Source organism: Cyrtonyx montezumae, unplaced genomic scaffold (genome assembly GCF_038088225.1).
Source record: "Cyrtonyx montezumae isolate F1298 unplaced genomic scaffold, pur_monq_1.0 scaffold_12, whole genome shotgun sequence".
In the NCBI taxonomy this organism is placed as follows: Eukaryota; Metazoa; Chordata; class Aves; order Galliformes; family Odontophoridae; genus Cyrtonyx; species Cyrtonyx montezumae.
Genome location: NW_027071848.1, coordinates 9,302,411 through 10,309,530, shown reverse-complemented (window position 1 = coordinate 10,309,530; position 1,007,120 = coordinate 9,302,411). Strand labels below are relative to the sequence as shown.

Here is a 1,007,120-nt window from a genome sequence, read left to right as displayed (position 1 = left end):
CAGCTGAAGCTAGAATTCTACAGGAATACATTTAACTCAAAGTGTCGTGATGTATTTCATAGATTTTTTTTTAATTAAAATTCACGACTCAATGTCTCATGTCTGTTTTTATAGCAGGTTTTTCCTTTTTTAAAAAATAAAGAGTTATGAGTAATATTTTTAATCAGACTTCAAAATGTACATGCACATATTTTGTAATATTTTAATTTATATATAGTGTACTTTACTAACAATTCTCATAAATGTAAATTAAAACAGGATTTCCATCCCAATGGAAATATATGTCACCCTTCAGCTTTGCTTCTGTACTTTTTATAAAATAAGATAAAAAGTAGCAGCCTTTGTTATAGAGGAGAAAATAGGAAGTTTGTATTGTGTCCTGACCCCCAAATAGACCTTAATATTGTTTTAATATTGAAGAAATCAAATAGTGTTATGAATATCTTTGCTAAGGGTATTCCTATACGACCCCAGTAAGGTTATGTTATTGTTTAGCTCTTGTTTTTGTCCTGTCTCTAGTTACCTAATCCAGACTCTTCATCAGCTTTGTTACCCTTCTCTGGGTATAAATGAAGGATGCTATAACAATACTAAAAGGTCAGGCAGTGCCTCTTGACACCCCTGAGAAACCCAGTGAGCCAGGAGCTGTTGTGTTTCTTTGATGTAAATAGAATAAAAGGCCAGTGTTAAATACCATGTTTTGTAATTTCTACATTTTTCTGGGAATGAAACCATGTTCATTTAGAGTATATGGACAGATTTCAAAATAAGTGATCATATTACAGTTTATAGTATACTGTACTAGTTTCATAACATAATATAGTCTGGCCTCCAAATTACTGCAGTCCCAATCTCAAAAAAAAAATCACTTAATCACATTTTCTGCACCATGTTCTGAAATGACTTTTTCCTTTTCCTTCCTGGTTTCCCTGAAAATGCAAACGGCTCCTTTTCTAATTACTTGCAGTTTGAAAAAAAAAAAGGACTGTAGTTAACAGCATATTTCCCAGAGAAACTTATAATTGCGTATATGACAAATGTTAAGTTTCTCTTTCCATATTTATAACACAGTGATTGGCAAGGAATGTTGCAGTCATAGCAGTGAATTTACCTTGTACTTCTGCTAGAAAAACTAAGCATTCTAGGAAAAAGTCATGCTGAAGAAAGTGCCAGATTAATATTAAATTGTACCTTTGTCTCTCTAAATTGTTTAAGAAAAAAGTCAAAATGTTTCTGTGTCATGATAGGCTATAAATAAATATGTGGAATAGAAAAGAGTGTTGTCTTTTTAGTAGTCTCTTTAATCTTTAAACTGGAAGTCTAACAAAATCCCACAGCTGGAAGTTGGTTTCAGACAAATCCTGACTTGAACTGAGGTATCCATTTAAACAGTATAGATGGTTAATCGTTGAAATACCTAGGGATGAGGGATTGCTCTGTCATTTGTAATCTTCAGATCAATGTTGGATATCTTTCTAAATCAACTGCTTGAGTTCAGTTGAAAACAGCAGGAAACCCTGTAGTGGTCATGTTACATTGTATGCTCTCTTTTCCTTCACTTTTATTAATTGAAAAGATGAAATCAAAGACAAGTGTGTGATTGTCTTCTTGGGCATAGGTGTGAAGTGTAAATGTTTGGTTCTTCTGGATGAAGGCTTGTTCTGGTATGGACAGATAGTTGTCTTTATTCTGTTGTACAATTGCCAACCTTTCAAATCATATATTGACTACTACCACTAGTACTCTAATGAGTTTTTTCTTAGGTTGGAAATAAGGAAAAATTTATTCTCAGGAAGAGTGGAGAGGCACTGAAAAAGGTTGCCCCAGAAGTTGGTGGAGTCAATGCCCCTGGAAGTTTTCAACAAAAGGCTAGATGTGGAATTGAGTCACCTGGTTTAGTGGGCATGATGGTAATGAGTTGATGATTGGACTAGATGATCTTAGTGGTCATTTCCAATCTTAATGATTCTATGATCCTTGTCTTTATAACCTGTGTTGTTTTGCTTCTCAGACATCGATATTGTAGCTGTAACTAGAACATTTATTACAAAAGAACCAAGTTTAGATATGATTTAAGTAAAGCTTATCAGCACAATTTTTCTGCTTTTTACAAAATTGTTTACTAAAATATTTTATCATTTTGTTTGAAATGATATACTGAGCACAATTCATAAAGATCTATTAGACAGTGAGTAACAAACAAGCACTGGATATTTGCTATGAAAACATTTTAATTCTCAATACTCCATGCTTTTGATTTGCATCAGATCAACTGTTTTGTTTGTCTCCTTTTAACACAAATAGCACAATATGTTGTCTCCGTATTGGAATTCATTGTTATTCTTCACAAACTGTTAACAAAACCCACAAAGTTAGGGTTTTCTTATCCTTTTAGCCAATGTCACCTGTTTCAAAGTCATTAATATTGCTATTCATGCATTGCAAGACAGGAACTGTTCTATGTGTGAGGTTTGGAAAGAAGGAATGCTATTTCACTGTAATGCTTTTATGATAAAACTGAATGGTGAATGAAGAAAGAAGTAATGGAAGATACTAAGAAACAGTCATAAAAAGGAGAGAAACAGAGTTTGGGAAGAAAGAAAAGAAACAAGACACTGACAACAAAATTGAATGGTAAATGAGACACTTTGAAATGGAAAACCCCTACCAAGACATGTCAGTTAATTCTTATGCTTGGAATGTGATATTTTTCTGAACATGTACCTTAATATCTTCTCCAATATAATGTTAAACATAAAATTACACTATCATCTTAGAATGTATCTGAACGTTGCATTCTGAACATACATGTCATTTTATTCCATTTAATGCCCTGCATGATATATATACACTTTCATAATAGAACTTGTATTGCAGTTCTTTGCACCTCTAAGTCAACATGAAGTCAAAAGATAAAATAATCCAAGGTGCCTACTACAGTTGCACTGAACTTGGTATGGTCCAGTGAGATAGACGATGCTATGTTTTGAAATGAGCTCTGTTTCTGTGTATGCTTACCTGTTCCTCATTTGTTAAATGAAGTAACACTATTGTCTGAGCTCACAAAGTAAGCATCGGTACATGAAAAATGTTAAATGCTCAGATTTAACAATAATGAGAGGAGATGGTTGGGCAGCATACTTGCACTGGTATGGCGAGTGAAGATGCATGGTATGCTGGTGACTTTAATGGGATGTGCCTGAGTGCATGGCTGCCTTTGGACATCAGGTCTGAGCCCATCCTTGTGACAGCCTGATGACAGAATTCATGCACTAAAATACTCCAGGGGGAAACAAGCTGCTTTGAATGATCTCTATAGACAGTCAGCCCGTTTTCTGTTTCTTATTCTGATTTTCTAGTGATAAAGCTGAGGAGAAAATAAATCTAATTTAGTTTATCTCATAACAAACAATTCCATTTTAAGAATGTTCACATATTACTACCCAGAACATCACTATAGATAGCACAAAACAGAAAGTCTTTCCCCTGAAGCAAAAAGGATTATCCCTGAGCTCAAAAGCAGTTTGTTTGAGCAGTTTGTTCGATCAAATTCAGAAACTGTAACATGACATATTATTCTGTAAGTTTGGCAAAAGATTCATGATATTCTCAAGTCATTTAAAATTATTTGAGAATCTGAAAGGATTTTTCACTCAATTTACCTATGAAAACCGCAAAGCATTTCTTGAAACTTGGAATACTCAAGCTCAGTGTTAGTAATTCATCATTCGTACATGACCCAAGGAACAAGGCTAATTTTCTGGGAGTGAGCACTGGCATGGCCCATTTATTTCAGCTGTAGTAACTCTTAAACTGAGGGCAAAGTTCTGCTAACATACATTAGCTTCCATTAGGAAGCTGTGCTGTACATTCCTGGTGCTCTGATTTTATCTGAATGTCAAACACCAGATCTCAACCTCTTTTTGCCTTTAACTCCTTTTGTTATTTAATCATGAATCTTTCATTCATTTCCTTGTAGAGGAAATACTATTATCACTCTTGTGAAGTATACTTTAAACAAATGGGTTAGAGCAAGCTTGCTTTCAAAAACCTTTCCTCTAAAACCAAAGATACTGTTTTTGGAAGAAAAATCATGAAGTGGTGTTCATAGCACTGCGCTCAACACGTGCATGTATGCACCTAAAGTCTCTACATTTGATTCTGAATTAGTTGTCTAGACATTTTTATACTCAAACAAAAACTATAAGCGTCTTCAAAGTTGGTCTTTATAGATGATAATATTGTTTGATAGTGTCATATAACTACAAACATGAATATCTTCAGTTGCTTGCTATCTTGTTAAATGTTATTGTGTACTAGGTTTAGTAGCTTCTCTTCACTTAAGTACTGCTAGTTCTCAGATATGCCTTTGCTTCTTTTACTGAGTGATGTGGGAATCAAGAGCTTATGAAGGTAGAGTGAAGAACAGTAAGTATGCTATTTTTTAGAATAATAAGAAAGAAAGAAGCATAGTGTCTGGGCTGTACACCAGAGAAGAGCAGAAGTGCAAGGATGAATGAATGTCAGAAAGGGAATGTTATGGACTGGCCACAACTCTCCATCTCATCAGCCCTTTGTTGCTAGAGTTTGAGGGTGTTCAGAAATTGGGAAGGTTGGAAGAAGTGACCTTGAAACTGGGAAAAGGTGCTTTTTTTTTTTCTTTCTCATTCGTTTTCACACTCGTGTCAATTTTAATTGGTGATAAACTATATTAATTTGCACCAAGTTAGAACTGTTTTGCCTGTGGTAGTAAATGAGCTTTTTCATCCCACTCTTTCCCATGTCCTTTGAAGCTGGGGAGTAGTGAGTGAGCAGCTGCGTGGAAAGTTGTCTCTTAGCCAAAACTCATCTACCAGAAAGAAAGTATGACTCTCTCTTTGTAAATGACATAATAGTTAAAAAGTAAAGATTTTGTGTGTAAGCCAAAGGAAGAAATTCTTTGGTGTAAATGAAAGTTGAAGTTCAGATTACATTTTAAGAGTAGGAGACACAGAACCTGTATTAAGGATTTAGTGTGTTTAAAATTCTACAAGTTATTTTGTGAAAAGATGAGATACTTCATAGGAAGTTGTGGCATACAATAAAGGAGGAAAATACACAACCATTGAAAACCCAAAGTATAAAACAGCATTGAATTTAACCCTGCTTCTTTTAAATATTATATTATGCTTTAAATCAGTTTATTTCATAAAAAATCTGCAACAATTTGTTTGTATCACAGAATCTGCTGAGCATGAACTGCAGTTTTAACCAGTCCTGTCCATCCTCTAAGCTATAGATATTGGCTTATTCCTGAGAGTCTACCACAGAAAGTTTATGATTGTTTGCCATCCTTCACAATGTCTTTTTCTTCCACTGATTTGAAATCAGCTTGGCATTTGACATACTGATTCATACGATGTCAAATCTATGGCCAAAAACAACAAAAAAACAAAACCAACATTTTAATTTTCTCCTTCTAATCAGTGAACTGGCAAGAGGTTGTTCAGCTTGTTTTCTTATTTTCTGTTAGTCATCTGTCTTCACTTCCAGAAGAACTGCTGTAAGTCTCCTGAGACACTTAATCTCAAATCATTCCTAAGGCTGTACCATTGCTTCCTTAAATCTACCATATACTCTGTACATTTCAACAAAATTTATAGATCACGAGCATGATTTATACATATCAGTTTTGGACTTTGGTTATTCTTGAGTATTACAATTAAAGGAAAGAACAACCTACTGTGCTTACCTCTCTTGTGTGTAAAATACAAAGATGCGGAGAAAGAAAAGTGTCTATAACTGTGTGTGCGTATATTTATATGTGTGTGAGAAAACTATGCCATGCATTCATTTGTGAAAGTTAGATATCTACTTTGTGGGCTGCAGCAGTCTAGATTTTCTTAAAGGTCATAACTTGAAAAGATCCGAAAAACCTTACTGCTCAGCGGCATTGCTAGCTATTATTCTAAGAGCAATCTTAAGTTTTGTAGTTTCATGACATTTATCAGTTTATTTCTTTTATTAGTCATCAGAGGACAATGAATAGTGAAATTATCCTATGTATATAATACACCGTAAATATAATGTAAAGGATCATTCCAATTGTTTATGTGAAACAATAAAATGTAACCACATGAACTTCTGATAAAAAGCTCATTTTGATGTCCTGCAGTCCTTCAGACCAAATGACAATGTTATTTTAGTAAGCTGCTGTCTAGGAACTGGCCTGGATGCCTTAAAAGATAAGTCATCATTACTTGTTTTTTAATGACATGTATGGTATGACTGATAATATCCAGGCCAACAAGTAAGAACCTATTAATAGATGTTACTTAAAATATGATCCAGGACCTTTCCTTGGGTTAGCATTTCTATCATGGTTTCATGATTCTCGTTATCAGTATTCCACATCATAACATCATGTAGTGCATTGGGAGTTAAAGAGTTAATGCTGCAGTTCCATGGATTGTTGACAGTCCCTAATTCCAGAATTGAAGAATGTACTACAGCTCCCAAGACTTGACAGAATCACAGAATGTCAGGGATTGGAAAGAATCTCAAAAGATCATGTAGTCCAATCCCCCTGAGAGAGCAGGAACACCTAGATTAGGTCACTCAGGAAGATTTCATCATTTCATTTTCATTTTCTGTTTAGAGAGAAAGATAAGACTGACTGGGAGTCACAGAAATATTTCATTCTTTCTCCTCATCTTTGCTGTGTGTGTTCCCTTGCTGCCTTTACGTACAGCATCAAAGTAAGACTTTTGGGTTTTGGACACTCTCTCATTTACTATATTTATTTGCTTCAGTTTCAATTATATCATATTATATTGTGTTATCTTGCATTCCACTTTCATATTTAGTAAACTGCTTTTTCTCCTTTAGTTGCTGCTGCATTTTTTTTATTTTATTTTTTTGTCTAGACCTGTCTCCCTATCTTCCCTCCTCTCCCTTTCCCGTGGTCTGTGGGTCTCTCCTCCCCACTAGTCATGGATCTAGGCTTAACTGGGCCAGGACTGCATCAGTTTCAGACTCTCATCTTTTCAATTTGATGCGTTCCCACACATTTGTGACTGAAGCACAGGATATCAAGCACTCTGGGTGTTCTGATAGACAGCAGGTTTGCCATGAGCCATCAGTGTGCCCCTGTGGCCAGAAGGTCAATGGTATCCTGGGGTGCATTAATAAGAGTGTGGTCAGCAGGTCGAAGGAGGTGATCCCCCCTTAACTCTGCCCCGGTGAGTCCACATTTAGAATTCTGTGGTCAGTCCTTGGCTCCCTAGTTCAAATAAGACAGGGATCTTGTAGAAGGGAGTGGACTACAGAGAATGGCCACAAAGAAGAGGGTCACAAAGGTAAGTGCTTTGGATAATCTCCACTATGAAGAGAGGCTGAGTAACCTGGTTCTGTTCAGCCTGAGGAAAAGACTGAGACAGGATCAGATAAATGTTTATAAACATCTATAGGGAGGTGGAAGGCAAATGGATGACGCCATGCTCTTCTCAGTAATGTGTAGCAATAGGAGGAGTAATGGCCTAAAACTTAAACATAGGAGGTTCCGTATTAACATGTGGAAGAACTTCTTTATGAAGGTGACAGAGCACTTGGAACAGGTTGCCCAGAGAAGTCACTGAGTCTTCTATGGAGATATTCAAGACCCAGCTGCTCGCTATGCAACCTATTGTAGGGCACCTGCTTTAGCTGAGGATTTGAACTCAATGATCTCTTGAGGTCCCTTCCAACCCCTGCAGTTCTGGGATTCTGTGATTTAAGAAAGTAACAGTATTTCTGATAACTGATCTTGAACAAATATTGTTGTGATGATTTAAGATATTATCACTCCAGTTAGCCAACTTGCCTTTCTGCCAGAGGAAACTATCTACCCAGCAGGGCAGCAGACTGGATGGGTTCATCTCTTCCAGTTCACAGTCAGGATCTGAATACAAACCAGCTTAATCTGCTGAAATCTTCTGGAACTTGCCAGTCAGGCTACAAGTTCCTTTCCTCAAATGCCTCAAATCTGTGAAGCAGCTGTGTAGGATTCTTGGCAGATATAGCTTCAGCAGAGATGTAGCAGACATAAATTTGGTACTCCAGGATTAGTTTTGCATTTAAGATGTTAAAATATGAGCATTTGTATTTTGAGTACCTAAGTTCTACTAAACACTGTAATTGAGCTACCTTAGTTTGGCAAAAAGTCTCACTGTAAAACCATCATTTATAGTACAGTGTATAATTATTAATAGTATAGTATATAAATGTTATCTTAGGTTTCATGCAATAATTTAGCTATGCCTATGATGAACTTTAAAAATCTTACAAATAGTGAGCTACTAATCCTTGCTGTTTCTGGGAGATAAAATCAAGATAAATGCATTGATTTCCTTTTACTAATCTTGTGTGCCTCCAAAATCAAAATAGAAAAATTATTTTTAATTTTATATCTAAGTATATGTTGGATACTCTAATTTTTTTATATGCCACGATTGATTCACAACACTTAAAACACTCAGATATAAAATTATCTGTCTTTCTGAGACCATTACCCTCTGGGCCAACCTGCAACAGGTTATACACTGGTATGTGTAGGCTTTTAGGCAGGACTACATCATTTCTATATGTTTGCTTTTGTGTCTGCATTAGAAGCTGTATTCACTGGGAGATAACTGTTGTCATTTTTAACTAATCAGTCTCTTTTCCTGAAACAAGGAGATTTCCTGAAACAAGGAGAAGGTCATTTCTGTGGTCTCCATGATACCCGTGCTTGGGATTTGTCAGGTCTCTAATTCTCTTTTCTGTGGTATCTTGAGGTATTTGCAAAGAACAGAAGTTTTGAAGGATGCAGATTATATTTTTGAAACTACAGGAGACTAATCTTATGTAGATAAACAGTGAGAGTCTGTTTTATCTGGAACGTTACACAGGGCTCCAGAAGAACTGTGTAAGGAAGAAATAAGTTGGTACGTCTATGAAAAAACTTTTTGTTTAAGACTACGAGATTTTGATACATAAGAAAGGAAGAGACACAGGAATCAAGATACTGAATAAGTCTCAATTTAATTAGGTGGCTATAAGTTGGCTATCTCCAATTGCATCTTTAAGTACTGTTTCTTTGGAATTTTTTATACTTAATATTAACTCATACATCCCATTCTCATATTTACACAACTTAACCTCACCTTTCTTTTTAACCCTAGTAGTAAAAAATATAAAAATATATCTCGCTACTTATTTCTTTGTATTTTTTCAGTGATAGAATACATTGTTGGTTTGTACAAGTTTGAGGTCTACAGGCAAGGGAGAGTATGAATTAAATTAATTTCACGTTTTATACATATTGAACTTGACTGCTCTGCTATTTAAAGTCACGGGTTTAACTTACAACTCAGTGATTGCTAGGAAATTTGTTGCTAGAAATTTGATTTGCTAGGAACAAGTTTTGAACTACAATAGATTTACATTGTGAAATTTTTACTTTAATAGAAAGTTATATTTGAAAATATCAGATTAATATGATTTTCCTATTCTGAGATGCCTTCTGTCATGTGGCAGATGACTCACTGTGGTTTGTGGAGCCTTACAAAGATACACACAGTAATTAGGATTGTTGGGAATCTAGTAAACTAATCTAGAAGAAAATGGAACTCTAGCAAAACCACATAATGTTCAAATGTTAAACTAATGTAAAGCATGACGACATTTTCAAATCATTAGGTTTCATTTCATCTGGGAAAGCCTGTGACCTGTCATGCCTAAAGGCTGTTCCCTGATATACAAAATTTAATTGCAATCAGGAAGAGAAAATATTATTACTTTCTCACTTTTTGATTTCAACAGCAGAGAAACTTCTACAGGAAATAAAATGTGCTCAGCTGCAGGGTATACTTCATTATTCTTTCTTTACTGATATTTATATTTCTCACCCAGAATAAAAAATGCAGTGCCTGCCGGGTTTTGCTTTCCTTTGTGAGCACTTGTGCCCTACACAGCATCATGAAAAAGATTCCGTGCTCCTTGGAGCCTATCAGAACCCAACCATCTTTATGCAGAAAACATCTTGCCTCATTGTTTCATTGTATTTCAATGAAACAGGAAAAGGAACAAAATCTTTCTTTTGACCTTTACAAAAGTATGCAGTTGGGTAATGCTCACACAGGTAGGTATATTTCTTTACAAACTGCAATCTGCATGTCTGTGAGAATGTCAGTTATGAAGCGTTAATACCAGATTTTATTTAGAAATCTGTGGGCTGATTCTCCCTGTATAATTCTGTGCAGCCCTTATAAAAATAACAACTTATTTTTTGGCAATGACTTTTCCTCCATAAAAGTTGTTTTGCAGTTGATGACAATGTATTAATGTATATCACTGAGACTGAGATGATTGCCTGAATGTATATCTGGGTGTGACACATAGATGATATGATTTGTACTTGCACACTTTTGTGGATGGAGATCTCATGGAAGAACCTAATGCAATCCCCTGTCTCTGTTCAGCAGGTGGAGAAAATTATTCCCTTTTTGTATCAGGAGACAGAAAACCTTGGAGGCATAGGTGCCCATGGAGAATATCAGAGATCATTTCTTCCTCTTTTGCAAACAGGTTTCAAGAAAAAGGCTACTCCTCTGAAATGTAAAAACTTCTGAATTCTGATGCAATAGAGATTTGCTGAGCCTTAATACAGGTTGCTGCCTAAAGACCACGTTATTATTTTAAACATAAAGAAGCTGATTTTTGCTTGTTTAGTTTTCAAAACACTGAAACAAACTCACCTTAGTGTTAGCAGGAGAAAGAAGGGAGAGCTTCAGGCATTTTTATCTAAGTCAAATTTAGCTTCTCAAAATATATTCAGAGGAGCACAGTAGACATGAATTTCTTGTGCTTCCCTGACTTTCCCTGTTGTTACTCAGAAAGTCTTTCTTGTCTGAAAGTGGCCCTGAGAAATCCTCATACAGTGAGAAATATATCACATTTATAATTCACAATTCATTCTGCTCTCTAAATATCCATCAGCTGTTTCAGGCCTTAGAGAAGCCATTGTTAGAAATTCTTTAAAAGAAATGGAAATTATTTCCACCAAGATTATAAGAAATACTAAGAAAATGGAAGCAGGTGAGTATAAGCAAATCTGAAATGCTAAAGACGTGATTGAAATTGGAGCATCAGTCTCACTGACAACTTGCTAGGATTTGCATTTCGAAGGACTTCAGCTTTTCAACTATATTTAGTGGGATGTAACTATTTGGAGGCAGTCTGTACACTATTTGCAATGTGTAAATTTACTTTTTATAGAAAATCAGAAAACTGAAGTTTAAAGTGAGATGCAGAAGGGATTAAGGAAACTATTTTAAGTCAGTGTAATGGATAGGAGGTATTGTAATCTAAACAAAGTCAATAAAAAGAAAGCTGAGGACAAAGGTATGTCACCACTTCCCTGTTCTCATTTCAGCTACCTGCTGCAGTGCTCTTTGTCTGCCTTTCCCATCTACTGTGGGAGTCAGTGCTCAGTAACTTTGCAGTAACTCACATCATATAGCAAATTGTGATTCAGGTACTTTCCTTTCAAAACCTAATTTGGATCTCTAATAATCTGTGTTAATAATTTGTGGGGAAAATGGTGGAAATTTTCATTTCCATCAGTGAAACTGCTGTGCTTTTCTTCCATCCTGGCAATAATCTGGTCTCAAAGCTGCAGACTTATGCTCCCTCATTATGTTTCTCTGGACGTAATGAGTCTTCACCTCTTCTGCAGAACTGAGTCACAAACACAGATGGATTCACAGTATCAACTTTATGCATTCAGCTTTATATATTTAATTTAGGAACATAATCTGTTTGTACAGATCCTCTAGAGATTCCAGAATAGGAGTCTGTTCTATATCTTGATGGAGTAGATGGCAGAAAACTGAGGAAAACAAATTCTGCCTCAGAGACACTAAGGGACTTTACAATGCGTTTTTTTTTTAATTATTATTTTTTTTTTTTTATAGCAGAATTTCAGAACCTGTGAAAATTTTGAGCCCTAATCATAGAATTCTTATATCACAAACTGAGCATGTATTTTAAATAAAAATAAAACATTTATGATTTTTTGTACCTTTTTTTTGTACTGCTTTAGCGATTTCATAAAATTTTATCAGATAAAAAACTAAGATGCACAAGATATTTTTTATTATATACCTCTCCAAATGTAAAGTGTATCAGTCCCTTAATATTTTATTGTTGTGAAATTATGACTGTTAATGTCTTTAATGGCTAATTGTCATTTTTCTGGAGTCTCACTTGCTCAGATTTATTTCTCTGTCCATAATTTAAACTGCCAGTTACTTACATCAAGCACTGTGAGACATGAAAGTGTGTGATCTACTGCTCAGCTGATGAAAGAGATTTTCCTGGTCATAAATGAGAAATAGGAAATTTTGCTGCTGTTGTAAGTGACCATATAAAAGTTGTGGGAATAGTGGGAATATATAAATTTAATTTTCTAAATGGTTATGAAGAATAATCAGGAAAAAGTTTAATTCTTTTTGCATGTGCACAAATGTTTAGTGGAACAGGAACATAGAAATGTGTGAAAGGAACATATTTATAACATTTATATGCTATAAAATAAATATTCTATTGGGGGTGGTAACATCTTTGCATTTATTGCTGGGCTTTAGTTATTGGTGGTTATATCTCAAATGATGTAGTGTCTATATGCTTCTGCACGGGGGAAGGAGGGAGAAGTATTTAGATGAATGAATTAGAGGTTATCTACTCATCCTTCATGGTGATTGGAATCAATTTGGGAATTCCTATTTGATATGAATGCTCATGTCAGATCACTGTGGGCTTTCTAACCTACCAGGTATATGCTTCTATCTGTCTATATATATGTAGATTTTTTTTTTCTAGCACTAATGATAAAAAAAGCTACAACCTCTAAAATTTAGGCTACAGAAGGAAGCTATTATAAGGTACATGTCATAGTTTTATGATTTTTGTTATTGGTATTCCACATCATAACATCATGTAGTGCATTGGGAGTTAAAGAGTTAATGCTTCAGCTCCATGGATCATCAACAGTTATGGTTATACCTGTCTCAGAAGAGAAGAACTATGTACCCCAGAAGACTTTGCATTGCTTTGCGTTATTTTTTTTTAATTTCTACTTTAAGTATAATTAGATTAGGCACTCTGTTAAAAGTATGACAAAGACTTGAATGTCTTTCCATTTTTCCCATCCTTGACAATGCTGAAGGGGTAATTGTCACCTAAATGTGTTACAAAACTCTATGAAAAAATGTTGCTGCATGTATTGCTACCTTTGACATCTTGAACAACTGATTAAATCTGTTATTTCACACTGAGTTTGAAGACACAATTGTTCTATTCACAAACAGATGAAACATTCATATGATAGTTTTTAATTAGAACTGAAATTAGGCCTCCAATTATGAAAGCACAGATTAAAGAACTGAAGTAATGAGCCAACTTATCTGTGAGATGGTCATAAACCACAGGGATCGTGCTTTCAAAGAAAACATATCAGGGCACCAAAAACATTGAAATGTCTTAAGAACATTCTCGTAAAAAAAAAAAAAAGAAACAATAGTGGATTTTTTTTGTTTGTCTGTGTAGATATTTATAAAAATATGCATATATAGACACATGAATATTTTCAGTATCACTTATTTATCTTGGTTCATCTGAGCTGTTCCAATTCTTTGGTGTTTCATCCATATAAGGCTGCAGCGCATACATCTACAAGGGAGATGCCTTTTCTGATACCTTCTGTCAGAGCCTGCCAAGTCAATGTCTTTCATTTCACACTCTTGGTGGCTAGCTTATTCCCTTGGATATCTCACTATGCCCTTTTGACTTTATTTTAGATTTTACTGTTTCAGCTCTTATTTAATATAGTGTTTGTTTTTTTTTTTCCTGCTCCACAGGAATGCTTGGTTTCTTTTTTCTCTCTCTGTCTTTCTAGTTTAGTTCTTCTGGCATTTGCTACATCTGATAAGGCATTATTTCCGTGAAGTTATTTTACCAGATTTAGAAATGTATTATCACGAAGTATAGAAATGAAGCTGAATGTTTCATGCCAAAGTCAATGTCAAAGAAAATAAGTTTCTTCTCATGTTTTAATGGAACTTCCTGTGTTCCAGTTCATATCCATTGTCCCTTGTTCTGTTGCTGGGCACTGCTGAAAATAGGCTGCCCCCATCCACGTAGCTACCACCCTTTAGATATTTATAAGTGTTGATGAGATTCCCTTCTCAGTCTTCTCTACACCAAGCTAACCCATCCCTGGATTCTCAGCCTTTCCTTATTGAGTAAAATGCTCCAGATCCTTAATCATCTTTGTGACCCTCCTCTGGACTCTCTTTACAAGTTCCCTGACTTTCTTGAACTGAGACAGATCAAGGCAGATCCCTGGGGGACACCACTAGTCAGCGGTGAGTACATAGTTAGATAAAGATATGGTGGGGGACCATGTTAAAAGCTTTATAGAGATGCAGATGCCATCAGTCGCCTCCTTTTGTCCACCAGTTCTGTCACTCCTTCCTGGAAGACCAACCGGATTGGTCAGGCATGACTTTCCTTTGGTGAAGCCATACTGGCTGTCTCAAATTTTCTACTTGTCCCTCATGTACTTTAGCATGTCTTCCAGGAGGGTCTGTTCCATATTCTCCCAAACATAGAGGCAAGGCTCACTGGCCTGTAGTTCCCTGGGTCCTCCTTCTTCCCTTTCTTATAAACGAGGTGATGTTTCCCTGTTCCCAGTCACCAGGGACTTCACATGACAGCTGTGACTTTTCAAATACAACAGAGAGCAGCTCGACAACCACATCAGTCAGCTCCCTCAGGACCCTGGGATGTTTGTCATCTGGCCCTGTAGACTCGTGCACATTCATCCTCATGAAGTAGCCTCAGACTTGCTCTGCCCTTACAGTGGGGGGGGGGGGGGGATTTTGGTCCCACAGTTCCTGCTGAGATTTGTGAGATTTTATTTCATACCAGTGGCTATTTGTTTTATGTACTAGGTTGTATATTATGCTTAAGGTACAGGTGGCCTAGATCTAAAGATATGCCTTTGTCTTAGCCTTGATACTAAGAAGCAGAATAGCATTCTAATACCAAAAGAAGCTACAGAACAACTGAAATGTCAACTATAAATAATAACAGTAAAATAATTTTGATATAAATTATTTAAATTATTGTATAAATAAATTTCATAGTGCAAAAAATAGAATACTTATTCCATGTAGCAATTCAGATATCAGTATGTGATGCCTGAAGAACTGAAATTGGCGTTTTCAGTCTTTCTTATAGTGAAAAATGACACACCTCTCAAAGAACATCAATACAAATGAAGCAGTAATGAAGACACTTCTGAGAGCTTAACGCAGGAGTAGATCTGAATAGTAAGGAAGTCTCAAATTTCCTAAATTATAGAAAATTTCAAATTTAATTCCCTTTTAACATCATCCATTTGTTCTGTTCATATTTTTTTACCTAGCAGGGAATTAACTTAATGAACTATTTTATTATTATTTTTAATTCACTATTTTCTATTTGTGTACATGAAAAATATATCTGAGGAACCCACTTATAACCACTAAATCAATTGTAAAGTACCAGTGTTTTTACAAGAGCAACACATAATGCAGTAAAATGTGAAGGATACATATTTGTCATTTTACAGAAATACTCCCTAGGGACTGTATCTCACTGACATCAGAAACATCAACACTGTCAAATGTAACTATATAAAGCACTTTCATGTCCATGTTTGACATTATTGGTGTTTAAATATGATTTCTATGAGGAAGGTATAATTTATATTTGTAATTTTTCTTATTTTTCCTTTCTTGTTTGTTCACTCTTAGTTACTGCAGGGGTCATACTTGTTTTCTATGGGTGATTGAAGAAGATTCTCTGCTTAAAAAGTAGATCTATTTAATTTCTGACACCAAAGACAATTACAGAGGATAGAAAAAGTTGAACACAAATAGATCACAGATTACTCTTTAGGTCAAGAATGATGTATTACCCAAGCCAGGAATGAATGCTGTGAAACGGTTATATTATATTGTCATTTTTTAGTCCTTTGCTTGAAGTTTTGTGCTACATACTCAACTTTGCTGAACAATGGGGAGGAAACCATATATCCAATGAGCAAAACAAAAGATTGTAGAACTTTTAGAGTAACAGCACTTGACTGTAATTTAGACAGGAATAATAATATGATGTAGAACTGGAAACAGACATAGACACATTGACAATAGACAAAGAGAAATCTTTTTTCAAACTTAAAGAGGGAAGACTTAGGTTGGATAAAAGGAACAAGTATCTTACAGTGAGTGTAGTGAGGCACTGAAACAGGTTGCACATAGAGGTGAATGCCCTGTCCCTGTAGATCATCAAGGCCAGGCTGGACCAGGCTTTGAACAACCTGATCTAGCTGTGGTTGTCCCTCTTCATTGCAGAGGAGTTGGACTAGATGCCTTTTAAAGTTCCCTTCCAACTCTAAAGATTCTATGACTCTATGAACTTTCTCTTAGCTGTCATATTCATACAGAATTATATTTAATAAATAGGCATCAAATCCTTCTTTAGTAAACTCTGCAATAATTTTTCATATTTAAAGATAGATGTAATAATAACAGAATCATAGAATGGTTTGGGATGGACTGGACCTTAAAAACCATCAAATTCCTACCTCCTGCCATGGGCTGTTTGACCACGAGATCAGCTTCCTAGGGTCCCATCCAGGACAGACTTGAAGATGGGGGACCACAGCTCTCTGGGCAGGCTGTGCTAGTGCTTCACTACTCTGAGTAAAGAATTCCTTCCTAACATCTAATCTAGATCTCATATTTTCTTATTTTAACATTTTACCCCATTGCCTATAATACCTCTTTATTAATAATTTTCATCATTTTTTCATGTTTTCAAATTATTATTTGTATGTATATATATTATGTGCATGGAATCAATATGCTTAATCTCTTATCTTTGAAAGGAAACTACTTTAAAAGAAAAAAGGCATTTTTGTAGATATAAATAAGAGAATTGATGCCAAATACAGTGTCATAATAAGGGATCTTAGAATTGCTTATCAAATACCTAAATTATACATTGGGTTGTGGTGCATGATTTGACTTCCACTACAAATAAACTCCCTGGGGTGCTGTTGTGTAGTTATTCTAAACTCAGTAAGACAATAAAAGTTTGTCATATATATGTATACATACATATTTATTTCATTTATTTATATCTATTTTTTTTTTGTAGACTTAACTCTTGAAGAGCAGCATTCTGGTTCTGCTAGCACTTGAAATAAATGAAGGCTGTTCCCTTAGCAACTGTCAGCTGAACAATCTTTAAATGCAATATAAATAAATAGAGTAATTAATATTTCCAGTATTTTTGAAATATTCCTTTTCATAAATCAAGTAATGGGCTTCTATTGAATAAAGAGTGGATTTTAAAATGACCTGTATTATTTTGATGCTCTGTGTAATTTGTTTACTTGTACTGAAATATCCTCTCAGTTTGCAGCTGAGTACACTGAGAAAAATTCTGGAAACTGAGTTTATTTTTTTCTATTTGTTTGTTCATTTGTTTGTTTGTTTATTCAAACAGCTCCTTATAGTCAAAGCCATTTTTTTTTTGAGCTAGCTGTTTATGTTACATATACTATCTTAATTCCATTTCCTTGTTTTCCTCTTTTATTTTTTATTTTTTTACATGAAATTGGTATTCACATAACTTGGATGCCAGATCCAAATGAAAACACCTCCATATTTTGAAAAATTTTAACTGGAATTGTGAACTGTTTTGACTTTCATACTCTTTGGAAATGTAATCCTTACTTTGTTATTTGCACAAAGACTTCATAAAATGGAACCTTGCTCTTCTTTGATACTTGAAAATAAAAATAAATATTTATGAAACAGAGCAAAATTTATGGTCATCTGATTGTTGCTTGGCTTTCTGTTTTGAATCACGGAATTGAATTAGATTGAATCCACAGACTTATTAAAACTAGGCCTCATAGCTTGAGCAAACAGGTAACTTTAGGAAGAAATACAGGGACCAAAAAAATGTGAGGACCATTGAAAATAAGTGAAGTAGAGCTGCTGTTTGAAATTCAGTACTGGGGTGATCCCATTAAGATAAGAACAACACAATGGTGGGTAGGGTGGCTGCTTAGAGCACAATGGACAGTCCAAAGAAGATAAGTGGAGTTACTGTTTGCAACTCAGTGGCAGAGCCCTGGAAGATAAGGAGGCAGAGTTGCTGTTGTGACATAATGCAAACCCCTTAACAGTTGGAAATTTACAGCAAAAATGACTTAGTTTTAATCCCACGACCACCAGAGATGTCAATCACTTTTTTTTCTGTCCATGTTCTTGGAATGTGATGAATATGTATGTGTTTTGCCTTTAGATGTGTAGTCGTTTCTCTCTTTGATGTGCATGTTTGGTGGAGCAATCCCCATGTACCCAGAGCTGTAATAAAGGGAATACCTGCTTGACACAACTCGTTGGTGTGTCAAGTTACTTTGTCAGATTCCTTGGCTTCAGTTTCTTGGAAGAGAAATATGAAGTCCCTGCGTTGCCACATTGCATTTAAACACAGCCAAGGCAATATATGACATGTTTATTCCTCTGTCACAAAATAATGGTAAATTTTCACAGAAGGGAAAAAAAAATGATAAGAATATCATAATGCAGATTAGCAACTTCCACTAATTAACAGTCAGTATTAACAGTCAGTCTTTACCAAATGGGTGCAAGCAGCAAAATGCTTAAGAAACATAATGGAATGAACTTTCAGAATCTTTCCTAGACAGATGAAAGATTATTGTAAAGGCAATTACTACTTTGCTATAAAACCAATGGCAGTAGTTATTACTCATCAGGATGTCACACTCCCTCTGTATAGAATAAGAGAAAAAAATATGGTGTGCTGATACTTTAGATTGGTAATTGTCACTACATATCAAAGTGCCCTGAGTTTATCCTAATGAAAGCAGTACAATTAGAACTGTGGCGATGAAGTAATCGATGTTCTATGTTCTATGTTCTTAGAAATTTAGTATGTCAGTCTCAAGCAATGATTTCTGTTCTTATGAAAGTGTATTTTCATCCTGAGAAATAAGACTTGACTAATAACGTTTTTCTCAGAAACATTGGATAACTTTTATTTTTTAAATGAATATAAATATGTTCATGCAGACAGTGGACCATGGTGATCAATCATCTTGAAAGAAAAGATAAAAAATAGAAGTAAACATGATATTCAAGAAAAATATGAAGTATAAACTGTATTAATAACTCAGATGTATTCTTCAAAAGGTTAAGCCTATGTATATTTCTTTACTGAAATCTAGATGTAATATTACAAAGCCAAGTCCAGGATGAGACAGTGGCTCCCAGCCAGGTTAGAATGGAAATTTCTGTGTGTGTGTGAGGTTATCTTCTGGCAAAGAAAGCTAATATTCTGATGGGTCTAGATTTTCATCAGTGATATTAAAAGAGTTTCTCAACAATAAATACTAGTCTTATTTAACTGTTAAATCAGAGTTACATGTTCTGAATGTAATCATTTTACAAAAACAAGCAAAATATTGTTCATATATTATACTCTGACCAAGTTTTTTCTCAGAATTCAAAATCCATTTTCAGTTAGAATAATTTTCAATTATTAAATGAAAAAGCAGAAAACGTTGGTCTAATTGAATGACAAAACTGAAAAGCAAGAGTAATACTCTCTTGTTAAGTGTTGCTACTGAATACGAACAAATGAACTGTGTCCATAACAATCACCTGCATTACTGATCATTAACTTCACAATGAGAAACAGGGCTGATTTATTTAATGAACCTGTAGGTAATTGTTGTTTCTTTTACTAATTACATCAGGGAAATGAGACCTGTTAGCACTGAAATGACTTGAAATGCTTAAGCAAACCTTTCTGAATGGTAAAATGCCTTGCTATTTTTTTCCTACTTCATGCCATGAGACAAGAGTTTTGCTATTCTCCTGTGATTTTAATTAGTGAGAAATCTCTTTTTCATCTGTTTAATAGTAAACCTTGGACTTACAATATGCTTCAGTATTCTGGGGAATTTCCAGAAATAATTAGAACATACTGCTTATGAAAACTAGAACACTTCTATGATATTTACAAGGTAAAATTGTATGGCAAACCATTTTAGGTAAGTTTTAAGTGCTGGAATTATATTTTGAAAAACTTGGCATGGCCCAGTACAGCTCAGCTATTCCTGCTATTGGGGCAGGTCTACAGGTAGGCCTACTGGGCTATTCCCTCACCTCACAGCTCTTGACATGAAAATAAGGATCTTGCAGCTTTTATCAGGTTGTGTAGATGATGGGTTTTCATAACAAATGAGAATACCATGGCCAGTAAATCTTAATTTTTTGATAATTAATTAATTAATTTCTGACTGTACCTGAATACCTGTTGGTAGACTTCTAAGCCATGAGATGAGTCCTTGAGGCAATGATTGTTCTAGTGTTTATTCTGTTAGAAATTATGTCTTTGCTCATTTTATCTAATATTATGTATTACATTGCTTCTTGTTAATTTTAATTTGCATTAAAATACTAATGAGGATACAACTAATTTCTACCTCATCCCTGCTAAGGTATAACTTACTATGAGTTCAGATTCATTTTATTTTTTTTCCCCACATTATAGAGATTATGCCAAAAAATTCATTTTGTTAAACAGATCTTACCTAATTGCCAAAGAGTGGAAATGATTGTCTGAGATATCCGTTTCGACTCTAGCAGTAACAAAAATTTGATTTAGTTGTATGCTATTGGCAGGGACTTATATCAGGACTTTATTCTTACCATCTGAGGTATGGGCATTTTTAAACTCGAAGGCTGATTATGAGCTGCATCTGTTAACTCCCCTCAGAAGAAGAAGAAGTCAGAAATCAACAGTCTGGATTTTTAGAAGATATCTGACCTGACTGCTATCAATGTTAAGGCAAGTCCTGCTTTCCAAAGAAGTATCATGTGATAGACGGAGAGCCATTTTTTCCACTGTGTTCTCTGATAACATCGCACCAGAGTTCTGAAGCTGAACAACAATAAAATGTCAAAAAAGTTATTTTACAGCTGTGAAATAACTGATAGAAGAGAGAAGAATAAAAATCTTCCTGAGACAGAATTTAGTTATGCAAGGAGATATTCCATTACATAATGAGAACCATCCCTTGGAATGAGAATGCTGAGCACAAATCTCTCTGCAACCTGCTGCTGGTATTATAATTGAAATAGAGCAATCTTCTTTTCCACATTAGTGATAACTTGCTTTTGAAGGACAGAATGGTCTTGCTTTTTTAGTTGAATAAACAGGTTACCACTTTCATTTGTCTCCAGTTGCCTTTTCATGCCCTGAAAAAAGCAATTGTTTTAATTGAGTTGTTGGCTCTCATGTCTCTGCTTATCCCAACTTTACATTCAGTCACTACACCTATCCTGCCTTGCTTTAAAACCAAAATGTATCTTTGCATTTTATTACATTAGGTGTTTGGAATGCAAATTAACTTAAAAATAAGATGATTACTGTATCTAGTTTACACTGAGCTGTGAACTGAATTAACTGTAAGTTTTAAATAATTATGCTTTTTGAAAAATCTTGTCTCTGTTTAAATTAAGAAAAATTTTCCACCTTGCAAAGTAATTACAACAAGAATGAAGTAATTTAAATAAACATAAAGATATGGAATTTGAATATGAAAAAGTATCTATTTGGCTACAGAAATAAATTAAACAGTATTATGAGACTGACACATGAAGATTTCAAGGCATCTAATATCTAATGAGTATAAGTTTTTGAGCTGAATGTTAACAACCTGACTATACTCATGAGAATGAATAAATGCATATTATACCGTTACTCTAGAACTCCCAAATTGTGTTAGAAATACATTTCCTCTTTTGCAGAACTCATACACCGATAAATATATGTATATATTTTAAAGTGTGCTATCATTTAATCAATCAGTGTTGTCTCTGGTATTCCTAAAAATGGATTGTAAACCTGAAAATGTACAAGGTAAAATACCTGTAAAATACCTGAGTAACAACAAAGGAAAATATCTGTCTTTTATCCAGCTTATATTATAATCAGTTTTGCCTTGTTCCTAGGTAAGATGCTATTCTGCATCTGCCCCCTTGCCCCTTCAGGTCTCCACCTCTTTTTCACCACAGAATTTTGGACTATTATTTTCACATTCTGTTGTAATTTACTACAGATATTTCCATCTATTTATTTATTTACTTTAATTTTGTGTGTGTGCTTGTGTGAGGAATGTTACTGCAGCAATTCCATCTTCATGTATGAAAATGGCTGAACACATGCTCGTCTGACTCTTAATGTTGAGCTAGTGACTACACCCAAGTGAAAGAAGAAAGCTCTTCCTGATGCTGGCTTAAAAATAGAGCTAAACCAATTAAGGACATTCCACCATTATTTTATCATAAATCTATTATTTATTAAGATTTATACAGTATGTATGATTTCTGTACCCTATTCTCCATATGCTTCCAAACATTGATGTTACTGAAAGCTACATGATAAAGGAGTGGTGGAGGGGTATAAAAAGCTTAGCAAACAAATCCCTGTTGAATTTCCTGGAAGAATCAGTTTTTCTTGTGTCATCATCTCCTTTCTTAAATCTCCCAACTGGAAAAGAAAACAGTAGAGCTTGAATAATTAGAAATGTAATTATATTTATTTATTTTTTTAACATGGAAATAAACCTTATTGTGGTATATAAAATCTTGAAATGTAAGGCCAGAATATGTTCTCTTGAATACATTCTGTGTGATACAAATGTGTTTGCTGTTACCTATACTGCAGAAATCTTTGCATCTACTTACAAGTTCCCAGCAAAGCTGGTATGAAAGATGCTCTAAGCATAAAAAAGAATTTACAATTTCTTTCCTTGTGAAAAATCTCCTTTGCCTGAAATGGGTTATTTGTTACTTTGAATCAAGCCTTTCTTAAAAACTTCATGGTGCTCACTGACATTTCTTTTGAAGTTAGAACTATTTTTCAAGTTAATAACACAATGCACTTATGTACAAATCAAAAGTTACTTTACATATCTTCTTGAATATTTCACTTTTCCAGTAGAATTGTCTTTCTATACCTGAAATGAAATTATAGTGGATATTCTTATAAATGACTCTGAATATATTGCCTTATAAATTTTGTCACGTGCAGCAAAATCATTAATATTTTACAGGGACAATATCATTAAAATCATGCTTTCATGGAATGAAAGTGGTATGAAAATGAAATGTCACATACTATGATTTTGCCTTAAAGATACATACGGTGACATAGTTATTTGCACAGCACTCTAGAATGGTAGTATGAAGAAAAGAACAGTCTTTCTTTTTGATCAGTTTCATTCAGTGCCTTCATATTTCATGTAGCCCTTTACAGTTAGATGTCACCTGAAAAACATCATCATGTAGCCAAGTTACTAATTGTTTAATTAGGCGCTGGAATACCATGCATTAAGTAATACCATTTTAAAAAAATGCAAAGAATTTGATGGACATGGAATTATTTGAGTTTGAAGGGACCTTTAAAGGTCATCTAATTCAATCCCCTTGTAATGGAGAGGGATATCTACAGATAGATGAGGTTCCTCAGGGCCCTGCCCAGTGTGACTGAATGTCTGCAGGGATGGGTCATCCACTAAACATCCACTGATCTTTATTATATGTAGCACATACATGTATGTATGCTACGTTTTGTTTGGAAACAAAAGTGAATTGTGTATACAGCTATACTTCACAGAGAAAGAATTATAAAACGCCTTTTAGCATCTTTTGCAAGCAAAATTTGTCCACAGTAGCATCTAGGGAAAACAGCTGTTCTTAAAAACAGTCACTACATAATTAAGTGGAAAAAATTTATCTATAATTTCTTCAGCTTTTAAGTAAAGAACACAACAGCAAATGTGCCCAGATTGAACTTTATTATCAGCGTGAGCCTTAAGGTTTGAAATATCTCACCATTATTCAGTACTGGAGCAAGTAAACAATTTCAGTCAAATGTTCCATATCAACTTTTGTAAATCCTACAGGTTAATACAAGCTATGAACCAAAAGAGGGCACAGTCATTTCAGATTCAATTCTGTAATATCAGCTTGGAAACTTTTTGGACCTGGAACATGACAATATTCCTTGAAAGTTTGAAGATAAACAGCCTTTTCCTTTCCTTTCCTTTCCTTTCTTTTTTTTTTTTTTTTTTTTTTTTTTTTTGTCAGTGGAAAAATATGTTTCTTTGGACTTTGTTTTACTTTTATTCTCTTTTTAATCTATTGGGCACCTGTGTAGTCCAACAACTGTCAGGGTTATGTAATGCTGCAATGCTGTGAATTTTTTAGTTTAATTTCAAATTATTACTGGCATTGGAGGGCCACTTCAGGTTACTGCTTTATGTCTAATTGATCTAATTATCAGAAGGAGTGTTCTGATATTTACACATTTTCATAGCTTCTTAGCGTATTAACTTTTCCTTCCCATATTCAACTTGTGCATTCTTTTATTCTCCAGGTATAATTAAGCTTTTTCTATAAGCACTTCTGCTGTTTCTCTTGGAATTTTCAAGTCCAGAAGTCACCATTTCAATGAAGGAGTAAAATTTTAGAATCTGTTTTAAAATTAAACTTGAACTGAAACCTCTCAATGCCTCTGCTGAGCATTGGTGAGGCTGCAGATGAAGTCCTGTGCCCATTTCTGGGCCTTGAAGTGTAAGAGAGACCTAGAAATACTGTAAAAAAGTCCAACAGAGGACCTTCAAAGTGATGAAGGTACTGGAGCACCTTTCCTTTGAGGAGAGGCTGAGACAGCTTCGACTGCTTATCCTGGAATAAAGGAGGCTCAGGGGAACCTCATCAGTGTCCATAAATATCTGAAAGGAAGGTGTGAAGAAGACAGAGTCAGGCTCTTGTCAGTGGTGTCCAGTGCCAGAACAAGAGGTAATGGGTATAAACCATTACATGGGAGGTTCCTTCTGAACACCAGAAGCTGTGCTTTGCGGGTGACAAAGCGGTGGCACAGGCCGCCCAGAGACTGTGGGGTCTCCTCCTTGGAGATCTTCCAAAGCTGCCTGAATGTGGTCCAGGGCATCCTGTACTGGGTGTCCTTGCTGGAGTTGGAGTTGGGCCAGAGGGAGCCTTTGAATCCTATCTCCATGGTTTACTTTAGTTCACTGTGGGCAAAAGCAAAGCGGGTCTTGCAAGTACATTCAGGAGCTATAAATCTAAAATGCTAAAATGAAAGAGCTCTTCAGCATCAGCTTGGGTGAGTACTGTTACTGAGGACCAGAATGAATGTCAGGGTTCTATCTTCAGTCAGTCCAGTACTACTTGTGGATGAAGAAATCTTCAACCTACAGATATGAAAAAGGCCTCTGAATTGAATTCCTTTTATGATCAGTAATTTAGAGTGGGATATAAAGGCAACAAGGTGGTAAACAGGATCCCATAGGAATCCTACATGCCATCCATTAACATTTAACAATGAAAAAGTAGCCTAGTTAAGTTTCAAATTCACCAGAAATGAAATTTAAGATATTTCTTTCTTTAGTTGAACTCTTTTTTTTTTCCCTAGCTAGCATTACACATTTTCTGAGCTCAAAAATTATGTCCTTTGGAATGCATGGTATGTTCATAAGTTCATAAGTTCATAAGGTTGGAAAGGACCTATAAGATCATCTAGTCCAACCATCCTCCTATCACTATCTCAACCCAACTACTAAATTAAATCCTTTAGCACCTCATCTAAACGCTTCTTGAACAGCGCTAGGGATGGTGCCTCAACCACCTCCCTAGGCAGGCCATTCCAGTGCCTGACCACTCTTTCAGAGAAAAAATGTTGCCTCAAATCTAATCTAAATCTTCCCTGGCACAACTTGTGGCCATTCCTTCTCGTCCTGTTGTTATTTATCAGGGAGAAGAGGCCCACCCCCTCCTCACCACAACCCCCCTTCAGGAAGTGGTAGAGTGCAATAAGGCCTCCTCTTCTCCACACTAAACAATCCCAGCTCCCTCAGCCGCTCCTCATAAGACTTGTGCTCCAGACCCCTCACCAGTTTTGTTGCCCTTCTCTGAACACGCTCCAGGGCCTCAATGTCCTTCTTGTAGTGAGGGGCCCAAAACTGAACACAGTACTCGAGGTGCGGCCGTACCAGAGCTGAGTACAGGGGGATGATCACCTCCCTGCTCCTGCTGGCTACACTATTTCTAATAGGGGCCAGGATGCTGTTGGCCTTCTTGGCCACCTGGGCACACTGCCGGCTCATGTTGAGCCGAGCATCAACCAACACCCCCAGGTCCTTTTCCTCTCTACATTCTTCAAGCCATTCTGCCCCAAGCCTATAGCATTGCATGGGGTTATTGTGGCCAAAGTGCAGGACCCGGCACTTGGTCTTATTGAACCTCATCCCATTGAGCTCAGCCCAGCTGTTCAGCCTATCCAGATCCCTCTGTAGGGCCTCCCTACCCTCAGGCAGTTTGACACATCCTCCCAACTTGGTGTCATCTGCAAACTTACTGAGGGTACACTCAATTCCCTCGTCTAGGTCATCAATAAAGATATTAAACAAGATGGGCCCCAAAACTGACCCTTGGGGGACACCTGTTGTCCCCCAAACAGCTACATGTTTTTTTTCTCTCATTTTGTTTTGCTTTAACTATTTATTTAACTCGTCTTTCTTACATTTATTTTCCACTCTTGTTTCCAAGATTTATAATCGGTGAGATCCCAGTTTCCTCTCTGAGTTCCTTGAACTGAAAATTTGCATTTACATTTAAGTGTTGCTGGGAGAGAGATTAGCTTTTGAAGACACTGAATGCAATTCATTTATTTTTATACAGAATTTCCTAAAAATCATATCTCAGGGCCTGTATTTAGGAACTCAGAGGGCAGTTCAATTTTTTTTCCCCTCTTACGTCTATGCTAGTTTGAGAGATGATTTTTCTCTCTGCTGTTTTTCACGATTCCTCTCTAGAAGCTCTGAATCCCTTAAAATTACAGGGCAAGTTGAACATATGAGTAACTTGTTTTTCATAATCAGTTAATTCAAGATTTTCATATTAACTTGCAAATAGACTTTCTTTGCACCGTGACTCATATTGGTTTAATTGAAATCATACAGAAAAAATATCTTATATATCTCTATCCACAGATGATGCAATCGGAGATGGTTACCCAAGATCCCACAATCTAGCAGGAGCTGTGCTCATAGTTCAGCCAATTGTATACAAGGCAGGGCAACCTTCTCCAAAGTCTACTATGTTTATTTGCCTTATGTGAAGTGGATTTTGTTTGATGTAAAAAGAATTAATATATTAAAAATAGGGATCAATATATTAAAACACGAGCCTTCTTGTAAGTGAAACTAAGAAACTAGAAAAAAGTATCTGAATTGCCCAGTTTTCAAATGTAGATATTTTATACTCTCTATTGGTAGCATTTCAAATCACTTCAGGCGTATTAATAATATAGGTGATCATCTGAATTATTTAAATTCTGTATGTTTCTAGAGAAACTGTACCTGAAATATAAATAGACTCTAAAAGCTTCCAGACTAGAGCACACAACCTCCAAAGTCACTAGGTAGCTTAGCTGTGAATCATCAACAGCTTTACTGAGACTATTTGAACTTATCTATAATGTTTAGAGCATTTGGGACTGCTAAAAATAAATTTGATTTGTTATGGAGTGAACCAAACATAAATTTTATTTGAGAACACCCTCGGTAGTTTGAAAAATATGCTTCATTATCTCATAACCAGAAACATAATGTTTCAAAACGAAAATGTCAGTCATCAGAGCTAGGAAGTTCTCTTACTACTTAAATAAGCTGCAAACCCAATGCAAAACACATCAAGACTTATATCAATACTTTAAAAGTGCTAGTGAGAGCTGAATGCCAAATAGCTTCCCATAAGGCATGTTATGCTAATCACGATGGCAATCAGTTATTTGTCATTCTTGCAGACATGTATTTTCTATTTACGCTAACAGGGTGGTTGATTGGATTTTGTTCATTAAATGGGCAGAGACAAAGCTGGTCTTATAAACTGCTGTTCAAGTTAATTAGTAAGTATGTGTGTACTCAGAAGCAGAAAACGAAGTTTTACATTTATAACATATCAATTATGCCAGAAATTGTTCCACTCAGTGTATTCCGCATAAAAGAAAGTAAAAATGCTGCATTTTCATTTTCCCCATTCTGTGATAGTCTCAGTAAATGTGATATTCTTACTTACAAAAGACTTCAGATGAGGTACTTAGTTTTCCATCTACTTTTTTTCTAAATGTCTGCTGTGCTCTGTATCTAACATAAAAGAGGGTGCAAGGAGAGTAAGATCTATAGTGTATCTTGGTTTTTCTTTATTAACTGTCTCTATTTGAATTGATTTTAACAGGTAACAAAAATGGCCAACCATTAGAATAGAATCTTTACCATAGAATTAGAATCTTGCTGAAAAGTTAGCAGTAAGGATTCAAAAGCACTCAGTGGTGGAAATAATGGAGTTTGATTCCAGAAATCCAGCTTCTGCTCCTACATTTTAGATATGTGTGGGTGGGCTGGTTTTATAATCCTGATTACCTTCACAGTTTTCCCATGCGTAGAGTGTCCCTTTGTAAAACATAAGCAAATGTGTTTTTTAGTTCCATCTAGAATAAATGATCTAAAGATTCACCCAAGGATTTCAGAGATCTCAAACACCTTTCCTTTTTCACTTGTGTTACCCATCTGAGAGTAGATTTGATTACTCTGGCTATGGAAATAGGGGATATTGTGAAGCACTACCTTTTCAATATTAGAGCTTTCCATGTCAAATAATTTATTATTCAATGGACAGATGATGTAAAATCTCTAACTCTGAATTTGAAGGACTTTGGTTCATTTCCAAAGAGGAGGTTTGACAGTCTTTCACAGAATTTGAGTGTGCTTTGTCCATTGCACAGGAGAAAAATAATAGATAGTTAAGGGGCAATATTTTCTTTTCTATTGCCCACTTATTTCCTAACTCAGGAGTCATTCGTTCTAACTTCTCCCCAAGGAGAAAGATATTCCAGGTAATCTCCTTGGCCATTTTCATTGTCTTCACAATCTCTAGGTTCATTATGTCTTCCTTCTTATGTCTCCTTATCATATCTATAATGTGATAAAACTTAAACTTTGTTCAGAAAAAAATGCTTGTTTCCTCTTATTCTCAATAAAATTCTTGTTAATGAACAATATTTACTGCTATATTGTGAATCATCAGTTTCTGATTTCCTTTTAGATAAGCACAGTTTAGATTTTCTTCTCCTCACATTTATTGACATTGAAATACACTTTCTGCCTTTTTCCTTCCTTATTCCATTTTGGCATGCTTCAACATTATGTAACATTTTATTACCTACATGGGTTTAGTATCATCATAATTTTGAAAATTAAGTGTCCAAAGAAGATACAAGATGATGATAACTCCAACCACAAACTACACAGAAGCTTGTTGGTCTCTTTTAAAGAAATGGTTGACATTCTTCCTTTACAGCTTCTTACATTTGTGAAGAGTTGTTATGGCAGATCCTACACTACTGACATTTTAATAACAAAAGTACACATATATGTGTGAGGGAATCCCATCTGCTGTATCATCTTGATCATAAATTCATAGAATCCTTAGACTTGGAAGGGACCTCTGAAGGCCATCTAGTCCAACTCTTTGTAATGAGTAGAGACAGGATGGCTATATCAGATTACCCAGGTCCTCATCTAGCCTTGCCTCAAAAGTCTCCAGGGGTGGGGCATCATTCACAACCCTAGGTAACCTGCTGATGGAGAAGAGCATGTGGGTCACAGTTTCATTTTTGCTTTGGCTTGTTTGCTGGTCTACATAAGAAACCTTGTTGGCTTGTGAGGCTTTTTTGCCCTATATTTACAATATTATTCTCACCCTTTTAAAGATGTTTACAGTGTCTTAAAAACTGTACTCTTTGACTGGAAGTAAGAAAGACTTCAGTAGCCATTTAAGAACAGAAATTTCTCGTGACCTCACTGTATTACATAAAGGCAAATAATTTATTGGTGAAGGAAAGGGTTGGAGGTGTAGTTATTCCCTGAGAAAGCAGAGCATACTTGTCAGTATGTTGTCACACAAGTTATTAAGGTGCTGCAGATCTCTTGTTCTGAAAGACTTTCAGAGTCATAGCTCACACTAAATGAGTAACCTAGCTGAGTTTTTGGAAAATATATTGCAGCCACTTTCAGATGGAGGAAGATATTTTCACTTATGTATGTTTGGAGGGGAAGAGATGACGGCAATCACTGCTAGATCAAGATGCTGAGTGAACTCCAGTCTACCCTCAGGGGTAATTATGGTTGCTTTTTTCTCTCCTCCCTGCCTCATATACAAATGTACACTTCTGCACTTTATCACAAGATGGGGCAGAGGAAGAAAGAAGAGGCTGCCTATGGCCCAATAGAGCAGGATGAAGTGTTACTTTAAAATCTCTGTAGTGGAGCAGGAGGGGCACTCAATGTGCCTTAGATGATTTTGGGTAGGATAAAAAGGAAGTGCTAAAAATGAGAAAAATTTAGTCACCCACAGATGCGGTAGACAGTGGTGCTATTGAAAGAACTTAAATGAAATTTGTGAATGAGTGAAATTATAAAATTACAAAAAATATGTTTAGTGCATGGTTGACTATTATTATTTCCTGAATAAAAACAACAAACACCTTCCTGTATTATTCATCCTATATCTAGACATTTACTCCCACTAAAAATTATCCAAACTGCCAAAATATATTTCAGAATGATGTTACTCCAAAATATATTTCAGAATGATGGGAACTTCTGAAAACTCCCTCTCCTATGAATAATTCTCAGCTACCGAGCCAACTGTTTTTTTGTTTTTTTTTTATGGGAATGAAATCAAATTGGACTGATATATCCAAGCTTTGATGTGACCTCACTCTCACAATGAATTGCATGGTTGCTTTATTCTTCTTCACAGCAGCTAACATAATGGCTGTAGTATACTATATCCTAGTGGGAATCATCCCACAGTTTGGTGTAATGCTACCTGGAATTCTGATCTTGTTCATTATCGATAAAATTTTATTCAGTCTTGCTATTTATGTTTAACATAGAATGACTCTTCAAAATAATTATAGATTTGGGTGCATATATTGCACAAAAATAAGGGATTGAGTTATAGAAAAATAAACAATTTCAGTCTTGGTTTCTGCATCAGCCACTGCACATGCTAAAGTTCTAAAGGAGTATAATAGGGAATACCCTGTTCAATTATGCAGTCCTAAGAAGTACCTTTTGTTTAAGATATGTGGGTATAGAATAAAATTATACTTGCTAAAGCTTTGACCCAAATATGCTTCAAATACTTTCAATTTCTTTTTATTCATAGTTTCTTTTACTTAAAGGAAATAGCATCAATTTCCTATCTTATTTTCTCCATGAAAATGTGCTGATTTTTGATTAACACATATATGACTTTGCTATTTGGTTCGTTAGTTTGCATCTTGTGTCTTTTAGGAAGACTCTCATGTTATTATTTTATTATTCTTAGAAATAACAAGCAACCTAAAATTGGAGAGGAAAAAAATTAAAGTTTTTCTGCGGCCAAACAGTTATATTTCTCATTGTCATAATAATAAAAGATAAACCAAGAGGTGTTTTATTTATGAGCATCTTCTGAAGAATAGGTAGAATTAATACGCAATCTGGGCTGCTAAGTTAATAACTGTGGAAAAGAGGTACAAGAAGGAATAATAGCTGCACAGCTGCACATCTGTGCCAGTTTGCTCAAGCAGTTAACATCTGTACTAAGAAAATACTGAAATTGCCCATATATAATTTCTTACTGAGTTTTCTCCTTGGCTTATGCATCTTTAATACATGCATTCATTCATTATCTTGTTTAAAGTATCAAAAAAAAGTTTACCATAGTAAAGACAAAGTTAATGTTCAGGTCTATATTCACTGGAATTGAGAGAGAAGTCTTAGAGGCTTAGTTTCATGGTCTGTATTATTTTAAGCAGTCTGTGAGTAAACGTGCTAAGGGAAGCTCTTTGTATGACCCTAAAGCTGACTAACTTATTGTAAGTGCTGTTCATTTTGTCACTGACACTGTTTTACTTCAAAACACAGGAAGTAAGTCGGAAGGAAAATGTGTTTTAACTTCAGAGGAAGTTAATGGGATAATTGCTATAAGAGGTAAGAGTGGTTTGTGGTCTGATTGAAGTTCTGATAGATATGGATTTTCTATATGCACATTTCTGCATGTCAGCAAAAACAGGTCATTACACTTTTCTGTGACATTCCTAACTAATTTAATGGAAGTCCTGATATAATATGCTATTTAAGCCATACCGATTTTGAAATTGAAGTCTCAGTTTTAGTGGTGGCCAGGGCAATCTATTTCTATTTCCAAAATGGGCTTTTTGACTTCTTACTATACTGCAAAGTCACTTACCCCTGTAAATATGCATTTCATAAAAAACTGATTAGGGATTATTAAAATGTCAAATGAAACTCCAAAAAGGAAAATATTGACTATAATTGAGTAATCCTATATTATATTTTTCCCCAAAATGTTAAGTATCTTTTTGGGAGCATTTTTTTCTTGTGATTTTTTTACACACATTTTTTCAATATTAAGACAAAGAGACAGTACTTTTCAGTAGAACTTGAAATGGTCATGATGTACTTTTATGCCTACATGGCTATGGGTTGCTAATGACACCTGAAAGAATATCACATGTTCCAGAAGAATCCCTGAAAATACTTCACTGTAGTGAATTGTCCTTGGTGGCTTTCTTATAAAGCACTTTTCAAGATCTTTTAATATTCCAGAGAGCTTTTACCTCTGAAGTTAATTTGCAGTCTTATTTAGCAATGTTTGTTAATTATAGTTTCATGTTAAAAGTTCCAGTCTCATTGTAGCTTTCAGTTATTCAATTATGAAAGTAATAACTACCCAGGAAAAACAAAATAGAACAGAAATTAGAAAGATGTAAAAAATTGATTTTACACATTCACTGTTTTAGATTCATTGTCTTTTTTTTTGAAAATCATGTAAATAGAAGATAGTTGCTGTTGCAATCCAAAAAAGTCTGTATCACCCTGTACTCTACAAATACAATTCAGGAGCTGACAGGAGATAGATAAAAGTCAATAAAAAGAGAATTATTTATTAAAAAGATCTAATGTTACAAGAACAGTACACAGGAACTATTATATTACTGTGTCTTCCACGTGTTATATACCATTATATATAGAATATATACAGATTGTATACAATATATCTAACATTTTTATATGGGTTATGATGGTATCTTCCTTTTGGTCTGCAAAACAAACTTTCTTAACAACTGTTATTTTCCAGATAGATAGTGTGTCATTCTACAAAAATACAGTCTCAGTGATGCTAGACTGCATTATTACAAACTTTTACATGAAAAAGGAAAGAGCTCTTCAATGAAACTAAAAAGTATGTTATGAAAAGGAAAGATTCTACTTCAGAGTAACAAATGTTTAATATGTAAGTACTGAAACATTTAAAATATGTATTTTGCATTTAAATATATTAATAAACATATTTTGTTCATGTTGAATACAAAACATATTTCTGTTTTTTTTCCCTGCATTACAAATGCATAACCTGATGGTACGTCAGTATTTCTATCTGTATTTTATACTAGAGATTGAGATATAGCTGGATGTATCTCTTATCTCCTTATTGGACTTCCATTCTTCTTCTAATACACAGCCATTTATTGTATTCAGAAAGTTAACTAAACCGTTACCAGCAGTGACACTAGCCTTTTTGAATACTCTGAAACAAACTGCATTGGCAAACAACTGTATAAAAAATAGATGAAATTATACTTAGCAAATTTTATAAAATAGGCGTTTTATTTTTTGGTTCATCTCTTCATTCTTGTTTTTAACCTTTTGAATAGTGATGGTTTACTAGAGCAAGTTCTCTGCATAGTAGGAATGCAAACCACAACCGGTAGTTATTTTCTTTGAGTTCATTCTCAGGTGCATGTCACCTTCTTGACTTTCACCTCCTAGGCTTTCCTACAAGTAGGGGTGGATACAAGCAGGTCTCCTGTTTGTGACTATACAGATCTCTGCTCATTATCCTGCCCTTGTTTACCCAGTAATATTATAACTAAGTACATTTGAAGCTTATACCTTCACAAATTGATTTAAAATAATTCTGGGTGTCATAGAGTGATAGAATCATTGACTACATTATGTTGGAAGGGACTCACTAGGGTCTTCAAATCCAACTCTGCTTCACTCAAAGCTACCTGAAAACTAAGCCATATTTTGAGAGCATTATCTGAATGTTTCTGGAACTCTGTCAGCCTTGACTTCATGACCACTGCTCTGGAAAACCTGCTCCACTCTCTTCATGAAGAATCTTCTCCTGATATCCTATATAATTCTTCCACCACAAATAAATTAGTAAAGAATCAAGTTTAATCATCTCTGAAAAATTCTAGTGTTAAGTATTCAAAAGGAATGTAGTCATCAGTCAGATTTTTACCCAGCAAGCATTGCAAGTTGGCTGCTGTTTCTCCTAAGAAAGGATATAATTGTAGTATACTATCTAAATGCCAAGTACTATTTTTCTAGTGAGCTGGCAGAATAATAGTACTTTTGTCACAGAACTTGTGAACCAAAACAGATTTGCATCAAAAATTTTAGAAGGATGGGCAGCTAGAACAAATATGCTATTAAAATTTGCCTCTTAAACTCCTCCCAGATTAAGCGTGTTCATTCTAGTCACAGTTCCTTGACATGTAATGGTAAAACAGCATCCCTTATTACAGTATATGTACCTTCACTGTACAAACACGCACATCTTATATAATGTAGATCATTTTGATTTAGGTGCCAATATATGGAAATGCCTTCACATGTAGAAAAACTGTCCAAATTTTGTATTGAGTAAAAAAAAGTTTTTGGCCAACAAAAGCAGGGATTAGAAGTGATAGAACTGTTCCTATCAGAATAAGTTTATATAGTGAGCTATAGAAGTAGTTCCAGACAACAAAATAATTGGAATGATGCTCACTGGTACTTATACAAGCATGTTTTTTCAAACACATTATTCTCCAAGATTTATCCTACTGGAGTATGTATGTGTGAACAACTACATTCCAAAATGTTGATGTTCTTTCTGTTATATGCCTTAATATATGCTTTAACTGGATTACCAAATATACGAAGTATAGAATGTTATCTAAAAAAATGCGCCCAGAGGAAAAAAACAAAGAAGGATGCTGTTGGAAAAAGTAAGTTTATCTACTTAAATTGCTTCATTTGTCCACTTAGCTGCCCAGCATATATCATGTTTAAATCCTCAGTGGAGATTTCATTGCCAAATGTATTAGGAAATCTTTTCTTATTGAAAATAAATATTTGACTACTTTGACATCAAATCACACAGTATTTGGTGAAAAACAGTGGTAGTTGTTTCTTTTAAAGTTTATATTATTTTCAGTTTACCTCAAAATAAAATAAATGGCTTATTTTCAAATCAATTTTTCCAATTTTTGAATGTTCCGTCTAGTATTGTCTATATAGCTTTTCTATTTTCATATATATTTATGCATTTTAATAACAATTTTTCTTTATTTTTGCAGTGCATACATATATCAATTGCCCTTTCATTGCACTCTTGTCAATAGGAATAGCCAACCATGTAGAATGCAAGAAGTGTTAGATAAAGTTGTATCAAATATTGTTCTCTAAAGAATGTTGTTCATTTTTTTTTTAAACCAAACAGATGTACTGTACTAGACATCACTGCTAAAACACCTAATGATACATAACAGGGGTCACCAAAATTGAACATATTAAAAAAGTAAAGTACATTTGACAGAAATTACATTTGCTTACAAAAGTTTATTACATACAATCTGCATATTTTTTGGGCAAAGAAATGTCCCCTCCTCCAGAGGACCTTTACAAAAACTTAAGAGAAAAAAACCTGATGAACTTTTGACTGTGTCTCCAACACACCTCTAAGTGCACCACAGGTATTTCTATGGGTCTTTAAGCATTAGCTTGGGTTTCCTGTTGCTCCACAGACATAAAACTCCATCCCTTGTTGTCATCAAGCTAAAGCAAATAAATAACAACAACAACAAAGTCTGCAGTCTTCACCATGAAGTTGAAGGAACCATCAGTACCAAAAGCAAAGTTACAGAGGATGAGGAAGTAGAGAACATATGTAAGGTGGACTGAGCACTTGTTACTTTCCCTCCTGAAATTGAAAGGAAAGTAATTAAAGAAGTGATATAATAAACAAATCTTAGTACATTAAGAAACTAAATTTTACTAAATTTTTTTTTTCTTTAATGATGAACAAAAGTCTAACTTTTGGGCAGAGTAAATCCAAATTAGTTTCCCTACACTTGCATAATAAAATGTGGTTTTAAGATTATTTCTAAAGAATCCCACATTCTGAATTCTCACATTCGCTCTGCAAATTAATAGAAAAATCATAGAAAATAGGTAAGTTTTATACCTTAATATTCATAAAGAATTAGGTTGCAGAAGGTGCCCTGAGTCACAAATATAAACACTCTTTTTGGTAGAAAAAATGAAAGCTTGTGATTGATACTGATATTTGTCCAGGTCTTTTGCCCTGTAGACCAGTGATGTTTTAAGATCATACTGGACTCCCTTAATTACAGTTGAAATTTTAAGTATAGATTGAATTTTCAAGCCTTGACACTTTATAGTACTCCTGAAGGACTAACAAGCAGTGCTTAATAGAATATGTTAGAATATAGAATGTTTAACAGTAAATGTTATTAAAAAGGTAGAATTAAAATGCCATATTTTCTTTGACAAAAGACAATGTTATTTATTTATTTTCTTCTCACTAATCCTTACACTTTTTTCTTAACTGTAATACTGTTATAGTTTATATTCTTCAGTTACATCACAATAATTACACTGATACTGCAATTGTCATATCTAATCAAAAGAATCAGCTGACCTCACAGAGAAACACAGCTTATTTTCTGACACAGGTAAGCAGAGGATTCAAGTACCTAAATTAAAATACTTGATTACATTTCAGCAGTGTTAGATGTTCCTCCTCCTTCACAATGATGCATTGTATGTATCCTCTAAATCGTGTATCATATCTACAAGCTCTGACTAAAAGTTAGAGATATCTTAAAACATCTCAGTTGCCTTTTAATATCAAATTGTGACAAAACATTTAAATTCTCCCTGTAAGATCAGCTGAATCTTAATCAGCTTAAGTCTAGGCTTAACTACTGGTCTCTATGAATTATTTCTCCAGTAACTATACTGAAATCTGAGACACCTATTTCCCACCTAGACATCCATAACTTGTTTAGTTTTCTAGATATAACCTTAAAAAGGCACAGATTTCTTGTATATTTGGGATTTTGTTCATTAGCTCCACTTGGATGCCTAAGACACTCTTGAGAATCTCAAATGGTGTTAGATACACATGTTGTAGCGTAGGAAATAAATATTGCAATCCATAACTTTTTACAAATGCTAGGGACAATTTTTTTTCAGGAAGAGTATAATAGAGTTTTCTTTGCTTTTTAATGATCATTGTTATAATTGTCATAACTTCCATTCCACCAAGTATAAATGTGACCTTACCTGCATTAGATGGAACTCTAATCTGAGGACTAGAAGTCCCATCACCTCCTTCACTGACTGCACAGACTTCAATAATGTAGACACCAACATCAGGAAGAATTACCACTGCAGAAGTTTTCTGTGTTTCTATAACTTGACTGGTGCTTTGGCCTTCTTGCCTAAGTAACACCTATAGCCAATAAAGTAGATAGTAATAGTGGAGATCATTCAAGTTACATATCAGACATTTTGTGTGTATAGTACAACCACTGAAATGTTAGGTGTTTCATGATTTTGTTAAGGAGAGCAGTTATCTGCTTTTACATCTCCCTTCATTGCCCCCTTCTTCTCCCGTACCAAATGGCTTCCAAATAGTAACAGCCAAGTATATTAGCAATTAATGAATGTGAAAAGACACTGGATAGGATCCGAAGTGAAGATACAGGACTTGCCTTCTCCCCTGTTAGGTAGTTATCTGCTTTTACATCTCCCTTCATTGCCCCCTTCTTAAGCAGTTATCTGCTTTTACATCTCCCTTCATTGCCCCCTTCCTCTCCCGTACCAAATGGCTTCCAAATAGTAACAGCCAAGTATATTAGCAATTAATGAATGTGAAAAGACACTGGATAGGATCCGAAGTGAAGATACAGGACTTGCCTTCTCCCCTGTTAGGTATTACACATTATTTTTCGAAGTGCCAACATTCCTTAAGATGCATTTTGGGTTTCATTTGATTAAATTCTTATTCCCAAATTCATATGGATATTCAAAATTTTGATGAATTCAAGCATAAGAAAATGCCCTAAATAAAGTCCTTACTGTGTTTACCTTAGCTGGCTAAGTCAATGCCAAATAGCTCAGATGTATCCCTGAGTCTCTTTTGAAACTCATTACATGCTTCTGTGAATTAGGAGAAATGCTGGAGCTGCCTTTTTGATATTTCAGCATAAGAATTTGTGTTTACAGACAAAACTGAAAAGGTCTAAGAGGTGTAAAAAGGAAAAGCACCCACTCAAAGTTTTTTAGAATCTCAGCAATGCTGATAAAGGTCAAAAAACTTCCTGGCTTACTGAATCAATTTACATTCTCATTGTGACATTTCTTCTTGTATTTAATGGAATACCAGATTGTAGTCTAGAGAAATGGTCGTATGTCTGCTTCAGATTACCCCAAAAATTCTCACTACGAACACAGATATTTTTTCTTTTAAATTTTAAATTTAAATGAATTCTGCATCTGTTTATAATTTGTCATTTAAATGTTAATCAGAATTTTGCTGGTTTGAACTTCATAATTTTAAATGCCAGATGATTGTTGATTATCAATACCATAATAATAAAAAAAAACCCATACATAAACATTTTTGATTTTGTTTCATAAAAATAGTAATTCTAATCTCATGGTAAGGTGTCTCATTGTTCTGCATTTCTTTAGATCCTACTGTAAACACAGTTAAATTGAAGTGTTAATAGGAAATTAATTGTACTAGCCTTATTGATAGCTAGTTTTCAGCCAAGTATGATGAAGTGATACACTCATATAGAGCTTACTCAGTGTATAATCACCATTTGAAAGTCTTAACACAGAAAATATTGGGACATTTAGCACTTTTCAATTTTATTTATTGCTTTTTATGGTGAAAACTGATTTCAGATAATCTGTACAGTATACTTACACAAGAAAACTGTAAAGAAAAAAAAATAAAAGAAAATAGGGAATAGGAATAATTGTTTAAAAGAAAGTTTATGAAGAAGGGGAGCCACTGACCTTGTATCCCATTACCTCAGATTCATTAGCTAGAGGTCTGACTGGCTCCCATCCAAGAGACACATGAGAACCATCCTGTATCCACATAACATTACTTGGTGCTTGGCTGGGAGCTGAGAAGAAAAAATAACAGCATAAACAGAAATATATTTTTAGAAAGTTCCTTTAAAATCAAAACAGAATTACGTCAATCTTCTACTATAATTGCAACTAGAAGTGTTAACAGGCTCCCAGCTGTAGCAGGAGTTTTGCTATTACTCTTTTTCCCACTATTTTCCATTATAATTTTTCCAAAAATTAGCATTTAGATTGGTCCAACTCAACCCATAGATTTTTCAGAACTTACAAACTGGAACTGTTTTATCTCTATAAAAAATACATTATATATTAGGAAAATAATCTTTGTTACGAAGGTAAAAAACATATGAATTCACATCTATGCATAGAAGCAAAGCCACTTGTCAGAACTATACGTGATTCCTGGTTGTTATATTATCTTACTAAAGGGAGATTGAAGAGGGCAGTTTGCTTCCTTACTGCTTCTTCCTTTGAGCCAAGTTACTGAAATCACTTACGGGACTTCTTGGTTGCTACACGCACAGCTGTGCTAGGTGGTCCATACCCTGCAGCGTTGTATGCCCGCACAGTTAGATGATATAATGTGTTTCCTTCTAACCCTGTCAGAAGGAGAGACGACTCATTTCCTGCAGTTTTCACCTTTTCTGCTGCTTCTTCCTGTTCCATGTCTTTCCAGTAACCAATCTGCCAACAAATGATCAAAGAAAAGATTAATGCACGCATTTGGGATGCTCAAGATTTGCATATTTTCCTGTGGTACGTTTATTTGCCAGTTCTGCCTACTGTCTGATCTTTTTTTTTTTTTGTCTAAAGTGGTGAGAATCAGATCATGGAATTATCTAAAGCATGTTGAATTTCTGTGCACTGACGGAAGATATGACTAGCAAGATCAAAGATTAGAAGATGAATGCTGGAAGGAAATCAAAAGTATTTCAGGGAATTCAAGAGGAGCTCAATCATTTTTAAGTTACAAGAAGTATCTATCTTCAGCCCAGAACACTCAGATCATATCAGTTCAAAGATGGAATGAGCAATATTCACTTCCTAGTTCTGGAGCTCAGAGCTGCAAGGTTTTTTATCAATGTAATGATCAGGAAATGACAAAATACCAGAGGAAATCTTACACTGAACTGGAAAATCTTATCTGAATAAAAAGAAGGAAATGTATTCAGTTTTAGTTCTTGGATATAGACAAGTTTCTTTAAATGTAGTTTTGATATTTGATATATCTGTCCTTTTGTCAACATTTTATGCACTGGTTCAGTCTGGTTCTGTCACTAATGCAGCTGGGGAAACACAGATCCACACCCCAGGAAAAGGGAGAGTGGGGAGGAAAGGGGAAGTGTAGGGAGATGGACCTGTAAACAAAACAGCAGCAATGATCTGAGGAGGAAAACTAATTTACTAAATAAGATATCGGAATACAAAATAACACAATATAATACAGTATAATTAGAATTGAAGCAATTAAATCAAATAAAGTGATAGAGTGTGTCCAAACACCGAAGGCCTTACTCTAAAGCTGAAGGCGAGACAATTAAGGAACCTCCACTGCTGAGATGATCAGCAAAAGGGTGAGTCTCAGAATTTGTGTGTGGTTTTATCTTTCCCTCTGAATGGAAAAGGGGAATGCAAAGTCCTCTGGGGTGTGTATTTCTTCTTCTCTTCTGAGAACCAGTTACCTGGAAATTCAGCAGACCATGGAGCTGGAGCATTAACTCTTTAACTCCCAGTGCCTCACATGATGTTATGATGTGGAATACTGATAATGAAATCATAAATTGATGACATCTTTCTTTTCAGTCATAACAAACTTAATTTGGTAGTTTGTGGTCCATAATTCTGGTGTTTGTGTTGAATATATTATAATTTCAAAGGTCTAATATTGAGCTATGAATTTGTCAAGTCTCTTTCCTCAGAGACAGATATTTGCAAGGCTTAACTGGAAAAAAACATATTAATGTCTTTTGCTAATGCATCTAGGTGACCTCCACTAGTAAGGTAGTTCTCACAGGGCACTATTTTCCCTAACAGAAGATGTCACTAATGTACCATTCAAGCAGCTATATTCAGCTTACCATTTTTCATGATGAGACCTACTTGCACTTATTCCACACTTTGACCTTTTCTTTGAAATCTGTTGTTTCATAATAAGTTATTCATATTATATCTGGATAAATTTTCCTCTGAGAAAAAGGTCATGGGAAATACAACACTTTTGAGAATATATCCCAGAAAATAATGAAGTAAAATCTCAAGAGATTCACAGAAAAAATAAGACCAATGAGTATAATATTGATCTTTTATAACTGTGCTATGGCAGTCATCAAAAAATGTACAAATATCCAGAAAGACCTGAGGTCTTTTGAGGTCATATCTTCACTGGAGTAAACTGGCTGTGTTCCCTTTGATGGAGCATGTAGCACAATCATCAACTTCTTTAATTGTAAAATTTATGTACAAATTGCATTAATTCATACTTTGACTACAGATAAGATAGCAAATCTAGCTATGTTCAACAGTTGTTGAAATACATGTGATTCTGAAATACACAGGTATTTCACAACCTGAATGCTTAAGTAATACTGATAGTATTTGTAGCAGCACCTACTCACATCTTTCTTTGAGGGAAAAAAGAATTAACAACCACTCATTTACATGGTAGAACTTAACATCTAGTTATTATCTGCTTGGCAGTTATATGCATTAATTTTACTTCTAATGCATCTTTACAGACACAGCACTATAATACTGAGAGTCGCGTAATATTAATCAATGTATGAATGGATACTGAGAGAGCTGTTGTCCTGGAGATGGTATTATCCAGTTAGTCAACTCTGCCAAAGATCTAAAAGAGAAATTATCAGAAAGGAAAAGTGGCTTGCCCAAGATTACACAAGTGAGTGGACAGTGAGTGGCAGGGGTGGAAATGCAACAGACAGTGAAATTCTTACACTAAGAAAGCAAGGAAAAAGAACTGAAGTTGCTCAGTATGTATCACTGTGGTAGCTAATTCAGAGCACAGCATGTCCCAGTGTACAAGACAGTAGACCAAGCCCAGGTTTTGTACTGCTGCTTAGTTTTGTTGTGAAAACATGATTTTCCAGATATTGCTGTTCTCCATCGCAGCTTATATGGTACTGAAGCTAATTTTATTTCTGTATGTTAACACTGCAAAAATAATCATGGCATACTCCCTTACTACTGCTATACCACATGACAAAGGATTTGTTCCTTGGCATAGGGCTGTATTTTGGGGAATTAATATATATATACATTATTAACCAGCAAAAACATGAAACACAAGTGGCAATGCTTCTATTTCACTAACTCCTGTACTTCAAAGCCTTTCAAATTTGAGCCAAGCCTTGTCCGTGCATTTCAAATTCTCCTTCTCCCTTAAAGCTTTACCGAGTGAGTCTGGGCTTTGATCTCAAAATAGGTTTCTGTCTTTCTCTCTATGAACGCAACTGTTTGTTAACAGCTGAAGGAGCTCAAGGAAAAAATGATTAAAAAAAACCTCAAATGAATTTCAACAGGTGGGAAAACTTACATTGGTTTGTACCAGGATGAAGATACTGCTGATCTTAAAAATTGTTGGACAGGTTTCTTAAAACAGAGGATTTGTTTATCTATAGTTATATGTGCCATTAAAAAAAAATAAAAAAAATTACCCTTGCTATTTTCCATAGCCTTTGTTGGTCAAAATGGATTTACCAGGTGTTGTTTTTTTTTTTTTTAAGATAACTTTGAATATTAGTATAACATACAGCATAAACTGCAGAATCACAGAATCGCAGGGTTTGGAATGGACTTCAAGAGATTACTGAATGCAACTCCACTGTTAAAGCAGGTACCCTATAATAGTCACACAGGTAGGTGACCAGACAGGTCTTCAATATCACCACAGAAGGGGACTTCACAACCTCTGTAGGCAACCTATTCCAGAGGTTCCAAATCACCTATTCCAAAATACCTTGTTCCAAATCACAAATGTTTAGTTCATATTTTAGAAAAGGTAAGAAAAAGAAAAAACAGTGAAGGAAAAACCATTTGGTTTGTTCGATACATTACTGCTTGTGAGGTTTTAAAATTTTGCTGTTCTTTTGCTTTCACCTAGAGAAAGTTTTCATATCTGGTTCCTATGAAACAGATCTTTGTAATGGAGAGAAGGAAATAATAATTGAACAACTGAGGAGATGCAGGAACACATTGTCTTTTGCTTTGTCCTGACAGTTTATTAAAAACTCCTGGAAAGTAATTTATCACAATATAGATATTTCTATCTTAACAGTTTTGAAACTCTAATGCTCATAGAAAACTTGCTTAAAGTCTTAGATTTATAGATATCTTAAATAACAGTCTTCTCCCCAACTTGTTTATATGACGTTCATGATAGCACTTCAGTATAACTTCATCAGAACTAACTGCAGGTACTCTTTTCTAAATTCAGTACAGTAAGAGTTACAGTCTGGATATTCTTTCTGTTGACCAAAGTTTCAAATAAAGCATCCCAAATAAGGGCTTAAAGTAGGTAGGATGAATAGAGAGATTTCTTGCAGGCTGTATAAAACACAGAAAATTTCCTGGTCTATCTGATTCATCAACACCTGTTCCAGTGTAACGGAAAATGACCTTGGAGAGATATGAAAGTACAAAAAATGCTGGGAAGAAGGAAAGAAAAGTGAGCTGAAAGAACTGCTGCTAGTCCTGAAAAAGAGAAACCAAGATTCAGATTTCATAAAACTTGGTCTTATCATTTGCAGAAAATCTTTTGGCTCCTTGAGCTGATGCACTGTGCAGTCCTGCTAATAGTTCCAGCACAAAAGCAGCAGTAAAACCAAGCACTTAGAACAGGAAAAGTGTATCATCTACTGCAGCTTTCTGCATCACCTCAAAATATTGGTGTATTTTTGGAACAAGATGATGTTCCTCAAAAATGATAATTAACCTCAGTTGCTTGCCTATCATCATAATGATTGCTGACTGAAAAGGAGAAAGAAAACAATGTTCAGTAAGCTCAGGCTTTGGGTCTTCCCCAGAATACCTTGTATCCTCTTTTTTCAGACACTCATCTCCCACATATTCCTGCATGCACCTAAGATGAAGACTCATATACCAGAACATTGAGAAATATCATTAAATATCTAGTCAAATTATGAAAAATCAATAAATTTTTAGGCTCCTGATTCTGGGTAATAGAAAACAGCAGTTGTAGGAAATTATTCATGACACAGACACTGTAAAAAGCATGGATCTCCTAAGGCCCTCGTGAGAGATCTAGAGTGTGATCTGTATCTTAAGAACTTGAAAAGCTGTTGGAATGCTGTGAGAAATGTTTATAGGCTTCAGGATTTTAGAGGGATTTGAGTAATTTTATAAGCTAAATTGATATATTTAAAGCTTCCCAGTTGTTTATTGCTTGTTCGGGAAAATTCATTCATTCCAAAAGCAAAGCCTTGTAAATTGGTATTCAGGCTGATAAAACTCTAATTCCTCCTTTTTTGTCTTGCCTTACTAGCCTTTGGTAAAAACACTGATATAACCTTTCTAATCTACCTTGAATAATACCTGAGTAAATTAAAATATATATATATTTCCAAAACAGTGTAGATGTTATTTTCTGAATAAATATATATAATTATCTGCATAAACAAAGGACATCTAAGAAACAGCAAAAAACTCTTGGATATTTCTCTTTCAAAGGACAACATATGATACGAACAAGCTTGTAAATGAAGAAACCCTCTCTGAAAATGAGGTTCAAGATTTTCTGTTTTTTATCCATTTTGATTGCAAGATACTCTTTTGATTAACTTAGTCAAGATCCATCCAGAACTGGGGGAATTCAAATGGCAAAGATGTGAGATTTAAGTTCTATACTTAATATTATCTGGTAAAGAATAAATAAAATATAAAATATGTTATTCTAGACAGTACTTCTTTCCCTTTCCCTTTCCTATCAGTGAGTGACAAAGAAAATATTGCCTAAGGCTGAAATAGGTTTTATAACCTTCAGGTTATGGATTTGAAACAGTAAGTATTAACCACACACTGTATTTTTCTACCCTTCTGACAAAGTTTTCAAGCTACTTCTACTTCATCAGAGTGCAGCTGGCACATATTTAGTAAGGTTGAGCGGACAGCTGACAAATCTGTACTGAAGTCAGGAATAATATGTGCTTTGGAAGATGCAAATGAGCACTGCAAACCTTGCATAAAACTCATGTGACATAACAGTTTATGCAGCGGATGCCTTTCAGGGATGACAATGTGCAATTGCACAAGTTACTGTGCCTTTCATTACTCCTTAGTACAAAGTGCAAACAGGGCTGCAGTGAAACTGGGTCACTTCAAACTTGTCTGTACGTAGTAAATACTCTGTCACTTTTGTTGATTAGAGCTCAAGCATTCAACCACTAGAAAAATAACACCTCCCCCTTTTATAATACTACTGCTAAAAGGCCAGGAAATTTGAAGAGTGTGTAGGTGGTTGTCTCTGCCGAGGTGACCACAGGCAGAATACAAATTGAGACATGAGTACAGACTGGCTAGAGACATTATTTTGCATAGGATGCTGTGACCCCTGCTTTAGTGATCACAGTCCACAATAATTCTATACTAGGGGAAAACTGTTAACAAAAAAGAAATCATTCATCTTTTTATCAAAGTAACTGTTTTTTTTTTGTTTGTTTGTTTTTGTTTGGAGTTACAGGCTGTGTTCTGCACTGTCCTACGTATGATAAAACCTTAAAAAACAATTTTTAGCTTAAAATACTGTTCACCAAAGCTGAAGAAAGTGAATCATGATGGGAAGAAGATTTTTCTGCTATACAGGATCCTTCCTTTTGCACCAAAGGAGTGGTTTAAATAGATACTGTCAGTATGTAAGCAAAATTGGTCTGATACAGTGGACTTAGAGTTCCAAAATGGATTCTGTAATGCACTGACTCACTATACCGATCCTTTCCGCTATTATCTCCTTTCTGATGAAATCTTTTCCCACAATAGAACTGAAAACTCTAGCAATATCATCCTTGGATTGTGTTCTGTCCTGCTGACTCATTCAGGGGAGCACTATCTACTCTTCTGTTTATTGAGTAAAGGTGGCTGTGAACATCATTGTTTCTGGGAATGGGAGTGAGAAGAGCAAATACTATTCCCTGAACTATCACTCTGTCAGAAAGCAAGCAAAGAAATTCTGACTAAAATGACCATGAACAAAGAGGGCAAAAAAGGTTATCCCTATTTTCAAATAAAAGTAGCAGCCTCAGAAGAAGGCTCTAATTCCTTCATGGAGAAGCAGGGACATATTTTTATATTTCATATTTGTGTTGTGTAAACTACAGATCCTTTGCTTTAAATATTTACACTGTAATCTTCACACTAGAATCCTGAAACTAGTGTACAGCAGTGAAAAGCTGAAATGTTAATAAAGTTCAATGTTAATGACTACAATATCAATAACAACCTTCATATTCATTCCTAAGAAGTCAGTGAGGGCAGTAAAGCAATTAAGTGCTACCATTGGTATTGGAAAATGCTGCACACCGTGGGTCTAAATACTTTCAAACACAGGAAGATCACCTCTGAACTGAAGAGTCCACTGTTCTGTCTGTCAGAGCCAACTATTACTAGGACTCGTCAGTAGAGCTAAGGGAACTGATTTGAGGCAAGTAATTATGAAAGCAAAATACATTCAAGTTATTAAAGAATAAATTTCTAGAGAAAACATTTTCATCTGAAAAAAATATATCTGTTTTATTGTAAAATGATGTAAGAAAAAGCTCAAAGAACATTTTGAGAATCAATGTGATCGATGGAATGAGGATAAGGGTAGAAATAGTAGGTGTAATTTAAAGACGTCAAAATACCTGAGAGGGAGATAAAAAAAAAAATCATCTTTTTAAAGAGAAAAAGACAAGGTGCAGTGAATAAGTTATACCAGAGGATAAAAGCCTGGCCTGGAAATTGAAGACAGAGGTTAGTAACAAGCACAACACTTCAGCGTGGACAGAGACAATACGTATAAAGTGAAAATATCGGATATAATTTTATTCTCCTTATACATAGAAGTTCTTAAGGTAAGTAGTCAGGTATCAATTTTGCTTCATGAAGCAAGCTATATGCAAAGGAGTAAAAATACTTCTAACATAAAAGAACAGGGCTGAAGAAAAGTGAGTGTGAACTGACAGAGTTTGCAGAGTTCATCATGAAAGTGTATGTAGGGAAGAAATTCAGGCAACTGAGAGTCCTGTGGGGGTTTTTGTCATGGTCACAGCCTGCACAAACTGTAATAATGGAATATCTAAGTAGCAAGAATCTACAGAAAATCATGTAGAAAAAAAGAGTAAAGTAACTGTGTTTAAACTGTGCAGTAAATGTGCTCTACTAGACATGGTTGTCCATGGCTGTCCAATATGGTAGCTCTGGTGGAGCACTTGTTTTTACTCTCAAAGGCCATTGGTGTTGGTTGTCTGATCCCACCTCTTGACCAGACATGCTGTTGAGGGTACACACTGTGATAGTGTGCTGTTGGATCACAAGACTAAAACATAGCTCGGCAGACTGTTACAACTAAAATATAGAGACTGAACTGTAGAGGAGGCTGTGATTTCTGGAGATGGAAGCATGCTTCCCTGCCAGGAGTCTCTTAGTGGTTATCTGAAAAGGTCTGAGGAGGGTGAGGGTGGCACTGCTCTCTAAGGAGAAGTATAGCAGGATCAAATGGTATCATCATGACTCAGAGTAACATTGGGACCTCCTAGGAATGGGCTAAGTCTGATCTGATCTATGGATTGGTAACCAATTAGGGTTACCTAATAGAACCAAAACCATTAGGATTACACAATAGAAACAAGAGTTTGATGATCTTTAAGATCCCTTTCAACCTAAGCCATTCTATGATTCTATGAAGTCTCTTTGCAGCATGACAGGATCCTTTTAAGGTCTGGAGAGCAAATCTGCCCCAGTTCTTCACTGGCCAACAGAATATAAGGTGACAGTCAGTTTCTCTTTTGAGTATTTAAGTCCAAAATTGTTGCAGGAGTTGTATACTTAACGATAGGACTATAACAGTTCTGCAGGTAAATTGTCTGGGGACTGAATATAATAGTTTTGGATCATGGCTTATATGATGAGGACTCAAAGAGTCACTGAAGAAGATGTGAGAAATTAGTACTTGTTACTGAAACCAGATGCCCATTCCTCATTCAAAAATCTTCTAATTCAATTACTTAATTCATACTTGATCTGGACAAAGGAAATGAAGTAATATACTGTAAAGCTATTTTAATGTATAATGGTCTCAGAGGCTATTTTTCCTCACAATTTAAAATACCATATATATAATCTGGAAGGACAAATAAAAGTTTTGAATTATTTTTTTCAGAATATTTGAAATGGGGACATCCTTTGAATGTAAGACAGAGATGAAGACAAATCTGTATTTCTTAGTGAATATTAGAGCTATTACGGTTTTTCCAAATGTTAATAACAAGAACATGAAGGATATAAAAAGTTATAGCTCAGAGTGTTCCTTGCTAATAATTTTTTAAGGACTTTCTGGAGGAAAATATATATTTTTTCAAGATTTAACATAAAAATAAACACTACACAGGAGCTGAGTTTAAGAGCTATATTAAATTCTGACAGCTTGTGATACAAAATATTCAGGATGCATGCACTTTGAGAGTAAAAATATTATTCAATGATATTAATAATGCTAATTGCTGTACTGTAACTTATATTTGGTTTCAACTTGTCAGTCTTCAAGTATCCATTACATTGATATCTGCCTCAGATCTACTTGTTTATTGTCTTTTCTTTGTTATTGCATACAAGAAGGAAAAGGTCAGCACTCTCAAAATGACTAAAACTGGTTAGATAACCTGCACTGCCAAATCAGTAAATTGAGTCTAGGTGGGTTATTTCTTGAGCAGCAGCGTAAGCTGAATCACAAGGTTAGAATGAATCACAGTAGCCCCAACAGACGGATTTATTCCTAGATTCAGTATATTCCTTGAGATTTGGAATGTAAACTGGGTCTGAAGATACAATTGGATGCAAAGGATTGAGATGATCCAACGCCACCAGTTTCAAGTCCCAGGTCACAGAGGGCTGTCTCCAAGCCCTCCCTTTGTTTATGGACAGTGCTGCTACTGCTTCCCATCCTGCCATCCGACCTTTTGTGATCTGCCCAGCAGATGTCCCCCGGCTGCTGCTGGATGAGAGCACAGGGATTTCAAAGGCTGCTTTTTTGTATCTTGGTTGCTCTCAGTAAATAACAAATTTGAACTGGTCACTGGGAGCTGGAAACAGTCAATACCTAATCTTCCCCAGCCTGTGAACGTGGCATGCTGGGTCACTTGTGGTTCTTTCAGCTCTTTTTGAAGTGTCAAAGAGATGCTATGGGAACTGGTGTTGAACAGTTTTTAAGCACAAATAAATAAAAGATGTGCCAGTGCTACAGCTGTGACTGTTGTTCTACAGCTAGTTATGTGTATGCTAAAATGAGTATATTTTCTGTTGAAGTTAAACTACTTCACACGTTAACAGAATGCATTGCTAGCAAAATCAACAAGACTTCTCATTATGATATTCTGTGTTCATACCTCAAATCCCTGTGGTCTTCCTAGACTTTCTTTAATATGTTTCCACGCAACAAGAATCTCTGATACAGACAAACTCGTAGCTTTGACATCGATAGGAGCAGCAGTGGGTTCTGTATTAAGAAAAATTGAAACAATAAACCTCCACTGTAACAACTTGTATTTATCAAAAACACTCCATCTGAAACTGTCATTTGCTTCCCTTATTCTACCTTAATACTCACAAAAAGGTATGACACTTATGGGGAACATGAAAAACTGAACAAGATTAAGAGATTATTATTGTTGTACTTCTTTATTTGTGTCATGCTACATCAATGTCTTATCTCTGATGATGGGTGCAGGAAACTGTGACAGGATCCCTTATGATTTTTTTTTTAAATCTTTTATGTTTCTAAATGACCTCCTCCCTCCTCCCACTTTTCATCCTCCTTGATCAGCTTTGCTTCAGAAATAAATAGTGTGTTCATTCTCTTCCTTGCTTTTGAGTGCCTTTTTTCCAGCTCAGATTGAATGATACCTAACCAGTGTGCTCAGTCAATCTTATGAAGTATTTACTGTTTGAGGTACTAGAATTCTCTCTCTCTTTATCTGTGTCGTTACCATTGGCCCTATGTCTGTGTTTCTATCTCCATGCAACTCATAGCATGCTATGTAGCCCTGACCTTTTGATGATCTCAACCAGAGAACCTGTAGTGTAGGGCGGTCCTCCCTGCCCTCTCTCTGGGGTGGGCATCCTTTAATGAAGCAGGGGAATGGAAAAGGTTCACACCACTGGCTTAGGGCTGCTCAGTTTTGTTGCCATAGTCAAGTTCTATTTTGCATTTTGAAATAAGTGAGCACTTCATAGATGTCCAGCATCCTTTGGTGGCTGGATATTTATCTGGGTAAATACATAGATTTGCTGAGGTATGTTGTTGAACCACAGTAAACAATTGTATTCTCACTTAGTGCATTGGGAAAGGGTCACAAAATTTTCATGTATCAAACTAAGACTTGAGCTAAGGAAATCCTCTGGATTTTCCACTTTACTATCTAAATACTATTGAAAAGTTCCCCAAGACAAGATATAGAGATAGGCTTGAATGCAATAATAGCATCTGTCCACCTTTCTGGTGTAGTTCACTTGCTCAGTAAAAAGGTGAGCTCGGATGGTAGAATTTCTTCCTTGGCCTAATGATCCTCATTGCATTTCTAAAGTGTTGATCTGATCTTGAAGAACAGGCTAAGGTCCTATCTTTTATATATATGTAATTTATATATATGTAATGGGGAAGCATATCAAATAACTTTGTAAAAAATATGTTTTGGTGGCTCACCTAACAGGGCTACAAAAAAGAAATTTCCTTATGGAACTGTCTGTATTAAAATGATACATTTTTCTCAGTGAACACACTGCATCAGTAAGATATTTAGCTACTCTCCTTTCTCTGATCATGTTACAGGGATTGTTCTGGCACTGCTGCCCTATACATTTTCTGTGATGTGGACTGTACATTTTTCATCCTCTTTGATGTCAGTTTTTTAATGTTTGCAGCTCTTTTTGATCTTCTTTTTTATTTACTTCTAAAGAAAATAAGCATTTCTGATGTGATTCAAAACGGTATTCATCTAGAATGAGACATTCTAATGAATATGATATACATATATGAAACTTTTCAGGTAAAAAGAAGAGCAAAAGAATAAAAAAAGAAGAGAAAAAGAAGAAAAAAAGAAAAGAAGTGTAAAAAAAATCTATGGATAAATGAAATGTTCTTCTGAATCCAATACTGAAAGAAATGTGCTATGAGGAAATGTATTTCCTATAAAATCATTTTCTGTTCCACAGTTACACCCTACTTTCTGTTTTATGTACTATTAAGATTTGTGCAGCAAAAGCTATTTTCTAGTTTTTGTATTATTGAAGCAATTACCTTGTTGTCAGAAAAGATTGCAGTGGGATACATAATTTGTGATGTACACAAAATGTTGGTTGGCAGCCTTTACATTTTCTATAAATGTTGAAACCATTTCCTCTTCATAGTGTTCACTAAGGGTGGTTATATATTGCTCAGAATAGAAAGGCTAAGTATTTCCTGATAATTTTAAAAATTGTTTTCAACAAATGGAGTAGAGATAGGTATTTTTTTAATACGAAGAAAATATATTTCTTACCTATCCTGAAATTATTCACTGTAGTTTTACTGATATTAGATATTAAGAATGTAAGTGTTCTGCAAAAAAATAATAATAATAACAAAAATAAAACCCACGAAGTTATGTATTTAGGAAAAAGGTATGTTATGACTGTTTGAAAGTTTATGGAGATGAAATAACGTTTTATATGGATTCAGATAGGATGAGGATCATATAATTTGTGGTCATATAATACATTCTGTGGTTCAGTCCAATGTCATGCTTTATTCTGTGTGTCTTAAACTAATGATAAGTTTGATAGGTTCATTAGTTTCCCCATAATGGTCACTGATGCTATGATCTTATTCTGTTCTTAATATCTTGTCATTATATTGAATCTATTGGTATCTTCCTGAGATCATGCTGACAGAAGAAAAAAGGAAAACATCTTAAATGATTCCTATAATATCCCTTAATCAAAGTAAAGATGAAGCATTGTAACTTCTCAAAATGCTGTGTGCAGTGTCCAAAATATATTGCCTTTCCCTGTGCTATAATCATGCTGTAAGGAAACATTTAATCTGCTGCACTTTGGGATGACAATAATAAAGCAAGGAATTACAGTAATTGAATTGATCTGACATTCAGAGAGGGAATCTTGAATTTCAATATAGGATAGGAAAATGAATAGTTAGTAACTGGGTCTCTATTTCTCAACAGAACCAGTCCATTTTTTTTCTGAAATATTCAGCCTTGAAGATTTCCATGTGATCTAACACAAACAAATATACAAAAAAGCAAAACCATAAGCAAGTTTGAGAAACATTTATATTTTCCTGCTTTAATTCCTTTGCTGGATGTGTCCTCAGTCAGGACCTCTTGGTCAGTCACATAATAAGCATTTACTTCTTATTTTGACTCTAGAAGAGAGTTTTACTCACTTCCCTAAATTCAGTACATGAGCTTTCATTTTAAGTTAAGAATATCAGCATGAATAATTGAATATAGTTAAGATTTTAGGAATTCAGCAAAGAGCCATGACAGATAATTCCTTTCTGTGGGAAAAAAAACAACTACAACAACAACCAACCAACAAAATAAACAGAAAAAAAAAGAAAACACGCAGAAGAAATATATCAAAAGGAAAATGACAAGGAATCCTTCTTGCATCATCCTGTAGGTAAAGAAAGTGGAATTGTTTTCCATAAGATCTTCCAAATCAAAGCACCTCCAGCTTTCATTCCTGAGAAAAGCCAAGAGACATTAGGCTCAGTTCCATCCCTCAGACTGATGGATGCATGTCCCTAGATGGGATACTTCACCAGATCTGTGATGGCATCTGCCTGCAGGTTAGCACAGCATCCAGCATCCTGTGCTAGAAAGGGAAAAATGTCAGAAGAGGAAACACAAAACCAGAGCCTTGAGTCTACAAAGCTGATGACCAAAACAACAAAAAGCAGATTAATGTTCTTGTCTCTTGGACTTCTCACTTTTTCTTTTGCCTTATATACACAAGCGAAGCTGTGATCAGGCCTGCAGTTGTGAGCTCTGGCCTGGCCCTCCTATATTCAGTAGCAGAGAAGAACCCATGTTTGTTCAACAGACCTTCTGAAGACCATTCCTGTAACACTACTCTCACATGAACGTTGTTCCCAGTATCCTTATTCCTGTTATTCTCCTTCTCTGTGGAATACCATAAGGAGTGAATGAGTTTAGAGCATTGCTTGTATACCAATAACATTAATCAAATAAATTTTAATAAACTTTTACATATTGTGATGAGAAATTCATCTTCAACATATCAGTGAAGGCAGCTCAAACTGAATTTCTCAGGATCTAATTCAGATGGACCAGCTGACAGGAGCAGAAAATAATTTTCTGAAATGTTCAAGTAATATTACAACTTATTAATTTTTCAGGTTAACCTAAACTCCAAGGTGCTCAGCTTTCATTATGAAATGATCAACAGGACTTCATGAGTGTAAGGATGTATTTTAGAGAGTATAATTACCTATTATTTCTTCTAAATGAAGAAATAAAAGTAATATTTAAGGACTCAGGATTAAAAACAAGGGGGGGGGGTGGATCTAATCAGAACAAAACTTATGTGTCTGATTCAATATCACATTATTCACTGTCTGGCCTGATGAAAAGCTCTGTCAAGATATGAAGGTACAAAACTGCAAGGGGTGCCATGTGGCCCTTTGTCGTTCAGGTAACTGAGCAGCTTAGTTATCCATTGGCTCAGTGATGTAGTACAAACACATACAAAGCATGAGCAAAAACTCCCTGTAGTATCACTGTTATCTTGTATTACAAAATTGCATCTGGTTTCCCTCAGGAGTTTTTACACAAACACAGCAAGACTCGGGGTCTTCAAGCTTTATCTTGCATAGCTCAAGGCTCTCTTTTTCATATCTAGAAGTTTATTAGCAGTATTCACTACAATATTTACAAGAACTATGAAACTTTCCTGTTTTTGAAGATGAAGAGGTTTTTTTTTGAAGAGTTTTTGAAGATTTCTTCAGGTGCCCAAAGGAATAGATAGGTACTGAAGCTAACTGAACTTGTTCTATATCTCCCATTGTGGCAAACATGCTAAAACTACCTTTATAAAAGACCTATCTCATTTTTAAGCCCACTAGGTTTCCTAGTTCTCCCAGAAGTCTTTTTCTATGTCCTTGTATATTTTCACAGATTTCTATACTACATGTATTCTATTATTCTTGTGCTGGTAGTTTACATCTATACTTGTAAGCTAACTAGGCACAGGGAGACAAGTCATGTCCTAACATGAACTAAAACATTTGACCTTGCATTTAGTAAAGGTTTCAATTATTAGATTTTCATTTTGTAATGGAAAGGCTTGTTTCTTTTTTCATTATATACATTTGAATCATTTGTGTTCCTTTTACCTATGTTCTCCAATTCACATTTTTCCTCTGTATTATTCAGATCCTTCCTTGTAATAACAGCAGTATCATAAGCATACTCTTCTGCTACCATTCTGAATACTAAATATATATGGTCTGAGACTGAACTTTAAGAAATTCTGCCAGTTGCCTTCCAACTCTATATTTTCCTTTCAGTACTTTTGTCTATCATCATATTCCTAAACAGTTTCTTACTATATTTACAGCTTTTGTACCATGTTATGTCTTTTTCAACCTAAATCAAGAACTATTTCACATCATATCAATGTTTCTACTGAAATTCAGATAATGTGAAATCCAAAATTTTATTAAAATTAATACATCATTTGTGTTTCACATGATCTTTCTATTTTATACCATAATGTATACAATTTTCCATTCATATACATTTTTAATTTTCTCTTATGTCTTGATTTGATGTGAAGCTTATGATATATTGTGGTTATGCTTTTTGCAAACATCATGGTAAAGGTACTTTTTAATGTGCATATACAGAAATCATTTTCTTGATAATAATTCATTTTAGGCACTTTATTTTGGGATGAAAAAGATCTTCTCCCATGGCTTTGAGCATATTAAAAAGTATGACTTTCACCACCAATGGCAGTCATAAATAGAAAACTGGATTAAATTTAATTATTCGTACATGTAGTTGTTAAAATCGGAACTATTTAAATAATAAAAGTCTGAGTTTCTAAATAATTGACAATACCAAAGTTTTTCACTACAGATAGAAAAATTGGTATATTTCCACATTTTTTTATCCATTCTACTTATATTATTTATGCAAAGTGAATGGTACAGTCTATTCCTTGATTATCTTTAATATTAATATATTATTTACTTTTTTTTCTAAATTATTAAATAAAAAAAAAATTTCACCTCACATTTTGGCAAAGCTTATGTTGTTCTTATCTCTTCCATTACTTATATTTCACTGTAGTGAAAATGAGTTCATCAAGTCCAGCAGACTAGCACCACTAAGTCCACCACTACAGTGCAAGCATAATATATATTTTTTACTTACTTTAAATATCTTCCAGTGGGCACACCTCTAAATCCTCTGATGTAGTATATTGCCGTATAAATGTAAACTTTCTTGCTGGATTAATTTCAGGTAGATTTTACACTTTTGACATAGAGACATTCCAAAACACTTTAATTTGCACTCTTGTTTTTATAGCTACAGCTTATTGACTAGCTTCCTGCTATTTAATGACTAGAGCCATTTCTATTTGTTAAGATTACCTTTTCTGAAGTATCTTAATTATTTACCAAAACAAGGGTATAGTAACATTATTTCTTCTTATTAGAGTCAGTAAATAGTCTACTAATTGTCACAGACAGAATAAGGTCTTTAGTGATATTTACTATCCAAAATACTCTGTGCTGTTAAACTTTCTCATAAATAACAGTGTCATGTAAAGTTTATCTAAAATTAGAAAGGCACAATTTGAAGCCAATATGTAGTTTTGCTTTTTTTTTCTTTTTAATGGTTCTCTTTTTATTGAACATTCTGATTAGAATATGAAATCGTTAAATAACACAATAATCACTATCAGTTCCACAGTATCATTTACCACTGAGAAAAAAAAGGAAGTAAAATGTAAGAATGTTATGGATATGCTAGGCAAATGTAACATTTTAAAATGTAATTGTTTTTGTAATAATATCAATATGTGATACTACAGATTCAAACTGTGGGAATAGAACTTTGGAACTGTTTTTAGCAACATCAACAGCAAAAACAGTAATCCCAACCTCTATAATAACTGTGAGTGAATAGTAGTTCCTAATCACTCCGATACAACTCTCTTCTTCAACATTACATATTTATTATGGGCTATTATGGAATAATCATAGAATTGTAGAAACCTAAGAGTCGGAAGGGACTTCAAAAAGTCATCTAGTTCATCTTTCCTTCAGTGAACAGGGACTTCCACAGCTAGATCAGGTTGTTCAGTCTAGTCTAGCCTGGTCTTGAATGTTTCCAGGGTCTGGGCAACCACCACATCTCTTGCGCAACTTGTGCCAGTGCCTCACCACCCTTACTATAAAAGTCAGTTTCCTTAATATCTAAACTATCCAACCTATTTAAGTTTGAAATAATTTCCCATTGTTCTATCAGTGCAGACCCTGCTAAAAAAACTGTCCTCTTCTTTCCTGTAGGTCCCCTTAAGATACCAAAAGGCCACTCTCAGGTTTCCCTGGAGCCTTCTCTTCTCCAGGCTGAATGGCCACAGATCAGTCAGCCTGTTCACACAGGAGAAGTGTTCCATCTCTTGGATCATTTTTGAGGCCCTCCTCTGGAGAAGCTCTAACAGGTCCATGGCTCTGCTGTACTGAGGACTCCACTTCTGGATGCATTACGCTAGGTGAGGCCTCACCAGCTCAGAGAAGAGGGGCAGGATCACCTCCTTAAACCTGCTGGCCTTGCTTCTTTTGATGTAGCCCAGGATACAGTCAGATTTCTGGGTTGCAAGGCTGCATTGCTGGCTCTTTCCTGCTCACCATCTACCAGCATCCCCAGGTTCTTTTCAGCAAGGCTGTGCTCAATCCTTTTGTCCCCTAGCTTGTATTGGTAGTGGATGCTGCCTCTACCTAGGTGCAAGACCTTGCACTTGGATTTTATGAATCTCATGAGGCTCTACAGGGCACACTGCTCCAACCTAGCTGTCTAGTTCCCTCTGTATGGCACTCTGTTGACCACACCCCACAGTTTGGTGCCACCGCCAAACTTGCTGATGGTACACTTGACCCCATTGTCAGCATAATTGATGGAGATATTGAAGAGTATTGACACTAGCAATGAAGCCTGGGGGACACTAATTGTCACTGATCTCCATTCAGACATTGTGCCATTGACCATCACTCTCTGGAGTAGAGCCTGCAGCCAGTTCTTCATCCATCGAACAGTTCACCCATCAAATTCGTATCTTTCCAATTGGATAGAAGGATGTTGTAGGGTACTGTATCAAAGGCCTTACTGAAATTTGGATGGATGACATCAGTGGCTCTTTTCCACTAATGCAGTTAAACATAATGTTTAGCACTTTTCTTCACATGGAAAGCCGTTATCTTGACACTATGGCTTTTTAGTGATAGCATGAAAATCCTCCAGTCTCCACTAGTACCTTACAAATCTTATTCTCATAACAGTAGACATTGGGATAACTCTTAAAGATAGAATTACTGAAGAAAAGCAGAATATGACTTCCAGCAATAGAGCTTCTCACAGTATTTCCATGGAAAACATTTGCTTATCTTCTGTGTGAATGAACATTTGCATATGCTGGTTCTTATCAGTACAGAACAACTTTTTTAACTATCACAAACAAGTCTTTTCTCAGAGAATATTTTGAGAGTTATATCCAGTTTACCTTATAGCAATTTTTCTGAAATCTTTTCCATTATTTCTTCTGAAGAATTCATATAATTCTCATTGAATATTTAGACATTAAGAAAGATGCATAATTATTTATACTATGAATGCGATAAAGATAGAGAAGAGTAGAAAAATAAAATAAAAATAAGAGTAAATTTGCATTTTGTGTACCTCTAGCATCCATGTAGGAAATGAACATACACAGGTGAAGTTGTTTAGTCTTTTGAACAGTTGTCCAATTAGAAAATCAAAAGGTATTGCAACCTGCGCATAGACTAGAAAGTATCAGCCTTTCTTTAGAGCAAACCAGCTTTAAGTTAAGAATATAGACATCATACTAGGGATGAAGCTTCATTAAAACAAACTTATATGTTTCTGTTAGGACTGATGTGGATTCGTAAGATTTGCCTCTTTGTTTCTGGATAATATTGGCAAGTTAGTTCACCTGTTTCTCTGCAAAACATGATTAATACTACTTTACACTTTTACACATAATTTTGAAATATATTACTGAAAAAGCATAAGAATATTAGAACACAGTATATAAAAATAGCTTGAAATAGATAAAAATATACAATTTTATCTTACTGCATATTGAACTGACCTCCTTCAGCTGAGCAGATGACCACAATTGGGCTGAAGGGACCATCACCTTTGTTATTGTAAACACCAACTTTCACCTCAAAAGGAGTGAGAGGTGGAACACTTTCATCTCTATAGATAAACTTTGAGGCATCTGAAGATGTCACCATTTTTTCCTTCCATCCACGTGTTCCATTGGGTCTGAATGCTACAATATATCCGAATCCTTCTCCATTCTGAAACTCTTCTGATACTGGCTAAAAGATAAAATTCAGATAATGATTAGATGTGGTTTTACTAGTTTAGAAAGCAACCACTTGTGTCAAGGTGGTCTCTTACAATTTCATTATAGAATTTTAATTATCATGCCTGAATTTACGATAAATTACAAAGCAGAAGTCTGTAAGAGAGTTTCTTTACTCAAAGGCTTGTGGGCTCAGAAAGATATTTCTTTTATAAGATACACTGTCTGAATAATGCTTTAACCATTGGTATATTAATGGAATAGTTCCTTCAAGTGGTCTTGTTAGAAGTGTAGACCAACATAGTTTTGTCACGACTTTCTTTGGCACTATATGCCAACTTGTTTAATTTATATATCCAAATGGGGTGTCAAATAAGCAATTTAATTCTATTGTTAAATTAGAGGCTTAAGATACAGTGTAATAAACCTAGTAGTTCTAACTCTCAGACTTGAAAAAAAAATCTCATTTGCTTTTCTTATTTCAGAGGATCTGTGAAATTAACCACTTAAATTGGGACACACCTGCCATAAGCAAACAGTTGGGAAAGAAATTTATCTGTTGAGAAACTGAGCACTGCAAAATCTAAATCTTAAGTGTCCAATTCAAAAAACGGATTTTTTCATACTAACTTACCTCCTACATTTGATGTAAAGTCAATTGACTATGTTAGGCATTAGATTATGTTTAACAGATGTCAGCATATTAATGTTTCAGTTACTAGGTTGCCTAAAATTTCACATCTTCAAGGCCCACCTTAGATTTGGATGAACACATAAATCAAAGCAGAGACACAGGAGGCACAGAGTCCTCTTCCAACCACATTGCATATGAATGTCTCATCACTAGGCAACTCACCTGCAGAACCCATTTTCTTTTCAGCATTTTGAGACTGTGCACTGCTCATCCAAGCAAAATACAAAATAAATAAATACAGTGATAAGATCAAAGATAGGGGAGGCAAAAATAAGATAGACTTTGTAATCTAGTGAGTTGGAAAGGAGGAACCTTGGAGATCTTCACAGTATTTATGGATTTGCCAGCAGTTTATCACTATAGAAAACCAATTCAAATCAAACCAAATCCCTCAAAAAGCAGAAATACAAGAGAAAAAGCAGAACCTATGAATTTAATTGCAAATGCTAAATACATACTACGCGAATTAAAGTAGGGGGATTTGAACCTTCTGAGTACAATCTAGTAGTTGTTGATACTACTCAGAGTCTTATCCATTGCAAAAAGGTTAATTCTTATTTCTCATTGCAGTATTTTGTGTTTTGTTCTTTTTTATCATTTGTTGAAGAAATTGAATGACTACCATTAGAATATCATAGAATCTTAGAATTGATTGAGTTGGAAGGGACTTTTATAAAAGTAATCTAGTCCGAATTAGAAAAGTTACAAGTTTTTCAAACTATTAAAACATGTATATGTGCTCACTTCATGATTTATGATTGACACACTTGAAATGTCATTTCATTATCTTAATTTGATTAATGATTTTATACTGTTGAAGAGATATGTGAAACAATAGCGTGCTGAAATTATCAGGATTAGGAAGAACACTAAGAGTTGATGGAAACAACAACTTCATTATAAACATTGCAGAAGAACTGACGCCTTCTGCCCTACTGGCAATTCTCATCCCTTAGCTATAAAAGGATGTTCCTTCTCTTGACACTTAAGAAACACCATAAACACAGTTTCCAATAATATTACATGCTAATATGTAATGTAAGGGATTTCAGTTAGGCTAGTTTACAATGGATACAGTTCCAGACACCTGAGGTTTTAGTTTGGGATTCTGCATACTTCTGGTTGGAGAGATACTGCTGTTAGCAGTCTGAAAATTGTAACCAAACTGAAATTAGTATTGTCTCAGAAGCCTCAGGTAGCTGGTGCTGGGGAAGACAGATGTAACAGAGGACATATCCCCAAATCTCTCACTTTAAGTAGTCTGTCAGAATTCTATGTATCTCTTATGATCTGGATCACTTCTAAAGTAGTACGGCTTCATTTTTTTTTCACTGAAACTCCTTATCTTTATTTGATGATTTATTTATTTTTTAATAATATAAAAGAAACACATATACATATTTACTCTGGATCTCTTTGTGATGAATCCAATTTTGAAAACACCTCAACAAAAGTTCCTGCTCTATTGCGTTATTTATGATCAGCAGAGAAAGCAACTTCCACTCCTATTACCCTTTCTCGTAGTCATAAATCTGTGCTGTATCTTACATCATAAATTTCTTCTCAAAAATAAAAGCCAGCTTCAGGTCTTTAGATTTTATTTATACAAAATACTTCAAAAGTGTATCCTTAATTTAAAATTAAATTTAAACATTGTTACGAGGGATTCCTTTTCTTCATTCATCTATAATTTCATCTATGTAGCATTCACTTATGATAACAAAAAAAAAAACAAAAAAATAATAATAATAATAATAAAATTCAATTCTACCTAAGCATCTGGAAGAAAAAACTGATGAATTAGGGCAATTTTGAAGCTGCCACTAAGGGAAGAATATTCACCGCAGTATCCTCAAACAATATTAAAATGCAATTTAATTTAGAAATTTTAGAATAAACACTATTTTGTGTTAGTTTCTTGTTATTTACTCTAAGGAAACCCCAAATCAGTACTGTCTATCTGTTTCCAAAGAAGTAAAGATGAAAGAAGATCTTTAAACAGAAAAGTCCCTTACCTCCCATGCTATTACTAATTCATGACGCCTTCCACTTCTGCCACTTACGTTAGCTGGAGGTGTCTTTGGAACTGTGAGCAAAAAAGAAAAAAATCAGAATATCCAAATTATTTAAGTTTTCCCTATAGCAATAAATTGCTGAAGAAGACATGAGGCTGTTAAATCAGAACAGAAAAATATAAACTCTGTAGTAATTTGATTCATTACATTTCATGGAATTCCACAATCAATTGAGTGATTATGAACTCAAATAAAACATAAACGCAGAAGAAATTTATACTGAAATAAAAACTTAAGCTCTGTTTCTTCTGCAGTTAGTAAAAAATTCAGTGTTTGTATATAACCTGAGAGATAAAATAAAATTTATCTTATTAGCGTTTGTACTTTTTTAAAAAAGTTTTCGAAAATCAAATATTTCAGAATTCAGTTAAAAATTTAGGAATTAATTAAGATATGTTTGTTACATTCCAGGTATTTAATTTTGGTTCTTTAAAATATATATTATTAGGCCTTGTCAAGGAGTGAATTTTCAGTTATTTTAATTAGCTTCCTTAAATAGCCCTTATCCTTTCTTTCAAAACACTGGAAACAATACTGTTCATAGCTCTTTAAAAATTAAGGCCAGCTATAGATCACCAGAGTCTATAAATCTTCAGAAATTTTAGTTATTCTATTGGAATTATATATTTTTTCTCTTATTTAGTATATCTAATGAAGCTCCAAAAATGACAAAGTTCCCGAGTTTATTTATTGTGAACATGTAGTGCTTGCATTTTCTTTTTAATTAAGTACGACATAAGATATAACCTTCCTATTTTCTTCCTTACAGTAGTATATAGATCATGGGTAGAACTGTTAAGGCTTTATTGTGCACTATTGAGCTTATTTACTGAGTAACAAAGTACCTTTGAACTATACAAAGAAAAATAGATTTAAACGAATGTACCCCACGCTCTGTATTTCCCACATTGAACAAGTTCAATGAAAGACTAGTTGTTACTAGATCACATTAAACTTCACAATTAAAGTGAATTTTTTTTTTAACTATGATCTCCCCTTTAATGAACATAAGTTCTGTTCTGTTTCTTTCTTTTCTTTTTTGTTTTCCTTTTTCTTTTTTCGCATAAATAATGCAACAATGCAAAGTTTATGAATTGCTTCTGATTCACACCGATGGAAATGTGGTAGAAGGGAGAAACTGTTTACACATACATTTCCAATATTATTTTTTTGCCCCAGCCCAAGCAAGAAGTCCAGGGGCCACCTCCAGAGAATGCAGAGCTTTGAGATGATCCATCCTTCCTAAGATAGCTGTCTAAGCAATTGCAAGGATTTATCTCATTATACTGACCAGAGACATGAACAAGGTTAAACTAAAAATCAGTCTTTATGTATCTTAATAACATTTTCCCTATAGAAATAGTATTATAAAGTATTGAATTGTGAGGAATTTCTCTATGGCAAAATGATAATAATTTTAATAAAAATGAATAAAAACTGTGCTTTATTTTGATGATCATTCCATAGAAAAGATGTAGAACAATAATCTATCCATTAAATAGAATCTATACAATCTCTAATGAAAAATATTAAACCACATTTAGCATCCATTTTCTCTTCCCTTTAAGTTGTTTTTATTGGTTGTCATAAGGATGAATATGTTTATATTGATGACATATTATTAGTAAGAGAAAATGCTGTATTCCTTCCAAGCATCTAACATGCTGGAATTATGTAAAAAGTATTTTCCTCTTTCTAGAGTTTTCCTGTTAAAGGCACTTCAGACTGAAGCCCTATTTAAACAAATAAATATTAAAAGAATAAAACTGTCAAAACGACGGATTTCCTTTGCACCAAAATAAAATGTACATTTGGGCAGCAAAACTCTAAAATGAATAACCATTAAAAGAATAAATGTGTCAAAGGAATAAATTTCCTCTGCACTGCACCAAAGCAGATTATTTACAGTTAGAGGAAAACATTTTGAAATCAGTGAAGAAAAGTATTGAAAGAAACCATTTATTCCAGACCTTGAGGATGTCTATCATCAACCCTTTCAGCAACATTACTTTTATATCAGTTTTATATCTGAATTTTCTCATTCAGAACCTGTTTACTGCCAGGCAACTAGTGACTTCCAAATCTTTACACTGTTAATTCTTGGCAATGACACACATGGAGAAACCACCAGAAAAAAAGATGTGATTTCTGGACTTCTGGATTTAAAGCTTTCTCATTAGTCCCTGTGTTGATCACCTAGTATTGATTTTCTTCTCTTTTACTCTTAAACAGAAAGACCTGTTGAAGCAACTCAACTTTTTTTTTTTTTTAATGTAAAAGCTATTCGTATGTTTTAACATACTGATACAGTTTGAAAAACAAATATTAGATGTGGGAAAGGTATGGAGGGGGGGAAGGGAGAGGAGGGGAGGAGGTAAAAAGTTTTATTGCCAGCTTGACAGAGCTTTCTAATGTGAAGACCAAAGCAATAACACATTTTTCTTTTCAGTTGTTTTCCTTTCTATGCATATGTATATATATATGCATATATCCTTCAGTGCACACCTGGGAAACAGAGAAACAGAGAGATGTTAAATGAAAACTCCTTTCATGTGTGAAAGACCAACCCTCAAGATCTCACACAACCAGGAAAACATTTCATATCTCATCTGGTCAGGAGTGAGATGTAAAATGAGCCAGCATCTCTGTAGCAGATGACAAACTGCATTTTGTTATTGGAAAACATCCCAATTGGTCTCAAGATCTGCATTTCTTCTGTTAACATTTTCCTCTGTATTTTTAATGCTTGTAACTTAGAGGAGTCAGGATTTAAGTAGTTTAATACAGTCAACCATGGCTGCAGGTTTCACTCCAGATTACCACCCACAGATATGAAATCTCAAATACTGTGTCATATATGCCATCCTTCCTGTTATTTTTTTCTAACAACTCTTCTGTTTGGACTCTTTATCAATAGGTTGTAGATTAATATGGGTCTTCAATATTACATGTGAGTAGTCTGTTGGTTTCAAATATAAACATGCAGTCAACAATTACTGTCTACTTTATTTTCTTCATATTTTTTTTCCCTGGGGAGCCCTGAAACTACTTCAGTTACCCATAAAATAATGTCCTAATGTTACAAACAGAGCAAAAATAATTAACCTTTTGGTAAAAGTTGAAACTTATTTTGCACAGGTCTCTAAAAGAAAGGCCCAAAACCCAACCACCAGCAGCAAGAAAAATCCCTCAAAACAAAACCTGTCTAAAACATGTTATCACGAAAAATTCTCCTTGTTACAACATGAAGAAATATTAGCTGAGAATCAGTGTGGCTTAATGAAATAAATATAAGGACTTATTAAAAATAAATCCTCTGCACAATCTGGTACTAATTGAGTGCATTATATTGTTACCTCATAAAATCAAGTCTTCATGTCTGATTAGCAGGTTAAACTTTGATTCTACTCAATTTCCCTCTCTCCATGTTTCCCCATGAATAGATAATGTAATTGATGCTTTGCCCCCAGGCTTCAAATGCCTGAGTGCCATAGTGGAATGCCAGACATATCTAAATTCATGTTACTGGCTCTTTTCACCTTGTGGACCTGTAAAATATGTATCAAGGCTACAAGTGACAGAAATGCAGCAGCTGGCTATACGTTAGATGTGCCATAAAATTGCGGTATTATCCCTTTCAATGAAAGTAGATATGAAAAGCAATCATGTTAACTAAATGTGAACTAAGTAACAAGATTAAGGTTTAATTAAAATATTAAAGCAAGTGAAAACCTGTTTATTATTCTGATGATTTCCTAGCACTATCCCAAGAATTGCTTCCATGGGTATTTTTAGATAATGAGCTGGTATAAAATATTGTTACTGCCTTGGGGAAGAAGTAATAAAGTAAGTGAGGTGTGGGGAGAGAAAAAGATTGTAGTCTCCAGACAAATTAGCAAATGACATTAAATTAAAGATGCCAATTTCCATTTAAGTATAAAATAATGGCAGCAGACTCACACATTTGCTACCTCTGAGGGTTGTCTACACAGCTATCATTCACCTCTGTGGACCACAGCTCTCTTTTGAGCATGAGCCACACTCATCTTCCCTACTGAGAGACTGATATTTCTGGAGACTTTCCAGTGCATCCTGCCTTTTTTACATGTAGAGCACATCTAACATCACTGCAAAGGCCCAGGTTAGTCTGCTAGGTCATGAGATGAAGGTTGATACCATATTCCTTCTAAAAGATAATGTCCTTACACATGCACTATATTAAAGTTTCAGATCTGTGATGCTGGAACTGAAGCCCACGTTAGTAAAAGTTTTACCTTGAAGCTTTCAGATAAAAAGCTGAGGAATAGAGATATTCTGAAAAAGAATACATAATTGAGTAGTACACAAACATATTAACAACCTAATTTGGAAAACCTTATATGAAATCCGATGAAAACTGACATAAACTTTCCTGCCTCTTTAACTTTAGTATTTGAAAACAGCCACAAAGATGACAGTTCATATTCACAGAACTGTCTCAGAGAATTCTCTGAGAACAGAGACAGACAAGATTTAAGATCCAAGGCATCTCTCAGACTTCAGGAATAGCTAGAAACCAGAAAAAAGCAGGTTCCTGATTGAAGCAAATCATGACATCTCTGGCATTTCAAGAATGCCATTAAGATTTATAAACAGCATGCCATTTGGTGAAGCATGACAAATAGATTTTTTTTACATGGTTTTGTTTGCTGTTGTCTTCCTTGCTCTTGTTTTAAAGCAGTGTCAATTATGTCATTGTCACACCTTACAACTCTCTATAGTTTCCAACAAATTGGGAAATTATATCTAATTAGTTATGAACAGTGTCTTCTCACTACCTCTGTGGAATAAAAGTGAGAAATCATCTTAATATATATATGTGTATTAAAAAAATAAAACAAAGAAGAAAAAAAAAACCACTCCAAAACAAACAACCAAACAACCTCCCCCTCTCCCCAACCTCCCAAAGAAGCACCACCACCAACAACAAAAAAACCCAACAAGAAAACAAAACAAAAACAGTTCATAAGTGACATGGAAACGAAAATGAAAGGGTTTCATTAAGTAAAGGTCTTCTAAGATTGAGGTGATGTCAACTATCTTCTGTTGTATGACACAATGCTAAACAGACACACCAAAGAACCTGAATTTCAATTTCTCTGACAGCTTTTAAGTTGTTTTACTGGCATCTGTCTGGAATTCAATGTCACACTACAGAATGCTTCCTTCTAACGTGACACTTCTGCAGCTGTAACTCTGGTAATAAAAAAAAATCTTTCTAACTGGAAAGCAAAAAGTGCAGATAAACATTGAGTGTGGTCTTTTCCTATTTGAAGTAATGTGTTACTGACCTTTCATTTGAGAAGACCTGAATTATTATCAGTCATAGGTCTGTTTGTCAGGAGTCTTGTGTACTTGAATATAAATCATTGCTACATTTGTTAAAGACTTTTTCTCCAGATGGCAACAATAGCAGAGCACTACCCTGAAAAGAGTATTAATCACTGCGCAAAAAATACACTGCACAATGCATGCTTATCCCCCAATTTTTTCCTGACCATAAGCATGATTTATTAATAAATTTTCATAGATGGAAAGCTGTAATTATTGTCCAAAGGGGTACTGAAAATGTATGTGCATGAAGACCTTCACTAGAGTTGCTGAAATATGTTTTAGCAAATGCAGACTTTGATAAAAACAGGGAAAGAAGAACAAGGAACCTAAAAACATGGTAGCTGGATAAAAATAAGTCATTTTCTAACTTGTTTGTGAAAAAAACATTCACTCGCATTTTATATACACCTACTGGATTGAAATCCTGAACTATCCTTTAAAAATCAGGGAAATATTCATAAATTTGAAGGAACAAAACCAGCTGTGCAACCCAGTGCAGGAGAAGCCTTTTCCAGAGTGGCTGTATCCTCTCTGATATGTACTACCTGAATAAACACAGTAGCTTGAAGGTTTGAGTCCAACAGAATTTTCACTGTCACTGCTGCATATGGTTCAAAATCATGGAAAGAGTAATGGTGGACAAATAAGGAATTTTTATTTTTATTTTTTTGGAAACTCGTTTGACATGAAAGTAGCTTGTCTTTTTTTTTTTTTTAATTTGTTTTAAATTTCTTTTTTTTTTTTCTTCATTTTCTCCTAACAAATCATACAGTATTTGAAGGTTATGCTATAAAGGTACATCTTGTAAAGATATTAAGTTTCACAATGTAAAAACTTGCGGAAAAAGGGGGGGAGAGAAAAAGAGAAATTCCCAGTGAGATTAATGAGGTGCAGGTTGCCCAGAGAGCATAAGCAGTCTCCATTCTTGGAAGTTTCAAAGACTTAATTGGACATAGTTCTGAGCAATTGATCAGAAACAAGATTTATTCAGATTTGAAGAGGAGTCTGGATTAGACTTCCTAAGATACTTTCTGGACTTAGTTGTTTCTGTGGTCCTGCCTAAGAAATGAGTGAATACTCTGTTGTGACTGTTTATGGGTCGTTATACAAAGATCTGTGAACTATGCAGCTGAGGTAACAAGATTAACCTATTTTAAAAATTTTGGATTTTTATTTTGGACTAAGAGAGTTGGACACATTTTATCATTGCTACTTCTAATTTTTAAAACTCTCTGAATGAGAAGACAGAATAAAGTACAACACAACTGCCTTATTCATTTACAGAATTTTGTAACTATAAAATTGCTTATACTTCTAATAAAGATGGAATATTTGAATTTGGCAGTCATCTTTTATGTATGATTAATAAACTACTGACAAATTATTCAGCTGAAAAATAATCAAAGCAAAATCAAACTTCTTGAAAGTCCTCCAAATAACCGTGAGAAATACAACTAGCAATGGAGAATATTGAGAAAGTGACCAGTGATGGAGTTCTGTTCTGAGGCTTTGTTCAAATCCTGCCTCCATTTCTTTCAGCATTTCAGAATGTGTATCTCTTTATCTACCTAGTGATTTTTCTGTTTCCCAGTATTTCAGAAACCACTTGTTCATTCTGCTTCATTTTCTGTCAGTGATTCCAGGCTTTCAGAGACCATTGCAATTTTCAAGAGACTCAAACAGGATACATTTTCCCAGGCTTTCATCTACCATCTCAGACAGAAATTTAGTGAAATTTCTCCAAGTTTACTAACAATTCGTGGTAGCATATGCATGACAAAGTAGTACAAAGTATTTCAAATTAAGCAGCTTCCCATGGCTTTGTAAGAGACTATTATTTTATACCATTGCCTCAACGTTTGCTGATGGACATGTCCAAACATGTCCAAGCAAGTCCTGGGCAAGGGTTGTGAAATCCTTTGTCTAAAGGACAAGCAGATAGGAATGTCCTGGGGCAGCTCAATGGCTGCTGAACACTCTTTTATGTGGTACTCATCTCCGTGGGGAGATAGCCATCTCAGGAGATGCTTGCCTGGCACGCTAGCATGGGATTTGTCACATAGACAAGAGAAATGGAGGATAAAAGAGGGATCGACCACCATGAGATTGGTGGGTGTTCATCCATCGGAAACCTCATGAGCTGATCCCTGCTGCTGAACTCTTTCCTGGGCCTGCTGCCTGAGACATGCTGCTTTCTCCTGGACCTCACCGCTCCTTCGAGGTGTTCTACCATCTGAACCCTCACGAGCTGATCACTGTTCGCTGCTTCTCCGGTGCTGACTGACGCTGTTCCTGGACTTTCTCCATGCTGTTTCTCCCGTGCTGACCCGGTGTCGCTTCTCCAGGACAGCTGCTTGCTGCTCAGGGCTGCCCGTCGCTGCTGCTGTTCTCCCCGCTTCTGCCGCCCCTGCTCTTCTGCCTCGGACCGTCGGAGCCGCTTGCAACCGGACCGCCCCTGGGATCCTGGCTGGTGACTTTCCCTGCCCTGTACAAACCCTTGCTTCTTTCCTATCTTTCCTAACGCATGCCTTCCCTTCCCTATCACCCTTAAGTGTCCGCCTTCCCCATCTCTCTGGTCAATATTGATAATAAACTGGTCGGACCAACATTTGAACCGTTGTTTCTTAATCTCACGCTGGGTATATACATAATCTAAGAACCTTGTCTCCCTCTTTTATATTGGAGCATGACAGGCTTCCCTTCCTGGCTGAAAAAAGGTTTCAATGTGTCTTCAAAGAGAGAAGCTATGAGGGGTAGTGGAGAAGAGGCTGCTTGAGAGCAGCGTATGAAGGGACTGAAAAGGACCCTGCAATTGATGATCAGTGGAAGTATGTCAGAAGGTAGGCAGCAAAGGCTTAAAAGAGAAGGATGAAGTGTCAGGTAGAATCATAGAATCACAGAATGACCAAGGTTGGAAAAGCTTCTAAGAGGATCTGCTCCATAATCTTTCCCAGCACATAAGCGAGACTGATAATAAATTTCATTAAAGATATCATTAAAAATATTAAATAGAACAGGTCCTAGTACTGACCCCAAGGGAACAGCACTCATGATTGTCATGTCAGCACTACCAGCCAATCTGGTGTCATCTGCAAACTTACTGAGGGTGCACTCAATGCCCTCATCCAGGTCATCAATAAAGATATTGAAGAGCACAGGTCTCAGTACCAACCCCTGGGGAGCACCACTTGTGATCAGCTGCCAGCTGGATTTAATTCCATTCACCACCACCCACTGGGCCCAGCCCTCCAGACAGTACCCAGCAAAGGGTGTACCTGTCCAAGCTGTGGGCTGCCAGCTTCCCCTGGAGAATTCTGGGAGATGGTGTTGAAGTCTTTGCTGAAGACTAGGTAGACCGCATTGGCAGCCTTTCCTTCATCCACCAGATGGGCCACTTGATCATATAAAGAGATCAGACTAGTTAAGCAGGATCTGCCTGCCATGAATCTATGAAGATGTCCTGTAATGTCACTCAGGATGATCTGCTTCATAACCATGATCAGAACCATTGATGGTAGAAAGCAGTTTGGCAATCACCTCTGCCAAGCTCCTGAGGCACCCTCAGGTAGATCTCATCTGACCCCATGGACCAGGAGGAGCAGAAGTTCTCTAACTGTTTCCACTTGAATCGTGGGAGCTTTATTCCCGATCATAGATACAGTACCCTGAGGATAAGTTGTCTGAATTTTAAAGACAGATGTGAAGAACCTTATCCATAGAGACCCTTACTCACAGAAACGCAACCTTATCATATCCAGCCCTGAGCTCAACAGCATCAAAACACACTCTAATACAGATAGCCATGCCTCTGCCCCTCCTTCCTTGCCTATCCCTTCTGAAGAGCTTATAGTCATCCATTGCAACACTCCAGTTGTGGGAGTGATCCCACCATATTTCAGCAATGGCAGTTAAGCCATGTCCTGCCTTGTCACATCTTACATAATGGCTTCTAGCTCCCCCTGCTTGTTGCCTACGCTACATGCACTGGTGTAGATGCACTTAGCTGAGACGTTCACCTCACCCTCAAACACATAATTGTTTTCCTACGTTCATCTCTACCAAGCCTTTCTTCACCCTTCATAACTAGTTTAGCATAACTAGTTTAGGTTAACCCTGTCAACCAGCCCCACCAGCTGCTGGGCTAGGATCCATTTCTGTCTTTGAGATAGGTGAGACCCATCTGCAGCTATCAGGCCAGGAGCCAAGTAAACCAGTCAGTGGCTGAAAAAAAAGCCATAAAATTCCTGCAATTACACCAGCCTCTCTACCACGTATTTATGAGATGGATTTTCCTGGTCCTCCCAGTATCCCTCACCACCACTAATGGGATAGAGGAAAACACCACTTGTACACCTGCTTCATCAACTAAGCACCACAATGCCCTGAACTCCCTTTTGATAGACTTGATGCTTCTCTCAGCAATTATACCACTTCCAGCTTGAACTATCAGTTAAGTAATCAGAGGGGTGAACTAGACTAGGATGTTTTTTCGTAAGATCCCTGACCTGGGCCCCAGGGAGGCAGCACACTTCTCTACAGGTAGGGTCTGGTCAGTCAACATATTGGGCCCTCCATTACCCTCAGAAGGGAGTTTACAATAACTACCTTTATTATTTTCTTGGCAAAGGCAGTCTTGAGGTGTGGAGTAGACCACCTCACCCTAGACAATCTCCTGTGTGGATCTTCCACCGCATCCTCACTTCCCTGTCCCTTAAGTTCCAGAGTCTCAAACATATGATGGACAGATTAATGAGGAAGCTAGGAAGATAGAGTGAGGATATCTGTGATGACAAACTGGGACCTGTTTCCACACTTCCCCTTTCTTAGGTCTCCTCCCTTCGCCAGATGTTGGAAAAGTATGGGGTCCACAATATTTGGGGTATCACTCCTGTACCTTTCTCACAGGTATGGCAGTGAGTCACTCCATCAGCCTCCCTCCCCATTCATAGTCCCTGAAGTTCCTTAACTTCTCTACCTCCTCCTTGAATTGTGCGATCTTGAGCAGATCATCCACCTGCTTACACCTCATGCAGGTGGTATCCCCGCTTCCCTTGCCATTAGCAACAGGCACAGGCACTCCCTGCATCCTGAGACCTGAACAATAATATTTTGGGGCAAGTACTCCACCCAAATTGCCACATTATTTTTGGTAAGAGCTTTCTGCCTAGTGGAATTCATGGCCACATTTGCTGTGTAGGAGGCAGCCAATAAGTGAGCCAAAATAATATACTATATTGAAAAGAGACTAGTAATATCAGTACTGTAGTATATTATACTATTAGTATATTAAAACAGTTCTTGTTCCTGGTAGTCCTGGAAAATTAATCCTTTTATCTCTTACCTGCTTCATTGGTTCTGACCATGCGAGATGGTGCACTTGGATCTCCAGTCCCAATTTTGTTGGTTGCTACAACTCTAAACTCATACTCCACCCAAGGGTTCAGTTCAACAGCCATAGCAGACTCCATGTCTCCACTTATTACATCAGGAACTACAGACAGTGAAGAAATGTATAGGTCACTCAGAAAGCTGAAGCTCACATGCGATATTTCAATGGCAAATGTGTATGACCATTAGATATGACAGATATTAAGGATCTAATATGCTAGAATTCAGAGGTTTTTTGACAGTGTGGTACTCCTGAAAAGGCAAAGATTAAAATGTAGAAGGGAGAGATTTTTCCTTATTCACAGCTGCATCGAGCAGGAGTCTCTGTGTTGTCTTTTTATAGATGTTGCTAAGTAACATGAAAGCAATAATAATAATTAAAACAAAAAACAACAAGAAAAAAACAGTGCTTTTAATTTATCATTGTTATTTCAAGAGTGTCTGCAGTTGCTGCTGGTTATTATTGTCATGGAGCAGTAGTTCTGAAGAGCCTGCTTGTGGTATTTTGAAGTTCTTCTCACCTGTTTTTACTGTTTGCCAGCCAAGAGAAAATGGACTGCGTGCTTGCAGGTTGTAGAGGGAGATCGGGCTGTGATTGTCTGCCCCAGGACTCCAGGAGAGTGTTGCTGTGGTGTCTGTAATTTCTTCCACTATTACAACCCCTGGAGGGCCAGGAGGACCTAGAAATAAATTGGAATAATCAAACAAAGCACACCATCATTGCTGCTGAACAGTAATAATGCAGGAGAGTTATTCTGTAGGGAGTTCAATACCCATGAAATACAGGAGTTAAAATGCACACTACTGCATCATGGTGATAACTTATATAGAAAATCTACTGGCAAACTGTGCTTGCTTCTGCTCCTTAAATGTTATGTAGGTAAGAAGCAATTAATCTGTCAGAAAGACAGCAGAAGAACTAGGAACAGAAACAGTTTTCTATAAAATCCTGTTATAATTGTTCTGAATGTAAAATTGAAGGAAAAAAGAGACTTTAAGAAGGATACAGGCTAGTGTGAACAGTCACAATCACATCTCTTTGTGTGAGAATCCTCAGCAGGAGCTTTAAGTATCAAAATGAAGCAAGGTTGGATGCATTTCATAAAGAGAATACTAATAATGCTAATAACTGAATTAAGAATACAACATATATCCTTTTATCAAAATCACTTATTCAATGAAATGATTTGGACTAATGTTCTTTTGAAAGTCTATTAATTGACCAAAATCTATTCTAAACAGAATGCAAACCAAAGACTTTTAAGGCTGATATTTACTGTGATTCATTTAAAAACAAACAAAATCACTGAACAAGTTCTCAGTTAAGAAATTATACTATTATTATTATTTATATAATATTCATAACACTTATTATTATTTATTAATATTAAATATTATTATTTATTCTACTTTACTATACTTAATAAGGAAATAACATTTATTAGTTTGTTAAGCCATGTGTGTGTTCCAAATCATGAAGCTTATTATAACAAATACAAATTTGCAATGAAAACTGGCCTATAACTTCCTCCCTACCCCTAGTTTTCTCCTTTAATTTTGCCTAATATTGGTCTTAATGGTGTTTTAAAACGTTGTTCATTTGCACTTGCCAAACCAAATTGGAAGCAAGTTTTCCCTGGTTAAGGATCCTGTTTTGCAGCTGATGGATCTAAACAGGTACATCTCGATCATGGGCAAATGAATGAACACAGAATTACAGAACTGTAGGGGTTGGAAGGGACCTCTAGAGATCATCAAGTCCAACTCCCTAACAAAGCAGGCTCCCTAGACCAGGCAGCACAGGTAGGTACCCAGGCAGGTCTTGGATGTATCCAAAGGACACTCCACAACCTCTCTGGTCACCCTGTTCAAGTGCTACGTCACCCTCACTGTGAAGGATAAAAATCTCTCTTGTGATTTCCTAGTCTTAAACATTTATACAAATCCAGAACAGGACTCAATACTTCTAATGCTACTTAATTAAAATATTGATGTTATTAATAGCTATGATTAATTATGAAAAATCTGAATATTCTTGGCAACCAATTCTTTCCCAGGCTCCTCTTGTTGGAGGCTGAAGTTCTGCTGCACAGATGGAAATCTGTGGAATCAGAAATGCGCTGTTGATTTTCTTCAAAAATGAACATGCAGGAAGGGTAACAATGAATACATTTCTATTAATAAAAAGAAATTGTGACTGCATTTCTGGGGAAGCCCAGTGATCTTTATATATATCAGACTTTCTTTTAAAATATGTTGTAACACATCCTTTGGACACTCTCCATTTCTTTCCATCTTAACTAATTATTATGAGTAGCGAGGTCCCAGCAGAGCTCAGTAACTATGGATAATAGAGGTAGAGGTAGATATTCAGGCGTGATTTCAACATTTGACATTGCAGTTGTAGTCAGGATTTCTACATTTCTAAACTCACCATTTTCATTTCCTTCCTTCCTTACCTCCCTCCCTCCCCTCTTCCCGTCCTCCCTCCCCTCTTCCCTTCTTCCCTCCCCTCCTCCCTTCCTCCCTCCCTTCCTCCCTTCCTCCCTTCTTCCTCCCTTCCTCCCTCCCTCCCTTCCTCTTTCACTCCCTCCCTTCCTCCCTTCCTCCCTCCCTCCCTTCCTCTTTCACTCCCTCCCTCCCTTCCTCCCTTCCTCCCTTCCTCCCTCCCTCCCTCCCTCCCTCCCTCCCTCCCTCCCTCCCTCCCTCCCTCCCTCCCTCCCTCCCTCCCTCCCTTCCTCCCTTCCTCCCTTCCTCCCTTCCTCCCTTCCTCCCTTCCTCCCTTCCTCCCTTCCTCCCTTCCTCCCTTCCTCCCTTCCTCCCTTCCTCCCTTCCTCCCTTCCTCCCTTCCTCCCTTCCTCCCTTCCTCCCTTCCTCCCTTCCTCCCTTCCTTCCTTCCTTCCTTCCTTCCTTCCTTCCTTCCTTCCTTCCTTCCTTCCTTCCTTCCTTCCTTCCTTCCTTCCTTCCTTCCTTCCTTCCTTCCTTCCTTCCTTCCTTCCTTCCTTCCTTCCTTCCTTCCTTCCTTCCTTCCTTCCTTCCTTCCTTCCTTCCTTCCTTCCTTCCTTCCTTCCTTCCTTCCTTCCTTCCTTCCTTCCTTCCTTCCTTCCTTCCTTCCTTCCTTCCTTCCTTCCTTCCTTCCTTCCTTCCTTCCTTCCTTCCTTCCTTCCTTCCTTCCTTCCTTCCTTCCTTCCTTCCTTCCTTCCTTCCTTCCTTCCTTCCTTCTTTAATCTTTCTGTCTGTCTGTCTGTCTGTCTATCTATCTATCTATCTATCTATCTATCTATCTATCTATCTATCTATCTATCTATCATCTATCTATCTATCTAATCTACCTACCTACCTACCTATCTATATATTTATTTATCAGTTTGGCTATTTTATGCAAACAAACAAATCTTTTCCTGTCTAGAATCCTTTAAGTAAAAACAATTTTATGTGAATATCAAAAGAGTGTTTACATGAACTATGACAAAATTTTGTTCTGAATTTTGTAATAATTCAACTCTATAGTCTTAGAGTGGAAGAGACATTATATTAACTAATAAAGCAAGTTATACTTTTCACTTTCCTCTGTTCGCTTGGTAATGATGTACAAACAATTAATGAACATTAAAATATTGATAATGTAGCATTTATAAGAATAACAGCAACAAAATAGGCAGATAATTCTCTTTTATTTTTATTTTATTCATTTATTTATTTATTTTCAATTCATTGAAGTTTCATTGAAACTTTCAATTGATTCAAAATTCATTTAAATTTTAAAGGAAAGCTGGGATTCTGATACCATCATATGCTTTTACTGAGTTGAAGCCCTAGGCCGAGAATTATATCATGGTCCCAAGCACAAATAAAATTAAAAGAAAATATTTTAGTACTTTTCCTCTACAACAATATTTCTTCCACACTGAATATTACTGAAGAGTTTCTAGCCACGGTACTTTTATATACAAACAAGTTTCTTATATAAAAATACATAAAATATATTTATGCGGATGTCTCTTGCTAAATTCTAAATATATTTTGTTGTTGGAGTTCTCTCATGTTTTTTAAACCTTTTAAATACATTCCTAGTCATGACAATGTGTCATTATGCTTTCTGAAATGCATGCTTTTATGCAGTCTGCAGGATGACTGCTAAAAAGCATTTCCATTTTCCAACAGCAGGCACTCTTGAAAGCGGATTAATAAGGGACAAAAGCCTCTGTGATAACAAATGTATGACAGTTAGCCAGGACCTGAGTGCTATGCAGATGTCACTCATTTTTATAGAAATCTCATTAAATTTTATGCTCGGGTGTTATCACTCATGGTGTCAGCTGGATGGCTAATGCAGAGAAGCTTTTCTCCCAAGGGCTCTGTTATTGTTCAGGATCTCTAATACAATTCTTTAGTTGAGAATAGCCAATTGGGGAAAAAATTCACTGTCTGCTCAAATGCTTCTCTGCAAACTACACAGAAAATCACTGGTCGTAAGTGCAGTACAATCCTGTTGACCTTCATAGAGAAGATATTTGAGGCTGTGATAGACTCTTATGCAGCTCTAGGAACACTGGAAATCCAGCATAATGATATTAGTCAGTTATCTTCTTCCAGAGCAGTTCCATAGATGGATACTTCATTTCAGGACATGCATGTATGCATTTTGGCAAACTTATTTTATGTGTTTTTTATTGCTGGGATTATCATCCTGAGAGGTCCTTTAGATTACTTGCCATGATTCAGTGTTAACATGAGAGTTCTTTAAAGACTATTTCCAGCAATAACTCTAGTAATTCAGAGAGGCAGTGCCCTTTCCTGTGAATCCCAGGATGTTCATTGATATGCTCCACTGCACTCTGACCAAGATAATCCTTACTTTTACCAAACTACTAAAAAGCCTGATATGTAACACTTCATAAATACAGAATTCTTGACCTGAAGATTTTACTTTCTGAATGACAAATTGTAATTGCTTGTCATCAAGAAGACAATAGTTTAAGAAAAAGCAGAAGAGAAAGGGGTGGTAATTACAGGATAATAGAAAAAGTACATGACAAAACAGGAGCTGGACTGTATATTGTAGAACAAGAGGATGGAGTGGAAGTGTGATCAGTAGTGAACGCAATGGGCAGTATGGCTTAGGAGGCTACATTCTCTCCTCTGTTTCTATAAATGTGGTGTATTCAAGTAGTAAGACAGCTACATAAAGCCCTGAGAGGATGAATGCCTTTTCTTGGGCACAATAAATGATTTACTGTGAGCTGGTGCAGATGAACAGGTAGTTTGTGGTACCTATCCTCTTTGAGAAAGAGTACAGGATTAAGAATGTAACTGTTTGGATGAAAAGTCCTGTACCCATGGACTTCAGAGAGCATTTTACTATTAAGGCCATATCAGTGTGCCCAATGGATGGGGCCAGTACTTAGGTCATTTCTGTGGCCTTTCCTACAGCTCATATGCAATTTCAAGGACCAGAAAGAATTTTCTGACCTTGTTTACATTCTATGCAATATTGCTGTAGCTGATGGCCTTTAAACCCAAGTGCTTGTCTTTAAGTTTTATTGGCAATATCACAGCTCAAAAGAGCTATGTGGTCAATCTAACCAGCAGTTCCTGAATTATATTTGATCCAGGTCAGTGGAGTTCAGAGGAGACATTACATCTCTAAAAATATAACATGAGGAGAACAGATTTCTTAGATAGGTAGATTTGCCAGTCTACAAGATGAATAGGTTTAAATTTTTGTTAATATACATTTTTATTTTTAGATCACAAACTATGTACTTTTAAACCACATTTTGTAGTCACAGAAGCTTTCATCCCTTCACACTACAAGATTGCTCTCCGCTCCATTTCAAAGTTTTACAGCTTCCAGGTAACTGTTTGATCTTAAAACTCATTTTCCTTATGGTAGAAAAGCTCAGTGCACTTGGTTAGCTTTCTGTGCACTGTCTTACAATACATACTGTTCATTGTAAGAGAAAGATACTTTCCAGTTCATTTTAAAGCAATCTTCCTGACATGAATGGAGTACTAACATTTATATAGTAAGGATTCTAATTATTTTTATATGTTCTAACAAATTTCCGAGGGCATACAGAATTAATACAGAGTATTAAGAAGGCTGGATATTATTTTTTCTTCCTCTGGAGAAACACAATTTCTATCAACATCCATAGTTTGACAAGAATAAGTGAAATGGATAATAAAAATAAACAATAGTAAAGCGACTATAGCTCAAATACTCAGAAAATGTCTGGCATCTAAATCTTGTGAAATCTTTATGTATAGACCAAAGAGATAGTATCATAAGCAAAGTTAACTATTAAATCTTAGAGAGCACAGGTCTATTTGTAACAGAACTGTGAGGCTAATAATATAATCTATTTCTGAGCTGTTCCTAAACTATACTTTAGTATTTTACAGCATATAATAGATCGTTTTTCAAATATTATAAATAGAAATATGTAAATTATTACATATGCTGAAACAATCTTTTATCTGATCACTGATGAATACAAGGAAGCATGTAGAAACAATTCTTCTATTTTATTTATTTGAGCTCTTTCTAAAAAAAAATAATAATAAAAATGCAGGCTATTGCATTACTGTAACTCTCCTGGTGTGGTTTTTTCCTCACTAAGCACTTTTAGGCATAGCTACTTCATCATTTCCAGTATTACTACAGGTTGCATCTTATACTATTTACATTTCAGAAAGTCAAACACTGAGTCAGTAGTTTGTAGAACTTGTTCTCTCTGCTTCTTTGTAAAGCCAGGCTTGGACTTTACTTTGTCTGCAATGCTTAAGGGAAATAATCTGAAAGAAAATTTGTTAATCTGGAGGAGAGATGACTGGTCATTGAAGCATTTTAAGGCAGTTTGTAATATACACCATACAACATCTGGCTGAGTAGTTTTCAGTTAACACTAACTAGCTTGGGTGTAACATACTGCAAAAGAGCTTTGCAAGAATAAATTACAAATACATTTTAAGTGACAGAATTTTTTTGATGAAGTTACCAAATCAATAACATATTATAATATATATATTTTAATATACATTTAATTAATGAATCATGATTCATTAATTAAATATATATTAACATATTGGAGACTTGATACATTTGATTAGGCACTAAAGCTTTCATAGATTTAAAAAAAATAATTATTTAACAGTCTTATATTCCTAAGTTTATCATGATGAGCCTTGAAAATAAGGCAAGAAAAAGATAAGTGTGGAAAATAACCCACATCACTCACTTTGAACAGTTTGAAGCACTATTCTGATTCACATCAGATTACAGTGCCATACAATTGAACCTCTTCTATGCAGGAAACTCCCTGGTGTTCTCTGAAGCCACTGCTGCAGCAGAAGTGTCTCACACTTCAGTGGGATCTCTGCTCTTAAAAGACTACAGAAAACTCCATACTGAACTTTGTAGAAGTTACAGACTGCTGAGTGACATCCTCAACTCCCACTACACAGCTGAACTGTACAGCTGAACTATACAGTTGCTTTTCTAAGCCAATCATCCAGGACAAGGATCCTCTAAGCCAAGCCAAACTTGCAGAATAAGGAGCAAGGAATATACCATAATGAGTTTGGATGGCACAACCTTTACTCAAATTTTTCTTTCTTACAGCCTATGTCAAAACAGCCCATCAATGAATTCTTTAGGAACTGTATTTCAGGAGCAAAGTGATCTTTTGTGCTCAAACTGAACACACAAAGTAGTCTTCTGCTGCTAATTTTGCTCTAAAACCTCCTCATCTGTAAGTAAAAGATTTTGTACCGCTAACTTAAATACTCACAAAATGAAAACCACTGTTCAGTTTCTTTAATGCAGTTGATTGGACCATTGTAAGGTACTAAAAGGTCAGCTCCTCCAGGGTGTCACTCTTTATGACAGAAGTGTTTGGTGTTTTATATCTCCCTGTACTGAACCATGATGGAAGCACGGGATTCTGAGGATATCCCTTGTCACAAATATACAAATGCACAGATTGCTTCACATTTCTTTCACATACAATGTCCTGAGGAAGCCTGACACATTGCTGGCTACAAGATCACCTGAGATATCTGAGATATAAGCCTCCTGGTTGGTACTCTGTGATCACATCACTAATGTCTGAACTTAACATGCATATTTATCCTGTATGAATGCAGAGATGGTTCAAATACTGGGGTGTGAGTGGGAGGTGGAAATCCAACCTGAAACATTTTGTTACTGTGCTTCTTTGCTAGACAGCATTCACTGAAAATTGAAGATATGAGTGAATAAATAAAAGCTAGTAACCAGAAAAGCTTGTAATGTTGGAGAACTATTTTTGGACTGAAGTCAAGAATGGGACTGACATTCACAAAAATTGTTAATCACTTCTGCTTCTTAAATGGCTGATGGCTTCAAGTGCTGGTGAAATTTTTCTTTTATTTTGTAGGCAATATCTAGATTCTTCTGTAAACAACTTCGTTTGCATAAAAAATAGCTATTCTAAATACATTTTCCTCAAGCAAGCAATTTACACATAAATGAAATGGAATCAAGTGGAGACTTGTATCAGTGGTGTAAGTCCAGTGATATAATTTTTGTTGCACTAATTCACTCCAGGAAAACAGCTTCTTTTCCCACCAGACATATACAATACCTCTTACAGAATTCCTCTGAAGTAGCACATCTGTGCATGCCTAGTGCCAGAATAGTTGCTTACTGCTTTATATGAAAAGATGCTTTCTCTTCTGGATGCCCTTGAGTTAAATCAGTCTACCCTATATGCCTCCTGCTGCTGCTACAGGCTCTGATGATTGCTTTTCAGAAATTTTTGCAGTGGCATCTAAGTCTTTTCTCTCTTATTCATCTGCTGGAGGGGAAACCTGATGTATTTCTTTTATTTAGCTTTCCCAATTCAGTATATTGGCTTAATATGTTGACAATGGCTGTGTTCTTCTTTTGGGCACTGGATGGCTCAGTGAAAGAATCAAACATCTTTGTTACTGGAAGGAACCCTAAAGTCTACATTAAAAAGCCAGTCCTTCATTTATTTTTCTCCTGCCTTCTGTTTTTCTGGCTATTTTGCCTCAAAAAGGGTATAGTGTGTCTTGATCCCACTTAAACCACTGCCTGTAGATACAACATCCTCTTGAGAAGAAGATTATGAATCAGGATCTGAGCAAACCCAGAAGTGATATTGTTCCTTGTAGCTAAGCACTGAAGTTACTGAACTTGGTGGTAAGTGATGAGCATCACATCTTCTGCATTGAATCAATGGCCCACAGCTCTTGGGCTTTCATCTGAATCCTGTCTCATCCTCCTCATATTCAGAGGGTTAAAGACCACTGTAAGGAATTCCAGAGTTAAAGTATGCATCTAGAGAGCATGGTAGACCTCAGATGGATGACACTACTCAGTTGAGGAGCTACTGTATATGCATAGAAGCCTAAATATTTAAAACTCAGACACTTGGTGGAAAAGTGACAGCGCTGTGGCTGTTCAAAAGTCTCCAGGGTGTTTGAATACCAAAATGAGAACTTGGTACATAACCTTCTTGGGTTTAGGTGCCAGAGTCAGTGAAACACATCTTGCTATAAATCGTAAAACAAAATTAAAGTCAAGTTAATATGCTATCAATAAAAGACTGACATATTTATTTATGCTAATAATAATTAAAGCAGCTTGTGATGATGAATACCAGGTAATTTCATAGAAGTCTATTTTGAATAAAGAAATATTTTTGCCAAGTTATGTTTTTATGATTTTTGTTATTGGTGTTCCACATCATAACATCATGTAAAACACTGGGTGTTAAAGAATTAATGCTCCAGTACTGTGAACTGACAAATTACTGGGTACTTGGTTTTCAGGAGAGAACTACATACCCCAGAGGACTTTGCGTTCCCATTTTCCACTCAGAGGGAAAGATAAAACTGCAGACAATTCCTGAGCCTCTCCTTATTTTCCTGCTCATCTGCAGTGTGATCTTCCTAGCTGTCCTGCCTTCAGCTTTTGGGCACTATCTCATTTTATTTGCCTTCAGTTTTGGACACAATCTCATTTTATTTGCTTTATTAACATACATTCCAATTATATTGTATTATATTGTTATTTTGTATTCCAATTTTGAATTTAGTAAATTAGTTTTCCTCCTCAGATCATTGCAGATGTTTTGCTTTTAGGCCCATCTCCCTACCTGCCTCCCTTATACTCCTTCCTCTATCCCAGGGCATGGATCCTTAGGTCCCTTGCCCCATTAGTTGCAGTACAAGGCCAAACCAGCCCATTAACTGCTGACAGGAGTAATCTTTTTGAACACAAACAGATCATACCAAGTATGTCAGGACAGCAGTCTTCTGAAGGTCATTGTTAACTGGCATGAGAGTGGCATGAAATACTTGTCATTCATAACCCATATCAAGATTAAAATGCAAGACACTTAAGCTGGAAAGCTAATGTACTGCCTGACAGGTCCAGCTGTCAACAAAACATCTCTTCTTAATGACACCTGCTTTCTTGGTAACTGTAGAAAAATGAAACAAAAGGGGAGAAGTAGATAACGGGCTCAGAAAACAATATTTTGAGAACAGAAAAATGACTCGAAATAACAAAAAAGTTGTTTCTTACTTTAGTATGCAGAATTTAATCATGATTTTAAAGCACTTAAGAACGTATTTAGATTTTAATTTGAGTAGTAAGTAGCTGAAGAGATTTGAATATTTTGTCCAAACATGGTCTAACACATCTTTTCATATCTAATTTTGAAGTGTTCCTGAAAGCCATTCACTAGATGAAAATAATTACAAAAATAATATTTAATGTACTTCATTGCAGCTTACCTAAAATCAAGAAATATAAGGTAGTGATTTTGAAAATGATTTTAAAATGCTTTTGAATGTCTATAACCCATAGTAAAAAGATGAAGAATAATAACTTACTGCTCTCATTTTTTTTTCAGCTCAAAAACATACATTGCAAATTCAGAAACATTGCACCATTACCCCATGTAAGTAATTAAACTAAAAACAAAAACAAAAGAAGTTATTTACTTGATGGTATTTGTCTCTGTTCTTAACACTGTTTTTCACTTGGAATCTTGGAATTTACCTTCTGCTTTATAGAGCAGGGCGAGGAAGAATTGCTGTGCAATGATAAAAATACCATCAGGATTTGTTCCCTGGGTATATTCATGGCACCTTCCAGTAGAACAACTCACAAGTAAGGTAGCACAAAAATATATATGTGTTTTTTTGAGGATATGTATGCTGGTATACTATCAGTGGTATCAATACTTATTTTCAAGGATATGCTGGAACTTTACTTCTGTTGGCACTTCCCAGAGTTCACAACAGTGTTTCTGATATCTTTCTTTTACCATGGGTTGTAAAATTTAAAGCAGGAAAATATACTATGAATAGAACAAAATAATTTTACTGAAAACTATACTGGGAATAAAGAATAATATGGCTTTGTACTTCACTGACTTTATTGTGTGGTGGCAGTGGTTGTTTTTTTTCATAGATGATATTTTCCTTTGTGAGGTGGAATTCTTCTGTTTGCTGGGATGTTATTGAAAACTAAAAGAAGTTTGAAAGGTGCTGCAATTTGGGATCATCACAGAGTGTCAAATTGCAGGCTACAGGGTGCCTCATTAAACTGAGATGGATGAATAGAAAAAAATACTGAAATCAAAATGAAATTCTTCTAACACTATAAGGAAAGGTGGATTACATTCTCCTAAACATTTTGGATTTTTGGATGTTTATGAAGAGTAATCATTAGTGACTGCAATGTTCTTTAATCATTTGCTGCAATACAAAATAAAATCCCTATATTTTTAGTGAAAGAAATACTGACACAATAGGAATTTATTTTATTTATTGTGCATAAATTTTATAGATGTCTTAAGATTAACTACTTCAGCAAACCAACCATACCCTATATTTTCATGGAAGATTAACTTTACATCAAGAAAAAAGCAGTCACACAGAGTAAAGCAGTTTGTGTCAGAGATATAAACTTTTATAAGTGTATCCTATAATTATTAAGAAATTATTAAGAAATAAGGAAGGAACAGTTTAAGCAAAGTATATTCCAATTTAAATTCTATTATAAAGCTTTATTATTTGAGTTATTTTAGTTTCATCAGCAAGATGGTATGGATATGTGGCACTTGAATGCATACATTGTGATACTTCTTATAATATACTTTTTTACATTTATCTCAAACCTCTTCCTCAGATAAATATTTATTTTCTATTTCAAATTCAAGAAACCCATTTATATAACAAGTATTCTTAAAAAACAATTTTGTATCTGGTCTGCAATGTCCTAGATAGTAGTAAGGCAAGAGACTTATATCACTTAATAGATTCCATAGCATTAAAGTTGACATCGCCTTGCCTACCCATGGAGTCTCCAGCTCTTGTCTGCGGGAGGTAAAAGTAACATAAGTCTTGCATAACCCACAAGGTTGACTCAGATTTCATAAGGCGGCTAAAATGGCATTATGTGCCTATGTTGAGAAAACTGAATGCCACCATCCCAGTAGTGCCATAGCTCATACAAAGTTGATGGTTTTCAAAATGACTTTATGGAAATATTTAGCAGCTACTCTCATCAAAATGTGAAGAGCTCTGCACTCAACCAGAAACATTCTTTATCACTTCTAGTGTATATTCATCCTAAAAGTGATGGATATGAAAACATGAAATATAAAGAAGTGATGAAATGTGATAAATATTTTTGAAAAATCATCATCTCTATATATAATTCTGATTTATTTTTAAACTGAAGTTCATTTTTTTTTATCAGTGATAATAAAATATCACTCTCAATTTATTCTTCCAAAAGCCATGTATTTCACAGTGAGATTGTCCAGCCCTGCTACCCTGCAGGGATGTGTGCATTTTGGCACTGCAGCATTCTCCAGATATATTACTGGAAAGTGGACTGCAAGACCTCAGCTCCTGTTGTGGTCTGAGCATAGAAACACACACACAGAGCACAACATGCTCTGCATAAGGGAGTGTACATATGGCACTAAACCTTGGCTTTATTGCAGGCAAAGTGGTGTCCTAGTTCTGGTTTTAGATCTGGCTGAACACTGACTGCATGTTACTGCACAAAATCAGAAGTGTTAAATGGAAGATAGAACAACTCAACGGATTACCAAACTGGGCCTAAATTTGCTGTCAAAATTTGGTGAGCAGTTCCATGCTAGAAAAAAAATAAAAATCCTGTCTTATTAAGGAACTTCTGCTTCACTGTTTTGTACCTTTCATTTTGCAAAATGATTTACGGTCCCTCTTCTTGGGTAAATATTTCTAAACCTTTAAACCTTGGAGAATGCCTTGACTATAAGGAGAAATGCAAAGAATCACACAAGAAGCATAGAACGCATCATACTTATCTCCATACAGACTTACATTTGTACAATTAGTTAAGATTTTTTTTACATTCTCTGTTGCATTGAGAGGGTGCCTTGAGGCCACTCACCCCTAACGAGCAGCTCCGTCTCATCTGACACGGTGTCTGCTGCAGTCTGGACCCTGCAGCCATATCTCCCGGCATGCATCAGCAGGATGTTCCTGATCATCAGGTCTGCCGAGGACGCTTGCTGAAACAGGCATGAAAAACTCATTTAAAATAAAGTAAATCTGTGTGTTCAAGGTAGCTCATAGGGTGTTTTGAGCAGCATGAGGAATTCCCATCAGCAGCTTTCATCTTACAACGTTTGTGTTCCCTAATATCCCCTTTTGAGGATTATCAGCAGATAATCAGCACACTGCATTTATACAATTATTAATAAGGACTAAAGAAGAGGATTTGAGGTCTTTAATAACTTTGATTTTGCTTAAAACATTCCACAGATATTTGCATGCTCAAAGAAAACGAATCCAAGCTAACACAAAGAAATTAATTAAAGAGCAAAACACAAATATTTGATATAATCCTTGGCACTAGAAATGTACTCTTAGAAATGAAAAGTGTCTTCCTTCCTTCTCCTGTTCTGTACAATTTAGTGATATTTGGAATATGTATCTTTAATGAAATCAACATCATTTAAAAAATAATGTTAATTTTTATTGACAAAGGAGAAATTAATATTAAATAAGATAAAGAAAATATAAACGGATTCTAATTTTCCCTGCTGGAACCTACATATTTTCAAATCTGAAACATGCAATCCCTGGATATGCATGCACAGAAAGTTATTTATTTATTTATTTATTTGTTTGTTTATTCAGTATTCCAGGCAAGAAGTAAATACAGCCCCCCAAAATTATAAGCAGAAAATCGGAATGTACAACAGTAATTTTTTTGGAAAATGGATGGCAATTTTTTTAGAAATATATGTATTATTTCCTTAATTGAAATGATAGTTCTAGATTTTACATGTGCAAAATCAGCTTTATCCAAAACATACTCGAGTCAGTTTCGTCTTATTTCATTGTGTATATATAAAAGGAAATTATTCTGTTATATTTAGGAAGCCCATGTCCACAGATAAGGTGTCATATTACTTAGTTCAGGAAAGATCAAAAAAGAGTGAATGAAGGCCAGCTTGAGTGTATGGTATAGGAATTACAGTTTACGTTCTCAGTCATAATCTATTATAATCTATACTAAAAGTATTTTATATTATACACAACTATACATATTATAATCTATTACACAAACTGCTATTATATTAGAACAATTCATTTGAAAGGAATATTAAGAGTTCATCTAGTCCAACCACCTGACTGCTTCTAGGCTAATGAATCTTCTCTTAATTTTCATAACCAAGGCAAAATTTCTACCAAAACATATTCACATCTAAAGACAGAAAAGAGAGGTGGGAGGTCAAGGCCATTTAGCTTAATTGCTCAGAAACAGTTAAATATCCTGGCTGCCATTCTCACTTCCAGGGGGCTTATAACTTTATCCATCATACTATTTAGAAAAAAAAAAATATATATATATATATAAAAATATAAATATACATATATTTAATATCTACATACTGGCATAGCTAGGCAGACAGGCAGACTTTACAAGAATCATTTCTAAGTTTTCATTTTCATCATCTCTAAGTGGAGAGCAGTGCAGCAAAAAGATATGCATGAAACACCTGGATTTAATACAATGTGCAGCTGGGATTGGCTATTAGTGGAAAGAAATAATGTGATATGTTTAATATAGGTGGATATGTGTTTAGACAGTAGCTTTATTATTATGTATAATGATATTTCAGATTCCATTTAGATTACTAGGAGCTATGCTTGATCAGGACCTCTAAAAAAGACTGTTATTTGTTGTTCAGTGACATCAAATGTCTTCACTAAATCTGGGGTCTTTACACCATTATGTAAGATAAAAATTTCAGAAACAATTTTTATATAGTAGGAGTTTGGTAATGTCTAACTTTGCAAATAAAATGCTGCTGAATTTCTAGATTTCATCCTACTTTTGTACAAAGTTATATAACATGGAAAAAATAAGCAAAGGCTTCATTAAGTGATGCAAGTGGGTTTTTTTATGCTCATACTCATCCACTAGAATGTGAGGACTATTTCATGCTGATCCTAAGGTGATCCTCACTATCGGGAATGAAAGGATTCCTTTATGTAGGAAAGGTATTGGAAGATGTAGTAATGAGCCATAACAGAATCTTTGTTATGTGGAAACTCCCCCTTACCCTGTTCACTCTTTAAGCTACTGTCAATGCAGTAGTGTCTGGATTGTCATCCCATATATCTTTGCTTAAAATTAGCTTTGTCTCTGAATTTCTGTAGTATTGGAACAAATTCAGGGAAGGAGAGGCTGAGGCCAAACACTTAATCCATGTAGGAATGAGCTAGAGTTTTAGATTGGATTAAAAACAATGAGAATTTGTAAGTAAAGACACTACAGCATCAATGATTCAAGATTCATGCCCCAACATTGGTACTCCCCTGCCTTTCTTTTTTCCTGTTCTTAGGTTTGTTTTTTATTAATGTAAATCTTGGAATATGATTACTTTTGTAATAGGAGGTTCAAGACTACAATAAGTTCTGATGGCGTAACTGATGTGCTGGCTGCCTATATCTTAAGCCAGTCTCCATAACATGTCACTGCAGCTGCTCATTTAAAATTTAGATTTCATTTTTTAAAAATCTGCTAGGAAGGAATGCAGCAGAGACTCCATTAAGAAAAATGTCCAGGATCAGAAAGTTTGCCTTCTATTTTTATTTTATTTTTATTTTTTGTCTTCTCTCAGTGGAGAAAGACACTTCAATAAAAGTATTCTTTCCCCTCCAGGCAGGACAGAGAACAGGTGAAAAGATTGCAAGAAGTATAAAAGGGCTCACATCTTGTATGTCTGACTCCTGACAGCCTGAGGTAGCAGATACTATGTGGTTCTAATGTAAATGAAAGTCAAAACTAATGGTGTCTAATTTTTGTCTAAATTTTATTTTCAGTTTATTAAGTGTACATTTCTGAAAGCTTCATTTTACTCCATTAATTTGATGTTCCTCTTAAACAAACCACATTTTGTAGTACCCTCACCAGCACATGCTTGAGGGGCCTCTTCCTGCTGACCATCCTTCTTTTGATGCAGCCCAGGATACACCAAGCTTCCTGGGCTGTAAAAGCATTTTGCTGACTTCTGTCCAGCTTGCATTCCACCACTACCCCCAGGTCTTTTTTAGCAGAGTTGTGATCTATCCTTCCATCCCTTAGCTTATATTGTCACTGGGGGTTCCTGCAATCCAGGTGTAAGACCTTGCACTTAGTAAGTATATTCATTGTTATTCAGAATAACATTTATAACACGTTTAGCCAGGTATATAAATACTTGTATTCATTCAGTATAAGCATCTATTGTGCAGACAGTAACTTGTACTTAAATAAGGGAAGGCAGATTTATCAATCAACTTCTAATGGCTGTAAAGAGAGGTAAAATTAAACTTCAAAGCCAACAGTTATGAACCTACTGTAACACAGAACACAATCCCAGTCTTCATTAACCAGCAGAAAAATAATAACACAGCTACTAATACTATCTGTCATGACTAATGGTTCTTTCTAGGGCAACAAATTATTGTGCCATTTATATTATTCTCCAGAATATCCCATTAATCAGGTTCTACATGGCTCCAGTGATCAATGCTGTGAGCACTGTAAGCATGTGAAGAATCTAATGTTCTTTCTGCTCCAGCATGATATATAGTATGTTATTGGAGGTCACAATTGTGTTTTCAATGTACCTAATTAAATTTACCAGTAATGTACTCCTTGAACTAATTTTTCACAAGAGCTAATCCCACTTATATATAAATTTACTTTTAATATAAAGATATTTCCCCAAACTCAAAAAGGTTTCAAGGAGCACGTAATATTCATAGTTTGCTCAGAGAACATCATCCTGTTGGATTGTTTTTTGCATCCATTGCCTCAATGCTAGTGATTTGCAGAGAAGACATAAAACCAGAAAGAAATGTAGCAGTTAACACTTTTTATCCATCTCACATTCTTACTGAGAGGAATCTGTACGAGGATTTTTCCTGTCTGATTCATAAATCCTAAGATGTGAACTGCTTTGCTGTGAAGCAACTTCTACACACGGTTCTTAAAGTGCAAAGAATTATGCTTATTCTTCCTGTGTGACTGAGTTCATTACCTTGAGCCAGTTGCTAGGAAACCTCCCTGTTAATCTGTCCATTCATTTTATGAGTTTTTATCTCCAAATCAAGGAGGCTCATTCAGTATCCTACCTTTTCATTTAAAGGCTTTGCACAAGAACTATATATAAGCTTCTTTCACTTGAAAAGAAGCTCACAGTTACAATGCAGAGCCCTCTCAGAATCCATTAAGTCTGTTGTTTACTTCCTCCCTATCACTTCCATGGAATAATTGAACATTGGTTTGGTTGTTGCACAGCTTATCACACCTGGTCAAACTGAAGAATCATGCATGAAAACAGGAAAACATACATGAAACTTAGAAACCTTACATCATTCTCTCCTTACGTTGCCATTCATTTCACCTGCATTCACACCACCTGTTTCTAATGCCTGTCATTTTCCACATTGTTCATAATACTACCTTTTCACACTCCAGCTGCAGTTCAATGAATGTAGCTCTGTTTTATCTTGTCAAGAGGAACAAAAAGAAAAGGCAGTTCAAATCCTGGGTGATCAATAGAGATGATTTTACACTGCAGGAACCTGGGCTCTAGCAAGTTTGCGTACTGTGTCAAGGACTGGGGATGGGAACTCCATCTGTCAACCATGAAGTAAAAACTGTTTCCCTGCTTAGAGGAACATAAATAGAAGGGAAGTAAGAGTGTTGTAATGAATCAGGGGACCAAAAAAAAAAAAAAAAAGGGTTAAATCAAAAGGGAAAGGAATGGACATTTTCTGCCATTGCAGGGAAACTTTTATGATAAAGGACAAACCGGTGTTCGAGTCAGTTTTTTTTTTCATTGCAGCTGTAGGGGTTCTCTGCAGCTGGCTCTCATCTTACTTGAGAGTCAGGTTGCTTTCCTGCAAAAGGAGTTTCTATACAGAAGAGAATGGTTGATAGGTACTAAAGGATTGAAAAGATTTTGTGAATTCACCCTCTGTATAAACTGAGAAGAGTAGAACTATGATCTGTAATTAAATAAACAATAATTTGATCCTAAACAAGAAAGATCACAGCCATTAATGCAACCTTGTTCAGTTTAAGTAATTATTTAGAATATAAACGGGTTTTCTCAGCTAGAACACAGGTGAATTCCGGACTCAGACATTATTGGATTTAGCAGAATAGTCTTTATTAATTAAATTCAGTCAAGCTGAATTGAAAAACTATTTCACAGCTGAATCTTGTTTGTTAGACATATTTGATTACCAATGAAGTTTTTTTGGTAAAATTTATATGGAGTAAAATAATGATATTACAAAATAACCTCATGGCAATGTTAGCTTTGTACCATTAACATAAGTGAAACATAACAATACAATAGAGCACTTTTGAGCTATCCTGACAATTTATATATATGTTATGAGGGATTGTTGGCTTTAAGTCAACCTCTGTTTGTAATATATTTAGGCTGACGTAAATGCCATTTCATGCAAATTCTCAGCTTTAGCACATCAACTACTTGTCCATTTGATACTTGTGCTGTTTACTAATAGCAAATATTTATTTTTTTTTCTTTAAAACAGATCTTTGTGTTGATATAAGGATCATGGAAAATTATATCCTCCCTTCTATCTATAAACCATATAAAAATTTGGATCAAAGATTAATTTACCATTATTGTTTGTTGTGATTAGTGGTATATAATAGAATAATAACCACATAATAGTATCCTGGCTGGTACCAGTTGGCTGAGGACCATCTAATTATATGTATTTCACTTTCTCCCTGACTATAAGAAATTGTAAAAGAGATGGTTCTCAAAGTTTCAGATCTGTGGAACCCATAAAATCTTCCAGTGGGTATGTGGACCCTTCAATAGGCAGTGTTACTGAGTACTTTACACTGTGATAACAGGAATAATGAAAAACTTCAATATTAGGTGAGAAATACAGGATGGAAACAGATGTAAGAATGTTGGAGGGTTGAAGCAAACAGAATGGACATTAATGTGGAGCCTGATTTTCTGGAAATGAATCTGACTCATTGTATTGGGAAAAGGTAGAAGAAGATGGAGCTAAATGACTATTGGGAATTAATGTCTCAATTTTTTTTACGCTTTCATTTTGTGGGGGAAAACAAAAACAAAAACATAGATCAAGTTTTTATTGAAAATTGAAACTAATAATGATAATAAATTTTAAAAAGGCCTAAGAGATGAAACAACAAGACTGAATGATACATATGATACCTGCACTCTATTTGAAGATGTAGAAAGAGGGGAAAAATTATTTGAATGTAAGAGTGGTGGTGGCAACAGATGAAGATATCAGAAATTAAAGTAAAACCCAGTGGTAAGAATTGTGTTATTTAAGAAGACACCAGAAAAGGAAGCATGAATAGCTGATGTGACTGGGGTTGCATTAGCATGAAACACAAAGGAGACTGTGACTGAAGAGAGAGGAGAGGAAAGGAAAAAGAAAAGGGAATATTCTTTGTGTTGGCCAGCTAGAGAGAGTTCTCCTCTCAGAGTTCACTCTAGTGCAGAAGAATATCAATGGGTGGCCAGCAGGAGAGGGAGGAGATTGTCCCCCTCCACTCAGTTCCTGTGAGGCCTCATCTGGAGTACTGTGTTCAGGCCTGGGACTCCCAGCACAAGAAAGACGCAGAGCTCTTGGAATGGGTCCAGAGGAGGGCCACTAAAATGATCAGAGGACTGAACACCTCTCCTATGAGGAAAGGTTGAGGGAACTGGGCTTATTTATCTTGGAGAAGAAAAGGTTGCATGGAGACCTCACTGTGGCCTTCTAGTCCATGAAGGGAGAGTGTAAAGAGGGAGGGGGAGCGACTGTTTACACTAGTTGATAGTGACAGGACAAGGGGGGAATGGTTGCAAACTAAGATGGGAAATTCAGGTTAGATGCTAGGAGAAAATTTTTCACTCAGAGTGTTAACACACTGGAACAAGTTGCTTGCTCCACCCCGGGAGGCATTCAAGGCAAGGCTGGTTAGGTCAGCCTAGACTAGTTGTTGGCGACCCTACTGATGGCAGGGGGTTTGAAACTAGATGATCTTTGAGGTCCTTTTTTCAACCCAGGCCATTCTATGATTCTATGACTCTATGTCCAATCTATTGACGAGTGTAGATTGGAATATGTTAATTAAAGGCATATACTGCACACTGAGAAATTGTTAAGTTTCTGAGGACGTATTAGATACTACTTTTAAAGTCTTTTTTTAATTGTTATTTACTTTGTTGCAAACTGTGCTTTGTTTCACTTGAACATTATTCAAAATCTACAAAATGAGGAACAAAGAAAGGAGGCAGGAAGTCCAAGTGATTTTCAGGCCATTGGGAACTTCCCATAAAACTGCAATAGGAACACAACTGAGATTTACAGTTCTAAGGCTATAAGATCAGAAACAGAAGAGCAGCAGCGTAAGAAGTGCAAGGGAGAAATACTGCCAGAGATGATCAGGGACAACACCTTGGGAGCAAGAGTCCAGAACTGTATGTGAAAGACATGCTATACAGAAGTCTTAGCATTAGGCCTTATTAATCAGTGCCCAGAACACCCGTGGTGCTGTTACAGCCCAGATTAACATGGAGACAAGCAGTTAAATGGCCCAATGGCTGCAAGAAAATAGGAAAGAATAAAGAATGGCCTGTTGTGAAATATCTCGTATATATCCCAGGATTTTTTATTTTTATAATATCTTTCTTTTAAATAGGAAAATGTAAAAAAAAAAATACTGTGAAGAAATCAGGATTCAGGGTGTTATGAGACTCCCATTGTCCAAAACACACAGTTATCTCCCTGCTCCAAAGTAAAATGAAGTAGCAAACATGGTGTTTATCACCTTCTCTCACTTTTTACTCATAGCCAAAACCATGAATATTTGGGAAGACCAGTTTACACACTTGTGTGATTCTGGGAAATGTTCACTGGTCTGCTCTAATATGGTTTGTGGATATGTCTGAAAATGTAAGGTGTTAACTGGGGCTTTATATAACATGGAATTAGTTAATAGTAGAAGGTTTTATTAGTCCATGTCCTTCATTAGATTCAGATTTCAGTTTGTAACTATCAGTCATAAAAAAAACTTTTGACAATAAATCCTTAATCCAGTTTGTCCCCATCTCAATACACAAGAAATTAATATTACTGCAGGAAATACTTTGAAAGACCGGGTATAATTTCATTTGGAAACTGCTTCAGATCTTTCAAGTATTTAATTGCTGTAGTGTGACAAATAGACAAAATGTGGAAATGCAAATTGCAAATAGGGCTGAAATATCTAGAACGAGTTTTTTTTTTTTTTTTCTTTCCCAACCACTGGGCAACTACTGTGGCTAATATGGAAACAAATTCTTTGCAATGAATTGGATATCACAGCATTAGCCTGCAAGAGGATAATCTACTCTGCACAGAGCATGTCTCTTCTACAACACTTTATGCCAACTATTGTTTTTCACTGGGGTTGGTGTTAAAGTCGAGCCCTAGTTAATTAGTCTTGTTTGTTTTATGTCAAATAAAGACCAAAGACATTACTAATAGCCTGCTGTTCTAATTGATTCCACACAGTGTAGAACTTAACGGTGCCTATTTAGAAAATGATGATGAAATATTAGTCTTAACTGAAATGTGGTTGTTGTACTAAAAAATAAACTGAGGAAAGAAAGGAAAATGTAGGGAAAGATGCAAAATTATGCTCTCCCATAGTTTATAGGTTATTAGATTGAGGTCTTTAGCACTAGACAGTGCCTAATGTACTGTCTGCCCCTCTATGGCCATTTCTAAGTGAAAGAGTAGATTTTAACTCACTTATGTGTGAATAAATGACCATTGTAAAATATGATGTGATAGTTTATGTTTATTGATTCCCATGGATGCTGTTTCAATTTAAGATGAAAGACCAAGAAAATCATGAAACTAAAACACTTTCCTCAGTCAGTGACTGAAAGACACTCATGGAGGTCAAGGTGAGAGACACAGAGAAATGTTGCTGCTTACTAGTATGTGGATGACCACAATAAATCATTGTGCTTAGCTAGCATAAAAACAGCATAAACTTTCAAACACAACTTTGGAATGGAGATATCCGAAAGAAAATCTACAAACAAAATCAAATTTTAACCTAGAAAAGAGATACCTCCTGTAGAAAATTAAGATCAATTAATTTAATTGAAGAACTTAAAAAGAAAATTCTGAATAGGATTTTGAATGGGATTTCTAGACTTCACAAAAAAGAGTAGGATAGAGAATCACGGCTACCTTAACAGAAGCAAGAAAGTTTATGTTTTCTGCATCCAAGTGCTCACTGGTGTTGCCAGCAGGAAATCTTGTCAGCTCACTCTTCTATGCAACATAATTTCTTTTAATTATAGGGATTACTGTCCACAGACCCTGAAATTTTAACACTTCTTTTGATAGATCAAATATGATTTTTATGATGTTGAACGATCTTGAATATTTGTATCTCTTTGTGTGATAGTTCTTCTACCAAATGTATTGCATGTTGATACATGCAAAAGATTTGGCATGTCTTCCTGCCTTTGAGTGCAGTCTGCTGCAATCACCCCAGCAGATTTTGGTCTCTTCCCCTTGATATTCTCTTCATGCACAGCTTTGTTCAACTTGACAACTGCAATGTTTATCTTCCTGCCAGACATGTCCCTGAAGTATCTACATTGTCATAGGTATAAAATAGGTATAGAATAGGTATAAAATCTTTTGTATCTACATAGATAACAAGAACTTTTAATTTGTATAAAAATTAATTCTCAATCTGGAAAATGATAACTTTTTTTTTTTTTTTAATAAAGCTTTATGTAAGTTGCTCCAAAAGTAATGCTTCCTATTTAGTTATGGAAACTAAAAAACAATTACATCACTATTTGATAAATTCTCAAAATACCTAAAAAATAATATTTTTCAACACAATCACCATCATTAGGTGTGCATTTTCCACCAATGATGAACAAGAGCCTACATGTCCTGCTAGTAAACATCTTCACAATCATCTGGAATTTGGCTCCTCTGTGGCACTGTTGCCACTGCTGAAACACACCATCCACCACTTTGCTGTGTTCATATCCATTATTTGGTCATCATAAATGCTCAGCTACCATCCATGAATGTCAATGGGTGCCATTTTTTCCACATGAGGGAATTCAGTGACACACCTTTGTTTCATATATGCTTCCATGTGAGATGCCATTTTGTCAGACTGCCCCTCTGCTGCCATCTGTCACGTGGCAACAAAATGGAATGGAACATTGGTGGGAAGGTTCAACCCCTACTACCTTAGACCATCTGCCTCTGACATCGTGGACCAATATAACAAAATTAGAGACATTACTTTCAGAGCAGCCCTCATAATATAAAGGCAAGCAAAACAAAATGTATTAAGATAACTTTTCCAATTAGTTGTAATTACTAGGAACACACAATTATACCAAGTGGAAATTTATCTCTGACCCAAAAAAATGTTATTTGGATGATAGCTTTTATAATACTGCATTAAACATCAGTATGTTTGTTATACTTAATACCTGGAGCTGCCACGCTGAAAGTGCATACAGTGCAACCAGTATTGAGAAGCTGACGGTAATTTCATTACTAACAAAGTCCATTCAGATAATATTCAGTTTTTCAGGCTTTCAATCAAACAGACAGAACCCAAGCAAGCTTGAGCATTTTTCATCTGGTGAAAAATCAGTGTGTGCAACACAAAACAGGCATATAACTATAGAATGTCATGCACACAAAGAATATATTTTTCTTAGATGTACTGAAATGAAAAGCAAATTTTACATGATGAACTCATGCAATATAAAAGTATTTTAAAAAGAAAACAAAGGATATAAATTGAATTATATTTCAAGAGTTCTTCAAGTTCCTTTTCACTGCATCCTTAATATGGTGATTTTAATGTGTATATCTCTCTGAGAATGGATGGATTAAAGATTACTTGATAGGATAAGCTGAAGAGGTTTATTTTGTTTTTCTTTCCTCTAATACCTCGTCATATCCTAGGTTTAAAATAAATAAATATATTTTCATCCTCTTGGCTGATTTACCGTACAAATATCATTAACAGACATGTAAATGAGACTCTGTAAGTGAATATCTATAGGAATTATTATTGGATATTCTTCCTAAAATGGCTGTCACAGAGTCATACACAGAAAATGTACTTATATTTGCACAGTTACTATTGTGAAGTCATCTACAATTCAACTTGATTTTGGGACAACATAGGTGTAAAGATATGCCTTTTGGTAAGCAGCTCTTTGCAAAGGCTTCTACTACTGCTTGCAAAGAGGGAGATGATAGTTTCAACAGCATATAAAGAATTTTGTGAGGACTGTCCTAATATGGTTACGACTTGGTATCTTTGTATTGAAAATGATTATTTCTCCTGTTCCACTCCTCTCTGTCAGCATGTATCATCAGCCCTTTCTAGTTCATCCAAGCCTGCACTTCTGTTCTAAAAAAACAGAAAATAAATGCCTTGACTTATAGTGATTTAGGAACACAAGTATGACAAGCCAAATTAAAAGACGAGAAAAATCACTAACAACAGAAAAAAAACATAACTATATTTATATATAAAACCAAAAACCAACACACACATAAAATGAATATAATACCACTTATTTAAAACTTTGTGGAATAAATGAATTGCAGCTGACAAGATATATAATGTGGAGTTAACTTTTCTTAATTGTGCTTAAATTTGAAACATTAATTCAAAACAAAAGGTTTGCACTATTTTATCATTCTATTTGACCATATCAATCTGCTTTAATCATGGGATAATGTATGATTTGTGTGCATATATTTCCAAATTATTTTTGTTGATTTTAACAACAGTTGTACAGCTAGTATACTTTGTGCAGGGAGAGTTTGATTTAAATTGCTTTCTGTTCCCTCAGAAAGATTATCAGATGCCTCATTAATAGCATGCAGGCTTAACTCTTGTGATCTGAAGTCTGCACCTTCTCTACATTTCTTTTCAACTTTATTGAAACATGTTATCTTATATAACATGTAAAAGCATGCGAATTCTTATCACTCTGCAGTGTACAAAATATACATGCTCACTTACTGCCTTGATGCTTTCAAAGTGTCCATCTTCTTTATCAAAATCAATTGGCTGCCCATTAAGTGTCCAATAGAATGTGACATCTAGCGTGCTATCATGGAGGGCTTTGCAACTGAGGACGATACTTTCTCCAACTGTTAACTCTATCTTCTTAGGAGTCAGCTCTATTCTTGTAGGTTCTTGAAATATAGAAGGATTAAGAACATATAGTTGGAGGTCTAGTTATAGAAGACATCAATATAATATCTTGGGGTATGGGCTGAGTGAGTTCACAAAACTAATGCATGTTAAAAGGGGTATTGATTTTTAATTTACCTGTTTTCTCCTGTTTTATTTATGGAATTATTTATAATCCAGTTGATCTAATAGTTACAGAAAGTCTGCTGAAACACAGCTAAAATATAACAGCTGAAGTGTACAATTTCATGCAGTGTTTGATAAACAGAGGTTAACCTGCTTTTGTTTAAATGGTCTCTTATTATGTTTGTACAGTGCTGTTGTATACTTGGTTGGAAATAGTGCAGTGATAATGAAAAATTAACAATGGGAAATTATCAATAACATCAGAGTATTTCTTCATACCTTTAACAGACACTGATGCAACAATTTCTGCAGACCCAAATACATTTACACCTTGGCATGAATATCGTCCTTCATCAGACTTGGAAGCATTCAGAATTTGCAAGCTTCCTTGTGGAAGAATAGTTATCCTGAAAAGGAAAAAAAATATAAATACAAATGCAGTCCAAGCTAACGAATTCCATGGTGGTATATTTTAGAGTTAATAAACAGAATTAAGGACTGCTACTTCTGTAGCTATGGATGATGAAGATAGTAATGTAATTCTCCTCTATTTCAGAAGAGATGCAATTAATCCATTTTACACCTTGATCCTTAATTCAAAAAGTTACAGGGAAGCATCAGTGGTTTAGTATCCTCTGACACTTATCAGTGGTGAGTTTTAACGAACCTTTTGTCTTTAATGTTTCTTTACAATATTATTGTCAAATCAATTTTCAATATAAAAATGAGCTATTTCATTCAGGAAAAAAAATGACCTTAAAAGTAAAATCTGACATAAGCGAGAAGAAAAATGAAAAAGGGAACAGGGAAAAATACTTTCAGTCATCAATGGATGAGTTGGAATGCTTCCTTCTCCTGTATTTTGAAAGTTAGTATGTATTTTAGAAAGTATGTATAGAGGTGGGTGACCCTTCCCAGCCATGCTTAGATTTTCAGATATAGCTCACTAGAGAAGGCTTTCTGTCTGTTAAAAAACTCTTTCTGCTGGGAATACTGAATTGAGGCTAATGGTCAGGTATTGTGGAGAGTACAATGTAATAGTTTATTTTTGGTTTCAACAGCAGTAAGGAAGAATTACCATCCCTATTAACAATTCTGAGTTGATCTCTTCAGCAGCCAAAAAAAGAAAATAATTCCCTTTGTAGGCTGGACATCTTTAAGTGCAAAAATGATTTAACTTTTGTTTAAATTGAAAGTGATTGTATAAATAATATTCAATAATATATTCAAACCAAATTATCAATATAAGACAGTGTATCTTCATTTTGTTAGAAAAAAAATTAAAATCACCCTATTATCTGACTGTGATAAATGGTGTTTGATTATATAAAATTTATAGAAATAGTAATGGAAAGAAGAGAATTCCATTCTAATGAAAAATATACTTCATTTCAGATGTAAAACCAGCCGCTACTCTCAGCAGAGAGATGGAAGAAAATAATAGCTTACTAGATTCAAAGATGAATGGGACAGAGGAAGGACATGTCAACAACCAAATTTCTTACTGTAATATAATGATATATCTCCCCTCTTGCTCTAAACAAACATATATCAGTATTTGAATCATTTTTTTTTCTAAGGGTAATTTTAAACAAAGTGTAATTATGTTAAGGTTTTTTTTTTTTTTTTTTTTAATCAGGGTTTTGAGCTTCATATATTTTCTACATTATGAAAGCCTGAAATTTTGTTGGAATATCTTATCTCTGACTGGTTTTACATCTGAAGTAAAAAGGAGTTCATGTTTCACTAGAATAAAATTTTATTTGGGAAATGATTGGGATGCAATCTTCCTTCATATTTGTTCCTGAAGTAAGTAGGCTTTTGTGTATTTCTTCTCAAGATATTCTGTGATCAGTACTCTGAAGACATTATATTACTAGGATGATGATAGCATTTGGAGAATAGTAATTGTTTTCTTCTGTATACTATCAGTATCAAACAAATGAAATGGCACTTTCATAATGTTTACAAATTATATAATGTTATACTAAGCATAAGTCCTGATATGAGACTTTTTCTTCCTGATCTTGGAGGAAAACAAAGTTAAATGATAATAGAAAATTATCTAACAAGCCTTATATGTACTATCAGTTAGATTTCTATTTAGCTAAAAAGCTCTTGCCATCTGTGAGGAAAAGAGTAATCACTCAGTCAAAGGAACTGCAAACATATATCCTGGTGAATTGTTTGACACAGAATTTTACTTTCCTTAAAATGCTTAGCATTAATTTGCACTCCATCTTTTGTTCTGTGTTTGGGAAAAAGCCAGAGGCTTGTTATGATGGAAAGTGAAATGCTTTCTTTATTCACGTAACACTTTCGACACACAGCGGGATCACAGGCTTTTCCTCCTTCCCTGCCAATACTTCTGTCATGGAGAGACCACCTGCGGAGTGTGTCGACATATTTTAATAAGAAAATTCCATAGTGAAAGGCTTTTTAGTATCATAAATAAAAGAGTAACAATGATAGAAGAATTGAAGTTGGGGTAAAGTTAACTATAATTGAACAATTATTGAAAAAAACTAAATTATTGACTTACTAGAAACTAAGAAAAAGATTATGAATATAGATGAAGATACAGAGAATGGATGGATGAGAGATAAAGGTAATAGTCCTGAGATTATGGTATTTAAATTTAAGCAAAACTTATCATCACCATTTAAAGGAGATAGATGTTGTCCATCCAAGGACTCTGAAAAAATTAGCTCATGAGCTTACTGTAAAAACGAGCTTTTGTATACCTAATTGCAGGGAGAAAAACAGAAAAAAAAAAAAGTTGAAGTTTTAGAATCAATAATTAAGTTGGTTTAACATAGCAACTAAGACTTTTAGCAGGAATATTGGTAAAATGTAGAACAACTATAATAAAAATATGACAGCAAATGAACAGGAGATAAAATTCAACAGAACTAGACCAATGTCCCCTTGGTAGTACTCAGTGGCTATAATGTTGAATAAATAAAATATTTTATAGAGAAAATAAATGCAGGTTTCATCTTTCAAGGATTCAAAGATGGGAAATTCATGTTTCAACAGAACTAAGATGGTTAAGGAACTGGCTGAACACTGACTAAACTTAGATATTTCAACCTGGAACTGAATCTCACCCTCAAATCTGTCAAACCCTGAAAAAACAGCTCAAAGGTATTCAAGTCTCCATCACTGGTGTGAAAGGGCAAACCTTGACAATGTCCCGAGAGACAGTTAAGCCAAAGGAGAAACCATGTGTCTCTTCCCTTAATTTGACTGCTTCCCTTAATTTTCCTGGAATGGAGGTTCCTGTCCAGAGTGATGTCAAAGCAACAGTTAAATTATGGGAGGGGGTCTGGTGCTCCCTTCATTGTAGTAGCTGGTGTCTCCATTGTCTCAGACAGTTCCAAATAGGAGCTAAGTAGGGATTGACGCTTCCCTTTTTGCACTCACCTTCTTTCCCTTCATAGGCAGGATGTGACAATTGGCTGATGAATGCCATGCAACACCTGTGAGAGGACTTAATCGCTTACAGCACAAATATAGAGGCTTATGTGTGTGTGTCCTTTTGTGGTCTGGATGTGTGCAAAAGTACTGATGAAACTCTCAAATGTCAGTAGGATTTTGGGGCAGGGAGGGGTGGGGAAGAAGCTGACTCAAGCCCATAGTACTATGTTGGAGGCAGTCTGAAGAATTAAGGGATATAAGTTGTGATGCTGTTGGAGGTACTGCTGAGCGCCAAATGTGATAATGGTCTTTGAAATTCTGCTCTCTCAGAAATCAATTAAACACACGCTTCACTGTTTACTCTATACCTATGAATCAAAAATATTTGATAGATAATGAAGAGTTAAATTCAATCTGAATTTCAAAATGTACTTGCTATCTGTGTATATTATACTTTTCCACTGTCATTTTATTTGAAGTACTGCAACTGTTTGGTGTAAGCTTGCAATGCCTGTTGTTTCCTTGTGTAGAATATCAGCAAGTTAGGAAGTATATGTTAGTCGCATTTCTATGAAGTCAGCTTTGTTAATTACAGCTTAACCCAGTAAACTAGGTTGGGAAATGTTACAAAACCATAAGAAACTGTAATTTTTTTCTTTAAAGCTTCAGGATTGGACTTAGATTGACACTACAAGGCTGGAAAATGCTCAGTAATTATAGTTTTCAGACCATAATTCCAATTCAGTATTTTCACTCTAAAAATATATGCAATCTATTCAGAATTTTCTCCAGCAGTCATGTCTAAGATTGGAAACATTTTTAGTACATTAAACAAACAAACAAAAAAAAACATTACCTTGCACAGATCAGCCCTTTCATCAATTTTACTCTTCTTTTAACAATAAAGTATATAGCAGGAAAAGTAAGAGCATTGATTAAGTTGTGCTGCTTTGTCTGGAAGGTTCATACCATTTGCATATGGGCATATGTGAAATTTATTTTCTCTGGTGTCTAGAAAGATATTTTCTGAGAAGAGTCTGCTAGAAAGCTTGAGAATAGAAATCACACTCATACAAAATGCTGTTGTTTCCTTGTAGATGTTGTTTGAAAATCTTTCATTTTTCAACCAGAAATTCCTTCCGTTTGTTGACTGACAGAGGTAGAGAAAACTGATGATGGGACTAACAGAGAGGGAGGGCTGCACAAATGTGAATGTCAGTGTTCAGGTTCCTACTGGCTTGGTGAGATTTAGAGTAGAGAATCAAGTAGAATACAATACTTAAGAGTGGTTCATAAGCTAAGTACTGTTGTGACATAAAGAAATATACTTTGGAGTATTTTGATTAAATAAGTGTCATGTTTCTTCCTTCCCAGTGTTTCATGCACAGAGATATTGTGAGAGTTTCTGTAATCTTTTGTCTTATTTTGAGGGAAAGGAGAAACTAGGAGGATATGCACTCATCATTGTTTTGGTATAAAACAGGGAGGTCTATTATGCCTGTCATATTGCTGATAATCATTTTCTCTTCAATTAGTTCATATGGATAAATGAAATGTAGTAATAGACCATATTCTCTTATTTCTCTGCTGTGTTACAGACAATACATTCTTTTCAACAATATCTGTTACAATTCAGTAAAGAAGTTCTCAGATATTATCTACAACCAATAGAGGACATACTGATTTATAGGACTGAAAATCTCATCACTCTTTATCAACAGAGATTGTTTTACCTTGACCCATCATTGTCAGTATGTGCATTTGTTCTTCCTATCACATATGAAATCAGCAAGCAGAGAATTCCAACAAGATTAAGATAATGAGAAGTGTAAACTGATTTTCATTCCGTTTTATCATTTGTTACAGATTCTCACAAGATGTACTGACACTATGGCTATGTTTTGTTTTAAATTCTGTGGTGAACACTGGGATCCATATGCTGAAGGAGCTGAGATGCTGAATAGAGTTACAGTTGCTACACATCCATCAAAATCTTACTGGGATGTAATAGAAGAGAGACTGCTAGATATGAAAGCCAGACAGCTTTCAAATATTTGGAGATATTTGTTTTTTGAAAAAAGAAATACAATATAAAAAAGCCCACAAAAAAGCCAACTATGTAAGCATGTTTTGAGAGGACAAAGAATTAGCAACAATTAGTTTGATTAAGCTATGCTTTTTTACCTTTCTATTAGTGTGTGTGTGTGTGTGTGTGCGCGCGCGTGTGTGTGTGTGTGTGTGTTTGACCTTTACATGCTAAAGTTATTTGTATAGGGCTAATAGTAATCAACACAATCAGGGGAAGATTAATGAGAAGAGTTGCTCAAAAGCTCTGCAAACTTTAACACGTCGAAGCTTGGTAAAAGAAAATTGTAAGTCATTATTTATTTCCTTGTATTTCTCATCGGCTTCTAAAAACAGGAGTATAAATTTGGTTTGTGTGCATATTGGAAAGAACCTTTAAGATGCAAATGTAGAGAAGCTGCTCTGACTCACTTAGCCTGTGGCCCTTCACAGTGTTCAGATCTGAGCAATCTTTCATTTCACATTAGCTTGGATATGGGACCTGTCAGTATTTTCTAATGTAGATTACAAGGAATCAGGACAAGTATTTGTAAATAGCTGAAACCTTTATTTCTCCTTGAATGACTGTGAGCTCTCTCATTTCTCCGTGCTTTCTCTCAGTCTTCCATAATAGATGTACAAGTCTCTACATCTCACAGGAAATGGATATGAGTTATTGCTATAGTAAAAACACGTAAATAACAAGAACGTCACTACTTAAATTTTATATTATCACAGTAGATAGAGACTTTTGTTTAAATATTTTTGACCTAATTAGAAAAGAAGATGATGCTTTGCCCAGTCTCTTGGCACAACACAGAATAAATTGAATATTCTTTCAAACATTTATAATGCTGGAATTTCTGTGTATGATGTCGTAAGTCATGAGAATATGCTAAGACTTATCCCTAATGTGCTATAAACTACTTCCAGTTCTATTTAATCTAATCTATGCAAACTGCCTTACGGCAAATTTTTTCAAAGGAGACACATCTGCCCCTCTCATTTTGTCCATGACGATTGCTTACAGAAATATTTGTACATGAAAAAAGGAAATGGTGTCTATGTGTACACATTAGTTAAATTGACTGGCAAGAAAATGTAGTCTCTGAAGAACAGGGAGTAAATACAATTTCTGAAGTGTTTTTGAGCAGTAAAGGCTGGAAACCACTGATATGGCAGAATTAACATGGTCTCTTAAAGTACTTTTTCTCTTTGTACAAGTGTACCAGTCATTATTAGCTTTAACAGTGCTAATAGGTCTTCTATTCAGATCAGTACTTCAGCATAGTTATATTTCTAAAATGTGAATGTCAGTTATGACATTAAAGTCTTAAAACTGGGGCACTGCTTAAGGTACTGAATGCAGGGACTAATTGTAAATGGAGAACAGATTCAAATATGTGATAGACTTCATTGTTTACTTAAAAAGTAAACAAATCTGTAAACTTTTTAATTATTCTAGTTTTCACTAGTGCCCTTAGGTAAAAGAGATCAGTTGGTACATATCAAATCTATAGCATTACTTTGATGATACCTGGGAATTCTGCGCTTATAAGTTGCCTCAACGTGTTTTGTCTTGCAAGAATAGGAGAAACAGGAAGAATTTCTCAAAATTTATCTCAGAAAGAAGGAAGGGGATTTAAAGTCTTTCTGCTCTTTATTCTAACCTAAAATTTCTTTTGAATCCTTTTTTTATAAAATATCTTGAGCTTAAGACAAAAAACATTTTGAATACAAAAAACATTTTGGAATGACTGAAAAAAGGTTGAAATAAATATCTTCCTGATTTTTATTTTATTTTTTTTAAATCATAATGTATTTCTGCTGCACTTAAAATTAAAAAAAATCAATATTTTAATAACTTTGTTTACTTCTTTTTTTTTACAGAATGTCTCAATATCAGAAATATTCAGCTACTTAGAAAAAGTTTCTGCTTTTCAAGAAAAATGTTTTATTGTAATATTTTTTTAAGTTTCTAAGTTGCAGCAATGAACTATTAACTTATTCTATTTTTTTTCCATAAGCTTTAAAAATAATAAAGATCTTGTAGAACTTCATAATTATCTCATGAAAAAATAATAAAAATATTTATGAAGATATTTAGAGCATATATTTAGATATTTTATTTAGTTTAAGATATTTACATTTTTCAATCATTAAAAACACAACTTGAGAGGCTGTCTATGCAAGTAGACAGAATAAGTACCCAAGGGGACAGATATTTAGTCACTGGAAAATGAAATAGTTTCATTCAACCACAAGGATCTACTTTGATTTATACTGGGTGAAGACACAGTTTGAAACAGCCCAACTATACAATACTTGAAGTGATAAATTCAGCAATATAATATGAACAGCTGAAATATTTCCATATTATCCTGCACTACAAGAACATTAATTTCATTGAAATGTGATTCTTGAAAATTTTAAGAGAGTTAATTAGATGTTTAAGTTGGAAATTTTCATATGCTCAGAGCAGGATTCATCTAGCTAAATTATTATTTTAAGCTTTGTATTAATGTCCAGTCAGATGGAACCTGTTTTCCAACACCAGTTCATGTTCTACAAAAACACTACTAGAATAACAATGGGAATTTGTATCTCCGAGAAACTCAGAAATGAAAGTTAGTCTTTCCTACCTGCTTGAACAATTATTCTGTTAAGAGATACTGTTTCTTTTCCCATCTGAGTAGTAGAGATTTGTAGTGGAGAACTGACAACCTTTCTGTTAGATTTCATATTTCCAGGAAAATAACAGAGAGGAAAGAAGTGTAGCTGACAATTACTTAATACACATTGTATAAGCACAGACCCCTCTCCCTTGCTTACCTGGGCACTCAATTATTTCCATTAATTGGGAGCAAAATGCCATCATCCCAAACAAGGTAGCCAAATACCAGTACCAGCTGCTGACTACCTTCAAGGGTAGCTATCGGATGAGAATCAGATTAGCAAAAGGGCTGTGAATCCACCTATGTAGCCGAAGGAGAGGGGCTGAAAAGGAATAGGATTTGAACATATGATCTAAATGCCCCTTCAATGAATATTGAAAGAACTCCAAAGTATGCATCTGATTTTGTGTCATTTCTTCTAGAAATAAACGCCAGGTTGAAATGAGTATGTTCACAGTATGTGAGGACTGAGATCACTGTAAGTATCTACAGATCCATGTAGTTAATGCATCATTCCATTAATTTCTCATTTAGCAGCTTTGAGTTTGAATCTGTTTTACACTAGTCTGGTTTCAACAATGTCATATGTGTAATCTCACTGTAATCTCTGTGCAGTATTAAAGTGCTTTCCTACATTAAAAGCTTTCTTGCATTTAATGAAAAAAAAAAGCAAAAAACAGTCTGATCTGCAGATGTATACACCTTGAGGGAAGAAGAGGTCATCAGTTCAGCGGTCATATAGTTTAACAGCATCAGACTAGCACAAAGCCACTTCAAGACTGTGGGAATTGTAAGTGGGATGTTGTCATAATGGACAAATCTTATTGTTGTTAGCAGATTTCACTTAGTATTCTGGAAGACAATCTTGTACTGTGACTGGTGAAATAAAACCTTTTTTTTTCCCTCTTGTATGATAAGGTGAAATATGTCCTTTTAACTAGAGAAAGGCAGTTAAAAAGACGTATGTTTCCTTCAGAGACCTGTACTGTCACTAATATTAATGTAGAAAATGATAGAATTTTCTTACTGACAATCAGATTCATTTGAACTTAAAAGCTTCACTTTACTTTGGAATACCTTACATTTTAGCCATGATTCAAAAGATTTCAATTATGCGTTGATATAACAATTCAGGTGGAATTGCTTCTTTTTAAAGGTGACATATCTATCTACAACATGTATTACTGTGCATGAAAGAGAGCAGATGGAATTACTCTGTTGACATAAGTTTTGAGCAATAGGGCATAGGTAATAATAATAATGATACAATGAAATACTTTCAGTGACTTCATCTGTGCTACTCTGCCAGGCTGCTTCCACAGAAAATTCTTTTAAGGTGTTTTAGTGTGGAGTGTCTTGCTACATAGAGTGACATGTCACAGACCTCTTTGAGAAACACACTCAGGTTAAGTGCCCCATGATCTCAGGCTTATCCGATTTTACTTCATGCACAAACCCTCTACACATAGCCTCTACCTCCTGTCTTTCAGTGCCTGTATTGCTTTTGCAATGATGTTGTGTTGCAGTAGTCACATACTCCAGAGAGGACTGGAGAAGCACGCAGGGAGAATATGCAATTGCTAATGCTACAATGCCATGTAATAGAATCATAGAATTGAGTTGGAAGGGACATTAAATGTTGCCTAGTTCCAACCTCCTGCTACAAACAGTATTGCCACTTACTAAATCAGGCTGCTCACGGCCCAACGCAGACTGACTTTGGAGTCTGGCGGCTGGACATGCTCCATCATCTCCATATATTTCTTATGCTAGGGAACCCTGCCCTTATTGAAGTACTTCAGGTGGGGCCTCACAATCACCTCCCTCACCTGTCTTTCAATGCAGCCTAGGTTACAGTTGATCTTCTGGGCTGAAAGCATGCACTCATGTCCAGCTTTTCATCCACCAGGAATCCCAATTCTTTCTCCTTAATGTATTCTTCTCCCAGTCTTATTTCAATGACTTATATTGCTCTTGCTGCTGTTTAAGCCACAAGCACTTTGGCACAAGAAATGTAGTATCCCTGGATTACAGTCCATTGGTGGGACTATTCTGATGCAGCTGCTCCATTGCTAATTTTGATATATAAACTCTATTGTAGCAGTGCTATGTCATCAGTTGACAGTGGGCATTCGAAAAGCTCCAGCTTTGGTCTAGAGGCAGTAGCTTTGTAATGCCTAGAGACTGGTGGCACAATTGAGCACAATCACAATATATCTGCTGTTGTAATTCTAATGGAAAACTCTAACACTTAGATGTGGCTCATGTTTACTTTTTGAGGTAGTCAAAATACCATTAAGGCATTCACTGTGTGTCCCTGTGGCATTGTCATATAATTGTACAGATAAGTACTCACCAGATAAACTCAATTTACAAATTCATGTAAGTGTAGCTAGATCCCTGCCAAGGATGCTAGAGAGGAGTACCAAGCCAGCAGAGAACTCTCTGCTCATTATACAGCTATCCTAAAGCCACTGTTTAGCTGCAGTATTGCCCACAGACACATTCTGTATGTAAAGGTAATCTGTTCCTTTTAATTACTGTATTTGTTTATTCTGAGTCATTCCATAAAAACAGCTAACTAATTCACAGGGACATGGCAAGGCTAAGATAAATATCTGAAGCTAGAAGTGTGAATGTGTCCTTAAAAACAGATAGCAGCAGATGGCATCAGTTTTGTCTGTCAATGTGTAGTTCACTGTCTCAGCATCTCCCTTTTCCACTCCTCTGAAGTCTGGGAACAGACACGGTCAGAGATCAGAGGTGATGAAAATAAAGATATTTTTCCAAGAGACCCAGAGAGGGCTAAGTACAGAGCTTCTTGAAACCTGATTAAAGATTGCTGAACTAAGGGCACACCTGAAGGGAAGGATGATTCTTTCAAGGACACAGTGGATGCAAATAATCTGTTTATAGGTTCACTTTTTCCAAGTTTGCTTCATTTTTAAAATGCATCTTGATTTTATTTCATTTCTAAGAAAAACATAGCTCCTCTGGTTCAGAAACATAGGTCCTGTGGTTCAAAGAGTTTTGGTGCCTTGAGTGGTGCTCACTTTATTGAAAAGTTGCAGAAAAATCCTTAAAACTTGTCCTGACTCATGACCCTGTCAGGTTTATGTGCATTCCTGCTGAACTGAGATTATATCTGTAGCCTCATTCATTTTTTCCCCTAATATTTGAGTAAAATTTTAACATTTGCTGTGCTTTTCACACGGTATCTTGGATACAATTGCATAATTATTTGCAAGAATATAATGAATAAAGTGTACTTTATTTTAATTTAAGATTTCATAGCCAAGAGCATTCAGCAGAAATTAAAACTCATTTTATAAGATTATTTTATTTACTGTTGTTCATTAAAGCAGAAACTTAAGATTCTAGTGAGCAACAAGTAACTGGAAGAAAAAAATACAACAGTCTTTGCTAGAGGCATCAGGTAAAAACAGTCCTTTGAGAATTTAAGTTAACTTATTGAGGGACAAAGGGTGTGAGATTGACAATGTCAAGCATGGCATTGCCTGGATATCTCCATATTCAAGGTGTTACTCAGATTTCAAGATCATGCACAGACTTTATAAACAGACATTTATAAACACTCTGATCTCTAGACTTAACTATATTGTTGAAGTAGCTTGTTTATTAACTTTAGATGTTGAATATCATAGGGATTCCTACTCAAACACAAGTTGATAGTAAGAATTGCGAGGTATTTGAGATAACTTAAACTGGCAGCTTTAGTATCTTATCATAGAATCATAGAATCCTTAGAGGTGGAAGTGACTTCTGGAGGCCACCTAGCTCAACTCCTCGTAATGAACAGGGACATCCCCAGCTAGATCAGGTTGCCCAGGGCCTTATCCAGCCTCCCCTTGAAAGTCAACAGTGCCAGGGCATCAACCACATCACTGGGCAACCTGGTTAACATCCACATTATAGAAATCTTTTTCCTTATATCTAACCTAAATCTACCCTCAATGAGCTTGAAGCCACTTCCACTTGTCCTATCAGCACACACGCTGCAAAGGAGACTATCCCCTCCTTTATCACAGCCCCCATTTAGATTCTGAAAGGCCACTATCAGGTCACCTCACAGCCTTTTCTTCTCCAGGCTAAACAGCCCCAGCTCTCTCACCCTGTTCTGATAGGAGAGGTGTTCCATTCCATGGATCATTTCTGTTGCCCTTCTCAGGACGCACTCCAACAGGTCCATGTCCATCCTGTACTGAGGGCTCCACATCTGGATGCAGTACTCCAGGTGATGCCTCACCAGCTCAGAGTAGAGCAGCAGTAAAACCTCCCTTTCCCAGCTGGCAGAGCTTCTTTTGATGCAGCTCAGGATATAGTTGCCTTTCTGGGCTGCAAGGGTACGTTGCTGGCTCCTGTCCAGCTTTCCATCCATCAGTACCCTGAGGTCAATTTTGGCAGGGGCTTATAGTTCTGTAACATTATCACTAATATTTCACAGCTATCTGTTGCTCTCAGAAAATAGATACTGTCTTATGGCAGTTCAGTGGAAAATAGCACAAGAAATTTAAGTTGAAGTATGTGAAGCGTGAGTTTTGCCTCCTACAAAGCTAGCTACAGTGAATTCAGAATCAATGCTCAGCAACTGGGATGTCATTACTTGTATAATTTAGCCAAGGGAGACACCCTATACCTGAAGTCTTTTGCAAATAGACAGCTTGTCTCACCAGTTGCTCTGCAGTGATTCAGGCAGTAGATAAATCAGTTTGTTAATCAGTTGGTGCTACTGTCAAACATAAAATAAGTATGAATTTGCAGTTACTATCTATGCCAAGAGGATCACTATAACTGTATGAAGAGCAAAGAGACTCTGAGTCATTTACAAACTATGGTTTGTTGACTGCACTTACACAGAACACTTTTTCTTCATAATTGGGATTTGCATCTAAAAGCTTTTCTTGGTCAAGCTTGAATTAGTTGCATTTATACTTTGCCTGTCCACATTTTGTATTTATTTAATCAAGAAAGTAATGACTGTCTAAATTGCTAAGCATGTTTTACCTCAAGGTTCATGACTGTTAAATAAAAAAAATCATTAAGAGACTATAGCCATTCTTCCAAAGATATGCAAATAACTTGTACAGGTATATTCATAATCTTGTAGTCAGTTGTTACTAGTAAAGTTTGTAGGGAGAATGTAAGACATCAGAGTAACTTGAGGACATCTTGAATGGAGAAAGTGACAGAAGCTCTTTTGCAACCTGTGATTCCTCAGAAACAATTCCAACTGTTATCTGAAGTAATACAAGATGTGGCACAATGTTCAAAATTTTCTATTTAATTGTAAATTAGGAAGAATATCAGTGATGAAATGTTTAAATTATCGAAGGAAAGGTATTACAGATTAGAATCCTTGGGCTATGTTATCAAAAGACCACCAAAAAAAGAAAAAAACCCACTACAGAAGAAAACTCCTTCCCCTTCACCACACACATAAAAAACAATCGAATGAAAGATTAGTCCTCACTTTCAGTATAAGGAAACCTCACACTAGCAATATAAAAATACCATCTTTTACTAGTATTTTTATCTTAAAGTGCAGATGTTTTTACTGTTAGTGTTACACATCATGATAAACCCAAAGCCCAACATTCACTGGAATGCAAAGATTTTTAAACTGAGATCTAGATTTAATCCTATTTAAAAATATATTTTTATTCAAATTTAAAATTGTGAAGACATAGCATTTATTTAGTCTCAGCTGTCATTTAACTTATGCAACTGTGTGATCGCTAAAGTTTTTTTCTATTTTGTACTTTGTTTTTTAATTTATTTTAAGGTTAAATATAACAGTTCTAGTTTTTCCTTTAAAGATGAAATCACTGAAACATAAAATAATTACAGGTGCAAATCTTTACTGGTACACATACTAATAGCAAAGATTTTGCTCCTACTTTGACTACAGAAATCTAGGCTACCTGCAGGCAGCACAGAAACTTAGCAGAACACTACAGCCATTCTTTTCATGATGGGTATATTATGAGGAAATTTTTAGATAAACATTTTTCTCATGCTCCACCTGGATTTCTAAGTCAATTAGAATTCAGTAGCCCAAGACTTGCTTTCTCATGATTTGAAGCATTAAGAAAAACACCACTTTGTATAATATTCTTAGATGTGATGGAACAAATGTGTATTTAAAATATGAATCATTTACTTTCCTTATATTTGCTAAGAATTTCCACAACAGAAAAAGACAGTATAATTTCTGGTCATATTCTAGTACTAAAATTTCTGGTCATATTTTCATATTCCAAATGTAATTATCTATTAAATAGTAACTAACTCAGTAGAACTGTCCATGGCTGTGGAATGTTTATATTTGGTGCATGATTATTTATTTTATCTTTTACTTTTCCAGATTTCCAGAATTCCACGGGTTTTGACAAATTTTGAGTATATTTCTAAGAAAATATGTCAATAAACAGTTTTGATATTCAACTTGACTCAACATTAAACATATATAAAATGTTAAAAATCTATATTCTGGAAAACTCTAAAACCAAAATCACAGCTTGGCATTCAATTTATGTGCTCACTAATCAGTTCCATGGCAAATAATAGAATAAATTTTGTAATCAATGACAGAGTCCTTGAAAACAAATCTGACAGGTTTTACTTGACTAATCCAAAAAATCAACTTCCAAATAAAGAATGCCAAACTTTACCTCCTCCTCTTTAAAACTAATTTTACAGATCAATAGTTTTATGTATGGAAATTTATTTAAATACTGCAGAGTTTTTGAAACATAAATACTTCAGGGTTATTGAAGAATAATTTCAATGAGCAGACTCATTTGTTAGGCAAAATATTAACATATTCCTAAAGAAATATTGAATATTAGACATTTAAAGAATTCCATTTAGATTAAGTATGTGTTCAGGGAGATGCACAGATAGATTACTGTTCAATTCATGGCAATATGCCTCTCCCTAATTACTTTATTATAGAATTTGCACTGTCATTTTTGTAAATGCCAAGTGAATTAATTATGTCTAAACAATGACTATACTGGTAATTAAATAATGTCTCTTACTGTACGTTGTTACATTAGGTTTTGGTTTTCATGTTCGGACGTTAGCCATAAGATTTAATTTCATTTGTTTTCATTAATAGGAAATTGCTAAAATAAAATTCACAAATACATAAATTAAATTTAAAAGTCCATACACATGAAAGAAGAAAGCTAATACATTGATAATGGACTACACTTGCAAACAGATCTACTTAATATGGAAATGATGACTTGTTAAAAATATTTCATTCAAATTTACTGCTGTCTGCTCTGGAACATGTAGAGGAAGATGGAGCAACTATTTCTATTCTCAGTGTTACTGAAATTTATTCTGTATTATTCTACAATTATTCTGAATCTTTCCCACCACAAATCTGAGCCAGAGGAGGAATGGCCATTTTCATTCATTTAGCCCAAACTCAATATTGAATCTAGGACAGTCTGAAGTTTTTATTGACTTTCCAATAACACAGGAAGACAGACTATTTAATTCACATAAAATCTAGTGAGATATTTTTATTTATTTGTTTGTTTGTTTATTTAGCAATCCAGAACAAGGAAATTGCTTATGCGCTGTTATCAGTCATTCCTTATGTGGCTTCCATGTTTGCTTTCTGAACAATCTATTTAAGAATTTATTTTCTTTCTTGTGAGTCAAACACAGGAAGAGCTTCTGCAGAACAACTGAATTTTACCAGTATGTGATGCTGATCACTCCATGAAAACTACAGAAAACTCTTGGGAAATGTATTATATCTCTAGTTTGGTGAAGCAAGATGCATGGCCTCCTTGCTTCTCTTTAATAGTCTTGATATAAGTCTGAACTCTGCACATATGCCATGGAAAAAAATACACTGGTAGAAAACCATTATGTTCTTCATGTACTTTACTTTCTACCAAACATAGAATCCTTTGTAATCCATCATGGAATAAGTATGTTTAATTCTGATTCTATTTAAACATGGCTTTTTGCAGTATCTATTAATATGAAAAAAATTATTATTGTGCAGTAACTTTGAATTTGGAAGACACTGACAAATCTCTTGCAGTAGATGAATTTAGTTTTAAAAATCCTGACAAAAGCAATCCCAAAAGACCTTACCTAATTTTTTTTTCAACTTTGTTGAACAGAAATTCTTTTCCTTTCCTTTGACTTATTTTTCTCCATGGATATTCATGGTACAGTGGTTCCAAATCATGAACTCATTCACACAAAAACTAAGAATGTCCCACAATAGTTTCACAACTACTTGTTAAAAAGCACGTTACTTTTGCTGGTTTTCTTTTTATTAACATTTTATAGGTAAAAATACAAAGCCATTCATTTTAACATTTAGACAAATATTTCTCCATGTTCTTTATTATATAGAGAAGGAAAGTAAACATATTTTTTACTGTCAGTCTTAGTTTTAAAATGTTGTGAATAATGCAGATTTGTGGTATAATCAGAAATAAATTTCAACATTTATTAGCTGTATATTTTTACCTCTATTAAGGACTGAAGCATTTTGATTCCAAAGTATCTATTTCAAGATTAAAATAAGAGAAAAATTCTCTAGAATTTCAGTCTCTTCAATGTACAGATGAATAAGAATTGTACTCCTGCATATGAAATTTAAAAATGCCACTGTTAGAAACTGATGAAATATATTCTCAAATGTGAAAATAGGAGAGTTGTCCTTATTTACTATTTGAATAAAAAAGAAGCACAATTCAAAGACTAAACATCTCCATTCAAATTCCTGTCAATGGTGTATAGATAATTTTGATACAGTTTAGGAGACTGAATAAATAATTCCTATAAAGTTAACTTAATAACAGAGAAATCTATAATTATAGAATAGTTTGTTTACAAATTATACTGGCTTTATGATTTTTGTTAACAATATTCCACATCATAACTTCATGTGAAGGACTGTGAGCTAATGCTCTAAGTCTGTGGACTGCTGAATTTCTGGGTACCTGTTTCTCGGAGGAGAACTACATACCCCAGATGACTTTGCATTCCTGTTTTCCAACCAGAGGGAAAGATAAAGCTGAACACAAGTCTTGGAGACTTCCTCTTTTGCTGCTTATCTCAGTAATGGAGTTTCCCTTGCTGTCTCGCCTTCAACTTTAGCATAAGGCCTTCAGTTTCGGACACTCTCTCTTTTTATTTGATTTATTAGTTTCAATTTAGATTGTATCGTGTTATTTTGCATTCTAATCTCTTATTTAGTAAATTAGTTTTCCTCCTCAGATTGTTGCCACTGTTTTGTTTTTAGGTCCATCTCCCCACCCTCTCCCATTTCACCCTTCTCTTTTGCTGAGGCATGGGTCCTGGATCCCCAGCCCTATTAGTCACAGAACTGGGCCAAACAGGACTGTAAAGTGTTTACACAACTGTACAGATAATGCTGACAAATAAGTCACAAACTGAAACCAAGTAAATCACAAGTGTTGTAGTGAACAAGGAACTTAATCCCATAGCACATTAAGGAATACACCGAATAAAGTGAATGAGATGCTGTAATGCTGAACATAACTGAATAGAGCCCAAAATAATGATGGTAAATACAAGTGGTGAAAGTTAATAATGTGCCGCAAAAAACAGAAGTTGCAGAAATATCAGGAAAAGTTATCTATTACTTCTCAATTTGATCTTTATAAAACATTCATTAACAACTATGAACTGTTCTCTTCCTCTCTTTTTGTGCTTCATAAAATTAGACTTATTTAAGTACCAGAGAGCTCTTAGAATAGAATAACTCTGAAAATTTAACAGTTGTGAAAGTTCATTATCAAAAACCAAGAATCAAAGCCATGTTTTTGACTCGTAATATTATAAAAGAAAACCTTCATTTCTATTTGTTCTGAAGTCTCATAAATTAGAACATGTATATTAAAAATTGTAAATTAAATCCCTTTTTATGCAAGAAGTTGAATCCTGCTCTGCTGAAAGTGTTTATTTTTTATTTTTTATATTTTATTTTGTTTCTAATAGCTATTGTGAAACCACGTTTAAAATAAAAAGCAATTTTTTCAAGAGCAGACTGAGATTTTTATACATATATCGCCGAAAACAGTGCTCCATGTATGACTAATTCTACACTAATTCTTAGAGTAATTCAGTACGTTCACTAAATCTCACTATAACTGTCTTCAAATGTGATTCAACTATTTTTTGTCTTCCAAACATACCAATTCATTTTGGAATTCCTGGCGAGCTCCTTCTTTTCTATAGCATATTAATATTGTTTAAGTCTGTGCTTTGGTGTATAAATACATGATCCTTTCTGGGAAGATCTGCTTTGCATCTAGTCTGACATTATCAGCACTCTGTCAGCCATTTTTGACCCATATTTATTCTGTCATATTAGTAAGGCACTAAACAAAGCTCAGTTTTCAAAGGGTGTGCATGTTGTGCAAAGCATGGCTTCATTTACTATACAAATGAATGCTTGCTTGTGATTCTTTTGGCCGTATCAACTTGACTACTTGCAAACTTTAGTGCTTCTGAAAACCTCATACAGAGCTTGCTTTTCTCCTAGCATTTTTTAGTTTTATAAAAGCTTTCTTCTGAGACTGTTAAAAACAAATCTCAGTTCATTTTAGACTGCTTTTCTCCCACACTCACAAGTATTTTATTCTGAGAACATTTTTTTATTTGCTTATCTAATTGCTTCCCTCAGTTCATTTAATAGTGGTTACAATTTAGACTTTTAAATGTATTCCATTAAATAAAACAATCTTTTATCATACACTGTAGTTTTTGACCCTACTCTCTCAGGTATGTTGGTTCTTCCAATGAAGAATATAGTAATTATCTTCATCTGAATTTATACATTAATGCCTGACAATTTATTCTCGTTCAATTAAGGCAAATGATTATATTTGACATTAAAACACTATGCTATTACATTAAATCTGTAATTTTTTCATGAAAACATATTTCTGTGTATCCTATCTTGAGGTCTTGGATTTATTATTTATGAATTTGATTCCTTCATCAACATAAAATTTTAAAAACACTTCTATAAGGAACTAAGGAAAAATATTTATTTTAATCTAAGGTATATATAAGGGGTGCTAAAAAAGTAATGCTAACTGTTTCATTATGTTGGCCAACAACATTAGAGGCAAATATTGGTGGTATGGCAGTAGAGGTTGAACCTTCCCACCAATATGGCATTACATTTTCTTTCTATACGACTGATGGCAACAGAGAAAATCTGACTATATTATGCCTGATATGGGAATGTGTATGAAGAAGCAAAGATATGGAACTGAATTCCTTCGTATGGTAAAAAATGGAAGACATTGATATACACTGAAGCTTGCTGAAAGTTTATGAAGACCAAACAGTGGGTAATGGATTTCAGCATCAGATATTTACAAACATGTCATGAAGGCTATGCTTCATTGCTGATGAAAATACATAGCTAATTGTGGAGAATGTTGAAAACTAGTGCTTTATAGCTGAGAATTTCTTCTTTCCAACAGTGCTGTTGTACTCTTTGTATCTTTTAGTTTCCATGAAAACAAATAGGAGGCATTACTTCCATAGTGACTTACGTACAAAAAGACAAAAAAAAAAAAACCCTCAAAACATTAAATAGTGGAAAAATATACTTTTAGCTATGAAATTTGAAACCATTCTTTATTTCAGAATCATAGAATCATAGAATCACTAAGGTTGGAAAAGACCTACAAGATCATCCAGTCCAAGCATCCACCTATCACCAATAGTTCCCACTAAACCATGTCCACAACGTCTAAATGTTCCTTAAACACCTCCAGAGTCAGGGACTCAACCACTTCCCTGGGCACCCCATTCCAGCTCCTTACCACTCTTTTGGAGTAGCAGTATTTCCTAGTGTCCATCCTAATCTCCACTTGAGCAACTTGAAGCCATTGCCTCCAGTCCTACCACTAGTTACACGTGAAAAGAGGCCGACTCCCAGCTCACTACAACCTCCCTTCAGGTAGAGAGCAACAAGGCGTCCCCTGAGCCTCCTCTTCTCCAGACCGAACAGTGCCAGCTCTCTCAGACACTCCCCATATAGTCTGCTCCAGACTCCTCAACAGCTGTGCTGCCCTTCTCTGGACACACTCCCTTCCTTGCAGTGAGGGGCCCAAAACACAATACTCAAGGTGCGACCTCACCAATGCTTAGTACAGGGGGACAATTACTTCCCTGCTCCTGCTAGCAACACTATTTCTGATACAAGACAGGATTAAGCCAGGATGTTGCTCAGCAATAACATTGAAAATAAACAGTTTTATCTAGCCACTAAATTATTAAATTTCTGAAGCATACTGACAGCTGAAAGCAACATCTTTCAAGGTTTTTCTGTTTTCCCACTTCTGCTATCAAGGTCACAGAATGGCTCTTGCTGCTGTTTTGTCATGCTTCAGAAAGCAGAGATTGCCTGATGAAAAAAATCAGAAGAATGACAGGTGCAGGAAGCTGGACCTTCAGAAAGGCATCTATACTTCATTTACTAAGGATATCAGCTACTCCAATGACTCAGATGATTGCAGTGGAATTCATCTTTGATCCAAAGAAAATAATTGAGGGGTCTTAAAAGCAGCATGTTTCAATGCTGCCCTGCTGTCTGAAGCTGCCACTCTCCTCTAGCTCTTCCACATTCACACTGACTGACAACGATTGTCCTACATTTGGCTAGTATCTCCCTTTCAGCCCACAAAGAAAATTTAACACTGCTTTCAGCAAAATAACTGTTGATAAAAAGTAAAGCACACTACAGGAAAAGAAGCTTAGAGTCTTTTGTCATCTGTGCTATGTGTCTAGCAGCTCCATTTTCTTTATAAAAAAAAATAATAATTCATATGCTGATAGAGGTACAAAGGAGCAAACCTTGTAAAAAGATTAACATAATTGTATTCAGATGGAACTCAATTATAGTCTTTGGCATTTATGACCAAGTAAGCTCAAGGAAAACAAAGAACATGAGACTGGAGATGGTAGCACTAGGCAGTATCTTTCACCTCTGTCAGGAACACTATATGTTATTTCTTATAGATTATTGTTCAGTTGGTCTCAGTGTCAAACAATATCCACCATGCCCATACCAGCAGCATGAACTCAGTCAGACTGTATGACACCGAGCTGCAAGAGTCTCATGTGTTGTGGCTTCAGAACTAATTGTGACAGTTCTGATAATAAATGCCTCTTATGTACCTTCAAATAAATTTAAAATTAATTCCATAAATTTCCCTACATAAGGAAGCAGTCAGAGCAGGAAGAACAAAGAGGATCCTGCCTTAGCTTGACCTCCTGGTCTGCAGATTCTTTGGGTACCCCATAAGCATCTGCTTATCTGCACCCTGTAAAAGGGCTATAAATTTAAACAATATCCATTATGTAAAAATAAAAAAAATTGCACTTGTATACAAGAGATGTAAGAAAAGAATGGCAATTAGAAAAAAACTTATAGCAATTTGATTATCTATCACTATAATAGATTTATTAGTATAAATCAGTTTAAGTATAAATTTTGCTTTTACCCTAAATTTCCTCAGTCATGGAAATGAGTGATTAAATTTCCCTGACATATTTAAAGGCAAAATTTCACCTTTTAAAACACATTTGATTACTCATTGCTTAAAATTTCCTTTCAGAAGCATTTAAATAAAGTGTTTATATTACTATGATTTCCTTTGCACTCATAAATCACTGGGACACAATGGATCTGTGAAAATATCTAATACTAAATATGTTACAATCTCTCTTCAGAAGAATAAATTACTAGGACTGTTTCTTTTTTTCATTGGATCATCTCTTATAATGAATCTCTGAAAAGACAGAAACAAGCTGTTTTATCTAGAGTTCCTCTATTACTGTCTGGTAATTTTGAAAGTGATATAATATGACATTATTGTGATTAATACATGCATTTTGTAAACAAAACAATTGAAAATAAAGTTGAGTATTAGTTAAAATTCATGTTAATTGCAAACCTGCATTAACTCTGCACAGCTGAGGATGTTAGATAAAAGTTTTAAGAACCTGTTCTTGAATCAATCTATTGAATTTATAAAGAGTAATTTATTACCAACTCACAAAATAGTTTAGAGTGTCCTTAAATCACTTAAAATTTTAATCTGTGCTCTTTTCCTTAGAGTATCCTGTTAAATGTAAGAAAGGAAGAGGTACTAGCTGCTGAGAGGTGCTATATTTCAGTGGTGAGAGAGAAAACTGAAAAGGTTGTTATCCCTAAGAAAGCTCATAACTTCAAAACAGCAGCAATCTTATTGCCACACTACTTTAGCATAATGAAAACTGGCAGAGCAGCATCTGTTGTATTTAAGAGTCTGAGTGGAGGAATTTTTCAGCCACCTTCAACATATACTAGAAATCCATCACCCAGTACAGAGGCCCAGCAAGGCTCATGTATTTTATCTATATCTTATTCCATCATTATCTGACAAGAGCTAGGACAGAAGTGGTACAAAATATGAAAGTATGTCTGTGTTCTAGGAGGTTTCGTGTTCATATGTTTGTTAGATCTAATTTAAGAAAATAATAATAAAATAGGTCTGTTAAATTATGTTGAATGGACCATATACCCCTAGCCTATTGCTAACACCCACCAGTGCATGGTCTTCTCTCCTCCACCATATGACAAGGTACACCTTGTCCCTTCATTCTTGCTAGCACATCACAGGAGCGTCATATTACAAACCTCAAGGAATAGCTAGGAATCAGCTAGTGGTCTTGGAAGTACAATCATTTACCAATCTTGAACTGGGTAAGTACAGATTTGGATTGTACTGCTGCTGGATCAAGCCAACCCTCTCCAAAATAATAACTAGTTTTTCTGTCTGAATTTCACTAACTAATATGATTTATAAGTACAGAAAGGAGAGAATAGTGATTCTACTTTGCTACCTTATACCTGAGACTGACACTGAAATGCTGCAAAATATTTGTTTCTGCAAGGACAGGGCCAAAAGTAATGCCTCCTATTTCATGAAGTTGGCCCATGATGTCAGAGGCAGATGTTGGTGGTATGGCAGTAGAGATCGAACCTTCCCAGAAACATGCTGATATTCCATGTCAGACATGGAAGCACATACGAAACAAAGATGTGGGATTGAATACCTCCACATGGTAAAAAATTACACACAATGACGTTCATTTATGCTTACTGAATATAGATACCAAATACTGGATGTGATCACAGTGAGTGTTTTGTCATGTTTTAGAAATGTAGTTATTACCTCATTGAAGAATGTGATCCTGGTGTGCATTAAAAAGACTGTGGCCAGCAGGTCAAGAGAGGTGAGGCCCTGGTGAGGCCTCACCTGGACTATTGTGTCTAGTTCTAGTCTCCCTGGTACAAAAAAGACTGGGATATCCTAGAAAGAGTGCAGTGGAGGGCTACAAAGATGATAAAGGGCGTGGAACACTTCCCTTATGAGAAAAGGATGAGTGATCTGGATCTGTTCAGGCTTGAACAAAGAAGACTCAGAGGAGATCTGGTCCACATCTACAAATACCTAGGGAGTGTGAGGCAAAGGGATGAGGCTACACTCTTCTCTGCATGGTGTGATGATAGGACGAGGGAAAATGGCCACAAACTAATGCATAGGAAATTCTGCACAAATTTGCATAGGAACTTCTTCACAATGAGAGTGATAGAGCACTGGCACAGGCTGCACAGAGAGGATGTGGAGACTCCTCCTCTGGAGATGTTCAAGACCTACCTGGACGCCTACCTGTGCAACCTGGGCTAGGGAGCTGCTGTGGCAGGGGGGTTGGACTAGATGATCTCTGGAAGTCCCTTCCAACCCCTACAGTTCTGTGATTCTGTTAGATGTTAGACATATTTCAAACATCTAACAACTCTTGCTGCACTCTAATTTGTAATATATGACAAGACCTATTTACTATACAGGTAGATAGCTACTATTGGATTCAAAGAATTATGATTTGTGCTGCATCTATACACGTTCTACAACAGTTTGATATGTTCAGTGCTGCAAATCCAGTGTTGGTAGAGAGTGATTTTCTGCATTCACAGGAGTAAAATGAAGCAACTTGTCTTTTCATACATTAATTAATCTTCAGGGAATGAGCACGGATGAATTTCAGACAAGAAAATACAGTGTTAAAATGCCTTTTAACAGTATTTGGTAATTTCTTCTGTTTTAGAATTTTTTGCTAGGTGTAGCGTAACTTTTAAGACAATTGAGCACATGCTCCTTAGTCAGTGCTTTTTTTGGAAAAGTCAAAAAAAGAGCCTGACAATTGAATTTTTCTTAGTTTTAGAGAGGTTAGAACTGTAACAGACAACTAGATAAGCATGACTGAAGTACTTTACAGCTCAGATACTCCTAGTGCCCTTTACTCTGTAAAATACTGCTCGACTGTAGTGTCTTCTTCAAGAAAGAATCTTAGATTTAATACAAATACATAAAATGTGGGGAATCACATTGAGAAGGGACTTATTACTGTAGCAACAGGACAAGAGGAAATGGCTTTAAACTGGAAGAGGGTTGGTTTAAACTAGATAGTAGGAAGAAATTCTTTACTGTGAGAGTGGTGAGACGCTGGAACAGGTTGCCCAGAGAGAATGTGGATGCCTCCATGCTAGAGGGATTTGAGGCCAGGCTGGACACAGATTGGAACAACCTAGTGTCCAATAGGAGGTGTCCCTACTTATAGCAGGGTTGTTGGAACTAGATGACCTTAAATGCCCTTTCCAACCCAAACCATTGTATGATTGTATGATTCTTTGATTCTACAAACAGCTCCTACCTTAGTAGATATATATATTATTTTCTTCTAATTTTGATGGTAACTTCCCGCTATTTATGTTTTAATTCCTTTCTCTACTATGTTATGAAGTATTTGGGACCTAGCATTCTCTCACCGTAAATAGATTTCTGAAAGAGGTACTTTTAAGCTAACCACACAGATGAAACAAATGTTTTCATTACACAGTGCTTTCCCTAGATCTTCACTCATTTCACTTTTTTTTAATCAGAATCCTTTCATAAAAATTCTTTTTACAAAAAAATGTATGTAGGTTGCTCAGAAAGTAGTGTTTCCATGGAAAATACAACAGATACAAAGAACACAATAACAGTATTCAATGTTAATCAACTTCTCAGCTACAAAACTCTATTTTCAGTGTAGTTACCAACATTAGCCGTGCACTTTTACTGTGAACAAGAGCATGCTTGCCATGCTTGTAAAAATCTGCACCAGTGGAGGTGATCATTGTGTAGATGCCTGATTGAATGTCTGGCTTCATGTACCTATCATTCTTCTGATTTTATTAATCACAGAATCACAGAACTGTAGGACCTATAGAGATCTGTGCAGCCTGTGCCAGTGCTCCATCACTCTCACTGTGAAGAAGTTCCTATGCAAATTTGTGCAGAATTTCCTATGCATTAGTTTGTGGCCATTTTCCCTCGTCCTATCATCACACCATACAGAGAAGAGTGTAGCCTCATCCCTTTGCCTGACGCTCCCAAAATATTTATAGATGTGGATCAGATCCCCTCTGAGTCTTCTTTGTTCAAGCCTGAACAGATCCAGATCACTCATCCTTTTCTCATAAGGGAGGTGTTCCATGCTCTTTATCATCTTTGTAGCCCTCCACTGCACTCTTTCTAGGATATCCCAGTCTTTTTGTATCTTTCTCTGTGTTCTCTCTCTGTCATATCATAAAACCATGACACACTAGTTGACTTGAAAATAACTTTAGAAGTTAAAGCTTCTTTTTTTTCCCTTTTTTTTCTTTTGTTTTTTTTTAAAGACATATAAATTATGTAAGTTTCTAGCATTTACAGTAAACCTACTTAAGATGATATTTACCTTAGCATCCATTCACATCATGTTCTGTCTATAACCATGATCAGCTACATTTTATTTTAAATTTACTAGGGATCAGTACCTATGTGAAGCAGACAATGCATTCTGTTCTTGCCATGCTAGTAACAACAATTTTAAGAATGTATTGCCCTTATGCCATGTTTGCTTCCGCATCTTGAGAGTAGGAGTACCATTCACACATGTACCATTTTCTCTTGACCACACATGATGGACCACGATGACTTCAGAGGACACTGAGCATTCTATTTATTCTGCATAATGTCACATTACTGTGCAATTCTAGAGCAAGGGTGTGAGGTATTTTTCTTCATGCTTGAAAGATTTCTTTTTTCTGTTGAAGGTTAAAAAGACATCCTTACACTGTAAGAAAGAGATAAAGTTCACAGACAGACTTGACTTTTCACTCCATAAACTGAAGTTTTGCATCAAATTCATGAGGATGAGTGCAGTTTTCAGTGTTTGTATGAGTAAGAACTGCCCACAGGCTCGCCACACAAGGGAATCCCTTGTCAGTCAAAGGCAACAGAAGAGATAATGAACCATAAGGAAACCATCCAGATAAAGCTTATGACTTAACTTGCTTCCTTACCCTGGGAAATTTGCTTCAGGGGCACAAGTGCACTAATCTGGAACTTGGTGTGCAGTGGCCCTTGTTAATGGGGTCAGAGGACAAACAAGGTATTTTAGTCATATTATTCCAGACTAGAAAATACAAGAAAAGACAATCAGTACACAACATAAACTTTTAACCATAGCAAAATATGACTTGAAAAGTAATGCCTTTGGTTTGTCAAAAATATAAGAAACGTAAAACATAAGGATTAATAAGTGCTGTACATCAAAGCACTGTCAGACTGCTCTGACTCAGTGATTAGGACTACTGACCTTCCAAAGTCCCTTTCAAGTGATGATCTGATTCTGTGAACAATTAATGATCAGTCTCTGCACAGTAAATTTCTAATTTAATATTCCAAGTAATCCAAAAAGTTACTTCACAAAATAGGAGTCTTTGCCAAAGTCAGATTTCCATCCACAGAGCTTCGCTCTGCTTATACAGAGACAGGGGCACAAACTGATCCCTTAAGAATTTTTTATATAATAGTCAAAGAAATTGTGAATGTTTCAGGTCACACATTGAAAAAAAAAAAAAAAGAAAATCTTGTTGACATTCACCAAATAACCACAAGTACCTCTGTTATAGTAGCAAGAAATAGTTACATGAATTGATGCATATAATAATTTAAGCATATACAAAATAATTGTGTATATAGATCATTATTTTAAAGGTTTTTTAATATAAATATATTTTGGAAACATACATACGTATTTTCATATATGTAATGTAAGAAAAGATTCTCTGTAGTTTAAGGGATAAGTTCCTTAGATGAGAGTTTTATGGTCCTTCCAATTAGTTCTATAGTTTTGGTCATTCTCCTGAGTGCTGTTGGCAGAGGTATTGTACAATTTTGGCAATGTGCTCCTTCAGTAATTGCTGAAGTCAGTGATCTTACAGAGACCTTATCCTCATTACTCCAAATGGAAGTCACATTACTGATTTTCTACACGAAAGATCAGTATTGTATATTTCAACATGTTAGAAATATCCCCATCTTATTTTATTAGAAAATTGCAGGAATTAAATGTATCAAGTCTGAATCTGGTAACCTGGGTGGGAACTTGAAGATCATTGGCAGAAGGGAACAGTGTTACCAATAAATTCTCATTTTAACAACAGCCAATTAAAATAAAAATTATTGAAATTTGAAAGATATTTCAGCAGCCTTTGATTCTTTGTACATGAACTTAGCTTGATGTCTACAAGGGAAGCAATCTCCAAGTTAGAATAAAGGTATTCTGATCCCTAAATATCTCCACTGCGTAATTCTCTGGAAAGTCAATTCACAGTTGATAAACTTAGAGATTTTTATCACCATTTTAATTTGTGATTATATGTAGTTCTTAGCTTTAACAAAAGAGATATAAAAACAAAAATCTGGAAAAAAAATGAACCAGCAAACAAAACCCATTAATTCTATAGTACATGTCTCCATATCTGAAGAAGTAGTTAAACATGATTGAAGGCAGTTTAGTAGCTGGATTGGAGTCAGGAAATTTATATCAGTGCCAAATCAATTACAGGTTGCAGGTGTCCAGAATTAATTAAAATAAATTGCTATAAATCAGGCAGTAGCTATCTGATATGAGTAGAGAAAAAAAGGGAATTATGTCAAACAGAAACGAAGTATTTTGTTTATATTCCTTTAAGGTGAAGAGTAACAGAAAATAAATGTCAGAAAAGAATTAGCATATAATTAGGAAGAGTGTCAATTTTAAATCTGCTTGAAGGTGTCTTCTCACATTACATGTGCTTTCTTTTTAGAAAGGAGTTTACACCAAAAGCCAACATGCAATCTAAAATCTGTTTTTCCTATACAAGAGCTTCAGTGGAAGTAAACAAATACTGATTTACAGTTAAAAATGCATTGGAAAAAAGATCTTGTCAAAACAAATATTGAAGGATTCTCTGTTAGAGACTGAAAATTTATAAGCCTTCTTCCTTTTTTTTTTTTTTTCATCATTAAAAATGATTGATTTTTGGAATCATACAAAACGGACAGTTCAAAGTTCAGAAGAAATTGCTGGTCCATAAAGATCCCTACAAAACCACAGAAATTCAGTGACTAAAATGTAACAGGGGATGTTTTTCAAAATATTAGAAACAGGATAAAACAAACTCATGTCTTTCATCCACAAAGTTTCAACAACTACAAAGTTGCACAGACATGGCACAAATCACACTGATGTTCCTTGGGAGACTTCCCAAGTTTTTGGCAAAATATATCAACTGCCAGTATTCAAAAATCTATCTGAGTATCTAACACATCAGGCCTTTGCTTTCCCTGAAGGTAAATTAAAATTTAAGCTGTAAGTAAAAAGATAAAAGAAGAACAGATAAAATTCCTGGAAGTTTTTTGATAGGTATTCTGGGCTTAGTGCTGCACTTAGATCACCTCTTCCTTCACTGGTAACTAGTTAGAAAAAATAAAAGGTTTGCTAAGGCCTGGTGTGACTCAAAACTCTGTCTTCACCAAGAAAATAAAAATAGCTTTGTACAAAGTAGAACTATGATGCAATGCAACAATCAAACACAGCACTTCCTATGCTGACAAAATCACAACAGCAGAGATGTGGTGACCACTAAACTCACACGTCAAAGGCCTAGCTATTGAACCGGTCTCTTGAGTGTCTTTACCTAAAAGCACATACACCTGTAAAACAAGAGTATGATAACTGAAAATGTATGCAATCAGAAAAAGGCTTGAGGAAGGGAAGATTAACATCTCAACACTATTGAGCACCAGCTTAAAGGTAGTCTCACTAGATCAGTTATGTGGAGATACAAGATGACATACATCTTGAGACCGGAACTTTTGTACTGTAAATCATCTATGACCTTTGTCTCCTTTCAGGTTTTGGGTTTGAAGGAGAAAATGTTATGTGGCTCCACCACTGGGTACCACAGTCAGAACTGCGGCCTCACTTTTTGGCTAGCATGTTTCACAGATCTTCCATTCACACATCTGTTTTTCTAGGCTTGTCCTCAGTCCTTCACTAAATTAAAGTTTCTTATTTTCTAGAGTTAACAGACACAAAGATAATAAACCTGCATCATTATTACAACCTGCACCTGATGATTTTTAATAAAATGTCACAGACTAAAATGACTGTTCTCATACATCATCATTAACATTGTAAATGGCTCGCATGACCCTTTCCCTTTCTATAAATCACAAACTATGATGATATACCAGGATGATGAGATTAGTCAGTGGACATTTAATTAAGTGCACAGCTTTTCAAGTTTCAATTTATAAACAAGCAGAAGTAATTTTTCTCCTACAGGAGAAAATCAGAGTTGAGTTGAAGGTTCAAAAAATAGACAAAGTTATACATCGTTTGGATTTTGTGTTTAACAAATCAGATTTTCTTAGGCTATTTCTTCAAGAAATGCCTTACATTGTCTCACAGAAAATGTGTATGTCAAATCCCACAGTCTTTTACAGGCAGGGGTTAGGATTTAAAGAGGATCTGATGAGAGTGTTAGCATGTGTCAGAAAAAATATTAGTATTGGTTTCATGTGCCATATTGAACATCAATCTCATTAGTATTACTCATAATACTTCAAAGTCCTTTTTGATATGCTGTGTTTGTGTCTCATGACAAGCAGTGCATCCTGGTGTCTACACAGAAAACACAAGTTTTTCATCTTGACTTTTGGAGTTCAAATAGTCAATTGCTCTTCTTCCACAAAAAAGGAAACCCATTTAAATAACACCATTTACCGCAGCAACTTGAATCCTCTTCTGGGAACTGGGGGGCCTGAGCATTGTCTAGCACAGCAGATTAAGGCAGTGCTTGTATCAAGCATATTATTTGAACATTTTCTATGCAAAAGAACAAATGTGATTTGATTTGGTCCTTTCCTTTCAATTTTCTGCCTCTGTTTAGCTTATGAAGTAGCCTTGTATGAAATTGTTGATCTCTATACTGATGTTACTAGGTAAAGGACTGTAAATAAATTGTTCAGGTAATGTTTGGTTACCCTCTGGCTTAATTGTAATGAACTCATGAAATGACAAGCAAGACATCTGTTCAGCATTGGTGATCCTCCGATTTTACCTGAATTCAATTTTTCAACTTCTTTGATCTTATGATTTCAAATCATTTGCATTCTTTGAAATACATTATTTTTTTCACTGCTGAAAATCATTATTTCTAGTCCAGGGATAGAAATACCCTGAGTTACTTTTAAATGCTAAAAATAATCAGCATGGATAATATTCAGTTGGTTAAGTTTCTTCATCATATTTTAGGCTCAGCTTCTGAATTTTTTAATGGGAAATGTAATATTTCCCGTGAAATGAAAAAGCTGCCAGTTTGCAATATTTTAACTGATGTTCATTTTGTCCTTCTTTGATGGCAGTTCTTTGCTCACAGTCAGTTTACTACTGAGAATGTGACAAGAGCAGCAGCCTGCAATCCATCAAGACTCCTTGAAACTTCTTTTAGTTGCTTCAGTGAGTTTAATGCCTTTCCACAAAGTCCCTCATGTAGAATTCTTGCTATTGATCAACATCCTCCACTTACTAAGTGCAAAATCCAACCTAACAGTACACAGATAGTAGTATTGGAGAGCAATCTACTTCAGAGCTCATGAGAGTGCTGTTAACAACCCGTGTCATCAATACTCATCCTTCAATCACCCTGCTGTGAGGATGACAGCAGCTGCAGAGGCATTCCTGAACTACCAGAATGTGCATTAGAGGTGCAGCAGGTGTTTCATTTCTCCTAGAAAGGTTTCAAGATCACACTAAAGAACATTAAGCTGCAGTCTAGAATAAGTTGTTCTTATTCTTAGCATTTTAGGAGAAAAGAAACTGAATTCTTCTGATGCCCAGAATCAAGAGCATTAAAGCAGCATATATTTTCCTATCTTTTTGCACTCTGAAGAGCACTTTTCTATTGCAAGAGCAATGCTGAATCAGTCACAACTTTTTTTTAATCTTTTCCCCTACTCTTTTTGTTTGAAATGTGCATGTGTATAGTGAAAGTGCAAATGCTAACTTTTTTGTTTGCAGCATTACCGGTAAAAAGTTCCAGATGCTTCTGTAATTAAACTCTAACAGAATCAAGTAGTTTAAGTGATGGTAACCATTTTGCCATCAAAAAGTTCCCTTTTTTTTTCCAGACATTTTTATGACATAATTACTAATATAGTTCTGATACTTTACCTTAGGAAAATATCTGCCTGATTTTCTCATAAATGTTAAGCAGAATTTTAACATGGTTCTTTCTGAAGACTGAGTGCCCTTGCCTTCCAGCACCTCCCCAGTCTACATGAGCAATTTGTCTCCCTTTGGCAGTTCCCTAACCTAAGCATTCTCCAAGTAGGTCTTTCTGTGTGCTCACTGTTGCACTGGAAGTGGGTCTTTTGTTATTGTTTTCACAACACAGTGCAGATTGGTGCTTTAGGAACAATTGGGTACTCCAGAAGACTGAGAAATTTAATTGGCAATGTAACGTTCTGAGAATTCTTAACCACTGAAAATATTAGATGTGATATTTTAAAATAATAAGCTTCATAAAACTCATTTGTTCAGCTTCATCAGTTGAGCCTCTGATAATAAGAAGCCGTTGATGAATCCAGATGACAATTATAGGAATTGTTTTTAATTTCTGTTTTCTAGTGACAATTTAGTATATTTTCTCAACAATTATAATAAAATGTAAGTCACATTAAAAAAGTTTGTTCAGTTCACCTAGGAACCCTTTTTTTCTGATATATCTAGCTATATTTTCATGAGATTAATTTAGATATTGTTATTTGGAAGCCTGCAGAGCACCATTATGGCTCACAGCTTAAACTCCGTGTGTGTCTCTGCCAGAATTTGTCTGAAGTAGCGATTATGCATATCTAAACCATTGGCTTTCTGTACTATTTCTGGGCAGACAACCTACCAGCATATGTTAGAAATAACTATATATGAATCCTCTTTTAAAAATGAAGAAGCTGACAATCTAAGGTTTTTCTCAGCACATCTCACTTTGCTGGGAATTTAATCATAAGCACAACTAAGCAGTATTTATTACATATCTATCCTGGAGAGAAAAGCAACTGAGGACTGAGTCTCTGAAAATGAAGGCAGATGATTAATCACTGGGGCAAATAGAAACATGTTTGGACTAGGTGACTTTCAGATGTCCCTTTTAACCCCTATAATTTCATGATTTTTTGTGCGTGTATTTACAAAACTAATGAGGTGATTTCCTAACAAGAGTAACTTAGGAGTTACCAGCAAGACAGGGCTACCATTTGCTGGACTGTTTGTTTAGGAGGCCATTTAAGGATAAAAAACAAATAGATTACATTGCTGGAATTAGGTGTCATGAATTGTAGACACTTAAATATAGGCTGTCTATGTGCACATAGCTATGTTAGTGACAGTACAGTAATTGTCATATGGCTGTCCTAAACAAAAGGGCTACAATAATTACCATGGCTGATTTCAAGGGAAATTTTGGTTTGATGATTTACTAGAAACTTTCTTACTGTGCTTTTTTTTTTTTTTGTCTTGTTTCCTAAAATTATTTCTGAAAATGTATTTTAGGTATATGCAAAATAACAACAACAACAACAATAATAATAATAATAATAAAAATAAAAATAAAAGTAGCAAGCAGATAAGAGTTAAATTGAATATCTCTCTAGAAGTTCCCTGTCTTTCTTAGAATCATGGAATCATAGATTCTTTTGAGTTGGAAGGAACATTTAAATGCCAGCTCATTCAACTCCCCTGCAATGAACAGAGACATCGGCAGCTAGATCTCACTGCTCAGAGTCCTGTCCAGCCTGACTCAGAATGACTCCAGGGATTGGGCATCCACAGCATCTCTGGGTAATGTGTTCCAATGCTTCACTATCCATCCTATTAAGTGCTGTTAGTCTTTAAAACACAGCAGCAGAACATGGACAGAACACGGGCAGCCTAGCAATAATATCTTTCAGTTTGCACAAACTCCTAAAATGCAATGACTACTTGGAGAGAGTTACTTTATGCAGACTAAAGCAAACCAGGGACTAACTGCTTAACAGCATAACCTACCCAGATTACAAGGCAGCTTTTAATTTACTCCTGTAGATAAATCATCTGCCCTATAGCACATACGGGCAAGAAAGTGTGAGACACTTCATGTGCTATCCTGGACACTCCTATGCTGTGAGCACCAGTTTTGTGCCATGACTGTCGGCTTTCATCCCTCCTAAGCTGTTCAAGCACAAGCATTCTGCATCTACATGACCAGATAACAAGGGAAACAATCTGATAGAAAAATACCCCTGGTAAAATAAAGGGACTATTACTAAACTGTATAAATTCCTTTCCAAGCTTTTATGATTTTTGGTATTGTATTCCACATCATAACATCATGTAGCACATTAAGTGTTAAAGAGTTAATGCTCCAGCTCCGTGATAGATTGATAGTTCTGGGTGTACCTGTCTCAGAAGAGAATAAGAACTGCATTCCCCAGAGGAGGTCTGTGAAATGCTTTGTATTTTTACGTGTTTCTGCTCAAAGGGAAAGATAAAAACTGTCTGCAGTCACGGGACTGTCTCTCTTTCCTTTGGGATCTACCCAGCAGCAGGTGCTCGCTGCCGTCTCCCTTTCAGCATTTAGTGTAAAGCCTTTGGTTTATCGGACACTCTCTTGCTCATTTTCTTTGATTTATTAGCTTCAATTCCAATTATATTGTATTATATTGCGTTATTTTGCTTTTCGATATTTAGTAAATTAGCTTTCCTCCTCAGATCGTTGCTGCTGTTTTTTTTCTAGACCCATCTCCCTTTTCCATTTTCCCTTTCCCGCTTCCCCTTTCCCAGGGCATGGGTCCGTGGGTCCCCTGCTCCAATCATCATGGAACCGGGCTAAACCAGCCTGTAAAACACTGACATTCTTAAACCTGTCCATTGTAAAACAACAGGTCCAAGAAGAGTGAAGGGATATCTAGCAGTGTAATTTTGTCACAGGAACCAAACTTAACAGAACCCACAGAAAGAGAGAAGTCTCTTGCCTGAGGTCCACAAAGCAGGAAACATTCCAGGTATGATGGACTCTGGTTTGTTTCTTCATTCAGGTTCTCAATCTATTTTGTTTTTTTGGAAATTCTGATAAATTGAGATGGTTACAGTCTTCTGACATTTCTTCTAAAGAAATTGAGATTGCTGGTTTCCTTGAATAGCGTGATTATTATTATTATTATTTTTTAATGGATGAGATAACTGGGGATTTTACATAAAATAAAACTGTTTAGGAAGGTCACCAAAATCACTGTATTATCAAAACTGATATTGTACTAAATGGTCAATTAGTAAGACAGTATGGGATTTGAACACGGAGCCTTTTTTTATTATTATTTATTTTTTTAAAGATAAGATTTTGTCATTTGTTTTTCCTATTTAGTCAAGGTTATCATTGTTTCCCTTTTCAACTCTACAACCAGATCTCTAATTCCCATTACAAGCCTGCCACAGCTAAATTAGACCATGATTTATGCAAAAAGTTCAAAGAAGTGACTTACAGAACTCTCACAGGAAGTTAGGACTTTCTGTCACGAAGTTCTCTTTCTTAATCTCTCACATTTACTCTCTTCACTACTTCCTGTTCATTAAAGTGCCATGGGAATCTAGGGATCGTCTGGTGTTTAAATTCCCAAGAATTTTAGATGCAGTTTCTATTAAGGACAAACTATGCTGAAAGTCACAGTTTGAAGAGCCTTAAGCAAAGAAAAACCTTTAAGCAACTGATGTCTTGTCATTCTGCACATGTAGTGCACAAACAGGCAATCATTTATAACAGCAGAAAAATGAATCATAGCTAGTTTTTGAACTGTTTACTTATAATTAGTTGTGTAAGCAGATATCTAAGGATACACAATAGAATAAATATCTTGTACTAATTAGTGTTGAGTTAAAATTGTTAAAATTAAAATTGTTGAGTTATTCCGCTTTTCCTCTTCTGCAAAGCTATGGGATTTACCCACAGTTCACTAACTGGTAAAATATAAAGAAAAGCAATTGCACAGAAATATAAAGAAAAGCAATTGCACAGAAATGACAAGTCATGCAAGATGGCACTCAACTCCCTAAGTTTTAGTGTCTATTTCTCCTTTAGGTCTTTGAAGAAGTTTAAAATACCCACATGTACCTGATGGATATTGCAGAGGGCATCCTGCACTGAGCCAGCACAGCAGCTGAAGGCCAGGGAGGGAAACTGTAGGGCACACCCAGAGGAACGGCACTTCTGGTTTTACATTTATATTATATCTAAACTTATATCTAACTAAATCTTGGTAGAAGACAGTGGAATATTATTCAGAGATAAACTCAACTACGGAGGAAGGGGATGTTTTTCTAAAATAATATTTGATTTGGTGCATTGTAATCAGACATGCATTTTTTTGTATTAGAATACAGAAGTATTTCCCTAAAAATAGTCAGCCTAAATAGCTTAATAGCATCATCTTAAAATTCTATATTATTGAGAAATAACAGGAACTGTCATCCTGAAGATCATTACTGGAATGAGAGTTGGATATTTCGGTCCAGGAAAGTATTTTGCATCTTATATCTAATTATCTTGTATATAACCACGTAATTCATTTGGTAACATGGAAAGTATTATTTATTAAATTCAAACTCATACACGGACGTTTTCTTTGCATATATTTACTTGGAGACACAAAGTAAAATCTCCAGACTACATAATATTTTACTGAGAAGAACTGGATTAAATTTGAAAATCTTATTATAAAAAAGAAAAAAGAAAAATGTCATTTTCATCAAAAAGAGGAAGACTCTGATGCTGTGCTGTCTGTGTGAAGATCAGATGCAGATGCAGAAAAGCTTGTGCCAGATATAGGTCAATGAATCTTAGGGTTCAGTAGGCAAACTATAGTTCAGAGGAATTTTCCAACCTTTCTACATGTGCATTTTATTTTGCCATCACAGAGCACATAATTGTTCAGTTTAAACTACCACAGTTATACAGAATTGAAATTCTTTTGGAATTTTTCACAATAGTAAAAATAAAAATTAAATTAAAATGGAAAAAAATAATAAAGAAATTTATTCAAGAAACTTTATATTTTTTCTTGTCTTTTTTTTAATTTCTGAAACACTTTTTTAAGTTTTTTTCTTTTCTGATTTTTCTTCTCCCTACAACTGCACTAAAAATTTGTTAAAAATACAAACTTACAAAGGAAGTATTGACAGATCCTTAAATACAGTAGAGAGTAGAACTGTAATAAGAACCTGTCAATACTGAAAATGAAAGAGTAGAAGAACATAAAAACGTCAATTTTCTTATCTATGTTTTGAATAATGGCATTTTTAAATTTAAAATGTGCTTCCACTAATTGCACAGCGAAGTATGACAGACAACAGGACAATTGCTTCTGTAGATCAAAGAGTCCAGTGTTAACCTGAACTTCAGTAAAATAACTCATCTCAGGCTTCTCTCTGTCACTTCCTTGCCATCATACACAGAATATTTGATACTGACTTATTTGAAAAGACTGCTCCACTATCTTATAACACATCTTGCTAATATGTGTTATACAACACAGAACTGTTAATAAAATGTTAATACAATGTTTCTCTCTGAATAGCCAATATGGCATAAAAGGTTACCCATTTTTCCTTTCCAGAAGAAAACAATTGGCATGAGACAAAAATAAAACTCACCTGAATGAAATGGCTTTTGTCACTAGTGAGAACAGACATGCTCTACTGCTTTCATCAGTATCAAATGAAAAAAAAGGCCTTGTTTTTATCTTTTTGACTAATGCAACACAAGTCAGTGTAAGTGGTTCATTCACACATGTTACTCAAAAAAAGGTAAGATTACTGTGAACTTACTTACTTAAAGACCATGTGCAGGCTGGCAAAACTATTCCAGTGCACAGACATACAATCTTGTAAAGTGCAATTACAGGCAGCATTTAACCCGTGGTACTTAAGCTGTTTTTAATGTACAGAGATGGACAGAATATATTTAATCAAGCCTATTCTGTTTAACGAATGTGCTGCTGAGTACAGAAATTACTTGTATAATTAAATCCATTCCATTATAATGGAATCATATTTTTTCGTCTCTGAATCATTTTAAAACTATTTTTAGATTTCCTAAGTGATCAAGCTGTCTATATGACTTATTAAAAGTATTTCAAATGAGTAAGCACATTTGATACTTTATGCTGTCCTGACTTCCTCAATCTCTATATTTTAAAATATAGAATATGCTGGTCGATGCTCAGCTGAACATGAGCCAGCAGTGTGCCCAGGTGGCCAAGAAGACCAACAGCATCCTGGTTTGTATCAGAAATACTGAGCCAGCAGGAATGGAAGTAAATGTCCCCCTGTACTCAGCACTGGTGAGGCTGCACCTCGAGTACTGGGTTCAGTTTTGAGCCCTTCAATACAAGTAAGACATCGCCCTGTAGCATGACCAGAGAAGGGCGACTCAACTGGTGAGGGGTTCTGGAGCACAGGCCTTATGAGTAGCAGTTGAGAGAGCTGAAATTGTTCAGTCTGGAGGAGACTAAGGGGAGACCTTATTCTCTCTGTATCTACCTGAAGAGAGGTTGTAGTGGTCTGGATGCTGGTCTCTTCTCTTGTGTAACTAGTGATAGGACTAGAGGCAGTGGCTTCAAGTTGTGCCAGGGGAGATTCAGGCTGAATGTTAGGAAATAGTACTACTCCAGAAGAGTGGTCAGGCATTGGAAAGGACTCCCTGGGGAAGTAGTGGAGTCACTGACTCTGGAGGTGTTCAAGGAACATTTAGATGTTGTGCTGAGGGACATGGTTTATTGAGAACTATTGGTGTTAGGTGGACGCTTGGACTGTACAATCTTGCAGGTCTTTTCCAACCTTGGTGATCTGTGATTCTATTCTATTCTGTCAGCCTCATAAGGTTGACAAAATAATTACTTGATTTCCATGCTTGCATACACTAGTTCTTTCCACCTGTCGTAGATATGATTATGTATACTCATTCTTGACACTAGCCATAAACATACTTACATATGCTCATTCTTGTTACTGGCTGCATTTTCATTTAGAACCACAGAACCAAGCATGCAAACACAATATTTAGTTTACCAAACAGGCTTCTGACCTCTTACTCTCCCTTAAAGCTTTGTCTCCTTTCTTCCAAGTGATAGTTGGCTTTGGAGAGGCTTGTGGCTTGCAATCAATGATAACTTCTTGGCCCTTGGTAATAATTATTGTTTTCCTCATTTGATTTAGTGGGAAAGTGGGAGCTGAAGCTGTTGGAAAGAAGCATGTTAACTGTACAGAAAATAATCATAGTTTTCCATTTAATTACATTATAATAGAGTTTGGTTTGGGGTATAGAATTTTAATTTTTGATTTTGAAATTATTGTACCACAGATTAGATGGAATTCTAGAAGGTGTTAGAAATATCATCGAAGACTCTACGGTAGGTCTGTAAGTTAATCAAGTTATTAATTGTGGAGACATTACCCACGTTAACATACTAAATTAAAATTACTTTTTAAATCCAACACTTTTAGAAATTGTATTCCACAGTTAAACAGCCACATTATCGCTACATTTTATGGAATTTGCAGGTAGCTTGTTAGAAGTAACCAGGTAAAAAATTAAAGAAATATGAGTTCCATAGCTATCTAAAATGAACTCCCTAGAGTTAATTCTTATGCACAATGCTACTGTTAGAGTAATTGGATTGCTTCCCATTTTATTTATTTATTTGTCTAAGTGCTGGGGATTGAAAAGTGAGATTTTCTTTACGAGAGACATTTAATTAATTTTTTTTTACAGATGTGTAAATCACTTTTCAAGAAGACCCACTGATTATAATAACACTATCAAGATAATAAATGTGTCAAAAAAATGCCACTAATTACTGTCATTTCACAAGAAAGGAATGCTGTAGGTACTGGAATGGACTACCCAGAATGATGGTGGTCTCTCTATTCCTGGAGGTGTTTAAGAATGGATATAATACTAAAGGACACAGTTTATTAATGGGTCAGTTTGATGGTTGGGCTTGATGATCCTGAAGGTCTTTTCCACCATGAAACATTCTATGTTAATCATAACATTCTATGTTAATCATAACATTCTATGTTATCTATCTTATTTAAGCTCATTTTGGATAAACAGAGACAACTCCTTCCCTCCCCAACTATCTCAGCTATACACATAAGAACATTTCATGCTTCATTGCCTCACATATGTAGGAATTTATTACCATTATTTTGGGTAATTTTCATACCAGAGATATGTATATGGGCAATTTATTCTGTAATTTTCCCTTTAAGAATCCAGAAAATTAAGTACAACAGCTACTTTAACTCAATATTATGCCTAAAATTCAACAGGGGCACAATTTCACTAGTGACAAAATGAAGGCCAATTTTACTGCAGCAACATGTGCTGATGATGTGCCATGCTACAGAACCTCAAAGAAAGTTTGCAGCTACTTGATAAAATAGATATAAAACAAAATGAGAAATCTTGTTAACCAACAAGGTTCTCTTTCCTGACTGAAACTCAAAGAGCAATGCAAAGTGATGGGAAGAGAGCAGCCTCTGACTGTGTCTCAGAGAAAGTGAGTCTCTCAGAATCCTGTCTCATTAACCTAGTAGAAGTCCTCTTATCACTATTGTTCTATTGTGTTATCACATTATGATTTATACAAAGCTAGAGAGTGTTGGTAAGGCACGCTTCATGTTTTTCAATAACTCCCTCTCTGAGCTTGTGAAAAATTAAAATTTTCCAACATTTTCTGAGAAACATTACCTACTGTATTTGCGTGGTATACTGGCTGAAATACTGCCAGTATTCAATCAGTTCTCCTGAATTTAAAACAAATTTTTAAACCTTAAATGTATCATCATACCTAATCACCTTTGATTAATGACCCTGCTAGAAGTAATAGAAATAATAGAAATTTAAACAGAGATTAAAATGTTTAATATTCCTCTGTTTCTTTACTTGCACTTGTATTTTAGGAATTAAAAAATATTTTCCATGTGTTTTAATTGACATAGACCTCTAATGAGAAATAGTTTCAAAATGTTACTGAGTCTGTAATTTATGAAATAAAAAAATTAAATGAATAGAAGGATATTTGCTTTCCCAGGCAATAAAGGGCTCAGTCATACATAAGTAACAAGAAGAGAAAGGAAGCCACTTTTAACTGCACTACTAAGTATAGACTGATGAAGCTGCTCTTTATCAAAAGGTGTCACGAACAAATGTAATTATTAAACAGGAAAAAAGGAGTAATTTGTGAATCTGTTCTTTTTTTTTTCACTAGTACTCACCTAAAATCTTCAGCTCGGCACTTGCATAGATGGTGCCATACTTATTTTCTGCTAAGCATTGATACATTCCAGCATCTGAGACATTCACAGCGCGAATCATCAGCACACTGTTAACCATCTCAATCCTGCTCTGTAAAGAAATGACAAAAAATAAGGCAAAGGGACAAAAGACAACATTCAGCTAAAATAAAACTGAGCAACAGTCTTCCTTGGGCTTACTTTGTTCTTGCTATCTAAGGGATGGAAAAATTAAAATAGATGATGCAGGACAGAAAAACCTAATTTGAAAGAAAATATTAACTCCCACAATTGCTGTTGTCTTATTGCTTCTTGGTGCTATCACCCTTGCATGATTTTTAAAAGCCGTTCAAGCTGGTAGCTTTAATGAGGCAAGGAGTCAATTGTGGGTGCGTGGAACGTATCTGATCTTCAAATCTCTAGCAAATCTTTGATTTCACTCATGCCACTATTTTTCATAAAAGTAGACATAGAAGATTGCTTGAATGAGTGGAAAAATTTGATTGCAAATTTCTTGTTGGAAAGGTGCAGTAATAGAAAGTAATTGCCATAGATGTAAGAGAAAGACTTTAATAGCTGTTTTGGGGTAGATGAACTTTGTGGAACTATATAAGGACTAATTTGAACTGCTATAAAGCATCTCTAGGTTTCCTTACTACAGTTGTTGGTTTTGTTAAGTATTATTAAAGAACGGTGTTTGGAAATGCAGAGGAAACTGAAAATTTCTCTTTGCTGTACATCTTTAATTTAAAATGAAATCTAATTTAAAATTTCAGAGACTAACACAACATTTGATTTATTAAGTCAGAAAGCCACAAAATATGGATATTACTTCAATCCCAAGACTGATAGCTCCCTCTAAAATGGCAGAAAATTATAAAATAAATACATGTAGCCTTATTATTAACACTTGATATCTGCAAAAAACCCTCTGTTTATGTTTCCATTCTCATTCTTTCTGTAATCAGTTGATGCTCACAGATAGAAACAACATTCACTGAGTAGAGAAATATCACATCCTTTAAATTCATAAATTCTTTCTCTGAATACTTTTATAAATGGAGACATTTTCTACCAGGATTGAGAGCTTTAATTTAATCAGGAAAAAATAAAAATAAAAAAAAAGTATGAAACAAATCTACAAAACTTTCTTTAATCTTGAGATTTTAAAAAGGTGCCAGGAGAGAAAAAAGAAACAAACAGAAAAGAAACAGAAAACAAAAACAAACAAAAACAAAACACAATGTGAATGGCATTGATGTGCTGATTATTAAGTGAGAAAAGCAGGAGAAAGTAAAACAAAAGGCAGGCTATGGCATGAGTGTTCTTTTAAAAAGAAAAGAGAATTTTATCTAGGTCTACTTTTACAATATACCAGGTGAGTGTATGAAAGATTTTACATTCTTGGAACATTTTCATGGTGTTGATGGTGAATTCTGAAAATAATTAACAGAGCTGAAAACTGATGAAAACAGAGCAATTGTTATAGGTCATATATAGTCTAAATGTTTTGGTAAGTACAAATTAATTATTCTATGCAGTAAATAATGTATTCTTGGGGTATATAATCAGGAGTCTAGTTCAGCAAAGTCGGTCCCCTGAGTTGTTACACTCTAACATAATTTTGCAATGAATATCACAGTCTAAAATGAAAAATAAGTAAATGTACTGGAGACTGGAGATAGACATTACAGGACTGGGGCAGTGTAGTTGCAAGCACAATTCAGAATGGTCCTACTTCCTATATATTTCTGAACTAGACAGAATTACTAATGACTGCAATTTTACATTAAGATGAGTCAGAGAGAACAAATGTTTAGAACTTTGTAATTACATTTCAAAAACTAATACAGAAAGCACTCATTCCTGAAGTGCTGTTCATAACTTTCTTTAATTAATCTTATTTGTATTAAAAGAAAAACACGCAACGTACTGTTGACTTCACATCTAATGTACCTGTGGCCAGAGAGGAACTCCATTTTTCAGCCAACGATACGTGGGCCTTGGCTTTCCAGTGGCTTTACATTCCCATCGGAGCTGTTCCCCACTGTCTAATTCAGTATCGTTAAGTTTCTCCACCCACTGTGGGTAGGCTGTAAGAAAAATATACCATGCTATGTATAAAGTATGCCAACTAATAAGTGTTTAACAGATATGCAAAGACCTAATCAGGTAAAGAACCTGAATTACGTTTTTTACAAAGCCTATGTCTCAGAAAGAAACATAATTAAACAAACAACCAAAGCCAAAAGAGAAAGTATGAAACTATTAAAATGAAAAACTTTAAAGGAAATACTGTAATGGCATCAGGCAGTGAGCAGTATCATAACCAAGACTAATAGAAAGTCTGACTGATTTAATAACGTCCAAAGGATTGAATTACAGTAATACATATGAATGCATTCATTATTACTGGATTTAAGGACATTTTCCTTGTAATCATAATAAAATATTTAGTAACATTGTAAGATCTAAACTACTTAAATTTTAGCAAGGATGTGTATCATTAAAGTTTCTGAGTTTCATGTAAATCTTTCAGTTTACTGGGAAACCATGATTTATTTTTCAAGGAATTAGTAAGGTAGTCGCTCATCTATTTTTTATTTTCTTGAGTTTAATTCATGTTTCAAGGGAGATAATGCTTTTGATGCTTTTAATAAAAAAACCTACATGAAATTTCCAACATTCAACACTAATATGATTTACATGGCAAGTCAATATTGAAATGCTTCCTTCCTTCTTCCTTCCTTCCTTCCTTCCTTCCTTCCTTCCTTCCTTCCTTCCTTCCTTCCTTCCTTCCTTCCTTCCTTCCTTCCTTCCTTCCTTCCTTCCTTCCTTCCTTCCTTCCTTCCTTCCTTCCTTCCTTCCTTCCTTCCTTCCTTCCTTCCTTCCTTCCTTCCTTCCTTCCTTCCTTCCTTCCTTCCTTCCGAATTCCTTCCTTCCTTCCGAATTCCTTCCTTCCTTCCTTCCTTCCGAATTCCTTCCTTCCGAATTCCTTCCTTCCTTCCTTCCGAATTCCTTCCTTCCTTCCTTCCTTCCTTCCTTCCGAATTCCTTCCTTCCTTTCTTTCTCTCTTTCTTTCTTTCTTTCTTTCTTTCTTTCTTTCTTTCTTTCTTTCTTTCTTTCTTTCTTTCTTTCTTTCTTTCTTTCTTTCTTTCTTTCTTTCTTTCTTTCTTTCTTTCTTTCTTTCTTTCTTTCTTTCTTTCTTTCTTTCTTTCTTTCTTTCTTTCTTTCTTTCTTTCTTTCTTTCTTTCTTTCTTTCTTTCTTTCTTTCTTTTTTAAGGTAGGCTGTTGTTAGTTTTGCTTGTGATTATTAATATCTGGATTTCATGTAATAATGTGTTAAAAAGTAGGGACTATATTGTAGAAATGCAAATCTTCAGTGGCCAATAAAGTATCTGTTTGTAAGATTATATCATTTAAAAAACTTTGTATGAGTCAGTGAAGTAATGAGTATTCACATGCATTCATTAAAGATATATTTGCTTAAAAGGCACATTGTGCAATATCAGTTTGGTATAATTGGGCACATTGTAGCAATATCAGTTTTCATTACAGAGAAGGTAATAGATCAAACTAATTAACTTAAAGATACTTGATATATAGATTTTCAATGGTAGAGAATAAATAGGGAATGAACTTCATTTTAAAAGAATATAAAATTCTTCTACTTGGAATAAGTAGAAATTCAGTTCTGTGATTGCAGATTCCCTTTATCAATTGTTGGATAATTGATAACGTGTTTAAATGCAAGGAACTAAGGTTAAAAATAAATCTTTGAGTCTAGATGTCATTTGACAGGTCACCAATCAAAGATATGAAAAGATTTGAAGAGGCATGACAGATGACAAACTGCTTGTAGCTTACTTCTCATGCATGTATTATAAAGACAGTGAAAGGGATGTCTATCATTCCTAAGCAGAGAACAGTCTGCATCAGAGTCCCAGACCTGATAGTTGTCAGAAACAGGTCATGTGTCATAAAAAGAATCACTCATTTCCCTTTTATTGGGGGAAAACAAATACATGATAGAGCCAGCCTCACTTCCACAACAAGGCCAAAACCAACTGCTTCCACCTTCTATATTCTCATTAATGTCAAGGGATGTTTCATAAACGTTTCTCTGTACTGAATCGCTGGATTTTTGTATTAATCAAAAGATCCCATGTAATACTTTAAAGCAGTCTGAAGGAGTCTCTGCTGACTTGTTTTCTAGTAATTGTCCTAAGAATGTAATTAAATTACAATGTTTAGCTGATGCTCTTTTGGAGTGTTTCAGTATGGCTGCAGGCTGAGAAACGCTTACTTTGAAAATGAGTAATCTAATATGATTTTGGAAAAGGTGGCAGCTGAATGAGTACCTAAAAAATCATACAAGTTAGCCAGTGGTGCCTAAAAATCATGCAATTTCAAAGTGGCACTGAAATGATGTTCTTCATACTTCACTTCTGATTTTGCTTTTTTTTTTTTTGAAACTACTACTATGCAACCCAAAATATATATGATACCATCTCACTTTTCTATAGGGAGTTTTTTGTCACCATGAACAAGACTATTAAAAATTAAATAGTGAACATGATGAGACTTAAATATTGCCTCACCAATCCTGGTTGAAGAGATGCTCTGGGCAGAAAACCACCATTCCTATGCTTTGGCCTCTGCAGTCATGTTAGCCATGCCATTGCAAGGGCAAATCATAATTGTATGATCTGTTGGTATCAATTACATTTTTCTTTTTGATACATGGATAATTTTTACCTTTATTTTTATTTATTTATTCTTTTTCTTAAAAAAAAATATTTATTCTTTTTCCTTAATAGCCTTAGGATTCATAATTTTTAAGTTCTCTATCAGCAAAGGTAATGACACTTTAGGTGAAGTAAAAGAATTCTGAATAAAATGGCAAAGCAATAGGCAGATGTAATTGGAACAGAGCTAAATGCATAATTAAAATAAATATTTAGCATACATTTTGGATTCCCTTCCTCTTTATGTTATCCTTTGCCACAGGAAAACAGAGTTCAATCTCTGCTCATTAGCAAGAGCCTTTCTCCATAATATTTAACACTTGTTCATAAACATTGTCAATAATTGAAAGAAAAATGTGGATTTACAACCTCTGACTTGATGCATTATTTTCTCTTTCTAGCAAAAAAGAAAATAAAATTAAGCATTGTTCTGATATACATGAAGACATGGAAAACCTCATTCCATAATTGCAGTTAATTTGAATTAGAAAATATAAATTCTAAAGTGTATTTAAACAGATTTGAGAAGTAAACTATTATTATTTTTCTACATTCAACATTTGTGGTTGGGCAGAAAATGGATGTTTGACAGCTGTTATCTGTACAAAAGAATTTGGGGCGTAAATCTAAGTATAGGAGGACGTGTATTATTATTCTGTGACCTTCATGGGTACTGTGCTATAACTTTCTAAAGGACTGCCAAAATTTTGAAATGATGGTCCAAAATATGATTTATTTAATGATGCAATTCTGCATCGTTTTATTTGAGGATATAAAAATATTTTATGAAAAGACATTGGCAACAAAACAGCAAGCTTACAGGTAAATTATTATATTGTCTCTGAAAAAAAAAAGATAAGATGCAGAAAATTCAGTCTACTTTCTCAAATAATTAAAAAGAAAATGGCTGAAAGTATATTTAAGAGAAAATTTTATGTAGACAGATGACTTCAGATAGTGTCCTAAAATGTGAATAAGCGTCTGGCGTTAAAAAAATCATTTTATAAACTTGTCAACATTTGAAAAGTATAAAGTAGGAGAAAAAAGGTGAGAAAGTTAAGATAACTAATTTCATCTGAAGGTACAAATATTTCCTTCTTTAGCTAGTTTCACTGTAAGTATCTGGGGCTAAACTGCAGTGACTGGTGGATACAGTTTTTATACAGAAGTTATTAAAATGGTTTTAAAAATTGGATGGTCCATTACACTACATTACAGAATATTCCTGCCCTTGACTGCTTATTCCACTGCCACATTATGTCAGACCTACCATCTGCTGTGCCAGCAGAGTTGCTTCTGCAATGCTGCTGTGAGCAAGATCAGGGAACTGATCCAGATGAGAGGAAAATAGCAAGAAATGTTCTCAGTGTCTAGCTCATATCACCACTCTGCTGGTACTTGTGAGTAAGTAACGCCTAAACAAACACAACAAGTTCAGAGAGAGAAAAAAGCAGGGACTGCACAGAGCAGATACCATTGGGAACATGGAAGTAATCAGAAGTTGTGAAGGAGCCAGGACTACAAAAAGTTAATGTCCAGTGTCTCCACCCAATTTGTATCATTTGTGCTCTCATCTGTTAATCATATTCAGCTTGAATAAAATTTCATCTAAATGACAGTATGAGTGGATCAACTGGGGAAAACCACAATCTCAAAAATAGATTGCAGTCAAATATATGTAGATGTTTTGCATTATAAAAATTATATTTTAATGACTTTGTCTACAGCTGAATTTCCACCAAGAGCTGTGACTACATCAATCTTAAATTGTCAGCATCTGTAATACCACTTTCTGAACAACATCTGAAGTATCAATTGTGTCAAACAGTCATGGTGCATCTAGATTACAGCACCAGGTAAGAAATCAGTAGTTTGTGACTAAATCCGACCAGACAGGCAAACTTAGTGCCGTGGACTTTCTCCAAAATACTCTGTGATTACCCAGATCGGATGCAATTGATAAAATGAAGATTCAAACAGACAGGTTGCTCCTGCAGAGACATGCAGATTGTGAGACCATAATATGATACAACTGGTTCTACAGTTTGTTCTAAAATTTTGCAAGGACTCCCTGGTAAGGAATGATGGTCCATATCTGAGTTTCTGAGATAAAATAACCATTGTTTCCTGGAGAAATAAGATGAAAAAGAAAATGAGCTTTTAAGTAAAACTATTAATGATAACTGTTGTTATGACCAAAAGGTGTATCAGCAAATGCTGCTTCAAGTAAATCTCCTATATCCTGGTGAATCAGCTCTCAGCAGAAGAAGCTGATAATTTTGTAAAGTAAACTTTGGCTAAACATTTTATGTCTAGAAACTTTCTTATCCAAACCATCTTACATCCTTGGAATGAGATGTCAGGGTTTGTAGAGACACTAATGTTATTTTTAGGAATGCTCTGATATGAGAGATTCACTGAGGAGTACATCATCTCAAGGCCAAGAAAAGTTACTTTAGGGGGCAATTAACAGTTTTTATTTCTTGCTCTGCTGAGCTGAAGGTTGCTGCCAGTCTCCTCCACTTGAAAGCTCTCTGTCACCTGCTCTGAACTTGCTTCCTACTAATGCAGATAGGTAAAACTTTGATTCATATATTGATTTGAATTATGTATATGATAATTTAAAATATAATAGTAGACTTTACTAACTGAAATAGAATATGTGTCTCATACAGCTGTTGAACAGAGAAATTATATAATTTGAAGTGGGCCTCTTTCTTTAATGTTTGACAGGACAAGAGGTGATGTCTTTAAACCAAAAGAGGGTAGATTTAGGTTAGATGTTAGGTAGAAATTTTTTATTCAGAGCATGGCAAGGCAAAGGAACAGGTTGCTCAGAGAGGTGGTGAATGCCCCGTCCTTGGAGATGTTCAAGGCAATGCTGGACAGGGCTCTGAGCACGTGATCTAACTGTAGGTGTTCCTCATCATCACAGAGGAGTTGGACTAGACTGGTTTTTAATGGTCACTTCAAACTCAAAAGATTCTGCAATTCCATGATACTAAGAAAGACAAGAAACATTTAGAGAATCAAGTAGAGAACAACAGAGGTTATTGGGGACTGCAAGCATCTCCTTTTTGAGGAAAGGGGATCGTTCAGCCTAGAGAAGACTAAAAGGGGGTCTTATAAACATCTGAATAAATCTCTAACAGGAGACTGTCAAGTGGGCAGCTTCCAGTGACAGCATAACAGGAAACAGGGATAAACTGCATCACAAGAAATTCCATATGATTATGCAGAATAACTTCTATACTGTGAGAGTGATGGGGCTCTGGCTACCCAGAGCAATTGTGGAGTCACCCAACCTGGAGATCTTTAAGACCTGCCCTGGACACATTCGTGTGCAACCTACTGTAGAGAACCTACTTTAGAAGAGGTTCGGACTAGGTGATCTCCAGATGTCCTTTCCAATCTGTGATTAAAAAAAAAAAAAAGGAAAAAAAAAAAAAAAAGAACAAACCTAAGAATCAGGAAAAATGAAATTTTAGGCTAGTTCTTTGAGGAAGTCAATTTGATTTGTAATTCAGGCTTCAATTCATTACCGAGAAACAAAATATATTTCTTAATTAATCATGATTTGATTTCAGAAGAAAATTATTTATTTTCTCTGGATCTTAGCATTCTTCACATATTGTGAAAACCTTGGACAAAGCATTGCTGGATAATACCATGTGCAGTTACACTTACTGTACACTTGTAGCTGTCCTCTGAAGACATTCCTTCCACGTGAGTTTTCAGCTTTACATTCGTACATCCCTGCATCCTCTAGCTGAACATTAGGTATTTCAAGAACAGCTTGGGATTTTCTCAGTCGGGCTTTACTTGGATTATGACCATTAACTTTCTTCCAAGAGATTGTTGGAACAGGGCTGAAATATTTAGTAAAATTTCTGTTAGCACTCTTTTACTATTAAGAATGTAGATTCTGTTATCTGGTAGTTTAAACATTTAATAATCTAAGGAGCAATAAAATATAATACAATGAAATTCATATATGCTTGATATAGCTCACTTTCTGCAGGGAATCTTTAACAAATGGTTTCTTACATGGATTTTGTCTGTTTCATCCACAAGGGATGCCAAGATTTTATTGAGACTGTTTCATCCACAAGGGATGCCAAGATTTTATTGAGATCAAGTAAATCATTAGAAGTGCTCTCTTTAGAGCTTCTTCAATACTCTATACTTTACTCCTGAACATGTTCACTCTGTAAAAGAAAATAACAGCTTCAAACCCTGGATTAACTGAGAAAATTCCACCACTTCCTGATTTTCCTACTATAGACCTGCAGTCATTTACTGAAGATCAGTAAGTGACACATCTGCCTATAAGTGGGATCTCATTAACATTGTACCTTGGCTAAAATAAAGCAACCAAAGTCCTGGAGATCTTTTCTGTTATAATATTTTTTAAGTTATAAAACTGTTTTGGTAGGCAGTACATATTCATGGTACTAAAACCTCTAACTGAATTACATACTTGTTCCCTAGAGTGGAAGGGTTTATCACTGTAACTTTCACAGAGGACTATGGGAAAGCTCAGATTTGTCATTTACAATAATATTGAGGGAAGTAATAAATTAGTGTTTGATTTCATTCAACTTTTTAGACCAAATGCTCCTCAGACATTTTACAGGATTTTCTTCCATGGTCTTCTGGCACATTTCTCTAAATATGGCAATAGATGTTTAAGGGAAAAAAAAAAAAGAACTATCATTTTTTGACTGTGAGTTGAGAACTAGACTACTTTGGATATTCAAAAAGATAGAAGAACATCATAAAATAAAATATAACAGTTACATGTTTATTTTCTCATAAAAATATATTTTATTTCTTTCAATTGCTTTCTAGTCTTAACTTGGATATAAATACAGTTGGACTTAGTGAAAGTTTAGATTGGGATATACATTTAGCAGAGATTAAAATTTAAAGCATCTATTCACTTCTACTATAATTTGCTCTAATCAATTGATGGGATTTGTTGTAGTTGTGTGAATCTGCAGTAAAAATAAAAACTTTTCCCGATATTTAAAACTGTCAAATTTGATATTCAACAAATAGACATGGCAACCACTTGTGTTTATAGTTCAACCTTTTATTCAGCCAGTGAAAATTTGGGAAGTGAATAAATGAAGTTGAGACTTTCAGCAGAGTTGCTCCAAATTCAAACGCCTTATTGAGATTCAAAAATACAAAGACTTCTCAATGGAGGTTAATATCTCCTGAATACCACAGATAGCTGAAATTCACTGAGCCTATAAGCACTACAACTTTCACAAAGATTGTTGGCTAATGTACAGTTTCTGGAATGTTATCCACTATTTGTTTGAACATATTGGAAATAGAGAATTGTTTAATAGAATCATAGAATCATAGGGGTTGGAAGAGACCTCAAGAGATCATCGACTCCAACCCCCCTGCCAAAGCAGTTCCCTACACCAGGTCACACAGGTAGGCATCCAGGTGGGTCTTGAATATCCCCAGAGAAGATTCCACAACCCCCCCTGGGCAGCCTGTGCCAGTGCTCTGTCACCCTCAACGTAAAGAAGTTCTTGTGCACATTCGTGCAGAACCTCCTGTGCTGCAGTTTCTGTCCGTTCCCCCTTGTCCTGTCTCCACACACTGCTGAAAAGAGTCTGGCCTCACCGCTTTGTCCCCCACACCTCAGATATTAACCTGGATCAGGTCCTCTCTCAGTCTTTTTTTCTCAAGGCTGAACAGACCCAGTTCACTCAGCCTTTCTTCATAGGAGAGATCCTCCAGGCCCTTCACCATCTTTGTGGCCCTCCGCTGGACTCTTTCCAAGAGATCTCTGTCCTTTTTATACTGGGGAGCCCAGAAAATAGCTTATTGTGTTGATTACTTGGCAAAAGATACTTTATTTTGAATGTGTGGATTAATTTCAAAGGTTCCTATAGCTCTGTTTTTTCAAAATGATTTTTTATTACTGGTCTCCACAGAAGAAATACATGAAGAACTTTTCATTTTTATCTGACAGAAGTACTCCATCCTGCTCCATTTTTAATACTAAAAATAAAAGGATACCTCTTTCTATGAAACACTAATAAAACCTACTATTTTTTCTTTACCATTTTGATATTCCAGTTGCATTCATATCATAGAATCATGACATAGAATCGTGGGTTAAAAAGGACTTCAACAGTCATCTAGTTTCAACCCCACTTACATGGGGGGATGGACAGGATCACCAACCACTAGGCACAGAGCCACATCCAGCCTTGTCTTGAATGCCTCTGGGAATGGGGCATCCACAATCTCTGTGGGCAACCTGTTCCAGTTCATCATCACCCTCAGAGTGAAAAATTTCCTCCTAACATCTAACTTAAATCTCCCTTGTCTTAGTTTAAAGCCATTCTCCCTTGTCCTATCACTATCACCCTGTGTAAACAGTTGTTCCCTCTCCTGTTTATATACTCCCTTCAAATATTGGAAGGCCACAGTTAGGTCTTCCCAGGGCCTTCTCTTCTCTAATCTAAACAAGACCAGTTCTCTCAACCCTTCCTCACAGATGAGGTGCTCCAGTCCTCTGAAGCACCTAGGGTGCACTAAAAAGAGCTAGGCCAGCTGGTCAAGGGAGGTGTTCCCCTGTGTAGTCTGCCCTGGCGAGGCTTCAACTGGAGTATTGTGTCCAGTTCTGGGCTCCCCAGTAAAAAAAAGACTGGAATCTCCTTGAAAGAGTACAGTGGAGGACTACAAAGATGATAAAGGGCCTGAAACACCTCCCTTATGGGGAAAGGCTGAGAGACCTGAGTCTGTTCAGCCTTGAAAATAGTTGACTCAGAGGGAATTTGATCCATGTCTGTAAGTATCTAAGGAGTGGGAATCAAAGGGATGAGACTGGACTCTTCTCAGCAGTGTATGGTGATAGGATGAGGGGAAATGGTCACAAACTGAAGCATAGGAAGTTCTGCACAAATTTACGTGGGAACTTCTTCACAGTGCAGTGACGGAGCACTGGCACAGCTGCACAGAGGGGTAACAGTAAAAACAATGAGGAAAAAATAAAGAAAGTATTGGTTCTATTGTCTTGGAAGAAAACTGGTTCAGTTCAAGAGAATGATAAATGATTTTTTTTTCGTGATATATATTTCCATAAAACAATGAAGATATAAACCTTTAATGTTGTCTCATTCAGCAGTTACAAGATTATTCTGAAGTTCAAGTGTTTATAAAATTTCCTTTAAATTTCCTTTAAATTTTTGAAATTTGTTTTAGTATATGCTGTAGAAATAAGTGTGTATAACATGACTTGGAAGTAAAAAAGAAACTAGACATTCTCTAAGTCATTAGGAAACATATTTTAAAAATTCACTTTTCTCTTCACCAGTATGAAGTAGTAAGTGGAGATTTTCAAAGAGGTAAAATTACTTTAGTGTGTAGATTTAATGATTTTTTTGGAAAGCACTCCCAAACTGCAAATCATTATTCATATCAACTTGTAGCTCTGTTTAATGAAGCTTCTTATTTTCATTGCATAACTCACAAGTGAGGTATGAATTTTACATCTGAAATAAAAATGTATCTATACCTATTTCTCCTTTGTGACTTGTGTGAGTATGAAATGAAAGAATGAAAAATATATGAGTAAGGGTGTGAAGGAATAAAATTATGTCTGTTCTAGAAAACTCACAAAAGCTACCATGGAAGCTAACTAAAATATGCACCTATTGTTCATCTTTTCAAATGATCCACAGCTTTATTTATTTTTTTAAGAGAACTGACAATAAAAGTATCACATTGAGTTCAATATAATGTGTGAAATTTTTAAATCTTATAACAATTATAACTCATTTTTATTTTTTGACTAAGCAGATAATGTATGGGAATATTGCTTACTTGTTGAATAAGTAGAACTGCTCACTTCTAAGTCCTATGAGTGCCTTAATACAACTTTCAGTTAAGTTAAAAGACAAGGTTTCTTCTAACTTTTGGAAAGTGGGGAATACTGCTGGTAAATTTTAACATCATTGGAGTGAAAAAAAATTAATTAATTATACCCAATTCCAATTCTTATTTATTTGATCATAAAATAAATCCAAAGAGCTCATCTGTGACTGTGATAGCCATTACTGTGTTTTTGTTCACATGGAATTCAAAGAAAATATAGTTTTGTATTTATATCTAGAAGAGATCATAAGTGTAACATTTCAATAAAATATTACTTAAGATAAATGCTCTTGAATTTTTTGAGAAATCACAAGTTTCATTAGAAATATAAATGCTATGAAAAACATATATGAAGAAATTATTTACTTTTTTTTTTTTTTTACCAAATTAACCTGAAGTAATATTTGGAAGCTTAAAATACCTTTTCCATGGATTTAAGTTCCTAATTTTCAGCTATATTTTAAATAAATTTTTCAAGTTTTTTGGGTGCAAATTGTCATCCTCTTTTGAAATATTTTACTTTCTACTGCAATTTCAAATTCCGTTTATAGTACCATGTTTTAACGGACATCACTGTTCTGAGTTGTTCCTTCAAACCCACAGGTCCACGTAATAATGTATATTGAAAAATTCTTCATGCCAGTGTATTTACAATTAGAAAATAACTGTTTGTCCTTATGCCTTCTAGCCTTGCAGCTGTGTTAAATATCTTCTAATTATTATGGGCTAATTTTGTAGGATTAAAATATTAAGGAATATCCTGAAATTCTTTCCATTGCTTGCTAGAGATGAATGTTAAATATTCACCCCTTTTTTTAGTATCCCATGTAACTTTATTCTGTTCAAATGCAGAGATTTAGTAGACTAACACACTTCTTTATACAAAGTAGAATCATAGAATCTTAGAGTTGTTTGAGTTGGAAGGGACCTTTAAAGGTCGTCTAGTCTAACTCCCCTGCAATGAACGGGGACATCCACAGCTACATTAGGAGTTCAGAGCCCTGTCCAACCTGACCTTGAATTTCTCCAGGGATGTGGCATCTACCAACTCTCTGTGCAATCTGTTCCATTTTGTCTCAACATTTAGAAGTTGGAAAATGGCAATTACTCTTACAGAAATCATAACACTAAGGCTAGAAAATTACAATTTTTCTGTTAAATTCTAAATAACCCCTTCTGTGGTTTCAGCCTTGTTCATATTGCAAAATTTCTTACTACACATAGTCATCAATGAATAATAGATGTTACATCATGGAATGGAGGAATAATGAATATGCTATTACTATTGTTAAGTATGGGCAGAAGTAAGCTCACTTTTTAACTCATTCATCCAGTGGTTTTTTTTCTAGTCTTTGTATTATCCCTATCTCAGTTTGCTGACTGGAGATACTTTAAATTTGTAGCAAAATGTCCACTTTGAAGACATAAAAAGAGTTAAGATGTCATAAGCCATTAACTTGGGTATGATTATTGTCAAGAATGTATGAGTAAACTTGAGAAGTAAAAATCGTTTATGACACATGCTGTGTGAACATAGCAGATAATGCATGAAGAATTGACAAATTTAAGCTAGAGGACACAGATATTTTAATTTAGAAAATTTGTTTAAGAAGGTGATGTTTTTAACTGATGTTCATATGGATTCTCAGCCACAGTATCATAGAAGCTCTATTTTCTTACCTTATGTAAAAATGCTTTATACTTGGCCTTCTATGTTATTTTCATCTGTCTCAAACTGTAGCTGGCACAGTAATCTAGAATTTCTAAACTCTGCTTTGAAGGTATGTGTAAAGATCAGTTCCAGAGGACCAAAGTATCAGTCTTATCTTTTCTTTCAAATTCAACATATGTACCACAAGGGAGCATCACATGTAAATACTGTGTATGGAGTGTACAAGACGTCTTTGAGTCTGCTGATCTGCTATGGAGAGTGAAGACAGTGAGACTGATGGTTTATGCTTTTAAGATTTTGTACAACATAGTACTATGTGATTTTATTTATTTATGGACAATACTGTAAAGTAGAGGAGAAGGAAACTATGAGGAGCAACTACTTATAGTTGAAAGAAATAAATTTCTTCTGATCTTTTAGACTTCTGACACAGAGAGAAATCCAACATATGTACTTCTGGATAGTAAATTTGGAACATAAATGGAAGCAGGCAGATTTCTGTAGCAAAAACATTTTGTTCTTGTCCTCAGTTTACAGGTCACCTTTGTGTAGAAGCTACAAGCAAGCATTTACAAAAATTCTCCTTTGGCTTTTAATATAAATCAAAGTTGTGTAAATTACCAAAGTATTCAGTTACATTTGCAAGTTTTCTTTGATGGTCCTCAGAGAGAAAAAGAAGGGACTGGTAATTCTGATTTTTCAAGATTGATGTCCTATTAACAGGGACTTGCAGCTTGCTGGGGTTGATATTTTCCATTTTCCTAATGTCATGCAATAAAAATAATTAAATCTAAATAACAAAATGTAAGTATGAAGCTCTTAGTCAGACTGAGGCACAATGAGACCTGGGAGTACTACCTGGAATTTACCAGTGAATCTTTATTGCATTACTATGAATGACTGCAATATTTGTAACAACATTATAAAGTTTATTCAAGAGAAAATCTACACAAAGGAGGGTAGAAATCAATCTAGCTTGAAAAATGGGAGAAAAATCCAATCCTACTCTAGCATTTTATTATATCAATTCTTATTCAGTATGAGTTAAAAATGAATTTTAAATTGATGAAAGTCTTAGATTTATTTGACATTGAAATATATATACTATGGAAGGAAACAAATCCTAGATCTGCTCCTGTCTTATACAAACAAACTGAGTTTGAAGGTGGTATGTTTGCACTCGAAAAGGTTCCTTCTCATCAAAAGTTTGTCTCCAGGTGGAAGGACATTTAGAGAATTAATTTTCCTCTGATGATTCTTCCTTTATCGGTGAAAGAGCAGAGTAGCCTTCACAGATTCCAAATTTGATACTTGATATAACTGATTAGCAAAAACTGCTTTCTAAAGAAAGAAGTGGTATGAAAGGGCATGAGGAAGCATGATTTTCTGTCATGTGGGATTTAGAAACATGTATTTGTATATGATTTTTTTTCTCTAGCTTGCAGTTTAATGTTAGTCAAATCATTCCACTGCTTGATGTTAAAATTTCCATGTTATAAAAAAAAGGAAGCACACATCTTACAGATCTATGATCTGTACATGAAAAGATCATTTTTACAATTGAAAGAAAATTGCTAAGTGTGGAATTCTACATTATGATTTACATAATATTTGACAGTCCCTACATTCTCTCTCATTTTGTTCCCCTGGTACTTGTTGTAGTAGGCGTGGACGAGACACTGGGCTGTTATGCGGATAGGACCACCCCTGCTCTGAGAGTGATGTGTGAAATGTGCTTAAGGGGCATAGACAAAGCAGGATATGTATATAAAGAGCAGTAGTGACTTATTAAACGCCATTTTTTCCATTTTCTACATCATCATATTGGTGTCTGTATGTGGCTGTGGCCCTAGCGACAAGAGATTGCTAGCCCTTGGCAGAGCGGACCTTCCAGAATGGGGACAACAGGTACTTCTACTATTTGTATGAGAAAAAAATAAAAATAAAAACCCCTACACTTTTTTTTTGTTTCTGTTGTTGTTAAATCACACATTCTATTTTTAAAGCAAAGATTGAAACTTTAGCAAGTATAGTTATAGACCACATCCTCTAATTTGTTCTAGTGAGAAATAAAATGTGATTATTCACTCAAAATTGGATTTAGCCACCACCATAATAAAAATACATATTTTATTTCCTTGATATAGCCAGAAAACCAATGAGGTTTATATAGAGAAGAAAGTAAAAGCTGTGGTACAATGTGCTGCATTGCCAAAAATACAGTGAAGAAAAGGTTGAACCGTGAAGGTCATGTAATGTGATGCAATTTGTCTTTAAATATGTCTGTGTGAAAATGTGTTTAGAAAAATTGTTTGAAATGGAAAGCATAAGTCAATCTAGAGCTATATATATGAAAAAGAAGGAAAAAAGTGCAGTATCATACTAACACTTCCTTTTTCTTGAGCTATATTCCTCTGAGGGCACAACTATTTGATTGTTGAAAAGGAATGTATTTAGAACTCTTCATACTAGCCTGGACAGAGTCCTGTACCATTGTCTTAACTATTTAAAACACTTATTTACATTTACTCTTACTTTTAAGACCCATGTAAAAATAAATTAAAAGCGCTTCCAAAATCAGAAAGTGTTCAAATGAATAGTGCTATGGCTGAAGTCATTGCAAGAGTGTTGTCACATAGTTCTGTTTGTTTGAAAAGTTAAAAAAAATACATGCCAATCCATTGTTATTGTAAAAGTTTTTTTCTGAATTTTTATTTGCCAAAAAAAAAAAAGATTTTCTGTTATGCTAGCAAAGAAACCCAAATTCAAATGATCCTAGTTTATATGACATAATTAAATGGGTGTCAGAAAACATATAGGTTCATAGGTTCATAGGTACATTAGGTTGGAAAGGACCTACAAGATCATCCAGTCCAACCATCCTCCTATCACCATCCCTACCCACTGAACTACTAAATCAAATCCCTTAGCACCTCATCTAAACGCTTCTTGAACAGCGCTAGGGATGGTGCCTCAACCACCTCCCTAGGCAGGCCATTCCAGTGCCTGACCACTCTTTCAGAGAAAAAATGTTTCCTCAGGTCTAATCTAAATCTTCCCCGGCGCAACTTGTGGCCATTCCCTCTCGTCCTGTCATTATTTATCAGGGAGAAGAGGCCCACCCCCTCCTCACCACAACCCCCCTTCAGGAAGTGGTAGAGTGCAATAAGGTCTCCTCTGAGCCTCCTCTTCTCCAGACTAAACAATCCCAGCTCCCTCAGCCGCTCCTCATAAGACTTGTGCTCCAGACCCCTCACCAGTTTTGTTGCCTTTCTCTGAACATATATATGTGTGCTACGTGTACAGGTATGCTTAAAATGAAGAAAAATCAAAACATATGGCTTTGTGTGGTTATGAAAGCAAATCGAGTTATAAAAACCATCTTCAAATAAATGTAGATAGCATAAAAACGCAGCTCAAAACACTAACACAACTAATTGCAAAATGCACTTTGATGTATAATATATATACATATATATTTAACTCCTCTGTTATATCTCTACAATCAATAAATGCACTGATTTCTTTGCCAATTATTGTTGATCATTATAAGTAGCATCATGTCATTTCAATAATATCATTTAGAGGTATTTCACTCCTGTATTATTTTGAATTCTTTAGAAACTACATGTGGATGTCTGTGACATCCACAACACAACATTTTCTCTTGTAACTGAACAAGCAACATATTGCTTAGGTCAAAATAAAATCCTTTTGGAGAATTTCTACCTGTTTAGCAATTAAATTTGAAGATAAAAGCTGCACAGCTGTAACTTGTTTAATTTCTACAGCCTAGACCCAATTTACTTAATTTCTGCAATCATAGTGACTGGCAGTTCTAAATAAACACTATTAATAAATCATTAATCTGTAACTAAAGACTTCTCTTTCAGAAATGTTTTTAGATGCCTGGAAATCTTGCTGGAATGTCTGTCATATTCACAATTACATGCATAGAGGAGAGCAGTGTTTGAGACTGCTAAATTAAAGCAAAAGAAAAACAGAAGCACGTGAATTTTGAGTCTGCAAAAACTGATATTCTATTTACAATAAAAATTCAAAACTCCAAGTCTCAGCATGTTAAATAAAGAACTAATTAGCTGCTGATTCAGCTTGGTAATGGGCACCTCTGGCAGCAGAATAAGAAAAGATCTGCACAAGCTATCAGGAATAATAGATGGGAACAAAAAAGGAAGTTATGAAAATGAACAGGGAACCTGATAAGAGGACAAGGTTTGTGTATATTAACAGTAGTTGCCCATTGCAATAGCAGCAAATGGGCTCAACTTATTAGATAACCTTGAACTCCCTGATGGATCGGGTATTCTGTTGTTTGCTTGTTTGTTTGTTTTTTGTTTGCTTGTTCAAGTTATGTGTCTAATATGAACCTTGGAAGTAAACTTATCGTAGTCTATTCTGTCAGTCTAAATCTCGAGGTGCTGGTGATGGAAAGTATTAATACCTGTTTTTTTTTGCCTACAAGTGATCATTGTGAAGGACAACATTTGGTGACCATTCTCTTCACTGGAATGTGACCATTGACTAGGAATCTGCCTGTGACCGCAATTTAATTCCAACAAGAGAAAGAAAATGAAACTAATATGTTGGTTACTGCTCCAGCTACAGCCAGGAGTCTAAAAGACACTTCTAGCCAATATTAACCTGTCAGAAAAGTAGTTAGCATTGCTGACAGTAGAAAGCCTGGAGCCACCTGCCTATACAGTCAGCTATTCTTCTCATGTAGTCTAGTATCTCTGTGAACCTCTCCATTTATTGGTATTCTGTCCTCTCATGTACCTCTCTCCATGTACCGTATGAAGTATAAAAATTGTGTTTACCCCACAGAACTTCTCCCCACACATTTTATTTCTAACCTCCTGCTCACATTTTGGTGGAACATGAATCTACAGAAACCAGCAATTGCCTGATGCTTCCCTGCATGTGTCCCACATTTTGTTTGGACTTATTGAGCTCTGTCCTTTCACTTTAAGGTCACTTGGCCTAAATAGATACAGTTAAAATGATATTCCTCTGCAACTGTTTATGAATATTTTATGTTGATATGGCCACCGAGATTACCTGGACATTGATTAAATGATTTTAGATTGTCAGGAGAATCAGGCAAGATGAGAAGCAAGTTTAAGACACATATCATCCTGCTACTAAATATAAATTTTTAAGGGAAAAACTGGAGCCAAACCAAACAATCTACAAAACAACAACAACAAAAAAGTAATGAAATTAACATGGAGGTAAAAAAAGCTATGAATATATAAAAAGATTGTCTCAGGAGGGGAAGAAGGGTTCAACAGAATGTTCTGGAAAATCAGGATTCCCAAGCAAAGTGGAGTAATGATCTTTAGGAAAATAGTCTTTTGCTTTAAAATTTCATTCCTCTGGATTTTTTTTCCTACTTAGGTGAATAAAAAAGAAGATACAGAACACCAGACATGGCCCTAGGCTAACTGAATTATGAGATTCCCCCATGAATAGTACAAAGCAAAAATCTACTTTTTCTTAATTCAAGCCAGCCTATGAGAAATCTGTATGTACCATGATAAGCCATGAACTAGTAAACCAGGCAGGATAAGTGAAACTGAGCAGTATGACCAGGGAAAATATGAGCAAAAAAAAGCATCACAGAAAAAAGGAAATGAAGGGCATTCAGTAAAGTGTGATTTCACTAACACATTTCACACACATCACATACTTTTAAGATCTATGTTTTTGAAAATAAAAAATCCTGCTCATTTGTTTATATATCCATAGTGAATTTTCAGTTAGGGAATATCATTTTTAAGATATATACAGAGGCAACAATTATCTCATTGAGTCACTTGAATTACTGTTTAGGTCTGCCTGAATGTATGCTACTCTTTACAATGACATTACTGTCTCGACAAAATCAAAATGTTATCAATTCCACACCTAATGTGAGTATAAAACACCTATTCTCTAGTAGAGCAATTAGGTCAGGTAGAAATGAGAGAACTTCATTTTTCAAAAAGTCCATTAGGAACTGCTCAGACCATTGTACTATTATCCTTTGTTAAAAGAAACAAACAAAACAACAACAAAAAACAATTGTATTTTTGTAAGAAAGAAAATGCACTAGCCTTTTTTATTTTCCAGCTATCATATTTTGGCAGAACAAAATTCAATTTACTGATTAGAACATTAACAAAAAAAACCAAAAAAAAACAACAAAGTGTTAGTGTGGAATAATTTTCAATGCAAAAACTGTTCTCTTTTTCTTTGTGAGAACACTACTTTTCATTTTGACAGCCTTTTAGCTTGAATGAATTACTGCCCACATAAATGATTGGGCAGGGAATTCATAATTAGTTAGTTTCAATGTGCAGAAAGGGATGTCTGTGAAAATACAATCCAACAAAATAATGAAACAACAAATTAGATGTGTCACATCTTAATAAACAATGATGTCTAATTATGAAAGAATCTGGACTTACTTGCCAAGTGCAAAACATTCCATCTTAACTGTTGTTCCTCTTGCTGCTGTAACCGTGTAAGGAAAATGAACTTCAATTTTTGGTTCATATTCCCCCATCACACCTGGAAAATAATGAATGTTTAAAATGAAATATCACCAGTTTTCCAAACACTGACATTATCAGAAAAAAATGCTGCTGTGGATTACTTTTAAAACATGCCCAGTAGTAAAGCTAATAACTGATATAAATAGCCCCATATATAGAATCATAGAATGGTATAGTGGCTTAGGTTGGAAAGGACAATACAGAAATATCAGTTGTAAAGATCATCCAGTTCCAATTCCCAGCCATATACTGGTTGCCCCCCACCAGATAAGGCTGTAAAGGATCCCATCCAACCTGGCCTTGAGCACATCCAGGGATGAGGCACCACAGCTCTGTAGGCATCCTGAGCCAGTGTGTCATCTGTAACACTCTGTTCAGATCCAATATATATTTTAAAATGCTCTTCAGGGCCACTAGCAACATTACAGTAAGTTTTGAGAAAAAGGATTAATTTTCTCAGACATACAGTATTATTTACATTTTGAAAGATTAATGTAGGATGAGAATTTTCATAGACCAAAGTTTTATTTACCAGTGCAGTGACAATTAGAACAAGGAAATGTACATATCATATTATACTGTGTGCAACTGAGGACCTTCCAAGATCAGGAAAAATCAACTCTAATGCATTTGTGTAAAAGCATTTGTGTACAGTGACGTAAATACAGACATGCAAAGACACAAATAGTTCAATTATCTAATTGTCAACAGTCTTTTTAATTTTTGAAATTATTAATCAGGACAGAATATTCTATACATGTTAAACAAGACTAGGAAATCATTTCTTGTTATGAAAGATATAATCACTGACTTAAGCAGAGTTATCTGGAAGCTAGTATGGACTGACTGACAGTAGAACTGCAAGAACTAGGAAATGAATAGGGGAAAGAGACAGGTTATATAACACAAGGAGAGTAGTTAGCATTTAATGTGACTGAGGGAAAAAATGTCATACAGTGAAGGAAAGAAGAATATGCTAATTGTGCTCAGTTAGAAAGCGAATGGGCTACTGGGATATACAGTAAAAGCCAACAATACACAATTCAAGAATTACTCAGATTTTTGAATAAGGAAAACTGGATAGAGTCTGAGATGTGGATACACTAGCAGCAAGACAGATCTAGACTATATCTATAAAAATTATTCAAGATTTTCCAAAGAAATTCGAGTGTACAAGCGAATAAGACATCAAAAGAAAAATAAATAAGGAAATTTCTTATACAAGAAAAAAAATATAAGAAGGATAAGGAGGCACAAGAAAGCAAGAGAATACCAGCTGGGGAGATAGTCAGAAAATCAATCTACAAGATATGAAAGTTAAAAAAAAAACATATATAAAGCTGAATGGTAAATTGTGTACTTAGTGTCTTTCAAATGTTTCTTATGATACTGAGGATTTTCCATCAGGGCTGTTCTCAGTTAGTGCTGTTGTCCCACAGGTTCCCACACGTTATTTTTGTGAGGGCTTTTTGTTCAGAAGAGTTGGATCTATTCTCACATCTGCCAGTGTAAGACTACAATGAATTGCTACAACTTGGTAGCTATTTCTGCATTAAATGCTAGTTAAACTTTGTCATAATTTCTCAAATCATGATGAATTATCAGTGAAAATAATCATGAATTACATTGAATTAGTATACAATTAAGGGGCTTATTTGTAAATGCATAAATATTTATCCGCTTTGTGGGAAATTCAGATCTCCTCTTGTTTCATTTGTTAATATTAAGTGCTTTTTTCATTCTTTTTTTTTTTTTCCCCAAATTGGAAAAACAGCCAACAGGGATTTTATTGGTAGGAAGCATCAGGATGAGCCTATAATCTCTGGTTAAATACTTCCTTTTCTGATTTTCAGAAAAATTATTTTAGGTCAGATTTTTATTATACTTACAGGAAAAATATAGTCTTTCCAGCTGAAGATGCAAATGTATCTAAACATCTAAAGCATTTAAACATGATTCTATATTTCTATGAAGGCCAGGTTGGAGAGGTCTTTGGGTAACCTGATCTACTGCAAGGTGTCTGCCCATAGCAGAGAGGATGGAACTAAACTATCTTTGAGGTCCCTTCATACTCAAACCATTCTGTGATACCATGATTCTACAAATTGCACGTATAAAATATATTTTCTCTCAAAACACTTCATACAATATCCACACTTATTAGTCTGTAGATCCTTGGATACTCCTTAAGTCCTGCTAAAAAATCTGCATCATTTTCCTAGTCCACTTTCAAAGCCTGCAGCCAAGAAAACAGATCCCAGTTTGTCCTGGACAACTGTACACATTTAGTAATAGCGATGTATTATTATTGTTTGAAGTGTCTGTATTTCTTCTAAAATTTCTTCCACTGAAACTTCAGCTATGGAAACGTCAAGTTATTTTGTGGTAAACACAGTTGAAAATAATTCATATAACTTCCATGATGAACACACTTCAGGAAAATAGTCTGTTGCTTTAAAATTCCTTTCCTCTGGATTTTTTTCCTACTTAGGAAAGTAGGAAAAATACATTTTTTTTAAAGGGTGTACTTGATTCATTTTAAGCCTCTGCCATCAGTTAATTACTGATTACTAATTATTAACTAGCTGGGAGGTTTTGTGGTTTCATGATTACTTATTTTTATTTATTCTAAGTCTTTGTTTCTGAAAATATTTGTGTTATATTTTCTTATGCTATTAAATATGAAGACATCTGATGGATAACTATCTTTTAAATCCTATGTTTTGAACTTATATTTATCTTCTTCATTAAGTGCAATCTCTTCAAGTGCTAAATGCTCTCTGCAAGTCATGTCATTATTCAGCATTTCACATTCCTAGTGAAATGCTGATGTGCTAATATTATGTACCATGTTCTGTTCTGGGTTTTGTTCTATTAGCAAGAAACATGTCTGCAGCAACTGTAAAAAAATGTAGAAAAATTGTTACGTGATTGTTTTGTGTCCAAAAGAAATCAATGCAGTTAGTAAAAATTAGGAAGCAAAAGTCTGTTACTGCAAAGGGATATTTTCATCTTTATTATTTATGATTTTTGAGATTAAAGATGTCATCATATTTGCATAAACTTCAAGAGAATTATTGAGTCTTACCTTTTACATGCTACGCTATAATAGCTATGCTATGATTGTAGTATGTTCAGGATGTTTATCTTACACAGTTTCTATATTGGTCACTATAAGTCAGTAGTAAAACAACCAGTATTTTCTTTCTCTCAAGATGTTTGTTCATTTGCATCAGGTGCTAAAAGAAACTTGAACTTTTTAGAAATACTGAGGCCTTGGGCTGTGTTAACTAGAATGAGTCAGAGATAAACATGATGTTTGGTTATGGCCAAAAAAAGGTTCCTCTGTATTTTTTTAGTTCCAGCTACTAAGCGTGAAATACAGCAGTAAATACAATTGATCATCACAGAATAAAAAAAGTAATATAGGATCACAGAGATTGTTTGATCTGAACACAGCACTCATAAGCTCTGTCTTCCCATGAAAATGCTTTCTTTCTGACAATCTTGCACCTCCAATCTTCCTAGAGGTGACCACAGCATTTCAGTCTTCCTCAAACTCTATGTATTGTAGGTCTTATTCCTTATTTCAGGGCAAGTCATCTTCCCTTAAGTTTTCAAGCCTCCAGGTTTGTGCCTTGTCAGTGTGTACAGGACTGAAAACTCTCTACATTGTTGTCCACTCAGTCTTCCCTGTCTATCTGTCTATCCCAGATATACATTATGATAATGCAGTTGTCAGAAAACAATTATTACATATTATCCACATTATATAAGGAAAAATCTAGATTAAATGAAGTTTAATTTGTTATTGTTTGTTTTAAATTTTATGGAAATCTTTGACTTGAGTTTGAATCTTTACTTCCCAAATTGTCCTATGCACCCTTGGATACAATATCGTCTTCATCAAAGAGTAGAGATGACATAATTCATTGAATTCACAGCACTTTGATAAACGTTTGATTGTACAGTGTTCACATACCACATGCACAGGCAAAGTAGAATTGAAAAAAATTTACAGATATTACTGTGGCTAAAATGGTTTACTTTATCCCCTATGGGAAATTTAATGGAAATGGAAAAAAGAATAAAATACTAAGATCAGTTTCTCATTGTCAGTCTTTTCTATAGTTAAGCACAACTGAACAAGCTACAGATAGGACATCAATCATTACCACTTCAGGAAAGACATTTTCATTTTTCCTTCCTGTCCATGACTTTGCAGAAAAATTCTGAGTTTATAACTGTATCCGTACAATAACATTTTTTTGCTCGCATGAGGAAAAACAATCCAACTGCTGAGAAATCATCACATATCACCTTACTTCAGCTATGTAGATGCTAATGCCTCTATTCTATTAATCTTCCAGATACTAAATACACTCTTGAAGCACAGAGAGCATAAACTTCCATAATTGCTCCTTAAATCCTTTCAGCTAAAATTATTTGAATTTCTTTCAAACTATGGAAGCAATTGCTCTTTAACTTCAGAAACTTATTTTGAATGGAGCAAGTTAGAAGGTATCATTAAATAAATGACTGATAAGCTTTTAAGGAAGTAGTTACTAAAGAATATGATTTCTGAATAAACTTCATTAGAATGGTAGATAGAAAATGAAATATCCTATATTTGGGAGAAAGGTAGGCACAGATTTATTCTTGACATTATTTTCTTGACAGAAGTACAAATTCTACTGTTTAGTGGTTAAGAGTACTTGCCTGAGAACTCTGAGTGGAGTTCCTGATCTTATTCAGATGGTGTAGAGTGTTAATCTCATTCTCTTGCAGCCTACGTAGCATTCTAATAGCAAAATTACTAGTAATTCTTATTTGTTTTGATAATTTTGTCAATTTCCAGCAAACATCCTGAATTTCTTCTAATAGGAAATGAATTTTTAATAATTTTACAGGTCAGAATATGAGTTTTTACTACCTTGTAAATCTGAGTTGTTTTGTGAATCTTTATCCAGGACCGAGATTTTTATTGAGAAACTAACTGTTACAGCAATGCTCATGTATTATTTCTTCTCCTATCATTAATCTGTAATGCAAACTAGGGCTGTCCATATTAGTCTTCTTGTGACAAATGAATATTTAGCATTTTCCCTGCAGATCTGCATTTTAAATGTCCCCATATACTCGTTTGCATCTGGATGTAAGACTCAAATTCATAATAAGTTTGCAGATGAAACTAAAAATATGTTCAAACAATGCAACCCAAAGTTCTACCTGAATATGAACATGCAAAACACATTATACCACAGAAAATTAGAAATAATACACTTAATGCCTAGATATCCACACTTTCTATGCCAATGCAAGACTATTAATCAGATAGAGTCTCACTAAAATTAGAAGAATTAATTAAGACCAGATGATTCAATTCACAGAACTATATTGACAAGGAAGAAGATTTTGATAGCTAAAGTCTTTGTTTGGTTACATCAGAGTATGTCTGGCAACATACACCAATTGTATAAGCTACTCATAATATTCTCTAATGGAACACTGTAGAAAGTATCTGAAACTGTGCTAAACAGACTACACATGGATGACTTAAAGAATGTCTTAATTTTCTCCTATACAGTAATAATGTTAAAGTCAACATCTTTTAAATAGAAAAATAAATAAATAAATAAAGAGGAAGAAATGCTGGAATGAAAACGTGTGAAATTAAAATAAATGTTTTATTCTACCAAACCTCAGATGTTTTGTATTCCGTAGGTTTATATTTCCTAAATTGGATGAAGCTTTCTGTTGTTTTTATTAGTCAAGATATTTTACTGCTCCCAGTCTGCATTCAGGTCTACAAAGGTCCATTTTAAAAGCACTGTTTATTATTTGTAAACACTTATTAAATAATTCCTCGAGGTTTCTAATGCATTATAAAAACAGTTATTGAAGTGGTGCTTTTTTTCCTAATAAAAGTTTTTATCTTCTCAGAAAGAATTTTACAGTGTATAAAGCACCTTGAAGGAAGACTGAATTATTTGAAATGGCTCACTCTCTAGGACATCTGAAAAAATATGGTATTCATGTTATTGAGAATCCACTGAAGGATTTCTTGTTTTTATTTAATTTGCTTCATACCAAGGAGCTAACTACTTCCTTGAGACTCATCATGAAAGAAATAAAAGATTAATAAAGCCAAGAAAGTTCCTACATCCTTGGAGAGTTTGACAGAAAGCCTTAATGTTATTCTCTTTCTTCCTCATAGATACACTGAGACAGGAGTATCATAGGAGTATTTTTGTCAAAAGATTTCCATTCCTCTGAGTACATGTATATATCTGTTTTTAATATAAGTTTATATATAAAAAAGAACAATTACGAATATAGTAGAATTTAGAAATACAAATACAAAAATACAAATAGAGTAGAATTTTTTTTGCTTTAATGAATATGTATGTCCAGATATTAGAGAACATTTGATTTTATTTATATGATGTCATTTGTAAAAACTGTTTTAAACTACAAGATCTTCTATACTTTCTGACAATGTGTTGACAGAATAGGATGCCACTTGAGATCGCAACCACTAGAACTCAGAATGTTTAATGATTTTTACACTGAAGTATACATTTGAAAAATTGAAAAATTGAAAAATTTTCACTTGAAAATTCTAAACCTTAAAAGTATATTATAACAGAATTCAGCAACATAGTGGCAAATAGATTTTCAGATACATGCACGTTTTCTTTGATGTCATTTTGATTTCTCACTCTCTTATCATAGTCTATCAGCAAATACTAAAGAACTATTAATGGGGACTTTTCAGAATTTCCAATAGATAAAAATTAAGGCATCAGTTCTTGTAGAAACACATACATATGAAAAAAATAAATTAGGAAAGGTGTTCAGAAGCAGTTCACCTAAGTGCAAATGCGTCACTGATATTCCAGCACAGTTCAGAAGATTGTATTATCACAATTGTATGAGAGTCATCATTGAAACACAAATTTGCTTGAGGCAGCTATATACAATTCTTTTGATATTTTAGAAAATTGGAATCATTTTATTTCCTAGATCAGTGATGTCAGCTGTATCCTTTATCTTTGTTTACTCTCCCCACTTCTTCTGTTGTGTGACCGTAGAGTACATTACAGGTAACTAATCACAGAAACACAGAATAATTGAATTCATTGAATTGCTGCACACAACTGGAAGCCAATAAGAGCACCAAAATTCTAATATATAAACAACAGAGCTATATATAAATAAATATGCCAATAAAACTATATCCTTTTGTCTTAATTTGAACTGATTAAAAATAACTTTGCTGATTTTGTATTATTAGTTTCATTTTCACAGGTGTAATATTGAAGAGACCAGGCTTGCTTTATTCATTTGATAAAACTAAAGATCTACAATACAGTAATTAGCATAAATATGATAAAAAATGAAAATAGGAAAGATACAGTAAACATGCAGCTGAGACTGCACATTCTGCGGACAGAGCTTTCAACCTAGTTACAATGAATAAAGATTAAATTAATTCCATCCTAATCTATGAACACACTTTTTTATTTACTCTGTAAAACTAAGTAATCTCTGCTTAAGTCCAGTCTTTATAATGCTTCTGCAGCACAGAAATAGTACTAGATAAATTTATAAGAAAAACAAAAGCCTCAGATTCTCTTCCTCTCTCTGAATTATATAAGTGTGAATTGATACATACCGAATTGTTGGAATAAATTTCTTAAGAATTAGAATTCATCTTGGAAGAAAAAAAATAGGCATTTATGGAATTGTTAAAATTTATTCTCAATTTTTGATGGAAAAAAATATAAATGTTCTATTTGCAAACAAGCAAAAATAATATTTTCTATAGGAAACTATATAAATAGAGTCAGAAATATACATTAATTTATTGAAATGTTGTGCTGCCCCGTAGGGAATATTATTGGCAGGTGTCCTTTGAATTTTGGAAATGGCTGAGTTACAACTCCTAGGCTAGTTTTGGAAAATAATATTTAGGTACTTAATTACAGAAAAAAACTTCTGCAGTGATATGCCTTCATGGTATTGTAGAGCACCTGGGTAGCTAACTAGCTTTGCAATCAAATCTATTGTGACATTCCTGGTGGTTCTAATCAATACACTGAATTGGAGCCTGGAAGGGTATCAAGTGTTCAGAACATCAAGTAATGTTTTACGCATTAGAGCCTGTTCAGTTTTTAAACCACATGTTGTATCAGCCAAGATACATCAGTATTTCTCTCTTGGCATCTAGCTGTACTGTAAGGGCACATGTGTCCCTTATGTCCTATGTTATGTTTGCCAGTCTCCTGTGCATACCTCAGACGCCTGAGGGCATTACAGCGTGACAGTAGTCACTTGCATTTGGCAGTGGGATGGCGTCCTATAGAGCCAAATATTACTGAGAAAGGAAATCTGTTTCTCTCTGTTGGTGATAAAGCATGAGAATAGCAAAAAGGAGTAAGTGCTTTAAACAAAATAATTCAGGAGGTGTCAGACTGCACCTGACTTCAGAGATCTAGATAGCTCCACAGTTCTTAGATGTTTTACAATACTTTCTTTGTGGACACCTTTTCCTTCCTGATTTCAGAAGTACACACATGCTTATATTGAGAAGAAAAACAAACAAATAAAAAATCATGGTTCTTGCATTATCTAAACAATTTTTGCTTCCATGTAGTACCCAGATAATATTTTTCTTACCATCATTCCTCAGTGTCAGAGGTGTAGGAGGACTCAAAACTCTGGCATTTGTCACTGTGTTTTTTACTAGGCATATATAGCTGCCAACATCAGATGTTTGCACCTTGGAGATGTAGAGATTGCCTGTCTCCTGGGAAATGAAGCGTCTGCTATCTTCTGCCACAAAAGATGGGAACTCATTAAATACCCAGCTATAGATGATCTCTAAAACAAAACAAAAAAAAAAAAAAAAGAGAACACTATAATGGAAACAATACTTCATATAGCTATTGATACACTCAAGAAAAATTGATTACCTTTATTTAAATAATCTAATAACAGAGCAAAAGATAAAACCTTTTAAAACTTTTGTTTGTTTTAGAAATGATGATTTTTTTTATTTTTTATTATTGCTCTTTCAAAGAATTGAGCTCACAAGTTTCCTGAGAGGACAGATTTACAATTAAGAAGAAATAATTAAATTATTCAGCATACTCAGATGTCATCCATAATGTATTAGATGATTATCATTTCTAATTATTCAAGGCCAATAACATATAAAATATTATTTTCTACACTTGTTCAAATTTCAATGAAATATAACAGGACACTTCCTATAGAGCTACAGATGACATTTTCATGTGTATTTCTAAGCAGTTTTTATTCTGAACATCTGTTTTTAAGTCCTACTTTGCAGGTGGTATTACTTTATTAAATTTCTGTCGTCTTCTATATCTGCTTATCTGAAGAATTCTAGAATCTTTCCTACAGGAAGCTTACATCCCTATTGTCAATCAATAATCCCTGAAACCACCCATATCAAGTGCCTTTTCTCATAACCTGATAGGTTGAAGAATAATCAAAGTGATTTATTTTAAAAATGGTAATCAAAGCCTGAACCTTGTTTATAATTTTTATCTTAGGTGTCACTCTGTACACCTTAGAAGCACATATTTTTTCCATTTATACATAAAGTAATTGGTTAAGAAAAAAATAATTCTGCATGAAATTATATCATGATTTGTTACAAGTCTAAATGGATTAATGTCTTATTATTAAAAATATCAATAAAAATAATGAAATTCTGATTTAGCTCTTGCAGGGAATTATTTATATGAAATTCTAAAATTAAGACATGAAAGCTTTAACCTATCTATACTTTTTCTACGTGCTGTTATCTTATGACTCTACTTTATCTTATTTTCACATTAAAAAAATTATTATTTACACAATAGTTATGAGACATTCTCTTCTGTAATCACTTCCTATGTTATATTTTAAATCCATGACTTCAAAATTAGAAAAGTCAAGACTAGTTCAGGTATGCAAAATCCTTCCCACTTCTCCAAGATGCATGTTGCTCCATTGGTAGAGTAAATTCCAAATTTTTGGACATTAACGGCTTAGGTGATTATTATCAGCTTTACTAGCAATATGAAGATATTAATTGCTTATCTGTTAGTCGCGTTCTGTCATTTTATTTACTGCTATGGACAAAAATATGCTTTGATCTGCCGGAGGATAGGGAGGCTCTTCAGAGGGATCTGGATAGGCTGAACAGCTGGGCTGAGCTCAATGGGATGAGGTTCAATAAGACCAAGTGCCGGGTCCTGCACTTTGGCCACAATAACCCCATGCAATGCTATAGGCTTGGGGCAGAATGGCTTGAAGAATGTAGAGAGGAAAAGGACCTGGGGGTGTTGGTTGATGCTCAGCTCAACATGAGCTGGCAGTGTGCCCAGGTGGCCAAGAAGGCCAACAGCATCCTGGCCTGTATTAGAAATAGTGTAGCCAGCAGGAGCAGGGAGGTGATCATCTCCCTGTACTCAGCTCTGGTACGGCCGCACCTCGAGTACTGTGTTCAGTTTTGGGCCCCTCACTACAAGAAGGACATTGAGGCCCTGGAGCGTGTTCAGAGAAGGGCAACAAAACTGGTGAGGGGTCTGGAGCACAAGTCTTATGAGGAGCGGCTGAGGGAGCTGGGATTGTTTAGTCTGGAGAAGAGGAGGCTCAGAGGAGACCTTATTGCACTCTACCACTTCCTGAAGGGGGGTTGTGGTGAGGAGGGGGTGGGCCTCTTCTCCCTGATAAATAATGACAGGACGAGAGGGAATGGCCACAAGTTGCGCCGGGGAAGATTTAGATTAGACCTGAGGAAACATTTTTTCTCTGAATGAGTGGTCAGGCACTGGAATGGCCTGCCTAGGGAGGTGGTTGAGGCACCGTCCCTAGTGCTGTTCAAGAAGCGTTTAGATGAGGTGCTAAGGGATTTGATTTAGTAGTTCAGTGGGTAGAGATGGTGATAGGAAGATGGTTGGACTAGATGATCTTGTAGGTCCTTTCCCACCTAATGTATCTATGAATCTATGAGTCTATGAAAATGTTTTCCTGACAGAAAATTGACTAGAAAAGGGAAGAGTCAAAAGGGTGAGTGAAAACACCTCAAAATTTCTAGTTGTATTTGCATTTTTCTTTCAATGACAGAAGAGGAACTGGTATAGCTGTTCGTGATGCTAAAAGTGATGAAATATATCACAGCAATGGTTTGACTCTAACAGCATTGAGAGCATTAGAAATTTCATTTGATAAAAGAGAATGGCCAGCATGAGCCAGCAGCGTAAACTGTATACAGATACAAGATGTTCAGGATTGATTTCGAAGAAGATCAATACAGTTTTGAAGCAGGATTAATTTTTTTTTATTAATAACTGAAAATTAAAATGCTATGTTAAACGACTAAACATATTCATCAAACAGTTGGGGAAGACTTTTGTAAAACAGAAAATTGCAGGTCTAATTACAGTTACATAGGACCCTGAGGAATTTTGGGCCCACAGAGAATGAATGTTCACATCTCAGAATGCTCAAAATTTCCTCTCTCTACTGCTGTGTTTGAGGCAAAATACTAATTAGCCAAAAATATTTCTGTCTGAAAATTTCATTGCTACATTTGGCTATGAAGTCTTATCTTTCAGAAATGATTTATGGTAGCATGAAATTCTACAAAGCAATGATGAATATATGAGCTCATGGAAAATGCATAGATTTTTAATTGAAGACACCTGTTGCCAATTCAAGCAAAAACCAATCAGCCAGTCTCACTAATTACTCCAGCTTAAAAGTAGTTCAGACTAAATATAAAGTTGTCATCATTCTAGGTTCACTGGCAGTTCGTACAGAGTAGAATTTACTACATTTGTACCCTAAAAGTACACAAGCTGTGAATTATTCATTAATTAATTATAACTATTCCTAGGGAATGAATTTAGGCAATGAATTTGTACCTCCAAGGAAAAAAAAACAAAACCTTAGTTTTTGCTGATGCGGAGTCTTGTAGGGATGGTTTCATTTTGTCAACTTTCAAATGATTTTTGCTCTTACAATGAGTGGTGAGTGAACAGGGACTAGAATAGGATATTGAGAAAAAAACATCATAGAATGGGATAAGTTTGAAAGGATCTTAAAGATCATCCAGTTGTAACCACCCTGACATTCACAGAATTGCTAGCCACTAAATCAACCACTGTCTGAGGTTTTGCAGGGTCCCATCCAGCCTGGTCTTGGACACCTCCATGGGGCACCTGCAGCTTCCATGGACAACCTGATCCTATGTCTTGCCACTAAGTAAGTAATTTCTACCTAACATCTAACCAAAATCTCTACTCTTTCAGTTTAAAGGCATTCCCTCTTATCCTAGTGCTATCAGACTATGCAAAAAATCTGCTTCTCTCCTTGCTGCATTTTAAATGCTGGAAGTCTGCAATGAGGTCTCCCCAGAGCCTTCTCTTCTCAAGGCCTAACAAGCCCAGCTCTTTCAGCCTGTCTTTGTAGGAGAGGTGCTCCAGCCCTCTAATCATCTTTGTGGCCCTCCTCTGGACGCATTCCAATAGCTTCACATCCTTCCTATACTGGAAGCCCCAGACCTGGATGCACTACTTCAGAAGGAGGTCCCTCTCTACTCTGCTCTCATGAGAGGTCACCTCACCCTGCTGGCCACCCCTCTTATAATGCAGACCAGGTCTTCCAGGCACACTTCTGGCTCATGTCCAGCTTCTCATTCATCAGGACCCCTAAGACCTTCTCAGCAGAACTGCTCTCAATGAGTCCTTATCCCAGTCTGTACACATATCTGAAATTGCTTTGACACATTTGGACTTCTTGAACCTCATGAAGTTGATGTGGGGCCACTTTTGAAGTTCATAAAAAAGCAACAAAACTTCTGATGAATCTGAAATTCAAACAATTTATGCTATTAAACTTCATTTAACACTTCTATTTGTCCTTATGCATAGCATTTGTATTCCTGCAAAGAGTCCAAACTCCAAAGCACAGAAAAAAATGATAAGTTTGATTTGTGATCATTAGCCCACTGACATAGAAGAAACTGCTGCTACTTTCATTTATTATAAGGGATATCTAAAGGATTTTGGATACTTCTGAAGGATCACTGGAACTGATCAGAATGTATGAAGTTTCTCTTAGACCTATATAATGAGTTCAGCACATTCTTGGGTATAATTTGGAAGGATATGTCCATACATTATGTGTAGATTTCAGTGCAAAATACCTTCATCTCAGAGAAACTCTGAAACTGTCAATATATACTATACAGAATAAGCAGAAAAAAACACAGCCTGAAATCTGGGGACTCAAGAGATCTTAGCTGGCAGAAATAGATGGATGATCTTGCAGAAGTGATTTTACAAAAGGTTGCCAAAAGAACTACTTCAATTTTGGGAAAATGGGAGTAACATGACATTGATCCGTTGAACAAATCCCTCACACTTCTAAATTTTAAGCCATATTAGAGAAGAAAAAACACACTGTTTTTCATATTCTGGAACTCCATTCTCTGCATCCCAGAAAAATTAGAATTTAGTATTCTTAAATCACAGGATTGCATATTCTGAAGAATTCTCAGTCGCAGGAATCATTTGTATTTCTGTTTCATTTTTTTCTTTTTCATCATTAGCATGCATAAGTGAATACTCTCATAATTTCAGCACTTAAAAATAACTAATAAAGAGATGATGGAGAATCAAATTTCAAAAATTTTGCTATTTTTTTCCAAGTCTTATTCATAGTAAGCACACACTAAAATATTTTTAACAACAACAGATAGTTATATATCACAAGTACCACAGCTGTTCATCACAGTTGTACTTGTAAATTACATGGAAGGCCTTGTACTTAAATGGTAAATTGATGGGTGAATTTCAAACCAAGATGCCAAAGACTAAGAAGACACTAGTTCGATTTGTAGACAGATCACTGCAGTTAGTAAACTAAGCTTGTATTTTCTTGTAATGATTGGTTAAAAGGTTTTAGAATGAGTATTATTTGTCTAAGAATAGAGCACAACTTTCATCACATTAGCTTTTCATGGGAAATTAAATTCCAGATATGCATTTCAAGCCTGACAGGTAAATAATGACATTGGGAACATTTTAAAGCTAAATTTAATTACTCTTAAAATCAAAATTAAACCAAGATATGACCATAAAATTGAGAAGTAATGATTCTAGATATGAGCCATCTGAAGTCATCTCTTTTTGAGAAAAGTACTAGAGTAAATCTGAGTAAATTTTTCTCCATGCTCTACTCACTTTGCTTTCAATAGACAAAAAGGTTTAGGCAAAAATAAGAAACTGCAGTATACAGAAGTATAGAGTATCTTAAAAAAATATATGCTGAATGCATTTCTCATTTTTACGGCCATTTATTTCATATTTAGTATGACACCTATGCCGAAATCACAAAGATGATGCAGAGCCCTACCTGGAAACTATAGTTGAGTGCAAACACAGAGGAAACTTTTGTTTATAGACTATTCATCAAAGCACATAGTAACACAGGGAATAAAGAGAAATTATGAATTATACGGACAGCTGTAAACTGGCAGTCATCTGTGGCTTCAGCTGGGTAAGTCATTTTCTGGAATGTTCTGCTACATGCAAAATCTTGAAGTGGAAATGATATAAACTATTTTGGTAGTAGCAAAGTTGGTATTTTCTTTAATAAATGGCCTTGTTTACAGAAATATATTTCTGAGGAGTTCTGTGCACATTCTCTGAAGGTCATTAGGAATGCATTTCAAATACCCATGTTGTTTCTGTTTTATTAAGGACTTTTCAGTGGGCGATATTAGTGAAAATCTAGGTCATTTGGTGATAAAGTAGTGAGAAGAGCAAATTTATCTCCTGCTGAATGGAATTTATTGTATAATTTAAGGTGTGAAATTTTTCTTACTATCATTTCTTAAACAGTTTAGTAGATGTATTTCCCCTGTTTCACAATACTAATTCCTAAACTGTCGCAATGTTACATATTTCTTATAAGGGGTGAAGATGGAACTTCTCAGCATTTTTGTTAGTGCAGTGTGATGTTTCTGGAGATACCATTCTTATGCAGAAAATGCTAGCTCCATGGCAATGCTGAAATCTTTTTGTCATTGAGGGGCCGTGAGAAATGTCTAAGTATTTTAATGAGAGCTGTAGTAGAGGCCTTCAGGTATCACCAAATATTCACTCCTTTATTTGTTAACACAATTGTTTCCCAGATCTGCCTCAAGGCTTTTCTTCTGAGAAATTGTTTATTCCTTCCTTTAAACATGTGAAGATACAACACGAGTTGCCATAGAAATTCTCTTATATGTACCTAGAACCTAAATATAGATCTCATATCATGGCTAATTATTGCATCTTCAAGGGTAAAGCATACAAATACACATCCCACAATTGCACTTTTGTGGTATTATAGTGTTTGCAAAAGAAGTAAGTCTGATTTATGTGTTCTTTTTTTTGCAATGTGGTGAGACATACTAATCTATCTCCTCAGGTGTCCTGTTGGGAAAAAATATTTCTCTTTCATATAAAATTCCCTTGATTACCCCAGTTCCACAAGATGGCACTACCTGAAGAATAAATAGTACTGATGCCTGATGACAGCCAAAGTCTGAAGTAATCTGGGAGTTTTAGGTGCTCTGAAGAAGCTATTTATTCTTTCTTTCTCAATTATATAAAACAAACAACTACAAAAATAAAATAAAATACACACACACACACACAAAAGTACCTCAAACAAAAAAACTAAGCCTCTACTACCAACATAAAACAGCAAACAGTTCATCCCAGATTATGGACTGAATTTGCTGTATGTAAATATGAACCATGAAGTTTTCATGATGGCTTCTTTATATTCAGAAATACTCAGTTAAAATAATAATAATAATAATTAGGAAAAAAGCATAGATCTCTCCTGCTGAAAATATAAAACTTTATTTTATCTCAAGGCAATTTTTAACCAGTATCATCACACTGGATATTTAGATAATCTGTGTACCAACCACAGAATAAGGGTGCAACATGATTCACTTTCTTACGATGGAATACATTTCACATTTCAGAAAAATTTTTAAAGGCTTCTTTGTAGCTGAAATGAATGATAACTATGGGATAGTCCTTCATCCCTGCAACAGAACCAGATAAATAATTTTAGTGCATTTTTTGTGCTGCTGTGACTTATTATCTGTGCTCATTAATCCTTCAAGAAAATATTTAATGAAGGTAATTTGTTCATTGCTTTGTAATGTCCTCATATAAAGCAAATAGATATTGTCTATTTATCAGCTAACAGTGAAATTGCTCCTTTTCTGCTTTGGGGGCTCTGTGTCTACTGCTCACTTACCTGAAACACAGTTCTACCAATCACATATTTATCTTTGTTCAGAGTTAATTACAAAGATATATCTTCAAATATTTTCTGCATAACAATTATTTACAGAGCTAATAACTAAAATATATTGGAAAAAAATAGAGTAGTGTCAAGTACAAAATTTTGTACGTAAGGTTACAAATGTTACATTACTTTTTCTACTGTACATGGTATAAGCTCATTTTTGCTTTTGACATGTGTGAAATGTAGTCAGTCACTGAAACGTGTAAAGATTGATGAAATATCTTTCCTATCCACATGATCTTTAAAAACACATTGTATACAACAAAAAGACAGCCTTTATTTTATTTATTTTATTATTTTATTTCATTTTATTTTTCAGAGGAAAAAAATAGGTCAGTATGTGTACTTGATTTTTATTGGTTTGATTTTTAAAAAAATTATTCTATCCCATAAACATTTAAAATGTTCAGAAAGATCTCAAGAATACATGTCCTTCAGACTATTACTTAGTCCTTAGGCAAGTTTAAACAAAAAATATGACCCTGTTCCTTAGAAACATCTGATTTACACTGCTAAATTCAGATCTGCAGAATAATCTTTTTCAATGCTCTGTCAGTAGTTGAAGAGTTTTATTTTACATTCATATATGAATATTTTTATTTCCTTCTTGTAATACTAAGTTAATTTATCATATTGAGAATATCAGAAACACTTTGTTAGTGATCTATATTAAATTTTTGAAGTTAATGATAGATTTTTATCCTGGTCCATATCAAGCTTTTATCTTCAAGGCTAGATAAACCAAATCTCTTTAACTTTTTACTAGAAGCATGGTTTTGAATTGTCTCAGCATCAATGGACAAAGAAAGAGTAATTTATGTCATCAACCTGGAATTGTACAAGACCTTTGATATGGTCCCATACCCTTTAAATTGAAATGGTAAGGATTTGAAGGGTGAACTATTCAGTGGGTAAATAATTGATTGGATGGTTGCATCCAGAGGGTTCTTGTCAATGGCTCTAAGACCAGGTGGAGACTGGTGATGAGTGATCTCCCACAGAGATCTGTCTTGGGACCAGTGTTGTTCAGCATCTTTGTTAATGACATAGACAATAGGAATGAGATCAACCTTAGCAAGTTTCATGATGACATCGAGTGCTGTAGCTGATACAACAGAAGGAATGGATACCAATCAAAAGGTCCTGGATGGGCTTGAAAAACAGTCCCATGTGACACAAGCCATTCTATTATATCACGTTTCTGTGACTGTTCAATATTATGCCACAGTGACTTTGCAGAACTCTCATGCAGCCAGATTATTGAAACTTCATGTTTTGGGAAGGGATTGAAATTTGATATTTTTGTCATGTTTTGAAGTAACATTTGAGGCAACATACCTTCAGTATCATTTTCTTGTAACATTTTAGAACGCGTATAGGCATGTTCTAATTTCAGAAGTCAAAGCAATTTAAACAGCATATATAGTTTTCTTATTTAAGTAAAGAAAATGTGAAAGGAGTGTACATTTATGGATGGAAACTGATCATGGATATACATTTTTTTTTTTTGTCTCCAGGATTTTTAGAATTGAAATAAATTTATTATTAAAGAAAACCACAGAGAAGAGAAATCTCTAACCAGCAAAGCAGACATATTACAAATAGGAAGTTTAAAAATATTTCTAGGGAAAATAAAACAATTCTAAGCTACTATCCATAGTCATCTACTATTAAATAGGAATGGAAACCAATGCTTATGTAGAACAATACCAAATACACCATGTAAATTGGTGTTCTATCTTTTCTAACATACCTGGTAATGCAGATATCACTGTGTAGTCCTATTTTGTATAAAAAGTGGGGAAAAATGATAAAAAGCAATAAACAGTCTTAATAGGTAACAAAGAACTAAAATTTAGATTCTAAGAATTAACCATTAAGCTCTTTTTATCAATGATAGTGGCTTTAAAGAAGAGTTGGAACATTGTATTTTTTGAATTTATGAATTGGGGTCAATTTTATTCTAGCACTTATGAAGTGTAATTGGGAAGACCCTAGTCATTATAAAATCATTAATTTCAATATTTGATGAAATAATAGAAATTATTTCAGTGATTGATATGAGAACTGATTAATATAAAATTAAAAGTTTGGTGTAATTAAAGCATTGGAGAAAAATTATCCACTCAAACTCTATTTATTGTTATTTCTATGGTCAAAGACAGAAAAATTCCTGTGATAGCTAGATTTACATTTTTTGAAGTAGATTTCTGATAAAAATAATTGGAAGAACTCCTAGATAAACATGTTGTCCATTGAAAAGATTAAAAATTATCTGTAAAACATGATCACAAGCAATGGTTCTGGTCATAGTCTGGAATACTGATCTTTTACTATAGAATATTTTAACTGTTAAAAACAAACTAATGCACTCATAATCACTGTTCTGTGGGAGTGTAGGCGAAGAAATGACAAAGACCAGTGTACAGGACAAACCACTGATAAATTCTGCTTCATGTAGCATATTAGCATTCAATTTTATTTATATTTTTAATGATAGAAAGGTTAAAAATTCTGCAAGACAAATTAATAATGTTTTTAATAATACAAATGACCGATAATTCATATAATGTTTCTAAATTTCTGCAGTAAATTCAAAAAGTATTGTCCTCATATGAAAAGTCTGGCATTGGAAAATACAGAGGAAATTATTTAATACTCAGGAAAACAAATCACTCTATAGAATACTTAGAATAGAATATTAAAAAGTTATTTCTGTGTGTGTATATCAAACTGTACAGTAGAGATGAAATTATTAATACTTCCTCTCCTTTTTCCTCTTTCACATTTTAAATTACTCTATAATTATCCCCATATCTAATGCTCAGCTCCTTCCACATATATTTTTAGGCTTTAATTTACTGAGCAATGGATTCTGAATTATATCTTTCTGAACACAATGAAACATATGCTTCAGTGAACAACATATAAACAGATTTGTAGTCCCCAAAAGACACATTTTAAGTACTAAGAATGACAGTGACAAATCATTTTTCCATCTCAATTAAAAATAACTCAAAGTACAGAAGAGGAGGAACAAATATGTCATGTTAGCAGTCTGCCTTAGAAAGCCAGTAACATTGTTCCACCATGCTGTATAAATAAATCACTATAAATAACATAAGGGACAATCAATCTCTTAAAATGTAAAAATGTAGAGACTAACTCTTATCTGTTGTTACATATAGATAATAACAAATAAATCTCTGTGCACACTGTTCTGCACTACTGGAAACTCATCGAACTCTGTACTACTGCTGCCACACCTCTTCTACATGTTAGATAATTGTTATTTTGAAAAAATACATAGCCTTCTGATGCCTCACTTCCAGCCAAGGGGAGTGTCCCATGATTATCATTTCTCCTCCTCATCCCCTTAATATTAGGAGTGAAAGGGATATCTGGTGAGTTACAGTAAATACAGAAATATCATATGGAAAATAATATACTTTTCCAACTACCTCTTTTTTTTTTCTAACAGAGATGGAATTATTCATGTAACCTATACACAAATATGACCCTTTCTATGTTGAGAATGTGAGTAGTATTCAGAATACTCATGTTTTTCAAAGACCTTTCCCTTTTCCTAACATCCCCTCCAAAATATCTTATTTAGAATTCAACAGCTGAACAAATGAAACTTGAGGAATTTGAACCAAATGCTTTTGAAAATCTGGCTTATCTTTTTAAAATTGATTACTATAGTTTAGAGTAAAAGTTAAAAGAGCTTTCTGATGCCTGTGTAACAGGAATCTGCAATGGAGAAATGCTTCAGAACATTTAATTCAGCTATTCAGACATAGGCAAAATCAGAGGAGGAAAGCAGAATGATTCAGAGGTGATATAAGTACAACTCATCTACAGATGAGTGCCTCCCTACCTCCACTAAGCAGGAAAATTATGCACTGCACATCTTAGTACTCTGCTTTCACCCCTGAAGTTTTCTGGGTGACATCAATGTTTAAAATTCCTAGTTCTTTTAGTCACACTAGTGGAGTTGTCTGGGAATTTATTCAATTAATTCCTCAGAGAGTAAAAATGGGGAGCACGCACAAATGCTGGTACGTAGCATTCACATGTTGATTCACAGGCCACCACATGTCTTTCAGAACAGTACGTATGACATTTTTCTAAGAGCACATGTACATGGATAATTTTGTTAGGCACATGTAAGTGCTTCTCAGTAATCTTTTTTGACTACACTAAATAGATAATCGATGGATTAATGGATTCTAGTCATTCTAAGCCCTTCGAAACCAATGAATCCAAGTCTTTGCTAATCAGATTTTTGAGTCACGGTTTTATGATTTTTGTCATTGGTATTCCACAACATTAACATGACGTACTGCACTGGGAGTTATAGAGTTAATGCTCCAGTTCCATGGATCATCTATCATTCCTGGTGTAGCTATCTCAGAAGAGAATAACTACATAACCCAGAGGACTGTCTGCTGTTCTGTTTGTTTTCCATTCAGAGGGAAAGATAAAACTGCATGTCATGAGATGCCCCCCTTTCTTTCCCTTCTGCTCTTCTCTGCAACATATATGCTACCCAGCCTTCTTGTGTTCAGAATTAGAGGAAGGCCTTTGGTTTTTGGACTCTCATTTTATTTGATCTATTTGCTTCAATTATAATTATATTGTGTTATTTCATGTTATTTTGCATCCTGAAATCTTATTTAGTAAATTAGCTTTCCTCCTGAGACTGTTGCTGCTGTTTTGTTTTTAGGCCCATCTCCCTGCCCTTTTTCCCCTTTTCCCTTTCCTGAGGCATGGGTCCGTGGGTCTCCCTGTTCATGGAATAAGGCCAAACCAGCCTGTAAACTTTTGACAGCTGGGCTAACTGATCCTGATTCCTAAAGATACATGAGATTCAGCAGGAAAGGCCAAAGTGAGAAAAACTGTTCATATGTATTATCTTTATCATTCTTTCAGTTATTTCTTCTTACTGAATTTTTATTCCTCCAGTAGTTATTGGAATACTTGCTTAATTAGCAAACAAGATAAATATGATGAAAATTAATGCTTCAATAAACTAAAAAATGAAGTGAAATTTTCCAGTTACTTATTCTATGCTGTAGGGCAATAGCATCAACACATCAGGAAGTGTATCAGCTGGCTAATTAAGTCATCAGCAATGATTTTAACAATATTGGAACATAGCATGGGAAAAAGGGAGATAAGAGGGGGAAAGCAAATAATCAGAATTAATGGCATTATAACAGATGTCTTAGAGATCAAAAAAGAAAGCACCATTTCATTGTCACATCTCTGGAAATTATATTTTGTCATCAGAAGATAAAGATGCATAGTGGTTTAGATTCAGCTGTAAACATTCAGATTTCCTTCTGAATATCTGAATGTATTATGCTTATACCCTATCAGTCATTTTCCCCTTTAATAAGTCCAAGAAATTGTCTTCAATGTATTTACTGCTAAATTCTAGCTGCTTTGAGTTCTATTTGCATTGGACAGGCAAAAGGAACATAAACACATCCAGGTATATATTTCAAAGCAATTTATTTTGCATTTGTTTTGCTTTTGAGAAGGAAAACTGAAAATCAGTTATCCCAGCTATGTATTTTCATAAAAATTCTTTTATTTGGAAAATTGTAATTGAACAGATTAAATAAGTGTAATTTTGTCTCATTAAGAACAGCAATACTTAGATCACTTTCATATTGAATTTATAAAATAACTAATAACAAATGTTATTATATAGGCAATTTTTTTAATGGCATCATACAGAACACACATCAGTTCAGCCTAGAAGTTACTCTTTCAGGGTCAAGACTGACTTCAAACCATCTTCAGTTTTTGTCTCTACCAGAATCAATACTGAATTCAGTTATTCATGGATAGACCGAGAATGATAAAAAAATTACTTTTTCTCAAAACTGTAATATTTTCATCCTTTTCTAACATGTGAACTAATTCTTCCTAGTCTTTTCTGTGATATGGAGAGAAAATTGGGATCAATTAGGAATTTTCTATCTTAAACACAACTGACTTCACTGCCATGTTTGTGAAACTGTGTTGTTCCTGCTATCAGTTTAATAAAATATCAAAATTAAGTAGCAAGTAGATTCTAGAAAAAAGCATAATGAAAGAATTAAATCTGCAAAAACTCTACACCACTCTAATTATAACTACTGTATGTTAATCTAATCTTATATCTATTAACATTGTGCTCCTGCTATTTTCAAAATTATATAACCAGCGGCTCTGAAAAGAGTTTTGTAACATTTTTTGTTGGTATTTTTACAAGACTGGTTGGTGAAATGTGAATGAAATATGAATATGAACCATGAACGTATATTTCATTTAAACTTAGCAGGGTAATTGTGTCCTGTTTATTCACTAGATTAAGGGGATTCTGACAGTTCTATCTTATTTGTTGAGACATCTCTGTAACAGGCTACTATCTTGTCTCCAGAGAAATGAAATTTATCCATTACAGAAACTTTTCATCATCATTGTCCCATATGTCAGCTTTTAGACAAAATGTCACATATGCCTATTGGCTGGAAGGTAATAAAGCATGAGTCTGAACACCAACATACTCATGTATTTTTTCAGTTAATTAATCTCTCATGCTTCCATCTTTCCTTGGTATCTTCTATGATTCTTGTGAACTGGCAGCTAGGTTAATATTTGTTGATGCTAGTGAGGCTGTGAAACAACAGTATACATGCCTTAAGTAGAATTCAGTCACAGCTGACCCTTTATCCAGCATGAAGTTTTGGCTTCATTGATGAAGGTCAACCAGCTTTCTTTCACTACAGCTTCATAGCTCTTGAACAGAAGAACAACTCCAGACAGTGATCCAGTGGATTTTGACCCCCTAAAATTTCCATTTCTAGCGTAAATAATACATTTTTTTGAAATAAGTAATAATCTTTTAAGATATAAGAACACTGATAATATTTGGAAAAGTGTTCTAAAAAAGCCTTTAAAATTACAAGTTACTTGAAGTAATCTGATGCAGCAACACATTTATTTTATGTTATTACTCTTAAAATAATTTCTTTAAAGGAAGAATCAAGGCTTCCATGAAAAGACATGTTAAGTGAAAAATAATCATTTATTCATATAGCTATTATACAGATATTGCCTAAAATGTGGTGCATATTCAATTCATAAAAATGCAATTAAAGTCTAAGAACAATACACTGGCAACAGACTGAGAATATCTCCTCACTGGAAAACACAGCTAGTTACAATGCTACACTATTGGAAATTCTATTATCCACAGAATCTTAAATTTCATATCCTCAAATGCATGCACCAGCTTCAATAAGATTGAGGAAGGAAATGTTATAAAATGCTCCAGGGAAGTCAGCAGGAAAATTACTGGCCATGTATTGAGTAATGAAAAGACCATAGAAGAAAAAAAAAAGCAAAGTTAATTGTGTTTGTTCATTCCATAATGAAAACTACAGGCATAGTCATCAATCAGTTGCATAGATAAAGAATACAGATTGCTGTACTGAGACATGTCAGCGGCCATGAACATTTGCTTCAGTGATAACACACGTGGGAATTAGTATTATTAGACAAGAATGTTTCAAAAGTGTTTTATTGAAGGTGATAAAGTGCTAGATGCAAGAGAGAAACATCTTCCACGATAAAATGTGCCAAAGAGAGAAAACATCCTATTGAATGATTATTAACAGAAAATTAGAACGAGAATATAGAGTTTAAAGGATTATATGTTTGTGTCTTAACATCTTTTTTTTTCTCCCATTATCAAAAAGCAAAGTTTGAATTTTTTATTATTTAGTTAAAGTCTAAAAACCACAAAAATACAATAAAATATGAGGGGGCATTTCAAGGTCAAGGGACCTTGAACTCATGGTAGCTAATAGCTCCTCGAACTCATGGTAGCTTATTCACTCAGCTGGTAGAAATGGCTCCTGAAATAATGCTTTTAATACATTTTGTATATTCATTATAGCAATTTATATGTTAAGGACATGTGAAGAAAGGGAGAGGTTCCTTCATCTTGTTCTTTTATATGTGACATATTAAATTCATTATACTTTTCTGTCATTTACAATTAGCGATCAGTATTTAATAATGTGAGTTTTGACCTGTTCCTGATACTTAGCATCATGCTCCCAAAATAAAAATTGGTTAAGGGAAACAAACAATGGTATGCAATTATGAAGAAGAGAAAGTAGAGTAAAGATGGCTGTCCCTTATGTCTTAATATAGATCCACCTCCTATAGACCAGACATTTGGTAATTCTAGAACATAGATTTACCTTCCTTTTTAATATTGTTATGTATTAAAGAAAATATATTTTAAAAAACCCACATAATTCCTCTTAATCTCACTTCTGCTAGTAGTGGAAAAAACATGAGAGTATTGGACAGTTCAGGAGTAAGAAGTAGATTACAGTTATGTCCAGTTAATGTGAAATGTTCTATTTGCTGTCATCTGCATCACACATCTACTCTCAACAAGTCTTAATCGAAAATACTGTCTGAGGAATAAGTTCTACTTAGCTTAAAAGAGAGTTATTACTGGATGTGTGACCTGTCCAGGTCTTATTTTGAGAAGTCTGACAGTGTTTACATTAGGAAACAGCAACACAGTCCAATTCATTATTCTCAAGAGAGAAATGTGACTGTTTCAGCTACACACTGGTTGTCATGGACTTAAAGTACACAGTACTTCTACTAAGTTGATTTGAAAAGTCAGATGTGAAAAACACACAACAGGAAAAAAAAAGAAATATATTGTCTAATACACAGTATTAGGAGAGAGAAGGATATAGGTACAAAGATGGAGGTTTCAAATGGCATGAAGAACTGGTAATGGATAAATAAGCATAAAAACTGAAGTTTTTTAATGCTATGCACTGAAATACCACTATTGAGAAGCATGAGAAGACTAACTGTCATTTCCAAAATAAGCTATTCTATGATTCTGTTAGTGTATGATTTTTGTATCTCTTCTAAACTATGATTCAGTTCTATTATTCATGAAAACTACAGCTGTAAAACATACAGAAAGAGGCATAAATTCTGGTGCCTATATCATAGTTTTAAATTGTATAAGATCAAATTTGTCCTCCTGAAAGAGATAAAAAAAAATCAGTTTATCTTTCATAAAGATGTTGCACACTGCCTCCAGACAGCAATGTCCTTTTGAGGCAAAGTGGAAGAAGTACCTATTTTGCTGACTTGCAGAGTGCAGCACATCCACACTCCTGTAGCAACGGGAAACTTCTTTCTCTGTTAAGCTGCTACTGGATTCTTTGAACAAAAGCCATAAAAAGCTCAACTAAAGGTATTAATTTTGAGGGAAACATGTAATGCTTGATGAAATGTTCCTTTCATTTTTAATATTTTTCGGTAAATCTAGTAATTAAGATGATTAAATGACTGAATGAAACCCAATCTTTACATTCTTTAGAGTACTACAGTAAAGAACCATAATCATGTTTATGGAAATAAAGCAGCAGAAACCTTTTTAAATTGAGATATCAAACAAAGCTTGTTGTTTAAGCAATGGGTAATTAATGAATCTCTCAGTTAGCAAATTAGCAGACTACAAAAACGATTCAGAAGAAAATTCCAGTGAAAGGTGGAGAAGAAGCAGATGCAATATATACAGTGAAAAAAAAAATTAAAAAAAAAAGAATGAAAAACTAAGTTTTTGAATGCCCAAGTTATCCATGATTAATGTATTTATCAAGGGATGCTTCAGGGTTTGCAACAAAATGAGAATTAGCTGGAATTAGCTTTTGTAGGTTTGTTTCTTTATTGCATTACCTTTTGATAATATATCAAGACATTAGTAAAAGTAAATGAAGTCTGTATACATTTGAAGCCTGTGGATTTCTTTTTTAAATTAAATTCTTAAAAAAATAGTGCATTGTTTTTTCAGTGTTTTCTATAGACATTCAGATTTTTCTTAAAAAATTGTGTTCTGTAAAAAGAGCATGTGGACACTCTTAGAAAAAATATTTATTTTATCTCTGGTTTGAAAAGAGATTAATAAATCTTTATCTCTTTTAATATAAGTTTATGGCATTAAATCCTACATTTTTTACCAGCATTTACTATAAGGGTGCAATCTGAAAATTCAAAGGCAGCTTTATGAGTATTGACTTAGAGACTGAAGAATGGGATTCTGTTGAAACATGGATTGATTATGAGGATGTGGAGAAGTATTAGATTTGATATGATATCATGGATTTATCACCTCGGATAGTAAGTGAAAATTATTCCTAAAGATGCTGGAGAATGTAAATCAATCAATATAGTGGAGTTTGCACTGCTCATCTACAAAAAAAACCTCTCCCAAAAGCCTACTCATAACTCATAGTCTGGTAAATATTAGATGTTCACATTTCACACATTCTTTAAATTGTTTTAAACATATCTTCTAGATTAATTTATTGATCGTGATTTCAGTGGTCAAAATTTCTCAGGGCTGCTTAGAAGAAAATATTTTGAAAATCAAACCCAGAAATTACAATACAGAAACTGCTTTAAAAAGATAATAACTGTATTTAAAATGTTCCTGCACACAAATACTTGACATTCCACTTCTCTGCAGAAGGATTTGGAATTTGGAGGGAAGAAGGGAAGTTTCATCTTTCCTTCTTAATTTCAGTACTTATATATATATATACTTATCTGAAGTTCATTCTTCAAAATTGTTTTCCAGAAAATGATTCTAAGCTGACAGTTAGCTTTCATTATTGTCTTGTACCCCATTACCAGAGTTTCACAGAATATTGTTGAAACGTCATCAGGTGTAAAAATTTTTGGAAGGACCATGGAGATAGCCCCACCTCCTATTCTTAGGTGTCTCCACTCTGTCCCATAGTAGTGCCATGAAGATTTACTACCATCAGTATTTTGTAAGAAGGGAGACAGAAGGAAGTTGCTTCTGATTCTGTATTACATGACAAACAGAAAAATAGAAGGCCAGGTCCCCTCCACATAAGTTCATAAGTTCATAAGTTCATAAGTTCATAAGGTTGGAAAGGACCTATAAGATCATCTAGTCCAACCATCCTCCTATCACTATCTCTACCCAACTACTAAATTAAGTCCTTTAGCACCTCATCTAAACGCTTCTTGAACAGCGCTAGGGATGGTGCCTCAACCACCTCCCTAGGCAGGCCATTCCAGTGCCTGACCACTCTTTCAGAAAAGAAATGCTTCCTGAGGTCTAATCTAAATCTTCCCCGGCGCAACTTGTGGCCATTCCCTCTTGTCCTGTCATTACTTATCAGGGAGAAGAGGCCTACCCCCTCCTCACCACAACCCCCCTTCAGGAAGTGGTAGAGTGCAATAAGGTCTCCTCTGAGCCTCCTCTTCTCCAGACTAAACAATCCCAGCTCCCTCAGCCGCTCCTCATAAGACTTGTGCTCCAGACCCCTCACCAGTTTTGTTGCCCTTCTCTGAACACGCTCCAGGGCCTCAATGTCCTTCTTGTAGTGAGGGGCCCAAAACTGAACACAGTACTCGAGGTGCGGCCGTACCAGAGCTGAGTACAGGGGGATGATCACCTCCCTGCTCCTGCTGGCATGAATATACATGAACTTGTGCTTGATTTTGCGTATCAATGCAATTTTCTAGCTTTCAGTGATTACTATTCCATTCTATGAACTTCTTCAATGGTGACAAAACTATTCCAACACAGCCTACATATATTTTTCTGGAAGAAATATTTTTTGCTGTCATAGACTGATGTTGAAGCAACACAAGCTAAAGCCACTGATCACTGTAAGTACAGGATTATTCAAGCACAGCTTTAATGGCACAGTGATGAAAATGGAATAAAATAATTTTTCACAATCAAAAGTTATGTGCCTATTGCAGTAGAACATTGCATTGAAATCTGTCTAAATTTAAGTTTAGTAGCACAATTTTTGGGAAAATTTACACTTTGATGTCATTAGGTGTACTCAGTGGAATGACAGCTGTGAAAAAGTGTATGACTACTGCACTATTCTTGCCCATCTATTCTTACATTGTCAATTTGTTTGAAGAAATGCAATTCCACCCTTGAGTTGGAATTTTTTTTGCCGACGACTTCTTCCCTGTTTATCTATCTTAGTCAAGCCTTAAAACCTTGCATCCAATTCTATCACATGTGGACCATAGAATCAAATTCAGAACTAGATTATGAAGGCAATGATTATGATAAAATGAATTCAGAAGACAGGTAAGTATAGAGATGATCAGGTAATTATGCAAGTGTAATGACACTCATCTTTATAATACAGTAATAACAATAATCCTACAATAAACAGAATACATCTCTACAAATGAAGTTCAGAGGAGGTATTTTATACAATCATCTCTGCAATATGTCTTTTTCCTGAACTCAAATCTGAAATCAGGAAAAATCCATTCAGTGCAGATCTCATTTCCCAAATGGGAAAACAATAGGCTATACTGCACCTAGTTGCAAAAAAGATATTCTGTCTAGAGCTGGGTCTCTAGGTATTATGTGCTATGTAAACATGAAAACACACTTACCTATCCACAACTTTTTCAAGACTGTCAATTTGAAAAGCAAAAACACAATCTCTTTGGAATAGCTACATTTTCATTTGGAAATTCACAGGCACTTCGTGGAATTAAGGTATACCTGGCTTCTAGTAATGATGCTATTGTACTGGAAACTAAGCTGTACAATAGTGGAAGTAATCAAAACCATGTTTATACTTCTGAAAAGTGAAGTCAGTACATATTCAAATCCACATCTCAACACTGACACTTGGAACAAGTTTTGAAGGTCTCTAAACTCTAGAAGAAACATTATGTGACCTGAAGGAAGTATATTCTAGTACCATGGAGAAAATTTATACACTGAACTTTTGTAGTGGGAATAAGTTGTTCTCATAAGAGAAGTGCTGCTGCTATTCAGTGTCATTTGCTGAATGAGCATTAATTACTCCTTCGATTCTTCAAAAAAGTCAGCAGAATTGTGTGTTTCATCTCCAAGATCCCCAGTCAGATACAGATATCAACAATTTCAAGCACCCTATAATGAGCGTACTGTAAAGGATCAGTATGCATACAAGCTGCAACCTACTGTACCTGGTGAATGAAGTGGAGGGGAGCACATCAGAACCACTCCTTGACCTTCACGTACAGAGACAGCACTTCTTGTTCGACCACTAAAATTCCCCAGATCTATTAAAAGAACAGCAATTTTAGTTACATGCAAAAATTTTAATATTTGTGATTTCTATGACTTATAATTCATTTGTTCTTCATATAATGAATGATTCTGTAGTAATTATTATGACTTTATATTTAGAGAATGCTGGGATGGTTAGTCGTGCATAGGTACTTGTTCTGACTGGTAGTACTGATTGAAATGAAAAGTTTTCTTAGTTAAAAAAGTCAGCTCTTCACTGGCATGCCATTTTGAGTCTATGACTTTGTGTAGGTTTAAGTTCTACATTTTTCTAAAATTCTACATTTTTTTTCCCTTCCTTTTCCTTCCCTTTTCTTTCCTTATGAAATCCAAATATCTTCTTTTTGGAGTAGCAGTAAGAGGACTTCATGTGGCTTAAGTTTCTGTTTGTTCAGACAAATTAATTTCAAGATAAAGAAGGAAAGGATACCTTCTGATTCTGAATTGGATTTCTTGTTGATATGTAATGAAAAAAAAATGTCAAGTACAAAAGCAGGGATTTAGTTGTAAAACAAATAGATGTAGGAAATGTAGGAAGGAATACAAGGAAGGAAATGTGAAGTATCACATGATGTTTTATTGAATTACATAAGTGTAGTATGGAAGAATCAGAATCAAATGAAAGGGAAATTTTATACGTGACCTGCAAACATACTGGAAAAAAAAACAAACAAACAAAATATTGAGTCATTAAAAAAAAAATAAAAAGGAATTAAAAGCTGTTATTTCACTCTAAGAACTCTTAAAGGTTAAAGAGATGCCATCTGCATCTTTTCAGCAATTTTACTATAACATAAACTTCCAACTCTCCTTCAGGCAGCACCACATGGAATTAATTTATCCCCCATATTATGGTGATACATTTGATTGGTTGATTAGAAAATGTAGGGTTTTTTTAATCCTCCATGGGAGTTCGTTTCATGTCGCGAAAGATTAGAGTTATTAGCTTTTACAGAGCTTGTAGCAAAGATAACACTGTATCTTTTCAGAGCGGTTCAAGAGGTTTTAGCTACACGGTTTCCACTTTCCTTTAGATGCTCTCACCTAACCTTTGCCTCTTCGAAAATAGATAGCCAGTCTCCACTGCTAATGTGGAGATCTATTTCTGAAGATATTTGACAAACACAAAATAGCACTATGACATTTATTGCTAAAAGATATGCAATTCAATAATGTTTTTGCTATTACTATAGAATACTGTAACTCAGGAGCAAACTCCACTGTGGGAGAGAAAAAGTAAAGTAATTCATGTATTCATATTCAAAATACAGTAACCCAGTAAAGATTAAATGCAACGTGTTTGGTATAAGACTTTCTGGATGTCCTACTTCAGGTATAACTATGTCAGTATTGTTCTTGATCTTATAAACTGACACAATTTATAAGATTGGAAAAGCATTAAAATATCTGAGACAAAACATCTGGTGGGCAGGAGGGCTCTCTGCAGAGGCTGTTCCTTCTGAAAGGAGCTGAAGCATAAGTTTCCATCAGCACATGTAGACCATGTATTGGTGTGTGTTTAGGATTAATGATGTTCGTTCTAACAAGAGTATCTGTTTATAGAAGATACAATAGAAAAGAAAACACTTCTGCAGCATGTGAAAGGAGTATTGGAAAGTAAATGAAAGGAATCTCAAGGAAGTCAAAGCAACAAAAGTAACAGAACAGCTAGGCACAAATAGCAGTCAAATAACTACAGATAGGAAAGGGCCAATAACAAAGGAAATCTATGAACTATTTTTCCAGGGATTGATTATACACACAAGGATGAGAATAGGAGAAGAAGAGTCCACTACATTAAGATTAAGATTTCAGGGTTGTATTTTACTTTATCACTTGATAGAAGTATTCATACAAAACTGGAACATTTTTAACTCTTTTTAGCCTTGCAATTCATATCAAATATGGTTTATTTTTTGCACAGGATAAATCATTCAGTCTACATGTTTCAGTTGCAGTTCACTGCAAACAGTGAAGGGACAGATTTTGTGGCCCTGACAACAGCCCACTGATGATTGCTATCAAATTAAGATCAGATTAAAAATGAAAAATTGTTCTGTGGCATTTACTGCTTGGTAACATCACATGGAAGCTATGGAAGGCTTTGTAGTTCATTATCAGTCTCTTAAACCAATTAGTTCATTTTTAAAGTAGAAATTAGACTAATGCAGAGCAATGTTCTCTGCCAGTCCAATTCTTTGAGCTTAAACTATTTCATGTGCAAATTTATTACAGAGTTTAAAAGGGGCATATGATAGGTATTAAAACATTTAAAGACACATGCTGAAGATATATATATATATATATAGAAAGAGTATAAAGTAGGCAATCTTCCTTCTAATAAGGTAAAAATAGCTCTATACAAAATAACATTCAGGCCAAGGACAAACATCATTGTTTTGTTGCTTCAGAAAGGGTAGCTTTATTTTACTTGTATGTTAGAGGCAGAGAAATAAAACTTGAGCTGGAATTGTAGCCTATTTGAAAAAGATAAGATTTACAGAAAAAATGAATTCCATTAAAAGCATTCTCTCATTTTTTTTCCCCCCAACCTTCTAGTACAGTCTAAATTTAAAATATTGCTAAACTGAGCACTTTAAAAAACAGGAAATATGTGATAAGTAGCCCAAAAGTACAGGCAACAGAAGGATGAAATGTAGGTATTAAGATGAAATGACATGAATGACTACAAGGAAGTTTTAGGTTCGATGAAGTAAATTCAGTGATCATAGAATATTAAGATGTGTAAAGAAATTACTGTATCATTTTCTATTGACATGCACTTATGTCTAGAAATGCTAGTTTAAGAAGGAGCTTTGTTATTAGACTCACTCACTGGACCTAAGCAAGAGCAACCTTTGGTACTGAAGATGTTAGTTAGAAAAAGTGTTAAAGGAACTTAAGGTAAAAAGATTGCTATCAAGAGAGAAACATCAACTCACCACAATTTGTGAGAAAAACATAAATGAACTTTGAACTTTGAAAAATCACATTATTATATGACATTTAAGCAACCAAATATAGGCAAGATTCAAAGACTTCAGGGTATATATCACAGTTATTATTTTTACTGTTATCATTCATTATCAGAAAGCTATTGACTCCTTCACAAATAATAAGCCCAATGATTTGGAATAAAAAAAAATCCTTTATTTTTCATCAAATAATTTACTGTGCAGGTATATAGCAAGGTTAAAACAGAAAGATAGGGAATATATATTCTAAACTTATGCACGGCATTCTGTCTTACTCTATCTGAAAATGTAATGAGGAGTTTAGATGAAATATTTTACATAAAATAAGAAGTAAATTAGAAGGATGTTTTCAGCGAGCAACAGCAAAAAAGGAGGAGTACGGGTGAAATCTTAAAGACTCATGTCTGATAATATAATAAATGAAAAAAAAATAAAAACCAAGATACTGTATTTTTATATACATAAGAAACTTATTTCAGAACCTGTGTAATATATAATAAAGTTTTTTGTTTTGTTTTTTTTTCCTCAGAACAGAGATGATAAAAGAAACGTGGAATAATGGTTATCCATAAGCATATTCTTGAGAGAAAATAATTTTCTCTCAAGTATGCTGTTAACATAAATTATAATGTGTAGACCTTCAGTTAATTAATCCTGAACTACATTTTCATTAGAAAATGCAAATGAATTGTTAAGTAAAGGTATATTATTTTTCTTATCCTTACTGACATTTTTATACTTGAAATTTGTGAATTATGACTGTCTGCAGTAATATCCAGTTACTTGTGTGTATTCATACAGCAGTCTATGCAAGTTGTTTTATTTTCTAATCAGGAAATATTTTTCTGTATTTTCTGCATTTACTAGCACAGAGAATCTACAGAGAATCCAGGAGAATCTGGATACTCTCTCCAAACAATTGGAAGAGAAGGTTATCAAGAGTAATCAACATGTTTTCAACAAGGAGAAATCATGGTTGGTCAAGAAACCATGGACACCTTCTATGATGCCATGAATGGCTGGGTAGATGGGGGGAGAGCAGTGGATGCCGTGTACCCTGACTTCAGCAAGGCACTTGACATTGTCTACCATGTCCTTGTTATGAAACTTAGAAAATTTGGGATAAATGAGTGGACGGGGAGGTGGTTTGAGAACTTGCTGAGTGGCAGATCTCAGAGGGTTATCAGCAGTGGCAGAGTCTAGTTGGAGGTCTGTAACTAGTGGTGTTCCCAAGTCATAGGTGCTGGGTCAGATCTTGTCCAACAGCTTCATCAATGACAGGGATGAAGAGATAGAGTCCACCTCCAGCAAGTTTGCTGACAATACAAAGCTGGGAGGGGTGGCTGACACACCAGAAGGCTGTACTACCATTCAACAAGACCTGGACAGAGTGGAACCTGATGAGTTTTAATAAGAGCAAGTATTGAGTCTCGTACCAGGGGAGGAATAACCTCATACAACAGTACAGGTTAGTAGATAACCTGCTGGAGAGAAGCTCTGCAGAGAACTGCCTAGGAGTCCTGGTGTACAATGGGTTGGGCCATGAGCCAGCAGTGTGTCCCTGTGGCCAAGAAGGCTAATGGTATCCTGGGGTATTAAAAAAGTGTGGCCAGCAGGTCGTGGGAGGTGACCCTCCCCTTCTAGTCTGCCCTACTGAGACCACATTTACACTACCGTGTCCAGTTCTGGACTCCTCTGTTGAAAAAAGACAGGGTTCTCTTAGAAAGAGTCCAGGAAAGGGCCAAAAAGATGATAAAAGGGCTGGAGTATGTCTCATATCAGGAAAGGCTGAGTGACCTGGGTCTGTTCAGCCCAGGGAAAGGAAGACTGAGTGAGGTTCTGAAAAATGTTTAGAAATATCTAAGGGTAAGTGGGAGGCAAACAGAGGAGGCCAGACTCTTCTCAGTGATGTGTAGTGATTGGATAAGGAATAATGGCCTAAAACTTGAACAGAGGAGCTTTTGTACTAAAATATGGAAGAACATCTTTACAGTAAGGATGATGGAGCAACCAAAATGGATTGCCCAGGGAGGTTGTGGAGTCTCCTTCTCTGGAGATATTCCTTCTCTTGAGACCTGTATGGATGCCTATTTGTGCAACATGTTTTAGGTTATCTGCTATAGCAGGGGTGTTGGACACAGTGATCTCTCGAGTTCCCTTCCAGTCCCTGTGATTCTGTGATTCTGTGATTCTGTGATTCTGTGATTCTATGATTCTGTGACAGGAGGTTGAAATTTACCATTATTAGCAATGGTGAGGGAAAAACACCTTCGTGACCACTGCCTATAAGTATTCTGTGTAGCACTGAGCTAAATTTTCTTACAGTATAGAACATTGCTTGCACGCATGAGGGATGCTCCAAAAGTAAAGATTCCTATTATGCTGGACTACAATATCAGAGGAGGATGTTGGTAGTATGGCAGCAGAGGCTGAACATCACCAATATTTCATAACATGTTGTTGCCATGTGACAGATGGCAGCAGAGTGGCAGGCTGACAAAATGGGCATCTGGCATGGAAGTGTACATGAATCGAAGTTGTGGAATTTAATTCCTCCATGTGGAGAAAAATTCTCCCACTGAAATTCGTTGTTAGTTGATTAATGTTTTTGTAGAACATGCTGTGAATGTGAACACAGTGAGATGGTAGGTGCTACACTTCAGCAGCATCAATGGAGACATGACAGGCCGTACTGTGGATGGTCATGCACAGCTGTCATACTACAAAATGAAGAGTTTCTAGATCAGTTCAATCATGTAAACCAGCAGATTATGATCTAGGAACTGGTATGAAACTGAATATTGGCTTCAATGCATTGGAAATGATGGTAGCAACATTGGAATTTAGAAAAGGTTGTACCAGGTGGGTCCCATGACTGTTCACACAGAAAAAGAAAGAATAGAATGTGCAAGTTTGTCAGGGCTTACTGAACCAGTACAACGCTGAAGATGACAGTTTAGTGGATCACATCATTATTGGTGATGAAATGTGGTGTCATCATCACAAGCTGTGGTCAAAACAGTAGTCCATGGAGTGGCAATATATGAATTCCCCATCAGAGAAAGGTACCTGCCCTCAGCAAGTAAAGTGTCTTTTGGCATAGGAAAGGGCTGATCATTCTGAATTTCCTGAAACCATAACAAACCATTAACTGTTGACTAAACTGAAGGTTCAGACTTCCAGAGTCAGGCCATAGAAGAAAACAACCCTTCTTTTGCAACACAATAGAGCCAGGCTCCATACAGTTTGAAGACTGTGAAGCACATTGCCAGACTTGGTCCTACCACACTTATTGTATAGTCCAGAACTGGCACCTTCTGTTTTCCATCTGTCCAAGTTGATGAAAGATGGACTGTGTTGGCAACATTTTCCTAGCAATGATGCCATCACAGCAGCTGTGAAACAATGGGTGATCTCCACTGGTGCTGATTTTTACGAGGATAGCATGCAAGCTCTTGTTCATCACTGGCAAAAAATCATAGCTATTGGTGATGATTGTATTGAAAAATAGTGTTTTGTAGCTAAGAATTTGCTCTATTAAACAGTGTTATTGAGTGCTCTTTGTTGTAATTTCCATGAAAATAAATTGGAAGCATTACTTTCAGAGCAATCTATGTATTTTTACTTAATGTTGTTATTAAGAAAACATTATGTTTTCACTTCTATTTGTTACAATGTTGTAAACCTTTAGTATGAAAGTTCCTTTCTCCTATATCTTTAAATCACAAATTTAAAATAAATGTATAAAACAACTAAAATATAAAATTATTATCATCTAGAAAAGCATGGAAGATTTTCCAGGTTCTGAATGTGTGGTGTTGATATCTCCTCTGAATCATGAGAATATTGTGAGAACAACTTGAGCAGATATAAGCTGAAGGACAGGAGACTTGCACAAATGCAAGCTCAAGAACAAAATGTGGAGGCTACAAGACTTGTCACCTGAAAATAAGAAAGAAGAATAGATGTCCTGGTTTTGAAGATTAAATGGCAAAACAGATGCATCAGCTAAATGTAACATCAATGGGAATGAGTTCGGGCTAGTCTTGCCTTAAGGGTTGGAAATTTACAGTGAAAATGACTATTAGCTTTAATCCCACGACCACCAGAGATAGCAATAATTTCTTGGGATTTCTGTCCATGTCCTTGGAATGTAATGAATATGTACGTGCTATGCCTTTAAATATGTAGTCATTTCTCTCTTTGGTGTGCATGTTTGGTGAGCAATCCCTATGCATCCAGAACTGTAATTAAAGGGAATACATGCTTGACATAACTCATTGGCGTGTCAAGTTATTTTTTTCACTTCAATTTAAATCTTTGCAACTTACACAACTTCAACATTTGAGTTTATCTTGCTTCTTCTATACTACACTGACAAAATATCACTGCATTTCCACAACTTGTTTCATTTGAACTAATTTAGGTCTCTAATTTAAGAATATATTAATCCTAGCCAGTAACTGATAATTTCTTTTTCTTACTTAAGAAGGGACTTAGATCAATTATTTATTTTAACTTCATGAATATTTTTGTTTAGTGGCATAAATCTCAGATTCTCAATAAAAAAAAGACTGCATAAAATGAAGGAAAAGTACACCACTCTGAAATTCTAGTTTTAAATAACTACATTGATTGGTTGATAGTGTTTTGGCTCTTGCTTTTTTCTTTTTTCTTTTTTCTTTTCTGTTTAAGTAATATTTTATGTAAAAGGATGTTTTGGTTTAGGATTGCATGTTCTCGGTGATTGAATAAGGACAAATATCTGAGAATTGAAGTTCACATCTAATGTGAATGGCATGACTGTTGTGACTGTCTAGTTTCATGTAACAGCAGGATGCTGGCAGATGCTATGTCTGAGGTATGACATCAAATTCTGTCTCCACTCATTTCACAGTGCTGGCTTTTCACCAGCTGAATATGTATAAATGCCTCAGTACCTCAGTTCTTGTGCATCATAAAGAAAAGAAGGTCATATTTTCCAGGAAATTATTTATCTGCTCTTCTCTACAAGTTGTGGTGCCTCATATGATCAACAAGTCAATTGTAAAAGACAACTAATTTTCTGGACATATCTAAGAAGTAAATCTTTAAGACCTTGGAGTTAGCTGAATATCTCAACTGGAAATGAAGGTCTTAGAATCAAAAAGGGTTTCCTAGGTAGCAGATGGTTGCTACAGATGATTTTAGCTACGATTTTTAATATGACAGTTTGTATTGAAGCATGTTATTCTGCTTAATATCAAGGTGAGATGAGTTATTGCACATCTGAGCTTAGGATATGAGCATGTAATTGAACAAGTAAAAAATCACAGAAGATAAATAAACTGTCACCAGTCAGATGAGCTACTATAAATACTGTCTATGTACTCAAATCTGTTCAATCTGTGTCTAGAACACATCAATTAAAATCCTTTAAGAAGATGTTTTGATTGTTCATTTAATGATTTAATGTGTGGCCAATGAATAGTAAACTATTTTTTCATTTATCATGTCAAAGAAGCTAAACCATTATAAAACGTTTAATAATTTCAAATTCGTTCTTCTCCATATAGATATCTTTTTATTCTAATATTCTTTTAGACCATTTACTTTTGAATTCTCCTCTGTTCTTGTCTCCACTTGCTGTTTCTCAAGGCTTACTCATTGCATGAAAGTCATTTCCTACATAAGATATCTATATAAGAAACTGAATAAAGACAGATGAATAAGTAGAACTATGCAGACAGATAGTTAACAATGAAATGCACATCAGACAGCAAACCTTCAGTAATTCATTTGACAATTTAAATTCCTTTATCACAATTATATGATATTGTCAATTGATGAATAGAAATATAAGTAAATAATGTCTCCTGAGTTAAGTCAATTAGATTTTCTACATTATGGATCAATTTCTTTAATAATAATTCTTATTTTTACTGATCTTTCTAGAGCAAAACAAATTACCACCAAGTATGTCCCTGCTGACACAGACTTCTGATATGGAAACTAATTGCAATCTAATCTGGGAAAACTGTTAATTTGGAAGTTATTAATGATTTGGTAGTATTAGCCTTTCATCAAAGGAGAACCAAAGGACAACTTCTCTTTTCATTTGGGTGTTTGTCCACACAATGCATGAGAAAGAGTAAAATATTTTTCAAACTGTACTGACCAAGACTGAACATATATACCTAAAAATGACTGTATGCAAGCCTTAAAAATAGAATAATAATCCAGAAAGGAAGGAATTGCTATATTGCTGAATTTGCTGATAGGACAGGTCTGGGTGTTCTATCATGTAACTATACTGTCTATTACATTTCTTCAAAAACATTATGCAGTACCATAAGTCTGAAAGCCATCACTGACCACAAACAAAAGTTATATTTAGACAAAGCCTTATCACAAGGGAGCACTGGGCTCCATGATACGTGTGTTAAGTACTGTGGGCCAAGTCATCAACTGAGAGCTTTAAAAAATAAATTCCAGCCTGGATAATTTTTAGCTCTGAATGCATAGATACTCCATGTAGAAAAAAATCCTATTAGATAAATCAAACCTGTTAAGAACTGGCCTTGTAATAAGTTACTACCAAAGAGCTCTCTCTTTCAGAGAGTTAGACATAAAAGAGGACATATTTAAAGAGAAGTTGAGCTATTTCAAATACATTTGTGTTCATTTGGTATAATAGAGTAAATGCATAATATATTTTTGTCAGAAAAGAATTAATGAAAGTATAGTGGATACACTGTATGAAAAAATGAGTTCATTTCACCAAACCAAAAGTGCTCAGTAGTTGAAAATAACATTTGAATTTTATACTGATCTAAGAAGGGATATATTTGTGTCTCATAACTAGAGGTTATATTGAAATTATGTGAAATAAAAAAAAAGAAAATAAAATTGGTTGGTCAAATTTTAATATGAAGTATTGCAAATAATGAATTGGTTATTACTGAATATTGAAAGAAAAATCATTAAAAAAATCCACAGAAAAAATACCTATAGAACCATGTTCTCTGAAGAAATATGGCCAGATAATCACTGAATGATTTAGAACCTTAGCAACAGAAAGTAATAGGTCACATTATGTATATGTGAATCTGTAATATTACAGTATGACTATCTTTTCATACCTGACAGATTTGACCTAGTTATTACAAAAGTAGATTGTTTCTCCAACTCCACTGAAAGTTATCGCTGTTTTTGGTAAAATTAGCTGAGTTTTTCCTGCCTGAAAATCAAGTCCTTTGAAAACTTCTCTGTCTCATAATCATGATATGTTGTTCTATCACAATCGTTGTAGAAGATTGGTAAATCTGAGTGGTACATCTGAGTTAGTCATAAAGATAATGCAAAGAAGTAGACACTTCAAAAGCCTAATTCATTTGACTGATGTCAACTTGACACAAATTAATTGCATGCTAGTTCAATAGATTAAGTGTGGAATCTAAACAATTATTATCAGATTCAGCTGCCTGGAAGTGTAGATATCTGACAATAAAGGAAATCGAATAAAGAGCCTTTAGTGGCATTTTACTATTTCCTTGCCCTCTTTATTCTTTTTAAATGTCTCTATGTCTACCATGCTCTGACATTACTACATAGAGGCTGGTAAGAGTTAATTTAAAATCCTTTAATTATATTGGACCTTCATTAGAAAAAGATAAAGAAACAGTTTTAAACTCTTTTTAACAGCACTGATCTTATTTTTTAAAGGCTATGTAGGTAATTTGGATATAATTAAAATATTTTTTTTCAATTAAATTCAAAATAAAGGCAAAATTTAATCTTTAAACTTTGATAAACTTTCCTACTGAAAACTGCAGAACCAATATATTGCAATATACTATTCCCAAAGGACAAAGTAGATTGCTTTCTATTTAAAGCAATCTGGATCACAGAATCACAGAACAGTTAAGGTTGCAAGGAACCTCTAGAGGCCATCTGGTCCAACACCTGCTCAAGCAGGGACACCCAGAGGAAGTGTTCAGGATCATGTCCAGCTGATTTTTCAAGATCTCCAAGGAGGAGACTCCAAAGCCTTTCTGGCCAACCTATGCAAGTCCTGTTATCCACACAGCACAGGATTGATTTGTGATGTTCAGAGTGAAGCTGTGTTTATAATGGAACTAAAAAAAATAGCAATTGCTAATAGATATATATATATCATAAATCAACAATGTGAAGTCTACTGTATGAACAAGGATCACATATGTGCTTCATTATTTCACTTAATCCAACATTCTTATTATTCGTGAATTCAGGAATGTTGCATTGCAATATTTCTAATAAATAAAGAAAAATATATTCCTGACGTCTTGTTAGATAGCATTAAATCCCTGTTACTTTGAATATACTTCTATTGATGGTCTCTTAGAAAAGACTGTTTTCATCATGTCTTCACTTGTCCTTCCTTAAAATACATAATAGATAAATGGGTCTACTCAATAACATAAAGATAATCAAAACACTTCACTAAGTACCCGCACATTTGGCTAGCAGAACAGTAAAAGAATGATTTCTGAGCAATACTCCTCAAATAGTCAGTGTGTAATGAAGAGATATTATAGAAGTCTGATGAAGGTATATTGTTTCAAAATTTAGAAAAAAGTGTTATAGTAAAAAATAATTTTAAAAAACCATACACACACACACACAAAAAAAAAACAAAACCATAAATAAACCTCTAAGAAAAACAACAGCAAAAACAACAAAAAAAAAAAAGAAAAAAAGCACTTATAATTGCAGACTCAAACAGCAAAGGCAGAAAAAGTAAATGTAAAATCTCAAGCTGTTGGAATCACAGAATTGTTTCAGTTGGAAGAGATGTAAGGGAAACATCTGGTCCAAAATGCCTGCTCAGGCAGAGTTATTCAGAGCAGATCATCAAGGACCATACCCAGATAACCAAAGATGGAAACTCCACAATCTCTTTGTGTCAGTGTTCCATCATCTGAACAGAAGAACTTCCTTCTATTTAGATGGAATCTTATATATTCTAGCTTATGCATATTGTCTCCCATCCTGGCACCGGACACAACTGGACAAAGACTGACTCCACCCTCTTTGGACTCTCCCTCCTTCCATTTATTTATAGATATTTAAAAATATAGATCCTCAGTGATCCTCCTCTTCTCTAGACCAAAGAACTCCAGTTCCTTTAGACTTTTCTCATTAGATAAGTGTTCTAGTTCATGACCAGCAATACAGTCACTTCTCATTGGTATAACCTGAACAGACATCATCTATTTCAAAATGTTAATTTAGAATATGATTACCAATACAACATGAGTTAGTTTAAATTAATGAGTACAGAAAACACTATATACTCACTGAAAATAAATCACACCCATTTATGCCAAGAAATGAGTTTTTGTTCATTAGTTTGATGTTTCTTTCTTTATCCTAGATATGACTTGGGGGGTTGGACTTGAAGATCTCTAGAGGTCCCTTCCAACCCTTATGAGTCTGTGGTTCTGTGACTTAGGTCCATTAGGTTTTCTAGTTAACTTAATGGCTGTGTTCTTGGCCATTGGGATTACTGAGAAAATAAATGTTAATTCCACATTAATTTCTCTACATTTTTATTGTGTCTTTTTGTCCTCTTACATTACTGCAGTGAATTTCCATAGATGACTTGTGAATCTTTCCTGAAGTATTTTGTAAGCAAAGTCAATGTCTTGTTAGATCTTATGGACACTGACTTTTAGAAGAGATGACATAAACATTGCTGGCACAGTGCCTGTAGTGAAAGCATGTCCAATACATCAGGTATGGGATATAAATTCTGTTTGCCTCCAGCAGACTGCTCAGTAGCTGAAGAGTAAAATAGCAATTGGTCTGTCTTTTTATTATATGATGTGAAATGTAATGCCCAGAGTAATCAAGTATATGAAATGTGGCAAATTATTATTATCATCATTATTAATAACAATATTTTTTATTAAATTAAATTATCTATTACTTATTTAGTCTGATCCTAATAATTAACCTTAATGTGTCTCAGAGGAAGTTCACAGATCTTACTGTGCTCTCTTTTTCATCTTCTGTGTAAGTACATAAAGCAAGAATGTTCTGTGTTTTTATATGTATATATGCATGTGTTTGAGGAGACATTCACTGACAGTCTGCAGTTGTCAAGTTTAGCAATGATGAGAAAATGCATACAGCATTATGAGAAGAGCACTGATATGCTATGTAGTGTTTAGCTGCTTGGCACATCTTTATTTGGTGATATCATGCCACTCAGAAATGGTCTTTCAACAATTATCATTCTGATGGGTTCTGAAACTGGATTCTTCCTCAGTTGATATCATGGGATAACAGAATGACTGAAGTTGGAAGGAATTTCTGGAGGCTATTTCATATCACCTCCTTGCTAAAGCAGGGACACTCAGCAGAGTGCCCAGTATCATGCCTAGATGGCTTTTAAAGATCTCCGAGGAGGAAACTCCAGTACCCCCAGACAACCTGCATCAGTGCTCTGTTACCCACACAGCACAGAAGTGCTTCCAGGGGTTCAGTGGGAATCTCTGTGTTCCAATTTGTTCTCATTACCTCTTCTCATGGAGCTGAGCACTACCAACAAGAGCCTGGCTTCACCCTCTTTACAGACTTCCTTCAGGTACTCATGAACACTGATCAGATCACCCTGATTCTCCACTTCCCAAGTTCAAGCTACCTCAGCCTCCCCTCACAGAAGAGATATTCCAGTCCCCTCAGTATCAGTACTCAGTATCAATAGTATCAGTATCAATATCAGTATCAACAGTATCAGTATCAGTATCAATATCAGTAGGTGGTCTGTTGAATTCTTTCCTTTATGTGAATTTCTCTCTTGTACTCTGAATCCAAGAACTGGACAGAGGATTTCAGGTGCTGCTTACTGATAAAGGGGAAGGCTCACCTTACCAAAAATACTTTTAGTCTTCATAGTACCAAACACACACACATTGCTGATTCATGATCATGTCTGTGTCCTCTAGGACTCCCAGGCTCTTTTTGCAGAGCTGCTTTTTACCTGGCTACACCCAGCATGCCCTTGGGCCTGCCATTGCTCCTCCCTAGGTGCAGAACTCTGCACATCACATTCAACTTCATGAAATCCTTGCTAGTCCAGCTCTCTAGCCTACTAAGGTCCCTCTGGAAGGCAATATGATGATCTGGTGTACCTTTCACTTCTGCCAGTTTTGTGCTACCCATTAATTTACTGACGATGTACTCTTACACCATTTTCAAGACCATTAATGCAGATGGTAAATAGGCATGAATCCAATATTGACTCCTGGGGCTCTGCACTCATTTCTGGCCCCCAACTAGACTTTGCATGACTAGCCAATACCTTCTGAGTTCAGTCATTCATACAGTTTTCAGTCTACCTCACTGTCTACTACTCACCCCATACACCAACAGCTTATCCATGAGATTTCTGCGGGCCACTGTGTCAAAAGATTTACCGAAGCACAGGAAGACAATATTCAATGTTCCCCCTACTCATTCCTTTGTCACTGAAATACTTGTAGAAACCCTTCTTGCTGCCCTTAATTTCCTTGCTCAGATTCAATTCTGTGTCTGGGCTTTAGCTTTCCTAACTTGATCCCTGGCTGCTCAAACAATCATAGAAATGTTGGATAAGTCCTACAAGGTCATCCAATCCAACTGTCAACCTATCACCAATAGTTCTCATGACTATGTCCATCAACACAATGTCTAAACGTTCCTTGACCACCTCCAGGGTCGGCGACTCCTTTACCTCCCTGGGCAGCAAATTGTGTCTATATTCCTTCTAGGTGTCCTGTCCTTGCTTCCATATCCTGTAGGTGCCCTTGTTTGTTTGAATGTTTGTTTGCTTGCTTTGCTTTGCCAGGGTCTCATTGTCCATGTAAGTAGACCTCCTTAAATTTTTGTCTTTCTCTTTGTTGACAGTATACTCATTCTTAACATTTGTAAAGTGGAAAGAGTATCAAAATTGAGACATTTACAAATACATTCATATACTTAATGTAAATCATTTTTGAAAGAACAAATGTAATTGACAGTTACTATTTATTAACTTTCTGTGTGCATTCTCCTATCCTTGGCCTTGTCTGTGATGTCTTTGGCCTTATACTGTTCTTTTATAAGTCAAAAATGATCTGAGCAAGAGCAGACAGCGCTGAATCTTGTGATACAGATGCAGTGATGGTTCAGTGCTGAGCAGGAAGGAATGTGCTGTCTCTTGGTAAGAGCAACGATATTGACAGCGGAAGATCAGGAGGAGTCTGACTGCTTTGCTTTTAAGCCTAGATGTGGGACTGAATGTCCTTCAGTATCTCCACTGGTAAGCAGAGCATTTGTGTGAAATCCACGAAAAGACTGGTGGAGTTGCTTTCATCATTTGACCCCTACACGGAATTCTCTAACTGATGAAGTCACGGTTTCCATTGTAATTTTCCCTTCAAATGCTGCCGTGCCACATAATCATATGACACAAGTCCAGGTTTATAGCTGTTTGCTTTCTCTTGTCCCATGTTAGCTTATAAAGTTGTCTTTCATTTCTTCCACAGTTCATGTAAAAATGCTATTTTAAAACTCAAGTTGATATTTCTTGAGGATACATTATGTCTTCTATCCATTAACTGTACATTCAGCCAAATTCTGCAAAGCTGTATAGACAACTTGTCATTTAGATACTCTGTCATACCAACAAGATCATATTACTGGAGGAAATATCCCTTACCATTCTCCTGCTTTATTTTGATTTTTTCCCCTAAACAACTATCAGTTGCTGACATTTCCAGACTGTCACTAAAAGCCCCTTAGTAATAAGTTCAAAAATCTAAAGCTAGATGTTTAATATACTATTTTACTTTCCTCCTACACTGGAAGCCTCCAGTCATCCTTAGATGACTATGGTGAAATAATTTTACTTATTTAAATTATGAAGAGAGAAATCTTTTCATTTCAGTTTCTCTGCGTAATCTAATTTGGTGTAAAAATTCTTTCTGTCAATCCTGTTTCTCAGAACATGGAAATATTTGTCTTTGTCATTTAAGCAAACTTAAAATGTTGAGATTAACAGCCCTACTCTGCAGTAAATAGAGCTTAGTGCAAGACTAAGGTCAGTTATTTAATAGATAGAATGATATATAGAAGAAGAAAATCAGATAGATCATAGAATTATAGGATCATAGCATAATGAAGGGTAAAGGAGACCTTCATTATCTTTCATCAGGAGACTGCTGGTTCAATCTTGTGTTTGAATCTTCTGTTTGTTCAGCTACAACATTTTATCAGGTTACTTGTAGCTTTACCCAGATGGTTCATGAAAACTTCCAAGGACTGACATTGCACAGCCTCTCTGAAAAAACTTGTGTTAATGCATGTCTGTCCTTATAAGGAAAATGTTCATCCATACAACTCTTGTTCTAATTTGCATTCACTCTCTTAACCTCCTGCCAGTCACCACTTTGAAGAGCCTGGATCCACCTCCATGATAACCTCCCTGTAGGCACTGGGGGTTGTTTTTAGGTACTCTGAAGCCACCTCTGTTCCACATTAAACATGCTCAGCTCTACCAGACTCTTCTCACATTCCAAATGTCCAGCCTCTGTTATCTTGGCAGATATCCTCCGTACAAATTCCAGTTTATCAATGATTCTTTTTCATGCTGATGGGCACCTCAAACTGGTTGTACTATCAATTCATAGTCTAATGAATATAGTCTTGCTGAATATATAGGAATATTCAATTTCCTGGATGTCTTGTTTTTTCCCCTGTTCTTAAAGTCCAGAAATGCTCAGTTTTGCTGCCTAACAAGACCTCCAGAGCACTTCATTGTGTTTTTCCAAGAGATTATTCATTCCCAGGTGGAAATTCTGCATTTGACCTTGTGAATTTCATCAGGTTCTTGTAAACTCCAGATCCAACTGTGTGGTAGCACTGTCCTTCAGCAGAACAACTGGTGTCTCAGTTTGGTGCCATCTGGAAATTTCATGAGTATGCAGTTGTATCATATTCTCCTTTATGTAGATAAAGATGTTAAATAGGATGTATTAAACAGTTATATATGCCATGAAGAATGTCTCTAAAAATCTCTGATGATCTCTAAATGACGATCATATACTAAATTATATGGGAAAATACTCATGGAATAAATGGACCTCGTCAGTAGCAATGGTTATCTATTATCTACTAAGTGACTAAGTTCTTAATTTCTCTCTCTTAAACTTAATCATATTACACTTGTAATTACTCAAATTAAAAGAATATTTAAAGTAATTTTAAAATTATTATTGAAATAATTGAAATAGAAGTATTTCCATGACTCATTATTTATATAAAGGCTGGTATTTAAGTACCATGACTGCCAATAAATGTTCAGTTTCAATGAAATAGGTTGAGTTATTTAAATATACCCTACATGTAGATAAGTTTCCTTGTATCTTTGTTCTTTAACTGGGCAAAGCACAAAGGCACAGAAAGTCATTGTGGAATATAATTTTTTTCCAAAAAATTGAAAGCACAATGTAAAAAATAAAAGTATATTTAATGAAAAGTGCTGATGCTAAAAAACTGCACTTAACTAATCTCTTAAAACTGTAATTGAAAGAGTCAAATTAATCCTTTATGTCATCCCATTGGCTTGATGGAGTCTCATGAATGGTGAATTTAACAACTCCATTTTCAGGTATAAACAGAATTTTATTAATTATTTCATAGTTCTATTTTTATCTCATAATCAGAATTGAGTATTATGTTCGGTTTTGAACCCTTTACTACAAGATAGATATTGAGACCCTACAGCATGTCCAGACAACAGCAATGAATCTGGAAAGGGTTCTGGAGCACAAGTCTTGTGAGGTGTGGCTGAGGGAACTGGGATTCTTTAGTCTAGAGAAGACCTTTCACTCAGGAAGACCTTATCACTCTCTGCTGCTACCTGAAAGGAGACTGTGGTGAGGTGGGGGTTGGCCTTCTTCTCCTGCATAATTACTGACAACACAAGAGGGAATAGCCTCAAGTTGTGCCAGGGGAAATTTAGTCTGGACATTTGAAAAAATTTATTCAGTGAAACAGTGGCTAGGTGCTGGAATTTCCTCCCCAGGGAGGTGGTTGAGTCACCATTCGTGGAGGTGTTAAGAAACATCTAGATGTTGTACTAATGGATATGGTTTAGTGAAGAAATACAGGTAGTAGGTGGATGATCAGACTGGATGATCTTGGAGATCTTTTCCAACTTTGGTGATTCTATGATTCTGTTATTCTAATTACTGAGTAACAGCGAAATAGTATACAACACCAATATGTGACTGATGAAAATATATGTAATGCTTATACTGAGAAAAATATTTTCAGAATAGAATAATTCACAAAAAAAAAAACCACACCTCCTGGGTTTCAGATATGAGTGCCAGTCAGACAAATTACTGATCAATCAAATGATTCCCAGAACCTGAAGTATACAGAGTCAAACATTGTTCTTAAACTCACTAAGGTGATCCTTGCCTTTTATAGTGTTTATTTTAAAGGTACAAGGAAGAGCATAATGTATCCAGTAAAATCCTGGGCAGACAGCTATTCTCTGTTTTCCACAGGGTTTGAGTACATAGAAAATAGGACAATAAGCCATCCAGTGGAATAAATTGCTTGTGTATTCAAAAACTCTACCAAAAGCAGCACTTAAAGTATTTTGATATGCACTGATACGCAACCAACATTAGTTCTACAGATGAAAATTGCTTGGAAGCTGCTGCCCTGCATAGTATGTACCTCCATGAGACAACAGCAGCTGCTGCTTTTGATCCACTTCCTGAAATGTAGAAAAGCTTTATTTTGCATAGTGTCATGACTCCAGCTTCTTTCTGTACATCAAAGCACCTTCCATACCTGTATATCTCTATGTACAGAAATAGCATACCGGCAAGCAGTATTTTCTGTCCACATGGAAAAGGGGAATTATATCCACATTTTCCCATGACTTTCTTCATTGTATATGTATGCAAATTTATCAGAGTGAGCTCAAGTTGTTCCATTCCTATGGAAGAAAACCATAACTTATGCTGCAGCCTACTCTTTTGCTGTTTGGGAGTTTAACTGTGGATAATCAAATCTGAATCACAGGCATTGAGTCTACTTTCATAAGAATTTGAATTCATATTGTTGGAACTAGAATCTGACTTGGTCAAGAAATTTACTTTCTCCTCCATAAAGCTGTCACAGAATAATTTAGGTTGGAAGGGCCCTCTAGAGATCACTTGCAACACTCTGCTAAAACCAAGACCAATTTTTATCAGGATGCCTTGTCTGATACAGTTTTTTTAATCTCTTGAATGAACCTCCCTGCCAGAAGAACAGAATTAACGGACTCACTCCAGGAGCCAGAAAAATTTAGGACTAAAATATAATGAAAATAAAAATACATTACTAATTATTTTAGTTACATTAATGGCTACTTAGTTCATGTCTAAATGTCTGAAATTGTTTTATGTGGTCAGATATGGCTAGGTTAATTCAGTGATAGTCACATAGAATAAATCAGATATCTCATACCTAGCTGACTAGAGAAGAGAAAATGTGTGAAAGTAAATTTCAGAAATCCCGTGAGTAAAAAGATGGTATGTCAAAGTCAAGCAGCTAATCAGACTATATACCCTAAGGTATACCAATAAATCAGGTTGTCATGAGTGCTCCTAATGAAGGATTGTTTGTGCAAATTTTACCTTTACTGTCTTCAGCTGGTATTCAGCAATTGAATAATTGCCATGCTGCTCCCAATGGAGTATGCAAAGTACTCTGAAATACAGCATGTAATTTTTAAACATGTCTGGATGCTTTAAGTGATAGAGAAATGGCAATTTCAAATACCTATTAAAACACTTTTGTAACATGAACTGTAGGATTTCTCTAGATTAAGTGTTGTTTAAAATAGACTATCTTCCAGATTAAAAAAAAAAAAAAGATTTTTATGCTACTTTCCTACCCATGTTGTTCTAGTAGTTATCTTTTCTCCTTGTTAAGCTTAAGTGTACCCTTAATCTAAAATTTTAGTTTAATTTTCTATGGCTGAATTTTGTTACTGCTTCTGCTACATTACAGAGGCATTGTAATTGTATTTTTATCCTTTATAATTTTATTAGTAATCTTTCATTTGTTGAGCTAAGAAAAATGCAGTGTTTTAGACTGCATGCTGGTTTTCTATTCAGCCCTACAAGTCCTATTCAATTTAATGTCTTTGTTAACTTGAAGGCAACAGAAAATAGGAATGGTAGTGCAGGGACCAGAATTGATAGAGTAGAAAAGATTAATATCTACTGGAATGAGTAGCATCCTAGTACCATCTACAGGAGTCAGATCGGGGTGTAGGCCTGCTGACTTGTACCAGAAACTGCAGAGAGTGAGCCCCTAACATCAACCACTGGAGACAGCTGGGAACCAACGGCAGTTACTGGAGTGAGTGGCAACTTCTACACCCAGCCATGACCAAGAGTGGCTTTTCATTCAAAATTAGTTATGAGATAGGAATAAACAGGAGTGAGGTGAGTGTGAGACTCCACACTGGTGGCTGATTCAGAGCCACAGTTTACAGCCATGTGCCTAGTGCTAGTTGCTGAGGGTGGGTAAGTGATTATCTGCATCATCCTAAATCTGTGAGTAGGAGCATGAGTACATGCCTGCAAAATTTAAGCTGCACTTGTCAACAAGTAGGATACTTATGGGGTAGGCAAGGGGGCTTGTGTGGTGGGTAGGGGACAGAGAAACAATGTCTGTTCATGAAGGATCCACAGATGTGCTTGTGAAGCTAGAATGTGCTGTGTGTGCCTGTATTATTGAACTTCTGTTTCTGCCAGTCAGAGAAGGTAGCTTTTGGCTGGGAAAGCCTGTGTAGTTTGTCATGTTAGTGTCTTGTCTTACTCTATTTGAATCTGTACATCTCTGGGGTGCGTGGTTAGCTTTTCTACTGGTTGAATTTGCAGAAGGGAAAGCATCAGCCTTGTCCCTGAGCTTGAGCAGGGGCTGGGTCCCAGCAGCCATGCAGAAATGGTTCCAGGCAAGACTGGTTGGAGGAAGTAGCCATGTTTGTAACCAGATTTAAAAATGGTCATTTCTCCATTCCTTCATTTGATGCCAAAAATAGGAATGAGGATTGCATTTTTACATGAGAAGATGTAAGTTTTACCTCCTGGAGAAGAGAGATTACATAATAATTTAAGCAGAAGTCATGTAAATTAGTTGCTGGGATAGCATAACATTATTTTAAATTTGCCTTAGGTCTGCAAATAAAACTCAATCACTTAGAGCTCTCATTGAGATGATTTTCCAGACCATTAGATGATTATCCAATCCTGATGTAAAAAGGATCCAATTTGGCAGTGAGTAGAAAATCTTATGACAGGGAGGAAGGTTCCAATTTTATAAGGTACCAGAATAATCAAGGAAGAAATCTTATTATATAAGAAATCTTATCTTATTATACTGTATTATTTTGCATTCCAACGTCATCACTAAACAGCAAATTAGTTTTCCTTCTCAGGTTGTTGCCACAGTTTCGTTTTTAGGCCCAACTCCCTACTCTCTCCCTTTTCCCCCTTACCCTTTATCGTGGCATGTGTCCATGTGTCCCCCACCCCAGCAGTCATGGAACCAGGCCAAACTGGCCCACAAACCACTGACAGTACTTTACTTCTAGGCTATGTAAATAAAATATAATATATATATACATACACACACACACACACACACACACACACATATGTAATTACTTCAATCTTAATTTCAAGTACAGAAATCTTTCCCAACCTGAATGGGCATTCACTGACATGTACCTCAGATAACTTGTGTGAATGTTACAGATGACACTTATCTAATCAAAACAACATGTGAATACGAATTCCATACATTCAATATTATATATCCTATGGATAAGAAAATAAAATCATAGAATCACTTAGCTTGGAAAATACCTGCAAGGTCACAAAAGTCCAGACATCAACCTGACCTACTTAGTTCCATTAATAAATGATGCCCCTTAGAGCCTCATCCACACATCCTTAATACCTCCAGGGATGGAGACTCCATCACTTCCAGCACATATGTAGGCACTATAAAGGTAGATAGTAAAGAAAATACTAACAAATGTCTAGTATTTAGGTGGAAATCATTTTCCATGGATAACTTTCCCAAGGAGCACCTGTTTCATTACAATGAGTTATGCAATAATGATTTAATAATTTAGCAGAGAAAGTGCCAGTTACTGAATTCCAATAGAACAACCTACTCAACATACTATAACAGTTTGTCATTCAGCTTTGACTGTTTGCTTATGAGAGTTAATGAAACAGTAATTTAAGTAACTTAATCTAAAGATAATATGATTATTATTTACAAAAAATGTTTACTTTAAAGAAATTCAGTCATCGTTGTATGGACAATGGGTAGCAAACACGATGATTAAGGTGCCCAATAATTTACAACAGAATATATTTTCTCAGTTAGACGCAGTTTTAGTACAATAAGTACTAATAACTTACTCTCTCAGGAAAATAGAAGAAAATATACTGAAAATTATTCCATAGAATGTGTTGAATCAGGACAGGAAACAAAACTGAGTTTAGGAGCCTGGAAGTGGGAATTGTGAGACAGAGAAACAGAATGCAAAGAAGCAATGTGAGCACAAGGAGACTAAAAGAGAAATAGAAAAAAATTACTATCCTTACTCAAATAGATGCTTTCATTAAATGAGGAAACTACAAATGAGATTCTTAATCAATAGTAAGATAGAGATCAGAAACCAGAGAGAGGACTGAGATACGACTCATTCAAAGTCTGAGAAAAAGATTGGTCAGAGTGATTAATAGAAAAGTGATCAGTTCTGGGTCTGCTAAATGCTTTGGAAAAGCAGCTCCTCATGAACTCAAATGGAGCTCTTCAAAGTACTAGATATTTTGTATTAATCTCTCATGTTTTAGCTTTCCATTTATAAAAAGGAGATAATAATAACTACTCACTTCACAAGGATGTTGTAAAAATAAATGTATTAATGTTCATGAAGCACTTGGATGCAGTAATGATCAGTGCTATGAAAAGATTCTGAAGAAATTAATTTTGTCTTCAGAGTATGTTTTAAATAGTCTCATATAATGAAGGTAGGGGGCCATATATTGAACAACACAGAACAGAATACTGTTCAGCAAGTAAGCAGAAATTTTTCTGTGACCTGAAGGGGTCTGGGGGTCTAATGTTAAAAAAAAAAAAAAAGAAAAAAGTCATTGTGTCAAAAAATCTATGCCATAGAATCATAGAATGAACCGTAGGATCATAGAATAGTTTCAACTGGAAGATATCTTAAACAAGACATGCCCAATCCACAACCCTCAGGCCACATGTGGCCTGCCATGATTCACAAAATAGTCCATCTCACACCATCATGATAGTGGCTCATCTCACAGAATGGCCCTGCACATTTAATTGCACATTTACCATCAATTGAACGTCCGTGCACTATTAACCTCACCTGGGCTGAGAGGGCTTTGGGAGGGCACTGGAGGGGTGTAGTGTAGTCCTATCTCAAGTTATGCCAAATAAGTTTATGGATTTTGATACATTTCCTAAACAGTTATGTGAACAGCGAAAAGTATGCAGCTGCACTTACTATTCTGTTCAAGAAATTTAAGAATAGGTTTCAAGGTTGAAAAAAAAAATCAATTTTTTGGTTTAATTGCAACTCCATTTTCAGTCAAAATAAATACATCACACATTTTTTAATGGAATGTATAAAGTTGTAGTCAAAAATCTTATGAAATCTCTTTATCAGACTTTTATAAGCCCTCTCTAACCAATTAAGAATATTCCTCACTTCACAGTCACATCTCACTTATGTAATCACTTTTTTGCAGTATATACATTTGTGAAGAACTGTTTTCAAAAATGGAGCAAAGGAATAGTAAAATTTAATCAAGTCTCTAACAAACATCTTGAGAACTAACTGAGAACGGTAACCACTTCCACTGAGCCAAAATGATACATTCACAAGGTAAAATAACCCCCTAGTTTCTTTTTTTTGTTGTTGCTCTTTTTTTTTAATGTTTTAATAATAATAATTAAAAAACATTTAAACATTAAAATAACTTTTATTGTGTATGTATAATATCTGCATCACATAATTTACAAGGGTTCCTCCCAGTGTCTGCTGCCTCCTGATGATGTTGGCCCATGATATCAGAGGGTGATGTTGGCAGTATGGCAGTAGAGGTTGATCCTTTCAGTAGTATTCCATTCCATTTTGTTGCCATGTGACAGATGGCAGCAAAGGGGCAGTCTGACAAATAATGGAACTCTGTATGAATCACAGAATGGTAGGGGTTGGAAGCAACTTCTAGAGATCATCTAGTCCAACACCCTTGCCCAACCAGGTTCCATAGACCAGCTTGCACTTGTGTCCAGGCGGGCCTTGAATGCATCCAGAGAACTCCACAACCTCTCCAGGCTGCCTGCTCTAGTGCTCCATCACCCTCACTATGAAGAAGTTCCCACGCACTGTTGTTCGGAATTTCCTACACGTTAGTTTGTGAACATTTTCCCTGATCCTGTCACCACACACTGCAAAAAAAGAGTCCAGCCTCATCCTTTTGCTTCTTGACTCTTAGATATTTATAGACGTGAATCAGACCCCCTCTGAGTCTGCTTTTTTCAAGGTTGAACTGACCCAGGTCTCTCAGCCCTTCCTCATAAGGGAGGTGTTCCACACTCTTTATCATCTTTGTGGCCCTCTGCTGGACTCCTCCCAGGAGATCCCTGTCTTTCTTTGTACTGGGAAGTCCAGAACTTAACACATTACTCCAGGTGAGGCCTCACCAAGGCAGAGGGAGAGGATCACTTCCCTTGACCAGCTGGACACGCTTTTTAATGCACCCCAAGATGCCATTGGCCTTTTTGACCACCAGGGCACACTGCTGGCTCATGGACAGCCTGTCATCCACCAGGACACCCAGGTGTCTCTCCACAGAGCTCAGCTCTTGCAGGTCATCCCCCAGTCTGTATTGATGAATGCGGTTATTCCTCCTCTAGGTGTAAGACTCTACACTTACTCTTGTTAAACCTCATCTGCTTCCTTTCTGCTCAACTCTCCAGTCTGTTCAGGTTGAAGCAAAGATGTGAAATTGTGCAGAAAATGTAGCACTCTCTGACATTCATCTATGCTTGCTGAACTTTTATGAAGACCAACCAGTGGATGTGAGCACAGTAAGGTGGTGGGTGATGTGTTACAGCAGTGGCAACATTGGTAGTGGGTCAGTGAAAAGTGTTATGTGTACAGCATACAGACTCTTGTTCAACACTGGTGAAAATACTTGGCAAATGGTGGTGACTGTATTGAAAAAGAATGTTTTGTATCTGAGAATTTATGAACTAGTGTTTCCATTGGAAATAAATAAGGTTTATGACTTTCAGAGCAACTTTCATTGATGCAGCCCTATACAATTCCTCTTCACTCAGTGTGGCCCAGACAAGCCAAAATGTTGGACACTTTTGTCTTACACAATTACCTTGCCACTTCTACTAGACTGTGGAACTCATGTATAGAAGAAGTAAATTCAGAAGACATAAAAAACTGTAATTGCCCCGTCTGTTAACTTTTGGATATCTGACCTTGCAACTCTAATAAAATTCAGAGTAATATTTAATGTGTAGTTTGACAGTGTTGTAAGTTTCTATCTTTTATGCACTGTCTTTTAATTAGTATGGTGTATGGAGTATAGGTAGGTGGGTGGGCTCGTGATTTACATATTTATAGCATCCTGAGGGCATTTTTACATTTTTCCATGCTTGGTGAAACCTAGGGCTAAAAGCTAATTAAAGTTTTCTTAAAATGCTTAGTTGTGTGTGTGCATTTGCACATGGAGGCAGATCATAATATGTTTTATAGGGAGAATTCACCCCCTCTTACATAGGCAGCATGTTGTATGAAACCAAACTGATAGATGTTTTCTTTAAATCAGTGAGGAGGAAATCAGAAACTTGTTTCCTGGTATGCATTTACTTCAGTTCAATATTTTAAGACTATTATGTCTGAGGACAAGGCAATCATCACATTATCATCATATGGTGATCACGAGAGAATTCTTCTCATGTTAACATTACAACTGGAGAGAAACTATGCTAAGTGCTTGACTGGATTTTGTTCTTGATTTGTAACAATAATCATAATAAGTGATATGCAAAGCATCTGGTATGTTACCATGTTCAAAGGGAAGGAATAGAAAAAAGTGTATAGTCATTATAATTGAGATTCTATCTCCTCTGTTGAAAATAATTTTCACCTTTGTATAGATAATTAAATTAACTTATAATGGTGCTTTGAACAGGAGTGAAAATAACCTAAAGAACTATGGACAAATTGGCTCAGGAACAGCACATTTTTCTGAAATTATGTCAATGAAGTACTAAACTATATCAGTAGACCTCATGGATGTTGCAGGAACCTGTTTTATAATTTTAATATCACTGGATTTACTTTTGTCATTCCTGACTTCTCCCATTTCCGAACTAAATGCATAACTTTTCATTTCAGAAATCTCATGCCTTGCATAGAATCAGCTCGATAAGTTATTCTGTACTTAAAGAAATCCAGAAGTTGCTCTTTTCCTATACATTTTTTATTAAACTCACTAAAAAGCTGATCTGTATTTCTTTTAATTTGTCAGTCTAACTCACAACTTCAGTGCCACTCCTGAGTAGGTCAGATTAAATATCCTGTCCTTTTCATTCTTCTTCCTTCTCAGTGTTGTGGTTCTTTCTTCCTTGACCTATCACTAATACCTGCATACATTAGTTTGTGAACAAAAGAGTAACAAAATAGCCTGTCAGAAAAGTTTATTTCTTGGACAGTGTCCTAATCCATTTCCCAAGAAAATGACAATACAGCTATGTCAGGATAAAGAAGGGAACATGGTGAAAGAAGGATTATTATAGTGCCCTGGTGGCACTATAAAGACCATGCAAGAACTATAAGCCAAATTAAACAGTTAATTTGAAAGAATGCAGAGAACTGATCACCACAGTCTGCAACACCTGGAAGATTGATAAGTAGTCAGACTATATGGTAATTGTCAAAAGTCAATGCAAGTTAGAACTTGCAAAGGGACTTAGCATAGAATTGTCATTCAGCCTTTCAAAATTTCTTCTACTTAATAATGCTACTCTTAATTATTGTCATTTGTATTAAAATGCCAAGATTAATAGTTCATTCATGTGATAGATTAGATTGTGAAAGATGGGTAAGTAGGTTATAGGCAGGTTAAACATGAGCCCTCCAGTCACACAGAGAAATACATGATGCTAAAATGAGAAGTCAGTAGATGTTCTATGCATCTTTAAATGATTGCTGTAATTACATTTCAAACTGTGTTTCCCTACATGACTGATTTCTATTAATACTTCCACAGAACACAAAGTACACTGTGAGATTTTAAGACTGAGAAGATCTTAAACCTCAGAATACTTTTTATATTTTTTGACATCAAAACTTATGTAGCAACAAATGAACCTGACAGCATTTCCATTTGAATCCTTTGAAATAATTATAAATTTCTGGTGTTTGATGGATACCAGGATCAATTAATTTCTGCCTCTGAGCTATTCAAATGGAATGAGATAATAAATGTTGCTCAATGGAGTACAACCAGTATTGATACCCTTTTCTGAAGCAAGTAACCTATTAAAATGAGAATCAAATTTGCACTATATTGATGTATAATCTGTAATTAGAGACTTGGCCTCAACATTTCAAGCAGATTTCATTCTGATACCACCCTCCAAAAGAACTAAAACTTCTGAGTTGCTGCTTTAAAGTTTTCTGAGATTTGACTCTCAGCTGTGACAAAATGCCCTTCTGAAATCATGTGTGATTTCATCACAGAAAGTCAAGCAGATGAAGGAAGGAGTTCTCTATTAGAAAGAACATATGCAGAGTAACTACCTTTGTTAAGGCAAATGAGGATAGTCTAGTATTTTCACTTTATAGCCTATCTCCATAGCACAATGCAGGTTAGTATAGCCTTCTCATGTTTTTGAATGCCATCCTACAGCATGACCTAATGTCTACCTGGGATTCTTCAAACTAAATCTCCTGTCTTAAAATGTCTATCCCTAGCATTCTATAACATCAAGATGTAGCGTGAGAATTAAGAAGGGATGGAAAAAGTCTAAACCAAAATTTATGAGTAGATTTGTTTAATGCTTTTACAGCATCAACATCATGGATGTGGACCATTACATATGATTTGGTCTCAGTACCAGGGATCCTTTAAACAAACATGGAATCCCATTAGGAACCAATGTGTGGAAAGGGAATAGTAGAAGAAAAAACCTTGGGATTACTCCTGAAGTTTTCAGCAGACATCATTCTTTAATGCATTTAAATTCTCTTAATAAGGTTTACTATCTGTCAGTACTCATTAGTGATCTGTTGGGAAATTTGAACAAGAGAAGTAATATTCATTCATTTTACCATTTCTTTCAGAAAAGACTGGATGTTGTTATCCTAGTTTATGGTGACTTCTCAAGTGCAGGTTTTATTTGTATCTGTGAATCTCTGAATCAAGAAATGATGGCATGTGGCTTAATTAACCCTATCATGTTTCTTTCATAATGACAGTAAGTTGAAAAAACCACACAAGTTAGTTACTCTCTCACTTTAGAAATTTTCATATTGAACAACCAAAAATAATGTTAGGATGTGCTTAATTTTAAGCATATAGATCTTCCTATCTATTCATAAAATATTATGCAAATATTTCAATATGGGATAATTATGAAGGTCACTCTGAATGTAATCCCATCTATTTATTTCCATGGAAACTACAACATATACCAAGAACATAATAAAAATATTTGATAGAGCAAATTCTCAGCTACAAAACACTATTTTCAACATAGCCACCATCATTAGCCATGCATTTTTCCAATGTTGAACAAGAACCTGCATTCCATGTTTGTAAAACTCTGCAGCAGTGGAGGTTATCCACTGTCACAGTTGTCATTTACAAAATTCTGTATTTCCAAGAAATTTCCTAGCAACAGTAATTGGAATTATAGAGAGATAAATCCCAGTTTTACTGTGTAAACTACAATTGTAGTTCTATCCCTAACTGACATGGTAACATTTGTCACATTGCTCTGATGACTTCAGAACAATGCAGTGCAAAATTCTGTATTACATAATTAATAGGAATGTTAACAAAATAAAATAACAGCAGTAGTATTCTAATTTATTTTCTCAGTTCAACTTGTTTTCAACTTTCTTTTGTACTGTTAAGCTTTGAGTGATTTAGAAAGAAATGCTGATATCATAATGTGATCAAGCATTTTGTTACAATATGTATTCTTGAATTAACATAAGAATTCAACCATTTCCTCATTTCTAGAAGGCAGTAATTAAATTAACTCTTTACATATTAATTTGTAGTAGGAAATCATGGAGCAAATCCAAAAATATGTCCAGGGAGCATGATGTCAGAAAAGAAAACAGTAGTCATTAACTTTATTTCTTAGGAAGTTAAAGTTAGTCAACTGTCAGAAGTGTGCCATGATTGAATGTGTAGTGCATAGGCTCCCCAGAAATCTATTTATACTTCCATAGGATGGATAACTTCTTATTCTGTACATCACTGAGCAGTCACAGTAGCTCATTAAAGCACAAATTTTAATCAAATCAATTATTTTCTCGGGATTAATTAACAACTATACTTAATTACAACAACAATAATAATAATAATAATATAAAGTAGCAGTGATGAACAGATTAATAAAATTACAGTGAGGAGTTTCATAAATGACAAATGAAAACCTTTCCTCTAACTTTTACTTCCCACTATTCTTTCTCATTTTTTTTAACTGAAACTTTGATGGTAGACATGGGAAAGTTTGTATAACCCACAGATGAATAAAATCAGATTTGTTTTGTGACCTAGTGGAATGGAGAGATTCTACATGTGGTGAAGTTAAGCACAAAGTTGTAACCAAAGCTGCAACAAACTGTTATACAGATAAAGACAAACAAACAAACCAAAAAGGTGTTCTCCAGAAAATTAGATGTATTTAGTCAATCAGAACTGTATTTTTTTAGTCACGTAGGAGATACACTTCCTTTTTAGCTGATGTACAGGTACATAAAGCAACCATCATTGATAAATTAAATTATAAATTAAATTATTTTCATGGAAAATATAAGATACAAAGACACAGTAATTTAACAGAGCAAATTTTCAGCTACAAAATACTATTTTCAACAGTCACCATCATTAACTACGTATTTTTTTGCCAGCAATAAACAAGAGCCTGCGTGCCACACGCACAAAAATTCGTGGCAGTGGAAGCTATCTACTGTTCCTGTAACTACTACTGAAACACATAATCCATTGTCTCACTGTGCTCACAAATGTTTGTTTCCTATATGCATTCAGCAAGTGGAAATGAATGTTAACGTTTGTTATGTTTACTGTATGGAGGAATTCAGTTCCACACTTCTGCATCTTTCTCCCTTCCATGTCAGAGACCATTAGTCAGATTGCCTTCTGCTGTCATGTGTTGCATGACAACAAAATAGAACATTGGTGGAAGGTTCAGCCTTGACTACCATACTGCCAGCATCTGCCTTTGATGTCATAGGCTAACATAATAAAACAGAAGGTACAGCTTTTAAAGCAGGTAGCATATACACATATATGTTTACATGTATTAAAAATATCATACCTGTTATAGTTTCATCTTTTCCTTTCTAGTAAGTAATGTTTATCTCAGTCCATGAGTTAGATTCTTTTCTTTGATTCTGTTCCCTATCCTACTTAGAGAGGGAAGTAAGTAAATGCCTATGTGTTTCTTCACTCTGGGTTTAACCACAACAGCTTTCCATTTTCCTGCATAAAATTCTACTAGACACAAATGAAATTTTTGTCAAAAAATTTGCTTTTATTTCTTTCTCACTTATCTTGAAACATGCTTTTATTTTCTCTCTTCTCAGTTACATAAAAAGCACAACTTTGGGTATGAGAAAAATAAGAAAATAAGCAATAACTAAAAGAAGAAAAATAGAGGAATTTTTTTTCTAAATTTAGAAATTTAGCAGATTTTTTCAGAAATTTAGATCAAACAGACCTTTAGGTACACATACCTGGTCTTTGCAGTTAACTTCATAAAAATCACCAGTGACACAGGAAGCTATTTCACAAAAACACAGGGGCTGAAAGGGACCTCAAGAGATCATTGAGACCAACACCCCTACTAAAGCAGATTCCCTACAACATGTTGCACAAATAGACATCCATACATGTCTTGAATATCTCCAGAGAGGGAGACTCCACAAACTCTCTGGGCAATCTGTTGTTCCATCATCCTTAATGTTCTTCCATGTTTTAGCTCAGAAGCTCTTCTGTTCAAGTTTTAGGCCATTACTCCTTATCCAATCACTACGCATCACCAGGAATAGTGTGGCCTCCTCCATTTGCTCCCTACTTCCCCTTAGATATTTCTAAACATTTTTCAGAACCTCATTCAGATCCAGGTCACTCAGCCTTTCCTGATATGATATACTCCAGCCCTTTTATCATCTCTTTGGCTCTTTACTGGACTCCTTCTAGGAGAACCCTATCTCTTTTTGAACTGAGAAGTCCAGAATGGAATACAGTAGTGTAAATGTGGTCTCACCAGGGGGCTAGAGGGGAAGGATCTCCCTCAACCTGCTGGCTTCACCCTTGTTAATACCCCAGAATACCATTGGTCTTCTTGGCCATAAGGTCACACTGCTGGCTCATGGCCCAATCTGTTGTCCAGGACGCCCACATAGTTCTCTGCAGAGCTTCTCTCCAGCAGGTTAACTAGCCTGTACACTAACCTGTACTGAGGCAACCTGTTGCAAGACTCTACACTTGCTCTTGTTAAACCTCATGAGGTTCCTCCCTGGCCAACGTTCCACTCTGTCCAGGTCTTGTTGAACGGTAGTACAGCCTTATCACAGTTTTATGACTTTTGTTATATTACTGATATTCCATGTCATAACATCATATGGTGTAGTGGGAGTTAAAGAGTTAATGCTCCAGCTCCATGGATCATTGATAGTTACAGATATGCCTGTCTCAGAAGAGAAGAACTACATTCCCCAGAGGACTGTGCGATGCTTTATATGTTTATGTTTCTGCCCAGAGGGAAAGATAAAAGCTGTCTGCAGTAACGGGACTGTCTCTTCACTTCAAGATCGAGCTCAACAGTTTGTTGCCTTCAGCATTAGCATAAGGCCTTCGGTTTATTGGACACTCTCTCTCTTGCTCACTTTATTTGATTCATTAACCTCAACTCCAATTATATTGTATTATGTTGTGTTATTTTGCTTTCTGATATCTTATTTAGTAAATTAGCTTTCCTCCTCAGATCGTTGCTGCTGTTTTGTTTCTAGGCCCATCTCCCTTCTCCCTTTTTCCCTTTACCCCTTCCTCTTCCCCAGGGCACGGGCCCGTGGGTCCCCTGCCTCAATTGTCATGGTACCAAGTCAAACTGGCCTGCAAACTGCTGACAAATCTTCTGGTGTGGCAGCCACTCTTCCCAGCTTTGTATGGATCTGGGTCAGCTCAGCCTTGAGAAATGGAAGACTCAGAGGGGATCTGATCTATGTCTATAAATATCTAAGGTGAAGGAGGCAAAGGGATGAGGCTGGACTCCTCAGTGTGTGGTAATAGGATGAAGGGAAATTGCCACAAACTGAAGCATAGAAAGGTCCGCACATACGTGCATGGGAACTACTTCACAGTAAGGTTGACAGAGCACTGGCACAGGCTGCCCAGAGAGGTGACGAAGTCTGCGTCTCCAAAGACATTCAAGACCTGCCTGGATGCTTATCTATGCAAGCTGCTCTAGGGAGCCTGGGTTGGCAGGGGGGTTGGACTAGATGATCTCTGGAGGTCTCTTCCAACCCCTACAACTCTGTGATTCTGTATCACTAGGATAGTTGCTGAATATAGACTCTATCCATTCATCCAGATTGCAGATTAAAATGTTGAACAAGATCAGACCCAGCACCAACACCTTGGGAAACCTGCTACATTTTCCCTAGTCTTCCTTTTACTGTTGTCATACTTAAAAAATGTTTTCCCTTCTCTCCTTTGCAAGGTTTAATTCTAAGAGGCCATAGCCTTATTGCATCCCTACAGGCTCTGACATTCTTATATTCTTCCAAAATAGATATGCTCTTTTTCTGCATCTCATGGACCTTCTTCTTTCCTTTCCATTTATCCTTGAATTCCTTACTCATCCACGCAGACCTCTTGCCAACATTCTGTGATTTTTTACTCTCAGGGATGCACCAATTCTGAGCTTTGAAGTTGTTTTTAAACACCAACCAGCTCTCATGGGTCCCTTACCTTCTAACACTCTAGCCCAAGTAATACCTCCAAGTAGATCTCTGAAGAAGTCAAAGTTGGCTCTCTTGAAGCCCAGGATAGCAATTTTACTTATTGCTTTGCTTCTTTAACACAAGATCTTGAGTGCCTATTTGATCTGTGTGCCATTTCTTTTTATAATCAAAATAATTACTCTTCAAAATGCAAAGACAATTATTTTACGCATCAGTACAAAAGAAGCATTTAAGCATAGCACGTGCATTTTAGGGCAACTTCTCTTCAACATTCTTATAAATTACCTCAATTGAGGACTTGAATATATACTCAATTTTTGGATTATACTAAATAAGGACGAGCTTTTGACTGCTTCAAGGATAACTTGTAGAGAGATCTTAACATCCACAGTGACCACCCACCAAAATGTTCGAGGTCAGTAAAATCACATGGTACCAATTACTGTGTTGGAATTTTTCCTCACAAAATTTATTTCCAAAGCTACACCTTTTGTCTTACTGAAAATAATGGTACATGCAAGACTACTGTTCCCGCCATTATTCTCCTGGAGGAGCTGGCAGCATATAGCTTGGACAGATGCTCTCTTTGCTGGGTAATGAAAAGTCTAGAGGGCTGGGCTTTAACTCTTTTTGCTCTCTGTGCCATCTGGTGACTGGCCACTAGCGGTGTTCCCCAGGGGTCAATATTAGGGCATGTCCTATTTAATATCTTTACTGATGACCTGGATGAGAGCACCGAGTACATCCTCAGCAAATGACACCAAAGTAGGAGGAAATTTTGATCTTCCCGGGGGTAGGAAAGCTGGAGTACGACCAGGACAAGCTGAATCCCCTAGATCAGACCAATGGGCTAAAGCTCGACAAGAGCAAACGCTGGGTTCTGCACTTTAGCCATAACAACCCTAGGCAATGCTACAGGCTGGGGGTAGAGCAGCTGGAAGACATTGATCTGGAGGTGTAGGTCAATGCTCAGCTGAACATGAGCCAGTAATGTGCTCAGGTAAACAAGAAGGCCAATAGCTTCCTGATGTGCATAAGAAATATTCTTATAAACAGGAGCAGGGAGGTGATTGTTCCCTTATACTCATCACTTGTGAGGGCACATCTCAAGTACTGTACTTTGGGTGTCCAAAACTGAGTACAAGAAAGAGCCTGGAGCATGTTTGGAGAAAGGCAAAGTTGGTGAGAGGTCTGCATCACAAGGCTTATGAGGAACAACTGAGGGAAAGGGGATTGTTTAGTCTGGAGAAGAAGAGGCTCAGGGGAAATCTTATCATTCTCCATAGCAATCTGAAAGGTAGTTGTGATGAGGTGGATGTTAGCCTCTTCTCCCATTTAACTAGCAATAGGATGAGAGGGAATGGCATCAAGCTGCACCAGGGGAGGTTCAGATTGGATGTGTGGAAGAGTTTCTTCACCAAAAGAGAGGTCAAGTGCTGAAACAGACTGCCCAAGGTGTTTGAGTCTCCAACCCTGGAAATGTTTAAGAAATATGTGGTTGTTGTACTGAGGTACATGGCATATGGGTAAATTTTGATGGTAGGTGGATGGCTGGACTAGGCAACCTATGTAGTCTCTTCCAACTTTGGTGATTCTATGATTCTAATAAATAATACTAAAAAAAAAAAGACCGCATTTCAACTATACTGAAATTTGTCTTACAGTATTTAATCAGAAATATGACATTTTGATAGCATAACTCTTACATTCACATCAGAGTAAACTAATCTTTGCTTAATCTGTCTCTGATTTTCTTTATGGTTCTTCAGCATTCCATGAATATTACTGAATAAAGAACACCACTGAAACTAAAATCCATTCAACGTTAATCTGTTTACAACATTATCCAAAATTGGCTTAGAGTAATAACGTATCTTGCATTTTAATTCATAGAAATCTCAGTAATTATAATATGTAATTATGTAATAAGATCTTAAATATTTACATTTAAATCAGAAAGATTGAAATTAAAATATGGAGTTTTTTCTATATATGAATTAAAGTTTCATAACATTGTTTGAATTCATAAAATATCCCTCATGCTGTAGCTTAAGTCTTTTTTTAAGCATTTCAAAAAGCATTCTTCAGCTTAGAGGAAATAAAGAATATTAGCACTTTGGAAGACAATCTAAACTTTCTTCCTGATATCTTGGGGAATATAAAGTGATCTATCACTTAAGACAAATCTAGTTAAACATTCTAATCAAATACAAGAAAAAGGTCTTAGAAGATATTTTAAAGCTGAAATCACAGAGAAATATATATATAATTTTAAATCTGATCTACTATAGCACAGTTGTGTGAGCTATATTTCTGATAGCTATAATTTTACAGTACAGTAACATCAGCAACACTGTGAGCTGCTGCACGATACAAATACTGTTTCAACAGCAATAGGAGTAATTTTGTGCTATTCTTAAAAGTGATAAATATTTCAGGTTGTGCTCTGTAATGAATGTAGAGCTTCTGCATATTACTACTGTCTCTGTCTGATAATCATCAGATAATTTTCTGGGCATATCAGAATATCATGCTTAATAAGAGCAAAAAAAAAAGAACATGTAGTCTCCAAGAGGTGTGGAATTTGAATTTAGAGAGACAGTGTTCCTATTCTGAAAGTGATAAATTACTTCAGTATTTATACAGAAAGGCATCATGCAGGAAGACAAGACTTGAATACTGGAAGAGTACAGTAAACAGGGCTAGAAGCTCAGGAAGAAAGAAAAGCAACATCAAGAGAAGACAGACACATTAGCTGTTGGAATTCCAAAATAAAATGAATTTATGACATTTTAAAATATTATATTTGAGAAGTGAACAGTTCACATCTGAGTGTTCACCAATATATACTGAAATTATAAAACTTCGAAGAGAGCATCATGAACAAAATCTTGCAGAACTACAAGAGCTGAAGACAGAGTATTATACTACGTAGAAGTTTGAATACTTCCAGTACACACTGAGTTTGAAGTTGTCCTTTTGAAACATCTACTCACAAATTTCTGAATGAAATTCCACTTATTATGAATTTATTACAATTCTGTATTTATAAGATGTTCTCACTCATAAGCTCCGCAACATTGTCTGAGCTCAGATCATCCCAGTTGCATTCCTCCACTAAACTATTTGCATGGTAACTCTTCATCTCAAATCCCAAGTAAATAGTTTAGCAAGGAGAAAATACATTCATGTTACTGTGGCATAAGAAATTTCACAATTAGAAAGGCAGGTGTGCAAACAAAAAAAAACCCTTCTTCCACCCTATGTATCATTCTCTTTATTTTTTTTTTTAAGAAAAAAGTATCCTATTTTTTTTTTAACTCTCCAATCAAACAGAAGACAGATGTTTTTTCAGCATAACACAATTAAAATGATAAAGGGCTCTGAAAGTCAAAAATCCAGGGAAAACGGATCTCCTACTAAACATTTAATTTCCAGTTCTGAGATCATCACCCAGCAACATCAGTAGACAGTGTAATTTTTAATATGTTGAAATCAGTTACTTTATCAAACACCATAAAGATCTGACTTATCTAGGTAAAAAAAAATTGTTACTCACATGCAAACTGAAGAACAGCTTCCCTGCTTAATATACTACCAAACACGTTGGTGGTTAAACACTGATACTGTCCAAAATCCTTCATCTCACTGGGGTTACTAATGATCAAACTTCCTTCTATTAGGCTGTAGCGATAATCACTTTCAATGTCAATTTCAGTTCCATTTCGAAGCCATCTTAGGATAAAAAAAAACATGAACATTTTAGGGGCAAAAGAAGGCTCAAAAGTTTGTATAAAGAAAATGAAAGCATCAGCTATCACTAGGGATGACTGCTGTAGTACTCCAGTGTAGTACTCCAGACTGTGCAGTACACCAGTGCTTTGGCAAAACTTTGAATGAAGGCTGCACAGCAGGTGTCTGAAAACTTGTAGAGGATTTGATTTCTCTCTTTGTTTTGGTATTTCAAAACTTTGAATATGTTCAGAAGTCAAGAATACATATAATATGCCTATAGAAAAAGAAGTTTCAATTCATATTTTATCATTAGATCCATACGTTTTTTGTTGTTGTTTTGAAGGAGTAAGGAGAACGGATATTCTCTAGTGAAAAGCATCATTCATCTCATCTGTGAAGTCTGAAACAACACAGCCTCAAATAGCTTACTAGGTAAAAGAGAAAATATTACAGGAGGCATATCAATAGACTTCAGTGCTCAGGAATAATCTCCGGGGAGCATGCATTATCTCAAAGAATAATAATTCATATGAGAAAACTTTTTTAAAAACCGCTTTCACATTAAGAAAATAAAATTGTTAAAAGAATGATTCTGATATTTCAAAGGAGATATAAGCAGAGTACCAGGTATCAGAAATCTCTATGAAAAGTGCCACATGGCATTACTATTATGAGATGCAGATACTTCCTTCATTACTTGCTCATACAGCAGTTTTTAAGTTTACACAGGAAGCTGCCAAGCACTTTCATGCTTTGCCAGAATTCAGCAAAGACTGGAAGAACTTGACAAAGTCTGGACTCCAGAGGCAACTTGAAAGGAACTGAATGATTACCAATTCACCCTGTACTGTTAACATTCATGGTGAATGAATTATTGGCAGCAGAAGTCGGCTGAAGTAACTCTGAATTTTTCGTAATGCAGAAGTCAGAATTGTCAGAATAAAGATGGACCATTTGACCATTTAATCAAGACTAAACTTCTGATCACAGAGGAGTCCTGCATTATTCAAGAAAAGTGGAATACTGATGACACTATCTTCATGCTGCACAGGACATTAAGGAAACATCTGCAGGATTTACAAAATTTTTTAAAAGGAGACAGAAGAGCTAAAGAGGAATAAACTATTATCTTGGACAATCTATGAAATGTTTAAGATTTTTAAAAAAAAGCAGAGAAAATAAACTTGCACATATACAATAAAAGTGAAAAATAATTTGATCTTGAAATGAGGAACATTCAGATAAAGTCAAAATTATATGTTTCAGTATTTGCAGTTGGGACACGAAACAAAATAGTTCACTTGACTTAGTTTATATTCAGTCAAATTCAATGCAAAAAAAACCCAAAAACAAAACAAACAAAAAACACTTCTGTAACACTACTTCAGTTCTCAGGAGCTTCATATCTAACTGGCTATATGTTCCAAGCAATTCTGAATGAAATGGCAATTTTGTTGACGTTGGAAAGCTGGGAAGAATAGCTGACATGCCAGAAGGCCGTGCTGCCATTCAGAAAAACCTGGACAGGCTGGAGAGTTGGGCAGAAAGGAACCAGATGAGGTTTAACAAGAGCAAGTGTAGAGTCTTGCACCTAGGGAGGAATAACCATGTGCACCGGTACAGGTTGGGGATAACCTGCAAGTGCAGAGCTCTGAGGAGAGGGACCTAGGTGCCCTGGTGGATGACAAGTTGGCCATGAGCCAGCAGTGTGCTCTGGTGGCCAAGAAGGCCAATGGCATTCTGGGGTGCATTAAAAAAAAGCATGTCCAGCTGCTCAAGGGAGGTGATCCTCCTCCTCTACTCTGCCCTGGTAAGGCCTCACCTGGAGTATTGTGTCCAGTTCTGGGCCTCCCAGTACCAAAAAAGACAGGAATGACCTCAAAATGGTACAGTGGAGGATCACAAAGATGATAAAGGTCATGGAACTACCTGCCTTATGAGGACAGGCTGCGAGACCTAGGTTTGTTCAGCCTTGGAAAAAGAAGACTTGGAGGGGATCTGATCCACATCTATAAATATCTAAGGACAGAGATGCAAAGGGATGAGGCTGGACTTTTTTTTGCAGTGTGTGGTGATAGGATGAGGGGACATGGTCACAAACTAATTCGTAGGAAGTTCTGCACAGATGTGTGTGGGAAGTTCTTCACAGTGAGTGTGACAGAGGACTGGAACAGGCAGCCTGGAGAGGTGGTGGAGTCTCCTTCTCTGCAGACTTCCAAGACCTAAAGGAACATGCTTGAAGCACTTGTTAATTGAATTCTTCTGCGACTACATAAAAATGGTTGGACCAAGTTAGAAAGGATAGATTTTCTAAAGTCAGTATCTTCACAACAATTGTCCTTAACTATAGCAAGGTTGTGGTGCCATACTAAGTGATCTTTAAAGGCACCATTCAACCCAAACCATTCTCTGATTCTAGTATTGACGAGATTGTCTGAGAGGGCTGAGAACAAGACTTTCCACTTTCCTCAAGATTTGTACCTTTTACCTCATAGATGCTTGCTACATTTAGTTGCCTAATAGCTATTTAAAAGACACTAGTTATGCTCTTTTTTTTTAATTGATGTAATAAATAACACATAATAGAAATAGCACAGAAATATCAGTAGAGAGAAATATAAAACTGATTTTCGTCTCACGCTAATAAGTTCAGGCAATTCCAGTCTGAAGAACTTCAGAATCATTCCTATTCCCATGTTCTACACTAACCATATCTATCTCATCTAAGAAGGTTGTACCATAAATGAAATCAGTTTTATGAATCGCATCAGTTGCAATGAGACAGAATCCTTGCTCTTGCATCGTGGATATCTAAAGATGGAACAGCCTCTGAATTTTATTGCCATTAATATGGAAGTTTCATGATTCAAATAAGCTTATGTGGAATTCATCCAGAATGCTAAAGAATCCACAAGAAAAGTAATTTTAATAGTTACAAGTGAAACACAGAACTGATGATTTCTACATAAGACAAAAGACAGCAATAGAGTCCTTATTTTCACTCTGCAGGTGAAGAGTGAGAAGATATATATTGTCTGGAACAGAGTAACTAACTGTATGTTCTCCAAACTCCTCTACAGCACATGTATTTTGTAAAAATTATAAGAACAGTCAGATGTGGAAAGTGAAAAAGAAGTCTGCAGCATACTACTCCCACCTGTGAGTAGGCACCATTAGTAAATATACTTAAAATTACACAAAAATTCTATAGCATGTACCTGTAAGTGGGGGGAGGATTTCCATGAGCTTGACAATTCAGAGACACTTTCTTCTCTTCAGAATCAGTGGGAAAAATCACATCATCTGGCTCCTGGACAAACACCGGTCCATAATCAACACTTTCTGTGGAAACAGAAGTGATATTGATTTGAAAGTCTGAAGAAGCTAACGCTTTACAGATTTCATAAAGTTTTGATATGCAAAATTGTCTTTGTTCTGCATAGATTTAAACTACATTACTTCAGATGTAATATTAAAAAGCAGTGATTAAAAGAAATATATATACAAGAGAAGAATCCTTTTAATTCCACAGTGAAACAATATCATATAGGATAACAGATAAAATGGCTTACTTCACAGATATATTTCTGTCCAAAACCTAACATTCGGTTATAAAGGTAGGTGATAGAAGATATAGCTGCTTTAAATCAGTGTCAGATCACCCAAGAAAGGTAGAAGCCACAGTCCGCTAATAAAGAAACAATTGCTTACCCCTTCCTAAAGTTCAAGGCTTACCAAACACTCCAAAGGAAGCAATCTCCAAGTATAGGCGTTTCTCTTTTGGCTGTCATCCCTTAAATGAGGTTAGGGAGGAATAGACCCTCCCAGTTGCACAGATGAATAGCTTCCACCTGTGCTCCCAGGGCTGACTACACCCCTTTACCAGGTGCTCAGTCACTGGTTCAAGCTGTGACCTAACAGTTCCCATACAGCAGGTAAAGAGAGTTAAAAATGAGCAAATGATGCTTATACACAGTAAGGTAAACAAAAATCCTCATCAGCTCATATCACAGAGAACTGAGACATGGTTTTCCCCTTTAAATCAAGGAGTTACTAAGAAAAATCATTTATAAAACTAATGGCAGTAACTGATTTCTACTAGTAAATAATATATATGAAAATCTAAGATTTTATTTTACTTCACTGTCTTTCCTAATGTTTGTATGCATTCATATCCTCATTAGATTTCTGATGAAGAAAAGCTGAATGTGTAGCACAGAATATACCTATGAGTCCTGTTTATTCATAGTGTCTAGAGGGAAGTGTGATCTTCAGAAAAGTGAAAGGCTGTAAATATAGCATTCATGGTATGTAAGTCTGGAAAACACTAATGCTCAATATGCAATAGGAAACCAGGGGGTCTGTAGGCTCGCTACGAACTCTTTAATCACTTAAACACAAAATACTCATCAAAATTGGAGCACAAGCCTAGAGATTTGAGTGAGCAGGGAAGTAGTCACTATGCCCAGCCTGCCAGAAATATGGGAGAAACAGTTTTACCTCATTTTATGGGTACAATGCATTGTATGTATTACATCTAATAGGAATAATATTGGATCTGCACATATATTATCAGAACAGTCATCACCCTCAATTAAAGAAATAGCAAGAATTGTTTAACAAATACAAAATTAAATACTCGTTTTAGATGTAGGTGTTAGACAATGCAGATCAACAGGTGCATGATCAGAGAGCATTGATGAAGGCTAATGGTTTTATCTTCTCCCTGCAAGTGATCCAATAGATAAAATATTTTATTACACTCTAAGATTGCTAGAAAGGAAAGAAAATACTGCAGTGTTAGTTAGGTGATAGTGTCGCTATTGATACAGGTGTTCTTCATAGAAATACGAGAACCTCTTGGAAAGAGACCAGTGTTCTGAACGGTCACAGCCAATTGGATACCTTTGTTATGAAGTATAAAAAGATAGTGTTTTCCTTCTGTTTGCAGTAAGATAAAAGTAGTAGAGAAACTTCAGTGCATGCAAGTCTTGTTTCTGAAAGATGTAAATAGGGAGTTAGTTGCTTATCTGTGTTTCAGATGGAGTGCGGAATTCTGGAAGAGATTCTTTGGAGTCTCAAAAATGACGTAATAAAAGATTAGACTGTTCATCAATTTTAGCTAAACTGACTAACCTGCTTCCCAGCAAAATCATCTGTACTGAATAGTTGAAGAAATAGTCCTATTATGAAGAGACCAAAGTGTTTAATGAAAAAGCCTAGTCTTAAACAAAGTTTAAATTATTAAACTAAATAATTGTCTGATTAAATAAAATGCAGTGGGGCTATGGTATGTGATATGCAATAAGTCATAACAGGCAGCCTATAAATACAATCTCTATTTAAACTCCAGTGACAGTCTAGAAACTGGAAATTCTCAGTGCTCTATACCTGCTCTGTATTTCAAAAGCAATAAAAGGAAGTTGCAAAAATTCAGGTACAAAAATATCCTCAAAATATTTTCAAACATATGTAGTCTCATTCATATTTAACCATTCTATGGCTTATAGTTAAAAAGAAAACTATCAATTTTCATAAACATAGTGCTACTAAAGATCAAGTAAGATAGAGCCCCGTGAAGTCTTCAGTAGTTAGAGCAACAATGGGCACAAGTTTTAGCCAACATCTCTGCTGAAGAAAATAGAAAATAACCTCTTTTAAATTGATCTAGATCACCATTTGATATCTCTATTCTGATTTCTGTATAAGGAGTGTAAAGTTACATTGAAACTGTGAAATTTAAGAGCATTTCTCAGTAGCCAGTGCACATTGCTAATTTTGCAGCTTCATGGTGGTATGAGATTCAGGATTGCAAACTGGTGATTCAATTGGCTTAAATCTTTAAAAACAAATATATATAAATATTCAAACAAATACATATATTTTTTTCAAGAATAAATTAAAATATGAATGTATAATGCACTACTCATAATACAGAGACTTACGGCATTGTAGAAAAAGCATCTGAATTTTCAGGAAAAGTTTAATAGGTTTTTTGCTGTCTTTTGCCATCTTACCAAATCATCAGATTTTATTTTAAATAGAAATTACTTATATGCAGTTTTCAACACTTTCATACTAAAGAAAATAACTAAAGAATCATAATCTTGTTTTAAAATTTTCAATATTCAATTTATTATTAAGAGATTACATTTTTTTTCAGCATTGAGATGCATTGAGTGACTTTAAAATTCTGGAAATTCTTTTATCTTCATAGTGCTTAATAATTTTCAGTTATGTTTCACTTCATGCTTTGAATAACACCATATCTTCCTCATCCGTTATCTTTGTCTTATTATTTCTGAGGCAGACATCATCTCTGAAAGAATAATACATAGACTAAAACCGAAAGTGTTCAGAGAAAATCTGTCTGTGATCAGTATGGGTGTTAATCAGGATTCTTAGGAATGGGTCAGTTTCATCTGTCAACTTCTTTCATCTTGTGAACTTTTGAGTAGTATAAATGCTTTTAATTTAATTACCAGTCCTGGTGTATTATTTGGGAATATTCGGTCATCCAGGAATTCCAAGTTGTATATACATTAACTTCAAATACTTAAGAGAGCTTGATTGCATTCTGTTTGAGGATTCCAGTCTGATGTGGATTACTACATTAATTTTACCTGATTACAACTGGGAATTTCTTAATTTCTCTTTTAGGAGTATTGCACCACATATTAAACACATATTTAATCACCATTAAAAACCTAAATATGATTTTCTCCATCTACAGCATAATTACACATTGATTAATATTCACAGAGATTGTGTGTGCTTTTATACTTTGTATATGTTTGTCTCATAAGTAACCATGGCGATGGTTAGTTTTTTTTTTAGATAAAATAGATTTCTGAACAAAACAAAAGAAAAACAGTGTATGCCAGCCCTGCCCTGCTCTGATGTAGCAGCTACAGATGATGACAGACCTCCCAGCCACTGAAGCAATGCTGTAGGGCCTCCTGCTGGCAGCTGGACCATACTCTGTGCCAGTGGATGCGCTACCTGTCCACAAGTGGAGCTGGTGGGCTTCAAGGTGTTACAACGTTTGATATATGTACATTTTCTGAACCCTTCAGGGTTTGAGTTTATGTTGAGAAGCATCAGCTTTTCTCACCCATGCTCCTAAACAAGAGTCACGTGTGTATGCAGGAGGGATCAAACTCCACACCTTATTTTTTTCTTTCTATCTTAAGCAAGTCTGTAAAAAGATAGCCATATTTAGCATACATACTAAGCATTTTTCTCAGTTTAAAATTTTTAAAGGTAACCATTCCTGTTTCTCACCTAGACTTTTATTATAAAAGCCACCAATTTCCCATACCTTACTTAAGTACCTTAAATACTCCAAGAGTACCTAGCAGATGTTGTAGAACTAGGCACTCACATTCTACTAAAATTTGACTCAGCTTGTGCATCAGGCCTCTGAGAATGTCTTCTGGAAAACTGATTAAATCACTTGAGAACACACGTACTTAGGCTGCTTATAAAAGTGTTTTGCCTTTTCTTCTGGCAAACCTGAGTGCGTGTCATACACTAGATATTTGAACCAAACTACTGCTCAGTTATAACATAAAATACCTTCCCCGTCCACATAATTAACATCCTCTCATTTGTAGCAGGCCCCTAATGATCACACACAAGCACAGAGTTCTGTACCATTTTCTCATTTAGAACGTGCTGTCTAAACTTCACTTAACTCCATCAGAAATCACAGAAAACTCGCAGAAAAGTAACTAAAATATCTTTCAAGACATTTAAAATCCTGTATAAGCCTCAAGACTGAGTATAGCTCAATAAATGTACTTATCTTACTTTAATTACATGGAATACCTAATGATTGACAATTTCTTTCTGTTATCTATATGTTAAAGATAAATATTTATCTCAGACATATTAAAAAAAATATTCCATATCATGAACTGGGAGAGGTTAAATAATAAATTGGATTCAGTTGACAAAGTAGAGCTGTTCTCACCATCAGGGATGACGTAGAATATCTTACAGAGAAATCTAGTCTCCTTCCACAGAGTTCTCAATCCCTCCTTGCCTGAGATATGATGATCTTTATGTCCTGTTTCATACCCATGTCTATGCCACACAGGTGCTTCAGATAATCAAGGTACTCAAATGTCTCAGATTTTCCCATTTGTTCAACTGTCTTTATCTACAAAACTGAGTGTAGAGCAAGTGATAATTGATGGACCTACTCTCCTAGGATTCTTCATAGTTACAGAATGTACTATATTCACAAAATCTTCTTTCTTTTGCCTTGTAGCTACCAATTTCTACTTCTTTGGTCTCCAGAGTAAGAGTATAAGAGTACCTATACATGCATGTGTAGGACAGAGTTGACTATGCAAACTAAGTAATTTAGAAAAAAGTAATATTAAAAGATTTACTATTCATCATTAATGTTACCATCATTTTTTGAACAAATAATAAAAAATTCAAAGGGAAAAAATATATAAAAGGGACAGGCATTTTATTATTTTTGTTTTCAAATTTCAGTATAATAATTTTAAATATCAAGTTGTGCTCTAATGTAGTTTCAAATCACTAGCTTGCTATTTTCATGTGACAAATACTGTATAAAACAGTGCTTCATAGCAATATTTAAGAAAGAATATTTTAACTGGCATCCTTAAGGCTAATCTGAAGAATATGAAGGGAAAGATTCCTGGTTCTACTTTGTCATATTTAATTAAATTCAAAATTATGTCTGAGAATTACCAAGGAAAACTGATAAAAATATGCTGCTTTTGAAAAAACATGTTGGCCAAATATAAGCATGGGCTTTTCAGAGAGGTAAACTAGGCTTACCATCATGTTTGAAGGCCTCTGAAAAGTGATAGAGGTTTGTTGGATAATGATAAGGTTGTGCAGCTCCTCTCCAGCCTGGTGAAGGTACGCTTCCTAATGAAGGACTGCTTAATCGTGGTCTGTTCTTTGAATTAGATGAAGCTAAAGATGAACTACCAGATTTGATTCTTAGAATAGCAGCATATGAAGTAGGGAGGCCAGGAACAGCTTCTGGAAAAAAAATAAATACCAAAAACAAACAGCTCCAAGAAGTGAACATTCAATAAAGGTAAGCAGACTATTTAGTTATCCAGTAAAAAAGGTATTAACAAGGATGGAATTGAAAATATCTTTTTATTTTATTGGGTATGTCAAAAATTAAAAACAACAATCAAACAAAGAAACAAAAATCCAAAACAGACTAGTCAAGAGCCTTTCCTTTATTTATGAAAGGAATGTCATAAACTTCCTAGACTACAAGTTAGACTCAGATTCTAGACAGAAATGGGTAGCAACATAGAGATCTAAGAGACAAAATTCCCCTGCAGATTTAAAAGAATATAAATTTATTAAATTTCTTAATTCTGGTAATATAAATTTTCTATATTTTTTTAATTATTGTGTTGGTTTTTTTTTACATTGAGGCACTAGTAGGAAAGTGTCTGCCAAGCCATCACAGTCTTAGATTACATTGTATTTGCAGTTCAGAACCACCAGCGGAAGCTAAATATGCTTCTTATTTCCATGCTACTCTGCAAGTCAAGTGAGTTAGCTAAAAAGCCCAAGAGCATGTTTAGAGAAATATCTCTCCCATAAACACATATATGCCAAAACCAACTCTACTTAATCTCTGTAACTTTCTTTTTTCCTTTCTGCTTACGCTTAAAATGTCATAGTCTAGAATTAAGGAGTAGTGCTCAAGTTTTGAGTTCCCGTCTAATGCCAAATATGAGAGTAATAAATTGTATCATTATAATAGATTAAAAATAATACTGCAGGAATCAAGTAAGTGGAACTCCCTTTGAAAGTAGATAAACAGTTCCTGAAAATATCTGTCTTCTTCTATTAATTCTGCAAATGTGTAGATCATGTTGATCTGATATTGAGAATTAGGATTTAGATACAAGTGTTCCCAGTTAGATGGAAAAGACAAAAATAAACACTCAGCTCATCTTGATTTTTTTTTTTTTGTTTTGTTCATTTGTACTGAGTTTACTATTTACAAGTGAATTATACTTCCTATATATTAAATCACATTTCCAGGCCCACAAAGATAAAGACACTCTAACTCAGGTTGCTTCATCAGACTCGTGGGGATAATGCATCTGAGAAAATTTTCTCTAGTAAAACAGATCTGGAAACAGTCAAAACAAATTATAAGCAAATACTTCTTGTTTACTGAAAGCCTGAAGCCTGTGATCATTGCTGACAACTAGCATAGAAAACAGACATACCTGAAAGCTAAATCTCCTTCCTAATCCAAATGTTTGCCTCCAGAGATTTAGATTTCTAGTTGCAGTGGCTTAATTAAAACATATTTTCATTGGGGTGCCATTACAGTAAAATTATTCTTTTAATTTGGTTTGGATTAGACTTGTGAGGTTTGGGAGAATAAATTTACTTTCTATTACTTATGTACATAGTTAAACTGCTAAAGCATAAATGTAACTCTGTAATGCATTTTTACCAGACAATCCTTATAGGCCTTCAAAAACTTCATTGAATATATTCGAATACCTTTTAAAGCTCTGGTGCACTTGAGCTTCACAATGAAATTATATTTTCCCTAGTCTCATTCTTGGAAATAATTAAGAATTTGGGACAAAGCATCTAAGGGTTTTTCAGCTGCAAGCAGACCCACCTAAGGAGTATCTAGGCCCAGTGAAAATGTTAAGCTAGAAACAAAGCACAATAAAATCAGCATCTTGCATTAGCCTTCATAGTTCTTTGCACTAGAAATATAGCCATCTTAACAAAAGAAGAACAATTTTAAGATAGATTTTTTTCCTATAAATGCACGTATACTTTCCAACATCAAACTATGATTTGAATGAGTTTTGGCAACTTTTTAATAAATCTGTGTCAAATTAAATTATTCACGCATCTTTTATTTTCAGCACATGCTGCTGTTTAGCTTTTCTTTGGTCAGATTCAGGGAAAAAACAGTACCACAGTAATAGAGAAACTATCTTCTACTGATTGCTACAATCAGTAGAATATATATATATATAATATTATATATATATATATATATTTCTGTTAGAAATGGAAGAACGTAATTCCTAAAAATTGCAATATCTACTTTCAGATATCTCAGTGTGTATTCAACTTAATTTCAAATGCGTTCTGGGAAAACTAAGCTTATGTAGAAAGAAGGGATCTTTATTCTGAGGATGGAACATGTTTATCTATGTTCCTATTGATACATATAGCACAGTATATAGGTACAAATAAATACATCAGTACTTTCCTTAGTGTTTTATCTAGCAGATATGTGCTAAAACATGTTTCAACATAGTTCTATCAATAATGCTATGTAATTTACCAAAATACATTATTTCTCCAAATGAAGAAAGATGATGAAGCAAATTTACTGAATCTATCATTCGATATTCCTTGGAAATCAGTCTTTGTAGTTATTGAAAGTTATGGAGAGTAAAATCTAGTGTCTATTGGGATGGATGTCTAACTCATGTATTTTTTCAGCTTTCAGATTAAAATGGTAATTTGTCTTATAATACTTGCAAATGTGACCTTCTTTTTCTATATTATGCTACCTACCATCAAATGCCACTAAGAATGCTAACATGTTGTGTTTTTCTTTTCATTGTTACTTTTAATTAAATTTTTCCAGTGCAACTATTCATTCTTCAAAGTTTATGAAAAAAATGTACCTTCAGTATGTGAATGTTGTATGTTATTAGCATTGCTCCCTAGTATTTTCAAAGCAAAAATATTTTCTGGTTTGTTCTTTTAATGTGCATCTCCACTTGAGCTCAGCTTGGCCACTTAAGTAAAAGGGAACAAGAAACTGCTTACAGATATGTTAACAGTAAGAGGAGGACCGAGGAGAATCTCCATTCTTTACTGGATGCAGCTGGGAATGTGACCACCGAGGATAAGAAAAAGGCTGAGGTTCTCGATGCTTTCTTTATATCTTTAGAAGTCAGTCCAGTTATCCTCAGAGTACTTTACTCTCTGACCAGGATGTTTTGCATGGGGAGCAGAATGAATTCCTCATTATTCAGGAGGCAACAGTCAGAGACCTTCGATTCCACCTGAACTACTATAAATCCATGGGGTCAGAGGGGTTCTATCTGAAAGTGTTGAGGGAAGTGGGAGAGGTGATAGCCAAGCCACTTGCCATCATCTATCAGCAATCCTGGTCAACTGGATTGGTGCCAGAAGACTGGAGGCTTGCTCATCTACAAAAAAGGTCATAAAGGCGATCTGGAGAACTACAGGCCTGTCAGCCTGACTTTGGTGCCAGAGAACATTATGGAGCAGATTGTCTTGAGGGAGATCACAAGGCATGTGTGAGACAATTGCCAGCTTAGCCAGAATGGGTTCATGAAGGACAGGTCCTGCTTAATCAACTTGATCTTCTTCTATGATCTAGTGACCCATCTGGTGGAGGAGGGAAAGGCTATTGATGTGGTCTGCCTTGACTTCAGCAAAGCCTTTGACACTGTCTCCCACAGTATTCTCCTGGAGAAGTTGGCAGCCCATGGCCTAGACAGCCACACCTTTTCTGTGTAAGGAGCCAGCTGGAGGACTGGTCCCAGAGGGTGGTGGTGAATGGAGTTAAATCCAGCTGGTAACTGGTCACAAGTGGTGTTCCCCAGGGTTTGGTGCCAGGGCCTCTCCTCTTCAATATCTTTATTGATGACCTAGATGAAGGTATTGAGTGCACCCTCATTAAGTTTGCAGATGACACCAAGTTGGCTGGAAGTGTTGATATGCCTGGGGGTTGGAAGGCCCTACAGAGAGATCTAAACAGCCTGGATTGCTGGGCTAAAGCCAATGGGATGAGGTTCAACAAGACCAAGTGCCAGGTCCTGCACTTTGGCAGCAACAACCCCAGGCAACGCTACAGGCTTGGGGCACAGTAGCTGAAAGACTCTGTGGAAGTAGACCTAGGGGTGTTGGTTGATGATCATCTGAGCATGAGCCAGCAGTGTGCCCAAGTGGCCAAAAAGGCCAATGACCTCCTGTCTTGTATCAGAAACAGTGAGCCAGCAGTAGCAGGGAGGTGATGGTCCCTCTGTACTCAGCCCTGGTGAGGCTGCACCTTGAGTACTGTGTTCAGTTTTGGGCCCCTCACTACAAGAAAGACATTGAGGCTCTAGAGTTTGTCCAGAGAAGAGCAACTCAGCTGGTGAGGGGTCTGGAGCACATGCCTTATGAGGAGTGGCTGAGGGAGCTGGGATTGTTCAAAATGTATTGTGGAGAAGTGAAGGTAAAGGGTTCTAAGTTTTCCAAGGCAGGAATGCGGATGATTTATAAGCTGGAAGTTCTTAAGGAAAACATGTCAACCTTGATAAAATCTGAGATTAGATAGTATGGGAAACAGTGAATTAATCTGTTTGAAACAACTTTCCTTGAGGGAGAATAAAAAAAAAAAAGCCTTTTGTAATGACTTCGGCAAGAGAATGATGTAAATTTTCAATCCAAATTTGTTTTATTTGACTGTTATTCTAAAACTCTTATCATAGATTTTATGAAAGAAAATTTAACTCCAAAGAATAACAAAAGTTTTAAATCTAGTGTATTCCATACACTTTAGAATTTATCAATTTTTCAATACTTTAAATGCATATGTCAATTTATCAATTTGTGAAATATTTCTGCCATTTTGTTGAATAAAAGGGAATTTAGAGACAGTTTCATCTGAAAGATGTTTACAGAGAGCAGTGTGGACAGATGAGGGTATCACTATTCTCATATACCCAAATGAGATTATGTAGGTTATTGTAAATATCCTGTGATTTTTGACCTGAATAAGTACTTAAGGTATAATTTGAATGGATACCTAAAATTGATTTTTATTTTATGCCAACTTTTTTATGTATTTCTTCACTTTATTCAGTTAATTGCCATACAGCATTCTTCAGCTCAAAGGTGACTTGTATTCTGTATCCAGCTTTACTAATGTAAAATTCATAGACTAGCCAACACTGAATGCATATAATTGAAATCCTAACTTATTTTCTTCGTGGCTGATGAACATCACAGTGAGCTGTCAATTTTGAATATGAAGGCAAAACCAAGTACAAAAGGTCAAATATTTCATCACAAATCAATTAAAGTAATTAGATGGATAAAAATCCTTATTTATAACCCTTCCTTCCTACATCAATCTGCATACCAATGTTAAATGGACAATAGTATGTCAGTGCACAGCAAAGGAGATATTTGAAATTTCCATTGTTTATGAAAATGCTTAATTAAATTACTCACAGAACCATGAAAGCTAAAGATCTCTAAATCTTTAATAATCGATGTATAAAGGAAAATATCTGCTGATTTTCTTAACAATTGATATGAATTTACATGTACAAATCTCTTTTAAGAGATCAAACTGCTACTTAGTTAGAAAAATGTAATCTAGAATGTTGCTCAATTGTCAGAAAGATTTTGAAAGAAACATCCTGAACTTAGTTACTTATTTAATAGAAAGTTCTGGAATCATTTTAAGATGGTATTATTACTTAATATACATTGTAATCTTTTCATATTTAAATGAAAGAATATGTGACATTCTTCATTAAAGTACAGGAGTACTGTACAAAACAATAAAGTCATAAGGGTTCTTTGAAGTAAACATAGACAATAATAATTTGTAATAAAAATAACATATTAATACCATAGAAAAACTAGTTTTAAACAGATTGATGTAATCTACAAATTAAGGTGTTGTTTGTTTGTTTGTTTGTTTGTCTGTTTGTTTAGAACTAACAGCTGTATGGCATATAGTTAATTTAAAATTGTTTTTCAAAATATTTTCTTATGAAGTAATATCCACAATTTAGGAGCTGTGCAGGTGAACAGATATGACATTAATTTCCCACACAGTGAGTACAAGAGCAAGAAATTTTAACCATGATTAATCAAAATAATACTTTAACCTCTTGATAATTGCAAGTGAACATTTTGTTTCTAATTAATTTTGAAGATTAATTTTATTTTGTCACTGCAACTCTTGATAGACTTGATTATGGTGTGGCTGTGATTCACAGCTGAAGTAAACGTTGTATTAAATTGCTATATTAATTCAAAGATACTTAGTATACTGTAAATATTTCTATTCTCTTTTTATTAATTTGTTTACCCAATCATGTGTGTTTATTTTATTGAAAGCAGTTTTTCACTTTCTTTAAAATATCTATATCCTGGCTGAAAACAGGTGTTTGTTTTTTGTTTTTTTGAAGCAGCTAGAGTATTCTCTCCTAGCCTTGGGTCCAGTTCCTTGTGGTTTGCTTTAGTGCTTACGTTGGACTCTCTACCTTAGCCTGCATCTTTGAGACTTTTATGCAGGTAGATCTTTTCTTAGGAATGCTATGACAAACAAAACTTACAAACAGTGAAATTCTCATGCTCTGGGCAAGTATACTGACAAAGAACCTCTTAAGCATTTTAGAGTAAGTGAAATAGCACATAGGTCCATACGCGGTTAAGGAGATGTATTTTATCTTCTGAAATGTATGCAAAAATCAAACACATTAAATAAACATTAAAAATATAAATAAGATAGCGGCATTTCAGTATCTAAAGGGGAGATATAAGTAGGAAGGGGACAGACTCTCTACCAAGTTCTGTTTTGGAAAGACAGGGAAATGTTTTCAAACAGAAAGAGAGGATATTAAGATTGGATATAAGGAAGAAGTTATTTTATAGTATGGATGCTGAGGCAGTGGAACAAATTGTCCAGAGAGGTAGTGGATACAGGAGAAATTCATGATCAGTCTTGATATGAATCTAAGTGTCCCTTTTCATTGCAGAGGTGTTGGACTGGATGGCCTTTAAATGTCCCTTCCAACTCAAAAAATTCTATCATTCCATGATTATATATTTGTTTATAGTTATCTGTATTTGAGTGTTTTTATGGATGTTATTTCACACTCTTCCTGTATGTAAACAATATTTTCATGAAAATATATATACCAAAGCTTATCTCTTGCCTTCTTAGTCTGAGATGTACTAATATAGGTGAATTAACAAATCTTTCAAAATGTCCAAAATTCATCCAGTCTTTGCAATTAAATTTATTGCATTATGGTTCACTGTGCAAGGATTTGTATCTGCATGGGGTGTAATCTGGTTAATACTTAGTACAAACTCTGTGCATTATTTTCTTTCATTGAAAGAATGTTGTTTTAATAAAACCTTAAATAACCTAGTTTCTTTGGGTGATTCTTAATTCTTCTCCTCTGTGTTCTTAGTGATTCTTTTCACGTGCAGGATCTGGTGCTACCATGACTGCATTTCCAACTCTAATTCTTTTTTCTGATGGTGAGCTTGGCAACGTCAGTGAAATTTGGCAGTTCAATAGAAAGCTATCAAAAGGATGTAGCCATAGCGTCAATATATAATGTGCATGAAGGACATAGACTGTTCCATTCCTTATAATGGAAAATACATGATTGTATAGATAATCTCCATCAAAGTGCAATTTAGAAACATTAATAGGATAATTATACTAGGAGCATTGAGTTAATTCACTGATATGACTGTTTTGTTACTAAGACAAAGCAAAAGCTGCAGTTTACTAAGGAGCTAATGAGTGATCTTGTAAACTTAAGAAATCTGAAGATTGTAAGTACAGGAATAGATTTTATGGATTTGGGGGAAAAAAAATCAGATGATCAAAGTTTCTCTTACTCAGAGCTTTGGCAAACTGATCATAAATGGCTTTTCCATCAAAATACAGAAGCGATATTCTGAAAAGACTTTTTCAAAATGAAACCATAAGAAAGGGGAAAAAAGGACTTCTGTTATGACAAGTTGAAGTATTGCAGCAACATTAATGGTTCTTTTTGCATACAGAGAGATAATTTTGAAAGTTTGATTAATAGCTGAAGGTAAGAAAGAGCAGATTATTGACTATAAATCCAGATAATATTTCAAAGTATTAGATAAAATTTTCCAAGGATATAGATGTCCAGGATTTTGAAAAGATGATTTAAGCACACAATTTTTTTGGAGGTACTTACACAATCACAAATAAAAGTTATGCTAAACACTTCCATTCTACTGTGGTTCTGTGACTCTAGATCCAGCAGCTTGCAAGACAGAGCAAGACATATAGACAGACAGCACTCATACACATTTTGGATTGAAACAGTGCCTTTACAGGTACTTCAAAAGCACTAACAGGTCTTGCACAAATATGAATAATACAAAAAGTCTGATCTTATTCTGATTTGCTGGCCAAACAGTGTCAGACCTGGCTAGTAGATCTGATATGACATCCACACCCACACTCACTCTGTCTCTCCAGTAGCTGCTCCAGACCCTCAGTCTCACTAGTAACCAACTGCCTCCACTAGTTCCAACTGTTCTTCCACTGACAATCTCATGGTCTCGTCAGTACTGAGTTCCCAGATCTAGGTCTTATGGAAACTATCTGTCATAGTTTTATGGTTTTTGATATTGTTATTCCACATCATAACATCATATAGTATGCTCCAGCTCCATGGATCATCAATAGAACTGGGGTACCTGTCACAGAAGAGAATTATGTGCCCCAGAGGACTTTGTGCTGCTTTGCATTTTTTCATTTTCTGCTCAGAGGGAAAGATAAAACTGTGCATATCACAAGACACAGGCTCTTTCCATTTTGGATTGACCCAGCAGCAGGTGCTCCCTAGCCATCTTGCCTTCAGCGTATAGTGTAAGGTCTTCAGTTGTAGGATACTCCCTCATTTTATTGGATCTATTAGCTTCAATTCCAATTATATTGTGTTATTTTGCATTCCAATATCTTATTTTGTAAATTAGCTTTCCTCCTCAGATCATTGCCGCTGTTCTATTTTTAGGCCCATTTTTTTTCCCTTTCCCCCTTCCCCAGAGTGAGGGTCCGTTGGTCCTCTGCCCCAGTTGTCATGGATCCAGGCTGAACCAGCTCATAAACCATTGACACCAGCTCTCATACTGCTGATAGTCTAGCCTGAAGTTCAGTAGTTTTTTACATACCCAGAATACAGATTACTCTCACCCAGGAATGTTGTTAGTGGTAAGGTATAATAAGAAGAGAGTTCAAAGAAGAACACTGGACTGGTAGTTGAGGCAGCTGGTCTGTCCCTTTATCACCTTGGTGGCCTTTTGTTGGATTCTCTCCAGGATATCCATATTTATCTTGTACTGGGAAACTCAGAACTGTATCTCATACTCCAAGTACAGTCTCAGCAATGATGTATAAAAGGGATGGATTACTTCTCTCGGCTTGTTGCCAGTGCTTTGCCTAATGATATACAGGATAATGTCAGCCCCTTTTGTTGTAATAGCACACAGATGGCTAGCAGTTCAACTTGGTGTCCACCTGCACCCACAGGTTGTTTTCTGCAGAGTTGTTTCCAGCTGAGTGCTACCCAGAATGTCCCCAGGCTCAGGACCTTGCACTTCTCATTGAACCTGGTGAGGTTCCTGTCAGCCTGCCTGTAGAGATCCCTCTGGTTGGCAGCGTGAGCCTCTATCATACCAACCACTTCTCCCAGTTTTGTGTCACTGGCAAATATGATGTAGGTACACTCTACCCAATCACCCCACATCATTAATGTAGATGTTAAACAGAACTGGACCTAGTACTGTTCCCTGAGGTACATTGCTAGTTACTGACCTCCAGATAGATCTTTTGTCACTGATCAGCACATTCTGGGGCCAGCTATTCAGACAGTTTTGAATCTACACTGTCTACTCATTCAGCTCATACAGCATCTTCTTCTCTATGAGGGTCTAATGGGAGACAGTATAAGCTGATGTCTCATCTACAGGGCATGATTGCTAGCATTACTACCTATCCTCTCTATTTTCCCAGATTTGCAGCCCACCTCTGATCTCTTCCATTCTCTGTATTTAGCCATTCCCATAAGAACTCTGCAATAGCTATAGTCCTGGTCCTCCTCAAACATCTCATAATTATGCTTTTCCCATGAAATCCATGACAGTGTTGTTTTGCTTCTTAGGAGTACCAAGTTCAGTTTGAGTCCCTCCATGGGTACAGCTGTGAGGTTCCTTAATTGACTTGAGGTGCTGGGTCACTGGCATTGTCTCAGTTCTCTCTTCTTCATTAAGATCTTAATATGTAGGTGTTCTATTTTATACTTTTCCTTTCTCTTGCCATTGTTTTTTAAGGATAAACCAGATCGACTTACATTCCACATATCCTCACAGCTCGTATAAGTGCAGTGCATTTTCCTAGAAGACATCTGACAGTAATAACCTCAAACATATTTTTCTCACTTCATTTTTGGATGGGTTTCTTTTCTTTATTCACTAAAGTGAATCCTAGGGAGACTAGGCTTCCTAAATGTAGCCTGAGGGAATGTTACCTTTGATCTTAGTGAAAGTCGTTGGGCACTTATGTACGTAAATCATGTCTAGAATTTGGACTAGATAAGCCTCAGTCTATTTATAATAATTTTATCTCTTTGCTAACTTTTGGTGAAGTATTCATTTTATATGTCACAAATGTCAATAGCATGTGTATGCCATACATATTTATGGAAATTTAATATTATTATACTAAAAACATATTTAATGACTGTGTATAGTGGTTAGCTTCATTAAATAAACTGGTCGAGGTACTCTATTGATTTCCAGTGACTGGGAGTAATAGCTAATAGACTAGAAAGAAGACATGAAATAAGTTGCTCAGAAAAGCTGACATTGTAAATATTTTACCTTCTTTGCATGCAACTTAAAAGATTCTGTATTGGGAATCGAGTTCAGAATAATTTCCTACAAGATGTTTCAAGGAGAATGGAGGTCTAAAATCTCAAATAAGGATTCATAGTCAAAATGTCTGAGTGAACTTACAATCAATATCGTATTGCTGCCCCTCAAAATACACCTCATAACATAATTCCATCCAGTCACAAGTAGTAATGTGCTCTTTTTTAGACAAGTAAAAGATTTATTGCAGCCTCAAACAAATTTTTCTGAGTACATTACCTAGTCTTTCAATAATGTGATTGGAAAGAATTCCTATTAGGATCTAACATATGATAATTATCGATCAACAATTAAGGCGTGTTTTCTTATTACTAACAGCTAAGACAAGTCTGAAGAGAAAATTATACCAGAAAACAATGCTATTATAAATTTGCATGCATGATTCTAGTAAAATGTATAAATGCATTAGAGCCATCTATGTGGGAAACAAATCATCTGCAAGCACTGGCACTGTAACAGATGTAATGGGATTATAGTTGGAACCAACACTGAAACACCATGATAGACAAATTTAGCCCCCGTATGTACATCAAGTGAATAAGCAATGAAAATTTAAAATGCAGCAGAGAAAAATCAGCACAATTGATTTTAGAAGTCACCACAAAGGACTTTTCTAAGGCAATGAGAAACATCTATTACATTTCAAAGCAGTATTAGTTTGCCAAAGCACTTAGGAGAGTGCAAATGAGCAACAATAAGAAAAAGCTTGTCATGTCTTGAATTTGTTTTGACTTCATTGCTGATTTCCATTTTGAAATTAGCTGCCATTTTATAGATGTGGAGTTCAGCAGAAATTTTTAATTGAGTAAAATTTTTGAATTAATCAAGCCTGTCTAAAATGTACACTACTTTCCAGGAGACTTTATAAAACTTCTTTTTGGTACAATGTAATTTAGAGCTGTCATATAAGTAAATTTTAAGTATGAACAACACAGAAAAGAAAGTTTTCTTCTAAGACATCTAGTTGATATATATAACTGTAAACACAGTTGTGATTGTTTTGAAGCCTGAGGCTGTAGCTTTCATTACAAAAACCTGTCTATGAAGAAAAGATATTGAATCAATAAACCTTATCATTTAGAGGGGATTTGCATTCTGTGGGATTTTTTTCTCAGCTACACATTTGCATTACTAAATTACAACGAATATCAATCATGATAATGGAGAAAATTATCTTGACTTGCCTGAAATTTCCTTTACTTTGCAATAATAAGGCCTATATAACTGCTTTTCTAGGAGGCATCAGCACAGAATCAAACAAGAGCCAGTGGGAAGGAAATATTCTGGGGTACTCTTGAGGAATATGGTTTCCACTTCTATGCATTTTCCTATGTTGTACAAGATAGAAAGTAGCTTGAGGGAAAAACGCAACAATATCTACTAATAAAGCATATAGGTAATTCAGCTTCAGAAGAACATACCAAATTCCTTGTATGTCTGTGCCCATCTCTATTTGTCAACAAAGCAGGCTGGATTTGTGGACCTCATTAGTAAAGAAAATCGATTTCATGTAATTCTACAGTGTATACCTTCAACTGAAGTCCACAGATGTGTCACATTGGAGCTTCTGCAATACTGTACACAATAGCCACTGGAGACACCACCCTGGCACTTTTGTCTCTTTTTAGCCATAAAAACCTGTAAATGTTACATACTTATTGTGTGTGTAAAGAAGGTTATGTAGTTTGTGAGTTAGATTGCAAAGACTGCCTAAGCATGCTTTCAAAATTTTATTCTTGCGTAAAGGAAGTTTTTGTTTTTAACACTTATTACTTCAATATTTTAATTTTAAACTCTATTAAATCTGCCGTCTCTTCTCTCCAACAGGGAAATACCATAAAAGCAAATCTAGAGAGATTAGAGTATAATTTTGTCCTGTTGCCTTTTTTATTAATTTCACATTCCTCTGTATAAATGAGACAAGCTAGATCCTCAAGATTATCTCCCACTGGCCTTCCATGAGGATGATCAAGAGAAATATTGTAACGCTATTATTTGTTTATTTTCATTTTGAAGTTTTGCATCCATAATCTCCTCCAGATATTTTTTTTAATCCCTTTGTCCACTTTAGCAAAAACTGGCTCCCTCCAAGGAGGAAGCATCTTCCCAAAAGCTCTGATCACTGTTGTATGGGATCTGTGTGGAACAGATTCCTCTGCTTTTGGTTGTCAATGTGGGATACAAATTCAGTTTCAGAAAGTTATAACGAGTGTCAGCAGGGAAAAACTGTTCCTTTCTAAAGCTTTTGAGAACAACATATGCTGAATTTCTCCATTCTCCATTCTTTGTCTTTGAACAGTGAGCTTCAGGGAAACAGAAAGTTAGTGCAGATAAACTTTGTGGTCAAAATACTTGTCCATTTTAGAAACAGAACAAGACATTGTTTTTGATGAACACTCACTTGCTAAAGCATAAAAGACAAACAAACATACAAAAAAACCCAAGCTACTACTACCTCTTTAAGCTCTAAAAAGAGATCATGATGCCGACTGAAAAAATAGCACCTACTCTCTTGTTCTCAGTCATATAAAACATTGCTTGACCTTTGAGTGAAAATCTTGTTCTAGGAAAGTTTGCAGAACTGTGAAATCTGAGTACACAGAACGGTGGTGACAACTCTGAAATTTACCTATGGGCTGTGTAAATGTTCAAAGCTCTCAGAACAGAAATCTTTGATTAGACAACAACATCTATTATTTGATATATAGAGTGTAAAGGAAAAGAGAGATCTCTTACTTACATACTTTGTTACAAGAGGTTTTTCCATAACTTTCCCAGGCATCTTTCCTTGTAAGATTTCTGTACTGTTTTGCTTATACAGTCACATGGAGAGCTGTGAGTATAGCACTAACATGGTTGCTTAGTTTATTGGGAACCAAAATGACTTGCAATTACCTCTGCTGACTATTGGAGCTCACTATTGTAGAGCCTATTGAATAAAACTAACTCTTCACTTCTTTTGCTCATCTAACCCTGTCCTCCACACATTATTACTGACTGTGAAACATAAATAGTACAGTCAAATAAAATACAAAGATTTCTAATAAGATGGGCAGGTCCCAAAGATCATACACAACTTTGTTGAATGTCTCAGACTTCTGGAAGAAACAGTAGTCAGTGCAAATTTTGCTGGAAACTTGTGGCTGATAGAGACTGCATTGAGTCCAGATACAAAATGGCACACAGGAGGTCTATAGAAATCCATCCCGATTTTAAAAGAAGTTTTTTGAATACATCATTAACAGCTCCCAAGTAATGAGCTATTTATTTCATTAATACTAGTTGATAGCTTTTCAAGTCTGGATGGAGTGCGATAAGAACTGTATGCTATATGGACACCAGGACTAAAAGTCTTTATGTTACCATTTGTTCATTCTAGCATCATTTTCTGTAATTATGAAAAATATATTTTGTTTCTTTGTATTCTTAATATTATTATCAATATTATTATTACTGTTGAAATGAAATCTGAGATTCTCTTCTATGATTATTTTGCAGGTTGTATGTTATATTTTTCAGTTCTATGGGAAACAAAGCAAATTTCTTCACACTCTACATAACTGAAGAGTAACAGCCCATTTGATCATAGGAAAAGGTGTTCTACTTCCTGTAGACTGTTCTTGCAATCCAGGATGACATAATGAGAAAATTAAAAAATTGCTATTAATAAAGGTATATAAAGATATCTATATAGTTTGAAGGAAATAAATTTAAAAACTTTCTTAAATACTGATCCAACGAGAGGGTGGAAAGCATCTTAGAATACCAAGAAGTTTGGCTAAATTTACATAAAACTATATTTGTGTTTATTTATAGTATTCAGATATATACCAAGTATAAAATTGATTCTAAAAGCCTGTTGTGAAATCATTCCCTTGCTCAAAGATACTGTTTAAAAAGGCACTGCTCCAATTTCTCTTTTGGTATTTACAGAAGTGTAAGAGGTAGTAGGAACAGCAAGAATACCAAGAGTACACATGTATGCTACCCTCATGTCTAAAAAATTCATCTGCACTTCTGAAAAACATAAACTGAATCTGAGTTATACATCCTATACATAAATTTGAAGCACTAAATTACTGAATATTAGCTGGTGAACTTTCAATTTGGCTTTGTTATTAGACTGTTTATCATAGAATAAGACAGAGAATGTCTTCGTCTTTGTCACTAAAATGGCAAAGAAATTTTATTGCTTTTAAAATCTTTTATCATTTTTTGTTGTTGTTCTTTCTAAAATACCTCTAAATATATCTACTTCACTACACTTTACAACCATAATAATACTTCTAGTAATTACCATACATTTTAACACAGAAATCTTGTGGTATAGGATTTTGTAGTTGGTGATGGGCACTTCATGCTCATCCATAGAAAATCAAACTTATGTGTACCCAAACTGCATTTTCCCTTTAGATAAGAGACTTCCACTTCGTGGGACTGATGCATTCTCTCAACTCTGACATGCTGTGAGCCTCTGAAACTCTTCAGAGCTCTTTTGCTATAGTAATTTCTTCCTGCCAGGAGCCTATGTAAAAAGTTGCTGGGTTATGACACTGCTCTGGAAGGGTCTGATCCATGTCAGCATGTTTCTGACTCTCACAGGTTGATAAGGTTCTCTCTAGAGCAAAAAGGGATCTCCATATCAAGCACAGCACCAAAGACCAGAAATATTTTTTTCCTGAAGACATTTGAAACATACTGTCTTCAAGCGACATTTTTGAAACTTAATTTAGGTATTCAAAATATTTTATTCAAGCAGCAAACAATTTTTTTTTTCAGATGAAGAATACTACTGACTATATGAATTTTGTTTGTATATGCATATGTAAATACACTACGCATATAGACTTGTGAGATAATGATGATGCCAGAGAAAGAGAGAACAGGGATAAAAGCATCTAACTGTTAAATAAGTATAACCACCAAAGCCATCCTTTCTCATTTCTTAAGTAATATGTTAATTATATTAATAATTATCATATATATATATAAACTATATATGATAATTTCTCTTTTTGGACTTTTTTTGTCGATGTCTTAATTACTGTGTATTTCCCTATTAAACACATTTTATTATTCCATAAATCCACTTTTTCACATGACAGCTGTACTTCAGTGAGGAACAAATTTGAATGAGCTTGAAATTAACCAGTACCTGCATCTGACTTCAAAATAAGTAAAAATATAAGTAAACTGGAGAGTAAGTTTGTGTATTTTTAGATAAATTTTTTTGTAGCCCCTGGGGAAGAGATTTGTTCCTCTTAGTTTCAAAAATCAGTACCAGAGGCACCTTATAACTCATTTACTTCCACACTATAAAGTCAACCAAATAGTATTGGTGTCACTACAGGCTATTTTAACTGTCATAAGTGGAGAATCTTCACAGAAAAGACTTTCTGAGAGATTTATTGCACAGCAGGCCTGCTTTACCAGTGCAGTTATGAGAGTTTGGTGTCACACACAGAATTAACAGAGACTACTTTCCTTTTCCTGGATACATAACAGCTTGAGTTTTTAATGTGTCTGTCTGTCATTTGTGTGATAAAATATTAGATGCCATGATATTATCGAAGCAATTAAGTACATTCATCTTTTCCAAATTGATTTCAATATGATGGAAATTGACCTTTTACTAGCAAGCAGTAATTCCAGTGTGCAAGCTGAAAATAGACTTTATAATTACAAGGCCTAGTAAGAGAGTTTGCTGATGCAAATCCCTCTAAAAGTCATTGAAACAAAGACTACTCCAGCTCTCTGGGCTGCATCCATGTGTTATACAAATGTAGTCTTCACTCAGCATGGTTCCTCACAAATCTTGTGGCATTTTGTCTTCCACAGGGACCTTTGAACCATGTAATTCTTTTCTTAGGATGGACTAAGCAAGACGATAGAAAATGTCATACAATTCTGTTCCACTATGGATTTTGATGCAGTAACATGGTTTTTCTAAAATTTCTCCTAACTCCAGCTATATAGTAGGCAGTGCAAACTGGTCCAGAATAGCCTTTAGAAACACAGTTTATTTTAAAGCAAAGCTTATATTTAATATTAAGGTTAAGTTAACAGGATTTCCTGGGCCAAGATTCTTTTAAGACACTACAAAATACACTACACTTAAGAACATATTTACAACAGGCAGAATTTCTTAACATAAATAGACAGTAATCCACTACATTCAGCAGCATTTGTGCACAGCAGGGGAAAATGTGTTTAGTCTATCTTTTGCAAATTTTAATTATTTTATCAGTAAATATTTTCTCTCATTTAACAATATTGTTTTGAGTAATTTTCATTACAAAGGACTTCAATCCAACTTCAGCCAAGACCACATATTCCAGTCAGTCTTAATGAGGAAAAATGATGGGAATACTAGGAAAAACCACAGTTAATTACATTTCTTTCCTTCTCAACATATTCAGTAAAATTATGAAATAAGGATGAGTATTTGTGAGTGTTATGGTTTCATGAAAACCATAAAACCATAACAGTGAGTAGTATACATTCTGGAAAATACAGAAGGGCTGCTAAGAGAGAAATGCCTTCTATTTTGTGATGTGTGCCTATAATTTCAGAGATGGATGTTGGTGATATGGCAGTAGATGTTGAACCTTCCTGCCAATATTCTATTATATTTTGTTGCAGTGAGGCAGCAGAGGGGCAGTGTGATAAAATACTATCTGACATGGCAGTGCATATGAAGCAAAGGTCTGTCACTGAATTCCTCCATGTGGAGAAAAAATCAGCCATTGACATTCATCAATGTTTGCCAAACATTTATGGAAAACAAATGGTGGATGTGAGCACAGTGAGGCAGTGGGTGGTATGTTTCAGTAGTGGCAGCAGCAACGTGAAAGACAAGCCATGTTCCAGACAGCTATGCACAGCTGTCACACCACAAAGTGAGGAGCATCTCAATCAGCTCATTTGCTTAAATCAGAAGATTATGAATGGGAACTGAGTATGGAGCTGAATATTGGCTTCAGTGCATTGGAAATGATTAAGACAGCCAGATGTGTTCTATGAATATTCACCCAGGAATGGAAAGAAAACCACATGCAAGTCTGTCACAAACTTTAGAACCAGTATGAGGCTGAAGATGACAGTTTCCTGAATCACATAATTACTGACTAGGCAAGGTGTTGTGACCACTACAAGCAAGAGTCCATGGAGTGGTGAGGCGATTTTCTCATAATTTCCTCATTGAAGAAAAAGTTCAAGATGAAAATCTCAGTAGTTAAATTGATGTGGGGTGGGTTTTTTTCGTTTATTATTATTGTTATTGTTATTGTTATTGTTATTATTATTTTGTAGGAAAGGGCTGATCTTTCTGGATGTCCTAAAACCCAGACAACAGATCAAAACTGACCACTGCATAGAGACGCTGACTAAGCTGAAGGCTCTAATTTCCAGTCACGACAGAAAAGATGACTTTTCTCTAGCGACACAGTAACACCAGGCCCTATAGCAGTTTTGAAGACTGCAGAGTAAATTGCCAGTCTTTGCTGGACTATCCTACCACACTCACTGTCCATATTTGTCATCTTCTAGCTTCCATCTGTTTAAGCCGATCAAAGATGGACTGTGTAGACATTTTCCTATTGACAGTGCCATCATAGCAGCTGTGAAACAGTGTATTACCCCTGCTGGTGCAGATGTTCATGAGAGCAGCATGCAGGTTCCTGTTCATTGCTAACAAAAAAGTATAGCTACATTGTATACAAATGTATAGTACTGACTATGCTCAGAATTTGATCCATCAAAGAGTGATATTGTTCATTTATTATTTGTTGTATTGTCCAGAGAAATAGATAGGAAGCATTAATTTCAGAGCAACCTATGTAAATTGACCATCCAGTACTAGAAAACATTTCCTTAAGAACTATGTAGAAATAATATTCATTTTTTATACTTTAGAAAAAAATTTTATTTTTCATTATTCTCAAATAAGAATGTTATGTTTTATTTTCAATCAACTTTTTTTTTTTTTGTACCACACAAAAGTTTTGTTAATATTCACATTTTATAAACACTTATAATTTAAAAAGATGGAAGGACATATAGCATATTGATTTAAAACTACTAGGTGGGAACTACCTAATGCTACTTAGAGGGCTGGAAAGTTATGCAACCTGTAGCAAGTTAGATTTTGTGACTGTTCCCAATGCAGAAAGGCCCACATACTAATTCTTTTTTCCTCAAGGAACACAAATAAGTATCCTTTTGAACTTTGACAATAAGTGGTGGAATCAGGATTGTTAAAAGTGGATGTTTACTTGAGAATATACATTCCAGGACTGTTGGCTACTGAAGTCAGAGCTTCAGGCTAAAAAAAATTTTAAAACTAAGTCAGAGAACCTTTGGAAAATGTACGCTTTATCTGCTTCCTTACTGAAGTAGTAGGACGTGAGATGATGATTTGAACAAAATGCTGAAGTAAGAAGATTTTATGGATTTTACTTATATGTATACTTTTTTTTTTTACTCAACTAGGATATCAGACTATATTACAATATTCATAATGTGCAAAGTTATCTGTATATATAGTACAGAGCAGCATTAACTGAAGACAACGCTAGAGGCCAAAATTTCAAGGACTGACTAATACTAAGTCTTTGGTCAAGCAGTGAGAGAAATTGTATCTGTGCCTCATACAAGAAAAGGATATACTTTGTATGGGAGACAGCAGTCAACAGAAGGAAATGGAATAACAGAGAGAAACTAGAACAAGAAAAACATGTTTTGCTTTTTTCTCCATCTTCCTCTTATGTTTCCTCCTGCATTTGTAATGGCTGACTGGCCTAACAGGCATTCAGATTCATTGGTGCAGGTAATGGTCTGCAAACCCCAAAGAACTGCCTGAACTCTGCTGATTTACACAAGCAGCTTGAAGATTTTTGTTTGGTTGGTTTTATTTTGATTTTGAGGGTTTTTTTTTATTATTATTTCTTTATTCCCTTGTGACCCTACTCATTACTCTAGGAACTTATTTACTCTCATAGATGTCACATATTTACAAGACAAAGACCAGTGAAAAATGATGTGATAAGAAATGGTAATTACAGAGTCAGGTACATATTTTGTCACCATTTTGATGATGGATCTCACACACACTCTTCCACGTACTTTTCCCAATAAAAGATAAACTGGCTATCACCAAAATATCCTTTTTTTTCTTTTTCTAATTTTGATTATTTCTTAAGTGTCTACACTCTGAACTTTCTGTGCATTTAAGAAGTTTTTTGAAAGAACTTAGAATACCACAAAAAGAAAATGGTCTTTTACTGTATAATATATTGGCATGGATTATGTGTTGGTATCTCAGAGCCTGTGATATACAATGATTCATGTTTTCTTCTGGACACAAAATGATAGACTATCTTCAGCCTGTGCAACCTAATCCCTCTGAAGAGAAAATATGGTAGTTTCAACAGTAACGGATCTTCTGCTGATTCAATATTATGATAGAAAATGAAGGGAAGTAAAATGTAGTGAAAAGGTTAGGTTCATCTACTTTCACCTTGTTTATCAACCAGTTTGGATCGCCATATCAAAATATGAATTTTTGAATTATAATTTTTTCCCACGGGAGGAAGAGAACAAGAGAAGATTCATCCTGTCTCTATGTGCCAGTTCACAATATGGAGCAGTCCTTTCTCATGGGTTTATGTCAATTTTAAGGCCATGACTCAGGTAGTTTGTTTCCATGTTAGAATCTTTTACAGCAGAATCATTCAAATTAAAAATATTACATCATTTCTGAAAAAAGCCTACACATAATGATAAGTCTCATCTTAAAGGTGTATCACAGGAATTGTTTCTGAAGAAGAATGTGGCTATAGTCAAGAAGTGCAAATCAGGACACATGTCAAAATGTTAGATCAGGAAGTAAAAGATGTAGTAGATCTCTGCATAACCACAGTTTTCTGTATTGGAAACACTGCAGAGAGATGGGCAGCCTTCCAGAGAGTGGCTTTTCATCCTCAAAGGAAAATTCTTCATGTAAATTTGACAGAATGCTGGTGTCTCAGACAAAAAAAAAATAACATCTTTTCTGAGTGTTTTCAGAGCTATTCATTATGCCAGAAGGAATACTAGCTAGATAGGCAAGTAAAAAGATATAAAAAAATTAAAATAAGGACAAACATAGTTTATAAAGTATTATAGATATTCATTAAGTGATAGCTTTCACAGTGACAGTTTAAAATTGAATAGTGACTATTTTAAAAAGGAAAATAGATCTGTCAGAAAACTTTCACAAAATCATTTTGAGTTCCTGAATTTTGCTTATATGTCTGCTTTATGCAAAAAAAATTTCATAAATTACACAGTGTATAAAATCATAAAAACAGGAATATTTCAATACATGGAGTGCTTTAGACAAACTCCTAGATCTAACACTGATTTGTTTGTTATCTTCTGCAAGTCCCTTGGCATCTCTCTGCCTCAGTCTACACAGCAAAAGCAATGATTGTTTAAGATCTTTACGTATAAACTTGCAAGGGAAATATCCAAAGAAATTTAGTCAGAGGTTGAAGTAAATAAATTTAATAATTTCCAAAGAGAACAGGCTTTTACTCTGCTTTGAAAACCAAAAAATAACCCCCATGCTATTTCTGCTTAGCATGCTATTGATAAATTGCATGCAAGCAGACTGAATATTCTATATTGCAAAACTTGGTTTCTCTTTCAAAGGAAATTTGGATATTTTATGAAGTAAAAGGTCCTAATATTTCACTTAAGAAAGTTCATCTAATTCTATAATAACTCCTATGTATTAGTGACTTGTTACTGTTAGTGACCAGTTTAAGTCTGATATTCTATTTTAATTAAGATTATGCAATCTAAATATTTAATAACTCTAAAATATTGCATATGTTTATGAATTTGCAATGCACTAAGTTTACAAGACTTTCCAGCAAGTACAATGTAGAAAGCTGAAATAATCTTCATGAAATCTTGCTCTAATTGTTGTAACTGTTTTGTGAGCTCAGAAATTCTATTTCAAGATCAGATAATAGATCCTGGAGAAACAAGTGCAATTCAGTCTTAAAATGCACGAGCTAGTGGAAAAATAAGTTGAGATTACTTTTGTTTGAATTCTAATGTGGTGTAAATGGCATTACCATTATAGATATTCAGTGCATATAAGATAGAATGCTATCTTATATGCACTGAAAATTTAAACATAATGAGAACAAGACTATGTCTTCAGTTTTCACAGGTGTTTTATTGTACTGTTTTAAACTAAGTATATTTAAAAACATTAAATTATCTTCTAAATCTTTTTCGTAAAAATATGCTGACATCATTATGAGTAAATATTTTAAAACCAAGCGTCGCACTGATGATAGCAAAGCTGTCAGAAATTTCAGGTTATTAAAGGAAGACGTGAAGCATAGCTTCTCCTTGTAAAGCCTTTGTAAGTAAATAACTATTTCCTTTTATTTTGTCAACTTTTGTAGTCTGTGTATATGATTAAAAGATGGCTATTGTTTACATTTGTTCTGGAGCTTGGAAAATTAAGAGATGTTTCTGTTGAGAAAGATCACATGAGTCATGCATAAATTTCTTTTCCCCAGCTATATTCAGAAATAAGAATTATTTCAGAAATGGATGATTTCAGAAATTTGACAGTGCTGCATGGAGCTAGAATTCCGCTTTCTAGACTATTCAGTGTGAGTCAATTTGAATTTTCCCAGGGCAAATTAAAAAAAAAAATCTAACAGATTTGTCAAACACTGGAATGGGCTGCCCAGGGAGGTGGTTGAGTCATCGTCCATTCAAGAAATGTTTAGATGTTGTACTGATTGACATAAAGAGGAAATATTGATGGTAGGTGTACAATTGGACTGAATGACCTCAGAGGTCTTTTCCAACCCCTGTTGACTCTATAATTCTGTGATTCTATGATACTCATCCTCACTGCTCAAACTCAGACCAAAAGTCAATATGAATGTTTATGCACACTTTACACAGTAGAGAAGTAATATTTTCAAGATGAATAAGAATTATTTCCTATGTGTAGGACAGGTGAAGTGAGGACTGTAAGAAATACAAGCCTTTCATGACTTCTTAGAGCAGAATGTTCAAGAAATCCACTATTCTTCATGCAGTTAAGTTTTCAGTAAGTTCAAGTATTGCTTAAAAAAGTGTATTTGTCATTTTATTTGCACTGAAATGTTCAAACACTTATTGTATTATCTATCATACAAACTTTGCAACCCAGCATTATGCAGATGTATTTATGAAATAGACTTTGTTTCCTATTATTTTATTATGATTGGAAACTAGAGATCCACATATTTTCCTCAAAAATCAAGGTTTTATAAGAAGTTCCCTGCTTACTTGTACTTGTCAGTTTTATATTACATAAGGAAAAGCAGTCTCTAAAAGTCTAGAACCTCTCATACTCAATTTTAAAAAGTATGTTTGCTACTCTGTACTGTGTCAGTGATCAACAGAAGATCAGAAAGCACAAGCGCACCCATGGCCTGTGATTCCCACACAAGTTCACTTTAAGAGTAACCACAAGTCTTGTTTTTTACTGCTAACATTTTGAGAGGAACAATGTATCTCGATTTTTACTGCTAATAAAAAGACTTGGACCAAATAAGTAAGAATGTCATTAAACCTGACTTCATACACCAAATGAGATCCAACTTCATTATTTTGTGTATTGTTTTTTCTACTACTGCTATTTGCAAATCATAAGCACTAATTCTGAACTTCACAGAAAGTAACAGTTGCAAATACATTTTTAAGTCTTCTAAGTATTTTCAAGCTATTATTTCACATATAATCTTACTGTTACAATCAGAAAACCTTTTCTATAAGGCCAATATCATCCTAATTATTTAAAATGTCACACTGGCTACAACTATGATGAAATATTTATTCAGATGTCTCATACCAGCATTTATGGGTATCAATAATTTACTATCTATTTTTTCCAGTCTGTAAATATCCTTATGATGATCCCTTAGATAGGGTACACCCAAGGGTGCTGAGGGAGCTGGCAGAGGTGATTGCCAAGCCGCCTTCTGCCATCTATCAGCATTCCTGGTTATCTGGAGAGGTCCCACAAGATTGGAGGCTTGCCGATGTGACTCCCATCTACAAGAAAGGCCGTAAGGAAGACCTGGGGAACTACAGGCCTGTCAGCCTGACCTCGGTATCAGGGAAAGTTATGGAGCTGATGATCTTGAGGGAGATCACACGACACGTGCATGGCAAACAGGGGATCAGGCCCAGCCAGCACGGGTTCACAAAGGGCAGGTTGTGCTTGTCCAACCTCATCTCCTTCTATGACTGGGTGACCAGACAGGTAGATGAGGGAAAGGCTGTTAATGTAGTCTACGTGGACTTCAGCAAGGCCTTTGACACGGTCTCCCACAGTATTCTCCTGGGGAAACTGGCAGCCCATGGTGTGGACAGGTTCACTCTTCTCTGGGTGGAGAACTGGCTGGAGGGCTGTGCCCAGAGGGTAGTGGTAAATGGAGTTAAGTCCAGCTGGCGTCTCATTACAAGTGGTGCCCCCCAACGGTCAGTTTTGGGGCCCATCTTGTTTAATATCTTTATTGATGACCTAGACGAGGGAATTGAGTGTACCCTCAGTAAGTTTGCAGATGACACCAAGTTGGGAGGATGTGTCAAACTGCCTGAGGGTAGGGAGGCCCTACAGAGGGATCTGGATAGGCTGAACAGCTGGGCTGAGCTCAATGGGATGAGGTTCAATAAGGCCAAGTGCCAGGTCCTGCACTTTGGCCACAATAACCCCATGCAATGCTATAGGCTTGGGGCAGAATAGCTTGAAGAATGTAGAGCGGAAAAGGACCTGGGGGTGTTGGTTGATGCTCGGCTTAACATGAGCCGACAGTGTGCCCAGGTGGCCAAGAAGGCCAACGGCATCCTGGCCCGTATTAGAAATAGTGTAGCCAGCAGGAGCAGGGAGGTGATCATCCCCCTGTACTCAGCTCTGGTACGGCCGCACCTCGAGTACTGTGTTCAGTTTTGGGCCCCTCACTACAAGAAGGACATTGAGGCCCTGGAGCGTGTTCAGAGAAGGGCAACAAAACTGGTGAGGGGTCTGGAGCACAAGTCTTATGAGGAGCGGCTGAGGGAGCTGGGATTGTTTAGTCTGGAGAAGAGGAGGCTCAGAGGAGACCTTATTGCACTCTACCACTTCCTGAAGGGGGGTTGTGGTGAGGAGGGGGTGGGCCTCTTCTCCCTGATAAATAATGACAGGACGAGAGGGAATGGCCACAAGTTGCGCCGGGGAAGATTTAGATTAGACCTGAGGAAACATTTTTTTTCTGAAAGAGTGGTCAGGCACTGGAATGGCCTGCCTAGGGAGGTGGTTGAGGCACCATCCCTAGCGCTGTTCAAGAAGCATTTAGATGAGGTGCTAAGGGATTTGATTTAGTAGCTTAGTTGGTGATAGGAGGATGGTTGGACTAGATGATCTTGTAGGTCCTTTCCAACCTAATGTATCTATGAATCTATGAGTCTATGAATCTTATATACTGAAAGTTAGCAATTTTAAGCATGTGGGTATTTAAGATGTAGTTTTTTGAAATTATCCTTAAGCTGGACTTAACTTATTCAATATCAAATTTTTATTGAATAATGAATTATTTTACTGAATAATTCAGATTCCCATGTCATATTAAGTTAGCATCACTATGTGCTGCAGTCTTTTAATCATATGCATGAAATAACATTTCTAATTTACAAAGAAACAGTACCTTGGACTGCTTAATAAAAAATAAAAGACACTTAACTCCAAATTTACTAGTTTTCTATGAATGTATAGACCCCTTTTTCTTCAAACTCTAGATTTTTGGCAAGATAAGTAAACATTTTCAGACTCACTTTAGTGATGAAGCAGCATAAATGGTCTTTGAAAAATTTATGCAGATTTTCATTATGTATTCAGTGGTTTGACCAGGGAGCTCATGGAGACCAGAGGCAACCACTGGTGCAAAATATTCTATATTTTCAGTGGCTATGAATGAAAAACAAAATAAAACAAACCAGGAAAGAAATAATGTACGTTAAAAAAAAAATGTATTGTTTTGAATTTACAAGGTTAGTGACACTACATTAAAGTCTTCTATAACTTTCCATTGAGGAGCAGTAGAACCGAGGGAGTGAGAGGTATGCAGAAAATGTTAATTCAGTATTAATAAACAACATAAAAATTGTGACCTCACTTAGAAGAAAAGCAAAAAAAGAAAAATTATATTTCAGAGTGGTATTGAATTTTTAGGTACACTTTTTCTTAAGATTTATCCACTGCTATTTTCTAGTTTCACCAGTTAGAAATTCTCATGATTTTTGCTATTTTTTGAGAGGAATATTAATTACTCCATCTCTGTTTCAGTTTTGTCATTTGTAATTCTGAGATAATCTTCGTATTTTTCACAAGAGCATGTCTTATACTACACTGTTCTGTAAGGAAAAAGAAATAAAACTTGTCTTCTACATGGAGTGTAAACGTATGTTTACTCTTCAAACAAAATGTCACAAAAAAAAAATAATGCATCTTAGTCAGTTAGGGGCTCTGCTGAGACTGGTTTAAACACTGAGTGAAATGCAACCTTTTGATTGCATCTATAAGTATAACAATTCTTATTTTTTTTTTTTATTTTCAGCTTCATGAACCTTAATGCCTAACTCAAAGACTTCACTAAATTAAGTGATCAGGGAATCGCTCATATTAAAGGTTGCTTTTTTGAAAAAATATTTATTATGTTTATGTTCTACATACAGTAAGGGTTTAAAGTGGTTAAAGTGTTTTTTTCTTGTTTTTAATGGAAGTATATTTTATATCATTGCATTAGCTTTAAAGTCCTGATTAGCAAAATTATTATAGGCATTAAAGTAATTTACTGCTTTCTAGGAAGAGTCTGGCCTCATATCACAGTATGATGTTTATTCCCTCACTTGCAAAGAAAGTGGAGAACTCTGATCTGATAAACAATAGTCATGCTCAACCATCTGTCCCTGTGGTGCTGAGTTAGGGGGTCCAAACAGGAAATTTAAAAATAAAACCTTGAGACTTCAGAAGATAACAATTTATGCCCTAAGACCTCCTGAAGCAGATGTGTGGCCTGCTGTTGCAGGTAATTATCAACAATTATTGGTGAAGCTGGCATATTGCCACTTTTCTAAAAGAAATTTTTTCTCCTGGTGTAGGCTGAAAATATTCTTTCTTTTCAATTCATTTATTTCTTCTATTTGCATAAATATGTTTCACTTCCAAATTAATCATCTCAGAAAGGCTAACAACCTCTAAAGAATTACCAGTCCAGAAAGCATTCAAAAACACCAAATGAGATGAAATAAAACTCAGTATCGTGCAGTACTTTATTTATTTCCAACAGTACCTATGATGTACTAAATTGGGAACTTTTTAATTTATGTATCATTATTTGTAAAGTCTGATCACAGTTTGCAAACATATGTACATTTATAAATGAAATGATAGTAATAGTATAAAATCAAAATACAGTGCAATTTTGTCTTTTGTTCAAGACTCCATTTCTCTAATGGTACAACTAGCTGGCACATCACATTTTAAAATTGTTGTTTTAAACATAATGTTTCTAGTTCAGAAATGTTCCCTCATAAACAGATATCAGGCAGATTTGCAGGTTCCTATTCACTGTGATTAATCTAGCACCAATAAGACTAATTCCTAGAAATACCATAGGAAAGCACAAATACCCAAATTCACAATGAGAAAACAAACAAAAAAGGAATTCGGAAGGAATTCGGAAGGAATTCGGAAGGAATTCGGAAGGAATTCGGAAGGAATTCGGAAGGAATTCGGAAGGAATTCGGAAGGAATTCGGAAGGAATTAGGAAGGAAGGAAGGAAGGAAGGAAGGAAGGAAGGAAGGAAGGAAGGAAGGAAGGAAGGAAGGAAGGAATTCGGAAGGAAGGAAGGAAGGAATTCGGAAGGAATTCGGAAGGAATTCGGAAGGAAGGAAGGAAGGAAGGAAGGAAGGAAGGAAGGAAGGAAGGAAGGAAGGAAGGAAGGAAGGAAGGAAGGAAGGAAGGAAGGAAGGAAGGAAGGAAGGAAGGAAGGAAGGAAGGAAGGAAGGAAGGAAGGAAGGAAGGAAGGAAGGAAGGAAGGAAGGAAGGAAGGAAGGAAGGAAGGAAGGAAGGAAGGAAGGAAGGAAGGAAGGAAGGAAGGAAGGAAGGAAGGAAGGGAGGAAGGGAGGAAGGGAGGAAGGGAGGAAGGGAGGAAGGGAGGAAGGGAGGAAGGGAGGAAGGGAGGAAGGGAGGAAGGGAGGAAGGGAGGAAGGGAGGAAGGGAGGAAGGGAGGAAGGGAGGAAGGGAGGAAGGGAGGAAGGGAGGAAGGGAGGAAGGGAGGAAGGGAGGAAGGGAGGAAGGGAGGAAGGAAGGAAGGAAGGAAGGAAGGAAGGAAGGAAGGAAGGAAGGAAGGAAGGAAGGAAGGAAGGAAGGAAGGAAGGAAGGAAGGAAGGAAGGAAGGAATTAGGAAGGAATTAGGAAGGAAGGAAGGAAGGAAGGAAGGAAGGAAGGAAGGAAGGAAGGAAGGAAGGAAGGAAGGAAGGAAGGAAGGAAGGAAGGAAGGAAGGAAGGAAGGAAGGAAGGAAGGAAGGAAGGAAGGAAGGAAGGAAGGAAGGAAGGAAGGAAGGAAGGAAGGAAGGAAGGAAGGAAGGAAGGAAGGAAGGAAGGAAGGAAGGAAGGAAGGAAGGAAGGAAGGAAGGAAGGAAGGAAGGAAGGAAGGAAGGAAGGAAGGAAGGAAGGAAGGAAGGAAGGAAGGAAGGAAGGAAGGAAGGAAGGAAGGAAGGAAGGAAGGAAGGAAGGAAGGAAGGAAGGAAGGAAGGAAGGAAGGAAGGAAGGAAGGAAGGAAGGAAGGAAGGAAGGAAGGAAGGAAGGAAGGAAGGAAGGAAGGAAGGAAGGAAGGAAGGAAGGAAGGAAGGAAGGAAGGAAGGAAGGAAGGAAGGAAGGAAGGAAGGAAGGAAGGAAGGAAGGAAGGAAGGAAGGAAGGAAGGAAGGAAGGAAGGAAGGAAGGAAGGAAGGAAGGAAGGAAGGAAGGAAGGAAGGAAGGAAGGAAGGAAGGAAGGAAGGAAGGAAGGAAGGAAGGAAGGAAGGAAGGAAGGAAGGAAGGAAGGAAGGAAGGAAGGAAGGAAGGAAGGAAGGAAGGAAGGAAGGAAGGAAGGAAGGAAGGAAGGAAGGAAGGAAGGAAGGAAGGAAGGAAGGAAGGAAGGAAGGAAGGAAGGAAGGAAGGAAGGAAGGAAGGAAGGAAGGAAGGAAGGAAGGAAGGAAGGAAGGAAGGAAGGAAGGAAGGAAGGAAGGAAGGAAGGAAGGAAGGAAGGAAGGAAGAAAAGATATGTTACTAAAACTTTGTTATATCAGGCTTTGTTACAGTCATAGTTGGAAAGCAAATAACTAAAATTAGCTGATCACTAGCTGCACTGAAGCAAACAAAACCTAAAAGCTAATTAGTTGTTAAAATTTAAAATCCATTAAAAAAAACTCCAAAATGGAAAAAGGCAAACTGCATTGCATTATTATTTTCTTTGAACAAAATTCTACCCTCAAAAATGTATCTCTGTATCTCTGTTTACTTATGAGGAAACTGTAAATGCTACCTGCAATGTGGGAAGTATAGATAAGTGTGAAATTCAGAAAACTACATTTCGTGAGAAATAGTGCAGTCATTGTAATATTAAAAACACTTGAACTGACAGGACATCACTCCTATAGAAAAGAAATAATAAGATGGGATTCACACAACCAAATATAGTTGTCTTTATTATACAAGTAATTCAGAGTCATTTAGTAGTGAGTGAAAAAAATCAATATATTTCAGGTGAAGAGAATAATTACCTCTCACTAAAGAGAATGAATCGTATTTGTAAAGTGCTTTTCTTTCCAAAGATTATGAGCAGCACTGAAGAAGACTAGCTTAGAAATGAAGACCTAAATGTGAGTAACATAAATCGCAAATAACAAGTCGAGTTCTGAAACTGAGGTTTAAAAAATGAGCTTTGTCATTGTTTTAGAGCATGAATTGTGTTTACAAATGGTATCTAAGCTAAGATTGTATTTATTGTATAATTTTTTAATATATATTCTGAGTTCTTCATTCTATACTGACCGTCATATCACAATTAATTTAAGAAAGATACTCCTGGCAATGAAAAGTTTCTGGTATTAAGATTATAACTTTTTAGATATGATGATAACTGCAATCGAATTTTGAAGTTTGTTCTCCATCATATTCAAAAAGACTTTGTAGTATCTATAAAAGGGGGCCATCTTAGAGAACATGACGTTCTCTATGGATGTTTTCAGACAGGAATTTTGTTACCAGTACAGTTACCGTTAGAATTATAACAGAAACCCATTAGAAGTGGTATAATATACTATACTGTAGAAGAAATAAAAATAGGATGTAAGTAACTTGTTAAAATACTTTTGGTAAACTTTGTGGTATTTTTAAAATGAGAGTTTATTGTGTAATGTAAATTTTATTACAGAAAATGGAATAGCAAGATGTTTATAATACTATATCATTTTGACACATCATGAAAGAATGAGAAAAATGTAAAAAGAAAAATATTTAAAGATTGTATTTCCGGGATAAAAAATGTCTACAGTATAACATTTACAATATGTAGTTCCTTAAAGCACACAAGAGATCTAATTTCTTCCTGAGTATCAAATCTACAAGCCATGTTGCTTCGTACTCCTCTGTCAAATGTGATTAAAATATATAGAAAAACAGATCACGCTTTTACATATTTAAACATGTATTTTTATATAAATATAACATATATATATTTATATATCATATAAAACAATAAGCATATACATTTTATGTATTTATAATGTAAGAGTATGTGTTGGGTGAGGGATATATGACAGAGTGTGAGAGAGGGTCACCAGAGTGGGTTATCCCCTTCTGCTCTGCCTTCATGAGGCCCCATCTGGCGTACTATATCCCCACCTTCAGCTCAGGAAAGACATGGAAGCTGTTGGTGCAGGTCCAGGAGAGAACCAGAAAGATGATCAAAGAGCTGGAACAACTCTTTTATGGAGAAAGTCTGAGGGAGTTTAACTTGTTCAGACTGGAAAAGTGAGGAGACCTCATGGTGGCCTTCCAGAGAACAACCTTTTTATATGGTCTGATTGTGTTAGAAAAAGGGAGAATTGATTTAAACAAAAATATGAGAGATTTAGAGTAGATACTAGGAGGATACTATTACTGAGAAGGTGGTGAGGCACTGGCACAGGATGCACAGATAAGTTGTGGATGCCCCATCCCTGGAGGTGCTCAAGGTCAGACTGGATGGGGCCCTGGACAGTTTGATCAAATGGGTGGCATCCACCACAACATTTGAGTTGGAAAAGGATGGTCTTCCAACCCAAGCCATTCTATAATTCCATGATTCTGTTGTGTGGAAGCTGAGAACATCTGTTCATTGAGGTTATTCAGCCAAAGACTTATGATATTCAGAATGAGATAATATGTAAAGGTGGAAGCAGAAATGAGAAACACACTGAAACACAAACCTGATAAACACAGGGTAAAGACCAAAGTCTTCAGTCACTAATTGATGGGCCATTAAGAAGTTCCTGGGGACTAGGCCTGATAACAGACATAGAGGATACCTGAGGTGGGTGAGAGGGCTCAGGACACAGGCATAGGTATTGAATGGTCAGAAGGGACCATGCCAGTATTTGGTGGTCTACAAATTGTGTGTGCCTGTGAACTTGCAGACTGTTGTGTGTATGTTTTCAAAAGTGAAATTCTTTTTTGACAATCACTGGTTGATCAGGAGGAATTCCTGACTCCAGAACTGCTGGAGGTGGGGACTCTAACAGCCCTTCATACAGAGGGTCAGAGTACTTGCTGATCAAAATCTTTCTGGAAACAAGGCAGCAACACACCTTAAGATAAATATATTCAAGAAATAAAGTGTATCTATTTAAAAAAAAAGCAAACATATAATGCTGCCAGTGAAGATAACTCTCCTTTAGCTAAGTAAAACTGCAATCCCTCCTAAGTACAGTTTTTGACAAAACAGCTACGGTACACTTAGACACAGAAACTTTTGTGTTCTGAGTGGTTTTAAGGGTTCATGAGTCACTTGTCTTCTGTTGCTGCTTCTTTTTGGAATGTCTGATTTTACAGATGTACAGAATTGAAAGGCCAGCTTGAAGAACAATCATAGAATTATTAACGTTGGAAAAAAAAAAAAAAAGCCCTCTAAGATAATCTATTTCAACAGTCCACCTACCACCAATATTGCCCACAAAATCATGTCCCTAAATACCACATAATATTGCTTCAAATGACAGTGTTAACGCAGAGAAAGCAGCTGATTCTTTTCACTTAGCAGCAGTGATGGAAGGCTTTGAAAGCTGGATTGCAGCAAGGATGAAAAAGGTTGACAGGGAAATGGATGACATCTCAGTGCACACAGAACTTTGAAAGCTTCCTGAATTCATTATTCCTGCATGTCCATCATGTATAATGTATTAAACTGAGTCATGTAATTCTGTATCTGCACATATCCATAACTTGCATAACTATAAGAATAACATTTAGGTTTAATGGCATTAGAACAGTCTTAGGTTTTAGCTGCTTAAGAAAAAAACAAGATCATATATTTCTTTTCATTTATCACATTTTTTTTTTTTGCCTTTTAAAATTATTAGTGTTCAATTAATTTTCTAGTTGTTCTATTGAACGTAGTTGCTTTTACCTCTTCAAAGTGAAGTCAAAAACAATCAGAGTAGGGTGGGTTTTTTTTTGTTTTGTTTTGTTTTGTTTTGTTTTGCTAGTTTGCTTGTCTTTCATTTATTTGTTTGTTTGTTTGTTTGTTTTGTTTTTAGTTTTGGCTGAGGAGCAGCTGGGGTGCATGAACTCACATTATGACCTCTCAGTAAGGAGACCTAAAGCAACCTAGTCTGTATGTGAAGAGGGAAAGCCAGGGGAAACAGAAAAATTGATTTCCTTCCCCTAGTTGGTTCTTACAAGAGCTCATGCAAATATTTCACTCAGTTTTGATCCCACTAGTATAAGAAAGTGACCAACTGGAGGGTATTCAGTGGACGCTACTGAGATGGTGGAAATAAGAGTATCTATCCTACGAGAAAGCCTGACCTCAGCCCAGAGAAGACACAGCTCTGGGAACCATACAAGAGCTTTCATGACTGTGGGGATTTCAGCGAGGAGAGATAGACTGGCTGTGCAGGGCAGGATGGTAATACAGTGAGAACAAATTGATAAAGAAGTTCAGACTGGATATAGGGAGAAGCCTATTGGCCCAAACATTTGGGCACTTGCTCCTGTGGTTGTAGAGACCTGTCTAGATAGAAAGCTCTGAGCAGCCTGATCTGACCATATCAATGAGCTTGCAGAAGCTTGGAGAATAACTGAGGTCCCTTCTAGCTTGAATTATTCTGTGACTTGCAGCATCAGTCGTACTATAACCAGACAAGTACTACACCCATTTACTGTTCACACTACAGCTGCAGATAAATTAAATGATCGACTTCCTTAAGAAGTTATTCCAACTCTTTTTCTAGTTGATTAAATGTACTGGAGCAAATAGTTACATAGCTTTGTATGGTTGCTTTTATTCTTCTTCAAATGATTTATTTATTTATTTGAATAAAGCCTGATATTTTTGCTGGCCTGACCAAAGTCAGCCCTCACTGAAGGTCAGTGACAATTCCTTTCATGACCCAAGAGAGTAGGCTCAAGTGTAAAATGATTTATTATACAACAATAATTTGTAACAATAACTCTTTGGATTGTTTGTCTTAGAATATTTAAGCTTTCATCCTCAACTAGAACATAACATTTGAACCTATTTGTAGCAGAATGCTTTCACTAATGGCGACTACATGCTGCTGTTGTGAGAAAAGACAAGAGAGTGATAGAGCAGATGCAGTGAACAAAAATGCAGGTGCATGCTTTGTCACCTCAGCTTTTATTAAAATAACATAACATTGGATATTTTAATCCCAGGACAAGAGAACAACTGGCACAGCAGATCTACAGCAAGAACAGTACAGGTGTGTGTTTTGTTGACTCATCTTTTTGAGTAGTGCCAATGCCAAATAGGGTGACATGGAAAGGACAGCAAATAACATGATTATATAAAATCGCATATTACCTTTCAGTATGAGGTGATGAAAGGAAAAACAGAACTTGTGCTTAATATTAAAGCTACTTATACTTTAATAAAAATTTTCAGGCAAGAATTATTTGGTGTTGACATACAGAATGAATATGACTAATAATTTCCTGAAATTTTTATTCAGATTCAAGTCCAGAAGCTGAACCTTCTGCCTGGCAAGGCAGTGTAAATGTGAGGCCCATATTGTTCTCCTTATTGCTTCCCTCAGTTTTTCTGGTCAAAGATTCTCTAACTAATTAACTAACAATTCTTCAAGTGAAGGAAAGAAAACAAGAATTAATAAAGTTCTTCACAGGAATTAAAATTCAAAAGCAATATAGAGCACTTCATTATTCTCTGCAGTCTCCCAGAAGATGGACACTCTACAGGCTACTTTTCCACAAAGACTGTTAGTTTGTGAGAATATTGTGGGTAGTTTGGGTATCTAAGCCTACAGATCTTTCTGTTTGCTTTATTGCAAATCTTCAGAATCCTTTGGTACACCAAATTCTCTTTTCCCTATCACCAACAAAAGTCAGACAAAACCTATTTTGAAAGATCAAGGTGAAAATGTTATCTGAATGTGGTTTACATGGAGAAATTTCTGTGTGTAAAAACATTTTGCTGATGATTTTTTTTTTTAAATTTGTACCTTTCATTCCAAAAATTTTATTTGGGTAGCACTATCTCCTCTTATTTATGTTGTTGCTTAACAATTAAATAGCATATTTTTGGAATTTTAATTTTTCTGTGGATTGCTTACTTTGGTTAAGCTGCTTTATATGCTATTTGAATTAAATGAATGCAATAAATTGAAGCAAGTGCTTGAAATCTTCACATTTTACATGCAAATTGAAGCAGTTGATGTATTAAAAAAAGTCTTTAATAATTAAAACTTTTAAAAATTTAAAAATAAAAGTGGTGGGTTTTTTTGTTTTTGTTTTTTTTTTTTTCTTCTAAAAGTGGTTAACACTGCTTTGATGCTAATAACACAATTTATCATCTTCTGGAAGTAGTATGATGTCAAACCAGACAGAGGAGGTTCTGGTGGATGAAATGTTGACATGAACCAACAGTGAGTGCTTGCAGCACAGAAGGCCAACTATATCTTGGGCTCCATCAACTGAGGGGTGGCAGCAGGGAGAGGAAGGTGATTGTCCCCTTCTGCTATGCCCTTGTGGAGCCCCACCTCTAACACTGTATCCAGGTCTGTGACCCCCAGCACAAAAAAGTTGTGGACCTATTGGAGTAGGTCCAGAGGAGTCCACAGGAGTCATCAGATGATTGGAACAAGTCTCCTATGAACAAAGGCTGAGGAAACTGGGTTTGTTCAGACCTCCCTGTTGCTTTTTAGTACCAAACTGGAACTTTAAGATGGAGATTGGCTTTTTTACGCATTCTGAAAATGATAGGTCAAGAAGGAATGTATTTTAAGATAAAAGAGAGGATATATAGATTAGATTTTAGGAGGAAATTTTTCACTCAGAGGGTGGTGAGGGGCTGGAACAAGCTGCCCAAAGAAGCTGTGGGTGTCCCATCTCTGGAGGCGTTCAGGACCAGGTTGTATGGGGCCCTGGACAGCCTGATTTAGTAGATGACAACACTGCCCATGGCAGGGGGATGGAACTAGGTGATCCTTAAATGTTCTCTTCCAACCCAAGCCATTCTATGAATCTACAGTTTCCCTGGTCAGCTGTGTGTGTGTAAACAGCCGAAAGATATTAGAGAAGAAGACAAAATCATTTGTATGTACAGTTAAATATTGTTATTAAAAACAGTCATACTTAGTTTATGAATATATTTAACCAGAATATCAGCTTAACTCTTTATGCAAATATCATTATATATAGCTAAGTAGTTGGCTTGTCAAGATCTATTCAATCTGAAATCCAACACCTTAGAGTCAGCATGGATTATTTCAGTTTTCAAATATTCCAAAGTTGTTGAATTTGATAGATATATTTTCTATCAAAGGGAAGGAGTTGCTGGCTGGGGAAAAGAAAATCTATATTCAATAGTTATTCATATAAAAATTATTAAGTTCATGTTTTCGCTTACTACAGACTGAACTTGAAGGCCTTGTGTAGCATCATTACTGGCTGTGATGCTGTTTGTGAGACATTATATTATGGAGTGATGAAATACTGGAACCTATTGTTCACAAACACAAGTGAATTGATTGATGACATCATGATTGGAAGCTGTCTGCAGTGAAGTCATCATGAAGTGGTGGAGTTCACATTCCTGAGGCATATTAGAAAGTCAAATAATAAAATTAGTATGCTGAATTTTAGGAAAATCAACTTCCAACTCTTCGGGGAGTTAGTGAACAAAACCCCCTGAGAATCTGTCCCCAAGGACAAGGCAGTAGTTCATAGCTGGCAGACCTCTAAGAGAGCTTTCTTTAGAACAAAAGAACTCTCCACCTCAGCCTTCACCTTCAACAGCCCCCAGATATGTGGGTCAGGCTGGGAGAGCAACCCTCTTCCTATGAAGATGAGGTTAGTTGACTGCCTGAGGAAACTATATATCCACAAGACTATGGGCTGTTATAAGATGCATCCCAGAGTTCTGAGGGAATTGGCTGCAGTAGTTGCCAAGCCAAACATGAAAAGTCATGGTGGTCAGGTGAAGTCCCTGGTGACTGGAAAAAAAATAATATCACACTCAAGAAGAATAAAAAGGACAACTCAGGGAAGTACAGACATGTTAGCCTTACCTCTGTGCCAGGGAAAATCATGGATCAGATCCTTCTAGAAGCTATGCTAAGGCACATGGAAGAGAGGAAGGTGATATGGGAAAACCAGCATAGCTTCTCAAGGGGCAAGTCCAGCTTTACCAACCTAGTTTTCTCTATGATGATGTAATGTATAATGATCAATGGACAAGGGAAGAGGTACTGATGTAATCTATCTGGACTTAAGTAAGGCCCTTGACATGATCCCCCATAAAATCCTTCTTCCCAAATTGGAAAGATATGGATGTGATGAGTGGACTGTTCAAATGATGAGAAACTGGCTGTGAGTTCATACCCAGAGAGTGGTGGTCAGTGGTTCAGTGTCTGGATGAAGATCAGTGTCAAGTGATGTCCTTTAGGGGTCATCACTGGGACATTGCTCTTTAACATCTTCACCAGTGACATGAACAGTGGGACTGAGCACATTCTTGGCAAGCTTGTGGAAGACACCAAGCTGTGTGGCACAGTCAACACACATAAGATATCATATGTCATCCACAGAAACTAAAACAGGCTTCAATAATGGGCCAGGTGAACCTTGTGAGGTTCAGCAAATCAAAATAATTCTTGTGCCTGGGTCGTGGCCACACTCATTACCAATACAAACTGGGGGATGAAAGGATTGAGAGCAGCCCTGCTGGAAAAGACCTTCACAGGGGAGGTGCTCCAGCCTTCTGATAATCTTCATGGCCCTCCTCTGCACCCGCTCCAACAGCTTGATGTCCTTCTTGTGTTAGGGGCACCAGAACTGGACACAATATTCCAGGTGGGGTCTCACAAGGGCAGAATCACCTCCCTCGACCTGCTGGTCACAATTGTCTTGATGTAACCCGGGATATGGTTAACCTTCTGGACTGCAAGCACACACTGTCAGCTTGTGTTGAATCTTTCATCATCCAACACCATCAATCCTCCTCAGGGCAGCTTTCAAGTTTTCCTCCCAACCTGTATTTGTGCATGGGATTAGTCCAACTTAGGTGCAGGACTTTGTACTTGGTCTTGTTGAACTTTATAAGGCTGGCATTGACTATTTCTCAAGCCTGTCCAAGTTGCTCTGGATGGCATCCTACCCTATAGCAAGTCAATATCCAGCACAACAGGCTGCTATGTATTGTTCTATTACTGACAAGCCCAATATTGCACCTCCTCACAAGCATTTGATGTCAGTAAATATGTAGGGTTGGATGGCTTTTTGTTTTCCAATTTTATTTGCCTATGAGAAATTGAACTCTTAAAGCATCACTTCTCCAGGGAATTAATATACTTCTTAGGTAAAGCATTTAACCTCAGGTCATCAACTATATTTCTTGTTCTTGTTTGTTTGTCCCCGGAGAGTGCTCATCAGTTACATCTCTGTATGGTGACTGATTTGTCCTGATTTTGCTTCCTTATGCAATATACTTTGAAACATTAGCAGCAATTTGAAACTGATAATGGGGCATCTTTCATAAGAAGATCTGCCCAAGATGAGGCAAAATCCAAACAACTTCTTCAGACTGTTACATACTAGTGAGGTAAAAATAAAAGTATTTAGAAGTATTTTAAAACGGATCACCACTATTACATAAAATTCAGAGTGCTAGGGAACAAATATCATGAAATGCCATGTAAAAAATCTTATCAGTCACATTTGCAATATATGCTATGATTGCCTGTTTTTTTTTGTTTTTGTTTTTTGTTTTTGTTGTTTGTTTGTTTGTTTGTTTTTAATGGATCTAGTGTGATCCAGGTTCTTCTGTTAGAGAACATGCAATATATAAGATAATGTCAGTGAAGTTCTCAGTGAAGGAGTACATAACTTTTGTATATTTCAATTGTATCCTTGTAACTGAATATATCAAGGCATGGAAACATTAAACATACTATTATTTGTCTGCATTAATGCAATAATATCATCCTTATTCCCATAACTTTAAAACTTAATTAATTTTATTTATTTTGTTTTGCTTATATTACTTTGACATAATTATTGAGAAGCTGATACACTTAAAGAGCGATTGGAAGCTCGGAATGCAGGAACATTTCATTTACATATTTCATAGTGATAGGACAGGGGGGAATAATTTTAAATTGAGGTGGGGAGATTTAGGTTAGATATTAGGAGGAAGTTTTTCACTCAGAGGGTGGCAGTGCACTGGAACAGGTTGCCTGAAGAGGTTGTGGATTCTCCCTCACTGGAGTCATTCAAAGCAAGGCTAGATGAGGCTCTGGAAAGACTGGTCTAGTGGATGGCAGCCCTGCCCATGGCAGAGGGGTTGAAACTAGATGATTTTTTAGGCCCTTTTCTACCCAGGCCATTCTATGATTCTATAATACTTTCTCGTTTTTTTTTTTTTTAATAAGAATTCACCCTGCAGAAAGCCCAGAAGGCTGTAAAGGAGCAGGGGTTGTGCCCATTTATCCTTACAGTGGGATGGGGCTGCCTGTGCCAAATGGCTGTGAGATGGGCATTGCTTGTTTGAATGCAAATAGACCTCAATGAACTCCCATGAGAATGATTTGTAAGGTTAAGAAGTAGTGCAATAGGAAAATAATGATAAACATGCTAATCCATTCCTTTATGTAAAGTATCATCACATTTAGCAATTCTGAGCAAAGCATATCTGCTTTTCTGTACACTTAACTGTTGCAATGACCTGTTAAACCACAGACATGAAATAATGTCATGAGAAAAATTTTGCTTGGTCTTAATACAAATCTAAAGCATCAGTGCTGCAACTATATTGAGGGTCGCAGGGAGTTAAATGGAAACTTTTCCTTTTAAAAGTATGTAACGAAACATAGCATCAGTTGGCTTAACATGCTTAAGAGACTTGAAACACATTCAGTGTCTGTACCTCCTGATAATGGTCTGCTGATCAGATGGAAAGTGTTTTATACTAGGATGTTGTCATGGTTTTATGATTTTTTGTTATCAGTATTCCACTTCATAGCATCATGTAGTGCACAGGGAATAAAAGAGTTAATGCTCCAGTTCCATGAGTTGTCAATAGTTCCAGGTATACCTGACTCAGAAGACAAGAACTACGTACCCCATAGGAGTCTGCGTCTCTGCACTGCTTTCTGCACAGAGGGAAAGATAAAAACTGTTCACGTGTCACCAGACGTCTCTCTTTTCCCTTTCTGCTCTCCCAGCAGCGTGTGAGCTCCCTAGTCGTCTTGCCTTCAGTGATAGAATAAGGCCCTCATATTTTTGGACGCTCTCTATCTCATATTATTTGACATATTAGTTTCAATTTCAATTCTATTGTATTATATTGTGTTATTTTGCATTTCAAAATCTTATCTAGTAAATTAGCTTTCCTCCTCAGATCATTTCTGCAGTTTGGTTTTTAGGCCCGTTTCCCTGCCCTTTTTCCCCTTTTCCCTTTCCTGGGTGTGAGTCCATGGGTCCACCCACCCCATTTGTCAGGGAACCAGGCCAAACCAGACCATAAACAGTTGACAAATGTAATTAGTAAAAAGACAATAGAAAGACAATTTGTAGGCCAACTGATGTTACTGGAACTACTCAAGAATTAGAAAGTTTCAGTACCGAATAGAATTCAGCTCTTAATGTACAAGAAATGGTACAGACCTAAATTAGTGCAGGTTTCTTCACTTAAATTTTCACTTCATTGTTAAAAAATGAATAAAGTTAATAGAATTATATTATTCCATAAATCTCTGTAGAGTATATTATTTATCCTGCTCTTCACTCTGTAGTTTTTTAGGTATATTAGAACAAAGAAAAGTACTGAAGAAAAATCACTTGCCCATAAAAAAGAAATGTAAACTAGTTTTAAATGCACATCATGCTTTTTCATCTTTGACAGCAGCAGTATTTCAGAAGATACCAGATATGAGGTATTTATGGCAGGTGCATTACTATTTAGAAACTAATCTCACACACATGGCTGTTAAAGTGAAATATGGATTTTAATAATCCAGCTTGGTGAGATATGTAAGTCTGCCTGGTGGGGATGTGATTAGCCACAGTCTGCAAGATTAATTGAGATACACAGTGCAAGATTGCATTTAGTGAACTCCAAGTCAGTCTGATTATGCAAGAAACCACTTAGTTAGGACTGTATCTTTATGGATATAAAAACAGATAATTCACAAAGTCTGCTGTGACAGCTGAGTCAGAATAGAAACTATTTAAGTCAGTGTGCCTGGTGAACAGATCATCAAAGTAAAATACCAGCCATTTTGTAAACAGGAAAAATGAACTGCCAACAGCAACAAAAAATCCCGTGTAGTTCAGATAGAGGAAAAAACATAGAGTAAATGTGGTTTTAAATGTCTGCCAACATGAACATTTAAAAATGATGATACAGAACTTACTTTCTATTTAAACAGAGCAATATTCATTCAGGAGACTATTGTTTTTAAAGGGAAATTTTATTTTTACTTTATAGTTTGAAATTGCATTAAGATGATATGTGATGAACTCCATGAAATACCAATCCAAATAGTTTGATTACTTTAGAATGGCGGTAAAATTAAGTACTTTTAATTCAATATTATTATTTTTCCATAATGAGTATTTACTTCCCCTTCAAACCCAATTGCACTATTGAAAACACCAATTTATAATACAAGAAATGAGGAGTACAGGACCATTTTTGCAGAAACTAATCAATACTTTTCTCCACTAGCTACCAAATTACTCTACTAGTAATTTGGATTATTAACCTGTTCTCTCCTTGCCTAAATTTTCCTGTCTTGAGAACTCATTAGCAGCTGACAGAAATACCAAAGGATGTTTAGATACTACTGTTTTATCTTCAATGTTAAATGAGCACCAAAATTAGAAAGTTCTTTGGGAGAAAGTTTCTTCTGAGACCTGGTAATAACTTCAAAGGAGGAAAGTTCTGAAGATAGCACCTACAATCATTCATGTAAAAGTGTAAACTTTTCTTTCATGCTCCCAATTTCACATTCATGGGCTCCTAGCTGCAAATTTACTAACATCTGGTGTCATTTAAATGATAGTTTTGTTCATTCTCTCAAATTATAGTGAACCTGGAGCAGATTACTCTATCTACTGTACTAAATATGAAGACAAACTGCACAATGAGAATTGCCAGAATAACACAGTCCAAACTGTACTTCATTCATTTACTTTGACTTAGCTTTATTTTGGTTTACCTTACATTATTCATATAATTATTAGTAAATGTAAGATATTTTATGTAAAAGTACTCAACTCTTAGTAGTGTGAACATCAGCACATGACTCTACTTTGTTAAAGAATTTTCTGGATAAGAAAAACTTTTAAGTATGTATATGTTCCAAGGAAACACTGCAGCAGTATCAACAAGAGGACACTGAACATTTTCTCTCCAGTTCACAAACCATACCATGCCTAAGTTGGATATAGCAGTTCTCTACAGTGTGACAATCAGACATTCATTCAGTTCTACAGCATAACTTTCATTTTTCCTTTACAGTATTTACCTTCCTCAAGATACGTTGCTTGAAGCCCTTCAGGACATTTTCTCCTTGCCTAAATGTTTTAGGTCACTTCTCAGACAGAGAAATAAACAGAACAAGGGAACAGATAGCTACAGATAAAACTGATGTAAGGATGAACTAGAATGACCAAATCTGTGACCTTATTGATTAGCAGCTGATGGATTGCCACCTGAGGAAAAAGCAGAGCCCTGAATCACCTAGAGAAAATATTGTACAAGATATAATGCAGGAGGGCATCCCAAGCGAATGGGACTAAACTATATTGGATTTGTTTGGGTTCTAATGTCCTAGTTCCATGAAGTCCTTCGGGGATTCTGTCACTGATCTATTTGATTTTGGGGAAAAAAAAGAGCAATTTTTTTTAATGCACAATAAGTTGCACTGTTCATTCTAACAGAAGCTATCAATTAATACCATTTGATGGTATTTTTTGAAGGCATTGAGAAAAAAAATAAAAGCAAGGCAATGAACAATGAACAAAACTGTTCAGTAGAATACATATAAACTTGAACAGTATTACATATATGAAAAAATTCTTTTGTGCCCTATGTAAAATCCCATTACACTAAAAGTATTTTTATTTTTTTTACCTTTCACAGCAAAGTGTTCTCTGGTTTACTCTAGGATTAGGATGTAACATTTATCAGCATTCTCACTGAATGCTAAGACCTGAGAACTGTATAAATTCAATTAAGGTCTTGACTTGAAGTAAATCAAAGAGTGCACATGAATCTTTTAATTGAAATGATAGTGGCTTTACTAATGAGATAGATTCAAATGTCTCATACAAGTGTTTGTTTTTTGTCTCCAATTTAAAGGGTTAGTCACAATAATTATATCGTGTACAACATTTCTTTATATTAATGAGCGGGATTGTCATTAAAAAAAGGCAAAAAGTTTCACACACAGATAATAACATTTTTTCTTTCCATGTATCTCAAAATACTTTAAATCTGTAATTAAAGTGAAAGAGAAGAATTCATAAATTCACATTCAGTCAATTAAGAAGTTTTTAACATCAGTGAAAATTTTGTGTCTGATTTGAAAAAATTAGAAAGTTTGCCAAATTTATGCAGTATGCAAGTAAAATAACACTACTATGCCAGCCAGTGAAAGAGCTTTTATGGTTCAGAAGCATTCCATTGATACATATTTAAACAATGGAAAATAATTTGGTTTATATTTCATTCTTGAAAAGCATTATTCAAAAATCTGATTTTTGTTAACACAGACTTTAGGTCTGCAAAACCGAATCAGTTATCTTTAACTTCCATTCATATTTCTTGTCGTAGAAAGTCTGTAGAACTTTATTATATAATTCTCAGTGTTATATATTTTCAGTCAAACAATTTAAATTATGTAGTTATTTGCTGTAGAAGAAAGTGGTTCTACTACAAATTAAGAAAAATAATAAAATTTGATAAAATAAGTAGCTGATGAAATATATTATACGTTTGGAATAACCTCAGTTAGAGTCTTTTCCGTGAAGACAGACACAGATCTAAAGTAACATCAGAAATGTCAAAACAGCCCTATGTAAATACAGCCACTGTATGATTTGATTATTGAAGGTGAAATACTGCCCATAAAATAACATGGGAATATGGTGGGGATGCCCCTTAAGTTATGGATTTTGGACATGAGAACCTTGCTTAAAACAACGGAAAAAGAATGATGAAAAAGAGGCAAAAGCCTGGATTGTTTATCTCACCTCTAAAGCAAAACTTTTCTCCAACTCATTCCTTCAGAAAGTGGTATAAATGTCTAAAGTCATTTATTTATGATGGAATTGACATTTAATGAAAGGAAAAATATCTTTTCAACTATGTAATTTACATAAGCGTATGTTCAGATAAACATATGCAAACACAGGTTTATTTTAACTTTTGAAAAAGGCACACTGAAAAGAAAGAAGACAATTTAAAATGAAGTTGATACTTCACAACTTAATACTCCTTGAAGAAACAATACTTCCTTCATTCTTTATAGTAATCTGAGGATAACTACAAACAAGATAGGCAGCAAGTTCATTCACAGTGTGATTACTTGGTTTCTAGCTTAAGTTTTCCCTTATCTCTAATTACTCTTTACTTCATAGAGCCAAAAGCTTAAAGATGAAGACAAATTACAACACGTATTAAATATAACAGTTAATTATAACACGTTGCTCAACAACATAATGTGAAATTAGAAAAGGAAGAGATTATTCATTTATTAATAATTAAAAGAGAAGAATAAAATTAATAAAAAACAAGTCTCCTTTGTCTTGTTTTATTGCTAGAATGGATTTATTTTGACTGGCATGATTTTGCACTAAGGTTTCTTTTTCTGATTGTACATTTAATTTTTAAGGTATCCTAACTAAAAGAGGATATAGTTGATTCTTCTTTGATTTAACAAGGGTGAAAAATCTCATCCATTTAAACTATTCTTTTAGCTCTGATTTTGATTTTGGACTTGAGAATTAAATGCCTCCACTGTTTGAGAAATCATGTAACTATTTTCTTCAGCATTTCACCAGAATTTTTCACCTGTATTTTTTAACAAAAAACAGTAGAACAGCAATTTCATTTCTATTAACAGATTAATAACATGCTTTCTATTCAGTACTTGTAAATGATTTTTCTAATATTCATGTCCATATTCTAGTAAAATAATAAACCCACATCAAGTAATATTTAATTTCACTCAACATTCTCAAAATTTGGAGTAGATGGAATCATTTTAAAGGTTTGTTTGTTCATTTCATTTTTTTTTTTACAAAATACTCCTGTGTCTTCCATCTTTTATTAGAAATATTTACACTAAGACTATAACATAATTTCTTCTCCAGATGTCACATTCTATAGAAAAAAATACCACAAAACTAATTTGAGCTAGATTTCTGTGATGGTTGGTCTCTATAATAACACCTTGACTCACAACTTCAGTTAATCTAGACATCTTGGTGTTCTTATTTTTTTCTCATCACAGCATTATATAACATGAATTAATATGATATCTGTGTATAGTATATTTTCTGTTCTATAGGTTTGTTGGCACATACTTTATTATACAGTACAGGTTCACTTATTTTGTACACCTCTCTTTCCATTGAATTTAATTTATGGAGTTTAAATGCAAAAGCATTTAAAATAATATATAATAATAATAAAGACCAATTCACCAGAGTTTGATTTCTTGCTGGGAATTGATATGGTTATTAGTATCTTTGTTTCCAGTAATCAAAACACTCATCCTTCTACACTGTCAGTACCAGCTCTTGTTTCTTTTGTTCTTTTTCTTTCTTTTTCCTTTTCATCTTCCTTTTTCTTTCTTTTTCTTCTTTTTTTCCTTTTTTTTTCCTTTTCCTTTTCCTTTTCCTTTTCTTTTTCCTTTTCCTTTTCCTTTTCCTTTTCCTTTTCCTTTTCCTTTTCCTTTTCCTTTTCCTTTTCCTTTTCCTTTTCCTTTTCCTTTTCCTTTTCCTTTTCCTTTTCTTTTTCTTTTTCTTTCTCTTTTTCTTTCTCTTTTTCTTTCTCTTTTTCTTTCTCTTTTTCTTTTTCTCTTTTTCTTTTTCTCTTTCTTTTTCTCTCTCTTTTTCTCTTTTTCTTTTTCTTTTTCTTTTTCTTTTTCTTTTTCTTTTTCTTTTTCTTTTTCTTTTTCTTTTTCTTTTTCTTTTTCTTTTTCTTTTTCTTTTTCTTTTTCTTTTTCTTTTTCTTTTTCTTTTTCTTTCTCTTTCTCTTTTTCTCTCTCTTTTTCTCTCTCTTTTTCTCTTTCTTTCTCTTTTTCTCTCTCTTTTTCTCTCTCTTTTTCTCTCTCTTTTTCTCTTTCTCTTTCTCTTTCTTTTTCTTTTTCTTTTTCTTTTTCTTTTTCTTTTTCCTTTTCTTTTTCTTTTTCTTTTTCTTTTTCTTTTTCTTTTTCTTTTTCTTTTTCTTTTTCTTTTTCTTTTTCTTTTTCTTTTTCTTTTTCTTTTTCTTTTTCTTTTTCCTTTTCTTTTTCCTTTTCTTTTTCCTTTTCTTTTTCCTTTTCTTTTTCTTTTTCTTTTTCTTTTTCTTTTTCTTTTTCTTTTTCTTTTTCTTTTTCTTTTTCTTTTTCTTTTTCTTTTTCTTTTTCTTTTTCTTTTTCTTTTTCTTTTTCTTTTTCTTTTTCTTTTTCTTTTTCTTTTTCTTTTCCTTTTTCTTTTCCTTTTTCTTTTCCTTTTCCTTTTTTTTTCCTTTTTTTTCCTCTTTTTATGTAAATGCATGTATTAATTTATTAGAAAGGGAACAAAAATTGACAAAAAAACAACCAATCAACCAAACAGAAAATAGCAGAATAATTTCTTCCTGCAACTTCCAGCTCGATGTCCCAGGGCGCTGCAGGCCTGCAGCTGTCAGCAGGGTCAGCTGCAACCTCCAGATCTGTAGCCGAGCACAATAGCACTTATTTGGTTCTGACCCCCACTCAAAAGAGAGGCACACCTTGCTGCAGTGAATCAATTTCATTCTCTTGAGTATTGCTCATCTAAATGTGAATTGATAGTATTTGAAGTGTCAAGAAAAGAAAGCAAAGCAAAGCAAAGCAAAGCAAAGCAAAGCAAAGCAAAGCAAAAGAAAAGAAAAGAAAAGAAAAGAAAAGAAAAGAAAAGAAAAGAAAAGAAAAGAAAAGAAAAGAAAAGAAAAGAAAAGAAAAGAAAAGAAAAGAAAAGAAAAGAAAAGAAAAGAAAAGAAAAGAAAAGAAAAGAAAAGAAAAGAAAAGAAAAGAGAGATTTGGCACAAGCTGGGCTCACTTTACTTTCATGAACATACATGGCAGGGAATCATGATTGCCTTCCCATTCAGCAGACCTCAGTCTGGCATCAAAGCAAAACCTGCTATATCCTACTGCAAGCAAAGGAAGAAAGAACAACTGCCTTGTCCTAAAGAGAACTAGATTTTCTCAACTCTACAAATTATGAATTTTGAGGTGCCATGGAGGAGATACAAGAAATGTTATCTGTAAACCTCCATTCAGGGAGCAGATTTGGGGATTTCTAAGAATGTGTTTCTAATGCCTCAAAAAGAAGAGCTTTATGTACAGCCAATGTGTTTGAAGGAATGAATCACATTATAATATTAGTTTTACTTCATATGCTTTTAAAATAGGCTACATAAATTCTATCTGAAGAAATCATAATGCTCAGCTCAGTTAAAAGTTATCTTGCTGGTTACAAATGAGATAATTTGCAGATAATTATTTGCATGTATTTTTTGACAATAACCTGCTGAAATGGTTTTGTGATTAAGTTTGCCTTTTAAAATTATATACACCTGTTTCCTATGTTTTTCATTCCTATATATATGTGATTTCTTTTTCCTTGCAAGAATAAAAAGAATGAAGAAAGCAACAATAAGCTTGAAAAAATAACTCTTTTCAATGATCACTGGAAAAAAAATGAATTTCTTTCTAAAATGTATACATGCTCGTGGATAAATCAAAATTATTCCATTGTAAGCTAATTTCAAACAAATTTTTATAAATATATTTAGTGCCTACTACTGAAGTTCTGATGAGCACATTCCATATACAATACTACTATCTGTAATAAAACCACTTGTTCATTTACATTTTGACAAAATATTTGCATTTTATCAGGACATTTGAAATTTACGTATTGTAAAAATCTTATAAAAATTGTTAGTGGCATGACAAGACACAGAGATAAAAATCATAAAGGCTAGATAAAAAAATAATGGGTTTCAACTAATTATTCCTGGCATCTTCTGTTTTCCATTTGACCCATTTTCTAAGTTAGAGACAGAACTTTTTGAAACAAAATTGGTAAAAGTGCATGAAAGCTCAAGATAACAAATCATTAGTAATTTGACAGAGTACTCCCTTTAGTCACACTGCTATGGAGAGATCCGGGTTATCCTTATCATACAATGAACACTATTGCTTTTGGTCTTGGGAATTATTCAAGCCCCAGGTGAGATTTCCTTCATTTCTTTTTAGACAGCCATAGCAAATTCATCATGTATTTGAGCTGATTCCTTTAGATCTCTTCACTGTAATAGGAGAAAAAGATGCCTTTCTAGAACAAAATTTGCCTTATCTTGAAGAATAAGATGAACGTTTCCCTGAAAATGCTTCCTTTTACTGCCATGAGAAGATCCTGGAGTGATCAAGTCAACTTGATAGGAGGATGGTTGGACTAGATGATCTTATAGGTCCTTTCCAACCTTATGAACTTATGAACTTATGAACTGTATAACTTTAAAACATATAATTAAAATAAATAAATAAACAAATAAAAGCCAAAGACTCATTTGATTTGCCACTCTTTGTTTTGGGGACTCTATGTACGAAATACGTAGGTCTTCACACTCAGCCAGCTCCTTCATCTCACATTTCCATTTCTTGTAAGTTCTAAGCTAGCATTCACAGTTTACTTGCTTGAAGATATGAGGAAAAAAAAAAAAAGACATCCCCATAAGGTAAACAAAGTTTGAATGCATTAATTATTTTTCAAAAAAGATAAAGCATTGGACATTTCAAGTGATTTTGAATATACATACTTGAAACCTCGTGATTTATTTAGGAATATTCTCTGGAACACTTTGGTCTTGACTACTGCACATCCATGCAGTCACCTTCAATCTGACAATGTCTGATTGTTCTAATTAAGCAATCTCATGCAATTTCTAGTCTTTCAGTTTATTTCATATGTTGATTTCTGAGTAGCCCTAATAAGTGATAACTGAATCCATGCGACCTCTGCTATAATAAAACAGTTTCCTTGGCTATATGCCAGCCTATTGACTCACTTCTTCATTTCCCTTTTTCTAAATCTTCATTGTCAATATCTACAACATTATTGTGAGGAAAAGCAAGACTGGAAACAGAACACCCAATTCAAAAGGAAGAGCCACCCACAGGATTAAAATCTCCATAAAACCTTCTCAGAGAAATTCTCCAAACATTTTCACCAGTGAAAGAGATTTGAAAGACTTCCAGTAACGTTACAGTTAGATGGCACTAGAAATCATATTTTAATCACTGAAATTTCTATTAGGCAAGTATTAAATTCTGGTTTGTAAGTTATGTTTTAAATTGTCTTCTAACTATTTGATAACCAATTGCTGCAGTTTAGAAGATAAGACAATGATTTAGCTATTTTTTTTATTTGTAAAACAGATTCAGACACATCTTGTAAGATATATTTTGTAGTCATCCAATTACTTAAATAATATCAGTATGCACACAGGAGAAGAGAAACAGTGTATACCTTGAAGAATCATTTACTTGATGGCCTTTAACCCAAATGGTACAGCATACATACTGTGTGGCACCAAAGTCTGGTATGAAAGCAATTCTATTATTTGAACAAAATTAGATATTTCATGGTCTTTACTATAAAATTTAAGATCATATATTAAGGAATTATACAATATGAAAAAATGAGACTACAGGTAACAGTTATACTTTGTAAAGCCCATGACCTCATCAGGTTTATTTGGTACTTGTCTTGCTCTGGTTAAAGTCTTGTTTTAGTTTGCTGACCTGCAACAGTTCATGGAAACTGAAATTTTAAACAGCTGGGCTTATGAACCTTGGACTAATATTATTTTGTTGCTGTTATTGCTAGAATTTCAGTCACAGTAATAATAAATAATAAGTATTTAATAATTTTGATGAGAAATTATTTTTGAGTTTGTTTTTATTACTATATTCATTTATTATAGAAAGGACAATCTGAAGCTTTATTACCAAAATCTTTACATCTTGAAACCTTCTTTGTCCAAAATTTTCCATATCAAATTATATTTTTTAAATTAGTCATAGTTAGCTTTCTTAAAAGTCATAGAAATATCACTGTCCAAAGAATAAAAAGAATATATACTCTAATTATATACTACAGTATATAAAACTATCTCAATTAGCTTTAAGAAGTAATGAATGCACCCAGAATAAGTTCATTGTAATGTGACACATTTTTTCAGAAGCATGCCATGAGCACCAATGTATTCCATTCTCACTACCCAATTTTTAGAGGCTTTATACTGAAATGGATTTCCCAGTACGATTCATATCTCTCTGAGAGCTATTCATAGTTATTCACTGTAAATATCTCCAGCAGCCCTATTAACTTTAATGCATTACCTCTTCTATTTATTGCAACTTAATGAACGCATAATAATTTTAGTTTAGGACACCATTAGCAGGATAGATTTTCCAAGATCCTGTAGCTCAGCAGATGCACTATCATAAATTACCCCAAAGCTACATGCTTTTTTTATGACGGTCATAAGACAAAATTATTAGAAAAATCTTTTTTTTATTCTCCTACACACTTGGCATTCAGAAAGGCCACAGATTTAGTAAAAGTATCTTGTCTGTGTGGTATAGTCAACATATGCTCCACAAATAACCAGGAAGTAATGTGGATATAAAAACAGATATGCAGCATTCTTTGAGGTAGGGCAAGTACACAAGAATTAAGGGGATATACCATCAAGTACAAGAAAGCTGCTTGTGTCTGACAACTGGAATGATTACTTTACAATGTATACATAACAGTAGCTCTTTCCTATGCCAATTATTTGAAACAACACTCAATAAAAATGAGCCATGTCTTTGAGGGCTTGTTGAGGTTTTACATGAACAAATGAAACGGTATTTGTGTCACCCACTTCACATCTATAAAGAGAAAACCATGAAAAAGAAACAAGTGAGTGCATTTCAGGGAAATTTAGCTGTATAAAATATTTCCCAAATCTCTCCCACACTTTAAAATTAATGCTTGAAACCCTGGAGAACCGTTTAAGTAGCTGTAATATGCACTTGGGTAATTCATGTAAATCCTACATATGAAGTGTTAGTATGACAAACAAATCATCTTGCTTTGATCTACTTTTAGGCTATTAAAAGAAAAAAAAAGAAAAAAAAGAAACCAGTTTTAAAAGCTAAATTATAAATACAGCAGACATAAAAATAGGTTAAAAGAAATAAAGACACACAAGAAAACTCATCATTTCCTACAGTGAAATATATGCGAGCATTAGACAACTGATATATTTCTGGCTGAACAAACTGTGCTATATACAATTATAAACATGAAAAACATTAGTTTTATAGATTTGGAAAGGTTTCTGGACATGATTACTGATCCCATGAAGTAGTAGGATAGCCTTACAAACCAGGAAGAAGAATGCAATGCTACAAAAAAACTTTAATTTTTTCAGTAAAATGTCTTAGTATGTAGTTTTTATCTCAACTCATGAGTTCTACTTTTGTTTTTTTTTTTTCTCAATTCTTTCTCACATCCCACCTGGGAGCTGAGATGATTTGAATGAAGGACTGTATGATGCCTTCATACAAAACTACCTGTTGGGATGAAGCATAGTACTATGAAATAACAGTTTAATATTTTCAAAAATCACAAGGAGAGACACATGAACATATCATATCTTCTATTTTTTAAGGAGAAGTCAAATTTCCTATGGAAACCAAGGAATTCATTTCTGGCTACAAGGTCACAGTGTATTAGCAGTGCTCAGGTCAGTCATTTTAAGCCCTCTTTGACTTGCATTTCACACTGGACACAGCATGATGGCTGCTGAAAATTCTAGAATGTGAATCAAGTAAATGAAACATACAACTTTCGCGTTACATTTTGTGAGATGTGCTAGGCTAGTTAGCTTTGCACTGCATGTCATTGTTTTTTCTTTGTACAACTTGCAATGATGTCAATTACATCATCATAAGTTTTCTAAATCAGGGGTGAGAGAGCTCATAATTGTTTATTTTTTAATAACATTTTTTGAAAATGAATAGTACTTTCCAAACAGGCATTAAAATACTTTAGAATAAAGATGAATATTTTACAATTTGCTCTTGAAAGACTATGCTTTGGTTTAATATTTTCAGCTTTCTCTGTTTATGTATGCACTCACTGTACATGTGCACATTGTATAGAAGAAAAATATATTTCAGCAATTAAACTATCTAATCAACTTCTTCCTGGTGACTAAAGAAAGATTATGGAAACATTTAATTCTTTAAAAAACAAAACAAACAAACAAAAAAACCCTTTATTCTATTGAAAATATAGTGGGATAATTTTTCAATTCAGTTCACTATATTTTATGCATAATTTATAAGCAATAAATCACATGATGTATGTTTACACCTTAAAAATAATATTCTGGGTGAACTAGCAACCTAACGATTTATTGGCATTGAATTTGCCCTTTGCAAGGAAGTTCTCTCTTTAAATAAATTGCAAACTTTCTTTTCAGCAAGAACTTCTAGAATTTCAGACATCCTAGCCATATTAATGCTCTTCTGAATTGATATGCAGAATATTATATGCATGCATTGTTCAGACATTTTGTTCTGCATAGCAGTACTTTCTAACTGCTTTAATAACCGTTACATGCAAGTTAAATTATCAGTCTTGAATTCACATGTCCTCATTAAGTTAAACAGTCCATTCCAGATTTAGAAATGGCTTCGCTTTTCTGTTCATAGGTTCATAAGGTTGGAAAGGACCTATAAGATCATCTAGTCCAACCATCCTCCTATCACTATCCCTACCCAACTACTAAATCAAATCCCTTAGTACCTCATCTAAACGCTTCTTGAACAGCGCTAGGGATGGTGCCTCAACCACCTCCCTAGGCAGGCCATTCCAGTGCCTGACCACTCTTTCACAGAAAAAATGTTTCCTCAGGTTTAATCTAAACTTCTCTGGCGCAACTTGTGGCCATTCCCTCTCGTCCTGTCATTATTTATCAGGGAGAAGAGTCCCACCCCCTCCTCACCACAACCCCCCTTCAGGAAGTGGTAGTGATAGTGCAAGTGTGTAGTGTGGTATGTAACTTTGGAGTCAGAGACATATTCTAGGTATGAGAAGATTACTTGCACAACTAGTGTGGAGTCACTGATGGGTCTATGAGCAGGAACATGAGCATTTGCAAAGAGTTCAGGTCTTGAAATGATATGCTGATGTCTTGTGTTTCTCTGCAGAACATCATTATTAAAAAGATCAGAGGAAGAGCAAGAAAGAGAAGAGGCTGAGATTCCTCAGCTACCACTGAACAGTAAGATGAGTGATATTTCAAGAAATCATGATTACGAACACCTTGTTTGGAAAAAATAAAGCTATCTATAACTGTATATAATTGAAAACAGTATTTTTACATTGCAGAAAACATTACTTCTGGAGCTCATCAATTATGAACAAAAATTAAAACAATAACTAGGTTTTCCTGACTTTTTTTTTGTCTGCTCATTCCTTTTGTTTTTGTTGCTTGTTTTTAATTCAACAAATGCTGAAGAAATAAATAATTTGTAGTATAATCAATTAAGCAGGAATGATATGTATGGAAACATCAAGGGAAAAGTGTTCAAAGATTAGAGTTAATGGATGAATGATTTTTAATTGGAATTAAAGGAACACAAATAAACATTGTCTCCTTTGCAAAAAATGGGATTAGTATATCAGAGATGGCTAACAAGGGTTATTGTGTGGCTCAGCACTGGACTTAGAACTGAAAACATCTGGATGAGTTCCCAGCTGTCATTCATAATACTGTTACAGATGGAATTCTATATTTAACATTTCTCCTCTCATTCTTCTAGACACTATGCTACTATAGCATAAAAAGTAATTTGCTTAATGACACTTCTGACTGCTGTCCTGCTTGATGGTAACCCAGCAAACCGCATGCAACTGCTTCCTTTCAGAGAACGTGTTTTGCTGAAAGCAGCGAAATAACTCAGGCAGAAGTAAAGAAGCGAGTGTAGAACAAAGTGCTTACCATCAAATGCTGTGCTGGGGTACAAAGTGGTCTGACATAAGCCTGAGTAATGATTTAATTCATCCCTTCAGCATGCAGGTGTATCTGTTCTATCATCTAGAGGACATGCAAATCAGTAACAAATGCAAAGGAGCTGATGTTAGGAGATAAGTAACATGCACCTGCAATTTAGAAGGCAAATCAAAGCCTTGGAACAGTAGGCAAAATATACTGTTATAAAATCAGTTTAGCTCTAGAAATTAGGAAATTTATGCATATTACACAATAGTTTAGTCCTTATCTTTTTTTATTTTACCAATATTTTGTTAAATGTTTTGTTAGATATTTTATCTAACCAAAAAAAAAAAGAAAAAAGAAAAATCCCCAGACAAAGGTTTATAAACAATCTGAAATATTTATAATATAAAGATCTCAAGACTGTTTTGCTATAAGAGAGAAGTAGAGTGCTGTCAATAGATAGGTCTGACAATTTGGCTTCTTTTCCTTTTGATTTACATTTCAGAAATGCCTAACGTATTTACAGAAAACAAAATGCTGATGTTACTTCATGTTTTCATCCTTTCCCTGTAAGATTAATTATTTTGCAGCCACTTTACACAATATTTGCTTGCTTTTGTTTGTATGAGAGTGCATTTACAAATAAAGAGGAATGAGGGACTGAGAATAGGAAATTGCTTTCATTTTCATCCTACCACCAAATAAGCTCTCTTCTGAATGTCAAGTTAAAAGGCCAATATTTAATATAAGATCTTCTTTCTATAATACTTGGGATAAGTAACTCTTGACTTCAAGTGAGATGGTTTCACGATTCAGTGCTAGTTAAATGTGAAGAATGGCTGAAAATTTTTTCTTATTCCTAAAAACATTAACTTAAAAAAAAGAAAAAAAAAACAAAGTACAGATTTTATTATTTAGTTACTTATTTATTTTCTGAACATCTACTTACTGCAAATTCCAACAGGACTCTCAGGGAAGTTGTCACAGCATTGACAAAGCTCTCTGCTAGTGCTTTCCACATGACTGTTTTGTGGCTTGGAATGTGAGTAATATAATTATATATATGTAATATGTATATGAAACGAGTTTGATCATGAGTTTCATCAACTAAGATTATTCACACTATTTAAGTTTAACACTGTGGACACACATGTTTTAATTTCACATCCAACTCTGTTCTGAGCAACTCAACATCCAATAGGCTTCCTTGTGGAAGAGAGCTCTAAATAATTTTCCCTTTGGTCAAAGGAACATGTGCTGCCATTTGCCAACCAGACTTGAACTGACATCTGACAAAATTTTATTTAAAATTATAGACTCAAGTTTTTAGTACTTCTATAGAGTAAGCTCTAGAGCTTAATATCTCTTTTTTTTTCTAGTTGAGATTATATTAGATATTGCAGAAAAGCCACGATTGTCTCCAGTATTTTCAAATATTAGACTTGTGTGCTCACAAGTCTTGTTTATTTATGTAAAATAGACATTTAGCTTTGTACAATAAAGAAAATAATGTATCACCTTTTAGCAAAAGATAGGCATCTGAAAAAAGCAATACAACAGTTTATTATATAGTCGCATTTTTCTCTCTCTTTCCTTCATGAGAATTTTGAGACATAAGGCAGACGTACTCTTGGAATTTCAGTACTGTGTTGCAGGTGGCTTTTCTTTCAAATCAAGGTATATTCATCCCTACCCTGCAATCAATTTTGTTTTTCTTTAAGTGGCACTTCTGTTAAGAAAAACCTCTATACAGCATGCCAAATGCTTTAGTTCACTTTCTTTCTAATTTATTTCCATCTCAGTGAATACTGGTGAAATGTCACTTTTTTATCCCACTCACAAAGTTTTCTCCTGGTGCATGTTGTCTTCTTTGTCTGTTGTTTGACCACAGTCCTTTTATTTGTGTTAATACCAGATACTATGAATTCTGGAACTTAAGATAATGGAATAATGGAACCCTTGAAGTTGAAAGGGACATTAATAATCATCTACTTCAACTCCCTTGCAATGAACAGGGACAACCACAGCTAGATCAGGTTACTCAGAGCCTGACCCAGCCTTACCTTGAACTTCTCCAAGGACATGACTTCCTCCACATCTCTGGGCAACCTGTTTCAGGGCCTTGCCACCCTCACTGTAAAATACTTTTTCTTTATTTTCAACCTAAATTCACCATCTTGATGTTTCAAAACATATCCCCTTGTTCTATCATCACAGATCCTCCTAAAGAGTCATTCCTCTTCCTTTTTTTAGCTGCATTTTAGATACTGCAAGTATGCTACCAGGTTACCTTGAAGCCTTCTCCAGGATGAACAGCCCCAGATCTCTCATCCTGTTCTTGCAGGAGAGGTGCTGCATCCCTTGTGGCTCTCCCCTGGATGCATTCTAACAGGACCATGTCTCTCTGTACCGAGGACTCCACACCTGTACACAGTTCTCCACGTAAGGTCTCACTAACACAGAGTAGAGCAGTAGGATCATGACCCTCAACCTCCTGTCATGCTGCTTTTAACGGAGCCCAGGATACAGTTGGCCTTCTGGGGTGCAAGGACACATTGTTGGCTCATATTCAGCTTGCCATCCACTGTTACCCCCAGGTCATTTTTTGCAGCGCTTTTCTGCATCCTTACATCCTCCAACTTGTACTGGCAGTAGATATTGCTTTGACCCAGGGGCAAGATGTTGCACTTGGATTTGTTGAATCTCATTAGATTCATCTAGATCCACTGCTCAAGCCTGTCTAGATCTCTCTGGATCGCATACCATTCCTTGGGCATCTCAACCACACAACACAGCTTGGTGTCATCTGGGGCTGATGGTGTGCTCAACCCTACTGTCAGTGTCAATGATGAAGATATTAAAGAGTATTGATCCCAGCACTGACTCCTGAGGGACAGCACTCATCTCTGACCTCAATCCAGACACTGAGCCATTGACTACCAACTTCATCTAGACGAGCAAATTGATTTTTTCTGTTAGAGAACTTGTCAGTTTGCAGTGGACTTAATACTTGAGGCAATCAGTAATATAATTATTTTAGAATTTAACAAGTGATTCATAGACAGATGTCTCAAGATGTGAACTGTAAGTTTCCCTGACTGTAGGAATGGGATGTGTTTAATATAGTATCATCCATGTCTGTTATATCAAAGAGTCTGTCTGTCTTACTGTAACAATTACTTGAAGTTCATGAATTCTCCTTTACAGAGTCTACCATTATTTTGTCGTTAAATCTAATATACATCTTATTTTGTCACAATGCTATAAATACTGAAAAATAATGAAAAAATGTGTAATTTATTATAATTATCCTAAAAACAGCCAATTTATTATACTTAATAAACAAAAAACTACCATTTCCATACTAATATTTAAAATAGAGTAAACAAGAAGAGAGAAACTATCACAAGACTGTCCACTGACATTTTAACAACCATAGACATGCAGCAATCTAAACTATGGCAGAAGAGCATTGTTTGCTGGGCACTTTTTTGTCATTAGCCTTTAGAAAAAGGATTTCTTTTGATCTCTTTCAAACTGCCTCTGACTTTGTGTGACCTTCAGCAAGTCCTATTACTCGGGTGTGCAGCATACATAAAAATGAGTAAACTGTTTCTTTACTTGTTCTCTTGAGGTTTGTCAAGCTTAATTAGTGAATTTTATAAATCTTTTTCAGACTTACAAATATAAAGTGTTATAAGGACAAAGTTTTATTGCCACAATTCCCTTAGGAAATGAGTTTCTTAGAGCTGTGGGAGATAATTAGTTACATTTTGCAGGCTTCACTGCAGCTAAAACTGTCATTCAAGTAATCTCTTATATTATATGAACAATAATTATCTTCAAAAATTTGTCAAGATCAGATGTGGGTTTTGGGTCACTTGGTCTTTTCCCATTCTTCCACAATTTGGAATTGGTTGCAATTTGTTCCAGTTCCTTTGTTATCTAATGATGATAAATTTTCACCTCATTTCTAGAAAACTACTTTTAATGAATGGATAGGAAATAAGCTCTGCCTAAAAATACTGATTTATTTAGGATTAAATTTCCTAAATTGTTGAACAACTGTAGTTCATATTAATATAAACATTCATTTAAATATACTTGCAATTTAAATAAAATAATTGTCTGTAGGTTTTCTTGGCTTATGGCATTAAGACTACCATAAGCCCGTGGCTGGCCAATTGAAAATGTGTTCATTCATTTTCTTTGAATATCCAGTGTTATCTTTGTTCATTATTTGGAAGAGTATGTCAGACATCTGTCTGATTTAGTGTAATTACAGAAGCTGAACTCCCTATGTGGCATCAGTAAAGGTAGTAGCACACTTCTGAAAATGTATCCTACAGGCCATTTTATTTTATTTTTTTTAAGGAAAAGCATGAAGATTCACATACAATTTTCATGGCTTTTTTTTTTCCTGATGTCTCTATCTCTTGTATTAACTTTTGTGAACTTTACCTCTTAATGGATATCTAAATTGCCTTACTGTTTCTTTTTTCTTTTTACAGACAAACCCACCTAATTACAGAAAGCCATCAGCTTATAGACAAAATTACTTTTACGGTCTCTTCATTATTTTTTAATTTATTTTTTTACCAAAACTTGTACTCATTTCACAGATTCACAAAATTGTACGGGTTGGAAGGGAGCTGTAGAGATCGTCCGACCCTCTGCTAAAGGTTATTTGCAACAGGTCACACAGGAAGGTTCCATGGGGGCCTAGAAAAGTAAACTCCACAATCTCTCTGGGCAGCTTGTACCAGTACTGCATTGCTCTGACTGCAAGGAAGTTCTTCTTTGTGTTGGTATGGAACTTCCCATCTATCAGTTTCTGCCTCTTTCCCATGGTCTTTAGCTGCAGATTTGCATTCCACTGTTTCTTTTTGATTTTCTGTCGTTAAGATCTGTGCTCTGGAGAATTACACTAATTGCTTGTAAAAAAAAAAAAAAAATCCTATGAAATGAGTGCTATTTGTGTAAAGTTCGTCATGTGACTTCATCAAATTTCTGTTGTGTCAACTAATTTGTAATTGTGATCATAATCATAATGTATGATGCCTCTGTTTACATTTCTTACGTTAATGAATATTCATATGTGATGTTCATTGATTTGATTTACTACTTACTTTCTTCTCCTTCGTTACGATGGATAATCCTCTCACCTGTTGTTCAAAGCCCCTCTGCCAGGTGATTAAAAAGATAATAATTGTGCTGTGACCTAATTTAAAGTTTACAGTTACAAGTCAATAGGAAAAGGCTCTTTTTTTTTTTTCTGAGGCATTTGTCACTCATCAACCTCATGGAATTTTATCCTATAGAATCCTAGAATACTTACAGTTGTAAGGAACCTCTGAAGTCTATCCAGTTCAACTCCCCTGCAATGAACAGGGACATCACAGCTAGATCAGGTTGCCTAGGGCCTTTTTCAGCCTTGCCTTGAAAGTCTCCAGGAACAGGGTATCAACCACATCACTAAGAAACCTGTTCCAGTGTCTCACCACCCTCAGTGTGAAATATTTTTTCCTTATATCTAACCTAGATCTACCCTCACTGAGCTTGAAAAAAATATAGAATGCTTGAAAAAAATTTGTGTGTCATCTTTGTGTAGGGACTATGCTAATCTTTGCATCGTTCCAATTCTAGTATGTTTTGCTGTAGCAAGAACAATGCTATAGGAAGACCCTATTTGGAAATAGTACCAAAACATTCAGGCCTAAGAAAACAAATATTAATGTTATCTATGCCTAGAGGATCCATTTCTAGCAGTGTCTCTAAACGAGAAGCATGGAACAATAGCCTATATGAAAGGTGATCTGTATTATACTTTCAGTAACAACCTGAATTTGGTCTCCCTATACCTGCTGTTTTCCATAAATGAGCAGCTTTTCAATCCTGGAGTTTACTGCTACTGCTCATCAAAAATTTGGGCATTCTAATAAACCTGGCTGTGAGATACAGTCTGTACTTTGGGTCATGCTTCTTTGGGGAAGTGTGTTGTGGACTTACAAAGAAGTATCCTGACTAAAGAAACCCCAGCAGCAAGGTTTTTCTCTCACTCTCTTGCAGTAGTTCAAATCATACTGAAGAGGAGCATCTTGAAATTTTTATTAAATATTTGACACTAAGAAAGTTCATAAATAGAAGGATGACTACAGTACCACCTAAATTATGCTACTGTGCTAACCCCTAAATATGCCAAACTTAAGCCAGAGGTGTAAAGCGTTTCTGCATTTCTAATAGAGAATTTTGTTTGCTTTGTAGGGAAGAGAGTTCCCTTTTCTACTGACATTTATAAACTGTTTCAAACAGGACTTCGAGATCCTTCAGTGGGTCTATAAAAGTCAGTCCTCTCTATACTTCATTTAAATATCAACCTACGATCACATATAAAACATTCAGAAGGAGTCCTCTCAAGTCAAGCAACACATAAGAGAGAACATGTACACCCATGCGTAGTCATTATCCTGGTACCATGTTAGATAAGATGAAGAAATTAATTTTGTCTTGTAGAGAATATCTGATTCATGTATTCCAAACTGTTGTCTCTCAAAAAGAAACACATTTCATATTTTAATAATAATTTGTGCTATGGTCAAAAACAAAATTATATTATAATAATTATAATGTATATATACTTATATGTGTTGTACTTCATTTTATCAGTCTTACTGGTTTTACATGACCAGAAAGGAATCCTATGCTAAGTCATATCTATAGATCATATAAAACCTCTTTATTTACTTGCAGTAACAGCGTTCTCTGAATATTAAAGGACTGAAAATCTTTTACATGATGCCAGCAAAAAGCACGTCAAATATTACTGTTTTTTTTTTTAAGATATAACAATATTACAGAAGTATTTAATCTGTTTTCTATAAAAGATTTATATTTTTAGGAACAAATAGTCTATATCGAATCTAGTTGTTTCAGTTATACAGCCCTGGAAGATAGGTCTCAACTCACTCAATTGTTTTCTTGTTAACAAGAAAAATATTGTGGATCTATGCAAAGAAGTGTCTTCCTAACATTTTGCTCCCCTTTTCTACTAAATATTTACTCGTGCAACTCATCCTAGTGAGAGAAAATGAGAAGGAAGCAATCTGTAATGTGCTTATCCATTTTTTGTGTAAGTGTCTTTTCCATGTCCTCTGCAAATGAAAAGTATTCAGTTCTATCTGAAAAAGTATCCACAGAGATATAAACCTGTTATAACACTGTGCTCACTTATGTTTGTAAATATTTCAGTCAAAAATTGGCAGCATAGTTGTTTGCACAATTTGTGCTGAGAGTTGATATGTTACTGGCATCCTGAAGAGTAGCATTTTGATAAGCATGCCCAGGCTGAACTAAACAGTTGTTTATGAGGATAACCTAAATGGGAAGCTGCATAATACATCTTCTCTACCCATTTGCTTCAAGGCTGTCGTCAGCTCCTGACTATTCCAGTTCATCTTTTAGCACTGTGAGATAAAAGTTATTCCAGTCTTTCATAATTTTTTTATTATTTTGTTTTCTAGATTTTAATTTTTATTTTCTCTTTCTTTCCCAAAACATAAGTGTTTCAGCACATTTATATAAAATTTTATTCTAAAGCAATAAGACAGTAAGTATAAAATATGATCAAGTTCTAGTGCATTTTTTACCTCTTTGTTTCTCTTAACTTGAGGTAAATGTCAGCAGCAGATGATATTTGAATCACTCATGGACACTGACTAATGTTTTGCAGTTTAGGTACGGTCTTCAAATATACTGCTGAACACTGTTTTCTACCTAAACTGGTAAATATTATCAGCATTCACGTTCATTGTCAATATAGTCAGTGTTGAGAATTAAAGCAGATAATTTATAGGTTTCCAATTATATTTAATCACTGGGTCTGTTCTTGAGGAAAACTACAGACAAAGTACTGCTACAAACACCACGGCAAGCCTGCTTCATGGCACCTCTATCAGGATTTTTTCACTGTTTTAACTGATATGAAACATTCATTCTCAAAGAATTCTTAATATAATAAAAATCTGTAGGTATAATAGACTCTACATTAGCTCCATACAGATTTTAACTTTAGTTGGTTAGGCTTTCATTTCAGTTCTTCACCAAATCCATCAAAATGAAAAGTTGCAGGGCAGTATGTTGAAAAATATGTTGAAAACAGATTGTTGGTAAGGTCATATATATAGAAATAGACATAAATAAATAAATAAATAAATATGCACGCACATATTTATATGTATATATATATGTATATGTATATGCATATTTATTTATTTATTTACAGAGACAGACACAGCCATTGATTTGTGAAGGTTATGTATAGAGGACAGAACTTGTTACAATTCTCTGATTCTTTCTATTCAGGGAAAGATTTCGAACAAAAATATGTAATCTTTAGGGAAGAATTGCAACTGATAGTCAATAAGATAAATATCTTCCAGTTTATATCCCACAGGATCTGCTGTTAACGGTTTTATATTCAGTCTAAAACTGATTACAATGGGACATGAGATGGAGATACTCCAGAATAAATATTACTGAATAAATTGCTTGCCAAGTTTTGTGCATCTTGAAATCAAACATGATAAATTTGTATCCCATGGATAATGTTAATGCTTTAACAATTTCAATTACTATTTTGTTTTTCTCTGTCTTATTCATTTTTAGTTTAATTTTCACTCTGATTTGTGTTTTTCTTCAGAAAACCTTGTAATTTTTTAAGAATTGAAATAGTCTTTAAATCTTCCAGTAATCTTGGTTGTTAAGAGAGAAGACTTAATCTCTTTGGAACTTTTTGTCAAGCACAGAATAATAATAAAATACAGTTTTACTCATTTATTTAAATTAAGTAACAGTAAAAAGTTTCCATAAATTTCTATGCATACTGTAAGAACACTAGCTTTTAAGCTGATGCCCTGAATTCTTTATGAACAGTGGAGAGACATTTGTCTAAATATAAATCCAAAGAGCAGTCAAAGCAAACTGACAGACAACAAGATCCTTTAACATAAAAAGTAAGACAACTCAGTCAGTGGAATGAGACCTCATTCTTGATGTAAAAGATTTGCTGGTGCATCTGGGTACAAGCATCTGTCTCCAGTTGAGGATGAAGCCATAAACTGTCTTCCGCAGAACAGTGAAGAATCAGTTCTCCCTTGTGAAATGAGACCATGAGGAAGAAGTAGGCTTCTCTCTTTTGTTCATTAGGAAAATGAGAAAAATTTTCTTGTTCAGTCCATGTTGATTACCATGGGGAAAGAGGAAATCAGGGAAAAGTTTTATTCTAGTCTACCCAATAGCAGCTTTAATTACTACAACTTCAATATTTCTACTTTATCTCTGACTGTCATCGGATTTATCTGGTAAGCAAGTCCTGAAATCTTCCTGCTCAGGCTTCGTAGGCAAGTGAATACCACTTTGAGAAATCGTGATATGGCTTTGATGTCTATGGATTAACTAATGATGTTCCATTTCACATTATGGATTATTGCATAGCATGTCTACTGGCAGAAACTTAGGCACTTGGGGAGCATCCAATACAAACAGTATGAACAGAGAGTGTATAAATATTCAGAAGTATTAGCAAAGACTGACCTGGGGTTTCAATGTTAATTTTCTGAAGTTGGGTACCTACCAATTATTATGAAATAAATTGTCATCCTTCACATTTCTTTATTTTAGAAAATCAGTTCCAAGTTTTAACTGCATAAAAATATGTGCTGCTAACACTGGAATAAACAAAGCACAGCAAGCAAATGCTTTTAGCTGCAAAAAATTCCAGTTCCTGGCAATGCACTGCTCAGATTAAAAAAAATCAATACTGTAAGATGTTCTGGGTGAAAAAAATATGATAACCAATTGGACTTGCTCTGCACATTTTTCTTTTTGTTTTTGAACTTCTAATGTATCAGCTGACTTCTATATAACAGAAATATCTAATGTCATTCATTGTTTATATATTTTAGCTAAACATTTTTTCTTAGATTTCAAGGAAAATATCAACATAAGTTTTCAGGGTACCTATAGGTGTGGTAAAGGACAATTTCTACTCGAAGATGGATTGAAGAATGTATAGCACTTGTAGGACACGTTTCAAATATCAACAAAAATCACATTGAGCGGTCAAATGTAATTTCATATTCCTCACTGATACACAGATATGAAATTTAAATTGTCACTGGATACTATCTATTCTTTCTTGTTCCTTTTCTTCCCCCATGAAGTACTTCAGATACTTTTGTTTCACACTTTACTAAATGATAGCTGTATTCCAAACAGAATTAAGAAAGTGATCAATATATCATAATATAATTTTCTAAGAGTGACTGATTCAAGTAGGCTGCTGACTCAGAGTATCAGAAAACAGTGGATGCCCAGGATTATTCAGAATACAAATGTGAATTTTGCCTGCTGTCTCCTTATCTCTAATTAAAATTAAAAACAGGTTCTTTCATCCCCTTTATCATTACCGATTGAACAGTTTCTGACTGACATCTTGGAAGACTCATTTTTCCTTCCTAACTTTTACATATATGCCAGCCTAGTCACAAATTTAGAGATCAACTTCTTCAAAATATTTGCAAGTCTAAACAGTGTTGATAAGTAGAACGAACAGAATTTTCTCTACTTCCAAGAACAACCTTTTCCTTCCTTCATTCCTTCTAGTTTAGAGAATACAGACTTTTGTGAATAGCTAATGGTTGATGTATAGATCCTCAATGTATGGAAGTCATGGCAACGGAAGATAAAAGAATGAATGTATTAGTTCTAAACTTAAAACTTATGACAGATTTACACTACCATTTAATTAGACAGTATTAAGTGCTTTACATTACTTCAATATGTATTTAGAAGTATGCAAAAATTCTACTCTATAATGCATTTAATTTCCAAAATCTGTTCTTTACCAGGATCCCATCATTTACCTATTATTGATTTTATGATGAAATTTAGTCTATATGTAACATGTTCTAACAGAATTTCCATCCCGCATAATGACTACAGATACTGCTAAAAGGGAGGTTACCCATCAGATATTTTCCTTTGATTTTCAAGACTTTTGTAGACCAGTCACAAGGTAGACTGCCATTTCCAGAATTTTTTAAATAAGTGTTACAGGACTATAGCCTCCACTGTGAGTCTTAGCATGAGTATACACGGCATGATGCATTACGAAAATATGTCATCTAATACCAAATTTTAGTTGTGTTGGCCTCTTTAAAAGAACAGACAAAAAGTAATATCTTTATATTTCTTGTTTTTCTTTTCTATCTACTCTTTCATACCACCAAGAGAACTCTTAAAGTGAAACCAATTAATGACTCATAGTTGCCTGTTCTTTGATACAGCTTTATAATAAAAATTAAAACCTTAATACTTTTGGAAACATAGTAAAAGCTGGACTTAAGTTAAGCCACTAATTCATATTAAATTGGCCTCTAGAAATGGAATTCATAATTACTAATTAGGTAGCTTTTAACAAAGCAGTGGTTACAGTGTGAAATAAAAAATGCTGAGGCATACTGAGTCCAGAAAAGCTATTTTATAAAACAACTAAAGTAAAAAATAATAAAGCAAGATCTTCTTAAGTTTACCTCTCCTTATGTTTTGCTGTGGGATGATTAATAGAAAATGTGTATTTGTGTGTTTGTATTCTCCACATCTGAGATTCCCAAAACAGATAAATACCTCCATGTTTCAGTATATCCATGACATACACTCATCCTCTAATAGCAGAAGGAAGTAGAATGAGAAAAGTTATTTTTAATTTAAGTCCTTCATCCTTTCTAAAGGATATTTCTCCTTTTTTATATTATATTATAAAACAAATGCTCTTTCTTTAAAATAAAGCAAACAAGACTACTTCAAGTTTTCATTAGAGATATTTACTTCAGTTGCTTTTGTACTTCCAAAGCCTCAGTATAAATGACTGTAGCTAAGTGAAATCTTCAGCTCCTCAGTAACAGCCTGAGAAAAACAGAACTGGAACTCACAGAAGTTCTGCACATAATCCCTCAGTTAACAGTGAGATACTTATCCTTCTTAGGGACTGATAATTTATAAAGCTTTTCTCCCTCTCTTGTGTTTTCATAACTAAATTGAATGCATATGAAATGGTATAATGGTCAAAATTTTGAAAGCTGTCAGTTTTCGAAGTCAACATCTTCCACATATGGGCTGCCATTCTGCCAAGACCATTCCTGAATGCCAGTTTTAACAAGGAAGACATGCACATTATGCTATATTGGTTACTACTGATTTACTAATTATTTTGGCTAGCACTATTGATTCTTCCATCAAAATGAGCAAATTGGACTGGAAAAAGCAGTGGAAAAATCTCTCTCTAATTATAAACAACCTCTTAACAGCACCTCTTTTGGGAATAATCATTGCTAACAATTCAAAATCCCAAAAGAAAAACAATTTCTATCTGTTCCCTACCATTATTGTTTTGTTCTCTACTTGCTTACACAAACTTTATTCTTTTGCAGGGTCTGGAATGTTTTGTTTTTTCTGTCTCAGAACCTGAGATAAAATTTAGCAGACCCGAAGTGCCTTATATGCACAAATCCCTCCCAGAAACTGTCAGTACTGAGAGTAGCCAGAGCCCCAAAAATCACAGAAACAATCTAGAAAACATATATTTGTGTTATCCACAATACTGTTGTACCCAGTCTCTTTTAGTAACGCACCATGCCTGTTAATGCCCATCTGTAACATACTATTCCTCTTTGTTCCTCTCTCCCACATTACAACTCACAGTTCAAGCATGGTATCTGCATTCAGTGCTTCCTGTTTCTCTTCCTTGATCATTTGCCTTTTTTTCCCCCCTCTTTTTTCATAATTTTCATAATCTGCCAATGTTTTCCAAAATGATAACTTTCAAATTATAACTTGACATGTAGAAACGAATGCAATATTACTATTACTTAGTTACTTAGTATTACTAAGAGTGAAAGAATTTTCATTACATTTTTGAGGGGAAAAAAAGAAAAGGAAATTTTGAAAGTGGTACTTAGTTATAAAACTGCAATAACAACTCACCATTCCATTTCACCAAGGAACTGGATTGCACATCTAAAGACAATATGAGAGTAAAGAGTTTTCACAGCAGGTTTCTTCCCAGATATGTGAATGTAGACTAAACAAAGGATATTCTCATCTCTGATACAAGTCCAATTTGATAAACCAGACTAAATAGATAAACTCATCCATTAATCAAGTGCAGACCAACAGTTATTTTTGTTCATTTGTGACCTAGCTTTCACAGAGACATACATCTTTATAAATCCTGAAAACATAACCCTAACAAATAATGATAGTTTCACTCACCTCATCTTTATCTATAGTCTTTTGAAAAAGTCAACTGCAGCATTAAAATGTCAAGATGTTTGCTGTTATTAGTGAAGCCAAAAATAGATGTTTTAAGAATATGAAAAATGAGGGCAGTAGTATTTAATAGTATCTCTGATGACCTGAAAAAGCCTATTTACAATTCTTTTGCTGTGTACTTGAATAAGTCAAAATAAAGATAATTTATCTTCAAAATAGCAAATTGCTTTTAGCAAATGGCCCACGAGGGGGCAATAAAAACATTAGAGAATCTTTGATGCGGTAAATAATTAAGAGGCCAGTCAAAAGTTTGATAGAAAGTCCCTATTGTCTGCAAATTACAAGACCTCAAGGGTACTCCTGCAGATAAGGAAATGTACAGTAACACAGGAAAGGACTAAATGCCAAGTCCAACACAATAGCATCAAACATTAAATATTGAGCAAGCCCCAAAGGAAGGGAACTTTATATCATGATCTAATTGATTCACTTTATCATGAGCACTTTTCTATGTCAGTGGTCCAAATCATAAATTCAAATAATGAAAAAAAAATTGTAATAACCTAAAAAATGAAGTACATTAAAGGAACGTGTACATGGTAATAACCTCTTAAAATGACCAGTGGAGTCAATAAATGATAGTACTAGCCAACATAATTAACAATTCTGTAAGTAATTTTGCAACTAATGCTTGACATTTTCTCTTTATTTGGTTAAATTTTAGACAGTAGACTAACATAGAAACGTCTTGATTTCAGTAAGCTACAGTAACCTACTGAACAAGAGCAATTTATAGTCCTAAACGAGGATTTCCACTATGAAAATTTTCATCAAAACTGCCTTTGTTTTTTAATGATCCAAGACCAGTGCTTTTTACTTTGTTCAAATAGTATATCCTAACCAACAACTGCAACAGCGAGGTCACAAATACTGTCTTCCATGAGCTCTGCTTATCTGGACAGCAGGTACAGCACTGAGGGGCTGGCAGGTTAACTATATCACACTCCCAAGGCAAGTGTCATGTATTGTCCATGGAAGAAGTAAAAATAACATAGCAGGAAACATTCCCAGTATACACCATTATCCAAACTATCATGTTGTGCCTTGAAATGTAGGTTCTGGGATGAAATAGCATCCCAGAATCTGAGTTAAAGAGTGGGACTTATTTCCAAAATATCCTTTTAAGAAACTGGGCAAAGGGACCTGGGATTGATTTGCTGTACCAAATTATTTGTAATGCAACAGACTCCTGTAAGCTTAAACCATATAATGGACTGTTAAAAGCTATACTGAAAGCACTGTGTGCTGGGACGCAAATTTATCATAAGTCACTTGGCTGGCAAGTAAGAAGGATCAGATTACAGAATTACAGAATTTGAGGTTAGAAGGGATTTCTGGAGGTTATGTGGTCCAAACTACTGCAGTTACCTGAAATTTTTGATAGTTTAAAGGAAAGGAATTCCACAATGTGTCTGAGAAATCTGTTCTGAACTCAGTCATTCACAAGAGAATGATTTCCATTCCAAGTACATAAAGAGAGTCTCATACAAAAAAGGTATGGTACATACCTTTATTTTATAAAAAAATATTGAAATGCAGACAAGTAAATCATTATAAGAATACACTACTCATATTTCGTATCTATTCATTTTTAGTAATAGGTATACTCTTCTCAACTAAGGTGTTTTAGTTCTTGCTTGTTCTCTGCAATATGAATATGAAGATGATTTTACATATTTGCATTATCTCAGTGGGATGGGAGAGGAAATCAAGAAAAAAAATAGAAGTAGAACTTGAAGATAAAAATTATTTAATGAGAGAGAAAAAGAAGTAAGAAATAATATTAATAATAATGAAGTCTGTATATTTATAAAAGAAGTTATGCACAGTGCAATTGCTCACCATCTGCCAACCAATGCCCAGCCATTCCCCAAGCAAGGGCTGCCCCTGTGACAAACTCCTGAAGTTTTATAGTTCTCATATGATGTCATAATGTACAGAATACTCCTTTGTCCACTTTGGGTCAGCTGTCCTGGTTCTTTACCCTGCCAGCTTCCTTTGCACCTTCAACCCCCTCCTCTGGCAGGACAGTATAAGAAGTTGAAACACCATTTGCTCCGCACAGCACTGGTCAACAATAACTAAAACTTCAATGTGGTATTGACATTGTTTTTCTCCAAAAGCCAAACTATAGCATTATACCAGGCACTATGAGTCAAAAATAACTCTGTCCTAGATAAAACCAGGACAAAACAAACCTGTGTCCTCTATAAGGAGATAAGGTTCTCATAATTGTATGGAATGTTTGTATGGAATTGGCTAGGAAAGACAGCATGAGCTTTTCCTTCCTCAGGAAGAGGCAAATCTGCTTGAGGGATTGCTTTTGCTTCAGGACAAGGGGTCATGAGGGAGGATAGGCAAAAACAATGTGCACATCAAGGGCTAAAATAATCCCTAATTTGACTTGTACCTTTAAGGAATTAGTAGAGCAAGAATCTCCGAAATGGAGAAGTCAGGCTAGTGCAACAGTGGCCCAATATGAACTGGCTTTGACATTCAGTAATTCAACAGCATATGATTCTCCTTATCCTAAGCATCTATCCTAACAGATGGAAGTCAAGCCATGGAAATTTTACAGATATGTTACAGAGGTTTGACAGAAATGACACATAGGGGAAGGGAGTAATAGATGCATATATATCACAGGACAGGAAGTAGGTGGTGGTTAATCAATATGCATTAGACATCATAGGTATGAAGTGTAGCATGGATATGCCACTGAGCATAATGTAGATGGTATGGATTGAAGGATGAAGATTGCAGTGAGTTTAGATGGAATAGAATTAATTTTCTTCATAGCAGCTCATATGGTGCTGTTTTGTTTTGTTTTTTATTTAGAAGCAAAACAACACTGATAACACCCTAATGTTTCAGCTACTGTTGACCAGTGTTTGCACAGTGTCTCTGACTGTACTCTGCCCTCCCCTGTATAGACTGTTCCACAGAAGGCTGGAAATCAAGAAATCAGGCAGATCACCTGAACTAGCCAAAAATATATTCCATACCATATAACATGCTCAGCAACAAAGATAGAGGGGTGGATGGTTAGAGAGCTCAGATATTTTTTGCTTAGGAACTAGCTACGCATTTGATTACCATGGGAGACAGTGAGTGATTGCTTTTGCATCACTTACTTTGTTTTGCTTTCTTTCTCTCTTTTTCCACTTTTCATTCACTTATTAAACAATTTTTATCTTCACTCACAATTTTTCTTTTGTTACTCTTCTTTCTCTGTTGCATTGGGGCTGGAAGGAGGAAGAGAGTAAGCAGTTGTATGTCACTTCACTGTCTATTGAGCTTAACTTACTACAGGAATTAGCTTGATTTGAAAGGAACTGCAAACAAACAATCAGTGAAAACCATATCAGAAAAAAAACCAAAGTAACTTTCATTAGGAAGGAACAAAACAGATTTTCAGTGTGTCAGTTGCCTTATTTTGCAAATGTAAGATACTATTTTGGGGTATTCTAAAAAGCAAGTAAATATAACAATATAATCAGCTTCATTAGTTTAGCTTATGTCAAAACAGAGCCTTGAAATAATCTCATTACTGTATCCTTTCTAACCAACAACCTTGTTCCCATTTCCCTTTTTTTTTTTTCCTTAATCACTGCATTCATATTAATTCTGTGCACCTAAAACTAGCTTAATGTAAGTTATGTATAAAGTCATTAATCAACAGACAAATACACAAACATACTTTGAGAAAGCACATCATATTTATACCAATACAGGATACAGAAGGGTTGAAAAGAGCTTATACACATATATCTGCTAGATTAGCAACACTGTTAATATTTTGGTTTAATGCATCTTCTAGAAGTCCACTTTATAATGAAAGTCATGGCAATCTTATTCTATGAAAAGGTACTAATTTAAAGCTAGACAAGACTCCTTGATGAAGACACACAGGTGTACTGATCACAAATTGTGAAAAGGTATTCTTTTCAATAGAACTTGGTTTATTAAGGAAGTGGAAATAAGCATATTTTTATGCTGTCATAATTCTTTAGAGGCAGTTACATTACACCTGGCCCATGCAAAACCTCGGTCTGAAAGGATCCTAGTTAAGAGGCATATAATATCAAAAAGTAGATGAACACCCCTTAAATTTGCTAGCTAATCTTATCACAAATTCCATGTGAAGTTTGATGAACAAACATTACTACTTTAAGGGAATAACAAGGTGCTATGTCAGAGAAATTAATAATGTAACAATGCCCCATTTGCAAATTTGAATTGAGAAACTTGGCAGAAAGATTTAACAGGAGAATTTTGAAATGGTAACTAAAGCATCAGAACAGGAAAATAGTTTGAGGCAAAGGAAAAGTGATGAACACTATAAAAATAGGTTGATGAGAAAGCAATAATATGATCTGCTATACACAACACTTGAAGAAAACAAACTAGGAGATCACTTTTTTTCCCATGAAAGTCCAAAACCTTCAGAATGACCTGAAAAGGTAAGTCTCATTTCAAAATATTTTAGGACAATAACCTAGATGACTTTCAGAGAAAAAAGAATTTGTAAGCAAATACAAGAATAGCCCTCTGATCATCTAGAACTCTTCTCTCACTGTAAGACTACATTATGAAATCATTATACAGTGCTTACTAAACAACATCATTTGCAGATCAGATATAAAATTGAATAATCTAATTGTGCAAGAAATACAATATCCACCTGTGTTTTCACATCTATCTTTGACACACAAAAGCTTCAAAATTTTTTATTTCATACAGTGTGGTAGGAAATAACCATAGGTACCTGGACAGGATGTGTCTAACCAAATGGAAAGCACTTTACAGAGAAATACAGGCAATTCCCTTTGCAATTAATTCTGGTGGATGACCAGGTTAACCTGGTTCTGAGTATGCTCCTGAGGCAAGGAAGACCAGTCTGCATCAAGCAAGTCACTGTCAGCAGGTCAAGGGCTGTGATCCTTCCCTTCTGCTCAGCACAGGTAAGGCACAGCTGGAGTGTTTGGACTGTCAGGCTCCCCCCAATACAAGAGAGATGTGGACACATGGGAGTAAGTCCAGCAAGTGTTGCAGAGATAATTAAGGATTCAGAACATCTCACCTATGAGAAGTCTCTAGCTGAGATAGCCAGAAGCCTTTAATGGAAAAGCTGAAAGGGAAATCTTACTGCTATCCATAGCTAGATGATCACAGGAGATGAAATCATACTGTTCTGAGGTGGTGGGAAGAAAGCGAATGGACATGAATTAAAACATAAGAAATTTGTATTAAGTGCAAAGACAAAAAATACCATGGGGGTGTTTCCCGTGAGGCTGTGATATTTCTTGGTTTTAGAAGTATTCCAGGCTCAAATGGATATGGCCCTGACTGAGCAATTTGATCTAATTATTCCTGTTTTGGTTAGGAGGTCTCTTTCGATTTAAATTGTTCTCTGATTCTGTTGTTTTCTTATATCTCTACATTTCACATTTATATCTACATTTTCACCGGTGAGCTTTTTTAAAAATTTAAGAAATCAGCCAACCAGAAAACAACATAAGCTGTTAAACAATTCTGTATGACAGAATGATTACAAATATTTGGAACATTTAGTATTGCTTACTGGCCCGACAATGTTGTATGCAAATAATGAAATCATAGAAAAATATATAGCATGTATTAAGAACATGCATTAAAAACAGCACTTCTTTGTGCTTGATATTTTCCAGGTGCATACAGCACTATCGTATGAGTGTTAACAACAATCCATCACAATCCTCCAGTGAGGAAAAATTGTTTCTGCAAATCTGTGTTTTGGAAATGACAAAAAATGGAAGAGTAAATATGGTGAGAAGAGGAATGAATTTTGCTTCAATAGCCCTGTATTTTTCTAAGAAATTATGCATGGAACTGACAAAAACTTTTTTCATTCAATGTCAGTTACAATTGACCAGCACTTTAACACAAGCTTCTATGACCTGTGACTGTGTCAAGTAGGTCTACACTGAAACTTGAACAATTGTATCTTCTCATATCCTGGAAATTCTGACAGCAATAAACCTAGAAAATGCCAGGCTCTGTAAGAAAAAAAAAAACATGACAAAATCCACTGCTATTGTGTTGAATCTTTTGAATATTTGCTTTGAATCACTACAGTTCTGATATAAAACCTATGATAGAGCTTTATGTAGTTTTTAGTTTACTCATAAAAAACATTTTACAGCACTCAAAGCAAACATTATTTATTTATCTAGGTCCCAGAGAAAAAATGATTTACACTATTGAGCACATTCATTTTAGCAGAACTTTTCTTGTCTACTGAGAGTATTCTAGTCCATCATCTCACTATAGTCCAGAATATATGCTTCTTTTGTATAAGAACTGTTAGAAAAAGGGTTTTTGTTTTTTGTTTTTTTGTTTTTTTGAGGCAATTGGAAAATACCAAGACGTAGATAACTGTACTTATAGCCTTGAATAATGTATTACTCTAAATCCAAGCTATTTTTATGTCTTCTACAGGAAGAGGTTACTATGTCAAGATGTTATGACACTGTATAACAATGTCTAAATATTGATATGTTCATTACTTTTTATGGGGAATCATGTTATTACAAAGGATATAAAACATCATCACATGTCATCACAGCCAAATAAATCTAAATTGCACGTGATAAATTTGTGACACCATTTTTGTAGTGAAAGCTGTCTTGCTGAAGCAATGAGTCCATTAAAAGAGAAATAGTTCTTATGCTCATTTATTAGTGTAGTGGTTTAACCCGTAGGCAGCTCAGCAGCACACAGCTGCTTACTACTCCACAGTGGGATGGGAGAGAAAATTAAAAAAAGTGCCCAAAATTAAGAATTGAGATACAATTTAGTGAGAGAGAAAAAGTAAAAATAGTAAAACTAAACAAGCCAAATGATGCTTAGTGAGTTCCTGCACAGAGGTAGCCTGTCCCATTACATCTCCTTATAAAACCTGAGTTCTTGTTGACAGGGCAGTGTGTGAAACTAAAAGTCCCTGACTTTGTGTAAGCACTGCTCTGCAGCCCTTAATACATTGGTGTGTTATCAACATTGTTACCTACACAGCACCTTACAAGTTTCTGAGAAGAAGATTAAACTAGGACAATTTGAAACATATTTATCATGTAAACCTCAGAAAAACCTAGGAAACATACACAAAAAATCCCACAAAACTAGACTAAATCATAAGCATGCAAATACACACACATAGAAAAAATGTTAAAAATAATTGATGAAAAAGATGAAGGAAATGGAAATGCGTGTGTTTTATCTAATAAAATAGGATATAGAAAAAATATCTAAATAGAAAGCATTTGTATTCAGCATTTTATATTTTATCCTATGGATACAGAACTTATTTCCCTTCCTTTTCTCTTTACTTAAAGAAGGCCCAAAGCATCAATATGCATCTTTACAGTCTCTTCAGGTAAAGTCCAAGAACAATGTAGATACCTCTTTTAATTGACTTTTTTTTCTTTCTTTCTGAACTATGCTGAACAAGTAGAAAATAAATGTAAATGAGGAAAGGAAACAGCCAGAATTCCTCTGGGTTTCACTCAGAGTATAAGGAACATGCTGCTGCTGATATTTCTGCTGTTGTATTTAGTGACAAAAAATCTCTAAAGAATTTTATGTTTCACAATAATGAACAGTTGCAAACTTCAGCTAATGCTCTTCACATAATAGTAACTGCAAATGCATACGAGCCTTATATTAATGTGCTCTTTTTTGTTGTTGTTGGATTTTTTTATTTGTTCATTTTTCTTTCTCAAGCTAAGTACCCAGAAGCTCATTGCCTATTATTAAATTTACTAAGATTTTAAGTATTCTAATTTACTCCTTAGAGAAAGTGTTTTACAAGAATTGAAGTTGACTAATCAGATAGGTAGACTAGAGTAGTGGCTAATGCTGCACTCTTAGGAAGCATGCTGTGGTGAATAATGGAAAAAGATGACAGGAGAGAGGAATGAGAAAAAGAAAGAAATAGTAAAAACTTGTTACAGCTTATATATCACGTTAGTAAAATTCAACAGACTAAAAGAAAGAAAGGTTTTCTCACTTTACCTAACAGAAGCAATATCTCCTTACTATTGAATTAATGTTCACCATCTGCTGACTTCTCTGGGAGCAGAGAAAGTCCCAGGACATAAATAAGTATCTCCAGAAAAAGTCATGAGACAAAAAGAAGTCTAAACCATATGAAAATATGTCTATTGCTTGCATTCTTCTGTTATGGAAAGCAGCTTTTTCATACAATTACTGCTTCTTGGTGAACCTGCTGGTACTTACATTGACTTTTGGCAGCCCTTGACTGTCTTAACCTGATCCAATATTGACTAATTATATTGACTAGTTGGAAAAGAACTCTGGAAATCTTCTTCTCCAAATGCTCTGACCTGTTCAAGCAGATCTCCCAAGGGTAGGTGCAGATGGCATTTGAAGATCTCCAGGGATCTTCAAAAGGATTAGAATTACTGGACCTATGGATTAATGTCTGACATGATACTATCCCACTTTCTTTTTCTAGATTACAACTCTTCTATATGTCCCCAAGGTCTATGCAGACTTTTTAAAGTGAGCAAATAGAATCAGATATTCACAAGATAATTTGTGTGCCTAATCTGAGTGCCTAATTTGAGCTGAAGAACCTTCTAAAGGTGTCTTATTTTTTCTTTCAGTAATACAGGGTGTCAAGGAAGACAGTGTTCCTGTATTAAAGTTTGTCAGCGAATGCATAAAATTAGGTTAATAGACTACACTTTTATAGATAGAATATATTTAGCAAATTTGCTTTTACTGTCTTTGTCACACTGTAAAGTTTCTCACTTGGAGAGTTAACACTCAAAGGTGACACAAAAGAACTGGGAAATAAATAAATAAATAAACCTGGGGAAAAAAGTGAAACTGAAATTGGAAAGTATATAGCTGTTAACATTCTATACTTTCCCTAATTTTCTCAGTAACTGTGAAGCAACAGTAGGAGAAGTAGTGTCAGATAACACACAGGTATATTAATTTATTTGCTAAGGCATAAAAGAATACTGAATTGCAGGCGTGATACACCTAAACAGTTCCATAAATCTTTGGTATGCAGTAATTGGTGATTATATTATTTCCCTTTCTCCTAAAACACAGTAAATATAGTCATTATTGTTAAATAAATCAATATGGTTACAACATCTGGGAAAAAAAAAAAAAACAAAAACCAACATGCTAACATATAAAAACAATACCAGGAGTATAAAGAAAAAATATATATTTTAGTTTGTGTCTATCTAACATTTTAACATTGATTATATATTTTTAAATGTTTTCTAAACTCTACCTGCCAGATAAGTGCTGGATTGATTCTATTCTGGCTTGTTTTTTTTTTTACTTTTTTTTTTTTTTTTCCCCCATATGGAACAAGTTAAAAATTCCCATTGTTTTTATTGGAAAATAAATAACAGCTGAGAGCTGAGCTGCTCTCAGACTTGACAATGAAATGAAGTAGAAGTAAAATGTCACTAAATATGGTTTAATAGGCACTTGCAGGTAGAAAAAGTCATTATCACGTAAGTATTACAAAATTCTGTTGGAGTAGGCAGAAAAAATTAGAAAACTGCTGTCAGGGTTCTATCTTTTCCAAAACATGAGGAATTTCACACAATATATGACATGCTAGAGGGAAGGGATGCCATCCAGAGGGACCTGCACAAGCTTGAGAGGATGGCCCACCCAAGCCTCTTGAAGTTCAACAAATCCAATTGCAAAGTCCTTTACCTTGAGTCAGGGCAATCCCAAGCACAGATATAGACTGGGCAGAGAACAGCTTGAGAGCAGCCCTGAGGAGAAGGATTTCAGGGTGTTAGATGATGAAAGGCTCAACATAAGCTGGCAATGTGTGCTTGCAGCCCAGAAGGCCAATTGTACTCTGAGTAACATCAAGTGTGACCAGGCTGTTGAGGGAGATGATTCTGCCCCTCTGCTCTCTTGCAACCTAACAAAGAGCATTGTGCCCAATTCTGGCAACCCCAACACAAGAAGGACATCAAGATGTTGGAGCGGGTTCAGAGAAGGGCCATGAAGATGTTCAGAGCACTGGAACACTACCTCTATGAGGACAAAATGAGAGAGTGCCGGGGCACTTCAGCCCTGAGAGCAGCAGGCTCAAGGGGGACCTTATAGTGTTCTTGCAGTATCTGAAGGGGACCACTGGAAAGCTGAGAAGCCTTCTAAAAGGACATGTAGTGACAGGATGAGGGGAAATGGCTTTAAACTGGAAGAGGGTAGATTTCAAGTACATATTAAGAAGAAATTCTTTACTGTGAGGGTGGTGAGACACTGGAACAGGTTCCCCAGAGAGGCTGTGAATGCCCCCTTCCTGGAAGCATTCAAGGCCAAGCTGGATGGGGCTTTGAGCAACCTGGTCTAGTGGGAGTAGAGAGGTTGGAAGTAGAGGGGCTGGAAGTCTTAAAGGTCCCTTCCAACCCAAACTATTCTATGATTCTATAAAAAGTTCATATTTCATAACTAAGAATCGTCTGATTTCTATTTGTTGTTTTTGGTTATCTCATTTTTTAAAGAATAAGACTGAGAGACCTTTGGAAAGGGGAGATATGTTAAAAAAAAGTATATGTTGTTTTGGACTGCACTGTTAGAACACTAGAGAAAAAGATCAATAACGTTTTTGAGCAAGGAAACACAGAATTGTAGTCACACTAAATTAGATAATAGATTGTCCACTATGAATAAATTTAAACTGGAGTTAAACTGTGTGATACTTAAATCCAGCTCTGTAGTAACTTGTTCTAGCTGCTAGGTATTGATAATCAAGAAAGAAAGAATTTTGTTTTGCAGATTTCTCTTACACTTACCAAGTTCCTTTTATTTGAAAGGACTGATGTTTTCAGAATAAATAAGCTGTAAGTGACTGAAATAATTTTCACACTAAGTTTTAATACCTTACGTATGAGATCTAATTGTGGTTACCTTTTAGAGTATTGGCACAGTTTGAAGAAATGATAATTACATAACATAGGCACCAATTTGGCTTTCAGCCTGGATGCTAACGATCTTTTTGGAGTAGTACTTTTGTCTTTTCTGAATATATACAGGGGACAAAAAAATTAACTTTTCATAAACAGATACAGGGTAGGTAGATAAAAGAAAAATGTTTATTTTAAAAACCCTTATATAGAAAGATAATATGCAAAGCAAATCTATGTATATGAGTTTTATGAAACACTTACATTTTAATAAATGATTTGGATGTCAGGAGCATTGGAACGAGATGATATTTTAGGGTCCTTCCAACCTAACCCATTCCGTGATTCTATGGATGTAGGGCTAGAAGCTCTTTTGAGCAAGTTTGCTTACAATTCAGAACTGGGATGAGCTGCTGACTCCATCGACGATGGAGAGCCCTTGCAGAGAGGTCTAGGGAAATTGGAGCTGGGCAGTCACTAAGTGCATGACATGTAACAAGAGCAAGTTCCTGATTCTGCACCTGGGAAGGTATAATCTTACTTATCCATACAGACTGGGGGATGAGATGCTTGAAAGCATCCATGTGGAAAAGGATATGAGGGTCTTGGTTGACAACAAGTTGAAGATGATTCAGCAGTGTGTCTCAGAAGTCAGGAAGGTCAATCATATTCTGGGCACAGTACTGCCAGCTGGTTGAGTGAAGTGATTGTCCCACTCTCCAGTGCACTGGTGTGGCCTCATCTCGAACACTGAGTACAGTTTTGGACACCACTGTACAAAAAGGATATCAGATTATCAGAGAGTGTCCAAAAGCAAAGGGTCTAAAATGAGAGACTTAATGAGGAGCAGCTGAGGTACCTTGGTTTGTTCAGCCCAGAGAAGAGGAGGCTAAGGGAAGACTTCATTGTGGCCAATGAATCCTTTGTGAAGGGGAATAGAGAAGCAAGCATTGATTTCTGCTCTCTGGTGACAGTAACAGAACCTGAGGGAATGGCATGGTGCTGCATCAGGAAATGGACAGATGTGGTTTAGTGAAAAGTTCTGCACCAGGGCGTGGTGGTTATGAAACAGGCTGTGCAGCGTAGTGGTCATGACACCAAGCTTGCTGGAGAGTTCGAGTCTGGACAATGCTCTCAGACACATGATCTGATTTTTAGGTGGTTTTGTGTGTTGGACTTGGACTTGGTGACCCTTATGGGTCATTTTCAATTCAGGATATTCTACGATTCTTGGAAAACATATTTTAGCATGTATAAATCCTTTTTTATTTTTTATTTTTAATAGATAAATTGATGCTTTTAAAATGTAAATCACAAAAATAAACAACAAAAAACCAAAAACATGTTCTTCAGCTTAATTTAAAAATTAAAATAAAATTGGATCTCTAAAAAGGTCTTCGATTTGAAAGATAGATTTGATTTTGTTTGGTATGCAATATAAGTAGCAGAGATACAGTTTTACAAGGTACTGATAAAACATCTAGAAATTAAACTTCTGTATCTCCATGGACAAGATAATTAAAATTTTGTGTTGGATAGTTTATTGAAAATGAAATATTCTAAATCCTTCCTTAGTTTTTTTGAAAAATCTTCAGTCTACAGTAAAAAGTATCTGATTTTATATGCTCTATTGTGATTCTCTTCTTGAATCTACTATGAATTCAGGAAAGTACCAAAGGAATTTCAGGGAAGTCCTTTTACTCTCCAGTTATACTCTATAGTTTTAATGTCATTAAAGGAAATTCATTGCTAAGACAGCAGGGTGTTGTAAATTTCATTTCAACTACTTAGAATGTAGTATCTAACAAAATTAACAAAGAAAAAATCCTCTTGCTGTTTGTGAATGCAATGCTATTAGGTTTACTTGCTGCATCTCACAAATGAGAGGGAGGGTTGAGCGAAGGAAATTAGTCAAAGTTTTTAAAAGCTCAGGAGAAGGCAACATAAATGAGATTTGAGAAATGACTGGGTACAAATTTATCAGAAGGATGAATGATCTTAGAGAAATCTGCACAAATGTATTTGTATGATAGATGGATTTGACTTACTTGCAAGAATAGAACATTGCGTACCTGGCATGACTACGTACCTGGAATTGTAAGACTTGACTCAATATGTAACCCACCAAAAAGAAGAAAGAACAATTTTCAAGAGGCTACTTGGCTCATCCAGTGTATGATGTCAACTTTATTTAAGGATCAATATCCATCTACCAGTTGTTTGCTCTTCTTTTCCTTTTTCTTTTTTTTCCTCCCTTTGTTTTTGAATAGCATTAGATGTACTTGAAAGTCATGTTCAATAAAATAAACAATAAAATAGTTGTCTGTACATGCTGGTTACAAGGATACTCTCTGTATCATATTGCAGGAAATTATCACCGTCTGGACCACCTTGATAATTACAGAGATAGAAAAGTTAATATTACTAATGCATTTTGCAGTTGCAGGACATAAAGGTTGAAATTCAGTAGCCTGTCATAAAAGTCCATTGCTGATTACTTCATCTAATATTTATTTAAATATGAATATTTCCTAAAATACTCATGAAGACATCTTGAAAATAGTTATGCTATCACTGTAAGTAGTACAAAATCATAACTGCTCTAATTGCAACTCTAAAATTTGTGTGATGGAAAAATATTTCTAAAAAAATATATTTCACAATACATGAAGTGATTACTAGAGCTTGCATTTTCTTTATGAACTAATATATAAACCAAAATTGTATGTAAGTCAAGCACAAAACTGATTAAACAGCATATGCACATAAATCAATAAATCCCATTAAAACCATCTATTTGCATTTTGGCCTATTTGACACCATTAAGATGCAGCTACAAATCTATTAATTCCATCAATATCTAATACTCTCAGATTAGAAATAAGAGGGACTAATTGTGAACTAATTAACAGAAATCCTTGCCTACTGGCATAATAATATGTTGCTAATCTAAAATTTGACTTCCGATCTTGCTGTATCGTTACATTAAGAACTTAGAGGCTTGTTTATCTTAGCCAGTGAATGGCCTTGAGTATTAATATATCTAAGTGTGTGAGTCTTGGAATTCTTAATAAAGACTAAGTTAGTCTTAGTTGCAAGTTCCCACTTGCAATTTAAATGTAGAATGGAGGCTTTATATTCACTTGCAATTTAAATATAGAATGGAGAAGAACAAGTTACTAGTATCGCTGCCAGTTATGGTTGTCTTACCTAACAAGAGCAAAACAACTGCTACACTAAAAATCAACCAACCAATCAAACACAAAACCCTACAAAGAATAAAAGACGTTATCTTGGTATAACTGCAAGAGCTTTTAAAACAATCTTCAACTCTCCACCAGCACTCCCAACCCAATCTGGTCCCAGAACACACATTTGCGTGTGATGATTCTCCCACAGCACTGTAATAACCTGAACAGATAGTATAACAATCACAGAAAAGACAAGTTTCAAGGCTTCCAACCAGAAATAAACTCATCTGTTGCTAATTTCAGAGGTAATGCTTTGTTCGTTACTCTTAGGTAAATTAAACCTCATGCAAAAAAGAGTTATAAGAATGTTGTAATCAGAACACTGGAAAGCAGTTTTAATGAATTTCTCTGAAGATACATTAAAATTCTTCATGTATTGAAAAATAGGACACATCTATTTTTAATCCTCCACTTTTATTTAACACCAATAAAATCTTCATTAATAGCACGCTGAGACTAGAACTAACTTTTTTATTTTACAGTTTCTCATTCCTTAAACATCAAGAAAATAGCACAAACAGTGATTACTTCTGCGTCTTTAGTAAGAATTGCCTCATTTGAGCTAGTGTTATAAATTAATTACATCTTTATATATTTTACACAGACGAATAACATCTCTATTTGATCTCTTCAAATACTATAGGAATTAAGAGCTTATTAGGATACTCTGTAGCACAGCCTTCATTGCTGAATGAAATAAGATGGTGCTTTTCCTAACTAGCTGTGGTAGAAGGAAAACTTATGGATGTGTGTAAGTAAAAGATAGAAAAGAAAAAGGTATTTAATATTTCATAAGAATGTTCCAGTAAGACTCATGTTGGAAATGAGTTTCATTTGTAGAAAGCCAAATGATTTCTCTCTACTTGGAAAATTAATTAGAACTTCATAATGAATTTTTTCAATGACGTGCAATAACAGAATGAGGATAATTAAGAAAAGTTCATTACTGCACTCCATAATTTACTGGAAAATATACTTTAATAAAGTAGAAATAGGTTTAGGAACTCAATAATTTCCTTTCTAAAGTATTGCTAAGAATTATAAGTATTCTTAATTATAATTCTTTTAGACAAAAGTTAGAATATAGTTGTTGAAAGATAAAATTGTTGTTTCAACGCCCCCACTTTAAGTTTTATATTTAAATTTTTATTTTAAAGAATCTTTTTTCTCACTTCTCATTATTGAAGACCTCTTAAAAATTTAAGTGGCTGTACTAATTAAGATGTGCAATTCAAGTTGCAGCAAAAATACTATTATTATTTCCAGTGGTTGTGTGCCATGTTAAGTTCTGGAGGAATTAAATAAGACAGGTGTTTCATAAGCACCTCTATGTCAGACAGCATTTTGTCAGACTGCCTCTATTCTGTCATCTGTCACACAGCAACAAAACTAAACACGTTATTGGTGGTAAGGTTCAGTCTCTATTGCCATACCACCATCTGCCTTTGACATTGTTGGTATACACAATAAAATAGGAGGCATTACTTTTGGAGCACTCCTTATATTACAGAACTGAAATTGTATTTAAGATATCCATACCTGATGTCTTCCCACAAAGCTTCAAAGGACTTCTACAAATGAATTATAAAGATTAAAGAAACAAACATGAAAAAAAAATAATATAAACATAAAGAAAGTAGGTTTTAGGTCACTAATTTTACTTGAAAGGAGTAATTGTTACTGAATAATAATATTAGCTAACTTTTGATATTTCTGAACATTCAGAAAATTTTCTGTATTTCTAAAAAAAAACCCATGCCATAAAATCATTTTTTTCATGAGCATGTTATATAACATTAATTATTCTAAATCTTAAAACTAATCTATACTAGATTAAAAGTTTAAAACTGAGTTTAATGCTCAAAATTTTACATTCTTGATATGTTAAAAAAGATAATATGCATCAATCACAATGGTTTGTTGGGTGTTTCTGCAAATCATAAATTAGAGTGGAGTCAAATCATATTTTCTGAAACTCTGCAATGTGTTTTTATCAGCTAACATCATTGTTAACAAAAAGAAAAGTCATCCAGATTAAAGAATCAGAATTCTTGAATTTTAAAAGCTATAGGATGTATGCACAGAATGAAAAGGAAGAAATGAAAAACTAAATTTTATTTTCTGCAATCATTTACTTTTTTAAATACCTTTGTTTTGTTTGTTTGGTTGGTTGGTTTCTGGAGTCATCAAAACATTCACTGAAGAGAAGGAATGGGACAAATTTTTAAAAAGGTTTCTACCACCTTCATTTTAGCTTAACTCTCACACTCGTGAAATTATTTCTAATTTTACCTTTTTTTATGAATGCGAAATGCTTTAAAATTAGAAATACAAAACCACAGATTAACTATCAAGAAGTGTTGAGAACAGTCTGGTGAACAGAAAACAGAACTTCTATAACTTAGTGATCTTCTATCAGAAATGATCACTAAACAAGAATATGGTGAAGAAAGAAATACAATAAAACAGCAAAATACGCTACTTTGAACTATATGTAGGGCTAAATTTAATTATAAAAATCACATGTAAATTGCAAATATTACTTCTAAGTAGATTTAAGGTTTCCTCTATTCTCAGGTGAGTTAGGTCCCCTGCGGGAATACAAGAAAATCTATTCAGAGCAGAAGATGCGGAGCAAGATAAAGAGCAGTGCCCAAACCAGAGTACAGGTGCAGATCATCAGGTTGGATGTAGTGTACCTCTGGATAAATAAGAGGTTATGTAGTCCTCTCATTTCTACTCCTTTGCCCATCTCTGACACAAAAAGCTTTAAAACAGACCAATCACAAACCCCAATTTTCATATCCTGGTGCAAAGTAGCTATGAGTCAAGAGTATTACTTTCTGCACTCTAGCATTTTATCATTTCATTCTGTTTCCTATTACATATTTAATTTTGAAGTCCTCTGTGACATACTTTCAATTTCAAAATTTTTGATTAGGTAGCATTTTGGTGGCAAGTTGTAGACAATTCACATCTATTACCTACCACAGGTTTTAGAGAAAAGTAGAGGTTTGAAACCACTATCTTACACTGGTAGTAACATTCAGAGATATCTATGAATACACTCAAATTTATTTCAGAAATCTGCTGACTGTGATCACTTGTTCCTTTTTAATCACTTTAACAAGTCAATACTAAAATGCAAGACTGCTGCATCCTCTTGCAAATGGTGAGATAATATATTCTTCACTTACTTTACTCCCTTCCATAAAAGACTCAGAATACTTGTCTTCAAGATAAGCTGAGAATGCTATGGCTTACAGTGTTATAGAGAGTTTAAATACTACCACTTGCAACTCTGTGCTGAGTAATAATGACACTGTTAATGTCTGTGTGGTGAGCCATAGTAAACCAAATACAGCTTTGCATTGAACAAAACTGATACTACCTATAATGCCATAACTAAAACACTTCTTTTCACAGTTGTACACCACATTATGTGTAAACACAAGAAGCAGAGACCATGATGCACTCATTACAAGGCTCATGCCGCAACAGATGTCAAGAGTACCACTCAATTCATGAACTGTAATGGCTGTAGTCATGCTGAGTTTTTGGTGGAGTTTTTTTATTGAAGTTCCCTAATTGTCCCAGCACACATGCACACAAATCCCAACCAAAACCAATTATGATGTAGTATTTAATAGTACAATGTGTAAAAAGTACTGGAATACTCAACACTGAGGTTAATAAATCACAGAATCACAGAATTGTAGGGGCTGAAAGGAAGCTCTACAAATCATCTACTCCTACCACCCTCCTGAAGCAGGATCCCTAGACCAGTTTGCACTGGTGTCCAGGCAAGTCTTGAATATCTCCACAGAAGGAGACTCCACAACCTCTCTGTGCAGCCTGTGCCAATGCTCCATCACTGCAATGTGAAGAAGTTCCCATGCAAATCTGTGCAGAACTTCCCATGCATCAGTTTGTGGTCATTTCCTCTCTTCCTATCACCACACACCACTGAAAAGAGTCCAGCCTCATCCCTTTGCCTCCCACTCCTTGGATATTTATAGATGAGGATCAGATCCCCTCTGAGTCTTCTGAATCTGATCTGAATCTAGATTCTGGTCTCTCAGCCTGTCCTCATAAGAGGGGTGTTCCACGTCCTTTAGCATCTTTGTAGCCCTCCACTGGACTCTTACAAGGAGATCCCTTTCTTTTTTGTACTAGGTAGACCAGAACTGGACACAAATCCAATGAAGTAAATGAAAACTGCTTCTGATAGTAGCCTCAGTACACAGAAAAGGTAGCCATGCTTAATAAAGGCTCAAATCTCAGGATACGTTCTTCATTTTATCAGCATTTTCACACTACTGAACTTACTAGGAAGAAAATTAGCTAACAAAACAGTCCACTGTCTAAAGCAGTTACCAGTCATGGTGCTGTATAGAGCTCAATAAACTGTCTCCCACAGCCTTAACATCAAACAATAGGTTCACTTTTCATACTGACATATGAGATATTTATTTTTCACACTTCATTTTCATTCAGTTCAGGATAGAAGTTTAGTTACACTAGAGTTAAGAAACTGCTTTCACTAAACTTCCAGCAGCAATTTGAACAAGGACAGCTATATTGTTGACAAGCACATTTTTAAGTAGGTGAAAGTAAGAGCTTTCCTTGTTTATGTTCTTCTGTACTTAGAAAGTGCATTTATTATGTATCTATTAAGGTACATATCCACTTCACATCAGCCAGCTTGCCTTCTATGTGGAGAAACTGACAAATTTAATTCTTACAAAATTTAGTCATTTTTGTAAATGTAATCTGAGTTTTCAACACATGGCTACTTTGTTTGGAGTAGTTTCAAAATGGAACAATATTTGAAATGGTTGTAAGATTGTTTAGTTGGTAATCAAAGGGAGAAACAAAATCACACCAGCTTTATTAGCACAGGAATACTTCTGCTGGTATGATATAGACAGCAAAATAAGGTTGTACTGGGTAAGACTGCTCTGAGTTTAGTCACATCCTCTCCACTGAATTCCCATTAAAAACTTAATAAAACATTACAATTTTTAAGACATTTAATTTTACTTTCTGATTTGAGGCATTGTTATATCCACCAGCTTTCCCAATAGAACTGTTAAAATATTGTTTTAACCTCATTACTAGAAAACGGTATCTAATCTCAAGGCTGACTTTGTCATTATTTCAAAGGTTTCACTGCTTTTTTATTGTATTCCTATTAGTAAAGGCCAGAACAATGTTTAAGAAATATTGTTCCAATCTCTAATGACTTTCTGAAATAAGTTAATGACTTTTATTTTTTTCTGTATTTGTGGTGTTGTTAATATTGTACTGAACTGAATATTATTCTGCATTATGAGCTAACTATTCCTTGTTTAAGTCAGGCACTAGAAGAAAGGGAAATCAGGCTTAGTGACATGTTAAGACCCAGTATTAATGATTTTTTTTTACTTCTATTCATTAGCAATGGCCATCCAGAATCACACCATGGACAAATTATAACTACTTCATGGAATGAATTACTTTAGACAGCAGCTTCATCATGAATATTCCTGCAAAACAGTGTGTGTTACACAACAGCATAAATTCTCAGTTCTATATTTTGAAATATTTGGTGAAAATACTAAAGAACTACATTTAACATTAACTAGAAGGCAGGAGACAGGCTTTATGAATTACAGTAATAGATCATTAGTGTTAACGTTTCCACTGTACCTGAGAGATACACTTGGCCATTCATTGTACTGACAGTGCTACATTAGTTTCTATATTATACTGCCTACAGATTTGAACATTAATTTAGATATAAGAAAAACAATATTTATCTAATGTAATAGACTGACTCTTCTAGTAACCAAATAGTTCTGTAAAATGTTATCAAGGGAAGATTTTTGTAATTACAGGATAGAGACATGGATTGACTTTCCTCATTTGTTAGCTGTAGGTGCTAGGTCTAAGGATAAAATTAGTTAATGTGCTCAGGAGCAAATAACACAGTTCACCACTTGCTGTTTTCAAAGACTTCTCAGAGTCAGGAAGCTGCTTGATGGTCAGAGATCTTTTTTATTTTCATCTTCAACATCTTTCCAAAATAAGAGAACTGGAGTCATTACTGTATTTTGTAATCTGGACATTAATGAATATTTCTGCAAAATTGTGAGACTGAAAATCCATTATTTTAAAACAATAACATTTCTTTATTATGGTTTTTAATATTCCTACCAATAAAAAGCCTGTGATTTAATATCACATCTGATGCAACATAAAATGTTGTGAAAGCATCAGATTTTGACTGACTTCAAACAGTGTATTCTGCAAAGACTTTTTCAGCAAATAAGAAATGCAAAAAAATAGGAAAGATGTTCAGGTTATAGTTTCTCCAGATGGTAACCATAGTATCACTGTAAATTATTTTCAGTGGGTACTAAAAAATTCCTCTGGAGAAAGAGGTCTATGGCTCCAGCTCTGACAAGCCCGAGCACATCAATTACTTCCATGCTAAGAGTGAAGTATATGGAGGTTACCTATAATTTGGTAGCCAGTATGCTGAAGCACCATGTATCACCATATTAGCATATCATTGCATAGGCCCAGCAAGATGTAAAAATATAAAAAGCTGAACAGTTAATTCCATACTTTTGTAAAAAGTGAAAAAAATAAAGACAAACCCACAATAAAAGCACCACACTGCCTTCCTCAAATCTATGCAAACAAGCTGAAATGTTGCTCATGAAAATACTTCCGCTGTGAATACTCAAAATGCCTCCTTTCATGACACCAACTTTTTCAGCTTTTGATTCCTTGACACTAAACACACTGTAGGATTCTGGTGAGAATAAATCGGTTTTAGTTTTGCATTCTTTTTAATTAAGAATTATACAAGGAGCTACATTCAGCAGATAAGTGCTCTCTCCTTGAATGAAAATTTGAATCTAGGTTGAAAATAGGGGTAGCAGTCTCTGCTGTATTTCAGCACTCTAACAAGTTGTTTCCTCTCTTGCTCTGTACTGTCTGCCAGTACAGTACTTCTGGATGGGCAGTACGAGATTTAAGTGTGTTTTGACTTTTCCATTTTATTTGGAACAATGAGAATGTGAATATCCCCAGGCTCTAGTACTTATCTAGAGCTCTGTCTCCAGGCTTTTGTGCTTCTCTATCAAAAGTGCACAGTTGCATGCTATTTGCTACACTGTCATCAGTTTGGGGCTGGGGAAGGGAGGGGGAGGAAGAAAAGAGGTAATTGCATAGGCTTATCAATGATAAATACAGGTCATTTGTGTGCTCATCATTCATTTGGCAGAGAAGCAACCTTTCACATACTGTGCTCTGAGAAAGAAAGGATGCTGTCAAAATAGGAGAGAAATAAAAATGAGAAATAGCCCTGGCACTGGCAGTAGTATGTAGACCTTATACGGTTTGGTTAATGAGTTTATGAACCTTAGGCTATGAATTTTAATCCTGGCAGTGGCTGCTGGAATTCTGAAAGTCACATATTGAGCAGGTTTGTGATGCACTTTGGATGCTGATGAATTCAGATGACAGAGACAATTCCCGAAAGCTTCCAAGTATCCAGATGGAGGGAGACGGTAATAACAAAAGACTGGAAGCACCTCAGCTCACTGCTAGCTCTAGGTCAGAAATACAAAGGACACTTGTGTTTGCTTGACATATGCTCTCTTACTTAAGAGTATCCTTTGTAAGTGCCCATTCATATCATATTCTAGCAAGCAACTGTTCAGAAAAAGTCTTGCTGTTTTTAATTTTGAACATCACACCGAGGGACAGAAAGAAAAATTCATTATTTAGGGAGTCTTTTCCTAGGAGTGAAAAAATTTCATGTGGAAAGAAATAAATTGTACATAAAGATGAGGATTAAGGACAAGTGTTTACCAACTTAGCTCTGTGAAAACTGATCACGGGTCCCAGAAGTCCCACCTCTGTCTTGCTAGACCTACTTGCACCATAATGATAATTTCTTTGTTGCCATGAGTTATACAGGCCGATAGAGAAAATGAATCTCTCTTTGACATGATTAATGTGCAACAAGTATTAAAATAGAAAAGGTAGAAGTCTTTTCCTACAGGAAAATCTTATGAATGTTCAAACCCCCCCCCCAAAAAAAAAAAAAAAAAAAAGCCAAAACAATATTTTTTCTGTCAGTTAAGAAATTAAGTAGAATCTAGATCTAAAATAGCATCTGAATTCTTCTTTAATTTGTCTTGAAATGCAATATCTGCCATAATAAAAGCCAGATATTAGCAATACTGGGAGTATTTTTGCATCTGTTAATTACTGATGCTTCATAAATGCTCTGTTTCTCAGAATGTGGGTAAGTGAGCTGCACTGTTACTTACAGTTAAATTGGAATAAAATGCCTTATTCAATCCTCAGCCTGGTATTCAGAGAATACATCTTTTTCCACCCACAGATCATTTCCCACACAGCTCAAGCATGCTTGTAAGCATTTATGCATGAGCAAAGCCTGAAATACCTGGGTCAGCATTAGAATAAAAACAACAAAAAAATATAATCAACACCAACTAAAGAGATCATCTTTCTTTTCTTGGATGATTTCCCTCAATACTGCAAAATCAATACAACAGTGTAGTTCTTTGTTCCAAGCACTGGCTGTTAACAAGAATGATCCCATGATCTTATGATTTAATGATAACTATTGAATTTTAACATAGTCCAAAACAACAGGAATCAAATGTACTTTTTCCTACTGAAGCAGCATCAATATCTCTGGCTCTATCTTTAAGAAGAGTGCATTCAGTCACCTAACTTATGGCATCAGCAGTAGGAACTATTTGCAGTTGTAAACAAGTTCTAGTGAGCGCTGCAACATAAAAGCAGTACTACATGTATAAGGAAGTAATCAGATGTGAAAGATACATAGATAGTAAATTACTGGGAACACTGACAATCTGATTAAAATATACTTTAATCCTTTTAAAAAAAATCTGAATTTCAGCTCTTACAGAATTAAGCTTTGTAGCGAATGATTATTACTAATAAAATCATTTTAAAAATATTGTTGTGTAGGGGAAAATTCTGTTATCACATATATTTTAACTGCAACAAAAGGTAAAACGAAGCTCCATAGTTAAAAATGATTTATTAAAGGAGTCCAGATTTACTTCAGTAATGAGGAATAAACCTTTAAGTGTCCTAAAGAATGACAATATAAAATGAAGTACAAAAGAGCACAGTAGCAACTGTAAGATATGAGTAGCAAATTAGCAACAAATATAATAGTCACTGTTTTAAACTTGTTTCTGAATGACTGAATATATATTTCAGGCTATTAGTGTTAATTAAATAAACAATATAACTTCTGCAAATACTGTCTTTCATTGTAAGTTCTAAAATGCTTACAGTTTGGAATTCTGTTTAGAACTGGTCACCGATAATGCTCTGAAGTCTTTGGAGTGGTAAAAGAAGATTAATTCTAGACAGAATCCCATCAAATTGCAAAAATTTCGATATCATATTCCCATAAGCGAAAATGATTCTTGATTAATTTTTTTTTTACTAGCAAAGATAAAGCCAACTAAGCTGATGTCATGATTAAAACTTGCAAAAGAAATACATTTATTACACAGACAAATATCAGCACAATCAATAATTCACACCCTGTATTAATAAAACAACCTAGTAATTATTTTCTAAAGCCTAAGCATGGTAAGAATTCACAGATGTCAATGTGAAGCATTCTGTATTTGTTACTCTTTAGGAAAGCATTGTGCTAATTAATGATTTTACTTTTTGTTTTTCTTTCTTAATAATACAGCTAGCACTGTGTTGTTTTTTTTTTTGTTTGTTTTGTTTTTTAATAAGATACTTAGTTTTATCTCTTTTTTAATGTTATTCAGGTTTATCTAATAAAATAAATAAAATAAAGATGAGCTACACTTGTAAATCTCTTAATCTTTTACAATTTCACCACTTAGGCAAACGGTTTTAATAATGATGTTATCTTCTCTGGCATGATTTTACTTCTTCATATGACTGCTTGCAGTTCAAATAGTAAGCACAGTTTTCTTGTTTTTGTCTCAATTTACCTGAAAGACACTCAGTGAGTGACAGAAACAGAAGCAGTTTCCATGACAACCACATCATTGGTCGCAAAGGTCTTCAGTCTCTCTTTGTGTGATAGTTAGCCGTGTTGATGCTTCTTCATTAAAGCTTTGCCTAGTTGGACAAAGACAAATCTTTGTTAAGAAAACTAAAAATATCTTGCAATAGTATGATAGACAATTCAATAGACAAAACTGGTCCTAATGTAATTAAAAGTCTTGTTCCAAATAACTCTTTCTACAAAAGGGCAAGTAGTCTGACAGATACTCAGAGGTCCTTGTTCTAGTAGTCACCTGCATTAATAGCTAAAATGGCTGTGGCAGTGCTTTGAATATTATGCATGGTTATCATCCCAAAGCTGTCTGTGTATTTCAGTTCTGAATTTCCAAAAAGACAAGCTTAGCATGAGTTCTTTGCCTGCAAGCAGGATGTTGATAATTGCTATAAAGAATTTTAGAAAGCACAAAACAAAAGAATAATTGTCTCTAAAATTCAGGCGTTTTTACTAATTGCTATTTGGTTTGGAATAGGTTCCCGTTCCAGTGTGCACATAGTCTATTAATACATCTGAAGTAAGCACCATCCATGCAGAACATATTATTCATATTCATTTCTCTCCACCATTACTCAAGATTTTTCTTCTAATTGCCCTTTGGTTAGTGCGCACACCTTGGAACACTACACCTTTGATCTCTGTGCTCCTAATTATTTATTTGTAAATTTATAAATATTATTAAATATTTATATATTATCAGTAATATTAATACATTAGTAGTCCAAAAACATAGAATCTCAGAATCATTAAGGTTGGAAAACACCTCTAGTCCAATGATCAAAATAGGAAGAGTTTCACCTGGTTGTGTATGGACATGAGTATATTTCTTGTATAGATCATTGACTGAAAGTATATCATTGACTGAGAGTATAGATCACTGAAAAACATCAAGCTGCAAGCATAAAGTTAATTTCCTACACTTAGTCATATCTTTTCAGGAAGCCTTTGAGATTCCCTTGACCCACAATCCTTGAGTCACAAAGGAAAATTCAGCTTTGTTTACCCGTTATACCTCTTTAGGGGAAAATATGATGCCTCCAGACTATGTGCTTAGTAATGTGCCACAGTAGTTGTTTTGGGACACCAAACCCATGTGTTAGAAAATGAAGAGAGGAGAAGTTTAGAACGTTTGAAAGAAAATTCAAAGAAAAGATAATTTTGTAGTGTAAAAGACAGTTCCTGCTGTATTATTCCATTTCTATTTCCCTCTGAGCAGCTCAAACTGTAACATACATTGACAGTCTCTCCTTTGCATGAAGGGACAGGCATGTACACATATGCATATACAGAAGTCACAGTGTGAGTACAAGTTGACAGCTTCTATTTAGGTGCTGGTAGTTATTCCTGCAACAGTCTAAACATGTAACTTGCCACCTTTAGTTTATAGAGCACAATACAGGTACAGCTTTCAACACAGATTAAAAAAAAGACAGCAACCTTATTAGGATTTTTACATTCTTACAGGTAATTCTTGTCAAGCAAACTTAATGTAAATTAATACACATTAATATGAGTTTCTCTGAAAGGTAACATAACAGTACGTTAGTCAAGTGACTTTACACACAGTGTCTGTAGCACTAGACTAAATCTAAATCTAAACCTCCACAGGAAACCTCCTCAATTAATTATTAACATCAGCTGCCTTTGTTTTTCACTTCAGTGATAATATGCTTTTCAGCCACTGTGTTCCTTTGCTTAGTGAATTATCTCTTTCAGCATTCTTTGCTGTCCAGGCCTTTGGGAAATAAGTATTGTCATTAATATTTAATTTTTTCCCTTATGGCCGTATCTGTTAACGAAGGTAGAGCACAGCCTCCCCCCTCATCCTCATCCCCAGCTCCACCAAACTTTCTCTTTTCCTGAATACTCTTATGCTGCTCTTGTAATGGTGCAACACAAAAATTACAAATTAACATGGTGATTTCTCTGTTGGGGAATGGGGAACACTAAACCAAATTTTTCATCACTAAACCATGATGTTGCTGTTAGAACAAGGTATTGCTGTAGCTATTCAATCACACACACAAAAAAATAACATTAAATGTTATTATCAGTAGAATAGAAATAGGATGGAGAATAATTGGAGCTGAGCAAAGGGAGCATCGCAATGAAAGAGAAAGTTCTCTAAATTTCTCATTGAATTCTTGAAACATGATAATTTTAGTTTCCATAGAAAAGGAAGATATATATGTTAATGAAAGATTCACTGATGACAACAGAATTATGGTAACTTGCAGCAAACAAGGAGCCAAGAAAAATAGCTATTTACATCTTATATGAAACAATTCTTGACAGTCACTGGTAAAATGAACTTCATCCCTATTACACAGAGATATTAAAATGTAGAAACAGAGTGCTATGAATGAAGTCATGAATGTTGGACACTGGCAATCCTGTTAAGATATTTGCTGTCTAATTATGCTCATTTATCTCAGTAGAATTGTCAGCAAAATAAGCAAGGGGAAATACATGTCACTTTGTGACATTTTAAAAGTTTACCTTCCTAGAAACCTTCATTATTAGTTATGAATTATAAGAAATGCTTGCATGTATTCTGATCTCTGATCTACAATTAATGAAGGGATATACTCCAGGATTATTTATAATCAATGCCTTTTATCTGATATCTGGATGACATTTAATGTATTCTGTGACTGAAGAATTCTTTTGTTACAGCTAAAAGATAGAAGCTGCACTAAAATTAGGAAAAGCACATTCTTTCTTAAGAAATAGATAAGTAAGTAAACATAACATAAATAAATGTGGTTTGCTTCATAAGCAGTTAATGAATACTCTGCAAGTTTTGTAAGAAAGTTCTTTTTCTTCAGAATGAATCATTCTTTAAGGACATACATACAAGGAGTTTTTATAATCTTTTTAATTTTCTGGATTTTATTTTTTGGGTCTTGGCTATCTCCAACCTAGAATTGTTGTAAAACAAGCAGTAACTTTTTAACCCTGAATAAATAGAATAAAATAATTATTCACTGAGTAGAGGAAGCACTACTAAGCAAGAGATGCTGCTGAAAATAACTTCTAAATCATTTCATTTGAGCTATAAATTTGGAACTCAAAAAAATTCTAACTAACATGTTTGGAACAGTGTGTTGACTTTGTTTGTAATTAAGTGCGCTAAAGAAAATGAAGTAGTCTAAAATATGGTATGTTCTACAGATGTACTGTACTTTCATCATAGCATGATTTGAGTGAGATATGCAGTCCGATTCTGATTTCTTCACCAATTATACAGATTCAGTGAGCTTCTTTTTTGGAAACAGAAGATAGAGATTTTCCCTCCTGGTGGTTTGTAAAAATCAGTGATCTAAAATAGTTGATGCATATAATGTAAAACAAGTAATTTATCTAATAGGTTTCATCTGTTCTCTATAAGATTTGGTTTTCAATTTCCATACTTATTTGTTTTGCCCAGAATTTTGGCCGAACTGCTTTGGAATTTCTTTGAATTAGGTGTTCTGACTGCAAACAACTTATTAAAACATTTTTTGTTCATTAAGACATATTTTAATGATTTTTTGGAGGGAGTAGTGGAAGGGTGGATATTGTCTCATGGTTGTTTAAAAACTACGTGAATACTTGCAATGTGAGTACTAAGGCAATGCTGTCAACACAAGAAATATTTATGTACTGTATTTTCAGTAAACTCATATTCTTTTTAATAGTAACAGCATATACTATTTTTAATATTTGTTTTCTGGTATTTAGGATAAATTTATGTGCAACAATTATGATTTCATGTTTTTTTAATTAAAACAATGAAGAAGTGAAGCTGCCCGGGGGGCTGTGGAATCTCCTTCTCTGGAGATATTCAAGATCTGTCTGGACGCCTACCTGTGCGACCTGGTGTAGGGAACTGCTTTGGCATTGATCTCTTGAGGTCCCTTCCAACCCCTATGATTCTATGATTCTATGCCTCTTATCAAAGGTACTCTCATACTGATATCAAAGTGCTTTCGTCCATAATCACTACTTCATTTTCATTTTCAATCATATACCTATTTATCAGCTTATCTGAACCAACATGAAAGAAATAATTACTTAAATCCAAATCCTCTCTCAAAGTATTTTCCTTGCAGTGACTATACTGCTCAGAGGTAAGAATGTGACTTACTGATATAAAGTTTGCTATATAACATTTATTTTTCATGTACTAGTTATGTATTAGTAGAAACCTCAAGGCCCTGTCACTTCTTTTATATAATTTTTATATAATTTTCATTTCCTTTGAAACAAAACAAAACACCATATTCACAGATAATGATGAAGGAATCATTGATAAGCAATTCTGATATTGTATATGATATTATGAGACCAGGAACTTAAAAGAGTAAGAAATTAAACTATTGCCACCCAGATGTCTGTAACAGAATTACTCTATCCTTAAACAAACAAATATACTTTCAGGATTTCAAGTAATATTGCTAATATTTTTATTCACATTTGGAGGATGCCCTAAAATGCAACTAGACTGTTAATATGATTACTGAAGGTGGAAAAGCTATGAAATTAATAAATGTAATGAGCTAAGTTTCACTGACTAGGCTTTCTAAAAGGGATCATTACACTCTTGGAAAACGTCTGTGGTCTAACTGAAGACCTACTGTTCATATAACTGAAATAAAAACTTCTAATCAACACTGAAGGCTCAGTCCCACTCTGCACAACCTATACTCCAGATAGGACTTGGAAGATGAGAATTGAATTTCCAGTCAGCAATTCAGCCAGACTACCTTGCTCTCATGCATGTCAGGACTGATAACATTCACTCCATGGAGTACTGGAGGCTTTAGAAAAGCAGGTGCTAAGATTCAAAGTTCATAATGAATAGTTGAGGTAGTTTTCTCAAAAGTTTTTACAAAGTGTTTGACTATTGAGTGTTCCCTGATCGTATACTTACATATGAAGTTAAATACTAGACCATGATTATGACAGACTCTGGTTAGATAGAATGTAAATAACCTCTACTGAGTTCATGTTCTTTCTTGCATTCAATAAAGAACTAAATTTCTCAGTCCAGGGTCTCTTTGACAGTGCTATTTACAAAATGGTTTAAATATAATGTAATTATGTTAAGTTAATATTTGATAAAAGTCATACCATAGACACATTTACAATGAAATGTCAGTGGAATTTCTTATAGGACAAATGAAAGTGGAATGATATGAAGCCAATGTAAACAGTAAGAAATCTTCAGGATTGATTATCACCCCAAGGGAAGATCAATTATTTTCAACAAAGTTCAACAAATTTTAAAGAAAATTTAGTAAAGCACAATTTTTCATAGAGTCATAAGACAATTTCTGAGCTGTTTTATGAACACTTAATTTACTGCTAACAATATTAAAAGTTTATTCTACAGTGAAACCTTTTCTTGTTAAGTGATTCCTGGCAAGTGAACAGGGACTTTCAATATATAAATTAATATTTTTGAATTTTATTTATAAATATATATAATTTTATAATTTTATTTTTGAATTGTTCCAGAGGTCATACAATAGTGTTAGAGGAGCTAACAACTTGGGATTCTTATTGCAAATCAGGTATAAAATATTATCAATCTGCTCAAGAGAAAATGAAGATACCAGAAACAATTCTCATCTTCTCTGAATTAGCAACAGTGAGGTGCTGCTGTTTAACTACATTCTTGTGAATATAGCATAAAAAGATTTTAGTACTGCTCAGGCTCAGAGTAGACCTTTATGTACTGGTTGCTTAGAATGTACTACTATGTACTACTGTGTGACTTCCATGGACATGTTATAAGGTCAGTATATACCTACTGGATAAACTCTTCTAAGAAGAAAAGCAGCTAAATTAATTACTTGGGATTTTTCTACCAATTTGCCAGAGAGAATAACATTTCCTAAACTTCAGCTCATATGCTGCTGTGCATGAAGCACTTTAAAGAGCCTTGCTGTTCCTCCTTGCTAAAGGATGAGCACTGCAGCACAAATTGACTTCATCAGAACCTGGACTGGAAGTCCATTACTAACTATATTAGTTCATAACTACCACTTATTAAGTTCTCTGGTTGCTTGTAGCATGTATGACACACTCATCAATATCTGCTTTTATCTGCATCAGTATTAATCATACATAAGTAGCAGAAACATAAGAGTAAAGATGAAAATGGTGAAAAATTTGACAGTTCATAAATTAGTTATATAAGCTCTTGCTCATCAGAAAAGAAAAATATGCAACCTGAAAGAAAATGCATTCAAACCATTTGCTATAGCTTTTCTGAAGCAAGATGAATAACCTAGAATTTTGTTAACCATAATGGAAACATGATTGCAGCAGAAGCTGAGACAGCTACTTTAAATTCTTCAATCAACTTGTAGGCTACTAATATTGAATGATGTCATTCTTTTCTTGTTTGTTCAATGCAGTATGAAAGTTTTCCCTAGGCCTAAAAAATTCGACTGGTCATTTAACTGCTATTAATGGATTTGAAATAAGATTTCTCTTCCTCTGTGACAGACATTCCTCAGTATTTTGCTTTAATTATTCAGGAAATATATTCAAGCACTTTTAATAAGGTTCACATATGGATTTAGAGGAGTTCAGGGATGAACAGCAACAAAACTGAGGTGACATTAATGACTTACTTCATCTTATGTAGTTTGTAATATACACAATTTCTTTACAACCAAAAACTCCAGGAAAAATAAGTATTCTACTCTTTTCAGACAAACATGCTTATTTCTAAACTATATTGGAAGTTAATAACATTTGCCAAAATAATTACATTGGGAAGCTATCAGTTCTTTGCCAAGCAGAGGGATTAAGGACAACAATAATAGCATCATCATCCCTCTGTTGCTTTGTGCTCAGTAGTGAGTACTCCTATACTCAGTAGGTCTACCTCTAGAGTGTAAGAGGAATGGCTCATCTTGGTGTCTTCTGCAGTAGCCAGCTAGTGCCAAGAAAGCAGCTGTCTGCAGTTAAATAAATATCCTTGACAACACTTGCATCTGGTATTATATCAACCTGTATAAACAAGAACTGCATAAGCCTTCCACTTAATTCAACTGCCCGATTAATGACACTATGCATTTTAATAACACAAAACAGCATCACCACTCAGTTCTCTCCACAAGCATGTAAAAAAACTGCAGTTTTTTCACATATATCATGCTCTGAAGTACCAGCCACAGTCTCTGGACCTGTAAATCCACTTCTTCATAATTTCCTCCAGAGAAATAATTTAACATAACAGTCTTTTGTTCACTACAGAGTTCAATAATGCACCTGAAAGTGACCAACAAATTTTCTGTTCCTAATACATGAAATCCCACTCTCTTTATCAATCATGTGCCTCCAGGCTCCAGTAGAGTACAGTAACCACTTAATTTCTGCATATGAACCTTATATGATGCTGCCAGCCTGCCAAGACAGTGGTACAAAAAAAGTATATGAAAAAGCAGAAAAGGCTGTTTCTTGTATGGATAGGATGGGGAATACAAAGAGCAGTCTTGTATGGAAAGATTACATGTAATTGATCTGTCAGTGTGTATATCTCTCTCTCCTAGACAATCCTCAAAATAGAAAAAAAGTAATAATAATACAGTACTCTATAGGAAACTTGCCCTTACTTCTTATTTTTGATTTCCAAGTCACTGTCTGTATTAGCCATTTTACATTAGCAATTTTTACATTAACTCAGTCCTCAGGTTTGGATAACAAGACTGATTTTGACATATAAAGTCTGAATTTAGTTATTTTACTTTATTTTCTTTTATCTTGATGCATAATCAAATGGATTTTCAAAAAATATGTTTTAAAATATCCGTGTAAGCAAAAAATGACTCTGCTTCTCCAACAAGAGTGATTTTTTTTCTGTCATTTGTTGTCATTATCTAAGGAAGAAGAAAGAATGTGTTCTCCAAGTGATAGCTTGTGGTAGCAATCGTAATGGGAGGACAACTGATCTAGATGATCTTGTAGGTCCTTTCCAACCTTGTGATTCTATGATTCTATGATATTAAGTTGAGGTAGATGTAGATAGATGCAAACAAGTGTGCATCTCCATTGTGCAATGATTTTGCATAAACATCAAGTTGTTACTGCACAGGTATTCAGATTAGATTACTGAAAAATTTGAAGTCAAAAGGGTTATATCTTTAATTTAAGATAAAAGTTTCGAAAGCTGAAGAGACTCCAGTCAAACAAAAGACTTTTGAAACATTATCATTGGTTGTATTTTAAAAGTAGATATATATTTAAATCTCAAACTAGCAAGTAAGGAAAAAAAAATACTGCATAGGTGGTTAGAATAGATGAATTAATAGTTGTTTCTAATATTAGAAATAAACAATATTAGAAATAGTTACAAGATCTCAGGATAGAAAATTTTTTTTAATTGATAGTAGAAATTGTTTTAACAGTTTTTAGAAATATTGAGATATTAAATTTAAATAAATTTGAAAATGCATGCTTGGAAATTAAATTTTCACAGATTTAAATGTTTGCAAATGGGACTTAAAACACTTAGCTGTTGATCTAAAACTGATGGTAGTTTAAAAATGTGAACAATTTTCTTCTTTGCTATTTTCCACTTGAAACACTGTCATACTGAAGATTATTAATGATGCAACAAATTGACTGATCATGCATAGTGGTTACTGTGTGGGTTTTTTTATAAGCATATTTAATTGCACATGTTTCTTAAGTTTCTAATTACAACCAGCACTAAAAGTGTCTAGATGTTTAAGGATGCATTTTTATATTTAAACATACCTCATTATTATTACTTATATGGAAGATAGCTCACTAAGATATAATGGTACATTATTAAAGTGGGTTAGAAATCTCATTATTAAAACACAGGCTTATCTGAATAGGGAAGAAAAGAATAAAATGCTCTAAATAGAATAAGTACCTCCTCATTTTCTTTCACAAATCTAATTTTAATATGAGCTAAATGTCAGCGATATAAAGACATAACTGGTGGCACGATCCCATCAGGGAGGTTTGTATCTGTTATCACAGTGTATTTACCATTATTTTCACAAGGACTTTAAACAAAGCCATTTAAATTTGCTAAATGCTCTAATTTTAACCAAATGTGTTTTAAGTCTAGCTGGAGGTGGATTGTTTATTTTTAAAGAGTAAGTATGACTGCAGTCAAATAACAGCTCTTCCTGTATTTTAACTCAGTATCAGGGCAAATACCAATTATGAAATTGTGCTGCCAGGTTGGTCCTCTAACGGCAGTCACAAACTTCATTTTTCCAGTGGGAAATTGAATTTGACATTTAATTTGAAGTCCAGGATACCACCACATAAAACCTTCTGTAGTATTAGTGATAAAGTAGGAGGAGGACAAACATCCTGGCTGCCTCTTTTAAATACTCCTCTTCATATTACCACAACCTCCTTTATTTTCTCTGTGGATTTTTTACCTCTCTGTTAAAGGAAAATTATACTAAATATTTAGAACCACAGTAGCTCACAAATAGAGCATTGTAGGTTGCTTTATACATGCAAATAAATTATCTACTTGATTGATGGAATTAAATCCATATGCGTTACATAGGCACTCTGTTATTTCTGTGTTTGAATCGATCCTTAATATAACTTTTAGTAGCTGCCTAAGGTTGACAGACTTCAATATGAGTATCTGGTGAAGAAAGAATGGGATAAAGGAGGAGGAGGGTATTATATGTATATTTGGTAGTAACATTTCCACATTTGTTTAATTCCTTTAACATAATTTAATATTTATTGCACAACAAAGTGTGCTAACAGTTGTTGAAACATTTTTTGTTTGAAGATTTGCTTCTTGAAGAGATTTTTATATAAATTGTCATTCCTTCCTTTAAATGATTTCTGAATAAAGTATAAGAGCATAGTATATTTCAAAAGCAAATAAAACTTCCTCCTTACTTTACAGAACAAAAAGGTTTAGGATCCCAAACAGAATTCTGGCAGAAGTGAGCTTCTGGAACTTAGGAAACATAGCTTATGATCTTTGGAAGAAAAGTGAGAAAAATTAGGAGTACTACAATGCTGTGAGGTTATGTAGGGACAAAACTAGAAGGATGGAGGTTAAACTAGAGCTTAACTTGGCTACTACAGTAAAAGACAATTTAAAAATCTTTTTATATGAAAATAAGTAAGAAAGGGATTAGATGATCCTTTATTGGATGCTGGGTGAAAGAGCAAGAAAACAAATGTGCCAGGTCACTTGTGTCACCATAATCCTATGCAGCAGTCTAGGCTTGGAAAAGATTGGCTGGAATGTTGCCCAGCAGAAAAGGTCCAGAGGGTGCTGCTTGTCAACTGACTGAAAATGAGCCAGCAGCGTGCTTAGGTGGCCAAGAAGGCTAATGATAGCCAAGCCTCCATCAGAAATAATGTAGTCAGCAGGAATAGGGAAATGATTGTTCCTCTGTACCTTGCTCTGAAGGGACTGTACCTCAAGTACTGTATTCAGTTTTGGGCACCTCATTCCAAGAAAAACATGGAGTTGCTCAAATATGTACACAGGAGAGCAGCAAAGCTGGTGAATATACTGGAAAAAAAAAAAAAAAAAAAGATTTACGACAAGTGGATAAGGGAAGAGGAATTGTTCAGTCTGGAAAAGAGGAGGTAGAAAGGGACCTCATTGCTCTCTTCAGCTATGTGAAAGGAGGCTGCACAGAGGAGGATATTTGTCCCTTTCTCTTATTTGTGACAAGTGATAGGACACAAGGTAAAAGCCTCAAATTGCTATAGATGAGGACATTAGGAAAATAGGAACATTAGGAACATTTTCTCCACAGAAAGATTGGTTGGGCATTGGAACAAGCTGCCCAGGGAAGCAGTGGTATCACCATCCTTGCTGTTATTCAAGAGATGTGTGGATGTGGCAATTAGGAACACTATTTAATTATGAACTTGCAGTGTTAGGCACATGGTTGGACTTGAAGATCATTTCCAATCTAAAAGATTCTATGTAACTAGAAATGCTGAGGTCAGAAAGTGCAGAGGCTGGTTTGGTGCATATGCATATTGGAAGATAACCAGGATATTGGGTTAACTGTAACCTTGGATGCTGTCGTTAAATTCAAAACTAAAACCAAACAAACAGAAAAACAAAACTAAGACTGTTCCATGTTCACATAAAATGTCATAACACAGCAGTCATGTAGAAAGCTGTGAAATATATGCCATCTCAGAATGAAATTAGGCCACTCCATCCTTAAAGCACTGTATTAAATAGCAAGAGGACTGTGCAGTGGGATTGCCAGTACACATATGTAATTAAGACCAAATACGAGAATATTTCTGTGGAATTATCCAAACCACACAATGCATTCCTAGCTAATTTGGTGTGGTTAATTCCTCTTAAATTCCTCTTCGACCTGATCTGCAGAAGAGCCCTCAAAGACCTGTTTTTTCTCTTTTCTTTAACCAGTTCTGCACTCTGTTTCATGTGGCTGTATTGTCTATAGTATTTTTGTTGTTGTTGTTGTCATCATCCCAATATGGAATTTACTGTAATGAAGATTACATCTTAAGCTGTAAGCTTAAGCTTACACATATAGAGTATCAGCATTTTATGAACTATTGCAGGAAATTCTTATTTCTGTTAGGAGAACTAGAATATCTCCTGATTTTTACTCATTCAACTGTTTTATTTCTGAGATATGTTATTTATTTATTTATTTATTTGTACGGAGGAGATATCCTCCTTAACCAATATTCATGAATGAATGTAATGTTGTTGATTGTTTTCATAGCACTTCTATAGATCTTGCTTACTTCTTTTCACATCTATCAAAACATGTCTCACAAAATTTGACATTTTTATTTTGCCTGTGAGTTCTATTCATTTATAAATTGTATTAAATGACAAAGGACAATCTCATTTTTATTTCTTTCCTCTATTACATTTCATGAAAACAATGAGACAGAATTTAGAAGCAAGAACACAAATTGTACATAGCATTTTCTTTGCTGAATAGGTCTTTCATTTTGACAAAATCACTCTATCTTTAAAATACAAACTAGGAACAGCAATTCAGAAAAATTTAAGGAAACATGATGAAGAAACTATGTACTTTTTGTCAATAGTGTGCTGAAATTCTGCACCAGGCAAAAATCAGACAGAGAAGTAGAAGCCTGGGACTACTTAATGTTCTGGTACATGCTGGATAAGTGCTGGCAAGTCCTACTAATTTCTCAGCATAGGATCTATCAGGATGTAGTTTCCAGTCACTTGTTTGACAGAGAGTGAACTACCCATCCCAGCACTGCCCGTACAATTTTCTGTTTTTCTGGAAGATACATGGCATAATGCCTGCCTTCATTACATAATGCCTGCTATTTATTTCCCAGAAACAGAAACTCCTTGGCATTGTCCCCATCAGAGGCTACAGGGAAACCAAGGTGGTACTGAAATAGGGAAGTGAATATGCTTTTCTTCCCTCCATGATTATTTGGAATCATAAATGCTTTACAATTCAATTCCTAACCTCTGCTGCCAAACCAGAATAGCATGATGTCTAATAGAGTGACAGAGTGGCATTTACATCTGGGAATGAATGCTGTTTCAGGACATCTTGTCACCTTTCTGGCCCTCACCAGAGGTTTCAAGGAAAGCAGCAGGAAAGATGCCAAAGGACGCAGTGTTGCATAGGGTTGTAGGGTAAAAAAAAATAATCTGAAAGTGCCTTTAATAAATATGATGTTATGATTTCCATTCTTCTTATCTCAGGAGATCATTGAGATTCTATTTACATTAATTTATCAATAAATTGTAGTACCTAACTTGCAGCCTTTCAATTTGTGCTTATGGGACTCAGTCCCACAAGATTAGCTGTTAAATGGACAAATCTTTGTAAAAATAATTGATTTGATTTTTAATTGATCTGATTTTAAGAATCAAACTAGACTTAAACAATGACAAAGAAATATTAGATATGTTATAAACCTTCAGAATTTAATTATAAAATTAAGCAAAGGGATATGAATAAATTTCCTAACTTGAAAATATTGCCACTGTTTTCAGCACCTTTTCACTTACAAACTTTTTAGTATTTCAGAAAATGTAGCTGTAGAAGTGCAATTTAGTAGAATATCATGTTTCAACTTCACATGTATTCATGTGGATCTCCTATGATAGTTTATTTACCATTCTTGGTGAATTAAGAAACATTAAGAAACCAAATGAGGCCATGCTCATTCAGAGTGCTTATAGCGTTTTCAGGAAGATAATAAAAACAATAGATAAATAAATAAAAAGAGAGAGAGAAGAAAGAAGAAAATTATTTAATACAGAATGAAAATGAAAGCTGTTTTAAACCTTTTTTTTTTTTTTTTTAATCTGTTGTGGTTTAAGCTGTAAGGTGACTGAGCATGACACTATCATTTGCTCACTCCCCCTCTTCCCAGTTGGATGGCAGAGGAATGAACTTGTAGGTTGAATTAAATCTATTTACTAAGAGGAAAGGAAAAGGATAATTGATATGACTATACATAAAATTTTATGTAACAAGTAACACATGTAATTGTACACCACCCCTCAAACAATGACCAGTTATTCCCCCAGAGAGATGAACTCCCACTCCCTTCAAAACTCCTTCTGCTTGATGTCATATGGTATGGAATGGTCCTTGGCCAGTTTAAGTTAGCTGTCCTAATTCTGTTCCTTTCAAGCTCCTTGGGCCCTCCTCTCAGAATGGCCTTGACTCTGTATAACACTGCTTAGCAGCAACTATAAACATCAGCATGTTATCATGACTCACAGAAAATTCATGACCTTCAGAAAAGACATAGTTCACTGACATGTGGGGAGTTAGATAATGATATAATTAATCTATTAAAAATGATTATTTTCTTCTCTATATTCTTTGCTCATAAATACATGGGTTGAGGAGGATGTTGGGTAAAAGCTTATATAATCAGACAAAAGCTGATGTAGAGCCTGGTTTCTTGTCTGCCCTGAAGGAAGTGGAAAACAGCCATTCCTTATCAATACATTTTGCTTCAACAACATTAAGTCTGATTTTTCATTTATACTGAGGACAGAGAAAAGGAATTTTATCCTTGTGCTTGAGGACCGCAGTAAACATAGCAAAGATTCCCCCAGCTTTAAAGAGAGTCATCCAGTACTTTAAATGAAATGTGTGAAATAAGGGAGATGATGCTCCATGATTTGAATTCAGTGAAACAAAACAGTACACAGTAAAAGTTATCTGAAGACCAAAGGAGAACCTGCTTTTCCTGTTCATATCTCTGAAGTTCAGATTGGTACAGAAAAGAAGGAAAAAAAGTTAACTTCCCAATTTTCCTTTGCTATCCTTTTACAATGTAAATTTTATGTTGTCAGCGTTGAACAAGGTGAACAATTAAAGACAGATCATGGCATTCTGCTCCCATAAGACTTCTGTTCTCATTGCACAAGCAAAATAAATATTACATGTTAGCTATAAATCCAAAAATAAATCTGCTGTGTCTCCTATTCCTATACACACTGAATTGTCATGTCTTAGTGCAGTTGTCCTTGTTCACTGGCTACTACTGGCCAATCTCTGTCTTTGCATATTTGCATATAATGCATTAGAATGTTAATGCAGTAAAAGTTGCTGCATTGTTTAGTATCTCTTTTGTTTCTTGTTTTTTTTTTTTACTTCTATAATAAAAATATAACATTTAGAAAATACTTTTCTCACCTGTAAAAGTTAGAATTTTATTGTTCCCCATCACCTTAAAATGTTTCAAGAAGAAATTAAAAAATGTAAAAGAAAATTGTCTCCCCTCCTTTATGTGGATATTTTTGTCTCTGTCATTTATTGAGATGATCAAAGACAAGGCAGTAAAATCTCACAATTTCCTGTTACTACTTAATCTAATATCACTTTGGCTACTGCTAACTAAAGAGAGAAACTTTGAACATTGGCATCAAAAGTGCTTGCTTCCAAGCTGACAAAATCAATTTCCATCTTCATCAACATTTGTAACAACAGTTATGCCATTTTTAAGTTTTTTCTGTCAAATAGAAAGAGATTTTCACTGTTCATATAATTATACTCATGTCAAAATTGTCACAAATTTTCTTTCTTTTTACACACAACCTCATCTTAAACGTACTTCAAGTCCAAAATTAGAAAGATTAAGACAAGCTTAGGAAAAGAAAAAAAAAAAGATATATTTGAATAATATATGTAAATTATGTGTACTTAAATCCATGGGCCCTGAGGGGATGCATCCAAGTGTGCTGAGGGAGTTGGCAGAGGTTATTGCTGAAGCACTCTCTATCATCTTTGAGAGGTCTTGGAGAATGGAAGAGGTGCCTGAAGACTGAAGAATTGCCATTGTCACTCCAGTCTTCAATAAGGGCAAAAAAGAGAATCCAGGTAACTACTGGCCAGTCAGCCTCACCTCTGTCCCTGGAAAGGTGATGGAACAGTTCTGGATGCTGTTTCCAGGCAGTTGGAAGAGAAGAGAGTTATCAGGAGTAGTCAGCATGGGCTCACCAGTGGGAGATTGTGCTCAACCAACCTGGTAGGTTCCTATGATGTCATTGCTGGCTGGGTGCATGGGGGGAAGAGCAGTGGCTGTAGTCTACCTTGATTTCAGCATGGCATTTGACACTGTCTCCCACAGCATCCTTATAACAAAATTGAGCAAGTGTGGAATAGATGAGTGGACAGTGAAGTGGGTTGAGAACTGGCTGACTGGCAGAGCTCAGAGGGTTGTAATCAGCAGTGCAGAGTCCAGTTGGAGGCCTGTACTGAGTGGCATTACTTAGGGGTCAGTGTTGGGTCCGCTCGTTCACTATCTTCATTGATGGCCTTGATGAAGGGGTAGAGTCCACACTAGCAACTTGCTGATGATACAAAGCTGGGAGGAATGGCTGACATGCCAGAAGGCTGTCATTCAGCAAGACCTGGACAGGCTGGAATGTTGGGCTGAGAGGAACTGGATGAGGTTTAACAAGAGCAAGTGTAGAGTCTTGCACTCAGGGAGGAATAACTGCACGCCCTGGCACAGGTTGGGGGATGAGCTGCTGGTGATGAGCTCTGAGGAAAAGGACCTGGGTGTCCACTAGCAGTGTGCCTGGTGGCCAAAAAGGCCAATGGGATCCTGGAGTGCAGTAAAAAGTGTGGCCAGCAGGTCAAGGGAGGTGATTCTCCCACTCTACTCTGCCCTGGTGAGGCCTCACCTGGAGTACTGTGTCCAGTTCTGGGCTCCCCAGTATAAAAATGACTGGGATCGCCTTGAAGGAGTCCAGCAGAGGGGTACAAAGATAACAAGGCTGTGAAATACCTCCCTTATAAGGAAAGGCTGAGAGACCTCGGTCTGCTCAGCACTGAAAAAAGAAGACTCAGAGGGGATTTGATCTACATCTATAAATATCCAAGGAGCGGGATGCAAAGGGATGAGGCTGGTCTCTTCTCAGCAGTGTGTGGTGATAGGACGAGGGGAAATGGCCACAAAGTGAAGCATAGGAAGTTCTGCACAAATTTGCATGGGAACTTCTTAACATTGCAGGTGACGGAGCACTGGCACAGCTGCACAGAGAGGTTGTGGAGTCTCCTTCTCTGGAGATATTCAAGACCACCCTGGACGCCTACCTGTGCAAGCTGGTCTAGGGAGCCTACCTGGCAGGGGGTTTGGACAAGATAATCTCTAGAGATCTCTTCCAACCCCTACAATTCTGTGATTCTGTAATTTGGTAATGCTGTTGCATGTCAGAGCTTTGACATATGGAGTTACAAAGTAAATAGTGGGTAATTCAGGAAGGCTTTAGTCTGAAAACAAAAGCATAGGAAACATAAAAAGTAAATAATAAATGAGTCACTATAAAAGAAGGGACATATGTTACACGTTTCCTTGACTTTGAACATTATGTACTAAGAGGTTTGACTGTGCAGTTGTAACCTTTAGTTTAAGTAAATTCCTCTACTTGTTTAGCCTTTTGAAAAATGAATAAGCGAGAATGAGTTAAAGATATATATTCATCTCCCTCATTCAGAAGGAAATCTTATTACAACAGACAGACCATATAAAGACACTTTATGTGTTTATCGCTTTCTGGGAATATTCCATGACAGCTGTAAATCTGAGTTATCATGGGGATTCAAACAGTATTGCTATTTTCCACCTAATTTACAAAGATATTTCCATGAAATCTAACAATATTGCTGGTATTAGTTTTAAATGTTAATAACAGACATCTGGGCCAACATGTTTGCTTCAAGCTCACAATTTCTCATTCTCATTCACCTGTAATTCCAGTTATTGGAAATACAAGTGAATTATAAAAAAAAAAAAAACAAACAAAAAAACCAAATAAATAGGTAACTTTGCTAACATGTTGACAGAAATTAATCCAACAAAACACAAGATAAAGTTGCTCATTTCAAACCATTCATGGGACAATATAAAGTAGTTCGAATCAACTATTTTAAATATCAATTTAATTGATTCAGTGTAATGTACAAATTTGCTCTAAAAGCTAGTGAAATCAAGAACATATGCAGCTTAAATAAAATTGATGTCTGCGTGACCACTTGATCACATCATCATTAGGTTTTGTGATCAGCACGATGATAATAAAAGTTTTGAGGAAGAACAAACTTATTTGATTCATTTAATGACCCTTGTTCAGTCTTGTCGATTTTTCATCTTGTTATTAAAGAATAAAAGATTGTAAGTAAGTTAACTTCCAATAATTTGTTTCTCTGTTTGCCTTTAGGCCTTCTGTAGTGGTTCTTTTAAAGAGTCATCAAATTTCTGAAGCAGTTATAAAGAAGAGTTTTAAAATCAAATATATTCTGACCTAAGTATCCTCACTAAACAATTCAAGAGTGAAAAATCCAAGCTACTTTAAAATAAATAAATGAAATAAAATAAAATAAAGATCTCTCTATGATAGAAGAAAACAAACAAAGAAAAAAAACAAATAAAAGAAAAGCAAATTAATAAAAGTTAAAAAAAATACAGAAGGGTGATTAAGTACTTTCTGAGTGCTATTTCTATAAGCTACTTTTTCTTTCTTGTCTATTTACATATTAATGGATTATCATAATAATCGCAAAATATGTATTGTATTGATTAACTTCATTAAGTCAGAATGGTACTGGTCTGTAATAAAATCATATTTAAATATATGTTAGGGACAATAAATAGATTTTGTTAACTAACTTAAGTACTAATGCACATCACAATGTTTGAACTCTGTCTTCTCATCCTTCCTGTTACTAATACCCAAACCTTCCTTTGCACGGGATTTAAGCTATCTTTTTCATAAAAATATAGAATCACAGAGTCATTAAGATTAGAAAATCTTAAAGACCACCTAGTCCAGTCATCAACCCATATACACCATGTGCTTTTGGAAAAAAAACAATCATTTCTCGGAGCCACATCTACACATTTCTTGAACACCTCAACTACCTCTATGGACATCCTGTTCCCATGTTGCACCACTCTGTCAGAGAAATTTTTCCTAACATCCAACCTGAACTTCTCCTGCCAGAACTTAACCCTATTCCCTCTTTTTCTATCACTGTTACATAAATAGAGGTCAACTCTCATCTCACTACATCCTTCTTCAAGGGAGTTGAAGAGAGCAATAAGGTCTCCTCTGAGCCTTCTCTTCTCCAGACTAAACAATGCCAGTTTCCTCAGTGGTTCCCCATAAGACTTGCATTTTAGGGTTGTTTGGTGTTTTTTTTTGTTTTGTTTTGTTTTGGGTTTTTTTGGTCATTATTTGTTTGTGGATAATTTTCTTACCAGTAGCTGTTTTTGAACTTAGGATGAAAATAACCCTGATAGCATGCTTATGATTTAGTTGTTGCTGAGCAATGCTGTACAGAGCCAACAACATTTCAGCTTCTCACACTGCTGTGACAGTGAAGAGTTGGGAGTGCATGAGGAGCTTGGTGTGCACAAGGAGCTGGGAGCAGACAAAACCGTGACCCAAACCGGCTGAGATGTTCCATAGCATATATCATCATGTTCAGCAATAAAACTGGAAAGAAAAAAGAGCAAGGGAGTGAATGATTAGAGTGATGGTGCTTCCCAGGAAACTGTTAAGTGCGATGTGCTCTCTTTTCCTGCCAGTGTCTGAACATCCGTCTGTTGATGTGAAGTAGTGAATTCATGTATTGCTTTTCTTTACTTGCTCAAATGGTTTCTGCCTTACCTAGTAAACTGTCTTCATCTCAACTTACAAGTTATAACACTTTTATCTTTCTGATTCTCTCCCATATCCCATCTATGGAGGCTGAACAAGTGGCTGTGAGGTGCTAAGATGCCTGGCAGATTTACTCCACAATATTTCCCTACAATACATTTCTCCTTAAGTGAAAAATTGCTAGTTTCAATTTCCTACTTGCTTCCTACAAAAGTTAACACCCTCTCCATTAAACAAAACAATTTGATCTTTATTTTTTTCCTCTCAATCAACAGTCCTATAGGGGAATAAACACTACTACTTCTCTGTTTTCTAAGCCATAATTCTTACCCAGAAGCAGATCTAACCTAGGTGTCTCCTCCACAGCCTATAATAAACACTTACAGAAAATGATATCTGATACTACTGACAACACTGTACTTCAAAAAGTATTTCATAAGCCATATATTTTAAAATAAGCAGCTAAACAAAAACAAATAAATGAAGTATTAAAATGAAATTGTAATTCTGTAGCATTTTTTAATTAACAAAATCTGATTATGTTCTCATTAGAACATTAACAATTTTATTTTCCCAACTAGTCATGTGTCATTAGGGACAGATTTTATAATTTATGCTACTTGCCTTGTATTTCTTCCCTTTGCTAATCCTTCAACTATAAAATTAAGATAAAAAATGTATGAATTTAAAAAATCATGAGAAACTGAGAAGAATTTGAAAGGGATACATTAAAGAAAACTAAGCACCTTTAAATATTTTCCCTACAGTTTTGTATAGATTTTGTCACTAAAAAAGGAGGAGACATATATTACAAACAGCAGCTGGGAGGAAATAATACCAAGCATGGTGAATCTTGAGCCATTTTATCTGCTGCCACTGAATCACATACAAGAGTTTTCACAACTGTCCTAAATGCATTAACTATCTTCAGCAGAACTAATGAAAGTGATTATTGTATAAGTTTGGAACTTAATTCATTTTCTGTCTTTAAACATATTATTATATTTTGCTACATTCAGAAGTGCATATAAGTCTAATATTTAAGAATCACCAAATTTCTTGCCTGCATTCTTACAAAAAAAGTCATATTTTCAGTCACTTTTCTGAATATTTTAAAACAACCACATCTGAATAGTATGTTTCCTGGAAAAACTAGTAGAAGCAGCAGAATAGATTATAGGCCAGAGTTTCTGATGCACATGAAGATTTATGTCGGATAATAATCAAAACTTTTTCATTTATTTTTTCATTCTTTAATCTTGTCAGAGACTTATGTTCAGTTCTCCAGTACAAGTGGCCTTGCATGCTTTGTAATAACCATGTTTTATTATTACCAATATTATTTGATATATGGAAAACTCCATAGAGGGTGCAAAATAGTCATTAAGTTGATTCTGAGAGTCAGATGATAAGGAGTAAAATGATAAGCCTTGCTAATAAGACCTGATGGTACTCGTAGATGGGAAGCTGGACATGATACAGTAATGTGCCCTTGCAGCCCAGAAAACCAATTGCATCCTGGCTGCATGAAAAGCAGCATGGCCAGCAGGGCAAGGGAGTCCCTCTGTTCTGTGCAGGTGAGGCCTCACCTGGAGTACTGTGTCCAGATGTGGAGTCCTCAGTATAGGAGAGAAATGGACCTGCTGGAGCTTGTCCAGTGGAGGCCACAAAAATGATTCAAGGGGTGGAACACCTCTCCTGTGAAGCCAGACTGAGGGAGCTGAGGCTGTTCAGCCTGTAGAAGAGAAGGCTCCAAGATAACCTGATAGTGGTCTTTCAATGTCTGAAGGAGAGCTACAGGAAAGAAGGGGACAGACTCTTTAGCAGGGTCTATGGTGATAAAAAAGGGGAAAGTGGCTTCAAGTTTAAAGAGGGTAGATTTAGGGTGGATATAAGGAAAAAGTAGTTTATGGTGAGGGTCTTGAGGCTCTGGAACAGGTTACCCAGAGATGTGATGGATAACCCTTTCCTAGAGACTTTCAAGGCCAGGCTGGACTAGGCAGTGGGCAACCTGATCTAGCTGTGTATGTCCTTGTTCATTGCAGAGGAGTTGGACTAGATGACCTTTAAAGGTCCCTTCCAATTCTAAGGATTCTATGATTCTGTGAAAGAAATATTTCTTTCATATTACTAATATAACTACGCCTTGTCACCAACTGTCAGAAACAAACACTAAGAATTTTGGCTGCCAAGGGAGAATTTGATAGTGCATAACTTCCTTTGACTGTCATATAAAAAGACAAAAACAGAAAAATAAAGCTAGCTTTCTCAATTCATTAAAAAAAAAAAAGACTTTGTAGTCAAACAGAATGCTTTGTTTCTATATTCTAACTCAGATTTTCCATTTTTTACTTAACACTGTTTACTTCATAATCATATAATGCATTAAAAATATTATTATTCTGATATAATTATGTGTTTTATTTTCAGCTGAGAAGGATTTGTTTTCTTCAGAGCCCCAAGGAGCTGGGGGAGAACAAAATCAGGAAGTTGACTTAAACTGGCCAAAGGAATATTCCATACCATATAAAATCTAGCAGAAGTTTTGAAGGTGATGGGAGTTCATCTGCCTCTCTTCTGCTCACAGAGGGGCTAGCTGAGCATTGTGAGTAATGAAAAATTGAATGTAACAAAATGAATGTGAGTGATAACAATTGCTTGTAGATCACTTGTTATATATATTCACGTATATATTTATGGTCATAACTACTATCCTTTTTTCTATCTTAGTAAATAGTTGTATCTCAACTCATCAGTTCTACTTTTTTTTTTTCTTCCCATCTCTCTCCTCCATCCCACTGGGAAGTCGGGGCAGTGAGCAAACAATTGTGATGCTGAGCCACCCGCCAGGTTAAAACACAACAAACTAATTATAGGAAAAAAAAATAATTCCCTCTTACTGTTTTTATATTGCACAAGTCATATTGTTCCTTGAGAAATGACTCAATTTAAAATTTCAGCTAGACTCATATCAAACACATTTCAAGTAATAAAATGAATTGTATGAATCATGCATTTTATGACATTCAAGATTATCTCAACTTTAGGCAGAGGCAGTGCTTGACAATTCTGAAAACATGAAATTTAAGTCCTTTAGGCTTGCAAGCAACTGGAATCACAAAAAGCTGTAGGATGTGATTGATAATACAGGTCAGAATAATGAGCAAGGTGGAAATATATCAAATGGCTGACCAGTGTCTATAGAAATCTTGAATAATATGCACATGAACTAGCAATTTTTCAAACATGCCACTAAAAGAAATATAGCATGCTAAATGAATGGCAGCCCATGATTATGGTATTTAGTAAAAGAATAATGCAAATAACTAGTTTGTAAATCACAAAAAAATTACTTGATAAAAAAAAAACATGAGATGCATGTTTTCATGCCTACATAATTACTGATAGGAAAGCGAAGGAAGGGGTCCTAAGTTGATACCATGATCTCACAGTGCTACAATGTGAGAACCTAATGTGTGTCACTTATCACCCAACTAGAGACCTGGATATCCTTATCCACTGTGGAGACAATGCAACAGGATTTGTAGAGGCAGCTTCTGAGTCTAAAAAATCTAAGTGAATACATCTTTGAAAGAAGCAGATTTGAAAGACTCTGGATCTGTTAGGGCACCTAGTTGCTAAGCATCTGTATAATGTCAGTGCTTGGCTTTGTTCTTTCAAAGTACTGTCACTAGTGTTACTTGAATTCATGAGTAATCACTGCTATGTAACTGACTTTCAGAAAGTGACAGTAATAATAATAATTAAAAAAAAAAACCTACCAACTCTGAAACTTAAAAGATCCTAAATATGACCTTGTTTTAATGTTTATTTATTTATTCATTTACTTGTTTGCTTACTTACTATACACAGAGATGTGTTTGGAGAAGGTCTGTGTCACAGGCTGAGATTTCATGTGCATCCTGCTCCATAAAAACTTCAGAAATATTCTGAAGCATTTTGTATGCCCTGGGGAAAGGCTGAAATGAAATATAATTTCAATCTTCACCTTTTTACTTTTTTTCTTGCAAGGGATGATGTACCAGGTTTTCAAGTGAAAGATGAATTCTGTTACATAGCAGCATTTTATTTGTGTTTTTCAGAAGATATTTACAAAGTGATTCTGATAGCAGAAAAGCAGCCCTGCAGAGCAACAGAAATACAATGTTCAGAAGTATTTGAATCCTTCAAAGATGTATGCAGAAAAAAATTATAGTACTGCTTTTCAAGATCTTGATTAGTTTTTCCATTTGAAACTGTCATATGAAACAGCTGCACGTGGTATCCCTTTGGGCAGCCATTCATATTAAACTACAGTGTAGTTTGACTCTGTGAGGCATAAAGTGAGACAAATATATAAGGACATCACTGAATGCTTAATACTGCTTTTAAAATACTGAATTTAAATTGAAGTGACACCTTTATCATTAGCCTTCTTTAATAGCCCACTAAATAAGCTGCAAACAAAAGAATGCCTTTTTTTTTTTTTTTAGTTTGTCCTTGAAATGTCTCTGAGTTTCAATATAAGTTCCCTAATTCTCAGTTTAGTAAGGGGTTAGTCATAGTGTATAAAAGCTTAGAGGGTGTTTATTTAATTGTTAATCTATTTTCTAGAAACCTAGGTAGTAGAATTTGGAAACCAGAAATGTCCTGACTTTCCATATATAGTCATCAGGTCATCTCCTGTCATTAATTGTTTGGAAGAAGAAGTGTGCTCTCTTTAAATAGGGTAAGGAGTTTGTCCAATTTTGGAACCACATCTTGCAATCTATTTGTAAAGTTCTGTGACTGATTCATATGGTTTATTGCCTACCGCATTTGCCAAAACTTTGTTCTGAATGGTGCCTAAATTAAACTGGTACCACCCTATAAGGGTTTTTCCTGTGTCACAAAGGGTAGCAACCATCCTTACCAAGAGAAGCACAAATAAAAGTGTCTTTCTTCCACGTGGCAAGGGGATGGAGAACAACATTCCTACTGAGTAGCATTGGTCCAAGTATTTTAAATTGCTTCCAGAATTGCTTTATGCTTTTGATAGGTATAATGCAAAAAGCCTAAAAGCAAAATACTAAATTCCAAGAACAGCAAAAATTAAAATACCTTAGAAGAGTTAGTTCTACACTGTTACTGCTTTCATCTCTGAAGATAAAAGAAACGTTACTTTTTCACATCCGTCTTCTATGGACTTCAGCTTTCTTTTTATAAGATGAAATAAAAGTAGTCAATGCTATATGTATGAATACACAAATGTATGCATATTACTGTGTGACTTTTATCCTTAAGTATATTCAGGTTTTCTAGGAGGTGTTTTAAATTTTTTTCTCTTAATCAAAAATTATTTCTGGAAGGAATCCAATGTTCATTTTGGTGTTTAATGAACAGGTGAATTCAACTGGGATAGAAAAGTAATATAATCCCTTAGATGATAAACATTTGAGAAATCTTTAATCAAGCTGTTTATAGAGCTTCCCCCAGCTTCTCTCTATGTTACTGAAATTTGAAGCGATTCCTTTTCCTAATCAATTAGCTCATCAAAAGATTTAATTACTAACACAGAGAAGTCACCCACAAAAACTTTGCTAATAGGTAGGTGAAAGAAAATCAAGATTAATATTTTCAGTTGCCTGAAAGAAGCAGCAACCTATTAACTGTCTGAAAGAAGTGAAGTATAATACAAAACACATCTTATATGCATTGCTTTAGGACTTGTATTTTTGCTTTGTCCGAACAGAAATTACTGTTATAGCTACAAATATGAGATTAAACTTGACAGCTTCTGGAATCAAAATACTTGTCACAAAAGAACTGCCCATGGACCTCTTAGTCGGTTATTTAACTACTTAAAAGTAATTATCCTGCCTTATTGTTGAAGAACATTGCTTCAGACAATAAATTTTTCATTAAAGCTAAATGCCAACTCTAGGAAACAAAGAATACATTCTTATTTAAGTTTCGGGATTTGTTTGAAATTCTAATTTAGGAGATCAGAGCTGTAAGAATGTGAGGAAATAAGTATATATTTGTTTTTACAATGTCAGTGTAAGAGTCTGATGTAGTTAATGTTTCTTCAGGAAAACTCATATCACTAAGAAGCATGTTATGCTATGTAACTCATATTCTGCTATAAATATTTACTAACTGTAGCTAACTAGTAGTTAATATGACCCAAAATACAAAGATGACATATCAACAACACAATAACAGTGCATTGCTCCTTTTTACATTCAGTAGAGTATGACTACACAGGCAGGTTAAAATGACTTGGTGATTTCAAATGTTTTTATTTTACTTTACATTTCAAGGACTGCCACATGGATTTTGAATTTGATGCAAGAAAGGTTGAACTATCTGCTGCAGTTCTTGTCCAGATGGTGGCTACTATGAGTTGCATACACTAACGGGTTTCATATTCTATATATATAATGCTTTGAAAGATCACATAAGAAGAGAATAAACAGTAGAATATGTTTTATGTGAAGCTTTTGGGTTATACATGACCAGTTGGAGTTTGGAAAAAAATATAAATAATATATTTATATGAATCACAAAACAATCTAAGAAGTTTTTCTCTGTAAGTCAGAATCACATACAAAAAAATGTTTGGTTCATGGAACACAAATTTTTATACTGAACTTAAGACTAAAATCTTCAAAATATTTATCAGGTATTCTCCAAACAAGACCAGGATAAAGCATCAGGTGGCCTTACAAATGAAGCAATTCTAAAGGTAAGTATTTCCCATCTTTTAGACTATGAATACCTCAGAAAAGAGGCATTTTACAGGATTCATGAGATCTTTGCAATATTTGAAAATACAGTTCTAACGAAAAGTAGAAAATGCATCTTCCTTTTGTTGGAAGGAGCATTTGTCCAGAGCTACAGATGTGTAGTGAACTGCTACTTTTCAGTAGCACTTGCTTTACTATAAAACATATTTTGTTGTGAAATTATTTTTCTCAGTGTTGCTGAAAATATGTTTATTATTATTAAACCTAAAACATCTATGGTATTATCACTATGTTATACTTAAAACCTTCAACTAAGAAATGCCCTTGAGACCTGTGATACAACCAAAAGACAAGGCATTGTGTTTTGAGTAGACACTTGAAGAAAAATAGTATACAAACAAGCATTGTTCCTTTAACGTGATATAAGACTATGCATGTAGGTGACAATGAGTAGAAATTTAGTCTGTGCCTACTCAGCACAAAAGCATCATGTCTTCTAGACAATAGTTAATTCATGGATTTCTCTTCATTTAAACATAACCATATAATAGAAGATAAATTATAGATGAAATTGTAGAGAAATTATTGATAGCTCCAAGTTAACATCTGAATTGATATTATATCAGCAGTAGTGAAGTGAAACACTGTGGCATGCTCTTGAGAACAAGGCCAAGATTGCTTATATTGTTACATAAAAAACCTAAAAATTATCTCACAGCTCTGAAATTTTAGTATATTAGTAATTGCTTTAATTGTATTGGTCTAGTAGTATTCTATTGGTTTAGAATTTAAACTTTTCAAGAACTGTTAAGTAACTACAGAAATGAATTGAAAACCCTATGATATTTTTATGGAACTACTTCCATATCATAAACACAGAAGGATAAATGTAAAAGCTGTTAATTATTCTTCTAGTATGTTCAATAAATATATGTAAAACAAAATATTCCAAAATTTCCAGTAATATATGTAAAACAAAATAGTCCAAAATTTCTTCCTCAGGTAGCCAGGGCTGCATAACTGGTCCATATCCAAACTTGCCTCTGTCCTCATAGACTTTTTGTATTACACACTGTATTATAGATCTAAATCAACATGTCACATAGAAAAGTTTATTTTTGTTCACAAAGCATAGGAAAAGAAGGAAGTATAAGACAACATCAATATATAATGAATATCAATAAAACAAATAAGATCTAAAATTGTTCATCCTACCCATGTTTGTATTTTATCTAACAAGCCCACACATTTTTTTTAAATTATAAATTAAGTTTTTCCAATTTCTCTAGTGTACTACATGAAATGATACAGAAACTAGATCTCACTATAAAACCCTGACAGAGAGCACATATCTTGCTTCTTCAATCGTTAGGAAAAAGAAAAAAAAGTGAATATATTTTAAATAGTTACAGTAGATAATCTGAAAGTAGTTAATAACACGTGGGAATGTGTTCAACCAACCAAGGATTTACCAAAAGGTGCACTAAAAGGAGGACATTCTGATCTCTTGCTGACTTGATCTTCTGTGGCAAATATGATTTCATGAATATGGTGATTTTTTATTCATAACACTAAAGAAGGTCTAAGGGCTAAATGTCTTTGAATTGTTCTTATATAAACTTCACAGACTGATGCTTCAAGTGTGGCCAAGCAATGCAGTACAATTCTTGAAAAGGCAGCCATATGGGCTAGGCAGCAATATTCAAAGCATTTGAGAATGCTACCAAAATAAAAAGGGATTTTAAGGACAAAAATTCCACTCTTCATGAGGCTGTATCAGCACTTTTCATGAGAGTCATGATTGCTTTAAATTTAAAATATATAAAAATAAATCCAAGAATAGAGGAAGAATGTAAAATCTAATGTGATGGATGAAACTAAAGAAACATGTACTTTTCTGTCACCCATTCATCCCAGTTTCTTGTTTCCAAGGATAAGAATCAAAGAGAAGAAACAAAAATGTTGTAGAAGTTTTAGCAGGAAATTTAAACTTAATTATGACTTCTACTGATCTCTGAAGTAAAGCTATTAAGATTGTGTTTTAGTAGCATTAGTTGAAAATTTTTATATGTATTTTTCCCATAAAAATTACAAAGTTATAAATACTCTATGCTCTAGACTACACTGGTGTAGCTAACAGCTCCTACCATATTTTGACTGTAAAATATATACAATTTTATTAAAGTAAATCTATTTGATTTAATATGTTAGAATTAGATTTCTCAGGAAGACAACTACTTGTCATTTCAGGTGAAGATTAGTTTTACCACCAACTCTACCCCACCCCCCCCAGTAAATAAATAAATAGGTAGATAGATAGATAGATAGATAGATAGATAGATAGATAGATAGATAGATAGATAGATAGATAGATGAATAAATAGATAAATAAACCCACATTCAGATTCTCCCAAATCTCAATTCTGTTTGAAATGGGGATCTAGAGGCAGCTCAATTCATGTTTTTAGCTGAGTCTCTCTCATAAGAGATGATGAGTTTTAGCTTGCTTTTCATAGCCAGCTTTACCAAGCACACTTTTGTTGATGTTTGGAAGAATCATATACTTTCAAATAGGAATGCACATGTGAAGCTTGAAAATATTACAGTGTCGTGGCTAGGTAGGTATAGGAGAAAATGAATTGTTTAACTGTAATTCTGAAGTGACCTGTTCCCTACTTCAGATTATTTGCTTGAGGGTACAATTAGCAAAATTTAACCTAAGGAGAAAGATGAATATTTATATCAGTAAACTCAATCAATTCCAAAATCTAGTGAAATATAATGATGTGAATTTGTCTTCCTATTTACTTGGCCTGCTTTATATCTTCAAAATATTTCAGAAACTGCCACTGGATTCCTAGGACCTGATTTTTAGATTGAACTGATTGTACGTTTACATGAAGCATGACAATTGCACCTCAAAGTTCACCAAAACCACTACACAGTTATCTGTTCTTAGAACTTTGCCACTTTTAACATTCCTCATGAATATGCATTAGCCAACACTGCATACATTTGTGTATGTTTCAAATGAGTTTTACAGTCAGTTTGGAAAACTGATAATTATAGAAAAGTTTGGCTTGGCAGGAACCTTTAAGATCATCTGGTTCAACTCCTGCTGTGGACTGCTCGCCACCCACCGAGCCAGGCTGCCCAGGAAACCATCCATGCTGGCCTTGAATGCCTCCATGATGGAACATCCACAACCCTTCTGGTCAGGCTGTGCCAAGGCCTAACCACTCATTCAGTAAAAAATTTCCCTCTGGCATCTAATTTAAATCTTCCCTCTTTTAGTTGAAAGCCATTACCCCTTGAGCTATCACTATCTACTTGTGTAAAAAACCGATTTCTCTTCTGCTTATAAGCTCCCCTTCTCTCCTGACCTATCCCTTCTCTATTCTGAACAAGCCCAGCTCCATCAGCTTGTCTTCATAGGGTGCTCCTGCCTCCTGATCATCTTCACTAAGGTGAAGTATTGTCATGGCGAAATATTGATGTAGTAAAGTGTTGTCCTTTAGAGAAAACAAACAAACAAACAAACCTTGCATGTATTTGTTCTTTCTGCTCTTACCATCGGGATACTTAACCCATATTTATTTTCTTCCAAGACAGGGATTCTGAAAATAGTTCATTTTTCTTCTTTACGTTTCTTGAGAAGTCACCTAAAGATATGCCCATAGTATTGCCAGACTTACTGCCTACTTTTAAGTGTGTCTTTGTTGGTATTCATATTGCTTTGTACTCTAGTGCTGTAGTCACTGCGTTATTTATAATTTTCATGTGTACATACTTCAGGGAACAACAAAGTTATACAGCCTGATTATCGTTCTACTCCAAGGCAGTATCAACCATTTGAAAGAAATGAGGCAAAAAGAAGTAAATACTCATGGAATATGTAAATGACAACAAAAGAGGAAAATATTAAATAGCAAATATTTTTAAATTTGTAGATAAAAGTCTTGAGTTAATAAATTGACTTCTCATTGTTATTAATGTTGACAGATTATGATAGGCTAACTAAATATCATAAAAGTGAGATTTCAGAATGCTATCTGACTTCTCCACTTAAAAAAAAAAGTAAACTACAATGTTCTGTATTTAGTAGAAGAAAATCACTGTTTATCTCCTTATGTTTATATTAATGAGTACCCGAAGAAAGCAAGTTTAGTGAAAAATTGAGTAATATGAGTTTCAACATAATCTTTAAGAGCTCTTAATCTAGTTGTTATTTTAGGAAGCATTTAGGAAGGCAAGAGTTGCCCTTAAGTATATTTAAAGGTCATCCAAGTGACAAAAAAATATTTAAGTCCTGTTTGAAGGAGGTATGTCATTTTTTCATTTCTTTGAATCTTTAAACTTAAAGGGACAAACAACTAAACTTAAGGAATAGAATTTTTATATTCTCTCTTTGTATTAATTATCAACTTGAAGTGCAGGAGCTGCTCAAAATGTCTTCTTCAGACATCCTGCTGTCACGCTGCAGTCCTGCATGTCAGGGCTTCATAGGAGGTCAGGGGCCAGCAGAAGGCGAAGTCTGAGCACAGTTCAAAGTGCAGTCACTCAGAGCTAAGTGCAAAGAAATATCAATATATTTGAATTCATATTTTTTTATATTTAAGCATGACCCTCAAGATTTTTCCTCTGTGTGAGTTTAGGATGCAGAATACCTTTCTGATGAAAGAATCATAAGTAGCCACTTCCCAAAACCTTACCATTTTTATAAGTATCAAAGTACTGAAATGTCTGAGTGTTAAAATGCTAGCATAGGAAAGGGTTATTCTATCCTTCCTCTCTGGAACTTAGAAAACTCATTGCCATGTTTCCCTAAAGTGACATAAAACAAGAAAAAATATGATTCTTATTACTAATGCTGAAGCCAGTTTTGAACTACAAAATTAACAGAATAAAAAAGTGAAAGAAATTAGAAAAAAAATAAATTGTTTAATCTCTGTCAAATCTTCATTCAAGTTCCTGATCTATGAATTGTTTCTATTTGAATTTAATTGGCCCTTTTCTATTCCAGGAATCTGCAAGAGGGAATATGGAATGGAGTTTTCTCACTGTCAAAATATATAATGGGAAAAATTCTTATTCTAGCATGCATTTAGACAAAACAAACAAACAAACAAATAAAAACAAAGGCAAGCATATCTAGATAATATCATATAGACAGAAAAAAACAAGAAAATCAGGTAATAATTAACAATAAATACTACTACTCATAATGAACCATCTCTGAGTTATGATGAAGGATGTTTGGTTGAGGAGATCAAAGTGCAGTTGGAGCCTAAAAAATACAGTCATTTCTATAATTTTAGCAGATGTGACTCATCTTGAAGTATGTTTTGAACTGGATTCCAGCCATGAGCTTTAGCACATTTGTTGCATGTGTAGCAACAAGTCAATTTTCAATTTTTTAGGCCACAACAATAATTTCCTGGTGACTCAGTGGGATTTTTCAATAGAAACCAAAGAGTGAATGCTAAAAGATCATCAAAGTCTAGTGTGTGATGCCTTTCATTTTATATAAGCTTTGTGACCTGCTCTTGAATTTAAGCACCCAAACTGTTGTTTAAATCTTGTAAGTCTCACATAGGCAACACAGCAGGCAGTCTGCTCTCACACTAGATGTTATTCCTTTTAGCTCCACTCCCAGATTATATAGCTAAAACAGATCTTTCTAAGGATAAACTCATTTTTATGCATTTACTGATATCTTTCCAACTATTTCAGTATTTTTTATATTATATCTTTAGATTGTTTCACAAAACCAGTTATGAAAACTGAATACATTTTTACCTGGAAATACTGTAGAGAAAACAATTACATTAGACAAATTCTATCTAATATTTGATATGCTAGAGCATGGATATTACATTGTTGTTCTATGAAAATATAAATAGTTTAATAGTTCCTTCTTTTAAGAGTATAAAATATCCAAGTCACCATCTGAAGCTTTGTTCTGTTTTGTTTTATTTTTTCCTTTGGAAAATAAAACTGTAAGTAGCTACTTTATGTGAAAATTCTGTGAAATTTTCTATTTCCTTTTGCACTAATTATATTGTCTGTATTTAGACAATATACTCCAAAAATTCAGACAATTTACTCCAAAAACCCAAAGAATTTGCTTAGATAATTGGATAATTGAATAATTTTGGACAGTGAGGAGGGTTGTCTGTTTCTTTGGTTTGTTTAAGAAAATGCAATTACATTTACTCTGTATTATAAACTCTAGTGAATGACTTAGAGCTACAAAAGGTTTCATGTTGTCTGAGTAAACTGACATTAAATGTGACAAAAATTTTGCCTCATTCTTTTTATTGCAAAAGCAGTGTTTGTACTGTTTAAATACACAGTGCAATTCACTGCTTTGACATTTTTGCCCCAAGGTCTTGTTTTTCCTTCCTTCTTCAGCCTCATGTGAATGACTGAAGGCTCAGTCATTCTCAAAGGATTTATGCTTTGATCCACTGACCTTAGATTTCCCTTTTCTCCTGACACCCTTGAATTGAATCACTATGTTCTCCACTTGCTGAGACAGAATTTTGTGTGGTCTGTACTGAGGAATCAGTAGAAGAGAAAGCAAAACATAAAGAGGATTGATACTCCTATAGTATTTTATAGTAGATAACACGCTTTTTTTCTGTTCTCAGAGCTTTACTGAGCTTTGGCTAGCTCAGAAAGGTGATAGGTCACTTCTCTCTAGAAACTCTTCTTTTAATCACAGGATACTATCTATTGCTCAAAATGTTTAGTTCTTCCCTGTCCTCTATTCTGAAAAGCTGCTTTCCAAAATATCCTTTCTCATGGTGAAACAATACCCAAGAATCAAGGACAAATTTGTACACTGGATGTTATAGCAACAGCCAGCTGCATAGCAATATATGGAGCACTCTGCAGAGTGGCAAATCCAGCCCAAAACCTCATGACTCCTTCTGCAAGTGTGTAAAACACACTGGTGGACCAATGGAGAGCAGAAGACAGCTACACAGTACAGTAACCCAAGGAAACATGTAATTTTTCTCTCCTGTTTATGGCTGTCCCTCCTCATGCTCCAATTTTTTTTTTTAAGTCAAATATATGCCTATTTTCTCCAACATTCTCCATTATTATCTGTTCCCCTTTCTTGCTCCACTTTTCACTCTTCCTTCAGTCTTTCCCACTTCCTTTACCCTAACTTTTGACTTAAGGTATCGTCTATTTTCCTAAAGTCTCCCACAGTATCCAGTAAACGGCTTCTTCAGTTCTGCTGTGCTTATAACCAGCTGACATCCAAACACAGCAAATCTATGCAGAACTTTCTTTTCATATTATTCAAGTTTATGTCAAGTCAAATAGCACTAATAAATATAGCACACTCCTCATTACTAGTGAAATGTATGTTTGGTTAGATGTGATGGGAGTTATGCCAAACCTCTTTGTGGATGCCTTGCAGGAAGGTTCAACAGAATGTCTTTCTCCATTCATAAGTCAGTATTCTTGCTGACACTTTTTCTTTAGGAAATCGTTCCAAGGTAACAGTTTGATTAATTCTGAAAGATGGGAGTTCTCCCTCAACCCACCTCCAACCATATGAGTATGAGCAGTCAATGGGAATCATAGTAACTGGCAACAAGAAAAAACCTCCCAGCAGCCGGTGTTTGTTACCAGGTCAGTTGCTAATAAATAAAGTTAGCAATGCTGAAACAAATAGTTCTTGGGTAATCTCAATTTCTTGCATCTCTTCTTAGTATTAGTAATGAGTTTCCAATTTATGTGTCTTCTTTCAATACAGGGGTACATACTTTTCCAGTAGATTTTGTGCACACTGGTCTGGCAAATAACAAGAATGCACTTTTTCTGAAAAAAAAAGCACTGAAAGAACAGACTGCTTGGTCACTCCTGAAGTTTTACCTACGTCTTCCAGGTTCTCAAATAGGGAGAACCTCCCTGACAGTGAGGCCACAAAGATGAGGGTATTGTTTCAGTGTATTGCTTGTTTTGGGAAATCCTACAACTGAGATAGACACCTAAAGAACTTTGAGAAATAAAAATGCTTCATCAAATAATTGAATGCTAGTAAGACACGAAAATGTTCTGTATATATATCTTTGGAAAAAAATAACAAAAAAAAACCAAACTCATTATTCTTTTTCAAAAATCAAACATCTTGTCCTTGATACAATTATAAAATAACTAGAACTAGTATTAATATCAAAGGAAAATTTCCACTGAAGTTAAGATGTACTCCATGGTCAGACTGAGGACAATGCATAGCAGAAGCAGATCCTTTCCTTTCAAAGACAACAGAGGCTTTAGGTGATATCAAAGGAAGAGTCTTTCAATTAAAATAGCTTTTCTATAATGCCTAGCGATATTCTTTTTCTCATCCTTTCACTTGTATGAATCTATTAACTAACACAAAGGTTGTAATACATACTGAAGGTATTATTAAAAAAAATAAAAAAAACCCTGCCGAAATTGTCCTAGTTTTATAGCTCCCTTCAGATTCACCTTTAAAATGTGACTCTGATTTGTACTGATTAGGTTACAGCTTTACATTCTTCAGCAAAAAATATCATGGGTCACAGTTCAATGGCAGAATCACAGAATTGCAGGGATTAGAATGAACCTCAGAAGATCAGAGTCCAACATTCCTGCTAAAGTAGTTCCCTACAGTAGGTCACACTAATAGACATTCAGACATGTCTTGTATAGCTCCATAGAAGGAGACTCCACAACATCTCTGGGCAACCTGTTCAAGTGCTCCATCACCATTATTGTGAAGAAGCTCTTTCACATGTTAGTATGGAATTTCCTATGTTCAAGTTTATAGCCATTACTCCTCCCCCTATAGCTACACATCATCGATAAGAGCCTGGCCTCATCCATTTGCCTCTCACCTTCCTTTAGATATTTAATTTATCAGATTCCCTGTCAGTCTTTTCCCAGGCTGAACAGACCCAGGTTACTCAGCCTTTAAATGATACCCAGCCCAAACAGTAAGGTGTTTTATAATATTACCTGTAAATTCCTACAGAAAGATTTCAATTTCATCACTTTTCTATTTGACATTAACAGGATGTCAGAATGCTTAATAATCAGCAGTATTCTGCTGATTATTGAAACATTTTTATTCAAAACTTATTTCAGTAATCTAATTATAAGGTTACAAAAGCAGATGAAATTCAGTGATTAAAACTGCAAGATAGTCTTTAAAAGACCAACTTCATTTACTTGAATGGAATGCCATCTACTAACTCCTAAATTGACAATTAAAGAACAAGATCTGAATGTCATCATAGCAAGCTCAAGGAAAACATCTGCTCTGCATGTAAGCAAGTGCCTGAAGAAGCACTTACTTCAAGGTTATTTTTTGAAGGAACTAAATTTTTTAATTATTTTTTTAAACTTTCAACATTTCATTAAAGAAAAGAAAGACCTATCCTTTAAGAATATACAAGAACATTCAAATACTTAATTCAAGGCTGACTACTTCCACTAGAAAGTCTGTGCAGCTGCTTTGCATGAATTCTGAGAAGAAATCAGTTGTCCACGTTGTCTCCTGATTATTGAGAACTACTGTCAGTTATAAACAATAGCAAGCAAGCTTTCACATTGCTGCAGATACTTTTAGTATTATGAATTTATCTGTACAAATGTGGTCCACAAATTACAAGAAGTAGGAGTGCTGCTAAGTATTGCCTCTTTGTTGTTTAATGTTATTATGTTGGTCTGTGACCTCAGAGGCAGATACTGGTGGTATAGCAAGAGATGCTGAACCTTCCCATCAATATTCTATTACATTTTGTTGCCACGTGACAGATGGCAACAGAGAAGCAGCATGACAAACATTTGTCTGACGTGGAAGTGCATACGAAGCAAAGGTGTGGAACTGACTTTTTCCCTGAGGAAAAAATGGCACCCATTGACATTCATCAGCATCCACTGAACATTTATGGAGACCAAAATGTGGATGTTAGCACCAGGAGGCATTGGATTTTGCATTTTAACAGTGGCAACTGTGATAGGAATGACAAGGAATGTTTTGGACTGTCATGCAGATCTTCCATGTTTATCACTGGTGAAAATACAAAGCTAATGACAGAGACAGTGTTGAAAAATAGTGCTCCCTAGCAAACAATTTGCTCTTTCAAGTAATGTTATTGTGCTCTTTGTATCTGTTGAAGTTTCCATGAGTTTAACAGGAAGCATTACTTTCAAGGAGAACTAAGTATGATGTGGTAATGAAGTCTTTTTCTTAAATTCATTCAAACAACTATAAATGTTTCGTTTTTATCTTGACATATGTAAAATCTAGCAGAATCACAAAATCTTAGAATCATAGGGGTTGGAAGGGAACTCTGGGGATCATCGCATCCAACCCCCCTGGTAAAGCAGGTTCCCTACTATAGATCACACAGAAAAGTGTCCAAATTAATTATAATATTTCCAAAGAAGGAGAATCCACAACATCTCTGGGCAGCCTGCTCCAGTACTCTGTCACACACAGTAAAGAAAATTTTTCTTATATATGTATGGAACTTCCTGTGCTCCAGTTTTTTTCTCATTACTTATTGTTGTATTGCTGCATATCAATGAAAAGAGCCTAACCCTATACCCATTTAACTATCACCCTTTAGATATTTATAAACAGTGATGAGATCCCCCCTCAGTCTTCTCTTCTCCAAACTGAGCAGTTCCAGGTCTCTAAATCTTTCCCTGTAGAGCAAAAAATTGAAATTCACTTTTAAAATTGGAGTCCTACTTCTCTGCAGTAAGCATATACTAAGCTTATACAATTAGTACAATTAAATGTGCGAAAAACAAATGCATTGTTCTTTTCATTAGGTCAAATGCTGTGGCATTGTTAGTCACTATTTAAACACTGTGTGTGTGTGTGTGTGTGAGTGAGAGAGAGAGAGAGAGAGAGAGACTGATCATATTCTGTGAAGAGGCATGGCAAGCTTTCATTGTAATCATATTACTTAACATAGGGCTTAGTTTAAAACTTTTAAAATTAGCTTTATGACATAATCTAACATCTTTATTCTTATTTAGGGGAATACATTATGGGCTTTTTCTATTGATGAACAATATTTTTATAAACCAAATAACTTGATGTTAGCAAATGTAGAAAAATAAAATAAATAAAAATAATATTTGCTGCTCAAAATACTTTAACCTTAGAGGAAGAATTTAAAAGACATTATATAACCAAAAAAGGGGATGCTGTTGAGTTAGTGTTATCTTAGAAGCTTTTGGGAAAGTAGAGGTCTATCAATGACATGCATCATCACTTTATATGAACTGTGGAATCCAATAAAATAGGTGTGCAGATTGCATATACTTGAAAATGGGTGCAAAAATTTTGTAATTTCTCATGATTTCATGCAATGGCTTTTTCATTATTATGTCATTCTTGATACTTCTAAAATTGAAAAGCTAATAAGTAAGTAGACTAAAGCTGAAAATAGCTTAGGAAGGGAAAATTACTTAAGAGGCCTGACGATTAGGCCTTATGTATTGAACTGTGAAGTTCTATTTTCATGGCGAAGATACCATCACAGCCTCACCTGGAGTACTGTGTCCAGTTCTGGGCTCTCCAGTACAAGAAAGATTGGGATCTCCTAGAAGGCATCCAGTGGAGGGCCACAAAGATGATAAAGGGCATGGAACACCTCTCATATGCAGAAAGGCCAAGGGACCTGGGTCTGTTCAACCTTGAGAAAAGAGGACTCAAGGGGGATCTGATCCACGTCTATAAATATCCAAGGAGTAGGAGGCAAAGTGATGAGGCTGGACTCGTCTCATCATTGTGTGGTAATAAAACTAGGGGTAATGGTCACAAACTAATTTATAAGAAGTTCTGTAAAATGTGCTTTGGCATTTCTTCACAGGAAGGGTGATGGAGTGCTGGAACAGGCTGCCCCAGAGAAGCTGTGGAGTCTCCTTCTCAGGAGATATTCATGACCCGTCTGGATGCCTACCTGTGCAAGCTGCTCTTGGATGCCTGCTTAGGCAGGGGGGTTGGACTAGATGATCTCTGGAGGTTGCTTCCAACCCCAACTCTGTAATTTTGTGACTCTGTGATGTGCAAATGTGTGTAGAAAGCATATAGGCAAAGCTAAAGAGTTCCTTCAAATGTCCTCTTGTAGGGGTTGTTTAACATGTTCCTGCCCTGATATGCAGACCCTACATAATGGAAAAAAGTTTCAGTCATGTAGGAGAGAACTGCATATTCTGGTCTGGCAAAATCACACTAAACAGATTTTTTCATTAAGTTAATGAATCAGAAGATAAATTGAAAGTGCTAGAACATGTTTTCTTGTCAGTCTTCTCCACAGAGGCAGTAAGCTGTGAGAGAAAAGGCAGAATGGAAGATGCGTCACATCAGTGTAGCTAGATTCACTAGAGGATGTCTATCAAAGTCCAAAGCATCCTGTGTTAAAGGGGTGGCCAGCACTGATAAGGAGAAGGAAGAACAAATAAGATTTTAAGCTCCTTATCAAAGGTGGCAAAGAAATTGCAGTGTTTTCTGGAGTAACAAAAGTCTCTTTGGGGGTTGTAAAATTATAATGCATCACTTTTCCAAAAATATTTACCATGTAAAACATTATGAGAATTCAAATACTGTGTATTATGATACCATGCCTGAAACACAAAACAAATCTCTATCTTTATGCACAGCACTTTCAGTAATTTAAGACTGATATCACTCGTCCTTTAATTTTCCTAATATTAATGCAATAATGAAAGTACAAATTACAAGAATTTCCATGCATTGTTTAAATATTGTTTTTCCTATTAGCTTCTTCTTATGTCAAGTTATTATTTTCAAGGTTCTTTATTCCTCACTGAAAGAAAAATATTTCTTATTTTATTTTCTGTAGTGAAACATTCGTGCTGCATAATTCTGTGATGAAAAAGTCCAAGGATAGAAAACTTATATTAAATCCTAGTCAAGAGAAGAAACCAAATTTGATTCTTAACTTTCGGCTTGTGTTTCATTTTGTGTTAGAAGATAATCAAAAACCTTATATGCCTTCCTTCTGAAACCAGTAAGACTTTACTGAATGTTACATCTTAGATAAGAAACAGGGATAGCACATTTTGTTAAAATTTGTCCAGTCTGAATATTTATCAATACTACTAAGACACCATAATTATCTTTAAAATACCCTTTTACAAAGGATTAAGGGTATATTACTGACAATAAAGTGAAAAGCTCTGGACTAACCAACCAATGGAAATACAGTAGAATTATTAAAGAACACAGAAGCAGCTGGAATAAAGAAACTGAGAATCATAACAGAAGCAATAATTCAGTGCACCAAGAATAATACATTAGCTCAAACATCAGAATTGAACCATTTACCTTTGAAAGATGATCTTTTTTTAGTACTAAAAAAGGTCAAGCTAATGAAAAAAAAATATTTTATACTTGTGTTGGTATTTATGGTGGTTATTCACTAACATAGCTAGTAATAGGCATACCAATATTTATCTAATTAGTATTGTGTATTTCATTAGTTTGGAATACAAAATGATTTTTAAATTAAATGTATATGTTATGGAAAAGTTGTGTATTTGTTTCAAATGTCTCAAAAACTTTTTTTTTTTCAAACAAAAGTAAAAGAAATGATATATATTATGTAAATGTATTAATACATACATGATAAACAAGAATAGAAAGAAGTGAGCAGAGAAATGATTAAATCTATTAGAAAATCACTTTTTTTTTTTCTATAAATTCTTTATTTAGCAGTAGAGCCAAAATCCTGCTTGAGAGCCACATCTCTCAGTCACCTGAACTAGGTCAAAAGTACAGTATCTTTTCCAAACCAGCACAATTAGTATGGTTCAATAATCACTACAGGCATTCTTATTTAATGAGTTCTCCCCTGCATTCTCAAGTGTTAGAGGATGGGTTATAGATTACAGAAATTCTGTTTTTCAAGTAAGAATACAGAAACTCTAGGAAAATAGACAGCTCAGTCTCTACTAGAACCAGCATTTTCAATATTGGAGTATTCAATAAATAAATAAATAAATGGTTATTATGAAGGAAAAAACAAAAACAAAAAACAAAAACCAGAAATGGAAGGTCTTATTTTGTCACTGCTTCTAACAAGAATTTAGGGCTTAACATGTAGACTAGCTAACACTGCAACAAGACACTCCAGTAATTTGCCTGTTTGTTTATTCTACCCAATACAGGCCATTCTTATAAAGCTATGGGATGAGAGCTAATACAAAGTAAGTTAAAAACATCTAAGAAAAAAAAACGAAAGTAAACCCAAACCCAAACCCCAATCCCAGCCTCAAATGACTGTTTTTGTGGAAGACCATGAAAGAGCAATATTATAAGCAGAGCTGATGCAGACAGTTTTGAGGATAGCAACTGTCTGCATTTTTTAGAGCTGATCTTTGTCACAATGTTAAATTAAATTTGTCAGTCTAAGTCTTTTGAAAATCATGCTTAGAAACCTGATTAAAGGTTTCTGATTAGAACAAACTCCAACATTTCTGTGCATAAAGAAGTAATACGTTTATGTAATAATCTTCTTTTCTCTTAAGCCTGACCCCAAAAGACAACTGTAATATACAAAATACATTTTCATTATTGACATTTATGATTAAATACAGTATTTTCTGCATTAAAAATATACAGCTAAAAAAAAAATACTAAATACAACTATTCAAAGGTTGTGAATTTAGGTTATAGATGCATTTATGATTTTGGAATTTATTTAGTCTCTATCACCTTATTTACAGCCTTTAGCAGATAACTTTTTTGAACACCTTTTCTATTTAAATACTGATTAAAAAAAAAGGCCATTTATTGTCACTGAATTAATTATGTCCTCTATGCAAATTGCATAATGCAGAAGACTGTAATTCTAGTATAGTCCCATAGTATTACAGATGAGTATACCGCAGCATCACTTTATAATATTCAGCTAACCTGAATAGATCTTTTGTTCGTACACTTGTCTCTCCTTAATGGCAGTGTAATAAGTGTATTTCTTAATAGGTAAGTATGGTTTGTATCTATTTCCTTGATGATCACAAAGACTACTTGTGGTATTCCACAGAAAGTTTTAGAAATGTCTGACAACATGACAACATTTAGTATTGTTACTGAAGGTATTTTGCTTAATATGTAAGACTGTATTTTCTCTAATCCAACTCAGAGCAGTAGCTCATATTAATCACTTTGCTATTTACATAGATCATTTCCTCCCTGGTTTCCAAGTGCTGAGTTCCATATTTGAAGATAATCTTTTTCTTTTTACTACTTCCCTCAATTGTTCTCCCATTCCTAAAATTAGATAATCTTAAGTTTGTATCATTTATTATGGGATGCTGAGGAACTGCAACAGGTTGAGTGGATAAGTTGTGGATGCCTCATCCCTGTAAGTGCCCAAGGCCAGCAAGGATGGGGCTTTGGCTGACCTGATGTAGTGGAAAGTGTCCTGCCCAAAGTAGATTGCGAACTTGATGATTTTTATATGTATCTTCCATTTCAATTCATTCTTTGATTCCATTTAGTCAAACTTATTCCTGACATTCAAAGTGTGATTGGCAAAGAGGAAAGAAAAAAAAGAAAGAAAGAAAGAAAGAAAGAAAGAAAGAAAGAAAGAGAAAGAAAGAAAGAAAGAAAGAAAGAAAGAAAGAAAAGAAAGAAAGAAAGAAAGAAAGAAAGAAAGAAAGAAAGAAAGAAAGAAAGAAGAAAGAAAGAAAGAAGAAAGAAAGAAAGAAGAAAGAATAAGAAAAAGAGAAGAAAGAAAGAAAGAAAGAAAGAAAGAAAGAAAGAAAGAAAGAAAGAAAGAAAGAAAGAAAGAAAGAAAGAAAGAAGAAAGAAAGAAAGAAAGAAAGAAAGAAAGAAAGAAAGAAAGAAAGAAAATAAAATAGTATATTCTGAGGGTAGTCTTATTGCAAATAATTCCAGTTAAATTCAGAAAGTATTAGATGTGTCTTTGTACTAAGACTACTCTGCATTTTTACGTGTAATATTTATATTTAGTTTACTTTCCACAATATTTTTGTTGTGTTTTGAGTAGGAAAATGGGGAAAATTTATGAGATATTCTGAAGTATGGGATCCCAGGTTTATTTGGCATGAAAAACACATCTCTTCTCATTAAGAGGAAGTATCCTGAGCAGATAACTTGTTATCTTGCAATAAAATGAAAATGTTTTAAACAAAAATGAATAAAGCAACTTATACAAAATACAGTTAATAAAAAATCCCTACTTTAGTAGCACAAACTGAAAGAAAAAACATTGTATTTGCCACCTCGACTCAAATTTCTATCATTCTACATAAGAAAAAGACTGTACTGGGAAATTAAAGTTATTAATTGCCAGAAAACTCATCAAGGTACTTAAAGCGGTTGAAAAGAGACCTCACGTTAATTCAACAGAGGCACTCTTCAGTTAGCTCAGTTCTATGCAGTAAAAAGTCCATGTACATAACAAATGTCTTTGCCTTAGGAATCATGCCAAGTCTTTCTGGTTTCTGCACTATTCCAAGACCATCCTATTACAGCCGTTCTGTATTGATTGCTATAGACCATTTCTCATCTTTAAGTAGGTTCATTTTCATTCTTGGTACATTAGCTACTGTTTCAACCTCAATCAGAATTGCTCTTTAATAAGATAAATAATCATAGAAAGTAATTACCCAACACTGAAGTAGATTTGTAGTTGTAGATGTGAAGTTAAAATCACACATTATCATGGGTATTACTTATATATTTTTGTTCCTTTGTCTTCTGTTATCCTCTGAGAGGATAAATAGTTTCAAGTTGTGTATACCTGGACTGAGACAGGAAACTGCAACTTTTCTCACATAGTTTTACATTAAGACTTTAAATACTTAATTTATCCTCAAGGAAGCCATTCAGCAGTACTTGCTCCCCCATGTAGCCATTATTATTCATATACAACTTGTTATGATCTACAGATTCTGCTCAATGTGCCATCAAGCAGAGTGGATTTCTAGAGCATGCAATCCTGTCTCAGTACAAAATCAGTTGCAACTACATACTTTTTTTTCAGGTATTTCTCTAATTTGTCGCTAATCACTGTCCGCAGATAATAGAAACATTGGAACTTCCTCATACAGTCTGCTCAATCCAGCATTAGAAACATACATAATAGGGGTTATCCACATCCGTATCATAGTCTCATGAATTTGGTATATGGAGAAAACTGTGTTTATTTCTCTATTCCACAACTTTTTATGTTTTGGAGGATTATGTCCTAGACAGTTTCTATCTTCAAGATAAACTCCATTAAGTAAGATAATCAATTTTCAATAAACTTGCTAGGTCTCTGATTGTTGTTGGTTTTTTTTTGTTTTATTTTGTTTTGTTTTTTACTTAATCTGTGACATATGTGACATCATTTTTGTTTGTTTGTTTATTTGTTTGTTTAATGTTATCTACTATTGTAGAGTTTAGCAGAAAGAATAATTTAGTGTTTTTCTCTATATATTTTTGCCCTGTCCCAAACCTTGTAAACAAGCATCCCAAGTTATATTATGCTCTTTCTAGATAGGCCTTGCCAAAATATTCATTCTCAAGCCTGTGAATTCATTGCTCATATGAGAAAGAGAATTTTAGATTTATATATGCTGATTTATACATTACAGTCAAGTCTGTCACATTAATTTTGAATTCTGCATCTTTATAGTCCCAAAGAGTATGATGTGATCTATTATTTAACACAATCACAGGATCACAGAATTGTAGGGGTTGGAAGGGACCTCTACAGATCACCTAGTCTAGCCACCTGCCAAGGCAGGCTCCCTAGAGCAGCTTGAACAAGTACGTGTCCAGGTGGGTCTTGAATGTCTCCAGAGAAGGAGACTCCACCACCTCTCTGCACAGCCTGTGCCAGTGCTCTGTGTAAGAGACTAATATTTTATACCATTGCCTCAAAGTTTGCTGATGAACATGTCCAAACATGTCCAAGCTAGTCCTGGGCAAAGGTTGTGAAATCCCTTGTCTATGGGACAAGCTGATGGGCATGTCCTGGGGCAACTTCAGCTGCAGCTCAATGGCCGCTGAACACTTTTGTGGAACTCACCTCCAGGGGGAGATAACCATCTCAAGTGATACCCACCTGACGCCCAAGCAGGAGGGGTTCGTCATGTAGACTGAAGAAATCTGGGAGATAAATAGAGGGGTCCTGCAGCCACAAGGTTGGAGGGTTTTCTCTGGAGTGGCTTCCTCTTGGAGAAGCTTTCTCTTAGTAGAGACCTCCCGAGCTGATCACTGCCTGCTGCTTCCTGGAGAGGCCTTCTCTTTGGAGAGACCTCATGAGCTGATCACTGTTCACTGCTGCCCCACCTGAGGTTGACCCCATGCTGCTTCTCCTGTGCTGTGCCGGTGCCGCTTCTCCAGGACAGCTGCTTGCTGCTCAGGGCTGCCCGTCGCTGCTGCTGTTCTCCCCGCTTCTGCCACCCCTGCTCTTCTGCCTCGGACTGTCGGAGCCGCTTGCAACCGGACCGCCCCTAGGATCCTGGCTGGTGACTTTCCCTGCATTGTACAAACCCTTGCTTCTTTCCTATCTTTCCTATTGCACGCCTTCCCTTCCCCATCACTCTTAACAGTGTCCACCTTCCCCATTTCCCTGGTCAATATTTGTTAAAAAACTGGTTGTACCAACATTTGAACCGTTGTTTCTTAATCTCATGCTGGGTATATACATAATCTAAGAACCTCGTCTCCCTCCTTTATATTGGAGCGTGACACTCTGTCACCCTCATTGTGAAGAAGTTCCCAAGCACATTTATGCAGAACTTCCTATGCTTCAGTTTGTGCCATTTCCCCTTGTCCAATTGCCACACACTGCTGAGAAGAGTCCAGCCTCATTCCTTTACCTCCTGCATATTAGATATTTCCAGACATGGATCAAATCCTCTCTGAGTCTTCTTTTTTCAAGGCTGAACAGATCCAGGTCCCTCAGCCTTTCTGCATATGAGGTGTTCACAGAATCACAGAATCACGGAATCGTAGGGGTTGGAAGGGACCTCTAGAGATCATTGAGTCCAACCCCCCTGCCAAAGCAGGTTCCCTACACCAGGTAGCACATGTAGGCATCCATGTGGGTCTTGAATATCTCCACTGAAGGAGACTCCACAACCCCCCTGGGCAGCCTATTCCTGTGCTCCGTCACCCTCACCATAAAGAAGTTCTTGCACACATTCGTGCGGAACCTCCTGTGCTGCAGTTTCTGTCCGTTCCCCCTTGTCCTGTCTCCACACACTGCTGAAAAGAGTCTGGCCTCGCCACTTTGTCCCCCATACCTCAGATATTTATAAACCTGGATCAGGTTCCCTCTCAATCTTCTTTTCTCAAGGCTAAAGAGACGCAGTTCACTTAGCCTTTCTTCATAGGGGAGATCCTCCAGGCCCTTCACCATCTTTGTGGCCCTGCGCTGGACTCTTTAAAAGAGATTCCTGTCTTTTTTATATTGGGGAGCCCAAAACTGGACACAGTACTCCAGATGAGACCTCACCAGGGCAGAGTAGAGGGAGAAGATCACCTCCCTTGACCTGATGGCCATGGTCTTTTTAATGCACCCCAGGATGCCATTGGCCTTCTTGGTCACCAGAGCACACTGCTGGCTCACGACCAGCCTGTCATCCTCCAGGGCACCCAGGTCCCTTTCCTCTGAGCTCATCATCAGCAGCTCATCCCTCAACCTGTACCAGTGCATGCAGTTATTCCTCCCTAGACACAAGACTCTACACTTGCTCTTGTTAAACCTCATCTGGTTTCTCTCAGCCCAACTCTCCAGCCTGTCCAGGTCTGACTGAATGGCAGCACAGCCTTCCGGCATGTCATTCCTCCCAGCTTTGTATCATCAGAAAACTTACTGAGGGTGGACTCTATCCCCTCGTCAAAGTCATGGATAATATGGAGATTTCTGTTCCATCATTAGATCCTTAATGAAAGCAGGAACTAGAATAGTATATGCTTAGAGTAGGTATTTTTGGTTGGTTTGAGATAACAGACTCAGTGAACTTTTCCTATCCAGTTAGAGACTACTGGCAGCTATTGTTTGAATTCAGTTTTCTAGTTAATTTGGTATTCACCATGTAGACATTAGATTCCTTTGAGAAAGACCAATTCTAAGTAGAAAACCAAAATATGTTCTACGTGTTCCCTATTTATGTGTGAGAACACTTAAATGAATTATGATTATATAATCTAAACTTAGACTTGCCTGAAAAAGTATTTTCTTCACATTTCCCATTGGCATCTTCTTATCTACCAAGGGCTTAAAAATGTCATTGTTGTGAACTATTTAATCTTGAATATTCACTTTCTGTGATTCCCTCCTCCATACAACCCTATCTTTGACTGAAGAATTTTACAAATCAGGTAAAATTACTTTTTAATTTGTTTATTTGTTTTGAATGTAAGAAAGCTATGAATTTATTGACAAATCATGTGTCACTTCACTTTCTGCTGAGTTATATGAAAATTGAAGCTGTTCAGTAATCTAATTTGTGGCAGGATTAAGTGCTTTGTTGATGGTGGTGGTTTTCATTGTTTTTTTTGTTTGTTTTGTTCTGAATGAAATCCCATTTAAGAGAGTGAAGGTAATGGTAATGCTTAATTAACAATTCTCATTGTCAAAAGGAACCAGAATTGGCATCTCCCAAGAGATTAAAATACTCAACATGTTCAAAAAGCAATTAGAAAAATTTATAGACATCTCTAGAGACAGGTATTAAAATGTGAGTTTAAAAATCTCTGTGTGAGATTAATAAAGTAGGTATATTCAGTCTAGAAAATAGATTGCTGATGGAAGAAATTTTTTGGAAAGTCATGAAGGCCACGAAGAAACATTAAATATGTCTTTCAGAACATAAGCCAAATATTAACATATGAAATACGCGGGAACTAGGTCAAGACACATACAAAGTGTATTGTTGTTTTTTTTTGTTGTTGTTGTTTTTTCCAGAGTAAATGTTCTCACAAAAGGATGTTGTGGATGTCAAATACTTATATATGAAGATTATAGGAATTCATGGAATTGATATCTACAAAGAGTTGCTAAATATGTAAGAATTTCCAAAGATGGATGTAGCTTCTTGAGCTCAAAGCCAGTATTGTGTGAAAAACTTCAGGGAGAAAAATTAATATATATGACCTGTCCCAATTCTTCTCCAGGCATGCACTTCTGCAAATGTTAGAGACAAAATTCAGAATATTTTCATTACACAGAATGCCTGGTCCTGAATCACTGCTACAAATCTAAACAAGTGAAATGTTTGTTGTTTAAGTAAATTAATATAATTTATTGAATTGTTACATTGCACCAAATATTGGATTTAGAATTTTCAGTTTTAGGAATACTAAAGAGAAGTTCTACTGATTCTAAGATGAAAAAAACTTCTGTTACAAACAAATACAAATCTATGACTCCATGACCACCACCTAAAAAAAAAAAATATATATATATATATATATATATATATATATAACCCTAACTTAAAATTAAATTATAGTAATTAATTTTATGTTTCCCAAAATATGTGATACTGCTCACAGTGATAACATTTGCCATCATGTGAACTGCAGACTAGTACAAAACTAGAGATCCATCTTAGTAAAAAACTGTGCTTGAAACTTGCCTGGAAGATAGTTGTCATATGTGCAAACTAGACAAATTGGGATGTAATATAGATTGACAAAGGAAATCGTCTAAGGTTTTGGATAAGCCTTAAAAATTCTACATTCAATGTTTTCACAAAATGATTCACTGCTGGATGTCCTAAGCAGATCAGCTACTGCTCCTACAGTTTGCAACATGGAAAGATGTTTCTTTTTCATCTATTGCTGACCATTAGATTATGAACTACCATACTGGAGAAAAATATATGCACAGGAATACTCAGACTCTTAGAGAAGAATTCAGAAGTGACATTAGTGCAGGAGGCATTAAAATGAAACAGGCAGTTGAGTATTTAGCATTCCTCCCAAAACGCTGTGTTTTGAACTTCAGCTTAATATAAAATTCTGTACATATTCAGATTTCACTTATTCCCATCAGGCTACAGGTCAACAACGCTTCCGTTATGTGTGAGGTTAACAGACGTCACCTGCTTGGAGCTCTGTATCTCTATGGGAAGCTGGAGAGTTCATGGTCTAAGAATACATCCCAAGCCAATCTAGATTAAACAACCATCTTTTAAAGAACTAAAGATTATCTCCTTTGTAGATAAATTCGAGTGGGTTTTGCAAGAGCTAGTTCAAGTCACTTTTCCTAGATGTTACTTGAGAAAACGTGATATTACTTTCTTTCACACTTTATTAGTATGTACCAAACTGAGTACATCTCTATCTGTCTGATAGCAGACAGAAAAGAAACCTAAGAATGGAAGTTTGACAAAGTAACATATTTTACTGAAGAGAGAATAGGATGCTTTTCTCAGAATAGCATTTGCTCCAAGTACCATTCTCACCACACATTCACCTTCCCAGTCCTAGTGACAGAATTACTAAACCATGAGCCCACGATCTATCAGTATCTTATCCTTGGAATGAAAACTATTATTTATTAAGTCTTAACCAGTTCTGTCCCTGTATAGTACTTAATAGAAAAAGACAATTAGATCAGTTCTTCTGTTTAACAGAGCTAGACTGGTCTTTAAAGATATCATTCCATTATCATTTTGATGATCAATTAAAAAAGAAAAACTCAAAGTTTTACCCAGTATGCACCCTAGAATATGCCCTATTTTATGCAAATATAATTAATTGCTTTACTGTTCTCATTAACTGAGTTATTCTCAGCACAGCTCTATTCTCTGCTACTACCACTTAATTTTATCATGTAATCCAAATGAGAAATAAAAGAATATATTTCAGTTTTTTTTCTTGAAGCTAAATAGTTGAATAAAATAATATGGAAATTATCAAAATGTTCAGAAATTATGTTGAGATAACAGTGTCATCATTATGTTGCATGTTGAAAAAAAATGACAAATGCTGACTTACAAATTAGTGCACTGAACATATTTTACATACAAAATTTTCTACCCTAACCCTATAATAATTTGCATCAACCATTCTCATTCTTAGTTCCATAGAATACAGATTCTAATGATGACAGTAAGTTTGTATTGCACCAAGACTTCTTAAATACATTTAAATTCTCTGGAGTCACTGTGATGCCCACCGACAAGAACAGGTAGAAGTAGCTTGGAAATTACAGGCCTGCCAGTCTGTTCTCGGTGCTAAGGAAGGTTATGAAGCAGACCATCTTGAGTGCTATTGCTGGCACACACAGGCCAACCAGGTGATCAGACCCAGTCTGCATGGGTTTATGAAAGACATAACTAGAATTTCTGTGATGACACTTACTGCACGAGGAAAAGGCTGTGAATGTTGTTCACTTAAGACTTTAGCATAGTATTTGAAATTGTTACTAACAGCCTTTGCCTAAAGAAATTCTTTGCTCATAGTTCTCTGAATAAAAAACTGGCAAACTTGAAGGGCCAAAAAGGTTGTTATGGATGGAGTTAAATACAGTTCCCAGGGTTTAGCCATGGGGTTATGTTTGTTTAACATTTTTATCAACAATCTTGATGACGGAATGGGGTGCACCCTCACTGAGTTTGTAGAAGATGCATAGTTGGGTGGGACTACTGATTTTCTAGAGGGCAGGAGGGCTCTGCAGCTAGATCTGGCTAGGTTGGATCAATGGGCTGAGTCTGATTGTATGAGATTCAATAAGGCTAAATTCTTGGTGCTTCATCTCAGTCATAACAATGCCATGCAACAGTACATACTTGCTGAAGAGCAGCTAGAAATTTTCCTGGCAGAAAATAACCTGAGGGTTGATGGATGGTTGACTGAATATAAGCCAGAAGTGTGCTCAGATGAAGGCCAATGGCATCCTGGCTTGCATCAGAAATACTATGGCCATCAGGACTAGGGAAATGATTGGTGATTGTTCCCAAATTATGTCTACCAAAGGGCTACAGAGATTATTCAGGGCCTGGAGTATCTCTCCTATGGAAAAGCTGAGAGAACTGGCCCTGTTTAGCCTGAAAAAGAGGAGGCTGAGAGGGGATCTTATTAATCTGTAAAAATAACTTAAGGGAGGGTATCAACAGGATGGGCTATTTACTGTTGTGCTTGGGAGCAAGACAAGAGGCGACAGGCTCAAACAAACACAAGAAATTCTGTCTGCACATGAGAAATAAGCTTCTTCACTCTGCGAGTGATAGGACTTCGGAACAGGCTGCCCAGAAAGGCCCTGGAGTCTCTTTCTTTGGAGACATTCTAAACCTCGCTGAATGTGATCCTGGGAAATGTTCTCTAGGTGACCCTCAAGGGGTCAAAGTAGAGCAATTGGATCCTTCCACCCATTCTGCGATTCTGTGTATTGCTGCAACATGTTCACAGAAGAGTAACAAAACTGATAAAGGAACTATATAACAAGACATATTTTTCTGGTGTGTTAGCATTCTTTAGTCTCGAGGTATCCCCTCAGTCTCATTTTTTCATCACTCTCTATAATTGTCTGAAAGGAGATTGTAGCAAGGAGGATGGTGATCTTTTTTCTAAGGTGACAAGTAATAGGAATGAGGAAATGTCCTCTAGCTGGGTTAGGGGAGGTTTAGATTAGACACTAGGAATATATATATATATATATATAATTTATTTATTTATTATTTTTTTACAGAAAGACTGGTTAAGCAATGGAACAAGTTGCCCAGGATGTGAAGGAGTCACCATTCCTGGAGGCATTTAAGAGATGTATGGATGTGGTGCTTAAGCACAGCATGGTGTTTGGCTTAGTAGTGATGGCTTGGACTTGATGATCTTGAAGGACTTTTCCAGCTTAAGAAATATTTTTATTCTAAATTTCTAAAGTTTACAAATAAAAATCCTTTCCACTTACATTGCTTTTATATTTTTGAGAATTTATGACTGTCAGCTGTAGCTAACCATAATACAGGACAGTCAGGACTTAAAATAAGATGTCTATCATTAACCTTTTTACATAATAAAAGGAAGTACTGCTCAATTGCTCCTGGTATTGTCCTGTCATTTAATTCACTTTCTATCTGCACTTGGGAGAATGGATAGCAACATTTTCTGCAACTCTATCAAGTGATTCACCTCAGCCTGTGAGGGATTAAGAGACAAAGGCATTTAATGACTTAAGTTTTCAGTTTCTTTCCATGAGTAAGTGCTGACATCACAATTTTCACACATCCATTATCACCTTGTCATCAAAACAGCATTTTTATTGGTTAAAATAAGTCCAACTCTACATATTTAATTTCAAGTCTAAGTTCTTAATAATCAGAAAGAAAAGGAAAAATTAGGAGTACAATTTTATTGTCATATCACCAATGTACTAAGGTAAATAAGTCAAGGTCTTCTAAAAACAGGATGTCCTCTGTTTATTATAACAACAGAGCTCCCAGAGAAGAATGGGCACAAACAGTGACTCAGTTGACCTGGCCTCTATTCAGACATTCACACTCCTGATCCAAAGAGCTCACAATCTAATTTCAAGCAATAAAACTTAACAAGAGACTAATGAAGACACATAAATTAAACTCAAGCAGCTAATGAAGACAAGGTTAAAAAAAAAAAAAAAGAAAAAAGCAGTGAAGCATGGAATAATTACTTCCTCATGAGAAAGTTTGTTCTCATCTCATGGAAGCATCCATAAATATAGATTTTTTCCTTTATTATTCTAAAATATTTGTGTTTTTCATCAAATACATACTGAAGTACATACTTCTGTGGTCTTATAATACTGGTTCATCCACTTGAAAAAAGTGACTCTAGCTAACTGCCTTGAAGGAGCAGCAAGACAATAATTATAGCAGCCAACTTTGTATCCTGTCTATGTTTATCAGCAACAGTTTCCTTTCAGTTACACACAGAGCTTTGGTGAACCTAACTCATTTCCACACCATTAACTTCCAAACGTTTTTTTCTTTCCGCTGTCACTCACCATGATCTCTTTTTGTCTTTCTGTCAAATTCAATATCTTCTACAGCAGACTCACTGTCTCAGAACAAGCATAGTCCTTTCTTCTAAACTGTTGCTTGCTTTCAAATCTATCTTTCTGAGTAGTTTGGGTAGTATGTAGGGAATTACTACTCCTAGGATAGCTCATCATCATTATCTTGTACTCAGCCCAAAAGTATCAAGCATTATATTATATTATAAGTTTGGTAGATGGGGCCAATTTAAGTGGTTTTCTCAGTTCTGTCCCTTAAAGAAGCAGGACACAATGCTTCACTTGCCAAGGCAGCAGTGTTATTCTGCCAAACACCAAGCAGTTCCTGGTTTGCAGTTCTCTAAAGCACAGGGATTTATCTCATGTAAATAGGATTAACAAATGGAAATATGTACTCTAGTTTCATACAGAAGGATTATCAGCAAACCAATGCATTTCTTTTAGTTTTGTTTTCAAATGAGTACAGCTTTAGTTAACCTTTTTCTATGAACAATCAAATGCATAAATTCTAACACGTTGAACGTGTTAGATGGAAAATTTAGATTAAAAATGTGAAATAATCTGTTTTTAAGAATAATAGAAGTATCTTAGACAAATTTTTCTATCAAAAGAGAACAAGTTGTGTAGCAGAATCATTGCAAATAGCAGAGAAGCTTAATATATGTGCAACCTGGAGGATAATAAAGGGTTTTTTGTTGTTGTTTTTTTCTTTCGTGTTCTTCAATATGGTAACAACAAAAGAAGGACCAGAGATAACACTGATTCATTGCTTTATGAGCGTGGTCGCTTTACAAACAGGGACATAGATGAAACAGCAGAAATATTTCTTGTGTTATAAATCCATAGGGGTCAATGGGTACTCAGAGAGCATGCTGATATCATTGCAAGACCTCTCTCAATTATTTTTCAGTGGTCTTGAGTATCTAGAGAAGTATCAGTAGACAGGAAGCTGGCAAAAGTTGTTCCAGTTTTCAAGAAGGGCAGAAAGTATACCCTGGTAATTACAGTCACACTTCAGTTACTGGTAAAATTATGGAGAAATTATGCTGGGAGGTATTGTAAAACTCCTGAATGATAATGTGGTCATTGGTCACAGTCAGCACAGACTCATGAGGGGAAGGTCCTGTTTAACTAACTTTATTTCCTTTTATGACAAGGTTACTGAGCTAGCTGATCAAGTGTAGGGTGATGTAGGTAAATACCCTGCATAAATATTACCCAAATAGCATAATGAAGTTGGATGGTATATTTTTGGACCAATTATCCAGATGATATAAAGACACCTGATAAATTAGGATGTGCACCCCGATCACTGAAGGTTGAGGCTCACCTAGAACTCCACACAGGAGGAACTCCAACAAGAAAACCTTCCCCACTGCTGGTCAGCCTTTATATGCGGCCTGGGAGATGTGGAGCAGCCTCCACCCCTTATGGTCATACAGGCGAATTGCCTTCACCTGTGCTCCTGTGGCTGACTCAGTGCTCACCTCAGGTGATCAATCAGTGGTTCAGGCCATGATTCAACAGTTCCCATACAGGAAGACAATTGAGATTATCTTTTTGTATTTCAGTAAAGCTTTCAATACTGATTCTCATTGTATCCTTCTGGACAAAATGTCTGGTATACGCCTAGATGAAAACATAATGCAATGGGTGAGCAATGAGATGATTGGCTGTGTTCAAAGGATTATAGTAAATGGGGTTACATCAGGCTAGCGGCTGGTACATAGTAGGGTTTCCCAGGGCACCGTTACAGGACCACTTCTGTTTAATGTCAACATACGTGACTTGGATGTAGGATTGAGCAAGTTTCCTTACTAAATTGGGAGGAGCTTTTCACTCTGTGGAGGGTAGAGAGGCCTTGCAGAGAGATCTAGACAAACTAGAGAGCTGAGCATTCACCAACCACACAAAGCTGGGTAAGATTTGGATTTTGTATCTGAAAAAGAGTAACCCTGGCTGTACATGTAGACTAAGGGATGGAACACTGGAGAGCAGCCCCAATGAAAAGGATTTGGAGATCTTTGTTGACAGCAAGTTGATAATGAGTCAGCAGCGTATCCAGGCAGCCAGACAGATAAACTATATCCTGGTGTGCATCAAGCATGACAGTGCCAAACAGGCACGGAGAGGGATTGTTCCACTCTACACTGCACTGGTGTGGCCCACATCAAACACTGCGTGCAGTTTTGGGTGCCACAATACAAAAAGAACGTAAAGCTATTAGAGATTGAGTGCCTGAAGGAGGGCTACAGAGCTGATGAAGGGTGTGGAGGGGAAGATACATATAAGGAGCACCTGATGTCTCTTGATCTGTTGAGCTCAGGGAAGAGGCGACTGAGGGGAGACCTCATTACAGCCTATAACTCTTCCCAGTGATGACAAAAGGGGCAGCACTGATCTCTGGTGACTATCAACAGAAGCCAAGGAAATAGCATGAAACATCAACAGGGAAAGATCAGGTTGGATATCAGCAGAGAGTGAAATGTGATTGTCCCCCTCTACTCAGCTCTGTGAGGTCCCATCTGGATTACTGCATCCAGTACTGGGGCCCACAGAACAGGAAGGATGTGGAGCTGGTCCAGAGGAGGGCCACTAAGATGATCAGAGGGCTGGAGCACTTCTCCTATTAGGAAAGTTTTAGGGAACTGGAATTGTTTAGCTTGTAAAAAAGAAGGTCCCGGGAAGACGTCATCGCAGCCTTCCAGTACTTGAAGTGAGCACATAAACAGGAGGGGGAACGGCTGTTTATGAGGATGGACAGAGATAGGACAAGGGGGAATGGTCTTAAACTGAGACAGGGGAGGTTTAGGTTAGATATTCGGAGGAAGTTTTCCACACAGAGGGTGGTGACGCACTGGAACAGGTTGCCCAAGGAGGTCGTGGAAGCCCCATCCCTGGAGGCATTCAAAACCAGGTTGGATATGGCTCTGGGCAGCCTGCTCTAGTGGTTGGCAACCCTGCACATAGCAGGGGGGGTTGAAACTAGATGATCATTGTGCTCCTTTTCAACTCAGGCCATTCTATGATATGATATTCATTCCTTACATTGCTTGAAATGCTGTATGTTTCCATTTCCAAGGTATCCACTTTATATAAGCACATTTTTCAAAGTTAAAGGAAGAAATACTGCACAAGTTTTTGCTTCATATCTCTCCTAGCAGCAGATTCTGATAGTAAACAATTTTTAATAGTCAATGAAAAGAGTACATACTCTGCTCATGTTAACGTGGTGACAGATCAAGAACACTCCGTTTGCCATCTGAAGGTTTATATTTCCAAACGGACTAATGAAAATTCATCATGAAGTCTCATATTGAAGCAAAATAAGAAAAATATCTCTAAACTCTTTCAATTTTTACTATATGCCCATCATCATCACAAACTACTAGGTTTATTTGCATTTTAAAATGTAATGTAATACACTTGCAAACAGAACAACTTACTCTCTGAAGTTGCATTGAACAGCAGAAGTAAATTTACTAGCCTAAGCATGGATTACACGAGTACGTTCTACATGATGGTTAAAATATCTAGAGATATTCTTCTTGAAGAATGGGTAGCATCTACCTCCTGCTAGACAGCGCTTTCTGTTGAATATGAGAGAAGCAACAGCACAGCCAGAACGCAAACACCTTCTCATAATTTGTAAAAACAAAAGCAAAACATTCCTCTTCAGTACAACATGGAGGTACAGTGCAGAAACTGACAACCAATAGCTTAGGTAATTCTTTCCTACAATGCAAACAATGCCAAATTCATATAGTAACTGGAAAGATTTATACCAGAATGATAAGTGCCATTCTGAGCTATATAACTGTCAAATAACTAACCAGGAAAAAGGAAGATCAAATACTGAGAATCACTAGGGTCTAGAAACCTAGGGAAAAAAATTGAAATTACAAAGTTACTAAATCCATTGGTGTAAACTATTAACAGATAAACAACAACAGAGTTCCAAACAGATGCAAATATTCATGGTGGTGCTATTTTGAAAGCATGCTTTTAGAAAATTTTCTGTTTAAAGACTAATAAAACAGCACTCTTCTTTTTGAGGAAAAAAAAAAGATATAAACTTTACCATATTTAATAACTGCTTAATTTCATGTCATCATATAACTGGAAATATCACTACAAACAAAAAACTGTAAAACACATACAAATGCTCTTTACTAATATTCTGGTTTCTGCTTTCTTCCCTCTCCCCATCTCCTTTCACCCTAGCAGTAGTTTCTGGCTCTCACAGACATGATTGCTCTGATGACCTCAATCAAAAGGCAATTATGCAGTGAGGATGGAAGGTAATTATCATCAAGGAGAGACTGAGTGCACCTGAGTAGACAGCTGCAGTTTTTTTCGGGATTACAATATTACTATAGAAATTGCCTCCATCAATTTGTAATGCATGTAAAATTTATTATAAAAAGATGATTTGTTTGCAGGACAACTGCTTTTTCTATTTGTTGTGCTTTAACCTGGCAGGTGGCTGAGCACCATATGGTTGTTTGCTCACTCCCTCTCTTCCCAGTAGGATGAGGGAAAGAATTAAAAAAGTCCCACAAAGTATAACTCACGAGTTGAGATAAAACTTCTTACTGAGATAGTGGAAAGGATAATAATTATGACAAATACATATATAACTAGTGATGCGCAAGAAATTGCTCATCACTTTTCTACCAATACCCAGCTAGCCCCCCAAGCAACAGAAGAGAGTGAGATGAATTCTCATCTCCTTCAAAACTCCTTCCTCTTGATGTCATACAGTATGGAATATCCCTTTAGCCAGTTTAAGTCAGTTCTCCTAATTCTGTTCCTTCCAGGCTGCTTGAGCACTTTGCTTTGAATAGTGTTGGCTCTGTACAAGACTGCTTAGCAGAAACTATAAACATTGGTATGTTATCAACATTGCTTTTCTCCTAGAACCACACCATACCATTATACCAGATACTCAAAAAAATTACATCCCCGTTGAAACTGAAACACTATTACACCCAATACTTATTCTCAAGGAAGAACAAAAATAAATTGTAAGTTACATTCATGTTAGATGTGACAACCATCAGCATATGCCTACTTGCTCAGGAGTTGGTATGACATAATCAGAAAAGAGCCCCTGGACAGGGGTTCTAATCAATACACATGCTACAATTCTGGCTTTCCTGGGGATAGTTACAAGATTGAGAAATGAGATTCCTAACATAAAAATTAAAATTTCTATCAATCTGAATATTTCTACATAAATGTAGAAGTCATCAGGTGTTTAAGAATCACAGTGGGTAAAACTGGTTTCACTCAGAAGTGTCATTCACTCTGAATTAAAAGGCACTATTTTCCTTTCAAATACTTATCCTCTAAGATGCATAAAGCACAGAAGACTGAATCAGAATGCATTTTACTCCCTCACTGCTGAACAGTAAGATTTTTAATGGATATTCAACAAATAAACATCATATTTTATTAGAAATTATTTTTATGCAGAGGCCACATCTGTCAGTCTTGCATTTTAATGCAGACAAAACTTAGTAATCTGATGCTAATGAATTGTTGTAAGTCTGAGCAGAAAGAACACACAATGTAGTAGTAATTAGGTATATATACATGGCATACTCATTTTAGAATAAGGAATTTTCCATTTTAATCTTACATCTTTCCACTCTTTAAATTGCACAATTTTTTCTTAAATTACTAATTTGGAATGCACAGGTTTTTGTATAATCTTATTCTGAGTATCCAAAACCAACTGTAGCACTCTTTTTTGAGACTAGTCCAAAAGAACCAAATACTTTTCTCATTATTTTCAGCTTTTCACAATTGCCTTCACCATCTCCTTGTAGTTCAATGAAATAAAAGAGGAATAAAAAGAGAAGAGTCTAAAGTGTGAAACAAACAAACAAGAAACTTGGAGAATGGAAACTGGCTGGTACTTGTGCTGCATATTTGCAAATTTTATTTTTACTTTCTAAAGTTGTTCTGGTGTCCTCCACTTGAATTTTGATATAGCTGAATTTCCAACCTCCAAAAATAAAACCCCAAAAAACAACTTCAATTTACCTGCCTTTGCCCTTTCAACACATCTACTTCTCCTTTATTTTCTTTTTTCCTTTGTTGCACAAATTTTGAAATACAGTCAGAGTTTATTTAAGCCTTTTTCTCCTTTTTCTCTGCAAGCAATGGTTTGGCTTGATTTTTTTTTTTTTTTTATCGGTACATAGAGTGTGTGGTGGGTGGTCTCTATCTTGAAATACTCCATGATCAATGTCAATTGAAACATGAATAACTTTCCTTTTTTCCATAGAAAGAATAGCAGAAAAGTACCATAGAGCTTTGTATCTCTTCTGACCAGTAGAGATTAATTTTCACATATCTGATATATTTAAAAGAAAATACAGGTTTGTGTTTTTTTTTCTTCCACGAGACATTTTGATACAATCATGATTTCTCTTAAAGTTATATGTAGATACATAAATATTATTTTTAAATCTAGTATTTGCAAATTACTAAGTAATATTCAGCCCATACACTTCCAACATTTCTAAATGATTGTCGGTTTCTGATTTATGGTCCGCTTCTTCTATGTAATGTGAAGCTTTCCCAAAAGATCCCATGAATTCATGCATGTATTTATTTACTTATTTATTTATTTGTATTCTACTTGAAGCCAGACAGCTATCTGATAAAAACTTTTCTCTATGGTGTAGACCCCTGTAGCACAAACTTCTCACCAGAGTGATGCCGTTTTTATGAATAAACTCTCTAGATGTTTTGGGATATTTCAGAAGACATGAAGGAGCTGGGCACTTGAAGAGGCCAAGTGTTAGGTTTTTAGATTTCTCTTGCTCTTCATGAAGGAACACGTTGCTGATTGGTTATTTTAAGATTATGTTTATCTCAGGCCAGTTATGGAAAACTGCAAATAAAAGCAGTTTATTTATTCAAACATCCTAAATAGCTGGTATAGTTACTGGGAAAAAAAAAAAAAAGAAAGAAAGAAAGAAAAAAAGCAGACTTGGTTTTACTATTATTTTCTATTTTGTAGCCCTCTAGGAGAGCTAGATATTTTAGTAAAATGATTTTTTCTATTTTCTCTAAAAATTTCTTCTGGATTCTGGAAATTCTGTGCATAATTATCGAGATTCTGAAGAAAGTTTGATCACTCATGTGCATCAAAATAAGTTGTCTTTCACTACCCTAGAAACAAAAAACTATTTTTAGATTATACCAATGCTCATAATTGCCAATCTACTCATTCTCTTGCTGCCCCTTTCACCTTTCTCTAGGTGACTTTTTGTACTGCAGACATTGCAATAGAACTCAGGCATCTGCTTAATAGCTGGGCTGAGGTCAATTGGGTGAGGTTCAATAAGGCCAAGTGCCGGGTCCTGCGCTTTGGCCACAATAACCCCATGCAATGCTATAGGCTTGGGGCAGAATGGCTTGAAGAATGTAGAGAGGAAAAGGACCTGGGGGTGTTGGTTGATGCTCAGCTTAGCATGAGCCGGCAGTGTGCCCAGGTGGCCAAGAAGGCCAACGGCATCCTGGCCTGTATTAGAAATAGTGTAGCCAGCAGGAGCAGGGAGGTGATCATCCCCCTGTACTCAGCTCTGGTGTGGCCGCACCTTGAGTACTGTGTTCAGTTTTGGGCCCCTTACTCCAAGAAGGACATTGAGGCCCAGGAGCGTGTTCAGAGAAGGGCAACAAAACTGGTGAGGGGTCTGGAGCACAAGTCTTATGAGGAGCGGCTGAGGGAGCTGGGATTGTTTAGTCTGGAGAAGAGGAGGCTCTGAGGAGACCTTATTGCACTCTACCACTTCCTGAAGGGGGGTTGTGGTGAGGAGGGGGTGGGCCTCTTCTCCCTGATAAATAATGACAGGACGGGAGGGAATGGCCACAAGTTGCGCCGGGGAAGATTTAGATTAGACCTGAGGGCAACATTTTTTCTCTGAATGAGTGGTCAGGCACTGGAATGGCCTGCCTAGGGAGGTGGTTGAGGCACCATCCCTAGCGCTGTTCAAGAAGCATTTAGATGAGGTGCTGAGGGATTGGATTGAGTAGTTCAGTGGGTAGGGATGGTGATAGGAGGATGGTTGGACTAGATGATCTTGTAGATCCTTTCCAACCTAATGTACCTATGAACCTATGAACCTATTAATAGTAGTGGGACAATTGTTTCTTCTCTTTCCCCTTCCTGATATCATATCTAAGTGAAACCTTATGTAATGTAATAAGAAGTCTTCATTTTGGATAAAATAGAAGGTTCATTTTCCAAACAATCTGCTGGTGGAACTAATCCACCTGTGAATACATTACTGAAAAGGTGGCAACGGAGTTTCTGTCTGGGAGGGAGTGAAAAGTGAGTAGAATGATTTTTTATGGCTGCTGTTTTAGCACATGCAGTATCTACACTCATAAAACAAATGCTGTTCTGAGAAGTATCTTCTCCACTGATCCTTACATGTCTCAGTTGATAAATATAGCAGAAACTAATATTTAAATGAGATATATAGTTCATTACTGGTTCTTCTCTAAGGCCCTGACATAACTATAATTATTCTATCTGGTAGAACAATGGGCCTGGGAATACTGATGTCCAGTCCCTAAATCCCTCCTAGGAGGATATTATAACATGTAGCCTCTTTATGTAAATCTCTACCAAGGTCTTGCTGTTTTCCAGTGAGGATCACCTCTTTCCTTATCACTCTTGAGCACTGAGGCAAGGTATTTTGCAATCAGAATAGTAATAAGAATAGCTGCTGCAGCAAATAAGCCCTTTGAGAAATAGTGCAGTAAGGGGTTATCAATTTGGAGTAAACAGACACATTGTGCCCTGGGCCTCTGGATATATTTACTACTGATTCCAGTACTTCATTGATTCACAACGTTGAATATTTGGCCTATTGCTGCAGAGCAGCAATTGAGGTGTCTTGGGTAATCTATACAACTGAATAAGTCATGATCATCTACTAACTATGGTTATGGATGAACTGCTTTCAATTCATCTATAAGTTTGTTAATAAATCTACCCTCCATTCAGAGACTAGCTTAAGGGTAAATCAGAGTAAGGTGACCTACAGGAAAGAGAACATTACTTGTTAATACCAAAGATATCAATTTATATTGCCAAGAACTGCTGATAAGAAAGTTTTATAGCATGCTGTGATATAAAGCTCTAAATTATGGAGTTACCACTTGCACTGTATATGCCTTACAAGGGATTTATCTGTATCTTTAAGTGTTTATACAATTAAGCATTCCTTTAAAGAACTGTTTAAAATGTTGAGTACTTTTAAAGATAAAAATCTAGAAATCATACAACCTCATAAATCATTTAAAATGAAAACATGTCATTATAAAAAGAAGACAAAATGAATAATATATCACACAATCAGCAGACAAAAGGCCAAATTACCATTCTAAGAGTCCTGCGCTCATTTCTAATCCCTAACAAATGAAAAAAATATAAATGAATGAATAACAAAAAAACAACAACAAAAAAGGAGGAAGACTTGACAGTAAGTAATCTTAATTTCTAGAACTTAACAAGAGAAATGTGAAATTTATACAGTGTTTAGTATTTTCACGTGTGCTCTTTTGGGAATGTGATGTGAAACGGAATACAGGACATTGCTGAATATTCATTGCATTCCTAATTATAAACAATGATAAATTACTGCAAATTTCTATTGCTGAAGTGAATGAGAGATGGATGTAACGAATACACCAAGGGGGTATATTTTAAAGCCATTACATGATTTTAGTATGCACATAACCAGTTATATAAGTAATGTCCACATCACTCATGCTCTGTTTTGCAGATCAGCACAGATTTTAAAGATCCCAGTAATGAGAACTTGGTTGGCTCTTATCCAGAGAGAGGATTTAAAGAAGACCTTTCTGGAGAAAAAAATTAGATGAATATCAAGCAATGTTTTTTTTATAGCTTTATTTCCTTCACTATAAACTGATAGCTTTTATGAAATGTTGGAGAAATACAGCACAAGCCCTACACTTTTTAGAGATGTACTAATTCCTTGCAAAGGAGACCAACTGTAGTGAGAGATTAATCTTCACATTCAATCTTTCTTAACTCAGCTCTGATGCAGGCTAATGCAGACAAAGACTGCTAAATGGAGGCAGTCTAGAGTTGTCTAGCAGATGTAATTCACTGTTTTAAAGCAATCATGCTTTAAATGTAATTATTTACCATTACTGTGAAGCCAGCTAGGAAAGCTTATGCAGACTTATGCAGAGAAGTTCACATCCCACCTGATAACAGCATGCCATACTCTTCTTCTGACTTGTCCTTTTTGGTTTTTTTTTTTTTTTGACCTGGTAGATAAAGTAGTAACATCAAAGTTGTGAGCTAATTAAAAAAAAAAAATAATAATTTGCACACATTTTACATATTCAGAATGACAAAGTTTGCGTCCTCTCTACCTGCACTAATTCTAGCACTTAATGTGTGTCTTTGCAAACTCTTTCCTTGTGCTTGCTTGGGAGAAAATTCACTTGAAAGTGAGTAGTAATCTGTAGTGTCAGTGTGCTAAAATGACTTTAGAAAAGAGCTGAGGAATGAATGGACTACATGCAAGTAGTGAAGAAAAAAGGCTGCAGGCAGCCTAAGGCTGGGCATAGGATGCTGAGTACAGCCCCAGGCTTCTGTGCCACATCTCTGCATATAAAACGATACAGGTAGGGTTAAAAGCATTTTTTTTCTTCAACGACTGTTGAAAATGAACAAGAATCTTAAAGAGCTAATGAGATGGTTTGTCTGACAGCTGCTAAGTTGAGTCTCCCACCTACCTTAAAACAACAGTGTGCTTGCTTGTATCCATCTGTTGCTCCTGGTCTCAAGCAACTCACACTCATCAATATGCAGTGATTCTAAAGCTTCTCCCTGTCACATAATTTTAATGCATCATTGGCAGTCACCCAAAGGTATGGATGTAGGGTATGCTAAATGTCAATGGCAGAGGCAGCTGGGTTACTGTATTAGACAATTGAGTATGCCCTGAGCACAGGGTGACCTGCATTGAGGGATATTCATTCTCAGAGAATGCAGCAGCATTATGGGAGGATAATACATTTTATAGTAAGATATAGAAAGTATATGTAATGCCTCTAAGACAAATGAATGGATACCTTCTCTCATCATAAAAGCTTTCTGAACATATTTATTTTTAATTTCTTCATGAAGAAGTCAGTAGAAATCTGTTGTGATACAGAACGGCCCAACAAAATTCTGCTCCAGAACTGTATACACTTAAATGTCCTTAGTTTTTTTTCCTAAATAATTATTTCTTTATGCTAATTATCATTATTTAAAGAATGTAGATGTTTTACAAATACTGTAATGATGAAAATTATTTCTCCAGACAAAATTTTAAAAATAAGCAAAAAATCCATGTAATATTTGTATCCATTTGCACAGAAACTACTTTAAATAAGGATAATTCTATGATCCTATGATCATATCTTCTCTCTCCAATGCCTGCTTACTTTATGTGTCAATTTAACTAAATATTCTATGTGACACTACATATAAAAGGACTGATGTAACCATAGATTTGTATGCTAACTCAAAAAATACCTCTTACACATCTATTTCATTTACACCAAATTATTTAAAGAATTTAAACTGTAGCTCTAAAAACAGAGAAAAAAAAGCACACTTTCTTATCTGAAAGTAATTATGATTAAATAAACCATTAGATAGCAACAAACAAGATAGTATTTAGTCTAGCAAGTTTACAGTTCTGTAAAAAATAATAATAATGATGATATTTATATACATTTATTATAAAATCAATTTAAAGTTAAATAAAAGTTGTTGGCTCTTTGTACACAAATGTCATCAGGTTTTGTTCCCTGCATGCAGCAGGCATGTGGTTTTAGGGAAGCACACTGTATTCAGTCATCACTGTGCTTTGAAGTTTGCTCATCAGATATATTGAACAGATTGTATAACATCTACAATGTACCTGAATTTCTACCAGTAAAGAATTTTGAGTTCTTTTTCTCTCCTCAGATAATGATATTTCAATACATTTTGATGAACATGAATTCTGGTTTTTTTTTCAAATTACTTTGAATTTATTACTGGTAAGGAAAAGAATGCAGCCCTCTACTCTGCCCTTGTGAGGCCGTATCCATAGTACTGCATCTGGTTCTGGGCTCCTTCGTTCAAAAAAGATAGGAATCTCCTTGAAAGAGACTAGTGGGGGAAAACAAAAATGATTAGGGGCCTGCTGCACTCTGATAACAAAAGGATGAGTGATCTGGGACAATTCAGCCCAGAGAAGACAGATGAGAATCTTATCAACACTTAGAAATACCAAAAGAGAATCAAGTGGATGGGGTCAGGGATTTTTCAGTATTGTGCAGTGACCAGACAAGAAGCAACAACTGCAACCAGAAAGTTCTATCTGAACATTTGAAAAAACTTAATCCACTAGTTCCCAAAGGTAGGCAGGTGCTTAGCCATTTACAGAAATCAAGGTTTTCTCACATGTAAGAATTACTTATATACATTACTGCATGGAAAACAACTCAGAAACAATTGTAACACAATATACTTTCGTATTTATTTGTCACTGTAATGAGAGATAATTTAGGATATGACTGTGACAATGTTCAGCTTTTTGTCCTACATATGAACAATTCTGTCTTCTATTACATATTGTAAACTAGAATTTATAGGAAAAGAGAGACAGGAGAATAACCCATTTATCTTTTTGAGGACTTTGAGGCATTTTTCTTTCCCTGAATAGTTTGCAGACTTAAGGAATGCTGAGATACTGTGAAAGATCAATGTGAAACAGTCTCTTCAAGTGATTTTGCCAGACAGTAGAGGGAAAAAACAAAAAACAAAAAAAACCCCACAAACAACTCAAACAAGATACTGAAAGTAAATGATTAATTGGCAGTTCTACAGCTTTCAGCAATCTGATCAACCATCACACACTTAATCAACTGAAACTCTGAACATAACTAAAATGCACTGTCTGAGATTCCTGCAGATTCAGAATACACCCCTATGTAAATAAAATTTAACATTGTATTGAAATTTTTTTCAGTCAATGTCAGTTCTTTCCAAGACTTAAGATGAGTTTTATATTCTTTGTAGGGATTATGACACAGTTATACATATAAGGATCCTTATTTAAAAAATAAATAAATAAATAAATTGTCACAAAGTAGTAAGTTTCCTACTTGTCTTTTCTCATAATTTTAATATTTTCTTACCATAAATGGCTGCAAGGCTTTTGTCACCTGCTAAATTATCGAGCAACAGCTTTTCTCAGAGCCCTAATTAAAAGAAAAATAATTCATTGAACTCAACTCTCCAGAGGTTAAATATAGAATTATAACAACTGTTATCATTGAATCTTAGAATCATTAAAGACTACTAAAATTATCTAGTCCAGCTGTCAACATGCCCACCAACAACGTGCCTTGGTGCCACAACTCACATTTTCTTGAATACCTCCAGGAACAGTGACTTCACCACCTGTCCGAGCAGCCCACTCCAATGCCTCACCACTCTTTCTGAGAAGGAATTTTTCCTAATATCCAACTTGAAATGAAACTGTAGTTTGCAAGGTAACTAGACTTTCAGGCTGGATTTAGGAATGACACTGCTCCTCTAAATGTAATGTAATTAATTAAGAAATCATTATGGAATTGCTAAATGAAACCCTGTATCATGAGTAATAGTGATTTCATTTACTAATTATAATCTGCTAAAACACTGAGGGGCAAAAAATAGTTTGTGATTTAAATTTTCTTGCATTTTAACATCACTGAAAAAAAATATATATATATATATATTTTCCACATATTTATTTTTAGATAAGTCTCATTTTTGATCTTTCAGAAGTTTGCAAGATAAAATATATTTAATTAAATAAAGGATGGACAATTTAGCAAACAGTTTAGCAATTATTGTTATTAAGTCTGTTCTGAAATATTTTAGATTTTGCGATCTTTAATAAGAGCTAGAAGAAGTTACTACAGAAGTGGATAAATAATTCAAACAATATTTTTATGGCTGCAGTCAGAAAATAAAGCACTAAAGATTCCGGAACCATCTGCTGAGTTTACCCAGGTTCTGATAGGCTGATTATCCGTTGGTATCTGGTTGTCTAGAAGTATATGAGGATCTATGGTGTGACTTTGGAAATATTATTTAATCTATGCCTGAAAAAGAACCAGCCAAACTGTTGAAACACTTCAGAAAATGTTCAAGCAGAAGCATTGATTGATTGATTGATTGGGAATCTCTTCAAGCTGAAATGGCGTCGTGCAATAAAACTAAAATTAATTACAAATATTTAGATGACATATTAATCTTTTTTATAATTGGATACTATCATTTGTAGTCGTATGACTGCCACATGAGGATTTTTCAGTAGATGTTTACAAGTGCTCTATAAAAAAAGTTAGTTGTTTTTTTTTTTTTTCCTAGAGAAGGAAATTAAAACAAATGAGCAATCATGGATGTGAATAGATTTTCTTTTTGTCATTGAGACATATTACACCAGGCAATAGAGAATGTATATATCCATAAATTTATGAAAGACTAGCAAAGAAATACATCAATAATTAAAGCTCAGTTCTGGCAAGATCTGAAGACACCTCTTATCTTTGCTTGCTTCCTCTGACTTTCTTAATAATGCATAGCTAGTATATTCCTATTGGTGGTGAGTGTACTGCTCAGACAATAAAATCAAGAATTAAAGTGAAATATTCTTGAACACTGAAGGAGAGAATTGTTGAGATTATTTTCATCACTGTCTCTGAGACAAAGTATATAAAACACTCTCTACAAATAGTTTTAACCCATGCTAGCACATGGAAGATGCCCTATATCTCCCCCACTTTTTATATGGTTTTAGATTCCTTCTTGTAAAGATGGAATAGAACTGAAAAACCTAAGCCCTCCAGAATGAAAAAAAAAAAGGTAATGATGAATTCTAAAAAATTGCTTATGAAATCATATTAAAAGAATAGCATTTCTTAACTGTATTTTGGCTTGTGCCTTGCTCATAACAAAGTAATCATGTTTGATTATAGGAAATAAGCAGAATGGCCTTTAGCTTTCTCTTGTTTCCCAGCCATTCTACACAGACAGTGCAACAGCATGTAGCACCATTTCTTGCAATGATTAATTCTTCAGCTAATATCATTCAGCGTAAGTACAAATGATAGAATAATTCAATATTTCAGAGCAAATAATTATATAAAATATTGCAGTATTATGTGTTATTGTCTTTAACCTTTTTTATTTTTCCTACAAAAAAATAAAGTAATATTACTATTACTCTGAAGTGCTCCAAAAGCCTTTCACAAATAGGTACCTAAATATTCATCTCTTTGTCTAAATAATACATTCCTAACTTCAGGAATCTTTGTTGTCTTCCAATCCATCTGTTGTGCACATTCTAAGAGCTGAACTCCACTTGACTCCCTGTCTCCTAGGTCAAGGCGGTCTCAACCATGAAAAGATTTGAAGCAGCACCCTCAGTATTGCAAGACTACAGTAACACAGTCCCCCTTATTCACACTTGTTATCTCTTGGTTCATTATCAGCTGAGACAAAGCAGTTGCGAATAGTCTAGATATTTACTCAAAAAGAAAGATGCAAAACAATTAGATCATTAGTTCTTTGCTTCTCTATCTCTCTCGAAATGCTAAGAGCTCTACAAAACTACAAGCTTCCAGGAGACATTATTATTTCAACCAAATTTGATGTGAAGAGGAAAAATACAGTCTTTCCATACATCTTGGCTTTATACTCAATGAGAACTAACTCAGAATTCTTGTGCAGACCAACCACTTAGAACATTGTGCAGTGGAAAGTTTCAGTCTCAGTGTGAACTGTCCACCTCAGTGTTCTCAGTTTTAAGGACAGAAGTTATAAACTCAATCCTGTTATTAACTTTACAATGAGGTTTGCTATGTAGGCCTGTTTTTAGCAGTGCTCCGTAAGTTCTTTACAAGTGCTTAGCACAGGATTTTCTGCTTTGTATCACATATGATACCATCACTCTAATTCTTATTTGCTGTAGATCTTAAAATTTATTTGATAGCATTGCTTACACTGTAGTAGCATTACCAGGCACACTTTGATTTTCCAGTAAACAAATTGAATGTTTTCCTTTAATCACTATAATATAAAATCATTATATTCTCCTGTAAGAGGGATTTTAATCTAACATCTTAAAAAAATCTTCATCCTTTCTGAAATTAAGGAGAGTATACTCTCTCTGTGTAATAATTCTGTCATATACATACTGGATAGAATCCAGCAAAGGGACATGAAAATAATTACAAGACTAAAACACATCTCCTGTAAGAAAAGGCTGAGAGAGCTGAGAATGTTCAGCCTGATGAAGAGAAGGCTCAGGGGAATCTCGTCAGTGCCTATAAATCCCCAAGGGGAGGCTGCAAAATTAACAGTCAGGCTCTGCCCAGTACCAGAACAAGAGGCAATAGGCATAATTTGGGAGCACAGGAGGTTTCCTCTGATGATCAGGTAGCACTTTTGTGCTGTGCAGGTGATGGAACACTGGAAAAGGTTGCCTGGAGAGTTTGTGAAGTCTCCTCCTTGGAGAAATTCAAAAGTCACTTGAACATGGTAATGGGCACTCTGCTCTGGGTATCCCTGCTGGAGCAGAAGTCGAGCCAGATGGAATTTCAACCTCAAGCAAACTGTGACAATTTATTTTCTTTTTATTTAGTGTGGTGGAATAACTTTCATCTCCAATAGCTCTCCCATTTCTATTCTATTAGCTCTACTAATCCCAGATGGCATATAAAGCATGATGTTAAATTATATTTGACAACTCTAATTGTCAAAGAAAAACAAAAAATGCAACCACAACTTAGTTCCTATATGTTATTTTCATATTCATATTTCATATCAAAATAAAACCTTATTTTGATAACAAGTAAAATTCTATATAATAATTTATTTCCTTTTATATAATTCGAATTACAGTTACAGGTGTCTCCTATGCCAATATTAAGGTGGCTGATTACTTTGAATAAACACTTTGAGTGTTGCACATGATCATACTGTTTGCCTGTTCTGCTAAAAATCTCTGTAGCCTTTATCTTTGAAAAATCTATGCAATGTCAGTTCACACAGGGTCAGATTTCTTAGATCTCTTTTGGGGACTCACCACATTTCACTTTACACAGACTAAATCCACTAATTCATAATGAAACTTGGCTTTGTGGGGAAAACAACATTTTCTTCCAAAAGCTTCTTCCAAGTCCACTATAATGGAACTTGGCACAACTTAAATAAGGGGGACTATTGTACTTTTTTATAAGCAATAAAATGGGACATCAGGAACAACACCTGAAGTATGGAAAGAAGGAAAATTAGAAAAAAAAAAACAGAGAGGATGGAGCAAAGGGACAAACAGTAAGTTTTACTTTTTCAAAGAAAATGAGAAGGAGACTCAAACTCGGTAAAAAGAGCGAGTGGTGATCAACCAGAAAAAGGTTTTCACAGACTGCTAATTCACACTTTCTCGGTCAAGACTGTCAAAAATCCTACTAGCAGTACACAAATATAAAAAATATAATACGGTAGGATCTCTGACTTGCTTTGTGCTTACATTTCATATTTTCACTCTTTGAAGAGACTATTTAAGAGTCAGATTTGAAAGCTTCTCAATACAAGAAAAGTTTAACTTAATTACAAAGTCATTCTAGATGTAGGATTTACTTTCTTATCTTGTGGATTTATGAAGAAATGTGTTGCAGAGGACATGTCAAGCAAAAGAATACACTATCTGTGCATCCATCAAAATCCAAATCTTAAATAATAGCAGGAGGAACAATGTGCAGGTCTGAAAGCCCATATTGCAATGCGTATGATATGTAATTCTCAACAACTATATTTGCTACGAAAAGGGAACCTTTGGCATACTGATCAATTAGTCTTGCAAATGTTAATAAAAATATAGGTCATTCACTGTATATCAGATAAAGCTTACTTTTTTACATAAGGTGACTTCAGATTATTCCATTCTTGAAGTTATATGCCTTTTTTTTTTAGAAGACCTGATGTCATTCTGTGGAGTTTCCATAGTGCTTTGAAGATCATGTTAAATATAAAATAATTCAAACATAGTCATTTATTTAAAAGCTAATTTTTACATATCCATTATAATTCGATTTAGTAATCAAACTAATAAACATCCCAAATTCAGACAGCACTTGATTTCGTCTAAAATGACTGACCAGGTAGACCTTCTGCTATTTAAATGATCAAGAAAACATAATTTAGGTCATTTATCTTTCTAAAAAAAATTAATCATCAAATGTTTAAGTTCTTTAAACACATTTCTGAGCTTTATGATAATTTTGTTGAATATATATATTTTTAATCCTTATTAACTCCTCCAAAATTTTAATACTCTTTATCTTATTTTCTTTTTATTTTCTTTTTTTTTGTCAAATAGTGAATATATTACAGCTTCTCTCAAATAATATCTGTCAATAACACAATATGATTGCATTCAAACATTTTTATGTGCACATTCAGAACATCTGCTATTTTATCACATATCACCGTGCAATAATTTTACCCATCCTCCCTCCCCCTATTTTTATGCAAATTGTGTTTGGAACAAGAAACATTTAGAGAAAAAATGTTCCTGTGGTGAGATATTTTGACACAAAAATCTTTTCTCATCAAGGATGAAAAGCACCTTGTCATTCATTTCTAATTACAGCCTCTGTACTGTCAGTTCAGAAAGAAGCTAACTCCCTATGGTGATGTCATACACTGACATTTACAAAACTACATTGGACTTTGCCTTCTCTTGATGTTTGCCAAGATCAGTCAGAGTCAGCACTGATAGACACTGATAAAGGGAATTTATAATCATCAGCATTAATTGTGTTTAAAGTCATAAAGGGCATTGTACCTTCTGATACTAATAGTTGCTGAATCATCTTACAAAACAATGGTTAAGAACTTCATTTCATATTCATTTTCTGAGATGCTAAGACATTAAATGGTGATGTCAACAGAGATTTCACACTCTAAGAATCAATTTGAAAAGATGTAAACTTATTAAAGATTAAAATGAATTATTTAGTGTTCTGCAATTAGTGTTAACATCCCATTTACCAGTGGGAAAATAGCTGCATAGAAGTGGTATCCATTGAGAATGCAAAGCCTTTGAGGAATTCTAATCCTGACCACCAAATAGCATTAGATGGTCTAATTCGAAGAAGATGTGCTTATATTAGCATAAGTCAGGAGAGAGAAAAAAAAATCTCTCTCATTAGGTCACAATGGTTCTTATTAATTTTCTAAAATTAATAAAAATATTTGTGGCTACATGAGTACAAGGTAAAACTTTATTTTACATCCTATTAGAAATTATTTATATTTGCCACTATAATCACAGTAGCAGATAACTTTAGAATTATTGACATAATTGACAAATAAATATTATTGGTAATTCCAAAATGTCACAATTTGATTTAATTAAAAAATAAATAATTGATTCTAAGTCAGTTATAAACTTAGTACAGACTTTGAAACTTTACTGAGTTACCTATACTCTACAATATTTTGCCTTAAACTTTAGGGAATAAGCTTTTATCAAAGAAATCATGATGTAGCAAGTTGCTTAGGCACCTTGCTCTGAACCAAGAGTTTCTTCTTGAGCTAAGACTTTTCCTACTCTTGTTTTAGATATATAGGCTCCTACATATGGAATTCAGTTCTATACAAAACTTGCCTCAAACAGATGTGGAAGCATAGTCTCTGAGGAAGAATAAAATATGGATTAAACCAAATGTTTTGTAAAGGATGACTTTTTAAAGAGAGTCTGTATGTGTCTTTATTCTACTCTCTACTTACTCTTGCTCCATCAAGAAAATCAACCTAAAGTGGACAACAGGGTTAACAGTTTTTAATCTGTATTTGGAAGACAATTAAATGTAATTCCAAGGTATTCTTTTTTACCCAGAATTATGACATGATTTTCAGTCTCCCAGTGTGCATGTGAATCTGCTTTGCAGGAGGACATCCTTGCCAAACAGCCATCACTAGGGCAACTGAGAATGAGTTGAGATAGGGGTTATCAATAGACCTCTGCTGGGAATCTCTTCTATTGAAATTCACTGCAGTCCATTCATCCTTACTGCTGGAATTCTCATACTTTGAAATTGTCCTGTTAGCAGCTTCAGCAAAGCAAATATCATTGATAGCTGCAGGGGACTTGATGTAGACATCTAATCATCAATAATTAATATATATATAGTAATTTGCTACTGCAGTCATCTTAGGTTACACCGCTATTACAGAGTTCAAATGCTACAGAACCAGTGCTTATGCCCAACAAGGAATCAAAGGTGTTTTTTTTAGAGTGGATTTTTTCAAGGAGCATGTGCAAGTTTAGTGTCTGGTCTCTGCTAGATTTTCAGGTGTTTGATAGAAACAGAAAAAAAGTTCAGCTCCACTCTTCAGGAACAATTACCTCTACCTTGCACACAAAAAGTTCAAGGCAGATATTCCAAATGAGCTAGAAACAAATAAAAAGAATCTTATATCTCAAATATTTTAATAACTTATTGCAGTGAACTTAAAATGATACAAAGGGACAATACCTGCCAACAGGAGGTATAATGAATTTCAAGATAACTCCAGACCTAAGCAAAGTCAGAATATTCATATGGTACTTGCATTATCTAAATTAGATTTTAATTTTCAAAAACTCATTGAAAACAAAAGACAGCTTTGTTTCACCCTCTGGAAATACTTCTAGAAATGCTCTGAAATTTCTGTTTGTAATTGAGGCTTGAAAAATGCATGGAGGGCACAATATGAAGACAACTCTGAATTTTAAGTTAACAAATTGAAAAAGAACAAAAGCAAAACTTGAGCAAGGTGGGGAAAAATAGGAAGATTTCACAATTACACAGTGAGTGTGTAATGGGAAACCTCTGCTGAGATTCACACAGTCCATAGCAGTTAGGAATCAGTGACACCTCTGGCATCAAGAATGCTTTTTATCGGTGCAAATAGCAGTGAAAATACCTTCATAGTGAAGTTTTTTTATTATTATCTCACAACACTGATTCTGGTTTGGGGAGTAAATGTATCTTATTGATTTTTCTAATCTCTGAAAACAAACAACAACTGAGATACAGGATATTTCATTTAAAAAACAAACACAGCTCTCACCTCTATTAAATCTTATGCTATCCTAAGCACTGCTATTCTACCAATACTAAGCAATTTGATAGCTCTATTGAATAAACTTGTTTCATTTTAAACTTCTAAGAAGCACCCATAATGTAATACAACTTCTTAATAAAAAGTATAATTATTTTTTAATTAGTTTTCTTTAAAAAAATACTCCCAGAAGAGGTGCAGGTTGTATCTCAGCTGTTGAGACAAACGCCAAGAAATACATATGAACTTTAATTCTCACCCAAAATAATTAATAATGGCCATGAATTGTCGGCCAGACAGTCTGTCATTGCAGGGGAGGGCAAGCTGGTGAGCAGTGATTGTATTACAGGAAATGGAAACCTATCAACCAGAACTAATACTCAGATCCTTTTTCCACCTTCATTAAATGGATATCTGTTACATTCTACCTTTGAAACTCAGTTCTAAGATGCATCTCAAAGGATAAAAGTGCAAATTATAATAGGAAGTGAAATGAAAGCATTATTAATGTTAGTAGGGAAAGATAACTCAAGAGCTGACTTCTCAGATGAACTTGGGCATGTTTTGTTCTCTGAACTACAACAACAGTAATAACTTAAATACATGTCTTTTATCCAGACTTTACATAGAATTTCTATGCTATAAAAATATTGGGTTGAAATTATCACCATGATTAAATGGAGGCTCAGTGAGGAGAATATGAATTGAACTTTGAACAGAATTGAGAATTGCGCTTGTGTCACACTTTAGGCACCTAAACTTTTATTGGTTTCAGACATAAGATTATTTATTTATTTATTTTGTAGTATTTATTCTAAGGTGAGAAATGAGTTACTGCTTTCATTAAAATTCAAGCTTACTTTTTTCAGAAGAGAACAATTTCTTTACGTCACAGTGGATAATGTAAGACATTCTATGAACGTTTCAGAAACAGAGAGCAAGTAAGACTGAAAATTAAGCTCCTATCCTATTTTCCACAACAGAACTTAATCTTTTAGTGAAATCTAATTGACATCAAACAAAAAACTAATGTTATTTCACAAAGTCTACATGCTGATGATTTCCACAAAATTGCCATGCTTTAATGTGGCATGTATTAAACAGAATTTAGGCCACAGTAAGATAAAGTGAAGATACTTTCCACAAATCCAAGTAGACACTAAAGCTTTGAAAAGGAAAAGAGTTAAATCTGAATAAAGATTGTAAGTATTTTATTTTCCAAATGCTGTTAAATTATAAGTTTTTATATAACTCTGCTAATACTGAAAGCTCTGCACACTTACTACTAGCTTCTAAGTGCTCTATCCAACACTCAGCTAAATTTTTTAGTTTATAGTTCAAAACATAGGATTTTATCAGATGAACCTTAATTATATTTTCATTCATATTTTAGAGGTATTTTTAGACATACAGAAGTTAGCATTAGCCACACAACAGTTCTAAGTTCAGGTACAATATTTTAAAGATGCCATATATATGAATGCAGTTTTTTATTTTTATTTTTTTTACTAAGAACAATTAGTTCCACAAGCTGAAAGATGTGTAAATGGAGAAATATTCAATTTGGATTAAGCAAAATCAGTAGAGATGACCTACAATGTATTATTTCTTTAAATAAAGCAAACAAAAATTCCTTTCAAAATAAAAGAATATAAATTTCAAAATATTCATAGCGATCTGTGTAGTCAACTATATTTGATTTCTTGTTGAATCCAGATCTCCAAATCCCTTGTCAAGCAAGTTATCCACAGTTACTAAGTGAAGCTTGTACTAAATCAAGTTAGGATTTTTTTTATTATTATTATTATCATTTCAAATGAATTATTGGCAAGATGTTTATTACTCTATCCTTAAGCCACATCCAATTACTTTTACAATATATATTATGTCTCAGTATTTGACAGAAAAATAAGCTGCAGTCAAAGAAATAAAAAGTAAATAAAATATTCTTTCACATCTCAAAACAAAATGACAAAAAAGTGCCAATTTCACTCCAGTGTAAATACACTTGATTAGAACAATGTCTCAAAGAAATGACTTGTTTCTCAATACAACATGTGGTGAATTTGCCGTTTGTTAAAATACTGGTAATCATTCTGGTTGAATTACATAAAGAACACTGAAATTAGAAGAAAGATGTAAACAAATTATATCGAGGTAAATATACAGTAATGAATGACTGTCCTTTGTAGGTTGCATTATTCCTGAACATATCACTTTGTTTTTAAAAATTTACAGAACTCGCTTGTATACTACTCGTGTAGGAGAGTCTGTAGTACCCAAAACAATATTCACTGTTTCTTATCTCTTCATTATAGTGGTAGGACATTCTCCACGTTCACTTTCAGCAGATTCACAGCAAACAAGCCCACCAGCACATTTAGGCTATTCTCTTACTTTCTAACTGGAAACATAAGTCTCGTAGAGAAGCAATAAAAGACAAAAGCAAGAAAGCAGGATTGCAACCATGCATGGTGCCCACAGCATAGCCTCACCATGGCTAACAAGTAATGGGAGTGTGGCATTGGAAGTTCATGACATGTGAAAGGATTACCCAGAACTGTTTGAGGTCCTATTTGTCCAAATGTCAGTGACCATAGAATTATAGAATGGCTTGGGTTGGAAGGACCCCAAGGATCATTGAGTTCCAACTTCCATGCTACAGGCAGGGCCACCAACCTCCAGATTTGGTACTAGTGGTGATGTTAGAGGGGAAGAGGCCAGCAGCTCCTAGATTAGATACTAAACAGGGCATTACCCAGATTATTCTGTAGAAATGGGAGTCAGCTTGACATTAAAGGACCATGGAAATTTTCAATGACATGCAGACTGCAATGCAGTACCCATACCTTGTGTGTATCTGTTGATACTATCTCACCAGGTAGGTGGACATAAGTGCAAACAAGCCCAGAGTACGTGTGCAAATTTGAGTTTGTGATTCATATGTCTGGTTTAATTATAAAAGGATATTCAACAATTTAAAGATATTTAATAACATTTTACAAATGTCTAGCATTATGGTTTATCTTCTGCACTGTTACTATTGATTATGAAAATAAGATTAACTGATGGCTGGCTAATTATGTGTCATTAATATAATCAATACACCATTTTGAACATGACTGCAAAAAAATGCTCTACACTGTGTGTTGAGCAGTTTTTTTTTTTGTCCAACAGCGTCGCAGACTTCATGTTCGAAGAATATAAATATGTTCACTCTCTAAACATAAAGCAGAGAAAGAACTCTTAGGAGTCAGAAAAGGGATACACATTTCATATCCATATGTTGTGCAGAAGCTTTCAATAGCGGATTAAATTGTTGTGGTAAGAAGTTGAAGGATGTTAAAATCAGAATATTACAACAGGAACAGCAAATGTAAATATGCAGTAGTAGATTCCTCAAATGTGTGATTTTGAAGGTAGTTACAGTCTCTACCATAATATGGACCTTTAGAGTAGATTAAAATTTTTTATGTTAAGTAAGATTCTGGTTAAATCAGTTAAGGTATGTCAACTGTAGGTAACAGGCTTTTACTCCTAAAAGAAAAGCCAAATTATGAAAAAAATGCTTTTATAATAAGAACTGCAAAGTTCCCATAAAGCTACCCGTAAGGATGTAATGTCCTCAGCCATTCCCAATATGTCAAGGACTGAATTCATAATTCAAACACCAAATACTGTTAAGAATACTATCTTACACTAAACACATCTTATATTTATTAAAGTTTATTAAAGTTTATTTATTAAAGTTACAATATAAAGTTTTGTTATACCTTCACTGTGTAGATAATTTTTCTAAAATCTTCACCAGTTGATTTCTGTAACAGTGTTATCAAATTAATTTAATGTACAACACTGGGCTCAGATTCCTCACATATAGGCATGCCAGGTTTCTTTTACTGATAGATACAGCTTATTTAAAAGGAAATGAAACAGTTTATTGGAATAAGGATTATTGTCCTGATCAACAGATAAAATTCAACTTTTTCTCTTTAGTGTTAGCTAAATTTCATGCGTCTGTGACTTAAAAGAGACTTTTAAGAATAAAGAAAGATATTATTTTAGTTTTTATATTATAACTTGTTGTATTTATCTTAATAAATAATAGGAATTGCTCTTGTTGTGGTTTAACCCAGCAGGTCAGTTTGGCCAGCAGATCGAGAAAAGTGATCCTCACCTTCTACTCTGCCCTGCTGAGGCCACATCTGGAGTACTGTCTCCAGCACTTGGCTCACTGATTGACAAAAGACAGGCATCTACTGCAGACATCTGAGGAGAAGACTACAAAGATGACTGGGGGCTGAAGCATTCCCTGATTAGAGAACAAGAGACTAGTGCAGTTTTTCTTGGAGTCTGGTGAAGACTGAGATTTTATCAGCAGTTAATAATATCACAAAAGGGAGGGTGTCAATAAGATGAGGCCAGGCTTCTTTCAGTGACAGACAGTGACTGGACAAAGGGCAAAGAACACAAACTGGAACACAGGATATTCCATCTGAACATGAGAAATTACCTCTTTATTTTGAGGATGAAAAATCACTGGAGTAAACTGCCCAGAAAGACTGTGGAGTCATTCTCTGGAGATACTCAAAACCTACCTAGGTGCTATCCCATGTAACCAAGTCTAGGGAACCTGCTCTAGCTGGACTAGATGATCCCAAGAGGTCCTTCCAACTCTATGATTCTGTGATAAAGCCATATATTTTTCATAATCTCTGAATATCAGGATAATTATCTGAAGTTTATCATCACAAAAATATTTAACTAAGATCTATATATCAAAGTATACATAAAAATGAACAGCATTTCTGAAGTATGTCAAAATTGTAAAATAAAATTAATATAAAACAAATTGCAATTACTGATATATGATCTTGGATAGAATGTTATATAATATCTTGAGGGTCAGAACTAGTACAGAAATATCACAGGAGTGTGGAGGCAAATGAAATGCTCAGACAGTAGGCTTGATCCTGAGTTCAGAAACTGTTTGCTGAAGTTGATGTAGCCAGTTTTATCTTTATAAGAAGCTCCAAAATGAAGATTTGCCTGAAGAAGAATGAGCTATACCCAACACATTTATATCTTTAGCAAGACCTTCAAAAAGGGACGCTAGCTCTACACTGTGAAGTAGGCAAGGAAAGCTGGCGTATAAAAGTATACTTTCCCATGCTGCAGAGTTCAGTCAGTCATGATATTGAAGAATTCAATACATGTAGAATTTGAGATGTTGTCCCCACCTATTTTTTCTGAATAAGAAACTAGAAAATAGATTTATTTCACTCTGAAGAAATAAGACAATTGCTTAGCTCACACTTGTTCCAGAGAACTAAGCAGTTTTCTGCCTATATGTCTCCAGCTGAAGTGAGTTTTGTCTAGTAATTGCTGACACTTGCAGTGCTATTCTATTCTACTTATAGTTGCATCTTTTAAATAATTTTACATTTGCACAAATCAAGTCTTTAAAAAGTCGTCAGTTTTGTTAATTTGGTGTGGAATATTTTGAGACTCTTAATTCTGGAAATTGAATTTTGGAGCATGAAACAGCTCAAGTGATTACTAAGAATAACATTACATCATTTAGATGATGAATTTTACTTATTAGAAACAGAAATTTTACTAAGTTTAATTTTATGTAGCCTAGTGCTTCTAAATTATCCAAGAATGAATTCTGTACTGTTTTTCTTGTACTTTTATTTTGTTAACATATTAAAAAGGCTATGATTATATACATTTTTTCTCATTTCTCTTCAATGAAAAGTTTTCTTGAAGGACAATGGCCTTGATAGTCTGGTAAAAAGGGGATAGAATCCCTCTCAAAAGCCTTGGTTTCCAGCATTCAAGAATACTTTTCTTTGCTCTGCTGCATGCATGCACAAAAACTTTAATGAAATCCAGAACACACCCAGACCACTGAGTAAGATTTCTATCATAACCGTTTTTTAACATATTTGCTTATATCCACATTTTATGATTTAGTAAAGAAATCAGTGATTTCCTTCACAAATTATTTAAGACACTGTGGTCATAATGGCTTTGATTATCTATCCAGATGCTAATACTTAATCATATAATTATGTTCAACTACTCTGTGTGATAACTCGTTTACTTGTTTGTTCTTAAATGAATACAGACTCCAAATTTCACTAGCCTTCAACAAAAAAATTAATCACTAGATATAGCATCTGAACTGGAATGATTTTTAAATGAATATTCAATTACAGTAGATTCAATGAAACAAGGTTAAAAGTGAGATTTACTTCAGTTGTTTCAATAAATTAAATCTCATATTTTCTAGCAAAAATTTTAGGACAGTTTCAGCACTCTTTAATTTTAAATTATGATTTTTTTAATAGATTCTAGAATTTAAGAAGAGAAACATTGAAAAAGCTTCGTACTTCTATTCTAGTGCAATAAATGGTTACTTAAAATTTTCAGTCCCAAAATAAGACTACGTACTAGTTTTTTTTGTTCGCTTTTAATATTTCTTTAAATAACAACACAACAACAAAATATCAAATTAAGTGTACGATTCACTTATGTACAACGTCCATTGACTGTTATTTTGTGTCTGATGCAGAAATACTGAGCTCCCTTTCTATTTAATAGAAAGAAACCTGGGACAAATAGCACTACAAATATTTATTTCTCGGATATTTACAGTATGAGGACTTAATTTTATCATTTGCATTTATGTTTCCTCTCTTGCCTCTAGAAAGAACCAAAGTGAGTATTGTAGATGCATTTTAATATCTATAATCAAGAAAGTAGAACCCCACCACATGCAACAATCAGGCCGGAGGTCAAAGCCTACAAGAAACATGACACACTAATAGGTAGATTTAGTAATAGATAAAAGGTTTTAAAACAAATCATGTTTATAGTTAACTGTATTAAAGGGGGGAAAAAAAAAGAAAATAAACTTAGGATCTATGTGTAAAATCAAGTCTTGAATTCTTCCACACATTTGTACAATGCTAATTTAAATAGGTTTCTTATGGAGATTCTCAGGATGTATACTGTCTTGAATGTTGCTACAAAGACTGCTATGTTCTTCATCTGAAGACGAGGCTGGATTCCTGGGAAAGCAAAAATGTGCATGAACACCTGGTGTTGGCCAGCAATAGTGGAGCAGTTTTACTACATAGTAAGAACATTTATGGTTCCTACTCATTCTACAACAGTTACATAGGGATGCCTTTGGCAGTTAAAATTTGTTCTTTCTTTTGGCTTTAGTACTTGAAGATAAAATTTGATATTTACAGGAAACTGTAAAGGTGCAAATATCACCAGAAGAGATAAGTGAAGAAAGCCCCTGAAGAATCAAATTAGAACACTATGTTTCTTACCTCTTTATCTTATTCTAAGACATTTTAAGACAGTAGGATTAATACATGGTCTTATGCTTTAGGATACTGAATAGATAGTCTTAGGATATCTTTAGGATACTGAAGGATACTCTTTGGATGCTTGTGTCTGAAGGTGACATTCTGTTTTTGGCTTCAGATTAAAAATTAACAACAAAAATAGTCAAATCAATAATATTTCTGAATTTCTGTATGCAGAATGATGCCCATATTTGTTCACCCAGTACAAACACAGACAGTTATAAACTGGAGGAATTTCAGGGCAGTCTATCAAGATTGTGTGCACTGGAGCACTTGCTTTGCGAGGCAAGGGGAACTGGACATCCTCAGCCTCAAAAATAGACCAAACAGGGGTCCTAACTGTATCTCCAAGTAAGACAGTGTCGGATAAGTCAATGAGGAGATAGAGCCAGGCTCTACACAGCAGTGCAGGTTGGGAAGATGAGAGACAACAGATGTAAATTGGTTTGAGAGAAGTTAAGCCTGGATATAGAAAGGCTTTTTCACTCCAGGGATATTCAGGCAGTGGTACAAGTTACCCAGAATGACTGCGTGCTCTATGTCCTTGAACAACTTGAAGTTCTAACTGGATATAACCCTGCACAGTTTGACCTGATCTCAAAACTGTCCTGTTGTGAATAGAAGTTAGGATTAGAAACATCTTGAAATCCTTTTCTATCTAAGAATCCATTAACTTTACTTCTATCTGTATCCACTTCAGTGTCCTTAATATGATTGAAAATTCAGACACAAACTGGTTACAAGTGCTTTTACAGTAGCACAATCAATAATACTGTAGTCTATAAAAAAGCCTCCTCACAATCCTATAAAAAGATGTTGAAATCAAACTAAGAACCAATGATGTGTTACTGCTACATTCATTAGAATTAACTAACAAGACTGTTGATTTCTAAAACTACTTGTGTCAGGAGGTAATGAGAAACTTGGTAGGATATTACTTGCCAAATGTCATTAAATATTTTTGCAGCTCTATTCTATTAGTATCAAATGTTAAATTAAAGCAATAACAATATGCTTATGAATTTGAGGGAATTAATTACAAAAGTTCTTAACAAATCCCACTGTATAGGTTATTAAAATGATGAAAATAACTTTCATTCTAAGTAATTTAAATAGGAAAATTACTCCTGCTTTAACCAATATGTAGTAAAATATCAACAAAAAATATAATTGAGGTAATTGAGATAATTTCCACACATCCTAATGAACTATGGTTATCCTAAAAAATAATCATACAACTGCAAAGACAATCATTTATCCTTGATGCTCTGAAAATTTATATTCACTATTCACATAGTGTATAGAGATTACAATGTAAAACTTTGCATTCTTCATTTCTTAAGAGCGGGTGAATACAATGTCTTCACAAATATCCATTAGCTCTGAAGAGCTACATCTATCCCCATTATGAATGATCATCTGGTTTGTGGCTAATCTGAAGCTGGTTGCTAGGAGTCAGTCGTACAATGGGCTCAACTAGTTACACCATGGCCAGGTTTGAAACAAAGCTTTCATACTCACTCTATGAAAACTAGGCATATTTAGTCTTTAAGAAACTCTTACAGTGAGTTTTACAAACACTGGAGCCTGTCTGGAGCTAAATAAGTTGACAAACTGGCCCCAGTGATGTTTTTCTGAATGTGGTGGCTTCTCAAAATCAGACAGATGTAGGGGTGAGGCCTTTGTACCCCACTGAACTTAATTTTGCATTAGTTAGATTTTCTCCTTTGCACTTCCCTCGGTTGATGCAATCACAATTTCCAGGTAAAAGCTATATTCATCACCCTCGGAGCAACAGTTATTTCACTTTTAGCAAAGAGACAGTTAGACTGGATACATTTGACTAGATATATGCTGGGGAAAAAAAAAAACAAAAACTTTTGTTAGACTGGGGGAAATATCCCTAACAAATGTGTACTACCAGGAGGCAGATTCTCCAATGAAAATTCTGAACCAGATGCAGCAGAGCAGTATTCCAGATCCAAAGTATCAATTTTTAAAATAACAGAATCATTATTTAACACATTTAATGCTCAATAACACAGTGTATTATTTTATTTGCCCTGAATATATTATCATAACCATTAGAAATCAATTCAGTAAACACCTTTCTTCACCTGTAGATTTGAGTGAGTAGAATTTCTGGAATCTACCCAAACAGGTCACAGTGAACAGGATAATGTGGCAATCTGTTATCATTAGCTCTGTTGGAAAGGTTCTGAAGACACTAGAGAGAATTAAATGACCTGGAAAACTCAGTCTATGGAAAAGTCTATTGTACTCATCTCCGTTATTTCCACTTCTATGCATCACTGGAACAATGGAACAACATGATTTTCAGTAGTGACAAAGATAAAGGTCATTTTCCTGATTTTCTATTATCCAACAGAAGCCATTTAAGATTTGTTAAATTCCAGACATAAAGATTCGTGTCAGATCTTTCCATTCACTCAACACATTAATCTTTTGAAATCTTCACATTCAGAAGACAATGCAGAGTTGTGTTTTTGTAAAGCACAGATACATTTTTTATATCCATCACTACTAGAACGGTCAGAATTTCTAAAATAACCACATACTATAAGCTCTATATAGTTCATTTTAGCAAATGTTTTTCTTAATAGACGCTCTTTTTTTTTTTTCAGATTAAATCTGAAACAAAGAGTAGTCTGGAAAAGATGTGTTATATGTAATCATGATGCCTGGGAAAACATGGTAAAGATAGGTACAATAAAAGGATTGATACAGTCTATTCAAATATATACATCAGAGAGGTGGCTTTTTGTTTGTTTTTGTTTTTATTTTTGTTTATGTAAGCTTTGCTTCTGTTAAGCATAAATGATTAACTTAAAGTGAAGAACTGTCCTAGCTATCTGATTTAGCACAATTGTGCATGTACCCATAATTCCTTGGAAATGTTATCAATGGTTAGTTCATAGAACAGAAACAACTGAAACAGGTCATGTAGCAGAAACTTGGAAATTTAAGGAAAGAAGGTATGAAGGCATTCTTGCAGCTCAAGGCTTTGTGAAAATTCAAGTGTCTGTAGTCAAGGGAATAGAATGTTTTCCCTAAATTTCTTTTAGGGAATACTTTCTAGTACACATTGAGTACTTACTGAGAGTTTGAGAATGCAAAGATAACGTTTTATGGTCATGTTCCACACCACTAAATAAACAACTCACATTTAGGCGTAAAGTTGTTCTAAATCATCTTCCTTCTTTAGAGAAGTAGAAAAATATGCAGCATGATTTGTGTTTAGCCATTTTGGATTACTTCTTTTCATAGTTTCAGCTGCAATAATATTTTCATTCTTCCTGGCAGTTGGTAAGGTGCTGGTTTTTTGGATTTAAGATGAGAATAATGTTGATAATACATTGACATTTTAGTGGCTGCAAACCATCATTTACACAGAATCAATGACTTTTCTACTTTTTATACTGCCCTGACAGCAAGGAGCTGTTAGAGCAGAGGAAGCTGGGACAGGACAGAACTAGGATTTTGACTCAAATTGGCCAAGGAGATAATACTCATCATATGTTGTCATGCAGAATGATAAAACTGGAGGAGGCTGGGGAAGCCAGTCTTGCTCAAGGACAGATTGGTCATTGGTCAGCAAGTCTTGCATCACTTGCTTTTTAGTTCTTTGTTTTTATGTTTTTTTCCTCTTTGTAAATTTCCTTCTTACGAAATTGTCCTTAACTCAGGAGTAAGAACTTTTCAATTTTACTCACGGCAATCTTGCTCATTGCATTGGAGGAAGAGCAGTGAACAAATGACTGTGCAAATTTAGCTCTGTATCAGGTTAGATCACAGGGTTGGTTTTTTTTTGTTTTTTTTTTTACATAATGATTTATATAATTGCACACTTGTAGGTAGCATTTATTAGGAATGAACTATATGGATTTAATAAACAAACACAGGACTCAGAGTAGTGGAGCATGAAGTTAACATCATGCACAAAATCTGTCAGGCCAGTAGTTGGTTCTGTCATCAGATATTATAGATTTACACAGAAAGAATATCTAAAGAAATTATACTGATATATTTACCCAAGTTGGACTATCAAAAATCATAGATTCATAGAATCCTCAGAGTGGGCAGGGACCCTTATACGTCATCTAGTCCAACTTCCCTGCAAAGGACAGGGACATCTACAGATAGATCAGGATGCTCAAAGCCTGGTCCATCCTGGCCTTGAAAGTCTCCAGGGATGCAGCATCCACCACATCTCTGGGCAACCTGTTCCAGTGCCTCACTATCCTTATTGTAAAAGACTTTTTCCTTACATCCAATCTAAATCTACTCTCTTCAAGTTTGAAATAATTTCCCCTTATTCTATCACTACAGACCCTGCTAAAGAGTCTGGCCCTTTCTTTCCCTTAGCTCCTCTTTAGATATTGAAAAGCTGTTATTATGTCAAAGCCTTCTATTCCCCAAGCTGAACAGTCCCAGCTTTCAGCTTGTCCATATAGGAGAGATAATACTTAAATACTTACAGAATTCTGAAATAGAGTATGCCGCTCATAAATAGCTATTATTTTGATAAACAGAAGTTAAATTCTAAAATAAAATTATGACTAAATTTGTCTCTATTGTTCTTTGGAGAGGAGTAGAACAGAGAGTGGGTTTTCATTTATATCTTTGGAAAAACTCCTCTCTTCTCTCCTTCTATGATTTCTTTCTCCTCATGGACATTGTTGATAACACTTAAATGAGAGAATAACTGCTTTACGTAAACTCAGAGCAAGCCTACTTTTTTATTAAAGATTATCCTTCAAGAAATCCGCTATTATAATAAGGATTATCCAGAGAAAGTATGTTAAAATTCACCTGGAAGTCATTCCTATGGTTTTAGTGGTTGTGATAAGCTGTCAGGGGCAGGAAAATGAGTTAAATTCTGTTATATTTAAAATGACATTCTGAATCTGCTTACATCTGTGTCATCAGTTCTAATTCAGTTACGTCTAGTTGGACTGCACTGTCTCATTTAGTCTTCTGATATGATTCTTAATTAGTTGGGTAGGCAGGTAAAATGATGACATCCAACAATGAGCTACGTATTTCCAAATATGTTTGCACAGCCACACATCATATTTTGGCAAGCTCTTTACATTGATCTATTAATAAACTGCAGTTTGAGGTTGAGAATAAAGACTCGACTTAAAAATTAATTTGAGGTATTCTGAACTATGTGATTGTAAGTCATTCAGCTATTATATGATAAAGCACAGCTGGTAACAAATAACTGCTGAGGTTTACTCCATCTTATTTCCATCTCCAGCTGTATACGTGATAAAATTTAAACTGAATATCCATCATTCATCTGGAAAAGGAATATTAGAAGTCACAAACCTGCAGCTGCTTCATTGCACTAGTTTGTGTCACAATAAGCTCTTAATGAGTACACCACTTTTCACGTTCACCTGCTTCATTAATATTCATTTGTATTTATTTGCATATGCTAATAAAACGTGTTGAGCAGCATAAAACACTTTTAAGATTATTTAGGAACAAACTTAGACTACCTAACAGGTTAGATTAGTCTTGATCTTAATTTTACTTTCATGAGAACCTGTCTATGAATTCAGACTCCGGTAAAAAAATATACTATACTCTTGAACCAGACCAGGTCATATTTAAAGATATGGAGATCAAAATTTCTCCCAAGCTTCAGAGACTACAGTTACTATTTAAATACATTTACACGGGTTTATTTCTTCAAGAAAGAACTTTCCACAAACCCATCTATAGTGGGAAGCATGAGTATTATCCATAAAACTGTTGGTTTTTTTTATTATTATTTATTTTATTTTAATCTGAGTTTTGCTGGTACTTTTTTCGATTGCTTGCAAGATCTTCTATGATAGATCCTTATTTACAGATAAAAAAATGCAAGTCATAAAGGTCATAAATCTATTCCAAAAGTAGTTTCATTTAAATATCCACTGCCTTAGCTATACATTTATGTATATGTGTATGTATGTATGTATAAATGTGCTACTTTCCTATATTTAGAGGCTTAAATCTTCAATTCATCTTGTATGTAGATCTGTTTCTTCAACTATTATGTTTCATTCTGTGTATGTTAAGTGATGTGGCAGTGTTTGGGTCTTCATTCAAGACCAGATTGGATGTAGCCTTGGACAGCCTGATCAAGTGGGTGGCAATCCTCCCATCCTCCCAATGGCAGGAGGTTCTAACTATGTTTTCTTTAAGGTCCCTTCCAGCACAATCCATTCTATAATTCCATTATATGAACTAAGTCTGAAGTACTATTTATTTATTTTTCTGAATGGGTACAGGATTTGAAAGTGTTTTGGTTTATGTTGTTATGAAAAACTATGCAGTATCTCCAACCTCCTCTTCACATCCCTCAGAAAAACAAGCAAATAAACAAACAAAAAGAAACAATAGTAACAAAAGTCTTTTTAAAACAGTTAAGCTGTTAAAGGGTCTGGAACACAAGCCCCACAAGGAACATCCGAGGAAACTGATATTTCAGTCTGGAGGTGGCTCATGAGAGACCTTGCTCTATACAATGATTTGAAAAGAGGTTGTAGTGAAGTGGAATTTGATCTACTCTCCCAGGTAAATAGAGACAGGTCAAGAGGTACAGGACTCAAGTTGCATCAGGGAAGATTCAAATTTGATATTAGGGAAAATTCTCTGACAGAGTGGTCAAGCATTGGAATAAGCTGTTCAGGGAAGTAGTTGAGTCACCATCCCTGAAGGTGTTCAAGAAATGTGTAGATGTGGCAATAAGAGACAATGGCTAGTAGTCATGGTGAGAATGGGTTGACGGTTGGACAAGATGATCTCTCTGGCCTTTTCTAATCATAAGGATTCTATGATTCCATGATTTACTATCCTATAAATAAAAATTACTATTGAAAAGAAAGAAAAATGAAAATACACAAGTTTATTGTGTCACTTACATTTATATATAATTAACAATGAGGATTTTAAATATATATTTTTTTATTTTAAACCTCATGAGAGTTTTTCTAAAGATGATTTTCTGTATCATTTTAGTATTAATAAGTAGCTTTTACAGATAACATGCAATTAAAACTACCATTGATCTCTTTGTTTTCACATTAAGGATGAAAAACGCTTTTTTCCTGCAATAGCAGCCTTTATTACCTACAGAGAAAATACAGCAAAATCATCTAAAACATTTGTTGTTTTTGTTCTATATTTCTCGTGCCTTGACTTTCTCGAGACTCCTGATGAAAGGAGTCACAAGAATGTTTTCCTGTTCCAATTAATCTCTAAATAAGCCTTTTTCCTGGGAATCAGTCAGCATCTGGGAACTATATCTATTAAATAATTTTAGGCCTAACAATAAATAAATAAATAGTTAAATAGATAAATAAATAAATAAATAAGACATTCCAATTACCTTTCTTTATCATAGATCCTATGTTATTGTTACTGTTAGGTAAAACATTATATCTCTGATGTTCCTCTAACAGAGACATTGTGGTAGATGTAACTACCAATTTCGTAGATAACGCATTTGAGAATTGTCAAAAATTTTCTCAATCAATTGGCTGTGAAGTCTGAATTGAAAAATATATGATACATATTCCACCTGACAGGACACTGAGTTCAAGTATTTAATATTGTATTGCATATTAAACAAACAAATAGTATTACAAGTGAGGATGCTTTTCTCATTAACTTTTTTGTAGATCTTCTGAGTGGTTCAGAATGTACCTAAGTGCTATTACAGTTGATTCACATACTACTTGAATGATTCAAAGATATGTCTGCAAATCTCTTCTCTTAGGTACAATTTTTACTCATCTTTTTTTTTCTTGGGTTTCTTTCTCTTACAAATATGACAGTGGTATATATCCAACATCTACATGTACATGTATGATATACATTTTTGTTGTGTATTTGTGAATAGCTATGTGCCTAGATAGTAGTATTTTTCAATTTTAGACTGATATAGGCTAAAGAAAGAGGTATAATTCATCCATTTTGCTTTTAAAATAATAAGTCTGTGTATAGTATTTTCAGCTTTGAACTGAATGTCACAAAAATCATTGTGCAAAAAAGGTTGAACAATGACAGAAAAGTATGATGTATTAGAAGGAAAAGGAAAATGACCACAATTTATTCAAACTTCTTATTAGATATAAACATCTTCACATCACTGAATTCCACAGAAGGTGAGCTGGTCATTAGGTTTCAGTAAGTGGAAGAAACTATAAATCACAGCTTTTACTGTTACAGCCCATTACACTCAAAGGTCTCAAACCTTTCTTTGGCTATTTGCAATCCTTAGAGTACTCCAGCTGCAGAGTTTTATACTTTCCCACATTCTGTGACTAATAGATGCTACGCTATAGAGTGAACAGGAAATTAGAGTGGAAGAGAGGTGTAGAATCAGTATCCACAGAAAGGTTATGCAGGAAGGCCATGAAGAATAGCTCACTGTAGGGCTCTGCAGTCTGCCTGTGAACCTCAGACAAGAGAGATTACATGCCTATTAATGCCCATTTAAGAATCAGTGAATTTTTATATGTTACAAAGGGGAAGCAGTGATAAATTTATTAAATATCATGGAAGGGCAAGGTAGGAGAGGGAAATGGAGAGGTAATAGGTTTAAGGAGACATTTGATTGAGACCTGCTGTAGTTACCTAGAAAAAATAGCTGCAGTTCTAGTCACTGCACTAAAAATAGTAGAGATCTTTTTCCTGCTTTTGTCTTCTCACAGGAAAGTGATTCCTTTTTACAGTTCCATATATAAGCACAATATCCTTCATTTTTTTCTTAGCACATTCTGGTGACTGACTTGCCCTTTTGCAGTCATTAAACAAATTTACTGCTTAAGATGCAGTACTGTTCAGAAAAATAGTTAACTTTCTCTCACCTGCCTACTCAGTAATTTAATTTCGTTTCTGGAAGTAGTTAAATTAAATCTTCCTCCCACTTTATTTAGCTTCTTTCTTATTGAGTCAAGTGGTCCTGTAGATACTAGCTAATTTGAAAATGTCTCAGGGCAACATCAGCAATGTATAAGTAAGAAACCTCTCTAAGAAACATAGTGCCTCCACATCATGCTATAGGAAACTCAGGAATAATTAGTCAAAGCCGGTCTCACTATGTCTGTACTACAGGTGAGACATAGTACACGTCCTAGTTCCTGCTGCTCTACCAGGCTACTCAGTGAACTAACAGGCAGACAGCACCCTTATCAGCAAATATAGTTTCCATTAAAATCAAAGACAACTGTGTTCCTAAATGTGCTCTAGGATTCCTTGTATTTTAGGCTACATGGAAGACTATGCTTGTTCTAAAGAAACCCAAGCAATTCCACTAAAAATGTTTTGAGACTGCCTTTGAGTTCTTAGTGCAATGCTTTCCATTTAACATCTTCTGTTTTTGTTTTTGTTTTTGTTTTGTTTTGTTTTGTCTTGTTTTGTTTTGTTTTCTTTCATCTACTGCTGGTACTGCACAGTCTTCGCAGGCAAAGATTAAAAGGAAATATGAGAAGAAACACAGGAGGTAGGTATACCAAGAAGTCTTAAAGACAACAAATTGCTTCTCAGACTCTTCAGCAACTGCACAGGCTGCAACATTTCAGTGATTTAAAAGATGAGATATTTTGCAATAGCATTTCAGCACTTAAAACTATTCTATGAGATCTTTCACAACTCATACCATCATTTAATTTCTTCTTTGTGTTTATGCATATGGGAATCAATTATCTAATTATGTGTTTTCATGAAGCTTAGTAAATTATTTATACAGATATACTTGAAAATGTGAAACTACCTCCATACTGTGTCATGGGCAGTAGTTTGGTGATTTCAAGAAAAGCTGAGTATAATTCCAAACTTAAATGCATAAGAAGATTACTTCCCTTAGAAATGAAAAGCCAAATACTGCAGTGGTTAGAATTTGTTACTTTCAGGCACAAATCAAGCAAGTGCAAGAGGATGATATATATATCACATTCTGAACAGCAGACTATGATTCTCACAGTGATTTTTATCCTAATCACTGTAGTTAAAAGACTCAACATCCAGGAATATTTGTTAAAAGTCTGTGAATCTAAGAATTTAATTCGAACACGTATGTTTTTGTTTTTCTTTTTATACAGCATTTAGAGATCTGTATGTGGTCACAGTGCCATGATCTCATTTCAGTCACATAGAGGTATGGTGGGATAGCTCATGTGACTGGAATGCTGTCATGAATGGCTATGCCCCCTTTAGGAAAGACAGGTTGACGAGACAACCTTGTGGAATTCTGTAATTCTGTGATTCTGTGAATTGCTCTTCAAGTGAGAGAGCAGCTAGAATGTACTGAGCTCATACTTGGGAGGGCACAGTAAACAAGTGGAGAACTTGTAGGCAAGAATTGAGTGGGCTAACGTAGGCAACACTGTTGTGGGTGAGCACTACAGATCACCTGATCAGGAGGGGGAAGTGGATGAGGTCTTTTACAAACACTTGGAAAGAGCCTTGTGATCCCCAGCAATGGTTCTTATGTGGGACTTCAACCATCCTCACATTTGTTGGGTAAGGAACACAGCCAGGCACACAAGGTCCAGGTGACCTACAATGAATTAATAACTTTCTGATGTAGGTGGTGGAGGAGCTGACAAGGAAGGATGGGCTACTTGACCTTGTTTTTACTAACAAGGAAGGGCTGATCAGAAATGTGATGGCTGGGGGAACCTCAGGATGTAGTGATCATCAGATGGTGTAGTTCAGGATATTGTGTGGAAGAAGCGAAATAATAAGTAGAATTGCTGCCCTGGACTTCAGGAGATAAAATTTTGACCTCTTCAAAGACTTACTTAAAGGTATCACTTAGAGTGTTAGAAGGTAAGGGAGCCCATGAGACTGCTGATGCTTAAGCACCACTGATTCCAAGCTCAAGATCAGTGCAATCCTGTGAGTAAACCATCATGGAAAGTTGGCAAGAGGCATGCATGGGTGTGCAAGTAATTAATGGGTAAATTCAAAGGAGAGAAGGTCCACGAGATATGGCTAAATGGCCTGTCCACCTGGGAAAAGTATAAGAATGTTGCCTGTAGGGATGCAATAATGAAGGCTAAGGACCTCTTGGAATTAAACCATGTGGAGGAGGTAAAGGATAACAAAAAATGTTTTTTAATGTTAGCAATAAAATGAATACTAGCGAAATGTTGGGTACACTACTAAATGAGGTGAGCGCCTTGGTAAAAGGGAAAGCTGAGAAGGTAGAGATTCTGAATGCTTTCTTTGCTTCAGTCTTTATTGCTAGGACCAGTCCTCAAGAATCCTAGCTCCTGGAGGTAAGGAAGAGTGTCATGACAAAGGGAGACTTTCTGTTGGTCAAGGTGGATCTGGTCAGAGAACATCTATCAAAAATCAACACACAGAAATCCATGTGCCCCAATAAGAAGCACATGTGCTGAAGGACTTGGCAGAGGTGATTGCTGAACTGCTTTCTATCATCTTGGAAAGGTCCTAGCAAATTGGAGAGGTTCATGAAGACTGGAGGATAGCCAATGCCGCTCCAGGCTTCAAAAAAAGCAAGGAGAATCGAGAATACTGCAAGCCAGTCAACTTCACCTCCATCCCTGAAAAGGTGATTAAACAACTTGTTCTGGATGCTATCTGCAAGCAATTGGAAGAGAAGAATCAGGAGTAGTCAGTGTGGACTGGAACCAAAGGAAAATCATGCTTGACCAAGCTGATACCTTTCTATGATGTCATCACTGGCTGAGTAGATGGGGTAGGGCAGTGGCAGTTGTTTACCTTGATTTTAGCAAGATATTTGACATCATCTCCCACAGCATCCTTGTTAAGAAATTTAGAAAACATGGGATAGATGAGTGGACAGTGAGATGGATTGATATCTGTCTGAGTGGCAGAGCTCAGAGGATTGTCATCAGGGGTGCAGAGGTTGGAAGCCTGTAATTATGGATGGATAGGTGTCTTATTCATCAGCGACCTGGATGAAAGGATAGAGTCCACCCCCGGCATGTTTGCTGATGATACAAAGCTGGAAGGAATGACACACCAGAAGGCTGTGCTGCCATTCAGCAAGACTTGGACAAGCTGGAGAGTTGGTCAGGGAGGAAATAGATGAAGTTTAACAAGAGCAAGTGTAGAGTCTTGCACCTGGTGAGGAATAACCTCATGCATCAGTACAGGTTAGGGGATGACCTACTGGAAGGGAGCTCTGTAGAGAATGTCCTGGTGAGCAACAGGTTTGGCCATGAGCAGCTGTGTGCCCTTGTGGTCAGGAAGGCCAATAGTGTCCTGGGATTCATTAAATAGAGCATGGTCAGCAGGCTGTGGGAGGTGATCCTTCCCCTCTGCTCTGCCCTGGTTAGGCCATGTTTAGACTACTGTGTCCAGTTCTGGTCTCCCTAGTTCAGAAAAGTCAGGGATCCCCTAGAAAGGGTCTAGCAGAAGGCCACAAAGATGACTGAGGGCTTGGAGCATCTCCCATATGGGGAAAGTCTGAGTAACCTGGGTCTGCTTAGCCTTGAAAAAAACCTGAGAAGAGATCTGATAAATATTTATAAATATCTTAAAGGAGAAGAGACACAAATGGATGAGGCCAGGCTCTTCTCAGTGGCATGCAGTGATAGGAAAAGGAGCAATGGCCTAAAACTTGTATATAGGAAGTTCTGTACTAACATGCATAACTTCTTTACAGGAAGGAAGATAGAACACTGGAACAGGTTGCCCAGATAGGATGTGGATTCTTCTCTGGAGATATTCATGACCCATCTGGATGCCTGCCTTTGTGACCTACTGTAGGGAACCTGCTTTAGCTGAGACATTGGACTTGATCTCTTAAGGACCCTTCTAACCCCTGCAATTCTGTGATTCTCTGATTCTGTGATTTAGTCTGGCAGACGGGGCAAATAGCATTATACGAGTCTTTAAAGATATAGCAACAGATTCATCACTACATTTACAGGATGGATGTCTTGATGTCCACAAGCCATGTAAATTTTGCCTCGTTTCAGCGTCTACTTGACCTCACTTACAAATGCATGGCATCTAGTTTTCATTTCAGAGACTTTCTGTTTTCAGTTGTGCTATTTCATGATGGAAATTAAGACTTACAGCAGTGTCAAGGTGATGGGAGTGAGGGTGAAGGTGGCTCTGTGAACAGTGCTCAGTAGTTTCCCATGTTAGAGCAGAGTGGCTCCAGCTGCTCCTACAAGGACCTGCTACTGGGCAGAGCTGAGCCATGAGTGATAGCCGGCTTTTTCATTTACTGATCACTTGCCTTGTAGCTCTGCTATATTTGTACTGATTAACAATATACAACTTCTGCCCCAAAGCTTCAGAAATAGTAAAGATGATCCAAGAATAGTTCCTTCCCCTCTGCATTACAGTAGCAATAATAATGTTGACTGCAATGTGTTAACACCTAGCACTGCTGTTTTCTGCAGGGTATCACAGGTTTTTCACAATAGACATAAACGTCCTTTTCCAGAAGGATAAACACAGGGAGGTGAACTGGCAAGTGAAGTCATTAGCTGTCAAGGACAATAAAAATGGAAGTTATAATGACCCTTTCAAGTAGACTTCATAAATGAGAGAACCCAGTTGCTTAGGTACAGACTTTCAAAGGTAAAAATTCCAAGGTTGGAGGAAATTACTAGCCTTACACATGAAACTATAGGGACACATACTCAGCTTCAAAACAAGATAATCCATCCAGTGCTTAGCTTCTCTTTCCTTCTACTCTACCATCAGCAGAGAAGCCTGTAGAAGGTGAATGATGAATGCCATGTTGTGCTCCTTAGTTTGGAATTGTATTCCTCCAAATCTTAATATACGCTATTACTTTTCTACTGAGTTTAGTCTTTTGTCTTTTGCGTCTTGTTCTAATCTAGCCTCCCCTTAATGTACTATCATGTGACTATGTTTGCTCCAATGAAGTAAAATGGTCATACTGACAATAGAAAGAAACTGAGCAAGTTTGTTCACTAATGTCAAGCTTCACTCCAACTGGATCTTCATGTTCATAGACAAGGCTACGTTGCTTCATCTTGCTACTGAAGGTGTTACCTGAAGCTGCTGCTTCCGTCACTGTCAGTAAACAATAACTTTTGGAAACACTGTCATTACTGGTTGCCAATGTAAGTAATCATATCATGATGAGCTCCTCTGAGCACTTCTTTTACATCTATTTGACTGGATTTTTTAAACTGTGGCAAACTACTTACTTTCAAGTCTAATTAACAGGAGTCTATGGTCTTTGTAACCACAGATGATTTTTCACAGATGTATGTCACTTTTTTAGGAAGAAAGATAGGTTTATAACCAATTAACTTTTTGTTTCAACTCATAAGGTACCCAACAGCATGAATCAGTGTGCAATGAAGACTGACTAAATTTTGTTTTTCAAAAGTCCTGGCGAACAGCCACAGTCTAATAAACTGAGGCTAAGTTTCAGCTGGGTTAGTTCCATCTGTTCTTGTTTGAAATGTTTCCAGTACATGTAATTTAATAATACTAATATGGCTGAGTAAATGTCTTGTTCTATAACACGAGCAACCCTGAAAACTTTTGCAAAAATTTGCAATCAACAGACCTTGTGAGGGCTATTATTTTCTATTTGCAGATAGGGGTATCAGGGTAAAGTATTCTTCAAGGCAACATTAAAAATATATCCTTGAAATCACCTGGGGCTTTAAGATGCTGACTTTGTAACACTTTAATGCTATCCTGATTTTTGAGTACGTCAAGCACCTGTCATTCTTATTGTCTTTAAATGCTGTTCTCTTCATTGAGCACCTCTCAGAACAAAACTCAGAGGTAGGTAAAAAAAAAATGAAGACCCAAACTTTGTGTGGGTACTTGTAAATTTGGACCTCCTAAGTGATTTGCAAGAAGTCAAACAGTGAGTCTCTCTATAAACATTAAAATAAATTAAGTGTGCTGCTTGTCACAGCACTTTGGGAACATGCTGCTTCTCAGATAGCAGAGTTCCTTCAATTAGAGAAGAGTGGTCTATTAAAGCTGGAAGGAAAATAGCATTACTTAGTAAGCCTCTACTAGAGAACAAGCAATGCAGGAGTAAAGATCAGACAATACACAGTGCTTGTAGCTAACAAACGAAGGACAAAAAGAAAGTGAAGTGCTCTGTAATCTAAAGGAAGTTGCTGAGCTGCAGCATTGTGACTGCAGAGGGAAGGAAGTAAGAATAAAACACATTGGGCATTGATACATAGATGCTCCAGTTCTGTGAAAGTTAAACAGGTGAAGTAAATGAGATAAAAATCAGAGGTTCATGTTAAGGCTAGTCACCTAAAAATGTAAAGATCAGGAGCGTACATTTCTTTGCTTAATAAGCGAAGGATCAGAGAGCATATACATGCTTTGAATGCTTTAAGCGTAGCAAAATGCCTTGCTAAAAATACCATTTTAATTAAAAAAGTGTTGAAATTGTGATAGACAAAACATACTGGTTTGGACCAGATCCCAGGTTTAAAACTACTGAAGGATGAATGCCAAAGACGTTATTATAAAAAGAATGTTACTGCAACACAAATTAGTATCTGCACCAGGATAAATCCTGTATAGGCTGCAGACAGGGCAACTGTCTGTCCCAGAAAACTGTTTATGTCTTTCATTATCCTCATGCACGGTGTCCTGAACACCTTCCCACTCTCTATTCCCCTTCTCTTGCTGCTGTCTATTAACCTTAGAAGTTCAACTGCTATTGAAGCTGAAGTAAATTGGAGAGGATACTGCTATGTCTGTGAATGCTTTGTAAAGTCAGATGAAAATGCCGGCCCTGCTAAGTGCATACTAGTGTTTCTGTGTGTTTTTCAAGGTGTTCCTTTTTTCATTTCTTCTCAGTGTCCCTGGGCACCTTGCTCTGCGTGTCCCTGCTTGAACAGGGGTTGGATCAGATGGACCTAGAAGTTACTTCCAACCTCAACCATTCTGTGATTCTCTGATTAACTATTTAGAAATTGTTGATGTTTCATTTTTATATTCAAATCGATTCATTCACAAAATCACAAAATCAAAGAACCGTGGAATCATAGAATGTCCTGAGTTAGATGCAACCCATAAGAATCACCAAGTCCAACTCCTGGCTTCACATAGTCTATCAGAAAATTAAATTGCATCTTCTGTAAGTCTTCTCTCCTCCTCACTGAGCAACTGCAACTCTCAGTATTTTTTTCAGCAGAAGAGGTGCTCCATCCCTCTAATCATCCTTGTAGTCCTTTTCTGAACCCATTGTAACTGTTCTTTTGATGGGTGCAGAGATGAATAGAGTAGTGCTCCAGCTCATTTCTCATGAGAGCAAAGTAAAGAGGGAGAATCACTTTCCTTGACTTTATAGCTACCTCTCGTTTGATGCAATCTAGGATATGATTGGCTTATATTAAAACCAAACTGTAAAGCAAACACACAGAAAAGAAGGATGACCAGGCTATTTATGTACATCAAAACTGCACTACTGTTTTGAATCAAAATGCTTTTTCGCTGTTTTTCTGTTCCCTTTTGTGTTTCCCCTGTGCCTTCCATTTTCCCCTTCCTCTCTCTTCTCCCTTGACAAGGGCCGTCTTGTGATTGATTAAGATTTCCCAGGGAAGAAAATTATCTCCTGAGTAGCTGAGCAGCTAACATAGAACACTAAATAATGTTTAACAATTATCATCAATATTTATAACACTTTTATGTACAAATTGAGTCACAGTAGCAGACAGAAATGAAACCTACAGTAGAGTCATTATAAGAATTGTAAGGCAGCAGCAGCAGCACATCTCTTTAAAATTTGAGTTTAACTCTTTTTGAAAGGATTTGCCTCTTTATTCAGTATCTTATTTTTGATTGGTAGACTCAGTGGCTTTTTAAAATGTCATCCTGTTACCCTGGAATTTGAACAGATATTTTTTTCCATTTTTTTTTTTAATTTAATAATGAAGGAGAAGTAAGTTAGACAGCAGTTTGAATCTGATTGCAGGAAAAAAAGTCTGCCAGTTCTAGGAATTCTCTAAGATTTAGTTTGCTGTGCAAACAGTGTTGAAAATACTGTAGAAAGAACAGACTTATAAATGAATAAAAGAACTCAGAGCTGCAACAATTAATATATTAATATAGCTAACTATTTGAATCATATTTAATAGCAGCATGTAAAACTGGAATGCATGTGACTCCTACAAAAAGAATAATTAAAAAAAAAGACAGAAATCACTTTATCAAATCAGTGTTCCATTGCATCATTTTTCTTAACTTCTTTATTTTAAAATATTGATCCATCATCATTAAATAGGTTAAGCACATCTTTTTCTTTTTCCTGTGTAAGTGAAAAAGTAATCTACTGTTATGACAAATGAAAATGATTTGAATTTATATTGACTACGCATAATAACAATTACAAAATGAGCAAATGTAGAAGTTTGTTTGTGTCTGCCCATGAAGATGTTAAATTAAAAATTACCTATAGGTATTTCTCAATGGAAAAGTATTACTAGTAAAAAAGAAAATATAATAAAAGATTTTCTGCACTAGTCTTTATATAAATCCAAGAGTAACCATTAATAACCAGTTCTTGAGATCACATTTCATCTAACCAATTGTTCTATCTATCCAAGACTTTTCTAATTTTTTTTGTTTTTAACAAAAATCACTATTGAAATGCACATGGCATATAATATCACAAATAAAAATATATAAAATTTTTTATCTGGAATTCCATTTTTGCAAGAATGAATACATAAGCCATAGTACCATACAGGTTTCAAGGTAGCTAATAATAGCAGTGGAACAAGTGGATTAATTATCCTGGATGTCCTTTTTAATGCCCTTGGAATATATTTTACTTACGGGTTTTAGCAAATAGCAGTAACATAATATACGCCTATGAAATTAATGAAAGTGGTTAAGAATCAGAAATACATTCTGGAAAAATGAATTGATTTTGGTATCCCTGTAAAAGTAATCTAAACTTTTACTAGTCTTTTCTATTAACTCTATCTGAATTAACATAATTTTATTAAACTAGAGTTGAAGCAGTAGAAGGGCTGTCTTTCAACAGCAGCATTAATACATGGATGAAAGTATGATTTACCCCAAATTATGCCCATAAATCTGTATTAGATTGCTATTACATTTGTGACATGTAATCTTGTCACATCAGCTGATCTTCTTTCATTCTGCTAATTGCCACATCAAATTCTCTGAATTCATAACACTTCTCATTTCTTAGGTTCATTGTTGTAAGAGATGTTAAAATACAAATATTAGCATATTTTTCTACATTTATTATACACTATATACCTGCTATCTGCTTTTTTTCTCTTTCAGAATGTCCTAAGATTGATTCTTAATAAATATTTATTAATTATAAATATTTATTTTAAGTAATGAAAAACTAAGAATAAGAGATGAAGTTTTATATTGCTATACATGTTGAATAAAACATCTTTGTATTTAGATGGGAAATCCTAACACTGTTCTCACTTTATTACTTCTCAAGCATTTATTTTTTTCAATGGTTTTTGAAAAGCGAAAGTGAAGTAAAAGAAACTAAAATATCTCAGATTTTGACTCTTGAGTAACATCCAAACAAGGTAAACATTGAATTAGCTTTTTTCTGACACAAACTTAGTTGGTGGATGGTTAGTAATATGTGCTTCATATTTTTTTTAACAGTCATTCTCAAAATGCTTCACAACAAATAGGGGTAAGCATACAAAAATTTGTTTTCTGATTAGTCAAAACAGACAGATTTGATTACCTTTATGGGAAATTCTAAAAATTAATATATATTTAAAATAGTGACAGCATCATATTCTGTCAGATTATCAACTGTAAGTTCCACTGAGAAAACTATTTATACGAGCCTAACAGAAAATGTAATTAATTACAGCAAGCTCAGTGCATATATGCTGCCAGTTATCTGGAATACAAATTCTGAGATAAAAATCCATGGAAAATATAATACTTAAGTAGAAAATCACTCCTGAGTAAATTATAGGAACATTAAGTAAGGTCAGTTTTAAAGTTAGGGACATTTTAAGAATAGCTATAATTACTGTAATACTTTTGTGATAACATTAAACATGCCAGGTTTTAAATCAAAGGAGTTTGCCAAGATAAAAAAAATATAAATAGAACATGATAGATTAAAATTGCCAATTTTAAAAACTTGAATATAGAGGCAATGCATTACTGAAGTACTACTAAATACTTATAGCAAATTTCTTCTTACAATTATAGAGATCTATCAATCTATTAATATTCCTTCTCTCTCTCTACATCTTTCATGGCTCTAAAAGAGTAGAAATTGCACAATAAAATTAATTATTTTATTTGTACTGTACAAGTTTCTGCAATCAGCTAATGAAGTAAGTCCTAAGCAATTTTAATTCCTATTAATGTTTTAAGAAATAACCTAGAATTCTATATAGAATTCAGGAATATGTTTTTAATCACAGAATTGCAGAATTGTAGGGGTTGGAAGGGACCTCTACAGATCATCTAGTTCGATCCCCCTGCCAAAGTAATTTACCTAGACCAGGTTGCACAGGTAATCATCCAGGTAGGTCTTGAATGTCTGCACAGAAGGAGACTCCACAACCTCTCTGGGCAGCCTGTTCCAGTGCTCCATCACCCTCACTGTGAAGAAGTTCTCATGCAAAGTTGTGTGGAACGACCTATGCGTCAGTTTGTGGCTATATCCCCTCATCCTATCACCACACACTGCTGAGAAGAGTCCAGCCTCATTTCTTTGCCTCCTGCACCTTAGATTTTTATAGGCTTGGATCAGATCCTCTCTGAGTCATCTTTTTTCAAGGCTGAACAGATCCAGGTCTCTCAGCCTTTCCTCATAAGAGAGGTGCTCCACGCACTTTATCATCCTTGTGGTCCTATGCTGGACTCTTTCAAGGAGATCCCTGTCTTTTTTGTACCATACAAGAGAAAAAGCACTGTTGAGAAAAATCTTTAGACTTTTCCTGTACATGAATGATTTTATTACAATAAATGTCATGAAAACAGGACTTGCCTATAGAAATAAATAGTTTAAACAAAAGCATTCAAAGAAATTTCAGTGTAATTCCTGAGAAAGCTAAGCTAAGAAAAGTTGTGAAAATTGAAATACAAATAATAAGTTCCGAATCCAAAAGTTTTTGGGTTAGACATCTTAAATGTCCTCTTGTCAAAAAAGCTCTGTGTGATCTTGGACAAATACAGAAAGGCCTGATATCTACCATCTTCTCATTTCCAGATAGATTATAGAAACTGCAGATTTCACTGATTTGATATGATGCTGGTATTTAGAGTCTTAAGACTTCAAAACCTATGGCATTGATACCTGATATTTCTTCTTAACTCCTGAATGTGAGCAGAAGAACTCTTTGAGGAATAGAATGAATTAGATGACTTCCCTTCAAAAATAATTTCTTCATATGACTTTGGGCTAAATATTTCTGTGTCTTTTCCATATTTAAAAGTTCAAATTTTTTTTTCTTCTTCTTTTTTTAAGCTTCTCCTTTACTTCGAGCAACTAGTTTGTTGGGCCAACTGCTCATTTACTGGATTTACTGGTATGTATTTAACACATGAGCAATAATTTCTTGCCTAATCCAATAACAAGAATTCTTACAAAATCAGGAGAGAGAAAAACCAGGAGGAGAAATCACTATGAAACTGTTAAATGACTTGAAAACAGTTTCTGTATTTGGAAATTGACAATAGGTCAGAATTCATCGATAAGTTAGTATATTTCTCCTAAAAAATTATGCTACCTATGTTAAATTATACCTTAAATTGAATGCAGATCAGAGTTTTTAGAAGTCAGTAGCACATATTTTCACATACATTCTAAATACATATTAGCACTTATAGGGAAAAAAATTTATTGGATTTGAGGTAATTCATTCTTCTGCTTTGTCAGATATGCATGCTTCTGTCAAATACACTGGACATCATTTGAAGATTCTAACTCATGTTACTTAACACAAAATTGAGTAGGGGCTGATCATCAATTGGTCATCTTTGACTGATAATGAAAAGACCAGCTGAAATTGGTGTATTTATTTAAAAATATATTTTTATCACTGTAATTAACAGTAAAAGGAAGCAGATCAGGCAATTAAAAAAATCATGAAAATATTTTGTAAATTTTTAAATTCAGGAGAAATAGAAGGATATCAGCTTCCATATACAGTGGAATGATAATTATCACAATTAAAACTTCAATGTAGTCTATAAAAGTGAAAAAAAATATTTGGTGTGCATATCTCTGGTGTATCTGTACCCTACATTTTATTTTTAATGTAGGTGGAAAGATTCCTTTGTTTATGATGAAAAACGCAACACTGACATTTTCCTTAATTATAAACTCTGATATGTTTAATAGCACAAAATTGGCCTCCAGCTTGACAGTTCCCTCTCTTAGAATCAATGGTCAGACACCAGGGCACAAACTTGGTCATCAAAATCAATATTAGAAAAAATATAGCTTGTCAAGACCTCTTGGACCATTATTGATTCAAATAGGGTACTGTAGAGAATTTAATAATGATGTTACAGTTGTTGGCCAACAAGCAGGAGCATCTTTCATTGATTTCAGTAGTGGGTGATGAATATCTCAAAAACACAATTACCCTAGGCACTGTAGTAAGACCTGTTGCATAGCTTCCAAAGCTTGTAGTTTGGTGGTGTGGTGGCTGTCTGGAAGGACTTTCAGACAAACTAAATTAGATTTATGTTTGAAAGAACATGTCTTGCTGAAATTGAATCAAGTGCAGTATTTTACATCTCCTTGGAATTCTGTGCTTCCTTTTGGGTGTCTGAGTAGAAAGACTGCATGAAGACCTTTTTTGGTATGAAAATAACCTTTTTTTTTGTTAACTTTTTTCTATTTTGTCCCTTGCAATGCCTCCTCCTCAAATAAAAGATGTCAAGTGTCATTCAAATTTTGTAGTTTAAACAAATAATTTATTCCTGCTCCATAGGAAATTTCAACTATGATTTTGAACCTTCTGTACATAATGAAAGATTTTACAGGCTCTGGGAAGTACTGAGGTTTTCATTCTATTTAATTGTTGAAAAAGTGCATGTAAAAAAATCCCATGGTTCAAAGTTATCAGAGTATTTATTTGAAAGTAGAAATGCCCCTTTTGATTTATTTTTATTTAAAATTTAATATTTTTTTTTATGATAATAATTTAAGAAGAAGTAGTTAACACGGACACCCCTACCTCTTGATTCTGTGTTCCTCTGTTCTTTTTACAGATAATGATTTCCTCCACCTTCATTTTCCTTATACTGCAACAAATCATATTCTTAAAGGTTTCTAAATAATAGATTATCAGTAAATTCTTATCTGTATATATAAGGAGCATTCCCTTTTCACCTGTAACAAGATATTGACTCTTACATATATTTTTCTTGTGAAAACAATGACGTGATCATGTCACCTATCTAAGGAACTCTGAACCCAGAGCTCGTGAGACCTCTTGTTCACATTTCAACAGAACACCATTTGTAGTCTATGATGACATACATTTTAGCTTGAAGCATATCCTCATTCTTAGAACTTTTAAAGAAAACTGATTCTTTTAGTAAATTGTCATGTGCGACAAAGAGTTGTTACATTAACGTCTGTTTGATTTTGATTTCCTTACCTCAGAAATAGATATAACTTAAACACTTTATGTTTGGAGATAGCAAAGCACTACTGAAAGTTTTTGACTCTCAAAACATACAATTGCATTTCCTAAATAGTTACCAGCAACTGGACTTTGAATATCTCATATTTTGGTATTTTTATATTGTGATCTTTGTTACATATATGCAATGACAGTTGTCTTCACTGTTTTTCCAAATTCGTGAGTTTTTTTTACATGCCCCACAGCATACAATTAATTCTTTACTATTTTTCTTTCATAAAGATATAAGGGATTGATACAGTATATTATGTAAGATGGTCTCTCCTTTTACTGGTAATTTGTAGCATAGGATGGTAATCAAACAGAATTCTAGAAGTTGATTAGGTTGAACTGCATGTAAAAACTCCAGGCTTTTGACTTTTGGACTTTCAGTTTCCCAAGGGAACAGCTATGTAGGATGAGACAAATGCTCAGCCAAGCCTGGCAAGCTGTAGGAAAATTCCTCAATAATACAGACATACAAATAATAACTATTGTGAAAACTTAACAGCTTCCAAGAGTCTCTGATGAAAGATGTCTTCATCCTTCAAATTTGCTGTGGATGATAAGCCAAAATATGAATAAATATATTTATATTAGTATTCATAGTAAGGGATGAATGCCTGAAGACTGTGGAAATCATTATTTGCCTAAAAATAGATCTACATTATATCTTCAACATTTTGCACCTCAAGACCATATAATAGCACGTGAAGATGTCATTTGAATGATAACAATTGCCTGACATTAGAGTTAATATTGAACTCATTTTCACAAACGCAGCCCAATTCAGCAAATTTCCTTTGCTATTTATCTCCATTCTGAAGTTTCACCTGCCTTTTTACTTAATATGAATAAATCATTAGAACAGATGGTAAAAGCTTACATATAAAAGACACTGTCATCCTCAGCATAAGTTCACCACACTCAGTTAACATGTATTCAACAAAACATTCCACATTTTGTAGAATTCTGATAGAATTGCTAATCGTATTATTTTAACAATTAATCTTAGCAGCAACAATTCACTTCTTCCTTAGAACTAGATCCTTTCATTGCAGTCTTCAGTTAATTACAGCTGTTTTGTTCTCATTAAATTCACTTCTTTGAAGACTATGCACACACAAACCACATACATCAAATTTCCATCATGTGGTGAGGGAACAGAATTCACTCTAAAGCAGAAAGATCTTGAAGATGAGACATTATTGATATGTGGTGAGACTATTAGTCAAATATGTTACTGATAGATGTCTTCTTACAAATGTGTTTAACTGCTGATCAGACTGGTAATCCTGCAATTGTTAAAACTTCCTGACAGCTTAGCAAAGTCAAGAATGTAATAAGGTATTTTCTGCATTTCTTTCTTTCTGTAAGTTATATGAATAGTGTAACTTTACTATTGATATAATAACTGAATCATACAATTGCATAGGTTGGAGGGGACCTTAAAAATCATCTGGTTCCAACCCTTCTGCCATGAGCAGAGTTGCCGCTTACTAAATCAGTTTGCCCAGGATCCTATCCAACCTGAACATGAAAGCCTCCAGAGACAGGACATCCACAGACTCTGGATAACCTGTATCAGCAACTCACCACCCTTTGAATAAATAATTACTTCCATCTAACCTCAGTTTCCTCCCTATTAGTTTAAAGCCATTCCTCCCCAGAACCTTCTCTTCTCCAGGCCAAACAAGTCCAATTCCCACAATCATTCTTCATAGGAGAGGTGCTTTGATGATCTTCATGGTCCTCCTCTGGACTCACTCCAAAATCTCTGCATTGTTGCTCTACCTGCGACCCTAGGTCTGGATGCAGTACTCCAGATGGGGCCTAACAAAGGCAGAGTAGAAGGAATCAGTGAACTCCCTCTTTCTGCTGTCTACTCCTCTTTTGATGTAGACCAGGATACTGTTGGCATTCTAAGCTGCAAGAACACACTGCTGACACATGTCCAGCTTTTCATCCATCATGATTCTCAAGTCCATCTCTTCTGGGCTGCTCTCAGTGAGTATTTCTCCCAGTATATACTCTAGTGTCCCTCCATTCTATTGTGTCAACTGCACCACTCAGCTGAGTGTCATTAGCAAGCTTGGTGAGGGTGCAGTCAATCCCACTGTCTTTGTCATTGATAAAAATGTTGAAGAGCACTGATTACAAGATGGACCCCTAGGAGACACAGCTCCTGGACATACAGCTGTTGACAACAACCCCTTGGCTACAAGAATCCAACCAATTATTTATCCACCTAATAGTCCACCCTACAAATCAAATTCAGCCTCATGACCACCTACAGCTTCTTACAGGGAGCGGAGGGGCAGTGCTGAGCTCTGCTCTGTGGTGATAGTGACAGGGCCTCAAGAACGGTGTGAAGCTGCCATCAGGGAAGGCCAGGTGGCAGACTGGAAAAAATTACTCACTAGAGGGTGGTGGGTATGGAACAGGACACACAGGGCAATGGTCATGGCCTCAGTCCTGCTGAGGCTAAAAAAGCATTTGGATGCTGTCCTCACATATATGGTTTGAATTTTGGGTGGATCTGTGTGAAGGCAGGAGTTAGACTTGATACTTTTACAACCCTTCCAATTTGTGATATTCTTTGTTTCCATGATTCTCCCCCTTTACTCTGATCCTGTGAGACCCTATTTGAAACACTACAATTAGCTCTGGGCACCCCCTCCCATAAGGTAGATATGTACCTGTTAGAGTAGGTTCAGAGGAAGGCCACTCTTACAAAGTCAAGCTGGGAAAATTGAAGTCATTTAGCCTACAGAAGAGAAGGCCCTGTGGAGGCCTTATAATGATCATCCAGTACCTGAAGGAAGCCTAAAGGAAATAAGGAAGGTTTTTTTTTTTTCAGGGAATGTTAAATAACATAGTTACAGGACAAGAGTTATTGGCTTTAAACTAAAAGAAGGTCGATTAAAATTAGGCATTTGGATGAAATTCTTTAACTCTGAGGATGGTGAGGCACTGGAACAACTTGCCCAGAGAACTGTGAATGCCCCAACCATGAAGGTATTCAAGATAAGACTGAGTGTGTCTTAGAGCAAATTGATCTATCAGAAGGTGTCCTCGGCTCATGGCAGGGAGGTTGGAGGTAGATAATCTGTAAGGTCCCTTCCAATCCCAAAAATTAGAATTTATATATATTTATTGATATATAAAGAGTGTAAATTGTTCTTTCTTCTAATGCAACGCATCTCTGAACTTGCGGAACTTACTTCTACCCTTTGCATCCCTTGTGTATGGTTGTTCTTACTCAGATTGTGTCAAGAAACTAGCCTGGAGAATATATTTTGTATTTACAATAATTTTTCTGTTTATATTTTAGTCCTTCTATGCCCTATTCAAGTCATTAGCTGAATAATATCCAGAAATCATAGCATGTTAGTGAAGCAGTACACATTGTATTTTTTTGTACTAATGTTCACTATGCTGGATACTGCACTTTTCAAGAATACTAACAGATTGTTTTAAAATAAAATGATAGCAGCAAGAGCTTGTGAATAAAAAGATCTGTGTTTTCTTAATCCCGACCTCAAAAAAAAAAAAAGTGTGTGAGAGAGAAGAATAAAAAAAAAAAATCACATAGGCTCACGAAGCTTTTTGTTTCTTTATTTCTTTTGTTTTTAGATATGATATAGTCTGATTTTATGAAGAGATTACACACTTGAATTTTGTTATTTGCTGATTAATATAGTCATATAATCGTATAATTGCCAAGGTTGAAAAAGATCTCCGAGGGTATCTACTCACTCAACACCAATATTTCTCCACTAAGTATAATAAATATATTCTGTCAAAACTCAGTGTACCCACTGAGTGGTAACCACTCTGGAAATTCACAAACAAAAATTGTGTTGAGGAGGAAAGGGGTATCATTTCATTTTCCCCAATGACGATTAATAATGTTACTACCCCCAAAGTATCTTTAATGTAACTTTCAGAAGGCTTTTAAAATGAATGTAGTAAGGGATTTGACAGTCTTAGAGCCCAAATTAATTTCTTAATCAGCATTTGCATTAATCTTGGGTGTAGACATACTGTTTCCACAGCCCCCAGCATTATGATCCTGCTAACTGAAACTACATCAATGCACCCATAGGAACCAAAAACATATAATAAGGGAGCTAAATATCCTATATCCAGAACAACACTTATAAGGAATATATGTAAGAGTAACATAGTACAAAATGAAAATAGCTTTTATTAATGCATTAAATGGATAGTTATTTATTACATCTACTAACATTCTGCCACTGTGTTACTGTGCAGCTCTAAACCTCTGTGTTTTTCAGAACGTTTTATCTTCAGATTAGTAAGGTCTGAAGATAAATTCTGACCTCTTCTATAATACAGGAAGCATTATTTAGCCCAGTTACTGTTGCAGTAATGCAACAGGCAAAGTGAGGTGGACTATCTGAGTTTGAGGTCTGTTTGAGAACTGGCTGACTGGAAGAGCTCTAGGGGTTTTGATCAGTGCCACATAATCTAGCAGCAGGACTGCAGCTAGAAGTATTCCACAGTATTTAGCCTGATCTTGTCTAACAACCACAACAATGATCTAGATGAAGGGATAGGGTCCACTCCCGGCAAGTTTTCTGATGAGGAGAGTTGAGAGGAGAGGCTGACACAACAGAAAGCTGTGCTACCATTCAGCATGACCTGGACAGTCTGGAGAGTTGTGTTGAGAATAACTTCATGAAGTTCAACAAGGGCAAATGTAGAGTCCTGCACCTGGAGAGGAATAACCACATGAGTCAGCGCAGGTTAAGAGCCACACTACTGAAACAGAGCTTTGCAGAAAACATGGGTGGTCTGCAGGACAACAGGTTGGCCGTGAGCCAGCAGTTTGCAGCCAAGAAGGCTAATGGTGTCCTGGGGTTCACTAAAAATGGCATTGCCAGCAGGCTGGGGGTTCTTCCCCTCCACTCTGCCTTGGTGAGGCCACATCTGTGTACTGTGAGGCCACATCACTGTGTATCTGAGTATTGTTACCAGTTCTGCACTGACCATTTGAAAAATGACAGGGATCTTCTAGAAAGAATCCAGCAGAGGGTAACAAAGATGACGGGGGTCTGGAGCATCACCCTTATGAGGAAAGACTGAGAGATCTGGGTATGTTCAGTTTGGAGAAGAGAGAAGACTGAGAGGAGATCTCATCACTGTTTCTAAATATCTAAAGGGTAGGAGTCAAATGAATGGAGCCCAGCTCATTTCTGCGGTTTGCAGTAACAGGAGAATGGACAATGGGCAAAATGTGAAGCACAGGAAGTTTCATACAAACATGAGGACAAATGTATTTACCATCAGAGCACTGGAGCAGACTGCCCAGAGAGGTTGGGTAGTTTCTGAAGATAGTCTGAGCCCCCTTGGATTTTCGACACTTTCTACTGTATGGAACCTGCATTACCAGCAAGGTTGTGCTAGGGTATTCCCCGAGGTGCCTTCCAACTACTACAATTTTGTGATTTTGTATTGTTACAAAGCAAGAATTTCAGAAAGGTATTCCTTTGAGAACTTCAAGAGATGAAGAATCCATCACTTCTAATTTCTGATCAATTATTAAAAAGTTACATCTTATTTCTGACTTGAATTACTCTGGATTTAGCTTCTCTTTATTGGCTCTCATTTCACCATTTTTATCAAATTAAAGAGCCTGTTGGTATTTACTACTTCCCCTCCATGAGAGCTCAATTCTAGTAAGTGTTGAAAAATGTGTTTGGCTAAGACATTTAATACACTATAAATGTGGTTTAATGATAGCATAATCTTACTAAAAATGCTTATGAGAACTGAACAATTACTTGTAGATATCCAACAAGTTAATTATCCATAATCACTTGGCTCATTTACTTACAAAGCAGTGCTTGTGTTTTAAGCAGAAATATCAAAAGATGAACGATTAAATCTGTTTCTTCTAACCATTCAGATATTCACCTCTATCTGAGTGGAAGATTTTGGGATTGGATTCCATGAACATGGAAAAGTGAGGATTTACAAAGTGCAAAATCAAACACAATGCAAGGAATATTTGGCTCATAACGTGAAAATAAAGTAATGCAATGAATGGACATCTACAACAAAAATCTTTGATGCTCCTCATTTCTGTTTTCATTATATGATGACTTACAGGACTATCTCTATGCTTCAAAACTGAACAAAAGGAGCAATTAGAATGATCTGAGCCAAAATATCAAATAAAATATTCAGAACTTTGCTTAAAAGGCTTAGATTCACTCAGAAGGAAAGAACTAGTGTAAGTAATTTTTGTCTGGCCACAGACTATTTTTCTGATGCCCTACAGCAATGTATAAATTTGTTTCAACTGTGAGCAGCACATTTCTTGAGTTGTGTCTGTAGCATGGTTTTGTTATTAAACAAAGCATATCTGATCACAGTTTATGTGTGTGTATTTATGTGTATCTGTTTTCATGCCTGTGCTGTATCCCTCACTATCCTGTGGTCAATATCTACCAAACGTAGAAGGAAAACAAAAATACTAGTGTTACTAGAAAATCACAAAATTTGTTAAATGAGAAGAGATTCTTTGTCAGTAAGACTAATAAGAGAGCCTGTGAGCTTTGTGTCTTTGAAGCCTAGGCTTCAAACAATTCAGAGGGTGCAATGAAACTATTAATGTTCCACCAGTAGTTGTCAGATTGAATTAGTGCCCTAATAAACATTCATATAGAATGAAATTACAGGGGAAAATAGAGTCCAGTGATCACTGATCCTCAAAGAACAGCTGATGTTACTTTGGAATTCCTTCTCACTACTATTCCGCATTTTTATTTGTAGGGACTGATTATGTGGTTATGGCAGCAACAGGTTTTCTTAATGAATGCCTACACATATCCTAGATAAAGAGCAGATTTTTCAGCATTCCTTATTTTTTCATAAGGCAACCAAAACTAAGACAGTAAGAAGATTGTACAATGCTCTGTGTTAGTGTACTATGATTGTTCATGTAGGATTCCCCTTTTAGTCTTATGTCCTCAGCACTCATACAGGCAGTTACACTGTGTAACACAGTACTTAAATCCAGACTTTTGTGGCTTGCAGATCCTGATTCATTCTGGCAGTCACATATAACTCAAGTGCTGTATCTCATATATTCACTTACAAGAGTTTGAATTTATCTTTTCTACTCACCTTGAAGAGAAATATGGTAAAGCATTTTTGTATAGCAGAGTAAAGAATTATTGATTACTGAATTTAAATGAATGTTTTCATCACCGTTTTCTTAAAGGCTTTTTGTTGTTGCTGGAGGTCTTTACTCTGACTCTGCACTTACAGAAATTGATCTTCTTATTTAAACTGCCTGAGAGCTAGAGTCTGACTAAGGTTCTCTGCTTAACTCTACAAATAACTAGTGACTATGAGGAGTTATAAAATTCTATTGTCTAGATAACATGAAGGCTAAACCTTGCTTTACTGAAATATTTATAACCAAGAAGCACTCTCTGAATGCTTTCATGTTTACAAATCAGATTTTTTAGAATTAGCCTTAATCAGAAAGCTCATTTATGTGTGCTAGAGATAATGAGGAAAAATTGATGACAGGCTTTGATAATGAGACTTTAATCTCATTGTTTCTATCAGGAGTGAGATTTGTTGAGGAGATTGGAGGAAAAAAGCCAATAGCTTCAAGAATTTTCATCTAACTAGTCAGTAAACTCCCAAGATCATGGACACGAATAACCGTTGAACTCATTATTTGGGACAATAAAAGATTATTAGCAGTAAAAAAATACAGAAAGAAATGGTACTCCGTTGTTTTTTTCCTTTATAATTTCATAATTCTTCTTTATAAACTTTTGATAGTAATGTATTATTTTCTTTTTTCTTTTTCTTTTCGCTTTTGCACATCCAACTGATCAATATCTGTAATGTTTCTTGAGCAGTCCAGGAGCCATACTCTGAGATTATCAGAGATAGTTAGATAGATAAACAAATAAATAAATAAATGTATTTATTTTTGAGTGGAAGGATTTTTTCTGCTGATGCAATTTTTATTTATTTATTTTTTCTTTTCTTTTTTTTTTTTCAGGCAGTAACCTATCAGCAGGATGTACAAACTTTGTGTCACTTAGATGATGTCATGAAAGTATCTGACATTGTAGATTCTAAGATATATACATCAAAACATTAGAAGACACATTACTGAAATTAAGAATTTAGAAAAATTATCATTAAAATACTAAAAATGAAAAGTAATTTTGTAAAATCCAAATATATTTCTGTTTTACTGTATCACAAAACTTTCACTCTAATGGAAGACTAACCACTAAAACTCCATCAAAGGGATTCTGTATGTGTCTCTCATCTTCTCCTATAGATTAGTTCCCCTAAACTAGTTTATGCTTTTATCAATTAGAAAATGATTATGGTCATTAGTTTACTTAACACTTTTCCAGTCATGGATTCTGTAACATATTATATGGCATGTTATGTTATTTTTCATCCTACATATACTTGCTTCTGAAACTTTTAAGCATATAATTGTACTCCATTTCATTAAAAATATCGGTTTTTAAGAATATATATTACTGAGAAAAGTGAGCCACTAATCACAGATTTTCTTTTCTGGTAGGAGTTTACTTTCTTTTTATTCTTTTCAGTTTTCCCACATTCTGCTCAAATTCTTCTCTTAGCTTATGCCTGCTCTGAGCTTTCAGCCAAACCATTATCCATTATTCATTGTCGTCCTCCTGTCTGTGACTTCTTTTTAAGTCCTCATGTATATGACTTTAACAAATTTGAGTTGCATTGATGGAGCATTATCCAGTGCAAATATATTGTCATTGTAAAATAAAATTTGATGGGTATTCCTTAGCAGAATATTCAGTTATAGGAGAAAGTTTTATATGTAGGAAATAAAAATTTTTGAAGTTTTTAACTCTTCAAAAATTATTAGCAATTACCTGAGTTAACTGAGCGCTATGTAAATATTCTCATTATTTTGTTAAATTTATTCTTAAAAAAAGAGAAACTTTTATATTTCTCAAGAACAGCTACAGGACAAAATTTTAGACTTCTCATGGGGAACAATGTCTTTAGAAAGAACCTAAGGTTACCATTAATGCAAGATATTTTTGTTACAAAATGTATTCGGAATTTTAAATTACACTACATTTTAATTTGTGAATGCAATTTAAAATTAATGTTACTATTTTTATTACTTAATTATGAATAATGGTATTCTTCCATCAAGAAAAATGACTAATGTAAACTTGCATTTCCATACATAAAGTATTTTGCAATCATTTTCCAAATACGTACTTTCATCCACCAAGACTACAAAAATGTTTTTGTTCAATTGTTTCAGTTAGAAATATAAAAACAAACTAACAACAACAAAAGAAAATGGTTAGCTTTGATAATAGCTAAGATTTTGACTTGATGCATGTGGTGTTTATATTGGCACGTTGCTTTATTTTCACGTTAGACAAGGATTTATGCACGAGAATAGTCAATTTTTTGAGGTTAAATCACAGAAACAAATAAGCTGAAGGTGACATCAAATTATTTATTTATGTATTTATTTATTTATTTTTAGTCCAGACAGGGAAAGCGACAAACAAACAAAACAATGACAAGGTGGCTTCAATTCAGGAAAAAAAAAAAAAAAAGAGTGAAAAAAGCTCATAATTTTTCATGAGATCAAAGTTTTGGCTTCTAAATAGGAATATGTTGACATATTGGGAGAGAAAATAACTGAAAATGGATTGAGATGTTTCAACATACTATCAGAGATCATATATCAAAAATATAGGATTTTATTTCTTATTATATTGTTAAATATATATTATATATTTTTTTATAAAATATACGGACCTGGGTGTCCTGGTGGACAACAGGTTGACCACAAGCCAGCAGTGTGCCCTGGTGGCCAAGAGGGCCAATGGCATTCTGGGATGCATTAAAAAGACCGTGGCCAGCAGGTCAAGGGAGGTGATCCTCCCCCTCTACTCTGCCCTGGTGAGGTCTCATCTGGAGTACTGTGTCCAGTTTTGGGCTCCCCAGTATAAAAAAGACAGGGATCTCTTTTAAAGAGTCCAGCGCAGGGCCACAAAGATGATGAAGGGCCTGGAGGATCTCCCCTATGAAGAAAGGCTGAGTGAACTGGGTCTCTTTAGCCTTGAGAAAAGAAGATTGAGAGGGGACCTGATCCAGGTTTATAAATATCTGAGGTGTGGGGGACAAAATGGCGAGGCCAGACTCTTTTCAGCAGTTTGTGGAGACAGGACAAGGGGGAACGGACAGAAACTGCAGCACAGGAGGTTACGCACGAATGTGTGCAAGAACTTCTTTATGGTGAGGGTGAGGGAGCACAGGAATAGGCTGCCCAGGGGGGTTGTGTAGTCTCCTTCACTGGAGATATTCAGGACCCACATGGATGCCTACATGTGCTACCTGGTGTAGGGAACCTGCTTTGGAAGGGGGGTTGGACTCGATGATCTCTTGAGGTCCCTTCCAACCCCTGTGATTCTATGATTCTGTGATTTTTCCTGATGTAATACATCTGTAGACTTGATGAAGGGTTTCTCCTGTTACAAGTAGTGCCTTGTTCAATTTTTTAACAGTTTCTTAAGACTACAGTCTAACAGTATTTGGAATTTCAATTGGAAGGCATTACATGCTAACCCCTCATAAAATCGTATTTTCAAGGGAATATATTAACAGAAAATTGTGAAAATTATAGAAATGATAAGTGCAATCCCAGAATTCTGAAGTAGTGCTGATGTACTTCTGCAGATCCAGAATTAAATGGACAGAAATTGATTCCATTTGTAAGTTAATATGCAGAGATTTCAAGTTTAGTTCTTTTGTAATTATTACATACTTGAATCCTCCATACTACTGAACTCTTCTGCTTTATAATATGTACAGTTACTCTGTTTCACTAAGCTGAAGCTTTTGTGTGCTAAATGAAAAGGTTATTATTAAAAATTAAAAATAGAAAAATAAAGATAATGATTATATTATTTAATGGAAACTAACACCTGAATATGCCTGCTATATGCCTAAGGAGTGTCCTGGTTTTATCAGTATTCCATATCATGGCATCATGCAACAAGCTGTCTGATGCTTAAGCACATTGCTGGGTGCATTTCCAGTGTGCTGTGCTTTCTAGCAGACTCAGCTATTTCATGTGAGTTGAGGCACTGAGACATATGATATTCTGATTCCGGGTGAGGGAGAAGTTCTCATGCCTTTTCCTGGAGGCCAACAATGGAAGGCCTGCTGATAAAGAACTGACTCTCTCTCTCTCCTCCAGTTTATATTTTTGCTTCATTTGCTTCATTATTCTTAATTATTCTTTATTATCTCGTATTCCTTTTAATAAATTAGGTTCTCCTATCTCAGTAAGATTTCTTTCTCTTCTTTACCCGCACTTCTACCAAGGGGAGGAAGGGGTGTCATGTGATTAACTATTCAAACTGCAACAAGAAGGTGTGTAGAAGGTCGAGTCATCTACATTTTGGTAGACAGTTTTTGGGAAGGGGTATTGATTCAGTGTCTTATTTGCATAAAGAATGTTCCTTTACTGGGAGGATAACCACTCAGACACGTTCAGTCTTAAAAGGCAAAACAGATTAATCTAAGAATCAACTACTGATTTGCTACATATCACTACATTTAAATACATTTAAATATACTTCTATATTTTGATACAGTAAAAAAACTTTATAAAAATATATAGTTATGTTCAACATTAAAAATTCAAAAACTACATTTTAAACAAGGACTCGCTTAGTGATGCTGAATTAATGCTCTAATCTCTTTACTGATATGTCCACTTTTATGTCTTAGATATGTCTTCAATTTTAATTTATATGGGGTTTTCAAAATATGATTTCAATTACATGCCTCCCATGTATTTATCTCAAAACTATTCTCCTCATGCTGAGATTAATTCCCTTCTGTCTACATTTATGACATTATTAAAAATGAGAGTTAAGAATTTTCCTTGTTTGCGGAACCAAAAAAAGAAACTATGTTGACCAAAGATGCATTTGCATTATATAGGACATTTTTGTGATTGGGTGAAGTCCCTGATGACTGGAGAAAAAGCATAATCCCACCCATTTTTACAAAGGGTAGAAAGGATGATGCAGGGAACTACCAGACTGTCAGCCTCATCTCAGTGCTAGGAAAATAATGGAATAGATCTTCATGGAAGCTATGCTAAGGTATAGGGAAGAGAGGGAACTGATATGAGATAACTAGCATGGCTTAACCAAGGGCATGTCCTGCTTGATCAAACTTATCATTTATTATAATGGTCTAACTGTGTCAATATACAAGGAAGAGTGTCACATATAATCCATCTAGACTTCATAAGACCTTTTTCACAGTCTCCCCTAACATCCTTCTCCCCAGATTGGAAAGATATGGATATGATAGATGGACTATTTGGTGGATGAGGATCTGGTTACGGGATCATACCCCATAACCAGATCCTCATACCTCACGAGAGTAGTGGTCAATGCCTCAATGTCCAGTTGGAGATCAGTGACAAGTGGTGTCTTTCAGGTGTCAGTACTGGGACAAGTGCTCTTTAATATCTTCCTCAGTGACATCAGCAGTGGGGCATAGTACGCCTTCAGCAAATTTGCAGATGACATCAAGCTGTATGTCATGGCCAACATGCCCAAGGGATGGGATGCTGTTCAGAGAGATCTAGACAGGCTCAAGTAGTGGGCCCAGGTGAATCTTATGAGGTTCAATAAATCCATGTTTTGAATGTGGGTCATGGCAACTCCCACTGTCAGTACAAGCTGGGGTGGATGGCAAGTATGGGATGAAACACAGCCCTGCCGAAAAGGACATGGGGGTACTGGTGAATGGCAGTCAGGACATGATCCAACAGCATGCTCTCACAGCCCAGTAAAACCAAATGTATCCTGGGCTGCACCAAAAGCATGTTCAGCAGGCCAAGGGAGGTGATCCTGCCCATCTACTCTACTCAGGTGAGACCTCACCTGGTGTACTGTGTCCAGATGTTGAGTTCTCCGTACAGGAGCAATGTGGACCTGATTGAGTCTGGTGGAGGAGAGACACAAAAATGATTCAAGGATCCCCTATGAGGACAGGCTGAGATAGCTTGGGCTGTTCAGCATGGAGAAGAGAAGGCCCTGAGGAGACCTGGCAGTGATTTTTCAGTATCTGAAATGGGGGCTATAGAAAGGAAGGAGACATTTTATTCAGTATGGTCTGTTGTGACAGGACAAAGGGAAAATGTTTCAAACTAAAAGAGGGGAGATTTAGGCCTGATACAAGGAAGTTTTTTATGATAAGAGTAGAGAAGTGCTGGAATGGGTTGCCCAGAGAGATGATGGGTGCCCTATCCTTGGAGACATTCCAGGTCAGATTGGATGACCTGAGCATCCTAATTTGTCTATGTTCATTGCAGGTTGAACCTGAACTTTAAGGGTCCCTTCAAATTCAAAATATTGTATGGCAATTCTATGACATTTTTTCCAGGTCTTATAAGGAATAATGCAAATTCATTCTCATCCTTTATTGAATCCACTAGGACAGATAGAAATCCAAGTTTGTTAGACATGCACACTACCTGGATTTTTTGAATTCTTATTTCTGATATATTTAACAGCTGGGACACTATCTTCACAGTTTCATTTTACTGTGTTTTGCAGGATCCACAGCTAGTGTTGTGGAATGATATGGAAATGATTATGTTTCTCTTTTTCTATTTGGAAGAAAGATCAAAGAATCATAATATTACAGATACTCTAATCATAGAGCTTGGAAAGGACCACTGGAGATCATTTAGTCTTGCTAAACCCTTGCTAAAGGTCCCTCTGTTTTAGATGAAAACAGTTTACTTGAAAAAAGACATAAACAATTTTTCACTAATATTCTATTGGTTTTGCTTATTTCAGACCAGCTCTATCCTATTTATAGATAGAAACTTGTTCTCAAACTAAGCTGAAAAGACAATGTTATCTCAAGTAATTGGAAACAAAACAGTGACAGAATTCAGGTGATTACATATCTTCAGATGGGATATGGGTAGCAGTATGAGTGAAAGAAACAGCTTCTGCCTCTAGCTGGAAAGCATAAGGTTTCCTAAGAATTTTAGAAATTAAACTTTTAGTCAGTTGATATGTAAATGGCAAACAGTTTACACATCACATTCAATAGCCCCAATGGGAGATGTGTGAAGTATATAAGTAAAAAAAACCAAACAAACAAACTGGGGCTGCATTCTTCACTAATGCACCTTCATTTCCTCTCCCGTGGTAGAAGTGAGTAGATGAGAAAAAAAATCAAGCAAAGTATTTTAGAGTTAGTAAGATAGATCCATGTGTATTCTATTTTAATAACTGTAATATAGTGAAAGTTCAGATTTTCTTTCTCTCTCTTCATTTCTACACAGAACAGCAACAGAGAGAGATAAACATTAGAAAAAATAATAAGTAATTTTGGTATCCAAGAAAATTTGGTCTCATTCTCATTCATCATAAAGATAACTCCTATCGTGATAAAGAGAGCTAACAAAACTACGCTGCTTCAGCTTGTGCTTTCAAGTACTTTTATTTAATTGTACATTTTTGTAGGCAGAAGTTACGTATCATGCATAGACTTTGTTATTATCCAAACCAGAGAATAAAAATTAAAACTTATTTTGACAATTGCATTATCTATAATGTAATGAGACAAAATCTCAAAGGCTGTGGTTTGATATTTTTCAAGAAAAATTACTAGAATGCTCTATCAAAATTGAGTTAGATCTGAGTTTTAAGGATTCTTACATCTCCTTTTAGTCCCAGCCAGATCTCAAGTGAAAAGACTTAAAACAGAATGAAAAATTCCAACTGTGTGTGTACTAGTGTCCAGCTACTAAAAGCTCATGACTTCATAGATATCTGCATAACTGAGAATTCCGGACTTTGCATTAGAGTGAGACCTCCAGTAAGAATATTCATTTTTCTGCAGTTCATAAAAAAGATGAAAAGTAAGAGCAAATATATTATTATTTGGCCTATTTATCTGATGCTTAAGTAAGTCATTAACATTGCTACAGATGCAAATGATAGCCATGATCAAAGTATGTTGATTTGGGGTAGAATTCACTATGTATGCTGTTACAATACAACAGCTGAGCAAAACAAAAATGAAAATTCACTGAAAACTGATTAAAACTTCATAAATAGATAAATAGGAGTAGAATAGGAAGGAAGAAAGGAAGGAGGGAAGGAAGGAAGGAAGGAAAAGAAAAGAAAAAAGGAAAGAAAGAAAGGAAAAAACTTTCAAATATTGAAGACTATTAGGTCATGTTTTGAATAAATGGGAAAATATGGCTTTTATATATCAACTAAACAGTATTTTCCATAACTATCTCATTTTCACATATTTATAATTTTTTAATTTGTCAGATCATATAGTGTTAACAAGCATTTCTTGATCAATGTGTCAGCATTCTTGGAAAAGTTATACAGTAGGTTAGCAAAACAGGAAGATAAATGCTGTTACATTTCTGTCATTCAGCTCTACAATAAGCCTCATGAGACGGTGCTTCTGACAGCAAATCCTCTCAAGATGAGACTCCTGAATAAATAACATCATCTGTTCTGTGAGACTGGGCCAGGAAGACATAAAATTCTCAAAATGTGTATAGACTTTTGGTTGTCTTATAGACTGATGATATCTAGATGACCACACAAATGGTCTCTGCATTAGACACTCTTTACAAAAGATTTTAAATAATTATTGTAAAATATAATCTCAAAACTTTCTCATAAATAAAACTGCCTCATAAGGAAAACTGCAGCAATTGTATAGTCATTTGTCTGTAAAATAATTCAGAGAAAATATTATTTGTTAGAGGCAATCAACTGACAGTTGACAGTAGAAGAATGTACTGTTTTATGGTTATGTTTCCTCTAATTTTTAATATTTATTGTAACTAAGATAATCATTTATAGATGGTGATCTTTTTATACTTGAGATTTATATTTCTTACCATAATATCTATGTCATGACTGACACAAAGAGCCAAAATACTCAACTTACTTTATAGAATTCAATGTAATGTATGTCACACTATCATCAATACTGAAATCCAGAATAATCAAAACAATAGAAAACCAGCACCTAGTGAGCAATCCACACAGGGAGCAGGCCTGGGAAAGAATGCCACAGAGCAGTGTGAATGCAGCAAGGAAGGAGGACAAGGTGCTTCTGGTACTGGAGCAGAAGTCAGGCTATGGAGGCATTGTTGGTGGAGTGGATTTCCACACTGAAGCCTGTGTCAGTCCCATGCACAGTAAGGGAAAATTGTGAAGGGGATAAACTTGTATAAACTGACTTCAACTTCCACTTTCATTTCCCTGTGCCATGTGGAGTGGGGTAACAGAGAAAAATCAAAGATGAAGGAGAACAGTTCAAATGGGAAGTTAAGTTGGGGGAAGTAGTTCTTTTGATTTTTCTATGTTTCTCACCATGCAAATCTATTCTCATTGGAGATTGTTGTTTCTTTTTTTTGTTTGGTTTTTTTTACCAAGTCAGTTCTATTTTCCCCACGATGGTAATGCATAAGGCATTTCCCTGTCTTTCCCTCCATCTTGAGACTGTGTCCAACCCTCCCTGTTGAGTCTCTTAGCTCATTAAGAGTAACTGCCCACAGTACAAAAGATCAGAAAAATGGGAGAGGAACAAAATAATGCCACAGAAAATTGCTTAATATCTAGATTATAATATAGTTCAATTATTATCCATGTTTCAGAGGGCTTATGAAAAGACACATATGGTTTTATTATCTGTCTTACCAATAACATCAATTTGCAAAGGTTGACTATGGCTTCTGACACACCTCCATTGCTCCACAGTCCAGGTATTTTATTAACATGGTAAATACATTAGTCCAAAATGGAACAGCACATTTGGCTATTACCAGACCATTACTTGCTAAGAATGTCACTTGACTGTCCAAATCTATGCTGTTTTGGAAATGCTAATATTTTGGAGGAGGGTGAGAAATTTTTATTTTTTTAATCAAGGATCATGGTGATTGTAACTTACTAATACATTTTACACAAATAAATTTTTGTTGGTTTTCATTTAGGTTAGATGTGGATTTTGTTTTGAAAAGGAAAAAGTAGTGACAAATTAGATTTTCCTTCCTTACCTTTTATTTTACCAAATGAAATTCTAGGATTTAAGCTTTTACATTTCTATAACATGCATATTCCCCTGTACTGATAATATATCTACACATACATATACTTACATCAAGCATCTCCCTGGAGGCAGACATTTATTCTTGAGTTCTACAGAAAGACAAATTTTACAAGAGAATACATTTGCACAGTTTCAGAAAGAATGTAGTCAGAAGTTGAATCCTACTCAAGAATAAAAAAAAAATGTCCTAGTGTGAGGCTCTTCTGTAGATGTAGTGGCCCATTCTGACCCCTACAATTTCCATTTGTTTTAGTGCAATATTCAGGACTGTATTGATCTTAATGGTTTCTGTAAGATGTGGCTTTAGTTTATGTGTTCAGAAATCAGTTTGATTTTCTTTGTTTGGAGCTTTTTCTGATCAGGATTTTTTTTATTCTAGTCTATTTAGGGGTTCAAACGGTGAACAACACTGTTAACATCTGAACCTGGTCCCTCGTGTGCAAATGTACTTGCAGTCTACTCCTCTGTCATTATCAATACAGCACAGCTGTGAAACTACTAGTTTCTTTCTTCTATCTTTTTTTTCTTTTCTTTTCTTTCTACTGATCTATATTTCTTCTAGTAAACCTCAGTGAAGATTCATTTCTTAGTCTTGTGAAACACAGTGTTGTTTGAGATTTTTGTTTTCTCTTTTATTATCTACTTTATTCCCTATTATATTATATTATACTCCCTATTATAAATTTATAAGGGAAATTTTATTATTATTATTATTATTGTTGTTGTTGTTGTTGTTATTAACTTTACTACATTATGATAAATGCCTAACTCTGCAACCTGATGTAGGGGGCCTGCTTTAGCAGGGAATTTAGACCAGATGATCTCTACAGGTCCCTCCCAACCCCTTGAGTTCTTTGATTCTGTGAATCCACAGCTGTGTCCTCAGGAAGAATGATCTGGTGTAGCTCTAGTCAGTTCACTAGGTCGGTACAATTTTGTATCAGATATGAACCTCAGCAAAAACCATTACACTAGAAAACACTGAAGTCCAGCCACAGCATCACAGATATATTTTCATTATTTTTTAAATGCAAATATGGAACCATTATTTTCAGTTAAAAAAATACCTTTAGCATAGCAATTCCCATGACTGCCACTCACTAGACAAACACAATTTATAATGACATTATCAAAATATCTTCTGTATAGAAATAATACAGACCACCTCAGCAAATTACCACACTTGAATAAGAAATATGCTGCAGCTGCACAGAGTAACAGTAGGATTTGGCTATATGTGTCACATCTAATCATGGTTACTGAAATCATTCATTTTTCTGTTATGAACAGCACAAAGAAACATTCTTGGAGGAGATGTTTACCCTAAGGATAAATGGAGCTAGAGATTAACACAGAGGAACAGGATTCCATTGAGCAGATGCTAAGTGATGGAAGGAGTTAGGGATGCTCTTGGAAGAAAGGGCTGTGGCACAGCCAGCTGCAGCCACCCTAATCACTATGAGACAGGATTCCAAAAAGATGGGAAAACCTATCCAGAAGTAATCAGGAGAGATAGAAATGGTTGGATATTTTGAAACAGGTGTTTTCGGAACAGCAAGAAATGACTGAAACTTGGTAAGACTTTTCAAAAATATGATAAAAGGACAAAGTCTTGGGGTTCTTAAACCAGTGTGACAGAAGGATTTAGAAAATGATCCTTAACTGAATTATGAAAGTCTACACCACCTATGATTGTACAATTTCTCAGATCATATCTTCTAAATCTTGTATGTCACATAAGGACAAGTATGTTTTACTGGAATTTTCTTTGACAGTGCAACTATTCCTTCCTTAATTTACACTTCAATTCGAAGTCAAAATCCTGTTTGATTTATCTGTTATTCATAAATCACACATAAATAATGAGGTAAAACACTGAAGATGCATCTGCAGACAAAGGTTTGCATAACTGAGCTTTGTGGAGTAATTAAAGAGCTGAGTTATATGTTGGTGGTCAAACTGAGGGCACATCAGAGGCTCCTTTGGTTGATTTCCACTGCAAAATTGCATGGAGATACACTTTTATCTCATTCCATTTGAATGCATTATTAGATTTATTTGTGGGTCCATGCTGCCACTGTATGTGTTAATGCCACCATGAGGTAGCACCTACATACAGTGTTTCCTGCCCTAGATCCATCACATTCAGTAAACAAAAATATCTGTGACTTTTTAAGACTTCTTGCAATGCCTCCACTATGCTGACACATGTTCTTTTCTGCACCTCTAATAGTAAAATTCATGTCACAGTTTGGTGTCTGTATTTAGGTATCTGAATGTATGGTAGATGCCAGGTCTCTAATGCAATATAAGCTTAAGACTGAATTAACTCTTCTACAAACAGGCATCAGCACTTATCAGCCAAGTGCTTAAGCCTTATCTAAGCACTAACTCTCCTGCTTCAGGAATGTTTCTGTTGCTTGCCCAAAGACACTTTGTTTAACCTCAGATTTTCTAGTGAATATCACTAGGCATCCAGACATCCCTTTCAACACGCATTTGGGAAGAACGCACTTCATATCTGCCAACCCCACAAGTGTCTGAAGAGGATATCTCATGACAGAAGACACATCTGTACAAGCCATCATGATCTAGGTTTGTTTAGAATATAACACAGGGTAAACACCAAATATTCAGCTGGAGATCACAGTTCAGACATCTTTATCATTCACCAAACCTCTGTCCTCAAATCAGGTACATCAGAAGCCAAGTAAGCCTGAGGTGGAAGTGATGTGAACATGAAAATAAGATATGAAGAGCAGGGATAAACTAAAAAAAATAAAATAAATTGGATAAACTAAATCTTCTACTGCTCCTTCATTTGAAGAAATTGTCTGTAATAAAATACATACTATACAGCCCACACCAAGTAGATAGAGTACTTTTAGGTATTTTTTCAGGAAGTGCTGGTTAGTCTAATTTTAAAAGGGCAGGTCAGGCTGTAATGGTACGGCTAAGCTTTTATTTCCTGTATAAGAAGGTTAATATAGTTTTTAAAGGTAAGAAAAGAAAGAACATGCAGTAACCTTTTATCCTTGTCTTTAATCTGACAGTAACAAAAACCAAGGAAATGCAACCTGCCACCTCCTCTCACATCATCACATACTGATGTGTGTGTGGAGTGCCCAGAAAGCAGTATCAGTCATGGACACATGCGGACAGGTGGACAGATGCTCTCAGGAGACAACCATACACAGCAGTCCCCTCACAGCAGTCCCCTCACAGCACATGGGCAATGAAAATAAAAGAGAAGGGTTGCTGTTCCATGATTTTAATATCTGTTGATTCTATTAGGGTTGTTAATAGTCCTGCTATTTTAACTGAATCCTTTGCTGTGCCTGAAAAATCCTATTTAGGGTGACTGCAGCATGCTGCTGTGTCAGTGATAGTACTGCCAGCATTATTATGCCTGTATCTCGGTGTGGAAATTATTCCATCTGCACAGTGACATCAGAGATAAACAGGTGTCTACCACCGAGGCATCACAGCTGTAAAAAACAATAATGAAGAATAAGAATAAGACTTTGCAATAACTTTTGAATTGTTCATGTAAGCCATAGCTCTTTGACATTCACTAAGAGAAGTGAAAGCACTCTCAGTACAAGCTCAGATTTAGAAATAAAATAATTACATAAGAAAACAATTTATCTGAAACAGTTTTTACACCAGAATATAGCAAGGACTTTTTAAATGATTCTCAAGGTTTTAATAGATGGACATTAGAGACCTTAATGTAGTTGAATATTACAATAAAACAAGATGGGTACTAAAATAAATGTACATTAACTCATTTGCTAATGGTCAACATCAGCCATAGGAACAGCTGCCAGCAGTTTCATGTCTTTTTATCAAGATGGAGACAGAGCCTATTTAAATGTTTTAATTGTTGGGAAATAAATGGATTTGCTTTTATCCAATCAATATTACTTTGACCAAGAATCAATTAAACTGACAAGGCTTCTGATATTGAAGTAAGTAGGAGCTTTAATTAAATTCCATTCTGGAGTTTTAGATTATCATAGGAAGAAAAGGAGCATGTAAAAGCTAGCGTTTATTTAGCGGTAGCATGACTTTTGGAGCAAATCATAAATTAAACGACAGATAAATTAACATTTTACTTTATATCTTAATGTGCCTCAGAAGAAAACCACAAATATATACATGTCCCATCTACTATTTATATTTTGAATGAACGTAAAATCGAATGCTTTTTGTGATCTTTGATATTACAATGACATAGAATGTAGAAGAGCATCTTTTTCCTATTTCCTCAGAAGTCGTTAGTTCTAAACAGACTCTCTGTCTTTTTTCTATAGAAGATCATTGCACAGAAATGAGGCACTACAAATTAATAACAGTTTCTATTTAAATGGTACTACCCTTCCCCCTGCCTATCAACAGCACAACTTGATATTTTCTCTGAGGCAAAGGAGTTATTAAAGCATTTCAAGTGATATTTTCAAAGGGAATCTTCCTTTTTTTCCTTATTTCCTTTTCAAATCTGAATCACTGGGTGAAAAGGGAGGCCAAGGGGTTGAAAAAAATAAGAGCTTAATTGCTGGGAAGTTACAGAAAATTATGTCTTAAAATCAAACATCACTTTGGTATAAAAAGTGTTCAGAAGAGAAAATGCACTTTAAGCAATGCACCTAGAATATAAAGCCTTTTCAAAATAGTAACACCTCAGATCACTTAGCCTGAAGCTCCTGTCATACTAGGCTCCTGATGCAGTGCTGTTCCTGTTTATTTCCTCAGGCTATGTCTCCCACTTATACAAGTAATTTGAGTAGCAAATAACGAAGCCAGAGTCCCAAATTAACTTTCAATAATATCATATTATTGCTAGTGGCTAAAATAATGTTAACACTGTGAAATCTATATAGTGTCATGCTAAATAGCTATTAAAATAAATGATTGAGTTAAAATCATCTTCAGCTTCTTTGTTCTATAATATGCTTTACAACAAATCAAATTTCATTCAAAGTGATGAGTAAATGGTTAAATATTGTTAATTGTGTAGTATTTCAGTCCATACGTGGTTTTCATAGAGAGCATCTCCTATGTTATTAGGCCTTTCAAAACTGTGGCATGATGGTACTTTCTTTTGATGTTAGTAATATTCAAATCCTTTGTGTATTTTGTTTTGTGATGGAAAGTACAGTCCTCAATAACCAATTCAATCATTTCTACTGTAAGATTTTTCTGCTTCTAGGTGATTTAAAAAAATAAATAGATAAAAAGGAAGGTAAAAAGGTTAATTACTGATCAGACAATGCTATAGGTTTTTATATATTTCAAGTTTATTTAAATTTATTTTTCTTGTTATATATGAGCATACTGACATATTTATCACAGAATCACAGAACTGTAGGGGTTGGAAGGGAGTTCTAGAGATCATCGAGTCCAACCCCCCTGCCAAAGCAGTTCCCTACACCAGGTCACACAGGTAGGCATCCAGGCGGGTCTTGAAGATCTCCAGAGAAGGAGACTCCACAACCCCCCTGTGCAGCTGTGCCAGTGCTCCCTCACCCTCATCGTAAATCAGTTCTTGCGCACATTCATGCAGAACTTCCTCTTCTGTAGAATTTATAGTATTTAACACATGAAAATGACATAAAATGAACAAAAAAAATGTAATGATTTTTGTTTTCTGAGTTCTGAACAATCAGTTTTTATTCTGCTTTGTCTTATCTACAAATTCTGAAATGTTGACATTTCCTAGAGATAAATCACGTTTACTGAACATATTTAAGCTATAGATATTTGTACACATTACTCTGCTATAGGTAAAATCTATGTCCAAGACATAATCCCTCTATAACTTCTAAGCAAAAAGCTATATTGCACAAAGAAAAATTAAAGTAGAGGGCAGAAAAAGGCCTTCAAAATTATGCTTAACTCTTTTCATGAGGATATAATAGTTACACTAGTATTTCTGGGTAAATAGTTCTTGTTGAATGGCAATGATAAATTTTTGAAATTGCCTTTTAAAATTAGTTTTAAATGTGAGTAAACTGAAATTTTGCAGTGGTTGTGAAAACAAATTTGTCTTCTTCAGGAATTTTCATAGCAGTTTTCATGAATTCTTCAAACATTAAGTTTCTCCATGTCTTCTGCAACTGTCTGTGTGTGACATAAGAGTAAAGATCTACATCTTCTTTCTGGTGGAAAGCTTCTACAAAATCATATTGATATAAAGAGCCATAATCCACAAAATATTCATGATCTCCTGTATCGAGTCCATTTAGTTACTGACTTTCTTAGTGAACAGTTGAATATTTTGTTACTATTTGTAATAATGCTTTATATAAAGCATTTTATATCCTGGATAAATTATTACATGTAGTTTTCTGAGTATATTTTCAGAAGAAAAGGTTGGTTATGCCTATATCAGATTTAGCCAAACTCCTAATATCTAGTTTTGAATCGATAACTTGTTCATTACTTATTCAAGCACTAAGTAACATATATGGTTTTGGGCCTGGTAGAAGCACCGTGCCTGGATGTGTCCAAGAACCATGGAGGTGTGGTACTGAGGGACATGATTAAGGGTTGATTTGATGGTTGGTCTAGATGATATTAGTGGTCTTTTTCTAGCTGTAATGGCTCTGTGTTTCTACCATGAAGTATTTCTTTCTGTCCACAATATTTGTGCACTGACAGCAAGGTAACAGCTTCTTTAGCAACTTTGGATGGTTCTGGTTTTACCAGTGGTTTTCTGCACACATCATAAACCGTTTTAGAAAAGGTGACATTTTTGTATATATGCAGAACTAAACTGTGTTTTAGTATCTTAATCAATTTTGCTAGATGAGTATAAACAAAACAGAGTGTCTGTTCTGCAGTCCAGTGGTATTATACAAATTAAAAAAGAGCACCCCATAGTGCTCTTGAGTTTCACTCAATTTCTTGCTCTATTGTCTAGATAATGGACCAAAAAGTAAGCAGTGATGAGGATGTATAATATACCTCATGCAAGAGAAGATCATGTTTTTTAAAAGAAATGCTTAATTAATTAATATAAATACTATATATAATAAACTCTATTCCAAATGTGAAAAAGTATTTAAAAAATACTGAAGAGGATATTTTTCACACTTCGTATGATGAAGGAAATTGTTTTGATTGTATTTTTTGAAAGAAAGAAAGAAAGAAAGAAAGAAAGAAAGAAAGAAAGAAAGAAAGAAAGAAAGAAAGAAAGAAAGAAAGAAAGAAAGAAAGAAAGAAAGAAAGAAAGAAAGAAAGAAAGAAAGAAAGAAAGAAAGAAAGAAAGAAAGAAAGAAAGAAAGAAAGAAGAAAGAAAGAAAGAAAGAAAGAAAGAAAGAAAGAAAGGAGGGAAGGAAGGGGGGAAGGAAGGGGGGAAGAAAGGAAGGGGGGAAGAAAGGAAGGAAGGGGGAAAGAAAGGAAGGAAGGGGGAAAGGAAGGAAGGAAGGGGGGAAGGAAGGAAGGAAGGGGGGAAGGAAGGAAGGAAGGAAGGGAGGAAGGAAGGAAGGAAGGCGGGAAGGGGGGAAGAGAGGGAGGGAGAGAGGGAGGGAGGGAGGGAGGGGAGGGAGGGAGGGAGGGAGGGAGGGAGGGAGGGAGGGAGGGAGGGAGGGAGGGAGGGAGGGAGGGAGGGAGGAAAAGAAAAAATGAAGAAAGAAATCTTTAAATTTTATCAAAAAGGGCTGGTTTGATGTTTTTCAGAATTTTTCTTCATTGGAAAGATATAAACTATGTATGAATGTTATCTCAGACCAAAGCATTTTAGAACTGTAGGTTTTGGGTTTTTTTGCATAATTAACAATGTATGCTTCAATATCTTTACTCCTGTAACATAACAGAAAATTGCTTCCTTTCTACAGCAATTCATACTTGTGTTGAGTTATAGAACATTTGAAAGGCTTACAGTATTGTATAACAGCCATAGAGACATTCCTTTTTCTCTCAAAGATGTCAGTAAGATATCAGTACCACGCAAAAGTAAATTTCTTTCTTCTCTTTATATACGAAGATTATAAGAGAATAATCATCTTCTGCTGCTTTCCTCTCCAGCATCAACTTGCAATATACAGTTTATGTTCTTTAGGCTCATTTGTGTTCAAGAACATTTTTAATCTACTATCACTGTAACACATTTGTGTGGGCAGTTCTGAGTTCAGTTTTTCAGGTTAGTTTTCTATTCAAATTATTCCTCCAAAAAGGTTTAAGAAACAGCCAATAAAGTCATTTGCAACATCCATGGTTGCTTCTTATAAAGGCGAGGCCACTGTCAGGGCAGTATAGGTAAGCACAAACATTTTTCTTCTTGAACCTGTTTAATAACACCAGTTCTACAAACAACTTTGCAAGGAAAAGGTCCTCTTTGGACAGAAAATGCTCTGTGATACTGCTTTTAATTAACATCATGTTACACTTATTCTGGAGCAGTCATAATTTGTTTTAGTAATTAGATCAAGATTTCATGCTTCTATTTGTATGCTACTTCCACTTTAATAACTCACTTTTAAATATGTTATGTCAGCCATATTAGACAGAGTTAGTCAGAGATATGTTAAACACAATATCATTTTATGTCATGGATGATATTCCAACACTTAAAAGAGTTTGCTGAGCCAATTTGCTGCTCTCTTCCTGCATGAGATAGATCACATAGAAGTGATTATCTGTGAAAGCTGGATTACCTGTTGTTCACCCTGGGACTAGCAGGCAGTGAGGCATGGGGATAGAACACAAGCCTTCACAGAGCCTTCCACTGTGTATGTACTATTCTGACTCAGCTGACTAGTGTAGCCTAGTGCAGTCTTATCACATGCAGACATTCTAAAACAGACTTAACTATGAATAAGTCTTATAATTTAAAAGCCTATTCCCACTTGATGGGAGCACTATCTAGAGCAGGGCATCTATCACTTGTACCTCCTGAGATCTGTTCTCTAGTTCATAAATCATTTTGTCATGATTTAATCATTCTCTAAAACATCTAGAATAATAAACATCTAGAATAATAAGGCTGAAGGAGACATTAGATTTCCTTCTGTGAAGGGAGGCTGTGGAATCAACCTGATTATTTCCATGTTCAGGCCTAACTAAGAACAGAATACCGATTGAATCTTTTGGTCACAGAAAAGAAATTAAGAATTATGCACTACGTGAAATTTAGGTAGTCAACCAGTTGTACGTTTTCCAAGGTTTTTTTTCTATTATTCTATTTCTGAGAGTTCGAAGAACAGTTTTCTTGATCTTTCCTTTTTAGACACTTGGCATCTTTGTCAGTGTAGAAAGAATCTGTATCTGTGTTAGGTACTTATAGAACCTTTTCATCCACTTTGTATGGTATAATTGATGGGGTTAGCAATCTTAGCCACAGATTTCCAGTTGGGAAAGGAGGACCGCGGCATACTATGTTAAAATCAAAGTCAGAATCTCACAACAAAAACAAGAAAAACAACAAAATTTTTAGTCTCCTGTGGCATAAGCAAAACATAGCCTGCTCACACCAGTGTTCCCATTTCCAGCACTGATTTCACTAAGACCAAATACTGTTTCACTTTTTTCGTGGTTACCATAGGACATATGATTTTCTCCATCATTAGCATTCAGTTTGATCACTTAGGAGATTGTATCATAATGTTCTTTTAATTAGATGATTACGTATATGCCCCAGGCAAGATACTATCCTAACGCGATGATTTAGCAAACTGATCTTATTTATTTATTTTATGCATGGCTGAAACGTTTTCTAGTCTTGATATCAAAGTACAATGTCTTAGTGAAAATGACATAAATTCAGAACAATGAAAATAAAATGTGTTTTTATTTGGTTTGCTTAATTATATGTGCTTAACTGTTGTACTTGGTCCCTAACTTTGACAAGCTTGGGTTAAATATTTTTGAAAAATTTTGTATTGAGTAACTACAGATTATCTTTTATAGAGAAATCTGAAAGATCTGTAATCATGTTCCTTTGCTGAGTTGCGAGGTCAGAAACAGTAAGGTTTTTCAAATTAAAATTTAATTGAAATTATAACCCAGCTGTAGGGATAGTTTAAACCTGGAAAATATTGAATGATAGGTTCAGGGCTTGTTAGAGATAATAATTTCCTGAATGTACTTGCCATTTGTTTGTAAACTGTACAGATTATTCAAATCCAGAGTGTGTCTATGCAACTATAGCTTAGTATGTCCTTTTATGTTTAATATCTCAACACACAGAATGCTCAAAACAAGCCGTCCTCTTGTCTTTTTCTTTACTTTCCTTCAAGAGTAGTATTATTATTCAAAATTTTCAAAAATAATTTCATCAATACCATGTGTAGGCAATTAAATGGATATAGATGCATAATTAAGAGTTATTACTATGCCACAATGAGAAAATGAGTTACTGTGTCCCCATTTCAAATTGTGACATTAATTTTTTTAAAGGAATTCTTTTACATGAACAGAAAAATTCAGTTATATCAGCCCAAATGAATCTGTAACCATTTTGCTAGAAGAAAAACTCCACCAACTCAGCTCCTGTGAGGATAAATATTACTGGATTAATAATATAATTTGTGCTTGATTTGAATTAGTAATTATTTTGTGCCAATACATAACTGCTTACATAAAGGTTGAAACTATGTTCTTCTTTATTTCATTTCACTGTAATTTTTTTCCCCATAGAGAAAACTGTCTATGAAGCAAACATGCTTGACTGAATAGTAGGGAATATTTGGATAAGGTAGCAATGGCTGGAGGGCACCTGCGATATTCAGCAATTATATGTACAGTACAGTATGCCCCAGCGGGATTCCTGCTGAGATGTGCTTTGCATTGTGTAGAAACAATCAAGGACATAAAAGATCCACAAATAATCATGTTAGGCAGTTTAATGCTGGAGACTGTTTAATATGGTAGGTTTAAAATAATAGATATTGGTGGAGTAAGAACTCTGTGAAGAAACCAAGACAGCTATTTCCTGAGGAATAGAAGCCCTTCTGTGCAATTAATGACATCTGCTACTTCTGCTCTATTGGTTCCATATTGTTTCTTCTCTCCAGACCTGAAGGAGAAAAATAAAGCCTTTCTAGACAGAATGAAAAAACAAACACACATACAAAAAAAACCCAAAACAAACAAACAAAAAAACCCTGTTTAGTTTAAGTCAGCAAAAGAAATTCAGCTTATTCCAAGTTCCAGTGGTGTTACTTGGCCCTCTATTGTAGCATAGCAAAACAGTAAGGAGCACATATTCAAAGAACAATCTTATATCTGGGCCACACTGTGTGAGGCATCAGAGAAATTGAAGTTTTTAGTCACCTGAGTTAGAGAGGAAATTAATCCTTGAAAAGGGCTTGTCTAGACTTTATTATTGCTATTATGAAGGGCACAGTCCGGTAAAGAAATAAATTGGTTATTGCTTGTACATCTAGTGATCGGCACAAACTCAACGTAAAACACAGTTGCTTAACAGAAAACATGTTCTGCTGAGGTTATTGTGTTGATGACCCCATTACAGCTGATGACCTTGAACACTATTCAAACTTAATTTAATGCTCCAAAACTTGTCGGGCACTACTCTGTTTTCAATTTAATTAACTCTCAACGTTCTTTTGTGTTGTAGCATAAAAGGCAAAAGTAAATATCTCAAGGCTTTCAATTTCTTTTACAGATGCTCAGGATCTAGAAATCTCAGGCAAGATTTGTGGAATACTGATATGACACAGAATACTGAATTTTGTTATGACAGCTAGGATTCACACTGAAGGGATAGTGATTGCTTACAGTTCAATAACTATACAATCATCTCTGTATTACTAAGATATGTTTAACTGTGAATTTTTCTTTTTGTTAGCTTGTAACTTCTTTTCTACTGTCTAACAAATAGATGTCAGCTTCAGCTAGAAGTTTTACTCAAGACTACCTTTACCTGCTTCCAAAATGCAACCTTGAATTCCTAATAGATGCAATTTACGTTAGTCTATCATGGGAGCTGGGCTGAATCTTTACTGTTGTAGTGAAAGGCAGAAATTAGCATTACAGATCCTGGGGTGCCAAACCTAATCATTTAGTTCTGCTCATTCAGCTAAGTTCTGCTCATGCAACCCAACTATGAAGTGAAACTGGCCAAGATGCAGCCTAGATCTGGCCCAGGGGGTGAGTTGACCTACATCCCTGAAACAGAACAGAAAACCATCAGGTCAGAACTGAAGAAAGAGACATGTCAGAATCGCTATTCTGTTGAAATCGCTCCAAGGAAAGGAGAAAGAGAGAGGACGCAGTAGCAGTGTCAAAGGGCACACAACATTAAGGTGAATTCTGTGGAGGAGTGGAGAAATGAAGTGATATTATCCCTTTGTGATTAGAAACATGGGAACAAATTATAGAGAGGTGAGGAAAAGTAAAGAAAAAACACGCTGAAATAGAAGATCTGATTAATTAAGGATAAGTACAAAGTAATGAAAGCCATTTGCCTCTTACGCATTGCAAGAAGCATTGCATAAAGGCATACAATATCTATAAAGAGATGAGAGGAATAAAGAAACTATAGTCAATGCTAATTTTCATAGAATTGCAAAGCACATCCATATGTTCATCTCTCTATGTAAGTTGTGTTACTTCAAAGTAGCACAATTGCCCAGATTCCAATTATATAAATACAAGTATAACACAGCTAACAAAAATAGCTTATGCCTACAGAGGGAGTACATAATAAACACTTATTATCAAATATATGCAAAGTGTATGGTAACAATCTTAACATTAGGAAGAGGACCAAGGAATTCTTCTGACTGGGTCAGGGCTTTAGGCAGAATGTATTAATGTGCTTATGTATTGTGTAGTGATGCTGAGGAAACTTCAGAGCAGACAAAGCCTTGGAATGAGGAGATAAGGGCATAAAAAACTAAAGTAATGTTAAGGTAAGGGACATGAGGTAGCAGAAGTAGAGGGATAGGATAAGGAATACTATAGAATGAAGACAGGTATAAGTAGAAGGATTTAATAGAGCTATATAGCTCATCCTCTAGTCATCAACACTCAGTAACTCCAAACTGTCTAACAAGACTTTTTCTGGATTACAGAATAAACTGAATTATTTTGGATTAGCTATACTTGGATGAAGAGGACAGCCAATATCAATCCTTGCAGTGTTTACTATCTGACATGAATAAAGTATGATGCCAGTTGAACAACATCATGCAAATTCCCAGAGCCAAACGATACTCTAGAGAGCACAGATTTACATGGAGCCAGTTTATTTTCTCCTCACATAACAACATTAATTTGGCTCTATGCTGGTGAAATACTGACATGTCTAATTACTTTCTCCTAGTCAGTTATGAACATTTTTCCTTTCATAGAGCTATCTCAAACTGCCTTTTGCCCCAGTACTAGCACAGTGATTAACTCATATCTTGACACTGACATATCTCAGTGTATTTTGTTACTCCTAAGCAGTAAGTCTGGGAAATAAAAAAAAAGAAAAAGCCTTTAAAATAATAAAATAAAGACAGACAGCTGTGTTTAACAGAAATGTAAATATATATATATATATTTTTAATATGAGCTACTTAAATAAGAGGAATTTATGTGTAATATATACTCATAGAATGAAACAGCCCTTTAAAATCTCTATTGACATCTTCCACCAAAGCCACAGCTTACATTATTTGTTTTCCTAATTGCAGGAGGAAATATTACCAGTAGACAGTTCCTCAGATAAGTCTCTCCAAAAAATCCACCAGTAGGATCTCCCCGTGTTACTTGCACACAATTAAGATGCCTATGGTACACAGACCAAAATAATCTTGCCTTACTCTTTACAGTAATCCTTTTTAAACAGGTATGAGTGAGCTGGGACCTTAGGCTGCAGTCATATTTATCTTATCAATAAGCAAGACATGTTAACTACCTAGACAGCAAACACAAATGAGCAGAAAGTTCAAGCTTCATCTTATTCAAAGCAAATGATTAGTTCCACATTTTCTGTGAAATTATGATGACGACAGTCAAGTACTGTCAGAGATAAATATCACGCAGTGACGCCAGTTCGCACCGAGTCAACTTTAAAGGAATACGATCAATTTGAAAGCCTCTTTTCTGTGCAAATTTTTAGAATATTCTACTGTTACATGGAACTTTGTATATTGCTAGTACTGTAAGAAATTAGAAAGGGAAAAATTTATTATCCAGTTTTGCTGCAGAGTGTATAAAGTCATTTTATGCATGTGGGTTTCTCTATTTTTTGCATATCTTTAAAAGGCAGAAAATACACATATATGAAATAGCAAGAAACATCTGAGGTATCAATCTGCCCATGGTTGCCACCTCTACTGGAGAATACATACGATTAAAGTTAGCTGGTGATCTTGCGTCATTTCCATGGGCTGTTTGTACATTTTTATAAGAAAGAAAAGAATATATTTAAAAAGCAAAGCTGATATTCAAAACAGTGTTTTGGTCTGCTGTCTGCTAGCTGGCTCTCTTAAATGCTTAGCTATAGAATCAATTTTTCTGTCTATTTGTCCTTCTTTTGTCCTCCAAGTTTGTTTGTTTTTTTTTTTTGTTACCTGTCGTACAGTGATTCAGATTGAAGAGAGGATGAAGCAGGTGCCTAAGCCTAAGAGTAGCAAGCTTCCAGAAGCTATTTGACCTTTCATACTAAAATAAAGACTGAAAGCTCAAGTCTCCTAACCTGTGGGTTAGAGTTGTTTTCTTTGGACTTCGTTTAAAATGTAAACCGTGATTACAGCACCTCGTCCTTTTCTGGTACTCTTCAATAAAAGTGATGGTAATTTTCTATTAGATGATGAATTTAATTATGCCACTATTAAATAAGCATGCAAAACTTATCACAGACCTTTACAGTCAGGCTTTGATTGTCCCCCTTACAGCCCCTGCATTTCTGTGATTCTGTGTTTCTGTGATTCTGAGTACATCTCCTATAAAGAAAGTTTGAGCAAGTTGGCCTTGTTCAGACTGGATAAGAGAAGGCTCCAGGGAGACATCATTGCAGCCTTCCAGTACTTGAAGGGAGTTTACAAGCAGGAGGGGGACATTTTATATCATCTGATGGCGATATGACATGAGGGAATGGCTTTAAACTAAGAAAAAAAGAAATTTAGGTTAGATGTTAGGAAGAAATTCTTATTTCAGAGGGTAGTGAGGCCCTGGAACGGGCTGTCAAGAGAAGCTGTGGTGCCCCATCCCTGGCGGGGCTCAAGGCCAGGTTGGTTGGTGCCCTGAAGATCTTGACTTGGTGGGTGGAAACCAGCCCATGGCAGGGGTTTGGAGCTGGCTGGTCTTTTAAGTTTCCTTCCAACCTAAGCCATTCCCTGGTTCTGTTATACCACAAAGTGTGGAATAGTTGCTTTGTCAAAGTAGAATCTTACACTGCGACAGTACAGAAGTGAAGGAAAGCAAATGCTGTAGCAGCAATGGAGAATCTGGAGTTTGGGTAGTCACACAAGACTTCTGTGAATTTTATTTATTTATTTACTTACTTACTTACTTATGTCTTGGCTTAACTGATAAAATTCCCAGCCTTAAGCTCTATGTCTGTATTTGTATTTGAAGCAAAGTCCATGTGAGATTTTTTTATGTTAGATTTGGCTCACAAGGTATATTTGTGAACTTAATTTATATCTGCATTGCGGTGTCCAGACTGCTTTCACCCTTTCTTTGCTCTGATATTATAGGTAAACATATTTCTGTAGAGATGTTTCAGGATATCTAAGATGCATGTTGGTATTCAAGATTTTAAGAATAAATTTATACTTAGTTAAATATGATTTTATTATCCAGGTCTTAATGCCTATAAAAACTTCTTAAGTCATTCCAATAGGAGAAAAAAACAACAGAATCCTTCTGTGAAGGTTAAAAAAAAAAAAAAAAAAAGCTTTCTGGAAATATCTGGATGCTTTTCAGGTATTCTCAGACCTTTTAATGAAGAAGTGTGAATCATCAGGTTATCATTCTGTCCATACTCAGAAAACAGTCTAGGCCAATCCTTGAAGGATTCTGTAGCATCTGGAAGTCCATCTTCCAGACAAGTAATTCACCCTGGCCTGCTCTGCTAGACTTGAGTTTTGGAAAAGAAAGATAACTTTAAAACCACCTCTGTAGAATTAGAAATTATCTGCGGAGCACCATGAGGCTATCAGCTTTGGTTGACTGATTGACAGTTTCTTCCTAGAGACTTTTGGTTCATATACCTTATACAAATGATATTTTGTGGTATGTGAATGAATTAACACATCCCTTGTCAGACATGGGGGACAATAATGGTTCGTGTTTGTTAGAATCCTATCCTAAAATAATATGAGGAGCTGTGTGATGGTTCAGAAAAGTGTTGAGGTAAATCTGCATACACATTAATGTTATTCAATAATTACACAACTCGAATACCAAATTCTGGAATATGAAAAACAAGATCTGCAGCTTGACACAATAATAAAAAAGGCAAGTCAGTAAATCTCCCCACTGTATACATCTAGGTCCCTAGGAGAAGTCTTTCTCATTTGTTCCTCACTATGACTTTTGTGCACATCTGTTCCCTGGCCTTCTCCAGGGTCACTCTGTGGCTGCCTGTACAGTCTCCTTGCAGTTTTCACTGTACTGTTTTCTTCTTCCTGAATGTCTCAGTGCAAACTTGAGAAGTCCCTCAAGCCACTTATGCATTTCTAAGCTCTGTCAGAAAAAGAGCAATCCCTGCCTGCTTCAGTTGAGTTTTCATTTGACTCTCTCTGGTAACAGTCTGCCTTCCTCTCCACAGACTGCCCTCTCTTAACAGAATAAAACAGCATATACTGCACATACCAGGCAGCAAACAAAAAAATTGCTCACTGTAAACTCCTATAGCATGTGATGTTTGTTGGTCAGTGTTGATCTCTCCACTCAGTGAAGAGTCAGTGAAGAGACTTTTTATAAAGACATGTAGTGACAGGACAGGGGGAAATGACTTTAAACTGGAAAAGGGTATATGTAGTCTACATATTAGGAATAAATTATTTATTGTGAGAGTGGTAAGTCACAGGAGCAGGCTGCTCAGAGAGGTTGTGAATGCCTCCCCTCTGGAAGTATTCAAGACCAGGACAAAGAGGGCGTTGAGCAACCTGGTCTAGTGAGAGGTGTTCCTGTCTGTAGTGGAGGAATTGAAATTAGATAATCTTAAATGTCTCTTGCAACCCAAACCATTCTATGATTCAATGATTTTTAGAAAGAAAAAGATTCATCTTCAGAATCTTCAGAAAGATTTATATTTGTGGTGAATTGTCACTGTTTCCTTTCTCTCTCTTCTTTGTGTTTCTGCCACTCTTGGGCATCTGCACATCCAAATAATGAATTTTCTCTTTTGCCTAAGAGTGTGATGAATTTTTAAACTCCCAAATAAAAAACAAAAATATAAAACTCATTAGGAACAAATAACCTTGTCTTCAAATTGCTCTGCCTTTATCCATTTTTGGTACAAGGTTATTTACATGTGTGTCTTTCACGCTATTAGTTAATGCCAGAGACATTATTATTTTCTTCCCTTTCAGCTGATGCACACGATCAGTTTAAAATCAATTGTATGCCACATCCGCAAAAATGCCCTCAGTTTTATTTCCTGTCCTTTATATTTTCCACTCTTTGCTTGGATAGTTAAACTTCCATTAATACCACTCAGGACATCTAACTTTTTTTTTTTTTTTAAAGTTCCATCATTTCACTACCCAATTGCCATTTGTGGCAAAATGACCTCCTGAATAGCATTCAAAGAGCTGTTTATCCAGCAAAGCTCTAACCACAATCTATAAAGTCCCTTCTCTCTTAATTTCATAAACAGATTTTTACAGTTGTTTCCAGCTAAAGTCCAAGGGCTTCTTTCTTTGGAAATTATTTTAAGAGTTGATAGTTTTAGAATAAATTATGCGTGTGAGAAGATTTGGAATCCACATATCCATGTCTATGTTTATTCATGTATAAAAAGTTATCACTCATTACAGGGAGAATTAAAATACAATTCTGAGTGTAAATGTCATTAAAGTTTGGTAAGTACCAAGTAGGAAGTAGCTATAATTTATAAAACCAAAGGCAGATATTAACATCTGTGCTATTACTGATGATACAGAGCTGGATTTATTGAATAATAATTAGAAGTACATTTGCTCCCTGCAGTGAATTTATGTTACATATACAGCTAAATGCAGAGCAACAGATTCAGCTAATTGCTGATTTATCATAAGTGCAAGAGGACAGGTAAAACTAGAGTCCATGTGGATTTTTTGTTGATGAGTGACAAGATTTAAACCTGCTGTCAGTTATTATTTTAAAATCCTTTTGTGTGTGTGTGTTGTACTCCTTCAAAAATATTTTATCTTACACTTTGATCCAAATATCCCGGGTTTAGTCATCAATGTAGATTTCATTTTAGCCCAGATTTATACCTCTTTTTCTTTCTGTGAATGACACTTGGATGTATAGCTTTGCTGAATATAATTCATTTATACATAGGCACTTATAAATCCTGCAGTAGGACTTACTTTTCTTTCAACAGCTGCTCATATATCCCAAATTTAGCTATGTTATGCAACTAATCTCTGTGTCAAGTATGTATTCTTTATCTCCAATCCTTGGGAAAGTACTTCCCATTTTTATATCCCTACCTTTCTCTTTTTTCAGGTATAATGTTGTTCATCTGCTTTTCCTCATAATATTAAATTTGCACTTCTCTTTACTTCTGTTTGTCTCAATAGTCACAATTTCTTTTTCATTGACTCATTCCTCTTTCACATGTATCCTAAAAAGGTTTTATTATTATCATTGTTATTATTATTATTATTTCTGGAATATGGCAAAGACAGCAACAGAGAGCCTCTGACTGTACTGCATCAGAACAATAAAAAGAATGTGCCTTTGGTAGAACTTCCTGACACTTGATTGTTTAATTATTATTCTAATTATTTTTTTTCTCATCTTTGTGCTCTAACCTTTATTCTCTCTGTTCAGTTCAAAACAGAAAAAAGATTCATTAAAAATTGAGTAGCAAAACACTCTAATGTCTTCCCTTGTAAATTTTCTGTACTGAATCCATGTATGTGTTAGCAAGTGCATGTTCAGGTAGGGCAAACATCTTATGAATATTTACATATTAACATTACCATGTCTTTCTGATTTCTGTGAATGAATTATTCAGAAATTATTACTTAAAATGCAGATACCAAAATCTGATTTCATACACAATCAACCCCCCTCCATGTTTTTTTCTCTTTTTTCTGGATTAAGAAAATAATTCCTGCCATTATTGCCCTAAAATCAACTCTACTTTCTATCAAAATAATATTTTTTTCCTCCAGTGAATAGATGTTCTCTTGTCCCTGAAAATTTTTCATGGTTTTATGATTTTTTTTTTTTTTTGGTTGGATAATCTTTCAAAAATGTGCATTGCTCCTTGTACTTCACTCACATCCTTGGGGGGAACTGGACACCTGCAGAGGCAGTTTGGTGTCTGGGGGGAGGCAGAAATGGATTTTCTCCTATAAAAGCCTATAGAGCCCAAGGAAACTGCATTTTTAACTTAAGCATCTCTGTCAATAGCTGATAGCTGGACAAGATGAAGTTCAGTCCAAAGTCCAAAAACAACCACTGCTCAAAAGTTTCACTTAGACACTTGATCACTTCTTAGTCTCTGTAGAAGAGCAGTAGTCTTCAGAAGTAGTCCAGAAGAGAAAAGAAATAAGGCATATGGAAACTCAGGCTTTCCTCTTTCCTCTTCCCTGTAAACCCACACCCTATTTACATACATACTGCATTAACATCTGTTATTTGTCCAGAGTTTAACTACCAAAGTAACAACAAGGTACACTGAGAGAGGAGCCGGGAATTTGCAGTTCACTAAACAGAGGGAGATTTAAGCACTGCATATTGTGCCGTACATACATCTGGCACTGTGTTATTAATGTTCAAAATAACTGACAGTTCCTAGCTCCTAGTTCCTAGTTCCTACTAGCCTTTAGTTTTGGTTACCTATACTTTTGTTTCAGGCCTGAATATCTATTTAATCATTTTGATCTAGACTAAACATCAATCACAAGTGGTGGAAGATAGTCCAATCCTCTCCCTCCTCCTTTAATTTATCAATAAATTTATGTACCAATATTTCCATGTAGCACTGCTTAGTTTTCAAGTATCAATATTTTTACATAGGAGAATATATTTTCAATGCAATGCAACGCACAGCTATGAAATTCATTCTATACATATACTGAATAAAACAATATCCAGTGTGAGTAGCTCATGTCAGTGCATAGTTTTATTAGCCCAAACATTGAGTACTGTCAAGGAATTAATTCTCCACAAGGGAATCTATCTATCCCTTCTCCTTTGAGTATATCAGGGAGACAGCTGTTTAAACCAGGGTAAAAATCTTCAAATGATTCACTTAATTAGTTTATTTCACTCTAACTAAAAGAGATTCCTTTCTTAAATTGCATTATTTAATATTTCAATATTGCTGATGCTGTTATTTTTAAAATCGTTCCTGACATTGTAAAAAAAAAGCACAATAACTGATCATGTTCTGTAATTTTACATAGCATTAGATATACTCAGATTTTACAACGTACATGCAGATTTCTTTCACTTCTAAGACAGGGAAAAGAAGCAGCTAACACTTGCAGTCAAAGCAAAAAACATCTACAATTTATCCCTGTGACCCTCCAAACAACCATAATGAAGGATTTAATAATTTAAGGTTCTACAGAAGTCTTGTCTCTTTGCCTAAGTACAACTGTTTTCTCCTCATATCTGTTAGACTCAGCCAATTTCAGGTACAGCTATTTCTCAATTACTGTCATCTGAGTAAGAAGAACTGTATGCAGTGTGCAGCCTCAGCAAATAGTGTCTCTCAGTCATTTATATTTCTGGAAATGCTCAAATATACTTTAATTTTCTTTGATACCAAGAAAAGCAAATATTCCTTTAAAATTCACCTTATTATAGAAGCAGTAATTGTGCATATATGTGGAAGGCATTTATATGTAATAAATAAAAATGTAAAAATAATAATAAAGCTGCATTTTTTAGGTAGTGCTTTTTTCTCTTTTTCTTCTACCCTCAAACAGTTTCAGTCTTATTTTTTGAAGAAAAGAAAAATCAGGATACAAGGCAAATTTTGTTCTGAAAGAATCACCACTATCATGATTTCACTTCATTTTATTAAGTTTTAAACATTTGTAATTATTGCAAACTAAAGTTATTTGTTTGGAAAAACTGGCAAGCAAGACCTCTGTTTTGTATTCACAACAGCTTTTTATTTATTACGGCCTGGATTTTTCCCTGAGCTCCTGGAAAAAAATTCAGTTAAATCTAACACAAAATGAGAGGAGAGATTGAGCTTGTATTTGAACAATGAAGTAACATTGTAGTTTTGTAAAATTCTGAATTTAAAACAAGAGGGAGACTTCTATCTGACTGACTACCTGCATATACTGCTAAGGCTGACACTTAATGTACAGTTAATGGAATTAACATTTTGATCTCTATAGAAAATATGAAACAAACGAAATAGAAAAAAAAACACTTTCATATATTTTCAAATAGAAAAAAATGTTACTGAATATTGTCACCAAATGTTTTTGTTCATTGAAATGTTCACTAAAATATAGTAATGTCTGCATAAAAACAGTGTTTGAAGATAAAACTAATTCTAGATTCTGAAGTAGGAAATGAGGAATCAGTTGTTATTACTCTGCAAGAAGAATTTCAATCCAGACAGAAAAATAGTTATTTTCTATAATGAAAAGCTCCTGAAGAAAGTAGCTCATCAGAATTTTTACAAATGTTCTGTTACATTGGTTTTCTTGTGTACTAGGCATGTTGTACTGGAAGTACAAAATTACATATTTTTCTCTGGAGAAAAAATATTCACTTCTAAAAATTATATTTATTTTCATTCAATAAGTAATTTCCTGCTCCAGCAAAGGTAATAAAAGAATGTGATTATTTAAATTAGGCCAAATTATGTGTAATTTATATAAAATATATATATAAGCATATAACTGTTCTATTTTCTGCTTGACTGTGACTCAAAATAACATGGCAGAAGTCATTAGATTACATGATTAGGTTTCATTTCTTTATTGAACACCAGTAGATGTCTCCATTTGTTAAGATGAATCTCACATTATGCTATTAATATAAGGACAAAATATGAACAAATCACTCACAGTACTATAAAGGTAAGTGCTGGAAGAATTAAGTTCAGAAAAGCTTCTGCCATGCTTATGGTCTATATCCACTGCTGTAAACATTTCTTCCCCATTTCATAACACTCTAGGGGAGGTAGAGACTATGTTGGCTTACTGGAGGTGATAAGATCACCTCAAGGATAGTACTGGCTTTATTTCTTGAAATTTCCATGACTCCGTGAATGTTAGAAAAATTGTAGTTTTGATTGTAGTTACCAACCAAATCTTCCAATTCTTAAGTTTGATAAAAGTCTCATTTTTTGTTGCCTGGTATTTCAAACTGGAATATTATACAAGGCACTGATGTCCATAGTTAATGAGGAAACAGACACTGCCTTTCTGATTTCAATCCTGAAATAGAAAGTTTACTTCTTGATATAAGAATGTTATTTTGTGATGCTTTACTTGTGTATAGCGCCTATATGAAAGCAAGGCCATTTCCTTGTTTCCCTTTGACAAAATTAAGCATTTTATAAGCTTCATTGACATCATGCATGTACAGTTAACAGTTTATCACTGAGTGGGCGGTTAATGTCATGATTTATTAAAGCACAAGTCATGACCAGAATATGCAGTAGTTTACGCACATCAATGATGGATGCAGTTTAGAGTAGGTCCTTCTTCAATCTAACACTGAATATTAAACAGTACTCTATAGGAGTGGCTCAGGGTGAGGTCAGAGATAATGTTTCCCACTGGATACTCGCTCAGCACTATGTGAAAGACTTTCACAAGCTCAGCTGTGGTACAAGTTATGTATCAGATTTGCCAGTTGTGGAGGCTGGATTTACACGGTGTCCCCACAGTTTTCCTGTAGCTGAGAGCTGGAGAAAGCTTTGCTTGGCAAATTTATAACAGAATAATTTCAGAATGTCCATATATACAAGTAAGAAATTTCTTGACTTGATAGCTAACATGATATATTTTAAGAGTAGACAGGTTCATAATCCAAATGTTTATAAGACAAATCACCAATTATATTAAATTAATTATATTGTTATATTAATATTTTAAAACATATAATTTGTAGTTCATTGTTCTTTTAATCTGAATGCTGTTCACACTGTACACTAAGTGAAAGACATGCAATTCCTGTGCATACAAGTTCACCTTCACATCCCATACTCTGTCACACTGTGTAACACCTTATTTATTTATTTTTAACATCCATCAGTTTGCTGCTGATTTCTCTGGAAAATCGTTACATCATTAAATTTCAAACAGACCTATTTCTGAATCAGAGCATTTTTAATACAGATAAAGCTGGCTATGAGCTTAGGTCTCACTGTGGTTAAATGAGAGATCATACTAAAGATTTCGCTATAGCTCTAAAGACAAAGGCATCAGTTGTAGTTGTTTTCTGTGGTTCCTTATGAGACCAGGTCTAACAATTGCCTGATACGGTTTAATGCAACAAATATCCACCCTAGATCAGAGTCCAAATTTTGATGAGAAATAATTAGTTTTCTGCTTTAAGGTTGTTTATAGTTCTGTTATTCTATTGCTACAAACCTTTTATACTTAACTATGAAGAAGGTGAATATTTTAATTAATACTGGCTTTACCAAAGAAGAAAATATTCCTTCTCTATGTTATTTCAATTCAAGGGAAAAAGAACTTTCTGCATTTGCGGTTTCTGAAGAAACAGTATACTACTACCTAAAATAATCTCATATTTTCAGCAAATGCCAATGTCTTAAAGAATTATGTACAAAATAAATGTGGTTCCCACTATAATTGCTTTAGTCTGAAATATGAATTGTACTTCTGAGTTGTAAATATATTAGTGTATGTCTTTATTACCTGAATACTTGCATTCCAAGACAGACTTGCTTTTCTGCAGCTTTTCTGAAATGTAAACTTTAAATTAATTCATTAATTAATTACTCTTTTTTTTTTTTTAAGAATACAGAAACATTTGCAGTTCACAGTGTCTTAAGTTCTTTTGAGTCCCCCAGATTTCCTGTTGTTCATTATGATTTGTGCCACTGGGGGATAATACTACCTTACAGAGATTGCTCTCTATTACTTACAATGAAAGGAAAAGCCGGATTAACCTAAACAAAATATTTTCTAGGTCTATATTGTAAACTGAATAATGCCAGATATCTAATGGCATTAAAACCATAATGAAAATTATTATTTGTGAATCACGGAATAACTGTGTGTAAAAATGTTCTGTCCAAATCCTATATTCTGCATCACAACCAATATTGAGATAATATGCAACAAGCAGAAAACTAAGCTGGAATTTTTTTTATTGTGATATTTGCATACTTGTATGAGCCTTCTAGAGCAAAAGTCACATACGTATAGACAATATTCAGAAAAAAAGCAGATCGTTAGGATTTTGCCAAGCTCTTCTCCCAAGGCAATTCCAAAGTTATAGTTTCTGTTTATGAATAAGAAGAAATTCTATTTAGAAACTGGAATTTTTCTTCATATACAATCTCTTTAAATAGGCTAGGTAAAAGAGATTAAAAAAAAAACCTTTTAAAGCAAAGATTTAAAACATATGTTCAATGGTGAAAAAAAAATTCATAAGGCTTAGATGATGAGACTCAAGCTTTGGGAGGTCATTTCTATTTCTCTTAAGTAATCGTCATAATCATTAAATTACTAAGAATTATTGTTTTCTGTTGGACTTTAGAAGTAATTTATTCATGGGAAGGCTAGTAAAGCATTGGAACAAGTTGCCCAAAAGAGTGGTCAAGTCTTAAAAACCTGGAGGTATGTGAGAGAAATGTGGACATGACAGTAGGGGACAGGGTTTAGAGAAGGAACTTGGTAGGTCAGGCTGATGGATCTGATGATCTTGTAGGTTCTTTCCAACCTAGATTATTCTATGATTCTATTATATGACTCTGTGAAGGCCTGGAAATGTGCAGATATCACACTTCTGTGTATTCACTTAATGGTCATTCTTTTTAGACTTCCAACCGTCATCTTTCAGGTCTTTTTTTTGGTCCAGATAACAGCATCAAGATGAGTGAGCTGGAAAGGACAGGTACTAATGTTATAAGCTCCCAATCTTAACAGCAACTCGATTAGAACTAGCAGTGAGAGCTTATCTATCTCTTTTCCATTTGATGTCTACAGTAATAGTGATACTTTCACACCTTAAAGTAGACACAAAAAATATATTGATGTCAGTTAAATATGACCATGAGGCTACATTCTCATATACCAGTTCCTATGAATTAATACAATTTCTGAGCATCATGCCGAGAGAATGTTGGCCTACAATAATTAGTAATTTACCAAATAATTCCAAGCCCCAAGGCTCAATGTCAATAGGATACTCAAAACTGTAAGGAAGAGAGTTAGGTCAGAGATATTACAGGCAATGTGCCTTGGCTGTTATATTTATTAGGCTGGAAGGAACCCATAACTCTTTGGTAACAAAAAATTAACAAAAAGTTAATTTTAAGTAGTTCTAAATTGTTAAATTTAGTTGAGAGAAAACTAATAATAGGCAGTTATTATGTGGCGTACACAGAAAAGGAGATACATAGACCTGTTGGAGTGTGTTCAGAGGAGGGCCACAAAAATGATCCATGGAATGGAACACCTCTCCTGTGAGGACAGGCTGAGAGAGTTGGGGCTGTTCAGCATGGAGAAGGCTCTGAGGTGACTTGATAGTAGCCTTTCAGTATAAAGGAGAGCTACAGAAAAGAAGGGGACAGACTCTTTAGCAGGGTCTGTGGTGGTAGAAAAAGAGAAAATGGTTTCAAGCTCAGGGAGAGTATATTTAGGTTAGATATAAAGAAAAAATCATTCACAGTGAGAGTGATGAGGCACTGAAAGGGGTTGCCCAGTGATGTGGTTGATGTCCTGTCCCTGGAGACTTTCAAGGCAAGGCTTGGATCAGGCCCTGGGGAACCTGATCTAGCTGTGAATGTCCCTGTTCATTGCAGGGGAAATGGAATAGATGATCTTTAAAGGTCCCCTCCAACTCTTAAGGATTCTATGATAGTGATCTGAACTCTAAGAATAATTCACTAATTTAAATAAATACTCAAAAAACTCAACAACATAGTACAAGTGGAAAATAAATTTGAATAATATGTGATAATGATGTATATTTTCAACAAGGCACCAGTGTCTGTAATCTCCAGACATATCCTGATGGATTTACAGAGTAGTTCATGAATAAAAGCTAAAATAATACTGAAAATGACACAGTTAATAATAAACTATATTTAAAATGATATAACAATGTTATTTCAGTTGATCCTTCTTTATTTTCCATTTACTTGGAGTTCTCCATGAAAATGACATTTGTTTCACACAGTAATATGTTTAGTACTTCATGAGAAATCAATTAATTGATGATTTAGACTTCACAGGAAGTTAATGGATAGCAATTTTAAGAACTATTGCCCTGCTTCAAGTAACATCAAGTATCATATTCTCCCTACACAATTTTTTTCCTTCCTACTGCTTAAGCAGTTATTAGGAAGTGCCTCTGACACTGTCTTATTCTGTGTATCTGCAGAATTCCACTGCATATCTTCTGATCCAGATGTTTTATATTGGTTATCATAGAGTTAAGACAAAAGATAAAGCCATTACTTAAAGATAATGTGCTGCATTTGTGTAAGAACACACACACAAAAGAAAGCAAGCAAACAAGTCAATGCAAGATAACATGCTGAAGAAGCACAGGAACCACATTCTGTCAAATTTAGCCTAGAATAATTATACATCTGAAGGGGATCAATGCCTTAGAAACAGCTGCCATCTGAAAGAATATGTAAACTACACAGAAAAAAATAATAGTAATGATTAGGTGCAAATTGTGAAAAAGTGAAATAAGCAACACTTGCTGTGCAGCAGGTCAGGGATACTGGAGATGTTAGCTGCAAAGCACTGCTTTGGTGACTCAGAGCAACAATAAATGTCACATTTGGCTCCATCAACATGATGATACCATTGAATCTGGCTTCTGAATAGGAAGTTGTTCCTTGTAAAATTCTATTCACTATTTAAACTTGTGGGAAATTTAAGCATTATGTGGGATTTGTACTTCTCCTGAAGTGGGGAAGAGTTTACTTTCATCTACTGCAAGAAATATATAGCAGGGACAATACAGCCAAATTTCCTTATGCCTTGTTTTCTTCCTGTAACTGGAAAGTCAACATAAGAAACAAAATAGCTCATTTATATACACATATGTATAGGATATATCTTATAGTATATGATTAATTTTTCTAATGAAGATTGTCATCCAAGTCTCATGACTGGTAGTGTGAACACAGCCAAGTGACTATAAATGGAAATATCAATTTTTTTTTTCAGTGTTTTCTCTATTGCTGCATTTGCTGTTGTTTGCAAGTCTACATCAGTACTGTTTGTTTCCATTATCAATTTTTTTCATATCAGAGTCAACTGCTTGATTAATTTCCTCTTTCATCTGCAAAAGTCTAAACTCTGACACCTAGTTTATCTACTTAGAATAAATATTTATGCGTATCTATATATACCTAAAATGTATACAAAATTTCCATTTCACTACTGTTTCAAAATAATAAAGTGAGCTGTTTAAAAATGCATCTAGTGTGTGGGTTTGGGCATTTTGCTTTGGCATGCCTGGGCACGTGTGCAGGAAGTATGAGATCAGAACAGTCTGCTGAGACCTAGTTAATAATGCACATGGAAATGTGGAATTCATGACCAGCAACTACTCTTGGCTTCCATATGACAACAAAAACAAGCAACATCTTTTTGGGACATCATGATTCCTAGATCCCCTGGTTATCTGGAATAAAGGTAAACATTTACTGTGTCGGAAACATTAATTTATCTGAGGTATAACAATATAAAATCCTTTCAAGAATGCTTTACTTTCTATAAATGTTTAGATTGGTACTCTGTTGTTCTGAGTAGTAATTATTTATCTTCTATGTGAAAAAGAAGACTTCACTAATAGGCTTCACACTGCATGCTGACATTTTAGAAGGTTGCTATATTAGTTCTATCATTCAGAGCTGTGAATTATTGATTCAACTACACTATTCTTCAAACTACTGAACTACTCAGCACTGTACTGATGCAAATAGCTAATAAATAAGTAGAATGTAAAATGACTTTATTCAGCTTTAAAAGAATATCATAAAGTTTTAGTATAGCGTGTACTAGTGCTAGCCAGGTAGTAAATTTTGTTTGTAGCTTTCAAGCTTTATGCGCCAGACTACAATCTCCAAATTAGCTTCAGCTTCATATTTCATGGGGATTAGGCACTCATTTGTAAGGTAAAAAGGCTTCAATTCTTTCAGCAATTCTTCACCATCTTTCCATTCTCAAACCCCAGTGCACTTTTCCAGAGACCAAAGATTTCCTTTCCTTCCCCTCATTTACTGTGAGAACTAACCCTTTTTTGAGTTACTTTTGTGGAAAGACTGTGACAATATGTGGAGCTGCCCCATGGAGGGAAGAATGGATTACTGTTTTTTTTTCCAGGGAAGCATTTGTTATTAAGATGAATAGACTATATTGACAAAGTGAGATAATGATAAACTTTCTAAAGCACATCCCCTAACATTAGCTTTTGAAAACATTTACAGTCTGCTGTAAAGTTTGAGAACATTATACTGAGTATTACAGGTATTTGAGAAGTGCTGTATAGTATTCTGTTCTATTAGCTTCATAATACAGATAACCCGAAAGATTTTCATTTTAAAGCATCCCGCTACAGTGGACTTTTTTATAAAAAGAAAAAAACTCAAAGAGGTTTTGGTGAGCTAATCCTGTTTTTATTTTCTGGGCAAAGAAATTTAAGATTTTTCTTTTCCTGCAGGAACTGTAATAGATTGACTACTGAAATGCCAATGCAGTTATGTGCAATACAAAGACAATCATAAGAATAGAAGTAATATTGAGATATTTCCCTGTTGTACAACCTCACATAGAAAAAATATGGCAAAAGCAGTGATTAGTTAGACCTGGACTGTTTTCTCTGAAGGTAGTCATTATGATGCAGCATACACTTAAGAATTTTTCTGGTGAGCAAGAGAAAGCTCTTTTCAATCACTTTAGATCCTCCATATACTTTCTTTTTGTAAGAACTTTGAGTTATCTCTGAGAAAAACTACATTTTTAACCAATAATTATTTCTATTAAGCATTTTATATTCTCTCCTAACTAAAAACTAAAAAAATAAAAAACCTGTTATTTTATGTAAAATAATTCTGAATAACAAGAATGAAAGTTCAAAAATATCATTTTCTTATTTTAATACGTGAGAACAAAACTATTCTAGGGAATATGGTGGTATCTTCTCACTGCCAGAGACAGATATCTCACTTCATAACCAGAAGCTATTTAACTATACAAATGAATACAGACATACCTGTTCAATACGATGCATACTTTCACCATGGAAACACCCACATAACATTAACAATTCCTTTGTTTTTGCTTCTGGAAGAATATGAATGTCAGTACAAGTAAAAATGGTACTATGGTGAAATCAGGCCCAGGAGTGGAATGAACACTGATAAGAGCAGCTACCAGACAGCTGAGGACAAGCAGGTTTGGTGCTAATCTGTCCTTTTCCATCTCACTAGAATGTGGCAATCCTGAAGTGGCCCAAAGTGGGTTTTGCTGCTTAAGCTTCAGACCTTGAGGCCTTGGAGAGTGGCTGTTCAAGCACAAGCATTCGATATACTCCAGCCATTTCAGTTGTCCTGGTGGCCAAAGCCGATGGCATCCTGGGTTGCTTAAAAAAGAACATGGCCAGCAGCACGAGGGAGACAATCCTCCCCTTCTACTCTGCCCTGGGAAGGCCTCACCCGGAGTACTGTGTCCAGTTCTGCATTCCCAGGTATAAAAAAGACAGGGATCTCTTCGAAAGAGTCCATCAGAGGGCTACAGAGATTGTAAAGGGTATAGAACACCTCTCTTAAGAGGAAGGGCTGAGAGACCTGAGTCTGTTCACCCTTTAGAAAAGAAGACTCAGAGGGAATCTGATCCACATCTATAAATATCTAAGGAGTAGAAGACAATGGGACGAGGACGGACTCTTCTCAGCCGTGTGTGGTGATAGGACGAGGGGAAATGGTCACAAAATGATGCATAGGAAGTTCCGCAAAAATGTGCATGGGAACTTCTTCAAAGTGAGGTTGACAGAGCACTGGAACAGACTTCCTAGAGGGGTTGTGGAGACTCCTTCTCTGGAAATATTCAAGACACACCTGGATGCCTACCTGTGCAACCTGGTTTAGGGAGATTGCTTTGGGAGGGGGGTTGGACTCAATGATCTCTAGAGGTCTCTTCCAGTCTCCGCAATTCTGTGATTCTGTAATGATTGCAGTGCTGAAGTACTTTTCTTTTTATCCATTGCACCAAATGTTTAAGATTTCCTCATAACTGGAAAGGGGAATAATAATTACCTCATCCATGGTTTTTAGGTGCCCGATTTTCTTACTTCAGATGAAATGATTTTTCCAAAAAACTTACAGATTTTTTTCCAGAAAACTTACAGCTTTAAAAGCCCACATCAGTCTACAGCTAACAGCCAAATGTAGAAGTTACGATTCATTACCACTTTGCAAAACTGTGTATCTTCTAAATGAGTTGATTCTACATATAATTTCAATATTGTGTGTCCCTACTTAGACCTCATAAGAAATGTCATCTAAAATATTTCATATACTGGAATTTTGTTTCATTGGCATAATTTCAATTCTCTTTTTCAATTCTTGATCATTAGCAAGCTTCTTCAAAAACCACTCCATATTGTCTGTTACATGTCTAAGGAGTAAATGTATCTTAGGTGTTTTATTTCTTTGCTTTTTCTATTCTACAAATCACTCTGTTCATTTAAACTGTAAGATTCTGATTTTTCTGGTGCACTTTAACAACCAGCTAGCAGTAGATGTGCATCTGTAGAGAGATTTAAATTCCTGATTATAGAAAGTGGAAATAAATAAAGAATGTTTGTTGAATTCTATTTTTATCCAAAAGATTGATAGGATCCCTTTCATTTTCCTATTACAATAATCATTAATTTTATGATAATGTGTGGCTTTTTGCATATAAGATCCTTTGTACTGACCTTCCCAGTAGTTGAGTACTGCAATTTCCACTCTTAAAGTAGCTTCAGAGTAGTAGAGTGGAAGAAATTTGTATGATACAGAAGGCTGAGCCAACATTATGTGTAATTGTTTTCTCTTCCAATTTCTTTTGGACTATATTGATTTGTAGTGTTTTTATTTTCTTCACCTATGCAAGTATAAAGCTAAGAAATTCTAAATAAGATAGATACCTTACTGTTTTTATCCCACAGCTACATTTTAATTCCTGCTTTTATTCTTCATGCTATTTTACAAATGTCCATCCTCTGTGATAATATTTCCTATAATTGTCCTATTTTTTCTTTTTAATACGGTTAACTATTTTTCCATAAATTCAAACAAATACAGTCATCAGTTAAAGAAAAAATAAGGAATATATATATGAATATGCATTGGGTGAAATAACTTCAAAATTAAAAAAATAATATCAAAATACAGAAGCCAACATTACAGTAATTGTATCATAGCTGACCTCTGATCACCACTCTGGCAAATTCCTCTGACATACGCTCTTATGTCAGATATTGATAGCATGGAATGCATTGAACTACAGACATTTCCAGCTAACTGAAGGGCTGGGGAGAAATATGGGGTTTCCTATTGGCTCTATAACCATTTACATATTTGTATTAGCAATTGGGCAGTTTTGATCTATGTAGAATGCTGTCTTTCAATAAATGATGTATAAAGAATTTGGCCATAAAAGTACTATTTTTTCATGCTCTATGTATTCAGCAATGTTCACAAAGAAAGCATACAAGAAATGAAGAAGCACATTGTATAAATTAATTTACCATCATGCTGTACTCATGCTCATTAACAATTTTAACAGTTTACATATGTTGTATAGAGGTTTTACTACACAATAAAAGTAATGCGGTCATTCTCAAATGTTTAGATAACATTAGGTGCTATTTATCCTACTGCTGTAATACAAAATAATTTGGAATATTTTCTAGTACAATATGTGGATTTTTTCCCCTTTTCTCAGAAGCAAAGACCAAAAAAAAAAAAAAAAAAAAAAAAGAAGAAAATTACTAATTCAGAATACTCTTTGGAAAGGTTCTATGTGGTGTAGAGCATTTTGTGCTTCATTAAGTATTTTCTCTTTTTAATTCTCATAGTTTGCTAGAAATTCATAAAATGCTCTGGAATGGAGACAGTAAGGAAAGCAATGATGTGCTCTGTATTAAAAGTGCACAAAGTCTTCCACATATGCTGCCTTTGAGATATAGTTTTAAATTGCTTCTACTGAGTCATAAAGACATAGATAAACTTATCTAATAGGTGCATGCATGGTCATTTTGTGCAGGCAAAAAAGGGGAAAGAGTAGAGTGCTCCGTGGCTGGTATTAGCTGCCAACACCTGGCATCATGGCCTCAGCCACACATGTCACAGGAATCAGCAGGATTTTGATAAATACACTAAGGAAAAATAATGGTTCTTTGCCATGCGAATGATCTGAATCTGCATGATATTTTCCAGCATCAAAGAAAATATCTCTCAACACAATGATTTAGTCATACATCATACTCCAATTAAAATATTCTGAAAGCAGTAAGAAAAGTGCTCTGAATTCCATCCAGAAAATTCAAATAACTTTAGACAACATTTCTGATTTTTGACCTTTTTCTTATAGGGGAGCGTAATCAAGAAGTGGACATATGGTTCTTTTGAAAATCAAAAGGTTTCAATGAACAGCTAAAGAACAATGGTGGATTTGAGTATATGAGACAAAACAGACTATTTCACACAAATGCTTATATAAAATACACAGATCAACTCAAAAGGTACACTTGAAAACTAGGCTGTGACTGCCAAAGTGTACAATGAGTTCAATTAGATATTTTTATGATGCATTAAGCCAAAGCATTAAGCCAAATTAAGAAAGTGAAATTAGACTTATTTGAGATCACAACCCTAAAACAGATATAAATGACTGCAACAGGTTTTATAACTGAGTTCTTAGACTTCGAGAATATGAGTCAATTTAACAGGGAATGAACATTAGTTAAATCATATGCAGAAATATGTTTTAATTACTTCCTGAATTTATTATATATTCACCTAGAATTAAAATACTACATATCAGTCATATTCTCTATAATCAGCCTTCAAAATGATATTTCTGTTGCTTTTTCCCCAGCAACCTAAGTTACGTTTCGCTCCGGCCTGCAGTGGTCTCACAGCCTACAGGCCCAGCGCCCGACCCTACCGGTCCTGCGCCCCGCCCGATCCACTTGCCACCATGAAATGCACCAATATGATGAGTGGCAAATGGCCTTTATCCTAAGTAACACACTCTTCTTATAGCTTTCTACATTACAATACTACCAATCTCCTGTGCTACGGTTATCTCTTCCCAATGGATGTGTGGCATGTACATGCCCTCCTCTCTTATCTTCAAGATAGTGTTACCATGGTTTCCCAAGAGTCAAGGGGCCCCCGCGGGGTCCTGTTGCAATTTGGAGATTGCCACATCCTCTTTCCAAGCTTTCAGTTAACTACATATTTCAAATTTTCACACAGATCCACAGGAAAGGAAGTTCTATGGGGAAATAAAATCATCTTTGCCTTTTTCACAAATAATTAAAAAGTCAAGCAATATTATCTCCAATAAGCAATGAGAATGCAACAATTATTTGTGATAGGTTTATCATATTTTCTCTGTAAGTTCAGTGGTGATGGGACTGGTTTTTGTTCACTTATTTGTTTAAATCCAAATACTTTAGTGACTGAAAACATTTCACAGAAATTTTAAGCCACTCTTTGCCAATGCTAAATCAAAACAAATTTTCTGTGTAAGCTTGCAGCATAGGTCATGACGAATAATATTTGAAGTTTTAGTATGATTTCCTTAAGATATTTTATAAAAAATGAGGTCAGTGATATATTAGCAATCTTCAGGTAGCATATTGTATGCTCAGAGGGAGAACAACTCCAATAGTCCTTTCTTGCTTAAGTATACCAAGGGAGCTGACCTAATATCTTTTAATTAACTTACTTCTGCAGGTTCATACCCAGAAAAGACACCAAAGCCTTCTATGACTGTTGACAAAGAGAAGTGGACATACGTGAATGAAGGATCAATTAGAAACACTGCAATTCTTTTCAATCAAAGATTCTTTTCACTGGAGTAAAATTGACACCAGAATTTGAGTTTTGCATTTGCTAGCAATGACAAAGAAGAATGTAAAAGTTTTAAGATAAGTAATTCTCTTCAGAATCTGCAGTTTGGAAAAAAAATTGGAAAAACGGGCACAAGAAAGACAGAAAGATGCTGAGTTTTTTTTATTTCACATTGAGAGCATTTTCTGCTCCTCCCAAACACACTCCCAAACACACATTGGTGGCTTTTTTTTTAGCATTTAATAACAATTTATAAAATAATAATCATCACAGTACAGAAGGTTAATCCTTCGGGTATTAATTTAGCTTTATCACAAAGCAGACAGTGTGTCTGTATTCATCTCACTGCACTTAACCTATTGGCAAAATTAAGATCTCTCCAGGCAAAACAGCTCTATTTCAGAACAGTCCGGATGCAAAAGTCCAATGTTTGCTGTGACCACTTCAGTATGCAGCACAAGAATATGAATTTAACACTCAAAGAAAATGAATCCTCTGAATAATTTGATGAATGCAGTCACTCCACCTCTGTTTCTGTAAGTTATATAATCTGCAAATTTATGTTGCAGAATCACAGAATGTCAAGGATTGGAAGGGACCTCTCTCTCTCTCTATATATATATATATATAATATTCATGCATGTATATGTATAGATACAGATGATTCAATTTCATGTGACAAGAGCCTCCATTACTTAATCTTTTTAGAGCTATGAATCTAATATACTGTTAAATTATAAGGTCACACTAAAGCTTTAAAAAGATCATCCTTATTAATAAAAAATAAAAGCATGAAAGAACTAGTCCCCCTTCCTAAAACACTAACAAATTCTTTTTCAGTCATTAATTTAGAAAAGCAGAATGTTATCCTTGTTTAGATGTGCTGCAACACATGTCGCTCACTGCAAAAGTGAGGATTTCCCATTTACCTAGCCATTTGCTACGAGGCTGTATTACAAATTGTTAACATGTGCAGGTTATCAAAGCCAAATTACTTCAATCAGACTAGCTGGAAACATTTCCAAAAAGCACTATAAAACAACGAGTAAGTAGCTCAAAAAATGTAGTGTTTACTATTTATACGAAGAAGTATTATGTGACTAACAGGCTTAGTCTATTATTACCTCTTATTAAGAATTCATAAGCTTGTGAGGCTTCTCATTAACATGTCTAAAACACAGGTGACACAAGAAGACGGGAAATATAAGAGCAGTTACGCAGATATCATGATTAGTTACCTGTGTTAATGTGGTCGTTTGGAGTATGGTCAAATGTTAGATCTGCCACTGCTCCTCCTTAGCAAATAGTGTTGCCATTAGCAATCCAGTACAGCAAAAGGATAGTGACAGTGTCTATGATACAATTATTACGTTACAGATTACTTCAGATTTTGGTGAGTTAATCCTTGGGGTATTAATTTACTGCTCTGACTGTACAAAACAGATCCTAGTGTATTACTCCTTTGAGGGCTGCCACTGTAATTATTCCATATGGTGCTACCTGTGCATCTTTCCCAGTTAACTGATTTTAGATTATATTCAAGGTAGTCAGCCAAGAAAAGAAGAAAGACTTTTAAAGCAATATAAAATAGAGCAATCTCCTTTTAAAATAGCATAATGATTTCAAAATCTTGTTATACTTTATTTAGGAGCAGTTGTCAATATTACTTTTTCTTATTCTTTTTTTTTTTTTTTTTTCCTGAAAGAGAGAAGCTTCTAAAATCTTCCAAGATTCAACAATTTTTGTATGTACTGGAAGATGTTAAGATGCATCTATATGTAAATGTACACAGCATTTATTACAAACAGAAAGAATAAATCATTTGTTCAAAAACTATTGAAAAACACTAATTTACCAAGTCTGATTTGTTTTTGTTTTTCTTTTCTATTTTTTGGTTTTCTTATTTGTTTTAAGACTAGAATCTAGAAACAAACCCAAAGAGAACAGATTGATATATAAATTATTATGTTTGCAACACAGCTTCATAATCTGTATTCAAAGTTTTTCATAAAGGTCAACAGTGACCAACTTAAAATCTCAGAATGAGTGTTTTATCTTATTTATTTTATAATTTACCATCTTAATGAAGAACAAAGAAGTAAAATTTGGAAATGAGACTGCATTGCTTAGCAGAACATGTAATGATTACACACCTCCATACAAGTGACAAATAGGAAATCTAAATGTTCAAGATTAAATGTTAAATAAAAGAAATTGATCAGAGCATCATTCTTGAAAGGGTGGTTAGGTCTTGTTACATCTCATAAGGAGCAGAATAATAAAAGGAACTTATCTAAGATGTTTGGATATAATTAAGATAATGAGCAATCCAGATACTACACTGATGCATTCATATGAAGAAATGCTCATTTGGTTATTTTACTTGAGCTAGCAATATCATTCTCCTCCTGTGGAAGAAACAAGGAATATAGAGAAGAACAACACTAAGTGTAGGCATGAACTTCCTTTTCAATTAACAAGTACGGTGATAATATAGAGCACATCTATTGTAAATTATTATATACATATATGTATATGTGATTACTATTACATTGGTTGTGTTAGTCATCTGTGCTTATTACAGTTATTCACAATGACTCGAGTTTTGAAAAGTCATTTCATGTTCATAAAAGTGTGAGCCTGAATGGAGTTTCACTGCTTCTTTTCTGACTGCTTTGAAAGATTTGTGCTGTTTTCAGGATTCAGACTAACTCCTTCAGATTCACCTACAGCTTGCAAACCTCTGATAATACTGTTCTTTTGTTCTCTGTGCCTCATCTGAGCTATTGCATCTTTTTACACATCAGAACATCGTTGTGTTGATGAATGCAAGCACCAACTTTGATCTGTGGGCATTTTTTAAAGTAGTCAGTAAAACACTCCACATCAGCAAATGTGTAAACTAGTAATTTCTTTCTTGGATATTTCTTCTTCAAAATCAAAGTAATTCCTTACAGAAATAGCCTCTCCTGGATTGGATTTTTTTTTATCTTTTTCTGTTTTCTTTTTAATTACAATTTACTTGTCATTGTACATTTCCAGCTGCATTGGTATCTCACTTAAAAAAAAAAAAAGGCATGAATATATCTACAAAGCAATTTGTTCTTACACTTGCTTGCAGTGTTTTGGAGGGGAATTTATTTAACCAAACATATCTATATACAATGCCTGCATCTAAACAGTGAAATGACTGTCCCTTTCTAGACAAGAGAGAAAAAAAGACACTTCTTTGGTGAGAACGATATGCCAAAGATGACATCCAAGTTCCATCAAATACATCCAACTAAGAAAACAGCAGTTTCTCTCTCTTGACTATAAAGAGAATCTGATTAGCAGTGTCTGGTTGGCTCAGACACTGATGTCTATACTGCACATTTGAGATTAGGTGAGATAAACCCCTGTTTTCCACTTTTCTTTCACCTCTGGGCTCATTCATTTGAATATCAGTTCAACATACCACCCATATCTCTGGAAGGCTTCCAAAGCCTTGGTATTCCTTCCTGAATTTCATATTACTTGCCTTTCAAGTATTGGTTTCAGAAAACTCTAAAATGTAAGTTTGGCCTTAAGGAATCAGAAATAATTCCCTCAATATTTACTGAACAAAATGAATACCATGTACAAATTATAATATCTTACACAGTAGAAACAATATCGTTATGCCCTGTGGGCCATGAGTTCTGATACAAGAGACTAATAAGGAGCTTTAGTAATCAGGAAAGCATTTTAATGCCTGAGTGGCATTACCCTGCTCTGTATGCCCATCAAGTTCTCTGAAGGAAGGGAGTTCTCAGTACCATCAAAATATGATTGCATCCTTCAAGTACCTGAAGAGACCGTACAAGAAAGATGGAGAGGGACTTTTTGTAGTGACAGGATGTGAGGAAATTGCTTTAAACTAAAAAAGGGTAGATTTAGCCTACATATTAGGAAGAAATTCTTTATTGTGAGGGTGATGAGTCACGTCTCCTCCCTGGAAGTATGCAAGACCAGGCTGGATAGGGCTTTGAGCAACCTGGTCTAGTGGGAGCTGTCCCTGCTTCTAGCAGGGGAGTTGGAAGTAGATGATCTTAAATATCCCTTCCAACGCAAACCATTCTATGGCTCTATGACTAGAAAAAGAATTTGTACTTTTCAGGATACGGAAAACTTTAAATAGAATGAAATGCACAATTTTAAAATAAAGTTTTTAGGTCATTAATTCATTGAGAGATACCCAGTGAATAGGTTTAATATACTACTATATTTCTAACTTTAAATAGCTGCAAAGTAGCTGCAAATCTAGCTGCAAACCCAATTAACTCTCGAATCAATAATTTTCAAATTGACAATTTAAAATAAGTAAACACTTTTTAGACCAAAAAAAAACAAAACCTGAGCACTCCTTAAATATCCCAGTAAAATAAATTGAAAATTGAACCAAATTTATATTCTGAAGGAAAAGAAGACCAGAGTAAAATATCCAGATGCAAAAGGTCTTTGTATGTGACTTTGGGACATGCCACAGGCCATTTGTTTTACTTAAGGGTACTGAAAGGAGGGATAACACTTGAAACACAATTCATTCATTGTTGTATTTTATAATTTTTACTTAATGCCACTCATTACAGGGGTTCTGATTTTCTCTTTTTGCATGCACAAATTAATGCCTCAACAGATAGTCATACAATTTTTGTAATGCCATTTCTATGAATTTTTATAACTAAAATAAATAGAGACAGAAGAATATCTTGCATGTGTTTCTGTGTGTGTGTGCTTATTCTCTGCTTGAATTTGCATGCTTATACAGATAGGCATGCCTGAATTCTGTAAGGTTAAATACATTCTGTAACATTCAGCCATTCTGTAGGTTCCAAAGCTTTCTTAGGCTCTCAGATGTGAAAACATACAAATGAAGATAGTACTGTTCATTTCAAAGAAATAAAAATTCACGTTTTGTCAAAGTCCATTACTTAATATGTTGCACGAGTTGTAGGAAGGTGCACAAACAATCTGTTCCTCAGTAGGTATTTTTGTGCTAATAGTGACTGACTTAATCTTTAAAATTCAAAGCTTATTATAACTTCAAAATTTGTGATAATTTTGATATTTCTACTGGTTAACTTTGTATATTTACTATTACCCACTTCTCTTTGGAGTTATTTTCAACTTTTCTCAATGATACTCACTAGCAGTGTGTTTGCAGTATTAAATATTTCACAAATAATTTAAAAACTGAGCAAGTTTCAGGGACTATGAACTTTGAAATATTTCATTGGAAATATTGCCATGCAATGAGACAGGAAAACAAAAACTTATATTTCTGTTCCAGCTGTCTTCTAAGATCAACCGTTCTTGTGAGAGATGGTACTCTTTCCCTTGTTTTCGTCTCTTTACCTCTTTTGCTCACAATCCCAATCTTTATTCAAACTACCTTTGATGATTTTCTGACTACAGCTTTACCAAGAGTAGATTCTGAAATTCAATTCTCCAAATTCAATAAAGGCTTTGTTTGCAGACACAATGCAAACAAGCTATCCTCCCAGGAGAGCTTCCATGTACTGATGTCCAGCTTGGAACAGATGAGACAAAATGATAAAAACAGCAGTACTGACTGAAATCCTAAAAGCAAGCTTTCATTCAGAGCATGATGTCTTCCTTCAAAACTCCCATTATACAATTCTGTATTCCCATACATTTTAATGTTTGAAACATTCTACAGTTTTAGTGATTTCAGTGAAATTGAACCATGTACAATCTGAGTAACAGTAGGGAAGAAAACAAAAAAGAAAAAAAATGGAATGTTACCTTTTTTTTTTTGGCAGAATCATTATTATAACCTTTTATTGAGCTGAATGCAGTCATAATAAATATACTTTCACACTCCGGAAAGAAATATATCTTTCCACTGTGAACAACGTATACTCATGCTTGTTTAGCTGTAAAAGGTTTAATCGTCTATTTGTTTTAAATTCATGGAAGAAATGAATATAAACTGATTTTTTTTTAATGGTAATTATCTTTACTATTCTGCATTAAGAAACTTAGATTAATTCATGTAGGACAATCCTTTTTTTAATAAATAAGTCAACTGCTGTTGTGACTTTCTATTCATATCCACCAAAATAATATCTGTTTGCTCTTTGCATTTCTGCTTTGCAACAGAAATGTACTAAACTAGGTCTTGATATTGACAAAAAATCACTTGGCAATCACTGAGCAGCTGTGCTTGTTTTATAAAGGATTTTCAAGATGATTTGAAATGCATGCATGTCTTAGAACAGATTATTATTCATACCAGATTGTCTTAGTCTTTAGTTAATTAAATGGAGGCCTAAGCATGCTTAGGTCACCTAAACATGCTTAGGTAAGCATGCTTATCTCATCAGAAGATGAGGTACTTGCTATCCAATGTTAGAAAAGTCATAATCATTTAACTACAACAGCATTACAAACATACTGGTACAATGAAAAGCATGTAAGGGAAATACTGGATCTTTTAGGGTAAGAAAGGAGAGAAGAAAGTTCTTGTTCTCTATAGATCCCTACTTGATTTAGAAAATAATATATATTTATATATTTATAAAACTCTCTGTGTGTATGTTAATCAGAAAGCAAATAAATTGAATGCCGAATGCTTTTCTCCCATTATATGTTAATTTTCAATGCACAATCACTCTGGACAAATTTGCTGTGCATGTGCAGTGGATGAAGTTACTGCTGTATAAGTCTATATAATGTACAGATGTTTTCTGTGGTATTGTCAGTATTCCTGAGATCGCTTCATACTGTTTATGTCTGTTCAGTTATATGTAACATTTATGGGTTGATTTGCCAACAGTATTGTTCATTGCCAGGTCTGTCAGGTAATTATTCCTCATCTCATGAAAACAGATAGATAGATAGATAGATAGATGATAGATAGATAGATAGATAGATAGATAGATAGATAGATAGATAGATAGATAGATAGATAGATATCCATCAATACATCATTCGACCTTTAAGTTTTTATTTTCCATAGCCCAAATATTAGAGGGGAGCCAAAATACCCTAAAATGGTCAGAATACTCTTCTAGAAAATAGATAGATAGATCTTGATTCCTCCAAGAAGGAGACATACGCTATTTTCTTCTTTTTTCATGGTTGGTGTCATATATGGTGAAAATTTAGTCCCAAGTTATAGAAAACTAGCAGGGTACAAATGTAATTAAAAACTGTACAGCCCAGCAAGGAACAAGAGATTTGGTATGAGACTGTCCTCCACTCTGTTTTGTTGGTTTTATCAGTGTAATAACACTGAAGCCTAGGATGTCAGTGACAAATCATTTTGCAAACCAACGCAGACAATTTAATGCTGAAAATTTCACTAGGCTATTCTGCCTGCAGCACCTGATGGTTGTGCTAGTCAGAAGAGTTTAAGAAGACCATTTTAGTACCAACGTAGAGTCAGTTTGTCTATAATAAGGTACTGTTACTTACCTGTGCTGGCCAGGAACCAGATCTAATACTACAAAAGCATAACAATGTTATTGAAAGTCCCAGATAATATATCCTGATTCTCATCAGGAATTAGCAGCTCAAGCCTGCTGATGAAATTAGAATAATCACAAAGCATTATTTTTATATTGAGACAGATTACATATATATATATTTCTTCCTAATTGCCTATATTAATAGTAATTTCTAGTTATTAACCTGTGGAAAATACTGTAGCAGCCTTATAGGAAAATGGTTATTTTTACATAAAACTAAAGTAAATCAACAAAGAAAAAAAAGTACCTTCTGAGTCATGTTTCAGCTTCAGAAATTCTGTGCTTTCTAATCCAAGTTTTTCTGCCATCTATATCATAATGAATTGATGGCAACAGCTTTTGCATGTAGGGTTATTTTCAAGGGGCAAACATCTGAGACAAAATTAATTTTCACACTTTCTTCATCTGTTGTTTCCACAAAAACAAAATAAATAAGCAAATGAAACACAGTGAAAATGGTGACTGTTCATTAGAGTTTATCAGAACATTTCAACAGATTGAACTTTTCCATTTCAATTGCTTGATGTGCCTTCCATGAGGATAGGGAAGTGGGGATAAATTTTACTTCTAACAGCTCAAATAGGGTCAAAAGGAGCAAACTAACAGTTGAAAAATTGAAAAATTTGCTTAAGAAGAGAAAGGATAGAGCTGCTTCTTGAATTCCCAGTTACATCATTGCCCTGCAGGAATGAATTTTAGTGGTTGTATTATCTGTGTTTCCAAGATTTGCTCCCTCTGCAAATGACTTCTCTTGACACTATTACAATGTGTACATGCATTAATGCATTGTATGAATGCTTTGCTTTTTGCCCTCCAAAACCATCTCAATTTTGCAATAGCAAGACCTCTAAAATCTTTGAAGAGAAGCTCATCTCTGAAAAGTAACTTTAGCAAAAATGCATCTCAGTCTTCCATGTATTATCTCTTGACAACAGACACATCAGTTCTGTTCCATTTACAAGTGAAAGAACCATTATCTCAAAAAATAATAATAAAAAAGACTGAACAGAATAAAGGAAAAATAGCTAAGTAAATAAATACAAGCAAAAAATAAAAATCACTTGATATCATGAAGGATTTGTAAATGGCTAGATCTCTGTAATACTTCCATCTTTTTCAGCTTATTCTCTCACTCAGAGAGAAGAGCTCTGTCTCCTCATTGCAGTTGGGATTTCAGATTTTTCAATACGAGATCAGACCAGAGAGTAATCCAGCTCAATACCTTCCTTCAGCAGCACTCCATAGTAAACGCTCTAGAAATAAAATATATCTCCTTTGATAGACATTAAAGCACATATCCTAAATAATTATCACAATAAATCAGAAAGTATAATATTTAAATTCCTCATGAAATGCACATGCTGCATTTTTAACGATAGCAGATACTCTTTTTTTGTATTTTATACTTTTATTTAGTGACAGTCCTTTTTTGAGTCTTGAAATAAATGCTGGCCTTTGAAGGCTTCCATTTACAAAGAAATATTATCCATTATTTATTAAGGTAGCATATTAGTTGTCTATTCCATACATTTATTAAATATTGACTTAATAATCAAAGTATGGTATAGAATAGTTTATAAGCACTCAGTAGGATGGCAAAGGATTTCAACATGGTTTTAACGTATGGAAAAAATGGAAAAAAAAATCTGTTAAGAAAGATATCACAGAATTGCAGGGGTTGGAAGGGACCTCAAGTGGTCTTTAAGTCCAGCAACCCCTGCTAAATCAGGTTCTCTACAGTAGGTAACACGGATAGGTGTCCAGACAAGTCTTGAATATGTCCATTGAAGGAGTCTCCACAGTACCTCTGGGCTACGTCTTCCAGTACTCCATCACCCTAAATGTAATAAAGTCCTTCCACAGGTTAGTGAGGAACTTCCTATATTCAAATTTTAGGCTGTTACTCGTTGTCTTATTGCTACACACCACCTAGAAGAGCCTGGCCTCACCCTTGTGCCTCCCACCTCCTTTTATATATTTATAAACATTTAGATATTTATAACATAACACTTAGGAAAAACAGAGATCCAAAAAAGAATAACTAATTAGTAGCAGTATGATACCCAAAGACATAGGAGTTTTAATGGAATATAAATTTATTATATGCTAGAGTTACAGAAAATACAGCTCAATCTGATTTGTGTTACAAGAAATTATTTAAATAGTAATACAGAAAATAATGCAAATTCTAGTTGAATCTTGTGAGGTTCCAGGGGCTGTGAGCACTGTTTTTGATTACAGAGACAGAGAAATTCAGACTCAGGTTGGATATCAGTCTCAGCTAATGGAAGGATTTCTACCCAGCGCAAGGATTTGGGGAGTAGATGATATGTTAGATTCCTTCTAATCATGGCTATTCTATGATTCTACAACACTATGTTTTACTAGAATACATAAAAATAGAAAGGAGGATAGGGAAAAGAAGAAGGTGAAAAAAAAAACCAAAACCTTAGAATATGTGTAACAGAAAACCACAAAGAAACTTTTCCTTAAATAAAAAGTTCAAGGAGTCTTAAAGTCTTACAATTTATTAAACATTGTCAAGCAAAGCACGGTGAAAAATAATTCGCTCTTTTGCCTGAGGTTAGCAAATATTACAAGAAAATGTTTAGATTTTCAGTTAAAAATGTAAAGTGTTAGGGAGAAATTTCTATGAAAACTGGACTGCCTGAACAAAAATTTTCTATTATTAAAGATTTTTAAGGTGTGAGTATATGTTAAAAATAAGCATGCCTTCCCTAATTAAGACAGCCAATATGCATAAAAACCATCATAATAAGCAGGTTTATTACAAGTTTGAAATAATTCAATATATTTTGGATATATCTATATAAAATTAAAGAATTTATAAACATGATCTATAGGAGCAAAAGCCAATTATAATAATAACAATAATGGTAATCATACAATTCAATTCAAAGCAATAAGTAAATATTATCAGGTAGTGATAATACAAGCAGTACTCCTATAGATAAATGAAATCTTTGGGATTACACTTTTTCTGTCTTTTGCTGCAAACAAGGCTGAACTGACAAGATCTCCAAGGGCATCAGGTAGGCTCTGTTAGTCATTATATTTTATTATTTTATCTTATGCTAATATGAGAAGGGCTTCATCAGTAAGCAATTATGTTCCATGTTCACTAGGGACAGTGCAAGAATAAATGAGTTTAATAGAGAAGATTAGATTTGACATCAGGAAACTATGAATAATTATACAGATAGTTAAATGCTGAAAACAGTGACATGGGAAAGCAATGCAATCACCTTTCCATAGAAACAAAGAGAAGAAAAGGCTCTGGTAAAGTACACATTTACCATATGCCCACAACGTTGTTTTCATGAATAATCTGCAAATCATAGCAGAACAGAACCAGGGATTAATAGCGCTGATTAGTAGCTAAAAATAAATAAATAAATAAAAATGCTTAATTCACAGTAGTGTAAAATATTGTACATTTTCTATTTTTAGTCAATTTAAAATGTTCTTAGAAGCTCCAGCAATTGGTACCCTGCAAACTTCTTAGGCAATATATTACATTCGTATTCCTAAACCAGGATGCATAAAATTCCCACAGAAGCACTCTGTAAAGATATCTAAAGCCAAGTGAAGCAAAAGAGATAAAGAGAACTGGAGAAATATCGTTATCAGCAATTGTGATGTCATTTCTCAATGCTATAGTTACTTTGGAAATGTTACTGAGAAGAAACAGTACTCCACTTAAAAGAAGAATCAGTCCTACATTTTCTGTGATTTCCGATTTTCTTCCTCAACCTGTAGCTGAAGAAGAAAGTAGAAAGGCTGAAGAGACGAAAAGAAGGAAAGGGAAAACATTATAACTTTAAAACATTATAGAAGAGTTTATAAGCTCATCGAACAAGAGTTCAGCATGATTTTAATGTAATGAAAAAATAGCTAAAAAACAAAATTCAGTTAGAAAAGTTATCACAGAATAATAGAATTGCAGGGTTTGGAAGGGACCTCAAGAGATCATCGAGTCCAATTTCCCTTCAGTAGGTCACACAGGTAGGCATTGGGAAGGGTCTTCAGCACGGAAGGAGACTCCTCAACCTCCCTGGGCACCCTGTTCCAGTGCTCCATCACCCTTACCATAAAGAAGTTCTTCTGCATGTTAGTACAGAACTTCCTATATTCAAGTTTTAGGCCATTGCAAAAGTATATCATTATATATATATATGTATAAATATATAAATACCATATATACCCACTTCACCATTTCCTGAACACACCAGTTGCTGGCCAACATAACTGTTAATGTCATTATATTCACAGCAAGGGAAATACAGCAATCTATTCCAAATAAAAGTGTTCTACTGTAAACAGAACATTTGCAGAACAGACACATGACTACTCATATTTTAATCTGGCATTGCATATTTTACATACTCTTCCAGAGCCAGACACATATGATGAGATTTTCTGAGATTCTCAGTCTGGTTAAGAATCAGCACCAACCCTAAATGTTGAACCATGTAAATTACATGTTCTGGCTTCACTAATCTATGGGTGACTGAAGAAGGAGATCAACTAATGCTCATAAACTTCCAGGTACCTAAATACCAAGATGGAAGATAAATACAAAATAAGATATAATGGATACAGAACGTATGTACAGAAAAACTAACAACAAAAAAGTATCGGAAATTATTGGTAAAAAAAATTGATAAAATGCCATGCATCACTTTTAAATTATAATTGAAGGGATTCACATTTCATTTTTAGAATAAAAATGTAAATTTATAGCTATGCTATTTGCTTCAGTTTTGATCATGTGATTAATCCATCATTCATGTCTGAGGCACTGACTTTTCCACAAGATCATGACCAGTAGCTAGACAATTATTACGTTTGTCCTCAGATTAAGTATATTCCTGATGACAGCCATTACAACAACAGTGACATATAGGGTGAGAATCAGTTTCCCATAGATATCACACACACACACAAAATAAAAATAAAAAAAATTGCTGCAGGTTTCATTATGATCAAATACAAGATATCTCTGACTGTATGGAAACTAAGTGAAATTAAGTTTACTATCCTGAATGTTGTATCCATAGGAAAATAAGCAGTGGAATACAGGAAAGCCTCTTTCATATCCTTTCCAAAATACCTATCTCCTATTAACTTTAATATATCTCAAATTACAGTGCATAGAAATCAGAGATAGCAATAATTTCTTTAGGTATAATTAAAAATATGGAATTTTAGTTCTTTCTTTTTATCTTCAGAGACATTTTAATCAATTGATCTATTAATTTTATGTCTGTGCTAATTGGCCTTGCAGGCTGCATGGGACAGGTCATGCAACCATCTGCATTTAACTTAAAGTTTACTTTGACATTTACTTTAATGCTTCAGGTGCTGTGATTAAATAGAAATGATGAATGACTTCTTTTAATGACTATCCAATTGTCAAGGGTACAATACACTTCTCCAGCATGACCTCTAACATTTCTTCTATCTCTTCCTCTCCTCATCTATTCAGAGTAGTTATTTCTGACATATCAGATATTTCTAAGTCCCCAGATTTTTCTCCCTGTTCAGATATTGCTCCCTCCCTACAGGGCTGCCATTCACTTTGTTAATGATCAGATGAAATTGTGTAAGGTGCTAAGAGGTCCTACATGAATTTGATACTTTTGTACTGTCACTGTGGTGAAAATTTTTATCAGCTTATCCCAGACACACCCAGGTTAGATGTGTATACCAGAGACAGTCTGCTGGGCTTCCCTATAGTTGAATGTGGTGATCACTCTCAGACATTATTTTTCTTATTTTGAATTTTGATCTAAAAACAATTATTTCTTTCCAGGTGCCATTAAGAAAAAACAAATAACGAATAGATTGTGTATAGAATTTAAATCTTTGGAGAATAGATTTGATTTAGATGTTTATAAGAACAAGGGAATCTTATTTTTCCCCAGATTCTGAAATACACAATACTGGTAATTTTACGGGCTAGATGGATTTCAAAAGAGTTTAGCTCACCTTAAAAAGTGAAAAGGAAGACAATACAATAATACAGATGTAATTAAAACTTTATTACTCAGTATCAAACAAAAGAAATTGTCAAATGCCCGGTAAACCCAGGGCTAGAATGCAATCATCCTAACTCTTCTTTTCCTTTTGGTATAGCTTTTCTGTGAATTGCTATATTGTGATAACTTTCCAAAAGAAATTTCTAAAGAAATATGTAAGACATTTGATTTAATATGAACAAACAAATATTTTGTCATGCCTGGTCTCATAGCCTACTGATCATGACCCAGATCTTAACCTTCTGACTTGACTTTCTGGCTTGACCTCAGACCTGCTTCCTTTCTTCAGACCTTCTGAGTGATCACTGAACTCTTGGCAGAGGCCAATGACCATTAGGGATGTGTTCTGTTTTTGCTCTATTTTGTCAACATGTGTCCTTTTCAGTAAAGTCACTTCTCCCGTGTCTGTGTGTCCCAGATACCCTGGGAGATATCACTAGTTTACCCGGGTTGACCAGATAGACAATAGAGCATTCTTTTATTGTGATATTGAAAACACAATTAGGCTTGGTTTTGAGGAACCTTATGCAGTCAACCTTTACCTAAGTAGGGAGAATGGACTGGATGGTCTCACAGAGATCCCTTCTGACCACCATAATTTTGCAGTTCATAATTACCATCTGTCATAACTTATCACAGATTTGTGATGTCAAGAGCTTTTTAATATAACTTGGAGGTAAGTATTTTCTAGGAGCATCTTCCAATGCAAGGGTCTAGGTATGTGTGTGTGAAAAATTAAGCAATTTGCATATCATTAATTCTGCTGTTCCCAAGACAGCAGAACATCTGAACATAAACAGGATAAAAATAAGGTTTCTAGGAATTTTATGATGAAACCTTGGGTAACAGAAAGCTATAAGCATATAAAAATTTAGACAGCAATGTTATAGATTTTGATTTTGATTTTGATTCCATCCATTTTTCAGTTTAAATATTGCATAATTTTTTCACATTTGTTGCCTGCCTTCGCTAAGCTTCTTCAATATTTAGATACACTGCTGTCAATAATTTCAAGCTCACTTTTTAAAATCTTTGATATCTACCCCAAATATCTGCCCCAAATATCTACCCCAGATATCTACCTGTTGCATTTCAACAACAGATAAATAAACAAACAAATCAAAAATTATCGTCTAGGAAATACTAAAATATTGTTATGTAATAGCATCCACCTATACACTCAGATTAGACATTCACAGGATCACAGAATTGTAGGGATTGGAGGGGACCTCTAGAGATCACCTAGTCCAACCCCCCTGCCAAAGCAGATTCTCTACACCAGGTTGCACAGGTAGGCATCCAGGCGGGTCATGAATGTCACCAGAGAAGGAGACTCCATAGCCTCTTTGGACAAACCTTTTCTGGTAATTTTCACACCACTGCTCTGAAAGCTGTGCTACTAAGGGATTCCCTGGTATTTTTCAATGGTGGACATGCTGACCTTATTTTGTCATCTAGCCAATTTGAACTCAGTGTGAGATCCAGTAGATCTTACCCTCAGAGTATCAGAATAACTCAGTGAGTTACTCCAGATATATTCAAGGACACTTTTTCCCAGCTCTGTGACATCAACACTACAAAAAAGAAAATACTTCTAATACTTGGAAAAAAATCAATATTCCACATTGAACTGACATTTTCCCTCTCCTAATTGTATCACAGTCATGAGAAAAGTAGTTTTGATATTTTCCCACATCTAGACAGAAAAAATGGAGGCGTAGAGCTTCTCTACATAGTACTGAAAATGCAGTCACAGATTTTACTGATGGACAAAATGTTTATGAAGAAAATATTAAAAGATTCAAAAGCATTTAATTACTTTCTGAAGAAATTATATTCCTGCCTTGAAAGAGGAAAGGCTTAAAAAAAAAAAAAAAAAAAAAAAAAAACCCAACTAAGGATGGTGTGCTCACTAAAAAAACAATACAGTGACTATATAGTCATCAATGAAGAGATTCTTTACTATCCCACTGTCTAGTTCTCCTCCTCCAGCTAATGAAAGAGTGATTCTTCACTTGCAATGGAACTTATCTTGTGATTTATGGTAATAAAGATAGAATTTTTAATGGAGTTTTTTAAGCCCCTGAATAACTCACTATTTCATTATTTTTTTAGTTCCAATTAGCAAAATAATCTCCACAATTTACAATATTTGTAAACCAATAATTGATTTTGAGCCACTATAAACCACTGTGCAGTCAGTAAACACTTCAGATTGTGTTTAGGTGTATATACACTACTAAGAATGAATTCTGGAAGACAAATGCAGAAGAGACAATTGAAAAAGACACTCTATGTGACTGAGTTATCAACTATAATAAATTTCTAAAAGTTGATTTTAAAAATTGAGTTCTGAAAATAAATTATACATTATTAAACAGCATTTTGTTTTCCATGGTAATTCCTTCATTTCTTCTACAATATTCAGTTTAAACTATAAATGTCCTTATTCTTATTACATTTTAAAAATAATTCCATGTGAATCAATAGATTATTAGACATTATATATTAATAATTTATTAATGTCTATTATAGTTTATTAATGTAAATAATAATATATTAATGTAATAATAATATATAGCATTATATATTAATAATATATTAGACATAATAACATATTGCTTAGGCTTTTCATCTGACTAATCTTCCCGTGACAGAACATTTGAATCCATTTTATGAAACCAGTATATTATTCCATGTTTCTTGACTACATGGGAATAGAGACAAATATATGTTTCTGTATATATTCTGTATATCTCTTAATATTCAGAAGAAACTGGTCTTCTCAGAAGCTATTAATTAACAAAGATGTATTTGAGAAGTATGTCCAATTCCAAATGAATTCAATACATTCTGGTTACACAGTAGGTTATATAGGGCAAAGATAGGTATATACTTTATTCAGAAGATCTGAATGACACTAGCTTAAGAAAGCGAGACAAATTCAGCAATATTCTAGCTTTCAGCTGCTAGTAAAGCATTCATGTAGACCTTATATTTCCAGATTAACAAAAATCTTGAGCATACTGAGCCTATAATCCAAGCACCAGATACACAGCATGTTTAAGACAGATGGTTATCTGAGTGGCTATAGTAAGTGATTAAACAGGCAGCAATATTAAAATCATCCCAAATTTAGTATTTAGGGACATATCTAAACAATAGTGTTCTGTTTAGATTATTGCATTTATGGAGATAAACATTGGTCAAAGCTGCTGATATGACCTAGTTTTGCACTTCTATCCTTCCATCCTGCTGGATTTTGTTTGTAATTCAGTCTTAATCTGATTCTTAATCTGTGGTAAATGGTTAGAAATAAATTCTCTGACAAACACATAGGTCTTATTTGAATTTCATGAGGCATGTTTGTCAACTTCACAAAAAAAAAAATCTAGTGCAAATTAAAAATCTGTATACTCTTAAGTGCAAAACTATAACTGGTGCTCAGCTCTATAAACAGACTTCTGCTATAAAATGCTTCCTTAATGCTGTCAAATCATCTTTAACACTGTGTAGGACTAGCTACTTCTAATTGCAGAGAAACTAAATAACTTTGATATCAAACTAACAAAAAGTCTTAAAGTTATGTTCATGGAGATCCACTGTTAATTGCTAAATGCATTTTGTAAATGTTGTTTTTCACTGATATTAGTACTAGACTAAACCTCTACTGATACCAAATTTGGCACCAGACTTGTGGCACTAAGACTGGGTACAATCTCGTTTAACTTCTTCATTGATTATCTGAATAATGAGGCAGACTTTGTAAATTTGTGGATTACAGAAAACTACAGGAATTGAGGGACTTACCAGAGAGCCACTGAGTCATCCAGACTTTGACTGGATAAACAAATTGGTTGACAGAAATCTCATGAAGTTCAAAAAGGAAAAATACAAAGTCTCTGCATGTATGGAGGAACCAGGACATTCAGGTGTACAGGTTAGACATGAGTCAGAGCACTTGACACTAGAACGACTAAATAATTTTGTTTACATTAAGCAAGGTACTGGCAGCAGGTCAAAAGAGGTGATCCTTTTCCTCTACTCACCTATTGGTGAGGCTACGCATGGAGTCCTGCATCTAGTTCTAGGCTGTCCAGCAGAAGAGAGACCTAGACATTATGGAAAGAGTATAAAGATGGGCTGCCAAGATGCTGGAGGGATCAGAGCACCTCTCCTATAAGGAAGGGCTGAGAGTTGGGACTTCTCAGTCTGGAGAAGGCTCAAGAGGAACCACACTGATGTCTTAAGAAAACTACATAGATTACCTGCTCATTTTATCCTCACCTACATCATCCTTAAGTTTAAGTTACTGATATTCTGGACAGCTCTTTATTTTTCTAGAAAATGAAAATTAAAGTGATAATGTTTTCTATTTTCTGATACGACATGAACAGCTGTGCTCCGTGAGCATATGGCAGGCATTTAAGCCTGTACCATTTTATGATGTTGCTTACTGGCTTAACACTCAACAGGGAACAGGAGAAACAGGAAACTGTAGGGGAAAAAATCTCATTATTGAGAATACTGGCATATCTAATTCCAGATGTATCTAAGAGAAAAGAAATTATCCATTTTTTTTATTTCAATTCCTATTGGATATTACAGATAATTTTGTGGTATCTCAGGGAAGATACTGTTGCAAACAATGAACAGATGTAGGTAGAGCAGTTTAGATCACTATCCTTCATGTTTGGCTAGGAAGAGAGAATACCTCAAGAAGAGTATCTATGTAGTAATAAGTAAATGTAAAACCTGATTAAATATGAGAAATAGATATAAGGCAAGTGCTATAGGAGATACAAATGAGGGTCTAGACAATTGGCTAGGATCAAAGATGTAGGCAATAGAATATTTAAGGATCAGCTACAGTGAGTGTAGAACATCATGTTGTCACTCAGAGCATACTAAAATATATGTTAAGTGCAGTGTCTGATGATATAATTTTAGTTTCCTGATAAACTGCAAAAAAAAAAGAGTTCCTAAAAAAGTAAAATGTAACCTTCTGCTCCATAACAAAATATAAAAATCTTCCCAAGTCATTCTACAGTTTGGATTCATTAGTGATGGTCACAACCACTTGACACTGGAGGAGCTTAAAGTATATTTCATGATATGGGAACCATGAATCCACCAAAGTCAATTGCACATGATTCTAATCATCTCCATTTGATATAGCCAGAATTCCAGCACTGTTGCTAAAAATTGAATCAAAAATTGAAAAATAAAATTGAAAAATTGAAAAATAAAATTGAATCAAACTAAAAATCAATCTGAAAGGTAAAAAAAAAAAACACTGATTAACTGATGGGAAGCTGTAGTTTGATGTTCAGATAAATATATTTTCTCAAAAATTACATTGCATACCATATATAAAACAATTGCAGCAAGAAAAAGTATGACCTTAAAGATATCTAACATCTGTATGTATGCAAATGCTGTTACAAACCCGATGTTCTGCGCGAGGACTGCATTAGGACAAAAATATATGTGCAATCCACAGCTCTGAATTACATTTCACTTGCAAAAAGTGCTAACACTGCTGTGTTCTTTATCCTTGAAATAACTGCAACACAATTCATTTGAGGAATGCAACTTCTTGTAGCTATTCAGTTAGACCTGCAAAATTCTAGGTGTGAGAATAACCATTCCTCACCCTCAGTTTTTATTTAACTAATTAAGTGAAGTCATGCTCAGTATTTGATGTGGCACCTCCAGGCTTACATTGAACAGTTCAATTACAGAGGAATAAACTCTTCAAACAGTTGCCATTTCTACAAAAGAATCATATTGCAGTACCTCACATATCTTGATCTTTTTATTTTTCATAAAATCACAGACTGACTTGGGTTGGAAGGGACCTTAAAGATCATCTGGTTCCAGCCCCCTGCCATGGTCAGGATACCACCAACCAGCTCAGGCTGCCCAGGACTTGATCACCTCCAGAAATGGGACATCTACAGGTCTCTTGACAGCCCGTGCCAGTGCCTTGTCATCCTCTAAGTAAAGAAATTCTTCCTATCATTTAATTAAATCTTGTGTTTTTTATTTTAAAACTGTTCTCTCTCATCCTATCACCATCCGCCTGTGTAAAAACCCGGACTCAATTTTATAAGCTCATTTGAAACACTGGAAAGCTGCTCCCTGCAGCCTTCTCTTCTCCAGACTGTCCCAACTCCTTCAGCCATTCTCCACAGGAGATGTGCACCAGCCCTCTTGGCCCTCTTCTGGACCCACTCCAACATCTCCACATGCTTCTTATGCAGGGGACCCCATACCTGTATGCAATACTGCAGATGGGACCACACAAGAGTAGAGCATCTCTCCCTGCATCCCTCTTTTGATGCAGCCCAGAAATCCATCGGCTTTCTGGTCTGCAAGAGCAGACTGCTGACTCATGTCAAGCTTTTCATCCACCACTGCTTTTGATAGCAATCACCCTACTTTGTCATTAACCTTTATAATTTATAATATATATATTTTTGGTTTAGATACTTGGGAAAAGTGAAAAAAATTACAAGTCATCCATCAGTTAGAAGACATGGAGTCCCACTTTTTTGATGCCAAATGTAACAAAGATGTAAACAATTTTATAAGAAAGTTAATTTTGATATTATATTTATCTGCATTTACTATGCATTTATAGAAAACATATTCTGACACACCCATATGTTTTTCTCTTTGTTGACTTCAATTAAGTCTAGAACATCTAAATTATAATAAATATCATGACCAAGAAAATCACATAAATTTCATAGCAAGTGATTGGGAGACAGTTTTAAATATTGTAACATTGCTCCACCTCCAACAGACTATGTTATTTACATCTTTAGAATTAGACTTAAGGCACAAAACAATACACACCACTTATGCCTGATTTTTGTATGAGCTCAGAGAATAATAACTGGGCTTATGGGCTCTAAATTAAATTCCTAAATTTCAAGCAATGACTGACATGGAATGACAGCAGGGACTTGTTTCATGTCAGTGATTGTTTATGTTTACTCAGAGAAGTTGCCACTGCTTCCATTTAATCATTTTTACTTTTTCTCATGTGCATGCTGATTGATGGTTACAGAAAGCGAAAAGAAACCTCGACTGCTACTTTGACTATTACTTTTATTATTATTCACAACTTTCAGTCTTTTTTTTTCCTCCTCTCTCTGAGATGTTATTTCTTTACTCATTTCTCTGGTCTGCTTACATCTCTGATTTGAAATTTTGAAGACGAGGAGTACCGACTATTAATTATAATTAATAATCTTTTTGGTTCATTATTTCTTTAGGAAAGACAAAACACACACACACACACACACACAAACACACACAGAAAAATAACAACAATACCAATAACTATTCTTCAATTGTGCTTTAAAATCCGAGAATGGCCAGGTCAGATTTCTTCTGGGGGAAATCTGCTTTCTCATTTGAATCCATGAGCAAGCACACTCCCCTACTCACAGCTATTGGAAAGAGGGGAAGAACAGATGGAGTGTAGGAGAAAAGGGGAGCCAAAGCTGTGCCATAGCACAGCCTGCCAAACAGCAATTTGGTCTACTCCAGAACTGCTAATTAGCAAACAATTAAAAGAACAATATACACAGTGGTGTCAGTAATCTCACAGTCATGGGAATTATCTTATGATCTAGTAAGTTTAAATGAGATTTTTTTCTGTTAACTATTTTTATTCTCTTTGAGGAAAATGTTCTTATGCTATTTCCTTGTTCAATAAATCTTTCAAGATGCTGCTTTTATTTCTTGCTTAGTTAGAAGTGTAAGCATACACATCACTTTACTAAATATGCTGAATGATTAACGCCTATTAAGTTACAAAGAATCACTGTTCATAAAATAGATTAGGTAATGCCAGGAGTGGGAGAGAAGGTTAAGGATAAAAAAAGAAAAAATAACCTAAAGAGAAGAAAAAGGAAAAGGAAAAGGAAAAGAAAAAGAAAAAGAAAAAGAAAAAGAAAAAGAAAAAGAAAAAGAAAAAGAAAAAGAAAAAGAAAAAGAAAAAGAAAAAGAAAAAGAAAAAGAAAAAGAAAAAGAAAAAGAAAAAGAAAAAGAAAAAGAAAAAGAAAAAGAAAAAGAAAAAGAAAAAGAAAAAGAAAAAGAAAAAGAAGAAAAGAGAAATATGGATAGTCAGGGACAGAATAGAGCTCTACTTAAATGTCAACTGACTGTCTATACAACATTGTTGTATAAAGCAGTAGCATCTAAACCAAGAGCTGTACTCTCAGGTTTCTGTAAGGTGTCTTAATTGGTGGATGGGCACTCACACCTTCCCACTTTCACTAACAAGGAAAGCTGGAAGAAAATACTTCTGAAATGAAGTATGGTTTCCAGACAGAACAGCTGTGCTGTGCTGTTGCCATGTCAATTCACTAACTGTTAATTGCAACTGAGAAATTACTGGAGCAAGACTTTCTAACAGTCCTGCCCTGATGACTGCCCCTAGATACAAATACCTTTGGCTCCTATCAGAAATTGATGCTTTGAATCTGGGAGCAGTGGGATCTATGATGTTCATAGAGCACCTGGATTTCCTGCCATGGAAATAAGAATTCAGATCTATTTCAATGTTTATTACTTCAAAGCTTACAAGTCAGGAAATGAGATTTTCTCTGGAGCAGTCTGCTCTGGAGTCACTAACACAGCAGCCTTGGGTAAGTCTTAGTCTCAGCGATAGACGTGTTCATACCTTCGGTGCTGGTAAGAACTAGATTGGAGCATCCAGTTTTTGGTCTCATACCTCGAAGGAAGACTTCCCCTAGTCCTGTAGACCCAGATCTAGGCATCCCAGCTACATATCTTTACATATCTATACCTTTTAATGAACACTTGCCTAGTAAACATTTATCATTTACTTATCAAAGTATCAGAAATAACTGAAAAGCTGTTCTCCACAAAGCTTAAGAGATGTAGGAAAAATTGGTTTATCCAATTCCTGCTGAGTCTAGTCAAACACTTTTTTAAACACCCGTTAGCTTCAGATTAGTTTGGGCCCACTTCCTCACTTTATCAGTTAGAAGGAAATGTACATGTTGATTTCAGTGAATCATAAAATCACAGAAATATTAAGATTGGAAAGAGCAATTAGATTGTCTAGTCCAGCCATCAACCTATGCCTGTGACTGCTCTAGACCGTGTCCCTCAGTGCCACTTCCCTTTTCTTGAATAACTACAGGAATGGTGACTCCACAACTTCCCTGGGCAGCTTGTTCCAATGCATTATCACTCATACTTATATAAGAAATCTTTCCTAATACCTTGGCACAACTTAAAGTCATTATCTATTGTTCTATCTCTGTTAGCTGGAAGAAAAGTTCGATCCCAACTTCATCACAACCTCCTGAAAGGGAGCTGCAGAGTGCAATATGATCCTTCTCTTCTCCAGAAACCACAGTTTTCTGTTTACAGTATATTTTATATAGTAACAGTTATAAAAGTTTAAGTTTACAATAATGTCTGTATTTTCAACCTAAACAAAACAAACCAAAACAAAACAAAACAAAAAAAACTTCAGGAGAAAAATGAAGAGGAATTCTGCTTATCTCTGTGCAGTGTTTTATGTCAGATAGAAGTACTGATATGTACTTGTACTCCATTTTAGTTCCACAATAGACTGTCTGGGGAGGGAGAGCAAGGAATTACATCCACAGTTCTACTTAGTCTTCCTGTATTTTAATAGAGGTGTTGAAATTGGTATTAATCCAACCTAAAACCATTTATCCAATATGAAAAGCATCTACTTGTGTAAATTAGGGAGCAACTTTGTGTTTTAATTGAATACACATAGAAGCCTTCTGGGGCAGCATTACTGATCTGCAGTACCTGTTTAGCAGAGCAAGACAGTTTGCTCTGAGCATTCTGGAACTGGATCTCTGTGCTAATCATGACAGCAAATTATGGGATTTGATTAGAATTAAATGTTAATTACTCAATAATATTGAAGAAAAATCATCTGAAGTACATAAGCTTATTAGTTATGTAAAAGTCATAAAGCAGTTTTACACATTAGAAGATTTAATTAAGCAAACAGGCCTTCATGCCAGAATCAGCTTTCCAGACTTACGGAAGAACAGTCCAATATATCTACAGGGTGTACTTAGCTTTTTTACTGCTCAGTTTTAAGTTTCTATGCAGTACAGGAAACAAGAATGTACCTAAGAGACACATGCAAGCTCATCGAGACTTAAATTTAGGTCCATGCTAACACTCTGCCAAAGCAGAAGTAAACAGTGCAACCACTTTGGTTTTTAACAACTGTGGGTACAATTCAGCTTTAATTTTAAGCAATTCCTTGAATCAGATATATCTGAAAAACTGATAAAAAAACATTGTCCAATTAAGAAACTGACACGGCTTCACCGATTTAGTGTCTGAACATTTCATAATCTCAAAAAGATTTCTGAGAGAATAGTATTACTTCTATTGCAGAATTAGTACCTTTCCAATTTGGAAGAACTCATAATCCAGCCTTAAATGCCAAACATCCATGTAAAGGATATGATAAGATTCATAAGCCTAGAGATAAACAGAAATCCAGTTTCCCTGAAGACAGTAACACCATTGTTTTATCATTGTGCATAAAATGGACCAAATTCAGCAGCCTTGAGGCATTGTCAGAATATGTGACAATGGCTGCAGGAATGTGGGAATGTAATGGGAAAATGGATTAAAATCAGGGAGCTCTGGGATCATACAAGGATAGGGATTCGAAATTCAATGAGCATTGGTAAGAATATAATTGGATGGCAAAAGGAATGAGACAGATATACCTATCTGATGTATACTCAGTGTATGTGAGTTCCTTCTGGAATTCACATATACTGAGTGAGGCATCATAGAGAAGGACTTAATTTTTCACACATAAGGATAAAGAAAATTACCAGCATATGACAAGACAATTTTGTGGCTGTGGGCATCAACCACAGCAGAGGAATGTAGGGACCACACTGATGCATTAAGCATGCTGAAGAGTCAGTATTTGAAAAAATTACAGATTAGACATCATCAGAGGGTTTTGAATGTAAAAAGTTGGTTCTTAATTGCACCTTATGAGTCTGTATTTGAGTGATATTCTGAATATGACCTTTTGAATGTGCAGATCTCCCAGTTCTCAGATTACTGGTGAAACACCTGGGTGTATTTGTAGGTTTAAGCTGAGAAATAAATATCCCCATACTGGCTCAGACCCGAAGTTAATCTAAGCTACCACAAGTGCAACATTTCAAGAAATTTTCCAGAAAACCTCAATATGGATAAAATCTGGCTATATAGGTACCTCACATGCCACTCAATTTAGTTCAAAAATTATGTTACACAACTATCATTTTTAAAAAGAAAATAAAATTTGTACACTTTTATTGCGGAAGGAATAGATTTAGATCATAGTTAGTATTAAGTAATTGCAAGTGTGCAAGTACAGAGAATAATTAAGTATTTAGATAATGAAGACGATTTATAAAAAAGTATTGATTCTTATCAGTCATATAAAAGAGAAAAGTAAGCTGTCCTGAAAACCGAGTTACTTAAAATCTATATTGTTTCTTACTGTAAGTAATGTCTTAGACCATTCATTTCTCATTAAGACCTGTAACAGCACAGTTCAGAGAAAATGCTTTGTAAAGGGGCAATGAATTGAAGGAGTAAATTAAAGAGTAAATTATGTTATCAAGACTGAATTCAATGAAGTTAATGATATTTATGAATATATATCAATGCTTTGCTGAAACCAGGGTTAGAGGAACATCAGCAGAATAAATACTGGATAAAACTAGCTAACTACATTAAAATAAAAAAAGCAAGCTTATTGAAAATACCCAGGCCCAACAAAGATGCCAAGTCTTCAGACACTTCTCCCACAGTTGATTAAGGATTATTGAGAACGGCCTTGCAATCACATTTGCCAGCTCCCTCAGCATTCATGAGTGTATCTCATCAAGACCCTTGGACTTCTGAAAGTCCCATTTGCCTAGCTATTCCCTGATTTAATCCTTTACCACCAAGTATCTTCCATGTCACAGATTTTCCCCCGATCTCTGAGATATGGGATTCCTGTAGGCTGATCTTGCTAGTAAAGACTGAAGCAGAGAAGGTATTCAGTACCTTAACCTCTTTAATGCAGTTGAGGTGCTTCCTGTTGCCCTTGGCATCACTAGCTAGATTCATCTCCATCTGGACTTTAGTTTTCCTAAATCCTTCCTTGTATGTTCTGCTAGTATTTCTGTCCTACTCCCAGGTTATCCATACTTGCTTCTACCCTCTGTAGATTTCCTATTTGCATTCAAGTTTAGCCAGGAGCTCCTAGATCATCCATACAAACCTTCTGAAATTTTTATCTGACATCTTCTTTATTGGGTTCCAAAATTCTTGAGCTTAGAGGAGGTGAGCCTTGAATATTACCAGCTCACTTGAACCCCTCTTCCATCCAGGGCCTTATCCCAGGAACTGTACTCAAGAAGATCCTTGAAAAAGTTGAAGTTTGTCCTCCTGAAGACTTTTAGCTGAGTATTCACCTTTCTCACTGCCCTAAGGGCCTTGAACTCTGCATGGTCAAATAACAGAAATATAGAACGGTTTCTGTTGGAATGGACATTTAATATCATCTAGTTCCAACCCCCCTGCTATAAGCAGGGACATCTCCCTATAGACCAGGTTGCTCAAAGCCATATTTGCCCTGGCCTTGAATGCTTCCAGAGGGGAGGCATCCACAGCCTCTCTGGTACTCTGTTCCAGTGACTCACTACTCTCACAGTAAATAATTTCTTCCTAACATCTGGTCCACCATTTCATGGTCATTTCAGCCAAGGATTTCTATAACTTTCACACTCATGACAAGACACACAGAATCACAGAATTGTAGGAGTTGGAATGGACCTCTAGAGATCATCTAGTCTAAACCTCCAGCCAAAGCAGCTTCCTAGACCAGGTTGCACATGTAGGTGTCCACCTGGGTCTTGAATGTCTTCAGAGAACGAGATTCCACAGCCACTCTGGGAAACCTGTTCCAGTGCTCCGTCACCCTCAATGTGAAGAACTTCTTATTCACATTTGTGCAGAACTTCCTATGCTTCAGTTTGTGGCCATTTTCCCTTGTGCTATTACCACACACTGCTGAGAAGAGTCCCGTTGCCTCCTGCACCTTAGATTTTTATAGATGTGGATCAGATCCCCCGTGAGTCTTCTTTTTTCAAGGCTGAACAGACCCAGGTTTCTCAGCCTTTTCTCATAAGGGACATGCTTCACATCTATTATCATCTCTGTGGCCCTCTGCTGGATCCTCTACAGGAGATCCTTGGATCTTGGAATTTCCTCCTACTTTCACTCTTGAAATATATCAGAGAAGATAGAATATTTGAATATTTGATACAAAGCTCTATTAGGAAATGAATATTATCATTTGAATTCTTTCTTTTTCCACTGAATTTATTTCTTCTTTTTTGCAATAAGATTATTTAGACAAACATGCAAAAATGAAAATGTCACTCACACTTGCATTTACACAGAGAAATGTGTGACATCTTGATGTTGGTATCGCTGAAACTGTTGAGCATGATGACTTAATAATCCCCCTGCAGAAGAACTAAATATAGAAAAATACAGCATGATACTTATAAAATTTACTTATAAATAGATGTCTGTGTGTATTACTGATTTCCCCTAAACTAAGCACTATTGAACTAACAGTAAAATTCTATATGCAAGATTAGTTGGACATAGTGACTCTTTTCAAACTGCTATAGCATTTTAGATATTTCTCTCTGGAGACCTCTCCAAGCTGGGGATTGATGTTCACATTTTAGAGGAGGAAAGAGTGAAGATCAGAAAGGTTAAAAGCTTTCCTGAGGTAGTAGAATTAGTCGATAACAAAAGTAGTATTGGAGTCCACATTTTATAGTTATCATCTCTGTACGCTATTTTCTGCTACAGGGCAACTTCCTACTGGGGGATACAAACAAAAATCCGTCAACACTCTCTCACGGAACTCCAATAAATATCAATAAACTTTTTCCTCTGGCACCAATTTGTTGTAGGCATAACAATGAACAAGTGAAGCATTTTGTAAAAAAAATATGACATTTAACCCAAAACAGAATAAACAATAAAAATATTTATGTGAATTTCAATTAAGATCAAGAAACTGTTGTGAATGTAGAGTGAAGGGAGTAGAGGAAACTTTATAGAAGACTGATTTATTTGCTGTAGGTGGAAAGACAATGAAAATTGTTAAAGGAAAGGACTGCATCAGGGTAGGAGTGTGGGTAAAGTGCTAGGGATGAAGAAAAGGTATGTAATGAAGTATCACAAAGAGTAGAAAAGATGTCTCATGGATTCATGTCCCCAAGGGATCTAAATTGAATATTTTGAAGCCTCATCTGATTCATACTTGTGAGTTTTACAGGACCTTTACTGTCATGCATCCAAGCTTATGGTTTGCATGGGTACCACAGCCATCTCCAGGAAAAAGTGCTCAACCAGGTAAACTGTGTGTTTGTACTGACCTCTTGTGACTATTAATGCTGTTCTCCAGTGGTTGTAGCCCAACAGGTATGTGTTCTATTACAAATTTCACCTTCACGGACTTACTTTTGATACTTGGTGTAGTCATGCTGTGCTAATGTGTTGTATTAGATATTAAAATGCTTGGAAATTGATGATGAAGTTATTGCCATTAGAATATTTTATGTATTTGGAATCTACATAATTCCCTTAGCCTATCACTGAACACTGAACTGGCAGGGTGAAAACTCAAGGCCTTTGCTTGCAAATGCTGTAGAGAGGACGGGAATCAGAATAATTGCATGTTTGAACAGTACTGCATGTTCTGTAGGCTACAGCATCAGTATGCAGATCTGTACTTAAGCCATACTAGTATCAATTTTGACATACCTAAAAGTTCTTGCAACAAAGAAGGTACTGTGGTTAAATCCTGAATGCTAGCCCTTCTACTAGTCCTCCTTCTGTTCTTCTGACAACTGAAGTAAAAACAGTTTTTAAGTTCAGTCTTCATTCTATAGAAAATATTAACATTTTTCTATTTACTTCATCATGTATCTATGCTTCTCACTAGCAACATCGATACATCCGTCAAAATACTATTCATATTTTCTGTCACTATATGTATGTGCATATTTTACCAGGAATTTGATGAAAAGTTGCAGAGGAAATGAATCTAGATAATATATTACTTTAACACCAGTACCTAATTCAAATTTGAAGGACATGTAGGATCAGAAATGTACGTTGTTAAATCATCACTGAAATATTTTAAGAATTTGAAAACATACTTTAGTGTATAATTGTATGGAAGGGAAAAAATGCAGAACTACATGCATTTATACCATGTCATTTCCAGTACATCATGCAATATGGATGATGAAGGATAAAGCATTATCTTTTAAAGGCATGCTATATTATATTTCTACTTGGAAGTGTACTATAGGGAACAATAATCCTCTTCTTAACTCTAACTGCTGTGATTAGTTGATAAATATGTCAGTGTAAATTCTGAACATTCAGATGGTTTGCTATAGTCAAGCACTTTCAAAGAATCCTAGAATTGCTGGGGTTGGAAGGGACCTTAAGAGATCAAGTCCAACATCTCTGCTAAAGCAAATTCCCTACAATAGATCACACAGGTAGGCATCCAGGTCATGAATATCCTCCCTAGGCGCAAGACTCTACACTTGCTCTCATTAAGCCTCATCAGGTGGCCTCACAGTCTTTAGGCGTGTCCTCTCAGTTTTGTATCATCAGCAGACTTGCTGAGGGTGTAGTCTATCCCTTCATCAAGGTTGCTGATGTAGATGTTGAACAAGATTGGCCACAGCACTGAGAACTGGGGAACCCTGCTAGTTACAGGCCTCGAAACAGACTCTGTCACTGATGACAGTCCTCTGAGCTTTGCCAGTCAGAGACAGTTCTCAATCTACCACAATTTTAAAAGCTTAGTTTCCACATATACAGCTTTGTTTGAAATAAACTATTTCTCCTTGTCTTATCACAACAGACTCTCCTTTCAGGAAGGGAAATACTGAGTCATAAAAAGAGTGGAAAATCAGAAATTATATATACAGTAGGATGAAGAATTTGATTATGCTAAGATGAATTAGGTCTGGATATTTATAAAGTTTTTATTGTGTTTCAAAAATATTTTTTCATGTCTTACTTTTTTGTAATCTATGCAATTTAGATGTGAAAAATAAGTCTATGTTAATGATCCAACAATGAATATATACTGATGCTCAAAATCAAAGCAGAGGAACCTGTACATAACTTAAGTAACATAGACTGAAAGGCGATGGTTTTGGTAATAGAGGTCTCCAGCTTGATGCAAGCATGAAGCTGTTTATCATTTAAATCTATTGCACTCCTTTACATTCTTTCATCTATCTCTATCCTTTAATAATAATAATAATAATAATGTTGATACGCACAGCCTAGCTTATATACGTTTTCAGCTATAGCTACAAAATAGTATTAATGTAATTAGGATATATTGTTTAATATGTAACTAAGAAACATTGTTTAATCAATGCCTCTTTTTAGACAAACCAGGTACGTACAGTATACATCACACCAAAACACTCTCTTATTCTTTCTTCATGATCCTGCTTTCTCTTGCCAAGGCCTGTGGCCTACAATGGCTAATAAATCTATGTCGATTGTTACAATCTGAGCAGTGCTTCTAGTCCAGCTCTCTAACTGTATCTCCACGGTAAGGAGTTTTTTAAGGAAATCATTTGTGAGACTCCATTACCTGGGTACTCAGACCTACCAATTGGTGTACTTTTCATGTGGAACAGTTATCATCTTGTGCCTCTCTGCAACATGTACTGTCTATCAGGATCTGTTACCAAGTAAATAGAACAACATAGAACAGAATAGAATAATTCAGTTGGAAGAGACTCACATTTTGTCAACGGTTTACGGGCAGGTTTGGCCCGGTTCCGTGACGATTGGTGCGGGGGACCCATGGACCCACGCCCCAGGAAAGGGGAAGGGGGAAAGGGAAAAGGGAAAAGGGAGATGGGCCTAGGAACAAAACAGCGGCAGCGATCTGAGGAGGAAAGCTAATTTACTAAATAAGATATCGGAAAGCAAAATAACACAATATAATACAATATAATTGGAATTAAAGCTAATAAATCAAATAAAATGAGCAAGAGAGAGTGTCCGATAAACCGAAGGCCTTACGCTAACGCTGAAGGCGGACGGCAGCGAGCACCCACTGCTGAGTCGATCCCAAAGGAAAAAGAGTGTCCCGTGACCGCAGACAGTTTTTATCTTTCCCTCTGAGCGTAAACACGTAAGAACGCAAAGCATCGCAAAGTCCTCTGGGGAATGGAGTTCTTCTTCTCTTCTGAGACAGGTATACCTGGAACTATCGATGATCCACAGAGCTGGAGCATTAACTCTTTAACTCTAAATGCACTACATGATGTTATGATGTGGAATACCAGTACCAAAAATCGTAAAACCATGACACATTTCATCTAGTCTAGCTGCCTGATTATTTCAGGGCTAATCAAAACCTAAAACCTATGTACTTTATTGGCCTGGGCTGGAAAGGACCTCAAAGATCATCTAGTTTCAATCCCCCCTGCCATGAGCAGGATCACCAACCACTAGACTAGGCTGCCCAGAGCTTTATCCAGCCTCACCTTGAATGCCTCCAGGGATAGGGCATCCACAACCTCTCTGGGCAACCTGTTCCAGTGTGTCACCGCCCTCTAAGTGAATAATATTTAACCTAAATCTCCCTTGTCTTAGTTTAAAACCATTACCCTTTGTCCTATCACTATCAACCCGTGTAAATGTTATCCAAATGCTTCTTGAACACTATCAGGCATGAGTCATCAACCATCTCTCTAGGAAGCCTGTTCTATTCAACAGCATCTCCAAGAACAATCAGTGGTTTACCTAAGATTTTATCAAACATTTAAATTAATATTTTTTTCAGTTTCCTGAGGAACAGTCCATATCTTTCTAATTTTTGATAAAAGAGGGCCTTACAGTGGGAATATTAGATTGGACGTTCAGACGTGACAGTTCAATTTTTTCACCTCAATTTTTCTCATATGATTTAAAATAAGAAACCTTTGTCTTAACCTTGAACTATAGTCTGTAGAAGAAAATAGCCATTTTTAGAAAGTAATTAATCTCTTTCTTTTATAGAATGGAAAATAGGAGGTCTGAATTACATCTTTAGAATTCTTGCTGTGAGTTTCTACAAGAATGATAATAACCAAAACAAACTACTCCAGATGTATGTATCTACATTGCAGATATAAAGAGATAAGTGTCACAAATTCTGTCTTACATCTGTTGTTACTTTTCTGTAAAACTGGATGATAATAATCCACTTCCCTTTTCTTTGTCCTGGACATTTCATCGAGCCAGATTGCTATTTGACATGTATGGTCACAGCATCTCACACAGGATAACACCAATATTAACTGATATCTCAGAAGATACAGTCATGTAATTAAATAGTCATGCTTGCTCAGTAGTATTTATAAATAAAACACAGATGTCAACATTTGAGAAGTGATACAGCTTATTGTTCATTATTTATTTTATTCTGTATTTTCTAAAATACAAGGGTGATTTTCTAAATATTCAGGTTACAACATAAAGTATTATTTGGTCATTTACAAACATAGAAAAACAAAATATGTAATCACATTTAACACTGTTAAGCTCCAAGTTTTGTTTATATTGACATTTATAGTCAGAAAATTATGTCCATAAAATTGTTTTATGCTTTCCTTTTCCATAGTTATATAGTATAGCAATTTATGTTAAACTTAACATGACTATTTTAGTGCTTAAGACATAATTGTACTTATATTGTGGAAAATCTCATAAAGACTGCACTTGAAAATAAAAATTAATAGTCCTAACACTAAGGCCAGTGGTCAGAAAACCTTACTAGGAATGAGAAAAGGGTGAACCAGAAAAAGTCAGTTAGGAAAGGTGAACTGGAATGAAACTTACACATCTTTACATACAGAGATCTTTAATGCAAGAAGAAATAAAGCAATAGGTTTTAAGCCATATATTCAAACATGGAATTGATACATCTTCCACATTACTTGGAGTCATAATTGAACAATGACAGTCAGGTCCTGCTTTTAAGACATTGTGGAGAAGTTCTGAATCATTATATTATAAATAGAAAAACAGATTATGGTGAAAAGTACAGTGATATGACTACAGAATAATAAACTTAAGTGGGAGTCTAGATGCTATTCAAATAAATTCCAATGAATAGTGAAAATTACTCAGAAACTTGAAAAAGATACATTATTTCTTCTCATTCTAACTAGTATTTATCTTATCTAATCGGAATTTAAATTCTCCAGGGCAGGAAGTAATGTTAACTCACTGTGAATATTCTGATAGAATAGGATCCCAACCTTCATTAGTACATCTCATTGATGTGCGAATATATATAATATTGCATTTTAAATTTATATATGTGACCTTAGGTCTTCGCACCTATTACAAACTGAAAAAGGTCTCAGAAAGTTCCCAGAGGGCTGATTCTACTTCGGAATTCCCCAATTGTTCTCACAGAGAAAGTGGTTCAAGTCACTCTTTAATGATCTTTCACGTGATATAAATAGCACACACACTCAAGAATACTTATGCAAAATTAGAATAAGACTTCCAACAGAATACAAAGAAAAAATCTCCCCTTCATTTTCTTTTTCAGCTTTGTATATCTTCATAATTTAAGAATTTCATTCTTATTTTCATCAATAAATGGGTCGGCCTAAGCTGCAGTACTTAACTGTACCTATGTAAGAAATCAAGATTCAGTCATGTGTTTGACATTTTTCTTCTTAGTTGTCACCTGCCTCAAAATAAATTATCACCTCAATTACTGTGATTCATTCTGTTTTAGTTCATTGGATCTCTTCATTCATGCTTTAATTCAAAATCACTATCTTGTCTCTGAATATGAATTATCACAATTGTTAAGTGCAAATGATATGCCACTCGCTTAATTGTGTATTGGTATTATTGAGCCCAATATTGTACGCTTAGCAGGTCCTTACAGTGAGCAACCACTGTAAAAGAACCAGAGCTGTCTCACAGGTCTCAGTCAAAATTCAGCTATGATTTTACACTTTCTCATTATCAGAACTCTGATTTTCAGAAAAGACCAAACTATTATTCTCATTATTAAGAAGAATTGTATATCTAAAAGCAAAATTTTTCAGAAATAGACAAAAAAACTGCAGGTAGTAGGATGTAGAATCTTTTCTTATTGTATTTAAACTCAATACTCAGTCTCCCCTATTTCCCTAATTCTCTTGCCTGCTACATTAGAATTGCTTTATATGTCCAGCTTCCTCGTTGAGCAGGCTAGGATGACTGCACAGATTTAATCAGAGACAAATAGGGAATTACAACATGTACTAAAATGTTATCAAGTGGAAAATTCCACTACAGTCAGTAAGATTTACATGGCAACATTTAGATAAGTGCTAACACATTTTGTTAACTAAGAACTTACAGTTGTTTATTTTTAGTTCATCAAAAACAAAGAAACAAAACCCCATCATCTTCCATTATGATCTTCCTGATGTAGGGAAAATGAATCTACAGTACTGAGTTTTAAAATAGTCTGTGATAATCTTGCATGGATTGAAGTAAATTATAGGAGGATGGTTGGACTAGATGATCTTGTAGGTCCTTTCCAACCTAATGTACCTATGAACCTATGAACCTATGTACAGTTGATCTTTGGAAAGTGTTAGGGTTGCCCAACAGCAATCTAATCTTAAGCATACACTAAATCATCCTTGAACTCTGAATGTAGAACTTTTAAGAATGCTTTTAGGGTTTTATTAACAATAAAAATGAAGACACTGTTACAGGAAAGAAAACTTGGCTAATTCCAATGAATATGTGTAGGCTTAATCTGCATTTACAACTGACTGCATAACAGAAAAAGGAATCTTGCAAAATCCTGTTTTCTCCTTTTATTTCATGCACAGTTCTGGTGAATATTTAGACAATCCACTTATCAAAATTGTTTAAATGTGTCTCACTCAAAACTTGATGATGCAAACAATAAAGTAAGCACAATGATACTGAAGCCAACTGTGCAATGGTATCCTTGCACAATATGTTATACTTGAGATAAACTCCCAAAGTAATTGAAATCAATCCATGTTGTTGAAATACAACTGGGAAAATAGGAATATATACTAAAAGAAATCGCTGAATATATTTTCCATTTTCTTAAATTTTTGATACAAGTATCACAGCCTTCTTGCAGAAGAAAATATGGAACATTGTTCATAAGCTTGTAGGATCAATAAAAGACAAAAATGGAGTCCAGCTGAAATAGCTCCTAAAAATCTGCAGAAATATAGTGAATTTATTTACTGTATGGCAATATCCAATATTTTTTCCCCAAGTTCTTACATTAAGCTGTAGGTGGTTTGCTGAGCAGTTTCATGAGCTTCAGAAAATGAATCCTGTATGATCAGGATAATCATTCTCATTTAATAGGGATAATATTAATTTGGTTTTACAAAAAACTTTTTCATAGTTGACTTTTCAGCTTGACAAGTTCAAAAATAATCTTAGTTTATTTTTGTGTTTTATTTTTGTAGTGATAGTTGGTACCTAGTGTTCCTCACACTAGTGTGGAATTTTTAGTATTTTAGATTCCTTCCTCCTTTCTCCCCAGTGTAATTATATATCTAACTTTAACAGCAATTCTCTTCCTTTCTCAGCTGTGAGGCTATTTTTCTTGGTATTGTAAAGAAAGAGGAATATTAAAAGAGGGATAGTCTGGATTTTTATTTACCTTCTGGTATCTAAGTCCTTAATATACTCCTCCTTTGTGTTATTAGGCTTTTTTTTTTTTTTTTTTGTCAAATCCTGAGGGCTAAGCATTGAGAAATTTTGATAAAAGCTTGGAGTTGCTTGTTCTCAGCTGCCTTTAGGAACTGAAGTCTTAAGTAAAATAGGTAATAGCATAGAACTTGTAGTGAAATTTTGAGAGTTTGCAAGACTCAGTTTGGAGAAGTCAGATCACTCAGAATTCTAACAATGACATTTTTTATGACAGGACAAATAAAATAATTGTGAATAGAAAAATATTAGAAATAAAAATAGCAGAATACGCAATATTGGTAACAAGAGATCAGAAGAAAGCAAAAGAAAAAAAATTGAGAAGCAAGATATAAGGAATGGACAATGTTAATAGAAATAATGAATACCATAAATAGAAAACAGAGATAGTGGAGTAGGTTTCTCAACAAAGACAAAAACCTAGTAAAATAATCCTCTTCAGAAGGAAGGAAATGCCATGAAAGTTAGGATTAAGTAGGATGTTTGGGTAAAAGTATTGATGGATCTAAAATACTTGAAAAAGTAAATATACGGTTGAAGCTTAAAAATAGGCAAGAATCTATGCAATACTTTAGATTTGAACAAAATCTCCTTAAACAGAGAAAATAGCTGGGAAGGCATATTTGAAATGATGTATGAGCAAGACTCTAGTGTAGTCTGTTGTTGCCTGGTGTTCTCCAACTGCTTTAATACCATAAACTAATAACTCTGTACTTAAGACATCCTAGCATGGAGTGGGAACTGATGTTGCTGATTATACCTCTTGCTACCACGCTGCTGATCATACAGCACTACTTGAAGATATGTAGTTCAGCAAAACCTCTGTTTGAAGCAGAACTAGTTATGAAGATGTAAGGAGGTATCTTCAAGGATTCAATAATTCTTTCAGTAATTCTTTGCTCTGTGGTATAATTGCATGATGTGCAGGTAGTAGGAAAGGAGTGAGCTCAAAGGAAAATCTTTTAGAAAGATATACAAAAAGATGTATATAGCATTCAGAACAGTTGAAGGACTAAGGAAAGGCTTTTCTTTTATGCTGTTAATCATCCTTAAATCACAGGTTTACTTTTCCACAAGTTTTAGCCATGCCTTTACTGTCTCAGAATGCAGACTACATAGCCTGCGTTCAGTGAAAATAATAAACAGACACATTTTTGTTTTTGGAGTTACTTTTATGGTAATTCCTTTAAGGCATCTACAGAGTAGTTTTCTGTGGCTCTAAGACCTCACTTATTTTTCCATTCTGTTAGACATACAATGTATTCCTCTGCTTTCACCTGTATTCTCCTCATTCTTTTGGTAATCATCTCTATTTTAGTCTCTTTTTAGCCAGAGGAGAACTCTGGAACAACCTCATAGTGTGTAACTGATTCTTCCTGACAACTGCATTCATACTACATGGACCAAATTTAAGATAACTAATAAGATCAAAAACATCACCACTAGTCTTTTTGGCAAAGAGGTTGGTAGATAAATTCACAACACTCAATATAAATATTCAAGAATAACTACCCTTTCAAGAAAAGAAAAAAATATTCTCATACAAATCCTCTAAGTAGTATACATCCTTGAAGATTAGGATCTTTCAATCAATTAGATACTGATATTGTATAATTTTATTTATAGCACTATATTTGAGAAAATGAGAAAAGAGTAAAAGCCACCTTCTCCCTATTGCAGAGAAGTGTTGATGAATGTTGAAGTGAGAAAGAGACTACTAGAAATCTCAATTCTTATTTTCCAAAACTATAAAGTGAATAAATCAACTGAAGTGACAATCAGAAAGTAAAATTTTGCATTATGCTAATATATTCCCAAGGCCTTACTCTAACTCCTTAAAGACAACAGAATTCCCCTTCTCCGAAGCACACCTTTCTGAATCACAGTCTCTAACACATTTCCATAGCACTTTTGAGAACAGACATTAAGTTATGATATTTAGGTCACTGATAAGGACTGAAATATAGAACTAGTGCATGTTAATTTGAATGCACATCATAACCTATGATCCTATATGTGTTTATAACTCAAGTCCTTTTCCATGCCTTCATTACAGTCCAGAATGAGCTTTCCAGTCAAAGAAAGTGTGGTACATAGGGTACTAATATACACTTTTTTCCTTCACAAGATGTTTGGACATAATTTGTTTAAGCTATTTGGTTCTAGGAAATTGATCAAAAATTCTTACACAAGTCAGACATTTCAGATTTTCACCTATATAACTTTCTATGCTGGGAATATAGCCAGAGGTGTATCAGACTGTCATCCCAGCATCCTATAGACAGTGTAGACAAATAACCATTTTTAGGGCTCAATTCATCTGAACTGTTTTAGACTTCTAAGTCATGATGAGATGAATCACATTCCACAAGTGGCTATTTCTCTTCCGTGACTATAAAATGTCACTACGCTGCCTGGCTCAGAGAAATACATCCATAGTAAGGATGGATGCTTCAAGTTAGATGGGATTAATCTCCCACATGGACGCTGAAGATTAGCTTTTTAAAGGTATATAGCTGTATTATAATTTAGACAGGTAACATGGTGTGATTTTCCAGTATATTTAGATGCTTAGGCACTTTTGGAAACTTCAGTAGATACCTCTCTGCAATTTTTAGTGCTTACATACTCCTACCAAATTTTCCATGTGGAATTTTCCTATGAAAACATTCTCACAAAAAAAAGTCATAGCAAGACTTCCTTTCCTTAAAAACAAAGTAAAACAAAATGAGTAACAAGCCTACCACTAGACAGACACATACAAAAACACAAAATAAATGTCTTAAGAAATGAGCAGTTGTTTTGTCTACCTTTTTTTTCACTCACAATTTCTGAGGTCTATAAAAATTAGAAATGGATCAAAGAACTATTATGTATTTCACATGAAAACTTTATTATGTTTTATAATACAGCACAGAAATGCAAAGAAACATGCGAAGTTTTTACTTTTGTCGGAAAACAGATAGTCTATTCCAAACAACATTGTTCAGGTGATTTGAAATAAAAAAAAAAAGAAAAAAAAATGCCATGGGTGCACATATCAGTATCTGTTTGAACAGTAACATTAGAGTGTTGTATGAACAGTCAAAAACTCGTTCACATAGAAATAAATAAATAAATAGATAGATAAATAAATAAATAAATAAATAAATAAATAGATAAATGTGTTTCTTTTTTTTTAATTATTATTTTTGGTATGTCTGTGCATGTGTTTTTCTATTTTATTTCAGAACCTCTTGTCGTCTCACCAGGAAAATAGACAAATAGAAAATAGACAGAAAGACAAATATTTCTACAGTAATCCAGAAAACCTGTCTTCTTCAGTATATATATAGAAAATAGAAGAATAGATGTGTCAAGTGGCTACCCTGAATGTTTTCTAATGCTGGACTCCCTGGAAGGCAGTTAGATACTGTAGACTTTTATAGTTTTTTGTCAGTGTTAATCAATCAGTATGATGATTGGAAGACATAACAAAAGGATATATTCTAGATGTCTCTGTTGACTATAATACACAGTCATAATTGTCATAGTACAGTATCATTTTAAGTACTACTAAATGTTCAAAATAAATGTGCAAATATTACATTGTTCTGCTCATTCTTCTAACTGCAATCATAGTAGATTAATCATACAGTCTGTAATGGAAAATATTAGCTCATGTCTAAACATTGACTGCCTGACATTGCTGTCAGCTGTGCCATTAATATTCTTACTGAGTGAAGTGAAGGTTTGTTGAAAGGGCATTAATGGTCTTTATAGATAAAGATGAAAAAAATAAAAATGATTTCTTGTATAGTTTTTCCAAAAGAAAATGTGTATTTACACAGCTGAAAGAATGTAATTTATCTGCAAGGGAGAATCTGGGTTATCAATATTAACACACTGCTGCTACATTAGTGTGTTATGTAATGATGGTTGATAAATTATTTTTAACAGGAATCACATCTGTAAAACTTATGATAGGAAGAAATAGCTTTCCTACCATTTACATATGCACACATGCATACTTGTACCCTATAAATATTTATGATTAGAATTTCAGAATTTGGCACAGATTTCTCTAAGAGTCTAGCTATTTCTGTCAAATTCTTCCGACACTTTTGGGTTTCACAGGTTATGACTCTTGCACAGTGCTAAAAAGCTCCTCTGTTATAAAAAGAATAAAGGATTTGATGATTAATTACCTGTAGTCACCTGCGGTATTACTATCTGGGTAAAAACATTAACATGGCAATCATCTCTGCAGTCTTCTGAATAAAATAGCCATAAAATGCATGAAATGAGACATTCACAGAATGAATCACCAATGAAAATGTACATCTATCATCTCTATGAGGTGTATGATCAAAAAGATGATCTAGACAAAGCCACCAAGTCAGCAAGGCATGAAAGTTGGAAAAGTAAAAAACCCTGATGTGTGTGCAGAGTAAAGAATGACAAAAAGAGCTGAACCTGCAGAGCAAGAAGGCCAAATAATAGCATACTCATAAATGTATAACCACTAGTCAGCCAGGGTATTGTCTACTGAGATTGCTGCAAAGACTCTAAACAGAAGCAGCAAATAAAGATGATCTAAATGAGATTATGTGTTAATTTCTCTGTGGATCAAGGTTAAAGCTATACTAATTGCAGAGAAAGGAAAGAAACAATCATGCAGCTTCCAAAGATGCCAAATATTTTTGTTGAGTTCCAAACAGTTTAACTGAAATCTGACCCTCATGCTACAGAAATGGCTTCTCTTGGCTGATGCGTTTCTCTTCAGCTGAGTTACAATCCTTTTTGAACTTGTTTCTTCTGTATTGCTCCATTTTCAACTATGTGAGATACATGGGACAAAAAGCACTGATAATCTGAGTTGCTCTGCTTGAAAGGTGTGTTGGAAGGTGTATTATGATCAGCAGGAGCTGACAGTATAAGCAGAGCAGGGAGAACCAAGTACAAAGAGCTCCAGACCACAGAACCCCCTGCACACTTCCCTTTCTGACTGAAGTAAGCAAAGCATTAACTTAGAGGGAGATTGAAATACTTGGGTTGATGAATAGTATTAAAAAGCCACCAAAAACATCTGTTTTACTTCTTCACTGAACTAACAGAAAAAAATCTCCTTTTTTCATGCTGTAAATGCAAATCTTTGAGAATGAACAAAGTATATAATTTATTCTCTGTTCAAAAATATTATTTTTTAATATTTTTAAAACTTTTTTCCACAAGATCTTACTTAATAAAACATGTAGTATAGATAGGTAGTAAGGAATAATCAGCTGTTCAGCTGATCGCTTTTTCTTTATGTCCCCTTATGCTCATCAGTCACTGGATGACCTTTACCTTACATACCATACATCATCCTAACCACACACTGAGCTCTGAATAAATATTTGCTTCCTAAGTCTTACACTACAGCTGTGACATTTCTGACTATCTTGAAATAGTTAGACATGTTACCATGTCTATTGTTACATCTCCTCCATGAAAAGAGGAAAAAAAAAGCACTGTTTAAATTACTGCTTGTGAAGCCAGAAATGAGGAAGCTTGGCAGGAATCACAGAATCACAGAATTGTAGGGGTTGGAAGGGACCTCTTGAGATCATCTAGTCCAACTCCCCTGACAAAGCAGGCTTCCTGGACCAGGTTGCATCCAGGCAGGTCATGAATATCTCCAGAGAAGGAGACTCCACAACCTTTCTGGGCCGACTATTCCAGCACTCCATCATCCTCAACATGAAGAAATTCCCATGAACATTTGTGCAGAACTTCCTATGCTTCAGTTTGTGATCATTTCCCCTTATCCTATTAGTAAATACTGCTGAGAAGAGTCTAGCCTTGTTCCTTGGCCTCCCACATCTCAGATATTTATAGATGTGGATCAGATCCCCTCTGAGTCTTCTTTTTTCAAAGCTTAACAGACCCAGGTCTCTCAGCCTTCCCTCATAAAAGAGGTGTTCCAGGAAAACAGTGCTGATGTTAGAACTTCAAAGAAGGAATGGGAAAATTTTCTATTTTACGAAAGGTCAAAAACTGTTTTCATTACTTCACTGAAATTTTTTGACTTTCTCAAAAGTTAGTCCAGGGAGTAGGTGGGGAAGTGGTATTTGTGAATGAGAGATAAATTCGAAATAACAAAATCTTCATGATGAATCCCACTTAGATGCAGATAGAACAGGTTTAAACTTTAGCATTTTCTAAGCCTCCAAGTAAGAAACAGTTAAATGAAATGTGTTAAGCAACAATTAATCATTCATCTATGCCATAGAAGAAAAAAAAAAACAAAGTCAATGGGTTTCCATGGTCCACTACTTCATTTTGTGTTTTCCATGAACATCTATTTTATATCTGGAAAGACCGTCTTAAAGCTTACTCATTTCTAGGAAACTTCATCTTAAGAAAACAATTTCACAAAATGTTCCCAGCAAGTACTTCATAGAGCTGTTCATTCATTTGAGCAGCCCTGCCAGTGGTATGGAGCAGAAAAGCTCTGTCTGGCAACAGAAGTACCTTGAGAATGTAATGTTTTGCATGTAATAATACATAAAATATTCAACAGTGGCTCATGCAGAATAATTAGTCTTCTTTGTGGTTGAGGTTGTAATAACTGTAACTGGTAGATATGAAGGAGAATACAGGATGTACATATGAAGTACAGGCAGTAACATAATCTGGAGGGTGCCAAAATTTGCATCAGCCTAAACCCATGAAACCAAAATTGTTTCTTTTCAATCCTCTTTGTCTCACCAACACAAGACTTCAGTATGCTGCCAAGGATTCAATTATTTCTCTTCTCCCTTTAAGCAAAATAGATGCAATTTGATAACTGCTTATCCTGGTTAATAGACGGTCTGAATCTTAATTTCAGATAGTGTACAGATGACACCCATAGAATTGTTTCCATTTAATAACAGTTTTAGGCTTAAAAAAAAGGAAAAAAGAAAACTTTCATTTTCAATGTGCAAGTTATAAGCAAAAGTCTCACAGAACACGGATTTATTTAGCAAGACGTGCATTCAGTTTTGAAGCAAAGAACAACTATATAGAATGGAATCTGAAAAAAGCTATTTGGGTAGCTCTTGTTCAACTCTTGTTCTATGTCCAAATTCACAGGTACTCACACAGGTTTGAGTTTTTAGAAAAGCTTAATCGACATTTAGTTGAGTTATTGCAAGATTTATGTCTTCTAGTATTGCAGAATTAATCCAAGAAGGCATATGCATATATTTTAAATCTAGCCCTCTCCTACATAGATAGATAGATAGATAGATAGATAGATAGATAGATAGATAGATAGATAGATAGATAGATAGACAGACAGATAAATAAATAAAACAGTCCCTCTGATAAATGAATTTGAGCTAATGCTTAAAATCAAGCATACACAGTAATTGCCCATTTGAGGATTACATTGCAAAGTGCTGTCAGAAAGCATGAAAAACAATTATAAATTAGTAGGCAATTCTTGCACAACTATTTCCTTAGTTTCCAAACCCTTGAGAATAAGGTCTATTTAAACAGACCAACAGATTATTGAGGAAGTTAGTTAAAATTATTCATTCATCATGTTAATTTGTCATTTTTGTAGTTTAGACATTGCTCTGCAAACAACACCTTGTAGAATCATAGAATAACTTGAGTTGGAAGACACTCTTAAAGGTAATCTTGTCCAACTTCCTTGTAATGTATAGACACCTACAGCTACATTAGGATGCTCAGAGTCCTGTCCAGCCTGACCTTGAAAGTCTCCAAGAACAGGGCATCCACCACCTAAGAAACTTTTTCCACTCCCTCACTATCCTTATCATAAATGCTTTTTACTTATATCTAGTCTAAATCTTCCTTCTTTTAGTTTCAGACCATTTCTTTTTCTCCTATCACAACAGACTCTGCTAAAAAGTCTGCCCCCTTCTTTCTTACAGCTCACCCTTAGATACTGAAAGGTCATTCTCAGGTCTCCCCTGAGGCTTTTCCTGTCTGGGCTGAACAGCCCCAGCTCTCTCAGTCTGTCCTTGTAGGGGACAGATTTGTAGAATTGTAGGGTTTGGAAGATCATTTAGTTCAATCCCCTGCTAAAGCAGATTCTTGGGAGTTGTTTATACAGGAGCAGAGAAGAAGACACCACAACCACTCTGGGTATTGACCATCTGGGTCATTGGTGAAGATATTGAACAAGATCAGACCCACCATCAAACATGGGGAACACTGCCTCTTACAAGCTTCTAACTAGACTGTTTCCCTGATCAAACCCTCTGAAATATGCCAGTCAGCCAGTTCTCAACCCACCTCACTGTTTACTTATCTATCCCAAACCTCCAAAGCTTACCCATGAAGATGTTATGGGAGACAGTGTCAAAAACCATACTGAAGTCAAGTTATACAACATTCACTGCTCTCTCCTCTTCTATCTAGACAGCCATGACATCAGAGGGCTATGAGATTGGTTAATCATGATTTTCATTTGGTGAATCCATATTAACTACTCCTGATAATAGGAGAAGGACTTTCTTTCCTTCTCCTTGCTTGGGAATGATATCCAGAGTAATTTTCTCAATTACCTTTGCAAGAATGGAAATGAGGCTGACTGGGCTCTGGTTTCCCAGATCCTCCTTCCTGCCTTTTTGAAGACTGAAGTGACATTGTCTTTTCTCTAGTTCTCAAGTACTTCTCCCATTCTCCATGACCTTTCAAAGATGATAGAGAATGGCTTGGCAATCATAACTGCCAAGTGCTTTCAGGATCCATGAGTGCATCCCAGGGGGGACCATGGATTTGTGTGCATCATGTTTGCCTAGATGATCTCTGACCAGATCCTCCTTGACCAATTAGAAGTCTTTCTTTCTCAAGACTCTCTCATCTCCAGGGTCAGGAATTCCCAAGTGACAGTCTTGCCTGTAAAGACCAAAGCAAAGAGGGACTTTCTCAGTGTCCTCCATTACCAGGGCACCCATCCCATTCATCAGTGGATCCACATTCTCCCTTGTCTTCCTTTTCCTACTGGCATACTTATAAGTAGCCCTTCTTATTGTCCTTAACTTCTGTCATCAAATTCCAAGTGGGCCTTAATCTTCCCTGGGGCATTCCTGTGCGGCATGACAACACTCTTATATTCCTCCCATGTGGTTAGACCCTGTTTCCAGATTCCATAGACTTTCTTCTTCCATTGGAGTTTTTCCATGATCTACTTGCTCATCCATGCAGGTCTCCTGCTGCCTTTTGCCTGATTTCTTACTCTTAGGGATACACCAAACTTGAACTAGGAAGAAGTAGAACTTGAATGTCAACCAACCCTCCTAGTCTCTCAGCTGGCAGAACCTGCACTTCTGAAGTCTCATTTATTCATCTCCCATCAGACTCTTCCACATAGTCTGTTCCGAATTTAATCTCTTTTTTTTTTCAGTTATTATATATTACTTATAGAATAATAAAAATTCAACTTAATGGATGATTAGTTGACTCCAAGTTCCACTCAGTTCTTAAAACTACATACTAATTGAAATATTAAACAAATGGTATTATCAGTGTATGAAATAAGTCATTGCAACATTAGCATAAACCATGAAATTAAGACAACTACCAGTTAAAAAAGTAAGTTAGCCTAAGAAAATAAAGCTAAAGGGTGCAAAGATAAATGGTGCATCATAAGAGAAAAGTGATAGTTTTGGAATAAACTTCCATTTATCTGCCCTGAAATCTGACTTGACCATAGCACCAAGCTAAATTCTGACCTACAGTCATATTTCTGTTTTATGTCAGCCTCTTGAACACAGTGACTAGAATTCATCACAACAACAATTCCAAATTTAAAAAGCGAGAATTAGAACTGTGTGCATAAAATCATAATAGTCAAATTTTAAAAAGTTTTTTGATTTAACAGAAAGGGCTCATACCGTTTGGAGTTTGAGTTTTACAGTGATTCATCTAAACTTTATATACATGTGTTAACAGAAAGACAACGCTAATGTCCAAAGCTCAAATAATTTATGAGAGAAACTTCAATGTGAATAACAAGTCAAAAGACTGAAAGCTGGTAATTTGTTAGTTAGCTTCCATATGCTATTGATTTTCTTTGCAATAGACAGTCTCATAACTAATTAATATATTTATCTATCTGACTTACAGACCTTTGACTGCAAACATTTCATTATGTGTTCAGATAATAGCAAGTAAATAGTTCTGACATGATACATCAGATTTAATACAAACCTAGGCTTAAATAAAATGTGCTTACAGAATCAAAATAGACTCTATCCTATGACAATTACTTACGGGGAAAAAAAGAAAACAGAAGAAATTGCAAATCAAGGTTATTTTTAATAAAAAATACTTGAACCAATTTAGTGGTATATTTTTGTCTACAAAGAACTCAATATGGAAATTATAATTTTGAATTAGTTTGTACTTATTGATCTGTTTGCAACTATCATGTTACTAATAAAATTTTAATTGTAAGTACAAGTTGCTGTGCAGAACCTATTTTCCAGTTTTATAAGAAAACACCATGAAAACTCATACATGTGAAATTTCAGTTATTTTGAGCTTTGGAAAGTAGTTATGAAACTAAGCTTATTTATATAGGTTTTTAATGTGTAAGCTTTTATTGAAAAAAGTCTTTATTTTCTCATAAAGCTTTTGATAAAGAAACGCCAATCATGGTCATACTCCTTACAGTCAGGATGAAGTGTTAAGGATCTGTAAAACATTCAAGGTTGAATAATATAAGTCAAAATAAATAAATACATAAATATAAGTCAAATAATAAGTCAAATAAATATATAACTATGTAGAGAAAACTATAGAAATTCTAAATTTCCATAGGTGTGAAATTCATAGAATCTGCAGCTTTTCTTTTTCTAAATAAAAACCCACAGGTGGATTCTTGGTTTATATATATAATATAATATATATATATAAAAACATATAAATATATAATTAATATATATATATATATATAATGAATATATATATATATATTTAATGAAGATTACTTTTTGATTCTTTATATTACATAGGAATTAATTTTAATTAAAAGGCTATAGCTGTTAGTGAATTTATTTTTCCTGTCAGTTATAGTAAAGGGAAGAAAGGAAGCAGCAAGATCATGTTCTGTCAAATTTACAAATTCAGAAGTGTGTACATATGCACAATACATCTGTATATTTGAATACATCTCAGAGATTTGGCTTTTGGATAGACACCTTGAATCACTTTGATGAGATATATCTTCCCTTCCTTACATTTGAGAGTCTTTAGAAGTTCTTAAATTAAACATACAAAATCATTAATCTCCTTAGAAAGTCTTGGCAAAACACTGAATTTGTATTTGCAGGGACTAGGAGACAACACTCAGTGAAACCATTTCTTTCCTCTGATAGCTTCTTCTTTAAAATCACCAAGGTAGTACCAAGTTTATGCAAGCACAGAGAAAGAGCTAACATTTTTGGAAGGGGAACAAACAGTTGCAAGTAAAATAGATATTGAGGCAAGCTTGAATCCAGACCTGATCTCACACCTCTCAATGCATGACTGCAGACCAAGGGGCAGCTACAGCAGTGGAAGTGGTGAATGTCCCCACCTTTTCATAAGGTAAAAGCACCTCACTAAATGAAGCATGGTCTTACAAGAGTCTGGAATCGATTAGCTTAGAGAAGACAGTCTGGCCCTGCTCTGATTTTCTGTATCTTTAAAACATAGAAGACAGCTTGATTATTAACAGTACTGTTAACTATCTTGTGCAGAGGGAAATTGCAATTATAATGTATCTGCTATTTGTCAGATATTGCAATAGCTTGTAAAAAATCCTCACAGAAGAAAAGAAGAAACAAAATGGACGTTTTTTTACAACTTTGTAGTCTATAAGAAACTGACTTACCAGAACAAGTGCAATTTATTTTCAACAAACACATTCAGAATGTTTTTTTCACTCACAATAGAGCTGATCCTCACACCTACTTTTTGAGAAATCCTACCCTGCAAATAACCCCAGTGGGAAGGTAAGGTCTTACTCAGAAAAAGTAAGATTGGCCAAATTTGACCATCTTCATGTCCTTACACCACTGCCTTTATGATCTGTAAACTTAATAACTTTTTGTTTTCACACTGTACCTCACTATTTTGATCAAAACCTGAACAAAAGCCTACACTTTGGGAATAGAATATAGAATAAATCTCAAGATATATTTTTCCAAGTTAATTGTTTTTCTTCCACTTTCTTTTCCTAACGATTAAAGCTTTTTCAAAGTTTTATGAAGTCTAAAGTCTTAATGAAGTCCAAGTAAAGTTTGATCTACTGCCTTTGTCCTAGATGTATCTATATAATCCAAGGGATCATTGGCTCAGCCATGCTAAGCTTAACTATGAGGGAGTATGATTTTCAAATGCAGAAATGTTCCAGAGGTTTAGCAATCTGGAGAAGAAATCTTCATTACTATCAAGCTAGCCAATTGAATTCCAATCACTGGAATTTCTGGGATGCTACGTGGATTTCCTGCCTCTCCTGGGCAGCACACTGTCTGGATAGATAGCTTGGATATGAACTTCACCTCTTCGTTTTTCACATAGCAATGTAATACAATACTGTACCTACAGGAAATAACAGATATTAAATTAGCTACCAAAGAGTTATCTTTTCTCTTTTAATAAAATAAAATCTTATTCAAATAAAATAAAAATAAACAAAACTCAAAATGAAGATGAAAATTCACAGGCAGATAGTATCAAGTTCTTATTGAAATCCACATGTAATCGAAATGTCTCATAATCTACAAATCTAGTATTACATTATTCACAATTACAATCACACAATATTCAAATTGAGAGGTGTAACATTTGATTAATAACTGTTAAATTTTCTTGTACCTTCTGTATACATCTCATGCTTTCTGAACGAAACCTGATTGTGTAAAATTGCTCAGATGTGTATTGTTCCTGTTTTATAGATAAGTTTCATGTCCATGTCCATGGGAATGTGAGAAAAGATTTTCAGCACTTCCAAAATTGAAACTATACACTGAAGCCTAGGTTTAATACTAAATGTTAGATAATCAATTTGGAAAACATAGGCCTCTATTTACATATATCTTTATCTATACTGTCATGTATATAACATATTTGTTGGAATCTGTAGGTATTTGTGTGCATGTGTAATCAGCTTCACCATCTGCAAAATGAGGGTAATGATTCTTTCTTTAAAATTATCATGAGGTTTCACATAATTTCTGGCAATTGGTGTAAGATACTCGTAATGAATAACTACATATGGTAAGTGGTAAGGTTAATTATTCTGCTGTGACATAAATCAATCACTGTTAAATCATTTTTAGTTAGATAATGAGTCTATCTTGAAATTTTTTTTTTGGTGAAACTGACTTGACAGAGTCATATTGCTAGCATATGTTGGAAACCCAGGAGACTCGTGTGGAGGTTACAGTGTAGCTCACAGAAAGTCTTTGTGCAGGTTTCAAAGGACTGAAAGTACAATAAAACATGCCAATTTTTAATTCTTATTTATTTATGTATTTATTTAATGTGGGCTTACATTTGACTCAGTATGTTATTCTAGATAATATTTTAATACCCAAAATAAGGCATATCATAAAACCATGGTTTTCTTCATGAAGTGCAGCTGCAAGGTTAAAAATAACTGAAATATTAACCTGAAATAACAAATATTTGATTTTATAAATCCAATCTTTATATTATAACAAAACATACTCTGTCTCCTGGAATGATCAAGATCAGTGATGCTGATTTTTTTAGTCCATTATTATAATATTTATCTTTGATATTTTGGTAAACATGAGAAGGATACTTCAGCTGACACGTGAAGAAGAATTGATAGTCCTAATAAAGAGCAATTTGTGATGCTGAAAACTCAATGTGAACTTGAATACTTCCATCTCTCAGCACAGGCAGTATACTAATAGCTGTCCTTCATTCCAAATTCATTTTACTGATTCTGCCACTCTCTGATAATGATATGAAACATACAACAGTATTAAGTGGTGTTCATGGATGGCTGGAAGTAAGCCTCTTCCACGGGTGGAATGTAGACTTTCACAAATAGGAAGTTCAAGCTTTCACATCATTAGTGGAGTTTTAGACCATATGCTGCCAAGCTCAAAGGTAGCCAGGCTCAGCTCTCTGTGTCAGACTCATTATCTCTCAAAACAAATGCAGTCTCCTGCCTTCTGCAAACAGGAGATGAAAGTCTCAGCTTTCAGTGAAGGTCTGGTTTGTTAGTAATTAGGCTTTGCAACAGTGTAGAGCAGTGTCTTTTTTATTATTATTTCCTATGCCCATCTTTTTCCCCTGTTGAATCAAGGATCTTTCAAGCGTCTCTCTCCTTCTTGACATTTTATTGCCAGCAGTTACAAATGTACAACTGTTCTAACAGCAAGGAGAAAGCTCAATGGAAGGTGGTTGTTTTTATCTGATTTGCCATTATGCGGTGTTTGAATTTCTCCCTGCATGCTCTCAGCATAAAATAGTTAGAAATTCATTAAAAATTTAGCTGTACACTGCAGGTTGCATATTTTGATAGGAAAACGCAATGGCCAAGGAAATGGGGACAGATAACACTCATGCAAAACACATTTCTTCCTCACCAGTTCTTCTATTGCTTTCTAGTCTAATGTGCTTTACCCAATTATTGCCTTTGATTCTTCCTTCCTTTCTTAGTATTTATTTTCTCAATCGCTTTATTAACGACACTATATTGTCTTCACAAAAGAGCCAGTTCCATCTCAATAGGTGAGAGACAAACCTAACTCTGTAAACAGGGATTACCATAGGAACAATAAGCAGTTTTTAAGATTGCAAGGATTTATGTGCTGAATTGAAGTGAATGTCTCTTGATGAAAAATTCTAATTTTTTTCTATATCATGTTTGCCTTAATGCAAGCTGTCATCCTTAGCAGTGTAAGTCATCATTAATCAGCAGAAAAAGGAAATTTCTGGCTAAGTGGACTAGTAGAAGTAATTGCCTCAGGATTTTATTAAATAGTTTGTTGATTTTTGAAAAGAAACATCTTTAGCCCAAATATATTACAGAGTGCTCAAACTGCATTATAAACTGATTTAAGGATAAATAAACTTCTAAGTATCTGAGTCATGCAAGAAAATAAGCCTTAGAAGCCTAAGTATTTCAGTACTACAAGGCTTGAATGATAAATAAGAATGCAACTTCTTTTTTTATAAAGGGATATCTGTAGATAATTTAATTGGTGAATATAAATGTAGGTGATCGTAAAAGCTAATATTAACTTATAGTGGATAACCTCCTCAAATTTCTTCTGCAATCAGTGAAGAGAGATATTCCTTCGGAGTATGTCAGAATAAGCACTTTTCTTTGCACTAACTCCAGATGGTGCTAGGGAGAATTAGGTCTGCAAATACAGAATAAACCTCATGAACAATGAAGACCACGGTGAATTCTAAAACACCAAAAGAGTTCTTGTGCATGTCAATTATTTAACTACTGCAGCAAGTGAATACTAAAAAAGTTAGATCAGCACAGTTACAGATATACTGCAAAATTTTAGTGCAAAAATACAAGCCTTCACATCTTTTAGCTGCAGTGTCTCTTCAAGTCAAAGTGCAGAATCTGCATACAAATCATGTATATGTAATTTGGCAGGGGGGTTGGACTTGATCTTTACAGATCCCTTCCAACCCCTACAGTTCTGTGATTCTGTGATATATTACATATACATTATATATTTACATATATATATAATGATGTTCCTTTTTCAAGATTTCATCTTTTTTGTGTTCAACAATCAAAATGCTAGTGGTGTCTCAGGAAAGAATCATTTTAATCACATACATTTTGTACTTTTTTCTAGCCCTATATGACCAGTTAGATCTTCTGAGAGAACCCCATTCTGAAAAGCATAAGAATTATTTTATTATTATGTTGATGTTGATATAAGGAGCCACAGTCAAAGGTGCCATAATTGCATTTGAACTGCTGATCTGACTGTAATAGAGACAACTTCAGATTTGAGTTCACAGTCAGGTTCCATGAAGGCAGTAGAAGCAGAGACTGTCCTGGGTCTCAAAAGCCAACAGTCCTGCATGCCATGAGTGAGAAATCAGGCATGCCTCGTTGGCTTAATCAGATGCTTATAGTAAAGCTTCTCCAGCCATGAGATAACTACCATACTGTCTTGTGAAAAATGTCTCTGATGCTCTAAAGACTTATAATTTAGAATCATATAATAATTTTGGTTGAAAAACTCATTTGGAGATCACCTGGTCCAACTCTTAGGAGAAGGCCTACCTCAATGTTTCAGCAAGTTTCTCAGTGTTACACACATTTGACTGCTGAGTATCTCTAAGAAGAAAGATTCTGTGGCTTTTTTTGACTAAACTTTCCAATGCTTGAACAATCACACTAAGAACAGCAGTTTCCTTTATACCTAATAAGAATTTCCCTTGTTGCAGCATGCACCCATTGCCTCATCCTTTTGCTGTCCTCACTGTCTCTTCTGTGTCTATCACCACACACTGAGAGTCTAGAAGACAATGACTATATCACTAGCTCTTAGCCTCTCTGAGCTGAACTGTCTCAATTTTTTTCATCATATGATAAATGTTGGCTTCCCAATGGAGGAGAAATCTTTTATGCAGCCTGCCTAGACTTCATCTATAATTTGCTCCGTACACTGATGAACTCTTCAACAGATCCACTCAAAAGCCCTTCTTTAAAAAGACTCATTTTAGTCATCCATATTTTGTATAAAAAAGCATATATGCTTCAAGAACTTCAGATTTCAAACAAGATATAAAACAAAAAGTCTTATTTCTTAACTGAACGTACCTCTATAATAAAAGTCCTTGGAAACATCGAAGTCACAGTAGAAATTATTTTCAAAAGGGAAAAAAGATTGTACTGCCATTTTCAACCTAAATTTGAACTCAAGATGCTGTAAAGTAATTACAAATCTTCAACTATAAAGGTTTCTGAAGTTTTCTTTTACATTGCAAAATGATTTTAAAAAATAACAAATGTCCTTTCTGTGAGCAAAAGTAACATTAATGAGGATTTATGTAATATATTGATATCCTTAATTTATTATTTCTGAAAGTAGTTATTATAGAAGTGTCTAGACATAGCAGATAGGATTTGAATATTTATGCAGGACAAATAAGTAGTGATAAGGGTGACCATTTTCTCAGCATATTTCATTTTGGTTACTTATTTTACATCAACTTCATAACAGAATTTGATCTAATCAAGATAAATTTAATCAGTTTTCTACAGGAATCTTAGCTTTCTAGGAAGCATTACAGTGAATGTGTTTAAATATAGACCATTAGAGGGAAAGATTATTCTGTGCTATCTGTCACAGCTTCTCTTAAAGTCTTTGATCTAAAAGGCCTTTGCTTTTATGGCTAAGAAAAAAAGCACTTGCAAAGAAATGGTATCATTTGATGATCTCTGACAGACAAATGTTGTTCCATAGAAGCCTTGTATAGAAAACAAAAAATACTTGAAAATGCCGCATCTGACTGGCTTTTGAAAAAGCACATATTTCAGGTTTGAAGAAGTAAATTGCTTTTCCACACATAAACATTCATTTAGGTCCCACTCCCACGCAGCACTGACTCCTCCATTAAAGAGTATGACTCATCAGTAGTGGTGAAGGATACTGACTTTTCCTTCCAGCACTAAAAATCAGTCATCAGGATTATAAAATTATTAACTAAGATATATCACAAACTAATATCCACTGACCTCAGAATAGCTTAAGTTCAATAATTAACGAACTCACCATGTTGTCTTCAGATGCAAGATTAGTATTTATTGTCATAGTAAACACATTGATGTTATTTGCTACTTCAAAATCAGAAGGATTTAAAGTTCCATGTATTAGGTCACATCTAAATACTTTATACTATTAAATGTAAGTCAGGCAAAATAACTTACAAAAACCCTCATTTCCCTTTAATGTCAAATTTTTTGAAACAACCTACAGAAGTCTGTCCAGTGGTAATATTCTTGTTTCCTGAACTCTAGATAATTTCCTCCCTATTCCACACTATCATCTTATTTTTCATTCTACTCACTGGCTCATCAAGTAGTCACCTGGTCCTTAGCCTACCCCCAAAAGTCCAGAATGCTCAAACACTTCTTTCTATTCTCACAACAGCTTGACTCATATCCTCTGATTTACTCCCATATCACCCTGTTATAAACATGCTGTACTGATCTCACATGTAATCAATTAGGAAACGGTGTGTATCAAAGTACTTTTTGTTTGTGAGGTAGAAAAGCAGCTGATGAACAAATGTTCTGCTGTAAGATTTCAGGCACTTCTGAAGTGCTAAGAGAAAAAAAAAAAAGGTATTTGTAGCTTAACCATATTTCTGAGGAAAAATAATTCCTAGAACAGTGCATTTGTCCTACAAACAAGTGCATTCATGCATGTGTCAGTGCTACTACTCTCACAGACAGCCTGTATTTATAGTACTAAAAAGAAGAAAAAAGAACAAAAACATGTACAATAATTTCCAGACATAGAGATGCGGTCACAGGTGCTTTGAGGAGTAGGAGTGGCACATCTGTTAGTTTGTCAGGGGTAAGGTCTGTTAATGAAATTGAATTACTGGCTTATGGAAAATAAGCATTGCATGCGAATAAACTGACTGTGGTACATCAGTGGCTGAAAACCAACAATATGACAGAAAAAATGTTAGTTATAAAGCAGTGACCTGGGGGACTCAGATGGAGAGTTATGCCTAATTAAAATAACTAGAGTCAAACACAAAATTCAAACAACAACATCTGTTAGGAAACAAAGCAAGTGAAAAAACATTTATTATGATGATGAGCTTTAGGAATAATTCACTTCAGTCAGGTTAACAGTGTTTGTCACATAGCTCCCAGGCATTTTTCCGTGCTTTGATAATAGCAAGACATGTATAAGATACTTAAAGACTGAAAGCCTTGAAACAAAGTCATTTAGATCCTTCCTGGAGAGCCAGCCGTGGTTATACTTGTGTTGTTAGCATAGAGGCTCAGACCAGAATAGGAAAAAGTCACATTTCCCCTGCATCCTGCTGTCTCTCTTCTATCACTAGAAGTTGTTTAATCTAAAATCGGAAGAGAAGTATAGTATATAGTATATCCAACTGAGAGAACGATAGTAAAAGTTCAAACCATTATTTGAAAACCTCATACAGGGGGTAGGAAATTTACTGTTCAGCTTTTCATTCTCCTTTCCATTGCAATCTTTTTTTGTTCCCTCATAGGTACACACTGATGCAAAATCCAGAAAGCCAAGACAACACTCTCATAACATGTAAACAGCTGAGATTTTGACACCCAGAGGAGTCTCTCCATTAGTTTCAATGAATCATAGAATGGCTTGGATTAGAAGGGACCCCAAGAATCATCAATTTCCAACTCCCTTTACACAGGCAGGGCCACCAACCTCCAGATCCAGTACTAAACAAGGTTGCCCAGGGACCTATCCAACCTAGTCTTGAACAACTCCAGGGAAAATAATCAGCTTCCAAAAAAATAAGAAACTTCCTCTTCATGAGAGTTTCCTCTTTTTATGTATACAAAAGCAATATAGAAGAGAGGAAATAATCTGGGAACATTTAATGTTTTCCAGCTAGAATAATCTCATTGCATTATATTATCAAATATGAATACTACAATATTCATTCTTAAAAATTTTAATGAATGATATTCTCCTCCATTCTTTCTCTGTGATTGACACTCAGGAGAATTTTAATGACACCAAGTTGTTGGATTTGCTTAAACAAATCTGAAAAACAGCAAGTATTTACATCCTAATTAACTCTACATCCCCTGTTATTTAATAAGGAAATATCCAATGGATATGATCACTTTATTACAGGAAAGCTCAATTAAAAATATCAAGCTCAGACAGTGAATCACTTTTAAACTAGAGTGAAAAGAACATCTGCAAGGTAAATAAGAAGTGAAAACACAAGTAATCTTAAATTATGATAATGGAATGCTCACATGTTATACACATCAAACTATTCTTGTGATTGTATTTGCAAGAAATAATTTCCCTCCACAGAGACTAGAACTCTTCTCACTTTTGTGAGTAAAGAGACTTTTCTTTCTTTTTCCCATGTTGACCTTAGTCAGTGTTAGTTGCATACTTGTTTAATATTGTATGCCTTAAAAAAGCTACTCAAGAAGAAAATGTTAAAAATGAAGTTCTAAATTTCCATATTTTATATAGAAGAACAAATGACCAAACAACTTTAAAATGAGATTTTGATTTATGACTTTTTTTTTGTGCTCTTAGGGTTTTTTTGTTTTGTTTTGTTTTGTTTTGTTTTTTTTATGTTTGAGGACAGTTGGTCATATTTCTTTATCTTCTTAAAAATTGCAATCTTATTGATCACCCAATACTAAAAATCTGTTCTGCCAGTAAAAGCATTTTCCCACTACATTTTTCTCACTATTATTTTTCTCCTAGTTTGGAAAGATTAATACATCTGATGAGAAATTGGCACTTTTGCATAATTCACTTTAAAGGTATCCAGGTCTCTATATCATATAGTTTCGATGAAATCCAGAGTCTGTTGACTACTTCAAGAATTACTTCTTCTCATAATTTTCATATTGAATACATGAAATTACATAATGCACTCTTTAGTAATAAATATCCCAAGACAGCTGTCTGAAACCTGTACCAAAAAAAGAAAAATTAACCCAATCATTACTGGAATATGTTATATATATGTTATATATATGCTTACAGCTTAAATTAAAAAGATAATTCTCATAACTTTGAAAACAAGAGTTAGGGGGTTGATTCCAAACCCTAGATTTTTAAAATTGTCATTTTTAGTACACACAGGTACCATGTTAGCTTAAAGAAAAGTTAGGCAATGCCCAAGCAGTTTGGTCTAGATCTCTCTGGTGCCTCTCTCAGAGATGGAACAGAGTGGAGAATGTAAAAGCACTAGAGGACTTTGCCTAGATGTACCCTTTGTGATATCTGATGCAAAATCAATTAACAAATGCAACTGTATGATGTGGAACCACGTTCTCACGAAGTGATTAATCAGACTGATTAAAAAATTCACTTCAAAATGTTTTGAGGTTCCAAAACAAAATATTCTGCACCAGTTCAAAACCAGTAAGTGTTCTTGCGCTTAACTGGTCAGTATATTACATATTTGATTTACATATTTCTCAGACTTTTTTTCACGTTAATAATTTGATTTTGAGAAAATTGCAGGTTCTTTTGAGTAAATAAACACAAATACAAAAATCTGTGATATTTGATTCCTAACTAGCTATCTTGGTAATATTCACACCTTTTCTTGTGTTAACTATCACAGGCTGGTGAAGTAAGCATAGATATAAGTATAAAAAAATCTAGCATTATTAATATTAACATAAATTTTAATAGGAATGCCAAATGAAGCAAGTTTTATTTCTACAACTGGCTATTATATTATGGAAATATGTTTCTAGCTGTTGTGCTTGTCTAGACTGCTATCATCAGCTTGTATTCATTATGAAAGCTTGCAGCTGGTTCACTCAAAGTTTGCTGTTTGGGAACCCATCTGCTCTAACAAAGATCTGAAATACTGCCCAGTTTGGATTTATGCTCCCTTATCATTGTAGCTGTCATTTTTAAATCGTTACTTTACCTTTTTAGATCCCATTAAATTCACTTCTGTCTGGGGCTCTGTGAAATCAGGGGCAGATGAGAATCAAGTGAAACATTCTGGAGTGCAGCACCATTCATTTCTGTGGCTTGCTTGACCCCTGTAGTCACGGCAGAACTGTGATGCTGAATGTGTTGAGAAAAAGAGAAGGTGGCAATAAAGTGTGAACAAATGAAGGTGTAAAATGCAGGAGACAAAAATAGAAGCTCATGCTTTCAAGTATGTGCCTTGCACACAGCTAATGTGCCATGACATTGCCAGGATATCCTGAGCAAGTTCTGAACCTGATCTTTTGTAAAACTTTTAGAAAACAAGTCCTACATGTTGATAATATGTTATGATATGTATGTACTGAATATGATATTCAGTAGTTGTGTTGTTAATAAAAAATAAAAAAAAATCTCATATCTACCCCACCCTTATTTTTTTAGTGATAGAAGTAGAATGCTTTTTCATTGTCTACATTTCATTTAGTCCATTACTACATGGGAATATCTTACCACAGCTTGTAAAGAGACTCTTTCTGTGTGACCAAAACCAACAAACACGATTTATACTGTTTTAAGCTAATCTTGACTTGTGATCCCACTGTACCCTTATGGATAATAGTTCATGAACACTGACTTAAAGAGGAACTAGGACAGATCACTGAATCTGTATAACAGATGTGTGTAATGAAAAGTCTCTCTTTTTAGTCACAGGTAGAGTAAGAGACTTCTGTAATGGGCTACCTGTTCGTGTTTGAACTGACAAACTGGAACACTAAGAAGCTGATGGAGTCAGAAGAAACGGTGTGATATTGATCATGAAGACTGATTAGTATCTCCTAGCACCATGTAGGAGTTCCTTGCAGAGACTGCACTTGGCTATTCTATGCCACTGTGGCTTTTTCCTTTGTTCTGTATCCTGTCTGCTTAGCAGTGATTTCTAACTGTTGCTACTCTGTCTCTACCTTCTTGTCCTTTTCATCATTTGTTTTCTTTTATGTATCTCTTCTGAGATTCAGAAAAATAACAATTAACCTTGCTTCTGATCACATTCACTACATTAGTCCTTTGCCTGGGAGAGCTGTTAACCTCTGTGTCGTGACTTGTGTATCCATGTCACCACTTCTGGTTCTAGCCTCATCTGACCAATGAATGAAAGTTTCTAGTATGAAGAACCTAATACCACTAGTATGAAGTTGAATCAATAGAATAAGTGATTTCAAATCTAGAAATATTACTATGTTAACAGAGTCCTTAAAGGGAGCATTAGATTCTGCCTCACAGTAGTCCAGTTTGAATGAAATATGTATACAGCTCTTCTAAAGACTCTATCATTAGAACAGATGGTCTCTAAACAACATGAAACTTGAACTGGGTAAACTTTAATCCTACATATGGTGTTCCTGAGGCCTTATCATGAAACAGGTTTTTCTACGTGTATATTTTCAAAGTGTTTGAGAAACAGCAAAGGTTTGTGTTATGACCCATAAAAATGCTACTTCTGTAGACAGCATGAGGCTCAAGAATTGTTGCATACCCTGGGGTATGATAAAAGGCTATGCAAAAAATATATTAAAATTCAAGAACATGTGACTAGTATGGAACTGTGTTAGAAGATGAATGCATGGAGCCTGGTAAAGTGCAGAAGAGCAAGGAACAGTTACTTACAAGAGAATAAAGTGACAGGCAAAAAACCATAGTAGAATCAGAACAAGGAAAATGAATGGCCTTCTTCCCTATCCTTTGAATGCTGTGTGTTGATGGAGATTAAGAAAAAAAAAGCTCTCTTGTAGTAAAGGAACCTATGTTCTCCCTGGACTCCGTGGAAGAAGAGGGAAGGAAGAAAAAACATTTCAAACAGCTTCCCATGGTTTACTAGTACTAGACAGGCTAAATCTGACCTTTAATTTGGTTGGATGAGCTTTGATTAGGACTGAATCTCATTAAGACACAATCTACTGGGGGTGGTGCAGAAGAAAATATAATATTAATTAAAAAATAAAATAATCCTCCTTGCTCTCTCCCTTCTAACTGTCTTAGTTCATAATTAGCCTTGCCATCTAGCTTTCCTCCTGGATGATATGTAGCAGTCTGACAGGAAGCACGATCATAAGAATGCAATTAGAAATTTCGAATTAGGAGTTTTATCACTGCACAGGGATGGGGCAACCCACATCATGCAGCCTAAAAGAAGCCTGATCACAGTAATGTGTGATAAGGACTTTATTTCAGTATTAAAAAAAAAAAAAAAAAAAAAAAAAAACAACAACAAAAAACCCTGCTTTGCTACAATTTGAAAATCTTGCAATATTTCTATAGCACAGAATGAACAAGAAAACTGACATGCAACAGCACAAATAGGATCATTTTCTCGCTAAAATAATACTGAAAGGGCTACTTCAGGTCCTTTGCAGGATTATTTTGCAGAGAGAGCCTTAAAAGGCAATATCAACAATGCTGGCTCTGTGATGGTAGTGCAGAAAAAGGCAACATTCCCCACCCTTTTTGTCTATGGTATTTTAGAAAGAGTCACATTTTTTGATAAATGAACAGAGAGTAATGAGTCAGTAAGATAATCCTCCCAAGCTTTCTCTATTTTTTTCTTCAATAACTTCAGCATTGACAGTGTTGGAATAAATAAATAAATAAATAAATAAATAAATAAATAAATAAATAAATAAATAAATAAATAAATAAATAAATATTTTTTGCTTTAACAATAGAGAAACAATTATAAGTTCTACTTTAGCAAAAGGTATTTAAAACTACCAGATGAGATCAGAGGGCAATATGCAAGGTATTCCTAGTTGTCAGTGGTTTACAGGCTGGTTCAGCTTTCTTCCATGACGTATGGGATGAGGAGATCCACAGACCCACACCCCGGGAAAAGGAGAAAGGGAAAGGGCAGGGAGATGGGCCTAAAAACAAATCAGCAACAATGATCTGAGGAGAAAAACTAACTTACTAAATAAGATAATTGGAATGCAAAATAGCACAATATAATACAATGTAATTGTAATTGAGGCTAATAAATCAAATAAAATCAGAGAGTGTCCAAAACAACGAAGGCCTTACTCCACTGTCAATGAAGACTAGAAGAGAGAAGGATCTTGTGACTTGACAGTTTTATCTTTCCCCCTGAGTGGAAAGTGGAAAAACACAAAGTAACACTAAGTCCTCTGGGGTCCACAGTTCTTCTCTTCTGAAGCGGGTACAACTGGAACTATTGAAGATCCACAGAAAAAGAATAACCTTTTAATTCCCAGTGCACTACATGATGTTATGATGTGAAATATCAATAACAAAAAATGATAAAACCTTGACAACAGTTTATAAATCCACAAAGGGACTGTTTTTATGAGTTTCCACAAGTTTAATTTGAGATTATCAACATATGTTTTAGAATTTACAAGATTATAATTTAGCAGTTATCACCAAGTTTATTCTGGCTGTCACTTAATTATAGGCAAAATTCATGGGAAGGACTCAAAGATAAAATAATAAATTTGTTGCATGAGTAGGTAATTTCCTTCCTGAGAGAAAAATACTTTTGAGCTGATGATTTAAAAAATATTACTGATTTAGTATTTGGATTATTCACGACGATCATTCACTCTTTAATGAATGCAGAAAGATACAGTAAGCATCTTCATCTGGAATGTGTCACTGCAGCACCACTGACTTCACACAAGTGATACTCTTCTGTTCTCTGCAAAGATCCAGGTCAAGCTGAAAGTTCAGTAAGCTTTCTTTCTAATGACTGTTTAATAGATTGCTGTTTTTATATGATTGTAACCCAGGGTTTCAAAAGGAGTTGCCCAGTGTTACATGATCTAAAAGACTTAAGCAAAAGCAAAGCCCACATCTCACCTGCAGCTCAATAAAAGAGAAAAAGCAGCTCACCTTCATCTGAGATGAAATGATATTAGAAGCCAACGAGCAACAAGCTAAGATGATGGATTTAAGGAGAGGAAATATGAATTTCAGAGCTTCCTCTGGGGCTTACATTTTGCTGCAGACCATGTTTGGCCTTGTGAAAACAGAATAAAAAATTTGCTTCTTGTAGTTTTGTTACCAGTAACAAAAGATTAAAAATGAGACAAATTTTTCATTTTTATTGCTGTTTTTCTTCCTCATCTCAGGAAGTAGAAAACCAGAAGAAAAATAAAATAGAACATAAGCGCAAAGAACTAGTCCAGTGAAGCTAATAACAGCACTTCTTTTTATTTGGCCATGCTGCATACTACCAACAAATTTTCCAAGCAGCAATGAACAAAATCATGTAAAATTAGCCACAAAAGCAGTTGAGGAGAAGTTCTAAAGAGTTCCTCATCATCTGAAAAACTGAATTTTCTCTCAAAAAGCTGAAGGCTTTCTCAACTGGATAACAGAGATGCTGTCATGTTAGTGAAATCAAAATATTCCCAGGCACAAAGCAACGTGGTGCAGTCCCAGTTTGTAATCATCTGTCAGTATTCTGAAATCTTTGGAGTCAAGCTCTTCATTCAGTACATGTATCATTCAGTACAATGTATTGGCAATGCTTTATAGTATCATAGAGAATTTGGGTGGTCAGCAAGTTAAAATCCAAGTGTTTTTGTTTTGCTATGTTTTAGAAATAGGCTGTGTAAAAGCATGATCTGAATTATCTGATCCAGAGAATGTTGCAATAATGAGTCTAAGGAAAGAGTAGAAAATTTAAAGATCTTTGATGAATAATGAATCTAAGATGCTCTCAGATCTATTAAGTGTTTGGAGTTCTTATACTAAAAGCTATCTGTTCTCTCCAGATGTTACTGAAATTCAGTTCAGATATTATCAGGCAATACTCTGATTTAAGTTTTCAAAAAGATGTGAACAGATTTATGGTATTATTTCCCCTTTTTACAATTTTGCCCATCACTGCAGTTGTTCAATAATTACTTTAAAAAAGAAGGCTTCTGTCTTGCATTTTAAGTGATGTGCATTCTTCTTAGGGATTCCATTCCTATCGTGTACTGAAAACTACTTCTTCAGATTTGCTCATTTAGAAGACCAGCTTTCCTACACCCTCTCACTCTTCTGTTCCTTTAACAAAATTGTTTTGTCTTTCTCAAAACCATAAAAAGAGAAACAATAGTATCTCCTTTGAGAGGCACATAATAAAATTCCCTGACAAATTCACAGGAGAAATTTCCTAAAGGTCATTCTATGCTGCACTTAACAATGTTGTTAATATGTCAATAGAGGATATTTTTTCTTTACCTTTGAGATCAGTAGATAACCATCTGTATGAAAATTAGCAAAGAAAACGAAAAATATCTTTCAGAAATACTATTACTTTCTACCCCCACTCAGACCTATAAAAAATATGAAATCAAAATCAGCCATTCTGGAAAAGTGTGATATAAAAGATAAATAATCTGAGTGCAAATAATGACAAATCCTAAAAAGACTTGGAAAAACAAATGTCAGCTTCTGTATGTCAGAGTTTAGTGTGGATGAGACATAAAAAGATGTTTTTCTCTTGAGAAGAATAAGCATTAAAGTAAGCAGAAACATTATCCCAAGGAGAGGTTGGTAACTTCAAAATGAGTTACAAGTCAAACAAAAACAATACCTTATGTTAGATTCTTAAAACAGAATAAAATGTCCACATTCACAGTTTGCAGAAGGCATCAGTACAAGAAAGTTTTCCTTTTTTTTAACTTGGATATTATTTGACCACAGTTTCGTTGTTTGTATGTTGATGGCTTGCCCTGTGTGTATGGAGTAACAGCAATTAAAGAATGCAGTAAATAGTGATGAAGGAGCTGGAGGAGGATGTGAGCAGACTGCCCACCAAAAAGAATGCATGGGAGATCAACAACTTCTTTGCCAGAACCTAAACCACACACTTTGTGGAAGGAATGGCAGTTAGCAGCTAGTGGAGGATACAGAATAACATCAAGGGGAAAGCAAGAATCTTTTTGAGTTTTGTGACAGCTGTGCATTTATAGAGTATACTTATTAGCCTGATAGAAGGTGAGGAAGAAGACATTTTCTCACAACATCAGCTTTGAGTGGGTTTTTTGTTCAGATGACTTCCAAAAAATCCTTTCTAACCTAAAAAATTTTGCTATGCTACTCAATTACTCCATGATATGATATTAGATTTTTAGAATTACAGGCACAAATAAACATTTGCAAGAAGCCTAGTGTATTCTACCAACTGTAGTCAACTGAGTGCAATGAATCAACATGGAGTCACTGCGCATGAATAAAAAGTAGCTATATTATTGATATTATCTGTGCACCTTAAAGCTCATTGCCTCATTCTGTAATGTTTATTCACCATCTGTGAAGAGCCTTTGATAAAAAGGAAATATTTTCACCGTTCATGTCACAGATATCTGTGGAATGGGACTGCTATGAGAATATATTTTACAAGAATCCGACCATTACATAAAATGGCAACCATTTCCTCATAATCCAGAAATGATATATGTTCATTCCCACTCTCAGATTTCCCTAAGAATTCCCTCTAAGGACATAAGTATACCTAGTTGTGTGTTATTTTGTTTTTGTTTGTTTGTTTGTTTGTTTTTCCTATTTGTTCTTAGATATCCCCAGAAAAATCATTTGCATTACTAAAAAATGAGTCAGAGCACACAACTATCCATCTACTTCAAGGAATTAGGGATTCATAAGGGGTTCAGCAACTGACCTATGAAATCACCTGTTCAGCGAAAGGCATTCATTCATCTGAGTGAAGCTGTTGTGAATCATATCTGTTCAAATTCACAGACTTTAGTGAAATTAATCCTCATTTAATATGACAAGTCTTATCAAACAATTCAGTTTCTGAATTTTTAAACTTCCATTTTGACTTTACTGTTCCAACTTCCTCTGTTCTACAATAGAATATATATATTGTGACTAAAAAAAAATACATTCAATATATTCTGAGCAGATTATTTTATGCCAGCATAACATGATATGTTTGTACATATCAGCCACAACTGAAAAATAAAAATTTAAAAGAATTTTACAACGAGTTAAATGAACATTTTTCACTTTGAATTTTCACATTTGCTTACAAAAATGTTTTAATTCCTCATAAGCTGTATTTTTGCAACAAAATAGGATCTAGCTGTAAAATTTCAGTCAATAACAGAAATACATTTTTGAAAATACAAACATTTTCTCAACTTTCTACTACAAAAAAAAAGGGTTGTTTTTTTTTTTTTTTGTCAGGAATAAGCAGTTTATGTCTTCACTGAATACATGACTCAACATATGAAATCAAATTATTTGTATGACAAATTACGTATTTGGATGGAATTGAACAGATTTCTATTCTAAACCAATTAGTTTTCAAACTCAATATACTGTAATTTATATCAAGATCTTACATCTTGATATCATATTCTTTGCTTCACAATCTAATATATTCAACTAAGCTGTTTTTTTTTTTTGTTTAGTTTTTTGTAGGAACAAATGTATTTGTGCTAAAACACTTAATGCTAATTTAAAATTATCTCATTTCTTTTAGCAAATAATGTAAATTAAATATAAGCTGAATTTTGTTATGTCTTAGAGTAGAATTGCATTTATGTCTGACTCTTAGAAGACAATAAAGAAGAGTTAATTTTTAAGAAAGGCTAGTTTTAACACTCATGTTTGTAGTCACGAACACATACCTAGGGACTGGAAGTACTGGGACACAACTGTCAGAAACCAACTGGCTCATTTACAGCAATCTCCTGACTGTTCTGCTTCTTCCCAAATAAAGCCCCTACATACTGTTGCAGGAGATAAAGTCTTCGTAGTGCATGGAGGGGAGTGTCTGGGGAATACAATGTGGGTTACTTCTCTCTTGGGAAGAAGCAAACTCATATGTGGAATCATCTTTACTCAAGGGCCTGGTCATACCTGGTGGATGATATGGAAAGATGGGGTGATAAAGTGTGTGCCTCAATGAGATTTAACTTTAGCTGAAACTAATCTGAATTCTGAATTGTGTGTCATAGAAAAATGCTGCCGAACCAGCAACAAATCAAATTCTGAAGGAGCTGAGTGAGTGCAGTTATGACTCAGGCTGGTATCACTGTCCAGAAAGTCAACATGCTATCGTGACTGAGCACCTTGAGAGATGGGTCCTAAGTCATTGCTGATTCTCATAATCATTTTGTGAAGTGAGAGAAGCATGTGAAATAGAAAGATAACATCTATGCGTTGGTTTAGGGATAGCTGATAATGGTGAAGTTGGATGTAACAATGATCAGAGGATGGCAATATATTGGTCTGTGAAACCTTAACATGACACAAATGGTGTGGAAAAAGAGATAGCAGTTGTACTCGGTCTGTATGGGTAGGAGTTTACCTTCTCCACAGCAGCACAAATAGAGCTGTGCTTTGTGCTTGTAGCTAGAACAGAACCATTACCAAACAAATATCTGTGATATTCCTGAGCATTGATAACACAGAATCAGGGCTTGCTCTCCAATGTGCCCCAAAGGCAAAAAATTTGAGGGTGGATAAAATGTGGGGAGGGGCCATAGCCAGAACTGCTGGCCCAAACAGACTGAAGGGATGTTCCACACCACAATACTGGAACACCAATATGGCTCAGCAATAAAAGCTGGGGAACTTTCGTTAAAAAAGCTATAGTCTTCCTCAGCAACCACTGTATGTGTTGAGGAACTGTTTCCCAATACATGGCCAAATATTGCTGGTGGTAACAAGACAATATAATTATTCTCTTGTGCTTTTTTCTTTTATTAAACCCATTTCAAAATCTGTATATTATTGTTGCTATTTTGCTTTCCTGCACTCCACCTTTCTTCTCCCATCATGTCGATTGTACTTAGCTGTTTATCAGTGTTAAACCACAACACCATTTTGATCTCCTATTCTCATTTTTCCACCTCTGTATTTTAAGCTTTAGTTTCAATAGCATATTGTCAACAAAACTATATTCCTGAAATATATTACATATCTACTCTTCATATGAAAATTCTTAGAAGGTAGTAAAAGTACTTAAATAAAACATTTAAGACATTCTTCACTTGTACACAGTCTCTTAAGAGTGAGAGACTCAATTCAAGTGGGAGAGATTATAGAATTCCTTTCTTTAGTTTTATAAATATTTTAATATTATTTTGATTTTATTAAACAATTTAGCGAGTGATAACTCAAGTATAGCTTTCCAAGTTTTCTGATAATTCCCTGTACAGCTATTATAATGGCAATGATGTTGAACTATGCATCCAAATGTGTGGCTGCAGTGAAGACATTATTCTTTATAATCATTATCTATACCTTGATTCTGCAAATACTTCAGCATAGCAGGAGCTTTTCCATCTGAACAGACTGATTTTTCTCTAAGAAACTATTTGTGAGATATTTCTACATTTCAGAGTCAGAAAGCAATTACAGCACTACCTGACCTCTTCCTTCACATAAAACAAAGACCTTCACCCAAAGAAGAAAATGCTTTCTCTATGAATCAGAAGGCTTAGAATGGTAGGTCCCATTCTTATATGGTTACTCTTAGTCCATCTATGCCTATTTCTTTCTAATCTCCAGTACAGTTAATTAGATTGAAGTGCTTTGGAGATTGTGTGATACCTAGACAGCACCTGTCCTAGCACACTAATCTGGATCAGAATACAATTTGAAAGTAAATCTCTGGACTGTTCCAGCCTATAAGAGTTTGATTTGCATTGCACAGTGATCTCCAAATACACAAACTGAATTATTTTATGGAACTCAATTAAAATATGAACACTAGGAGTGTACCTGGGACAATTTAGCCATTGTCTAGTACTCCAGTTACATGACTGCACTACTTCAAAGCTAACCCCACAGAATGGATGTATATACACAACAAGACCCATGTTTTATATTTGGGAAAAACGGAGATAGTATTTCAAACCCTAAGTTATCTCAAAAATAAATTTAAAGATTGCTAGAATTTTTGTTGTTGTTGTTGCTGGTGTTTGGGTTTTTTTACTAGTGAAACACAAATGCTAGTAGGTATAATTTCTGTCTGCTTTCTCTATCAATATCTGAATTTCCCTACCAACAAATCTACTTTGGTTAAATATATAAATAAATGAATGAAAGCAAACCCACAGTTGAGGAACATCTCAGTTAATCACTCTTGGAGGGACTGTCAGTAGCCATAAGAGGGATAGTTTTCTGTGATACAATTCACAAAAAGTAAGAATTTTAGTTCACTTCATGTTTTTAAACAATCAAAGTTTAGGCAGATGATATAAGATTTATACTATAAGTGTGTCAAGTACATGTAGTTCTCTCTGAAGTGTGTTCTACAGACATTAATCTGTGATATGTCAAAAGTACCACCACATAAAAAATGCCACTGTACAACTTTCATCTGCAATTCCTTGTTGATAATTTGTAATAAATGTCACTAGTGCTACAGCCTACTGCCATGTAGCTTTAATATTCCAAATCACAACTATGAATACACTGTCAAGGGAAAAAAAGATTCACTTGAAATCCTTCCATGCAAACTAAAATTTTAGAAATGAAAACTGGTCTGCTGGAAGATGACATTAAAGCACATCGATTCGGAATGTAAAAAGAAAGGGGCAAAATATAATAAAGTGAGACTGCACCAAAAGTAGAGGGAGCAATTTAATTTAGCTAGGCTTTTAAGCATACCTGCTCTGAGATATTCTCCCTCTTTTGTTTTGAATTCTATTCATGAAAACTTATAACAGAATCTGTGTAATAAAGGTTAAAGTTGACATAATCCATGACAGCAGCATAATTTTACAAAGTGAAGGAAACTGTGTTCAGTAAGAAATGAGAGAAAATGAGAGAAAATGGAGAGAAATGTAACATCATAGAAATTTTAACTGGAAACATTTTTGCTAAAGGGCAAGAACTCAAAAAAGCATTTGAATTTGGTTGAGAACAGCTCCTTTCCTTTGTAATAGTTATCCCTGACCAAGGAGGTGAATAATAGCAATCATTCAAATATCTGAAAGTAGTCTTAGATATAGTATTTTTTAGAACATATCTAGAATTTTTACCTCATCTTTCATATTTCCTAACTACCTTGCAGATCTAAGAGAAGAAGATAATAGTAAAGAATTAAAATAGATAATTCAATTTGTATCAAGCTATTTACCTCAACTAAATATTTTTTTTTCTTAAGGTTGGTTTTATCTTGACAAGCTGGAAGAACAACTGATAAACTAATTGTAATTCATCATCAAGTTCTGCTTTTTCCTTTTATTTTTTTCTAATTCAATTCCACACAAAGGTTTAAACATTTTTCTGCTCAGTGCAGAATAATAAAGAAACAAATGTTACTGTACTCCAGCCCCAAAATATATTACAATGATCCTGGCCATATAAGTACTTCTGGCACTGCAAGTCAAACAAGGAAAAAATGGACAGGGCTTTTTATATAGTACTTATATGAAAACTAATGACAGTAGTGATCCTGAAATATGCATTTGCAGTGAAAGTTGGAAGCAGTGATCTCATGGGATCCCTTCCCTTTTTGTAATTATTAAACCTCATTTTTTAAACCAAACTTTTTTGTTTCATTGATCAAGGGGAAAAGCAGCATTTTTTAGGTGAATGTTCTCAGGTTGTCACAGTGATTATGTTACAAAATGTCACAGGATGCAAATAAATGGAGTCTGAAAAATGCTTTTGATTGTAGGAGTCTCTGCTGTTTCAATTACGATTTCCATCCATTACACCACTGTGTCTACTGTTTCACAATTAGTTTTAAAGTGTTCCACTTTATAAGAAACTCAGAGAAGTGAGGAACATTATGGATGGGGGTAAGATGGGTGCTGGGTGAAGACAGATGTTATTTCCTTGTCCAATTTTAGCTGTCAAGATCCTCTGAAAAGACTACTGTGCAGCTTAGACAACTGCTGGAATTTATGCTGGATGAATGAAGCTTACATCTTCAGACTGACATCATAAAGAGAATTTGGGATGTTTCAGAATGAGTTTCATACAAATAAGTTGATACTGACAAAAATGTTTACCGATTAGTCACCAACAGCCCTTCTTTCACTAATTCACAAAACACTTTGAAATCAAATTGATCAACATTGCTATCTGAACAGTTGTACAATTCTCATGTTTGTGGTTGACTGACAGGACAAGTTCGACCTTGCAAAGAATTAAATAAAAACTCCCAGGCTAGCTCTAGTGGATTTGGACTATGCATGCCCACAGTGCATCAAGTCATGCAACTTTATAATGCAATCTCAAACCATTTGTTAAGTAAAATATACTTCTAACAGTACAAGCTGGAGAAAAGTCTTCATCTTGTTATTTCTAAAAGTGTTAACTTGCATCTTTAGTCAAATCACTGATACTCTAAGCTGAGTAAAATCACAGATCTTGGTTTCATAAGATCAAAAGTAGTGATACTCATGCTCAGGTCTCTGAGTTTGAAAGAAAATTAAACTAAAAAATCTGTAGCTGGCAAGACAGCACTCAATTCTTGTATGCAAAATCAAATAAAAATAGAAAAGAAAAAAAAAAAGCGAATTAAAAAAAAAAGAGAGAGATTCTTCCTGAGAATGAAGGACAAATGCTGCTACAAAATATAGAAAAGACAAAGTTTTGTAACGCTAAAGAACTGTATTATATGATATAAGATTTCCTAAGTTTCTAAAATGCACAGCTGGTTGAATTGCATCTACACATATGGAACAGATCTTTGCTTTTTTTTATAAGGTGTCTACATTACTAACAAGAAGCTGTAATTAGAAGATTCCAGCTAAATTTGTTCCTAAAATTATTACTGGGGATGAGGAAACTGCTCTTTTATGTCTTTAATGTCCTCATTTACTCAGTGGATACACTTTGCCATTGTGTAATAGAATATAAAGTTATTCTGATTATTCTGTAGCACTAAGAAACATTTAAAGTAACAGATGCTATGGGATTGCCATAGTTGTAGTATAAATATAAGAACTGTTTAGTGGAAAATGAACTAATCCAAATCTACATATAAAATCAGAAGAAAAAAAAAACTCATTAATTTTCCTCTCAAATACAGATGTAGAAAAAATCATAGCTGATCAAATTCATTTAAAAAATATAATTTTGTTAAAAGTGAAATTTGATTATGTTGATTTTAATAAAATTTTAATCTGATGAAAAGTTAAAAAGCATTATTTAAAGGGTTTCTTTTCTTAAGAAGCTTAACTGCTTTCAGTTGTGAACTGTTTCATTTCAATTTTATTACTTTCTTTTGTTTCAACTTTTACAGAAATGTTACACATACAATACTATACAAAATGCACATTGCACATAAAATTGTCCGTTACACACAGTACTTTACCTTACATCAATTCTAGAATGTGCTTTGATAGTAAACCATAATATTTTGCCTTCTTGAAACTTTACAAAAACCCAGAAGTTATGTGAGTGATGTGGAAAAATCATTATATTTTGATGAAGAATTTTCTATCTTGTTAAAATTTCAAATTGTTCCATGAAATCAAAATAAATCTAATTTTTGTAGAGGTTCCAGAAAACTCATGGCATAGATGAGTTCACAGCATGACTTAAATGATTTATGAAATGTAAAAAATGTTAACAAGACAAAGTGACACATTTTGTTGCTCTTGAATAAAGTGACATGCTTTTAAGATATTAGTAAGTGAGATTACATACATAATGGAGAACAGCATAAGAGTATGAGGAATGGCAAAGACCTAAGGGAAACACTAGTAGTGGCTTGAAATAAATGGCCAAAGGATACTTGAAGCAATTCTTGAATCTGTTTCCCTTCTTAATGAAGACATTGGCTTAGAAAACGGAGCTGGACTAGTACTCAGCACGACTGTAATTTACCAGACATGCTACCAATTTGACATTACCTTCAGCATTATAAATCACAGTTCCCCAGTCACAGTTTGAGATAAATCTTAAGAGCCTCCTACATATTATGCTATATACAAGAGAGAATCCATATTCTCCAGGAAATGTACAAGTCACTACATACTGTCACTGTTACATGCATTTTCTAAAACCAGGAATGGCAAGGGATGTTCACCTTTGGGCTGGCAGAAAAGATTTCTGATGAAACAAGCCACAAATCCCTGTTAGTTTTTTTTTATTATTATTCTTTTTATTATTATTATTATTTTTTTTTTAGACTAGATGCATGTTAAATTTACAGCTATACTGGGAAGAACATGACACTTGTTATGACTCTATCAGTGAATAGTGTAGCCCAACAGGAGCAGTCTTGTGGAGCAACATGGATGTTTTCCAGCAGCTGACACAGGTTATTCATATTTATTTATGGAGAAGGTACTCCAGACTTATCTACAGTCAGGTCTCATGGGCTGAATCCCTTTCAGCTGTTATACTGCACTAGTTGTGCTCCAGGAGCAGAAGGTTAGATAATCCAAGGGGAAGTCAGTTCAACCCTGTTCTTGGGTGTGAAGCAAGGCACTGTTAGTGGGGATGGTAAGGAATCTTAGTTCAGAAGCGCACTCTTGATTTGAACAGAACTGCTGCTGTAGATGCACTCCCCAGCCACTGGATCAGAAACAACAGGCACAGGAATGTTTAGCTATGATTTGTGAAGAAGTTGAAGCTGGGGACATAGTTTTTGTTTCTCTATATATATACAAGAGAAGTGACAGAATGCTAAGACTGCATAGCTTATAGAAAAGGTGAGTTAATCTCATCTGCTACCAAGAAAAGAAAAAAAAGAAAAAAAAGAAAAGACATACAGCCCCCCCCCCCCACACACACACACACAGACCAGTTTTTCTACATATGCAGAAATGGGCTCTCGACATACAAAAACCTTACCATACTTCTCTGTGTTTTCCGAACCATTAATTTCTGAATAAACATTTCTCAAAGCAAAATAATGGAATTGAGCATGGTGAGATAAGACATAGAAATAAGAGAATATCTATCAGCAATTAACAGTGCACTGAATTGGCTGAAATCCCACAATACTGGGATTTTAACAGTAGCCATGAGGTGCTTCTGTTAAGCACCACACTGAGATCAGAATGTTTGCTCAATTTCTTGTGGTATCTGAACCAGACAGCTCTGGCATATGGAAAAGTATTAGTATTGTGTACAATGGATATATAAAATATTAGCACACTTGTTTTATAAAATAAAATATAAATATTTGTATTCATCTTCCTCATGGATAATCCCAGTATTTTTACTCTTGGATATACTGCCTCATTTACTAAGATGTCAGTGGTCTGTATTCAGTATATATTTTCCTTCCAGTTGTAGTAAAACTGAAAGAAAACGTACCTATAATTTTCTAGAAATTCGTGTCATGGAAAATGGACATTTAATTCTTGAAATTTTCTTGACTGCAAGGAATGCATGTTAACATTTCCAAATATGCACATTAAATGAAGAAAGTGGTACAAATGCCTTTTGGAAGCTGCACCATCTGGCAAAGACAAGCAAAGCTTTCATTTATGCAATATAAATCTATGTGTATCTATGTACGTAGCAAAAATGTAAGACTACAAGCCTATAGATTTTTCAGATATTGTTTAATTAGCATAAAGAAGAAAGTTTAAGGAAAATATAAAACACATGTCTCCAGTTTATTGATGTGTTACTGGAGATGCTATTAAGACTGTTAATTATTCATAACCCAGAACTGTCAGAAGTTAATTCTAAATACCTGATAGGGCGTCTACTCAAAGCAGATATCTTTGGGGTCTTTTCATTTCAGTGTGACATTAACAAGAATCATAAAAAATTGCCTACATTGCTAAATTTGGTGTAGAAGAATATGGAGAAATGTTTCATAAACGAAAATATTGACTAGAAGAAGTGGGTAAAAGTGGGGTTTCTGTCACATTCACAGATAAATGATCAGGATAATATTCATCTCACCTAGCTGCATACATCTAATTTCAATCACATACATCTATGTGGGTCACTCTTGAGTCCTTTTGTAGAGAACAGAGAAAGTTAAATTCAGGACACAATTCATAGAATGTAGTTTCAATATCTATGCTAAGATGAAATGGTATGCTTTGAAAAGCACATATAATATAGGTCTGGGGTGACCTACTGTTAGTTACACATAATTTTATTCTTCAACAAATAGAATTTTTCATGCATTTCACCCGAACCTTTCCTCCATCATCCACCTCTCTGATATATATACTGCATGCAGAACATGCTCCTTCAAATATGGTGGAAGGTAGCCATGCCACAAAATTTCATATTCATTATGAATTTATAAAGCAGAAAAAGAGTATCTTACTAGAAACGACTTACATTTTGTTATAACACTGGCCTGAGTGACTGACCGTTATGACTTCCTGCGACTACCAGCAGTTTTCCCGTCTCGAGGAATTACTGCAGCACCAGATGTCATATGCTTGTCCTAGGCCTAATTTTTATTGGTATTCCTTTTACCTAGTCTTGCACATCTAAGCCTTCTAACCCAGTTCCTTATATTTCCTCTCTATTTGATGGAAAATAAGAGGCAAGGTATAAAAGTAAGCTATTACACTCGTCTCAGAAATTGATCTCAGAATTGAGACCATTTTCCCAATTTCTACTGATTGGCTCAACATCAGATTCATGTCTCCTGCTCAATTTTTTTATTTTTATTTTCCACTAGTCATGCTTGTTAGTTAACTTGAAATTCAAACCACAGTGTAAGTCCCTACAATGTGAACAAGATATACAAGATTTTGCCTAAGATAATATGAGATATTCCTGAATATGAGATCACCTGAATATTAACTAAGATAAAAGATGGGGACTTCTATCATGTTGTAAATGCAGCCTATATTGTCACTCATGCTTGTGGTGAAATTATTTCTGAAACATTAGACAAAACTACAGGTAAAATTATAATTTTATTATATCAACCACTTACATTTTTGTTAGAAACTCTATTAGCAATCTCCTGCAAACTCTTTCTACCTATTACAAATTAATGAACTTCAAATTACCTGCCTTATAGCTTCTTATTTTAATTTAACTCTCATTTTTTTATGCCCACTAGAACATTTAATTATATTATCTCTGCATTGACCAGTCAAACACAGAATTTCACTTTTACTTTGGATTGATGCTACACCATACTTAAAAGTATTTCCCCCTGAGATATGTAACAAAGGCTTCTCAGTTTTATAATTCTTCACTGGATGGATGAACTTACTGCTGTAATTAAAACACATCTACAAAGACAACATTTTAAGATTTGCAAAACTTTGTTGTAAGAATGAAACTAAGTGATAAAAAGCATCAAAAAGATCATATTTCAGAAGTATAAATTAACAGAAATAATAGATCACAAGAGAGTACATTATTATTATTGTCTATCTTTGATTGCCATCTTTGTAAATTTATGCACAAAAAAAATATTTTGCCAAATTCTTACTGGAGCAATAGCGCATTCATGGCATAATTAAGATTATGCAGTCATATTGTTCTACAACATGAATTCCCATGACATCTTGTCATGCATACATTTTAACAGTGGATTTAGCAATACTTTAAGAACTTTAGGAACTTTAGGAACTTTAAAGACAGTGAATTTTACATTTGTTTTTCTTCTATTCCATTAATACTTTTTTTTTTTTAATTTATATTACAAATTTCTTTTTGTAGTACCAACACCAACAGTGCTCTTCCTTATTCATTAAGAACAGATATGAATGTTTCTTAAGCAGTATCACTAACTGTTAGCTAAATTTATTTCAAATATTCATCAGTGTAGCTTTTTCAATATTCATCAGATGAAGACCTGATTCAAAAAATGGTACAGTTACACTTTTTCAACTAGGGAGTACTTATGTTGAGCTAGGAACTTTAAACAGTTCTTTAAAGCAATATGGTATCCTAATACTGTATTTCCTCTTATAATGGGGTTAAATAAATTTAAATCTGATCTCAGGTGAAAATTGCATTTCATGTCAGAGTTGATGGTGTGATATCGGAGGAAAATTCATCGATAATCCATGTTAGCTGTTCTAAATTTATATGAGTTCAAGAAATAATTTCAAAATATTGTTTTTATTATCATGGACTTGATGTAAAGCATAAGTTATCTCAGAGGAATTTGAATTTAGAAGTGTGGATACAAAGACATAGTAGATAACCTTTTGACAGAAACATCTGAGAAATAGAAAATATGTCAAAGGAGTACACTAGTCTTAGGTTTTGATGAAAGGTCAGAGTAAGGAAGCAGTTGTTACTTGAATACTTTCAAAGGATATAGTAAAAGAATGGCTCATTAAATACATACATACATACATAAAAGAAAATGTATGATTAAAAATATTCTTCACTATAAAAAAAACCAACCAACCAATCAAACAAAATATGAATAAAGGTTAAACACATTAAATTTTCAAATCCCAAATTCCCAACAGAACAAAATAAAAGTTTCAACACCCATTAGCATTCCAGACATGCTACTTTTTTGAACATCTTCTGTGAATTTATCCTCTGTATGAACAAATCAACAAAATCTTTTTATATTTATCTTTTCATATACCCATCACATTACTCTGCTGAATCCATGCTAGCTATTTGTTAACATGGAATTAATGAGAAGTTTTATTTTAATTCGGAAGTGGTTTGTATGCCCTTTTGTACAAAACTTCGCACTAAATGTATATTTGGAAAATAATGACTTGTATCTTGCTGTGAACTCAGTTAAGATTATCACATCACATGTCTAATATATGCAAGTAAACTTACTTATTTAATTCAGGAATAATCCAATTTTCTTGTTGTCCATGGCTGTACATCATTCACTTCAGCTGAAAATAAGATTAAACAAGACATTGGGATAGATTTCCTTCTACATATATACGACTGGGAATCTGAATTTCATTTTCAAGAATGAAAAGAGACTTTGACAAATTGCTCTAAGGTAAGAAATTACTGCATTTCAGCTACTTGGTATTATTTCCTGTGTGCACCTTCTTTTGTCCTACAGCATTCCACTGGATACATGATATAATGTTATGTGGCTTACTTACTAATTGAATAAATTAAAGCTAATCATATTTCCATGGAAACTTACTGTGAATTCATGTGATTCATAATAATTATTTACTGTCTGGTAGCTACAGATGTAGGTTTCTAAATGCCCATATTCCATTGCCTTTTTAAAGGACTTATAGTAAAATACTACTATATAGTAAAATACTTATAGTAAAATAATTTACTTACATCTCCTTCTTGTTTCAATGGAAGAATGATAAAGTGATTGTAACAAAGGGAAATCAAAGCAACAGACATCTATTAATCATTAGTGTACCGATGCACTTTAGAGTGTGGTCTTGAACTTATGAAGAAAGAGTCCTTCTATTATGTAGTGTAGATGTGAATGTTTATCAGATTTGAAGACCATGGTGTGTTACTGTGTCAAACACGTGTAGATGAGTATGAAAAGATATACATTAAGGATAGAGCTAAGTATACAATAAAGCCAGTAAGAAATTATCACTGAATTTTAAAAAATTTAGAGGAAACCATCCAATACACCTAATGTGTCACGACACATATAATATGTATGTATCCATTTTGAATAATAGTATTAATTCATGCACTGGATCCCGTTCTTGATTTTAATTCTCTTATCCTGGCCAAATACAATCCTTACAGCTCCTGAATACTTGTTGAAATTGCTGAGCAATGTAAGATATAAGTGAGTGTTTCTACAAAACACTTCAGGATCCCATTTACAACACTACTGATTTGGTAAAGAAGACTTAGAAGCCTTTGTTCCATTGAAACACAATTAACTTTTTCAGTGGATTTCTTCTAATTTTATTTGATATTTATGACATATAGAACTTGAGTTAAATAGACTCTGATGACATGTACCTGCTGCATTCGAGGTCTTAGGTAGCATCTGTTCTTGAGAAAAACAAAGGAAAATATCTTTAAATTTTGAACTTCAAACATTTAGACATGTAAACTATTTTTGGCAAGACAAGAACAGTTATTCTCCTTCTGAAAAGGTTATTTGTGTTCATATTCACTTCTACAGTAGTTTAACTATGAGAGTGTTTTGATTTAGTTTAATATCAAACTTGTATATTTCTACAGGGGAAATGTTTTAGCACAAAATATCCTTTACGTGCTTTCTGCTGCAAGTGAATATAGCAGATACAAGGAACTGATGTATCTGTGTTCTGAACATATATCTGCTGTAATGTTCAATGGGGGAATGAGAGGTGATAGACAAAAACTGAAATTAAAGAAATTCCATTTAAGGATTTTTATTTTTTTTTAATTTTTATTCTAAGAGTGGTAAAATATTGGAATAAGTTCTCGAGAGAGGTTGTTGCATTGCATTCCTGGAGATATTAATGAGGAGTCTGAACAAAGCTTGGAGCAGACTGCTGCAGATGCCCCTGCTCTAACTAGGGAGTTAGAGAAAATGATCTCCAGAGCCACTATCTCACCTCAACTGCTCTGTGATTCTGTGGTTCTGTGCCATACGACATTACCCTAGCTTCTCACTGCACCTTGTGCAGCCCCATAAGTTTCTCCTTGTGAAGGAGTAGAGAAAGAAATTCTGAAGGACAAGGAACCGATGGAGAAAATGAATGGGAATTTTTTTGAAAATCTAGGAGAAGTAAGTAAACAGGAAAAAAAAAAAGTGTATGTAATTTACAAAGGCAACAATGCAAACATTTCCACACATTATATCAATACTTGTCAATTCAGATTTTACTTTGCATGTAGCAGTGTAATTTGTGGAAAGTTCAGCAATGAAGACTTGTCTTTTGGAACTGAAGACTCCAGTAAGAACTAAAAGTTATTGCTATGTAAAGAGATGGACCAATCCTATATAATTTTGTGTGGCATTCTAATATATTTTAAGAAAACTCTTGCATTGCTTCACAAAAAGAAAATCATATTCTGCATCTGTTACAGTTCTCATATTTAAACAAGATTTTGCAAGAGATGTCAAAAAAATCCAAAGTAATGTATCATATCACAACACAGAATAGAAATGCAGTAAGAAATCTAGAACAAACTAACAAAGTGAATACCAATAAGTGTAAAAAAAGGAAAAAGGGAGGTATCATACATGCAAGCTATGCAACTGTGAAGGATGACATAAAAATATTAAAATTGAATGTGTTTTTAAGCCAGTATGTCTTTAAACTGTAATACTGAAATCTGGGGGCTGAAACCGCTCCAACTCTGAAATTGAAACTGAAAGGAGACAACCTAGAGGCGACACTCATTCAAACTCTGATGATCAGTCTGAAAGAACAGAGCCTGAGGGTAAAAATAATTTAGACCCTGACAGCAAATTTGAAAGGAGAGAGCTTTAGGGCAGGAATTGCTTAGGCCTTAGCAATGAGATGGTATAGACAGATCATTAAGGACAGGCTGTGCTGAAGACCTGGGCCTGGAAAGGTAAGGAATTGGCATTTCCTGAGCGTATCCTACATATCATTCTGATAATGAACTTCATTGAACTCCTGTTATATTCCAGTCATTACCAAATACTGCCTTTAAATGAACGTATTGTACAGCATACTAAAGTGTCTAGAATTAGAATGAAGTGAGGGGAAAAATAGAAGAGGCAACAGTGCTAGTTCAAGAATGATGTTACAGCCTTAAGTGCATCTAAACTGTGTGCAAATCTAAACTATCATTTCACATTAACAGAACTGACTGGTCAAAGAGCTTGCATAATGTGAGATATGTCTAATCAAATGACATTACCACTTGCCAGGGTATAAAAGATAGCTATAAAACTTAACAAAAGCAACCTCTATGTAGTACATAGACTGTGTAGCAGCATTTGCTTAGTCTTACTAGAATACATTATTATGTCGTGATTTATAGCCTTTAATTTTTATTAAAAAAGCATTAAAATATTTGTTTTTCTGTAAAAGGGAAATACAAAAAAGGGTTTTGTAAAGCAGTGGTTTTGCAAAAGGAAAAATTGTTTCTCAGTAAATATTTTACAATTGCTGATTCATTCCAGAAAGCAGTACTTTCAAATCTATAAATGAAGCCTTCAGTATCATATCCAGATTATCTGATATCTAAAAGAGAGTCATTTATTCCTTACTGAACAACTCAGACTTTTTAAACCAGTATCTTAAAATTCATCGTCAACTGAGTGAGCAATGAACCCCAGAGGTCTTCAAATACAGTTCAGAGCCCCTTTGAGATGTAAAATTAAAGATTTGTAGAAACTCTTTCTGTTCAGCCAATTAGTGTCTTATGTCATAAATGAAACACTGGTAATTACCAGTATCCAAAGCATAAGCCCAGAAATAAACCTAAGGAACCACAAAAGGCAATGATTTCCTTTTAAATACATAACTACTTTTACTGCATGTGTCATTCTCTTTTATACTCAACTTTCTGTTTTGTTCATTGTTTGTCTCATTTTCTGTTTTTTTTTTCCTTTTCATAGAAAATATCTTCAATTAAAAGCATGTCCACTTTTCAGAGACCAATCGCAGCTCTTTTTAAGTTATAAAAGGGATTGTCATAATTTTTAAACCATATGCTGAGTGTACTATATCTTCATTGAAAATAATAAGCTTTCAAACCTTTATTTTTATTATCTTCAAAATATTTTAGGTTTTAATTTAGAAATGAGATGAATCTTAGAATAAATATTCTTCCCATGCCCATAGATTCTCATTCTTCCTTTAATGAGTTAGCAATTGATGCCTCTTACTGGGAATATCTGACTGTTCTGCTTCACAGCAGTTCTTATATATTCAAGAATTATGGAAGTAATCATGCTCTGAAGGAATATGTCCTACTACAGCTAGCGATATGGTTCTCAGATTTCCAATTTACATGTTTTAAATTAATGACTGTTTACTCTGCTGTATAATAAAAAGGGTAGTTATCACTGGAGCTAATTCATTACACAGTACTTTATTTCTGAGATTCACAGTCTTTCCATGTACAGGACACAAAGCAAGCAATTACAATAAGTATATTTCTGTCAAGATATAAGAAAACATTCAGAGTACCTAAACCAGTCTTCAAAAAAGACAGCTACTAGTACATCATTAAAAATAAATAAATAAATAAACCCCCAACTCTGAGAATATATCTGTCATCTGAATCTGACTGGGAAAAAATAGTTTACAAGAAACTGAGAAAGAGTATTAAGTACCAACAGTCTGATATTTCATATAAAGTGAAAATGTACCTTCATTCACATCACTGCTCAGCACCACCTTTAAAATTCATGGGATGATCAGATTGAATGATGCTGCCTGTTTTCAAGTATAGCACTCAACATGTGTCCTTGAACATACATGTAATCATTTTTACTTCTTATTACATAAATAAACATGAGTATCTTTACCCTTCAGAAAAGTTAAGACCTAGTCTTTGGTCTCTGTAGTCCTACAGGGTTTGTTGTAAGCAGAAGAACTCATGCAGCATTGTGGTTTACCCTAGAAGGAAGCTCAGTATCACACAGACATTCACTTTCTCCTTTCCAGTAAGATGAGTGAGTGAAAAAAATAATTATAAAACAAAAACAATGAAGTGCAACTCCTTGGTAAAGATAAAAACTATTTACTATGACATAATATAAAGGGAAAAAAAATAATAACTATATATATATATGTATTTACAATACTGGAGATGCTCAGTTGCTCACTATCTACAGATCAATGTCCAGTCAGTCCCCAAGCAGTGGCTGCCCCACAGCCAACTCCTCATATTTTTTTCAATTTTTTTTCATGCAATGTCATATGGTATGGAATATCCCATTGGTCAGTTTAGGTCAGCTGTCCTGGTTCTGTCCCGTGCTGACTCCTCATGTCTCTTGTATCCTTTCATTGGCAGAACAGTGCTGAAAAAATCAACTGCTCTGTCTGTTCAGCACTGCTCAGCAAGAACTGAAATGCTGATTTTCTCCTAAAGCCAAAACACAACATTATATCAGACACTGTGAAGAAAAAAAAAAAAACAAAAAACAACTCTGTCCCAGCTGAAACCAGGAAATGCAGAGAATATATAACAGAGGAAGAAAATCCTGCTAGAACAGGAATATTATTTGTCCGCTCTCCTATTTATTTATTTTTCTTAGTTTGCTATATTGTCTTGCATGTGGTAGTAAGGAGATAAAAGGGACTGCTTATAAACACTCAGCTATATATTTGATATAGAAAATATTACCAGTTTAAGGTGGCTGTCATTGACTAGTAGATACACAGATACTAATGCAAATATCAAAACTTAAGTATGGACAAAGGAGATATTTCCATCAAAAGTTATCCATTTTGTTGTTATATTTTTATACTTGTCTGTAGTGATTGACTATATGCAAATACTACTGCTAGGATGTAGGTTGAGGTATTAGAGTTTCTACAGCAAAACTGCTGTTGATGAACAGGTACCATTCTTTTTATCCGTGTGCATACAGTTACATTGTTGAAGAAAAACTGGAAGGTGAAGAGGGTAGTCACAGATCTTTATCAAGAAAACTAAGTGAATTTATTTATTATTAGATGTACATGTATTTTGTTTTTTCAACATTCCCTACTTCTAGTAGTATTTATCTATTAAAATTAAGATCATAGAATCATAGAATCATAGAATCACCAAGATTGGAAAGGATCTACAAGATCATCCAGTCCAGCAATCCACTTATCACCAATAGCTCTCTCTAAACCATGTTCCTCAACACAACATCTAAATGTTCGTTAAATACATCCAGGGTTGGTGACTCCACCACCTCCTTGGGCAGCCCATTCCAGCACCTGACTACTCCTTCAGATAAGTATTTCCTAGCATCCAGTCTGAATTTCCCATGGCGCAACTTGAAGCCATTTCCTCTACTCCTATCATGAGCTACAAGAGTGAAGAGGCTGACCTCCAGCTCACTACAACCTCCCTTCAGATCGTTATAGAGAGCAATAATGTCTCCCCTGAGCCTCCTCTTCTCCAGACCCAACAATCCCAGCTCCCTCAGCTGTTCCTCATAAGCACTGTGCTCCAGACCCCTCATCAGTTTCATTGCCCTTCTCTGAACACGCTCCAGGGCCTCAATGTCATTCTTGCAGTGAGGGGCTCAAAACTGAACACAGCATTCAAGACACGGCCTCACCATTGCCTCACCAGGGGACAATTGCTTCCCTGCTCTTGCTGGCTCACTGTTTCTGAAACAAGCCAGGATGCCATTGGCCTTCTTGGCCACCTGGGCACAGTACTGGCTCATGTTCAGCTGATCATTGACCCCCAGGTCCATTTCCTCTACACAGACTTCCAGCCACCCTGTCCCAAGCCTGTAGTGCCGCCTGGGGTTGTTATGGCCAAAGTGTAGGATCTGGCACTTGGTCTTGTTGAACCTCATCCCATTGGCTTCAGCCCAGATAGATTTTGTTAAATAGTTAGAAATGTGATGATCATTTTTATAAGTGTGATGTAAGTTATTTAAATGTCTTCTTAAAAAGGAATAGTGAATGTACAATATAAAGAGAACATTCTGAAAGGCAGAATATTTGACAATCAAAAATTCTCAGTAACTAAAAAAAAACCTCACCAATACATTATGGAAGTACTGAAAATAGCTGATTCTTACATAAGAAAAGATGTTATTGAGTATGAGAAACTTCATTCGCATTCATAGAAGAAATTGATTTCATAAAGGACTTCAACACTTCATAAAAGACCTCAACATGTTTATGGCTTTAGTCTAAATAAATAAATAAATAATATCAGGCTGCCCAAATCCTTCATGTGATGCAAAATATTTGCAAGAAACAGTAATTTCTTTTTCAGTTCAAAGTCTGAAAAAAATAAAATAAAAAAATAAAAATAAAACCAACAACTGGAATTCACATTTAGTGATGTCTTTGAAGAAATGTTCTAAAGTTGAACAACTTAATGTTCATTGGTCAGCACCACACTAAATTAAACATAAATATGAAATTCTGAATCAAGTAACCACATTTGTGTAAGATTTAAGCAGGATATTGTCCCAGACACTGGCCTAGAATTTGGGTCAAATATCAGACCCACAGGTATTATTCTGAAATTCAGCTAATCTTGCTAAACGCATTTGACTTCAACAGAAATTACATACATAGAATCTCAGAATCTGATCCTTCTTGTACTTTAGGTCATCTATTCAGTCTTTGAACCACTATAAACAGTCTGACATCTTTGAAAATTATAGATTGTAGCTATGTATTAACTATAAAAACTGTTGGGCAAAATGAGATTGGAAGAGAGTTATTCTAAAAATAACTTTACATGCATGATTTTATTATGTTTCTGAATTTCAGAAACTGCAGCTAATTCCTATGCCATGAGACTTCCATTGTAATACAAAATAAAATGCATATGTTTTGTGTGTATGGATATTTTTGTGCATGTGTATAGGTATAATAAAACATTTTGTATGTATACACGTGCTATTCAAAGTGAGAAGATACCAACATAGAACTTCTTACCAAGTATAACTTTAAAAAATCTAAATCTAGAATTTGAAATACGATGCTGATTTAGCTCTAATGTATATGTCAAGTAATAATGGGAATCAAGGGCTTTTATTTGAAGTCTTAAAGGTGATAATTTCTTTTCCTTAACTTTTAAAAGCATTTAAATAATAAATACCTGGTAATTAAAACACCTGTAACAAAAACAAAAGAAAATATTTTTAAATTAAAAAAAAAAAGGTTTTGCTGCATTTCAGAAGACATAACATCCTTCGTATGCCTCGTGTTTTCTTATGGGGGTTCTTTCTCTGAAAACATCTCAGAACAGATGAGATTTCAGTTAGGAAGATTTTCTGTGATGAAGTATTCACTTAAAATATTAAATACAAAATCAAATGCAATAAGACAGAAAATGAAAATACACACTTTTTTTTAGCAGGTCATTTTTCAATAAAGAAATCAACTGTGGAAAGTCAACACAAAAATCTGTGCGTGAAAATCTCCAAACAAAGTGGACAACATTCTGAAAAAGATTTAACACCTTAATAAGCTGTTCTCTTCTTTTGTCAAACACATCTCTGCTGCATTCAGTAAAATGAGCCTATACACAAAACCACTGCACTGCGTCAACAAAGCAACACTGAACATGAATTCATGAATAGAAAACAACATTAGAGCAAACATTCACGATGCAGAACATGATACCATTCAGCATTAGTATCTAGAGTTAAAGCCTAATGAACACATTGAGAATGCTTCTACTAAGTTCAGTGACTTTTGGACCAAGTCCACCTTGTCCATCTGAGGTGCTTCTCACTGGGCTCTACATCAGGTATGACTGAGAGAGCAGGAAATGTGATTTCACCTGCACTTTGAACATTTCCTGCTAGGGTTCAGTTATAGAAACATGACTTTTGTCTAGTTTTAGTTACTGGAAATTTTAAAGATGAATAACTACTCTACCTGTTTCACATGCAAGCGAGTCCAAGACTCATAGTCCCTTTCGCCTCCAACAGTAAGCACCTGGTTGACTCCAACTCCCCTTATTCTTTGCAGTGTGTTTCTTCTTCATATGCTACCATTTCCACTAAGCAGCAGAAAATTTACAAATTCATCTGAAATTAACAAAATCCCCTGTTCAAGGTTACAAGAAATGACAACACAGCTATTGGCTTTTTTTTTTTGTTAATTGTCATGCCCTTTAGGCAAAGCAACACATACATTTTGTTTAGTAAAACTTCCTTGAAAACAAGGATAAAGAGACTGAAAAAAGCTGAGCAGTGACCAAAGAGCTGCTGTACCAGAAACACAATTTGTTAATTGGTTAATAATTAACATAAATGTTGAGGTCTTTCTAAGTGTGAGATCGAACAAGTGGGTTGGAGATGTACATGTACAAAGTGCATGCAAGTGATGCAATTTTACCATGCGTGTACAAATGATTTTTGTCATTGATGTTGCAATATAGAGGAAAGTAGCAAATCTGAATTTGCTGTGGTTTTTTTTTGTTTGTTTGTTTTGTATTGTATTTGTTTTTGAATATAGCTACACACTCTATCCAAACATCCTTAGATTTTCCAGAATACTTATTTTCTTAATGGAATACCAACTAAAATCAATTAAAAATATATATGGTTAGCAATTCCTACACCAATTTATACATACTAGCTTAATGTTATAATTAATATTTATATTATTTATATTAGTTATAACAAAATTACATTATGAATTTTCTGTCCTTATCTTATCACAGTAGTTGGCCAAGGTATGGTGCTATGTCCCTTGAACTAACTGGAGAATTGGATGATGACCCTCCAGTCTATAAGCTATGGTTCAGAAACTACCTCCCTAGCACCAATGGATGTGCAAGAAAGCCTTCCATCTCTTCTCAGACCTCTTTCTTTTTCCCACGGCTCTCTGCCACCACCTTTATTTCCTCAGAGAACAGCCTGAAAGAAATTAGGCTACAAATACAATATCATCACTACCCACATGCAGACTACTGATAGCTAGCATAAAAGCAAAGTCCTTTAAACTTAATTTGAGTGTAAGACTGGTAACAGTTTCCTTCCCTCCCTGAAAGATAACTTCAGTCTTTTCTGAACAAAACTCTAATGGGATAGTCATCACACTGTTGATAGAGAGATTCAAACATCTAACACAAACAATATTACTTAGTGAGCAAGCCTCATCTTTAAAACATTCTTTCATTGCTACTTACGCCTGTTCAATATCCTTCTGCTTAATCCAAAAGCAAATTATTTTATTTACAATCAGATGTAGTTACTGTGGAATGAGTGTATAGCAAATGTATTCAGCACCTCATAAAAATAATGTAGCACCAAGAAAGATGTTGTCTTTTATGTCAGTCCAACTTTTGTGTTTCTAATGACCTCAAGGTGGTTTTTTTTTGTTGGATTTTTTTTCCATATTCAGCAGTGTCAGGAAGAGTGCTAAATTAGAATGTTTACAAATTAAATAGAAAATCTATGCAACACATGTCTTCTGTAGAAACATTCTTCTCTGTGTTAAACTGAAGATTTACATGCATTTCTATATGATGGAAATGACTGGGCAGATTATAACATTTGCATTAATTTTAAGATCTTCAGACACTCACATTTCAAATTGTTTTAGGACAATTTCTTCAAAGATAATGCATGGTTTAATTCTTAATAGAACACCTGCTTCATAATGTTTAATCTTGACATTCAAAAATTAATTAAAAAGTATTAAATGCATAATACTCCATCATTCTGTACAATGCAACCTCGAGTGCTAATGAGCAGCTATTGAATAACGCTTCTGGTGAATGGAGCCAGAATGTCTGGTCATTAGATGATAGCAGGAATATTTTAGATGGTAAACAAATATCGAAGGAACCCACCATTATGAATAAAAGTTAGCTTAACAGAATCTAAAATCAATCTTTTAAAGCACTGGTAATTGAATTATACTTTCTATACAAAAAGGAAAATGTTTTGTTTTGTTGTCTTTTTTTGCTCAGAGTCCCTGTAGTTTCTGATTGCTACAACAAAACAAAAAATAGATGAAAACAAACATTCAGAAAAGTTCCCTAAACCAGCACAGTTCCTCCTTTTCTTGATGAGATGCAGAACCTTTCCATAATGCACAATCCACCATCTTTTGAACAAACAGTACACAGAAAACAATATTGCTATGATGATATCCAATACAAACAAACACAACCCATTTCCCTGTTGTCAGTGTTCATAAAATGTGAAGCTTGGATGGAAAGAACGAGAACAAATATAAAAGTGAAGAAACATTGGTGGTGATTTAACATGGATGGGAAGCTAAGCCCCACAGCACCATTTTATCATTCTTCCTTTTGGGCTGAGTAAGGTGAAAAAATATGATGAAAAAATAACTCATGAGTTGAGGTAAAGACAGAAATATCATTCACCAATTACTGTCATTGATCAAACAGATTCAGTATAAGGGAGATTACTGTATGTTGCTGGCTACAGGTAACAGGTTGCTTTTGCTTTACTATTTCACAGAACAAAGATGACTTTTCATTTATCTCCCAAAAATCCACATAATTAATCAGAAACTTGCCCAAATAAAATTATAGACCTCTCTCTCTCTTTTTACCCTTTTTTTTCCTTCTCTTTATCTCTGGAATCACTTGATATTCCTTTGCCTACTAATAGGCTAAACCTACTTCATTTAATTTACTTCTAATAGTTTCATCATGTATAGAAATAATTCTCAATGTCAAGTCTATCAGTGTTGTTTTTCAACAATGTCTAATTCTTTTTGACTTTTCTATAATTATACTTCCTGTGTATTATGATCCACTCCATAATTTATATCTGCTTAACAGCATAAATCAAGATCACAGAATAACAGAATCACAAAAATGTCAGAGTTGGAAGGAACCTCTTAGAGATCATCAAGTTTAGCACCCTGCTAAAGATCATGCATAATTTTATCAACTTGAATTTCCTGGTGTAGTTTGTGTTTATAATTTAGTTCTGAAAAGACCGCCCACTGCATAGGAGCATGATCACTAGAAGTAGATGCTTCTGAACATGGTTTTCCAGGTATGACTGTACTATCTACTGTCATGTTTTAAAATAATGTGTAGGAAGGCTGGCAAGGGACTAAGTGATCTCCAAGAGGTTATAGAAGTTTTTCACATTCTTTGCTGTTAGTTCTAAAATAAATGTAGCAGAAATTGAAGACAAATGCAATCAAACAGGGCAAGACCATAGAGACTGAACATTCAGGATGGAGTACTTGGATCCTCTGCTGGTGTTTTCATTATTGTTTATTTATTTATCAGATATAGTCCTGGCAGCAGAACTACAGACTCCTTCTTGGTAGGTTGATCATTAACAGAACTGAATCTTCCTCTAGCACATGCTCTGGCTCCATCTAATAGCAAACGTCTAATTCCTCTCTGATGAAGGAGAATGAACCATGCTGTGCCAGTGTATCAGTGTGCTTGCAACCCTCCTCTGACTCATCATGAAACTGAATCCAAGACTCAGACTTGGGAGACAGCTCTGAAGTCCACAGAAAGACACTGCAGTCATGAAACTTATCCTCTTGCATTTTAACAAGAAATATTATGCATTTAATTTAAAATGATAACACTTTGAAGAAGTAATTCAGTGATATGCATCATGAATGACTGGGTCAGCCTCTGGTGCCTTGCAGTTTGGCATTTCCCCTGTGGGATATAAGCCTTGTCCCTGTCATCATTGCTTGCCTTTGGCATGCTCTAGGCATCTGCATGCTGAATGTGCATCCATTAATTGGCTTCTTACTGGTACCTAATTCTCTCCCTAGCCAGTGTAACTGGCATTAGTGCTGGGAAAGGTTTCTAGACTATCCCAGAAATGCTACCCCAGTGCTGAAAGCACTGATAGTGATACATGATACCTTTAATGATCTCATTAATTGCTCCATTCTTCCATAGGTTCGGATTCTAGCATTGGTAGTAAAAGGCATGCAAGAAAAAAGAATAAAATTATGCCCAGTGTGCTACTTTGTCATACTCATAGCATGTAGTAATAATCTTCTGAGTTCTGAGTTTTCAAATTGATTTATAATATTCAACTACATTTTAACTAACAGCAAATATCTAAAAATTAGCTACAAAGCTATAGTCTCCATTTATTTATTTATTTATTTATTTATTCTTTTAGATTTTCCCCCCTGCTGATTTCTGTAATGACCGTGGTGGGTGGGTGAAGGATGTGTTAACTAAACAAGCAATCACATTTCAGTGAATGTGTCTGTGGCCAGCATCTGGCACTCTGGTACTGACTGAAGCTTGCATGCCTTTTCATAATCCCAGAAGATTTTTGAAGATTAAGAGCTGATGTTTTATAACATTCTCCTGTAGCTGGATCTACCCTTGCTGACATTTGCAAAATGGACAAAGTGCCCATAGTTTTCCTATGTGCTGCATGCATTGTTATTACTAATGTTACACTGCATGGCTCTTGTTGATATGTAGATCTCAGCCTTAGCTACTCAAAACCAGTGGCCAATGCACAATGATTCAAAAAAAATCCCCTAATAAAGCTTACTAAAATTCATTGTTGCTTATAGGTGCATGGGTGTGAATAGGTGCACATGTGTGTAAATACATCTCTTCCTGGCCCTGCAGTGATGCTGTGAAGCAGGAAATCCAATTATACCTAACTTAACATGCATAACTAAAAATGTTATTATTGGTCATAAAATTATCCAGCCCTTTTAAAAATCAAATCTATGAACTATGAGTGTATTCCTCAGGCTGACTTCATGCTGTGTGAGGAAGTGCTCCCTTTAATTTGCTTTAACATCGCCCGCATTATACAGGCCTCATTTCCATGTGAGAGGAGGTTGAGGGAAAGTGGCTGCCTGTAAAGTGCCTGTGAATTTGAGCTCAGGCAAACTTCTGCCACTTCTGTGATGGGGCAGCTTTCACATACACTACATGGCATTTCCCAAGTCAAAGCACAACTGTATCTGCTTTCCAAATGTGTCCTAAAATGAAATGTCACCACTTTGATGAACAGCTTCTGTAGCAAAACAGCGTGTGCCTGACCAAATGGCAATACACCACTGTTACACAAAAAATGAGAGTAATAAAATAAAATGATGCTGAACAGCAAAATTCCACGCTATTAGCAAAGAAAAAAAAAATCCATTAGGACCAACAGCAAACCATATTATCTTTTAAAAACCTTGAACATCTACAGATTCATCATCTTGACAAATGAAGTAGATGAAAGTTAACAAAGATTATCACTATTTACTGTGCAGTGAATTCATCTTGTAAAACTTCAGTTCCAGTAGGAAGACTCCATCACAGACCCATGAAGAGCGGGATGTGCACTTGTTTCAGTGGTGTGTGAAATCTGTGCTGAGCTCTGGGACATCTTCACGGAGTATATCCAAAAAAGGACAACAGAGCTGTGAAGGTTCTGGAGCACAAGCCTTATGGGGAATGTCTGAGGGAAAAGGGGTTGTTCAGTCTGGATAAGAGAAGATTCAGGGGAGAACTCATCACTCTCTACAGAACCCTGAAAGGAGGTTGTGGTGAGGTGGGGGTTGGCCTCTTTTCCCAGAATGAGAGGTAATGGATTTAAGTTGTAGCAGGAGAGGTTCAGGTTAGATATTAGGAAAAATTTCTTCCCAGAAAGGGTGGTGAGGCTTCGGCACAGGTTGCACAGGGAGGTGGTGGAGTCACTGTCTCTGCAGATGTTTAAGGAAAGGGCAGATGTAACACTGAGGGCCATGGCCTAGAGCAGTCAAAGGCATGGGCTGATGGCAGGACTTGGGGATGTTAGTGGTTTTTCCAACCTTAATGATTCTATGATTCAATGATTCTATATCTGTGACTGGAGTGGCATTTTGTGGCCACCAAAATCTGTTTTTTGTCCCATATCTCTGCACAAAGACAATATGAGCCATGACATGACTTAAGCTTTTCCAGAAATATATCCTGAACATGAACTTCCATAAACATATTTCAGGGTGCAAGTCCTTGACAATGCCTTCACAAACTAGTTTATTTGTATTTGGGTGTAGAAATGATGTTACAATTGTGAGTTTCCCCACGCTGCTAGTAAACCAGGCACGCTTAATGGTGCAGTAAAAAACATATTAATCATAAGTTCAAGCCAGATTTTTATACACTGGTAACAGAGGTTACAAGTAACACAAACGCAAGCAAAATCCCAGCTGAGATTTTAAGTTTGCAGACTGATTGCTTTCTAGCTGCTCAGCTTTTCATACTGAGGACAGTAAGACGTATCTCAGCAATCACAGGTGACAGTCACAGTTCACAGTCTTTTGAATTTTATTCACCATTCTGAAAAAAAATGTCAGCTTTCACTGTGCACTCATACATACATTTAAAATTACTGTTTGGAATACAAATGCATTAGACTTGGCCAACTTGGGCACTTAAAGATCATTTTCTCCTCTCCCAGGTTCACACCTCATCTAGTGCAAGCTCTGTAAATTGCCCAAATGCTGCAAATTGCTTTTCCAAAAGACAAGTACCTCATCTGTTACAAAGAGCTGGTACTGTTGGTTAAGTTTTTTTTTTGCTTGTTTTGTTTTTTATCTTAGCTATGAACATGAAGCGTCATACAAGTAATCTGCTTGTTCTATAAGCTCATGGTTTTTATTACCGTGGCAACTAAGCGATCTGTTGCAAATGCTTTTTGCTGCCAATTTTAGGGGGTTTCCATACCACAGAAAATGTCATGAAGAGCAGATAAATAAGTAACTGACCCCTTCCCTAATGTTTGTATCAGATTTAGCAAATGGGAGGATAAACATATTTTGACGATGAGATTCCTGGGTGTCCAGAACTAATGATTGTAAATAGATTACCTGGATTAAAAACAGATCCGAGTTTTTAGTTTTGTGACAATCACTAATATAATTCCAGTGAGGAACAGAATTTCATTTTCAGTACACACATACACACAGGGAATTTTTGAATCTGCAGAGGAAAACCAAACAAATCACTTGAACAAAATATTTGTTCCGCATACATCTTTGTATCTTCATGAGCAAATAAGCAATGAAATGCTCACAGCAAACATTGTATAAATTGAAAAATCAAGCCATTTCCAATGAAAGAAGTGGTAAGGTGCTTGCTTCCCCCCCTCCCCCCCCCCCCTTTTTTTTTTCCCGCAGAGGATTGTGGCATTTAGTTGACTGTTTCAAAGGGAGAGTAAAAAAATAGAAAACAGAGGCAGTTACACATTCATCTAATGCTGTTACTCTGTCCATTGCAGGGGGGTTGAAGCTTGACGATCTTTAAGGTCAGTTTCAACCTAAACCATTCTGTGATTCTATGATTCCATGTTTCTCAGCTGTCACTGGTGTGTCCTGCTGACAAGTGAGAAGCTTCCCACTCCTACACAAGGAGGAGATGGAGTCTATATCCCTGTTCAGATGAAATCTCCACTGTTTCCTACTCAAACAGCAAGTGACCTGTTGCGCTACCTTTAAAACGTTGAAGGCAGCAGGCTGTACAGAAAAATGTGGCTGAAGTTTAATTTTTCTCTGGAAAATTATTTCCTTTTCTATAAGGGGAAATAGTTTCAAACTAAAAGAGGGAACATTTAGATTGGATATAAGAAAAGTTTTTGATGATAAGGGTAGTAAGGCAGTGGCACAGGTTGCCCAGAGAGGTGGTGGTAGCCCCACTCCTGGAGACAGTCAAGGTCAGGCTGGACAGGGCTTGGAGCACCTGATCTAGCTGTAGGTGTCCCTGTTCATCACAGAGAAGTTGGACTAGATGACATTTAATGTCTTTTCCAACTCAAACAATTCTATGGTTCTATAAATCTTTCAAAACATGTATATACAAATGACACATCAGTGCTCCACAGTAATCCTTGCAGTGCTTTACGTACAAAGCACAGTGTTTACATGTTTGTTGTGGGTTTACTGTCATCCTTCAAAATTCAGTGTGAAATTTGAAAATCAGGCCAGACTATCTACTTGGTGTGATCATAATTATTAAAGGAGTTGTGTAGAAAATCTGCCCTAAATTACAGCTCAGGAGCCTCAGTGTAGACTACAGTACTACAGCTGATTCATAGAGATGGACACAGAGCGTAAACCCTGAGGACACATTTCTAAAGTGCTGCATTAGTCAGAAAATATTGTTATTCATCAGATTTGTTTCATCACCATGTAGTCTCCAGATATATAAATTAATAAAACGTTTCTTTTATGCTGTTGCTAGTGAACCACATTTGACAGAAACAAAAAACTTCTTCAACATTATTTTTATGTATTTTTTATATCTTGAATATTTTTGTGATTAAAAAAAAACATCTTGATAGAATCAAATGTTTTTATAAGATATAAAACATAAACGTTAAGATATTTTTTGTTGTTAAGAAGTACGTTTTTTGAATGTTTAAGATAAAAATAGAAGGTAGCTATAATTCTTAATATGCTATTCCATATCATTAAGTAAAGATTATGTGCAATCAATATAGTTCCCTTCTTTTACAACTTGTCTAGAACTTCACGTAAGATTAACTTTACAGCACTCAAGGTTGTTTACGTGTAGGTGCATTTTAAGCCCGTGTATGAAATTACACACACATGGGAGTTTGTTCAAGTCACATTTGTTATCACTGCTGTTGCAGAACACCCAGCAAAGAGGCTTTGTCCTGTCTGTGGGCAGACTCTGGGCTTTCTCTTCACATCAACATTTATAATAAAATGTCAGCAAATTTGGACAAGAGATGCATATTTTCCTTATTTTTTCTCTGATTATATAGTAAAATGTGAACTCACCACCTGCAAATTAAATGTGCTTGAGATGTTTATCCCCTACAGGACCTGATCTGGAGATTAAACTAACGTTAAACACTGCACTGCACTGAATTTTTTTTTCTATTAACTCTCCTCATAGGGTATTTTTTATTTATTTATTTTTTTCTGTAGCTTCTGCATTTTCATGCCCTCATTTTTAACTCCTCTGAGACCTTCTTCTGAGTTCATCTTCCACAGCCCTTGCTGGTTGGATGAGTTTTGGGAGCTCACATCTCAGCTTTCTTATCCAGATGGTAGCTGTAACCTGGCACCCTGCAAGAATTGATTGGTTACTAGGATCCAAACATTAAATATTTAAAGTGGCACCACACCATTCATAAAGTGGAACATAAAGTGTTTGTTTACTCTCTGCTAATTATTTTAGTCAAAGCAGGCAGACTCAACTGTCTGCATTATTAATTAAACCTCTAAAAAATTCTAAGGACAGGAAATGTTCTTCTCTGCTGGTAATAGTGCTGAAGAATAAGCAGTAACTCTCACTAGCCATGTGATAACAAGAAAATCTTTTCCCCCAAACCGGGTCAAAACAAATCTAAACAAATTATGTTTAAAATACATACAATAAATGCATACATTATGACATTTGTACATGTACATAATGTACATATACATTATAATTACATTATACATACATTAAATACATACATTAAAAATGGTGGGGATAGAAGATTGCTATCCATGCAGGTTCAGATTCCGTTTGTTAAGAAGGTATGTTTAGTGCTACTGATTTAGGATCATAGAATGGTTTGAGTTGGAAGGGACCCACAGAGGCAATCCAAGTCCCCTTAACAAGGACACATACAGCTAGATCAGGTGCTCAGAGCCCAAGGCCTGGCCAGCCTGACCTTTAGTGTCTCTAGGGATGGGGCATCCACAACCTCTGGGCAACCAGAGATACTTCATCATCCTTATTGTAAAACTCTTCTTCCTTATTTCCAATCTAAATTTATTTTCTTAGTTTGAGGTCCTAGTTCTGCTTGAGACTGTGAAAAGTTTTTATGGAGTTAAATGGCAAAGTCTCATATCTCTAAAGTAATGTACATTTAAAACAAATCAGTTTGAAGGTTATTCTAAAGGAAAATAAGTTTCCACACAACTTCCATCATTGTTAATTTTTTTTTACAGATACTTTTCCTATAAGAGTAACATATACTCATCACTTAGTTGTGTCATCAGAAATGCTGTAAAGTGATAGAAATCAGAACAAAAACTCACGTGTGCTGAACTGTGCAAAAACAAATAAATAAATAAATAAACAAAACAGAAGCAAACAACTCCCTCAACAATTATATGTTTCAGTGAAATAATTCAATATTTTCATTGCATAACCTGGAGCAATGCAAGTTTTCTGAGATGGGATTTTCAACTTGAACCTGAAACTCTTGCTTCATTCTATCAGAAGTTCCGCATGTGGTTGAGTGCTGATTTGCAGTTTAGGATGAAAACTACTCAAAATTCTCTCTTTTTTTTATTAGACACAGGGGAATAGATCCAAAGAGAGCAGAAGTGATGCAAAGAGGTGGGATAGATGCAAGCCTACATGTCTGTGAATTGCAGCTTTAGAGTGCTGCAGAATATAAAGCCTACCACTCTGCTGTGTGTCTCCACAGGACTCTGGAGCCTAATTATAAGGCCGTATGAAAAAGTTCTGCTTGTCAGCAGTGCCAGCAGGGGAAAAAATCCACAATTTTGCACATTCACAGAAGAATAAAATATTTAGGCAGAAAATCATCATTGCTGCAGATGGACACTTACAGGACAAAAATGGGTAATTTTTGTGCAGCTCTGCTGGTTGCTAACATAGCCAGAATCCATTTAGCAGCACATTTAAAGTTCAGCCTAGAATTCCTCCGTTGCTGTCACCAGTGAGAAAATATTTCAGAGAATGTTTGAGGTTGAGGGCCTCAGGTAAATTCAAGGTCGGTGGGAATCATAATACACTGAGCAGGGAGGACTTCAAAATTAGCATTGCTATACTTGCTTCTGCCAGCATGGAATTTGGTACAGGATGGTTTTCAGTCCTTCTGGGTAAGGTTTAGCCACAAAAGCGGGATCACATTCACAACAAGGTAGTATGTGAGAATATGCTGTCTCCATAGAAATTAGGGAGAACTAGAAGCATCACAGGAGATGTGCGCTGACAGGGAAAGCAGTGGTTAGCATTTCCAAATGGGATTTAACTGCTGGCTTTCTTGTTTAAGGACACATTCTTTACATCCAAACTCTGAGTGAGAAGAAATATACCTATGAATGGTATGCTTTATACCCAAAACACGTTACAAGTATCCCTAAGGTACTTTTAGGAGAAATATAACTTACAGAGTGATAGGTACAGCTCTGATTCCCAATAGCATTCGGGTGACAGCTTCCACCCATTCTATCCAAGAAACTTGATAACCACAAACTGTTCTCTGCGTATTCTGTGTGACTCCCCTCATCCCCAGCATTGCCGATGTGCATGGGCATGTATCTGACAGAACAGAAGCAATTTATGTGGATTTTCCCCTTCTTCCCCCCACTCACTACTGAGCAGAGGAAAGGGGACACATCACTACAAGGTTATCATCGTTTCTGAACTACACAGCCTGTGTTTACAGTCTCTCAGTGGAAAATCTAGCTCTTAAGCTGCAGTGACCTGTGCTTTCAGCTTTGGATAAGTGTTTTTCTCTTAAGCTTGTTAAATGCAGTGTGAATTTAATGTGAAAGTGCTTTGTTTCTTATTTCCTTTTTCCTTCTTTTCCCTCTGCGTCACCTAATTTGACAGTCCTTGGAGTGCTAGAGAGTCTCTTTAATGTACCTCAAGACACAAGGACTCTGACTTCGCTGTATTAAAAAAATACATTTGTTACTTTCATACATGGCAATGAGAGTGATGAAGGGTTGTGTTCTCAATATTTCCCTGATCTCCTTCTTCTTTGTCTGACAGTGCAATCAAGTACGAATTACAGAAAAGGCAAATCAAACAACAATTAAGAAAACCAAATACATGCCAGCCTACCTGAGGGAAAATCTCAGGTGATAAGGAAATAAAAGGAAAATGGCAACAAAATAGATTGCACAGGGTGGTGGGAATATCTCAAGTCATAAAATCCAATCATATATTTTTATAGAGGTAACTAAGAAATTCAAAACAAAAAATAATTTAAAGCAATAAAAGTCTCATGTAGTAGGACCTTCTGTCTATAGTCCGACAAAGTTTCTAGTGACTGAACTACTAGAATATTTCCAGAAAAAAGGTGTCTTCAAATCTATTGTACAGTCTAAAGAGGTACGATAGCTCTATGTACAGTGTGCTTGATTCTGGAAGCTGAACTTGTGTGTGATTCATTTTCTCCTTTTCAAATTTATGGGTCGATGTTTTTTACTTATTCTCTTCAAAGGACAATTAGACTCAGTGAAAAGTAAACCTTTTTCTTTTGTTTTGCTTTGTTTCTCATCAGAATACTCTAAGAAAAATATAGGTAACAACAAAAAGCCTCACAAGTACCTGTTTACACTGTTTCTTCTACTGACAAAATATTCTAGATCCTATTATACCACCTACAGGTAGTTTTTAGAGAAATGCTTGGGATGCACTTAGCTGCTTAGCTGCTCTCCTGCAAGTTACAAAAAGCAAGTATGTCCATCATTTTTTTGGAGAGGTTTCTCCTAATCCACATCTATTAAACCAATCCCCACAAAAAGAGACTGATATCTCTCCTGAAATTCTACATAACCCATGAGACAAACACAGTTGTGGAAACAGACATTTTCAATATATATTAAATGTTCAACTGACCAGACTTTCTTATACATCCATTTTTTATTTGATACAGAATTTCACTAGGAAAATATACAATCATTTTCTTTTGATACAGAATAACAGTCTACTTGACTATTTTTCTGCCACATCTGAGACTCTATTACAGATCCTACATAAATCATAGACTGCTTATATATTTAATATAAATATTAAATATCAATATGTTTCATACATTTAACATTTTTGGTAAGCCTTGAAAGAAATCTGCTAAAATCTTTGCATTCCTTTATTAATGAAGTTATGTTGCTTCTAAAAAAAAAAAAAAACTACTTTGCAGAGATTGTCAGAGAAGGAATCTTGAGAGTATTTTGAGTATGTTTAATGAGAATTTGCAGAGATAACAGAAATTTTGGACTGCTAAGTTTTGGAGGGAAACGATCCTTCAGAGAGTATATTCTTCAGTATCCCCGTGTGCTGAATGCTTCTCAACTTGGTCAACATTTCCTGCTAAGTTGTTTTGGTTTTTTTTTTCAGAAAAGCATTTCAATTTTTTCAGATCTTGATCAATCAGACTGTCTTGCTTCTGCTTTTCAGAAAATACGCTAGAGTGTAATATCCACGTTTAAATAAATGATTCTACTTTGATGCTGCATATTTTCTCATGTTGTTGATTAATATGTGTAACATATTACACACATCCACCTCCTACCTGATGCCTTCAAGAATGTCTCAATTTGTTGCTGATGACATTCAAATTTCCTCCAGAGATGTCTTGTGAAGTCACAAGCAGAGGATTATGCCCATCAGAGAATGATTCAGGCTCAAAGTGATTGATAAGGCAAATAAATACTTAGATGTTCGCAATCTGTCAGTTGTGAGAAACAAGTGGAGAAACAAGTCTGCAGATGGTTAAGCTATATATCATGTTTTCTAAATTCTCTCTTTGTGTGCCTATGGTTCTCCTAATAAATTATCCTGCCTCATTATCTGATGTGTTGTAAATTTTCAATTATGGCTCTTCTCAAAACCATGTAACAGTCACTTTCTCAGCATGAAGATATTTCAGTGTATAATACATATATTCCAAAGTCCACATAGAGTAATTACAACACAACAGTTTTAGTTGAGAATCTGCACACACAAGCATCAAAGACATGTTATGACATCAGAGAAGTTAAGGCTTTATTCACAGATTCCCTGAGCTGATTTTTATATAAGCAATAAAGCATGACACTGCATATGTTATAGTGGAGTAGAACATTTTGAGCATCTAGCAAAGCATGAGACTGAAAAATCAAGCAATTGTTTCATCTCAGATGTGCAGAAGTGAAAAATAAATAAATAAATAAATAAAAGCCATTGCACAGGAGTGAGTAGACTATTTTGCTTCTCTAAATCATTGTTTTTTGGACTGACCAAAACTAATGCAACATTTTAATAAGGAGAACTTACCTCCAAATAGAATCTAAAATGAAAGTCCATGCACTTGTTTTTAATAGTGTTTGTTTTGCATGAGATTTTGGATAGCTGAAGAATGATTTTAGAAAAGAAGTGTAAAAAGAATGCACTTTATGCATAATTGTTGTGGACTGTCACTACAACAAACTCTGAAAAATGTGCTGGATGTTTTGTAGCAGGTGTATGTGATTGTAGTGCTGCAGATCACATTTTTCTCTCTCTCTTGCTGTATTTCTGTTGTGGTTGCACTGCTTTATTCTGGTGTGGGAAGTGATCTTCAAGAAGTCTGTAAAAGACGATGGTAGAATGGTTGTGTGACATAGGTGTAGATGTAAGCTTCCCGAAGGTCACAAAGAGGAAAAGGCGAAGAGCTCTTGAGTTGAGCCATATGTTCTTTTCATTCAGGGGCCACTTTGTGTTTACAGCTCCAAGTACAATGCAATATTGATTTATGATTATAGAGTCTAGTTGCTATGATGATGATAATAATGATAAGATATAGAATGGAGTCAAAGGACCTTGCCAACAAAACAACAAATCTTACACTGCAATTAGAATTCTAATCTAAATACCATTTAGAGTGGAATTCTGATGTGAATTAAGACAGTTGGGTCATCTGCATTTTAAACTGGCATCAGCATTTTCAGAAATTAATATGCATTTTTGTAAATATATGTACCTCCAGGTTATGCCTACAATTTATATATGCAGTCAGTGTACTGTACATCAAACTAAGTTAAATAGTAGGTAGAGAATTATTCTTGAACTTCCTTCAGCTTTCAAATTGTATATTTGCAGCCCTAGAGACAAACCTCGGTAGTCTGAATCAAAAACAGGGTTGTTTAATATTACAGGCAGTGAATTAGTAAGCACAGAAACATATAAACAAACAAAAATAAATTAAAATTCCGCTTAGTTGTAGAATTTTTTTTTTGTTCTTTGTCCAGAACTTCCAATAATTGCGTGGAATGTAACAATATATTTGTATGCTAGGCATATTAAAATTCCTATTTCAGAAACTGTTTCTCTGCCCCCACTCAAAGCCACCACAAGACTAAATGACAAAAAGTGAAGGTGAATATTGCAAAGCTGATTGATTCTGTCAGTCCATCAACACTGAATTACACAAAAGATTTTCAACAAATTCAGAATAATTTTTTTGAACAACTAAAATACTTCACCATTGGAAGGTGTTCTCTCTGTCAGCCATCTTAGAAGAAGAAATGAAATATATACTTCCATTTTGTTGACTCATTTTCATGTGATTTTATTCATTAAGTTTCAGATCAACGTTGAAAGCTTAATTTTGAGTAAGATTATTGCAACACACATCTTCTGAATATATATTTTTATGACTAAGCAAGAATTACAATATTTTACATATAATATTTGAATATCTTCTCAAAATTATATTACGGAGATTCTGCTGTTAGACCATATACATCTGACACCCTGAAGACAAAGTCTATTTCATTCCTCCAGCCTATCTTGATTAAGAGCATTGGTGTAATAAGTTGCTAGTTGTCAGGAACATTATGTCCACAAGGTAATTCTTGTCCCTCAAGTACTTAATGGAAACTCTAAAACCAACAGAAACAAAATGGGGTTCGTGAATTCTTGCAAATTGTTGTAATTTGGCAAGGGAAGATAATTGCAAGACTGAGCTGATGCTATGTCTACACCTATTACAAAACTGTACATTTAATCTCCATCAAAATGATTTGTAGGCAAGGAGTCCTTTCAGCTATATAGTAAATCTTAAACTTCTGGCTATTAAGTGTGAAGCATTTCTCACTCATAAGAGACTGAAGTCTGTCTTTCATATGTTAAATGGAAAACTGTCATCCTATATCCATCTCAGCAATCGCAGCAAACTATCTTTAATATCTGTCTTGTTCTAGTTCTAGCAGCAGAAGGTTCTCCAAAGATACCATCACAGTTTAACACCATTTACAGTAAAGCCTTCAAGAGTATCCTAAAAAAGGAAATTCCCAGAAGATGGTTTTGATGGATGGAAAGAGTTTGATACATTTTCTACTTCCAGATATGGGAACAGAAAAGATATCCATTTTTCCAGAGACTGACATGTAAGTTTAGTCCTAAAGAAGATGTGAACTATGGTGTTCGTAACAACTACATGAAAGCTTAAGTAACTCTTGTCATTTTGATAAAATCTCATGGCTCTATAAGCTTTGGAGTTGATCTGAGTGGGTCACTAAAGAATATAAACTGTAACATGGATCTTAATACTAATATTGTATTATATTCTCAGCACACAGAATCTAACATCATGTTCCCTGGTTTTGCATCCTCTTATATCCACCTAAAACTTGATTTGTATCTTTTACAAAGTATAGCAAAAAATCATTCTGAACAGTGTATAAGCAGATCCAATTTTGTATGACTCACACACAAATAAGCCAAGAAATCGTTAAAAAATCTAACAGATTATATTTCCTTCTACTAAAAAATATGCTATTGCCATTTTTATTTTTGCTTGCAAAGACACAGTCACTACTCCAATATATAGTTTATGTGGGTGGTTAAGTGCATACAGATATACATACATATACACACATTACAAGGCTTTGAAATCTCATTTATCTTACAAAATTTTAATAAATTCATAATTTTTTTTAAGGCACGGGCCTCTAATGGAATGTTATTGATCAAGATTGTCAGAAGATAAAACTCACTGAGGACTCCATCACTTTCAGAAAAATTATTTTCTCCTTGCAAAGTGCTAAGAAGGTGATAATCAGGGATGTAACAGACCCTGAATAAATAAACTCAAAGGAAATGCTTCACCCAGAAGGAAGAAGAAAACTTTATGAAACAGCTGCCAGTGTCATATTAACAAGAAAATGCCTATTTGACATTGATTCTCAGGGTTTAAAACTGCAGTACAGACTGTGGCAGCTTACAGTTCAGTGCTTTAGAGTTGTTTAAATGATTGTCTTGAAACTGTGAGAAAGTGCAAAGCACAAACTGATTGGGAGCATATGAAGGGAGGAAGAAGATCTAGAGAGGTGAATTATGCAGTGAGTTCAGAGGAACCAAAATAACTGTGTTGCAGGTTACATGCAGAAACACTAAATCATTCAGAAAACAAACAAACAATCAAACCCACAACAATTTTTGCAGTGTCACTGAATCAGTCACTGCAGCTGGCTCAATGCCAGTCCTTTAACATGTACACTCTTAACATATGGTTTCTTATGATGCATTTAGTAAAGACTTGCATTAATTACTTAAAATAAGCATCCCTATAATTAACCTAGTTAGAAAACTTTCAGTGCATCGAATCTTTTCAGTAGAGCAGATTTTTCTATACTGCTAGCAAATCAGATTTATTCTTTTTGAACATGTCATCTTTACAACAAGCAAGAAAGAAAAATGAATCTCAGGTTGTCGCTTAAAGCACCACACGTTAACCTCCTCCTTTCACCCAGAGCTCCTTACCTTTACTGACACCCTCTGGTCCCTGTCTTTAAGTCAGGTTGGAATTCACTCCAGCACTCCTTCGAAAAATTTACTTTCCAAATCAATATTTTGTGGAGCACAGAACTAGACATTTTCTGAAACCCCCATAAATCATATCACAATTCCCTGGTAGCCTACCATGTCAGCAACTTATTCAGGAGACTCCAGCAAATTTGCCAGTCACGACCTTCCTGTACTGAATCTGTGCTAACAGACTGCTAAGTTATGCATTTCTTAAAGTTGTCCTTTATTATTTCTCAACAGTGGAGTTTTAATCATCCCTTTTAACTTAGCTGCAGGTTATTTTTCCTCAAGATGTGTTTTCAGAGCTGTTTCCTTCCAAGTGTTCAGTCATACTTTAGACAGTTACTTTTTTTTGTTGTTTCATATTTTCTATTTTCATTCTTGTTACATGTGCCCTCATTATAAAATGAAATTAAGATTCCCTGCCATTTTAACCTAGATTTTAAAATAAGACCTTCGGCTTTATGTCAAGCTTTGAAAACACACATCTGGAGGTGTCAGTTTCTGGACCATCCGTAGCTATTGTCACACTTCTGTGTCACAAACACTGCTTGTTCTGACATTTTGCATTGGCATTTACTCTGTAAGTATACAAGACAGGAGAACTACATGTTGAATAGTACACTTCTCAAACTATCTAAGCTGTTATCACCTTCCAAAATGCCTCATTCTCCTTTTACATACATATGTACTTCTTGTCTCCTAAGACTTTGTCTTCTTAACCACATCTTTTAATCATTCACACAGCTAGAGGTATATTGCCAAGAGGGCCACTGCACATGAAATATTCTTTAATTACCAGAGTTCGTGTCTCAGCTTTCTGTCTTCCTTTTAGTATACCTCACACTAGAAAACAAGCTTCTTCCCAATGCAGGGTAGACACTGAAAGGTGCTTTATTATTATTATTATTATTAATAATAATAATAATAATAATATTTTCTACCCCAAACTGTTAATAAATGCAGTACTAATTAAAAACAGTTTATGAACAGACATATTTGCAAATTCTGATAGGTATTTTGACAGCTCTTTAAAGTAATGGCCCAATTATTCCTAATTCTTCTGGTATTCACTGTAATAATATTAATCATGACAAACTGATTTTGCAAAATACTGATTGCCACAAAGTACTTGTGAAGGAGCACTACTATAACTCAAAAATAATTAATTCCACTCTTATTAAATGGAAAATGTCATCCAAATTTTAATTATCAGGAACTCCCCATAGCTTTTGGCTAACAGTCACCATGTCATTTATCTGTAGTTTCAAACTTCAGTGTCTGATCCAAAGCTGACCAAAGACTATGGGAGTGCTGTATCTCATGTCAAAGACTGTGACCTCAGGTCCTCCATTAAAAACATCGCTGAAAATGCATCATTCAGATAATATATTAACTTCTAAATAGTAATGATATTAATAAAAGGCTACATACTTTACCAAAATGTTATATTACTGAAATGCTGCAACGCACAGAAAACTTTACTCCTAGGTAGTCACTTTACAGTATCTTGTATTTCTTATATTTTATGAAGTTCCTGCGCTCAACAGGAATGAAACTAAATATCTGAGTAAGTACAGCTAGAGTTACAGAGACACAGTAGATGCTGATAAAAATCCTAGAAACAGTTTCATGCTGTGTGATATAGGAGTAACTCAGTTCATAGCCATCTCATAGTCATTCCAGATAGTCCCATCCACTTTACCTCAGAGAAGAGAAATCAGTGCATCTTTATGTAATTCCATCTCCTCTGCTGTCAGCACAGGAGAGCAGTGCCGGCACCACACTTCTCTAATTCAGGAGATAATTGTTTATCCCAAAGCCAAGTACCACTCCAAACTTCAGAAAACAACTTTCAGTGCATCACTATAAACTTGATACGCTACATTATTTTGTTTTACCCTCAAGCATTTACTGGTAGCTCTCCTAAACATAAAAAATACCACATTAGAATAGTCATTATTTCTCCGGAGTATGCATTTGTTCTCAGAGCCCCCACACCTCCCTTCACAACTCATTCACTGCAGTTGTTTGCTAGCTACTCAGATGACAGAAAGCACGTTAACAGATCACAGCAATTTCTGCCTCAACTTTTCCTCTCAATTATGACAGCATTTTCAAGGCAAGGATCTAAACAAAAAGCAAACCACATCAACCTGCAGTAGGAGCGCAAAAGCAAGATCTCTCACCGTCGCTGGCTTCACAGTCTGCTCCTGGAGATGCCGCGATGGATATTACAACAAATTATCTTCCCACACTCCGGAGTGTAACAGGGAAATCAGTGCCAGTTGGGGAACGGCGGCGACACTTACCGCGGCGGTGCGCCGTCTCTCTCTCCCTGACTCTCAGTCAGTCTTTCCCATCCTCCCGACAGCCTCAAATAGAGCAGTCCCTTATACTGTTCAGCCTGTGGGGAGCAGAGGATTGCAGAGTTGGTTGGTTTTGTTGTTTCTGCTTTTTTTTTTTTCCCTTTTTTTTTTTTTTCAACCATCCAGAGGTAGCACTCCCGACCCGACCGCCTCTCCACTCCGCACTCACTGCTGCACAGACCCAGGTGAAGACATCCGCGCTGCCGGCTCCCGAGAGCCCCTCCCGGCCCCGCCGTGCCCCCTCCCCGCCGGGGTGGGGGGGACCGACGTACCTCCCCCGGCTGAGCCTGGGGGGCGGGGGGCTCTGCCCGCCCCCGGCGGTGTGTTTCGGTGTGTGTATGTGTGTGTGTGTGTGTGTGTGTGTGTGTGTGAGCTCACACCGCGCCCCTCTATCCCTAAGCACATTCGGATACCCACCGCATCACAGCAAAGGGGCGACCTAGCGAGCTCTCTCCCCCATCTGCTTCCCTTCTCAAGCCACCAGCTTTCCTCAGTAACCATTTTATCCCCCATCACCACCTTAAAGATAGATTTTTTCCTTCACAATTTTTTTTTTCTTGCTTAAATACATTTTATTCCTCTCTAGCAGCGATGACTCTCCTACCAACACCCTGCACCCGTTGCCTTCAGCGCACACCTCGCAGTCCTCTTTACAACGCGGCGGCTGTAACTGGAACAACCCCGGAGCCGGCAGCCCTCTCTCCCCGTCCCCATTTTCCTCCCTCCTCCCGCTTCTCATTGCGCTCCGCTCCGACACAGCGCTGCCGCGCGCCCCCTACAAGTGCGCGGAAACTGCGCGAACCGCGGAGCCGCGCCCCTCCGCTGCGCATCGCTCCGGGCCGGCTGTGCTTCTGCGACTTGTCCCCCCCGTTCCTCGGCCGCTTCATCGCTCATCTGTACACGCTCCCACTCCGCGCCTCTCTCTGATGGCTACCGGGCTGACTTTAATTCTTTTAATTTTCTTCTTTTCTTTTTTTCTTTTTCTTTTTTTTTTTTTCTTCTGTGGCAACGGCAACTTTCTACTTTAAGATCTAATGCTTCTCTGCCCTTCTATACTTCTTTTTTTTTTCCCCTTGCTTTTTTCTCTCCTTACACAAGTTATGAGCTTCTTTTTTTAATTTCTGCATTAACTGAGTAACTGTTTTCCAGTTCCCATTCCCCGAGATTTTTCCCTGCTTCAGTGACTTCATTTCAGTGGTTAATGCTTTTTGAGGCCAAATGATGTACAAATACATATGTGCGTTTATTGACTTCTTTTACTTACTATGTTTCATTTTATTTTTAAGAAATCATTATTTGTTTTATATGAATAGGGGAGAAGAATCACTCAGTTTTGTAATTTTGGGGTTCTTACTTTATTCTAGCCTGATATCCTGGCAATGCCAATGTGTTTTTTTGTTTATTTTTTTCCCCTATGTCTTTTTCTTGTCTTTCATATTGACACTTTTAGAAAGATAACTTATCAGCAGAGTGTCAAAGTTTTATATCCTTTTGTGGTCTTGTGTATGGAAGTCTGTCAGAGGCTTTACAACTCCAAGTCATGTTTGAATGAGTTCTGTTCACTAATATCATTGAGGATGAGCTGAAAAAAGTTCAGCTTCAACTCCTTTCTTATTTTTTTTTAATGCCAAAACTGTAAATTTGTTTCTTTATCTTTAGTTACCAGTGTCTTAATTCTTACAGTGAAAGACTCAGAATGAACCAATCTTTAGAAATTGGCTTTGAATACACTATCCCATACAAACACGTATGAGAATTGTCCCCACAGCTCTGCATGGCTCTCCAGGCATACAGCATTTGAGAAAGTAATGTTACAACTTGACATGTCAAAGCTTCTCTTCATTGACTCAATTTTCAGAACATTATCATCCGGTCATTATTTCCAGTGTTACTAGGTTACAAGACAGCATTTAATCAGAAGCCAGGAATAGTTGCTGCATTAATTCTGATGATATGAATAACTTATGAGGCTCCATTTTTCAATAGTTCCAAAGTGAACATTAAAGCCAGAAGCATTTTTGTTAATAACTGTATTTTATTTTACATAAAGTAGTTATTTATGACAACAGTCAAGAATTCCATGTGAAAGGGGGAATTTCACTGGTTCTTCTTTTTTTTTTTTTCAGTTAGTGATGGAATTAAAAGTACAGAGTTATTTATTTATTTTTAAGTCACAAAGAACAAAATTATATGGCCTTTACCCTTGTGGAGTTTAGAGATGAAAGTTATTTTTACTTACCATAAGGAACATTTCCTATCTCTATTGGGCTATATCACTTTTGTTTTTAAGTCACTTCTACCTAGTGCTCTTGTCAAGAAACTTGTTTGTTTAGAATGGTAATACTTTATTTACTTCCTTCTTTTTAATAACCCATCAGCAGTATTTCTACAAGGACATGTTTTTACATTTTCCTTTAATATAATGATGAATGGATAATACATTTACAAATGTCACTATTCTTCGGAAGCGAAGGAGCCTACAGCTTTTAAGATAATCTGTTAAAATTTCATATGATTGTGTATAACCTTTGCAAGGTCAGTTCCGTTCTCACTCCATCACATAAGATCATGACTTGTTTTACGGCATATATGTTCAATGTTTAATGCACTGACAGTGAGTAACATTCACCTCTTTCTCTCAGTATTATTGCTATTACAGACTTTAAGTCAATTTAGTTGCAGTTCACTTATCTGATGCAGTTGTCTATCTATCTCCATATAAATGCCTTAATCTCTCTATCTCAGTGTCCCCAGTGGGCAAACAAACAGATGCAGCACATCTGCAGGTCCTGAGTCATTTTTGAGCTCTTCTCTGCTTTGTTTTATACATCCTTCCTTTTCATTGAATCTCTCTACTTCTTTTAAGATGAGTATAATGTATTCTTTTTCTCAGACACATAGATAACTGTCTCAGTAGTGCCATTATTATTGGTGTATTTCACTGTTCTTCCTTAACCAAATGCAGAACATAAGCAAAAGATAAATTTGGAAAACGATAATTGATTGCACAAGTTTCTCCTCCTTTTCTATGCCTTTAACAGCACTGGATATGCAGCTTTAGAGAAGCATGAGAGTTACTCTATTTCTTCTCCTTTCCATTTATAATGAGAAGTTCCTTCTGGTAATTTAGAACAGTATTTGAAAATATTTTTTTGTTTGTTTGTTTGTTTTTGGAAGCATTTACTGACACTGTCCTAGTACATAACTTTAATTTTAATGCCAATTGTTATATTTTTATAGAATTATGGAATGGTTTGGGTTGAAAGATCTCAAAGCACTCCAAATCCCAAACCCTGCCATGGTCTGGTTGCCCTCTACAAGCTCAGGCTGTCCAGGACCCTATCCAGCCTGGCCTTGAGCACCTCCAGAGATGGAGCACCACAGCTTCTCTGGACAGCTGTGCCAGTGCCTCACTGCCCTCAGAATAAAGAATTTTCCCTGATATCTAATCTAAATCTCCCCTCTTTCTCTCCCATTTATAAAGTCACTTTAAGTATTGGAAGGATTTTGTCCTCTGGAATAGGCCCACTCAGCTCCTCATGGTTACATAATTAGAGTTATAAGAAGTTTTTTAGAATAAGCAGAATTATGTGTGGATATGCCTTCGGCAAACAGGAACAGATTCAGAGCCAACCATGGAGGCTTTCTGTAATAGCAGATAATTAACAAACTGAAGGCATTAGCAATGGGAAGAAGTTCCTGTAGAAAACAAACAGGTAAACAAAAATCACCAACCTTTGGGGACAGGAACCACCTGAATTTTCATATGTGCAGACAGATGACAGCTGGTCCAACAAAAAGACTGGGAGAAAATTAGCATATCTGAAAAACTTTGGAAGCAGTAGGAAGAAGCATACCATGGCTTTATATCAATGCATATATCATGCCAGAATGTCTTTTTTGATCCTGAAACAGAAATGTGTAAATTGAATTTATTGTTTCATTGATCCATGGCCTTGTAAGACAGGGTGATGGAGTTCTGCAGTTAGTTACAGAACTTAAAGGCAGTGAGGACATCTTGTTCCTTGTTGGAAAACCTTGGCGTTAGCTTTCACTGCCCAGGTTAAGAGTAAATAGGCTGAGTACTACCTGTTTGTATATATAAAAATATACAGGTATTGTCAGTATGTTGTCAGTATGATTTGGTACTGTACCTGTTGCTACAGGTATTGTCAGTATGTTGCCATAATCATGGACATCGAATAACAGACTAACAATTCTGTGGTACTCACAGATGGAATTCCCTTGTCTCTTTAGAAGCCACAGCTACTAGGAGAGCCATTTGAAAGCTTTGAATGTCTTTGTTTTATCCCAGTCCCATTTATATGCTGCTTCTCTATTGAGTGTAACAGGTTTTTGAGGACCTATCCACAGGAAGCCAGAATAACAGGTTCTTAAAAACTGATCTCCTGGCTGCTGACACAGAAGTGATCATCAGAAAGAGTTCCTTTTACTTTTCTGAGAGGTTTGTTCAAGTGCAAAATAACTTTGTAGTTTCAGAGGTAGGATAAAGAACAGAAGAGATCTGGAGAATCATATTCTCTGCTTGCTTTCCTAACCTTGGGAGAGGTACCTAGAACATCTTATATCAAGTACAATGCATTGATTTAGTTGCGGAGGTACAACATAGTAGTTAGTGTGCTGGGAATAGCAAAACCATAGCAGTACTCATTCCTTCCAGCTTGATCTTCACCATATGCACATGGAGGATCGAATGTCCCCTGGAGATTGACTCTACAAACATGGAGCAAAGCTTCTGCTGTACATGGGAGCAAAATGCACAAAGGAATGAACAATGGAGGAAGAACATATCTGTTTATGACCGTGGCCATCCCTGTCTACTAATAAATATTCAGACAGCAAATAAGTTAGGGGATGTTGTGATTTGGAGTCCTCAAAGAACAGAAAAACAAAATGAGAAATTAAAGACTCTCTGAGCACCACAGAATTTTGGAAGAACAATCCAGAGTGATATCTGAATGTTCCAGCAGCATGAGGAACTGGATAGTAACAAAGAGAAATATCAGTACATTCCCAGTCCAAATCTCACAATATTCAAGGGCATGAAGAATGAAAAGACTGCCCTCGTTTTGACTGCAGAGCAGTCAGAGTCCATGTCTTCTCAACGCAGACAGAGGTATATACTAAATTTAGGTTCTTAACTCATATTTCAATACCTAAATATAAGTGGCCTGATTTTTTCCAAAGATGTGGAGCTATTTTCATTTATTCTTTTCTTTTTTTTTTTACTTTTATTTTTATTTCTTTTCACAGTTAGAGAAAAACAGACACATTTGATATTAAATATCTAACAATGATAGTCAAAGTTCTGTTCTTATAAACCAAGGAACAACAATCTATTTCATAATACATCTGAAAATACCATTTTGGCTCTTGAAGATGGAAGATGCCACAACACATAATGAAAAATGTCCTTGTGTCTTTCTGTTAATGAATCAGATGAGGAGAATTCCCATGGCCATGAATGTGCAGTACATTTATTTTTTTCCCCCTGAAATTCAACAAAAGCAAACCAAAGGAGTTTACCAGGAATAGTGAATTTGAAACACCCTGTTTGAAAATAATACAGAATAAACTAGACTGAAGCTCTCTCTCTTCAAGTAAGAAAGAGCTGTTTAATTCAAATGTTAACAGGCTGAATTCCTGATCAAATATAGGTATTTAAAGGTGGCATTAATTTGATAAAATAAATTTATTTATTCTAATCACAAATGTTATTGATGGTGACTTGGCAGGTGAAAGGACAAAAGAAGATCACTTTGCGAACTTAAAAGATTTTCTGAAGGAAAAACAGCTATCCGATCACTGATCTTTCATCTTAAGACCCTTAACTAAATAAATTCCTAAAGGTATGCACTTGAGTGGAGATTATCACTTACAAAATATGTATGTATATTGCGAGATAACTCACAGAACAGCTGTACTATGAAAGCTCAAATAAAATGTGCCTACAATTAAAACTGAATATATACTGACTGCATTAACTTAACAGCTGCACCAATAACCAATACCATGGAATATACTCTACTTTGTTAATGTCTCAGTACCATCTGCAACAATCAAAACTATTGGGTTTTAAAGCACAGGATGTCTTACTAGTATTGTGATCACAGGTACCTCAATATGCTTACATGTGCTACTGAAGTGAATTGATCTATTTCAAAGGAACTTCAAGGGTTATGTGCTGCAATTTCCTAATGGAAATGTTTTTGCCACAAAGTCAGAAACAGAAAATCCTGACATCCTCTTTCCATTTCTCATGTCAATTTCTCAAGTGAATAAACAAAACCTCAACTTAAGAACTAATATGGGGAAGTAGACTGTAGTAGTAAAGGAAATTATTAATGTTAACAAATACTTTCTCACTTTTTGACACTGTATCTGTACCATTTCGACCCATATATCAATCTGTAAATTCCATCTCTTAAAAGAAAACTACGCACACAAATCAGGAATCCCAACATACAGAAACATAGTAAGTATAATAGATTTTTAAAAGAAGTATTACAAGAGGCATAAAACTGCATACTGGCTAGGCATGATTTTGTTGGATTTGTACAGCAGTTTGCCATCAGTCATGGGTTTTCCTCCAGGCTTTAATCTATGGGTGAATGTAACCCCTTCTATCCGCTTCTCAGAGTTTTGACTAGCAGCGTCCTAGGGTACTGCAACTTGTCTGACACTTCTGGCAAATAATATCCTTACATAGCTGATCCCTTCCTGTCTCTGTGGAACCTCCAAATTTCTAGGGTAAGTCCTGCTTTTGCTTTAGTACTTTTGCCCTGTTTCTTCATTTCTCTTTCTCCACACCTGTCATGATTTTTGATCAGAATTTATCATTCATGTAACTTTTAAAGCTCTATTTCCCAGTGAGTATTCCTTATTTTCTTTTTCCCAGACGCTATTTTTTCACAGATCACTCTTTTCCCTGTCATCACTTGCATTTACTCTCTGAGGTTCCTTGTCAGAATCTGCTGCTTCAATGGTTACCTAATGCCACATGGTTTGTTTTTTTTTTGTTTTTTTTTTGGTGTTTGCCTCAGAAGTTGCAATGCTTTTTTTCATATTTCCTTCACTTCCATGTCATCTGAGCAAGTTAGCACTCTTACTCACAGTTAGTCTTTGCAATTGTGGTCTGTACCATGCTCAATCACTTTGTAGATGCAAAATTTGCTCCATTAAAATTCTGAGCTGAAAGGAAGAATCTGTGAGAAATGTATTTGCTAAACCTTCGGAGTACCTTCCAAGCTGTGTAGATGGACAGTTTTCAGGAGGTTCCAGCACAGAAAAATGCAGATGTGCCACTGGGATGGTTGGAGGTGTACTCCTGGCTTTAAAACTCATTCCTCTAACATGTCAGTCTGTTACTCTAATACAAGGACTGCTCCAAAAGTAATGCCTCCTATTTTATTACATTAGCATGTGATGCCAGTACGGCAGTAGAGGTTGAACCTTCCCACAGATATTGTTATATTTTATTGCCATGTGATGGCAGCAGAGGAAGAGTCTGACAAAATGGTGTGTGACACTGGGAGCGCATGCAAAGCAAAAATGTGTCACTGAATTCCTCCATATGGAAAAGATAGTACACACTGATATTCATTGATGCTTGCTGAACTTTTATGGAGAACAGCCAGAGGATGTGAGCACAGTGAGGGAGTAGGTGGTCCATTCCAGCTGTGGCAACAGGAACAGTGACAGTGGGTCATCTCCATTGGCGCAGGTTTCTGAGTGCAACATGCTGTCTCACTGCAATTTATAGGAGGGAGAGAAGCTTCTTTTGTTACATGTGTACTTGACATCAAGATTAAGAAACAACGGGTCAGATGTTAGCCTGACCAGTTTATTGCAAATTCTAGTTGCTTAGGGAGATGGGGAAGGGAAGACAGACAATAGAGTAGAAATAGGAAATAAAAGCAAGAAGTCTTCGTAGAAAGCAAGAAAGGGATAGTCACCACTGGGATTCCAACACAGATGCTCACAGCTGTTCAGATGCTCACTCCAGTACTGATGGGTCATTGTGTCATTGGAGTTTGTGTTGTTGGGTTGACAATGATTTTTTAACTACAGTACAAAATTATAAATCCAGTGGTCAAGTCAGCTCTCTTTAGAGTGGCAGCTTCAGTTTTGTGGACCTCAGCTGGAACTCTTCATCTTCCAGGCCATATCAGCAGATAAGAGGGAGAAGGGAGATGCCAAATTGTATCTTGCCTTCAAAGGATACAATGGTATCATCCCCCAGGCTCCCATAGCAAGCTGGAGTAATTTGATCACAGGCCAGATCTTCTGCCAATAAACACTCCTGAGCTCTCCCTTTTGAAGGCAAACAGCTCCAAAGAAATATTTTCAAATGCAAAGCTGTCCACAGAGTGATGTCCACCACCATGTGGAGACAACAACCACTCACCTCCTAGACAAGTCAGAGTCTTATCTCAAGAAATACCTCAGAAAGCAGGCTTTGAGCCAAAAAAGGAAAGAAGGATTCACACACATGTAGTCTCCTGTTCATTGCTATTGAAAATACATAGCTCATAGTCGTGACTATTTTGAAGACAGTGTTTTGTAGTTGAGAATTCACTCTATCAAATAGTGCTGTTGTGCTCTTTCTATCTGTTGTAGTTTTCATTGAAAAGAATGGGAGATATTATTTTGGAGAGTCCTATGTTACTAATGAATTTGTTATAATCTAACATCACAGTAAAAGAGTATTTTTCCATTACCCTGTGTTCTGAAATCGTTGAATCACTTTTTCTAAAACCTTAAAAAAATTAAAATCAATCATCACCCCAGAAGGACACCCAATGGACACTTTCATGCCAAGATTTACAGTTTGGTAAAGATACAAGGAGCTAAAATAGAATAGAATCTTCTGATTGAATTATCAAGGAAGAATTACTCCAAAGAATATACCTGCTCCATCTATAGTAAAATCTTTTTCTATTATCAGCTATGTTTTTACCAATGAAAGTGAATATTTATGAATCTGTTTTCCTTTCAAAGTGTTAACACTGAGATTTAAGAGATTATAAAAAGTTTTCCTATGCTAACATTCTTTGAAAAAGATGGATAATAGTTAAATTTTTTTATGCATAATTGTATGTTCCTGTAATTAGAGTGGACTAAAAGCTGGACAGATACTGGTTTTTCTAATTGGCCTTGGAATTTATAGGTTGAATTAGGTGGTATAATCTTATGAGGAGAAATTGCAGATGTCCAAGAGCAATTAAGCTAATAGGGGAGAGAAAACTGTGGAAAATGTCATTTGCCACTCCAAGTCAAATGAGAAAGGATGGACCGATGAACAGATAAAGTTAGTAGGAAAACTGCAGTATAGCAGAGGGTTCTGGTTCATTCTATGATTCTATGATCTTTTGAGTTTCAAGGAGATTTTACATTTTTGGAAATGGTCTCTTAGAGGAACTTTGGAGCAGGATTTACCTCAGAGTTGCACCTTAAGGTCTCATCTCAGTAGATTTAATAAGGAAAGAAAAAAAGTGTGAGAGAGTTTTACTCCACGCTGAACTAGCTCTGAGTATTTAAGCAAACAACATTAAGTACTTAAACATATTTCAGTTACAGTTGTGAAATATCAGTCAATTAGTGGAAAGTATGTTTATCATAGGAAAAACTTGAAAAAGCTATAAAATTAACTAAAATCTGTTCTATAGAATTTGTATTACATAGAATTAGGGTTTTGACAAACACACTTCTGCTTTTAATTGAACGAACTGAAAGGAAAATTGTTTATGTGTGAAATACATTTTGGTAAATATGTAGCCAAGTACCATTTAGTGAAATTTGAAAAGTGATGATAGAATATAAGGATTTTTTTTTCCTTCTAATAGCACAGTTTAAAAGCAAAAGCAATTTGTTAAGAATTAAATTGCATACCCTCCATTTACAGTAGAAATATCTTGTGTTCATCAGATGGTTTTATTTTCTTAGGGAGAACACATATGCTAATTGAATAATGAACTTAGAATTTTTCAAAGCATTCTGGACTATTGTCTCCATAACAGATTCAAGACTCCGGTAGACTAACCCTGCTCCTATTAGGTACATAATGCATGTTACATAAATGGTGTAATTATGTTTTTACTGTACTTGATGGATTTTAACTTGCACTTTAAATGTCACGATACTATGAGCAGCAGCTGTAAAAAAACATACCATCTAACTGTTTGTATTTATTTACCCCTGTCAGTGATTTCCAAAGCAGTTTTAAGAGTCTGAAGGAGTGCTAACTGCCACTATTGCCATCTCAGGATGGTGCGCAAATACATTTCTACCTGACACATCCTCCTCCACCACCAGTGCCAATTATAACACAGATGGACTCAAGGGATTACTGACAATTTCTTTAATGATGTGTGAGAGCTCCCATTGCCCGTTTAGATTTACTCTGCAACACTGACCGTGACAAAAAGGTGAGTGTCTCGGCTATTAAATGTATTTAATAGCACTGTGCCATTTTGTGTTTTCCATTGCCCTGAGAAAGGAATCACTTTTTTTTTTTTTCCATATGTCTATTCTTAACTCCCTGAGTTAAAGCGACTGTGGGCTTCCCTTCAGTTAATGTGACTGAAGGTTTGTGGTTTCAAAAAGAGGTCCATGCTGTCCATTTATGCCCTTGTGTGTGCAACACGAGCAGTCAAATGTACAGGATTACTGATTCAGTTTACTGTGCACATGCTGAGCATTAAGCAATGCTGATCAGGATTGCTAATGTGTCAGTAACAAGCAAACTTTTTTGGTAGAGAGTGAGAAATTAATTACACCTTAGGGTTTTCGTTGTTGATACTGATGATGTTTTCAAAACAGCAGAGCTGAATCTATGAGGGCTGCTCCAAAAGTAATGCCTTTTATTATATTGTGTTGATCCACATAACCACAGTTAAATGTTGGTGGGATGAAAGTAGAGATTGAACCTTCCCAACAATATTCCATTACATCTTTTTGTAGTGTAGCAGATGGTAGTAGAGGGTAAGTCTGACACTATTGAAAAATAGTGTCTTGTAGCTGAGAATTTGCCCTATTAAATATTGCTTTTATGCTCTTTGTATCTGTTGAAGTTTCCATGGAAATATACAGGAGACTACTTTTAGAGTAAACTACATAATTTGGTAATATAGTAAAATCAATCATAATAGATGCAGTTTTTAATATATGTAATATAACCAGGGCTTCAAATTGGGTGAGGATTGGTTTTTTTTGACAGTTTCACTGGGTTTTGTGAAGTACTTAAAATTTTTATGAATGTTTTCTTCATGAACCTGCAGAGAAGAGTACTAGTATTTCACAAATCATGTAAGATATAGGAATCAAAAGAGTATGCAGCTATGTCTGTTCTACCTCTTCCTCTAACTGGAATTTCCTTAGAGTCAAAGATGGCTCTCTTAAATAAGCCTTCTAATCCTTTTATAAATCGTTTGCAAAACCTAGGTATATTGTTGAACATTTATGCTTGTAATATGAGAAAGGAGTACTTTGTTCTGTACTGATTTCCTTATATCAGTACTGGTCACTGCAACATGCCCTTAAAGAGGACTAAAATAAGTAATATAAACTGATGGATTTCAGGATACTGATAATTCTCCAAATTCCACGAGTCTCTTCTTCCAATTTCTGTAGTTTCATAGACGAAGGAAGCTCAAATTACACTCTGAAACTGCTACACATTTCAAGTCTCTATAAAAACAGTGACTGATCTGTCATATCTCTAATGTTTTGTAGCTAAAGCAATGAAACATCTTTCATAAGGTCTGGATTACATTTATTGAAATTCTCTATACTCTTTGGGTGGCTATGGATCAGCTATTTATTGTTTGGTTGTTTTTTTTTTTTTTTTTTTTTCTATTCTTCAAGATTGCTGTTCCTAACTTTATTGTCATGCAGAGTACATCCTCTGAGCCAGAACATTATGTAGTAATAATTCATATTTTGTACCCAAATGAGTGTTGAATACAAGAGTCCGATTTGGGGTATTGGTTAGGGATAGGGTCTCTAGATTTCTGATTCATGTATGAGGTTTTAACTTTCTTATGCAGTGAACGGTGGATTTGTTTGTTAACTGATATTTTACCTCTGGAAATAAGTATGCAATTAATTTAATAACACGAACTGATCAGAATGTATGTGTTTATTTTGAATTATATTTCTACACATAAATGCTAATTAAAATTCATTGCTGCTGATAATAACATTATTAACATGTATACAGTGTACCATTAACAGTAACAGAAGTAGCATTAATTAGTGGAATTAGATATTTTTTTCTACTGAGATAGTGTCCCAAATGGTAATTACGTATATATGTATATTCTCTACAGATATTACTAATAGCATCATTAAATCAATAATACATAACTTTAGAAACACTGAATAGTTTTAGTGAGTGGGGTCTCAATAGAGAATCCCTTTCTCATTTTATTTGTAATTTTCCATAAAGTTGGGAATTTTTGGATGGCAGACAGGACCTACTGTGTTTTGCATCTGTAAACGGTTTGCAGGACAGTTTGACCTGGCACCGTGACAATTGAGGCAGGGGACCCACGGGCCCACACCCTAGGGAAGGGGAAGGGGGAAAGGGAAAAAGGAGGGTGGAGACAGGCCTAGGAACAAAACAGCGGCAACAATCTGAGGGGGAAAGCTAACTTACTAAATAAGATATCAGAAAGGAAAATAGCATAATATAATTAGAATTGAGGCAAATGAATCAAATAAAATTAGCAAGAGAGAGAGAGTGTGTGTCCAATGAAGGTCTTACGGTAACTGAAGGAGGAAGGCTGCAACAAACACCCACTGCTGAGCTCCATCCCGAAGGGAAGAGAGATGGTCCCGTGACCGCAGACAGTTTTTATCTTTCCCTCTGAGCATAAATACGTAAAATGCAAAGCATCGCACAGCCCTCTGGTGAATGTAGTTCTTCTTCTCTTCTGAGAAAGGTATACCTGGAACTATTGATGATCCACGGAGCTGGAGCATTAACTCTTTAACTCCCAGTACACAACATGATGTTATGATGTGGAATATCAATAATACAACAAAAATCATAAAACCATAACAGCATCACAGAAAGTATATCAATGTTTGTCAACATAATTTGCTTCCAAGTTATAGCTTTTCAGGTGCTTTTTGAGCATTTGCTATCTTAATGTTACCTATGTGGCCACTGTGTATATATTCACATAATTTATTTCATCTGTTTTCTGTTATTTAATTTTAACACCACTGGAATTATTGCGTACATTTATTTTACAGTGTTCAGTACCTTGACTCACTTGTTGCAAGAAACTCTGGGAAGGATAGATAAGTTGAAAAAAAAATAAAAGTAATTATTGTAAAAAAACCTTTCTACTTCCCAGAAGATTAAGTGAAGCCATAAATTAATGAAATGAAGAGCTAGGAATGCTCCGAATATACCTTGGTGAGCACACTCGAGGAGCAGACTGTGGGACTATGTCACCCATAGTGCTATCACTCCTGAGTGCAATGTTATCTATCTTTCCTCTTTAAGTGATATCCCAACTACACTTTTACAAGGATTAGTTCTCTTGATTAGTTTAGAGTGGCAGACATAGTAGATAAGCGACAGACATAGTAAATAAGTTAACAGAGTTAAATACTAAAATAGGAAAATTAAAGTTTCCCCAGAAATATTACTCTAAGAGGGAGACAGTTTACAAATTAGCAATCCTGACTGCTGAACTCTACACTCAGACCACAAGTCCAAAAGAATCCTTGAAATCTAGCTGCTTATTTTTAATAATGTAAATTACATGTTATAATGACAATATGGTTTAATTATCTTGTTGTCTTTTGGAAGAAAGACAGGGGAGACATACAAGTTATAAATCCTTCTACGGATATTCCAGAGCAAAGATCTGTGGTAGAAAAATAGGTGTATGCAATTAAGGAACGTAAACATGGCAATATATCACATAAATGGTTGAATTCTACTGGTAGAGCAAGTTGACCTAGTAAAGTCAATATTATGACGTCAGTAGTATGCTAACACAAAAAGGAAACTAGAATAATACCGAAGTTACAGAGATTTTACCTATTATTAATATCCTTTTCTATGCCTGAGTATTACAATCCTAAGAAGGACAATGGAAGATGATAAATAAATTTAAAATGATACTTAGCTGACCAGCCTGCATTTAAAACAGGTGTTACATAGCTTGGCAACAGTTGGGGTATTCAGAAAATGTTCTGTTTCTTTGTATGCCAAGAATAGTTTTTCAAGGGCATTCAGATATCGCTGATAAAATAATATTTAAAATAATATTTGAAATTTAGGGGATGGATATGTAAATAACTGGAAGGAGTGAACTGAAATGGGACTTAAACTGCAGACAGTGAGGGTGCTGTGAGACAGAAAGATGTGGAACATGATGGTAAAATATCTCTAAGTTTCATATGCAGTGTATGGCATTTAAACTTTATTCCCTTTTCACTTCCTCAGATGCCATCTCTGTGTCTCACTGTCATTGGGTGCTGTGGAGAATCTCACAATGCCATTTCAAAATCTGCTAGCAGAGAAGTAAGAAGGAAAAGCTTTAGGAAACCATTTCCTTTCAGGAGATAATTCCCTTCCCAAAGGTAAGTGCATAGCTTAACTGTTCAAAAATCCTCTCTCTACAACCAGGAAAGTGAAGACTAATCTGAGAATTCAAACGGAATGTTCAGCTTTGACTGAGACACCGGACTTGGCTGAAGTCTCATAATGACAAAAGATTTGTGAAAAGAACAATTCTTTGTGGAAGAGAGAGTCTAAGAACATGAGAATAAAAGAGCAGAAATGGTACTTTATACATGATTCATGAAGAATATACTTTATAGAGCAGTATGAGGACCAATAAATGTGCTAACTGGGCCTGAAAAATTAAAATTTCCCTTGTATAGACTATTCTTTTGGAATCTGAGTATACTTTGATCAAGGCTTTCTTTCCCTGATTCCTTTGTGAGGAATGAGAGAGTTAGAATCATATAAGAACAGAATAATTAAGATTGGCAAAAACCAGTAAGATCATCTAGTCGAACTGTCAACCCATCCCCAGCATGCCCTCTAATCACGACCCTCATTCCAATGCATGGACTCAGATGTGGATGAACCAAATCATTTATTACAGGTTTTAACATCCCTTGTATACATTCACAAATTTCTCTTGTAACTTTCCCACCCACCTTTCTATGTCAACAAAATACTCCACAAACACTCCCTAACCGTTCATACTGGTGCTCATCCAATAGGAGTCATGAGTCACTCCAAGCCACACACTCTTCCTCCAATCAGGGTCTGTCATCACACAGCTTACTTGAACTTGTTTTCCTTTTCTTCTGGAGTGTCCTTGATTCTCAGCCTTCCTTTCTCGTGCTGTTTATCCTGCTCCACAGCTTCTGCGCTGAATATACTTTCTCGTATTCCCAAACATTACCACTCATCAGAGAAGTCTTTTTCCCTATTATCCAACCTGAACCTCCTCTGGGGCAACTTGAGGACACTACCTCTCGTCCTATCACTACTACCTGGGAGAAGATGCTGAGACTCACCTTATCACAACCTGCCTCAGGGAGTTGTAGAGAGCAATAAAGTCTCCCCTGAGCCTTCTCTTCTCCAAACTGAACAACGCCAGCTCCCTCAGCCACTTCCCATAAGACTTGTCCTCCAGATCCTTCACACCTTCATTGCACGTCACTGGATACGCTCCAAGGCCTCAGTGTCTTTCTTGCAGTGAAGGGACAAAACTGAACACAGTATTCGAGGTGCGGCCCCCCCTTGAGTACAGGGTGATTATTATTTCCTTTGCTCCTTCTGGCTGCACTATTTCTGATACAAGTCAGGATGCCATTGGTTTTCCTGGTCAACTGAGCACACTGCTAGATCATTTTTAGCCAGGTGTCAATTAACATGACCAGATCCTTTTCCTCTGCACATCTTTCTAGTCTCTCTGTCCCAAGCCTGTAGCGCTGCCTGGGATTGCAATGATCAAAGTACAAGACCCAGTACTTGGTCTTCTTTAAGCTCATAAAATTGGTCTCAGCCCATCAATCTAGCTTGTCCAGATCTCTCTGTAGGGTTTTCCTACTGTCATGCAAATCAGCACTTCCAGCCAACTTAGTGTTAGCTGTAAAATTATTGAGGGTGCACTCAATCTCTTCATATAGGTCATCAATAGAGATATTAAAGAGGACAGGCCCTAATACCAATCCCTGGGGAGCACCACTTATGACCAGTCACTGGCTAGATTTAATTCCATTCCATTCCCATCCGGACCCTTGGACTTGTGACAGTCATGGCAAAGACTATAATTATCTAGTTTGTAATATTGCTGCCTGTGTGGTACCTGCAGTAGGTACCCTGTGAATAAACTATGAGGGATACCTACAGTTGCTCTAACTTACTTGAACTATTGTATGATTTTATTACTGGTTTCACAGATCAATAACAAAAACCATGTCATGTAGTGGGCATTTCTAGAGGACATTTCAATCAAACCACATTAATTCTGTATTGGATATACAAATATTATGGAATCATAAGGTGTTATGTACTCTCATTTTTACCTACAAGAAAGTTTAAACAGTATATTTAAGGTCACCTTGGAGTTTAATTTGGAGTATAATAACATACCATATTTAAAAAGGAAAAGATCCTAACTAATTTTTCACCACTTACTCTTTCTTATAACAAACAGGGCTAAAAATAATTACTGTCTGCTTAAAATATTCCTTCCAAAGAAAAAAAGCAAAATTTAAAATCAAATAACTGTATTCTTAAAAGTGGAGCATGAAGAAAAAATGTAAAGCACTGAAATACTTTTACTACTTTTGAAGCACAATTATGTAATTGCATAATTAATGATATATTTCTAAAAGTGGCTTTAAATAGAAATGTCTAGAGTTTGTTACTTTTATGTTCAATGTAATTGGTGCCTGTTAATCCATCTGAAGGTGTTATGGTGTAATAAAATTTGATACTTTACAATACTCATTGTTAATTATCTTCAAAACACAAAGATTTTTAAAGAACAAAAGTTTAAAACAAATTAAATCATAAATATTTTTGTTATGTCATATATGTATGTATGTTAAGTTTCTCTCTGATTTTCATACACTGTGGGTTAAGAAGTAAGAATTCTTTGCTTACAGTAATGCACTACCAGCATTGTTGCATTAATAATTTTAAAGACAATATTTGCACGATCACACAACCCTGTTCTAATCCCTGCTACTATAGGTATATCACATAACAGGTGAGCAAACAGATGACTTGTAGCTGGGTGAATCAGACTGCCTCAGGGTGCCAATTTCAGGATGGGGAGCTGGCGTATTGTAGCTGGGAGTATATACAATATGCTGGTGCTCAGCCTGGTTCCTTGGCAAGTGTGAGCAAAACATCTCAACATGTACAGAACATTCTGGAAATATACTGTCAGTACACTTGTATTTCTCAGTCACTGGGAAATACCCACATCCTGCAAAATGCACAACAATATGTGAAAGTTAGCACTTTTGCAAGAATGTATTTGATGCCAATAAATAGATGGCAAGCCATGTATGCATTATTTATAATGCAAAGAAAGATGAATTAGTGAGGAAAAAATAAAGGAAAAACAATAAAAAACCTAACGCCAGTGGAAAAAAACAAAAACAAAAAAAACAATAAACCAAACTCATGAAATATGAAGTATCTATATGTCCTATAAAGGAACACAGTGCTAATCTTTTGTCTGCCTATACCAACTATGATATCTGCCTGCCATGTAAACAATTTAAACATGTAAACAATTTACAGAAAAGGAGAAGTGCCTTATTTCCAGTATTTTGTGTTTTCTTTTCTGCAGTTTAATCTGCTTCTTGTCATTACTTTGGCTTTTCTACATTGTTTCTCTTTTCTGTGAAAATGCAGTGCTCTGAAGTTGGCATTCCTTTCCCTTGCTTTCATTCCTAAAGAATATGAATTCTCCTTGCACCTACTGTCACATCGTTGAACAGTCATTGCATGCTATGATGTGATCAAAACTAGATGTGAGTTGTCTTTCCCAGGCCAGTCTCTATTCTTGTCCCTTTCTTCTGTGTGTTGGTGCCATCTGCCTGACATCTGGAGCTCAGCACTGGGGATGGAGTCCTGAACCATATCCATGTCCCTAACACTGATTCATGTTGTGATCTTCAGAGACAACAGGACAAAGTGAAAACTGTTCATTCAATAAATAATTCAAGCATTCAGACTGGAATTCAAGCACTTGTCGACCTGTGGAAAAATAACCTATACACTACTGCACCAGAAAATTGAAAAGTGCTGTATTTGTTTAAAGTAACAGAGGTAGTTGTTGTATTCATGTATTGGCAATCTCGGTTATCCTCCAGCTGCTGTGAGTAGGAAGTTGGTTCTGTTGCTAGGACAGTCCTTGAAAAATATTTATTTATGTCTATGATTTTTTTTTTTTTGCATGATGAGGTTACCTTTCCTGCTATGAAATTTAAATACTACATGAAAATAGTAGAGGCACGTTTTTGTGAAAGGGAAAACATTCTTATCCTCATCCCCATTTACATCTCTTTCTCCACCTCTATTTCTGTTCCTGTCTTGATTCTCATCTCCACCCTCACTCCCATCCCCACTCCCCATCCTCCAGCATGTGATTATTCATCTCTTCCTTCTCTTCTTTCCCTCTCCATCCTTCTAGATGTAGCTGCATTCTTTTTAAACAGATATTTGTTTGTTTTGCTTTTTTAAATGTTATTTATCAGTCTAGCACATAAAACAGCTAGGATTTAGCAGTTCTCAAAGACATTCTTTTTAGAAAGGTCTTACTCGTATAAAATATAAACTACCAAAGCTAATAAGACCCCTGAGAATAATGGACCTGCAGAAACAGGTTGCCTCGACAAAGATTTTGCAAGGAGTCTAAGAGTCATAACAAAATTGAAAAATCATAGATGGAAAAGGCCAGACTAGAATTCCCAAATAGGACCAACTTCCTCCATATATGGATCTCTGTAGTTTGTTTTTAAAATTTTCAGTTCTGAAATTTTATGCCAAGTAGTGACAAATTTCGTTAATTGTTTCATAAATGTATGATCTGCTTTTCCCTCTAGCTTAACATTCATGAATCAGCAACGATTTCAGAGGATTTCATGGGACTTCCTGTGAAAGTAAATATGAATATGAGAACCTCTGTGTAGGATTTTATGACTCTAGAGTTCTGTGGTGGCCTAGATAAAATGCATAAGTATGCTTCAGTCAAGTACACACCACCTTCAACTGACTATTGATGGCCAGCCTCTATCTCTTCCCATCACACTGCATCCAGTAACTATCCAGTATTTGCATAGCTGCTGAGGCTAGAAGGTCTCTCTGGAGATCATATATACCACGTGTCCAACATTTTGGCTTGCCTAGGCTACACTGAGTAAAGAGGAATTGTCTTGGACCATATACACAGAAGTTGCTCTGAAAATAATGTATCCTATTTGTTTCCATGTAATCTACAACAGATACAAAAAGCGCAATAACACCATTTGATAAAGCAGATTCTCAATTACAACACACTGATTTTCAACAGTTACCACCATTAGCTATGCACTTTCATGCACTTTCACTATTCAGTGGAAGCATACAATTCTCTGTGAGCTCTCAAGGTGTTCATCAGACATATTTGTGAAATTTTAATCTTCATCTTTGACAATTGTTCACAAGCATACATTCTGCCAAAAAGTGATGACATGAATGAGGTTTGGTTGTGAAGCATATCACAGAATCATAGAATTGCTCGGGTTACTAAAGACCTTCAAGATCATTGAGTTCAACTACAACCTAACCATACCGCCCTAACTCTAACAACCCACTGCTAAATCATGTCCCTGAGCACCACATCCAAATGGGTTTTAGATACATTCAGGGATGGTGACTCAACCACCTCCATGGAGAGCCTATTCCAGTGCTTAAGAATGCTTTCTGTAAAGAAGTTTTTCCTTCTATCCAACATGAATCCCTTCCCAATCCCTCTCTCACCACAATTATCTTTCAGGTATTTTAAGAGAGCAATAAAGTCTCACTGCATCTTCCTCTTCCCCAGACTAAACAGCCCCAATTCCTTCAATTGCTTCTCATAAGGCATATTCTTCAAGCCTTTTCAAACCTTGTTGCCCTCCTTTGGACCTGCTCCAGCACCTCAATGTCCTTTCTGTATTGAGGTAACCAAAACTATACACAGAACTTGAGGTGGGTTTTCACCAGTGCCAATTACAGGGGCAGGATGACTTCCCTAGTCCTGCTCACCCACCATTCCTGATACAGGCCAGGATGCCATTGGCCTTCTTGGCCACCTGGGTACACTGCTGGCTCATCTGCAGCTGACTGCCCATTAGCACACAAAGGTCCATTTCCATCAGGCAGCTTTCCAGTCACTCCTCCCCAAGCCTGTAGGGTTGCCTGGGGTTGTTTTGACCAAAATAAAATACCAAACACTTGGCCTTATTGAAACTAATACAATCCTGGGATCCCATGACCCCAAAACTACCTCTCAAGGGACTCTCTCAACCTTGGTTAGAAAGAGAGCAAAGTCTGCCCTCCTGAAGTCCAAGGTGGAAGTTCTGCTGACTCCCCTCTGTGTCTCATCAAGGATTGAAAAATCTATCATTTCATGATCATTTTGCTCAAGACATCCTCCAACCCTCCAAAATACCTTCTCTGTTAACAAACAACAGGTCCAGGATTTTGCTTCCCCTTGTTGAATCCTTCACCAGCAGAGACAGGAAGTTGTCTTCCCCTCTAGGAACCTCCAGGATTGTTGCCTTTCTGCTGTGTTGTAATTCCAGCATATGTCTAGGAAGTTGAAGGCCCCCACAAGAACAAGAGGTAGAGAGTATGAGACCTCACCCAGCTGTCTATATAATGTTTTATCCACGTCTTCATCCTGATTGGGTGGCCTGTAGCAGACTCCCATAATGTCAGTCTTACTGCACTTTGATTTGATTCTGACTCATAAGCCCTCAAACCTATCATCATCATGAGTAATTTCCAGACATTCACCATTTCTCTTAACAGAGGGCCACATCACTGCCTTTCCTGCCTTGCCTATCTCTTTTGAAAAGTTGGCATCCATCAATCACAGTACTCCAGCTGTGTGAATCATCCCACCACATTTCTGTGATCATAATTATGTCATAGTTTTCTGGCCAAAAAATGTCCCTCAGCTCCTCCTGTTTGTTACCCATGCTGTGTGCATTACTGTAAATGCACCTGAGCTGGGCCACTTCATGTCTATACTCAGGTATTTCCCAGGCAACAAAACTCACACTAACCTTTGTGTTCCTCTTACAAAAATGTGTGTTGTTCACCTTCACAAAGACATGAGACTGGCATCTTACTAGCACATCCCCTCCCACAAGCCCTGGCATGTTACATACTGGCTCCTTTCTAGTGACCCCAGTTTCACCCCTACCCCACTTCACACCTAGTTTAAAGCTCAGTCAATCAATCTAGTCAACTCCCATAGTAAAACCCCTTTCCAACGGTGGGGTAAGCTATTCCTATTGGTTGCCAACAGTCCTGGCTCGTGTGAATTGAATCAAGTTCAAAAACTCAAACCGCTGACAGGCATACCAGGCTCGGAGCCAAGTATTAATATGTCAGCCCATTGTGTTTAGTCTCCCATCATTTTCTATAACTGGGGAGATAGAGGAGAACACAACTGGTGCTCCTGAACCCCTGACAAGTCACTCCAAGGCTCTGAAGTCCCTCTTCAGAGACCTTAGGTAAGTTCTTCCTATTTCATCACTGCTTACCTGGAAAAACAGTAGGGTATAATAACCTGAGGGCCATAGTAGGAAAGGAAGTTTCTTTCTTACTTCTCTAACCCCGGCTCCTGGGAGGCAGCAGATCTCCCTGTGTCTGGTCTGTATATCAGACTTTCTGCTCCCTTCAGCACTGAATCACCAATAAAAATGACCCGCCTTTTTTCCTTTGTTATGGAGGTTTTGATGCTAAGGGCAGTCTGGCTTCAAGTGGAAAGAACCTTCGTCCCCACCATTGGATATTTTTCTCTGGTAAGAGAGATCGCAGGAAAGTCTGGTAAAGAAATGTGATTAGATTTTTGTGTTGAAAATCTGATTGCAACTTTATACATTCCATTTGAAAATTTTCAGGTAATATATTTATATCAACTGAAAATGATGCTACAAACATAAATTATTATTTTATTTTATTTTATTTTATTTTATTTTATTTTATTTTATTTTATTTTATTTTATTTTATTTTATTTTATTTTATTTATTTTATTTTATTTTATTTTATTTTATTTATTTTGCAACCTTGAAATCTACTCTCAAACTCCTTTATCAAAATGGAAAGCAAGGCTGCACATTCTTCACTGTTGATAGCATTGGGTTTAGCCAATGTGTTAAAATGTGCACAATTATTTGCCATCACTTGAACCAGCACTGCACAGCACTGCCCTCCCCGTGCTCTGCTTTCAATTGACACACTGTTAATAGCACATTCACAGTTTGGTTTGGTTGTTGAGTGATGGGTGCATGCCTGGGATCACTCCACAGTAAAGAGACACTGCCTTTATAGCACAGAGCAAAGTGGTCACACTGCCAGCTATGCTGGGCCTCATATGGATCGAATATGCTTTACACCAAGAATACAATTTAGGAGAAAAAATATATATTTGTATGGATGCAATCCTTGTATTGATAGCAACAATTACAAAATCGTTGTGGTTCTTCCTAGGAGTACAGGAGGAGTAGACATCAAACTGTTCCAGGAATGCTTCTGAGCTTTCTGCCATAATGTCTTTCTCATAGAAAAGAATTTCAGACATGTAGGTCAGATGGGATCTGATCACACCTTCTATCTTGTATCATGTTATTTAGGGTGGAGAAGACACTTGCCTACGCCTGCAGGTCAGTACAGAAGGGGACAAAGACAGCACTGACAGCTCTGAGGAGGCATTTTAAAAGAACAGAGATTGCAGGTGCCAGCTTGTCCTTGCTGTGGTGAATGCCTTGTTGCTAGATAAGGCTCCAGAGGTCACTTACAGTTTGCCCACAAACTATGTGCTGAAAATTGTTTTATCTATAATCTAAGCCATTTTCATATTTATGCTTCAGATCAAGACTTTATAGATAGACTTTTTTTTTTTTAGAAAAGCTTAAATGGTTAAAAGTGTATTTTGGTTTAGAATCAACTAAAAAAGTTTTCTCTCAGATTTAAAACAAAGATGAGTCTTCTTTCTCTACAATACAGCCCTACATATATGTGCAGGTGTGTGTATATGTGTGTGTATATGCATATATATATATAAATATACAATAGACAACGCCAGGACTGGAGAATTTATTTAGTGAAGTTTTTTTTATGTCAGTTGCTGAAGGAAAATTTCAGTTTCCAATATAAAATAAAATAGAGACAAAGTCAAAGGCACAGGGCACATACAAAATTGGCTGTATTATGAACATGCAAATAGGAGAAGAGAAACTTGATGCTATATTCCAAATCAGAGAATTCGTAGAAATGCCTGCAGATAGTCATGCTCTAATTTATCTGGAGGAATGAAAATATGACTCAAAAAGTAGGAAAAAAAATCTTCTGATGAGACAATCATATTTAAAGTATTAATTGTCTTGATAAAATGATCAAGATTTTTTTTTTTGTTTTTCTCCATGCTTTTACCCCAGACTGATAATGACATAAGAAGGAACTCGGAAGGAACTCGGAAGGAACTCGGAAGGAACTCGGAAGGAAGGAACTCAGAAGGAAGGAACTCGGAAGGAACTTGGAAGGAACTCGGAAGGAAGGAAGGAACTCGGAAGGAAGGAACTCGGAAGGAAGGAACTCGGAAGGAAGGAAGGAACTCAGAAGGAAGGAAGGAACTCGGAAGGAAGGAACTCGGAAGGAAGGAAGGAACTCGGAAGGAAGGAAGGAACTCGGAAGGAAGGAACTCGGAAGGAAGGAACTCGGAAGGAAGGAAGGAACTCAGAAGGAAGGAAGGAACTCGGAAGGAACTCGGAAGGAACTCGGAAGGAAGGAAGGAACTCGGAAGGAAGGAAGGAACTCGGAAGGAAGGAAGGAACTCGGAAGGAAGGAACTCGGAAGGAAGGAACTCGGAAGGAAGGAAGGAACTCGGAAGGAAGGAACTCGGAACTCGGAAGGAACTCGGAACTCGGAAGGAACTCGGAAGGAAGGAACTAGGAAGGAAGGAAGGAAGGAAGGAACTAGGAAGGAAGGAAGGAAGGAAGGAAGGAAGGAAGGAAGGAAGGAAGGAAGGAAGGAAGGAAGGAAGGAAGGAAGGAAGGAAGGAAGGAAGGAAGGAAGGAAGGAAGGAAGGAAGGAAGGAAGGAAGGAAGGAAGGAAGGAAGGAAGGAAGGAAGGAAGGAAGGAAGGAAGGAAGGAAGGAAGGAAGGAAGGAAGGAAGGAAGGAAGGAAGGAAGGAAGGAAGGAAGGAAGGAAGGAAAACCTTTTTGCATAAAGATGAACTGCAAAAAGCATTCAAAAACCAGATATTTAAAATGTTGAGGATGTGGAACGTTGTTTGCCAGCTTTACATAGAATTTGGCCTTAGGAGGCATTTGGAAAACAGTCCTGAAATGTTATTCTGGCATTGTTTTTTTTTGTTTTGTTTTGTTTTGTTTTTTTGTTTTTTTTTCTGTCACTATTGGACAGAAGTATTCTTCTCCAAGTTCTTATCAAGGCCATGATGTCACCTGCAGTGACAGAGACTTGATTACAAACATCTGTGGAATGTGAAATGTGTGGTCTTAAGGGTGTATATTTATGAATACAGGCATGGATGTTCTCAACATATGTCCTATATCCAAAGGACATCTGTGATGAATATCTCCCAGGTGATAATCGTATCAAGAACCCACTGCTCTGAAAGGACCAGCTTCATCACTGAAGCTAAAGAATACAAATGCTGTTAATAATATCTAATGCTGATGTAGCACCTTTCTTTCAAATATTTCAGGTATTTTATTAAAGTTAGTGAGCTTCTCTGTAAAAGATGAAAAAAATATTTCCCAAGGAAAAAAAAAATATACTGAAGAATAGCATTGCATCTTCAGATAGAATTACTTGAATAAATAAATTATACCAAGCCTGTATCTGAGTCCAAGATACTAGTGACAGTGCTCCTTGAGAGTTCAAAAAAATTGTAGTAAGATCAAAACAAATTACGAGATGAAACTGTATGATTTATTTTTCTAGGCAAGTTCATATAATTCTATGCTTACTTAACAATATCAATGTTATTTTTTTTAAAAAGAAAATACTGATAAGTCAACTTAAGTGCATAGCATAATCTCAACATTCATGATGGGAAAGCATGAAAAATCAGTTCATATAAACATTTTAGTTATAAACCTCTTTATTTCATTGGGAGTATGCTGGTTTTAGCTGATGAAAATAGCATTGCTGCAGAGATATGTAGAGATAAAATGAGATTTTTGGAGCTATAATCTTATACCATTCTCCCTTTCCATAAAGCATTTAGAGTTTGTATTTTTTGAATATAGGGTATAGGGCTGATACAGAGTGATCTGTTATAGTAAGTGCAGGGTCCCTGCAGTTTCAGCAGCACAGGGGATACCATAAATGTCCCAGGAAAGGCAAAGAGAAGACTTCCTCTTCTTACCTAATAGGGCAAATTCCTCTTCCTCTGTCTGTGTTTGCATTCTATAGTGATTACCTCAGGAATCACCTAAGCTTAATATTTCTCCCACACTTATGCAACTTTATTTTTACCCATCAGGGTCTTGAGTTTTTGGGGAGTTCTATTACTCATATACTTGGCAAAGAATGGTCTTAGTTCATTTTTCAAAAGATGAAATGGAAAAAGAAAAACTTACATCCAGACCCAGCCCACACACCATCCTTTGATAGTATTTTTGGGCAATTCTTCTATCCAATTAGAGCTTGTAGAAAGCATAGTCCATTTGAGAAAGACGAGTTTGACTTACTTTTACAGGTAGCTAGGTGTTTAGATGGTAAATTCAGATGTGTGAAGATCCATGTTCAAGTCCTTCTCTGTTTTGATCCAGACCAGATTCATGTGTCACACGTTACAGGTGATGTTCTGATGATTAGATGATCCTCCTTTATTCCTCATTTCTCTGCAGTTTTCTATCTCCTTCTTCCTTAAACATAACTCTTCTACACAATGGTCAAATATCCAATATCTGTAGTGATTTCAGAAAAATAAAGTTTTTATATCTTGTTCACTGAATAGTAAGTAATTTTTTTCTTTTTCAATTTACCAATCGTTATTTCACACAATTTTTTTCTTTTTCAGTTTACCAATCTTTATTTTTTTTTACTTTATTGAATCACCAAAGTAGGAAAATAACTCTAGAATCATCTAGTCCAACCATTTTTTTGTAGACAAGATCGAAGAAGTTCATGAAGGATTTTTCTGAGTTCTGCATCTAAAATTGTGCAGAAGTTTTATTCTGTTTATTTTAGAATTGACAGATTTGAACTTATATGCTCAACAGTATATAATTTTGTGACCTTTGTCTTATCTTCCAGACAGTGTAACTTTGATAAATGTTGACGTTTCAAGGTTTACTGTTAGCTTCATTCTTTATTTCCTTGCAATATTTCAACCTTGGAGGTTCTCAGACAGAGCCTTTCAACGGAGGAAAAAAAGCTCATTCAGTGTTTGAAAGTATGAATGAGGTAGACATTTTCTACATATTCTTTTAGAGAAAACAACTGTTAAATTATCCTGTGACTTCCTTCTAAGGTTCCTGTTAAACTGTCTTACTCTTTAGGTTTTCTCCACCTTCTTCAACTGATTTCTTTTTTGTACCTTATGTGAAATAAATGATTAACATTCAAGATAATGGAGAACTTTTGAGAGTATGATAGCATGATCTCAGACTGTAACTTTGCCAGAGTCCACTCTCTGAAAGTCTTTTCAGTTCTTCAGGCTTAGAGATTTCTGTTAACAGTTGCACAGAGATACAGCAAATATTGCTCCACTTGTGAAACTTTCCTTCTAGGTACTACTTAGCTTCCAGAAAGGGATTGGACCATGCCCACAATTCATTAAAACTTTTTCATCATCAATTCTGTCTCCGATGTATGCATCAGAGTCTCTATATGTATGCATCTTATTCTGTTGGGAACTGGTTATGTTCCACCCAGGACTGAGTTCTGAAAAGAAGTAGCTGGATGGACACATAAATAAAAGGGTGCAGATGAGTGCTGAGATCTGAGACTAATATGACAAATAAAAAAATTATAGAAAAAAATCCAGTGAAAATCAGTGATTTTACAGTGAAAAATATTTTCAAATAGTCTCTGTGTCTGAAAGTATGTTAAACCAAGTGTGAAACAACAGAAAACTAGTAATTATTCATTTTTTTCAATTATTTACTTCTTATGCACATGCCTGTGTATAGAATAATTTGTAATTCACAAACAACTACAGATTGTACTTCCAATACAAATCTAAATTGGGATTTCACAATGTTTGTGGGAAAACAAAGAAGCAAGAAACTGACCTGTTGATAAGAATATTTAAGAAAAGTAACAATGGACTGGATGACAATTTCCCGCAGTTCCTTTTTTGATGACTATTTAGAAACTTGAGATACCAAGGTATAGAAGAAAAGCTGTGAAACCTGCCTAAACACTAACAGGAACTTTGACAGTGTATAACTACAGCTGTTATTATCTTCTTTTTTTTTTTTTTCAGAAATCTAAATGTTAACTTTTCATTCATTGCTTTATATTTCATGACTCTAAGCATTGCAAGTCATGTATTTACTCTTACAGACCTGAACTAGCTGATGTTTGTGTAGAAATGAATACTTGTGTCATGTTAGCATACAGACTAGTTTTTACTTGGAATTTCTCTGATCCTGTGTTTATGTCATACATAGTCCTGAGCTTACTACAACCAGAAGAAAAAGCAGAGAAAATCCTGCAAGAAAGTAATCAAAACGTTGCTGTCAAATCAAATTAATTTTATTAATAAGTTTATTTCCCTGCTACTGTCAAATATTGAGTAATGAAAGTCAAAGTTCCACAGTTATGTGCCAATAAGTTTAACACAATTAAACATATTTATTTTTGTTCAGGTTGGTTTTATTAAGGGCTATTTACTTTTATGTCCAAATTATCCTCTAGGTACCTTGAAAATTTTAAGAGCAGCAATAAAAATTAATAAAAATTAAACATCATTAACCCTAATCTACTTATGAAGATGCCCTCAACAAGCTGCCTACTGATTAACAGCCTGACAGGAACTATTGTGAACCCTTGTATTCTTATTTTCTGAAAGAGGCCTGGATAGTTTAGCATTTCTTCAATAAGCTACAAGGGAAGCCAGAAATTTGTCATTTCCAGAGTCTTTTCCAAATGGATCAGGAAATCTATAACATTTAGGTTTGTTAGAATTAGGGTAGTATTGTTATGTTGTGGTTGAACTTGATGATTTTTGAGGTCTATTCCAATGTGAGTGATTCTATGATTCTATGATCATGGCTTTCTTTTGTAGTAAGTCAGACCAAAGCTTTTTCTCACTGAAATCTTTTAACAGACCTCACAATGGGAGCTCAAGTGCTGTTGCAAATGGGCTGACACTTCAACACACTTAGGAACTGCAGGCAGTCTGTCCAAATCAACTGCTGTAATCACACCTAATGACTCTTGATGAAGTAAGTCAAAGGAAAAATCTCTTGTTCTAGGTAGACAGCTCTAAAGAACCTTTTAGTAATAAATATGTATGTACATGTATGTATAGTATGAATTTGTATGTAGATATGTGTGCATACGCACATACAGAAAAGTGATATCAGGAAACCTGAAAATTCTGAGTACATCGTACGCATATAACTGAAATTTATTTCACTAATGTCTGACTTCTGGGTTAAGCAGTAAAGTCAAAACCAGAGACAGTATAAGTAAGATCTTTCTTTCCCATTATCACTTGTAAAAGGCTCTGAATGATGGAAAATTGTCACTGCTCTGTCAATTCCTCTTCTCCTTTTAGCTGCTCATTTAAGTAATAGTATATCTGTTTGTGCTTGCTACTTGAAATAAGAGCACCTCTATTCTGCTTAGCCTCTTATTACTTTGCTGTATTTTGTTAGAGCTAATTCTCAACTGAACAAGATTCATTGTGCTCAGTTCCACATAAATGTCCGGTAAGATATATCTTCTCCTTCCACCCTCACCCTCAAACTTCATAAACTAAATGACAAACAGACAAAAAAAGTGGGTTGGGTAAAGTATCTTCCATGATTTTAACAGAGGGAAAAGTGTTAGCAGAGTGAATGTGTGACTTCTTGGCACACACTGTCAAATCAAGAACTGTCTCTAATCTCCTGTTTTCCTCATACCGTAATTACAAGGCCTTTAATTTAACTTTCTTTTATACTTTCTCTGTGCACCTGCTGTTTGATATCAGGGTTCACATTCTACAGAATGACAAAGTGAGCATACAAATGTGCAAGGTTGTGGATGTAACCAAGATAATTAACATGGAGAGGCATGCTCAGCATATTTTATTTAATTATTTATTTATTTTAAACAGATAAGGTCTGTCTTGCCTTTGAATATAAGAAGAGGCACCATGTAGTATTCATACTGCAATTAACTGATAAATATATTCTCCCACAGTTTCTTATATGCCTAGAAACCTGCTACAATGCAACCTAAATATGTATATTCAAAACAAGGAATTGAAAAAAAAAAAAGATGAGGAGAATAAAAATAGAAATCAAAAAGGAGAGGAAATAGCTGATATATGTAAGTTACTGTATGTGTACTCCGAATTTATTCTCCTAACCTAGCTATAATCCTAGAGAAATTGTGTGCTTCAGTTAAAAGTCACCCTAGGCAGTTTCAACTCACATGGTGATTATTTGCTCAGAACTTCACTAAAGGTCTATTTGACTGTGGCAGTATTACAGAAGGTCATGCTTTTTCAAAGATGAACTGATATTGAAACATTTCTACAATTTATTGGGCAGAAATAAGCTTTCCATCAATATCAAACACATACTATTTTTTGACATATTTCTCTTATTTTCTGTTGTTATTCCAAGAGAAAATGTTCAATGTTATTGAAGATTTTACAAGAAAATGCCACATTTTTCTCAATAATTGATTTCTTCATGCTCTCTATTACAGTACCTTAAAACTTGACAGATTGTAATATCCTATGTCATTCACAGTTTTTTAATTTTCTGGCATGAAAAACCTATGTCTAAACACAGCAATGGGTAATCAGAATTTTCAAAGTATCAGAAAACTTCAAGTAGGCAATACGTACTCCCATTGCACTGGAATTAACGTGTCTAGTAATTTTCTGATTTAGATGCAGTTTGAAAACCTGATAAAACAATTAGAAAATTAAACCATAGTTCTTTTTGGGAAAAGCTTGGAGATTATATTCATCAGAAGTTGGCCCTATGAAAAATACTTCCCTCTTTGTTTTGTATGTGTGAGTTATTCTAAGATAAACATTTATAAGTTGAAATATGAAGACTTCCTTAGTTTGGCTCTGGAGGCTACTTCACCGAGCCTGAACAGACCGACAAGATCTAAACATGGTTGCACAATAGCTTGGCTAGACTTAATGTGAGAAGAAAAAAAAAAAGTTGATTATAAATAAATAAATATGTATTATTATACATATGTAGTCCCAGATCCAGAAAGTCCCAGATCCAGAAAACCTGGAAATGTCTCTGTGCTATAAACAAAATAATGTTTTGGTAGGTGGAAGAGGAATTAGACAGGAAAAACTGAGTTCTATTGGTACTCTATCAGAAGATAATATTTCATTTATTTATTCAAAGTTATAGAACCACTATCTGATTTAAATATTTTTTCCAATCAATCTTGTTATTTGAGCCTGTTAATAATAATTATTATCTGAAAAAAAAAATACATGAAAATTAAAGGAAAGCTTACTTTCCTCAAAGAAACTAATGAACCAAATAAAAGTTCAGAAAACTTTATAAATTTGCCTTGCATTTAGTACTATATCCCTTCAAAATCTACTCATGCATTATTGGCTCTACTTTTAGCATTAATATAGAAAGCATATTTAAAGAATTATAAGTGACTATGGTTGGCAGAACTTCTTTATTAAATAACTATAACATACAGGTTTCCACAGGGAAAAAAATAATAATAATAAACTGCATTTGTGGCTATGTAGTAAAGAATTCTGCCTTTGGCATAATTTATTCTTTATTGTAGAAACTCTGGATCAAGGGACATGCAAATCCCATGGAGTAAAGTTTTGCAAACGTTTCTTTTTATTTTTGGATTGAGATAAAGGAGAGAAAAAAATAATGTGAATGAACACAATGGTAAGGAAGGAAAAGTGCATACTATTGTGGTACAGAAATGAGGAACACACAACAAAGAAAAAAATCAACGTGAAACAAAGAAAATATGTTTTTCACCTAAAACATGTCTGTGGAGCTCATTACCTGTAGATATCCTCTGCAGGACAAGAGATTACTGCCATTGAAGAGGAGATAAGGAGTACATATGAACTAGAAAATATTAGTAATTAGAGTTTTGAAAGGAGAATTAACCCAGTTATATAGAATTTAGAACTAAGCTGTAGATTGAAAGGAAACATTTCTTGGTGACAATTATCCTTAAATTGTCTATTACAGATTTGTTTTTGTGTTGTCTTATGATTTACCAGTAAATGTCTGAAATCCTGAACTGTAAAGAATTTATAGGCACTATTGTTTTGTTTTCTGTGTGTGTGTTGCTGTTTTCCTACTTTTAAATTGCATCAAAGCTGTTCATACTGACTATGCTGTGCTTTATACCAGTTTTGTTAGACTACCTACATAGCCCAGACTCTTCAACTACTCTGCAGAAGTTGCAATGTCTGTCTCACACTCCTCCGTTTTCAATAGAACTCTAGAACAGAAAATGCAAGGTCTTGCATGCAATAGTAACACAATATTTTTGGCATTATTTTCTATCACTGTTCCTTATTAGTCATAGTGTTTTGTTTGTTTTTTCAGCTTCTATTTAAAGCTCAGTTTGCAAAATTGAGAAAAAGCACAATCAGTGAGATGAGCTGTGGAGGAAGATGCCAAGAAAGATCTACATTCATTTTGAAGTTTTTAACAGAACTGATAAAATTTCTTTGTTACATATCAGTACAAATAATTTATGCATATTTAAAGTTATAAATCATAAGAACATGTAGGTTGAAAATTGCCTTCAGGATCAAGTGCAACCATCAACCTGATGTACCAAGTCTCATCACAAAAGCACATATCTTAGTGTCTGATCCCTCTTATAAATAACACCTGCAATTCCTGATGTAAGATTTATACACATCTTGTTTTTCAGACATTAGAACATAAGGCTTCAGGCTTCAGGCTCAATCCCATTCTTCACTTAATCAGAATAGCAAGGTGGGTTTTTTTTTGTTTTGTTTCTATGTTTCTTTTTCTTTTTTTCTTTTTCTTTTTCTTTTTCTTTTTCTTTTTCTTTTTCTTTTTCTTTTTCTTTTTCTTTTTCTTTTTCTTTTTCTTTTTCTTTTTCTTTTTCTTTTTCTTTTTCTTTTTCTTTTTCTTTTACTTTTTCTTTTTCTTTTTCTTTTTCTTTTACTTTTTCTTTTTCTTTTTCTTTTTCTTTTTCTTTTTCTTTTTCTTTTTCACTTCCTATGGAGTTCATTTTTTAATTTCTTTCTTTTTCTTTCTTTTTACTTCCTATGGAGTTCTTTTTTTTTTCCTACAGAAAAGATCAATCAATTGGCATTTAATTACTCTTGATACCGATACCATATCTTTCTGTGAAAGATGAAAAAGAAAAAAAAAGCTCAAAAATACAACAGCTTTTAACAAGGCCATAAGTCTTCTTGTTCAATTAGTTCCATAGAGATAATGGCTGATGAGATCAGGAAATGTTTGGGCAAGAGAATAGCTTCAGGGGGTTATTCATTTGAATAGAGTACAGGGTATGTATAGAGCTATCTACATATTCCTTTCAAGACTCTTTCTTTTTTCTTTTTGAAGATTAAAACGTGCTTTGCTTTGAAATTTGTCAAGACAAGCATCTTCCAGGGGCTGTGGACTTTATCAAAAATGTCAAGAAATCCCTACATATTTTATTTGCATTTTGTTAGATGAGTTGCAGTTTCTACTGGCCTTGACTGTTTTCATTTACACTTCTTCCTACACTTCAGAAAACTATGCTGTCAAAACATAACTGCTTTCTCAGTAGGCTTATGGGGTAATTTAGGTATGAACAGATATCAGGAGGATTCTAGTCCAATTTCCTGCTCAGTTCGCAATGGGATTGGACCAGCTTTTATCCAGTCATGTCTTGAAAACCTCAGAGAATGGAGACTGTAGCTCTCGTAGCAATTCATGCTATGGTTTTACAGTCATCATAGACTCAATATATTCCTCAGCATATCTAGTCTGAACATCTTGTGTTTCAGCATGTGCTCATTCTCTTTTCCATGCCATGAAGAGCATGGATCCAACCTCTTAATAATTTCTCCTAGGCACTGGGGGCTGCTGCTTTGTTTCTTTAAGGCCATCTCTCCACTGCTAAGCCCAGCTCCCTCAGTCTTTCCACACAAGGCAAGAACTTCAGTCCCCACCCTCTCTGTGGCTTCCTATGAACTCTCTCCAGTTTATTAAAGAAGTTTTTCTTGTACCAGAGGTGCAAAACTAGGCACATTATCCAGCTGTTATTTAACAAGTACTGAGTTAATAATTCATTACAATAAGAAAACTAGTGTAGTTTCAGTGAGAAAGAGATGACACTACTTGTCACTTTACTCAGCTAATTGCATATTTGAAGATTAACCTGGTTTACAATAAAATAGCTGCATGTTTTTCATTCTTAAAATACCAGGACAAGGTCTTCATGTCCTTTCATGGAAAATTTCAAACTTGTGGATTAGAGCTATCTGACTTTTTTTTAAGAAAGAAAACAATACCTTGAAATATTGAATTTATTCTCTGCCATAATCAGTATAATCTAATGTTCATTAAAAAATTGACTATATAAATAAGCATAGATAAAAGAATTCCAGTAAATTGTTTACCTTCAGCTGGACCAGGGCTCTCAAATCTTTGTGATATCTTGAAAACTTTCCCATCTATTTCCTCACTGTCTCTCTCTCACTCCTTCCTTCCTTTTCTTTTTTCTATTTTTTTTTTAATGTCTCCTGGGACATCAAAGTCCATGTATTTGGAAACAAGACAAAATTTTCAGAAGGGGTATATATATATATTTTTTTTTTCACCACCCTTTTAACATCACAAAACAGAATTTTATAGAAAGGGCATATTGCTTTCATGAGATAAAATAACAAATGTGTACGCTATGGGTTGAATTTTGCTTTCAGGCAGAGTTTCATGTTGCAAGTAGCTGGTCACTGGAAATCATTATAACTTGATTGAGAACAGTCATTGTTCCCATAGAAAAGAGTTTTGCCTGTGGAAATGTGTGTTTTAACCATTCAGTATATTCTGAAGATCACTAGTCTTTTCTGGAATTCATGTTCAATCCAAGATGTACCATAAAGATGGTCCTCATTAAGATGAGCACCATACAGTTGTAAGTTCATGGAAAACATTTAATTACCTATATTCATTTTAAGAGTTTTTGCTATTATTGTTTAGGAATGTTATTTTTTAATCTACAAGATAAAAATCAAAGATTAAGCTTTATGCTGTATTCTTTTTAGCAAAGTCAGAGATGTAATTAGCAGACAGTGAAAAAAAAAAAGATTTTCTTTTTTTCACTCAAGAAAATGAATGAAATATAGACAATTAGAGTGTGGGATCAATTTCCCTTTGCATCATTTTTAACGTTAACACTAATATAATGGTTTGCTCTTGATTTAACATTCAAGACAGAGATTTCTGCAATGGTCAGAATAACTTCATTAGGACATTATTGAAATTATAAAAATGGTCATTTATAGTAAGTGGAACAAATGATAATTACAAATGTTTGACAAAAATAAAAAAAATGATAATAAAAAGAAGCATTTATACATTTTCCTTTCTTCAGAATGCATATTTAATGTATTTTGTATTTATTAAACAATCTACAGGGCACATTTCACTTTTATTCAATAAATACTAAAGATGCATGTTTACTATTTAAAACCTTTAAAAATAAGCCAATGAATTTGAACTTAGAGACAATTAAATACTTGGAAGAATCAGGCTTCTATTTAGCCAAAATAATATAATCATCTATATAACTGATATTGCCAAAAGCATGCATTAAATACCACATTTTAGAATTGATGTTTTTACATATTGTTTAATATTTTTTAATATCCACAAATCCATATTTTGAATCTAATAAAGAGAGCTTGGGCATTCACTTCTTCATTTTGGTTCTTCTGTGTAAGCAGAATTCAAAGCAGATAGGAAGTGTTTGAACTGATCTTATCATGGCAGCTGTTTAAAAGTACAAGTTATATAGTTGTGACATTAGTTATAATACACACAGAATAATCACAAAAGCTATTGTAAAATATTTACCAATCCTGCATGACAAATTAATTCCTTAAGATACAACCGAATATTTAAAGGTAGTTCTATTATTTGATAGCCAGAAATATAATTCTCAGTTTCCAAAACAATTTTCCTTTTATATTTGACTCAGGAAGAACTATCTCTAAATCAATATCAAGGAATATGTGACTTTTATAACTTTTACCATGAAAAAATACGCATCTTCATTTTAAACCAAAGGTGAACATCAAGTCTCTGATATGTACTTTTGCAGCGTAGTCTATGCAATTCATGTTCAGATTAAGTGGTGAGCCATATGAGTACTGAATTAGCTATGCCATATATCACTACAACTAAAAGAATATTAATATTTTAAGATCTTCCTGGATAGTTACTGTTAAAAAAAGATCCACACACTTCTCTTAATGAAATCAGTTTTCTAATTTTGGTTTTCTTAATTAAATATTAAAAAAGATTTGCTCGTAATTTAAATGGCTGCTTATCACAAGGTTTCTTCTGCTTACATAATGAAAACTTTTAGTATATGCATAACTGATTTTCACTGATGAATAAAATGCTGAAGCATCCCTTAACCCATGTAAATTTGCTTTCACAACTGATCTTCCAACCATAGTTCTTGCAAATTAGTAAAAATTGCAGACATTTTTACCAATATAATTTTTGCAATTGAAAATTTCTTTGTTTCAGTTCAAAAAGGCTAGAGGTATGACTTTGATTAGAAAGGTGTTCATTTCTGTGGAATTTGTTCAATCTTGCCAATATATGATTTATATATTATCATTTCTTCAACTTTGTTTACAACTTCACAGTTGCCTTCTAATTCTTACAATTTATTTGATTTCTATTAAAATTAAAAATAAAATTTGAATTTTCATAAATTACAATGCATCCCAAAACTGTTTTACCTTCTTAGAGACATTTGTCTACTTTTTAACCATCTCCATACCTTCTGATCTCCACTGATACTTCCGTTTCACTAAGAAATAAATGTCTTTCAAAATTGGTCAAAATATTTCAGTTGCAATTATTTTCAGTGAAATATGTTTACTTAGGGGAAAAGTAAGCATTTCAATGTAATCACTTTTATAAGAGTTGAAAGAATAACGATCTGATTTTACGTTATTAACTAATTGCTAATTCTGAAATTTTTACTTCCTAAATCTTGAAAGGAAAAAGAATGAATAAAGATTAGAAGGAAAAGAATAGTTATTCTCTTCATCACTTACTAGAAATATTACTATTGAAAAAAAAAAGTCCTTATAATAGCTGGGATGGATAACATTTTTAGAACTATTAGTCGTCTAAAAAACTTACTTTTTTGGCATGGGAAAATCTCTTGGATTCTTGGACAAAAGTTTTGGACAACATATGTAATTTGATAGACTGAGCTCACTGAAGACACTCTCTCTGCTCAATTTTTCATTAATTACCTCCCAGAGACCCATATGGCTGTATATATTTTGATTCACAGTTTATTTGAGCACTGTAAAGTAAGGAAATGGAAAGCAAAGAAAATCCAAAACAAAAAACAGAAAATGCTCCCAAAAGCCAGAAGTTTGTAAAGAAATTATACAATTATCTATTTTTCTGGATGACAGCATAAAAGAACTACATATTTACTGAAAGCAATTTTTTGTTTGTTATTAATGATGAATCAGAACTGAATAAACTAGCAGATTTTCTTGGTCCAGCTTGTAATAGTAAGTAATCTTTGTAAATTGAGACTTATCATGAATTAACTACCTGTTCCAGTAGAAACATTTACCAGTGCAGTTCTTTCCAAAATGCAGTTTTCCTCTTACTGGGCATTAATGGCTTAATCCCACAGTTCTATTCAGTTCCTGTGCATCTATTTTGTTTAGATGAGCACATCAAACCCAGCTAGCTGCTGGCTGTGATTCTTCTACACAGGACATTTTTCATCTTTCTTTAATGAGTTTGAATATTTGAGCTCTAGTTATACAAAGCTCTTATGCATTACAATCGTACCTTGCAGACCACATTCTACAGAAGAGCAAGCAAGGTGTTATGTTCTGAGATTTTTCACAGATGAAAAGCACCCTTCCTTCATTGTTTGTGGTATGCCATAATGTTAGAAAAAAGTACACCAAGTCAGATTCTTGAATCGTGTAATACAATGTATTTCAAGATACTAAATGAGAGTTTTAAGACACAGAAGCAGTAGCTTTTTTTTTTTACGTAATCCGAATTAAAATATTTCACTAAGATAAGCACATTCCAAGATTATTGTAGTCTTAACATTGAGTACAACAGCTTGTCTAGACTCAGACTGGCTAGTTACTTATATGTTCATATTTCATAACTGATAGTCATCACTATATCATAGGTCATCATGTGTAAATTCTGAAATGTGCTGAAAATTAAGACTTAATGTAGAATTTCTGATCTTCATATTGGATTTAGACATCTTGCTAAGAACTTCTATGTTTATATAAAATAGATTTGGGAACCCTTTCTGGGAATGGAAAAGGTACTTTAGATTTGAAAGAGCTTAATGTTCTATAAAGGCCTTTAGTAAAGAGTACCATCTTTAAATAATTACTGCATCTCCTTGAATCCTTAAAACTTTTATGAAATGAGAATTGATGCATAGAACTTGTGCAGAGTGAAAACTGGGGTGTACATTCAAAATTAATGTCAAAAATGCAACCAGAGATAATACAAAGCAGACAAAAGTGACTCTACCTGTAATAATTAAAAAAAAATTCAGAGGCTTAGTTCACAGTGTAACAGGTTCACAAAATGCGTCTTTATGTGTGAACTGAACAAAATCTTATGATTGAAATAAAAATTAGTAGAATGAAAGAATATTTTAACAATGTAAAATCAAAACATTCTACCCTACCCTACCCTACCCTACCCTACCCTACACTACCCTACACTACCCTACCCTACCCTACCCTACCCTACCCTACCCTACCCTACCCTACCCTACCCTACCCTACCCTACCCTACCCTACCCTAACCTATCCTATCCTACCCTACCCTACCCTACCCTACCCTACCCTACCCTACCCTACCCTACCCTACCCTATCCTATCCTATCCTATCCTATCCTATCCTATCCTATCCTATCCTATCCTATCCTATCCTATCCTATCCTATCCTATCCTATCCTATCCTATCCTATCCTATCCTACCCTACCCTACCCTACCCTACCCTACCCTACCCTACCCTACCCTACCCTACCCTACCCTACCCTACCCTACCCTACCCTACCCTACCCTATCCTATCCTATCCTATCCTATCCTATCCTATCCTATCCTATCCTATCCTATCCTATCCTATCCTATCCTATCCTATCCTATCCTATCCTATCCTACCCTATCCTATCCTATCCTATCCTATCCTATCCTATCCTATCCTACCCTATCCTACCCTATCCTATCCTATCCTATCCTAGATTTTGATCATCACATAACATTTTTAATTGTTACAGGAGAGGAAAATTATATATGAGAGACAAGACTTGAAGTCACTGAAAGTAGAAACGTGATGAAACAGGTCTATCATATTTCAAAAGCTGAGTAGATTTCTTGGAAAGGTGAGTGTTACACTTGTGAATTTGCATCTAGTTCTGGGGAGTTGCATGAAAAGTGGAAAAGAATCAGCAGGCAAAATTCAGGAGTGACCCTAACTTGATCCAGGATCTCATAACCTCCATTAGCATTTCTTGCATAAAACAAGCACCTTTATGCCTGGAATCTCCTGCATAATAAATGTCTCTTGCTCTTTTTTTTTTTTTTTTTAATCTGATAACCAAGATGTCAGGGTTAGAATAACATCCCTTCAGGAAAGAGAGAAACTTGAAACTGGGAACTTGAAACAATGATAGAGACTTGCCTGTAGTGTTGTTTAGGATTGACTAAAGGTAGAGAAGGAAAAAGATATAGTGCCATCATGATTTTTATTGTAGCTTACAGCCAAATTAGTCCTAGCTTTGAAAATGTGTGGAAAAAAAAATGCAGCTGTTCTAAGGATTTATATGTACACTCAGGAAGGGAAATGTGGATACTGCATTTTTCTCATGCATGTTCTGTATTGTTTCTCAAAGATCTAATACCTGTGTTTGATACGATGAAGTAGAATGTCTGTGACTGAACACAGGACTGGGATTAGGTATATCAAGCTTAGTGATTTCACCATTTAATAATTATTTTTCTTTTTTTTCTGTTCCAGACATACCCCAGTTTGAAAGTGTTCCTCTACAGTGTCTCTGTGATATGCTTTATTTTGCAATTCACAATTTGCTCGTGAAATAAATACCAAGAACTTGCATATAGAGCTTAAAAATATTTGCCTGGCTTTGTTGCTCTTCTGCATTGCTCCATCTATGTATTCTAACCTTCACCCAGCACTTGCACAGATGTGAAGCTAGTTTGATCCTCATTTCCATTCAATCTGTTCTCATTCTCTGCAGAACAGGAATCACTCAAGGATGACTGTGATTTTGTGACTTTTGTGACTTTTGTGAAATGGAGACTTGCCTATTGAGAATTAAACCAAGTTTGTTTAAAATGACTGTCACGGTTTTATGACTTTTGTTATTGTATTCCGCATCATAACATCATGTAGTGCATTGGGAGTTAAAGAGTTAATGCTCCAGCTCCATGGATCATTGATAGTTATGGGTATACTTGTCTCAGAAGAGAAGGACTACATACTCCAGCAGACTTTGCGTTCCTTTGCTTTTTAAGTTTTTCCACTCAGAGAGAAAGATAAAAACTGCGTGTCATGAGACAGTCTCTTTCTTTCGGGGTTCAACCCAGCAGTGGGTGCTCGCTAGCTGTCTTGCCTTCAGTGTTTAGCATAAGGCCTTCAATTTTACCAGACACTCTCTCTTGTTCATTTTATTTGGTTTATTATTTTAAATTCCAATTATATTGCATTATATTGTTCTACTTTGCATCTGATATCTTATTTTGTAAATTAGTTTTCCTCCTCAGATCACTGCTGCTTTTTTGTTTCTAGGCCCATCTCCCTTTTCCTTTTTTCCTTTCCCCCTTCCCCTTCCCTGGGGTGTGGGTCCATGGGTCCCCCACCCCAGTCATCACGGAACCAGGTCAGTCCAGCTGGTAAACCATTGACAATGACTAAACACTTTTTCATATAGTACTGTGACTAAATCCATGCTTGGGACTTTCAATATATATATACACATCTTGGAAGCATTGGAACCTTATGTTTTTCCTTCCCAGGAAAGCAAGTTCTGTTTAAGATCTTATAATCACTATATTTGCTTTGAGACTTTCTGTCATTTTACAGTTTGAGCACTTAATGACTCATTTAAAATTTTACTGAAATTGTTTCTTTTTTCTTTCATATAGAGACAGAAAGGAAAGGATGAAGAGTTGGTCTCTCTGTCAAACTCTTTTGCCTTCACACTTTTTTTTCTAGTGCTTGATCTTTCTTTGTCAGTAGACATGCCTTTGATTAATTACTTTGGCCTGTCTACTCCTACAGTGAATAATATTTATATAAAAAAGGAAAAATAAAAATCACAATTTATAAGAAAACAAGTTTCTAAATGCATGTTATTATTCTTGCATATGTAAATGATAACCTAAAGTGATGAGTTGAATTGTGTGTTTCATAGTCGGCAACATTTGTGGTTATTTTAAATAACTTCTTAAAATAATCACTCACTGAAGGAAACATAATAAGAAAAATATTTGTAGAAGCTAAGACAGTGTAGCACAGTAAAGATGTAAAAAACTTACTGTATAACCTACAAACCAGATAGTCTCTGCTGTAATTCTCCAGAGACAATTCCCCCTTGCTGTTTCCTATTTTACTACAATAAGATTATATGGAGATTCAGTGTACAGGCTTCACCAGTCTCTTTGTTATTCTCCCTTTGGGGTTGTCACTCATGTCAGTATTTTTAAATCATTGCAGACATATTTGGGTATAGTTGGATTTGTATACATATATATGTGTTTATATACAGAAAGACAATCTTGAGTACAGATATTAAAGACTAAAGAAAACATAATTTTAGAACCATATGTTTTTCTTCTTTTAGTCTGAAAAGCGCATTTTTAAATGATGAAATTCATCCTGCTTAGAGGTCCTTGCTGAGTAGAGGAAGTCACAACCACAGAACACTAAATCATCATCTCTCTGTCAGATGTCATAGAGCTACACCAGAGGACAATCTATCTCTGTATAAGTGTAAGTCATACAAGAGCATTTCTTTCCTTGTCTTGAACCTACTACAGTATGGAGAGCAATATCAGAGATTGAGTACAACTCTCTTTGAAGTCCTAGTGAGCAATGTATTCTGACAGAAATGAGTACTCTCACATTAGCATTCTACAGAATAGGATTCAAATTTAAGAGAATCAGACAAGAGTCAAAATACACAAAATTATAAAATAGTATCAATATTAATAAAACTCCCTCAAATAAAAAGATTTGCTCTCCAGGAAATCTGTTCATGGAAAATGCTTTGGACAGAATTACTCGGAAAAGGTAGCTAGTGTTTTCTTTACTGCCATATGGTTTCATTGCAGCCTCTCAAAAAAGTTATTCTTATTGATAAAAAACATTAATGTGTTATGAATAGTAAATATGAGTTCAAGAGGTTAGAGAAATCAAAAAAATATTTTTAAATGGCAGATTTTAAATTGTAAATTTTATTATGGGTCTCTGTATCTGGTTAGGCATTTATACTACTAACTACCTTTGGTTCCAGAAATGACTCATCATCTGAAAGGCTAAGCTCAAGACTTAAGCCAAATGTTTGATGTAAATTAAAAACAGATATTATTATTATTATTGTTGTTGTTGTTGTTGTTGTTGTTATTACTATGTTAAATAAAAAAGTCAGATATCTATCTTGGTTGAGTTTCTTGTTGAAGAAAGACAAAAAAAAATTAAAATTTAAATATCAGTGTTGATTACTAGAAAAAAAACTGAATCAGTCTTAGGATTAAATTTAGCAACACACTCGCACAAATAAAACTATTTGAAGATCTGGAATACAATTATAATTAAGACTTCAAAACATCATTTTCATTACATTCAGAGCTTAAATTGTGTAACTTATTTGCATCTGACATAAAAAGAGGTGCATATTTTGTATGTTGAAAATAGATTAGTAGAAGGACAAGATCATTCCCAATAGCAAATATTACTAAATCCAATTCCAGTTATGAAGCACTAAATTGTTTTTTAAGTGGAAGTTATCTTTCCTAATAGGCTTCCAACATTAATTCTCCAGTGGTTATTGTAACTTTACATTCCAGAGTTTATGTTAGAATGGATGAACTGGGAAAGTCTGAGTTAGAATTAAGCTTAGATTAGAAATATCTGTCATGAGACTTGGAGTTTATGTAGTTGTAAAATTGTGTTTATATTTTTAGCTTTTTATTTTTAATTTTTAGATGCTAGAGATTCCTACCATTTAGATGAGCTTCCAAGTCTTAGACTTTCTGTACTTCTCACTGTCAACTACTTTTGAAGTTTTTCTTGTGTGTTCTAATGTTCGAAAAACATCTGGGCTCACATATTTTTAACAGGAAGAAGCTCTTACTGCACTGAAGGTTTTGCATTTTAGAATTTTATATTTGATAGGACAAAAAATTATAAAACAAATATAAGAAAACTTAAATTTTGGTCATTTTTTATGTTGCAGTGTCAGACATAGGAACTCTGAGATCAGTGACAATCACCTAATGTAATACATCAATGCGACATTGCCAGGTGCCTTGTCCAAACAGAAAAGAACTGGGAACAAATGACTCTTTCCAGTACTCTACACGTCCTACAAATCTGTGCTTGTATTAACCAGACTGTATTAAGAATTTTAATAACCAAGCTTAGGAAAAGGAAAGAACTCCTGTTGAGCTCAAAAATAAAGCTCTTAAGATCTCTGATAATAATTAAAAGGAAAAAAAAAAAAAAGAATAACACAGTAAAACACATGGATTTGCTTCCATTAATTTTCCAACAAGTGTACATTTCCCAGCAAAGTTTAGAGAGTTCTTTTCTAAGAGAGTGTTAAATCTGTAAGATTTGTAGGAACTTTAGAATACTAATTAACCTTCTCTGATCTACAAAATCTTCTCTTTATATATCTCTTTATTTGCAGATAAGGTTAACATTACAGTGAATAAAATTAAGTATGTATATAAATGTTTTGCTGCACCAGACTTCTGCAAGAATCAGCATTCTGTCTCTGTCATTTCTGTTGGTAAATTGTGCCAAAAATGATGATAATTAGAACTACGGCTAATTAACGAGAGGTAAGAAAATTGAAATCCTTCATGATTCAGTACAATTTGAATAACTCAATTCTCTCAGTGTTAACAAATATTTATCCATGAAAACACATGAAAAGGGAAAAAGGCCAAAAAGAATACAGTTCTCAATTGTAATCATTTGTCTAGTGATAGAATCATATCATACAATCATAAAATGGCCTAGCTTGAAAAGGGCCTTAAAGATCATCTAGTTTCAACTCTCTTACTGTGAGAACAGCCACCAGCCACTAGACCAGGCTGTCCAAAGCCCCATCCACCCTTGCCTTGAATGTATCTCTCCTCTTGAACAGGCCTTGTGCAATGTGTATACAACAGTTCCACTCTTGGATAATCATTTTCAGACAACCTCCAACAGTGTGCCTCTGATTTGTCTCCATGATCTAGTAATCATGAGTTTGAAATGACTGTACTACATGATTCTTCTATTATGACACCCTAAACATTTTCCACGCTTTGAAATGTACAGGCAGGACTTGAGTTAGTCGTTTTCCATGTATCTCCACACACCAGCACTGTGCAGAGCAAAGCAGTTGATAAATTCTCTTCACTGACTTCAGTTTCCACATCTCATCCTCAAATTTTAGGGAAGTATAGGTAACTGAGCTAGTCAGAGAACTTCTGCTTTGTCTTTTTTACTTCATTGTCTAGTTGTTGTTTGTCTGTTTTGACATAAAAGAATATGGAGTGAAATGGGAACTGGAATCCAGGTTCCATAAATGTATACTGCCATTCAAGTGTAAAGCCCATCGAAACAAGAAATCTAAGGAAGAAAAAATAGCATTAAAATGCACAAGTTCTAATCCTCCATTCTTACTTTATGTCTGTCCTAGGAAATATGGCTTAAAAAGAGCTTTCCATCTCTAGATGTACTTCCAGTTTTTAAGGGTATAGTACATAAATGCCAATTTCAATTTCTTCCAGATCTTTCAGTAAATATCTAATTCGCTTTTTACTGTATCTGAATTTCCATGTTGGTCTATAATTTCTTCTTTATGGAGTTCAATATATGGCCACTGGAAGTTGAATTTTTCTGCAGTACAAGTTAATAAAAATAAAATATCATTCAGCTGCTCTTGCAACTCAACTGCTTCACACTTTTGGCATTCTTGAAGAAAAATAAAATTAAAAAGAATTCTCTTTGGTTTCCTTATATTTTTCACAGCTTTTGTTTGAACAAACTCCATCATTAAATACTGAACATATGTGACTTAAAACAAGATAAAAGAAAATTAATTCACCAGAGGGCTTTACAGGAGCATAAGTCTAAAAAAGCAGATGCAACCACTGAAATATTTGAATGGACTAATCAGTACTCCTCTTTGGAATCATTTGAAACCTACTTTAAACTGCATTTTCTCCAGCAACTCTGCAGTAGTGCAGAAATGGGCTTGGAAGTCCTGGTGAACATCAGCTTGAAGAAGAAATAGCAACATAACCTTGGTATTGTGAAGACTAATTTTATCCTGGGCTGCTGTAAGCGAAATATCATCAGCAGGCCAAGAGAGATAATCCCCTTAGCCACACTGATATCCTCTGAGGCCACTCCTGGAGTCTTATGTCCTGTTCTGGGTCCCACAGTACAAGAGAAACAGACATTCAGGAAATGCTCCAACAAAGGGTTGCTATTATGATACAAGAGCAGCTGATGAAGAAACTGGAATACCTTTCCAATGAGGAGATGTTCAGATCTCTCGGAGTGCTCAGCCTGGAGAAAAGGCTTGGGGGAATTTCATCAATGCCCTCCTCAAGGGAAGGTGCAAGGTGGATGAAGCCATGTTCTTGTTAGTGGTGCCCAGTGCCAGGAAAGATCTGTCCTGTGCAGGTGATAGAGCACTGGCAGAGTTTGCCCATAGATGTAGTGATGTCTTCACCTTGGGGATCTTCAAAAACCATCTGGGCATGGTCCCAGCAATCCTGCTGTGAGTGTCCCTGTTTGAGGAGTGGGACTAGACAGACCCAGAGGTCGTTTCTGCTATCTCTGATCCTGAAATTTTGACAATTTAAAGGAATTACTGAATTAGACCTTTTGGATAGAAACAGACAACAACCAGCATGAGATTAAGCAGATAAATCATTCAAAGAGCATTTCAGGGATTGACAATTAGAATAAGTGAACACTGAACTTAAGTATCAAAGATTATGCAATTTGCAAATCTGTGAACTGTGCAAAGTGTTTCTGAGAAGAGTGTGTAAATTCATCTGGCAGCTCACTTGACAGAGTCAATTGAAAAGATGTTCGGATCTTTTTCTTTTTTTAACAGATTTTAAAAATGGGTATATAAAAACACTCAAATAAACAACACAATCAGAAAAAATACAAAAAAAAATACTGAGCTCTGCATTACTGATTTGATGAGCATTTTCTAAATCATTTATCAGATATAAATAAAATTTAAGATCTGATTTTTGAAGAAAGTAAGTAATCGAAAGTGATATCTAATAAGCAAAAAAAACAAGACTTCCAAAGATCTATTTTAAAGGCAACGCATTTGAGTTTTACATACCTGAAACACACTGGAAGGATTTGTTTTTGTCCTAGTGGCTGATAAATATCTTCCTAGCTATTCTATGAAAAATATAGCAAAGTCAGTGCAGGAGATGGATGTGCTACTCTTCTACAAAACATTAACCTAACACTTGAGGATATTCAGTGTATTCTGTATGTTTTCTTGTAAGACAGATGAAATTTTAATGCTAAAATACTGTTTCCATGACCTTTCCTTCTAGGCTGATCTGTGAACTACTTGTTATGATATGATGATTCTAGATATCATTTGTTAAAACTATGATTTCTGCTTCTACTAGTGTTCAAAAGCACTTTCTGTGTAGCATCTTTTTTGTTACTGAAGGAGAATACAAGATGATACGCAATGAAAGGCACTGAACAGAAAGTTCTGTTAACAATTAATGAAGCCTTGCTTTCTATGAATTTGTGTCTTATGCTTGACTGCTTTTATAAATGAATTAAATTAAAGCTGCTACTGGAATCAACGTTCTCTTAGTCTTCTGGAAATAGTAGTTGGTGTAGAGAGGGAGGTGTAATAACATTATAAATATCAGCAGTATAGAGAAGTTGAAGTCCTTATTTTTTTTGATATTAAAGATGGCACAGAACAGAAAAACCTAGACTGAAGTTTAGATTATCTCATATTTAATAAGGCATGAAGTCTACCTGAATCTTTTTCCAAAGCTAGGTAATTCATAATAGAGCATCTTCTCTATTGATTCTCCAATGTCTTTTGTACTGTGCTCATTCCTGATAGTTTCTTTCTGTGAGGACTTTTTCACTTGGCTGCCTACTTTTACAAGCTGTGTAGGCACACAACAGACTTGGACATTAGTTCTGTTGAATTTAAAAATTGCTAAGAAATTACATTATTTTACATATGCATTCAGAAATAACAAGATCATATAGCTCTTAATTCCCATAGGAATCAAATTTACAAAAATAATGTTGTAAATGAAGTAACCATCATCTGGAGAAGATACAAGTTTATAAATGATAGGAATGAACATATATGTAGATTGTGGAAGCACCTATTAACTAGTTAAAATAAAGATTATATGATTCTGCTTTTAGTTCAGCTGTTCATGTTATTTATGAAAAAATAATATGTATTTTGGTAATGTCTTTAGTATACAGTATGTTGAAAACCAATAAATGTACTTAAGTTTACAGAGCAAATACCCCAAATTGTCTTAACAGAAGCCTTGGAAATTATATAAAATATACAACAAATAAACCTATTCTTTAAGTGAATTTACTGCAATTCCCTAGGCACTTTTATGTCCTCGTTAGGGCCGGATACTGAAAATCCCTTGGTATGGCTGCATTAATTTTTTTTTATACAGTTTAATGATTATTATTTTTCACATAGAATTGGAAATGTCCAATTATGAAGGAAGATTTGGACTATCCTGAGTCAACTGAATAACATGTGCCTTTTAGTCTTTCTCTAATAATAAAAGCCTCTAGCACTGAAACATAGAACTTCTCAGGTTGGAAAAGCATATTTACTTTCCTGAAGAATCCTTTGCCTCCTGTTTTGTTATACTGGCCTATGATGACAGAGGTAGATGTTGGTGGTATGGCAGTAGAGTCTGAACCTTCTCACCAAAATCCCATTACATTTTTTTGCGGTGTGACAGATGGCTTCTGACATAATGGCATCTGAAAAGGAAATGCGTGTGAAGCAAAGGTGTGTCATTGAATTCCTTCATGCAGAAAAAATTACACCCATTAACATCCCTTGATGCCTGCTGAGTGTTTATGGTGACCAAACAGTAGCTGTTGGCAGAGCAGAGGTTGGACTGTATGGGCAATATTTTCCTAGAAATTACACCATCATAATTGTAAAACTGTGGGTCATCTCTGATGGTGAAGATTTTTATGAGTGCGGCATGCAATCTCCTGATAATCATTGGCAAAAAGTCATAAATAATGGTGATGACTATGTAGAAAAATAGTATTTTCTAGCTGAAAATTTGCTATATCAAATAACATTATTTTGCTCTTTGGTTCAGCTTTAATGGAAATAAATATGAGATATTACCTTTGGAGAGACCTATGTATTTCTAAAATAAACTTATTTTCTTCCAAGGTCTTTGCACTCTCCATTAATCATTTCTTTAGCTAAATCTTCCTGTTAGCACATATTTTGAGCTGTCATTGCATGCTCCTAGCAGTTTCTTTGAGTAGCTCATGTGTTTTTTGTTTTTGTTTTTTTTTTGACAGAGGTTAGCCTTAAGACAAAATCATTCATTTGAAGCACCTGTTGTTCATGAGACTGTTTATTCTGAGGGATGAAACAGAGACCATCTCATTCCATATGTTTAAAGCTTTGCCACCTTTTGCTTCATCTTGTGAGCTAGAAACTTGACCCTTGCTCTAGAGCACTCTGTTTAAAGCCTTTGGAGAAAGAAAAAAAAAATAGAGAGTGAGACTTGGAGGCACCTCTTTAATCTAGCCAATGCTAAACATTAAAATATTCACAGAGTGTAACTCCCGGTCTACCACTGGGATCTATCAGCTATTTTCATCATACTCATTCCACGGCAAGTGAATATTCATCGATCCCACATAAAATTTAATGATTTTCAGATAAAAAACCACAAATGCGCTTTATTTTGCTAAGTCAACACAAGTGTGACAATTAGGGTATCCCCACAGGAGACTGGAAGAACTAACTATGTTATCATGGTGTGTTGTTTTTCCATGAGATCATAGATAAAAAAGGATTAAAGAAGGGACGTGGGATGTTCCCAGCTTTACATTCTGTGGAACTGAATTTTGTTTAGTAACTGAGAAATCCCACAGAAACTAGCCCTGCCAGGGACATAATCAGAGATTTAGGTTATGAACTAGAATGTGACTGAATGTCATGGTTTTATGGTTTTTCATTGGTATTCTAAATCATAATATCATGCAGTGCACTGGGAGTTAAAGAGTTAATGCTGCTGTTTTGTGGATTGTCAGTATATTTCATGCATTCCAGTCTCTTGGTCTCAGAGGAGAAGAATGAACTACAACTCCTAGAAGACACCATTTTTCCATTTCTGTTTTCCATTTGGAAGGAAAGTTAACATGGACTGGGAGTCACAAAATTTCTCATTTTGCTCCCTGGCTATTTTGCCTTCTGCATTAGAGTAAAGAGTTCAGTTTTGGAAACTATCTCATTTTATTTTATTATTATCTTAAATTCCAATCATATTGTAATATATTGTGTTATCTCACATTCTGCTACTGTATTTAGTAAAGCAAACCAGCTTCCCTCAGCTCGTTGCTGACATTCTTTCACCCAGGCCCATCTCCCTACGTTTTTCCTTCCCTCACTTTCCAGGGCTTGAATCTGTTGGTCCCTTTGCCTCCTTATCATGGACACTAGGTTGAACCAGGTCTACTCATGACATTGAAGCATGAATTAGGCCTGGACGTGTTCAGGTGAACTGCTGGTCTTTGGAGAGAGGCATTTTCTGGTCATCTACTGTAGCAAATACAGTAATTTCATTATATTCTTTTATGCTGACCATTATGCGAGTTAACATCTTAATATGCTTTGTTTTATTAATTTTTTCATTTCTTTTGTTCCTGTAATTTGAGGCTGTTTTTATTCCCATAGATAAAGCTTCACAGAGCTATCAGTATTGCAAGGTTTCGAACAGGTGAGTTATAAATTATACATTTTGGTCAGCATGACCATTGCTGTGAGACAGCACCGGGAGAATTTCCAAAGGAGCATTTGGTAATAAATATTCAAGAATTTGTAATGTAATGTTTAGTCTCCAGTACTCATCAATGACTGGACATGTCCATTATCTGTGCATAATATCACCTTTCACCATCATTTTGTAACATCAGAATCATGCATTGCACCATCTTGAAACAGAAAATTAGCAGATATTTAAGGTCACCTTGTCAACTCTAAGACTGCACTCCACACATGTAAGTACATAAACTCTTAAAATGTTTATTAAAGCTTGTAAATGATGCTTCTGTGGAGCTCTCTCATTTACAGTGCAAGTTCATTTGGTACATTATTTACAAATAGTGAGACAGAGTGGAAAGATAGTTGGAAAAATGACAGCAGCAGTAAAGGACAGAGTATTCTTGAAAGGATGATAAGTGAGAAGTGTTTCTGACCTTAAAAACACAGTGAGTAATCAAATAAAAAGGATTTAAAATCCAGTGATTTGCTTTTTTTTTTCTTTTTTTCCCCAGTGTTATGAAGTAAATAAATATAATTCTTTCCAAATTGATGTTGCATTTTTCTCTCTGTAATGGGAACATGAAAACCATATGAATACCAAATACGTGTGAGGATATGAATCATCAAAACTTCTTAACAAGTGTTTCAATCTGTCATTTTTATGTTTTCAAATCAAATCAAACTTTCCACTAAAAAAGAACTGGAAACGAAATGAACATTGACAATGCTTTTCTCATTTTAAACAAGCCCACACAGGCAGTGGAATGAAGCTTCTGACTTAGGAAGGGGATGTAACCACAGAGGATAAGGAAAAGGCTGAGGTTCTAAATGCCTTCTTTACATCTGTCTTTAAAAGACAGAGCAGTTGTCCACAGGGTACTTGCCCTGACCTGGAAGTCCAGGACGGAGTGCATAATGCACCCCCTGTGATCCAAGCAGAGACAGTCAGATCTGCTCCTCCATCTGAACTGCCACAAGTCCATGGAACCAGATGGGATCCACCCAAGGGTGCTAAGGGATCTGGCAGAGGTGATTGCTGAGCCACTTTCTGCCATCTATCAGCATTCCTGGTTATCTGGAGATGTCCCACAAGATTGGAGGCTTGCCGATGTGACTCTCATCTACAAGAAAGGCCATAAGGAAGACCTGGGGAACTACAGGCCTGTCAGCCTGACCTCGGTATCAGGGAAAGTTATGGAGCAGATGATCTTGAGGGAGATCACACGACACGTGCATGGCAAACAGGGGATCAGACCCAGCCAGCACGGGTTCACAAAGGGCAGGTCATGCTTGTCCAACCTCATCTTCTTCTATGACTGGGTGACCAGACAGGTAGATGAGGGAAAGGCTGTTGATGTAGTCTACCTGGACTTCAGCAAGGCCTTTGACACGGTCTCCCACAGTATTCTCCTGAGGAAACTGGCAGCCCGTGGTGTGGACAGGTTCATTATTCTCTGGGTGGAGAACTGGCTGGAGGGCCGTGCCCAGTGGGTAGTGGTCCAGCTTGCGTCCTCTTACAAGTGGTGTCCCCCAAGGGTCGGTATTAAGGCCCATCTTGTTTAGTATCTTTACAGATGACCTAGACAAGGGGATTGAGTGTACCCTCGGTAAGTTTGCAGATGACACCAAGTTGGAAGGATGTGTCAATCTGCCTGAGGGTAGGGAGGCCCTTCAGAGGGATCTGGATAGGCTGAATAGCTGGTCTGAGCTCAATGAGATGATGTTCAATAAGGCCAAGTGCTGGGTCCTGCACTTTGACCATAATAACCCCATGCAATGCTATAGGCTTGTGGAAGAATGGCTTGAAGACTGTATAGAGGAAAAGGACCTGGGGGTGTTGGTTGATGTTCAGCTTAACACGAGCCAGCAGTGTGCCCAGGCGGCCAAGAAGGCCAATGGCATCCAGGCCTGTATTAGAAATAGTGTAGCCAGCAGGAGCAGGGAGGTGATCATCCCCCTGTACTCAGTTCTGGTGCGGTTGCACCTCGAGTACTTTGTTCAGTTTGGGGCCCCTCACTCCAAGAAGGACATTGAGGCCCTGGAGCAGTTCAGAGAAGGGCAACAAAACTGGTGAGGGGTCTGGAGCACAAGTCTTATGAGGAGCGGCTGAGGGAGCTGGGATTGTTTAGTCTGGAGAAGAGGAGGCTCAGAGGAGACCTCATTGTACTCTACCACTTCCTGAAGGGGGGTTGTGGTGAGGAGGGGGAGGGCCTCTTCTCCCTGATAAATAATGACAGGACGAGAGGGAATGGTCACAAGTTGTGCCGGGGAAGATTTAGATTATATTTGAGTAAACATTTTTTCTCTGAAAGAGTGGTCAGGCACTGGAATGGCCTGCCTAGGGAGGTGGTTGAGGCACCATCCCTAGCGCTGTTCAAGAAGCGTTTAGATGAGGTGCTAAGGGATTTGATTTAGTAGCTTAGTGGGTAGGGATCGTGATAGGAGGATGGTTGGACTAGATGATCTTGTAGGTCCTTTCCAACCTAATGTACCTATGAACCTATGAACCTATGACTGGCAGGTGCTTCTTCAATGAATACCAGTGCTGCTGAGACAATAATTCTGAAGTCAGGCTGAACTGGTTTTGGCGTAAGGAAAATCATGGAGCGGAATATGAAACTTAGTGCAAGACTGTAATTAATTCAAATGAGTAACACATGGTAGAAATCAGTGGGATTCTTCATATGACTTTCATTCTTCAGAAGAAACAAGATTCTTCATATGACATAGAAAAGTATGAAGAGAGGAGTGAGGATGAGGAAATACGTGTCAGAACTGCCAACACAACCATCAAGTACAAGATTACATTAGATGCATCTGATACTAAGAATAATTATATTCTTTATGTTATTTTCAATGACATCACTAATATTTACTGCAAAATACATCTAACTGTGGAACAAGATTAAGAGTTATTTCTTACAAACATTCAGAATTCGTCATATTTGATAAGTAATTTTTACATCTCCAAAATCTGAACTGGCTGATATTGATCAGAGAATCAGAGAATGTTTCAATTATAGAGTCCAAATCCTGTCTCCACACAGGATCACTCAAAATCAGACTGAATGGCTGACAGTTTTGCCCAAATACTCTTTGAATTTCCATTGATTTAATCATTTATCACTTTTATAAATAAGCTTGTCTGTTACCTGATGTTTCTCCATGAATGAAATATTCCAGTAAACAAAAAATGTCTGATTGTTATTCATGGAGACTGGATTGATTTTTCTTAAAATTAATCTTCTGAATGTCAAACATGTTGTCTAGGTTAGTTGACAAGACATCACCTATAGCCCATGCAGAGAGAGACACTCCCTGAAAGTAATTCAACCGCTAAGATTCTGTCTGCTATAGGATAAATATATATATAAGGTGATCTGTCTTCAAGATGTACCTCTCTTTCCCCTGACAGTAAAGAAAGCTTGCACAAATTCTATAGGTGCAATGCCTACTGTTTATATGGTTAAAATAAGGCAAGCTGAATGCTACTCTGAATTCCTCAGGCTGTTGTGAATTGCAAGGGAAAATTCTCATCCTGATTCTAAAACCATTGGATCTAAAGGATGTATAAGAAAAGTAATAAGTTTAATAAAAAAAAACCAACATATTTGCAAGCATGAGTTGAGAATATTTAATAATTCCTATGTTTAAAGATATAGGTCTTCTAATGCTTCTCCTCCTTCAGGTTCTCTCATGTTTCCAGAATATAATGACCCAGAGCAGTTGTATAGTCTGGACTCCAGAAACTGTAGTCCAATTATTACTTTATTGTGGAGAATTTTTATCACATATGATTTTATGATGGAGAAGAATCTCTTTCAGTTAGAAACTTAATATTAGGTTCTGAAAAGAGTTTACTGGGTGGGAGCAGATGCCTAAGAATGGAGCATAACCTTCAGTGGCACCTCAATAACTATCCATTGTGGGTTTCAACTCAGTTTCATAGTAATGTACACATCAGTGTAATACCAGGCAGTTGTGCACTACTCATCCACCCAGGCTTCATATGGCCCTAAATTTACTTCATAACATATTTTTATTACCCAAACAAATACATGGCTTATAGAACCTCTTTCTAAGAGCAGAAAGCAATGAAGAGACATGCATATTGTCTGGCTAGGCCATGACTGCTGAAGTTACATACCTCAGATCAGCTTCTTAGTATGCCTTCAGTCTGAGAAAAAATAAAGCTAGATAAAAATATTATTTCTCACAGCTCTGTTCTGTTGTGTTGATATCTATTTGCTCCATTCACTTCACATGTCTGAAATCTCTCCATTTACCCAGTAGAGATGATGAAAATTGAGATCATGTACATCTTTGAAGTAATATGATTCTTAACTTAGAAGTATAGGAAAGAAATGAAAAACATTATCTTCCATTTATTTTAAAGGAGTTAGTTATCCAAACAACTTTGGCAGCCTCGAGTTTTCTTCCAATAAGAGAAGACATAGTAAGCATAAAGTAAATTTAAGAAGTAGATATCTAATTTGAATAAAAACAATCTATCGTAACATTTAAATAAAATTTTTGATTAATTTATAGTCTTTTATATTTAGTAACACACTAAATGTATAACAAGTCTTAATATAATTAATTATGTTCTTCTAGAAAGATAATTGATCATGCAGAAAACAAATAACTAGAAATCAAAAGTAAGATCCTGAAGAATTAGTATCTGTGTCATTATATTAATACAAATATTTAAGGTAAAATGTTTATGAACGTCTGGAATGTAAGGATACTTGGCTTGTAAGAATGTCTCATTAGAAGCTATTCAACATTTAAAAAACAAACAAAAAATCAAATAATAGAAAACAACAAAAAGAAACACAAAGAAACAGAAACAAAATGAAACACAGGAAAATTATGAATTAAATTGAAAAATACAGAAATTTTAATAAACAGGAGATAGTGAGGATAATACCAAAGTTCAGAACAGGTCTGTGAATGGACCACTGAAGCATAGGAAGCACCATTCAGAGCTCAGTCATTCATAAGTGATAACTGAAAAAATACATTACTGTAGGTCTCATGTGAAAAAGAAAATACTTATGGGATGTTTGAGGGAACTGTGGAATTATGAAATTTATTATGTGAGACTTAGGGGAAGAGTTAAAGGTAAGGAAAGGGAGAAATCAAATTGGATAGGAAAAGCCATTCAAAGTCAATATGGAAAAATGGAAAGAACATAAGGGGCAGTTCCCTATAAGTAAGATCTTTGTCTGATGATCAGTGGACTGTCCCTCATCTTTTTGCTAAACTTTGTTTCTGTTTCTTTTCTGTATGACCTTGCTCTCTATCACACCTCTATTTACTTTTAGACTTCAGTGCTGTCTGGTGAGCAGGAGACTAAATCTTACCAGACCCAAAACTGAGTTTGGAAAGTAATTCTGAAAAACCCATAGAACTGGGGCTTGAGAGACCCACATACGTGTTTGTGCTCTTGGGTTGGGAGAGTGAAAGTATCTGTACATCTGCAGGTGAGCTCTAATCTTGGTTGCTCAGAGAGGAAAAACACAATCAACCCTTGATGTTGGTCAAGTGCTGTTGGTGTAATTGAGGGTTCTAATAAAGAAACAATTCTCCCCTATGTTGATCTGTGTGGTTAGATGCATGTTTATGTGTGCATTTTAGAGTATGTGGCTAAATGGATGTTTGTGTATTGTGTGCATCCGCATCCTTATAGCGCACACTCAACCTTGCTGCTGGTAATGCTCACACTTGGGAGCAGGAACAGACTAAAAAGAAGAAACCTCCTGGATTTTCAACTCCACCATATTTGACTAATCTTAATTACAAAAGCAGTTGTTACCTAAATATGATGTTCAGGGCATACAATGACTTGTGGAAGCTATCAGGTGCTCTGACTCTTATTCAGAAATTTACATGGGGATTTTTACATTTAAGGTCAGACTTTTTTATGTCCTGTTTTGGAGTTATTAATTACAACTACATGCTTAAAACTGTTAAGAGTTGGAAGAATTCATACTCTGTGCTCTGAAGACAGACAAAAATTTGTAAGTCATTTGTGGTTGTTTTCAAAAATATGTGGAAGACAAAAGAATTACATAAATATTGGAAAAGGACAATAATTGTGCCTATTTTTAAAGAGAGTTAAAAAGGAAGACCTCGGTCTACCAGCTTAGCCTCTATACCAAAAACATTCAGGAACATCTTGTTAATTAGTTTGGATGCACCCTGAGGATAAGGTGATAGGGAACAGCTGACATGGATTTGTCAAGAGAAAAAGTCAAATCAAATCAATCTAAGTTCTTTCTGTGGCAAGGTAATTGCTTAGTGGACAAGGGAAAAGCTATAGATTTGATATAGCTTGACATTAGTAAGGATTTTCACACAGCCCCATTTGGCACTGTCATAAACAAACTACAGAGGAGCTAGTTGTAATTGTCACAGGGAAGAGGGTACAATAATTTGAAAAGCTGAACATGTTACCAGCCATAAAATCTGGAGGATTTTACAGTAAAATTAACCAAAATAATTAGTAACAATATAATACCAATTATTAAATTAATTTCAAAGCCAGGATTGGTATAATTAATTGTTTGAATAATTAATTAATTTATAGCACAAGAAAGGCTTTCTAGGGAATCTGTTGAATCCCTGTCATTGGAGATATTTAAAAGTGAGTTGGACTACCATCTGTTGCAGATACCTTTTGGTATATTTGATGGATAGATGTGACTAGACAGATGCTTAATGCTCCTTGTGGCTCTGCGATCTCTTCAGTGTTTTCTTTCTCCCTGGCTCTTTCACAGGCTTCTGATTATTTTGGGGCAGTCGCTCTCTGCTTATCTCAAGCCTTACTGCTTCTCATAAAATCCTTAACATCTTTCATAGCTCCTAAATTAGAGGGTCTGTTTGGCACAATTTTGAAAAGTTTTAGAATGAAATCACTGCATAAGCACAAACTTTTCTCATTATGTGTCAAATAAGAAGTTATTTGTACCATAATTTTCTAGTGATGTCTAGAAGTTAGAGCTATCAGGCTGCCTATTGTGTGTGTACAGAAAGATTGTATATAATTTCCTTTAATTATATATTTGTCTATTAAAACTCAACTGAATGCATTTTGTACCACATGATCAGTGGTGTTAAATCATTTGCATTTTAGTGCTGAAAATGTATTTTTGAAATTCAGTTCTTGAGGCTATAATAGATTTCCTATTTGTAAAACTCAAAATTATGTTCTGCCTAAATTACAGTGTAACTTGCAGCAGTACATGCTTTGTATCCAAATATAGGGCTTTGTGTTTTATGTGAAATGGAAAAGAATTCTGTTCAAGCGTTCTGTTAAGGATGGTTCTGCATAAACTTACATTTGTTTTACTGTATTCAGTGTGTTTATAGAATAATCTATATTTATGTAACATCTTTTTTTCTCATTGCACACACACATGAACACATGAAAGAATTTCAAGTTGCAAAATCATATCTTTCAATTCTGCAAACATTACTGTGTTGAAATGGCATGGAGCATTTTTTTGTGTGCTTTTTTTGTTGTTGAAATTTTTGCTAGGAGAACATCACCAGGCAGTCTAACTGAACAGTCTTACAATATTATTTGTGTTTGTATTTTCTTCTCTTCAGTGCTGTGTCATGTTTTCAGCCATCAGTTAAATAGATTTGGCAGAATACATGCAAAACTGAAGAATGGGTTCCTTATTATGAAGAGGAATGCAAATAGATAATTTCTTTACCTAATTGTTGCCAAAGTGGTTTCAAAAATACCCTTTAATTTCCTCCCTTTGCCAACTGATGCTAACTTCAAAAGAGAAAACTGCAGTGCAAGAGTTAGGAGCAATACAGTAGGAAGCTTTGAGCCAGGAAGCCATTCAGACACAGTGCATGTACTGAGCTGGCTTCTCCTAAGCAGCTTCCCATTCAGAGTGAAGACATCAAGAATGATTTTTCAGTTGAAATAAATAGTGAGGTTCTGTGAGTAGTCAGGATAGACTCTTAATTAAACTGATCAAAATACTATAGGCTTTCAGAGGCATCTTGATTCTTCTAACTTACATTTGGATTAATCTATCGTTTCAGGATTTCTTCCTAAAAACAAGATAGAAGAGAAAGAATGTGATATGAAGGGATCTTGGATCTTATCCCAGTTTATACACAAAATAAAGCATTTTGTGTATAGTTACATAATGTGTGGTTAACTTAGGAAAAAACTCAGTCCTCTAGCTCAGAATGAATCACTGCAAACTTACAAACTTCTTACTGTTGTTTGATGATAGATCAGGGTGAACCTGATGAAACGTGAAAATATGCTTTTCAAGAAAACAATTCCCAGATATTTACAAATGAAATTATGTTCCCCAATTGAACTTACAGAGCTCTACAGTGAATTTTAGTTAAAAGAAACTGGTCCTCAAATTATTAAAATAGCCTTAAGATTAACATAGTTAAGTAGCATAAGTTCATAATAAAGTGAAAACTGTTTTATGTGCTGGAGCACAAACAAGATTCACCTACATCTCTGGAGAAAAAGCCATCTTGTCACAGTCACTCAGTTTATGATGGTAATATATGTGAGCATAGCATAGAACATCTGGGTTAGTAGAACAAGCAGCACAGAATCAATATTGCATGAGTTATTTGTCCTTCAATTAGCTACCGTCTTCACACTCATCTAGAAGTTTTGTGGCACTTTCTTTGAATCTCCTCTCTTGACTTCCTAAGAATGGTATTCTATTTGTTCCCAAAGAGTATGACCTCCAGATGTCTTCTGTATCTGTTTCTGCCTTTGTTTATACACTTCCTGAAAGGCAGCCTCTGCTTAGCTCAGCCACCATTCATGTCTGAGCTTCTAGTGCTTGATACTGCCTTTGGTTCAAATTCTCTAATCTCTCAAATAAAAACAAACACTTATGCTTAGAAACTGTTTCTTTCTTGTGCAAAAGTGTTGAGCCTTCGAACCCTATATAAGAGTGAAAATTTGAGACTTATTTCCATCTGTTATTTCCTAGACTGGGAAGTCAAAGAACAGACCCATGTTTGGACCCCTAGCCTTAAGCCTTGAACGCATGAGTGAGGAGGTGTCTGGGACTATGACAGTCTGAGTGAGTGCCCTAAGATATTGACAACAAAACCCAGTTTGAACTATATCTGTCAAAGTATATTATAAGAAATATGCATACAAATCTCCCTAAGCTCATCATTTTCAACTCTAATGAATGGGAATTCTCAGACAAGAAAAATATTTTGGTCAAAATATTTTTTATATATTTACAAATATATATATTTTATATCTGGTCTTTGCCCAGCAGAGGACTGTTTTGTTGGAATACATGGAAAAACAGACAGCTGTGTGGATTGTTATGCTGAACGTAGTGAGGACACAGTGAGGAAACCACTAGAAAATTAGTATTTCAGAGGGACCAACAAGAAATTTAAGATCAGCTTTGCATAAAAGAGAAACATATCTTGCTGCCTTTATTCTTGTTTTACACAATTAATTATATTCTTTTTGTTACCTGGTTTATCTCAACTAACAGATTCACTGAAATTGTAATCTTAAGCATACTTAACAGTTAAGGAGACAGAAAGACACCACAGAATTAAGATTATCACCAGCAGAGATGCATGTCTCTGTCCTCTGAAGACAGTAGAGCAATCACACTGCCAAATTAGGTCCTTCAGTTAATTGGGTCAACCAGGATCCATCTAGGACATTGTCTTAAATTAGAATAAGGGCTATTTACAGCTCTCTTTCTTTATTTTACTTTATGTCATTTTTAAAATGTCTGAAGAATAAAATTTTAACCTTGATTAGTTTTTGCTCCAATCTACGATCTAATATAATAATACAGGGTAAGAAAATAGCTAGTAGACATTATGCTGTAATGCAGGCAGGCTTTCTAAGCCAATTAAGGTCATTGTATATCAGTTTTGTGCCTGCGGGGAATAGTCACAGCCACACGCTAAATGATGTGCTTCAGAGGAGCAGCACAGAATATGGTAGCAGGAACAATAGGACTGCCTTGGGTCTTTGTATTAATTTAAAAAACACAGAGAGGAAAATGCATAAATGAGTTTGTAAGATTTTAGCCTCCTGGCCTGTGTGGAAAAGCTGGTTCCAAATCATAATATACCTAGTAGCAATAGTCACCCAGAGGATGTCATCTTATCTGGACAGCTATACATCTGCAAATGCTGACTGTACTTAATACATTGCTGGGGACTGTGTGGATGGAGGCCAGAACTTAAGCACATGGTTGCTAAATTCCCAAACTGAACCCTCCAGCAAATATTGTAAACATGTCTTCTGCACAAGAACAATTCTACATGAGAATTATGCTTCTTTTTCAGGAAGAATGTTGACACTAAGAGTTATAAAAAAGGAATGAGTACAGGGAGTCTGATGACTGTAATGTAGCTGAAATGAGTAAATGAATGAGATCCTGCTGCTTCAGGAAGGAGAAGTCAAAAAGTTATGATGTGGCAATAAGCATCAAACATGAGAAAACTGGGAAAACAAAGAACGAGAGTTAAATCACAGATGTAACTGATTAGCTTTCTTTCTTACATATTACTTATCAGGTAGCATGTATAATATGATAATATATGGATAATATATTAAAACTAGACAGATAAAAGCTGTACAAAAAAACATGCAGGTGATTTCTACATACCCAAATGTTACATATAAGTATATTGAAAATGTGTACTAAATTTCTGACACACACAATAAATAAATAAATGAAATAAATAAACAAGCCAAAAACAGAATTTGCAGGACTTTTTATATACAAAGCATTGCCTCCTTAGTTTTCAGTGTCCTTCTCCCATTTCTATTTTTGATACAGATATTTTACATCAGTTCCAGATTTTGCTCATGTATACCTCAGGAATTATAATCACTCCCTGCTACTGTCTATACAGTGAGATTCTCATTAAGAAATTTTAAGTCCAGAGGCTCAAAATAGTTCATCTACTTGGATGCACAAAATTTAATTAATCATTCCTGTATTTCACCTACTAACTGCCATTTGAATAAACATGAATTTCATTTGTAAAGGTTCTCAGCTTCTTCTGAATACTACAGGATGTAAAGTCTACCTTCTTTGATAGCTTTTGATTAAAAAGACATGCTTTCTTTCTAGCTTGAATTGATCTGATCCTTTAAATATATTTTTTGTTAGTCTAAAAATCTCAGAAGTGTAGCACTGAAGATCTTGAACTCAATACCACTGGATGTCCATGTAGTAATAATGGGAATGGTTCTTCATTTTACTCAACTGCAGCAATAATATTTGATGTGAGGAAATGTAGAGTAAGGGTCTGAACAAAAGACGCATAAGTTATAAGAAATTCACCTCTGCCTGCCATAAATAGATTAAAATGCCCACTTTCAGTTGATAAAGGGACAAATAAAGATAAATGTTACATTACAAAGCATTTTGAACCTGTTCACTTTAAGTCTACAGGAGATAGTTTCTCAATGGTGTTCCCACCAGAATACAATGCAAGTTCAAGAGCAAAAATCACTACAGTAACCCAAGGATCAAGTAAATTAATAGCACCTTTAACATCTTTTTATCTTTACAGACATTTATAAAAATGTTATGTTAATTCAGAATCCTTACAGTGTGCTTTTCACTTGATAAAGGAACAAATCATTGATAACCCTTCCTTTGCTGTAGTTGAAAAGTTCATGGTCATTCTTCTTCCTGATGCTTTGTTGAAAATCAAATGATAGGGTGGATTTACTGCTCCAGACCACTGCATTTTAACATAGGGTTAGCCAAAGCTGGATTAAGTTTGGCATAATGGTTTGTGGATTATGGTTATATTTGTCATACTTCCATGCTATGCTAGGAAACAGGCTTTAAAAGAAAAAAGCCAGCAGTTATCTGCCAATTCTGTTAATCCATTTTGTGAGAAGAGGAACAGGACAGGCTTATGGTGTCATCTCTGTGAGAAAATTTTCCAGTAAAGGTAGAAAAATCTGAAAATTATTGATCTTAACCTCGAGTGCCGGATGATAGTTACTTGATGAAAAGGAGAGGAACTCTCCCTCCTTCTTGCCTTAGTTTCATCTGTGATGGAATTGTTTTCTTCAGTGCCTGGTATTATGCTATATTTTCATTCCAGTAGAAAAATAATGTTGATAACATCTTGATGATTATAGTTGCTTCTAAGCAGTGTTGTACAGAGCCAAGGCCATTCTCAGCAAAGAGCCCAGAGACCTGGGATGTAATAGGATTAGGACAGCTGACTTAAACTGCCCAAAAGGATATTCAATACCATATGACATCATGAAGCATTAGTTTTAAAGGGAGTGGGAGTGTATCTCTCTTCCACAGCTCAGGGTCTAGATGGGCTCTGGTTGAGAGATGGTGAACAATTGCATGTGCGTCACTTGTTATATGCATTCATGTATATATATATATTTGTCATAATTATTATCTTTCTCTTTTTCTCTGTCTTTGTAAGTAATCTTATCTCATCCTACAAATTCTACTTTTTTTTTTTCTTTTCTTTTCTTTCTGATTCTCTCCCTTATCTCTCTGGAAATTGAATGATCAAACAACTGCTCAGCCACCTGCTAGGTTAAACCCCAATAGTTCTTTTGGCACTCAACATGGGGCTTGTCACCTGGATTGGAGTGACCACAGAAATTTTTGTGAGGGTTGTGGCATACGCAGGACTCATCAGAAGTGTTCGAGTGACTGCAAAGGCTGTCAAAATAGTCAGAGTAATTGCGGAACCCATCACAGGCATTGGAGCAGCTTTGTCTGTTGCAAAAGCTGGAGCAGCTGCAGGGCTTGAAATGTTTAGATAACAGCAGATCTGACCAGACTGTGTTAACACAGGGTGTTGTGGTGGCTTGATAATTGCTGGTCACAATGTTAATTTTTTACCCGTTTATGTTGCTCTTTAAGATTTTTCTCCTGGAAAATATATTATGTAGCACCTTTCTTGCTGCTTATTTTCTCTGCTGGATTAAGATTTTTATTTTTCTATGTTGTGTGGCCTTGGTTTATATTATGATAACACTGGGAGATGAGAAACTGCTGCTTTGCGTGTATTGCAGTCATCTTTGGAGTAAGGGGACCTATTAAAAAATAATGATAGAGAAGAACAGAGATAAGTGATATATCACTAATGCTAGGGCACATCCTTCCTTGCTATGGAACACAATTTTAGTGTAGTGATAGTTTTTTTTTTGTGTAGTCAAAAAACAAACAAATGAACAAAAAACACAAACACATTCTTTCACATTCTTTAATGATTTCCTTTTAAGCTTGTCACAAAAAGGAACTATTGTTGATTATCACCATGGTCATGCACATTAGAATTAGGATGTCTAAACTCCTGCTTCTGAAGATTTCTGATACAAATTACAGTACAATAACGCTGTACATGAAATACGTTCTTACTCTAGCAAATCACACTAACCTCTTTTATTTATTTCTGTTTTCGGTGACAATTTCATCTCTGATGTAAAGTGTTAGGTCACGTGGCTGAAGACAATAGAGTACAAAGCACTGAGATTTCCCAAGGATTTCTAGAAGTACATGAAAATAACAGAATAAAAGGATTTACAGTGACTTATTTTGGAGCAAGCTACTTATATTGAGTAGCTTATTCTAATCAGACATACTATTTTCATTTATTATTTCCCCTTTTAGGCATTTTTGGTGTTTGTGTGCATTTCCAAGTGCTGTAGACACCTTTTCAAAAATCCTAAAACTCAGCACATGGATAAAGATGTTTATAGGCAACAGAATTTGGAGTAACTGTTGTTTTATAACAGAAAATTGGAATTATTTTCCTGTATTTTCAAAATATTTATTATTTAAAAAAAGAATCATTTTAGGTCTGTACTTAATGAAAATTTCTGAAAATGTGAAATATCAAATCACAATATGGCATTTTAGAAAACTAGAGATCTGTACCGTCTACAAAATAAACTCTCAGCAGCTTGAATAATACATTTTCTAGAATATCAAGATATCAATTTTTTAATAAAAAAAATCCACTGCACACATCTTCAAAAATCAAAAACATTTGGAAAAAAGAAAGAGATGTCTAAAATTTTAAGTTAAATTTGAAAACAAACACTTAAAATTCTGCTGGGTTTAATATGTGACTAAGTTATTTTCTCATTGGCTAATAAAATTTAAATGTTTTAATAGTATTTCATTCAAGTATTTACTGTGTTCAGCTATAGCTCTTTTCATTTTGATTGCCATTCTTGCAAGGTGCAGTAGTAGGGTATTATCCAAGATGGTGGCTACTCAATTTTCATGATCATTTGTAGTGTCGGACTAATATTCCAGATAGGTGCAAGAGTGCAAATGGTTTAGATCCTGGCACTCATTCAAATTACACTTTGCAGTAACACTTTCACGTATTTCATAAATTATGGGTCTGTTCCCTCGTAAAGGCAAACCTGTCCCCTTTAGATTTATCAAAAGCTTTCATTGTTTCGTGAGATTCAATTGCCAAGGATTTATTTGGTGAGTTGCTGGAGTGGAGTACACTAATGCTCATGTATACTGTCAATTGTCTGTCCTTAATGTACCGAAGCTGATCTCTGCTTCTAAAAAAATGAAGTTATATTTTATGAAGCCAATTATGTAGAACTATAGTTAGGAATTTTAAATCTGTGTTTAATAGTTAAGCAGGTTTGCAGGATTAACATACCATTAAGACTTTTCCAGGTGTAGGCAATAATGTGATAATAACACCTCACAGATATAAGAGTATATTCTCCATTTAACAGTCAATTAAATATAACAGTATCATAATTAGTAGTATTAAAATCATGATTTTGATCATAGTCTCTATTTACAGTGTTAGGAGCTTTACATATATATATATAAGTGTGTACTATAATTATATTGTAAATCACACTAATTTCACTTGGGTAGTCAGTAAGTTAGTATCTATGAGTTTGAACATATCATGTTCCTTTTCACAGCATATCATGATAAATCTCTGTTACCAGATAAGCTGAATTGCAGATTGAAATCAAGATGGGTTTCCCAAACCTTTCTAACTTAAAGAGTGGTAAGAAATCAATTTTTTAACTATGTAGAGAAGCAATTGATCAGGACTTCAGGCTCTAAATGCATAGAAACTGAAGAAATCTGTTCTGACATTAGAAAAGTCAATTGCAAAATACTTCATTATCAACTGTAACTACACTTATGTTATAGTGGTCATATAACTTGAGTGAACATCTGGAACAAACAGAATTCTGTCACTTATTGTCACGTATGACCCACGTTGTGTTTATCACTAATTGAGAAGATCTAATTCACTGGCTCTAATCATTCTATAAATTCCTTCACTATGATTGACTGGCTGAGAGAGCCGGGGCTCTTCAGCTTGGAGAAGGCTCAGAGGAAACTTTATAGAGGCCTTCCAGTACCTGAAGGGGGACTACAGGAAACCTGGGGAGGGACTTTCTATAAGAACGTGTTGCAACAGGATGAGAGGAAATGGCTTTAAACTGGGGGAGGGTAGATTTGAGTAGATATTAGGAAGAAATTCTTTACTGCGAGGGTGGTGAGACACTACAAGAGGTTGCCCTTGCCCAGTGAGGCTGTGGATGTCCACTCCCTGGAAGCATTCAAGGCCAGGCTGGATGAGGCTATGAGCAACCTGATCAAGTGGGAGGTGTTCCTGCCTATAGCAAAGGGTGATCTTAAGGGTCCCTTCCAACCCAAACCATTCTATGATTCTATGGTCTAGTGATTTTGCACTAAGTCCTCTTAAATACCGACTAACATACATAAATAGTTTCATTTTTTTCCACTGACAATTTTACAGTTCTCCGTTTTATATTATACTGTGACTGCTTGTGACCCTCTAGGAACTGTCTCCAATACACTCTGTGTATGAATTAAAAGTAAATTATGGATTCTTTCTTACAGTTTTTCCACTCCCAAGATATATTATCTATCTAGTGATGTCACTGCCATGGAGAATTAAAACTTACATTTATTTTACTAGTTTCTGAAACATGGAACAAAATCCAAATCAAAAAGACAAAAACACTGCTGAGGAATAATAAATAATGCAAGTTACAAGGAATATGCAGCTGCTCTTAAAGTAGGTGATTTTTTGCAGTAATTTCCCATGTTCTCTTTTACATACAAAATTGAGATAAAACTCTGAAATTTTGTAGGCTTATAGTAAAATGATACATTGAACTCTGACTTTGTTTCTATTCATATTATTCCCTATTCACAGTTGTTTCAAGATTTAATCTCTTTTATATTATTGAACTTTCAATCATCTATGATTCTGTACCTTTATTTATATCCCTCTCTGTTCTTCAGTTATTTCTACTCACGAGTATTTACAAGATGCTTTGTCAATTAAAATACAGTAAGAAAGGTCGAATTTTCTATCTTACATAAATTTATATAAATCTCGCTGAAAAAACAACAAAAAACCCACATCTCCCCTCACTCCAAACAAAACAAAATGGACCAATAAACTAAAAGAAAAAAAGGAAATCTTCTCAATTAGAAAAACAGCCTACAGGACAACTTTATTATACAGGTCAGAAGAGCTTTGTATGCTCCAAATATAATACTAGCCATTCACAAAACTTTTTTTTCAGCTATGTAAATACAAACACACAAAGACACATGTTTCCATACAAGAGGCCAGTCAAAAATATTTGAAAACTAAAGCAAAAACATTTCAAAAAAATGCTTTTGCTTTATTTTTATAAAAAATATTTTAATAAAAATTGCCTTTTCAATTAAAAGACTAATCTCTTTTGGAGATGAGAAACTTCAAAAGAGTTGCCTACAGGATCAGAGCAGATTGCCTTTAAATTGCAGTGTTATGAATACTATAGAAGGCTTTAGATCCTCGCTGCATTTTAAATCTTAGAGTATATTATGATTTATTTAGCACAATTTGAAAAGAACAAGGATTATAGGAAAAGATAATTTTCTTCTCAGTTTTTTAGATACCTTATTTTCACCAGAACTAAATTTGACTACAGAAAAAAAAAAAAAAAAAAAAAAGCTAATGAAAGATCTCTTATACTCAAGTGCATAAACAATACAATCTTTGAGAAGCAATGTATGAATACCAGTTCAGAAGTGCAGTGAATAACTACTTCTGTTAACTGATTGTGGCACGATTTGCATGCTGTAAAAGTGTTTGAAAAAATAAAAAAAGCTTTGTCCAGACTAGCATATTTGTTCTTCATATCATAAATATCAATACATTTTATAGTACAAATAAATACAAAATTATTCCACAAGAAGCTGTTATACAACTAGCTTATTTCCATAGAAATTCTTATGGCAGGAAAAACAATCTGAATGTGAATAATTGTACAGACATAGATTCATAGATTCATAGATACATTAGGTTGGAAAGGACCTACAAGATCATCTAGTCCAACCATCCTCCTATCACCATCCCTACCCACTAAGCTACTAAATCAAATCCCTTAGAACAGCACTAGGGATGGTGCCTCAACCAACTCCCTAGGCAGGCCATTCCAGTGCCTGACCACTCTTTCAGAGAAAAAATGTTTCCTCAGGTCTAATCTGAATCTTCCCCGGCGCAACTTGTGGACATTCCCTCTCGTCCTGTCATTATTTATCAGGGAGAAGAGGCCCACCCCCTCCGCACCACAACCCCCCTTCAGGAAGTGGTAGAGTGCAATAAGGTCTCCTCTGAGCCTCCTCTTCTCCAGACTAAACAATCCCAGCTCCCTCAGCCGCTCCTCATAAGACTTGTGCTCCAGACCCCTCACCAGTTTTGTTGCCCTTCTCTGAACACGCTCCAGGGCCTCAATGTCCTTCTTGGAGTGAGGGGCCCAAAAGTGAACACAGTACTCGAGGTGCGGCCGTACCAGAGCTGAGTACAGGGGGATGATCACCACCCTGCTCCTGCTGGCTACACTATTTCTAATACAGGCCAGATGCCGTTGGCCTTCTTGGCCACCTGGGCACACTGCCGGCTCATGTTAAGCCAACACCCTCAGATCCTTTTCCTCTATAAAGTCTTCAAGACATTCTTCCCCAAACCTATAGCATTGCATGGGGTTATTGTGGTCAAAGTGCAGGACCCAGCACTTGGCCTTATTGAACTTCATCTCATTGAGCTCAGCCCAGCTATTCAGCCTATCCAGATCCCTCTGAAGGGCCTCCCTACCCTCCATCAGATTGACACATCCTCCCAGCTTTGTGTCATCTGCAAACTTACCGAGGGTACACTCAATCCCCTCGTCTAGGTCATCAGTAAAGATATTAAACAATATGGGCCCCAAAACTGACCCTTGGGGGACACCACTCGTAACAGGACGCCAGCTGGACTTAACTCCATTAACTACTACCCTCTGGGCACGGCCCTCCAGCCAGTTCTCCACCCAGACAAGTGTGAACCTGTCCACACCACGGGCTGCCAGTTTCCTCAGGAGAATACTGTGGGAGATCGTGTCAAAGGCCTTGCTGAAGTCCAGGTAGACTACATCAACAGCCTTTCCCTCATCTACCAGTCTGGTCACCCAGTCATAGAAGGAGATGAGGTGGGACAAACACGACCTGCCCTTGGTGAACCTGTGCTGGCTGGGTCTGATCCCCTGTTTGCCATGCACGTGTCGTGTGATCTCCCTCAAGATCATCTGCTCCATAACTTTCCCTGATACTGAGGTCAGGCTAACAGGCCTGTAGTTTCCTGGGTCTTCCTTATGGCCTTTCTTGTAGATGAGAGTCACATCGGCAAGCCTCCAATCTTGTGGGACCTCTCCAGATAACCAGGAATGCTGATAAATGGCAGAAAGCGGCTTGGCAATCACCTCTGCCAGCTCCCTCAGCACCCTTGGGTGGATCCCATCTGGTTCCATGGACGTGTGGCAGTTCAGACATGATTAGTGTCAGCAGCTATACCTGAGAGAGGATTTGAAACTCAACTCTTATGTACTTGAAAAGGTAAGTAACATCTTCAGTATTTAGCCAACAAGATTTGTTTTCACATAATGCTATAATGCTATTTTTAGGCCAAAATCCAGTTTTAATCAAGACTAAACAATAAATGACACTTTCATAATTGACTTCCTGAAAGTCTACTGTACTACAAAAGCCATAGAAAAACTGCTATTTAGTTCAGAAGTGTATTTTTTTTTTAGTATATTTAGTAAGTGTCACCTCCAGGTGAGGAAACACTATTCATTCTTCACTACTTTTAAAGTTATGTTCAAACTTCTGGGTTCCTCCTCACAGATCTGATATTAATTTTTTAGAAGATGTTTTTTTTTTTTCTTTTGCTTTTTTGCCATTTGGTTTATTACTGCATTCAATTAAATTATTCTATAAAATAATTTTAAAATAATTGTAGCATGAGTAAATTGCATTATATTTTTTCTAATTCTTTTACTGTTCTTTTGTCCTTGAAAGGTCTCTAAGCACTTTCACTTGAGAAGGTAGAGTATATACATGTATAACTAAGAGGAAGACATATATTCATACATACACATACATATATATATACATATATATATGTAAATATAAAACTAGTAAAACTAACCTTGCTACAGTCTTGAGACCCTGAATAAAAACTAAAAATATATCATATTAAATATCACAGTTTAATTGTAAACCATGCATTAATTACACCAGCCCTCCTATGCTTAAAGGAAGCTTAGAAGCAGAAGGGACACTGACATTTTACATGGTCAGACAGTGATAGGACAGGAGGGAATGACTTTAAACTAAAGGAGGGTAGATTTATGTTAGATGTTAGGAAGAATTTTTTTACTCAGAGGGTGGTAAGACACTAGCACAGGCTGCCAAGAGATGCTGAGGATGCCCCACTCCTGGAGGCATTAAAGGCCAGGTTGGATGGGTCCCTGGGCAGCCTGATCTGGTGAGTAGCAGCACTGCCTATAGTAAGGGACTGGAATTAGACCACAGAATCACAAAATTGTAGGGGATGGAAAGGACCTCTAGAGATCATCTAGTCCAATCCCCCTGCCAAAGCAGCTTCCTAGACCAGCTTGCACAGGTAGGCATCCAGATGGGTCTTTAACATCTCCAAAGAAGGAGACTGTGCAACCACTCCAGGCTGCTTGCTCCAGTGCTCTGTCACCTGCACTGTGAAGAAGTTCCCATGCGCATTTGTGCAGAACTTCCTATGCACAAGTTAGTGACCGTTTCCCCTTGTTCTATCTCCACATACTGCTGAAAAGAGTCTAGGGCCATCCATTTGCCTCCTGCTTCATAGATATTTATAGATGTGGATCAGATCCTCTCTGAATCTTTTTTCAAGGCTGAACAGACTCAGGTCTCTCAGCCTGTCCTCATAAGAGAGGTGTTCCTCACCCTTTATCATCTCCTTCAATCCCTCCACTAGACTCTTGAGGAGATACCAGTCTGTTTTGTACCGGGGTGCCCAGAACTGGATACAGTACTCCTGGTGAGACCTCACCAGAGCAGAGTAGAGGGGGAGGATCACTTCCCTTGGCCACGCTTTTTTTAATGCACCCCAGGATAATCTTTAATGTCCCCTCCAGTCTAAACCACACTATGATTCTATGATTCTCTGATTCTATGATGTGTTACATATTCCTGAGCCTGAAGAGTGTATTGGAAATTGAACTTATATTAACAGCAAAATTTATAACTTTTAAGGAAGCACTGATATAACACTATGAATAAGAGTATGCAGAAAAGCCATAGAAAATTAAAATATAGAGCCTTTACCTTCTACAATCATTTCACTTCCTAAGAGGTGCTACTAACCTCTGTTAGAAATGAAATGGATCAGAGCCATCTACTCATGTACAGAACAACTGTTCCTTTTTCAAAGGTAGGAAAAGAATATCACAGAGACAACAATTTTTCTTCCTGGAGGTTGAGTACTTTAAGAAAAATTTTGTATTGCTAAGCTCAGACTGCAGACTACTAGAAATAGACTATATTGGCTAAGTTCTGGCATTTGACTATTTGGAACATTAAACAGCTGGGAAAAAGCTGTCTTCTTTCTCTCTCATACTGAATACACCATCATCCCAGAAGCATGCATATTTTAGAAAACTTAATCACATTTGAGAGACTAAATTATATTGATTCCTAGATTGTCTAGATAGAAATGAGCTACAGAACTTGGTTCAATCTAAAAAGCATTGCACTATTGTACTTTCTTGTTTCCTGTCCACTTTTATGGACTATTGTTTATAGGAGGAGTGCATTTTTATCATCAGTAAAAAGTACTCATTCTTGTACAAAAATAATCACTTTGTAAATATTCATCTCAAAGTTCTGTGGTACAATGGAATTAAAATACTTTAGAATAATGCTAGCTCCATGAGGCACTGTTTCTCTCATGAAACATTGTTTCACTCCAATTAATAGGAGGGAGAGAAGGGGTTTTTTTTGATATATGTGTACCAAACAGTGAGATTAAGACACAACAGGTCAAATGTAAGCCTGACCAGTTTATTACAAATTCTAGTTGCTTAGGAAAATGAGGAAGAGAAAAGGTGATAAAGAAGTGACAGAAAATAAAAGCAAGAAGTCTTTGTAGAAAGCAAGAAAGAGATAGTCACCACCAGGATTCCAGCATAGCTCAACAGAAGCTGATCTCCAGTAGCAATGAGTCATCGAGTTATTGGAGGTTGTGTTGTTCATTTGATGACAATGACTTATTTTTAGTCTTCTTAACAACTTATTTCTAAGTCCAAAGTGGTCGAGTCAGCTATTTTTTTGCCTTGCTAACAGATAAGAGGGAGCAAATTGTATATTTCCTTCAGAGAATACAATGGCATCATTCTCTAGTCTCCCATACCAGTTATTTGGTCACAGGCCAGATCTTCCATCAGTAAACACTTCCTGAGCACTCCCTTTTGAAGGCAAACACCCCAAAGAATTCTTTCAAATATAAAACTGTCCACAAAGTGATGGCAGGCTCTGGGACACCCACCACTCACCTTCTAAATAAGTTAGTCTTATCACAAAAAATGCCTCAGAAAGCAAGCTTTGAGCCATGAGAAAAAAACAATTGTTGTCTTTCACAAACATAAATTATATGGTGTGTGTAATTTCAGCAGAACATAAACTTCTTCTTCCCCTGTAAAATCTTTTCATTCCTAGCAGCATATTCTTACATCTTGACCCACAATTCATTTACATGCTATTTTATCCTCATCTGCTTCACATCTACCTCCTCTGTGTTCACAGCTTTTATCCTAGAGGATCTTTTCTAGTCTGTAATTGCTGAAGTGCACATGTAAATTCTGCTGTAAAACTCCATTCTCCAGTAGCCACTGGCTACCCTGCATGGAAGTATGGCAGACAGCATCTGAAGAGTTGACTCCTTTTTTGTTTTATGTATGAAGTAGAAAGCTGCATTCTTTAAAGTCTGGAAGAAAAAAAATGATTTATTACTCTAGACAGAAAGGTTGGCAAATGCTGTCAGTTATGTTCTACTCACATAAGTGCTCTACCTCCTCATGAAATTTCATTTAAATAAATTAACACAAACTTTAATGTATCACCCACTACAGCCAGGTGAAGATGTAAGTGAATTGCAAAGAAAAGAAATGCAAGCATAGGCTAAGTTAATGAAAAAGAAAAAAAAATAAAATAGAAAATGCATATTTTTTTTTGTTGATGATTACATTAAGTTTACTGGCTTCTGGTCCTGGGCAGATTCTCTAGACTCTTTATATACTCTTCTCTGTGCAAAGATGTGAGTGAGCTATCTCATGTAAAACATAATATCCTAAAGTAGTTCTGTTTAGTCTGATTTAGGCCTTTTGGCATGTCCTAAGCAATAGCAAAGGATGTTCTGTAAGAAGAAGCTCTTCTCTGTCTGAAGAAATACAGAAAGGGAAGTACTTTCCTGTACCATTATGTAGAATTGTGCTCTGGATTTCAGCTCAGTTTCAGGTCTTGCTTATCTGTATCAGCACTTAGCTTATCGGTATTCAAGACTAGCACTAAGGCATATCAAGGGAAATCGGTCTTCTTAATGACCCACAGAACAAAGACCTCTTAGAAAGGGTTCCCTGTTTTAATATTCAGCTCCTGTCAAAGAAGACATTCTTGACTACTGTTGTATTCCAATTTTTTGCCTTTCTAGCAGTGGTCAGAGCTGCTGAGTGGAAAGATCCACTGGCCAATAACTATTTCCTTGAAACACAATGCTTATAGTGCAGGAAGTGATGTTTGGAGCTTTTCAAAATGAGGCCTTGTAGTCACTGATAAAGTGTCTAAGGACACTGCATGCAAAGATGAATACTAAATAGTCTTGTCATAAGAGTCATAGAAATGGCTCAAACTGGAAGAGACTCAAGGATCATCAGGTTCCAAATCCCTGCCACAGACAGGGTTGTCAATTGATAGATAAAGTACTAGATCAGGTTGCCAGGGCACTATCCTTCCTTGGCTTGAACAACTCCAAGGATAGGGAATACTCAGCCTCTCAGGACAACCTGTTCCAGCACCTAATCACCTTCTTATATGAAAAACTTCTCCCTGACATCTAATCTTTCCTCCTTTCACTTAAAATCATTCCTCCTTGCTCTATCACTATCTACCACTGTAAGAAGTTGATTTCCCTCCTGTTTATAAATACCCTTTAAATTTTGGAAGGCTGTAATGAGGTTTCCCCACAGCCTTCACTTCTCCAGAATGACTAAGCCCAGTTCTTTCAGCCTATCTTGAAAGAAGAGGTGCTCCAGACCTTAGATCACTTTGTGGTACTCCTCTGGACCCTCTCCAAAAGCTCAACTACTTTACTGTGTTGGGGGCCCCAGACCGGGACAATACTCCAGAGGCCTCAAAATGGAAGAAAGAGGGGAAAAATCACCTCCCTTGTCCTTCTGGTCACCTCTCCTCTGATGCAATAGAAAATACCTTTGGCCTTTCAGGCTGCAAATGCATGGTGGTGGCTCATGCCAAGTTCAGTTCCATCTGTGTCATGGCTTTCGTAATCCCATCTCTGCATGTCTGGACAGCATCCCTGTATTCTTTCCAGGTGACATGTCCTTTTTCCACTGTGTGTATTTGCCCTCTGTTTGAGCAGATCCTTGCCAAGCCATGCTGGTTTTCTGCTTCCTCTGTCTGTATTTTTATTCTGAGTGATAGAGAACTCTTGCACGCTCAGAAAAGCATCCTTAAAGCATAGTCAGCTTTGCTCCACTCCTTTGTCTCTAAGGACAGCTTCCCAAGAGATCTTGTTGGACAATACATTATGCAGCCTGAAGTTTGCTCTCCTGAAGCTCAGGGTCTTGACTTCACTTTTTGTCAGGCTCACATTTTTCAAGATCTCAAACTTTACCAGTGCATAGTCACTGCAGCCCAGGCTGCCTCCGACCTTTAGTCGTTTCCACTGCATTGGTGACTTATCTATAAAACCTCCAGAATTTCTGAAAGAATGATTAAAGTAGTATAATTTCCCAAATTTGAAATGATAAGCAGCATTGCAGAACTTCTGTCTGAGTGGACATATCTGCTAGGCCTTTGTTTCCTTGCCCTAGTGCTTCAAGCAAAAGCAAGGAAGCTGGCCTGGAAAACTGCCACCTCACATTGTCACACATATGTGCTAATTATTTTGACACTGGAAAATCAACTGTCAGTCAGGCAGTGCTGGAGGACTGTCACGCTCTGCTGAGACTTGTTTGCTTGCAATTTGTAGGCATGAGGAATATGCCAGGAATAATATTTTTGCCAGGGAAGAGCGAGAGCCAGCAAATTGCTGTGGGCTGGAGGCTCTCTGAAAGCAGTGGTGCAGGGCCTGACAACCATGGCCCTCACCTCCACCTCAGCCAAGAGCCATGCCACAGGCACAGGGCTAAGTGAGTCTAGGCTGAGATAATGACCTGCAGTATGTGCCTAGCTTGGCAGGATCTAGATTGGGCAGGACATGTTAGTTAATGTCCTATGATGTCACAGGGGCATGGTCTGACTGCCTCAGACAAGGCCTGAAATGGGGTCCTTTTCATGAGAGAAAAAGAGAAAGGTATGCAGGGCCAATAAGTCCTTTGTCTTCCCACTTGCTCTCAGGATCCTTATGCTTTTCTCTTTCCAAGCTGAGCTAGAGCCTTTGGTGGCATGAGTGTGTCAATGGGCTGCTTGTTGTATCTTGCCCCTAAATAAGTAATTTTATCAATTCCTCTTGGTTTCAAGGGTTAATGGAGGAAATTTGGGGATAATAATGTCAAATCCACTGATAACACCCATCGTCTCCATTCTTTGAGATTTATCATGGACATGTTCTACTTCATCCCTGTTCTTTTCTAAAGATGTACTGTAATAACCAGTTTTCCACCTTATATATGGGAATCTTTTCTCTTTTTGTCTAATATTGCCTTTAGCTACATGATAGACCACAGTGAGAAGTCTTTACTGTCTCATCAGCTGCAAAGTAATGGTGCAGAACTTATTTGGGCAGCTGAAGGAAGGTGGGAAAATGACAGATTTTTCTGTCCAATATGGTTTTTTTTTGCAAACATTTTTGTTTCAAGAACTGTCCTCAAGACCAAGTCAGGAGAGAGCACAATCTGAATTACTGATGACTCTTTCTGGAACATGTGATGATGAGAACCCTGAAACCATTTGAGGAAGCTGACATTAGTGGTTTCACAGTAATGTGCGGCTGAACTCCATCGCACCACTCTTTCCCTCTTCCTCCTCAGAGGAATTGGGAAAAAAATACAGTGAACAAGATCTTAGTATAGATTAGATAAGGACAAGGAAATCACTCACTAATCACGGGCAAAATATATTCAGCATAAGGATATTACTACAATTTACTGCCTACTACTAACAAAATAGAGCAATACGAACACAAAAACCCCAAAAAACATTTTCCTACCTCTTCTCCCCAAGTAGTGTAGGGGAATGGGGCACAGTGTCAGCCCGTAACACTTAATCTCTGCTGCTCCTCCATGATCACTCTCTTCCCCTTCCTGAACAGATCCTGCATGAGCTTGAATCAGTGACCAAGAGAGGCCTGGGAAGTAGGAATTTGAACACATTACACAAATAGTGATTTCAGTGAAAGATTGCTAGCGCCAATGAGGCTTGTTGGATTGTGAAACACCAAGGAAAATCTTTCAGTAATAGGTTATAAAGAAGTAAAGTAGCTTTCCACATGTTTTTTAATATGCCTGGAGTGAAGGGACTGTTAATCCATATGGGGTATATTGTTCCCGATTACTTTTATGGAAGGTGTTGTGTAAGGGTTGATTTATTTTCTGAATAAAATATCAACTTATATAGAACTCTATTTGCTTTCTACTTCGGGGACATGCGGTGCCATTTAATTGGCTTCTGTAGATATCTTGCTGGGTTTTGATACTTTAATAAAACCTTCTGGTATAGCTGTCTCTTCACATTTCCTTAGAATTAAGTGGATGGCAATATAGTCAACAAGTACTTAAGAAACACAGAACTTTGAAAACTGACATTTATAACAAGAGGAAAAAATTAAGAATAATGAAGTAAGACTACTCTGTGTAAAAACAAAACAACAACAAAAAAAAAAAAACAACCTTGCAAAAACAAAGTAAGGAAGAAAAAGAAAAAAGAAAAAAGTATCTTCTATCATGAATACTGCACTTTGGTTTGTCCCCTAAGGCTTCTTGTACTTTGTCCTGTAAAACTTCTGTAGCTATCATTTGCATAACGAAAACATTTGTTTTTTCACCTTCAGGATCTCATATCAATTACTTTAGGCTGCTACAAAATCCTAAATGCAGTTAGTTATCCTAAATGCAGTTACAAAATCCTATATGTAGTTAGTCTGGAAATGGCCCTTTTAGAGTATCTCTATATACTTGGTTTTACTGGTTCCATCAGTACTACTCATATATAATATTTAAGTATATATTTACATAAAAGTAAATCTAACGATTATCGAAAAAAAGATCTTTTTAAAATATTGGAACTAAATTAAAGAAGACAAAACAGGGAATTGTCTTATTAATATCAAGTCCCAGACCACAGCAGTTTGAATTTTCTTTACATGTATTTCAGTCCTTACATAAAATGAATACTATTATTCTTATTTTCTTCAGTGAATGATGTTTTCTTCTTTTTCTTTATCCTTGTACTGAAGGAAAGACTGAATTAAAGCTATGATATTTGCTACACCAAAACACCCTTCCCTTGTGTTTTACTAGGTGCTGTTTCTTCGCAGTGTGACATTGCTTAGCCCCCAAGTGTTTACCATTGTACTTCTGAGGCTTAAATGACTTCCGTCCATATCTTTTTTTCAAGTCTTTTGATTAATTTAATTGTATTATCAGTAATAATTAGCACTTTTCTGACTCCTGGTTTCTTCTCTTTATTGTAGATTTCTGAAGAAATAGGAACACAAGAATGGCTGTCGCAGGCCACATTAAAGGTCCACTTAGCCCAGTATCTGTTTTTCAAACCTGGTCAGTAATAGGTGTTCCAGATAAAGGTATGAAAATATGACAAACAAAAAGCAGTGCTACTCTCCTCTTTGATTCTTCCACAGTACTTCCAAACACTAGACAATATACTTCTTAGAAACTATCTGAACCACCAACAGCATCCTTATTTTTAATTGCTCCTGATTAACGCTGCTTCCAGGAAGTTCATAAAACCTTCTGCATCTTATTTTGAGAACAGTAACTGCATTACCTGCATATTATATGCCTCACCACTTTTTTTCTCTTGGAGCATCATGTAGAGACTAACTGATTCAAATGTAATGTAACACTTTAAGGGACAAGTCCAGAAGAGTCCTGAACAATAAAGGTGAAAGTCAGCTTATGGAAGGGGGCCTGGTGTCACCCCTTTTGATATGGTTGGTGTTCAGCATCACAAGCAATCCTGGAATTGGAGCTATCTACAACTATTATATGGGCCTTCCCTTTTTCCTTTGATACTATAAATAGGGAGGCCAGTGCAGCCTAGCCTTTTTTTACTGTGCAGCTGCTTCTCTGCTCACTGCTGTTGTTATCCATTTTCTTTGTTCTATGCCATGTGGAGCACACCCATCATCAGTCCTGGATCTGAGACTGTTGATCTCTCTCCTCATTTTTATCCCTTTTTCTCTTTTTATTTTCCTTTTAAAGTTCATAAGTAATGCAATTCTTACTTGAATTTACAATAAACCCACACAATTTCAGTAAATAAAATTGTGGAAGGGCCAGTGGATATAGGATAGCTATTTTATAGAAATTTCCTATTAAAGTTTATGTTTTTTTCCTCATATGTATGAATTTTGAGTGTCATTTCAACTTAATCTAGCCATCTGGTCATCCCTCCCTCCCTTCATGGCCAGGATGTGACAAATATAACAATGAATTACATTAGGGATAGAGTGATTAGATTTAGCAAAAGTCACTTCCTCTCTCACTACACATATTAAGTTTTTGAGAATACTATATACTGTATAGAAAGATTTTTTCTCAAACAGCAATAGATATAAAACTGCATTAGGAGAGGAAGTCAGTTCCTTTAGTATTTGTCAATGGAACACTGAAACAAGAACAATGGAGTGGGATAAATACATCTGAGATGTACTCAACTCATGCAGAATTTGAGTTGTCCTGTAAATATGGCTTTATTTTATCCTTGGGGCTATGAGCAGCCAAGATGACTCCGTGATTCATTAAGTTCTCTAAATTTAAGTGTATTCCAAGTGCATGTCAAAAATAAAATGTTGTATGTTTCTTTCTTGCAACATATTTTACCGATAAAGCTTTTGAGTCTTACAAAAGTAGTTTTCTTGCTAGTTTAAGGAATCAGGAAAAAGGAAATTTACTTTCCCTCTTAAATAATCTTTGTGCCACTTAACAAATGGATACTGCATTCTGAAAAGAAATATCCTTACCATACACAAACTCTCTTCATCACGAACAACTGGCAAATACATGTGAAAATAATTTCCAGTCTGAGTCTGAAAATATATTAAAATATCATTTCTCATCTACATATTCTTAGTTCAAAAAATGTTGTTACTTTTATGTCATAATAACTTTATTTTAGAAACATCAAACCTATTGCTGTCTGGTTTTCTCTGTGTGTTTCTTTGTGAGTTTTGGGAGATTTTATTCAAAATACCCCGAATGAACATGGAAAAACAACAAATCTATCTACTTTTGAAAATGCTTAAGTGTATGGAGTCTGAAGCTGAAGTTGTACAGTCTATTTCTAGGAATAGAGAAAACAGAGGAGGCTGTACTATAAGCTTTTCTCCTAATTTGACTAAGAATTTACATTGAAAATGTAGATTTAAAAATAAATGTCCAAAATTAGACTCATGACGACATCTTTTCATTCTTTCTGCTTCCATACTCAAATTCCAGAAGAGGAGCCAGTCAACACATCTCACTTCCGTTTCTACTCTTCACTTCTTATTCTATGAGATACTAGCTACAGACTTTTTTGTTTGTTTCTGTTGAGAATATCATCATGACAACAAAGAGATGACATCAAATACATGTACATTACATGAAGTATCACAGCCCCAGGAGACAATTAGTTTTTGATTATTGCAGAAAAATGTTTATATATTTAACTGAAGTTTTGACTTAGTCTTTGTAGCTAGGAAAAATACTTTTGTGTTACTGTTTTTATACTTTCTTACTCATCAGTAGAAAATGAGATTTTTCCCTCATTGGAATACAAACAAAGTTTGTCATTTCAAAGTACCGAAACTTAGAAAAAGGTTCTTTCCTGATTAAAATCCACCCCAATCCACCCCCCTCCCCCCCCCCACCCCCCCGCCCCAGCATTCAGGGGGAGGGGATGACTGTGGATTCTATAAAACAAAGTGTTACGAAAGCTGTTAAATAATTTTTGACTTCTCTCACTTTCAAATCTTGTCCTCTTCAACACTCAGTTCCACAGTCTATGAAGATTTCATACTACGTGTTCTCTGCCTCTAGGAAAACACTACGTGGATGCCTCCAAAAAAGTACTGCATGATCTGAGTACTCTCTGCTCCCTTTTATCCTCTTGTTTACTTTCCTTTTGGGTAAAAGCTAATCTGTAACCTGGTAAGGAAAATAAAGCCTAAGGTATCTTCTTACTACATTTTTTATTAGAAATACGTAATTGAAAATAGTACCAGACAGAGTAAATGAGGGAAGATCTACTAAAATAAACAATTCAAATTCCACGTATTTATTGATACTGTCTTATGAGAATAACAAGAGTTGTATAGAAGGAACTAGGAGTAACCAATTATCTAAATGCAATATAAATGGCAATCTATATTTACTTATAATATATAATAATTATTTAATATATTAAATATATTACTATTATGTAATTACAATTAATTTAATATGATTAAATAACTTGATTTATATATTATATATTTATACATATGGGCTCCCAGATAACTGCTGAAGTGCTGGAACTGGGATAATTTTTAGTCAAACTTGTTGGAATAGACTACTGAAATAGTCTTTTCTTCTCTTTTTCCATTACAAGAATGGCTTCTGTCATACAAAACAGACATTTACTTTTATTTTTATTTTTCCAAATCACATTCTTTCCTTTGAAGTCATGTGCACTTATATTTATTTCAACAACATTTATTCATTTTCATCAATATTCCCATATTTACATGTATTTGAGGGTTTGAGGGGAAAATGATTTCGACAGTGGAAAAGCACTACCTTTATCAGCATTTCTCTACTGCAACAGTTTAAGATTCTTTTTGAAAACACTTTTTAGCATTCCTTATGAAAAAGAACTGAATATTGTGTCCAGTGCTTGAAAAACAAAACTTATTCTGTTTCCTAGCATATCTCAAAATTTTAAATTTAATTTAATAATAATATTTTATTCAGAATTATTTTTATTATTGTGTTATTTATAGAGGGTTTGTATTTCACAGAAAACAGTAAAAAAAAAATCTCTCTTCAAATACTATTTCCAGTATTTGTACTTGTATGTGTTCATGTCTGCAATTATGAAAACATGAAAATACAACATTTTGTTGTAAACAGCAGGATATATTAATTACTAGGTTGGAGGCAGCTAGAATTTTACCAGCAGTATGTTAGGGTATAAAAGAGATGTACAGAAAATGAATGTAAAACGTCTAGTTGCATTATGCATAAAAAGTTAGCAACTTGGATTTGAAGTTCTTGCATCTTGTAGAGAGGAAGGTTTGTGTGCATCCTTCTACCCAGACACATTAATAATGTGAATAACCGTAGGTAGAGGTTGTGTGAAACTAAAGAAGAATTTTTCTAAAATATAGGTGTGAAAACAAAAGTGTATAGCTATTTATTATGCTAGTAATTATTAACATGTATAAAGATTTTTAAAAATAAATTATATTTTTTTTCACAACATTGATTTGATAAATCATTCTCAGTCTGTTTCTCATCTTTGAATAAAACACCATGTTGTCTTTCTCAATAACTTGTTCTGACTCAGGTAATGTGTTGATATACACTGCTTATACTACCTACCTAAATTAGAAAAGAAAAAAGGCTCATAATCTGGTATCCATAGTTAGAAAATTATACTGTAAACATTTAGCTTTTCTACAAAAGGGAACAATTCAACATCCTTAGATCCAATAAAACTAATCATAAGTTTAACAATTCAAAGATATATATATATATATTGTGATTTCATTACATCCTAAGATGAAATTTCAAACATTTATGCAGATATTGTAGATGGGGTTGCATGACCAATACAGGCCATCTTCTCCATTGAAATTATTTTCAAGTAAAAATGTTTTGAGCTGTACTGTCCCACCTTCAGTGGAAAAGAAGTAATCTCATTTACAGGAAAAATTAAAAACATTGATAAGATTGATTTGGTCGCGTCCATGTTATTCTTTCTAGTTTGATCAATGACAAGAAATAAACACTTGTAAGTCATGATTCATCTCACTTTAGGGTAGACAAATAAAATAGATTGGATGAATCATACTCTGTAGAGTGTTGCTCTTTCTCTATTGATTACAAAGGGAGCTGTCATGATTTTATGATTATTGTTACCAGAATTCCACATCATAACATCAGGTAAGGCACTGGAGGTCAAAGAGTTAATGCTCCAGTTCCACGGACTGTCAAATTTTCAGGTACCTAGTTCTCAGAAGAGAAGAACAACTACATGCCCTAGAGGATTTTGCATTCCTGTTTTCCACTCAGAGGGAAAGATAAAATTATACACAAATCCCCAGACCGACTATTTTTTGCTGCTCATCTTGGAAGTGCGTGCTCCCTAGTCAACTCATCTTCAGCTTTAAAGTAAGGCCTTTGGTTTTGGACATACTCTCCTTCTTTCTCTTTTATTTGGTTTATTAGCTTCAATTCCAATTAACTTGTATTTCTAGTATTATAATTAGTGAATTAATGTTACTCCTCAGATCATTGCCACTGTTTTCCTTATTCCTTTTCCTCTGTTTCCTCCAACACACACTTTTCTGAGACAGTGGGCCTGTGAGCCTCTTGCCCACGTGACAGAGAGAAAATCATAGGTAAAGAATGCATATGTGATAGATTTCTAACATTACATGACATGAACCTACCCATGCTGTATCTCCTAATAATGCTGACAGCTATCAGGACTGTAAAAGTTTGTTACATTGATAAATGAAAAAATGTGAAGAACTACTGAATTTGAAGGAAAATTTATGATCACTTCCTGATTGGGAACAAGTTTTAAAGTACAAGCATTTATCACTGGTCAGTTTCAACGTAAGCAAAGGATAAAGACATAATGCTCATTAATTCAATTAGTTGGAAAGTTTAAAAACAAAGCAAAACAACCCAAGCCAAGACACTGTTTGAATATTCAGCAGTTTAAATTCATATCTTTTATAAGTTATGACCACAGGACCAATCTGCACAAACTCTATCTATAATTTTTTATGAATAAACACAAGTGCTGCTGCTCTTCACTATTTAAACACTTCAATAGTATTTAAAAAGGAAGAAAATTAATGTCACTTCAGAAGATTTTAAAAAAGATACTGCGAAACTTCAGTAAAGCACTTCTATTGAAATTGCACAGAGTACAGCATAACAGATGCAAAGTGACTTATACTTGCAAAAGTAAAGCTATTGCTAAACATTATCTGAAATAGTTTCACCAAGCTGTTGTAGAGGAACCAGTACATTAAGCTCCAATAAACTACTGTTGCAAAGCAATACTAATTTGCTGCTTCTGTGCAAATGACTTGGATGAGTGGCTATACTTGAAAGATGAATAAAAATCAACAACATCTGCACCATTAGGATGAAGATATTAGGCCTGAAGTGTTTGGGAGAAATTAGAAATAACAAGGATGAATATCAATGAAATCTTTGGATCATTATTAGAAGGAACAGTGACCTCAACTGTGACCTGTTACTCAGTCAGTTAGTTTGCTAAGTGGGGAGCTAAAGGAGATGAACAGAAGTCAGAGTTCTAAAGCTTATTGTTTCATTCCTGGCTACGATTGTCCTTGCCACTGATAATTACCATCTCTCTTTTTCATCTTATGCTCTTATGAGAAATTCTTCTACTTTAGGAACAGCCTGCAGACTATAAGAGCTTACACCAGAAATTAGTGAAAATACAGTGGTCTTTGTCCATTTTTGTTAACAAAAGAATCAAGAAAGTTGTACGAAAGAGTTGGTACCTAGATGAGGGGTTTTGTTTGTTTGTTTGCTTTGTTGGTTTTTTTTTCATGTCTGTTTACTAGACTTCCTTTATTCTGACTCTTGTACTTTGCAGTCAAGCACTGGGCATATAACACAAGGTGTGTCACATTAAGACTGAGTAAAGCACTGGGATGGGGCAGTATCATCACTCTTGATTTGCTAACAGTGCTCACTGATCAATGCAGCCCAAGTGGTTGTAGTTCTTCTGCATGGTCATATTGCTGGCTCATGGTCCACTTACTGGCCAGGTCCTTCCATGCTAAACTGCTTTCCAACCAATTAACTCCAGTGGGTCTTGATATTTAGCATTATTCTGCCCAATATAAATTTTCTTTTTATTAAATTTAATGATATTCCTATCCATTCACTTCTCCAGCCTGTGGAAGTCTCCTTGAATGTCAGCACAACACTCTGGTGTATTGGTTACTCTTCACAATTATCTTCAGAAGTGCTGATGACACACCCTTTACTGTCAACCATACCCTAAAGGATGATATTAAATAGTATTTACCTAATTAATAAACTGTGGGGCATTCCTCTATTAGCTCAGCTCAACTTGGACTGTGCTCCTTCAGCCAAGAGTTTTCAGTATTCAAGCCTTAACTTCTCAACCCACTATCATTCTTATACTGATCAATCAATTATGGAATCTCAGAATCATAAAACTGTAAGGGTTGGAAGGGACCTCTAGAGATCATTGAAACCAACCGTTCTCCAAAGCAGGCTCCCTACAGGGCTGCACAGGTAGGCAACAAGGAGGGTCATGAACATCTCCAGAGAAGGAGACTCTATAACCTCCATGAGAAACTTGTTCCAATGCTCTTTCACCACCCTCACTGTGAAGAAGATCCTTCGCATATTGGTGAGAGATTTCCTATGTTCAAGTTTATGGACATTTCTCCTTGTGCTGTAGCTACAGACTGCTGAAAAGAGGTTGCCCATGTCCCTTTGACTCTCTCACTTAAGATATTCATAAACATTAATAAGATCCCCTCTGAGTCTTTTTTCAAGCCTGAACTGACCCAGGTCACCCAGCCTTTCCTTACAGGGGAGAAGTTCCAGCCCCTTTATCATCTTTGTTGCCCTCTGCTGGACTCTTTCCAGGAGTTCCTTGTCTTTCTTGTACCAGGTTGCCCAGAACTGGGTACAGTACTCCAGGTGAGGCATCACCAGAGCAGAGTAGAGGGGAAGGATCACCTCCCTTGACCTACTAGCCAAGCTCTTTTTAATGCACCCCAGGATACCAGTGGCCTTCTTGGCCACCAGGGCACATTGCTGGCTCATGGCCAACCTGTCATCCACCAGGACCCCCATATCCTTCTCCACAGAGCTCCTTCTCCAGCTCTCATCCCCTAACTTGTAACAGTGCATGTGATTATTCCTTCCTAGGTGCAAAACTCTACACTTGCTTTTGTTAATCCTCATCCGGTTTTTGCTGCCAATCTCTCCAGTCTGTCCAGGTCTTGCTGAATGGTAGTACAGCCTACTGGTGCATCAGCCACTCTTCCCATCTTTGCATCATTGGCATACTTGCTGAGTGTGGACTCTATCCCCTCATCAAGGGGATAGAGTCCATTTCCAGGGACAGGTGAGGCTGACTGGCCTGTAGTTCCCCAGATCCTCCTTGCCCTTTTTGAAGATCAGAGTGACATTGGCTAGCCTCCAGTCTTCAGTCACCTCTCCTGTTCTCCAAGACCTGTCAGATAGAGGGGGCAGTTCAGCAATCACCTCTACCAGCTCTCTCATCACACATGGATGCATCCTGTCAGGGCCCATGGGTTTGTGCTTGTTGATCCCACCTAGACACTCTCAGACCACCTCCCCTCAACCAGAGGGAAGCTCTTCATTTCTCAGATTCTCTCTCTTCCCTCCAGGGTCTGAGAGTTCCGAAGAGGACTCTTTGTTGTGAAGACCGATAGATAGATAGATAGATAGATAGATAGATAGATAGATAGATAGATAGATAGATAGATAGATAGATAATCTGTCTGGTCTGTATTCCATCATTTTGTCTTTAAAAATATTAAAGGAGACTAAGGAGGCATTGCTCTCCACAGAGCTAATCTTACCATCAGAGAAATCTGTCAAGTTTTACTAGTATCATTCCTACTTTATGACTCCATGCCGACAATTTTTAATCAGTTCTTTGTCCTTAGTAGGTTTGGAAATGATTTCCAAAATTATTTGCTCCATTACCATCCCATAATGATGAGAATATAGAAATTAAAATTGTATTTAGATAAATCAAAAAACAATTTTTAATCAGTCAAATTATTTTAGAAGAGAACAAAACAAACAAACAAACAAAAAGAAGCAAAATCACAGAGGACCTAAAGATAAGAAATAATTCAGGTGCATCCCAATGAAAGGAAAACTGAAGAGACAGATAGGCTTTTCCCCATTTCATGAGTGTTACATGACCACAGGCTCTACAACAAGAAGGAAGCCAACTCCAGGTCAAGTGACATTTAGTGTAAAATATGTTATTTTTTTCTTCACACAGACCACCAGATGAAGAGTGAAAGAGTAAAATGTTACCGATACAAGAGATAGAAACAATACATTATTTTCTGATACCAGCTGCTAAAATCAGATGTGGGAAACATCATTAAAAATGCTTTATGATATCCAAACAGAGACCAGAAATGAGGGAACTGTTTGCTCTGTCCAGAGAAAATGCTAAATTTCTAATTTTCTTGTATTTTTTTGTTAGTATATTTTGTTTAATAGTGTCTTCATTTTTTTTTCCAGAATACTACTTTATGAATGCCTTTATTGGATTTATGTGGCAAGTTTTTGGTAGCAGGGGTGCTGCTGCCCAGTGTCATATCAGAGACTGCTACAGCTGCTCAGACTGGGACCTGCCCCTGGCCAGACCTGAGCCATGAGCGACACTGATTGTGGCTCTGGAAGAGCACATTCAAGGAACAGAAAAATAGGTACTGAGAGAGAGGAGTGAGAAATGAAAGAGAAGCAGCCCTGCAGCCCCCAGGGTCAGTGTAGAAAGAAGGCAGGAGCTGCTCCCTGCACAAAGCAGATGATCACCTACAGCTCATGGACAGCAAGCACCTTGTCAGACAAGATCTCTAAAGAGCAGCTTGTGGAGTAGCCTATGCTGAAACGTGTGGGGCAGACCTGAAAGAAGCTGAAGATTCCAGTGAGATCAGACAAAGGCAAGCACATGGCAGAAACTGTAGACAACCAAGACCAGTATGCTCCTGAAGGATTGTATCCCTTGGTAGGAGCCCATGCTGGCTGGCAGCATAGGTAGATGAATAAGATATCATCATAGGAGCCAAGTTGAAAATTTTTACTGGATCATCTTCAGGGAAAAGTTAATCTATACAGAGATGTAACTTATGAATTATGTCTAACTATGAAGCCTGACTGATAAGGACCAAGGAAATCTGAAGTTAATAGGAAGTTGTGGGATAGGAAGTTAAATTGTAGGATTATCACCTACTCTAATGAACCTGCTTTAGGACTAGATAATTTCCAGAGGTTCCTTCCAACATGATTCTGTGTATGTATGATGTGTATGTATGATTCTGTGTATGTATGATTCTGTGATTCTGTGATTATTTGCCTTCCATATTCTCAGTAGCCTTAAATAAATGGGCAATTGGAAGTGGAATGCAATAAAAGTGAGGGAACACAGAATCCCCCAGTGATTGAGGCTGGAATGGACCTCTGGGTGACATCTAGTCACCTGCTCAAGAAGTTTCACCTAAAATAAGTTACTCATAACTGCGTCCAGATAGCTTTGATCTCTTCCAAGGGTGAAGATCCTATAATCTCTCTGAATGACATGTTCTTTTTGACCACTCTAACAGTAAAAGTAGTTCCCTGATGTTTATATGGAAGAGAAAGAGATCAAAGGAGGAAGATTCTGATGCTTGAGTCACCCCAAGATCTTGAACCAGAAAGAAAGTGTGTCATAAATCAGCAGTAAACTTGAACTGTTCTGGTATCATAAAATATAATAATAAAAATAACAGTTGATTATATTTCAAGTTTGTTCAGAATGTTCAAGCATTCACAGTACAGCAGCAAAGCATACTTCTTAGGTTACAAGTACAGAGCATTGTTAATTATCTTATTTTAAGAGACAGGATCTGACCTTTTTTATGCCCTTTGTAATTTAGATGTGTATAATTTAAAATGGAAATCATTATATTCTGCAGTAGAAAATAGATAGTTGTGCCTTAAAAGTAATGAATAGTCAAGAACTTTCTCAGCTCGACATATCCAGGGTCAAGAGATGTGTATTTTCTTCAGATATTAAATGGAACACCAAAGAAACATATTTACTTCAGATGCCCTTGTTCTTTTTAACTTACAGAGTTCCTTCAAGCTGGGAAATCAAAGGCCTTAGTTGGATGGTACAAGTTGTACCCACATTTAAGTTGATGCAATAATTCCATTATCCCACAGAAGAAGAATGCTACAGTTCTATATTTACTTTTATAGCCAATATTCCATTATTTGTCTATTTGTATAGTTGCTATATATTTTTTTCCCTTTTTCAACATATTCCTAGAAATAAGTTGCATGCGTTGTTTCTTTTTCCAACAGATGTCCCTGAGAATGGCCCTTGAAGAGTACATAAGATTTCCCGTAAGAACAGTCATCTCACTAGTCCCTTTATAGTGGAAAATGGAGAATCTTTAAGAATTAAAATTATATATGTGATTTTTTATTAATATCTTATGAGTTCTGAGTCAAAGGCTTCAAGAAAAGGTAACCAGAAATCTATAATACCCAGGAGGGCAAACTCCTAGTATCCATATTTTGCGTACTTACTCATCTATATGAATCCTTACAAATTTATCCTTAGGCATTGTCTACAGTTTATTTGACCAATCTCTTGAAGTAGGTGTGATCTAAACATAAAATAGCACATAACTTTATCCAGATAATTTAGTTAAAATAAGCAAAAGGTATTAAAAAGCATTTTCAAGAATAAAAGAATACGGCAAAGATACCAAAGCTGGAACCCACCTTTGGGATAGAAAAACCAAAACAAAAAGGTAGATGATGGGAGTTTAATAACTGAGCAAATTGAAAATTTCCTCCATATTAATCAGAATTTTGCATGCATTTAAGAAAAAAACTATGCAGCTAAATTTAATCTAATTTTAAAATGTAGTAAGAGCTGAAGCATCATTAACTTCAGAATGGATGCTCAACCTCTTATGAGAGTAAGGTCACCTTTTGTTAGATGTTTAAGTATGCATTTCATGGCCTGACTTACAAAGGTGTTACACAGCCATAACATTCACAGAACTCTGAAGAATTTCAACACTTGTGAAAAATAGAATGTTAACGTCTACCTGTAAGCATGTAACTTTGTGATTGATTCTGATTAAATAAATTACTAACACAAATGTGGGAGAATGAAGTTGATTGTATGCGAGAAGATCACTTCTGGAAAATTAGATATTCTCATTGAAGTGTGAAAATAAGAAACAATATTGATTAAGATCATTCTTCATTTCAAGTGACATTACATTTCTTTGATTAGTCATACTGCTTCCATGACACTTTGTGAAGTTTTTACTTTCCTTATAGTTTCAATCGTGTAACATTAAAGAAATGGTAGAAATGTGCTACTCGGCCTGAATTAAAGAGGGGAATATTCATGCTTGTAAAAGTTATGAGATTCATAAACTACTGAAGAACTGACAAAAATTTATATTACTTCATGAAGTTTAGGATGGATTATTGATATTGATGAAATAATATATAGAAGTATATGTCCCATTCAGAATCTCCTATACTGTCTTCATAGGTCTTAATAATGACTTAAGTAAAAAACACATTCTAAGTTTTGAAGTCTACTCTGTAGCAAACTGCTTTTAACCACGGAAAGGGCTGTATTTGAACTAATGCTGTTTTGTCCTACTAATATCAGCTGGGAATAAACTGGTAATAAAAGGGTATAGAGTCAATTTGGAGAACTATTTAACTTTCTGTGATTGTATATTGGCATATTGGAGCTCCAAATATTTATTTAGAGAGTACAACCTCCTTCATGGTTCTATGAATTTCATGTGGAACAGTAATAATGTTTACATGAAAAATTCATAATACAAAAATTTGAAAAATTATACAAAGCATACTTATGACCTCTTATAGTAATTTATTGATTTTTACAGTCAAAAACGGAGTTCCCATCATAAAATTTTTTTGGGGTGTACAATATTGTTAATTTTAACCAAAGAAATATTCGAGGGGAAAAAAAAGCTCAGATTTTGATTTCATTTTGTCATTCAATCAGGACTCAGTTCCAGACTAAATATATATATCAGCATAAATATACATGGGTAGGAGAGTAAGTTCCCATTATTTAATTGTTGGTGAGGCAGCTAATTCTGACCTGGAGCTAAAATGGATCTATTGAGTGCTTTGTTGCATTCTGAAGCATATACTTACAACTGAATCCACTTACTAACTTATGCGTCTAATAAACTGTGGAAGACTGAAGAGATTTACAAATGATGTTTTGAAAGATCAATGTACTTCCAAAACAAAAGCTGAAGATAGGATAGAATATCCCACAGATACTGGCTGACATTTTTAGGTAACTGAGTCAAGAAATCCTTCAGAACGTCATTCAACTATGTAATGATCTAAAATGTAAAGTCTGATTTCCATTCCATATCTATCGGTTATGAGCAGACATCTCAGATACTGTGGGGCTGGGGAAGTCTCCGATGGCAAGAATCAACTTCTTGACAAGAAACTAAATTTTCTCCCCAGGACACACTCAGTTGAATAGCCATGAAGGCATCAACAGAGTTTTTAAATAAATAAATATAAAACAAAGCCAATCTTTATAAGATTTGTGATGTAACAGTATAAATATGAATGATCATTAAAATGGTTTTTCTTATCCTTGCAAATATAAATTCAATTCTTAAAAGAAACTCAGTCAACTTCTAATCATTTTACATTAATACTGAAAGCTTTTAGCTGTTTTTGTGGTTTAAAGATGTAAACTTTTCCAGTGTTGTGTTAAACATAATATTGTGTTTAATACTATTTTTCCTGAGTGGGTTTAGCTTTGTCACAGAAATTTACTTTCAGCAATTTACTTTACTTTTAGTCTTGAAAAGTGTAATTCTTACTTCCTTGTAAGAGTAACCAGAAGCTGCACCAGCACTTTGCTCTCAAGCCTATAATGGTCTCTTACTCCTTTATTGACTAGTCATGCATTTGGCATTTGTCACCGATGCTTACTTTTAAAGAAACAGAATGGTTTCTTGAGAATAGCTATTCAAGACAAAGAAATTTTGCAGTGATCAATGCCCAGAACACTTAGCTTTCCTAAGCATAGTAATAAATTTATTGTCATAAGCAAAGAGCTTGCATGCAATAGCATTTCTTTCATTAGATATGCAGTACTTATTGCATGCACTTTTGCAGAGACATTTTAGCACTGGCATAATTTTGCAGTAAATTATGTGTCACTCTTAACAAGACTATTTCTTTATGATAGAGTTCCAAGAAAAGACTCTCATGTTTTCTTGTAAATCCTGAAATGGCTTATAGCACCCTATTCCAGAAGGGTATAGAATTAGGAATCTGTATTCAGACAAATTATTTATCTTTCCTTAATGGCCTTTATAGGAAATGGATGCTAGATAGCAAATAACTTCAGGAAAGCAATGTTCTTCATTGCTGTATATTATAGCAGATAGGCAAAGAATAAAAATCTACTAAAGTTTATTTATTAATGCCCCATTTCCCTCAGCAATGTAGGGTAAAGTAGAAACTTTAGAAGAATATATTTGGAAAAAATATGGCATCGAAACCTAATAGTTACCTGGGGGATCAGTTACTTTGCAGAAGAAAGTAACTTGTTATTTAATGACATATGCAAACAACACAATTCATAAGTCTAACTTATGAACTTTGAACATTTGTATGCATTTCACTCCCATATTTAAATGATCTTTTGGTTATGGCTATGAAGACTGGTTTACAGAAAGGCTTGAGTCTGTGTAATTACTTTCAAAGTGCATAATGAATTTGTTCTATACGTGGAGGAAACCCAAAGTAAAAGTTTGATGCCAGGTTTGAAATAATTCTTAGCTTCTATATGACAGCAAATTAGATATTTCCATACAAAAAATTCAGTACTGGCCTCATGAGGTCAAATTCAGTAGCATTTTCTGCAACAAAAGCCATACAGAAACCATCCAAAACAAAATTATAACACCTAAAATTATAATACTAAAAAAGCTTATTGATTCACTTTTCTTTCATCTGGGGTTGATTTCTCTTAAACTAAAGCAGTAGTCAGTTATTATTTTTCCTATTTTTACACATATATTACTATTACTTTTACACATATATTACTATATTGTTACTAGTAGTGCTCAAAAAGGCCATGCAACCCTGTCAGCATGACACAGTGGGTAGAACATTCTTTACTCATGGATGAGAAATTTTTTCAGTGTCAAATGCAGAATCATCTCTATCTCTCATTTTTAGAAATACCTTTGTTGTATCTCTTTCCACAATAAAGCTCTTAATTATTTTGTGAGTGCAAGGGGAATTCTGTCTGTTAATTACATCTTATATTCTCTGTGCCATTTTTAACATTACATAGCAAACTACATGACCTACATGACTACATAAGATGATTATTTCACTTTCTCACTAACTCTAGGAAAAACAGTAAGACTGTGATAGGAGCAAAGCAAATATTAGGGAATAAAGAGATTCACTGAAGAAGAAATGAAATTTGTACATATTGTGACTGCCTTACAGTCTCACAACCATTGTACTGGTTGAATTGTTGGAACTAAAATTCACAAAATATGTATTGATATACTTAATTTTAGTGATGAAATACATTTGTAAATATAAAGAAATACTAGCCTAGTATTGTCCAAAGAAGTTGTGGATGCCCAATCCTTGGAGATGTTCAAGGACAGATTATGGAGCCCTGAGTAGCTTGATCTGGTGGGTGGTAATCCTGACAAGGAGGAGCAGTTGGAACTAGATAATCTTTAAGGTCCCATCTAATTCATGCCATTCTCTGATCTACTCACCATACTCTGAGTAAAAAATTTTCTCCAAACATCTATCGCTTTCAGATTGTGTGATAAAAATCAGTTTCCCTCCTACTTAGAAGTTCTTTTTGAATACTGGAAAGTCACAGTGAGGTCCCCCCGGAACCTTCTCTAAGCCCAGGTCCCTCAAGTTTTCTTTATAGGAGATGTGCTCCAGTCCCTTTGTATCTTCATGGCACTCCTCAAGGCCTCTCCAACAGCTACACATCCTTCTTGTGCTTCTATGTCATTGATAACAATGTTGAAGAGCACTGCCTCTTAGACAGACCACTGAAAGACACCATTAATCACGAGTCTCAACCTGGACATAGAGCCGCAACCCTCTGGATGTGACCATTCAACCAATTATATATCCAGTGCATAGTCCACCCTTCAAAACCATGTCCCTTCAATTTAGAGATAAGGATGTGATGCTGGACCATTTCACAGGCCTTGACATATACAAATTAATAAGATAGAACAGCTGTTTTATAACAACTATCCTATCAATTATTACTTATTTTTAAAGCCTGTGTTTCTTAACGTTTCACATTTAATGAGTCAGATTTAATGTAGATGTTTCATAAATGAATATATTTCTGTACTCCCTGGAAAAGTTGATCGGATAAAAGTTGAAGGACTTATTTTGGAGACTTATTTAATGTTTAGTATCACAGGCTTTTGAGCCTTTTCATATTTGCATGACTCTTGGAAGATCTCTGATTAAAAATGCTATGTCAGCTATTTTTTATGGTAATAGAGAGAAATTTCTTCAAGCAAAAGAAAATATCTCCTACATTTGAGATCCTACTACATTTTTGGAAGGAGAAAGACCACAGGGAAAAGGATGTCTAGTATCACTGACAAGCTTAGCAGTGGTTGACAAAGGCACTTTATAAGATTTCTAAAAGAATCTTGCTTCACAGTCTTCTGTCTTTCTATTTCAATGATGTTTGATATTCCCCTTTGTTTTTGAGGATTTTATTTCCCCGAGTGCTTTCCATGCCACCATTAGCTTAGCTGTGGCAGACAAATTGTGTCTGACTGTTCTGTATAGTTATAGCTGCTATTTATTAGCTACTTTGCTACTATTATCATTTTATAAAATTATTGACTGCCATTATACTTATGGGTGAAATGATATATTCTACTATATCCTGGGGATAACTAATCTCCTTTGCAAGCTGGTGTTTGTTCATCCAATGTTTCTTTGATCCACATGTTCCTAATATGTTACTTCTTAGTCTAGGTTACTGGCATATTTTGTCAAGCCAGCAATATCAAAAGTTGAAAAAAGAAACAAATTAATATATGTTTAATTTTATAAATTGAGAAGAACTTTCAGAAATTGAGACGGAGAATGCAAGGACAAATGAATTACAGTTGGATTGCTTTTTAAAGTAAACCTCTCTTTCTGCATTTATATTTGTGTCTTCATTAGCTGACTTTTCTGAGACTTGGTATACTACTAAAAATAGAAAATGTACTGCAGACTTTTCCTCTCTCACTCATGTATTTATTTGAAAACATTCCTTCTTAAAGGAATTTAGTTATATAAGAAATAGCACACTAAAAATATAAGATCCACAAGATTATATCAGCCCCTTAAATGGCCACAAGATTAAGATCTTAATTGAGGTAGCAGAATGCATCCCTCTCGGCAGTAGAGAATGAGAGAAAACATCATGCACAAAGTGAATGGAGCAGGCGAGACCTTTAGATTGACTTTTATCAAACAGAAGACTTAATCTGCATCATGACTTGTCTTAATAATTCTCACAAGTTTCATCATATGAGTCCAAAGACCTTATTTTTCCTCTGAAGTGGTATATGTCATCTCTGCCAGAAGAGAAAAAAAAAAAGACGCTGAAATATTGGAAGACAAGAAAGCTTGTGTGTCTGTGAAGGTCAGTTACCACAACTTCAGTACCCTTAGCTTGTGCCTGAACAGGACAAAAACAGAATCAAACTGGTATATAGATATAGATATAGATATAGATATAGATATAGATATAGATATAGATAGATAGATAGATAGATAGATAGATAGATAGATAGATAGATAGATAGATAGATAGATAGACAGACAGACTTTTTAAAAAAAAGGCTTATTACGAAGTCATTGGAGCTCGCAGAATTGTAGGTGAATGAGTGAGCTGGGAATCTGGTGTATGCTAAAACATGTGACCGATGATTTTACATTATTTTGTTAGGGAAGAAAATATTGATGATAGCTTTTGATAAAATTGGTAAGACAGAAGCTGTACCTAAAACTTTTGCAGAGTTTTTAAGATCTTAGAATTTTTGAAAGCTAGAATTTAACATTGCTTTATGGTTGTCAGTCTGTAAGGTAATGTAGAGGAAAATTTGTAGTCAATGTTGATGAAAGGTGAATTAATTTTCGATGTAGAAGTATTTTTCTGCAAAGGGAGAAAAGCATACTGCAAAAGCTTAACTAATTGGATAAGAGTAGCTCTATGTGGGAGGTGAATAGTTCTAAAATAAAAATGATTTGAATGTTTTTATATCTTGAAAAAAGTATGATCTTTTAAATGTACATAAAAACAAAATTGTTAAATGACAAAAACTGTAGCAAATGAATGACTTTTAATACTACTTCTGTGACTTATCTGCTCAGTTTAACTTCCATATGTCTGTTGCACTTACCAATTTTAAAAATATCATAAATGTCTTTTTTATTCCTACTTGTTCTTTGAGAAGTGGAAAAGTGTACCCAACAGCAAGATTAAGACACAACAAGTCAAACGTTAGCATAACCAGATTATTACAAATTCTAGTTGCTTAGGGAAAAGGGGAAGGGAAAAGATGATAGAGAAGAAACAGGAAATAAAAGCAAGAAGTCTTTGTAGGAAGCAAGAGAGAGATAGCCACCACCAGGATTCCATGGTAGCCAGCAGTTCAGATGCTGATCTTTCTTAGCGATGTATCACTGGGTTGTTGGATGTTGTATTGTTTGATTGACAATGACGACTTCTTTTTTCTTACCGACAGTACAAACTTATTTAAGACCATAGTGGTAGAGTCAGCTCTTTTTGGAATGGCAGCATCAGGTTTGTGGACCTCAGCGGGAACTTCTTTGTTTCCATCTTCAGGTGCCTTGCCAGCAGATAAGAGGGACCAGGGAGATGCCAAATTGTATCTTGCCTTCACAGCATACAGTGGTATCATCCCCCAGTCTCCCATACCAATCTGGAGTTATCTGATCACAGGCCAGATCTTCCTCCAATAAACACTCCTGAGCACCTCCTTTTGAAGACAAATAGCTCCAAAGAAGTGTTTTCAAATGTAAAACCGTCCACAAAGTGATGCCCACTGCCACATGATGACAACCACCACTCACCTCCTAGACAAGTCCTTATCTCAAGAAATGCCTCAGAAAGTGGGCTTTGAGTCAAATAAGGAAAAAAGGTTTCGCACAGATATGTCCAGTTTCTATCCCCTTTCCTCAGTCAGTGGAATTTCTTCCTCTAACTAGACAAGCCTGAATAACTCAATACTGGTGTAAATCTGGGCTTGGGATCCCAGGAAGTGGCTATTTATTACTTTATGTTGTACTTTTTACCTCAACTTCCACAGTGAGATGACATCTATCAAGGGTAGGTTTAATCTGATGAACAGAAAATCATCTGGCTCATTAGGTGCCTTGAAAATGTGTCATAGTTCATGATACTTCTGTGATAATATTACCATCAGTTACTTATACGATAATGTCCAAACATGGCAGTCTCCTCTTCTGGCTTAATACAGAAATATAAATGACCTGCAAAGTACAGAATGTCACACAAGTTCAAGACATGGATGTATGGGAGACAGCTTTCTGACCAGAGAGCTACACTATCTAAAGTCAGGGAGACTTGTTTTCTGCAATATTAGAGATGAAGGTTAAAGTTATATATCTAGACAGCAGGCTAGTATAATGAATACTTTTATTCTTTTTTATTTTCTTCCTTATATGTGGTTAGGACATAGGTTTTTTTAATTTGTTTGTTTATTTGTTTGCTTGTTTTGTAAGTAAGAGTATGCTTGTAGGTGTTCATCATACCAGATGCTTTCTTGCCTTTATAATCTTAAGAATATTGTCTTTTTTCATATAATATATACATTTTTCCTGTGAGATGTTCAAATAATTCTTGTTTTAGCTTTGCACAAAGTATACTAAGAATGAAAAAAACTCTACTGTGATCCTTACCTTCATAGGCCTCTCAACTAAGGAGTGAGGATGCTGGTGGCTCTTCTGAACCCCAATCCCCATTCTTTTTTAGGAAGAAGGCCTTATGATAGAAGAAATGTTAGGAGGAACCTAACACCAGACAAAAAAAAAGTGTAGATGCTAAGATTTTTTTATGTATAACAGTTTTAACTGTTTCATTAATTAAACTATTCTGTAATTAATAATTCTTACTAGGGTTGTTTGTATTATTGCAATTTTGCTGATGGTAACTATTTATTCCATTTTGATTAAACTGTAAAAAATCTGCTAGCATAGCGATAAATTCTTGCTTTTAAAGAATTACATAGTCATAGAAATACATGTTGCCAAAGTTCTCTAGAGACTTTCTAGTTGAGTCTCTGTGAACATGACATTTCTTCCAGTTGTCTGAAGACCTCGTCTACTTTTAAATCTTGATAAAATTATCTATAGCATACACCCAGTATGCAGTGTTGTCATGTGACCTTAATTGTAACCAGGAATATCTCCACACTGGTACTTCATCCATCCCTTGTCAGAGCATAGTACATTCCATGACCACAAATCTCTGATTTCTCCTGTCTCCATGCTATGTGCATTAGCACACAGCCACTTCAAAGAGGAGCCTAGTCACACAGATTTCCCAGAAAAAGTGTGAGAGCCACCACTATCACACTGTCACTTTGGCATTTCCATATTTGTTCTTGTGATTACAAGTTCTCTCTTGTACACGTTATCAAAATCCTTTGCTTCCCAACCCAGTTAACTACTTCCTCACTAGATTCTGTATCATATTTTCCCTCTCCCATTGTTGTTAGTTCAAAGTTCTTTACAAAGCGCACTGGGAAAGAGGTTTTTTGCTCTATGTGGTCAAGTGTACCCTGTCTCAACAGTTTTCAGTTCTCAAAGAACGTGCTATAGATATAAGAACAAAAAACAGTCATCCCTGAAGGTATTCAAGAAATGTTTAGATATAATATTAAGGGACAAGATTTAATGGGGAAATATTGGTGGTAGGTGAGTGGTTGGACTGGATGATCATAGGGTTCTTTTCCAACCTTGGTGAATGTATGATACTATGATGGGGCCCTAGGGAGCCCGATCTGGTGGGTGACAACCTGTCAAAAAGATTGCTTGGAACTGGATGGTATAATGTACCTTCCAATCCAGGTCATTTTATGGTTCTATAGTAATGAGCAAATAGGATTATCCAGTTTCTTGTGTGTAGATGCACCAATCTACCACAGTTGGAGATTTTTTAGGTGTCTTACTTGGCATATGAATGCTACTAAATAATTGTGTTTCCTATAGATTCCATCAGCTGTGTCTGCCAGCTCTGTATGTCCTTCTGATGTGTGAGATAGATACAATGTTTAAATCCATAATTCAAGGATCTGAATATCTTTCATGGTAAATTGGACATGTTGTGAATGCAAACAATCTGTTTGAGGTAGCCTTTGCTTTAAACAGTATAGATTTTGTCAAAGACACACTAATTGGCTTAGTGAGCACTGCACAAGTTCTAACACAAAGATAATACAAATATTTACACTTAACTGAAAAGGAACTGTGCCAAAATTTTCCCTTAGAGAGAATGTACTAATCTTATGAAATATATATGCTTTTCTCAGATTCAAGACAAATGTAGGACAAAACAGAGGTTGTAATGTTTGACAGAGTTTTATATAGTTACACGTCAGAACTCCGTGTAACAAAAGGATTCTTTTGATAATATCACAAGGGATATATAAGTACAGCAGAAGAATATTGCTTTATTTTCTTTCTTTTTCCATCTGGAACTAAACAAATGTATATAGCCCTGTGTACTTACATGATGAGTATGAGATCAACCAGATGGTGCTATGCTTGGGATTTGTGGCTAAAACTATTATGATAACACACCAATAACCTGGCTATAGTGAACAGTGCTTGCACAACATCAAGACTTTTTCTCACTACATCCCTCTTCACCTTCATGAGAAGTTTGGGGATGGGCAAAAAATTGCTTCCAGAGCAAGTCTTACAAATACTGAAGCACTACTTCCCAGGGAATGGTTGGGCATCTGCCTGCTGATGACAACTAGAGAATGAATTCCTTATTTTGTTTTGCTATTTTGCTTGCACACACAACCATTTCTTCAACTATTAAACTGCTTTTACCTTTATCCATCAGTATTCTTTCCGTCCCTTCTTTCTCTCTGTCCATCATGAGGGTGGACAGAATGAGCAACTTAGTGACTGCATGGCTGCTGTCAATCCACTACAAGCTGAGACTTCCTGCCATAAGCCTATGTTTGCAATTTCAGTTTGTTCTAGTCTGCTATCAACAGAAATATAGTGATTCTACAAAAAGAGACATACACTAACATGACATCACTGGCACTAAGAAAAATAAAAAATAAAAATAGTTTATTACTCCTCTGTATTTTTCTTAGCTTAATAATGATTTCACAGACAGCTTTTATAGCAGCAGTCTTAAACACAGCATAGTAAGTATCACCTTGGTAAATACAAACATAAGGTTTCTCCTAGGAGCTATTTCACTCCATGCAAATATCTCCCCCATGACATCTCTTGGAATTGTGAAATATGCTCACATAGTTTGTCTTTGCACCTCTGTAGTCATACCACTAGGAGTGACACTTGAGAAATCAGCAACTAAATTTGTTTGAGAAGTGTGGGATCAGCTGCAGAAGCTCATAGGGAAAATAGACCAATTCTCCTTTCATTGCCTTCAGTCCCTCATATTCTCAGGATGCATTCCAAATTTTAGCACTGTGAGCTGCTGAATTCCTGCCAGTTGGAGTACAGCAGAAGACAATATTTGCAAAGTGTGAATGGAAGCTAGTAAAAAGCAGACCAGATATCAGCGTGGATGTGGGAAGATGAAAAAATAAGAAAAAAATAAAAAAGACATTGTTACTTCAGACACAAATACAGCACTGCAAAGACTTTTTCTGAGCTAAGCTAAATATGCATTTTAAAATGACATATAGCTGTGGAAACAATTTATAGGTCACAAAGTCTTTCTTGTTGGAATGAGTTTTGAAATGAACTCAGTTCAATTCATTAGCCTCATGTCACATTTAAGCTGTCACAAATCTTTCCATTAGGTAGGAAATTAGTTTACCCACTGGTGAAACAGAGGGCTGAAGCAGAAATTGTATAACTAGAAGTTGGACTCTGCAGAAAAACTGACAGGATTTCTTGATAAAGTAGATGAACTTCTCTGGGGATTTGTAAATCCTTCATTCAATCCATGCCCCTGAGCAGGAACAGATGTACTGTTCTGACATGAAACAAAATTTCAAAGGTTTAGTGCCTGAATAGGAGATCAGGCCTCAGTACATTTCAAGTCTGATGAAGCTTCAACACAAATCATCTCCCCTGTAGAATTCTTTGACATTGCCAACAAGAAAAAAAAAGAAAAAGAAAAAAAAAGAAAGATATTCTCATAAGTCTGATTAGTACAACATGCATTTGATGTGGGACCACCTAGAAAATATTTACTAAATTCTGTTGTTGGAATTTTGAATCATGAACTAGCACGGAAACATAAAAACACTTGTTACTTAAATGATGACTCTATGTTAGAATTACCACACAGTGATAGATATTAAAAGCATGAACATGCTGAAGATATTGGTTTTCAATGACAATTGCAATTGCAATTAAATTCTGTTCATTTGTCAGAGTTAATAACATCAATGAGGGCCTTAAACATAAGTCATTTGCTGAGGAGTCGAAAGACTGTAGTAACGTATTATGTAGGTTCAACTCAACTCAAATCAAATAAAACTTTCTAAGGGTGCTCTTGAAGTAGTGTTTCCTATTTTATTATGTTGTTCCATGAAATCAGAGGTGGATGTTGGTGGAGTGGGAGTCAAAGTTGAACTTTCCCATCAATATGCTGATACATTTTGTTGTTTTGTGACAAAAGGCAGCAGAGGGGCAGTCTGATAAATTGGTGCCTGACATGAAAATGCATATGAAACAAATGTATGGAAATTAATTCTTCCATGCTGAAAAAATAGCACCTATTGAAATCCATCAATGCTTGCTGAACATTTATGTAAACCGAACAGTAGTCATGAGCACAGAGATGGTAGGTGATGTGTTTCAGCAGGAGTGACAGCAACATAAAAGACAAGCCACGTTCTAGACAGCTATGCAAATTTTAATGAGGATAGTATGTAGGCTCTTAATAATCACTGGCAAAAACTGGTGGACATAACTACATTGAAAAATAGTGTTCTGTAGCTAAGAATTTTCTCTATCATATGGTGCTGTTATGCTCTTTATGTCCGCTATTGTTTCCATGAAAATAAGCAGGAGACATTACTTTCAGAGTGAACTACATAATTCCAGTTAACATAGCTGGTAAAGAAAAATTAATATTCTAAATTCAGTTATCCAATCATAAACTTGAGCTAGGAGCACAAACAGGAATATTCAATACAGATTGCCATCATCAGTGCTCCTGCTTATGATAATTTGTGCATGTTTACAAATCTTGGGTTTCATTTGTGGCATAGTACCCTGAACTTTCATTTTCATGTTTAAGAAGTATAAAAACAAGTCAAAACTATATGCTGTTAACCATACTAATATGCAAAGCTTAAATATAACCAAAGTATTGACTAGCTCCTGTGTGTTTTCTATTTCTTTCAATTTTTTGCAACAGTTTTTTCAAATGATTTATTTTCAAGTGTGTGAAAATCAAAACACTCATTCAAATTACTTAAAATGCCTATCTGTATGTTTTTCAACTGAGAACAAAAATCTGTTCAGCAAAAATACAAGCCAAATGTTTTTTAATATTCCTAGCCTTTTATATCCTAATGTGAACAATAGATTTTTTTTCTGCTTTATTATAATGTTTTGGCAAACTGTAAATACTTCTAAGAAACACAACTTCTGCTGATATACCTCTCTACTCTATAAAGCTTTTTTCTAAGTTTGGTATCTCTCTGAAAAAGTCAATATGGTATGAAAGCATATAAAGTTTAAAAAACTAATGAGAATTTTTTTTATGTGTTTGCTGGTGGAATAACAGATGGCTGGTGAATGAATACAGATACATGGTAAATGTGTTTTTAAGTCAGAAAATAGAAATTGGACAAAGTTAGAGAGTGAGGGGAAGGTAAGATTATAATAAAGTAACATCTAAAATAGATGCTTTGGAATCCAGTTGTCCAGGATTTTAGTTACTTTTTTTCACGTGAAATATTAAAACAGAAGGAGATAGATGGCTTGGAAATATAAAAAAAAAAAAAGAGAAAAAAATCTGAAATAAAATTTATAAAAGGGTATCAATTATGAAGATTTTTTTTTATCTTCCTCTTGTAATTTTCACTTTCTTCTGTATGTTTTCTAATTTCTAAAGGCAATTTTCAGATGCTGAATGAATTTGCATAAAGCCAATGTGACTCTTCATATAAATACAAAATGAAATGAAATCACTGGCAATCAGATAAATTAGAATGTGAATTCTTGTTGAACTATTCTTTTTGAAACACATAAAGCTGAAAACCTTTTCAGTTTTCATATAATTTTTTATAAAATATATTGCATTTCCCGCCAAAATGTAATTGTAAAGATAACTAAAACCCAATTCAATTGCTTATATTTAGGAAATATGACATGACAAAATAAAAATATTGCTATACAAGAATGAATACCAAAAGAAAAATCCTAAATTATCACGAGAGTGTGTGCACTATATTACGGCAAAACAAGGGAAAAAAATAGTTATATGATGTACAGAGAATATTTATACATAAGAACCAACTTTTGCAGAATCAATCAACGTTAAAAGAGCATGTATTCAAGTAAGCATGACTTGACAACACATTATTTGGAGGAAAGATAGTTCTCAGGAGGCAGAACAATGGATATTTTGCCCTGAGGTTCAGAGGTTTTATTTAACTTTGACACTACCTGCTGAATTAACCTGAATTAAGACAGAAAAATTCTGGGAAGTAATATTACTTACTTTTTTTAAAAATGATTTATGCTTATCCAATGATATAACAAGTAATACAAAACACATATCATTGCAAAATGGTGTAGTATATTTATAAGACCAAAAACTGGGAAATTGATTAATATAGGTGAGGACTTAAACCAGCGTAAATTGCTCTTGATAATGTCTGGAGACATTATCATGAGAGAGAAAAGGTCATAGTAGAATGATAAAAGAAAAGGACATTGAGAGTCAAAGGTTATCTTTACAGTTGGGAAAGTACAGTAAAGGATAGATTCTGAGGCTAATGTGTTCTCCAATATACTTTATGTTGTCAGACTTCTTTGAGTTAATTCATGTCAGGCAGTCAAAATCTATAGTTAATTTAACTTAAAGAAATCCTAGCCTGATCTTAAAAAATGAGGAATCAAAACTCTTGATGAAGTGTTTAAATGGTTAATTATCTTACTATATAAAGAAATCAACATATTTTTTCATTTTAAAGTTAGCTGCAATCTTTTGCCAAACTGAGGAACATTCTATTAACGTCTCTGTTTCTTTCTCTATTAGAAAGTGTAGGCTCTCATGGATCATAATATCCATAACTGTTTCTTTGATAACGTATTAGACTGAACTGCCTAAATTTTTCACTGAAATGCATATTTAATAATCCTTCATGTATTTTGGATCCACTCTAAGACTTCTTCAATTTTTCAGTAACCTTCTTCAAAGATGGGTGCCAGAATTGGATACAGATTTCAGAAGTGTCACAGCAGGACCAAATAGAGAAAAAACATAATGTCTGGAGATACATATTTATCACACCTTGCATATCCACCTGGAAGATCATGTCCCATTAGTTATTTAAAAACTGTAGTACTGCAGAGACTTCCCTGTACCTTACTGATTCCATAAGTATCTGTTCCACAAATTCTCATAGCTTTAGCATTGATACTTGATTGTGCCTGTCTATATTATCTGTAATAAAACATGTCCTATTTTGTTACAAGCTGACTACCACCTTATGAACTGAGTCTGATCTGACTTTTCCGTTATTTACTTCCCTTACAACGTTAGTGTCATCTACAAAATTCATTAACACTTTTTTAACCTGCTAACAACTAACAATGTGGAAGGAATTTGGAAGGGAGGGAGGGAGGGAGCGAGGGAGGGAGGGAGGGAAGGAGGGAGGGAGGGAGGGAAGAAGGCAATATCTCAGCTTCACCTCAACTTGGCCATTGGTGTAGAAGAGAACTTTTTCTATAAATGTATTAACAGCAAGAGGAGTGCTAAGGAGAATCTCTGTCCTTTGCTGGATGTGGCAGGGAATGTGACAACTGAGGATAAGGAAAAGGATAAGGTTCTCAATGCCTTTTTTACATCAGTCTTTTATATCAGTTTTTACATCAGATTAAGTTCAACAAGGCCAAGTGTCAGGTCCTTCACTTTGGCTGCATCAACCCCTGCCAACGTTTCAGGCTTGGGGAAGAGTTGCTGGAAGACTGCTTAGAGGAAATAGACCTGGGACTATTGGTCAATGCTAAACTGAACACGAGCCAGCAGTGTGCCCAGGTGACCAAAAGGCCAGTGGCATCCTGGCTTGTATGAGATACAGCATTGCCAGCAGGAGCAGGGAAGTAATTGTCCCTCTGTACTCCAGACATGGTAAATCCACATCTTGAGTACTGTGTTCAGATTTGGAGCCCTCACTGCAAGAAAGATGTCAACACCCTGGAGCATGTCCAGAGCAACAAAGCTGGTGAGGAGTAGCTGAAGAGGCTGGGATTATTTAGACTGAAGAAGAGGAAGCTCAGGTGATTTTATTACTCACTGTAATTATCTGTAAGGAGGCTGTAGTGAGCTGGGGGCCAGCCTCTTCTTTCACATAATTATCAATAGAACTAGAAGCAATGTCTGAAGTTGTGCTAGAGGAGATTCAGGTTGGATATTAGGAAATACTTCTCCAAAAGAAGTCAGGCACTGGAACAGGTTGCCGGAGGGAGGTGGTGTAGTCAACATCCCCAGATGTGTTTGAGAAATGTTTAGATGTTGTTCTGAGGGTCTGTCTCCTAAAGATAGGGAAGAAGAAAGAATTGTGGGGATTGTGACAGGGATTGTCACCATCCAGTTCCAGCAGTGGTCCCATTGCACGCCGTTCCAATGGTCCAAGGCAGGAGAGCAGGGGGGGAGAGCAGCAGCAGCGGTGGCCAGCCTTGGGCAGCAAGCAGTTACCAGGAAAAAGCAGTGAGATCCAGGTCTCAGGTAGCCATCCCAGAAGGGAGTCAGTCAGCATGCAGGGATCGGCTCATGAGGGTTCTGATGGAAGAACAACTATCCTCATGGTTGTTGATCCCTCTTTTATCCTTCATCTTTCCTGTCTACAGGACATTCCTCAGTTCTTGAGTAAGAGTCATGAGAGTACGTCCTGAGATGGCTATCTCCCGGGAGATGAGTCCAGAAAGAAGACTGTTCTCTGGCCATTGAGATGCAGCTTATCTCTTTCTTGTTGCCCCAGGATGTGTCTATTTGTCCCTTAGACAAAGGATTTCACAACCCTTGCCCAGGACTTGCTTGGACTTGTTCATCAGCAAGCTTTGAAGCAATGGCATAAAAAATAATAATCTCTTACAAGGACACAATATAGTGGGAAACATTGGTGATAGGTGGATGGTTGGAATGGATGATCTTAGAGGTCTTTTCCAACCTTGTTGATTCTATGATTCTATCGTACTTCAGGTTTCAGAAAAGAATTCTATTCAGTGAGAAGGAAGAACTCACACATCAGTGGTTTTCTTTCCAATGTTTAGGACACTGTGTGTCCATACATGGTTATATTACTTTATATTATCCCCTTTCAAATGCTGCCTTCTGACTTCAAAATGTATGCAGGGGTTATTCGCTGAGACTACTATTGTAACAAATGTCATGAGAGAAATATTCTACCATTCACTATTGGCTGCAAAAAACATACATTATCTATTATTTTTCTTCTTATTTTGTGTTACTACTAGAAATCCCAGTAAAATAGCAGGGGGTCATTTACAGCTGAGTTAATTAACATGCTGCCAATGCTGATGAACTAAGTCAGATAGAAAGCACACACAGTCCTGGAAGAAGCTCTGCAGGAGTCCCATTTAGCTCAATCCAAAATAGCAAATGATTTAAATAGAAAATTCAGTAGAAAAGAAAATATCTCAATTAATAATTATTAGTAATTGAAAGAATAGTCAATAAAGTATTACTGTATTTGCATATTTGAGATATATAACTTCAGATTAGATTTGTAGTAGTTTCTTCAGTACATGATAAACTACAAGAAAAAACATCTAGTAGATGATACACACATAGCTACAACTACTAAAAAAATGTTTCTCATTGGAAAACTGTCTTCATTAGATTTCCACAGTGGAGAGATGATGTACTGTGTATTAAATATGTGTCAATATAAAAGTCTTGTTGTTGTTGTTAGGCTAGTTATTTTTCCTTTTTTTCCTTTTTTCATTTTTAAATTCAATGTTTTTTCTTCCTACATAGACCCTGACTTTGGAATGAAATTATGTCTTTCTGGTTTTTGTGTCAACTCCAATATCTAGGTTCTGAAGGCAAAATATGGTCTTTTGGGAGCAAGTATACAACTTTATTGCCTGCTGTTTACACACTGCATGAAACAAGAAACAGAGTTCTGCTGAGAGAGTATACTCTAGCTCACTAATCCTAGAAATGCTGACTCTGATTGCTGCTCTGTAAAAGATGACAATAGAAGATTCATTTTTCTTGCTCAAAGACAGTGAGAGCAGAAGGAACCAGCACTTCCTTTCCAAGGGACCATCTGTTCCTAAGTTTTGCCCATATAGGATGCAGATATTTTTCCAGAAGCTGGATTAAAAGGTTTCTTGGAGAAATACTGAATCTGCTTTTAAAACTTTTAAACAATAGCAAGACCATGGCTTCTTCTGGAGGTTGTTCTAGGATTTAATTCACCAATGTGTCTTATTGCATTTTATGTCAAGACTTCTGTTGCCAGGCCCTGTATCTCCTCAAGTTTTTATCTGCAAAATTGAAACATCCTTGTATAACAAATATCTTTGCTATGCGTGCAGAATGAACTTCATTTTCTCTTCAGTAACCTAGTAGATTGAATCCAATATGCATTCCTCTTCAAGGATTTGTTTTTTCTACCTGGGTCATCTGAATTCTCCTAGTTGTATTCATGTCCTTCCTGAAATGCAGACCTCAAACAGGATGAAGAATTCTTCAATTTCTTTCAATTGCTGTTTTAACTTTTTTTTTCTCTTTTATACATCCAGTGGCAGTGTTCACTGAACATTATACTGAGCTTCCATATTGGCACTGTTGTTTCTGATCATTTTTATGTTGTTTCTCAAACCTCTATTTTCTGAGTAAAATTTTCTAATTCTGCTGCTGAAACATGCATTACTTTTCATGTTTAGAACATTGTATTTTAATGCTGCACTGAAACACACTTTGCTGAATTACAGCCTTCTATCCAGAGGATTTGGAGCACTATGTAAGCACATCCTCCTCTCTTCATTGTTAACTGTGCCCACTGATCTATTCAGTGCACCAGTAAATTCCTTATATTATCATCTAAATACATACAGTATAATTATTAATTAAAATATTAAGTAGTATCAGATCCTGAATAATTCTCAGTGGTCTCAGCTATGATGATGATTTATTTTCCTTTAAACAATTTCTTTTCTGAAATGATCAGGCAATTGTACTAAATAACCTTTGAAAGTCTCTTTCAACAGAGCCATTCTATTCTATTCATAAATTTGATTTGCTATCTCAAAACAAGGCATTACTTAACACTGTGTCAAAAACTTTGAAATACTTGATGTGCTAAATTGCTTTTATCAAGTTGTTTTCTCATCTAATCAAAAAGTATCACAGCATTTCTGTGCTCTGGTTACATTTTTTAACAGACCTTAATTGTATTTTTGTACTAGTATCTGTTGATACATTGCATGTGCTCTGGATATAAATATTTAGTGAACTCTTCTGGAAAGAGAGGCAATGAGATTTGTAATTTGATGGTAAAGTTTCTAGGTTAAATAAGGTATTTTATACCCAAATCTTGGTGTGCAAGATACAATGAGAACGGAATTATGATGAGACTACTCTCTTCACTTCTGAATGAAAAAACATGGAGATCATGAGTGTTGTAACTACCCCATCAATTAACACCATAATAGGTAAAGAAATATTTCTGTGATAATTGTATTGATAGTGTTTGAATGGTAGTCTGTAACTGTACATTCTAAAAATATAATAATAAAACAATTTTCTTTTGAACACTTTTAATTGATACTGACTGTTTTGATTGTCTTTTGCTGCATGGGATGCATTTTCTCATTCATGTGACAGCAGCTCATCAGATCTTCCATTTTTGTCCTCACCCATTTCAGTGGATTGATGCAACAGCTGTGATTTTCTGACTACAGTAATGTACTTCAGTATGTTTTTTAGAGTTATTTCTTTTCTTGATATTTTTTTACTTTTTTTAAGTTTCATTTGCCATTGCTCTGCTCTTGAGAAGCTTGTATGGCTTCTCTGGTGTCTGAAAAAATGATGAATTTGAGCTACTGAAAATTTCTTTTACATAGTTTACTCTCATGCTCTTTGTGATCCTTACTATGAAAACTGAACATACCTGACTTTTCTGAGGCTTTTTGATTCAGTTCTACCATTATATTGATGACTGCTTCTCTGTAATGCTGCCATTTTTTTCTATAATGTTAGGACAAGTCAAATATGTTTATCTCCGTTTCTTGTAGCACATTCACATTAGAACTGTAGCAGTTCAAATTGAGTGAAATTATTCAGAAACTGTATGATTCTATAAACACTACCCTCCACATCAGCTCTGTAACTTTAGACATGCTGCTAAAACTGTACATGCAAACACTTTTGGAAACACTTGTTTTCAGAATGAACCTATTCTTTCCAATGACAATAATTTATGCTGAGAATGGAGCAGAAGGCCACTAAGATGGTCAGAAGGCTGGAGCACCTCCCTTTGAGGAAAGGTGAAGGGAACTGGGCTTGTTTCACTCGAATCATAGCATCATAGAATCAACAGGGTTGGAAAAGGCCCGCAGGATCACTCAGTCCAACTATCCATCCATCACCAATAGTTCTCAATAAACCATTTCCCTCAACACAACATCCAAATGTTCCTTGAACACCTCTAGAGTCAGTGACTCCACCACCTCCTTGGGCAGCCCATTCCAGCACCTGAACACTCTTTCAGAGTAGTGTTTCTTAACATCCTATCTGAACCTCCCCTGGGACGACTTGAATCCATTCCCTCTTATCCTGTCATTAGTTACACAAGAGAAGAGGCTGACTCCCAGCTCACTACAACCTCCCTTCAGGTAGTTATAGGCAATAAGGTCTCCTCTGAGCCCTCCTCTTCTTTAGACTGAACAATCTCAGCTGCTTCAACTGCTCTTCATAAGGCCTTTGCACCAGACCCCTCACTAGCTTTGTTACCCTTCTTTGAACACACCTCAATGTCTTTCTTGCAGTGAGGGGCCCAAAACTGAACGCAGTACTTGAGGTGCAGCCTCACCCGAGCTGAGTACAGAGGGACAATTGCTTCCCTGCTCCTGCTAGCAACGCTGTATCTCATACAAGCCAGGATGCCATTGGCCTTTTTGTCCACCTGGGCACACTGCTGACTCACGTTCAGTTGAGCATTGACTAATAGTCCCAGGTCTGTTTCCTCTAAGCAGTCTTCCAGCCACTCTGCCCCAAGCCTGCAGTGTTGCCTGGGGTTGCTGTGGCCAAAGTACAGGGCCTAGCATTTGTCTTGGTGAACCTCATCCCATTGGTCTCAGCCCATCTATCCAGCTTGTTTAGATCTCTCCGTAGGGCCTGCCTACCCCCAGGCAGATCGACACTTTCAGCTAACTTGGTGTCATCTGCAAACTTACTGAGAGTGTACTCAATGCCCTCACCTAGGTCATCCATGAAGATATTGAAGAGGACAGCCCTCGGCACGGTCCCCTGGGGAACACTACTTGTGAGTTTTCACAAGCTGGATTTAACTTCATTCACTACCCCTCTCTGGGTCCAGCCCTCCAGTCTGTTCTTTACCCAGCCAAGAGTGTACCTGTTCAAGCCACAGGCTGCCAGCTTCTGCAGGAGAATACTGTGGGAGACACTGTCAAAGGCTTTGCTGAAGTCAAGGTAAACAAGATCTTTCCCTCATCCACCAGACGTATCACTAGATCATAGAAGGAGATCAGGTTGGTCAAGTGGGATTTGCTCCATAACCTTTCCTATCACTACAGTCAGGCTAACAGGCTTGTAGTTCCCCAGATCTTCCTTATAACCCTTCTTGTAGACAGAAGTCACACTGGTAAGCCACTGGTATTCTTGAACCACACCAGTCAACAAGGAGTGCTGATAGAGTGATGATGGAAAGTGGCTTGGCTATCACCTCTGCCAGTTCCCTCATCACTCTTGGATGAGTCTTAACTGGCCCCATGGGCTTATGGCATTTCAGTTGGAGTAGCAGGGCTCTGATTGTGTCCTCCTGAACTGTGGAAGGTCTTGTCTACTCCCCAGTCTAGACTACCAGGTCAGGGAGTGGAGTATCCTGAAGATAACTGGTCTAAATTTAAATACAGATGTAAAGAAGGCATTCAGAACTCCTGCCTTTTCCTTATCCTCAGTGGTTACATTCTCAGCCCCATCCAGTAAAGAATGGAGATTCTCCTTGGTCCTCCTCTTACTGTTGATATATTTGTAAAAGAGTTTCTTGTTCCTTTCTATCCCAGCGGACAGGTTGATTTCAAGCTGGGCTTTTGCATTTATGATTTTCTCTCTGCACATATTAACAACTTCTTTGTATTCTTTCTGAGTTGTCCATCCCTTCTTCCACAGATAGATTATCTTTTTCTCCTGGACCCTCAAGAATAGCTCCCTATTCATCCACAGCAGTCTTCTTCCCCATTGGCTCCTTTTCTGACTCAGGAGGACAGTCTGCTCCTGTACCTTTAAGACTTCATTCTTGAAGAGTGATCACCCATCTTAAACCCCTTACTCTCTAAGACTGAAAGGAGAAGAAGAAGAAAAAGGAGAAGGCTCTTGGATACCTCATTACAACCTCCAGTATTTGAAGACAGCTTACAAGCAGGAGGTGGACTGCCTTTAGACAGGGGTAGATAGTGATAGTACAAGGAGAGGATGGCTTTAGTCTACGACTGGGGAGATTAAGGTTAGATGTAAGGAAGAAATGATTTACTCAGAGTTTGGTGAGGCACTGGCACAAGCTGCCTAGAGAGGTTGTGGATGCCTCATCTCTGGAGGTATTCAGGGCCAGGTTGAATGGGACCCTGGGGCAGTCTGATCTGATGGGTGGCAACCCTGCCCATGTTAGGGGAGTTGGAACTAGATTATCTTTCAGGTTGTCTCTACTGTTTTCCTTTCTGAGAAATGAGTAATAATATAAAGTTAAAAGTATAAATTGGTAAAACATGGTTGATAAAAAAAAAAACATGTATCCAGAAAGAATCGTTACTATTCTGGAAGCATTATAAATGAACATCTTTGCAGTACACCAAAAAATCCAATAATAATTTAAAAATTGAAACATTTTTACCACAAAGTACACATTCAAAAACTTCATAATGCAACTGAGATGAATAAAGAGGCCATCAAGGCTAATTTGATAGAGCTAATTGTCAGATTTCTAACTTTTTTGAAACAACTGCAGCAATCCTGCTCTCCTTGCTCTGCTCCCCATCGTTGCTATCTCCTTTTCCTGAAGCTACGATGAGTGAGCTAGAATTTAGATGTGATTTCTCTTATTTTCCATTTGCATTTGGAAAGTCTAACCTGAATGCTGAATGAAGTTTCTACTCTTTGTGATTTCAGTATAGGATTAAAGCCAGAAAAAGAATTATCTGCAGGACTTACTAATGTGAATAAGGAAAAAGATATATGAGAAACCTTGATATTGAGAGAATTTGAATTATTAGTGAAATAACTGAATATAAAGTTATAAGGATGGTCAGAGAAATTGAAAAACTAACAGGAAATACTAAGCTCAAAATTCGTAATGATAATCCTAGATATTGGGCAAAGAGCAGATTTAAGAATTAACAATGACATCTAGTGAAAACTGAGTGACAGAAAGAGATATTATTGTTCTTTTGAAGTAACTGGGAAAATAATATAAAAAAATCATAATATTTTCTTCTGCCTAAACTGAAGTTAAGTTGGTAGAGCATAGGAATGCTGGCTTTTCTTCTGCAGGGGTTTAGACAGCCAAGGAGTAATAACTATAGTGATTCATGAGGTAGATGATATACAGAGTGAATTGCTTTATTTATTTACTCATGTAATATGAGAAAAAAATACCTGTCTTCAGATCTGAAAGGAATTTTAAGAACCTTTTACAGACTTACATAGTTCTAAATACTGTTGCTTTGTCTGCATGACAAACTGTTTCAATTATTTGTCTCAGGTGATACAGCTGTCATTCCTCATTCATTTATTTTTTCTTTTACAAGAAGAGGCTTTTGGGTTTTACACATTTCTTTGAAGCCTGGCCCTTGTATGACTGAATAGTGATTTGGTTGTCACACCACTCTGGGAATGCTATGATGACTTCACCATACTAAACTACCATTTCTCTTTCTCTCTTATACAGTGCCAATGAAGGATTGTCACAATTTTCCTGATTCCTCCTGAAGTTTACTTAGTTCTCTGTTTTCTGCTTCTTGGCTGCTACCTAGTCTTTAGGTCTGGTAAAAGCCTGAGCTATAAAAGTTTGTTCTAATCATTTTTCATTACATTAAAGTGATATATAAAAAATCTCACCTTTTCAAATATAGTTCCCTTCCCTTCTTTTTCCTTTCATATTTTTCTCATTTGCTTACTTTATTTCATCCCATAATTACTGCATAATAGTCTGCGTACAAACTATTATCAGTTCCCAATTTCCCTCCCACTGCTTGTGGGTCCTACTCGATGTTTCAGTTCATCAGTTCATTGTTGTCCTAATTAATTTTCTTTTTGTGTTTATATGATGAAATGATGCAATCATACATTTACAATGAGAATCTAGTGTAATTTCAAACTTTCTATGCATGAATCTTCAACTTAATTCTTTTACTTGTTAAAATGGAAAGCTTTTCAGATTTAATTATTTATTTATTATGTAAAAGGGAAAATGAGTTTGAATCAAAATTTAGATATCTTCTAACCAGAAGTTTGCAGGTCAATCAGGAAGAAAAGAAGAATGTGAAGAGAATTTTCCTGGAAAACATGTACCCCTAATGACTTTTCTGTAAGTCCAGATATTTTCCATTACTTTACAAGATTTTCAGGCTTTCACTAATGAGCATGTAGATGACACTGCTTTTGGTTTCCTCTTACTTTCATCATTTTCAGAATCAAGGTGATGCAAGCTCAGTTGTAACATGATCAACACAAATTGACAGTTATGTTTTGACTGCTTTCCTCTAGAATTGTTCTGAATGTGAACAATATCCCAGTATCATTCAATGAAAGTCAAACCATCAGTTAAAAGTACTGATGACTTTTACTGCCAACATATTTTTTCTAAGATGTGTTATCTTATCTTTGAAATGAATTCAGCCCGACTAGTAGGATTGCCCTACCAATAATTCCTTTTGGAGATGATGCAGAATTTGGTCAACTTCTCAGTTCTCCATATCTTTCAACAGTGTATTTCTCTTTTTACCAATTCCATGAGTTTGAAGATACTTCAGATAGCATAAAGGACCTAAATGTCTGTAACTGAATCCCACAGCATATGTGTAAACATTAAGTATTTCTTCAGTGCAAAGATCTTCTATGAAAGAGCTTTTGTTCCTATTTGTATGTAAGAAGATAGAAAGCCAGAAAGACATGAACAGTTTTCTTGACTGATGCTTGTGAATTCAGGCAATTTCACATTAATTATATCATTAGTAGTCTAAATTTATGTTCTACCTAAAACATCTCTCCAGAAACAAACTATATCTCATATTGGTTTCAAGACCCCCAAGGGGCAAAGAATACAGTACTCTCCATGAAAATTATGTTATTCCAAACATGTAATATAGAAAACTTTGTTTTCTCTGAGTTTTGAAACAGTCAGTTTTATTTGTTGTAGCCTTTGTCTAACTTCAAAAATACTGTTTACTGAAGCAATTTTTAGTAAATTATGCTTACTAAAAATATCTTTGCAGAGTGCCTCACACCTTGCATTTAACAAAGCATGCCTTAAACTCCTGTTCTTTAGGTTTGGATTATAGCTTTATTTCAGTATCTTAGCTATTTTAATAGTGCTAAAGAACACAAAAAATAAAGTCAGAAAACTGAAGATTATGTCATGGTTAAGATAATTCAGTATTGATAAGTACGTTTTCAATTAAGATAAACACTGACCTCTCACAAAAGCCACAGGGCAAATTCTGAAAGTTACATAGAGTTTGGAGGTAAGAGACAATGAATTTATGAAGTATAGATGAAAGGCTCAAGTTATTTTGATTGAGTCTTACTTTATTCTAAATATTCATTTATTTATTTAAGTTAATAGTATATATTCTGGAGATGGAATGCACTAGAATTTTCTGTATAAAGATAAGTGAAAATCTGTTTATCATTAAGTAACCATTCATATGTAACAAATTTCATTTTAAAATGTTCATTATTGTGCTGCAAAATGAGTGGCTATACATTATGTAAAACTTAATTCTATTATTCTCTGATTATTTTTGTCAATAGTAAGCATACACATATCCATACATTTAGTTTCCCACCCTTCACTTTAACAAACTCTTTTCATGTCTTTAAAATAGCATTTGCTTGATTTTGCTAATCATCTTTACAAATAATGTAGAAACTTCTGATTATTGTTACCTTCTTATGATTTTTTTGCTATTTTTCCAGATTGCAGAAAGGAGATTTTACATGATACAGAAGTTGTTCTGCATGTGTCTTTGCAGCTACATAGGGTAAACTGATATCAGGAAAGCAATATATCCAGTAAACTATACTGTTTCTTCCTTCACCTGTTATAAACTTGTATTTCATATTGCCAAAATGTATCACAAAACAAAAAGGAAGAAAGCAGACAAAATATATTGCATGTTTATTTCTTTTTAATTAAAGGAAGGGAGTGCTGTCAATTTAGACAATATGATACTCATTAGCCTGGAAATTCTACATTTATCTGTATGAACTTATTACTTTTAATGTTTTTCTCTTCTAATTGGCAAGATGAAGTTGGCAAGTTATATGCCTTCTGTTTATTGAATTTTGAAAACTCCCTTTAACTACTGTGGTGCTGAAAATAAAAATTGTCATTAAATTGTAACAATCCATAAATTTCTACTCCTAGTCTGACATCTGATTTCATGTATGTCTGCCTAGCATGGTTTTCCCTTGGAGAGGCTGGATTCCATACTGCTTGGCATTTTCTGCATGTATGTTATTCTGAGACAAAAGGATTATGAGATCCCTTACCTTTATTGAAGTTCTCAATTCTATTATTATTTCATATTTAAACAAACAAAACCACACGAGAATAAAATAAGGTTTACCTGCAATCTAGGGATGAGGATCTCAAGTACTGTGTTTTTAGCCATGCCCAATCATTTTCAGTACAGTACTTCAGATGTCTGCGATAACTACCAGATACACATAATCAGTAACAGGACCTGAATTTTACCTTGCAGTTAGAAGATGATTAGCTGTGAATACAGTTCTTTCGGTAGAGCATTAGGAGTCTATAAACATTACAAAATGTTTATACAGTGATGTGCCATGTAAGAAATTCTTAGTTTACCTTTGAGTGAGCAGAGATGGATAGCTATATGGGACAGAGCAGTGATAATCTTTTCCTAAAATCACAAAGGCACTCTCAGAACATAGATGTTCAAAGGCTGACTGTTGATTCTCTAAGCAAAGTTACTCAGGCAAAGTACAGATCCATAGAAACCTACTAGCTTCAGAGGTGACTTACCTTGTTCAGTTACCAGTAGGGATGCTCCACTTACACCATGTATAGATAGATATAAGGAGATAAAATTAAGGGTTTTTTTTGTTTGCTTTTTTTTAAACAAAGAAAACATTAGTACTTGTCAGCTTTGATGAGCATTTTAGGATTTATACATACTAGGAAATCATACTAGTTAAGATTATTTTTCAAGAAACAGTACGGCGACTGTTGTGAAAAAAAAAAAAAAAATGACACCAGAGGTGAGTGGGAGAGAGATTCACACTCTGTGAATCTTTTGAAAATTTTCTAAACTGAAGCTCTTTTTGACAAGAAGTTCAAGAAAATTTTTTCAAGAACAGTCCTTAATGTTGAGATTTAATATACCACAGTGAAGCATAATTTTGTTTTCACACAAAATCACAGAATTGTACAGTGGGAAGGGACCTCTAGAGATCATCTACTCCAACCCCCTTGCCAAATCAGGCTACTTAGACCAGGTTGCACAGGTAGGTATCCAGGTGGGTCATGAACGTCTCCAAATATATACAAAGTCATAACTTATACAAAGTATAAACTGACTGCTCTTGTTATGTTTGTGTTTTCAGTATACATTGTTTGACTCTTCCTAAAATAAAATACGTGAAAAATAAAATAAGAATAAAATACAACCTATTTAAAATAAAATGAAATACAACAGTAGAAAACATTATTAAAATTTCTCTCTATGGCAAATAGAACAAAGTTTAAAGCGAATCTCCCTTTATTTAAAGTGAACGTCTACTGGATTTAGTGAAACTGAATTTGATATATTTGAAAGTAAACTGGTTCATCAAGTCTACATAGATGGTGATAGTGGTGTACAAATAGCCCATTTATCAGTTCAGCTTTGAGAGATATTATCATCATACATTCCAGATGCTATTGGTGATATTCAGCAAATCTATGCAATCATCATTTCATTTTAGAGTTGAATCATGAAAGACCCCAAAGGCATGAAATGGCACTAGACCTCTACATATTCGTTATTAAGCTAAGCCCTAGGATAGCCACATCTAGGCATACTATTTCATTCAAACTCCTCATGTCTCACTGTGATCAACCTCTGGTGACAATGATTCTCCAGAAATGGTGTCTAGTGACATTTCAGACATCTTACATTTTATACACCTTTTGTATATAGCTGTTAGACATGAGAGAGAACTCTCACTCCACCTGGAGTAGGAACACAAGGCTCAGTGAATACTCTAGGAAACAAGTGATGTCACTAGATGCTGTGTAAAAGAGCTGCATCCTGCATTTCCTGTCATTTCAAGTGCATTATTTCTGAATGATATTAAATAGATCTTCACTTACTCTATGTACAACCAGACTCTTAGCTTATATATAGTCACAGAGACTTGATTCAAAACTCCAGCTGCAGGAATCTGGTGACATATTATATGCTCTAGAGATGCTTGTTTGGATTCTACCTTCCAGAACAGAAAATAATGTTTCTAATATATGCTTTATACCATATCTATTAGGCCCTCGAAAAAGACTAATTTCTTAAGGAATATATGTCTTTGTTTTGGTAACTGATAGTTATTTTAATGTAGATTCGTAAGTTACAATAACATTGTATCCCACTTAAAATATTGACAACCATGGCCATGTCAACAAATGTTTCAATTAGCTATCCTATTCTTTCACAATGTGCAAAGATAAATAGTCACTTGAAGGGAAAAGAGTAAAGTGATTAATTTTGTAATATTGGCTACAAATGGATCATGGTGCGTAGCTCAAACAACAGCTTTAGATGTAAATGTCAACTAGGTACCTGAAAATATAAATGAACTGTTTTGACTATCTACATTATCATGATTCCTCTCACAATTTGCTAATATTAATTCTTTCCGGGAAAAGAAGAAAGGAATATCCTATTGTCCTATTGTTTTAATTCAATACTATTCTTGTCTATAGTATATTGACAGGAGTATTAACAGTACATAAGTTTAAACAAGGAGGGATGCAACTAGTATTATATTATCAGACACTACTACATTTAAAAGTTCACTTACATTCTCCAGTACATTTCTTCTTGACATTCAATCAGAGGAGGTCTGATTCTTTGAAAGCAAGGCTAAGAGGTTGAAAGATCTCTTGGCAGAATGAAGTACGAAAAACTAAAACAGAGTAACAAGCTTGTGAAAAAATTGACTTGTGAGCAAATAATCAATAGGGAACAGGGATGTAACAGGAGACAGAGTGGAAGAGAATAGAGGCAATTTGTCAAATTGACTTTTTCCCATACACAGTTCACTCTTCATTGGTAAACATGATCATCCAATATAAGTACCAAATAAGCTTAATCACAGTATGAGAGTTAATATGCTTTCTCTGTTAGAAGTTCAAAACAAGATTTAAGGAAAACCTTAAACACAAACATTATTTATTTGCTAAATAAATAACAAACATTATTTGCTAGAAAGTAGCAATAAGTCAGCTTGGAAATAACCATAGACAGAAAGAATATCCATGGTAGTAAGGACAGAGATGAAATGAGAATCATGGAACTGCTTGGGTTTAAAGGAGTCTTAAAGACCCTCTAATTCCTTGTCACTAAACTGTCAAGTTTCTTAAAGGCTAATAAACCTTAAAGACTCAACCCCTTAGTCATGAGCAGGGGCATCTTGCACTAGGTGAGGTTGCCCAAAGCCTGATTGAACCATTCAAGGAATGGAGTATCCTCAACTTCTCTGACAAAACAAAGTTTTCTCTAATGCATGCATGCATGCACATAGATTCTTCTTTTTCCCTCAGACATTGTAACTTAGTAGGTTACAAAAAACACAGCAAACCTAAGCCAAATAAAATAGCCTTTCCCTAGCTGCAAATTTTCCACTCTTGGAAATAAGTTTATACATTAAAATTAAACCATCTCAAATGCAGAAATTGGTAGTTTTAATGACTATTTTATTAGTCTCATTTTCTAATTAACTAATGATTTCTTCTTAGAATCTTCATGCCTCTTCTAATTGAGATGCTTGTTGATACCTGTGGAAGAGAGAATCTGTCCATTACCTCTTAAGTTCAGTGTACAAGCCAATTTATTTCCCATTTTACAATCCAACATATAATGAAATTAGCACATTACATTGTCACAGAGAAATTTCCATTGGGAAAATATTTTTTTTATTACATTGTGTTAGTCCCTTATCTCCTGTTGAATCTTTATGATGACTCTTCAAGTCCATGATATGTAAAATCAAAATATTATTTGCAGACATTCAGAAGAATCTGTGACTATCATTCTTTCAGGTACATTCTACTACATTAAGTGTGGCAATAGAGTATATCTTTAAGGTAAGTAACAGGGAGTTATCTCTGAATAACTCTCTGGTGCTCCTCTCCTTGGAATGCATCATCTGTTAGAGTATTTTTTTGTATTTAAGTTTTCTGTGGTTTAATGGCATGAATGAGATAAACTGCTGAGGTATTTAGCAAATGTAGATTCACTACATCCTGATTTATCATTTGAATTTCACATTACCAGAGTGGAAAATTAAATACTCTAAATTTGAGAAGTTATTTTTATGATGCTCATAGATTTCAGTGTAACTCTCTATGGATATAATAGAAAAGCAGTAATCTTCAGGAATGGGGGATAACTGATTCTTAAATCATAATGCATTTAAAGAAATGTTTAAAGAGCTAATAGTGTCTCTACATTGCTGAAAATTTTGCCTTTTGTTCATGATATAACAAACAACATATAGTAATTTTCTTTCCTAGATGGATAGTTCTATGAAAAATAGTTTTGTTTGTATTCGTCAATAATACATCTGATTTCAGACATATCCATTTCATAGCCTTTAATGCTCACATCATTAATTTCATTCCACAGTGGACTTTCTAAATTAATATAAAATGACTCTTGTCAAAATTGTAACTATAAAAATTTTTATATCCAATCATATGTCAAATTTGGTAGCTTTTATATTTATTTTTATTTATTTATTTCTTGTCTCCAATCTTACAACTAAGCAAAAGGAATAAAGACATCTGTCTTCCAGTAGAAACTCTGACACAAGTAGCTATGTGACAAGGTAGATTTCTGGAGGAAGATTCTCAGACATTGGATAGGAGGAAGGAGGAAAGATCAGTTTAAATATGATCATATTTTACCAACTTTATAATACTTAGTCTTATCCTCTGTAAATCAAACACATCTATTTTTCTTGATGATAATTTTTAAAGTTGTAAAACACTGATTTCCCATTTATTTTCTTTCAGTAATTCTCTGGAAGTATATTGTTTTTTTAATGTTTCCTTGAGAATTTTCACACAAAGCTTGTGTTCTTTTCTCCCCAGAGAAGTCCAAAATTGCTGAAAGAAGAGACTTTTCAGAAAATACAGGAATGTTGGACATCCAGGTTCTTGTTTCTCTTCCTATGCATATAAACATCTCAACAGCAGCAATGAATCTAGCTATTCAGTGCATCTTTTATAAAGTGAGTTGTGCAAATCTGGATTTTTCTGTTGAAACAGTCAATGAGTTTGAATAAATGACTACTTGAATTTGTTCTGCCAAACAAGAGTACTCTCCTATATTTATGGCAGCAGAATATTTAATTACTATTTGGAGCAGAATTATTCCTCTTGTTTTGACTCCAGTTCAGGACAGTGTCTATAAATGTTAGAGGTCAAAGGAGGACAGCTAAGGAGAGATGCATTTTACGGTGTAGCAGGATATGCAGAGGTATATCTGTCAGTGCATGCTGTCATGATATTTACATCAGTTTTCACTGGTTATTTGCAGCTCTATATTAGTTTTCTTTTTTGTTTTTTAGATTGTTTTCACTATATATGTTCCTAGAAGTGAATCAACATATGTAATGAACAAAGTGAAATAGAAATGGCAATTTAAAGAGTTTAAATTAGAAATCAAGAGGGAAATTGTGCCTATTTTGAAATAAACCTAAGTATTCAAATTAATTCTTATATACTAGGAGGTATGATATCTAAATAGTTGTACCTCTTGAAATGAAGTTTTAGTGCTGGTATCTAAGGGTTTTCATTACTGATATGATTATTTACAGTGTGTTCCTTCCAAAACTGTAAGTATCCTTTTTAATGCTTCCTAACAGAATTAGGTTTTGGAATGGGAAATAGATTGAAAGCTCAGTTCTGCTATTGGCAACACATATTTTCCTTCTCAGCATTTAAAATTTGCTGTGCAATACAGAGTTTTTAGTCACTGTATGTGTTGGCAAATGAGCTGGATGTATCTGGGAGATATACATTAACTTGTTGTATACCAGAATATCATCATCACTGTACATGAAGATGTGTGAAAAAGGATTTTCGTGATTGTTGAGAAATCTCTGTCTGCTCTATGTATAAGCTAGAGCTAAAATGCTGTTCTTACAAAGATATATCCCTAACAAAAGGAACAAACAAACAAAAATAACAACAACAACAACAAAAAAAAAAACAGTGGTTGGTTTAAGGTCAGTTTGCTTAATTTATGTATTGTGCTTATGAACACTATACTTGCAAAACCTTTGTTTGCATCTTTGGTTAAATAAAATGGAACAGAAACAAAAGATTGTGTAGAAAGCTTTTTATATGAAAAGCAGCACTACACAAAAGTAGATGTGAAAGCTTCATTTGCTTTACCCGGTTTAATTCTGTCCTAGAGTCAAAAGTGAATTTGACAAGTAAAATTTGTACCACAAAGAATTTTTCAAATTAGAGCAACATATCTGGATATGAAACAATTATCTGTGTTACCTAAGAATAATAGACTATAAATAATAGGATTGTAATTCTCATGAGTTCATATACAGTTCTGTTAATGTCAGAAGCAAATGAAATGGTGGATGTAGTATAGGTATAGGAGTTAGAAAACTTAACTGTAAAATAGTCCTTACTATTATTCTATAAGCTTTGAGAATAATTTTATTAGCACTCTCCATCTAATTGTCTTTACTTCCCTTCTAGTGAACCATCAGAAGTTTGCAAGACAAGCAGAATAAAGGCTCTCTGTTCAGTGTTTCACAGATAACAACAATTTCAAAGAGATACTGTACATTAAATATTGCAGCAGATAAACATGGTTACATCTTAAAATGCATCCAGTTAGAAACCAGTCATGTTAAAACTCTTCGTTTTTGCAAGATAAAAGACAAATGATCATGAGGAAAAATCAATAAGCACTACATTAGAATGACGTATTTTCCTTTCTAAACGAAAAGCATACTCGTTGTTTCTTGAACTATGTTATCTTTGGTGAAGATTTTGCTTGTGCGCATTTTCAAACTACAGAAATATGTTATATAAACTGCAATTTGTTGAGACTCACTTCTAGCTTCTGCAGTATTCTGAATATATATCCCAGCCTACAGCTGAGGGAAGCACACCTAAGGACAAACCCACACTTTCCTACTTTGCTTCCCATGGTCAATCTCCAAGTCATCAGATGCAAGCCTGAGATACCACATATTCTAATTCTTATTACCACTTTTATTCAAATATTTTCCAGGAACAATTAGTAAATGTAATTGTAGTACTGCTAAGATGCTTATACAAGAGGCTTCTTTTTATTTGTATTCCTTAATTTTGTCTTCTAAATAATATGCATATAAAGAATATTCAATTTCAAGATGATACATTTCTTAAGTAAGTCTGTGACTGACTCAATAGAGAAGCTTTCTTCATTATCAGCGTTTCAAAGAAGGTTCCACAATGTTTTACATAAAAACAAGAAGCTGAATGGTATGAGGAAAGATCAAAGTAAATCGAAAATCGTTCATTGCATTTTAGGCCACATCAGATGATGTCTCACATGGAAATTAATATGAAGCAAAGGTGTGGAAATGAATTCCTCTATGCAGAAAAAAATTGCACTTATTGACATTTATCAACACCTCCTGAACCTTTATGCAGACCAAAAAATAATGTGAGCATTGTGAGGTAGTAAGGTGTTATGTTTTGACAGTTGTGACAGCAATGTGAAAGACAAGCCACATTCAAGAATGTCATGCAGATTCCAGATGTTTACAAGCACAGCATGAAGTGTCTTGTTCATTGCAGGTGAAAATACACAGCTAATGACAGTGACTGTGTTAAAGATATAGTGTTTTGTCACTGAGAATTTGCTCAATCAAATAGTATAATTTTGCTTTTTCTATCTGTTGTTATATCCATGGAAATAAATAAGAGGCATTGCTTTTGGAGTGATCAACTTATCATTAAAAAAGAAGAAAGAAGAATGTAAGGCCTAAGAAAACATTTAAAACTGTGTTTTATGATGTTTGGGATGTTAATGGGACGCAATTCATTATGTAACAAAAGAACTTACCAAACTTTTATTTGTCTCCTGTGTCACCATTATTTGCTTTTGTTATATATATTAATTGAAGGTAGTGATGGTTAATTAGGCTATTAGTATTTGATTATCTGGAAATTAATTGTTTCAAGATAAACATAAAGCCCAGAGACAACTTTTGTGCAACAGTTCTCCCTTGGGGAACAATATTCTTGTTTCCCTTCTCCATTGTCATCTTTTAAACTTCTTTTGTCTCATTCTCACAGTTCTTTCATTTTTTCCATACTTCAGTGAAAATAATAGGTTCACTTCCACCTTTTGTCCCGTTTCACAGAACCACTGTATCATTTAGGTTGGAAGATACTTTTCATCAAGGTAGCCAACAGCAGGCTAATCATTACCCTGTCCTGTCAAGTTTTTTTCCCATGGATGGAGACCTTCCAGCATTCCCTATGCACTTTAGATTATTATAATTTTTTTAAATGTATGTGGATTCCCAGAAACTGTCTTCTTAAAGCCTCCATCAAATATTCTATATTTTATAAGATTTTATGCCCTTTAACCCTCCCTTCTAAATCAAATAGTCTGTGTTATCTTAGCCTCTCTTCATTCTCCACTCCCTATATAATTATGACCTGGACTCTTTCCAGCATGTCCATGTTTCTCTTGCACTGACAAGCTCAACACTGGGCATAGCACCTCAATTGTGTTTCACCAGGGTTGAACATAACGAAAGGATCACTATCCCTGAATTGCCAGCAACAATCTGCCTAATGCAGCCCAATAGACTGTTAGTCTTTGATGCAAGGGCACATGGCTGGCTTATGGACAGCTTACTGTCAAACAGGACATCCAGGTCCTTTGCTGCATGGCTACTTTCCTTCTGATACTTCCTGATCTTTCCTCATTTTTGTGATTATTCCTTCCTAGAAACAGGAACTGACATTTTCCCTCAGGAAATTCTTTTTTGTTCTTTTATCCAGCAAGTCCAGGTGTCTCTGAATGGCAGCATACCTTTATGGTCTATAAGTTTTTCCTCCTAATTTTATTACTTCTTCATTCTTGCTGAGGATGCACTCTGTCTCATTATTCAGGTCATTAAGGAAGATTTTAAGCAATATTGGCTACAATATTGACTCCTGGAGTACAAATCTAGTGGCTGGCCTCCAGCTGGACTTTGTGTCATAGATCCTGGATTTAGTTCCACAGATTTTTACTGTCTATTCCAACTTTATGTGGTTTATAAGATTACAGATTCATTTCTTTATTAGTAGTATCCATTCTGTTTGTAATATCCTTTTAAATAACTAACATTTTATCAACTTTTTTTAAATATGTCTTCTAAATGTAAGGGTAGATATTTCTTTCCCCAGATGCTTACCAAATACCCTAATGCAAATTCTCCATGAAATGGGTTATGCTAAAAAATTCCTCAAGGGATGTATGAACCAGTTAGAGAAATATGGGGCTTAGCAATAACTGTCAAAGGTTTGGAAGACATGAAAATGTTGAAAAAAAAAGTAGAGCTAATTAATAGAATCACAGAATCATAAAATCATTAGAGTTGGAAGGGACCTTTAAAGGTCATCCAGTCCAACTCCCCTGAAAAGAACAGGGACATCCACAGCCATATCACGTTGCTCAGAGCTCTATCCAGCCAAATCTTGAAGGTCTCCACCACATCACTGGACAACTTGTCCCAGTGCCTCACCACCCTCACTGTAAAAGACCAAATTAAAATTAAATATTTTCTTATATCCCACCTAAATCTCCTCCCTTTCCATATAAAACCATTTCTCCTTTGTCCTATCACAGAAGACCCTGCTGAAGTGTCTGTCCCCTTCTTTCCATTTAGATACTGAAAGGCTGCTATCAGGTCACGTCAGAGACTCCTCTTCTAGACAGAAGACTGTAAAGAAAGGCATAGTTATAAATTGTTAAAAGCATCTAAAACACATGAAATGAATTACTCATAGGATCACAGAATAGCTTGAGTGGGAACGAATCCTAAAGATCATGTAGTTCCATCACCCTTGCTGTGGGCATAGTTACCATCTGCTAGATCATGCAGCCCAGGTCCTCATCCATCATAGCTTTGATAATCTCCAGGGTTGGGGCATCCACAACTTCCCTGAACAACTTGTTCCAGAACTTCACCACTCTCAGTAAAAAATTTCCTCCTAATATCCAACCTAAATCTCCCCTATATCAGTTTAAAACCATACCCTCATGTTCTATCATTAACTACTTGTGTAAAATGTCAGTCTCCTTCCTGGTTACAAACTCCCTTCTAAATACTGGAAGGCCATAATGAGGTCTGCCTGCATCCTTTTCTTCTGCATACTGAATTTTTGTGATCTAAGTGTAAAGGATAATCTTTTACAATGAGTAACATGATCTGAAAGTTAGAGGAAAAAACATATGAGTCATTTCTAGTATAAATCAATGGTTATATCAGCATGCTGAATATCTCCATTATCATAACTATCCAGGCTGATAGCTGAATATTTGGCATAAACAGAAATGTTAGTCCAATTTTCTTTCAAAAACAACAGCCAAAAAGAATTAAAAGTAGAGTTCAGCATGTTACCTGAGCTGCTACTGTTTTTCCACTGAGCATAACTGCTTTAGATAGTCACTTTTTAATATACTAAATGAAGCATCCAACATAGAGACCTCAGATATTATTACATACTAAAAAGTCAGAGATCATATACACATTAAATATGGCAAAGTAGTGACTGAATGCAGATAGCAGCAGTTAGGAGATCCAGTTAATGCATGTAATGTCAGAAGAAACCTTCTCATACTAAATAAGACTTGAGGTAAATTCAATTCGAATAACCCTAGATTTTAAAAGAGAGAAAAATAGTAGAAAAATTAATTTTCACGACAAAGAGATAACTAAGAAAAATAAGTATAATGAAAGTACTGCTAAGACTGAAAGTAATTTACAAATAGAAAACAAACAAACAGAAGGTAAAAAAAAAAAAAAAACACCTGAAAATAACATAATTAAGTTATCAATCTTCATTTTATGTTACATTTTATTCCTGGAGTGTTTTATCATATAAATCATATTTATACATGACACTTCAGGGAATACATTTATGCTGGACAAGTTTGTTACAGATGTCCTCAGATAAAGAAAATATAATGACTAAAAGTTGATTTTAAATAAACAGACAAAAATGTAAGGTAAAAAGTTAAGGCAGAAAAATTAGACATTTTCTATATCAGTCAATTTTAATAATCTTTCACTTCAATGTTGAGGATATGTTCATGTCTATTCCTCTTGTTCTGTCCCTGACACTTGTCTGTGTTTTGCATCAAGTTCAGATCACAATATTTGCACCTTCTCAAGCATGCATATACTTGCTATATGCCTGGCATTTCCTGGTGACCCCAGCTCCTTTAAAAGTATTTCCCTTCTGATCTTCATATCTCCTCAAAATTCAGTACCCAAATATCTCTGTCTAAATCAAAAGTGCACAATAACTTAAAAGTTCAAGCCCACAAGCAAGTTTCAGCAAGTTAAGATGTTACTAGTTGGCTGGTGAGCTCTTGTGTGCTCTTATCTCTTGCAAATATCAGGTAATTCAGAGGAATTACCTGATTTTTCCGAGAGTGGAAGGCTTACTCAGAGTGGTGACATTGTATCTCCTGTAAGTTCAGAACAGAGTCACATTGAGTTATCATGCTTTCCCTGATGACTGGTAGCATTCACTTTATAGTTAACTAGGATGCATTCTAGAGTTCCATTCCAAAAAAATGTCATTGGGAGCAAAACAGTTCTGATTTTTTTTCCCCACATTTTGGTGGCAGGAAAATTGAAATAGGAGATATAATTCAGAAATGCTGATCAGACCACAAATTCTGAGTTCAAACTTCATGACACCCAACAATGAAATCTAAAATGTTGCTCATTCTTGGAACTATATGCTTGAACCTTTGTGCTAAACAAATATTTCCTTCCAAGTCCATCATTTAAGCTTATAATTTATAATCTATGTTAGTATGATAAATATTAACATTTCTATTTCCTTCCCACACTAATTTATAACTTTTATCTACTGTGACAAAAATTTTACCAGTTCTCAAAACAGTGACAGGACTTACTTGGTTGTAAGCTTTGAGCACTAGATATTTTTCCACCAGCAATATCTTTAGGACTGTATACAGAAGAAATGCAGACTAGGCCAAGGTAATACCTAAATATGAGGACAAGGAGGCTTCATGATATACCCGATCATGCTCTGTGGTAGAAAGTCATGGATTCTGAAAAGATAAAAAAAAAAGACAAAAAAAATTTTAAAAAAAGTCACAGGAGAGGCAACATAAAGTAAGACTAATTGTATAGGGAGTACTAAGTTATTGGTCAATGAATTTGGTGGCAAAACCCACAAGAATACGAATGTCTGTCAATGCAGAGTTTTCAGACTTCTCAATCTTCTAGGAAGTCTGGCGTATTTGTAGGGACGTTCAAGAAAAAACATTCTCACAAATTCTGTTGATTGGCTTTGATGCAGAGGGAAGTATTATTTTGAAAAGGGGAGGAAGTGGTTATTAATGTGAGTAAAGTGGTTATTTGGTTGTTATCTTCTTTTGGGGGGGATATTTCTTTTTTTTTTTTTTTTTTTTATCTCCACCATCATTGGGGTTGATTTTTAACATCTTTCTTAACATTCATGAAAGCAATTGTTCCTCCATAACATTAAACCATAACTGCAGGCACATGGTGCACTTGTAATTCTGAAGGAAAAATCTTATCTAAGATGTAGCATACAGTAAATTCCACATACTGTGTGAAACAGAAGGTATGGTGATGTTGGCCTTCAGAATAATCTATATATCAGATAGAACTAAATATATAAACGTATTTATTGGCTATTGAAAATAAAATCATTTGCATCCAAGCCATCTATATTTTATTTCTTATTTCCCAAATATCCTATGAGGACAGCTCTTATGTTTCCTGGCAATGTTGTTGAGCCTGATAAAATCAATGTTTGGCCTCATAAAAGTCATAGGAAGTCTAAAGACAAATCTCAGAAATTCATCAGGAGCCTTTAAAGTATACACTGCAATATTTAAGTCTTTCAGCACCTATCCCTAAGTTAATGGATATGGTAAATTGACAGCAGACTAAATTCTGAATCTGACATCTGGGTTTGCAGCCAGTAATGATTTCTTTTATTTACAAATATTCAATTTGCTACAGAATTAACAGATGAAAATGTAGCAGAAGCATAGATAGAGTAGATGGGAATTTTGGACAGTAATAGAACTTCAGAAAGGATTTTAAAGTGAGCAGTGCAGCAAGTAAGCAAGCAATCAATTTTACTTGACTGTTCTTCTCACCTTTCACCCTATATGGAGCTCTCAAAGATTATTCTTCCTTTCTGCCCTGGAAAAAGATTCTGTGACTGCTGGCCAGTTCACCATCTTGTCCTACTGCTTAACCATCTTTGGTGTAGTCTGCATAGACACTTCTATTATTCCAAAAAGACTGGTAATAGAAATGATTCAGCAGAGTTGGTGTAAGACAAAATCAAACCCAGAGATCAGAAATAACCATAATAGTGAGGGAGAGTATTACTTTTAATAAGGAAATATAGTGAAAGAAAGAAATAGCCATAAAATGGAAAGCAATCAGAAACAAAAACTCTACACAACTTTCACACAGTTGTTATTACTCAGACAAAAGATAAGGCTTTATAGGGGTTGGAAGATTCCTTGGGAGATCATGAAGCCAAATCTCCTGCTAAAGCAAGTTCCCTAGAGTAGGTTACATAAGAAAACATCCACAGAAGTCTTGAATATCTCCAAAGGAAGTGGCTCCATAATTTCTCTGGACAGCCTGTTCCAGTGCTTTTCATCTCACAGTACATGTGTATGTGTGGAACATGTGTTTCAGTTTTTACCCATGGCCCCTTGTTCTGCTGCTGCACACCACTTAAAACAGCCTGACCCCCTCCATTTGACTCCCATACTTTAGATATTTACAAACAATGATGAGATCATCTCTTAGTCTTGAACTTGTTCAAATTTACAAAGAAGCAGTGCACTGTATCTACTTGCAACAACTGATAATAATATTATTTTGAATGTAATTTGTGCACATCCTTGATCTAGAGGCATTTATAAACAGTAATTCATCTTGTACAAACATACAAAATGAATCATGAAGTCAGTATCCCAAACTTGTTTACCTTTTTTTTTTTTAACTATCAAGGAAGTTCAAGGTGCCTAGCTATGAAACAAATTCATATCTTCATAAAAATCCCGTCCTCAGCATCTAGGAGGCTCTGTTATTACTATTTTAGGATTTCAAAGGAGATATTACTCTTGTGAGATTAATTATCTGTTCACATCAGCATAGCATTTAATGTTAAGTACCTTAGTAAGGCGATATAGCATGAAGAACGTGTTATCTGCATGATGTGAGTCACAAAAACATATTCCTCATAATAGTTACGATTTGTAACTTCACTCTGCTATATTTGTTCAAATGCAGCATTTATTTTCATAACATATGGAAGTCACCATGTACATATAACACCACACAATCAAAAAGCAGCTGAGGTAGGATAAGATGTCTTGAAATTGCTCAGTCCATCCCTGATGCTCATACAGTGTCAGCTAGAGCATGCCCAGATAGAATTATGTGCTCAGTTGGGTCCAAGGATAGAAAGTCCAAAATCCCTCTGGACAGCCTTTTCCCTCTTCCAGTATTAGACAAGTCTCTTGAGTAAAAACATTTTTTTCTAGCCTCTGAGTAGAATTTCCTATATTTCCTGTATGTAGATTTTATCTTTCTTTATACAGTACATATATATATATTTTTTTTTCCTGTATTGGATTTAATTGGTATAGTGCAAATGCAACAAAAAATGCAAAGACTATTATTACCAAATGACTTTCATAAACAAAATGAACTTTTCTTGTTGTCTTACTGTAAAGAAAATTTATCAGACCTCAGATTGTTATAATAGATTTACCCTGATCACTTTCTAATTTATCAAGACCTTGACAAGAACAGCTGACATCAGGGTTGTGTTATCTCCAAATTTTGTTCAGCAAATGGTTTTGGTTGAAGGGTACAGTCTTACAAGACAGTCAAAAAATAATACTAATAAAAATAATACTATTGCATGGTTCTGTTGTATAAATCTATCAGAATGACATGCCAGTTATAATTTAGATAGTTTTACATTTTCAAAAGTTAAAATGGCTATCTCCTGGATCAAAGTCAAATGTTTTAAAGAAATTGATTGTATCAGTACAGTAAATTTAAAGACTTTGTGGTTAAGGATGAATCCGCGCTCTATAAAATCACTGATAGGCATTCATTTTTGTCTAAACCTTCACCAGTCTAACAAATTCAAAATCCTGCCTGGAAGACACATCATGTTAAAAGCATAAAGATGCTCACTCAATCTTTATAAAATAATGATTGAACAATTTTCCATTATTACTAACCTCTTCATCCATTCTGATTATCTTACAGAATCCTATACTGGTTTGTATGTGTTGGCTTTCTCGTTCCTTTAATGGTAACTAGTGTTTCTAGGTGCACAGTATTTAGATTTGCAGATTAAAAAGATAATGTGTTTCTTGTCTGAATTATGACTGAATACTGTATTACAGGACCTGAGAACCTTCTTGTCTGTCCTTAGTACTAAAAACAACTCTGTTCCATGTTCCTGATCTCTGCTAACCAGAAATTTTTCATTGACCTACTTTCTTTACTTCTAAATTACCTGTGTTCTCTAGTTTACTTTTAAATTTTATTTTATTTTTAAGTACTTCATATCTAATCCATTTGCAATTGATATGAAGTACTTAAAAAAACTTTATTTAAATGTATTATTTATGTATTATTTGACTTTATTTAAGTGTAACTTTCACTTCTGCTCTTGATCCAGATTTTTTTAATGAAAGTCTTTCAGGTGTGTGAATAACAGAATTGTAGGCAATTAGAAAAATACAAGATAAATCATTTTTAAACATTTCCTAATCACTCATATTTTTCTTATTTTTTTCTTCCGTCTGAGTTTTGTTCATGACTATTTTCAGCTTAGAAGACAAATTCTTTTAATGTGGCATGGTCCTGATCCTCAGACATTTTTCGGTTCTTAGCTCAGACTGAAATAATGAGATTTGGTTTCTTCAGAAGTACAGATGAGAAAGAACATCACACTTGTGTCTATATCTTGCTGCTTAGGATATTCAGTTCATGTAGGAAAACAAATTAATCCATGAGCAGTCGCTGTCATTTTGTCTTTCACTGTCACAATGAAGCTTCTTAGATAATTGCACTGTATTTCTTTTTATTTTTTATTTCAAATAGCTCATTATAAATGTCTGCTTCGTTTAAAAAAAAAATAAATCTATATTAGTCATTGTAATTTTTTTAACTTTGCAAGTCATTTCTGACCACTCTTTGAGATTTCCAATCTATCATGCAGCAGATACAGCACTTATGCAGTGATTCCATGCAGAGTTGTATTGTGCAGTTTAGGTTTAACATGCCTCATTACCATCTCATTTGTTCCTCTTTCCTGAGGAGCAAGGAAAAGCCATGCTAGGGCTGACAATCCTTTGTAGACCTGTGTTCAATGCTTTCATTCTGAGATCACACAGATGAACAGAATTTCACTCCTTCAGAACTGGTGCATAATACAACTGGTGAAACAGTCTTTGCATAGTACAGCTGGAGGAACAACCTTGTGCTGGTTGTGGGTATGGGAAAAGTGCCCACCCTTGATGCTTGTGGTACATGTTCAAGACACTTCATTATAGGTTTATAAGCATTTAATCTTGTCAGACAAGTCTGATTGCTTTTTGATGTTATTACAATGCTAGTGAATGATCTTAGTCTCAAAATTAATTAAAATCAACTTGGAAAATTAATATTTCATATTGACAGAATCTATCTACAGGACTGTAAAACAGAATGATGAAGAATAACTGTATCAAGTTTTGATGAGGTATGGTTTTTTGTTTAATTGGGTACTATTTCAACATTTTCATTAATAAACTTAGGTGGAACTTTCATTTACTGATGTCAGTGCCAAAATTCATTTCCATGGATCTGGAAATTCACTAAAATGGTTCATGAAAAAAGATAGCAAATGATATCACACTGAGGTTCGAATAATGCAGGAAGCATTACATACACAGTGAAAGCTCTGTTAGAGACAACAAAACATAAAGAAGGAAACAAATTAGCTTTTATTTGAAAATATATTGTTTCATTAGTGAGTGAATGGAAAAACAAGAAAACAAACAAACAAAAACTACCAAGCATTTGCGTCTATTTGAATTAGGAGAAAAATTATTAAAAAAAATGAAAAAAACGGTTGCAAAGATGTCAGGAACACCTTACAGTGTCACTGGGAAATAAATTTGCATTTTATGTATGGAATATCTGAAACATCTTGCATAAAAACAGGATGACAAAAAAGTATGTAATTACTGAATTTCATAATTTTCACACATATAAATGGTCACCTACTATTGCTTGTATGGTGAAGAGTCTGCTGTTTGTATTAGTTATTGGTGTTGCAAACTGGAACTGAATTGAAACAGAAGATATACACTAGATGAATCAAAGCCTTATTCTAGAACAAAAGTAATTAAACATATTAATCTGTATGTTCAAAAAAATCATGACTGAGATTACGTTATTATTTTTTACATCTAAATAAGTCATGAACAAACAATATGCATGAATGTCACTATCTAGTGGAAGATGTTTGCCTGGTAAATATGTTAACATTTTCTTGACCTCACATCCTTCTTTTATTTTGCCCTATATCAATTGTTAAAATGTGAAGGCCACAGTTTTATTTTTGAAATCTAATGTCAAAGAAGCAACAAAAATATATTTTCTTAAGATTCATATTCTATAAACGTACTACATGGGAATAGCTTTTATAATGATAATATCTATAATTTATGCTGAACTTCTGATCTAAAGATGCCAGAGATAGTTATAAAGAAATTATAATAGTAAAAAAATAAATCCTTTCACACATCTCAAATTCCCTGGAGAAATTCTATGAACAAACAGAATATTTGCAATACCTAAGCAGAGTATTTTATCTCCTTCTTTGTACAAATTCAGTGTATTTGTAGGGAATATCCAAAATCCAGCCAAGAGCTTGTATTGATCTGACAAGTAGTTCTGACTGTGTTCTGGGTAGAAATATACCTGAGGCCTCACTATCTTACTCAATAATTTGGCTTCTAAGAGTTATTCTTCTGCTCCTTGATCTTCCAATACTGCATAAATGTTAGTTTCTAAGCTTTCTTTTAGAGCACTGTCTATCAGTTCCTCATGATAAAATTCCATCTGCTATGAAAAGGAGGGAGAATTTTTTGATAGTGATTGTTTTCCATTGAGAAAATATTTGAAGGATGATGCTGATTAGGCTTTTTTTCTGCTCTGTAATACTCTGCAAAGGTACTTGATGGGCACTGAAACAACAATTATCACAAATTCATATGTCTTATCTTGGAACAAGCAATACACATTCTGAATTTTCATGTACAAAAATGCTCTTTCTAGTGCAAATCAGCAAAGATTTCTCAGTATTTCAGAGAAAAAATAAGCAAATAAATAAATACATGAGAAAGAGAGAAAGAAAAGAAACTTGAGGGTCACTGTGTGTGACATAGAACCAAGACCAAGTGATGTACGGATGTGGCCAATCTACTTTGAAGGGAGCTGGCTTTGTGTGGTGTGTGTGAACCAAAGCCTCTGCTCACCAAAGACCAAAGATACTATGTGCTATATATGTTTCAAACATGTAGATATGTACTTTGTCCCTTCAATTCAATGAGGACCGAATCTGTAATTTCAAGGAAACTACTGTTAACTGTGAAAAATGCTTGTGTGTACAGTTGTAGTACACTCACAAGAGCACTGAAGTTATCAGCAGGATGTGCTACTGCTTATGGCCTGGTGCCAGACACAGCACCTCTTCTACAAATAGATTCATAAACAGTTCTTTGGAGCCAAAATTTCTCAAAGGAATACTTAGGGTCCAGAGGACTGAAGCCAGACACTCATGTAACTTCACAAGAAAGATCTAACAGCTGAGATGAAAGGACTTTTAAGATGTTAATATTTTAATAACGTGGAACACTATATAGTTTCTAAGCACATACATTGATCCCGTCGATTTCTGATGTGCAGTATTCAGCATACACTGCTGAATCCTGTTCTGCTTTTTACTAAAATTGGTATGATCCTAGTGAATGAAGTTTCAGTGTACCTGAAATAGAATACAGTTTCAGTTCAAAAGTAATATCCTTAGAATTTTGGATATATTTTTTTCGGATTTGCCATGTCCTTAATCACTGGGTTTAACTCTATTGTCACCAGAATCCAATAAACAGACAAACAAACAAATAAATAAATGGAAATCAAATATGTTTGAGAAAACATTACATTTGCAAGAGACAGAAGGGTGCAATATTCAAAGCAATGTAAATTTAAGTGTTAGAATGTATGAAGAGCTACTGGGAACTTTATTTTTATATCTCACCACTGTATTTATGCACAGTAAAATTTACTGGAAAAAAAAAAAGACCACAGAATGTGACAGCTGAATGAGATTTTCTTTTATATAGGCTTTATAATTATTGTAAATATAACAAAACTAGATTTTGATTATTCCCTTGGTTATATGCCCACACTTACCCAATTTCTCAGCTCCCCTTCGTTTCAGCCTGTGAGACCCCAAAACAGTGAGGTTCTTGTGTTCACTGTGATTAAACCCTAGCTGCAATGTCTGTATATCCACTGATAACTTTTATAGTGCCGAAACTCTCTAGGGTCAGTAGTAGTCAGTTTAAAAGCCCCTTTGGTCTCTGCTACACCTGGGAAAAGTATGTAAGAAAGTCACGCTAACTGTTTTCCTTTCTGTGTATACAGAGCCAATATCTTTCAGTTTCTCATGCTAACCTGCCAGCCAAGAGGAACAAAACCATGGAGAGGACACAGCCAGGCCAGCTGAACCAAAAGGACTCTTTTACATATATGATGACTTGCTACATAATAAAGGCTGAGAAAAACAAGGAAAAAACATAACATCTGGGATATGAGATTTTAAAGAAGAAATTGATCAAAATATAAAACATATGGGCTCAACATTAGCTTAAGTCTTGTTGATGAAGGATATTATAGAGAGTACCCTTGTGGCCAAGAAGGCCAGTGGTATCTAATGGTGCACTAAAAAATTTGGGACAGCAGGTCGAGGGAGGTAACCACCCTCTCAGTTCCACCTGAGATCGCAAGGCTACTTCCAGCTGCTTATAGAAGGCCTCATCAACTTCTTTCTCCTGATCAGGGAGCCTATAATACACCCCTACACTAGCTTGCTTCTTAGTTTTCACCCACAAGCTCTCCACTGGTACATCACCCTCCCCCAGGTAAAATTCTATACATGCTGCTCTCTCTCATCCTATCTTTTATAAAAAACATGTAGCCATCCATGACAATGTTACAGTCATGAAAGCCATCTCACCACATCTCTGTGACTGCTATGAGATGGCGGCACTGCCTCTGCAGGCAGACCTGTAATTATTCCTGTTTATTTCCCATGCTGCACACATTAGTATACAGACACTTTTAGGGAAGTAACAAGCGCAAGTATCCCTAAAGAGATGCAAGATTTCAGGTGGGAAATTCACAAGGGTAACTCTGGAGAGTCTTCACAAGATCCTACAGGTCCATACAGAGGTATTTCCCTGCAATCTCCTACAGCAACAACATCCCCAAGCCCTTCTCTGTCCTGTTGACCACTACCCTCTTCCCTCATCAAATATAGCTGAGAACTCTGAACTACTTGCTCCACCCTAGAGAGCAACATTTTCTCCCCTTCTCCCTTCATACATAATTTAAAGCTCTCTCAACCATCCCTTCCAGCTCCTGGCCTACGATCCACTTTCCCCTCAGAGACAGGCAAGACTCATCCACAGCCATCAGGCCAAGCGTTGAGTAAACCTCATCATGACCAAAGAACTCAGTATTCCTATGGGCACCAGCCTTCCAGCCACTTATTTATTGAAAGAATAAATATAGGTGTTTTGGTTTTTGTTTTGTTTTGCTTTGTTGTTTTGTTTTTCTGTCATAAGAGATCTCTTGCAATTTACATTAACCGAAAATCTCTCCTTTTTTTTTTTCCACCATAGAGCTGACATCTCTAGAGTTTCTCTCTGAAGTCCTAGTTTGAGTCTACCATGAATAGTGTAAAATCAGAGGTAATGTATAGTAAAAGGAAGTTGAGATGAATGTTTTCCATTCTTTTTCCCTTCACAGGGAAAGAAAACAGAATTCTACTTTGTTCTTGAAAGCCCAGCATTCACTGCTCAGCAGTCAGTCTTTGATTTGAAGCTGGTTTGCACCAGGGTGCCATGACACTGATGTTTTATAGGGAAAAAAAAAAGAGGATAACAAGGCACTTATTAAGCTTAAGTGATTTAGAGATACATCTGTGAAGTTTAAAAACATCAGTGTTTTCTTTTTCTCTTTTCCTTCCTTTTCATCTCCTACACAGAACCAGAGGGACAGACTTCAGAATTGCTGTATTGCTTCTTTTTGTTGTTTATTCTGATCACCTTAGATATTTATTTAAATAATTTTGTAATCAGTTGAAATATTTGTCACTACAGTCATAAAAGCAGGGAAAATTCCATAGAGAGAAACAATGAAATTGAGATATATACTTTGGTGTCAATTTAGATTCAAAATCAGAGGAAAATAAAAGATTATGTTATTGAATTACAGAATCATTTTAGTTGGAAGGAACCCTTAAAAACCATTGGGTCCAAATCCTCTTCAATGTACAGGGATCCATACAGCTAGATCAAGTCGCTCAGAGCTCTGTTCAGCCTGACCTCAAGCTCCTCCAGGGATGAGGCATTCACCACCTCTCTGGGCAACTTGTACAGTGCTTCACTACTGTTATTGCAAAAAACTCCATTATATCCAATCTAAATCTCCCCGTTTAGTTTGAAACCCACTCCAAAATAGTGGTTAGGTGCTGGAATGGGCTGCCTAGGGAGGTGGTGGAGTCATAAACCCTGGAGGTAGGTATTCAAGGAAAGTTTAGACATTGTGTTGAGGGACATGGTTTAGTGAGAATGATTGGTGATAGGTGGACAGTTGGACTGGATGGTCTTATAGATCTTTTCCAACCTTGGTGATTCTCTGATTCTATGAAACCATTTCCCCTTGTTCTGTCACACCAGACCATACTGAAGAGTTTGTCCCCATCTTCTGATGCAGATACTCCTGTGAAATCTAGAATTAATGGTACCAAGCTGTCCACAGATTTGTTTCTAGCATCCTCCAACTAATTATTTACTAATTTTCTGTGTCCATCACCACACTCCTCAGCTTTCATCCTCAAAACCCTTGCTCTTTCTCAAATCTCCTCTTTTTCTATCTGAATCAGAGGCAACATATGCTTTGACTTAACATTCAACTATGTATTGGCTGGTTGACTCTCTGGGAGTCAGGTTATCTCTTGGAGAAGATGTGGGGATATGTTATGAAGGTTTACCTGCTTTTATTGGCAGGTAAACATCCTACTATTGTTATTCTTGAAACCTGAGGAAATTTCATCTCTTTAGGTCTTCTGCTATTTTATATATGCTTAAATGCAGTTTCATATCAGTGCTATTAAAGGAGTGCTGAAAGAGAGATACAGACAATGTAATCATATAAGACTGCTGACTTAGAGAAACATGGTAAGGGATACGAAGTTATCTTATTTCTGGCTTGGTATGGCATAGTGTTACTTTCAGAAGAGTTTAACCTTTAACAATAATTCACCTATAAGAATGTGTTGAAGTCCTGAATACAAACTGAATTTTACTGATTTCCGCTAGTAGGATGTCCTTTAAATAGTTTGTTTTCAGTTTTGTTTCAGTTGGATTCACAGATAAATTAAGAAAATCAAACGAATGCCAACCAATCAAAAGTATTGCTTTTTTTCTTCACAAGGAATTTAACCTTGTGTCCCTCTCCTCTCTGGCAGGACAGCATGAGAGGAAGAAAAGTGTTTGGATTTACGTAAGTACTTCTTAGCAATGACTAAACATCAGGGTGTTAACACCATTATTCTCATTGAAAATCTAAAACAAGGCACCATACCAGCTACTAGGAAGTAAATTAATTCTATCCTAGATGAAATCATAACACTTCAGTTTTCCTGTGAAGGTGTATATGGAATGATCAGTTTTGTCTTTTATCATTATTCTGGTTGGTTTTTATTCAGTAACTTTAATACAATCAGACAAGTGTGGAATTGTGAATGTAGCAGTCAATCCTTTAGAACTGTTCATACTGGTACACACATTTTATCTTGTCATCTCACTTCTCAATATTCACAAAGTAGGTCTGCTATTCTGCTGTTTTCTCTTTTTCTTTTTTTTTTCCATACTTTTTCTGATACTTCTCTCCATACATCAGCACTGAAGATAATACTTCTAACAGTGCTGCAAGAAAGTTATCATTTATTTACAATATCAGTAGGAGTAGTTTTCCAGGATATTTTTATGAAGTATGGAAATATTTTCTGCATGGATAGTGTAATTTTTACCACCAGAATTAATATTCTAGACAATGTCTAGAATAATGACTTAATGACTTAATGGCTTAACGTCACAAATGTCAGTAAAAAATGTTCAGTGAGTGCAGTATGACTGAAATCAAGACAGTCACAAAAATGCATAGTAAAAAAATCAAAGAATTGGACACTATATGCTTTACTTGCATTACTGACTTTATTTTATAGAATTCTACATCTTAGAAGCCTTTGTGGCACTGTAGAAAATTTATAAGTATTAATAAAACTTAGAGTTGCTTAATGTAAATTTAAAAAAAAAAAAACTTAGAAAAAGGGATATATTAATGTAAACAAAAGCAGTTTTAACTAATCTTTCCAGCAAAGCAACCCAAAAGGAGTTAAAACCCTACCTCCATCCAACTTGTTATAAACACCTCTAAAGCAGAGATCAGGAAACAGTGCCATTATTACACTAAAAATAAAGCAGAACAAAGCAGAAATCCTGCAGAGCTGTGCCATAGGTGAGGGCACCATGAGGGGTTTAACATGTCACTATACAAAGGGAAGTACAAACGGTGCAGCCATGTTGCAGATCTTTAAGACCACAAAAGTATTCCTGGTGTGCAGTGGGTTTTATCTCAAAAGGTCTTGTACCTGCTGTGACAGGCAGTGAGCGTGCTCCCCCCATGGATCAATACATGATTCCTAGATCAGGAGCTCTTTATTTGAATTTGCTCAGGAAATCAGTTTCTAGTAATTACATGAAGGACAGTGACAGTTGTTCCTGAAAGATAATGTATTCAGGTACAATTCCAAATGACCATGTTAAAATTCTTAACTTCAGGCCAGGAATAAAGTAATTTAGATGGGCAAATAACAGAGCATTTAAAGAAATTGAATAGCTCTAAAGGAAAAAAAAATCATTAATATATGCATTACCTAACAGCAACTGAGTTTCTAATGTTCTTAATTTGGAATCAAAGGGGAATTTTATAACTTTCCCTCAAAGTTTATCACTAATTTATTACGCATTGAACAGTTCTGAAATACCAGGAAGCCTGCTTGCCAAGGTGATCTAATTTCATCAGGTGCTGGGCCAAATCTTTTATGTGGTGTCATCAGCATATAGATAACATCTGGTCTGTAGACTGAAAATGCTTCTGCTTCTACCAGTTTTGTAAAACACACAGGTATGGAGGAGGAAGGAGAAAGACAACAGGCTCAATCTGAACTTCAAATAAGTTACTTTCAGTTGACTTCTGATTTTCTTTTTGTGTAGTAAATCAGGTACATTATTTTGATACTGTATTTGAAAGTCTTCTTAACAACTCTTCCAAGCTCTGATCACCCCAATAATAAGTATAGAACAATTAGAGTCCAAAATTATTATCATTTTAAAAACTGCGGGACTCATTCTCAGCGATCATCATAGTAAGAAAAATCTCTTCTCAGAAAGATCAGTGAGGTATTGAAACAGGATGCCCAGGGAGATGGTGGAGTTACCACTTCTGGAGTTATTTGAGAAATGTTGCATTGAATGAGATGAATTAGGGAGGATGGCTGGACTTAATGACCTTAGTGGTTTTCGCCAACTTTAGTGATTCTATGATTCCAGTTTTGGTATAGAACTAATATGAGCTGGATTATAAAAAAATTGATTGACGGTCAATCAACTCTCTTATAAAGAGCTGACTCCTGCCTTTTACTCATAACCTGGCTTGTGTTTAACTTGAAGATTGTTATGCTCAGAACCCTATGATTTAATACAAGGTCACAACCTGTGATGCTGGGCTCTGTGAATCAATATACATTAAAGCCTCCCCAGCAGTGAACAGGATGGCTGGTGTCACTCAAGTGTGGAACTAGTGGAGGAAGACACTGAGAATTTTAAGACTGTACAGCAGCTGGCTCTTATGAATACACATCTGAAAGGGAAGAAAATAAAATATACCAGATGGTAGTGGAGGCTCCACAGCAAGAGAGACAGAAAATAAATTTTGATGAGATGAGGGCATATCATTGCTCAATTCTCTCTGTGACTGAAATAGAAACAATGTTTGTTTCTACACAGAATTTGAGATACATAACTCAGCTTCTTTGCAATCCATAACTCTTTAAGGGAAACATTATTTATTTCCACTATAGCTGGTATGTACTAGGTACCAGACTGCAAAGTAAGGCTACGACTCTACTGAAAAGGAATATGCAGGTTTATTTGCATCTCTCTCATCTTTATCTTGGTGATAGCACATCAAAACAGAAGGAGGAAACTGGGCTCAGTTTTTCAAGTATCATCCCTGGGGTGTGGGGCAGCACTGTGCAACATTGCAATCCTCTGAAATACACAGCTCTAACAAGGATGACATATAAAGGAAGAAGTACATTCGAGTTTTCAGTACAGAAAGATCTTTACGATCTTGAGTATAAGCTCTGCATAAGCAGGATATATGCTATTTATTTTCAGGTTGCATAGTGTAGAAAATACTATTTGAGAGGTGGATGTTTCTACAGACTTCACAGAGGTGCTCAGAATTTAGCACTTCACATGTATTTGATAACAGCTAAACACGTAAGGATAAGGTTTAACCTCACTCCAACCATTAGTAAAATTCCTATTTCACTGCAGTTAAACTACACTTCAACTTTGATGCAAAATATCCTCTTAATTATCCATCATTTTACATGGTAATCAAGGCCCGTTTTTCTAAATAAATCTACCATGTTTTCAGTTAACACATTTTAAGTTATGTAAAAATAAGTGTCAGTTGAATAATCAGCAGTTTTATTCTTTATTTTTGCAATGAAAGCAAACCTTCCAAAAGTGTCAAGTTTTTCAGCCAGAAGCAGATATGGAGAGCTTCTTTTAGAGTCATGGAAACTCAGAATCATAGAATGGCTTGGGTTGTAAGGGACCTTAAAGCCCACACTGTTCCATCGCCCTGCTGTGGGCTGGTTGCTCCCCACCAGATCAGGCTGCACAGGGCCCCATTCAACCTGACCTTTACTACCTCCAGGGATGGGGAGTCCACAGCTTCTCTGGGCAACCTTATCAGTGCTGCACCAAAATTGACAGAAATTATCTTTTTAAATTAATAATAATAATAAAAAAAAACAACAAAAAACCCACATTCAGTCAGAGGTACTCCAACAATTTTGTTTCTCATAACTATTAGCCTTCCAGAAACAGTGCACTTATCTCAAAATTACAGACATGTGCTTTCAAAATGTACCAGAACTCTAAGACAATAGGATCAATGTAATGGTTTTCTGCTTTATAGTACATCAGATAAATCCATGTCAAATGTTTGGGGATCAAAACATTTAAATACTGACAGCATTTCTTGTTATTACTGTTCTAATTCTTTTCTAAAGAGAAACTGGCTCAGTAAAATACTTTGTAAAAGAGCCAGATCCATATGGTTGGCTTTTTAGAAGACAGTTTATGAAGAGAAATATACTCAGCAATGCAAGCTGTTTTGTAGGTTCTATAAATGTTTTAACTTTAAGAAATATTTTATAACTTAATGATAGTACCAAACATGTCAGGTAAGCAAATAAACATTATTATTATTATTTTAGCTTTTGAAACATCAGTCACCAATCTGTCCTGGTTTCAGCTGAGGCATAGTTAATTTTCTTCATATTAGCTGGTATGGTGTTGCATTTTGACTTTAGGAGAAAAGCAGTGTTGATATCACACCAGTGTTTCAGTGGTTGCTGAGCAGTGCTGTACAGAACCAAAGAGATTTCTGCTTTTCATTCTGCCCTACCAGTGAGTAGCTGGAGGTGCATGAGGAGCTGGGAGGGGCTGATCCAAACTGGCCAAGGGGTTATCCCATATCATTTGGCTTCATTCGGAACAATACAATGCGGAGTTTGTCAGGTGGGCAGCCACTGCTGGGCTGTGTGTGGTGAGCATTGTACATTACCTATTTTGTGCGTGTCTATATATATCTGTCTGGCCTCTACAGTTATGTCTAAATGCTACGTCCTTGGGGGGGTCTTTTAGGAAGTCAGGGAATTCAGATCAAATATAAACAGTAGTACCAGGCCTGCTAGATCAAATCTGACCTCACCAAATTCTTCAATTTAATGCATGTTCTTCAGATAGCCATAGCCCTAGCTCAAAGCTTATTATTTTGACATTATTGAAAAACTGTATGATACTACTATTAAACACAACCAGATAGCAACATATTCACTGTAGCTTTGCTATTACAGAAAGCACACATTATGTTCCCTCAATCTGAATTAATTTTTACTTTTGGATTACAGCTTTTTTAGTGGAGAGAGGGAATTTGTTTTTGAGAAGGATTCACCACCAATTATGAAGGCTATCCTCTGTATCTTTCTTGTTAGCTGCATGGGGCATGCTGGGGAATAGCATAGGATTATTTCTAGAAGAGAATTTGATGCAATCCTCCAAAAGCTGTGATAGATTATCTGGGTGCAAGTTACTAGTAGGAATAGATTTTCTGTCTATCAAATGTGATCCAAGCCAGTCCTATCAACAGTCATTAAATCTCATAGTATTCAGACTTTTTAAAAGTAGTTCACCAAGCACTGAATAAAAAGCTTTTTATGAAACTGACCAGGACTGTAACCACCTGTGAAGTTTTTATCAGTAATTAAACTGAAGGTTCTCATGAGTGACTGGGCAATGATTGTGCCCTTCCCTCCCAATTCCCCTGTATCTTTTTCTTCTCCTCTCCTTTCTTCTCTTCTTCTTTTCTTCTTTTCTCTTCTTTCTTTTTTTTTTCTTTTTCTTTTTTTTTTTAATGAGTAAATTGTTTCAATATGACAAGTAAATTGCTGGGTATGTCAAATTTTGTTACCTTGACTACTGCAGCAGCTTACTGTATAACCTTTTGCTTCTGTTATTGCATATTTCAACTTCATCCAGGAACTGTCACTAAAATAATTTTCCTTTGTCAGTGTTGAGATGATATCATTTCACTACTCTGATTCCTTGTGTTCCTCTCTTACCTTTTCCCAAATATCTTAAGTGACAAAGCCTTTTAAAAACCTGCTCACATTTCTATTTTGGTTAATAATTAGGACTTTGCTTCAATTTTGCTTTTCTCTGGATCACCTCTCCTGGATATAGTTGTTCAGAAATTTTCATCCCACTGAATTTTCAACACAGTCTTAAATAACTGGAAGATATATGCACACAATGGGTCTTTACAATGTGCCCCATCATATGCTTCACCACATGAAGCAGGAGATAGTTTAGAAAGTGAGTAAAAAGATGCGATAAAGAATCTACATCACAGCTGTGCAGTAATTTCTTTTTTCCAATTCTCTGGGAATTAAAATATTTTGTGTGAGCTACTTTTTTTCCTTGTTATCACAGTAAAAGAAATATAAATATATTTTAATGATGGAAACCCAGGATGCCTGGTTTTGATTTTGTTTCTGTTTAACCAGAAGAGAAGTTCCATGGAAATTCATTCCAAAATAATCTACATATCAAAAACAGGTTGTTTTCTTTTCTTTTGCAGATTTTCATTCTTCTTTTTGCATGGCTAAAAGACTGGAACACTCAACATGAATTTCCAAGTAGTTGCATTTTTCTTTGAAATAGCTAAAAACAAATCCACTGAGTCCAGTTGGTATTCTCAATCTGTACAACATTTATTCCTGAGGATCTGACTGTGCATGTAAATCTTCCCACTGATAATAATACATAACTCCCCTGTGTAGCAAGTAATACTATTCTACTCCTAAGACTAGTGCTATTTAATGCATGCTTAAAATAGACGTGTGTTTTATGGTTCCAAGTGACTTCAGCAAATCTGCTAACTCAGACACTGTGCTTAGAGGTTTTCTTTCCTCACTCTCAACTTGAATTTTTCACTGTCCTGAACCAATTTTTTAAATTCTTCTATCATCTCCTGATTTTTCCCATTTTTACATACTATTTTATTTTTTTTTACTAGATTTCCATCAGTATAAACTAGCAATGGATATTTCACAAAATAAGAGACTAATCTACAGGATTAAAACCATCTTTTGAATTCCTTCTCCCAGGCTTTTTTGAGCCCATATGCCATGGACCTTTGTTGTTTACCTTCAACTGCTCTTTCAGAGGAGAAAAATATGCAAGCTTTTTCATCTGATATATAGCAAATCATTTGACAAATTTTTCCCATGTTACAAATATATAAGCAAGGAATCATTAAAACAATCTTGGGATTAGACATTTTGGAAGCAATATCTAATCTCCGAAAGTAAATTACAAATGAATCCAAGATGACACAGATGAATTGATTTTCATACTGTGATATCAGCTTGGGAATTTAGCCAAGTGATAACATCAGAAGTCAATTTACAACTTTTAGAAATTCTTTTCTTGATATTAACACACTTGAGGTTTAGAAGTTAAGTGAGGTGAGCCAGGCAGAAGTAAAAAGGTTATCTGCTGCTGGCTGAACATTTTTTTTTCCTTTTTGCAATGTGAAACAATTGCAGAGAAAGTTCTAACTCAAAATGAATTGATAGTCTTTCCTTAAAGCTTTTGAAGCAATAAAATGAATCATGGAAGAACAAACAATCCTACCACACAGATACTGGGAGAATATTCTGGAAAACAAAATAATTAAAAAAAAATCAACACAATCTTGCCAAATTTCTGTACAAATGTATGGTTAGCACATTAGCTTAGACCTTAAATAAGGCCAAGGATGGAACAAGCCATGACAAAAAATAATTATTCCAGCAACTAACTTTCAAAGTCCTGATAGAAATTATTGCCACCACTGATCTTTCAGGAGCTTAGCTCATATGTATACCTTGAAATATCCTTCAGACAAGAACAATCAGAAAAGCTGGAGCCAGAATCATAACACATATAGAGAATTCTGTCTGATATTTACCTGAAGAGAACTAAGTACACTTGATGAAACTGGAAGTAGTCACTTCCATTGGCACATTTGTGTCAACTGGGAGATCATTTGTCCAGATTGTTGCTCTTTCTTTGCTCTTATCAAGTAACACCATTTAATGTAAGTATTGTTATAGAGATAGCACCACAACTTTAGAAATTTGTCTTGGTAACAGTCACCTTGACAGATGGTGGTCTTCTGACATTTTCCGCAAAGAGTCACAAGGATATCAGTACATAAGATTATCATCTTATATAATAAGATAATAATTATAATCTTATAAGATTATATAATTTTATATTTTATCCTATATATCACTATCATCCACGTGCAAAATTATTTATCAGAGGCATATACAAAATATAACATCTGGGAACTTTCAAGTATTTAGGAGGTATTTATCTTCAAAAATTCTTATTTTAGTATTTAACTGTCTGAGGACCTATGTCGGTAAGTTTAACAGATTAGTCTCAACCTACACAAATGTGTTCAGGCTCCTTAGAAGTCATTATTCCTTCTCAGTGTTTTTGGAAATCAAAGAATGATGTGTATTAAAATAAATTTCTGGAAATATCCCTTGTGTTTTAAGTTGTAAAGTATAACCTGGCCTTCTCTTAGAAGCATAATTAATCCAAATTGAATTCCTTTGGCATGTATTTGAGAAAGAGAATGAAACAGCTTAGATAATCAAGGACCCAACTGAACAAATATTTTCAGGACCACAGAATAATTCCTGTAAGGAGGGATCTCAGGAGGTTTTCAAGATCTATTTCTTTTTCACAGCAGGGTGATCCAGGAGAACAGACTAGGTTTCTCTTCAGTCTTCTGCCTTCGCTTGAGTCGGCATTTGAAAATCTCCAAGGATGGATGACGTGCAACTTCTGTGGGTGTAAGGGACAACTTCCAAATGACTGTTAATGGCAGCCTGGACAACAACCCGAGAGGCAAGCCGAAGGTAGGAGCCAGGTGTCCTTTCCCTTAATTTGACTGCTGTCTGAACCTTGGAAGAGTCCAGAACCATGATTGAGAAATGGTCAATTACTAGGATTGGGGCTGGAGTATCCTCCTTGGAGTGTTTCAACCAGTCCTGGAACTGAAGCCAAGTACTACTATCCATAGATACCAGGAGGGCCAACCTCCATCCTCTCCCACCCCTTCATTCTACACCATATGGAAGATCCAGTGTGCAGACCCAACGTTGGATCCAAGACTAGTGATCCCTTTTTCTCTTTTTTCTTTCCCTCTTTCTCTTACAGTTGTTAAGTGACGCAATAATTTCCTATACAATTGTACAGTTTAGGAGGATATAATGCATTTTTCTTTATGAATCTATTTCCAAATCTTTGGTGTTAGAAGAAGATTGAACTGATTAGAGAAAAAATATGTATCAGATCCTAAGCTGATATACATTGACAAAACTCTTTTAAAACTAAATATAGATATCATTTTATTTCAAAAACATTTGTAATAATGTGATATTTGATCAGGCACAGGAGCATGAATGTATGAGAAAACATGCTGTAATTTGTTAGGTGAGCAAATGAGCAAATAGACTGTACTCCTCTCACGGTTTCTAATTTTAAATAATTGAAAGAGAACTAAGAGCTCTGCAATTGATGATTATTAACTATTCTATTTCACCAAGAAAATATCTAAAAACATATATGCTAAAAAAAGTATTAATTTCTTCTTGCATTCACTATACTGAAAGGAATTCTTTCATTGCATGTTTTTAATATTAGAACATGCTCTGTCATACGAAGTTCATTCCAGCAAGAAATGAAACAAAAAATGCAATAGGTTAAATTGTACCCCCAAATCAAATACAACTAACCTAATTAACATGTAGAATTAAGAACCATCAAGTAGTCATAAAGGAGATTTTCCTTTTCATTAATCTCGCTAATCATGTAATCCTCAGAGTACCAACCAAGTTGCATGGTCACATCAAATATTATGCGGATAATTAAACTAAAGAGTGAACTGAAATTTTTTTTAGTATTCACTAATTCCAAAGTGATAAAATCTAGCAGCACCAGTGTTTCAAATTAAAATATTTCTGAATTTCCTACTAACCCTTACAGGGCACAAACTGGATACTTTGAACTTTGCATGGATCATAAAACTATTCATGTTCTCTAATAGCTAGGGGTGTCTTATTGACTGAGACATAATCTCTTTTTAATATGGTTGTTATTAATTCCAATTCTGTTGTATATTTATATTCAGATTCGTGTTCGGATTTATAACTGTTCAATCTGTCTTTTATTCTTAAGTTAGGTTCATGGTTCCTTAAGTTGCACAGAAAATATTTCTTCAGTCTCCTTCGAGGAAAAAGGAAATTTTCTTTTAGCATATTTTTCTGTGTTCAAGAAAACCAAGATACATATGAAATACCTAGCAGATGAATAACATGTTTTGCAGTGTGTTTGCCTCTCTGTGTGTAACTGACAATGAGTGGGTGATAACTGTGATCTAAACTCAGTGTCTTTACAAGTTGATTTGGAGAAGCAATTTGAAATGCAACTTATTTTTTTGCCCCTTAATTCAGTTACACTAGCTTGGGATATAACTCTGAGTACCTTGAAATCCAAGATATTATCTTAAATCTTATTCTTGTATCTTTATCTTTCTTTTGGTTTGTTTGTTTTGTTCTGTTTTGTTTTTTATCTACCTCTTGAGATTTTTCTCTTAACATATTCTTTCCTGTTTAAAGTTGAAGTAGGCAGAGGATGACAGTGCTCTATATACTCCAAGGGTTTATTGTATGAGTGTAAAACTCAACTGTACATTAACTTATATAAAATGGAACAAAAAAATGCTTTGATTTTTGTCAACTGTTCCGTAAGACCCAGACTCAGATCTTGTATTTTGAGGCTTTACTCTGAAAACTGAATTTAGGATTGTCCGATCGTCAACATTTTGTAGGAATAAACTATACCATAGAGAACATCTCACATTATTCAGGCCATTGTGTCTATGTTGCACTCTAATGTCAATCCACTTTCTCATGAAGGTAAAAGGAAAATATAGAAATGATTGGTGACAAACAACAAGGTTTCACTAGGGACAAAATGTATCTGACAATTTTGGTGTCCTTTTATTAAAAACATCAATGGCTAAGGGAATAGCAAATGATGTCAGTTATCTTGTCTTGTGAAAAGTATTTGACAATGTCCCACACTACATCCTTGCCTCTTTATTGAAGATACATGTATTTGATAGACAAATCACTCAGTGGATAAAGAATTGGCTGGATGATCACACTCAAAATTTGCGGTCATCAGCTTGATTATCAAGTGGAGGTCAGTAATAAGTGGGATTTCTCAGGGGTTGGCAGTGTTTCTGGTGCTGTTTATCTCTGGGCAATTGAGGTTGAGTGCACCTTCAGCATGTTTCACAATGACACCAAGCAAAATGATGCAGTCAATCAGAAGGGAATGCCATTGAGAGAGACTTAGACATACTTGAGGGGTTGGCCTGCATAAATCTCATGGAGTTTAGTGCTAAGTACATGGATCTACATTTTGTTTGGGGAAAAGGCAGTGTGTACAGAGTGGACTGAAAATGACTAGAAAGCAGCCCTAAGGAGAAGGACTTGGAGGTGTTGATTAATGGGAGACTCAATATGAGCTGGCAATATGTGTATGTACACCATGAATCCAACTGGATAATGAGCTTTATGTATTTTGTTCAGCAATCTCTGAGATGTTAACTATCTTCCCATTAATGTAGCTATTCTTATTGCAAAATTATTTTAATGTAAATACATTTTGCATTTTATGTAAATATTAAACAAAGATTATATTTGTATCTTTCACAGTTCTTGACTTTGCATTCTTTGTGTCACAGACTTCTTCTAGATACTATATATCTTAGTTATAATAAATTTCATAGTTATATGTCTAAAAGTGCATTCAGTAAAGACTAGAAAATAAGTATTGTATGGAATGCTTAAAATGTGTTAAAAACCATTAAAGATTTAATAAAAACTTTGGGTCTGATACTTTAATACATAACAGTATGTATTGCTTCTTACTGGAACAAGGTGAATGTGAACAAGCTATGATCACAAGCTTAATGTGATCTCTTTTAGTTGTACACCAAGCCTCAACTTTGTATACTGGATCATGTAATCATCTCTACACATTGCCTTCTTCTGGGCCACAATAGAAGGTAACAGTGTTAATCTCCTTGTCCTGTATATCAAACAATTTTAATCTCCTTTGACTCCTTCTCTAATCTCTCTATATATGAACTGACTGTTTTAACCTGTGGCTACAACACAGCTAAGTCTTCATTTTTCCGTTAACAAAATAATTATACTTGAAAATGAATATCTTTGTGTATGTAATCGTACATAATCGTACATATATCATTAAAATATATCTGTTTTATATCCAGAGATTTATTTTGCACTCAAATCTGAAATATCAGTCAACAAGATTTGCTTCACTTTTTCTTATTTGTCTGTAAACTGAAGGAATTAGAGATGGAAAGGGCTTACGAATTTCAAACCCTCGGGACAAACACAGCGTTGCTGCTCACACTATATCGTACGTTATACCTATTCTCATTACAACTGTCTTCATGACAGAATTTGAACATTTCCCACGGGATGCTGTTACATAATTTGAAATCCATCACTGACAAGTAATTTTTTTTGAATATAGTATTTTTCCTGTCTTTAATATCTCCTGTTATTCCATGTAATGACACACTGTACACCTAGATCACTCTCATTGTCTCTAACTATTCATATCTTTCAAAAATACACTTTCTGCTAAGCAGGTTATGCTATTGTACCTTTTAAATTTCTCACTGTGGAGATTCTGGAACTGTCTTCACTCAGGGACCTGGGTCCATTTGGTGGGTAATTCAGAAGAATGAGGATGTTCAATGTGTACCACAAGGGAATTTGATGTTGGGGGTGTGCAGTCAGTAATTCCATGTATATACATGTATATATGTTATGTGTGTGTGTATTTCATGCATGTTAATCCTTGTTCCTCTCTATATATCAAGCATGATGTAATGATGTGGAATAAGGGGTGGAATGTCATGTTTTTATGATTTCTGTTATTGGTATTCCACATCATAACATCATGTAGTACATTGAGAATTAAATAGTTAATGCTCCAGCACCATGGATCATTGATAGTTATGGGTATGCCTGTCTCAGAAGAGAAGAACTACATTCCCCAGAGGACTTCAGGTTGCTTTGTATTTTTACATATTTCCACTCAGAGGGAAAGATAAAAACTGTTTGCGTGTCACGAGACACTCTCTTTCCTTTGGGGATTTACCCAGCATCAAGTGCTTGCTAGCCATCTTGCCATCTTGTTTAGTGTAAGGCCTTCAGTTTATCGGACACTCTATTGCTCATTTTATATGATTTATTAACTTTAATTCCAATTATATTGTATTATATTGTGTTAGCTTACTTTCTGATATCTTATTTAGTAAATTAGCTTTCTTCCTCAGGTCATTGCCACTATTTTGTTTCTAGGCCCATCTCCCTTTTTCCCTTTTCCTTTTCCCCTTTCCCCTCTCCTGGGGTGTGGGTCCATGGATTCCCTGCACCAATCATCATGGAACCAGGCCGAACCTGCCCGTAAACTGTTGACAAGTATGAGTGAATAATAATACCAAGTGAAGAAAATTGAGAAATTATACAAATCAGTGCAACTCTAGATTTAGATGTAATTTTCTTGCAGTTCTTCCCCCAGGATTAAACAAGTTGTTATGAAGTTCCAGTACATATTCAATGTGAATTAGACACTGAAGATACCAGAATCCCCATAAAAGAGATATTCTATAACTCACTGTTGGTATCAACTTGTTATTGTGCTCATTATGGCTCTCAAGACTGATGAAATTTATTTACAAAGAGTTATCTTCCCAAATATTATTTAATCTCCTCTCAGCACTGAGATATCTTAAGAAAACAAACTAACAAACAAACAAACAGGCAACCACAACATATAAAATTCAGGCCGTTCGAAAACTTATAACCAAACACTGAAACAGACATAAGACCCCTCACCTTCAATGTCATACTAATCCCAATGAAGAACTTATCATTTTGACAGGTTTTCATAGGAACAAGCATGGGAAAAATGGACTGATACTAAAAAAAATGTGTGTATTTGTTTTAACAGTAATTTTACTGGCAATTAGCAGTAATTGGACTCTTTTTTTCTATAAATATTACTATCAGCTTGGATGTTTATAAGACCATTAATATGCTAATTAGAATAATACAATTTCATTACTTTTCAGAAAACTTTTGAAATGTAACGTTACATAAAACACTCATGACTGATGAGGTTTTGCAGTAATCACAATATTATATTTTGAACTGATCTTTCCAGAACTGAATTTGGATATCGGATATATCCCTTGAGAACAACCTGGAATTCATTTTTAGAGATGTTAACTTTCCCTAAGTCTTAAAAACAAAACAAACAAACAAACAAATAATAATAATAATAATAAAGAAACAAAAAACAAGCTGGAGTCCAGAGTTTTGACCTGGAAATCTAAAATCTGTGACAATGAAATCTGGTGATCATTTCTGAAAATGTGAGCAATTGCTTTTCTAGCTCTTTCCAATAAACATTAGTTCTATAACATTCTTACCAAAGCCTGTAGTGACATTAGGTAAACATCAGCTTTTCACTGTGCACCATAAGGTGCTCCAAGTTTCCTAAGAAGTGTACAAAAAACATTTTTTTACACTAACCATGAGAGAGATGTCTGCTAAGACAGTAAGTTAAAATGACAGTACTAGAATATCATCTTGCTGTTCTTGCTGCTTCTGCCCCTCTCCCTTGCCTACGTAGTGACAGCTGTGTAGACTCTGCTCGTCTCATTAGCAGCAGCCTCTGAACTCCTGGTTTTCAGGACTCTGGCATAAATAAAGTAGGCAGAAGGCTCATGGCTGTTTTCCTGCCCTTGATTTTATGCTGTTCTCCACATCTGCTTAGTTTTGTTGTGCCAACAGAGAACTCTAGACACTTCTACTATGCTTCTATTTTTATTTTGTTTTATTTCTACTTTAAGATCATTAGCATCTTATATATTCATCCTGATGTTTCTGTAAGTACATTCAATCACAGTGCTTATCAATCTTTCTGAATTCATCGTACATCCATCAAGTCTCTGGGAGACCACATGTCTGTTCCAGTCTCAACTCCCACTCTGCTTTCTACCTATGAACTGCTTTTACCTGTGTTTCCCACTCTGTGAAATACTCTTTTGTTCCTTCTCTGAGGAGACGGTGTAATTCTATAGTTTAATAATTATCATTATCAATACTCTCATAATGAAACCATACCAGTCTATGCAATCATGTGTTGATGTGCCTGTGCTTTCAAAATAATAGTAAGAGATTCCTTCTTGTTATGATACTACTGCAGATAGGTAGCCACCTATTATAAGTGAGATGGTTATACCCTATTATTCATTCCTCCTTTGTAAGCAGATCTTCATAACCCTCATTTCTCAAATGAAAGTCACACGCTTGAGAGAATAATTTAAAAAGTGAGTATAAACAAAAAGGTTTTATAATTTAATTGTAATTTTCAGAAAATCTGATTTTTCTAAATGTCTTATTTTAAAATTTCTCTGACTATATGGAAATCATATAACACTGGAATGCTTCTTGTCTCGTAGACATGGTTACTCGTCTTGGGCACATGTTAGGGTGAGATCTATGTGTAGATAATTTCTCTTCTCCCTTTTCCCTTCCCTTATTTCTATCTTGTAGAAGAAGAAAATGGAAATGAGGATGGGGAAATTGTGGACTGTAGTGTGTTTCAGGATACACCCCCCTGAATTTTGTACAATTAGAAAATCATAAAACACATATCCTAAAATGTTGTCTTTTTCAGCCTCTTCAGCTATAAGCTGAGGTACATTGTACTGGTTTATGACTCTGCTCATTCATGAGTGTGTTGTTAGACAGAAAGTAAACGTTAGGGCACATTTGCATTACCATTACTATTAATCCTACTCACTTCCATTAAGAGGATGAATCAATCTAAAAAGAAACACTGACTGAGATTTGGGGTCGTAAGTCCCTGCGGAACGTTTCACTTAATTCAGCATTTTGGGTCAAATAATCTGTGTCTTGTTTTCTTTTGTGTGCAGGTGTTACAAAATGCATAAAAGTAGTTAATAGACAGGCTGTTATTTCTAACTGCCAAGATGGCTTGTGCAATCTTTCGCCTCCTATTATGAACAGAGGCAAGCCAGGCTGACAAAGAATCATAGAATCGTTAGAGCTGTCAGGGACATCTGGAGGCCACCTAGTCCAACCTCCCACCAATAAACAGGGACATACACAGCTAGATCAGGATGCCCATGGCCTGATCCAGCCTAATCTTGAAAGTCACCAGGTGTAGGGCTTCAACCACATCACTGGGCAACTTGTTCCAGCACCTCATTACCCTCACTGTAAAATATTTTTTTATTCCATCTAACATAAACGTACCTCTTTGAGCTTGAAACCATTTTCCCTGGTTTTATCACCACAGGTGCAGCTGAAGAGTCTGTCCCATTCTTTTTTGTGTCTCCCCCTTTAGATACTGAAAATCCACTCTCAGGTCATCTCAGAGCATTCTCTTCTCCAGGCTGATCAGCCCCAGCTATCTCAACTTGTCTTCATAGGAGAGATGTCTCACCACATTTTTGTGACTGTTCTCTGGACACATTCCAACAGCTCTGCCTCTCCTGTACTGAGGATTCCACATCTGAAAGAAGTACCCCAGGTGAGGCCTTACCAGCTCAGAGTAGAGGGGCAGGATCACTTCTCTCAACCCCTGGGGGATACCACTCATCACCGATCTTGATCGACATTGAGCCATTGGCCACAGCTCTCTGTAATGAATCCTGCAGCCAGTTCCCCTTCCATTGAACAGTCCTCCCATCAAATCCACATCTTTCAAATTTGGAGAAAAGCCTGTTGTGGGGTGCCATGTCAAAAGCCTTACTAAAGTTGGGATATATGACATCAGAAGCTCTTCCCTTGTCCATTGATGCAGTGACATCATCACAGAAGGCCACCCTTGCCCTTGATGAAGTCATGCTTGTTCCCATGTGTCATCTCCCTGCCTTCCATGTGCCTCAGCATAGCTTCCAGCAGGATCTGCTCCATGATCTTTCTTAGCACTGAGTGAGCCTGACAGGTCAGTAGTTCCCAGGGTCATACTTTTTACCCTTTTTAAAAATGGGTGTGAAGTTACCTTATTTCCAGTCACCAGGGACTTCACCTGGTTGCCACAACTTTTCAGATATTATAGAGGGTGACTTGGCTACTACATCAGCCAATTCCCTTAGGACTCTGGGAACTTCATACAACTTTGTTCTGAACATGGAGGAGAGTTATTTTACCAGTTACCTCTAACTTCCAAATACATAAACGAAGGAGATATCAGAAATTCTCCTTAAAAATTCTTACAGACCTGAAGTATGTTTATCCTTTGAAGTATTTCAAAATATACTTGCTATATTTTAAATCTTTAATGGAAAGTTAAAATAAACATAATTTAAAAACTCTCCTCCTCCTTCAGACTATAAGCTTAAAGTCTGGCTATTTAATTTATATGCCTTCTGTTAACAGTTACGTTTAAAATATTTTTAACCTGTTGAACTAAGTTTGCTAACAGCCATTCACTGTCAAGAAATTCACATGACTACTGCCTATGGCATTAAACAAAGTCAACTGGTCATATTTCATTGCTATCTCCCGTTATAATTCTGCTATCCTCGTGAAAAGCAATCATTAGCAAAATAAGTCTGTGCAACCTAATTAATAAATGACCCCTGGCATACATATGTAAAATCTAAAGATCCTAAAAACTTAATTTTCATCATGATTGTTTCCGACTGAATGTGACTTCAGCAGTTTATTTTCATGTATTTATTAAAACAAACAAAACAGACAAAGCAAACTAACAAACAAAACAAACAAAAAAAGCATGTATCATATAGCCTCAGAAATATTCTACATAGCATTTTATGTTTGTGCTTAGGAAAATTTGCATGTATGTACTCTCTGCTTTCCATCTATTCATATAAATAACGGTGATGGTACAGAAGGCATTTGTTCTCTCTTATTTTGCATAGTATTCTACTTTTGGAAATCTTTCATGACATGCCCTGGGACAATAGTATTATGATAAAACAATATAACAAATGGATACATTTTGGAAAGAGAGAGATGTTCTACTTCTCAAGAAAAGTTTAAATGTACTGCCTAATGATGCAATGTGAAAAATCATGCAGTATATTTTTTGTGAATAAGTTCTGTTTTATCCTTTATCTACAATTATTTTTAAATCGGAAGTGACCAGGAGAATTTTAATAGAACCAGTCACTAGTTTATCTTTTCTAATTAAACAAAAACAAGCAAGCAAACAAACAAACAAAACCAATTTTAATTCTCAGATTGTTAATTCCTATTTACAGTATTCGTTTTCTCCATCAGGGAACTGAGGAGAAGCGAGGGGGAAATCAAAACTGTGTTCTTTTGTTTTTTTGTTAGTTAGTTAGTTAGGTTTTTTAATATAGAAAAATAACTTTAGTTTTATTACTACATTCCAGTGCTTTTGGATTCAAATATATTATTAATTCAAAAATGGAAAGAAAAAAATATACCCTCCTACACTAAGTCCTTGAAAATCTCCACAACTTCTTAAAGATGGGTAAAGCAAGAAATATCTGTGAAGAAGTCAACTTTAGTTGCTGTAAGAATACATGTGAAGAGATGTGGTACCATCAAATTTTCTTTTTTTTTGTCATACTTCAAATTCCTTATGTTTTAGACTGCTTTTGTCTTTGCTATTACTAGTTTGAATGCATTTATTTTCAGGCTGGTTTAAATTGGATACTTACATTAATGCATTGTCAATTTTCTCTTATGGCAGAATAAAATTAAAATAGGAAATATAAATGTGGCGTAACAATACTACAGTTTTAAAGATTCTCTCATATGCCAAAAATACACATTGTCACTAGTCAAGTAAACTTAATGGCACTCACAAAACAGTATTGGCAAGTGCCATTAACAAGATGTTCTCTTTAAAAGTTGAATGGTTTTTCAAAAAGAAATTATATTATTGAATTTGTCTAGCTGAATGCACACCTATTACTTTTACAGGCACTTTAGATATGGCAAATAAAAGAACAAAACATAATAGCACCGATTAGTATTTCCACATGTTCAAGTATTGTTTCCTTGATATTTAATATTCTTGTAATGAAAACTGGAGTACCTTAGGACACCAATATAATGTTTAAATATTAGTTTGATTTAGCTATAAATTTGCAAGCAGAAAGAAGTCCAGAATTTAAAGTTTTACAGTTTCATCTCCAGAAAGCTTGATGCTATTTTGTAATAGCCTATGGGGCAACCTCTTTTTCTCTGCAAAACCACTGATAGCAGTGACTCAGTAACAGCACATTAGATTTCACTTTTTGTCTGACAGCAAATCTTCAATCTGAATTGCTATCTTGCAATGAACCACAGAATTTATTAATAAGGAGGAATCTTTGAGAGAAGCCCTTTTCTTCTTTTAAAATCTCAGCCTCAAGGGTGTAAAGTCATTTATGTTTCATTGCTATATTGGTATAGTGCACTGTGCACTCTTTTTAAATTCAGATTTGTCTGAGCTAATTTAACTACTGCACATAAGAGGAACTAATTCAATTCTACATTTGAATTTAAATTTAGAATTTCTAAATATTGTCTTTAACAGCACAGAAGGACAAAAATATTCACGTCTGATAAATAGAAAGTTTTGGTTTTTTTAAGGTTTTCAACAATCAGTTGTTATTCTACTTCTTTTTCTTAAAGACCATTTGCCATAGACAGCTTTCAGTGCATGTATTTTTATACTTGAAAGCATAAGATCCTTCCGTTGATTGTGTATATAAATCATGCAGAGCCTGTTGGTAGCAACAGAGAAAATACTGCCTGCCTAACTGAATTCAATGATGGCAGTGCTGTGAACTGTATGGTGCCAAAGCCCTGGAGTAGGAGTGACAAAACCAGATGAGGTCCTGACACTTGCAATGGTTTGGCTGTGCCCCAGTGCGCATGCTGGGCAGGTGCTGAAAGTGTTAGTTTGCATGCATGACTGGGATTGGCAACCTGCCAAAATCTTTTCAAACCCAGATCCAATTTTGCTAAGAGCCATATAAAAATATATATATATTTTTAAGAACTACACTAACTCAAAGAGTTTGAGCTTACTTTTTCAACTACAGCACTGAATTATTCTATTTCTGGAGTACCCTGCTTGAGAAACATTACAAGTTTTTAGGTTTAAGATTGCAGGATGAATGACTGCTTTGCGTTTTAGGAGAGAACATAGCTGAAAACTGTGAGGAGTCACAGTTGGCATCAGCAGTTCGATAAAGGTCTTGGCTTTGTCTTTGATCAGTAAGGATAAAACAAAACCCCGGATACAAGCTTTCACATAGCAGCTCAATAACCACCCATCACTATCATGAGAGAGTAAAACATACTGACAGCAGTGCCTTATTTTTTCTTAATAACTCAGCATTATTTATCTTCTTATCTTTATTTTACTGTTTAGGAGATAGAGCTGACAATCTACTGTCTCTCCAAATTCAAAGTCTTATACATTTGAATATTACAGTACACTGTGCACTGTTTTCAAAATTCAAATTTCCTTGAGCTAATTCTTTTAACTACAGAGAATTTTCTTATGGAGGTTAGTGGAAGAGGTCACTTCTTTCACATCAGATATTTTAATCATTAAGATAGGAGTGGTCTCCAGTGCTTGGTACTGAGATAGTTTAATTTTCCTATCTTTATTACTTTATGAATACTGTGTTGTCACAGTTTCTGTTATTGCTACTTTCTTTATTTTTTAGGGTTTTGTTTGGTTTTACACCTTGGAGAAAATCACTGTTTTGTTGTGTTTTGTTTTGTCGCAGATATCAGGCCGTTCACACAGTATATTGCACTATTACCTCTGTATAATGAGATATAGAAGTTAGAAATGTGTATTTTTTCTTGCTGGATATTATAAGTGTAGTGAAGTTGGAGTCATTTTCTTGTCATTTTGAAATCAGTCTAAACCTTTTCTACCAACTCATGTGGAAAAACAAACATAAATTTGAATGAACTACTAATGTGATATCAGTAAGAAGAATCAATGATACTGAACAAAGTATTTCTTACTACAAATATGAAAAGTCTTAATCCAAAGTTGGAACTGTTAAATAACTTTAATTTTTTCTTATTTTCCCACGAGAAAAAATATTTATAATGTTAAATGCACTTGTATTGTTAGATCAATACTGCATATGGACATAAAGTCAAATGTTCAACCAATGTTTGATGCATCAATCATGTATTACAATTTTCTTTATACGTTTAGCACAGTTGATTTCATAGCTAAACAAACATGAGATGGTCTACAATGATGAGTGAGATGAAACTCTATTTTATGACAGAATTCAGGTGTGTCTACGTGAAGCAGTATTCCAATGTGCTGTAGTAGCACTTAGTGAGCTGGTATTTTTAAATGACACAACATATGTCATTTCCAGTCGCATGGCAGTTATTTCAATCATGCCTGGAAGAAGAAAAATTACCATGGATATTTTTCTATATTGTGCGTTGTCTTCTCCCAGAGCTGGTTGGTTTGACTGAAGTAGAGGAATGTACACTGCATTGCTATTTGTTATGCTGCTCACTTTAAATATATGAGGGAGATAAATGTCAAAGATTAAAAACAAAACAAAACAAAACAAAAAACCACTGTTCAAGCTAAAGAACAATACTGGCACAAAAAAAGAAAAAAAAGAAATGAGCTTAAATTTTAATGTTAAATATCCCTGAATGAATTTAGTCTCAAAATAAGAAAAAGATTTCCAGCAAGGAGAGATAGAAGGTACAGAATAGCCTTCTGACAGCTACAGGAAGGCACAGAGAATTTTAACTAGTTTTAAGATGGAGCACAACCTATTTGTGAAGGGACTGTTTCATGCAGCTATCTGAAACAAAAAGGGTATAAGCTGTAGAGAATTTCATCAGTTCTCATAACACACCTATACCTTATTCCCACCTCTCCCCAAAAACTAACAGGGTGAGACATCAAATCACATTCCACAAATGTAACTTCCAGCAACATAATTTTATGTAGTAGCACTGTCCTTTTACTATCAGAGGAGAGAATCAGTTATGTGCTGTGGTGGTTTCACCATGCTGCTCTCTCTCTTTCTGTCATGGTTTTAAGATATCTGTTATCATTATTCTATATCATAACATCATGTGAGGCACTGGAAGTTAAAGTGTTAATACTCTAAGTCCATGGCCTACTGAATTTTTGGGTATCTGGCACTCAGAAGAGAAGAAGAACTACATATCCCAGGGGACTTTGCGTTCCAGTTTTTGACCCAGAGGGAAAGATAAAAGTACTCACAAGTCCCAACACTTCCTCTTTTGCTGTTCATCTCAGCAGTAGAGGTTAGAGCCATCTTGCCTTCATCTTTAGTCTAAGGCCTTCAGTTTTTGGACACTCTCTCATTTTATTTGATTTATTAGCTTCAATTTCAATTATATTGTATTATTTTGCATCCTGATATCTAATTCAGTAAATTATTTTTCCTCCTCAGATTGTTTCCTCTGATTTCTTTTTAGGCCCATCTCCCTACCCTCCCCCTCTTCCCCATTCCCCTTTTCTGGGGCATATGTCCATGGATCCCCCACCCCATTAGTCACAGAACCAAACTGGCCACAAACCACTGACACTCTCTGTCTTCAATAAAGGGAGAAAATGCAACGAGAAAAGCTCATGGACTGAGGTAAGAACAGGAGACCCTGCACCAATTGTCATAATGGACAAAACAGATTTAGTGTGTTTATGGGAGATTAATGTACTTTACTGCCCATTGCTGACAGTCTAGAGCAGTGAGAACTAATGTTTACAAACACCTTCCCTTCACTCACCCTCTCCCACTTCCTCTTCCCCAAGTGCTGCAGGTAAATAGAGAATGGAAGCTGCAATCAACCCAAAAATCTTTGTCTCTGCCACTCCTCCGTGGTCACTCTGCCCCTGCTCTAGGTGATTCCCTCCTATGGGATGCCATCCTTTCCAAACTGGTCTCACATGGGCTTCCCACAGGCCATGGCTCTACCAGAAGTTCTCGATCCCATGTAGTCCATACTTCAGTCACTGCTCCAGCACAGCCCCATGGGCAGTAGCTCCCACAGCCCTCCTGCCCCACCACAGGCTCCTCTCCACAGGCTGTGGCTTTGGCTCAGGCTGCTCCTTCAGGGGGTATTCATGAGCTGTGCCTCTTCCAGGCATAATCTGCACTGCTGCACCTGGGGTTTAAATTCCATGAGATTAAGGTTGGCTGCTACTAGGGTTGCTCCTAACAAACTGAACATTAATGCTATGTTCTCATGTTTTCACCAGCTATCATTTACTTCTTGATATATATATTGACTACACACCCATATTCAAAATTTGTCATGAGTTCAGGCTTCACTGCAATAAAGCCTTTAATAACTAAATAATGACAACGCACACAGTGAATTTTTAATCATTAAGGAAAGTGCTTAACCAGTAAATAATGATTCAGTGTTTATAGCTCAGTGTCTTTTTCCTCATGGGATATCCTGTGGAATAAGTGGAAACCAGTATTTAATATTATGTCAATATAATCCTATTTCAATAACAAATACAAAGGACAACTTTAATGTAGCCTAAGTAGTCCTTAGAGTACAACACACAGTGCTGGAAGCATGACAAAAATTTTGTCATTTTGTCATTGTATTGTCACAGCTGAGAAGGAAACCTTTAGGATCACAGATTCTCATGTTGAAGTGAGTATCTGTGTAACTGTAACTGATTCTGCTCAAATTCAAAACAAGACTTTCCAACTGGTATCGGATATACTGGACCTTATTCTTATTAGTAAGGATGGGCTTGTTAGGGAAGTAAAGCTCAGGGGTAGATTGACATGTAGTGGAGACAGTAGTGAGATAGTGGAGCTCAAGATCTTGCCTGGAAGAAGCAAACCAAAAAGTAGGATTGCTAACATGAACTTAAGGAGAGCCAAATTAAATCTCTTCCGGGACCTCCTTGGAGCTACCCCATGGGCTAGGGTATTAGAAGGTAAGGGGCCTGTGAGTAAGAAATCAGGCAAGGGTGGCAGGAGATCTGTGTGGATTAGCAAGGAACCCATGCTTGAACTCAAATGGAAGAGAAAGGTCCATGAAATGTGGAAAAAGATTCTGACTGCTTGGGAAGAATACAGAAATATTGTCAGGACCTGCAGAGATACGACGAGGAAGACCAAAGCCAACCTGGAATTGGCAAAGGAGATAAAGGACAGTAAGAAAGTCTTTTTTGAAGTATATCAACAGTAAAAGAAAGAGTAGGGAAAATGAGGGTCCCCTACTCAATGAGGGGGGTGATCTGGTAGCAAGGGATGTTGAGAAGGCAGAGATACTGAATGCCTTCTTCCCCATTCTTCCGCATCACCCACCAAGTGGACACAGATCTCTGAGCAAAAACAGTCCCACAGAGAGATTTTCCCTTTCCAGAAGCTGGAAGGACCCACACCGCTTTTCCCATTGTGCTCTTTACATGTACTACAGGGATCTTATCTCCCTCTACCGTACGTAGGGAGCTGGATTGGATAGGACCATAACAATTGATAGATCCTTGGGTGTTGACCAGCCAGACAGCTTCTGCTAAATGCTTCTCCCTTTTACTAAAATTTTCCACCAGCCATTGCTTTCAACATAGTTTTTAACAATCCTTTGTATTGTTCAATTTTATCAGCAGCTAGTGCATGATAGGGAATATGATAAATCCACTCCAATGCCATCATCTTTGGGCCAAGTGTTTACAAGAGTATTTTTGAAATGAGTCCCATTATCTGACTCAATTCTTTCTGGTGTGCCATGTTGCCACGGGACTTGTATCTTGAGACCTAAGATGGTGTTTTGAGCAGTAGCATGGTGTACTGCATATGTTTCAAGCCACCCACTGGCTTGGATAAGAAAGTGCTTCTGATGATCCCCAGTGAAAAGCTGAGAGGGAACTTTTAAAGCTTCGTAGAAATTAATTTGGTAAAATAGAAATATCAGCTCAAAGACTGGCATAGTAGCTAGTTCAGATGGAAAACAACAGCAAGAAGACTACCAGTCACAAAGAAAATGCCAAATTAAAAGTTTAAGTGTTTCTGTTTTTCTGTATGTTCTTTAATTATGAAAGAAAATACCTTTTTCCTAAGCTTATTTACTGTTGAAGCAACTATTTATCACAATGAGTCAGCAATCAATTTGCAGTTACCAGACTGGTTCATGCATATGTGGCGCCTGGTGTCCCTCAGTAACTTGCATCCCACTCTAGAAATAACACTTATTTACAAGACCTCCAGGTTCTTCGGACAGGGAACTCTGAGGAGGAGAGTTATATAATTCTCTCCACTCCAAATCTTAGAAGCAGCAAACACACCTGAGCTTTACTGCATTCCAGCACTTCCAAAGAAAAAATTACCAGCACTACAGGACTTGGCTGCAGTGTTTGCCTTTGCTGTGCAGTGCTCCCACAGAAGCCTCTCTGAATTTGTCCTACAATACCATAAGGGCTTGTTTCCTAATTCAAAACATAGAGCTACATTTGCTTTTGAGATACCATGGTACTTATCCCAGATAAAAATTGATGTTATGATTGCACTGTGGAAAGAACACACTAGGAGAGTAGGGATGCTGCTGAAGAGTTCACAGCATTCAAGGAGCTGGGCTATGCTCAGTTTCGTATTTCCAAATATCTGGATGTGATCAGATAACATCTCAGACATAAACTGTTCTAAGGGGAATGAAAATGCTGGTATGATCCTGAACAAAATCAAGCCTAAGAGCATGTCTAAGTAGGAAAATATATTAGGAATTCATGTCACACATTCTGATTTTGTTACTAATCTCTTTAACCATAATAATACTGTATCATCTGACCATGCTTCAGTAACGTTTGTAATAGCTATAGGTGAAGATTTCCCTAGTCTTCCCCAAGTCAGAGTCTCATCTTCCTATTGCTGCAGAATGAAAAGTTGATAAAGCCTGTGGGAGAAAAAAATCTTGTTTTATCCAAATGAATCTTCTATTTTAATGAATGTACTGTACACTTTTAAAACAATAATTAGCCTACCGTCAAGGAGGAAAAGAAGGAATAGGTTCAGAGTATCAGTGTTCTAAGAAATAGAAACAATACATCTTGGAACCGAGTTTGCAGGTCTCCCAAATACAAAATTTAATTAGCCAGAGAGAATTTGCATTCAATATATTATTAAACCTTGAAGCTGAAAATTAATTATAGCTATCAATATTAATTTGAATCTAGAGGAAAGAGAAGGTGAGCTAAAATCTAAGGAATTCAAATAAATGTACTCTTCTTCAGATAGTTTTGCAAATCACTGTGAAGACTTTCTTGCCTTCATTACCTGTTCCATCAAAATATATTGACAACTATTTAAATTTCTGAGTTTTTTAGAAAAAAAGGTGTACAATTTCAGTATAAAGAGGGCTAGTTGTGTATCCACAGAACAGTAAACTGAGACTCTAAAATGTCCTTTGAATTTCCTGCTGTTACAAATAAAATCCTAGATGGAAAAAGAAATTCAGGTATGTTTAATCATAATAAATACTGTTTTCAAGGCAAGTGAGCCCAGGCTCTATGTTTGCATTCTGTCACTGGAAGGTAGAAGGTCACACTCTTCCAGGGCTTATTTTTCACTGTGATTGCTAACTTTGGGATAAAATTTCTTTTGCATTTGTCTCCTTCTGGCACATAATAACAAATTCTACGAGTATATGTAGAAATCTACTTTTTAATATAAGTTCTTTCTGAAAACACAATGTATTTATGAAAGTATAAAAGTAGATACTCCTATAGAATTGTTGTGAAATTTAGCATTTACCTTCTCTTTTTAATCTGCAGGAAAAGTGTAGGAGAGTGTTTTTAGCTCCATTATACAATAAAAAATATGATTATAACCAAAGTTATTTGTTCATAGAAATATAGACTTTTTTTTTTTAGGTGCTTGGAAGCCAAGTTGTCTCTTTCCTCTTCAGGTGCTCACTCCCTACTCCGCCTCAAATGAAGAGAAAAAAAATCAATTATTATTATTTTTTGTTGTTTCACTTTTTTTTGGAAACATTTTTTTTTTAATTTTATGTCATTTAACATATCCTTTATTCCTACAGTCACTCCATGGTAAATACATAAGATTGAAATTAAGCATCCTCTCATCCTTCTTACTTTCATCTTCCATATCTTTTTTAAGTAATAAGGAAATTCAATCAATTTCAGTGAGTGCATGATCCCATTCACTCTCAGAATGTATAAAACTGTATGTGCTAAATTGTCCATCACTGACTGGGTAGATGAGGGGAGAGCAGTGGATGTTGTGTACTTTGACTTTAGCAAGGCATTTGACACACCACAACATTCTTGCTATGAAACTTAGACAATGTGAGATAGTTGAGTTGATAATGAAATGGGTTGAGAGCTGGCTATTTGGCAGAGCTCAGAGGGTTGTCATCATCAATACAGTCTGTTTGGAGGCCTGCAACTAGAGGTGTTTCTCAGTTGTTAGTGCTAAGAATCATAGAATCACAAGGTTGGAAAGGACCTACAAGATGATGTAGTTCAACTGTCCACTCACTGCCATTGCTACCACAAGCTACTAAACCGTATCTCGTAGATCCTCATCCAGATGCCTCTTGAACACTGCCAGGGATGGTGGATCCACCACCTCCCTGAGCAGGCCATTCCAGTGCCTGACCACTCTCCGAGAGAAAAAGTTTTTCCTTATGTCCAATCTAAATCCAATCCTGTTCAACATCTTCATCAGTGATCTGGAGAGTAGGGTCCACCCTCAGCAAGGGTGCTGGAGATGAGCTCTGTGGAGAAGGACCTGGAAGTTCTGGTGGATGACAGGTTGGCCATGAGCCAGCAGTGTGCCCTGGTGACCAACAAGGCCAATGATATTCTGGGCTGAATTAAAAAGCACGTGGCCAGCAGGTCAAGGGAGGTGATCCTCCCCCTCTACTCTGCCCTGGTGAGGTCACATCTGGATCACTGTGTTCAGTTCTGGGCTCCCCAGTACAAAAAAAAAAGACAGGAATCTCCTATAAGGCGTCCAGTGGAGGGCCACAAAGATGATAAAGAGCCTGGAGCACCTTCTGCATCAAGAAAGACTGAGTAGCTTGGGTCAGTTCAGCATGGGGAAGTCTGAGGGAGGATATGATAAATGTTTATAAATACCTAAAGGGAGGTGGGAGAAAAATGTATGAGGACAGGCTCTTCTCATGATTCATAGCAATAGAACAAAAAGCAATGGCCTAAAGCATGAAAACAGGAATTTCTGTGCTAACATGTGGAAGAATGTCTTTACTGTGAGAGTAATGGAGCACTGGAACCTCTTGCCCAAGGAGACTGTGGAGTCTCTTAAGGAGATATTCAAGATCTGTTTCAACAGTGCCACCTACTGTGGGATACCTTCTTTATTAGGGGTGTTGGACTCTGATCTCTTGAGGTCCCTTTCAATCTTTGCAATTCTGTGATTCTCTGAAAGCAAGCTGGAAGACAAGATCTCGATAATTACAAGCCAACTCATTATAGACAGGCACTGATTATGAGTTATGCTTGAAGCCACTCCTGAATCCAAAATAGTATTTGAATATCTGAATCTAGGGTGAAAAAGTCTTTAGATATCTTAAGGTACCTTCATGAGATAAAAAATGATCTGATCATTTGCACATTTGAACTTTTGTAGTGGATAACCAACACTGCTCCCTCTTAAAAGAAGGGGAGAAGAGTTTTAGAAAAAAAAGTGTTTGGCCTAAATTCTTTGTTATTTATCAAAAGTTTAGTATCTCAACTAAAATATATTACTTACTACAGATTACTAGGCCACTGAACATAAAGAAATATCATGAAATCATCTAAGTTATTTCTAGGATAATACTGTGTCATGGGGAGAAAAGAGCACCAAACAATAAAGCAATGAGAAGATCAGTTTAGTGATGGGAACAAATAAGGAACAGGCTGTGTCAGTAAAATGCATTCATACATACCCACCCAGACATATGCACCTTATTAACTGAGACATTCCCTGAGTAGCATTCTAATGAATTAGCATCATCAAGCCCAGGGAATTGCTGGACTCTACCCAGAACTGAACCATCTCTAACCTGTTTCTATGTTGGGTCAGGAGAACCCCAGAACACTAGCATTCACTTCAAAACATCAATTGAGAATAGTTAAGAGAAGTCTCTTGCATTTTTCACAGCTGAGACATCAAAGGCTCTGTTGCAGTCATTATTTTACAGGGCACTAAGTAGTACAGAGATGTCAGTCTCCCAGTATTTCTGTTTTGCTTCTTCCTACACATGTGGACCTGAATTACATCCATACCTATAGGAGAACCCTTTTTAGTCACACAGTGTAACTCTACTGGGGGAACCACACCTTAATTTTTTTGTGAGCTCCCAAGAGTTTGGATTGACCATTATCTTATAAATTGCTATTTAAGAAGGAAAATAAATAAATAATGTAGTGTTTGAAGTATATAAAACAAAGTAATGAATGTGAAAAATAAAAAGACAGCACACATTACACATCTGGTCATTTGTTACAGATCACTTTTCCATTACTAACTTGACCCCAGGCTTTCATTGTGACACTCTAATACTTTACTTATGAGTTTCTTATGAAGAGGAAAATCAAAAAAGAGTTCTGGTCAAAAACATACTCTATGTACCATCAGAGAGTTTTTAATCTCATTTTCACCCAATTTTGGTTTAGCATTAAAGAAGACTTTTAATGGTTAGTTAATTTGTTTTTCTGAACAGACAATTATTTACATTAGCAGGCTTGTACTTTGTGAACTACGTTATGATGTAAGCTTCATATCATGCCCCCAGGATGCTGAAAGGAAGATCCCACATTACTCTGGTGCATTTTCTGGCAAAGAAGACATAGATAAGTAGATTTGATAGCCACCGTAAATGGCACCATTTCACCCCAAAGTGAGGGGTGAGCAATCATATCTTCTTTGCAAGGAATGACAGTCAGAAGGGGAAGTGGAAGTGAAAAACAAGCTTAAATATTCACAGCATAGACCAAAGCGTTGATTGCAGGATATCTCTTCAGAGCATTACTTTAAAATCATCTAAATTAAGTCAAGTAACAAGTTGTTTAAATTAGGAATGCAATCCTATAATAGTAAGAGAAAGATTTTTCTGGTGACTTGTTTCTTTTTGGATACATTTTAATTCCTCTGGTGTAACAACAGAGGAAGCATAAAGTGATTACTGTTTTGTTTTGGGTGTTCCTTTTAAGAACATATATGTGTGTGGGATGAATCTGGGGCTGAATTTACAGTCTATCTGGGCAGAAGATTCAGTTGCTAAAGGTACTTTGTGTTTTATTTTCTTCTTCCCAATAGTCTAGAAAGGAAAATATTTGCTATGAAGCTATGCTTTCAATGTGGTGGAATATTTTGGCTTTCATTCTAGTTTTGAGTGGAAAAAATAATGTTAAAATCATATAGATATTACAGTTATGTCATTTTGTTTTTAACAGTTAATTTGAGGATGCGATGATTTATGTAAGACTTTTTTTGCAATGGGACAATCCCTGGCAGAAGGCTTAATTAAGAAGAAAATGGAAAGTAATTGAAAACTCAGTCTCATGCTTTTGTAATAACAGAATTTACACACTGGTAACAAAATCACAACTATAAACTGAATAAGTGTATGAGTAAACCTAATCTTCTATTCACTGTTTTTCCTCTCTAGACATTCATGAGTTGATTGATGGCTTTTTATTTTATTGTATTTTTTTAAATATATTTTAAGATTATACACTAATGTCCATGCAGAAAACTGAAAAATAAAAGATAAAAATATACGGTTATAAGATTACTAGCAAGGGTCATAAGAGACAGTAAGTTTGAAGTACTATTACTTTAGCTTCCTCCTGCTGGTTTTGAATCCTTAGTAAAGTTTTAACTGTCTGCTATAAAATATAAGTCATAGAATCATACAGTCATAGAACGGCTTAGGTTGGAGACAACCTTAAATATCATCTAGTTTCAACACCCCTGCAATGGGCAGGGTTCCTAGCTATTAGATCAGACTGCCCAGAATCCCATCCAACCTGGCCTTGAATGCCTCCAGTGATGAGGCATCCACAACCTCTCTGGTCAACCTGTTTCAGCACCTCACTACCTCACTATGCAAAATTTCTTTCTGTCATCTAAGTTAATTTTCCCCTCTTTTAGTTTAATGGAATTCCCCCATTTCTATCACTATCAAACCATGAAAAAAGTTGGTCCCCCCTCCTGTTTCTAAGCTACCTTCAAGTACTGGAAGGCCACAATGAGGTCTCTCAGGAACCTTCTCATCTCCAGGATAGACTTTCAACTGGAAAAGGTGGTTTTGCAGGAAATCTATGGGAGACAGAAAATCCTACATATCAATAGTAAATCAAGAGTATTCATGTACTTAGCACATTCCGATAATATCAGAAAATTTCCATTTGAATCGAGATTTCAAATCATGAAATGCAAGATATTTAAAATAAGCATTACAATTGCATATTGATAATACTTTTTTGAACTTTGTAACATATTAAAAAATAATTTTGTGAAGAAATAAAGTTGCATGAAAGCAAATGCGTCAGAAATGTCTACCATACATTGTACACCATCTTTAAAGTTTAATAAACTTCTTTCTACTTCTATCAGTAGTATCTACTTTCTACAGTCTATCATGGAATTTTTATTTATTTATTTATTTATTTGGACAGGCTAGAAAGGTATGTTCCACTGACATTTGCAGACAGGAGTTTCATGGCAGAAATACACATATGAAATACATTCTTCAGAATATTTCTTCTATGTTGTCAGCCTGTTCATTTCACAGTAAAAAAGCAAGTAGTAGTAATACTAGTTGGCTATAAATGAGCTATGGAGTTTTCTTCAGATTTTGTCTTCAAAATGGAAGTGTAAAAATGAAATATTTATTTTAAATATTTGGATCTCTGTTGTTTATTTGCCTACATATATATATATCTGCATTTTGAATACGATGGGTGAATTGAATATGACATGGTTCTAAGAATAGAATTCTTAGAACCATGAGGATATGGAACAGTGAGTAGATATAGTATCTCAGGGGATTATGGGATGTATTTGTCCTCGAAGTCTAATATAGACTTCCTCTTTTGACTAGTTGACAATGCCTGAAGAAAAAGTGATTTCTGACACTTTCATAAAAGTTTCAGTTTGCTTATCTCAGAGACAATTATTTCTGCTTCTGGTAACTGGGGGAGGAACTCTACCTTCAGCTCTTATTTTAGTAACTCATTTTTCTTTGTCAAATTGTTCTATACACTCTGAATTCAGGAGGAACTCAACAGCAGCATTAACACTCCAAGGACCTAGCATGTTTAATAGGAATAGGTTCTAATGCTAAGTATGCAATGACTTAAGGTTTTTTTTCTCTCTCTCTCTTTTTTTTCCTCATTTCTATGCAATGGCACTTATAAAGAAATACACAATCATACTAAGAGTGTGGAAGGATGTATGAGCTATTCTGAGCAGAACGCTGTTCATTCAAACTGAGAGGAAAATACTTTATTCCTAAGAGTTAAATGTAGAGATATTGGAGGAAAAAAATGGTATCTAGAGTCTCAAATGCCACTGTAGGTTCTTGGAGTGTTGTAGTTTAATCTGGCAGACAGATCAGCGCCACACATCTGTTCACTCACACTCTCTAAATGGAATGGGGAAGAGAACTGGAAAAAGTTAAAACTCTTGAGCTGAAATAAAGACAGTTTAATAGGAAAGAAAAAGAAGGAATTATGATGATCATGATACTGATGAAGATGATGACGATATGCCTTTCTAGCTACTTGTGCATCCTATGCTCCTCACAGGCAGGGCAACAGGAGAAGTCAAAAAGTCCTTGGCTGAGCATAAACACTGCTCAACAACAATTAAAACATTGGTGTGTTATCAACATTATTTTTCTCCTAAATTATAACACAACACCATACCAGCCACTATGAAGAAAATTAACTTTATCCCAGCTGAAACCAGGACAATATTCACTACTTATTCCATAATACTTACCTCATGCTCAGGTCCCAAACTTTTCAATACATCCATTTGATATATACATACAAATGTCATTACTTTAGTCTATAGGCCATCCTTCTATAATACCCATTCAGTTTTTTTGATCTACGACTTTGAGCTCCATCATAAAAGTCCTTCAGTGCAAGAAAAACTGTGTATAGTGTTGAATGGTTGAGCGGTGAAGCAAATACTGCTTCCATCACCACTGCTCTTATCTGGTTCTGTCTCTGCTGCTTTTTGCTCAGTTCCACTGAAAATCATTCTCAATTAATTCCAGTGACTCTTACTGTAATACTATTGATAAGATACATAACATCCATAGTAGTGATTAAATATGGTATTATGTAGGAATTAACATCATAAAATTCAAATCACTGGGTGCTCTCACCCAGAATCAAATACTACTGAAGTATAAACCAGAATTCCCCATCATTCTACATCCACTCGTCATGTAAACCTAGGATCCTGAGCCAAAGCAATCTCACAGATAAACTTGCTTTGCCCAAGGCAGGAATAAGCCAGTCTGTCTTGCCCAGCATGTAGGAAGCCTGATTGGAAAGGTTGACCGATCTGCTAATTTTGAACAACGAGGTCGCTTTTGCTAAATGTGAATCCCAGCGTTTGAATGTCCCAGAATCACAGAATTGTAGGGGTTAGTAGGGATGTCTAGAGATCATCAAGTCCAAGCTCTCTGCCAAAGCAGCTCTCTAGGCCAGGTTGCACAGGTAGGCATCCAGGCAGGTTTTGAACATCTCCAGAGAATAATATTCCACAAACTCTCTAGGCAACCTTAAAAGCTTGTTATTAACTTCGTAGTATGCTTATGCTTGCATATATAAATCAGTGTTGCCACTTATCATTTTGGTGAAAATTTTCCCATTGATTTAAAATATTACTCCAGTTTAGACCCTATTTTTAAAGTGTCAAAAAATATACTGATTTTAACAGTATAGAAATGGTATCCTAAATTTATGATTTCTTAAGCTGTGGTAGAGTTAACCTTGGACTTAAACCTTGGGATTCAACTAAACTCTCTTTCAGTGTCCCCTTTTATCTTAAATCATCCTAATTTCCTCTGTTATCAGTGGAGAGGAATAGGCATTCATAGCTTACAGCTATGACCTAATTTAGATACTATTTCAGAAGAATAAATTTCATTTGAGAAGTGTAGATCTCTTTACATTCACTGTCAGTTCCATCAGACAATCTATAAGATTAACTGTAATACAAGTAGCAGTGTCATAAACTCTCAAAACCAATTTAATTGTCTAAATAAGTATCTAGTGTCAGGTGAATCTGCAAAAGTGTTCATCTGTTCTCCAATTCCCAGTCTGAAATAGTGCAAATTTTCCTCAAATATGTCTGAAGTACTCAGTGATGTGTCAGGAGCACTAGTTGACTACATTAGGTAACAGAAGCATAATTCCGTGCTAATATAAGATGAAGTAAATATCAGTTAAATATCTAGGTGTCAACTTACCAGTCTCTAGAAGTGAAGTAGTCTGATCTACAAACATCACCTTGGATCATATTATTATAACGTTTTAAAGGCTGGAGTTTGGCATTCAACTCATCTAGAAGTGGACACATGGGGTGAAATGAATTGCTTTAACAAGTGTACCTAGTGGAAGCTGAGATTCCCTTAGAAATTTTTCCTGACTTTCAGAAATTGGTCCAGAAAATTATGTTTTCCTACAGGTCCTCTGTCTCACCTGCTGGAAAGTGTATTTATAAAGTTCACTTTACCTTCATTGGAAAACAGAGTAGTATAATATCTCTTCTGTGAACTCTTCTGGAAGAAAATCTCTGAATTCTACTCTAGTTTGTGTACTCTGATTTATTTCTGATAATATTTTTATTTTTAAAATTTTTATTTCTTACATAAATGTTTATGTTCATGATCTGTCACATGATGGCCTGCCTGTTTATTTTACTTTTTTGTCCTTTTGTATGTTCTTGTCTTTGTTTATATTTCTCTGCTTTTTGCAGTCATATTAATATAGGACTTTTGAATCTCTTTATTTTGTTTTCTAGTTGGACTGTATTTTATTTTCCAGCAGTACTTCTATTTACACTAAGAAGTGAGGCCTCAAACAGCTTATAATTCCACCTTTGTCCATGTTATGCATAAAGATAAAATTTATATAACAACCTTCAATTTACTAAAATGTTCTGTTTCTCAAAACGAAGTACCAGTCTCAGCATGGTTGTTGTTCTATCTCCTGGGGCACCTTTCGAGACATGTTACAAGCAGGAGGTAGTTGAGATGTAGCCACCTCATTTAGTACGCCACGATCACAGACTAAGTTTTGTCAGTGGATATGACCCTATCACCTGTTGTTTTACCTCATTACAGTGTTTTTAAACTTCATGAAAAGAAGAATGGCCTCATCAAGATGAATAAAATATGTTAGTACAGCAAGACTGCTTCTCTGATTTTTTTTCTCATGCTATTACAAAACAGGTTTCACATCAGTACTATCTTGCTGTTAAGTTAGAATCAAGTTTCACAAGTTCTTTTTCAAAAATGAGTGCTCACATATGACCCTACCTGGTGCCAGGTCACTAACTCACAACTTGCCAGTAGGCAGACATTTGCTGTCAAGCAGAGTTATTCTCAGCTGACTCAGAATCAACATATTGCTTCCATCATGCTAAATTGCTTGCAAATCTCAAAACAGACTTGTAGGAGAAAAAAATCTAAGGCTTCTTGAAAATCAACTAGGACAACTAGCACTAAACACAAAGCCTTGGTCTGATACGCAGTTTGTTTTCTGACTGAAGTTTCTCCAGAACAGTGTGTTCCCCACTGTGCAAATTTATTACTCACAGCCTTTGGGATTTGTTTGTTTCCCTTGCAGTTTGAGTTGCTGGCTCTACTTTGGCTATACCATCTGTTGTTCTTCACTCCTCTTTCTTAGCATTTTTCTTTCCTTGTGTCCTCCATTCCAAGCCACATTAACCAATGTTTATCTCAAAGGGTATTTGAAATCTTTTAGTTTATCTGTCTACACTGTCAAGCACCAGTGATGGAGAACCTTGAATGCCTCCTCAAACACTTCAGAAAGTATTAAACTGCCTTAAAATATAAATTAATTTTAGCTTCTGGCAGATTGCTTCATCTCTGTTTGAATCTTGCACCTCTACTACTAATTTTACATACATTTCTTCTTCCCCAAGGTAACATTTTTATATCTCAATATAGATTACTCTTTCAAAAGTAAGATATCTTGCCATAATTTGTATTTTTAAGTCCTTAGTTCCTCAAGTCATTCAAATGTAAGAGAATTCACAGCTGAAAGTTTGAAAACTATATCTTGATCATTTATTTTGTGAGAATTCTGCCACAAATACACCCAGAATTAACACAGACTAGGACACTGGAACATCAAATAAAAAATAAGGAAACAACTGTCTTTTAAATCATATTTCTTAAAGAAATTGCATACCTGAATGATTGTTAATATGGGATAAGGTTTTCACCTGTATATTCCCCTGCAGTTGTGTTTTAAGATTTCTTTTCTCTTGGATAAGAATAAGTTGCATGTAAAAACTGGTTGGATGAATGGTTGGATTGATGTCAGCCTTTTGAGTCTGAACTGGTACTGCAATATGCATATTCTATATTTAGTCTGAAAGAGTTTGCTCTTTAAAGCAAATCACAGCCATTTTAAACACTTGTGTGTTCATGGGGAGCTGGAACACAGTATTAGCTCAGCCACGTGGTTATGTGCATTAACACTCTATTGTTTGGATTTTCATGTGTGCTTTGTATCCTGTATCCCCTGGGCATAGCTTTATTTACCTCTGTGTAGTAGGTAAGGTGACTTCATGAGTCGTGTTTTAAGTAACAAGGAGACCATACAGAGCTGCTTTCATACAGAGAATGGTGGAGTACTTATTCTGTACATGGCTACATAATAATAAATTTATGTCTCAAGTAACTACTCTGTAATTTTCCAGAATATCACATTTGGCTGCTTTCTTCCTTATAAACCATAATTTTATATTGAAACCTCAGTATTAAATGAGAAAACTCTTTTTCACAAAAAAAAAAAAAAAAAAAAAGCCTGGCCTCTGGTTTCATATAAATGACACAAACACAACTGATAAATTTAAAAACAACAACAAAAAAAAGCTATATGGGCAGTGAAGTGGTATGCAAGAAGATAACACTGACTTTGTGTTGTTTCCAGTGTCTTGAACTATCAAGTGGGTTGCTTTTAATGCTTGTTTGATTAGCTTCTACTGAAGATAAGTAGGCCTGTGCCCTTGAAATAGCACTTTTTGGATATTACAAAATATATAGCCAGAAATTAGCTCCCCTCAGTAGAGGTCAGATGCATTAGTCAAATATTAAAAACTGGATCTGTTTACCAAGTCAAACTAGGTAACACTGACTGTATAATGTAATCTGTACTACTCTGTGAATTATCTTCTACCTTTCAAAAATGGGAAGCAGCTGATAAAGATCTCTGAGGAATTTGCCATCCCTCTGCCCATCCATCTGTCCTGCCTTCTCTGGCTTTTGGAGAAACATCTGTCTTTAAACATTATACAGTAATTCTGTGCCAAATAAATGCATGCAGTACTGAAGCTAGTATTGTCTTGTGTATCCTAAAGGTGATTAATTTTTTATCAGGTTTTAAGAGATGCCTTCATTTATTCAATAGGCTGAACAATAAGCATGAACTGCAGAATGTAGATTACTTCCTTTTGTTTCAGTTAAGTAGCTGATATATCCCAATGGAAAAGCAAAATATTTATCCCATGGTTTATATTAGTGTCACAAAATATTATATGTAACATTCATAATGAAGAGATAATAGTAATGTTGCACTGTTTTAAGCAGACTCAAGCAGTGAATAAACTTCAATTCTCAGTTTATTCCACTGAGAAAATCAAATTTTTGCAAAATGAAACTACAAACCTGTACCGTGTTTTAAAACGTAGTGTGTACTATTTACATAATACAATTATTGAATCAAGGTTTTTGGTCAGGTGTTTTACAGGTAGTAGGAGCTATGAAATGCTGAAGAGAGAATTAGTCAGATTACAATACACTCAATAACTTGGATGGGATTCATCCTGTTTAAGGGTTGTATGACAGCTGTCTAACTGTAGTCAGTCAAAGTTACTATAAACAATCAAGGGTACTTACTGTTACAATCTCCAATCACCAAATCCCCCACCTACTCTGTGTCATACACATGAGGCTCTCACAGATGTCTTTGTTATCCCATAGCACTTTGAATACCACTACAGATCTAAATGTTGGTCTAGACGACCACAGGGGTGATATCTAAATTTGAGCTAGTAATCTTATTTACTATGCATTAAAAAAAAAAAAAAAAAAGATAGGCACTAGGGCATGATTTGTTTTATTATCCTGTGCATGTGGTGCACTGTCTGTCAAAATACTTACTGCTTTTTGCTATATGTTGAGCTTAGTACTCATTTCAGATGCAAAGATTCATGTTTGGTCAGATGAATCTCAAGCTTTTCTATTAAAAAATTAAAAGTGCCTGTTGAAAATATGAATACACTGGAAATCTGGATCCTCTTCTTGATTAGAAAAATAACTCCAATAAACTCTGTTCTCAGAAAACATTGTCTTCCTTATTGCTGTTAAGCAGAAGTAGATCAATCCAATTACCAGATCAGTATGAAAAAGGTGTAATAATATCTACTTGTATTATTTACTAGAGACTCTCTCCATCCAAGTGGTTAGTGGACTTGGATCCCTGAAGTGTGCTGCTATTTCTTTTAAAAGAAAATTAGTGGGTAACAGACAAGTACAAAATTACCTTATTCTCTTTTTAATTACAAATGTGCAGTTCCTGCAGGCAGTCTTTGAACTGAATGGATCTGAAAAATAGAAAAGCACAATCCTGGCTTGCACATTAGATTCCTTTTAAAATCATAGAATCATTAAGTTTGGAAAAGATCTCTAAGACCAACTATTTTAGCCATCAACCCGCCCCCACCATTTCCACTAAAACATGTTCCTCCGTGCTGCATCTCTACTGTTGTACATCTACCACTGATGTTCCTGAACTTCTCCTGGGACACTGAATCACCTCCCTGGGAAACCTGTTCCAATGCATTATAACTCTTCCTGAGAAAAATTTTTTCCTAGCATCCCACTTGAACCTCCCTTGGTGCAATGTTGCCATTACCCCTTGTCTATAGCTGTTACCTGGTGAAAGAGTCTGATCCTGACCTCGTCTATAATGTCTCCTCTGACCCTCTTTTCCATTTGTTCCAGGGAACAATTCCAGTTCCCTGAGCTGCTCCTCATAAGACTTGTGCTCCAGATCTATCACAGCTTTGTTGCCCTTCTGTAGACATGCTCAAGAGCCTCAGTGTCTTGTGTTGAGGGGTTCAAAACTGAACCCACTACTCAGTGTGACCTCACTAGAACTGAGAACAGTGGAACAATCATCTCCCTGATTCTGCTGACTATACTTGTTTCTTATACAAGCCTGGATGTCATTGATCTTCTTGGCCACTTGAGCACAGTGCTGGCTGTTGACAGTGTTGTTCAGTTGGCTGTTGACTCCCACACCCATATTCTTTTTTGCCACACATCTTCCCATACACTGAGTACCAGATCTGTACTATTCCATGGGATTGTGATCAAAGTGCAGAACCCAAAACTCGGTCTTGTTGAACTTCATCCCATTGTCCTCAGCCCATAGACTCAACATCTTCAGATCCCTCTGTAAGATCTTCCTACCCCCATGCAGATCAACACTTCCTCCCAACTTGGGAGGAATCTGCAAGCTTACTGAGCATGCACACATTCCCCTCATTCAAATCATCAATCAAGATATTAATCAGAACAGACCTCAATACTAGTTCCTGAGAACACCATTCATGACTGGTCACCAGCTGGATTTAACTCTGTTCACCACCACTCTCTGGGCCTGGCCCGCCAGCCAGTTCTTTACCAGCAAAGATTGTACCTGTTCAATCCATCAGCTGCTGGGTTCCCCAGGAGAATGCTGTGGGAGACAGTGTCACAGGCTTTGCTGAAGACTGGGTAGACTACATCAACTGCCTTCCCTTCATACACCAAATGGTCCTAGAAGGAGATCAGATTGGTCAGATAGGACCTACCTTTCATGAACCCGTTCTGGATGGGCCTGATACTCTGTCCCACACATACTGCATGATCTGCTCCATGACCTTCTCCAGTATCAAGGTCAGACTGATAGACCTGTGATTCCTTGGATCCCCCTTCAGGCCCTTCTGATTGGCATCATGTTAACAAGCATCTAGTCATCTGGGATGTCCCTGGTTCACCAGGATTGCTGATAAATGATGGAAAGTGTCTTGGTAAGCACTGCCATTGATAACTGTGCTGATATAATAAATTAGCATAAAGCAGTTGTTCTCACCTTTCCTTTAATTCTGATGAAAATATCACGATGCAACATCAACAAAACTTAAATACAAACCACAAAATATATTTCAAATAGTAATTATGCAAGAAATATTGTACAACTGCATGCTTAGCCATGTGCCACTGAAAGGCTAGTTCTTGCTTTTTAACTTCATCATCAATTATGTGGTCAGATTTGCTGAGAATGGGTAATTAATGAGTGATAATTAATGAGAAAAGACCAACACTGCTAATTTTGATTGCGTAGGAGAATGATTTTGCTTTGGACAGTATATGTTTTAACATAGCCAAACAAAAGGGCAGACAGTGAAGAGCAAAATATATAGGTCATTTGCAGTGTAGGAAAATGGTGTTCTAGTATTCAGTGACACTGAAGGTCTTCAAGGAAATAGTAGCTAAGTGAACATATACTCCCTGGGCAACACTATAACTAAGTAGGTGAACATGTTTTTGAGATGCATAAGTACAAAAAAGTTAGAATGGAGAAAGCTATATTTGTGTCCAGCACTTAACAGACTTTTACAAGAATACTTGCAGATAGTTTTAGTGACCATCTTAAAAAAGATATTGAAATATTCGGTGACAAAGAGAAAAATACAGATCAAGATCTGGGAAATTAATGAAGTATATCTAAGATAATGGTGTGAAGTAATTGTCTAAAAATTCTCACATAGTTAAAAAAAAAAAACAACAGTGTTTTCAATACACTAAAGTTGTCAGTGTTTGGAAAATACATTTGTTCAGAACATCAGTAGGAATCAGAGCATGCATTTATAGATTCATAGAATAATTTAGCTTGGATGGGATCTCTAGAGGTCGTCTAGACTTGCCTTCCACTCAGAGTAGTACCAACCTTCAAGTTAGATAAACATAAGCTTCTCAGTCAAATTTGAAGGTCCTAGAAGATGGTGGTTTCACAGCCATGTTAAACAACTTGTTGCAGTTCTTACTAACTCATTCTGAAATTGTATTTCTTACATCGAACTGCAGTTTTACTGCAACTTGTAGATATTACTTCTTGTCTTTCCACTGTACTCATCTAAACATAATCTGACTCTGTCTTCTCTTTTATTCACTTTAGATATTACAACCAGTTTTTAGGTAAGTACTCAGCAGTACCATTACTGAAAATTTATCGATAATTCTTCAATTTTGGAAGTGACTTGAGTGAATTTTCCGGGAGATGAAGGATTTAAACACATTCTGCTCCTATGACTGAATTCCTGGATTATAAGATTTCTAAACCATAACTTAACTTCATTAATTTCTAACTTACTGTAAGAATTCCTTCAGACATTAAACTTACGATATTATGAAGGCAATATTAATTCCAAAAAATACTTCAGAACTTGGCTGTTTCTGGAAAGTGAGGGAATAAAATCATACCCTATCTTTAAATGATGCTTATTATATTTCCCCAACACTGTCGATGTGCTAGGTTATTACTGACCTTGTTGCTATGGACTCTTTTTTTTAGAAGTCTTGGCAATAATATTCAATATCTTATGAACACTGAATAATAAACTGAAGTTAATAGAAAAGAAACAATATTTTTAGTGAACAAGGAATTATGAATCAGAGGTCCATATAGATAGGATTAATCATACCTTTTAGAATCTATCTGTGAAAAGGAGAATTGGTGAGTGATTCAGAAATTGATATGGTACACCATTAGTGCCTAAACTTGGATGAGACAAATCACAAGAAATATTACATAAGAAAATAACTATTCATAAGGAAAGCATGTATGGAAGAGGAATTTCTAAATTCATTCTTATTTTGTAGCCCCAGTAATTAGATAGATTCATGTGTCATGTGCTATGTATTTTTCATGGCTCATAGTGACTCTTTGAACATGAAATCTACAAATGCATTTACATAAAAACTGTCATTCTTCAGATCTGTGATCATATTTGTTATCTATATGCAAGCAACTATCATTCTGAATGTTTCAGAATCAATTTGTTTAAAATCAGCATTTATTTATTTGATACATTTTCTCAAATATTGATTTACTTTAATTATGGTTTAGGGAAAGGTAAATTTTTGCTTTAAATTTGATCAAATATATGTAATGACTGCTTTAAATATCAGTATCTTCTATTTCATAGAATAAGCTTTCAAAATCAGAATGTTTCCAAACTGAGGCTGAAGTTCATTGATTGCTCAAGTTTAAAGGAGGTAGTGAGTTTTGTTTTTATTCTTAATTTTATTCCATTAACGCTTGTTGAACTTTCCTGATTTTGCAAAGTAGTTGTCACATAAATAATCAGTTCCTTGCATCTACAAGCTAATATTCTCATTCAGTCTAAAATCTGCAAATAAATGACTCCTCAGTTATCCTTACAGTACCTGAAGGGGGCCTACAGGAAAGGGGGGGAGGGACTTTTTATAAGGGCGTGTACCAACAGGATGAGGGCAAATGGTATTAAACTAGAAGAGGAAAGATTTAGCCTAGATATTAAGAAGAAATTCTTTACGGTGTGGGTGGTGAGACACTGGAGCAGGTTTCCCAGCGTGGTTGTGAATACCCCATCCCTGGAAGCATTCAAAACCAGACTGGATAGGGCTTTCAGCAACCTGGTCTAGAGGGAGATGTCCCTGCCTATAGCAGGGGCATTGAAACTAGATTATATTAAAGGTCCCTTCAAATCCAAAGCATTCTATCAGTCTATTATTCTATGATTTACAGATCAATACCTGACCTATGTATTTTTTCATACGAAAATATAATGGAAAATAATTTGAAGCATAAATACAGGGTTTATAAATTTGTAATTCAATCAGTGTACAAACTTGTAGAAGTATTTGCATCTTTTTCTTTTTAAGAATACATTCTATGTGACTATTTGGTTATTTCCAAACAATATTCTTTAAAACTAATACAGTTATGAATTATGTATAATGTATGTAGGTCACTTTGAAAGCAATCCCTCCTATTTATTTCCACTAAAACTACAATAAAAACAAAGAGCACAATAATATTACTTGATAGAACAAATTATCTGCTACAAGACACTCTTTTTCAACATCATCAGCACCATTAGCTATGCATTTTCACCAGCGATAAGCAAAAGCCTCCATGCCACATTCTTAAAAATCTTCATGGCCATCCACTATGAAGTTCATATTTCATGTAATTGTTGCCAGTGTTGAAATGCATCACCCACCAGCTCACTATGCTCATCTCCACTGTTTGATCTCCATAAACATTAATCAGTGAGTGTCAATGGTTGCCATATTTTTTTCACATGGAGGAATTCATTTCCACACCTTTGCTTCATACACCCTTCTATGTCAGATACCGTTTTGTCAGACTGTCCCTCTGCTGCCATCTGTCACATGGCAACAAAATATAATAGAATATTGGTGGGAAGGTTCAACCTCTACTGCTAAACAACCAACATGCTATACCTCCAACTTTTTGGATCAGCACTCATATTTAAGTATCGGTGGTCATTTCTCAAAATTTAGTAGATGTGCTTAATAACTTGAAATGATAACAAACAGTAGTTTATAACAATACTTTCTGTATCAATATTTTAACTTCTATGTAAATAAAATTCCATTGTTTAAGCATATACTTATATATATACTGTATAGAGATAGCATACAGATATAATAACAATACTACCAAGGTTCTTTTCAAATATACAGAAAGAAATATCAAAAGCCTGACTTTATCCCTCAAAATTTATAAAAGCTTACAGTTAAACAGCTGATCTTTTCTTCTCTGGGGTTGTTTAACGCCATTTAGCTTTCTAACAGGAAGCCAAAATGATGCTGCCAACTGAATTAATAGACTATTACAACCAGTTTTCAATTCCTGCCTTGAGTTCCAACGGAGGCTAATCATGAATTAGCAATTACATATATGGAAAATATCCTGTTGCCACTTATAACTTTTCTCCTGCCTGCTACCTATTTTATTCCTGTTTTGTCTCCCTTTGTTTATTACAAATTCCCTATGTACATCTCACACATCTGATTCTGATGCATGTTCTCACATTTTCATTCTTCTTTAATTCTTACCCCTGAACTCGAAGACAGAGGAAGTATGAAAATAACATGAGAAAGAGAGCATATATCTCTCCAGACTGAATAATCAAAACATTTGGGTATTCTTGATAATCAGTTTAGAGTTTGTGCTGACATATTAATGATGCAGGGAGTTCCACCATGCTATCTCACCACTCATACACCAGAGTGCTTTGTAGTTAGCAACTATCTTTTCAGGAGTTCTGCTTGCTATATAATCTAGTCCAGGACAGCCTTTGAGCTATGTAATTAATTATATACTTATTGCAGTTGTGCAGTTACTAGAGGCTATACTACAGAAATATAGTTCAAATATAAAATCTATACTTTTAACTCACATATATTAAAAATGCAGATGACCAAAATGTAGTATTATTCACATAAATCCATCATCAGGCATGTAAGTATGCACTCAAATCTTCAAAACCACTGACAATTCTTAAATTCTTGATTTCATGTAGAATTTGTTGCAAAAACAAGCAGAGTTGTACTCAAAATCTGTTGCTTCTTTAAATACGTCAGCATACGTGCATATTGTTTTCACTTTCATGGACCAGTTAGCAACTAAACTATTAGACCAGAATGGTCACTGGTCAGCACTGGATAACCTATCTCATGTAGCATAGTCATAATAGTTTGTAATGTTGCCAATTAATTTGTGGTGATATTATTTAACAAAGGATGATTCTGCCAGCTGGAAGCAAGTCATTCCCTGTTCCCTTTCCTCCCTACCACACATACTTTCATCCATCCTGTATCATGAAATCTTTATCATCTCAAAATGATGCTAGAAATACGCAGATGGGATATTTAATATCTTACTGAAGGATAAATTCTCCCAGTAGTGCAACTGCCTTCCTAATATTGGACCTTGGCATCAGCAGACTGCAGAAACTCACATCCAATGTGAGGTTCTCATTGGATGCCCTCAGTAGAGGTCTTCTGGTTAATAGCCCTTTAATGTATAATTTCATCACAACAGCTAAAACTGACATTCCAAAAGATAAGAGGATTGTACATAACAGGATCCTTCTTGGCATTCTTTGTTTCCTTCTAGTCAGCTTTCAGATACATTTACTGCATTTTCATTATATAGCACATCAATACAGAAGGTCCTTTTTTTCCTGCCAGCAAGATGCAATCAGAGCAACACCCAGGGCCAGAGAGCTGTTCTTGCACAGAATATTATGTGCTTACAGAAGTGTCATTTACTAACTTGGGCCAACCAAAAATATTTCAAACTACTAGTTTAATATGAGAAGAAGGTAAAAGAAGCTAAACAAAAAAGAAGCTGAACAGAAGATTATGAATGTTCTAAAATATTTCACATCATTGCAATGCGGACGGAAAGAAGACTCAAAGCAAATGCAGCTGTCTAAATTGCTTGCCTCTAAAGGTCTGCATCTATACACAGTAGATTCTCTTGGAAATCATTTCTGGAAAGAAAAAAATAAGACAGAGAGAAGGGAGAAGAAAGGAAGAAAGAAATAAATAAAAAGAAAGAGAAGAAAAAAATAATAAAGATAAAATTAAATAGGCAATTCAATAGGAAAAAGTAGTCTTCTGAAATTTAGGTATAGTTAGTGGAAAACACACTGATGGGATATATTAATCCATTAACTGCCTCTTAATTGAGTTGATAAAAGGGCAATTAGATACAGGGAAGGAAAAGAAAACAGTTTGGAAAAATTCTTCTGAGAGAAGAGAAGGTTCTTAGGTCTCTGCTTTTCTGCAGCAACCCTGGCAGCGTGTTTATTTGTTAAAAACTACCATGACACTAGTTTCCTGCTCTTGTAAAACTAACAATGGGCAGGAAATCATAGTGATTAATTAACTGAAGTTTTATTGAGAGTCCTATGAGATCCACTCTGCCCTTGCCCCATTTCTGAGTTTGTTCCTGTTCTTGTCCTTCTTCCTCCATAGGAAAACAATTAGAAAGAGTATCTCAGATTATGGAAAAAGGAGAGTCCAAAAGAAAAGTCTGACACCTAATCAGACCCTGACTGATGCTATCTCAGCCAATATCTTGAGGATATACAATAAAGATATATGTTCTTTTAAGTTCTATATTGTTGCTATTGCTTTCCATTTTCTCTTGGATTTTGTTTGTTTTTCAAAACAGGAAAAACTGCTCAAAACCCAAAAGTAGTACTTTCACTGTCTTATTCATAATGGGGTGCTTGACAAAATAAGTTCAACCAAAATCCACAATCTGAAAGGGGATTCTGATAGTTTTTGATTGATCACTCTCCACACCTGCCTAATCTCAACACACTCAGTACTGACTTCTTATGTTTCATGTTTGCTATCTAATGTATGCTCATTTACTCTGTAATTTTCTGATCTTTTTCTTAAAATTCAACTGTTTTATATAGACGATGTAATTTTTGATCTCCCTTCTCAGAAATCTGAACCTTTGCTGCTTAAGCTGTACTAAAATAGGATCACATATTTGATAATGTTTGCTTGCTTAATAAATTATCACTAGAAGTCTTTTGCAATAAAACTCCATGACCAAGAAGGATTTATGCCTTCTTTCCTTAGGAGATCAACTTACTAACCAGGATATGAAGAAAAGATAGATTTAGAACTGGGCTTTCTTCCTACTCATTACAGAGCTGGAAGAATTTCTCAGTGAGATTTGCCCTTCCTACATATATTTCTGCGAAAGAAATCATGTTTTAGAAAGAAGCTCTCCCAGGAATGATATAATGATTTCAGGCATGTTTCTTTGTAATAATAGATACACTGGGATTTTTCAAAGTACTTCATAAAAATGTGCAGGTACATATAATCAGTCATGGAAACTCCACCACAGATCTCCTTGCCTAAACATTTTTAGTTAAAAAAATTAACCTTGAAATTGATGTTCCATGAGATAAGCATCACTTTAAATATATAGCATTAAACTTCTATAATAAAAATGTTTTTTGGTCTCAAACTGAAAGTCCTGCATAGCTCCCATAGTACATAGAATCATAGATTCATAAAATGGCTTAGGCTGGGGGGTACCTTGCAGATAATCTAGTTCCAACTCTCCTGCCATGGATAGAGCTGCTAGCTATTAGATCAGATTTCACAGGATCCCATCCAACCTACCCTTGAATGCTTCCAGAGATGGGCTATCCACAACTTCACTGGACAACCTGTTTAAACTCCTCATCAACCGATGAGTAGAAAATGTCTTCATAATATCTAAACGGAACTTTCCCTTTTAGTATAAAGATATTGTCTTTTTCCCTTTGTCCTGTCACTACCTTTGTACAAAGACAATCCCTTTCCTACTTGTAAACTCCCTTGAAGTAGTAGAAGGACACAGTGAGCTATCCATGGAGCCTTCTCTTCTCCCATCTCGCTCAACCTTTCTTCATAGGAGAGATGCTCCAGTCCTCTGATCTTCCTCGTAGCCTTCCTCGAGATCCATTCTGAGAACTCCATATCCTTCCTGTACAAGGGGCTCAAGATCTGGACACAGTACTCCAGATGGGGCCTCACAAAGGCAGAATAGATGGGGAATCTCTCTCCCTACTGGCAAGCCCTCTGTTGATGCTGCTTAGGATACTGTAGGTTTTCCAGGCTGCAAGAACACACTGCTGCCTTATGTACAGTTTTTCATCCAAGAGGCTCCCCAAATCCTTCTCTACAGGGTTGCTCTCAATGGGGCCCTGTCCTAGTCTGTATACATACCTATGATTGCCTCAATAAAAGTGCAACATCCTGCACATTTGTGTCATCAGCAAACATGTTGAGGGTATACTTAATTCCACTGTCTTGGTCACTGATAAAGATGTTGAAGAGTACTGGTCCCCAGATGAACTCCTTGAGGATACCACCCATGATCAGCCTCCACCTGGACATAGAGCCATTAACAACAATCTTCTGGCTATGACCATCCAACCAATTCCACAAAACTGAACAGCCTTCAAATCCATATACCTCCAGTATAGTGATAAGGGTGTGGTGTGGGACAACTTCAAAGGCTTTACACAACTCCAGGTAGACAACATCAGTTACCCTTCCTTTGTCCCCCAGTGCAGTCAGGCCATCCTAGAAGGCCACCAGATTTGTCAAGCGTGATCTGCCCTTGGTGGTGTCATACTGTCTCATATCACCATCACATCTCACATGTGCTCCAGGATCTTTCCAGACACAGAGATGAGGCTCACCAGCCTGTAGTTCCCTGGGTCTTCCGTTTTCCCTTTCTTGAATATGGGATAGATGTTCCCCCTTTTCTAGTCAAGTATATTACTTTTTTTCCAATCTATTCTCAACTTTTTTTTTCGGAAAACAAGTAGATGAAAGTGGTAGATACATTTAGTTTGGCAAAATCAATTTTACATATGCAAATTACTAGTAATTAATTCTATTGTCCTTTAATTCTATGAAAGTCAATTTCAAGTTGTCTATTATATACAGATTGTGATCTAACATATTAGTGATTATCCAGGTAATGTTTCTTTATTTTCACCTAATGTAATGGAACATACACAGTGTTTCAAGTTTTAATCCAGAATTTCACAACTTTTTCTATTTAAAATTCAAGTTCTTGGGCATACACAGTTAGCAGAGATGCTTGAATTTTATCTAACAGGAAGAATTCACATTATTCAATGGAACAATGCTCATGTATGAAATTTCATATACACCCCAAAACTTTAAAAAGACAATAAAAACGCGACTTCTCATTTAATGTATGACATTCTGTCACTTTGCACTATGAATTAAAATTCAGGAGATTATATAAGATGACTTTATCCGTCCTTCACCTTCTGTTTTTAATTATGCATTTCTTAGTTGCTACGTTTAATCTGTATGTCTCTTCTACTGCTTTCTGCTAATTGCCTGAATAAAGACTGTTGATGTTATTTTGGAGTTAATTCCCAACCTCACTCCAAACACCTCTTACATCAGCTCTATTAACAGTTCTGTTTTGAAAAAAAATAATAATAATAACATGGGTAAGGCTTGGAAACAGTTTATTGAAAAAGCAGTGATACTATAAACAGCTATGTGTAACTCTGCCTTTGTCTCTTTGCTGTTCAACTGAAAAGAATCTTTAACTTTTCCTCCTTTGCTTAGATTCTTCCTTGGATTCTTTCTGAGCCTAAACTCTTTTTTCTTTTCTTTCCCCAGAATTTTCCTACTGAATGCCTGCTGCTTTTCACTCTGTAGGTTTTTAAAACAAGACAAATTAGCACAAATCTTCTTCTCTCTTCAATAACTACTGCATTCAAAAATAGTGAACTTCCAAGGCAGCATGAGAAGTTCACTCTGATTTACTAATTATTCCACTTTCAGTAGTATTTTACTTCTCCAGCAATAACATCATCTTGAAATGCATCTGGCAGCTAAAATAAGTGGTGTTTTGAGGAGAGGTTCTATTTTATGAGTAAATTTCAAAGACTGAAAACATCAAGTGGATTTACAATTCATTCAGATTTCTTTCTCCATTATCCTTAGTTGGTAATATATTCTTCAAAGCAATTTATATGCAAATATTTATTTGAGGAAAGGAGAAGGAGAGTGAGGTAAAAATGCAGGCTACACCATTTTCATTACAGTATATTTTTTTGAAAGCAAAACCTCTTGCTTTCAGCTACAGCAGTGGAAATTTTTATTAGCAGCAATGGCATCAGTACTGAACTTGCTCTCTTTCCACGTCTGCATTCAAGAACAAAACAGAAGAGCTGCTTAGTACTCTCATCCAGAGGAGTTGAATTCTATTTTTATATTTGTATGAATTCACAAACCAACTTTGATCTATCCATTTGCGGTCTACAGAACATCTGAGCCTGCAGTGATCCACAAGTGCCACATAGTCCATCTGAACTACATATCCCCTTACATAACGAAGTTTAGATAGTGAAGCTTCTCATTGCTACTGTCACACTGACTACTCATTTCCTTTTACAAATGCTGAACAGATTTCCTGAAGTAAGGGAATTAAAGTGAAAGAAATAAACTGTTACTATTTGGATGTCGGGAGAAATATAGGAAAGAGATGAGAACAAGAATTTGAAATACAAAAGCATAGATATTATCTATTTATCTGTCTATCTATCTAATCTATCAATATGTATAGATAGCACATATGATCAAAATATGCAACACTTCAGAATTAAATAAATGAAGTAGAAAAATACGGTGATCAAGAATCTTATTAAAAAGATGTTGTTGAAACAACAACAATCCAGTGCTAAGCTATGTCTGAATCTGAGAACTTCAAAAATCTGATATACATGCAGTTTTGCATATACTGCTGAATGGGTGACATCTCCTCTTCTCACTATGATTTGGAATCATAGAATCATTAAGGATGGAAAAGACTACTAAGATCATCTAGTCCAACCAAAAACCCATCACCATCCTGACTAACAAGTGAGTGTAGTAATTTCTGACCTGACAGGAATGGCTGCTACTTACACTTTTAAAAGGATCTTTTCCAAATGAGAATTATGCCTGGATTTTGCTGTTATTTTTCTACATTAACACCAATACTTACATCATACCTGACATAATGTGGAAAAGCAGAGCAATTTTTGAGTCCAAAATGTTACACTTGAAAGGAATAATAAAAGAAAACAGTCAGTAATCTGTCAGCTTCCTGGACTGAATTCTTTTGGGTGGAGGATTCTGTTTACATGTCTATACATTAAAAACTTACCCTGATCTTTATTTTCAAAGGCTAGATAATAATAATGAAAATATTAACAACAACAAGCTATTCTTAAGTCTCTTTTATGTCATAGTTAAACCTCATCTTTTAAGATTTGTACCTAGTATCATTTTCTATAGTCCCTTGGTAATGCAGCTGAGCTATCTTACGATCAGAAAATCCTTATATTCTATTTTTCTTACTACAGTGTTTTTGCAGTATTCACTCTGAATAATTGTATATCTGAAGTATCTCTCCTTTTGCAACTTAAAAATTCATTACTGCTTTCATAGTTGTATTTTTGTGTGATCACTTGAAATATAGTACGTTGGAGAGTGAGATTGCATTCGAGAAACTTACTTTTAAAAGACTTTCTAAGGCAGAAATCAGCCTGTGAATTTACTACACTGTTTCAAAACAAGGAAGCCATCCAAGCACTGAATAAATGTTCAAAACCCCTGAAAGAACTTTTAAGACTATTTTGGCATTAATTTTAGATACAGGTCCAGATTTCACTGTTGATCACATGGGGATCTAATGCGGGAATACCAATAAGCCAGTGATGTTATAGGCCTGTTCCTGATGACCAGGAGAGAGCTAGAGAGTCTTGATTTTCATCTTCATAGAAATTGGATTGAACAGAATTTTTTCCAAAGTAAGAAATCTAAGTCTATACAAATGAAATGAGTGTTCAAGTTTTTGATCAGGAAATTAAAAATCTTATTTTACTTCACTTTAGCTTTACTTGAATTTAAATTATTTTTTCAAATCCCAAAATGACAAAGAAATTTAAGTTGACAAACTTTTTTGGCTACCCAGCCTTCAGCTTCCAGCCTTTGAAAACTTAAACCAGGTCTCCCTCTGGTCCTAGTTAATATCAGACACCCTTGTTAAGATGATCCAGATAGCACAGAGTGTATGAAATACCTATTGTTGTCTATGTTCATAAAGATTATGTCCAAAGATTTGATAAACTGAATCAAAATTTCTTGCTTATCTTGACTAGGCCTCCTGTGTCTCTAAGAGGATGCTGGACATACATAGGCTACTACTGCTTCAAAAAGCAGATCTAGGTATCAGAGCTGTATGTTGACCCCCCCATCTCTTGAAATAATTTCTACTCCCTCTTGAAATTTGTATCTGTCCATTAGACATGCCATCTTCAATCATTTTGCAATTCCTCCTCCATTTGTCCTTCTGGCATTAATTGTTTGCTGAAGAAGTCAAACTCCAAATCTTTTTGTCTATAACAGCTTGGAAAAACAAAACAAAACAAAACACAACAAACAAACAAAAAGGTAGATTTTGCCAGGGACCTGACACTTTTCTGTCTGATAAAGGTTTTGACCACATCTTTCCATTCAGAGTATGTGGGTATACTGCTTCAGCAATTGAGCAAATTCAGTCATGATCAAAATGAAGTAGACCGAAGCTATCGGTATGCAACTCCTGCTCTGCCTTTTAATTATGTACGCTAAGGGCACATTTTTTTTCCTGCCAAATTATTACATACAAAGAAGAATTGCATGAAGTTAGTTAACAGTTTTTTCAAATTTAATTACGCTTTTATACATTTATTTCCCATATTTTCCCCTTTTTAAGCAAACAAACATTTTTAGGGGAAAAAAAATGTCATAAAGGACTAACAATCTTTCAAGCAAATAAAAGAATAAGGATGTAAGATTCCAAATGAGAGTGTAAATGGAAATATCCCAATGTAAATGTTACATGATTTGCCAGATGAATTGTTTTAAATACAGCAATAAGCTCATTAGGTGAATCAGAAGCTTTCACTTTGCCATCAGTCTTCATTAGTTGTGGTTGGTGAGTTCCAGAATAGAATCACAGAGGATGAATTCAGCTAGCGCCACAGGTATTTATATGCCTGAACACTTTGTCATGTAGATAGATCAATCTTGCAAAAAAATTCAAAATCATGTCTGTGGAAGAGGATAAAGGATAAGGAAGATAAAAAATCCTTTATATGTAGCACTGTGTACACAAATTTCTTCCTAATGCAGGCTATCACATTTTCTAGACATTTTCTAAAAGAATATATGCATCAAAAAACTAATTACAAGAAATGTTATCAGCAACCTTTTACAGAACTATGATTTTTTTAGGTCACAAAACAATGTAGACTATTTAGCATAGAAAGAGAGGTTACAACGTGCTATACAAAGTGAGTGAAAACACACAAACCTGTCATTCTGCTCTGTATTGGAAGTAAAAGCCGTATAAGTTACTGTGATGCATTGGCTGACACAGAGTTTTACATATTTATTTCCTCAAGTCATTGTTTCCATTCTGTAAGTACTCCCAGTACACAAAAACAAATATCACCTTCATTAGTCTTTCCTCAGGGATACAGACTTTTTAGCATTAAACAGGCTGCTTCTGATCTGGTTTAATGTTAACGAGATCTCCACGTAAGAATCTTGTTATACCTTTGCAAAGTGGAGGAGACTGATTAATACAAATTAAATATTAAAGGTGGAATTTTTAATTGGCTTCATGTAAAATTAGTTTTCAGTTCATTAATAATTCATTGGGAAAGTTTGGATGACAATATATTACCTTCATTTTTAGGCAGTCAACTCAGGGCACACAGATTGCCAGTTTCTCCTTTAAATTAACTTTATTTGCACATGAATGTTATAGTTAAAGAAACAAAGAGTTATATTATTTTGTGAATAGCATTAGGATATTATCTTTCTTTTTAGTGAGGTGAATATCTATAACTTATATTAGACCTTATTAGTGAAATCATATGACTAGTGCACGGATGGAAAACCAATATATAAAGAGCATATATGCTGAAATCCTGTAGCAGAAGAGGATCCCAATCTTTGTCTGCAACTACAGTGAAGTAAAGACTTCATCTGTCTGCCTTTCTCCAATACTGACATTTTATTTCTAATGAGATGGAAAACTGAGATTCTAAACAATTATATTCTTACAGGAAAGTTTTAGCAAAAGCTGACAAATGTCAACAGTGTCAGATCAAATTCATCTATAAACTGTCTTTGCACATTTAAGCAAACTTTTGTATTCATAGCCTCATTTTTCTCTTTTGTCAGTTACTGACTAATAGTAATGTTGTCCATAGTTTCATAGATTCATAGATTCATAGACACATTAGGTTGGAAAGGACCTACAAGATCATCTAGTCCAACCATCCTCCTATCACCTTCCCTACCCACTAAGCTACTAAACCAAATCCCTTAGCACCTCGAGTACTGTGTTCAGTTTTGGGCCCCTCACTACAAGAAGGACATTGAGGCCCTGGAGCGTGTTCAGAGAAGGGCAACAAAACTGGTGAGGGGTCTGGAGCACAAGTCTTATGAGGAGCGGCTGAGGGAGCTGGGATTGTTTAGTCTGGAGAAGAGGAGGCTCAGAGGAGACCTTATTGCACTCTACCACTTCCTGAAGGGGGGTTGTGGTGAGGAGGGGGTGGGCCTCTTCTCCCTGATAAATAATGACAGGACGAGAGGGAATGGCCACAAGTTGTGCCGTGAAGATTTAGATTAGATTTGAGGAAAAATTTTTTCTCTGAAAGAGTGGTGAGGCACTGGAATGGCCTGCCTAGGGAGGTGGTTGAGGCACCATCCCTAGCGCTGTTCAAGAAGCGTTTAGATGAGGTGCTAAGGGATTTGTAGTTCAGTGGGTAGGGATAGTGATAGGAGGATGGTTGGACTAGATGACCTTGTAAGTCCTTTCGAACCTAATGAACCTATGAACCTATGAACCTATCTAAACGCTTCTTGAACAGCGCTAGGGATGGTGCCTCAACCACCTCCCTAGGCAGGCCATTCCAGTGCCTGACCACTCTTTCAGAAAAAAAAAATTTCCTCAAATCTAATCTAAATCTTCCCCGGAAAGTCAGTTGTGTTCTCTAACCTCTTGGTGAGTGGAATGATTATGTTTCTCAGCTATCTATCCATTCCCGTAAGCATCTGCACAAGGGAAGATTCAGTTTCCCATTTGTTGTTGCGGCAGGTAAATCCAGTCAATATATTACTTCCATCAAGAAGCAATCAAGACCAGTTCAGGAGAGAAGAATTCCAGGACTGAAGAAATAATTCCAGAAGGACCTGAACATGCTCGAGAGATGGGCCCATGCCAACTTCATGACTTCTACAAGGTCAAGTGCAACGGTCCTGCATGGGAGTTGGGAAAATCACAAGCACACATAGAGATGACAGAACATTTCATTGACAGAACACCTATCCTCGTGGTTGTTGGTGCATTTATTCTCCTTTTTTCCTGCCTATGTGACATCTCTGGGTGCATGGGTAAGTGTCATGTGATTCCCCCTTGAGATGGCTATATCCCTTGCGATAAGTCCACACAGAAGACTGTTCCATGGCAATTAAGCTGTGGCTTATCTCTGTCTTGTTAACCCTGGTCTTGTCCATCTGTGTTCCTCAAACAAAGGATTTCCCAACCCTTGACCAAGACCTGTTCATCAGCAAGCTTTGAGGCAATTGGCATAAAAGAAAAATCTCTTACATAACATCTCTGAAGAAAACAGAATCATGTCAATTTTTTATCATACCATACAGAGAGAACAAAAAACAAAACAAACAAAACAAACAAAACATGGGAATGAGTTATGCTCACTTTTCATAAGGCCTTGTAGTGACAGAATAAAGCGATATGACTTTAAACTGGAAGAGGGTAGATTTAAACTAGAACTTAGGGAGAAATTCTTTTGCTGGTGAGATGCTGGAACAGATTGCCCAGAGACACTGTGAATGCCCTCTCCCTAGAGATGTTCAAGGACAGGCTGGATGGAGCTTTGAGCAACCTGTTTTAGAGGGAAGTGTCCCTGCCTACAGAAGGGTGATTGGAGCTAGATGACCTTAAAGGTCCCTTCCAACCCAAACTACTCTATGATTATTCAGAGTAGACTGTAGTATGATCTGTGGTATTTGTTTGGAAACTGCAAACAAACTGCAATAGTTACTTGATAATCACTGCTAGAGTAATATCTTTTTGCTTTATATTATTTAATATTGATCAATTCAATGTATTTTCTAAATGCAAAACTATAAAAATTCACAGTAGAATAAAATTAATTTTCAAGTAGTCCTCACATACAGTGAACAAACAAACAAAACTTCCTAGCTAGAAACACTGCCTCTTAAGCTCAGTTGTTATGAATTAATGTAATAATTCTTGTCTATCACTTTGACAGGTAAATCATGGTATGATCTGTGAAGTTAAGTGTATATCTTTCAATGATCTGTTTACAGTGTTGCAATTACTTTGCTCTTACATCGAAGCCTCTTTCCTGATTTTTTCTTCTCCAAGCTTTCTCCAAGTACCAATGCAGGAATTTGACTGATATAAGACAGAACCACAAAGACATTTTAAGCAGATTTTCTGGTCATAGTCATTGTATTCAGCAATGCTGAGGCTGCACCTTGTGTACTGTGTTGAGTTTTGAGCCCCACAACACAAGAAATCATGCTTCTCATGACATCTTGAGTATGTCCAGAGAAGAGCAACAAAGCTATGACAGGTCTGGAGCATAAGTCTTAAGGTAATCAGCTCAGGGAACTGGGAGTGTTCAGTCTGGAGAAGAGGAGGCTCAGTGGAGACCATATTGCTCTCTACAACTCTCTGAAAGGAGGTTTTGTCAAGGTGGGATTCAGCTTCTTCTCCCAGATAACAGCAGTAGAATGAGAGGTAATGGCTTTAAATTGCACCAAGGGTAGTTCAGGTTGGATATCAGGAAAAAATTCTCCTCAGAAGGAGTGGTGAAGCATTGGAACAGGCTGTACAAAAAGGTGGTGAAATCATGGTCCGTAGATATGTTCAAGAACCATGGAGATGTGGTACTGATGATATGCTTAGTGGACATGGTGGAGATGGGCTAAAAGTTGGACCAGATTATATTAGAGGTCTTTTCCGGCCTTAATGATTCTACGATTCTATAGAAAATTATGCACATTTTTTCATGAAGCTCAGAATTGGCAGTAACAGACTAGTTAATGTCAAGAAAAAATGAGAGGCTGAGATTTGAGTTGGAACACTTGCACACTTTTCAGACTGGAAGAAATATGTTCATCACTGTAAAGACTTTCAGATTTCAGGTCTAGGTTTTTGCACAAATAATTGCTAATGATTTGTAGAGAAACAACAAATTTATCTTTATAATTCTGGAAGCCTTTCTCCAAGAAAATTACAGCTATGTTAGGCCATCATGAAATAAGCACTTAGAACAACAACAAAGAGATGTTGCAAATATTTCCTTCATGACTTATAATGTCTTCTACACTGCTCCTATAATACTGTTCGGCACATTGGACTATAGTAAAAATTGAATCCAGCTTGTATTTATAATTTCAAAGAAAGATGTGTGAATATTTCTCATTTGTTCTGTTTGGAATGAAAACTAGAAAATACTTAACATGGTTTATAAACAGATCTTTGATGCATTAACAGTAAGCTCAATGGAAATTAAAAATCATCATGATTAAATGAGTGTCAGATTAGAGAGAGCATAAAATTAATCCAAGGTAGAATGATTCATACTTTTGCTCATGCTGCCTTAAAAAATGCTTACATTTACTTCTGTGTTAAGAAGATATAGTTGGAAAGTGAAGATGAGAGAGTAGTTTTTAAGTAGAAAATCTGTTCTTTTACATAAAAAAAAATAAAGCACAAGTCTAAAAAGGAATATGGAGGGAAGAAATGTTATCAGTGAGATAGTTTAATCAGATGGTCAACAATCCCGAGGAAAGATAATTTAATCCAATCGTTTTTTAAATCGTTAACTCTTCCCTGAATGTTATATGCATCACAGCTTCTATAGAAATTGATTTTAAAAGGCATTATAATTACTATTATTACTATAGTACAGAATTTAATATTAATTTGTGCTTGACAAGAGTATCACAGAAATTGAACAAAATCAGCCTCTGCCCTGAGAAACTGCAAACTACATGTAACTGGTGATGCTCAACTGAGAGATAAGAAGTTTGTTTGGATGCTGTAGAGACATGAAAACCAGTGGACATGATATAGACAAAATAACAGCTAAGGAGAATAAATCTCTGAATATATCAGAGAAAAGCAGCAGGTGATGGTGTAGCAATTAAAAAGAAGATGACAAATTGGGGATTTTAAGCTCTTTTTGCAGCTATGAAAAGTCTTCAGAAAAATTGTGAAGATTACCAAAATCTGATTTCTTAATGTTTCTTCCAGTATAGATTTCTTTTATTTTATAAGTACATAACCAGGCTATAAAGAAAAGCAAGGAGTAAATAATGGTTCTTAAGACATAATTATTCATGGATAGTGATATTCCTCGGTGTTTGGAAGAAAGAAATTACTAGAAAGAGCTTTTCTAAGCAGAACTCTCCTTTTACTACCCTATTTCACTATAGACAGAAAATTTCAAGACATCATAACACAACTAAGCTTTGGAAAGGAATCTGAGATGGTTATGAGTGGCAATCTAACACTCCAGTCCATCTATTTGCTTGCAAAAGAGTAATCATTAATTTATTCATGATTCAAACTTCATCTCTGATTTTATTTTATTTTTTTTTAAAGTATATTTTCAGTTGTGCAGGGAAATATTTTAGGGTGGTTTAGGTAAATAGTAAATACCATAAATAATCCTTTCCATCCATAATATTTATGACTTATTTATGTCTGTATTTATAAATATAGAAGATCTCCTAGAAACTCTGAAATATCTTTATAACAAAAAAATATAGTAGGATCTAAAAATAAATAACTGCTTTCAAAAAATGAACTCTGAGTTAAAGTTAGAGACCTATTCTTTGAGATTCTGTTCTGAAAACCAGCTCAACCTTGGCCAAACTGAGTAAGAGAGGGCAACCAAACTTCCTCTGGGGAGAACAGAAAAAAAGCCAGAATGAAGTAGAGTGCTGACGGAAGGTAGCCATTATCTTGCATATTTGCAGTCAAGCCATTTCATTAAAATTTGCTCCTTACTCCTGGTGTTCTAACTCAGCAGGGAAATATGCTGGAGTTTATTAGACTCCTACTTCTCCTAAGAGACATAGCATATCAGAGGGCTTGTCTGTTTAATGCTGTCTGAGAGTTTCCTCTTGGGAGAATATACCATTTTCACTCCCCCAAGTGAGCAGCATTTGAAATCAGTTCTGATTAGTGTTCTCCCTATTTCATCCAGGTTCAATTAGTGGAGGCTATTGAAACTGTGAATTACCTGCCATCCAAAGATTCCTGGTATGTTTACAAAAGCAAATTGACTGTATTATAAGGATATTGTATATGAAATTTGAGCTATTTATTAATATTTTTTTACAGCACCCTAGTGCAAACATTAGCTAGGAAATGAACCCTATGGTTATTTCTCTCAGCATGATTTGATTTCCATTACATCAACACGACCAACATGTAAAGAATTTGGAAACACTATAAAAATAGAGAGTATTTCCACTAGAGCTTCAGGAACATTTAATTGGAAAAAAAAAATAATAAAAATAAAATAAAATAAAATAAAATAAAATAAAATAAAATAAAATAAAATAAAATAAAATAAAATAAAATAAAATAAAATAAAATAAAATAAAATAAATGTTATAGAAGAAGAGGAATTTTAAGATTTCTAGTGGACTTCTTGTATAGCAATCTGTTTCACTTTGGCTTTCCATGCAATATCTCACTCTTTATTTACAAAAGGAATCTGTATCATGTTTTCAAGGATGTCTGAAATACTGGGCATGCCTCAGAAGTCATGCAGGAAGGTAAGAACGACTGGAGTTTTCTAGCTCAGTCAGTACCTCTAAGCTAAAGTTGAAGTGAAATTTTGATATCTCTCTGCTGTCATTCTCATTAGATATAAAGAAAGATTAATGCCTCAGCATTAGCTCCAAAGTGTGATTAACTCATTCCTTACTCATAGGGTATTTGCGCACATAGTAAGTTGATGAAATATTCTCTTCTAACACTGAATATATGTCACCAAGAATGCATACATTACTTTTGATTATTTTGCTACATCTCATTTGAGAAATTACTAGAAACAGACACTGGATTTGCAGATCATTGATGAGTAGTTTAATGCTAATTCAATATTTATTTATCTATCTATCTGTGGGGGAGGGCATATGGTAAAAATCACTTCACAGTGATATTTTGGAACTCTTAGATAGGCATTTTCCTAAAAAATTGCTCAAAATACACTTTCTTTTAAAACCTAGAGTAAAGTAAATAAGTACATTCTTTTATATTTTCCTAATTTTTGTGATAAAGACAAACTTATACTTCTCTGTGTTTGTGTGTATTAATATAGATTCTGTAGTAATAGAGAAAATTATTAAAGATTACAAAGAGACATAGTTCATAATATTGTCATTTTTTAATTATATTAAATTAATTGATCTGCACTTTCTTTATGTTAAAGCTGAAATCATACATTATCTGGCAGAAAAACAGACAGAAAGTTCAACTTCTGTTTCACATATGTCCTCTGGGTTGTATAAATTGGTATTATTGGAGTTGTAGCAATGTGATATGGAAATGTTATACTAGTAGTATGAATATTTGCAGATAACTTTATGAAATATCATGATGAAGATTATTTTCACATTATCTGTGTAAATTTGAGTTACAGTATTCATAAAGATTCCTACAGGATGTGGAAGAGTTTGCTGAATTTGGGGAAAAAATTAAATTTGCTTTGTGATTTACTGTAACTTTAAAGAGAAATTAAAAAAAAATATTTGAATGTTCTTTTCACTTGAAATGTAACAAGCAACGAATACATTTGCTAACTGATGTAAACATGACATGAAATATCAAGTATAATTTGCATGAAAGAAGCTGAAAAAGAAACAAGTTATTTAAAATTGTAATACTTTGTAAAATAGACTTTTGAAAGATAATTATTACCTTGGTCTTTGAAGAAACAAATTATTCTGCAGAGACATCACCCTTTCCCATAGATCTTCTTTATTTTTTAAAATAATTTTTTCTTCTCTGAATTCAAATTCCGCATGTGAGAAAAGTTCCTGTTCAAATGGCAGCATTTTTTTGTTGCTATTAGAACTTAGTTGTTCACAGCTTCTGGATTTGCTGAAGTTCAAACACAAGCTATGCCATTTGGCTGCCCAGCAGTCTCATTGTGAACTATTTTTCACGTTGTCTTGGCTGCAGAATCATAGCAGAGGGAAGTTCTAAATGGTTTACTTTTTCTCTTTGCTCTTAAAATTTTCCAAGTTTCTAATAATTAGTTTTGTGTACAATGAAAGGCTTGGTAACAGAGGAGAATGTGCATCAGCTGTTCTTGTCTTTACTCTTAGAATGTCATTCTATTTTGTCCTTAAAATCTCATCTTTTCCTGAAATCCTTTGTAGTCACAAACTCTACCTCGATATTCTTGTAGTACAAGTGGGTAAAAATAGTGCTGTGCATAAAAGATTTGTGCTATTTGCGATCTACTTTGACATGAAGGAACGGATGCCTACTTTCAATCAGTTTGATTATTAGTCTGTCCACATGTCTGCATACATAATAACTTGCAGTTGCACACTTCATTCAGAAGAACTAAAATTTCTGGCTGCTGTATTCGTATGCAGTATGTATTCCTCAGAGATTACTAAAGATTATAAATCCAATAATAATTACATATACCATGTGTATGAAAATTGTTCCAAAAGTAATGCTTCTTATTTTATTATGTTGGCTCACGATGTCAGAGGTGGATGTTGTTGGTATGGCAGTAGAGGCTGAATCATCCTACAGTATTCAGTTACATTTTGTCGCTACATGACAGATGGCAGCAGAGGGACAGTCTGACAAAATGACATCTGACATGGAAGTGCACCTGAAGAAAAAGTGTGTAACTGAATGTCTCCATGTGGAAAATGCACCCATTGACATTCATTCATGTTTGCTGAAAATTTATGGATACCAAGAAATGGATGTAAGCACACTGAGTCAGTGGGTGGTGAGTTTCAGCAGTAGAGGCAGTGACCTGAAAGATAAGCCATGTTTGGGATGAAATGGCAAATATTTATGAGTGCAGCATGCAGGTTCTTATTCATCAGTGCCGAAAATGTATAGCTAACAGTGGTGACTATGTTGAAAAACTGTTTTGTAGCTGAGAATTTTCTCTATAAATAGTGTTATTGTACTCTTTGGGTCTCTTGCAGTTTCCATGGAAATAAATAGGAGGCATTAATTTCAGAGCAACCTACATATTTATTAATAATGTTTTTAACAAAGATATCACAAGAGTATCATCACCATTGATAAAAAGGAAGTTCATGATGAAGAAAGTTCATTCGCATGGAGAACAGATTTAACATAAGATTGCAGTTTTTTGAGTGAAAGAAACTTTTTTACCCTAGAAATGTGTAATTTTCCTAACTGCTAGCACAGTGATTAAGGTTAGCAAAAGTGCTCTTATTGCTTGTCTATTCTTCTGGATAGAAGCTGTCATTCAGAGTTGTGTTACAAATGCCTTTTCAAAACTGAAAGAACAAGATAACATTACTAACTGACAATTTACATAAGGAGAACAAAATAACATTATTGGCTTATGTTTTACATGAGGAGATAAATAAGCTAGATAAATGGTTCAGACTTTATTCTCTGCTAAATAATAATGTCCACTCAGTGTATTTTCTAAAACATGAGGTTTAATAAATAAATAAATAAATACTTTCATTTTTAAAACAGCAACAGCTACAAGAAAGATAAATTTACAAGAGAAAGCACGCAAACATTTTGTATAAAAATTACTTTTGCTTTTAAGAAGAAATCCCACTGGATATTCACAGGGAACTGTAAGTCTAGAGCTATCTGTAAACTAGAATTTCTTCTGGATCTAAGGAATTTATGTCTAATGGTATGAGGAAACACTTTTAAACAAAAGGAATATAGTGCTATGTTGGATAATAGTAATGGTCACCAGGAAAAACTGACACATCAATTCCTCTTTTTAATTATTCTATTGCTCAAGGTAATAATATTATAAGAAACAATTATCACATTACTTCTGTACTATAAAACAAATTTCCTATTTCAACATTTATGTGAACATACTTAACTGATTGAAAGGGATGGAGGAAATACATTCATAATTTCTCTTAATAGATTGAGTTTAGGGTAAGCTTACCTTTGATAAGGAATAATAAAGATTGAAATGAAGGCACACTGAAGACTTTAAGTGCAAACCAATAATGCAATTAATACAATACAACTGTGTTGAAGAGATCAGTCATAGTTTACATAACTCATATTAAGTATTTCATAGTCAATTGATATATTAGTTGTTGTTTTTATATTACTTAATACTCTTCTTCTGGTATCTTCCCCTAAACCTCCAAAAAACTGAATTGATTAGCACACTGACACTTTATTATATTCCTTTCTTCTGCAGAAAATAAAAAGATAAATTTGATTTATCAGAAAAGATAAATAAATGAAAAGTTTGAGGAACCTCAAGAGAGCATTTATTACAGTAAGATTGTACAGAATTTAGTCATTTCAAGGAAATCACAATTAAATAGAATGCATGTTTAACAGAATTATGAACTTTTAGAGAGTACACAGGAAGAACATTATCATGCTTACCAACTGACAGCTGTTTGGTGCTCACGTGCCTGGAGGAATCCAGATCCCTGGTTAAACCAAGGATGTTCCTTATAAAGAAGGAGAGTTAAGTATACTTCATAAAAGAAATAAAAATGAAATAATAATAATAATAATAATAATAAAAAATGTAAAGGCTGACAATTTTTTGTTGTTTTCTTTTTTGCGATGAGCAACAGGATGCCATCCAGGTGTGTGGAGGTTTGATCAGGAAAGCCAAGGCTCAAATTGAAATGAACTTGGTAAGGGATGTGAAAACAATAACAAGGGATTGTACAGATACATTGTGTAGAAGATAAAGGCCAAGGAGACTGTACCTCATCTGATAATCAAGAAAGAGAGAAATGATAACAGTCATAGAGAAGGCTGAAATATTCAATAAGTTGTTTGCCTGATTGGAAAAAGGGAAATATCGCTCCCATTTTGATGAAAGGTTGAAAGGAAAATCTGGGGAGCTACACACTGGTGAGCCTCATGTCTGTGCCTGGGTACATCATGGGATAAATCCTCCTGGAAGCTATGTTGAGAAGTTGGTCTGTGACAGACAGCATGGCTTCACCAAGTGCCTGATTATCTAGTGGCCTTCTAATTGGACTTACTGCATCAGTGAACCAAAGAACAATTGATGTTGTCTACATAGACTTCTTCAAGGTCTTTAATATGGTTCTGTGGGACACCCTTATGTGTAAGTTGGAGTGATACAGATTTAATGGGAGAACTACTCAGTAGATAAGGGATTGGTTGGTTAGTTGCAACCAAAGTTGTAGTAAATGACAGCTAGAAGCTGGTGATGAGTGGCATTCCCTGGAAGTCTGGCCTGAGTCCTGTTATCTTTGACATCTTTATAATTGACTTGCATAATGAGATTGAGTGCACACTCAGCAAGTTAGAAGACAACACTAAGCTGAGTAGTAGAGTTCATACCACAGAAGGAAGGAATTCCACATAAGGGCACATGAATGAGCTTGAAAAGTGGGATCTCATCTACCTAGATGAGCTTCAAACAGGAGAAAGACTGAATTTTTACATGCAGAGATAGTGATAGGACAAGGGGGAATAGTTTTAAACTAAGTAAGGAGATTTAAATTAGGTATTAGAAAGAAATTGAGAAAATTCAAAGGGTAGTGAGGTGGTGAGGCTCTGACACAGGCTGCCAAGAGAAGCTGTGGTACCCCATCCCTGGAGGTTCTCAAGGCCAAGATGGATAGTTGAATGGGGCCCTGGACAGCCTGATCTGGTGGTTAAAAACCTTGAGGGTCTCTTCCAACCCAAGTCATTCTATAATTCTACAATTCTGTTATTCATTGCATCTCTGGGCAACCTTTTCCAGTGTCTCACCACATTAAGAGTTTCTTCCTTATTTCTAATCTAAATCTACTCTCCTTTAGTAAAAACTATTATCCCTTGTCCAGTCACTACACACTCTGGTAAACAATCCCTCCTCAGCTCTTCTGTAAGCTCTTTTATGCACTGGTAGGTCACAGTGAGGCCTCCCTGAAGTTTCCTCTTCCCCAGGCTCAACAATCCCAACCCTCTCATCCTGTTCTCATAAGGAGAGGTACTCCAGGTTGTCAGCCATCTTCATGACCCTCCTCAAAACATGCTCTAAAAAGTCCATGTCTTATTTGCACAGGGAGAGGCAAGAGCTGAATGCACTACTTCAAGTGGAGTCTAAAAAGAGCAGACTAGACTGGGACAATCTCTTCTCTCTATTTGTTTATCATTGTTTTCATGCTAATATCTTGATGAAATTTTCCTTTTTCCTTTACATTTCAGGAAACTTTCCAAAGAAAATAACCAAAACAAAAAATTGCAAAAAATTACTCATTGTTCAACTTCATTTTTAATTTTCCTAGTTAATAATTCTGGAATTTTTAAGTAATCTCTATTTTAAAAGTAAGGTTAAGTAATTTCAGTTGAGCTGAGACTATATCCTTCAGCAAAGAAGCTACTCTCCAGAAATATTTTGCTCAACTCTATGCCAGCTTCACCCTCTCAAAGATTCAAGCAGGTCCTTGTTTTCTGTTACTGAAGTAAAAAAAGGTAAAACAAAAGAAAAGGAGATGGCAGATTTTTATTTTTTTCTCTGTGTATAATTGATAGTTATCAAAAATATTCTCTTAATAAGCCTGGAAAAGCAATGAGGTTAATCAGGTGCCTGCTGAAATCTCTTCTGTTATTTTACTCATGATTTGTTTCCTCGCTCTCACAGATACCATTGCTGCTGCAATGACCACCATCTGTAGTGACATTCATGCCAGACACTGAAGAATAAGTACTGGCATAACATGAACTAATAGTAGGAGAAATTGTAGTTTCAAGAAGCAACAGTGGAAAGTAACTGCAAAAACAGCACTTGTGTGTGGCTTCTACTTGTGAAAAGAAGGCTTAATCCTAAAAAAGATTCCTTTGCCTTTATGTTTAATTTATCTTAGCTTTGGTTTAGTGATTTCTTAACATTTTTTAATAGCAATTACTAGGAACAGTTAGTAGAAAAATACAGGACTGCACTCTTCATCTGAATGCAGTCTAACCCACACATCTTCTGAATGTTTTCATTCTAAACAGCTGGTGCTATTTAGTCTGACAAATGAAACACTTCAGACAGTTTCTCAATTCTTGTAATTAGAAACAGGAAACAGAAAGGTAAATAAAGTAATCATGGGATCAATAAAGTATTATTATTTTAATGAAGATCTCAAAACCCTAATTGTAAAGCACCAGGCTTCAAAGTGCATGAAGTCTTAGTAAGCACACAATAGTTTCTGATGGAGCTCTTGAACAAATACAGCTGGACATTCAGCTCTTTCTCTTGAAAATAACAAAAATGATTAATGATGAATTGTCATAAATAAATATGCTGCAGCAAGGTGGGATGTTTGGGAAGGCAGGCAGGTATTATGACTGAAAGGGAATACAGAGGATATAAACTGTTATTAACATAGGAATAAGTATTTCAAGTGACAGAAAATATCAATGACCAAAGCACTCTAGATGAGGTGTATGGAATCAGTGCCTGTGATTGGAGGCAGAAAGCTTGAGACACCTTTGGTCAGATGATACCATCCTAGAGAATGAAAGCATTACAGAGTGAGAGACACTCTCCTATTGTTAGATGCAGTAAATGAGTACCTCAGTGAAATAATCAAGGGCTTTGATGGACAGCAGGATAAGAAAACGGAATACAACACACAGTCCAGTGCTGTATTATGGCTGTGGAACTATTTCAGAGTATTCTCTTCTGTGGATCTTGTACTGCTGGGTATGCCACTAATTTGGGATCCACAATTTTCTCCCCAATGAATATTTGTGCATTAGTTATGATCAGTGTATACTTTTCTGACATCTATTACAGTTCTGAGAGAAATTGTCTTATTGTGTCAAGCCGTCTGTATTCTCTGGGCATTAGTTCTTAAGTGTTGAAGACTTAATTCTCTGATTATAATGAGATCTACGCATCTGGCAATCTTTAAAGGGCATGGCTTGAAACTGATTGCCAATGCATTTACTTTGTGAGGGTCAATAATTAGATGGTGTGTTGCAAAATTTCCTTGACAACTTAGTGATTTATAAGAGCTGTGAAGCATTTGCTTTACTGATGATATCTATGACCTTTAGACAAACTAATGACGGGACTGTAATTTTACAAGAAGTCCATAATGGTAAATGCATTCTGCAGTATGTGATAAATGTTGAATAGTTTTCTTTTATGGATTAGTATTTCCTTTTAATTTCTTCAGTAACAGTTTAATGAGGTCAGATTCTTTAACAACTACATTAATAACTCTTTCAAGATTTCGCAAGATCATTAAGAGTTGTGATCATTACGAAATGTATTGTGAATTAAGTTAATAGAAATTCTATTTTAACCGTTGTCAGAATGTCTGGAATTGACTCGTAAGTTTTCAGTTTGTTGGTTTGAAATACAAATGCTTATCATAGAAATTATTTTTTTCAAAGCAGAAGGGCTATCCAGTGTTGCTATGCTTATGCATTACAGAACAGAAGCAGGACTTGCAAACAACTTGGTGAAATTGAAAAAAAAAGGTGAAGAAAAAGGGTAGGAGTAAGGGTTCCCTAATACAAGAAACAGTAGCAAATAAGCAGATCATTTAAATGGAATCAGTCATCAGAAACAGAAAGCTTAATAGGGGGAGAAAGAGGTGCACTGAAAGGTCTGAAACTCTAAATAAATGACAGGATGACATGAAGGATGACAGAGCAAAGCTACCTGAGGAATGGCTGTTGATTATCGTTGGATTGTGCAGATGCTTCAAAATAAAATTCTACAGATGAGAGAGAACCTCCTAAGAAATGTACATTCTGAGAAATTGAGTAAAACTGAAAAAAAAAGCAAAAGAAAAAAAACCCTAAAAAACAAGAAAACAAACAAAGACACAGGTATGCCTTTGATGATGTGTCAGGAGAGAGATTAATAAATATGAAGTGCAGTTTAATTGCTCATTCACTGTCTGCAATACTGCTATGTTTTAATCTGGCCAATAGCTCTGAAGCCAATAATGTTTGCTCAGTCTCTACCCAGAAGGGGCTGTTGAAAAGAACTGGAAAAATGGTAAAATTTGTGGTTTGACATAAAAAGTTTAATAGGAAAGTAAATGGTGGGAAAACAAAAACAAAAAAACAAAACAAAACAAAACAAAACAAAACAAAAGATGCATGACACAATTGCTTAGCATCAGCCAACCAATGCCTAGACAATCCCCAAGCAGATGCAACAGTCTCCTTTGAGAGCTTACTGCAGTTTTACTGTTGAGCATGACTCCACAGAGTGTGGGATATCCCTTTGGCCTGTTTGGGTCAGCTGTCCTGGTTATTTTCCTTACCATTTCCTTCTGCAAACCCAGCCCTCAGTGGCAGGGCAATGTGAGAAACAGAAACGTCCTTGGCTCTTTGCAGCACTGCTCAGCAACAACAAAAACACTGGTCTGTTACCGCTACTATTCTCACACCAAATCCAAGAAAATTGACTCTGTGTCTGACACAATTATTTATATGTGTCTTCAAGTCATGGTATTGCTAGTTTGGAATCAGAACTTTGAACCAAGAAATGCCATCTACTAGAGGTTCTGATCCCTTCTAACAGAAAAAAATTTGCTCTTACACATTGTCAGTGAAAAAGGATATTGCTCTTGCTTTCCTGACAATATCTTAAATTCTTTCAGATTCATCATTCAAAGGAACTGTTGGTAACTGCATTTTCTGCTGGAAACTGTCATATAAATGTTGTTGAGTCACTAACATCTTTTGCTGTCTTGCTCGATGTGGCAGTAATACTTGTAAAAAAAGGTCTTTGAATAACTTTTATTTCCTTGAGTGTGATGTGAGATTTATAGAGCTATTTATCAGACATGTGTGATCATTGACTGAAAATGCCATTGCATCACTTGAAACAATATTCTTGCACATTTTGGGTGACTCTATGAAATGCAATGAAATAAATAGCTGTCATGAAATTTCTGCAAAGAATTTAATTGAATTTTTAACAACATAAAAATTTTGCATGGATTTTGTTCAAATACTTCCCTTTATTGCATAACTGAAGGGGCAGTTACTTTGCCTCTTTATTATTAAGGTAGACTAGGACATTTGTGTTTTAGAAAAATGTTCTTTGAGTGAGAATTTCACATATAATTCAGAAAAAAAAAATTCAAATATTTTGCTATTAATGCATCACCTATATCAGTAAGCTGAGATTCCTCTGCTTTTTAAACCCCTAATGCATAGCAGTTCATGAATTTTTCATCCAAGTTTATAGTTCCATTTTCTTTCCCTGGGAGTCCTCCACCAGTGCATACGTCCATTTAATAAGTATTTTATTTTATATAATGTTAATAATTAATTACATAAACATAAAGGTAATGTTGAATAGAAATGGACAAGAAAAAGGAGAAAATATTATTGCTGACATGGAGAATAGAGGTAACACATATGAAGAAAACAGGAACATGTGAAATTCAGTTATCTGTTAATCTTTTGTGGTTTAACCTGGCAGGCAGCCAAATACCATGCAGCCTTTAACTCAATTCCCCCTGTCTCAGTGGGATGAGGGAAAAAATTCAGAAAAAAAAAGTAAAACTTGCAAGTTGAGACAAAAACTATTTACTAGGATCAAAAAGGAAGAGAAAAATGACACACACACACACACATATATATAATATGTGTATATGTATATATACAAAACAAGTGTCGCAGAAATCAATTGCTCACCACTTGCTGACCAATACCCAGCCAGTTCCTGAGCAACCTCCCCTAGATAACTTCCCTCAGTTTTATCATTTTTCCACATGACATCATATAGAATGGAATATTCCTTTGGTCAGCTTGGTCAGCTGTACTGGTTCTGACCCACCCCTAACTCCTTCACTGGCAGGATAGTATGGGAAAATTCTCTTCACATCCTCTAGGCTCATCTTGACTGGCATTGCTTTTTGTAGTCTTTATATGTTCTTAAAAAGAAAGGCACATGGCCATGCTGAGCTGTATCATGTTGCAGTTGCTTCACATCTGTTCTTGTATGTCCTTATTGTCATCATCACTCTGGTCATGGATGATTATTCTCAGTCTCTTTATTCTCGCTCATGTATCTTGCACAGAATCACAGACTTACAGAATTGCAGAGGTTGGAAGAGGCCTTGAAGGACCATGGAGCCCAACTACCCCTGCTAAAGCAGATACTCTACAATAGGTAGCACAGGTAGGCGTCCATGCAGGTCTTGAATATCTCCAGGGAAGGAGACTCCACAACCTCTCTGAGTGATCTGTTCTAGTGCTCTGTCACCCTTACTTCTTCTGCATGTTAGTACGGAACTTCCAATGTACAAGTTTTAGCCCATTTCTCCTTGTCCTATCAATGCACACTACTGAGAAGAGCCTGTCCTCATCTGTCTGTTTGCCACCTCTCTTTAGATATTTATAAGCATTAATCTGATCCTCCTTCAGTCTTTCCAGAAAAAAAAATCCATCTTTGTACCTCTTTCATTTCTTCCCTGCTGTGATTTATTATCTGGTGTTTCTATGTACACACTGCATCTTTCATACTCCATACAAACTTATCTACTGACTGCATCAGGGTCCCTCTGGGTGACACCTCTTTGTTCTGCTGTATCAATTACATTGCTCACCTTGGTGTCATAAGCAAACTTGATGAGGGTGCACTGAATCTCATCATCTATGTCAATGATAAAGTTGTTAAAAGGGTACTGGACCCAAGACAGACACACTCGTCACTGGCCTCCACCTGGGTATAGAGCCATTGACTACAGTCCTCTGGCTATGACCTTCCAGTCAATCCCTTATCCAACATATAGTCTACCCTTCAAATCAACCCCTTTCCAAGAGATAAGAATGTGGTGGGAGACTATGTTAAAGGCCATGCAGAAGTCCAGGTATCATCATTAGCTTTCCTTTGTCTACCAATGCCATCACTTTATCAGAGAACGCCACCAGATTGGTCTGGCACAACCTTTCCTTGAGGAAGCTGTGCTGGGACTCAGCCCTCATGTGCCTTAAAAAGTCTTCCAGGAAGATCTGTTCCATTACCTTATGATACACAGAGGTGAAGATCACCGATCTGTAGTTTCCTGGGTCCTTCTTCCTTCATTTCTTATAAATGGGAGTGATGTTTCCCTTTTCCCAGCCTCTTGGGACTTCACCTGACAGCCACAATTTCTCAAATACGACGGAGTGTGACTCAGCAACTGCAACAGTCGGCTCTCTTAGGAGCTGAGACACAACATCTGGCCCCATAGACCTGTATACATTCAGTCTCATGAGAATGTCTTGGACTTGATCTGCTCTTACAATGGGGCAAAGTTTTCTTTCCTAGTTCCCATTAAATTACTCATGGATGTGGAAAATATGAGAATCCTGTCTGCCAGTGAAGAATGAGGCCAAGAACTCACTGAGTACCTCAGCCTTCTCTGTATTGGTTGTAGCCATTCTCCTTTCTCACTTAACAAAGGAGGTATGCTCTCTTTGGCCTGTCCTTTCTGTTGAATGAACATATAGAACTCCTTGTTCTTTTTTAACATCTCTCTCCAAATTCAGTTCTATCTGTGTCTTGGCTTTCCTAATCCCATCTCTGCATGTCTGGACAGCATCCCTGTATTCTTCCCAGGTGATGTGCCCTTCTTTCCACTGTCTGTTCTTGCCCTTCTTCTCTCTGTTTGATCAGCAAGTGCCTTCCATGTAGCTTCCTGCCTCCTCTGCCTTCTTTCTTATTCTGAGGGTTGGAGAGCTCTTGTGCTTTCTGAAAGGCATCATCATTAAAGAGTATTCAGCTTTGTTCCACTCCTTTGTTGCTGAAGACAGCTTTGCAATAATTTCTTGAACAACCTGAAGTTTGCTTTCCTGAAATTCAGGGTCCTGACTCTCTTCTTTGCCAAATCTGCATTGCTCGAGATCACAAGCTTGACCAAAGAATGGTTACTGCAGCCCACACTGTTTCTGATCTGAATTTCTTTTACAATCTCTTCCACACTGATCGACACCAGGTCCAGCAACACTTTGCCCCTGGTGAGTCTGTCCAATACCTGAACCAGAAAGTTGTCACTGGACTCCCAGAGTCTCACAGATTGCTTGAAGCTTTCCATGTTGGTTTACCAGCAGATATCCTGGGTGGCTGAAATCCTCCAACAGTATAAGAGCCTTTGCTCTCAACTTGACACCTGTTGCACCTGAAGCAAAAAGGCCTTATCAATAAGCTTCCCTTGATTATGTGGCCTGTAGTAGGCCATGAACACCAGGTGTCCTTTATTGGTCTCATTTCTAATCTTAACTCACAAGTTTTCAACCTGTTCCTCTCTGTTTTTCAGAGATAGCTCCTAGTAGTCTGTCCACATTTTAGCATAGAGAGCAACTCCAACACCCCTCCTATCTTGCCTATCCCTTCTAAAAATTATATTTTCCTCCAGGGAAGGCCTTAAATATAAAAAGCTACTTGGCCTTTAAATAGAAATAAGATGTTCCCTTGCTTCACTGTATGTACATGAGCTTAAAAGTAATATATATTCCCTTCAATTTATCCTTAGAATTTTTTTCCTTTGGACTGTGTAAGTGGCACATTCTTATTGTGTAGCCAAGTCAGGCATAAACAGAACAGAAATCTTAGGCCATAGAAATTTACAAATGCAAGTAATATTAATATAAATGATACAAATATGTATTAAATAGGAGAATTGTGGAGGTTTCAATTTTCCTATAGACTTCTGAAACTTTCATGAGAAAGTTATTATACTCTTCAGCATTTATAGTGGAGTCACCTAAGAATCATGACATCCATTTTGAAATTTAAATGAATGTTTCCATAAAGAATTTTAGCTGAAAGCAGACTTTTGTTAATGCCAGATATCAGACTAATGAGTATATGTAATAACTCCTAAGGTTTGATTTTTAGTTGTTAAAAACCTTGAATTAAATGGAAGAAAAAAATTATAGTGAATCGTCACTTGTATTTCCCCAAAGCTCTTGTAGAGATCTCCATGAAAATGAAAGATTTAATGTAATGTCTGGAAGAATTTATTTCTCCTTAGCAGACTATATCATGGCAAATGCTCTCTCATATTTTTATGTAAAATCAAGCTATACCTGAAATGTCTTTATTGGACTTCAATGCCTTATAATGAATTTTTTTGGCCAGTCACTAATTCCACGGTTAACATAATTCAAGGAGGAAAAAGGATTGCAGTCCTTTGTTTGAAATCTCAATAACTTTTAACAATTATGATAAGTGAATTGGTATTACAATTTTATATTGACAGATGACAAAATTGAAATACTACCAGAATAAATTAGAAAAGCCTTATAAATAGTTTAATTTGTTCACTGAATTCTACTTTAATAATAAGGAAAATCTACAGTCTAAAGTAAAGGGTTGAAGGCTTGTACAGAAAAGATGGAAAGTACCCATTTAATGTGCTGGACTATACAGTGAAATGGAATTACTGACTCTCCACTAAAGTCTAACTTTTGTCAGAAATACAAAAAGTAGAAATACAAGCAATAGTAGAAATGTCATTAATTTCATTATTTTTACTTACCCTAAAAACAACTTTTACCTATGTAAGTAATTACTGTTAAGAGAACATTAAGCATATGGTATTTTGGCTTAAAATCAGATCAAATGCATATTTCAGTAGTTACAATTGAAAAACTCCTTAGAGTTCAACCATTTCTACCACTTATTAAGTTATAAGGCAAGTTTCAGGAAGCAGAGCTACTAAATCTGGTTTTCAAATTAGGTTAGTCTGATTGAGTTTTGCTTTCACAAAGGAAGCAGGGTCTGTATATTAGGTCATGGTTCTGTATTTTTCATAAGGGACAGATGAGTAACTTGAGTTTAGAAAAGCAGATAATGATTCAAAACAGAAGATGAAGCACAGTAAAGCTTTTAATTTTTAAAAATTGTGACTAATAATTTTCTGTACATTGATATCAAATGATTTCTTTTTATTATTTTGAAAATTCTTCTTTAGAAATGAAGAATTCTGAGATCCTGACAAATACTGTGTACACTGTCATGTATACAACGTTTATGAAATACTTCAAGTCATAAAAGAACAAATTATCTTCTTGTGAGATTTTTAACTTGTCAGATAGAAAGTAAAAATTCAAGAAAATTTTAAATATTAAATATTTTAGTTATGACATACTTCTTGCAAGTTGGAAAACTTTATGATTGATGGCAAAAATATTCTGAAAATATTAGATTTCTCATTTTATGAATGCCATAGTCTATAAAATCAAGGTGGGAGAAATGAAGTCTCTTTCCAAAATCTATGCAGAAATCAAAATATTAAGTAAGGAAGACCAGAAAAAATTTAGGACTCTCTTCTTAAACATGTTCACTGCAATGGCAGATATATCTATGTAGACTCGAATTCAAGTTTTCTATTGCTCATTTAATAACTTAGAAATCAATCTTTGAGAAGGATGCAGAAACGTATGAATGTGTGAATGCTTGAAGCATGTGAACCATAAGCATAACATCACTATTTATTCCTCCCAGTCTCCAATCAATTCTCCAAAAGTTTTTAATGGAGTGAAAAGTAGATGAACTTTCTGATGAGTACTGTACAAAATATGGACAATGTTCAAAAGTTTTTAGTGTAACAAAATTTATTTGAAATAGTGTAGAAGGATCGTATCCAACTCTGTAAATTTTTTCTTGGACTGCAATGAGCAAGGTCATTCTTTATAAACTCAAAGGCAGGTTAATAAACTTCTTAATATGATTGTTAGCAAAAAATATTTTATTTCCTGTTCATTAAATTTTAAGCAAACACGCAATTAACTAAAGAATAATGAAAAAAGATATTCAAATAAAAAACTAAAACCTGTCAATTCATTGCTGAATTGGAGGGGAGGGGAGGGGAGGGGAGGGGATAATTATAGAATGGCTTGGCATGGAAGGGATCTTAGACATAATCTAGTTCCAAACCCACTACATCAGGTTGCCAATGGCCCCATCCTAGTGTATAGGTTGTTGCCAATTAATGGTCCAGAATTAAGATCTTAGCTAACTGTACTATTTTTATAATCTTGACACCTAAGGCACAGTTGGATTGCATATAAACTAGACTCAAATAAATGAGTTCAGAATAATGGTTCTAAAATACAATTAAATTTTTGAATACTGTAATGGAGTTACTTACTTACCATGATCGTATTTGCTATGCAAGCATTTTGTACATCACTATACATGCTTGTCTGCTGTACTGACACTACATCTTTCCCAAATATTTAGTCTTTAATATCACTCTGTTCTAAACCAGAATTTTTCAGTATAAATGCAACTATATTCCCAAGTGAGAAATCCTGTTGGAAATCAGTATGATTCTTATAACTACAAGTAAAAATTTCAAGAGGAAGTATTATTAATGGAGAGACTCATGCTCCAACAAAACCCCACTGTCGGCTGTAACTCCAAGGGATTTTCATACAGTACAACAAAAGAAAAGCAGAGTCTTGTCACAGAGTATCAAGGAAATGTATTTATTCACATTCATAGTATTGAGTGAATTTCTTCTGTTCTACCAATTTCCCAAGTGCTATCTAAGGAGATGAGATTAGCATAATATCAGTTAATACCCTCAAAACATTTCACAGACATATTTTCAAACTCCAGTGCAACTTATTTTAGAGATTTATCTGATTGGAGAATAGAATTTTTCAGCACTATAGTTCATCTAAGCTCCCCTATCTATCAAGTCATTTCACAATCAAATAAAGAAATGCAGCAGGTTTGTAACTGTGACACTGGAGCCTTTTATACATTATTATTCTTGGGTATTTAGAGTTCTAAGAATTTTTATGTGTAACATTCCTATATTTTACTACTTTTCTCTCAGATATCTAACAGTTTGTACAGAAATGAAAGGTGGAATTATTTGAAAGTCAATTTTCCCTGAAAAATAGGTATTGTCTAGTGAACAGAGCTGACCATCCAAACTCTGTCTTGTTTGTAATGCTGTGTTCGGCTGCCATCTGGGAAGTCCTCTGTTTCTCCAGATCTTCTACTTGAGAAGGGCAGGAAGCCAAAGATAAGAAAAAGCCTTTCATAAACATAGGTGGTAGGAAAGATCACATTCACTTTCTCTGTTTTTTGATTATTTGTTTTAATATTATTGTATACCTACAGCATCATATTTTTTTATTTAATTAATTTTTGCATGCAGCTCATTCTGCATATTTGCCTTGATATCAGAGGTAGATTGTTGTATGAAGCCACAGTTTTCCCTTTTAAATCTTACACAGCTGCAGAAGTTTAATAGATGTTAAACAGGAACCTACTGAATGGATCAGATTTAAGTCACATAGTACCAAACGTGACCAGCTTGCCAACCTGCTGTATAAGTATTTCCCTTATTAACAAAAAAAAGTGAACCTGCATTTTTTCTATGTGCTTGGCCAGAGATTAGTTGTTTTATACATGGATTAATTCAGATTGCAAATTTTGATTTTTAAATAGTTTTAACTATATTTTGATGAAATTCTATTTTATTTCTGATTTTATTTTCCCAATGAAAAGAGATTAAAAAGGAAAAAAATGTTCATTTTCTCAGGCTGGCACACCATATTTTTTATCTGACACATTCAATTGTGCAAGTACTATGATGTTCTGCTGTTTCAACAGAGTAACAAAACATGACTGAAGTAACCAGACTCGGAAATGAAATTGGCCACTGAATGTAACAAGATGTGGTTTTCTTCACAACAACAAAAAGAATAGAGGGGGTAAAGGCTGTATATTTTTGTAATTATAATACTGCTTCCTATTTAAACATATCAAAAATGAGCATCATTTCTTCACTTCAAAAATATGCATATACTGGCATCATTTGACATGCTCAACCTAGCAATTTGTGACTTTATAATTAAGAATCTTATTGTACTTAAAAAAAAATATTAAACAATACTCCTCGATATAATTGCTTAGATATATGTGTATTTGTGTATGTTTATACATGCACACAAATACACACACTTAAATAGACAAGGTACATAGGGACAGCATGTCTCTTTAGGACCAAGGCTACTCTGTTTTTCAAAACTAGCACAGTTAACTGAATTTTCTAGTAAAATTTCAGTCATACCAATAACCTCTATCTTCATGTTATTCTGATTCTAAAGAGTCAGTTTATTTTGTTGAAAAGTATTATTTTCTGCTATATTGAAGAGAAAGTCTTCCAAATTTTAATATAGCTCAAAGTAGTGGCCTGACTAGAAGATAGAGCAAGAAAATAGAAACCTAGATAAACTCTATATTTTCATAAGTCTTGATTAGCTGTATAAAGACCATATAAATTGTATATATTACATGAAAAAGTGCTCTCTATAAACAGAGATCTTCAAATTCCTTGTGAGAGCATTTGTGAGCTCAGGCCTTAAAATCCTGCTACCTTTTCTTCAATGCCAAATACAGATGGAAGATGTTTATGTACAATTAGAATACGAATACAATATGAACTTCACATGTCACATACAAAACTTTTAATAAAGAATAAATCTTTACAATTGTTTGATTGTATTGACTAGCCCAGAGAGTGATTAATTCTGTTATCTTGCACCTTGTCATAAAAAGGCATGAAAAACAATTAAACACCTGTCTCTCAAAAGTACTGGTAAAGATTATTAAGTAATTGAGTATCCAGAGGAGGAATATTGAATAATATTGGGGAAAAATAAAGAAGCTGTGCTTAATATAGTATAAGGGCAAATTAGGGACTAGCTGAATAATGTCTCTGCATGTGTACAGCGACAGAAATGTCAAAAAATAATAATTTTTATTGATCCTGTACTGAATTTCTTCTTGAAGCAGCACCATAGCCTGATCAGTATGTCATGATCATGTGTGTTGTACAGTACAGTTTGGAAAAAGAAAGAGATCTCAATACCTATCAATGCTTGATGTTGTTTAATGTCTTTGCTGCTGGTCTCAGTAATGTGGTGAACTGCGTGGTACTGAACTTGAGGAAATTGACAGAACATTTTTAAAGAGGAACATGTCAGAATAAAAGCATAGAATCATAGAATCATTATGGTTGAAAAAGACTATGCAGATCATGTAGTCACATTATTAACTCATCACCACCATCTCCACTAAATCAAGTGACACTACCCTTTTCATGAGCACCTCCATGGATGGTGACTAAATCTCCACCCCTGGGCAGCACATTCCAATGCCTCTCCACTCTTTCTGATAATAAATTTATCCTAATATCCATTCTGAACCTCCTCTTTAGCAACTTGAAGTCATTCCCTCTTGTCCTATCACTGTTAGCTGGGTGAAGAGACTGACCCCACCTCACCACAATCTTCTTCCTGTTGTAGAGAGTATGTACTGCATGTAAGAGAAAGCCATTAAGGCAAAAAAGGGGATTATTTTCTCTATTGAATATCCAAAGTGTTGTGCCCATTTTGGGGCTGACAAGTGCCAGGGCCACCAAGAGTTCAGGGTTCTGGTGCCCAGGATGCAAAAGTGAGGTTAGTGGGAGTGTATTTGTCATCAAAAAAAAAAAAAAAAGAGAGAGAGAGAGAGAGAAGACAAAAGAGTTGGTTGTGAATATCTAGCAGGAAAGTATAAAGATGAAGCTAGATTCTTCTTGGAGGTGTACGTTAAACGTACTAGAGACAACAGACATGCATTACAACAATAGAAATTCTGAATAGTTGCTAGAAAAAAAAAGAAAAAAAAAGATGTGCACAATGTGAGAGTGTAAACATTGAAACAAATAGTTCAGAGAGGCTGAGAAACCTCCATCCTTAGAGATATTAAATGCCCAACTGTGATTTAAAACTAAACTAAGTATAGTTTGGAGGTTGGTCATGGTCTGAGTAGGAGGTTCAATGACCTTCAGAAATCCCTTGCAAGCCAAGCTACAAAAAAAATCTATAATTTCATGATTTTTTTTTTTATTAGACTCCATGAGGCCTTTTTACCTTTTCTTAGTTTTCTTGTTCCTCACAAAACCTTGACTTTTTAATATAAACAGTATTTCTGCTAATGTGGAAATTAAAATATTGAACTTGTGTTAAAAAATTCTCTATGTGTCTTTCATGGCTTGCATAATGGGAATTAATGAGCCAAGAAAATCCTTCCTATGTTTACCTGCCTATGAGAACATAATGTCAATTGCATTTCTCTGAGCCCTAGCTACAATTATCGATGAAGAGAAGCAGGAAATAGAAACAGTATTGACCAAGTTTGTTCTGGATACTCTTTTCTTTTATCTGCTTCTTTGTAGCCTTCTCAGTCCAAAAGAATAATGAGAAGCATGTTATCACTGGATTATTCCCATTTTAAAGAGTAATTTTTCTAGGCATCTTTCAATTTTATTTTAGAACAGTTTTGTACCTGACAGGTTCAGAAAACAATTCCACAGGAGAAATCATTCCCTGGGTATTTTCTGTAATCTTTGGATACTTATATGTCTGTAAACATACTTTATGAAAAGAAAGATATTCACAAATAGATTTTATTCCCTAATATAGATTTTATCTGGTATAAAAAATGTGAAAGGTTCCATCTCCTCTACTGAATTAAAGTGATAATGATTTTTTTCCTTTTTTTTTTAAGTCATCAGCCTTGAAAATGTTTTGGTGAATTAAACTCAGAAAACGTCATAACCAAATGTAGAGTCGAATATCAATAGTTTATTTATTAAATTATAAGTTCTACTTAGTGATTAGTTTCACATATTCTGTTTTTAAACAACACCCATTTACCTATTAAAGCTTGAAAAATTGATATTAAATCCGAGATCTTGAGTACTGATACTGGAATTACTTTTTCATTTGTGAGTGTTTTTTTTTTTCACTGTTATTACTATATTTTTCTCCCCAGGACTTAAAGCATCCTCTACCTGCTCAAATTTGTGTCCTGGTATTCTATCAAAGTTAGATCAACAGAACTCTATCCTTCACTTTCTGTCTTATATTTCTGTGCATTGTTGTGACCTAATAATGTATAATAATATATAGTATGAAGTATAGATTTCTCTCTGTTGAACGATGTGTTTCATTCCAGAGATGCAAATCTCTGAGCAAACAAAACAATTTTTTAATATGAAAGCATCTAAAGATAGCTAATTGTTTTAAAAGGACAGGAACATATAATTTAAATTGAATATACCTCATAAATAAATTAATTTAAAAAATTGTAGTGCAAAGAACTATATAAAAGGAATTTGTTTGGTAGTTTTGTCACTGAACTTTAATTAAAGTTGTTCTGGTGATTCACACCAAAGTGTTTACAACATAAAAGTTTTGAGCATCCCATGATAGGATTTTGTCACAGGCTCACCATATGGAAAGTCTCCAGATTCTTTGTAATCAGATTCTATATTTTTATAAGTACCTTGAGTTCCAAATACTATTTTTTCATGCTGTTGTTTAGTTGTGGCTATGTTCAGAATATGTACCTAGCTATGTTTAGTTGTGGTTTTATGATTTCTGTTGTCAGTTTTGTTATCAGTATTTCACATCATAACATCATGAAACTCACTGGGAGTTAAAGCTTTAATGCTGCTGTTCAGAGGACTGTTGATAGTTCCAGATGCCAGGTCTCAGAAGTGAAAAAGGACCCAGAAGAAAAGAATGAAATACAGGTCCCAGAACATTTCATTAATCTATTTCTGTTTTCCATTCAGAAGGAAAGATAAAACTACCTGGGAGTCACGAGACTAGATCTCTTTCTGCTCATTTTTGCAGTGTGTGCTCCTTAGCCCACTTGCTTACATCATTAGAGTAAAACCTTCAGTTTTGGACACTATTATTTGTTAGATTTATTAACTTTAATTCAAGTTATGTTGTATTATATTGCGCTATCTCACATTCCACTATTGTGTTTAGTAAGTTACTTTTATTCCTTAGCTTATTGCTGCTGTTTTGTTTTTTTTTTAGTTTATTTTATATGGTTTTTTTTATTTTATTTTTAGATATATTCCATCTCCCTGCCTTTTCCCCTTTTCCCAGGGCATGGGACTGTGGGCCCCTTCATCCCCTCTCATGGAACAAGGCTGAATTGAGCTGAACCATGACATATTATTTATTTTAAATCACTTCATATTGTCTTAATTTTGTCAAAAATCTTAATAAGTAAATAAAAGATGTTTGATTGATAAACTTAATCCTAAACTCTTTATATGACTCAAAAAATTGGTATGGAAAGAAAATGTACAGAATGATTATCAAAACAGTAAGCATTTTGGCTTTAGGAAATATGTAAATCCTGATTTTGATCTTTATGGGTGTTTCTCATTTTTATTTTTATTTCTTTGTCTTTTTATAGGCACACAAAAATCAATAAAAATACAAACTGAAAACAGTGTCTTCTTTACAGTTTAAGCATTTTTGAGGCTATCTGCAGAGAACTGTTTTTGAGCAACCTTATCAACATAGTAAGCCACAAAGATAGAATCAAATATGTGCATATAACACATGTACATAAATTGCTATCATCTGTAAGGCACCTCACATTTCATTCTCTTGATATGTCATGGACAATAATGCAGTCACCTATCACGCGTGATGCATCGAATAAAACATTACAGAAATACTGTACGGATATTGGTACTGTGTAGCAGAAGAGGAAATGTATTGAGCTGTGAGATCCCTTTGAGATCCTGGTCTTATCATATAAGAGCCCTACCAAACCATCCATGACAAATAGACTGTAACCTAGAAATCTCCAACTCATGTGTCCTTGTTTATCATCCTTATAAGTAGTCAATTATTATGAAATGTGTGTCGCTGCAAGTCAAGTGCACATACGAAAGTGAGTAAGAGAATATGAATTCATGCTGAGTTCACCTCCATGGAGAAACGGTATCACAGAGGGAAACGTGGCAGACAATCAGACTGTATTCCTGATGTGATTGTGATAGTTAGCTATTACTTAATTGGCTTCCTGTGGTGTATTTAATCAATCAATTTCTGTGAAGAAGCATAGCAATAATAGTTGTGGCATCATATATGGAGATTAAGTGCATTGTTTTTGAAAATATTATCATCTGGGTAATAAGGTCTAGCCTGTATTTAGTATTTTCTTATAATAAGATATTCTGTGAAAAAAGTATTATTCTTTGCTGTGCTAATTTCTAAATGTTTTTTATTGTCTTTTAGAGAACACTAGAATATATATATATATATAAAGTAACATTTATAATATATATATTATTTTAATATTTAAATAACCAAACCTAGACAAGTATTTTGTGCGAAGTCAGTACTACCAGACAAAGACTATGTGGATAAAGTAAGATTTAAAATTAATTAAAATGATGATGGTTAAAATATTCTTCATGTTAAAAAGATAATCTAAAAACCACTCTACCTCAATACTTGATTCTCTTACTTCAACAAGCATTTTGAATGCATTTTGAATAGGTGGGGTAGTGGGTAATGTGGGATATATTCAGAAACCATAGACATATTTATCTGTTTTAAATAGGACATACATGTACTATTACTTCTTCTATTGTTTTCAACAAAATGCAAAACAAATTATTTAACATAAAATTATGAATTTGTCCTGTTGTTTCAGGTTAAAAATCAGAAGAAAATTAAAGTGATCACTTGAGTAAAATTTGCTATCATTGTTTTATTTATTCTCAGTAGCTTTGTAACTGTTTTTGACAGTTTGATTTCATTTTGGTTTCCTCGTGGAAAAGCTAATAGAAGCAAGTTTTTAATGTACTCTTTCTCCCTTTAACTTCTTAGGCATCATTCAGGTTTCTTTAAACAAGACAATGAAAAAAACCTACCAGTCTGGCTCTTGTGTTGATGGATGACAGTGATTTAAAACCTGGTTCCACCTCTTTACATAATTTATCATTGTTTATTCACATAAGCAGTGACTTGGAGATCAGAAATAAGGTAAATTTCTGTCACAGACATCGTAGCTCTCGAAACAATAGGTTTACACTCCAAAAAGCAAAACAACACCAGACAATCAACAGTGGGAAAACATAGTTCATTTAAATACACTTGTTGGAGTAATGACTGAAGTCTCAGTGTATCAAAGCTGGTATTCTGTTCGCTTACAACAATGGCATTGATGTTATAATCCACTTTGTGTGGTAGTGTTTATACATAACAATTGTTCTGAGCAATGTATATGAAATCCACTGATCATCTCTCACAACTAGCAGAAAATACAAGTGTCCAAATTGTTATAATAGCCATAGGAAGAAAAAGATAACATGAGCAAGAGCAGGTCATATGCAGGACAGTTCATTTTTTAAATGATCTACTGTCTATTTTAAATGTCGACAAGTACTTCCCTTCAATTATCCTCATGCTTCCTGAGGACAGATGCCTAGTTGTAGAATAATAAGGAGGTGATGAGCTGTGGTGGCCTATATAAGAAAGTGCAAAATTTCAATTAAGTCCGTGTGTATGTCAAATTCAACAACCACAGCATCTGTTTGACATTACCTATGTAGTAAGGGGGCTGAAACAAGAATGGATATTGAAAAGATTCTCCTTCCATTGTTAAGCAGCTGTTGACCATCCAATGAGCATTAAATGTCTAGCATTGTGCCATGATTCTAGATTTCTAGATTGTTGAGGAAACAGGCAGATGTCATTGCAAGGCTACTCTTGGTAATCAAGAAGAGCAAGAGGGAGGATCAATTGGATCACCAGTCAGTCAATCAGCCTCTGCTCAGTCCCATAGAAGGTGAAAGAACAGCTAATGCTGGTAACCACTTTCAGACACAAAATTGTCTGCAGTAATCAGCATGGATTCATCAAGAGGAATTCATTCCTTGACCACCTAATAAGCTTCTATAATTAAATGACCAAGTTGATAAAAGAGCAGTAGATATGGTCTTCCTGGATTCTATTAAGACTCTTCATAAAGAAACTGTTGAAATATGAGAAGAATGAGTAGACAATGCAGTGAGTTGAAAACTGGCTGAACAGCCAGGCTTAGTGGGTAATGGTCAGTGGCACAAAGTTGGAAGCCAGTATACAGCAGAACACACCAGATGAAAGCTGGGTGCTTTCCTGGTTAAGATATTCATTAGCAATTTGACTGATGAAATAGAGAGAGTACCGTGTCAACGGTTTATGGGCAGATTCGGCCTGGTTCCACGACAATTGGTACGGGGGACCCACGCCCTGGGAAAGGGGGAAAGGGAAAAGGGGAGAAGGGAGATGGGCCTAGAAATAAAACAGCAGCAACGATCTGAGAAGGAAAGCTAATTTACTAAATAAGATATCAGAAAGGAAAATAACATAATATAATACAATATAATTAGAATTGAGGCTAATGAATCAAATAAAATGAGCAAGAGAGAGTATCCGATAAACTGAAGGCCTTACGCTAACGCTGAAGGCGGACGGCTGCAACAAACACCCACTGCTGAGCTCCATCCCGAAGGGAAGAGAGAGTCCTGTGACTGCAGACATTTTTATCTTTCCCTCTGAGCATAAATACATAAAAATGCAAAGCATCACAAAGTCCTCTGAGGAACGTAGTTCTTCTTCTCTTCTGAGACAGGTACACCCAGAACTATCGATGATCCACAGAGCTGGAGCATTAACTCTTCAACTCCCAGGACACCACATGATGTTATGATGTGGAATATCGATAATACAACAAAAATCATAAAACCATAACATACCCGTAATAAATTTGTAGATTACATGAAAGTCAGTGGAAAGACAGATATAGCAGAGGGATTTCGACAACCTGGAGATGTGGGCAGACAAGAATCTCATGAAGTCATATGAGAGGTGACCAGGGTAGTAACAACCTCAGGTATATTGAAAGACTCTAAACCTGAAAGTGGTTTGAAAGAAAAAAATCTTGGTGGTCCCGATGGCCATCGGGTTGAGCATGAGCCAGCAATGTGCTCCTACTTCTAACTGCATGAGAGAAAATATTAGCAGCAGGTGAACTGAACTGATCCTTCCCCTCTACCCAGCCACACCTGGGTTCTTGTGTCCAGTTCCAAGCCCCTCAGTACAAGAGAGATGTGAACATACTGGAAAGAGCCCAACAGTGTGCCACCAGGAAGCTGAAGAGCCTGAAGCATCTCTCCTGTGAGGACAGTCTGAAAGAGCTGGACTGTTCAGCCTGGAGAACAAGAAACTCAGGAAGATCTCATCAGTGCCCGTAAATACCTGAAGTGAGGGTGGAAAAACAGTGGAGACAAGTTTTTGTCAGTGTCGTCCAGTGCAATGGCAGTGAGCTCAAATTGAAACTCATGATGTTCTGCCTGAACGTCAGGAAGCACTTCTGTGATGTACAGAAAGTGGAGAACTGATATAGGTTACTGAGAGAGACTGTGAAGCCTCTTGCCTCCAAAAGCCACCTGGACATGGTCCTGGGCACTATGATTCGGTGTCCCTGATGAAGCAGAAGTCAGAGCAGGTGACATCTGGAGATCATTTCCACCCATAATCTTTAAGTGATCCTTTGGTTCTGTAATGTGCTTAAACACATAGTTTCACCCAAGTTGGTCACTCTTTATGGTGGCTTCAAAGAGTTGGTAGGTTTTGGTTTTTTTCTTTCTCCCCAAGTTACATTAAAATATATGGGCATTTAAGATGTTTTACAATTACATATAGATATTACTAATAAAACCATGCATTCAGTTAGTGTCACATTATTCTTTTCCCACTACAATTGAAAGAGATGGCAACTTTAAATGCCTAAATTATATGCCTGCATTGGAAGTCAGTCAGTCACCTCACACAATCAATGGTGAGAAGCAAGGCTCATCTGATGAGATGAAATTACTTTTTTGAGATGAATATATCAGCCTAGAGTTAGATAGAGGAATGCACTTTGATATATAAATCTAGTTAAAATGCTTCATTCTCTGTAAATTATACAAGGAACATAGGCTGATATTACAGTACTTGAAGTACCTGTTATACCTATCAGACTCTCCTACTTTTCTTTCCACTGCCCCCAGATTAAATGCGCATAGATAATAAAAAGGATAACTTATCCTGCACAAGTATACTTTTGTATGCTTTTCAATTATTTTCCTTCTTTTCTTGTGGAGTTTTATTTGTGTAGATCTAATCTCTTCTGATAGCTGTTGTGATACATTTTGTTTCATCATTGGTTGTTTTTCTCAGTTTCATGTTGTTTTCCTTCTTGCAGCATCCTTCCTTTCTTTTCCCTGGGCACTCTTCCATTCCTTTCTCCGGGGTTACCATAGAAATATGCAGTCACAAAATTCGGCAAAGAATCTTAGGCTGAAGCAATAAAATGAAACATTAGGAAGAACCACTTTGCATAAGTCATTAAAAATATAGTACATTTGGAAAATTATTAATTATGTAATATATTTACAGTATTTAGGAATAGCTGTAGAAGCTTGCATTTAATGTACTGCTCCTAGTTTGTACTCTACTAACATTAGCAGCATTGGCAATAAGTACACTGTTTTGAAGTATATTGGTTTGTCAAGCCCTTTTGTCTTCTGCCTACAGTATTCTTAAAGAGCTACCAAAAAAAATTTTTACATTTTCCAAAACAAGAATACAAACAAAGCAAAATATACTATGCATGGTAAATATTGAAGTATGACACAAGCAATTCATTGGCTATCTGTTCGCCACTGAGAACAGCCAAGTTAGAACAGTTACTTGCATATAAGAAGCCATACAGAATTAACTAGCTGTCCTTGCTTTAGATATTAGGACATAAAACTCAACAGGAAAAAGAATAACACATTAATTTGCTTCTTGTGAAAATGTTGTTTACTGCTAGAGGACATTGTGAGCATATTTCATCACTAGATATATGACTAATTAAACTATCCATTGCAAAACACATTCTAACTCTTTTTAACTTGCATTTAACTTATTTCTAACTCTTGATTCTTCATGTGCTGTATACTGAACTGACCTCTGTTAATATAATGTAATAAACATTTTTTACACAAAAGTATTATGTTCATAATTTGAAGTGATAATCCTCAGCCCTTAATCCAATTAGAGGATACATTTCTCACTTGTCAAGCTGTTTCACTCGTCACATGTTACATTTGCTTCTTGATTAGCTGCTTGAAACTACTCAAATATTAGAATCGTTAATACAATCTCATAAGTACCAATGACTAAAATATTAATTTATTAATAATGTATATTTTATAATAACTTAGGAACTTTATTTTCTGCCTCAATATTTATTCTTGTTAACAGGAAAAAAAAACACCATGTAATTATTCATGCTGAGAAGAAAACGTAGTCCTGAAAAAGCTCAATTGGTTATTATCTTTGAGGACTTTTAGTGTACATTTCTGAACCTTGAATGTTATACTGGAAAAAGTTTGACAATTAAGAAAACAACATTTTCAGTCACTGAGTCAAACATTCAGGTTTAACTCTTGCAAAAATTAGTATGAAAATATATTTACTGTACATTACAATGTAGATGATAAAGGAATGAGTTAATATTACCCACATTTTGACATTATAGGGAATATTGGATGAGGGGGAAAGAAGGGTGGAACTGCTCACATCTCATGTAAGGCTTAAATAAGTTAATTTATCTCTTTAGAAGTTAATAACAACAACAAAGGTCTCTGGATTTGAAACTGGAAGAAAAAAAGCTAACTCTTAAAAAATACAGAAAAAAAAGTTTTAATTACTTTTGTATGATTTGTTTCCCTTTATAATATTGCTTCAAATTTAGCAAAATTCAAAACAAAACGTTGCTTTTGTTCAAAGATTTCCAAAACCGACAATAAAATTTCAATGAAAACAGTTCCTCAAAAGTTCTATTACTATAATGGGTATTTTGTCTTAAGAAAAATTTCATTTTCAATAAGTTGGTATATTTCAGTAAACATTAAAAAGAATACAGTTTTAAGATACTGAGTAATTCTGAGTGCTTCACTAGAGTACTCATTGTATCTCAAAATCATTATTTCAAAACTCTTCAGTTCATCTAGAAATTAGAAGACAAAATGCTGCTCAATTCCATATTTTATAGGAAACGTTCTTCCTTTCTTCATTCTTGGCTACAAAAAACAATGCAGGAGTGGAACACTTGAATATCCATAAATATAACATATACCAAATATTCATGTTTATGTTCTAATACTGAACATTTCTCATGGAGCATTTTTAAAGAATAAGCTTGAAGCTCTCATGTTTTACAGATGATCTATAAAGTAATAATCAGAGTTCAGGAAAGACTGCAAAGTTTGGCTTTACTTAATATTTAGATGTCTAACTTAAATGATTAATGTAGGGACTGTGAGAGACACGCATTACCAGACAAAATCAGATAAATGAAGCTATTAAAAGCCTGAAGCATTTGTATCTTTCCCTGCCCCTCAGTATAGGGATGCCCAATAACCAGAGCTGATCAACTTCAGACATCACAGCATTCAGACTAGTGTATTAAGGTAAATGAAAACTAAATGTCTGATTTTAATCAAGCCTGCAAGCCTGTCAGAGTCCTTACATCTTCTGCTGCTATTTAAGATTATTGCTTCTTGTCCTATCTTCAGTGAGCATGAGAAGGAATTTATATATTTTTTTTTTTGCTATGACAGTTCTTATGCACTTGAAGATTTAGAAACACACAGAGTTTGAAACACACATTACTCTGAATGACCACAGCAAGCTGTTGGTTGGTAAGTCAACAAAAACCTGGGAACCAAAAAATGGGGGATCAAGTCAAGCTGCGAGGCAAGTAAGGTCCCCACAGCATGAAGTGTCCTGCAAGCAAAAAGGGAAGTTTTGTGCCTCATATCATTTGTGAAGTGTACTGCAAGACAGATGACATAGACAGATGGTTGTTTTTTGTGTAAATCTGTGATCAGGTGAGTCATTTTTAGTATAGCTGGTAGACTTTTCCTCACACAATTATTATGACCCCCTTTAACACAGTGCTTTGGCTCAGGAATACAGAACACTTAGAATGAATCATCCTGGTGCCAAGCATTTGAATGCTCTGGAGATTCAGATATATCTTTATCAAGCATTTATGCTACATCTAACTAGGATACAAGACAGGTTGGAGCGTTTATCTGAGGCAGAGAAAAGTGTACACAGAATAAAAAGCTAGAAAGAGACAAGTTTGAGAATAGTTTGAGAATAAGGCACGCAGCTACGATTGCTTAGAAACCATTCATTAAGAATAAAACCGTGCAAAAAGCAAGAAGAGAATGATGACAATATATCAGTAAGACATAGATTACTGTGAGTAACCCATTATGAATGCCCATGACATTAATCCAGTTCTCCCCAGCACTGCTGCAGTATAGGGTCACTGCAGTAAAGGGCCAAGTGCGCTAATTCCCCATTAAACATAGGCTTTGCCACATCATCATTTTAATTTCTCTGTAGAAATCTTGTCTCATTGTTAAACAGAATGTACTGCTCACTTGTCTATCTCAATTTTCCAGAGTGTTAAGAAAAAGTTTGTTCCAAGTCTGTTTCAAAAGCATAAAAATTGTAGAAAGATATTCACTTGGGAATACCAGCCAGAATCATAAATGTTGTTTAATTATATTTCACAGGGGGACTGAGCTATGAGTGGATAGTGTCTGGTGATTTATAAATTCAGAAAAACATAACCTTTGGTAACTGTACTGGTATCAGTTGCAAATACAAGAATACCTAAAACTCTGAATGCATGTAACCGGGAAGGAACTAAAAAAAATTGCATTTTACAGATGTTTGCTGTTTCGTTAGCTTTGCAAGCAGATATGATGACTTACAATGTTACAAAGGTTCATTATAAATATATGGAAGACATACCTAATCTTCTCACTAGAAGATATGAGCAGTTGGGAAAAAGAAGTCATGGGTTGAGTTGTTTACCGAGGGAAACACTGAGTAAAGAAAGGGGAATCCCAGTTTGATTAACAAACATAAAGAAATGGGAGAAAAATGCCAAGGTGTGCAGTTCCAGTGGAGATGGTATATGGGGGTACCTATCAGGAGCCCTGGACTCGATAGAGAAGAATAAGTATCCAAACCTTACTCTCACCCAGCTGCAAGCATCAGGACATGCAGATTCAGTCAGCAGGGACAGGATGATTGCAAGGCATGGACTTTCCCTCTTCATTAGGAGATCTACTGTGAAAAAGAACAACCCATTAAAATTAAAGCTTTTTTTTTTTCTTTTTACTACCATGCCTCCATACATCCACCCCATTCTACTGTAATGCAAAAGTAAAACGTATCACAGAGGGCCATTACATTACCAGAATAAAAATTGTAGGGGTTGTAAGGGACCTCCAGAGGTAATCTAGTTCATTATACATGTTATTATCTCACCTGAACTTCAGGTTGTACTCGTAAGTTTATTCAGAAACACTACAGTCTGAGTGTAATCTTTCCAGATAACAGAGTGGAAAAGAAACTACTACCAAAGCTGTGCCTTAGTTTGCCTCACTGTGGTTGACATCAGTATCTCTCCACTGAAGTTCACAGGTAACCATTTCATCCTCCTCAGATTCAGGTTCCCCTAGCCCCCTAGAAAGCCTAAACCCATCTCTCTTCTCTGTTTCTTCAGGAGTCTTCCAACAGGGTTTCTACTGAACTGCCCACTAACATTCAACAGCAGTATTACAGACTCAACCTGGTTTTTCTATTGGCATGTCAGGCTACAGAACAACTAAAATTCTGATGTCCCACGTAACAAACTGTAATGATAAAAGAGACCAGCACAAACAAGGAAATGCCACAAAAGCAAAAAAAAAAAATGAACGCTAGCCCATTTCTGAAGATCTATACTAACAAGGAAAGAATTCAAAAGGAGGAATCTCCAACAAGCGATCCTTCCTTAGTGGTAGTCAGCCCTTAAATTAGGTGAATTGCCTTCACCTGTGCTCCCAGGGCTGCCTAGGTCTTTTCTGCAGGTGCACAATCAGTGGTTGAGGCTGTGACTCAGCAGTGTCCATACATGAACTATACTACGCTCTTCTAACAGATGTTTATACACTATTCATAAAAAAATATATACTCTTTAAAGACTCCACACTGAAATTAAAGCAAAGTAATCCAATCCTACTTCCTCAGAAAAAGATAGCTTACTTCAGATCAGATGGATTTTATCTGTACAGATGTGAAAGCTCCACATGGCAAAGAAAATCATACAGTGACAGGGAGAGAATGATTAAAATTAAAAAATTCTCCATGCAGATACTGAAATAGACCTTACAGAACTATTGCAGTTATATCACAGCCCTGCTATACTACCTGCATTGCTTTGCTGAACACTCCTTAGCTCTTAAAATTTTAGTTCATTTATTCTGTACATACATGGTCCTGTTCTTCCTTTGGTTTGAGAGGTTTCCTGGAATCACTACAGAAATACAATTTTGTTGACTGTGTGACATCATCCCATAAAACAAGCGCTGATTCCTATTCTTCTCCCCTCGTAACCTTGCACTACATCACATTTTGTAGGTACTTCAAATTGATAAAAAATAAGTAAAGAGAGTTGTTAATGACATTTTGTACTTCCTCTCCCCTCCCCTCTTCTCTTAGCCTTGTTATGATTTTGAACTAAAGGGGAATCAGAGTGATCTCAAACTGGAATTCATATTTTGTATGTAGGCAAACATCTACATTTTATCTCAGGAACCAAAGTAGTTTTCTTCTTTAGCACAGAAAAAAAAAATTGTCCACTTTTTGACTCGGAACCCACTAAGTGCTCTCAAGGCTTATCCTTTCTCACATCTTCTATCAGAGTTCCTCATTAAGTGGTGAAGAATGCAAGATTAGAAAGAAATTTTGAGAATCTACTGCAAGCATTAAAGAAACATGAATATCGGAAAATCTGGGTATGAAATGAATGGCTATGAAACTGCAGAAATTAGGCAAAAGTTTTCTTTCCAGTATATATTTTTGTTGTGCTTTACTAAACATAATGCTGACAGAGCTAAGAGAATTACAGTTATCAACTGATATTTCTGCTGTCCCTGGAGTCCCTAATCTTACCGTTCTAATAGGCATAGAAAAACATGTATTTTGTTTAGCACTTGTCTTTAATAGAGCTTTATTTTGTTAACTCTTTACCCGGCAAGCTGCAGAGCCCATAACTTCATTAACAAAAATAAAATAAAATAAAAATACATTTTTTAATAGGAAGACATATTGCATACTTTTTTGCTGTTAGTGTACCCCAAATGGCATTTTCAGTCTAAGTTATAAAGAGACAGAAAAAAGGCAAATAACTGTTTGGAGAGGTTGAGAAATAGACAAGTTTCACTGAAAATTTCATCCTACTATACTCCAGACTTAACAGTTTTTTATTTGTTTGTTTGTTTGTTTTTAAATCATCATTGCAATGTAACAAATTTCAGAAATTTAAAAACATCACTCAATTTCTGCAGAAAGTGTGATGTGAAAGAAAATGAATTCCTATTATGTTTATTTTGAGATTTCAAAAGGGGAAATAAAGTATTTTTCTTAATAGATAAAAAAGTTTATTTTCTTTTTCTATGAGAAATTTACTTCGCATTGTTCAGCACAGGTCTGCTTCTTCTCATAATTATGGAAACTTCTTAAATTTTATGGTCAGACCACAGCAGATTGATTTTTTTTTTCTTCCCCAGAGGAATAACAAATGTGAAGAGACATTGAAAACCCACATTTTTTTCTGTTAAAGTTTTTAACTCTGTTCAGAAATATACATGTTCACCCATCCAAAAGATGAATGGGATATTACACTCCCACTAGTTTGAGATAAGCACATATTTGTCAGCATCAAGATAGACCTCAAACCTTTGACAGAAAAGTTGCCTTGATCATTGTTTTTTTTTTTCTCTTTCATAAAAAAAATTAATTTCCATTGCAGCACCAGCAGGGATAACAAAACCATTTCCTCATCTCAAAGCCATCAGGCTTCTATTTTGACTGGCAGCATTCAGATCCAGGGGTGGCACAAACATTGGCTCTTTTCAGTCTCACTTAGAAGGTGCTAACAAGGACAGCTATAAAAAAAAGATAAATCCTTGTGGTGTGTTTCTTTCTTTCTTTCTCTTGATTGCTCATGTTCATTCCTGACCACCAAAACTTTAATATTTATTTTATTATTTTTCTTATTTTATTTTAAAATGTCTATTCTAAATGTTAGAGGAATATTCATAATGCTGTGATTTATATAAATTAGTCTTATTGGACTTGTGCAGCACAATAATTTTACCCTGTATTTCTAGGTGCATTTAAGTAGGGTTTGAAATGCTTTCAAACATGTTAGAGACCACTTATTTTTAAGTTGTTTATGTACTCAAATTGATCTGTATAGTCAGATTGCACACTATCAAGAAAAAATTAAACAATGGTAAATATTTCTGATTTTTTTTCCCTGTACTTTCCCAGTGTAAATGTTGATTTTCATATGGGAGGAGCAACAGTTCTAGGGAAATAAAAAATTAGTTAGGGAAATGTTCTTAAAACACCAAGCATTCAGAAAGTAGGAGGTTAAACATGGACACTTTGTTTTAGGCAGGTCTTTCTTCATCTCATTGTTTATGGTGCAGAGGATTGGGGAAAGTGTAGATATATATTATAATAGTGCTGAGGAAAAGGAAATTTTAATCCAATACAGAGTCAGAAACTTTTACAGCATACTAAACCAGCCCTGAGATGAATTTTGAATGCAGTTCATAGCAGTGTGCTGGGAAGGCTTCTTAATTTGCCTAACCAGATGTGATCTGTCATTCACAAGGTAGTTTGACAATCTTATCTCAAGACAACTTATTGACAAATGCTCAGCCAAAGATAATTCAGAGTCTAATAGATGATCTTGATAGGTACTCTGTACAGATAGCAGAACATGTTCAATGGATTTGCTATTTAGCAAATGCATGGGCAGTAACATCATTATATAATAATCCTGATTCTTAATAACAGTGAAAGTTCTCACATTCCCAAGAATTAATACCATTGATCTTAACCATATTCATCTTATTCTTTAGGATTACTAGAAACAAATGCTGATTTTTTACTGAAATATAAATACCAGATGGAAGCTAGCTATTTAACTTCTGTCAGCTTTAGTAGGAGCATTTGATGGCATTCTCAAATGTGCCCATTTTTCTTGATTGTCAACATCAACAATAGAATCATAGAATCATAGAATGGCATGGGTTGAAAAAGGCCTCAAAGATCATCTAGTTTCAACAGACTTGCTGTGAGCAGGATCACCAAGCACTAGACCAAGCTGCCCAGAGCAGCATCCAGACTTGCCTCACAACCTCTCTGGCAACCTGTTCCAGTGCGTCACCACCTCTGAATGAAGAACTTCCTCCTATCTTCTAACCTCGTGTACAAACAGCAATGTACTACATTACCCAACGTACAAATTCACCAGGTTGGCAGGTGTTGCGTGCAAGTCAGTTGTCCACAACAGTTCAGATAAGTTGTCACATTAACATTTACATATTTTAAATTTTTTTGTCTTCAGCATTCATCTTGTGCATTCCTTCATTATGTTTCCTTAAAAATAATTATTTTAGCAAGAAAGTATTGTGCCACAATGCCATCATAGCACCATGAAGTACACAAATTTGAGACAATTTGAGTGAACAATATTCCAAATAGTGCTAGTGACTTCCCTTTGTGATTTTACTTCTTGTGTCAGCTGGAAATGCTTGACACTGCTTTTTGTGCAGTATTTGGATTATTTTCTGTAGATCTGGTCTATTATGAAGTCTTCGAACCACTAGGAGTCTGATTGTGTGTGTTCTTGTTACTGTGTCAAAAAGTGAATTGTATGCATGTTTTCTGTAGATATGAAAGATACAATTTATTGATACAGAATCAATGTGAATTTCACTATTAATCTTGTTTGTCCAAATTCCAATTTTGAAGCTTACTCATTGACAGAAATTACTTCCTCACTCATTTTATATGTTTCTGAATTTTTGTCCAATGTAATGGCTATCCTACCAATTATTCCCAATGGGGTATTAATTTTAGGATCAACATATTTATTAGGCTTGAGTTACTAAAAGGAAAAGTGGAAATTGGAAGTGTGTAAAGCTGAATAGTCTGAGAAAAAAAAATAGGATAATGGTATATATTTTGGCTTAGATAAATGACTAATAGAGATATCACTGTATGCATTTTACCTTGAGTTGCAGAACCATGAGTAACAAGTTCCATATTTGATAGATGTTTTTGTAGCTAGATGTCATCAGACTATTCTGAAGTAGATAAATTGAAACTTTATGATATCATGTGTGTCAATTACTTCTTCCCAACTTCTAGTAACATTATGTTAAGTTTGAGAAGTCAGCTATGGAGAAGTAATGGGCTTCAATAAGTAATGATCAGGAAGATAACTCGTTCAGTAAAAGGGATATTAGCAGTACCAAACAATGAATTGTCTCCATTAAGGAACACAAAGTGAATTTCAACTAAGATTGCAGAATAGGTCACAGAAATGTGATTTTTGTGCTGCAAAGAGGGGAAGTTGTAGTTCAATTTGTGTGAGAAAAATATATAATTGTATCTTATTTTGCTACCGAGCACAAAATAAAGCTCATTGAAATAAAGTGTTGACATGAATAGTGAAACATTTCAAATACATGAAATTTAGCACTGTCCAATTTCTATGTCATGTAGAAAATATAAAGATTTTATGGAATAAGGAAGCTTTTTATACAAAAGTTCTACATACAACTAAAGTGAAAACTTGTTCTTTCACATTCCCTAAACCTGAAAATCAGATACACTTGAAGAGATATTAAATAAGATACATTTATTGATATAAGAAGAATTGTCTGGGTTATGTGAGGGTTAAGATATGATGACTTTAATTCTTTCATGACAATATAAGGTCACGTGTTTATACCAACAACTGCAGTATTTGCTTACGTTTCTACTGGACAAGATTTCTGCTGAACTCTGTGTTTGACAAGTTTTTAATAATGGTCAGGGAATTAGAGCTTTGTATACAAATATTTTTGTAAATAAATTCATTGCTTGTATCTACGTGTTACAAGTTTTCTACCTAAACAGAGGTCCCTAATTTCAACTTTCCTTTCTTTCCAGCACTATAGTTGTGCATATTCCATATCTACTACATTTTCTATGATGGAGGGTATAAGAACATAAATCCTTGTAGGACACTAACAAGCCATATTTCTTGTCCCTTTCCTGTGTGTGCCATTAACTAAAATTCCTGACAAAGTTTACTTGACCTTCATTTCCTAAAAATAAATAAATAAATAAAGGTAGTTTAATACATACAAGTGCTTCATGTGTTAAAAAAATATAATTTCTGGATTGTAAAAATGATGGTAGAATTTAACAGTATTATCCAGATACATTAATCTTGGTACGGAAATTGACGAAAATTGCTGAAAGACATTACAGGGTTATGCAATCTAGGGAGGAATTTGTAGTGGACGTGAAGAAAAACAGAACTAACAAATTTTTCACAGTGGCTGATTTAAAGCAGGGAATAAATCTGAAAATAACCTTATAAATGAGTACAATAAGTTACCTTGGAGTCAAGCAGTTTTAAGATTTGAAATTTCCCTTAATTACTACATTTGTTTTTAGCTCTATTAAAATTATTCAGTGATTAATAATGTTTTGATTATAAGAATATAGGCCATTGTTTTGATTAAAAAATGATTTTTCTGGATCCCATCTACGTAAGAGTTCATCTACATTCCATTATTTCATTCATGTCTTTCATGCACAATTTATGTAAATCAAATTGACCACCACACTATTATTTTCATTATTTTTATTATACTTATATTTATTATGTGTATCATGTTTTATATATTATGTTTATCACATTCAATATTTAAATGTTTATTTTTTATGTTTATTCATTTTTATTTTATTTTAATTTTCTTTCATTTCTTTCAAACACTTTCCTCAGTACTTTGACAAAAGTATTCATTTAACCATGTCTGCTCATATGTTATCAACAAATTAAAAGTCGCCTGTGGGACACCCATGCAGGATCAGTTCAGGAAAGGCAGCATACCATGGAAGAACCCACCACTGGAGCAAAGAATTGACCACCAATGAGGGGCAGAGACAAATCATTATGGGCTGACAGCAGTACTCATTCCCCATTCCCCATTCCATGTGCTGCTTGGTGTCCAAGAATCAGGAGAGAAGTTGAGTCTAGGAAGAAAGGGGATGGAGGGAAAGGGGTCTTTAGTTTTGCTTTTAGTACTCATTGTCCAACTCTGTTATGAATTGGCAATAAAATAATTTATTCCAATTTGTATTTTGTCCATGATGATAATTGGTGAGTGGTATTACTGTCATTAAGACACGCTTCTTTTTCCATCTTATTTTCTTCACCTTCTATGCTGAGGAACAGAGGAGTGAGCATGAAGCTCAGAGGGCATCTGGAGACCAGCCAAAATTACCCTAGCACTGAAACATGCTCAGCAGTAAGATTTGCATGTATTTTATACATGTTCAGTACTACGTACTGGGGAACCCAATAGCTGCAGATGAATCAGAATGGAAATGAGCAGAAGTAAGTTAGCTTGTCTTGGACAACTTACTCTTCTTTCCAAATATGCAACTCAAACATCTCTAAACTGATAAAAGACAAAAAGATTTTGACAGTCTTTATATATATATGGAACTGTTCTACTGAACTGTATGTAACAAAAAACTAACAAGTAGTTAACCACAAAACCATGTACTAGCTACATAGTTTTGATAAATATTGTTTCATCACAGTCACTACAGAATATTCTATGGAAAACCAAATTCTGGTTGAAAGTTTATGCAGAACAAAATTCGTTTTAGTTTATGTGGCTTAGAATACTTCACTCCCCAGTGTAATATCCGAGCAACTTCTAGTCAAGTACGCTGTGGTATGACTAATATCTACTTGATGAATAGAATTTTTTTCTTCAAGATCAAATAGTTAAATACAATAGGGATACAGAACTTTTAGAAATGGATACTTTAAATGTGAATATCAAAGGAAAAAATTCCTTTGTTTGATCCTTTTACTATGTTGTTTGTTTTGTCAAGAAAGACCAGTAGCTTATTTATTTATGTATTCTTTATACAAAATGTTGACTCCATGCTATTTAGCCTTAATTTTTTATTATTATTATTATTTTTATTTTTTATTATTATTATTATTTTTATTTTTATTAAAGTTGTAAAAAAACAAAGGGAAATATTTTTGAGCTCCAGTATAACCCTTAGACAGCAATATGCTTTTTTTTTTCTGTTTTTAATATGCACATTAAAGTAATAAATCTGAGTTGTTTTTTTAAACCGTTTACTAGATTCAGATTTCTATAAGACCATAATCTCAGTGATTTTCATCTAAATTAGAATGAAGGAATGCAGACCATTCATCCGCCTTGCCATTTTTATTCATAAGCAACATCAGTTGCTATTTTTTTTCCAATTGCCTAAACAAAAGTGAGAAGCTACCTCCAGAATTGTCACAGCCATTCTTCACAACTTAATCATGCAAGGTGAAAAACACTGAGCTATCAATGGGGATTTGTGTCTTGTGAAAGAGCTTGAAAGTTAGGGTTCTTTATTATTTTGTGTGTGTGTGTCCGTGTGTGCGTTCATTTTTGTTAGTTTGCTTGTTTGTTTGTTTGTTTGTTTGTTTGTTTTGTTTTAAAAAATAAGCTGATGGAAAGTACAAACACTGCACTTTGTTGTTACTGTCAAAGAGGTTTTTAGTCTGTGTTCACTTGTTTGCAGGACATGGATAATCACTTTAGTGTTGTTTCTGGATATTCAGAAGCTAAATAGCAGGCAGAGAAAGAGAGCAAATTGTGGTGTTGCTTGTTGTGTACTATTTCAGAAGGTCTTGAGCAAAATTTGGGGGTCAGAAACTGTTATTATATATCTCCCATTTCTCCAAAATTTTACTGGTAATTTCTGAGTAAACAAGAATCTTTGTAAAAATCTCTTCCTTCAAGCTAGGGCTGAATTGAATGATGAGGAATTTACATGGCACTTCCAAACAGATTATAATATCATTCTCATATATGATCTTCCACTTCTTCAAATAATTGATATGCTGTTGTATGAAGTCATAAAGTAGAGTGGCTCTATTGCTCTATCAGTTAACAACATGATATCTGATGATACTGCAAAAGGGCAAAAAAGCCCCTTAATACAATCTTCTCGTGTTGTGTTTCAGATACTTACTGAGCATATTTTGAAACCTGCTAATAGTCTCAATTTAATTAGCCTCCCATTGGCTTAATTTTTCTTCGCCCATTTAAATATTGTATTATAAGCACATTTGTAAATCACATTGTTCTAAAGCCAAAACATTTCATTCAGTGAGCGATTGCCTATATAATGTAACAATTACCACAGCAAATTAATGTCTTTGAATAAAGATGCCACTTAGTGATGCTTTAATTCTTTAAATTCTTTCATTTATACTGCAGTTAAACAGGATCTGTCACTGCATTGTACTAATAACAAATTAACTTCAACACTACAGAGAAATAACAACCTAACAATGTTATTCTTCCTTTATAAATTAGCTCCAAAACAAATTATTTTCTTGGATGACTTGTTACTGAAAGACTTCTTTTGTTAAGATTTTGGGGAAGAAAAATCTAGAAAGAAAAGAGAAATTATAACCCTGAAAGAGAGATCATAGCACTAGAGCTCATATAAAATAGTCGCTCCAAAAGTAATGCTTCCTACTTTATTACATTGGCCTTGAGGTCAGAGGTGGATGTTGAAGGAATGGCAGTAGAGGTTGAAAAATCCCACCAATATTCCATTAGATGTTATTGCCATGTGACAGATGGCAGTAGAGAGTAAGTTTAACAGAATGGTGTCTGACATGGAAGTATGTAAAAACCAAAGGTATGTAACTGAATTCTTCCATGTCTAAAAAACTTGCACCCACTGACATCCACTGATGCTGAACATTTATGGAGACCAAACAGTGAACGCGAGCAAAATGAGGAAAGAGTTGGCACATTTCACCAATGGAAACAGTGGCATTAAAGACAAGCCACAGTAAAATTCTGGGGTGCATTAAAGACAAGAATCAGTGAAAAGTGGCTGAAGAGTCTCTTATTCTTTGTATTCTTAAAAAGCAGAGATGCTTGAATAAACAATTCAGGCGGAGATACTGATTGTCTTCTTCGCTTCTGTCTTCACTATGGGAATTCCCCTTTGGACTCCTGGACTGTTGGGGTAAGTGAGAGGGTCTGGGGAAGGGAAGGCTCCCCTTTGGTGAGGGATGAGTTGGTCAGAGAGCGTCTATACAATGTCAGTGTATGTAAATCAGTGATTCACTGATGGGATGCATGCATGTGTGCTGAGGGAGTTGGCAGAGGTGATTGCTGAGCCACTTTCTATCATCTTTGAGAGGTCTTGGAGAATGGTAGAGGTGCCTGAAGACTGGAAGATAGTCAATGTCACTCCAGTCTTCAAAAAAAGCAAGAAGGAAGATCCAGAGAACTACTGGCCAGTCAGCCTCAATTCCATCCATGGAAAGGTGATGGAATAGTTTGTCCTGGATGCCATCTCCAAGCAGTTGGAAGAGAGTAATCAGGACTAGTCAGCATGGGTTCACCAGGGGGAAGTTGTGCTCGACCAACCTGGTAGCCTTGTATAATGTAATTACTGGCTGGGTGGATATGAGGAGAGCAGTGGATGTAGTCTACCTTGATTTCTGCAAGGCATTTGTCAACGGTTTACGGGCAGGTTCGGCCCGGTTCCATGACGATTGGTGCAGGGGACCCACGGACCCACGCCCCAGGAAAGAGGAAGGGGGAAAGGGAAAAGGGAGATGGGCCTAGGAACAAAACAGCGGCAATGATCTGAGGAGGAAAGCTAATTTACTAAATAAGATATCGGAAAGCAAAATAACACAATATAATACAATATAATTGGAATTAAAGCTAATAAATCAAATAAAATGAGCAAGAGAGCGTGTCTGATAAACCGAAGGCCTTATGCTAACGCTGAAGGCGGACGGCAGCGAGCACCCACTGCTGAGTCGATCCCCAAGGAAAGAGAGTGTCCCGTGACCACAGACAGTTTTTATCTTTCCCTCTGAGCGTAAACACGTAAGAACACAAAGCATCGCAAAGTCCTCTGGGGAATGGAGTTCTTCTTCTCTTCTGAGACAGGCATACCTGGAACTATCGATGATCCACGGAGCTGAAGCATTAACTCTTTAACTCTAAATGCACTACATGATTTTATGATGTGGAATACCAGTACCAAAAATCATAAAACCATGACAGCATTTGACACTGTCTCTCTCAGCATCCTTATAACAAAGTCAAAGAAGTGTGGAATAGATGAGTGGACATGAAGTGGGTTGAGAACTGTCTGACTGGCAAAGCTCAGAGGGTTGTGATCGGTTGCACAGAGTCCAGTTGGAGGTCAGTACTTAGTGATGTATTTCAAGGGTCAGTGCTGGGTCTTGTCCTATTCAACATCTTCATCAGTGACCTTGATGAGGGGATAGAATCCACCCTCAGCAAGTTTACTGATGATACAAAGCTAGGTGGATTGGCTTACACACTGGAAGGCTGTGCTGCCATTCTGTAAGTCCTGGACAGGCCAGAGGGTTGGGTGGAAAGAAACCAAATGAGATTTAACAAGAGCAAGCGTTTAGTCTTTCACATAGGGAGGAATAACTGCATGCACTGGTACAAGCTGGGGGATGAGCTGCTGGAGAGAAGCTCTGGGAAGAGGGACCTGGGTGTCCTGGTGGATGACAGGCTGGCCATGAGCCAGCAGTGTGCCCTGGTGGCCAAGAAGGCCATTCTGGGATGCATTAAAAGAGCATGGCCAGCAGGTTGAGGGAGGTGATCCTCCCCCTCTACTCTGTCCCTTCCAACACCTACAATTCTGTGATTCTGTGATTATTAATTAGCACAGCTGGAAGAGTAGATAACAAACTTAGTCTAAAATCTGTATTTTTCCATATTCCCAAAACTCCTATGATGTTTCTATCACATTCTGCAACTTACTGAAACAAGAGACTTAACTTGAAAGAATGAAGAGGAAATATAATATTGGAGATGACCTCTAACAATAAAAAATTATCTGGAAGTGTTTGCCTACTCTATGGCAGTAGCTTATGAGAATAACAGCAGTTTAGGCTCAGGACTGAAAAAATACACAGCAGAAGAGACAAAGACAGACATAACATTATTATTTAGTGTGCTTAATCACTGGTTCAAAGGATGGATTTCTGCTAGGCATTAAAAATATTGGCTTTTTGTGCTTTAGTACATCACAGATATCCTCTTGCTTAAAATACTGATACAGTTTGCATATTAACAACACAGGTTTGTATTTAAGTGGGCTGAATGCCTGTGCTGCCACACTTGTCTATTGTGCTTATGAATTAAAAATAAAATTACAAAATTCAGATTCCACTATTTTTATTTTTGTATCATACTAGCAGAAAAATTTTTATAACTTGTTGTTTATAAATACTGCTATTCTACTAATTTTTGAAAAAATCATAATGTAATACAAATGATAAAAGAGAGAAAATGTAATAAGACGTTTCACTGTTTATAAAAAAAATAACAAAATAAGCATGAAAAAGAATGATTACCAGTGTTCTTCTCCTTTTCACTGTTCTGCTCATTTCTAATGGTAAAAAAATATGCTTAGTGTTTGAGCTATATTTTTAATTCTGGAGTGAAGTCATCTGTATGGTTTTAGAGTCCTGCAGTAGGACTTCAAAAGCTTTCTAAAGAGTTCACCTAAGAGAGGACTTGCTCTGAAGGCAAGGTAGCAGACTGAATTTCAGTGTCAATCAGTCATCGCAATAGCTTAGAAATGAGTCATGTCTTAAAGGAGAAGCTTGTTAAAAATCCAAATACATAGAAAGATGTATTTTAAGAAAACAGCAGCAAAAAAAAAAAAAAAAAAAGAGAAAAAAACCTGTCTTGACAAATAGTGCAAGAGTGTCATCAGTGACTGGGGAGGTAGAGAAGGCTATCTTCGAGTGTTCAGGAGCAGCAAGAAACAGAACTGCCTCGTGAATGAGGTGAGCTGGGAGACAAGGTTGACCTCACTGGTGGAGCTTAATCCCACAGAAGCAAAGAATGATTGGAGTGGTGGAAGATTTGTTGACTGCCCCGTGATTATCAGAGACTAGAGATGAGGCCAACTAGAGCATGGCTTAACACGCCTGTGCTAAAATGGTGCTCCTGGGCCCATGGGCAGAATAGGGACCAGCGTCCAGGTGAGACTGGTTCAATCTTTTAAGATTTATTAAAGACCTCAGTGTCCTCACAACATCAGCACCAGTATTTTCTGGGCAAGTACACATATTCAGAGGATTATCTCTCTTAGCTTTTTTTCTTTTTTAAAATACATTTTCCCAGATTTTCGGCTGATTTATCACGTCTGCATTATCTAAAAGATAAGAAAATACGTCTTGTGAAGTTCCATTTCTTTTTACATCGAAGAGCACTTTAATGCATTGAATAGAATTAAAAGGCAGCCTCTAGAAACTTGTTATAGAAGCTATCTCAATTTAGGCTTCCAAGTCAAATCTGTCTATGATTTCAATAAAGCTGTTATTAACAGAACAGTCTATTGCAGAAGAATAGAGATATGGAATTCTTGAGATTGCAGAGGACCTCTGGAGGTTATTTTGGCCAATCTTTCTACTCCAGTAGGTCCAATTAAAGCATGTTGTCCAGGACGATGTCCAGAAGGTTTTTGATTATCTCCAAGAGTGGAGACTTCACAACCAGGTCAGTTCCTAGGTCATCCTCTCAGAAAGGTGAAAAAACAAACAAACAAAAAAAGGTACTTCTTGATACTCAAGTGGAACTGAAAATATGGGCTAAACTGTTTCATATTGTGCCCATTGCCTCTTATGGCACTGGAACCACAGAAAAGAGCTTGGTTTCATCCTCTTTCCCATCTCCCAAGGGACCATGAATAGTAACCAGCAGTACTGCATCCAACTTCCCTCTAGGATTGCATACATGGGACTCTTTCAAGAGCCTTGAAGAGGCCAAAGGCTGCTCTCCTGAAATCCAGTGCTGAAATTCTGCTTATCATTCTGTTACCTTCTTGGGGGATTCTCAACTTCATCATACAATGGTAACTGCATCTGAGTCACAGAAGGTATATAATCATGGTGAGGTCTGAGAGACTAAGGAAAGTACTTCATTAACCAAAGTATATGACTGGAAAAGGAAGTAAACAAGATTTTGTGTGTATATGCTGAAAAAGTTCTGTATTCAATAAGAACTTAAAATTAATCCACAATTTTGGCCTACAGTTAACAAGGAGAGAAACTTACTGATTTCTAATTACAATTTGGCTCTATAATCTTATCTCTTTTGTGTACAGGATGTTTTTTTGTTGTTTCTTTTTTGTTTGTTTTGTTTTACTTTTTTTGTTTTGTTTGTCTTGGTTTGTTTTGTTTGTTTGGTTGGTTTTTGGTTTTTGGGTTTTTTTTGGGTGTTGCTTTTTATTGACTTAGGTGAATAAAATTTGCTGTTTTACAGAGGTATTTCATGGATGAACTCAGCAACATTTCTAAAGTTCTTTGATCATCTTTGATCAAAGATCCACTCTGAGAGCAAAGTATCAATTATTGAAAAGAAATTTAGGAACTGATAAGTATTGAAATATTTACTCTCTTTCTTTTACAGCATCTGCAAGATAGGGAACTTTCTGATTCTTAAGAGTACCTTTATTTCACAAAATTCACTCAGAGGTTATTGTATACGTTGTAGGCCATACCTGTTGCAGATGGAAGCTTTGATAGATCTTTAGCTTTACGGTTCACCTTATTTGTTTTTTTACTTCTTCAACATATGTTCTTGCAGGTTGGAATCTATACTATGATATGGAAAATGCTTAACCAGAAACAAACATTTTCAAGTTCTCAGAAATCACTGTAACAAGTATAGACTTTTGTCTTCAATTTGGTCCTGATATATGCAAGATTAATGTGAAGTAAATGGCCAGTTTATTGTGCAGTTAACTTTAGATACCAGAGTTTTGTATCAGAATCAGCTAAATAGAAACAAGAAAGCCCACTAATCAAAAAGCAAAGTCATGTAATTGTATTTTGTGCCCTGTCTTGACCCATTCATTTTTTCCACTGTTGTGCCTTTATTTTTGCCTTAGCAGTTAGGAAACAGAAGGGACAGATGATAAAAAATTACATCAGAGAATTTTGATACTACATTATCTACATAAAAAGAGAGCTGTTTCTCTGAGCACTGAGGATGGGTGGGGAGATTCAGAAGTATTTCTGAGCTTCCATGTTTGCAACTTGCTTGTGGGCTTGTTGAGTACAATTAGTCCATTTAAAAAAAAGTTTGATATGCAGAAAGGAATTGCAAAGAGGTGGAATTCGTCTCCAATCTGTGTGAAAAGGAAAATTCAGGAGCAGTTGCAAATAAGCTGATGGTCTAGACTTCAAGTTAGTTAGACTTTTCTGGTACATATATCTCAAATTATCTTTTTATTCAGAACATTTTAGACTAGTCTCTTAATAGTGGCTATGGATCAAAGGCTTCTTCAGAAGAATGTTTGTAGGTAGAATTCTGAAATCTTGTTTTTCCCAGCAATGTTAAGATTAACCATTTATCTGTTTTTATTTCATTTTGTGCATGGATGTGTACAGACATTCACATCCAACTTTTCACTAAACCCATATTAACTCTGACATACATATTAAAAATCATTTATTTCACCAAAAATATCATGTGTACTTATCAAAGATCACTCAAATATCCAACTTTGTTTGATTTGCATTTCTTAAGCTTAGACTTTCCTAACCAAAGTATTTATGTACTTGGTACTTCTAGAATATAGAAGAATGTACACGTTTTCAAGATGTCACAATTACTGCGTGATTTCTGCACAATGTGAGCAGATACAAGTTCCAAATGATAGAATGAACTCACACAAATTTTAAGTGCAAATTTCATTCTGTTAGATTTTGGTAAATATCTAGATCCTCATTTGCATTTCACATTGTATTTTCTGAAAATATCACAAGAAAAGCACTGCATTTGTCCTTGTAACAGTGTGAAATAACATTTTTCTGCAATTAAAGGAAGAAGACAACAAAGGAAGAATGTGAAGTTTAACAGCCAAATGTTTTGCACCCCATTCAATTTTAATGAAAAGCAGGTAATTCACTAGCTGTTGTATTACAAGTTCAAAGCTTGACTTTGAGGATGGCATTGGACACTGGAGCAATGAAGGGAAGGGAACCTCGTAATATTTGCCAAGCTCTTCTTTGCAGGTATGGTCACCATTGCGGTGAGAAAATTATTTCTTATTCATCTTTTTTAATGACACCTCAGATTCTTTGTAAATTGAGGCATTCTAGAATGTTTTAGGAAAAACAAAACATCTAGATATCACAAAATGCTGAAAGGGAAATTGTTATAAAACCCCACTCTCCTTCCTCTTTCCCCTGTACTTTTGACAGAAACATCTTAACTACAGTGTCACCTTCTCATTTTTCATGCAACTATCTAGTTTCTTTTCATTGTTTCATTTTACATCTCAGCATGTCTGGCTACTCTGGAAAATGCACCTGCATAAAAACTGCAAGGAATAGAGAAAATACATAAGCCGGGGTGAGAAAGGAAAAGAGAGCTCTGCACTCTTATCATACCTTTTAGCATCTATCAGTTTCAGTTCTCTTGTGATTCATTCACCCTTTCAGTATGTAAAAGGCCGAAGTGAAGCTTCAGTTATAGTAGCATTCAAGATGAATATCAAAGAGGCAGGGACTCTGAGGAGAGCAATACTCAAAAATCCCATAGGAATAAAGGTCACAGGAAAAGAAGAAGAGATTAAATAGGAGTAGCATGGGACAATCAGTCAGACAAGTTCCTGCATCAGAGTGATCTTCGAATAATAAATGATGGGAATGGAGCCATAAAAACAGGAGCACTAAGACAGCATTTTGAAAAGATGTTACATACCTGAATTGCATTTGCCCTACAAATCTAAGCAAAACAAAATATTGTTTTGAAGTAATGCCGAACAAGTTTCTCTTTAGTATTGGTTAAAACGGAAAGGTAAAGAAAGTTGTTCTATGCTTTGTTTAAGGTCAAGATGCATTAACTCAAGATCACTGCCAGGTTAATATAACTACAGAACTTCAATTGGGTCTTCAGCTACAAGACTTGAGCTCAAAATGGAGCCAGTGCTTGAAATGTTCCACAAAATTATCCTTTTGTTTCTTGCCTTGTGTTTTGTGCTTCCAATTGTATCACAGAAACTTCTGATGATAAGAAGCAGAAATTTTGCCACAGCTTCCTCAACCAGCCCTCATAAGAGAGGTGTTTTATCTGTTGAACCATCTTTGTGGTCCTCCTTTGGACATGCTCCGACAGGTCTATTTCTCTCCTGAACTCCATATCTGGATGTAGTACTAACCAGTACAGAGCAGAGGGAGAGGATCACTCCCTCATTCTGCTGGCCACACTTGTTTTGATGCAGCCCAGGATATAGTTGGCTTTCTGAGCTGTGAAGGCACATTGTTGGTTCATGTCCAATTTCCCATCCACCAGTACCCCCAAGTCTTTTTTGGTGTGGCTGTGCTCAACCATTTCATCCTTCAACTTGTATCGGTAGTGAATGTTGCCACCACACAGATGCAAGATCATACATTTGGATTTGCTGAACCTCATGATGTTGGCCTGTGTACACTGCTCAAGCCTGTCTAGGTCCCTCAGAATGGAGTCTTGTCCCCCTGGTGTGCTGACTGCACTCAAAGCTTGGCATCATCAGCAAACTTGCTGAGGGTGTACTTGACCCCATTGTCAATGTAATTGATGAAGATATTAAAGCGTATTGGTCACAGCACTGACCCCTGTGGAACACCACTTGTCATTAATCTCCATTCAGACACTGAACCATTGACCATCACTCCCTGGATTCATTCCTGCAGCCATTTCTGATTCCATCAAACAGTTCACCCATCATATCCATATCCTTACAATCTGGAGTGCAGGATATTATTGTTGTTGACCATCAAAAAGGCCTTGCTGAAGTCCAGATAGATGATATCAGTGACTCTTCCCTTGTCCACTGATGTAGTTACACCATCATTAATTAAGAAAATAAAATTAACTAAGTAAAAAAACTTTTAACTAAGTAAAAAATCTTGAACATGAGATATTCGAGAAACTCAACAGAATGATAGGAAGCATAAGGCCTAGACTTGGTGGCTGATTGAGGAACAATGACTGGTCACTTAGCCACTGTAATTATCCCTTTTTCCACTTCTGGTTTATTTATTTCTTCTTTTTCCAATTCTGGAAACTTGAGCAGAATGTTTGTTTCCTTTTTGATGCTCCAACTTGATTGACTGAAAGCGCAAAGACACTATCTTCGGAAAATTAGATTTTATTTAAATGCTTCTCTCCCAGAGAGAATACGCATTACTGCATGTGCTGCTACTTGTTATATGTGATAATATTGTAGGTGAAAAAGAAAAGAGTTTAAACTGTGGATGCTAACAGCCAACAGATAATTGGGTATATATTTGTCTGGAGGGCAAAAATGTCTAAAACTTAACCTCTGAACTCTCAAGCAGAATCCTGCAACTTGCTGTGAGCGATGGATATGGGTTGATTGTACTATTTATTAATGCTTTCAGTAAACACAAGTGGTGAGTTGTGAGTCTTCCAACAGATAAGGGCACGAGAAGGAACCATATGTTATGACACTGATCACTTACTGCATTTCCACAGATAATTTAGATGAGGAAAACTACAGGCTAGTGATGGAAAATTTGGTTCTCCAAATTTTGAGAGCATGTAGCTTTCAGTAGAAAGTGGACCAGGAATGAACAAGTTGAAGATCTTGACTGCAGAATGAATCCTGGAAGAGGAAGTATTCTGGAGATGTATGGAGAGGAGAGTCAAGTGATGTCCAGGATACCAGGGAATCTTTGGAATGGTGACTGCAAGTATGGACCAGCATACAACCTTTTCATGAAGACTTCTTGGACCAGCAGCAACTTCCTGCCAGGAAAGGAAATTAAGATCTAGGTTCTAGTTAGTGAAGGAGTATATGAGATAATCAAGATAAAATTTCTCATCTCACTGACTCCTAAATAAATCCCAGTATTCATCACCTCTATGGGTTTACTGATACTAGTATTATCTGGTGTTACTGAAATTAAACTTCTCACAAAATTATCAAATGACCTGAAATCTCCACTTTGAAATATAACGAACTAGAAATGTTGGTATTTCATCATGTAAAACTGTTATGATATAAATTTAGATGTTTAATAATCAATTTTTCTGAAGATATATACATAAAAGTGGTTTTTCACACTTTTTTTTACAAATTCCTCCTTCTTTTTTTAACCTTTGCATCCTCTCATCCTATCTGAAACCCTGCAGAATACTTTTGGAAGCTGCATTTCTGTAAGTGTTTCACAGCAGGTAGACAGGTCCTAAAATCTGCAAGTGAGAGCTCTCCTATTCAGCTGATGGCTGCATACTGACTTACCTATAGTTTTCTGACCCTGTTTCCACAGAAACCAACAGAACTTGTTAACTTTAAGCAATCTCCTTTGAATAATGGAATGTGTTCAACTTAAACAATATCCTTTTTGGTAAAGTAACTGCTGTTCTTTCTTTTTAGTTTTGTATTAAATGGCTCACAGCTATCTCGTGATTCTTTACTTCCTTCTTTTCTTAAATTATAACATTTGCATCAAGCGTCTTTAACTAATTAGGTAATGCAGTATGCTGTCTGACCCCTTGTAATGCAAATGTCTGAAGTCTCAAAAGAACAACTAAAATTTAAAAACTCACCTAACATGATGGACTGAAAGATAAATGGCTAACATGATGGACAGTTGCTTAGTGGAGAGAAAAAAAGAATGAGCTCCAAATCTGAGTCTCCTCCTGTGTTACTGTGGGCAAACTTGTATACTTCTGCTTTAAGTAACCTCTAAAGTCAAGTAGTACTTATTCTCCCATACCTACATGAAGAGGCTGTTTGAAATTATATTTCTGAAATTGACAGATACATTCTTCAGATTTTTAGCCAACATTAATGGGTATGTTTGTACTTTTGATAATTGCATCTTTTAAGTTCTTAACCGCTTTGGCAGTTGCTATAGTGAATTCTGAGTAACATCTTTAACATAGACCTTGAGTCTGTATTAGAACAAGTGGGTTAGTAAAGCAGAATAAAAGAGCTGTGCTGGAAGAAGATCTGTATGTCTTAGATTAGAATTACCTTCATAGTGGCATAAAAGGTCAGTAGTAATTTTGCTGTTCATACTCCAGTCCACCTATAATTTTCTGAGCAATCATGTATTTCAGAAACTGCACCCATGGCAGTAAACTAATCAGGAACTTTCCTGGGCACTGAAGACAACGAGAAAGATTCAAATTATGTATAAATGATCTCTGAAGAAATACCATCTGCATTATTTAAGACTTTCTAGATAGTAGCATCTTGAACAGAAACCAAAGTGAAATGCTTATATGAAGTAGTCATTCTATTTTCCTGAAAATTTGATGAACATCCAATTTAATTCCTGGTTGCATAAAACTTCATATAAGTTTTCTTTGCATGACGTCTGAATGGCAAGTGCTTCTACACTAGATTTGAGTTTCTTATTGTTTTTACACCGACAGTATCAAGGGGGCTGGCATGCTTAGTGCAGATTTCCAGCAGTATGAGATCAACAGGAGCATCTGAGACTCATGAAATAGAACTATACAAGCTCTAGCCTCTTGGAAATCAAGATTGAGAGCTGAAGATGTGACAGAGAAAGAGCAGAACAGCCTGAAGGATGACAGTTGGCAGTGGGAAAAAACTGAAATGAAACAAGTTGGACAAAAGACCATGAGGCACTTAACAGTTGTGTGACACTGGCATTAGGGGACATGGTTTAGTGATGGGACTCCACGGGTGAGACTGATGAGTGAACGTGTTGATCTTGAATATCTTTTTGAACATAGATGATTTTATGAGTCTTTTGAAAATAGCGATTACCTTGCATAGATTTACACTGTGAAAAAATCAAGAGGAAGGGAAGCATCTTGAAAGAAACAGACTTTCAAACTGAAAAAATATTTATTTTGTGTAAGTGTAAATTTATTTATTATTTAATATTAAGTGGTGTTTTCTTTTCCCCAGTACATTTATTTGTATTGAAAAGAAACTGGGAATCAGAAACCACAAGAGGAAGGAAATAAAGAACTGAAAGCTGTTGAGATGAGGAGAGAATATTTTTAAAGTGCAGAAATCATTAATCTTGCAATGATCTGGAGATCTCCCTCACTCTTGCACTTGTAGGCCCCATTTGTGAATAGGTTGCATTCAAATCCAACAGAAAGTGTTCTGATTTTTCTTCTCAAATGAAAAAATGATAGAAAGTGGTGTAGTTTTTTGACGTAAATGTTTCTACCCAATTCAAAGCATTTCAGTTTCCAGACTTCATAAGGCAGGCAGAAGAGATGAAATTGTAGATTCACAGATACTGAGGCAGTTGCCTCGCCCATTGGCTGCATGATTATAGGTGCATTAACTTTGCAGTTAATACTGCTTAAAAATACTACAGGTCAGAATCCTACAACCAGGTCTAGCCTGTGGCTAGAAAACAAGCATGCAGGTTCACAAATCTCATAGGGAAGGAAGTACAAACAAGGCTGAGGCTGATGTTATCTAGTTACTCCTGGACTTATAAGTAACCTATATATAACTTAACAAAACAGTTCAATCTGTATTGAATTCACCAAGCAAATTCAGAATAACCAAATTTTAGCAAATCCACTCTTCACCTTGAAATTTCCTCTGACTCTTAATGAATACCTAGTAAACATCATTTGTAGCAGTGTCTAAATTCATGATGTGTCATTTTTAATGTTTATTTTAATATTATTTTTATTTCAGGTGATACGTAAAATGAACTTTCCTACAAAGCCTCAAAATTTCATTCACAAGTTTTGGTAAAATGGTAATTTCTGGTAGAGGATAGATAAAAAAAGGAGATAAAAAATTCAAAGCAGAGGTTAAAATATACAGGATTGCTTCTACAGAAAACGAGAACATTTGCCTGAGGTATCTAAGTGACAGCAGTTTAGTCTCTTTCCAGTCTGTCTTCTTCAGAGCCAAATCTTTGCAACTAATAAATATTTGTATCCCATTATCAGCACATCCTCCATGAGGATTCCTCATGGGCTTACTAATTTTCTGTACATTCTACAGATCTGCATGTGTGATTCTAGAAATATCTATGTTAATAAACAACACTAAGGAAATGTAAATATATTATCTGCTAACAAAATGAATTGGGATTTAAAATATGCAGTAAAAAGATGAAAATAAAAAGAAAGAAAATATATAGTTTCTTAAATGTGTTCATAACAGTTAACAGAAAATTTTTACAAGGTGAATCCAAAATTTCCCACAGTTACCTCCCTGGGAAATATAGGCCTATTTTGAATGACAGAGTGTATAAAGCTTGTCACTTGAAAGGCTTTCTGGAAGCAGTTTTTGTGTTGCTTGCCTATAAGAATGTTCTCTTTCCAAGAAGGATCATACCCCTCTTTTTTCTCTTTTCTCAAAGGGTTTCTAAGTATAGGGTTTGGAGTATTGCAAAAGGGTTGTTCTCAGGTTTCTGCCAAGAAGATGCAAATGAGACTTCAAGTCCCCCCTATTGCTAGGTTTTGCAACACATGTAGTAAAGATTTAAACTACAGGGTCCTGACCCTGCAAATACTTACACAGCTGCTGCTTAACTTTGTGAATTTTAATAGATTCATTTTATAAGCTGGTAAAATGAAGCAGGTGTATAAGAATTTGGTATCCAGACCTGGTTTACAACAGACAGTGAAGCAAAAATGAAAATGCAGACAAAAATATGTAACTTGAAAATCTGTTATTATCTAATCTAGTAACTAAGCCACTACTTTGATATTAAACTCTTTGAAACAGAGACCATGTTCTTATCTTGTGTCTGTAGAGCAGTGACATTCTGATCTGCAACAAAAAATGTTCAGAGAAAACTCATATACAAAGAAACCTTTGTATTTTCCTCAAAAAGAAGCATTAAATCAAACTGTTTTATTCTAGAGCTTTTCAAATATAGCATTTTGTCCTATTGCCAGACAATGCATATATCTCACCAACTAAAAATGTTTGCCATTTAAACAGTATGCCTATAAATACATGTAATGATCAGTATGCACAATGAAAGCAAAGATTCAATCAATGAAAGATAACTAAAAATAGAAAATAAAACTCATACTGTGGATTAGATTCTAAAAAGTCAGATGGAAAAAAGAAAAAGACTGGAAAACATGAAGTTTTACATAAACATGCAAAATAACTTCTTTACTGGGAGGGTCGTAGAACACTGGAACAATCTGCCCTGAGAGGTTTTGGAATGTTTTCTGGAGATATGGAGATATTTAAGACTCACCTGGATGGTTTCCAAATCAATCTACTGTAAAGGACTTGCTTTAGCAGGTTGTTAGACTCAGTGATCTCCAGAGTTCTCCTCCAATCCCTATAATTCTATGATTCTATGTGTCTGTGATCCTATGATTCTACACATCTATGATTCTATTATTCTATTTTTCTATGGACAAGATTGGAAAACTACAAATTAAACAATACATTATCGAAATGTAACATTTTCTAACTATCCACAATATTTATTCCACCACAATTCCTCTTAGCATTAAGGTATGAAGGCTTTAGAAATATCCTTTTGCCATTTCAGTCAAATTCATACTTAACTTGGTCAGTGTGGCTTCGTATTTTCAAAAGACAAGCAACTACTAATAAGCCTTTTCAGCTTCACCAAAGGAAACAATAACAAGATCATCCTAGATTATTCCATTGGTAATGTCTACTTAGCTAATTTGGTATATTTTTACAGATGGTGGCCTTGCCAAATGAGAAGTTGAATAGGGGGATTGGAACTGCATATTTTCATGTAAGGTAGGAGATCATACTTTCTATTCCTCTCCAGTAAGGAGGACCTAAAATTCTTACCTTTTTCTGAATCATGTACTTCAGACACCAGAAAATCATCAAGGAATAAGAGAGGGTCTGTTGCTTTCCTGGTAAATGTGTTTAAAATTCAAAATAGTGATCTTGTTCTTTAGTCTCAAACACAACTCATTGAAAGAATAACAGTTGTCAGACAGCGTCTGAAAAGCAATTGGTCTTTGAGAGAGTATACATATGTTTTTCTAGCCCTGGAGATCTATCCACTAAGGATAAAAACTGAAGTTGAGAGACTATGATCCTTTCCTACACTTAGAGCTTCTAAATGGCTTGCTTCATAACAGTCTTACTATGGAGATGGGTCAGATTGTATTGAAACCACAAATTATTTTCTTATCATGTGCAAGAATCTATATGTATATTGTCATGGTTTTATGATTTTTGATATTGGTCTTACAAATCATAACATCATGTAGAGCACTGGGAATTAAAGAGTTAATGCTCCAGCTCCATAGATCATCAATAGCTCCAGGTACACCTGTCTCAGAAGAGAAGAACTACGTACCCCAAAGGACTATGTGGGGATAGGGAAGGGAAGGGAAGGGAAGGGAAGGGAAGGGAAGGGAAGGGAAGGGAAGGGAAGGGAAGGGAAGGGAAGGGAAGGGAAGGGAAGGGAAGGGAAGGGAAGGGAAGGGAAGGGAAGGGAAGGGAAGGGAAGGGAAGGGAAGGGAAGGGAAGGGAAGGGAAGGGAAGGGAAGGGAAGGGAAGGGAAGGGAAGGGAAGGGAAGGGAAGGGAAGGGAAGGGAAGGGAAGGGAAGGGAAGGGAAGGGAAGGGAAGGGATGGGAAGGGAAGGGAAGGGAAGGGAAGGAAGGATACCATCTTCTTTTCTTTCTGAAAGTGACTCTAAATTCATTTTAAAAACTGTCAAGTGTTACTGAAAAAACATATATATATTTTCTGGCATCCTCTCTAGCAGTTATCAGCTGCTACAAACTAGTATGTGGAAACACTTGATTTGGTTCTTTTGGTATTTACTGGTTGAAACAAAGAACCTTTAGAAGGATGACTTCTGCATTCTCCTACTGTGTGTCAAGTCATAACTTTAGACTTTGCCACTGCCCTGCAATATGCTTGCAAGTTCATTTTACATTCAGGAAGCAGAGAAATAGCACTAGATAATAATGAATCATACAGAGGCATAAATATTTAACACATAAGGCTGAAAAAAGTGAGAATAAAACAAATAGAAAGTGTAAGGATTGCAGTCAGAGAATGTCTGAAAATAGGATGAGTTTTGGGAGGAGGATGTAGAATAAAATAGCATACATAAGTTAAATAATAACATTAAATTGGGTTGGCAAGAATAGAGATGCAACAAAAAATTAACTTAGTTCATATAAAAATGTTATACTAAGTTCTGTAGATTTCACTGTATTTTTCATGCTCTTGCAATGTTAACAGAACAAAGAAAAAATCAACCAAGGTACTCAAAATCTTCAGAGAAATAAAGTTCTGAAGTTGCATCATTTTTCTGAGTTACAAAGGATATGAGGACAACAAGAAGGAGCTCAGACCTTCTCAAGTAGATATATAGGATAGCTTGACCTGTGCTCTGAGGTTAATATGGGGCATAGTGTAAGGAGCTCAACCAAAGGGATGTGATTTGTTGCTCTCTTATCATCCTGTTCCCCTAGATTCCTTAAACTGTTCTAAAGCTTGCTAGACCACAGCACTACACTTTTCACATAACTCACTTCATCTTCTGTCTTCGTAACAAAGTTCCTCTTAGCTGTGTCTATCTTCTTCAACTTCACCTGTACCTCTTGATTTGTTCAAAATTCTCAAAATTTTCACTCAAAAGCTGCTTCTTTTTGCTTTCACTAACATAATGGGAAAGGCAGTCCTCTAAACCATCTCTCTCAAACGTCTTAGAATATGATTTCTAAGTCTCAGGTCTAAGCCTTCATTCCCTTAATTACAACAGGGTAGCCAATTGTTTCAAAACTGACTCTTTGTATCCTGCACCTCTTTAGATACCAAGATCTTTTGCAGATCTCCACTGATTGACTACTGAAGACAAACATGTCCTAATTCATTTGACAGCAAAAAACATTCTCTAATTTTCTTAGGTTTTCAAAATCTAGGATGCTGTAGACAGCTATCAAAATTTACCTGAAAAGGAGGGCAGAGTAAGAATTAGATGGTATTTTTCAAAAGCAATTGATTTTTCTAGAAAAACAACAAAATGCCTTAACCTTAGGTCACAGTAAAAAGACTAAATCTTGATCAGCATTGGTTTCTGTTTTGTGAAAGGCCCAGAGCTGAGGATAGTTATTTTGGTTCTAAGCTGATTGTACATACACTGCAGTGAAGGAGAAATATCAATTGCAATGCTACAGTTCAGAAATAACAAGCAATGTGGACCCCCTACAGCTGTGGCCTCATCACATCATTGATTCTCTTCCTCCCCTTCTGGTATGTAAAAGTTCAAACTATTGTTCCCTCCTTCATTAAGAACAAGCAAATAAACAACAGCTTTGTAAAAAATTGAACTGTTTTGCTGGCAGCTAAAATGAATAGAGTAGAATTGGGTAAACAAGACACCTGCATGGATGGTAAGGGAGAAAAGAATGTACCCTACTGATGTTTAAGTCTAAGAGAAAACCCAAACATTCCTTCACCTGAAAATCATGACTAGGATTGTCCAGATCCAGGAGAGAATGAGCAATATAAAAGCTACAGATAATTCCTAAAATAATTCATTACACATAGAGAGATGTAATGACTGAGGTGCAAAAAGAAATTGCTTTACAATGAAGTTAAAAGTTTGTAAGACTGAAGTATTAGGCAACTCTGAAAGTACCCATGGAGAACCCTCATACAACCAATGGCTTTTGCTTCAAAAACTGAAGCACAAGAGCTAAAGACTGGGAAGGAAGAAGAAATCAGAGGTATAGATGCAGTGTTTATGGGGAATAAAAGATGTTGCTTAATATGATTCTGCAAACTAGGGAGACTGCGTTTAATCTGCAGAGTTGCACTGGTTACTGCTATCATTCACATATGTTATGAGTTTTCTTTAATTCTTTAATTAAAATGTTGTTTTTTAACTACTTGTTGCACATTTCTGAGTGTGAAAAATTTGCTCCCAGAACACCAAGAAATGTAGTATAGCTTTTTTTTGTAGTAATGTTCTTAAATTTGACTCCATCCTTGCCTCTGCCTCTCAAAATATGGTTAAAGAATTATGGTGGGAAAAGAGAGCATATGGAATGTGAGTTGTTAGAGCAAATAGAAACTAAGTCGAGATCTCTTGACTCCCAGTCTTGCATTAACTGCAAAACTCCCAGGGGTCTCATATTTAACATATGTGGTTACTCTGGTTTAATTTTAGTTTCCATAGTGCATTTTCCTTTTAATGTCTTCTTCATGGGCTGGGATGAGAGAGAACCAAAATAAAGGGGAAAGTATCAGCAGTAAAACTGGCTATCAAATACGCTACTGAAAAATTAAACAGTTCAGTTTATGTAATTCCTTACACTTATCAGAGGAACTTATTTATGAGGTAGATAATGTTATACATAGCATCTGATGAAATTTTAGCTCATACACAGTTTTATGTTTGTATTGCTGTAGTAGTCATGTTACTTAGCAGGAGTAGTGCACAACAAGGGGAAATGCATTAGGGTTTTAAAAGGATATAAGTCCATTAATTAAAGTGAGATCACTTATTTTTTTCTAAAACCAGGCCCATAAGCCATGTTGCCATAAATGAAAAAAAAAAAAAAAAAACCCAAGACAAAAGTACCACCACTGCTTAATTATAGCTTTGGAATGCCTCTGTGCAGCAGCATGCAAAGAACATTGATCACCTTTCATTTTTTCATTTTTTAAAGAATACTTATGTTTTCTCTCAAGTTCAGAGGGCTCGCTCCTGTTAATTAACTAATGATACCTATGATGCTGTTTTTTCATCTATGAAATATTGCTTTGCCATGTTGCTTTCTTGTAACAACAGAAGAGCAGATGAAATGGGTATGAGTGAGTTAGACCACACTTAATGCTCTTAATCTTAAACAAAAAAAAACTTGCTAGTCTTCTCCCATTCTGTAAAAACTATTTACAAGTAGCTGTCTTGTGTAACAACCACTGTCAGAATGTAGTCTCCAAGCTGGAAAAAACAATAGTTTTGCCTGCCAGATGTGTTTAATTTAAAACAACTTGAGTTCAACTAACATCAAGCTGAAGTCAGTGTTTCAATGGAATTTGACCAGATTTTTCACAATTTTGGGACTTTGAAAAATGACGTGACTCTTGGTCAAGGGCAGACATGTCTCAGAACTTCAGCAGCTGAAATATCAAGAAGAAATAAATTGACTTGGCCAAAAAGCAATTTCTGGTGTATATATTATTTTGAGTGGGGAAATGTTGTTTATTCACATCAAATTTAAATGAAATAAACAAACAAAAAACCCAACCTACTACTGAGTAAGTCATAAATTGTTGATCCACTCAACTCTAGAAGACTGAAAAACTCTTTCACTTAAAAAAAAATTCTAAAACAACAACAAAAAAGAACCATGTATTACAGCAGTCAAAATGACATATTTGAGCAGTTATTTCTCAAACAAAATGAAGTATATTTACAAGATTTAAAGTATGATTCTACTAATAATTTACATTCTTCTAAAATTCTTTTTTTTTACGGAATTGACATTGACTAAAAATGTGCCCAATTTAATGGATAGGGCACAAGGAGCTTCCACAGACACAGGAGTCTATTATCTATAAAAAATAAACAAATACCACATAAATAAATAGATAAATGGATAGATAAATAAATAAATAAAGTTTCACTGGTATTATGAATGTCTATTGACTAAAAGTTTTGTTTTGATTTTTTTCCCATGTCTGTTCCACTGAACTTAGCCAGATGGTACTCTAATTAGGGAATCTTCATTCTTTTCTTCTATTTATTTATTTTTTTAATATTTCTCTTGGTAACAGTGTTCAACAGAAGATGTTTTCATTTACTACTTTTTTTTTTCCTAGGATTCTATCAAAAACTAAAACCAAAACCCAACCCCACAAAACAACAACAACAACAAACAAAGAAATCTCCCTCAAAAACTTGAATATGTGCTTCTGTGGCAATTGTCACCCAAAGCTCATTCTTCCTCATGATATTTGTTTACTTATATTTTATTCCCCCTTACATGTTTGTTACCATTATACTCAACCCTTTGGGAACTGAATAGATGACAGTAAAAGAGCCAGGGCTAATGCTTTCAAATATACAGGTTTTCTCTGATGTGCTCTAGCATGGCAAAGCACCCAAAGGACTGATCTCTTAACAAAATACAGTCAGTAATTATTGCCTTCCTTGTAAGATATGCCTTCAATTGTTCAAGTTGTCAAGAATTCCATTCAGAGGCAACAATTGTTTTTAAACCACCCTTTAAGCCCTGACAAAATGTTGCTAAGCCACAGTACTCTACAGAGTTTTAACTGAATAGTATACTCTCCTTTCCTCCACTGACACCAAAGCAAGAGTATGTGAGCAAAATTATAGTAGCTATAGACTGCCCTACTTGGCATGAGGGTTTGTGCCTTCAGTCTGTCTGAATTTTTCATTGTTATCAGCTGGAACATTGAAATGATATGTTTATTTCCAGTCTTGCAGCACTATCCAAAATCTGTAGGAGTATAAGCTGTGGAAAGACATAAAATATTTCAATTCAGAGAAATAGAAAATTGAATTATTGTTTGAGAGGTTTCTTGATCATTCTCCAGATCCCAGAAAAACAATAATTTCTCTGTTTCTGAAACCTTTCAAACATTTGGAAGTCCAGTTTTGACTACATAAATAAGGTATTTAAATAGCCTAAGATTCTCCTTTGCAATAAAAGATCATAGAATCAGAGCATCAGAGCATCATAGAATCACAGAATCACAGAATCACAGAATCACAGAATGGCTTGGATTGTAAGGGACCTCAAGGATCATCATGTTCCAACCTTCAAATCTTCATGATATCAACAGAAAATTGATGTCTATTTGGGAACTCCTCCCTAAATATGTTGTAAAAACAGATGTCCTGCCTGGAACTGCATTGGGTGTTGCTTGTGAAGTGCCATAATTGATAAAAGTTGTCTATTACAGGCTAGTCATCTAACCTAGACAAAGTTATCTGCAACATCAGAATTAAGGCTGTCAGAACCGATTCGTGCCACAAAAAATTAGAAAAAACAAGGCAGATCTTGTGATGTATGTCTCATCAGCTACAGTTAGACCCTAGAAAGTGAGTTTTGGATGTTACATCAGCATTTTATGGAGGAGATTGTTAATGGAGAATAAAAATCCTTTTCGATTAGTATAATAGGATTGAATTTTTTAAATCAGTCTCATTCTAAACCTATCAACCTCAATACAAATTTTCTGTGTAAAAAAGTCAGACAAAGACAGAGCTCTGCTGGCAACTTAAGTTAGCCAAAAAACTTTTACTTTTGTGGTGTATATTTCCAGGAGTGCTGAATGGAGGCTAAAATGTAAGAATACTTATTACCCTACAGAAAACTCATGACAAGTGCAGCAGAGTGAAACACTGTTTTCTTTATTTTTCTTTTCTAGGGAATTCAGGCATTTCCTTGCTCTACTGAAGAATTTCTGTTAGAGTTGAGCAACTAGATGTGTTAAAATGTGAGTGCAAGGGGAAAGCCTGTATTGCTCTCTATTAAAGCCAGTCCTCTGTCTCACAGAGCCATTACATGGGTACCTTTATCTTTTGGTTTTCCTGGGCCACATTAAGTGAAGAATTGCCCTAAACCGCATACATGTAGGCTGCTCCAAAAGTTATGCCTCCTATTTATTTCCATGGAGACTACAAGAGAGAAAGCATACTAAAGCAAATTCTCAGCTACAAAACACTTTTTCAACCCAGTCACCATCATTAGCTATGCAATCTCAGCAGCAAAGAACCATAGTGCGCATGCCATGCACATAAAATCTGCACCAGTGAAGGTGATCCACTTTCACCACTGTTGCAGTACACAAATGTGAAATACAATTGTTTTCTCTCATGTCTCAAAGATTGTTTTCTGAGGCATTTTTTTCAATAAAACTATGACTTATCTAGGAAATGAGTGACTGGTGTTGATGTATAGTGGTGGGCATCACTCTGTGTTTAGATTTAGATTTGAAAGCATTTCTTTGGAGCAGTTTGCCTTTGAAAGGGAGTCCTCAAGAGTGCTTACTGGTGGAAGATCTGGCCTGTGATCAGATAACTGGTACTGGAGACTAGGGGATGATATCATTGTATCCTGCGAAGTCAAGACACAATTTGGTGTCTTCCTGCTCTCTCTTATCTTCTGGCAAGGCCTGGAAGATGGGAACAAAGAAATTCCTGCTGAGACCCAAAAGCTAGGAGCTGTTACTTCAAAAAGAGCTGACTTGATCACTTTGGACTTAAAAATTAAGAAGAAGAAGTCATTGTCAACTGAAGAACACAACCTCCAACAACCTGACAACCCACTGCTACTGGAGATCAGCATCTGAAATATGAGCTACCTTGGAATTCCAGTGACAACTCTCTTGCTTTCTTCAAAGACTTCTTGATTTTATTTTCTATCTCTTCTCTATCAAACATCTTCTGTTTGCCATCTCTCTAAGCAACTAGGATTTATAATAAACTGGTTAGGCTAACATTTGACACATTGTGTCTTAATCTTGCTGTCGGGTACACATATATCAAAAGAACCTCCTCTTCCTCCTATTAATTGAGGCAAAACAACAACCCACCACCTCACTGTGTGCACGTTCACTGTTTTGTCCAGTAAACATCAATGAACGTCAAAGGAAGCCATTTTTTCCCATGTGGAAGAATTCAATGACACACTTTTAATTCAAACGCAATTCCATGTCAGATGCCATTTTGTCAGACAGATCCCCTGCTGCCATCTGTCACACAGCAACAAGATGTAATGGAATATTGGTGGATAGGTTCAATCTCTACTGTCATAGCACCAACATCCACCTCTGGCATTGTGGGCCAACATAATAAAATAGGGAACATGACTTTCAGAGCAGCTTTCATGAAATAAGTAATACAAATAATGTATACTAAGTTACAAAACTGAGTACAAATGCTTTGTATTAAAGCATTTTATCAAAAGAGAGCAACAAATATATAAAAGTAGTGAGATGTTTGACATTGATTTTGTGAAACTAATGCAATGATGTCTGTTTTGATGGAAGTGGTTCTAACTCTTTGTGAGCTCTCAAGGTGTTTGCTAGAGATTTTTGAAGAAATGTTACTTATTTTGTACTTCATCTTTGACCATAAACGTTCACTAACATACCTACAGCCAAGAAGTGATGACATGAATGAGAACTGATTGTGAAAAGAGGGATACTTTTCTCTAGTAAGAGAAGACAAATAAAAGTCTGGTAAAGAGGTGAATCAAGAAGACTTGTAAAAACTTATTTAAACTAGGCCTCATAGCTTGTGCTATGTAACTTTAGGAAGGGACACAAGGACCATAGAAATGTATGGTCCGTTGAAGATAAGTGAAAACAAGTAGAGCTGCTGTTTGCTACACTATTGAGGGGAAGGGGGAGGGCAAGTTCTATGAATATACTGACAACACAGTGGTGGGTAGGGTTGATGGGGTTGGGGGGTTGGAAGGCCTAGTAAAAAATGGGAATTGCTTTTTGCAGTGTCAGTGGTTTGCAGAATGGTTTGACCTGGTACTGTGATGACTGAGGCAGGGGACCCATGGGCCCACACCCCAGGGAAGACGAAGGGGGAAAGGGAAAAAGGGAGATGGGAGATGGGCCTAGGAAGAAAACAGTGGCAATGATCTGAGAAGGAAAGCTAATTTACTAAATAAGATATCAGAAAGCAAAATAACAAAATATAGTACAATATAATTGGAATTGAGGCTAATGAATCAAATAAAATGAGCAAGAGAGAGTGTCCAATAAACCGAAGGACTTACGCTAACGCTGAAGGCGGACGGCTGCAACAAACACCCACTGCTGAGATCGATCCCGAAAGGGAAGAGAGAGTCCCGTGACTGCAGACAGTTTTTCTCTTTCCCTTTGGGCGGAAATATGTAAAAACGCAAAGCATCGCACAGTCCTCTGGGGAATGTAGTTCTTCTCTTCTGAGACAGGCATATCCATCACTATTGATGATCCACAGAGTTAGAGCATTAACTCTTCAACTCCCAGTACACTACACGATGTCATGATGTTGAATAGCAATAATATAACAGAAATCACAAAACCATGAGAGCAACTCAATGGGGAAGTCCGGTGGTAAGGAGGCAAAGTCGCAACAAGGATCTCACCAGTTGGGCCCAAAGACCCTCCCCACATTCTAGGATGCATGCTCAGAAGGGGGGAACATGCAATGCGTATGTAACAAATTCCTTGGAAAGGCAATGAATATGTATACACTATGCATATAAATGTGCAGTCACCACTTCTCTTGGTGTGCATGTTTGGTGAGCCATCACCATGCACTCAGTGCTGTAATAAAGGCAACATCTTCTTGACATAACTCATTGGTGTGTCAAGTTACTTTGTCAGATTTCTCAGCTTCAGAGACGTAATCAGATTTTTTAGTTGAGTATCTGATTACAACTCTATACATTCCATTTGGGTATGTACCGATAATGTACTTAGGTCAATTGAAAATTATGTCAGAAATATAAATTGATTATTCTTTTTTTGCCATCTTGAAGCATATTCTCAAATTCTCAGATGTGTTACACAGGGTACACAGATACTCTCATGGTCTGTAGTGGGAGGGAAAGCCTGCTGCAGGCTGACTGGAATTGGGGAATCAGACATATACAAGCCCTGTGGCAGAAAATCAGTTTATTGACAGAATCTGTTTTGCTCTCCTCAGTATAACAGACACAATGACAAATAGAAACAGCAGCGCTGAGAACTCAGGCAGGGTGCTCAGCATTAGCTGCCCCAAATCTACTAAACAAGGAATAATATGCCAGCAATCTGCGCAGAGTTATGTGGAACTTCATAGCTCTTCAATGAAGGCTTGCTCACTTAAAGCTCAGGAGATTTTCAGTGAAAAAATTTCAGACTCAATCAATTCATAGTTTCCAATGAAACACAATTTCATTGGAAAGTGTTTCTACATGTCCTGTAGGATATTATATGCTCATACTGCTGTCTCAGCATTATCTGTCGAGCAGACAGGCTGGGAGTTGAAAACTATGATGAGATACAACTTTTTGTTTGTTTGTTTGTTTTTGTGACACAAAGAGTTATGCTGTGCTCAGTTGTGTTCTTGGGTTTGCAGTACCATCCCAAATGATTACTGCCTCCTGAATGTCAGTTCTGGTAATTTGAAATGAACTAACTCCTCATCTTCTTTTTTATTGAATACACACCCAACCACCATAACTTAACTTTTGTGGCAGCAGCCAAAAACATCAATACAATGTATGTACTCAAGTGAATGTACTCGAAGAGCACAGGCAATTTGTTTTTCTTACCCCAGTGTGATTTTTTTTTTTCTGATGTAAGTATGTGTTTTCTAATGTGATGTCTGCACAGTGAATGCGTTCTCCTGGTTTGAGTTTTGCTTTTTGCAGCACAGCTTCAAGTTGAAAAGTCTGAGTTTTGTGGTCTGTGTATATCAATACTGCTTTCAATTGCTTATGTTGCTATTTTTTCAGACACTATTATTATTATTATTAATGGCTACAGGGACTCTTTTAATAACACCATCTTTATCCCTCATTATTATGAGCAAAGACGAATTACAGAACTTTGCTGACAGTCTCGTGAAAAAGGAAGGGCTCCCTGTTATGTAGGGAGGATAATTAGTGAATTTTTAAGCAGATATGCAAATCTGATCCAGAAATCCAGTGAAGAATTTCCTGTGGTTCATGTCTAGTCAAAACCTGAAAGTGCAATTTTGTACGAACTTTTGAGTAAACTTTAAAGGTCTAGCACAGTTCGTTTATAAGAGTATCCTTATGGATAAGTATGTCCTTCACATCTACTATGAAGAGTTTTGCACTTTACTATTTGTCTTCTAGAGCTTTAATGCATAACTAAATCCATCACAGGTTGTCATATTACTTAGCAGCTGTAAATTTCCGTGTACACATTCAGACCATGCCAATTGAGAGGTCATTCAAATTAGGTGAGCTAACAATGAGAGGAAGTGAAGGTAAATCACATTACAATGCAGTTTTCACACCGAATTAAGGTAGAGGTAGTTGCAACCTAGTATATTGTAACTTGTTATGCTGTAGTAATATGACTACGTGCTGGAGTTCCCAGAGATAAATACATTTCAGTACTGCTGATCTATGTTTAGAAATCTTTGGGTTCCTTAGCCCAAACTGTGCACATTAACAATGTGATGCTGGATCAGCTCTTACATCACTTTAAAAAAAATAATAATTTTTTTTCTCTGAAGGAGTGGTCAGGCACTGGAATGGCCTGCCTAGGGAGGTGGTTGAGGCACCATCCCTAGCGCTGTTCAAGAAGTGTTTAGATGAGGTGCTAAGGGATTTGATTTAGTAGTTCAGTGGGTAGGGATGGTGATAGGAGGATGGTTGGACTAGATGATCTTGTAGGTCCTTTCCAACCTAATGTATCTATCTGTGAATCTATAAAAGCAATGTCTGCAAAGTCCATTGGTAATGGCAAAGAGAAGTGTCTGTTACTAATAATACATGTGGCAAAATGAATACTATTGGTGACACAGAATGTTTCTTTTTTTTTTTTCCTAAAAATGCTGTGCAGTGACTTCACTTCTGATTGAAATGCATATTAACATCATGATTTTGATCTAATGATAGACAGGTTGAATTGTAGGATTTTATTCAAACTCTTAATGGAATCACAATGATTCATCAAAATGTTGAAAGTACAAAGTGATTTAAAAATCAATCAGAATTGTTGAAACTTCAAGTACAAATCAAGAATGCCTGTGCCTGAACACTAAAATTAATGCATATAATGCATTCACACCTTTTCTAATTCAAAAAAGACATATTTCCAAACTGTTACCATATTGGGTAAAATCAAGATATAGATAAATGTGACTTCTGACATGAGTTGCACGTATTAAAATGGCTAAACTTAAATAGCTGTGAGCAAGCTCCCATTCTCTTTGCAAAAAAATCCATGAATTTTCCTGCAGAATGTGACATAGCACTTCATCCAAATTCAATTTCAAAAAGTGAAGTCTAATAATTTCATATAGCTCTGCAGTCTGGATTCCATCACTTGTATTTCCTGGGCCACAAATAATTAATGGATTATCAAATCCTTTGAAAATGTGAAGAATTGTGTGATCTTCATTTACTCCACCTGAATAGGTAGATAGATAGATAGATGATAGGTAGATAGATAGATATATGATAGATAGATAGATAGATAGATAGATAGATAGATAGATAGATAGATAGATAGATAGATAAACTAAAAAAACAGACTGTTAGTATGTTTCTAGGTAAATACTGATAGATTTCCCTCCTCATCTTAACAACTGAATAAATAAAAAGAAACTCATTCTTACGCCATATCATCTCATAATGTCCATTTACATATTTCCTTGTGAAGTAAACAGTCCAGGATCACTCTTTATCCAGATGTCTTAGTTGGATCCTTTTATCTCTCTTCATCAAAAAGTGCTAAAGAAAGCCATGTAAAATATTAAGATCCATGTTGTAGGACTTAGATAAGTAAGTACCAAAATGAGACCAGGTTCAGTTCTCATGAGGTACATTGCTTCTGAAAGTTAAAGAAAAACAGAAAATCTAGGTTTTAATAAATACACAGCAGTTGAAAATGCAAGAGAGAGAGCTGTCTCTAGTTCCACCATGTACGTAACATTCACCTAAGATTCCCAATGGAACAATATAAATGAAAGGTACTTCCTGGGTCTTTAATCTGAATAAGATGTATTTTTACAATTCAAATGGTACTTTAGATTCTACACCTCTTTTATATTCTGTCTACCTCAGCACCTATTTTTTTTTAATCCTGTATCTATTTTTCTCCTCATGACCATGCATTAAGAAGTTGATTCTTCACTATGCTTCAGTCACTACAGGCAGTGATAACTCAAATTCCCTGTGCATCACACAGCTTGGTAGCTTCTGCAAAAAAGTTCACTTGCTATAATAAATAAATAAATAAATAAAACCCTCAGTGTTTCCTTTTCCCATTCTGTGTAGAAAATATTCAATCCAGAATTCCAAACAGTCACAACAGACTTAATCACTTTTTCTTTTTACGATTTCCAAAATTAGTCATAGAACCTTACATCTAGAGCTAGAATAGAATCTTACAGTCAGACTAAGTTGTAGAGCTCTTCTATGAAGACAGGCTAAGGGAGGCAAGCTTGCTCAGTCTGGAGAAGGTTGCAGGGAGACCTCACTGCAGCCTTCCAATGTCTAAAATGAGATTGTAAATGAGTGAAATCAACTTTTTACACAGGTAGATAGTGATAGAACAAGGGGGAATAAATAAATAAATAAATAAATAAATAGATAAATAGGCTGAATATAAATACCTGAACTAGAATCTTGTTCTAATATCAGCTGACAGCAATAGAAATAGAAAGGAGCCTACTTTGACAGGGGGGTTGGACTAGATGATCTCTAGAGGTTCCTTCCAACCCCTACAATTCTGTGATTCTGTGGTTCTGTAAGGAAAAATGTTACATACTGTTTTTTTGTTTCTTTATAAGAGGTACAATTTCCTGCAAAGGTCTATGCTGGTCTCCTTTATGCCCCAAAGGTAAGAGCATTTACTGATCTTGGAAGGGATATATCTGAATTTAATCACCGAGCAAAAATTCTCCCACATCTATAAAGAAGATGCAAAATACTCTTAAGATTAATTCCATGTTTTGTTCCTGAAAAAAAAGTAGTTTGGCGTGTGAATGCAGCAGACTGAGAGACAGAGACTGTCCATGATCATAACTTTGTATGGGAGCCAACACTAGGGGTCCGGGTAGGACAATAACTGAGTAACTATATGGATGTGTCAGTGGTTTAATAGCAGATTCAGCCCAGTTCTGTGACGATTGGTGTGGGGAACCCACAGAACCACGCCCCAGGAAAGGGAAAGGGGGAAAGGAAAAAGGAGAGAAGGGATATGGGCCTAGAAACAAAACAGCGGCAACACTCTGAGGAGGAAAGCTAATTTACTAAATAAGATATCAGGAAGTAAAATAACACAATATAATACAATATAATTGGAATTAAAGCTAATAAATCAAATAAAATGAGCAAGAGAGAGTGTCCAATAAACCGAAGGCCTTACGCTAACGCTGAAGGTGGACGGCAGCGAGCACCCACTGCTGAGTCCATCTCAAAGGAAAGAGAGTGTCCCGTGAGAGCAGACAGTTTTTATCTTTCCCCATGAGCAGAAACAGATAAAAATACAAAGCAACGCAAAGTCTTCTGGGGAACATAGTTCTTTATCTCTTCTGAGACAGGTATACCTGGAACTATCAATGGTCCACGGAGCTGGAGCATTAACTCTTTAACTCTTAATGCACTACATGATGTTATGATGTGGAACATCAATACCAAAAATCATATAACCTTGACAAGATGCAAGGTTCCCTGAATCTATCATTAGTATATTTTTTGTATATTGTAATTACAGTGAAAAATGTGTCTGATTTGTATCAATTGGAAGTAGCTAGGCATCTCAGGTTGGATGGGACTTTGAGCAACCCAGTCTAGTGAGAGGTGTCCCTGTCTATACCAGGGGATTTCGAACTAGAAGATCTTAACAGTCTCTTCCAATGTAAAACATTCTATGATAGCTTTGTCCCAAAACTTAGACTGATGGGTAATTCTAGCCTACCAAAGCTGGCTACTCAGTTTTAGGATTACAGTGGGACTACAAAGAAAGCAGTATCAACAACATGAGCATCTCAAATTTAAATTAAATATGAAAAGGACTGAAGTGTTAACATGGATGCATGTGAGTGTATGTGTAAGGGTCAAGAGAGTTAGGGTCTAGCTTCTCATTGAAAAGAGGTAAGTGTCAATTAAATCTCTTCCCAAATGACTTATTTGTTAAGTACTTGACTCCTGAGGTAATTGCATTCAATTGTAAGTGTATTCCAACTGCACTTCAGAAATACTCTGTGACAAGGACGATTTATTTGAAGAGCAGCAGTTTCTAACAGGGACAGAGAAGTCATGGTTTTCCTTACTGAACTCTGTGCTAAATTTTAACAGGTTAACTAGAGAGTACCTATGATGAATGTTCTAGATGTCACTCCCAGGACTTGTCAGTCAGAGATACTCCAACCCCTTTTTTGAACCTCTAGATGTGGCAGTGGCATAGGTAAATATGTGGAGTCCTTGATGGATTCACTTTAGGAAAGCAGAGTGTGCTAAAATAAAAGTTATTAATAATTTAAAAATCCCACACAATCAACAACTGTTTTCTCACTGAACAAGTCTAGAATTAATGTAAGAAAACTGTGAAAATAAGTCCAAATGAAAATAAAATTTTATAAAAGTTAAAAGTAAAATTTTTAAGTTTTTTGAACACTAGAATTTATCACATAGATTTATTTAAGAAAGACTGAATTTAGATATCTGTCTTCAGAGGCTTTTCCTTAGTCTTCATTTGTGATCAACAGAAGGAGGTCTGTTGACCTCCATAGGGAAAGACAGCCTGCCAAATACGCAATTTACACCTCATTCTCTCAATTGAAAAGATGGGGAGTCCACGACAATTAAGCTGCCCTACTTGTATGGAATTAATCCAGGATGAGACAACATTTTTTTCCATTAAAGATAAAAAGTGCTGACCTTTTAGTTCAGACACCAACTTTAGAAACTGAAAGTCAGTTACAATGAATGTTCACACAGGAAAAATCCCAAGCACAACAATTAACTTCTGCAGAAGAGAAATACTTGATTTCATTTATTAAATTGCTTAGTAAGGCATACATCCTATAAATACTTGTAAAAGGAACCTAGAATCATAACTTCCACTTTTGCTCTCACTCTTGAATCTCGCTTTGACCTCGGTAAATGCCAGTTATTTCAGTAAATATATTTGGCAACAACACCTTGACATATGAGTATAACCTTTTATAATGTTCAATAATTAGTCACTGGTTAGATCTGAGCTCTGATGCTTTTACCTCACACTGTGTTGTAAAGCAGGTGTGAATATAATATAAAAGCTATAAAAGCATTACTTAATTGGTGGTCAGCCAAGAACAGACAAAGTTATTTATTTCCAACATGAGATGTTGCCTCTGAAGTTCAACTCCTTTGTACTTGGCTGTATATAGTTTTACACTTAGCTATGACTCAGATAATGGCATGAACACTATATGCCCCAAATAGGCCAAGTGAACACATACCCTGTCTAAAAAGCTTATTATTTTCTTTTTAAAGAAACTGAGAAGCTGTCTCTTGTAATATTTACAAGTAATTTTTGTATGTCACTTATATAGGAGGTCAGAGACAAACCTCAACCCCTCCACAGGCTAAGATGAATTAAAATCTACATCTCCACATCTCGAAGATGACTAGAACCCTGAACTCAAGAAACTAGGCCTCTCTAGAGGTCAAGATGTTCCTTTTGCTGACATAACAAATGATTGCTGATCAAACGATCATATGAAAGCAATAGGGGGAATAAGGATAAATACTTCAACAGTAAATACTCCAAAGGAATTAAAGAGTAATTCTTCAGCAAGGTAATAAAACCTGCTTCCTAGCTGAAGAGTAGCTTGGGAAATGTACAGAAGGATCTGTAAGCCACTGTGATGCTCAAGAACTTTAATGTAGTTGCTAGCAGATAAACTGGATAGGATGATTCCCACTACTGGAATATGGGTATTGATGGCTACAAGTTGTTCAGAAGGACAGGCAAGGAAGGAGGGGAGGAGGATTTCCTCTTTATTTTCTCTTCAACAAAGAAGGAATACTGTGAAGAGCTGCCCTTGAAGAATGTCTACAAGCAAGTCAAAATCCTACCAGTGAGAGATAGAGACCAAGGCAACAAAGGGAGCCTTGTGGTTGGAGCTTATTACAGGTTGCCCGATCAAGCAGTCTGTTGATACGGTTGGTATGGGAGAACTAGCATGGCTTCACCAAGGACAAGTCCTACCCGACCAATCTGATCTTCTACCAGTGTTGAGTTGGTGACCAGTCTGGTGGATGAAAGAAAGGCTATTGTGGTCTAGCTTGCAGCAGAGCCTCCCTGTGAGGACAGGCTAAGAGAAATTGAGCTGTTCAGACTGGAGAAGTTTCTGGGGAGACCTGATAGCAACTTTTCAGTATCTAAAGGGAAGGTGTAAGAAAGAAAGAATTAGACTTTTTATCAGGGTCCATTGTGAAAGAGCAAGGGGAATGTTTTCAAACTAAAAGAAGGGACACTTCATAAAATCCTTAGAGTTGGATTTTTAGGTTGGATATAAGGAAAAGTCTTTTACAGTAAGAATGGTAAGGTACTAGAACTCTTTGTCCAGAGAGGTAGTGGATGCCCCAAACCTGGAAACATTCAAGGCCAGGCTGAACCAGATTTGAGAACTCTAACCTGCCTGTAGATGTCCCTGTCCATGACAGGGGATTTGGACTAGGTGTCCTTCACAGGTCCTTTCCAACTCAAATGATTCTATGATACGGTTTATGGAAATATTTGCCACTTAAGTATTTCTATGATCTTTTCTAGAATGCTGATGCACATTCTCATTATGTTATTTAAAAGAATGAGTTTCTCAAGTTCCTTACTTCTCTACTTTCAAAAACAGTTTTAAAATTTATTTGAAAATTATCTTTTGGTGCCTGGTATAGGAGATGTCCCTACATATAGCAAGGGGATTGGAACTAGATGAACTTAAAGGTCCCTTCCAACCCAAAACATTCTATGATTCTATTATATGTCTCATAAGAAATGCAAAGTATATGCCTTTTCAATTGTCCTACATACATCTTTCTTTGATAACTCTAACATATGTATATAGAATCTCTGGTTGCATCAACACAGGTAATATCCAATTTATGCATATACATTTTATCTCTTTTTTTTTTCCTCTCTTGTTTTCTCTTTCATTTTCCCTTACCATCTCTTTTTCTCTTTTACTTTTTCGTTTTCCTTTCTTTTTCTATTTCTTTTCCTTTTTTCTTTCTTTCCTATGGAAAGTCTATGAATCATGTAAAAACTTATGGCAAATACTTACCTATTTTCCAGGAGACCAAATGTTGAAAAAAGTGCAACACAGTGTGATTCTGTTTCATATTAAAAGAAAGCAAACAAAACAAAAAAAAAAACCTTGTCAAGTATTATTTCCCAGGGAGACATTACCTACTTGGGATTTCAAAAATAAAAATGTGTTTTTGGTTGTTGGTTTTTTTCCATTCAGTTCTGCTAAGATAACTGTGGAATTACCAACCCCTCAACATATTTTTCAGTAGCTTGGAAATGAAACCGAGACAGAGTTGACTTGGCAGAGATAAGAGAATAAAATGTTAACAATTAATCAAATCACAAAAAGATTTATATTAATTAAGTAACTGGATTAATAAATAGAAAATGTAGCCCAAAAAAGATAAAACTGAAATAAACATGTTTAGGAGCAATGGATAGACAAAGTTTATCTGTTGTAGCAAGAGATGACACTGACAATGGAATGGGATTTGACAGACTTGGAATGCTCCCCAGAGTCTTCAACTTCAAAAGGAAGTAAACACTGTTAGGAGGGAAATTACCAAAGGAATACAAGAAATCAGTAGAGCATATCACTACTATGCAAAACTACATTCCTGACTTCTAAGACTAAAATCCCTTTGCAGACCCTGGCTGCTGCTGAGCAGAACTCACAAGGGCTTTCATCAAATTTGTCCTTAATGAATACAGAGACAATACTACATTTTCTTAGCATAGGATTTGGACAGCACTGAAGTGTTCTTTGTTTCTATAAGCATGTTAATAAGAGATTTTGAACTTTAATAAGTAAAAAACTGTTTGTTTATTTGTTTGTTTGTTTTTCCCATAATAAGAATGCTCGCCAGGTAGCGATATTTAGGGAATACAAATATAAAGTTTATTAAAATATTAAAATAAAATATAAAAAATACAAAAAGAATCCATCTGTTTATTTGAAGGAACTAAGTAACCATACAGTATCTTCAAAGACAAACAGTCTGATGGTAAATCAGCATTTCAATCACGCTACCACCTACTTATATCCAGTGCAGCTAAAGTGATATAAGCTTGCAAAAAGATTGTGCCTTGACCTATGTAGAACTAAGTTCAGCAAGAAAAAGAAAGAGTTCACCCATCTATCATCTCTGCCACCCTTGAATGACTAAGAGGCCAGCCATGGTCAGTGATAAACAACAGCTCCCACAGTCTAATAAATGCACACTTCTGCATATACCTGAACACATATAAGAGACTTTATGACTCTCTTCAACTCCCTGAAAACAGGTTGGTGGTGACATGGGAGTCAGCCTCTTCTCCCAGATAACAGCAAAATGACAAGGGAGAATGGCCTCAAGTTATACCAGAGATCATTTTTTTGGGGGAAGAGATTTTTCCTAACATCCAACCTGCATCTCCCCTGGTGTAACTAGAGGCCATTCCCTCTTATCCTGTCAATAGTTATGCTGGAGAAGAGGCTAAACCCCACCTCATCACAACCTCCTTTCAGGGAGTTGGAGTAAGTGAGGAGGTAGCAGTACAGGCTGGTCACTGCCTACCTAGGGAGCAGCTCTGCAGGAAAGGCTCTGACAGAACTGCTGGGAGGTAAAGTTGAGTGTGGGTTTACAGAGAGCCCTGGAAGCAAAAGACCAACATCAGCCTGGGCTGTAGGAACATGGGAAGATACAGGAAGTCCAGGGAATTATTATAACACCATATTCAGCACATGTTATGCATTGATCATAGATTCTATCTCCAGTTCATGAGGCACTGTGGGCTCCCCACTACAAGGAAGACACTTCTAACAGAAGATAATTATATGGATGTCACCTAATTGTTGGGGGTCATAGCACTCACCCTGTGAGGAAAGTCAAGGAGAACTGGGCTTGTTCAGCCTGAAATAGAAACAGCTTTGGTTAGAACTAATAGTACTAGGGAGGGACTTTTTATAAGGGCATGTAGCAACAGGATGAGGGAAAACAGCTTGAAACAGGAAGAGAGTAGGTTTGGACTAGATATTAGGAAGAAATTCTTTCCTGTGAAGGTGGTGAGACACTGGAACAGGTTGCCCAAAGAGATTGTGGATGCCCATGGAAACATTCAAGGCCAGGCTAGATGGGGCTTGAGTGACCTGGTCTAGAGAGAGGTGTGCCTGCCTATATAGCAGGGGAGTTGGAAATAGATAAAAGATAAATAAAATCAACAATAAAAGAAATTAAAGTTTTCTGTTGTTTTTGAAACATTTGAAGACTTTTTATTTCAGCTCCTATTTCAGTAAAATCATCAGATTCCCAAAGGAATTTCTGATGTTGATAGAACAGTCATATAGGATTGCAGATGATCCCTAAGGAAATTTACATATGGTTCTATATGAATTATTTGCATCACAATAAAGGGGCATAGTTTGCTGCATGTTTTATTAACATAAATTGGAAATGATAACTTCGTCAGAGAGCTACTGATCTTAAAGATACACAGGAGATAAAGGGAAGAGGCAGGAGTCTGCCAGGGGATCTCAGCATATTTAAGATTTATCTTGAATCTGAGACAGCATTAATCTCAGAAGTAGTAGCTTCAGAAAATGCTTTTTTTTTTTTTTTTTAATCACATCTGTTAATACCTTTAGAAATCTATAGGAAAATGTAAGAAATTTAGATTCTCAATGGCTGGAATTTTTTTTACTTTTCTTTATGTGCCCAGAGACAAGAAAAACAAGTAAAAGCAAGAGCTTGACATCTCTGTTTCCTGCTTCGTTTTCTCTAGTGAGTGATCCTTAGAACAGCAGCATTCTCTATGTGGGAAATAAGATGATCCAGTGCAAGCAGATTTGTGGTAGAAAATACTAAATTATTCTGTCTCAAGCTAAGCAGTGCTTCAGGAAAGATGAAAGAAAGGGATGTCTTTCTAAATCTAAATTGTCAACAGTTTATGGGCCAGTTTTCCCAGTTCTGTGACGAATGGGGGGAGGACCCATGGACCCACGCCCCAGGAAAAGGGTATGGGGGAAAAGGGAAAAGTAGGGAGATGGGCTTAAAAACAAAGCAGCTGCAACCTCTGAGGAAGAAAACTAATTTCCTAATAAGGTAATATAATACAAGATAACACAATATAATACAACATGATTGGAATTAAAGCTAGTAAAGCAAATAAAATGAGAGTGAAAAAAAAAAAAAGGCCTCACTCTAAAGCTGAAGGTGAGACAGCAGGAAGAACGCTGCTTAAAGTTGCCTTAAAATTATGCATTATCCATCATTAGTGGACAGGGATTCAGATATACCTACTTCCTGCACTGTCATACTAGCAAAGTCAGCAGTTTTCATTCATTTTCCTTTCTTACTATGTTCTATTGAATATTTAGATGTAAATCCTTCCTCTACCACATACTCCTTTGATATACTTCTCTTTGGTATTTTTTGAAGAGTTAGCTTAGGTAGTCTGCAAACAGCGTACTGTATAAATCCCATTCCTTGGATTCTATTTCTGTAATGCACACAGTAAAAAAAAAAGTTTAAATGTCTAATTTAGCATCTTGAAGTGCACCCCAAGGACCACATGCCTGAAGGTATGTTTTAAATGCTAACATTCTATATTGGATTCAGCTCTAATACTTGGAGTTAAGAAAACCTCTAAGCTACAGAATATCTTAAACTTAGGCATTGCAATGCTGAACCTTAATTTCTGTTGTGAGTTTTGCCTCAGGAGAATAAATGATCTTTTGAACCCAGATATTCCATGCTGTGTTGTAGAAAAGCTCATTCTCAACACAAAGTATATCAGAATTTAGATAAGAATAAATTTACTTCCATGAATAAAACTAGCAGTTTATAAGGAATACTAGAGCTCTCTAGCTATAACACCTAGTTGTATGAACAGTTTCATGGTCTTACTACAAGACACCACAGGGAGATGATAACTAATTTCAGCAATCATGTTGGTATTACAAAACAATAACATCTTCGAAGATCTAATCTTTCATAGATATTGCATATTTAGGAAAGAATATTTCCAATAGGAGTAACTCCAAACTCTTAAATTCATAGAATTCAGAGAATAGAAAACTTGAATTTTGAGTCTTTAGAAGCAGCTGGAGTTCTGAGGAACTCATCCTCCTCCTTTTATACCAAGTAGTCAACCTGCAGTAAAATAGCTTTTAAGGACAATCCTCTGACTTGAAAACGTATAACGTGTGTATGTATTTCTTCTCTGTGAAACCATTAATCCTTATGAGAAGTTGTTGTATAGAGCATACTGAGTGGAAACTGAAGTCAAAAGAAGAAAATCTCATTGATTTTAATAGAGCCAAGTTTTCGCTCTCTTATTTCCCACTGATTCTTTAAAATATTATATCTTAATTTCTTGTCTCTCTTGTTTGCAGTTTCTTCTACAGTCTCTCTATCATGTTCGTTTACTGCTAATTTATTTAACACAATCAACACTATTAAAAGATTTTTTTGAGTTATCAGTAAGTGATAATTTCCATTAATAAATCTGCTCATTTGAAAAGTTTGACCTTGTGAAATATGACGTGGTTTTTGAGATGTAGCGAGTCACCCAAGCTTCCTGGGAAAGGGCAAAAATTTCAGTCATTACCAGGAAATTTTTAGAAGTGAACACACTGATAGAAAACATGGTTCTTTTTCTACCACAGACTCAGATGTTTAAAATCTCACTGCATGCCAAATTGGTAAAATTTATAAATTTTCATTGGTAAAATTCATTGGTAAAATAGCAAATTTTAGAGACTAACAAAAACAGTATATTTCACTAGAAAATATTTCACTCATTACAACCATGAGGACAGTTTTTCTTTAGGCAACTGTGTTTATTTGAATCACTTGGTATTTTATCACAGTTCTTTTACATCCACAGTTATGGACCTACTCACTTTATTTTTCCTTACAGTTCAAATACACCTGACAACAATTACTTGACAGGCTATGCAACTTACTATGGCTACCACAGATCTTTAGCTTCTATCTTTTCTAATACAGCTAGCAGACAGTTATTTCCTACTTTGTCTCCTTATTTATCAGTTTACAGTTTTCTAAATGAACATATTTATGTCTCATTTTTGTCTAAATCTAAGCCTTTGCTGTCTTCTTACTACAATTTTTGTTACTCACTGTACTGTAGTCCCTATGAGAGGCACCATGGAAGGTAATAGAAGTATTCAATTAGTTATGAATGGGCCAACTCTTCTTGCTTAACAATGCTGGGTAGGTTTATATTTGAATAGACTAAACTTATACACTTACCAGCAAAATACAATATTTTCACAGAATGTTATTTTAATATCAGTTAAATAGACCTGATGATGAAATTGTACAGATTAAAGTAAAACTTGTTTAAAATGATAATTGTTTATTTTACTAATTTTCACTTCAATACTCTATATTTCTACTCTTTTTTTTTTTTTTTGTTAATGCTGATTAAAACATCAACAGATTTTATAAAATCATTGCTTTATGTCCAGAGACTTTGATATACCCAGTGATGCCTCAGTCTTTCATTTTACATTCTCAAAAATTAGCTGAATTAATAACAGAGAGGAACAATATTTGAAAAATATCCCTAACATCTTTATTTTTTTTCAATGTTTTCACCTAGATTTAATAGGGAATAATTCACTGTTAACTATAAAAAATGGCCAAACCCAATTATTTAGTTCTTAAAACAGTTTAACCGGTATGACAGAAAATCTATTCTCAGCTTGAAATACAGGGGCTGTTCCAATAGTAATGCCTCCTATTTTATTATGCTGGCCCATGATGTCTGAGGTGAGTATTGGTGGCGTGACAATACAGTTTGAATGCTCCCACCAGTATCCCATTGTATTTTGTTGCTATGTGACAGATGGCAGCAGAGGGGCAGTCTGACAAATAGAAATGTATATGAAGAAAAGGTGTGGAATTGAATTCTTCCATGTGGGAAAAAAATGGCACCCATTGACATTCATCGATGCATGCTGAATATTTACAGAGACCAAACAGTGGATGCGTGCACAGTGTGGCAGTGGGTGGCTCATTTCAGCAGAGGTGAAAGTAATGTGAAATTCAAGCCCTGTTCAAAACAGTCATTCAGACTTCTGTGATCACGGCTTGCAGGTTCTTGTTCATTGCTAGTGATAATGGGAATGACTGTGTTGAAAAAAAAAAAAGTGTTTTGTAGCAGAGAATTTGCTCAGCTGTATCTGTTGTAATTTCCAGAGCAATAAATAAGAGGCAGTACTTTCAGAGCAAGCTAATCCATGGATTAGAATGAAGTTTTATCATATTTTGATCACATTTATATTGATAATGCATATTTCCTCAAGAATGAAACAAGAAGTTTGATAGAACCAGAAGGTTATGTTAAAATGTGTTTTTAAGGGTGCTACTAATAGAGCATGTTATTTGCCTTATGTGAGTGTTTAGGTTGTTTGGTCTAAATACCAAGATTATGCTGTTGAAATTTTGCCAAATCCATTTGAATTCTGTGTATTTCAAAATGTCAGCTTCTCTAGTAGTATCAAACTAATGAGCGATATTTAATTGCTGATTTTGTATTAGTACTATTTCTTACTAATCTAGCTTTTATGGGTACTGTCAAAAAGTTTTATTTCTAACAGGTTGCATACATATATTACCTATAAACGAAATCTATCTAAGTACTGCTTTTTACAATGTCTTTAGCAAGTCTGGAATAAATAATTGTTTTAAAAGGAACAGCCTTTTTAAGTAACTGTCTTTTATAGTTATTTATATAAATTTTAGACTGATGCAGACTTGATTTAATCAGATGAAACTCATATTTGTACAAAAAGTGAAGCTGTACTTAAGCTATTTTTAATTTGCCTTGCATTTCAGTTCTAGGTCCTTTAGCTGTTGAAATATGAATCTTTTAAAGTGCATGTAACATTTTACCCTATTCTTAAGGCAAGTTCATGTGCTCAAAAAGGAATAAAAAATTCATTTTAAAACTATGTAATGAGCATATTCTTGTAAGAGCAAGGTGTTTTAAACTCTGATTTTTAGAAGATGATTTTTCTCAGACACTAATTTAAAAATAGTCTATCAGAATAAAAGAGATGTAGATTTAGATAGACAAAGCTTCTTATGTTCATAGCCAATTTGTATTCTTGTAATAAATACATTATATACATCATACTTGATTTTGAAAGATTAAATAAGCTGGCAGAATATGTCCATTAATTGTAACAAGAAATATCTGTGATTAGTTCTGAAATGAGAAGAATACATTAAACCTATGTACTCAAAGAGATTTTATGTCTGAATTTATAGCTTTATAAAGCAATTAGAATTTTCTGCTTTATTTTTTCCAGCTTGACAATCAACTGTTTATGTTTGCATGGGGATTTTGTCTGGCTGTGTTTGAAGTCCATGTCTATGAGTAAAAGTAAGCAACTAGGACATGAAACCATATTTTTTTAAATGATTCAGAATGTTAGCTCTACTTTAGTACACAGACTGAATGAAAGATTTAAAGGGGAGATTGTTACACTAGCTGCAAGATTCAAATGTCTCGTGGCCCAAGTGATTAAACAGGGACTCAGTCTTTGCCACTGTAGTTGTTCAGATTCACTGAGTTTATGCATCTGTGGCACTGACCTTCAACAGCATTTCAGAATTTTATATATACTTTGAAAAAAAAAACAAAACACCTTGTTGGATGTCAAAATGCTCAAATCTTGCCAGATCTCCTCAAGCTTTGATGTTTTCAAATGAGTGTCAGAAATATTTGGTTAATGCTCTGCTTCCATGCACTTGTTTGATTGATATGCTTTTTACTGTAGCATTTTCCTTTATGCAAGGAAGAAGCAACAGTGAGCTTTCCAATCAAGTATTTATTTTGAGACAAATCATTGGCTGAGGTGCTGTTCAGTGTAGTTCATTTCAAGAGTTTGGAGCAAAGATGTTCAGTGAGAAGGCATCGAAAGAAGTGGTCTTACAAAGCATTTTATTAGGTATGAACAAAACTATGTAACAGCATATATTTATACACAGTCCAGGACATAAATAGTCTTCAGTATGTATGCAAAAGGAAAAATGTCAGAAATAGTGGATTTCAAGATAGGCTTTATTTACTTAAGTATAGATATTTGCTTTCCATAGTTTTTTCGTCTTTGAAGGTTTTCTCTTTTTTGTTCTTTTTTGTTTTACCTCTTTTTGCTGGTAAGGGACGTTTTCATTATGTGATTGTGAATACACCTAGAGTTTGTTTAGTAGAGAAAACTTTAATTCATTAACTCAGTAATATATCAGAGGGAAGCTGAGTACACACAAATATTACTGGAAATGGAACAATTCCAACTTCTGCGTATCCCAGATGATTGTTGTAATACATTGTACTGTCATATTTTTAAAGCCAAGCACACATGTGGATTGTGCTAGTTCCTATATAAGTCTTTTTAACTGACTGTTTACATGATCAGGAAACACTAGATAACATCAGCCAAGTGCGGATATAACTAGCTGTGGGGTTTATGTTTGGTTGATTGACTGTTATTTAAATAATGTTGATAAAAGTGTGCTACATTAGATAGAGTTAGTGGCTGGAATTAGAAGAGCTGTCCTGACCTTCAGCCTGTCTTTGGCAGGATCCTGAGGTGTTTAGAAGTTGCCTGAGACTGAAGACCAGGTTATTCTTCCGTTTTGTAAGTTTTAACTCCACGTTAATCATTCAAAGACAGCTTGCAAAGCTGAAATATACAGAGAGAATATAATTTCTGAAAGAATATCAGTGAATGAATTTATTCATATTATTAGAATGCAAAGGTTCCCACATAAGGCTGAAATATTTCATTTTAATTAAACTATGTCACAGGAACTATTATCTAGTGATATGTAACAGGAAAAGTCCATAGAAAGTACACCATCACATTTTCATATATAGATTTATTTTCTATTATAATTTATGGAGAAGAGATATGTAATATTTCAGCTATTCAAGTATTTCACTAACAGATATTGTAGCTAGAAAGACTAATCTTTATTATTTGCACCCTATGTAATGTAAGGAACATTGTTTCTAAAGCTAGGTAAAATTGTTAACAACCTAAATAAGGATGACAGAGGATTGTCATCATAATAATTGTCATTGTTACTAACCAGCACCCCTATGCAGGAGTGATGAAAAGAGTTGATGAGCAAAAGCATAGAGTAACTTGATAGAAAGAGGTGATATAATTAACAAGGCAGATCTTAAGTGGGATCACCTCTGACATTTGCATATAAGCAAGGAAGTGCCTACACACAACTATGGAGAAATTTCTTCAAACCCTTTGTAGAAATTCAAAATGCTGGTGAGACTCTCAAGACGGCCTGTAGACTAATGCATGCAGTACAGAGAATAAACACAATGTTCTAAAGATTTATGTGTAGTTACAAGATCACTAATTGACTGAGATAACAGAGTTGTGCTAGAATGGCTCCCATGAATGTTTCAACAGAGAAACATCTTTAGGAAACTTTAGGGATGATAGGCTAGGAAGATGAGGAGAGGGAGGTATTGCCTTTTATGCTAGAGATCAATTGGAATACATAACCTTGGGATTAATAATGAATCAACTCAGGTTTTATGTGATAGAATAAAAGAGAAAAACAGTTTGGTCATCCTGTGTGTGTGCTAAAGGCCACCAGTCCAGGAAGAATAAACAGATGGCGCCCTCTATAGAATAACAGGAGCATTCTCATGTTGACGGCGTGGTCCTCGCGAGAGATTTCAGCCACCCCAATATCCAGTGTGGGGACAGTGAAGCATTGCATAAGCTGTATAGGAAGTTTAAAGACCACATCAATTATAACCTCCTTCTGAAAGTAATAGAAAATCTAATGAAGAAAGGTGCTCTGTTGGTTGTCAAAATAACTGAGAAGGGACATGCTGGAAATGTGAAGTTCAAAGGGAGCTTTGTCTGCCATTTCCATTACTCTGGAGTTTAGGAACATGAGGGCAAGGAGGAGAGTGAAAAGCAAGTTCAGAACCCTGGATTTAGGAGAGCAGACTTTGTACTCATCAGGTATCTGATTGGTAGAGTCCTATATGATTAGGCTCTGGTGGGAAGCAGGGCTCCAGAAGGTTGGAATACATATATGTATATGTGTGTGTGTGTATGTATATATTGTATGCATATATATACATACAAATATTCAAGGATCAGTTTTTCCAAACTCAAGAATGGTGCATCTCAACAAACAGAAGCCAGGCAAAAATGCTAAGAGTCCTGTGTACTGTGTAATGACTCTTCTGCCTCATTATTTTAAGTGACTTATTTCTCAGTGAGTTTTCTAATCATGTAATCAGGCCTAAGTTATTTGCATTCAGATAATTCTCTACATTTCTGAATATACCTAGTAAGTCCTGTTAATTTTTTTGGTACAACTGGCTACTACCTCATTTCACAATTATAGCAATTAGATGTAGATTATATAGTTTGTAGTTATGTAATATTCCAGCTTATCCAGAGATGGCAGAATATAAAAGAGGCACTTCTTGTTCTGTGGCCATTTGCATAACTGAAGGGAGGAGTGCATTCTTAAACTGTTAACCTTCCACTATCTTTATTTTTGTGGTCTTAAAAAGGCATTGTTTTTTGCATCAAACAATTGTAATCAATTCACAGAAAGGTTTTACTTTACTCAGATTAAAACTTCACCTTTGTCTCTGTCATCCAGAACTTGGTGGTAATTGTCCACAGAAGACAAGTATTCACATTTTTGAAATAATCACAGCTACAGTTCTTTTTTTAATACAGTCAGAACTCCTCCCACATCATGGCATACAGAAAAAAAAATTCAAATAGTAATATAAAAGTTTCTATAATAAACTTCTATGATTATTAGGAACATCATCATAGTTTCTTTCCTATAGCTGAAGCATTCTGATAGCCACAGTCATTCCTTACCTGTGCAATTACTGTAAAATAGAATTAGATGCCTGCAGCATCATCACTACTATAAGCAGAGGCACAAAAGTATTACAGTCCCAGATGTCAGTTCAATTTGCTAAATTTTTGAGGCTCCACCATAGACTCAGTGTTCAGTTTTCTATCTGATACCTTGCCCAACTGATGAGTGTAAAGGTAGAGCCAGAACTACAAAACGGTTGCAATTCAACCTCTGATACTATGTCTCTATCTTTGATCTCCATCCTAATCTTTGCTGTAACAAGATTCTGTTGAAATGCTGAACTTGTTGAAACTGATTCCTTATACTTGATGCATTCTAATCTCCATTCCCTACAAAAAGAAAATGTCATTCTTTGATCAGAGATATTTAGAAATGCATCGCTGTTTCTTCAGTGATTGGAGTTTCATTTAGCCTTAGAGATTAACCTTCCAAATCTGACCTGACCAGTTTCACTACAATTTCCATTCCTGACTGGTAGAAATCTCTATCCTCATTTAGGAGTCTATGCCAATCTCTGATATAACAAGATTCAAGATATAAACAGATCTGCATCTCCAACATATGTATTGATACTGGATACTGTTTGCTTTTTCTAGATGCAAGCCTACAGATAGAAATATGAGCAGATTATTATGACAAGGAGTAGGAAGTAGAGGCCTGTGTAGGTGTAAAGTGATAAAGAATGCTTTAAAATGGAGAATGATTGTCAGTCTGGGGTGGTGGTGAGATGTTTTTGTGTTTTAGGAATGAAGCAGACTATTTTTTATCAGATGAGTGAAATCTTCGGTGTATCAATAACTGGGACAAAGCTCTTAGCAGAGAAAAGATACAGATATAACCATGCATGAGTCTGAACTGGAAAAATCAAAGACAGGACAAGCATTATGACTAGGTGGATATTCCAGAAGTCAGACAGAGGAATAGACCCTTGACCACATCAAATATTCCTCTGAATCTGTATTGTTCAGAAGCTGCACAGCACATTGGTTTGGTTGCAAGACAGAACAAACCATTTCACAGAGACCTCTTCTAGCTTGTAATCTTTTTTCTTCTGTCTCTCAGCAATGTACAGGTTTTTGAGCCACATCTGATGTATTTGTTATGAAGAAATCTGTATCTATTTCTTTTCATAGAATGATAAAACAGTTTGAGTTGGAATGGACCTTTATTAGGGAGAAGAAGACAGCAGAAAATTTTCCCTTATCTTTCCCTTCTTAAGACTAAAGGAAGCCAGTTTTCTTTACCTCTTCTCATACTTAATATCTTGCATGACAACTTTACTATAGCTTTACACTTGACTTGTTTCTCTATATCAGTAACTTACTTTAAGTAAATCATCCAGAATACAGCCAATTACCATCCTTTGAAAGTGGCAGTACAGCCAATTTCATGCCTGCCATACACTTATCAAGTCCACATCTCATCAGTCTGACCTTGGTAATATCAAATTAGCAAGACTGACTTCTCTCATTGAGCCAATAACAAACAAGTCCAGTAGAGAGGGCTACAAAGATGGACAGTAGTATGTGCTTTATGAGAAGAGGCTAGGTGAAACTGCTTTCTTCAGTCTTAGGAAGAAGAGGCAGAGGAGAGAGCTGAATGCTATCTTCAACTTCCTTATGAAAAGATGCAGAAAAAATAGCCAGATTCTGCTAACGATTGCTCAGGGATACAAGGAGAGCCAATGGACCCAAGGTACCAAACTAGAAATTCTGATTATATGTATAGATTAAATATTTTTTATGTGAGTATAATCTCTCAAATAGTTTTTACAAGACTTTCCACCCTTGCCTTCATGAGAAGGCTTTGAGCTAGCTCCTTCACACAGGCATGCCTAGAGCAGGTATTTGGTCTACATGATCTCAAGAGAACTCTTCCTACTTACATAGCGTCATGATTCTCCCTGAAGATTCATAAAACTGAGATGACAAAAATCATGATCAAACTTGTTTTCATAACCTTGAATGTAAGTGTAAGAGTTTTTCATTATCTTGAAATGACCTATGGACATGATTTAACCTTGTATAATTTGAATGGTATTATTGACTTTACCAGATTATTTTACACTGCTATGAATGAAGAGTTAACATAAATATAGATGTATTACTCTCTCCACTTGCAAAAGTAAATATGTTCTTATTCTTGAAGTGTATATATAATACCTTTAGAACGTTATAATTTTAAAGAGTTAATAGTAAATTGCAAGTAATGTGAGATAAATCATGAGGCAGTATGTTATGTGTAACTTACAATTGGGCATACTTGGAGTATTTCATTCTGCTTTTTAAGAATTAATGAACTCTCATAATTCGAGAAATGGGAGAGAAAAATTGAGTAAACAATGTAAAATTCAGCTCCATTGCTCTACCTCCTGGTAAACTATAAAGTTGAGAAGACTACCATTTTCATCAGAACTAGAAATGAAGTGTTTTTATCAAAGTGTTTTTATTCCAAATAATTCCCTGGATCATCACTTAAAATAGTTCTCAAAACAAAATTTAATTAATTGGTTTTTATATATCCCTTATTGTTCAGTTGTGAAAACTGTTAAATAAAGCTAGAACTATAGAACAATTTTCTTTAGAAATTTGAGATTTGGGGGATCTTGTATGTGAAAGGCAAATCTAGCTTTTTGAGGTAAAAAAAATTATTAATATGAAGCACATTCCTGATTCCTTCCACAGTAATTTTGAACTAAAATTTAACACGTGTCCAATAAAGACATGCAAATATATTATTTATGGTCTTTTTAAAAAATAAAAAATAAAAAAAAAGGCAAGTCATTTCCATGGAACAGTTGTCTGCTGCATCTGTGCAGCCTTTTATTGCTAGTTGAAACTTTCAGTTATTCAATCACTCAGATGAGTGTATTTAAACCATGACCTGCCTATCCTTCTTCAAGATCTGAATGTTCTCTCTGCCATTTTAATTCATGACATATTTGTATTTTTATGTAATGAACTGATGGAGGCACAGATGCCAGTTTTAATCCTTCCTACCTCTGCTGAGCCAAGCGTCCTCCTTTGTGCTCTGTTCATGCAACACCTTTGGAAGCAGAGACAACATAACGCTTTTTCAGCTGCTGATTTAGTACCAAGCAAGCAACTGAACCAAATGATTGGTTGCATATACACAAGTATGGTAAGATACTGGAGGCTTTAGAACCTGTTAAAGCATGATACTGATAATAATTGCATGATTATACAGGCCAGTGATTTTACAATGTTGAACAGGTACTGTGCCATGCAGATTATTCTTTCCCCTAAATAAAGGGAGCTGGGAATATGCAGAGAGGCCTTTCACAGCCTGCAGGAAAAGGCCAATATGGTGATGTATGGTCTATGGTTGATAATACCTCCTGAAAAAGCAAGAACACTGCTTTTATTCTAGGAACAAAAGAAGTATGGATGTTGTGGTTACCTTTCACATCTTATACCATAACACCCTAGAGATGTTTGAGATCTGCTTCTGGCAATCAGATTGATCGATGCTTCTTAATAGACATAATTAAATTAGCCAGGAGCTATAACTCCAGAAAGTAGGTTTCTTTTTAGGACAAAAATATTCACTAATAGTTTTGGTGATAGCACTTAAAGTATGATCTATCACAGGACTTGAATACGTAAAACAAGAAGTTTGTGAGTATTCCCATGTGCTTGAGGTTCTATATATGTGCCTAAATGCCTATCTCCTTTAAAACCCTAGGCATAGTCCTGGATCATGGCCCAAATAACTTAATTAACTATTCTATAAATACTTATCATTGAAAAATTAAGATCTAAAACTGTAACAATAATGTATTCTGTGTCAGCCAGAAAGAAATCATAGCATTAGCCATCACTATCATCTTCCAAGCTTCTCATTCCAGCCGGTCTTTACTTCTCTCAGCCCCTCTCTCAGAGGTGGTGAGCATCCTTCCAGATTCCTCTCAAGCCCTTTGAAACTGTCACTGACTTTTCCATGTCTCCCACTGACACCCCTTAGATTTACCTTTCCTCATAGCTTTTCAGTCCTAGAAACTTACATCTATCCAACTGAATTGCAAGATCTCTTATCTTCTCTTTCAGAACCTGATCTGTCACCTATCATAAAATTGAATTATCTGTTTCTGATCAACACTGCCTTTGTTCTGTGTCAGTGTTTTGAGCAGAAGATGATCTGGTTGGCCAAACCCATATAATTAATGTTTTTTCATCTGATTAAAAAAAAAAAAAAAAGAATGGAAATAAAAATCTAGTGAACAGAAAAGACCAGAACCAAAGAGAGGAAAAGTATATGTTTGTTTTTTTTTTTCAAACAGATACTAAATATGACACATAATAATCCAGAACTTTTTGGATTATGGAGATGTATTACATCTTTGGATGAATAAGCAAACCACTCAGAATTTAGCTGGGATTCCTCTACAGAAATAAGACAGAATTTTCCACAGATATCTACAACTATTATTGATTTTTTTTTGTAGTTGCCTGTAATACCATTTATTGTAAACTAGAGCCTTATCAACATTATTCATTTAATGCTATAAAAGTCTATTTTTTTTCATATACTGGGGAATTTTCCTGCTTTTGGTGAAGCATGTTAAAGTCTAGAGTTGCATGAAGATGGATGACACTAAAAACCTCTTAAAGTCAGTTTTCTTTTGTCTTAACATACTTGATTGAATATTAAAGACTAAAACTCAGATCTGTTTCTTGTTTAATTTACTTATTTTTCTGACAAATCATTTGAGACACAAACTTAACTCAAGGTCTTCCTTTTTCATTACATTAAAAAATGTAATTTTACTATTTTGTTTATTGGCTTAGTGATACAACTGGACATGCCAAACAAGTCAAAGGATGAAACAGGACTTTAAAAAAAGACAATTTTCATTTGCATGCTTCTTTTTTACTTATCATTTATTCTACCATTATTCCTTAATCCTTTTCCTGACATAAATTTTTATTTGTACTTGAAAGAAGGAGATATATTTTATTATTCAGTCAATGTTAACTAGGAATTGGACTGTAGCTACCCAAATTGATGTGAAATACAATTGCAACTGTCTGGATAGCCAACAAATCAATATACAAAATGCAATATTAAAGTGATTTTGTACTATATAACCCTGATTGATGGCTGGATAGCCCAAAATAAATTTAAAAGAATAAACCAAACTAATAAAACATCCATCTGCGTAACTGTTGTGACAGAGAATATCTGAATTACTTTTACACTGTTTTGAAAAAGATGTAGATTAGCTCTACTACCCTATTCCTTTCTAGAAGTATGTGCTCTAGTTCTGTGATGACTTAAGTAGCCTTGAATCCTGAAACAGAACTATCTGTTCACATGTTCTGAAATTATTCAGTTTTGCAGTTTTCAACAACATATCATTATGTCGTAATCCTCCTCTAATTCATTCAGTATAGCAAAATAACAGTATGGTCTGATATTACAGCTTGGTTTTACATGCTGCACATCAGATGACTTAGATTAGTGTGTTATCAGTTGATTACAATGCCTAGCAGCCCACTTTAAACTTGAAATTTCAAAATTTAGAAATAATATTTTGAGAATTTAAGTCTTTTAAATTTGAATAACAATTTAGCAAACCATTCCTAAAGCAGCAATAGACACTTCAGGAGAATCTGGAAAAAAAGAAAAAAAAAAGTCCCTAAGATTTAGAAAACAGTTCAACAATGTTAATGCTAGCTTTGTATTTTCACAGCATCTCATCTTCAAATAGAATCTGCCTTTGTCTGCTTCTTTCAATAGTTAATCACTGAATTACATTTTAATGATCATATGAATTTGACTCTATATTGCAGAATAGTGGTACTGTACAGTCTGTCATCTACTTAATGCATCTTTTCCAACTTTCTACTTCACAATTTAAGTACTAATAATGAGGGGTAAAGTATAGCCTTGTAATCCCTGTTTTAAAACTCATAGTTTGCTTTCCTTTCTGATGTTGGTTATAGGATGACTTTTCTAAAGTGTCTCTGTGATTAAAAACATTAAATCTCACTAACTTTACTTTGTATGGAATTGTGGAGGATTATGTGGAAAGATGTATAAGGGAAGGTGGAGGACTACGTTAGAAGAAGTGACCCTGAGCAAGAAGGTCAAGAGGCTTGTTTTTTAGATGTCTAGATGATCAGCAGGACAGCAGATGGGACAACAGAGGACTGAAGAAGAGTAAGACCAATGAGAAGAAACAAGAAAGAACGAAACAACGAATCACAAGTAGCCATTTGGCTGATGAGGCCCAATTTGAAGTTGTTTATCACAGAAGTTGTCCATATGTACTGTTCATGTTTGGAATAAAGTTGCTTCAAGTTGTGACTCATAAAGTCACTGTGAAGTCCATGTCTTCATGTTATGACTCTTACAGAGTGCAGTCCTTGTTTTCGTATTATGACTCTATTCATAGAGTTGTTGTGAAGTCCATTGTTTTCCTCTCACATGGAATTATTTAGTGTTCTTCATTTTTCATTCAAATTTGAGCTAAAACAATGGAAAGAACAGTTCATACTATATTATGTATTTTGAATTCTCTGATGGTTTAAAATATATCTCTATACTTCTAAAATAAAATGGCATGCCTTATTATGTGTTTATGCTAAATTACTGTATTTATATGATATTTCTGAAGTACTGTGTTTGGATTTTGATTTTGTCTGAAATCTATAAATTTCAGAAAATGCACATTCAAATCTTAAAAAAAATCTGAACGAAATTAATCCTTCTTAATTTGTATTTAATAGTGTGCTCAGGTTAAATTACTACAACATTAAATATAGCTCTTCAGTAAAAAAATAAGGAATTTGCATTTTACATCAAGAGATTTTGTCATCATCTTCGATGAGTCATAATGAATCTAGTTAAAAAGTGCCAAAAGCTCTCAACAGAAAATGACCACTGGGGAAGAGGCAGAAAAGTCAGTAAAAACAAAACGTGAGCTTCAAGAAAGAATAAGATAGGTTTAACATAACACTCTGAAAAAAAAAATATGTATATATATATATAGACAAGTAGAATGTAAAATCCTTCTTTCATGATTTTTTACAGGATGAGAAATTAACAGATTTGGTACAAGACCATATTCAGACTATAACTATTTATATCAAAAAGTGTTTGAAAATGCTCATGAGTCCTATTCTGGACAATTGTTTGAATATAGAAAGCAAAAGAGTGACTTTCATTACTAGGAGCAACATTGTAAGAATTACAACAAATAAAAATATCAAGCAGGTTATCTCAGTCCTTAATGTTAGTTCCTGTAGTGTACTGCTGCCACATTTTAAATATGGGAGCCATTGTGGATGCACTCACACACAGTTTCCCAGATGCTAAGGTTACTCTGAGAATTGATCAGAAACATTCCAGTATGTTTTAGAAAAACACCAAAGCACTAGCCCTGATCAGCAGTACAGTTTTGGTCCAGACATTCGCATACTGTGTATCCATGGATATCACTTACTCTTTGATGATTCACTTTGAAAGGCAGTTTTACTGTGTACAAACTAGATTCCTGAGGAAGTTAAAAAGTAAGGTCTAATGCGGTGCATGCTAAGCACACTCCCTTCTCTAATAAAGATGAAAGGGTGTGAATAAGGTATGAATCTTTCATACGGTTTCAGAATAGGTGCATGGAGCAGAGATTCAGCTCAGGAGAGATAAGTAACTCTAGTTCAAAACAAAATGAAGGGGCCACTACAGTAAATGCTGCCATGAGTTCATCTGCTCTTTTCTGCAATCAGTTTGCTCTTTTTTAGATGTGTCCACCTTGTGTCACACACCCTTTTCTGTCACACACACTTTTCTGTCTTGAAAAGACAGAAAGAAATATGTTAAATAAGCAAGACCTGTGGGTTTTGGATATCATTTTTTTTCCCCCAAAGAACTGTATTTGTTTGTGTCTTTGTTTTCTTATGGTGCTTCTATATCTGCTTGTCAGACATTTGCTGATCTGCATCCACCACATCTCTGGACAGCTTTGTCACATGCACTGTGAAGAAGTTCCCATGCACATTTGTGCAGAACTTCCTATGCTTCTGTTTGTGACCTTTTCCCCTTGCTCTATTGTCACACATTGCTGAGAAGAGTCCAGCCTCGTCCCTTTGCCTCCCACTCCTTAGATATTTATAGACGTGGATCAGATCCCCTCTGAGTCTTCTTTTCTCAAGCGTTCCACACCCTTTATCATATCTGTGGCCCTTCACTGTACTCTTTCAAGGAAAGAGAAATAGTATTCTGGAGATCATATTGCTTATGACTATTACAAATAGAAAAATTTCTCCCCAGCTTTCTTGAAGGCCCACTTCAAGTACTGGAAGGCCACAGTAAGGTCTCCTTGGAGTCTTCTCCAGGCTGAAGAACTCCATCTCTCTTAGCCTGTCCTCACAGGGGATGTGATCCAGCCCTGATCATCTTCATGGCCCTCCTCTGGACCTGCTCCAGCAACTCCATGTCCTTCTTGTGATGGGGGCTCCAGAACTGGACATAGTACTCCAGGTGAGGTCTCAGGAGAGCAGAGTAGAGGGGCAGAATCACCTCCCTTTACCTACTGGTCACACTTCACTTGATGCAACCCAGGGTACAATTGGCCTTCTGGGATGCAAGCACATATTACTGGTTCATGTGGAATATTTTATCAACCAACACACTTAAATCCTCCTTAGTGCTGCTCTCAAGTCATTCTCCACCCATCCTGTATCTGTGCTTGAGACTGTCCCAACCCAGGTGCAGAACCTCGCACTTGGCCTTCTTGAACTCCATGAGGTTGACATGGGCCCAACTTTCAAACCTGTCCAGGTCCTTCCGAATAGCATTCCTTCCCTCTAGCATGTCAATAGACTGTCAACTGCACCTCTCAGATTGGTGCCAAGTTTTGCTGAGGGTGCAACTGATCCCACTGTCCATGCTGCCTACAAAGGCATTAATAACACTGGTCACAACATCGATCACTGAGAAACGCCACTCATCGCTGGTTTCCACTTGGACATTAACTGTTGATAACAACTCTTTGTGACTATCAAGGCAATTTCTTAACCAATGAGTGGTCCATCCATCAGATCCATTTTTCTCCAGTTTGGCAGCCATGCTGTCATGCAAGACAGTATGAAACAGTTTACACAAGTCTAGGCAGATGACATCAGTTGCTCTTCCTTTATCCACTGACATTGTAACTCCATCATAAAAGACTTCCAATTTTGTCAGGCATGACTTGACCTTTGTGAAGCCATGTGTGTGGATGGATCTTGTTGGATCCCATGGACTTGTGGACCTTCAAGTTCTTTAGATGGTCTCAAACCTGTTCTTCACTTAACAGCACAATCTTTAAGATCCCCTCCAGCCTAAGTCGTTCTGTGATTCTGTGAGTCTACGATTCTAGTATTGTATGATTCTATGACTCTATGACTCCATGATTCTATTTACTCAACCATGATCCTATTTACTCAACCATTTGATCCATTTAGGATTTGATCCATAGATACAACTGTTTGTCTAAAATCAGCAGTGTACTCTCTCGATCCCTTCTTTCTCAGATAAATTCAGCTTTCTTTGCAAAAGTCAGGGACTCCTGATTCAATAACTTCTCTGGTATTTCCCCATCATGTGACCCTTGCTTTCTTCCTCTCAGTCTTCTTCCATTGTAGAGTTTTATTGGTTGATTCAATAGTTTCAGAATTTGTGCTGTAAAGGAAAGTATTTTGCAACAGATTAGATCACAAAGACAAAAAAAAAATAGTTATATATTTGGACAATGGGACAAACACTTGAAAAGCACGCTCTAATACGTTACAGAGATTTTTTAGTAGATGAAAGTTAAATAGAAATATATAAATATATTATACCTGTCAGAAGGATTATTATCTTGCTCTATTCTTCAAACAAACAAACAACAATAAAACAGTTGTTAATGCTATGACCAAAAGTAACTAACATTTTTCTGACCAGAAAAATTTCTCTTTTGTGTCTGACAATGATTTACAACAACATTGAAAGACTTTAGGACACCTTTCATATTTTGTCATGCGTGAAAATTAGAGTTTAGGACTGAATGGAATATACGTCATTTAAAACTGGTATATTACAACTTAGTTCTAGGACTTCATTTTTGTGAGCTTGTACAGTCTTACTGAAATGCACATCATTTCACAGAAGCATGATAACCAGAGCAGATAACTTCTTTTACAAGCTTAGAAATTTAATTTGTGGGAAACAATATGCTTAATGGACTGTAGCTTTGAAATATACACATAGCATTAGATATGGCAGTGGAACAGAGGTAAATCATTTTTCTTCTGTTTATAAACTAAATTAACATTAGCATTTGCTCAGAATTGCACTCCTCTTTTTTTTAGAATCTTTTAAGGTTTCTAAAATCTATCTCTTTTTGCCATCTTTCCATCAAAATTTGCTAAATAGAAATATTAAAAGTAATAGAGAAATAAGAATTTTGAAATTAGTAGAACATATTAAACACAGAAAGCCACATTCACAAAATTTCCTAGTTTAGCCTGTCTCTTTTATAGATTAAAACTTTGTTTAAAATAGAACACAACATTTATCCCCAGCAACTCCAGCTCTGTTTTCTGTATATTAAACTGGATACTGAATTCTTTATGAACTGCTTTAATTGCTATGTACAGTTGATAAGTATTGAGTCAATAGTCTTTGGAGATTTCTAATCATTATTACTCTTCTTTTTGTCAGACCATGTTATCCTTACAGACTACAGAGCAAAAAAACTGATTTAATGTTTAATTCAAAGGAAAAATCCGTCAGCATGAAAACAGTACCTAATATAGTTTAGACATGATTCAGATGGAGATGTAGGATTTCCAATGATTTTGCAGACAAAGATGTAGATTTACAGTGACCCTTTCAGCCCAGAAGTGAAAGAGATTTCTATTAATTACAAAGCTCAGAGTACTATTAGGGTTTTGGGCATAATTTCTTGCTCTAATTCTTGATAATACATCCACATGACTACTTCAACATCTAAAATTCGTTGACTTTCTAAAAGGATTTCAAATAAATATTTTTTGCTGATTCACAAGCACTGCATTTTGATTCTTAACCTTTCTTTTTTTCATAAGTTTATGTACCCTTTTCCATTAACTTATATTCCCTAAACATTTAAAACACAGAATCATAGAATTGCTTAGATTGAAAGGTACCTTAATATCATCTAGTTCCAATTCCCTTTCATGGGCAAGACCCTTAATCAGGATGTCCTGGGCCCCATCAAACTTGGCCTTGAACACCACCAGGACAGCACATCAACAGCTTCTCAGGGCAGCCTGTGCCACTGCCTCACCCTTCTCTATGACTTCTATAAACTCTATAGACCTAATAGATGCACAACTCATTAATTTAAGAAGAGAAATTGAGTGGCTTTCACTGTAGTTTTCATGGATATTAATGTGACTGTGAGATCTCTGGACTCTGAAACATCTGTATTTAACAGGGTTAGAGTAGGACTTAGTGGAATTTCCTTCTGTTCACTGAGATTATTCCATAAAATATTGATGCTTCATGTAAATTTTTAGGTGTTTATAATGCCTGACAGACAGCTTAACCCCACACAGCCACTCACTCACTCTTCCCAGGTGGGGTGGAGGTGTGCATCAGGAAGGTAAAAGTGTGAGAAAGCATGGATTGAGACAAAGATAATTTACCAGGGAAAGCAAAACATCAAGTACAACAACATCAAAAAAAGAAAAATGTAGCTACTTCCCATCGGTAGACTAATGTTCAGTGGCTCCCAGAAAAGGAGAACACAACACACATAATGATTTCTTGGGAAGACATCACTCTGAACATACTCCCACTTCCTCCTTCTTTACTCCAGTTTTATGACTGGGTATGATGTCATATGATATGGGATATTTCTTCTTCAGTTTGGGTCATCTGTCCTCATTCTGTCCACTTCCAGCTCCTGCATCCCCAGTTGTCACTGGCAGGGCAGTGTGAGAAGCTGAATTGTCCTTGGCTCTGTTCAAGCTTTGACCACCAAAAACTAAAACACTAGTGTGCTATCACTACTATTTTTACAAAAAATCTAAAACATGCACTGTATTAACCACTCTGAAGACAACTGACTTCATCCAAGCCAGTGAGACTCATGAAGGCTCACTATTCACGGATTCTCACTGCTAAAAAGTATCCTCAAGTTCAGGAAAATAATTCATATCTCTGGCTTCGATGAAGTGATTTCTCTGATAGAGAAGAATATGTTTTCCAGATTACTCAATAGGCTCCAGTTCTTGGTAGGTTGTAAAGTTGAAAGGTATCCATGCAAGAACAGTCTCAAGTAGATGACTAGAAATTTTTCAAAATAAAACAAAACATAAAAAGTCTGATTTTATCTGTACGAGTAGTTGAATATCTCATTTTCCTGAATAGCAGAAGCACTACTATGACTACTAATTTAGTCCATCACATGTGTAACACAGAAACAACTAAGAAGGACAAGCACTTGAAATTCCAGTCTAAACAAAATGACATACTCATACAATATGTACTGTTTAGGACAGAACAGCTGTATACATTTTTATCTGATTTTGAACATTGCTGTTATTCCAAAAAGAGACTACAAAGTGTGAACATCTAAAGTTACCTATGCTTTATTTTCTTTCTTTCTCTCTTTGTTTTATCTATAGATACAAATTGCAGTAACTATTGTCTTTAGATAGTATTATTCTGTAAAATGTGAATATACTTAATTCTTAAATACTTTCTTTAGCAAAATTTTAGCTGCTTTTATACGGAATTTTGTTTTGTTTTCTTTATTTGTTTGCAGATTTTGTGGTTCTTTGAGAGGGTTTGGTTGGTTTAGTTGAATTTCATTTGGTGGGTTATTTTTGGAACACAAAAGTCCCTATTCCTGTCTTTATTACTGTCTGTAAGGATTTTGATGCATAACTATTGCTCTATTATTTTCTTAATTTCTAATTAAGTTTAGACCTCTTTATTTTCTTTTAATGTTAATTTATTTGCAAGATTATTTCCTTTAATTTTCCTTCTAAATTTTTATGATTAAAATAATTACAAAATAAACTTGGGATTTTTAGAAGTTCTCAGAAGGTTCTCAGATACTGTAGTGATAACCTATTACAAAATAATACAGTGAGAAGGGAAAGAACAGTATTCTGAAATGGGCATAGTGTAGATATCTGGTCCTCAACATGAACTTCAAGTCTACAGATCTAAACTTATCCTTATCCTGTTGCTACATGTCCCTATAAAAAGTCCCTCCCCAGCTTTCCTGTAGGACCTTTCAGGTTCTGGAAGGCTATTATAAATTTTCTAGCAGGTTTCACAAGAGCTTACAGGTACAATTTGCAAACTGACTTTTTCCAGTGAGATATTTTGGCTCAGCATTTTTGAGATTCCTGAAAAAATGTCTCCTGATATAATGTTATGTGAAAGGGCTAGAAAAATCTATCCTGTGGGACATGAGCATAGAAAATCTTTCATTCATATTACGTGATTTTTATATTATCTGTCAGGATAGAACCCTTTTGTTCTTTTTGGTTCTCTCCTAATGTGAGTCACAATGCTTTACTTTTTTATAGGACACATGATTTGTTTTATAGCTACCTCTACGCAGCTTTAAATGGATTATAAATAAAACATAATAGAATGAGATGCTTGATCAAAGTAGAAAAGAAGACATGAAAAAGTATGAAAATCTACATTTATTTATTTATTTATTTATCTGCAAATTGATCTGCACTTGCATAATGTCAGACCAGTTATATGGGTACAAATGCACATGTCTATTTATGATATATCAGTGAATAATTTGTAGCACTTTCAAAATGACAGGAACAAATAAACCCACTTTTACTAATTTGTGATTGTTTTACAGCTAAAAGATCACTAAAATAACCTAAAATATCTTAAAACATTAGAAAATATAACCACCATATTTTCTATGAGATAACACTTACCTAAATCTGCCTTGGCTTTAAAGAGAGCAAACTATTTTTTTTTTAAGTCTACAGATCTTCTTCTTGTTCAGAGAGCAGTGAAAGAAATTATTCAGAACAAGAACAATCAGATGTTTTATTTAAATATGCTTCCTACACTTTCCATTTCTTATAATTTTTTCTCTAAATTACAGTAAATCTGCTGTGTTTTTTCTTTTCTCTTTTTTTTGTGTGATAATATACTTCTCATTTTTAGGCTTAACTGCTTATAGAACGCGTGTTTTATATATACTTGAAGATATGAGCATGAATACTAGCACTACATTTGGGTATATAAATTCATGCCTAAATATATTATTTGCATACATAAAAATAGATACTCATAAACGTGGAAAAAGATTTGAAGTAATATTCCATTTGATCATTTCCAAAGAATGTATAAAATATTTGACTGGAATAAATTCAAGTGTTGATAACATTTACTATTTTCTGAATGAAAAATCTAATAAGAGTGAAGTACAGTAAATAAAAATGTTTAAATCTCTTTACAGTTAAGAGCTTATAATTGGATTAAAACAAGCAATATGCAAAGGGAAATAATCAAAATAATAGGATTATGGTTTTTTTATTGTTATTATTAGTTTTTTGTAATTCTCTTTCCCTCCTCTCCTCTCCTCTCCTCTCCTCTCCTCTCCTCTCCTCTCCTCTCCTCTCCTCTCCTCTCCTCTCCTCTCCTCTCCTCTCCTCTCCTCTCCTCTCCTCTCCTCTCCTCTCCTCTCCTCTCCTCTCCTCTCCTCTCCTCTCCTCTCCTCTCCTCTCCTCTCCTCTCCTCTCCTCTCCTCTCCTCTCCTCTCCTCTCCTCTCCTCTCCTCTCCTCTCCTCTCCTCTCCTCAAATGCTGAAAACATGCATGGAAAATCACAGGATCATAGAATCGTAGGGGTTGGAAGGGACCTCTAGAGTTCATTGAGTCCAACCCCCTGCCAAAGCAGGTTCACACAGGTAGGCATCCATGTGGGTCTTGAATGTCTCCAGAGAAGGAGACTCCACAACCCCCCTGGGCAGCCTGTGCCAGTGCTCCATCAGCTTCACTGTAAAGAAGTTCTTGTGCACATTCACGAGGAACCTCCTGTGCTGCAGTTTCTGTCCATTCCCCCTTGTCCTGTCTCCACACACTGCTGAAAAGAGTCTGGCCTCATCACTTTGTCTCCCACACCTCAGATATTTGTAAACCTGGATCAGGTCCCCTCACAGTCTTCTTTTCTCAAGGCTAAAGAGACCCAGTTCACTCAGCCTTTCTTCATACGGGAGATCCTCCAGGCCCTTCACTATCGTTGTGGCCCTCTGCTGGACTCTTTCCAAGAGATCCTTGTCTTTCTTTTTCTACCAAGGACACAGTACAGATGAGGCCTCACCAGGACAGAGTAGAGGGGGAGGATCACCTCCCTCAACCTGCTGGCCACGCTCTTTTAATGCATCCCAGAATGTCATTGGCCCTCTTTGCCACCAGGGCACACTGCTGGCTTGTGGTCAACCTGTTGTCCACCAGGACACCTAGCTCCCTCTCTACAGAGCTCCTCTCCAGCAGCTCATCCCCCAGCCTGTACTGGTTCATGCAATTATTCCTCCCTAGGTGCAAGACTCTACACTTGCTTTCGTTAAACCTCATCCGGTTTCTTACTGCCCAGCTCTCCAGCCTGTCCAGGTCTTGCTGAATGGCAGCACAGCCTTCCAGCATGTCAGCCAATCCTCCAAAATTTGCATCATCAGCAAACTTGCTGAGGGTGGCCACTATCCCCTCATCAAGGTCACTGATGAAGATGTTGAACAAGACCAGACCCAGCACCCTGGGGGGACACCCCTGGGGGATACCGCTGGTTACAGGCCTCCAACCAGATTCTGCACCATCAATGACAACCCTCTGTGCTCTGCCAGTCAGCCAGTTCTCAACCTACTTCACTGTCCACTCGTCTATCCCACACTTCCTTAGCTTTGTTATAAGGATGTCATGGGAGACAGTATCAAATGCCTTGCTGAAATCAAGTTAGACTACATCCACCGCCCTCCCCCCATCCACCCAGCCAGTGATAACATCATAGAAGGCCACCAGGTTGGTCAAGCATGACCTCCCCTTGATGAACCCATGCTGGCTGGAAAAATTCTACAGGCTCATTCACCCTTAAAATCTAGCTTAATGAAGTTTAAAAAGGTTTTATTGACAGTAAAATATCCAATAGGTTTGCTATAAAAAGAGTGTCCCCTGAGTAGAGAAGCTATTGGAAATGACAGCAATTAAATCAAGCTTATGAAATATTTATCCCCATTCCAGGGTGAATTTGTTTCTGTGAATGTTAGGTATAACACCAGGTTTAGGAAGAAACAAAAGATTGTCAGAAATGAATACAGAATTAATAACTTTTGCCTTTTTGGAAAAAGGGAGCCACATCTTTTAATTAGGAAATACGCTTAACATTTTGTTAAGTCCTGACTAACTGGATGCAGAAGAATAAGGAATGAAAGAGATGTTACAAAGAGCAATATTTATGTGTAATCTGTATATTGCCTTTGTAGTCTCATAATTACTAAGCAAAAAGATCCTGCACTTTTTAGTTTTACAATAAATAATCCCAAACAACTTTAATTACTTATAAGTACTCTTGATAACTTTTATTTTTTAATGTGCCTTAGAAAAATGCATGATTTATAGATGGCAGTTTTTATATCTCCCTTAACAACTGATTTATAAATCAAAATCTATCATATTTGCCCAGTTTAACAGGTGACTCTGGGAGCAGTGAAAACAGAAAAATCCACCTGAAGCAAACAAGGATTTTGATATTCTGTATGTGTGAAAGTGATATTGGTTTGAGGTCACAAGAAGAGCTACTGAATAGTTTGTATGGAAGAGCATATTGCTTCTAAAAATACGAGTATCTGTGTGTAAGACTCTTACATCAAATTAAGTACATTTATCTCTATATAATTAAAATCCATTTTAGCAAAGCAAAGACTGCGATCTCAGTTATTGATAATTGTTCTTTTTGATGGAAATTCAAGGATCCTTTGTCTCAGTGTATTGTGTAGGTTTTCTTTAGGTTCAAAGGTATGTCATGACTTACACAAACATGAGGAATTGTAAATTATTTATTGAATGGTTTTCTTTACAGATCAAAGACAAGCAATGAAACAACAGCAACAGCAACAAAAAATATCTAGGAATTTAGCTACAGCCGTTTTGCATTTCTGTTTGAGAAAGCCTCCAGCTGTGACTTCAGTTTCAAAGAATTTGTCTTTGTTGTAATCTTAAGTTACAGTATCAACGCATTCACTTTTTCTGTATCATGTTTACAGACTTGTAGCATCCTTTTGGCTTGGTTTACCAGCCAGCAAAGACAACTGTCAACAATTTATGGGCAAGTGCAGCCTGGTTCCATGACAAATGGGGCAGGGGGATCCACAGACCCACGCCCTGGGAAAAGGAAAAGGGAAAAGGGGAAAAGATCAGGGAGATGGGCTTGAAAACAAGACAGCAGCAATGATCTGAGGATTCCTTCCTACCCTTCCACAGATGGATGGTAGTTTTCCTGCCCTGATGGCTGTAATTTGGTCTTACAGTTTTAATTTTGTAAGAAGGAGAAAGATAAAGCATTCCAGGGAAAGAAAATATCATCAGGCAAATATAACTGAAGCCATAAATTATTTCCAGTCCAAGTAGCTATTTGCTAGTTCAGAAACATAATAGCTTTCATTAGAATTTGTCTCCAGTTTGCCTAGAAGAGTCAGATATTATTGCTCGTGATGTTTATTGTGAGCATGAGAATCACTGCTGTATTATTCGCCTTGATAAAACAACACTACACATTTTTTACTTGTTAGCTTCACAGAGTTCTGCATTGTTGCTTCTTTTTCTGTTGCTATTCATCCCAGTGGTTACAATAACCCTTTCTACCATGGGCTCATTACTTTATTTTTTTCTGAGTCACTCTCCCCCTAGTCCAACTTCAATTGAAAAGACATTTCTACCTGCTAGGCAGAGTTCCTGAAATGTCTTTCCTTGACATATTTGAACTGCAGGCTACTACACTGGCATGAGTCACAACCAGCTCAATGTCACAGGAACAGACTGGTGACAGATAGATGTAAGAATATGCTTTGGAAGGAAGACAGTATTGTAAAATTACAAGCTTTCCAAAGAAGAAGTTAATCTAAATAAATACTGCACTCTTACAAAGTGATATACAGGTAGAGTCTTTCCTTCAACTGCACTTTGTACACTGTCATGATAAATATAGTTTTCCGGGGCATAAAGAAGAGAAAAACAAATCACAAATAATACCTGATGCTAGTGTTTAAGCCATTAAAATGTCTCTAGATATGGGAAATGCAGTACTTCTATGAGTACAGTACAGCACTATGAGAGGACCTGAAATACTTCTAGAACATATGAAAAGGTCAAACAGCATCTAGTAGCAGTTGTATGGTGACTGTACAGTATTGTTCTGTGTTACATTATATACAACATTTCAGCATTATTTTATCTAATTCCATAATTGTTTGTTCGTTTACTGTTTTTCTTCCTGAAATCACTTTGAGAGAGTTTTTATTACATGTATATAAAATGTCTAAAACAAAAAATTCCCAATATCTAGTAACTTGCAACTCAAAAAGGGCTGGAAGACACGTGAGGAGAGGCAAAAAACACCTGGGTTATCCAGTCTGGAGAAAGGAAGGCTGAGAGATGGCCTCAATTCTTTTTGTAGCTTATTGAGGAAGTGTAGAGGGAGGTGTCAGTTTCTTTTTCCACATTTGAAGGATATGTGGGAACAACACAAAGCTACAACTGTGGAGGTTCAGACTGAACACTAGGACAATTTTCTTTACCATGAGAGTGCTCAAATACAGGAACAGGCTTCCTAGTGAGCTGTTTGATGCCCTGTGTTCATCAGTTTCAAAAAAAAATTGCATGACAGCTTTTTGGGGTGTTGCTAATAATGCACATCAGGCACACAGCGATAGCTTTTTGTTAGCCCTGAAGTGGTCCAGCAGTTGGTCTAAATGATCTTCGCAGACCTCTTCCAACTGCTCTGCTCTGTTCTGTTTCATTCTATCCTATTCTATATTATTCTAAACAAGGATGAGTAATGCATGAGTAATGTATAAAGAAGAAGAAGGAGAAGTCAGAAGTGTTTAAGCAGCAATCTGTGACCTGTAAAGTTGAATCCGTTATTTAAATTATGAAAGTTGTGTTCAATTTTAGAAACAGGAAATCAAACATTTGAAAAAACGCAGGAAACAGTCTACCTGGATTAGTCCTTGGAAGTGAGGGATTAAAAAGAGAGAAGGGCTTGCAAAGACATTAATTCTACTTATTGATCGTGTCAGAAATTGATAAGCAAAAATGCCACATGAATCAGACAGTGAATGGCCATTCTGGTTCTGATTAACAAATAGATCTTTTTTTTTTTTTTCTCCACTAGGATATCAGTATCTCAAAATCTCAAAGAAGAAAAAGGCCATTAAAGAATTAAATTGCAAAGTCTTTTTATGGCAAGTAATAACTAATAAATTAGTCTTGAGAAAGAATTAAAAAAAAAAAAAAAGAGCTAACTCCCCTAGATATTTAAGATCAACTATAGGCATGATTGAATATTTTATAGTAGAGAGAATAAGCATTGGTATGACAATAGTCAGTTCTATTTTAAAACTCAAGGATCACAGCAATCTATGAATATTCATAACATCATTTTTCCTACTACTCTGGGGAAATCTTTCCTGAGCTCAAAATACAGATTAATATTGGCAGTAAAAATAAATAAATAAATAAAATTTTTAAAGAGAGAAAATTACTAAGACAATCAGTTAAAGCAATGCAAGAGAGAATGAAAGATCAGGGTTATCTGGAAGAGGATGCAAATAACCTCAAAGTATTCAGTAAATAGGGTGAATATCTGAAAAAAAAAAAAGAGTAAAAATTTGATATGTAATTTTAGTATAAATTCACAGAATAAGCAAATTACAACAGTGAGATTAAAAATAGAACAAGGGAATCATGGAAAAATGTTTTTCTGTTTCTTATATATAAGTGTAAATACATACATAAATAAACAAGAGTAATACATAAAATCTTTATTGCTGATGCTTTAAAATTATTTATATCCTCTGAAAATATATATCTCCATCAGTTATACAGAGTACACATTCTAAATTGTGAAATGTTTTTAGAGTTGATGCATTTCATTGTTCACAAAACAAAATATTTTACTCTTCATTTCCAACTTCTTTACTTTTCCCTTACAAAAGGAGGGTAATAATTATTGCCTGAAGAACTTGGAATGTGTCTATGTACTGACACTGATAGCCAGGTTGCCAGTTGTGAGTTATGTGAGCAACCTGAGAACCATAAACTTTATATCCATTTGATCTTTCAAGATCTATCACTTTCCCTTGAAGAGTAAATCAGCAGGGAAACCTATCAGGGAGTAAGGCACTTTTTACATGAAATGCTATCACACATGGTGTAAAACATAACCTTTTAAAACATAAACCTGAGCTAATGCCAAGTGTATCTCATTTGGAGAGTAAGCAGCCTGAAGGAAGGACAATATTAACTAGTTCAGGTGTGATGCCACACGGAGATCCCCTCACAACACAAGACCAGGTAGGATTATCAGCTTTTTCTGGGATGTCTAAGTCACTTGGGTAACTTTGTATTGTCTAGACATGCCTTAAGAGACTTGAGAGCAACAGAAGTGATTTTTAATAGTCTGTGTACTTATTTTCCAAACCAATTTCCAATAGGTAAAGAAAAAATGCAGGATGGAGTCACAGGTGGTGTTCTCCTAAGCCCTTTCAGTCAGTGGGTAGGTTCAGTTAGAATCAAAGTTTAAGTGAAGGTTTAAATTGAAGATTTATTTCATGCACCATGGAAGATCAAATACAACATGTAACTGACTAGAGATGAAGATTGATTCAATATTGTTAAAGAATCTCTAGATAAAAAATTATTCTGAATAAGCTGTTGGTTCTCCAAAGTAGAATTGAGGAAAGGATATTAAAAAGCTGGCAGGCAATAACTACCATAGTACTTGATTATTTGGAGAAACTCCTTAAGGATTGAACAGTTTAAAATGAAACTGGGCAATTTTTATTTTATTTTTTTCATTCTGATGGGCATGTAGTGTTATGTAGTTTAAATTTGTGCTAGAGACCATCATTCCATACAATGTGAAATACTGAACTCTCAAGTTACCAAGTATTATGCCACACAAAGTGCACTTAATTCTGAGGTAACTAAAAAATATTTCTGTAGAAATTACAAACATCTGACATTATAAAGCCCTGTGAAAAACACCCACCAAAATTTTTTATACTTCTGATACTTCTGACAAACTGGGATGGTAAGGATCTATCATTCAGAAACTCCATTTGATCATGTATGAATGAATACAGAAGACTGTGATGATCTCATGTGTGTAGTAAATATCAGGAATAAACTACGTGGTAATTGTGTGTGTTATCCAACATTTTCACAAAGCAACGTCATGAGAAAGTACGTAGAAAAGAAGCATTCAACTTTGAATTATAGGCTAGAATTCATCAAACCATGTAAGAAACACTAAGCCTTTAGAATTCACAGAATCAGAGAATTGTAGAGGCTGAAAGGGACCTCTAGAGATCAAGTCCAGCCCCCTTGCAAAGCAGGCTCCCTATAGCAGGCTGCACAGGTAGGTACCCAGGTGGGTCTTGAGTATCTCCAGAGAAGGAGACACCACAACTTCAATGGGCAGCCTGTTCCAGTGCTCTGTCACCCTTACCATGAAGAAGTTCCTTCACATATTGTTGTGGAACTTCCTATGCTCAAGTTTATGGTCATTTCCCCCTGTCCTGTTCCACTCAATCTCTGAAAAGAGGTTGGTCATGTCCCTTTGACTTCCATACTTAAGGTATGTATAAACATTAATAAGATTCCCTCTGATTCTTCTTTTCTCAAGGCTGAACAGATCCAGGTCACTCAGACTTTCCTCACGGGGGAGATGCTCCAGGCCCTTTATCATCTTTGTGGCCTTCTGTTGGATTCTCTACAGGAGATCCCTGTCTATTTTGTACCAGGGAGCCCAGAACTGGGTACAGTACTCCAGGTGAGGCCTGACCAGGGCAGAGTAGAGAGGGAGGATCACCTCCTTTGACCTGCTGGCTATTTCATTTTAATACACCCCAGGATCCCATTGGCCTTTTTGGCCACCAGGGTACACTGCTGGCTCATGGCCAACCTGTCATCCACCAGGACACCCAGGTCCTTCTCCACAGACCTCCTCTCCATTAGTTCATCCCCCAACCCATACTGGTGCCTGTGGTTATTCCTCTCTAGGTGCAAGACTCTACACTTGCTCTGATTAAACCTCATCTGGTTCCTCTCAGCCCAACTCTCCAGCCTGTCCAGGTCTCACTGATTGGCAGCACAGCCTTCCAGTGTGACAGCCATTCCTCCCACCTTTATATCATCAGTAAACTTGATGAGGGTGGACTCTATCCCCTCATCAAGGTCATCAATGAAGATATTGAACAAGACAATACCCAGCACTGACCTCTGGGGAATACTGCTAGTCACAGGCCTCCAACTGGACTCTACACCACTGATTACAACCCTCTGAACTCTGCCAGTCATCCAGTTCTCAACCCACCTCACCATCCACTCATCTATCCCCCACTTTCTGAGCTTTGTTATCAGGTTGTCATGGGAGACAGCACAAAATGCCTTGTTGAAGTCAAGGTAGGCAACATCCATTGCTCTCTCCCCATCTACCTAGCTGGTGATGCCATCACAGTAGGCTTTGAGGTTGGCTGAGCAGAATTCTCCCTTGGTGAATAAATACTATTTCTAATGGCTTTCTTCTCTTGAAATTGCTAGGAAATGGTATCTACAACAAGATGTTCCATCACTTTTTCATGGGTGGAGGTGAGGCTGACTGGCCTGTAGTTCCCCAGATCCTCCTTCTTGCCCTTTTTGAAGATCAGAGTGACATTGGCTAGCCTCCAGTCTTCAGGAACCTCTCTTATTTCCAAGACCTGTCAAAGATGATAGAGAGTGGTTCAACAATCATCTCTGCCAGCTCCCTCATAATAAGTAGATGCATCCCATCAGGGGCCATGGATTTGTACACATTGATCCTGTCTAGACACTCCTGGACCACCCCTTCCACAACCAAAAGGAAACTCTCCATTTTCTGGACTCTCTATTCAATCCAGGGTCCAAGTGTCCCAAGAGGGAGTCTTTGAAGTGAAGATAAAAGCAAAGAAAGTGTTCAGCATCTCCTCCTTCTCAGCACCAACTAGTGCCAGGACACCCGCTTCGTTCAGCAGGGTAAGCACAGTATCCTTAGTATTATATTACTGTTAACATGCTTTATCTCCTTTGCCAGCTCAGTTCCAAGTGAGTTTTAGCCTTCCTTGTTGCTATCCTGCAGGTCCTTACAATACTCCTATACTCCTACAAAGATGACATGCCCCTTTTCCAAATTTCATAGACCCATCTCTTCCCTTTGATCTTATCCCCGAGCTCCTTGTTCATCCACACAGATCTCCTGCCTCCCTTCCCTGATTTCCTACTCTTAGGGATGCATTGATCATGAGCTTGGAATAATTGCTGTTTAAATGTTGCCCAGGTCTCACAGGCCCCTTACCTTCTTGCACTCTAGCCCATGAGATACTTCCAAGTAGGTTCCAGAAAAGGTCGAATTTTGCTCTTCAAAAGTTCAGGGTAGAAATCCTACTTTTTGTCTTACTTTGGCAAGAACTTACTTGAATTACTCAAGCCTATACATAGGTTATTATTGCCTTGATTCTGAAATTTGCTTGCTGACATTGACAGCCTACAAGGAGAAGTAATGATTTATCTGTATTTAGTGTTTTGTTGAAGAAAAGCAAAATTGGATGAATGATGATCCTGTTCATGACTGACCTACTCATTCTAATATGTTTTGTTTTTATGTGTACCAAATGAGATGGCCAAATATTTGTAAAACATAGAATAGCTTTAAAATAGTTGTTTGGAGAGATTTTGTAAGCTTTTAAAGAATAAAAATCTCCCAAATTGGCTACTTAATGTCATGGCATTCATTGCAGAACACTACAGTTGATAAAAGGGAGAATAATAATCGTTTTGACTGTCCCGGGATGCTAGAATTTGCTCTCTGATGAGGACAAAAAATCCTTTTTAATAACATCTGTTAATAATAATACCAAAAGCACATGGAAAATGAAATAATCTTCTAAGGAAAAATAAGAACTTTCTTGAGCGGCAAAGTAGCTGAGCCATTACCTGTGACTTTACTGAGTATAAATTTTGCACTTAATTTGAAATGAAATGTTTAGGATTGCTTTTCCTCTACCTAAATTTCATTAGCTTAAAATAACACTTTTATAGCAAATTTCACTGACAAATTAGGCTGAAAATTAGTAGAAAGTAGGTAAAAAATAAGTATGATTTCTTTAAGAAACCAAATTTAACAAATGAATTTGATAATGTGAATTTTTGTTTCCATTAGCAAGCCTCTCTCAGAAGGTCCTTGAATTTCACTTCTTTGCAGTGGGAAGAGTTAACTACTTCCTTTCATTTTTGTATCACCTCTCACATCAGCAATCTCATTCTACAGTGCTGTAGAAAAAAAAGTGTAAACCCCTACCATTTTCTCACAGACAAGATGACAACCTGAAACAGGCAAGCAGGTTGTCTCATCTCTCACAGGCTGCAGATGTATACACGCTGAATAAAGCTGTCTTCATTCTTGGCATCTTGAATACATACTGCAATAATTTAGCTGCGAGGCTGTCACATTTACAGAGTTACGGTCTGTGTTCTGCTACAGCAATAGAATGGTTTTGCTATGCTACTGTCCTAAGAATATTAGAGAAAACAGACTGAAATAATATAATGGATATTAACTGACTTGAAAAAGTACCATGTTGAACTTCAAAAAGTAGCATTTTGAAAATGCCAGCAACATGTAATTTTTCAAAACTTAATTTGAATGTTCTGTCTAATGCCTTTAAAAGTTCTTTTGATTACAGTAAATTTGCGTTTGGACTGCTGTTGCGAATGATCTGATATCTACATTCCTGAATGTAAATCTAACCTCAGTGACATCCATTTTCTAATATAATTCAACAAAATGAATGTAAAGAAAATAAGTGATGCTTTTTTCAAAGTGTACAGAAAATGGGTCATGCAAATTCTAGCTTTACATCAGCTAAAATGTGTATTGAATAGAAAATAAAAAAGGGATGACAACATGACTGTAATGATTTAAAGCTTCAGAACAATTTTGGTTATTTTTTCATGGTGAGTATTATGGTGTTGTATTCTCTAAAAGCCTATTTGTCTTAAAGAAAATACTTTGTTGTATGTCAAGGGTGAGCTTTTTCTCTTTTTTTTTTTTGTCTTTCCTTTTTTTATATATAATTTTATAAGCTGTAATTTCCTTTCCTTTCTTCTGCAAACATAAAACCAAGTCAGTGTCCCTCAAGGCATGATGGAGAAAGAGAGACAGAAATTTTGGCCAAGCTATTGTCAGGTTACAAATGAAGATAGCAGTAACTGTAGAATCATCTCCTGGTTAAAACTGTCTGCTGACCTGGATATTGCCAAATGATTTTTGATAGTTGAATATATATTCATTGCTTATGTTCATTGTTCATGTAAAATATTTCAGGTTGAAATACTTGTGTTTCATAATTCTATAAATTAAACATTGCACAGGAACTATATGCAGGGATCATTATGAGAGTATTTAGCAATCTCATGACGTTCAGGTGGTCATAAAATAGATAAAGTAATTAAAAACATAATGATTTCATGTAGCACAGGATTTGGGATGCAAGATAGGAGTTGAAGAATCATGGAAATTTTGGCTGGAAAATATCTCTGGAGGACATTTAGCCCAACTGCTTATTCAGAGACTATAGAATCATAGAATTATAGATTATCCTGACTTGGAAGGAACCCACAAGTATCACTGAGTCCAACTCCTGGCTCCATGAAGAACTATCCAAAATTCAAACAATTTTCTGAGTTCAAATGCTGCTTGAATTCTGTCTGGCTTGATACCATGATCATTGATGAAGAGAGCCTGTTCCAGGGCCTAACCACCCTCTCAATGATAAACCTTTTCCTAATGTCCAACCTGATCCTGCCTAGTGCAGCTCCATACTGTTCTCTCAGATCCTGTCACTGTCACCAGGGAACAGAGATCAGTGTCTGTTCTGCATTCCCCTCGTGAGTAAACTGTAGGCTGTCATAAGGTTTCCTCTCCGTCTCTTCTTCTATGGGCTGAACAAACCAAAGGACCTCAGCTGGTCCTAATATGTCTTACCATCTAGACCCTTCACCACCATAATAGCCTTCCTTTGGATGCTCTCTAGTAGTTTATGTTCTTCTTATACTGTGGTGCTAAAAACAGGATGAGATGAACTACTGCAGTAGGTCTTTCTGGAATGGAGTTTAATTTCCTCATAGTGTTCCACATTATGCTGCGTTTCACATTTACGGATAGAAGGAATTTTGACGCCATTGTTTATGCTATTGCTGAACACTGATCAAATACTATAAATTCATATAATTGTTTGAGTAGGAAGGGACATTTAAACGTCATTTAGTCCAACTCTCTGCAACGAACAGGGACATTCACAACTAGATCAGGTTCTTACAACCCAGTTCATCCTGACACTGGAAGTCTTCAGGGGCAGGACTTCCATCACCTCTCTGGGCAACCTGCTACAGTACATCACCACCCTAACTATAGAAGAGTTGTTCCTAATATCCTATCTTTCCCCTTGTCCTATCACCACAGACCCTGATAAAGAATCTTTTTCCTTATTTTCTGCGTGTCAACAGTTCAAGGGCCAATGACTAATAGGTTGGGGGAACCATAGACCCACTTCCCAGAAAAGGGGCAGGGGAAAAGTCAAAGGGTAGGGAGATGGGCCTAAAAAAAACCGTGGCAACAATCTGAGGAGGAAAACTAATTTACTAAGTAAGAGATCAGAATGCAAAATAACATAATATAATTGGATTTGAAGCTAATAAATCAAATAAAGTGAGAAAATTATTGTCCAAAACCAAACACCTTACTCTAAAGCTGAATGCAAGACAGCTAGGAGTATGCACTGCCAAGACGAGCAGCATAAAAAGGGGGAAGTCTCAAAACTTGCATGCAGCTTTATCTTTCCCTCTGAATGGAAAATAGGAACACAGAGTTCTCTGGGATATGCAGTTCTTCTTCTCTTCTGAGAATGAGTGTAAATCTGGCAGTCCATGGAACTGGAGCATTAACTCTTCAGCTCCCAATGCCATACATGATGTTATGATATGGAATACCAATAACAAAAAACATAAAACCATGACAGCTACAAATAAGATATGGAAAAGCCACTCTCAGATCTCCCTGAAGCCTTTTATTTTCCAGGCTGAACAGCCCCAGCTCTCTCAGCAGGTCCACATAGGAGAGGTATTCCATTGCTTGATGTGTTTTAGTGGCCCTCACCTGGAAATACTACAACAGACCCATTTCTCTCCTGTACTCTCCACAGCCGGACACAGTACTCCACATGAGGCCTCACCAGCACAAAGAGAGGCAGAATCACCTTCCTCGCCCTGCTGGCCACATTTCTTTGGATACTTCCCAGGACGCAGTTAGCTTTCTGGGCTATGAGGACACGTTGCTGGCACATGTCCAGCTTCCTTTCTGCTAGTACCCCCAGGTCCTTTTTGGCAGGACTGTTCTCTGTCCTTATATCCCCCATCTTGTATTTACGGTGAGCGTAGCCATGATGCAGGTACAAGACCATGCACTTGGATTTGATGAGTATCATGAAGTTGACCTGAGCTCACTGCTTGAGCTTGTTTATTTCTCACTGCATGGCATCCCATACCTCAGGCATGTTGACCGCACCCCACAGCTTGGTGTCATCCACCAACTTGCTGGGGGTGTACTTGACCCCACTGTCAATATCCTCAGTGAAAATGGTAAAGAGTATCGGTCCCATCACTGACCCCTGGGGGCACCATTTGACACTGATCTTCATCCAGAACATGAAGCCATTGATCACCACTCTTGGATTTGATCTTGTAAATAGTTCCTCATGTATTGAACATCCACTCATCAAATCGTTTTTTTTTTCCAATTTGGAGAGAGAGAAGGACATTGGTTTGGACCATTTGAAAGGCCTTGCTGAAGTCCAAACAGACTATATCAATGATTCTTTCCTTGTCCATTGATGCAGTTATGCCATCGTAGAAGGCCAGTGGTTCTGTGTGACCAACCTTCATCAAGCCATGCTGGTTTTCCATTTTCACCTCCCTGGCCTTCCATGTGCCTTAGCTTATCTTCCAGGAGGATGTGCTTCATGATCTACCCTGGCACAGAGAGAGGAGGGTAACAGATCAGTAGTTCTCTGGGTAGTTCTTTCTATCTTTCTTAAAAATGGGTGTGATGCTGCCTTTTTTCCAGTCACCAGGGACTTCTGACCATCAAGACTTTTCAAATGTCATTGAGATTGGCTTGGTAAATGTATCAACCAACTCCTTCAGGACTCAAGGAGTAATCTCATTGGCACTCGCAGACTTACTGATGTTCAGTTTCCTCAGGCAGTTGCAAACCTGATCTTCAATCAGAGTAGGGGGGACATTGCTCCCCTAGCCTCCTCCTTCTGACCTATTCTCTTGAGAGCTATTTGAAGAATAGCTGTCAGTGAAAACAATCAAGAAAATGTGGTTGAGTACCTCAGCCTTCTCCTTGTCTGTTGTAATCAGCCTGCCTATATTAGGTTAATTAGTTATAATTTAGGTTTTATGTCAAAATTAATTTAGATTCAAAACATGTTCCGTAGCTCATTCCTTTGAACATGCATGGGATGTCTCTCTCTCACTGGTCTATCCTGAAAAATGTGTTGTCACTGCTACAGAGGTCTCTACTTTATATAACAGTCTATTGGTATCATTATCTGACAAAGAAGTTTGAAAGATTTATTTGTACCAGAATTCCTGCTTCCCAGTACAGTACTCTGTCTGTTGAACGGCACATAGCCTTCTGTTCCACTTGAAAAGTTGTCTCCACAGATTCAAAGTGCAGAATTTTATGGAGTCTGGATGCAAACAAAAAAAAAAAAAAAAAAAAAGGAATTTTTTATTAGTTTAATGTCCTAGAAAAAGAAAGTGTAAAATAACCTGTACTTGGATGTCTTGTAAAACTCAGTGGATTTCAAGGAAGGTGAATCTTTTTCTACCTCCTGAGTCACTTTTCCCTTAGTCAGCACAAGTTGCTACTGTGACGGAGTCATCCAGGACTCAGAGGAAAATTCAAATCAATGTATTGACAGCTTTCTTAACTACAACTAATTCCCTACTTGGAGATAAAATTGGCTAATTTTCTAATAACAATTAAGAGGAGTTACAGATAAGACAATATAAGGCAACACCAACTACAAAGAGTGAAAGTGTTGACTACTAACAACAACTAAAAATGAACGTGTATACTATTGGAGTATAAGTACTCCAAAATATATATTGGAGTATAAGTACTCCAAAGTGGTGGAGCCTGCTCTCAGGAATGACAGCTTCTGGCTTCAAGGATCTCAGCAGGAACTCTTTTGTTCCTGTCTTGTACGTTTAATTCAGTAGAGATAAATAAAGCAGGGAGATGCCAGCTTGCATCCTGCTTTCACAGGATACAATGGTATCACCTCCCAGTCTGTTACATCAAGCTGGAAACATTTGCTCCCAGGTCAAGTCTTCAGCCACAAAACATTCCTTGGCTTTTCCCATGCATAAACAAACAGCTTCAAAGTAATTATTTTGGATGCAAAAGTATCCACAAAGTGTTTTGATTGTCTCATGATGATTTTTGGTAATGTGTTCCTTACCAGTGTCAGAAACTGAGAAATTAGTGCATTTTACCTTAGAATATCAATCAAAGAACCAAGATATTTTAGTTGTTTAATTGTTGCTGATGGTTTTTTGTATAGTACTCAGATTTTAGGAAAATTATTTGCTTCTCACATAGTGTCTCAACACCAAAATAACTATTTCAAGTATACTCTGAGAAAAGGTGTGAAGCACTGAGGATTTTAGTGCAGAGCTCCAATGTGAAAGTTTCGTATAATAAGGGTAGAATTAACGCTTTTAGAGTTTCAAAGTGTTTCTTATGTCTTGAATTTGAATTTATTTCATTTGTTTTGCAAGACAGTAAGCACTTATAATGAGAATATATGAGAAAATCATGAATATCTGGATCACAGTAGTTAATAAAAAGAGTGGAAAAGAAAATCTGGATTTCAAGCGAATGACTTTCCTTCCGTATTTTGAAGAGTGAAGGTATGGGAGAATGACAAAAGCTGGACTGAGCATATTGGTCCCTCCTGAAGACACTGAATTAAATTCTCCTATTATCTTTGCACCAATGAAGTCAGAAAGAACAGCTGATGTAGATATGTGATTCTGAGTACAATTTAAACCCTTCTGTTGAGGAGACACATTAGTGAAAAGCTGTAGTGTCAACAGGCCTCATGAGAACAGAACAAACCTTGACTAATTTATCAAGCAAGTAAATCACACTCTCAGATTAGTCATCAGCTTCATTCACAGTTCAAGAAGACAGTTTGTCACAATTCTTAGATCTAAGTATTTACATTCTTGCTTGTTTGCCTGCTATTACTTCTTAATTCTGAACGCAACACTTGAGATCAATGAGTATCTTTTGTCTGACTTCTGTGAGCTTAATGGCAGTCCTAAAATATTTAAGTTCCTTTTTCTTTGTGGTCAAATATATCTTCATAAGGCACATAAGGTTTGTGCAACGTATATCATCAAGAGACGAAACAACTGTACAGTGTTTCTTGTTCTGTTTTGTTTTGTTTTATTATGGTACATGATAGTATCTGATTGCCTACACAAATTTAAAAACATGTCCAAATGTGGAAGCTTGATGATGAACCATGAAAAGAATATATTTTATCAAAAGGCTGCTCTGAAGTCTCTGATTACTACACTTTTGTTTGCCTGTGCGGAAACTTTCTTTCCTCAAAAACACCAACAACTCTGTTGGAAGTAATTGTTCCCTTGAGCTTGTAAACAGCTTTTACTAATAAGAAGCTCTGGGGATACAATACTCATGGTACCTCTGAAATATTAAAATTTCCACTAAGATTCTCTCAAAGAGAATAAAGTTTTTTAAAGATATTTTTTCCTCTTAAAGTTGCAACTCTTTGTTCTGTCTACAATGTAGGTAAAGGAATGCATAGAAAATGTCTGCCAGCATGAGCTGTCACAGCTGCTTCACAAGCTCATCTGGCACAGTACATGTTTAGGAGGCCTAGGGACACAAGCACAGCTCCAGTCTCATTTAATGTACTATACTAATTGGCACATAGCTCTCTTAATTAAAGTAGTTCTGGGCCATTTTCAGTGTTTCAGGTGTGCAGAAAAAGAACCACTTCTGGAGCATACCTACAAATCCACCTAATTGCACTCACCTGAATAGAAACCCAGTCAACAGATGTCAGATGGAGCTAAGTTTAGTTATTCTTATTTAGTTCTCTTTATTTTACATTTAAATGAGTTCTTGACTAGAGCAAGGTATAGACTTAAACACGAAGTCTTCTCATGCCTAAGGAAAAAGGAATGTAATTCCTTTTTGTTACCTCATAAAGAGGGACACACTTTCACATCTAGTCATTAGCTTTCTTTATCTGTATCAGTTGTATATCTGTAAGCACTCAGAGTCCACTAAGGCAGGGAATAAGAGCCTTCAGCTATTGTATTACATGGCAAAATGCTGTGCTGATGTTGCAAAGTCATAAGGCAGGCACGATCATTTTACAGAAAAGTGAATGTGTTTGAGCTAACAAAGGTCAAAGGACTAGTTTTATTTTTAAAACTTCCCTGACCCTGCTGTCCAATAAATCACCTTTACTGAAGGGGGCTTAGTGCTGGGGACCTTATGAACAGTCATGTCAGTTGTGTTGAATTAAATCATAAATGTTTGAGCCCTACACTGTTTTCTGAGCCAGAGTTGATCCTACAAAATTCATTTCACTTCATGCTATAATTCAGCCATCGTTTATATTCCCAACATTTAAAGACTGGTGCTTACAGCAGGAGTGTTGATGAGAATGATTTTTTATGTGTTCCTACTATTTTTATGTTAAATATATATATATATTTTATTATTTTTTTATTTGTTATTGTATGTGTTGTGCTGCTAAAATTTTCTGTATCCATGCTTCTGTGCTTTGTAATTACACAGCTACTCGTTTAATTAATAGCTTCATTACTCCATCTTCCTCCAGCTCAAATAAATGTTTAATAGTGCTGCCAAGTTTTTGTGAGCTGTTTGACTGTTTTTTCTGGCTAAGAACTAAAAAAAGGATCTTAAAATACTTACTTTTTTTTTTTTTTAATGTTATGTTATTTCTGAAAACTTCTAGGAATGATTTGCCTATACATTTATCATTCTCTCTATCCGAAGTAATACTCATATTATAAATTAACTATATCACATTTTATTAATAGCTCTAGTGTATGTCTGTTTCCTGAATTTTTGAAAGGTTCTTAGATGGCACGTTTTCTTTATGTTTCAATCATAAAATATTCATAAAAGAAATTCCTTGAAAATAAACAGGAAAAATTATGGACAATTATGATTTTTCTCATTCTTATGAGCACCTTCTGATTACTATGCTTTCTGTCTAGTTAAATTTAGTAAACTAATGTTAATTTGTATAAAGTTGTTTGGTTCTTATAAAACTTGTCATCAAGAAAATGTGTCACTTTTTTTTAAAGTTATACAGAGGCGTTGTAGTTCACCAGGAGGCCTCCCCCTCGGCCTTCTCTTCTCTGATCTGAAGAAACCAAGGTGTGTCAGCTGTTCCTCATACATCTTACTCTCAATTCCCTTCACAATATTCACAGTTCTCCATTGGATGTTCTCAAGTAGATTTTGTCTTTCTTACATTGTGGAACCCAAACTTCATCCAAAATGCAGAATTGAGAACTTGCTCTTTTTGAACTTCATGTGCTTGAAGACTGTGCACGCCTTTGCTTGGTCAAGATCTACAAAGCCTCTCTACACTTGAGGGAATTTTTTGAACATACAATTTGAATGCTGTGTGAATATATATTTTTATTATTATTATGAAACATTAAAAATTATATAGCAAATTGTGCCAGGTTTTCCATGTAAATTCAGTTTTTAAAAAGCCAGGTGTATCAAATTTACCATAATAGAAGCTTAGTGAAGCAAAGGTTGCATTATCACATCTTCCAGTCATTGTGCAGCACAGGGGTTAATGATATTACAGCTTACTGCCGAAAATATTTTTGTTCTTACTTCCATGATGTTATGTGAGATCTTTTTGTAGTTAACATGTTACATAATATCACTATATAGTTCTCTTTATGGTACAGATGGGAAATACTGCTATGACATCTCAACTGCAGCTGAAGATGTTCAATATGAGACATAAAACATAATAGTGCAATGTTGTGGAATAAACATCTAGAGCAGTAAGAGCCCTACTGACACTCTTGAAATGCAGTAAAAATCCTAGTCTACAGCTGCTGAAGAATTCATTAAGTCTTCACTCAGCGTGTTCCATGAAGATGCTTTGGGGTATTTATTCCCTCAAAAAAGTGAGTACCACTATAATTTTTATGCTTGTTTTACTGAGGATGCAGTCTATCTTAAGATCTCATTTAAGATCTCATTAAGATCACCTTTTCCCCTCATGACTGGTCAGTCTTCGAACTAAAAAAAGAATAAAATAGTAGATTCGTTAAGCATTATCTAAATTAGAGTTCCACTCAGAAGTCTGTTAAGAGTATATAAACAATAAATCAATATGTGAGACTGTCTTGTCTTAGCTGAATGATTCATTACACTTCTAGTTGTATAGCTCCTCGATGAGTGCCATGTTTTGAGTAAGTAGGTAATATATATCCCCAGATTGCTCTAAAACCCCTCAAAAAACAGAAACTACCCCAAAGTCACCTAGTGCTCTGCACTCCTTTTAACATTTTCCTCAGAATTCTGTTTTTGATAACTGAAAGATCCCATCCCATTTTAATATTCTGTCTTTTCAGCATGGCCATTTTCATTTTTTCTTTTTCTTTTTTTTTCTTTTTCTCTTTTTTTTCATTTTTTCTTTTTTCATTTTTTTCTTTTTTTCATTTTTTCCTTTTTTTCTTTTAATCTTTTTTTCTTACAAGTATAAAATGGTTTGTGTTGGAAGGAACCTTGAAGACCTAATTTCAGCCTCCCTGCCATGTGCAGGGGTACCTCTCATTAGTCAGATTGCCCAGGGCCCCATTCAATGTGACCATGAAAACTTCCAGGGTTGAGGCATCCACAGTTTCTCTGGACAAACAGTTCTAGAGCCTCACCACCAAAATAGTAAAGAGCTTCTTCTTAATATCAAATTAAAATATATTCTATTTTAATTTAAAGCCACTACATTTTTTTTCTATCACCACAGTCTCTGAAAAAGTCCCTCTCCTGCTTTATTCTGGGTACTAGAAGACTGCTTTAAGGTATCCTTGGAGCCTCCTCTTCTTCAAGATGAACCACCCAACTCTAAGGCTATCTTCACTGGAGAGGTGCTCCAGCCCTCTGATCATCCTTGTGACTCTCCTCTAGAGTCATTCCAACAGCTTAATGTCCTTTTATGGTTAGGGCCCCAGAGCTGAATGTGGTCCTCCTTGTACAAGGAGTACCAGGTACTCTCACAAGACTGGAGTAGAAGGGGACAGTTTCCTCCTTTGACCTACTGATCACACTTCTTTTGAAGCAGTTGTGCAGCAGAGCATAAGACTGACTTTCTGGGCTTTACCAGGCCATGTAGAACTTTTCATCAACCAGCACCACCAAGTTCTTCTTTTCATGGGCTGCTCACAGTGCATTCTTTTCTTAGTCTGTATTTATGCTTGGGTTTGACAAAACTTAGTGGCAGAAACTTGCACTTGGCTTTGTTTGACTTCCTGAATGTCACCATCTATCTTATTCCTTACACATCAAATTATCCATCCATCAAATTCTATGTCTTGCCAATTTAGAGTCAACAATGTCATGTGAGACAGTGCCAAACACATCGCAGAAGACCAGATAGATGATGTCAGTTGCTCTTCCTTTATCCACCAGTGTTTTAAACCTGTTATAGTAGGCCACCACATTTGTCAGGCATTATTTGCCCTCAGTGAAGCCATGTTGGCAGTCACCAAGCATTTTCTTATTTTCCATGTGCCTTAACAAAGATTCCAGAAGGATCTGCTCCATGGTCTTGCCAGGCACAGAGGTGATAAATTATTATTTTTTTCTCATGTTTTCCATCTGTTTTCAAAATAGCTATGTCTTTGCTGATTCATTTCCTTCCACTTCTCTTTTCTTTCAGAGCTGATATTAAGAAATTTTCACAGTTATCCTTGCTGGCTTTCCCAACAGCTGAGTGTCTTGGGTACTTAGAGGTTATTATATTTGGGTCACTCCTACTCAACTGAATAGTCAGCTACCTTTGTCAGACATGGGCTGTTTAATTAATTCCCTAATCTCAGCTAGAAACTCACTATCTCATACTGAATACTAAACAAGCTGAGGCTGCCTTGGTGTCTGGCATATTACCAGCTATTTGAAGAGAGCACACATGATTCATTTTCCATAAAAATGAGAGCTGTTGTAGGAAAGCATTTTAGATATATTTAAGAGACTGCATGTCCTCCCCTGACCTGATGACTTTTTATATGTTGATGTTTAGTTTTTTATCACAATTAGAAATTACTTAAAATAAGTAGATACAACCTACTTAAAAAAATAAAGAGTATCTAAAAGTTATTAAAATTTCCCAGGTGATGTGGCAAAAAGGAAAGACAGCCAGAGGTAAATCATCAGTCACGATTATCATGATTAGCAGAACAGCAGTAAGATACCACCCTGACCTTGTGACACTGAGAAAAGAAGTGAGCAATGTAAAATAAAATGAAATAAAATAATAAAATAAAGCAAAACAAAACAAAACAAAACAAAATTAAAATAAAAAAAAAAGGAAGTAAGAAATTTAGTATCAGAAACTCAGATGGAAAATTTTGAAATGTGACTATTAAAAGATGAAATTGCATATTCTTTTTTATTATTTTCCAAACATTTGCAGTTTTAAAGCCATGTGTATTCACAGTTTGGAGTACTGGAGTTAAAGAACATTTTTTTTGAAAACATAAGGACTTAAAGCTCAACTAAAATATTCAAGATAATGGTGACTACAAAAACAATGGATTAATTCAAGAGCTTAACTAAAATGGATGCTGACTGTAGCTCAAGTTACATTTCAAAGACTGCATTTAGATTTCCTTTATAACAAAAGAAATGATTGCAAGTGGAGTAGTAGTCCAGAAAATCCCAGAAGGAGTTGCTATTTATGGAATTTATCTGGGAATAGAAGAAATAAAGCAGAAAAAGGAATTTGGAGAATCTTCATAATGTGGCAGAACATTGTATGTATGAGAAAATCCTAAATATTTTGATTAATAGTGTGACATATTCTTCAGTCAGTGATGATTAAAGTACAGGTTGATTATGAAGGGAATGCAGAGTGAAGGAAGTCAGGAGTTAGCAACCCTGTGTTTCCAGGATACTGCTTGATGTATGTTGATTTCTCTGAAAGTAATGCTTCCTATTTATTTCCAGCAAAATAACAATATTTGATAGAGAAAATTCTCAGCTACAAAACACCCTCTCTTAATACAGTCACCGCCATTAGCTATGCATTTTTACCAGCAATGAACAATAGTCTGCATGCCACATTTACGGAAGACTGCCCCAGTGTTTCTCAACTGTTATGATGACGTTGCTAGGAAAATGTTGCCAGTGTAGTACAACTTTCATCTTCTGTTTGGCCTCCATAAATGCTTGGCAAACATTAACTAATGTCACTGGTTGCAACATTTTCCATGTACAGAAATTACACTCCTATGCTTCACACGCACTTCTATGTCAGACACCACTTTGTTAGACTGTCCCTTTGCTGCCATCTGTCATACAGCAACAAAATGTAAGAGAATATAGGTGGGAAGGTTCACTCTCTACTGACTCTCTACCATACCACCACCGTCTGCCTCTGACGTCATAGGCCAACATAACAAAATAAGGAGTCATTGCTATCTGAATAGGCCTCATAATGTAAGATGCATTTCTGTGCCTGGTTTTCAGACATGCTTTTCTGATTTTCACCCTAATTCCTGGCAGTGATTTCACCTCCTGTACTGTGAAGATTCAGCTATTTCTGTGGCTGCTGACTGCTCAATCTGAGAAGAAAATGGATCCCAGCAACCACCTTTATACCAGGTCTGTCACAGAAAGAACTATCATTTAAACCATAATGCCCAACTGGCAGAGAAATGACAATAGCAGTAATAATAGTAGTATTAGTATTAGTATTAGTAGTAGTAGTAGTAGTAGTAGTAGTAATAGCAGTAGTAAATAATCTTTGAACTGAAATAATATTTAACAGGGGGTGGGGGATAAAAACATAACATCAGAGGAAAAGCTTTTTTATCTCACACAAAAAATATACAAAACAACCACTTTTACAGGTGTTTTTAAGAAAGAAAACAAAACAGAACATGGAAGTAAATATCTACATTTGAAGGCAATTAACAAGATGGGGAAATTTTTTGTTGATTCTCTGTGTGGAGGGAATAATTGTAGTGGCAGCAAACATGGTGAAGTGCCAGTCTGGGAAAAGCTGAATGTGAGAACATATGCTCTTGGAATCAGGGAAAGAGAAATATGCATATATTTCTTTTAACATGTGGTTTACACTCGAGATACATAACTATTGTTATTTTACACTCAGATTCCAACCATGGGAACAGTGTAACAGTGATAAACAGTTTCTATCCTTTAATGAGAAGTCAGTGCTTTAATATGATTTCCATATTTTTAATATTGTATAATATTCTAAATTTTTTTTTGTCACAAATGTAGGGGAAAAAGATTTCACAAGGATTTTTTTTTTCACAATAGTTTCATAACAGAAGGTAGTTTGTAGAGAATTGCCTTTATACTGTTTTCATGACTTAGGATATTCATATTTTGTTGGTTGGCTTAAGGATTTGTCAGTGTTGGACATTATCAGGGTTATAAGCAAGGAAATGTATTTTTGTTAGAATGTTGTTTTGCATTGTGTAGTTCATTTTAGATTATAAACCAGGTAGGATGCCAATGAAAGGTGAATTTCTTTTACAATGACTATTTTGCTTAGTGAATTTTGTTAGCCTGAAGGTTGTCACAAGGTAGAGGATGCTGAGGAATGACCTTCTTTTGGCTCTTGGAAAACTCTTGAAAGAAGACTCCAGAAAATACTCCCATAATCCTGCTTTCTCTGATATGAAATTGGATTATTTTCTGGCTGAAATTCGAGCCTTCAGAAAAAGCAAAGGTTTCCAGCTGTCTGAGAGGTTGCTTGGATGAACTGTTCAGTAACGTTCGTGAACTCTGCTATCTCCTGTATAATATCTGCTTGCTGTGATATATGAATACTTTGTGATGTATCAGAGGGAGACAATACATTGAATTGAGTGCTGTAGATATCAAATGAGAAAGTGTTATGTGAATCAGTGAGGTGCTTAAGTCCTTTTCTGGATTTAGCTCCATATTTTCATGAACACAGAACACTGATGGCCTCTGTTTTAATTTATTTTCCACTTTGGCATGTGGGGATTTATTGTAGTGCACCTCATCAGCTACTCAGCACATTCTGAATGCTAGACATCACTTCTAATGTAAGAGGTGACAAAGGCTGCCATCACCTCTCTTTCTGAACATAAGATTGGAGCAGATTGCTCCTGATCATAGAAAGTTGGCTGTAATGCAGCTTTTCAAAAGCAAAATGTTCACTGCAAATTTTTTCTTAGTTTAATATGAACCCCTGCTACATGGTACGCTTTTCTGTATTCCCCCTTCAATGGATGCTTTTATATCTACTGCTTACACTGAATACTGCTGTTTTAACAGCTACAGTGTTTTGAAGCTGATTATCATACCAGTGAGTGATACACAGGAATATAATATACTGATACAATAGTAAGATTCAGTCACCAGTAAAATAACACTTGAACAGAGCAGAATAACTAAGGTAAAATTGTGATGCTCAGTAAATGCAAGGGAATGTATGTGTCCAAAAAGTGTATTTTCTGTTAATATACTGGAAAATATTTTCAAAAAGTTACTCTTTGTTCAACACAAACAGTGGGTAAACTGTCCACACCTTTCAGTTTTGTGTCAGCTGCAAACATACTAAGGGTACAGTCTGTCATCCAGGCCACTGATTAATGTTTTAGACAATATTCACTCTGGTTTCAAGCCTGAGCAAGCACAACTAATAACTTGCCTTCTCATGAATGTTATGCTCCTCAACACATCACTCTGGGCTTGACTGTTTAGCCAGTTTTCAGTCCATCTCACTGTTCATTTACCTAATCTGTACTTTATCAGCTTCTCTACAAGGATATTAAGCATTGCTATTATGTAACATAAAATAATGATGTATAGGAAGCTGCATGTTAATAATGTAACATCAATTAATGTGAAAACTTCAAATGCAAATGGGAAGCTCTTTGCCTATCTACCTATATTAAAAAATGAAAACAGATAGGAAGTTCAAATACAGTCATCACAAGTGACGTTTTCTTTCAAGAAGCTAGAATAAACTTCAGAACTGATAATGGAATAGATAAGCTACTATCTCATAAAATTTCTTTTAAAACAATACAGAATGTTATGTTTGATTATTTGTACAAGGAAATGTGTAGAAGAGAAAATTCTCTGCTATGAAATCATAAGTTCAAAGAGAAAACGATTAACAAATACAGAGACCTAGTAAATATATTGATAATTCATAAAGCAGCATTCTTATCTTAAGTATGTTCATGATAGTCTGTAGTGCAGCTGGAAAACAAAACAAGATGAATGGTGTATAAGTCTGTGCATTAATATCGGATTGACTTGCTGATTTGTAGTTTGATGAGTTATACTTACTTACAAATGATTGTCAGTTCCGAATGGATTAAGAGTGAAGAAATTTTATCTTTTATTACCATAGAATGTGTTGGGATAATTGAATTATTATAAGACATTGACTTAACATAAATTTCCATAAACTTCATTTTAAATGTTCTGATATATCAATCACTACTACAATAAAGCTAGGCATCTGTGTATTTTTGGCCCATTTCCTGTTGAAATTTTGTACGTTAATAAGATAAAATTTTAACATGTTATTAAATTGTTTTTGTTTCACCTCATCTAAAAGACAGATGAAAATCTTCCCATGACGATTTTCTTTTGTGTCTTCTCATCTTGTCCCACCTCATCTCATCTCATCTCATCTAGTTTCACCCCTACATATAAACATGTTCTCACAGAATTTCATTTGAATTCTCCTTCATGTTTAGGGGGTCACATTTATCCTAGCTTCTCTTCAAGAAAATAAAGATGGAACTTAAATTTTTAGGTTCTGAGTTTTAAACTTGTGATTCTGAAAACTGGCACACAATTGCTGTCAAATCCTAAAGAACTTTACATGCCCTAAGAATGCAAGTGTAGATATATAATGTTGCATTCAGGGAAGATCAGGGGGAAAAAAAAGGGTTTAAAAAATGTCAGAAACTTAATGATTGAATTAATGTGGTTCAAAAATTCAATTTCTTTATCTCCCTTAGGAGTTTTGATCTTCTAGACATTCTCAGAATGTTAATATTATAGGTTTGGTACTGTCTCGCTCCAATTAAGAGGGATTCTTTTTATATATGTGTACCTGACAGTGAGATTAAGACACAAAAGGTCAAATGTTAGCCCAACCAGTTTATTATAAATCCTAGTTGCTTAGGGAGATGTGGAAGGGAAGATGGGCAGTAGAAAAGAGATAGGAAATAAAAGCAAGAAGTCTTTGTAGGAAGAAAGAGAGAAATAGTCACCACTAGGATTCCAAGTTAGCTTGTAGTTCATATGTTGATCTTCAGTAGTGATGGGTCATCAGAGGTTGCGTTGTTCGGTTGACAATGACTTCCTCTTTTCCCAGTGACACTACAAACTAATTTATATAAGTCCAAAGTGGTCAAGTCAGTTCTCTCTTTGGAGTGACAGATCATGGCTTTTGGATCTCAGCAGGAATTTCTTTGTTCCCATCTTCCAGGACTTGCCAGAATATAAGAGGGAGCAGGAAGACACCAAATTGCATCTCGCCTCCTCAGGATACAATGGTATCATCCCCCAGTCTCCAATGTCAGTTATTTGGTCACAGACCAGATCTTCCACCAGTAAACACTCCCTTTCAAAGGCAAACAGATCCAGAAAATGCTTTCAAATGTAAAACTATCCATAAAGTGATGCCTGCCACATGACGACACCCACCACTCCTCTCCTAAATAAGCCAGAGTCCTACCTCAAGAAGTACCTCAGAAAGCAAGCTTTGAGACAAGAAAGAAAACAAGGGTTCAGACAGTCACCTTCGCAAAATGGATTTTCAGCTTTCTAGACAGGGGGATTTTGTGCATCTTTGGCAAGTTTACTGGTGATACTAAAATAAGTGGTGTAGTTGACAAAATAGAAGGAAAGAATGCCATCCAAAAGCACTTTGACAACCTTGAAAAGTGGGACCATGAGGTTCAACAAGGCCAAGTGAAAGGTGTTGCTCTTGGGTCAAGTTAATCCAAGATATGTGTAAAAACTGTGAGAAGACCTCATTGACAGCAGCCCTGTGGAGAAGGCCTTGGGGGTCCTGATGGATGAAAATCTGGACGTGAGTCAGCAGTGTGCTCTTGCACCTTATAAGACCAACAGTATCCTGGGCTGCATCAACAGAGGGGTGATCAGCAGGAAAGAATTTTCCCCCTACATTCTGCCTTTGGAGTACTGCATCCAGACCTAGGGATCCCAGCACAAGACATGGAGCTTTTCAAGAGGATCCAGTGGAAGCCATTAACATGATCAGAGGAATGAAGCATCTCCTTTGAAGAAAGATTCATAGATTCATAGATATATTAGGTTGGAAAGGACCTACAAGATCATCTAGTCCAACCATCCTCCCATCACTATCCCTACCCAACTACTAAATCAAATCCCTTAGCACCTCATCTAAATCTAAATCTAAATCTTGAACAGCGCTAGGGATGGTGCCTCAACCACCTCCCTAGGCAGGCCATTCCAGTGCCTGACCACTCTTTCAGAGAAAAAATTTTCCTCAAATCTAATCTAAATCTTCCCCGGTGCAACTTGTGGCCATTCCCTCTCGTTCTGTCATTATTTATCAGGGAGAAGAGGCCCACCCCCTCCTCACCACAACCCCCCTTCAGGAAGTGGTAGAGTGCAATAAGGTCTCCTCTGAGCCTCCTCTTCTCCAGACTAAACAATCCCAGCTCCCTCAGCCGCTCATAAGTCTTGTGCTCCAGACCCCTCACCAGTTTTGTTGCCCTTCTCTGAACACGCTCCAGGGCCTCAATGTCCTTCTTGTAGTGAGGGGCCCAAAACTGAACACAGTACTCGAGGTGCGACCGTACCAGAGCTGAGTACAGGGGGATGATCACCTCCCTGCTCCTGCTGGCTACACTATTTCTAATACAGGCCAGGATGCCGTTGGCCTTCTTGGCCACCTGGGCACACTGCTGGCTCATGTTAAGCTGAGCATCAACCAACACCCCCAAGTCTTTTTCCTCTCTACATTCTTCAAGCCATTCTGCCCCAAGCCTATAGCATTGCATGGGGTTATTGTGGCCAAAGTGCAAGACCCGGCACTTGGCCTTATTGAACCTCATCCCATTGAGCTCAGCCCAGCTATTCAGCCTATCCAGATCCCTCTGAAGGGCCTCCCTACCCTCAGGCAGATTGACACATCCTTCCAACTTGGTGTCATCTGCAAACTTACTGAGGGTACACTCAATCCCCTCGTCTAGGTCATCAATAAAGATATTAAACAAGATGGGCCCCAAAACTGACCCTTGGGGGACACCACTCGTAATGGGATGCCAGCTGGACTTAACTCCATTAACCACTACCCGCAGGTCACGGCCCTCCAGCCAGTTCTCCACCCAGAAGACCTGTCCACACCACAAGCTGCCAGTTTACCTAGGAAAATACTGTGAGAGACCTTGTCAAAGGCTTTGTTGAAGTCCAGGTAGACTACATCAACAGCCTTTCCCTCATCTACCTGTCTGGTCACCCAGTCATAGAAGGAGATGAGGTTGGACAAGCACGACCTGCCCTTTGTGAACCCGTGCTGGCTGGGTCTGATCCCCTGGTTGCCATGCATGTGCCGTGTGATCTCCCTCAAGATCACTGCTCCATAACTTTCCATAAAAGCTGAAGGACTTTGCTTTGTTCAGTTTAGAGAAGTCTACCAAGAGACATCATCATGTCCTTCTAGTACTTAAACAGAGCTTGTAAACAAGACATAGACCAACATTTTATTTGGTTTGATAATGATAAGAGGGAATGATTTAAAACTAAAAGAGAGGAAATTTATATAAGACATTAGGAAGAAATTTTTTTACTCAGAGGTTATTGAGACATTGACACAGGCTGTCCAGGGAAGCTGTGATCCATACCTGAAGGTGCTCAAGGCCATGTTAGATGGGGCCATTGGCAGCCTAACCTGGTGGAAGGCAACCAGCCTGTAGCAGGAAGGTTGAAACTAGATGATCTTTAAGGTCTTCTACAACTCAAAGCATTCTATCATTCTATAATTCTATGCTCCTATGATCCTACTTCTTTCATAATGATCAACGGAGAAAATAGCCATGTGAATAGCTTCCAGGTGTCTTAAAATCTCAACTCTTTGAAAAAGGTAAAATTAACTTCCCTTAAAATTAACTTAAAAGGTAATTCCTTTATCTGAGAGTATTCACATTCAATCCCTCATTGAATCCCTCATATATCTCTTTTAAATTAAAGGTTTCTGGTTTCCATCCATTTATTAGAGAATGAATTTGTGCAATACAGTGGCTTTTGTCACAGTGAAAACTTTAAGTTTCACATTTATATGCATAAATAACTATTTTCTTGTTCCTATTCATCCTTGGCTAATTCAGAAACAGAGTTACTTGACAAGAAAGTTTTGTGTCTTTGGATATCATGCCTCCATAAAGTGTATGCATGTGCTTTGGTATCAACATTATTCCGCATAGAAGTAGTTTTGATATCTCTGCTTGGGAATGTTTTATCTCATATGGGGACTCAAATTTCAAGGAATTCAGATAAAAACCAATATTTTTCATCCTGTATGGCTTAAATAAATATTTAAATAAATAGTTAAACAAACAAACCAAGAAAATTCAAGAACTGCTGTAGCATTCTCATTTTTAGTTTTCAAGTTTAATTGTATACAGGAAGAGTTGAGTAAAACTGAGACACTGGAAGTGGCTAAATGACATTCTGAGTTAGAAGATGGTTGAGAGACTCCTAAGTGTATGCAGATTGGATATCATCATGAAAAGCAGAGAACAATGATAATTTCTGAGAGTAAATGTCAAAACGTACACACATATCTACACAGTTCAGTACTTTCAGATGACGTCTGGCTATTAGTATTTATTATTTGGAGCTCAATGTTTTTGTAGTCTAAAAATGTAATTATTTTAGCATTTGCTTCTCTGAGAATTAAATTCTGATGTTTACTTTTTGATATAGAACAGTTAAAAGAACTGATGCTTATGAATGTCTCTGGGAAAATCTGTAACAGTGAAAATCTTGACTACTCAATATAATTCTGCCTTATAAACAAAACAAATAAATTGTGCCAGATAACTTTTTCCTTCACTGAGCAATCAGTTAAAAGCAAGAATTAGGAAAGCAAAAAATGAATTTCATGTGTTTTTTTAAATCTCTAAAGCACTTGTTAGACAAGTATGTCATGTCTGTAATTAAAAAATGGAATGAAGCTCTTAGACAAAGCAAAGCAATCTGTTTTCAATGTAACTTTTCTAAAGCATTTTTGAGTGAATAGAAATAATCTACAGGAAAAATATGGCACTCTACTTATCACATTTGATCTTGAACTGTTTACAGTATATAAGGTATATACTGCAGAATTAATCAAATAATCTCACTAATAAATTATATAATTAATCTCAATAGCAGAGTTATAAGAGATCATTTTCAAATTGATTCTAGTTTCTGTAAATGCAGTTGTTATTAGATTGTTTCCACCACATTCATGGAAGTTTATTTATGTGAATTGCTATAATCTTTTTGCTTCACTTCTTCATGACTTCTTATTTAAGATCTGAAAATGTCTGTTGTTCGTTTTTGTTAAACTCACTAAAGGCATTTTTATGCCGAATAAATAAAAATGCTATGATAGATAGTATTTTGGAATGCCAAATGCATGCACCCTGAGCTGAAAGTCATACAAACCAAACATTATTCATTCAAAGCTGTAATACATTCAAGTCTTTCAGGAAGCTGCAGAATGTTCAGAGAACTGCAGAATTACTCAGACTAGGACAGACCTTAGGAGGCTTCCTGTCCAACATTCTGCTTACAGCACAGCCAGCTGTAGGCTAAGAGCAGGTTTCTCAGGGCTTTATCCACTTTTGTCCTGAACATCACCAAGGATGTTGACCACTTTCAGCCTCCACATAATTACTAGGGCTATGATTATGTTCCCCTGAAGCCATCTCAGCTCCAGACTGAACAAGACTGCATCACCCACTTCCAACAAAGCAAGTGTTCCTGTTCCCACCATCCTGGTGGCCCTACCCTGAACTGTCCCTAGTTTATCAGTACATTTATTGTACTGGGGTCCCAAGTCTGGACATACTATCTAGGTGTGATCAGGCAACATTTTTTTATCCATTCAGTTTTCTATCTGTCCAGACTGCAATAGCCCAACTTGATACAGGAGTATTAAGGGAGACAGTGACAAAATAACATTTAAAAAACAAAACAAAACAAACAAACAAAAACAAAACAAAACAAAACAAAAAAACAATGAAATAATTAACAGTCCTACTGTCTGAAAAACCTTATTACCTGTTTCTCTTTCATTTGTCTTGAAATGTAATCCAAGCACACTGACTTCATGATCTTTCCAGGGACTAGAAAGGCTGAGCAACATGTCATTTCATGGATTATTCTTTAGGGCTCCTTTGAAAATGAATACATATTTCTGTTTATCACCTTCCCAGATATCCTTGACCTTTCAAACCTGATAGATAGTGGCATCTGATTTGGGATGACTTCTTGCAAGCCATATCTAACTCAGCCCTTATCCACTGTTGCTGTTCTCTTTTTTGGCCCCGACCTGTAAAGCCATTTGAGACCCTGTTGGAGAAAAGCTCAGCAAAACAAACAAAAAAAAAGCATAATTCAATAACTCAGCTTTATCTATATTTTCTTTCCTTGTTCAGTGCTTCACTATTAAAATAGTTGTAGAATCTCTTCCAGTTATACTCTTGGCATATTTTGCAAGTCCCATATATAGATGGACTTTCTCTTTCCTAACACTGCTCCTCTTCCACCTCCTCCATTTTATTTTAGTTTCATCTTGGAACACTACCAAATTTTCCATTTAGCTCATTTCCTGACACATTTGCATGTTTTCCTGAATGTTCATATGGGTCATGTTTGCACTTGTCCTTAAAGTAATAGTTTTCCTGAGTTTCTCTGCCTCTCAGAACTGACTTCTATGGGAACCTACCTACAAGTTCCTATTCAGGAAATCTGGGGTGCACTGCTTACTTTTTCCTGTTTTCTGAATTACACTGTACAAAGCTATTGTACATTCTCTATAAATTGATTAGTCATTGCAAGCATTATTTATATTGTTTCCTTAAAGCGTACATTTTTCCTCAGGCATTTAAGGATAAGGAATTACATGCTGGTATTTCTGTATTAAGGACTGCTTAATTCAACCTTTGGAACCATTTGTTTACTTTCACCACAAAAGTGTGCTTCAATGAATAATTCAGTTATGTTGGTAAAGCGTTTCCTCCCATGCCTTTGAAAATTAAGGAATGTTCTTAATTCGGTTTGGTAAGAATAAAATTGAGGCTGAAAATATACTACATTAAAAAAATATTTTTGGCAATTTAGTGACAGATTTTGCTTCTATGAAAACATCACGCTGAGTATTATTTTTGTTATTTTTACCTAATGAGTCAACCATCCTTATTTCTTAAAACAGCTCTTGAATGGAATGTTACTGGGATAAAAATCAAGAGTATAATTTCTTCACACTGTTTCCAATACAATCTACTCCAAAACACTATAGTACCTTTCTGGCAAGTATGCTCTAGGATGATCAGAACTTTTAAAATATCTAAAACTTTTTAGCATTTAGTACTAGATAGAATTATTATTTATGGAGTGCTTTCAAAGCGCAGAACAAGGTTTTTGAAGAGATTATAGTATAATATCATTTCTAGATTTCCCTTTTTAGTGTTCCCTTTTATATTACACTTATAATGGAGAAAGAGTCTTCATGAGTGAACTAAAAATAGTTATGAAAATCTATGGAATGTTTGTCCAGCTATTCCTGAATCTTGACTATTAGCAGTATCTTTAGTTTTCAGCTCTGAATGACTTCATAGAATCATAGAATGGCTTGGGTTGGAAGAAAACTCAAGCATCATCAAATTTCAACCCCTCTGCCACAGGCAGGTTTGCCAATCACTAGATCAAGTACTCAATCAGGATGCCCAGGGCCCCAACCAACCTGACCATAAACACCTCCAGGAATGGGGCAGACTATTCCAGGGTTGGCGTTTCTAAATGATTTCTGAAGCCATTTGAGTCTTCTTGATAAACAGATTTTTCCTACAACTTTTACAACATTCAACTAACTCTAAGAATTTGCTTAGAATCTAACAGCCATAGAATCACTAGCTTCAAAGGTTGTGAATATCAAGTAGATCTGTGAGGTGAAAGTGATCTCTAAACAACATCATCTTTCTTTTGAAAATGCCTTCATTCCCAAGTATTCAAAGAAGTCTTTACAGTGCATGTGTCATGATGCTCACCACTGACAGCAAGCCACTTCTGGGAATGTTTTCAGCAGCTCCTTGTGTACAAAAGGTTATGTAGGACAAAAAATGTAGCATGTATGTACTTTGTAGTACAAAAACTCCAAATGTGAAACATTTTGTAATGCTATGCAACATTTTGTAGACTAGCAGTAAGTCCCACCATTTCCAGTGTAAACCAAGTATTTACTTACAGTTCTTGATGCATATATGTATATTGTTTTGGTATAACTCTCTCTGGAAATCATTACTCTCAACTGTTTCACAGTTAAAATTTAAATTTGGTCTTCAAACAATGGGAATTAATAGGAAATGAATTACATTAAAGTGAATAAACGAGGGAAATAGTGTCTTTGAGTAACATAGTAGCAAAGCTTACACAGCTGAAATTGTGTAGGTGAGCCTACTCCCCTATTTGAGTCTCAGACTTCTGCTTGTGATTTAGTACCTTCATACAAGTCGCACTCCTCCTGTCTTCATTATCTTTCTTTGAAAGTCATCATCTTCTACCAGACCACTATGTGACATACTGAAACATCTGGAAGCAGGATTCTAATTAGGGAAAGTAAGTGTGCAGATTCCTCCTAAGAATGATGCACTGCCCTAGGCTGAAGCTTTACTTGTCCCCTACCTGTGTTATGGGCCTTTGTTGCAGGTTTGATGCATGTCACAGCAAACTGGTATATTCTAAACAAATGGATTTCAGTCTCTTGTACTGTAAAATATATATTTTTTTCTTTAAATCAGATGATCCAGTATTTCATTTTTTTCATCTTATTCACCTACAGATAGTGGTTACTTTAACATTTGCATTCATCTTAGATAAAACATTTTTCCAGTTTGTCATTTATTCTTCATATTATTCCATATTTAATTGGAAACTTGGCACAAGGCTTTCTGAGGCAAAAACTATTTCTCTAAATGTTTTACGTGAGCAGAAATCCATGGAGTAATAAAATATAAAAAAGTACTGACAATTTCTATATGCTGTTAATTCCACTGATTGTGTCCAAATTTCAAATGTGGCCCCTGGGTATTACATTTAAACATTATCTTCTTTGCAGTATTCTGCTTTGAGAGAAGAATATGCCAGGATTTGCTCGGAACTCTGAATACGAAGTTACAAATAGCTGTCAGGGAGGTCTAAAATTATTAGCTTGCCTCAGTGATACTGGAAATGTAGAACAAGTTGAGCAGCAAAGTAAAATGTGCACAAGATCAGCTACAGTAGCAAAGAAAGCAAAATGTGTTCTGCATTTCTATCATATGCAAGAACATAAGCATGAATGAAATTATTTAAACATGAATAAAAATTTTACACTGAGAAAACCAAGACTCTCTCCTGATCCTTGAGTTGGTTTAGTTTATTGACTTTACATATGGCTCAGATTTAGAGAGTTTGTATGTGTGTTCACATATATATATTAATTGTAGATAAAAGCAGATACCTCATAACGGTGCTTCTTAGCTGTATATTATAAATCCTGTTAAACATTGAAAGGAACTTGTAAGTGTCTCAGCATGGACTAGTTCTATCTACCTGTGGCCTTCTAGTCTATCGGATAACAGCAGACTAGAAATTGGACTGCTAAGCAGCAAAGAATGACAGATTTCATTAATTTCCACATGCAACATTTCTATTCTATGGTTCTACAGAAGAATATAAGATTTATGAAGTGAGATTATAAACGAAAAAGGAATGGAAAAGGAGAGTGGGAGGGTAGTGGAGGGAAGGGAAGGGAAGGGAAGGGAAGGGAAGGGAAGGGAAGGGAAGGGAAGGGAAGGGAAGGGAAGGGAAGGGAAGGGAAGGGAAGGGAAGGGAAGGGAAGGGAAGGGAAGGGAAGGGAAGGGAAGGGAAGGGAAGGGAAGGGAAGGGAAGGGAAGGGAAGGGAAGGGAAGGGAAGGGAAGGGAAGGGAAGGGAAGGGAAGGGAAGGGAAGGGAAGGGAATGCAGTTCAAGTGAGGATGGAACTGTTTGATTCTGCAGATAAAACTGGAGCATGAAAGCAAGAAGGGAGATTGGAGAAGATAGGAATGTAGAAAGGATGAGGGCCTTGTGAAAAGAATAGGAAGACTACTCTAGTGAGCCTGTCTGTAAAATAACCCGAATTTAAGGTAGTGTAAGTCTTTTAATCAATTAATCTAGATGGAGAAAACATCAGTGTTATGAATAAACTTTTATAATTGCCATTCCCAAGTAAATTAAGACACAATTTATGAATAATATGAGAAAATGTGGTAAATGAACTTGTATGACATAAAGTAGTACTCACCCCGGTAGTCAGCAGGGATTGTTAGGTACAGGACTCATCTGCTTACTTGTGTAGATGGCCCAGTTTCATCTTGTGCCAGCTTCTCTCAACATACTTTCCAGACAAATATGACTATGGTATCTTCCAGCACTGTTTTCATAAGAGACATACTTAACCCATTATAAAATTAATAATTTAATTGAAAAAAAAAATAGGGAACAAACATCGAATTGGTTTAGTATTTGAATACTGGATGTCAGGAAATACTTTTTCTCCGAAAGAGTGGTCTGGTTCTGGAATGGGCTGCCCAGGGAGCGAGTGGAGTCATCACTCCTGGAGGTATTCAAGGAACATTTAGATGCTTTGTTGAAGAACATGGTTTAGTGAGAGCTATTGGTGATAGGTGGATAGATGGAATGGATGATCTTGTAGGTCTTTTCCACATCCTTGGCGATTCTATAATTCTATGATTCTATGCTAGAGCTGCAACCTTAATATTTTATGAACACAGTTGTGTAGTGAGTTCAACACCCCAGTTCACAAGGAGTTGAAATGCGGCTCATAGGAATTCCAACTCAAGATTTAAAGAAGGTCTTTTTTTATGACTATAATTGAAATAAAGCACAACTTATAGTGAAAAAATACCCCACAAACACTTTTCAGAAACAATCTCTCCAAACAGGAAAAGAATTTACCCTCTGCTGAAGCTTAAAGATTTTGTTTACTACACCCTTTACCTAAGCGTCTATCACACTTTGTCTGTTAGTGACAAATCACATTCAGATATTACCCAAGTATTCTGTGTAAAATAGTCTCTGGACATGAACCATTTTGCAGTAAAGTATCGCCACAAGCATGTTATAGAATCATAAAGCAATTTAGGTTGAAAAAGACCCTTAAGCTCATTAACGCCAACAACCACCTAACACTACAAGGTACATCACTAAACCATGTCCCTAAGTGATATCCACTTATCACTTAAATACATCTAGGGGTAGCGACTTCACCACTTCTCTTGTCAGCCAGTTTCAATGCCTCTCTAAACCTTCCCTACGCAATTTGAGGCCATTTTTCTCCTTTTTCTGTTACCTGTCACTTGAAAAAAAGATACAACACTCTCCTCCCTACAACTTCATTGCAGGTAGGCTGTAGAGAGTGACTTTTTCCTTTAGCCTCTTCTCAAGACTAAACTACTCCAATTCCCTTGGCTACTCTTCACAACAATTGTTTTCTAGTTCCTTCACCAACCTTACTTCTCTGAAGAGATTCCAGAATCTCAGTATCTTTCTTGTTGTGATGAACACAGTACTTGAGGAAGGGCCTCATCAATACTGCAAACAAGGGGACAATCCCTTCCCTAGTCCTGCTGGCCACATTATTTCTGATGCAGACTAGGATGCCATTGGTCTTCTTGGCCACCTGGGCATGCTACTGGCTTGTATTCAGCCAGTGGTCACCCAGCATCCTCCAGATCTCTTCACCTGGGCAAATTTCCAACCACTCTTCCCCAGACCTATCGTGTTGCATGGAGTTGCTGTAACACAAGTGCAACACTTGACACTTAGCTTCCTTGAATGCCACACAGTCATATTCACCCCATCAACCTAGCCTACCCAGATTCTTCTGAGAAGTCTTCCTACCCTCAAGCAGCTCAGCACTCCCACACAACTTGGTGTCATCTGCAAATTTACTGAGAGTGCACTCAGTTCGTTTATCAAGATAACTGATAAAAATGCCAAATGAAACTCATCCCAGTACTGAGCCTTGGGGAGCATCATTCGTGACTGCTTGCCAGCCAGGTTTAAGTCCATTCTCAATCACCCTTTTTGGCTCAGCAGTCCAGACAGTTTTTTCACCCAGGAAACATTATAAGAATCCAAGCCATTAGCACACAAGTTATCTGCTCTAAGAAAAATCCCTAGTCATGACAACAGCACCATAATCATTCAGATCCCTTCCCTTTGACCAGAATGACTGAAGAAATTACTAGTTACTTTATATCAGTTTTTCTCTGCAGACTGATTCATACTAATGTTCTAACAAAATAATTGTTTTATTTTATGTGCCATACATGTTTCCACTTGCGTGTAAATATCTCTGATGGGTGTAAAATCACCAGTGTTGTAAGTCAAGGAACCAGAATATGTGTGGGTGAGAGTTTGTATGCTCAGATGAGTAAGAGGAACTATTCTGAATTTCAACTGCAGGAGGGAAAGTAGTGAAGAAGATGGAGTAGTAATAATAAAATAATATAATAATAAATCATTGTGGACCTCAAGGTATTACATTAATTTAGAAATTTATAAATATATGTTATATATTTATGTTGAATATTCCAAAACTTTGCTGAAGGGAAATAAAATCAACACGTTTCTTCAGTGTGTGGGGAAATGATTGACTCCAGCACAGCAGGCTCTTTATGCTCAAGATTTCACCATACATATTTTTTAGGAAAGCAAGTCTGGAAGAATTGCAGTTATGAGTTACAGAATATGTTTAAGGTTAATTCACATTTCAGTGAAACTCAGAGACTTTTCAGGAAGATTAGAAAGTTCATAAATCTAGTTGTGGATAAATTCTTGGTGGTACAGTTAGCTGGCTGTCTGCATACAAAAGCAAAACCTTTAGCCAATGAAACTGCCAAAGTCTGCTGTCGTTAAACCTTCCATAAAATCTATTTCAGAAGCCTAGAGTCTATTTTAAAAATATCATTATGTAGCATTATCCTTGCTATGACAAGACACGTTCAGCATTTTGTCAAAGAAAAAATAAGATCTAGGCATACGAAAAAAGTGGAAATTGAACTTAATAAAATGTAAGTGCAAAATAATAAGTAGCATCAAGTCAGAATAGCTATTGCTATCCTTCTGTATCAATATGAGGTCAAGCTCATTATTTATTGGAGCGTGTTCTTCAATTTCTGACTTATTTTTATTCCCCAGAGGTGTTAGATAAGTAGACAAAATAAGATACACTTGCTTTATTCCATATAGTCATGTTTCACCATGTGGTTTCCCAAATTATTATCTATAGAGAGCTAATCCCTGGATGCAAAGCTAAAAGCATGCTAGGATTTAAAGCACACTGAATACTGTGTGCATTATTGTTACTACTTATCCAGAATGTGACTACACATGATAAATAAAACTGTATATCCTTGGCCAAGCTCAGACTACTCTTTTCAGTTACCAGGTCCTTGTCAAAATACCTATTTAACTCTGGTCAATTAAGGAATAAATGAATAACTAGATGATTGGTCTGCACAGCTAATTGCTTGTCTGGTGTCTGAAGTTTTTACTTTAATATCTTCTAATTGCAAGAAAGCTAGTATCCCTTTGAGAGGGATGACTAATGCCTATTAGAAATATTTTAATGAATTCCTGAATTGCTAAAGAAGGTCTACAGTTTAATGGCAGATTCCTGCTCACACAGCTGCCAGTGGAACATTTTAAGTGCACTATTATCTATTAAACTCACAGTAGGTAACAGTGTATTTCTAAGTATATTTACTAGCTTTACAAGAAGGTATCTTTATTACAAACCTGAACATAGTTCTAGAAATGAGCCAAAGCTACTTGACTGCCAAAGCTGCTTGACTGCTACAAAATCCAATCTGTCTTCTGGAAGTTCTCATTCAAAACCTGTAAATTATTCAGAAACTGAAAACTCAAAAACTTAAGAAAAATTGGACTGTTTGCTTCACTTTCCATGATATTCATTTTTTTAATGCAAACTAAAATCATAGTTAAGTTTCCATTCCTAAGACAGTTCTATTAATACCCATGCCTGAGAAGAAATACTCCAGACTTCAAACCTGCAACACACACTGAGGTCACAGTTAAATGAGGACACGAACAATTGTCTCCTCTGCTCTTTATTGAATCTGAATAACCCCAGATTTAAAGTTAATTGATGGAAATATTTAAATCTGAAATAAACTTCTGACTGGACCAATCTTTTTTACAGCTTCTTCAAAATCGTTGTAAATATGTTACTGAATGGATTGATATAATAACAAGCACATAGTTAACTGGTCATTTGTTTATATATGTCACTAATGGTTTTGTAAAAATCAGTCTGTTGGGCAGCCACCAGAATCAATACCTACATGGCATGAAATCATCGAAATGTAGAAATGTTTAAATTGGGAATGAGGCATCACCTTGTAGCACTTGTGATTTTCTGTAAAGATTCAGTGGTTCAGTAGGGCCATTAAAAGGGGGAAAAATAGAGGGGAAGAAGAGGAAAAGTAAGATTACAGCATGGTTATTTGATATCATTAACTGATTAATCCAAAAGTCAACAATAGCTATGATATATGTTATGGTTTGGCCTAGTGTCAGTGACAAGATATGTTATATAGAATCATAGAATCACAAGGTTGGAAAAGACTTACAAGACAACTGTCTACCTTGTACTGTCTGACTAGTACAACTGTCCACCCATTACTGTTGCTACCACAGGCTACTAAACCATATCACATAGCTACTCATCCAGATACCTCTTGAACTTGACTCCACCACCTCCCTGGGCAGGCCAGTCCAGTGCCAGACCACTCTCTGAGAGAAAGTTTTTCCTTATGACCAATCTGAACCTCCTCTGGTACAACTTGTGGCCATTTCCTCAGGTCCTGTTTGTTGCCTGAAAGAAGAGGCCAAACCCCTACTCATCACAGTCTCCCTTCAGGAAGTTGTAGAGTGCAGTGAGGTCTCCTCTGAGCCTCCTTGTCTCCAAACTAAATAATTCCAGCTCCCTCAGCCACTCCTCATAAGACTTGTGCTCCAGACCAGTCTCGTTGCCCTTCTCTGGACACGTTCCAGGGCATCAATGTCCTTCTTGTAGTGAGGTGCTTGAAAGCGAACACAATATTCAAGGTGCGTGATTTCAGAGAAGAGGGATCCTGATCTTGATTAGAAGTAAACATTATTTCAATACAAAAAAAAAAAATACCTGGACATCTGTTGATCGAGCCTGAGGCTTTATCAAGCCAAAGTCCATGCTATAAAATATATAATGCTATATATAAGGCTGAACAGAGCCTTGAAAAAAGAAGAATCAGAGGGGATCTGATCCACGCCTATAAAATCTAAGGAGTGGGTGGCAAAGGGACAGGGATGGACTCTTCTCAGCAGTGTGTGGTGATAAGACGAGGGGAAAAGGTCACAAACTGAGGCATAGGAAGTTACACACAAAAGTGAGTGGGAACTTCTTCACAGTGCAGTGACAGAACACTGGAACAAGTTGCCCAGATAGGCTGCAGAATCACCTTCTCTAGAGACAAGCAAGACCTGCCTGGATGCCTCCCTGTGCAACTTGGTCTAGGGAGCTGCTTTAGCAGGGGGATTGGATTAGATGTTCTCTAGAGGACCCTTCCAACCCCTACAATTATGTGATTCTGTGGTATCTGATAAAATTGCCTGGTAATGAACTGTTTCTCAATTCATCCTTCAAATACTGCATGTTCCTCCGTTGTTTACTTCCCTACAGCAATTAGAAGAAGACTATTCATGTAAGTTGTGAAACAGAATAGCATAAAGAAATATTTTACTTCCATACCATTAAGAAAACCATTATTTTGAGGGTTTGATCTTATTCTATGGATGGGTTTATTTTTCAGTTGTGTATATTTTGGTTAACTTACTGGCTCCTGGGATCCTTCTGTTCTGCATAAAGCACATACTAACACAGCAATGCTGATGCACTTTTGTATGTGTTTTTTTACCCATCTAAATTCAGTACTACTAACTGTAATCACTCAAAGTACCAAGAGGCTGTTTTGAAACCACTGATTTGGAACTGGCTTTAAAGACCAGAGCTCTGCAGACATTTCAGTAATGCTCTGTAATACAGGAGGTTACAAGAGGCTGTTCTTTCCATTCTGTCTTATGAATGAAAAGTTTTGTCACAAGTATTATTTAAATGACAGCACTGTGTTCATTTTTTCAGAAATCTAGATATAAATTTGTTATTCCAGTGCCTGAAAGAGAATAAGACTTCTTTCATGCAACGATTTAACCTGGCAGGAAGCTAAACACCGCACAGCCTCTCTTTCTTTCCCTCCACCTCCCAAGGAGATGGAGATGACAACTGAAATGAATATCTGTAACACTGTGAACTACTAAGACAGAAAAAATAAATAAAAAATAAAATTAAAAAAAAGAGACATGTATCAGTATTAATAAATATATGTATGTATTTGCAGAAAAGAAACCCACAACAACAACAAACAAATGAAGCAATTTCTCACTGCCCACCAACCAGTGCCCATCCAGACCCAAGAAGCAGCAGCCCCTCTGGTTAACGCAGGTCTAAAAAGTTGTCAGATGGTATGGTGCATACCTAAGGTCAGCTTGGGTCAGCTGCCCTGGTTTTGTTCTCTCCCAGTTCCTTGTGCAACCCCAGCCCTCCTTACTGGCAGGACAGCATGAGAAGCTAAGAAAACTGAAATGTCCTCAGGCCTGTGCAGCACTGCTCAGCACCAACTAAACCATCAATGTTGCATCAACACTGTCTTTCACCTAAAGCTAAAACATAGCATCATACCAGCCACTATGAATAATATAACTCATTCTCAGCAAAAATCAGGACATCTGTCATGGCAATACCAGTGATGGAAAGCAGAACTTCTCTGTAGTTTACCCACTATGATGGAGAACATTCTAGAAGCCATCTGTTTGGTCGAGGTAAATGAGGCTATCACATAATATTTCATTGTATTTTCATATGTAGTATTTTCTTCATAATTTGATTATAAGCTTTTTTTTTATTTTACTATACTTTGGAGGATATTTCTTTCTGAAGCTGCATTTTTTGAGGGAAAAATCCTCTTACCTTTTCCTTTCTCCTCCATCTTTCCTTCCCTCTAGGTAGGAATCCTTTAGGGCTTTTATTCTAAGCAAGGTAAATAATCCCTTAACATTTATCATGCTCATTTATTCTATGGCATCAGTAGAGCCTGATAGCAAATTTTGTTTTCATGGGACTGATTTTCTTTATATGGACATTTTTCTGCAGAAATCTGTATCAGATATATTACTTCAATTGAACTGCCAAAGTGACTTCAAAGGGTAAAAAGTTTGAGGCAATGTTAAACTAGGTTAAAAATCAGTGATCTACAGCTGAAACATTGAGCAACTAGAACTCATTAATCCTCAGTGTAAAACGCTTTCTGGGCTTCTATGAATTATACTTCTAGTTACTTTTTAATACTTCATTTTTTTCAAACTTAAACTGAATTAGGACATTTTATGTTTCCAGTCCAGTTATCATGAGAAGTTGGATCATATTAAGGCATAAATTATTAAGAATTAATTAAGTATAAAAATGACTTGGAAAATCAGTGTGCTTCTGTGTGTACAAAAACCAACAGTGACAGAGCTTGTGTTTCAAGATCTCTGTAAGTCAATGAGAAATCTTATTTAATTTATAAAGAATTTCATGAATAAATACATGAATACAAATCAAATATAATTTGTTGAGAATAATGACAAGTAGGTAATTCTTTGTGTCTCTATACATCTGCCTTCTCTGCAATTCAGAATAAAAAGTCGTTGCACATTATTTCTTAATTCTATAACTCGCAAATCGCATTTTCTACACAGTAACTGTACTAAAATTACTGACTTCCAGGCAAGTTCAGAGATGAAAAGTAGAGAATATCACTCAGCAATAAAGATAAATTTTAAACATTATACTGAAGTACAGTGATTCTGGAACGTAGATTTTAGATTTCATGATGTCACCAAGATCTTGACATTTTTATCTGAGTGAATTTATTATCCATGAAAGATACAAGACCAGTGATGCTATAGATTAAATTACTTTATTCATTGACATCTATTCTTCAACACTAATCAGCAAATGCTTTCTCAAGATGAGGGAAGTAGTCAGACATTCACTTCTGGCTAGACACTATCATCTTTGATGAATGATATCGTATGACTCCACTGGGACTAAACATAGCAAAAAGCAACTGCTAATGGAGAAGTAGAAGAATCTTGATTTCATCAGATAGACGAAGTCATTAAGTTATGAAAACTGGGCTTCTTCCCCTTCATTTTTTGAGAAGAATTTGCTTCATGACAGTTGCTTATTCTGGTTGATGTACTCAGAAGTATCTTCAACCCATGCAAGATCAATTTATTGGCTGGATCTGTTTCAAGTTTCGGAGTGAAGTCCTATCAACAATCCTCACAGTGTCAGAGAGGTTACTTGTATGTGCCCCAAAAGCATCTCTAAGCCAAAACTCTCATAAACAATAAAATTAGAAGACAAAATGTGGTCAATTTTTATCAAGCTGAAATAGTCTGCTCTCTAAATTCTTTTGACTTTATTCACAGAAAAATAAAGAAAAAGGAGCACATTTTTTATATAAATATGCAGTGATATATCTAGCATTTTAAAGAACAAAATGCTGTCCTTACACAAGTATTGAAGGTTGCAAGATGATACCAATAAAGGAGAGGAAGACACAGCTGATTTGATATTCCTCACAATAGCCTGACTAGACTGCTGTGATTTTCCTAACTCTCACTGTTCAGTGCAGACTATCATATTCATAGCAAGCTAAAAATCTCCTAATGTAGGTGTGTATTAGTTGTTAAGCAGGTATCACTCTTGACAGTTTTGTGGAAAAGCACAAGGACTGTAGAAGTTTTGAATCTTAATTCAGCTGATCTTTTGCGGCTCTACTGAATCTTAAGCAGAGACATAGGGATTACCCCATGGATATGTCATTGTCTTGTACATTTTGGTTTGGTTTTATCACACTCTGCCAGTGCATAAAGATTTTAAAAAAAGATTCAGCGAGTTCATTCTGTGACACTAGGCAGTATAGGAGTTGGAAATTTCAGAGAAAGGCAGATATTACCTGTTGTTTTGCATATTTTTTTATGTTTTTCTCTATACGTTTTTTTTCTATATATTTTTCTCCTAAAAATAATTTCAAAATAAAATATATTTCTGTCTAGGCAAACTCTGATATATAAATATGCAGAAGCATGAGGATTTGAGCATTTATTGAACTTTACATTTTCAAGTATACATAGATTCTATGCAACCTATTAATTTATTGGAGACAGTAAAATGAGGTAGCGATGAATTCAACAGGCTAATTAGAATTGTGTCTTTTTGTCAGTTGCCTTTGAATGCCTTTTGCCCAGCTGTCATACAGTAAAATAAATAGGAGCAGTTGTGTGTTCTTCAGTATATCGCTGTCCAATATATGTACAGGTAGTAGGTTGCCTATTATTAGTTGCTTATAAAATCTAAAAAGTGCATATATTTAAATATTGTTGTCTAAAAATTCTTCCGTACTTCCACCTATTTAATTTCCTAACATAGATTATTTTCTTTTTCTCTGTGTTTGAAGATAAGAAACATATATAGCGTGTTACATGAGAAAAAGCTGTGTGTAGTTTTTCTTTTCATTGAATTAAATGTTACACAGATACGTCTAATTTGATATGCATCTTCCGGATCTTGGACCATCCTAATTGCCTTCTACTTCTACTAAAATGAAGCGATGTCCAGACAATGGGACCAGATACACAGTAATAGCAAGACTTATCTTGCTGCAATGAAAGTTTTTAATCACCTTACATATGTAGAAACTGCCGTCAACAGGAGCTGCTTACTATGAAGACCGATTTTAACACCTCACATTCTAGATCTCAAGGAGAATTAGACATAAAAAATTCAGTTAATGAAACAGTCTGCTCACTTTCTTAAGTGAGTATTTTTTTAATATATTTATATTGTAATGACTATAATATTAAATGTTTTACAAATAACATTTTTGCTTCATTACCCTTTAGTAACATTAAACTTTTGGAGACATAAGGAGTAAATTGACAGATTGAACATATAACCAAACAACTACTTTTAGAAATGTAAACCTTTCAAATTAATACTTGGAAGATTAATTTAATTGTATATATCTTTTCCCCCTATTAAGAAAGCAGCTTGGACATAATGTTTAGAAAAATCAGCAGGAAGTCATGGACAATGACTATGTTTTTCTGTTTATTTCCTTCTTCTGTGCTCTACTTTAGACTATTTACTAGGAGGAAATGTTATGATAAAATGAACTGCTCCAAGAAAAATTGTTCAAAACCTTGCTACCTCTTTCCCTTCAGAAAAAGGTTATCATTTTTCTACATCTTCATTCTCCAACCTGATGACTTTTATGACAAGCTGTCAACAATTTCTGCTTTCCTATTTCTATAGAAGCCAGTATATTACACTTTTATAATTTTTGTCAAAAAGGAAAGAAACAAAAACAGAAATACAAACTTTATGGAATAATCTGTAAAACACTACTGTAGGAGTGCCCAAATCATGGATCATCTGTGCACAGTGCAACACAAATGCAGAAAAAAAGACAAATTTTCCCCATAAGCCTGCCAGCAGATCTGTAGGTTTTGAAGGAAATAGACTTTATTAATCTGAAGAAAAGAGCAGGCAAAAAATTTGAATTATTTCTGTAATATAAAGTCCTTGTTTTCTTATGTTACAAGGCACTTGAGCTTGACAGTTCAGGACAAATGAGGTATTAAGGAGAAATATCTTGATATTTCTTGACTTCCAAAAAAGAACACAGCTACTTGTACCTTACCAAGCACTCCAAGAAACTGCATGTTATGCGTTCCCTCAGCACATCTGATATGATCAGTGCCTACAGAATTCTGTCTTTCCACATTTGATTTCAATACTGCATCTTTCATTTGATTTGAAAATGATATAATGACTACAATTTGATATAAAGGTATTCCTTCTCAGCAAAAATCAAAAGAAAAATACACAGATTTTTCGTTTGTTTTTTAGTTCCTAAACACAAGACAATACAAATAATAACAGCCTGAAGCAAAGTAATGTTTCTCTTCATTAAAAAGAGAGAGCAGGTAGGTTACCCAGTGCAATTAAAAAGCACGTCTATGTCTGCCCAGAAAGCGTGACCTCTCCTTGGGCTATGTCCCAGAAAGATCATGTTATCCAAGTTATCAAAAGACCTATTAAATGTGAAATATAAGCATTGTTCCAGAAACAAATACTAAAAGCTGGGAGGCCCTATTACTTGTTGGATGACTGCATAAATTTTACCATCTTTTTCTCCATAAAATTTGTATTCTTTGCTTCACAGTGTGAAGTGGCACAGCTGGAATAGGTTTTCTTCCTTGTACAACACTATGACATGCTGGTTAGCTGACCCTTTTGGAAAGTAAAATTTTGAGCATGAACGTCCTCAGAGAAAGACAAAACTGAAACTTGACCTTCCTCTTCAGCACTCAAACCTCATTATAAAAATCAGTTAGTAATACTGAGTTAGTTTGTTCTGTTAATTGCTTATTTGCTTATTAAATAAATTTTAAAAAATAACAGAACTCATGTTCAGGTCTAGTTAAACAATCTCTTCGAGATTGTGAAAGACAAACTGTTTTCCTTTCTTTTGTCTCAAAGCTTGCTTCCTAAGGCCTTTTCTGGTGACAAGACTTTGACTGATAACTGCGGGTTATCTAGATGGGTGTTATGGTGCCTCATTGTCTCTGCTTATGGTTGTAAGAAGAAATATCAAGAAAAATATCAATATCAGCTAATCGGAGTTATTCTGACTATTTTGAATTTATACCAATACTATTCTTTTCCTAGCAGTTAGAATAGTTCAAAAATGGATTGAGAGGGTTTATCATGAATTTCAGAGAAAAATCCAGACTGAACTCATGGTACAAACCAAGAAGTTTTACATTCAGTATCACTTTTCACCTTGCAAAAGTAGATGTTGTACAGTGTTCCAGGTTTTCATGTTATCCATTTAATCGTCCTTCAGAAATGCAGCAAGAGCATATAGACTACTTAGAAAGATAATCTTTTTTTTTTCCTGTAGAATTTTAGTTAGATGAGAAAAGGGGTAGAAAAGTGAAAGTTTTTTCACTAGCAGCTAATTTTGTTATTTGTTTATTTTATATAGCAGAAATCTAAGTCATAAACTGAAATCTTAAGGTTATTTTTATAGAATAGTCTACAGAGATTAGACATAAGCTCTTAAGAAGCTTTGATTATTTTTTAAAATGTGAATATATTTAGTAGTGAGAACAAAGAGGAGGAAATAGAAATTTTCTTTGCAGACTTACCACATAATACCTTCTCTGACGCTTCTACATTTCCCAACAGTGTGAAGTTGAGGAAAGTTCTTATTTCATTTGCCATTTCCTCTAAGGAGAGCTAGTTTGCTGCTGCACTCTATCAAGATGCACATGGAAGTCAACAGTATTGAGCATTTCTATTCTATGCCATAGCTCAAATTGAATTCTGTCCAAAGAGGCTGAGAAGAGTGTACTGGCACTTTGCTCACTATCCTACCCTCTTATGCCTTTTCCTCTGTCAGCCTTATCACCTGAAGATGCACCTTTGGAAGGAAAATTATCTAATTTGACAGTGCACCATGAGGAGATCTAGCAGACAGATAACTGACAGATTTCCAGTGTTTTTTCATATAATAGATTCTTTGCTGAATAATCTTAAAGTTCTGAAAAAGGACCATCACTGAGTAGATCTTCAAGACTCCTTTTTAATATTTTTTTCATCATTTGAAAATTGATACAGTATTCTAAGGAAGCACTGATGTGTTATCCACTGGTAGTCTGCTTCACAGAAAATAAAGCAGCTACGTTTACATATCTTCTATGACACTATGTTTATGTAATTCCTCATTTACGATTTAGCACAGTGGAAATTAGTGGGAGAAAATATGGGTTTCTGGTCAGAAAACTACAATACAATGACATTCTATATCATTTACTGTGTTTTTGGAGGATTATATGAGTTTAAAATTCTTGTAGGTGCAGAAGGACTGAAAATGTTCAGCCTATTATATACAAAACGTCACTATTTTTCCTGGGCCAGTGAGATACTCTAAACTAAAAAGCTATTACAATTTCTTATTGGATACATTTTTAATGGATTAAAATGTTTAAATAATCTATGGTTTGATATTAAAGTTCACAGAATTGAAACAGTTAAACAACTGCACAAGATGGAAGCAAAATATCACGCCTGTGTAACCTAACTGCACCCTTACTTGGGAGGACTAGGTAAAAGAGTTTAGAATGAAGAAGTGAAGTTGAGCCTCATGCTATTACTGGATGAGACTTTTGTCTTCATTCCCGTGTTTTTCTGTTTCACAGTCTAATGCCTAACAAATAACTAAACCACTATTATCTGGTATCTTACAGACATCTATCAGTCCGAAGGCCACAAATAGCAAGATGCTGTAGTAAAGTATGTAAGAAATGTATCAATCAATTTCTAACACATTAACAAATTATGTTTAACTCCCACAGGAGTAGAGAAGGTAGGCCAGAATGCAGCATTTTGTAAAGGGAAATGTGTTGAATGAAACTATGTACACATTCACTCTGAAACCCATAAATATCCAGAGAAATTATTGAATGATCTGTCTAGAAAGTAACAAGATGATAACAGAACATTTTTGCAGATGTTTGTGTCAAAACATATTGTCAGACCTAATTTTCTTCTGTGATGGGATAACTGACATAGAAAATGAGGAATTTAGAATCTATTTAATACCTTTTGACAAACATTTTTACACTGAATTGTAAGTTTATGGTAGAAAACTTTAATAGACCACAGACATCATTCTCATAGAATCATAAATTCTTAGAGTCATACAGTGTCTTGGGTTGAAAGGGAACTTAAAGCCCACTAAGTTCAAATTCTTTCACAGTTAGACCTTGTCAAAGTCTTTCTACCTCCTGTTTATAAGCTCCCCTCAAAAACTGGAATGCCACAATGAGATGTCCTGAAACCCTTCTTGTCTCTAGCATTAACAAACACAGAACTCTCAGCCTGCATTCATATTAAGTATGCTCCAGTCTCTGGACTTATTCAAACAGCTTTATGTCTTTCTAGTGGTGTAACATGTATCTATGAATTCTGCAAGAGGAAACAAGTCCCATGGGTCTTATATAATTCAATGTTTTATTAATAATTAATTATAAAAAGAAGTTAAGTCTTGGAATAGATGAATGAGTGTAGGAATGGGAGAGGTGGGGCTGGTCTCCTGTCTTGTAAGAGATGAATAAGGAACACAGAGGGTGTCAACGGTTAACGGGCTGCTTCAGCCCATGCCCATGGTGGGGGGACCCACAGACCCACACACTGGGAAATGGGAAGGGGGTAAAGAAAAAGGAAAAGGGAAATGGGCCTAGAAACAAAACAGTGGTAACAATCTGAGGAGAAAATCTAATTTACTAAATAAAATATTGGAATGCAAAATAACACAATATATTGTATTGTAACACAATATAAAATATAACGGGAATTGAAACTAATAAAAAGAGAGAGAGAGAGAGAGTCCAAAAACTGAAGGCCTTACGGTAACGCTGAAGGCAAGATGGCTAGTCTCATTGAGCACCCACTGCTGGGCCGATCCAAAAGGGAAAAAGCCTGTACCTCATGACTCATGAACATTTTTTATCTCTCTCTCTTAATGGAAAATGGAAAAACACAAAGCAACACAAAGTCCTCCGGAGTACATAGTTCTTCTCTTCTGAGACAGGTACACCTGGAACTATTGCTGATCCATGGAGTTGGAGCATTAACTCTTTAACTCCCATCATACTACATGATGTTATGATGTGGAATACCAATAAAAAAAATCATTAAACCATGACAGAGGGACATCAAACACAATTTCTTATTCCTCCTGATGAAGTCATCAGGAAGCAGAGTGTCAAGTTTTATGTGAAACGTTGCCATGTTATAGAATGTATGGTTATTGAAAGATTTAGTGACAACAGCAAAAAAAATATTATGAGCTTTAGAAAAATAAGTGAAATAAAAGATTGGGGTAACTTAAGACAGTCTTAAGTCTCTTCTCCTGAGAGAGAAAATACTGAGAATTTTTCATTTTCTGAATTTATGTACATTTATTTTTCTATGTGTCCAGTGAAGACAGAATGAGAAATAATAATCTTAATTCGTTGCAGAAGAAATCTTGTTTGGAGGAACTTTCAGTGTTAGAGCACAGCTGAACACTAATTGATGGAGGCTATAAAATTCTCATTATTAAAATTTATTCAAATTAGACAGACTAGTCTAATCTAGATGTAGTATGTCCTGTCAGAGGACAGGAGAAGGAACCACGGACTCATGAAATCGTTTTGTCATCTCACAATTTCCTTGTTTCATCTATCAATGTACCACATTTTTCTGTTAAATCCTTCCAAACATTTAAAGTTATTAGTTAAAATAGATGTTGTATGCTTGTTCTATGCGTAACTACTTGGGAGCAAACAACTCAGACTCTTAGTCAGTTCACAATGAGTAAAGATTAGAATATTCTGCCATTTAAAAATTTTATTGAATTTAAACATGTTGCTGAGATGTTGCCATGACTCATGTTTTTTTAATAGAACACTGTTTATAAGATTTATTGCAATATATATTGTGAAGTTGAACTGTTGTTTATTGCAAAATACCTTTGTCCTCAATGATACACTGTTTTATCTTGTTATGCTCCGACCATGCCTTCTGAAAAAAAGACTGCCATTGTTAGTGCTCAGGTAAAAAACATCTGAAACATGTGGTAGTGTTGATAATAATTTTGTCAAAGAAATATACCTCAATTCCTTTCATAGATTTTTCCAATAATTCATACTATAATTTATTGGAATCAGTTTGTGTCCAGTTTTGTAAAGCAGAGATGTTGTTACATCAGTTGTCTTTATAGCTGCATGCCACTTCTGGAAATTAAAAGAGCAATTGGACAGAATTAAATTGAATTCATTTCAAGATTAGACATACAGTTTGTTTGCTTTACCTTATTATGACTTAATGGCCTAGTATATTAGCTCTAAACATGATCACAGTTCTTTTACTTACCTAATTAAGACAGCACTTTTCCTCTTATATTTAAAAATAATCTATTGTGCTTAGTTGAAAATGGTCATTTTTTTTCCTTTATTGCATTAAAGAAGCAAGTATTACTTAATATATATCTTTATTTCCATTTAAGAGGTAATTCATAGGCATTTCTACTAATTATTTGATTATTATGATGCAAAGCAGATGGGATACAAAGTTTTTCACTTCTAAATCCATCACTGCCTTGTCATTCAGATCTTCTATGCAGATTTTTCTGCACTGTCAGAGCTGCAACTTGTTTGATATGCAGCCAAAAGAAATACTAATATAAAAACAAACAAAAAATTATCTTAATTTTTCTACCTTACTTTCTTGTTGGTTTTCAGTTCTGCTAGGCAGATTATAATTTGTAGAATACAAAATGTATTAGAGACAGCAATACTGTTATGCATCATATTTCAGTGGTCTCAGTTCAGTAAAAAAAATTTCTGAGATGTACTTCATAGACACTGCACTGATTTCTGAGTAAGTATGGTATTTGGAAGTAACAGAAATTAATCAACAAGTTACAGGGTCATAAAGTATTTCAGACTGGGAGATACCTCAGGAGATCTCTAGACCAACCTCTTTGGTAAATCCATGTTGACTGTTCTCATTTATCTTTGTCACTTTTAGTGTTCAACAACGGTTTTGGAGGACACTGGCTTCTTGGTTTTCCTAAGAAGCAAAGTGAGACCAAGCTCCACAGATTGTCCCTCTTCCTCTTTTTGGAGCTGAGTGTAATAATGGCTTTTCTCCAGTCACCAGGGACTTCATATGGTCTTTACAACCTTTTTGAAAATGACAGAAGTGGACCAACAATATCAGTTGTAGGAAGTACACTTATACAGATGATTCTCATAAATTTAGTTTCTAAATTTATTCTAAAATTCCAATTTAATCTAAATTCTAAATTTAGTTTAAATTTTGCTCTCAAAATTCTTCATTAAATTTGTTGGAGCACACTGGACATCATACCAGCAATGTTATTTCTTTAGACTTTATTTATAGCCTTTGATTTGACAGCTTTTACAATACATTTATCAATCAGTGAATTTTGAAACTTGTTTTCAATTACTTCTACAAGATCAGAATCTTGCATTTGTTGGTTTTACCAAATTCTTAGATAAAAAAATAAAAGAATTACTACTGAAGTTTTTAGGTGTCACTATGGAATGTCTTGATATAAAATATAACATTTTACTTTATATATACTCTCTTGGACAGAATTATGAGGTGGATTAGGTGATTCTGCCCTTCTACTCTGCTCTTGTTTACCACCTGGAGTACTGTATCCAGTTCTGGGACTCCCAAAACAAGAAGGACTTGTGGAGATGTTGGAGTGGGTCCAGAGGAAAGACACAAAGATGACCAGAGGGCTGGAACACCTCTCTTACAGATACAGGCTAAGAGAGCTGGGGTTCTTAAGGCTGGAGAAGAGAAGGCTCTGGGAGGACCTTATAGAAACCTTCCAGAGCCTGAAGGGGGACTACAGGAGAACAGTTTGCCTGGAGAGGTTGTTGATGTCCCCTCCCTGGAAACATTCAAGGCCAGGCTGGATGGTGCTTTGAGCAACATGGTCTGGAGGGATATGCCCCTGACTGTAGTAGAGGTGCTGGAACTAGATGATCTTAAAGGACCCTTCCAGCCCAAACTATTCTATCATTCTCTGATTCTCTGATTATCTATAGCAGTAACAAGTAATTTAAACTTGGCTACATTCATTGAGGAAAAAATAAAAGGAACTCCACTTAATTCAGATTTGTAGTGCAGAAAGAGGTTTCAATAAATTCTGCCATTTGTAGTCCATTCCTAGTGCAAACATATGTTACAGATTTTTAAAAAAGAAAGAAAAACCACTTGAGGTATCTTTAGGTTTATGTACAAATGGATAGACAATATCATAAAATGGTTGGATCAGTGAAAAATTAGCCCAGTTCTACATTCTCCGATTCTGGGTTCATAGTCCTGAGACTCATCACAAATAGCCTCGAGTCTACTGCATCATTCTAATTATTTTCCTTAGTTATTACATCTTTCCTGTTGCCATGAAATTGTACGTGTAATGATAAAATACTTCTACCTTCATTTTGGACAGAATACTCACATTTCACCATCTTCATTGATTCCTAGCCCCTTAGTTTTTTACATAATAAAAGTTCCAACACAAATCAACTTTGTCCTAAATTTTTGTCAAGCATACCAACTCTGCTCTGCAGTATGTCTCTGAGCAAATAAAGAACAAAGTGAACCTTTTCAGAATTTTCTGACACTCTGGACCTGAAATAATATTATTTTTATATGATTATGCTTAGGAATTTATTTTTTACTAATCTTAACTACTTTATTTTTATCTGCTTTCCTAAATGACAGATTTAGCTATCTTCTTGATACAGATTTCTTTGTTCTACTAAAAGGATGAGAGATGTCAGATATTTTCTGCTTTTACATCACTACTTCTGCGTAATCTTAAATTAATGAATTATTTGCATGCCTTCTACATATGTATTAGAATACTTCTCTTATGGTTCTGGAGCAAAATATACTTTGATCTTTCTGGTGTTTATTGTACTGCCTTAGGATTTTCACACCTGAAATATGCCTGCTCTCCTTAGAGAGGGGAGTTTCATAATATCGTGAAATACTCAAAAAAAACCCATGAAAGGATGGTTAGTATGAAAGTCAGCCTGTGAAGGAGCTGTCATGTGAAGAGAAGACAAATTAAGAGCAAATTTATCTCTTTTATATCCCTGGAATGAGACAAAATTTTTATGTCTGTATGAAAGCCTGAGATTAGTTTAACAATGTTAACAATGAACTGTAGTTAAGGGTTTTAAAAGACTGAAGGATGCAAGTTCTCCAGAATGCAAGTTCACCATGCAACTGTATCTGAACTTTAAAATATAAAGAAATAAAAATATGTGCCTTGATTTGAAATGAATATTCCTGTATGTAATTGATTTTTTCAGTCTTTGTTTTCTTCTCCTTTTGGCCTCTGTGTTCAATTAATATTTTTATAAAAGAGGTTGGGCTATCCTCTGCTTTTACATAGTAAAATTAACGGTGCTCTCAGTCATCACATACAAGAATAAAATCACCAGTTAAGGTCAATATTGACATCCTATACTTGATATAGCTTTGGTATTACACAATTAAGAACACTAGTGAATTAAGAACTTTTTAGAAAACATTCAACTTTGAGCTTTGTTACATAGAAAAGAAAAGCTTATAGGATAGGAAATAGGACAGCTCTTATATTCACAATATATCATCTGATCATCTAGAAATAACTGCAGAAATATTTCACTTTGAAATCCCTTTTCATACCTTTGTTCAGCATAAAAATAAAAACTTAGTAAATTGTCTTTCACAGAAATGAAAATTACCTGACAAAAATTTACATTTTTGCTATTTCCTGTGTAAAAGAGTATATAAAGTGCTAACACAGATGGCTTTCCATGCGTAAGTTGTATACCATCCCTAGCGCTGTTCAAGAAGCGTTTAGATGAGGTGCTAAGGGATTTGATTTAGTAGTTGGGTAGGGATAGTGATAGGAGGATGGTTGGACTAGATGATCTTATAGGTCCTTTCCAACCTTATGAACCTATGAACCTATGGACTGCTGAGTCACAGCCCAAATGACTGATTGAGCACCCAAGGGAAAGACACAGTCAGCCTTAAATGAGGTCTAAGAAGGATAGATTGCCCTCACCCGTGCTCACAGGGCTGACTGGGTCTTTCCTTCAGGTGCTCAATCAGTGGTTCAGGTCATGACTCAGTAGTCCACATACGCAAGGGTAGAACAGCAAAAGAGGATGTCTGGGAATTGTATGCAGGTTTATTGTTCCCTCTGGGTACAGGTATGTAGTTCTTGTCTTCTGAGAACCAGATACAAACTGTATTCATACAGTGAATCATGAGTATTTGAACTGAACGTGCTTAATGTATCATGGAATAGTAAATTTTTTTAGTACTTGTGTCACGTAATATTCTTTGTAAAAGTTAAAAAAAAAAAAAAAGCTATTTGTGTAAAAGCTACCTGCAAAGTGAAATAAATAATAAAAAAAAAGTTCTGCTACTTGGAATGGTTTCTTCAGTCCTGTCTTCCAACATATGCTGGTCAGAGTTTGCTTCTTATAAAGCTGTAGTAATTTGTTTGGTTTTAGGGAAAGATTGTTATATGCCACTTCCTTTCAAGCTCCTTCTCAGGAAAGCACTTAAAGCAACTGATTGGTATAATCTGGAAAAATTCTGTCCTTTAAAATTGTTCCAATATAAACTGTAGTCTGTAGAGTTAATGTGCACCTGAAGAAGAGATGCTAACATGCATCACTAACTTAAATTCAGTTGTTTATATTTGTGTCTTTTATTACAATTTTGGAGTTCAAGATAGATCCTAGCACACAGCACAAGTCTCTGGTACGAGTTATCAAAACAATCAGGAAGGTAATGTCAACTGTTAAGGAAGTAAAAGTTGTTCTAGTGCTGTGGAGTTCAGAGATGATTATGAATGGGCGCAGAAATGTCAACCTCTGCTTCATTAATGAGGATCACTGGGTTCGGAACTGTCAGAAAAGGTAGCTCTCCTTTCCTTGTTCTTTTACTAATTTATGTCCAAACCTAGACACTCTTGACACTTTGTTTGTTTTAGTATTGCTGACTCCAGTTTCAGGGTGTCTTTCTTAGATCTCCTGAAACTACAATTTGTATACAAGAACTGAAGTTCATGCAATTATAGTTGATTTAAAAGCAGCCTATTAGGATGCTTCTCCTGATAATATGTTTCAACCATCACAAGCAGTAGACAAATTCAAAAATAAATAAATAATAAATAAATGTTAAAAATAAACCTAATCTAGACCACTGATTGATCTAGACATCTGATTGTTTCATCTAGCAGTACCTTTTCTATGTTAAATGCAGTGATGACTTGTCAAAGAATAATAGAATCATTAAGGTTAGGAAAGAGATCTAAGATCTATCCCAACTGTCCACCAACCACCAATACTGTCCATTAAGCTATGTGCTGAAAACCAGTCTGACAGCCTCAAAGGCCATATTTGTTAAGTATTTTTCTATTATTCTGATGCAACAGCAGCTGCAACAATTAAGTTACAAAAATTTAATATGCCTCTGAACAACAGATATGACTAAAAATACTGTTAATTGTCTTATTTCATCTATAAGGGATAAAAATGCACAAATCTCCTTTCAGAGAGAACATCAGTGTAAGAGCAATTTTCATCATAAGGCATCACAAGCTTTTTTTCTGTGTAGTCAGAAGGTTGTTATTGTTCTTATATGCACTATTTAGATGTTGAAAAAATATCCTTTTTTTTGGTGCAATTATGACTAAGCTCAACAGCACTCACAAAGACTGCTATTCTTTTTGTTAAAATTCATTGCCATTAATGAAGTGGAATGTCCAAATCAAGGTCCTTTAACATTTATTGGATAAAAATATACTAGAGGACTCTGCGTTAAAGACATTGTTTGCTGATTAATTCTTAAGACTGCCAAATTCAAATCCAGGAAGTGTTTGTTTGTTTGTTTGTTTGTTTTGTTTTGTTTAAAGAATAGGTATTCTCTGGTAAGTTGAAAAATGTTGAGGTTTTTACAGTGTCAGAAAATGGTCAGATGACAACAGCATCCACTAGATAGTCACTTGAGACATGATTTCTGACTGACATCTTGATGAAGGACCTGCAGTTTCCAACAGGAAGTCCATTTGCTGTACAGTTCACAAGGAAGTCAATACAAGTGATGTTCCTATCAGGGCTCGAAAAAATGAAACAGCAATAAAACAACTGAAGATCTTGGAAGGGTAAGGATCACATTTTTGTTTGTCTGTTTTTTGTTTTAACTAAGATGATTTACTGTACTTTAGGACCTGTTACAGGATTAAGGATTATTCTTTTCTCCACACTTTGCCCATATTCCAACTATTGATAACAGACAATCATATCACATTTTCTTTGTCCTTTTCAAATGAAACATGGAGGCTTAACAACACAGCATGAAGGCTGTCCTTTGTGCAATAAAGAAATAGATAGATAAATAATTAAAAAACAATCAAAACAAAACAAACAAAAAATAAACATTAAAAATAAACATTAACTCACTTGTCCCTGACTTTACAGCATTTTATCCTCTCTTCTGAACTTTATAATACACGGTTTCCAGGTTTGTTAATATTGTCATTGTTATAAATCTCCATTATGCTGCCTCACAAGGAGGAAGCAGAAAATGCTGATGAAAGAGGACTTATCTAATGTGCTATCTTGAACTACCAAAATAGCTTATTTTTCAAGAAGGTACATTGAGTGAGAAACTAGAGCATTCTGCCAAAGACTTAGGAGAATTTTTGTTACAAACTTCAGGGATTTGAAGCATTGTAATATGTGAAAAATGAGTGAACAAAGCTACAGCATGGCAAGGCATGTTGGTAGAGAATCATCTTTTAGTAACATTTCTCTCTTCTGACTGAAAAAAACAGAGCTGATTTAAGGATAAGGGCTGGCAGAGGGGGTGTTTTGAGACATTTTCTGCCTGTTCTCCAAACAGGCACTTATTCTGAAATCAAAAATGATAAATCAAAAATGATAAATCTTGAACTTGCATAACGCCTTGAAAAATCCAGTTGCATATCTCTAAATCTGCCTGTGCATCCCTAGTTATGATTTGAAGTTTCAAAATGGCCATACACTTTTTTGCCTCCTTAAAGTCTTGAGTGCTCTAACTACAGAAAGACAAAAGCAGATTACATATGGTTTGACTAATTTCCCTTTCTTTTTCTTCTTTTTTTTTTTTCTGTTTTTCTGTTTACTTCACTCAATATTTATCTCTGTCAATGACCATGACATATAGCCAGTCTCAAAGGTACCGAATGACAGACAAAGGCCAAAGGTTCGTTTGGTGGAAGTGGAAAATCAACACGAGTGATGCAGATGGTTCTCATGGCCCTAATTATCTTTTGCAAAATGTATTATTGAAGGCAAGATGGAAACCAAAGCAAGGAGAACTTAAATAGAATCTCACACTTGTCTTCCTTTGAAAAAAAAAACCAAAAAGGAACGAATGACACTTTTTTGGCATATCTGGGCCACTAACAACAGCAGTAACAGTGCCGACAAGTGGACTCCTTATAGCACATTCTGACTCTAGCTACACTTTCATTCAGGTGGATTTGTGTCTAGGTCATTTTGGACAGTCTCTAACAGTGGTACAGAACTGTCTTTATCTGCTGAGCTGCCATGGGGAGTTAATTACAGCTTAAGGCTATGCTGTATTACTTCTGCATTCATTTTTGCAGCTGGTATTAAACAGATATGAATAGGTTGAAGCTCTTATAGAATAACTCACCAATCTTTTTTGAAGTAACAATAGCCCTTAATAATGGGTCTGGACCCTGAAAACAGATTCCAAAATAGACTCTAAATCCTGTTTGTTAAAAAATATTTTTTAAAATGGTATTGATGAAATTATTCTTCGTTTTATGACTGTTACATTTATAGAGGATTCAGACAGCAACAGCTATTCAGTCTGTATTGGATAAACACTTCCTAGTGCCATTATTACTGTATAATCATTGAATGTGTACTGTTTTGCTAAGATACTTATCATAATATTTTATAATTGGAACTGAGCTGAGTTTTATACCTCTGCAGGATGCAAAGCATGCTCTTATTTATGTGAAATTTCATACTAATTGGGATTTTAAATGGTGCTTGCTTTGATGCTTGCAAAATGATTTACTTCACATGGAAAGTCTAAGTTTTTGATTTTAGATTTACAATAAACTACTCAGAATGAATTCCCATGAATCATATATTTTACTAAAATATTATCAGCAATGGAACTGGAATGGAATAATTTGACCACAATATCACTATTAGAGTAACTCTAGCTGAATTACTGGATTGCTTTGCCTGGGAAGGGCTAATTAGAATGTGCAAATAACTACTCTAAATCGTCTATACTCCTCAAACTATTATCTCTGCAGAGACTTGGCAACTCACTCAGAGACTGTCTGAGAATCTCTTATGCCAGTGCACTGCACTATGTTCAGAAAAAAAAAATCACCATCTCTAAAGACTATAAGGGACCATATTCTCATTCATATTGCTGTTCCTTAAGAACTAATTAAATTGCAAAAAAAAAAAAAAAAAAAAAGAGGCCATAAAATCTAAATCTATGAAAGAGATTCAGAGAGTAAATTCAAGACTTGATCGTTGGTTCGGCTTTACCATCTTGTTCCCTGGCTCTCTTATGGATTGCTTCATCTCCCTGAGACATATTGGCTCTAAGACCTTTGAATTTTTGGAGGCAAATACAAAGCAATGAAGAGACAACCAAATACTTGTTCTTTGGCCTAAGAGCTCATCCATATAGCTCCTAATATTCTCTGCTGGTATTTGGGTCCCTAATCACCCAAACTCTGGAAAAATATCAGCAGACACAAAGATAGTACACTTAATTTTATTGTTTTTTTTTTTTCTTTTAAGAAGGATCTGGTGATTTTCTGGTAACACACCTGTGTTTCTATAATGCAGATAAACCAATGAGGGTGAAGATCTTTCCCTTTAAAAATATTCTACCATGTTATTATTTTCTTTGATTTAAAGTAGAAAGTAATTTAGACAGAAAACATATGGCTTCTTTTACTACATGGAGAAATATACCATCTGTGAACTTCTTAGAACAGGTTCTTAGAAATTACTTTACATTCATAGTTTTGGTAATAAACCAAAAATAAAGCTCCAATTAAGGTTTATTATGGATTTGCCACTTAAGTAGTTAAATAAAGTTATATTGATAATAGGACCTCTTGTGCACTGTGCCTATTTTTTATTTTCTCTAGCTATTTAACCCCTTAAGATTTTAATTCTTTCAAGCTAAATTTGAAAATATATGGAATAGCATTCAGCTCAAAATTAGACACATTTCGATACCTACACGTAAGCGTCTTCATCTGAATGCAATACCTGAACATTGTTCAATACCATCAACAGAGCCTAGAAAATGACTTCAGCAAAAAATAAGAACCAGATTTTCTATTTAAAGAAAATTAATAAAATAATTACTCAGAGGTTGATCAGACACTCAAACAGCTTGCCCAGTCAGTTTGTGGAGCATTCACCTTAGGGTAGCTTAAAATCCAACTACACATTGTCCCGTACTTGTACTAGGTGATTTTTATCTGTACAGGGATTAGACTAGAGTTTAATTTCTAGAGTCTAATTTCTAGAGTCTAACTTCTAGAATTCCTTCCCCATCTCTTCTATTCTGTGGTCTTGTGATTCTGTGAGTAACTTTGCCAGCCAGCACCAGTCACCTCATTCCCTGCTGTTGAAATCATGGAAGCAGTAAGGAATCAAGAACAGCAAAACTGAAATAAAAACCTTGTGTTACAGGGATTTCTATGGGAATATTGATTTTTGTTGTTGCACCACTAACACATTTTATCCAGTAATACTTTGAAGCAATATATTTCATGGAGAGGACCCAATATTAAACCACAGAAGGACCTCATACTCCACTCCTGAACCATTGACTGACCAAATGTCACGGGTCATGGCATCTTCCCACAACTCAGGGACTCTTTTATGTAGTTGAAGACAGTCTCTATCTTATTAAATATGCATGCTTACATTTTAGGAACACCTATAAAAAAAGGACTGCTAAGAAGAGTGCAAGTCCTGCAAATGACAGAGTGTATAGATCATAGTACAGTCCTGCTTTAAAGTAAATGATGAAATACTCTTCGCAGGGGGCAATATGATGGCTTCAACCATCTCTTTGTTAACGATAGAGCAAAAGGGCATAAACGTATAGAAAAAAAATGTTTTGGGAAGAATGACTGTGGTTAAATCAGAATTAAAATAGCAACTAGAAAAAGGAAGCTACAGTCTCTTTCAGGGATGTGTAAAATTTATATCTCATATATATAAATAAGGAATTTCAATTGTCCTAATCTATCTGTATATGTGGTTATATATGGAATTTATAGTAGAGAGGTTAAAGTATTCAGCCTGTGACAATCTGTATTTTGGTCTGCACCAAAAGATCTGCACTACATGGTCTCAGCTTTCCGTATGGCATAATAAAATCCATATGTAATATGAATAAAGTGGACAGACTTTAGTAACTAATCTCTAAATGCCATTTCTTAGGGAAATATAGAACAGTTTCTAGAAAATGTGAGAAAGTAGAGAGAACTCAGATATCCTTCCTCTTTCACTGATTGACTCTACAGAAACAGTTGAACAAAAACAACCCTCCTATTGAAGTCTTGAATATAGCCAGTGTCAGTATATTAAAAGTGGATAAAGGTGTGCTCTTTTGCAGTCTACTTTTGGAAGCTGAAAAGACTGAAATCACTGCAGGCAGCAACACAGCTTGTTTGATTCTTAAGGAAAATACCTGAAATTAAGTCTGTAAAACAGGTCTCTGAACTGATTGTATAATCTGTTGTTAGAAAGGTAGGAATTAAAAAAGAAAAAGAAAAAAAGTAAAGACATGCTAGAGCCTATATCTCTATCAGTATTTTAAGTCAGATCACCAGGGTCCTTTTGAAGAAAATTCCCTGAATGTATATTTTCATAATATTTGGATTTGTGTCTTCAAGTGATTCTGAAGCTAATCTCAGGTAAGGAATCATTACTGAAGCCTTAGAAATTTTTTGAACCACTGAGTATTCCTACTGCAATATAGAACTTACTGTAGACAGTGGCCCTTCTAAAAAGGATATGTAATTGTGTCACGGTCTCATTACCACCTACACAATAATCTGCCATATGGAGTTATGTTCATGACAGCTGGAGTGCCACTTGACAGTTGTGGGTTGTATTTTCTTTTTCCCAGGAAAAAAATACAGCTGCCAGTAAGGTACTGTAAAGAGGGAATAAAGGTATTTTTAGGACAGAAAGTTAACAAATGTGACTATGCAAGCTTTTAAGTTACAAGTAATAAAGTCTCAAGTATGATTAATCAGAACAGATTGTCATAAGTATAAAAATTCCATTACTTCCAGTGTAAAAAGGAGTAGAACAATTAAAATTTTCATGAATATTGAAAATCAATTTTTGGCCACCTGGACTGCTACAAAGTACATGAATTTTTATTTCTTGTCGCTATAACTTAAAGTCATTTATCTAGCAAGAAATAACAACTCATTTATTTAAATATGTATATGTATTTTATTGAACATTTTCTAATGCTTTTTATTTATGTACCATTTCAAATCCAAGAGGGAACTTTGGAAATTTTGGGAATAAAAATATCTTTGTGAAGTGAAAAAATTCTCTGATACTTTAACAGAAAGTGTAACCTAGAATATACAGAGAATTTTTTTTAACATGTGGATATTTTTAAAAACTACTGCTTCTTTTAAATTAATATTTTAAATTAATATTTTGAATTAATTTCTTTTAAATGTATCTGTACAGGAGGGATATGGATCTGTTGGAGTGCATTCAGAGGTGGGCCTCAAAAATGACACAAGGAATGGAACACCTCCTGTACAAGGACAAGCTGAGAATGCTGGGGCTATTCAGCATGGAGAAGAGAAGGCTCTGGGGAGACTTGATAGAGGCCTTTAAATATCTAAAGGAGGTCTGTTAGCAAAGGCTCCTTACCAGAGTCTGTGGTGATAGAGTTTGGCTTGCAAAAGGGTACAATAGTTTAAGAACCAGTATATTAACTTAACAAAAGGAATCCATAAGTGAAAGATAGTTCTAAAACTTTCCATTTCAGCTTTTGAGGGTGAGCAGTCATTTTTTTCCTCAATAATTTTGCACTGGGAACATAATAGAGTACTTCTGCCTATCTTCTGCCTCAATGATTTTACCTCATGAGAAGTACTGGAGTCACAATAGAAGTCTTTTATCTTTTACCTCAAAACATACAAGCATTTTTTCCTTGAGTTCCACATACAATGTTTTTAAAATTGGCTCAGTATGGCCTGATAAGTAATGGGAATCTTCCAAACTGGGGAAAAGTGAGTGAAAGTGAGTCCAAGGTTTCAGTGATGAAGGTGATCGTGAAAAAAAGGGGAAGAAGTAGGTAGGCACTTAACCACACTAATACCACTGAGCATGCCCAAAGGGACATAAGCACATATCTATGAGTCCTTGAGAAAGAATGTATATGTATACCAGTGTACTGCATATGTATGTCTTAACTGTATAAATGTAGAACCTGAACTCTGAGAAGGCATGCTTGCTTGTCATGTTGCCTGGTATGCATTGTGAGGAGTAAAGGAATGCTGCTTTCTAACACCTCATTGAAGTTTGAGAGTTTTCCTCACAGGTTTTTGATGACAGCGGTGACAGGACAAGTGGAAATGGTTTTAAACTAGAAGAGGTGAGATTTAGAATCACAGAATCAGAGACTTGTAGGGGTTGGAAGGAACTCCTAGAGATCATCTAGTCCTAGCACCCTGCCAAAGCAGCTCCTTAGACCAGGTTGCACAGGTAGGTGTCCAGGCAGGTCTTGAACGTCTCCAGAGAAGGAGACTCCGCAGCCTCTCTGTGCAGCTGTGCCAGTGCTCCGTCACTGCACTGTGAAGAAGTTCCCACACACATTTGTGTGGAACATCCTATGCTTCAGTATGTGGCCATCTCCCCTCATCCTATCACCACACAGTGCTGAGAAGAGTCCAGACACATCCCTTGGCCTCCTGCTCCTTAGATATTTATAGGCGTGGATCAGATCCCCTCTGAGTCATCTTTTTTCAAGGCTGAACAGACCCAGGTCTCTCAGCCTTTCCTCATAAGGGAGGTGTTCCACGCCTTTGTATCCTCTGCTGGACTCTTTTGAGGAGATCCCTGTCTTTTTTGTACCAGGGAGCCCAGAACTGGACACGATACTCCAGGTGAGGCCTCAGCAGGGCAGAACAGGAAGATCAGCTCCCTTGACCTGCTAACCATGCTCTTTTTAATGCACTCCAGGATCCCATAGGCTTTCTTGGCCACCAGGGCACACTGCTGTCTCATGGTCAGCCTGTCATCCACCAGAACATCCAGGTCCCTCTCCTCAAAGCTCCTCTCCAGCAGGTCATCACCCAGCCTGTTCTGATGCACACAGTTATTCCTCCCTAGGTGCAAAAATCTACACTTGCTCTTGTTAAACCTCATCTGGTTAGACTTTTTATAAGGAAAAAGATTTTTTACAACAAGGGTGGTGAGGCACTGGAACATGTTGTCCACTGTGGGAATATGAGAAAGACTATTCAGAGCAGAAGCTGTGGAGCAAGATAAACATCAGTCCAGAACGGTAGTGAATGCTCCATCCCTGGAGATATTGAATGTCAGGCTTGACTGAGTTCTGAGCACCAAATCAGGCTATAGATGTTCCACCCAGTTCATTGCAGGGCAGTTGGAACAGATGACCTTTAAAGGTCTCATCCAACTCTAAGGATTCTATGATTCTATTAATGTAAATGGCACAAATAACCTCTTCAAAATATTTTTTGTTTCCAAAACATGATTTTTACTAAACTTAAGTTTCTGATGCAAAATTTTTCATTGATTTGGCTTAGATTAAAATGTTTCATTCAGGACATTCTGTGGTTTAGACTAGCAGAAGTGGAATGGATTTTAACTGAAAGAGGGAAGGTTTAGGTTAGATGCTGGAAAGAAATTCTTCACTCATAGGGTGATGAAGTGCTGGAACAGCCTGCCTATAGAAGCTGTGGTGCCCCATCTGTCTTTTTAAATAAGAAAACTAAATGTCAGGAAAATAAACATGAGGAAAAACAATATGAAAGGAAAAGATATATAAAAATACTAAACTCTAAAAATAACAACATATACAACTTCTATAAAATTAGTATTTATGGAAGGCAGTCTTTCTGATTTGTTAGCTGGAACATCTGTTGAGCATGGCAGTACTGAAAGATACATGTAAACCAAACAATTACTGTGATTGCTTTTGTGATTTTCGTAAAGTCTTCTTTTTTTTTTTTTTTTTTTGTTGTTGTTTTGTTTTGTTTTGTTTTATTTTGATATGTAGTATCTGAGGAATGATATGCAGTATCTGAGGAATGCTGGTTCTCAGCTCATACCTGGAATTGTTGTTGAACTCCAGTGCAACGCTTCTCTGGATTTTCTTACTCATAATAACTTTGTAAGAAAGATTGAAGGGATTATATACTTGAAATAGAAAAGACAAAAAAATGAAATCCAGTGGTGATACGCAAGTGCAATTAGAAATTAGTCACTGAGATATTCCTTCATCAGTGGCATTTTGTGTAATTTTATCCTCAGTGAAACACCAAAACCATCTTTAAATCCATTTAGTTGGCTCATGACATTTAGTTGGCCTCACCTACATAGACATATACTAATGTGTGTAGAAAATTAGAGTACTAAGTCTCATCTTCCCAAGTCTAAGCATGATGAAAACTGTTAAACATATATTTTCTCAGTCATTTTTATTCAGTCTACAATAGTGAGTACTCTAGCCACAACAGGAATACCGGTGCTAAATTAAACAAGCTTCAGGAGCCTTTAAAATATATAAATCTTAAACTGGCCTCTAACCAAGCAATTGACTGGGGCAAATGGAAAGAAGCATCAAATTAGAGTACAAAGTGTTAGAATGAAAATACTTCATCTTTACAAGGGGAAATAATGAATTTCAAATTGAAGCTTGATTATATTTGTTTTTACCTATGTATGTTAATCATGAACATAGATTTATACATCCAGAATGCACTGCATGTGCAGGATATACAAGGAGAAATAAGAAGAAAAGTGTTTCCAATCAGTTTCCAGTTTTTCTTGTCTTAAATCTATTCACTTCCTGAATTCAAATTAGCTATATAGGAGTGCATGTGTGTGTGTGTGTATTCAAAGACATATTCCAAAAATAGTATCCAGAGAGTTTGAAAAATCTTCTTTCAGAAGAGTAATGCACAGAACATTTTCAGTGCACTGATGTAAATACTTGCCCCAGAAATCCAGCTCTAAGAACTTTCAGTCTTAGACAACTTTAGGAGTATAACAGCATGCCTAAATGTGTCAATGAAACAAATGAAATTTGAATTTTTGAATAAGCTAAAAACCAGTAAATTATACATGAATATTGAAATATTCTTTATTCAAAACATCAGTGGCTTATTTCGAATAATGAAAATCTCATGAAAAATACAATTCCTAGAAATTTAGAAAAAACAAGAAAAACAATCAGTAAATTCCATCAGTGATTCACAACAAACAGCTCATCCTGCTACTTATTAGCCTATTGAACTGCAGATAAATAACATGTCTGTGAATAAATATGGACGCGTTTCTGTAAATAACTAGTTATTTTAAATGCTCTTTCTAATTTTCACCAAATTAATTCCTTAGTCTGTGGTCTTTTGTGCATTCACAAAGAAGATATGGTCCTATCCAGGGTATAGGCTTTTGCTCTATCTATTGTTGCATAGCTCTAGCTATCCAACACTAAACATCCTAGATTTTTATTTCACTACCTTTATGATTAACTGCATAACTTCAGGGGTTATTTTTGCCCAGAGAACTGTGGTGCCCCATTGCTGCAGGTGCCATGATGGATGGGGCCCTGGGCAGCCTGATTTGGTGGGGGCAACCGGCCCACAGCAGGGGGTTGGATCTTGATGGTATTTAAGCTCCCTTCCAACATAAGGTATCTTATAACACTACGATATTATTTTATATACAGATTAGCTTATTATTTATTTTAAAATGTCTTTGCTATTTGAAGAGATAATACTGCATAGTGAGAATTGGGTTTGGTCAGGAAGGTTTAATAGGCACAGAGAAAGAATCCATTGTATACTCTTTTTCTTAGAGTTGGTCAGCAAAGCTAACATATATTGTATTAATGTTAGCAAACTACAACAGAGAAGCAATCCCTGGGTAGGGATGAGAGCAGGAAATACTGTTAAGCAGAGGTAAATTGATTCTAGATAATCTTCATACCTAATAAAAATGGTTATAAATGTCAGTGAAATACTTATAACACGCCAAAGGGAATTCTTACAAAACCACTAATCCCTCTGGCTCTCTGGGGTCTAAATGGTTTTAGTAGCCTACTATGGATGTATGATATTTCTAGTATACAAAAGATACAACTATACTAATATTAATACTAAATATTACATGTCATAAGTTATCAAGACATTAAGTGGTAAAAGTCAGAAGCTGTCAACATGCATATTTAGTGATGTTTCACATTACACTAATTCTATTTTTGATTCAAACATCTTTCTTGGAGCTCTCAAATAAATATTAGCTTCTCAGAGTTTCAATATAGTTTACAGAAAGATAATTGCAAAAAAAGTAATTTTCTTAAAATCATGCTGCAAATTCACCTACTGTGGCAATGTGCTGTTTTTGATTTTGTTTTGTTGTGTCTTTCCTTTTACAGTAGCATTATTCTGTTCCTATAATCTCTAATTAATCCTTTCTTTCATATGCACTGTCTGCTACTCTACATTTCTTTGTTGCTTGATCCATTTAGGGCATGTCTACATTTCACATGGAGATAAGAGAGTCATGGTCTTTCTATCCTCCCAGAGAGTTAGCAGTCAATCAGAAATGCATACCCACATACATTAGGGCACTGAATACAAACTGAGTCCCACTAAGAGATGGATTTCTTTGGCTTCAATTTAGCACTCACACTGATTTGAATTTCAGACTGAATTTGGATCTTATCATCTTCAAGGATAAGAAGAATGCCATCTACCTTTAACATTGATTTAAATGTATTGCTACAATATTCAATATTCTCTTCCTAGGATTAAGGCTTCCATAATATTTAAGTCTACTTGAAACCCACTGCCCTTCTATGCAAAGATAGATTACTGATAATCTGAACTCTGTCGACCATAAGCCTTGGGTTCCTTATACAGTGAGCACTTGTATATACATTTGAGAGAATGAAGTATTAGACTGATACCTGCTTGACAGTGGCTCTTCCCATCTCTCTAATAGTAGAGTATCGGGGAGATGAAGTAGTGGAAGCAGCATGTGACTTGAAAATTAAAAGTGATGAATGAATGGATTTATTACAAGTCATGTTTTGGATACATAAAGGAACATATTGCATAGAATACCTATAATCTTAGCAGTCCAATAAATCAAGGCAAGTGTAAGCACAGATAGAGTGATTAATAAGATGCCACACAATATTCCAAGTTTGTCTGCTGCAGCTACTACCTAGCACAATAGCCAAGAACTCCCCATCAGTGAACTGTCAGTTTTACTGATATTGATCCTAAAATCACCTCTTGAGGTATTTACACTTCGAACTGGATATGTATGTCAGTCAAGAAAATAAAAGCAGGCTCCCACAGAACTGGCTCAGCTTCACTATTACTGGAGAAAGGTAAGAGTGAAAAACAAGGAGTAGTGATGTTTCCAAGTAAACTCCATGGGCACATTAGCAATTCAGGAAATACTGTTAGCAATTTAGAAAGTATTTTGTTTTGTTCCATAAATGAGAAATAATCCCATTCTGGTGCCATGAGAGAATTCTAGTAAAGACTTAATTTTTTAATTTCACCTGAGAAAATCTACAAAATAAATTCACAAAAATAATGAACAGTCTCCATTTTCTTTAGAAGGACAATTCTAAACATTAGTATATTTATTTCAAGTTCTAGATTGGGTTCTAGATGGGTGTATTTCTCTTCATTTCTGGCCTGAAGTCTTGCAAGAAAGTATCTTCAGCGTGGTGATCCCACAAGAGATACTGCTAAAGCATCATTTCATCTTATCTAGTATAAAGTTATCGAATCACTAATCTAGAAAATATGTACAGGGTGAGAGTGATCTGAAGAAGGACTGCTTTTCTACATTATCCACTACAAAGTTTGCTCATTTCCAAAATTCTGATCAGAAACTCACAAAATTCCAAAACCTCAGATGTTAGTTTTTGGTATTCCTTGTAATAATATACAATATTTCTAATTAACAGATAAGGAAGACATGGTTCTCCTTAGAAATTGAAAAACTCCTGGATTGTTAGATGGGAAAGATTTTCAGAAGATGCAAAGACATTTCAATATAGATTTATAGATATTCTTTTATGGTCTGGCAAAAACAAGTGAACAACTCTGCTTCTGTTCTTAGTCTGTCAAATGCTTCAATAATTTTTACTTCCATTATCTTTTTCTTCTCATAATAATCTGTACATTTTACTTGAATTTTTGTGTCATACTAACAGAAACCTGATAATTGCTTGAGCCTTTAAAATTCCTATGCATGAAAAACAGCATAGACAAATACACAGTAGGTTCAAGTTTCATAGAAGTATAGTATTCTCTTTTTAAATGTTTTTCTTAAGCTTTTAATTAATCTTTTAGTTCTGTTCATGTTAACTTTCTATATTTATTTCCTATTTTCCACTACAATGTAATTAACTGAGCTACACATTAAAGTTTGTATGCCTTGAAGTGTACATAAACTTTCCAGGAATAAATAAACAAACAAACAAATAAAATACTATGGATAACCTTTTAATAATCTAAGTTTAAAATTTAGCTGCAGTCAAAATAAAATGTTTATAAATGTTGCGTGAAGAAAAGAGAACAGAGCTAAAATAAAATTGAGAACCGTCTAATTGGTTATTTTTTACTGTGAAGATCTCTGGTACACTCATATATTGAAAGTCTTGAGATTCTGGTCACCTCATCTGAAAAGGAACACACTACCATGAGAAGGATGAAAGACATGCAAGTCTTCCCTGTGAAAATGTCTAATTGATTGTGACTATTAAGCCTAGAGAAAAGATGAATGAAATACATCAGAGATCCATAAAAACATGAATAATATAGAACAAGTAAGAGCATTGTGTTTTTGATGACATGGAAATGAGGGAACATTAAACCTGATACAAAGAAAATTTTCTGAAATGCTCAAAGGAAATGCCTTTGTTATTCAGCGCTTAAGTGGATTGTTGATCCTGTGGCTACTGCGTGCTTTGGATGCCAAGAGTATAAATGGACTCATAAGACGACTGAGTAAACTATTGGAACAAAGGTCCACTGAGGACTACTAAACATGATGGTCTGATTGCAGCCTCTGGCTCAAGTTTAAGAGATCCCTGAACCAGAGATTGCCAGGAACTAGAATGTTGTAATCTGAAAAAGGGTCACTCTGTGCATATTCTGTTCTTATACTCTTTCCCTGAACATCTGTTGCTGGCCAGAATCAAAGGTGAGCCTTCACCATGATTTAGCACTGCTGCTGTTTCATTTTACATAAATAAAAGATTGAGAGAAAGAAACGATTAAAAAAAAAAAAAAAGAAGAAGAAGAAGAAGAAAGAAAGAAAGAAAGAAAAAAGGAAAAAGGGCATAACTATAACATCATAGGCACTTTGGAGGCTCTTTTAGTGAAATTTACTGCCTGGAGTTGAAAACTAAGTTTCATATATGACTCTGATAAAATACAGCATGCTGACCCAAGTGCTTTTTAAGTCAAAGCATTTAAAATAGCAGCTCTGTGCCAGTTTTATTCCGTTCTAAGCTGGAAACTTCAAAGAAAAGTGACAAAAATTATATCAGCCTGGAGATCAGCTCTAATTCCTTCAGACAAAGGAAAGAATCTGGGTCTCTTGTTCCTTGGTTAGAGTCTCTAGCCAGTAAGCTAGCAGCAGTAAAAGTGTCAGGTATGGTGTGTGCAAAACTTGCTAATGTAAGTGTGGCATGAATAACAGAAAGACACAGTTACATCATGGATGCCAGGGGGAACAAGGGAAGAAGCCAGGCTTGCTCAGATGCCAAATTTCACTCTCCTAGAAAATGCTACTGCTGACAGCAGTTTCTTACATGCTTGAAGAAGTTCCAAGGTTAGGCACTAGTGAGAGCAGAACTCCGCTTTTGAATGTACAGATGTACTTTACAGCTAACATAGAGCCACCAGCCCCATGCAGCGCAAACGGTAGTTGACAGCAAAGCCATACCCAACACATCCATTTGCCACTCCCAAGCACTGCCTGGAAGCTGTTAGAACTCCGATGTCTTAATTTTAGCCTCATTAAACAGAAGTTAGGTGCTGATACTGTCTTTGCAAAGACAGCTGCAAGTCACTGCTAGAATAATGTCCCTCCTGGCACTTGGGTGAAATACAGTTAGTTACTGGTTAGTGAGAATAAACAAAAGGAAATGAAAAACATTGCATCTAATGACTATGCACTTTCATTCAAGAGTTATTATGAAATTCTTGACCTTTCAAGCTGTAATCCTTTTGGATCCAGAGTGGAGGCTATTTTTATATCACTACACACAAATTTATATGACTAAAAGGTAGGTCAGTGGCTCTTAGTCCCCAGCGTATCAGGATGACACTTTGAAGCTTTGATTTCTGCTTGTCAAGTCATTTTCCCATGTAGCAGATAATATGACTTGACATTCTATAAACTTGTCTATAAACCTTCACATCCTACAGCAGAGAATCTCCAACTGTGCCATCATTATTCATTTGGGCATTGGCAGTTGATTCTTAAAAATAAAGGCATAGTAACAAATAATACCCACCAGAGAGCTACTTCAATTGGCTAGGATATACATGTCCTGAGAGACGATGTCCCAGTTCAATGCATCGCACAGTACAAATTGTCATAGCATTAACACTATGTTCCATGATGATTACTTCTTTATATATTAAATATTCCTCTGTTTTAAGCTTGTCAGCATGTAAGTGTAAAGGTGATCCAGGTCTACCACACATGCATTTCTGTTAAATGGCTAGAAACATAATGCAGTAGTATAAATCAGATGAAAACAAAAACAAGTGACTTCAGTGAAGTTACTCTGAATCTACACAGGCTTAAAAAAAATACCATTGAATAGTTTGGAGTTCATAAGGTTTATGAGACAGATCCACAGATGTCAGAAGCTGTGTAAACTGAAATTGATTCAATCTGCCTTGAATTATAAAAATATTTGTTATACATTTCCAAATGTCTGTTACATAGATGACAGAGGCATGTAAAAAATAAATACAGAGAATCTCTCTGTTAAGGAGACTATCTGTAATAGTGTCTTCCCTAAAATTTGTGTATAGCTAGAATTCAACTACAATGTTCATATTAGCAACATTTTAGGTAATTATATAGACAGAAAATAATACTTATCAGAAGGTCTTGCAACCCATTTTATAGCTTTATCTCACTTTTCCTTTCTACCAATACCCGATATAGAGTTTTATTTCCATCTTACAGGGATAAGCAGTTTACCATGAGAGCTGCATCAATACTCTAAGCTTCCTCATTTCACCACTAAAATATAACAAGAGCAATGACCTTTCCCCAAGAAAATAGCTTTCTGACTGGAGACAGACCCTCCCAGAGTAACAAATGTTCATCTGTGTTATAGGACATGTGGAGAATGATTAAGTGGACTAGATTCTATTTCCCATTTCTTAGTTTAATAGCTAATCATTCTACAGATGCATACATTTAGTCAGTAGCACTTGAGTGTCTGTACACTGCATCTCCTGAGATACTGTTAAACATAGAACTAAACCATGAAACAAAAGTTTTAGATGTATAGCTTGAGATGGGTGACAAGTGAAATAGAACACTAAACGTGTCTCAGCTTCTGCCACAAGAACCAATCATTGCATTACAAGACCTGAATTGCTCAACCAACATTTGATTAATCTACTGGCCTTTTCTGTGCCCCACCTACAAGTGAGGAAATTCTGTTCTTCACTTCGGTGCTCCAATGAATCCAAGAAATCAAAGGACCTTCCTAGACATCTTGATTAATTAGACATCTGCACAAAGTAGGAACACTATTTATTTATCTTATTTCTAATGGATTATCTTAGTGCTATGTTGCCACATTCCATATCTCATTTACGAGTCTGCAGGAACTCAGAAGTTTGAAAAGATTGTCCTTAGTGATTTCAATAACTTAATGTTAACCTTCTTGTTGATGATGTAGTTTGACGTGATTTCTTTGCTATGTGTAGAAGGTGCTAAACTCTCCTCATGTCTGTGTTTTAAAGTTGTTTAAACAATACGAAGAACAAGAATTTTTACTTCAGACAAATATGATTATATGTATCTAAGTCACCATTTTACTCTTGAGCTAATTCATTTCCAGGCCTAATCAAAATTAAGTAAAAACATTGAGTTAATAAGAATAAACAAACAACAGGATTTTACAGGTGCAGAAATATCGGCATCTGCATGGGCCCATATATATGTATTCATGCCAACAAAATGCATAAAAGCATGCACGTATATACAATTACTTGAAAGTAAGTTCTATTGGGGTGGGTATTGGTGTTTTTCAGGAGACAAGTGATGGGACATGAGACAGTTACCTCAAGCTGCATTAAGCTGATTAGATGTCAGGAACAATTTCTTCATGGAGGGAGTGGTTAGGCATTGAAACAGGCTGCCCAGGGAAATAGTAGAGTCACCATTCTTGTAGATATTTAAGAGATCTGCATATGTCTCACTTAGGATCATAATTTAGTGATGAACTTACAGCATTCTGTGAATGTTGGACATGAATATTCTAATGGATAATCTATTTCCAACCTAAATAATTCTAAATGCATAATGCACACACAAAAACCATTCTCAGTAAAAGTGTTGAGAGGGCAGAAATATCAGAAAAAGCATATTCTTCAAATACATGTACATATATTTTTATCACGTCTTTCCCCCAAATCTTGGAAATAACATAGTGAACCACTGGTTCAGTTCAGAATGCCCATTCTTATGCCTTTGGGAAATGTGGAGATCCGATTTGCGAGGATATCAGCAGCTCAACATTATTAAAAAAACAAAAACAAAAAAAAGCCTGTAAAGCACAAACAGCAACACTGTTTTGCCCAGAATGTTTCCAGAATACTACAAATTTGAAATAGTTATTTGTATAACAAAGCAAATCTGCATGTACTGGATATGCTTCACATGGAAGGTATTTTTTCTTGAATATGAGTACTTATCTCATGAAAGGACTCAAAGTCTTCTCAAATACAAATGGTAATATGATAGTAAATATACAAAATAACATACTTAGAGACAATTTGAAGATTATTCAAGACAGTTCATAATGGCATGAGAACTATTGTAATATAGAAAAATAAGGTATAATTGTTACCTATGTATATACATTAACCCTTGAATATCCTATACTAGTGCTAGCTGTTAAAATTCTATACATAAGTCTACATCAACAAGGAAGATATTTAGTAACTTATTACCTGCTGTTATCACATGATGAATGATGCCTAGAGTTCCTGACCTCAGTTATCCATACTGGAATCTGTTGTAGAACTGTGAGTTTCCTGCACACTGCTGTTATCCAGAATTCCTTTTACGAGATCTCAAATTGTGGACACAGAGTGTGGACACAACAATGTACAAATGTGTACAAATGACTTAAAAAATGACAACGAGCAAGAACTTGCTTCATTTGGTCAGAATCTTATGAAACAAACGACTGTTAAAAATTAAAATTGGATACTTGGTGAATGGATCTTTACTAATTCAGAGCATGTGTTGTTCATTTTCTGTTACTTTTTAAACAGAATAAGATTTTATTTAAAACTAATAGAAAGAATATTAAATTTACACACTAGCCTACCTTACTTAAAATATGATTGTACCTGTAGAACTCTTCGCACTGATCATGCATCTCCTCTGCTTGCCATGCATTTTTTCTCTGAATGCTAGAGAGTGATCTGTCACTTTGTCCATCTCCTTCAGCAGTATAGGGTGAGCTGCATCTGATCACATCAAACCAAATGCATTCAGCTTCTATAATTAGTTGCTCACCTGTTAATTTCCTGCTGTTGTACTTCTCTGACTAAACAAGTACCTGCAGAGCTCACGAGGCATGCTTTCCTCATAAAGAGCAGTTTAAGGAAAGGTTTAGTATACTCAACACAATATCTTCCATATTTTTCACTGTACTTATTTTTTTCCCTAAAATTCCCATTGCAACTTACATATTTGCAAAATCCTGTTATAACCCTTATCAGTCATCATTATAATTAACTCCAAACATAGCATTTTTTATTTTGTCCCTACACACTCAAGCAATTTTTTTTTTGTGTGTGTGTGTCTATATGTTACTGTTTCTACATCTTGTAACCTTATTTTTTTTCACACTGAGTTCATTGAGGGGCTGCTCTCTTAGCACAGTCTTTTGATAAAATTCATGGTTTTCTTTGCAGGAGGTTTTACTGTGCATGAGCTCTCAGTATATTCTTCTCTGGGCAGCCTTCTCCTCCAGAACATTTTCACAGGGGGGCTCTCTGCAGATGTCACCTGAATAATCCAAAGTTATATCCTCAGAAGTTCAGAGTCCTAATTCTGTCATGCATCTGTTTTTTGTTTTTTTTTCAAAAGCTGAACTCATCCATTGGTCCATACAGAAAAAAGAAAGCAAGCAGGCCACCTGCCCAGCAAGGTTAGAGTAAAAATCCTCTAACTTGAAACAAGAGCTCATGATCAAAACAAGATGGGTCAGATGTTTTCTACCTACTGACCATCAAAGGACTACTCTTCCCACAGTGAAAGAAAAAGTGAGGTTGTTTCATATAAGAGAACTGCATTTATGGCGAAAATGATGCAGAAATCTATCATAATTCTCAGAATGTAATTCATAATCAAGTGTAGCTTTGTTGGCTAGAAAGAAAAACAGAAGTATGCTATTTGTAACAAGATACAGCATCTGAGGTTTTTGATAGAATTGGTTTGGGGCAATAAATTTTCTGCAAGTTTAAGTTATAATAATGATATAATTATGGTAATATTCTAATAATTGCCAGTGTAAGTTTGATGTTAATTCAAAGAGTGATTTGTGTAGGTAATAAGAATTAGACACCCTAATGTATTGGTCTCAATATGTGTAAGAAAATGTTGCAGAATTAATATGTAAAGTAGATAAAATGAGGCATGTTTAAAGGAGTGATTCTTCAGAGTTTTCCCCAGGGCAGTTTTTGTTAATGCCAGACCACCCACTACTGCTAGGCCATGTGAAAAGCAAAAAGATAACAAGCTGAAACCCTACTGAAAAACAGACACTTTAATTTTAGTGATGAAGAATGTTAACTTATACTCCTGAATTAAATCTGTTACTGTTTTCAGGAAGCTTAGAGAGATTGTGTAGAGATGAGTCTAACAAAATCAACAGATATTAATTGGGTTTCATCAAACCAATAGTATATGACAGTTAAAACTGCTTTGCCAGTAGCATCTCTCAAAAGGCTACTCACAGGATAGTGAAGCTCATGCAAGGGACTCTATAGTACTACTTCTTCCATTACAGGTGACTGATAGATAGATAAGAGCATATTCACATGTGTAGTAGAAGACACATATCCAGGTTTCTAATATCATCTACATAATGCAGCATCCTGCCAAGCTGTATGTGTTTGGGTAAGTAATACGCTTACGGTTTTCTCCATAAAAGCAATATGTAATTATAGAATTATCTTCATGCTTATGGAAGTGGGAACTGGAATTTAACTTTCCAACTGGTTGAAAACCCATCAAGCTATGAAGTCTCTGATGTTCTTTAAACTATACATATGCATTCATATACACACAGACATACACATATACAGTCACGGACAGGAATTTTTCTATGAGTAGTGAATAAAGCAGCTCTGCAGAGATCTGTCTCAAAATACTGTTTCAAATCAAATAACAGATGATCTTCTAAACAAACAATAAAAAAGCAGAAATCAGTTGGATACAAGCTATTGCCTGCTGTATTGCTTTCCCTGTCTTGCTTTTTGAAGTCTTTTCAACAAGCACAAAGTTGGAAACTTTAAAAATGAGGTAAAATGTGTCAGTATTAGCATACAAATTTAGCAACTAGCTCTGTTGCAGGTATAAACATTTTTCATCTTTTTAAACAGATGCAGACTATTGAATTTGATTTAATAATATTGTTCTTTTAATTGACTGTATCATGTTGATAACATGCTGTGCTTTAATATTTCATAAGTTATAGATGTTCTGTATAGTACATGAGTTCTGGCACTCTAAGGATAGCTTAAGGCAATTTATGCTGAAATGTGAATAAAACAGCCCATCACAAATACCATGAATGCTTGCTGGAGCATTATAATGGCAAAAGAGAAAAAAAAAAAGTCATTTTAAAATATATTTTTATAAAGCATAATTCAACTGTTATAAATTTAATTTAATTTTGCTAGCCAAATAAATAATGTCCAGTGTTTGTTTTCTTTTTTCTAGGCCAAAATTAGTTTTTAATAAACATGAGTAGTAAAACATGTATCTCATTTGGAGTTCAAATTTTATTCTAGACAAAAAAATAAAAAAAATTTGAAAGTGTTTTAATATAAAAGTAATAATACAGTATAGGAGGAGTGGATACATTTTATACTGAACAAATATTTCATTGCATTTTTAGCAATTTGACTAATGTTGGAGAAGATATTTTTAAAAGTAAAAATTCAAATTAATGTAACTTCACTTTAAAAACTTTTAAAGGAGTTACATTAAAAAAAAAATTAAAGTGTTAAAAAGAAATGAAATGGAGTTCTTTTCTAAGTATGTTCTTTTCTAAGTATGTTATTTCTTCCATGTTTGTAAATTCTTTTTTGTTTGTTTGTTTGTTTGTTTGTTTTTTGTGTGGGAAATAGATTTACTGGGAAATTTCTAATCTACATTATGCTTCATCAATGATTTGAGTGTTTTAGAATGTAAGTGAATTTCTTGAGTCTCCTTCTCTGGAGACATTCAAAGTCTGCCAGGACGCCTGCCTGTGCAACCTGCTCTAGGGAGCCTGCTTTGGCAGGGGGGTTGAACTCGATGATCACTAGAAGTCCCTTCAAACTCCTAGAGTTCTGTGATTCTGTGATTCTTGCACACAAAAGCCATTCTCATGCCCACAAGCTGTAAAAGCAGCTTTGGTCATTAGTTCTGCAGAACAGTGAAGTGCTGCATGTAATTGTACACAGAACACCAGCGTGCATTATGATTGCAAGAGAAGGTCAAAATAGTCTGACATGCTTCGGATTGCCGAGACCTATCTTTGATTTTTGATTGCATGTCTTTGAATACCACAGCTTTTATATTAATAGAATTAATGGTTTCAATTGCACAATAGAGAAAGCTATCTTTTAAAAACATACATTTTCAGAAATAAAATATTGCTTTCTAAACATAGAAACTTAACTACTCAACTTTGAAATTGTTTGCTTTCACTCCGCTTTTTTTCTGGTTAAGCTTGGTTTCCAGGTAACCACGTAGAACTGAAAATGCCAATAATGATTACAAAGGAAGACTACATGCAGTGTGCCTTGATCCTTATCCTCTAGTGGTTTTCATCATTAATTTTTATGTGACATGTGGATAAATGCTTCTTAATTTTCTCTCTGCCTTGGGGCTTCAGAGGTGCTCTGGAAATATCGCATATTTTTGAGTGCTGACATTTTAAGCAAGACTGGACAAAGCATTAAAGAAAATATGGACCAAAAGCTTTTCTGTAGAGTATCATGAGATCCAGTGATGAAAAGCACTGTAAAAGAGCCAGGTGTTATTTATTAGCATGGACAGGGACTATGATACAACTTTTGATACTTATTATTTTAAACCCAGTTACGGAAACTTCTTTAGAAGTTTATTTGCAAGTTGCATGAAATTCAATGCACTTCACAAAAGAGAGACTTAACAGAGAGTGCAGCCCAAAGACCAGGCAGATTCCTGCTGCTTGCTTGCTTAGGAACTCAGAGAAAGATCTGAGATGAAGAAACATTCACTTACTTGTGTGCTATTCACATCAACTTTCTCCCGAGGTTTCTGGATATTAAAGGTAGGAATATGGCAGTGGTTGATGTTACAAAACACCATGAAAAACAGCAATCTTATCGGGCAACTACAACAATACTCAAGACATTCTGGGGAGTATGTCAAAGAATAAGAAATAAGAGCAAGACAGGAGCTAGGAAAGTGATACCATGGGGAGCATCTCAATGCATCTTCAGCAGTACTTTTCAGTAAGAATGTCTCAAAGGTGAAGGATCAAAAGATATCATCCACAAAATGTGTATTTCCTCAAATAAAAGCACTGGAATTTGTTTACAAAGAAGAATAAACTTGTAATATGTAACCCTAACCTCTTGTCATATCATGAGGAAGAGCAATTATACATAAACAATGCCTGACAGGATTTATCATGGATGTATTTTGCAGATATTTAGTTTTGTCTATTTAGTTAATTGTAACTGAAAGATAATTTAGACATTATATTAACTTTAACACTATCTCAATAAATTCACACGTTAATAGAAGAAAAAATTATAAGAAAATATTAGAATTAGCCACAGCTGTTCACAACTCTACTCAAATCTGTTTTGAATATTTTGAATGGTCAGTAGTCAAAATGATTTGATTCTAGGCTCCTTCATTGTGATGACAAAAATTAAGATTGATAGTAATGTGCAAATAGCACTGTTGCATCTAACATCCAAAACAGACATATGCAAAATACTCCAAAAAGAGAACATTAAATTAAAATATTGCCAGATGCAGACACAAAGTTGGGAAATACCAGAACTCAGGTTTTAAATGTTATTCCAATTTTCTGCGCACACATTATGATAACCATCTCTGTATGATCATAATCTATTTTCTTAATCAGCAGGTTAGAGCAACTGGAAAAGAGATGAGAATATGAATGTGACTTTCCCAGAATCACAAAAGAACGTTTTTAGAATTCAGTTTCATTTAGTAGTATCCAGTACCCACTGTTATTACATCTTCTATCTTTCAGCTCCTGCTTCATTAGCTATGTACCTTTAATTTCTGAAAAAAATTACACTGGTATCCCACAGTCAACAATTTCTTTCATTATAAAGCCTGATTTACAGTCTGTGAAGTGAAAGAGGAAAAAATGCTATGATAAAAATTCACAAGTGCTAATGTAATTATAGATGGTAATACTTACATCTAAGACAGACTAATTAAGAGTGCACAGGCAACCTTAATTCTGACATTTTTCTAACTTCTGAATAATTGACCTTGCAATTTCAACACTCCTCATGTATCAATTATAATTAGTTTGTAAAAACATAAAAAATAACTGTTGTTAAGCAAGAAAATATAAAAAGAAAAGAAATTCTTTCCTCTGCAACCAATATGCTTTTATTTAAGAGTCAAATCCTTCAGAGCTGCAATAGGACATGCTGCATAGTTGTTTCCATTGTTACCTCCCACTTGGGTCAGCCACTGGAAAGGGAAATTCAATAACTGCTGGCAACAATGCAGGTAAGAGTTTCATCTGCTGGAGAGAAAGCCCTGGATGTCCTGGTTGGCATCAAGTTGGCCATAAGTCAGCAGTGTGCCCTTGTGGCCAAGCAGGCCAATGATATCCTGAGGTGCATTAAAAAGAGCATGACCAACAGGTCAAGGGTGCTAAGAGAGTAGTGGTCAATAGCTCAGTGATGGAGAACAGTGATGGCTGGTGTTCTTCAGGAGGCAGTACTGGCACTAGTGCTCTTTAACAATTTTAACAGTGACATCAACAGTGGTATCAAGTGCACCATCAGCGAGTTTGTAGATGACATCCAGCTGTGTGTTGCAGTCAACATAACTGAGGGACAAGATACCATTCACGGAGACTTACACAGGCTCAAGCAGTGAGCCCAGGTGAACCATGGTTCAACAAATACAAGTGCAGGCTCTGCGCCTGGGTCATGAAAAACTCCACTATCAACACAGGGTGGGAGACAAAAGGATAGAGCACAGTCCTGCTGCAAAGGATTTGAGAGTACTAGTAGATGGCAAGAAAGAAAATTGAGTTGTGTTGTCATGGGTGAGTCTTGTTAACAACTAAATGCACCCACAGCTATTTGTTCACTCCCCTCTCCCACAGTACAGGGGGGAAATAAAAGGAATGCAAGAGGGCTCATGGAAAGAGATAAAAGATCTTATTAGGTAATGTTTCATGCACAGGGATAGTAAAAGATGGAAATCATTTGTGACAAGACATCAGTAGGCAAATATCCAGTCACTTATTGGAAATTTGGGCCACAGCATGCACTTCAGTTGCTTGAGAAGTTAAATGCTGTAACTACGACATCTCCCTTTTTCCTCCTTCCCCTGATATTTTACTGCTAACCACAATGTCCTATGGTTTGGTCAGTTGTACTGGATCTGTTTCATCCCATCTTCTTGCCCACTCCTAGTCTGCTCTCAGGAAAGGTGGGGACACGGCAGTTTGGAAAAAAAGCCTTGAAGCTTCATGAGCTCTGCAACAGCAAGATCACTGGTGTGTTATGAACACTGTTTCAGCCACAGATGCAAAGCATGAACTGTATGGGCTGCTTTAACTCCATCATTGTCAGGATAAGTCTGAAGAAAATTTTCTAGACACATGTTTAACATAATATTTATATTATTTTAAAGATTTTCCAAGACAAAATTTTGAACTCTTGACAATTTTGATTGAAGACTCAAATTTTCTAACTCACATTGTGAATCTGTCAGACTGCTATGTATTCACACAGAAGTTAACTGTAACCTGCAATTTTGTAAACGAATATTTACGACTATGAAATAAATTGTGCATCTTCTACTTGAAAACCAACAAAGAAAAAAATAAACACAAACCTTAGATATTTCTTATAATTTAAATATTGAGTCTATAAAGCTGTATTAACTAAGCTAATTTTTTTAGCTTAATGATTTATCAGCAGTAAGCTTAAGGAGAAAATATAGTAACATCAAATGACAGAATTTCTATGACAAAAAATATTCCAAAACAGTATCTTGGTTAATCTGTTAATTTTACAAATTGACTTACATCAAATTTGTCATTTTCTGCCCCCAATTCCCTGTAATAATGCAGAAAATACTGGTGACGAAATTTTACTTGGAGTCAAACTTAAGCATGTACACAATAATGATCCATGAGGAAGAGACAAATAACTTGTTGCACTGTAGCATGTCAGAATATCTTGGCAGACATTTTTATTTGTGGACAAAGGTCTAAATAGCCAAGGGACATGGTGTCATAAGGTATGACCGTGTGTAGAGCAGACAATCTAAATAATACCTTCAATGTATGCATTTTCCTAACTTCTGTCTTGATTAGAGAACGTTTTTAGTATGGGCTCTAGCCCCCTTAGTGCTTTATAAATTATGTCTCTAGACACAAAAACAAAAGGAGGCTCTGGATCCTCAGTGTGGGTGACAGAAATAGAATAGTCATTTTTCTTATAAGAATAGCTTTTCTCACAGATCTGCTGTTCCTTCGGGCTCTTCTCTGAGAGATAACAAATATGGTTCATAAAATTGGTAAATTTTGTTATCTTCCACATCTCCCAATCTGTGACAGTTTAGGGTCTCCTCAGCTTCTCTGCTGTGGGAGATAAACTGACCTGTTCAGATCAAATGTGTGATTGGGAGACTTGCTGGGTTTTGGGAAATGTATAATATCTCAGACAACAGGAAAAACATTCCAGACTACACTGAAGAACTGTGTTTGACAATAGGAAGTGGCAGTTGATTAGACAAAGCCTGAGAGAACTAGGCAAGAATCTTATCTAATATATTCTACATGTTTTCTGCACTGTCTTCTCAGCTTCCAGTAGATTATTTAAGGATTTCTGAAGCCAGAGATATCTTGTTTGCAAAAGCTCTGATGCATTTCTCTTCCATATGTTTGTCTTATTGCTTTTTGAATCAATTTGCACTTTTGACATGTGGAATATTGTTTGGCAGAGTTTCACAGTGTATATTTTCTGGTAAGAATGCATTTCTTGTTTGTTTCTGACTGGTGATGATGTTGTTCAATGTTCTTAGTTCTTACACTTTTAGACTCAAGGAGTGTTTTCTACTCTATACCCTGTGGGACTTGATGTTCCAGGTAAATTCAGTTCTACAGGAGTTATATATTTCTGAACTATAATTTAAGTTGCCATATCATTCTGCTACAATGAATACAGCTCTTTCCCAGAAGACCGGATTTATGTTCAAGAAAAATATTTTTCAGTGTTTAGAATAACCTGCTTTCAAAACAAGGAAGTTTAGATAAAGATTGATTTAATGACAAGTTTCGATTTGTTGCTAGTTACCTGTCAGATACTTGAGGGAATCAGATTAAGGATGTTCATTCTTTAGCTAATCAGAAACAATAAATAAAAAAAAAAGTTCCAATTTCTGTGTTTGACAAAAATTGATGTTTTCATGCATTTGCAAGAAGTAATAGCACCATTCAGAATCACTCAATATATTGTTTCATAAATGTAATGCAAGGTATTGTAAATTCCAGTCTCAGGCAAAAATGCACTGATTTTTATTCTATAAATAAATAGTTGTTTTACAGCAAACAATACGAACAATACGAACAAATTTTATTCATAACCTCTAGAAAATTGCAGAGAAAAGATGGAGCTGTCTGATTGCATTCATTGTGAACAGAGAAGATCATGATGTAAAGCAATCATGTTTAGTATTTTTTTAAACTTTCCCACTTAAGGCTGCCTTGTCCAGAAGTTCTTACCATTCTGGTCATTTAAGTAATTATGAGGTGCTAGGTCATTTGAGTCTGAAATAGCAATTTGAATCTGAGACACCAACTATAAGAAGTGTCAGCTACTTCAAAGAGATTTTGTTGTGTTTTCCTTACTTGAAAATGCTTTAAAGAAAGTGCTATATAGTCTTAACTATCATTCCTATAAGTATCTAAGGTGTGGGAGGCAAAGGGATGAGGCCTGACTCAATGGTGTGCAAAGACAGGACAAGGGAAAATGTCCACAAAATACAGCATAGGAAGTTCCACACAAATGTGAGTAAGAACCTTTTCAGTGTGGGAATAGAATGCTGTTTCTGCTGAAGAGCAAGATAAGAATTTAATTCATGGTCTCTGCAGCCATCTAGCATTACAGAAATTAGAAATAAAGATTGTAAATTGATTAGCAATATCTAGGTATAGTTAATAACAATTTATGTTAAGCCAGTATGAATATGTATGTAATCTTTTATTGCATGACAGGCCCAAGGAAGTGATGGCAAGTTGGAACTTGACTGTCTGAAGAGGCATCTTGCAGACCTGACACCCCTTGGTACTCTTTGTTTAAAAGAAGAAATGTCCCTTGGACAGAAGGGAAGAGGCACTGGAGAGAATCACCATGTAAATACAATAAGAAATGTTCTGAGACATCTTGGAAACAACAGGATGGAGTCTGGATGGCAACAAGATAAAGTAAGAATCAGAATATAATGTACAAATGTAAACCTTTGCTGGCACAAGGTAGAATATGAATTAACATGTCAGAATTTAATTAACAAGTGTAAATCTAGTAAGACTGTGAACCTGGAATGCCCAGCCAATGGGAAAACAGGGCAGGAGATAAGTTTGTAGTTTTTAGGTGGTCTTATGTGGAGCCAGGACTTAGAAACAAAGATCATAGGATCATGGAATTGTAGGTAGGGACCTTTAAGATCATCTAGTTCCAATCCCCTGCTACGGGCAGGGATACTAATAGGGCCTAATAGGTCTCTTCCAACTTGGATTATTCTGTGGTTCTATGATTCTGTGAATTGCCAATAGAAGTCAGAGTTAACATGTATGCTGTGTGGTTAACTAAGAAGACCACTAATAAAAATCCTTGTTTTCACCCTGTCTTCCTTTGTAACCTAACATTATAAAAGAATCTACTACAAACTGTAGATCTGTGAAAGCAGACTGCAGATTCCAACCACCTCAGACATTCTTGATACTAATCCATTCTTATGTACTGGTAGGTGGTATAATTTACAGAAGTTCAGTCAGACATAAGAATGCAGTTTTGTAATGCACAATTGTAATTGCAGTTCAGTGGAGAAGAGGTATCCAATCTAATTTTTTCCAAAAATGGCGTTTGTGATGGAGTAAAGGAGATAGATAGAAGGAGCTGTTGGGATGCCACCTATCTTCACAAGCTCCGTTTCCAGATGCCAGTGGCTTGTGTGGTGCCCACCTAAGGGTCACCTAATGGAAATAAAGCACTTGCATCTTAGGCATTCAGCAGTTAGCCTTTGGAGCAGAAAATTGCCTAGACAAGCTATGGTATCTTTCTTATTCAGGGGTGGGAAAAAAGAGAATTTACAGACACTCCAGAGCTTGTGAAGTTCCTCTGTGGTTGTATTTGTAACACAGGAAGGAATGAGCAAGTCTTTCAGAGGAAACACGCTGGAAAGTAGGGCTGTGAGACTCAAACTAAACACTTCCTTTTAATATCTTTTATAAGTTCACTAAAAGCATCAGAGGTTATCTCATAAAAGTGGGTGAAGGCCAAACTTATTCACTGCCTGACCTCCAAAGACATCTCCAATTTACGTCAGTGCTGGAAGCCCAGTGATGAATTAAAGATAGTGTTTCCTCTGTTATACTGGTACTATTTTTCTCATCTCATCTACATCCTTTTGTAAATGCAATCAAAATCTTCTTGTTTTCTAGTCCAACAAAGAAAATATCTACATTTTAAATAAAGCATATGAAATATCAGCAGTCAGAATATAGAGTAATTAATTGTAATGAGCTTTTTACATCATGTGGTATAGGAGAAAAATGAGACTTCTTGATTTCCTAAGTTACTTGACTATCCAAAGATCAATCTGCAAACTGAATTCCTTCTTGTTCACATGAGGCATAAAAAAAGGCGTCTAAGGTGTCTACACATACTGGATAATTTCAGAGCTATGCAACATATTCCTTTGCAAATTTGCCTATAAGTATATGTAGACATCAAATAACTATTGTATGTACTCTAGTTGTTCAGATTTAAATCCTAGTTAATACTCCCTGACTTTGTAATCTGACTTACACATTTTAAAACAGAGAGCAACAGTCTATCTTCTAAAGCACATGGAATAAAATAAAGAAATAAATATTAAACATAAAACCATAGAAAATAATAAAAAATATCCCCAAGAAACTATTCAAAGGAAAGTTCACTCTAAATGATTTGGACAGGGGGCAGTCATCAAAGCATAAAAGATAAACACTATTGGTCTTCTAGTATGTAATAGAATAACATCTCTGCTCATTAGTTGTTTTTTTTCCATTGTATGTGGCTATTTTTATTGATTGTCTCAAAATTGCTAAATATATATACAATTATGTTGTTATCAGCAAGCATAAGGAACAGATTTTCCATAATTATAAAATTCCACTATCTTCCTACAGGTTTTGTGGTAAGCACAAGTGAGAAATATAAGAGACACAATTTTGACTCATGGTCAAAATAAGAGCCAGCAAGAAATAGTTAGTTAGCTCTTTGATGAGTATGGCAAATGAAACAGCTATAGCTTACCTGGAAGTATTTTATTGTTAATAAACTCTATGTAGGAGGTTGAGTTTGAATGCTGGCAGACCCCTACACAGTTCTTCTCCCACTCATCTCTTTAACAGGAGTGGGAGAGAAAATAAGATAGAAATGGGTTGAGGTGAAGTTAGTTTAATAAGAAAAGCAAAAGCCATGTACACATACATACGAAGCAAAATAAGGAATTTGTTCACTACTTCCCATCAACAGGCAGATGTCTGTCCACTTCCTCAGAAGCAAGGCCTCAGAACACATAGCAGTAGTTTGGAAATATAAACACTAGCACCATGAATGTTCCCCCTTTCTTCTTTCCCTCAGCTTTTATTGCTGAGCATGATGTGTGGGATATTCCTTTGCTCAGGTGGGGTCAGTTGTCATAGATGTGTCCCAGCCTACCCACAGCCTACCGACCTCTTTTGGTGGGGGAAGATGGAGAGAAATCTTTGATGCTATGTGAATACTCTCCAGCAAAAACAAAAACAACAGTATTTTGTGATTGCTGTTTTAGCAAAAAATGCAAAGTAAGGCATTATATGGACTGCTATGATGAAAGTTAACCCCATTCGAGCCAGACTCTGTACACAAATCCATCTGAAACAATTGATTTCATGCTGTATTTCAATGCAAAAACCAGTTGTGGAAGACAGTAATTGGATTTAGACAGAAATAACAGAAAAGTCACAAATAATTTTGTAAAAACCTTATTTTCAATAGTAATCTGATTTCTGGGATTGTTCAGTCTGGAGAAGACGAGGCTCAGGGAGACCTTGTTGTTTTCTACAATGCCCTGAAAAGACGTGACGAGGCGAAGGTCAGCCTCTTTTCCCAAGTAATAGAGGTAGGAAATGGCCTTAAATTGCACAGAGGAGATTCAGTTTTGAAATTAGGAAAAAAATTAATCTCAGAAAGAGTGGTGAAGGGTTGGAACAGACTGCTCAAGGAGGTGGTAAAGTCACTGGAGATGTTGAAGAACCATGGAGATGTGACACTGAAGGACATGGTGAGTGGGCAACGTGGTGATGGAATGATAATTGGACTAGATGATCTTAGAGACCTTTTCCAATTTTAATGAATCTGTGACTATAAGGTTTCTTGGTAGCCACATGGAATTTTACCACTGCCAGAATGAAGATCAAAACAGGTAACTCGAGAAATGCAGCCTGTCCTTTGACTCTCATAGGTGCAAGGGGAAAGTGGGTGAGATGTGAAGTCTAAAATCAGACTGATAATGATAGGACTTCCTCCAGATTCCCAAGGCCCTCTATGCCCAGACCATTTTCTCAGCACTGAAGGGAGCAGCCACATCACAGAATCACAGAATTGTAGGGGTTGGAAGAGACCTCTAGAGATCATTGAGTCCAACCCCCCTGCCAATTCTGGCAAAGGTAGAGAAGTGAGCAATCGTGCTGCTTTCCCAACTGAAGTGACCTACCACATCTCATGCAATTCTAGAACTAGACCTAAATCTACATCTTCTGATATATTTCACACAAGAACTGAAATAAGCACCACCTCCAAAAAAGGGCAGAAGTTACCTCCTATACGTTATTTATAATAGGCCCAATTATAAAGCTGTTAGGATGGATTGTCCCTGCAGGCTGTTCTGTAATCATTATCACCAATAGTAAGAAATTTGATTTTCATTTCCATTTCAAATTGATTTCTGGATATGTCATATCTGTTTTCTCATCTTTTGATTTGATATCACTATATATCTCTCAGGCAGTGATATAAGTACTGGACTAGTAGGGGCACAAACTTCCTGATGGGCTTAGGAAAAAAGGACTAAGGAAATTTTAGGCCTGCTTTCATTAGCAACCCATGGTAATATGTGTTGCCAAGTCTTCTGATATTTACAGAAACAAGAGATTCCAATAAGAAATCGGGGTTGCAGAAACGTCTGCCAAATATATTTCTAGGTGCTGTCACCAATTCATAACCTGTACCCAGTTCTTTTCCTTGCTTTTCTAGTGATTTTATTATCAGAAAGTATGGTTTTCTGAATATCAGCCAGATGATAGGGCAAAATGTTGGCAGTTCCCTTATTAAGTCAGGCATTTTTAAGTAAACCTGAATATGGCAATGGGAGCCAAGATAAAGCCACAGCACCCTTTCACTGTGATACAAGACATGACAGCTTGGAAATGTCATTACTCAAAGACCTGTTAGTCCTTGTCATTTCACATTTTAGTCTAGCTGAAATTAAAACTAAAAAAAATAAATGCGTTACTGGATTGTTTTTGTACCCCTTCTGCAGGACAGCACACAATATTTTCGATAACTTTCTTTGCTTCTGAAGTGTAATGCCCATTTATAAAAAGACGAGAAGACGGTAAGTGAAATAATTCAGAAATTCATAAAGATGAAATACCAGATAAAAAAATGCAAAATGATGTATCCTGGGAAAAAAACATTACAACTTCCTTCTTTGCTCCTTTCTCTTCTATTTTATTTCTATTAAAGTAACTTTTGTTATGTCAAAAATAGCTTCTAAATGCATTTAAAGGTCCAATTAAACATAATCACTTAAAATTTCTCAAATGAAATGAAAGATGAACGTGGGAAATATACTACCTAACTATGAGCACACACACACACACACACACACGCACACACACACACACAAATAATTACTTTTTACTTTTCTAATACAGCTGATCATCTAGCTTACATCCACAGTAAATAATACACAATTTAAGCAAATTTTGTTAAATATCTAAGGTATACAGAAGATGGTTCAATAACTAGCTCTTGAGTGGAGTGAATAAGAGAGATGACTCACATCCTATCTCTGAAGCAGAAACTATTTAGTTTAATTTAGTTTTAATATTTATATATTTTCATAGACTCTTCATCCCAGTATCACTTCTTGATATCAAACCCATAAACATTATGTCACCTCTAAACCTCCAGTTCAATCCAGTCTCTGTTTCTATCATTACAAGATGGCCATCTGTGTATATGTCAGTGTCAATCACAGCACAATGATTCTTCAAATGGTTTTAACAGTTGACAGAAACAATAAAGGAAGCTGGAAGGGCAGAGCAACTCAGTGGTAGATAAATAAAAAACATAATGAATTATTTTAAGTAATATTCTTTAAAACTTGAATTCAAGAATTGATTTCTGTGTTCCTGCTTTTAAATTAAGAGGTCATGAAGCTGGTGGAGGGTCTGGAACACAGGCCTTATGAGGAACAGCTAGGGGAGCTGGGATTGTTCAGTCTGGAGAAGAGGAGGCTCAGAGGAGACTTTATTGCTCTCTGAAAGTACCTGAAGGGAGGCTATAGAGAGCTGGGAGTCAGCATCTTCTCTCATGTAACTAGAGACAGGACTAGAGAGAATGGCTTCAAGTTGTGCCAGGGGAGATTCAGATTGGATGTTAGGAAATACTATTTTTCTGAAAGAATGGTTAGGCACTGGAATGGGCTGCCCAGGGAGGTGGTGGAGTCATTAGCTCTGGAGGTATTCAAGGAATGTTTAGACATTCTGTTCAGGGACATGGTTTAGTGAGAACTATTGGTGACAGGTGGACAGTTGGACGGAATGATCTTGTAGGTCTTTTCTAATCTTGATGATTCTATGATAATCAATTCTGTTTTGATTCTCCTGTATTAGTACTAAATAATCAACTATTATGGACAAGTAAGTTCACATGATTTTTTCCTTTCTATCTTTCAGCTGTTTTATCAAGCATATTCATATAGGATTTTTAAAATTATTCTTTACTTGATTAAAATTTTATATAGAAAAATATTTTTAGACTGCAGCAGCAAGGAAGATGAACTTCTGAAGCTTCATTCTAAGGTAGTGTCATCAGGTGCAACAGTTCAGTTTTCTCCTACATCTGAACATTATGACCGTCCAGATTATATTTTTAAAAAGCACACACTTATTTAAATATTGTTCATTGAAAAACAACACATGTATTGTTTACTTAATATTAATTGAATATAAACTTGGAAACTTTAAAATTATTTATCAGGTATGCAAATGAATGTTTGTGATGTTTATATTTAAAAAGTTCCTAATTAAGCCATACAGAATACAAGGTTTTAACAGTTTAAAAGTCACGCTGTAACTACTGTCAGTGATAGATGTCTCATAACTCTTTCATAACCTCTGCATGACCAAAGATCTCAGTGTGGATGATGTAGAACATGTCTCCATCATGAGAGAAACTGCTGGTACATACATACATATTCTCTTTAAAAAAATTAAGTGATTAAGTGTTTGCACTCTTCAATGTTAGACATGCCTTATATACCTAAAGGTTTTATTGACAGGCAAGGATGATGACACTTGAGAGAACGTTGAAGTCACTACCCTTTGCTGTCCATTCTAACTAATCACTGGACAGATTTCTTAGCTCTTTGTCAAATATCTCTTCCATCTCTTGATTACAGTTACCTATTTTTTTTCCCACAGAAAATTGCACTGTAAACAGTAGTTGCTTAGGATTGATTAATGGCCATTTCAGATGTCCCTGAAGCAAGGGTAGAGCACAGATGGAAACTGGTCCCCAATCTGAGTTAAGTCATTCCCACCCATCAATCACTGTCTGCAGTTTATAACAGGATGACTTAACAGAAAGTGGTATCAGTGATATTTTACTGTAAAAAGATGAGAGGTTCAGGAATTGATTAATGAGCAGGTCAGGAGTCCATCAAACAAGAGTAAGATAGAGAGGTGGGTGTACCATTCTAAGGCATGTTCTTGACACTCATCCATCAGAGTTCTGCTTTAGTAGACAACTCACTTCTATTTCCCTCTTCAGTCAACAGAGAAAAACACTCCTCTAAGGGTGAGTCAAAGGTGGAATCTAATATTGGTCCAATCAAGCAGAACTTAATTCTTTCCTTTGACTAAATAGAAGACCTGAAGAGCTATCTGACCTAAACCTAGAAGTTAGACTTTGTGAGTACTTCTTAGAACCAAATAAATGGTCCTTAGAAATCTTGCCAAACTCTATTTACGGGACAACATTCTGACAAAATATTTAGCCAGTGGCTACACATTGCATCCATTCTACAGGTACTGCAAACACTGTTTCAGACATTACATTCTTCATGTTTTTCCTAAAGAGTGTATCAGAGAATGGCAAAGAAAATATGTAGACAAGGCAGGTAGATTCACTTTTATTCTGTTGCTCCAATCCAAAGCCGAACAAGGACTGGGCAAAAATTAATAGGTATTATAGCAAATACTGGAAAGTATAATTGATTTTCTGGGCTTCTGTTGGTCTTCTGAGCTCTGAATACTTTTCAAGTTATTGAGGAATCACTCATAAAAAGGGATTTCTGACTGTGAGAAGGCAAACCACTTTCTGATCCTGAATTTCCCACATTTCTCTATTTTTAGTGAGAAGCAGTCTGTGTATAAATGGTACGAGATACACAAATATTAACTCTGAAGTACAAGACTGGAGATGTTATTTTGTTTTGTTCTAAGCTTAACTGGACCGATTACTCTTGAATCAATGGAATCACATCAGTGATGAGTGTCACCCAGAACGTATGCTGCTGTAATCATGATAAATTACTACCTTGTTATGGATACTACTTTTTGACTTACATTGGTAAACATTCATAAGGTATCCAGTATGGCAGCAGAAGTATTATTGTTATTAATTTTTAGAATATTTACAAGAGCTCAGTGAAAACTGTCAACATCTACTTTATGACAGTAATGAGAGCAGGAATCTAAACAGTTTAGTACTTAGATGTTGTCTGCTGTTTCAATTGTAGTTGAATGAAAAGATAGATTTATATACTTAGCAAAGAAAAATCCACCTTTTTGAAAAGTGCATAAAGAGAATAAAGCAAGTGTAGTGAGCTATCCAATGAGTTATTGGAAAGAATATACTTAACTGACTATGCTTGCCTACACCACTGTATGTACATACACTGGGGAAGGAAATCGTTTCTACTGAGATAAAAAATAAAAATTAATTAATCAATTAATTAACAAAAACATACCTTACCCTATCATCTTTTTTCAAGATTTCTACAATGTAAATGACTGGATAAACATAGTTAATTACAAGTTAATTACAAGATAAGAAAATATAATTGTTTTTAAAAAGTATTTAAAAGATGAAAAAGTGATAGGTATTTTACTGATATTTCATGTGTTTCTTTTTGGTAATGTAATGCCCATTTCCTACAGGAAACTTACAAGTGGTGTTCAGAAAGCTTAGAAAATGTATATTAATTCTGTGACGTTAGAGATAGGATATACATAAAGAAAAATAATGGTGGGATCTCAAGCCTTGTTTATGAAGGAACATCTGCTTCAAAGAGACTGTCTACACTAGACATGAGGTGTCTCTCCACCTGCATTTGCTTACAACATCTTACAGAATTATCATCTATGTGAGACACCACTGAATAGTTAATTTATTAATGCTTTGATAACTGTTATAGTGGACTGAATATTAATAAAAGAATATGAAGATGCTAAATTAAAACAACATAAATTAAATGCTAACACGTAAGTTTTCAAAATACCATTTTTATTCCTCGTTCTTTAAAGAAAATTTGGAAAATATTCCAACTGTTTGGAAAAAAAAAAAACCAACAAAAAGCCACACACAAGAAAAAAGTCAGATTTATCCTTAGAACTCTTTTGCAAGTTCTCTTCAGTATTTCTTTTTAAAAGAGCAAAGCCAAATATCAGCAATGAAAATGTTCTTGATTAAAAAAAGAGAGATTACTTTAAATCTATATTAGATTAAAAAGTGGATTAGTGGACAAGGGATGAAAGAAACAGTGTAATAAGAATGAAAAAAAAAAGACACTGATGTCTTTAAGAAAAAAAAAACAAATGCCATTCTCATTCTGCTGCTTTCCTTACCTTTTTCCATTCCTTAACTCAGAATCTGGTGAGCGAGCTGTGATTTAACTGAGTTGCACCCAGCACAGGAAAGATCTGAAGCAAAGTAAGATCTGCCAGATAGGGTCATACAGAAACTACATCTAACACTTTTAAATGGTCAGAGAGAAAGAAAAAGCATATAAGCTAAGGCTCAAATAAAGCAATTCTGTTGGTTATGCAGCTGCCAGCTTTCCATAATCAGCTGCAGTTCAGGGACTTTTCCAAGTCAGAGGTTACATCCTCAGGATCATGTTTAGCAGCCACTAAAGACCTATTTTCTGTGCATTGGACAGCTCATTTTGAACTCATTTGTACCTTTGGTCTTCATAGAATCTTGAGGCAGCAATTTACATACTTTAATTATGGTCTACAGGAATTCCTTAATTCTCAGCATGTTTATATTGTCCTTAGTTTTCTGGGGTGATTGGAAACTAGAGAAGTCAGGAGAGAGAAAGGATTAAATATCTAATTTTAGTGGAAAGTTAATCAATACTAATCATTCTACACTGTTCCTGCTGTAAATATTAGATAGGTTGCCATTTCTGCAATTGAGGAAGGCACTCCAAATTTTTCTGTATATAATATAATATAATATATAATGCAGCAAAAAGTTTTTGCTGTATTTCTACAGGATTTTTTAGAGACTGTTGCAGAGCTATCACCAAATTTCTTCACATGCATTTATTTTCAATAAAAAAAAAAATAAGACACATTTTAGGATTTCAAATTATTCTGAAGATCTTATTTCTCCTTTAAAGGGTCTTCTCCAGAAATATGCCCTTCTTCCATTGTTTAAAGTACACTTTGCAGCTTCAAGCATACGTTTTAAGTTGATACATGGTTACACACACCTCTCCTAATGGACGAGGACGTCCTGCAACTTACTTTGCTCACGCCTCACAGATATTCTGAGAACTATTGGCTTAAAGAGATCAGTGAAGTAATTCAGGCCAAAGATTTTTGTTTGTTTGAGTTCCCACTCTGATAGCACGATTATTTTGCTGACATTTCTGCAAGAGAAATGCAATAAAAAAGGCTGTAGGCAGACAGCAGTAATTCCTGAATCTAACACGTCAGTCAACAAAAATTAAGCAAAAGCACAACCCTATAATCCCATCCTACATCTTCTCACTTGCTGTAGAGAGAAGACAACAGTACCAGATGTACTATTCCAAAAGTAATGCCTCCTATTTTGTTACATTGACCCATGATGTCAGAGGCAGATGGGCGTGGCATGGCAGTAGACATTGAACCTTCCCACCAATAACTGTATTGCATTTTGTTGCTGTGTGACAGATGGCACTAGGGGGCAGTCTGACAAAATGGCATCTGACATGGAAGTGCATATGAAACAAAGGTGTGGAATTGAATTCCTCCATGTGGAAAAAATTGCACCCATTGACATTCATCCACATATGTTGATTGTTTATGGAGAACGAACAGTGGATGTGAATACAGTGAAGTGGTGGACAGTGCATTTCAACGCTGGCAACAGAGATGTGAAATTCAAGCCACATGTCATATCATGAAATGAAGAGTGCCTTAATGAGCTCATCTACACAGATTGTCTAATGGTGGTGACTATGTTGAAAAACATTGTTTTGTACCTGAGAATTTAATCTACCAAATAGTGTTACTGTACTCTTTGCACCTGTTATAGTTTCCATGTAAATAAATAAGAGGCATTATTTTTTTAACTACATAAGAGAAATTACTTTCAGAGCAACTTTAATAAGTAGGAGGCATTATTTTCAGAGCAGCTCTTGTATATTGGAACAAAACAATCCAGTTTGGGCTTGTAAATTCTAAGATGTAGAAGACCAGATTGTTTTGTATGACTGTACTATTTGTAGCTTGCATATGGCTTAAATTGCCTGATCTATGAACCATGAATTTATTTCTGATATGACCTCTCATAGCTAAATTAAAGACACAAAAACAGGTTTTCTTAGTTCAGTATATCTTCTGTAGCATCTTTCCACTAATTCTTTGCTGTAGAAACCAGTTTTGAGGTAGGTAAGACTGCACTGGGCAAGGGACCTAAAGTAAAAAAGGTAGACAAAAAAAGCACTTTTTAAGGCTTTTTTGAAGCCAGCAAAAGCACTGTACCTATGCCAGAGGTCTGGCTGCTTGTGGGTGCACTGCTGAGCTAGCAGAGGTGAAGGTGGCACTACCCACTCTTATTCTCTTGACCTTGACTTTGACCAGGCTGCTAGGCTATAAGCAGCCCTAGAGAGGGCTTGTTTCTGCCTGCGTAGCACACTGGGTATGCAAAGAGTGCTGCTGTCCACTGAGAACAGGGCCAGTGCATGAGCATGGCCTGCACTTGCCTCAAGTAGACTATGGTGACCCAGACAGAGGGCCTGCTTGGAAACGTGGCTGTTCTGGTCTCTGACTGCAGGGAGTGCCTGAGCCTGTTGCTGCCACTGGAGCGTGGCAAGGACTCCACCTGCGTAGGTGGGAGCTGATGGATGAGCTGCTTCGTCTGATAGTGGAGCTCAAGGAGGAGGTGGAGAGACTAAGGACCATCAGGGAGTGCAAGCAGGAGACTGACTAGTGGAGTGACTCTGCAAGAAAGACACCGGGGTGGCACCCCCCAAACAATGGTGGACCCTCTCCCCTGCCACTGTTGAGCAGAGAGAGACAGCTTGAGAGGAGAGGAGGAATGGCAACATGACCCAGCTCGGTGACATGGGCAACCTCCATCCTAACCTATCTCAATTCCCCAGGAATATCTGTTTAATAGTTTTGAAACCGTGGAACAGGAGGGAGAGGTGAGGGAGAATGTGGTGGGAGGCCTGCCTCCAAACTTATCTAAGGTGAGGCAGTCAGCTCCATGCCTCAAGACTGCCTTCACCAGAAAGGAAAGGAGGGTGATTGTCATAGGTGACTCCCTTCTGAGAGGAATGGAGGGCCCTATAAGTTGACCTCACCCTACCTGTAGGGAGATGTGCTGCCTCCTGGGGTCCAGGTCAGGGATATTTCTAGAAAACTCCCCAGTCTGATACACCTCTGATTATTATCCTTCATTAGTAGTTCAGACCAGTAGGGATGAGGTCATTGACAGAAGCCTGAGGACTATAAAAAATGATTTCAGGGGACTGAGGCAGTTACCTAATGGAGCAGGCATACAAGTAGTATTTGCCTCTATTCCTTTAGTGGTAGGGAAGGGCACTGGGATGACCAGGAAAACCTATCTTATAAACACATCTGCTTCAACTTCCCTCACATATGCTGGGAAAACAACACAGCACAGAAAAAGCAGTCTAAGAGGTTTCTAGAGTGTATGGAAGATAACCTCCTTTCTGCAGCTGGTGAGAGAGCCTACCAGGGGAGCAGCCCCACTAGACCTGCTGTTCACAAACAGAGAAGATCTGGTGGGAGATAAGGAGGTCTGGGTCTGTCTTGGACAGAGTGACCACGGAATTGGTAGAGTTCTTCATTCTCGGTGCAACCAGAAGAGGGGACAGCAAAATTGCTATGTTGGACTTCTGGAGGGTGGACTTTGAATTGTTCAAGAGACTAGTAGGGGAGGTCCTCTGAGATTCAGTCCTGGAGGGTAAAAAGAGTCCAGGACCTCGGGTCACTCTTCAAGAAGGAAGTCTAAATGTGCAGGAGCAGACTATCCACCTGAGGCACAAAATGAGCCAGTGGGGAAGACTGATGTGGATGAACAGGGAGCTTTTCTTGAGGCTCCAGGAGAAAATGAGAATCTATCACTTCTTTTTTTGTTCCCCCTTATAATTTATTTTCACCTATCATTCCTCAAGAAGAAGGTCATAAAAAGAGAGACGAAAAATAAAAGATCTGATACTGCCAAAATAGCCACTGATAGCTGAAAGACTGTGACTGTATGATTTTAGCTGTACAATATAATAGATTTAGGAACTCAGATGCTAAACATCTCAGCCACAATACCCCTGGAGAATCCAGTTATAATATAGTTCTTTCTTTAAATAATGTAGGTTGTAGTTTAAGTCTACAGTCTGTGTAAATACATACAAACAGAGCAAGAAGGGACACATAAACCTAATCTTCATTTTAATATGACTGTATTTTATGTATGTCATTAAATATTTGTATGTTCTAGGACTGTTTCAGGAAATGCTGAACCAAGAAAGACTATTACCTTGACATGCAGTGTTTGGTTTGGGCAAATGAATGAAATTTTTTGGTTACAGATCTGATGGAGCACTGAATACAGAAGTCTGACAGAGATAAGGCTGTTGCAGCTCCATGCCCCCAGGCCCAAACATTGCAAGCTGAGCTTCTACTCTCAGTAGGTACATAAACGCACACAGCACACATGCATACACCACCTATGTGTATACCCATGTATACCCATACAAACACATACAATGAGCAGTCACGCAAACACCAACAGCAACAGAGACCTCATCCTGCTCTCCTCTCAGTCTAAGCAGGATAATCTTTCAATGGGTTCATACATATACTGAGGTCTACAGAAACTTTGCAGCTGAGCTCAGGCACTCTGTCTGCCCAGTGGTTGTCCTTTGATACCAGTCATCCAGTTGCTGGCAGGTAGACACTCGAGCATCCAGGGTCATAAGCCAGCTACAAGTATAGACATTCCTGCACGGCACACATGAAAACTGAGGCCTCTGTGACTTGCAGTCCACCCCTCTCAATGAACCCCAGGCTGTAAGGTGATGGGAACCCTTTCTTATTGTATCATTGTGATGGATGTTCTCTTGCCCATGGGCTGAGTGTGCCCCAGTCATCCCTATGAGAACAGGATGATGAGGCTCATGTCTATGGCAGGGTCATTGAGATCCCCCCTGTTTTTTGCCCTAGGATTTCTCATGGTGGAAGAAGAGCCTCTGGGAGGCTGTTTGCACTCCTGTGATGCCTTAGCAGCAGCTGAGTCAGTGTTATTGAGGTTGTCTTTCTGACATTGCTCCCTGAGGCAGTCTGGATATCCATGTGTACATGCACTTTTTTATTCACATAACCAAAGTATTGGCCTAATTCAAAATAATGGAAAATCGGTGGAAGAGATTGTGCGTTACTGTAAACTTTGGATCAGGATCTGAAACTTTCCTGGCAACACTTCTGGCAGCCTAAGTGATATAATCTTGCTACTCAAAACATCTTAGACATGTCCCCTCGGAATGCCCGAGTTCCAAAACTGAAGTTGTATATTAGGATCTCCCTGCAGAAGGTGAGGTAGATTTCAAGTAATAAAGCAGGCAGGTGCTAGCATGCATCCAAGGTGTTGAGGGGCTTTGAGCTCCTCCTTATGTCTTAGTGGTTTTGAGTTTGTTTCTAAGTTGTTACCAGCACACCGTATAGATAACTGTACCAACAAGGTAAGCTAAAAGGAAAAACTTGACTGCTCACAAAACATAGTAGATTATTTTTCTTCTAAACTCACTAGATAGATAAATTCAGATACTCCATTTATCAGGCAGTGCCTGGCAATGTCTGATGAAATAAAATTACTAGTTTATTTAGGTAATATATATATATCCCTTCTGCATAGGTAATTATGAATTGGTGCTACTAAGTCTTTGCATTCCTTTGCATGTCAGTAAAACTATTTCTTCTGTGCTTGCTTCATTCATCCCCTGACACAGCTGCTATAGACAGTCAGTGTGGAAAGGTAGTATGAGTAATAAATATGTACTTTAGAAAAATGTTGCAGGCCTTTCTTTCTTTCTTTGATGTCTTGTCTAAAAATGCTGTAATTTCGTCAACTTCTGAATGATACTATAGGACAGATAACACTAATAATATAACTGAAGTAAGAAGATCTCAAAACTGAAGTGGGATATCTTGACATTTTCCATAGCATTACAAAAAATCAGATAAGATGAATCTGGAGGAAAGAAAGGAACCAGATTAAAAAAAAAAAGAACAAGTTTTCCCTCGTACTACTCTAGTGCTATAAACTGGAATATTTTAACCTTGGTATGGCTGACACAAGTGTGAAAAGTGTACCACCTTTTCTTTTTCACGGTCAGATTTCTGTATTAGATTTTAGTTTAAGGTCTGAAATGATTACCTTAATGAGTATTGTCTTGGGCACACTTATAGGGCAGCACTGTGCAATACATAGACTTCTTTAATCCTCACATTGGACTTGAGAAATTATTTGATTTCATCTTATGGATGAAATGAAATGGACTACAAAAAGCAAATGAGAACAGAACCCCTCAAGTCCATGGACAGGTTTCAAATCTAGTTGTTCTGGTAAGAATGGTGCCAATGAGGTTGGAAACACATCTGTTTTGTTGGCACAAATAATTACTGCCCATTCCCATTCACTGGAACAGGTTTCCCAGAGAGGTGGTGGAGTCTCCTTCTCTGGAGACATTTAAGACCTACCTGGACGCCTACCTGTGCAAACTGGTCTAGGAAGCCTGCTTTGGCAGGGGGGCTGAACTTGATTAGAGGTCCCTTCCAACCTCTATAATTCTGTGATTCTGTGTTAAACAAAATAACACCTTCCTTCCCCTCACTACTAATACTAATGTATTTACAGTTATGTTTATTTTCAGAAGTCCCATTTATTATGGGGCTCCAAGATTCATGTGCATACTTTCCTTAATACTATTTATCAATATTTGGTCATGTTTCTATTCTGTGAACTTTCCCTTTGAATTTGTGGTCAATGAAGAAAACTTTATTTAGCCAAGTTCATCTATTGCTGCTTTCTCTGTCCATTATCTGAAACTGAATAATTTGCAATTCCTTCTTTTAAAAGCTAAGAGCAACCCTGTGCTCTCTTGTTTGTTTTGTTTTTTGCGTCCTCCTTAACAATTCTGAGTTTCCTTTCTTTGAGTCCCATGTTCTTTCTCTGCTGTTCTCTATCCAATGTTTCCTTATGGATCATGTCATAACACTGTCATTCTAAAATTTATTTCAGCAAGTTGTTCCTTGCCTTTCTTATGGATGTCTCCACTTCCACTTAAATAACTTCTATTCTAATTCCATGATCTTCCTGAGCAATGCATCCTCTCTCAGTTCTCCCAAATGCCTTTAGATAAATAAATATTCTCCTTGTTATTGACTATGAGACTTTGCTTAATTTTCTATCAGTCACAGACTCCTCTCCTTAATTTTTCTTATCTTACGTATTTGGTGGTTTTGACTAATCCACAGCTACAGTAGTACCCTTTTCCTTTTCACCATTAGTTACAGATTTTCAGTCTACTCTCATGTAGTTCTAAACTTGTATTTAAACCTTTGATATAAAACATATTTCTTCCCTTTTCTTCTTGCTTAAACAAGTTTTGTTCTTCTGTATCTGTCAGATGTTTAACATATCACAGAAAATCTCTGTGATGACAGTTAAGTGAATATTTTGATAATGAATTAATACTTGAAGTACCTCCTTATATTCCTGCATTTATAGTATAGAGACATAGAAGATATTCTAATTATTTTTTCCTACAACTCAGTTATGAATGAAGTTTTTGTCCTCTCCTCTTCCATAAAACTTGGGCTTTAATTCTGGAATTTATAGACATTCCTTCATATTTTAGTTCATTCCATTATAAAAGTTACAGTTTTAACTCATAAGTGGCACAGTCTCTAAAACATTTTCAGAAACTGGAGTTGTACCAATATTAAATCTTTGGGACTGAGAAGAGAATTAGACCAGTAAACTTTTTTTATTTGAACAGACATCTTTCACTGTTTTATAAGAATTATTATTACATTATTATTCTTGTGATTTTGCTTACTATTATTGAAACTACAACAGTGGGATTGGACCAGTACTGTAGTAAAGACATTAAGTTTTCCCTTTGGAAACAATAATAAATTGCGACAGTTTTCTAGGCCTAAGCAATTTTTTTGAGCAGTGTAATTAATTTCTAAGAAGACCCCAGCCAACTGTAAAGAATGCAGTATAAAACTGCAAATCAGAAACTTGTTGAAAAATAATACTTGCCATAAAAATGATAACAATAGCAAGCAAAGTAATTGAAAAGCAACATGTAAATAAATTACTGTGCTGCTATTCTTACTGCTATGGTTAATGTTATGTCAGCATTTCCATTACAAGGTCCATTTTTCAGGTTTTATGAGTCAGCTATAAAAAATTAAGGAAAAAAATATCTTTCTAAGTCTAATGCTGAAAGGTCTTGCCCCAGGAAGAGTTTTAACACAATACTGGAGAAGAAAAATACCAGCTACTCTTCCTCAAAAAACTGTCCTTGTCTTGAGTTGAGAAACAAGATATCAGTATAAAAATATAGACTTTTTGAACAGAAATTAGGATAGGAGATATAGCCACAGCGTTCATTTTTTTCTCCATTATCCTTCTTTTTCCAATATAATATTAACACGTTCAGAATTAAGCTAGGATATGTTCATGGACAGTCTGTGAATCTTGCACTGGGAGAAGCCACGTTGCAGTCTGAAATTTCACAATCTGTCCCACATATTCCTCTGTGATGAAAGTCTTGTTAGAAATAAGTTCCCCCTCACTATAAACTGAAAATATGTCATTCTGTAACTGCTGAAAGATTTCATTTGTACAGGAACAATTCACTGAGGCATGCAATCAGTCTGAGATTTAGCAAAGCAAAACTGAAACAATTCCAAAACATCTTTCTATAGGTAAATTTTACTTTATAGGTACTAAGAGAACATATTTACTTTGCACTCGTTTTTTTTTTTTTTACAATACTTTCTAGATTTAGAACATGTTCTGTCTATAATAATGGAGCACTGAAAATAGTTAGTCAGTCATTATTTGGGGTATGAATGATATGTCTGGAGAATACTAAGAGGAAGTACTATACATGTTTTAGTGTACGTGCTTTGAAGCCTTCTACTGCTATTTACTACAGGCTGCTGAATGTCATGAGTCTTTCATCTGACTGTATACTTTCAGAAGTGCTTGTAGTGTTTGAGAGTACTAATATTATGATGTTGAAGGACTATGGAGATTATGAATGGGCAAATCCAGTGCAGTCTCTTTTTTAATGACTTTTTGGCAGAACTTTGATGTAAATCATTCCCTGTTACTACTCCTAGGATAAGTAGTTGGAATGCTTCAAAATAAAATCAGAGAATGAAATAATACTTTTGTGTGAATGGTCTGGATATTAAGATGCAATTGTCATATGAGAATTCAAGTTACTTACCAGTCAGCTAACCTACTGATGGGCAGAGCTCTACAAGTCTATATAAAACCTTTGGTTAGATCCAATGTACTGATCAGCACACTTTTATGAGGCATTAAAATCACATTTGTAACAAAATGGTACATTGAAAAAAGGAAAGTGATGCTTGCCAACAATTTATGGGTTGGTTCAGCCTGGTTCCATTACGATTGGGGCGGAGCAACCCACGGACCCACACCCTGGGAAAGGGAAGGGAAAAAGGAAAAAAGGAGAAGGGAGATGGGCCTAAAAATAAAACAGCAGCAACAATCTGACAAGGAAAGCTAATTTACTAAATAAGATATCGGAATGCAAAATAACACAATATAATTTGAATTGAAGCTTATAAATCAAATAAAATGAGAGAGAGAGTAACCGAGAGCCAAAGGCCCTACACTACACTTGGAAGGTGACACAGCTAGGGAGCAAATGCTGCTGGGTTGATCCGAAAGGGAAAGAGCTTGTGTCTTGTTACACATGAACAGTTTTTATCTTTCCCTCTGAGTGGAAAATGGGAAAAACACAAAGCAACGCAAAGTCCTCTGGGGTATATAGTTCTTCTCTTCTGAGACAGGTAGATCTGGAACGATCGATGATCCATGGAGCTGGAGCCTGAACTCTTTAATTCCCAATGCACTACATGATGTTATGATGTAGAATACCAATGACAAAAATCATAAAACCATGACAACGTTTTACTTTGCTTTTCAGGGTTCAAGATTATTTACTGTATTACATAAATCTGTGTCCAGAGTATATAGGTTCCTGGATATTGGACATACATGAATAAAAATAAAGGAATTTCTTTTTAGTTCCTCACATGATGACATTTACAGCTACTGGAAAATCCACTCTTCTGACAGAGGCTTTCCTCAGCAGCTCTTCCTGCAGACTTCTTTTCACATACCAGCAGAACAGAATCACAAAACAACTGAGGTGGGAAGGCAACTCCAGAGACAAAGTCCAGTCCTCTTGGTAAAAGAAAAAACACCTAGAGTAAGTTGCTTATTGTCTGTGTCAATAGAATTTTGAGTATCTCTAAGGATGGAGATTATTCACTCCTCCCTCGTAAGCTTGTTCTAGTGTTTGACCAAACTAACCATTAATATATATATATACATATATCTTCTTATGCATAAAAGGAATTTATTGGATTTCAGTTTGTGCCCATTGTCTCTTGTGCTGTCACTAGGCACCCCTGAGAAATCTGTTATTTCACCCATCATGTAAATAGCTAATATCTCTATATATACATTGAAAATGCTCCCCTGAGTCTTCTCTTCACCATCCTTAACAACCTTAGCTCCCTCAGCTTCTCCTTGTATAACAGATACTCCAATCCCTTCATGATTTTGCTGACTCAGTCCATTACTCCATGCCTATATTGTACTGGGAAGCCAAGCACTGGGCACAATTCTCTGGATGTGTCTCACCAGTGCTGAGCAGAGCAGCAGGATCACCTCCCTCAATTTACTGTCAATGTTCTGTCTAATGCATCCCAATAAACTTTTGGCTTTCATTTCTGTAAAGGCACATTTCTGGCACACATTTAACTTGGTATCCAACAGGACCCTCAGGTCCTCATCTGTTAAGTTACATTTCTGAGGTTCCCTTCATCTGTTAGAGGGAAGCTCTGTGGAGAAAGATGTGGGGATCCTGGTGGATGGCATGTTGGCCATGAGCCAGCAGTACACCCTAGTGGCTAAGGATCCTGGGGTGTATTAAAAGGAGCATGGCCAACAGACCAAGGGAGGTGATATTCCCCCTCTACTCTGTCAAGATCTTCCCCCTCTGCCAAGCCTCACCTGTAGTACTGTTTCCAATTCTGGGATCCACGGTACAACAAAGACAGGGATTTCCTTGAAAAAGTCCAGCGGAGGGACACAAAGATGATAAGGGGCCTGGAGCATCTCCCCCATGAGGAAAGTGTGGGTGACCTGGGTCTGTTCAACCTTGAGAAAAGAAGACTCAGAGGTGATCATACTGATGTTTATAAATATCTTAAGCGTGGGGATCAAAGGGACATGGTCAATATCTCTTCAGCGATCTGTGGGGATAAGACAAGGGGAAATGGCCGTAAACTTGAGCACAGGAAGTTCTGCTCCAATACGCAAAGGAACTTCTTCATAGTGAGGGTGATGGAACACTGGCACAGGCTGTCCACTGAGGATGTGGAGTCACTTTCTCTGGAGATATTCAAGACATACCTGAATGACTACCTGTGCAAACTGGTCTAGGGAGTCTGCTTTGCAGGGAGCTGGACTCAGTTATCTCTAGTCTCTTCCAACCCTTCTGTGATTTCCAGATGTGTATCACTGGAGCTGAGAAAATGCACAGGATTAGCTCCCTTGACTTGTTTGCAGTGTTCTGCATGATGCAATCCAGTAAGCTGTTGATTTTCTTATCACATTCATATCATTCAACCTTACAAATTAGGTATTAGAATCCTATTTAAAATTAAATCACAGACATCAAAATGTCTAGGAGTGCAACATGTATCACAATCCCTCTAGTTCTACTCAATATCATTAATGGGAAATGGAAAACCATTCAACTCGCCTGAACATGAATACTCATGTTGTGATTCAGTTGTATAAATATGGATGTCTAAAGTAATTTTAGGGAGATCAGGGTATCCCTATGCTATCCAACTGCCTGTCTCCAGGTCATATTTGCCAGCCTATGTCAATGTCCTGGAAACTTTATGGTATACAAGAAACCATTGGCCAGTTGTGTTTAGACATTCGTATATAGACTAATGCTGGATAGCTGATAACTTCCCAGTTTCTATGTGACTGAATTACTAGCTCTCAGAAGACTGAAGTGAGAAGATGGACATCTACATGAAAATGCTTCTGCTAAGTTATCTTAGAATCAAAATGCTTCTCAAGATAAGTACATACAATTATCCATATAAGCTTTCCCTACAGTTCCCTGAAGTTCTGTCAGAGGAAGTACAGATGAGATCACCTCCTTCCATTTAAAAATTTAAAGTGAAATTGTATGAACATGTCTTCACCAACTTGCTCATGCTCTTTAAAATCTTCACTGATGACACTGACAGTGGGATCCAGTGCACTCTCAGAAAGGTGTGGTCAACATATCTGAAGGATAGGACCACCCAGAGAAACTTAGACAGGATCAAGCAGTGGGTCAAGGAGAGAATGTCATGGGAATGGTGTTCTCGTGGGTCTTACACCTGGGTCATGGCAACTCCCATCATCAATATAAGCTAAGGTTGTAAGTATAGAGCACAGTCCTGCTGAAAAGGACTTAGAGGTACTGATGGATGACAAACTGGACATGAGACAGCAGCACTCCCTCCTACCTTAGAAAATCAACTGTATCCCAGGCTGCATTCAAAGAAGCATGGCTAGCAGTGCAAGGGAGGTGATCCTGCCCTGAGATCTCACCTGGAGTACTGAATCCAGGTGTGGAGTTCTCAATACAGGAGAGCTGTAGACCTGTTGGAGTGTGTTCAGAAGAGGGCCACAAAATTATCCAAGGGATGGAACACTTCCCCTATGAGGACAGGCTGAGGGAACTGGGGCTGTTCAGCATGGAGGAGAGAAGACTGTAGGGAGACCTGAGAGTGGCCTTTGAAGTGTCTAAAGGGAAACTACAAGAAAGAAAGGGATAGACTCTTTAGGAGAGTCTGTGGTGATAGGAAAAGGGGATATGGTTTCAAATTAAAAGAAGGGGATTTAGATTGGATATAAGGAAGAAGATTTTTACACTAAGGTTGGTGAGGCAATGGACCAGGTTGCTCCCAGAGGTGGTGGATGTCCCTTCCCTGAAGACATTCAAGGTCAGGCAGAGCACCTTAATCTAGCTATAGATGTCCCTGTTCATTGCAGGGGAGTTGTACTAGATGACCTTTAATGGTGACCTTCCAACTCAGGTGATTCTATTATTATATGCTATCTGAAGCCTCTACAAGGCAGACAAGAATTTTGGTCACAAACAACCTCAGGGAGCCCTACAGGCTTGGGGAGGAGTGGCTGGAAAGCTGCTTGATGAAGGGGACCTTGGTGTGCTGTTGGACAGTTGGCTGAATATGAGCCAGCAGCTTGCCCGGGTGGCTAAGAAGGCCAATGGCATCCTGGCCTATATCGTGTGGTGGGCAGGAATAGTGAAGTAATCCTCCACCTGTACTTGGTATTGCTGAGGCTCCACCTCAAGTACTATACTCAGTTTTGGGCACCTCAGTACAGAAAGGACACTGAGGGGCTGGAGCAGGTGCAAAGAAGGGAAACAAGGCTTGTGAAGGGCTTGGGCAATATGCCCTATGAGGAGCAACTGAAGGAACTGGAGCTGTTTAGTCAGGGGAAGAGGAGGATGAGGGGAGACCTTATTGCTCTCTTCAAATACCTGAAGGGTGATTGCATTGAGAGAGGGGTTGGTCTCTTCTCACTGGTGACAGGTAACAGGACAAGGGGAAAGAAATGGACTCAAGTTGCGCCAGGGGATGCTTAGGTTGGATATAAGGAAACACTTCTTTACAGAAGGGGTTGTTAAACACTGGAATGGGCTCCTAGGGAGGTGGTTGAGTCACCATCCCTGAATATGTTTAAAATTCATCTGGATGTGGTGTTCAGGGGTTTAGCAGTGGGTTGTTAGAATTAAGGTAGTATGGTTAAGTTGCAGTTGGACTTGATGATCTTGAGGGTCTTTTCCATTCTGAGCAATTCTACGATTCTGTGAATCTAAGAGTTCTTGTAGGCTAATGCTTCTAAGAAAAGCAGTAACAAATAAAGGAAAAATAAGAGAAAATAGCAACAACAATAAGAGATCAGTAAAAATACCCAGTAATTAAGAAAAACAAGCAAAGACCTAATTATAGGTCTTTTTTCCTCTCTTCTCCAAATTTTGCAATAGTGTGCTTCAATAGGGCTAGTATCTCTCAGTGATTTTGTTTACAAAGCCTCCCATTATTTTGCACTCTCCCAATGTGCACTTTAAAGAATATGAATTGCATTAGCATGATTACATTTGCATTAAACACATGGCTCATTTTTAAAAGTATAAATGCTCACAATTTTATGACACACACGCATGAATTATAAAATGATGTATAATAAAACTACGCTTGATTTCATAATTATCTGTTGTTATCCATGGCTAATTATATATTCAGCACAGATGTGTTAATCCTGAAAGCCTCTCTGGCACCCTCTCTTTTCCTCTCCCGAATGTTTTTTTCATATTCCATTCAGTTACACTTTGATTCCTGGAATTTCTAGAAAGAAAACCTGTTCAACATCTATGACATCTATGAATATTGTAAATCTTAAAACAACTACACCCAAAGTTAAAAGTAGAAATTTTAATATGTATCTATTATTTCTGGTAGGCCAATAGTACATTGCTTTAGTCAGTTTTTTTTTAGTAGCTTGTTCGTCTGTTTGAAACATTGCCTCTTATAGCAATTTTGCCCCTTCATTTTCTCAGAAAAATAGCTCGTGTTTTATATATTATAACCTCCTAAAATAGGATGTTTTTCTACAGGTCACTAGTATCAGCACCTACAGATAGTTATTTATAAGTATGAAAAATCTGAGGTTTGAAATATCTTGTTCAAAATCTAGAAGGGGGAAGAATAACACTGTATTTTTGTACCTTAATTCATACAAATTACATGATTAAAGTATGCAGAAGTGTTACTTTCATAGCAGAATTCATTGTTTTTAAGAATTAGGTGTGACTTAGGCAACTCATGAAGCAACTTATTTTGCCACCTGAGAGCAGCAATTTCCAATGGATTTGCAAAAATAAAAAACAAAAATACCATCATCAATACCCATGTGCACAAGCTAATTAGCATCTTTCATGTTTCATGCAAATCAGATATTTTATTAAACCTTTAAAGTATTTCATTCCTCCTCACATGTTTATGCTTTTATTAGCTATACGTAGTGGAGGCATTTTCAGTGCAGTCATTATTGTTAGTTTGTTCCTGCTCTTCACTCAACATGTGCTTTCCTCTGACTTAACTGCCTTGTATAAAATGCACATCAACAGAAATATACAGAAATCAGAAGAATAATAACAGATGACTCTAAAAATACACACTTACATTTTACAGTGGCAGTACCTTGAAGACCCACAATCAGAACCACATAAAACACTTCTGCATTGGATTATTTATTGGATCCTTTATTTTAGATTGCAGACATACATATTGTACTAATGGAAGCTGTATTTCCTCTGATAACCACAGTAATTCATCAGAATATTTCTTCTTCTTGAACACAGCTTTTCAGAGTCTTTCTGCATTAAAATAAATTAAACAAATTTAGATAAGTTTTTGGTTCAACTCTCTTATTACTTTGTCAAAGTCTTTTAAACCAAACCTCAGACTTGGCTCTTCTTGTCCTCTGAGGCAACGGTCATGGCAAGCATCATTAAGGATGTGAGGTCTCTCCTTTAATTAAGAACTAAAAGGTTTCATTTCCTAAAACAAAAGTATGTGGCAGGTTTTATTGATCTGATCTATGTCGCCAGCTGAACACATTAGTAGAGGTTATTGATTACTTTAGTGGTAATGAGCTTTGTTCTTCATCAGGTAAAGCACATATTCCTAAGAAGAGCTTTTCTAAAGAGGCCTATATGCATATATGCATTTGTCAAGACATAGTATGAAAGAGATTTTTAGTCTTTTTTTTTTTTTAATTTAACTGCAATGATTAGAAAGGTCATTTTCCAGTCATTACCTTACTATAATTTCTTCTGAATGCTAATGATGCACTTAGGAATGAAGTCAAAACCAAAACCAGACACAGTATTATTTTTCTGAAATGTAAGCACATATGGCTATTACTGCTTTTAATAAACCCCAGCAAAAGAACCACCATTACATGTTAATGAACTGCTGTAGTGAAGTACAATCATGGTAAAAAATTATCAAATGGGGAATCCATAGAACCTCTCTCCTGTTCTGAAAGAATAATTTCAGACTTCCCTAAGTTAATATCTTGTTATAATTTAGTTCAAATCTGAATAAGCAAAAAAAAGTGGAGGGACTAACAGTCTTTGGAAACTGAATTAGACAAGTTATAATCAAGATATGAACAAGAGAAAACTTGCAATCAAGAAGACAGGGCTAAAGCGTACCCACCTCAAGTATACACACACAAAGAAGTACTGAGGAGATAACACAATGGGTGAAAGGTATCATATGCTCTCTGGGCAACAGGGTGCCTCTTCGTACCTAAACTACCTATACTCGAATTCAGCATGAGAATCAAACAGGAGGGATGAAAGGTTGGTGTGTGATTGCAGGGCTGCAATCTCATTGGGAAGGTGGTGATGTGGTGGGATGAGTTGAGTGTTGCAATGGATAGATATAGGCTCTCTAGGAAGGATAGGCTGGGAAGTCAAGGAGTCGTGCTTTATGCAAGAGAGTAGAAGGAATGTCTGGAGCTCTGTCTCCATGTGAATGATGAGACAGATGAAAATGTATGAGTCAGGATTAGGAGTAGATAAACATGTGTAACCTTACAGTGAGTGACTGTCTTATGAGGAAGGAGTAGGTGAGGTCTTCTGACAGAGGGAGAAAGCTACATGTTTCTTGGTTCTGGCCTTCATGAAAAACATAAACTATCCCAATATTTGCTAAAGTGAGCACATAGAGTACAATCAATCTAATTTCTAGAATGCATTGATGCCAACATCTGGAAACAGTTGATCAAGAAGCTGATGAAGGGAGGTGTCTTACTGGATCTCAGATTTATAACAATTAAAGGACTGATAAAGAATGTAAAGGTTGTGGGCAGCCTTGGTCCCACAGAGACATTGTAATTCATGATCCTAGGAGGGGGAACAAAGCTAAAGAAGAATTCAGGAGGGCTGATGATTTTCAAGATCACTTTCTACAAGCCTGTTAGTTCACCATTCAGGTATATGGGAAAGAAGTACAGGTGACAGGACTACATGGATGAATACAGGTTGATTGCTGAATCCACTAACAGCACTTAAACATAAAATGGAAGCATATGAGAGGTAGAACTATGTTCAGATAACCTAGGAAATGTGGACACTGTCTAACTGTGCAAGGCTACGGTTAGGAAAGCCTGGCAATAGGTATGTCAGTGAAGCAAAAAACAGGAATAACATCAGACCTCTGCTGAATGGATATGAGGTGCTTGCACATCTCCCCCTCCCAGTATTTCCTCCTTCAGTGTGGCTGTTGCACACAAGGCCTTGCTCATACAGACAATGATCACAACACTAACAACAGTCTCAGTAAGATAGGTAACCACAAATCTCAAATCTCAAACTCAGCTCTGAGAGAACTTATGACAGACACTTATTTCAACATTTGAAGGTCAATTGAGCATGCAGCAAAAAAATATGACTAGAAGTCATCTTATTGGATCTTACCACATGAAAAGTAATCAGCCCAAGGACCCTCCTGCACAGCAGCTGGCTGGAGAATCTCCCCTTGAATAGGGATGATTCTTGAGGTTACACCTGCTGCAGAGATCTTGGCCTTTACATCAAGATATGACTTGCCAATGCAGATCCTTGGTAAGTGACTAATAGTGTTAAACTTTTTTAGCTTTGCTAAGATTATAACTTTGATTGTGCATGTATAACTCTTTAAACATAAACTGTTGACCAAGTTTGAGACCAGGAGTAGATTCAGCTGCACTTAGTGTCCTAAACTTTGTGGTTCAAGGACTTAAGATAGCAAAGGGATACACTCTGAACCTCATGACTCAATGAGAGGGGTTCCTGGAAGAGTATGTTCAACCCTATCCTCTATGCAGGAAATAATCAAGTTTACTGTCAGAAATGTTCATATTCAATAGTTCATGCTCAAGTGGAATCCACTATGAATCACAATTGATTTTATGTTTTTCCAGTAGTGGGCAATCTTGAGAAAGGTGCACCAGGGCAGAGAGGCTGAGCAGTTTATATTTCCTACTCTCCATTGTGAATTTCCTCCTCTTTCCTCACCAATGGACTACTCCAGGATTCACAGCCTATCCAAGGCTTCTAATTCCTTCAGTGGACATTCTGCCCCTGTTTACTGCTTGGTTAACCCCTCCATATTCTCCTTCTCTTCTTTTTTAGATTTTACCTACTATGATATGATGGGATAAACTCTCATAGTTAACTTTTCTCTCTGGCTATCATTCTAATCACAGAACCGGTTTGTACCAGTACATCTCCTGATGTTACTCAAAAATCAAGGTCTTCATTTTTGCAAGGAAATATTTAGCTTGAATCAGAGTTCCATGGTGACCTTTTATACCTCTTCAGAGTTATAACATCTTACTGTTATGCAAAAATAACATTTCTTTCCCCACAGTACCTTTCTATCTCAAATCATATTAAGTCACTGTCTTGTTTACAATTAATCTTTGTTGAATCACTATATTAACAACTGTGTTGCTGTTCATATCTCTTATGAGTATAGGATATTGATATTGCTTCCATCTGCAATAATGGGGCAAGTGAAAAAAAGGTCTTTACTGCTAAGTTTGGCTTTTAAAAATACTAGGAGCCTGAAATCCATGGGAAAGATTGGAGTAGGGAAGAGTTGCCCTTGACAGAAGAGAATCATACTGTGGTACATTTAAATAAACTGGACAAACACAGATTTGTGAGAGTTGAGCACCCAAGAATGCCAAGGGACCTGACAAATGCCATTATTATACCACTCTCAATCACTGTAGAATGATCATGGCAACCACTAGAGGTTCCAAGTATATGTATCAAACTACGTGTCATCTTCTTTTACACCTTACAAGCAATTTGTGCTTGGGCTTAGTCTTTCAAACTGTGACATTTTCAGTTGCATCTTCTCAGTGTTCCTGAGATGTCAAGCTCTTAATAGGCTTGCAGGATTTGGAAGATAGAGAAATAAACTACTCTTAGTAGTTACTATGCTTGCATTCAACAGTTCATACAGAATGACACTTATAATCAAAGATACATCTCTCTCATTCTCTCACACTGAAAACACAGACATGATGAATAGGTGGACAGAGTGTCTTGCAAAATAATTTTATACTAATTTATAAATGATGATTCCATTACTTATCCTGCTGAATATCTTGTTTGCACACTGTACACTGGAGGTCAGAAAACAGAAAGCAAGATAATTTTAAAACTACCCTTGCAGAAGAGTGGATACACTTTGTTATTATTGTTAAACATAATCTATAGTCTCAAGACTATCTGATTTCCTTTTCATTGAATGTAATGATGCTGATCAGCAGAATAAAGACAGGTTCAGGAAGCAGAAATTGCTATGACTGAGATGAAAAAAATTCAGAGTTCTACCCTCGACTTTAAAATTTTAAAAACAAAAACAGGAATTTACAAATGCAGTAGAAAAGCTTTTAATACAAATGCTAAAAGGTGTTATACCACTGAAGAATGGATTGACCTCAAGTATGTGAAAGGCTTTTGATCATTTTACAAGACAAAAATCACCTGCAGAGAAAAAGAAAATGGAAAATACAATAAAATCATCAGCTGTTGTCACTGGGACAATAATTAATAAAGAAAAGGAAGATGGGCAAGAACTGGGACCTGAATATCAAAGAGAAGACACAATGTTCATCAGAAAATGGAAATAATAGCCTGCAGTAACATTATGAGTGAATCTATTTAAAGAAACTTATTTTAACAAACATTATTTCAACAAACATTATTTCATAGGTTTTATTAGTATTTTGTCAGGAAAATAACTAATGTTTTTAGCAGAAAGTTAGTCTGTTAATGCCAGGTATTGATGACTGTTAATTTGAAAATGCTCTCTATATAGAGAAGGATCAGAATGTATTTCACAGGGGAAAACAAGGATGATGTAGGAAAATCATCAAATATAATAATTTAGAACATATGACCATGCACTTATTTCTTGGTTTATTTCAATTTAATTCCGATCTGAAGGTAGATACTGTGGATTAATTCTATGATTAGTGGAGAAGAATAGGGAACTCCAAGTTGTGACTGTGACTGGATTTCAAAAGGTATCCGATGATGACCAGGTCTGGTTGATAGAATCAATGAAATATATTTCTTCCATGTACTGGAAGTTTCTCAGCTTACCTTTGTCAATTTCAGTGGTATAGAATCAGCCATAACTTGCTTCAGACACCTCACTCTTAAACAACAACAGCAAGTTTGATGATTGTTGAAATGTAAATGTTTTTTACTTTTGACTTATTATTCAAACCATTAAATATGGTTTGTCTGTTGTTTTTTTTTTCCCAGCAAAAACTTGCCAGCATTGTCTTGGTGAATTTAAATCAGTACTTTGCAAATCTGACAAAAATTGAAAGGTTTTCAGTGTCTCATCAAACACCCATACATATGGTTTAGTGAATCAATGAAAGACTCAAAGAATATTTTTAATTCACCACATTCCAGGCCATTTGAGAAGCAGAAAACACAATACAGGCCCTCATACTAGAAGCTGTGTGAGAGTCCATAGACTCAGAGTACAACTCTGACTAAGACACCTGCAAAATACAGGTAATACTAATTGATATGAAATGAGGGAGAAAGAGAAAGGAATCTCAAATTTTTAGTCACTTGGAGGATGATAGGGAGCCAAAAGCATCACCGTCATCATAAAGACAAATTATTGATTCTAACAGTATCACCATGCTTTTCCAAACTATATTAGACACGAATCAGCAATCACAGTTAAGATCTCATCCAGACTCTTGCATATTTAATCACTCAAGATTTATCTACACACTAGCTGTAACAGAGTCAGAAATTAGTTCAAGTGCCAAACACTGCTCTCCACACTACTTAACTGTCAGCTTGCTGTCAGGATCTGTTCTGGATCACTATTTCCACAAGATAGATCCATTCTGGTTCTGGGAACAATTTTCTCCAGGGTCTGTTTCCAAAGCACAGTACAAAGACAACAGTATAAATTTTCTCTGATAGTTTTCTCTAGTCTTACAATATTATCCAATTCAGTTTTGTACCTTTGACTACTCCTATATGTGCCATTCAGCAGGGCACAGAAAACTTATTTTCATGCCACAAAAAATATTTTCATAGGAAATGGCAATATAATCTTTGCATTATTTCAGGCACTTTGATATAATCCCCAACTCCACCTCTGTCACAGATGCTAATAATTTTACATCTTATGTGAAGAGATTGGCCCTTAGGATATAAAGAGCTACTGTACATCTGTGCACCTAAACAGTGTGCCGCAGAAAGGGATCAGATTTTTGGACTTCCTGTTCTACAAAAGTGTCAAGATTTTGTCAAGTCAGATAAATTCCTAAAAACTATTTAAGTGCTGTCTGCAAAAATACTTGTGGAATAACTAATCAGAATTGTTTATCTGATCCAATGTTTTCCCACTTTTTCCAGTTTGTAGACAACTGAACATTGATTTTGGAACTTCTGATGGTAACACGGGTATTATTATATGCACATTATATAAACAGGGTTTTCTCCAACTACTCTTGCAGCTTCATTAGAAACAGTCCAGAGACTAGCTGTGGGCACAGGGAAAAAGCTCTGACATGCTTATTAGTGGAAGAGCTAATAAGTATGAGATATCAAGAAAGTTAAGATGAGAAATAAGAAAATGCTTCTAATTATTAGAGCACCGAGCTTTTGGAGTGCCTTTAAAATATGATAAGTAGGCTCAAATGTAATAGCATAAAAAAATATAATATAAAAAAATATACTTCACAATGGCATCGTGATGCTCAGAGACTCGACTCAGGAGGACAGTTTATTTCTTATGAAAATAGAAATGTACAATATTATTGATCAAGAAAATCCTAAAGTTCTACTGTTTGGTTCATTTAAACAACAGTCTTTAAATTTTCATTTTTGCTCTTTTAGTTTGAGGTGATGCATAACTCCTACAGAGTGCCAGATAAGTAGTATCCTCTGGCCAGAGTATGTCACAGTCAAAGTGGGCAGTCCCAGGAGGCAATACAGTCTATGTCTAGCCTCAAAAAAATTAGGAAGTTGTACAATAATGAAGTTAAAAATAACAGTACTACGTGAAATTCAACTTTTAGAAGGCAAAATTTTAAGCATTTGTATTAAGTAAGAAAGAGGAAGGAAATTCAAAATAAATTTGTGGAGTGGAAACTGTTATCAGCCTAATTTGGGTACTTTAAATGAAAAATGTGTGCATTCCCTTCATGTAAATTCCCTGTAAAAATGAGGGTGAGATTCATCAAGTCCAATTTTAGTCTTCATATGAGTCGTTTTATGTTTCTTTTGTAGCTGATAGAAATAGACAGATCTATGGTGTGATACATTTGGTTTATGATTTACTCTGCAACAGGATAAGAGCATATGATAGTTTTCATGTTTTGTTGGCAGTTCATGTTGTTATTGTTTGCTGTTTTTGCTGGGTTTTTTTTGTCTGTTTTGTTTTGTTTTCTCTATATTTGACTATGAAGAGAACCCGAAGTGTCTATTTCACTGTAGGCACCAAAATCACACATATTTAAAAGTGACATATGGTACCATATTCCTATCAGGATGGATTTTTTTTCCCCATAATCATAGATCCATAGAATCAGAGAATCACGGAATTGCTTGGTTTGGAAAGGATCTCAAGGACAATCTAGTAACAACTCCCCTGCCTCAGACAGAATTGTAAACCATTAAATGAGGCACATCTAGTGCCTCCAGGGTTGTCCAGGGCCCCATCTCATCTTGCCTTGAACATGTCTAGGTATATGGCACCCACAAACACTCTGGTCAGCCTGTGCCAGCACCTCATCACCCTCTCAGTGAAAAACTTCCCCTTGACATCTAATCTAAATCTTCCCTCCTTTAGCTTAAAACCATTCTCCCTTATCCTATCTCTATGTACACTTGTAAAAAGTTATTTTCCCTCTTGTTTATAAGCTCCCTTTAAATATTGAAACGGCCACAGCGAGGGCTCCCTGCAGCCTTCTCTTCTCCAGGCTGAACAAGCCCAGATCCTTCAGCCTGTCTTCATAGGGAAGGAGCTCTAATAATCTTTGTGGCCCTCCCCTGGATATTCTCCAAAACTTCATCTTTCCTAAGTTAGGTGCCCCAGATGTGGATCCAATACTCTAGATAGGGCCTCACACATAGGAGAGAATGGTGGTAGTATGGCAGATGTGTTCTTGCTGTGGTCAGGGAATGTTATCCATAATACATCTATCATGAGGCAGTGGTTGTGAACTTGATCCCCATGAATGACAGGAAACAAAGTTTACTGGTTTGTTATAATAAAACAAAATCAATTTAATAAAAATATATATTCCTGCTTAGGCCAAGTATTTCATTTCCCCACACAGATGTTAAAATGAGAAATGCTTTCCAGAAAAATAATAGCTTTTGCATGGAAGATTGTTGAGAACTTCCAACTAGATTTGTAAATTGGTTGTGGGCAACCCCAACCAGGAGCTAAGCACTCACACAGCTGCTCATTCACTGTTTCATAGAGCGTGGAGCAAAAAGGCATTTTAATAAGTGAAGAGTAGAAAAAGAGCAATGTAGTCATATAAACCAGTCACAAGCCAGTCACACACTACATACAAACAGTCCAATGCTCAGTCAAGGAGGTACACTGACCTGTCCTGGCTTGTATACTTTATCTCATTCATCCTTGTTTCTCTCCCAACCACCTTGATAGCTCCTCTTCCATATTGGTTCATAGGTTCATAAGGTTGGAAAGGACCTACAATATCTTTGGTTTCTCCCTGGAACACCCTGTAAGAATTCCCATTAAATCCCAAAATGCCCTTCCTTGCCCACATAACGATCCCTATCCCTATCAGTGAATCCCCGTACAATGGGGTAATGGGACCACTCTCCCTTTGGCTTGTGTGGATGGGCATACCCTAACCTCTGGGCTGAGGGTATCCCTACAGGGTTGGGTTGTGAATTGTGTGCGATGTGAACATTGGGATCTCTCCTACCATTATAACCCAGGATCCTTCAAGGTAGAGGTGAGATTTTGGGGGGCTGGTTGCTTTCCTAGAATACACCAGGAGCTTTTGGGCCAGTGAGGGGTTTGGTGTGACTTATTATTATTCCATTTCATTTCTCTCTAATCACTGAACTGCAGTTCTAAAAGTCCTAAAATCGTCTATTAAAATGTGTATATGTCATTAGCAAAAGAAAATAAAAGAGCAATAAATGAAGGAATATGTAAATCTGGATTTATTCTTTTTTTTCTAGAAAAAAATAAATGCTATATTTATCTGAAATATTATCTACTCACTTAAAGTGAAGTTCACATATGGTCAGTGGGTAGATAATTGCTTATTGTTTTATCACCTATATCTTCTATATTTTTCTGTGTATAACTGATAGGCATCATTCCCTCATCCTACATGGGCATTATATCTAGACTCATTTGTCAAGTACATGTCTTGACACATGAAATGTAACCGCTAATCTATTCAATACTGGATTTCTGAAAATCACATACTGCAGACCTAGTAATGGTTGACTGCTCTTTTTTCATGTGTCTAAAGGTTTCATTAACTAGAAAAATATATCTCCTTACAAAGTTGAAAGCATGAAAGCCCTACTTGCGTAAGACTAATTATATTAATTGCATAGTAGTGCAGCTGCTTTAAAATGTAGTAAAAGGAAGAAAAAAGTCATTTTATTTACCAAGAATGACAGGCTGATACTTCACTTATTTTAGGCTGTAATGTAGAATTTGAGAAAAACTCAAAACACAGTTCAACCCTATGGGTGTCCATGCATTTTCCCTCTCTAAAACACATTGGTTGTCCTTGTTCTGCACTTGTGCTTCTCTTGGCATTTGACAGAGTCCATCAGGCTGAATTTTCCATTGAAATGTTTCTTCACATAGCAGACTAATTTGTAGTACAGAGTTCCCTCAGGTATGTGCAAGTGATAGCACTGAATTTACAAAAGCTGAATTCCTTGCTAATGTTGATTTTACTTTTTAGCATACTGAGAGTGATCCAAGACTGAAAAACTTCAATAAAAACTGTGTTGTACTGACTGTACACATCCTAAAGAGTTAAATATAAAATTCATAACTGCTGTCTTATGACAGAGTCATTCTATCCATTGACTTTTGTTCTCTGAGAAGAATTCAGTGCTATTTAGTAGAGCAAAGGGATGAACTAGTTTAATTACAAGTAATTTTATAAGCAACAAAATGAAAATAAATTTGTCTGAAAAATAATGAATTTACTAATATCTATGGGAGTCATATTAAGCTTTTGCTTCTCTGTTTCATGATTTTTTTAGCGTTTTTTTAATACCTTTCCCATTTACTAGTCTGACATTTATCTTGAACAGCTATAGCATATTGAAAATTTCTGAGAAGAGCAGATACATAAGTTTGATTGTGAAGGCGATTTCTTTCCAGAAAATAAAGCAAAAAATTAAATAAGGAACATATAAACAATATTGCATTGCCCAGAGGAAGGGAAAAGATGCATAGCTATCTCCTCCAAACAGTACACAAGCAGGAGGTATACAGAAACCCAAGATACCTGATATCGAGTATCTATAATTTCTAAAAAAGTAATGCTGAAAGACATCCTGATAAGCATGTCCATCTGCTCCTAAACGTTTTTGACATTCAAAAATCTTCACTGCACTCTCAGAAATCTATAACACGTTTGTTTTGATTTTGTTTGTTCATTTTTTCATTTTAAATTTTTGTTTTTACAGTCACAACAAATATTGGAAAAAAAAGAAAGGTTTTGCAATATTTGGGAATGCAAATTGTTTTTCCTTATTTTTAAGTCAAGTATAGTGATTAGAAGATAGCTCTGAAAAAGAAATTAAACACTGCAACGTGCATCTTTGAAGACCCTTGCTATTTATATTGCATCTTCCTATCCGTATGATAAAGATAGCATAAACTTTTAATTCTTCTGACCTGTGTTCAAACAATGAAGTCTACCTCCATTTCTTTCATTCATCTGCCATTAAAAGAACTAAATGAAACTGGGGAAACATTGTAGTATTTTCTCTCTTACAGCTTTTTTGTTGTTGTTTGGGATGAGTAAAAATTCAGAAAGAGAACAGGAGCCCCATTATTCATAACAGTAAAAAAGACCACTATTATTTATTCTAGAATTTAGAAGAATAATATAAATAACAAGAGAAAATCCTAGTTGTTAAGTTCTTTTTTGATTCATTTAATTTATACCAACTTATTTTTCATTAGCAACACCAGAACTGTTAAAAACATATCTTGCTTGTAAATATAGTCTTCTTTAAATAACTGAGAATATCTTCATTCAGGAGAAAGAATCAAAAGAGCACATGGTATAACATGCAATATAACACATAATAGCATTTATTTATTGATTTAGTTTCATAGATTAATTTTTTATAGAATTTTACTGCTGTGTGTTTATAGTTTGCCATTGTAGATATAATATATTATTAAGAACTAGCATATTTCATTGTCTTGTGTAGATCCCTTGACATATATATGATCAGCAGAACACAATTTTTATGGAACTTTCAATAATAACCATTTTACTTTAAGAGCCTTTGTGGCTAATAAAAAAAAATCAGCAAACAACAAGTTGTTAACAAGATTCAGAAGTTCCGAGGAGTGTTCTTTGATTTACAAAATGTTAACAAAGAGTAATTACATGCTACTATGGGTTGTTTCGCTTCATCCAAAATCTTTGACCAATCAGGATTCAACTAGCCATAGAACTCCCTGTATGTACTAAATCCAATACAGATCTCTAGATGTAAGAAATTCACTGTAGTGGCAAAAGGTCACTTTCTCCATTCTCAAACTGAAAAAGGAGATATAAATGAGAGCAAAGAATACACTTTGAGAGCAGGCCTGTATGTGTAAAAATGATGCATCTACCAGAAGTAAGTCCTTAGGATCAAAAGTAGTTGGTGCAAGGTATCAGGAGGGACTCAAATTTCTGTAACTACTCAGGACACCATAGGGATCAAAGATTGGCAATTATGTCCAATGCAGTAATAGTAAAACCATTTTATAATTTTTCATGTTTTCTAAGTATTTATCATCCAAAATGCCATTCCTTCACCATCGACATTTTTGAAACAGAATACTGACTTTTATAAAATTGGATCTGAAGACACAGTCAAAGAACTAAGAGCATTTGGACAGTTTTGAATTGCAATGTTTAGATTCTTCAGCTGTCATTTTGAAATCCCTTTCTATTTCAAAATATTTCATTATCTAGCATGAACAGTACTATTCCCAGTCTGGCACAGAGAAGACTGATTTATGAAATGACATTTTGACAATGACATTCTGACACTGACTCAACCTTGTCTCTCTAACTCCCACCCACTCAATACCTCCAGGAGGCTTGTTCTTTGTTATTACTATTCTAAATTTGTAGACACTTACTGTAGAAAAAAAGAAATTCTAAGTTTCAGCCAGCTTAACAACACAACTTATTGCTCTTTTATATGGGAATAAAAAAAAATAAAAAAATCATTTTCTGAATGTTTGGATAAAGTTACATTATACGTCATAAAATCATAGAATTGTAGAATCACAAAATGTTTGGAAAGGTCTCAAAGATCATCTAGTTCCAATGTCCCTGGCTCAGAGAGGAGTGCCAACCATTACATGAGACACTAGATCAGGCTTCTCAGGGCCTCTTCCATCCTGTCCTTGTAAATCTCCACCAATGGGGCCTACCATCCACAACTTCCCTGAGCACCCTGAGGCCAACACCTCATCACTTTCTTGGTGAAGAACTTCCCTCTGACATCTAATCTAAATCTTCCCTCTTTTAGTTTAAAACCACTGCCCCTTTTCTTGTCACTACCTATCCATGTAAAAAGTATTTTTCCCTCCTGCTTATAGGCTCCCTTCAAATCTTGGAAAGTTGCAATGAGGTCTGCTTGCAGTCTTCTCTTCTCCAGGCTGAACAAGGCCATCTCCCTCAGCCTTTCCTCATGGGAGAGATTCTCCAGCCCTCTGATCATCTTTGTCACCCTTCTCTGGATCCACACCAACAGCTTCAGATTTTTTCTGATTTGGGAGTCCTAGACTTGAATGTATTACTCCAGATGAGGCCTTATGAAGGCAGGGTAGAGAGACAGTCACCTGGTGCACTTCAGTCTGGAGAAGGCTTCAGAGGTGACCTTATAGTGGGCTTCCAGAACCTGAAGGGGGTCTACAGAAAAGCTGGGACTATTTATAAGGGCTTGTAGTGACAAGATGAGGAGAAATGGCTTTACACTGGAAGAGAAAAGATTAGGAAGAAATTATTTACTGTGAGGGTGGTGAGACACTGGAATGGTTGCCTAGTGAGCCTGTGAATGCCCCCTCCCTGCGGATGTTCAAGGCCAGGCTGTATGGGACTTTAAAGCAACCTGATCTGTAGCAGGGGAGCAGGAAATCGATGATCTTAAATATCCCTTCCAACCCAAAGAATTCTATAATTCAATAATACTATGAAGAGTTTAAAATAAATTCAGATTAACTGATTCTAGAACTTCTAAAGAGATGAATACAACTTTACTTTTACATTTTCCTCTTGTTTCTAGAAAATGTGCTACTACTTACGGATACAGAACTGTGACTGAGATGTTCACTTCTGAGAAAAACTATAGAATCCCAGAATATCCCGAGTTGGAAAGGACCCATAAGGATGCCGTTAAATCCAACTCTTGGCTTCACACAAGACTAACCAAAAATCAGACCATATAACAGAGCATTGTCCAAATGTTCCTTGAACTCTGGCAAGTGCATTGCCATATCCACTATCCTGAACAGACTGTTCCAGTGCCTGACCATCCTCTGATGAAGAAATATTTCCTGATGTCATACCTAAACCTCCCTTGTTATGGCTTCATGCTATTCCCTCAGGTTCTATTGTTGGTCACCAGAAAGAGGTCATTAGCACTGCCCCTCTACTCTCTGCAAGGATCTGTAGGCCACCATGAGGGCTTCCCTCAGTTTCCTCTGCAATGAGACAAACAAATTAGGGGATCTCAGCCACTCCTTACACTTCTTTGCCTCTGAAACCTTCACCATGTTCATAGCCCTCATTTGGACATTCTTTCATAGTTTTACATTCTCTTTGTATTGTGGAGCCCAATACTACACAAAGTACTTGAGATGGGGTGCGCCAGTGCAATGCAGAGCAGGATTACCAAAGCAGTAATCTGACAGGGTTTAAGTATAAACTTTCTGGTCTAGCCTTTGACCACTTCAGAGTAAGGCAGGCTTCTGAAATGGCGCAACATGGGACAACTTTCTGAAATCAATGTACTAGCATTAGCAAATAGGAACAGAAATAAGGTGAACAAGCACACATACAGCTGCATTATGTATATATACATGCAGATACATATGCTGCATCTACATCTCTGTCTACATCTACATCTATATTACTATTGATAGATCTCTAGTTCAAATACACCAGCTGTTCCTTCTCTGGACTATAACACTGTATAATACTCTGGGAGAAAGATGATTTTGCAACAGTGAAGTACTCAGACTCTGAATGGTTTTTCTCTCTGGGCCTTAAACTACAATGTGGTTTCTCACAGACCTAATCTGTGGGATGTTTACAATCTGAAAAATCAAGAAACAGAGATATGAAGTCATTTATGCAACTTAACTGTAGAAGCTACAACCAGAGAATGTCCTAGAAAAAAGACAGAGATTACACACTTTTGTCTGAGCATTCAGCTTCTTTGTTTTTCAAGGAACAAGAAATACTACTTGTGTTTTCTTCTAAAGGAGATAAATATTGCTTTTGCTGAGGCATTAGAGAAACACTCTCACACTTCCTACTTAAGCAGCATTTTATTGCTTTTATTTTTTTCCCAGAGGTTTTAGGGGTAAGAAAAGTTGAGGGTTTTGTTTTTCTTTTTTTTCTTTTTTTTTTTTCCTCTGAATTGCAACATTTGTCTAACCTGTGGGCTTCTGGTTTCATGCTTAACTGGAAACTTCTCATTCTCCTGTGAGAGAAGGAACGCTTTTTGATAAGATTTATGTCTCAAACAGAATCAAAGCACTGAAATCTCACAAGGAAACTCTCCTGGAATTTACTAGCTAACTTCATGGGGCTTTGGATATAGCTTTATATGAAGTACTTGAAAGATTTCCTACTTATCAAATGAAAAAAAGTATAGCGCTATTATTATTATCGTTGTTGTTGTTGATGATGATGTTGAAATGGAACTTGACATTTCTGCAGCTATAGGACTCAAAATTCTGCCTGAAACCAGCACCATAAGGAAGCATCACTCAATAATTTATCCTCCACAACTGGGGATACTTTGTCACCACAGCTCTGGAGTTGAGTGGTATAGCTGCATTAGCAGAGAGAAGATGCACTTTTTTTGTAAAACCATTAAAAATGACTTATAAACAGTAAAGGAAATGTAGAAAATCTGTTTTACAAACATCAGGTGTGACTTTGAGAGCC

At 35.5% G+C, this 1,007,120-nt stretch overlaps 1 protein-coding gene and 1 pseudogene across 1 annotated transcript; both read right to left on the bottom strand.

The window, feature by feature from the left end:
- Positions 1-35,928: 35,928 nt before the first annotated feature.
- On the bottom strand, positions 35,929-587,461 carry CNTN5 (contactin 5). The gene is made up of 25 exons (XM_065730018.1): positions 587,392-587,461; positions 587,043-587,260; positions 327,987-328,116; positions 236,294-236,503; positions 230,692-230,815; positions 227,298-227,473; positions 190,297-190,392; positions 169,507-169,710; positions 160,738-160,840; positions 148,375-148,556; positions 141,896-142,032; positions 139,922-140,051; positions 137,724-137,874; positions 99,219-99,346; positions 98,640-98,815; positions 86,430-86,550; positions 73,480-73,638; positions 72,912-73,061; positions 62,138-62,208; positions 59,207-59,441; positions 50,173-50,282; positions 40,057-40,243; positions 39,482-39,594; positions 37,736-37,904; positions 35,929-36,347 (listed from the first exon to the last, which is right to left on the bottom strand). Exons 3-25 carry the CDS (start codon positions 328,042-328,044, stop codon positions 36,244-36,246), a joined length of 3,294 nt encoding a protein of 1,097 aa, XP_065586090.1. The 5' UTR covers positions 328,045-328,116; positions 587,043-587,260; positions 587,392-587,461; the 3' UTR covers positions 35,929-36,243.
- On the bottom strand, positions 295,916-296,016 carry LOC136044852 (U6 spliceosomal RNA; annotated as a pseudogene).
- Positions 587,462-1,007,120: the final 419,659 nt, after the last annotated feature.

Excerpts from the sequence above, each read along its gene's own strand:
- CNTN5 (XM_065730018.1), bottom strand. The coding sequence starts at position 328,044 with ATGATGTGGTTGTCATGGAAACTGCTTCTGTTTCTGTCACTCACTGAG. Across the intron at positions 86,551-98,639 it reads ACTTTGAAAGCATCAAGGCA|CAAGCGTCCTCGGCAGACCT; the intron begins GTAAGTGAGCAT and ends TGCCTGTTTCAG. Across the intron at positions 73,062-73,479 it reads CTGGCAAACAGTAAAAACAG|TTCCTGATGTAATAAGTGGA; the intron begins GTGAGAAGAACT and ends CACTGTCTGTAG.